Source organism: Pseudorca crassidens, chromosome 1 (assembly GCF_039906515.1).
Source record: "Pseudorca crassidens isolate mPseCra1 chromosome 1, mPseCra1.hap1, whole genome shotgun sequence".
In the NCBI taxonomy this organism is placed as follows: domain Eukaryota; kingdom Metazoa; phylum Chordata; class Mammalia; order Artiodactyla; family Delphinidae; genus Pseudorca; species Pseudorca crassidens.
Genome location: NC_090296.1, coordinates 150,963,627 through 152,048,172, shown reverse-complemented (window position 1 = coordinate 152,048,172; position 1,084,546 = coordinate 150,963,627). Strand labels below are relative to the sequence as shown.

General features: G+C 43.9%; 8 protein-coding genes, 1 long non-coding RNA gene, 2 other non-coding genes and 2 pseudogenes across 39 annotated transcripts in view; 6 read left to right on the top strand and 7 right to left on the bottom strand.

The window, feature by feature from the left end:
• The first annotated feature begins 75,289 nt into the window (after window positions 1-75,289).
• Window positions 75,290-328,699, top strand: TJP1 (tight junction protein 1). Of its 9 annotated transcripts, none has more exons than XM_067699262.1 (29): window positions 75,290-75,495; window positions 93,450-93,582; window positions 237,755-237,811; window positions 263,163-263,287; window positions 263,972-264,074; window positions 273,951-274,227; window positions 278,544-278,647; window positions 279,229-279,397; window positions 279,702-279,849; window positions 291,228-291,367; window positions 292,288-292,393; window positions 295,549-295,699; window positions 297,993-298,101; window positions 299,073-299,292; window positions 299,575-299,759; window positions 299,860-299,955; window positions 303,245-303,327; window positions 303,925-304,135; window positions 304,436-304,536; window positions 307,765-308,115; window positions 308,441-308,680; window positions 309,534-310,397; window positions 310,546-310,643; window positions 311,901-312,128; window positions 317,846-318,021; window positions 321,058-321,538; window positions 323,031-323,248; window positions 324,391-324,474; window positions 327,151-328,699. In XM_067699262.1, the coding sequence occupies exons 1-29, from the start codon at window positions 75,323-75,325 to the stop codon at window positions 327,243-327,245; spliced, it is 5,526 nt and encodes a 1,841-aa protein (XP_067555363.1). In that variant the 5' UTR covers window positions 75,290-75,322; the 3' UTR covers window positions 327,246-328,699. The 9 variants fall into 9 exon arrangements, 8 of the variants coding, with proteins under 8 accessions (XP_067555363.1, XP_067555352.1, XP_067555341.1 ...); XM_067699251.1 differs by having other exon boundaries at window positions 324,391-324,495; XM_067699240.1 differs by having other exon boundaries at window positions 324,391-324,534.
• On the bottom strand, window positions 261,942-262,471 carry LOC137203351 (large ribosomal subunit protein uL23 pseudogene; annotated as a pseudogene).
• TRNAK-CUU (transfer RNA lysine (anticodon CUU)) lies at window positions 302,852-302,924 on the bottom strand. The gene has a single exon. It is a non-coding gene; the product is annotated as a tRNA-Lys (tRNA).
• Window positions 328,700-351,403: 22,704 nt separating the features above from the next.
• LOC137203331 (heat shock cognate 71 kDa protein-like) lies at window positions 351,404-353,446 on the bottom strand. Its single transcript, XM_067699226.1, is given in 2 exon segments — window positions 351,404-351,977; window positions 351,980-353,446. Coding segments are annotated over 2 exon segments (1,938 nt in total). The 5' UTR covers window positions 353,367-353,446; the 3' UTR covers window positions 351,404-351,426.
• Window positions 353,447-449,335: 95,889 nt separating this feature from the next.
• On the top strand, window positions 449,336-813,174 carry ENTREP2 (endosomal transmembrane epsin interactor 2). 8 transcript variants are annotated; one of them, XM_067699156.1, is made up of 12 exons: window positions 449,339-449,657; window positions 638,210-638,266; window positions 711,904-712,014; window positions 748,059-748,193; window positions 781,628-781,735; window positions 790,580-790,740; window positions 791,283-791,418; window positions 797,923-797,998; window positions 807,562-807,783; window positions 808,375-808,449; window positions 809,518-811,703; window positions 812,803-813,174. In XM_067699156.1, exons 1-11 carry the CDS (start codon window positions 449,439-449,441, stop codon window positions 809,838-809,840), a joined length of 1,623 nt encoding a protein of 540 aa, XP_067555257.1. In that variant the 5' UTR covers window positions 449,339-449,438; the 3' UTR covers window positions 809,841-811,703; window positions 812,803-813,174. The 8 variants fall into 8 exon arrangements, with proteins under 8 accessions (XP_067555275.1, XP_067555318.1, XP_067555257.1 ...); XM_067699190.1 differs by lacking the exons at window positions 449,339-449,657; window positions 812,803-813,174 and adding an exon at window positions 456,279-456,433 and having other exon boundaries at window positions 809,518-810,249; XM_067699163.1 differs by lacking the exons at window positions 449,339-449,657; window positions 812,803-813,174 and adding an exon at window positions 463,153-463,189 and having other exon boundaries at window positions 809,518-810,249.
• LOC137207274 (U6 spliceosomal RNA) lies at window positions 580,551-580,657 on the top strand. Its single transcript, XR_010935015.1, has one exon. It is a non-coding gene; the product is annotated as a U6 spliceosomal RNA (small nuclear RNA).
• On the bottom strand, window positions 696,110-708,111 carry LOC137203289 (uncharacterized). Its single transcript, XR_010933026.1, has 3 exons — window positions 707,933-708,111; window positions 697,192-697,331; window positions 696,110-696,406 (listed from the first exon to the last, which is right to left on the bottom strand). It is a non-coding gene; the product is annotated as an uncharacterized lncRNA (long non-coding RNA).
• Window positions 708,216-709,784, top strand: NSMCE3 (NSE3 homolog, SMC5-SMC6 complex component). Its single transcript, XM_067699072.1, has one exon. It carries the CDS (start codon window positions 708,309-708,311, stop codon window positions 709,146-709,148), a length of 840 nt encoding a protein of 279 aa, XP_067555173.1. The 5' UTR covers window positions 708,216-708,308; the 3' UTR covers window positions 709,149-709,784.
• A 291-nt stretch (window positions 813,175-813,465) lies between the features above and the next one.
• APBA2 (amyloid beta precursor protein binding family A member 2) lies at window positions 813,466-1,007,182 on the bottom strand. 6 transcript variants are annotated; one of them, XM_067699119.1, is made up of 16 exons: window positions 1,006,620-1,006,813; window positions 970,910-971,025; window positions 930,210-930,336; window positions 918,074-918,127; window positions 875,493-876,483; window positions 859,125-859,205; window positions 858,025-858,061; window positions 839,560-839,705; window positions 838,792-838,827; window positions 836,708-836,794; window positions 830,797-830,982; window positions 826,935-827,114; window positions 825,851-826,063; window positions 824,233-824,352; window positions 817,374-817,514; window positions 813,466-814,603 (listed from the first exon to the last, which is right to left on the bottom strand). In XM_067699119.1, the coding sequence occupies exons 5-16, from the start codon at window positions 876,441-876,443 to the stop codon at window positions 814,532-814,534; spliced, it is 2,250 nt and encodes a 749-aa protein (XP_067555220.1). In that variant the 5' UTR covers window positions 876,444-876,483; window positions 918,074-918,127; window positions 930,210-930,336; window positions 970,910-971,025; window positions 1,006,620-1,006,813; the 3' UTR covers window positions 813,466-814,531. The 6 variants fall into 6 exon arrangements, with proteins under 6 accessions (XP_067555220.1, XP_067555209.1, XP_067555198.1 ...); XM_067699108.1 differs by lacking the exons at window positions 930,210-930,336; window positions 1,006,620-1,006,813 and adding an exon at window positions 1,007,027-1,007,182; XM_067699097.1 differs by lacking the exon at window positions 930,210-930,336.
• On the bottom strand, window positions 992,096-992,409 carry LOC137203313 (NADH dehydrogenase [ubiquinone] 1 alpha subcomplex subunit 1 pseudogene; annotated as a pseudogene).
• Window positions 1,007,183-1,011,153: 3,971 nt separating the features above from the next.
• Window positions 1,011,154-1,046,853, bottom strand: MCEE (methylmalonyl-CoA epimerase). Of its 2 annotated transcripts, none has more exons than XM_067699052.1 (3): window positions 1,046,743-1,046,853; window positions 1,038,043-1,038,380; window positions 1,011,154-1,011,985 (listed from the first exon to the last, which is right to left on the bottom strand). In XM_067699052.1, exons 1-3 carry the CDS (start codon window positions 1,046,780-1,046,782, stop codon window positions 1,011,737-1,011,739), a joined length of 627 nt encoding a protein of 208 aa, XP_067555153.1. In that variant the 5' UTR covers window positions 1,046,783-1,046,853; the 3' UTR covers window positions 1,011,154-1,011,736. The 2 variants fall into 2 exon arrangements, with proteins under 2 accessions (XP_067555153.1, XP_067555161.1); XM_067699060.1 differs by lacking the exon at window positions 1,011,154-1,011,985 and adding an exon at window positions 1,020,995-1,021,429.
• A 414-nt stretch (window positions 1,046,854-1,047,267) lies between these two features.
• On the top strand, window positions 1,047,268-1,063,450 carry MPHOSPH10 (M-phase phosphoprotein 10). Its single transcript, XM_067699038.1, has 11 exons — window positions 1,047,268-1,047,426; window positions 1,049,289-1,049,967; window positions 1,050,523-1,050,677; window positions 1,051,204-1,051,375; window positions 1,053,466-1,053,607; window positions 1,054,467-1,054,534; window positions 1,055,969-1,056,106; window positions 1,058,587-1,058,697; window positions 1,061,510-1,061,617; window positions 1,062,629-1,062,859; window positions 1,063,219-1,063,450. The coding sequence occupies exons 1-11, from the start codon at window positions 1,047,338-1,047,340 to the stop codon at window positions 1,063,366-1,063,368; spliced, it is 2,043 nt and encodes a 680-aa protein (XP_067555139.1). The 5' UTR covers window positions 1,047,268-1,047,337; the 3' UTR covers window positions 1,063,369-1,063,450.
• Window positions 1,063,451-1,074,180: 10,730 nt separating this feature from the next.
• The window catches only part of FAN1 (FANCD2 and FANCI associated nuclease 1), a 260,180-nt gene continuing 249,814 nt past the window's right edge, over window positions 1,074,181-1,084,546 (top strand). For 5 of the 8 annotated variants that reach the window (XR_010933013.1, XR_010933008.1, XR_010933012.1 and 2 more), the window contains exons 1-5: window positions 1,074,577-1,074,656; window positions 1,075,147-1,076,553; window positions 1,079,328-1,079,468; window positions 1,082,127-1,082,328; window positions 1,083,885-1,084,118. Coding sequence is in view for 5 of the 8 variants with exons in the window: in XM_067698960.1 (XP_067555061.1) it covers window positions 1,075,299-1,076,553; window positions 1,079,328-1,079,468; window positions 1,082,127-1,082,328; window positions 1,083,885-1,084,118 (1,832 nt within the window). In the remaining 3 variants the exon portion in view is untranslated. The other 3 variants (XM_067698951.1, XM_067698933.1, XM_067698944.1) reach the window with 3 other exon arrangements.

Sequence of the window (1,084,546 nt, the reverse complement as noted above, 5' to 3'; positions counted from 1 at the left end):
AGATCCCACAAACCACACAGCGCAGCCAAAAATAATAATAAGAAGAAGAATCGTGCAGTGATCCACTAAAATGTGTTCTAATGCTTTCCCCTCAAAAAAACCCTGAATATTGAACTTTTTATGGGACGTTCTGGAAGTATTCTAATATGAGTGGCCTTCGTCTACTTCTCCGGCTCACAGGTTACGTATGTTATGCGCTACAATGAAACTTGGACTGTGCTCAGCCTTCACGGCTATTTCTTGCCGATACAGACCCTGATGGGAAGGATTTGAATAAACCGAGAACCGAACGCAACTGTCAAAATGGTTTCTACTCCAGTCAAAATCCTTCACCCTCCAAAAGGCATGAAAAATGTAAACCATCCGTTTTCTTTAATTTGCTTATGGCTTGCTTATAAATAGCTACATTGTGATAATTAGCAAGCATTGTGGGAAAAGTACACAGGCCAACATTTAATGTATTTAATTAGCGTATGTAATCGATTTTTCCATTCATAGGGCTTATTAACTTAAATATGTACTTGGGGCCTCATTATCATAGTCTATTCACTTGGAAAGTATACATCCTGCTTTTGATCCTTTTTCTGGCTGCATGGAGAACCCATTTAGTCTTGGGGCAAAGCTCTCAGGGGTCCCTGAGGCTGACCTGGGTGGGCTTGGGTTCCCTGTGATGAACACTCCTCCTGCAGGTGAGCCCCCTCTGTGGAGAGCGCAGTGTCCTCCCAGCTGTGTCCAGCAGGCCCAAGGCTGGCCCCCAGGCATCCCAGCCCTTCCCAGAACAGGATCCAGAGCGGCAGGTGCCTGCAGCGTTTGTCAAAGAGGTGATTTTTGTTTCTTTCCCCATCTACTTCTTGTTTTCAGTAAGGAGAAAGGATACACACACACGCGCGTGCACACACACACACACACACCCCTACGGAGAAAGAGAGAGAGAAATTTATTTTAAGGAATTGGCTTGTGCATTTGTGGGAGCTGGCAAGTCCAAAACCCACAGGGCAAGCCCTAGCAGGGTGGGAATCCAGATCAGACTTGATGTTGAGGCTTGAGTCGGAATTCCACAGGGCAGCAGGCTGGAAACCCTGGCAGGTTTCTATGTTGCAATCTTAAGGAGAAGTAGTTCTATTTCAGGAAGGCTTTGTCTTTATTCTTTATTCATGTGATTGGGTGAGGCTCACCCACACTACGGAAGGGTAACCTGCTTTACTCAAAGTCCACTGGTTTAGATGTTAATCACACCTAAGAAATATCCTTACAGCCACGTCTAGACTGGTGTTTGACGAAACACCTGGGCACCGCGGCCTAGACAAGTTCACACATAAAAATAAGCGTCGCCAAGTATTGTGTAGCCCTGGGCAAGCTGTTTAACCTCTCCATCCCTGAGTTTCTCTTGTGGAAAGCGAGAATAATAAACAGTAGCTGGCTCATCAAGTACTGGGGGGAGAGAGGGTTAAATGCACAAAAATGCGTGAAGCAGCCTCTCCTGATCCATTCTTCCCTCTTTGTGCCCGGCATGTTGTTGGCGCTCAACTCATGCTAAGACTCGGCCGCCTGCTCACTGCGTCCTCCTCTTGGCTTCTCTTTCCGATTAAGACAACGGACCAGTCCGGGGCTGCCGGCATCTCCTCTGTGCATCTGGCCACGCACACCGGGCCTGCGGCCACTTCTGCACCCTCAGTCCCCCTGGGCCTGAGGCCCATGCACTGAGTTAATACGATCAGCAGAACATCCTGGTTTCGACTTTCTGTCTTGTGTGCAAACACAGCGTCTCGATTATGGTTTCTTGACCCCTCCTGCCTTTCCCTGAGGCCTAGATCCTTCTTTCTTGTCTCCCTTTCCTTTTTTGCCCCCGGACCCCCACCCAGGGATAATGTAAGGATGGAAAGAAGGTCCTTGGGTCATAACTTCTTGTCAGACCCCAAGAGAGCGGGAGCTCTGAGCTCCAAAGCAGCCACCCTGCGGTCGTGCTTTCTTTGAGCTTCTAAGGCTTTGGCTTTTCCTGATTCCTGGGGAGGCTCAACACCTTCTCTTTTTCCTCCATTCCCCAGGGCCATGTCTGTGTGGATACAGGTGCACGTGGGGTGAGACATGCCCTGGAGTGGTCTAGGTGCGTCTCCCCCTGCCCCCAGCCTCAGGCCCTTCTGAGCTGAAGACTAAGCTCATGACTAGCCATTTCCCGAGGAAAAGTTGCGGCCGACCCCACCCATATCTCTAGATTGGCCCTTCTCTCCAGAGCCGTGACCTATGCTCTCACCAGCCTCCCCTGACCTGTTCTTCCCTTCTGCGCATTGCTTGTCTTCTCTCTGACCTCACTGTCCTTTCCTAGCCTGAAATTCTAAACGGGGTACCCCCAACCCTGCTGGAGAGCATGTGGAGAACCTTCCCCACTGGGCCATCACTGGACATTCTGTCTGTGTTGGTTTATCATTTTATCATCACTCCCTCTGTGTTCACTGTTTATTGCTAACAATTTCTGCAGACTCCCAACTGTATCTTGCCATGATTTAAAGAGGTAAAATGGCCCTACATATTGGATAAACATGCTCTACATTCTAGAACAATAGTTATGTCTGTTAGGTTAACCTGCAAAGTGCATAACCTAAATCCTATTTGCGTTAGAAAACAACCTATAATATGTCGATTTTTCTGCATCTGTGAAACACTGGTCTAAAATAATAATTGATCATCTCCTACTCATGTTGAATAGAGTCTTGTGAAAAATACACCTCATTAGGTTATTTCATCACAATAGTGATGACAGTAGGTATTATTAAGCACCTGTATGGCCAGCTCCTAAATATGCCTCTTGAGAAGGGCAGTAATATGATCATTCCTCTCCCCAAATTTATATCCAGGTTCTGTGAATTAATGAATAAGTTAGAGGTGCACTATGTGATTTTATTAGGAGGTGGGGAAAGTGTCTTTCCTGTCTGAGTTTTGCCACACTAGCAGCAAAATCAACTTGGGTTCCACCAACTGTTAGAAGACATTTCATCCACGCGTACGTCTGCTGCACAGCGGTCGTGGCGAAGGGCCTGCTCTGTGCCCGGTGGGGTCACCGTTCTCCCCTCACCCTCCTGCTCACCTTCGGCAGAGGAGGCTGGAGCAGGACCTCTACCCCAGCGCAGAAGTCAGGCTGGAGTGGAGGCCCTGGAAGTGGGTCCTCCCACTCAGCCCTGGGACCTGATTTCAGAAAAAGTACCCCGCATGCTTCGTGATGTTTCTCTCTCCCTTCCGTGAAGGGCTAGAGAGAGGGGATTGACTTGGACACAGCAAGTGTGTGCTTTTCTCCTTTTTCTGTTCATTCACCTGCCAAAAAAAGAACACCCCTTGCTCACAGACACATATACTGAAGAAAAAGACAACGAAAGAGAGAGGATGTCTTAATTTTAAGCCTCATCAGGGATAACCTCAATGTTTAAGAGCAGAGACTAAATCAGAGATTCTTCCCCCCCCTACCCACACACAGCACTGTGAATTCACCAAGGCAACAGTATCCAGGACCTGCGGCTCCACCCGTGAGAAGGCAGCAGCAGTCCTGAGGACGCCCAGATGGCATCCCAGACACAGGCAGCAGGCAGGCTGCATCTGGATGAGGCCGCCGGAGGCGGGGAGGAGCCCAGCTGACACTGTGTTTTTGTTTACAATCATTAAATGCATTGAAAAGGGACAATGAGGGATGAACGGAAAGGAATGCTGGGCGTGTCCTATACCTAAATATTTCACTCATGAGGGACAAGCCTCACCTCTGGCGTCAGGTCATAATTCTCAGGTGGGTCTGGATGCTCCCCCGGAGTTCTGAGGACACTCTCGTCACACACCCACAAGCCCCCTCGGGGCACAGTCGTTTTCCATGCGTTATCTTAACTCCTCTCCCCACACCTCAAAGTGCGATTATCCCCAAGTGGCAGGTTTAGGAGCTGAGGCTCAGGGCTGAAGGCACTGGCTCCAGGCCCCTGGTTCTGTACCCTTTCCAGCGGCCCACGGCTTCCAAGGACCTGGCGCTCCTCCTTCACAGGGTGTGTGCGGGATGCAAGCCCCAAGACTCGGCCGGCCTGCTTCTTAGCACACCTACCGATGGAAGGAAACACCTACACCTACAGATGGAAGGTCTCCTGCCCACCAGGCCTCACTGTGGATTGGGAACGGCCAAACCACCCATGTGGGGTCCACACTTTTTCGTTGATCAAGCCCTTGGGAATCTCACTCTAAAATTTCCTCCACTGTCCAGCAACATACCTGGGCAGCCAGGATGGGACCCTCCCCGGGGATGGGACCCTCAGCTCTGTTTCCACACACTCTGGCCCCTATTTTCATGCTTCTCAGAATAGATGGGTTGTTTCCCCTCACACCTCTCCTGCCCCCCGGCCCCCCAGCACACACGCTCACAAAAAGGAATCTTTTACATCCACGTTTTCCTTCTCAGAGCCCAGCACAGCCTGGGACGGAGCTCACGGCTTGGGCTGCAGTGAGGTGAAAGCTTGCCCATCCTGGGCCCAGGTCTCCACACACCCGGCTTGGCTTCCTCACCGCCCCCCCCCACACACCCCGGTTCCTCTTGAACCTATTCTGCAGCCCGCTTCCCTCCCCCTGCCCCTCCCATAAAGATCCCCCCCCTCCATCCCTGGCCTTCTCCTTGCTGTTCCCGGATGTGCTCCCCGCCTCCCTCCATCCCTCGCCTTCGCCTCGGCTGTTCCCGGATGCGCTCCCCCCTCCCACCCCACTCTTCCTGCTCCCCCGCGGGATCCCGGTCCTGGTGGTTCTCTTGATGACCTTGTGGGCCTCTACCCATCACTCCCCAACTGGCATCTCCTCCCTGAAGCCCAGTCCCATCCGCTGCCTCCAGCCTAAGAGGCAACCCAAACGATGCTAGCCAAGCACCTGGGAACTGGCCCCTGCCAAGTGCCATGCCCACGACTGCTTAGGGCTCAGCAATGGCACTTCTGTCCAAAGTCTTTGGACAGTCGCCCTGGCTTCCCTTCCCCTCATCCCACGTCCCAGCCCCAGCTGTTCCCGTGATCTGACTGCTCCTCACCACGCGGCCAAGTCCAACCACCCGCACCTGGAGGCTGTGGGGCTTCCTAACCCGCCCTGCTTGGTCCTGGACCCACAACCCATGGTGCCACAGCGGAGAGAGACAGATTATAAATGCGTCAATCAGTCACTGCCTGGCTTAAAGGCCCCTAGGGGCCTCCATGACACCAAGATAAAGTCCTTGCTCCTCAAAATGGCCTTGGAGGCCCTGGCCCTGGCCCCTGGATACCTCCCTTCCTTCCCCCAGGGCTGCAGGCTCATCAGCCTTTGGCTGGTTCTCCTCCTGGCTCAGGACTCCACCCTCCTGTCTTCCCTGGAACAGCCGCCAACACCCCCTACGCAGCAGAGGGGTGGGGCGGCTTCTTTCTGACCCTCACGTACCTGTACCTCTCGGGAGGACTTTCTTAGCACTCCTTCTAGAACTGTGCCACTCCCACCTCTAGAAGTATCCATCCCTCATTCTGCCTTATTTTCTTCAAGCACTCCCTGATACATTGCATGTTTTGTTTCTTTGTTCGTTTGTTTTCTCCCAGTAGAATGCAAGCTCTGTGAGGATAGAGATTTTATTTTGTTCACGGCTGTATCCCTAGTTCTTAGAGCAGTGCCTGGAGCACAGTAGGTGCTCAATAAATATTTGTTATAATAAATAATAAAAAATATTGAACAGAGGTTTAATAAGATGCATCAAAATACCGATTTCCCCACTGATGATAGAGATCAAGGTTAGTGAAGTATGGCAGTGGACCAAATCCAACCCGCAGCCTGTTTTTGTAAATAAAACTTTATTGGAAAACAGGCACATCTGCTCATTTGCATAAAGTTTATGGCTGCTTTCATGCTGCCACTAAAGTTGAGTAGTTGTGAGAAAGACTGCACTTAGCCGCTCTTTTACAAAAGCATTCACTATTTAAACACTGTAACCTGTTCTCTTCTTTTTAAGGAAATTAAGATTGAATGTGAGAATTTCTCTCACATTCAATAAATCACATCACTGTATGGTATAAGTTATATCTCCATGATACACATGAAGGTTGTTTAAAGATTTGTTAAGTCAGTAAGCAAAATAGAATAGACAACATTGTGAATTTTAAAAATAATTTCAGGCCTAGTCATTAACATTTTTTCTTCAGACCCTTTATTGTTGAGAAGGACATCTAATAGATTAAATTAGGTTTACCCATGCCAAACAAATCAATGGCTCTTTTATAAAACAAGGCTTGAAGCAAGAGAAAAATGATAGATTCACATTGAATCTTGTCTATGTTTAAAATACAGTGAGCCCCATATGTCTGAAAATGTGCTTATAATTAGAAATATTGGTAAACTAAGTGTAAGTGCCTTGTTATATCTGAATTTGATCAGAAAGGGTCCAAATTACCCATAATACTCTCAGCTATGCCCTCAAGTTGTCATAGAAACAACTATCCCTTTAAACATTTTTTTCACCCTCCATAAATCTCATTAAATAAAGATAATTGTGACACCTACCATGTCAAAAGCATTTGATTTTCAGATTGCACTTGAAGAAATGCACAAATTACACTTGTTCAGAGTAAGAAAAAAACAAAGCAGTACTCAATATTCTATGGTATAACTCAAGACAGATAAGACAGATTGCAGTAATTATTGTGAGAAAAGTAACCACAGTACTTGTTCAATATCCTAAAACAAAATTTACTGAGAATCCATATTGGACATGTCTGAGACCCTGGAACATTTTAAAATTTCATATAAGCTACTGGAACCTGCTTACCTTATCTATATTAATGCACTTCATCACCCTAAACAAATTTTGAGTGATAAAAGATGCCTTTCTCCTTTCACCTTTTTGATAGTTTACAGTCATGGTGTGTGTCATCCACTATGGACCTGGATTTGCCAATTTCAGGCTGAGGTAAACCAGTCCTCCTTTAACACCAGGATGGAGCTATATCATCACCACTAGGTGGTGCTCTGCAATAGTTCGTAAATTCCACAGTGTTTAAACTTGGCATTGACAGTGATTCTTTTCTTCAAGGAATGAATCACTCTTAATGCGTTTTTGCCATTCTCATCAGCACTATCTACTGCTCTCCTAACTTTAATTTGCTAAATCACCCTATTTTGAAGCAATGATGGCCTTTGACTCATACTGAAATCTCTGATGTAAAGTTCTTTAGGTTAAATAACATGTGGGCTTCTGAGAAGTGCTATTAATTCTCTCTTTTCTTTCACAATTAACTTCAAGTGAAACAATATTGTAAAGGAATGTGAACGACACTTTTTGCAGCCAACTAAGCAATTAAAAGCAAAGACAAATGAGCATTAACAAAAACCGAAATTCACCGTTCTTCGTGGTATCTGTAGTTGACATCTAAAGCTTTTGTTTATTTTCATTGCTAAGTCTTGTATGGCAAGTATGTTTTTGGTAGAGAGGATGAATTTTGTCTTTATCAGTGTGGTACAAGCAACCAGGCTCTGGTTAATACACTGTTTAATGGAAGCCGTTCCTAGGAGCCTCTCTGATGGACATTAGTACTGGGCTCTGTCACCCAGGAGAACACAGTGGTTTCGCTCCAGAGAGCTTTTGAAGGCAACTTCACTCTGGGCTGCTACATTTTTCCATGTTTCATTGGGAAAAAAATTCTGCACCATTATGTGTGAAGGTCATTCTGGTGTTGATCTGTAATAGGTACATATAGTTCCTCTCATTTGTGGTCAACCGGTAAGAACGATGGTTCTCTAATGGCTGAGTCGGTTTACCTCAACTTCCAGTAACTCCATTAGAACAGATTTCTCCCCTGCAAACAACTCAGCATATAAATAGTCTGCGTGAGGACGGATAGCAAAATAATATAGACAGAATCTGTTAAATAGGAAATACATTGAATTGGCATATGGCAAAATTAAATAACTGAAAAGTTATGTTTAAATTTTACCTCTTTCTATATTTCCTTCATGAAAAAGCATGTCCCAGTATTGATTAATCATTTAGTTCAAAACCTTGAGAAAGAATTCTTGAGTAATTTATAGATATCTATATGTCTTTATCCATTTGGGTTGTTATAACAAAATACCCTCAGCTAGGTGGCGTATAAAGAACAAAAGTTTATTTTTCACAGTTCTGGAGAATGGGACACCCAAGATCAAGGTGTTGGCAGACTCAGTGTCTGGTGAGAGCTTCTTGATTCATAGATAGCTGTTTTCTCTCTGTCTCCTCATGTGGCAGAAGGGACGAGGAAGCTCTCTGGGGTCCCTTTTGTAAGGGCACCTAATCACCTCCCTAAGGCTCTACCTCCTAATACCCTCAGGTATTAGGAGGTAGAATTTCAACATAGAATTGGTGGGAGAGACATAAGCATTCAGACCATAGGAATATATATATATATATATATATATATGTGTGTATATATATATATATATATAATTAAAGAATACAGGCAAGTTTTTCTTTGTGTTTTTTTTGTTGTTTTTGGCTGTGTTAGGTCTTCACTGCTGTGCACGGGTTTTCTCTAGTTGCGGTGAGCAGGGGCTACTCTTCGTTGCAGTGCATGGGCTTCTCATTGCGGTGGCTTCTCTTGTTGCGGAGCACGGGCTCTAGGCACGTGGACTTCAGTAGTTGCGGCATGCGGGCTCAGTAGTTGTGGATTGCGGGCTCTACAGCGCAGGCTCAGTAGTTGTGGTGCACGGGCTTAGTTGCTCCACAACATGTGGTATCTTCCCAGACCAGAGATCGAACCCATGTCCCCTGCATTGGCAGGCAGATTCTCAACCATTTCACCACCAGGGAAGTCCCCAGGCAAGTTTTAATAAGGAAATACTTGATCATTTTCTAAAAAAACATTTTGAACAAATGTGTACTGAGTACCATAGTGCTAAGTGTTGGGAGGGATGCAAAGAAGTAAAAGATGGTCCCTACCCTCAAAAACACAGATCCATATATCCTTATTGAAGAAACCAAGCATGATGGTTTGAAACAGTACAAGGCCCCAGACACTTAGACAGCAGATTGGAAGTCAGCGATGTGGAGGGTGTTGGATAAAAGAAAACTCTTCCAGAGCCGGCACAGAGAAACTCCTGGAGGGGAAGTGACTTATGCGGTTCATAAATCACTGGTTCACACGGCTGGCTGTGTGTTGGAATCACGTGGTGAACTCACAACAGAGATTCTGCTTTAGTGGACCTGTATGCTCCCCAGGTGAATCTAATGAACCATTGCCCTAGTGTTGGTCCCAGGGCTGGCTGCTGCTCTAAGAATCCAGCTTGAATCAGAATGTAAATCAACTACATCACCCAGCACAATGTTTAGTTCTGCTGCCCTCCTTCTTATGAGGATAACATAACATGACAATCTTGATGAAAGAAGCAGCAGGTGGATTTACCCCTGGTAAAAGGTCTGCATCTTCCTGGGCCCTTGTTTTGAGTAGTGCTGCTAAATCATGAGTGGAATTTACATAGGTTTGGAGGGATAGAGGGAAGCAAGCATGCGTGGAAAGAGCAAAAACAAAGGTATAGAAGTGGGAAGAAACAAGATATCTCAGAGCAATTTTGTCTATAGATGTGATGAGAGTATCATTAGTATTCCTCCTAAGCATACATATCTGTGGCAAATTATAAACGACACTAAGGGGTTGTTAATGAATAACAATTTAAGATATTAATAATGGTCAGCATTTCTTTCCACATTTCCCCCTTTCAAGAAACTTAATGTTTGTAAGTAAAAATTCCATCTTTAATTGACTTTTTGTATCTGCAGCCTTGTCTGCCTGGGCCGTGTCATTTAGCTTAGGGTCTCGTACAGAATATGTGTTCAGTAGATAATTTTTCAGTGCCTTATTATGGAAAAGTTTACTCATATTCAAAGTAAACAGAATAATGTAATGAGCCTCTGTGCACCAATTACCCAGTTTCAAGAATTATCCACATTCTGCCATTTCTGCTTCTTTTGTAAACCCACCCACTCCCTGTCCTGACTTAATATTATTTTTTAGTTTTATTGGAGGTAAAATTTACATCTATCAAAATGACTTAGTGACAGAACCACAAAGCTGGCTGTACGATTTTGGCAAATGAATACACCTGTGGTGCCCCAACCCTGTGACAGAGAACATCTCCATCTGTCCAGAAAGTTCCTTCACATCTCTGGTGAGACGATCCCTCACCAACCAGAGGCAACTAGTAGGATTTTTTTTCACTTTACTGAACTTTGCCTATTCTAAAATGCCATCTAAAGGAAGTGCACAGCATTTAGTCTTTCGTATTCAGATTCTTTAGCTTCACATAATGTCTGTGGGGTTCACCCATTCAATAAATATTTTTTATTTTTTTATCCTTTTTTTTTTATTCTTTATTTTTATTTTTTTTAAGATTGTTTTGTTGGTGTGGACCATTTTTAAAGTCTTTATTGAACTTGTTACAATATTGCTTCTGTTTTATGTTTTGATTTCTTGGCCGTGAGGCATGTGGGATCTTAGCTCCGCAGCCAGGGATCAAACCCACACGCCCTGCATTGGAAGGCAAAGTCTTAACCACTGGACCACCAGGGAAGTCCCACTAAATATTTTGTAAAGTAAAGAATTCTGGACTAGAGAGTGGCGGGAGCAGAGGGCTCAGGATGAGGACAGATTGGGAGGGTGGCTGGCATCCATCCACCTGCGGCAATCCCTGGAAGCCAGGAAAAGGAACTTTTACTCTGTTTTCATGGCTCCAAGTCAACGGTCTGCTTCGTCATTGCTGAGAGGGCCTGGGGCCTGGTTCTGACACCACACCCCACTCCCCAGTGCTTGGTGAGTCACTGCGGTGCCACTGAGTGGCCGGGCCTGGTGCCAAACTCTCCGTGAAGCTGCTGCATTCACACCTCCCCCGAAGAGCTGGCCCGTCCGTAAGTCCCATCCCACCCCCCTGGACAGACAGGAGGAAGGAGCTCAGAACTTGGCACAGGCCTTTGAAAGACTGTGTGAGCCTTGTAAGGCAGCGGGGCTGCGAAGGCCAGTGATATGAAAAGCTTGAGCAGAGCAGTCAGGGAGCCATGCACCAGGGCTGGGCACTGGGAGCTAGTCGGGGGCCTGGCAGTGTACTGCCCGGGCGGGGAATCAGACCATCCTGCAGGGCTGCTAAGGAGGTTTGATCTGTGTGGGTGTCGTACGAGGACAAGAACACCGCAGACCAACCATCAAATGCAGCAGCGATAAAAGATCTGCTGACCAGGTCAGGCTGAGAACCCCAGCAACCCCAGGCTCTGGAGTTGGAATCCAGGTCAAGGACGAAGAAGAAGACAGTCTGGACTCAAGCTAAGTTTTGGAACATGGAAAGTCCAAGGCAGAATAGCAAGGAAGGCAAAAAGCTGGACAAGTGGTTGTCCAGCAGAGGAAAGAGTGCCTGGAGGCTGATACGGAGTGATCTTTTCCTTCCTAAGCATTATCTTCCTCCCCAGTATCTTCCCTCAGATTCCAGAGAAGCATAAATTTAGGGGCCTTGAGAAAACGGCGGGAGAACTTCTACATGCCTTATTGTAATTGATAGGATCAAAGATAGCCCCAAGTGTTGGAACCTAGGTGTATTAATTATCTGTTGCTGCAAAACAAATTACCCCCAAATCACCCCAAAGTGTGTGGCTTAAAAAACACAGTTATCATCTCATCGTTTCTGTGGGCCAGGAATCAGGGCACAGTTTAGCTGGGTTACACAGCTCAGGGGTTCTCACAGGCTGTAATCAAGGTGTCAGCTGGGGCTGTGGTCTCATCTGAAGTTTCCAAAGGAGAACAATGAAATCCCAGCTCACTCCTATGGTTGTTGGCAGGATTCAGCTCCTTGTGAGATGTTAGGATGAGGCTTTGCCTTCTTTACTGGCAGTTAGTCGGAGGTTGCCCAGAGTTTCTTGCCATGTGACCTTCTCCACTTTATCAGAGCAAATGTGTGAGGAGGGTCAGAAAGACAGAGTATATGAAAAAGAGGGAAGTCACAGTCTTTTATAACCTCCTCTCAAAAGTGACACCCCATCACCTCTGCTGTATTTTGTTCATCAAAATCAAGTCACTGGTCCAGCCCGTACACACAAAGTCATGAATACCAGGAGGTGGGTGTCACTGGCGGCCGTGTGGGAAGCTCCTAACTCCCTAGGGGACTGGAGGAGTGGAAACATCAGGAACCACAATACGGCAGCTGGGATGGAGGTCACATGGACCCAGATGATAGGCTGAGTTGTATTCCCAGGAGGTGTCCCAAAACCTCAGCCCACACCCATGTGAGTCGTGGGAGAGCTCATAGATTGGGAAGCACCCTGTTTTGACCACCTGTAGGACATGTATACTTCATTTCATTGCACAATGAACTGGTCTGTCATCTGGACAACCAGCTCTGTCCTTGAGAAGTCTAAGGGACCGCTCCTGGGCATGTCCATTCTTCAGCAATTTCCTCCTGATTCCCAGAGAACTGATATGAGACTGACCTTGGCCATGATGTGGAACCACAGAGGCAAAAGAAGCCACTTTTTTTTCCTTTTTTTCTTTTTTTTGGAGACAGAATAAGGCCTGGAAATTGTTTTGCCTTCATTGCGGTTGTTACTCTTCTAGAAACGGTCTCTTCCTATTTTAGACAAGGATGTAAAGTCTGCCTGTTCTAGCTCACAAAGCTCTTGTGGGAGCCAAATGAGATAATGCTCATAAATGCATTTTGAAACTTTTTTTTAAAGGACAGATGTCAGATATTCAAACCACATGTTGTTATGTTTGTCGCTGTTCTTTAAACAGTTGTTTATCAGAGAAGCTGAAAGCTTTCAGGATAAGCTCTGGCTCCTTCCACTCCTTCTGCTTCTCCATGCCCAGAGGAGCCTCCTCTTGGTGACTGAGGTTCACAGTGTCACCTCCCTCCCAGATCCCTGCCTGAGGTCACCCCTGCTCTCCTCGGGCCAGGGGCACACATGGCCCTCGTGGCAGCCTCTCTGTGCCCCTTAGCTTTGCCAGGTCTTCCCTCTGCCACACTCTGGTCACCAAGCTGGCTGCTGTGTAAAGTACAGAGCTCTCAGCCTACACTGGGGCCTCTGATCGCCACCCCGTTGTCCTCACTGACCATCCTCACCCCACCAGCCCCAGGCCCTCTGCCCAGGCCCTTGCCCCCTGTCCGAGGCCTTGCCTCTGTGCTCCGTGGCCCCTGCATGGAAACAGAGGGTCCAGTCTGTTCCCTGGTGCTGGGCACCCCCGAGGACCACTCTCTGTTGCCTTCCGTCCGCACTTTTGACATGGATCTCTTTCAGTCATCATGTTGCTCTGCAGAGTAGAAGATGGGGGTTACCGTATCTTCTGAAGCTCAGGCCTTCACAGGCAGTAAAGGGCAGAGCTAGTATCCAAACCCAGGCCCACCAGCTCCCTCCTCCCCGGGCGCCTGTGACGTCCCCCCATCAGGTCAGGAGACACTGTTCTTCAAGTCTTCAGATTCCCAACAGCAACTGGGGATTCTGCCCCAAGGTAAAAAACAGTGATGTGGGCAAACTCCTGACACACGTATATATTTCTGCCATAATTTATTAAATCCATATTTAATACATTTCATTGGATAAAAAGATTAACTTGTATTTTGTAAAAAAAAAAAGAAAAAAATTGATGAAAATGTTGTAGCCCTGGTAACAAGGTGTGTCTACATCAAATACAAAATTTCCCATTTCTGGTTCTTTCAAGTCGACTCTATGCCATTAAATATCTACATTAAATGAAGTACCACACTGCCTTAAGATTTATTCATTTGTAGGAAGAGACTGCAGGGTGTCACCCTTAAATCTATAAAAAGTACTAACTAAAAGTAACTGTTACCATGGCAACACACTGCCTTCATTAGGAGTCTCCAAAAGCAAAGCACTTTGGAAATGAGCATTTACAGGTGCTCCAGAGTCATTGAAACTCCATGGAATGGATTTTTAATCACTGTTAACACTTGCAGCTTCATTCTTAGGTTCAAAAGGAGATCTCAGAGCTTGCCCCATACATACACTCTTTTAAAATTAAAGGAGCGTATTTCATTAGTATTGCCAATTTTAGATAGATAGACAGATAGATAGATAGATAGATATGTATGTTTGAGGAACTCACAAAATGGATTTTAAAATGCATGTAGATGGGTAGGGTCCGTGAATGGCTAAGACACTTTGGCAAAATAAGAGCCAGAGGTTGCAGGGCACAACCCCCATATGAAGTCACACCACAGAGTCATAGCAAGAAGGCAGCGTGCTCCAGCAGAGGAAAAGCAAAGAGGTGGATGCAGCCCGGGACAGAGCCACGGACCAACAAGTCACACGCAGGCCTGGGACAGGCTCGGGAGAGCAGCAGCGCTCCAGACCAGTGGCGAGAAGACCCATGTGTTTGCAGCAGTGATGGGGAGACCTGTCTCAGTAAATGGATTCCTCCCTCCCACTGTGTAAAGGAGGCAAAGTCCTGTTGGATTCAATACCTTAATAGGTAAAGTATGGATGGACCTAGAGATTGCCGTACTGAGTGAAGTCAGACAAAGACAAATTATCATATGATATCGCTTATATGTGGAATCAAAAAAAAAAAAGGGTACAGGGCTTCCCTGGTGGCGCAGTGGTTGAGAATCTGCCTGCTAATGCAGGGGACACGGGTTCGAGCCCTGGACTGGGAGGATCCCACATGCCGCGGAGCAACTAGGCCCGTGAGCCACAACTACTGAGCCTGCGTGTCTGGAGCCTGTGCTCCACAACAAGAGAGGCCGCGATAGTGAGAGGCCCGCGCACCGCGATGAAGAGTGGCCCGCGCTTGCCACAACTAGAGAAAGCCCTCGCACAGAAACGAAGACCCAACACAGCAAAAATAAATTAATTAATTAATAAACTCCTACCCCCAACATCTTAAAAAAAGAAGGGTACAAATGAACTTATTTACAAAGCAGAAACAGAGTCACACATGTAGAAAACAAACTTATGATTAGCAGGGGGGAAGGGGAGGGAGGAATAAATTGGGAGTTTGGGATTGACATACACACACTACTGTGTATAAAATAGGTAACCAACGAGGACCTGCTGTACAGCACAGGGAACTCTACTCAGTACTCTGTAATGACTTATATAGGAAAAGAATCTAAAAAAGAATAGATATGTGTATATGTATAACTGATTCACTTTGCTGTACACCTGAAACTATCACAGCAGTGTAAATCAACTACACTCCAATACAAATTAAAAAAAAAATAGGAAAAGTAAAACCATATAACAGATGCGAAAAGGTCAAAGGAAATGTCTTGGCGACCTCAGGGAGGAGACTATTCAAACAAGACCCTCAATGCATCAACGACAGGGCAAAATAGGAGGGATAAGACCATCTAAAAACTCTACCTGTGGTTCAGTGAAGTCGTCTTAGTCAAAGTTAGCAGAAAACAATAATCTGGAAGAAGATTTGAAATGGATAAAATTGACAAGGGGTTCATAGATACAACCACTCTGTCTGAGAAGATTTGTCGCACTCACGGGAATGTTCCAGGTCTGTGCTGGCCACAAGCCACTGGCAGCTAATGAGCACTTGAAATGCAGCCAGTGTGACTGAGCAGCTGGATTTTAGTTAATTGTCATTCTAACAGGCGCATGGGACCAGTGGCTACCTCACTAGAGAGCACAGACCTGGAATATACAAGGAACTCCTACAAGTCAATAAGGAAAGTGAGAAAACTCAAAATATGAATAGGCAAAAAGAAAAACGTGACCTCAACTTTTTACCTTCATTCTCCTCCATCTCCATTTCTTTGCTTATTTTATTTTTATTTTATAATTGTATGTATGTATTCATACGATGCACCCCAAATCCCTTTCCGGCAGTGAGATTTCGCGTATGGAGCTGACCATGGTCCTCTCCTGGGACCAGCTGGGGCTGGCCTCCCCGGGCCTCTGAGCTTCTATGAGATGGGCCGGCATCAGCCGTGGAGAAGCTGCATATTCTCCTACGATGTGCTCAGACCCAGGCTTTGTGGCAACTCATCTGTTCCAGTTCATTTGAAAGAAGACACATTTATCAGCTGCAAAGATTCTAAGACAGTAAACAAAGAGGTCAGTGATGTTTCCAGCTCCAAACAGTCTAAGTTTGGGTGCACACGTCACATTCTTTTTGCTATTTACATAATGGAGAAGAAAGGTTAAAGTTGGGTAAAGCTTTTAGCCAAAGAGAAAATGGAAGAAACTGTGATTTATTACTTAAGGTAACAGGAACAATATTTCACGTTTTTCTTGTCACTGCACCCTCAGAAAAAGCTCATCACAGTGGAGCTGCCCAGAGGAAGGGCACTTTTCACACAAAGGGCAGGAGCTCCCTAGGAAGGCAGGAGAGAATGTGGTCCTCCTGTGATGGTGCCACACATGTCACTGAAGAGGAAACAGGCATCAAACAAGCATTGTTTGGCTCACAAAAGTTCTTTGACGAAGGAACCATTTGTTCCCTGAATTGGGCAACAAAAGCAGGTCGTTTACTCCTCCAGAAGTATGAAAGTGAAGGATGTGAAACTCTGCTTTTTGCAGGACAAAAATAGCCAACAAAAGAGCAACTTTGTGTGGCTCAGTCACGCAGCCCTCAATCAGAAAAGGCAGCCAAACCTCCTTGGGGGCCGACAGGAGAGGCTGCCCAGTCAAGGTTCCGGGGCCACAGGACAGACAAGTTTCAGGTCCCAAATGGTGTGAATGAAGAGGCAAGAACCAGAGCTGCAGCTGAGGATCTGCGGGAGAATTGGCAACTGAGAGAGAGCTGGGCTGCGCACAGAGCCCTCGGGCATCCGTACCACAATCAATTAATCAGTCAATCAATAGGATCTGGGAAAGTCCCAAGGATCTATCCCAACAATAGATGCCACTGATCTTCAAAACCCCAAGCCAAGCACTGAAGTTTTAATGTATTTTTGTTCACTTGATAAATCCTTAGAGTAGGTGAAGGCGGTCGTGGCAACAAGCCCCAGTATTTTCAACAGCTCCATGGAAGATGATGCCTCTCCCTGGGGCGTGTTCCTGGTGTGTTCTTGGCCGGATCAGGCAGGCAGCACCCCGTAGCTGGTGATCCAGGGTGCTCAGAGGCCAGCAGAAGCCTGCAGAAGGGAACGGCTTTGACATATCATCATGTGGGGGAAAGTGCAAGAGGATCCAGTTCTAAACTCTGGTTTGATTGGCTGTGAAATCTCCTGTTTTACATTTTATAATGAATAATAATAGTTCATGTTTCCTTTCATTAGAAATGCATCATAGAGAAATAACCCGTTCAGTCCTGAAACATCTTTAAGTGATTTAATAACTGCGTATGGTAAAACATAATGTAAGCATTCAATGAGGCTGCCTTTGATGTTAACCTTGTTATGTAGTCATTTGACTGAATTTCCCAAACAAGTCCTTTAGGCTGCTTGTGAATTTTATTATAATTGTGAGGATCAACCCTTTTGTTGCAGGAAGGGGAACCCAAGAGTGGGCGCTTGTCAAACACTTGGAAATGAATTGGAGGAGGAGACACACGTGCTGACAAAGCAGGAGACTTTATTGGGAAGGGGCGCCTGGGCGGAGAGCAACAGGTAAGGGAGGCCGGGAGTACGGCTCTCCACGTGGCTTGCAGTCTCAGGGTTTTATGGTGATGGGTTTAGTTTCCGGGTTGTCTCTGGCCAATCACTCTAACTCAGGGTCCTTCCTGGTGGCTCGCACATGGCTCAGCCAAGATGGATTCCAGTGAGGAGGATTCTGGACATATCTTCTTCTCCCTTCCTCCTTTCGGCCCCTCCCGAATTCTCCCAGTCTGTGTTCGGTGGCAGCACTGAGTTCTTTATCGGGACATCCTATTGTGAGAAAACTCAGGCAAACGGTTATCATCATGCCTGGCCAAGGCAAGTGGTTACGGTCAACGGTTCCCTAACCCTTTCTTTTAGAAATTATGATGTAATTCAAAGCTTTGAGTCAGACAGAGCTGGGGTGAAGCGCAGTCTCCAGCAAGGCTCTTCACCTCCGTGCACCTGTTTTCTCATCGGTAGTGTGGCCTACTTTGAAAATAAGTGAGTGAACCTCTGAAACGTCTGTTCTCTGCTCCCGGCTTTGCCCTCCCTATCTTACGCTACTACGGAAGATCGGGGTCTACGATGTGATGCCCACATGCAGGGGAGGAATTCAGCCCAGAGTTGGTATCACAGGCCCATTCTTGGGCCCAAATCATTTCTGATAGAATCATCTAGGAGAAGAGCAGGGAAGTGAGGCCAAGGGCAGATATGCAATCCCCCGGGCCTTCCCTCAACCTGCAGCCCTCACCAAGGCCCCAGCCGACCACACCAGGGCGCTCTGTTCTTGGATCCACACTGTCCCCAGAACCCAGCTGCGGTGGTGACTGGAGGGGTCTTCATTTTCATGGCCTGAGTGCCAAGGCCCCGGCGACTGTGGAGAGGTGAGAAAGGGAGAGTTCTGCCCTTGCTAAGGGCTCTTCTGAAAGTCAAGAGGAGAATTACACTTTAAAATTATTTCAGAGCAGCATGGGGTTTTTTGTTTGTTTTATTTTGTTTTCAGTTTTTTTCTTTCTTCCTTCCTTCCTCTCTTTCTTTCTTTCTTTCTTTCTTTCTTTCCTTCTTCCCTCCCTCCCTCCCTCCCTTCCTTCCTTCCTTCTTTCTTTCGCTGCACCAGGTCTTAGTTGCAGCATGCAAAATCTTCGTTGCTGCGTGTGGGAACTTCACTGCAGCATGCGGATCTTTTTTTTAGTTGTGACAGGATCTTTAGTTGCAGCATGCTGGCTCTTAGGTGCAGCTTGTGGGATCAAGTTCCCTGACCAGGGATCAAACCCGGGCCCCCTGCATTGGGAGCACAGAGTTTTACCTACTGGACCACCAGAGATGTCCCTGTTTTCAATTTTTCTATTGTGGTAAAAATATACATAACATAAAATTTACCATCTTATGTGGTACGTATATACAATGGAATACTACTCAGCCATAAAAAAGAATGAAATAATGCCACTTGCAGCAACATGGATGGACCTAGAGATTATCATACTAAGCGAAGTAGGTCAGACAGAGAAAGACAAATATCATATGATATCACTTATATGTGGAATCTAAAAAAAAATGATACAAATGAACATATTTACAAAACAGAAACAGACTCACAGACATAGAAAACAGGCTTATGTTTGCCAAGGGGGAGGGGGTGGGGAGGGGATGGATTGGGAGGTTGGGATTAGCAGGTGCAAACTATTATATGTAGAATGGGTAAACAACAAGGTCCTACTGTATAGCACAGGGAACTATATTCAATACCCTGTGATAAGCCATAATGGAAAAGAATATGAAAAAGAATGTATATATATATATATATATGTGTGTGTGTGTGTGTGTGTGTGTGTGTGTGTATAACTGAATCACTTTGCTGTACAGCAGAAATTAACACATTGTAAATCAACTATACTTCAATAAAATAAAAATAAATAATAAATAAAGAGTACTCTGACAAAAAGAAAAAAATTACCATGTTAACCATTTTTGTACTGGAGTGTATAATTGATTTACAACACTATATTAATTTCAGTGTACAACATACTGGTTCAATATTTTTATAGATTATACTCCATTTAAAGTTATCATAAAATATTGGCTATATTCTCTGTGCTATACAATATAGCCTTGTAGTTTATTTATACATAGTAGTTCGTAACTCTTAATCCCCTACCTCTACCTTGCCCCTCCCCTCTTTCTTCTCCCCACTGGTAACCACTAATTTGTTCTCTATATCTGTGAGTCTGTTTCTGCTTTGTTACATTCATTTATTTGTTTCATTTTTTAGATTCCGCATATAAATGATAGCATTCTCTTTCTCTGTCTGACTTATTTCACTAAGCATAATATACTCCAGGTTCATCCTAGTCTGCAAAGTTACAAATTTAATTCTTTTTTGTGACCAAGTAGTATCCCATTGTATATTGATATATATATATGTAAATATATATGTATATATGTGTGTGTGTGTATATATATATATATGACACATCTTCTTTATCCATTCATCTGTTGATAGACACGAAGGTTGATTGGTTCCAAATCTTGGCTATTATAAATAGTGCTGCTATGAACATTAGGATGCATGCATCTTTTTGAATTAGTGTTTTCATTTTCTTCTGATATATTCCCAGGGTGGAATTGCTGGATCATATGGTAGTTCTCCTTTTAGTTTTTTGAGGGATCTCCATACTGTCTTCCATACTGGCTGCAACAATTTACATTCCCACCAACAGTGTAGGGATTTCTCCACATCCTCACCAACATTTGTTATTTGTGGCCTTTTTGATGATAGCCATTCTGGCAGATGTGAGGTGATATCTCATTGTGGTTTTGATTTGCTTTTCTCTGATGATTAGTGATGTTGGGTATCTTTTCCTGTGCCTGTTAGCCATCTGTATGTCCTCTCTGGAAAAATGTCTCATCAGGTTTTCTGCCCATTTTTTAACTGGGTTCTTTAAATAAAGTTCTTTCAAAACTTTAATTTTGTTTTTTTTTTATATTGAGTTGTGTGAACTGTTTGTATATTTTGGATATTAACCCCTTATTGGTCATACCATTTGCAAATATTTTCTCTCATTCAGTAGGTTGTCTTTTCATTTTGTTTATGGTTTCCTTTGCTATGCAAAAGCTTTTATTTTACTCAGGTCCCATTGTTTATTTTTGCTTTTGTTTCCTTTGCCTTAGATGACAGATCCAAAACAAATATTGCTTTGATTTATGTCAAGGATTGCTCTGCCTATGCTTTATTTTAGGAGTTTTATGGTTTCTGATGTTACATTTAGATCTTTGATCCATTTTGAGTTTATTTTTGTATATGGTGTGAGAAAATGTTCTAATTTCATTCTTTTAAATATAGCTGTTTCGTTTTCCCAGCACCACTTATTGAAGAGAATGTTTTTCATTAATTGTATGTTCTTGCCTCCTTCATCATAGATTAATTGATCATAAGTGTGTAGGTTTATTTCTGGGCTCTCTATTCTGTTCCATTAATCTATGTGTCTGTTTTTGTGCCAGTACCATATTGTTTTGATTACCGTAGCTTTGTAGTATAGTCTGAAGTCAGGGACCATGATGTCTCCAAGCTTTGTTCTTTTTTCTCAAGATTGCTTTGGCAATTCAGGGTGTTTTGTGGTTCCTTAAATTTTAGGATTATTTGTTCTAGTTCTGTGGAAAATGTCATGGGTATTTTGATAGGGATTGGTTTAAATCTGTAGATTGTTTTGTGTACTATGGACATTTTTTTTTTTTTAAACATCTTTATTGGAGCATAATTGCTTTACAATGGTATGTTAGTTTCAGCTTCACAACAAAATGAATCAGTTATATATATACATATGTTCCCATATCTCTTCCCGCTTGCGTCACCCTCCCTCCCACCCTCCCTATCCCACCCCTCCAGGCGGTCACACAGCACCGAGCTGATCTCCCTGTGCTATGCGGCTGCTTCCCACTAGCTATCTACCTTACGTTTGGTAGTGTATACATGTCCATGCCTCTTTATTGCTTTGTCACCGTTTACCCTTCCCCCTCCCCATAGCCTCAAGTCCATTCTCTAGTAAGTCTGTGTCTTTATTCCTGTTTCACCCCTAGGTTTTTCATGACATTTTTTTTTCTTAAATTCCATATATATGTGTTAGCATACGGTATTTGTCTCTCTCTTTCTGACTTACTTCACTCTGTATGACAGACTCTAGGTCTATCCACCTCATTACAAATAGCTCAATTTCGTCTCTTTTTATGGCTGAGTAATACTCCATTGTATATATGTGCCACATCTTCTTTATCCATTCATCCGATGATGGACACTTAGGTTGTTTCCATCTCTGGGCTATTGTAAATAGAGCTGCAATGAACATTTTGGTACATGACTCTTTTTGAATTATGGTTTTCTCAGGGTATATGCCCAGTAGTGGGATTGCTGGGTCATATGGTAGTTCTATTTGTAGCTTTTTAAGGAACCTCCATACTGTTCTCCACAGTGGCTGTATCAATTTACATTCCCACCAACAGTGTAAGAGGGTTCCCTTTTCTCCACACCCTCTCCAGCATTTATTGTTTCTAGATTTTTTGATGATGGCCATTCTGACTGGTGTGAGATGATATCTCATTGTAGTTTTGATTTGCATTTCTCTAATGATTAGTGATGTTGAGCATTCTTTCATGTGTTTGTTGGCACTCTGTATATCTTCTTTGGAGAAATGTCTATTTAGGTCTTCTGCCCATTTTTGGATTGGGTTGTTTGTTCTTTTGTTATTAAGCTGCATGAGCTGCTTATAAATTTTGGAGATTAATCCTTTGTCAGTTGCTTCATTTGCAAATATTTTCTCCCATTCTGAGGGTTGTCTTTTGGTCTTCTTTATGGTTTCCTTTGCTGCGCAAAAGCTTTTAAGTTTCATTAGGTCCCATTTGTTTACTTTTGTTTTTATTTCCATTTCTCTAGGAGGTGGGTCAAAAAGGATCTTGCTGTGATTTATGTCATAGAGTGTTCTGCCTATGTTTGCCTCTAAGAGTTTGATAGTTTCTGGCCTTACATTTAGGTCTTTAATCCATTTTGAGCTTATTTTTGTGTATGGTGTTAGGGAGGGATCTAATCTCATACTTTTACATGTAGCTGTCCAGTTTTCCCAGCACCACTTATTGAATAGGCTGTCCTTTCTCCACTGTACATTTCTGCCTCCTTTGTCAAAGATAAGGTGACCATATGTGCGTGGGTTTATCTCTGGGCTTTCTATCCTGTTCCATTGATCTATATTTCTGTTTTTGTGCCAGTACCATACTGTCTTGATTACTGTAGCTTTGTAGTATAGTCTGAAGTCAGGAAGCCTGATTCCTCCAGCTCCATTTTTCGTTCTCAAAATTGCTTTGGCTATTCGGGGTCTTTTGTGTTTCCATACAAATTGTGAGATTTTTTGTTCTAGTTCTGTGAAAAATGCCAGTGGTAGTTTGATAGGGATTGCATTGAATCTGTAGATTACTTTGGGTAGTAGAGTCATTTTCACAATGTTGATTCTTCCAATCCAAGAACATGGTATATCTCTCCATCTATTTGTATCATTTTTAATTTCTTTCATCAGTGTCTTATAATTTTCTGCATACAGGTCTTTTGTCTCCTTAGGTAGGTTTATTCCTAGGTATTTTATTCTTTTTGTTGCAATGGTAAATGGGAGTGTTTTCTTGATTTCACTTTCAGATTTTTCATCCTTAGTGTATAGGAATGCCAGAGATTTCTGTGCATTAATTTTGTATCCTGCCACTTTACCAAATTCATTAATTAGCTCTAGTAGTTTTCTGGTAGCATCTTTAGGGTTCTGTATGTATAGTATCATGTCATCTGCAAACAGTGACAGCTTTACTTCTTCTTTTCCGATTTGGATTCCTTTTATTTCCTTTTCTTCTCTGATTGCTGTGGCTAAAACTTCCAAAACTATGTTGAATAAGAGTGGTGAGAGTGGGCAACCTTGTCTTGTTCCTGATCTTAGTGGAAATGCTTTCAGTTTTTCACCATTGAGGACGATGTTGGCTGTGGGTTTGTCATATATGGCCTTTATTATGTTGAAGAAAGTTCCCTCTATGCCTACTTTCTGCAGGGTTTTTATCATAAATGGGTGTTGAATTTTGTCAAAAGCTTTCTCTGCATCTATTGAGATGATCATATGGTTTTTCTCCTTCAATTTGTTAATATGGTGTATCACGTTGATTGATTTGCGTATATTGAAGAATCCTTGCATTCCTGGAATAAACCCCACTTGATCATGGTGTATGATCCGTTTAATGTGCTGTTGGATTCTGTTTGCTAGTATTTTGTTGAGGATCTTTGCATCTATGTTCATCAGTGATATTGGCCTGTAGTTTTCTTTCTTTGTGACATCCTTGTCTGGTTTTGGTATCAGGGTGATGGTGGCCTCGTAGAATGAGTTGGGGAGTGTTCCTCCCTCTGCTATATTTTGGAAGAGTCTGAGAAGGATAGGTGATAGCTCTTCTCTAAATGTTTGATAGAATTCGCCTGTGAAGCCATCTGGTCCTGGGCTTTTGCTTGTTGGAAGATTTTTAATCACAGTTTCAATTTCAGTGCTTGTGATTGGTCTGTTCATATTTTCTATTTCTTCCTGATTCAGTCTTGGCAGGTTGTGCCTTTCTAAGAATTTGTCCATTTCTTCCAGGTTGTCCATTTTATTGGCATAGAGTTGCTTGTAGTAATCTCTCATGATCTTTTGTATTTCTGCAGTGTCAGTCGTTACTTCTCCTTTTTCATTTCTAATTCTATTGATTTGAGTCTTCTCCCTTTTTTTCTTGATGAGTCTGGCTAATGGTTTATCAATTTTGTTTATCCTTTCAAAGAACCAGCTTTTAGTTTTATTGATCTTTGCTATCGTTTCCTTCATTTCTTTTTCATTTATTTCTGATCTGATTTTTATGATTTCTTTCCTCCTGCTAACTTTGGGGTTTTTTTGTTCTTCTTTCTCTAATTGCTTTAGGTGCAAGGTTAGGTTGTTTATTCGAGATGTTTCCTGTTTCTTAAGGTAAGATTGTATTGCTATAAACTTCCCTCTTAGAACTGCTTTTGCTGCATCCCATAGATTTTGAGTCGTCGTGTCTCCATTGTCATTTGTTTCTAGGTATTTTTTGATTTCCCCTTTGATTTCTTCAGTGATCACTTCGTTATTAAGTAGTGTATTGTTTAGCCTCCATGTGTTTGTATTTTTTACAGATCTTCTCCTGTGATTGATATCGAGTCTCATAGTGTTGTGGTCAGAAAAGATACTTGATACAATTTCAATTTTCTTAAATTTACCAAGGCTTGATTTGTGACCCAAGATATGATCTATCCTGGAGAATGTTCCATGGGCACTTGAGAAAAATGTGTATTCTGTTGTTTTTGGATGGAATGTCCTATAAATATCAATTAACTCCATCTCATTTAATGTATCATTTAAAGCTTGTGTTTCCTTATTTATTTTCATTTTGGATGATCTGTCCATTGGTGAAAGTGGGGTGTTAAAGTCCCCTACTATGAATGTGTTACTGTCGATTTCCCCTTTTATGGTTGTCAGTATTTGCCTTATGTATTGAGGTGCACCTATGTTGGGTGCATAAATATTTACAATTTTTATATCTTCCTCTTGGATCGATCCCTTGATCATTATGTAGTGTCCTTCTTTGTCTCTTCTAATAGTCTTTGTTTTAAAGTCTATTTTGTCTGATATGAGAATTGCTACTCCAGCTTTCTTTTGGTTTCCATTTGCATGAAATACCTTTTTCCATCCCCTTACTTTCAGTCTGTATGTGTCTCTAGGTCTGAAGTGGGTCTCTTGTAGACAGCAAATATATGGGTCTTGTTTTTGTATCCATTCAGCCAATCTGTGTCTTTTGGTGGGAGCATTTAGTCCATTTACATTTAAGGTAATTATCGATATGTGTGTTCCCATTCCCATTTTCTTAATTGTTTTGGGTTTGTTATTGTAGGTCTTTTCCTTCTTTTGTGTTTCTTGCCTAGAGAAGTTCCTTTAGCAGTTGTTGTAGAGCTGGTTTGGTGGTGCTGAACTCTCTCAGCTTTTGCTTGTCTCTAAAGGTTTTAATTTCTCCATCAAATCTGAATGAGATCCTTGCTGGGTAGAGTAATCTTGGTTGCAGGTTTTTCTCCTTCAACACTTTCAATATGTCCTGCCACTCCCTTCTGGCTTGCAGAGTTTCTGCTGAAAGATCAGCTGTTAACCTTATGGGGATTCCCTTGTGTGTTATTTGTTGTTTTTCCCTTGCTGCTTTTAATATGTTTTCTTTGTATTTAATTTTTGACAGTTTGATTAATATGTGTCTTGGCGTATTTCTCCTTGGATTTATCCTGTATGGGACTCTCTGTGCTTCCTGGACTTGATTAACTATTTCCTTTCCCATATTAGGGAAGTTTTCAACTATAATCTCTTCAAATATTTTCTCAGTCCCTTTCTTTTTCTCTTCTTCTTCTGGAACCCCTATAATTCGAATGTTGGTACGTTTAATGTTGTCCCAGAGGTCTCTGAGACTGTCCTCAGTTCTTTTCATTCTTTTTTCTTTATTCTGCTCTGCAGTAGTTATTTCCACTATTTTATCTTCCAGGTCACTTATCCGTTCTTCTGCCTCAGTTATTCTGCTATTGATCCCATCTAGAGTACTTTTAATTTCATTTATTGTGTTGTTCATCGTTGCTTGTTTCATCTTTAGTTCTTCTAGGTCCTTGTTAACTGATTCTTGCATTTTGTCCATTCTATTGTCCATTCTATCTCCAAGATTTCGGATCAACCTTACTATCATTATTCTGAATTCTTTTTCAGGTAGACTGCCTATTTCCTCTTCATTTGTTAGGTCTGATGAGTTTTTATCTTGCTCCTTCATCTGCGGTGTGTTTTTCTGTCTTTTCATTTTGCTTATCTTACTGTGTTTGGGGTCTCCTTTTTTGCAGGCTGAAGGTTCGTAGTTCCTGTTGTTTTTTGTGTCTGTCCCCAGTGGCTAAGGTTGGTTCAGTGGGTTGTGTAGGCTTCCTGGTGGAGGGTACTAGTGCCTGTGTTCTGGTGGATGAGGCTAGATCTTGTCTTTCTGGTGGGCAGGTCCACGTCTGGTGGTGTGTTTTGGGGTGTCTGTAGACTTATTATGATTTTGGGCCGCCTCTCTGCTAATGGGTGGGGTTGTGTTCCTGTCTTGCTAGTTGTTTGGCATAGGATGTCCAGCACTGTAGCTTGCTGGTCGTTGAGTGAAGCTGGGTGCTGGCGTTGAGATGGAGATCTCTCGGAAATTTTTGCTGTTTGATATTATGTGCAGCTGGGAGGTCTCTTGTGGATCAGTGTCCTGAAGTTGGCTCTCCCACCTCAGAGGCACAGCACTGACTCCTGGCTGCAGCACCAAGAGCCTTTCATCCACAGGGCTCCTTAATTTGGGATGATTGGTTGTCTATTCAGGTATTCCACAGATGCAGGGTATATCAAGTTGATTGTGGAGCTTTAATCCGCTGCTTCTGAGGCTGCTGGGAGAGATTTCCCTTTCTCTTCTTTGTTCTCACAGCTCCCAGGGGTCAGTTTTGGATTTAGCCCCGCCTGTGCGTGTAGGTCGCCGGAGGGCGTCTGTTCTTTGCTCAGACAGGACGGGGTTAAAGGAGCCGCTGATACGGAGGCTCTGGCTCACTCAGGCCCGGGGGTAGGGAGGGGCACGGAGTGTGGGGCGGGCCTGCGGCGGCAGAGGCCGGCGAGACGTTGCAGCCTGAGGCGCGCCTGTGCGTTCTCCCGGGGGAGTTGTCCCTGGATCCCGGGACCCTGGCAGTGGCGGGCTGCACAGGCTCCCCGGAAGGGCGTGTGGCTAGTGACCTGTGTTCGCACACAGGCCTCCCGGTGGCGGCAGCAGCGGCCCTAGCGTCTCATGTCTGTCTCTGGGCTCCGCACTTTTAGCCGCGGCTCGCGCCCGTCCCTGGAGCTCTCTCAAGCAGCGTTCTTAATCCCCTCTCCTCGTGCACCAGGAAACAAAGAGGGACGTAAAAGTCTCTTGCCTCTTCGGCAGTTCCAGACTTCTCCCCGGACTCTCTCCCGGCCAGCCGCGGTGCACCAACGCCCCGCAGGCTGTGTTCACGCCGCCAACCTCAGTCCTCTCCCGGCGCTCCGACAAAAGCCGGAGCCTCAGCTCCCAGTCCCGCCCGCCCCGGCGGGCGAGCAGACAAGCCTCTCGGCTGGCGAGTTCCGGTCGGCCCGATCCTCTGCGCTGGAATCTGTCCGCTTTGCCCTCCGCACCCCTGTTGCTGTGCTCTCCTCCGCGGCTCCCAAGCTCCCCCACTCCGCCTCCCGAAGCCTCCACCCGCGAAGGGGCTTCCTAGTGTGTGGACACTTTTCCTCCTTCACAGCTCTCTCCCGCTGGTGCAGGACCCGTCCCTATCCTTTTGTCTCTGTTTAGTTTTTTCTTTTGCCCTACCCAGGTACGTGGGGGGTTTCTTGCCTTTTGGGAGGTCTGAGGTCTTCTGCCAGCGTTCAGTAGATGCTCTGTAGGAGTTGTTCCACGCGTAGATGTATTTCTGGTGTATCTGTGGGGAGGAACGTGATCTCCGCGTCTTACTCTTCCCTGGACATTTTAACAATATTAATTCTTCCAGTCCATGAACACAGAATATCTTTCCATTTCTTTGTATCATCTTCAGTTTCCTTCATCAATGTCTTCTAGTTTTCAGAGTATAGGTCTTTTACCTCCTTGTCTAAATTTATTCTTAGGTATTTTATTCTCTGATGCAATTTTAAAAGGGATTGTTTTCTTGCTTTCTCTTTCTGATATTTCATTATTAGTTATAGAAAAGCAACAGATTTCTGTATATTAATCTTGTATCCTGCAACTTTACTGAATTCATAGATTGGTTCTAATAGTTTTTTTGGTGGAGACTTTCTATATATAGTATCATGTCATCTGCAAATAGTGACAGTTTATACCAACTTTGATAAGAGTTTTTTTCATGAATGGATGTTCAATTTTGTCAATGCTTTTTTTGTGTGTGTGGTACGCGGGCCTCTCACTGTTGTGGCCTCTCCCATTGTGGAGCACAGGCTCCGGACGCGCAGGCTCAGCCACCATGGCTCACGGGCCCAGCTGCTCCGCAGCATGTGGGATCTTCCCAGACCGGGGCACGAACCCGTGTCCCCTGCATTGGCAGGCAGACTCTCAACCACTATGCCACCAGGGAAGCCCTGTCAATGCTTTTTGTGCATCAATTGAGATAATCATGTGATTTTTATCCTTCCTTGTTAATGTTGTGTATCACACTGATTGATTTGCAGATATCGAACCATCCTTGCCTCCCTGATATAAATCCTACTTGATCATGGTGTGTGATCCTTTTTATATTTCTATCTTAACCATTTCTAAAGTGTACAGTTCAGTGGTGTTAAATGCATTCATAATGTTGTGCAACCATCAACATCATCCATGTCCAGAACTCTTTTCATCTTGCAAAACTGAAACTCTGCACCCATTAAAGAATAACTGCCCATAACTTTCTTTCCTAGCTCCTGACAGCCACCATTCTACTTTCTGTCTCTGTGAATTTGACTGCTCTAGGGACATTACATGAGTGAAGTAATACAGTATGTGTGTTTCTGTGACTGGCTTATTTTACTCAGCATAATGTTCTCCAGGTGCATCCATGTTGTTACTTGTGTCAGAATTTCCTTCCTTTTTTTTTTTTTTGAAAGAATATATCTCTATTGTTGGCACACTATATATATATATTTTTAATTTTTATTTATTTATTTATGGCTGTGTTGGGTCTTCGTTTCTGTGCAAGGGCTTTCTCTAGTTGTGGCAAGTGGGGGCCACTCTTCATCGCAGTGCGCAGGCCTCTCACTATTGCGGCCTCTCTCGTTGCGGAGCACAGGTTCTAGACGCACAGGCTCAGTAATTGTGGCTCACGGGCCCAGTTGCTCTGCGGCATGTGGGATCTTCCCAGACCAGGGCTTGAACCCGTGTCCCCTGCATTGGCAGGTAGATTCTCAACCACTGTGCCACCAGGGAAGCCCCAGAATTTCCTTCGTTTTTAAGGCTGAATAATATTCCATTGTATGGAGAGAGCACAATGTGCACAGCAGTGTTTTTCATGTGCTTACTCTTTCTTTGCCTGTGGGAAGAAAATTTCTTCTAAAAAGTCTTAAATTTTTTTGCTTAGTCTGTTTACAGTAATATTTTCAGGTAAATGATTTTCTTCAGCATGCAGTACAAAATAATGTCAAAGAAGTTGTTGATGCTTAGATTCAATAATCCACTCACAATGTAGTAACTTTCCCTTCTGGTCTGTTATCTGCTTGAAGATAAAAATAGATAGAGATTTCAACCTCAGAGCAAAGAGTTGCTTACTGTATTTATTTAGTGTGTTATAATTAAAACTGTTGAGAGAAAAAAAAAACTGTTGAGAATTCTGCAGCTGCATTTTGCAGAGGCTGATAAAACCTTTTTTCAGTTTGGTTCAAGTAAATTCACACTTTTTTTTTTTGTTGCGGTATGTGGGCCTCTCACTGTTGTGGCCTCTCCCGCTGCGGAGCACAGGCTCCCGACGCACAGGCCCAGCGGCTATGGCTCACGGGCCTAGCTGCTCCGCGGCATGTGGGATCTTCCTGGACTGGGGCACGAACCCGTGTCCCCTGCATCGGCAGGCGGACTTTCAACCACTGCACCACCAGGGAAGTCCTCACACTTCTTGAATTCCGTTTTGTGCTTGAGGATCTAAAAACGAATCTAAGATTAAAAACAAAAGGCAACAACACCACTGTGGCGTGCCTGGGCTCGTGCAGAAACAAAAGGGTGTGTGCAACACATAGCATGTGTCCAAATGACACACTCACAGACTCAGTTGTAGCTCTGGGACTAAATTTGAATCCAACGATGTTATTGCTCACATGTATCTTTTTCCTAACTTTTGATTAACATCAGCTCCCTGACGCCATCATCAACTCTACTCTCATCTTTTGGATTAAATTCTCTTTAAATTAATTGAAGCCTTAATTAAAAAAGAAAGAAAGAAAACTTTCCAGAGGAAGGAGGTGACTAAAGGTTATTCATTGCATTTGCCACCAGAGTTTTGGAGATGGCAGGAGCCTTAGAGATTGGGGGAATCTTTGCCATTTAGGGGTCCCTAGCATAGCACCCTAATGTTCATCTTGGGGAATCTTCCATCAGATGAGGGGCACCAGGTCGTTTTCTCCTGCCCTAGTGGAGCCTGGAGGCTACATGTTGGCTCCTGGGCCACTGAATCTTGAGGACTGAGCAGGGTTAAATGTTAGAGGTCATACTGTCATGGTGGCAGCAGCCTTAGTGACAGCAGCTGTATCCCAGTGGGGCTTTTCCTGCCCTTTCCTACTTGCTGACCATCTAGAGATTCCTGGTCCCGCCAGTCTGGAGGGCAGCCTGGGCCCTCATTACATGTTTGTGGGTACAAGTGCCTTGATCTGAGCAGCCTGGGGTTTGGAGGAATGTCAGGGAAAGTAACCTTGATGTAGAAGCAAACTTTGGTCAGATTCCAGTTCTGCCTCTTACAAGATGAGTGGCCTTGGACAAGCACTTTCCCCCACTGTGTTTTCCTTCCCTCACTTGTGCAGTGGGGCATAGGCCTTGCCTTGCACAGTTACTCTCAAACAAGACCTGAATGTGAGACTACTTTTTAAACCATAACATACTATACATCAGAGAGATGATTTTACTGTTGTAAACCAAAAGCTTGCAAGCCACACCAGAGTTGGACTTGAAATGGCTTCACATTTACATGTATAACTCCAATGTCACTGCTTTCTGGCCCTAACCTAGTTGACTAGACCCTCTGTCCTACACCTGGAAGGACTTCAGTAGAACAGCCTTCAGGATTGGCTTAATCCAAGCACTCCAGTTCCTCCAAGGCCATGCCTGTAGTGTCACGTCATCTTCATTTCTCTACACAGGGATGAGCAAGGGAAGTGAGGAAGATTCCCTTCCATAGCTCTCTCAAAAGGAAATGACATGTACACACTAGTATATTTAAAAGAGATAAGGACCACTGTATAGCACAGGGAACTCTGCTCAATATTCTATAATAACCTAAATGGGAAAAGAACCTGAAAAAAAACATATATGTGTATATATACATAGCTGAATCACTTTGCTGTATACCTGAAACTAGCACAACATTGTTAATCAACTATGCTCCAATATAAAATAAAAAATTAAATAAAAGAATAAATAAAACAAATGGATTTTAACATTTTAAAAAAATCATAGCATTAAAAAAAAAAAAGAAATGAACCTACTGGAAAACATAGGTAGAATAACACTGTTCGGCATAAATCACAGCAATATCTTTTTAAATCCCTCTCCTAGAGTAATTGAAATAAAAGCAAAAATAAACATATGGGACCTAATTAAGGTTAAAAGCTTTTGAACAGCAAAGGAAACCATAAACAAAATGAAAAGACTACCTACTGAATGGGAGAAAATATTTGCAAATAATGCTACCAACAAGGGATTAATTTCCAAAATATACAAACAGGTCACACAACTCAATAACAAAAAACAAAACAAAACAAAAACCCAAACAACCCAATCAAAAAATGGGCAGCTATACATATATATATATATCCCCATATCTCCTCCCTCTTGCGTCTCCCTCCCACCTTCCCTATCCCACTCCTCTAGGTGGTCACGTAGCACCGAGCTGATCTCCCTGTGCTATGTGGCTGCTTCCCACTAGCTATCTATTTTACATTTGGTAGTGTGTATATGTCCATGCCACTCTCTCACTTCATCCCAGCTTACCCTTCCCCCTCCCCACGTCCTCAAGTCCATTCTCTATGTCTGCATCCTTATTCCTGTCCTTCCCCAAGATTCTTCAGAACCATTTTTTTTGGGGGGAAAGATATGAGGATATATGTATATGTATAGCTGATTCACTTTGTTATAAAGCAGAAACTAACACACGATTGTAAAGCAGTTATACTCCAATAAAGATGTTAAAAAAAATAAAATGGGCAGAAGACCTAAATAGACATTTCTCCAAGGAAGACATACAGATGGCCAGCAGCAGACAAATATCATATGATATCACTGATATGTGGAATCTGAAATATGACACAGGGACTTCCCTGGTGGTCCAGTGGTTGAGAATCTGCCTTCCAATGCAGGGGACACGGGTTCGATCCCTGGTCCGGGAACTAAGATCTCACATGCCATGGGGCAACTAAGCCTGCATGCCACAACTACAGAGCCCACGCTCTGGAGCCCGCGTGCCACAACTAGAGAGAAGCTCACGCGCTGCAAGGAAGAGCCCGCACACTGCAAGGAAAGATCCTGCATGCCGCAACTAAGACCTGATGCAGCCAAAAATAAGTAAGTAAATAAATAAATTTTAAAAATTTTTTAATTGAGAAAATGTCTGAAAGTTAATTCTGTAAAAAAATAAATAAATTCAAATAAAAAATTAAAAAATATGACACAAATGAACTTATTTACAAAACAGAAACAGACTCACAGACATAGAGAACAGGCTTGTGGTTGCTGGGGTGGGAGAGGGATAAATTGGGAGTTGGGGTTTAGCAGATACACACTACTGTATGTAAAATAAACAACAAAACCTACTGTATAGCACAGGGAACTATATTCAATATCCTGTGATAAACCATAATGGGAAAGAAAAGAACTCTCATAGACGATAAGAGGAATATTTGAGATCACCTGATAATCTGGCTTTCTCACAATTATGAGAGCTTAGTTGATGTGGTTGGAGCCCAAGCTGGTGAGGAACACAGTGGGTCTTTGGTAGAGTCGTTGCTGCTCCCATCACAATGGCAAAGTGCAAATGGGAAGCGTTTAATACCATTTGGGGTTGGGATCGAAATCATTTGTGCCACTGAGTGGGGAAAAGTCTAACTATAAGAGCTGTCACAAGACTGTCCAGGGTATTCTCTAAAGCACTGCATCTCAAAATTTAAAGTGCGTATGGATTCAGTGGCAATCTTGTCTAAAATACAGTTTTTAATCCAGTAGCTTTTGCATTTCTAACAAGCTCTAATGAGCTGCTCCTGTGGGGACACACTTCACGCAGAAAGGCTCTAAACAACTAAGGGCCGACAGCGGGAGACTCGCAGGATTCTGGCTGGATCTGGTCGTTCTACCAACTCACTGGAAGTTTAAAAATGTAGCTTTTGATCTAAAGAATTGATTACAAACATGAAATTCTAACTAAACAAAGTGCTCTGAAATCATTCATTCATACTCTTTAGGACAGAGATAACGGATCTCGGTTGGAGGAGAGACCACCTCCAAGGGGGCATTCGGTAATGTGTAGGGGTCACCATGGTTGCCATGATAACATGGAAATTCTACTTGGTGCCTGAAGGCCCAGGACGCTAACCGTCTGATAATGTGTGCGATAGTTCTGAACAAAGAATTGTCCCACCCCAAATGCCAAGAGAGCCCCTCGAAGATACCTGACAAACCCCAGTGGAGACAGATGCTGTGCCCATGCCTGAGACCTCAGCCAATCAGTTCTTTGAACGTCTTTTTTAATTTATGGTTTGGAACAGTTGGCCTTTCCCATGTGTATTAGCTTATCTTTTTAGAATTTTGGCTGCTTTTGGAATTTTCCAGTGAGAAGAGAGGCCCGCATGTGGTACCATAATTTGATAAAGTCGTGGCTCAACAGAGGATGAGCTCAACAGGAAAGACTTCAGGAAGTCCTACAGAGTCTGGATCATTGATATTCTGGAAGAAAAATCAGAAAAGGGAATGTCCAGGGTCCCCCTTGAGATGGCATTTTCCAGTGCTACTGTTGGGGTCACCTTGCTCCAAAAATGGCGCTATGACCAGTGTGCCCGACTCCAAACACAAACAACTCCACGGCTTAGGGTCTATCAAACTCCCAGCACATTCTTGAGAATTCCCTGGTGGTCCAGTGGTTGGGACTCTGCACTTCCACTGCAGGGGGCCCGGGTTTGATCCCTGGTTGGGAAACTAAGATCCCACAAGTTGCATGGTGCGGCCAGAAAAACAAAAACAAAAACAAAAAAAACCCCCAGCACATTCTTCTTCCACAAAAGGAAGAATCCCACAGTCCTCAATTTGCTGGCCATCGCAAGCTTTCCTAACGTCAAACAGATTCTGACCTCTGATCCCAACAGATAATGTCAAACTTTAAAATGAGCATATTAGAAATTCTTCTGGTATCTGAGCTGAGATAAAAATAGATGTAGATAAGAGAAATAAAATGGGGAAAAAGGGAGTGACAGGGCAGGGTTAGAGAAGGATGATGCAGTGAGACATTTTTGAAGGTAAGGAAAACCCAAATCAACACAGTGTGGTAGAAAAGAGGCCTTCACAGCCGTTGTTTCAGAGACTAGTAAAAAAAAAAAAGGTGAAATACTGGATACAGAGATAAGTATATTCAATACAATAAAGGGAAAATAATGTGTAGCTTTTCAAACTTCCTTTTTAAGTTCAAGAGTTGGGAAACTTCAGAAAGTGTTTGGGAGGGTCAGTGTGATTCAGTGTTCATCCTGGCGTGGTCTGAGGGAAGATAGGAAGATGGGAAACATCTTCAGCCCCCCAGGGGAGCAATTTCACTGTGCTGAGACCCCCAAGACCCCCTCACCGCATTGCGATGCCCTGAAGGAGACAGTCTGTCACCCACTGCTATGCTCTGACAACTCTAAGATGGGTAAACACTTAATCTGACAAAAATTAGTTACAGAAATAAAATCATGTGTGTGTAACACTCATAATCATGTGTTTGAAGATGCTGATTCTCGAGCGGCTGACCAGCTCCCAGACACAGGGTTCCTGGAATGCTGGAAGCGGGCAGTGGTTCAGGGCCTTGAGCACAGCAGGGCTTTCTTCCTCTGGAGGAGAACTGGCTGATGCTGACTTGGCTTCAAGGACCAGGAGCTTCCTGTGTTGGTAAATCCTCTCTTAAAATGGTGTATGGGGAACTCTGCTCAATATTCTGTAATAACCTAAATGGGAAAAGAACTTGAAAAAGAATAGATACATGTATATATATATATATAAGTGAATCACTTTGCTGTACACCTGAAGTTACAACATTGTAAATCAACTACAGTCCAGTATAAAATGAAAAAATTTTCAAAAAAGAACAAGGAGGAGTTAAGGACTTGGTTGTGGTGATGTTTTCACAGATGCATACCTATCTCCAAACTCATCAGTTTGCATATATTAAATATAGAGCTTTTTGTAAATCAGTCATACATCAGTAAAGTGGTTTTAAAAAGAAGAAAAAACATGGTGTGTGGACGTTCTTCTGAAAAGGTGCCGCAAGCCCCGGTATAAAAGACTGAGCAAGGATGTCCAGGACTCCTCCTGCCGGAAGGCAGCTGTGAGCCCCTCACACTCACTCCCTTAAGCTCCGTTCCTGAGTTACAGCAAGTGTGAGTGCATGTGCACTCACATGTGCTTCCTTCAACCTATAACCTACCTGCAGCGACACTTGCCACAACTGGAATGTGCGGAGAAAATGTTTCTCATTGTGTTTACACAAATTTCCTGCCTTCCTCAAGTACCTGTTTGCAGGGAAGCAGAGCAAACAAACCAACAGAACCCAACTAAGTGGCCCATGAGGTTTAAGGTTTAGAGGCAAATGATTCTTTAATCGGTTGCTTGATCACTGGCCAGCCTCCCCTGTTTCCATCTGTTCGAGTGTCCTCTTGCGGGATGGTCCTCCTCCGGGTCCTGGTGATACTCCTGGCTGTGTGGGCACCGGGCTCCCTGCTGGCTTCCTAGCTGAGGGCTGCGGCTGCTCATTCCTGGGGGGGACCTGCAGGTTCCCACCTGGGTGGCATGGCCCCCGATGGACCCAGCTTCTCTTCCATCTCACTGGCTGAGCCCCTCCAAGAGCTTGCATCGTCTTCCCTGCAGCTCCTTCGGGGCCCCTGCAGCCTGGCCTCGCCCCACCACCAGGACTCAGGGTGGCCCGGTGGCTCTCAGCTCAGGGCCTTGCTGGTGGGGATTGGAAAACTCTCTCGCTGAGCTCTGGGCTCTGTGCTCTTCAGGAGGCTGGGCCCGCTCATGTCAGCTCAGGGGACCCCACCCAGCAGCCTCTTGCGGAGCCCGTGCGTTCTACACCCCTTCCTGCTGGAGCTTCGTGAGGACCACTCGGCACCGACATCAGACTGACCTGTAGCTGGACCCTTCTTGCTCTCTCCTACCCCCATCTCTCAGAGGGGAGGAGCTGGGCTTCCCTTTACATCTCTTCTGCGAGAGTTTCCTTGTACCAGGTTGAAGAAAGCCCTGAGGCCCAGCAGAGATAGATAAAAGGACCCTCTTCTCTTTTCACTTTAGGAGATGGTTTAAGCTCCAAGTCAGGTCTAGGCCTGTTTGAATGGCCATTCAGTGAATCGACCAAATGCACAAAGCCTGGATTTCAAGCCTAGCATCATGCGAAAGAGGGCGCATACACGCTCTCTACCCCGGGCAGTAAGCCTCTTGACTCTACATCAAGATGAGATGACAGAGGTTGAAATGAAATATGGCTTAAGGACAAAATGCACTGGTTTTGTAATTGTAAAATACTGCTTTCATTACAACCGTTTGATAGGGTCTTTCAGGGGAAAACAAGACCAAGCAACAAAGAAATATGTAATTCAGTAGCTTTAATGGGTAAAGAGAACCATTATTAACACAAGGCTTTCTGCATCATAAATTAGACATGAATCATATTTTGCATATGACCTGTGTGTTTGACCATGCCTGTACAGCTAGAATACTAGTTGTTACTGGCCCATGCATTTGCATTTTCCAGTTATTCCCGTGTCCTCTTCTCAACCTCCCACAACGAATTTACGTTAACCTTCAAAAAAAGAAAATGAGTACTTGAATGTCATGCCAAGTGACTTGCATTCTAGGATGTATTGTAACTTCCAGAGCACTGAGTCAGCAATCTAACAGTTTAGCCTGCAACCTCCTGACAGCTGTTTCTTTCTTTCAGTGTAATTTCAGAGAAAAGTATCCAGAAGAGATTTACTGCCCTAGATCTATCAGGAAACATATTTAAGATATTCTGTAGTTTCATAACACAAAAATCTAACACTAAATAATTATATCATAAAAGGGTTACAACTTCAGTAATAGTTTAGCTGAACTCAGGCAAAAAGGTGTTAAAAGCACACAACAGATACCTTGTTTCGTACCAGATTCAAAGAGTTGATGCGTGGGAACAGCAGAAGGTGAGAAATATTTCAAATACTATTTTAAGGCAATCGGGGAATAAAAGAATTAGAAAGAACCTTTCAGTATTGTCTGATTCAGACCCCTGCTTCAGCACCTATAAAGGAGCTTCCTTACTGATTTCTGGCAGGCGAGTAGAGCTGCTCAAAACTCAGAAAGCCTTGGAATCACAGTCAGTGACTGCAAGAAGAGCCAGGTCAAAAGGTCTGATTCCATCAGGCTCAGCCTGAAGTCCAGGACTTGGGCAACAGGCCAAATTGGGACTGAAAGGCAAAACCAATCCCCAGAGAGGAAGAGTGGTCCAGATCAGCTTCCAGAAGCCGGTGGCTCCAGCAGGCAGGAGAGCGTGGACGGCAGTTTGCATTCACGTGGTAACTCTGACGGGTCTCCTGACACCAACTCTAATCCCCTCAGTAGTAATTGCTTCAGATGTAAAGCAATTACTAAGAAGATCACTAAAACCAAAAATAGTCCAAAAGTCGACAAAAGAATGAAAATGATACACAAGGAAATATCTACTTACTACAAAAAAGGCAGTAGAGGAGGAATAGAGGAACAAAACATAGAGTTGTATAGAAAACAAATGTCCAGATGGCAGAGATAGTTCCAACTAGATAAATAAAAACATTAAATGTGAATGGATTAAACACTCCAATCAAAAGTCAGAGATTGTCAGGCTGGATTTAAAAAAAAAAACAAACAACTATGATCCACTTTAGATTCAAAGAGGTTGAAAGTAAAAGGTTGGGAAAGATATATTGTGCAAACAGCAACTGTAAGAGGGCCAGAGTGGCATATTAATACAAGACAAAATATACTGGAAGAAAAAAAAGTTATTAAATGGGGAGGGACTTAACATTTTAAAAAAACTAATGTCCATAGTTTACATTAGCATTCACTCTCTTTAAATATTTCATTCCACTATCTTCTTGCTTACATGGTTTCAGAGATGAAGTTAGATGTAATTCTCATCTTTGCTCCTCTATAGTTAAAAGTGTTTTTCCTCCTTGTCTCTGGTAATTTTCTTTCTTCTGAAGTATACTTTGTCTTATATAAATAAAGCCACTCTAGGAAAAGATGACTCCAATGGTGTTCAAACTGTTCTAAAGCACAGAGGAGGAAGGGAGCCTTCCTAATTTATTTCCTAAGTTACGGTATTATGGCTTCTAAAAGCTGAGGCAGGTGGCTCTCACACAGATATGCACACTCACAAAGCATCCCTATTTTAAAGTCTTACTTATGAACTTAGTTACAAGTCTCCAACATATACTTAAAGAAAATGTATCTCAAGAAACACACAGTATTACTAAGCAAGGCTTAATTTAAGAATGAAAAAATCCTTTGATTTAGGAACTCCATTCATTAATAAGAATGAAAGCCTTACGATTACCTTAATTCTACGAAGCCATTTGAAAAATTTGCATTATTTGAAAAGACTTTCAAATACTGTAGCAGAAAGACTAATTTATTTTTAAATACATAGTACCAAGGTATGTTTAATGATGGAATAGTCTCTCTGTTTTCAAAAATATTTTGATTGGAAGGCAAAGCCCTGAGGGAGTGGCTTGCCCTGGAATGCCCAACAAGAAAATAGTAACACTATTTGGCACAAAAACTAAGCAGAAGTTCAGGGAAGGGTGAAAAAAGATGGGAGGGAAGCAGAATATAGTATATATGTTTGAGCAAACTGGGTAGAAGCCTGAGACTCCTGGAGGAATATGCCAGTTAGAAATTCCCAACTGTGTGAGTTGACCAAAGAACTTTACTATTCAACTGATGTGGCAGCAGGGAAGCTCCACCTCCCACCCCAACCCTATAGAGAGATCTGCATGTGAGGGGCTTTCTACCAAAGAAAAAGGGTAGGTTGAGTTTCTCATCTGGCTGAGGGAACAGAGAGCAGAATACGGTGAGGATTGAGGGAAACAAAGGAGCTCAATGATTCAGCCAGAGCAGAGAATCAGACTAAACTGTGGGGCCCACAGAAATCTTGGAAAGGGGTTTGGGCTTCCCTCCAGGTGTGCAATGGGGATTTGGGTCAAATTTTTTGTAAATCTCAAAATACAGAGTGACCTCAACTGAAATATGCATTATGTTAAGAATATACATTATCTATCTGTGATTCTTACTGTGTCAAAATACGCATTCATATGCAAATTTAGTGTACTAATCTCAGATGGATTAAAGATGAGAGTTCTACAATGAGAATCTATAAGAAGGAAACAGGGGTAAATATTTTAAATAATACTTTATAGGTAAGAAGTTTCCAAGGATGACATCAGACTCAAGAAGCCAAGTAGGAAAAGATTGATAAATCCAAGGACATAAAAATTAAGCTCCTTTGCACAGAAAAAGAAAAGTACAATAAAAGCTACAAAAGATAAATTTGGGCAAAATATTGTCCCAAGTGGCCAATGACGATCAATGGTTACATGTTCCTAATAAACAAAGAAGTGTTTTAAATCTGAAAAGAAAAGAATAAACATCCCAATAGAAAAAGAGGCAAGCATCTCACAGAAAAACAAAGTGCAAATATAAACACATGAAAAGATGCATAATTTCATTCTAAGGCAGGAGATGAAAAATAGAAATAATAATGGTGGATGACAGGTTTTTAAAAATGCATTATACCCGCTGTTGGTGAGGATGAGGGGAAACAGTCACTCCTATGGATAATTCATTGGACAATATGTCAGAATAATCTTCCTGGAGGACAATTTTCCTTCTCACAAGAGTACACAGAGGTGTAGGTTAGTTTGAGTGTGCCAAAGCAGGAGAGCAGTGAGTTAGGCACTCAGGCTCTGGAATCAGCCTGCCAGGGATCAGATGTCACCTCAGCAACTTTCTAGCTGTGTGACTGTGACAAGTTACCTTACCCACCTGAGCCTCATCTGTGAGGCGGAGATGATGTAGTCAGCTCATGGAACTGTTGTGAAGGTTAGGTATATTTATACAGACTAGAAGAATGCTTAGCACGTAGGTAGCAATCATTGCAACATTAGTATAAAGAAAACCTCCAACTGCTTCTCAGCAGCGAGCTGTTGAAGGAAAACACGGTACAGAAGCTCAGTGGGCACCATGTTCCATTCACGGGATGGAGCCAACCTCTTTGACTAGGAGACTAGTGTCTCCACTCCGTTAAATCCTGGATACCACAACTTTCCACATCGCTTCATTTATTGTGGCAGCATTCTAGTAAGAATTCTTATCTGGGAGTAAGACAAATGGCAATTACAAAGACAGGTATTTTCTTACACCGTGGCCATTGAGAGTTGGCTCTTTTCTTGTGCTTTCTGCCTTGGAGCTGGGTTTCTCAACAGTGGCACCATTGACATTTTGGGGGCCATCATTTTTTGTTGGGGGGCTGTGCTGTTCATTTTAGCATGTTTAGCAATATCCTTGTCTTCTCCCCACTCTATACCTGTAGCACCCCCAAGATCTGACAACCAAAAAGGCCCCCAGATATTGTCAAAGGTCCCTTTGTGAGGGCTGTGAAACCACCCTTGGTTGAGGATCAGTGCTTCAGAGGCTGGCAGTGGAAGAAGGGGCCTGTCACCTCTCTGCCTAGTCACGAAAACAATCCTCCCATCAGAAGAACTTAGGGAAATTAACGTTCGGTGAGTGTGTGTGTGTGTGTGTGTGTGTGTGTGGTGTGTGTGTGTGTGTGATATTATTTGACACAAACAATACATGCCCAGTTATCCATTGGGCCCTTGGGTGAATAAGTAAGCATAGTGTCCATTTAATCTGGAGCAAAGTCCTTGAAAGGGTCTAGATTTGGAGTCCCCAAGTCCCACTTGCTTCTGAAAGTCCATTTTTATTTTTAACAGGTTTTTTTTGGGGGGACCATGCCACACAGCATGTGGGATCTTCCCCGACCAGGGATCGAACCCATGCCCCCTGCATTGGGAGCACAGAGTCTTAACCACTGGACCACCAGGGAAGTCTGAAAGTCCATTTTTATTTTTATTTCATTAATTTTTCTTTGAATCAGCAATATATTCACGTGGTTCAAAATTTTAAAGGTATAAATGAGTGTAGAGTGAAAATTTTACTTCTTGTAAACTTGTCTCCAGACACCTGGTTATTTCCCATGAGGCAGCCACATGAACGGTTTCTTATTTACACTTCCAAATATATTTTATGCATACATGAATATATTTCTCTCTCTCTTTCCCCCATCTCTTTTTTGTTTTCTTTTGCCTATTCATGTTTTTGTTTTGTTTTGTTTTGTTTTTACATCTTTATTGGAGTATAATTGCTTTACAATGGTGTGTTAGTTTCTGCTTTATAACAAAATGAATCAGTTATACATATACATATGTTCCCATATCTCCTCCCTCTTGCGTCTCCCCCCCTCCCACCCTCCCTATCCCACCCATCTAGGTGGTCACAAAGCACCGAGCTGATCTCCCTGTGCTATGCGGCTGCTTCCCACTAGCTATATACCTTACGTCTGGTAGTGTATATATGTCCATGTCACTCTCTCACTTTGTCACATCTTACCCTTCCCCCTCCCCATATCCTCAAGTCCATTCTCTAGTAGGTCTGTGTCTTTATTCCCATCTTACCCCTATGTTCTTCATGACATTTTTTTTTCTTAGATTCCATATATACGTGTTAGCATACGGTATTTGTCTTTCTCTTTCTGACTTACTTCACTGTGTATGACAGACTCTATGTCCATCCACCTCACTACAAATAACTCAATTTTGTTTCTTTTTATGGCTGAGTAATATTCCATTGTATATATGTGCCACATCTTTATCCATTCATCCGATGATGGACACTTAGGTTGCTTCCATCTCCTGACTATTGTAAATAGAGCTGTAGTGAACATTGTGGTACATGACTCTTTTTGAATTATGGTTTTCTCAGGGTATATGCCCAGTAGTGGGATTGCTGGGTTGTATGGTAGTTCTATTTGTAGTTTTTTAAGGAACCTCCATACTGTTCTCCATAGTGGCTGTACTAATTCACCTTCCCACCAGCAGTGCAAGAGTGTTCCCTTTTCTCCACACTCTCTCCAGCATTTATTGTTTCTAGATTTTTTGATGATGGCCATTCTGACCAGTGTGAGATGATATCTCATTGTAGTTTTGATTTGCATTTCTCTAATGATTAATGATGTTGAGCATTCTTTCATGTGTTTGTTGGCAGTCTGTATATCTTCTTTGGAGAAATGTCTATTTAGGTCTTCTGCCCATTTTTGGATTGGGTTGTTTGTTTTTTTGTTATTGAGCTGCATGAGCTGCTTGTAAATTTTGGAGATTAATCCTTTGTCAGTAGCTTCATTTGCAAATATTTTCTCCCATTCTGAGGGTTGTCTTTTGGTCTTGTTTATGGTTTCCTTTGCTGTGCAAAAGCTTTGAAGTTTCATTAGGTCCCATTTGTTTATTTTTGTTTTTATTTCCATTTCTCTAGGAGCCCCCACATCTTTTTTTAACAAAAACTGGCAACATGCTGGACATGCTGTTCTACACCTTCCTCCTTCTGCACCTTCTGTGCATACATAGCACCCATTCACTGCTTCCTCCTTCCTAACAGAGCTCTGATTTTGTGCAGTTCTCTTCCCCCAACCCCTACCATGGGACCCCCCCCACCCCCACCCCATGTACCTTAGTGGAAGTAGATTCCACCTCCAGACCTGGGAGGTGGTTGGTCAGAGGGTGACCCATACTCATTGCCCTAAGTCAGTTCAGAAATGGGCATGAGACCCAATTCAGGTCAACGAGAAAGTGAGAAGTTTGCTAGGCCCTCCAGGAAAGATCTTCATTTTCTTTTTTTTTCTTTTCTCTGTCAGTCTGACTTACTTCACTTAGTATGGTAATCTCTAGGTCCATCCATGTTGCTATAAATGGCATTATTTCATTCTTTTTTATGGCTGAGTAGTATTCCATTTTATATATGTACCACATCTTCTTTACCCATTCCTCTGTTGATAGACATTTAGGTTGCTTCCATGTCTTGGCTACTGTAAATAGTGCTCCTATGAACACTGGGGTGCATCTGTTTTTTTGAACCATGCTTTTCTCTGGGTATATGTCCAGGAGTGGGATTGCTGGGTCATGTGGTAGTTCTATTTTTAGTTTCTTAAGGAACCTCCATACTGTTCTCCATAGTGGCTGTATCAATTTACGTTCCCACCAACAGTGCAGGAGGGTTCCATTTTCTCCACACCCTCTCCAACATTTATTGTTTGTAGACTTTTTGAGGATGGCCATTCTGACCAGTGTGATGTGATACCTCATTGTAGTTTTGATTTGCATTTTTGTAATAATTAGCAATGTTGAGCATTTTTTCATGTGCCTGTTGGCCACCTGTATGTATGACACTTTAATATAGTCCATGGCCAGACCTGGAGTCGTGGTGAGCCAGCTTATATTTTAGGATGAATTCTGGATAAAGTCATTTTCTCAGGAGCTACACTGCCTGGTGTTGTCCACCTTTCCCATTTGTTGTTGTTGTTATTTTATTTCTAGCCAGGAATTTTTGCAAGTGTAGAGAAGACACTACTATAACATACACCCACGCCTGTTTTCTGTTATCTGCAGCAATAAAAATCCAAAAGGCCCCAAGACCACAAGCATCCAAAGGAGACAAATGAATGGGGGATTGTCCTCTGGGCGGCCAGCAGGGCTCTAGCATAAAAGGCCACTTGTACCAGCCGCGTTCACAATCAGCTGACTCCGCTGTACACTCTGAGCAACAGTAGCTCTTGAACCTGCCTGCTCCTGTCTGCAACAGGCTCAGCAGGGAACTCAGACCAATTAAATGTCCAGAGACACCCTGGGTACCAGTCTGCCTGGGACCAAGTGCACTTCACTTCTTTGCTGATTATACCGACTGACCTCAGACTTGTCCAGAAGTTTGTAAATATTTAGCAGGTTGCTAACAAAGACAATGATGGGCAATCCCAGCAAATTCAACCCAGGTTTATTCTTTTTTCCTTCAAATCTCAGATTTTAGCTTCCTAGAAATCTACTTTGCCTATTTAGATGAATTATTGGGCTTTTTTTGGAAAGACCATTTTTTTATTATGGTAAAATCCATATAGCAAAATTTACTATTTTAGTCATTTTAAAGTATACGATTTAGAGACATTTAGTCCATTCACATTGTTGTACAACCATCGCCACTAACTAGTTTCAGAATCAATTTTGAAAAAGATTTCTGCAATTCCAACAATCTTCTACTCTCTATTATATATTTAGGAAAATTAATTTTTTCTCACTTTTTTGTGTTCAACTAGAACACATTTGAGTTACCTAATTTTGAAGATCTTCTCATGCCATTGATGCACTAAATATGAAAGGTGAATGTAGGGAAATATCTGAAAATATCTTCAAACAAAATGTATGTAAATGACTATTTTTCATTTCATTGATAGTCCACATTATTTCTTTATTATTACATATACACATTATTTTTCCTATATATAGCCTTTTCACTAAGCCTGAAAAAAACTAAGCAAGTATGATACAGACAGAAGAGGAAAGTCATTAATTATATATGTGTTATTCTTCATAAATTCAAAGCAACTGTCTTGCTTATTTTAATGTTTTAAAAGACATCATACAACAATGAATATTTTTTAAAGTCCTTAACTGTGTGGTGAGATAAATACTTTGCTCCTTTCATATATCCTCAAATGTATTTCTATTTACAAAACAAACACACATACACACATACATTTTTAAAGCTTTCTGACTTTATTAGGAGGCTAGTACTTGGAGGCAAAAGACCAAAATATTAGCACCAAAAAATTGTTGTCAAGAAAATGTAGGGTTGTTGTCTTAATACTATAGGACGTGATTAAGGCTTTTTGTGACCCCTGGTTGGGGGTTGATAAGGCTGTGATTAAGTTCTCTGTCTTTTTATTGGTCATAGCTTTTCATTATTCTTATCTTTTTACAGCCACCTTCCCTGACTAGTGAAAGCTTCACCCTAATTTTGGGTCTGAGGCATCTTACATAAGCACCACCCATGGGGAGAAATGATTCTTCAACCAGTCATACAGGCTCCTATTTTTCATTTGGCACAAAAAGCATCAAGCAGAGTTTGTCTTATCTGGGTAATTTTTTTTTTCATCAGTTGTAACAGAACAGTAAACTTTACCTTCAGCTTTTCTCAGAATTTGTGTATTAATGGTCCCCACTTGTATCACCCACGGAATACTAATTATAGAAATGGTTCAGTTAGATAATTATTTTGGTTAAGAGTGAATAACTTATGAAAAAGTTGGGGGCTTCCCTGGTGGCGCAGTGGTTGGGAGTCCGCCTGCCGATGCAGGGGACGCGGGTTCGTGCCCCGGTCCGGGAGGATCCTACGTGCTGCGGAGCGGCTGGGCCCGTGAGCCATGGCCGCTGGGCCTGCGCGTCCGGAGCCTGTGCTCTGCAACGGGAGAGGCCGTGGCGCTGAGAGGCCCGCGTACCGCAAGAAAAAAAAATAAAAAGTGGGGACAAGATAAATTTCAAGCACTGTATTTCCACAAGATCAAACCGAAGTTTAAGCCAGGCCAGTGTGTCAGACACTTAACAATAAACAGCCCATTTGTTTGCATTGTCAGATATTTTAAAGCTTTCAATAATCTGTTACTTTCCTCTGTTCTTAAATACACTAACTGGGCAAAATTCATTCTATGAGTTATATATTATACAGGCAAACACATGTTTGGGAAATCATGACTTGAGACAGACAAGTAAAGAAGTTGGAAAAAAAAAAAAAAAAAAAAGAAGTTGGGAGATGTCGAGCCTTGAATTGAGAATACCTAAATCTGAATGAAAGCCATATTTGGTAGGAGTTTGGAATTAACATATACACAGTACTATATATAAAATAGATAATCAACAAGGACCTACTGTATAGCACAGGAAACTCTACTCAATACTCTGTAATAACCTAGATGGGAAAATAATCTGGAAAAGAATAAATACATGTATATATAAGTGAATCACTTTGCTGTATACCGGAAACTAACAACATTGTAAATCAACTATACCGCCCCAATGTAAAATAAAAATTAAATTTAAAAAAAGAACAATTACAAAAAAAAAAAAAAAAGAAAAAAAGAAAAGAAAGCCATATTTGGAAGGGAGTTGGCTCCAGACGGCAGATCTCTGAGCCTGGGAGGACTCACAGAAAGGCAGTGTTGGCCTCGCACATGAAAGACTGCTCTAGATTTTAGAGTTGCTCAACAATGGGACAGGTCGCCCTCTGAGGTGGCTTGTCTCTCAAAATGTCCAAGAAAATACAGATAGGGATGTTGTAAAAGCAGTCTTTTATTTTTAAAGGCATTTTTTAAAAATATGTATTTATTTATTAATATTTGGCTGTGCCAGGTCTTAGTTGCAGGCAGACAGCATCTTCGTTGCGGCATTCAGGATCTTTAGTTGTAGCACGTGGGATCTAGTTCCTCACCAGGGATTGAACCCGGGCCCCTGCTTTGGGAGCATGGAGTCTTAGCCACTGGACCACCAGGGAAGTCCCGTAAAAGCAGTCTTGCGTCGATTAGTTTTGTCTTAACCTCCTTCTGCCTACCTTGGCTTAATTAGCCAGTTTGCTAAGGAGGTAGTTTGAACATCAGGTTTATTGCTGGATACAGAATAGAAATGGCCTCAGAGAGCATTTGGGTTCGTGATCTTTTTCCTTCTATCTGTGGGATAGGTTGTTTCTAAAGATGGTCACAGCAATCTGTCCCATCCTGTATGCCCTTCTGCAATGGGACTTTACCAACAAAGAAATGAAATTTCTTCCTTTGAATCTGAACTGGACCAGTGGGATGCAGTGCAAGTTACACTGTATGACTTCTCAGCCTAGGCCTTTAGAGGCCTTGCAGATTCTGTTTCTGCCTCTTGGAAGCCAAGTGCCAGGTACAGAAATCTAGACGACCCTCTTGGAGAGGCCACATAGACAGAAAGAGGGCCTGGATAATAAGAGGCCCCACAGAGGAGAACCAAGGAACCCAAGCTGACAGCCAGCACCAGCAGGCAGAAGCTGGGATCTTCCGGCCTCATCTGCCCCAGCTGTCCCCACCAGAGCCGAGGAGAACTGCTCCCACCAACCCTTGCCCAAGTTCCTAGCCCACAGAATTGTGAGCAATAAAAGTGACATTGATTTAAGCTACTAAATGCTGGGCTGGTTTATTACGCAGAAACAGATAACTGAAACAGAAATTGGTATCTGGGAGGAAAGTGCTGCCATTATAAAAACTGAAGATATCTGTAATAGGGGCAGGGCAGGTGCACAGCCTTTACTGCGAGACTGTTACCGCCAGACCCTAAGTGCGAGACCTGCAGCCTGGCTGTTAGAGGTCCTGCTCCGCCAGTGGTCAGCGTGGCCATGTCCCTTGTGGCAGAGAGTGAGGTGAGAGGCAGACCATGGCCTTCTCCCCAGGGCCCTCCAGGCCCTCCGACCTCGGGCTGGTGGGTGAGCTGGGGGCCCGGGGACAGGCTGGGGGCTTGTGTCCTTCAGAGCTCCAGAGCCCTTGCCATGGCCACCCAATGGCTGGGCCCAGCCAGGCCTTGAAGCAGCGGCGAACCTCTCTCCCATCCCTTCCTCCGAGACCTAATGGAGGTGACGGTCTCCATGAGTCGCAGTCCATGGAGGCCTCGGCAACTGGAACATATGGACACGGCCATTAAGGTAACAGCTCAGGGACTAGTGGTTAAGATTTCGCTTTCCAGTGCAGGGGGTGTGGGTTCGATCCCTGGTCAGGGAGCTAAGATCCCATATGCCTCGCGGCCAATAAACATAAAACAGGAGGAATATTGTAACAGATTCAATAAAGACAAAAAAAAAAAAAAAGATAACAGCTCAACCAGCTTTCGTTTCTCCATTCAAGTTTCAAAACTTGGTACAGCTTGGATCGGTTGTCCACCCCAGGAGGTGGCCAGAGGTCAAGGTTAAGTTGCAAGGACACTGTACATCGTTACTTCAGGTCCACCTGTGTGGCTGGGGCTTTTCTCTAAGAAGGGCGATTGCTGTGAGCTGGGAATTAACGTGATGGGTATTTGCTACCATACTTATTCCTATGGATCCTATACAACTGATTCTCTCCAGTTTAAATGAGAAGCCTGAGGGCTGGCTGTGTCCTGGGCGCTGGGCAGGGTCTGGGGACCTGGCCCTGAGGGCGCTGTCAGCTGAGATCTGCCTCTTCAGCCAGGCCTGGGCACTGGTGTGAGGATCCAGATTGGGTGTCGGAAGAGCGCTCCGGGGCAGGGTACCCGGCCCCTGCAGGGACCCCCTCCTCTTAGCCAGGCCTGGACCTTGGAGGGCGAAAGTTGAGCCTTGGGACCTTGCCCTTGCTTGTCAGAACAGATAATAACATTTGTGTTGGTGGAAGTTTACAGGAAGATGGTGACCTGACCATGACCTGACCTCAGGAACGACGGATCTGACACCAAGAAGTTTGCAACAACTAACCACATCCCTCTCTCACCTATTGTATAAAAGGGCTTTGCTGAAAGCTTTCGGGGAGTTCAGGGTTTTTAAAGCATGAGCCACCTGTCTCCTTGCGTGGCCCTGCAATAATCCTTTCTCTGCTCCAAACTCCCACATTTTGGTGGTGTTTGGCCTCACTGTGCGTTGGGCACACAGACTTTTGTTCAGTAACATCATTAGTTTTGACACTGGGAACAGAGGCCGAAGGAGCAGCAAGAAAACTGTCAGGGAAGCCTGGAATAGTAGTGAGAAAATTGCTATTGGAGGCTCAAGAAAAGGGTGACCTGTGTTACACCTGGTGGAATTTTTGGCCACACCGTATCATGGAAGATAGAAAACTGCAGCTAATGAACTTGCTGATCTGGATAAGGAGATTTCCAGGCAAAATACTGAAAGTGCGGGCAACCTAAGGAGTGGGAAAAAGTATTTTCAAATTATCTATCTGATAAGGGATTAATATCCAAAATATATAAGGAACTCATACAATTCAGTAGCAAAAAAACCAAACAATCTGGTTAAAAAGTGGGCAGAGGATCTGAATAAACATTTTTTACAAAGAAGACATACAGATGGGCCAAAAAGTACATGAAAAGGTACTCAACATCACTTATCATCAGGGGATTGCAAATGAAAATCACAATGAGATATCACCACACACCTCTTAGACTGGCTATCATCAAAAAGACAAGAAATAAGAAGCGTTGGTGAGAATGTGAAGAAAAGGGAACACTTGTGCACTGTTGGTAGGAATGCAAATTGGTGCAGCCACTATGGAAAACAGTTATGAAGGTGCTGGAAAAAATTAAAACTAGAACTACCATATGATCCAGTAATTCCATTTCTTGATATTTGTCTGAAGAAAACAAAAACATTAACTTGAAAAGATATCTGCACCCCTATGTTCATTGCATCATTATTTGCAATAGCCAAGATATGAAAACAACCTAAGTGTCCATCAATGTGTGAATGGACTTCAAAATGTGGTCTATACACAGGGAGATCAGCTCGGTGCTTTGTGACCACCTAGAGGGGTGGGATAGGGAGGGTGGGAGGGAGATTCAAGAGGGAGGAGATATGGGGATACATGTATACATATAGCTGACTCACTTTGTTATACAGCAGAAACTAACACAACATTGTAAAGCAATTATACTCCAATAAAGATGTTTAAAAAAAAATGTGGTCTGTATACACAATGGAATATTATTCAGCCACCAAAAAAGAAGGAAATCTTGCCTTTTGCACCAACATGGATGGACCTAGAGGGTGTTATGCTGAGTGAAATAAGTCAGACAGAGAAAGACAAATGCTGTTTCATCTCACTTTTATGTGGAATCTAAAAAAAAAAGCTCACGGATACAGAGAACAGATTGACGGTTGACAGAGGGTGGGAGGTGGGGGTGGGAGAAATGGGTGAAGTGGATAAAAAGGTACAGCTTTCATGAGGGTGTAATGTACAGCATGGTGACTATAGTTAATAATAGTGTACTGTATAGTTGAAAGTTGCTAAGATCTTAAAAATTCTTACCATGAGGAAAAAAGATTATATAACTATGTATGGCAATGGGTGTTAACTAGACTTATTGTGGTGATTATTTTACAATATATATAAATATCTATATACAAATATCAAATTATGTTGTACATCTGAAGCTAATGTTATATGTCAATTATACCTCAATAAAAAAAATAAATAAGTGCACATATTATAAAAAAGAAAGTGCAACTGGCTTCTTTTAGCTGCATTTATAAAATGCAAGAAGAAAGAGATTAAAGAAGGAAGTATTAGGTTTTAGGCAGGATAAAGAAGAAATATAGGGCTTCCCTGGTGGTGCAGTGGTTGAGAGTCCGCCTGCTGTTGCAAGGGACACGGGTTCGTGCCCCGGTCCGGGAAGATCCCACATGCCGCGGAGCGGCTGGGCCCGTGAGCCACGGCCGCTGAGCCTGCGTGTCCGGAGCCTGTGCTCCGCAACGGAGAGGCCACAACAGTGAGAGGCCCGCGTACCGCAAAAAAAAAAAAAAAAAAAAAAAGCAGAGAAACATGAGTGATAAATCAAGGGGAAAAAATAGATAATAAAACAGACCCACAAATACCCTAGCTATTTGAGTTGGTAAAAAAAAAAGGATGTTAAATAACTGGTACGAGCATATTAAAGAATGTAGAGGAAAATATGGATTAAGTGAATGAAAACATGTCTTTTTCTCCCAGTTTTATTGAGATATAATTGGTATATAACATTGTATAAGTTTAAGGTGTACAACACAATGATTTGATATATGTATATATTACAAAATGATTACTACAATAAGTTTAGTTAACATCCATCACCTCACGTAGTTACAATTTTTTTCTCATGATGAGAACTTTTAAGGTCTACTCTCTTAGCAACTTTCAAATATATTAACTATAGTCACCATACTGCACATTATATCCCAAGAACTAATTTATCTCATAACTGGAAGTGTTACCTTTTGACCACCTTCACTCATTCTCCCCCCACCAGCTCCCACTTCTGGTAACCACCAAATTGTTCTCTGTTTCTTTCTTTCTTCCTTTCTTTTTTTAATAGTTATTTATTTATTTTATTTTTGCCTGCGTCGGGTTTTAGTTGTGGCACTCGGGATCTTCGTTGTGGCATGCAGGATCTTTCGTTGTGGCCTGAGGGCTCTCTAGTTGTGGCTCTCATGCTCAGTAGCTGTGGCGCACAGGCCTAGTTGCCCCATGGCATGTGGGATCTTAGTTTCCCTACCAGGGATCGGACCTGCATCCCCTGCATTGGAAGGCAAATTCTTAACCACTGGACCACCAGGGAAGTCCCATGCTCTCTGTTTCTATGAGTTTAGTTTTTTTCGATTCCACATATAAGTGAGATTATACAGTATTTGTCTTTGTCTGACTTATTTCACTTAGCATAATGCCCTCCAGGTCCAACCGTATTGTCACAAATGGCAGAATTTCCTTCTTTCTCATGGCTGAAATAATAATTTCCTTGTGTGTGTGTATAAATATAAATATACACATCTTTATCCGTTCATCCATCAGTGGACACTTAGGTTGTTTCCTAAGTCTTGGCTATTATAAATAATGATGCAATGAACATGGGAGTGCAGATTTCTCTTCAAGATCATGATTTCATTTCCTTCAGGAATATACCCAGAAGTGGAACTACTGGATCATATTATAGTTCTATTTCTAATTTCTTCAGGAACGTCCACACTGTTTTCTGTAGTGGCTGCACCAATTTACATTCCCACCAACAATGTACAAGTGTTCCCTTTTCTCCACCTCCTCACCAACACTTGTTTCTTGTCTTCTTGATAATTACCATTCTTTTGGTGTGAGGTGATAATTCATTGTGGTTTGAATTTGCATTCCCCTGATGATTAGTGATGTTGAGCACCTTTTCATATACCTGCTGTCCATTTGAATATCTTCTTTGGAAAAAAAAAATGTCTATTCCAGTCCTCTGCCCATTTTTTAATTGGATGATTTGTTTTTTGCTATTGAGTTGCATATATTTTAGATATTAACCCCTTATCAGATAGATGATTTGAACAGATTTTCTCCCATTCCATAGGTTGTCTTTTCATTTTGTTGATTGTTTCTCTTGCTGTGAAGAGCTTTTTAGTTTGATGTAGTTCTACTTGTTTATTTTTGCTTTTGTTACTTGTTCTTTAGGTGACATATCAAAAAATCATTGGAGTTTTATGGTTTCAGGTCTTACATTAAGTCTTTAATTGATTTTGAGTTAATTTTGGTGAAAGGTGTAATATAAGGGTCCAGTCATTCTCTTACATGTGCATATCCAATTTCCCCAGCACCATTTATTGAAGAGACTGTCTTTTCTCTACTGAGTATCTTGGCTCCCTTATCAAATATTAGTTGACTATAAATGTGAAGGTTTTTTCTGGGCTCTCAGTTCTGTTCCATTTGTCTAATGTGTCTGTTTCTATGCCAGTACTGTATTGTTTTAATTACTATAGCTTTGTAATATAGTTTGAAATCAGGAAGTTTTATGCCTCCAGCTTCGTTTTTATTTCTAAGGATTTCTTTGGCTATTTGGGGTCTTGTGGTTCCAAATGAATTTTAGGATTACTTTTTCTTTTCTGTTTTTAAAATGCCATTGGAATCTTGACAGGAATTGCATGAATCTATAGAATTGCTGTGGCTTTTTGTACACTAATTTTGTACCCCACAACTTTACTGAATTTGTTGATTAGTTCTAACAGGTTTTTTGGTAGAGTTTCTAGGATTTTCTATATAAAAAATCATGTCACCTACAAACAGACAATTTAAATTCTTCCTTTCCAACTCAGATGCCTTTTACTTCTTTTTCTTGCCTAATTACTCTGGCTAGGAGTCACAGTACTATTTCAAATGGAAGTGGTGGGAGTAGGCACCTTTTTCTTGTTCCTGATCAACCTTTCAACACTGAATATGATGTTAGCTGTAGGCTTGTCATGTATGGCCTTTATCATGTTGAGGTAGGTTCCTTCTATACCTGATTTATCGAGAGTTTTGTCATGAAAGGATGTTGAATTTTATAGAATGCTTTTTATTCATCTATTGAGATGACCTTATGATTTTTATCTTTAATTCTATTAAGTGATGTATCACATTTATTGATTTGCATATATTGAGCCATCTTTGCATTCCAGGGATAATTCCCACTTGATCATGGTGTATGATCCTTTTAATGTGCTGCTGAATTCAATTTGCTAGTACTTTGTTGAAAATTTTTGCATCTATATTCATTAAGGATATTGGCCTATTTTTTTTTCCTGTAGTGTCTTTACCTAGATTTGGTATCAGGGTACTAGACCTCGTAAAATAAATTTGGGAGCATTCCCTCCCCTTCAATGTTTTGGATGAGTTTGAAAAGAACTGGAGTTAATTCTGCTTTAAATATTTGGTTAAATTCACCAGTGAAACCATCTGACCCTGGACTTTCCTTTGTTGGGACTTTTTAAATAACTGATTCAATCTCCTTACTCATTTTTGGTCTGTTCAGGTTTTCCATTTTCTCATGATTCAGTCTTGGTAGGTTGTATATTTCTGCAAATTATTCCATTTATTTTATGTTATCCAATTTGTTGGTATATAATTGTTCAAGTAGTCTCTTCTGATCTTTTGTATTTTTGTGGTATCAGGTTATAATGTTTCCTCTTTCATTTCTGATTTTATTTACCTGGGTTATTCTCTTTTTTCTTAGTCTAGTTAAAGGTTTACCAATTTTTTTTTTTTTTTCAAAAAACACCCCAGCTCTTGGTTTCCTTGATTTTTTTCTATTATTTTTCTGGTCTCTATTTCTGCTCTGATTTTTGTTATTTCCTTCCTTATGTTAACTTTAGGCTTAGTTTTTCTTATTTTTCTAGTTCTTTGAGGTATAAAGTTAGGTATTTCATTTGAGATCATCCTCTTTCCTTAATATAAATTTTATTGATGTAAATTTCCCTCTTAGAACTACTTTTGCTGGATCCCATGTTTCAGTATGTTGTGTTTCCATTTTCATTTGTCTCAAGGTATTTTTTGATTTCTTCTTTGACCCACTGGTTGTTCGGGAGTGTATTGTTTAAATTCCACATACTTGCGAATTTTCCAATTTTCCTTTTGTTATTGATTTCTAGTTTCACATCATCATGGTTGGAAAAGATATTTGGTATGATTTCAATCTTCTTAAATTTGCTAAGACTTGTTTTGTGACCTCTCCTGTGATCTATCCTGGATAATATTCCTTATGTACTTGAGAAGAATGTATATTCTGCTGTTGTTGGATGGAATATTCTGTAGTTGTCTGTTGATTCATTTGATCAAAGTATAGTTCAAGTCCAATGTCTCCTTATTGATTTTCTGTCTAAATGCTTTATCCATTGTTCAGAGTGGAGTATTGAAGTCACCTATTATTATTGTATTGTTGTCTATTTCTCCCTTCAGATCTGCTAATATTTGTTTAATATATTTAGGTACTCCAATGCTGGGTACGTCATGCATATTTACAATTATTATATCCTCTTGATGCATTGAATCCTTTATAATTATATAATGACTTTCTTTGTCTCTTGTTACAGGTTTTTAGTTAAAAATCTATTTTGTCTGATATAAGTATAGCTACCCCTTATCTCTTTTAGTTTCCACTTGCATGGAATACCTTTTTTCATCCTTTCACTTGGAACCTATGTGTGGAGCCCCACTGACCCTACTGCTAGGAATGAGGATCTTTCTTCAAGTACCCTAATGGTTGACCCACAGCTTACTCCTACTTCTGTTATTGGTGAACTCTGTGTTTGGGGCTTTTACTATCCTAATTGGGCTTTTGTGCCCAGAAAGGAATCCTTCTAATTAACATGCTTTAATTCATATTGTATTATTATAGCTACAAAGGTAAAAATCTTGTTTTCCTTAAACATTTACAGCTTTTATTTCATTTACAAATTTTATAATTTTAATCAAAAATAAGAACAATCATTTTCACTTGTGCTTTTTCAGTTAATTCCTACATGTAACATATTTAGATATTTAACTTTAATCAAATTCCCTTGGCTATTTCAAAGTCCAGTTTTAACACAATTGACTCTCTCAAACATTTCAAATACACTAAGAGAGGATTACAAATGTAAGAAACAAAATCTTCCTAAGCATTTAAGCCACTCTTGTCAATCTACTATATCAGCCTTATAAATTTTGTAGATAAAATCCTTTTAAGCCTTTCAAACATCATTAAGAAAATTAACAGAATATGTACAGGATATCATAATGGTTATATTTAAACACACTTACATAAGAGTACACTGAGTTTTAGAGATTATAAATTATTCATCCAACTAATGAATGATGAAACAAGCATGTCATACCAACTGATGTTCCAAGGTCAAAAGCTCAGGACAGTGGCCTGAGCTCCAAGTGAAACATACTGGAAACCCAAGGGGCATAGGACCCCCAGCAGCTCTGGATTGAACACCTTCTTATAGGCAGATTTTCTCTACCATAGCATCAGCAGCTTCTAAATTCATGACTTTCAAAGATTTGACCAAATGTATCAATTAGTCAGCTGAAATTAACCTATTTCAATTTTTGACAATCCAGTGATTTTTTCCTCTCAAAAAATGACCTGCGGGTTTTCCCTGGTGGCGCAGTGGTTGGGAGTCCGCCTGCCGATGCAGGAGACGCGGGTTCGTACCCCGGTCCGGGAGGATCCCACATGCCGCGGAGCGGCTGGGCCCGTGAGCCATGGCCGCTGAGCCTGCGCGTCCGGAGCCTGTGCTCCGCAATGGGAGAGGCCACAACGGTGAGAGGCCCGTGTATCGCAGAAGAGAAAAAAAAAATGACCTGCCCTTAAATTAATGAGTGCTCTCCAGGTCTTGGTTTTAAATTTCATTTTCTGTAACTCTTGTGTCAACTTCTGCACTAAAGCTTAGAATATTCTAATGGAATTTTGAGCCACTCACTCAGCTGTAACCTATTAAAACTTTTTATCTTTCAATCAGAATAGTTGACAATCTAGGACACCTTATTTCTATATTATGCCATATAAGGAACTTGTATTTCTTTTCTTTATTCATTAAGATAGTCTAATTTGTATGTGTCAAAATCTCATGTTAACAATGAAGAAGCCTGAGTCTTCTGAGAATTTCTAATTTAATTTTGTGTGGCTAAAAGAGAATTACAAAATGTCCAAGCTCAGTTTCTGCTATTAATTTTCCAGTAGGCTTTCTAGGATTATTAGTCTGTGGAAGTTGAATTCAGATTACTCATCTCAGTTTTCTGCTGTCCATTACAGACTTTCAATATATCTTTATCTCTGAATGTCTACATTTAAAAATTCTCATTTAAATCTGTAAGAACAAGCACAATGCTTGGCAAATAGTACATACTGAACAATTAGTGATTGAATGAAATGGATGATAAATAGATCAATTATTATCTTTAGTCGCTTGTACCACAGCATCCAGATTATTTTTAGGAGGAAGTTAACATGTATGAAATGGTAGGCAAAGAATGAGCATACAAGAAACGTTTCTTTAACTGCCTCTCTGGTTGTCTTTTTGAAACTTAATACTTCATATCAGCCATGGCATCAATAAAACTCACACCCTGACCTTCCAACTACTGATGTTTAATTTAACACAGTTTTATCAGAATCCTACAGTGGATATTTTATTGCAGGGAGCAAGTGTTATAACCAAGGGGTTTTTTAATTACCAAGTGATTTGTGACACTAACCCATTCCCGAACCTGCCCCTTCCCAGCTCCTGATTACTCAGACGAAACCAGCTGTGGTTTTGGGTCAAACGTGGAAAACACCAGATGGTATCATACCTACTTAGAGATACAGGAAAAACAAATGAGGTTCATTTGTTGAGGGGAGAATATCAAATAGATTGTATGACATTAAAACCCTGGATGTGAAAGCTGGAGTCTGTGTAAATATCAATAACTTACCTACAGACTTTGAAGAGAAACATAAAAATCTTGAAGAAACAATTAACACTTGTGGGGAAAAAATGATAACACTGCAGCAGATTTCAGGCTGCTTACCCAATATGTTATCTCCCTTTCTTCCTTAGTAACATAACTCAGATTTTGTTCAGAGGGTCAGTGTGCCAAGCTAAAAAACTTTACTTCCCAGCCTCCCTTGCAGTTAAGGGAGTATTCACTGAAATTTAAGTAGAAGTCTTGGGTTAATGTTTCCTGAAACTCTCTTTAAAGGGGGCCTGACTTGGATGAGAGAAGAGCCTGTTTGCCCCCTGTATTTCCCTTTCTATTTTTCCTAATATGCAGATGCGCTGGCTGAAGCTCTGGGCAGCCATTTTGTGACTTTGAAGATGGAAACAACATACCAAAGAATGCAAAGCAGAAATTAAAAAGTGCCTGCATCTCTCATGACTTTGTGGAACCACCTTACCAACTCCAGACTGGCAGACCAATGGCATTTTTTACATGAGAGGAAAAAAATGTTCCTTTGTTCAAGCCACTACGACAGGTTCTCGGTACTAGCACCAACACCATTCCTAACTGATACATCCTAAAACTCTGCACGTTTATTATCTAATAATCTGAAGATCCATTCACTCATAAGACAAACATTTACCAACCACCTACTATGTGTAAGAAACTGGGAAAGTTTCTCTGTAGGGAGCTCAGGAATGGATCAGACAAGGATCCTGTCTGCCACAAAGTCACTGTCTACTGAAAGAGCTAAGACATGTCCCCCTTCAGTAGTGATATAGGATAGAAAGGGAAAAGGATCAGAGGACAGCTGGGAATAAGACATCAGTTTAGGAGAGCTTCCTGAAGAAGGTGAGGTGTGCAGGTTTTAAACCAAGCAAGCTTGGGAAAAAAAATGCCACACAGACTATAGAAGAGAAGAAGAAAATGGTACATTTCCTTGAGAGAGAGAGGAATATGATCGATAACTCCTTCTTTCTGTTTTCTACATAATTCAGCTGAATATAAGAGCCACTGGAGGTCAAAACTGAAGGATGCCATTAGGAGGTTTGCCAACTCTTGAGTATTCCCATGGAAAAAATTCCTCATCTCATGTCAGTGGAAGGAAACTATTAAAGCAATATGACAGCTGTTACTTCCACTAAGTGGTAGCTGAACAATTTAGCCCTGGGACTGACAAGAGCCAGAATAGATTGCCTGGCCGCTCGTCAAATCCACCAAGGTGAGAAGTGAGCAGACCACTCCCCAGAATCCCTGGGTTCTTCTCCTACACTCAGTTGCTGTTTTTATAATACAGAGACATTTTTTTTCCCTGTTATTGTGTATGAAAATAGTCCACAGCCTCTCCCAAACTTACTGTAGATTTTATAAGTTTGGCCAGTCTGATAGGATTGTAGGGGGTCTCATTGTGGTTTTAAGGTACATTTCTATGAATACAAATTAGGCTAAACACCTTTGATGTGTTTATTACACATTTGGAATTCCTTTTTGAAAAGCTGCCTGTTCAGGTCCTTTGTGCATTTTTCTATTGTTATCTGCCTTTTTCTCATTGGTAGGCATTTAAAAATTTATATATTCTTGATATGAGTCCTTTGTCCATTATATTCATTCATTACAAGTATCTTTTTCTAGTCTTGGGTCTTTTGATGATGTGGAAGATACCTTCTGATGATGAGATATGAAGTTCTTGATTTTAATGTTGTCTTATTTATTAATCTTTTTCTTTATGGTTAAATGCTTTTTATGTACTATTTAAGAAATCCTTCCAGGTCTTAAAGATATCCTCCTATATTATCTATTGAAAGGATTATAGTTTTGCTTTTCACATATATTTGCTTTTAACTGATTTTTGTGTGTAATGCAAGGTACAGGACCATATTCAGGGTTTTTCTCTTATGAAATCCCAGTTGTTCTGGGACCAGTTAATGAAAAGCCATCCTTTTGTCACTTATTTGCAATGGCAGCTCTGTCGTCTAACAAGTGGCCACATGTGTGTAGGTTTATTTCTGTGTGCTTCCTCTGGCCCATTGATCTAATTGTCTGTCCCTGAGCCAATACACAGCTTCTTAATTGTTATAGTGTTGTTTTAAGTCTTGACATCTTACAGGGCAAATATTCCCACCTTGTTTGTTTCAGCTTTCTAGGCCCTTTCCTGTTCCATATAAACTTTAGAATGTTTGTCAGTTTTAACACCCACTTAAACTATTGTTTTGTTTTTTACAAAGAGAATCTTTATTTATTTATTTATTTATTTATTTATTTTTGGCTGCATTGGGTCTTTGTTGCTGCGCACAGGCTTTCTCTAGTTGCGGCGAGCAGGGGCTACTCTTTGTTGAGGTGCACAGGCTTCTCATTGTGGTGGGTTCTCGTTGCAGAGCATGAGCTCTAGGCGCACGGGCTTCAGTAGTTGTAGCACGTGGGCTCAGTAGTTGTGGCACACGGGCTTAGTTGCTCCGAGGCATGTGGGATCTTCCCGAACCAGAGCTTGAACCCATGTCCCCTGCATTGGCAGGTGGATTCTTAACCACTGAGCCACCAGGGAAGTCCCCTAAACTACTGTTTTTATTGCAATTACATTGAATCCATATATTAATTTGGGGAAAACTGATATATTTATAATATTCAAGCTTCCAATCCATAAGTTTGTTATATTTCTCTATATCTTCTTTGATATCTCTCAGTACAATTTTATAATTTTCTCTATAACATCTTTTGTTAGATTTCCTTCCTAGGTACTTTGTATATTTTGGTACTGTTGTAAATAGTATCTTTTATTTCATTTTGCAATTTTTTGATGCTGGTGTATAGAAATGCAGTTGACTTTTTTTGTATCCAGTAAACTTGTTCATCTCTCTTATTAATTCTAATAAAATATTATTTAGTTTTATTTTGAATTATTATATAAACATTATTTTCTAATAATAACAGTTTTGTTCTTTCCTTTCCAGTTCTTGCATAACTTTTTTTCTTTTTACTTTCTTACTTTATTGGCTAGGACCACCACTACAATGTCAAATAGACTTGATGATAGTAGAAATTCTTGTCTTGTCCTGATCTCAAAATATCACCATTAAGAATATTTTCTGTACCCCAATGTTCATTGAAGCACTATTTACAATAGCCAGGTCATGGAAGCAACCTAAATGCCCATCAACAGATGAATGGATAAAGAATATGTGGTACATATATACAATGGAATATCACTCAGCCATAAAAAGGAACAAAATTGGGTCATTTTTAGAGATGTGGATGGACCTAGAGAATGTCATACAGACTGAAGTAAGTCAGAAAGAGAAAAACAAATATTGTATATTAACGCATATATGTGGAATCTAGAAAAATGGTACAGATGAACTGGTTTGCAAGGCAGAAATAAGAGACAGATGTAGAGAACAAATGTATGGACACCAAGGGGTGAAAGCAGGGGCAGGGTGCAGCGGTGGGATGAATTGGGAGATTGGGATTGACATATATATACTAATATGTATAAAATAGATAACTAACAAGAACCTGCTGTATAAAAAAATTAAATTAAATTAAACCAACGAAAAAAAGAATATTTGCTATATGATTTTTGAAGATAACTTTCACCAAGGACATTCCCTTTCATTCTCACTTTGGGAATAATTTTTTAAAATCGTGAATGTATGTTGAATTTTATCAAATGCTTTTTCTACATTTAGTGAGAAGATGTTATGATTTTCTTCTTTAATATGGTAACATGGTGGATTATATTAATTCATTTGCTAAATGTAAAACAACCTTGAATTCCTGGGATATAACCAACTTGGTCATGAGGTAGTATCCTTTCATATACTGCTAGATTCAGTTTGCAGACATTTGGTTAGGATTTTTGCATCTGTGTTCATGCATGAGATTGCCTGTAATTTTCTTCTCATGCACTGTCTTTGCCAGATTTTAGTACCAAGGTTATACTAGTCTCAGGAGTTGGTGTTTCCTCTTTTTCTATTTTCTGAAAGAGTTTAAGATTAAAATGATTTCTTTCATGAATGTTTGGTAGAATCTGCTGGTGAATTTGAGCCTGGAACTATTTCAGCAGGAACATTTTGGACTATGGATTTTGTTTCTCTAATTATTGTAAGTAGGAAGGATGAACATATGGCTTACCCTCCAAAATGGAACACTTTTGAGAATTAAAAGCGTCATTAAAATAATTAATGGATATTAATCTATAATGGGCATAAACTGGGACTGTCCTGGGCAAAATGGAATTTATGGATACTACAGTTGTAAGATTTCCTATTTCTTACTATAGATTTCCTATTTCTTCCTGAATAAATTTTTTAAGTTATATATTTTTAAAAACCTGTCCACTTTGTCTAAATTTTTCAAGTGTATTGGTATGAAGATTTCATGTCAATCTTCTTTTTCTTTTATTTAACGTGTTCCTCCCCCCCCCAACTTTATTGAGGATCATGTTAATCTTGTATTGTCTTTTTAATAATTTGTAACATCTGTAAGTATGTCTCCTTTTTGTTTCTGGATATTAGTTATTTGTGCCTTAGTTTCTTGATCACTACTGACAGAGATATTGTAACTTGTTAAAATCAACAAGCAACTTTTGGCTTTGTTGAACATCTCCATTATGTAATTGTTTTCTATTTTTAAAGTTTCTCCTTTTATCTTATTTTCTTCTTGCTGGTATAGCTCTAACTTCTTCGAATGAATGTTTAGTTAATTAAGTTTCAGACTGTTTGAATATACACACTTTGAGGTTGTGAATTTCCCTTTCTGTACGGAATTCATAAATTTTGATATGCAATATTTTGTTATTGTTCTGTTTGAAATATTTTTATAATTTTGTTTTGATGCATGATTGTTTTAGGTCTGTAACATCTGGGGTATTTTTTCATTTTCGAATTTTTGCTGATTTCTAGTTTGTCTTATGGTCCAAGCACATGCTCTATGGTTTTAAACCATTGAAATATATTAAGACTTGCTTTATGGTTCATTTATATTTAGTAAATGTTCTGTATGCTTGAAAAAATATGTATTCTGCAGTAGTTAGGTGGTAATCTCAGTATGTCAATTTTATTATCTTTCTCAAATCTTTTCATGTCTTTACTCATTTTTTGTTTGTTTTTTCTGTTAATAACTGAGAGATGTAGTACCAAAAACAACACTCCTTCCTTGTTTATAGATTTGTCTATTTCTCCTTGAAGTTCTATCAGTGGTTGCCTTACATATCTTGAGGGTATATATTGGGAATATACAAATTAAAAATTGTCACATGTTCAGCAAATGGAACCTTTCATCAACATGAATCAACCTTCTTTACTCCTGTAATTTTATTTTCCTTAAAGATATTTTTTTCCTTATTATAGCTACACTAGTTTTCTTTGGTTTAGAATGTGTTGGTAAGTCTTATTTAATCATTTCCCTTTCAAGTTTTCTGTATCCTTAATCATTGTATTTTTAAGACATTTTATTTCTCATAAAAGCATAGGGGGAGAATTTGTCTTTACCAAGTCTGAAAATCTTTGTCTTTTAACTGGAGCATTTAGTTCATTTACATAAAATTTAATTATTAATGCCATGACATTGCACCATTTTAGAGGCACAATTCACACTCTGTATATATTTGGGTTTAAATCTGCAACCATATTTTGTGCTTCCTACTTGTCATACCTGTTGCATATTTTTTCTCCTTTTTTACTTTAGTTTGTATTTACTGACTATTTTAGTTATTCCAATGTTGTCTCCTCTAAGTAGTTTAAAAGTTATGCATTATGTTCAATTCTTTTAGTAGTTGTCCTAGAAATTATAATATGCTTACTTAATAAAGTCTAAATAAATCCCTTAACTTCCTCCTGCATTAATAAAAGAAACTTAGAACACTTCCCAACTTACGAATCATTTTTCCACGTATTTTAACTATTCTTGTTTAACCCTTTAAGACATTATTATTATTGTTTTATTAATTAGTACTTGCTTAGATTCATCTACATTTTCACCACTTTCTTTACTCTTCATCCCTTGTTTCTCACACTTTCCGTCTAGGAAAACTTTTGTTCTGACAAACATGTATCATTTCAATTTTCTCTATTGAGAGTCTGCTGGGGACGACCTCCATTTTTGTTTGACTGAAAATGTCTTTGTTTCACCATATTCTTAAAAGGCATTTTCAGTGGCTGTAGAGCTCGACTTTGACTGTTGTTTTCTTTCAGTTCATTGATTCTCCTCCCACTGGCTCCCGGCTCCCATTACCGCTGTTGAGAGACCAGCTTCAGTTTAATTGTTGTTTCTTTAAATGTAAGCATTCTTTATTTTCTGGCCTATTTTCAGATTTTCTTTTTCTTTAGAGTTCTGCAATTTCACTATGATGTATTTTGGTGGGGATTTCTGTTTATTGATCCTGCCTGGGATTCACTGGGCTTCCGGAAATGTGAACTGGGCCTTCCATCGGTTCTAGAGTATACTCATGAACACCTCTCCGCATGCTGCTTCCTGCCCCCTTTCTCCCCTTCCCCACCTTCAGTGCTGCTCTACTTACGTTGGACATCTCACTGCAACTTTCAAGTCTCTTAATCACTGTTTCATATTCTCCATCATTCTGTCTCTGTGCCTACTTCTGGTAAGCACTGTGTCTACTTCTAGTTTACTAACTGTCTAGCTACATCTGATCTTCTGTTAAACTCATCCATTTGTTTTTTATTTCAATTTTTTTTTTTAAAATAGGAATAGAAAAAAGTTTTACTTGAGCCAAACTGAGAACTGTAGGCGGGAAGACAGCTTCTCAGGTAACTCTGAGGAACTGTTCTGGAGAAGCATAGTTTTCAGCACAAAACAAAGAGCATCAAACAAGTCAGGAACACATTCCTTCAAGGTTTCAAAAAAAAACAGACCAGCACGTACACAGTGAGCCAGTATGGCCTTGGCACCTGGGAAGGGAGTCTTTTTTTTTAATTAATTTTTATTGGCGTATAGTTGCTTTACAATGTTGTGTTGGTTTCTGCTGTACAGCAAAGTGAATCAGCTGTATGTATACATATATCCCCTGTTTTTTGGATTTCCTTCCCATTTAGGTCAGCACAGAGCACTGAGTAGAGTTCCCTGTGCTATACAGTAGGGTCTTATTGGTTATCTATATATATATATATATATATATTTTTTTTTTTTTTTTGCTGTACGCGGGCCTCTCACTGTTGTGGCCTCTCCCGTTGCGGAGCACAGGCTCCGGACGCGCAGGCTCAGCGGCCATGGCTCACGGGCCCAGCCGCTCCACGGCATGTGGGATCCTCCGGACCGGGGCACGCGCGTTTCCCCTGCATGGGCAGGCGGACTCTCAACCACTGCACCACCAGGGAAGCCCTTATTGGTTATCTATTTTATACATAGTAGTGTATATATGTCAATCCCAATCTCCCAGTTCATCCCACCCCCACTTCCCCCACTGGTATCCGTAAGTTTGTTCTCTATGTCTGTGTCTCTATTTCTGCTTTGCAAGTAAGTTCATCTGTATTGTTTTCCTAGATTCCACATATAAGTGATATTATATGATATTCCTCTTTCGCTTTCTGTCTTACTTCACTCTTACTTCATCTTCTTTGGAGAAATGTCTATTTAGATTTCCTGCCCATTTTTCGATTGGGTTATTTGCTTTTTTGTTATTGAGTTGTATGAGCTGTTTGTATATTTTGGAAATTAAGCTTTGTCTGTTGCATAATTTGCAAATATTTTCTCCCAGTCCATAAGTTGTCCTTTCATTTTGTTTATGGTTTCCTTTGCTGTGGAAAACAGTGTTGCAGTTTCTCATAAAGTTAAAAATAGGATTACCATATGATCCAGTGATTCCACTTCTGGGTATAGACCCAAAAGACTGGAAAGCAGGGTCTCAAAGAGATATTTGTTTACCTATATTCATAGTAGCATTATACACAATAGTTAAAACATGGAAGGAATCCATGTCCATCAATGGATGAATGGATAAGCAAACTATGATATATACATAATATAATTATGTATATAATAATAATAATTATTATTCAGCCTTAAAAAATGAAGGAGATACTAACATATGCTATGAGGTGGATGTATCTTAAGGACATCATGCTAAGTGAAATAAGCCAGTCACAAAAAGACAAATACTGTATGATTCCACTTATATGAAGCACTTAGAGTAGTCAAATCATGGAGACAGAAAGTAGAATGGTGGTTGCCAGTTCTGGAGGCCAGAGTTATTGTTTAATGGGTATAGAGTTTCAATTTTACAAGATGAGAGGAGTTCTGGAGATGGATGGTGGTGACGGCTGCACATAATGAGTGTATTTAACGTCACTGAACTGTACATTTAAAAATGGTTAAGATGGTAAATTTTATGTTATGTGTACTTTACCAGCATTTAAAAATTGGGGGAAAAATGCAGAAAATGATTCATGAAGGATATTCTACAAAACAATGGACCTGTACTATTCAAAATTGTCAGTGTTATAAAAAACAAAGAACGGCCACAGAATTGCTCCAGATTAAAGGAGATAAAGGAAGTAAAAATAAAGTTACTATGAAAGACAGTATTGGGATAATTGTCAAAATTTTCATATGAACTATATATTAGATAATAGTATCATATCAATATTAAGATTTCTTAATTTGATAACAAATTTGACAATAAAAGTAATAAAAATGACAAGATGTATTTGAAATACAACCAAATAAAACTTGTAAAAACAAGAAATTAAAAATTGAAACAGGACAGGGATTCCCCCCTCCGCGGGGGCCCCTGCCAAAACCAAAACCAAACTCATGCTCATGCAGCTCAATATCAAAAAAAACAAAACAAAAAAACTACCCAATCAAAAATTGGGCAGAAGTCTTAAATAGACATTTCACCAAAGAAGACATACAGATGGCCAACAGACACAAGAAAAGATGTTCCACATCACTAACTATTAGAGAAATGCAAATCAAAACTACAATGAGGTACCACTTCACACCAATCAGAATGGCTGTCATCAAAAAGTCTACAAATAATAAAAGCTGGAGAGGGTGTGGAGAAAAGGGAACCCTTGTACACTGTTGGTGGGAATGTAAATTGGTGCAGCCACTATGGAGAACAGTATGGAGGTTCCTTATAAAACTGAAAATTGAGTTACCATATGATCCTGCAATCCCACTCCTGGGCATGTATCTGGAGAAATTCTAATTCGAAAAGATACATGCACCCCAATGTTCATTGCAGCACTATTCACAATAGTCAAGACATGGAAGCAACCTAAATGTCCATCAACAGATGAATGGATGACAAAGATGTGGTATATATGTACAGTGGAATACTACTCAGCCATAAAAGAATGAAATAATGCCGTTTACAGCAACACGGATGGACCTAGAGACTGTCATACTAAGTGAAGTAAGTCAGACGAAGGAAGACAAATGTATGATATCACTTATATGTGGAATCTAAAATATGACACAAATGAACTTATCTACAAAACAGAAACAAACTCACAGACAGAGAACAGACTTGTGGTTGCCAGTGGGGTAGCGTGGGGGAAGGATGGATTGAGAGTTTGGGATTAGCAGATGCAAACTATTATATATAGAATGGATCAACCAAAAGGTCCTACTGTAGAGCACAGGGAGCTGTATTCAATATCCTGAGATAAACCATAATGGAAAAGAATATGAAAAAGAATATATTGGGTTGGCCAAAAAGTGCCTTTGGTTTTTAACTAAAAATAAAAGACACATTTTTCATTTTCACCAAGAACTTTATTGACAATGTATTCACCCTTTTGTTCCACTACCTTCTGCCATTTTTCAGGCAACTTCATAATTTCATTTTCCCAAAATTTTTTTATCTTTTTGAGCAAAGAACTGTTGCAGGTGCCTTTTATAGTCTTCCAGGGAATTGAAATTTTTTCCATTAAGAGAATTTTGTAAAAGCCGAGATAAATAGAAATCTCAAGGTAATAATAAATAGAAATAAACAGAAATCTGGTGAATACAGCAGATGAATCAGAACCTCCCAGCCAAGCTATAACAGTTTTTGCCTGGTCATTAAAGAAACATGCAGTCTTGCATTATCCTGATGGAAGATTACACATTTTCTGTTGACTAATTCTGGACACTTTTCATCGAGTGCTGCTTTCAGTTGGTCTAATTGGGAGCAGTACTTGTTGGAATTAATCGTTTGGTTTTCCGGAAGGAGTTCATAATAGAGGACTCCCTTCCAATCGCACCATGTACAAAACATCACCTTCTTTGGATGAAGACCAGCCTTTGGTGTGGTTGGTGGTGGTTCATTTCTCTTGCTCCATGATCTTTTCCATTCCACATTATTGTACCGTATCCACTTTTCATTGCCTGTCACAATTTGTTTTAAAACCGGAACGTTTTTGTTACGTTTAAGTAAAGAATCGCATGCGGAAATATGGTCAAGAAGGTTTTCTCGCTTAACTTATGTGGAACCCAAACATCAAAGTGATTCACATAACCAAGCTGGTGCAAATGTTTTCAACGCTTGATTTGGATATTTTGAGTATGTCGTCTATCTCCCGTGTGGTATGCCATTGATTGTTCCCAATTGATGTCTCGATTTGGTTGCTATCAACTTCAACTGGTCTATCCAACTGTGGAGCATCGTCCAGCGAGAAATCTCTGGCACAAAACTTTGCAAACCACTTTTGACACATTTGATCAGTCACACACCTTCTCCATACACTGCACAAATCTTTTTTTGTGTATTGGTTGCATTTTTATCTTTCTTGAAATAATAAAGCATAATATGCCCACAATGTTGCTTTTTTTCTTCCATCTTCAATATTAAAATGACTACACAAAAATTCATCAAATTTGATAAGTCTTTTTTTAAATACATGCTGATATGACAGCTGTCACATACAATCTAACAAAATTGTTTCGAATGAAGTTAAAGACAACTAAGTGCTACTAGAGCCATCTTACGGAAAAAAAAGAACGAAACTTTTGGCCAAACCAATATATATATGTATAACTGAATCACTTTGCTGTACAGCAGAAATCAACACAACATTGTAAATCAACTATACTTCAATAAATTAAAAAAATTTTTTTTAAATGTGCTTCTTACTGGAGGTGGACCCTCCACCTCCCCTCAGGACCCTCAGGACCCTGTCTGAGAGGAAGGTGGGCAACAGGTATAGGTGCTATAATCCCCAGCGACTTGCTTGCTTGAAGATTTCCCGTGGGTCTTGCACAGTGTCATTGTAGCAGCCCCCTCATTTTCCTTTGAAGCATTGGCTATCCTCTGAGAACTAATAGCGCATTTTTATTTCTTTGACTTCGTAAAACGATGTCAGCTTTCCAGCTGTAATGTTTACCTACACTGCATGCAAAACTATACGGGTAGTTTGTCTCATTTGTTAGGAAAATGATACATTTTATGAAAAGTCATGGAATCTTTCATTTTGCATTCATGCCCTCACTCAAGTTCAACAAATATTTATTGAGTGCCTACTGTATACCAGACCCTGTTCTCGGGACTAGAGATAGAACAGCGAACAACACTGACACCAACCCTTTCCCCTGGACCTGGGCTTTGCATGGTGGGAAGTTTTTTAATTCAGTCTTTTTACTTGTTATAGTTCTATTCACATTTTCTGTTTGTTCTTGAGTCAGTTTCAGCAGTTTGGTCTTTCTAGGAATTTCCCCATTTCATCTAGGTTATTTAATTTGTTGGCATACAACTACTCATAGTAGTCCCTTAAAATCTTTTTATTCCTGTAAGATTGGTGGTGATGTCCTCTCTTTCATCCCAAATTTTAGTAATTTGAGTTTTCTCCCTTTTCTCCTTGGTGTCCAGCTAAAGGTTTGTCAATTTTATTATCTCTTCTAAGAACCAACTTTTGGTTTTGTTAATTTTTCTCTATTATTTTTCTATTCTCTATTTTGTTTATTTCCACTCTAATATTTATTATTTCCTTCCTTCCGCTTGCTTTGGGTTTAGTGTGTTCTTCTTTTCTAATTTGTTAAGGTGGAAGGTTAGGCTATAAATTTTAACTCTTTCATCTTTTAAAATATTGGGATCACAATTATAAATTTCCTTCATAGCACTGCTTTAGCTGCATCCAAGTCCTATGTTATGCTTTTTGTCTCAGTCATAATTTTTTCTAATTTTTCTTATGATTTCTTCTTTGTTCCATTGGTTATTTAGGTTTAGGGGTATTTTGTTTAATTTTCACATATTTTTGAATTCCCCAAATTTCCTTCTGTAATTCGTTTTTGATTTAATTCCATTGTGGTTGGAGAACATACTTTGTATGGTTTCAATACTTTTAAATGTATCGAGGGCTTGTTTTGTGGTCTGATATATGATTTATCCTGAAGAATGTTCCATGTGCACTTGAAAAGAATGTGTATTCTACTGTGTTGGATGCAAATGATCCACAGATGTGTTGGGTCTAGTTGGGTTTTGTTCAAGACTTTGGTATTGTTCAAGACTTCTTTTTCCTTGTTGATCATCTGCCTTGTTCTATCCATTATGAAAAGTGGGGATATTGAAATCTCCGATTATTATTGTTGAATTGTCTACTTTTCCCCTTCAGTTCTGTCAGATTTTGCTATTTGGGGTTCTGTTATGTGCAATGCGTTTCTTAAATGTTATGTTTTCTTGATGGATTGACGCTTTTGTCAGTATAAAATGTTTTTCTTTGTTTCTAGGAACAATTTATCTCTGAAAGTCTATTTTGTCTGATATTAGTATAGCCACTTCTTCTTTGTTTTTACATGGTACATGTCTTTCCATCCTTTTACTTTCAACCCATTTGTGACTTTAAAGTATGTCTCTTGTAGATAGCATATAGTTGGATCATGTTTTTATGTCTATTCTGTCAATCTCTGTCTTTTGATTGGAATATCTAGTATATTTACATTTAATGAAATTACTGATAAGGATTTATGGCTGCCATTTTGCTATTTGTTTTCTACATATCTTATGTCTTTTTGTTCCTCTGTTTATTACTGCCTTCGTTTTTGCTGTATATTTTCTAGTGTAGTATTTTAATTTCCTTGTTGTTTCTTTTACTATATTTTAAAAAGTTGCTTTTTTAATGGTTGTCTTGGGGATTACAATTAACTTCTTAACTTAAAATAATCTAGGTAAAATTAATACTAATTTAATTTCTATAGGACACCAAAACTAGGCCCCAATAGTGCCCCATTCTCTCCCTTCTTCTTTGTGCTGTTATTATCATTCAAATTACATATAAATACATAAATATGTATATGTACATGCACACATTATAAGCCCATCAATACAGTTTATAATTGTTGCTTTATGTATTTGTCTTTTAAATCAGATAAAAGAGTTTCAAATAAAAATATTTTTAATTAAGAGATTTTAAAAATTAAAAATTTTTAAATATTTTATACTCTCTTTTATATTCAATTTGATAGTTATTTTTTATAAATGTTCTATATTTCTTCATGTGGCTTCAAGTTACTGTTTAGTATCCTTCATCTCAGCCTGAAGGAGTCTTTTGGTATTTCTTAAAGTGCATGTATGCTAGGCATGATTTCTCAGTTTTAGTTTATCTGGGAATGCCTTAATTTCTCCTTCATTTTTGAAGTATACTGTTGCTGGATGTAGAATTCTCAGATGATAGTCTTTTTCTTTCAGCCCTTTAAATGTCTTCATTCTGCCTTCTGACCTCCATTTCTGATGAGAAGTCAGATGTTAATCTTATTGAGGATCCCTTATATGTGATAAGTTGCTTTTCTCTTGCTGCTTTAAGATTCTCTTATTGTTTTTGGCTTTCAACAGTTTGACTATTAGCCTAGGTGTGGACTGCTGTATTTTTTTTTTTGTTCTTTTAAAGATTTTATTTTTATTTATTTAGTTTTGGCTGCACCAGGTCTTGGTTGCGGCACACAGGATCTTTTAGTTGCAGCATGCGGACTTTTTAATTGCCACATGCGTGCTTCTTAGTTGCGGCATGCATGCGGGATCTAGTTCCCTGACCAGAGTTCGGACCTGGGCCCCCTGCATTGGGAGTGTGGAGTCTTACCCATTGTACCACCAGGGAAGTCCCTGGACTGCTTTGAGTATATTCTACTTGGCGTTCTTTGTACTCCTTGAATGTCCTTGAATGCAGATTAATATATTTCACAACATTTGGGAAGTTTTTAGTTATTATTTCTTCAAATATTCTTTGGGTCCTTTCTCTCTCTCCTTTCCTTTGGGACTTTATGCATATATTGGTATGTTTAATGTTTTTTCATAGGTCTCTGAATCTGTTTGTTTTTCTTCATTCTTTTCCCTTTCTATTCATCAGACTGGATAAATGCAGTTGATTTATACTAGAGTTCACTGACTCTTATTCTGCCAGTTCAAATATGTTGTTGAATTTTAAATTTCTGTTATTGTATTTTTCAAAACTCCAGGTTTCTATTTTTTTTTAATTTCTGTTTATTGATATTATCTATTTGGTGAGATATTCTTATCATACTTTCCTTAATTCTTAGCACATGGTTTCCTTTAGTGAACATATTTATAATAGCTGATTTAAAGTCTTTGTCCAGTAAGTCCAATGCCTGGGCTTCCTCAAGAACAGTTTCTATTAACAAGTTTTTCCCCTATATATGGACTGTATTTTTCTGTTGCTTTGCATGTCCTGTAATTTTTTTTTGTTGGAGTGTGGACATTTTGAATAACAAAATGTGACCATTCTAGAAATAATATCCCTCCTCCTACCCCAAGGTTCATTGTTGTTGCTTGTCTAGTGACTTTTCCAGACTAATTCTGTAAAGTCTGTATTCGTTGTCATGTGTGGCCACTGACGTCCCTGATCCGGTAGTTTAGTGGTCAGCTAATTATTGGACAGAGGTTTACTTAAATGCTTTGAACCAGTAAATCTCCTAGCCTTTGCTGAGAGGCTGTGTGTGTGTTGGGGCATGCCTTCGATATTCTGGTAGGTAAGTTATGACTCTTCTTTAGCCTTCACTTTCTGCTTGCACTGAACCTCGAAGTCAACCAGAAGTGAGAGATTAGGGCCTTCTCAGGTGTTTTCTGAGTGTGTGCACAGTCCTGCACCGTGCATGGCATTCTGGATTCCCAGGAATATGTCAGAGCTTTCAAGGCACACTATGGACTCTCATTTCCCATTTTTGCATTTTTTTGGTTAACCTCTTGTTAGCCCCAACTGGTTTCACCACCTCAGGCAGCTGTGATGTTAAACAACTGCTGCTGATTGTTTTTGACAAATGCCCTAAGGATAGGGCTGGTTGCACAGAGTGAATTCTGAGGCAGGTCAAATAAAGACAAGCCTTGTGAGAGGAGTTGCCAACAGGTCAAATAATGACAGTTCTCTGGAGATAAGGCTTTTGGGGACCTCTAAACCCATTCTTCCCTTCCAGTGGCTGCTAGTCTACTGGATTTCAAAGCTATTGTAGTTATGAGGCTATTAGTTTCCAAGGCTACCACAGGGCTGGGTAGAAGGGGTTGGGAAGTGGGCAAGTTAAAATCCCATAAGGCTCACTGTTCTTATCAAGATTCAGTCATTTTTCGTGAAAAACAATCTTGGGATTGTTGCAAGCCTTTGGTTGATTTCTGGGGTTCTGAAAAGGTTGATTTGACAATTTAAGCCAGCACTCTCTTTTTATGGAGAAGCAGATTTTTCTGCCGTTCTGGATGGTGCTTCTGCCAGATTTGTTTTTATCCCTTGTTATCCTGAATAGATCCCCTCAACCTCCAGTTATCTAAATCCTTGAGTACAGTGCAGTATTTTCATCAAATACCTTACAACAGTATAGCAAGGTGATGCAAAAGGATGAGCACATCTAAGAAATGGTGAATAGATAAGTACAGACTCTGATGTCTTTTAAAAGTACTGCTCCCAGTACCTTTTAAAAGGTCCTGTCCCAGTTATGAATATACATTTGCAGTGTGAAAGATCTGCCAACTCCTTATTTTATGTGAGAGCTAAAACCTCTGAATAAACAAAAGTGAAATAGATTTAGACCTGCTTTTCTACTGAAGTGACTGTGAAATCATGTTGAGAGCCTAAACCAGCAGGAGACTGTTTTTTTTTCTAATTCTCCTGTGTGCTAATTAATTTGAAAATGAAGTGTTTAAGTAGATGTACAGGAGGGATGCATTATAGTGGGAGTGGGTTGACATTTGATCATTCTGCCTGGTGGGTGCATAGGCACTTGTTATCTGTGCTCTTCACATACACATACAGTATACACCTGCTTCCAGGCCGCCCTTGCTTTGCAGGTTCAGATATGCCTGATGTCAGCTACCACGGTTTAATTAAATAATACCAGCTGCTCAACAATATGGGTGAAATTTCAGTTCTCATGGCATACTGTGAGTAAATACATCCAGTACCAATACATATAGTACAAACTTGACGCCAGCTCTTTAGTCCAGAAATCACCACATAACATGTGCATCACGATCAGTGACAGCAGTTCTTTCAAAGTTGTCAGTATTTGGTCTCTGAGCATTTTTTAGCTTAGCCACTGACAGCAAAGTGTGCCGTTGTGTTGCCTCCTTTTCTCCCAGTGATATACTCACAGAGCCTTGTTAAAAAACAAAAACAGAAAAAGGGTAACTGAAAGAGGAAATTGGGCAACAAAGATGGAAGTGCAGCAAAGAAACAAAAAACGATAAAGATGGAAGTGGCATGAAATATGAATGGAATGTAATTGGAGTTATAAAAAAATAGGCAACTGTGGGAATGCAGATGTTGCCACCTTTCCAGAGCCTTTAGATGCGCCGCTGGGGGAATCGCACGGAATGTAAACTTGAATGAAGAAAGCGGCTGTGACAAAAGGATGGGGACGTCTCAGAGGACATCGCATTGAAGGAACTCGGACTCACTCCGCGATGGGGAACGCCCAGAGGATAAAACGTTGAAAGTGACCCAAACAGGACGCTTTGCCAAGACACAGAAAAGGTGCTCTCTGGGCATATAACGACTCTCAGGAAAAGACAAGCACTGTTCAAGCCACTCTTGTTAAGTTTTTCCTACACAGAAATAAAACACTTCAAGTCTCCATGTTTGTAATGCTTTACAGCATAACAAATGATTGGTTTGCTTTTTTTTTTTTTCGTTTCCCTACACATTTATAACCATGAATGAACAGCTAGGCATGTTTGGACATTTTTAAAGGTCGTGGAACAATGTTGATTTTCCCCTTGATGAAGATGGTTTTGCACGGTTCAGGGTCCTGTCCACCGCCTGCCTGCCGGCCAGTGAGGCCCGCACGTGTACACACGCAGTATCCACACGTACAGCACACAGATACGCGTGTATTTTATATACAGCACGCGTCCACACACTTCAGGGTAGAGCGTAAGTGACGGTGACAGCTATTTGGGTGTAATTATAAATACAAAATAGTAATTTTTCCCTTTCTGGAAGGTTGTGGTTGGGATTCTGTGGGAGTGAGGTGGTGGAAAGCGAGCTCCCGCCAAGCGCTGAGGGGAGCGAGGCCGGGGGGGCGGGGCGGAGGGCGGGATGGGCGGGGCGGGGGGGGCAATGCGGGCGGTACCGGCCTCGCCCGCCGTTCCGGACCAGAGCCCCGCCAGCCGGTGCGCAGCGCGGGGACGACGGGGCGCGGGCCACGCACGGCGGCGGCGGCGGGAGCGGCGGGCACGCACGCACGCGGGCGCGGGACCCGGCACGCACGGCCGGACGCACGGCGGCGGCGGCGGCGGCGGCGGCGGCTGCGGCGGCGGCTGCAGGGGCGCGGGGTGGTAGGTGCGGGCGGCGGCGGATGGCCCAGGGCTGACCTATGCGGCGCCTGGAGGGGCTGTGCCGGCGGCGGCGGCGGCGGCGGCGGGGTCCGGGCCGCGAGCGGAGCGGGGACAAGATGAAGTACCAGAAGTACCTGACGGTGCTGCAGATGGCCATCGGCGTCACGCCGTCCAACCGCGGCAGCCTTCTGCCGCTCAGAAGGAGGCTGTGGTGAGGGCGGGGCCCGGGGGCGGGGGTCGGCGGGGGGCAACGGGCCGGGGGCCGGGCAGTGGGCACTATCAACCCCCTCGGTCACCAGAGAGCGCGCGGCCGGGCGGGGCGGGGACCGCGGCCGAGGGAGGCGCCGCGCCGGCAGGTTCTGGCTCCGAACGTCCCGCCGGGCTCGCCGTGCGTTTCCTGCGGCGCCTCGGATCCATCGGCCGCCGATCCGGGTCGGAACGTCCGCAGCCGGCGGGGTCATCCTCGCGGGGTCGGTGACTGGGATTTACCTGTAGGCCGTCTGGTGCTCCCACCTGGAAACCGCTCTCGGGGTAACGGGAAGAACGCCCCTAAAGAAAGGTGTCTAGGGTCACCTGGAACCGGTGTGGACACCCGATCATCTATCGGATTGTATCGCGTTTTATTAGCATGTAAACATGTCACAGGGAATCCCAGTGGCGACCCAGGCGTTCCATCCACTTGGGACTTAGGTGTGCGGTTCTGTCACAAGAGGAATGGTCCAGTAAAGGGGTGGTGACTGTAGAAAAAAGGTGCCGGTGATTGTGGTATTCAGTGGTTATTTCAATTAAAAAATGCGTGGTTAATATAGTTTATAGAGGTTGATTCAATTCAACTGAACATAGTTCAGTTTAATTTTAAGGTTATAGGGAGAGGAAGTGAGGCTGTATCTAAGCATTGGGAAGAGTAATGTCTGTATGTAAGGCAAAATGGAATAACGATCTAAGGAACATAAGGATTGAGCAGCCAGGAAAAAGCTTAAAAGAAAACTGTCAATAGTGGAGAATTTTGGAGGTAAGACCAAAAATTATGAGCAGCAAAGTCCAAATTTCAGCTGTGCCACTTATTGTGTGACCATAGACAAGTTGCTAGAGAATCTGTTTCTTCATCTGTAAAATGGGAACAATGTTCTCTACCGCATGGGGCCATGTGTACACCAACTTTGATGGTCAATACAAAGTGCTGGCCACTCTCCCCCGCTGCATAGTAGGTGCTGAGTAAATATTATTGTCTTCCTCCACCCCCCCCACCCCCCACTCCCGCCCAGTTGTTAAAAAAAGATAAATTTATTCTGCAAAATATTTTAATTTGATGAACATCAAGTGACAACACCTGGAAGACTAGGCTGGTAAAAGTTGACAGTGATTGAATTAAAAAATGTCCATGGAAGGAAGTTTTAGCAAATACGTCAAGAATATGTCATTATTCTGAAGCAAGAAGCGGTAACATTTGAAGTTGACTTTTCAGATGGATGGTTTACAGAAAAAAAACAAAAACAAAAGGAGAGGTCAGCACCAACAGTCTTACCCCCCACCCAGATTTTCTCCTGAGTGCTTATCAGTATCGAACACACTGCCTATTTTACTTAATTTTCATATATATCGCTTCTCCCCCCGCCCTAGAATGTTAAGTAGCATGGGGCCGGGGCTTTAGTCTGTTTAGTTGATTACTAAATTCCCTTCAAGCAGTGTCTGGTACAAAATAGGTTCGCAAAAGATAACTGCTGAATAAATGAATTCTTAATGCATAATTGGAAAAGAAAGTTAAGGAATTTTTTTTTTTGGCTGCGCTGAATGGCTTGCAGGATCTTAGTTTCCTGACCAGGGATTGAACCTGCATGCTTGGCAGTGAAAGCGCAGAGTCCTAACCACTGGACCGCCAAGGAATTCCCAAGGAAATTTTCTTCATGTTACACTTAAAAACCAAGATGTGGAAATAAGGTTTGAGGAGCTGTTAGGCATGAATATTAGCAGCAATTGGTCACAAGGTCAAGAAGCTTGGTTTATTCTTTCTTATCATTGGAGTGCTGCTTCTGAAACTAGTTTCCCGAGTATATAGTTTGTGAAGAGAGAACACAAGGAAATAAAATCCCGGTAACATTTGTACTCTAGAGATTCACGTTTGAGGCAGGCAGTGACCTGGGACCAGCATTAAGAACCGTCTTATGAAGAGACAGCCTGGAAAGAGGGGGATTTCATTGAGCTTTCCCACAATCTTAAATGAGCATTTCAGGACTCAGTGGTAAGCGGATTTGCAAATGTTCATCTACTTTCTCCAGTGGCAAAGTGAAGAGCACACTCTACAAAACTCGGCACTGGGTGGTACTTTGGGACATAGATGTATAGTCTTTTTTTGTTGTTGTTGGAGAATATTGTGCTGCCTGGTAAATCTATCTCTTACGTCTCTGGAGTTTATTTTCTAGATAACATTTCATTTTGCCAGTGCCCTAGCAACTGCATGTGGAGAATTTGAGATGGATGGGGCCATTATTTGTCTAGAAGATGAGAGGATGGGGTCTGCCTCCAGAGTGGTTGGTGGGAACCCACAGGCGACATCAATAGTGCATTCAGACCTTGGGGTGCACCAGCTTATGTCCATTTACAAGATGTGAGGACATACCACAGTCATTGTTCATGGCTTATATAAAGGTTTATGTGAAGACGTTTAGGAAGATGTGTAGGCTCCCTGTGTTTCTCTCTCTTTTAACTATTACAGTCTGTATGGGAAGACTGCATACCTGCAAAGCTTATGCCTGTCTAAGTGAAGGTTACGGTTGAATGGACCAGTGCTTTGGCCCCACACTCGTATGTAGTTTGGCCACTTGTGCTCATCCGCTTTCCTCTTTGCAATATCTTTCTGTCTTTCTAACTGGCTCTACAAATCCTTTAAGGAGTAGAGCACTTGCAGGCCATTTTACATGGAAACTGAAGCGGACACACAGCCAGACCTGCATCAGTGGAGCCTGCAGGAGCCCTCTTCTCCTTGACTCCTTCTCTAAGAAGTTTAGTAAGTAGGAGTGTTTGCAGTGTTTGGTTCTGAATCATTACTGTTCATGAACCTGGAACTCAGGCCTGTTACCCGAGGGAGATGTGAGTTTGTGCGGCTGCTGCCTGCTCTGAGGGCCTCAGATAATGGTTCAGATGGACAGAACCAGTACCACTGCTGGACAGAAGCAGTAGAGCACGGTATTTCCTAGATCTGCTGTAACAGATCACTGAAAGCAACAGGAATTTCTTCTCCACCAGTTCTGGAGGCCAGAGTCTGAAATAAAAGCATCGGCAGGGCCACGCTCCCCCAAGAGCTCTGGGGAGAATCCTTCCTGCCTCCTCTAGTGTCTGTGGCCCCAGTGTTCCTTGGGTTCCTCTTCAGTCTCTCTCAGCATCCTGATGTGGTCTTGTCTGTGTGTCTCTTATAAGACCACTTATAAGACCACTTGTCATCGGAGTTAGGGTCCAGCTGGGTAATCCAGGGTGAGCTCATCTCGAGATCCTCACCATAGTAACCTCTGTGAAGACACTTTCTCTAAACAGGGTCACATCCACTGGGTTGTTAGGAGGTGGGGGGAGGAGGGGCACAGTTCAGTCCATTGCGGGAACCATGGCCGGCTCCTTGCTGTTCAGCGGGTGTGAGGCCCAAATAGCTGTTACTCCTATCTATTTTAGGTGAAATGCAAAAATTATTTTCATAATAAGTTTATTGTTGTCAGAGCCTTGATTTTTTTTTAACATCTTATTGGGGTATAATTGCTTTACAATGGTGTGTTAATTTCTGCTTTATAACAAAATGAATCAGTTATACATATACATACATCCCAGTATCTCCTCCCTCTTGTGTCTCCCTCCCACCCTCCCTATCCCACCCCTCTAGGTGGTCATAAAGCACCGAGCTAATCTCCCTGTGCTATGCGGCTGCTTCCCACTAGCTATCTGTTTTACATTTAGTAGTGTATATATGTCCATGCCACACTCTCACTTCGTCCCAGCTTACCCTTCCCCCTTCCCGTGTCCTCAAGTCCATTCTCTACATCTGTGTCTCTATTCCTGTCCCACCCCTAGGTTCTTCAGAACCATTTTTTTTTTAACATTCCATATACATGTGTTAGCATACGGTATTTGTTTTTCTCTTTCTGACTTACTTCACTCTGTATGACAGACTCTAGGTCCATCCACCTCAATACAAATAACTCAATTTCGTTTCTTTTTATGGCCGAGTAATATTCCATTGTATATATGTGCCACATCTTCTTTTTCCATTCATCTCTCGATGGACACTTAGGTTGCTTCCATGTCCTGACTATTGTAAATAGAGCCGCAGTGAACATTGTGGTACATGACTCTTTGAATTATGGTTTTCTCAGGGTATATGCCCAGTAGTGGGATTGCTGGGTTGTATGGTAGTTCTATTTTTAGTTTTTTAAGGAACCTCCATACTGTTCTCCATAGTATCAATTTTCATTCCCACCAACAGTGCAAGAGGGTTGCCTTTTCTCCACACCCTCTCCAGCATTTACTGTTTGTAGATTTTTTGATGATGGCCATTCTGACTGCTGTGAGGTGGTACCTCATTGTAGTTTTGGTTTGCATTTCTCTAATGATTAGTGATGTTGAGCATCCTTTCATGTGTTTGTTGGCAGTCTGTGTATCTTCTTTGGAGAAATGTCTATTTAGGTCTTCTGCCCATTTTTGGATTGGGTTGTTTGTATTTTTGATATTGAGCTGCATGAGCTGCTTGTAAATTTTGGAGATTAATCCTTTGTCAGTTGCTTCATTTGCAAATATTTTCTCGCATTCTGAGGGTTGTCTTTTCATCTTGTTTATGTTTTCCTTTGCTGTGCAAAAGCATTTAAGTTTCATTAAGTCCCATTTGTTTATTTTTATTTCCATTTCTCTAGGAAATGGGTCAAAAAGGATCTTGCTGTGATTTATGTTATAGAGTGTTCTGCCTCTAAGAGTTTTGTAGTGTCTGTCCTTACATTTAGCTCTTTAATCCATTTTGAGTTTATTTTTGTGTATGGTGTTAGGGAGTGTTCTAATTTCATTCTTTTACATGTAGCTGTCCAGTTTTCCCAGCACCACTTATTGAAGAGACTGTCTCTCTTATTGAAGAGGCTGTCTTCAATAAGAGACTTATTGAAGGACTGTCTATCCTTGCCTCCTTTGTCATAGATAAGTTGACCATAGGTGCATGGGTTTATCTCTGGGCTTTCTATCCTGTTCCATTGATCTATATTTCTGTTTTTTGCCAGTACCATATTGTCTTGATTACTGTAGCTTTTGTAGTATAGTCTGAAGTCAGGGAGTCTGATTCCTCCAGCTACGTTTTTTTCCCTCAAGACTGCTTTGGCTATTTGGAGTCTTTTGTGTCTCCATACAGATTTTAAGATTTTTTTGTTCCAGTTTTGTGGAAAATGTCATTGGTAGTTTCACAGGGATTGCTTTGAATCTGTAGATTGCTTTGGGTAGTATAGTCATTTTCACAATGTTAATTATTCCAATCCAAGAACATGGTATATCTCTCCATCTGTTTATATCACCTTTAATTTCTCTCATCAGCATCTTATAGTTTTCTGCATACAGGTCTTCTGTCTCCTTATGTAGGTTTATAGCTAGGTATTTTATTCTTTTTGTTGCAGTGGTAAATGGGAGTGTTTCCTTAACTTCTCTTTCAGATTTTTCATTGTTAGTGTATAGGAATGCAAGAGATTTCTGTGCATTAATTTTGTATCCTGTTAGTTTACCGAATTCATTGATTAGCTCTAGTAGTTTTCTGGTAGCATATTTAGGATTCTCTATGTATAGTATCATGTCATCTGCAAACAGTAACAGCATTACTTCTTCTTTTCCGATTTGGATTCCTTTTATTTCCTTTTCTTGTCTGATTGCTGTGGCTAAAACTTCCAAAACTATGTTGAATAACAGTGGTGAGAGTGGACACCCTTGTCTTGTTCCTGATCTTAGAGGAAATGGTTTCAGTTTTTCACCTTTGAGAACGATGTTGTCTGTGGGTTTGTCATATATGGCCTTTATTATGTTGAGGTAAGTTCCCTCTATGCCTACTTTCTGGAGGGTTTTTATCATAAATGGATGTTGAATTTTGTCAAAAGATTTTTCTGCATCTACTGAGATGATCATATGGTTTTTCTTCTTCAGTTTGTTAATATGGTGTATCACATTGATTGATTTGGGTATATTGAAGAATCCTTGCATTCCTGGAATAAACCCCACTTGATCATGGTGTGTGATCCTTTTAATGTGCTGCTGGATTCTGTTTGCTAGTATTTTTTTTTTTTTTTTTTTGGCGGTACGCAGGCCTCTCACTGTTGTGGCCTCTCCCGTTGCGGAGCACAGGCTCCGGACGTGCAGGCTCAGCAGCCATCGCTCACGGGCCCAGCCGCTCTGCGGCATGTGGGATCTTCCCGGACCGGGGCACGAACCTGTGTCCCCTGCATCGGCAGGCGGACTCTCAACCACTGCGCCACCAGGAAAGCCCTGTTTGCTAGTATTTTGTTGAGGATTTTTGCATCTATGTTCATCAGTGATATTGGCCTGTAGTTTTCGTTTTTTGTGACATCTTTGTCTGGTTTTGGTATCAGGGTGATGGTGGCCTTGTAGAATGAGTTTGGGAGTGTTCCTCCCTCTGCTGTATTTTGGAAGAGTTTGAGAAGGGTAGGTGTTAGCTCTTCTCTAAATGTTTGATAGAATTCGCCTGTGAAGCCATCTGGTCCTGGGCTTTTGTTTGTTGGAAGATTTTAAATCACAGTATCAATTTCAGTGCTTGTGATTGGTCTGTTTATATTTTCTGTTTCTTCCTGGTTCAGTCTTGGAAGGTTGTGCTTTTCTATGAGTTTGTCCATTTCTTCCAGGTTGTCCATTTTATTGGCATAGAGTTGCTTGTAGTAATCTCCCATGATCCTTTATATTTCTGCAGTGTCAGTTGTTACTTCTCCTTTTTCATTTCTAATTCTATTGATTTGAGTCTTTTCCCCGTTTTTGTTGATGAGTCTGGCTAATGGTTTATCAATTTTGTTTATCTTCTCAAAGAACCAGCTTTTAGTTTTATTGATCTTTGCTATTGTTCCCTTCATTTCTTTTTCATTTACTTCTGATCTGATCTTTATGATTTCTTTCCTTCTGCTAACTTTGGAGGTTTTTGTTGTTCTTTCTCTAATTGCTTTAGGTGTAAGGTTAGGTTGTTTATTTGAGATGTTTCTTGTTTCTTTAGGTAGGATTGTATTGCTATAAACGTCCCTCTTAGAATTGCTTTCGCTGTATCCCATAGGTTTTGCTTCGTCGTGTTTTCATTATCACTTGTTTCTAGGTATTTTTTGACTTCCTCTTTGATTTCTTCAGTGATCTCTTGGTTATTTAGTAGTTTATTGTTTAGCCTCCATGTGTTTGCATTTTTTACAGATTTTTTCCTGTAATTGATATCTAGTCTCATAGCATTGTGATCAGAGAAGATGCTTAATACAATTTCAGTTTTCTTAAATTTCCAAGCTTTATTTGTGACCCAAGTTGTGATCTATTCTGGAGAACTTTCCATGTGCACTTGAGAAGAAAGTGTATTCTTCCGCTTTCGGGTGGAATGTCCTATAAATATCAATTAAGTCTATCTGGTCTGTTGTGTCATTTAAAGCTTGTGTTTCCTTATTTATTTTCTGTCTGGATGATCTGTCTATTGGTGTAAGTGGGGTGTTAAAGTCCCCCGCTATTATCGTGTTACTGTCGATTTCCCCTTTTATGGCTGTTAGCACTTGCCTTATGGATTGAGGTGCTCCTATTTTGGGTGCATAAATATTTATAATTGTTGTGTTTTCTTCTTGGCTTGATCCCTTGATCATTATGTAGTGTCCTTCCTTATTTCTTGCCACAGTCTTTATTATAAAGTCTATTTTATCTGACATGAGTATTGCTACTCCAGCATTCTTGTGATTTCCATTTGCATGGAATATCTTTTTCCATCCCCTCACTTTCAGTCTGTATGTGTCCCTAGGTCTGAAGTGGGTCCCTTGTAGACAGCACATATATGAGCCTTGTTTTTGTATCTATTCAGCCAGTCTCTGTCTTTTGGTTGGAGCATTTAATCCATTTAATTTAAAGTTAGTTATCGATATGTATGTTCCTTAATTTTCTTAAGTGTTTTGGGTTTGTTATTGTAGGTCTTTTCCTTTTCTTGTGTTTCCTGCTTACAGAAATTCCTTTAGCATTTGTTATAAAGCTTGTTTGGTGGTGCTGAATTCTCTTAGCTTTTGCTTGTCTGTAAAGGTTTTAATTTCCCCATCGAATCTGAATGAGATCCTTGGTGGGTAGAGTAATCATGGTGGTAGGTTTTTCCCTTTCATCACTTTAAATATGTCCTTTCATTATTGATTGTTCCACATGTAGAACATATTTCATTTATTGTGTTCTTCATCATTGTTTGTTTGCTCTTTAGTTCTTCTACGTCCTTCTTAAAGGTTTCTTGTATTTTCTCCATTCTGTTTCCAAGATTTTGGATCACTTTACTATCATTACTCTGAATTCTTTTTCAGGTAGACTGCCTGTTTCCTCTTCATTTGTTTGTTCTGGTGGGTTTTTATCTTGCTCCTTCATCTACCGTGTGTTTCTCTGTCTTCTCATTTTGCTTAACTTAGTGTGTTTGGGGTCTCCTTTAGCAGGCTGCGGGTTCGTAGTTCCCGTTGTTTTTGGTGTCTGCCCCCAGCGGCTAAGGTTGGTTCAGTGGGTTGTGTAGGCTTCTTGGTGGAGGGGACTGGTGCCTGTGTTCTGGTGGATCAGGCTGGATCTTGTCTTTCTGGTGGACAGGACTGCGTCCACTGGTTTGTTTTGGGGTGTCTGTGACCTTATTATGGTTTTAGGCAACCTCTCTGCTAATGGGTGGGGTTGTGTTCCTGTCTTGCTAGCTGTTTGGCATAGGGTGTCCAGCACTGTAGCTTGCTGGTCGTTCAGTGGAGCTGGGTCTTAGCGTTGAGATCAAGATCTCTGGGAGAGCTTTCGCCATTTGATATTACGTGGAGCCGGGAGGTCTCTGGTAGACCGGTGTCCTGAACTCGGCTCTCCCACCTCAGAGACACAGGCCTGACACCCGGCCAGGGCACCAAGACCCTGTCAGCCACATGGCTCAGAAGAAAAGGGAGTAAAAAAGAAAGAAAGAAAGAAAAAAATAAAGTTATTAACAAATAAAAAAATTATTAAAAATGAAAAAGTAATAAAAATAAAAGAAAGAAAGAAGAGAGCAACCAAACCAGAAAACAAATCCATCAATCATAACAATTGTTAAAAACTATACTAAAAAATCCCCCAACCAACCAACCAAACAAAAAAACCAGACAGACAGACCCCTAGGACAAATGTTAAAAGCAAAGCTCTACAGACAAAATCACACAAAGTCCACTGCCTCAATTTTGGGATGAATCGTTGTCTATTCAGGTATTCCAGAGGTGCAGGGTACATCAAGTTGATTGTGGAGATTTAATCTGCTGCTCCTGAGGCTACTGGGAGAAATTTCCCTTTCTTTTTGTTCGCCCAGCTCCTGGGGTTCAGCTTTGGATTTGACCCCGCCTCTGCGTGTAGGTCGCCTGAGGGCGTCTGTTCTTCGTGGAGGCAGAGGCTGGCATGACGTTGCAACAGCCTGAGGCACGCCGTGTGTTCTCCCCAGGAAGTTGTCCCTGGATCACGGTGCGCTGGCGGCGGCGGGCTGCACAGTCTCACGGCAGGGGAGGTGTGGATAGTGACCTGTGCTTGCACACAGGCTTCTTGGTGGCGGCAGCAGCAACCTCAGCGTCTCATGCCCGTCTCTGGGGTCCGCGCTGATAGCAGTAGCTCGCGCCTGTCTCTGGAGCTCATTTAGGCGGTGCTCTGAATCCCCTCTCCTCGCGCACCCTGAAACAATGGTCTCTTGCCTCTTCGGCAGGTCCAGACTTTTTCCCGGACTCCCTCCTGGCTAGCTGTGGCGCAGTAGCCCCCTTCAGGCTGTGTTCACGCAGGCAACCCCAGTCCTCTCCCTGGGATCTGAACTCCGAAGCCAGAGCCTCAGCTCCCAGCCCCCGCCCTCCCTGGTGGGTGAGCAGACAAGCCTCTTGGGCTGGTGAGTGCTGGTCGGCACCGATCCTCTGTGCGGGAATCTCTCCGCTTTGCCCTCTGCACCCCTGTTGCTGCGCTCTCCTCCGTGGCTCCAAAGCTTGCCCCCAACCCCGTCTCCACCGGTGAAGGGGCTTCTTAGTGTGGGGAAACCTTTCCTCCTTCAGAGCTCCCTCCCAGTGGTGCAGGTCCCGTCCCTATTCTTTTGTCTCTGTTTTTTCTTTTTCCCTACCCAGGTACGTGGGGAGTTTCTTGCCTTTTGGGAAGTCTGAGCTCTTCTGCCAGCGTTCAGTAGGTGTTTTGGAGGAGTTGGTCCACACGTAGATGTATTTCTGATGTGTTTGTGGGAAGGAAGGTGATCTCCACATCTTACTCCTCCGCCATCTTGAATGTCTCCCCAGAGCCTTGATTTTTGCATTGAGTGCTTTCAGGAGCATTTACACGGATCTTAAGGGGAAAAGAGTGTCATATCATTTTCTTCATGCTTCTAAGTCTGTTTCTCCCAGTTGAGTCAGTAAGTATTGAAGGCCATGCAGTATCCATTCGTCCACTGAAGTTGTCATCTAATAGTCAGATTCCAGAAATAAGATAAGAAGAGCTGCTGTTCATTGAGCTTGTTCCCTGCTGGGCCCTATATCCCTCTGTGAGGTGGGGGCTGTATCTCCCCAACTTTACAGATGAGGTCATTGGCTTGCCCAGAGTCGCACCTCAGGTTTTTTGCCAGTTCTTGGGGTTAAAAACATATTTGAGCGAGGACGTGCCAGTCCAGAAAGAGAGACAGACTGAAGACAGGAACAAAAGGACGGGAATGTCCCTTATAGGATGTTGTTTCTCCCAGGGTGACCTGTGGCCCATTCACGGCTCACAGAGTTCCCTGATTGGATGGGACCAATATCCAAGTCCTTCCTTGGTTTCTTTAATGAGCAAACTGTAGGCAGTTACACACATTATTATTTATAAGTACAACTAAGGGCCATTAATATGAACCTTTTCAGTGAGCTATTAAGGTTTCCGCAGTCTGGTACTCGTAAACAAAAATTAGCATTTTGCTAGCACTACTGAAGAATCCTTCAGAAGTACTCAGTATCCTTATAAAGTCAGCTGCCCTGCTATACTTAGCAGTATCTCAAGGCTCCTGTTCTCACACTCTTGTTTGGAATTCCCCTCATTTGGGGGAAGGATGCTTTGCTCTCTCTCATAAGTGTTATCTTGACTTGGTTGTAGCTGTCAGTTGCTTATATTTTATAATTAATATATTGTAGAAGGATTATTAGATATTTTGTTGATAGTTCTTGTATAACTGCTTTGTTTTTACGATCTTCATTATTTTTGCCCAATTCTTTGTTATTGTTGAGTTCTTTTCCACTAGAAATTAGAAATGGGTGTGGTAGATGAGCTTGGGAGCTGTTTGTCCCAAGTGAACTGTGGTCAAAACTGGTCGTGAGCCAAATCTGCTGAGTTATAACAAAATGAGAGGATGGACTCCGGGTTTCTGCCTTTTAAGCCTGTCAGCCAAGGCTGCAAATAAAAACACGACGCTGTTAGAGAAGTTATGAAGCGAGTGGAGAGAGGCAGACATTTTCTCCCCAGTTACCCCCTAGGGATGATTAAATGGAATTATGAATTAGGAAAAGAAAAACTTCATTGTAGGCCAAGTATTGATTTCTCCAGAGTTCAAGGGAAAGCATCCAAGCTGCTTACAGCTCACTTCCTAACTTTATTTCCCTGTCATCAAAGGCTGTTCTCCTAAATATTTGGGGAATGATCTCCACAGTCTGAGGTATTCAGTGGGGGAATACCTCAGGTTGGGGGAGAGCGGTGCCTCGGGGTGACAGAGGCTCCTTTTACTCCACATCACGAGTACGCAAAGGCAGTACTCCCCACGTGAGTTGTAGATGCACCTCTGTATTCTTGTGCATGTCTAGCAGAGAACTATTTGAACACACGTATTTCCACCCCAGGACAAATACTAATTCTCGAGAAATATTAAAACAAAAGAGAAGTGACATTTAAAATTCCCTTATACCTCGACTCCTTCTGCATAATAATCTGGTCCATTATTATCTGGACCTGTTTATTCCTTTTCGTTATCTCCCATCAAAGAAAGGGGGACCATGACTGAGCCATATGCTTTTTAACAGTTGACCTCTTAGCTTCACAGAGATCTGGTCTGAGCTTTAAAGTTACTAAAATTACTCTCTAGGAGCTGGTTCAGTTCTTGGACAAGACACCATCCTCCCTCTGAGTCTGTGGGTAGGGCGGGTACCGACCTGATATTCACCTGGTATATGCCAGCTCATCCCTCCTGGTTATTAAAGGTTTTTATTATGATCCTGGTAGGGAGGGGGAGAGTCCATTCTTCTAGTTATATTTAGGATCTTTCTTTTCTCTTTTACTTTGTTACTGGATTTAATATTACATTGTGTTAAGTCTGATAAATTTCTTGGCTTTTAGTCATTTATAAAATTTGGTGGATATAAATACTTATTGCAGACTTTAGGTTTTAGGCTTTTAGGTTTGGAAAAAATGAAAATAGTGATGCCTGTCTAAGTCAGATGAGAAGAAAATCTTTTGAAAATTTTCTTTGTGGAGAAAAGTTTATATTACATTTGTGTTAATTTCTTATAAATGATCAAACCATATAAGCAGTGCTATCAACATGAAATGAGAGAGAGGAAATAAAGAAAATTTAAGCCTTGTATATTGTTTTACCATTCTGTTTTTCTTTCCCATGTGCCCTCTTCTTTTTTTTCTTAAATTGGAGTATAGTTGATTTACAATGTTGTGTTAGTTTTTGCTGTACAGCAAAGTGAGCCAGTTATACATACATATATATCCACTCTTTTAGATTCTATTCCCATATAGGTCATTATAGAGTATTGTGCTAACCTGTGCTATACAGTAGGTTCTTATTAGTTATCTCTTTTATACATAGTAGTGTGTATATGCCAATCCCAATCTCCCAATTTATTCCTCCCCCTGCTTTTTTTTGGAAGAATCAACATTGTGAAAATGACTATATTACCCAAAGCAATCTACAGATTCAATGCAATCCCTATCAAATTACCAGTGGCATTTTTTACAGGACTAGAACAAAAAATCTTAAACTTTGTATGGAGACACAAAAGACCCTGAATAGCCAAAGCAGTCTTGAGGGAAAAAAACGTAGCTGGAGGAATCAGACTCCCTGACTTCAGACTATACTACAAAGCTACAGTAATCAAGACAATATGGTACTGGCAAAAAACAGAAATATAGATCAATGGAACAGGATAGAAAGCCCAGAGATAAACCCACGCACCTATGGTCAACTAATCTATGACAAAGGAGGTAAGGATATACAATGGAGAAAAGACAGCCTCTTCAATAAGTGGTGCTGGGAAAACTGGACAGCTACATGTAAAAGTGTGAAATTAGAACACTCTCTAACACCATACACAAAAATAAACTCAAAATGGATTAGAGACCTAAATGTAAGACTGGACACTATAAAACTCTTAGAGGAAAACATAGGAAGAACACTCTTTGACATAGATCACAGCAAGATCTTTTTTGTTCCACCTCCTAGAGAAATGGAAATAAAAACTAAAATAAACAAATGGGACCTAATGAAACTTAAAAGCTTTTGCAAAGCAAGGGAAACAACAAACAAGACGAAAAGACAGCCCACAGAGTGGGAGAAAATATTTGCCAACGAATCAGCCAACAAAGGATTAATCTCCAAAATATATAAACAGCTAATGAAGCTCAATATTGAACAAACAACTGAATCCAAAAATGGGCAGAAGACCTAAATAGACATTTCTCCAAAGAAGACTTACAGATGGCCAAGAAGCACATGAAAAGCTGCTCAACATCACTAATTATTAGAGAAATGAAAATCAAAACTACAAACTACAAAACTACAAAACTACAATTCACACCAGTTAGAATGGGCATCATCAGAAAATCTACAAACAACAAATGCCAGTGAGGGTGTGGAGAAAAGGGAACCCTCTTGCACTGTTGGTGGGAATGTAAATTGATACAGCCACTATGGAGAACAGTATGGAGGTTCCTTAAGAAACTAAAAATAGAACTACCACATGACCCAGCAATCCCACTACTGGGCATATACCCAGGGAAAACCATAATTCAAAAAGAATTGAACATTGTACCCCAATGTTCATTGCAGCACTGTTTACAATAGCCAGGTCATGGAAGCAACCTAAATGCCTATCAACAGACAAATGGATAAAGAAGATATGGTATATATATATACAGTGGAATATTACTCAGCCATAAAAAGCGAAATTGGGTCATTTGTAGAGACGTGGATGGATCTAGAGACTGTCATACAGAGTGAAGTAAGTCAGAAAGATTAAAACAAATATCGTATATTAACACATATAAGTGGAACCTAGAAAAATGGTACCGATCAACCAGTTTGCAGGGCAGAAATAGAGACACAGATGTAGAGAACAAACGTATGGACACCGAGGGGGGAAAGTGGTGGGGGCAGGGGTGGGTGGTGGTGGTGGGATGAATTGGGAGATAGGGATTGACATATATACACTAATATGTATTAAGTAGATAAGTACTAAGAACCTGCTGTATAAAAAAAAATAAAATAAAATTCAAAAATTCAAAAAAAAAAAATGTCCAAGAGGGGGTTGGACTTTTGGCAGGGATGTGGTGGTGCTGGCAAAGAAGGAAAATGAAGATGTATTAATGTCATTTCTTGTGTAAGAGGAGGTAAGAAAACCAATGAACCAGAGATGCTGATAGAAAAATATGAGTTTAAACACGTATATATGTGTATGTATGTATATTTACATATACATGTATGTGTATATACATATAAATACATAAATATATGCATATAGTTAGTTAGCTAGAGTTAGAGTTGCCCTTATAAAATGTACAACTTTCAAACTAATTGGAAGGGTGGAAGAGTCTGTGGGCTGGCGGGGCAAAGAAAATCATACTGAAAAGGCAGAAAAAAACCCCAAAGTATTTAAATTTAAAAACACACACACAAACCATAAAACAAAGATGATAGGAATAAATCTAAACATATGAGTAAAGAGTACTTTGAATGGATTAAGGTTCTCTCAAAAAATACTGATTTCCAGATTGGGTAAAAAAGAAAAGGAATACAGCTACATGCTGTTTACCAGGAGTTAAAGGTACAGCTAAAAAGAGAGAGACAGACAGACACTGGGAAAGGTGGAAAATACAAGCACAGAAAAAGATAAGCCAGGAAAAGTTTAATGTAAAAATATAGATGGAAAACATTATCAGACAAAATAGCATTTAGGGTAAAATCTTGAATTGGCACAGAGACTTTTCATATGCTAAAGGGTTAAATCCCTAAGAAGATCTGAGTTACAAACATTAAGGCATCTAATAAAATAGATTTGAGACATATAAAGGAAAAACTAATGATATACAAAGATCAACTGACAAATCCATATTCACGCTGGGGAGCTCGACACTAGTCTCTTTTTTTTTTTTTTTTTTTTTCCGGTACGCGGGCCTCTCTCACTGTTGTGGTCTCTCCCTTTGCGGAGCACAGGCTCCGGACGCGCAGGCCCAGCGGCCATGGCTCACGGGCCCAGCCGCTCCGCGGCATGTGGGATCCTTCTGGACCCGGGCACGAACCCGCGTCCCCTGTATTGGCAGGCGGACTCTTAACCACTGCACCACCAGGGAAGCCCCCGATACTAGTCTCTTTTATAGAAATCAACTCAGCAAGACAAATACAATGAAGGACACGGAGAAGTTGAGTTTTAACTAATAAGATAAAATGGTAAAATTGTCCTTGTATTTAAGGACCGCCAGATGGGCATTGTTATACTGTTGATGGAAGTGTAAGTTGGTAAGGTCTTTTTGAAAGGCAATACTTAGCAACTTCTAGTAACTTTTCCTAAGTAAATACTGCATTTGTACCCAAAGATGTTGTCAAAGAAAAGGTGTTCATTGCTTTGTGGTTTGATAGCAAACGTTTGAAAACTAAACTAAATGCCCATCACAGGGGAATGATTGAATAAATTGCCGTACACCTATGCTATGGAATAGTGGTTAGCCGTTAAAAAAAACAATGAAATAGATCTGTATGGGTTATTATGGGGAAAGCGTCAAGATAGGTAATTAAGTGAAAAATATAAGATGCAGGACAATATAAACAATTTGGTGCCTTGCCTTAAAAGTTTCAAAAGGAGATTAACACATACATAGATAAACATGAGCATTTGTCTGCAAGGTTATACAAAGAACTGTTGTCAATGATTGTCCTTAGGAAGAGGGATGGGGATTTGGGATGAGGGGGAGGGGGGAGGCTTTTACTTGTTGTTTCTGTATCTTTCTGTACTCTTCAAATATTCTGACTATATGGATGGAGTACTTTTAAGCTGTAGATGTACCTAAACTAGTCTATTTTATGGTATTTACTTCTACCTTATTTTTGTTGTCAAATTAATTTTGCTAGTAGTCCATCCTTTGTGTCCTTTTCAAGCAACAAGAGACATTTTATTTTATTTTTAAATGTATTTATTTTATTCATTTATTTTTGGTTGTGTTGGGTCTTCGTTGCTGTGTGCAGGCCTTCTCTCATTGCAGTGAGCGGGGGCCACTCTTCGTTGCGGTGTGCGTGCTTCTCACTGCAGTGGCCTCTCTTGTTGCATAGCACCGGCTCTAGATGTGTGGGCTTCAGTAGTTGTGGCATGCGGGCTCAGTAGTTATGGCTCGTGGGCTCAGTAGTTGTAGCTTGCGGGCTCTAGAGCACAGGCTCAGTAGTTGTGGTGCATGGGCTTTGTTGTTCTGCGGCATGTGGGATCTTCCAGGAGCAGAGATAGAACTAGTGTCCCCTGCATTGGCAGGTGGATTCTTAACCACTGCACCACCAGGGAAGTCCCTCAGACAACATTTTAAATACCAAAGATTAAATAGGTCATGAAGGTTAATAAATATATGAACATGGAATGTATTACAAATAGGAGATCTGATCATAAAATAAGGATTATGTTTTTCACAAACCACACAACCACACTTACAAATCAGCCTCATTACTTTATAATCTTTTTATCTCTAAAACCATAATCCACTGAGCAGTGTCCTCCCAGGTTCCCAAGGCACCTTGTTCCAAGGCTGCCACCAGCAGTGGCACAGAAATGGGAGGACACATGGCAGTCTGGAGTGTGTGTGTGTATGTGTGAACACGTTGCCCAGGGTGCGTTCTGTAGATGGCTTAGTTTGTGTGCTGTTTCTTATCTGAATTTTCTTGGTTCCATAGTATACTGAATTAAGTGTCGACTGTCATGCTTAAATTTTTTTTTAACATCTTTATTGGAGTATAATTGCTTTACAATGTTGTGTTAGTTTCTGCTGTATAACAAAGTGAATCGGCTATATGTATACATACATCCCCATATTCCCTCCCTCTTGCATCTCCCTCCCACCCTCTCTATCCCACCCATCTCTATCCCACCCCTCTAGGTGGTCACAAAACACTGAGCTGATCTCCCTGTGCTACGCAGCTGCTTCCCACTAGCTATCTGTTTTATATTTGGTAGTGTATATATGTCAGTGCTACTCTCTCACTTCGTCCCAGCTTACCCTTCCCTGCTTCCCCGTGTCCTCAAGTCCATGCTACGTCTCATGCTTAAATTTTTAAAGGCTGTTTTCATGCTTAACAGAATCCTCCTGAACAGTTTCTGTGGTTGGGGACAGTGATGGCTGCTGTGCACTGGTGTGCCAGGCACCAGGCTGAGCACTAGATAAATAACCACCCAGAGGGAAGCAGTGCCTCTCAGTTACCTAGGAAACTTCAGTCTGGTCTTGGTTGCTTTTCTGATGGTTACAGAGTTGACTTTTAGTGAATCTTAATGTTGGAATATTTGAACTGTCACGAAAGATTTCTAAACTAGCAAGCTGCTAAGAAATATTTAGAGAGGTATCTGGTAGAATGTAGCTCCACTGTGATTCTTAGCTTTTTGGTTGAAAAAGGAGTATGACATCTCCAAAGCTATTCTCAAGTAAATGCTTCCCTCATACTTGAGAAAAGTATTCACCTATAAACCTGTCTTCTTAAGAATTTTCCTCTTCTTGCAGGGTAACACCATCCTCTGAAAATCCTAATGGTGCTACTTCTAGTGTCAGCCAAGGAAAACCTTCTCTAAGACGAATTAAAGGGAGACTACACAGAAGCAAAAGCCTTGATAGCATCGATTTCTGTGAACTCACTGTAAGTGGATTGTTTAACGCTTTTCTTCCTTTTCAAAGAATATGAAAAATTTGATTTTTAAATATTTTCATAAAAATGCAACAGACTTATTTTGTGGTAAGCATTTTTCGGTAAAAACTGGTTTATCCAACAGGTTACCGACCAGCATAACTTTCTTAACCGATATCTATAGATACATTTATGATAAGCGGTTCATAATGATGATTCTGGTTCAAAGACCAAAATAAACAAATGTTTCCTGAACTCTACAACAAAAATTGAATTAAGGGGCTTCCCTGGTGGCACAGTGGTTGAGAGTCTGCCTGCCGATGCAGGGGACACGGGTTCGTGCCCCGGTCCGGGAAGATCCCACATGCCGCGGAGCGGCTGGGCCCGTGAGCCATGGCCGCTGAGCCTGCGCATCCGGAGCCTGTGCTCCTCAACGGGAGGGGCCACAACAGTGAGAGGCCCGCGTACTGTAAAAAAAAATAATAATAAAAAATAAAATTGAATTAAGTTTAGTGGATAATGTAAATTTCTCGGAAAATTACAAATCCACATATCAATGTAAGTACAGACCTAAGTATTTGATGAACCCCAAACACCCAACTTCCTTGTAGTTCCAGAAAATAGAGGTGCTCTCTTATTATTAGGACAGATCCAGTTCAGTTAATGATGGGGTTTTCTTCTCATTCTAAGTGATTAACATTAGTGACCTTTTTTTCCCCAGGCCTAGTGACAGGTTTTCACTTGGGTATATGGTAAATTCATGCATGTTTTTAGAGGAACACTGGCCCTTTCAGGCCCCACTGTCCTTTCCTATTAATTGTGTTGTCCTGGAAGAGCTACTGCAATGCCATAAAGGAAACACTAGAATTTCCCTAGCTATAAGAAGGTCTTATTCACATTTATGTGTTGTAGCATTCATTGGCAAATTAATGGATGTTCGGGATGCTTAGACTAGATGTGTTCATTTCTCCCTTGAGCGCTGAAGAATTCAGAATTATAAAAGTACCATTGACCATTATTGTTTCAAAAGGTGGTAACAGTGTGAAAGTAAAGCCTATCTTTTTTGAGGATATGACCAATGCATCTTTTTTTTTTTTTTTTTTTTTGCGGTATGCGGGCCTCTCACTGCTGTGGCCTCTCCCGTTGTGGAGCACAGGCTCCGAACGCGCAGGCTCAGCGGCCATGGCTCACGGGCCCAGCCGCTCCGCGGCATGTGGGATCTTCCCGGACCGGGGCACGAACCCGTGTCCCCTGCATCGGCAGGCGGACTCTAAACCACTGCGCCACCAGGGAAGCCCTACTGCATCTTTTGCCTATAATTGATGAAAACAAAAGTTCAGTAATTGTGAATACTCTATATTTTTAGTTTTCAAAAATTTTAGTAATTATTTTTATTAAAATAATTTTACCCAATTATTTTACTTAAAACTATGCTTGACCATATAAGACAAGAAGGTGAAACGTGACCTATCAGAAGACATTTAAGCAATAACTGAAAAAAGGGGTTAAAAGACAGTAAATTCATGCTAAGTAGACAAAGTGACAGAATAAAGTATAAGTCTGGCTTGAAATAAAGCAAATTGCTTTTCAAAAGTGAAACACTGAATTAATTGAGAAACAAATTTGAATTATTTGTTAGAACATAAAAATGGGAGTTGAAATTTTATCACGTTATTTTATATGATGTTAAATATTATCATTACTGAAGCATAATCAGATAACTAATTAATTTGCCTGTCATAAAATATGTTTACTTGCTTAAATAGAATTATTGTGGAGGGGGAAGATATTAAAATTTTTCTAGAATATGACAGAAGAAGAGCTTAACTTCACGTAAGGTTGCCTTCAGTTTCTCAGAAATAGATTATATCAGCTGTGAGGAAAAGTTGGTGAATAGAGTTATCTTTTTATTGTGATGAACATATCTAAAAATTATTGATAGTAAATTTCCTGTCTCATTCCATGAAAGAGTTGATTTGGCTGAAGTTAGTGTACAGTACAAGCAAGGAAAAAAATAACACTAGCCAGGTGCAGAATTAATTTATTTCTTTTTGATGATCTTTCCTGTTTGACTTTATGTCAAAAGTGAAATGTTTAAGCATCTCTGGAGGGAAGAGGTTTTGACATTGAGGTTCAAAGAGAGGTAAAGCTGAGGTAGGGAAAGTGGATTCCTGGGAAGAGCTGTGGGTTCTGGTGTGGGGTGTGCTTGGCTGCATGAGCTGTGCTGTGTGTGACTTTGGTGTTCTACTTTCTGCAGAGTGCATTGAAAGGCCATGTACTGATAGTTCATCTACTTGTCAGTAATGGGAATGTATTAACAAAATGTAATTACTGCAATCAATTTGGGTTTTTTGCAATTTGAGTTCATTTTCTGTCTCAGGTTCTTATAGTCATGGTTGGTGGGGCAGCAATTTAGTGTTTTGTTCTTTGAACATTTTTAGATTGTCAGAAATTTTTACAATGAACATGTTCCGTTTTTAGCAAAGCAATAAACTGATTTTCTGAAAAATAAAATAGTAGAAAGAAGACTCTCCCAGCTTGGCTATTCCCACTTTCTACCATAAGCTATGGTCAGATAATACTATAATATTCAGAATGTATAGGGACATGGAGTATCTTTGGTATGGGGCTGAAAAAGGACTTTTTCCCTCTACCTTTTTTTAAAAATTTATTTATTTGTTTTTATTTTTGGCTGTATTGGGTCTTCGTTACCGCGCACGGGCTTTCTCTAGTTGCGGCGAGCCGGGGCTACTCTTCATTACGGTACGCGGGCTTCTCATTGTGGTGGCTTCTCTGGTTGCGGAACACAGGCTCTAGGTGCGTGGGCTTCAGTAGTTGTGGAACGTTGTCTCAGTAGTTGTGGCTCACTGACTCCACAGTGCAGGCTCAGCAGTTGTGGTGCACGGGCTTAGTTGTTTTGCAGCATGTGGGATCTTCCTGGTCCAGGGCTCGAACCCGTGTCCCCTGCATTGGCAGGTGGGTTCCTAACCACTGAGCCACCGGGAATCCCTTTCCCTCCACTTCTAAAATTTTATCTTCTTTTTTTTAAAAAAGGGAGTACTCCGCTTTTTAAAAGTGTGGTTTAGAAAAGGGTTTCATGGGAGGTAAAAAGTGTTCAGATTTGTTTCTCTAATGCAGTTGACTATGCCATATAATCGTGGAGAACCAAATTTTAAAATCTTTGCCACAAAGTTTAAAGGGAAAAAGATCTTTGGGAAAGGGTCTGTAATGACTTCTAATTGTATAGGAATACATAACCCTTATTCTCTTCAGGAAATAGCTTAGCCATTGTATGTATCTCTTCATAAATGTTCTTCTAGTGCAAAAAGACTGAAAATTTTGTCATATTATACACTTTTTTAAATTGTAAAAATTCTTATTAAATGTATGGCTTCCTTTAACCACCAAAGTAAACAGAAAACCTTAAAATAGAAAGACTGAAACTTAGTTCATGGTCTCCTGTCATGTACATATATATCAAATTTGCATGACCAACAGAGTAACATTTATATTTTTACATTTTGCTTTTAACTTTGCCTGAGAAAAAATGCAATTTTCATTGCTTTTGGAAGAACTTAGCAAGTGGAGCAGGAGGTCCACTTGCCGTGGTTTCAAGGTCCCAGTTTCTGGCCGATAAGCCTCAGGTTCCAGCTGAGACTGTTGGCTTTGGTCCCAGCATCAGATCGATGCCATTTCACCCCTGGGGAGAGTTGATTGTTTCAGCTTTCTCTGTGGGGATTAAATGGGATGGGCTTTCTAGTTCATTCTGTAAACACTGCAGCGTAATTGATTGACAACCTAGTTTACTGAGGGGGCCTGGAATCCATCCACTCTCCCTAGGTCCTTGAGACAGTGTCCCAGGGATACTTGGTACAGTTTTCTTAGGCGAGGCCTGGAATGGACAAGTCTGTTATGATGATGTGTTTTGCCTAGAAAACCTGAGCCTTTCTTCAACACTTTAATGAGTAAAATGCTATATAAACCATGTGACAAGTTCTGTTTCTTCCTTCGGGTGAAGGAGGGATGTATTGATAATCAGTATGAAGAAGAAAAGCAACCGTTTGTCTTTAGATTTAGCTAATGATGTTTCCGTTCTTAGCTCTTCCATATCACTGTGGTGTCATTGCCATCAGGTTTAGAGTCATCAGGTTGCATTTTCACTTCTCTCCCTTCCTCTCTCTCAGATTCTAAATGTGTTATCAAAGAATTTTAAGTGGTTATTTAAAAATTCAGCAGATCGCTTGAAATTTTACAGCTTCTCTTGATTATACCTCCTACCTAAAATAGGAGGATGGAGCCAGTTGAGTGGGATTCCTTCAGTTTGGGAATGCTGTCCTTAACGTGAACTTAAGTAATTTATTTCTTGCTTTGTGGGTGTAAACCTAGATTGTCAGTTTTCTCTTTCTGCCAACAGAAATACTACAAAGAAGTTCTATATACAATAAATAGGAACAATGAACTAATTAATAATTTATGTCTCTGTTCCTTTAGCCTTGAGTAAAAAGGATTCAGTCATCACTGAGAACCATTAGGCAAAATGATACATTTTTCAAACCCCTTCCAGGAGTTTTTGTCATGGGAGGGAAAATATGTGAAGATATTATTTGGAGTGTTACCTTTTGGGGCTAATATGCCACATTTCACTGCTGCCTGAATAATAGTTCTGTGGTTTTTTAATGATCAGCAGTTTTTCACATTTGAAAAGAAACTTTTTTCTCCTCGTAAAGAGGCATCTGTGTAGGCTACTGGAGGATCTATGCAACCCTGTCGGGATATTAGTGATGGAAATTTTCTCATTCTTTCTCTACCCAAGACCTCCTACTATGAGATGTGTGGGATGCTGAGACCCCAGAGGCCTGTTTTAAAACTAAATATCCCTTTGACTTTGACCATATGTCAAGTGTGCTTTCTTGGTGCCTGACTGATGAGTAAGGAGCTGGCACTGAAGGTGCTGAGTCAGTAGAGGGAGAAGACGTGAAGGACACTGAACACCAGCTTACCCTGCTTCCTGGTTTGGTGGGAAGGGCCAGCCACTCCCTGCTCATTGCTCTTCTCTGATCACCACCACCCGCCTCACCGGAGGAGAGCTTAGAAGAAACAGCAGTGAGCATCGTGGGTGCCCTCTGCTCTTCTCACCCTGAGCTCTAGTGACTTGGCATCTTTCAATTCACTTTAGGTATCTCCGTGTCATTGTGGGTGCTGACCCCAGGCCACCTACACATCTCCTCACTGCACCTTCGCCTCTTAGTGTGTGTTCTGTTCTCCATTGATGATGTGTTTCAGCTCCTCAAAGGCAGGGAGCATGTCTTTTGTATTTCCCAGTGCTAAGCATGTCAGGTCTATGCTCATTAAGTATTTGCTGATTTATTGTTGGTTGACTTACTGCTCCAATAACTTTGGTAGCTGAGTAGAAGAAAGCTGAGCGACCATTAAATGTTAAAGTGGTGGGGCTGAGAAGCAAGAGGACATGTAAAATCATGTCACTCACTTGACACACAGGAAAAGGAAGCAACTTCATGTATTGACTTCTCTTATGGTGAACATGCCTGAGCATGAAGAAGTAAGGGGGACATTTTTTTGAATAGCCAGAGTAGATGTGGTGGTACTGATGGAGGTAGTGGAGGTAACTGGTGGAGGTGGAGGTGGTGGTGGGGTGATGGAGGTAGAGATCATCGTGGAGGGGATTTAGGTAATGTTGGTGGTGGGGGTGGAGGAGGTAGAGGTAGTGGTATTGGTGGTGTTGGAGGTGGAGGTGAAGGTGGTGGTGGTGATGGTGATGATGACGGTGGAGTAGTATTGGTGAGAGTGGAGGTGGTGGTAGAGGCAGTGGTGGTGGTGCTGGTGGTGTTAATGGAGGTGGTTGTGGTAGAGGTGGTGATGGTGGTGATGGCAGTGGTGGTGGTGAAGGTGATGGCGATGACGGTGGTGATGGAGGTGGTGATGGAGATGGTAGCTGGGGTGGTGATGGTGGTGGTGATGGAGAGGGTGGTGGTGATGGTGGTGGTGATAGAGGTGGTGATGGTAATGGTGATGGAGGTGATGCTGGTTTAGGTGATGATGGTGGAGGTGGTGGTGGTGATGCAGGTAGAGGTGGAGGAGATGATTGTGGCAGCTTCTGTTCTCACAGTGGCCAGGTCCTTCACATTTTGAGGTAGTGAGAATGTTCCTGATTGCATGTTACAAAACCCTGACTCAGAGTGACCTGAATATTAAGGATGTTTATCAGGTCACATTCCTAGAGGTCTAGAAGTCTACTAGGGTGATCTTCATGCCTGATTTAATCCCATGGGTCCAGTTCCATTTTCCTGGGAATCTTAGGTCTACTCTCCTCTCTGCATAGACCTCATCAGTAGACTTGTCACGTGGTGAGTGTGGCAGTTCTGGGCCTCACATCCACATGGATAAAGTCAGGAAGGAAGGGGAGTCTCTCTCTTACAAGCATGGAAAGCCTTCCCTGAAGCCCCCTTTGCTCCTTCCCATTTCTCTCGCTGGGCCTTTTCCTGGACCAGGATCTGGCCTGGTGGATCACGTGTATTGATTTGCTTAGCTGGGTTCTTTGACCAAAAAAGTGCCCCAACCCCCCCAAATCCATAAATAACAGCTATATGAATGTAAGAGTTGGCTGATTGAATTATAGTCATTTAAAATCAACTGCCAGGAATTTTTTCTCAGTGGGAGTCTCAGGGTAGACAGTCGTTGGTACAGCAGCTCTGTGATGAGACCTAGTTTTCTCTTTTCCAGGCTGCCCTCAGTTTGCAGGCCTGGGTCCTCATGCTGGTCTTCTGTGGTCTCTACGTGTCTGCTGTGGGTCTGCCCTCATATTTTGGGTCTCCAGCGAGGAGAAGGCGGCAGAGTAAAGGCACAGACTTTGTCCTAGGGAAGCTTTGTCCGGTTATTTCAGAGGAGATTGTGCCCGCTTAGGGACATCTTCCTACATCTCTTTGGCAAGAACTGTGTCATGTTGTCATCTCCAGTTCTAAGGGAGGTTGAAAAATGGAAATTTTGGTAGCACAGGGCTGCAGGGGATAAAAATGGGGTTCTGCTGGTGAGGAAGAAGAAGGAAATGGACATTTCATCAGTAACTAGAAAAGTCCACTTACATACCCTAGCAGGTCTGGAACTCGCCACTGTACAGACCAGAAAGTTAATGCCCCAGTAAAAGCCAAATCATAAATGGGTTAAATTACAATTGATATGGCATTTTATGGAAGATGTATGTTGCCCCAGCGTCAGTGGGGTGCCCCAGTAAAAGATGTATGCTTCTGAGGCCTCTACATATTCAAAATTCATACAATTGTAAGACCCATTTTCCCAGAGGACTCACAAAATATGGTGGCTTATTTCTGTTTTCCAGATAAAGTGGTCTGGTTAGAGTTCATAGGCTATAGGTCACTCAGCCTGCTGGTTTGAAGTTATGCAATTCTGACTGGTCACTCTTAATTTGGGGCATTTGCATAATTTCAGATTTGTGTATGAAATGGGACCATTAATATTTTATGTTGCATGATTGAGATTTGCACAACTAAAATTTGCTTAACATATCAAATTATGTTTGGTTTAAGGCAGGAAAGTTTATAATACATCTTAGAAAGATATATATAACCTGATGGTTAAAATACAAAAAGATTTTGTGCCTGAAGTGGTACTTTCAGCTAATTCTATGAAAACTTATCTATCCAGAACAAATTGTTCCTCAGGTTTTCCTTCATTCCATCAAGTCTTTGTTTTTTCAGTACAGCCTTACAAGGATCTCTTATATCATCATTTATGTCTATACATTGCCTCACCAGTTTCAAAGACGGATCATGTGTCATTAAACTACATAGCTTCCTAATGCCTAACGTGTTAAGGACTTAGAGGAGCTCAGGATAAATATTTGTTGAATGAACGAAGAGATTTTATTAGGTGAATCAATGCCCTCCCTGGCAGGTAGACCGGGAGGAGGCACTGTGAATGGCAATGGAAACCACAATTTGCAAAACATACTTACGGTTCTGTGTGGACAGCTTCCTTGTTGGCTGCAGCAAGTTCACGACCTCACTCTGTTTGACTACAGGCATGTCTGGGGGTCTTTGGCTGGTGGGCTTTGTCAGATATAAGGAAAGGAGAAGATAAAAAGTACTAGAATGAACAATAGGGGGAATTTTAAAATGTCATTTTGAAATATTTTTAAACTTAAAGAAAAATTGTAAGAACAGTACAGAGAACTGCCATAACCCCACTCTCCCAAATTTCCCAACTGCTAACATTTCATAGCGTTTGCTCCACTGCCCACTCTCTCTGTGTAGAGATGTGTATGTGCGTGTGTGAATACACCCTTTGTTATTAGTCTTTTGCTGAACTCTTGAGAGCAAGCTGTAGATATGGTGTCCCACAGCCCCTAAACTTTTTTGGGTTTAGTTCCCCCAAACAAGGGCAGTTTCTACTTAATCATGATAATAACCCGTGTAACCAAGGCAGGAAGTCAACGTTGGCACAGCAGTTCTGTCCAGTCCACACATCCCATCCGAACTGCACTGCTGTCCCAGCAGTGTCTTGTTTCCCTTCTGGTGCAGGATCCCGTCCAGGAACATGCATTGCTTCTAGGTGTCATATCTCCTCCTTGGCAGTTTTAAAGAATCCTCAACCTGGGGCTGTTCTGTGTTTCCCCATGACCAGACTCAGGTTATGTGCTCCGAGCAGTAGCTAAGGGGCTGTCCTCACTAGTCCCAGCTCACTGAGGTCTGGCCTCATCACTGGACACCGGAGTGGCCCAGTCCCAACCCTCTGTGGGGAGAGGCATGGCTGGAGGGTACAGGGATCCGCCAGAATTACCACCCTCATCAGTTTTCCAGAGTGAGCAGAGTCAGGTAGGGAGAACAAAAAAATCGGGCTATTTATGTCACTTTAAGGCATCCAGAGACCAGTTGGAATGCAGTTTGCCCATTGACAACCAATTAGTAGGAGCTGCTTTGCCCATAGTGGTTACTTCTTCATTAAACTGTGAATGTCCAGATATCTTTAAGGGACTTTTACAGACAGCCTTACAAGGACATTTGTTTTTTTAAATGGTTGATAAACACAACGGCTACAAGTACTCTTCTTGTGAACACTGTCAGCCTCCGTCTTTTGTATTGTTTCAGAAGCTCAGAATTTTGTCTCCATCTTGGACCTATGCTCACATCGCTTATCTCTTTAAAGTTTCTTTTCACTAACAACTGCTAGTTGGGAACTTTGTTGGCTCTGATTTTAGGCAGGATTTTATTCATCAGAACTGAGTAGAAAACACAGGACTTTTAGAATTTAGGTCTTAAGGAAAAGAATATTGAAAATAGGATTACCAAGAAGAGAACGAGAAGCCTTTAGTTTTCTGCCTTAATTTGTATCTCATAGTCTCTTGGGAAAGCTGCCCTGGATTTTGCCTGACCATCTCTTTCTCTAGGGCTTCGATTCCTTTTGTTGTCTGGGCTGGAGACCAGCGGCTGCTTTCCCCTCCAGCTCCCAGTCACTGCCCGCCCCACGGCCTCACTTCTCTTCATGCGGGACACCAGCCCACAGCAGAACACGCCTGAGCCTCATGTTCGGTTCACCTGGGACCCTTCTTCCCCACATCTTTCTCTCTCATGCACACACACCACCACCACCACCACCGTCTCACCTGCCTCTAAAATGGTCTCAGTTTAATAGAGAAGGCAGAAATGTAAACACACCACACCATGGACAGTAGTAGAGGCAGTGCAGGGTACCCCTGGGGAATACGGGTGCTCATCGCCCCCCTGGTGCAGAAGAGAGTCACGAAGAAGGTGACTCTTTCACTGGACCTGAAGGATGCATCTGACTTTGTGGGGGAGGGAGCGGGGAGGATGTCCCCAGGTTGAGGGAGCAGGGCAGGGAGTGGGGATGAGCTGAGAGCTGCCAGGGCCGTGGGAGGGACCACAGGTTGTTCTGACCCCAAGGGGCAGGGTCAGTCTTGAGCCCCCACCCCGCCTCCTGTCTGGAGCTCCGCATTTATCTGTTCCGCTGCAGGAGGGCAGGGGGATGTGCACCATTTCACTTACAAAGAAGGATTCCGCCATGATGATGCTTCTGTGAACTAAGAGGGCTAATGCTAGAACCAGAGGACATGGCCAGTTCAGGGGTGGGCAGCAGGAGGGGAGCGAGCAGGGGAGTTCATTCGTGGGTGATGGAGCAGCTGAGGAGGGCAGTTTCCAGAAGGGAGTGAGTGACCAGCAGATACGTGCAGCCTCAGATAGTGGCGGAGGGCAAAGGCGACTTGGACCTTCCAGCGGTCAGAGAAGGTCACTTAAGGAGTGAGAATTAGAGTTTATCTTTTCTTTTACTTTTTATCTTGAGAGGAGGAATAATGTAATTTTTCATACAGTCACAGAACAAAGAGAGCCATCACTGCTTCAAAATCTACAGAGCTGATGTCATGGGCTCTGACAGTTCCATCACCTCTCTGACAGCCCCTCCCCCAGGGCTGTGAAGGGGGCACATGGCAGTGGAACTCACCCTCCAGGTGCTGTGCTTACAGTGGTGAGCGGGGTGGGGGGTTTTTGGAGGTGGCTGGTGACATTAGCCAAGGGCAGTGGGGTGACAGGCAGGCAGGCCAAAGGAGGTTGAAATTCCAGAAATAAAAAGAATATTTTCCTGTGTGCTGAATGAGTAAGTCTATGGACATAATTGTTTTTTATCTAAAATGGATCTGCTTCAGGTTTTCAGAGGTGATCTTATATTATTTCATTACTTTTAACTCAAGAAACTGAATCGTTTGATTTCCATATTTGTTACTGAACAGAATAAATAATCTCTGGGGAACATAACAAATAATGTACTTACCTGTGTCAGTATGCACACACACTATAATTTCAAGGATATGTAGAAATTAGTTATATTTGTCTTTGGAGCAGATATTCTGTTCTTGCTAGTCTAAGTAAAAGCATTGTATTTGGTTATTCCGTGACTTCTGAGCATTAGGATGACAAATGGAAGATTCAGAATGTGTAGTTTTCTATCTCTATGCTGTCTTCTATCTTAGAGAAGCCCAACATTTTGTGGTAATCAGATAGTGGTGAGGGCTGGCTGTGGGCCTCGTGCACACGGGGTGCAGGCATGCTCAGCGGGGTGCCAGCTCTTGGCCTGAGCTGGGGCGGCCCTGAGAGAAGACACCAGGCGGAGGGAAGCCTTTGGTGTCCTCAGTGCTTTACTGTGTTCTTTCCTGTGGCAAGTGGGGGAGGGCAATACTATAGTCATTTCGCTTCAGTGGTGACATCGTAGCTTGTAGGAGGGCTTGTTCTTCAGAGCCTGATCTGGGTGCGGGCACAAGACCCAGTCCTCCCCAGATCTCGGTGTGGCCTGTTTGTTCTGGGAGTCCCACTCTGACTCCCAGAACAAACAGGCTCAGAACTTGAAAGTCCAGGTTGGCTGAATCCCCTCGAGGTCCCCTCTGTGAGGCACCTGCAGGTCCGGCGGCTGTTTTCCTTCTGGTCAGGTACCTGCGCGCATTCACACGGTCCAGGAAACCGGGCCTGAGCCTGGGAAGGGAGAGTGTCTTCGTAGGAGGACAGCCCGGGTGGCCTTCTCCCTTCATCCCTGGGCAGGGCAGCTGGTGGCCACTTGGGGGCAGGGCTCCCCAGCAAGTGACCTGCCGCCCAGGCGGGGACAGCCGCTGGGGCCTGGCTGCCTAACAGCTTCATTCTTCGTATTTCTCGACAGTCACATCTCTGCTTAAATTTGTGACTGATGGACTTTAATGTGGAATGAAAGTGGAAGGCCTTTCCAATTTGAAGTTGTTTTGGTTGTTTGAATTTCTGGAAGCTGTTGATATTTAGAAGGTGCTGCTTAGGGCGGAGTAGAATTTGGAGCCACCTGAGCTTGTCTGAAGGTGATTTAAATGCCAGGGCCTTTTGATGATTGGAGGATAACTGGTAGCAGAATGACAGCAGTGACTGTTTTCCTCTTTGCAATGAAAAATGAAAGTGCTTCCACCCTTCTTTAAGGACTCTGTGCTGCCAGAAAGAAGTCAAGCTTTTTTGTTGATTTTTTTAAAAAAGTAACTTAGTTGAAATTCTTTAAAACTAGCTATATACCTGTACTCCAAACATGACTTTAGCTTTTGATTGTTTTAAAAATCGTGTTTTGATAGTCACTTCCATATTTTAATGTAACATGAACCATCTTTGTATGCATTTATTAACTTTGTTTCTCTATTGTGTATTCAATTTTGAAAGATTTATTATAATTAGAATGAAAATCATGAACTAGCTTTTTAAATATTTTACATTTTTCCTTTTGATCTAACTATATACTTTGAGTTACTGCATTTTATTTCAGTAACTCATAATCACTGGCATTTTCCTACTATTTGGCATGAAAATTCATTTTCAACATTTTGGATATTATATAATTCAGTATATTGTTACTACTGTTCATATTTTTAAAATCTGTTTAACCTTTGGCTTCCACATAAATGTTATTCTTTTTACATGTCAAGTAAAATAAGCACACTGTGTGTTCTGTGTGCACAGCAGAATGTTTAATGGACTGTGTAATTTTAAATGGTTCAAATGTTTATTTTTTCCGCCTTGAAATTGTTAGTGAGGTACATTGAGACTGGCAAGACTTGCTAATGCTTTGAGGCAGGGCCATATTTTATTTCATCTAAATTTTGTTTTCGTGTAACACTTGGATTTAGCATCTGATAATTAGATTTCTTTCTAGTGAAGAGAAATGCTTTTCCTTGTACTTTCTCATATTTAAGTGCATTTTGACGAGGGCAAAAGAAGAGCTTTACTGAAGCTGCTGAGTTATCAAGACCATCCTTTAGGAAAGTGTCAGAGTCATGCCATTGCCTTTCCTGACTTACTCTCAGGAAGATGGTCTGTTCAGTGTGACTTTGCATGTCATTTTGTGTCTTGGACAGGGTTAGTGTTGTCTCTTTTAGGTTGTATACTTGTTATTTCCTTTGTATGTCCTGTGCAGATGGTATCTGATAACTGCTTTTTTAAAAAATTAATTAATTATTTAATGTTTTTGGCTGTGTTGGGTCTTTGTTGCTGCATGCAGGCTTTCTCTAGTTGCAGTGAGTGAGGGCTGCTCTTCGTTGCGGTGCACGGGCTTCTCACGCGGTGGCTTCTCTTGTTGCAGAGCACGGGTTCTAGGTGCACGGGCTTCAATAGTTGTGGCACACAGGCTCAGTAGTTGTGGCTTGAGAGCTCTAGAGTGTAGACTCAGTAGTTGTGGCGCACTGGCTTAGTTGCTCCGTGGCATGTGGGATCTTCTGGGACCAGGGCTTGAACCCATGTCCCCTGCATTGGCAGGCAGATTCTTAACCACTGCACTACTAGGGAAGTCCCTGATAACTGCTTTTTGAAGCTATTAAATTCTGCTTTGTGGTGTGATCATGAAGAAGTACGGTAGTGCCACTGGGTTTTAGCATGCTGGCTTTTTCTTCGTTTTCATTTCAGAATATACAATACATAAAATTTTTCTGATTTCTCAGATTTATTTTGGATCAGTTTTTTAAAAACATAATATCAGTTCCTTTGTTTGGATGGTATAAGATGAGACAGTCAAGAAATAATCCAGTAGAAACCAATACACTTGTAAGTCTAAGAATCCCTAAATCTTTGTTCAAGATTTGATTTTCCAGTATATGACCACCTGATATTAAACTTTTCTTTTTTGTTTTTGACTGACTGAACAGTTTCACATATACTGTACTCTTAAAATGATGATCTTCTCTGACATAAATCCTAGAGCATTCACGTTATGTATATGATTATGAAATATAACAGAGTCTGTAATAGTGTTGTTTGCTGACCGCTAAAAGAGTAATGTAGATTTCAGAATTTGTTTATAACACTTACCACAACTTAAAATAAGTAGTGAGTGAAATGACTACCTGTTGTGGCATGGGTGTTTGCCCATGATTTGATGAGAGATGGGTTGGAGATCAGTAGAAAATGAGAGGAAATTGCAAGCAAGGGAGCCAGGGGTGAGGAGACCAGCAGCCATGTAGCTGGACTCCAGCAGCGCAGCCAGGGTCCTGAATGCAGAGTCTAACTGTCAACCCAGGGTAGAGCAGTTTAAAGGCCAGGGTTTTTTTCAGCTCAGTATAGTGATGTGAAATTGAGAGTGAAGGGGCCCCTAATAATTCCTGGGCTTAAGAGGAAATCAGGACCCTCAGCAGAAAAAAGCTGATCCTTTGCCTGGACATTGGTTGGAAATGAGTGCAGTAAGTGGGAGTCCAGGGTCATACTGCAGTCCCAGCAGGTACCTGGAGTCCAAGCTGAAACCAAGCCGGGAGTTGAGTGATCAGAGTTGCAGGTGTGAGAAAGAAACGCTCAATTTGGAGAGCCAGTGGGTGGCCCTCGAGATCCCACAGGAAGGCTGGACGCTTGGTCAGCAGCTTAGGAACTTGCTGGAGCCAAAGCAACAGGGATGAGCATCAGTGTCTACAGTAAAGACCAGGGGAGCCAGGTACTGACAACACAGATAAAATAATACAGTGAAGAGTGAGCAGACCACTGTATTTAGTGAGAGCTAAACATACTCTATAGAAGTTTGTCATTTTCAATAGATGCTATTATTTTTAAATGGTAGAGTATTGAGCATCTTTATATGCCTGGTGGAACCTTCAGAGATACCAGAGGGAGCAGGGACAGAGATGGAGGGCTGCTGCTGTGGGGACGGGGTGTGGGGGACAGTGGTGGATGGAATTCACAGCACAGGGTAAGGACCCCACCCCCCCAGAGAGGAGGAACTGAATGAATAGTTGTGTATAGAGGTAAGGTGGGGCTGGGAGGTAGTTTCATTTTCTAAGAGGGCATTGAGATTGCCAGTCGAGGGAGAAGGAGTAGGTAAGATTTCTAGAGAGGTGATGATGTCACCTCTGCGGAGGGACAAAGAGAGAGGAAATGACTGGGAACATGAGTAGGGACTGCCGGGCATGGTTGAGGGACCCCAGAGGTCGGAGACCATGACCGCATGGGGCGAGCCTGTGTGATTCTCTCCAGAAGGGCTCCAAAGCCTGGGGGGCGCAGTGGAAAGAGGGCTGGCCGGTTCAGAAGGGAGTGTGCAGTGAAGGACCAGGGGGAATTGAGATTAAAGGTGAGAGGATGACGGAGATGATGGCCCCTGGGACCAGGACGTGAAATCAGAAGGGATTGGGCGGCTGGGGCCTTGGTGCAGAATTCAAGAGCTTTGGCTTGAGTTTTGCGCGTAGAAGTTTAAGAAGTTGTCAGGGGAGTAGTGGCGACTGAGACCAGGTGTGGCTTTGGGAGTGGACAGTTGGAATGGAGTGGGGGTCAGGGTCCTCCCAGAGCTGGTCAAGTCATTTGGAGTGAGGGGCGGTGAAATGGCAATTCCCCACTGTCCTTCCCTGGTCGTGTTGACACTGCTCTGGACGACTCTTGTCAAGCCACCAGCACCTTACTGGAGACACAAGAATTTTAAGAAAATGCCTGACAGTAATTGCTGAAAGCGATAGGGGCTTAGAGAGTCGAGTACTTGCTCCTCTGATTGGAGCAGAGGAGGTGACTAAAATGTTTAGAAGGTAAATATAAAGAGTTTAAAATTGAACAAAATTTGAGAAATTTGAGGATAAGGAACCTCTGAACGAAGAGAGAAGAAATGGTTTGTGGAGTGGTATCAACTAACTGGAGAGTTAAATGCTGAGTGTTAGGAGATGCACAGGTGTTGCGAGGGGCATGTGTAGGTAAACAGAAGAAGCATGCGTGGAAGGTGGGAGGATGTGGGTACTTTGTGACTTCATTTCGAAGATCATTCTGCAGACACTTCTGAGAGTTTCCTTCTAGTGGCATGGATTTGATATTACCTCAGAGACCTCCACCCTTAGCTGACTAATTTATCTTATCCTATAGGAAGATGACAGCTATTCCAGAAATTAGAATTATTGAACATTTTGTAAATCCACAGTCAAATGAAAATCTTTGCAAACTTTATTTACTTCCTCAGATCACATCAACTCTTCACACCCTCCTTGTAATAAAGCTAATTAGCTTTTGCCTCTAATAAATGTTTGTATTTGAAGTTGAAAACCACTTTAGAAGTTCAAGATACTTCAGTCATAAGCTTAGAAGATATACACTTAGAAGATAAATGTTCTTTTTAAAATTTTATTATGCATAAATTTTAGATCTTTTTTTTTGAGGAGTAATTAAAGAGGTCAGCGTTCTTGTTTCTCCAGTTCATTGGGTTTATGGCACGGGGGTGTCTTCATTAGTGTTTTAACTTGGTGTCATTCAAGGTGGGGCGAGGTGAGGAGGGATGTAGAGGATGTGGAGGGAGCTGGGAAGGTCACAGCCCCAGCCGTGCGTCCCTGTTACCTACAGAGAACCGTGAGTCATCACATTCCTGCTACAATCACAGATATTTAGGAAAACATGGGTTGGGTTATTCCACCTTGAATTGTTTTGCTTTTAATTTTGTATCTTAAACTAGCAATTATGCAGTTGACCAGGTAGCACAGAAACATTCATTACGTGTAGCATTCTCCAGTCGTGTGGATAGATACTGTCAAAAAATAATATTAAATAAATCAGGACTTTCCTTCTTTTAAGGAAATAAGAGCTTGTCAGTCATTTGTGTCAGTGGTTAGCTAGTTTTAAAAACCCCCCTTAGCATCAGTATTTATGAAGTTTCTCTCAAATCTTGGTTCTCCTGCCATGAGTGACTTGAAGCAAAGACATGAGGGTTTGTTTTTCTTCTTTTGTATTTCTAGTATTCTGTCCGATACAGCAGCTTGGTGGGGATGTGTCTTGATTCAAATAGACTTTTGTCCCATGCCAGATTTTAGTGGTAAAATGACCAAGTTTACCTGGCTTGAGGCTCTCCTCCCGTCTGTCATCAGCTTGGGAACAGCTCTGCGGTGACACCAATCCTTTTCTCCCGCTGCCCTCGGGCCTCTGGGTCCTCCTTTTCTTTCTCTTCCTGCATCCGCAGTCTCTCAGTGGATTGGGTTAAACTTCTGCTGATTTGTCACCTTCGCTTCCTGCCTGATTTGCTGACTGTGAAGTCCACACACACATCTTTATCTCCTGTTTTCTTCACATCCTTGTAATCTGATATTTTCACCATGGCCCTCTTGGATGCCTTTTCTTCACTCATTCTCCTGAACTTCTTTGCAGGATCTGGCATTTGAGCAGTATCCTCTTCTTGAAATTCTTCCACAATATCCTGCTTCTCGTCCTAACCTCTTCGATTTTGCCTTCTGTTTGTCCAGGAGTTCTTTAACCCACCATCTTAATGTGGTCCTTATCCCGGCGTTAAGCCTTCACTCCTGTTACAGTTCCTTCCTCCAAGAGTGGTTTTAACTCCTGTTGCTCTAAGAAGACCTCCTGAGTCAGCTTGCATCTCCTGCTGATTGATGGGTGTCATCACTTGAAATGACCTGCCCTCACTTCAGACCCAACTTGTCATGCATGTTAGGTTAATGTATACATTACAGTGTAATGTATGGATACATGTCTGTATATATTAATACAAACAAAGTCTAGAAAAAAATTCCAAAATATTAACAAGGATGTGTGTGTGCATGAAGGATTATTAATGATTTTTATGTTTTTCTATATTTGTTTCTTTTCCATTTAATTTTAACATTTTAATTATTTAATATTTCAAATGTATATTTTAATACCTTTATAAAATTTCTACAATTATGAGTTATTTTATAATCATAAAAATAGTTAAAATACATTAGTTTTAATATATTTTTAATGGTTCTAATACTATTCAAATCAGTTTTAGAATTCTATGTTGGAAATGACAGTAAGAGAAAAAGAATACTCTCAGAGAAGCTAAATATTCATTTTTCAAAATGGAAGCAAAAAAATGGAGACGTTTCACACTTGTAAAAATAGCTAAGTTATTTGGAGAGAAGGTTGATTATTGATTTGTAGGAATTCCTTGTATGTTGTAGTTATTAGTCCTCTAATGGTAATATGCATTGCAAATATCTTCTTGTCTGTGGTTTACCTTTCTATTTCGTGTTCATAGTTTTAATGTAGGAATGTTTATTGGTCTTTTCCTTTATGATTTTTATTCTTTTAATGTCTTGTTTAAAAACCCCTTTCTTTCTCCAAGCCATAAAGATGTTCTTCCTTATATCTTTAAAAATGTTTTAATGTTTGCTTTTCACATTTGAGTCTTTAATCCTGAAATTTACTTTTTGGGTGTGGTGAAAGGTAGAGATTGCCTTATTATTTTCAGTATGGATACTATACATGGAATGTTTCATCGTTTCATACTGATCTGTAATACCTTGTCTGTCAAACAGAAAGTTCCCACGTATGTGTGGATCTGTTTCTCCCTTTCCTTTTCCATTGGTCTGTTTACCTAGTCGGGTGTTAAAACCACACTGTGTTAATTACTATAACTTACCAACTAATCTTGAAAATTGGTAGGTGCCTTCCCACCTCACCCTAGTTATTTAAAGTTGCTTTGGCTATGCTTGGCCCTTCGACCTTCCTTACACATTTTATAATCAATCTGTCAAATTCCACACAAAACACCCATGGGAGTTTGATTGGAATTACATTGAATATATAGAATTAGAATGGGGGAGAATTAATCTCTTATAGTTTGGACTCATTATACTTGGATAGAGCACATCTATCTATTCTAAAATGGTTTTCAATAAAGTTGTATCTTGTATGACTTGTTAGATTTGTTACAGAGTTTTTGGTCATTGTAAATGGCTTAAATTTTATTTTCACTTTCTAACTTTGCTGATGTATAGATGTGTAATCGACTTGTATATTTTCGCGTTATAATCAGCAGTCTGTCATTTTAATTCTAATAGTGTCTGGATTTCTGGGTGATTCTCTGTATACTCTGCTGCTTCCTGTGTGTTGTGACGGGTTTGTCTGGTCCCAGCCCTCATGCCACCATGCCGTCTTCCGTCTGTGCCGGGCATTCCAGTGCACAGCTGGATGGGGGCCATGATAATGACCCCTTAGCTTCTAATGCTTTGTCCTTAAGGGTGGCATTTCCTGTATATTTTTGTAGATCACCTTCATCAGATTAGAGAACTCCTCATCTCAGTTTTCTAAGAATTTGTGTCATGAATGAGTGTTAAATTTTAAAGAGTACTTTTTCTATACCTATTAAGATAATGCAGTGTTTCTCCCCGGATCTTAATTGACATGTTCATATCAATGTGGTGAATTACAAAATTCTACTATTGTAATTTCTAGTATGAAACTGTTTTTGTGTTACTTGGATAAATTATACTTGAAAATGTTGTTGTTGTTATTTAAGACTTTGCAAAATTGGGTTTCCTAACATTTTTAGAAAGATTTTTACATCTGTTAGAAACTGAGATGTTGGTGCTGTTCTTATGTGTTTTGTTTCTGGGTTTTCCTATCTTCATTATATGAGTTGGGAATGATTCCTTCTCTTCTTCTTTGGAGTAGTTTGTGTAGAGATTTTTCTGCATCTTGGATGTTTGATATAACTTGCCTGAAGTATCATCGAGAGCTGATTTTTGTTTGTTTGTTTCTAGTATGTTTTGAGGAGTAGATATTGAACTGCTGATTCAATTTCTTGAGTTAATTTCGATGTTATATTTTTCTTAAAAACTATCCATTCTCCCTCAAAATTTCACTTGTATTTGCAAAAAGTTGTTTACTGTATTCTGTCTTTTTTTTTTAGTGTCAGCTGTATGTGTAGTTGTGACCCTTTTTTTCATTCCTGATATTGCTTCTTTATACCTTCTATATTTTTCTTTAGTCAAAGAGCCAGCTTTTGATTGTGTTGCTTCTTGGTATGGTTTGTTTTTAGTTTCATCATTCTGCTCATACCCTCTTACCCTCTGCTCATTCTTCCTCTCATGTTTGAGTTGCACATTTAGCTCGGTGGTTTTCAGTCTTCTTTTCTAATATACACTTAAAACACCAGATTTCTAAGTAGTGATTTAGCTGAGTCCTATATATTTCAATATTTAGTTCTTATTGTCATTAAAGTTTTAAGTTATTTTCTAATATCGTTTATGGTTTCTTCTCTGACCTATGATTATTTGGAGCTGTGTCCATAAATTTCCAAGAAGAAGGGCACAAATTGGTTACCTTTTTGCCCCAGATTTCTGATTTCATTGTTGTAAGATAATGTGGTCTGTGTGATAATTATTCTATGATAATTGTTGAAATGTGCATTATTGCCTAATAAAGTCAGTTTTTAAAAAATGCCTGTGGGTTGAAAATAATGAGTTCTCTAATCTCTTTACATTAGGCTTATTAGTTGCTATTCAGATTTTCTCTACTTGATCAATTAATTTACTGAAATAAGCGTGTTAACTCCTGCTACTGTGGTATTTGGGGTTATCCATTTTTTCCTTCCAGTGATCAAGTTTTGCTGTTAGAAGTTTACTTGTGTAAGTTCCTTGGTGTATATGTGTGTGTGTATCTGCTGGTTGTATAACCTAGATGTAGAATTACTATATATTAGCTTGTGCATGTGTTCAGTTTTATGAGATGACACTACACAGTTTTCTAAAGTGGTTTAAACAGTTTTTAATCTCACGAGTGCTACATGAGAGTTCCCGTTACACTATTTTTAGCAGCACTTGGTGTTGTCAGGTTTTTAATTTTAGCCATCGTAGTTGGGGTGTGATAGTAGCACATTGTGGTTTTAGTGTGCGTGTCTGTAATAACTAATGAGATTGAGCCTCTTTTCATATGTTTCTTGGTTCTCCTTTGCAGTTTCCAACTCTCTGTCTGAACAGTCTTGTCTTTTATCTTGTTGAACACAATATCAAAGTTATTTTACACTTTGTGTCTCACTCTCTAATATTCAGAGTGATTGTGTGAGTATTCTATTGCTTGTGAGGTTTTTTCCATAGAGTGTTGTCTTTTTGTATGTCCGGTTATTTTTTATTGAGTGAGTGCCAAAAAGATTTTAAAAATTAAAAATAAATTGAGGTCTAGTCTTCTTCCACAATGCATTTGTGTGTGTTTCTGCCAGGCGCTTGGAATCTGTTGCAACTCCTGGGTCCAATTCCAAGGACTTAGGTGGTTCAGAACTGAACCTGTGAAGTGCCTGTGAAGACCTGGTTGTTTCTTTATTTGGAGGGAGCACTCCTTCAGAATCCCAACCCAAATTAAGGAGGATTTCCCAGGCACTCTGACTTGGTGGACCATGGACTCCAGTTTCTGTCCCTTGATTCCTGGATGGAGTCACAGAGCTGCTCAGCCACACCCCGGAATCAGAGGACACCCTCAGGGGAGAGTGGCCCCTGTGTGCTTGGCTCACCTTCCCAGACCTCCATTCTCACAGGATTTGGCTTGGCCATTCTTTGCTATCTGGTTGGTTCTGTGATTCCTTCAAGAAAATTTTTTTTATGTTTTTCCAGTTATGTTCAGAGGGAGGCTTAATCTGAATTACCCAGACCACCATTCCCAGAATCTCAATTCCTCCCACAGATGTATTTTTTCCTCTTTTTATTCTTAACTTCTCTGTCTCTGTATGTGTCTCTGTGGATTTTGTGGGGTTTATTTTTCTTTTTACAGAATCTAAATTTTTATCCACTTTAACAGACCGATTTCATTTATTTATACTTACCGTGATTTATGATGTATTTAGAGATAGTTCTATCGTGTTTCCCTACGCTTTGTTTTTACCCTGCTTCTTCTGGGATTTTCATTTCTTTGGGCCTTTCATTGTCCATCACACATGTGAATTCATTCCTTATACTGTAAATAACTCATTCCTTATACAGTAAATAATTCTTTACTATTTGATGGGTCCCTATGGTCATTTGTGAGATTTTAATTATTTGTAGGAATAAAGGCAAAGATTATGCAAAAAGCTCTTTTTAAAAAACTCAGCTTTTGCTTATAAACTCTCAACTTGCTCTCTATACTTTAAAAGTATACAAAAGTGTTTATTTCTTTCACTTGCTTTTTATCCTTGTTTTTCTGGTGTTCAATAAGATCATGTATTCTGAGCCTAGAGTTTGTTCCCTCGTGGGGAGTGTTGGGGTCACGGCATAGTGAGCCAAGCCTGCTGCCCTGGCTTAGGGCTCCCTCCCAGGCTTGTGGCCCCCAAGGGGCTGAAGATGGCAAGGGGTTAGATGGAGCACCCAGGAAAACAGAGCAGAGGAGGGGAAGACGAAGATGCCGGCTGAGAACACACTTTTATTATCTTCCACTCTATGCTGGTCAGGATCTGCCTGTAAATAATAAAAACCACTGAACTTTACCCTTTCGATGGGTGAATTTTATGATATGTGAGATATACCTCAATCAAGCTGTAAAAGAGGAAGATCTGCCGGTCAGAGAGATAAAGGAGAATGCATCAGAAACTGCTGACTCACCTGCTCGTGAATTCCAGAAGCCCTGACTCAGTGTGACAGTTATTTCCAAGTACAATACGTACAAGCAGGAAGAGGTGTGTGTGTGTGTGTGTGTGTGTGTGTGTGTGTGTGTGTGTGTGTGTGTGTTTATAGGAATGACTCCCTGGGCTGTTGGTGAATGCCATGGTTTACAGGTTGTAATTATTACGTCCACAGCAGCAAGTGGGTATCTCTGTTTTTAAATGTTGTATTTTTTAATAGAAAAGGAGGTAGCATAGAAGAGGGACGAGCAGTACTGTTTGATGAGAGCCTTCAGTGAGGCGCACGTTGTGTCCCCGTGTTGCGTCTCTGGAGGTGCTGAGTGACTGGCTTTAATGGCCAGGACAGGAGAGGACACAGCCTGGTTTCAGGGACCGGACGGCCTCCCTCTCTCCATCCCCACGTGCCAGCGGCAGGTCTGCTCTGTTCTCAAAGATCCAGTGCTCTCGGAGAAGGGTGCTTAGCTGGGGAGGCTGAGAAGATTCCCCTTCACAGTTCATGGCACTTCTCGCTGTTTCTGCTGTGCTGCTTCTCTTCCCAGGACAGGAGGAAGCTGAAGGGAGACGCGCGCAGCCCGGGATGTCCAGGGCCTGAGGGTCTGACCACAACCCTGGGCGAGAGTGCACAATCCGCTCAGCCCACAGGACGTGTGGCTGAACCCACGGTCCACGCTTTAGACCAGTGGATAGAAAGCTTCGCTGGCCTGGACTCTAGTTGTTGGTGTAGCAGAATTGGCTCTTGGATTATTTTCTGTGGTTGGAGCAGGTTAAACGAGAGGATGCTGCAGGGAGCTGCTGGCACAGGTGGATTCTAGCCAGCAATGCTCCCAGGGGGTGAGCTTTGCTGTTTCCAACCAGCCGTCCAGTGCTGGGAGACTCCCGGCCCTGCCTTCCAGTGAACGCTGAGAACACAACATTCAAGTGTAGCAAGTGTCAGGGCAGAGGCGGAGACCCTGGTAGCATTCCTCAGATAATTGCAGGCCCAGCCAACGGGTCAGGCCTCTGCAGTTCAGGGGAGCAGCCGGGTTGAATCTCATGGTCTCAGTTGCACATTTCCGGGGAAGGGTCCCTGACTGCCCATCCCGCCCCCAGATCAGCCCCTGTCCCTGTGGCAAGGCAGTGTGGTCACACTACACAAGCACGGTGGTGCTAGGGCTGGGGGGCTGGTGTCCAGAGACAGCATGGACGTCCCCCACATCCGTGTCGCAGGCACGTGTAATGTACGTAACAGGGAGCACACTGTCTGTACTCTTTGTGTTCCACTTTTTTTGATATTCGATATTCTTTGAAGACATTTTAATGACTTTTTGCTCTTCCTTATATGGGCGTATTACAGTTTATTGATTCCTCGATTGTTAAACATTTAGATTGCTTGCATTTTTTTCCCAAATTAAAAAATTACTTCTTTGAATATAAGTCTCTAAATTTATATTTCCTTAAGATAGATTTCTAAAAGAGAATATTTGAATCAATGGATGAGAAGTGTTATTTTAGCTCTTGATATGTCTTGTCAGATGGCTTTCTAGAAAGGTGGAGTGACAGATGAGCATAGAGCTGGCTTGTCTCATACAGATGGTGAAACTCACAGATATACTAGAATAAACAAATAAGGCATATTCAGCTGTAAGGATAAGAGTACTGAGGTGGGGGCTTCCCTGGTGGCGCAGTGGTTGACAGTCTGCCTGCCGATGCAGGGGGCACGGGTTCGTGCCCCGGTCCGGGAAGATCCCACATGCTGCGGAGCAGCTGGGCCTGTGGGCCATGGCCGCTGAGCCTGCGCGTCCGGAGCCTGTGCTCCGCAACAGGAGAGCCCACAACAGTGAGAGGCCTGCGTACCACAAACAAAAAACAAACAAAAAAAGAGTACTGAGGTGGTAACGGGGTATTGCAAAGATATTCAGCATATGGGAGAACTTGTTTTTTTTTAATACATTTATTGCGATATAATACATGTCACACAAGTCACCCATTTAAAATGTATGATTCAGCAGCTGGTAGTATATTTGTAAAGTTGTGCATCCATCATCACAATCAACTTTAGAATATTTTCATTCCCCCCCCAGTCCCCACTCCCTTTAGCCATCACTCCCCTATTCCTCCATTCCAAACCCTCCGCCCCAGCCCTGGACATTTCATACACTATGTGGCCCTTTGTGTCTGGCTTTTTTCACTTAGCGTGATGTTTTCAATGGTTTTCCATGTTGTAGTACGTGTTAGTACTTTATTCCTTTCTATTGCTGATAGGAGATCTTTGATCAGCACAGGAGAAGGACCTGTAAGTCTGTGTGGTCAGAGGGAGTGTGTAGGGGCCCCATTTGGGAGGAATGGTCATGAATTTATGGCACTAAGTTTCTTTGTTAACGTGACTTTCTCCGACATCTGTATGTTTTTATGGCTGTAGCAGTAGTCCTTTTCATGGATGTACCATAGTTTATTTACCCTATCCATTGTTTGTGGATATTTGAGTATTTCCTAGTTTTCACTCTTTTGAACACTGCTTCATATATATCTTTGAATATTTATGTGATTGTCTTCTATGGGTAAATTTCTAGAAGTAGATTTGGTGGTTGAAAGGATATGGCCAATTTACATTTTGGCCATTTATGCTTTTTTATTTCAAATATATAAGGTTGGAAGTTTATAAGTAAAAGTTTAGAATTTTTATATAGTCAAGTATTTCAGTATTTCCTTCCACTGCTTTATGTTTAATTGAAATTGTAGTGATATCTTTTTATTACTGTTAATTATCATTTTTCTAATGTTAACCTGTTTATTATTCCATTATCCTTTTCTTTGACTGTTCTATTACCATTTCCTTTCCACTACTTTTCCTGTGGCTTTTAATAAGCATTTAATGTCTTTTAAAATGCCACCTTCAGTGTTACTCTTCAAAATATTTATTCTTCTCAAGATACAAGAAACCTACAACCCTCAATTAGACATTTTCCCACACGGCTAACCCTTGTATTTTCACACCAATTAATTCTTTTTACTTTAATTTTAGAAGACTCTAAACTGGTAACTGAAGATTTTCTTAGAAACTTAAAAGCATGGCCCTTTACAAATACACTGTGTATGTATAGCCTCAGGGTTAATCTCTTAGTTTACAAACCAAAATTACTAAATATCAACTTAATAGACTGTAACTTTTGCTGACTTCTGCATTAATTTCCCATATTTCTGAATGGCTTCTTTTTTTAGTTTCTCTACTACTCTCTTCATTTTTCTGAATTTCCCTCTTTCCCCTCTTTGGAATGAGGGAAAAGTTGCATTCTTTTTATGCTCCCTAGAAGATCTTCCTTTCTTAATGAGGTTTGTTATTTTTTTTTTTTTAATTTATTTTTTGGCTGTGTTGGGCCTTCATTGCTATGTGCAGGCTTTCTCTAGTTATGGCGAGCGGGGGCTGCTCTTGGTTGTGGTGCGTGGGCTTCTCATTGCAGTGGCTTCTGTTGTTGTGGAGCACGGGCTCTAGGTGTGCGGGCTTCAGTAGTTGTGGCTCGTGGTCTCTAGAGCACAGGCTCAGTAGTTGTGGCGCATGGGCTTAGTTGCTCTGCGGCCTGTGGGATCTTCCCAGAACAGGGCTTGAACCTGTGTCCCCTGCATTGGCAGGCAGATTTTCAACCACTGCACCACCAGGAAAGTCCGAAAATCTTCCTTTTTATTTCACGCATTACTTTATCATGAGTAGTCATGGTGAAAATAGCCTATCTCCATCTCTGAATGATAATTCTGGAATTTTCCAGTTGTGAAGCCAATAGGTAATAGCTGAATAAAGAGATGACTAAGAATATTACATAGAGGTTTAGTATAAAGAAGCTAGTAGAACACAAATACAAAACTTTCTAAGTACCAAAAGAAATACTAGAAAAGGAAAAACAGAGCAAAGAAAACAGACCTCACAATATATATTGAGTATTATTACGGAAATCTGTCATAATGATAAATGTATATAGACCTAAGTTGCTATTAAAAGTTAAAGAGTCTCCGATTGGTAAAGTAAAATCTAACTCTTTGCTGTGTACAGAGACACACTTAAAGCGATTGAGAAGTGTTAGAAATAAAGGATTGGGAAAGATGTTCCAGGAAAATATATGTAAAAAGAAAGTCTTGATATCAGACAAAGTAGAATTTAGGCCAAAAAAGATCACATGAGACAGAGATACTGTATAATGCAAAAAGCTATGATTTCCAATGAAAAAAATGACAGTTTTTAATATCTATTCTTTTAATAACACAGAAACAATGTTCCTAAAGCAGGAGCTCTTGCTGCAAGGAGGAATAGCACATGCTGATAAGTAGGGGCGTTTAACGTGCTCTCTGATTACACAGATCAAGTGCAAAAGTGTGTGAGGGTGTAGATGCCTAAGTAGGTGATCAGCTAGGAGACCTGTAGACACATGCTGAACTACGTACCCCAGGGATGGGGACTGTACCTTGATTTCACGTGCACGTGGATCATTGATACCAGTTGACCTTATATTAGTTGATTTTAAAATCTTCATATAATTTTGAAAAAAAGAAATAAATCAACATATTCTGAATAAAATTAGAAATTAATAGAAAAAGAAGACTAGTTTCACAGTGTGAATGTACTTGACACTACTGAATTATACCTTAAAAATGGTATAGTAAATTTCATGTTATGTGTATTTTACCACAATTTTTTTTAAAGCCTGTCTTCAAAGAAGATACTAACATGATTGTCAAGAGGGAAATGCAAAAAGTGGTCGCAAGACTCTCCAAATTCCTCTGCTTTAAAGTTCAAGAACAGGTGAGGAGTAGCATATTACTTGAGTGCCAATTTATTCCAAATAGAAAATGGAAGTAATTATCACTCCCAGTGAAGCTATAGAACTTAGACCTAGAATAAACCTTGGAGTCGATGCCCTACTTAAACAGAGGATGATATTGAAGCCCAGAGAGGTTAGTTGTAGACTAACAAGTCTTACAGCTGGTTAGTGATGGAGCCATGGTTTGACTTTGTTTTGTGTCAGGAGTATACATCAGAAGCATCACATCTTTGGAGTAAAACTAATAGGACCAGAAGAAGAGGGATAACCACACACAAAGAAAAAGATAAAGCAAGTAAAAATAAAAGCAAAACTTCCTTTACGTGGAAATTTTTAGATTGGAGTAAGAATGTCCATTTGCTCCAAGGTGCAGTCTTAAATAACAGTCATTTATTTATTGAAAAAAGAAGACTCTTCAATCTGGAATATTTAAAACTTTATTAAATAATTCTTGGATCAAAAGGGAAACATGAACAGAATTCTGAGAAAATAGCAATATTAAAAGCATGCTGTATCAGAGTCAATGTGGATGAAACAATGTTTAGGAAGATTCATAGCATAAATAGCCACATAAACAAAAATCAAAACAAAAAATGAACAAAATGAACTAAGCAAAACTCTGGTGTAATAAACAACAAAGTAAAAAAAAAAAAAAAACCAGAAAGAAGGCATTAGTAAATATAAAAATTGAAATTAACTGATTAGTAAACAGAAAAACAGAAGAATGACTAAATCAAGAATCTGGTTCTCAAGGTGAAGCTCAAGAAAAGATAAAAACTGGGACTTCCCTTGTGGTCCAGTGGTTAAGAATCCGCCTTCCAATGCAGGTGATGCAGGTTCGATTCCTGGTCGGGGAACTCAGATTCCCACATGCCGTGGGGCAACTAAGCCCGAGTGCCACAGCTGCTGAGCCAGTTTGCTCTAGAGCCTGAGTGCCACAACTAGAGAGCCCACGCACTGCAACTACTGAGCCCACATGCTGCAACTAAGACCTGACACAGCCAAATAAATAAATAAATACTTAAAAAAAAATGATAAAAACTACTAGCGCCCCTAATCTAAAAAAAGTGGGGGTAGAAAACAATGTGTATCCAAATAAGATATGACAAGGGAGAAATAACCATCAAAACAGAAGAAATTTAAAACAGGAGATTACTTTGCACAGTTCCATTCAAATATATTTGAAAACCTAGATGAAATGGACAATGTTTCATGAAGATATAATTTACTAGAACTTATCCCAGTAGAAACAGAGAATCTAAAGAGCCCAGCAATACATGAAGTAGGAAAAACTGTAGAAGAACTTAAGTACCATGCCCAGATGGTCTCACAGGGGAATTCTTTCAAAGCTTCAAAGCCCAGATAATCTCAATACTACTTAAACTGTTCCAGAGCACAGAAAAAGAAGGAAAATTTCCAAATTCTTTTTTTTTTTTAATAACGATAGCATTTTATTGTGCCCTGAAAAGCGCTTTATGCAGACTCATGTAACAACCCACTGAGGTCTATACTACTAGCCCCATTTTACAAAGAAGGAAACAGGTGCTCAGAGAGGATAAATTACCTGCCCAAGGACACACAGCTAGCTGATAATTGGCCAGGTCAGGGCTAGAGTTGTTCAGCCTCCCAGAGCCATTACCCTCTATGTTTCTCATCAACAAGAAAATCACTTTCCCCCAGGGTTTTTCCCACCCCTAGCTGAAACAAAGCCTCTCTCAGCCACAGCCTCTCACTCAAGGGGAGGGGCTCCCGAGTAGCAGGGGGCACCCACATCCAGGCCTGTCTCTCCCCAGCCCCCAGGATTTTGTCCACGCAGCCTCCTGGGGACTACGAGCAGCTGCTGACCACCGGCTTCGAGGAGCCGTCGCACATGCTGGCCACCGACCTGCTGGTGCAGATCCTCACAGGCCAGGCAGGCCCGGCCCGGCCCCCGAGCGCCGCTGGGCCCATGGCATGGGCCGCGCAGGAGTCTTGAACCTGGAGAGAGGGTGGGAGCTGGAGCTTGACAGTTCCAAACTCCAGGAGAGGAAGTAGTGGAGGGGCTCACTCGTTCTCCTAGTGCAGCTCCACCTCCCCTTCCAAGGGGCCAGGTGAGCTAGCCCGTCTGCACTGGGTCCGCCTGGCCGCGGGGCCCTGTGGGTGGACACACCGGTTTTATGTTAAATAAAAGAAAGAAAGAGGTCACAGGCTCAGCGTCCTCTCAGATCGCCGCTCCCCTCTCCTTTCCAAATTCTTTTAATGAAGTGAATATAACATTAATACTAAAGTCTGATGGAGACTTTAAAAATGTTAAGTAAAATGCTAACAAATATAATCTGATGGTACATAAAAAAGATAGCTCATGATCAAGTACAGTTTATTCCAGGAATTCAAATGTGATTTATTAATCCATTCATGTAGTTTATCAGATTAGATTAGTAGATTTAAGGAAAAAAAATTAATTACGTGATCATCTTCATAGATGCCAAAAAAGCATTTAACAACATTCAACACTCATCCCTTTAAAAATACTCAGTTTTAAAATAGGACTCAGTGCGTAGTAGCCTGGCATGATTAAACGTTCTCACGTGCATGCATACACACACACCCCAAAGTCAGCACCTTACTTAGTGGGGAAAAACTAGAGGCCTTCCTTTTAAAGTCAGGAATGTGAGAAGCCTACAACTTGGAAAGAAAGAGTTAAAAATCTTCTGTTTTGGCAGATCTTAAATAAAACCCCTGTGATGTGAAATCTCAATTGGAAATATCAGTGTGAACTGATTTTTTTTTTTTTTTTTTTTGTGGTATGCGGGCCTCTCACTGTTGTGGCCTCTCCCGTTGCGGAGCACAGGCTCCAGACGCGCAGGCTCAGCGGCCATGGCTCACGGGCCCAGCCGCTCCGCGGCATGTGGGATCTTCCCGGACCGGGGCACGAACCCGTGTCCCCTGCATCGGCAGGCGGACTTTCAACCACTGCGCCACCAGGGAAGCCCGGAACTGATTTTTTTAAATTAAAATTATTTCTCCTACCTCTCTTTACACAACAGTCCTAGAAGCGGTGATAACTGTAGCAGTGAACACATCCATCACCCAGACTGTAGCATCTAGCCAGGGCTCCTTGGAGGAGTGGCCAGTTCTGGTTTGGGCAGGAAATATTCAGGATGAGCCTGGAACATTTTATTGTGCCAGAAAGCCAAGAAGTTACTAAAGACTAATGGGGTCATGTCAAGAGACATAGGACCCAACATGAAGGAGCTCTCATCAGACAAAGATGGGGCTGTTTGGGAGTCACACACATAAAAATGCAATTAATTAAAACAAAGAATATGTAAAATCCTGTGAGTTTATAAGAATACTTTAAAAAAGAGAGAAAGTCAAACAACTCATTGGGCCCTATTGGATTATTTCAGAATTAGGGTCGTAGTCTTACTCTGAAAGTTAGTAAGTAAAAGGAAAGAATTGTGCCCTTGTCCTGCCTTTTGTGTTATGAACTGTAATACAGGTAAATAACTGTAACTCACAAGGGAAAGTTGTTCTTTGTAGAAGAATTCCAGCTCTGAGCTGTGGAAAGGATGGTAGACTTAGAAAATCGTCACTGTACGACCCTTGGTGAGGTAACAGATGGAGGTAGTGAAAGCACTGGGTGAAAGGTTGAGGGGGCTTCACGGTGCAGAGTCCAGGCCATCACCAGCTCAGTCCACTGCTGGATCCTAGGATAGGTGCCTGCAACACTGCAGGCCTTCCGATCAGATGCAGGAGGAAGCACAGTGCGCTGCCCGAGAATCATACATGCCAAACACTGTACCCTGAGTTTAATCGTGCTGCTGGAGCTAAATTCTATTTGCAGAAGACATGGAGAGAAAGGAATAAATTAAACAAATGACACGGTGAGGAAACAAGCAGAGAAGTCCAGGTCAGCTGGAACAAATGCAATGAATTAATGGCATTAAATGAACAAAGATGGTGGGGGGTGGGGGTGACTCCTGGGTTACAGAGGCCCTAAGAGACCTAAGAGACCTGCAGCTACAGGGAACAAATACGGGGACCCTGCTTGGATCCTGCTTAAAACCTGTTTGGGTAAAAAGACATTTTTCAGACAATCAGGATATTTTTATTGTGGACTAAGTATTATATGCTAGCAAGAAGTTATGTTTAATTTTGTTATATGTGATAGTGACATTGTGGTATGTTTTTCAAATTCCACATTTTTAGAGGCATATCGAAAAGCTGAGAGTTCCTTTAAAGTATTTCAGCAAAGAATGAAAAGAAAAAGAAAAATGAGATAGTGAAGCAAATATGTCAAAATCTTTTTTTTTTTAAATTTATTTTTGGCTGCATTGGGTCTTCGTTGCTGTGCGTGGGCTTTCCCTAGTTGTGGCGAGCGGGAACTACTCTTCATTGTGGTGTGCGGGCTTCTCACTGCGGTGGCTTTTCTTGTTGCAGAGCACGGGCTCTAGGCGCACGGGCTTCAGCAGTTGTGCCAAGTGGGCTCAGTAGTTGTGGCTTGCGGGCTCTAGAGCACAGGCTCAGTAGTTGTGGCACACGGGCTTAGTTGCTCTGTGGCATGTGGGATCTTCCCAGACCAGGGCTTGAACCCATGTCCCCTGCATTGGCAGGTGGATTCTTAACCGCTGCAGCACCAGGGAAGTCCCTGTCAAAATCTTGATGTTGCTGAGTTTGAGGGATGCATTTAATCATACATTTCTTTCTACTTTTGAGTATATTTTAAATATTTCATAATAAAAAGTGTTGAAGCAGTTGAGAGGCATGCTCTATCAAAATGAGAGTAAAGTAAGCTCTCCTGGAAGATATGGACCATGGAAAAGAGGAGGTCCACCACAGGAGAGGCAAGTGTGCCCCGGGGCCTGCCGGGGGCCAAGGGTGAGGGTGGGAGCTGGGTCCCCCCCCCCCCCGGCCCTGTCCCTGCTTGAACAGCTTGCTGGACGTCTGGCTGCTCAGCTCCAGAGAAGCTCCCCAGAGGCAGAGCTGTTTAGGTTTTTTCCTGCCTCTGCATCCCTAGTACCTAACAGTGCCTGGCCCTGCTTGTTTTCAGGGAAGTTGCTGAGGGAGCTGATAAGAGTGTGCGTGGCTGGTTAATGATCCACGGGGTCTCTGCTGGGCATGGAAGAAAGAGAAATCGTGGAGAAAGGCGGGGTTGGGGCCCTCAGCCTCTTCCTGAGGCGGAAGCGCGGGTGAGGACAGTGAGCTGGAATGAGAGGAATTTGGTCTGAAGAAGCAGCATCGTCTTTACAGGCAGCGCTGCTCTGCGTGAGGATAAGGTCTGTGAGCTGAGGGAGCCCCCCAGGTATTGAGGGTCACAAAGCTGGACGCCAGGTTGTTGAGTTAATCATTCACATGGATGTTGAAATTATTCAGGGCGAGCCACCCCCAAGATTTTATCATGAAAAATCTCAAAAATACACTGAAGATGAAAGCATGTTACAGTGAATACTCATACGTCCGATACCTGGTTTCTACCATGATCATTTTACTTGTTTTGTTACATATCCATCCCTCCATCCATCCATCCATCCATTCACCCATCCATCCATCCATTTTACTTTTTTGACTTATTTCAGATAAATTGCAGACACCATTGTGCTTCTCTCAGGCAGGAGTTTTGAGGATTAAATGTGAAAGTACTGTTTAACTGTGAGATGCTGTAGAAATACAGGATGTTTTAAACCTGGCTAAGAAGTTGCCTGACTTCAGGTTGCAAATGACGACTCAGTTCTTGAGTCAGCTCCGGGAGCTGTGCCAGACCCAGGTGGAGACAGGCCACCCCGCTTTCCTTGCTCAGCAGGGCCAGCTGCTGACTCCACGTGTGGGCCTGGGCGGCCCCTCCCATCCTGCACCCTCGGATGCTCTCAGGATCCAGGCAGCCCGCAGGCAGGGAGAGAAGGGGAGCGGGGAGTTTGGAAGGCCAGGGTGCTGGGCTCCAGGAGGGACTTGGGTGATGCTGGTGATCCAAACGTTGACACATCTTTCTTCTTCCAGGTTGTCCTTATTCCATCCTGTAGCATTTTTTTTTCTTTCCTGAATCGTAGTTATTTCTTATCTGAGATGGAGTTAAGTCTAGCCTAGTTCTGGTACCTGTCTCTTACCATGGGTAGCGAGAAAACGACAAGTCAAGGAGAAGTTCCCGGAGGAGCAGAGTTACAGCTTATTAAACGCTGAACTGGGAGCTCTTTTGTTCTCGTGAGCCACTTACAGCTTCAGCTTCATTTTTACCTGGGTGGAGAAAATGAAGAGTAATGGGAAGACGGTGTGGACTGGTCTCTGATGCAGGTTTATGTTGTCGTCTGGGCTCTGTAGCCGTGTTCTGTGAGCTGGGGCGAGTTCCTTGCCTGGCAGGGCCTCAGTCTCTGGTCTGTAGAGGAAGATGGTGGTACCTGCTCTGCCCTCCCTGGCTTGTGGAAACACACATAAAGGGCTACAGAAGTAGAGGGTGGCAGGTTGCCTAGACCCGTTTGGGCCTGGACTTACCACTTTAGACTTAACTGCTCGTGTCCTTCTGTCCGGGGTTCCATCTCCCTTGCAAGGTCCCCACAGCATGGGGAGGGAACAGAGGATCAGCTTGGCAGGGCCCAGATGTGTGGTGACTAGGGTCACTTAGCGTGGTCCCTGGGCTCCAGGCAGAGCTTCCCAGAGAATCGGGAAGAGCTGAGATGGCTGGGAACAAGTGGGAAACCTTGTCCTTGATGGGAGCAGGTGGTCCTGGCATCCCCCTAACTGACTTGCTCATCGACCCCCAGAGCTCTGTCCACTGGGTCACACTCTGTCCCCCATCCTGCTCGTTTACCTCAGCTCTTTACCTAACGGGGTATGTTGTTTGTTAGTTGCCCCTTGCCCCTTGGAATGAAAGTTCCGGGAGAAGGAGAGCTCTTTCTGTCCCCCGACAGACAGCCCTGGCAGAGGAGACCCTCAGGAACGTGACTGAGGGACGTGGGAGGCCTCCACACCCTGCTCTGACCGCTGTGCTCTGGGGTTGCCAGCTCCTCTGCCTCTCTGATGTGAACCAGGCCCTTCGTGCCTCTTTCCTGGTTGGTAGTTTGCTTAGTTATGGAATTCTAGCTTGAAAAGTGTTTTCCTCTGAACCTGAAAATCATTGTTCTACTCTGGTCTGGCTTGAGTGGTGGTGTTGAGACCTCTGATTCTGTTCCATTTCCTAAGCCTTGATGTGACATGCTATTTTCCGTGAAAGCTTTTAGCATCTTCTCTTTATTCTTGCTGCATTTCATTGTGATGTGCCTCAAACGGTGTGTTTTCATCTTGGCCGGCCTCTTAGAAAGCCCTTTGGCATTTTCTAATTTTGAGAAAGGTCTTCTTTTTTTTCTTGATAAACACCTTTCTTCTCTATTAATTTGACGTTGGAAAATATTGATTCCTCTCTTTTGTCTGCAACGTTTGATCTTTTTATACAACCATGCTAAAAATTATTTATTTGTACTATTTTAAATGTTCAAGACTCTTTTCTCATTTCTTTTGGTTTCTGGCTTTAATGTTGGAAAGTTTTACTGAAACTTGTCTAATCCTTAGTTATAAGTGTATATGAAGGAGTGAGTCACTAACAAGCAGATTGAAGCCGTTGAGCAGCCCGGGCGGGGGCGGGGGGACCTGGGGATCCAAGTCCTCACATCTTGGCCTTCATGGACTCCCTGGTCTTCAGCCTGTCCCCCTGCCCTGCGGTTGGTCCGGGTGCCCGGACCCCGGAGCCTTTCCTGGGTCTCAAGGCAAACTGGAGGCCCAGGGCTGATGACTCTGCTTTTTCTTGTTCTTCCACAATGTGTGGCTGTCTCCCACTCATTTGGATCTGTTTTCCTTGTGGCTTTATCTCTTCTTGCGGCGGGGTGGGGGGTTTGGGGGGGCGGGGGGGCGGGGAGCAGTGATTCAGGAGAGAGAAGAGATAACATACATGGACTATCTACCTTTTAAATTAGAAGTCGGCATAGCTATTTTTTAATAGCTGTAATGATATAATTATGGATATACCACTTTAATCTCTTTAATCTACTCACATACAAATGAAAATTCAAAGTGCTTATTTCAGCCAGCTCTTCAGTTGATATTATTGTCCACCTCAGCACAGCCATCCCCTGGGAGCCTGCTAAACCCAGGCTCTGCTGAGTGACAGGCCCCGCAAGGCAGCGTCTGTTCATCACAGCTGAGTGACAGCTCTGTGTCCTGATAAGCATGGAACGTTCCTTAAAGGAGACAGAAAACAGCAGTAACAACAATGATACCTTTATAGAGCTGAGTCCTAAATGTCTTTTTGTTAATTATCTAAAGAGTGTTGAAAAATACTTCCAAGGTTATCAGAAGAAATTAACATTAATTTGGCTAAATTTATTTGCTGTACAGAAGAAATTAACACAACATTGTAAATCAACTACACTTCAATAAAAAATTTTTAAAAATCTGGCTAAATTTAAGCCATAAATATATCCATGAAAGATTGGTGTAAAAAAAAAAAAAAAAAAGATTGGTGTGTGTTGCCATGAAAAATTGGTGGTGGTGGGGGGATCTGTGTGATGTGTATGTCTTTGTGTGCTGTGTGTGTGTGTGTAGTAGCTGTTGGAAAGGTGGACTAAGGGCTTAAAAGGAACATGTGCATGACATCATCACTCACTGTTTGTTGTTGGTTTCAAAATGCTTTATACCAGCGGTCCCCAACCTTTTTGGCACCAGGGACCAGTTTGATAGAAGACAATTTTTCCACAGATGGGGGGGATGATGATTCAGGCAGTAATGCAAGTGATGGGGAGCGGCAGATGAAGCTTTGCTTGCTGGCCGGCCCGCTGCTTACCTCCTGCTGTGTGGCCCGGTTCCTAACAGGCCACGGACTGGTACCGGTCCGTGGCCTGGGGGTTGGAGACCCCTGCTTTATACCAGTTGCTTAATAGATGCTGTAGACTGATACACTAAAATTAAGTAGTGAGGTCGTTTCAAAACTAACTTATGATGGCCGTATATTAACATTTTTTAGGTACATCTGCCCTTTTAATTGTGATCCTTAAAAAGGAATCTCATCTTTGAATTGACAACAGCCATTGTAAAGCAGACCCCTCAGGTCTGCAGGAGCTTACGTGTAAAAAACTTGGGCAGCACTTTGAAGACCGGAGAAAAATGAGTTTGTGTAACAGCATTTGTGTATGGTTTAAAATTCACAGGACTCTGTAGTTTCCATTTGGGCTGCCTATCACTTGAAGTAAATGTTTTTTTAATAACACCACTCTTTTCTTTTTTAATTAAGGATGACGTTCGTTGGCCTCCAGTGGATTAAATTTAAGAGATCCCATTAACCAGTCAGGAAATCCAGTTCTAGCTTCTCAAGTCGCTCTGTTACATTGAATCCTGTGTGTTAAGACAGTCCAGAGCATTCCATAGTGCTCTTGAGATCTTACAAATATGCTAGAAGTGTACTGAATAATTAAATTGGTGTTTAAACACATTATGAAGAGCTACTGAATAGCTGCTATTCCCTAGTAATCTTTTTATAACATGGATTTTTTTTTTTTTCGGTATAGTTGTTTTACAATGTTGTGTTAGTTTCTACTGCACAGCGAAGTGGAGTTCCCTGTGCTATACATCAGGTTCTTATCAGTTATCTATTTTATACATATTAGTGTATATATTGTCAGTCCCAACCTCCCAATTCATCCCACCACCGCACCCCCGCTTTTCTCCCCTGGTGTTCATGTTTGTTCTCTACATCTGTGTCTCTGTTTCTGCCTTGCAAACTCGTTCATCTGTACCATTTTTCTAGATTCCACATATATGCATTAATATACGATATTTGAATAACATGGATTTTAAAGCATCAGTTTTTAAAGGAAGACAGCTTCTCCAACTAAATGTTTCAAAAAACATGAGCAAGGCAATTGTTCAATAAAATGACAGGTTGCTTATCAGATTTCATTTCAGTAGTTGCAACTTGAATGTTTTTGTTACTGTATAGTATCTCAGATTGAAATATATCAAAACAAAGTAAGTAATCAAAATTTTTGCATTGACAAATTAATTTTAAAAGGTTTTTTAAAGATAATCTTCAATATTTAAAATTCTGTAACTGGAATACAAATAATAATAAGCAGTAAGAAACTGCTTTGATAGACTTCTTCATATATTTATTCAGTTTATCAATCCTGTTCTAAGTTTTATGAAATCTTATTAGGTAAGGTTAAGGAAGGTTTGGCAGTGGTTAAGGTTTAAGTTTTAATATAAAATCCTTTTTTTTTTTCTTCTTTTTTTCTTTTTTTTTGCGATACGCGGACCTCTCACTGCTGTGGCCTCTCCCGCTGCGGAGCACAGGCTCCGGACGCGCAGGCCCAGTGGCCATGGCCCACAGGCCCAGCCGCTCCGCGGCACGTGGGATCCTCCCGGACCGGGGCACGAACCCGTGTCCCCCGCATCGGCAGGCGGACTCTCAACCACTGCACCACCAGGGAAGCCCTAAAATCCTTTTTATCAAGTAAAGCTAAACGCAGAGCACAGTAAATGAGATTGCATGGTTTGCAAATCATCTTTGGTACAGTCTGGTAACAGGGCCAAGGATTTTCCAGTTGAAAGGGAGAGCAGCTGGTCATGTGGGGTGGGGTGAATCCCTGCAGAAGAGGAATTGGAGGGACCTCCCTGGTGGTCCAGTGGCTGACTCCATGCTCGCAATGCAGGGGGCCCGAGTTTGATCCTGGTCAGGGAACTAGATCCTGCATGCTGCAACTAAGACCAGATGCAGCCTAATTAATTAATTAATTAATAAAAGGAAGAGGAATTGGAGAATTGCTAGGTTTTTGGTTAATTCCTATGGTAGTTGGCCAGCAAATTGCAAAAAATGTTGAGCAGAAAATCATAAAAAAATGTTCCATATGCTCCTTAAACATTTTATATTAATTAAGTACCTATAAATGCACATTTATTTACCAGTTTTTGGATGTAGCTCCCAGGCCTTTTGTTTGAATATAGATTTGCTTAGTTCTGCCTCTTTGTTTTTCCGTGAAGCACAGCCATAGTGCAGGTGGGTTTTCTTTAAAGTGGAAAGACCTTGATAGGCTTCATGACTTTTAATAATTTCCCTTCCTCCTTTTTACAGTTAATCTCTTCCACGCTAAATTTGGCAGCATTTTTTCTTTTTTTTAGTAATTTGCCTTCATCAGGTGCTTCCAAAGCATTCATTGAACAATTCTTTTTGCACCCGTTCATCAGTTACAGTAATAAGTACAAATGGAACAGTGAAGTCGGCTAAGGTTGTATTCATAGAGCTCGGCTGCTAAGAGTGGAAGTGTGTGTGCCTGCGTGTGTCTGTGTGTGTGTGTGCAGGCATGCTTGGTGTGCATGTGTGTTGCAGGCGGCGGGGGAGGGCGCTGTGGGCCACGGTCCTGGGCGGGTGTGATTCCTCACCGAGGAGGTGAGGGCGGTGGTGGATCTGCTGAGCTGCTGCGTGGAGTCTGGGTAGGAGGGCCCTGCTGTCTAGTGTGGATGTGAGCGTTTGGGAGCCGCACTCGCTCCCCGAGGTCTCCTTTCTTGGCCCCTCTCAGCTCCACGTGGCAGCTGGCTCCTTCCAGGAGCAGCCTTCCCTGGCCTCCCAACCAGGCAGGCTCTTCCTCCGGGGCCTGCCCTGCGTGGCTGAGCCTGAATCCACAAGCAGAGAGCCCCTGGCACCGTTGTGCGTTCTGACACTGTCAGGGTGTCTGCCCGTCAGTGCCTGTCTGTTTAACACAGACTCGCTGGCCTTCGCCTTTTAGCTTTCTCCAGGCTTCCCGAGGCTGCGCTTTCTGGACCCTCGGTCCTGGGAGGTGGGTCAGACAGAGCAAACAGAGCCGTTTGGGCAGTTCTCTATAAAGCAGCCTCTTCCAGGTTACGGGCACAGGAGCCTCTGAGGGCAGGGGAGGCTCTTAAATGTAGGGATGGCCAGAACGCTAAATCAGGGCCTCGGAGGGGCCTGCAGCCTTGGGTACCTGAAAGGCCTCCCTCTTCTGGCTGGGGATGGTCTGATTTGCCCAGAACGGGAGCAGACTGGGTGGCACATGGGCCAGATGGTGGGCTCTGTCACTCGCATTTGCCCTGTTCTGAGGAAGCTTGGCTCAGAGCAGAAGATCACAAACTTTTCTGGGGGCACAGACCATGAGGAAACTATGGACTCTTTGCAGGAAAAAAATACACATAGACCTGCAGCCTTTTCACGCAGTTTCAGGCCCTTCCAGGACTCCAGGGTAAGGGAAGGCACCCCTTCCCAAAGCCGTTCTCCGTCCCTTTCTCATCCCTCTGCGGCCCACCCCGCTTTGCCCTGCTCCCTCTCCCTCCTCCTCTTCTGCTGGAACCTTGTGTCCGGACACGGCTGCCTGACCCTTGCTTACTCCTTTAGCACTCAGGGCTAAAGTGTTTTTTTGGCTCTAGATCTACATTTTCCCTGGCATGTGCCAAAAAACTGCCTGATAAACAAGCTGTTCGGTGGTAAAGAGGAGGCGTCAGCAGAGGTGACAGTGAAGCCCAGCGGTTCTCAGAGGGCCAGCCCTGAACCAGCAGCAGCAGCACCGGGAGCTGGTTAGCAATGCAGGATCTCGGATGTGCCCACACCTGCTGTATCGGAAACCCACCCCTCCAGGTGACATTGACTCCGGCTGAAGTTTGAGAACCGCTCATAGAGTGAACGCGGGCTCCACTCCCCCAGTTTTAATGAGTGTTTCCCAGGCCATGTGAAGCTCTCTGTAAACTTGGCTTCAAACTCCTTTGCAGCCAGACTGTGTGGCCCCTGAGGGCCTCCTTGAGAGAAAGCGGGGGCCTGGGTCAGCGGGTGCAGTGGCAGGAGGTGCGCTTCAGTGCTGGCCCTGAGCGCGGCGTTGTGACAGTGGGAGACCCGCTGGCGAGGTCTCCATGGTGGGCGGTGGGGTGGGGGGGAGTGAGGGTGAGTGAAACAGTGTGCTTACTCCTGCCTCTTCTGCCGCGTCTTCTCTTACAGCCCTTGACTTACAGGTTTTCAAACAGCAGAGCCAGTTCAGAGGTAGTGGAATCAGAAAAAGTCACAGAAGAATCGTTTCTTTAAGAACAGTCGGGAAGGAAATCTGTGGGACCAGTTTCCTTGACTGTCCCGGAGATCAAAGTTTGTGGTGCTCTAACCCCACCACCTCCTGCCAGACCCACAGGCGGGTTTTCTCTGTTGTCTTTCTAGATGTACTGGTTTTTTCTGCTAGTCCTCACCCCGCTCTTTCTCTCCCTACCACCTATTTCTTAGACCAGTGGCTTTCAGACTCCTGCGAGCAAGAAACATGTGGGGGTGACTGTACCATTTGGACTCCCCACCCCACTGCAGGGATTCTGACTTATGAGTCTAGGTGGGGGCCCAGGAATCTGCATTTTAAACAAGCACACCTGGACCTTTTGGCTCCATGGTCCTTGGACCACTTTGCTGGCTCCTGTAATGGAACACATATTAGGCCAGTATGGGGTTATTTTACAGTTGGAATTCTTCCATGTCTTACTTATGTAACAAAAGCAGATAGCTTTGAAATTGGTTTCTAAATCCATAGAAATTTTTGTTTTACTTAGAAATTGAAAAGCTAGAGGTGAGAAATTACATTGTTCTGGACCCAACTTTGAGCACCTGCTGTGTGTCAGTGACTATTTTAACTTTGGAGGTTGGGATACAGAGAAGGGGACACTGAAAAGGGCCTTAAGGGTATGCTTAACAAAGGTTTACTAAAGACGTGAATTTGTTTCATCATACATGGTATGTGTATAAAAACAAGGGTGAACCTATACTCATTCAAGGGGTAATCCACACTGGAGAGTCAAATCCCTAATTTGTGAAAACCTCAAGTAATACAAAAAGTTTTTACATTTGAAAAAAAAGTAACTCTCTGGACTGCTGTCTTTAGCTTACTTTACTTATGTATGCTAAATTCGTTGCCATCTCCCTGAGGTTTCCTGATGCCATGAGAATACGGAAAGAGAAACCACTCTGGAAAAGACTTTGAAGATTGTTTTCTCATCTGCTTTTTATTTTTATATGCAAACAGAGTCTTCTGCAGTTCATCTTATCTCTGTCTTTAGCCAGAAATACTTTGGCCCATAAAAATGGGCCAAAACCTCCAGCTAAGTGAAAATATTAAGTATTTGATTCTTTGAAGTGAAATTGTTATTATTTTTGTTCTTAGTGTAAGGACACCCCCTCTGTTCCTCTCCTCCTCACACTTTCCGAATCACTGAGCTAGAATCTTTAGGATCTTTACTGTCATCATTAAATTCTCCTCTCACTCTCACCCACTAGCTGATTGCAGGTCCAGAAATGCAGTCTTTACAAAGACTCTCAGGAATTTACTCTGTTCTCTCCACACATACTGCTCCTTCCCCATCACTGTGCGCATGAGTGTTAACTCTAGTTCTTCACCTTTTTTGAGATTGTGACCCCTTAAGTATCTGATGAAAGCATAGACCCTCTTCCTGAGAAAGCGCGTATACTCACGCGTGTACACACATACAAACACACTCACACACACACAATTTTTCAGTCATCTCGAGAGATTCGCAGACCCTGGTTGAGAAAACCTCGTCAGGGCCATTTTCCTGTCTCTGATAGCTCCTGCAACACATAAATCCTCCATATTTTCACCAAGGCTATCTTTCCAAAGTAGATGTAATAATGTCCCTCCCCTGCTTAAAAACTTGACTGTCTTTGTAGAATAAATTCTAGTCTCTTCCTCATGGTCTGTAGGGAACTCCATCACCTAATTCTGTCCCATTTTTTTGGCTTCCCCGCTTTCACGAACTTTCTCCTGCCTGACATACTGTGAGTTTGCATAGCTTTTTGCCAACTCATTGAAGTTCCTGTACCTAGAATGCTTATCTACTTACCCTCCCCTTCTCCGTCTGTTTAAAGCATCTACTTTTTCAAAGCTCTGATGACATGATTGTCACTCACAAGATCGTCTTTTTTTTTTAATGAGTTCTTTTTAAAAATTAATTAATTAATTAATTTGGCTGTGTTGGGTCTTCGTTGCTGTGTGTGCGCTTTCTCTAGTTGCAGCGAGCGGGGGCTACTCTTCATTGCGGTGCGTGGGCTTCTCATTGCGGTGGCTTCTCTTATTGCAGAGCACGGGCTCTAGGTGCGCAGGCTTCAGTAGTTCTGGCATACAGCGTCAGTAGTTGTGGCTCACAGGCTCAGTAGTTGTGGCTCATGGGCTCTAGAGCTCAGGCTCAGTAGTTGTGGCGCACAGGCCTAGTTGCTACGCGGCATGTGGGATCTTCCCGGACCAGGGCTTGAACCCATGTCCCCTGCATTGGCAGGCAGATTCTTAACTACTGCAGGAGACACCTCCGCAGGGGAAGGAATTAGAGAGAGAGTGTCCCCTCATCTTCACTCTGTCTGCCTCCGTGCTCCTTGAGATCCTCATGGCCTGGCTTACTTGCCCCATGTGCTCTGAGAGCAGCAGAGCCACCTGGGGCTGCAGGTGGCAGCCAGCGACCAGTCCTGGGCACCCCTGCTCTCAGGTGTCCCTCCCACCGATCCGGGCTCAGGGCATGTCTTGCTCTCCTTTCATGCAACCTGTTACACATCACTGAGGATGTGGTGTCTGTGTCTCCTGCTTATGTTTGCAGGAGAGGAGCTGATGAGTCTCATGTCTTCAGAGCCGTTGGGATGGGGGTTGATGTTGGTCATTATACATATCAGGACTTCTGAAAACAGACTCATAAGTCCATTTGTGTCACTAGCATTACTAGCAAGGTTGTTAGAGCTGTATACTACGATGTATGTCTTTTCGACTTTAATAAAATATTATAGAACATCTACATGCAGGTAGTAAGCATGAGCTCCATTGCTTGATTTAATTAAAATGCTTTCTTTCATACGAACAGTGGTTAAAATATAAAAGTAAACAAAATATCAGAAAATATTTTTAAAGTGGAAAGGTTAAGGGAGTGGTAAAAGTGTTCAAAAACAGGGCTGCATGTAGGGTTTCCAAGCGATAGGCCGGGCGCTTTGGCACACATTCAGGTAACTGTAGCAATGAACCTGGGTGGAGTGAACATAGTAAGGTCAGTCTTTCCACTGCAGTATTTAGCAATGTAAGCAGGCTTTGATGTTAAAGAGAAAGTGAGTGGACAGAAAATAAGTCCCATTATCTATATCGTGTCAGGTTTCTATGACATTATAACATTTCTTACTATGAAAGGCTCTGTCCCCACTGCCTGCTATTGTTTTGCGAGGAAAGTGGGTATTAGATATCAATTTAGATTTGGGGAGGTGAGTAAAAGTTCAGATTGTGTTTCCAGATAAGGCGTTTTCTCCATTGGTTTCTAGTAGTACAAACAAACAAATATCACGTTGCTCTTAGAGCATTTTCCGATTTCAGTGCAGATATCTCAGCCCTTTGTGGAGCATGAATCTGGATCCTTCTAGAAACTCTGCTTTGACAGACATAAACGATGAAGACTTAAAGAACTCTTAAAGAGCTTACTTAATTTCCCACCTCTGCCTGCTACACCGTAACCCATGGATGGGTTCCCTGTGAAGCCCAGGCCTCCCCGGGCCCTGACAGCCGTGGCTAGCCCTGGAAGGGTTCAGCCACTGCACCCCTTGGGGACCTGGGTTCTAATCTGCAGACTCGAGCTTGGCGCCAGTGCACAGAGACATTATGCTTGGTGGGAAGGGGCGCCCAGCTCCCCTCAGAATGTTATGTGTGCGTGGTGTGCAAGTGGGAGTTGCCCGGGCCCAGTGTCCTGGGAGCAGCAGCAGCCCGTGTACGGCGGAGGCCAGTCTTACACCCAGAGCTGCTGAGATTCTTGGCACCAGGAAGGATGATTTTGGTTTTGACTCCTAACCAGTTTGTCCCTAAATTGGTTTGAAGAGCATCAGAATCTCTTCCCTCTGAAATATCACCTTTTTTTTTTTATAAGTTTTTATTTATTTATTTTTGGCTGTGTTGGGTCTTTGTTGCTGCATGTGGGCTTTCTCTAGTTGCAGCAAATGGGGGCTGCTCTTCATTGCGGTGCGAGGGCTTCTCATTGTGGTGGCTTCTCTTGTTGCGGAGCATGGGCTCTACAGCGGAGGCTCAGTAGTTGTGGTGCACGGGCTTAGTTGCTCCGTGGCATGTGGAATCTTCCTGGACCAGGGCTCGATCCCGTGTCCCCTGCATTGGCAAGTGGATTCTTAACCACTGCGCCACCAGGGAAGCTCTGAAATATCTCTTTTAAATTACCTAGTCTTTTCTTTTAAAAAGTTAACAACTATATAAAGCAGTCACTTGTTTTTATTTGTGAATGAATAAATGAGTTTCCCACTACCAGATAGCCAAAACCAGGTCTAAAGGGGAGGAGGATGGCAGGGGAAGGGAGACTTCGGAGGAGAAGGAGAGTGGCCTGGAGAGGCCCAGCTCAGCGGGCTTGGCTCAGATGGATGCTGAGGTTCCCCGAAGGCAGAGGAAGGAAGGCCTGGAGAACACAGGATACCAAGGACAAGCTGCTTTTTTTTGTTTTGTTTTGTTTGTTTTTGTGGTTTTTTTTTTGTTGTTGTTTTATTGCAGTACACGGGCCTGTCACTGTTGTGGCCTCTCCCGTTGCAGAGCACAGGCTCCGGACGCACAGGCTCAGCGGCCATGGCTCACGGGCCCAGCCGCTCCGCGGCATGTGGGATCCTCCTGGATCGGGGAACGAACCCGTGTCCCCTGCATCGGCAGGCGGACTCTCAACCACTCCAACACCAGGGAAGCCCCAAGCTGCTTTTTTTACTTTACCTTTGGCCAACTGCAGCCACAAGGGGACTACTGGACATTTGTTTTGAAGAATGTGGAATTAAATGAAAAGTCTCAAGAAGCCTCCTTTTCTGCATCCTCGTTCAGAAACGAGGCCTGCATTCCCTGCCCCACCCACCCCAGGCATGCTCCCTGCCGTGAGTGCTCACTGGCCAGCAGCAGTGTTGCCACAGCTGTGGTCCTCCACCCTTGGGTGGGCCTTCATACACATGCCACAGAACCCTCCAATGATTAGGCTGATGAGGTTTACGCTTTTTTCCTTTAAAAAATTAATTTAGCAAAGTAACTATTCTGTACCAGGCCTAACTGGGTCTCCTGCCATTCCATTCAGGAATTAACCACCCAGAATTAGCACAGACCCCACAAGTTACAGGGCCTGGTAGCCAAAAAGATTTCCAATACTTCAGATGCCACCTGCACTTCTGACCAAGTGGCTATAAGTGAGGGGGTTCCCATGATCCCTTCAGGCTAGATAACTTACCAGAACAGTGCTTAAAACTCAGGAAAGCACTGTAGTTATGATTGCAGTCTTATTAAAAAGAGGACCAGCCCAATGAAGAGATGCATAGGCTGACGTCTGGGAAGGAATGCAGAGCTTCTGTGCCGTTCCTCATGGAGTCAGCGAGCATCACACTCCCGGCACATCTGTGTGTTCACCAACCAGGAAGCTCTGCTGAGTTTTAGGGTCCAGATATTTTACTGGGGTTTCATCACAGAAGCGCGATTGACTGAATCATGGGCCACGTGATTGAAATCAGCCTTCAGCCCTCTCCTCCTTCCGTGGAGGTCAGGCAGCAGAAAGTCCCGCCAGCCCTCTCATCACAGAGTTGGTCTTCCTGGTGCCCAGCCCTCAGCCGGAAGCCATCCCCATCCAGGGAGTTACCACGTGAGCGTAACAGAGACACTCCTGTCATTCAGGAGATGCTAAGGGTTGTGCACGCTCCATGCCAGAAACCCGGGACGAAGACCAGACAGGTTCTTTATTACACTATGGTAATATAGTCGTATGGTTTAATACGTTACAGAGTACTACAGGATTAAATATCTTCAACTTTCAGAAACATTCAAAGATTAAATACCTTTAACTTTTCTGTGGAACTTACCTCCACGTTTTAGGTAACGTGCTTGTTGCCATGTCTCTTGTGTGACTACGTTAGACATTCTCTGCTGCCGTTCTCTTGTGGAAGATGAGGGGGAAGCCCCCTCCCTGTGCTCCCCTCCCTCTTCTAACTTCCCTCTCAGAATTCTGACACTATATAGTGTGACTATATAAATATTACTCACTGCTGACCAAGTAGGGTATTATGACCATTTTCTCCTTTCTTGTGCAAATTTTTGTTTTCCTTGGACTTAAAAATTCCCTCATCTTTTTATTTACTTAATTTTCTATGCAGCTATTATTATGTCTTTTTAAACTGGTAAGCAAATTACAGAGTCCTCCTTAATGTTATTTTTCATGTGGTCACAAACTGCACATCTGTGGGTTTTCCCTGGGGACCCTGCTTGGAGCCCGTCCTCTGGCTCCAGTCACATGTATTATCCCTAGGCCTTTGCACGGCTGTTTTCCTTGGGCGTCATTTCACTGTCATTCCAGGGGTTTCCCTCACCTCTCCTGTTCCTGGCTCCAGTGAGGCTACCACCATTGGCGTTCTGGGGACAGAATGGGGACATCTCAGTTTATGATGCTTTCAGCTACAGGTAGGAGCCAACTGCAAGTGACTAAACAGAAAGGACATTTACTATATCAGATAAGTCAGGAGCTGGTGCAGGGTCAGCTTAGTGATATCTTCAAACATAGATTCTTTCAAACGTTCAACTCTTTGGGCTTCTGTGTGAGGATTTGGGCTCATGGACCAGCTCCGAGGTGCCTGCCATGTTTCAAGTGTCATATGTAGACAATATCCAGAAGCGAAAAATGAACCATTTTCTCTGCTGAGCCTCTTTTTAAAGGCCAGAAAATCCTTTTCTCAAAACCTCTTCGCCAACTTTAGTTCACATCTCAGGCCATAGCACAGGGAATGGAATCGCCATAACTGGTTTCTAGGAAGAATTTGCCTTCCTGGGGCCGATGCCCCCGCTTCCTGCAAAACGGATGACCACTTAATAGAGGAATAAAGTCAGGGTTTGTTAGCAAAAACAGAGGAGGATGGTTGTTGAGTAGGCCGTCAGCTGCTGTCGTGTCAAAGGATTTGGTAAACTGAATGTTCGAGAATGTCCCTGTCACCCACCCACTGGATGGTTGCTGGGGGTACCATTCCAGGGCAGAGGTCACTTCCCCCTCATTCTGCAACCTTCCAGTTTCCAGTCTTGTCCCTAAATGGAGTTTTCATCTTCAACCCTTTGGGTGTTCCTGTTCCTCCCTCTTTTGTGGAAAATTTTAGGAAATTCTCTTTATCCCCAGTATTCTGATGTGCTGTGAAGTAGGTCTTTTTTTTATTCATTGTGATGGGCACTTGAAACTTCCAAGTAGAAACTTGAAACCAGAAAATATCTTCCAGACTTTGGGAAGTTGTTTAGTGGTGTTTTCTTCCTCTCTTGTTGGGACTGTTGGACTATCTTTTAATTTCTCTCTCTTTTTATCTCTATTTCCCACCTCCCTTATCCTTTTATTTTTTCTGCTTTCTGAGATAATTTCACAACTTTATCTTCCAAATTTCCATTGATTCCTTTTCCCCTTCTCCCATATTTTTAGTTTTCAAGAGCACTTTTGTTCTCAGTTCTATTTTTAAAGAGCAGTAAGTGACAGAGGAATGGAAGATAGAGCGGGTGAATATTCCAGGAAACTTCGTTGTGCAAGCAAGGGAATCAGAGGTTGTTCATACTCCATGGATTTCAGCATCCCTGAAGAGGTAGGCAGGCTGCTTAGTAGAAGAAAAGGAGTTTAAAGGACGTTTGTTTTTTCTCAGATTAATGTTCTTAGGTTTCTTAGACCCCTGCATTGGTTATTACTTGTAAATGACATGAACTCTACATTCCTGACTACGAAAGTAATACATGTTTATTGTAGAAATTTTGGAGAATACAAGAAATCACAAAGAAAAACATAAAAATCGTGTGAATCCCACCACTCAGAGATAACCATTATTAATATTTGAGTGTTCTCTGTGTTATCTCTAATAGTACATGAATATATATATTCCTTCTAAAAACAAAATTAGAATCTGACTGTAGGTCGTTTCTATATTCTGTTTCCAGTTAACAATGCATCACATATTTTGAATATTCTTAGCTTTAAATATTTTTTCAAGATCATTTTTTCTTTCAAATTAAAAAAAAATTAATAGACTTTATTTTTTAGAGCAGCTTTACGTTCACAGCAAAATTGAGCAGAAAGTGCAGAGTTTTCCCATATGCTCCCTGTCCCCACGTGTGTTCACGCCCCCACTATCAACAGCCACATCAGGGTACTATCAACTGACATTGATAACTCATTATCACCCCAGATCCATAGTTTACATTAGTATTTACTTCGGGGTTTTTAAAAAAATTATTTATTTATTTATTTTGGCTGCATTGGGTCTTCGTTGCTGTGTGCAGATTTTCTCTAGTTGCAGCGAGTGGGGGCTACTCTTCGCGGCGGTGCGCGGGCTTCTCATTGTGGTGGCTTCTCTTGTTGCGGAGCCTGGACTCTAGGCACGCGGGCTTCAGTAGCTGTGGCGCGTGGGCTCTAGAGTGCAGGCTCAGTAGTTGTGGTGCACATGCTTAGTTGCATCCCCATGGCATGTGGGATCTTCCGGGGCCAGGGCTCGAACCCGTGTGCCCTGCATTGGCAGGCGGATTCTTAACCACTGCACCATGAGGGAAGTCCCAGGATTCACTCTTTGTGTTGTTCATTCTGTAGGTTTGGACAAGGTGTAATGACATGTACCCACCATTACAGTATCATACAGAATAGTTCCCCACTCTAAAAATGTCCTGTGCTCCACTCCACCTTTTAATCTCTCTCCCCAACCCCCTTACCCCTGGTAACCACTGATCTTTTTACTATCTCTGTAGTTTTGCCTTTTCTAGAATGTCATATAGTTGGAATCATATACTATGTAGCCTTTTTTGGACTGGCTTCTTTCATTTAGTAATATGCATTTAAGCTTCTTTCATGTCTTTCTGTGGCTTGATAGTGCATTTCTTTTTCTTTTTCTTTTTTTTTTTTGCTGAATAATATTCCATTGTCTGGATGTACCAAAGCTTATCCGTTCACCTGCTGAAGGACGTCTTGGTTGCTTCCAAGTTTTGGCAATTATGAATAAAGCTGCTGTAAACATCCATGTGCAGGTTTTTGTGTGGACCTAAGTTTTCGGCTCACTTGGGTAAATTCTAAGGAGTGTGATTGCTGGATTGTATGGTAAGAATATGTTTAGTTTTGTAAGAAACTACCAAACTGTCTTCCAATCAAGGTCCGTTTCAATAGCAACGTGATACTTCATTGTAAGTTTACACCATAGTTTACTTGACTAATTCCAAATTTTTGAACGTTTATATTCTTTCCAATTGTAACCCTTGGATGAACATTCTTCTTTTTAAATCTTTGCACACATTGCTAATTATTTGCTGAATATAAATCTCTCAAATTGGATTCCTGGTCCAAGAGATCTGATCATTTAGAACTGTGTAAGCACTGTGACACGGTCTTTCCCAAAGGTTGTACCCCTGACTTAGGCTCTGCCAATGGGGAACGAGACTTGACTGCCTCCCACACTCGCGGTAACATCATATATTACTGTACTGGTTTCCCAGGGCTGCAGTAGCACAATTTTGGGGGCTTTAAACAACAGAAATTTATTCTCTCACAGTTCTGGAGACTAGAAGTCAGAATAAGGTGTCAGCAGGCCTGTGCTCCTTCTGAAGGCTCTGGGGAAGGATTCTCCCTTGCTGCTTCTTACTTCTGATGCTCTGACAGTCCTGGGTAGTCATTGACTTACAGCTGCATCACTCTAGTCTAGCCTCCATTGTCGCATGGCCTCTCCCATGCTTTTGTATCTCTGTGTGTCCTCTCCTCTTCCTAGAAGGACCCCAGCCATTGAGTTTAGGGCCCACCTAATCTGCTATGATCTCATCTTAAGTCATTACATACGCAAAGACCCTGTTCCAAGTAAGGTCACTCTCTGAGGTTCCTGGTGGACATGAATTTGGGGAATACTATCCGTACCACTACGATTATCTTTAAATTTCTTTTCTAATCAGAGCAGGGGGGAAAGCATCCTTTTTTTTTTTTTCCTAATTTGTATTTATATAGTGCAATTCGTATTACTAGTGATGTTGAAATCTTTTGGTATGGTTATTTGCATGTATTTCTTGTTTTGTAAATTGTTTGTAGCCCTTACCTAGTTTTCAATTCAATGGTTTACCTTAACTCATCGAACAATCTGGAATTTATTTTTATTTATGAAACGAGGTAGAGATGTACCTTTGTCTTCCTCTTACATCTTGCATCTTCCCCTCTAATTATATCCTGCATCTGATCACTTCTCACCCCTCCTCTACTGCCTGCGAGGTCCACGCCATCCTTTTGTTTCTCCACCCAGTTTGATCTCAACCAGCAGCCAGAACAGTCCTTTTCAAATGTAAATCAGACCCTGTGGCTCTTCTGCTCAAAGCCCTTCAATGGATCTGCTCACATTTGGAACAAAAGCCTGAGGCCCGCTTGTGGTCCTGGGGTCTGAACCTCCTCCCCCTCCTCTCCTGCCCCTCTGCCCCAGCCCTCCCTCCTGTTTGCAGATACAGGCCTTCAGGCAACTCTGCTGAAATCTGCTCTGCGTATTTTGGGCCTCAGACCCAGCTCGGAGAGGTCAAAGAATTGATAACAAATGGAGCTGCTCCCTAGCAGGCCTGTTCCCCAGCTCATTTTGTTTGAGCATGGTATTTTGTCTTCAGGTTGCCTACTGCAAATACATGTCTTCATTTGGAGTTTTAAAAGTTAAATTCCCATAAAGGAATTTCCCATTGCTATGATCTGCTTAGACTGCTGCTTTTCACAAAAGTTCTACTCCGATTCCTGAGAAAGAAAGGACAAATATCTCCAAGACTGCAAAGGGAAATTTTCTGATTTTTTAGTATTTTGAAACTTGGTAAGATTAAACATGTCAGAGTGAACACTTAATAATTTCTCAATGAGTAAGGCTTTAATCTTTATCTACTGTTTCACCAAATGCTAAGGAGATCCTTCTAGGTAAATATTACACAATATTATAAGTACATTTGATCCTGGAAGGAAACTAAATATTAAATTTGTGGTATGCGTGTTGTGCCTTTGTATTCATCTCGAGCTTCATATAGAGCTTGGGGAAGATGACACATAGATGAGTTGGAAAGTTTTGCTTCATTCAGGCTCACCCTCCTCTGAGTGTATGAAGACGGGAGATGGGTGTGAGAGCGGTGGAGGGGACCGGGCAGGTGCGTTTGTGAGAAGCCTGGCCTTGTTCACTGAGGCTTGGCTTGCCTGTAAATCACTCAGGTCAAGACCTGGCCTGTGAGATAGAAAACGTACTTTTCTTAAATAGGGTTGGCAGTTGTGTTGTTTTTTTCCTTGGAAGTGAATGGCATGTAACTGTTGTTAACTTGCTGAACTGTTGGTTTCCACATTCTCTAGCTCTTATCAGTTTCTTTTGGATCAAACTAATTCCTTTAGGGCAGGGCAAATGGTACTTTAGAGCAATTTATTGAGTAGAGAAGTTCTGTCTTAACAGAACTGCTTCATGGTCAAAAAGGAGCATTAATGAAGAAGATTCCCATATTCCTGGTCATTTTTAAAAAGTGTTTATATATGGGACTAGGAATCTACCCCCGTAAACCTACATGAGTATTGTGACTGGATAGAAAGTTTCTTTTTCTTTACTTTATTTTTAAATTTATTTTTTATTAAAAACTTTTTTTTAAATTGAGGTAACATTGATTTTTAACATTCTGGAAAGTTTTTTTTTTAAATATATATATATATTTTTTTAAATTAATTAATTAATTTATTTATTTTTGGCAGTGTTGGGTCTTCATTTCTGTGCGAGGGCTTTCTCCAGTTGGGACGAGCAGGGGCCGCTCTTCATCGCAGTGCGCGGGCCTCTCACTGTCGCGGCCTCTCGTTGCGGAGCACAGGCTCCAGACACGCAGGCTCAGTAGTTTTGGCTCACGGGCCCAGTTGCTCCGCGGCATGTGGAATCCTCCTAGACCAGGGCTCGAACCCATGTCCCCCGCATCGGCAGGCAGACTCTCAACCACTGCGCCACCAGGGAAGCCCTGGAAAGGTTCTTTTTAAAATTAAGCCTGACCCTTGATTGTTTTTAACTGTTTTGTTTGTTTGTTTGTTTTTAGCTGTTTTTAACTGTAATTAACTGAGTTTGTTTTACCCTCACTTTACTAATGATTTCTTCTACTGTTTGTACTGTTAGAACAAAATACAAACTAATGACACTGAAGTATTAACTTAATTTCTCAAGCAGTTGAACCTGTAACTTTCAAATAACCAGCAAGGGAAAAAATATAATGTTGCATTTCTTTCAGTGAAAAGGTTTTTAAAATTGCATCTCTTTATGGTCTGTTTTTGTTTGTTTCCCATTTTACGATTTTCTCACAAAATAAAATTTCAAAGCTCTCCATGGTTTAATTAAAGAACCAAATGTGACATTTTAAAATTTTCATTTACTATCTGGATTTTTTTTCCTATTTATCTTCCAACCCTTGGAAATAGAGTTGTTTTGGGGGTGGGTGGCATGAACTAGAGGGTTAATACAGAAATTCATGGTTTATTTTTCCATATTATTTAAAATGTTTGTAGTCCTTTTGTGTGACTAAGAAAAATCAGATTAAGTACAGAATTATAGGCTGGTACTTAATATGTGAACAGTATAAAAAGATCTGACTATTTACAATAGCCAAGAAGACATGGCAGCAACCTAAATGTCCATCAACAGATGAATGGATAAAGAAGATGTGGTAGATATATACAATGGAATATTACTCAGCCATAAAAAAGAATGAAGTAATGCCATTTGCAGCAACATGGATGGGCCTAGAGATTATCCTACTAAGTGAAGTAAGTCAGGCAGAGAAAGACAATATCATTAGATATCACTTATATGTGGCATCTAAAAAAATGATACAAATGAACTTAGTTATAAAACAGAAACAGACTCACAGACATAGCAAGGAAATTTATGGTTACCAAAGGGGAGGAAAAGGAGAAGGAGAGGGATAAATTAGGACTATGGGATTAACAGATACAAACTATATTATATATAAAATAGATAAACAACAAGGCCCTACTGTATAGCACAGGAAACTATATTCAATATCCTGTAACAAACCATAATGGAAAAGAATATGAATGTATATATGTATAACTGGAAAAAAAAATCTGAATTATGATTGACCATGAAGCAAACATATCACCAATTGAGAAATGTTATTAAAAGTGACACTAGGACTTCCCTGGTGGCACAGTGGTTGAGTCCACCTGCTGATGCAGGGGACATGGGTTCGTGCCCCAGTCCGGGAAGATCCCACACGCCGCGGAGTGGCTGGGCCCGCGAGCCATGGTTGCTGAGCCTGCGCGTCCGGAGCCTGTGCTCCGCAACGGGAGAGGCCACAACAGTGAGAGGCCCGCGTACCGCAAAAAAAAAAAAAAAAAAAAAAAAGTGACACTAGTTCATGGCTGAGGATCAGAGTGCGCAAGGGGCTTCTGTGGTTGTTGGAAGCTATGGGAAGAGGAAGCCCAAGTGGTGTGGATCAGGGACCTCCTCCTCAGACAGCTGTAGTTCTGCAGTTTTGCTCTGGAGGTCTGAAATGCAGAGTTATGCTGCCGGCTAGCATTGGCTGAACCCAGCTATGATTATGAAAGCAGGAGTGGTCAAACCAAACAGCAGCTATGTGCCGGTCAGGGATCGTTCAGAGGGACCTGTGTCTGTGTTGTGATCTCCAGGACGGGTGACCGGCACTGTTGCGCTGTGACACATAAAGGGGAGATGGCCTGTCCTCAGTGGTAGACGCTCAGCGTCCTGTCCCTCTCTACAGCCTTTCCCCAGGTGTGCCAGTTCTCATCGCTTCTCCTCTGTGAAGGCCGCTCACTGCTCTGCTGACACCTCTTCTCGGAAGCCCTCCTAGACATCCTCGCCTTCCCAGCCTGACTTTGGTATCTTATGCGCATTCCTGTGACAGATGTTGACCCTTGTGCTACTGAGGAAGGTTTCTTTCTTTCACTAGATTGTGAACTTCTGGAGGGTGGATTCCACATCTTCTCCGTTTGTATCTCTGGACCAGCAGACTCAGCACCAGGCACAGAGCAGACATTCAGTAGGTTTCGTTGATTTGAACCCAAATCTAACTTGAGGGCCCACTGTGCCCGGCATCAGGCTGTGTGCTGACCTGTGCTCATTACTCATCTAATCCTCAGAGTCAGAAATTACATCACAGGTGCAGGCTGTGCAGCTTGGAAGCAGAGCCTGAATCCTGACTCTGCTAAGCATTACACCTACTAAAGAGTGGGGATGGTAAGATGATAATGCACTTGAAAACTCGCAGGGTTCAGGTCATGTCAACGTCTAATAGCACAAAGAGCAATTTTATTTAAGCAGAAAAGATTTATTTGGGAATAGCAGAGGAATTGCCATTCGGAACAAGCAAACTGGTGGCCCCTAGGCTAATCCAGTGAACCGAGGAGAACGTTCTTTGTGGAGGAAAGGAGGAGGCTGGCAGAAGATGTTTGGAATAAAAGTCACTGGAGGAAAACAAAAGCGCAGAATGGTGGCGGCTTCCCCGTGGCTGCAGGCAAGGACCCTGCAGCTTGTGGTGTTGTCCGGAGACCCTCGTCCTTCTTGCTGGGCCCTGCGGGCTGGGCCGGCACCCTCCTTCCCAGCTTCCTGCCTCCAGTTCTGAGTCAGGTTTCCTTCACACATGTTCACAGTCAAGATAGTACATCCTTGACTTTATCGTCGCAAAGCGATTTGGCCAAAATCTGACGGATTTTGCACAATAACCTCTAAGGTCCGACTGTAGCACCTGCCTGAGTCAGTATCTCTTTTGTCTTCTGGACGGGGCAGTTGTGTATATAGTTATCAGTTTCTCCAAATTACCTGTGGTTACTCACAGCCTGGAATATAGACATTTAAAATAGATTATATTAGTAGAAAGGGAGTTTGTTTAATACAGTCCCTTTATTCCTCCTCTGTGCATTAAACATAGCTAATCACAGTATGAATATGGATCAAAGTGAACATGTTTCTAATATATTTTGTGATGAGTATACTGTGCAGACTCACTTTGTTGTTCTAGATCATGGGTCAGCAAACCTTTGTAATGACCAGACAGTAAATATTTTAGGCTTTGTGGACCAAATATGGTGTCTGTTGTATATTCTTTTTTTGTTTGTTTGTTAACCCTTTAAAATAATAAAAACCATTCTTAGCTCTGTTTGGCTCTCAGGTTGTAGTTTGCTGACCCCTGTTCTAGATTAAATGAGCACTTTAATTAAGCTATCATCTCTTAAAGATTACGGGAAAAAAAGCCAGAAAAATGGATCATAGAAAAATAACAAATAATGAAAATTATTCAGAGTTTTAAAAATCGGGATTATTTAACATAGAGTCGGTTAGAGATTTGATTACTGTTTTTTATGTAGCAGCTTTATTGAGATATTCACATAAAATACAATTCATCCATTTAAAGTATACATTTCAGTGGTTTTTAATATATTAACAGTTATGCAGCTGTCACCACAATCTAATTTTAAAACTTTTTCATCACCACAAAGAAATCCTGGGCTTAGTCACTGCCCGTTCCCTCCCTCATCCCCTCCACCAGCCCTAGAGAACCACTAATCTATTTTCTGTCTCTACTGTAGATTTGCCAGTTCTGGGCATTTCATATTAATGGAATAATATATTCTTCTTTCACTTAGTGTGATGTTTTCAAGGTTCGTTCATATTATAGCATGTATCAGTACTTCATTCCTTTTTGTTGCCTAATAATATTTTATCATATGGATGTGCCACATTTTATTTATTCATGTATCAATTGATCGACATTTGGGCTGTTTCTATTTTTGTGGCTATTTTGAGTAATGTTGTTGTGAACATTTGTGTACGGATGTATGTTTTGTGGCTGTGTAGGCATATGTTTTCATTTCTCTTGGATATAAACCTAGGAGGAGAATTGCTAAGTCATCTGACAGTTCTGTGCCTTGCTGAATGGCCGCTGCACTGTTTCCATTTTTACCAGCCATGTCTGAGGGCTCAGGTCCTCCACGCCCTCACCAGCGCTCCTTACTGTTCATCTTTTGATTATAGCCAGTCTGGTGGCTGAGAATTAGAATTCCCTTGTGGTTTTGACTTGTATCTCCCCATTAATCTTGTTGAGCATCTTTTTGTGAGATTTTGGGCCATTTGTATGTCTTCTTTGGATAAATGTTTATTCACATCTTTTGCCAATTTTTCAGTTGGGTTATTTTTTTATTATGGAGTTATAGGCATTTTTTATATACTTTGGATAGAAGTCGCTTATCAGATATGTTATTTGCAAATATTTCTCTCCCACTGCGTCGGTTGTCTTTTCACTTGATTGATGCTGTCCTTTGAAACACAAAACTTTAAAAATCCTTTTGAGGTCTAATTTATTTGCTTTTTCTTTTGTTGATTGTTCTTTTGGTGTCATATCTGAGAAACCATTGCTAAATCTGAGGTCACAAAGATTCACTCCTCTGTTTTCTACCAAGAGTTTTCTAGTTTTAGCTCTTACATTTAAAGTTGGTGACTCACTTTGAGTTAATTTGTAGATGGTGTGAGGTAGGAGTCCAGATTCATACTTTTGCATGTTATTATCCAGTTGTTCTGCATCAATTGTTGAAATTGTTGAATTGTCCTGGCACCTTTGTTGAAAATCCATTGACAATAAATACATTTTTGTTTGTACAGTTTGTTTTTGGACTCTAGCTTCTATTCCATTCATCTGTGTGTCCCTCTTTAGGCCAGAGCCACTCTGTGCAGTAAGTTTTGAAATTGGGAAATGTCAATCCTCCCACTTTTTTTTTCTTTTTCAAGATTGTTTTAGCTATTCTGGGTCCACTGTATGTTCATATGGGTTTTAGGATGAGCTTGTCAATTTCTTTTTTTTAAAAAGGCAGTTGGGACTTTTTTTTTTTTGGCCATGCCACACAGCATGCGGGAACTTAGTTCCCTGACCAAGGATGGAACCCGTACACTCAGCAGTGGAAGTGCAGAGTCTTAACCACTGGACCGCCAGGGAAGTCCGACAGCTGGGAGTTGGATGGAGCTGCGCTAAGTCTGTAGAGCGATTGGTACGATGCTGCCAACTCCACAGTATTAAGGCCTCCAGTTCTTGAACATTGGATGTCTTTCCTTTTAGTTCAGTCTTTTTAAATTTCTTTCAAGGATGTTTTGTAATTTTTAGTATACAAATCTTGTGCTTGTTTTGTTAAATTTATTCCGAAGTATCGTATTCCTTTTGGGGTTTTTTTGTTTTTGTTTTTGTTCTTTTTGCGGTACGCGGGCCTCTCACTGTTGTGGCCTCTCACTGTTGTGGCCTCTCCTGTTGCGGAGCACAGGCTCCAGAAACGCAGGCTCAGCGGCCATGGCTCACGGGCCCAGCCGCTCCGCGGCATGTGGGATCTTCCCGGACCGGGGCACGAACCCGTGTCCCCTGCATCAGCAGGCGGACTCTCAACCACTGTGCCATCAGGGAAACCCCTCCTTTTGATGCTATTGTAAATGGAATTATTTTCTTACTGACTACTATTTTAAAAAAATTTTTTTTTCATTTATTTATTTATTTTTGGCTGTGTCGGGTCTTAGCTGCGGCACGTGGGATCTTTTGTGTGGCTCACAGGCTCTCGAGTTGTGGGGCGCGGGCTCCAGAGCATGTGGGCTCTATAGTCGCAGCATGCGGGATCTCTAGTTGTGGCATGCAGGCTTAGTTGCCCCATGGCATGTCGGATCTTAGTTCCCTGACCAGGGATCAAACCCGTGTCCCTTGCACTGGAAGGCAGATTCCTAACCATTGGACCACCAGGGAAGTCCCTTGACTACTGTTTTTAAGAATATAAAACATTAACAGATTTTTGTCCATGTTAGAGAGATACAGAATATTTTTTCCCAGTTTATAGAGGACCAAATACAAGGAAATGGTGTTAAAAACTAAAACAGGAGATGTTTAATTGGAAACAAGGAAGTCTTGTGTGAGAATTAAGAGCAAAGGAGACTTTGGAGTTCTGAGGCTCCACAGTTCGGACAGGAGTCAGCACTGGAGCCTAGAAGAGTCGGCTGTGTCCCAGTCTCTTTCCTATCCACTTGAATCAGGCGCTTGTCTCCACTGCTCCCCTGAAACCGCTCTCCTGGGAAGTCACCAGTGGCTTATTGGCAGACCTTCGTGCTGCCAAGGTCACAGTCGTGTTGGTCAGCCAGCCTCCACCTCCTGGACTGTCCTCGGCACAAATGAAACCCTCTCTGCCTGGGAGCATGTCCCCAGGACCCACACGCTTCTGGTTCTCCTTTTGCCCCACATCTCAGTGTTGGCCCCGGGCCTGGTTCCTGGGCTTCCCCTTCGCTCTGGACTCGTTCCCCTGCTGGCCTTAGCCGGCCTCATGGCTTACCTAGTACATCCAAATGCTAATAGGGACCTCTTTCCTGGACTCCAGAATCACACAGGCCCTCGCTTCAAACTGAGTCCAAAAACCAAGATCTGACTCCTCCCCTACCTGCTATCTCAGTTAGTGGTGACCTCGTCCTTGCTCTTGCTCAGGCCAGAGAAGCTGGGCTCATCCTTGCCCCCTTTCTGTCGTGCTCGGCTGTGTTCAGTCCATCAGCAGGGCTCTCCTGGCCACACCTCAGAGTTGATGCCCCTGTGACTGCCTCTCCCCACCTGCATTTGCCACCCGCGCCTGAGCTGGCACTACCTTTCACCTGGGTTGGTGCAGTGGCTCATTGGCGACTTCCTGTTCTCACGCTGCCCTCCTGCAGTCAGTTTTCCTAGCACACTCTTCAGAGGACCTCAGGATCTCGTGAAAAGGGAAGCTGTGGGTGTCACTCCTCCGCACAGAGCTCCGCCAGGGCTCCCGTCTCACGCTGGGTAAAGCCCGTGGCTGTCCCTTCTTGTCTGCCCACCTTTCCTTGCCCTGGTGTCTGCTGTGGCTGCCCCGGCCGTCCGGACATGCACCGCTGTGCCAGGCCCTTGCAGCCGCTCGGCCTGTCTGCATAGCTGCATGACCGGGATGCTCAGTGGTTCAATCTTGCTTTAGTGTCACCTGTGCCGGAACCCCCGTTACAGTCGCACTTCCCGTCCCCTCTCACTTTCCCCCGCCTTATTTTTTTTCCTCAAAGCCCCCAGCACCGTTTAGTATACTGTATGTTTTACATATTTTTTTATTGGAATATAGTTTACAGTGTTGTGTTAGCTTCTGCTGTACAGCAAAGTGATTCAGTTATACATAGACATATATCCACTCTTTTTTAGTTTCTTTTCCCGTATAGGTCATTAAAGAATGTTGACTAGAGTTCCCTGTGCTTACATATTTATTTTGTCAGTTGTGTTTTCCCTACTGGGATATAAACTGCAGGAGAGCTGGGCTTTGTGCCTGTTCCCTGCTGTATCCTCAGTACCTGTGACAGCATCTGGCACAGAACAAATATTTAAGGCATATTTGGTGAAGAAATGAATTCGCTGGTCCAGTTCCCTGCTATTAGATGATTATTTGGTGGGTTTCTTTGAGGATGGGATCCTCTTGGCTGTATGATTTTCTTCAAGGACTGTACCTTGATCAGGAGGAAAAGAGAAACCCCACCTTTTCAACGAATTTATTATGATAATTGAACTGCTTATGTGCCTTCCAGTGGCTTTAAACCTCCCCGGCAGACCTGTGCTGCTGCAGACATGGCAGTGGCCATCGTACCCGGAGGCTTAGCCGGTTTCCGGAACCACATGTCTGGCCGGACAGGCCTGGGCTCCCCATCGGACAAGGCCTCCTATACCCTGCGAGAATTCATGGTGGGAATAATTCTTCCAGTTTAAGAATTATTATATTAGCATTATGTAACAAATGTGCTGTATTTCTTTTATTGGATAGATTTTATTTGAAACATTCTGAAATATATTCATTAAATAGAACTATTGATTGAAACGAAAGAACTTTTGCTTTCAGAACATATCTGAAGAGATTCTGTATAGCTGTGTCCTGTGTTCAGATTCCTTTATGTACAGACTTTTATGCACTTGGAATCTCTTCTAACCACCACTTGTCAGTTGTGTGGACACAGCACATCCTTCAATATGTGTCCCTCAGGTGACGTCATTGTTGTCCACCTGGCCCCAGACACATCGTTAATGAGACCATCCGTGGAAAACTTGCTTCTCAAGACATGGTCACATAGGAATCCTCCCCCCGACCTCCCTTTTTTTTTTTTTTTTTTTTACAAAAATCTACTTATTGCATAAATGTGGCTTCATAGAATCTGATTAAAACAGAGAGGAAAATGGGCAGGGACGGTGCAGAGGATGACTTTATGACTGTTTTCACAGAGAACAAGTATAATAAACCAGTTATTTCAGAAGCTTTTGTTTTTATAGTTGGCTTTATGAAATGGGAAGAATAGAAAATCAAATTTGTGTTCAGAGAATCCTCTTTTTTCCAGTTGTTCACATTTTAAATTTTAACTGTAATGAAAAGATTATAGCCCAAAAGGATCTGAGTCAAGAGTTTCTGATTCCAAACTCTGGTCACAGGATCTCAGATTTAGAGTTCCAGACCACAGAGGTCTGGTCTAAGACCCTCGGGGTTTTCTCAGGGTGGCGCCTGGCACTCTGTCCAGTTCACCTCATACCTGTTGTCATTGGGTCCTCACCATCAACCTGCAAGGCTTACTCTCACCCTTAATAGGAGGACGGAAGCCAGGGAGGGTTTCAAGTTGAGGAGTGAACGCCAGGCTTCGGACTCTAGATGTGCATCCGGCCACAGAAAGCATCCTTTCCCAGGATGCTGGCCCAGCACGATGTTGGTCCTGCACCGAGGCAGGCAGTGTAGAGGGGAGGGGGTGAACTTGGGCTGGGAGCCGCGCCCTTGCAGCCCCCAGGCAGGGCTCACGTGCATGGAGGCCTGGATTGCAGGCTTGAGAGGGAGGGCTGCAGTGGAACAGGCAGACGTTTCCCCTGGCAGTGTCTCTCCTCGTTCATGGCCTTTGCACTCTTCTGTGGTATCAGTTTTCTAGGGATTCTGCTTTTTTGACAGTAGATGAGGGAATAGTAGAGGAGGATTCTCTTTCCTCCTTTAGCAGTTGTGTAGAGATTTACTATCACATCAAGTTCTCTGTGAAGGGCTGTGGGGGGGGTCTCTAATAATTTTTTAATGCATTTTGTATTGAACATACTGTATATACTATTCCTTTCACAGCAGAACATTGGTTTGTCTGTTCTAGTATTTTGTTAGAGATCAATGTCATATTTACCAGTTTGCAATTTCCGTATTTTTACTCTTTGCTCTTTTCTGAAAACTGGGAAAATATTCCTCTGGTTTCCATTTCTTGACAGCTGTCCATTTTTTCCATTAGGAAACCACACCAACAGTGGCTCTGTTGGTGTAACATATGTAATTGCTTTTCATTGCAGTGGGAGTGATTCACCTGGGCTTTGAGCTTGTTTAGAATGCCCATCCCCATTTCCAGCTTTTCTAGTCTTTTTAAAATTTTTATTGAAGTATAGTTCATTTATAGTGTTTCACATGTACAGTAAAGTAATTCATTTTTACATATATATATCTATTCTTTTTCAGATTATTTTTCATTATAGATTATTACAAGGTATTGAATATAGTTCCCTGTGCTATACAGTAGGTCCTTGTTGTTTATCTGTTTTATACATAGTAGTGTGTATCTGTTAATCCCAAACTCCTAATTTATCTCCCCCACCCCGCTATCCCCTTTGGTAACCAAAATTTGGTTTTCTAAGTCTGTAAGTCTGTTTCTGTTTTGTAACTAAGTTCATTTGTATCACTTTTTTAGATTCCATGAAAGAGTGATATATATTTGTCTTTCTCTGTCTGACTTACTTCTCTTAGTATGATAATCTCTAGGCCCATCCATATTGCTTCAAATGGCAATATTTCATTCTTTTTTATAGCTGAGTAATATTCCATTGTATATATGTACCACATCTTCTTTATCCATTCATCTGTTGATGGACATTTAGGTTGTTTCCATATCTTGGGTATTGTGAATAGTGCTGCGGTGAATGCTGGGGTACATGTATCTTTTCAAATTAGAGTTTAGTCTTTTCTGAATATATGCCCAGGAGTGGGAATACAGCATCATATGGTAGTTCTTCACTTATTTTTTTAAGGAACTCCATACTGTTCTCCATAATGGTTGTACCAATTTCCATTCCCACCAACAGTGTACAAGAGTTCCCTTTTCTCCACACCCTCTCCAGCATTATTTTCCATTATAGGTTATTACAAGTCTACAGGTTGTAGACTTTTTGATGATGGCCTTTCTGACCAGTGTGAGGTGGTACCTCACTGTAGTTTTGATTTGCATTTCTCTCATGATTAGCCAAGTTGAGCATCTTTTCATGTGCCTGTTGGCCATCTGTATGTCTTCTTTGGAGAAATATCTATTGAGGTCTTCTGTCCATTTTTTGATTGGATTGTTGGGGGGTTTTTTTGATATTGAGCTGTATAAGATGTTGGTATATTTTGGAAATTAAGCCCTTGTTGGTTGCCTCATTTGCAAATATTTTCTCCCAGTTCGTAGGTTGTCTTTTCATTTTGTTTATAGTTTCTTTTGTAAGTTTAATTAGATCCCACTTGTTTATTTTTACTTTTCTTGCCATTACTCTAGGAGACGGATCAAAAAAAAAATATTGTTGTGATTTATGTCAAAGAGTGTTCTGCCTGTGTTTTCCTCTAGGAGTTTTATAGTATCCGGTCTTACATTTAGGACTTTAATCCATTTTGAGTTTATTTTTGTATACGGTGTTAGAGAATGTTCTAATTTCATTCTTTTACATGTAGCTATCCAGTTTTCCCAGCACCACTTATTGAAGGGACTGTCTTTTCTCCATTGTATATTCTTGCCTCCTTTGTCTTAGATTAATTGACTGTAGGTGCATGGGTTTATTTCTGGGCTTTCTGTCCTGTTCCATTGATCTATATGTCTGTTTTCGTGCCAGTACCAAACTATTTTGATGACTGTAGCTTTGTAGTATATTCTGAAGTCAGGGAGCCTGGTTTCTGCAGCTCCGTTCTTCTTTCTTAAGACCGTTTTGGCTATTTGGGGGTTTTTGTGTTTCCATGCAAATTAAAAAAAATTTTGTCCTAGTTCTGTGAGAAATGCCATTAGTAATGTGATAGGGATTGCATTGAATCTGTAGATTGCCTTGGGTAGCATAAAGATCTAACTGATGGCGTTGCAAAATAGTGGAGTGGCTGTATTTCTATTCCCTTATGATGGCCTGTATCCCCTTAACTCTCGTTTTGTTTCAACTGGCTTATCATAGTGATTTTATTTTAAATGATATAAGAAAAATCTCATTTCCTTGGCAGCGGGATCCTATCTTACCCAGTTTTGTTGGGCTTTTACACTGGAGTGGTGGACTCAGGGTGGGTGGGGGAGCAGGGCCACTGTCTGGCCACCGTGTAGCTTTTGTTCTCTTGAGTGGGGCATGCAGGTGAGGGTCAGAACTGTATCTGAAGAGAGGTGTGGGAGAGGCCAAAAGAGTTAATGAAACTGGTAGGAAAGAGAATTTTTGAGCAGAAGAAAGGAGGTAGCTAATGGAAGAAATTAAAATTAAAAATTTTTTGGTATGTGGAAAAAGTATTAATTTTGCTGACCTTTTCCCCGTGAAATCTTTAGTAAAATGACTATGACTTGATAATGCCTTTTGGCATTGGGTCTCCCTGGAGGGTGAGATGAATGACTTAGTGTGACCTCAGAGTGGGAGAAGGCTGTGGAGGGGCTGGGGCCTGGCTAGCCTTCACAGGAAGTCTCCCGTGGCTGCAGGAGAGGCTGGGGAGGAGTAAGTGATAGGTCACAATGTCCAGAGGGACTGCTGTCCTTACAAAGGACATTTGTAGTTACTTGTTTTTAAAAATGGTGTTCAGTTTGTGGAGGTTTTACTTTTAAAAAGCTAATTTTCCTTTTCCTTTTCAGTTTACAAATCTTATTTTCTATTAATGAATCTAATTATTTTGCATAAAATTAGACTAATTGTTGATTAATTTTAGTTAATTGGATTTTCCTCCAACATTTTAAACTACATTTATGGGTTTAGTATATTCTATTTTTAAGCCTTTAAAATGTGTGAGAGGCAAATTTACAATCGCAATAGAAAAAAAAAGTCTCAAAATATAGTAAACTATTAGTACAGTAATCAAGTTATCTCAAACATAACAGTATTATTTATAAACAATACATTTCTGGTACATCTTTCAGCTTACAGATGACAAGACCATTCTGACAGGTCTTCTAAAATATTAAACACTTTAAATGACAGTCACTCAAAGATTATCTTGCACTTAACACTGAAACCATATACATGGATCTGTTCTACGAGTCTGATTTACTTTGAGGCCTCTCGTCTCATTTCCTTCCCGGGATTGGTTACCCAGCCAGGCGAGTGGATTTGCCACCTCTTGGTCCCGCGGAGCAGGAGTCCTTGGGTTCCATGGAGCACATTTTCTGGGCATTTGTCAGCTCGAGCGTTTGGTGAGATCCAGTCTGTCTGCTGCCTCCCTGGGTTCCTCATTCTCCTATTTTCTTGCCAGGCTTTCAGCCCCATGTTTAGTCCTTTTAATAGCATCCCACTGCATTCGGCATTCTTCTTGTGCTTCTGTTGGGGTGTCACTGTAGTGACAGGAGTGAAAATGAGTGGAGATGCCCTTGTAGTTCTGGGCACACTGGGCCAGAGCCGTTCCTTACGGAATGTAGTTTTAGGATGTACGCTAGTGGAGGCAGAAACAAAAAAGAACTTTTATGAGAATGTTTGTGTGTTATTCACCCATTTCAGGAGACTAATGAATTGTATTTAAGGTTTAAATGATTTGTTGTTTTAAATATAAGTACTATTTAATAATACATTTAATTCATAATGGGGTATTTTTTTAATGACTTTATTTTGGTGAAAAATTTGGGACTTAAGGATGCTCTGGGATTAATTATATAATATTACCCTTCAAAATGAATGGTAATACAGATCTTCCTCGACTTAAGGTGGGGGTTACATCCTGATAAACTCATCTTAAGTTGAAAATATTCTAAGTTGAAAATGCATTTAATACACACTAACCTACCAGACATCGTAGCTCAGCCCAGCCTGCCTTGAACGTGTTCAGAACACTCACATTAGCCTGTAGTTGGGCAAAATCATCCAACTCAGAGCCCATTTATTTTATACTAAAGTGTTGAATAGCTTATGTTTTGAATAGTTTGTTGAATACTGTACTGAAAGTGAAAAACAGAATGGTTCTGTGAGTCCAGGATGGTTGTAAGTATATCAGCTGTTTACCCCCATGATCGCATGGCTGACTGGGGGCTGCTGCCCAGTTTCGCAGGAGAGGATCGCACTGCACACCCCTGGCCTGGGAAAAGACCAAAATTCAAATTCCAAGTACAGTTCAGCTGAATGCGTGTTGCTTTTGCCCCGTCGTAAAGGTGAAAAATCGTTAAGTTGAACCCTGGTAAGTCAGGGTACTACATTAATGTACTTTTGGCCTTATGCTTTGTTTTTTTAACAAATTAAAGGCATTAAACAGGTGATGGGTGTGTGTATTATATATAATGTTTATATAAAATATATGTAAATGTATATATAGTACATTATATATGTACACATATATAATGAGTATATATAGTGTTTGAATAAATATTTTAATGAAATAGTTTAGTATTTTATACATAAATCTAGGTTTAAAAAAATAAAGTTATGTTCCTCATTGAATATGCAATTAGTACCTAGGCTTTTTCTTTAACATTATAAAACTTAAATATTATTGCACATTGTTCCTAAGCATCGTTTTTAAAGGCTGCACAGTTAATTGTTCTTTAATGCTTTTTTAGATTGTCTCTAGTTCTTTTCCATGTGATGAGCATCTTTGTGCACAGAGAGTATTTATTATATGTGATTGTTTCCTTAGGCTTGATTCCCAGAAGTGGAATTACTGGATCATGGATACGAATATATTTAAGATTCCAATTACATGTGTTGCCAAATTACCTTCCCAAAAGTTTATACTAGTTTACCATGGTACTAGCAAATCTAATACAAATGTTATAACTCTATTTATTGCAGAGCTATTAGTCTTGATAATCATTTCTAACTGCAAATATTTTTTGCAGTTTGGTGTTTCTTTTCCAGAAGTTTTAGCTATCCAATATATTTTTCTACCTTAAAGCTTTTTCTTATTAAACTCTTTAATTCATGTGGAATTTATTTCAGTATATGGAATTGGATGAGGGGCCTTTTTTTCTTTTTGAATTGCTACCAAGTTGGCTCAATCTTTCCCCCATTTTATTTGATTGATTTGTGATATCTTTTTTTTTTTTTTTTGCGGTACGCGGGCCTCTCACTGTTACGGCCTCTCCCGTTGCGGAGCACAGGCTCCGGATGAGCAGGCTCAGCGGCCATGGCTCATGCGCCCAGCCGCTCCGCAGCATGTGGGATCCTCCCGGACCGGGGCACGAGCCCGCATCCCCTGCATCGGCAGGCGGACTCTCAACCACTGCGCCACCAGGGAAGCCATGTGATATCTTTTTAATATGAGTAGGTTTTATTTCTTCGTTGCCTCTAGTTGTTCTGCTTATCTGTGTTTCTGCCAGTGCCACACTGTTTAAATAATTTAGTATCTGATAGGGCTAACCCCCTTCAGGATTCTTCTGCAAATTTTCTTTGTGATTCTTTCCTGTTTGTTTTTTCAGAGGAACTTTGGAATACTTACTTTGAATTTACAAATTATTTTGAGAAGACTGGCCACTTAAAAATGTTTAGTCTTCTTAATCAAGCACATGGCATGGACTGTGCATTTAACTCAAATCTTATTTTTTGTATTTCCCACCAAAATTTCCAATTTTCTTTAAATAGGTCCTTTCATTTCTCATTATGTTTATTATTATTTATTTTAGATTGTGTTTCAATCTCATTTCATCATATTTTCAGACCGATACTTGGTATTTTAATTTTGTATATCTTGTATTCACTCACTTTTAAATTAAATCTAATAGTTTCCCATTTGATTCCTAGAAACACATGCAAAAATTATCTTCTTTCTTAATATTTAAGTTTTTGTTTCTTTCTCATGTCTTACTATTGACCTGATTTCCTGAAAAAATTTTAAAAAATAGGAACTTTTTAAAAAGCCAAATAGTAAAATTTTATTATTTTTATTGTATAGTTGATTTACAATATTATTAGTTTCAGGTGTATAGCATAGTGATTCAATATTTTTATAGCTTATATTTCATTTAAAATTATTTAAAAACGTTGGCTACATTCCCTGTGCTATATAATAGATCCTTATAGCTTATTTATTTTATACATAGTAGTTTGTACCTCTTAATCTCCTACCCCTATCTTGCGCCTCCTCCCTTCCCTCTCCGTACTGGTAGCCACTTGTTTGTTCTCTGTATCTGTAAGTTTGTTTCTGTTTTTATTTTTATTTGTTTGTTTTTTTAGATTCCACATATAAGTGATATGATAGTGTGTGTCTTTCTCTGTCTCGCTTATTTCACTTAGTATGGTAATCTCTAGGTCCATCCATGTTGTTGCAAGCGGCGAAATTTTATTATTTTTATGGTTGAGTAATATTATATATATAGTCCACATCTTCCTTATCCATTCATCTGTTGATGGACACTTAGGTTGCTTTCATGTCTTGGCACTTGTAAATAATGCTGCTATGAACATTGGGGTGCATGTATCTTTTTGAATTATAGTTTTGTCCTGATATATGCCCAAGAGTGGGATTGCAGGATCATATGGTAGCTCTATTTTTAGTTTTTTGAGGAACCTCCACACTGTTCTTCACAGTAGCTGCACCTATTTACAGTCCCACCAACAGTGTACAAGAGTTCCCTTTTCTCTGCATCCTTGCCAACATTTGTGTCTTGTGGAGACACTCCATAAGAACTTTATTAAACAGTATGTTTTGACATAAACTGGTTTTCCTACACTGCTGATGTTTAAATTTATTTACAGCACACTATATTTTAAAATCAGCCTCTCGTCCAGCTTGGTTCTCTTGGCTCAGGGAACAGTTTTGTAGCCTGGATTACAGTTGATGAGGGGTTTTCAGATCTGAACTTGTGCTTGTTGTCCTGAGAAGCTCTGATGCTTCTGCTCTTTTCCCTGCTCTTCATGAGCCCCCTTCTGCGCCCTCTTTGAATCTCTGAGCTGTGGTTTACATTTCTCAGCCTGAACTCATTTCTAAGTACTACAGATGGGGCCACCTGGACCAGCCACTAGTCCAAGGCTAAATAAATAAAATAAAATACGTAAAACATATTTTTCATAATCTGAATTTATTCTACTTAAAGAATTGCTCTCTATTAAAATAGTGACTTTCCTATTTGTATAAAATAGGAAATATTTCCCCAAATATTCTTAGATGGCAAAATAAAAGGTTGACAATTCTAGGTCAGCTTTCTGTTTTCCTCCCCTCACTTTTTTTTTTTAAATTTTATTTATTTTTGGCTGCTTTGGGTCTTTGTTGCTGTGTGCGGGCTTTCTCTAATTGTGGCGAGCAGGGACTCCTCTTCGTTGCGGTGCACGGGCTTCTCATTGCGGTGGCTTCTCTTGTTGGGGAGCACGGTCTCTAGGTGCACGGGCTCAGTAGTTGTGACTCGCGGGCTCTAGAGTGCAGGCTCAGTAGTTGTGGCGCACGGGCTTAGTTGCTCCGTGGCATGTGGGATGTTCCCGGACCAGGGCTTAAACCTGTGTCTCCTGCATTGGCAGCTGGATTCTTTTTTTTTTTTAAGTGAGTGAGGTTTTTCTTTTTTTTTTCAATTTATTTATTTATTCATTTTTGGCTGTGCTAGGTCTTCGTTTCTGTGCGAGGGCCTTCTCCAGTTGCGGCGAGTCAGGGCCAGTCCTCATCGCGGCGCGCGGGCCTCTCACTGTCGCACCCTCTCTTGTTGTGGAGCACAGGCTCCAGACGCACGCGCAGGCTCAGCTGTTGTGGCTCACAGGCCCAGTTGCTCCGCATGTGGGATCCTCCCAGACCAGGGCTCGAACCCGTGTCCCCTGCATTGGCAGGCAGACTCTCAAGCACTGCACCACCAGGGAAGCCCCGGCACGTGGATTCTTAACCACTGCCCACCAGGGAAGTCCCCTGCTCACTTCTTTTTTTAATTTACTGGCCCAAAGCAGGAAAGAAATCTGATTGTTTATCAGTTTTTGTTGTTATTGTTCTAAAGCTGAAAAACACAAGGGCAGTCCTCTGCTGCCTGTGCTCAGTAAATGCCTGGGGGCGTTTACTGATCAAGGAGAAGGAAGATGAAACAAAGCCTCAAGGCCTGAAGCCCGTCCCCACGGCCTTCAGAAGTGCTGCTTGGGTTTCCCTTTCCCCTCAGGAATGCTGTCTAAGGGAGCCCCTTACAGCCAGATCTTAAAGAGAACTGGGAGGTTGGGGGAGCACAGCTTGAGAGGTAGGACATCTAAACCCAAGCCTGCAGGCCGCTCCTGCAGGGAGAGGGGCCCCAGGGAAGGGGCCAGTCCCCTCTGAGCCTGGGTTCACATCATAAAAGAATGTAAGACACTGGTGAATATGGGGGTTCCCTACAGAACTGGGGGTGTGGGGAGGGCAGGGTCCAGATCTTCCTCAGAGTCTGAGAAGAGGACAGTCTGAGGAGTCAGGGAGAGCAGTCCCGCGGGGCAGCCTGGCAGCCTGGGGGAGACGCCACCCCCGTGTACAGGGACGGTCTTGTTCCCCACCCCATCCTATTCCGTTCAGTTGGAGCACTTCTGTATAAAGGCTGCAGCCGCCCACGATGTCCACACTGGGCAGCGCATGAGACGGTAAGCTGAGTTCTCCCTGCCCCTCCTGTCCTTGCTTGCCTATCCTTCCTGCCCGTCTGGCCTTTACCCAGCCCCAGCAGTGAGAGCACGGAGTCCTAACCACTGGACTGCCAGGGAATTCCCTGAAGTCTTTCTTGATCACCTGAACCAGGAGGAGGGCTAGTTACTTAGAAGCCTTGGATCCCTTTAGTTAGCCTACTCCTGTTGTGTTTGTTGCAGGCTACCTTGAATCCTACCTCTTTGTGTAAATGTCTTATCTTTGCTCAACTATAAGCTCCCTGAGGGCACTTCTATAGCCCCTACTGCTGTGACAGTGATGCCTGTGTAGTGTGGGCATTCAGTAAAGTTTGTGGAATAGAAGAATGAATGAGAAAAACCCACGATGTCACTGTGAGACAGTTGGTTCTACCTTCTTGGACAACCCGGATTAGAGTTTCTGTGTTTGAAAAGGGACTAGGAAAACAGGTACTGTAGAGAAGAATGAAATAAGGTGCTTATTAAAATTGTAGGTGTCTGGGCTCTACCTTCCAAGATTTGTCAGGCCTAGCTGCAGGGCTGAGCCGTGTGAGTACGGCAGCCCCACTCCCCTCCGTGGTCCATGCAGCATCTGTGGAGAACCACTGAACAGGGTGATCTCTGTGGTTTCTCCAGCTCTGTTTTAAAAGAACACTTAGACATGATGGACATCTCTTTGTAAAGTTACTTTCTTTCAGAAGATGTTTAGTTTCCTTTCCCTATTGTGAGTTCAGTGCAGCCACAAGTACAGATAAGGAGCAGGTGCCTCATCATTTAGTAGAAAAAGGTGTGTCTTCAGATTCTCTACAAGGACGGCATGGTCGGTAGGATGGCCTTGTTTTAGCAGGGATACCCTGTGTAGCTTTCGGCCTAAAGACTTTTTCTGAAGAATTTTTACCTTTCAGGAGTTTCCATATTTATCATTTGTTCACTTTATTAATACATTATAGTAGTGGCCCATGGTTGTGATAATTTCACCACCAAGCACATGAGGCTGTGAAGCTCCGTGTATAGCTTGTCTATTCCTTCATTTCATTGAGTTGTAAATATTTTATGAGTAGAATATATCCACAGATTATAAAAGATTTATTAAAAGTTAGCATTCATTAAAATGTTGTTCTTTTATCACTAGAATTTTTTTCTCTGAAAAAAAAAGAAAAATCCCTATCCTTATAATTAAAGCCAGAAATGAAACCCTTTCTCAAAATACCTCTTTTTCTCCTTTATCATTTGGTCATTTTATTAAATGGCATTGATAGAATAAATGATGTCAGGATTAAAAGGGAAATAAAAACATCATTTCACCACTAAAAAGTTGTGGGCAGGGGTTGGGGGGTGGGGCAGTAAGGAGATGGTTGCTACATTGAGTGTGTGAGATGATTGTATCATTTTACGCCTCAGTCACATACACAAGTCATCTTGAATTGAGGAGTAAATATAGGTTATTTAGCAAGTATAAACAATTCAGAGTGAGAGAGAACACAGAACATTCTGCATTCTCTGGGCATTGTGCACAGAAGCCCCGAGCCTTGCCCTAAAGGCCTCCCTCGCAGGCTTTCCAAGGCTGCAGGAAGTGGACCCAGTGTTAACTCTAAGCCCCAAGGCAAGCCTACAACTTGAAAGAAATGTTTTCTTTTATTAGATTCCAAGTTAAATTTCTTTGACTGTAGTCACAGGAAGCGAATAGATTGCCAGTGGGCTGCAAACTGTATACAGCCAAACAGGGGTCTCTGCATTTTAGCACAGAAAGAAGATTTACTAGACTTTCTTTTCCAGCAGAAGTAATAGTCCTGGAACTCAAATTGAGGCATATTTTTTTTTCATTAATTATATTAGTTCTTTCAAACAACCATTTTAAAATAATTTTAAGTGCTTTAGCCATGTTTGTAGTCCTCCCATGTAGAAGTCCTGGGAGTGGCAGAATCGGAAGGGGCAGTAGGAAGGCCACAGACAAAAGTGAGACGGCATTCCACAGTGATGAAGTCACCACCAAGACCAAGTGAGCAAGCAGCCCATTAGTCAGATCTTGGGTCTGTTTCGCTTTTTCTAGTGACTCTCAAAATCACCCTCCACCACATTGATCTAAAGGTGGTGGTGGTGTTGCTTTTGTTGTTTTAACGATTATTGATCACACTGGATTGGACCCACGACTGTGAATTTGGGGAAGGCTGTTAGGGAGGGACTTTGTTACTCATGCAGGGACGGTTGCTCTTCATTTGTAATCCGGCCACCTAAGTCTCTTAGGGATTTTGTACTTAAACCTAGTTACAGATTTAACTGTGGTCCCTGTTCCCTCTTCTCTGCGTGATATCATGTGCCTCCTGGTCATTTTGTGGCCCATTTTCTGCAGTCTGTTGAATGAGTTGTTTGTCTAACGATTTAGAATGAAAGTCACAAAGTCATTTTAGAAAGGTCTCTCAGATCTCCAAGTGTTATCAGGAAGTCTTTTATCGTTGATACTGGTGCTGGGGGCATGAGAGTCATTTTCATATTTAAGGTCTGCTCCGTGGTATAGCTTTGAGCTCGCTGACCCCTCTTTTCCCCTTCCCCAAACTGAGACACAGACAAGTAAAACATATGGTAAGAATTCTGCCTGATGCTTGGTGATGGGGAAACTGTGCTAATGAGGGGCTCGCTAGGTCTCCCTGGTCAGTGCACTGGGGCAGTTTAAGGCCGGATTGGGATGAGGCAAGGACATCAGACTTTATTGTCCGGAAACACTTTTTAAAATTTCAGTGACTTGAGTATCTGGGAATTACTACTAAATATCCACAAAGCTTCCTGAGTAGGGGTGAAAAGTATCCCAATTGTGGGTCAAATTTGAATCTACTGTCACAACAGGAGATGAACATTAATTGGATAAAGTCTTTGTAGATGCAATCCTGTGTCTCTCAGTTAATGTTACCCCAGATTAGGGGAGAAGGAAACCAGGCAGAAAGAGTCAGTTACTTGCCCTCTGCTAAACAGTGATACTGGAAGGATTTGCACTCGGGTAATGAAGCTATAAGCTTTACCTCCTTACCCGCTTCACTGGACTACCTGCCTGCAAAGGATGCAACAGACCACAAGGGCATTAATGTTTTATTATTACTATTATTATTATTGCTTTGTTTTTAGAGACAAAACAAATAACAAAGAAACAAAAATCCCTCCAAGTACCTAACACAGAGATAAATGGTTGAATCAATTGTCGCAATAAATTGCACCAAGAAAGAAATTAGTGAGGATATGGTGAAGACGAAAGCAATAAATGAAGTAAAAGCTTGTGTAACTTTGAAATTAACTCTATATTAATGAGAAGCAATTGTTTTCTTAAAATAATACTCAACATATTTCAAAGTAGCTAGCAAGATGAAGATATATATATATATATATATATATATATATTTTAATTTATTTATTTATTTTTGGCTGTGTTGGCTCTCCGTTTCTGTGCGAGGGCTTTCTCCAGTTGCGGAGAGCGGGGGCCGCTCTTCATCGCAGTGCGCGGGACTCTCACTGTCACGGCCTCTCCCATTGCGGAGCACAGGCTCCAGACGCGCAGGCTCAGTCGTTGTGGCTCACGGGCTTAGTTGCTCCGTGGCATGTGGGATCTTCCCAGACCAGGGCTCGAACCCGTGTCCCCTGCATTGGCAGGCGGATTCTCAACCACTGCGCCACCAGGGAAGCCCTGAAGATATTTTTTAATACATGAGTTAACACTGTCACTTGGTCCAAACCACGTGTGGAAGAGTGCGCGTCTGACATCAGGGTCCTGTTACTAACATACCAGAGGTCAGAGGACTGGAGTTGATGCTGATGACAAGATGGCGTTTCCTAGAAACTGAGACTTAGCTTTAAACCACTAAAACTGACCCGATGAAATCATAAATGTAGCATTAGAAATACACACCTAAGGAAATATTCAAGGGAGGAAAAAAGGCAGTGGGGAATCTGGCCTGATGCGTGGGCCCTGGGGAGGCAGTGAGTCGTGGAGACGCCTGGGGGGCGGGGCGGGCGGAGAGCAGGAGGGGACAGCAAACCGACCTCGAGGTTTAGCCTCCCTCCCGCCTTTCTGAGAGTTGCTGCCCCACTAACGCTGTCTTTGCTGTTCTCTTTATCCTGCTTTAACCCCTTGTGTAGGAATGTGGGGGGGGGTGCTGGGGGAGGGGACATTAATTAACTTGCAGGTCACCTTTTCTCCTGAGCACGTGTCCCAGGCCAGCCCTGCCTCCCACACCAGCTTCCCTGCTGGTCCAGGCAGAATGGGAATGTTGTACAAGCAAATGTGGAAACGGGCACATACAAAAGGGAAATTGTTTTTCATTTCAGCTGCTTACATGCGTGATTAGAAACTATACAAAGCTGTGGGGCTCTAGAATTGTGGGGACACCTTTCAAAGGATGCTTCTAGAGACTTCCTTTTATTGCTCATTTGTATTCTAAGGACAGATGGTGGCTGTAGACTGAACTATGGCCTGTTTCCTAAAATGAGAGTATGTCAGAATGATCCGACATAAAATGAAGTACTTTTTGGAGCATATATCGACTCCTTGAAGGAATTCATGGTTCTGGGGAAGTCCAGAGGCTGCCCATGGAGACCAAGTCAGTGTACATTGCACTTGATTAACCAGCTCTTAAAAAACTATACTTTACTTTTAGAGAAAACAGGCAAATTTTAATTTAAAAAGTCAAAGTATTTGTTTTTAAAAGAAATAATCTTCCATTTTTATGTCCTAGAGTCAAATGTTAAGTCAGATCTTCTAAAATCTTTTACATCTATTATTGCTTTACAAGAAATTATAAAAACAGTGAGCCTCAATTAATGTAACGTCCTGAATTAGTTAAGGTTAGGTGTAGAGGGTGCCACACTAAAGCAGGAAAGGAAACTGATGTGCTGTACAGAAAATTGACAGAAGTGAGGAAAAACCAAATTAACCTTAACTTTGAATGAACTGAAACTCTTCCATTTTGTGGGCATGCTCGCTCCTTAGGCCTCACTGTGTTCTCATGAATGTGTGGGGTGAGTGCTTCAGGGGTGGTAGTGACCCCTCAGGAGCAGGTGTGGGAGGACTTCCGACTTCTGAGCAGAGTGTGCTGGTCCCTCAGGTTTGTATCCACAGGGCTGCTGGGGGTCATGGTGCCCCCAAATTCTCTGGAGGCCGTGGGTATGTCTAGTTGTGTGTGTGCTGGTGGACAGTGTCGTGTATTAATTAGCCAGAAGTCCACAGCCATCTCCCGGCACGAAGACCAGTGCTGCCCAGGAGGCTTTCCGGCACTCTCCGTGTGGCCGTGCTGGTGAACATGACTGTGGGTCACTTGAAATCTGGCTTTAGTGTGTAGGAGGAACATAATTTCTAGTTTTATGTACTTTGAATGACTTTAAATAGCCACATGTGGCTGGAGGTCACCACGTTAGACAGCAAAGGTGTCAAGTTTTGGCTGAAGTAACAACTACATTTGGTCACTGAAGATGTGGCCTGTAGGGAAGAAGGTGACACTTTCCTCCTGCGGGGAGACCCAAACCCACAACCTGTGCTTGGGGGTTATTCATAGACTTGAACACTGCATCTCCAGGAGAAGTTAGTCCTCAGATAACTTGCACAAATGATTTGTTTTAGGAATTTATATAGAATTATAGGTGGAAAAGAGGACTCGAAGTTGACGATAATAAAGTCAGCTGTAGTTTTCAACTGCAACAAGGTACTTGAGTAGAATAAAATCAAACCAATGAAAACGAGGTGGAAATCACTCTTTAAAAAGCCTCTCGGGGGCTTCCCTGGTGGCGCAGTGGTTGAGAGTCCACCTGCCGATGCGGGGGACACGGGTTCATGCCCCGGTCTGGGAGGATCCCACATGCCACGGAGCGGCTGGGCCCGTGAGCCACGGCCGCTGAGCCTGCGCGTCCGGAGCCTGTGCTCCGCAGCGGGAGAGGCCACAACAGTGAGAGGCCCGCATACCGCAAAAAAAAAAGCCTCTCGGGTATTGATTGAGAAGTTCATACTAGAGGCTTGCCTCACGCTTGGTCTGCAGATGGTCATGGTGCCCCTGTGGCTGCACACTTACTGGGACAGAGTGGAAGGTTGCCTTCAAGTCTGCAGTGGCTGCCAGCCTTAGACTTGGGGAGGGGCCTCCATTTAAAGTAGGAGTTCCTTATGTAATGGATTTCATCCTTCAGCCAAGTCAGGTGTTTGCTGCTACAGCCCCAGTAACATGTAGATAGCAGTAAATGCTACTTTCTACTGAGGAAGAGAGTGAAAATCTAACACCCTTTAAAAGTCGTTTTTGTTTTTCTTGTTTTGTGTGTGTGTGTTTTTTGCGGTACGCAGGCCTCTCACTGCTGTGACCTATCCCGTTGCGGAGCACAGGCTCTGGACGCGCAGGCTCAGCGCCCATGGCTCACGGGCCCAGCTGCTCTGCGGCATGTGGGATCTTCCCAGACCAGGGCACGAACCCGTGTCCCCTGCATCGGCAGGCGGACTCTCAACCCCTGCGCCACCAGGGAAGCCCTAAAAGTCGTTTTAATGGGTGTTATTTGCTTCTTGTAATCATGAACTCGATCTTTATCCAAATGGTCCTATTTTATACATATGCATGTCAAAATCAATTAGGTGTTACTATTTACATGATATCTGTGTGTGTGTATATATGCATAGGCATCATTAGAAGCAGCACGTATATTAGTAGTTGTAATATTGATACAGCAACGCATTAAGTTGTATTTAAAAGCTACTCCTTGTTAAATAAGGAGCTGAATTAGACTTTTCATCTCAAAAGCTTATGACCGTGTTTGCAAACAAATAAGAATTTTTAATTCTAAATTTGTTTAAAAGGATGATTTTGCTAGTTTTTACTTGTTTTAGGAAATTTCATTAACGTGGATTTTGAGGGACTAGCCACCCCTGGCTCATTGTAAAGCTGTTTTATCAGCTCAGAAAGAGCATAGACAACGATTTGCTGAGGTTTCTCCTCTTTCATAATAGGGTGCATTCCTGCTTTACCCGGGGCATTGTCTCTGGCTGCATCACTGCAGGCTGGTTTCAGGGCTGCCAACGCCAGTCCCGATTGTGCCCCGTGACTGAGATGTGTGGGTGAGGTTGCCCTCCCTACCCTGCACCCCGCCACCCACTGCTCTGCAACCAACTTCTAACAAGCTGAGCGCCTGATTGGTTCTGACAGTGCACAGTGGGGACTTCGCAGGGCTCTGCAGCCCCGTCGGTGACACGTGCCCCACCGTCCCCCTGAGGGCCGTTCTCACCCTGTCACCTTCCTTCTCAGAGAGAGAGGAACCAGGACACGGGCCCCGCCGCGTGGCCTCAGAACAGGCCCTTCTTGTTTTACTCATGTGGCCGCACCCTGTCATTGTTGCTGCTGTGATGGTGGTGACGGCTGTAAACCGGGACCCGAGGAGAGCGTGGCATGTCATCTCTGTGCACTAAAGTGTGTGACCAGGAAACCCCCCAAGGGTGGGTGGTGCATTTGCGGGGAGAGGAGGAGGTAGAAGAGGGGGAGGTGGGCGACAGAAAACTGCTTTCTTTTCTGTTCCTTGTTTTGTTTTAATGTGGACTTTGAGCCTCTGGGGTGGGAGCTTGTCTAATGCTGTGCTCTGTGCAGTATCGAATGCACTTTTGTCCTCAGCAAAATGTGGACTAATGAACAGCAGTTGCATTTACACCGTAAGATTTCTAGTTTTATCTGGAGCAGCATACCTGTGTGGTCCGTCCCCTAGGAAATCACCAGGCCACAAAGCCCAGGGCCTCACTGGGCAGGTGGAGCTGCCTTCACACCCCCGCTGAGCCGTGCTTGACAGCTACTCAATGAGAACATGAAAACATGACACTGAAAAATAGTATCAAGCGTAGCCAAAAATTGCCTCGATCATACGTGAATAGACCTCTATCTTTTCTTTACGTTTCTGATTTGATTCAGAAAGGGACCAGTTCATCCCGAGGAGCAGTTTGCTCTTACACGGGAGGGGTGGCAGCCCCTGGGCCCTGGGAGCGGGTCCGCCTGGTCACTTCTCTTCCCCCAGGTGTTTCCCGCATCTGGATTAGGTTTTAACGGCAAGGGATGTCACCTTTGAATTTGGGAACAACTAATATCCAGAATTAATTTTTTAAACCTGAAAGATCCGGAAAATGTCTCAGAAGTGTTTAGTATATTTGGCAAAACACGGTGAGTTGGTCTGTTTAAAAAGAAATTCTTTTGCCAAACAGACATCAAAAGAAACGCTCAGAACTGCTTGAAGTTCCTGAGCTCAGAGCTTTGCCCGTCACCACCTGAGGCCCCTGGTGTGTGTGCCTTTCACATGAACACCTGCTCTTGCACAGCTTTCTTCCAAATCCCACTCGTCCCGTGAGGCCCGTTTCAGTGCCGCTCTGAGACGCAGAAATGACTTGGCCGAAGTGACTGGTGGACACATCTGGTTGTTAAGGATGAGGTACCCCTGGAACTTGACCTCCTATCGCAAAGTACCAGCTTTCTCCAGGATCTGAAACATGTTTTGGTTATACTATCCTTGAATTGTGTTTTGTTTGCTTTTTTATTTTCTGTTCTAGTCTGTGCTTTCATCTTTGTTTTATATTTTAAACTTGAACGTGAGTTCAAGGCACTTCATAATCATCTTTGAAGTACAATAAGATTTAAGTCTAAAAAAAGAGATATAAATCTGGAGAAAGTACAGAATAAAGATTTTGCCACACAATTTGATGGTACGAGCACATTTATGCTCACAGTATAAATACCTCTGCAACCCTAGACCATTCTAGAGTTTGTAAGAGAAATAACCGGCAGGGCTGAATTTGTTTCCGATTGAAAGTCAAGTATTGTCCTGAGTCCTTCAGCTGCCAGCCTCCTGCCTGTGCCCCTGTGGTCACCATCCTTCTCTCCCTACCCCACAGTACGTCCTGTCAGCTCCTGGCCGTCTTTCCCCTGCTGGCGCTGCTGTGTGTTCACACCTGCGCCCCTTCAAAAGACCCCAAAATAGAGAAGCATTTCTAAGACCTTCCATTCAAAGAAGCAGCACAAGAGCGCAGTCATCGTTTATTAACCTTTTTGGTTTACATTTCTCATGTCTTACAGCATGAAATCTACTTCAGTACTTTCCACACTGTGGTTAGCTAATGTTTTATTATCTGTTGTTGAATAGGAAACCACCCCAGAACTCGGTGGCTTGTCTCTTGTTCTCTGTCTCGGTTCTCACCAGGGTCTGTCCTGGGCTGGCGCTCTGATGGGGTGGGGACTGGGCTCCTGTGATGTGGGCTGGGCGTCCAGGGCGGCCTCTTGGGTGCCTGCTGGGGGCTGAGGGCCTCCCTCTCCGGGCTGTGCCCCCTCATGAGCAGCGCGCTTCGCCCCACAGCAGGCCTCCCCAGAGATGGAAGCTGTGAGATGTCTTAGGAATCCAGTCTCAGAAGGCACACAGCTCCGCCTCGCTGCCTTCAGGGGCAGGGGGCCACACGGAGGTGAATACAGGGGGTTCTCCCTGTGGGCATGGTGGGGGTTGGGGCTGGGTGTCATCCTTGGAGATTGGCTACAATAGCCAGAAAACCAACAATAGACATTTCCACATTTTACAATGCTTCCTACGACATTAAAGTCTTCTCATTTTATTGTCACTCTCACAAGATTTGAAGTATCTCTCTTTGACTACATTTCCTGCTTTGCGTACTTTTTTAGAACTGTCTGGGAAGTAATCCCAAAGTTGGTTAAAGTGAGCCTTGAGTTGCAGCCAGAGATGTCAGTTACCAGCTCTGAGTGAGTGGTCAGTGTCTTCTTTGGAGGAGCCTCTTTGCTTTGCTTTGTCAAGTGAAAACACTGCGAGGTATTCAGAGGTACCTCGTGGACATGCCCCCTCCCTGCTGCTGAGCCTGCCTTCGAGGTGGCCGGAGAAGGCCTGGCTGGGGGAGGACCGGCCCTGCTGCCCCCGAGGTCCCTTATGACCTGGGGCAGGTGGTCACACACTCACGGCCCTGGTTTCCTCTCTTTGTCTGAATACATCAGTCAGTAAACTTGTTCATTGTGTTAATTTCCTCATCCTTCCTTATCCTTCTCTTTTTGCCCTCAATTTAAAGTTGTTCTTGCCGGTCCGCAAGCGGGTGTAGACAGCTTCTGGTGGGTGGCAGGCTCTTGGGAGCACAGGCTGTTGCTGAGGCTGGAGGGTTCGCCTTCCTCATGTCCCTGCGAGGGACAGTCCCGGATGGGAGTTGATAAGGGCACACGTTATGTAAAATCTGGAGGGCAAGCCTTTCTCTTTTAGGTCAACATTCCGCCGCCAGCTAGGAGGGCTAATCAACAGCAGCATTTTCTGTTCTCATTCCAGAGAGTTTCCCGGGGGCACGATAAATCTAGCTGCCTGTTTACAGGAGCTTGGTTATTTAACAAGCTCGTCTCCAAAGCTTGAGGGTCTTTGGTTTCATCCCATCTAACCCAATCTGCTTGCTCCATTTGTAAGATCATTACTGTCTACTCATGTTGCTCTGTTATTGTAAGGTAATTTTGCATACTCAATATAAAAGTCGTTTTTACACACAAGACTCAGGTTAAATTCATTAGAGAACTATTCTAAAATTTTCTCTCTCTTTTTAACCTTTCACCTGTGTTTCAGTCCTGTCTCTAATCTGCCCACTGGTATTTCTCATTAGCTAACTTACCTCATTGACACGTTCACTCATTCATTTGTTCATTCATTCAACAAATGTTATTTTGCACACCTACTATGGGCTATATAATATTAGGTATACTAATATTGGAGCCTGGTGAGATGTATGCCCAGGGCATCCCGGGACCATCGGGGAGGGTACCGAGCCGTGTCTGAGGGACGTGGGGCTGAACCTGAGCGCAGTTCCTCACCTGGAGACAGCACTGCTGCTTCTGCAACCTTGACCTTAGAACGGACCTTGGATCAGGGGAGTATATTTGTCGGGTAAATTCTTTGTGGTCCAGGGATTGCTGAGATACATGTTTTCTAAATTTGGATAAACATTGCCACATTCCCCAGAAACATTACATTTAATATATACTCCCCTCAGGGGTGTCTCAGTGCGTTATTCCAGGCTCTCCCCACCATTTTGCAGTGTGATGGGTAAAATAAACAGTATCTCATTATTTATTTGATCTTACCTCTTTAAATATGTGTGAAGTTGAGCATCTTCTTAACGATTTTTGTTTTGTTTTTGAGATGTGTGTTTCTCTTCCTGTGAATTTTCTGATGTCTTCCCCATTATTCCGTTGGTTTATTTATTTTTTGTTTGTATGATCACTTTCTTTTTTTTTTAATTTTATTTATTTTGTTAATTTTTTTTGGCTGCGTCGGGTCTTAGTTGCGGCATGTGGGATTTTTGTTGAGGCACGTGGGATCTTTCGTTGAGGTGCGAGAACTCAGTAGTTGTGGCCTGCAGGCTTAGTTGCCGCATGGCATGTGGGATCTTAGTTCCCCGACCAGGGATGGAACCTGCGTCCCCTGCATTGGAAGGCGGGTCCTTTACCACTGGACCACCAGGGAAGTCCCCATATGAGCACTTTCTAGATTAAGGAAGTTACCCTTTGTATCTGTGTTGCAAATGTTTTCCCTATTTGTTTGATTCTGAGGTTATGTCCTGCATGGAAAGAGACCATCCTTCCCATCTTGAGATGATACACATATTCACTGTTCTCCCTGGCTTTCTCTTATGGCTTCATGTTTACATCAGAAACTTTGATTCATCTGAAATTAATTTTGATATAAAGCATGAGAGGAATCTGGCTTTACTTTTTCCGGATAGCTACCTGGTTACATTTAAACACATTGATTAAGTGATCTCTTTTCTTGAAATGCTATGTTATAGTAATATAATATACCTTTGTAGTAAATTAAATTCTCATATATTTTAATCTTTTTTGTGATCCAGTCATCTGTCTTGTTTATTTCTTCTAAACTGTATTGATATTGAAGCTTCATAATATGTTTTATTATCAGCTAGGGCTAGCTTCTACTCATTCCTTTTTTTTTTTTTCTTCAAATTTTCTTTCCATGGTGAAAACTTTTCTTTTTGCAAAGTTTGTTAGCAGTAGCAAAATCTTTCGCTTAGGTCCTCAGAACCAGTCTATAAAGGAAGTTTGAAAAAAACTTAAATTTGGGCTATTTTCCTTAGGGGGTTCATTTTCTCAACAAATATTGGGAAGCTAGTGTCTGCCAATGCCAGACACAGTTTCATTCCCTTGATTTGTTTTTCCTGCCTTCTCTCCCTCGGCGTTTATTGCGTGTTGCTCTGTGTGGACACTGAACTTGGCCGGGGACGGAGAGGAGGACCAGCCTCGGATTCTCGGAGAGCACCTCGAGCTTGGGCTCGTCCTTGGGCCTGGGCCACACACAGGGCCCGGTCTCAGAGCTCATTTAGAGTCCGGATCACCAGAAAAGGCAAAAAAGGGAACGAAGCCTCCTCAGCAACTGTTCCTGCATCTTATCCTAAGCCTTTGTACAACCACAGGCAGGACTAGCAACCTTGTAACTGACCAGTGATTTTTAATGCCTGGAAAATTACAGAGAAGGAATTAGGAGCTGTTGCTCTAATCCTCAGCTAATTCTACTTAGAAATGTTTTCAAAATATAATTTTTACTCACTGAGACAGTTTACAAGGGAATACACACACCCTCTCTTTCTCCTGGAAAGAGTGGAGAGCTGCATTCGGAGCCCCCATGTCGTGGAAGGGAAGGAAATGCTTTTCTCCTTCCCTGAGCAAGTGGGCTGAGTCAGGTGTGAGGCAGCAAGGTGGGTCCCCTTTCTACAGGGATGCCTGCTTGGACTCTCCAACAAACAGGGTTACAGTTTTGCCGTCACCTCTTGTGATGGCCATCACGTAGGTCATTCATCTTTTTTAGTTGATTTCTTGTTTATCCATTGCCCGTGGCTTTTACAGTTAGAGACCAAGTTCTAATATTGGCCACGAACAGACGGTGTATCTGATCCGGGCGTTGGTCAGCTTGGATGGGGTGGAGTTTCTTGTGTCCAGGGCAGCTCTGGTGCTGGCCAGAAATTGCTCTTTTCACTTCTTACAGTCTATATAGTACATGATTGATCTTATTTGTTCTGAATAAATGTCTTGAGTCCAGTTCGCTTGGTCTTGCAGGAAGACCTAGGGAGCACAGAAGCAACGAGAAGCACAGGCAGCTCTGGGCCCCTACACGGACAGGACAGGACCTGAGTGACCATGCGTCTGGGCTCAGTTTGAGCATTCCTCCCCTCCCCCTCCCTTTCCCCCTCGAGAGGCTGGGGGCTCCTGATGCCAGCTCCCTGCGGTCTCTGTGCCCCTGGCCCTCAGCCCCCCAGGCCAGCTGGGGTGAGGGTGGCTGCTGAAGGAGGCCCACGGGAGGCCTCACCTCCTTTCTCAGCCTCCTGACAGCTCACTCCCAACCAGAAGACGTCTTTATTTTTATTAAACATGCCTTTCCCCTTCAGTTAATTTGTTGTTGTGAAGAGCACGTTATATTTTTCAATGGATCCAAAGCATTAGAATGCTTTCCAAGCATTCCAGACTACTATTTTCTGATGTGACATTTGACTTCTATAAAAGCAGCCTTTTTTTTTTTTTGTCCTGCAGAAAACATACACTAAGGACAGCTTTTGTAATAATATAGTAAATAAGATCCCACACAAATTCCACATGGCCTGCTCTGTGGGGAGTTCACATAATAAGATGAAGAATGCTGCCTGTTTGTTTTCTGACCAGGGTGGAGATTCCATCCCACCGGACATTTGTCAAAGCTGTGTTCCGATACAGAGTGATGTATTTAAAAGTACTGATTGAAAATGGACACTTTTCCTTCATAAACAAACAGAACCATTATCGCAGCTAGCCTTTATGTCTCAGTAAGGGTGAAGGCAAGCTCTAAATATAGTTAATGATTTAAGCTAATGCTACATTTGTGAGGGAAAATGTGTTGAAATTTAGGTGGATGTTACCAGAAGGAACAGGAATGTGGGGGGCAGGACTAGGTGACATGGGGATAAAGTCATGCCTGACAGAAACGTAGATTTCAAAGAGAAGATTTAACAGAGAATTAATACGCTGCTAGTTTTGAAAAGGAGAAGGTGTCAGATCACCAAAAGAAAAAGAAAAAATGCTTAAAGCTGTGTTTACATTGAAATTTATGTCAGCTCTCTGTGTTTCCTTTCTTCCAAGGGCCTGTGATGGAAGTATGCTTTTGCAGTTGTTATCTGCAAATTTTTTTCTGTCTCATTACTGGTCAAGGGCAGAAGGCTTCTCTCATTAGAGACATTGTGTCCCCTAGTTCCTAGGCAGAACCTGGAGATGAGAATTCATCCTGGACGAGACTGGATCCCTGTTTCTCTTCAACATTCCACTTCTGCCTTTTAAGCTTTCTGTTTGTCTCTCTAATTCACTCCCTCACTTCTTTTCTACATTCTCCAACAGCTATTAAGGCTCTGGAGGGCCAGATCCATTCCCCGCTTGGCATTGGTGATGATGTCTGGCTCAGACCTCACGAGAGATGTTGCCAGGTGTGTGAACATCTTCACCAGCCCTCTTTGCTGACAAGGCCCTGTGTATCTGGATCAGTCTTCCTCTGGGTGTGTGCCAGTGGCTTCCAGATGTTTCACCACTTTATGCACCTTCATTCATTCATGTATTTGCCAAATATCTATTAAGATAATTTTTACAAATAAAAAAATGCACTTCTGAAGATGATCATATTATGAAAATCCCCCAAGTTCTTATGGATATCACAGATTTCTTTCCACATAAAAATCACTCTGAAGTTGAAGGAAGTTGCAGCCCCATTCTTTGTGGAAAACTGTATTTTGAGTTTGCACCAGACCTGGCAGAGTAAAATTTTCAACAAGACGGAGTGGAATGAACTACAGAGCTTACGTTAACATTTGTAAGAATCGTCTGCTTCATTCCACGTGCACTGAGGATGCTCTTTGTTAACATCTTACCGTTTGCTGCTGTCAGTAACTGCTAAAAGAGGAATTCTTATCCTGTCAGAGGGATTGGTGTTGACTTGTGCAGCTAAAACCAAGAACAGCCATCTAATCTTGCCCTTGAATAGTTTCCTGGTCTTGTTACATATTGCTTATCCTGTTAAAATTCACTTGTAGATTCCCATTCCAACTATGAAGATCTTGGCTCACATGAGCTTTCATGGTTTCCTGAATCTTCAAATTACAGAGTTGGAAGAGCCCTCTTATGTCGCTCCTGGAGAAGGAGATAAAAAGGTTATTTTAAGCCTTCTAAATTTAGCGTAATGTTTGCTTTCTAGCATATAACTTTTGTTTTGATTTTAGAAAAGAGATTTACAAACAAAATACAGGTGTTTGTAAAGCAAAAAGTTAAAAGGATTAATAAATAGTCTACAAATGTTTACCACTCAGTACCCAGTAAGACAGAGACAGAGGGGCCAGGTGTAAAGGGTCTGTTGGAGAGAAAGTGCCCACAGAGGCAACTGATGAGAAAGGTGGGGATGGTGATAAGGCAGCAGGACTCAGAGACACAGTCCCACAGAAAAGAGCTGGAGACCCTCAGGGTCAGATGCCAGGTTCCTTCCTCCACAGCCTTTATTCCCCTCATTCGGATGAGAGCCCTGTGGACTTGAACCTGGCCCAGAGGCCTGCAGGCGAATGGAGCCAAAAAGAGCTTGCAGATAACTGTCCTGACAGTAGGAGTCTTGTACAGTTCTCAACAGTAACCACCGCCTGTGCTCTGGGACCTCATTAAGCTCCCAGGTTACTGAACTGAATGAGGTGCACGGTCCCTCCCCTTAAGGAACTTACGCTCTAAAAGAAGGACATGCATGAGCAGACTTCAGAAGAGAACAGACCGTTCTGTCGAAACTAGGATACACCCTTTCATCTTGAGAGAGAGAACTCTTTTGAGAGATATCAGTTGAAGACAGACGAAAGTAAAGTAAATACCCTATCACTGGCCAGCACCAGCATTTCCGGACAGCCTTGGAAATTTGAAATCTGTAGTCCCCAGGGAACTGGAAGGTGGGAAATTTCCACAGCTTTCCGTCATAAAACTTCAGCAGGAAAAAAATCCCACAGTTGACAAGCCATTTTGAAAGACTTCATGTATTCTTATTCTTGACACGGGAGGCCAGGAGCCAGCAGTGCAAACGATTTAGAGTGGTGAGTTCAGCAGAGGCTTTGTCATCCTCCCGGGAGCAGGGTGGGTGGGTGCGTGAGGCGCACCCAAGTCCAGAGGTCAGCCTCACCCTGCGGTCCTTCACCCGCACAGGGCGGCAGCCGCTTTCTCGCTATCCTGGGACTCTGCCGTAGCTTCTTGCTCTCGCGTCATCGCCACCTTAGTCTAGGCCCAGGTTGTGAACTGAAAGGCCTACAGGGCTGGGCTGGCTGCATCCCTGGTTGCTCCTGCTGGGCAGGCCTGAGGAGGGAGTGCTGGGTTCCAGCACCCCAGGGAGATCTTGCACTCCCTCCTCCCCAGCAGGCATTTGAGTTCAAGATGTTTTAAAGATGCTGTTCTAGCCAAACAAGGCTTATCTGCCGGCCGTATCAGAAAACTGGTTGTGGGCTGAGGACTGTGCTTCGGGCCCTCGTCAGGAGCTGTTACAGGATCTCCTGAAGCCTTCCTCCCGGCCCTGCTGCCTGGGACCCGCCATCCCTGTCGCCAGCCGCTGATTCCTGAAGCATATGTCTAGTGGAGTGCTCCCTGCTGCCCGGGCTTCAGCCGGAGCACAGAGCCTCGTCTGCTATCACTCCCTGTCCTGTTGGCCCTGGTTTAAGACCCCACTGCTCCGGTGACTGTGTGTGCTTCCCGCAGCACTTCAGCCTAAAGGTTTCATAAGTGAGCTTTCTTCTGCTGGAGTGACCCTCACCAGTGAATCTTAGCTGAAATCACCAGACAGTTACTTAATCAGCCCCTTCCCTGCGATCTCATGCCACTTTGTATATTTCTGTGCTTATTCCTGAATTATGATGTTCATATTCCGACACTGTGATGTTTGCCTTCCTCACCAGACTTTGAAATTCTAAAATGTGGGAACCAACTTCTCTTTTTTTCTGTAACTTCCTTTATTCCAAGTACAGAGCAGTTTTACCTCAATCTCTCTGAGCCTAAAATTTCTTATCTATGAAATGAAGATACTGGAAGTGTTGGGCTAGAATTTGGTGGTTCTTAACTGCAGGTGCACATCATAGTCACCTGGAGTCCAACCCGTGGTGCTAGACAACACGATGGACATCCCATGCAGAGTCATGAAGTTGGGGCCCTGTTTCACTCTAAACACTGAAATTGACTCAAAGTGGATTATAGACCTGAATATAAGAACTAAACTATAAAACTCATAAGAAGAGAACCCAGGAGTAAACCTTCATGACATTGGAATAAGCAATGGTTCTTTGGTCACTTGTGACCAAAGGAAAAATAGATACCTTAGACCTCATCGATATTATAAACTTCTGTGCTTCAAAGGACACCATTAGTAAAGTGAAAAGACAACTCAAAAAATGGGATAAAATACTTGCAAATCATACATCTCATAAGGGTCTAGTATCCAGAATATATAAAGGACTCTTACAAGTCACCTATTAAAAGGCAACTCAATTTTTTAAATGGCAAAGGACTTGAATAGACAGTTCTCCAAAGAAAATATTCAAATGGCCAATAAGCATGTGAAAAGATGCTCAGCATCATTGGTTGTCAGGGAAACACAAATCAAAATCACATTGAGATACCACTTCATACCCACTAGATTGGCTATAATTAAGATGAACAGTAACAAGTGTTAACCAGAAAGTGGAGAAATTGGAGCCCTCATGGATGCTGGTGTGAATGGAAAATGGTGCCACTGCGGAGGAAAAAAGTTTGCATTTCCTAAAAATGTTAAACATATAATTAGCATATATGCAATTCCATTCCTAGGGGTATATACATAAAAGAACTGAAAACATTTGTCCACACAAAAACTCATATATAAACATTCGTAGCAGCATTATTTCATAATAACCGCAATGTCCATCAGCTGATAAATGGATAAACAAGTTGTGGTATATCCATATGATAGAATCTTGTTCAGCCATAAAAATAAAAGAAGTACTGACACATGCTACAACATCGGTGAACCTTGAAAACATTGTGCCAAGTGAAAGAAGGCAGTCACAAAGGGCCACATATTATATCATTCCATTTATATGAAATGTGCAGAGTAAGCAAGTTCATAGAGACAGAAAATAGGTTAATAGTTGCCAGGGACTAGGAGGTTGGGGAGGGGAGCACATTGGGGAGTGACTGCTACTTGGAATGAGGTTCTTAATGGGGTCCTGAAAATGTTCTGGATTTAGATACTGGTGATAGTTGTACAGCTTTGTGAATTTGTACACTTTCAAAACGTGACTGAATTTGTACACTTTAAGAAGGTGACTTTTTGGTATTTGAATTATATCTCAAGAAAGCTGTTATTTTTTTTTTTTAATCCCTTTGAGAGCTTTCCTAAAGTATACACATACCATCTTCTGTCCTGTTGTCTTGGTTCAGATTCAGTAGGACTGGAACACGTCTAGGGCTCCATCTGCAATACTCATGATGATGTTATAAACCAGGAGTTCTGACTAGCAATGCACAGACTTGGGTTACCTTAGAGCAAGCATGAAGTGTTTTCTAGGTATGTAAGTATAACTGTGCAAATCTGAGGGTGCCCTGGATGACTTGAGGAGGGAGTGGAAAGCAGAGCTGTCCTGTGATTCTATTCTGCTGTCTGGAACCAGGCAGCAGGAGGGAGGGAGGGAGGCAGAATGGTACACAGGACTCCCAGGAAGAGTGAGGGCAAGGAGCCCGCCCTCCTGAGGCCAGAGCGTGGGATGTAGTCCCCAGGGCAAGGATGTGGTGTGGACAGCAGGTCTAAGATCGTCATCCCCTTGACAGTGATGTGGAGGCAGCGCTCTGTGGGGAGCAGAGCAGGGGAGACAGGGCCTGCCTGCGGGACATGTGTGCCTGTGGCTTCACTTGGTTGGTGGACAGTGTATCTTTGAAGATGTCCTGCAATCAATTTTTCTCCGTAAGATATTTTCTTGGCAAGTTATAAAATCATTATAGCACAGGGAACTATACTCAATATTTTGTGAAAACCTATAAGGGAAAAGAATCTTTAAAAGAATAAATATATATATGTATATTATATATGTGTGTGTATGTATATATACATACACACACACATAACTGAATCACTTTGGATTTTTAAAAAATTAATTTATGTATTTATTTATTTTTGGCTGCTTTGGGTCTTCGTTGCTGCGTGCGGGCTTTCTCTAGTTGCAGCGAGCAGGGGCTGCTCTTGGTTGCAGTGCACGGGCTTCTCGTTGCGGTGGCTTCTCTTGTTGCGGAGCACGGGCTCTAGGCGCACAGGCTTCAGTAGTTGCAGTACATGGGCTCAGTAGTTGTGGCACGTGGGCTCTAGAGTGCAGGCTCAGTAGTTGTGGTGCACAGGCTCAGTTGCTCCACGGCACGTGAGATCTTCCCAGACCAGGGCTCACATCTGTGTCCCCTGCATTGGCAGGTGGATTCTTAACCACTGTGCCACCAGGGAAGTCCCACATAACTAAATCACTTTGCTATACGGTGGAAACTAACAAAACGTAAATCAACTATACTTCATTTAAAAAGTCATAAAATCATTGAGCATAAATGTAAAAATAAAAACCAACCAAAAAATTCATTTAATTTCCAACATAGGGAGAAATGTATGGCACAAAACAGTTTGCTCTCTAAATTAGATGGTCCTATAAACAAGATAGACCCATGAACAAGACCATCCAATAGCAATTTGACATCCTTTCAGATGTGACGTTAGAGCTGATCTTACTGGTTGGGCTTTAAGAAAATGACACCGTTTCTCATTCTTATCTTAAAAATCAAACAGTCCACCTCACAGCCACTCAGGCTGTACCTCACTTGTTTTTCCTTCCAGATTTTAGGGATACTGTGATGTTTTAGGGATCCTAAAACTTAAGCATGAAAATTGAAAAATCTTGTTGGCTCTGAAACTGTTTTAATTTTTATTGGCCACCATGGTTTGTCATTGCAGAAACAATGCCAGAGCGTCTCGGCCTTGAGTGTATTTCCTGTCCTTTAAAGCTGTTTTTCACACTCTCAGAATCTTTCAAACAGCTCTTATGGAAACTAAGTGGACTTATTATAATCTGTGTATATTTGTTTCCACCTGAAATGTTAAAATTTGAATGTTAATACAGAAACACTGGGCAAAAAAACAAAGGCGTAAACACTATTCACTTGAAGATTTTATAAAAATAAAGCCATCGTTGTTAACAGAACACTTTCTAGTAAATAATCTTGGAAACAGAGCAACATTTGTTAAGAGCCACTGACTGGAAATACAGGCTCGTTTGAGAGTACCTAGTGTCTCCCAGCTCCTGAAGGCAGGATGCATGTTGGCTGGGGAACGGCTGGAGCAGGAACTTGAACGCCATCAGCATTCAGTTCCCCATAGTTGGTGTCTTCCCTCCCACACGAATCTTTTCTTCTTCTTGTTTGTCTGCAGAAAGGCCTCCTCTGCTTTTCTTGTCCTTGTGGCAGAAAAACATGACCAAGGCCCAAGGTGGATCCATGTGATATAAGAGGCAGACCAGCAGGTGTTGACTATACTGGCCTTTTAAAAAATGTAAATAGAAACCACCTTTTTTTATAATCCAACAGTATCCATTCAGGAAGTCTCTTTTGTTGTAAAAGTTGGTGAATTTTATAAACTTAAGTCTATCCATCCTTTATAATTTCTTTAATCCATGCTGTGCTTAGAGTGACCCATCCCAATTAAAGATTATTGAAATATTCTTCTTATATTATTATATATTTTTTAAAATTATTATTATTTTTTGTGTGGTACGCGGGCCTCTCACTGTTTTGGCCTCTCCTGTTGCGGAGCACAGGCTCCGGACTTGCAGGCTCAGCGGCCATGGCTCACGGGCCTAGCCGCTCCGTGGCATGTGGGATCTTCCCAGACCGGGGCACGAACCCGTGTACCCTGCATCAGCAGGTGGACTCTCAACCACTGCGCCACCAGGGAAGACCTATTTTTTATTTTTAAGTCTTTATTCTAACTGAAATTTATTTCATGACGTGGTACAAGGTAAAAATAAAACTTTATAATGCCAGAACATTTTCATCATCCCCAAAAGAACCTCATACTAATTAGCAGTCACCCCCCAGTTCCCCTCCTACAAGTCTCTGGCAACCACCAATCTACTTTCTGTCTCTGTGGATTTGCCTATTCTGAACATTTCATATAAATAGAATATTGCAATATATGGCCTTTTGTGTCTGGCTTCTTTCACTTAACATGATGTTTTCACGGTTTACTCATATTGTAGCAATAGTTCATTCCTTTTTATGGCTGAACAATATTCTGTTGCATGAATAGACCACATTTTGTTCATTCATCAGTTGATGGACATTTGGGCTGTTTCTACTCTTTGGCTGTTGTGACATAATGCTGCTATGAATGTTTGTTTACAAATTTTTATAGGGATATATGTTTTCAATTCTCTTGGGTGTGGAATTGCTGGTAACTCTGTATTTAACATTTTGAGGAACTGCCAGACTGTTCTCTAAAGCAGCTGAACCATTTTACATCTTCACTAGTGATATATGGAAGTTCAATTCCTCTGCATCCTCTTGTACTTGTTTTTGTCCGTCTTTTTGATTATAGCCATCCTAGTGGTTGTGAAGGGTTGTCTCATTATGGTTTTCATTTGCATTTCCCTAATGACTACTAATGTTGAACATCTTCTTATGGGCTTATTGGCCATTTGTATATCTTCTTGGGAGAAACGTCTATTCACATCCTTTGTCCATTTTAAAATTGGGTTGTCTTTTTATTTGGATTGTAGGATTTCTTCATGCTCTTTTTTTATATGTTTATTAATATTTTTCTTCCATTTTCTCTTTTTTTCTCATGTACTTTTTACTCTGAGTGAACTTATTACATATTGAGGATATTAATCCTTTTTCTGACTTATTGCAAATATTTGCTCCAGCTTGTCTTTTTTTTTTTTTTTTTCAGTCTAAAAAGTTTGGCTTTGTAAGAGTTATCCATCTTTTTCCTCTTGGCTTATCCCACTGCATTTAAAAGTCCTTCCCTTTTCATCTCTTAACGCCCCCACCCCCACCCCATTGCCTCCAGATCTGGTCCATTTTCTCTTCGTTCTGGCTTGTTGTTTAATTTTTAACATTTAAGTCTTCAGTTCATTTGTAGTTTATTGTCATATACAGTATGATACAAGGATATGAATCCTTCCCTACCCCCACTCCACCCAGCTGCTAGCCCAGTGTCCTTATAAAGCTTATTGATTTGATATTTTCTTTCCTGTTGCTGGTTTTACCATAGATTAATTCTCTTACATAACAAGATTTATTTCTCTGTTATCTGTTCTGCTTCATTTAGCTTCATCCTTATGTTTTGTTAGTTATACCTTTATATTATGTCTAATATCTAGCAGATCTTGTTATCATCATATCTGTTAGTTTACCTTATAGATCTTTCCTTTATCACTAGATTTTTGCACCCTTTGCACTTTGGAGTCATTTAAATTCCTTTGAAAAATATATTTGGGACTTTTTTTGCATTGTGTCAAACAAACTTGAGACTAACTTGCATCTTACAGTGTTTAGTCCTCCACTCAGCAGCTGGGTGTGTTCCACTTCTTGACTTGAAGAAATAAACAAGTATAAATAATAATTAATAAAATAATAATGAACTTTTTTGTTTCTTTGTTTTCATATAGGTCCATGCAAAGTTGGTTGAAGTTATTCCTTGATACTCTGTTTCATATTTTCACACTTTTGTGAGCTAGAGTCCTAAGGTATTCCTGAGACCTGTTTTATCCTGAATTTGAAAGATAGTGATTTTCATGTTTTGCTTTGATTGGCAGGTGTGTGGATTGTATTCCCTGGTAAAGGGAGTGTATTAGTTTCCTGTGGCTGCTGTAACAAATCACCACACAGTTTTGGAGGCTAGAAGTCCAAAATCTGGCAGGGCTGTACTCCCTCCAGGAGACCAGGAGAGAATCTGACCCTTGTCTCTTCCAGTTTGGGTGGCTGCCCAGCATCCCTGGGTGTTCCTGGGCTAGCGACCCCTGCTCTCCAGTCTCTGCCTTGTCTTCACATCCCTTCTCCCCTGTTTCTGTCAGATCTCCCTCTGCCTCCCTCTTGTAAGGACACTTATTGGATTTATGGCCCAATAATAATCTAGATGGTCTCCTGTCTCAGAATCCTTAATTTACATCTGTAAAGACCCTTTTTCTAAATAAGGTCACATTTTACAGATTCTGGGGACTAGGGTATGGACCTATCTGGTTGGGGCCACCATCTACCCTACTACAGGAGCCATTCTGCAGTTGCCAGTACATAGACTGTCTCTGTTGTTTATAGTTTTTTGGTACTTCTCTATCTTTTTTGTATTTCTATATTTTCTATATGGTATATAAAATATTACTTTTTTTTTTTTTTTTTTTTGCGGTACGCGGGCCCCTCACTGCTGTAGCCTCTCCCGTTGCGGAGCACAGGCTCCGGACGTGCAGGCTCAGCAGCCATGGCTCACGGGCCCAGCCGCTCCGCAGCATGTGGGATCCTCCTGGACCGGGTCACGAACCCGTGTCCCCTGCATTGGCAGGCGGACTCTCAACCACTGTGCCACCAGGGAAGCCCAGGAAATATTTTTATTTCAAAAAGTTAGTGTACTGAAGGCATCCTAAAACCTTAAACAGGATCCTGGACATGGAAGCCTACCAAACAGACAAATAAATATGCAAATCTGCCCCATGCTCTGGGGCTGGCACTGGATGCCGGACACTGGAGGGAGAGTGTCCTAGTCCAGAAGAGTCTCTGAGGTCATATAAAAAAAGAATACCGTATAGCAGTAGGTCAGTATTAAATACAGGTCACTGAACTTTCATAACTTGTCTCATAGGCTGAAAAAGTTGTGTACATCTGACTTGTGGAGATAGTCCCACCCACCGCCCCAGCTATCCCAGCCCATCAGTGCACAGACATGTGTGAGTGATGGGAACCCATGCCCACAAGGAGCAGGGAGGGCAGGGAAGAGAGGAGACGTTTCTCAAGGGTTATCCCCAATCCTGAACCCCCAGTAGGAGCCTGCTGTTGCCCAGGCTGCTGCGTCCCCTCCCCATCTTTGGTCTTTTAAACCAAAGACAGCGTCTGGGGGGTGGGGACCTGGGTAGTTCTAGAGAGTAAACATCACTGGCCCCCCCACCCCCCTAAATCATCATCTGAGCAGCCGCCAGAGAGTAGGATGGTCGGTCACACAGTGACCTACTTAGAATGGCTAATTAAATAGGGGACTACAGTCAAGATACCGAATATTTCCAGCACCACCAGAATCTCTCATGTTGCCTTTTTATAATCACACGCAACTTTCTCCCTTCCCCTGGCACGTCCCTAACCCCTGACAACAACTAATTATTCTCTGTTTCTAAAATTTTATCATTTCAAAATGTTATATAAATGGAATCAAGCATTCAGTACAGACTGAACCTTTTGGGATTGGCTTATTTCACTGACATGATTTCCTGGCGATTCATCCAAGTTGTTGCATATGTAAATTGTTTTTTCCTTTTTATTACGAAATAATATTCCGTGGTATAGCTAGACCACAACTTGTTTAACTCACCCGCTGAAGAACATCTGGACTGATTCTAGTTTGGGGCTATTATAAGTAAAGCTGCTATGAACATTCATGTACAAGTTTTTGTGTGAGAATAAATTTTCATTTTGCTGAGATAAATGCCCAAGAGTGCAATTTCTCGGTATACTAGTTGCATGTTTACTTTTATAAGAAACTGCCAAACTGTTTTTTAGAGTGGCTTGACCATACCGCGTTCCCACCAGCGATGTATGAGTGACTTTCGAGTGGCTTGACCATACCGCGTTCCCACCAGCGATGTATGAGTGACTTTCGAGTGGCTTGACCATACCGCGTTCCCACCAGCGGTGTATGAGTGACTTTCGAGTGGCTTGACCATACCGCGTTCCCACCAGCGGTGTATGAGTGACTTTCGAGTGGCTTGACCATACCGCGTTCCCACCAGCGGTGTATGAGTGACTTTCGAGGGGCTTGACCATACCGCGTTCCCACCAGCGGTGTATGAGTGACCCAGCTTTTCCACGTCCTCTCTGGCATTCGGTGTTGTCTCCAAATAGGTTTGTAACTGATAGATGGGCAGTGATACCTCACTGCATAATTTCCCTGAGGGATAAGGACATTGAACATCTTTTCATGCTAATAACCATCTGAATATCCCCTTCAATGAAATGTCTTTTCCTTATATATTTTAGTCTTTCTGTCAGATACGTGGTTTGCAAATATTTTCTTCCAGTCTGTGGCTTGTCTTTTCATCCCCTTAACGGGGTCTTTGGCAGAGGAAAAGTTTTTAAGTTTGACGGTGTGCAATTCTTCAGTATTTCCTTTTGTGGATTGTCCTTTTGGTGTTGTGTCTAGGAAATCTTTGCCTACTCCTAGATCCTGAAGATTTTCTCTTTTTTTTCCCTAAAGATTTTACAGTTTTACATTTAAGTATCTGATTGATTTTGAATTAGTTTTTGTGTAAGATGTGAGATTCAGGTCTGGGTTCATTTTTTGCTCATGAATGTCTGATTGCTGCAGCACTGTTTGTTCAAAAGGCTATCCTTCCATTGAATTGCCTTTTGCACCTTTGTTAAAAATGAGTCAGACATATTTGTGTGGATTGCACTGATCTTTGTCCATATCACACAGTCTTGATTACTATAGATGTATAATAAGTCTTGAAATCTCACAGACTTGATTCCTCCCATTTTATTTATTTATTGTTTCAAAATGAATTTAGCTATTCTCATTTCTTTGCCTTTCCATATATACTATTTTTTTAACCACTCTTTAAAAAAATTTTATTTTATATTGGAGCATAGTTGATTAACAATGTTGTGTTACTTTCAGGTGTACAGCAAAGTGATTCACTTATACATATACCTGTATCTATTCTTTTTCAAATTCTTTTCCCATTTAGGAATGTAACCACTTATGGGTTTGTTGAGGACTGGCTTACAGTGGAACAACTCTTTCTAAAATGCACAGTGAAACAATGGAAGATGTCTAATTTCTTGCACACTAGGATTCTCACATCACAAACGGTTTTAAGAAATAGGCAAATGATTATACACAAACCCTAACATGCTGTACAAGGAAAAAGCACTTTGGAGTCAGAGACATCTGAATTCATATCCATATATACTTTGGAATAATCTTGCCTATATCTATAAATATCTTGCAGGGATTTTGATGGGTGTTAATTCTTACTTAAATGTTTGGTAGAAATCCCTAGTGAATCCTTCTGGCCCTGGAAATTTATCTTTTGGAAGCTTTAAAGTTAGATATTCAGTTTTTTAAAAGAGTGATAAGACTATTCAGATTGACTATTTCCTCTTGGTTGAGTTTTGGTAGTTTGTGGTTTTTGAGGTATTGGTCCATTTCCTCTGAGTTTTCAAATTTCTGAGTATAAAGTTGTTCATAGCATTCCCTTGTAATCTTATCGCTGACTGTGGGATCTGTAGTGATGTCCCATATTTCATTCCTGATAATGTTTTTTTTGTGTTTTCTCTCTTTTTGTTTTTGTCAGTCTCACTAGAGGTTTGTCAATTTTATATTGATCCCCCTCCCCCAAGAACCAGCCTTTTGTTTTTTGCTTTTCTCTTTTTAATTTTACTAGTTTTTGCTCTTTATTACTTCCTTTTGTTCACTTTGGGCTGATTTTGCTCTCTTCTTCCCACCCCCCACCCCACCCCTAGTTTCTTGAGGTAGGAAGTTAGGTTATTAATTTGAGACCTTTCTGCATTTTTTTTTTTTTTTTTTTTTTGTGGCACAGGCTCTGGATGCGCAGGCTCAGCGGCCATGGCTTATGGGCCCAGCCGCTCTGCGGCATGTGGGATCTTCCCGGACCGGGGCACGAACCTGTGTCCCCTGCATAGGCAGGCAGACTCTCAACCACTGCGCCACCAGGGAAGCCCTGCATTTTTCATTTAAGTATTTAGTGCTATAACTTTTCCTCTTGGTTACTGCTATTGCTGCACCCCATATATTTGATACAATGTGTTTTCATTTTCATTTAGTTCTATGTATTTTTAAAATTTCTTTGTGACTTCCTCTTTGACAGATTGATTATTTATAAGTGTTGTTTTATTTCCACATGATTAGATATTTTCTTGTCTATTATCATTTTCTAGTCTGATTTCATTATGGCAGATAGCACATTTGCATGATTGCAATTATTTTAAATTTTGGGGGGCATGGATTATGGCCCAACATATGGTCCGTCAGTGAATGTTCCTAGAATGCTTGAAAATAATTTGTATTCTGCTGAGTTTGGGTTAGTGTTCTACATATGTCAGTAAGATCCTGTGAGATTGTGTGGATCTTCTCTGTTCTTACTGATTTTCTGTCTAGTAGTTCTCAGTTGCTGAGGGGAGCCTGCAGTTCCTAACTACAAATGTGGACTTATCCATTTCTCTTTTCAGCTTTATCAGTTTCTGCTTCAGGCGTTTTGAGGCTCTGTTGTTTGGTGTACAGATTGTTTGTTGGAATGTTTGGAATAGATTCCAGGGTCTGTTTAAAGTTTTAGGGGAGAGGGCAAGGAAGGAGACACTTCCTGACCTATGTTGTCTCTTTGTCCTTATGTGTTTATAACTTACTGTCATTTTAGTGAGATTTAGTAAAGAGATAAATTCATATGTAAATCTTGTGTTTAATTGTAAGACCTTATTAAAACATTACAAACTGGTTTAACTTACCTTTTTATGAGGATTTGGGGTATCCCTTTGCTCAGTTCTCTGCTCTTAGCCTGGTGACGGCATTTGACATGGTTCACAGTTGATCAGCCCCTCCTCCTTCAAACATCATCTTCACTTGGCTTCTAAGACACTGTCCTCTGTCTTGTTGGTTTCTCATTCTTAGTAACCTGGGCTGCTTCTCCCTGACCTCTGGCCCTGGCATGCTTGGTCTTGGGTCCTGGGTCTCTTTTCTGCATGTACACCCACTCCTCTATGAGCTCACCCACCTGTGGCTTCAGGGACCATCTCACATTGATGATCACTGCATCCAGCTGGACATCAAGTCCAGTCACGTTTCCTGCTGCCTACCCAACATTTCTCCTTGGATGTCCACACAAGTCTCATGTTCAACACGTCCAAAACTAGCTCCTGATGTCAGCCTCCAAAACCTGCTTTTTTCCACACAGTTTATGATCTTATTTTATGGTAGTTGCACACTTTCAGTAGCTCAGATCAAAAATCTTAGACTCCTCTCTTCCGGTGTACCCTGCATCTCCTCTCTCAGCACACCCTATGGGCTCTACCATCAGACCCCACATGGGATTCACGGACAGCACCGCCACTGATGTGGGTCCAGGCCCCTGTGGGTGCCCCTGGCTGGTTTCCCTGCCTCCCTGTTGCTCTCTCCCTTCGTTCTCTGCACAGCAGCAGAGCATTTCTGTCAAACAGTGGCTCCGTTGTCACCCCATCAGATTCCTGAGCAGGCCTGCATCCAACACAGGGAAAGCCTGCTGGCCAGCATGCCCCACCCTTCACTTCCCTGTCAGCTCCGTCTCCTCTCCTCTGCTCCAGCCACTGGCCTCCTGCTGCTTCTGACACACTGAGTCCCCTCCCGTCCTTCCGCAGAGACCTTGCAGTGCCACCCCTTCCACCTGGAGGGTCTTCCACAGCGTGTGCAGGGCTCACTCCCCGTGCTCAGGTGTCGCCTTCTTCATGAGACCTTCCTGAATCCACAGATCCAGCTGTCCCCTGCCTTCCTCATGGATTCCCCAGTCTTCTTCACTTGCATTTACTATGTCTAACATTTTGCGTATTTTTCTTATTTATCTGTTTCTGTTTCTCCACTGCAGTAGAAGCTATGTGGGGGAGGGACTTCTTGTCTGCTGTCCATGGCTGAGTCCTCAGCATGTAGAGCGTAACAGATGGTTGATCACTGAACTGGGTCTAGAAAATAACTCGTGTCATCCTTAGAATGGTTGCTTGACTCTTCTGACTTTACACTGATACAAAAATGAAAAATAAGAACATCAGTAAATAGCAAGTAGCATGTCAAAATTAAGAACAAAGCAAAGAATAATTCTTAAAGAAATGAGCAGATGTTTATTGAGTGCCGGTGGACTCTCTCATACATGAGCTCATTTAATCCTTCCTCATGGCATCAGCTTATAAAAAGCAGTGACTATTACCACCTTTATTGAGAAGAACAGTGTGGCTTAGAGAAGTTGGGCAATTTGTCCACACATACACAGCATGTGTCTGGCAAAGCCAGGACCGTTATGCAACTTTGCTCGCTGGAAACCACACATTAATTTAGCATTTCAGAAGTGAAATTTTCTTCTCACACATGGCAGAGAAATGTGTGACTTAAGAAAACTGATTATTCTTTTTGCTGTGGGCAGCAGGTGTTAAGGGAACAGCAGAGTGGTTCTTCCTAACTTCCTTGTCAGAGATTTGCACTTGTGATCATGCATTCAATCTCCCTTCTATACTTATGTTGGGAAGCTACAACTTGCTAAAATTTTCATCCCTCTCTCAAAATAAAATAACCTAAAGTTGGGCTTCCCAGTTAAAAGTTTACCAGAAGATCAGAAAACCTTGCTTTATACCCTCCACCTCTAGAAATGTCCTTATTTATGGGAACTCTTAATGGGTCTCTGGGCTTTGGAAGCCCCAGGTGAACCCAACTTTATTATGTACAGTGCATTCTGGACATTATAAGACAGAGACCACAAACTCAAATTTGATTCTCAGTCATAGCTAAGTTGAGGTCAAGAAGAATATAGATTGTATTTTTGATGATAAATAATTATTTTCCCAAGAGCTTACAGTCATTTAAAATTAGTAAAGAAAATTTGGCCTTTTTAAAAAATCTGAAGAATTTACTAATCCTGCTACTTCTGGCTGGAAAGTTGAAAGACAAGTCAGGACTTTACAGCTTATACATGACAAAACATCACTAAGTCAGACTAATTGAGCACAGAGAAAGTTGGAATTAGTCAAGAAAGTAAAATTATAGCATATAAAGAAATGCAGCCTTTTCCTATTTTGCTGATACTGTAACTCCAATTTAATGGTAACTAAATGTTGCAAAGTATAGGTCCTGAAGGGTGGACCTCCTTTTGATGAGCAGTTAAGGATCAATTTTAATCAGCAGGTTGTTTGTACACAGATATAAATTATTTTCAGTGAGTTAAATAGTTTTGCTGAAATACTTTCCCTCTGCCCTTCTGCTTGGTAAGCTTTTTGTCATGGACTCGCCAGACTCAACTTCAGCCCAGACTGGGGCTCAGCCCCTGACCATCACGGTGGAAACCCAGCCTTCCAGGCTGGTGGGGTCGGTGCCAGGCTTGCTTCCCCTTCTTGTCAATCATAGGCAGTCACATCTACCCTTGGTGGGTTCTTCTTGCTGCTCACGGGAAATGCCAGTGTCCTGTTTTTGGAAGAGCAGCCCTCAAACCGGTGGTACCCTTTGAAGGGTACTTCAGGGACTTTGAAATGCAGGAACTCTTATTCTTGGGTCCATGGTTTTCTGTTTCACATGTTTACCCTCCCCCTCAAGCCATCTCCTAGGGACGCCTTCCCCGAAGCCTCCACCCAAGCAAACCTCCCTTCTCTTCTCTGCTTCCCTTGCCCCGACCTGCTCTTAGCCCTCGCTCTCTGGTTCTTATCTCTTATAGCGTCTCCTTCTCTAGACTGTAGATTCTTTCTTGTATCCCAAACATGTAGAGTAGTGAATGGCACCTAATAAGGAAACATTAGTGGATGATGGAGAAGGCTGCTTTGTATTCACGATGCGGCTACTGCGTGCGACTTTTCTCTGTGCATTGAGTAGAAATGTCTGGAGGAGTCTGCACACTGCGCCTTCCAAGTTTATAGTTTGCCCCTCTGATCTCTGCCTCTTCCTTTCTGGGACCAGTTTTAACTTCTGGACTAAGAATGAAGTGGGGATGTGGCTGAGAAGGAGGAAGAGAAGGAGACATGCCCATTTATCTGCTCTCTGAAACCTCTCCCCCGGTCCTCTACGATGAGCACAGGAAAGGTCTGACTGGAGCCAGTGAGCGGGGCCGTCCTGGTCTAGGGCCCTCTAGAAGGCTCTTCTACAGTATCGGTGGGGGGACTAACTGACTTCCTTAGCGAGGAGTGTCCTAATTCTAGCACTGAAGATCCTGTGTCCCACGAAACGACTCCCTGGGACACGAAACACCCCGGCTTCTGGTGATGGGTACTGAAGGTTGGGGAAAACTACAAAGCCCATAAGGTGGCGCCCCAAATATGGGCTGGAAACAATGCCATTTTAGTGTCTCTTGGGTCCTGCGTGGATTATTTGCCTTCTGCAGTTGTTGTCACTCTTTTTACCCTGACCTCTGATGGCATCCATGATTTGCAGGTCACAGTAAAGCATCACCCATTGTTTCCTCAGCGAGCAAGGAGACTTAAGTGTGTAATTAAGGCCATTGCAACCACGAGCGTTAAAGAATCCGGCTTTGACTCAGACTGTTGTCTGACTGTTGTGCTTTGTGTCAAGATAGGGATGGTAACATTGTGAACATTCTGATCATGTTTTCTAAGGAGTCAGATAATTAAGATGAATACGATTACAATAGCGGTGACAGTTTGGCCCAGACCTCACTGAAAAAGAAGGCTGAATGACTGTGATGTTTTAACGACAGATGGAGGGATGCATCAGGATCAGGAGGACTGGATCAGGGAGCGGGATGATCAAACAGAGGTAATGTGCAATACACAGAGCAGAATTGGAATAGGGCATCAGGAGGGGCAGGGTGAGAACACAGGGACACCGGATCTCATGAACTTGGGCTGAGATAGGCAAGTATATACATATATATATTTCTGAATCAATCAAAAGTTTTTTCATCTCCCCCAAAGACACCAATACTCAAATGAAAATAACTGGCATGGAATAATCTTGGGCATACCATAGGAATGCATCACGGCTTTATTCCCCTGTTACTCTGTGGAACTGAGTAAAGTTATATTTCCTGATTCAGAGGTTGCAATAAAGTGCCATGTGGGCCAAAAAAAAGAGAGGAAATCTTGATTCCAGATGTGTTGGGCCCTTATGGCGTAGAGCTGATTCTGTCAGGGCTCATCCACCATCCTGCGTCTACAGTATGTCAAGTGATGCATCAGATCAGGGCAGCAAAAATGTTTTGCCCAGCTATTAGGTGTTTTGATTGGAAAATTGAAGTTTCAGATCATCTTCATTTCTATGAAGGTTTTAATGAGATCTCAGTAAACAGACTGTACAAGATTGTTGATATCTTGTCGTACTTTGCTTATCCATCGGCCTATTCAGCAGGCAGTGCAAATGTAAATTTTGGAAATCCCAGTTAGTCTATAAACTTATTACCAAAGAAACTGAAATGATCTTACCTAGTAAATGCCTGCACGCCTCATACACAGCACTCTGAGGAAGCTGAAGAGCGACCAAACACTTGTATTATGAGAGTATCGCAGGTAAATCTTTTTAAGAGTGTTGTGTATGAGGTAAAAAAGATTTACCTGCGATACTTTCATAATACAAGTGTTTGGTCGCTCTTCAGCTTCCTCAAAATGTTTAGAAGCACCTAATGAGATGTTTGAATTTATAGAAATGGAAGGAGATAGCCTCCTTAGCACATGTGCCTACAAAATGGCTATCGTAGTTCTCAGCCATCAAATGATGTTAAAATATTGCCCTGTCATAAAATCATATTTTCAAAGTGCAGGACAGAAAGAATGTCCTTCTCTAATTTGGAAATACATTGAAGATGAGAATGGAGAAAAGAGGTACAGTAAAACAGACATTTGTATGCTCTTTCTTTAGAACTGCTTAATGGTCTTTGATGATGTATAAGAAGCCTAGAAAAGGATGGAGCGACTGTACCTGAGTTGTTTGCTGTTATGTTTAGTTGAGGTAAAAACTCGTATGGTGAGAAAATGACTCGTTTTTTGAAATGATTGCTTAAAATTTTTTTATAAGTCATCAGAAAAGGGCAACTTTCTCAACTAAACTAAAACTTTGATCTCACAAGTTCAAATTACATCTTTGCTTTAAAACTATTTTCTCTGAGAGAGAGGTGTAACTTGTCCATTCAGATGGTTTAAAAATGATAGACAAGCTTAAATGTAAAACGTAAAACTATAGAATTTCTAGAAAACAACATAAAAGAAAATCTTCAGGACTTAGAACAGGGCTGAGGACACCAAAAGTGTGATCCATAAGGCTGAAAAGACAAGCTATTTACTGGGAAAAAATATTTGCAAACCATGCATCCAACAAACTGCTTGTATTTAGACTGTATGAGGAACTCTCAAAACAACAGTAAAAAAACAATTTGATGAGAAAATGGGTGAATTTCCTGGAGGTCCAGTGGTTAGGACTCCCTGCTTTCACTTCCGAGGGCCCGGTTCAACTCCTGGTCAGGAACTAAGATCCCACAAGCTGCATGGTGCGACCAAAAAAGGAAAAGGCACGTGAGGGACTTCCCTGGTGGCCCAGTGGTTAAGAATCTTCCTTCCAATGCAAGGGATGCAGGTTCGATTCCTGGTCAGGGAACTAAGATCCCACATGCTGCTGGGCAACTAAGCCTGCGCGCTCTAGAGCCTGTGCGCCCCAACTACTGAGCTTGTGCGCTCTGGAGCCCGTGTGCCGCAATGAAAGATCCTGTATGCCACAATGAAAGATCCCACATGCCGCAAGGAAGATCCTGCAGCTAAGACCGAATGCAGCCAAATAAGTAAATAAAAATAAAAATTTAAATTTAAAAAAGCACATGAAAAGCCGTTCAGCATCATTAGCCATTAGGGAAACGCAAATTAAAACCACATGAGATATCATCACACACCTATCAGAATGGCTAAAATGAAACATAGTGATAACATCAAGGATGAAGAGACACTGGAGCCCTCATTCATTGCTGGGAGGAATGTAACATGGTACAACTTCTCTGGAAAATAGTTGGGCAGTTCCTTTCAAAACTAAAAGTGGATTCACCATAGAGACTCAGCATTTGAATTCTTGGGCATTTATCCCAGAGAAATGAAGAGTTATTTTCATGCAGGGATTGGTACACAGATACTCATAGCAGTTTTATCCATGACAGCCAAGAATTGGAAATTCCTCAGATGTCCTTCAGTGGGTGATGGTTGAACAGACTGTGATCCATCCATACAGTGGGACACTGCTCAGCACTAAGGAGGGAGGAGCCCTTGGTACATGCAACAGCTTGTAGAAACCTCAGGGAAATCGTGCCGAGTGAAAAAAGCCAATTCCAAAAGGTTACATACTATGTTATTCCGTTTATCTAATATTCATGAAGTAATGTAATTATAGAGATGGAGAACAGATTAGTAGTTGCCAGGTTAGGGGATGGGGGGACCGGACGGGTGTGGCTATAAAGGGCTGACAGGAGGGAGCCCTGTGGGGAAGACAGAGTGTGTGAGTGGGGGCTGCTGTGTGTGGTTATACAAGTGGTGTAGGCGTGCAGGCACGCGTGCACGAGCGTACGTACAGCTCGTGAAATCTAAATACAGTCTTTGGATTGTCCCAGTGTGCATTTTTGGTATCAGAGTGATACTGAGTTGTATTCATTGCTGACCTCAGGGAAGGCTGGGTGAAGGGAACACGGGGCTTCCCTGTACATTTCTTTGCAGCTTCTTTTGAATCTATAATTATTTCAAAATGAAGAGTTTTATAAAACAGTGGATCTTTTAGACGTAGCTTATTTGATGAAGTTATAGGTGCAGACGACCTGATTAACAAACCAGCCTGTAGATACAAAGTGGATGGATGGTTTTGGAAGGGTTGAAATGAATTCCCACAAGTCTAAAAACCTGCTCTTGCTAGTAAATAAAATTGTAACTACTCCGCGCTGAAATGTTTTTGTTGAGAGGATGTTTAGCTTGATATCATCGCACTGGACTGACACCAGGCATCATTGTCCTGTGGGCCTGACAAAGGCAGAGCGGCAAGTCAGAGTGAATTTTTCATGTGACTGTGTTCATTGTTGCCACCACAGGAAGAGAAGAGGGGTATCTCAGCAGCTGCAGGCAGTTCAGACAGGTATTATGGGGAAAGGAAACAGAAAGAGTAAAAATACCCTACTGTATCATGGAGCAGAAAGGAACAGGATATTTCTGTGTGTGGTGGTGGTGGTTAAATATAAGTAATATCTGTTTAGCCTTGTATTTATATTTTCCTTTTAAGAAGTCTTACATTCGTATATCTTAAAAGTACACAGTATAAAGCCTACAAAATTTAAATATCTAATAAATAATTTAAAAAGAGTTACAGTGCTGTATCAGAGGACAGAAACATTAAAAAATATTGTTATATTTTCTCACACATTATTTAATTAGTCCTATTAATTACTACTGATTAACACTATTAACTAGTTCTAGTGTTGTTTTATTTAAATAATAACATTTATGTAATAGAAAGGGAAATAATGCAGAATAATACAATTTCCATCAGCACCTAATTTTTTATGTTAAAGCAGTAACATGTGTATAGTTACTTATTATATATTATATTATTATGTCTTTTGTCTGTATTGCTGTGTCCTGGGTTGACTCTCTAAAAGTTGGTCGTCCCAAGAATAACTTCTCTTAACAATAGTGGAAGAAGCATAAGTAAGTCCAGCCAGGACTGTAGTTCCCTTGAGGGGGGATAGTAGAGTGTACCAAACTACTCAAGAATCCTCCTGATACCGCAGCATGAGGGGCTGACCCAGGGGTGTGTGTTTTTCCCTCAGTAAGAGAGCATTGTGATTTTAGTACCACATTTTAAACGTCTTCTTTTTTAAAAAAATATTATTTGTTGGTACAGCAATCAACACAACATTGTAAATCAACCGTACTTCAATTGTAAATGTATTCTTTTTTTAAAATATTTATTTGTATATTTATTTATTTATTTATTGGCTGAGTTGGGTCTTGGGTGCGGCATGCAGATCTTTCTTTGCGATGCATGGGCTTCTCTCTAGTTGTGGCTCGTGGGCTGTAGAGCATGCAGGCTCAGTAGTTGCAGTGCATGGACTTTCTAGTTGTGGCGTGTGGGCTTATTTACCCCTCGGCATCTTAGTTCCCTGACCAGGGATCGAACCTGCGTCCCCTGCGTTGGAAGGTGGATTCTTAACCAGTGGACCACCAGGGAAGTCCCATTAAATGTATTCTTGAGTAATCTGAATATGGCATCATACCTAACAAAAGCAGAAGTGAGAGTAAAGGAGTATGAAAAAGAAAAATTGGGAAAAACATTAGAAGACATTGTTTCTGGCATATACTAAGAGATGTATAAATGTTTGTAAAAAATAAAGAGATGTATAAATATTTGTTGAATAGATGTGAGTTAATGAATGAATGAGTGAATGAGTGAAAAGCATGCAAAGTGTTGCTAAATTTTCCAATCCGGTTTATTGTGTAGACCAGAGGTCCCCAACCTTTTTGGCACCAGGGACCAGTTTCGTGGAAGGTAATTTTTCCATGGAAGGGGTGTGGGGGGATGGTTCAGGGGTAATGCGACTGATGGGGAGCGGCAGATGAAGCTTCCCTTGCTTGCCTGCCGCTCACCTCCTGCTGTGCAGCCGGGTTCCTAACAGGCCAAGGACCCATACCTGTCTGCAGCTCAGGGGTTGGGGACCCCTGGTGTAGACTATCTCTGAAAAGGAATTAGGAGAATACAGATTAGAAATCTTTTTAAAATCACAGTTCTCAGTTGACTTAAATTGATTATGTGTATAGGAATATGGTCTTTTGTGCTATTTTAGGTGCCAGTTCCGTTGCTGCCTTCAGGATATCAGAGAAGTGAATTTGGCTTTGTCAGAATGTTTCCAAACAATCCAGTCAGGAAGCCACACCCTTTCAAAACATACACACTCTCCCACACAGATTTAAGTTAAGCTGGATTTTTACATGTTTTTTAATTTGCCCAGCTTTTATAAAACTTTTCATTTTCATAAAGGTACTCTCATGGAAATATTAATCACATTTAAAATTAAACTTGTTTAAAGTTAGCTTTTCATAGAAACAAATTATATGGTTTTATAATATGTATCTTTCCAAAACTTGTAAGACCTACGAATAACCACATCCCACAGTGGACTCATAGCTTCAGGGATGAAAAAGATCTTCAGCTTTTGACTCTTCAGATCACTGAAAGTTATGGCTGGAAAGGGTCTGAGAATTAACCCAGCCCATCCCCACCCACACATCAATCCCTCCGGGTTACCCCACCCCTAACGGCCCTCCCCCACTATTGTGTAGATGCGGAAACTTCAGTCCCAGAAGACCTTTCCCAGATATTTCCATCGTGTTCTTTCTGATGCCTTCACCATGTGTGTCCACACTTTGTTAACTAAAGAGAACATTTATTTTGGTTTTCAGTAGAAAGATAATGAATCTAACGGCTTTTCCTAGCTCTGTGTGTGGTCCTTTCAAAAAGAGAAGGTAGAACTGCCAGGAGCAGGAGCTCAGAAGCGCTCCCTCAAGTGAGGGATCAGCCTGCTGCCCTTAGTTTCTGTTGTACCTTCAGCTCAGCCTCAAGTTTTCATTTGTCCCCTTTAAGTTTAGTTCCACAAATAATGAAGCTGCCACCAATTTATTTACTTATTTATTTTTTAGTTTTTAAAGTCCATTCTTCCCCAATACCATCTTTTTGTATCATTAAACCTTGTTGAATAATGTTAATTCCAAGCCCATAGTCCAAAAAGGCTTTTGCAACATTTACTAAATAATAGTTTGCTAATTCAGAATAGTATAAAATATGGTCATTTACTTATAAGATTCTTGTGCTTTAAAAAATGTACTTACGAAAAATTATACTGCACCTTGAAAAATATAAATGAAGAGACTGGATAAATTAGCATGTAAATGTGGGTGGCATTTGTGTGAAAAGTAATTCTAATGTACTGAAAGTAGCCATATTCATCAAAAGTTAAAGTATCAAATTAACTTTCAAATATTTCCAAATAAATAGCTAGCATTATGGAGAAATATTTAACTATGTTGAATTTTTCTTTTACAAGTACAGTATTTTGCTAATGATACTAAGATGAGCTACAGAATCCTTACAAAGATTATTTTAAAGCTATGTGATTCAGCTAAATTGATCAGTCAATTTAAAATCCTTTAATATTTTGTTTTAGTGAAAAAATACCTTAGCTAAAACATCACTATGCACCTCAGTGACTTTGGTTTAGTTTGTCTGTGGCACCCTAAACACTCTCTAATTAATCCTTATGTCTGAATCCAGCATCTGCTGGCGAACATCTGTCGTAAAGAGGAAACATGATTTGTTTAGGGTCCTTAGGGTCATGTTTGTCCTTAGGGTCCACAGGGTGAAATATGCCCTGTTGGAAAGTGTCCCAGATGTGTTCCTGGGTGCTGGGTAGCCCCAGCGCGGCCCTTAGGGGAGAGCGGGTCAGCCAGACTCTGACAGGAGAGTGTATGCTCTCTCTATGTACTGTCTACTTGGGTTGCAGAATTGTGTCAGAGGAGACAGGCGGGGCCGTCTGCCAGCAATCCCAAAGGCTATTGTGTAGTGTCTGATCATAGGTGACCAGGGGGCAGAGCCAGACCTTTTTAGTCCTTAGAAGAAAAAAGAAAGTTCTACGTTTATCGGTCACACCTGCCTTTATCAGTGGAGAGACTACTTGGTTTTATAGCCCTTATTATACATACAAAAGGAGGCAGTCTACCTAAGCCTTCTTGCCTTTAGAGCAGTTTCTATATATATCATTTTCTAGCGATGTGGAATTCCCATTCAGATACACTTACAGAGCACATGCCACGTACCCCACAGTACTAAGAAGCTAATCTTTTTCATGTGTTTGTGTAGTACTCCTATAGGTTTAGCCTTACATATCAGTTTGTCCTTGCAGTGTAACAAACCACCCCAATACTAAGCATCTTTAAAAATAATCATGGTTCTAGGGCTTCCCTGCTGGCACAGTGGTTGAGAGTCCGCCTGCCGATGCAGGGGACACAGGTTCGTGCCCCGGTCCGGGAGGATCCCACATGCCACGGAGCGGCTGGGCCCGTGAGCTGTGGCCGCTGAGCCTGCGCGTCCGGAGCCTGTGCTCCGCAACGGGAGAGGCCACAACAGTGAGAGGTCCACGTACCGCAAAAAAAAAAAAAAAAAAAAAAAAAAAAATCATCATGGTTCTATGGGCTGGCAGTTTGGGCTCGGGTCAACTAAGTGGTTCTTTTGCTAGACTTGCCTGGGCTCACTTAGGTTGGTGCCGTCAGTTTGTGGCTTGGCTGGGACTGGATGGTCTAGAATTCCCTTGCTCATGTCTCTGGAGGTTGGCAGACTTTCAGCCAGAGCATCTTGTTTCCTTTCCATGTGACCTCTCCAGCAGGCTAACCTGGGCTTCTTCCCCTGGAGGTTGCAGGGTCCTCAGCAGCAAGAGACAGCAAGCCCTGATGCCCAAGTGCTTTTCAGGCTTCTGCTTGTGTCATGTTTGCCCTTTAAAACAAGTTATGCTGCTACCCAGATTCAGGAGGTTGAAAAGAAAGACTCTACCTCTTGTTGAGAAGAGCTGCTCTGTCACATTGCAATGGGGCATCCAAACAGGGATGGCAAGAATTTCTGACAATTATTTGTCATCTCCCTACCTTTGCTGATGGGAATATTTCTGTTTTTATTGATTTCTATGATAACAAATTTCAAATGTACACCAACATTCAAACATACCCTAAAGTAAAAAGAATGATACATTAAACCTCTTATATGCCCATCACCTGGATTCAACAATTTTCAATATTTTGCTGCTTTTTTTTTTGCCTGTAGTTTTAAATTTTTCTCTTTGCTGAAGTATTTTAAAGCAAGTCCCAAACATGGTGCTGTTTCAGCTCTGCATGTTTCAATATGCATCTCCTCAAAAAGGATACCTTACTTATGTGGCCACATGCCATGATCATATCTTGGTATCATCTAGCACTTAGTCCATAATTAAATTTCCCCAATTGTCTCAAAAATGTCTTTTTACAATAGGTAGATTTGAAAAGGATTCCATCCACATAAGGTCCATAGCAGTCCCAACTTGCTTTTCTTTTCTTTTTTCCTATTAATTTGTTTTGAAAACTGGCTGAGTTTTCCTATATACTATAGGAATAGTATAGTATAGTTCTATATAGTGTATAGAACCTCCCACATTCTGCGTTTGTCTGTCTGCTTCCTCGTGGAGTCATTTAAGGTGCATCTCCAGCTCTTGTATTTCTGTTTGTGGAAGTCTCCCTATAGGTGAATTTCATTCAGGTGCCACTCTCGGGGCAGGTGTCCTTTGTAGAGAGGGTTGTGTGCTTCCAGTCGCATCACACAGAGGCATCAGTGTTGGCTTGTCTTGCTTTCAATAATGCTATAACAGTGATGGGTGGGTTGATCCTTTGATGATCAGTACCCGAATCTGTTATTTCAGTGTTACAAGACGATGATTTCCTAATTCCGTCATTCCTTCCAGATTTATTAGGTGGAGTTTCTTTCATAAGGAACTTTCCCTCATCAGTTAGAGTCATTTGGTTATCTGCAATAATATTCAGACAGAATATATATTCTTTCCTTTTAATTGACAGCTTAGAGAATAAGGAGTTGGTACCTGAGTTATAGCTAGAGCTACTCAATACGTAGTTGTTTGGGGGCCTCTCTTGCTTATTTACTCTCTTTTTTGATATTACAGCTAGACCTCAGAGATATGGCAGGTTCTAATCCAGACCACTGCAATAAAGCAAGTATCACACTAGAGCAAGTCAAATGAATTTTTTTGATTTCCCAATGCATATAAAAATTATGTTTGCACTATACTGTAGTCTGTTAATGTGCAATAATAACATTATGTCTGAAAAAAGAATGTGCATACCTTAATTAAAAAATGCTTGATTGATAAAAAATGCTAACCATCTGACAATGGAGGGTTGCCACAGACCTTCAATGCAGGGTTGCCACAGACCTTCAATTTATAAAAAAATGTAATACCTGCAAAGTATAATAACACGAGGTATGCTTGTATTATGAATTCATGGGTTTTCAATATTCAGTGTGTTTCAATCGCATTTTTTTTTTTTTTTGAGGCTCAAATTGTTTCATCTTTGGCCAGTGGAAGCTACTTGGTCGCTTCTCTCACCTTTTGATCCATTATTCTTTTTCTTTGTATGGTGAGGGCACGAAAGTAGTGTTTATTTTCTCACCCCAGTATTTACAGATGCCTTTTTTCTTCTTGATTTCATTTTTTAAAAAATATGCAAAACATTTTTGTTTCCAAAGTCAAAACCATAATATCGAGTCTGTCTAGAAAAGTCTCAGATTATTGATGTCTCTCCCTCCTCTAAAGGCAATTCCTTTTATTTGTTTATTTTGCAAATATATGTATATATTTTACTCCCTTTTAAAATTATGTTAAATATAAAAATATATTTACCTCTTTTTCAGTGGAGTTACACTAACTTTTCTACATTTTATGTTTATTATTTGTTTTAAAAGACTACTATTATAAAGGTTTTACACATGCATAAACTGTAAACAAAATCCAAACATTGTACTTTGGGAGACCAGACTGTTTAGCTTCTGTTAAGGAATATATCTGGTTGTTTTTTTTTAATCCAATGAGTTTGGTACTCCCTGCCATCTGGGAAAGACAGATGCCAAACTAAAGTGGGGTAGAAAGATTTCTTCTGATCTCCATTTATTGTTTGAGGCTGAGAAAATATCTCACAGAAGTTCTTTTACAATGATGAGTCTGAGAAAATAAGTTCCTTGAGTATAATAAGAACCATGAAACTCCAGGTGTGCCCTGAGTGTTGTCCTTTGTGATTTTTTTTTTTTTTTTTTTTTTGCGGTACGCAGGCCTCTCACTGTTGTGGCCTCTCCCGTTGCGGAGCACAGGCTCCGGACGCACAGGCCCAGCCGCTCCGTGGCATGTGGGATCTTCCCGGACCGGGGCACGAACCCGTGTCCCCTGCATTGGCAAGCAGACTCTCAACCACTGCGCCACCAGGGAAGCCCCTCTGTGACTTTGTAATTTACCCTCTGCCTGATTCATAGTCATGTTCACAGACTTGAACTTAAGAAATTCTAGAGGCTCAAAATGGACATGGCCAAAATAGTTTTCATAAGATTTGGAAAGGAGGAGGCTTGGCAAAATTGGAAGAATATCAGAGAAATTAAAGAGAGAAAACGGGCAGAACTTGATGTACTTCTGTTAATAATGTTGTAACATTGTTAATTGTTTTGGTTTTTAACAAGTCTACCATAGTTATATAAAATGTTGACATTAGGGGAACCTGGGTGAAAAGTATAAAGGAAGTCTTTGTACTATCTTTTCAACTCTTCTGTAAAGCTAAAATTATTCCAAAAGAAATTTTATTTCGTATACACATACACACTCACACACACAGGCAGCAGACTAAAAAGTCTTAGAATGCATTAAATACAAAGGGATCCTTAGAGAACTTCAACAAAGCAGTAAGATAAATAACCTAACAGAAAAAAGGGGGTAAATGAATAAATGTCAAGTAATATACTGTTTTTGTCTGCCAGACAGGCAAAAATGTATAAGATTAATATCAAGCGTTCATATGGGTGGGGGAAACAGGATAGGTTGATCTAATATTCTTGGTTGGCAAGTCAACAGTATCAGTTTAGCATTTTTATTTTAAATAAGCATATACTTCAATCAAAAAAAGCCATTTGGGGCTTTCCTGGTGGCGCAGTGGTTGAGAGTCCGCTTGCCGATGCAGGGGACACGGGTTCGGCCCCGGTCCGGGAAGATCCCAGATGCCGCGGAGCGGCTGGGCCCGTGAGCCATGGCCGCTGAGCCTGCGCGTCCGGAGCCTGTGCTCCGCAATGGGAGAGGCCACAACAGTGAGAGGCCCGCGTACCGAAAAAAAAAAAAGGCCATTTGGATATCACTCTCTAGTTAGATTTAAATACCAGTATTCCTGGGTAGTGGAAATGGGGGATGTAGGCCAGTTGGACTTTTAAAAAATACCTATTGCTTGAGTCTTTTACAGGAGGAATGTACCCCTGTATTAGTTGTGAAATTAAGGGGGAAAAGAAAGAATGCCAAGAGCCCAGGGCAGGCATTGACAACAGAGAGACCCAGAGGTGAGAGAACTCTCGGGAAGCTCATCATGAACCGGTAGAACACTGTCTAGAGGGGCTGGACTCGAAGCTGCCTGTGCCACTTGTGGGATCCAGTGCAGAATGAAAATGTGGAACCCTTTGCTCAAAAAGCAGAAAAAAGTGTCATTAACAGTACATATAATTTTTCCATTTATTTTTATATCAGGCTAGTTTTTTTTTTTTTTTTTTTTTTTTGCGGTACGCGGGCCTCTCACTGCTGTGGCCTCTACCGTTGCGGAGCACAGACTCCGGACGCGCAGGCTCAGCGGCCATGGCTCACGGGCCCAGGCGCTCCACGGCATGTGTGATCCTCCTGGACTGGGGCACGAACCCACGTCCCCTGCATCCGCAGGCGGACTCAACCACTGCGCCACCAGGAAAGCCCTCAGGCTAGTTTTAAATGCAAAGATCAGAACATTTAACTCGTATGAGGAATTAGTTGAATTATACAATTGATATTTCATGGCTTTTCCCTGGAGTTGTCCCTCAAGCCAGCCAGAAGAGACAAGCACAAGCAAACTCAGAAAGGTTGGGAGGAGAGAGGACCCCACTCCCAAGCAGAGACCCACAGGCAGGGGGAGCACCCCTGGGCCTGGGATAATCACAACCAGAAGACCCTCCAAGGCCCTGGGGGTCCCACTTGCCTGCTGGGCCTAGCAGAACCCCCTTCTCACAAGCTGCCTGACCAAGATGCCCTAGCTGGGCACAGGGTCTGGGGGGATTGAGCTCCTGGCCTGCTGCTGCAGCCCACAGCAGACGGCAACCACCAGGGATCCTTAAACCTCCAGGCCGCGAAGGCTTGGTACCCGAGTGGGAGCTGAGAGAGAGGCTCCCCCTACCAAGGTGGGAAACAGCACTGCCTGTCTGGACTCTTGCCCCACCCAGGATGCTGTGGTACCCAGCCCTCGCCCATCCCTGTCAGGGAGGGAGGAACAGGCCAGTCTTCAGGAGTCCTGGGAGCAGGCAGCCTGGAGCCCCGCCCCAGAGGCCACAGGAGCCAGGACCAGTGTGAGCTGAGACCACAGGACCCCAGCGTGCGCTCTGTCCACCTTCACTTACAAAATACAAATCCAAAGCGAAAATCATTCAGATTCAGAGCATTAAACCCCAAGTGCAGGGGCTTCTGAGCGCCGGGTTGTACAGCTGCACTGCTGGCACACCTTTGAAGGTAGCCTGGGTGGAGTCAGGGGCTTTTGTTTTTGTTTTTTCCCTCCGTTTTTAAGATGGGAGAAACTAGGAGAAGCTTGAATTCTGAGAGGTAGAATCCTTTAGCTGAGAGAGGACAAAGATGATGGCCAGAGAACTTGGCTGATAGGGCCAGGCCCCCAGATGGGATTCCCTGCCCAGGGGGGAGGGAAAGAGAAGAAAAGCCAATGTTAGGATAGGTGTGTCATATTTGGCAGGAAGGGAAGGGAGTTTCCATTCCTCAATTTCTGTTTTCTCTATGGATTATCTGCTTGGGCTGGGGAGGAGGTCTTTGAGGGGTCATTAGGAGAGTGTAGAAGTGGGAAACAGGAGCTGTGAAGGAGGGGCAGACTGCTCCCTCCAGTCCAGCTGGAGTCATGGATTCCACGGAATTATGAACTTTCTAGTCAGCCTGGTTGTGTGACATTCACGACCCTAAAAAGAGAAAGCTCTACCTTGCCATGGTCAGAGGAAGGATGGCGCCACTCTTCCTTAGGAGGAACTCTTCTTAGGAAGGACTGTTCTTTATTTTGAACTGAATAAAAAATGACTTGTTTTTAGTGTTTCTACGTTCTTTAAAAAAACGAAATGATGTTGGTGATAAGTAGCATTCTTTTGGTATTTTTTTTTATTCTGGCAAAAATCTATATAAAATGTACCATTTTAAACATCTTTAAGTGTGTACAGTTCATAATGTTTGTTTTTAAATGTTCTTTACTTTGCAAAATAAAATAAGATTAAAAGTTGGTCATTCTGTATTGTACCCCTAAAGTGGGTTTTTTTGTTTCTTTTGTTTTTGTGAAATTTTACTGGTCTTTGAAATCTAGAAACTTTATGAGCCTTAAAAAACTTTTTCCTATTTAACAGTGTTATATGACTCTTATCGGCAGAGGAAAACTTGGAAGCAGTTTATAGAATGTTTAAAAATACGGCATAAGAGTGAGATTAGGATTACTTATTTTATTTTGTTTTTACAGTGCTCTGATAAAGTTCTCCTAATTCCAGTATTTTGTATATATGTCTCTTTTGTGACATTATCAAGACTGTCTCACTTTCTGCCACAGTGCCATACTTCCCCTTTATAGTTCATGTGTAAATTCACAGCTCATACTAAAAATAGCTATGTTTTTCTAAGGATTTTTTTGGTAACAGAAAGATAAATATACATATGTAAAATGTGGGTGTGGTTATAGTTGTTCATTTGGTCAAAGCTGTTTTAATAAATGGTTCTAAGATTTATAAAGATTTCGCATACATGCTGTTTTTTCATTCTGAGCCACAGACACCAAAAGTCCCACAGGAAGTTGTCTTTGAATGTGTTGTGGTTTTTTAGTTTCCTGTTCAGTTTGCATTAGATGATCAGAAATAGTCTGTGCTATCGAAAGAGATTCTTGGTTAAACTTTATTGTAATTCTAAATGAGAATCTCAAATTTGCTTGTATTTCTTCCCATATAATTGATCTAGAGGAGCTATAATCACATCCATATGCAGGCATTAAAGTTGTGGTATAATGTGAACCTTTTTTTGATGTTGAAAGGATAAACTCTTCATTGTTAAAGGGGCAACTATCTGAGATTATGCTTTATGCTTTCCACTTCTTATCAAACCATCTCCCCGGAAATAAACTGTAGGAATGGATATGTGCTTTTAATTCTTGACAACTAACTTTTACCTTTATTTTTACAAATGACAAAAACTTTCTCTTGATTCTTTAGAGAAAAGGAGATACATTAAAAAAATTGTACAGCTTAATTAATTTTTTAACATCTTTATAGGAGTATAATTGCTTTACAATGGTGTGTTAGTTTCTGCTTTATAACAGAGTGAGTCAGCTATACATACACATGTATCCCCATTATCTCCTTCCTCTTGCATCTCCCTGCCATCCTCCCTATCCCACCCCTCTAGGTGGTCACAAAGCACCGAGCTGATCTCTCTGTACTTTGTGGCTGCTTCCCACTAGCTAGATATTCCACATTTGGTAGTGTATATATGTCCATGCCACTCTCTCACTTCGTCCCAGCTTACCCTTCCCCCTTCCCGTGTTCCCAAGGCCATTCTCTACATCTGCGTCTTTATTCCTGTCCTATCCCTAGGTTCTTCAGAACCGTTTTTTTTTTTTTAAGATTCCATATATATGTGTTAGCATCTGGTATTTGTTTTTCTCTTTCTGACTTACTTCACTCTGTATGACAGACTCTAGGTCCATCCACCTCACTACAAATAACTCAATTTTGTTTCTTTTTATGGCTGAGTAATATTCCATTGTATATATGTGCCACATCTTATTTCTCCATTCATCTGTCGATGGACACTTAGGTTGCTTCCATGTCCTGGCTATTGTAAATAGAGCTGCAATGAACATTGCGGTACATGACTCTTTGAATTATGGTTTTCTCAGGGTATATGCCCAGTAGTGGGATTGCTGGGTCGTATGGTAGTTTTATTTTTAGTTTTTTAAAGAACCTCCGTACTGTTCTCCATAGTGGCTGTATTAATTTACATTCCCACCAACAGTGCAAGAGGGTTCCTTTTTCTCCACACCCTCTCCAGCATTTATTGTTTGCAGATTTTTTGATGATGGCCATTCTGACTGGTGTGAGGTGATACCTCATTGTAGTTTGGATTTGCATTTCTCTGATGATTAGTGATGTTGAGCATCCTTTCATGTGTTTGTTGGCAATCTGTATATCTTCTTTGGAGAAATGTCTATTTAGGTCTTCTGCCCATTTTTGGATTGGGTTGTTTGGTTTTTTGTTATTGAGCTGCATGAGCTGCTTGTAAATTTTGGAGATTGATCCTTTGTCAGTTGCTTCATTTGCAGATATTTTCTCCCATTCGTACAGCTTAATTTAGATATTATAACTACCACTGAAAAAAATTTAAAGTATACTATTATTCTTTGAAATATTTTTATCAATGTAATTTTTAAAGCATAGTATTCTCAAGGTTAAATTTCTTGCTTGATTTCATTATTTTTAAAACCATGCCAAAAGGAAAATAAACTAAAATTGCCATCAGATGTATTAGATCTTTGACAGATCATTATGTAATCTAGCATGTAACTTACATACGGTAGGCTTGATGAAGAGTGACAAATGAGGAAAGAGGAAAGGTCTCAGTGCATTTGTAGATAACATTTCTAGGTTTAGGTCTGTTAAAGGTACGATGTCTAGTTCTAGGCAGGTCATGCTGATTGCACATCTTATTAAATGGGAAGACTAATAAAGATAATGTGGAAGGTCTTCCACAGCCACCTTTTCAAATAAAAAAATATCACCACAATTTAAAAAAAATAGCATTTGTTCATAAGGAAATTTTAATTACAGTTCCTAAAAGAATAAATAATACTTTGTCCAAAAACAAAAGTTACATCCAACATGACTTTAAAACAAAAGAGACTGTAACCATTTCTGTGCATGGGGAAAAAAAAGGAAAGAATAAGGGTTTGATTTGCAGAATGTTTTTTTCTAGTTCCATAGCTTCAGGTTGCAAAATGTATGGTATTTTACTTTGAAATTTTAATTGATATTTATGTATGATATACAGATATTTCTTGGTTACGGTAAATTAGGTCTTTTCATACAGTTTGAATTCTAGAGAAAATCATCGTTTAAAACCTGATGTTTCTGCTTTTTTCTGTTTCTCGTGTACCTTTTATGGCACTATACTAGGTACTTTTAAGGAGCTTACCATTTAATGTTACTAAGAATTCCTGACATTTGTGAAGAGCTTTACATTTTACAGAGTGTAGAATAATGAAGGCGGGAAAGGTTTCTTAAATACTCCTTGGTGTCTAGCGAGGGCGTTTGCACTGCGGGCTGATCAGCCGGACAGCAGCCTTTTCTGCTGGGCGCCTCCCCTTCTCTCGCCACTAAGAATTTCAACATTTTTTATGCCAAAAATATGCTTTTGGGATCCCTGTCTGTACTGGCTGGAGAAGGGGGTGTTGGGTCTATATCGAGGCCTCGTGTGCGTGAGCCCCCTGGTGCCCGTGACCAGTGTCCGCGGGGCAGTCGATCCGTCCACAACGACAGCCAGGACGCACTTCACAGCGAGGCCTAGGCAGGCGAGCGGCGGGGGCCGCGGCCAGGTGTGTCTCTGTTCAAGTCGCAAAGGCTGGATACACGGAGGCTCGCTCCTGAGGGCCGCTTTCCGCCGGACCCGTGATGCGAACAAACAGGAAACTCCGTCTCCAAGCTACTTCGGAAACTGGGCTTTTCCTTCCGCAACAGGGGTCGCGTCCGGACAGGAAGCTGACCAGCCGCTCGCCCCTCGCCCTCGTGGCCCCGCCCCCGCCTCGGCCCCGCCTCCCGCGCTTGGCCCTGCCCTTGCCCTGGCCCCGCCCCCCGGCCGGGCATGCTCAGTGGGCCGGGTCGGGTTGGCAGGTTTGCGTGGCCGTCCGTGGTTGCCGGCGCCGGCTCAGCCCGCCGACGCCACGTCCCGTCGTTGCGGCTCGTTCCTGGGAAGTTACATGCGGAAGCGGCTCGCAGGGAGACGGTGGGCGGGCCGCGGAGGGCTCGGTGCTGCCGCGCGTTGAGCGGGCAGGCCCGTGCCGGTGGCGGGGCTGCGGCCGCCGCGCTCGGAGGGAGGTGCCGGCCGGGCGCGCCCCGCGGGGAGCCCCGGGCGGGGCTGGCGCGGCGCGGACTTTTGTCCTAGTTGAGTCCCCTCCCCGTGGGCCGGGCCTCTCCGGCGCCCCCGCCCCGCTCGCTCCCGGGAGATGTTTATCTGGGCAGCTGCGTGAGGAGCCGGTGGCTGGCGGCGAGGAGTCTCGGGTCCGAGGAGCGTCTTGTGGCACCGGAGAGACAAGATGTCCGCCAGGGCCGCGGCCGCCAAGGTGAGCGCTTCGGGGGCCCGTCCCGCCGGGGGCCCGTCTCCCTCCTCCCGCGGGCTGGCTGCCGGGCCGGGGCCCGAGGAGCGGGCGGCTGGCCGGGGGTGGGGACGGCTGGGGCCCAGGCAGGTGCATCGCGGCGGCGTCGCTGGCAGTCCCCGGCTCATGCCTGCTCGGGGAGGGAGCAGGGCGGGCGGGAACGCGCAACAGGTCCCGCCGGGAAGCCGGGCGCGGGGAGCGGAGGTCGGGCCGGAGCCACCCCGGTGGGCGGCGGCTGCTGTCTTTGCGGGAGTGGTTGGTCCCTGGCGAAACCGTGTGGTTTCGATCTGATGTCACTGTCGCTGGTATGCGCGCGCCCGCGACAAGACATTGGGACGGCAAACACTCAGCCCGTGTGGAGTAGGCTGGATTTTTGTTGTTTTAACTCTTTTATTTACTTACAGAAACATTGAAAAAACTAATCTCTTAACAGTTTTTAATAGTTTAGTTTGAATTAAACTTTCAGAAGTACCACAAAATAACCTTAAGAATGGACAATTAGATGAACTCTAAACAATAAAAATTGGCAAAGACGTGTGGTTTCCTCAAAAAAGTAACACTTTTTCCTATCAATTTTTCCATGTGCTTTGAAGTATTATGCCATTTTCTCAGTGCTTTGAAACCAATTCGTATATGACATCAAAAAGCTGAAGTTCTTTTTTTTAAAATACATTTATTTTTTTTTAAAATTTTTGACTGCATTGGGTCTTTGTTGCGGTGCGCGGGCTTCTCATTGCGGTGGATTCTCTGGTTAGGGAGCACAGGCTCTAGGCACGTGGGCTCAGTAGTTGTGGCTTGCAGGCTCTAGAGCGCAGGCTCAGTAGTTGTGACCCACGGGCTTAGTTGCTCCGCGGCATGTGGGATCTTCCCGGACCAGGGCTCAAACCCGTGTCCCCTGCATTGGTAGGCAGATTCTTAACCACTGAACCACCAAGGAAGTTCCCTGAAGTTCTTAAAAATCAGTTAATATTCTCCTCTCCTTTTGTACATTTTAACCTTTTTCACCATAAAATAGTACCTGCTCTTTTAAACGATTGCGGGAATACAGAAATGTGAAGAGTAAAAATCTTCTCCCTTAAAAATCAATTCATTACTTCAAACAGTATCAAAGTGCTTACGCAGGTACTGGTTTGATTTTTTTTGTTTGTTTTTCTGTTTGAAATGTTTATTCATAGTATCTCGGACCAGGTATAATAAGGCCCTGGAGTTTCTGATCTCAAGACCTTGTTTTCTGGCTGGCAGAAGTTAGCGAATACATTTAGTAGTGAATAAATTCTTCTAAGGAATTTAGTGTTCTCTCTTTAAGAAAACTTGCATGTGTACAAGAAAACTTTCATGTGTACCTTTTGACCGTACACTGATTAAGCACAATCTAAAGATTTAGAATAAAAGGCAGAATTTTGCATGATTTTAAAATAAGCTTTCATTATTTACTTTTCTTGGGAGGAAAGGCTTTGTTGCCGTATTACAGAGAATGTCACTGTGTTCCTGCACTGTGATCTCTGGCACTTAATATACAAGACCACACACTCTAAAAAGGTTATTTCATGTATGGAGAGAAGTAAGTTTTCAATAGATTGCCATGGTAAAATGATGATTTAGAAGGAGTCATACATTTTCTCCTGAATCATGGTGTTGAGATTTTATGGCATATTGAAAAATATCCCTAGTTAAACACTACATTTTAGGGACGTTTGCATTCTTAAATATTTATGAGTAGAATGTCAGTTGAAAGCTTACTTTTCTGAAATGCTGTGTTATGGGGCCACCATTAAATCTTATGTAGAGCAAGGCAGGCTGTAAAAGATAGATGAAATGAAATAGTATTCAACCAACCAAGTCACGTTTAATTTTGTCAGGTGATTAAAATGCTTAATAAGAACCAGGCTGTGTACTCAATACTGTATGTATATTTTTGTTTCCTCCACTTCCCAGTTAAAAAGTGAAGACATTAATTTTGCAGCTTGCTTTTATTGCTTTTAGCATAATAGTTTGTAGAACTCTTCTCGAAACCAGTACCTTTGATTCTATATTCTTTGTAATGGTTGAATATTCTTCCATCCCATGAATATGCTGCAGGTCATTATTGCCTTACTGATAGACATTTAATTTGTTTCCAGGATTTTATTGTAATAAGTAGCCTTATATTTTTATATCTGCATTTATATAGTATTACTGTATGTCATATTCTTAAAAGTGGAATTTCTGGGTCAAAGGGTATGTGCATTTAAAATTCTGATATACGCCACTAAATCTTTCTCCAAAACGGTTGTACCTAGGAATAAATATAACAATTGTTGGTAACTTACCTAATTTTAAAGGACATAAAACCTCAGTAAATGAGATGAGAAGATATACTCTCTGACTGGGGGAGAGTGACTCTTGTAGAATATACCAAATTTCCTAGAGTTGGTGTATAAATGTTAACACAATTCCAAATAGAATTCCAGTGCAGTATTGTAGAAAACTTGACATACTGATGAGAAAGTTTATCTGATAAAATAAATGGATGATAGCCATGAAATTTTTGGAAAAAGAATACTTTATTAGAAAACCTAATGTGTTATAAGTTCAAAGTAATTTGAGGCAGTCTTTTAGCTCAGGAATAGACATTGGAATCACAGAGTCCAGAAACATCTGTGTGTTTATGAGGTTTTAGTGATTATGATCGTCAGCATTTAATGTGTGTCAGCTATTTTTCTAAGTGCTTAACATGAATTAACTGATGTAGTTCTCAGTATCGATATGAAGTGAGTACTACTGTTATTCCCCAGTTTATGGATGAGGAGATTGAAACACAGAGAGATAAAGTAACTTGCCTAAATTCACCTAGCCAGCAAGAGGGAGAATTGAGACTGCATGATAAAAATAACATGGAAGATTACTGGAGAAAGGATGGATTATTCAATAAATAGTGCTGGGACTGTTGGTTATCCTCTTTAAAAAAAAAAAGAAATTTTTAGGGCCCCCCCCAAAAAAAGTCCAAATGAAATGTTTGAAAAAGTGCAAAGAAGATAAATCATAAAATACTAGAAGAAAGTATAGGATGCTTTTAAAAAATAAATACTTAAATTGGAAAGGGCTTCTCAGTGCATGATATTAACTTAAGTAATAAAGGAAAAGTTCAGATATACATCTGAATTTGCAAACAGAATTAACTAGTGTACCTGATATGAAATGATTCAAAAGTTGAAAACAGGAATTTGAGGGCGGTTCTCTGTCTCACCAAGGAATTGTTTAGTTATGTAAGAAAATGATATGAATAATTGGGAACATTTCCATTTGTTGAATCACAGAAAGTGGCTGAAGCAAGTACAGTGGCTTCTGGATATTTAAGCTGTTTCACTTCAGAGGAAGCAATAAAATGTAACATTGTACTGTATGCTTATTTGATTTTGCTGCTTAAAAGTTTCCATTTTGTCTCAGGAACAGAATTTTTTTCGCCTGGTTGATTATTTTTAAAATTATAATGTAGTTTAGTATGGAAATTATTTACAGCACTTCTTAGGAATTGATTTATAGTTATCAAATAAGGCACAATGAACTTTCCTTAACAGCTTAACATTTGAAAGTTAAAAACTGTAGAATAAAGCTAAATGAACAAAACTAATTACAAAATTAGTCCTTATAGATAGGAATTGTGTCCTCAGTGGCTGTTATGACGTAGTTTTAATTTTGGTACTTAGTGATTGGTATTCGCTTCATACTGCTTTAAAGGTAAATTAAAAACTCACTGTGCTTTATGAGAATTCACTAATTGTGTGTGCCAACGTTTATTGGGCTTCACTGTAGTAATATTTTTCTTTACCTGCCAAATTTGTACAATGTTTTTCACTAGAAATATTTTTATAGTATTTAAGGTAAAGACTTAATTTTTTATGTTAGTGTGTTTGACATGGTAGATGCTTGTGGTTAAACCTGTCATTTATGTGCTTGGTTGATAATCCTGACTGCATTTATAACTCTTAAGTTCATTTTAGGACAGCTCCATTAGACAGGTATTTTTCAAATCTACAGTGCTTACCCACTAGTGAGTGATAGTGGAGGTCAGCCATCCACACCAACAAATAATGAGGTTAAAACCAATCTGTGGCTTTGAGAGCTGTAATGTAGTATATATAGTACTGTTTCCTGTTTGGTTTGAAGGAGAAAGATTACAGTAGTTTCACTGCTTTTTTTTTTTTTTCCAATCCTGGTAACAATGTACTGGCTTTGACTTTTACTTGCTCTTTAATCTTTTCTCTATCTAGAGACCAAATGTAAACTCAGTACAGTTCTAAGAATAAAACTGAGTATAAACAAGACATTACCAAGCTGCTAAGGAAAGTGTCATTAAAAATAATAATTTTGGTGACAAAATTGGAAGTGTAATTCTGTTTATTGACATAGTTCTGACATGATAAAAATTCAATCTAATGAAAGACCACGAGTCCGGCTGTAAATCCACGTGTGGTGCCACTGGTCCCTGGCCGCCCAGCCACAGCTCACTGCAGGCTCCGTGCCAATCACGCACTCAGGATCGAGCACTGATGGAGCGTGGTAGGTCTGGAGACCAGCCATGGGACAAGCAGAGTTATTTTTTATTTGTAGAGTTTTTGATCAAATGTTAAATAAGATTAAAAGATAGTTTATGACTAGTATGATATTTCTGAAATATTTGACTAGAACTTGCTTTGTATCTCTGAATTTTGAAAGACAATCTTGAAAAACCTCCTTAGCTTAACTTTTAATCTTGTAGAAAGAGACACGTTAGAACAGTTTACCAAGTTTTGAATTTAATCTAAAATTGGTCTGTTTCAGTATAGTATTTCTAATATAAGCCAGCAATAAAAATAGGCCTTTTGCTACTGCTGACCTAGAGTGCTTCCTAATTTATTTATTGCAGAGAAGAGTGGCTTCAGGTTGCTTCTTTATGGGTTAGCCAGGTGCTTGATTTCCGTGCCTTCCTAAACAGATACATTCTTAACAATGAGAAGTGTGCGATGAGTTCATGGGTAGGGAATTTCATGTTATATCCTAAAAATGTGTGAAAATAATGGACTCTGAATGATAGACTATCCCACAGAGTACTGTTTTAATATGAGGAAACCAATGTTTCCAAAATTCATACCACAAAATACCCTGTTACATATGTAGTGTTGATACTGAATCACAGAAAGCCCTTAACTTTGGGATAGATGAAAAGGTATGTTTTAATTTGTGTTGTAGGTGCATTTCAGTATATATTAGAACAGTCTTAACTCTTTCATGCTGGTAGAATGCTGGGAAGTGAGTTGATTGGTGAGTGACCTCATTCTAGTTTATCATGCCCAGAAGAGAGGTGAAAACTGGAATGAATATTACTTTGCAGGGATGCTAATTAGGAACATAAGATTAGCATATTCCTGGCTTGATTAAAAAATTTTTTTTTGATTTGCTGAAGTATTTTTTTTGTTTTTTTTAAAATAGTGTACATTCCCAAAGAGTGAAAGTTCATTTTTTTCTTGGTTATTTTAGGAATTTTCACTCTTTCGAATTGTTGCTAGTAATCTTTTGGGTTTGTACACAGTTTTTGATAACTGAATTAAACTTAATTTATGATCTCTTAAGTCAGTACATAATGCTAAAATTCAGGAGGTTATCAGTAATGAGATTCTTTTTGTTAGTTCAGCAAGTATTTATTGAGCACACTTTGATTTGGATCCGTGTCCTCTAAAGGCTTATAGGTTTTAGCTGCCCTGTATTGTAATAATCTGTTGTGAAATGTGTAATTCATTTTTAAGATCCAAAGGATTTGAGTTTTTATTCTTAAATATGAGCACACTTCAGGTCATCTTATAAAAGCATAGCACTCTGCTGTGCTTTTTTGGTTGGGGAAGGTGGTAGAATCCCATCTAGAGCCTGGGCTTACTGTAACACATGAGTTTCTGCATTTTCCCTTGTTAATTAAAAAAAAAAAGTTTCAGTTGAATCTGGATACATTCACGCATTTGGTAAACGTCTAAATAGAGAAGAAGGTTAAGAATTATAAAGTAATTAGAATTTATTTACATACTTATAACTCCTTGAATATACTGACATGGAAAATGGACAGTAAGCTGGCTGTTACTATTATACTTAGGGTCTAGCCAGTTGTTAAATATGTAACAATTTGGATTTTTGAAGCTGTATTCTATATTTAACAGATACTCACTGCTGGCCTAGTATGAACCAAGGCACTGTTCTAGGTGCTAGAAATAGAGCAGTGAACATATCACTATGCTGTACTTGTGGACCATTTTAATGGTGTGGGCAGAAAGCAACAAATAAAATACTGTAAATAAAATGATGATGAGCACCTAGAATCCCTAACAGGCCATTTCTGGATCATAACTTGCTTTCCCCAAAGATTATAAGTATCTTGTCTTCTATATTACTTATTTTCTAGTTTTTCTGTGTAATTTTACCACTTACGCATTCCGTAAACACTGGTTTTGCCTGTGAACTTTACACAAACAGGATCTTCTGGTGTGGACTCTTGTATATGGCTTCTCTTGCTCAGTGTTGTGTCTGTGAGACGATGGACATCGTGGGTGACTAGTTCATTAGCTGTCATTATATTCGTGGGTGAAATTCGTAGTCTTCCATTTTAGGAGGGCTTACTGTCAGATTGGCTTCTGGAAAAAGTAGTTTGAATTAGACTTTTGTGGGTTTTGGGGGGAAAATGTTGTATACTTGTCTGAGGGGCAAGAATTAGATAAGTGTATTGGCTAGGCGTTGGGACACTAACAGCTATGTGAAAAATAGGGAGCTGCTTTTGGTGTTCATATGATGTTTACCTTGAAAAGTCAGTTTTAATTTTGAGGGCTTTTTATGACTGAGATCTTAAAATCCATTATCTTAAAGTGTATTTTCATAGGTATCTATTTACCTGACGCTGATCAGACCAGTGAAAGCCCTGATAGGGAGAAATTTGTGGTTCGGCAAAAACAAGTAAACACAAGTGTACTTTTCAAAGTATAATTGTAAGAAATCTTTCCCAGTGGTGTCATGTAAAGGAACTTTGGAAGATTTATTTACTGTTTTTCTTTTAAAATAAATTTATTTATTTATTTTTGGCTGTGTTGGGTCTTTGTTGCTGCGCGAGTTGTAGCGAGCGGGGGCTACTCTTCATTATGGTGCGGGCTTCTCATTGCGGTGGCTTCTCTTGTTGCGGAGCACGGGCTCTAGGTGCATGGGCTTCAGTAGTTGTGGCTCGTGGGCTCTAGAGCGCAGGCTTAGTAGTTGTGCATGGGCTTAGTTGCTCTGAGACATGTGGGATCTTCCCAGACCAGGGCTCGAACCCATGTTCCCTGCATTGGCAGGCAGATTCTTAACCACTGCACCACCAGCAAGTCCCTATTGTTTTTCTTTTTTAAACAGTGATACATGTTGGACTATTTAATTAAACGTATACCAACCCATATTTTGATGCTGTATTTCCTGTAAAGTCAGAAGACTCTGGCCATGGCAAGCAGATTTACATCCTAGTTGTAAATATGAGAAATGTGTATTAATAATAAACAATAGCCTCCTAATACTGAGTGCTGATTCTGTGACGATACTAAGCTAGCTGTTTCATGTGCATTGTCTCATCTGGTCTTAACAATTGTGGTAGGTACTTTTGTGACCTCTGTTTCATAGGTGAGGAATCTGAGGTTAAATTTACTGCTCTGGCTAATGACACACTTGCTTCTAGGCTTTATAATTCACACATGCGCATGCTTTTACGTTCATGTGCTGTAAGGAGTGTCAAGGAGACGAGTATGGAATGGTGTTAGGTGTTAGGCGAGTCGTGACTCCTGAGAGCAGGAAGAGAGGGTGCTGTGGGGTCAGAGAGCACGAGCTCCTCTGAAGGAGGCCAAGATTGCCCCGCCCCAGCTGATTGTTGCTGGTGGTGAAGACAGCAGGCTGGATCTTCCCGTTTTTTTCCAGAACTGGTTGTAAATCCAGATTTTATGTAAATTACCTTGATTTACTTGTTGGGAGCTGACTTCATTTTTTATACCTTTTTATTGTGAAACGTAACACCTATGTAAAAGAGCAGAAAGCACATGTACATTAATGAATTATCACAAAGTGAACACCCATGTAAACACCACCCAGGTCAAGGAGTAGAATATTGGCAGCTCTTCAGCTTCCTTCATTGCCCTCTACCTGATAACCTTATCCTGCCAGTGAGCCACTGTCCCGACAGTAAGGCCCATGCGTTAGGATCTTCCTGCCAGCACCATTCTTTCCCCAAGACAGCCACTATTCTGACTTTATGTTTTTAAAATTCGTGTGTTGTTGCATCATGAATTCATTCATCTTCATTGCTGTTTAGTATTTTATTGTGTGAATGTACTACAGTTTATTTATTCTACCATTGATGGGCATTTGGGTTGTTTACTACTTTGGGCTATTAATAATGCTTCCACTATTAAGATGAACACTTGTTCATCTCGGTGAACATGTGCACGTTTTTCTCTAAGATGTATTTGGGGACGGAATTGCTGCTGGATTGTTTAGTGTGTCTTCACTTTCAGTAGACGATGTCTTCTGCAAAGAGATGATACCAAGTTACACTTGTCATCATCAGTGAATGAGGGTTTCTGTTGCTCTGCATTTTGACCAATACTTGGTATTAGCAGATACTTTTAGCCCTTTCTGGTTGGTCTTTAGTGAATCTCATTGGAGATTTTAATTTGCATTTTTTGACTAGATGAAGTTGAGCAACTTTGCATGTTTATGCCCTGTTTGAGTCTATTGTCTATTTTTCTTTGGGATTATCTTATTGATTTGCTTTGTATTTTTTTTTTTTTGGATAAAAGCTAGTTGATTATATATATTGTAGGTATATTTTCCAATGTGGTAGTTCTCTTAATGTTCTTTTGATGAATACAAGCTCTTCATTTGAATGTGGTCTGAGTGTAGTGACACAAGAGAAAGGCCAGCAAGGGAATAGAGAGTTTCCATAGAGGGACCTGCCTGTTGGTAGGCCAGACCCTGCACAGAGAGAGGTCAAGCAATATAAGAACTGAAAAGTTTTATCATTGAATAACCCTAAGTCTTTGTTACTTTATTACGTGAGTTTAGGCTCTGGAATCTGCATCTTGAGTCTACCAGTTAATACTGTGTTGTCATCTGTACAGCTCAGATGATCACAGTACACTCAGGGACCCGTCTCAGGGTGGTTGTACACTCAGCACAGTGCCCAGAACAGGGTGAGCTGTTATGTTGGCTGTATCTTTTAATAAAAACATTTTAAGTGAAGCCCACCTTAATATCAGGGAAGAGGTGTATAGGAATTATGGTATTTCTGTGAATGTGCACTCTTGAAACATTTACTTACTTTACATATTTAGGTATGTATGTATGTATTTGATACTGGACAAAGGGTTAGTTGAGTCCCAGACCAGCAAGATGTGTTGTGGTGTCAGAGAAAGTCCTTGAGCTCCCGAGATACTTTTGAAAATTTTATTACGGTAGTATTAAGTAAGAGAGGCACTATTTTGTCTGACGAATTAGGGAATAGAGACTAAAGACTACTCCTACTCCAGTGTACCTGGTTCAGTTGGGCTACATATCTGGTAGGGTGAATGACCTGACCGATTAGCAGATTCTGTTCAGTTCTTAACTCCTGAGCACTTCATATCTTTCCACTCGTTCCATGGGTACTTTCTACCATTTACATCCCCCCTCCCTCCAAAACAGATATATACACACATACACACATTCTGTTCTTCTCTTTGTACTCCTGTAATAGCCTCCTAAGTAGTATCATACCCCTTCTTGTCCCTTACAGTCTGTCTTTTTGAAACGATCGTCTCAAAATTCAAGTTTGATTAGTACCCCCTCTTTCCCTGTGCCCCAGTACACATGCTCATTCTAAAACTCCTAGGCTTCTTAATTGACTTCAGAAGTAAAAGACCAAAATCCATAATATGATCAGTAAACTGCTACAGGATTATTTGACCCCTACCTACTGCTCTAGCCTCACCTTGCATCTTTTCCCCCCTCTTGGTCTCTGTTCTCAACCTGTGCTGTCCTCATTTTAGTTCCTAGCGGGTACTGAACTTCCTGCCAGGTTTGTCTTTGAGTTCCTCTCACGGCACTCATTCTTTTCTTTGTAGTATTTATTTAAGCCTGTGGTAATATATTCAGTTGTGACATTTTTTGATCATCCATTTCTGTCATTAGACTGTAAGCTCCATGAGAACAAAGGTCATCTTGGTGTGTCCTGTCATCGCAGAGCTTAACAGAGTGTCTAGCTTATAATAAACTCAAGTATTGTTTGAATTAATGTGGAAAGTGCTTTCCTACGCCAGGGCTCTTGCACATGCTGTTTTCTCTACCTGGAAAGCTTCCCCACTTCTGTCCCTCATTCACCCAGCATCTGTGCCAATTTTTTTTTTTTTTGACAAGTGCTTATCAACTTATTAAAAGTTGATTTCAGCATTTGCAGTGGTGACTTCAGCCCTGACTCCTGGCTCAGTGTTGATGGAGGTAATCTGCTTAACCATCTCAGGACTGTGCAAGTCAGTGAGTCGCTGTGGAGCCTCTTCTGAAAACCATCCCAAGTCTTAGAACCTTCACCACCAGGAATTTTCCTTGTAGCTATTCTCAGAGTCTTGGTATATACATCTGAACTGGTCCTTTCACTTTGAGATGCTTTTCCTTTGTGCCTCTGGTCAAGTCAGTGTTGAGGCTGGTGAAGATGATTGTAATTCCCTGAACTGCCAAGTCTGGTCCCACAGGTCCTTCCCACAGGTCCTTCCCGCATTTTGCTGCAGCTGCAACCGGGCTTCCTGCCCGCCTTGTTCCCCAGCCAGAGCAGGCAGAGCTCTGAGGACCTGTCTTCCTCAGATAGCCATGTCCCAATACTAAACCTCGAGAACCTTGTCCTGAGCCCAGAAGACAGTTCAGAACTCTGCTTTAAGCTCCCTGTGCTTTACCTGTATTTCACTGTACAACAACTTGTACTTATTTGTCTGCTGCTTATTTGATTAAAATCTGACGTCCCTCCTGGACCAGAGGCACTGTTTTCACTCTGTTGCTCACTTACTGGTAATAGACCAGGTTACATTCAGCCAAGAAACTCCCAGAAGGTCCTAGTGCATCTCCAGGACCTGCTGCACTTATCTTTCCTGGAAGGGGAGGCAGCTGCTGAGGAACCAGCCCATGGAAACTTTGCATAATGGCCTGGCATCTTGGTCGTAGGATTCTTAGTTTGGGTCTTTTCTAGATTCAATAATTAACTTGTAGTCCCCTCAGTTGCCTTCCTTTTTTTTAAGTGGAAAAAGTTCGAGCCCATAGAGAAGTATACGAGGCGTGTAATGAATCCCCATGCTAGCCTCACAGCTCCAGTTGTCAGTTTACGGCCAGTCTTGTTCCATCTATACTTCTACCCATTGTATTCTTTCTCCCCCGTTATTCTGAAGCAAACACCAGACATGTCTTTTCATCTAATATTTGAGTATATATCTCTAAAAGATAAGAACTCTTTTAAAAAAAATAACTATATTACTATTATCACACTTTAAAAACAAATTGTAAATTAAAAAATCCACCATTTAGTCAATGGAGTTTCTAATTATCTTAAGTATCAACTTCTGTTTTCAATATATTTAAGAAAAAACAGGATCCAAATAAAGTCCTCCCATTGTGATTGTTTGGTGTGTCTCCTAAGTCTTTTTTTTTTTTTAAGATTTTTTTTTTGCGCTACGCGGGCCTCTCACTGTTGTGGCCTCTCCCGTTGTGGAGCACAGGCTCTGGACGCGCAGGCTCAGCGGCCATGGCTCACGGGCCCAGCCGCTCCGCGGCACGTGGGATCCTCCCGGACCGGGGCACGAACCCGTGTCCCCTGCATCAGCAGGCGGACTCTCAACCACTGCACCACCAGGGAAGCCCATCCTAAGTCTTTTAGACTGTAGGATTCTCCCATCTGGCTCTGGCCCTGGCCCTGGCCTCCCCACCCACGGTGCAGTTTTATTGGTGAAGAACAGAATTGTTTGTCCTATGCAATTTCTTGGTCTGGATTTTCCCTGTCATAGTTACAATGTTTCTTGCTCTCTGTACTTCCTGAAAATTGGTGATTAGAGCCAGTGCAGTTCTGTCTAATAGAAATATCATATGAGCCACATACATGATTTAAATTTTGTTAACCACATCAAAAAGTTTAACAGGTGAAAATAATTTTAATATTTTATTTGTGCATATATCCAATATATTATCATTTTAACTCTGACAGCCCTTCCGGGTTTCTCAGTCTTCTCCTGTCTTTTATGACTTGGACACTTTCAGTGAACGCCGGTCAGTTATTTTTTAGAATGTTTCCATTTGGGTTTGTCTGATGTTGTCTCATGATTGGATTGAGGTTATGCATCAGATTAGGAAAGGGTATGTGATATTTATGTTTTATTACTGGTGTGATAACCTTGAACATTTGGTGAGGTACTTACTGTTTTTCCCTTTGTAATTGATAAATATCTTGGGCAAGATACTTTGAGATTGTTTCTCTTCAAACTTTTGCCCACTGGTTATGCTCTTTGATCTTGCCTGCAGCAGTTATTACGATGTTTTTTCCCTAAAATAGTGATCTTGTATTTCTCTCATTTCTTCCACATTCCTTTGTAAGGAAGAGCTGCCTCTTCTTCCTCATGTATCTAGTTATCTGTATGTGTATGTTTTAAACCATGGGTTTATATGGACGCCATGATTCCTATCCAGCACTCTTCATTCTAGCCTTCACTCTTTCTTGTAACTTCTTTCTCTGACAGTGAGAAATCAGCTCATTGTCTACAGTATATTCAGTTATTTGTTTAATCCTCATGTACCTGTCCAGTAGTTAGCAGATTGTTAACCCATCCTATCCTTCTGAGAAACAGATTGACTTAACTCGAGTACAGTGTTTGTGTACAGTTCTTTGTGTCTTTAACATTACAGTATCCAGTCAGAATAGTGTTTTCCACAGTTACTTAGCTGAGTGTTTTTCTACCCATCCTCTTCGCTTGTGGTATTCATTTGTAATAGATAGGTTTATCTGCTACTGTTTGTATTCCATTTTGGTTCCCACCACCTCATCCTGGTTAATTTTAATTATTTATTTGTTATTTTGGGGTATGTGATACGTTACTGTAGTTCAGTGTTGCAAAGAAATATCATTCCTTCCTCAGTCCTACCACCCTCTCCCTTCCACCCCTTTCCTACTTAATTTGTAAGCAATTTCTTTAGTTTCTGGTTTATCATTTCTATATTTCTTTTGCACAAATGAGCAGATACATGTATATAATCTTATATTCCCTTCTTTCCTTCATGAAGGATGGAATACTATTGATATGTGTGCACTTTGCTTTATTCTTTTAAAGGTCTGTCTTTGAAATTGCTCCATGTCGGTTCATAGAGATCTTCCATTTTTCATGACTGCATAGTACTCTGCTCTGTGATGTGCTGTAATTTATTCATCCGTTCTCCCAAGTTTGGTCATAGGTTGTTCCCAGTATTGTAGTTACAACATTGCTACCATGAATACCTGGTACATATGTATAGTCGCATTTTTGGAGGTTTATCTTCAGGACAGATTTCCTAAGAGTGGGATCTCTGGGTCAGAAGGTTAGGTACACATTCAGTTTTGTTAGGTATTGCCAGATTTACTTTTTTTTTGCGGTACACGGGCCTCTCACTGTTGTGGCCTCTCCCGTTGCGGAGCACAGGCTCTGGACGTGCAGGCTCAGCAGCCATGGCTCATGGGCCCAGCCACTCCGCGGCATGTGGGATCTTCCTGGACTGGGGCACGAACCTGTGTCCCCTGCATCGGCAGGCGGACTCTCAACCACTGCACCATCAGGGAAGCCCCAGTATTGCCAGATATACCTCCAGAAAGGCAGGATGAATTTGCATTTCCCCTGGAAATATTTGTGAGTGAATATAGCCTCAGAGTCTTGCCCTCAGACTGCTTTGGCAGGTGAGAAATGGCATCTTGGTGTTATATGAATTTGCATTTCTCTAATTATGACTGAGTTTGAACATTTTTTCAAATCTTAATATCCTTTTTGTGATGTATTTTTTTCCCCATTTTTCTGCTGAATTTTTCCTGCAGTTTTTGATTTCTTTATGTTTTAGAGATACTGGCTCTCATGGTGTATCTTGCACTTTTCTTAAGACTTTGTTTATGGTGTTTTGTATTTGTGTTTCTTTTTTTGGTCAAGCAGACATTTAAAATTTTTTACATACTTTGTTTTATTTCCATTAGATTTTGAGTTATGCTTAGAAAGTCTTTCCCTACACCAGCATTAAAGAGGAATTCACCCAGGTTTTCTCTAGTACTCGTATGGTTTTGTTTTTTACATTTAGATTCCTAAATTCATTCGAGTTTATTCTTGTGTGTGGTGAGATATAGATCTAATATATGTTTTTTCCAAATGACAGCCCAGATGTTCTAGCCGCATTTATTAAAAAGTGCATCTTTACCTTAGTAATTTGAGATGTTACCTTTCTCATACACTGATTTTTCCAGTGATTTGAAGGTCTGTTTATGAATTTTCCCATTTTATTCCACTGGTCTATTTGCTCGTGCCCCAGTATCACATTTTTAATTGTAGATGCCTTATAGTATGTCTTAATTAAGAGGCCATACTTGATAGGGCTAGTTCCCCCCTAGTAGTTTTTCTTTTGCAGTGTTTTTTTCAGTTTTACCTGTTATTAAACTTAAAGGGAAACATATTCTTATGTCTGGCTTTTTTTGTTCAACACTGATCAGTGTTCATCCATATTGATTTGTGTAGTTAGAGTTTATTCATTTCATGGCTCTGTAATTTTCCATTGAGTGAATGTTGCATTGTTTTCACTTTTATGATTGGTGGACATCTAGATTGTTTTTGGTTTTTGGCTGTTAAGAATAGTGCTTTTGGGCTTCCCTGGTGGCGCAGTGGTTGAGAGTCCGTCTGCCGATGCAGGGAACACGGGTTCATGCCCCAGTCCGGGAAGATCCCACATGCTGCGGAGCGGCTGGGCCCGTGAGCCATGGCTGCTGAGCCTGTGCGTCCAGAGCCTGTGCTCCGCAACAGGAGAGGCCACAACAGTGAGAGGCCCGCGTACCACAAAAAAAAAAAAAAAAAAAGAATAGTGCTTTTGTGAACATTCTTGTAAATATATGTTACATTTCTGTTGATTGATCATACAGTATGCTTATTTTACCCAGCTTTCCAAAGCAGTGATACCAATTTACACTCCTACTAGTGGTGAGGTTTTTTTTCTTTTTATAAATTTATTTATTTATTTATGGCCCTGTCGGATCTTCGTTGCTACCTGTGGGCTTTCTCTAGTTGCAGCGAGCGGGGGCTACTCTTTGTTTCGGTGCATGGGCTTCTCATTGAGGTGGCTTCTCTTTGTTGCGGAGCACGGGCTATGGGTGTGCAGGCTTCAGTAGTTGTGGCACTTGGGCTCAGTAGTTGTGGCGCACGGGCTTAGTTGCTCCGTGGCATCTTCCCGAACCAGGGCTCCAACCCGTGTCCCCTACATTGGCAGGTGGATTCTTAACCACTGCGCCACCAGGGAAGTCCACTAGTGGTGCATTTTGATTAGAGTGTTCATTATTATTTTCTTTTAGCTTATTGTATGGTTGTGTAGTAGCCTTTACTTGTGTTTTTAATTTGTATTGCCCTGTTGAATAAGGAAGTTGTGCACTTTCCCACGTGTTTACTGTCCTCTTGCTTGAAGCGCTTCCTCAAGCCCTCAGCCCATCTTTTCTGTTAGGTGCTTTGTCTTTATTGATTTTCTGGCTGTGAATACTAGATTCGTTAGATAGATATTAGCAGGTTAACTTTAAAAGCCCAGATTTACATGAAAATAAGTGATACTGCTTCTTTGTTTGTATGGAAGAAGTTCTAAGTTTTAATAACCAAACAGCTTGCATTCAGACTGGTATATTTACTTCTTACCGAACCTTGATCTATCGCAACTTCCATCGTAATAGTGAAGTTTTCAGCCTCAAGGTGCCTGGTCTGGGAACCAGGGAGCTGCCTGGTGGAGTGTGCCCAAGTGGGGCTTAGCAGTTGAAACACAGCTTGTTACTTTACCTTAGACATTTTGTGATTTGTTTAAAATAGTTTTAGGGTTGAGGTGAAGTAAGGAGGCTGGTTTTAAAGAAATGTGGCCTGTCGAGTGTACAAATTTGCTGTTTTCCATTGAGTGCTTTGTTAGAGAAGTATCATGGTTTTTCATATATTTTATTATTTAGAAATTGAAAAGACTTCCTAAAACTTTTTAGTTTTTTTTCTTTTTTTTTGAAAATCAGATAGTGATTTAGTAAGGAGGAGGAATAACCAAAGAAACTCCAAAACCAGACGTGTTAACTACCCATTCAGGTTCCTTTAATAGGTTAATTATATTCTTCATTTTAGCAGCTAAAGAAAGAATGTTCTTGATTTTGATAAGAATTTGATGAATTTGCTCATATATGATAGTTCAGAATATGACTTAGATGTTCTACTGCCCAAGGCAAATGTGGTCAAGATGGAATTCTTTTGTACCTAGCAATTTTCAGCTCCTTATTAATCTTGTCATTACCATTCCTTTTTTGTTTTGCTCTGTGAATATTTATTTATTTTTATTTTAACTGTAATGATTTACAAGATCGTGTTCCAAGTGTACAGCTTCAGATTCTTTTCCATTATAGGTTATTATAAGCTATTGAATATATAGTTCCCTGTACTATACAATAAATCCTTGTTGTTTATCTATTTTATATATAGTGGTACATATCTGTTAATCCCTGGATATATACCCAGGAATGGGATTGCAGGATCATATGGTAGCTCTATTTTTAGTTTTTTAAAGAACCTCCATACTGTTTTCCATAGTGGCTGCACCAATTTTCATTCCCACCAACAACGTACAGGAGTTCCTTTTCTCCACTCCCTCTCCAGCATTTATTATTTGTAGAATTTCTGATGATAGCCATTCGACAGGTTCGTGAGGTGATACCTCATTGTAGTTTCGATTTGCATTTCTCTAATAATTAGTGATGTTGAGCATCCTTTCGTGTGCCTCTTGGCTATCTGTATGTCCTCCTTGGAGAGAGATCTATTTAGGTCTTCTGCCCATTTTTTGATTGGGTTGTTTTTTTGATACTGAGGTTTATGAGCTGTCTGTGTATTTTAGAAATTAAACCCTTATCGGTTACATCATTTGCAAATACTTTCTCTTAGTCTGTAAGTTGTCTTTTTGTTTTGTGTTTGGAAAAACTTTTAAATTTTGAGTTAATGTTAGAGAAAAGTTGCAAAAATATTAGAGTTCTCTTATATCTTTCATTCCACTCCCCTTACGTTTTACATAACTGCAACTGTAGAACAGTTATCAAGGATAAGAAATGAACAATGATCCAATAATAAGTAAATTACCCACCACATTTGAATTTTGCTAGTTCTTCCTTTTTCTCTTCCAGGATTCCACTTTGCATTTAGTTGTTACTTCTTTTTGGTGTCTGACTCTGTAACAGATCCTCAGTTTTCCCATTGCCTTTAATAACTTTTTGAAGAGGATTGGTTATTTTTTAGAATGCCCTTCAACTTGGTTTGTCTGATGTTTTTTCATCATTGGAATGAGGTCGTGCATTTTTGGCAAGAATACTACAAAAACCATGTTGTTCATCATCTCAAGGGGTTCATGATATTGATCTGTCTTATTATTGGTAATGTTTACCTTGGTTAAGATGGTATTTCTCCACTGTAAAGTTACTGTGTTTCTGTAATTTATAAATATTTTGGAGGAGATAATTTGGGGCTGTGCTTAACTGTTAGTCCTCAAACATTCACCCACTAGTTTTATCATCTGTGGGTGGATCTTTATCTGGAACAGTTTCTGGAGTTTGGCTGATGGTAATTCTGTTTTCCCATTTCCTTTCACATTTAATTGAAATTCCACTCTAATGAAGAGCTGTCCCTTTCCCATTTATTTGTTTGATTACATCAGTATGGACTCAAGGGTTATTATTCTGTGGGTTAAAGTCTAATATTATTTTGTTGCTCACATTATTCCAGCTTTGGCCTTTAGAAGCTCTTTCAAGCTGGTGTTCTCTTGACAAACCCCCATAATTTTTTGAGCAGTACCTTCATTTCTAGTGCCACATGATATTCCAGGTTCATGCTGCATTTTCCTGACCCAGCCCTGCAACCAACCCCTTCTCTGAGAAATTCTGGTTTGTTTTATTAAAGACTCGTATTTAGAAATTAAGATCTCCAAGCTAGCTGTGCTCATTGCAGTCTTTCTTTCTTCTAGGCTCTCAGCAGACAGAGCTAGGAATCCTGTAGGCATATGCATATCTACAAGACTCTTGTTTCTGTATCTATCTGCATGTATATTGAAAACCATGGGTTTATACTGACCTCAGATTCCGATCTCACATCATAGAGTTCAGTTTAGCCTCCCTCCTTTTCTTATTTATAGTTTTTTTCTCCAGCAATAGAAACCCAGCTCTCATTATCTATTATTTCTTCACTTCTAGTATACGCATAAAACAGTTTAAATTTTTTACCCATTTCTCCCCTCACCCCTGGAGAAAGACTTTTGTATATATGGAGGATAATATATCATGGAACAATACTGCTACACAAAAAGATACACTCAGAAATATCACTTCCTCATCTATGCTACCCCATTTCCTTTCCCCTTTCTACCTGGAAAAAATTTGAAAGGTCTTTTATCCACTTTCAGCCATTAGAAAATGTCAACCTAAAAAGTTTTATTTTTGATAACTGGAAAGCACTAAGTTTTCGAGGGTATCTGTAACTGTCCCTGATGAGAATTTCTCAAGGTTTAATGGTAACTTATTTAAGCTGATATTCTTTTGTAACAGGGAAGAGCTAAATCGGACTCCACGTAGGATCTGTTTCTTGGACTTTAACCTTTGCTTTTTGTTGCCTTTGTTATTATAATCACACATAATGGCCTGCCTCAGGGAACTCTGCCCACCTGTCAGTTGGCTGCAAGAAAAAAGAAACTAACACATCCCCTCAATGGGGCTGGTCATTCCAGGAGATGTTTTGCAAGACTGATGGCCCTTTTACTTTACTTCCTCACTGCTTCTCCTTCTCTGATTCTATAAAAGAAACTGGCATCCAGACCCCGATAAGATGGTTTTTCAGAGACACTAGTCTGCCATCTTCTCGGTCTGCCGGCTTTCCGAATATTCCTTTGCCTCAATACCTCGTCTCCGATTCATTGGCCTGTCATGTGGGGAGCGGAGCGAGCTTGGACTTGGTAACACTTTCACTTTGATCTTAGGACATTGGCAAATATAGCAATTTATCTGTGAAGTTACTTAAGCAAATCTCTAGCTTTGATCAACCAAAAAAATTCTAGGCCCACCTGTGTCCTTCTTCCAGCTCTTAATATTTTCTAATCCTATCCATCTCATCATCTGTCTCCTGAATTGTCAGCCAAGTAGTGAACACACAGTAAAGTATTTGAAAATTTAACTGGTGATGAGAATAGTGGGATGTCAGATGCTCGATTTACTTACTTTCTGTTGAGGCTGTCATCCCACAATTGCTGCAGTGTTACTTTGATCATTATTTTTAGTTCTTATGCTTAGTGAGTTCTTATCCTGTTTGTGAGATTTGTTGAATTCCCTGAGTGTCTCCAAGACCACTCTTCATTTGACTTCAGATTTATCTTTTTTATTCTGTCTTGGACAGGACATCTCCATTTTGAGAGTTTACTTGACAGCCCTTCAGATCAATCCAAATGTATATTTTCCCCACCTTTTAGCACATACACTAGTCTCTTTCTTTGTACTTTATTTGCATAGCAGTGATCACATTTGAAATTAAATGCTTAACTGAAAGGTCAAAGAGGGGCAGGGGTCATTTGTTTTATTCACTAAAACTTAGGTTGTACTTCTTAAGTTCCTGGCTCAACCTTATCTCAGTAGGTAATCTTGCTTTCTATTTTGGATGGAAAGCAAAAAAACAAAAAACAAAACACTTTGGAGGGCAGGAGAATTCAGAAACAATTCAGCATAACAACTTTGCATAGAGAAGAAAAACTCAGAGCCACCAGTGTTACCTCTGTGTTTGCTACTTGATATTCCTAGTGGAGGACCACAAGGCATCAGGAAGGAGCTCAGTGTGCTTTATTTAAGAGATAGTACTGAATAAACTATTTAAAGTATATATTTGATATGTAAGGGTCCAACAATTTAAAAAACATGAAAATTTTATTCTTTTATGGTATCTTCCATTTTTATATTTTGTTTTGGTGTATTCTCTGGACAATAAATGACATTTTTATATTAGTTCCTCACTGGCTGTGCCTTTTCAGGTTCCTTAGGTTCTTCCTTTTTTCCCCTCAGAATATTTGTGGTGCACAGGGTCATCTTAGTCCTTTGGTAATTGGATCTTTTCTCTTGGATTCAATACTACTTTGTTGATTACTCCTAGATCCTTATCTGTGCCAGATCTCCTATATCCACCTGCCTACTGCCTATATCTCTGCTTCAGTATTTCCACAGGCACCTTAAATTAAAGGTGACTAAAACTGAATTTGTAATCTCTTTTTCTGCTGGCTTTTTCACGCAGATGGTCAATTCAGAACCTGTAACAGCCATCTTTAGCTCCTCCCCCTCTTTATTTCCACTTTCTAACTGGTCTCCCTGCCTCAACTCCCTCTTCCACATCACAGCCATCAGAATGAGTCCTGACTATGGAATATGACAGCCTAAAGTTCCTTAGTGTCTTCCCATTGAGTTTACAGTCCTTAGCGTTAGATTTGTTACAAGGCCTGTTGGGATGTACTTCTGCAGCTTCTCTTTTTATTTTACCCTTTCCCTATTCCACAAATGGTACTGTTCAGCCACATCAAAGCCAGCTTTATGTGCAGCATCAACAGCCTTGCTGATACCCTGTTTCTTCTCTGGAAACATCTTTCCCCATTTTCTTTCCTGGTCATCCTTCAAGCTTGAACTCAGATGTTTCTTTCTCGGGGACTCAGTCTCCCATCTTCTCAGCAAGCAGCGTCTTCTCCATCCCCCGTGGCACCTTGTATACACATTTATCTAGTGTTATAAGCCTCTCCTTGAGTCCTTAAGGAGGAAGAAGGACCTATTTTTGACCTCTACAGCACTTACCATAAATGTCTGGATTGAATAAATGAATGGATTGTTTTTAAAATTACAGCCATAAGGATGGTAAATTTTAACTGGCTGTATACTCAGTGAATATTGAGGAGTTAAGATTTTCCTTCATTTGGAGAACACTGGCTTTATTCCGTCTTGGATTTGGTCTTCTCCCAGTTACAGGTTCATCCCTTCTTGTCCGTTCTTGTGTTCTCCTGTCTTTTCCCCACTTGATGTGTAATCAGCCCTAAAGGACAGTGAAACTGCCTAGAATTAGGATCTTAAGTTTTGGCAGGAAGCCCTTCAGAGTTGGTGATCTGAGTAGTGTCTTTGCCAGCTGGAGCTTAGAACAAAGAAACCAAACAAACTCTTGGCACTCTCTGAAATGCAGCTTTTTGCTTTTTCAGAAATTGTGATTCTGGTCAGTTGACACTGACTTAGAAGTGTATGTGGAACTCAGAGTCCAGTGGCCACGATTACAGTTCCTCTGGATGCCTACAGTGCTTCACTAATTATTGAATTTGCAGCCTGTTTGGAATTGAAATTACAGTCTAATAGAATTTTGGAGCTGGACAGGACTTTTTACTTGAGATAATGTCATACCATTCCCTAAATGAGGAACACTAAGTTTACTTACCTAGTTAATGGCAGATTTGGGCTGTGATCTTGGTATTTCTGGCTTAGTTCATTTTCTGTTTAACAGCATCTTTCATAGTTATAGGGAATGATAGTGCTGTAATCATTCTTAGAGGAGTGACACTTTTTTACTTGCGGTCTCCCCACAAGCCTAAATGTTTTGGGAATGAGACTATTCATTTACCAGAAAATCCTTCTGCCAGTTACGCATTCTGCTTTTTTTTACCAGTAAGAAAAATGACAAGTAAGCAATTTTACAATAAGGATGATGTTTCAAAAATTATTTGAGTAAGTAGTAGATGAACATAATAGAACATTACAAAAGGGCTCACAGTGAAAATGTAAGATTCCCTACCTTCCTGCCCCAATTTCTCTTTCTCCACCCCAGAGGCCACTTGTTTTTTTAGGTATTCTATCAAAGGAAATCCCCTTTCTCCTTTTTCTAAAGTATCAAAATTTTAGCATTAAAATCTAAAGTATCAAATTTCGAAAGTATCACATTTAGTAGTACTAAAAGTTTTTTATATCCATTTTAGCCTTCAGTTTCTGAGTGATTTAATAAGAATCTCCTCTCACCACCTCCCAACATTTTATGTTCACTTTCAAACATAGCAAAGTTGAAAGAATTACAGTGGGTACTTGAATCCCGTCAAGTAAGATTCTACTATTATATTTTACTGTATTTGTATTCTCAGTTCCTTCAGAACTCCTCATAAAGTCTGCCTAGTTATATAAACAGCCATGGATAGAATTTTGCTGCTTTTGCCACTGAAGGAAACCAAAGGCCTGAGAGTGGAGAGAGATGGAATGGTCCATGGTTTAAACTAGTAACACTTTTTTCTCTGTGTGTGTGTTTTAAGTGATTAGGATCATCAAGGCATAACAACTTATTTATATTATGGATTCAATTGCTTTAGAGCACAGGTTAAGAGCCTAACTGACCACCCTTTTTGATGTTTCGTTCTCTCGGCTTCTTTCTTGCACATTGGTCTCCCTTCTGATAAATCAAGCTAATAAGGCTGTGTTTGGCTTTAATAGAGAAGGGAGCTATTGTATTACCCATTTGGGGGAAGCCATTGAGTTGGTTGAGTTGTGTACTTTTCTGAAGAAACATTAATTTTGATTGGAATGCTGAGAACAATTGTTTTAGTATTTTTATTTTTCCCCTTATATAAACAAAATAATCTAAATTTCTCTTATTGTACTCCTAGAAGCTTGTACATTAAGACCTTATTCTATAAATCCCTTACTAACAGGATACTTTTTTATAATTAACAATAAAACATAAAAGAATCTTAAATATTACTTGATTTTTCCTAAAAGCAAAGTTAAAAATAGATATTTGAAGTTTCAAGTGGGATTTGATGAATGTGGCTTAAAATATTTTGGCAGTTTATTCTGACTGGGAATGGAGAAAGGAAAGCAAAAAAAAAAAAAACCTAATGAAAAAATATTACCCACAATCCCTTCACTTTGAGGATGATTTGTGTTAACATTTTGTATATCCTTTTAGCCTTTCTTTTCATATTCACGTTTAAACAAAGGATAACAATATACAAGCCATTTCATAATCTGCTTTTCCTCCCTTCGCATTAAATGAATTTTCTCATTTTGATTCATATTCTTTTACTAAATGGTAAATTGTGTGGCCATTAAAACCATATGGAGGATGATAAATTTTCGTTCCAAAGAATATGTTATGGAGGTCCTCTCTGGTTATCAGATCACTTTCAGTTTGCACTGATAGGAAAGGAATTAAAAGGGTAGTGAAGCAGTGCTGCTGGTTTAAGAAGTAGATCAAGGCAAGACAAGCTTAAAGCCATGCAAGCAGTTCTCATTTTTAATAAGTCAGCTAAGATTGGACAAACTGGCAATTGCAGATATTTTTATCCTGTATATTTTAGTAGGACTCTTGATGTTTAGCAGAATTACTCATATCATCACTGTGTCACATTGATGGAGGTATATTTTAAAATACATAAATGCTGGTCAATTTTTTAAAAAAACAAAACAGCTTTGTTTCCAGCAGAGGTCTCATTAAAAGGAGGTTTTGCTGCACTTGACTGAAAGATTGAAACAAAACGCTGGTTGACAGTTCTTATCTATGGGAGTGAACAGAGGGATCCTTTCTCTCCCTCTCTTATTCATCTGGCAGGAAAGTTAATCTAGTTGCTTTGTATTTAGGGAAGCAGGCTTTCTTTATAGGGATTCCTTTTCTAAAGTGGCATTAATGTTCGATTAAAGTTGCTGTGGGAAAGGAGAAATGGGTCCAGGGCCCCTTGGTGGACATGTTCTCATGATGGTAGTGACAGCAGTGCAGTAGAAAACAAACCTTATTTGTGGAATAGACATTGATAAGGCTGGGTGACAAGTGATGTCCTGGAAGCATCGTGCTCAGCATTCTCAGTTCTACCTTACCTTGTGATACCTCTGAAAAAGACTTTAAACAAATTGTAGATATATATGTTCAGGAACCCCAATTACAGAAAATGGTAACATTAAAAGAGATTGAATTACTTTAAGCCTGCAAGAGCAATTAACCCAATTTATAAGAAATTTACTTTGAATTCTTTAGTGTCTGTTAGATAGTGATTTATTTCTCTCTTCATTAAAAAGTTCTTGACAGGAGAAGAACCTGAACTACACTGACATTTGAGCACCTCTATTGGAGCTTGCATCACTTTTATTTTAAGGCAGTTCTTTGGGGCAGGGAGTTTGGAATTGTTTATTTGTTTTTCCTTTTTATTTCTTTTGTGTGTGGCATGGGCATGTGTGCATGATATGTATGTTAGAAAAGCCTTTTTTTTTTCTTCAGGGTTATAAACAAAGCTTGAAGATAATTCTGTAGTAAAATTGAAACTAGGTAGAGCAGTAATGTTTTAACTGATACTGAAGCAGCCATTGACCAAACCTATCAAATGGTCTTATCTGTTTTCCTGTGATACGTGTATTTATAATTACTGAGTTCAGAGGTATTTGACGTTTCCTTCCTTTGCACAACATTAAGGAATACTTTTAAATGTTTTATGTGTTGTTCGTTAGATATTTTAAAATACTATTCCAACTTCTGTTCATTTCTATCTGATGTTACGTATAAAGTTGCAGAATTAGCTTGAACACTGATTTCAGCTGGCATGAAATGAATATAGAGTGGCATCTGTCCAAATTAAGTTAAAAACAAAGGAAGTTCCTGTGTGTAATTTCCTGTCTCTTACAACAAAAACAAAAGCAAGCAAAAAACCTTCAATAATTATTAAGCTCTTTTTAGAGTATCTAATATTGAAAGTATGAATTTTGTTTTTTTACTGTGCTAAATTGTTTGCTGGCTGTTCTCATTCACTTTATTAGACATTTTCTTAAAAGATAATTACTGTTTTTCTTTTTCTTTATCAGAACACAGCAATGGAGGAAACAGCTATATGGGAACAACACACGGTGACACTTCACAGGGTGAGTTCTGTTGAAGTAAATAATCTGTGTGTAGGTCAGGATACTGGCAGCTTTTGAAAACAATAGAGGAAAGCCAGATGTCAGGAAGCCAGAAGAAAGGGGAAGAACTTTTCTATATTCCTTTGTTTAAAATTAGAGTTGCAATAAATTCTTTATTAAGGTCAAAAGTGAACATGATTACTTTTTCATATATCCTTTTGGTTGTTATTTGTATATTGCTGTTTTTAATCATGACTTAAGAAATTAAGTGGTTTATTTTTAAAAATTTGATCAAATAAAAGTCATCGTATTTTCGTGTAAATTGTAAACTGTTTCAGCTTTTCTGAGTAATATGTATGTATTTGTAGGCTTGGGGTTTAAAATTGAACAGGGTCATGCGAGTAATAAAATCTTAAAAGATACTCCTTGATTTGAAACATGCAGAGCCAAGCTCTTGCTTAAGCAATTGCAGATGGGCAGAGAGCAAATCGCAGTGAGCTGGGTAAGAGTGAGAGCTTTTTTGGACTTCCCTGGCGATCCAGTGGTTAAGACTCCGCGCTTCCAATGCAGGGGGGAGTGGGTTTGATCCCTGGTTGGGAAACTAAGATCCCGCATGCCACATGGCACTAGAAATAGATGGAAAATTCTGGAATAAGAATTAAATAAATAATAGCTTTAAAAAAAAAAAAAGAGCTTTGTCTGAAATGAGACTGCCCTGAATTTGAATCCTACTGCTGCCTGCTTCCTTTTAGAAATGAGCAAGTGACCAAACGGCCTTTAAAGCATTGGTTTTCAGTGTTAAAAATGGGGCTTATGCCACCTCATGCTTGACATAAAGTAGTGCCTCCCATAAATCTCTCCTATCCTCCCTTTGAAGAGAGCTGAATCTACTGATTACCCTTCTCCTTAGAGAATGTACAGAAAGAGATTAGAGAATATTTAAATATTTTACACTTACTATTTCTACCAGCTATATCCATTACTAGGAAAATGGAAAGGGGGAAAATCATGTTCCTGAACCACCCTGCACCTGACTGTCTCGTGAATCTTTGAATCTACACATAATAGACAGTGGGTAAATTAATTATTAAAAAACAGTGATTTCAGATAAGACTTTTTTGTGTCTCCGTAAATGGTGAAAGAAATCATTAATAATACTAACCTTAACTTTTAATTTATAAAGCTAAGGTATGGCTTGAATTTATTTGAAATGTGCTGATAGCATATTTAAATCAGATTAAACATATGCCATCGTACCTTATAAATGTTTAATTGGCTGGTTTTTATAGAATAATTTGGTGTTTTACCACATTACATTTATTTTCTTAATACCTTTATTATTTTTATTGGTATAATTTACACACAGTAAGATTCATCCTTAGTGTACAGTTCTGAGTTTGACAAACGCATTTAGTCATGTAAGTTATATAACCACCACTACAGACAATATAGAACAATTCCATCGCCCTGAAATTTTCCCTTCTGCCATTTGTAGTCAACCCCGTCCGCTTACCCTGAGCACTGAGTAACCACTGATGTGTTTTCTGTTCCTATATGCCTGCTTTTTCTCTCATGTAGGTGAACTCATACAATACATAGCCTTTTGAGACTGGTTTCTTACACTTAGCCTAATGCACTTGAGATTTCTCCGTGATGTACTTATATCAGTAGTTCTTATGGCTGAATAGTATTCCGTTGTATGAATGTAGAATAATTTGCTTATTCATTCTCCAGTCTTGGTACCCTGGGGTGGTTTCCAGTTTTTGGTGATTGTGAATAAATCTCTAGTGTACAGGTTTTTGAATGAACATAGCTTTTCATTTCTCTTGGGTAAATTCCTAGGAATGGAATTGTTCTTAGTTTGTAGTTCTCTAAAGACTAATGATTTTGAATATCTGTTTATGCGCTTATTTGTCATCCATTATTTTCTTTGGTAAAATGTGTCCAAATCTTTTACCCATTTTTAATTAGGTTTTTTGTTTTCTTATATTGACCTTAAAAATGGGTTTACTTGGGATCAACAAAGAATTGCAATTCAGAGTCTGCAGCTACTGCAAGACACAGTGCAAGACCCCAGCAAAAATAGAACTCTTTTATAGAGGGGAAAAGGAAGTTGGGAGGGCTGTAGTAAACAGAGTCCATTGGAGGAATTGAGAGTCCAGAGTGTAGTGGTTTTTCATTGGCTGAATTGTGACAGTCTGTCATTGGCTGAGTTCTTGGCAGGCAAGAAGAGGAAGTCTTTCTTCTTGCTAGGCTCTGCTAACAGCACAGTGCATGAGTGCTCCCTCTTCTGGCCTCCCAACTCTATTTTTTTTTTTCTTCACTTTTCTTTTTTTTTGCAGTTCGCGGGCCTCACTTTTCTTTTTTTTGCGGTTGCGGAGCACAGGCTCCGGACGCGCAGGCTCAGGGGCCGTGGCTCACGGGCCCAGCCGCTCCACGGCATGTGGGATCCTCCCGGACTGGGACACGAACCTGCGTCCCCCACATCGGCAGGCGGACTCAACCACTGCGCCACCAGGGAAGCCCCCAACTCTATTTTAATTGAGGTTTCTGTTTATTAATTTTTATACTTACTGTTTTTTTAAACTGTGGTAAAATACACATAACAAAATTTGCCATCTGTCCAGTTCCTTTGTCCATTTTTAAATTGGGTTTTATCTGTTGAATTGTAGGAGTTTTTATATATTTTGGTCATTAACCCCTTATCAGATAATATGACTCATAAATGTTTTTTTTCCCATTCCATGGATTACCTTTGTACTCTGTTAATTGTGTCCCTTGTTGCACAAAAGTTGTTACTGAGTTTTGAGAGTCTTGAATATCTTCTGGATACAAGTTCTTTAATAGGTATTGTTTTGCAAATATTTTTCCCAGTCTGTGGCTTGCCTTTTTCCTTCTCTTAACAGTGTCTTTTGCAGAGTATAAGTTTCAAATTTTGATAAAGTCGTTTTTGCTTTTATTGATTTTGCTTTTGGTTTTGTATCTGAGAAGTCTGCCAAACCTAAGGTCCCAAATATCTTTCCTGTTGTTTTCTTCTGGAAGGTTTTGTTTTGTTTTTGTTTTGTTTTAATTAAAATTTGTATGTATTAAGATTTCTTTTTAGGGGATTTTTTTTTAATACGGATGTCCAATTTTTTGAACAACCATTTATGAAAAGGTTATCCTTTCTTCATTTAATTGCTTTCTCCCTTTGTCAAAAATCAGTGACCATATGTGTGTCGGCCTTTCCCTAGTCTCTTCTATTGATCGGTGTGTCTGTCCTTTGCCAGTTACTTCTGCCTTGATTATTGTAGCTTTATATTAAGTTGGAAATCAGGTAGTGTGAATCCTCCAAACTTACTATTATTATTTTTAATTATTTTGACTAGTTCCTTTGTCTCTGTATATAAACTTTAGAATAAGTTTGTCAAATTAAAAAAAATCTGCCGGGATTTTTCATTGGGATTGCATTGAATCTACAGATTAATTTGGGGAGAATTGACACTTTAACGGTATTGAGTATTCCAAACTGAATGTGATGTATCTCTTCATTACGGTTTTGTAGTTTTCGGCATACAGATTCTACACATGTTTTGTTAGATTTCTACTCAAGTATATTTTTTATGTTTCCTCATGCTATTGTAAACGGTATTTTTTTAAATTTCAGTTTTTGATTGTCTATTAATATGTAGAAATACAATTGATTTTTGTTTTTTTTTAAATAGTGAACTTTAAGTTTTCTAGGAACTCCTTTGGTAGATTCTTTGGCCTTTTTCTATGCAGTCATTTCATCTGTGAAGAGAGGCAGTTTTATTTCTTCGTTTTTGATCTATATGCTGTTCATTTCTTTTTTTTTGCCTTATTGTACTTGCTAGGACTTCAAGGATGTTGTTGAATAGGGACAGTAAGCAGGCATCCTTGCCTTATTCCAAATTTTAAATGAAAGCATTCTTTCACTATTATGTATGATGTTAGCAGTAAGGTTTTTGTAGATGCCCTTTATGAGGTTAAGGAAGTTCCCTTGTATTTCTGTTTTGCTATTTACTAGGTTGAGGAAGTTCCCTTTTATACTTAACTTTGCTAAGAGGCTTTTTTTTTTTTAATCATGAATAGATGTTGGATTTTGCCAGTGCTTTTTTGGTAAGTATTGATTGAGGTTATCATACGAGTTTTCTTTTTAGTCTGTTGGTATGGTCAGTTTCTTGCTTTTTGGATGTTGAAGAGCCTTTCATTCCCAAGATAAATTCTACCTAGTTGTGATGTATTATTCATTTTATATATTGCCGGATTGATTTGCTAATGTATTATGAAGATATTTGTTTCTGTGTTCATGAGGAATATTGGTTAGTACTTTTTCCTTGTGTTTTTATTGGTTTTGGAGTAAGGAAAGCTACCAGTCTCAAAACAAGCAGCTGGGAAGTATTCTTCCCTATTGTGTTCTGTGGTAGAGTTTGTGTACAACTGAAGGTATTTCTCCCTTTGGTATGTTTGGTAGAATTGTTTGGTAGAATTCACCAGTGTAGCCATCTGGTTCTGGAGTTTTCTTTGTGAGAAAGCTTTTAACTATAAATTTATTTTCTTTAATTTTATATAGGACTATTCAGGTTATGTATTTTTTCTTTGTTAGCTTTTGGAGATTTATTTGGTAACTTTGGTAGTTTGTATCTTTCAAAGTATTAGTTCCTTTTATCTAAGTTGTCAAATTTATAGACATAAAATTGTTCATGTCATTCTCTTATCTTAATATTTTAGGATCTGTAATGGTGGCCCATTTTCATTTATAATATTGGTAATTTGTGTCTTCTCTTATTTCTTGGTCAACCTGGCTAGAGGTTTAACAATTTTTTTCTTTTTTGCGGTACGTGGGCCTCTCACTGTTGTGGCCTCTCCTGTTGCGGAGCACAGGCTACGGACGCGCATGCTCAGCGGCCATGGCTCACGGGCCTAGTCGCTCCGCGGCATGTGGGATCTTCCCGGACTGGGGCACGAACCCGTGTCCTCTGCATCGGCAGGCGGACTCTCAACCACTGTGCCACCAGGGAAGCCCGAGGTTTAACAATTTTATTGACCTTTTCAAAATACCAGCTTTTCTTTTCATTGATATTTTTTATTTTCTGCTTTGTATTTCACTGATTTCTGCTCTTATTTTAATGTTTCTTCTGCTTACATTGGGTTTAAGTTGCTCTTCTTTTTATGATTTCTTAAGGTAGAAGCTAGATCATTTGGGACCATAGGTGTAATTTGACCGTATCACATTACATTTGTTTTTTCGTAATACCTTCTTAGTTTTTAAATAAGGAAAATAAAATAAGACACTTAAATTAGCTAAAGTACGTTTCTCCTTTCTACAGTTTTGCCTGGTTTTGTCAGTTGTGGGGAAATGTTAGGTTATTTACTACAGAACTTAGGCAAAGTAGGAAAAGATTCTGAATGTTGAGAAAACAGAATCTGATTTTTTGAATGTGTTAAAAGTGTCACACCAACTCATCATGGTAGCTGTAATACTCAGGCAAGTCTGGAACTCCTGTCTAGAAAGAAGGTCAGTGTAAACTCCACTCTGTAGCTGGGCTCTTCTTGTGCTTCGGTTTTCTTTTGCCCTGAGGGAGGGGGGTACTAGCCCAGAAAAATGTCATCAAAAGATACATGGAGATAAGATGAGTATATAGTTCATAATTCTTTGGTTTTCAAACATGTTAACTATTGTGCTGGAAACACAGAGCTGTGTTGCCTCTGGGCCTCATCAGAGAGGGACTATGACAGAATGGAAGTCCTCAACAACCATCCCTCCAGGAATCGTTTTTGAAGGTTTTTAAAAATAGACCTGTCATTGTAAGCCCAGAAACTTATGCCAAAGCATAATTCAGTTGACTTCATTTTCCGAGGCTGCAGAACTATACTTTCAGGTATCTTTCCTTTGGTATTCTGAGTTGTTACAGAATAAAATTTAGACTGTCTAGAGCACTGTCAGCAAACTTTTGCTGTAAAGAACCAGATGATAAATAAATACTTCAGGCCTTGCGGGCCATAAATCTCTGTCACAACTTCTCAACTCTGTAGCTGTATTGCAGAAGCAGCTGTAGAGAGTAGGTTAACAAATGGGTGTGGCTATATTCCAGTAAAACTTTACTTACAACAATGGGCAGCTAGCTGGATTTAGCCTGCAGGCCATAGTTTGCTGACGGCTGATCTAGAGTAGTAGCTCTCAAGGTTTATTGTAAAGAGGAATCAACTGGATCATGCCCAACTACCAGAGATTCTGATTCATTTGGTCTGGGATGGGACCCGTAATATGTATGTTTAAAAATGCATGTTTGAAATGGAGGGCCATGTCCTCTGGCATCACATTTTTAAGAAACGCTGACAAAGGAATGAGAGAAAGTTATTCTCCTTGAGGTGAGCCAAATGAGCTTTTGGAATAGTAGTAAGTGACCGAGATAATTTGAGACTATATGCTTTTGGCAATAACCTGGAGTTACAGATATTGTGTCTTGCCAGATAAGGGCTTAGTGTACTTAGTTATGCCCAGTAAAACTTATTTTCACAGGAGGCCAATCTATTCAACAAAGTCTTAGGAGATCAAATAGCAGCATTGTCTAGTAGCAATATAATGCAAACCACAATGTAATTAAAATTTTCCTAGTCTTCACCTTGAAAAACGTAAAATATGGGTGAATTTTATGATAGATCTCATTTAACTCAGTATATCCAAAATGTTGTCATTTTCAACATGTAATATTTAAAAATTGGTATACCATACTTTGCTTTTTTTCCCCATACTGAGTCTTAAAAAACTGATGTACATCTTGTAATTTCAGCACCTTTCAGGTAAGACTAGCCACATTTTAAGTGCTCAGTAGTTGTGTGTATAGTGGCTGTAGTATTGGCAAGTGCAGGTCTGCAGCTTGAGATGGTAGTTGCATCCAGAGGGTCTTGTGTTCCACCCCTCCCACCCATTACATACCCACAACTTTCTTCAGTTTCAGATGTTCTCCCTTAGAAAATGCACATATTTTTATAATTCTTTGAGAAATGAATACTCAAGAATGAGTTGGTCATCTCTATTTTTCTATTTTTTGAAAAAAATTACATGAAAGATTAAGTGAATATTTCTGTATTAAAGAATTAAAGGATTGAGAGAAGTTAGAGGCTTGGCCAAGATGGCAGAGTAGGAAGACCCTGAGCTCACCTCTTTTCACGGGTACACCAAAATTAACAACTGTTTACGGAGCAATTATTGATGAGCAAGACTGGAGGCATAAAGATCTACAGCTAAAGATAGTAAGAAGGAACCACAGTGAGATGGGTAGGACGGGTGGAGTCATGGTCAAGACCCATACCCCCAGGTAGGTGACCCACAGATGGGAGGATAATTACAATTGCAGAGGTTCTCCCCAAGGAGTGAGGGGTCTGAGCCCCACATCAGGCTCCCCAGCCCAGGGGTCCTGCACCGGGAAGACGTGTCCCCAGAATGTTTGGCTTTGAAGGCCAGCAGGGCTCACTTTCTGAAGACCCAGAGGACTATGAGAAATAGACACTCCACTCTTAAAGGGTGCACATAAAATTTCACATCCTCTGGGACCCAAGGCAGAAGCAGTAATTTGAAAGGAACCTGTATCAGACCCATCATCTGATCTTGGAGAGCCTCCTAGAGAGGCAGGAGACAACTGGAGTGCACCCGAGGAACGTAGACATTGGCAGCAGACATTAGGGGAGCTCATTCTACCACATGGACACTGGTGCTGGCAAGAGTCATTGTGGAACCCTCCCTCTAGCTCATCAGCACCAGGACCCACAGGGCCCTGCAGTCAGACACCCTAGGACCTGGCTTCACCCACTTGTGAGTTGGCACTAGCCCTGGGGCCAGCTTCACACACCAGTGGGCATGCACCAGTCCCAGCACCCCCTGGGCCTCAGCCCCATTCACCAGTGGTTCCACACCAGCTCTGGGACTCCTGGGCTCTGCAGCCAGAGACCCCAGGACCTGCCTTTGCCCACCAGTTGGCCAATACTAGCCCTAGAACCTGGCTTCACTCACTGGTGGGTGGGCATGAGCCCCGGGATCCCCTGGGCCCCATCCCCACCCACCGTGTGACACCAGCCCCAGGACTCCTTGGACCCCTCAGAATGGCTATCATCAAAAAGTCTACAAATAACAAGTGTTGGTGAGGATGTGGAGAAATTTGGGAACCCTAGTACACTGGTGAGAATGTAAATTAGGGCAGGCACTATGGAAAAGAGTATGGAGGTTCCTCAAAAAACTAAAAATAGAACTGCCATATGATCAGGCAGTTCCACTTCTGGGTATATATTCGAAGAAAACAAAAACACTAATTTGTAAAGATACATGCACCCCAGTGTTCATAGCAGCATTATTTACAATAACCAAGATATGAAAGCAACCTAAGTGTTGATCAACAGATGAATGGATAAAGAAGATGTGGTAAATGTCATGAAGAACCTAGGGGTAAGGCAGGAATAAAGACGCAGACCTCCTAGAGAACGGACTTGAGGTTATGGGGAGGGGGAGGGGTGAGCTGTGACGGGGCGAGAGAGAGTCATGGACATATACACACTAACAAACGTAGTAAGGTAGATAGCTAGTGGGAAGCAGCCGCATGGCACAGGGATATTGGCTCGGTGCTTTGTGACAGCCTGGAGGGGTGGGATAGGGAGGGTGGGAGGGAGGGAGACGCAAGAGGGAAGAGATATGGGAACATATGTATATGTATAACTGATTCACTTTGTTATAAAGCAGAGACTAACACACCATTGTAAAGCAATTATACCCCAATAAAGATGTTAAAAAAAAAAAAGATGTGGTACATATATATATAATGGAATATTACTCAGCCATATAGAATAATAAAATAAGGTCATTTGCAGCAACATGGGTGGACCTAGAGGGTATTATGCTTATTAGACAGAAAAAGACAATGTATGTTATCATGGATATGCAGAATCTAAAAAAATAAACTAGTGAATATAACAAAAAAGAAACAGACTCACAGATATAGAGAACAAACTAGTAGTTACCAGTGGGGAGAGGGAAGGGGGGAGGTTCAGGATAGGGGTAGGGGTTTAAGAGATACAAACTACTATTTATAAAATAAATAAGCTACAGGGATATATTATATAGGACAGGGGAATATAACCAATACTTTATAGTAACTATAAAAGGAGTATAATGTATAAAAACTTGTATCACTATGTTGTATACCTGAAACTAATATTGTATTATAAATCAACTATACTAAACAATATGTTGTACACTTAAAACTAAAAAAAAAAAAATCAAATGGTGAAAGTATGTTGAAAGCAAGGAATCTAGTTAAGAGATCATCTAAGGGCAAGCAGCTAAGTGTTTCAAATAGGGAGGGGATTCAATAGGAAGTAAACTTGGAACAAGGGTGCCAAGACAATGCAGTGAGGGAAAGAGTAGTCTTAACCGATGGTACTGGGACAACTGGTCAACAGCGTGGAAAGTAATGAATTTTGACTCCTACTTCACACCAAGAACAAAAATTAACCTAAGATGGATCATAGACCTAAATGTAAGTGCTAAAACTGTAAAACACAGGAATAAATCTTTATGACCTTGGGTTGGGCAATGGTTTCTTAGATACAATCTTGAAAATAAAAGCAACAGAAGAGAAAACAGGTAAAATTGGACCACATCAAAATTTAAAACTTTTGTGTTTCAAAGGAAACCAAGAAACTCTCAACAAGAAAGTGAAAGGATAACCCACAGAATGAGAAAGTATTTGCAAGTTACATATCTGATAAGGGACTTGTATCCAGAATATAGAAATTTAGTAGTAAAAAAGCAAATAATTCAGTTTTTTAAATGGACTGAAGATTTGAAAAACATTTCTCCAAAGATGATACAGAACTGTTTAATAAACGTATGAAAAGATGCTCAACAGTACTGACCATCAGGGAAATATATGTCAAAAACGACAGTGAGATACCCTGTCACACCCTCTAGAATGGCTGTAATCACAAAAGCAGGCAATAATAGGTGTTGATGAGGATGTGGATGTTGGCTGGTGGAGCCAACTGTGGTAAACTAAGTAAGGTATTTCTCAAAAGGTAAACATATGTAGAATTACCACATGGCCCAGCAGTTCCACTCGTAGGCATATACCCAAGAGAAGTGGAGACAAATACCGACATAATAACTTATTAAACATGGTTGTTCATAGCAACATGACTCATGATAGCCTGAAAGTGTAAAGAACCCACATGCCCATTAACTGATGAATGATGAATAAGCAAAATGTGGTATATCCATATAATGGAATATTGTTCAACAGTGAAAAGAAATGAAGTACTGATACATGCCGTAACATGGATGAACCTTGAAAACGTTACCCTAACTCGAAGAAGGCAGTCACAAAGGACCATTATTGTATAATTCCATTTGTATGAAATGGTCAGAACAGGTGAATAGACAGAAAGATTAGTGGTTTTTAGGATGCGGGAATTCAGGGATGATGGCTAAAGGGTAGGGAATTTCATTTCAGGGTGATGAAAATTTTATGCAGTTGATTGTGATGATGGTTGCACAACTCTGAACACACAAAAAACATAGAATTGTACATTTTGAAGAGTGAATTTACGATAGGTAATTTACATGTCAATAAAGCTATTCTAAGAAAAGGGGCCAGGGAAGGGGAATCCTACATATCTGTTTTGTAGCTCCAGGCAAGTGTATGGTGGGTAGAAGGTAAGCGTGTAAGCTAAGCTAGGCTTGTTTTATCTGGTTGAAGGCCATTGTGTACATTTATAGAGTGTATTATGAATGTTTCAAATCCTTTATTTTATTTAATTCTCTGTGAAATAGGGGTTAATAACCACATGGAATAAACTGAGTCTCAGAAAGGTCTAGTGAAATGTCCCAAAGAGGTACATCTTGAACGCAGGTCTCTGGACTCATCATATAATGCTCTTTTCACTTACATGTAAAATTTAATTTTAAATATTAGAAATACTTATGGAATATAATATCTGAAATTCAGAACTCGTAATTCTACCACATAAACTACATATATATGTAATAAAATTAATAAAAAGTAGTGACCTTGTTAAGGAAGGAGCCAGAATTTTGGCTTTTTGTCTGTTTTTTTTTCTGTTTGTTTTTTTTAAGTTTAGAACATTGGTGGTGAGGTCAGTTTTTTGGCGAAAATGACAGTTTGGAGAAGGGCAATTGGAGGTGTCCTTTAAGAAGCTGGGAATAGGAAAGTGGAATAAGAATTAGAAATGAAAGCTATAATTTTGGAAACAGAGCCACAAGAGCGAGTAACCAACGGGCTGATGAAGGACGCAGAGGTAAAAAAGAACCAGTCTAACAGTCGTAGACATTTAAACAACATTTTGAGAACTACCAAGGTACAGTGGAAAAACTGTAGGGGTCTTGTGACTTCTGAACTAGTTTGGGCTTACCACTAACTGATTTTGAACAGGCCTTTCAGATCTCTTGGGACCTCATAGAATTAAAATGTTACCAGAGGTGATAAAATCCTAATCTCTCTGACCAAGTCCACAGAGAAGTCCTACATAAGGTCTAGTTGGCAGGTAGTGGAGTGGCACATAGGATTCCAGGCCTTCTGAGTTCATTTGTAGAAAGGAAGTTGAACAAATGATTGCCGAGGAACCATTTGAAAAAATTGGATCCATTCATTTAAAAAATTTGTGATCGCCGTGTTCACTGTGAAAACACATGACTAGAACAGTTTCCATAGAATGTTGAGGGTAGATTGGGAGAAGAAGGGGAGAGGAGTCAAACTACAAAAACTATAGGAGTAAAACTGTATAAGGTGAGAAAAGTTAGAATTAAGTTAGTTGGTTGTAGAAATTTGGCATGAAAAACAGGAGAAAAAAAGGCAGCGGGGAGAATCTTTAACTAGAGAATTGGGCATATTTGAAGGAAACAGAAAAATCTTTGGAGGAGAGGTTATTCATATTATGCAGTTATATTTCTGCAAATGAATCAACAGTCAACCTTCAGGAATTTTTTTCCCTTTGTAAAAAATCTTTTAAGGAATCAAGAAATACTATAACAGATAAGTGGGCAAACCTTTTCTGTAAAAGGTCAGATAGTAAATAGTTTCAGCTTTGTTAACCATATGTTCCCTGTTGCAAGTACTCAGTGCAAAAGCAGTTACAATGAAATGTAAAGGAATGGGCATGGCTAGTGTCCAGTGAAACTGGGCAAATAACTGAACAGATTCCAGGCCTCTTGTTTATCATAAACTCAGTTTCACTACCAGGCACAGGTAGAAATACATATTATTGTTGCTTATGGCTGCCTGTGATGTCGAAAGGACAAAATATGATGAAAGTAAAATTCTTTGATGCATTTAATTCCATCCAAAAGCTATAATCGTGTGTGTGTGCACATACAGGTCAATGAGATCATATTATACTGCTTTAAACTACTTTTCCCATCACCATAATAAAAACCATTATCTTGGACATTTTCTCATGTAAACATATAAAAATCAACTACATTTTGACACACCTACAATTTTCTTATGGTAAAGATATATGAGAAAAATGGATTATTTTCCATTTCTTTTGAAAATCCCTCTGAAAAGCACCATGTTAGTCTTTTGTAAATCCAGTACAGAGCATACGATTGCCTCAATAATAATAATTCTACTACTGTCAATTTTGATTACTGGAAACAGTGTTAAAATTTTTTAACTATTCCTCTATTCTATCCTGTTCCTCTCCCCATTTAAAGAAATGGTTTTACTCTGTGTAGACCATATAGCTATTATATAATTTAACCTTTCTCCCTTTAATCCACATTTAATCCTGTAAGTAGGTGTATATTTAATGCTGTAAGTAGGTGTATATTTAATGCTTATCACCAGTCCTTTCCATGTGCCTCTTGTCATTTTGATTGTCAGAAAGTTATTTTCTATTAGGAAAGGATCATGAAAAACAGTGTTCCCTGTGTTTTTCTTATATGTTTATTAGCTTTTCTGTGCCCTTTTATACTTGAAGATTAGCTTTACTGGATATAAAATCCATGGCTCCTTGTTTCCCTTAAGTATCTTAACGATGTTATTTTTGGCATAATGTGTTGCTACCCAAGTGTGATGATAATCTAATTTATATTTCTTTTAAAATTATAGCTCTTTTTGCCTAGATGCCAAAGAATCTTCTGCCTTAAAATCTACTCATTTTATTTGAATATATTTTGGCATTTCCTCTGAATTGATATTCTCAGGTATCTACAGTGATTTGTGTCCTTTGAGTATACAGTTTCAATTATATATATAAATATATGGAAGGATATATAAAATACATATATCAGGAAAGTTCTTTATTTAATTTTAGTTTTACTATTTTTTTTCTCCTACTTCAATTTAGTCTTCAGGTATTCCTACTATCCGTATGTTGTATCTCTTGCCTGTCTTCATTATTTGTAATTTTCTCTCAAATCCTTTTTAAAAAATCTCCTGAAACATTTCTTTTTTGTTTTATAAAAGATTTATCTTTTTTACTTTCTGTTTCTTTCATGGTATTATGTTTATTTGTGTTCCTGTCTAAAATGGCTTTTTAAAATTTCTAATTAACTCTTGAATTCTGTCAGCCTCATTTCTGAATTCTTAAAATTCTTTTTTTTCATTTTTTGAGTTTTTGAGTTTTATTTTTTATACATCAGGTTATTAGTTATCTGTTTATACATATTAGTGTATACATGTCAATCCCAATCTCCCAATTCATCCCACCACCACCACCACCACTTTCCCCCCTTGCTGTCCATATGTTTGTTCTCTACATCTGTGTCTCTATTTCTGCCCTGCAAACCAGTTTATCTGTACCATTTTATTAGATTCCACATATATGCGTTAATATACGATATTTGTTTTTCTCTTTCTGACTTACTTCACTCTGTATGACAGTCTCTAGATCCATCCACATCTCTACAAATGACCCAATTTCATTCCTTTTTATGGCTGAGTAATATTCCATTGTCTATATGTACCACATCTTCTTTATCCATTCGTCTGTTAATGGGCATTTAGGTTGTTTCCATGACCTGGCTATTGTAAATAGTGCTGCAGTGAACATTGGGGTGCATGTGTCTTTTTGAATTTTGGTTTTCTCTGGGTATATGCCCAGTAGTGGGATGGCTGGGTCATACGGTAATTCTATTTTAGCTTTTTAAGGAATGTCCATACTGTTCTCCATAGTGGTTGTATCAATTTACATTCCCACCAACAGTCCAAGAGGGTTCCCTGTTCTCCACACCCTCTCCAGCATTTGTTGTTTGTAGATTTTCTTATGATGCCCGTTCTAACTGGTGTGAGGTGATACCTCATTGTAGTTTAGACTTGCATTTCTTAATAATTAGTGATGTTGAGCAGCTTTTCACATGCTTCTTGGCCATCTGTATGTCTTCTTTGGAGAAATGTCTATTTAGGTCTTCTCCCCATTTCTTGATTGGGTTGTTTGTTTTTTTAATATTGAGCTTCATTAGCTGTTTATATATTTTGGAGATTAATCCTTTGTCCGTTGATTCGTTGGCAAATATTTTCTCCCATTCTGAGGGTTGTCTTTTCATCTTGTTTGTAGTTTCCTTTGCTTTGCAAAAGCTTTGAAGTTTCATTAGGTCCCATTTGTTTATTTTTGTTTTTATTTCTGTTACTCTAGGAGGTGGATCAAAAAAGATCTTGCTGTGATTTATGTCAAAGAGAGTTCTTCCTATGTTTTCCTCTAAGAGTTTTATAGTGTCCAGTCTTACATTTAGGTCTCTAATCCATTTTTAGTTTATTTTTGTATATGGTGTTAGGGAGTGTCCTAATTTCATTCTTTTACATGTAGCTGTCCAGTTTTCCCAGCACCACTTATTGAAGAGGCTGTCTTTTCTCCATTGTATATCCTTGCCTCCTTTGTCATAGATTAGTTGACCATAGGTGCATGGGTTTATCTCTGGGCTTTCTATCCTATTCCACTGATCTATATTTCTGTTTTTTTGCCAGTACCATATTGTATTTTTTTTTAATTTTTAAATTTTATTTAATTTATTTATTTATGGCTGTGTTGGGTCTTCATTGCTGCGTGAGGGCTTTCTCTAGTTGTGGCGAGTGGGGGCCACTCTTCGTTGCAGTGCACGGGCTTCTCGTTGCGGTGGCTTCTCTTGTTGTGGAGCATGGGCTCGAGGTGTGCGGGCTCAGTAGCTGTGGCTCGCGGGCTCTAGAGTGCAGGCTCTGTAGTTGTGGCGCGCATCGGCTTAGTTGCTCCTTAGCATGTGGGATCTTCCTGGACCAGGGCTCGAACCCGTGTCCCCTGCAATGGCAGGTGGATTCTTAACCACTGTGCCACCAGGGAAGCCCCCATATTATCTTGATTACTGTAGCTTTGTAGTATAGTCTGAAGTCAGGGAGTCTGATTCCTCCAGCTCTGATTTTTTTCCTCAAGACTGCTTTGGCTCTTCGGGGTCTTTTGTGTCTACATACAAATTTTAAGATTTTTTGTTCTAGTTCTGTAAAAAATGCCACTGGTAATTTGATAGGGATTGCATTGAATCTGTGGATTGCTTTGGGTAGTATAGTCATTTTCACAATATTGATTCTTCCAGTCCAAGAACATGGTGTATCTCTCTATCTGTTTGTGTCATCTTTGATTTCTTTCATCAGTGTGTTACAGTTTTCTGAGTACAGGTATTTTACCTCCTTAGGTAGGTTTATTCCTAGGTATTTTATTCTTTTTGTTGCAATGGTGAATGGGATTGTTTCCTTAATTTCTCTTTCTAATCTTTTGTTGTTAGTGTATAGAAATGCAAGAGATTTCTGTACATTAATTTTGTATCCTGCAACTTTACCAAATTCATTGATTAGCTCTAGTAGTTTTCTGGTGGCATCTTTAGGATTCTCTATGTATAGTATCATGTCATCTGCAAACAGTGACAGTTTTACTTCTTCTTTTCCAATTTGTATTGCTTTTCTTTCTTTTTCTTCTCTGATTGCCATGGGTAAGACTTCCAAAACTGTTGAATAATAGTGGCGAGAGTGGACATCCTTGTCTTGTTCCTGATCTAGAGGAAATGATTTCAGTTTTTCACCATTGAGAATGATGTTTGCTGTGAGTTTGTCGTATATGGCCTTTATTATGTTGAGGTAGGTTCCCTCTATACCCACTTTTTGGAGTGTTTTTTATCATAAATGGGTGTTGAATTTTGTCAGAAGCTTTCTCTGCATCTATTGAGATGATCATATGGTTTTTATTCTTCAGTTTGTTCATATGGTGTATCACATTGATTGATTTGCATATATTGAAGAATCCTTGCATCCCTGGGATAAATCCACCTTGATCATGGTATATGATCCTGTTTGCTAGTATTTTGTTGAGAAGTTTTGCGTCTATATTCATCAGTGATATTTGTCTATAATTTTCTTTCTTTGTGGTATCTTTGTCTGGTTTTGGTATAAGGGTGATGGTGGCCTCATAGAATGAGTTTGGGAGTGTTCCTTCCTCTGCAATTTTTTGGAAGAGTTTGAGAAGAATGGGTGTTAGCTCTTCTCTAAATGTTTGATAGAATTCATTTGTGAAGACGTCTGGTCCTGGACTTTTGTTTGTTGGAAGATTTTTAATCACGGTTTCAATTTCATTACTTGTGATTGGTCTGTTCATATTTTCTATTTTGTCCTGGTTCAGTCTTGGAAGGTTATACCTTTCTAAGAATTTGTCTATTTCTTCCAGGTTGTCCATTTTATTGGCATAGAGTTGCTTGTAGTACTCTCTTGGGATGCTTTGTATTTCTGCAGAATCTGTTGTAACTTTTCCTTTTTCATTTCTAATTTTATTGATTTGAGTCCTCTCCCTCTTTTTCTTGATGAGTCTGGCTAAAGGTTTATCAATTTTGTTTATCTTCTCAAAGAACCAGCTTTTAGTTTTATTGATCTTTGCTCTTGTTTTCTTTGTTTCTATTTCATTTATTTCTGATCTGATCTTTATGATTTCTTTCCTTCTGGTAACTTTTGGTTTTGTTTGTTTTTCTTTCTCTAGTTCCTTTAAGTGTAGGGTTAGGTTGTTTATTTGAGATGTTTCTTGTTTCTTGAGGTAGGCTTGTATAGCTATAAACTTCCCTCTTAGAACTGCTTTTGCTGCATCCCATAGGTTGTGGATTGTCGTGTTTTCATTGTCATTTGTCTCGAGGTATTTTTTGATTTTCTCTTTTGATTTCTTCAGTGATCTCTTTGTTATTTAATAACGTATTGTTTAGCCTCCACGTGTTTGTGTTTTTTATGTTTTTTTCCCCTTGTAATTCTTTTCTAATCTCATAGTGTTGTGGTCAGAAAAGATGCTTGATATGATTTCAATATTCTTAAATTTACTGAGGCTTGATTTGTGACCCAAGATGTGATCTATCCTGGAGAATGTTCCGTGCGCACTTGAGAAGAAAGTGTAATCTGCTGTTTTTGGATGGAATATCCTATAAATATCAATTAAATCTATTTGGTCTACTGTGTCATTTAAAGCTTCTGTTTCCTTATTTATTTTCATTTTGGATGATCTGTCCATTGGTGTGAGGTCTTAAAGTCCCCCACTATTATTGTGTTACTGTCGATTTCCTCTTTTATAGCTGTTAGCAGTTGCCTTATGTATTGAGGTGCTCCTATGTTGGGTGCATATATATTTTTAATTGTTATATCTTCTTCTTGGATTGATCCCTTGATCATTATGTAGTGTCTCTTCTTGTTTCTTGTAACATTCTTTATTTTAAAGTCTGTTTTATCTGATATGAGTATTGCTACTCCAGCTTTCTTTTTTTTCACTTCAGTTATTGTATTGTTCATCTCTGTTCTTTAATTCTTCCAGGTGTTTGTTCTTTAATTCTTCTAGGTCTTTGTCAGACATTTCTTGCATCTTCTCGATCTTTGCCACCAGTCTTTTTCTGAGGTTCTGGATCATCTTCACTGTCATTATTCTGAATTCTTTTTCTGGAAGGTTGCCTATCTCCACTTCATTTAGTTGTTTTTATGGTGTTTTATCTTGTTCCTTCATCTGGTACAAAGTCCTCTGCCTTTTCATTTTGTCTATCTTTCTGTGATTGTCTAAAATTCTTATTTATATTCTTTCATGTCCTGTGTATTTTTGTAATGCCTTTTCACTTGTTTTATAATAGTAACAGTTTTGATCCTTTATTTTTCTTTTTTTGAGTACTCTTTTTGGCATGCTTTCATTTTCCGTAGGGATATTCTGCTACTCATTGTGTTCTATAGTAATTTTCTAAGGGATTTGATCATAATCCCTTTTTTGCTCAATTTTATGGGAAATTACCTTTCTTGAGTTTCTAGAAATTGGCTTAGTTTTCTTGTATGTGTGCATGCACTAAAGAAACATAACTGCTGCTTTCTGACATTTCCTAGGCTCATGCCTTTTGTACCCTTTCATCTTTTGCTGTTCTGTCCCTCTCTAGTCTGAATCCACTGGCAGGTCTGTGTTGAGAATTCCTAGGGGTTACACTGCTCTAGCCCATTCACGCCCTACTGCAGGCTCCTTGCTCTCACTGACAACTGGAGAGGCAAAATCCCTCCCAGTTTCAGCTGTTGTTCTAAAATTGCCTTGCCGTTCTTTCCAGTAAATACCTGTTAGTTATTTGGGAGGTTCTTCAGGTCTAAGGTGTGTCAGATGCCTTGTGGCTTTCTTTCCAAGTAGGTTTTGGGAACACACAAGTCTCATAGGTGTTGCTCATCCCTATCTGCTTCCTCAGGAGGGTACATTGGTTGCCTGTGGGTTTTTTTTTTTTTGCTGTATATACGGTTTTTGGTTTGCTGTATAGTTGCCCTGCTTGTTTTTATTTGGAAATTCAAGAAATTCCAAATCCACGCTACTACTCTGGCTGCTAATGAGGTTTTAGTGCTCAAATTAGTGTGAGTTTTAAAAGACAACTCTATAAAGGGAAACTGAGTTAAAATTAAATTGAATAATTAGCTAGATACTTGTTTTAGTGCCCTAACATTGATGAGCCACTTTGTGTTAGGCCCTTGCAGGGTTGTACTCAGGTGGGATATGTAGAAGAATATGTAAACCCCTCCCAAACGAACCTCTGATACCCAGGCTATTTACAGTGCTGTGTGTTAAGTAGCAGAAGTGTGTCTATGTGGCCGGAGAGCCTACAGGATGGGCCACTTGTGCCTATGAAAAGCTAGGTTGGTTTTATGAAGGAGGTGTCGTTGAACCTGGATGTTGAAGGGTGTGATGCTAAAGGAGTCCTAGGCAGAGAAGAAATGTGAAAGCTTGGAACTTGATGATGCATGGCATGGTTAAGCAGGGGTCAGTAGTTAAGTGTGTTTAGGGTAAAGACTGGGGTGCTGGGAAGCAAGTTGGTGTTGCATTTCAGGATATTGCATGTTAAGGAACTTGGACCTCTGGGCAATGGAATGACAGAATTGGGTTTGTTTTAGAATAATAATCCTTTGAACACGATGGAGGGTAAATTGTAGTGCAGTGGAGGTAAGAAATCTGTTGAAAAGGCCAAAAATAGGACCGTGTGGAGATCTAAGCCTAAAAAGGTTTTGGAGAGAAACCTTCCCTAAGAGGGAAGGGAAAGTGTGAGATAGTCGAACCTTTTATAGTTTTTGATGATCACCCTGGTCTTAAATTCACAAAGCTTTTAAGGCTAGGGTTCTCAGCCCTGGCTGCCCATTAGAATCACTTAGGAGATTTTTTTTTTTTTAAACGCCTGCCATCTGCCCTCCTCCAGTTTTATTTAATGGTTGTGGGGTGGGGGGTTTGGAAATCATCAAGCAGTTTTGAGACTGATCCCAAATGATTTTCATCTGTAGACAGGGTTGGGAATTACAGACTTCCTGGGTAGTCATTAAATGAACTGCAGCCAGTGCTGATCCAGCAGGATGACATGCCCCACAGAGTGCTGGCACTGCATGGAAGCAGTATGTTCTGCCTGGGTTTGATGCCTGGCTCATGCAGCCAAGACTGTACTTACTTGTTCACAAGCAAATCTTAGGAAGTATCTACTCACCTCCGCCTTCCTTATTGAAAGGTCCTTATGTTTTTGGCATTTAATTTTTTTTTTTTTTTTTGCGGTACGCGGGCCTCTCACTGTTGTGGCCTCTCCCGCCGTGGAGCCCAGGCTCCGGACGCGCAGGCTCAGCGGCCATGGCTCACGGGCCCAGCCGCTATGGCTCACGGGCCCAGCCGCTCCACGGCACGTGGGATCCTCCCGGACCGGGGCACGAACCCGTGTCCGCTGCATCGGCAGGCAGACTCCCAACCACTGCGCCACCAGGGAAGCCCTCTTTAATATTTTTGTATTATGTTTTTAATTTTTAAATAAAAGAATTATCAAGCAAGATATAAATGCACAGTTTAAAAGTATACAGAATAAAAGATTAGTGCTAGCCTCCTCCAAGGATGGAAAAAGAGCCAGAGAATAACACACCCCTCCCCAAACTGCCTTGGAGGTAACCCTTGGGTGTTTTAGGTTTTTTCCAGTATTTGCAGTTACAATCTGCAGTGAATAACTATGTACCTATGTATTTTCTTATTTTTGGAGCTGTATATGTAATCTTCAGTGTACATTGCTAGAAACTGGTTCACTCTGTTGAAAGATAAAGTGCTTTTGAGGACTTCCCTGGTGGCCCATTGGTTAAGTAGCCACCTTCCAACGCACGGGACATGGGTTGGGTTTGATCCCTAGTCGGGGAACTAAGATCCCACAGGCTGTGCCGCAACTGCTTGAGCCCCTGTGCCACAACTAGAGAGCCCGTGTGCCACAACAACAGAGCCCACGCTCTGGAGCCCGCGTGCCACAACTAAGACGCAGCCAAAAATACAAATAAGTAAATGCATACATACATACATACATAAATGCTTTTGTAATTTTGTTAGGATTGCCAAATTCCTCTCCTAAAGAATTGTAGCAGTTTGCATGCCCATTAGCAGTGGTGCCTATTTTTCTACAGCCGCCTCAACAAAATGTGTTGTTGTGTGGTTTTAATTTGCGTTTCTTATGAGTTTTAACATTTCATATCTTTTGTAAATTGCTTCGTTGGGTTTTTTGTTTGTTTTGGGTTTTTTTTTGTTTTGTTCTTTTTTCAGTGGTTTTTAATATCAATGTATGGGCTGAGGACCCCAAAAGACCTCTGAAGTCTTTTTATGCTTAGGACGAACTATTTTCATAACAGCACAGAAATGTTATTTGTCTTTTTCACTGTGTTGATAGTTGTAGTGAAGGTACAAAAGCAGTGGTATGAGGTAAAACTGGCCTCATAGCCCCAAACCATCCTAATAGTTCCTGGACTTACTCAGAGTTTATAAGAACAATCCCAGTTTTGCTGCAGAATAACTCAAAGCAGTAAAAATTACTAATTTTACCACATGTCAGCTTTTGAATAGACATTTAACAAATAATCTGTATATTGAAATGGGAAATATGCATAAGGTATTTCTGCTTTATACTGAAGTACTTGCATGATTGTTTGAATTGGAAGCTCAACCAGCTGTGTATTTGTGTGTGTAACACCACTTTCACTTGAAGGAATGGTTATCCAGACTGGAATATTTGACAAACATTTTTCTCAAGTGATGAGTACCTGTTGCTTCAAGGAAAACAACTCTGATAATAGTTGTTGCCAATGAAGAAAATTGAATTTTAAAACAGAAATTAAAATTTGGAAAACATTTATCTGCCACCATGAGATGAGCTCAGTACTTTTCACTACTTAAAGACTTTGATTGCATTGGTGGTGATATTAATTAAAGTATGATTTTTAAAAAATATTGTATAGTGAAATGTGTCATCATTTGAAAGATTTACCTAAATATTTTCCAAATGACCAAGAAATGTATTATAAAATCACATTGGATAAAATAATCCATTCAAAGTGCAAAATAGGCCAGTGGATGGGTATTCATGTAACAGAGTAAGTACAAAAAGTCCACTGATACGGTTTTAGGTTGCACATTGTAGCCACCCATTAAGAAACTATCACTTACCGATATAAAATCAAACAGGAGTATCCATAATCATCTAAAAGGTTTACTAAAATCACTCTTCTCCTTTTCAACTATGTGTGTGGGTAAGGTTCTTCATGTACTTTAACATAAAATGAAATATTAAAACAGATTGAAAGTATTTTCTTGAATTTTTCTTTCCCTTGGTCGTGAATGTTGGATTTTGTCAAAGGCCTTTCCAGGGTCTATGGATATAATCTCTGAATTTTTTTCTCTACGTTTATTAATAGGGTCTCCGATATAGTGGCCTTCCTAATACAACAGTCTTGGAAATAAATCACCTTGTCATGGAATATTTGTATGGTGTTGGCCTTTATAAATGATGTTAGGCTTTAGTATTTGGAGGGGGGCTCTGTCTTTTTAAAATTAATTAATTTGTTTTTTTAAATTTTTGGCTGTGATGGGTCTTTGTTGCTGCTTGTGGGCTTTCTCTAGTTGCAGTAAGCAGGGGCTACTCTTGTTGCGGTGCTTGGGCTTCTCATTGTGGTGGCTTCTCTTGTTGCGGAGCATGGGCTCTAGGCGTGCGGTCTTCAGTAGTTATGGTGTGTGGGCTCTAGAGCACAGGCTCAGTAGTTGTGGTGCACGGGCTTAGTTGCTCCGTGGCATGTGAGATCTTCCCAGACCAGGGCTCGAACCCGTGTCCCCTGCATTGGCAGGTGGGTTCTTAACCACTGTGCCACCAGGGAAGCCCTGTCTTTATCATGGATAGTCATGATCAGATTTAGATATCAATATTATAATTGCTTCTTGAAAAGAGTTAGAAGCTTTCCTTCATTTTAGGATGCTCTGGAACAATTTATGGAGCATTGAGGCTATCTGGATATTGATGTTTTGGTAGAATTCCCTGTGAAATCATCTGTGCCTGGTGTTTTTTGTGGGATAATTCCCTCATAACTATCTCTGTTTCCTCTTCAGCGATGGGGTTGCTTAAGTCTTTATTTCTAATAGAGTCAATTTCAATAATCTGTATTTCCCTATAAAATTATCTGTTTTATCTAAGTTTTCAAATTTATTTGAACTTGTTCTGTAGTCTCAAGTTTTCTAATTGTGTGCTAATAGTTTTCTTTCTAATCATTTCTTTATTTTTGAAATTTTAGGCCTACTTCTAGCTATTTTGAGATTTGCATATTCTCTGGTTTTGAGCTATATTAAGGCTATGGTTTTGTGTAGTGATCTGTTTTGTATTATTTTGGAGACACAGCTTCAGGCAGTTGCCATTATCTTCTGCCACCCAGATGTTTTCCTGTTTATTTTTTTTTTCACATTAACCTTTTCTGGGGGGTATTAGCTTTATTGCAGTATAATTCACATACCATACAATTCACCATTTAAATGTACAATTTAGTGATTTTTAGTATATTCACAGATCTGTAAGACCATCACCAGAGTCACTTTTTAAGCATTCCATCACCCTAAAAAAAATAATGTTAGTCATAAACCATCCCTCCCCAATGTCTCCATCCCTTTCCACACCCTGGCCGTCGACAATCACCAGTCTATTTTCTGTTTCATACAGATTGGTCTTTTCTGAACGTTTCATCTAAGAGGAATGGTATGATATGTGTGGTCTTTTATGGTTGGCTTCTTTTAGATAGCATCATGTTTTCTGTGTTCCCCATTTTGTAGCATGTATCAGTACTTCACTCCTTTCTATTGCAGATAATTCATTTAATGGATATACCATATTTTATTTATCCATTCATCAGTGGATAGACATTTGGGTTGTTTGCAGTTTTGGGCTATTAATAAATGCTGCTGTGTGTGGGTATAAATCTCTGCACACGTTTTCATTTCTTTTTGGTATATACCTAGGCGTGGAATTGCTGGTGTTTATTCTTTTTTAATAAGAGTTTTTCTCTTTTCTTCTTCTTTGGCTATTTCAGTAGACTTTGGGGTAGAAGGGGAGGTCATGATGTATCCCCTGTCCCTGGTGAGCGTGGTCTTTGTGGATGGGACAGTAGTGGAAGGAAGTTGTTACCTTTGTCCTCAGGTGGTTTGGATTGTAGAGCATAGTGTAGTACAACGTTATATGAAAACATAGCCTCTGATTTTTTGATTCTGGAGCCCTAGGAGAATATTGGCTGTTTCTTTCAGACTACTCTGAATACTTCATTTCCTTTCTAGGGAATGGTGTGGATTTCTTTGAGATTAGGTAATTTTTATTTTTATTTATTTTTATTTAATTATTTTTTTAGAGTGAAAACTTCTATATTTAGAATTAGCCAGCTGGACTCAGTTTAGGTGATCCCAATTTTGTTGGCAACATCCAAAGCATCATAGTCAGGAGCCAGTCGAACATATGCCTTCTTCTCTCCATCAGGCCTGATCAGGGTGTTGACCTTAGCCACGTCAGTGTCATAGAGCTTCTTCACGGCCTGTTTAATTTGATGCTTGTTGGCCTTGACATCCACAGTGAACACCAGTGTGGTGTTGTCTTCTATTTTCTTCATGGCTGACTCGGTGGTGAGGGGGAACTTGATGATGGCATAGTGGTCAAGCTTGTTTCTCCTAGGGGCGTTCTTCCGAGGATATGTGGGCTGCCTCCTGAGCCGCAGTGTTTTGGGCCGTCGGAAGGTGGGTGACGTCCAGATCTTCTTTTTTGTGGCTGTGTACACCTTTCAGCACTGCTTTCTTGGCCTTCAAAGCCTTTGCTTTGGCTTCGGCTTTGGGAGGGGCAGGGGCTTCCTTCTTCACCTTTGGCGCCATCTTCGTGAAAAAAGCGAGATTAGGTAATTTTTAAATAACTTGGTAGTATTTTGATTGTTTCTGTGCTGGGCTGTCCTTAGTCACCATGGTAAAGATTCTCAGCTCATTTAGAAGTATATAATTAATTACGATTTTGTTTAATTAACAATATAAGTAATTAAAAAATGCTTGATATGATTAATGTATACTTTCTATTGTATGCAGTGTGTATAAGACATTATAGTGTATTACTTCAGTAGAGATTTTTAGGGTAAGTGAAGGAAGTTGATTTTCACAGCTGTTGATATTCTATTATATAAAATGGCACCCGGTTTATATGCTCATTAAATCTGTCATTCTGCAAATCAGTTGCCAGTGTTTGTGATGATCACGGCTGGGGGGCTGGGGGGCACTGCCAATTCCCTCAGGAACCCTTCTGATAAGCAAAAATGAATTCAGGATTTCAGTGTTCAGAATTTTTAAATGTGTTTTAGTTCTTAAAGAACATTCATGTAATTGACAGTTTTCGATATTCTGTTATGCCCAGCATTAAATTTATTAAAGCCTGCATTCCCATACCAGGATAGGTCATTCTGATGTGTTTCCATACAAGTGAGTGAGTATTTTGTAATAGGATTGTAATTTTTATATTTGAACTTTTTTAGATTGTAGAGTATGACATCATAACATTTTACTATAATTGTTACTTTAGGCTCCTGGATTTGGATTTGGAATTGCAATATCTGGTGGAAGAGATAATCCTCATTTCCAGAGTGGGGAAACCTCGATTGTGATTTCAGATGTGCTTAAAGGAGGACCCGCAGAAGGGCAGCTGCAGTAAGCATGTTTCCTACCCTCAGCCATTGGCATGCCATGCTAGTGATTTTTCTAAATTAATATACGTTTATGCTTATCTCTGTCATATATGGAAAGCTAGTATCACTAAACTTAAATAGAAGGTCACTGTAAAAAATAAAGATAGTGAAAAGAAAACTTGTTACTAAGTTTGGGGTAGAATCTAGCCTTCAGGAGCCTCTCACTCTGAGTCTTAGTGTTTTTGTTCAACAAGAAGATTAGCAAGAAAAAAGAGAGGCAAAAGGTACACTAGCAAAAAAATGAGAGTATGAGTAGAGGACTGAAAGAAAATTGGAAGGAGAAAGACTTTATCTTTAAAGAAGGAATAACTTTTTCCAGCATTATGACTTAGTATCATTGAATGCCTGTAACTGTACCACCAGAAGTCATTATGTGTATTGTGGTACCTGTTCAGTCCTTTTGGGAAACATTGTGTTAATAGTTAAAAAATTAATGACCTGTGGTTAGTTACAAGTGCTAAACATCTTTTGTGGGGGATTTGAAAATTAAATAGCTGGACATTATTTTATCATTGATCTGAAGACAGGTTAATTAGCCCATAATTAGAATATCTTTTTTAAAGATCCTATCTTAAAAATATCTTTATAAACTTATTTGTATGGTTTCGTCTAACTTGTTATTATTTTGGTCACTTTTTTTCCTTAGGGAAAATGACCGAGTCGCGATGGTTAATGGCGTTTCAATGGATAATGTTGAACATGCTTTTGCTGTTCAGCAACTAAGGAAAAGTGGAAAAAATGCAAAAATTGTAAGTGTTTTTTACCTTTAATTTTATAAAGATACCAACTTTACTGTTGGTATGTTTTTGGTGTTTGAATTCATTCTTCCCATTTAAGAAAATAAAATCTGGAACAGTAGTTCTAAAGTTAGTTGTTTACAAGTAGGAATGTTTCTTTCTTCTAATACCGGTGGTATGTTTTGTCACTGGTGTGTATTTTCTCAAAGCTCAGATACTAGGATTTTTTTTTGATTGAAAAAGAAAGGAAGGAGCTCCTGGTTGAATGGTTACCTCTTTATGGCTTAATGCTTCCTCTTTAAAAAAATACTTACATTAGACTGAATCTTGGCGTATAATCAGTTTAAAGTATTTTCTGTTATAGGTTTTGTTCAGTGGACAAATTTTATGTTGTCCCTTGAACATGTATATTGTTGCTACTTTGTTACTGTGATATAGTTTGAGGAAAGAGAGAGTGGTAAGGGTTTATTTTTTTGGTTGTTCTGTGTGTTTTGTTTTTTTTCTGTTTTTTGTTTTATAGAGTTGTTCAGGGTTCATATGTTTTTTAGTGTATTGCTAGACTCTTCTGTTTCATTTAAAACTAGGCACATGTAGCAGAGAATGGATTTAACGTTAAAATCCTACGTAAAATTGTATCTACATAGGGACTTCCCTGGCGGTCCAGCGATTAGTACTCTGTGCTTCCACTGCAGGAATCACAGGTTTGATCCCTGGTTGGGGAACTAGGATCCCACATGCCATGAGGCCAAAAAAAAAAAAAAATATATGTATATCTATCAATGCATAGAGGAGCACGTTAACCACTTTGCTGCCCCTGTTTCTGCCTTATCTAGACTCTGAAAGGCCTAATTAAGGTACTGCTTGAGGCGTTAGCTCAGGTGTATAGAGTAGGAGGAAGAGGCTGGCGGCTACATGGTTTGTCCTGCCTTGTCCACTGAGAACCTTTCTACTTTGCAGCAGACAGTCAGAGCCACAGTGGACCCAACAGAAAGGAGAGGGCTGGAGTGAGGAGGCCTGCATGGTGTTTTGACCTCTGGGAGCTATGGTGAGAGCCAGAAGGGGTATTTCCTGAGACTGTATACCCACAGTTGGAGGCCCTCTCACCTTGTGTAGGCTGCTGTGCCGTATGGCTCATCTCCGCACCAGTGTCCTTGCTGGTTAAGTGAGTTTTCTCATGTGGCAGTAGACCCAGAGTTTAGTTACTGCATTCCAGATGACAGGCATCTTCTACTGTGCATGTGTTTTCACAGCTTTTTGTTGTAACTGTATTTTTACATTTGGAACTCTAGTGTTGTTTTAAATTGCAGTTCGTGTACAGACTGGCTAGTTGATGGTACAATTTTTAAACAGTTTTTATAACATGAGATTGTAGCATTTACAGAAGCAAATTGCTAATTTTTATATTTGTTGGTTTTTATAAATTGAATAAGTGTTCTTCAGATGAGTCACTGCATATTCCAAGGTGAGCACCATAGGTAAATTGGATTTTTCTCCCTGTGTCTGAGGTTGTGAGCTTCACCCATAGCTCCAGCTTCATTCTTTGGAATATTGAACTGTTGTGTTTTTCCATGCAAAATGTTTAGTACACATGCCCCACATCAATAATACAACCAAGAAAGTTGTACTCCTACACTTCAGACTTTTCTAACCATAGAAATGATTTTGTAAGAAACAGTCCAAAACCTGTTATGTATTTGAAATAGCACATGTAAGAAGGATGAGTTTTCCTCTCACTGTGCTTCGCTACATCATTTGGAAAGGTGGAACTCAGGAAGGTTGGGCAAGTAGTTTGCTCTTCAGGGAGAAGCTGTAGGAGGGTTGGGTGGAAGCATGTTCAGTCAGCAGAGGGTAGCTGTTCATTCCTGCGTCTGAAGAGAGTGGGTTACGTCATCAACATACGCTAAGGTTTCATCATTGAGAATAAAACCGTAGTGTTTTAAAATGTGGCCTTTCATTGTAGGATGTCTTCCTTAACTCATCTCCTGCCATAACCAGAACCTCAGGTCACTATATATGTTTTTTTTCCCCCCAGTTCTGAGTAGCTAGCTCCTTCCCTCCCCGGCCCTGGGCTCTTATATTTTGATGGTTCTTAGTTTATATCTTCCCATAAACTAAGATCCCTTGGGCATTAGGCTCAATAAATTTCTTTTCCGTTGAATTAAAATGTTAGAACTCCTTTGATAATATAACTACCATAAATGTGCTTAATTTTGTTTAACAGTAGGTGAAGAGAAGATAGTAAAAGATTGTTTATAACATAGTGAACATGTGTAGTTTTTACTAAAATTCTGAACATACTAAAAAAGCATTATGAAGCGAATGGACGAAAACACCTTCCTAGAGATAAACTCTGAACACTTTAGTATTTACCCACATGGCTGCATAGCATTTCAGTGTGTGTGCACACTTCCTCAATGCATTCACTGATGGGCATTTCAATGTCCAGTTTCCACAAGTATTTTTTTAAAAATTAAGATTATTTTAAAATAATCTTATTAAAATTATTTTTAATAAGATTATTTTTTAAATAATCTTTATTATTTTAAAAATAATAAAGATCATCGTATTTCTATCTACTTGTTCAGTTACTTTTTAAGAATAACTTCTTAGGAGTAGCTTTTTAGAGTCAGATGGCATGAACGACTTTTGATACATGGATTGCCAATTTGCCCATTAGAAAACCAATAAGCTACTGAGAGAGTACAATTTTATCAACGCTTACATCTCTGCCAAACTGATGGACTAAACATAGTATTTCAAATTACAAGTGGGTTTGATCTTCACCTGGTATGTATACTTCCCGTTATGTTTCTTTGCCTGTTCCTATTCTTATGTTGATGACTGTCACACTAGTGTTGTGTGTATTAAGATGATTAGCCTTTTGTGGTATACACTGCATATATTGTTTTTCCATTTTCTTTGTGAGTGTGTGTACGTTGTTTACAGTGTTTTTTTGGTTTGCTTTTATATCATTTTATTTCATCATCATGGGAATGTTTTCATTTTTATCCTGTCATATCTGTCAGACTTTCACTTGATTGGCTCTGCCTTTGGTGTCATGCTTACAAAAGTCTTTACCTTACCAGAGTTATAAAAACATATATCTTATATTTTATTCTAGTACTTACATAATTTCATTGTTTTGTTTTATATTTGAATGTTTAATTCAGCTGACCTGTTTTGAAGTAGGCATTTTTTCCCAAAATTTTTGTTTCACAATTTTCAGTGTTAAAATCAAGTATGATTACCAAGCCTGAGTGGGTTTATAGTACTTAACTCATAATATAAATGGGGAATCATAGCAGGATTGGATATTTTTCAATGAGTTAAACACTTACTACGTGCAAATACTTCATTACAGATACAGTTAAAATGACCTGGCCAGGACCTTCTCCTCAGGGAACTTGAATTTCAGTAGGCTCGATGGGTACACACAGTCACAGCCATCATGCAAATCATCTGAGATGGAGGGTGCGTCAGGTGCAGATTTCAGACAGGTGGTGCTCACTCTCTTAGGGGAGTGATGGGGAAAGCTTTGAGGACTCAACTGGTTATTTTGTTTATACCTTACTAGGGAGCGATTGAAGATCGAAGTGCTAACACAAAGAATTGCTTCTAATACAACATGTTGGAGATGGAAATAGAGGTGAGAGTAAGACTCAGGGAGGCAGTGAGGGGTGCTTTACAGTAAATGTTGCCCGAGAAGGGCCTCAGCCATGAGGCACCAAGAGTAGCAAGGCAGGCAGCCTTTTCTTCATTCATAACAGGGCCTTGGCTGCCTGTCCTTTCCACATGCTGGCCTCTTGCTGCTTGTTGACCTTTAGCTTCGATGTGTCCTCAGGGAGGCCTTCTCTGATCACTCTTGGTGGTAAGAAGCTGCGGTATTAAGTGTGGAGCAGCCCTTTGAAGAAAGTGAGTCACAAAAGGAAGAGAAAAGATGATAGCTTGGAAATGAGTAGCGAGATGGGAATCGAAGATGAGTTTGCAGATTAGTAGGCAGAGGAGAGACTGGAGGTAAATAGGGAGAGATTATAGTTGTTGGTACCTGGCTTGCGGGGGGGTGGTAATTGATGAGGAAAGGTCTTGGAGGTGGGGAGGGATGAGAATAAGCCCCTCTGAAAGGGTGTTGTTCATGCAGGAAGAGGATCGAATTGTCTGAGACCAGGAAGGAAGACCAAATAAATGAGACACTGAAAGCATGTGGGAGTGGGGAGGTGAAGTGGCACTGATCTCTATAAATCAGGCCTAGTGACTGGCATCTCAGAGAACGGTTTCGGGATACCTGTGTTAGCACATTCCATGGAATTTGAGGCAACAAGAGGTAGATGAAAGGATTGCTGAATAAATGAAAGAATTCTTTCAAGTAAAATGAATTTATAGAGGAGAACCTAACCAGCCGGTGTGGGGATGCAGCCATCTGAAGGGGAAGATAATACAGGACAGGGTTTGACCTGGCACAGGACCAACGGGTCAAGAAAAAGTAACTTCCCCCCAGCTTTACTGAGATACAGTTGACATACGGCACTGTGTAAGTTTAAGGTGTGCAGCATGATGATTTGGCTTCATGAAATTATGACATCCATCATCTCATATAGATACAAAGTTAAAGAAATAGAAAAAAACATTTTTTCCTTGTGATGAGAACACTTAGGATTTACTCTCTTAGCAACTTTAATTATATTTACCATGTTGTACATTATGTCCTTAGTACTTATTTATCTTATGAAGGGAAGTCTGCACTTTAAAAAAATAATAATAATAATTTTATTTTTGACTGCATTGGGTCTTTGTTGCTGTGCGTGGTCTTTCTCTGGTTGCGGGGGCTACTCTTCATTGTGGTGCGCAGGCTTCTCATTGCGGTGGCATCACTCGTTGCGGAGCACAGGCTCTAGGCACGCCGGCTTCAGTAGTTGTGGCTCGCGGGCTCTAGAGCGCAGGCTCAGTAGTTGTGGCACACGGGCTTAGTTGCTGCGGCATGTGGGATCTTCCCGGACTAGGGATCGAACCTGTGTCCCCTGCCTTGGCAGGCGGATTCTCAACCACTGTGCCACCAGGGAAGCCCCAATTTGCACTTTTGATTGCCCTCATCCAATCCCCCCAGCCCCCGTCACCTCTGTAGCTACAAATCTGACCTCTTTTTCTATAAATTTGTTTGTTTTTGAAGTATAATTGACCTACAACACTGTTAGTTCCTGTTACACAACATGGTGATTCTATATTTCTCTACATTTCAAAATGGTCACCAGGATAAATCTAGTTACGATATGTCACCATACAAAGATACTAGGTAGTTACTGTGTTTCCTACACCGTACATTTCATACCCATGACTCATTTATTTTGCAACTGGAAGTTTGTTTGATCTGTCTCACCTGTTCCTTTCCCTCTGGCAGCCGCCTGTTCTCTATATCTGTAACTCCATTTCTGTTTTGTTATGTTCGTTCATTTGTTGTTTAGATTCCACATATAAGTGAAATCATACAGTAGTTGTCTTTCTCTGTCTGACTTATTTCACTTAGTGTAATACCCTCCAGGTCCATCTGTGTTGTTGCAGATGGCAAGATGTTACTCTTTCTCATGGCTGAGTAGTATTCGTGTGTGTGTGTGTGTGTGTGTGTGTGTGTGTGTGTATCAAATCTTCTTTATCCGTTCATCTGTTGATGGGCACTTGCTTTGCTTCCATATCTTGGATATCATAAATAATGCTGCAATGAACAGAGACATGCAAATGTCTTTTCCTTTTCCTTTCTTCCCTCCCCTCCTTTTTTTTTTTTTTTTTTTGGCCTCGTGGCATGCAGGATCTTAGTTCCCCGACCAGGGATTGCACCCATGCCCCTTGCAGTGGAAGTGCAGAGTCCTAACCACTGGACCACCAGGGGATTCCCATAAATGTCTTTTCTAATTAGTGTTTTTATTTTCTCTGGGTGAATAGGAGTGGAATTTGCTGGATCATATGGTAGTTCTATTTTTAATTTTTTGAGGAGTTTCCATACTGTTTTGCGTAGTGGCTGGACTAATTTACATTCCCACCAACAGAGCATGAGTGTTCCCTTTTCTCCACATCCTTGTCAGTGCTTGTTATTTGTTTTCTTTTTTATAATTGCCATTCTGACAGGTGGGAGGTGATATCTCATTGTGGTTTTGATTTGCATTTCACTGATGATTAGTGATATTGAGCATCTTGTCATGTGCCCGTTGGCCATCTGTATGTCTTCTTTGGAAAAATGTCTATTCAGATCCTCTGCCCAGTTTTTAATTGAGTTGTTTGTTTATTTTTTGACGTTGAGTTGTGTAAGTTCTTTGTATATTTTGGATATTAATCCCTTGTGGGTCATATTGTTTGCAAATATCTTCTCCCATTGCGTCTGCGGCCTTTTTGTTTTGTTGATAGTTAACTTCACTGTGTAAAAGCTTTTTTAGTTGAATGTAGTCCTGTTTGTGCTTTTGTTTCCCTTGCCTGAGGAGGCATATCCAAAAAATATTTTTAAGACTGATGTCAAATAGTGTACTGCCTATGTTTTCTTCTAGGAGTTTTATGGTTTCAGGACTTATATTTAAATCTTGTATCCATTTTGAATTTATTTTTGTGCATGATATGAGAGAGTAGTCCAGTATGATTCTTCTGTATGTAATTGTCCTGTTTTCCCAGCACAATTTATTGAAGAGGCTGTTTTTTCCCCATTGTACATTCTTGCCTCCTTTGTCATAGATTAATTGCCCATGTAAGTGTGGATTCATCTTCTGGGCCTTCTGTTCCATTCCATTGATTTATGTGTCTGGTTTTGTGCTAGTACCATGCTGTTTTGATGACTGTAACCATATAGTATAGTTTGAAATCTGGGTGCATGATGCCTCCAGCTTTGTTCTTCATTCTCAAGATTGTTTTTGTTTGTTTGTTTTTTGCTATTTGGGGTCTTTTGTGTTTCCATATAAATTTTAGAATTACTTGTTCTAGTTCTGTGAAAAATGCCATTGGCATTTTGATAGGGATTGCATTGGATATTTAGACGGCTTTGGATAGTATGGTCATTTTAGCAATATTAAGTTTTCCAGTCCATGAACTTGGTATATCTTTACATCTGTTCTCGTTGTCTTCAGTTTCTTGCATTGGTGTCGTTATATTTCCGAGTATAGGTGTTTTACCTCCTTAGTTAGATTTATTCCCAGGGATTTTAATTAATTAATTAATTAATTTATTTTTTGCGATATGTGGGCCTCTCACTGTTGTGGCCTCTCCTGTTGCGGAGCACAGGCTCCGGACGCGCAGGCTCAGCAGCCATGGCTCATGGGCCCATCCGCTCCGCGGCATGTGGGATCTTCCCGGACCGGAGCGCGAACCTGTGTGCCCTGCATCAGCAGGCGGGCTCTCAATCACTGCGCCCCAGGGAAGCCCCCAGGGATTTTATTTTTTGATGCGATTTGTAAATGGGATTGTTTTCTTAATTTCTCTTTCTGATAGTTCGTTGTTAGTGTATAGAAATACAACAGATTTCTTTGTATTAATTTTGTATCCTGCAACTTTGCCGAATTTATTGATGAGCTCTTAGCAGTTTATTCATGATGCCTTTAGGATTTTCTATAGAGTATCATGTCATCCTCAAACAGTAACAGTTGTACTTCTTCCTTTCCAATTTGGATTCCTTTTCTTTTTCTTGTCTGATTGCTGGGGCTAGGACTTCCAACACTAAGTTCAATAAAAGAGCGACAGTGGGCATCCTTGTCTTGTTCCTGATCTTAGAGAAAATGCTCTCAGCTTTATACCATTGAGCCTGCCATGTTAGCTGTGGGCTTATATATGACCTTTTTTATGTTGAGGTATGTTCCCTCTATATGCACTTTGTTGAGTTTTTTTAATCATACGTAGATGTTGAATTTTATTAAAAGCTTTTTCAACATTTATTGAGACAATCATAAAATTTTTCTTCCTCAGTTTGTTAATGTGGTATATATCACATCGATTTGTGGATATTGAACCATCCTTACATCCATGGGGTAAATCCCACTTGATCATGGTGTATGATCCTTTAAATGTATTGTTGAATTCAGTTTGCTAATATTTTGTTGAGTAATTTTGCATCTATGTTTATCATTGATATTGGCCTGTAATTTTCTTTTCTCTTCTCTTTGTCTGGTTTTGCTCTCAGGGTGATGCTGGCCTCATAGAATGAGTTCAGAAGCACTCCTTCCTCTGCAGTGTTTTGGAAGAGTTTCAGAAGGATACATGTTAACTCTTCTGTAAATGTTTGGTAGAATTCACTTGTGAAGCCATATGGTCTTGGACTTCTGTTTGTTGGGAGTTTTTAAATTATTGATTCAGTTTCATTACTGATAATTGGTCTGTTCATATTTTCTATTTCTTCCTGATTCAGTCTTGGGAGGTTGTACATTTCTAGGAATTTGTCCATTTCTTCTAGGTTGTCCATTTTATTTGCGTATAATTGTTCACATTAATCTCTTGTGATCTTTTGTATTTCGGTGCTGTCAGTTGTAACTTCTGCTTTTTCATTTCTGATATTATTGATTTGGGCCCACTCTCTCTAGTGCTGGCTCACTGGTGGGTAGAGCTGGGTGGCTGGTTGTGCGGCCAGGGGTCCTAGTGTAGGCTTGCTGGTGAGCAGGCTGGTTTCAGACATCACTGGCTGCAGGGTTCGGGGTGTTCCAAAGCTTTGTAAGCCTACTGGTGAGTGGGGCTGGATCCCAGAGTGGCTGGCTGATGGGTCCAAGGTGTTTCAGAGCTAGTATCGGCCTACTGGTGGACAGGGTCAGGGTCCTATGTGTCCCAGGGCTAGTGCCCAGCGTAGGCAGGCTGGTCATGGAGTCTCTGGCTGCAGGGCCCTGGGGGTCCAGGGGCTGGTGCCAGCCTACTGGGGTGGGCTGGGTCCTGACTCAGCAGGTACAGGGCTGTGGTATCCCGGGGCTAGAGAAAATCATTTAAATATCGAAGCATGACAACTCATCAAACTTGGGAGGAAGACAGTTGAAACCAGGAGGGAATTGATGGACTAGGAGAATAGGAGGGCATGGAGGAGTCAGACATAAGATGGACATGGAGAAGTTTCAGTAGATCAGGGTGTCAGAAGTAGAAGACAAGGAGTGTTACTCAAGAAGATCTTGCAGATCTCTCATGAGATCAAATGTATACTGGTGTGAGAAGACAGAGTGCAGTCCAGGGATTAAGAGGCCACTCAGTCAGAAGGCAACGCAAATAGATCTTGATCTTACAGAAAGTAAAGGAAATAAGTGGACAGGGAAAATTGAACCAGTATCAGAGTCAATTGAGTAAAGAAAGCCAGAAGAAGGAATTTATGCATAGACCATAAATTACAAATTTTGGAGAGAGAGAAACAAAGTTTGTATTGGTGGAGTATCATGGAGTTATTAGCTCCAACACAACACTAAGTTCAGTGTTAGTGTGGAAGTACAATAAATTTCTCTCTTAGAGTTCCAGTAGGACAGTTGTGGGCCTTGATACTCATGGATTCTGAAATTTTTAAGGAATCAAGTTGGGCCTGCAAGTTTGCTCTGGTTTGGTAACAACTACAGTATATTTGATTGTATTAGAGTACAGTGCTCCCTCCTTTATTCAAACCACCAGTAATTATTAGTTTTCCTGTAAGCTTGTAATTATTACACATAGAAGATCTTCTGAATTAATTAAGAACTTTATTAGGCCCTCTATTCCAAATTTGCTTCTTAACCAGATCTGTTTACCAGGAGAGCAGAAAAGATAACCAATATAGAAAAGTATTCCTTATTAATTTGTTATATTTGTGTATTATATCTCTTATTTATAATGAGTATGAGACCAGAAAAATGTGATCTTCCTCTCTTAAGAACTGAAAGTACATATATGAAAATCAGCTCATATTCTAATCCTTCTTATTTGTAGACCATTCGAAGGAAAAAGAAAGTTCAGATACCAGTAAGTCGTCCTGATCCTGAACCAGTATCTGAGAATGAAGAAGATAGTTATGATGAGGAAGTACACGACCCGAGAAGTGGCCGTGGGGGCATGGTTAACAGGAGGAGTGAGAAGAGCTGGGCCAGGGATAGAAGTGCAAGTCGAGAGAGGAGTCTGTCTCCGCGATCTGATAGGCGATCTGTGGCTTCCAGTCAACCTGCCAGACCCACCAAAGTCACACTGGTGAAATCCCGGAAAAACGAAGGTATTTTCTACCAACTCGTTTATCATTTTCACATGAAAATTTTAAGACTAATTTTAATGAGAAGTAAGTTTGCCATCACTTTATATCTTTGCTTTGTTGTCTTCTGTTATCTTCGTTTTTGTGTCCTGTTGCTTTAAATCAAATCCTGTGATGTCAGGCTTCAGGGGTCATCTGTTTCCTCTTCTTGAATCATTTTGTTGTAGCAGATAGTACTTCACATAAATTGTCGAGTAGTTGGATTTTGGATTACTTCTTGTGAGTAGAATAGGCTAATACAAGAAATGTCACGCCATCACCAAGTTGCAATTCAGTGTTTTACTTAGCTGTCAGGATCAGTAGTACCTACATCTGGGTAGAAATCATTGGATTCGGAGGGAGGGCAGGCTGCCTTTTCTAAATGGAGAGTCGGGGGGAGAGGACCCACCACAGGATATTGCTCTAAAAGCAAAGGACTTGTTTGTCAAAAAATTTTGAAACTGAAGCCTAGCTGCCTCCCCTCAGGTAATCACATTTGGTACAAATGAGTCTGATTGTGGCTTCTTGCTGCCGTGGGCGTGTCTCTCCCATGCAGGAAAGCGTTGATGACTGATCATTTTGATAAAAAGGTGTAAGAGTATTTGAAGGCTGGCTCTGATCCGCTTTACTGAAACCTGACATGTCTCCTGGTTATTGCTCCCCTCTGCCCTCATCCATACCAACTTCTCAGTCAGACTGTCTGTGTTCAGAGCTGTTTCTCCTTGTTCATCACTCACTCTTCAGCCCTCTCTCTCTGGTATCTGCTCCTAGAACTGGTCATACTAAATCCGGTAGAAATTTCTAGTCTTTATCTTACTTGCCTTTTCAGTACCATTTCACATAGTTAACCACTCCCTGTTTTTTTTGAATTTTATTTATTTTTTTATACAGCAGGTTCTTATTAGTTATCTGTTTTATACATATTAGTGTATATATGTCAATCCCAGTCTCCCCGTTCATCCCATCCCACCCCCACCCCCACCACCCCCAGTTTCCCCCCTTGGTGTCCATACGTTTGTTCTCTACATCTGTGTCTCTATTTCTGCCCTGCAAACCGGTTCATCTATACTATTTTTCTAGGTTTCACATATATATGTTAATATACCATATTTGTTTTTCTCTTTCTGACTTACTTCACTCTGTATGACAGTCTCTAGATCCATCCATGTCTCTACAAATGACTCAGTTTCATTTCTTTTTATGGCTAAGTAATATTCCATTGTATATATGTACCACATCTTTATCCATTCATCTGTTGATGGGCATTTAGGTTGTTTCCATGACCTGGCTATTGTAAATAGTGCTGCAGTGAACATTGGGGTGCATGTGTCTTTTTGAATTATGGTTTTCTCTGGGTATATGCCCAGTAGTGGGATTGCTGGGTCATACTGTAATTCTATTTTAGTTTTTTAAGGAACGTCCCTACTGTTCTCCATAGTGGCTGTATCAATTTACATTCCCACCAACAGTTCAAGAGGGTTCCCTTTTCTCCACACCCTCTCCAGCATTTGTTGTTTGTAGATTTTCTGATGATGCCCGTTCTAACTGGTGTGAGGTGATACCTCATTGTAGTTTTGATTTGCATTTCTCTAATAATTAACCACTCCCTGTTTTTTGAAATAATGTTTTCTCTTGGCTCCTGTAATGCTGTGGGTTTCAGGGGTTCCTCCCTCTTTCTTTTCTGTATCCTTGGCAATCTCTTTGTCCTCATTCTACCTTTCAGTGTTCTGTGGATTTCTGTTCTAGAATCTCTTTTCTACTTCATATAACATCTTTAGGAAATCTCATGTCTCTCAGTGTCGTGGGCTGCTCATGATGGCACAGCTCCTTCCCTAGGTCCAGTGTGTGTACCCTGGTGCCCCAGCTGACTCATAGGCATGTACACTTAGGTGTTCGTCTGCATCCCTCAGATACAGCACATCTCCCTCGTGGAATGTTTCTTATGAAATATCCCATTGCATATATTCCTGTCTACCCGGTCTCTCAAGCCAGCCGGGGGCAGCATGGTATAGTTTTCCGTGACATCTTTTTTCCCCTGCTTTCCTATGCCCGGTTAACACCTTCTAACTTCCTAAACACCACACTTGACTGTCCTACTCCTCCTTTCTCCACCACCACCACCCTCATCCAAGCTACCAGCATCTTTTTTTTTCTTCCATCTTTATTGAGGTGTAATTGACATTGTATATTAATATGTAAAGTTGTTATGTATTTAAGGTGTGTACAGTGTGATGGTTTGAGGTATGTATACACTAGGAAACGATCACCACAATCAAGTTAATCAACACATCGTTACTTTTTCCTTTTTTGTGTTGTGGGGCACGGCGGGTGAGGAGCATGACACCACTGTCTATTAAGTGACTCACCCAGCCTCATGATGCAGTCTCTGGATCTCCCTGGTCCATTCTGTGGACTGCTCCACATGGTTACAGGGTCCTCTGGGCTGCTTCTCTGTCTGACTCTTGCCCTACACTTATGACTTCATCAAACCTGTCTTGTCTTTCCTTCATACCTTCTGGTGCACTTGTTTTTAACCATTCTGTCTTGACCAGTGTGCACACGCACGCACACACCCACACCCACGCGCATGCGCACACACACACACACACACACACACACACACCCCACCACCCCCACCCAATCTCATTTCTCAGGTTTATATTCTTTTTTTTTTTTAAAACCCACATTTGTTTATTTATTTATTTTTGCTGTGTTGGGTCTTCGTTTCTGTGCGAGGGCTTTCTCTAGTTGTGGCAAGCAGGGGCCACTCTTCATCGCGGTGCGCGGGCCTCTCATTATCACAGCCTCTCTTGTTGCGGAGCATAGGCTCCAGACGCGCAGGCTCAGTAGTTGTGGCTCACGTGCCTAGTTGCTCCGCGGCATGTGGGATCTTCCCAGACCAGGTCTCGAACCTGTGTCCCCTGCATTGGCAGGTGGATTCTCAACCACTGCGCCACCAGGGAAGTCCATTTCTCAGGTTTAGTGTTAGTATTTCTTAGGTAGAGTTTCAGCTTTAGCATTTGCTTCTCAGGGAGGCCTTCTCTGACCCCCACTAGGCACAGAATCATGTATTGCTCCATCCGAACTCTTCATCACACAGGTAATTGTGGTAACGTCTTTTTCCCTACTGACTAGGGAAGCTGCCAGAGTGCAGGGACTGTCTCAATTGCTGGTTTTTATCTCTAGTGCCTACCACCTAGTTAATATTTACTAAGGAAATACTTAGAATAAACGAATACATTAATATACAAGGAATATTTTAGAGTCATCTCTGTAGTTTGGTCATCTATAATTTTTAAGTCTTAAATAAGGACAGTCTTTTAATCAATACTTTCTTTCTGTGAGATATAGTCACCATTTCTAAAGCACACATAGTTGACTGCCTAGATCCCCTAGAAGGTCATTTTCTTTTTTTTAACCCTGATTCTATTCCTACTTGTGAACACTCTTTGTATATTTGCCTTAAGTTGAACTGTAACTGATGTAACTTTTAAAAGCTTGAGTAGCAGGTCTGCTAACTTATCCCATCTTAAAAACAGTTTTGTTTCCCTTCTGGTTTTTGTTTTGTTTTTCTTTCCCAGTAAGACTCAGTCCTACTCTTTATCCTAACGCAACCGGGGCAGTCCTGTTCTATTGACATTATACTGTTAGTTGTAGTCATTGTACAGCTTTGCGGGCCCCCTGGACAGTTTTCTGGACTCTCCTGGTAACTTCTTTAACTCTGACCACTCCTTCACCCACAGGTGCAATTAATGTTGCCACGCTCCTGGGCACTTTGGGCACTTTGTCGGTTGTTGGAAGGACTGGCATCTTTAACTCCTCCCCACATCTGCTTGGCTTGTTTGAAGCCCTCGTTTGAGTGGTGCACACTGATGCTCTGTGTATGTCTCTCAGAGAGGTGTTAAAGTCATCAACAAAATCGTAAAGGATTCCAGAGTTTTCCTTTTCAGAATTTTATTCTTTAAACCTTCTGAGAAGCTAGTGCATCAGCATGACACCATCAGAGAGAAATGGTTATCTCTTCGGATTTTTCTCTCTTTCAGTACAGTGAGAGCACGATGTGTCAATCTTTTGTTTGAACCAGGCACTTTCCCTTTGCTTTCACACTGACAGTGAAAACTTTCTGATGATTAGAGGAAATGTCTTCTTTGCAGGGAGGCCAAGAATAATTTCTTATTACTGATTGTACTTAAAAACTCTATGCGGTGATTATTAGTTTCATACTTTTAAACTCTATTTAAGAGTCTTGGGATTTTACTCTTGGGATTTTACACTAAAGACATTTAAATATATTATTTCAGAATATGGTCTTCGATTGGCCAGCCATATATTTGTAAAGGAAATTTCACAAGATAGTTTGGCAGCAAGAGATGGCAATATTCAAGAAGGCGATGTTGTATTGAAGGTATAGTCATATTCTTACATTTTGATGAACTGCAGTAGAAAACAAGTTCTAGTGTGACCACATAGCTCCTGTTCATGCTTGAAGCGATTTTGCCAAAAAGAATTAAAAATCAGTATTTGGGGACTAGATAGTTTGCCACTGGCTATTATTACATGTCAACACTGACGCTTTTCTTTGGGCATAGAGTCATCCTAGAGAATTAATAGCGCCAAATGTGTATTTTTCACTAATAGGAGTTACTTTTATAGATAGATTTGTTTGTTGTTCCACATTAAGTGGTTTTGATAACTCCTCCGGATATTATTGATGTGTTTTGTTAGTTTGCCCATGAGTAATAGAAAGTGATGGGGAGGAGGTAGAAGATGCTAATTTGGGCTTTTCTGGCAGAGCAGCAGTGTAGTACAGATTTTATTATTTCAGTAAGGAGGAGTACTTTGATAGTTTAGGAAGAGTGTAAAGGGAATATTTTGGTTCTCAGAGCAAGCCCAGGAGTAGTCTAGATATTCCTGTTCATGTCAGACTAAGTTAACGTTTGTATTTTTGTCATTTACCTTCAACCTATAGTTTCTTTTCTGTTGCAGATAAATGGTACCGTGACGGAAAATATGTCATTGACAGATGCAAAGACATTGATAGAGAGGTCTAAAGGCAAGTTAAAGATGGTAGTTCAGAGAGATGAGCGGGCTACCCTGCTGAATGTCCCTGATCTTTCTGACAGTATCCACTCTGCTAATGCCTCTGAGAGAGATGGTGAGTGTGGCTCTGTTTGCAGAGACCCTTTAAGTGACCTGTTTCTTAAAGTGGGAAGATTTGACATTTTAGAATGAAATGATAATTTTCTATAAGCCAGACACCTTCAAAATACAAGAATTCAAAAAAAATTTTTTCTGTTGACAGCTCACCAATATCGAATAGTAGCTGATTAAGTTAATGCTTAAATCAACCATTTTATATGAAGTTATATTTAGTAACTTATTTCCATTATTATTGGAGTACCTTATATTTTACTGTAGTCATTTCATGGGAAAATAAACAGCACTCTTTTGTTTAACAGACATTTCAGAAATTCAGTCACTGGCATCAGATCATTCTGGTCGATCACACGACCGGCCTCCCCGTCACAGCCGATCACGATCTCCTGACCAGCGGTCAGAGCCTTCTGACCATTCTAGACAGTCTCCACAGCAGCCCAGCAATGGCAGGTAATCATGCTCTGTTGTTTAAAATAAAACAGGTGTGTGTGCTTGGTACATGTTTCTGGTTTTGCTTAGAAATAAAATTAGAAGATAGGTTGTCTTTGGATTACTTAAATTAGGTTCGTGTTTCTTTATCAATTTAGGTATTTCTTATCTAGAATAACAGAGGTCAAACTGTTTCATAAAAGGCCAAAGAGTAAGTATTTTAGGCATGTGAGCCAAGTCTTGTCACTACTCAGCTCTGTCTTTGTGGCACAAAACTAACTGTAGACAGTATGTAAATAAATGGGCATGGCTGTTTTCCAATAAAACTTTATTTTTAAAAAGTTGGCTCTCAGCTGCAATTTGCTGACCCACTGCATTAGAAGATGCTAGCAAGCTTTAGGACAAGTTAACTGTATACAGTAGAAGTCCTTTAGTGGAGAGATTAACCTGGACTTTATTTTCTGCTTTAAAGTACACTGTCTGGTATTTATGCCAAAGGGTCTGCTATGCTAGTAGTATATGACTTACCTGAGTTTATAGTCTCTGGGGTCACATATACATTTGAGAATATGAGGAAAATTATGACTCTTCTTTCCAGAAAAATGCACATGTACACATACGTGTAGCACTTTACATAAGAATTCTGGACATTCCCCAGGGCTCTGTAGGCCACCTAGGGGTGGACCTAGGGTTTAACAGCAATCCATATGGAGATCTTCTGTAGACACTTGAAATTTCAGGTCCAGAGCTGACCAGTTTAAGATTCAAGGTGGTGATTTGGGACTTACTGCATGAGGGTGTTAGCTGAAGCCATAGAAGTCACTAAAAGTGCCAAGAAAAACAATATAGATAGAACGCCCAGAGGTGGACCACAGGGAGTGTTCCCTGAGGAGGCAAGGGAGAAGTCCCTCCCTGGGAGAGAGCTGTCCTCAAGATTGTCAGAAATCATACAGATAACAGTTGTTATGCACCCCTGAGTTTAGATATTTGTGAGGCTGATTCTCTCTGAATTTCAGATTTTAGACATATAAATTGTATTAACCCTGATCTTTGTAATTAATGTTATAATTTTTTTAAGGAATATTATAGTATGTCACATGCAAAATGGACTTATAGTCGATTATTAGTTTTAACTGCTGCAGGTTAACATATTAATTCTAAAAATCTCCCTGACACAGTACAGACCTTATCTGGAAAAGGACAGCTGCTGCAACATGTACACAGTGACAGAGCTAACATCCCTGATGAGTCACAGGGAGTGGCTGTAATTGTAACACAGTTCTCTCACCTAGAAGCTAGGCTGGCATCAAGCAATTTGGACATGATTTTCCTTTAAAAAGAAAGAAAGAAATGCTCATCAAAACTTTGGCCATTTGTATTTATTGTAATCAAATTCTAAACCTTAGAAAGTTCTTTCTGATACTTACTTTTTTCCATTTAGAGTTCCTAAACACTTGACATCTGTAACTTTAAAAGTTGAAGAGGATTTAAAAATTTTTTTAACTATCTTCATATTATATTGGGTTGTTTTACTCTCTTGGGAACCTCAAGTATTCTTTATGGGTAACACCAGTTATATGAGATCTTTTAAAAATACAGAATCCTGGGCCTGCTTCTCAGTTCATCTGAGGTGGAGGCAGGGAATACTTTTTTAAAGTTCCTGATAGCATTCTCTTCTATACATTACCAGATTTGGGAACTTCTGGTTAGAACATGTAGCATATACTAAGGAAAAGATAGTACTTTGAGTACAGAAGACAAAAAGTCTTCAGATTCTTTTCCAAATGTTTGTACTGAGAATATAATTCCTGAAAATTAAGTGGCCTGTCAAAAGACAGGATGTAAAGTAGTACCAGTTGCTTAAAGGTTTCATTTTCATTTCCCCCCTAAAGTTAATATTAAAATCCAGATAACTGTGGGAGTTTTAAAATAGAGGGTGCCTTGCCTTTTGAGAAACAACTTAGATATAGTAAGAGAGTAAAATCCTAGTATTAAAAAACACATGGGACATTTTCTTTTTGTTATTTAATTTTGTACAGATGTCTTTGTTTTACAAATATTCTTTAAATGCTCTTGTTTAAAAAGTGAAACAAAAAAGACTGGTGAGAAAAGTTTCAGTTTAGTGTGTAAAACACTAGCCCCACCTTTTTCTCTTCCTAGATTTCTGAGTATTTTCGTATGTTTGTAAGACTGCAGTTATCTGTTGAGAATAGTAACTTTCATTTTGTCAGAGGCAATAGAATATAGTGATTTCTTTGGGCTTTGAAGCAAGTTTTCCTGGGTTTAAGTCCCACCCTGCCATTGGTTACTTGCGCAACCTTGAAACCTCTCTGCACTTTAGTTTTCTCATTTGCTGTAAAAAAAAGGCATCATACATTACAAAGTTGTGAAAGTTAAATTAGTTATTAGAACACCTGGCGCAAATATTGGCTGCTCACATTAGTATGGTGATTAGTAGTAGTAGTAATAGTATCATCAGTTAGAGTTTCCAAAAGTGCTTTCACATCTGCTCATATTAAACCATTTCTAAGAAGATTTGCTCGTTTTGTAGGCAAGTCAGCTTAAGCTGAGTGGTTGTGATAAAGTCCAGGGTTATGTAGTTGACAAGAGATTAGAGCCAGGATTAAAGCTCTTGGCCTTTTGACTTAAGTGTTTGACCTTATGGGTGTAGAGAAAGAAAAAAGTGGAAGGTTACTTAAGGGAGCAGAAATCTATAAAGCATTCCATTGTGTTCCATTGTTGTCATGACCTACTTATGTTCCTCTGTGTGATGTTCTTTTCTTGGAGAACAAATGTTATATGGTCTGAGTTCTGAGAAAAACACATGAGCGTGTTTCTTCATAATAATTGGATGAGCAGTGTACCCTTACTGTTGTCTTGAACATGGGCTGGCAAACTACAGCCTGTGGGCCAAATCCAGACTGCTGCCTGGTTTTGCAAATAAAGTTTTACTGGAACTCATCCTAATTAAGTTGTGGCAGAGACTGCATGGCCCACAGAGCCATTTACAGAAAAAGTCTGCCAGTCCTTCCCTGGTCTAGGATGTTAAAATAGTTTTGTTTTTAAATTGAAAAATAATATATGTATAGAGAATTATTACAGTGATTTTGTTATAGCTTGATGCTGTTGCTAAGTTTGTTTTGTATATTTTATTCGGTGTTTTTTCACTGCCCACTCTGGGCCGAGACTCCCTCTCTAGGAGGGAGCTGGGCATACTGAGAGTCCTTGGCTGGTGGCACTGCCTCATGGCGATTGTCAGGGGCTGTCAATGAGAAGACTCTTTCACTGATTTCACTGCAGTCCCTGCATGACTAGAGAGTATTGGATTTGCAGAGTGTGTTCTAAGCCTCTGTTTGGTTATATTGTACTCTCCCTAGTATTTACAGTTAATTTAACAGATCCATTTTATGCGTTTTCTCCCTAGAGGAGCAACATATGTTTACGTTTTTGGTTCTGTTCTATAAACTATTTTAATAAAAGTGACTCTCATGCTACTGATTAATCATAAGCCGTCACATTGTTGAAAAAATTCTATTACAGTAAAAGCTCAGACCAGTTAGGATAAGGTTCAACTGTAGAAAATTTGCATTGTAAAGGTTTGTATTTCTTATACTCAGTCATTCCATAAACTGACAAGGTGCATCTGAGAATAAGCTGTTTAAGGTTTTTAGGGAGTTGTATATTTTAACAAACAGGAAAAAGTCTGATTTATATTTAGCATATCTATTTCATAAAAATGATTGCTTCTGAAGTACTTGAAAGCAGTCTAGAGATTAAAACTGTAGAAGTTTAAAATACTTGTTTCATTGTTTGTTTCTCTTGAGAGAAATGTCTCCACTGAATTCTGAAGTTAGTGGTGTCAGTATTGATACTGCTTATGGTGTAACAAATATATGATGATTAAATTTGTTCTTATGAATGCGAATTTCTAGCCTAAATCCGAGCATTGAGCCAAGTTAAATAATCAAGTTAAATAATGGGATCAAAAATCCTTTAACTATACAGTCCACCTATATCATCAGGGTTGAATGCAGGTTCATGCCTTTGTTCTCTCAGAGTGCCAGGTGAGTCCTCATAAACATGCATGTAGGGCATATGGTGTTTCTGCTTAAATACCTTAGAGAAGCCTTGGCTTTTAAATTAAAGATCTAGTTTTTTTATTTACACACCTTATATGTCACCTTCCATAGTTGTTTTCTTTGAGTTTAGAGAGCTGTAAATATTCTTTTGCCCTAGTATATATCGTTTCTGTTAGATATTGTGTAGTTCTGTTTGGAACATACATAGAACTTTGCCAATAGGCTAAAAATTATTGTGGAAACATCCATATACATAAGCTGAACATTTATTTTTACTGTTTCAAAATGTAGAGAAGTATAACCTTCTTCTGACTGGTGAATTTCAGGGTTTTTTCCCCTGATCCTTGGTTTTAGTCCTTTGTCTTAGATAGAAAAGATTTTATTACCTCCAATTTGAAAGATGCTTGATTCAAAACAAGATTTATATGTGATACTGTTGGTAATTAATTTGGTGCAGGTACTATTACATTTTCTTTTTCAGACATGCTGTGGAGTCCTGCATCCTTTTTTCCCTCCTGCTTTCACCTCAGAGATAGTCAGGTAGAGAGATTCAGTTTATTAAATCTTAGTGAATTTAATCAACAATTGATGCCTCCTTTTCTATGCCTCCTGTGCCGTGCACAGTTGATGGTGAGTGATCAGCAGTCAGCACGGTGAGTGTTCTTCAGTGAAGGTTGAAAGATTTTTTCCTTCACCAGTAATTTTGACATTACCCCGCTCATTTTTCCTTTATGAAGTTTTGTTTTGTTTTTTTCGGTACGTGGGCCTCTCACTGTTGTGGCCTCTCCCGTTGTGGAGTACAGGCTCCGGACGCGCAGGCTCAGCGGCCATGGCTCACGGGCCCAGCCGCTCCGCGGCATGTGGGATCCTCCCGGACTGGGGCACGAACCCGTGTCCCCTGCATCGGCAGGTGGACTCTCAACCACTGCACCACCAGGGAAACCCCTATGAAGTATTTTTTGATAATGCACATGTTGTCAGTGTATGATTATAAATTATGCCCTCAACAATCTAGGCAAGATCCCTTGTACCATAGAGCTTATATCCAAGTGAATAAAACTGATAAATGCGTTTGAAATATGAAACAGTAATTTGCATTAGTGGTAAAGAAAATCAGGGTGATGTGATAGTGCAGGAAGAGGGGGCAGTATTAGAGACACGCTTGGGCAGAAAGAAGGCTTCTCTACGGTCAACTTATCTTGGTATGAGTGAGTGAGAAGGAGCCAGCCAAAGGAAGATCATTCCAGAATAAGACAGAGATGGAGATACATTCAGCTTGTTGGAAGAACAGCAAGGTGACTGGTGTGGCTGGACCACAAGGGCAACATAGCCAGGGATTTGGAGTTCTTAAACGTTTTTTTTTTTTCCTGTTTTGGAAAATTGGTTAGGGAGAATGTGAAACTTCAAAGTTTATCACTTGAATTGTTACTAAATCTTTTTAAAATAAGATTCTTTGTCTAACCTTTGAAAGTGAGTATATTAAAGACCCATCCTGAACTTCTGTTATTCAGATAAGAGCCAACTGTTACTTTCAATCCTTGGGAATTTTCGGTTACAGGATTAAAACTCCAAACTGAGGTTTTGTTTTCATATGCTTTGTAAGGGGAAGGGCTGAGGGAGGACCATAGCTGATACATTTCTCTAGTTAATATAGACCAAGGTCTAGTAGTGTTGTGCTCAGTGATTGGTGATGGATTTTAACCCCTAAGAGGAGTTCATGGACCTAATGACAGCAAGGCAAGCTTAAATATTATACTTTATAGTCACTATTTTTAAAGTAAAAGTGTACATTTTATTTACTCCATCAGCTGAGAACTATTTTCTTGTACAATATAAAACATAAAATATTATAAAAACAGACTTCCACTCACGTGTAAAAGTAGTAAGTATATGAAAAATCTTATTTCTAGTTTAAATAACGTAGGACAATTCTTTATTGCCTTTGAGAGAATGTTAATAAAAAATGAAGAGTATGGTAACACTGGTCTCTTGTTATAAAATCAGCCAAACATACTGCACAGTCAAGGCTTGGTTTACTCTAAATATTAATCTAAGTATGTAATAATCATACCACCAGTGAAGCCCTGATGATGCTGTTGTCCCTTAAGTGAAAGAAGGGTCCTTCTTAGTCTTTCCCCAGTTGTTCCTTACTAAAAATTGATCATTTTTTCAATTACACTTGTTGAACAACAGATCTGTTTTCTAATTCAGATGGACTAGGTTAGTCATTATCATCATAAAGGAACATGCAAGATGAGAATCTCTGTACAAGCTGATAGGCTTCATATAAATATGTAGCTAGGTTATTGCCAGAAAGCCATTTGTCAACGTGAGCAACACAGACACTCATATTTTTTCAAAAACGTACACCACACATATATATATATTTGAAAATAGATTACAATGTATAAAGAACAAATTTAAATTGTGAGAACTTTGCTTGCAAATGTAGCCAAGTAGATATAAGGTAATTATTCCCCCTGCTTTCTCAGCATACTCCCTGGGCAGCTCTTCACTTCTCTGCCCAAGTACCAGCCCAGAATCTCCACATCTCTCTGCCTTTTTCATCCCTATAATCGTCTGTGTGCCATGCTGTAATTTTTGAATTGCTGTCGAGGAGGAACCGCAGTATGTAAATATCTGTTTCCATATGAAATTTAGAAGATTAGCAATGGCTGCAATATTCTGAGAAGTCAGACTTGAGTGTGCCTTAGTTTTTCTTTCTCATATGTATTAGGAGCCCTCCATGCCGAACTGTCCCTGCCAGTGGAGAAGAACTTTGGAGTCTGGCTAAGTTACTTTCTAAGTTTCTATCTTTATTGATAATTGGGGCTGAGATAGTCCAGTGGCCTTGAAAGGGTACCTAGTTGCTGTGTTCATCCTAAGCTGTGTAGATCTTGCCTACCTTTATGCAATAAATGAGTTTCTGAAAAGAAATTATAAATTGGCTTATGTAGGATGAGTCATTTATTATATAAGAGGAAATTAGCTTTATAAAAGGATTTTTTATTACAGTGAACATTCAGCCTCAGTTTATTTCCTGTATTAAGATTAGTTTTAAATAAGATGTAACCAGTCAGATGGGGAGGTGTTTGAGAACTAGAAATCAGAAATAAAACTCCTTGAAGAATTGGCAGTCTGACATATTTCATCAGCGTCTAAAAGACAGAAAGCACAGTTTCTTGTGAACAGAGCGAATTTAATACAAAGAGATTAAATATAACGAGAGTGGAGTGACAAGGGATTCGCCAGTAATAAACAAAGAGAACTGAAAAATATAAGAATCAGATGTAAGGAGCAGGTCCTTCCCCTGGTGCTGAGATGGATTTGCCAAAGGAAGAAGCTTCCCCACCTGTCCTCACAACACCTGAGGCCCACTGCATGGCAGAGAATTCACTGTGGTGTCACTGGATGAACTTGCAGGAAATCTGCCCTCCAAGGGGCTTGGGAAAGCCAATCTTGAGGAGGTGTCTTGTCAGAGACCGCGCACTGTAAAACCAACCTAGGAAGTGTCTGGGGAAAGCTGCTGGCCACTGAGTGCTTCTGGCCCCTGTGTCCTGCAGGGGCTGCCGAGGGGACGGAGGAGAGCCCCTTCCTCCTGCAGTGTCTCTCCAGGTCCCTCTCCTGACCTCGCTGCCTGCCCTCTGCCTGCACTAAGTGGTCCCAAACAGCTGTGACTTTACACCTGAAGTTTTGCACTTAATCTGTTACCCTTTGCTGATCTGGTTGAATGTGTGTTAATCTGCTACTGTACTTACAGAGTTGACTGGATACAATTTAAGGCTCTGTTTACAATGAGCCCATTTATGTGACTGTAAAAACTCTCTTTCTGAGACTTTGTCTTAACAGCTGTTCCGCAGAGCTTTTAACCAGCCCAAAGTCTCTAGATTAATGGATCATTACCGTTAGATTAATATGTACAAGTGAAAAATCTGAAAAACAAAACCTATTTGCTTACCCTCCAGGGGAAAAACAAAAACACCCTTCAGAGGGTCTCAAGGTCCCCTAGAATGCCTGGAGTTTCTTTCTAGGCTACTAGGAGCCAGAGTGTGGTAGATAAACATGAGTCCAACTCAGGACAAAGATGGTTTTTGTATAAAGCTGGCTTGACTCATAATAGCAAAAGTTGTTTTTTACTAAAGCTTAAATATTACATGGGAGCCATTAGGGTAGAACTATGTAAGGAAGGTTTGGGGAAAATATATTTTCCTTTTTTATGGCTTCACTTTCAATAACTGCCCCTGATTGTAGGCTGATTCTGTGTGTCTAAATTCTATTCTTTGTCTTATAATAGACTTAATGGTCATACATGCTCATAGTAGAACATTTTAAATGTTTGGAAAAGTTGATTATTTTGTTCTATACTGTTACTCTAGATCTTCATTGCCCAACACCATTGCCACTAGCCACATGTGGCTGTGGAGCCTTTGAAATGTGGCCAGTTTAAATAGAGACGTAAGTGTGAACGTACACACTGGAGTTTGATGACTGAGTACACAAAAAAGAATGTGTAAAATACCTCATTAATCATTTATATTGATTACTTAAATAATATTGTGGGTATACTGAGTTAAATAAAATGTATTAATTGATTTCACCTCATTTATTTAATATGGATTCTAGAAAATTTTAAATTACATAAATGACTTGCTTCACAATTCCATTAACAGCACGGCTCCAAATCTGCATGTATTGAATAATGCTTCCATCTTTTGGTAGATAATGGAAATACACTAAAAATGAACAATGATTTTTCCAAATATTAATTGTATGAAAAATTTAATAGAATGATGTGCGTTCCACCCATCTGCAATGTTAAGTCATAATAATTAAAGAAAGGTGGTATAGAGTATGAAAATTAGCCAACTCTACTAGCGGGAGTTCCGTGTGATGTACGGAGCAAGAGCCCTATTGCACGACAGTCCTGGTTATCACTGGGGAGGACGTTCAGATTAAAATATTATCATTGATTCTTAGTTATCATTAATGTCACTTGGTCACATTCTAAGTTTAGAATTTTTAAGTTACAAGAAACAAGAAAATCAATTGGAAACGTTTGTTTTTTGATCTTTTTTAAGCAAATAGTCTTTAAAGTCTGTTGCAGAGCAACAAAATCTGTAGAACTACTAAAATTATGTAGTTCTTTAATCTCATTCTCTTCAATGAGATTTGCATCTCATTGCATCTATAAAGATGCAATGAGAATGCATCATTTGCATTTTTCAGTGCAAAGAATGCAAGGAGAATTTATTATTTTGTATTTCCCTTTATATTCTGAGGTGCCTAGAGCAGTTTGGGGATAGAGTTTAACTGTATTTATTTATACTTAGACTAATTGTATGTAAGATTTTATTACATAAGCAGTGGCTAAAAATTTTAACCTTTTATGATTTAGAAAGTTCATTCTGGTTTGAGCTAGAAGATATCTTGGGTTTACTTTCTGAAAGACTGTTCTACTTACATGCAGCTCATTTAATACATATAATTTAAAACTGGAATACACCCCCACTGAGTAGTTAGATGAACATGAAAATAGAAACTCTGAAAAGTGCTTATGTTTTATTTTTTCAAGAGGATAACGGGAAGAAATTTTTGCCTGGTACGAGACTGCTAATAATATGCAGTAATAGAATCAAATTCATTGTTTAAAATTAGACTTAATTCCATTTTTAAATAATGAACATTATTTTAAAATATTTAAAAACATTTCAGTCTTTCCTTCATAAGTACTATGTAAATATTTTCTTAGGAAAACTGAAATAGTGGAGATAAATCTCAGATTTCCCTGGGCTGCTGTTTTGTCTGCTCCCCACTCCGAGAACCTCTGTCGCCTCTGTCCGTCTGGGTCTTTCTGCATGTGGCGTCGACATGTGTTTGTGTAGCTGTGGAGAGTTTTCTTTAATACCTTAGTGATGTCACACCACGTATATTCTGCAGTTTGTTCTTCACATTTTATTTTGGGGCTATTTTCATGTCTCCAGATATAACTCTATTTCATTGTAACTTTAATATTTTAATTTTTAATCTTCAATTATGAAAGCATTGTATGCTCGTTAGAACGTTCTAGGTGAAATAGGCCAAATCTGCCAACTCCACCTCATCCCAGATCTCCTTCTTGAATTAAGCTTTCCTCCGTACTCGTGCAAACATTTTAGCATCATAGAGTTTCTGTGTGTTTTAAAAATAATTTGAAAAGATCAGGCTCTGCACATATTCCTCAGATAGTAGTTTGTTTCACTTAACACAGGTGAGCATCCTTCCAGCTTATTCCTTTGATGAGAAATTTTCCATATTATGGGAAGTCTGTTTCTAGGTTTTTTTCATTTTTTTTTTTTTTTAGATGTTGGGGGTAGGAGTTTATTAATTTATTTATTTTTGCTGTGTTGGGTCTTCGTTTCTGTGCGAGGGCTTTCTCTAGTTGTGGCGAGCGGGGGCCACTCTTCAACGCGGTGCGCGGGCCTCTCACTATCGCGGCCTCTCTTGTTGTGGAGCACAGGCTCCAGACGCGCAGGCTCAGTAGTTGTGGCTCATGGGCCTAGTTGCTCCGCGGCATGTGGGATCCTCCCAGACCAGGGCTCGAACCCATGTCCCCTGCATTAGCAGGCAGATTCTCAACCACTGTGCCACCAGGGAAGCCCAAGGTCTTTTTCATTTTTGTCCATGAGTTCACATATTGGCTCTTTTTATTCTAAAATAATTAAAAAGTGTGTTTGCGTATGTTCTAAATATCAAATTCTTATTATATGTATTGTTAGATCAATATATAGTCTTAAAATTGAACTCCTGTTACATTTGTTTGGTCAAATTGCTAATGTTCAGTTGTTTGAACTTAAAATTCATTTGGTTCAACCTAAGACATATTTTTTCAAATTATTTTCACACCTTTTAAAACTTTTTATGTATTCACTTCATTTTGTGCACTGAATCTTACTTTAAGAGTCCTCTATTTTTGATAAGATTTTTAAAATATATTTTATGTTTAAGACTTTATCTGAAATTTATACTTATGTCATTGATATGCATAGAGATCTAATTTTTCTAAATTTGTGGACAGTTGTTCTAAACACTGTTTATTAAACAGTGTGTTCTCTTCAGCAGTTTTGGGCTGCTGCTTCCGTAATAAACTTTGGTACTGTGGATATATTTCTCCATTTTCTGTTTTGTTACATGGATCTATTTATCTGTTTCTGTGGCAGTAGCACTCTAGTTTTAATTACTAAGTTTTTACAATATTTTGTTATCTTTTAGAGCAAGTCCCTTGTCACCCTTTTTTGACATTGTCTTGGCATGCTCATAAGTTTTTATTTTACTGATGTATAGTCTCCGGAGCAGAGAGGAAGAGAGAATTTCTAAACCCGGGGCTGTCTCAACTCCTGTAAAGCATGCAGATGATCACACACCTAAAACAGTGGAAGAAGTTACAGTTGAAAGAAATGAGAAACAAACACCCAATCTTCCAGGTAAGCCTAGCCTAGAGTGCAGGAAACATTTGCATTCAGACTAAATTGTTTCACAATTTACAGAATTATATTTACAGAAAATATAAAGATGCAATTATTATTACTACTACTATTGCTGCTACCTACTACCCATGTGTGAATTTTTCTGTACTTCCAGCATCTTCTTTGTAAGTGGGAGGTTGCCGTATATCAGTAAACGTTCGTGAATGTTTTTCAGATTTTCCAGATAGAAGTTATTTGTGGTTCACAGCTGTTCACACTGAGTGAGGTTGTTTTCCAGTACTGCTCATTAAGGGAAACATTAGATTGGCTTTAGACACTGTTTAAAGTTCTCTTGTCTATTGAAAGTGTTTTCAGAAACACTTTATGAAGTATTCCTTGCTGACCTGTATATAAGACCACACATAAGAATCTGCCAGGTTCTGAGATCCAGTTGCTTGACAGGCCTGGAGGTCCTGGTTCTACTGTCTCTGAGGTCCTTCTCTCAAAACCTGTTTCTGCTCTGATTATTTAGTGGCAGGAATGTGGAAATTTAAAAATAAACTGTATCAGAGTGAAGAAAGAAGGCTACTTTGACAGTCTTAACAGAGAAATGTAGGGATTCTCTCTTCTTATATTCTTCTTCCTCTGTTATTCTTCCCTAAAAAGTATATTTTTCAGACTGTAACAGCTGGAGCTATAGAAAGCATAGGTGACCATGTAACGTGCATACATGCTATAAAGATCCCAGAATTTATAACTGTAAAATGTACCCTGATATATGCATATGTAGTATATATGTTCCTGATCAGGTTCTCTGAACTTACATTTTTGCTGTATTTTGCAGACTTTTTATTGTTTGGTTATTTCAGTGGTTGCTTGCTTTGTTATTCCATTTTGTAAAGTGATTCCTGCATAATTTAAATTTTCTTTTCTTTTAGAACCAAAGCCTGTGTATGCTCAGGTTGGACAGCCAGACGTGGATTTACCTGTCAGTCCATCTGATGGGATCCTGCCTAATGCAACTCATGAAGATGGGATTCTTCGGTAATGTGGTTTTAAACTTGTGTTGTCTCCTCTGCCCGTTACTAAGGATTATTTAAATTGAGAATTCAATTGCGAACCATATTATATATGCTTTTAAAGACAGTGTATACTATTAAATGCTATGGTTAGTGTTTGTTTTGGTTTTTAAAATTATTTATATGATAGAATAGTTAGAGATTAGAGAACAACAAAGAAACATTTAAGATGTTTACTTCTTTCTCACCACTGTTTTTTTCTCTACCTAGTTTTTAGATTAGGAATTACAAAACTAGAAAATTGCTTTCTATTTAAACATCAGAATTTTCACAGGCATTCTAAAGCCCTAGCATTTTAAAAACAAATCAGTGTTCCTCCATCTCAGCGCTGTTGACATTTGGGGCCAGATAATTGTTTATTGTGGTGGACTGTCCTTTACATGGTGGATGCTTAGTAGCGTCCCTGGCCACTGGCTGCTAGTAGCACACACATACACACCCAGTTGTGACAACTAAAAATATCTCTAGGCTCTGACAGATGTTCCCTGCAGGCAAAATCACCTCCGGTTGAGAAACCTGTTCTAGATTAGTTAGCAACTCAAAAGTAAGTTTTTGATATTCACAACTTTTATTACTTTATATTTTATACATTGAGATTGAGATGTAGATTTTATATCCAGATTTCAAACTATCATGATCATCAGATTAGTTTTTGTTGCCTCTCTGGTAAAAGAGACATGACATGAATAATGGAAAATTACCAGATTTCCTAAAGTAGATTAGATGTAGACCTCTGCTCTCATCTGTTTTCTCTGCTAAAGAAAATTGGGTTATTACCATAAGACCTAGCTTGGTAGAGAGAAATGGCTCCTGAAATAGGTGAAAGTATCACAAGTTTAAAATTATACATTTTGGGGACTTCCCTGGTGGAGCAGTGGTTAAGAATCCACCTGCCGGGCTTCCCTGGTGGCGCAGTGGTTGAGAGTCCGCCTGCCGATGCAGGGGACACGGGTTCGTGCCCCGGTCCGGGAAGATCCCACATGCCGCAGAGCGGCTGGGCCCATGAGCCATGGCCGCTGAGCCTGCACGTCCGGAGCCTGTTGCTCCGCAACGGGAGAGGCCACAACAGTGAGAGGCCCACGTTCCGCAGAAACAAAACAAAACAAAACAAAAAAACAAAAAGAATCCACCTGCCAATGCAGGGGACACGGGTTTGAGCCCTGGTCCGGGAAGATCCCACATGCCATGGAGGAACTAAGCCCGTGCGCCACAACTACTGAGCCCGCGTGCCTAGAGCCCATGCTCCGCAACAAGAGAAGCCACCGCAATGAGAGGCCTGCCCACCACAACTAGAGAAAAAGCCCGTGGGCAGTAGCATACACCCAGTGCAGCCAAAAAAAAAAAAAAAAAAAAAAGAGAATGGCCTGAGAGCTTTCCTAACTCTGTAAGTTTTACGAAAACTTTAATAACTAGATTCCAGAGACCTGTTTCCCTGAGGGAGCACTGAAGGACAGATACCAAAGAGAACTGAGAATGTGGGCAGGATTTGTAGCTTAGCCAGGAAAGGTTAGTTATTCATTCAGATTCAGTGACTGGATTCGAGGCAGAAGGATTTTTGCTATTGCATGTGGTTGACATAACACAGGGCAGAGTATAAAATATTAGGCATGTAGGGCACATGACCCTAAGATGGGGCGTAGACCTGTCCTTGAACAGTGGTTTTATCAATAAAAAGCCAGGTTTTACTAAAGGATGCAGACTACAATCAGCTATTTTACTTTTTGAGGTGCACTAGATGGGTCAGTGTTAGGAGAGGACTTGAGGGACCTGGCGCCTTAAGGACTTTAAGGAAATGTTTAAAAGAGCTGTCTGTACAGTTGGTTTGGGAGAGGAGTCTGTCAGAAGGCTCTTGATGCAGTTGGAAAAGTAGGATCCATCACAGCTGAGGGACTCACACCCTCCATGGTAAAGCCAGTAAATGGATTTGGGGCACTGAGGGTACCACCAGCCCTGGCAGTAAGTGACCTCATCTGACCTACAGACTCTCAGGTTTCCATCTAGCTAATGTTAGTTCTACATGAAGAAACAAGGTCAAATGTGACTACCTTGTACGTTCTGAAAGCTAAGGTGGTCTTTAGTTGGTTTTAAAGAATGAGGCATCTCTCTTCCCTCAACTCATTCATTCGTTTGATTTGTGTTTTTTTCGTTACTACTAGTTTCTAATTATTTGCTCATTGTTACTTAGTAAATTAAGAGGAAAAGGACTTTTTCCCACACATCGTGTCAGAATAGGTAGAATTGTGTGTCTTCTTGGCTTGGAATGTGGGATGGTTATAGAAACCTAGAAGGGAAATTTGTAATTATGTATGTAATTTGTAATTAATTACCCAAAAGGGTAATGCTTAGTTACGATGTGTTTCTATCTAGCCATTCTTCTAAGGCATTCTTTGGTGTTTTAGGAGTGTCACAGAGCTTTGACACTACACTGATAGTAGAGGAATGTGCCTGCATTAATTCCTTTCCATTCTCTCTAGCAAGAAGGGGGCAGAGCTTAAATATGGGGCTAATCCCAAAAGGCTGAATGATGATAAGCTTTTTGTTTAAAATTCAAAGGGGCTGCAGAGTAAGTGATCTGTGTGAACTACTGAAGGAGTCCCCTAACTGCAAAGTTTCAAAACCGCTGTCTGTTGGGTATAGAGATTACAGTGCTTAGAGCCTGTTTTTGACTCTCTGGCATTAGGGAAATTTGTCAGTTTATGCTCAGTTTCTACCTTCGTACAATAGTGCTTCTTAGTTATTCAGTAGAGATGATATGGTATGAATTGGGGTGGGAGAAATGGAAGATTTTTTAGCCATTGTTAATGTACCACATAAATCCAAGACTCAGAGTTGGGAAAGCATTGTTATGAAGTAATTTTATAATTATTATGTAAAACAGTACTTACATATTGAATTTGGATATTTCGAAACTTATTTTGTTAATCAAAAATTAAAAGAAAGTGCTATTAAATCTGGTTTGGTATTCTAATGATAAATTTTATTCAGTAAATTAGAGGTGTAGGGCAAATTTTAGAGATGATGGTCCTTTGTTTTATTCTAAATATGGTTTTTATTGTAGTAGTTTGCTATAACTCTTCAAGCTTCTCTTAACTGTTTCAAATGAAATATTTGTCTTAACAGGCCCAGCATGAAATTAGTAAAATTCAGGAAAGGAGATAGTGTGGGTTTGCGGCTGGCTGGTGGAAATGATGTTGGAATATTTGTAGCTGGCGTTCTTGAAGATAGCCCTGCTGCCAAAGAAGGCTTGGAAGAGGGTGATCAGATTCTCAGGGTATGTCAGTGGTCAACTTATGTGGTTTCAAAGTACTTAGATCTTTAGAAAAAGGCATCAGACACAGGAGACTCACTATCGCAGTTAGCTTGTAATCTGTTGTAGCGTCTAGAACCAATTTAGCATGCAGATTGAGAATCCATCAGGTCTCTCATTCCTGCCTTTGCTCTTATTCACTGCTGTGTTGTTACTACACAGTGTGGTGCTTTGGTCTCGTGTTAATCACTCATGTTCATAGAACCTAAAAAAAGTAAGTCTTAGAGCCCCATAATATCCACCAGTTATTTTAAGTTCAATTAAACATTCAGGCTGGCTAGACTCTGCCGTGGGCCACAACTTGCCACTAGGGCAGCGGCGGGTGTTCCTCTCCAGTGGGAGTAGTCTTTGCAGCAGCCCACAGAGCCCTGTAGGACCTTCTTCACCACAGGTGATGGCTCAGGTGTGCAGACATGGGGTTTCCATCAGGCACATGTGTAAGCTGCCTGGGCTCTGAAGCTTCATACCCCACAAGAGGGGAGAGTCCAGGAAAGCCTAGTTTAGATGCAGGGTGCCAATCGGGTCTTTTTTTTTGTTTTTTGTTTGTGTATGTTTTTGTTTCTTTTCCATAAGCAATGCCGCCTAGTAACGTAGTACCATCTTTATTTCTCTCCTCTTTTTAAAATATCCAAACTTTCTGCCAGATGCACTATGTGCTGTTTTAATCGGAAGATCAGATCTCTCAAGTGGGAGTTCCTACATCTGCTCTACTCCTCTTGCCAGAGGAGATTGCCTCAGATTGTCGTTGCCACCTCTGTTCTGGTCTCTTCCTGCATTCAGGCTGCCTCCTGCCCATGTCCTGCATTCGTTCTCCTCCTGCCCCAGAATATGACTCCTTTGTTCATGTTTTCCTCTTTCCCTATCCTTTGGTTCTTCATCAGCCTTCCATTGTCTGTCTTTTCTCCTTTGGCTGTTGAACTTGTTGAAGGTTTGGTTGAGTCCCTTCCCTGCTTGCTTTTCAGTCCTTGTGTCATAAAGTTGTGTAGTCTGCCTTCCACCTTAACCATGACTGAATGTGAATTTTCATGAGGCATTGCCAACCTAATGTCATCTTCAGCCCTCATTTTCCTGTATTTCTTGCTAGTGTTTTGACCTTCTTAACAAGTCCTTTTTGAAGTGCTTTCTTCCTTGGATTCCATAACACTGCTTTTCTGGTGCTCCTCTAATCATTTCAGTTTTTTTCCTACCTTCTTTAATCATTCTTCCTAAAACTTGGGATGTGTCAGCGGCCCCCTGCTTCTATCTTGCTTTCGTATCTCTATCTTGGGTTTGGTCGCTTTTGGCAGCAGCCCGCGGTCAGAAGCTGCCCTCTGAGCCCTCTGCAAGCCCCTTCAGACTGTGCTGGCTGCCTATGGCCACTCCCGTCCTCCTCCTCCCCCTTCAGACTTACATGTCAGAAAGTCAGGGCATTGTCTCCTGACTCACTGGTTTCCACCTGACTTTGTGTTATGATTCCTCCAGATGATGTCTACATTTTCTCAAATACAACATGGATAATTAAACAGACCTGTTATTCTCTTACCTACCCCATATCCTGTTTGAAGTAATCATACATCATTCAAAAAATATTTCTTAATAGTTTTTTTGTTGTTTCATATCATAAAGGTAGTACATGTAGAAAAAAAAATTTTTTTAATGCGGAAAATTTCCAGAAGATGAGTAGAAGAAAATCTACCTGTAATCCTGCACATAGTCACTGGGGACATTTTGATAAGTTACATTTTGGTCCTTAGGAGCGTCTAATATTAAACATTGATTTGGCAGACACTGAGCTTACACCATACAGATGCTCTTACAGAGATGGCACAATGCATGCACTCTTTCTTTTTAATCTTGTTTCCTTTTGATTTCTTTTTCAGAGCCTAGTAAAAAGTAGAGCTCTATTATACATTCATAGAACTTATAATTTAAAATTTTAAATCCCGAGATTTTGCAATAATAATAAACAGTTGGAATTAGAAGTTGTCTTTTTTGGTCTGAATTGGTTGGATTTTGCAGTGCATGATCTCTAATGTCGGGATGCATTGTGACTACTCTTTAAGTGACTTTACACCTTCACTCACTTTATTTACTTGGTTCCTGCTTGTTTTAAATTAGGGTATATTCTTTTCTCCAAAGTAAAATGAAAATTTTCACTTTTGAAGATGTGATATTTTCAAATTAGATAAACTCTGGATATATTTGTTTCCTGCATAGATAAATGTTTTTATAATCTTAAAATATGACCAGCAGTAATTTGTGAAATGTATTTTAACAGGTAAACAATGTAGACTTCACAAATATCATAAGAGAAGAAGCTGTCCTCTTTCTACTTGACCTCCCAAAAGGAGAAGAAGTGACCATATTGGCTCAGAAGAAGAAGGATGGTGAGATACTGTCAGAATATTGAGAAAATAAACCTGGAGAAGTTTGAGGACTTAAATAGGAATTTTAATTGTAATATTTTTAATAAATCAAAGTTAAGTGATAAATGAATTTGTTAATCTCACAGATTTTGTTTATTTTGTCATTTAGGGGCACACAGTCTTACACTGTGCTTGTTAACACAGCACAGTAATAGGACCAGCCAACCTTTCTGGCGTTCTATTGAAGTAGAGTGCCATCTGCACGGAAAAATCCTATAGTATTCCACACAAAAGTGCATATGGGTAGCTTCTGAATTTTGTATTCATGTTTTCTAAGCAATATACTCTGATGTTTGTTAGCATTAATGCAAGGGAATGCCTGATTTTCTCTGTGATTAAGCAGATACATTTTCATTTAGAACAGGGTTTCTCAAGCTTGTCACTGTTGATGTTTTGAACCAAATAATTCTTTGTTGTAAAGGCTATCCCGTGTGTTTCAGGCTGTTTAAAAGCATCCTTCCCTCTGCTCACTAAGTGTCCGTAGCACACACACCTCCTTTCAACACACAATTGCAACTATCAAAAATGTCTCCATGTATGCCAGCTCTTCCCTGGGGGGAACAGAATTGCCCTCATTTGAGAACCACTCATTTAGAAAATGGGACATAGATGAGGTTTGCAGGGGCTGCAGCGAAATTAAGTTAGATGATTTAAATAGAAAGCATGTGTGGCTTTGGACAAGTTGCTTGATCTGTATCTGCAGTAGTTTCCTCATTTGTGAAATGGAAGTGCTAAGAGTTCCCATTTCGTGAGTTAATGATGATGTCCACAAGACAGAATACTTAGTAATTAGTAAGGAGCCACCGTTTGTTGGAAACTGTTGTTTTTGTTATTGTTGATATTATCAATAGAATCTTCACGTAATGTATTCTCTTCAGATTAATATCTTTTCCCACTAGTTACTGATAATTTTTTGTTTTGATTCCTTTTAGTTTATCGTCGCATCGTAGAATCAGATGTAGGAGATTCTTTCTATATTAGAACTCATTTTGAATATGAAAAGGAATCTCCCTATGGACTTAGTTTTAACAAAGGAGAGGTGTTCCGTGTTGTGGATACTTTGTACAACGGAAAACTGGGCTCTTGGCTTGCTATTCGAATTGGCAAAAATCATAAGGAGGTAGAACGAGGCATCATCCCTAATAAGAACAGGTATGAATGTTTGGATACTTCTTACAGAACAAATTAAGGAAATGATGACAATATTTCAGTCCCACTGGGAAATTTTGGTAACGTAAAGAATTAATTTTCACTGTATTTACCATATCTAAAACTGACTTAGTTGTATAAACTCCTTTATTTTAGTTTAACCATTAAGATTTAAACTGCATGTGAAGTTCTATCCAGTGTTTTTGACATTTTGTTTCACTATAAGTCTTTCTCCATTTTGTTTTTAAAATACCCTTATTTTTATTTTTGTCTTTTCTTGTCCAGAGCTGAGCAGTTAGCCAGTGTACAGTACACACTTCCAAAGACGGCAGGAGGAGACCGCGCCGACTTCTGGAGATTCCGAGGTCTGCGTAGCTCCAAGAGAAATCTGCGCAAGAGCAGAGAAGATTTGTCAGCCCAGCCGGTTCAGACAAAGTTCCCAGCATATGAGAGAGTTGTTCTTCGAGAAGGTAGTCTGTTTTCTACAGATGAACCTAATACCTTTTAATGTCAGTTTGCCTAAGAAAGAAGAAGTATAAACTGTGCTATTTTTCATTTGAATCTCCCCAGCTGGATTTCTGAGGCCTGTAACCATCTTTGGACCAATAGCTGATGTTGCCAGAGAAAAGCTGGCCAGAGAAGAACCAGATATTTATCAGATTGCAAGTAAGTAGTCTCCATACGGACTTCAGATGAGATTGAGCGTGTTTCTTTACTAATTACTTCTCTAAAGGGTGGGTCTGATCCATTCACTTAATAGAAATAACACTTTTTGTAAGTGAACATTTGCAATTGACCCCATGAGGGAAACCTGAGTGACTGTGTCTGTGCTCTGCCAGTTCCCTTTCATAAGAAAAAGAATCACCATTTATGAGAATCTCTTAGCACACAGTCTTGTTTAATCCTGACAGTATCCCATGGGGCGGGTGTCAGAATGTCCAGCTGAAGCTGGGCGAGTTGAGCTGTAGGGTGGTTGTGACGGAGACCACCGCCCCGCCTCTTTAGTTGGGGTGTCATGATGACACCCAGCTAATGAGTCACACACTTGGCTCTGAACCCAGCTCTTTCTGGCTCCAGCCCAGTGCTTTCAGTCATTAAGCAAACAAATACTCAGATATGTCAGAAGAGTAATAAAAGCATGATTGATGCTATTGCTTATTGTAGACAGATATAGTAGGTTAGTATTAAATATAAATATCGAGGAAGTAGTGCTTTAAATGCTTACAGATTTTGCTTGCAGATTCTTTCATTGTTTCATTATTTTAGCTATTATGGTAGTTTAAATACACAGACTTAGTTATCACTTAGGCTTGCTTTAAGTTATTTGTATCGTCCGTTTCAAATTTATATTTTACTAATACAAAGGGTGCAGAAATCTGTCCATATTTTGTTTGCTTTGTCCATATTATGCTTTGCTTTTGTTCTGCAAAGGATTTAAATACTCAAGAATATAGCTTTTTCCATATATATGCTGAATTTCTTAGACAGAATTACCAAAGATAGGAAGGAATGACCCAAGACACGAGCACTCCTGGCTGCTGCTGTGTAACTTTGGCTGCTTCCAGAGGGTTGTGCAGCTGTTGTTCCTGCTGGCACTATAAACTCCCAAGTGCTGATTTAATATTATATATATTGCTTTTCATTTGGTTGCTGGTGAAGTTGAATGAGGATATTTTCTGAAACTCAGAAGATTTGCAGACAAATGATAGTAAAATTTGGGCAATTTAGAAAATGTTCATTTCTGATTCATCACTCAGTTTGTTAGTCTTTTCAGAAGAGATCTTTTTTTGGTCATTGCTTATAGATAACATTTTGCCTGAAGAAGTTGATATGTATAGATACCACCTGTAACCAAACTTAGGGCTTTTAAATTTAGGAAAAGCAAGTGTGAAGACTTAGAAAGCTCTGTCTTAAGGACTAATTGGTTGATTAATTGGGTTTACTCTACAACCAGACTCTTACGAAAGGGATTCAGATCGCTTAGTTATGTATCCTATTTGAATCTAACGAGAGTATTTTGAGTTTAGAGACTAGTAGCATTTTCTCCACCCAGAACCTCCCAGTTGATCTCCCTCCGTCGTTCTCCCATGTCCACCAGATTGGAGATTGGCCCTGCTGTCTCGCGATGGCCTTGTTCTCCCAGATCATCCCCTTGTCCCTCAGCCTGACCTCTGAACTTCCATGTCTCTGTCTTTGTCTGATCTGAACAACCAGAGCTCTAACTTCTGAGCTTTCCTGTGACCAGAGCCTCAGACATCGCTGTGCCTTTTCGGTGAAAGCCTTCATGTCAGTGGACCTCTGAGACGCGTGGTTAGAAATCAGCCCAAGCTGCCTTGGCGTGTTCTGCGCCAGGAGGGAGGCACAGGTTGCCAGTGTGAAAGCACAGGCTGTGTCATAGTCACAAGTTACAGCCTTCTCTGCTCCCAAGTCCCCTTCTGCTGATGTGAAAAGAGGTCCCTAACCCAGGACTCCCCAGCCAGTCTGCTGTAGTTGTTGCTGCTGAGTGTGGGCCTGCCCGGGTATTGAGCAGCCGTCTGCGGCCGGGCGGGCCCTGCTGTGGGGAGGCCTCCTCAGGGTATCTGTGTGCCATACAGACAGAACCATTGCCACTCACATGCCTCAATGTGAAAAAGGTTTGCAGACAGTGCCATGCCAGGCCACACTGGAGCAAAAGAAAAAGGGAAATCCCTATATACATGTTTTTATATATATATTATATATATTTTTTTAATGGCTGTTTTTTCCAGAACATGAAAATAGTTGGAAAATTTTTGAAGACATGAGTATTAAAACTGACATTATTTTAAATTTAAATATTTTATTTAGACCAAACACATAACTTATAATTTTACCTTTCTGGTTTTAATGGAAGCAAATTTATCAATATTATTTTGTAAATCTACATTTTTTTTAAGCTTATTTTCAATTGAGAGAATTGCCATATTTGGCTGTTTCTCTTGACCAAGTGACAGTCCTAAATAATTTTTGCTCACGTTCCACTTACTGATTCTTTTCTTTTAAATAATTAATTAATTAATTAATTAGTCAGGCTGCATCAGGTTTTAGTTGCATCACGCGAGCTTTTCGTTGTGGCATGCCGGCTTCTCTCTAGTTGGGGCATGCAGGCTCTAGAGCACGCAGGCTTAGTTGCCCCGTGGCACGTGGGATCTTAGTTCCCCAACCAGGGATTGAACCCACGTCCCCTACATTGCAGGGCAGATTCTTAACCACTGGACCATCAGGGAAGTCCCTCCACTTACTGATTCTATTTAAAATGTTCATTTTGAAGTATTTATTTTGCTTTTGTGAACATATTGCATCCAAATATTATTGGACTTCTGAGGTTTGGGGGCACTCCCTTGAATTTTGCACCGGGGTGAGTGGCCCACTTGCTTTTAAAAAAAAAACAAAAAACTATTTATTTACTTACTTACCTACCTACCTACTTATTCATTTAGCTGTGCTGGGTCTTAGTTGTGGCATGCAGAATCTTCATTGTGACATGTAGGATCTTTAGTTGGGGCATGTGGGCTCTTAGTTGCGTCATGCATGTGGGATCTAGTTCCCTGACCAGGGATTGAACCTGGGCCCCCTGCATCAAGAGCACAGAGTCTTAGCCACTGGACCACCAGGGAAGTTCTCCCCCTTGCCGTCTGATCCCAGCAGTGTTGGAAGCATTGATGTAACCGGGGGTTCTCAGCCAGGGTGGGTCTGTCCCAGAGACGACATTTGGCCGCAGTTCTGTTTGTCACCGTGGGAGCAAAAGGGAGGTGGGGGGCTGCTACTGACATCCAGTGGGTGGAGGCCAGAAATGCTGCTCAATAGGCCGTGGTGCACGGGAAGCCCCCACAACTACACGTCATGGAGCCCAGCGTGTCATTATGCCCAGCAGTTGAGAAACTGACCTAACCAGTGGAAATTTGGTGTTTTGTTTTTGTCCTGACTGCACGACTAGAAAGTGAACCTCGAGATGCTGGAACTGACCAACGGAGCTCTGGTATTATTCGCCTTCATACAATAAAGCAAATAATAGATCAAGTAAGTTATTAGAAATTGACCCGTTTCATTGTAAGCTGTGAATTTTGTGTTTCTCAGTGGGATGGGTTTGGTTAAACTGAAAGTAGAAGGTAGTTTTTCTAAAGTTATTACTGGTATACCGTAAGTAAATTACTGAGACATTAAAATAATCACTTTCAGTGGAACGGTAGTACGTGCCTGAAAAGATGAGCTTTCATTACCACAAAAGAGTATACAGTGTTCACATATGTCGATAGACTTGATACCGCATCAGGACAATTCAGGTTGCACTTTGATATTTATATGTTAGGAATGTGTTGCTACTCACAAGGCCATATCAGGAACATTAAATTGTTACACTTATTTTCACTCTCTGCTTGCAAGTATTTGGGCTATCTTAAAAGTGAGCTAGTTAAAACTTCTTTTTAAATTGGACTAGAAATTATATTGCATTAACTTCTGAGTACACCTTTTTCTAATGTGTGCTCCTGAGACATTTTGGAGCACAGTTAAACGTCCATTCCCATTGGAATGTAGTCTCAGCTGTGACTTTCTGAAGGTGATGCTTCTTAGTTACCGTGTCTTGCGTCCTTGTTTATTTTTTTCTTGTGTCTTCAGGATAAACATGCTTTATTGGATGTAACACCAAATGCAGTTGATCGTCTGAATTATGCCCAGTGGTATCCAATTGTAGTGTTCCTTAACCCTGATTCTAAGCAAGGTGTGAAAACAATGAGGATGAGGTTATGTCCAGAATCTAGGAAAAGCGCCAGGAAATTATATGAGCGGTCTCATAAACTTCGTAAAAATAATCACCATCTTTTTACAAGTGAGTATATTAAAGGCCTTCTTTCAGCTTACAGTGTCTATGCAACAATATGTGGGCAAAAATGTTGTGTTGTTCAAATATTAAAACTCATATAACCTTTGCCTGTTATGCTTGTTGTTGTGTTAATGGCTGCTGTTGATTGAAAGAAATGGTTCAGTGCCAAAATAGACATTTCCAGAGGTGTGTCCTCAATACTATCTGTCAGATAACTCAGTAGTGGTGACTGAACTCTAAGCAATGGTTGAGTGAATTCTGACTTTTGCTGTGTTGTAATCATAGAACAATGTTATCTATTTGCAGCTACAATTAATTTAAATTCAATGAATGACGGTTGGTATGGTGCATTGAAAGAAGCAATTCAGCAACAACAGAACCAGTTGGTGTGGGTTTCTGAGGGAAAGGTAAGAAATTTCCTGTTTTTAACCCATTTGATAAATTATATAACTAATCAGAGAAGCCTTTGAGTCACCATTGTTTTCTAATTGGATCAACTTATTAAAGTAATTTGGGGCATTAGCTTTTAGGTTTTTATAATTTGTAAGGGTTATGAAAGTTGTTTTTGATAGTAGAAGATTCTGAAGTTTCTCTCCCCACTGAATTACCATTCAGTGGTATTCTCAGAGAATTCTCAGAGGGTAACTTAAAAGAGCAGGGTTGAGTTCTGACTCTGCCCCTGTCTGACTGAGGAATGACTTTGAACCTGGCTTCTGTTTCTTCCTCTGGAAACAAGGGGAATGGGTGGGCTAGATGAGTGGTCCCCAAAGTGCTGTGCTCAGCATGTGAGATCCAGGACTCGCCCTGAAGAAGAGGCACTTTGAAGGCAAGGAATGGTTGGGGACCACCGTGCTGCAAACCAAGCGCCCTGGAGCAGCACAGTACCCACCAGCGTGGTGATGCCTCTGAGAGGTCTGAAGTAAAGGACTTACTTTGCTACTTTAAGCATTTCCCTAAATCTTTACCTAAGGAATTTTTTTTTCACTCAGCACCTGTTAACATTCTTAAAACGTACTGAAAATGTTAGACAAAGCAATACATCCTTTTGGCTTTGAATTTTGATTTTATAAAGATTAAAATAACTACTTTCTGTTGTTAAGTCTTTCTGGTCTTTTAGCAGTTCTTGATGGGAAAGTCCTGTTTATTTTGTTGGGAGAGATAATAATTTTCTCAAAGTATACAGTTAAAAGAATCTTTTGTTTTAAATGTCTTTTACCTTCAGATGAACACAATATTAATATATTTTAGTTGCTAGGGAAGATTGAGAATATCTGTTCTCTTATTTTGTTTTTTGTATTTCCTTGTCGGCTTGGTTTTTGTTGTGTTTTGCCCCTGCATGGCCCCTCCTTTCCTCTGCCTGGCTATGGCCCCAGGTGCTGTGGCCGTGCATGCTGCATGCTTAGAACCCCCGTGCCCCTCACCCAGAAAACACAACCTCTGCCAAGAAGAGATGTTGAAATGCTGACATCTAGAGGTAGTGTCTGCTGCTCCCACCTGTGGTCCTGTGTCAGAACCATGCCTTTTCTCCTCAGTACCACTCTGGGCGGTGGACCGTACACATGAGAACCTGAGACCACTTTGAGTAACTGACATATCAGCCGGGACGCTTTATAGACAGAGGCAGGTAGAATAAACTCACTACACCACTTTATACGACACACTGTTACTAATTCTTAACTCTTGTGGCATTTGATTAAAAGGATTACCGTCCTCTCCATACTAATCTTCTATGACAACACAGTTCTGCCAGCAGCCTTGGTCAGGTAGAATGTTAATAGCTTTCACTGGTGATTTTTCTTTTCTTTTTTTTTGCGGTATCACTGGTGATTTTTGAAATGATATTAGTTTATAAATGCACAAGGTATACATGTCTACCTATCTGAGAGGTTTTTTAAATCCACAAATCTTAATTTTCTGTGATTTCTTTGATACTATTGTGTGCTTCCTTTCTTTGCTTGGATTTTAAAATGAAGGTCTAGCTCTCCCAGCTTTTTGTGTGAGGAAAATAGGTCATCTCAATTAATTTTATTAACTTTATTAATAGGTCTAATAGGTCATTTACTATTAGAATAGATTGATGCATTTCGTAAATCAGAAAAAGTGTTACAATTTAAATCAAGTTTGATTTATGCCCCCCTTCCATTCAAGTATATTTTCTCCAAATAGATTCTTAAACTAAAACCACTTCATTTCACATCGACTCTCCTGAGCTAACTACTTTGATCTGATTGCTAGGAAGAGTTCCTTTTTGCAATTTCTGTGACAGGCTTGTATGTTCCCTATTAAACCAAGAAAAATCATCCGGAGGCTTTCTTAACATGTAAGCATATGTCATTTCTGGTTCAGAGCACTCCTGGTTCTTGCTCACTTCTGCATTTCATACCACTGCAAAAGCTGCATTTCATACCACTGCAAAAGCTGAGCAGGTTAGTGAGTTGAGTTGTTCTTCCCCAGGGCCTTAAATACTTCCCTGGCTGGCTCCTGGGTTATAGTCTTCCAGACCCCGCGAGTCAGAGATCAAAGTAGATAGCAAGAAGGTTTCAAGCCATTGAGATTTCAGTGGGAGAGACTCTGCCGGAACATAGAGCATAGCCCTAGTGCGCTCACTCTCCAAACCAGGCAGGTGATCTGTTGAAAGCCAGAGTCACGGAAGGCTGGTCTTTCCCATTAAGGCAGGGCTCAGGGTCAGGCTGTTGCAGAGCCAGGATTGGGACTGTGGGGGAAGCACCATTCAGGCGGCTCGAGCCTTGTTTATCCTTCAGTCCATGCCGTCAGAATTCTGGGTTCTGGATCCTCCAGCTCTCGTGCCTCTCTGGGCGCAGGGTCCAGGCATGGTCTTCCAGGACTGTTGTGTGTAATACGGGCACTAGCTTCAAATTAGTATCCATGACAGCCTGTTGACTGCAGCACTGTACTTCCCTTTCCCTCAAATACTTCCGTTCTTTCTGGTCTGCTCAGAAGATAATCAGTGCAGACTGAAGGCTAACTCAGCTCTTAATTGTCTGTAAAAGAGAGTCATAACTGCACTTCCCTCTCTGCATCCATCTGTGAAGAATAATTTTTAAAAGTTCTTAGTTTAATTAGGCAGCCAGCACTTAGATGATGCTTTTCCGTTGTGTTTTATAAAGCTCTAGGGCCAAATACCAAGTTTTTTAAGAAGCTGTTTTCTTTAATATATAGATTTTATATATACATAAACTCTTGTTCAGCTTGAACTGTGGCGTTTATTTTCCTGGTTATTCTCACGTGCGCTGTTCTGTCAGTCACTGTGTCTTTGTTTCTGTGAGCTTGGTCTGGCAGCACTCTCCCTCTTCACCCTCCTCTGGGCTGACAAGCTAGTGACTGACTAGGTTTCAAAATCAGAGTGGGGCCAGGGCTCCTTCGCTGTCTTCTGGGGCTTTGTCACGGCCGGCCAGCCGACGTTCCACTCATCCAAGCCCTTCAGATCTCAAAGGATGCTCTGTGTGTCTGCATGTGTGCTTGTACTATCTTCTTGACCTTTCCTCACCAGAAGTTTCAAGAAACAGATGTGATTTCTGCAAAGAAAAGTATCCTTTTCAGTCTCCCTTGTAAAATAAAGGCCATCTCTTAAAGAACTACTGAATAAATTTTTAATTTACTTCTATTTGACCCAGGCGGATGGTGCTACAAGTGATGACCTTGATTTGCATGATGATCGTCTGTCCTACCTGTCAGCCCCAGGTAGTGAATACTCAATGTATAGCACGGACAGTAGACATACTTCTGACTATGAAGATACAGATACAGAAGGCGGGGCCTACACTGATCAAGAACTAGATGAGACTCTTAATGATGAGGTGGGGACTCCCCCGGAGTCTGCCATTACACGGTCCTCTGAGCCTGTCAGAGAGGACTCCTCTGGAATGCATCATGACCACCAGACATATCCTACTTACTCACCACAAGCGCAGCCACAGCCAGTTCATAGAATAGACTCCCCTGGACTTAAGACAGCCTCTCAACAGGTAAGCAGCAAGCATTCAACGTTTTGCAGTTAGAGGTGCATTGTTAAAGTCTAGGATATGGTGATTGAATTAAAAATATATTGTCCTTTCTCCAGATTAAGAATTAATCTTTAATTTCAACTTGAGAATACCAAGGACTTAATTCTAAACTTTGTGTGTTTATCTTAGACAGCAGTATATTGAAATTTAAAAAATTCAGGACATGAGGTCATAGTTTTGTTATTCAGCACACTTAAAATGTATGTCTATCAACCACTATAAATGGAAGTGGGAAGTTAGCAGTAAACAGAAACACTATATTTAAAATATTTTAAACACTTCACAGAAAGCAGAAGCCTCATCTCCAGGCCCTTACCTTTCGCCTGAAACAAACCCAGCATCATCAACCTCTGCTGTTAATCCTAATGTAAACTTAACTAATGTCAGACTGGAGGAGCCCACCCCAGCTCCTTTCACCTCTGACTCACCACAAGCTGATTCTTTAAGAGCACCACGCACTGAGGCAGCTCACATAATGCTAAGAGGTCAAGAGCCATCATTGTCGTCGCATGTAGATCCAGCAAAGGTACCTGTGCTGCAGTGTTGCACTAATCTGTTGCTCTCCATCAGTCTAGCACATGATTGTGTTTGCTTTGCCCTTTACGTGTTCCTTTTGCTTTTTACTGTGGGCTTATGCACCATACTGTTTTCAAATCAGTACAAATCATTTCGGTTCTATAATTTGCATGGCTTCCAGTGATATACTGATTATTTTAAAATAGGCCTTTTAATTGGGATTGGTACTTAATATTTTTATTATTTTTTAATGTTTGGCTTTCAGAATCTTCCAGAATTTCTTTCTTTCTTTTTTCTTTTTATTTTTTTAAACATCTTTATTGGAGTATAATTGCTTTACAATGTTGTATTAGTTTCTGCTGTATAACAAAGTGAATCAGCTATATGTATATATATATATATATATATATCTCCCCATATCCCCTCCCTCTTGCGTCTCCCTCCCACCCTCCCTATCCCACCCCTCTAGGTTGTCAGAATTTCTTAATCTATAGTTCAGACCCATTTTAAACTTCTTTATGTTTTATAAATTATGGTGTCCATAAATTTTCTTTTTGATTTTATTTTCAGTGTCCAAATCAAGTGGAATCAACAGTTCAGTGCATTAATTTTCTACTAAACTTAATAATTAAAAAGTTAAAGTATCTTTAACTCACTTTTCATTTAGTATGCTGAAAAGTAAAAGCCCCTACTTGCATTGTAAAGTTTGAGCTTCACTTAAACTGGCTTTCTCCACTAATCTGTTTCTGTCCTGGTAATAAATGGTAGAACATGCCATTTTTACATATTAAATCATAGTTTGTCTTAAAATAGACTAGAATTTGAAACAAGCCTGTGTCCTTACGCGTGGATTTTTTATACAGGTATATAGGAAGGATCCCTATCCTGAGGAAGTGATGAGACAGAACCATGTTTTGAAGCAGCCAGCTGTTGCTCACCCAGGGCAGAGGCTAGACAAGGAGCCCAGTCTGAGCTATGAGCCGCAGCCCCCATACGCAGAGAGACAGGCCAGCAGGGACCTGGAGCAGCCTGCCTACAGATATGACTCCTCAAACTACACGGACCAGTTTCCTCGAAACTACGACCATCGTCTGCGCTATGACGACCGCATCCCTGCGTATGAGGAGCAGTGGTCCTATTATGATGACAAACAGCCGTACCAGCCCCGGCCTTCTTTTGATAATCAGCACCCGCGAGACCTGGACTCCAGACAGCATCCCGAGGAGTCCTCAGAACGAGGGTATTTCCCACGTTTCGAGGAGCCAACCCCTCTGTCCTATGAAAGCCGACCGCGCTACGACCCGCCACTCAGGACCTCCACCCTGCGGCACGAAGAGCAGCCCGCTCCTGGGTTTGACGTGCATGGGAGGTACAGGCCAGACGCGCAGCCCTACTCCTCCACAGGCCCCAAGGCGTCCGAGCCTAAGCAGTATTTTGACCAGTACTCACGGAGTTATGAGCAGGTCCCGCCCCAAGGCTTCACCTCCAAAGCAGGCCCGGGCCACTACGAGCCTCTCCACGGTGCTGCCCTTGTCCCGCCTCAGCACAAGCCGGAAGTGCCGCCCGCAAGTACCAAACCACTGCCTCCACCCCCAGCTCTGGTCGAGGAAGAGGAAGACCCAGCGATGAAGCCACAGTCAGTGCTCACCAGAGTGAAAATGTTTGAAAACAAAAGGTCTGCATCAGTGGAGAGCAAGAAGGATGAAAACCATAACTCTGGTTTCAAGGTAAATACGTGATTGTGTCTCCTGCCTCACGTTCAGAGCACATTCAGTGACTGTTGTGCGTAACGCTTCATAATGTTCCCTCCCCCTTAAACGAAGCCTGTTTTCTCATGATCTCTCCCTGAGGCTCGTGTGTCTTATTTTTCTGCAGCCTCCAGAGGTCACGTCTAAACCTGCAGGTGCTCCCGTCCTAGGTCCTAAAGCCCCTGCTCAGAATCAGCTCATTGAACACGACAGAACACTGCACAGGTGGGTGCTTTGCAGGCTTGTGGCCTACAACTGACTGAGAGTGTGGCCCTCTTACTAGAGAGGAGGCAGGGAAGGCAGAGGTCTCCCTTGTCCTTAGGTGAACTCCTCCAGCTTTTGCAGTTAAAACAGTGGTCCTAGAAGGAAAAGTAAACAGCTTTATGTATTATACCTTCTGTAACACATCTTTATTATTCTTTCAGTTAACAAATCTTTCGAACACATATTTCTCTAGCAAATGGCTAAAGTACAGTTTTTAAAGCCCTAATTACTTTTGGACTGTGTTTTTTAGTTTAATAGTGCTTTTGGACATGCAAACTGTTAGTTTTTAGAGGTGAGGAAACAGACTCAGATAGCTATGAGATAACTAAACTTAATCCTTTAGAAAGCGCCAGGAGGGATGAAGCTGACGCTGACAGGAGTTGCTGGGAGAGGAACCCGCCAGCTGTGCTCTTAGCTGTGGCCTGATTTGGCTGCTGCTAAGTTGATGGGCTGCATTTGAATACAGTTCTTTGGCCTAATATGTTTCATTCGCTTATATTTGTGCTTGTAATAAAGAGGAACTACTGTCTAACATGTACATTTTCCTCTGATTTTAATGTCTGTTGCTCTTCATGAAAATGTAAACTACTGTGATGTCTCCTTTAGCTGGGATCACTAGCAAATAAGCTCTTCTACACAGAGTAAACATGTACTAACTGAAAGCTTAGCCCCTTCTTGGTGTGAAACGTATTTAAGTTTATCCATTTTTGATGCGGAGTTTCTGAAATTTGCTAACTAGGGCCTATGTAACAGTGCCTTAATTTGCTGATAATGTACTTTCTTTGCCACGTGCTTCCTGTGTCCTCTGGAACTTTGGACATGTCGAGCTCTTTCCTTATATGAGGATCATTTATTGATCCTGCTGTAAAGTTCTTCAGCTCTCGGTTTTTATTGTTGCTGACGATGATGGTGCATGTACTTGAGGAAGCCCTCCACTGTCTGGCTTACTTTTCTTTTTCTGATGAGCTGCTTCTAACGAGGTCACTATCAAGCTCAATAGATAGGTTGTGTTTAGGACTCACGGGCCAGGAGAGTGTTGCCATCGAGTATAATGTATGAGGACACGGGACTGGGAATGTCCACCTTGACTGCTGCACTGCTCAGCCAGATCCTGAGTAACCACAGCAGTCAGTGGAAGGTCAAGGTGAAACTTACGTATTCCATTTTATTTGTCAAATTAACTTCTCAAAAGTTATTTCATTTATCATTCATTATCAGGATCCCCGAACCACAAAAACCTCAAATGAAGCCGCCTGAAGACATTGTTCGGTCAAATCATTATGATCCTGAGGAAGATGAAGAATACTATCGAAAACAGCTCTCCTACTTTGATCGAAGAAGTTTTGAGAGCAAGCCTTCTGCACATGTCCCTGCCAGCCACCTCTCAGAGCCCGCCAAGCCGGTTCATTCTCAGAGTCAGCCACAGTTTTCTAGTTACTCTTCCAAGTGAGTTATTTTGTTTAAGACTTACCTTTTAAAAATAAGATGAAACATAAAGTGCAGTTAATCACACAAAGTTCAGTGTGTGTGTGTGTGTGCGCGCGCGCGCGCGTGTGTGTGTGCGTGTGTGTGTGTGTATTGTTTTGTTTTTTGGCCTTGCTGCTTGGCATGCGAGATTTTAGTTCCCTGACCAGGGATCAAACCCTTGCCCCTGCAGTGGAAGTGCAGAGTCCTAACCACTGGACTGCCAGGGAAGTCCTAAGTTCAGTATATTTTGAAGGAAAATAGTTAGCTATGTAATACATGACTTCTGTAGGCTCTTAGCATTTCAGCAGTGTGTGTTCTATCTAGCTCTGGGATGTGTGTTTTTTGTTCTTAAACTCTAGCGTCAGCTATGTAAATTTTTTGCATTAAAAATATGTTAAAATCAAAGGATTTTGAAATCAAAGCGTTTTGAGGTAAGAGAGGATAAACGGTTAAGACCCTGATTTTTAAGAGTCTCTCCCTTCTGTGCAGCACACGTTCTCATCCTTCTCTTCTGTTTGTTTTTTAAAAATAAAAGTAGGGTTAGGGCTTCCGTGGTGGCGCAGTGGTTGAGAGTCCACCTGCCGATGCAGGGGACACGGGTTCGTGCCCTGGTCCGGGAGGATCCCACATGCCACGGAGCGGCTGGGCCCTTGAGCCATGGCCGCTGAGCCTGCGTGTCCGGAGCCTGTGCTCCACAATGGGAGAGGCCACAACAGTGAGAGGCCTGTGTACCGGAAAAAAAAAAAAAAAAGTAGGGTTGTGTTGGGGAGTGACATTGAGGGACGATACTAAAGAGTTTTTAAAATTTTTTTTCCAAGTCAAGAGAAAACTTGTCGTTTATTATTGTTTGAGCTTGAGGAGACTTTAGAGATTTCTGGTCTAGCTGTAAACATGAGGAACCCAAGCTCCAGCGAGGGGCCATGACAGGGGCAGAGCTAGGAGTGAGCCCCAGGTTCCTGCTGTCTTTTTCCTGTCTGTGCTGCTCCCTTCTGTTTGCTTGTCTACTGGGTTTTTTGGTTTTCTTTCTTGTGTGTTTTTTGGGGTACAAACTACAAACCCACATGTGCCCGTGTGAGTTTGTATCCCGTTCTGGTTCTGCCACTGGTTGAGCCCTGACTAATGGTGAATTTGGTTCTGAGAGTGGAGTATAAACACACACAGGCACAGGTGGGTTCATACTTGAGCAGAACAGGCCCACAGAATGGAAGTAGATGTGGATTTATTACAAGGGATTCGTTTACACAGTTGTGGGGCCAGGCTGAGCAAGTCCTAAGTCTGCAGGGCAGGAAGGGAAATGCCTAGTGGTCTCGGAGCTCAGGGAAGCTGTTAACTCCTCTTGAGAAGGGCCCATCTAGATAATCTCCCTAGGGATACCCGTATTAGTGTTTGAGTGAATAACTGGGACTGTAGTTCTGCGTAGCCAAGATGAGACATTAAAAAGCAACCACAGGGCTTCCCTGGTGGCGCAGTGGTAGAGAGTCCGCCTGCCAATGCAGGGGACACGGGTTCGTGCCCCGGTCCGGGAAGATCCCACATGCCGCAGAGCGGCTGGGCCCGTGAGCCATGGCTGCTGAGCCTGCGCGTCCGGAGCCTGTGTGCTCCGCAACGGGAGAGGCCACAACAGTGAGACGCCCGCGTGCTGCAAAAAAAAAAAAGCAACCACAAATCACTTTTGTGCCTAAGTTTAAAATCATGAAGATTTTTACTGAATTAGATGCTTCGGACTGTCTGAACATATCATTTGTCACTTGCTGATCAGTGAAAATTCTTTTAGAATATACTTTAAAACCTCTAATATTAAAAGCCTACTTAAAAAAAATTATTTATTTATGGCTGTATTGGGTCATCGTTGCTGCGCGCGAGCTCTCTCTAGTTGCGGCGAGCGGGGGCTACTCTTTATTGCAGTGCGTCGGCTTCTCATTGCGGTGGCTTCTCTTGTTGCGGAGCACAGGCTCTAGGTGCGCGGGCTCAGTAGTTGTGGATTGCAGGGTCTAGAGCACAGACTCAGTAGTTGTGGTGCACGGGCTTAGTTGCTCCGTGGCATGTGGGCTCTTCCCGGACCAGGGCTCGGACCCGTGTCCCCTGCATTTGCAGGCGGATTCTTAACCACTGCACCACCAGGGAAGTCCCTAAAAACCTACTTTCAATTACCACTTGCCTTCTAAGACATCATTTAAAGTGAAGATTTAAAACCTTTTCCACTGTTATCCATTTAAATCTTTGTCTACGGAAGAAAGCAGTTTATGAGAAACACAGCTGCGAACTGTGAGTGGTGCAGTTCGGGCTCTGTTTGAAGCAGACAGTCTTGCACGAGTGTTGTGAGCCTCCCCTAACACAAGCCTAGAGAGGTGCCCAGTGCATCTGGAGAGAGTCCAGACCAGGATGAGCTAGGCGTGGAGCCTGAGAAGCTCACCTTCCATGAGATGGAAGGGCGTCACCACTTTTACTGAAGCTGTTTAAACATATTCATTCCTCTCAGAAGGGAGTCCAGTTTAAAGAGAGATTTTATTTATCCTTTTACATACTTGGTAAATAGAATACAGCCTTAACAGGATACATTTAGGTCTAAAAAGTAAATTAAAAGTTTTGCTAGGGAATCAGATGACAAGGTATTTTTTGGTTTTGTGTGAATCTTGTTCTCTGGAGAGAAGACTCAGTAATATATCTATGACGTATAGCTTTCAGACATGGTCTAGAACACTGCCGAGCACTTGGCGGTGGAGGGGCTCAGTCATTCCATGTGGAGTGACCAAGGCTCAGCACAAGCCCCGGTGCACTCCTCCTCACGTCCACAGCCCTGGGAGGAACCAGTGTTTGCTGGGCAGAGGTCCCATGAGAAAGAGATCATGTCTGTCTCTGTAGATTCACTGCGGACTCGGTTTGATATTACTGTTTACTGTTGGTAGTGTTATGGGGTGAGAAAGTCTAACTTGAGATGAATAGTAGGATGCCTTTCCTTCCTTTGTATATGAAAGTAATGCTGCATTTTCCCATATAATAAGGTTTTTTAAAAAAAATAATTTTTGGCTGCGTTGGGTCTTCCTTGCTGCATGCGGGCTTTCTCTATTTGCGGCGAGTGGGGGCTACTCTTTGTTACGGTGCGTGGGCTTCTCATTGCCGTCTTGTTGCAGAGCATGGGCTCCAGGTGCGTGGGCTTCAGTGGTTCTGGCTCGCGGGCTCTAGAGCACAGGCTCAGTCATTGTGGCTCACAGGCTTAGTTGCTCCACGGCATGTGGGATCTTCCCGGGCCAGGGCTCGAACCCATGTCCCCTGCATTGGCAGGCGGATTCTTAACCACTGAACCACCAGGGAAGCCCTCCCATATAGGTTTTTAATGGTTAGAGAGTTGGAAAGGAGACTCAAGTATCCTAGAAGATGACTCAGCAGGAAGTTGTTTCTATGCCTTCCCTTTCTAATGCTGTTTTACTCTTTTGCCCAATTAATACAACTTTAATAATTGGAAAATAGTTTAAAATATGGGGCCCTCTTTGTCTTACATTTCAAAACTATTTACTGTTTGTCACCAATAGATTGCCTACAGGCCTTATTCTCTAAAGTAAAACATAGAAATAACAAAGTTACCGTCTTCCAGATAATGCGTGCTTTTGTTCCACTTAAAAGCACACCTTAAAAATGGAGGGAATTAGAGCAGGGAGAAGTCTTTGATAGCACAGGATAAGTGCCCCAGAAGCAGGTAGCTGTCACCCAGTCTCACAGTCTGTTGAGCCACATTGATGCTGGAGAGGTGAGGAGACAGCAGCCCTGACATCACCTCCAAAGCAAGTTAGGAGTTGCCAGGATTCCAGGCCAGGGCTAGAAGAGCAGGCTCCATCTGGGTCTGTGCACGTGCTGCAGCTCAGAGATTGAGTTGTCTCCTTCAGGGCATCTAATGTGATTTCTGTCACTGGAATATCTACCTCTGAAGACGCAGCCTACCGTGAGACTTCCAGGTCTCAAGATAAATGTTGGTGGTTTTCAGCTTACAAGAATTAAGCATAAGATTGGCGTTAGGTGGTTTTGTGTGCATGTAGCATTATTAGATGAGAGAGGTGGAGACCAAGGGAGTCAGCGTGGCAGCTCTGCCCACCTCGGGGCTCAGCGTCAGGCTCGGAAGGAGCACGTGTTGATCGTGTATCCGTACCGTGCTAGCTGTGGTGCTGCATCACTTCTGTGTTTTCACTCTGGACTTCTGTGCCTAGCCCCCTTTCTTTCAACAGAGCACTCACCCCCACTTCAGAACCCGCTGCTTTATTTCATTTCTTTGTTCAGCACCAGGAGTGGGCAGCGGGCCAAGGAGTGAAGCTTAGCCACACTGCTGCCCACCAGAGCCCCATGTGTGTGGAGGGTGGGCGGGCGGGGCCTAGCTGCGTTCCACGTCTCCACCGGCTGCTGGTGTCCCGAGCTAAATGAGAGCCAGTGGTGGTTTCCTTTATAGACTGAAGTATGCTGAAATGGTGGATGTGTGTTTTTTGGTTGATGCTTTAAAATGACATTTGAGTTCTGTTTGCTGCAAACTTAGATTGATCGTTTTCTTTAATTTTTCTGTTGCGCTTGCTTTGCCATCACCTAGATTTCTTGGCTCTTATACTAGCTCTGACTACTTGGAAAGGAGCTTCATGTGGTAAGACGGGGCACTGGTGTGAGGCTGTGACGTGAGGGTCCCTCGCTGTGGCACTGGCATTACGTGCACTTGCAGGTGTTAACGTCGTCTTCAGTGCTTAGTCCAGACACCCAAAATGAGATAATGGCGTGGCTTTAAAGCTGATCATGAGTAGACTCCGCGACAGTAGTCTTCTGTGAAAGTACATTCCAAGCGTCTGTGTGACTGCGTGTGCACGTAAAGCCAGTGTACAGCTTTGGCTCTGCAGAGCTCAGAGGGCAGTGTTGCAATTATGGGTCCTGTTTTAAAGATTTCTTTTGTGTGAATTTTACGTGTTCTATATTAACAATTGGGAATCTGAAAAAATAAGCATACATTCACAATTTGATTTAAATGAGCCTTAAAAATCAAGCAGTATTTGCTGCTCTAGCAATTGCTAAACAAAAAATGGATCTGGTAAATCCAGGATAAATTTTGAAGTAAAAAAAAGGTGCAGTGTTACTGGAACACAGCAGTACCCTTTGATTTACAAGCTGTTTTTGGCTGCTTTGGGGCAGAGTTTGAATAGCTGTGACAGAGGCCGTATGGCCAAGAAGCTGATAGCATTTCTTGTCAGCCCTTGACTAAGGGCTTGCCAGCCCCTGGCCCGTGACGTCACCTTCTGTGGTGCCTAGCCTGCACCAGAAGATGGTGCTTCATGCCTTCTTAGGCACTACACCAGAAGGGAATCTAATGAGGATTTGGGCCAATAAATATTTTTCAGAATATTTGGACGACTTCATTAAACCTACCAGCCATTACTATTTTTTGTAGACCACAGTGTTGAATAGTACAAGTATACCCCGAATTCCATCTGCCTTTTGGTTGCCGTCTTTTGGATGCTTTACTAATATTCTTAAAATACCTGTGCTGCCTTTACACCTCTTGTGCTGGTGACTGGTTGGACTTGTTTGTGTTTTTTGGTAGAGTACCCACACTCATAAGGGTAAACTGAAATTCTCAAAAAAAACCCCTCAGGGATACTTAGAAGAAGGGGAACTTGCTTTGTGAATGTGGATCCGTCTGTAGGTGTTGGCATTTCCTCATTTTTCCACAGGGGGAAGTCTGCTGAGGCTGAAGCTGTGGACAGGCCGTTTGGGGAGAAGCGCTATGACCCACTGCAGGCCACACCACCCCCTCCGCCGCCACCCGCCCAGTACAGCCAGGCCACCCAGCCTGGCCCCAGCACCACCCTCAGCCTCCACTCACACACCAAGGGGACACTCGGCGAAGGTAGGCGGCTCAGGAGTTGGCAGGACCACTGTAATAGACTCACACTTACAAGATGAAAAGTACGTGCTAGAAACCTCTGGGCTGAGAACAGCGAAAAATAAGGGGCTTTGTTAAAAGTACCTCTTCTTTTTTATGATAATGACAGTTATATCGGACAAGCCTTTTAGCTAAATAGATTTTAACCTGCCTCCTTAACATAGCTTAATTTCTGAAAGTAGTTTTTGTTTACCAGTATGCCCAAAACTAAATGTTTGAATGGTGGTTCGTAAAAATTATGGTGATGTCCGTCTTCGCATGTGGATATAGGGCGGCCGTAGAGTTTCACATAATACGTGTCCCTGAGCACCTCGTCTTTGCATTTGTGTTCTGTGGCGGAGGCTCATCAAGATAGATCCCATCAGCTCCAGAGCGCTCACCTCAGGGTGGCGTCCCTGCGTGTGCACCCACGTCTTCTCCTTCACATCTCTGAGCAGTAACTGCCTCTCTTCCCGGGCCACTGGCCCAGCTCCTCTCCCCGCTCTCCTGCTTCCTTCATCTTCCTCTCCCCTTCCCCATAATCCTTCCCTTTGCCTTCCAGTAAGTGCCACTGCCTCATGCCACCTTCCCAGCTCCACAGCCATTAGACGTCCTGGAAGGGACTGTTGCCTCCACCCTCCCAACCAACATCTCTCTTCTCATTTGGTGCTTTCAAAGGATACACCACAGTTCACCCATCTCCTGGTGATGTTTTGCTCCTAGAGACAGTGCTCCTCTGTATTTATGTAGGAGTCCAATCCCAGGGGTATAATTTGATATTACTTTATGTTAGGATTTTCTTTACACACTATCATGTCTGCCGATAAAGTTTAAATTTTTACTCTCCAAACCTTATGCCATTTTTGCACTGGCTGAGACATCATAGTAAAATGTTGAGTTGAAATGATGGTGGCAGACATCTTTTGCTAGTTCCCCATTGTGGGGAGAAACGATTGAATGTTTCACCGTTACAATGTTAGCTGTAGGGGTTTTTGTAGGTGCCTTTTATTATGTTTAGAATGTTCCCTTCTAGTCCTAGTTTGCTGAAAGCATTTTGTCAACTGTTTTTTTCTTGTATGTACATTGTCCCTCAGTATTCGCAGGGGACTGATCCCAGGACCCCCCCCACCACCACCACTTCACCCCCATCCCACCACGCACACTGAAATCTGCGGATACACACGTCCCCCGTGTAACTGGTGTAGTACAGTCGACCCTCTGTGTCCATGGGCTCTGCATCCGCAGATACAGAGGGCCAAACGCACGAAGACGATCCTAAGATTTGTCTCCTTCATTTTGTTTCTGTAATAAGTTATCTTACTATGTTCACAAGGAGCTTTGGTTTATAATTTCCTTATAATGTCCTTGTCTGGTTTTGGTATCAAAGTTGTGCTAGAGTCATGAAAGAGAGCTGGGACGTGTTCCCTCTTTCTCTCATTTCTGGAAGAGTTTGTATAGCACTGATATGATTTTTTCCTTAATTATTTCATAGAATTCAGTTGGTGCTATTTTGCACTGCCACCAGCGGTACAGAGGGTCCCTGACTTATGACGGTTTGACTTTACATGGTGCAGAAGCGATGCACATTCACTAGAAACTACTTCGAATTTCGATCTTTTCTCAGGTTAGCAATAAGCAATACAATCTCTCGTGAAGCTGGGCAGCGGCTGTGAGAAGAGCCCCCAGTCAGACGCTGCATCACGGGGGTGAATAACTGACACACTTTGAACTGTCCTGGACCCAGAGAGCCAGTCTTGTTTTTTACTTACAGGACAGTATTCAATAGCTCACATGAGATATTTAACACTTTATTATAATATTTTGTGTTAGATGATCTTGCCCAACTGTAGGCTAGTGAGAGTATTCTGAGCACGTTCAGGGAGACTGGGCTGAGCTACGATTCTGGTAGGTCCCGTGTATTAAGCACATTTTTTACTTTGAACTTCCCCTGGGAAGTCGAGGAAGATCTGTACATGGAAATTTCTGTTATTCCACATCTTTGCCAATGCTTGGCATTACCAGACTTGTAAGTAAGTTTTGCCAATTTAATGGATGTGAAATGATGTTTTTTGTTTTTGTTTTGCATTTTCCTAATTAATAGTGATGTTGAGTATCTTATTGTATGATTACTGGTTAGTCTAGTCTTCACTTGCGTTTTTGCTTGTTCAGGTCTTTGCCTATTTTCCTATTGGTTGATTCTTTCTTATGGATGTATAGGTATTCTTCATAGGTTTTGGATCCTAATTTTTTTTAAAATCAGTTATATGTGTTGTACATAGCTTCTGCCAATCTGTGACTTTTCTTTTTTAACTTTAATTATGGTGAGTTTTGTAGTACTGATTTTTTTTTTTTTTTAACATGGCCAGTTTTGTCATTCTGTTTCTAATTTATTGTGGACACTGGAGCGGGGTCACTCCGATGCCAGTCTCTGGAGGCCAGGACTCCCAGCCACGTGACCCTGACTCCAGGCAGCAGGTACATGAACACTGTCCCAGGTGTCCCTGCTACCTCCTGGCCCCTCAGCATCACACACAGCCACCAGGGGTCAAGAGTGTCCTCAGACTGCTGACCCAGACCCAGTCAGTCATTGACTCTGACACCAGGACAGGTTAAGATGAGAGGGACATCAGATGACTGTTAGAACTTGTGTCAGGAAGGGCGTTTTGGTTTTTGTTTTCTGTATGGATGAAAAGTTGTTTCAAGGTTTATTCCTAAAAACTTAGTTTAACATGGTCACCACGGTCTCCCACAGAATCACTTGTTGATAACTTTCATGAATGAATTACTCATCTGGATAGATTTTATTCTTGACCCATTATAACATCTTTTCCATCTCACAAACCATTACAGTCAGTTAGAGATGGGTTTGTAATGCTTTTTTTGTTCAAGCCACCGAATGTACTTTATTGTTTTTCTTATTGAAGTATAGTTGACTTATAATATTAGTTTTGATGTACAACATAGTATTCAGTAGCTGTTTTCAGGAAGTTTTTGAAATACTTATATGTGTGTGTTTTACAGGTAATTCCATGTCATTGGATTTTCAGAGCTCTTTAGTGTCCAAACCAGACCCACCTCCATCTCAGAATAAGCCAGCAGCTTACAGACCAGCCAACCGAGAAGACGCTGCCCAGTCTGCTTTCTATCCCCAGAAAAGTTTCCCAGATAAAGCCCCAGCTAACGGGGCCGAACAGACTCAGAAAACGATCACTCCAGCATACAATCGATTCACACCAAAACCATATACAAGTTCTGCGCGGCCATTTGAACGCAAGTTTGAAAGTCCTAAATTCAGTCACAATCTCCTGACGAGCGAAACTGCACATAAACCTGACTTGTCTTCCAAAGCCCCCACTTCTCCGAAAACTCTGGTGAAAGCACACAGTTCCACGCAGCCTCCGGAGTTTGACAGTGGAGTTGAGACGTTCTCTGTCCACACAGATAATAAGCCTAAATATCAAGTAAACAGTATCAGCACAGGGCCTAAAGCTGTGCCCGTGAGGTAAGACTTTTTCTTGGCCTGGTGATGTCTCTCACATGAGTTGGGTGTGGTTTTGGGAACCTGACTGATGATTTCAACTCAAACTTTAAGCTGAATGGTGCTGTCCAAAATGTTGGAATGACTAAAGGTTCTGCAAGAGGCACTAAAGCTGGTGCTCATTATCTCCATTGTGTAAGAACCCAGGCTGAGAGGCACTGTATTTCACTCAGGGTCACACAGCCATGCTCAGGGAGCCTAGACCCAGCCACTGGTCTGACTTCTGACCTCAGAGCCAGACTCCTAACCGGCCCTGGCTTCCCATGACCTCTGACCTCCAGCTGGGGCAGCACGTTTGGAGAATATCTCAAAAATAATAGAGTATCTGTATTCCTCATCCACTGTTTATTCAGCAGTGAGTTTGAAAAGAAGATGTAATAACCTCAAAATGGTTGTTTAAAAAAGAGCTTTCTTAATAGTTTTGATCAGATGGCTGAGCAAATGAGATGAACCCAGCCTGCCTGGAGCCACACTCCCTACACCCCTCCCCTCATCTGCACAGTGACCGACAAGACCCGTGCTCGCCATGCAGAAACCTCCCTAAGCCACTGACGCAGAAAGTACTCGCGGGCCACCGGCAGGCTGCCTCCCGAGCGGAAGGACAGGCCAGCCAGGGGATGTGGAGGAGCGGCCCCCTCACAGGGGCCCCGCGGTACCATTGCCCCCGGGGAGCCCATGCCCACTGCTCTGGCCACGGAGGAGTGAAGCCGCAGCTCCCTGCACTCACTTTCATTTTGTTGGCCCATCTTTCTGCTCACCTTTAGTCCTGGCTCAAAATTTTGCTTCAAGAAGTCCTGAGGGGAAAATAAAAGGAAGTCCTGAGAGCCTGCACTTTTGAAGGAGATTTGGTACCACATCCCCTCTGCCTCAGGCGTCTTTGTGTGAACCGCGTGAATGGACCATCTCCTCTCCATGAGCGATTGCCCACACCGGAGTCTTTATTACCTCATGGAATTGGGCGTCTGTGCTTAGGGAGTGGGGAGGGAAGGCCATAGTATGCACACCAGAAATCCTCAGGAGAGAGCGAGCCTAATTAGTGTATTTTATCAGGTCTAAGATGCCATCAGTTGTGAGATGCACCACTGTCTTACGTATCACTAAGAAGGAAAAAACATGCTACCAATTAAACCATGATGTGCCATCAGTTTTAAAACACCAGTTTCATGGCTGTAAAATATTGGGTGAGCACTGTATCAGGCCTTACATGTTCTGATCGCAAAAAATCAGTAATGAAGGAAACGTGACTATTACCTTTAAAAATGACATTGACTTCTCGAGGAAGAATATGCTTAGTTATCCCTGTGAGTAAAGTCTGTCAGTCACTGAAAACTTATTAAAGTAAGTAACTGCTTGATTATATGGAGAGAGAAAGAGAATGAAACCACCGACTAGACTAGCAGTGAAAGTGCCTGTATGTGACTAGGAATGTACTCATTGGCCATTTCTGAACTCTCAGTCCCTCAGCTGTAGAAGAGGATGAAGATGAGGATGGTCACACTGTGGTGGCCACCGCCCGCGGCGTATTTAACAGCAACGGCGGGGTGCTGAGCTCCATAGAGACCGGCGTTAGTATCATTATCCCACAAGGAGCCATTCCTGAGGGAGTCGAGCAGGAAATCTATTTCAAGGTCTGCCGAGACAACAGCATCCTCCCGCCTTTGGATAAGGAGAAAGGTGAGTGTGTGATTTCCTGCTTAGTTTCAATAACTCGAGTTGCCCTGTGTGCTTTTCAAAGCTTATTGTGCTCAGTAGACAGGATACCCTAGACCTCTGTTCTCCCCCCACCCTGGCTGCCCTCAAGTTCCTTCTACAAGGGAGGGCCTCTCTAATGAGCACTGTGGAGAGGGGAGCCTGTGCTACCTTTACTGTGACGGTGACAATAGGGGATGGGTCATTGGGCACTACTGTACCTGCCAGCCAGTCGCCAGTCTTAGCCGACCTCACCAGATTTTTGTCTTTGAGTCGTTCCTTCCTGCCTTGCAGCTCTAGAGATGAATTAGGTAACACCCACTCCAAAGGCCTTGCTCTGTGCTGCCACCTGCTGGTGGAATGCAAGGCTCTCGGGTCAGATCTTCCTCACTGCGCAGACCTAGCACAAGTAAACACGCTGCAGAGGAGGAAGCATCCCCATCGGCTGTCGCGGTGTGTGTTTCTGAGCTGCTTCAGGAATCTAGGAATGCTCTTATTTTTCACAGTCTTCCAGATCTGTCAGGATGAAATGATAATGAACCATGTTGCAACGTCCTTTAGAATATTTTAGCAGTGCTTTGCTTCCTTAAATACATTATTTTAGCTCATTTTCGTACATTTTGCCAGAATACTAACATGTTGGCCCTCCTGCGTGAATCTCTTAAACCACGTCTGTAGCAAATACAACATTAAAAACACAAGATATAAGTAACATTTGTAAAATGTTTGAGTATGTCTTATACCATAAGAATGCTGTGATTGAATGAAGTAGCCACCAGCAACGTTGTGCTGTTTAGCACTTGAATTGTGGCTGTTTTAATTGAAACGGGCTAGAAGTGTAAAATACACACCAGCTTCAAAGATTCAGTATATTGCTCACATGTTGAAATAATGTTTTGGATATATTGGGTTATATAAAATATTAAAATTGACTTCAACTGTTCCTTTTTAATGTGGCTACTGGAAAATATTAAGTTACATCTGTGGCTCCTGTTACATTTTTCTTGGTCAGTGCTACTACAGAGAACTAACCGTCTTTGGCTTTAAAGCATATGGTTAGAAGGAGGGTGAGGAGGGCGTGGGTCTAGAAGGAAGCCAGCCGTCTAACCTCTCTCCCCCCGCCCCAGGTGAGACCCTGCTGAGCCCCTTAGTGATGTGCGGGCCCCATGGCCTCAAGTTCCTGAAGCCCGTGGAGCTGCGCTTACCACACTGTGCGTCCATGACTCCTGACGGTTGGTCTTTTGCTCTAAAATCATCCGACTCCTCGTCGGGTATGCTGTCTTCACTCTGTCCTTTGGGGGCTTTGGGTACTGTCGTTGATTGACCCGTGGGCTGACGGAGCTACCCGTGCTGTCTGTGCACAGATCCTCCCTCTGTTCCTGTGGCCTTGTAGGCATCACCAGTGTTTTGGAGTTTATTTGTGGTACATATATTGTAAATGAAAACTGAAGGGTAGAGAAGCTTCTGCCTTGTAAACATTGATGATTTGGCCAAAGGTTGACTGTTTCTTGGTGTTCAACAAAATTATTCTGTCAAAATTTTTAAGATGAGGTGGAAGAATTGATATTGTCCTACATATATATGCATTTTCATCTTTATACTAAAATGATTTGATTCCTTTATGTAATAATTTCTATTTTTGGTTACTATTTCTCAGTCTACAAAGTATATATATATATACTTTGTAGGGGTGTGTGTGTGTGTGTATACACACACACACTAGAGAAACTTGAAAGATAAAAGACCTTACACTGTGATCATACTTGGCCATGGTTTTTCCATGTAAAACTCAAAATAACTTCTCTAATACACTTTTAAAATGGCTTATTGCTGTCAAGATCATAATTTCAAAGCTTCCATTGCATTTTCACATTTCTCACTTCCTTGGGTGACTAAGTCAGTTAGACTAAAGTCAGAACTTTCTATATTTATGGCACAGAACACTTTAATTGAACCTGATGTAGAAAAAAAGAATTTAAAGTTCTTCTGAATTTTTGATAAATCAGATGAGCATTATACAGTTTTAGTTTGGTACAGTATGAAATAGAGTTTTATGGTGTAAAGAACATATTTTAATATTACCCAACATAAAATATTACATATATTCATTCATAACTACCCCATTTTCTGGGAAAAGTTCTTCAGGAACTCCACTGAGAAACATTTTATTAGCCTAGTTTGAACTAATGAATTAAAATTAATAAAACTGCATTTAAAACATATATTCCAAAAGTCAGGTTTTAGTGTGGGCTGTGATCGTCCTCTAACCCAAAATAGGTTGAGGGTCCTTAAAGTAACTATGTTGTTACTTGTTTTATAAGCGATTTTTTTTCCAGATACGAAAAAAATCAGTATGCTTCGTATAATTTGTTTTGTGCCACAGAACATGTTATTTTGTTAGATTGAAACAACTTACTTTTTCCTGTGTTAAATTTGAGTATGTACACCTAGAAGAGAAATGTAATTTTATGTAATTCTGTGTGGCTTCGGAATGCTTTTGCTACTATAAATTTCTGTTTTAAAAAGTCAAGGTAGATTTTGATAGCTACTGACTTAATTCCAAGAAGCATTTATTAGTATATTGGAAAGAATTTTGAACCTAAAGATAAAGTTTTTCCCAAGAGTTGTCGTAACTATCTCATTGCCTAAACAATTTATCTGCAGTATGGCACAAGCCCACATGTACCTGTGAAGTTAAACCCCTCTGTTTTAAACTGCTGAGCCCACCATGACTCAGATGTTGCTTAGGTAACGGACAGCTTACAGTTTGCAGTGCTTCTCAGCCTTGGCCCTGTGGGGTGTTTAGCAGCCTCCCTGGCCTCCACCCGCTAGATGCCAGTTGTGACAAGCAAAATTGCCTCCAGACATTGTCCCCTGAGGGGCAGAACTGCTCCTGGTGGAGAACTGTTGCTTTACAGGCAGCAGCTTTGACTGTCACTTACCATGGACACAAGAGGTGTATGGCTGTCCCAGCCTTCTTTACGTTGAGTCCACTGCCAGGGCTCCTTAGCTGTAGCTGCAAATCTCAAATCACCTGGTTAAAAGCTGGTTAAAAACTCCAAAGCCCAGGCCCTGCTTCAGTCTTACTCAGTTCAATGACTTTGGAAGCATCATGAATGGTTTTGTTGTACAGCAGGATCAGGGCTAAGAATCTCTGGCCCAGTCTCAGTGATTTTTTTTTTTTTTTTTTGTAAAGGGGAGGAGGCTCCTTAACCGAATTCTGCAGTGTTGAGGGTTTCATTTGGTCTGTCAAGTGTGAGAAATGTGTTCTCATACTCAGCTCAAATGGGGTAATCATATAATTATTGTCTAAACTTTTGAAAGTGAAAGAAGGGTACTCTTTTTTTCTTTTTTTTTTTGTGGTACGTGGGCCTCTCACTGTTGTGGCCTCTCCCGTTGCGGAGCACAAGCTCCGGACGCGCAGGCTCAGCGGCCATGGCTCATGGGCCCAGACGCTCCGCGGCATGTGGGATCTTCCCGGACCAGGGCACGAACCCGCGTCCCCTGCATTGGCAGGCGGACTCTCAACCACTGCGCCACCAGGGAAGCCCAAGAAGGGTACTCTTAATAATAATACTCAGGGGCAAACTGGAACTGTCCCAGGCACATGATCACCCTAACTTTTATTCATTTTTTAAAAGGCTCAAACTTGAAAACATAAAAAATAAACGAGAAATCTGCAACAGCTTTTGGATCATTAGATTCCAGTGGGTCTCCAATGAAGTACATATATAGCACTAAGAGTTTTGGTACAAGTGCGGTATGCTGAAGAAATAGAGGAAAGTTGTATCTAAATATATATGTTTGTGTTTGTCCCATGATTGCAAAGCATTACAGATAGCAGTTTAACCAACCAGAAATGACATGAACTTTTTTTTCTCTCGTAGGCGATCCTAAAACCTGGCAAAACAAGTGTCTTCCTGGAGATCCAAATTATCTTGTTGGAGCAAACTGTGTTTCTGTCTTGATTGACCACTTTTAATTCTTAAAATATAGGAACTTGATTAAATAATGTGAAACTGGGTTAAACTTACTAAATCTAAATGGAACCACTCCATCAAGTATTATATACTTTTCCTATAATTGACACTGCAGTGTGTTAGTATCACACGCTTTGTTTGAACTGGAGAGGCTGAGTGAACATCCCCTGAACCGTGCCTGGGAAACATGCTGCCTGCTGCATGTTGGGGGTCGGTGTTGGCTACAGGCTCCACGATGTGATGCTTTGTAATGAGTTTTGTACTTTTCTATGGTCACTGCTTAACTTCACATATTGATTTCCGTTAAAATAACAGCCAGTAAATGGGGTGCATTTGAGTTTTGTTCTTTCCAAAGTACACTGTTTCAGACTTTATTATGGCCCTGGCCTGGCATACACATTTTTATTATGCATGAGGTAATCACACGTTTTTAAAAAGCACCTCAAATGTATAACCAGTGTAGTGGATTTAACAGAAATGTACAGCAAGAGGAATTTATAGCTTTTTTTTTTTTTTTTTTTTGGTGGGGCGGGGCAAGTGAAGACAATTACTTACTGTATATGAAAACTCATTTTTCTTAGGGAAGGACACCAAAGCATGTGAGACTGGTTCTGTGGCCTCTTTGGATCTATAAGTTAACCATATCACCATAGACATACTAACCAGCAGGAATGCCTTACCCTTGTGTTTTTAATTCTTAGATCGTTCTGTGTGTTACTAAGGTTTTATGGCTTTTGTGCACATCTAGATACTGTATCATGAAAAGATTGAGTGAATTGTGGATTTGGTGGTTTCAGAAATGTGTAATCACCCAGAAGAAAATAATGGTGTGATTTGGGGTGGGGTTTTTTTTGTTTTGTTTGTTTGGCAAGGGGCAGTGGTTGTTTTCTCTCTCTCTCTCTCTTTTTTTTTTTTTTTAGGCTATGCATTTAAAAACTTTTGATGTTTTAAGGATGCTTGTACATAAGGCGTGCATACCACTTTGTTCTTGGTTTGTAAATTAACTTTTATAAACTTTACCTTTTTTATACATAAACAAAACCAAGTTTCTTAAGGCTACCTTTGTATTCTCTCCTGTACCTCTTGAGCCTTGAACTTTGACCTCTGCAGCAATAAAGCAGCATTTCTATGACACACACAAGGTCAGTTTTTTAAGAAAAAGAATGCACAGAGTTGTTACATTTTTAAATGCTGCATTCAAAAGATACAGTTACTCAGAATTCTCTAGTTTGAATAAATTCTTGCAAAGTATCCCTATTGTAATTTGTGATATGATGCTGTGCCCTAAAGTGTATTTTTTTACTAATAGACAATTTATTGTGGCACATCAGCACAATTTCTGTTTAGATAATACACCGCTACATTCTGTTAATCAGTAGGTGTGACTGAATTTCTTTTGCAGTTATTAAAAAATCTCAAATTTCTAAATCTGCAGAATAAAACTTTTTAAAATAAAGTGCTGGTTTGGTCTGTTTGCCCGCTATTTCTAGTATTGTTTAACTTCATAATCCTAGTTTAAAATCCTGCACACTGATCCTCATCACCCAGTTGCCTGCTGCCGCGTTGGTCCTGGTGGGGGTGGGGGATTTGGAGTGAGCCCCTGTTGCCAGTGCATCCTGGCAGAAGACAGAGCAGGAGAAGGGGGGGAAGGCGGAGTCTTCCCACTGTGCCTGTAAGTGTATGTGGATGTATGTGTTTATTCATGTTCCTTAGGGCCAACTTGTATATGGTTTTGTCTCCTCCCTTATAGTTTTAGAAAAACATAACATGGGCCGATTATGGGGATTTAATCTGCAGTTTGTGCAGATGCCACCAGAAAATTACCAGAGCTAATCAATGAATTTAGTAAAGTCGCAAGATACAAAATTAACAAACAAATCTCTTGTGTTCCTGTACACTAACAATGAAAGATCAGAAAGAGAAATTAAGGAAACAATCCCATTTACCACTGCAACAGAAAGAATAAAATACCTAGGAATAAACATACCAAAGGAGGCAAAAGACTTGTATGCAGCAAAGTATAAGATACAGATGAAATAAATCAAAGATGACACAAACAGATGGAGAGATATACCATGTTCTTGGACTGGAAGAACCAATGTTGTGAAAATGACTATACTACCCAAAGCAATCCACAGATTCAGTGTACTCCCTATCAAACTACCAGTGGCATTTTTCACAGAACTAGAACAAAGAATTTTACAATTTGTATGGAAACACCTTGAGTAGCCAAAGCAATCTTGGTGGGGCGGGTGGGGGTGGGGGAATGGAGCTGGAGGTATCAGGGTCCCTGACTTCACACTATACTACTACTACAAAGCTACAGTAATCAAGACACTATGGTACTCGTACAAAAACAAATACAGATCAATGGAACAGGATAGAAAGCCCAGAGATAAACCCATACACCTGTGGTCACCAAATCTATAACAGAAGGCAAGGATATACAATGAAGCAAAGACAGCCTCTACAATAAGTGTTGCTAGAAAAACTGAACAGCTACGTGTAAAGAATGAAAATAGAACACTCCCTAACACCATACACAAAAATAAACTCCAAATGGATTAAAGACCTAAATGTAAGGCCAGACACCATAAAACTCTTAGAGGAAAACATAGGCAGGGCTTCCCTGGTGGCACAGTGGTTGAGAGTCCGCCTGCCGATGCAGGGGACACGGGTTCGTGCCCCGGTCCAGGAAGATCCCACATGCCACGGAGCGGCTGGGCCCGTGAGCCATGGCCACTGAGCCTGTGTGTCCGGAGCCTGTGCTCTGCAACACGAGAGGCCACAACAGTGAGGCCCGCATACAGGAAAATAAAAAAACATAGGCAAAACACTCTGACATAAATCGCACCAAAATCTTTTTTGACCCACCTCCTAAAGTAATGAGAAAAACAAAAATAAACAAATGAGACCTAATTAAACTGAAAAGCTTTTAGCACAGCAAAGGAAACCGTAAACAAGATGAAAAGAGAGTCTTAGGAATGGGAGAAAATATTTGCAAATGAATCAACGGACAAAGGATTAATCTCCAAAATACACAAACAGCTCATGCAGCTCAATATCAAAAAAACAACCCAATAAAAAAATGGGCAGAAAACCTAAATTGACATTTCTCCAAAGAAGACATATAGGCCAACAAACACATGAAAATATGCTCAACATCCCTTAATTATTAGAAAAATGCAAATCAGTACTCTAATGAGGTATCACCTTACGCTGTTCAAAATGGCCATCATCAAAAAGTCTACAAACAAATGGTGTAGAGGGTGTGGAGTAAAGGAAACCCTCCTACACTGTTGGTGTGAATGTAAACTGGTACAGCCACTATGGAGAATAGTATGGAAGTTCCTTAAAAAACTAAAAATACAGCTACCATATGATCTAGTAATCACACTTGGGCATACATAAGGAGAAAACCATTAATTCCAAAAGATGCATGCACCCTAATGTCCATTGAGCACTATTTAAAATAGCAAACACATGGAAGAAACCTAAGTAGCCATCGACAGATGAATGGATAAAGAAGTGCACATACACAAAGGAATACTATTCAGCCATAACAGAATGAAATAATGCCATTTGCGGCAACATGAATGGACCTAGAGATAAGTATACTAATTGAAGTGAGTTAGAAAATGACATATCATATGATACCACATATTTGGAATCTAAAAAATGATACAAATGAACTTATTTACAAAAAAGAAATAGTCACAGACCTCAAAAACAAACTCGGGCATTTGTGTTAGCCATTTGTGGAAATCCACTTACTCTTTTATTAATTTCTAGTTTTTTATCTTCAATAAATATGCCTGAATTAAAAACAAAAAACAAACTTACGGTTTCCAAAGGGGAAAGGGGAGGGGAGGGATGAATTAGGAGGCTGGATTAACATATACTCACTACTGTATATAAAATAATCAACAAGGATCTACTGTATAGTGCAGGGAACTCTACTCAATATTGTGTAGTAACCTATATGGGAAAAGAATCTGAAAATGAATAGATACTTGTATATTTATAACTGAATCACATAACTGGGCACCTGCCAGGCACTGGTGGGGGACAACGAACACCTCAGGGGACGGGATGAACCCCTGAGCGACCGGGTAGGACGTGGGAGGGGGGCGGACAGGGGAGGAGAAGTGGAGGCAGGATGGGACCAGTGCCCTGGAGGGGCGGCTGGGGGGACAGGAGGGGTTCCCATGCCCAGAGGGGCCCACCCATGGTGAGGGGAGCAACGGGTACGGGGAGATACCCTAGGGACATGGGAGGATCGGAAGGGAATGCGGCTGGCGTTTCCCCTGCCCACTTGGGCCCTGGGACCCTGCTGCGGTCCCGGGCCTGATCCTCTGTACTCAGAGGGCCCCTCCAGGTGCGCTGAGCCTAAGCCCTGTCCACGTACCCCCACCCAGGGCCTTACTTCTGCACTCCACACTCCAACGACCCCTCCAGCCATGCTGCCATTGCCAGTGGCACAAGTCCTTAGCGTAGGTCCCTGCCCCCGCCTAAGCCCCACCCCCACAGTTAAGGCCTTTTCCAGTTTTTGTTTTTGTTTTTTGCTCTTGTGCTTCTGTGTTAACTTGTTGTTACTGTTTCACTTATATTTTTTCTAATATATTTTTTATTTCCCTAATTTAAATTTAATTTTTTATTTTTTGTTATTGTACTCTTTTTTTTTCCTTCTTTTTTCTTTTGCTGCGCCATACAGCTTACAGGATCTTGGTTCCCATACAGTGGGTTGGGCTTGAGCTCCTGTGGTGGGAGCACCAAGTCCAAACCACGGGACTAACAGAGAACCTCAGACCCCAGGGAATATTAATCAGAGTGAGGTCTCCTGAAGGTCCTCATCTCAGAAACAAGACACAGCTTTTGTCCAGCTGCCTGCAAACTCCAGCGCTGGACACCTCAGGCTAAACAACGAGCAAAACAGGAATACAGCCCCACCCATCAAAAAAAATGAAACGACAAGAAAATATGTTACAGACGAAGGAGCAAGGTAAAAACCTACAAGACCAAATAAATGAAGAGGAAATAGGCAACCTACCTGAAAAAGAATTCAGAGTAATGATAGTAAAGATGATCCAAAATCTGGGAAACAGAATGGAGGCACGGATTCAGAAAATACATGAAATGTTTAACAAAGACCTAGAAGAACTAAAGAACAAACACAGTGATGAACAACATAATAAATGAAAAATACACTAGAAGGAATCAATAGCAGAATAACTGAGGCAGAAGAACGAACAAGTGAGCTGGAAGATAGAATGGTGGAAATAACTGCCAAAGAGCAGAATAAAGAAAAAAGGATGAAAAGACTTGAGGACAGTCTCAGAGACTCTGGGACAACAGTAAACGCACCAACATTCGCATTATAGGGGTCCCAGAAGAAGAAGAGAAAGACAAGGGTCTGAGAACATATGAAGAGATTATGGTCAAAAACTTCCCTAACATGGGAAAGGAAATAGTCACCCAAGTCCAGGAAGCACAGAGAGTCCCATACAGGATAAACCCTAGGAGAAACACACCAAGACACATATTAATCAAACAAAAATTAAATTCAAAGAAAAATTATTAAAAGCAGCAAGGGAAAAGCAACAAATAACATACAAGTGAATCCCCATAAGGTTATCAGCTGATTTTTCAGCAGAAATTCTGCAGGCCAGAAGGGAGTGGAAGGATATATTTAAAGGGAGGAAAGAGGGAAAACCTACAACCAAGATTACTCTACCCAGCAAGGAGCTCATTCATATTTGATGGAGAAATCAAAAGCTTTACAGACAAGCAAACGCTAAGAGAATTCAGCACCACCAAAACCAGCTTTACAACAAATGCTAAAGCAAATTCTCTAGGTGGGAAACACAAGAGAAAAAGACCCACAAAAACAAACCTAAATCAATTAAGAAAATGGTAATAGGAACGTAAATATAAATAATCACCTTGAATGTAAATGGATTAAATGCCCCAACCAAAAGACACGGACTGGCTGAATGGATACAAAAACAAGACCTGTACATATGCTGTCTACAAGAGACCCATTACAGACCTAGGGACACATACAGACTGAAAGTGAGGGGAAGGAAAAAGATATTCCATGCAAATGGAAATCACAAGAAAGCTGGAGTAGCAATACTCATATCAGACCTTAAAATAAAGACTGTTACAAGAGATAAGGAAGGACACTACATAATGATCAAGGGATCAATCCAAGAAGAAAAGGTAACAATTGTAAATATTCATGCACCCAATATAGGAGCACCTCAATCCATAAGGCAAATGCTAACAGCCATAAAAGGGGAAATTGACAGTAACACAATAATAGTGGGGGACTTTAACACCCCACTTTCACCAATGGACAGATCACCCAGACAGAAGATAAACACAAGCTTTAAATGGCAAACTAGACCAGATACTTTTAATTGATATTTATAGGACATTCTACCTGAAAGTGACAGAATACACTTTCTTCTCAAGGACACACAGAACATTGTCCACGATAGATCACATCTTGGCTCAAACACCAAGCCTTGGAAAATTTAAGAAAATTGAAATCGTACCAAGCATCTTTTCCAACCAACATGCTATGAGACTAGAAATCAATTACAGGGGAAAAAAATTGTAAAAAAACACAAACACATGGAAGCTAAACAGTGCGCTGCTAGATAACCAAGAGATCACTGAAGTAATCAAAGAGGAAATTTAAAAGTACCTAGAAACAAATGACAACTAAACCATGACGATCGAAAACCTATGGGACGCAGCAAAAGCAGTTCTAAGAGGGAAGTTTATAGCAATTCAAGCTCACCTCAAGAAACAAGAAGAATCTCAAATTAACAACTAACTTTACACCTAAAGCAACTAGAGAAAGAAGAACAAAGAAAACTCAGTTAGTAGAAGGAAAGAAATCATAAAGATCAGAACAATGAAATAGAAACGAAGAAAATAATAGCAAAGATCAATAAAACTAAAAGTTGGTTCCTTGAGAAGATAAACAAATTGATAAACCTTTAGCCAGAATCATCACAAAAAAAAGATACAGGGGACTTCCCTGGTAGCTAGGTCGTTAAGAATCTGCCTGCCAATGCAGGGGACATGGGTTCAAGCCCTGGTCTGGGAAGATCCCACATGCTGTGGATCAACTAAGCCTGTGCATCAGAACTACTGAGCCAGCACTCTAGAACCCACGAGGCAGAACTACTCAGCCTGTGTGCTGCAACTACTGAAGGCCGCACGCCTACAGCCCGTTCTCCGCAACAAGAGAAGCCCCCGCAATGAGAAACCTGTGGACTATAATGAAGAGTAGCCCCCACATGTCGCAAGTAGAGAAAGCCACGCACAGCAATGAAGACCCAATGCAGACATAAATAAATAAATAAATAAATTTATATATAAGAAAAGGGGGACTTCCTTGGTAGCACAGTGGTTAGGAATATGCCTACCAGTACAGGGGACACGGGTTCAAGCCCTGGTCTGGGAAGATCCCACATGCCGCAGAGCAACTAAGTCTGTGCATCACAACTACTGAGCCTGTGCTCTAGAGCCCGTGAGCCACAACTACTGAGTGCATATGCCACAACTACTGAAGCCCATGCATTTAGAGCTCGTGCTCCGCAGTAAGAGGAGCCACCGCAATGAGAAGCCTATGCACTGCAACGAAGAGTAGCCCCCGCTCTCTGCAACTAGAGAAAGCCTGCCTGCAGCAATGAAGCCAAATGCAGCCAAAAATAAATAAATAAAATTTTAAAAAGGAAGAGGACTCAAACCAATAAAATTAGAAATTAAAAAGGAGAAATTACAAATGACACCACAGAAATACAAAGGATCATAAGAGACCACTACAAGCAACTGTATGCCAATAAAACGGACAACCTGAAAGAAATGGACAAATCCTTAGAAAGGTATAGCTTTCCAAGGCTGAACCAGGACGAATTAGAAAATATAAACAGACCAAACACAAGTAATGAAATTGAAATGGTAATTAAAAACCTTCCAACAAACAGAAGTCCAGGGGCAGATGGCTTTACAGGTGAATTCTATCAAACATTTAGAGAAGAGCTAACACCCATCCTTCTCAAACTCTTCCAGAAAATTGCAGAGGGAGGAACACTCGCAAACTCATTCTATGAGGCCACCATCACCCTCATACCAAAACCAGACAAAGATGTCACAAAGAAGAAAATTACACACCAATAACACTGATGAACATAGATACAGTAATCCTCAACAAAATACTACCAAACAGAATCCAACAACACATTGAAAGGCTCATACACCAAGATCAAGTGGAATTTATCCCAGCAATGCAAGAATTCTTCAATATACACAAAATCAATGTGATACACCATATTAACAAATTAAAGAATAAAAATCATATGATTATCTCAATAGAGGCAGAAAAAGCTTTTGACAAAATTCAACACCCATTTATGATAAAAATTCTTCTGGAGTGGGCATAGAGGGAAACTACCTCAACGTAATAAAGGCCATATATGACAAACCCACAGCAAACATCATCGTCAGTGGTGAAATACTAAAAGCACTTCCTCTAAGATGAGGAACAAAACAAGGATGCCCACTCTGGCGACTATTATTCAACAAAATTTTGGAAGTCCTACTAGTGGCCAATCAGAGTAGAAAGAGAAATAAAAGAAGTACATATTGGAAAAGAAGAAGTAAAACTCTGACTGTTTGCAGATGACATGATACTATACGTAGAAAATCCTAAAGATGCCACCAGGAAACCACTAAAACTAATCAATGAATTTGGTAAGGTTGCAGGATACAAAATTAATGCACATAAATCTCTGGCATTCCTATAAGCTAACAATGAAGGATTAGAAACAGAAATTAAGGAAACACTCCCATTTACCACTGCAACAAAAAGAATAAAATACCTAGGAATAAAACTACCTAAGGAGGCAAAAGATCTGTACTCAGAAAACTATAAAACACTGATGAAAGAAATCAAAGATGACACAAACAGATGGAGAGATATACCATGTTCTTGAATTGGAAAACTCAATATTGTGAAAATGACTTTACTATCCAAAGCAATCTACAGGTTCAATGCATTGTCTATCAAATTACCCATGGCATTTTTCACAGAATTAGAACAAATAATTTTACAATTTGTATGGAAACACAAAAGACTCCAAATAGCCAAAGCAATCTTGAGAAAGAAAAGCGGAGCTGGAGGAATCAGGCTCCCTGACTTCAGACTACACTACAAAGCTTCAGTAATCAAGACAGTATGGTAGTGGCACAAAAACAGAAATACAGATCCGTGGTACAGGATAGAAAGCCGAGAGATAAACCCACGTACCTATGGTCATCTAATCTATGACAAAGGAGGCAAGAATTTACAATGGAGCAAAGATAGCCTGTTCAATAAGTGGTGCTGGGAAAAATGGACAGCTACACGTAGAAGAATGAAATTAGAACACTCCCTAACACCACACACAAAAATAAATGCAAAATGGATTAAAGACCTAAATGTAAGACCAGACACTATAAAACCCTTAAAGGAAAACATAGGAAAAACACTCTTTGACATAAATCACAGAAAGATCTTTTTTGACCCACCACCTAGAGTAATGAAATTTAAAAAAATAAGTGAATGGGACCTAAGTAAAGAGTGCAGAGCAAAGGAAACCATAAACAAGATGAAAAGACAACCCTCAGAATGGGAGAAAATATTTGCAAATGAAGCAACGGACAAAGGATTAGTCTCCAAAACAAATAAACAGCTCATGCAGTTCAATACCAAAAAAACAACCCAAAGAATGGGCAGAAGATGCAAATAGACACTTCTCCAAAGAAGACATACAGATGGCCAAGAAGCACATGAAAAGATGCTCAACATCACTGATCATTAGAGAAATGCAAATCAAAACTACAATGAGGTATCACCTCACACCGGTCAGAATGGCCATCATCAAAAAATGTACAAACAATAAATGCTGGAGAGGGTGTGGAGAAAAGGGAACCCTCTTGCACTGTTGGTGGGAATGTAAATTGATACAACCACTGTGGAGAACAGTACGGAGGTTCCTTAAAAAACTAAAAATAGAACTAATATATGACCCAGAAATCCCACTACTGGGCACAAACCCTGAGAAAACCATGATTCAGAAAGTCACATGTACCCCAATGTTCACTGCAGCACTATTTACAGTTGCCAGGACATGGAAACAACCTAAATGTCCAACCACAGAGGAACGGATAAAGAAGATGTGGTACATATATATAATGGAATATTACTCAGCCATAAAAAGGAACAAAATTGGGTCATTTGTAGAGATGTGGATGGACCTAGAGTCTGTCATACAGACTGAACTAAGAAAGAGAAAACAAATATCATATATTGACACATTATGTGGAATCTAGAAAAATGGTACAGATGAACCTATTTGCAGAGCAGGATTAGATGCAGATGCAGAGAATGGACGTGTGGACGCAGTGTGGGAAGGGGAGGGTGGGATGAATTGGGAGATTAGGTTTGACATAAATACACTGCCATGTGTAAAATAGATAGCTAGTGGGAACCTGCTGTAGAGCACAGAGAGCTCAAGTCGGTGCTCTGTGATGACCTAGATGGGTGAGATGGGGGGGAGAGAGGTCCAAGAGGGAGCAGGTATATGTATACATATAGCTATTCACCTCACTGTACAGCAGAAACTAACACAACATTGTAAAGCAATTATAATCCAATTTTAAAAAACCCATGGATTCCAAAGGGGAATGGTTGGGGGGGGGCAGTGATAAATTAGGAGGTTGGGATTAACATATACACACTACTATATATAAAATAATCAACAAGGATCTATTGTATAGTACAGGGAACTCTACTCAATATTCTGTAATAACCTATATGGGAAAAGAGTCTGAAAATGAATATATCTTTGTATATTTATAACTGAATCACTTCTGTACACCTGAAAAAATACCACATTGTAAACCAACTATACTCCAATATAAAATAAATTTTTTTTAAAAAGAATAATATTAAAACATATTAGGACCAATTAGAAATTGGTGTGGAATGTCACACCTCTAGTCTGTCCCCACAACCTCAGCCCATTTCTTAGGAATATGCCCTCTTCATGTGTGACTATGGCACTCCAGAAAAATTCCTTTTCATCCAGACATAGACCCTGATACTCTCTCTCTCAGAGCAAAGTTTTCAAAATACTCACTTGAGCACCTAAATTCATAATTAAATATTAAGAAATATAAATAGAGAAATGGACTGTATCACAATAATAGTAGGAGATTTAAACACTTCACTTACTTCAAGGGGCAGATCATCCTGGCAAAAATATCAGTAAGAAAACTGTGGAATAGAAGGACACATTAGACCAGGTAGACTTATTAGACACATAGAATATTCCATTTAAACCAGCAGAACACGTACTCTTCAAGTGCACATGGAATATTCTATTATAGATTGCATGCTAGGCCACAAAAGAATGCTCAGTAAATTTTAGAAATATGAAATCATATCAAGCATCTTTTCTCACCAAAAATCCATGAGAGTAAAAATCAACTATTTTGAAGTTGAATTTTGAAGAAGAATACTTCAAAAAACACAAACATGTAGAGACTAAATAATATGCTACTAAACGACTAATGATCACTGAAAAAGTCAAAGATGAAACTTAAAAATATTTAGAAACAAAGGAAAACGAAATCACAATGATCCAAAATCTATGGGATACAGCAAAATGAGTTATAAGAGGGAAGTTTATACCATTACCAGTCTACCTCAAGAAATAATAAAAATGTCAAACAACCTAACCTTACACCAAAGTAACGAGGATAACAAAAACAAGCACAAAGTTAGTAGAAGGAAATAAATCATAAAGATCAGATCAGAAGTAAATGAAATAGAGACTAAGAGAATAATAGAAAATATCAATGAAATAAAGATCTGCTTCTTTAAAAGATAAACAAAATTGATAAACCTCTAGCTACACATAAAGGAAAAGAGGGAGACCTTCAAGATGGTGGAGGAGTAAGACGTGGAGATCACCTTCCTCCCCACAAATACATCAGAAATACATCTACATGTGGAACAACTCCTACTGAACGCTGGCAGAAGACCTCAGATTCCCAAAAGGCAAGAAACTCCCCACGTACCTGGGTAGAGCAAAAGAAAAAAGAAAAACCAGAGACAAAAGAATAGGGACGGGACCTGGACCTCTGGGAGTGAGCTGTGAAGGAGGAAACGTTTCCATACACTAGGAAGCCACTTCACTGTCGGAGACAGGGGGTGGGCGGGGGGAAGTTTCTGAGCCACAGAGGAGAATGCAGCAACAGGGGGGCGGAGGGCAAAGGGGAGAGATTCCCGCACAGAGGATCGGTGCCCACCAGCACTCACCAGCCCGAGAGGCTTGTCTGCTCACCTGCGGGGGCGGGAGGGGGCTGGGAGCTGAGGCGCCGGCTTCGGAGGTCAGATCCCAGGGAGCGGACTGGGGTTGGCTGTGTGAACACAGCCTGAAGGGGGCTAGTGCGCCACAGCTAACCGGGAGGGAGTCTGGGAAAAAGTCTCGACCAGCCTAAGAGGCAAGAGACCATTGTTTCAGGGTGCGCGAGGAGAGGGGATTCAGAGCACCGCCTAAATGAGCTCCAGAGACAGGCGCGAGCTACGGCTATCAGCGCGGACCCCAGAGACGGGCATGAGACGCTGAGGTTGCTGCTGCCGCCACCAAGAAGCCTGTGTGCAAGCACAGGTCACTATCCACACCTCCCCTGCCGTGAGACTGTGCAGCCCGCCACTGCCAGGGCACCGTGATCCAGGGACAACTTCCCTGGGAGAACACACGGCGCGCCTCACGTTGTTGCAACACCACGCTGGCCTCTGCTGCCACAGGCTTGCCCTGCATTCCATACCCCTCCTTCCCCCCGGCCTGAGTGAGACAGAGCCCCCTAATCAGCTGCTCCTTTAACCCCGTCCTGTCTGGGCCAAGAACAGACACCCTCAGGTAACCTATAAGCAGAGGCAGGGCCAATTCAAAGCTGATCCCCAGGAGCTGTGCAAACAAAGAAGAGAAAGGGAAATCTCTCCCAGCAGCCTCAGGAGCAGCGGATTAAATCCCCACAATCAACTTGATGTACCCTGCATCTGTGGAATACCTGAAGAGACAACGAATCATCCCAAAATTGAGGCAGTGGACTTTGGGAGCAATGGTAGACTTGGGGTTTGCTGTATGCGACTGACTGGTTTCTAGTTTTATGTTTATCTTAGTTTAGTATTTAGAGTTTACTATCATTGGTAGGTTTCTTTATTGATTTGGTTGCTCTCTTCCTTTTTTTAAAAAAAAAATATATATATATTTCCTTTTTCTCTTTTTGTGAGTGTGTATGTTTATGCTTCCTTGTGTGATTTTGTCTGTATAACTTTGCTTTTACCATTTGTCCTAGGGTTCTGTCTGTTTTCTTTTCTATTTTTTTAAATATAGTTTTTAGCACTTGTTATCATTGGTGGATTTGTTTTTTGGTTTGGTTGCTCTTTTCTTTTTTATTATTACATTTTAATTTTTAATAATTAAAAAAATTTATTTTAATAACTTTATTACTTTTTATTTTCTTTCTTTCTTTTTTTCTCCCTTTTCTTCTGAGCTGTGTGGCTGACAGGGTCTTGGTGCCCCGGCTGGGTGTCAGGCCTGTGTCTCTGAGGTGGGAGAGCCAAGTCCAGGACATTGGTCCACCAGAGACCTCCAGGCTCCATGTAATATCAAATGGTGAAAGCTCTCCCAGAGATCTCCCATCTCAACGCTAAGACCCAGCTACACTCAACGACCAGCAAGCTACACTGCTAGACACCCTATGCCAAACTAGCAAGACAGGAACACAAACCCACCCATTAGCAGAGAGGCTGCCTAAAATCATAATAAGGTCACAAACACCCCAAAACACACCACTGGATGCGGTCCTGTCTGCCAGAAGGACAAGATCCGGCCTCATCCACCAGAACACAAGCACCAGTCCCCTCCACCAGGAAGCCCACACAACCCACTGAACCAACCTTAGCCACTGGGGGCAGACACCAAAAACAACAGGAACTATGAACCTGCAGCCTGGAAAAAAGGAGACCCCAAACACAGTAAGTTAAGCAAAATGAGAAGACTGACAAACACACGGTAGATGAAGGAGCAAGGTAAAAACCCACCAGACCAAACAAATGAAGAGGAAATAGGCAGTCTACCTGAAAAATAATTCAGAGTAATGATAGTAAAGATGATCCAAAATCTTGGAAATAGAATGGAGAAAACACAAGAAATGTTTAACAAGGACTTGGAAGAACTAAAGAGCACAAACAATGATGAACAACTCAATAAATGAAATTAAAAATTCTCTAGAAAGAATCAATAGCAGAATAACTGCAGCAGAAGAATGGGTAAGTGACCTGGAAGATAATAAGTGGAAATAACTACTGCAGAGCAGAATAAAGAAAGAAGAATGAAAAGAATTGAGGACAGTCTCAGAGGCATCTGGGACAACATTAAACGCACCAAAATTCGAATTATAGGGGTTCTAGAAAAAGAGAAAAACGGGTTGAGAAAATATTTGAAGAGATTATAGTTAAAAACTTCCCTAATATGGGAAAGGAAATAGTCAATCCAGTCCAGGAAGCGCAGACAGTCCCATACAGGATAAATCTAAGGAGAAACATGCCAAGACATATTTATCAAACTATCAAAAATTAAATACAGGGCTGCCCTGGTGGAGCAGTGGTTCAGAGTCTGCCTACTGATGCAGGGGACACGGATTCGTGCCCCGGTCCAGGAAGATCCCACATGCCGTGGAGCGGCTGGGCCCGTGAGGCATGGCCGCTGAGCCTGCACGTCCGGAGCCTGTGTTCTGCAATGGGAGAGGCCACAACAGTGAGGCCTGTGTACCGCTAAATAAATAAATAAACAAATAAATAAATAAATAAATAGAAAAAAATTTAAAAGCAGCAAGGGAAAAACAACAAATAACATACAAGGGAATCCCCATAAGGTTAACAGTTGATCTTTCAGCAGAAACTCTGCAAGCCAGAAGGGAGTGGCAAGACAGATTTAATGTGATGAAAAGGAGAAACCTACAATCAAGATTACTCTACCCAGCAAGGATCTCATTCAGATTTCATGGAGAAATTAAAACCTTTACAGACAATCAAAAGCTAAGAGAATTCAGCACCACCAAACCAGCTTTACAACAAATGCTAAAGGAACTTCTCTAGGCAGGAAACACAAAAGAAGGAAAAGACGTACAATAACAAACCCAAAACAATCAATAAAATGGTAATAGGAACATACATATCAATAATTACCTTAAAAGTAAATGGATTAAATGCTCCAACCAAAAGACATAGACTGGTTGAATGGATAGAAAAAGAAGACCCATATATATGCTGTCTACAAGAGTCCCACTTCAGACGTAGTGACACATACAGACTGAAAGTAAGGGGATGGGAAAAGATATTCCATGCAAATGGAAATCAAAACAAAGTTGGAGTAGCAATTCTTATATCAGACAAAATAGACGTTAATATAAAGACTATTACAAGAGACAAAGAAGGACACTACATAATGATCAAGGGATCAATCCAAGAAGAAGATATAACAATTGTAAATATTTATGCACCCAACACAGGAGCAACTCAATACATAAGGCAAATGCTAACAGCCATAAAAGGGGAAATCGACAGTAACACAATCATAGTAGGGGACATTAACACCCCACTTTCACTAATGGACAAATTATCCAAAATGAAAATAAACAAGGAAACACGAGCTTTAAATGATACATTCTACAACATGGACTTAATCAATATTTATAGGACATTCCATCCAAAAACAACAGAATACACTTTCTTCTCAAGTGCTCATGGAACATTCCAAGGATAGATCATATCTTGGATCACAAATCAAGCCTTGGTAAATCTAAGAAAATTGAAATCATATCAAGTAACTTTTCTGACCACAATGCTATCAGACTAGATATCAATTACAGGAAAAAATCTGTAAAAAATACAAATACTTGGAGGCTAAACAGTACACTACTTAATAACCAACAGATCACTGAAGAAATCAAAGAGGAAATCAAAAAATACCTAGAAACAAATGACAATGCAGACATGACGACCCAAAACCTATGGGATGCAGCAAAAGCAGTGCTAAGAGGGAAGTTCATAGCAATACATTCCTACCTCAAGAAACAAGAAATATCTCAAATGAACAACTTAACCTTACACCTAAAGCAATTAGAGAAAGAAGAACAAAAAACCCCCAAAGCAAAAGGAAAGAAATTCTAAAGATCAGATCAGAAATAAATGAAATGAAGAAGACAACAGCAGAGATCAATAAAACTGAAAGCTGGTTCTTTAAGAAGATAAACAAAATTGATAAAACCATTAGCGAGAATCATCAAGAAAAAAAGGGAGAACACTCAAATCAATAGAATTATAAATGAAAAAGGAGAAGTAACAACTGACACTGCAGAAATACAAAGGAGCATGAGAGATTACTACAAGTAACTGTATCCCAATAAAATAGACAACCTGGAAGAAATGGACAAATTCATAGAAAAGCACAACCTTCCAAGACCGAACCAGGAAGAAATACAGAATATAAACAGACCAATCACAAGCAGTGAAATTGAGACTGTGATTAAAAATCCCCCAACAAACAAAAGCCCAGGACCAGATGGCTTCACAGGTGAATTCTATCACACATTTAGAGAAGAGCTAATACCTATCCTTCTCAAACTCTTCCAAAAATATAGAAGAGGGAGGAACACTCCCAAACTCATTCTATTAGGCCACTATCACCCTGATACCAAAATGAGACAAAGATGTCACAAAGAAAGAATACTACAGGCCAATATCACTGATGAACATAGATGCAAAAATCCTCAACAAGGATTTTTTCTGATTCTAGCAAACAGAATCCAACAGCACATTAAAAGGATCATACACCATGATCAAGTGGGGTTTATCCCAGGAATGCAAGGATTCTTCAATATACGCAAATCAATCAATGTGATAAACCATACTAACAAATAGAAGGAGAAAAATCATATGATCATCTCAATAGATGCAGAGAAAGCTTTCGACTAAATTCAACACCCATTTATAATAAAAACCCTCCAGAAAGTAGGCATAGAGGGAACTTAACTCAACATAATAAAGGACATATATGACAAACGCACAGCCAACATCGTTTCAATGGTGAAAAACTGAAACCATCTCCTCTAAGATGAGGAACAAGACAAGGTTGTCCACTCTCACCACTATTATTCAACATAGTTTTGGAAGTTTTGGCCCCAGCAATCAGAAAAGAAAAAGAAATAAAAGGAATCCAAATCAGAAAAGAAGTAAATCTGTCACTGTTTGCAGATGACATGATACTATACATAGAGAATCCTAAAGATGCTACCAGAAAACTACTAGAGCTAATCAATGAATTTTATCAAGTAGCAGAATACAAAATTAATGCACAGAAATCTCTTGCATTCCTATACGCTAATGATGAAAATGTGAAAGAGAAATTAAGGAAACACCCCCATTTACCACTGCAACAAAAAGAATAAAATACCTAGGAATAAACCTACCTAAGGAGGCAAAAGACCTGCATGCAGAAAACTATAAGACACTGATGAAAGAAATTAAAGATGATACAAACAGATGGACAGATATACCATGTTTTTGAATTGTAAGAATCAACATTATGAAAATGACTATACTACCCAAAGGAACCTACAGATGCAATGCAATCCCTATCAAACTACCAATGGCATTTTTCACAGAAATAAAACAAAAAATTTCACAATTTGTATGGAAACACAAAAGACTCCGAATAGCAAAAGCAATCTTGATAAAGAAAAACGGAGCTGGAGGAATCAGGCTCCCGGACTTCAGACCATACTACAAAGCTACAGTAACCAAGACAGTATGGTATTGGCACAAAAATAGAAATATAGATCAACAGAACAGGATAGAAAGCCCAGAGATAAACCCATGCACATATGGTCACCTTATTTTTGATAAAGGAGGCAAGAATATACAATGGAGAGAAGACAGCCTCTTCAGTAAGTGGTGCTGGGAAAACTGGACAGCTACACGTAAAAGAATGAAATTAGAACACTCCCTAACACCATACACAAAAATAAACTCCAAATGGATTAAAGGTCTAAATGTAAGGCCAGACACTATAAAACTGTAGAGGAAAACATAGGCAGAACACTCTATGAAAAATCACAGCAAGATCCTTTTTGACCCATCTCCTAGAGAAATGGAAATAAAAACAAAAATAAACAAATGGGACTTAATGAAACTTAAAATATTTTGCACAGTAAAGGAAACCATAAACAAGACAAAAAGACAACCCTCAGAATGGGAGAAAATATTTGCAAATGAATCAACGGACAAAGGATTAATCTCCAAAATTTACAATCAGCTCATGCAGCTCAATATCAAAAAATGAAACAACCCAATGCAAAGACAGGAAGAAGATCTAAATAGACATTTCTCCAAAGAAGATACACAGATTGCCAATAAACACATGAAAGGATGCTCAACATCACTAATCATTAGATAAATGCAAATCAAAACTACAATGAGGTATCACCTCACAGCAGTCAGAATGGCCATCATCAAAAAAATCTACGAACAATAAATGCTGGAGAGGGTGTGGAGAAAAGGGAACCTTCTTGCACTGTTGGTGGGAATGTAAATTGATACAGCCACTATGGAGAACTGTATGGAGGTTCCTTAAGAAACTAAAAATAGAACTACCATATGACCCAGAAATCCCACTACTGGGCATATACCCTGAGAAAACCATAATTCAAAAAGAGTCATGTACCACAATGTTCATTGCAGCTCTATTTACAATAGCCAGGACATGAAAGCAACCTAAGTGTCCATCGACAGATGAATGGATAAATAAGATGGGGCACCTATATACAATGGAATATTACCCAGCCATAAAAAGAAACGAAATTGAGTTATTTGTAGTGAGGTGGATGGACCTAGAGACTGTCATACAGAGTGAAGTAAGTCAGAATGAGAAAAATAAATACCGTATGCTAACATATATATATATATGGAATCAAAAAAAAAGTGGTTCTGAAGAACCTAGGGGCAGGAGAGGAATAAAGATGTAGACGTACAGAATGGACTTGAGGATATGGGGAGGGGGAAGGGTAAGCTGGGACGAAGTGAGAGAGTAGCATGGGCATATATACACTACCAAATGCAAAATAGATAGGTAGTGGGAAGCAGCCCCATAGCACGAGATCAGCTTGGTGCTTTGTGACCACCTAGAGGGGTGGGATAGGGAGGGTGGGAGGGAGACGCAAGAGGGAGGAGATATGGGGATATATGTATATGTATAGCTGATTCACTTTGTTATAAAGCAGAAACTAACACACCATTGTAAAGCAATTATAGTCGAATAAAGATGTTAAAAAATAAAATAAAATAAAATGTAAAAAGCACAGGAAGGCAAAAGAAAAAAAAAGAGGCAATGGGAAAAAAAAAAGAAAGGAATAGAGAGGACCCAGTTAAAAGAAAATTAGAAAAGGAAAAGTTCCAAATAATGCCACAAAAATAGGAAGGAGTATAAGAGAGTACTACGAACCTTTATACATCTATAAAATGGACAACCAAGGAGAAACGCACAAATTCCTAAAAACATACAACCTCTTAAGACTGAATCAGGAAGAAACAGAAAATATGAACAGACCAATAACTAGTAATGAAATTGAACGAGTAATAATTTTTTTTAAAAAGGCCCAAAGCAAAAATCTAGAAGCAAACAGTTTCATAGGTGGATTCCACCAAACATTTAGAAGAGTTAAACCTATCCTCTCAAACTAATCCTAAAAGTTGCAGAGGAAGGAATTCTTCTGAAATCATTCCATGAGGCTACCATTACCTTGATATCAAAACAAGACAAAGATATCACAAAAATTAATTACAGGCCAATATCACTAATGAACAGAGATGTAAATTCACTCCAACCAAATTTAAGAATACAATGAAAGGATCATATACCATAATCAAGTGTGCTTTATCTCAGGGAAAATCAATTTATATGATACACCATATTAATGACTTGAGTAAAAATAATGTGCTCATCTCAGTAGATGCAGAAAAAGCTTTTGAAAAAACTCAACATCAATTTATGATAAAAGTTCTCAATGAAGTGGGTACAGAGGCAACATACATTATCTTAATAATGGCCATATATGATAAGCCCACAGGTAACATCATACTCAACAGTGAAAAGCTGAAAGCATTTTCCTCCAAGATCAGGAAAAGAGAAGGATGCCTACACTTGCCAGTTTTATCAACATAGTATTGGTAATCCTAGCCACACCAAGTAGGCAAGAAATAAAAATAAAAGAAACCCAAATTGGAACAAAAGACCTAAAAATGTCACTGTGTGGAAGATGGCATGATACTATACAAAAAAAAAAAAAAATCTTTAAGATTCCACCAAAATACTTCTAGAACTCATAAATGGATTTGCTTAAGATGCAGGATACAAAATTACTAAACAGAAGTCTGTTGCAATTCTACATACTAAAAACAAACTTTCAGAAATTGAAACAAAGAAAACAATCTCATTTATATTAGCATCAAAAATAATAAAATACCTGGGAATAAGACTAACTAAGGAGGTAAAACACTTGTACTCAGAAAAAAATAACAGACTAGGGAATCAAATCAAGATGGTGGAGTAGAAGAAAAGTAGCACTCACGTCCTCCCACAAATACATCCAAAATACTTCGACAAATGGAGCAATTCTCACAGAACACCTACTGAACACTAGCGGAAGACCTCAAATACCTGAAAGGACAACAAACATCTCCACGAAATAGGGTAGGATGAAAGAAAAAACAAAAAGAGGTACTGGGACAGGACCTGTGCCCCTGGTAGGGAGTTGAAAGAGAGGAAATGTTTTTGCACCCTGGAAAACCCTCTCAGCTGTGGGGAGATCACCTGGGACAGAAAGGGAGCAGAAGAGGCTCAGAGGAGAATGCAACTGGTTTGTGGCAGGCACAACAGAGACAGACCTACACAGACAGTCCCTGCCACTGCCCTGCACATCCCCGTCTGAGACACGCATCCACTGGCAGGGGAGGGGGCTGGGTGCTGGATCTCGGGGTCTAGAGGACAGACCCAGGGAGAGGACTGAGGTTGGCTGTGGAAACAGTGTGAAGGGGCTGGAGTGTGGTACAGCCCCAAAGGGGGCTGTTCCCAGAAAAAGCCCGGACCTTCCATGGAAGTAAAGTGCCCTTGTTAGGAGGTGCATGAAGGGAGGGGTGGGGCTGCCATTACAGCCTTTCTCCACGCACTGGCTCCCACCTCTTCAGCCTCTGGGAGAGCATGCCCCAGCCACTACCGGGGGCTCAGGCCTCCACGGGGTCTCGCGCCCAGCTGCCACTTCAGCAGGCTCTGGGAGTAGGTGCCAGTGGGTTGCCACTCCCAGAGGCAGGGCTGAAACCACAGCTGAGCCCCAGGGGCCACGTGACTTAGGAAGCAGGGCTGAAATCTCTCCCTGCAGCTGCACCAGCTGCAGATTTAAACCTCCGCTGTTGGATTTGTAAATTCAGCGCCTGCAGGACATCCGAGTGGACAACGGGTGCTCCTGTGGCTGGGACGGGTCTGTCCTAAGCAGCTGTGGGCTTTGTGGGTGCACGAACGTGGATGCATGAACGTGGGTGCCTGCACATGGGTGCTGGGCTGGGCCAGGGTCTGAGCTGCCCCCATAGATCCCACAGTGGGTCTGGATGTGTGACCAATGTGGTCCCGGTACCTGACTTCAGTGGATCTGTGCTGGTGGCCATGTGAAAACAATGCCTGAGGGACACCAGGGCCAATTGCTAGCGTTTCCAAGGTTGAGACAGGACCGAGGGCAGTGCCAACAACAGTGTACTTTGTGAACCTGCACAACAGATGACAGGTGACACAACAGAGCATGCTCACCAGTGAACAGCTCTGGCAGAGGAATAGGCAGTGGCTCGTCTCCCAGCAGCAGCACTCCAATCCCATCTACCTCACACTGCAGCCCAGAAACGTAGCTCAGAAACAGATCTGGTGGCCTTTACTCCAACAACTAGGGAGCAGACCCTGCCCCTGACAGGGCAGTGACAACCACAGAGCAAAGAGGAGGCCCCACTCAATACACAGTGCAGGCTCTGGTCACCACAACAGCAGTCACATCTCCTATCAATGGCCACCATACACTAGGGAAAGACACGGCAGGTATCCACACTGAAAACAGCCCTCGTGCCAAAAAATATTAAATCCACACAAGCTATGCAGGGATGTTCCCACATAAAAACACCCCTCCAAGACCACAGTAGACAACTGTTTCTCCTAAACTCACAGAGCAAGAGAAATATAAGTAAAATGAAGAAGCAGAGAAACCACTCCCAGTTAAAAGATCAAGAGAATTCTCCTGAAAGAACACAGAATGAAAACAACCTCTTCAATCTAATAGACACTGAGTTCAAAAAAGAGATGATGAAAATACTGACGGAATTAAGAAAGGCTAGGGACAGAAATGCATATCACTGTCAAAAGGAACTAGAAACTATAAGGAGCCACCAGGAAAAATTAGAAAATTCATTCGCTGAAACAAAAGCTGAGCTAAAGGCAGTGAATAACAGAATGAATAATGCAGAAGAACGAATAAGTGATCTGCAAGATAGAATAATGGAAATCACCCAATCAGGACATCAGACAGAAAGCCTAATGAAAAAAATTGAAAGCAATAAAAGAGACCTATGGGATAATATAAAGTGTGCCAATCTATGCATAATAGGGATCCCAGAAGGAGAAGATAGAGAAAAAGGGATTGAAAATGCATTTGAAGAAATTATGGCTGAAAATTTCCCTAACCTAAAGAAGGGAACAGATATCTAGGTACAGGAAGCACCCTAACAAGATGAACGCAAACAGACCTACACCAAGACATATTATAATAAAAATGGCAAAATTAAAGAGAGGATTCTCGAGGCAGCAAGACAAAGAGTTAATTGCAGGGGAACCCCCATAAGGCTATCAGCCTGATTTCTCTACAGAAACACTGCAGGCAGGGAGGGAGTGGCAAGATATATTCACAATCAAAGTCCTGAAAGGGAAAAATCTGCAACCTAGGATACTCTACCCAGCAAGATTATCATTTCGAATAGGAGATAAAGAACTTCTCAGACAAGCAAAAACTAAAAGAATACAGCAATACTAAACCTATCCTAAAGGAAATATTGAAAGGCCTTCTCTAAACAGAAAAGTAGTAAGAATCTATAGGAAAGAGAAAATTACAATTGGAAAATAAATCACTTAGATAAGCCAGTACACACATTTAAAAAAACAAAAGAAAAATTTTCTGTGAAAGTGATGATAACCACAAGGAACAGTAAAAGGATAAACACGAAGATGTAAAAGAGGACATCTAAATCACAAAATGTGGGGAAGGAGAGGAAGGAAATGTAGATTTTTTTCCCTAGAAAATGTTTGAAGCTATATGACTCCAGTCTAAGCCAAGTAAATAAAAGAAGGGGTTAACACACGTGAAAAACAGGGTAACCAGAAATCAAAAATATACAGTAGAGTCACAAAACCCAAAAAGAAGAAAATATAAGTATAATACAAAAGAAAACCATCAAAACACAAAAGGAAAAACAAAAGGACAAATAAAATATAAAATCAACAGGAAAACAGGGTTTAAAATGGCAATAAATACATGTCTGTCAATAATTACCTTATGTGTCAATGGACTAAATGCTCCAATCAAAAGACACAGAGTGGCAGATTGGATTAAAATACAAGAGCCTAAAACATGCCGACTACAAGAGGCCCACTTTAGGGCAAAGGGCACACATAGATTGAAAGTGAGGACACGGAAGAAGATATTTCATGCAGACGGAAATGACAAGAAAGTCAGGATCACAATATTTATATCAGACAAAATAGACTTTGAAACAAAGACTACAAAGAGAGATAAAAAAGGACACTATAAAATGATAAAAGGATCAATACAAGAAGAGAATATTACACTTGTCAACATATATGCACCCAATATAGGAGCACCCAAATATATAAAACAAATACTAACAGACACAGAGGGAGAAATCTTTCAATGTTGTGTGGAACAATGCTAAACCTATGCTAGGCTGGCTTAATCCACCTCTTCAATGGTGGGCCCAGAGGGGGCACCACCAGACGGAGGGGCTCCACCACCAGGGAAGCCCCTAGGCATTCCTCCTGGCATGCCTCCTGCGCTCTGGTATAGCTTGGTAATGATGGCACTGCAGACTTTTTCCAGCTCCTTCTGCTGATGTTCAAAGTCTTCCTTCTCTGCAGTCTGGTTCTTACCAAGCCAGTTGATTATTTCATTACACTTATCAAGAGTCTTCTGTTTGTCCTCATCATTAATCTTGCCTTGAAGTTTCTCATCCTCAACAGTAGCTTTCATGTTGAAAGCACAGGATTCAAGAGAATTCTTCAAAGACACCTTATCCCGCTGCTTCTCATCTTCAGCTTTGTACTCCTCTGCTTCCTGAACCATATGTTCAATGTCTTCCTTGCTCAAACGGCCCTTGTCATTAGTGATGGTAATCTTGTTCTCTTTTCCTGTGCTCTTTTCCACAGCAGAGACATTGAGGATGCCATTGGCATCAATATCAAAAGTGACTTCTATCTGAGGAACTCCACGGGAGGCAGGAGGTATCCTGTGAGTTCAAACTTGCCAAGCAGGTTGTTATCCTTGGTCATGGCACGCTCACCTTCATAAACCTGAAAGAGTACACCGGTCTGGTTGTCCGAGTAGGTTGTGAAGGTCTGCGTCTGCTTGGTGGGAATGGTGGTGCTGTGCTTGATGAGGACAGTCACGACTCCACCAGCAGTTTCATTTCCAAGGGAAAGACGAGTGACATCCAACAGCAGGAAGTCTTGAACATTTTCAGATTTGTCTCCAGATAGAATGGCTGCCTGGACAGCTGCACCATAAGCAACAGCCTCATCAGGGTTGATGCTCTTATTCAGTTCTTTCCCGTTGAAGAAGTCCTGTAGAAGTTTCTGAATCTTGGGGATGCGGGTTGAACCACCCACCAGGACAATATCATGGATCTGAGACTTGTCTAGCTTGGCATCCCAAAGGGCTTTCTCCACAGGGTCCAGTGTGCCACGGAACAGGTCAGCATTCAGTTCTTCAAATCAGGCATGGGTAATTGAGGTATAGAAGTCAATTCCTTCATAGAGGGAATCAATCTCACTACTGGCCTGGGTGCTGGAAGAGAGAGTGCGCTTAGCACGCTCACAAGCAGTACGAAGGTCACAGACAGCCCTCTTGTTCTCACTGATGTCCTTCTTGTGTTTGAGCTTGAATTCTGCAATAAAATGGTTGACCATCCGGTTGTCAAAGTCTTCTCCACCTAAGTGGGTATCTCCAGTTGTAGATTTGACCTCAAAGATTCCATCCTCAATAGTGAGGATTGACACATCAAAAGTGCCACCACCTAAATCAAAGATCAGCACATTTCTTTCTGCTCCAACCTTTTTGTCTAAGCCATAGGCAATAGCAGCAGCAGTTGGCTCGTTGATGATTCGAAGTACATTGAGCCCAGCAATAGTTCCAGCATCTTTGGTAGCCTGACGCTAAGAATCATTAAAGTAAGTGGGTACTGTGACAACAGCATTGGTAACAGTCTTCCCAAGGTAAGCTTCTGCTATTTCCTTCACCTTTGTCAAAACCATGGATGACACCTCCTCTGGATAAAACCTTTTTGTCTCTCCCTTGTATTCTACTTGAACCTTAGGCCTGCCTGCATCATTCACCATCATGAAAGGCCAATGCTTCATATCAGACTGGAAAACAGCATCATCAAATCTTCGTCCAATGAGGCGGTTGGCATCAACAACTGTGTTGGTGTGATTCATTGCAACTTGGTTCTTTGCAGCATCACCAGTCAATCGTTCGATATCAGTAAAGGTGACATAGCTTGGGGTAGTTTGGTTCCCCTGATCATTGGCAATTATTTCCACCTTTCCATGCTGGAAGACACCCACACAAGAATAGGTGGTGCCAAGATCAATGCCAACTGCAGGTCTCTTAGACATGGTTGCTGGAGTGCAGGCCCAGGTCCACTGGAGGAGAAAACAGCAACCTACAGAGCTGCTGCCGCGTTCAACGAGATAGTAGTAGGAGACTTTAAATACCCCACTCTCATCAACAGACAGATCTTCCAGCCAGAAAATTAATAGGGCAACAGAGATCCTAAATGATGTAATAGAACAGTTAGACTTAATTGATATTTTCAGGACTTTACATCCAAAAAAGGCAGAATACGCATTCTTCTCAGGTGTACATGGAACTTGCTCAAGGATTGACCACATACTAGGGCACAAAACAAGCCTCAAGAAATTTAAGACTATAGAAGTTATCTCAAGCATCTTTTCTGATCACAACAGTATGAAATGAGAGATCAACCACAGAAGAAGAAACGAGAAAAAAAATTACATGGAAACTAAACAACATGCTACTAAAAAACCAATGGGTCAACAATGAAATAAAAGAAGAAATTTAAAAATACCTTGAGACAAATGACAATGAAAACACAACTATACAAAATCTGTGGGATGTAACAAAAGCCGTTCTTAGACGAAAGTTCATAGCAACACGTCTTCTTTAAGAAACAAGAAAAATCTCAAACAACCTAATCCATCACCTAAAAGAATTAGAAAGAAGAACAAATAAAACCTAAAGTCAGCAGAAGGAAGGAGATAATAAAGATCAGTGAGGAAATAAAATGTAGATTTAGAAAACAATAAAAAAATAAAACCCCAAAAATACACATGAAGAGCTGGTTCTTTGAAATGGTAAACAAAATTGAAATACCTCTGGGCAGGCTCACCAAGAAAGAAAGAGAGAAGATCCAAATAAACAAAATAAGAAATGAAAGAGGACAAATCACAACTGATACCACAGAAATACAAAAAAACAAAAACCCCATAAAAATGCTATTAACAATTATATGCCAACAAGTTCGACAACCTAGAAGAAATGGACAACTTTCTAGAAACATACAGTCCAACAAAACTGAATCAAAAAGAAATAGATAGCTTGAACAGACCAATCCACTAGAAGTGAAATCGAATCTGTTATTAAAAAAACCTCCCTATATAAACAAATTCAGGGCCAGATGGTTTCACAAGTGAATTCTACCAAACATACAAGGAATAACTTGTAGTGATCCTACTCCAACTCTTCCAGAAGACTGAAGAGGAAGGAAACACTCTCAAAGACATTCTATGAAGGCACCATCACCCTGATACCAAAACAAAAGACACTACCGAGGAAGAAAATTACAGGCCAATATCTTTGATGAATATAGAGGCAAAAATTCTCAACAAAAAATTAGCAAACCGAATCCAACAACACATAAAAAAGATCATACACCATGACCAAGCTGGATTCATACCAGAGTCACAAGGATATTTCAACATATGCAAATCAATCAATGTGATACATGACATCAACAAAAGAAAAGACAAAAACACATGATCATCTCAATAGATGCAGAAAAATATTCAATAAAATTCAACATCCATTCATGACAAAAATCCTTACAAGAGTCGGTATACAGGGAACATATTGAAACATAATAAAAGCTATTTATGATAAACCCACTACCACTATAATAATACTGAAAAACTGAAAGCCTTCCCACTAAAATCTGGAAAAAGACAAGGATGTCTACTCTCACCAGTTCCCTTCAACATAGTACTGGAAGTCCTAGCTGCAGCAATCAGACAAGAAAATGAAATAAAAGCTATTCAAATTGGTAGGAAAGAGGTAAAATTGTCACATACACAGATGACATGATACTACTTATAGAAAACCCTAAAGGCTCTACACAAAAAACAACTAGAACTGATTGACGAATTCAGCAAGGTAGCAGGATACAAGATTAACACACAGAAATTAGTTGCATTTCTTTACACTAACAATGAAGTATCACAAAGGGAATACAAACAAACAATTCCCTTTAAAATCGCATCAAAAAAAAAAAACTACTTAGGAATAAACCTCACTAAGAAGGTGAAAGACTTATATGCTGAGAACTACAAAACATTAACAAAGGAAACCGAGGATGATTTAAATAAATGGAAAGATATCCCATACTCTTGGAATGGAAGAAGTAATACTGCTAAAATGGCCATACTACCCAAAGCAATCTACAGATTTAATGCGATTCCTATCAAATTACCCATGGCATTTTTCATAGAACTAGAACAAATAATCCTAAAATTTATATGGATCCATAAAAGACCCAGAATTGCCAAAGTAATGCTGAGGAAAAAGAACAAAGCAGGAGGCATAACCCTCCCAGACTTCAGACAATACTACAAACCTACAGACATATGGATCAATGGAACAGAATACAGTCCAGAAATAAACCTGCATACCTAGGGACAATTAATCTTCACCAAAGGAGTCAAGAATATACAATGGGGAAAAAGTCTCTTCAGCAATTAGTGTTGGAAAAGTTGGACAGCTGCACGTATATCAATGAAGCTAAAACACACCCTCACACCATACACAAAAATAAATTCAAAATAGCTTAAAGATTTAACTATAAGACACCATAAACCTCCTAAAAGAGAACATAGGCAAAACATTCTCTGACATATATCATAACAATGTTTTCTTAGGTCAGTCTCCCAATGTAAAAGAAATAAAAGTAAAAATAAACAAATGGGACCTAATCAAACTTGCAAGCTTTTGCACAGCAAGGGAAATCATAAACAAAATGAAAAGACAACCTACATACTGGGAAAATATTTGGAAATGATGCAACCAGCAAGGACTTAATTTCCAAAATATATAAACAGCTCATATAACTCAATAATAAAAAACAAACAACCCAATGAAAAATGGGCAGAAGACCTAAAGACATTTCTCCAAAGGAGATGTACACATGGCCAATAAGCACGTGAAAATATGCTCATCATTGTTAATTAGAGAAATGCAAATCAAAAGTACAATGAGGTACCACCACACACCAGTCAGAATGGTCATCATTAAAAAGTCTACAAGTAATAAATGTTGGAAAGGGTGTGGAGAAAAGGGAACCCTTCTACACTGCTGGTGGGAATGCAAACTGGTGCAGCCACTATGGAGAACAGTATGGAGGTTCCTCAAAAAACTAAAAACAGAGGTGCCATGTTACCCAGCAATCCCACTCCTGGGCAAATACCCAGACAAATCTGTAATTCGAAAAGATACCTGCACTCCTATGTTCACAGCAGCACCATTTACAATAGCCAAGACATAGAAGCAACCTAAATGTCCATCGACAGAGGAATGGATAAAGATGTGTATATATACAGTGGAATATTACTCAGCCATTAAAAAGTATAAAATAATGCCATTTGCAGCAACGTGGATGGACCTAGAGATTATCATACTAAATGAAGTAAGTCAGACAAATACCATATGATATCACGTATATGTGGAATCTCAAATACGACACAAATGAAAATATCCACGAAACAGAAACAGACTCACAGACATAGAGAAAAGACCTGTGGTTGCCAAGGGGGTGTCAGGGTTGGGGAGGGAAAGATTGGGAGTTTGGAGTTAGCAGATGCAAACTAGTAGATATAGGATAGATGAACAAGTTCCTACTGTATAGCATGGGGAAATATATTAAATATCCTGTGATAAACCATAATGGAAAAGAATATATATATATATTATATATATATAACTGAGTCACATTGCTGTACAGCAGAAATTAACACAACTTGTAAATCAACAATATTTCAATAAAATTAAAAAAAGAAAACTACAACAGACTTATAAAAATTGAAGACACAAACAGATGTAAGGATATACTGTGTTCACGGATTGGAAGAATTAATGTTAAAATTTCCACACTACCCAAAGCAATCTATAGATTCAACACAATCCTTATAAAAATATCTATGACATGCTTCACAGAACTAGATCAAATAATTCTCAAATTTATATGAACACACAAAAGACCCCAAATAGCCAAAATAATTTTGAAAAGAAAAGCAAAGCTGGAGGCATAATGTTTCCTGATATCAGATTACACTACCAAGCTACAGTCATCAAAACACTATGGTACTGGCACAAAAATGGACAAATAGATCAATGTAACAGAATCAAGATTCCAGAAATGAACCAATAAATTATCTACATCAAAGGAGGCAAGAATATATGATGGGAAAAAGACAGCCTCTTCAATAAATGGTGCTGGGAAAACTAGAAAGCTACCTACAAAAGAATCAAACTGGACTAGTCTCCCTTAACATGCACAAAAATAAATTCAAAATGAATTAAGACTTAGATGTAAGAACTGAAACCATAAATTTTCTAGAAGAAACCATAGGCGGTACACTCTTTGCCATCAGTCTTAGTAATATTTGTTTGGGGCTTCCCTGGTGGCACAGTGGTTGAGAGTCTGCCTGCTGATGCAGGGGACACGGGTTCGTGCCCCGGTCCGGGAAGATCCCACATGCCGCGGAGCGGCTGGGCCCGTGAGCCATGGTCGCTGAGCCTGCACATCTGGAGCCTGTGCTCCGCAATGGGAGAGGCCACAACAGTGAGAGGCCCGCGTACCGCAAAAAAAAAAAAAAAAAAAAAAAGTATTTGTTTGGATATATCTCCTATGGCAAGAGAAGCAACAACAAAAATAAACAAATGGAACTACATTAAACCAAAAAGCTCTGCATAGGGAAGGATGTTATCAACAAAACGAAAATGCCATCTACTGAAAGGGAGAATACATTTGTAAACTGTATATCTGATAAAGGGTTAATACCCCAAATATACCAGGAACTCATAAAACTCAAGAGTAAAAGAACAAAGCACCCAGTTAAAAAATGAGCAGAGGATCTGAAGAGACAATTTTCCAAAGACATACAGGGGATCAACAGGCACATGAAAAGATGCTCAACATCACTAATCATCAGTGAAATGCAAATCAAAACAACAATCAGACATCATGTCACAGTTTCCAGAATACTGTATTATCAAAAAGACAACAAATAACAAATATAGACAACAATGTGGAGATAAGGTAACCATCGTGCCCTGTTTGTGAAAAGTAAATTGGTGTATCCACTATGGATAAAAGTATGGCTATTTCTCAAAAAAATTAAAAACAGGTCTACCATATGTTCCAGCAATTCCACTTCTGTGTATTTATCTGAAGAAAAAGAAAACACTAATTAGAAAATATATAAGCACCCCTATATTCACTGCAGCATTATTTATTATAGCCAGGATATAGAAGCAACCCAAGTATCCATCAATTAATGGATAAAGAAGAAGTGATGTCTGTGCATCTATGTACACACACACACACACACACACACACACACACACACACACACACACACTGGAATATTACTCAGCCAAAGAAAAGAATGACATCTTGCCATTTGAGAGAACATGAATAGACATAGAAGATACCATGCTAAGTCAGACAGAGAAAGACAAGTACTGTATGATTTCAATTATTTGAATAATCTAAAAAACAAAACAAATGAACATGTAACAAAACAGAAACAGTTTTGAAAATACAGAGAAAAACAGGTGGTTGCCAGAGGAGAGGGGAGTGCGAGGAGGAAAAAATAGGTGAGGGGGATTAAGAGGTACTAACTTCCAGATGCAAAATAAACTTGTCTCAGGTATGAGATGGTATAATTTGGGAAATATAGTCAATAACTAAGTAATATGTTTGTACGGTGACATATCATAAACACACTTTACTGTGTTGATAATTTTTAAATGTACAGAAATATCAATTACTATGTTGGACAACTGGAACTACCAGTATTGTAGGTCAATTATAGTTCAAGAACAAACAAATAAAGTCACAGAAAAAAAGATTTTAGGTTACCAGAGGCAGCGTGTGGGTGGAGGGGGAACTGGATGAAAGTAGTCAAAAGGTACAAACTTCCAGTTGTAAGATAATAGGTACTAGGGATTTAATGTACAACATGATAAACATAATTAACACTGCTTTATGTTATATGAAAGTTGTTAAGAGAGTATATCCTAAGAGTTATCACATTTTTTTGCTATTTCTTTAATTTTTTACCTATGTGAGATGATGAATTTTCACTAAACTGATTGTGATAATCATTTTAGGTGATAATCATTTCATGATGTATGTATGTCAAATCATTATGCTGTACACCTGAAACATGCAGTGCTGTATGTCAATTATATCTCAATAAAACTTAAAGCAAAAGATGAATAACAGCTTAATAAACCTAACTTAGAAAAAAAAAGTTATACCAAGATTAAGTGAATCCTACACCAGGACTCCAATGTTTTGGTTGTTAGGAAATATATTAACTACTCAGCTTATAAATTTATGATAGGCATGTGATCAACTTGATAGATACAAAGAAAGTAGCATGGTAGAATTCTACAGGTAATAATTTAAAAAGTAAAGAAGATATTAATACATATGTACTGAAAGAAATATCACATACCCCCAACACTAGGTAACCTATAGAGAAATAACAGATTAATTTCCTCTGTCTGAAAAATCAACAGGAGATATGAATACCTAACTTACTTAACACTTTGATGAATTAGTCAAAAAATTACCTTTGGACAAGAAGGATTAAAATCATCTCGATTTGCAGAGCATATGGATATATATTTAGTAAGCCCAAAGAATCAATGGATTATTGTTTCAGAAAATAAGACAATAAAATATCGTAAAGACTATAACATAAGCATATAGTACACAGTTCATGTAGACACATTCCAAGCAGTTACAAGGCATATTAAAAGGTAGGCTGCAATTTTTTTTTATTTTATTTTATTTATTTTTATTTTTTTTTTTTAGGCTGCAATTTTAAAAGTATAAAATAAAATAAAAATAAATCTAACAACACATGAAAAGCCTATATGAATAAAATTATCATGAACTCCTTATAAAGATAATATAGAGTTGAAGAAAAGGAAAATCAAACTATTTCCTTCAATATAATAATAAATCTTATATATAGAGAAAAAATATACCAATACACATATATGTGTGTATATGTATATATATGTATGTATATTTGTGTATATATATGTCTGTATATATAAAAATGTTTTTCTGGGGATAGATAATTTATTTTTTACATAAAATAATGAGAATAGATATAATGTATGTAAAATAATGAGTTTTTACTGAAATTAAAGATTAGTTATTATTAATTTAAATATATTTTACAAGATATTTAAGTTTCATGGGAACTACAAAGAAAAATCTATTGTAATTGCACAACAGATAAAGAATTAATTCATAGCACATCAAAAAAATACAAAGGAACAACAACAATAACAAAGAGAAAGCAATGAAAGGGTAATTGTAAGCCCTTATCAACAATTAAGTTAAACATTAAGGGACTAAGTTCTCTAAAAATAATGACAGAAAGTGGTTGAATTAATTTAAAAATAGAACCTACAATATGCTGTATACAAGAGACTCTCTTTAACTTTAAGGACATATAAAGGATGTGAGAGGATGTAAAAAGGTAATTCATACAAATGGCAACCAAAAGAGAGCAGGAGTAACTATACGTATATGATATAATACATATTTTCAATCAAAATCAGTCACAGGAGACAAAGAACGTTACTATACAGTGATCAAGGGGTCAAATTATCAAGAGACCATTATAAGTATAAATATATAAGCACCCAGTACTGGAGCATGTAAATATTTAAAGCAAACATTAACAAATACTACATGTAGAAAAAGCAATAAAATAATAGTAGGGTACTGCAATACCCCACATATAAACGTGGATACAGCATCCAGACAGAAAATTAATGAGAAAACACTGACCTGCTTAACACTTTAGAAAAGTAAACCTAACAGATATATACAGAACATTCCATTCAAGGACACCATAAAACACATTCTTCTCAAGGACAAATAAAACATTCTCCAGGATACATCACTCCTGGGACACAAAGCTAACCTTAACACATTTAACATTAAAATCATACCTCAGAGCTTTCCAATCAAAATGATATGGAAGTAGAACTCAATAGGAGAAAAGCCTGAAAAATTCACAAATACATGGAAATTAAACAACACACTCCAAATAACCAATGGGTCAAATTAGAAATCAAAAGAAATTAGTATCTTGAGAAAAATAAAAATACAAAATACCACAATTTACAGAGTACACCAAAAGTAGTTCTTATGTGTCTACATTAAAAAAAATGAAAGTTTTCAAAAGAAAAGCCACGTAACTTTATACATTAAGGAAGTATAAAAAAAGAATTCCACACAAAATTAGGAGAAGAAAGGAAAGAGCAAAGATTAGAGAATAAATAATGGAGTAAGACTAGAAAAAAAAGAAAAACATCAAGCCAAGAGTTGGTGTTTTAAAAAATAAAGCCTTGGGCTTCCCTGGTGGCACAGTGGTTAAGAATCCACCTGCCAGTGCAGGGGACACAAGTTCGAGCCCTGGTCCGGGAAGATCCTACATGCCGTGGAGCAACTAAGCCCGTGCACCACAACTACTGAGCCTGTGCTCTAAAGCCCATGCTCCACAACAAGAGAAGCCCCCACTCACTGAAACTAGGGAAAGCCTGTGTGCAGCAACAAAGACCCAACGCAGCCCCCCAAAAAATAAGTAAATAAAAAAAAATGAAAAAGAAAAAAAAATGAAGCCAATTTACAAACTTTTAGCTAGATTAACAAAGGGAAAAAAAGAGAAGTCAAAAAACTCTGATAAATGAAAGAGGAGACATCAAAGAAATACAAAGGAACATAAGAGTATATTATTAACAATTACATACCAACAAATTAGATAAGTTATAATAAATAATTAAATTCCCAGAACCATGAAGACTACCAAGACTCAATCTTGAAGAGAAAGTCTGAACAGACCAATAATAAATGAGGAGCTTGAAATAATAAACACAAACTTCCTGACAAAGAAATGCCCCAAACCAGATGGTTTCACTGGTGAATTCTACCAAACATTAAAAAATAATTATCACCAATCATTCTCAAACTCTTCCCAAGAAATTGAGGAAGAGGGAACACTCCCAAGCTCTTTTTATGAGGACAGCATTACTCTGACATCAAAGCCAGATAAGGAACACCACAAGAAAATAAATCTATAGGCTGATAGGCCTGATGAATATAAACGCAAAAATTCTCAGCAAAAAGTCAAACCAAATTCAACAGCAATTTAAAAAGTTCATACACCAGGGGCTTCCCCAGTGGCGCAGTGGTTGGGAGTCCGCCTGCCAATGCAGGGGACACGGGTTCATGACCCGGTCTGGGAAGATCCCACATGCCGCAGAGCAGCTAGGCCCATGGGCCATGGCCGCTGAGCCTGCACGTCTGGAGCCTGTGCTCCGCAATGGGAGACGCCACAACAGTGAGAGGCCCGTGTACCGCAAAAAAAAAAAAAAAAAAGCAGCAAGGGAAAAATGACAAATAACATAAAAGGGAATACCATAAGGTTAACAGCTGATTTCTCAGCAGAAACTCTACAAGCCAGAAGGGAGTGGCACAAAATACTTAAAGTGATGAAAGGGAAGAATCTACAACCAAGATTACTCTACCTGGCAAGGATCTTATTCAGATTCAATGGAGAAATCAAAAGCTTTACACACAAGCAAAAGCTAAGAGAATTCAGCACCACCAAACCAGCTCTACAACAAATGCTAAAGCAACTTCTCTAAATGGGAAACACAAGAGAAGAAAAGGACCTACAAAAACAAACCCAAAACAATAAATGGTCATAGGAACATACATATCAATAATTACCCTAAACGTGAATGGATTAAATGCTCCAACCAAAAGACACAGGTTTGCGTAATGGATACAGAAACAAAACACATACATATGCTGTCTGTAAGAGACCCACTTCAGACCTAGGGACACCTTGAGAATGAAAGTGAGGGGATGGAAAAAGATATTCCATGCAAATGGAATTCAGAAGAATGTTGGAATAGCAATACTCATATGAGATAAAATAGACTTTAAAATAAAGAATGTTACAAGAGACAAGGAAGGACACTACATAATGATCAGGGGATCAATCCAAGAAGAAGATATAACAATTATAAATATATATGCACCCAACATAGGAGCACCTCAATACATAAGGCAACTGCTAACAGCTATAAAAGAGGAAATCGACAGTAACACAGTAAGAGTGGGCGATTTTAACACCTCACTTACACCAATGGACAGATCATCTAAAATGAAAATAAATAAGGAAACAGAAGCTTTAAATGACATAACAGACCAGAGAGATTTAATTGATATTTATAGGACATTCCATCCAAAAACAGCAGATTACACTTTCTTCTCAAGTGCGCACAGAACATTCTCCAGGATAGATCACATCTTGGGTCACAAATCAAGCCTCAGTAAATTTAAGAAAATTGAAATCATATCAAGCATCCTTTCTGACCACACACTATGAGATTAGAAATGAATTACAGAGAAAAAAACGTAAAAAACACAAACACATGGAGGCTAAACAATACGTTACTAAATAACCAAGAGATCACTGAAGAAATCAAAGAGGAAATAAAAAAATACCTAGAGACAAATGACAATGAAAACACGATGATCCAAAACCTATGGGATGCAGCAAAAGCAGTTCTAAGAGGGAAGTTTATAGCAATACAATCCTACTTCAAGAAACAAGAAACATCTCAAATAAACAACCTAACCTTACACCTAAAGGAATTAGAGAAAGAAGAACAAACAAAATCCAAAGGTAGTGGAAAGAAATCATAAAGATCAGAGCAAAAATAAATGAAATAGAAACAAAGAAAACAAGAGCAAAGCTCAATAAAACTAGAAGCTGGTTCTTCGAGAAGATAAACAAAATTGATAAACCATTAGCCAGAGTCATCAAGAAAACAAGGGAGAGGACTCAAATCAGTAAGATTAGAAATGAAAAAGGAGAAGCTACAAGAGACACCACAGAAAAACAAAGCATCCTAAGACTACTACTACAAGCAACTCTATGCCAATAACATGGACAACCTGGAAGAAATGGACAAATTCTTAGAAAGGTATAACTATCCAAGACTGAACCAGGAGGAAATAGAAAACATGAAAAGACTAATTATAAGTAATGAAATTGAAACTGCGATTAAAAATCTTCCAAGAAACAAAAGTCCAGGACCAGATGGCTTCACAGGTGAATTCTATCAAACATTTAGAGAAGAGCTAACACCCATCCTTCTCAAACTCTTCCAAAAAATTGTGGAGGAAGGAACACTCCCAAACACATTCTATGAGGCCACCATCACCCTGGTACCAAAACCAGACAAAGGTACTATAAAAAAAGAAAATTACAGACCAATATCACTGATGAACATAGATGCAAAAATCCTCAACAAAATACTAGCAAACAGAATCCAACAACACATTAAAAGGATCATATACCATGATCAAGTGGGATTTATCCCAGGGATGCAAGGATTCTTCAATATATGCAAATCAATCAATGTGATACACCATATTAACAAACTGAAGATTAAAAACCATATGATCATCTCAATAGATGCAGAGAAAGCTTTTGACAAAATTCAACATCGATTTATAATAAAAACTCTCCAGGAAGTGGGCATAGAGGGAACCTACTTCAACATAATAAAGGCCATATACGACAAACCCACAGCAAACATCATTCTCAAAGGTGAAAAACTGAAAGCATTTCCTCTAAGATCAGGAACAAGACAAGGATGTCCACTCTCACCACTATTATTCAACATAGTTTTGGAAGTCCTAGCCACGGCAATCAGAGAAGAAAAAGAAATAAAAGGAATACAAATTGGAAAAGAAGAAGTAAAACTGTCACCGTTTGCAGATGACATGATACTATAGATAGAGGATCCTAAAGATGCCACCAGAAAACTACTAGAGCTAATCAATGAATTTGGTAAAGTTGCAGGATACAAAATTAATGCACAGAAATCTCTTGCATTCCTATACACTTATGATGAAAAATCTGAAAGAGAAATTAAGGAAACACCCCCATTTACCACTGCAACAAAAAGAATAAAATACCTAGGAATACACCTACCTAGGGAGACAAAAGACCTGCATGCAGAAAACTATAAGACACTGATGAAAGAAATTAAAGATGATACCAACAGATGGAGAGATATACTACGTTCTTGGATTGGAAGAATCAATATTGTGAAAATGACTATACTACCCAAAGGAATCTACAGATTCAATGCAATTCCTATCAAATTATCAATGGCATTTTTTACAGAACTAGAACAAAAAAACTTAAAATTTGTATGGAGACACAAAAGACCCCGAATAGCCAAAGCAGTCTTGAGGGGAAAAAAAGGAGCTGGAGGAATCAGACTCCCTGACTTCAGACTATACTATAAAGCTACAGTAATCAAGACAATATGGTACTGGCACAAAAACAGAAACATAGATCAATGGAACAAGATTGAAAGCCCAGAGATATACCCACGCACCTTTGGTCAACTAATCTATGACAAAGGAGGCAAGGATATACAACGGAGAAAAGGCAGTCTCTTCAATTAGTGGTGCTGGGAAAACTGGACAGCTACATGTAAGAGAATGAAATCAGAACAGTCCCTAACATCATACACAAAAATAAACTCAAAATGGATTCGAGACCTAAATGTAAGACCAGACACTATAAAACTCTCAGAGGAAAACACAGGAAGAACACTCTTTGACATAAATCACAGGAAGATCATTTTTGATCCACCTCCTAGAGTAATGGAAATAAAAACAAAAATATACAAATGGGACCTAATGAAACTTCAAAGCTTCTGCACAGCAAAGGAACCATAAACAAGACAAAAAGACAACCCTCAGAATGGGAGAAAATATTTGCAAACGAATCAACGGACAAAGGATTTTTTTTTTTTGCGGTAAGCAGGCCTCTCACTGTTGTGGCCCCTCCCATTGTGGACCACAGGCTCTGGACATGCAGGCTCAGCAGCTCACGGGCCCAGCTGCTCCGCGGCATGTGGGATCTTCCCGGACAGGGGCACGAACTCGTGTCCCCTGCATCGGCAGGCGGACTCTCAACTACTGCACCACCAGGGAAGCTCCGGATAAAGGATTAATCTCCAAAATATATAAACAGCTCATGCAGCTCAATATTAAAAAAAACAAACAACCCAATCGAAAAATGGGAAGAAGACCTAAATAGACATTTCTCCAAAGAAGACATACAGATGGGCAAGAAGCACATGAAAAGCTGCTCAACATCACTAATTATTAGAGAAATGCAAATCAAAACTACAATGAGGTCTCTCCTGACACCAGTTAGAATGGGCATCATCATAAAATCTACAAACAACAATTGCTGGAGAGGGTGTGGAGAAAAGGGAACCCTCTTGCACTGTTGGTGGGAATGTAAATTGATACAACCACTATGGAGAACAGTATGGAGGTTCCTTAAAAAACTAAAAATAGAATTACCATATGATCCAGCAATCTCACTCCTGGGCATATACCCAGAAAAAACCATAATTCAAAAAGACACACGCACCCAATGTTCATTGCAGCACTATTTACAATAGCCAGGTCATGGAAGCAACCTAAATGTCCACCGAAAGATGAATGGATAAAGAAGATGTGGTACATATATACAATGGAATATTACTCAGCCATAAAAAGGAACGAAATTGGGTCATTTGTTGAGATGTGGATGGATCTAGAGACTGTCATACAGAGTGAAGTAAGTCAGAAAGAGAAAAACATCGTATATTAACGCATATATGTGGAATCTAGAAAAATGGTACAGATGAACTGGTTTGCAGGGTGGAAACAGAGACACAGATGTAGAGAACAAACGTATGGACACCAAGGGGGAAAAGCGGCGGGGGGTGGGGGTGGTGGTGTGATGAATTGGGCGATTGGGATTGAGAAGTATACACTGATGTGTATAAAATTGATGACTAATAAGAAACTGCTGTATAAAAAAAAAATTCAAAAATTAAAAAAAAAAAAGAGAGAGGTCCAAGCCCCACATTGGGCTCCTCAGCACGGGGTCCTGCACCAAGAAAACCAGCCCCCAGAGCATTTGGCTTTGAAGGCTAGTGGGGCTTAATTTCAGGAGTTCCAGAGGGTTAGGGGAAATAGAGGCTTCACTCTTAATGGGCACACACAAAAATCGCACATGCTGTGGGACCCAGGGAAGAAGCAGTAATATGATAGGAGCCTGGGTCAGACCTACTTGTTGATTATGCAGAGCTTCCTGGAGAGGCAGGCGATAACTGGAGCTCACCCTGGGGACACAGACACTGGCAACAGCCATTTTGAGGAGCTCGTTCTACCACGTGGACACTGGTGCTGGCTAATGCTAACCTGGAACTCTCCCTCTAGCTTATAGCCCGAATACCCAGCCCTGCCCAGACCAAAGAGCCTATAAGAGCTGGTGCTGGTACGCCTCAGGACAAGCAACTAATACGGCACAGACACAGCCCCACCCACTGGCAGAAAGACTGCCTTAGGACTGTGAGCTCACAATCACCTCTGGACATGGTTCTGCCCATCAGAGGGCCCAAGACATGGTCCTGCCCATCAGAGGGCCCAAGACATGTTCCCATGCTCCAGTGCACAGGCACTAAACCTGAGACTCTGAGGGCCCTCCAGCCGGAGAATCTGAGACCCAGCTCCAACCACGAGTGGGCAGGCACCATCCCCAGAATTCCATGGGTCCGAGCTACACCCTCTACAGAGCTTGCTCTAGCCTCAGGACCAGCTTCCCTATCGAGGGTGGACACCAGCCACAAGAAAACCACAGTCCTGCAGTCTGTGGATCTGGTCCACCCACCAGGCGGGCAGACCATGCCCCGGGACTGGCTGGGTCCTAGGCCACCCACCAGCAAGCTTGCTGTAGCCTCAAGCCCAGCTTCACCCACCAGTGGGCAGACCCCAGCCATAAGAAAACCGCAGCCCCACACCTCCAGACATAGCTCACCCACTAGCAGGCCAGATCCTTCCTTGGGACCACCTGGGCCCTGGTGCCAAGCACCAGCATTTCAACAGAAGGTTCAAGATACCCCAGGCCCTTCAGCCAACTGTGTCAGAAAGCAGCCCCACCCACCAATGATCCAACACAAGTTCTGGGACCCCTGGGACCTGTAACCAGACTCCAGGATGTGGTCTCACCCACAGAAGTCGAGCAACAGCCCTGGGATTTCCTGGACACTGACTCCACCCACCAGTAATGCAGCACTAGCCCTGGGTACCCCCATGGTTCTGCAGTAAGCCGCCTCCTGATACAGTCCTAACAGAGTAGCTAGCCACAAGCCGCTACACAAGGCAGGACCCAGCAACCAACCAGACCAGGGGCCAACCAAGCCTACCAGACCACCCACATAATGAGCCCACTGCAACAGAAAGACCCATGGAGGCCTCACAGGGGAAACCTCTAGAGCATAAAGCTCCGGTGTTGAGAGGAAAGTGCACTGCTGGGACATATAGGAGGTCTCCTGCAAAAAGCCAGTTCTCCAACACTGGGAAAAAAACATAGCCAACCTGTGAGATACATAAAAATATAAACAGCAAATTAGGGAAAACTAGGTGACAGAGGAACATGTTCCAAAAACAGGAATAAGATAAAACCCCAAAAGAAGAAGTTAGTGAAGTGGAGACAGGCAATCTACCCAAGAAAGAATTCAGAGTAGTGATCATAAAGATGATCAAAAACTCGGGAGAAGAATGGATGCAAAAAGAAGCCAGAAATTTTCAACAAAAATTTAGAGACTATAAAGAACAATCAATCAAAGATGAAGAATAAAATAACTGAAATGAAAAACACACTAGAAGAAAGCAACAGTAGACTAAATGATATAGAGGAATGAAGCAGTGAGCTGGAAGGCAGAGTAGTGGAAACCACTGATGCTGAAGAGAAAAAAGAAGGAAAAGAAATGAGGACAGCTTAACAGACCTCTGGGACAACAACAAGTGCACTAATATTTGCATCATAGGGGATCCAGAAGAAGGAGAGAGAGAAAAAGGGGCTGTGAATATAACTGAAGACATAATAGGTGATAAGTTCCCTAACCTGGGATAGGAAAGAGACACCCAAGTTTGGGAAGCACAGAATGTCCCATACAGGATTACCCACAGAGGAAAGCATGAAGACACATTGTAATAAAAATGGCAAAAATTAAAGTGAGAATGTTAAAGGTAGCAAGAGAAAAGCAGCACAAGGGAACTCCCATTTGGCTAACAGCTGACTTTTCAGCATAAACTCTGCAGGCCAGCAGGGAGTGGCAGGATATATTCAAAGTGATGAAAGTGATAAAAAAAAAAAACTTACAACCAAGAATACTCTAAACAGCAAGGTTCTTTTTCAGATTTGATGGAGAGATCACAAGCTTCACAAACAAGCAGAAGCTAAAAGAGTTCAGAACCACCAAACCACCTTTATAAGAAATGTTAAAGGAAATTCTCTAAGCAAAAAACATGAAAATTATAAGAGCAAAAAAAACTGATTGGTAAAGGTGAACATATAGTAAAGGTAGGAAATCATCCATGCACAAATTTAGTAGGAAGGTTAAAAGAGAAATGTAGTAAAATCATCTATAGATAATAAGCAGTTAAGGGTCACACAAAACAGTTATGTATAAAATATGGTATCAAGGCAGTAATCATGAGGGGTGGGTAGTATAAATGCAGGTTGTGAAAATGCACTGAAATGAAGAGATCAGCAACATAAAATAACTATATATATATATGGGTATATGTATATATATATGGGTATGTATAAGACTGATGGTAACCACAAACTAAAAATCTGTAATAGAGACACACATGGACACAAAAGTAAAAGGTAACATAACATAAGACTAAAGATATCCATCAAATCACAAGTGAAGAGAACAAAAAGAAGAAAGGAACAAGAAAGACCTAAAAAACAACCCCAAAACAATTAACAAAATGGCAATAAGAACATATATATCAATAATTATATTAAATGTAAATGGACTAAATGCTCCAAGCAAAAGACATAGAGTGGCTGAATGGATACAAAAACAATATCTGTATAAAATGTTGCCTACAAGAGACACGTTTCAGATCTAAAGACACAAACTGAAAGTAGAGAGATGGAAAAATGTAGTCCACACAAATGGATATCAAAAGAGGACCAGGGTAGCAATACTTATATTAGACAAATTAGACTTTAAAATAAGGACTGTTAAAAAGAGTCACATAATGATCAAGGGGTCAATCCAAAAAGATATAACAATTGTAAATATATATCCACCCAAAATAGGAGCAACTAAATACATAAAGCAAGTATTAACTGACATAGAGGGAGAAATTGACAGTAACACAATAATAGTAGGGAAATTTAAAACCCCATTTATATCAATGGACAGGTCATTCAGCCAAAAGCAATAAGGAAACACTGGCCTTAAATGACATATTATACCAGATGGATTTTATGTGTGTGTGTGTGTGTGTATATATATATATATATATATATATATATATAAAACATTCCATCCAAAAGTAACCAAATACACTTCCTTCTGAAGTGCACATGGAACTTTCTCCAGGAGAGATCACATGCTAGGCCTCAAAACAATCCACAGTAAACTTAAGAAAACTGAAATCATATAAAGTATCATTTATAAACACAATGCTATGAGACTACAAATCAACTATAAGAAAAAAAACTGCAAAAACACAAACATGGAGGCTAAGCAATATGCTACTAAACAAACAATGGATCACTGAAGATATCAAAGAGGAAATTAAAAAATACCTAGAGACAAATGAAAATGAAAACACAACAATCCAAAATCTATGGACACAGCCAAAGCAGTTCTAAAAGTTTACAGTGATACAAGCTTACCATAGGAAACAATAAAAATCTCAATGAACAATGCAACCATACACACAAAGGACTTAGAAAAAGAAGAACACAGCTCAAAGTTAGTAAAAAAAAAAAAAAAAAATCAGCGGCGATCACCTTCCTCCCCACAGATATTCCAGAAATACATCTACACGTGGAACAACTCCTACAGAACACCTACTGAACGCTGGCAGAAGACCTCAGACCTCCCAAAAGGCAAGAAAGCCCCCACATACCTGGGTAGGGCAAAAGAAAACAGAATAAACAGAGACAAAAGGTTAGGGACGGGACCTGCACCAGTGGGAGGGAGCTGTGAAGGAGGAAAGGTTTCCACACACTAGGAAGCCCCTTCGTGGGCGGAGACGGCAGGTGGCAGAGCGGGGCGCTTCAGAGCCGCGGAGAAGAGCACAGCAACAGGGGTGTGGTGGGCAAAGCAGGGAGAGATTCCCGCACAGAGGATCAGTGCCGACCAGCATTCACCAGCCCGAGAGGCTTGTCTGCTCACTTGCTGGGGCAGGTGGGGCTGGGAGTTGAGGCTCGGGCTTTGGTCGGAGCGCCAGGAGAGGACTGGGGCTGGCGGCGTGAACACAGCCTGAAGGGAGCTAGTGAGCCACAGCTGGCCGGGAGGGAGTCCGGGGAAAAGTCTGGACCTGCCGAAGAGGCAAGAGACTTTTTCTTCCCTCTTTGTTTCCTGGTGCGTGAGGAGAAGGGATTAAGAGTGCTGCTTAAAGACGCTCCAGAGACAGGCGCAAGCCGCGGCTAAAAGCGCGGACACCAGAGATGGGCATGAGACGCTAAGGCTGCTGCTGCCACCACCAACAAGCCTGTGTGCGAGCACAGGTCACTATCCACACCCCCCTTCCGGGGAGCCTGGGCAGCCCGCCACTGCCACGGTCCTGGGATCCAGTGACAACTCCCCCGGGAGAACGCACAGCGCACATCAGGCTGGTACAACGTCACGCCGGATTCTGCCGCCGCAGGTTCACCCCGCACTCCGTGCCCCTCCCTTCCCCCGGCCTAAGTGAGCAAGAGCCCCCGAATCAGCGGCTCCTTAACACCGTCCTGTGTGACCGAAAACAGACGCCCTCCGGCGACGTACACGCAGAGGCGGGGCCAAACCCAAAGCGGAGCCCCTGGGAGCTATGAGAACAAAGAAAAGAAAGGGAAATCTCTCCCTGCAGCGTCAGAAGCAGCGGATTAAAGCTCCACAATCAACCTGATGTACTCTGCATCTGTGGAATACATGAATAGAGAGCGAATCATCCCAAATTGAGGAAGTGGACTTTGAGAGCAAGATTTATGATTTTTTCCCCTTTTCCTCTTTTTGTGAATGTGTATGTGTATGCTTCTGTGTGAGATATTGTCTGTATAGCTTTGCTTCCACCATTTGCCCTAGGGTTCTATCCGTCCGTTTTTTGTTTTTAATTTTTTTCTTAATAATTATTTTTTATTTTAATAACTTTATTTTATTTTACTTTATATTCTTTCTTTCTTTCTTTCCTTCCTTCCCTCCTTTAGACAATGAATCATCCCAAATTGAGGAGGTGGACTTTGAGAGCAAGATTTATGATTTTTTCCCCTTTTCCTCTTTTTGTGAGTATGTATGCATATGCTTCTGTGTCAGATTTTGTCTGTATAGCTTTGCTTCCACCATTTGTCCTAGGGTTCTATCCGACCTTTTTTTAAAATTTTTTTTCTTAATTTTTTTAATTTTAATAACTCTATTATATTTTATCTTACTTTATTTTATTTTACTTTATCTTCTTTCTTTTTTTGCTTCCTTCCCTCCTTCCTCCCTTCCTTCCTCCCTCCCTCCTTTCTTTCTTTCTTCCTCCCTTTCTTTCTTTCTTCTTCTACTAATTCTTTCTTTCCAGTTTTTCTCCCTTTTATTCTGAGCCGTGTGGATGAAAGGCTTTTGGTGCTGCAGCCAGGAGTCACTACTGTGCCTCTGAGGTCGGAGAGCCAACTTCAGGACACTAGTCCGCAAGAGACCTCCCAGCTCCACACAATATCAAATGGCAAAAATCTCCCAGAGATCTCCATCTCAACACCAGCACTCAGCTTCACTCAATGACCAGCAAGCTACAGTGCTGGACATCCTATGCCAAACAACTAGCAAGACAGGAACACAACCCCACCCATTAGCAGAGAGGCTGCCTAAAATCATAATAAGCCCACAGACACCCCAAAACACACCACCAGACGTGGACCTGCCCACCAGAAAGACAAGATCCAGCCTCATCCACCAGAACACAGGCACTAGTCCCCTCCACCAGGAAACCTACACAACCCACTGAACCAACTTTAGTCACTGGGGACAGACACCAAAAACAACTGAAACTACAAACCTGCAGCCTGCAAAAAGGAGACCCCAAACACAGTAAGATAAGAAAATGAGAAGACAGAAAAACACACAGCAGATGAGGGAGCAAGGCAAAAACCCACCAGACCTAACAAATGAAGAGGAAATAGGCAGTCTACCTGAAAAAGAATTCAGAGTAATGATAGTAAAGATGATCCAAAATCTTGGAAATAGAATAGACAAAATGCAAGAATCATTTAACAAGGACCTAGAAGAACTAAAGATGAAACAAACAATGATGAACAACACAATAAATGAAATTAAAAATACTCCAGATGGGATCAAGAGCAGAATAACTGAGGCAGAAGAATGGATAAGTGACCTGGAAGTTAAAATAGTGGAAATAACTACTGCAGAGCAGAATAAAGAAAAAAGAATGAAAAGAATGGAAGACAGTCTCAGAGATCTCTGGGACAACATTAAACACACCAACATTTGAATTACAGAGGTTCCAGAAGAAGAAGAAAAAAAGGGACTGAGAAAATATTTGAAGAGATTATAGTTGAAAACTTCCTTAATATGGGAAAGGAAATAGTTAATCAAGTCCAGGAACCACAGAGAGCCCCATACAGGATAAATCCAAGGAGAAATACGCCAAGACACATATTAATCAAACTGTCAAAAATTAAATACAAAGAAAACATATTAAAAGCAGCAAGGGAAAAACAACAAATAACACACAAGGGGAACCCCATAAGGTTAACAGCTGATCTTTCAGCAGAAGCTCTGCAAGCCAGGAGGGAGTGGCAGGACATATTTAAAGTGATGAAGGAGAAAAACCTACAACCAAGATTACTCTACCCAGCAAGGATCTCATTTAGATTTGATGGAGAAATTAAAACCTTTACAGACAAGCAAAACCTGAGAGAGTTCAGCATCACCAAACAGACTTTACAATAACTGCTAAAGGAACTTCTCTAGGAAAGAAACACAAGAGAAGGAAAAGACCTACATTAAGGAACCCAAAACAATTAAGAAAATGGGAATAGGAACATACCTATCGATAATTACCTTAAATGTAAATGGACTAACTGGTCCCACCAAAAGACACAGCTTAGCTGAAAGGATACAAAAACAAGACCCATATATTTGCTGTCTACAAGAGACCCACTTCAGACCTAGAGACACATATAGACTGAAAATAAGGGGATGGAAAAAGACATTTCATGCAAATGGAAACCAAAAGAAAGCTGGAGTAGCAATTCTCATATCAGACAAAATAGACTTTAAAATAAAGAATATAAGAAGAGACAAAGAAGGACACTACATAATGATTAAGGGATCAATCCAAGAAGAAGATATAGCAATTGTAAATATTTATGCACCCAACACAGGAGCACCTCAATACATAAGGCAAATACTAACAGCCATAAAAGGGGAAATGGACAGTAACACATTCATAGTAGGGGACTTTAACACCCCACTTTCACCAATGGACAGATCATCCAAAATGAAAATAAATAAGGAAACACAAGCTTTAAATGATACATTAAAGAAGATGGACTTAATTGATATTTATAGGACATTCCATCCAAAAACAACAGAATTCACATTTTTCTCAACTGCTCATGGAACATTCTCCAGGATAGATCATATCTTGGGTCACAAATCAAGCCTTAGTAAATTTAAGAAAATTGAAATTGTATCAAGTATCTTTTCCGACCACAACGCTATGAGATTAGATATCAATTACAGGAAAAGATCTGTAAAAAAATACAAACACATGGAGGCTAAACAATACACTACTTAGTGATCACTGAATAAATCAAAGACGAAATAAAAAATACCTAGAAATAAATGACAATGGAGACATGACGACCCAAAATCTATGGGATGCAGCAAAAGCAGTTCTAAGAGGCAAGTTTATAGCAAAACAATCCTACCTTAAGAAACAGGAAACATCTCGAATAAACAACCTAACCTTGCACCTAAAGCAATTAGAGAAAGAAGAACAAAAAAACCCCAAAGTTAGCAGAAGGAAAGAAATCATAAAGATCAGATCAGAAATAAATGAAAAAGAAATGAAGGAAAGGATAGCAAAGATCAATAAAACTAAAAGCTGGTTCTTTGAGAAGATAAACAAAATTGATAAACCATTAGCCAGACTCATCAATTAAAAAAAGGGAGAAGACTCAAATCAATAGAATTAGAAATGAAAAAGGAGAAGTAACAACTGACACTGCCGAAATACAAAAGATCATGAGAGATTACTGCAAGCAACTCTATGCCAATAAAATGGACAACCTGAAAGAAATGGAAAAATTCTTAGAAATGCACAACCTGCCAAATCTGAATCAGGAAGAAATAGAAAATATGAACAGACCAATCACAAGCACTGAAATTGAAACTGTGATTAAAACTCTTCCAACAAACAAAAGCCCAGGACCAGATGTCTCCACAGGCGAATTCTATCAAACATTTAGAGAAGAGCTAACACCTATCCTTCTCAAACGATCCCAAAATAAGGCAGAGGGAGGAACACTCCCAAACTCATTCTACGAGGCCACCATCACCTTGATACCAAAATCAGACAAGGATGTCACAAAGAAAGAAAACTACAGGCCATATCACTGATGAACACAGATGCAAAAATCCTCAACAAAATACTAGCAAACAGAATCCAACAGCACATTAAAAGGATCATACACCATGATCAAGTGGGGTTTATTCCAGGAATGCAAGGATTCTTCAATATACGCAAATCAATCAACGTGATACACCATATTAACAAATTGAAGGAGAAAAACCATATGATCATGTCAATAGATGCAGAGAAAGCTTTTGACAAAATTCAACACCCATTTATGATAAAAACCCTGCAGAAAGTAGGCATAGAGGGAACTTTCCTCAACATAATAAAGGCCATATATGACAAACCCACAGCCAACATCATCCTCAATGGTGAAAAACTGAAAGCATTTCCACTAAGATCAGGAACAAACATGGTTGCTCACTCTCACGACTCTTATTCAACATAGTTTTGGAAGTTTTAGCCACAGCAATCAGAGAAGAAAAGGAAATAAAAGGAATCCACATCGGAAAAGAAGAAGTAAAGCTGTCACTGTTTGCAGATGACATGATACTATACACAGAGAATCCTAAAGATGCTACCAGAAAACTACTAGAGCTAATCAATGAATTTGGTAAAGTAGCAGGATACAAAATTAATGCACAGAAATCTCTGGCATTCCCATACACTAATGATGAAAAATCTTAAAGTGAAGTCAAGAAAATACTCCCATTTACCATTGCAACAAAAAGAATAAAATATCTAGGAATAAACCTACCTAAGGAGACAAAAGACCTGTATGCAGAAAATTACAAGACACTGATGAAAGAAATTAAAGATGATACAAATAGATGGAGAGATATACCATGCTCTTGGATTCGAAGAATCAACACTGTGAAAATGACTATACTCCCCAAGGAATCTACAGATTCAATGCAATCCCTATCAATCTACCAATGGCATTTTTCACAGAACTAGAACAAAAAAATTCACAATTTGTATGGAAACACAGAAGACCCCAAATAGCCAAAGCAATCTTGAGAATGAAAAAAGGAGCTAGAGGAATCAGGTTCCCTCACTTTAGACTATACTACAAAGCTACAGTAATCAAGACAGTATGGTACTGGCACAAAAACAGGATGATAGATCAATGGAACAGGATAGAAAGCCCAGAGATCAACCCACGCACATATGGTCACCTTATCTTTGATAAAGGAGGCAGGAATGAATGTACAGTGGAGAAAGGACAGCCTCTTCAATAAGTGGTGCTGGGAAAACTGGACAGGTACGTGTAAAAGTATGAGATTAGAACACTCCCTAACACCATACACAAAAATAAGCTCAAAATGGATGAAAGACCTAAATGTAAGGCCAGAAACTATCAAACTCTTAGAGGCAAACATAGGCAGAACACTCTATGACATAAATCACAGCAAGATCCTTTTTGACCCACCTCCTAGAGAAATGGAAATAAAAACAAAAATAAACAAATGGGACCTAATGAAACTTCAAAACTTTTGCACAGCAAAGGAAACCATAAACAAGACCAAAAGACAACCCTCAGAATGGGAGAAAATATTTGCAAATGAAGCAACTGACAAAGGATTAATCTCCAAAATTTATAAGCAGCTCATGCAGGTCAATAACAAAAAAACAAACAACCCAATCCAAAAATGGGCAGAAGACCTAAATAGACATTTCTCCAAAGAAGATATACAGATTGCCAACAAACATATGAAAGAATGCTCAACATCGTTAATCATTAGAGAAATACAAATGAAAACTACAATGAGATATCATCTCACACCGGTCAGAATGGTCATCATCAAAAAATCTAGAAACAATAAATGCTGGAGAGGGTGTGGAGAAAAGGGAACCCTCTTGCACTGTTGGTGGGAATGTAAATTGATACAGCCACTGTGGAGAACAGTATGGAGGTTCCTTAAGAAACTACAAATAGAACTACCATATGACCCAGCAATCCCACTACTGGGCATATACCCTGAGAAAACCATAATTCAAAAAGAGGTACCAAAATGTTCATGGCAGCTCTATTTACAATAGCCCGGAGATGGAAACAACCTAAGTGTCCCTCATCGGATGAATGGATAAAGAAGATGTGGCACATATATACAATGGAATATTACTCAGCCATAAAAAGAAACGAAACTGAGCTATATGTAATGAGGTGGATAGACCTAGAGTCTGGCATACAGAGTGAAGTAAGTCAGAAAGAGAAAGACAAATACCGTATGCTAACACATATATATGGAATTTAAGAAAAAAAATGTCATCAAGAACCTAGGCATAAGACAGGAATAAAGACACAGACTTACTAGAGAATGGACTTGAGGATATGGGGAGGGGAAAGGGTAAGCTGTGACAAAGCAAGAGAGAGGCATGGACATATATACACTACCAAACGTAGGGTAGATAGCTAGTGGGAAGCAGCCGCATAGCACAGGGAGATCAGCCTGGTGCTTTGTGACCACCTGGAGGGGTGGGATAGGGAGGGTGGGAGGGAGGGAGACGCAAGAGGGAAGAGATATGGGAACATATGTATATGTATAAATGATTCACTTTGTTATAAAGCAGAAACTAACATACCATTGTAAAGCAATTATACTCCAATAAAGATGTAAAAAAAATCATAATGATGAACCAGAAATCAATAGACTAAAAATCAATAGAAAATATCAATGAAACTAAGATCTTGTTCTTTGAAAAGATAAACAAAATTGATAAACCTTTAGCTAGATTCATTAAGAAAAAAGAGGGCCCACATCAATAAAATCAGATATGAAAAAGGAGAAGTAACAACTGACATCACAGAAATACCAGTGAGCATAAAGTGGCTACTATGACCAATTATATGCCAATAAAATCGACAACCTAGAAGAAATGGACAAATTTCTAGAAATGCACACTCTCCCAAGACTGAACAAAGAAGAAACAGAAAATATAATCAGATGAATTACCAGTAATGACATTGAATCAGTTACAAAAAAACACCAAACTTCCAGGTTATGCCTGCCTTCTTCCAGCCGGTCCTCTCCATGGCCTTGAAGCCTGCTCCTCCATCTTCTCCCTTGGTACCCACAACACACTTCCACCTTCAGTGCCAATGCTAGGATCTACAATGGATAGGCTGGAGACAAGATGGTGGAGTAGAAGTACTTGAGCTCACCTCTGCTAATGAAAACACCAAAATCACAACTAACTGCTAAATAATCATTGATAAAAAAAAGACTATAACTTACCAAAAAAGATATTCTACATCCAAAGACAGAGAAACCACAATGAGATGGTAGGAGGGGTGCATTCATGAGATAATCAAATGCCATAGTGGCCAGACGGGCAATCCACAAAATGGAAAATAATAATAGTCGCAGAGGTTCTCCCACAGGACTGAGAGTTCTCAGCCCCACACTAGGCTCCCCAGCCTGGGGGTCTGGCCTCGGGAGGAGAAGCCCCCAAAGCATTTGGCTTTGAGGGCCAGCAGGTCATGACTGCAGGAACTCCACAGGCCTGAGGCAAACAAAGACTCCACTCTTGGAGGGCACACACACAAGGTCTCATGCACACTGGGACTCAGGGCAAAAGCAGTGACTTCATAGGATCCTGGGCCAGAACTACTTGCTGGTCTTGGAGGGTGGCCTGGGGAGGTGGGGGCTAGCTGTGGCTCACTGTGGTGACAAGGACACTAGTGGTGGAGGTACCAGGGAGTACTCTGGTGTGAGCTCTCCTGGAGGTCACAGTTTTGACACCAAGACCGGGACCCACCCAACAGCCTGCAAGCTCCAGTGCTGGGAGGCCTCAGGCCAAAAAACCAACAAGGCAGGGGCATAGCCCCACTCATCAGCAAACAGGCTGCTTAAAGTCATCCTGAGCCTACAGCCGCCTCTAAACACACAACTTGACGTGGTCCTGCCCACCACAGAGACAATACCCAGCTCCACCCACCGGTGGGCAGGTACCAGTCCTTCCTACCAGGAAGCCTGCACAAGCCCCTGGACCAACCACACCCACCAGGGGGCAGACAAAAGAAGCAAGAGGAAGTACAATCTGGCAGCCTGTGGAACGGAGACCACAAACACAGTAAGTTAGACAAAATGAGACAGAAGAGGAATATGTTTCAGATGAAGGAACAAGATAAAAACCCCAAAAGAACTAAGTGAAGTGGAGATAGGTAATCTGTCCAAAAGAATTCAGAGTAATGATAGTAAAGATGATCAAAGATCTCGTAAAAAGAATGGAGGCACAGACCAAGAAGGTAAAAGAAATGTTTAAAAAAGAGCAAGAAGATATTAAGAACAAACAAAGTTGAACCATACATTAACTGAAACGAAAAACACACTGGAAGGAATCAATAGTAGAAAAAATGAGGCAAAAGAATGGATGACTGAGCTGGAAGACAGAATGTTGGAAATCACTGCAGCAGAACAGAATAAAGAAAAAAGAATGAAAAGAAGTGAGGACAGTTTAAGAGACTTTTGGGACAACATTAAATGCACCAATGCATTTTAGGGTCCCAGAAGGAGAAGAGAGAGAACGGGCCTGAGAAAATATTGGAAGAGATAATAGCTGAAAACTTCCCTAACATGGGAAAGGAAACAGTCATACAAGTCCAGGAAGTGCAGAGAGTCCCATACAGGATAAACCCAAGGAGGAAAATGCCAAGACATGTATTAATCAAGCTGAAAATAACTGAAGATGAAGAGAAAATATTAAAAGCAACAAGGGAAAAAGCAACAAATAACATACAAAGGAATTCCCATAATTTTATCAGCTGATTATTCAGCAGAAACTACAGGCCAGAAGGGAGTGGCACGATATATTTCAAATGATTAAAGGGAAAAACCTACAACCAAGAATACTCTACCCATCAAGGCTCTTATTCAGATTTGATGGAGAAATCAAAAGCTTTACAGACAAGTAAAAGCTAAGAGAATTTAGCACCACCAAACCAGCTTTACAACAAATGCTAAAGGAACTCCTCTAGGTGGAAAAGGCCACAACTAGAAACTAGAAAATTACAAAATGGGATAGCTCTCTGGTAAAGGCAAACATACAGTAATAGTAGGAAATCATTCACATAAATATGATATCAAAACCAACAAATGTGACAAGAGGAGAGTACAAACGCAGGATACTGGCAATATGTTTGAAATTAAAAGACCAGAAGCTTAAAACAATCTTGTTCATAGATAGACTGCTATATCAAAACCTCATGGTAACTGCAAACTGAAAATCGACAATAGATACACAAAAAAGAAAAAGGAATCCAAACGCAACACTAAAGTTAGTCATCAGTTCACAAAAGAAGAGAATAAAAGAGAAAGGGAAGAAAAAAAATCAAGAAAAACAAATCCAAAACAATTAACAAAATGACAATAAGAACATACATAGTGATAATTACCTTAAATGTAAATGGATTAAATGCTCCAACCGAAAAACATAGACTGGCTGAATGGATACAAAAACAAGACCCATATATATGCTGTCTAGAAGAGACCCACTTTAGATCTAGGGCTACATACAGACTGAAAGGGAGGGGATGGAAAAAGGTATTCCAGGCAAATGGAAATCAAAAAAAGATGGCATAGCAATACTCATTTAAGACAAAATAGAAATTAAAGACTGTTACCAGACACAAAGAAGGACACTACATAATGATCAAGGGATCAATCCAAGAAGAAGATATAACAATTGTAAATATATATGCATCTAACATAGGAGCATCTCAATATATAAGACAAATACTAACGGACATAAAAGGAGAAATCGACAGTAACATGATAATACTGGGAGATTTTAACACCCCACTTACCCCAATGGACAGATCATCCAGACAGAAAATAAACAAGGAACACAATTAAGACCAGATAGACTTAATTGATATTTATAGGACATTCCACCTGAAAGCAGCAGAATACACTTACTTTTCAAGTACATGAGGAACATTCTCCAGGAAAGATCACATGTTGGGCCACAAAGCGAGCCTTGATAAATTTAAGAAAACTGAAATCTTATCAAGCATCTTTTCCAACCACAACATTATGAAATTAGAAATCAATTACAAAGAAAAAAACTGCAAAAAACACAAACACATGGAAGCTAAACAATATACTACCAACAAACCAATGGATCACTGAAGAAATCAGAGGGGAAATCAAACAATACCTAGAGACACATGAAAACGAAAACAAAACGATCCAAAGCCTATGGGATGTAGCAAAAGCAGTTCTAAGACGGAAGTTTATAGCAATACAATGTTGCCTCAGGAAACAAGAAAAATCTCAAATAAACAACCTAACCTTACACCTAAAGCAACTAGAGAAACAGGAACAAACAAAACCCAAAGCTAGTAGAGAGAAAGAAATGATAAAGATCAGAGCAGAAAGCAGTGAAATAGAGATGAAGAAAACAATAGAAAAGAACAATAAAATTAAAAGCTGATTCTTTGAAAAGAAGACTAATCACAAGTACTGAAATTGAAAGTGTGATTTAAAAAAACTCCTAATAACAAAAGTCCAGGATCAGATGGCTTCGTGGGCAAATTCTATCAAACATTTAGAGAAGAGATAACACCTATCCTGAAACTATTTGAAAAAATTGCAGAGGAAGGAAGCCTTCCAAAGTCATTCTACAAGGCCATCATCACCCTGATACTAAAACCAAACAAAGATACCCCAATAAAGAAAATTACAGGCCAATATCACTGACAAACGTAGACGCAAATATCCTCAACAAAATACTAGCAAACCAAATCCAACATTGCATGAAAAGTATCATATACCATGATCAAGTGGGATTTACCCCAGGGATGCAAGGATTTGTCAATATATGAAATCAATCAGTGTGATACACCACACTAACAAAATTGAATAAAAATCATATGATAATCTCAAAAGATGCAGATATAGCTTTTTGTTGATAAAATTCAACATCCATTTATGACAAAAACTCTCTAGAGGGTACTTCCCTGGTGGTGCAGTGGTTAAGAATCTGCCTGCCAACGCAGGAGACATGGGTTAGAGCTCTGGTCCGGGAAGATCCCACATGCCATGGAGCAACTAAGCCCATGCACCACAACTACTGAGCCCACGTGCCACAACTATTGAAGCCCACATGCCTAGAGGCCGTGCTCCGCAACAAGAGAAGCCACCGCAATGAGAAGCCTGCACACCACAGTGAAGAGTAGCCCCTGCTCGCTGCAACTAGAGAAAGCCTGCACGCAGCAACGAAGGCCCAACACAGCCAAAAATAAATAAAATATAAAAAACTCTAGAAAGTGGGGATAGAGGGAACATACCTCAACGTTATAAAGGTCTTATATGACAAACCCACAGCTAATATCATACTCAGTGGTGAAAAGCTGAAGGCATTTCTTCTAAGATCAGGAACAAGACAAGGATGTCCACTCTTGCCACTTTTATTCAACATAGTTTTGGAAGTCCTAGCCACGGCAATCAGAGAAGAAAAAGAAATAAAAGGAATCCCAACTGGAAAAGAAGTAAAACTTTCAGTGTTTGAAGATGACATGAACTATACATAGAAAACCCTAAAGATGCTACCAGAAAACTACTAGAGTTCATTAATGAATTCGGTAAAGTTGGAGAATACAGAATTAATACACAGATATCTGTTGCATTTCTATACACTAACAACAGAAGGTTGGAAAGAGAAATTAAGGAAAAAATCCCTTTTACCATTGCATCAAAAAAAAAAATACCTAGGAATAAACTTACCTAAGGAGGCAAAAGACCTGTATTCTGAAAACTATAAGATGCTGAGGAAAGAAATGGAAGATTACACAAACATATGGAAAGATACCATGTTCTTGGATTGGAAGAAACAATACTGTCAAAATGACTATACTACCCAAGGCAATCTACAGACTCATTGCAAGCCCTATCAAATTACCAATGGCAATTTTTGCAGATCTAGAACAAAAAATCTTAAATTTGTATGGAAACACAAAAGATCCAGAATAGATAAAGGAATCCTGAGAAAGAAAAATGGAGCTGGCGGAATCAGGCTCCCTGACTTCAGACTATACAATAAAGCTACATTAATCAAAACAATATGGTACGGGCACAAAGACAGACTTATAGATCAATGGAACAGGATAGAAGGCCCAGAAATCAACCCACATACCTATGGTCAATTAATCTATGACAAAGAAGGCAAGAATATACAATGGAGAAAAGACAGTCTCTTCAATAAGTGGGGTTGGGAAAACTGGACAGCTACATGTAAAAGAATGAAATTAGAACAGTTCCTAACACCATACACAAAAATAAACTCAAAATGGATTAAAGACCTAAATGTAAGACCAAATACAATAAAACTCCTAGAAGAAAACATAGGGAGAATATTCTTTGACATAAATCGCAGCAATATCTTTTTCAATTCACCTCCTAAAGAAAATAAAAACAAAAATAAACAAATTTGACCTAATTAAACTTAAAAGCTTCTGCACAGCAAAGGAAAACATAAGCAACACAAAAAGACAACACACAGAACGGGAGAAAATATTTGCAAATGATGCGACTGACAAGGGATTAATCTCCAAAATATACAATCAGCTCATCCACCTCAATATCAAAAAACAAAAACCCAATCAATAAATGGGCAGGAGATATAAATAGACATTTCTCCAAAGAAGACATACAGATGGCCAAAAAGGTCATGAAAAGATGCTCAACATTGCTAATTAGAGAAATGCAAATCAAAAGTACAATGAGATAGCACCTCACACTGGTCAGAATGACCATCATCAAAAACTCTACAAACAATAAATGCTAGAGAGTGTGTGGAGAAAAAGGAACCCTCCTACACTGCTGGTGGGAATGTTAGTTGGTGCAGCCACTATGGAGAACAGTATGGAGGTTCCTTAAAAAACTAAAAATAGAGCTACCATATGATCCAGAAATCCCATTCCTGGGCATATATCCAGAGAAAACTGTAATTTGAAAAGATACCTGCACCCCAATGCCCACTGAAGCACTGTTACAACAGTCAAGACATGAAAGCAACCTAAGTGTCCATCAACAGATGAAGAATAAAGAAGATGTGGAATATATATATATAATGGAATATTACTCAGCCATAAAAAAGAATGAAATCATACCATTTGCAGCAACACAGATGGACCTAGAAATTGTCATACTAAGTGAAGTATGTCAGACAGAGAAAGACAAATACCATATGATGTCACTTATATGTGGAATCTAATGATATGAATGAACTTATTTACAAAACAGAAACAGATTCACAGACTTCAAAAACAAACTTATGGTTACCAAAGGAGAAAGGTCGGGGAGAGGGATAAATTAGGAGGTTGGGATTAACATTTACACACTACTATATATAAAATAGATAATCAACAAAGACCTACTGTATAGCACAGGGAACTCTATGCAATATTCTGTAATAATCTATATAGGAAAAAAAATCTAAAAAAGAATAGATATATGTATATATTAATCTGAAGCACTTTGATGTACACCTGAAACTAACACAACATTGTAAATCAACTATACTCCAATGTAAAATAAAAATTAAAAAATAAAAAACTTCCAACAAACAGAAGTCCAGGAGCAGAGGGCTTCACAAGTGAATTCTACCAAACATTTAGAGAAGAGTTAACACCTATTTCTCTCGAACTATTCCAAAAAATTGCAGAGGAAATTGCAGGGTCAGGAATTATAGCGTTGGAGGAAATGGGTGCAGGATCATGAGGAAACCAAGGACATGTGAATACTGATGCCTGGAACATTTGAGGGCACTGGACATACAGGACATGAGAAATGGGCTGAAGTCATTGGAATGAGGGCAGGATAAAGGGCAAGGGAGAAGGAAGATATGAAGGATAAAAGGTTTGGGAGCAATAGAAGGGGGAGTTGGGTTGGGCTGAGAGCTCTGGAATCCAGGGGATAGAGGTTTCATGGGAATGGAGGTCTAAAGTGCACAGGACGGACATGGGAGAGCAACAAAGATGCCTAGAAGGGGAAGAATTAGTTCTGGAGATAAAGGTCACAGAGGAATAGAGAAAGATGGAGTAGAGGGGTGGAGGTGGGGTGATGGTAGTTGCAGTGGGTAGACTGAAGGTCACTCATTTTTTCTCCTATTCATTAATTCCATGATTTGTATTCAAATCATAACTTAACTGTGAATAGTTTCTAATTTGAGACCTTGAGGTAATAATCTTATTTATATAAAATACTCGTGATAATCCCTTCAACTGAATACACAGTAAAGGATTAGAGAAAAAAAATATTAAACAATGATACAATATTTCTTCTCTCCTTTAGGGACACCGGGTGCAAAGTGTCACCACAGAGGGCTCACAGATTGAAATGGATTCTGTCTAGTACCTGAATGGTCCTGGAAGTGGATTTTACCCTGGAAGTTGCAGATAAGAACCTATGCCTCATGAAACCCTGATTTCTGACCTTGGAAGACCCTAAACAGAAAGCCCAGCAAAAACAACTGGATTTCTAACTTATGAACTGAAGAATGTTTTTTAAACTGCTAAATGTGTGGTCATATGTGATGGCAGTGATAGGAAAGTACTATGCATAGGAATGAATTTAATTATAAAATAATAAACATTATAAAATATTGTAAAATATAAACAAAAGTCAAGTAACAGTGCCCATTAATTAACCATTCCCAAAGGCAATAAAAGTTTTCTCTCCAGATATAACATCATCAGTTCCAAGTATATCCTCCTTGCTATGCATTTCCACGTGTAACTGAAATTATATTTGAATTTGTATAATATGCATCCACACATAGACAAACACTTAATATTATGTACATGGTTGAATATTTACATACATATTGTCAAATCAAACTTTCTATCAGATTACGTTCCTTAACCAATGACATATGAAGGTGATATCGTCGCACCAGTAGAAATGGGTTTCCTGCATTCCTAAACACACGACCTCATATTCCATGGTAATTATGAATAAAATGAATTTACTGAGACACTCCCTGGTTATGCATTTGCATAGTTGCATGTGTTTTTCTCTTGTGATCACAGAACGTGGATCTTTGATTTGTACACATGTGGCTTATCTTGGGTGGTTCTGGGACATGAAATTTTTGCACCAACGTGACTCTGCATTTCTACACTATGTGGAGCATTGCTAAATTACTGTGCGAATGAGTGAAAAGTATAATGTCCCATTATAACACTGCGTTTCCAGTGTTAAAGTAATTAAACAAGGAGGCCATTAGGTTGAGGTGACTTTCATGCTTTGGTAGCCTATAATAAGCAAACAAAACTTAATCCAGAGTCAAGGCACTTTAATCTGAGAAAATAAATTAAGAACAACCAATCACACACAGCCAACTAGGCTTTCCAAACACAAGGTGACTGGTAAAGATACAGTCAAATATTATCCTTGCTTTGATGTGGTGTCTTCTCTGGAAAAACCTCTCCCCTAGCTTTTGCAGATAAAGTGCTCCTAACCACCTTTGATTTGAGGCTACTGGAACTGAGTAGAAGGATGCTCAAATTAACTCTTGAAACTGTGAATGTGCATCATTTTATCTTTAACACCACATAGAGCCACACTTCCTTTTGCGCTTTTTCCTCACGTAGTCCCTGAACACCTCACCCAGGTGCAGCGTGGCCTGAGGACTCAGTGTGATGTCTTTGCCCACTTCTCCCTGCCCCCACTCTCTCACGCCAGCAACACACCAGCACCGCTATGCCCTCACCTGACCAGACTCCACCCTTGATAATAACACCACAACGCCCGCACTGAGTCTCCCACCTCATGCTGAGCAGCGCACAGAGGACTTGTAGCACACACCAGCCCCGCCCAGGGCCAGAACCTCCACTCACAGTCTCCTCCCTTCCCCAGGGCGGGGCTCCAGCTCACCAGTCTTGAATCCCATTTCAACGAGCCCCACACCCTAGAGTTCACAGTTCAGGCAAGCTGGAAGCTGGTACCACAATCTGTAGCACAGACCAGTTCTCCCTCTGACCCATGTTGTTACCCCTAGGGTTTTTGACAACCTTTCGCTTTTTTGCTTTTTCTTTAGCCCAAACCTTCACACAGGAGATGGAGATGTACCTCTGTGACAGCAAGAGACATAAACCTGGGCTTCTCAAAATAATTTCCATTGAAGCAGAGCTTCTCAACCCACATTTTAAAGCCTATCTTCCTCCTTCACCTTTGGACATCATACCTGTGCTATCTGCTTCATTCATTCCCACATACCTGGGTGTATGACTGTTGTCTCCTTTTCCTCACATCCCGGGGTTCTTTTCTCTGTTCAAAAAAGTGGCCAGGTTCCCCTTCGAGACAGCAAGACCTTTTTTATTAAAAAAAGGAACATGACTCATCCTGGGAATTTTACAATTTTCAATCCAATACTGTGTTCAACAGAGAAGAGAGGACATTGTAAGTCATAGAAAGTTACTTCACCAAATACTACTTCCTGACAGCCCCTTTAAGACACTTAGGAAGTATTTCTAAACTGCAGATGCTCAAATCTACCTCCAAATACTACTCTATTCAAAATAAGGCATATAGGGCTTCCCTGGTGGCGCAGTGGTTGAGCGTCCCCCTGCCGATGCAGGGGACACGGGTTCGTGCCCCGGTCCGGGAAGATCCCACATGCCGGGGAGCGGCTGGGCCCATGAGCCATGGCCGCTGAGCCTGCGCGGCCGGAGCCTGTGCTCCACAACTGGAGAGGCCGCAACAGTGAGAGGCCCGCGTACCGCAAAAAGAAAAAAAAAAAAAAGGGAATTTACAGAACATTTACTAACAAAAGGCTGAACAAAGGTGAGAACCATTCCAAAGCAATCTACAAGTAAAGGGAAATGAACTAGACAGGGGGAGTTTTCAGATTAAATGCAATGGTTTATGCACATCTCTCAGTAAATCCCTCCAAGACCCTATTAATGATAATTGGAAAATTGTTAGCTTCTCAGTCAAGGAATACGGCAGACAGGCCCTGAGCCAAGTGAACAAAATTAGCATCAACTATAATGGGACAAATTGATAGCAGCTGCCCCATGCACGCAGGACTCATCATTGCTATGATAGTTTTGCAAATAAGCAAACAAACAAAAAAAATTAATCTAATTATGAGAACAGGGTGAAGCACATTTAAAGCCACACATAATTCTGATATCCTGTATTCTTGTGTATTTTAAATAAGTAAGTCTTTCCTTGAGGCAATTGACAGCTCTGGGTTTTTTTGTTTTTGTTTTTTTTCAGAACTTTGAGTTACCCTGGACCATATATCAATCTGCATTATTGGTGCATTTTCATAATCCTAGTCTACATATACGGATGCTGGATCCAGACAGGGCCTAAATATTACACATTCTCCTTCCTCACTGATATCTCAGGACCCAACCCCATATTCAGTGGGAATCTTGTGTATCAACACATCCCCCAAGCTGATTTGACAAAAAGAGAACACTTTCAACATTTACAAGTCAGCAATTCACGGTAGGCATTCTTTATGCTGTAAAGCGAGTTTGGATGGAGAAAACAGAAAGAAGTCTCTGGGATATAAGAGAGGAATATCCGGAAGACTTACCCATGGCTGTCATTAGGAAAGACAGAAAAATATCAAAGACAAATTTGTTAGGACTACCAGAGCTACAGAAGTAAATGTTTGCAAGTTCTAAATACTTGGTATTTCAGCAAAAAAAAGGTGACACAGCCGCTGACCTGGGTCACAATACTTACTTGAGAACCTGCCGTTGCTTCCTCTTCCCCCTCCATTTTGAGGTTTCTTTCTCAGGCGATACTGTGGAGAGAAATCACACCTGTACCTCTTTGAAGGCATCAGCCCAGCCCCTTCACATGCTACGCCCCCAGTCAGAGGTGGAAGGATCTTGAAATGCAGAGAAGGTCATGTGACAGATTCAGAAAAAAATGAGCTCCTCCAGGGAAAGCAAAACGTGTCTTCTCCTGCCCTGTTTTCACAGGCCCGCCTGTCCCACAGTCAACAACTAATTCTACTATAGCAAGGGCGCACGTGGGTTGCAAGGACCTGATGTGCCCACACAGATTCTATTACCTTTCCTTGAACCAAAGGCTGGACTCAACTCTCACACCACAAATACACCTGACAGCCACCTTGATTAACCCTGGTTTCACCCTGTAATTGCCTGGAGCACCTAATCAAAACAAAGTTATTTGTAATCTATATAAATTATGTTCACCTGAAACTATGTTGCACACCTGAATCAAACACAATATTTTATTTTATTTATTTATTTATTTTTTGCGGTACGCGGGCCTCTCACTGTCGTGGCCTCTCCCGTTGCGGAGCACAGGCTCCGGACGCACAGGCTCAGTGGCCATGGCTCACGGGCCCAGCTGCTCCGCAGCATGTGGGATCTTCCCTGACCGGGGCACGAACCTGTGTCCCCTGCATCGGCAGGCGGACTCTCAACTAACTCTACTTCATTTAAAAAACCACCCCCACCCAGAATCTGTGAGGGAGGTCACAGGTGATAGTACTTATTAAAACTCACCATGTCATCTTTATTGTAAGCCTAGAGTGATAAGCACGTATGTAAATCTTGCCTCTCAAACTTTCCTATGATACAAAGCTTTCCAGCACCCATTGAAGAAATTGTGATTCTGCAGGTTTGGAGTGCGGCCCATGGATTGCATCTTTATCAGGTTTCTTCCTTGCGCTGATGCTACTCTCCGAGACCCATTTTTAGTGTCCTTACACTAGAGAAAGCAGGCACACCACACCTCAGCCCCTTGTACCAACCAGCTTATCTCAACACGACTACTGTTGGTTCCACTAACGACCACCATCACCATCTTGAAGGACCACAAGTTTTGCTGGCACTTTAAAGTTTACACACGGCCGATAAAGGCTGTAACCTCTGAGTAAGTCTCTATCTGGAAAACGACAACATGTATATAGTCATTAGTGCAACGATTATTGAGCATCTACTATGTGTTTACAAGTAGATTATGGTGCACTGTTTTGGGGACCTCACAGGTATTATTGGAGTTAACCCTCATAATACCCTGGGATTTGGGCACTAGGAGTCTCATAGTAACCATGACGATGCAGATACTGGGATTCACATTTCTGTCTCTTCTTCTGTTTCCCTATCATTGGTTTTTTAAAGTATTTGCATACAACAGAAGATCTCTATAGATGGCTGGAGGAATACAGAAAGGAGGGGTATCTTAGAAGTTCAGAGTTTTCATTGTGTCCTGTTTACTTTTTTTTCTGATAGGGTAGATAAAGTTTTACGTATAGTTTTACGTTTATAAGTAAAAGCCAATCAGTTTTCCTAACTGGATGTATTTTTTTATACCCCCATCAGCAATACAGGGTAATTTTAATTTATTTATTTTATTTTTGGCTATGTTGGGTCTTCGTTTCTGTGCTAGGGCTTTCTCTAGTTGCAGCGAGCAGGGGCCACTCTTCATCGCGGTGCGCGGGCCTCTCACTGTCGCGGCCTCTCGTGTTGCACAGTACAAGCTCCAGACGCGCAGGCTCAGTAGCCGTGGCTCACGGGCCTAGTTGCTCCGCGGCATGTGGGATCTTCCCAGACCAGGGCTCGAAGGCGCATACCCTACATTGACAGGCAGATTCTCAACCACTGCGCCACCAGGGAAGCCCTGTTTTTGTTTTTTTTAAATTAATTAATTAATTTTAGGCATCTAGAAATTTGAGGTGGCATCTCACTATTGTTTCCCTGGTGACTAGCATAATTACATAAAGAAAATGTGATATATGGTCAGCTTTAAAAAAAGAACATCCTTCCATTTGGGACAACATGAATGAACCTGAAGGACATGATGCTAAGTGGAATAAGGCAACACAGAAAGGAAAATACTGCATTACCTCAATTATATGTGGAAACTACTAAAGTGCAACTCATAAAACAGCAGAAATTTGATTGTCAGGAACTTGCTGTGGGGAGACAGGGGATGTTGGTCACATGGTATAAAAATTTGCTTAGGCAGGGTGAATGAATTGTAGAGATCTAAGTACGGCCTGGTGAAACAGTTATGGGGTATATTATACTTTTGCTAAGAGAGTGTATTTGAAGTGTTCTCGGAAAAAAATGCAAATAAGTGAGATGACAGGTTAATTAGCTTGAATGTGGAAATCATTTCACAACATACATGTTTATTTACATTTTTGAACTTGCAGGAATGGAAAGCAGGGTACTGGATGGGATGGCTCTTGAAATGCAGGATTTAATGAGAAATTAAGACTCCAAAACATACAGGTCTTTGCTCTCACATATCCGCTTTTGGGTTTCAGCAAAATGCGAGCATCTGCCACTGAAGTGTGGGAGGAACAGCCAACCAAACCCTGATCTCCTGTAACCTGTGCAGCGAGGGGAGGACCCAGGGTGAGGATAGACCTGGATGCAGCCTCCCGAGGGGGCAGATCTGGGCGGGGCTGAGGAAGAAGCTGGCTCCCTGCACTGCTCTCGCCGGCTCTCCGGGGCATTCCCTCACCGTCCTTCCCTAAGCCTGACCAACAGAAACTTAACCTCCAGAGTCACACTATTTGAACCCATTTAGTCACTTCCCTGCCTATTTTATATAGTGAAATAAAAGCAATTTAACATAAAGACAATTTTCTGGGACAATTATATTAGAAACTATTTTATCCTTAAGTTCAAAGACATACAAATCATTGTCATCATCATCAATATCACCATAACCTCTCCTGACAGTTGATGGTCCTTCAAGGGGTGACATCAGAACTCACAACAGAGAAAGGTAATTGGCCCAAATGAAGCCAAAGTCCCCTACACACCACTCCTTTTTGCACTGGCCACACAATCCTGAATTCAAACATTTAACCATCTGTAATATCCTTTGTGTCAGGCTCTGTGAAAGAGTGCAAGTAACATCAGCCATTCACAAATATCTTCTCATGTGTTCCCTGTGCTACAGAACATGTATTTCCTTAGAGTGGTCACTTGATAGAATTCTGAACAATGATACGGGGCGAGAAGGGCAGGGGGGGATGTTGTTCCCCAAATCAAAAAGGAGTGGCTTCAAATCAAAACCCCTATGTCCTATCAGATTCACACAGCTTCCTTCTTGTTGCATGGAACATGGTTTGATGCTTGACAGTGTGTCAACCATACATATTGGGGTTATGAGAGAACAAAAACACGCACAACACTGCATGTAAACCATGTCAGAGAGAAGAAGTGAAAAAAAAGGTCCCTTTTGTTTTCGCAGCCATTGAACATCTACCTATTACCTGTGTACACAGCACCAAATATACATCTTCTTTTCTATACATATGCATTAGTCTGTTCTTGGTATAACTGAAAACAAACTACCAGTTACAGAAAAACACAGATTCTTATATTTCATTTATACCAATGTTAGACATGAGCATAACCTGATACCAACTCCATTGTATCAATTACCACAACTGAAAATATTGTCCTTCCGCTCCAATCAAGATGCGTTAAAAGAAAAAATGGGCTGTGAAAACCTTGAGAACTTCTAGCTTAAAAACTAAATAAACTGTTTGAAAAAGAAATGCTCACTGCCTCTTATGGTGAACTTCTCACCCAACTAAGTGACGCTTGGTACAGAACCCAGAACTCATCATAAGACCATCACTCTGTTGAGAGGAAGTGAGAAGGGTCCCTGACATCTGCAGGTCAGCTTCCCTGGAAGGCCACTCATTTAAAGGAGATATAATTTATGTTGCAGGTATATACCTGGCACCTAGGTTTCTGTAAAACCACAGCACATGCCGTGCTGACCTGCCTATCACAGTGTCCAGAATCCTTCCTCATCTCCACATCTAGTCTGCCACAGGACATTTTAAAGCTATGTTAACAAAGTTTTTCATTCCACACCCCTCTCCATCCAACTGCCACTGATCTGAGCCTGGGAAAATGTAATAATCTCTACTAACAGCATCCAGTCCTCAGTACTTCCCAGGAAATATTTTAAATAAAGAGGACAGTATCTGATTTCCTGTATTCTCAGGAATTCAGCACATTTGGCAAGTCTCCATCTCTGTCATTTGCACACCACCGCCAGTTGCCTAGGACCTTGGAGAATTAAAGAGAGCCCCCTTGTGCTTGCCTCCCTACATTTTGAAAGAACTCCCCATATGTATTTTCAGCAAGTCTTATGTGTCTATTTTTTATTTTCTAATTTTTATTTTATATTGGAGTATAATTGATTAACAATGTGTTAGTTTTGGGTATACAGCAAAGTGATTCAGTTATAACATATACATGTATCTATTCTTTTTCAGATTGTTTTCCCGTTTAGGTTGTTACAGAGTACTGAGCAGAGCTCAGTCTTCACACGTCTCCTAGAGCTAACTTTCTGAGTCCGGGAAGCTTCCAGGTCCAGGTCCAGGACCAGGTCTTCCTGGTCCACTGAAGCTGCTCCACTCTTACCACAATTAAGTGATCGCAACGTTGCACTTGAATCTTATAAGTGACCTCAAATTCATCACTTAAGTTTCTCATTGCTTTAGAAAAAATTGAAAGTACACATCAGAAACTACCAGGCCCTGCTTGGATGACTGGGGGTGAGGAAAGCAGTGAGAACTCTGTGTCCATAATGAAGGCAAGGAAGGACAATGACTGGGACTCATGGTTAGCAAGGATGACAACGAGGTTAAATTTTTTAAAAACCTGGAAATAATCAGGAAACGAAACAAGTAGATTTTTCTCCTAAACTCTGAGGGTCAGTTGTGCAACAAGAGAACAGGTCTCCTCTCTCCACATGCAGGATTCATGCAGTTCTTTCTTTTGCACATTTTCTGTCTCACTCAAATTAGAATATTTTTCTAATTTTACAATATCTATTAAACACCCATCACCATCATGTGTGTTTGTTCACCTCACGCACATGCCTAAACAATCCCATGACTCATGAAGTCTCCAGGTTTTCACCTGATCTAACTGTCACACTAAAATGAATAACTTTGATAATGTTACTTATAAGAAGTGGAAGAAACAATAACTGAAGAAAAGTCATTTTAGTGTTCCTCTCCAGTTAAGAAGTAATAATGTATTAATGAAACAAAATCAACTTCATATGCTCATTGGGGAGTTATTCTCATCTTTAAATTAATTTCTGAACACCATTAAATTTAATGAAAACCATCCTTAAAATGTCTCAGCATATCATGAAAGCAATTGTTTACGAATTTTTGAAAATAAAATCATAAACTAGATTTTTCATGATAAACAGGCAAGTAAACAAGATGGTTTGAGAGCATCTCAATCATGACTTGTGACATATGGAAATAAATGAATTCAATGTAAAGCAGACAAAATAGATTTATATTACATATCTGTGTCGAGTTTGTAATTCATCCACAATTTTGAAATTACCAGTTATGATCCATTATTTCTAAATTCTTTCTAATACTATGTGTACACACACACTCTTCCTTCTTAGTTTTCTTACTCCTAAATATATCTGCATATATTTACATATTGCATTCCCTGTATATCAAAATCATGAAAAAGTTTGTGTTCCATCTGCTGAGCAAAGAAACGTGTGCAAAGAAAAATATAGTGTCAAAATTTAAAATATTGGCTCAAAGTATGGATTTTCATTATACTTGTGACTTTGCTAAATTAACATTTAAAAAAATAAAGCTCTCAGTAATGCGCGGTGAATCCAGGTTTAGTAAAAGACCAGAAGGGAAATTGAAGCAAATGAGTTTATTACTCACAGGTCCTGTAATAATTAATAGCAAACCTTGAAGGCTCACTCATGGAGGCCAAGGCAAGATGCAGGCAGACAGCGTCACAGTAGTTGGGCTCATGCCTTTATCATGACAATGGGTGAAATTCTTACGGTTTCCAGGGTTAAGTGTGTATTGTTGTATTAAAACCAATTGAGCAGGATTTTCATAAGCTCTGAGGGTCTTACTGAAAGGATACTTGAGAGGAGGGACCAGGGTTTCTGGAAGACTGCTGATCACAAGGGCTACTGGGGAAGACACAGCAAGAACTTGCATTTGCGTGTGAGTTTGTATCCTGCTTTCTAGTGCACGTGCTCATACGAATGGCTGGTGTCAGTTCAAGGCACCTGGAGGCTGCCTGGCTACACAAAATTGCTGAGGAAGCAGTATTAGGCAGTAGCTTCGGCAGCTCTCAACAATCCTCCTGTATTATCCTTATTATAACCACCACAATGTGCCAGTAGTTACAAAAAGGAGGAAAAATACAATATAGAAATTATGAAAAATACAATCTCAAATTATTTGAGCTTTAAGGCCAATAGGAAAGGGATTACTACAGATGTCACCCCAGTCTGTTCTCAGATAGTTTTTTGTGGTTATTTGTTACCCAAAATAATGCTTAAATAATGTGGGAGAAGTTGATTTTCATTCATTACACATCAAGTTTAACATACTAAAAACCATTCCGTTTTGTTAATTAACATACAAGTTCACATAGAGCCTAAATAAACCTTTAACAATCCACCTATGTTTCTCTATCAAAATACAGATTACAGACATTCAGAAGCATTTTTCTTCTGGTAGAATGATCTGAGAATTATGATTTGGATGGTTTACAAAAGGGAGGCTAATTATTTAGTAAACATGGATGTACACGAATTTTATAATCTCTAATACAAGGTTTACCTATGCTTTTCTGGATATGGATGAAGATGTGTTTATTTCAAACATGCCAACTAGGGCTTCCCTGGTGGCACAGGCGTTAAGAGTCCGCCTGCCGATGCAGGGGACACGGGTTCGTGCCCCGGTCCGGGAAGATCCCACACGCCGCGGAGCGGCTGGGCCCGTGAGCCATGGCCGCGGAGCCTGCGCGTCTGGAGCCTGTGCTCCGCAACGGGAGAGGCCACAACAGTGAGAGGCCCGCGTACCGCAAAAAAAAAAACCCAAACCAAAAAAAAAAAACATGCCAACTAATATTCATGACTTCTATCTATTGATTCAGTGAATGTTTATCAGGATTTTAATGAACTGCCATCTTTTTATCCCAAAAAGCAATTGGCAAAACTATTTAAAACTTAGAGTGTTCTGTCTTTAATACAAAGAATGATTCCCCGAACACTTAACTAACGGGGATCTACAGGAATGATTTAAATCAATGACAAACATCATGTCCATTTAGATTTTCATTGTACATTTTACATTACAGGGTCTTTAAACACCCATGGTAGTAAAAATAAACGATTGCCACCTAATATAGAAGGACTTCTCTTACCTCGGAGGCATCAACAATCAAAAACGTGAGTGTAGAGGGTGGAGTCAAGATGGTGGTGTGGGAAGACACCGAGTTAGAGTCTCCCACAACTGGGGCGCCTGCCGGCTGCTGGTGGGGGACCCTGACGCCCAAGGAGATGGGAGGAACCCCCAAGTGAACCGGTAGGATGTAGGGGGACAGAGAGGCGAGAAGAAGTGGAGGCCAGACAGGACCAACGCCCCTGAGGCTGGGAAGATTAGGAGAGGTAGGCAGGAGGGGCCCTCTGGGAGGAGCAGGAGAGGAGAAAAGGGAGATCCCCTGGCCCACTTGGCCTGGGGAGCCTGCTGAGCTCCCAGGCCGGTCCCCTGCTCTCCAAAGACCCTCCAGGCCGTGTGGGTCCTGGGGGCATAGGAGGGAGGCCAGGGAGATCCGGAGAGGCAGGTGGGAGGGGCCCTCCGGGACAGGAGGAGCAGGAGAGGAGAGGAGGGCATTTGCCCGACCCGCTCGAGCCCAGGAAGCCTGCTGGGCTCCCGGTTGAGATCCCTCAGCCGTGAGACCAGAGGTGGGGGGCACGCCTGCGCCCCTTCTGTTCCTTGAGCCTAAGCCTCACCCTCACAGCCCCCAAAGCCTTTTCCAGCCCTGTGGGTCCTAAGCATAGGCCTTGCCCACTGCCCAAACCTCGCCCTTGCTTAGGCCCCACCCTCCACAGCCCATTTTTCCCCCTTTTTTTTTTGCGGTAGGTGGGCCTCTCACTGCTGTGGCCTCTCCTGTTGCGGAGCACAGGCTCCGGACGCGCAGGCTCAGCGGCCATGGCTCACGGGCCCAGCCGCTCCGCGGCATGTGGGATCTTCCCGGACCAGGGCACGAACCCGTGTCCCCTACATCGGCAGGCGGACTCTCAACCACTGCGCCACCAGGGAAGCCCCCCATTGTTTTTTTCTTTTCCCTCCTCTTTCTTGCTATTGTGGAACTGTTGTACCTTGCGGATGTTGATTCATCTATATTTTAATTTTTATATTTTTTCTAACATATCTGTTAGTTTCCTAGTCTAATTTTATTTTTTATTTTGTTATTGTTCTCTCTCTCTTTTTTTTTTTTTGTCACTCCACGCAGCTTGTGGGATATTGGTTCACGAGCTGGGGGTTGGGCCAAAGCTCCTGTTGTGGGAGCTCTGTGTCAGAACCACTGGACTAACAGAGAACCTCAGACGCCAGGGAATATTCATCAGAGTGAGGTCTCACAGAGGTCCTCATCCCAGTACCAAGGCCCAGCTCTACCCAACAGCCTACAAACTCCAGTGTTGGAAGCCTCAGGCCAAAAAACCAGTAAGACAGGAACACAATGCCACTCATAAAAAAAAAAAAAATCAGATAGCAAAGAAATATGTTCCAGGTGAAGGAGCAAGGTAAAAACCTACAAGACCAAATAAATTAAGAGGAAACAGGCAATCTACCTGAAAAAGAATTCAGAGTAATGATAGTAAAGATGATCCAGAATCTCAGAAATACAATGGAGGCACAGATTGAGAAAACACAAGAATTTTTTAACAAAGATCTAGAACTAAAGAACAAACAAATGGAGATGAACAACACAATAACTGAAATGAAAAATACACTAGAAGGAATCAATAACAGAATAACTGAGCCAGAAGAATGAAAAAGTGAGCTGGGAGACAAAATGGTGGAAATAACTGCTGAGGAGCAGAATAAAGAAAAAAGAATGAAAAGAATTGAAGACAATCTCAGAGACCTCTGGGACAAGACTAAACGCACCAACATTCAAATTATAGGGGTCTCAGAGGAAGAAGAGAAAAAGAAAGGGTCTGAGAAAATATTTGAAGAGATTATACTCGAAAATTTCCCTAACATGGGAAAGGAAATAGTCACCCAAGTCTAGGAAACACAGAGAGTCCCATATAGGATAGACCCGAGGAAAAATACAACAGGACATATATTAATAAAACGAACAAAAATTAAATTCAAAGAAAAAATATTAAAAGCAGCAAGGGAAAAACAAAATATAACATATAAAGGAACCCCCATAAGGTTATCAGCTGATTTTTCAGCAGTAACTCTGCAGGCCAGAAGGGAGTGGCAGGATATATTAAAAGTGATGAAAGAGGAAAACCTACAAACAAGATTACTCTACCCAGCAAGGATCTCATTCAGATTTGACGGAGAAATCAAAAGCTTTTCAGACAAGCAAAAGCTAAGAAAATTCAGCACCACCAAACCAGCTTTACAACAAATGCTAAAGAAACTTATCCAGGTGGGAAACACAAGAGAAGAAAAAGACCTACAAAAACAAACCCAAAACAATTAAGAAAATGGTAATAGGAACATACATATCGATAATAACCTTGAATGTAAATGGATTAAATGCATCAACCAAAAGACACAGACTGGCTGAATGGATACAAAAACAAGACCCATATATATGCTTTCTACAAGAGACCCACTTCAGACCTAGGGGCACATACAGACTGAAGGTGAGGGGATGGAAAAAGATATTCCATGCGAATGGAAATCAAAAGAAAGCTGGAGTAGCAATATTCGTATCCAGTAAAATAGACTTTAAAATAAAGATTATTACAAAAGACAAAGGACACTACATAATGATCAAAGGGTCAATCCAAAAAGAAGATTTAACAATTATAAATGTTTATGCACCCAACATAGGAGCACCTCAATACATAAGGCAAATGCTAACCATGAAAGGAAAAATGGACAGTAACACAACAATAGTAGGGGAGTTTAACATGCCACTTACATCAATGGACAGATCATCCAAACAGAAAATAAAGAAGGAAACACAAGCTTTAAGTGACACAACAGACCAGATAGATTTAATTGATATTTATAGAATATTCCACCCAAAAGTGGTAGAATACACTTTCTTCTCAAGTGCACACAGAACATTCTCCAGGATAGACCACATCTTTGGTCACAAATCAAGCCATGGAATATTTAAGAAAACTGAAATCGTAACAAGCATCATTTCTGAACACAATGCTATGAGATTGGAAATCAATTACAGGAAAAAAACTGTAAAGAAACACAAATACATGGAGGCTAAACAGTGCACTACTAAATAACACAGAGATCACTGAAGAAATCAAAGAAGAAATAAAAAAAATACATAGAAACAAATGACAATGAAAACATAACGACCCCAAACCTATGGGACACAGCAAAAGCAGTTGTAAGAGGGAAGTTTATGGCAATTCAATCTCACCTCAAGAAACATCTCAAATAAACAATCTAACCCTACACTTAAAACAACTAGAGAAAGAAGAACAAAGAAAACCCAAAGAAGTCAGTAAAAGAAAAGAAATCATAAAGAACAGAGCAGAAATAAATGAAATAGAAATGAAGAAACCAACAGTAAAGATCAATAAAACTAAAAGATGGTTCTTTGAGAAGATAAACAAAATGGATAAACCCTTAGCCAGACTCATCAAGAAAAAAAGGGAGAGGACACAAATCAATAAAATTAGAAATGAAAAAGGAGAAATCACAACTGACACCACAGATATACAAAGGATTATGAGACTACTACAAAAAACTATATCCAGTAAAACGGACAACCACAAGGAAGTGGACAAATTCTTCGAAAGTACAATTTTCCAAGACTGAAACAGGAAGAATTAGGAAATATAAACAGACCTATCACAAGCAATGAAATTGAAACTGTAATTAAAAATCTTCCAGACTTTCCTGGTGGTGCAGTGGTTAAGAATCTGCCTGCCAATGCAGGGGACATGGGTTCAAGCCCTGGTCTGGGAAGATCCCACATGCCACAGAACAACTAAGCCTGTGCACTGAGCCCACACTCTAGAGCCCGTGAGCCACAAATACCGAGCCTGTGCACCACAACTACTGAAGCCTGCACGCCTAGAGCCCGTGCTTCACAATAAGAGAAGCCACTGCAATGAGAAGCCCGTGCACTGCAATGAAGAGTAGCCCACACTCACTGCAAATAGAGAAAGCCTGCACAGAGCAACAAAGACCCAATGCAGCCAAAAATAAAATAAATTTATAAAAAAGACAAAAATCTTCCCACGAACAACAGTCCAGGACCAGAGGGTTTCACAGGAGAATTCCATCAAACATTTAGAGAAGAGCTAACACCTATCCTTCTCAAACTCTTCCAAAAATTGCATAGGGAGAAACACTCCCAAATTCATTCTACGAAGCCACCATCACCCTGATACCAAAACCAGAAAAAGATATCACAAAAAAAGAAAATTATAGACCAATATCACTGATGAACATAGATGCAAAATTCCTGAACAGAATACGAGCAAATAGAATCCAACAACACACTAAAGGATCATAAACCATGATCAAGTGGGATTCATCCCAGGTATGCAAGGATTCTTCAATATATGCAAATCAATCAATGTGATACACCACATTAACAAATTAAGGAATAAAAACCATATGATCCTCTCAATAGATGCAGAAAAAGCTTTTGACAAAATTCAACACCCATTTATGATAAAACCTCTCCAGAAAATGGGCATAGAGGGAAACAACCTCAACATAATAAAGGGCATATACGACAAAAACACAACAGGTATCATACTCAATGGTGAAAAACTGAAAGCATTTCCACTTAGGTCAGGAATAAGACAAGGATGTCCACTCTCACCATTCTTATTCAACATAGTTTTGGAAGTCCTAGCCACAGCAATCAGAGAAGAAAAAAACAAATAAAGGGAATACAAATTTGAAAAGAAGAAGTAAAACTGTCACTGTTGGCAGATGACATTACTATACGTAGAAAATCCTAAAGATGCCACCTGAAAACTACTGGAACTAATCAATGAATTTGGTAAGGTTTCAGGATACAAAATTAATGCACAGAAATCTCTGGCATTCCTATACATCAATAACAAAAAATCAGAAAGAGAAATTAAGGAAACAATCCCATTTACCATCACAATAAAAAGAATAAAATACCTAGGAATAAACCTGCCTAAGGAGGTGAGAGACCTGTACTCAGAAACCTATAAAACACTGATGAAAGAAATCAAAGATGACATAAACAGTTGGAGAAATATACCATGTTCTTGGATTGGAAGAATCAATATTGTGAAAATGACTATACTACCCAAAGCAATCTACAGATTCAATGCAATCCCTACCAAACTACCAATGGCATTTTTCATAGAATTAGAACAAAAAAATTTTACAATTCGTATGGAAACATAAAAGACCCCGAATAGGCAAAGCAATCTTGAGAAAGGCAAAAGGAGTTGGAGGAATTAGGCTCCCTGACTACAAACTATACCACAAAGCTACAGTAATCAAGATAATATGGTACTGGTACAAAAACAGAAATATAGATCAATGGTACAGGATAGAATGCCCAGAGATAAACCCACACACATATGGCCACCTAATTTACGACAAGGGAGGCAAGAACATACAATGGAGAAAGGACAGCTTCTTCAATAAGTGGTCCTGGGAAAACGGGACAGCTACATGTAAAAGAATGAAATTAGAACACCACCTAACACCATACACAAAGATGAACTCCAGGGCTTCCCTGGTGGCGCAGTGGTTGGGGGTCCGCCTGCCGGTGCAGGGGACGCGGGTTCGTGCCCCGGTCCGGGGGGATCCCACGTGCCGCGGAGCAGCTGGGCCCGTGGGCCATGGCCGCTGGGCCTGCGCGTCCGGAGCCTGTGCTCCGCGATGGGAGGGGCCACAGCGGTGGGAGGCCCGCGTACCGCAAAAAAAAAAAAAAAAAAAAAATGAACTCCAAATGGATTAAAGACCTAAATGTAAGACCAGACACTATAAAACTCTTAGAGGAAAACATAGGAAACACACTGACATAAACCACAGCAAGATCTTTTTTTTGACTCACCTCCTAGAGTAACAGAAATAAAACCAAAAATAAACAAATGGGACTTAATTAAACTTAAAAGCTTTTGCACAGCAAAGGAAACCATAAACAAGACAAAAAGACAACACTCCGAATGGGAGAAAATATTTGCAAATGAAACAACAGACAAAGGATTAATCTCCTAAATATACAAACAGCTCATGGAGCTCAATATCAAAAAAACAAACAATCCAATTAAAAAATGGGCAGAAGGGCTTCCCTGGTGGCGCAGTGGTTGAGAGTCCGCCTGCTCATGCAGGGAACACGGGTTCGTGCCCCGGTCCGGGAGGATCCCACGTGCCGCGGAGCGGCTTGTTATATTGGCTACACTTGGGAGGTTTCTCTCCAGTATGAGATCTCTGATGCTGAGTAAGACACGAACGCTGATTAAAGAAAGGTCTGCCACATTTTTTACATTTGCATGGTTTTCCCCCAGTGTGAAATCTGTGATGCTGAGTAAACTGTGCATATGCCTTTTAAAGGCTTTGCTACCTTCTGTACATTTGTAAGGCTTTTCTGCTGCATCTGATGCTGCTTAAGATTTGCGCCCTGGGTAAATGCTTTGCCACAATCTTTGCAGTCCTGTGGTTTCTCCCCAATATAAGTTCTCTGATGTTCAGAAAGTTTTGAATGCCTTTTAAAAGCCTTGCCACATTCTGTGCATTTGTAAGATTTCTCTCCAATATAAGATCTCTGATGCTGCTTAAGATTTGAGCCCTGGGTAAAGGCTTCGCCATGTTCTTCACATTTGTATGGTTTCTCCCCAGGATGAATTATCTGATGTTGACTAAGGTTTGAACACAATTTACAGTCTTTACCACATTCTTTCCATTTGTAAGATTCCCCTTCAGTATGGATTTTCTTATGTCTTCTTAGATTTAATGACTGCTTAAAGCCCTTCCCACATTTATTGCACTTGTAATGCTCCTCTCTATTCTCTGATGTTGAGTAAGTTTTGAAGACTGGTTAAAAACTTTACCGTATTCACTACATCTGTAAGCCTTGTCTCCAATATGAACACTCTTATACACAGTAAGATTTCAGCTTTGATAAAAGACATTTCTACATTTATTACTTTTAAGATGGTTCTCTGAAAGTTAAATTCTGACGTCTCATAAGATTTGAGTCTTGGTCAAAGTTTTTCCAAGTTTCAATGCATGGATAACTTCTCGCACCATTATAAACACTCCTGTGATTGTTGAAAATAGAACTCTTGCTTAAGGCCTTACTCATTTTACTACCCAAGAAGAGTTGTTTCATATTACCTACACTATGATACCTGTTGAACAATGCTGGCTGAATAACGACTCTCCCATTATTATCAGCATTACAGGTTTTAGAACATGGAGAAAATATTTCTTGGTTAAGGAATTAAGAACACTTGCAAAAGGATCTCTCAAATTGGTCACATTGGGATGTTTTTCTTCATTTTAAAATCTCTTGTCTTTATCTATTTTATATGTAGGAGTGTGTACCTTTTAATCAAGCGCTGTAAAATATTGGACACTGAATGTAAGTGAAAATGCACTAAATTTGAGGAGATGAGAACAAAACAATAAATTGATTTTTGTCTTGAAAAAAAATTTGCATGGGGCCCAGGGAATAAATGGAAGTAACGTAAAATAAATAAATAAATAAATAAAATAAAATAAAATCCCTTGTCTTCAGACAAGTTTAAATGAATGTTTAATCCAAGCCTATATTCATAATTGCCTGAATGAGTATTTGCAGTATAGACTAGATGACTTTACAGGTTTTCCAAATTTCCATGCAGAGAATGTGTATGGTAAAAAAAATGATGTGGGTCTTTGCTTACAAAAACATAATTTTCTGCCAAAGATATTGACGTAAAGTATAGTTTCTCCCACTTTCATTTATACCCTTGGTTTCCTTTGGCAGTAATGCTTTTATTATGGGAAACTGTCCCAATATGATTATGTCCATAATAACATAATTTCAGCCCTTCACATGACCCCTTACTTTCCCAGTCTTTCATTAAGTTTAAATTTCCAAGGCAATAGCTTTCATATTTTCTGACCAGCATGGTTTGGAATAAATCCTCTATGCCTGGCTTTTTTGGCATCAAACCCTGGATATCATGAGAAGATACAGCTGAAAGATACCAAATAATAAATTATCCCACTTAGTAATCTCGGTGAAGATACATACAATTTTATGTATAACTGATAAGCCCTTAGCTAGATTAAGGATAAAACAGAAAAGACTCAACTAAAATCAGAAGTGAAAGCAGAGATAAAAAAATGATACTATAGAAATAAAAGAAATTAAAGGAGGCTACTATGAATAATTAATTGGACTTCTAGAAAGATACAGCCTACTTAGAATTTAGCAGGAAGGAATTTAAAAAATCACAACAAACCTACAACTATTAAGTAGACAAAATACCAATTTTAAAGAATTCCCAACAAAGAAAATCTATGAACCAGATGAATTAACTGGATAATTCCAGCAACATTTCGAGAAAAATTAGCACCAATTCTCAACAAATATTTCCAAAGTGTGAAGAGGAGAGAAATTATCACACTTTCTATGAGGCCAACATTACCCAATATCAAAGACAAAGATACTACAAATTTAAAAAGAAAAGAAAAAAACTACAAGCCAATAACTGTGCTGAATACTGACACAAAAGTCCTCAATAAAATACTAGAAAAATGAATGCAGAAGCACGTTTAAGGATTGTACACCAATAAAATTCAGAATTATTTGTAGAATTCAAAAGTATTTCAACAAATGGAAATTTAAAAAATATATTAAGAGCACATACAAAGAATTAAGGTCACACTACATATCAAATGATGCAGATAAATAGACAATTCAGGACTTTTTCATGTTAAAAACACTAAAAATAGGAATTAATGAAAACTATCAGAATGTAATAAAAATCATACAAAAAGGCCACAGTTATCAGTATACTCAATAGTAGAAGACAAAGCTTTTTCTCTATATTTCAGAAAATGGTAAGAATTCATACTCTCATCACTTGGATTCAACACCGTACTGGATTGCCTAATCAAAATGATCATGCAAAGAAAAAAAGGAAAGAGTAAAATACTTCTGTTTACAGATGACAAAATCTTACATAGAAAAACTTAAAGCATCTATGTTAAAAAGCAAATAAACATAGACATCATAAACAAATTTAGCAAAATTCAAAATTAAACAAAAATTAGTTGTGTTTCTATACAGTAACAAAAAATAATCCAAGAAAGATATTAAGAGTATATTTTCATTTACACTAGCTTAAAACAGAATAATATATTAGGAGCTAATGTAACGAAGGAAATGGAGACTTGTATGGTGAAAATTATAAATATTTCTGGAAATAACTCGAGAAGATGTAAATAAACAGACACGCATTCCATGCTCTTGGATAGGAATACTTATATCATTAACTGTCAATACTATTCAAGGGATCTATAGAATCAGAACATTCTCTTTCAAAATTCCAATGACAGGGCTTTCCTGGTGGTGCAGTAGTTGAGAGTCTGCCTGCCAATGCAGGGGACACGGGTTCATGGTCCGGGAGGATCCTACATGCCACGGAGTGGCTGGGCCCGTGAGCCATGGCCGCTGAGCCTGCGCGTCGGGAGCCTGTGCTCCACAACGGGACAGGCCACAACAGTCAGAGGCCCGTGTACTGAAAAAAAAATTCCAATGACAATTTAGGCAAAAATAGAAAAGTTCCTTCTAAAATGTATGTGGAATATCATAAAATACTGAATAACCTGGTAAAGAAAGTAGAACGTTGGAGGCATGACATGTCCTGATTTTAAAACATACTACAAAGCAACAGTTGTCAAAAAAAAGGGCAGTACAAACCCTCAGACAGAAACAAAATAATGGATCAACATAGAGAGCACAGATAGAAGCTCTCATGTTTATGGTCAAATCATCATCAACCAGGGTGCCTATCACAAGCAAATGGAAATGGATGGTCTCATACAGAAATGGAGCTGGAAAAATTGGATGTTTACATGTGACAGACTGATGTTGGACCCTTAACTAATACCACATACAAATGTTAACTCAAAAAGGATTGAAGATTGAAATATGAACATATAACTATAAATCTCCTAGAAGAAAACATAGGGGAAAAGTTTTATGCCATTTGATTTGGCAGTGATTTTTTGGATATGAAATTAAAGCTCAAGCCACAAAAGCAGTGGAATTGAAAAGGATTACATCACATGAAAAACTCGTACACATTAGAGGAAACAATCAATGGGGTGAAAAGGCAACCTGTGGAAGAATAGAAAATTCTGCAAAGCAAATATCTGATAAGGAAGCAAAGTGAAGAATACATAAATAACTCCTAGAACACAACAACTTCAAAAAACAAGTACCATAATGTATGGGCTGAGAATTAAACAGACATTAATTCAAATAAGATATGCAAATAAAAACAGAAACGTGAAAGATGCTCAAAATAAGTTATTATTAGAGAAATAAAAAACCCACAATGAGGTATCACCTCATAGTGATTAAGATGACCACTACACATATATTTTATATATTATATTCTATCTTTATTCTATCTATATTATATTATGTATCTATATTATATCTATGATATATTTATATGGCAAATGTTGGCAAGGATATGGAGAAATTAGGATCCTTATTTACTGTTCAAGGAAACATAAAAAAGTACATAACAAGCATTAAAAAAATATGGAGTTTTCTCAAAATATTAAACGTAAAATTATGATATGATCCAGTTCTCCCACTTCTGGGTATGTACATAAAGAACTTCAAAGGAGGATCTGTTAGAGACATTTTCACACTCAGCTACACTGGAGCATTACTCACAAAATCAGTAACAGAGGAAACAGCCCCATATTCATGCATAAAAGAATGGTTAAAGAAAATGTAGCATATACAGTGTATTATTATTCAAGTTTGAAAAAGAAACAGATCTTGTCACATGATACAACATGAATAAATCTTGAAGACATTATGTTGTGATACGTAATAGTCACAAAGGGACAGAAAGTATAGTATTTCCCTTATGTGAGCAACTTAATGTAGTTAACCTCATTTTAAAAAGTGGAATGTTAGTTGACAGAGGCTTGGAGTAGAGGCAAATGGGGAAGTGTTTGTTTAACGAGTATTCAGTCAATTTTTCAAGGTGAAACTATCCAGAGATGGATGGCACAATCACGTGAATATAATTAATGCACTGAACTGTACAGTTAAAAATGGTTAAGATGATACATATTGTGATATGCTTCTCATAATTAAAAATTAAATACCCAAAATAGAAGTGTAAAAAACTTAAAAAAATACTTTTAATTCAAAATTTTCTCATAAAAATAATAAATTCATTAAAAAATAGATGAGAGATTAAGATTATTTCCATAACTACTCACCAAGTCAGAATAAAACAAACACTGGTCATTAACCAAGAAGACAAATAATATTGATAAATCAGGTACACAGTAGGGGTAATAATAAAAAATCACATATTTTATTGGCAATAGACATATGGAAAAGTCAAATTTGAATTCAACACCACATTGTCTTAAGTGTACTGAGTTGAAAATTATCATTTACAGTCATGAAATATAGGTTAAAAAAAGTGAAATTAACTAATTTGGGGGAAACACATCATAAAAAAGAAAGCATGGAAATAAAAATAAACAAAAGGGACCTAATCTAACTTATAAGCTTTTGCACAGCAAAGGAAACCATAAACAAAACGAAAAGACAACCTAAGGAGTGGGAGAACATATTTGCAAATGATGAGACCGACAAGGGCTTAACTTCCAAAATATACAAACAGCTTATACAACTCAACAACAAAAAAGCAACCCAATCAGAAAATGGGCAGAAGACCTAAATAAACATTTTTCCAAAGGAGAAATACAGATGGCCAAAAGGCACATGAAAAGATGCTCCACATCACTAATTATTAGAGAAATGCAAATCAAAACTACAGTGAGGTACCACCTCACACTAACGAATCAGAATGGCCATCATTAAAAATTCTACAAATAACAAATGCTGGAGAGGGTGTGGAAAAGAAGGAACCCTCCTATACTGTTGGTGAGAATGTAAGTTGGTACAGTCACTATGGAGAACAGTATGGAGGTTCCTTAAAAAAACTAAAAATAGAGCTACCATATAACCCTGTAATCCCACTCCTGGGCATATATCCAGACAAAACTATAATTCAAAAGACACTGATACGTGTACCCCTATGGTCATAACAGCACTATTTACAATAGCCAAGACATGCAAACAACTTAAATGTCCATTGACAGATGAATGGATAAAGAGACCTGGTACATATATAGAATGGAATATTACTCAGTCATAAAGATAATGAAATAATGCCCTTTGCAGTAACATGGATGCAACTAGAGATTACATACTAAGTGCAGTAGATCAGAAAGAGAAAGACAAATACCATGATAACACTTATATGTGGAATCTAAAATATGACCCAAATAAACTTATCTATGAAACAGAAACAGACTCACAGACATAGAGAACATACTTGTGGTTGCCAAGGGGGAGGGGCTTGGAGGAGGGGTGGATTAGAAGTTTGGGATTAGCAGATGCAAACTGTTATACATGGAATGGATAAACAACAAGGTCCTACTGTACAGGACAGAGAGCTATATTCAATACTCTATGATAAACCATATGGAAAAGAATATTAAAAATAAAAAGCATGTGTATATACATATAGCTGAATCACTTTGCTGTACACCAGAAACTAACACACATTATAAATCAACTATACTCCAATAAAAAAGGACGCATACTGTGTGGAATTGCTAAATAAGAATAAGAGGGCTTCCCTGGTGGTGCAGTGGTTGAGAGTCCGCCTGCCGATGCAGGGGACATGGGTTCGTGCCCCGGTCCGGGAAGATCCCACATGCCGTGGAGCGGCTGGGCCTGTGACCCATTGCCGCTGAGCCTGCGCGTCCGGAGCCTGTGCTCTGCAACGGGAGAGGCCACGACAGTGAGAGGCCCGCGCACCGCAGAAAAAAACCCCAAAAAACCCCCCCCAAAAAAAGAATAAGAGAAGGTGGGGGAGCTTCGGAGCCGCGGAGGAGAGCGCAGTAACAGGGGTGCGGAGGGCAAAGCGGAAAGATCCCCGCACAGAGGATCGGTGCCGACCGGCACTTACCTGCCAGAGAGGCTTGTCTGCTCAACCGCAGGGGCGGCCGGGGCTGGGAGCTGAGGCTCGGGCTTCTGTTGGATCGCAGGGAGAGGACTGGCAGCGTGAACACAGCCTGAAGGGGTTAGTGCACCACGGCTAGCCGGGAAGGAGTCCGGGGAAAAGTCTGGACCTGCCGAAGAGGCAAGAGACTTTTTCTTGCGTCTTTGTTTCCTGGTGCGTGAGGAGAAGGGATTAAGAGCGCTGCTTAAAGGAGCTCCAGAGACAGGCGCGAGCCACGGCTAACAGCGCAGACCCCAGAGACAGACATGAGACGCTAAGACTGCTGCTGCCGCCACCAAGCCTCTGTGCGAGCACAGGTCACTATCCACACCCCGCTTCCGGGGAGCCTGGGCAGCCCGCCACTGCCAGGGTCCCGGGATCCAGGGACAACTTCCCCAGGAGAAGGCACGGTGCGCCTCAGGCTGCTGCAACGTCCTGCTGGCCTCTGCCGCCGCAGGCTCACCCCACACTCCATACCCATCCCTCCCCGTGGCCTGAGTAAGCCAGAGCCCTTGAATCAGCTACTCCATTAACCCCGTCCTGTCTGAGTGAAGAACAGACGCCCTCGGGCGACCTACACGCAGAGGCGGGGCCAAATCCAAAGCTGAGCCCCGTGCGCTAGCGAACAAAGAAGAGAAAGGGAAATTTCTCCCAGCAGCCTCAGGAGCAGCGGATTAAAGCTCCACAATCAACTTGAAGTACCCTGCATTGATGGAATACCTGAATAGACAACGAATCATCCCCAATTGAGGAGGTGGACTGTGAGAGCAAGATTTATTATTTTTTTCCCCTTTTCCTCTTTTTGTGAGTGTGTATGTGTATGCTTCTGTGTGAGATTTTGTCTGTATAGCTTTGCTTTCATCATGTCCTAGGGTTCTGTTCGTGCTTTTTTTTTTTTACTTTTAAAAAACTTTTTCCTTAATAATTGTTTTTTATTTTAATAACTTTATTTTATTTTATCTTACTTTATTTTATCCTCTTTCTTTCTTTCTACTTTTTCTCCCTTTTACTCTGAGCCGTGTGGATGAAAGGCTCTTGGTGCTGTAGCCAGGAGTCAGTGCTGTGCCTCTGAGGTGGGAGAGCCAACTTCAGCACACTGGTCCACAAGAGACCTCCCAGCTCCACATAATATCAAAGGGCGAAAACCTCCCAGAGATCTCCATCTCAACACCAACACCGAGCTTCACTGAATGACCAGCAAGCTACAGTGCTGGACACCCTATGCCAAACAACTAGCAAGACTGGAGCACAACCCCACGCATTAGCAGAGAGGCTGCCTAAAATCATAATAAGGCCACAGACACCCCAAAACACACCACCAGACATGGACCTGCCCACCAGAAAGACAAGATCCAGCCTCATCCACCAGAACACAGGCACTAGTCCCCTCCACCAGGAAGCCTACACAACCCACTGAACCAACTTTAGCCACTGGGGACAGACACCAAAAACAACTGGAACTATGAACCTGCAGCCTGCAAAAAGGAGACCCAAAACACAGTAAGATAAGCAAAATGAGAAGACAGAAAAATACACAGCAGATGAAGGAGCAAGATAAAAACCCACCAGACCTCACAAATGAAGAGGAAATAGGTAGTCTACGTGAAAAAGAATTCAGAATAATGATAGTAAAGATGATCCAAAATCTTGGAAATAGAATAGAGAAAATACAAGAAATGTTTAACAAGTACCTAGAAGAACTAAAGACCAAACAACCAGTGATGAACAACACAATAAATGAAATTAAAAACTCTCCAGAAGGGATCAACAGCAGAATAACTGAGGCAGAAAAACGGATAAGTGACCTGGAAGTTAAAATAGTGGAAATAACTACTGCAGAGCAGAATAAAGAAAGAAGAATGAAAAGAACGGAGGACAGTCTCAGAGACCTCTGGGACAACATTAAATGCACCAACATTCGACTTATAGGGGTCCCAGAAGAAGAAGAGAAAAAGAAAGGGACTGAGAAAATATTTGAAGAGATTATAGTTGAAAACTTCCCCAATATGGGAAAGGAAATAGTTAATCAAGTCCAGGAAGCACAAAGAGTCCCATACAGGAAAAATCCAAGGAGAAACACGCCAAGACACATATTAATCAAACTGTCAAAAATTAAATACAAAGAAAACATACTAAGAGCATCAAGGGAAAGACAACAAATAACACACAACAAAATCCCCATAAAGTTAACAGCTGATCTTTCAGCAGAAGCTCTGCAAGCCAGAAGAGACTGGCAGGACATATTTAAAGTGATGAAGGAGAAAAACCTACAACCAAGATTACCCTACCCAGCAAGGATCTCATTGAGATTTGATGGAGAAATTAAAACCTTTACAGACAAGCAAAAGCTGAGAGAGTTCAGCACCACCAAACCAGCATTACAACAAATGCTAAAGGAACTTCTCTAGGCAAGAAACACAAGAGAAAGAAAAGACCTATAATAACAAAACCAAAACAATTAAGAAAATGGGAATAGGAACATACATACTGAAAATTACCTTAAATGTAAATGGATTAAATGCTCCCACCAAAAGACACAGATTGGCTGAATGGATACAAAAACAAGACCCATATATGTGTTGTCTACAAGAGTCCGACTTCAGACCTAGAGACACATACAGACTGAAAGTGAGGGGATGGGAAAAGATATTCCATGCAAATGGAAACCAAAAGAAAGCTGGAGTAGCAATTCTCATATCAGACAAAATAGACTTTAAAATAAAGACTATTACAAGAGACAAAGAAGGACACTACATAATGATCAAGGGATTAATCCAAGAAGAAGATATAACAATTGTAAATATTTATGCACCCAACACAGAAGCACCTCAATACATAAGGCAAATACTAACAGCCATAAAAGGGGAAATCGACAGTAACACAATCATAGTAGGGGACTTTAACACCCCACTTTCACCAATGGACAGATCATCCAAAATGAAAATAAATAAGGAAACACAAGCTTTAAATGATATATTAAACAAGATGGACTTAATTGATATTTATAGGACATTCCATCCAAAAACAACAGAATACACATTTTTCTCAACTGCTCATGGAACATTCTGCAGGATAGATCATAGCTTGGGTCACAAATCAAGCCTTGGTAAATCTAAGAAAATTGAAATCATATCAAGTAACTTTTCTGACCACAATGCTATCAGACTAGATATCAATTACAGGAAAAGATCTGTAAAAAAATACGAACACATGGAGGCTAAACAATACACTAGTTAATAACGAAGTGATCACTGAAGAAATCAAAGAAGAAATCAAAAAATACCTAGAAATAAATGAAAATGGAGACACGACGACCCAATACCTATGGGATGCAGCAAAAGTAGTTCTAGGAGGGAAGTTAACAGCAATACAATCCAACCTTAAGGAACAGAAAACATCTCGAATAAACAACCTAAAGTTGCACCTAAAGCAATTAGAGAAAGAAGAACAAAAAATCCCCAAAGTTAGCAGAAGGAAAGAAATCATAAAGATCAGATCAGAAATAAATGAAAAAGAAATGAAAGAAACGATAAAGATCAATAAAACTAAAATCTGGTTCTTTGAGAAGATAAACAAACTTGATAAACCATTAGCGAGACTCATCAAGAAAAAAAGGGAGAAGACTCAAATCAATAGAATTAGAAATAAAAAAGGAGAAGTAACAACTGACACTGCAGAAATACAAAAAGATCATGAGAGATTACTGCAAGCAACTCTATGCCAATAAAATGGACAACCTGGAAGAAATGGAAAAATTCTTAGAAATGCACAACCTGCCAAGACTGAATCAGGAAGAAATAGAAAATATGAACAGACCAATCACAGGCACTGAAATTGAAACTGTGATTAAAAATCTTCCAACAAACAAAACCCCAGGACCAGATGCCTTCACAGGCCAATTCTATCAAACATTTAGAGAAGAGCTAACACCTATCCTTCTCAAACTCTTCCAAAATATAGCAGAGGGAGGAACACTCCCAAACTCATTCTACGAGGCCACCATCACCCTGATACCAAAACCAGACAAGGATGTCACATAGAAAGAAAATTACAGGCCAGTATCACTGATGAACATAGATGCAAAAATCCTCAACAAAATACTGGCAAACAGAATCCAAAAGCACATTAAAAGGATCATACACCATGATCAAGTGGGGTTTATTCCAGGAATTCAAGGATTCTTCAATATACGCAAATCAATCAACGTGATACACCATATTAACAAATTGAAGGAGAAAAACCATATGATCATGTCAATAGATGCAGGGAAAGCTTTCGACAAAATTCAACATCCATTTATGATAAAAACCCTGCAGAAAGTAGGCATAGAGGGAACTTTCCTTAACATAATAAAGGCCATATATGACAAACCCACAGCCAACATTGTCCTCAATGGTGAAAACCTGAAACCATTTCCACTAAGATCAGGAACAAGACATGGTTGCCCACTCTCACCACTCTTATTCAACAGTTTTGGAAGTCCTAGCCACAGCAATCAGAGAAGAAAAGGAAATAAAAGGAATCCAAATCGGAAAAGAAGAAGTAAAGCTGTCACTGTTTGCAGATGACATGATACTATATGTAGAGAATCCTAAAGATGCTACCAGAAAACTACTAGAGCTAATCAATGAATTTGGTAAAGTAGCAGGATACAATATTAATGCACAGAAATCTCCAGCATTCCTATACACTAATGATGAAAAATCTGAAAGTGAAATTAAGAAAACACTCCCATTTACCATCGCAACAAAAAGAATAAAATATCTAGGAATAAACCTACCTAAGGAGACAAAAGACCTGTATGCAGAAAATTATAAGACACTGATGAAAGAAATTAAAGATGACACAAACAGATGGAGAGATATACCATGTTCTTGGATTGGAAGAATCAACATTGTGAAAATGACTCTACTACCCAAAGCAATCTACAGATTCAATGCAATCCCTGTCAAACTACCAATGGCATTTTTCACAGAACTAGAAAAAAAAATTTTACAATTTGTATGGAAACACAGAAGACCCCAGATAGCCGAAGCAATCTTGAGAAAGAAAAACGGAGCTGGAGGAATCAGGCTCCCTGACTTCAGACTATACTACAAAGCTACAGTAATCAAGACAGTATGGTACTGGCACAAAAACAGAAATATAGATCAATGGAATAGATTAGAAAACCCAGAGATAATCCCATGCACATATAGTCACATTATCTTTGATAAAGGAGGCAGGGATGTACAGTGGAGAAAGGAGAGCCTCTTCAATAAGTGGTGCTGGGAAAACTGGACAGGTACATGTAATAGTATGAGATTAGAACACTCCCTAACACCATATATAAAAATAAGCTCAAAATGATTAAGGAACTAAATGTAAGGGCAGAAACTATCAAACTCTTAGAGGAAAACACAGGCAGAACACTCTATGACATAAATCACAGCAAGATCCTTTTTGACCCACCTCCTAGAGAAATGGAAATAAAAATAAAAATAAACAAATGGGACCTAATGAAACTTAAAACCTTTTGCACAGCAAAGGAAACCATAAACAAGACCAGAAGACAACCCTCAGAATGGGAGAAAATATTTGCAAATGAATCAACGGACAAAGGATTAATCTCCAAAATTTACAAGCAGCTCATGCAGCTCAGCAACAAAAAAACCAAGAACCCAATCCAGAAATGGGCAGAAGACCTAAACAGACATTTCTCCAAATAAGATATACAGATTGCCAACAAATACATGAAAGAATGCTCAACATCATTAATCATTAGAGAAATGTAAATCAAAACTACAATGAGATATCATCTCACACTGGTCAGAATGGCCATCATTTAAAAATCTAGAAACAATAAATGCTGGAGAGGGTGTGGAGAAAAGGGAACACTCTTGCACTGCTGATGGGAATGTGAATTGGTACAGCCACTATGGAGAACAGTATGGAGGTTCCTTAAAAAACTACAAATAGAACTACCATACGACCCAGCAATCCCACTACTGGGCATATACCCTGAGAAAACCATAATTCAAAAAGAGTCATGTACCAAAATGTTCATTGCAGCTCTATTTACAATAGCCAGGAGATGGAAGCAACCTAAGTGTCCATCATCGGATGAATGGATAAAGAAGATGTGGCACATATATACAATGGAATATTACTCAGCCATAAAAAGAAACGAAATTGAGTTATTTGTAGTGAGGTGGATGGACCTAGAGTCTGTCATACACAGTGAAGTAAGTCAGAAAGAAAAAAGACAAATACCGTATGCTAACACACATATATGGAATCTAAGAAAAAAAAATGTCATGAAGAACCTAGGCATAAGACGGGAATAAAGACACAGACCTACTAGAGAATAGACTTGAGGATATGGGGAGGAGGAAGGGTAAGCTGTGACAAAGTGAGAGAGTGGCATGGACATATATACACTACCAAACGTAAAATAGATAGCTAGTGGGAAGCAGCCGCATAGCACAGGGAGATCAGCTCGGTGCTTTGTGACCACTAGAGGGGTGGGATAGGGAGGGTGGGAGGGAGGGAGACGCAAAGAGGGAAGAGATATGGGAACATATGTATATGTATAACTGATTCACTTTGTTATAAAGCAGAAACTAAGACACCATTGTAAAGCAATTATACTCCAATAAAGATTTAAAAAAAAAAAAAGAATAAGAGAAAATTTATTGCCCTGAATTCTGAATTCAACATATATGTACTATTAAAAAAGAATCCTTCTAAATAACATTAATTTTCATCTGTGACACTGTACCCATAAAAAACAACCATTTTCCATAACTGGCATGTGTTTCAAGACACAAGAATTTCACAGAAAACGCACTAAAATCATTCGTATTAAACTCTAATGAAGATTGTGAATGAATAAGAATTTAAATGACAGTAGAGAAATTTAATGTTATTAACAAATTGCTTATACACATGCACAAATTAACAAGGCTGTAACCCATTCCTTAGAACAAAAATAGAACCACCTTTATAAATAAAGGAAAAACATGAAAGTTTTAAAATATGCAATCACTGATATATAAAATAAACATTTACAATTAAATTATACCATGATTCAGATAAACTCTGAGGAGAGTAGATGAAAAACTAATGATTACTTTTTGCTTACAGTAATCTTAAATTTATGAACCAAATTTTTTCATAAATATGGAGTTCATCTACTTCTCTAACTCACTCTTTACCAAACCAGTGTTCATCTAAGCATGTTACATTAGATACTTTGTATCTAAAATCTTAGATGATTTTGATATGAAATTAATCAGAAAGTGAAAACGTATGGGACACAGTCCAAGGAAGCTTCATTTTAAATAAGACAAATTATAAAATTATAGATATTAAGAAATTAAATAAGAATTGAGACTTCGAGATATTGTGGGCAGTGTTCTAAGCTCCCCTACGTATTAATTTATTTAATAATTCTATGACATAATAGATAATTTAACATTAAAGATTTGGCACAAATACACTTAAAATGTCTAATATTAGTTCATACAAGAAACAAGGAAATTTTTAAGTAAAACTGAGGATTACGTTTTATCATTTTAGGGAGGTGCTTTCCACTCTGATGTAATTACTTAGTCTGAAGTTTGTTAGGGTGATGTTTGAAGTTTCCATGGGATTAGATATTATAAAGCAGAAAACATAATATCTGTCCCCAGTATTCCTGGAATTTTGGCACCAAATCTCAATATCTCCACAATTCCCCTCATGCACTTCAGACCTGAAGCAGAAACAGAACTTTAAAAAATAAGCTTAACATAGAGATACTCAGAAATGTAAACAGTTTTTCCAAAGCCCTTAAAAGCAATGGAAGGACAGCGGGATAAATGCAGGTCATCATAGGAAGAGGAGGATTTGGGCTCTTGGTGTGGATGTGAGGGATAATCACTGGAGCTGAAGGAGAATACATGAAAGATGTGAGCACAAGAATGCAGCAGATGTCCGTCAGTGACAGCAACAGAAGTAAGCCTGGGTTTCTCAAAATTCATTTCCATTGAAGCAGATCTTCCCAAACCATATTATAAGGTTTGACTTCCTCGGTGATCTTTGGACCTCTCACCTGTGTCATCTGCTTCATCCATTCACACGTACCTGGGTGTATGGCTCTTGTTTCCTTTCCCTTCATATCCCAGGGAACCTTCATTTGTTTGTGTTTTTTATGTATTATGTGTGTAAAAAGTATCATAAACCTATTACAGTACAGTACTATATAGCTGATCGTGTTAGTTGGATACCTAGGCGAACTTTGTTGGACTTACAAACAAATTGGACTTATGCATTTGTAGGAGACTTACATAAATGCAAGAATTCCCAGTGCAAGAATCTCACAGAAAGTGCCTGAAGCAGTAAACAACAGGTGTAGTGTGATAAATGGATATCAGGTGACTAAAGCACAAAGAAGGAAACATTATCACTGCTTGGGTATTTTTGGCAAAAATAGGGAATCATAGGGACTTCCCTGGTGATCCAGTGGTAGAGAATCCACCTTCCAATGCAGGGGACACGGGTTCAATCCCTAGTTGGGGAACTAAGATACCACATGCCATGGGGCAACTAAGCCCACATGCTACAACTACTGAGCTCACGCGCCTCAAGTAGAGAGCCCGTGTGGCACGAACTACAAAGCCCAAGTGCTCTTGAGCCCATGCACCACAATTAGAGAGAGAAAACCTGCACGTCACAACTAGAGAGAGGCCCACGTGCCGAAATAAAAGATCTTGTATGCTGCAACTAAGACCCTACGCAGCCAAAAAAATAAACAAAATAAATAAACAAAATAAATAAATATTAAAAGAAACCCAAGGAATCATAATCTGAATCTATCCTGAAAAAATGTCAGTTTTACTACATTGAGGTATCATCTCACACCAGTCAGAATGGCCAGTCATTAAAAGGTCTACAAATGACAAATGCTGTTGATGGGAATGTAAACTGGTGCAGCCACTATGGAGAACAGTATGGAGTTTCCTCAAAAGACAAAAAATATAGTTTCCATACGACCCAGCAACCCCACTCCTGGGCATGTATCCAGAAAAGATGAAAACTCTAACTGAAATAGATACATGCACTCCCATGTTCATAGCAGCACTATTTACAATAGCCAGGACATGGAAGCAACCTAAATGTCCATCTACAGATGAATGGATAAAGAAGATGTGGTACATACATACAATGGAATACTATTCATCCATAAAAAATGAAATAATTTGCAGGAACATGGATGGACCTAGAGATAATCACACAAAGTGAAGTAAGTCAGACAGAGGAAGACAGATCCCATATCATATCGCTTACATGTAGAATCTAAAAAATGCTACAAATGAACTTACTACAAAACAGAAACAGAATTAGAAAACAAACAAATGCGGAAGGAGGGATATATTAGGAGTTTGAGATTAGTGGATACAAACTACTATATATAAAATAGATAAATAACAAGGTCCTACTGTATAGCACAGGGAACTATATTCAATATCCTATAATAAACCATAATGGAAAAGAATATGAAAAAAATATGTATATTACTGAATCACTTTGCTATACACCAGAAACTAACACAACATTGTAAATCAACTATACATCAATAAAGTTTTTTTTAAAGGCCAGTTTTATGAAAATTTTAATCCTTATATTCCTTCCATGTTCTGTATTCCAAATAGTGCATTTAAATAGTAAGACAGGGCCTCCCTGGTGGCGCAGTGGTTGAGAGTCTGCCTGCCGATGCCGGGGACGTGGGTTCGTGACCCGGTCTGGGAAGATCCCACATGCCACAGAGCGGCTGGGCCCGTGAGCCATGGCCGCTGAGCCTGTGCTCCGCAACGGGAGAGGCCACAACAGTGAGAGGCCCGCGTACCACAAAAAAAAAAAAAAAAAAAAAAAAAAAAAAATAGTAAAGCATTCTTATCAATATAGGGAAAAGACTCTGCTACTTTCTTAATTTTTTCCAGAAGTCTGAGAACTTCAAGATCACTAAGGTCATCCTAACTATACATGCATTTTCTTAATCCTATCCAAAAAGCTGACCCTGCATCCGGATGTGAGAGAATAACTACATTTTCTCATTCTACCCTAGGAGCCCCAAACCCAACCACATCCCTATGGGAATCTTGGATGTCAATGAATTTCTGTGTTAATCGCTCACAAAGGGAATATTTTCAATACTTGGATATCACTAAATCATGGTGAGAATTCTTCAGACTCTATAGGAAACAAGGAGGTCGACTACCAAAATAAGGCTCTGGGAAACGACAGAGAATTATTCTAAAAGGCTGATCCTGAGGGTCATAAGAATAAAAGAAAAAATAAGTGCTTGAAAACAACCTCATGAGGCAGAAAGATCAAAAGGAGATAATTAAAATTTTGCAGGTTCTCAATCCAAGACATATCAGGAGGAAAAGCAAACAGAGCCTCTGACCCAGGACAGGACAGTTACCTGAGAAGCCGCCATTTCCTCCTCTTCTTCCTCCTGCTCTGGGTTGTTTTCTCACCAGTATTATGTGGAGGAATCACAACAGCATCTTGAGAATATACTGAATACCTTCAAAGGTGTCAGCACAGCTTCCTCACCTGCTCCCACTGCACCCACAGGGAGAAGGACCTTGAAATGCTGAAAAGGCCAACCTCTCCCACGCTTGGTCTCAGGAGAGATTCAGGAATAATCAGGTCTTACATGGAGACCACACTGAGGTTTCCCTTTGTTGTCTACACACATTCTTTCCTCATAGATGTCCAAAAACTCCACTACAATGAAGTATGTGGGATGCACTGACACTCTTCCAAACTCAGAGCAGACACTGTTGCTTCTCCTTGGACTAAAGCTTGGGCTTAACTCTCACAAATATACCAAGAGCTCACGTATTTAACCCTGGCCTCACCTTAGAATCACCTGGAGCACTTAATTAGTACAACACTGATTCTCTCACAGGAGGAATAAACAGACTCTGTGGGCAGGGAACAGGTGATGTTATTTCTTAATACGGCTCATCTGATCCTGATGGGAAACTGGAAGGTAACTACTTACCTAAACATGTTTTTCTGAAGCTTTAAAGTGAATACAAATCCCTTTGTGATCAGCTCCCCATTCTAAGAAGTTATGAATCTGCAGGTGTGTGGTGGGACTCATAAATATCATCTTTAACAATTTCCTTCTTAGAGGCAGAAGACAAGATAGTGGAGTAGAAGACCCTGAGCTCCCTTCCTCCCATGTGTGGAGTCTATAACAGAAATCACAGGGTGGAACTTATACCATCAGTTCTCCTGGGTCTCCAGCTGGCTGGAGATAGAGACTTCTCAGCCTTCAGAATCATGTGATCTTGTGAGCCAATTTCTTTCCTTCCTATCTGCCTATCCATCTATCTATCTTTATCTACACACACCACACACACACACACACACACACACACACACACACAAACATATCTATCTATATCTCTCCAATTCGTTCTGTTTCTCTGGAGAACCCTGACTAATATAAATATAAACTCAAGAGGTATTTTATTTATTTACTTTGTTTTTCTAACCCTGTCTGCCAAAACAGCCCAGAAATAATGACCCATTCTATGGCATTGAAATACTACTTCTTAGCAAAAGAAACAAGGGCTTCAAAATAATTGATTTGAGGGCTGGAGCAGAAAACATACAAGATGAGGCTGGAACATCTTGTGACACCAGACGGCAGAGAAGCTGTCGAGGACCAGGAGAGTCAGATCATAGGGACCTAGGCGCCAACTTGAAGAGGCAAAGATTGACCCAAGATTGAGCCATTTAAGCTTTAAAAAGGATAATCATTGAAACGGATTGAAATCCATCAAATATGTTAAATCCATGAATTAATAGTAATATTAAGACAAAAAGAATTGATCACCTTCAGATGTTAGGGCACCAAGTCTTTTATCTTGAAAACTGGGAAATCAAAGGAAAGAATCCAACATTTTCCTGTCTTTCCTATATGAGCTATACCACTGGATAACCAGGTAGCAGCTTACAGAAAGTGAGTCTATAAAAAAGCCAGGGGACTTCCCTGGCGTTCCAGTGGTTAAGCCTCCACGCTCCCAATGCAGGGGACCTGGGGTTGATCCCTGGTTGGGGAACTAGATCCCGCTACTGCAACTAAGACTTCACTCACAGCAACTAAGATCCCGCATGCCACAACTAAGATCCTGCATGCCGCAACTAAAGATCCCACGTGCTGCAACTAAGACCCAGTGCAGCCAAATAAATAAATAATGTTAAAAAACCCCAAAACATTCTCTGCACATTTCTGGGAGTGGTTGGGGTTCGCCTGCCTTTGAATTTCCCTATAAACACCACGGCGCGTGTCCCCTGTGTAGTGAGCCCAGAGTGCACAGGGCATGGCCACTGCCCGCCTTTCTTACCCACTAGTAGGGACTGTCTCCTTCTCTGCTCCAGGACCCCCTCTACCCCACTCACCACACTCCTTTCTCTCCTCTAATTGGCTTCTTTAGAATGGACTGGATGTAATAGGGGACCAAAGCTTTTTTTTTTTCCCATGGGAAAATAGCTCTCTGTTACGACACCAAAAGCAATAAAAACACTCAGCTTAAATTCCACATTGAATTTCAAAATATTTGAAATGTTCTGAGTAGGTTACTCCTTTTCAATGCTTTTTGTTATTGCTAGATATAATAATTCCCTGGGTGAGAGGCACCATGACCTCAGGGATTTATGACACAATTACTCTGAAAGTAAATTGAGAATTACTTGATATAATATGTTATGAATAAGAAGGTATCTTATTGAAATTAAACTGTGTAATAGCTGATTTCTTTAAAATATATTGTGGTGCATGTCTTGTGGAAATTTTTTTTTTTCTGGTTCACAAAGAATGTGCATTTTTAAGTTTTAAAAGATTATCAAATTGACAGAACCAAAAATTGTACCAATTTATATTCTCACCAACAGTGTCAGAATGTGGCCCATTCACCCAATTTTCTGAAACTCTAATACTGGATGCTATCAGCCCTAAAAAATTATTTTGCCTTCTGACAGGCAAGAAGCCTATCCTGTTGCCATGACTGCATTACTTCGTTACTAACACAACTGCTTACCTCTCCATTCAGAATTAGCCAGTATTTCTTCTTTCTGTGAAATGCCCACTCACATCCTTTATCTAGTTTTCTATTAAGTTTTCTCTGTGAGTTCTTTGCGTATTCAGGATAGTGATCTTTTCCCCCTATTGTAACTACAAGTATCTTCTCTCCTGTTGATCATCTTAATTTTTGGTGAGAAATCTTGCCATATAGAAATATTTAATTTTTAGGTTGTCAATTGGGTCCTGCGGAAAAAAAAAATCAGAGTTGCACGTTAATCAGAGTTTAAGAAGGGCTTTTGTGGTCTTTTTGCTTTGTGTTTGACAGAGTTGTTTTTGTTTTTGCTTTTTTAAGCCAGCCCTGGGCAGACAATAGCTACCACCCAGGCTCTCAGCTGGAGCCTCCCTCGTTCAGAAGTTGCCTTTGGAGTTTCTTCTCTCTGTTCTATCACCTATTCCAGTGGATCTCACACTTGACCGAGAGTCAGAATCCCCCAGAGAGCTGTGAAAACCCCAACTGCTGGGCGAACCTCCTGATTCCAGCAGATCATTCAGCTCATGCACTGGCAGCAAAGTGTGCAGTTGTGGTGCCTCCTTGCTTCTCAGTGATCAGCCCACTCATCATCGGCACTTTATGAAAATGGATAATCAGAAGAAAGAATTGGCCAACGAAGATGAAAGCGCAACAAAGAAACACAAAGCGATAAAGATGGAAGTGAAATTTGAGCTGGACATGAACGGCATTCTAGAACAAATCAGGGACTCACAGAAGACAGAGCTGACCATGGGAATGTGGACACTGCCAACAGTTCCAATTTGGACAAACCCAGAGAAAGGTGGCAAGAGCATGGAAAGGTATGAGCAGAACAACATAGCAGCCCATGCAATACCATTGCCTTAGGAACAATGTTAACAAGGTGGGTTGCTTGGCTGTGGAATTTGTTCAAGCATCTTGCCTGACGTCAGAGTGTGTTGCCTAAAAAGTGGTGTTCACGCCGAGCGTGCTCAGAGCAGAGATGTGGAACGATGGAGCACACAATGATTCTGCTCAACCAACTGAACTGTGCCTTCTCTCATTGGAGAGACCACTCTCAGCTTTACTCTGAGCAAGATGTAGGTCCAGGGGCCTCTTAGGTTTTAGGAAGTCTGCCCTAACTTCTCTCCAAGAATAACAACAACAACAACAACAACTTATAATTGTATAGGTGCTCTGGAGGGCTTACGCTCTGTCTAAAGGGCAAGGCTGCTACTCAGCTCTGGGAAATGTAGGCCCAGGAGTTGTGAGGTCCATTCACGATTTTAAAAGAAGCCAGCAATCTCAGCTATACATGAAATTTCCCAATGTGAAAAGGTTGACTCCAGCTTTCAGACAATGTATCACGGAGCAGGGCAAACAAAGCACATCTCTGTGCTCCCTCAGGCTGCGAGACTGTCAGACGATGGTGCTGTTTTCTGTATGTAGTATTCACTGAATCCTGACAAAGCAGAGGTTATAACGCAGTTACTTTCTGATTTTCACACTCAGAAACAGGCTTATAGAGCGTGAGTGACTTGCCCAAGGAAGCACTGGTATTAGGTGCTGGGCCCAGTTATCCAGTGCCTAATTTCATGATCTTTCCTCCTCTACTTCTGCTTCCTGAAGTTTGCTCTATCAGCTGTAAGAACCAAATGAAAATCTCAACCACCAGGGCTCCAAAGGAGCCTGGATGGACCAGAAAAGCTCTGAGGATCTGGGAAGCACGACCTCATGGTCTGTTTTTCAGGGCATTGTCATTGTGACAATCAATTCTAATCCATTTCTGTCCTTATGTGTCTAAATGAGTGGATGGTCAATGTAGCCTTCAAGTAATGCCACATTACTATTGTTTCTCTTACCTAAGTTTCCTGCATGTCCAGCAGCAGTGCCTTTGAGGGTGTCCTCCCTGACGAGTCTTGGGAAGCATGTTGCTGATTATGTTCAGGGTTGCATAATTTAATGAGTAGGTGGTTCAAAATCCACTTATGAAAAATGATGGACTTGCTATCAGCGGGTTCTGAAAGGATGAACATTCGTGTATGGAGATGGGACGGGGAGTAACTTTGCAGAGTTAAGATTTTAGTCACTTCAGCAATGGATGAATAGATCATTGAAGCCTCAAATTTTTACCATATATTCAGTAATTCTGGTTTGAAAATTTTAAAACACATATAATCTTGGTGATAAAAATATCTCTGTAATGCAGTTACAGAATACCAACTTTACTGTTGCATCCATGATGAAAAACAGTATGGACGTTTCTCAAAAAACTAAAAATAGAGCTACCATATGATCCTGCATTCCCACTCCTGGGCATACATACAGACAAAACTGTAATTCAAAAAGATACACGCACCCCTATGTTCATAGCAGTGCTATTCACAATAGCCAAGACATGGAAACAACCTAAATGTCCATGGACTGATGAATGGATAAAGAAATGTGGTATATATATATACAATGGACTGTTACTCAGCCATTAAAAAGAATGAAATAATGCCATTTGCAGCAACATGGATGTAACTAGAGATTATCCTACTAAGTGAAGTCAGAAAAAGACAAATACCATCTGATATCACTTATATGTGGAATCTAAAATATGACACAAATGAACCTATCTATGAAACAGACTCAGACATAGAGAACATACTGGTGGTTGCCAAGGGGGAGGGGGAGTGAGGGAGGGATGGATTGGGAGTTTGTGATTAGCAGATGCAAACTCTTATATATATAGGATGGATAAACAACAAGGTCCTACTGTATAGCACAGGGAACTATATTCAATATCCTGTGATAAGCCATAATTTATATATATATATATATAAATAAAACTGGATCACTCTGCTGTATAGCAGAAATTAACGCAATATTGTAAATCAACTATCCTTCAATAAAAAAATATAGAATACCAACTTCAAACCATGTAATAAACTGTTGAACAGTCCAAGCAAAAGTAGCTGCAAAACGTTCCCTTCAGTAACTGGCTGAATCAATATTTGAATCAATATGGTTATTAGTTGTAAGTCACTTAAATAATGGGGGGGTATCTGCCCACAGGGATGATTTTAGAATAATTAACCTGTAGCACATCATTTGTTATCAGGGAATTGAAAATCAAAACAATAATGAGATATCACTACATACAATACCTACTAGAACAGCTAAAATCCAAAGAACTGACAACACCAATTCCTAGAGAGGACGTGGAGCAACAAGAACTCTCATTCCATGCTGGGTTGGAATGCAACACCCAAATACAGCCACTTTGGAAGACAGTTTGACAAGTTATTACAAAATGAAACATAGTCTTACCATTGGATCCAGCAATCACACTCCCAGGTATCACCCAACTAATCTGAAAACTTATGTCCACACAAAAACCTGCATGCAAATGTTTAGAGCACCTTTATTCATAATAGCCAATAACTGGAAGAAACCTAGATGTCCTTCAGTGGGAGAGTGGATGAACAGACTGTAGTACAACCAGACAATGGAGTATCTTCAGCAATTAGAAGGAGTCAAGCCACAAAAAGATATGGATGAATCTTAAATGCATAGTGTTAAGTGAAAGAAGCTACATTCTGTATGATTCCAATTATATGACATTCTGTAGAAGCAAAACTATACAGTTAGTGGTTGCCAGAAATTTAGGAGTCTGAGGGACGATTGGACAGGTGAGGCACAGGGGATTTTTTTGGAGTGGTGAAACTACTCTGTATAATACTATAATGAGGAAGACAAACATTGGTAAAACCCAAGAACTTTACAGCACAGAGAGTAAACCTTAATTACGCAAATTAAAAAAAAAATTAGGAGGTTAGGGGTCCTAGGATGAAATGCATAATGTGTCAAAAGAATCTAAATATAAAACAAATGTATGAAACAAGTTCACAGAAGAGGGTAGGGAATGAAGTGCTGACCTAAGTAACTTTGGAAATGAATGGAGTCTCTAAGACTAAAGGCACAAAGAACCATGCACAAGTGCTGTACTCTAGCTAACAGAGTTGTTCCCCGTGTGGGTATGAGTGAACAATTCTGAAACCACTGTACAGGTTTCCCGGAATTAAATGATTAATGAAGTACATGGTAGAAGTTAGGTTTCTCACTGTAGGAGTGAGAGGTTACAGATAAGCAAGGGCAGTAACTAGAGGGATCCACGTGGTAATGGATTAGAACTGGAGACCTCATGTTTATCTTAATACAGTTAGAGATGGTTACATATAGAAATACTTATAGATATGTGTATGTACACAGGTTAGTATACACACACGCATTTCCTTGCTCTGTGAGCTGAGGGCCTATAAGCAGTGACTCCCCAGCAGCAATGAGCATGCCTACTGTCCGGACCTTGGTTTCTAATACCATTCTTCAATAGAAGGGACCAGGGCTCCCCAGAGAATGGCTAAATCCAGGACTCAGGCTTGAAATATATGAGATGAGCTAGGAGCATCTTGTGGTCCAGAAAGTAAGGAAGTGCTCAAAAAACCCAAACACCCACCGTGATGAAGGCCTGTCCTAGGGACACAGGAGCCAACTGAAGAGCTCCCAGTGGCTCAAGTTGGAACAATCTGAGCAAGAAAATTAAGTAGTATACAGACCACAAAATGAATATTCACGAGTCCACATTTATATAAATGATTGAATAAATAAGTAAATAGCAGAGAAGATACAAATCTCCCGAGCAGAATTCCAAGTAATTTATGTAGATACCCAGCCCTTAAGGAGACGGACATAACTTCTCATTCCTAATTGTGGGCTGTGTGTGGTGGCTTCCTTCCAAAGAGCACAGCATGGGAGAGGGAAACAGTCACTTCACAGGAAAGAAATCTGACAAACACTCCCTCAGCCAGGTCATCAAGGTCAACATCAACAGTGATGGGTCTTATTGATAGTATGTCCCCTTGGTAAGATGTGCTGAGAATGATGCTTTACCTCTGTGGTCTTTCTCCCCAAAAACATATTGCCCCAGTCTAAGCATTAAAGAAATATAAAAAAAAAAATCACTTGAGGGAAACTCATGTAATCACCTCAATCAAGAGACTGTCCCATCACCACAAGGCTTCCTTGTGGTACCTCTTTGTAGGCACACCCACCATCATCCCCTCCCTAACCTGGTGACCATTGTTCTGCTCTCCATCTCTATATACTTTTTTATGATTTACTTTTTAAGAAGAAGATTGACATGCTCAGAGTGACCTGACCAAATATGACATGTTTGCTGCTGTGCAGAGTGGAGGGGCCTGGACAGATGGGAGAGAATCCACAGGAGAAACAGTGGTCCAAGGGTGGTCACGGTTGAGTGATCAAGCTGGAAACTTCAGGGAGGGGATGGGTTTCATGGTCATTATCTTGGAGGAGAGCTGCTTCTGGTGAAGGCAAAATGTGGGTGTGCTTCCAGGAGGGGGGTGGCTGAGATGCAGTGGAGCAGAACACGGAGGTGAGGCTTTGCAGGAGGTGAGAGGTCAAGACTGCTGGGTGGGCTGTCATGAGGATGTTGAAGTTACTCGAGAGATGGCAGGACTTGGATGAAGAAGGCAGGAAACCCTGGAGCGTACCCATCATGCAGAGCAGAGCCTAGCGGGTGGATTTGGGGCTGACACAAACTTGTGAACCAGCACAGGGTGTGCAGGGAGACACAAATGGGGAGCATGTCACAGCCTAGCAGCAGCTGCCTCCCCGTTATAAGCATCTGCAAATGGACACAAGGAACAAAGTGAAGCAAAGTTTTGGAGCACCTCTGGTAAGTGACAGGTGTGGATTAGAGAGAGGGCAGGGACCCTTCTCCCACAACCTAGACTTTTAGCACTTCATTACCCTGATTTTCCTAGTTTTGCAACAGGTGAGAGCTGTATCAGAAAGATCAGATGTGGCTGGAGCAGGCCGTCACCATGCTGGGTGCAAACAGATCCAAGAGGCAGAGGGAACAAGGGTGGCATATTGGTCTCCTAGGGTCACTGTAACAAAATACTGCAAACCGGGTGGCTGGAAACAACAGACGTTTATGCTCTCACAGTTCTGGAGGCAAGAGTCCAAGGTCAAAGTGTTGGCAGGACTCTGCTCCCTATGCAACCTGTAGGGGAAGATCCTTCTTTGCCTCTTCCAGCTGCTGGTGTTTGCCAGCAGTCCTGGGCACCACTTGGCTTGTAGGTGCATCTGTGTTTCTTCTTTTGGTCTTATAAGGACACCAGTCACATTGGATCAGGGTCTACCCTAATGACCTCATCTTAACTTGACTATTTGAAAATAAGGTCACATTCACAGGTACCAGGGTTTAGGACATCAACATACCCTCTTCGGAGACACAATTCAATGCATAGCAGGTGAGATGGGCAACACTGTCCTACAGGTAATGTGGTCCAATCACTAACCAAGTAACTCACTCCTCTCTTATGGGGAGGAGCAAAGAAGTAGACAAACCTGAACTGTGCATGCCATACAGCCCTTTTAGGGGCATGAAGACAGGAAAGAAGTTCTCCTTACAAGAGTCTTCTAAAATTAAGTGAAACTTTTAAAAGAAGACTGAAAAATGAGTTAGGCATTGATTTCAAGAAAATTAATTATTTTCGAAGGAATCGACTTGCAATGGGCATCTTTTAGCAAAGACAGATTTTTCTCAACTCTTTTAGTATGTTACACCGTTTTGGAAAGATTTAAGAAAAAAAGCGATTTTTTTTTTTTTTTTTTTTGCGGTACGCGGGCCTCTCACTGTTGTGGCCTCTCCCATTGCGGAGCACAGGCTCCGGACGCACAGGCTCAGCGGCCATGGCTCATGGGCCCAGCCACTTCGTGGCATGTGGGATCTTCCCAGACCGGGGCACGAACCTGTGTCCCCTGCATCGGCAGGTGGACTTTCAACCACTGCGCCACCAGGGAAGCCCAAAAGCGATGTTTTTTAAGAAGAAAGAAATGAGAAGTTGTATTTAATAATGACTGACGGGAGACTGGCAAAAGATAAATGACAGTAACGTTTGAAGGTTTAATTAATGTATAAGATTAATGGAGACAGTATTCATAGCTAATTGACACAGCAGTTTGTTAAAATTCTGAGGAGAATCAAATTATAGGTCCTCTGGGGTGTTATTTGCATATTAACAATAATTTATGTTAGAGCGTTTGTAAAGCACAGTCATCCTATCAGCATGTTTATGAATATTTGGATCCCTTAAAAGCCTTTTGTGTTACATCTTTAAATAACCCATTATATCAATCATGAAAAATTTCCCTTCCTTCCTTCTTTCCTCCCCCCAAATTAATTTTTCCTGGAAGTTGTGAGGCTGTGGAAGGCTTAGCATCTTGGATCCATTCTGGAGACATTTACATGTACAGTTACTGTGCTTTGAGCTGTCTTCCTTACAGAACACAGGGGGACCCTCTGACCTCCAAGGACCCTTGGTTTCTCCCTTCTCCATGAATTATAATTAAACTGAGTATTTTTTTCTGACATGGAAGCTTTCTCCTTTGTACAGGCTCATCTGGAAGGAGCATTAAGGATTTTAGGTCACTTGGATACTGTGCTGTACAGTAAATGATTCCACTGCCCTGAAACACTAATTTACCAAAGAGTAGCCTACTTTTACTAAACTACAACCATAATTTACTAAATTTTACCGAGGATGTAATTTCCTAAATGGTACCCTAGTGGCCGGGACATGCTATTACAGTTTCCCGTCCTACCAGTATTTCAAGGACACCGCCTGTTGGAAAAGTGACCTGGCTTCACAATTCGATTGATGTGTTTCATCCAAAACTCACCTGTCTGCATGGCCACACATCAGCTGCAGGCTGAATGGAAGGACACCTTGAAAGTGGTCCGAGGAGCAAAGCAGGAGAGCTGTGGCACACAGAGTTGGTCACACTGGTGGCCAGGGCTGAGGCCAGTATGCACAGCACCTTGGTGCCGAGCAGAAAATGAGAAAGGGACAAGCGCCAGGCCAGGGTGCCTGGCCTGGTGAGTGGGGGTGAATTAGACCCACTCAGTTCACCAAGCCCCCTTGACGGGGCATCCTTGGGCAGGGTGTCCTTGTGCAGGGAACAGCCACCCCTGGTGGCCCAGCTGCCCATTCAATTTCTTGTCCATGAGGGCAAGACAGAGCCTTGAGGCACCACGGAGAGGGACCTGGTGGGAAGGATGCTGGCCTGGAATCTGGAAGAACTACATTCTGGCCACAGTTGTGCCTGTCACTCATTGGAAGATGCCGGAGAAGTCTCTAAGCTTTCCTAGGTCTTTATACTCATGTGTAAAATGAGAATTAGAATGGCTATGTTTCTGTTCTGTTTTGTGTTCTTTTCAAAACCTGTAGAATGAACCCGTACACAGGGCACCAAGAAATAGATTGGATGACGCAGAACAGCTCCGGAAGAAGTGGTTGGGGTCAGAGGCTGGCTTCCTCTTCCTGGCCCTGAGGCAGCTGTGGCCGCTGGCCGTGAACCCCAGGCTCCTCAGGAGGGACCCGCCTGACAATCTGGGCCGGATGGCTCTGAGTCTTCACATCCCAAGGCTCTTCCTCTCGATCCTCGGTTTCCCAGTGGTCTTGCTGCGAGGGCGTCAAGCTCTTTGGGCCATTTTTTTGTGTTTGATGGGCAGAGTTATAATGCGACCCATTGTAGAGTCATAGGTACTGACAGAGAAAGAAATTCATTGAAAGTGTGGAAGAGTGAGGCAGACATTCCACGGCTGAGGTTACAAGTTGCTTTTATGTTCGTCTCTTCACTGAAGCCTCAAACCCCATGAGTCACCCCCACCTTCCAGATGAGGTGATGGAGGCAGGAATGGCACGTGGCCTGGCCCTGGTCATAGGGCAGGGAGGGGTGGCCGGCTGGGCCATGTGTTTGGATTCCAAACTTATTGCTTTTTCCCACTCTGCTTCACAGCTGCCTGTTTTGACAAATCTGCTGCAGATTAAGTCTGGGAGGAATAAAGGGTTGACATCCAGATCACAGATATAGAGAAGAGACTTGTGGTCACCAAGGGGGAGGGGATATGGGGGAGGGATGGAGTGGGAGTTTGGGATTAGCGGATGCAAAATACTATATATAGGATGGATAAACAGCAAGGTCCTACTGTATGGCACAGGGAACTACATTCAATATCCTGTGATAAACCATAATGGAAAAGAATATGAAAAGAATATATATACATGTGTGTATAACTGAGTCACTTTGCTGCACAGCAGAAATTAACACAACATTGTAAATCAACTCACTTCAATAAAATTTAAAAAAAGAGTCGACATCCAAATAGCTGTAAATCCACGGCACAGCACACAGTGTACGTTAGCATCTACAAGACTGCAGAGGTGGGCAGGGCGGCGGGGGGCGGGGCTGAAGGAGGTGTTCCCAGCCGTGGCTCCCTTTCGTCCTATGAAGGGTTTGCTTGTCAAGAAGCATCTGGCAGATGACACGCAGCCCCTTTTCCAGGATGAATGAAGATGCACAGAGGCACATCGCAGGAGAGCAGCACATACATCTTTGTTCAAGGATGTCAGACACAAAATGGAGTTGTTTAAAAATTCACTCTCTCTCTCCGATACAGGCACAAAAGTCATGGTACAGGAAGGTCATGACGAACTTGACAAGCCAAGAATGTGAGGTTTTCCATCTCATGTAAATAAACATGCTTTGGGTGGGGGAGGGAAGGGAAGGGAAAACAGATACAGAAATCCACACACATCAAGTGTAGAGCTGGGTAAGTTATTATAAGGTGAGTGGCCTTGTAACCATGCCCCCGGGTGAAGAAATTAACCACAAACGACACCAGAGTTCCCCCCACCTGCCCCATCCTGATGATAACCCCTTCCTCCTCCTCCAAAGTAACCACTTTCTGACTTGTAGTCATCACTTCCTTTCACTTCTTTGTAGTTTTAACATTCAAGCATCTCTCCCTAGACACTACAGGCTAGTCTTGCCCATTAAAAATTTTGTAATGTCTTTCAAGTCTCAATCTCCAGGTTTCCCACCATCCTTCTCTTTTCCCTACAATTTATCTGTGGAGGAACCTGGACTATCTGACAGTCTGGCTTTTGCTGACTGCATTCTCATGGTACAATTCAATATGTTACTCTGCCTTCTGGGTGTCCTGTCAATTGGCAGCTGGATCCAAAGACTGGATTGGAGTCAGGCTCAATCCCTTTCACAAGATACAAATGATGTGTCCTTCCATCAGGAGGACCATCATGTCTGGTTTTCACTCTTTTTTTTTTGCGGTACACGGGCCTCTCACTGTTGTGGCCTCTCCCGTTACAGGCTCCGGACGCGCAGGCTCAGCAGCCATGGCTCACGGGCCCAGCCGCTCTGCGGCATGTGGTATCTTCCCGGACCGGGGCATGAACCCGTGTCCCCTGCATCGGCAGGCGGACTCTCAACCACTGCGCCACCAGGGAAGCCCTCACTCTTTTTTTGATGTCAGCAGCTGTTGGTGCTCAATTCCTGTATCTATTAATTCATTGTGGGATGCAAAGTGGCGATATCTTAATTCAATATTTTTTTCAATGATCACTTGTCAGTAATAATTGATATTATTATACAATGATACTTCCCCTCACCTACTATCTGATTACCCAAGGGTACATTTTATATAAGAAAGACAGGATAAATGCCTGATAATTTTCTTGTTATTTGCCAGTTTTTAAGATTATGAGTTATTTCCCTATCATCCTGAGAGCAACCAATGAGTTTTTAAAAAATATCATCATGAACCTATGGATTTAAACATATTTGATAAGTTCCAATGCATTGCAATGAGCATCCTAATTGACACTCAAAATTTCCCATTGTTAGCAAGTAAAAACTTCTGAAGTCAGCTCTGATTCCTTTTGCCATTACTCTAATAATCTCTCATGGCTTTTTGCTATCTGGTATGATCCCAAACCTGGGATCAGCCAATTCTTTTATTGAGAACTGGTATTTTAAGACCATAATCAGTGCACTAGGGATATTCATTGCAACTGGGTTGGTCACTGTTTCTAGGCTTTTTCAGGGGACAGAATGAAGAGAAACACACACACACACACACAGAGTAAGCTACACAGATAGACAAAATAGTTCATAAATTCATACTGTTATTTCCAATTCAAATTCTGGACTGCAGGAATTTTATCTAACATCTATATTGCATCTCTAACTGCTTTTCTCTACACTGAGAATCCTAGTTCTCAAGGACACAAAAAATGATAGAATTAGAATGTCCCATAATTCCTCATTTGCTTAATCTGGTATTATGTGCAAAGAGTCTCATAATAATAATGCAAATCCTACTGCAGCCAATTAATTACTGGACACAGTTAAAGCTTTTGCATTTGCTCTTCCCATTCAACCCCAGTTTTAAAAAATAGTCGTATTATAGCTACATTGTCAGAGCATGTCTTAGTCTATTCAGGCTGCTATGACAGAAGACTACAGACTGGGTGGCTTATAAACACAGACACTTATTCCTCACAGTTCCAGAGGCTTGGAATTCCAAGATCAAGGTGCCAGAAGACTCAGTGTCTGGTGAGGGCTTGCTACCTAGTTCATAGATGACCATCTTCCTCCTGTGTCCTCACGTGGCAGAAGAGGCAAGGGAGCTCTCTGGGGTCTCTGTTATTAGGGCACTAATCCCATTCATGAGGACTCCACCCTCATGACTTAATCACCTCCCAAAGGCTCACCTCCAAATATCATCATATTGGGGATTAGGTTTCAGCATATGAATTTTGGAGGTTCACAACATTCAGTTTATAGTGGAGCACATAACCAGTACATACTACACTTTTTCTTTTAACACTCATTTGGTCTTTTGAAATAGAACAGCTTTATTAAAATATAATTCACATAGCACAAAATTCACCCTTTTAAAATGTGCAATTCAGTAGTTTTTAGTGTGTTCACAGCAGAATGCAACCATTACCACGACCTAATTTTAGTATATTTCATCACCTGAAAAAGAAACCTGTCCCCATTAGGAGAAACTCCTATTCCTCCTTCCCCAGGCCCCTGGAAACCACTAATCTATTTTCTGTCTCCATGGATTTGCCTCTTCTGGACATTTCATATCAATGGAATGATACAATTATGTGGTCCTCTGTGATTGGCTTCTTTCATATAATGTTTTCAAAGTTCATCTATCTTATAGCATTTTTCACTACTTCATTCCTCTTTATGGCTGAAAACATTTCATTGTTTGGATGCACCATATTTTGCCTGTTCATCAGTTGGAGATACACAGGCTGTTATCATTTTTGGGTGACTATGAATAATACTGCTATCAACGCTCATGTACAAGTTTTTGTGTGAAAATATGTTCTCAATTCTCTTGGGTATTTACCTATGAGTGGAATCTCTGAGTCCTGTGGTAACTTAAGCTGGGCACGTTGAGAAACTGCCAAATGGTTTTCCAAAGTGGATGCACCATTTATATTCCCACCAGCACATCCAAAGTGTCCATTTTCTCCACATCCCGCCAATACCTGCTCTCGTCATCGTTGTAATAACAGCTCTTTTAGTGGCTGTGAAGTGGTATCTCATTGTGGTTTTGATTTGCATTTCCCTAACAACTGGTGATGTGGAACATCTTTTCACGTGCTTATTGGCCATTTCTATATGTTCTTTGCAGAATTGTCAATTCAGATTCTTTGCCCATTTTTTTTTTTTTTTTTGCTGTAGGCGGGCCTGTCACTGTGGTGGCCTCTCCCGTTGCAGAGCACAGGCTCCAGAGGCGCAGGCTCAGCAGCCATGGCTTACGGGCCCAGCCGCTCCGCGGCATGTGGGATCTTCCTGGACCAGGGCACGAACCCGTGTCCCCTGCATTGGCAGGCGGACTCTCAACCACTGTGCCACCAGGGAAGCCCCCTTTGCCCATTTTTAATAGGGTTATTTGTTTTGTTGAATTGCAAGAGTTTAAAAGAATATGTATTCTGGAATACTAGACTCTTATAAGATATGTGATTTGTAAATATTTTCTACCTTTCCATAGACTGTCTTTTCATTTTCTTGATAATGTCTTTTGAAGACAATTTTTAATTTTGATAAAATCCAGTTTATCTGTTCTTTCTTTGGTGCTCGTGCTTGTCATTGCTAAGAAACCATTGCCTAAATCAAGGTCACGTAGATTTATAGCTATGTTTTCTTCAAAGAGTTTCATAGTTTTAATATTTAGCCCTTTGATGCATTTTTGAGTTAATTTTTATATATGTTATGAGGTAGGGTCCTCATTTAGTCTTAGTTCTAAAAGGAAATTTATATTTATTGCTCTTCAGCCTGTACTTATGTTAAAGTTTCTCTAGTTATTTTGTTTGTTCGAGGTTCATGAACGAATAAGATTCTTCATCAAGGGCTCATGGGACAATATTCCATGAGTTCTTGCACACTGATCATAGTTTATATGTGAGCTTTATACTTGAAGTTCAGTTTCTGGATATAAAATCTTTGGGTGACATTTTCTTTACTTTTGACTATCTTAGAAATGCTTCTTCATTGATTTTCTGGCATAATGCATTATTGTTAAATATATTATTTCCTTTAAGAGCCACTTGCTCTTTTTGCCTCAATACCCAAAGGATATCTCCTTTTTCTTTAGAGCTCAGTAATTTTACTACAATATGTCTTGGTAATGACCATACTGGTTCGATAGTCTCTTGCACAGAGTGTACTCTTTCCATATGCAATTTCAAGTCTTTTTTTTAGTATTATTTTCTTGAATTATAGTTTTTAATATTTGTGTTGTTCCCTTGCTTTAGTTTCCTTTTTCAGGAGCTCCTTTCAGCCATATGTTCGATCTTCTTTAATACTGTTCAGTATATGCTTTCTCACAAATCTTTTCTTACCTATTTTATTTATGGTTTAATTATTATTATTTTCTTGGCCACACCACGTGGCATGTGGGATCTTAGCTCCCCGACCAGGGATCAAACCCGTGCCCCCTGCATTGGAAGCCCAGAGTCTTAACCACTGGACTTCCAGGGAAGTCCCAATGATTTAAATTCCATCTTCCTTTTTACCTTTTATTTCTCTCAGGTTATTAGCAATTGTATTTACTCACTCTTGTAACTTTTTCTAGCATAGCCTTTATTTCTGAAATCTTTTTATTCTTTTTCTGTTTTACATTTAATCCCGTGATCCATTTTTAGTTAACTTTTGTATAAAGTGTGAAGTTAAGCTGGAGTTCACTTTTTTTTGTTTGTTTGTTTGTTTGCGGTACGCGGGCCTCTCACTGCCGTGGCCTCTCCCGTCTCGGAGCACAGGCTCCAGACGCGCAGGCCCAGCGGCAATGGCTCACGGGCCCAGCCACTCCGCAGCATGTGGGATCTTCCCGGACCAGGGCACGAACCTGCGACCCCTGCATCGGCAGGCAGACTCTCAACCACTGCGCCACCAGGGAAGCCCATGGAGTTCACTTTTTTTGCTTATAGATAATTGCTCCAACACCATGTGTTGAAAAGCCTATCCCTCCTTCTTCATTGAATTGCTTGTACATCTATCTTAACAATCAATTGGACATATCGTTTTGGGTCTATTCTGAGTTCTCTATTCAGTTCCACTGTTCAATGTGTTTATCCCTCTGCCCTAACCACAATATCTTGACTATTATATCTCTATAGTAAGTTTCAGTATTGAGTACAGTGATCCTTCCCACTTTACTCTTTTTTTTCAAGATTATTTTAGCTATTCTAGGGCCTGTGCTTTTTCACACAAACCTAAAATTAAGTCTAAAAAAAGCCTTGCTGGGATTTTGACATGAATTTCATTAAACCTATAGGGAAATTCAGAAAGAACTGACATCTTTACTATGTTGCATCTTCCAATCCACGAACACAGTGTGTCTCTCCATTTGTTTAGTTCTTTTTTTTTTCTTTTTGCCATGTGGCATGTGAGATCTTAGTTCCCTGACCAGGGATTAAACCTACACCCCCTACATGGGAAGCACACAGTCTTAACCACTGGACCACCAGGGAAGTCCCTGTTTAGGTATTTTTTGACTTCATCATTGTGATGGTCAATTTTCTGGTCACCTTGGCTGGGCCATAGTGCCCAGATATGTGATAAAAAATCATTTTGTATGTTTCTTTGAAGGTATTTTTTGAAAGATATTAACGTTTAAATCAGTGGACTTTGAGCAAAACAGATTCTCCTCCATAAGGCAGCTGGCCCTCATCCAATCAGTTGAAGGCCTTACTAGAACAAAGAATGTCCCCCCCCACCCCACTGCCCCGAACAAGAAGGAATTCTGCAAGAGTAGAAAAGGGACTTCTACCACCTTTCCAGGTTAGGGGGATCATTATAATCAAGTCTGGAACTTCCTAGGAAGAGGTTTTGGTCTGGATCCCACATTTAAATCACTCAATGATTTCTGAAGTTTCATTACTTTGTCCATTTATCCTAAAGTTATCGGAATATTGTATAGTTGGAAGAGTAGAACTAATAAAGGCCTTACAATAATGCCTTTTGAATTCTAGATAGAAATTAATCCATAAGAGATATGAGGGCTTCCCTGGTGGCGCAGTGGTTGAGAGTCCACCTACTGATGCAGGGGACACGGGTTAGTGCCCCGGTCTGGGAAGATCCCACATGTCGCGGAGCGGCTGGGCCCGTGAGCCATGGCCGCTGAGCCTGCACATCCGGAGCCTGTGCTCCGCAACGGGAGAGGTCACAACAGTGAGAGGCCTGCGTACCGCAAAAAAAAATTAAAAAAATAAATATGAGGTCTGGCACTGAGTCTTATTGATCTTTACATGTTTAGGACAATGCTTTGCACATATACCACTAATAATATTTTAGAATAGATGGATGACATCAGGAAAAATATACATTATTTTAAGAAAGCTGTATCAATATCAAACAAAAGATACTTACTATAGCTTTATTCTAATAAGGCACTATTCTGAGAACTGTGGGAAATCCAAAGAAATACTGTGAATTCTCTCCTTAAAGTTACTATACAGTATTTGAGGAAACAGCTTAGTTTGTTTTTCCCTACAGTGTCCTGGAAGGTGGTTTCCAGATACCAAGTCACCTCTGCTGGACATCTGTACTCTGCTCTGTCTACCAATGGTGTTAAGGCTTACCCTTCCTCCTATTTTGGTTTGGTTCGGCATTTGGGTCCTAACCTAACTTCACCTTCTGGTTTCATATCCTATGCATCTAACTTACGTTTTGGTCTTTTCTGACCTAACTTGTTCTGCTGATTTGGGCCAGGATCAGCTGAACCCAACAGGACTGCTTTCATACAGGACGGTGTCACGATCACAGAAGAATAATGGGCACTTAGTGTATGCTGTATGGTAGTGCTGTTCTAAGTACTCTAGATGAATTAAATCATGGAATCCTCACAAGAAGCTTATATGGCAGGTACTGTTATTACATTACGTAGGAAGTGATGGAGCTGGGGTTTGGACCAAGGCCGTATGACACCAGCATTTAAGGCACCAATGCCCTAACTACTCTGCTGGCCTGCCTGCCTTTTAGATGTGAGAAAGCATTTAGAGATACAGTTTGCATAGTTGATGAAGTAGGTCATTCTCAGCAGGAATGGCCCACTGATATCCAGAAGCTAAAAAAGCAGAGGGCAGTGCCTTGCTGGAGCGGAGGGCTGGGGAACATGTCTGGGAGAGCAGAGAGAGAAGTGGGGGCTGCTGGATGGTCTGAGCTGTCACTGAGCATACAGCTTACTTGCATGAGAAAGGCCAACTATCCCCTGAGAATTATATCTGCACTGTGAAAAGTGGGGCCAATGACGTAATTGACACTGAAGATCAGTGAGCCCTGATGTTTATTTTTCCAGGGACTTCCCATTTATCCGTGAGCAAAGTGCTTTACTTTTGTTTCATACTTAAACAATAAAAAAGCTATTCAAGGAGTTCTCGTTGAAGGTGACTCTCATCCTTCAAAACCAAATGACAAATTTTACTCCATTATTTTCTGTTCAGTTGATGGTTGAGAATTACCAAATCTCATGTGGCTTGACTTGTAATTTTGATACATTTTCCCTGAAGGCAAAACATTTCTTTCATGCATAATTTTGTTTGAGTCAGTGTGTGTGAATATGAATAACTGCTTATTCTAACGAAATCATTACAATATATGTTTCTAATAACCTGACTTAATGGTGCTGGTTGAGTTAATTTAAGGGGAACCTACTTCTTAGCCTCATTGCCCTTCCTGAGTAATCCAACATCATTTATTTCTCAGGGGCTTCTCACAAAATTCTAGTCAGTAGCTCAGAAGTCTTAAAGACTTAACTTTGGATTTACTTATTTTATCTTTACATTTTTTTTCATTTTTTAATTGAAGTATAGATGATTTACAATGTTGTGTTAATCTCTGCTGTAGAGCAAAGTCAGTTATACATACATACATTTTTATATTCTTTTCCATTATGGTTTATCACAGGATATTGACTATATAGTTCCCTGTGGTATACAGTAGGACCTTGTTTTTTATCCTTTCTATATATAAAAAATTTAACTTTAACATAGAGTTTAGGATAGAGAATTCAATTGAAATAAATAGTAGTTAAATACTACAATCTGCTAAGGACTATGCCAGGTACATTAAGGGATTGAAAGCATGAATGAAACTGTGTTCCTGTTTATAAGGAACTCATTACTGATGGAAAAACATCACCCAGCATTCACAAAGTGCTTTTATGTTTGCAAAATACTTTTATCTATTTGCGATCTAATTTAAATCTCATCACAGAAACTATGAGGTTTTATGAGTGTTTCAAGGCCTGTCAAAATTAGATTTCTTCCTTCTCTGTACTAAATTGTACTTTAATTATTTAAGTGTGGAACATTTTAGGTATTAACATGTTAATATTAAGTCTTCCTATCCATGAACACAGTGTCTTTCCAACCATTTATGTTTTCTTTAATTTCTTTCAGGCATGTTTTGTAATTTTCAGTGTATAAATCTTTCACCTCCCTGGTTAAATTTATTCCCAGGTGATAATGAGATAGACATTTTATAACCCAATGAACAGAGACAAGTCGAAGTTTTCATACATGAGTTATTCTCTTATCAAAGCCCAGAGATGCCTGTAATGGTTTCACCCCTCCAGTTACAGTTATCTGAACAAACGTGCTCCAGAGCTGTTGGTGATGAACAGAGGGTACTGGGGAACAAGTTCAAGTCACTGTTTTTCAATTCTACACCAAAAGTGGAATTACTGGGTCATGTGATAAATTTATATTCCCACTAGCAATGAACAAGGGTTCCAAATTCTCCATGTCCTTGCCAACTCTTGTGATTTGCAGGGTTTTTTCATTTTTAATTTTTTATTATAGTCATCCTAGTGGTGTGAAGTGGTATTTCATTGTGTTTTTTCATATTGTGGTATAATATACCTAACACATTCGCATTGCTGTACAACCATCACCGCCATCCATCTGCAGAACTTTTTCACCTTCCCTAATTGAAACCCTGCACCCATTAAATACTAACTCCTCATCTGTCCTCCCCCCACCCCCGGCAACCACCATTCTACTTTCTGTCTCTATAAATTTGACTACACCAGGCACCTCATATAATTGGAGTCATAGAATATTTGTCTCTTTGTTGACTGGCTTATTTTACTCAGCATGATGTCCTCAAGGTTCAGGAGATAGTAGTACAGATATCTCTCTGAGTCCCTGCTTTCAATTCTTTGTGGTATATACTTACAAGTGGGTTGGCTGGGTATAGTAATTTTATGTTTAATTTTCTTGAGGCACTTCCATACTGTTTTCCACAGTGGCTGCACCATTTGACATTCCCATCAGCAGCACACAAGGGTTTCAATTTCTCCATATTCTCAATGACACTTGGCTATTTTCTGTTTGTTCTGTTTTGGTTAATAGCCATCCTAATGGATGCCAAGTGGTATTACACTGTGGTTTTGATTTGCATTTCTCTAATTAGTGGTGTTGAACATCTTTTCATGTGATTATTGGCCACTTACATATTTTCTTTGGAGAAATGTCTATTTCGGATATTTGTCAATTTAAAAATTGGGTTGTTTGTCTTTTTGTTTTTGAGTTGTGGGAGTTATTTATACATTCTGGATATTAAATCCTTATCAGCTATATAATTTGCAAATATTCCCTCCCATTCTATAGTTTGTCTATTGCTTTCTTTTTTTTTTTTTTTTCTGGCTGTGTTGTGTCTTCATTGCTGTGCATGGGCTTCCTCTAGTTGCAGTGAGCGGGGGCTACTCTTTGTTGCAGTGTGCAGGCTTCTCATTGCAGTGGCTTCTCTTGTTGTGGAGCATGGGCTCTAGGCATGTGGGCTTCAGTAGTTGTGGCACGTGGGCTCAGTAGTTGTGGCTTGTGGGCTCTAGAGTGCAGGCTCAGTACTTGTGGAGCACGGGCTTAGTTCCTCCACGACATGTGGGATCTTCCCAGACCAGGGATCGAACCTGGGTCCCCTGCATTGATAGGCAGGTTCTTAACCACTGCACCACCAAGGAAGTCCCTTTGCTTTCTTGATAGTATTCTTTGATGAACAAAAATTTTTAATTTTGATGAAGTACAATTTATCTAGGTTTTCTTTAGTTGCTCATGGTTTTGGTGTCATAGCTGAGAATCCACAGTCATATCCAAGATCATGAATATTTATACCTATTTTTTCTTCTAAGAGCTTTATGGTTTCCACTCTTATATTTAGGTCTTTGATCCATTTTGAGTTAATTTTCGTACATGGTGTGAGGCTGGGGTCCAACTTCCTTCTTTTGCCTGTGAAAATCCAGTTGTCTCAGCTCCATCTGTTGAAGAGACTATTCTTTCTCCATTGAATGGCAGCCTTGTCAAAACTCGACTGGTGTTCAATGGATGGATTTATTTCTGGACCCTCAATTCTATTCTAATGGTCTGTCTATCCTTATGCCTCTACCACACTGCTTTGATTACTGTAGCTTTATAGTAAGTTTTGAAATCCAGAAGTGTGAGTCTTCCAACTCTATTCTTCTTTTTCAAGACTGTTTGGCTATTTGGGGCCCACTGCAATTCCAGAAGAATTTGAGGATTGGCTTTTCCATTTCTGCAAAAAAAAAAAAAATCTAAGTTTTGACAGGGATTACATTGAATCTGTAGAGTGTTTTGGGTATTGATGTCTTGATATTAAGTCCTCCTATCCATGAACATGGTGTCTTTCCATTTATTTAGGTCTTCTTTAATTTCTTTCAGCAATGTTCTATAATTTTTGGTATACAAATCTTTCACCTCCTTGGGTAAATTTATTCCCAGGTATGTTATTCTTTTACATGTATTGTAAATGGAATTGCTTTATTAATGTTCTCCTCAGGTTGTTTTTTGCTGGTATATAAACAAATGACTAACTTCTGTGCGTTGATCTTGTATCCTGCAACTTGGCTGAATTTATCACCTCTAGTAGCTTTCTTGTGGATTCTTTGAGGATTTTCTATAAATATAGGATAATATCATCTGTGAACAGAGACAATTTTAGTTCTTCCTTTCCAGTTTGTATGCCTCTTCTTTCTTTTTCTTGTCTGATTGCTCTAGTCAGAATTTCTAGTATAATGTTGAATAGCAGTGGTGAATATGAACACCCTTATCTCATTCCTGATTTTGTGGAAAAGCTGTCAGTCTTTCACCCTGAGTATGATGCTAGGTGTGGGTTTTTCATAAATGTCCTTTATCATAGTGAAGAAGTTAAAGGAAAGTGACTCTTTAAAATGTTATTTTTAGAAATAATTTGAGGCCTAGGATGATGTTATTTTGGTGTTATTTTTCTCCAGAGACGATTTTCAGTTGCTTTTGTCAGCTCCTAGAGGCTTCAGCAATGCAGAATTACTTTAATTCAAATTTCGAGTTTGGGATTTCTGGGCACCTGCAACCAGAGAGAAGGCTGGCTTACTCCCTTAATCCCCAGGCACAGCCATCTGGGGGCCCATCACAAAGCAGGGGACTGGCTTCCTGGGTTCCCACCCTTGGAGGGACCTGGACTCAAAACTCATCTTTCTAACCCTGTGTGGTTGCCAGAGCCAGAATGCAAGTGCTCAGGGCAGAAGCTGTCCAAGTGCTGCATAACTCTCTGGATTCCTCCTAGATCTTGGCCTGGTATTCTCTCATTATCCCCATAATTCTTTGATGCTTTAAAAAAACATATTTAAAAAATATTTCATTTGGCTTCTTAGTTGTCTTCAGCAGGAGAATTCGCTAGCCTGCTGTTCCTGGAAGAGGAGTTCTCTGCTGATTATTACTTTTCCAGAGGTAGGGATTGTGAGATCCAAGTACAAATTTCTTCTGTCTTATAGGAGACACAAAGGGACAAGTTCATTTCTCATCCATTAATGGAGAGGTATATGTTGAAAATAGCAGGAATCTGGAACAAGGGGCCTGTAAGGGAGGCATCAGAATTACTTATCTCCCCTTTGTGCAAGAAGGCGTGAGGCTTGCCTTTCACAAAAAGCTCAGCCACCTTCTTTGCTTAAGAACAATGGTCTCACAATACTACAAAGCTACAGTAATCAAAACAGCATGGTATTGGCACAAAAACAGAAATATGGATCAATGGAACAGAAAGGAGAGCCCAGAAATAAACCCACACACCTATGGACAATTTATCTTCGACAAAGGAGGCAAGAATATGCAATGGGGAAAAGACAGTCTCTTCAGCAAGTGGTGCTGGGAAAATTGGACAGCTGCATGTAAATCAATGAAGTTAGAATGCTCCCCTACACTGTACACAAAAATAAACTCAAAATGGTTTAAAGATTTAAACATAAGACAAGATACCAGAAAACTCCTAGAAGAGAACATAGGCAAAACAGTCTCTGACATAAATGTTTTCTTAGGTCAGTCTCCCAAGGCAATAGAAATAAAAGCAAAAATAAACAAATGGGACCCAGTCAAATTTATAAGCTTTTGCAGAGCAAAGGAAACCATAAACAAAATAATGAGACAACCTACGGACTGGGAGAAAATATTTGCAAATGATACGACCGATAAGGGCTTAATTTCCAAAATATACAAACAGCTCATACAATTCAATAGTAAAAAACCAAACAACCCAATCGACAAATGGGCAGAAGACCTAAACAGATATTTCTCCAAAGAGGACATACAGATGGCCAACAGGCACATGAAAAGCTGCTCCCCATTAATCATCACTAATTATTGGCGAAATACAAATCAAAACTACAATGAGGCACCACCTCACACTGGACAGAATGGCCATAATTAAAAAGTCTACAAATAGGGCTTCCTGGGTGGCGCAGTGGTTGAGAGTCTGCCTGCCGATGCGGGGGACACGGGTTCATGCCCCGGTCCGGGAAGATCCCACATGCCGCGGAGTGGCTGGGCCCGTGACCCATTGCTGCTGAGCCTGCGCGTCCAGAGCCTGTTGCTCTGCAGCGGGAGAGGCCACAACAGTGAGAGGCCTGCGTACCGCCAAAAAAAAAAAAGTCTACAAATAATAAATGCTGGAGAGGGTGTGGAGAAAAGGGAGCCCTCCTACACTGTTGGTGGGTGCCACTATGGAAAACAGTATGGAGGTTCCTCAAAAAACTAAAAAGAGAGCTACCATATGATCCTGTAATCCCACTCCTGGGCAAATACCCAGACAAAACTACAATTCGAAAAGATACGTGCAGCCCGATGTTCATAGCAGCACTGTTTACAATAGCCAAGACATGGAAACAACCTAAATGTCCATTGACAGATGAATGGATAAAGAAGATGTGGTATATATATATATATATATATACACACACACATACATATACATATATATATATATATATATATAATAGAATATTACTCAGCCATTAAAAAGGATAAAATAATGCCATTTGCAGCAACATGGATGGACCTAGAGATTATCATACTAAGAGAAGTAAGTCAGGAAGAGAAAGACAAATACCATGTAATATCACTTACAGGTGGAATCTAAAATACCACACAAATCAACATATCTATGAAACAGAAACAGACTCACAGACATAGAGAACAGACTTGTGGTTGCCAAGGGGAAGGGGGGTGGGGGAGGGATGAATTGGGAGTTTGGGATTAGCAGATGCAAACTATTACATACAGAATGGATAAATAACAAGGTCCCACTATATAGCACAGGGAACTATATTCAATATCCTGTGATAAACAATAATGGAAAAGAATATGAAAAAGAATATATACATATATATGTATAACTGAGTCACTTTGCTGTACAGCAAAAATTAACACAACATTGTAAATCAACTATATTTCAATAAAATTTTTTAAAAAAGAACAATGGTCTATTAGTCTTATCTGATTTAGGGAGAAGAAAAAGTTGCTATAAGGTGGTTCCAGGGGTCTCCAGGAATCTCCCATAACACTAGGACATGTATTACTACAACCTTTCACAAGAGAAAAGCACTGAGGAGCAAAGAGGGCCAAGGAGTTGCCAGCTCCTACCCTCCCTATTTTTCTCCTCCCCTTTCCCCTCCTCCCTCCTTCCTTTCTTTATGATTCACTTCTAGGAAATTGATTCACCTTAATTATTTATTGCATTTAATACGACAGAACTTTAAGATTTTCTAAAATACAGAATTGATTTTTAAAAGAGCAAAGTAATTTAAATTTCTAGATCAGTCTCTCCATCAGCCCCCAAATCAAATTTCACCAAGGAGGTACATCCCTATCCTAACCCACCTACACCAAAATCCCCTGCTGCGCTGCCTGGAGCTTTTTCCATGTCATTTATAAATAGAAGGAATTGATTCACATATATTTTGGAAGCACATCTAATACGTAAATGGGAGTTCACTGGAGGTTTCCAACACTTGGTCACTCTTCCCATGGTGTGTCAACTGGCGGCCCCCTATATTTTTAGTCCATGTTTAATTCACCACTGACACCTGCCATACAGCCTCAAATCCATCCAATTCTCCACGTTAATCCAAAACACTGTCACCTCTTGCCTCCATGACAGCAACAGCATCTCATCTCTCTACATTCCCTTGGGGATCCCTTAATCCATTTTCTATACTGTGGTCAGAAAGCTCTTTCCAAAGCTCCTTATCATCTGTTTTTTGGCACCGTGTAGAATTCTCCGTAACACTGAACCATTTGCAATTGGCCTTGGAGCAATTATCCATATGCTGCTGGTCTCCCCACTACACTGAAAGGTCTCTGAGTACAGGAAGCTGGTCTGCTTCTGCTCATCCTTACACCCTCAGTGTCTGGTACACGGTGAGTGTTTAACATATTTTTTAAAATACTACATAATGTCAATAAACTCTATGTAACTTACTTATTTGTTATGCTTGTTATCTGTTTCTCACCTTGCCCCTGGAAGGCAAGGGGTTGGCTGTTCTGTTCACCCATGTTCTCTGACAGCCTAAAAGGGGGCCCAGTGCTTAGAGGGCCCTTTGTGATCTTTTGTTGGAGGAATGAATAAATGAATGAATGAGTGAGTTGACTACAGTGAGAACCTAACTTCCTGGCAGTCCAGGATCTTGTTTGGTATAATTCCAAGCCCTTAAAAAGTGCTGGCCTGCACATTTCTAGATAGAGAATGTCTCCAGGAAATTTGAATTTGTACTCCAGTGCTCAGAACCATGCCAGTCAGAGGCTCAGTCCTGTTACAGGTAAGAACTGCAGGAGGAGTAGCTTTGGCCACAGGCCAGCGTTCTGAGGTCAGCCACTTCACCTGTGGAATTCCCACACCTGTTCATCCTTGGGCCATCCCTTTGAATTGGAAAATAAATCCCATCCCTGCTCAGGTGTTGATTGATAAAGGCTTGAGCTACTGCCCCTTCAAGAGGAATTTGCATTTTAATAGAGGCTCATCAGCCCCAAAGGAATCAGTATCTCTTCTAAAGATGTAATTTTCCATCACAGCAACTGAAATATTTTGGGGCGAGACGCTGCAGTGTCGCCGATCCAGATCAACAGGCGGACTCCCTCAGTCCCGCCTTGAGGCTGTGTAAGACTGACCCACCATTTCCCACTATTATTACTGTGAACGTTGCCTCTTTGTGTCTAACCTCCTTAGGTCGCCTGACACTCGTGGGCCTCTCATGTCAACACAAGCCTTTTCAACACTGGCAGTCTTAAAGTGGTCACATCAACAGGGCCACAAGGTGAATTGTGACAAAACTTCCAAGCTTTCTTGGTACCCTAAGGAAGCCAACAGTCAGATGTTTAAAACCTAATACGGGCAAAAGGGAGTAGAGACGATTTCGTAGGTCCTTCATGATACAGTTCATTTAAATTCGTTTTGTGCAATTTGTTTTCAGCCCCAACTTTTTACTTGTATCAAAAGCCCTGCAAATGGAAGGTGGGCAAGAGACATCCGTTCGTGAGCTGAGAATATTCTAAATGCCGAGCCCTCCAGGGCCGAGTTCTCAGTGGTGCCTTGAGAAATTCTGGAACTGCAGAAATTCTGGATCTTGGAATTCCGCATTCGAGAGCGGCTCCTGCTCGCCACACCTGGGACGGAGCGCTCGGAATTCACATCCTCCCGACCCCCGCCCCGCCACGCACGCCCCTCCGGCGCCCCGGGCCTGCCCCAGGCTAGGCGGCGGCTCGCCCCCTGTGGCGCGGCCGGGCCGCGGGCCCGGCTCCCAGGCCCCTTACCCGCCGCTGGCCCGGGGCTCCGCCTGCCGCCCTCGCCCTTGAAGCGCCCGCGATCCCCACTCCCCTCCGCGGCGAGGGGCGCGAGCGCCGAGGCCCAGCCACTGGGACCACACCTGCGCCAGCCCGTTCCCGCCCCGCTCGGGCCCAGCTGGAGCTCCGGGCCCGGCCCCGGCCCCGGCCCCGCGCGCGGCGGCGGGGCTCGCGCCCGGGGACAGAGGCGGCGGCGGCGGCTCGCTCCCGCGCCTGAGCTGGGGAGCGCGCCGGGCGGGCGGGAGAGGGCGCAGCGCGGCGCGGCCGGCGGGCGGCCCTGCTGAGCGGCGGCGGCGGCATGGGCGCGGGCACCGGCGGGGGCTGCGGGTGCCCGGCTCCCCGCCCGGCCCGGCCCGCTCCCAGCGCGCTGCCGTCGCAGCCCCCGCGGCTCGCGGGGAGGCCAACCCCGCAGCTGAAGCAACTTGCCTCGGACCCTCGGTGAGGAGGGGCGGCGCGCGGGGCCGGACGGGAGCAGGAGAGGCGTGCGGGCGCTATGCCTCCGGCCGGCGGTCTCCGCGCGCCGCGCCCCGCCGCGCTGCCCCGCAGCCTGTCCCGCCTGCGCGAGTGCCCGGGCCGCTCTCGCATCGTGCTGGCGCTCGGGGCCACGCAGATGGCGCTCGGATGCCTCATCGTGGCCGTCAGCTTCGCTGCGCTGGCGCTCACCACCTCGGCCCGCGTCCGCCACTCCTGCCCCTTCTGGGCCGGCTTCTCGGTGAGTGTCGGCGTCGGGCGCGCACGGGGCTACGGGGGGGGCGAGCCCACCAACCCGCGGGCGCCAGGTTCGGGGCTCAAGCGCCCGGGCGAGCTGCCGCAGCCCGGGGTGCGGTTCAAAACTCGGGCAGGATAACTCCGGGGACCCGACTCACCGCTCGCCGCCCTGGGAGCGTGGCTTTCCCTTTCCCATCGCGCTGGTCCCGAAGTAACTTTTCTTCGAGGAAGCAGAAGCCAGGCGCCCGCGACCACCCGAGGGGCCTTCGGGTGAGGGTGGGCGGCGGGCGCGCTCCGAGGCGGGCGGCTGCGCCCTGGGGCCCCCGGCTTCCCGGGGGCCGGAGACCCGCCGGGCGGGCTGGGCGGCCCTGAGCGACGCGGGAGCAGGGGTGCGAGCCTGGTGCCGGGCCGCGGCTCCGTGCGCGGGGCCTCCGCGGCGGCTCTGGCCGGGCACTGGGGAGCAGGGCGCGTCGCGTCGGGTCGCGGGTCAGTAGAGGCGGCGGGAACCGGCCGGACCCGCTTTGGCCGCCCACCCGCTTGGCGTCCAGGACTTGGCGCGTCCCGCGTTTGGCGGGAACGGGCCGGCGAGCTCAGCGGGCGGCGGGCCTGGGCGAGCGAATGCTGGCGGCGTCGGGGGGCGTGTTCAGTGAGCTTCGTCGCCGCGAGGGTGACCGATTTTCAGGATTTTGACCCCCAAATTAGAGAATCCAGTGGCTGACAAACCTCCATAGGAGCAAAACCACCAGGAAATCCCATTAAAGGAAATGATTGTCTCCAAGAGTTAATTTTGGGGGGTATTTTTTGATTGAAGTTGTATTTTCCTGTATTAGTAAAGAACGGACATATGGAAACGGTAATAATCGATGCAGAGCAGATAGTCTTTATAAAGAGAGGCACTTGTTCTGCGAACTCTTGACATCTGTAACTACATTTGGTTTCTGGTGCCGGAGTACATCTTATAGGTTTAAACTGTAAACCCAGTGTGTTTAAGTTCCATCTCCAGAAATCCAAACCAAGCCTTTGTAACGAATGTTTGCTATTTGTTGTTGAGTTTTGAAATTTAAAAATTCTGTCCAGCTTCGCTTTTTGTTGTTGTTGTTCTTTTGTAATGGCCTTTGTTCTCTAAGTCCGATGCCCGGCTGGTAAAATGAGATCTGAGCAGAACTGACTCTGTGACACCCTGATCGATACAGGTATGGTGGTTCATCCTAATGGGGGTATTAATTTTCAAAGCTTATTTCAGACCAGGGGTGAGTCTTTGAGAGCTGATTAGGACATCAGCTATAGCTAATTAGGCCATAGCTCGCAGTGTTCTAATCAAAGACAGGGGTTTGGAAGCAAGACTCAGAAATCATGATTAAAACGGGCCCCTGTATAGTCTTCCTACCTCTGTAGCTCAGTTTTTAGCATGATTTAGTATGCATTGTTTCCATGTGGTCTGTCTAGTGGGCGCGAGTTTGTGTCTGCTGGAGCGGCCTACAGGTGGCAGACTGGTAAATGAGCTTCTCTTCCTGGCTTCTCCCTGGGCCTCTGCTTCTCCACCTAGTCCTAGCTATGTGGCTTTGGCACTTTCAAAGGGCATGGAAAAAGAGCTGCCTTTTAATAATAAACTTAAAAGGGAAAACACTCGTCAAAAACGGTAGAAAAGCTGTTTATGTGAAAAATGTACATTCACTGCATTTTAGTCTAAAGAGTTAAATAAATATGTAATCCATGGATTCAGTTTGGGTGATTCATGGTTATTCCTTTCCACAGCTATAACCTATTAGTCCTAACTTCCTGCGATTCAGAATAATTCCACACGTGTCTGCTGTGTGCAGACGTGCCTCTAGGCTCTGGGGACAACAGTGAACAACATTCTCTGCTTACATTTTAGAGGTTGTAGATTCTGCTCTCCGTCCACGTCCTGCTCCCCGCCTCTTTACACCCACTGTTTCATGTGCTAGTTTTCTTTCTTGAAACTGAATCTACCACATGCACCTTTACACTTCTTTCCAAACAGTATATACCATTTTTTACATATGACCTCTGCCCTTTGCAGACATGGTGGTTGGTTCCAGTGATGTTGGGACAGGTCTGCATGTTGGCGTGGCTTTCGGCGCTAACACTGGCCCCTTGCCATGGATGTGCCTGCCTGCCTGGACCTGGAAACCACTTTGCAAGGATAGTTTTCTTTTACGAATGGTGACTAAGATGGCCGGCTTTACACCAAAATCTGTTCTGCGTGGTTTAGGGCTGCCCTGTGTTTCCTCTGCATTTCCTGAAATAAGAGGTGTGGGCTCTTTAGCACTCTCTAGGTTGCTAGGCCTTCTCTGTGGTGTGTCCATGGTGAAGAACCATTGTAAAAATAATTTTCCTTTATTGAAGAAAAAACAATAGCCAAGAAAATGGCTTGCATTTATTGAGCACGTACCGTGTGCCAGGCGTTAAGCTGAGTGTTTTTCATGCTGTGATAGCACATTTCGTCTGTGGCCCCTGGCGCCCCTGCTCTTGCACAGTTCCCTGCACTTGAACTTGGACTGGACCTCTGACTGGCCTTAGCCAGTGGGATGCAGCAGAACTAAGGCTGTCTCCAGGGCTAGGCCTAAGCCCTGAGATGTCCTGGCAGCTTCTGCAGAGTCCACTGAGGTGAAGAGGGATTAAGGAACTTGCTGTATTAGTTAGGGTTCTCCAGAAAAAGAGAACCAATAAATACATGTGAGCAAGCTGGAGACCCAGGCACGCTGCTGGTATAATTCAGTCCAAGTCCAAAGGCCCAGGAACTGGAGGGCCCGTGGTGTAATTCCCAGCCTGGCCCCAAAGCCTGAGGACCCGGGGTGCTGATGGCCGAGGGCAGGAGCAGATGGATGTCCCAGCTCAGAGAGAGTGAATCTGCCCTTGTTCCGCCTTTTTGTCCTACTCAGGCCCTCACTGGCTTGGATGAGGCCCATCTGCGTGGATAAAGGTGACCTTCTTTACTCAGTCTGCTGATTTCAGTGCTGATCTCTTCTAGAGACACCCTCTCAGACACACCCCCAAATGATGTTTTCCTGTCTATCTGGGCACCCCTTCGTCTAGTCAAGTGGATACATAAAATTAACCTTCATGCCTGCCCAAGGTCACACCTGGCCAATGTCAGGTTTGCACTTTTTTTTTTTAACATCTTTTTTCCAGTATAATTGCTTTACAATGTTGTGTTAGTTTGTGCTGTACAACAAAGTGAATCAGCTGTCTGTATACATATATCCCCATATCCCCTCCCTCTTGCGCCTCCCTCCCACCCTCCCTGTCCCACCCCTCTGGGGGTTAAAAAGCACCGAGCTGATCTCCCTGAGGTGGATGGACCTAGAGTCTGTCATACAGAGTGAAGTAAGTTGGAAAGAGAAAAACAAATACTGTATGCTAACACATATATATGGAATCTAAAAAAAAATGGTTCTGATGAACCTAGGAGCAGGACAGCAATAAAGACGCAGGTTTGCACTTAGTTGCTCTGACTTGTGAGGCCACAGTCCTAGCCATTAGACTTAATTGCCCCCCAGGCAGAGGCTGATGGGGGTGGTGGGGTGGTGGAATAGAGCAGGTGTAAAGGGTCAAAGGTAGAGCCTCCACAGGGAGGACACACCTGTTTCTTAGGAAAAGCACAAAATATGTGTAGAAAGGTGATGATTCAAGAGCACTTTGGGGAGGCATGAAATTAGGGAAATTGAGGAAGTCTGAGGATCGGGGACAAGGCTGGGGGGTCCTTGGCAAGGTTGGAAACGGGAAGGGGCGGCAGGTCTGGACAGGGAGCAGCTGCTGTTTCAGTGACTTGAGAACCACCTGCAAATGGTGGTCCTGTTCTGGGCCCCTGCCATCCAGTTGGAAATTAGGGGTGGGCTGACTTCCCCAGGGGATAAATGCTTGGCCCGTTTTGAGAGATGATGATCTATATGAACAGTTTAGAAGACTACCAGCGCTGTGTGTGTTTTTTTAAATGATCATCGAATTCAGTTTTTTTTAAAAAAGTGAACCTTATATCATAGAATAGACTAAACAGGTTAGTATATGTAATAAAACATATTAAAAATGGAATTAAAGGGGAGGGGAAGGAAATCTGCAGTGCTGCCTCTGGCACTAGTGGAGGTCTTGAGTAGGTATCCTTTGATAGACCAGCCTCATTCTTTTTCTTTGAGGTTCTCTTCATGCCCAGGACATCAGCGACAAATAAGTACCCTGTGAATTATCCACATTGCCAGTTACCCGTGTTGATAAAGACATAGCCAGACATAGCCCTTAGGAGCTGACTGTTTATGCACGTGTGTGTATGTATTTTTTTTCCTTTAAAAGCAACACTATACTCCAAAAGCAACAGATGCTTGTTGCAATAACTGAAAACACAGAAGGGTATAAAGAAAATGGCGACAGTGCCTTCTTCCTTCCCAATTCTGTACCCACAGGTAACCTGCATTGATGGTGTTGTTTCATGTGACCTTTCCATACTTTCCTTTACAATCACAAAAATATTAGGATTTATGTATATGTGTGGAATATGTTTGTTTTCTTTTAAATAATCTTTACAAGAGGTCATACTACACACCTTACTCCATGGCTTCTTTTTTTTCTTTTATTTCGTGTATAATAAATATTCCCAGCCATAATTTATTATTCTTATTATTCCCATTATTTTTAATGACTGCATAAGGGTCCATAGTATGAATTTTTATAATTTATTCAGTTCTTTTCCTGCTGAGAATACTCTGTGTCAGTTCTGTGTCTCTATAAACAATGCTGCTTATCTAGCCTTAGAGACCAGTGCTTGTTTTCTGAGCATAAATTCCCCAAAGTGGAATGGCTTGTCGGAGGGTATTCAAATTTGGAATTTCATTAGATATTGCCAGATTAATTCCACAAAAGGTTGCAGTCATCCCTGCCCAGAGAAGCATGACACCAGGGTGCCCTTTTGCCACCCTCTTACCAGCCCAGGCTGTTAGCATTCCTTAAGATTTTATTCCTCTGATGAAGAAAAACATATTTCATTGTTTTCACTTGATCTGACTTTCCATGGTTATTTCTCTCATATGTTGCAAATGTTTTCTTGCAGTTTTTCATTTCTCATGTGCCTTAATTTTTGGTGTCTTTTACCGTATATAAAATTTTAAAACTTTTTATGTAGTCAAATCTGTTAGTTTTCTCTTCTGCAGTGTGAGGGCTGTTTTCTTAGTTAAGATGGTTGTCATTACAGAGGTCACACAAACATTCCTTTACATTTCCTTCTAATGTTTTTATTTTATTTTTTGCATTCAAATTTTACATCATCCAGAATTTGTTTTGCATATGGTATGAAAAAAGGGCCTAACTTTATTTGCTTGCAAAGTTCCTATGTACCTATGCTTATGTTTTGGATTCTATTCAGTTTTACTCTCTTTTATTTTTTTTCATTGAGATGTAATTGACACAGAATATTATACTAGTTTCAAGTGCACAACATAATGATCCGATACTTGTATGTATTGCAAAATGATCACAATAAGTCTACTTATTGCAATAAGTCTACTTACATATTCATCACCATATATATCGTAGTTGACAAAATTCTTTTTTCTTGGGATGAGAACTTTTAGGATTTAGTCTCTTAGCAGCTTCGAAACATGCAGTACAGGATTGTTGTTAACTATAGTCGCCATACTGTACGTCACATCCCGTGACAACTTTACTCTCTTCATTGTTTTAGGGTCAATACCGCATACTTCTGATTAAGGCAACATCCTGGTGAGTTTTGCTGTTTGGTCAGGCAGGTCCCTCCATACTGTTTTCTTTTTCAAAAGTGCCTTGGCTCTTCTTCTGTATTAACTTTAAAATATCTGTGTTTATTACTCATAAATTAGTAGTTTCCAGTAATACCCTCTTAGGATTTTTTTAAAATTTATTTTATTTTTTGGCTGCATTGGGTCTCCGTTGTTGTGCACGGGCTTTCTCTAGTTGTGGCAAGCGGGGTGCACGGGCTTCTTATTACAGTGGCTTCTCTTGTTGCGGAGCACAGCCTCTAGGAGCGTGGGCTCAGTAGTTTTGGCGCGCGGGCTCTACAGCGCAGGCTCAGTAGTTGTGGTGCGTGGGCTCAGTAGTTGTGGCTTGCGGGCTCTAGAGAACAGGCTTAGTAGTTGTGGCACACGGGCTTAGTTGCTCCGCGGCATGTGGGATCTTCCCGGACCAGGGCTTGAACCCGTGTCCCCTGCATTAGCAGGCGGCTTCTTAACCACTGCGCCACCAGGGAAGCCCAACCCTCTTAGGATTTGGATTGCAATTGCATTACATTGATGGATCAATTTTGGAAGTACTGACAGTTTCATCATATGAAAACTTCCAATTCAGGAACATGGTTTGCATCTTCATTTCTTTGTCCTTTGTCTTTATACCTTTCAGAAAAATCTTTTATGGGGATGCGTTCATGGGGACAGATTTTTCAGTCTCCCCTAAACTGCTTTTGAAAAGTAAACCAGTTTCTAAGATCATCCTAGAAAAAGCTGAGCAAGGACAGGTTGATGAAAGATGGGAGACGCCCACAGGTCAGGACATAGACGGTGTAGCCAGTCTACCAGCAGCAGCCGGAGCTGCAGATGAACAGCAGGGGAGGCGGGGCGTGGGTGGTGGGCAGTGAACGGGAGCTGTTGACAGGCTGTGGGAACCAAAATCACCACGAGTTACTCAAGCGGCAAAGTGGGTGGGCGCCGGAGAGGTGCTCTGGGGCTTCTGGTTGTGGGTGAGAACAGTAGCCGTGCAGGGACATGGAGCACAAGCCTGGGAGCATCCGACAAATGCACAGTGAGTCTTTTCTCCTAGAAGGTCAGAGCCCTACCCTGAGCTGAATGACTGGAAACATAAACCAAACTGAGCAGGACGGGTACACAGACGGCAAGGCAGGGGAGGTTCAGACGGTGCAGGTCGGGGGAAAGAGATCTCAGAAACTGCTCCAGCAGCAAAAGAGAAGACCCCGAGCAGAGAGTGTGGTCTTGGAAATTAAGGACTTCGGGGGTCTAGAGCTGGAGCAAAGGGCCAGGGTGGGAGTGAGCTTTATGAGGGTTCTGGATTTAACTCTGAGAAACAAATAAGTGGATACATAGAGATCTCACACTTGAGTTTTTTACAGATACATAGAGCCCGGCTGGGAAAGCTGTCCTAGCCCATCCTCCCTTCTTTAGGAGCTTTCTCTTCTCACATCGGGAAAATCCACCTCATTCATACATGGGGAACAAAAAATGGAACATTAGGTAACTTTATGCAAAATTGATTCAAAGGAAAATGATGAAAATGAACATAATGGTGCTACAGAAAATGAGAGCACACCAGAAAAATCATAAACTAATATTTCAAGATAAGCTAAAAGAAAAAACAATTTGAAAGAGTAACATCCAGCAGAAATTTAGAAACGACAAAGGATATGGCTAGGTAACAGAAAATTATGAAATGAGAACAGATTGATGTCAGGAAAGAATTAGGAAAAAATGAATTTTAGGAAGGAAGGCTAAATTGTGTCCAGAAGGAACACAAGAACAAATGGTTTCCATAGACAGCACAGGAGTAAAAATACAGGATGAAAAGGAGAAAAATGAAAACAATAGCCAATAAAGAAAGGGATAGAGTGAATTAGAAAGTATAGGAGACAGGCAAAAGAGATCTGATATATGTATATATACAATTAGAGTGTCTAAGACAGAAGAATAAAGCAATGGAATAAAATAAATATTTAGAACTATAATGCAAGAAAAGTCTCCTAAAAATAAAAGAAGACCTGAAAGTGTCTACCATGTAACTGTGGGGGGGGGCGGGAAATCAGTGCAGAATAATCAACATTGAGATATATCCCTGTAAAATAATGAATGTTAAAGATAAGGAAAAAATCCTTTGGGCATCCAGATAAAAAGTCCTAGTCATTTGTATTGTGCATTGGAATTCTCATAGCCAAATAAATTCTTTGCTAGAAAAGGTGAAGCAATATTTTATTATTATTTTTTTAAGATGTTGGGGTTAGGAGTTTATTAATTAATTAATTTATTTTTGCTGTGTTGGGTCTTCGTTTCTGTGCTAGGGCTTTCTCTAGTTGTGGCAAGCGGGGGCCACTCTTCATCGCGGTGCGCGGGCCTCTCACTATCGCGGCCTCTCTTGTTGTGGAGCACAGGCTCCAGACGCACAGGCTCAGTAGTTGTGGCTCATGGGCCTAGTTGCTCCGCGGCATGTGGGATCCTCCCAGACCAGGGCTTGAACCCGTGTCCCCTGCATTAGCAGGCAGATTCTCAACCACTGCGCCACCAGGGAAGCCCAAAGCAATATTTTAAAAAGTAAATTTTGGGGGGAAAAAGTTGAAATTTCCAACTTGTAGAAAAGTTTTAGAACAGAACTGAGAACTCCTGTGCTGTATCCCTTCAGTTAAGTTCCCTGATTGTAACCATTTTACTGTATTTGCCCCATGGCTTGCACTTGTGTACCCTGTCTCTCTTCCTCAGTGGGGGAAAAAAAATCCATTATCATTAGTTTTTTTCTTGACCTTTTTGGGAGCAGGCTGCAGACGTGATGCTCCATCACCCCTAGTAATTTCAGAGTATATCACCGCCACTCGAGGATACTGTTCTGTATTACCAGCACAAACTCCTCCAGACTAGGAAATCAACATTGAAAGAACACTGTCACCCGATTCATAGACTCCATTGCAATTTCACCAACTGTCCAAATAGTGTTCCTTTCCCCTTTCTGGCCCAGGATCCTATCCAGGAATATGCATGTGTCTCATTTCTCTTCGCGCTCTTCAGTCTTCCTTTGTGTTTTGTGTTTTCCATGGTCTTAAAGAGTATAAGCCTTATTATTCTATAGGATGACCCTGAACCTGGGTCCATCCGGTTTATCCTCATGGCCACTCTTGGGTTATGCGTTCTTGGAAATGAATGAAAAGCAGAATGGAGATGCAAGATGTTCTTTCAATTCCTTCTGTCTTCCGTATTCTCTGATGAGCAGTCCATGGTAATTTAAATTGTTGTTCCCATGTGAGTTGACTGACTTTTTCTCCTTTCATCTCCATTCTGCTATTAAACTCACCCAGTGAAATTTTTACTTTGGTTATTCTGTTTTTCAGTTTTAAAACTTTCCATGGGTTTCCTTTCATATCAACTCGTTTTTTTTTCATTTTAGTTTTTGTAGCTTTTCATTCATTCCCAAAACGTTTGCTCTTACTTACTGGAACATTTTTATCTTCACTGCTTTAAAGTCTTTGATCATTCCAAGATCTATCAATGATTGTGTTTTCCCCTGGGAGTTGACAGTCCTAATTCTTTGTAGGCTGAGTAACTTTGGATTATATCCTGGACATTTTGAATATTATGTTGTGAGTCTCTGTACGTTGTTTTAAATGCAATTAAGAATGTTGCTATTTTTTATGACACAAATGAACTTATCTATGAAATAGACTCACAGACATAGAGGACAGACTTGTGGTTGCCAAGGGAGAGGGGGCGGGGGAGGGATGGAGTGGGAGTTTGGGATTAGCAGATGCAAGCTATTATATATAGAATAGATAAACAACAAGGTCATACTGTATAGCACAGGGAACTGTATTCAATATCCTGTGATAAACCATAATGGAAAAGAATCTGAAAAAGAATATGTATTTATATATGTATAACTGAATCACTTTGCTGTACAGTAGAAATTAACACAACATTGCAAATCAACTATATTTCAATAAAATTTTTTAAAAAAGAATGTTGCTATCTTTGTGTTAACAGGCTATCCATTCTCTCCGATTTACACCATGTGGAGCCCAGCCTTCTGTGGATTGTCATTCTGATGTCAGTCCAGTTTTCAAAGTCTTTGTAGTATTTTTCAGCCTGTCCTGCACATACAACGCCCAGTGGCCAGTCTGGTTCTGGGATGGTGATCTATCCTGTAGTTCTGTATAGCACAGGGAACTCTACTCAATATTCTGTAATGGCCTATGTGGGAAAAGAATCTAGAAAAGAGTGGATATATGTCTATGTATAACTGATTCACTTTGCGGTACACCTGAAACTAACACAACACTGTAAATCAACTCTACTCCAATAAAAATTAAAAAAACAAGAAAGGATTCTGTTTAGGGTCGTGTCTTCACCTCAGGGATGAGCCCAGTAGTTCATAAACAAATTTCAGGGATCACCTCCCGCAGTTCCTCCCTCTGTGATCTTCCTGATGTTTTCTGTTTCCCTGGGGCTTCTCTTCTCCAGTCCTCCAAGAATGCTAGGGCTTGTTTTTTTTTTTTTTTCAAGTAAATATTAAGTTTATTTAAAAAGATTTTTTTTTAGGAGTAATGCGTGACTTTTTTTTTTATTGGGGTATAGTTGTTTTACAATGTTGTGTTAGCTCCTGCCGTGCAGCGAAGTGGAGTTCCCTGTGCTATACAGCAGCTTCTCATTAGTTATCTATATATGTCAATCCCAATCTCCCAATTCATCCCACCCCCTCCTTTCCCCCCTTGGTGTCCATACATTTGTTCTCTACATCTGTGTCTCTTTCTGCCTTGCAAATGGGTTCACCTGTATGATTTTTCTGGATGCCACATAGATGCGTTAATACACGATATTTGTTTTTCTCTTTCTGACTTACTTCACTCTGTTTGACAGTCTCTAGGTCCATCCGCATCTCTACAAATGACCCAATTTCGTTCCTTTTTATGGCTGAGTAATATTCCATTGTATATATGGACCACATCTTCTTTATCCATTCGTCTGTCGATGGGCATTTAGGTGCTTCCATATCCTGGCTGTTGTAAACAGTGCTGCAATGAACATTGGGGTGCATGTGTCTTTTTGATTAATGGTTTTCTCTGGGTATATGCTCAGGAGTGGGATTGCTGGGTCATATGGTAGTTCTATTTTTAGTTTTTTAAGGAACTTCCCTACTGTTCTCCACAGTGGCTGTGTCAGTTTACATTCCCACCAACAGTGCAAGAGGGTTCCCTTTTCTCCACACCCTCTCCAGCATTTATTGTTTGTAGATTTTTTGATGATTGCCATTCTGACTGGTGTGAGGTGATACCTCATTGTAGTTTTGGTTTGCATTTCTCTAATTATTAGTGATGTTGAGCATCTCTTCATGTGCCTCTTGGCCATCTGTATGTCTTCTTTGGAGAAATGTCTGTTTCGGTCTTCCATTTTTTGATTGGGTTGTTTGTTTTTTTGTTATTGAGCTGCATGAGCTGTTTTTATATTTTGGAGATTAACCCTTTGTCTGTTGCTTCATTTGCAAACATTTTCTCCCATTCTGAGGGTTGTATTTTTGTCTTGTTTATGGTTTTCTTTGCTGTGCAAAAGCTTTTAAGTTTCATTAGGTCCCTTTTGTAAGACCGGACACTATAAAACTTAGAGGAAAACATAGGAAGAACACTCTTTGACGTAAATCACAGCAAGATATTTTTTGACCCACATCCTAGAATAATGGAAATAAAAATAAAAATAAACAAAAGAATGCTAGGGCTTTACCTTGTCTTGCTTAGGGGCCGTGCAGTGGGGGGACAAAGCGAGAGAACCAGCAACAAGGCTTTGTCCCGCCCTCTTGGGACCAAGCCCCTCCTCTGGAGCAGGCAAAGGGGAAGGGTCTTCTGTGCGTTGCCAGCTCCTGTTTCTGCTGTGGTGTTGCTTGGGTGCTGGGGTGTGAGAGTGCTGCAGAGAGAAGAGAGAGAAACCCAGAAGCAAAAACACTGGGGATTTGCTCACTCTCTTTGGGCACTAGGGAGCCGATTTCCAAATCCTTGAGCCAGAGCTCGGGGGCTTCTCCCGGGCCCTGTCTGTCTGCCCGCATGCTCAATTGTGGGTTTTGGGCTGTGTTGCATTTTGGCTGGGGTATGCATGCTCAAGAGGGAGCAATGACAACCCTCTGCCACTGTGGTAGTAACTGGAGTTCCAGCGCTCTCCACCCATCTGCCTGCTGTTTTGCTCTGAGTTTCCCAGTGGTCTATTCTCTGCATCCCATCAGGTCCACGGCTGCAATCAGTGGGAGACACAGGGTGGTGTGTGCTTCCTCCACCTGGGATAAAACCTCAGTGCTTTTAATCTGCTTCCTTTGTGAGCCAAGCATCCTGTCTTCAGAGAATTGTCCTTTAAATATAAAGGCCAGAGACATAGAGTTTTGTTTCATTAAATTTAATTTTTTATTTTGTATTGGAGTAGAGTTGATTTACAATGTTGTGTGAGTTTCAGATGTACAACAAAGTGATTCAGTTATATATGTATCCATTCTTTTTCAGATTCTTTAAGTGAAGTCAGAGAAAGACAAATATCATGATATCACTTCTAGGAATCAAAAAAAATGATACAAATGAACTTATTTACAAAGCAGAAACAGAGAGAGGGTTATGAATTTGCAAGAACTCTGGGACTGTTCCCCCTAGTGAGCCCTTTCATAGTTGTTTACTAGAGAGTGAGCTTCAGAAAACTGTTCAATGATGGTGAAGCTTTTCATAAGGTCTAGTGATGAACAATGACTAGGTTTCACTGTAGAATTAAAACTCAAAGATAGCAATAAGGGAGGCAGAGTAATACATAGCATTAGACGTTTGGGTTATGTGGAACCGTACAGCTAGAAAAATAAATGGAAGGAGATGAGGGAGAAGTAGAATCAGCTCCTTAATTGGCACATTGGGGTGAGCTAGGATGGAAAAATGTCTCTGGAAACTGACAAAGCAAGAAGTGGAAGGTTAAGTTTATTGAAGACCATACAGATTAACAGCAGATTGAATACTGGTGACTAAAATGGATGCTTTAGGAAGAACAGGTGGCGGGGGTGGGGGTGGGGAGACGGGGGGCGGGGGAGATGAAGAAGCAATTACTAGCTAATTACATTATTGCTCATAGGAGGGAGGTAATAATATCCAAAAGTGGAGGGTGCTAAGGGAGTTATATAAGGTAGTAATATAAAAGGAGCAACTAGAACCAAATCCTTCCTACGTACCTACAGAAACACAGAGAGAGAAGCAAGTAGACTGCAGCCCACGGACAAAAAGACTGAGTTTGTGCGTCAGTGTTATAAATATAAGGCTAAAAATCTGCAAAGCTGATGCCACACATACAGACTGTACTAACATTATATAAATGGGCTTAATTCACCTAGTTTAAAAAGTTTTTCAGGTTGACTTAACAAAGCAACATCTGGAGATAGAGTTAAAATGAAGAGATTTAGAAAGGCCAAAAATAAAAGGACTGGAAAAGATATACCGGGCAAATTCAAATAAAAAGAAAGCAGGCCTCTCTCTCTCTCTCTCTCTTTTTAAATTGAAGTGTAGCTGACTTACAGTGTTGTGTTAATTTCTGCTGTACAGCAAAGTGATTCAGTTTTACACATATACACATTCTTTTTCATTTTGGTTTCTTACAGAATATTGAATATAGTTCCCTGTGCTATATATCCAGTAGGACCTTGTTGTTTATCCATCCTATGTATAGTAGTTGGCATCTGCTAACCCCAAACTCCCAATCCTTCCCTCCCCTATCCCCCTCCCCGTTGGCAACCACAGGTCTGTTCTCTATGTCTGAGGCCTCACTCTTGGTACCAGGCAAGGTAGGATTCATATATTCTTGCTTATTCGTGATACAATGTAATGTTGGATCTTTGTAGTTTGCTTCAGTGATTAACGTTTTTAATATGAATGTTAAATATTTGAGCAGGTGCAGTGTTCTAACCCTCTGTCCTATGGCTGCTGTACCTTTCTTGTCAAATGTGCTCCAAGCTTTTGTGGTGTTTGTTTGTGTTGTCTTTGAAGTTTCCCCTTCTCCAGGACTTACTGCTCCTATACAGAGAAACTGTTGACTTTTCTCTCTTACTTTGAAATTATTTATTCTACTTTTTAAAGTAAATGTCTTGTGCTTTCCATTTCTACATCCATATCATCTATAAATAATTGTTTCTTTATATTCAGTGTTTTCATATCTCAATATTTGTCATATGCTGCGTACTCCTGTCCTTATTGCATTAATCGGAATCTTCAGTTTTAATGGTACTGTGAAAGGAAGCATTCATGTCTTGCTCTTGAATTTACTGGGAAAAGCTTTAGTTTCATTGCTTTTATTTCTTATTAGGTAGGTAATTTTGATGACTTAAATTTTGCTGTAATTTCAAACTTGGAGAAAAGTTGCAAAAAAGTACAAAGAATGCCATATATCCTTAACCCAGATTCACCAATTATTAACATTTTGCCCCTTTCATTTTGTCATTTCCAGACCCCCAAACCCCCTGAACAATCAATTGGTCGACTGATTGATACCTCCATCTACATATATTTTCTGAATCACTGGAGAGTACAGTTGCATGCCCCTTTGCCCCTAAATACTCCAGTGTATATTTCCTAAATAGGCATTACATAAACGTGAAGCCACCGTAAAAGTGAGGAAATTAACATCGATACAACACTATCCACAGTCCATATTCAAATTTTGCCAGTTGTCCCCAGAATGTTCTTTATAAATATTTCCCTCACCTGCTCTCTAGTCCAGTATTCAAATTAGGAATTTAAAAGTCAAACTTACGTAGTTTCCTGTTTAGAATTCTTACAAGGAATGACTGCTGAAATTTTCAGGTGTCATCTATTTATGTAATCCCTTGGTTTTTCTCTTTCAGTAATTGACGTACTGAAGGATGTTGATTGATTTCCTAATGTTGAATTATCCTTGGCTTTCTGGAATCATCCTTATCACTTATTCTTTTAACATATTGTTAGAATCCATGTGCTGTAATATTAAGATGTTTGCTTCCATAGCCACATACAAAATTGGTCTGGAGTTTGTGCGTTCACACATGTACACAAGCATACACTATCTTTATTAAACCTTGTTATGTTGTGCTGGTTTTGTAACATAAATTGGTGAGCTCTCCGTATTTTTCTGCGGACTAGCATAGGAAAGATTTGTTCTAAGTTAGACAGCTCAGGGAATTTAGGCCATTCCCATTTATTAAGATGTGTGATAGATTTAGTCATTCCTTTTGACTTTATTATTATACTTTACTGTTTTCTGTTTTCTTTTTGCTGGATTGATAAAATTAATTTTTTAAAAAAATATGTATTTTTAAAATTGTGGTAAAATACACATAACATAAAATTTATGATTTTAACCATTTTAAGCATACAGGTCTGTGGCATTAAGAACATTGATACGATTGTGCAACCGTCACCACCAGCCTCTCCAGAACTTTTGTAAAACTGAACCTCAGTCCCCATTAAACAATGACTCCTCATTTCCCCACCTCCAGCCCCTGGCAGCCACCTTTCTACTTCCCGTCTGTGTGAATTCGGCTATTTCAGGCAACTCGTGTAATGGAATCATACAGTTGTATTTCCTTTGTGATTGGCTTATTTCACTTTGCATAATATGTTCAAGATTCATCCATGTGATAGCACACATCAGGATTTTCTTCCTTTTGAAGGCTGAATAATATTCTGTTGTATGGATAGACCATATTTTGTTTTTCCATTCTTCTGTTGATGGACACTTCGGTTGCTTCCACCTTTTGGCTTACTGTGGATAATGCTGCTATGAACACGGGTGTACACATATCTCTTTTCAAGCTGCTTTTTAAAAAATTTTTTTATTGGAGTATAGTTGATTTACAATGATGTGTTAGTTTCAGGTATACAGCAAAGTGCATCAGTTATACATATACATATATGCACTTTTTTTTTAGATTCTTTTCCCATATAGGCCATTACAGTGTATTGAGTAGAGTTCCTTGTGCTATACAGCAGGTTCTTATTACCTGTTTTATATATAGTAGTGCGTATATGTCAATCCCAATCTCCTAATTTATCCTTCCCCTCCTTATCCCCTGGTAACCATAAGTTTGTTTTCTACATCCGTGGCTTTGCTTCTGTTTTGTAAATAAGTTCATTTGTACCCTTTTTTTAGATTCCACATATAAGCAATATTGTATATTTGCCTTTATGTGTCTGACTCACTTCACTTAGTATGATAATCTCTAGGTCCATCCATGTTGCTGCAAATGGCATTATTTTATTCTTTTTTATGGCTGAGTGATATTCCATTGTATATATGTACCACATCTTCTTTATCCTTTCCTCTGGTGATGGACATATAGGTTGCTTCCGTGTCCTAGCTACTGTAAATAGTGCTGCAATGACCATTGGGGTGCATGTATCTTTTCGAATTATGGTTTTCTCCAGGTATATGTGCAGGAGTGGGATTGCTGGATCATATGGTAATTCTATTTTTAGTTTTTTAAGAAACCTCCATACTGTTCTCCGTAGTGGCTGTAGCAGTTTACATTCCCACCAACAGTGCAAGAGGGTTCCCTTTTCTCCACACCCTCTCCAGCATTTGTTATTTGTAGACTTTTTAATGATGGCCATTCTGAGCAGTGTGAGGTGGTACCCCATTGTGGTTTTGATTTTTATTTCTCTAATAATTAGTGATGTTGAGCATCTTTTCATGTGCTTTTTGGCCATCTGTATGTCTTCTTTGAAGAAATATTTAGATCTTCTGCCCATTTTGATTTTTATTCCATTCCCCAGACCCCTTCTCCTGTGCGTCTCCATTCTCCTAATAGTTATATTTTCATCTTTGACAATCGATTGAAATCTGAATTTTCTGTTAGCACACCCAATTGAATGATAGATATCATTGCTAGCCTTCTCCTTCAAGCCAAATGGTTTCTTTGTAATTTCTCATCCCTTAGTTTGGCCACCCCCTCGCCTCCTATCCTGCAAACCCCACAGGATGAAACCTTTGGAACTTTTCTGTGTCCCTGATTCATTCTGAAAGATGAGTTCAAAAGAAAACAGACTTTGAACATTATATAGTCTACATAATTTGAGTATGTGAGGGAGAACTTTTTTTTGCTTCAGATTTCAGTCTTTTATTGGATAAGTTTGAATTTGAATCTTGAAAAGTTCAAAAAGTAGTGTATCCTAGGGTCTTATTGCAGAGTCAGGAAAATATAATAAAGCTGGTGATGGGTTCTTAAGACGACTCTGTATTATTTCCATATTTGTTGATGAGTTCAAACCACATGCGAGCACTTTGCTCTTGCAGAGCTGGCATTGGGGTGACAGTGATGGAAGGAGAGATGGTGGGCCGCAGGGAAGATGCAGAGGCGGCTGTGACAGGGCTGCCTTCCAGCCTGCAGGACCACACCCTCTGCTGAGAAGTTTGCCTGATGAAGTGAGGACCCTCTGGTCCTGGGAGAACAACTTTTACCTTCCCCACAGGGGCCATACGTGTAATGGCCCCTGTTCTCTTTTCTGGAGGCACGCCTGCCTGTGTGCTGACCAAGTGCAGCCCTGAGACCTTCCTTTCCAGCGACGAGGTACAATTCCTAGGGAAGGTGAGATTTCCGGGCCCACTGTCTGAGACATGCCCAGGCTCAGGCCTGCCTGATTCTGTTTCTGCATTTAGGCAGTTTACCCATCTAACCTTGATAGCTTCAGTTGATCGTTATGGCCTGCTCTTACCTCCTTTGCATCCAAGTGACGATGAAAGTGTCCTATTTCACTTAAAGGGTGCGGTACAGTGAGGTGGAGACCACAGGAATTGGGGATACTGGCATTTTGTGGGGAGGGGGATGCCTTCAGTCAAGTACATGATAAATGGAAACAAACTACTTCTTTTGCATCAGCAGCTACCAGAGCCTATTACGTAATTATCTATCACAGAGACAAGCAACTTAATTGTTCGAAGATAAACCCTTAACATTTCAGCTCATCCTTTTACAGAAAAAGTATAGAGAATTTAGGACTTCACGAAAAAGCAAATTTTTCTTTGAAAAACATTGATGCGACGTAATGATGGGTATTGTTTCTCATCTATAATGAGAAATTGTAGCTAATGGCTTTGATAGTGATACAAATAGCGATTTTGAAATACATTTTTGGAACCCTCAGAATTTGAAAGGACTCTGAGAATGGTCCCTGTTTAACATGTTAATAAGCAGCATATACTATATATGTATATTAAGTATAATACGTATAATAAAGAGCATATACTCATCAGAATCTTGTGATTTAAAAAGAAAACATCTTTTTTTTTCAATTATACCCCCCAGAGCTCTTTACAACTGTTCACTAAGGGACGCTGCCTTTGTAGAAACTAATGTTTGACCCAGTCTCAGAAAAAGTCAAAGCATCTGCTTTTCACCTGCCAATTCATTAAATTCAGCGTTGGTGTCCCCGGGGCCTCTCTCCATGCTTGTCATTGCCTTTTGGTGCCGAGGCAGCTTGTGAGGCTCAGAGCTGACCCTTTTCAAGATGAGGAAGTAACACCCAAGAGGTGTGAGTGGATTAAGAGAGCTGGAGTCTGTCATAACTAGTGGTAAATAGCTTCTGAAGATTGACTTTCTCTTCGAAAAAAGAGAATGTGTAAATATAATACATATATATGTATGTGTGTGTATATATATATGATGCTTTATCTTTTGTCTGTATAAAGAATAACAAAAACCAAAAGAAAATGAAACAAAAAGCCAGAAAGCCCCTGAGCAAGGCACCTGCCCGTTGACTTCAAGAATTACACCTGTGGTCCAGATGGTGTGCCTCTCAGGTGAGACGCATAAAATCAGAGTTTAAGAGAAAGAGCCGTGATATCACATATTCTGGTGAAAGCACCCAATGTATCTCTCTCTGTTTTTTGATGGTGATTGTGATGATGATGATAAAAGTATTATTGACTTAATTTCATGGAAATTAAAACAGCATGGAATGGTGCAAATCGAAGTGCTAAATCGAACCCTTAGCTCCCGCCTTCCCCATTCCTTGGAGTTAAATATTTTCAACCTTTCTGTTGTTACTTTTTTTTAATAAGATTTTTTTTTTGGATGTGGACCATTTTTAGAGTCTTTATTGAATTTGTTACAATATTGCTTCTGTTTTATGTTTTGGTTTTTTGGCCGGGAGGCATGTGGGCTCTTAGCTCCCTGACCAGGGATTGAACCTGCACCCTCTGCATTGGAAGGCGAAGTCTTAACCACTGGACCGCCAGGGAAGTCCCCTGTTGTTACTTCTTTGGTGGCAGGTGCGCCATTGTCTTTATATCAGATGTCACTGACGAGAGGTCTGATCCTGTGTTGATTCATCTTCTTCCGTTGGTGACCTAGCCTGTTTTTCCTTTCTGGAAGCTTCTAGGGTCTACTCTTGATTCTTGGTGTCCTGATTATTTCACAGTATTTCGTGAAGGGACTTAGGCACTCAGTGTGTCCCTTTGATACTGGAAATATTTTTCTTTGATTATTTCCTTATTTCTATTTTCTCGGAACTTCTGTTTGTTGGCTGTTCGACCTCCTGGGTTGATCTTCTGGGCATCTTAACTTTTCTCTCCTATTTGCCATGCCACTACTTTTTACTTTATCCTCTGAGAGATTTCTTCAGTTTCAGCTTCAGCTTCTGGATCAGGTGTTGAAATTTTAAAAAATAATTGCAGCAGAGACAGGGTTGGCCAATGGAAAGGACTCCCTGGGGGTCTGCAGGCTGCACTTGAGTAAGCCTTTCCTTTTCTTTTAATTTTTTTATATTGGAACATAGTTGATTAACAATGTTGTATTAGTTCCAGGTGTACAGCAAAGTGATTTAGTTATACAAACACACATATCTCTTCTTTTTCAAATTCTTTTCCCATTTAGGTTGTTATATAATATTGAGCAGAGTCCCCTGTGCTATAGTAGGTCCTTGTTGGTTATCCATTTTAAGTGTAGTAATGTGTACATGTCAATCCCAAGGCTTTCCTGAAGGGCAAGGGAAGCAGATATCACAGAAGTTGGATTCCCCCCCCTCCGCCCCCACCCAGGGGCCTTCCTCTGCCACACAGGATGCACTTTGAATTGTGAAGCCCAAGGTGTTTGAGACCAACTGTCTCATCTGAGGCGGGGTCTTTTCTATCCTTCTGATTACAGAGCCAAAACGAGGCTACCAGGTTCAAAAACAAAAACCTAGAGAACAGGTGCAAACACTTTCTATAAACCATCTGACAAAGTGGTGTAGGTCTCCCCTGCTCTGTTTGGGACTCCAGCATGGGTCAACATCAGTTGCAAGTTTCTGCATTTCATTCTGATTTGGCTAACTGTCTGCACCCTTGTTCCAAGCCTCTCTGGACACCAGCACAGCTTGGTAACCACCCGGGGGAGATGAACCCTGTATTGATACAGTAACCATAATTAAGATTGTGATGCTGTCTTTCATCTTTTCTGCTAATTTTTCTTAATATTCCTCTTATTTTCTGTTTGCATTATTTTCCATTTCTGCCTGAGGGTACTAATTAAGTCAAGAAGGTTTCTTCTTATTCTCGAATTGTTTGCTCTAGCGTTTTTCTATTTTTTTCTTCTGAATCTGCCTCTTCTGTGGTTTTGATTATCCCTAATGGTCTGGCTGTTCTTGGTGTCCTTTGGGGTTTATCATTGAGGGACTAGTTGATTCATAGCAGTGCTTGGCATGTTTTCCTTGCTTTCCTGTCCTACCCATTGAACAGGGGCTTGACCTCGCTCTGTCTAGGTGTGGGCAAAGCAGGTCATCTGGCAGCTTCACCTTTGGATGTTGGGTGGGAACTCTCCTCCCATGTGCTTGAGAGAGCATCTGCTCTGGGGTGTGAATTCTCGCTTTGGAAGCAGACGAGGCAGAAAGCTCGTTTCTTTGGTGCGTACAGCATTCTTTTGGTTTCTGCCTGAGAGCAGACACCAGTGCTGTAAGTCTGGGTTGAGAGCAGGGGGTCTGGGGGTCTGAGGCCCATCTGTAGTTCTGCAGACAGACTGTAGTCACTTGCTCTTTGGGTCCCATGTCTTGCTTTTGCCCTTGGGACCTGTGGTCTGGGGTCTCATCTCCAAAACCTTCTCTCACATATACACTGATCCAGAATCTTCCCTCCGGTTCCTTCACCGTTAACTGAGCTTAAATTTTTTTCACATCTTTCAGTGATCTTGTTTTTCTTCTCTGGCACCCAGATTAGCTGCCTTGGCAGAGAACTTCAGGGGGAGCAGCTCACACGATCTGGGACTGGATGGCAGAACTGCCTCCCTTGCATCCTGGGCTAGCTCCCCAAGTTGCATTGCACCCCTCTTTCCACTGCCTGGTGTCAACTTTCTGGCCCTCACTCTAGTTATTGCAAGAACAGTATTTCTGAGAATTTAAAGGGACCCATTTTTAAACTTCCTGTAAATCATATTACCCTGCAGCTCTTTCACCCATTCATTCGAGGACATTCATGGCTTTAGGGTAAGAGAACAGAGAACTCATTCCTCAGCTTTGAGTCCCAACACTGACTTCCTTGAGCCTCTGGAGAGACAACAGTCATGAAAACCAGGCGTTTTTACGAGAAATGGAATCTTTCAGTGCTGGGAGCTCTTCTTTATCTACTGAGAGCAAAGCTTAAAGGCCTGAAGATTGTTTTAGTCTTAAGCACTGTGTTGGTAAACGGAGGATGGAAGCGTTTTTCCATCTAGCAGGACGCTGTCAGGAAGGGGAGGCAGAAAGCCCTCTGGGGGTAAGAGAAGAACCCTGAGAAGCTGGAGCGAAGAGGCTACGCCAATCTTTTCAAAGCCCCTTTCCCTGCCCTGGAGACGCAGCTGTAGCTGCGGAGACCCCAGCCTCTGCAACCCCTGCCCCCTACTGGCTCCCTCTGGCCTCTGGTTTGTTGTTTTATAGTGTACTTTGCTGTGGAAACATCACGTTTAGTTACTTTGGAGCCCATCACCTGGTCCCATTGTTCCCCCCACCACACCCCGTCCCTTTACCCGAGCGCCCTTTGATTTCTCGTTTCTGGAAACGGTATGCCGTGCATCTATTGTAGAGTAACCCCAGTGACTCAGTATTACCATGGTATGATGTTGTTTTGTGCAATTTTGAACAATTAAAAGACTCTTTTTGAAATTAAAGAGAAAGGGTCCCCGAGAAGGGACACGGTACACTGGCATCTCACCCCACTGCACATGGCGGACTCCAGGTGGGTGGATGAGACTGCCCCCCCTCTCGGAGGGCTGCTGGAGCCCTTTCACCCTTCATGCTTTCCAGTCTGATGCAGGAGCCACAAGGCATCGCTGGGGAAGGAAGTGTCTAGACCAGGGTAGGAAACCTTTCTGTCCAGGGCAGTAGGTATTTCACGCCTTGTGGGCGGGGTGATCTCCATGGCAAGGACTCCACTCTGCCACTGCAGTGTGAAAGCAGCCCTACCCACTTCGTAAGTGAATGGGTGTAGTTGTGTCCCAACAAAACTTTGTTCACAAAAACACAGCAGGCCAGGTTTGACCCACGGACCACTGTTTGCTGACCTCTCATCTAAATGATTGGGCCCGAGATTTCCCGTGGCCCGTGTGTGGGATAAAGACGTCTGGAGGTTTCTGTGTACATGTGAGGCATGTCAAAGGAAGCTCGGAGTGAGGGCCCCTCGGTGGAGGCAGAGAGACGCCCCTAGATGAGATGATAGGTCAGAGCATCTGCAGTGGGCGCTGTGCAGACCATGGCCCAGGCTCAGGATCCTCAGGACCACCCCACAAGATGCGGTGAGGTTGGGGCAGAGGCAGCAGGGCCAGTGGTACGCTCGCCGGGGTTGGTGACATTGCCTTGTCCCCTGAGGTCCACCTCTGCCACAGACTCGCCGAGGGCGGGGCTGACCCTGCAGGATGGGGATGCGCCCGGGTGGGCTACACCTTCCGGGGGGCTCCTCTCGCCCTGCACCAGTGGGCGCCTGGTTCACTCACAGAGTTCTTCGCACTTGAGACCGTTCTCCCTCTTCTGAGACACGCACTGCCCCCTTCCCATCTCCACTTGGACGAGCCTCAGCACCAAATTCAGGAGTCCCCACCCAAGTTCCTCATCCTCCCTCCATGCAGGTGTCTTTTCCTGGGTCTCGGGGGTGCTTTCACCACTCCCCACTCAACACCCACCTGGTTCCTCAAAGCAGCTAACCCACGTCTTGTCGGTCCCCAAGTCCTGTTGACTCTTCCTCTCAAGTATCTATGCCTGTCCCCCATGTGTGTCTCTTTTCCAGATCATTCCCATGGCCCCTACCTGGCTTCTCACTTCCACTCTTGTCCCCCCGTCTGCCCTTCACACCTTGTCCAGAGTCATCTTGAAAAATGCATATGTGAAAGGTCACATGAGTTCCGGGGTGGTGGACCCAGCAGTTTGGACTAACCCAGCCTTTAAGAACTAGATAAATTAGGGGTTTGGGTTTAGTGGATACACACTACTGTGTATAAATTAGGTAAACAACAGGAGCTTCTGTATAGCACAGGGAGCTATACTCAGTATCTTAAAATAACCTATAATGGAAGAGAATCTGAAAAATATTACTTATATATAATATATATAAACAGAATCACTGTGCTGTACACCAGAAACTAACACATCATAAATCAATTATACTTCAATTAAAAATTTTTTTTAAATAATTAAGAAAAAGTCTGTGGACTGACTGAAGAAAGACTTGGCTAATTCTTCACCTCTGAGCACCGCTTTTCTCATTTGTGGACAGTGGGGACTGGATCTGAGTCTGTTTCCAAGCCAGACTCTGCTATAGGTTGGTAAATACATAGAAAATGGTCATTTTACTCATTAAGCTTACTGGAGAATGTAAACAGCGTAACCTTCTAAGATAAATGAGAGCAGTGGGCACAGGTTTCTGGGCATCGGGGCAGGTCTGTGACCCCGGTGCTCTGGCAAGGGGGTAGCGTGGGAACCCGGCCGCCCAGGGGAGCTTGCGGAGGGCCCGGCTCCTGCCCCAGGGTCCTGGCAGTGGAGCAGGGTCACTGAGGTGGGCTCACGTTGCAGACCCTTCAACGAGGAGTGATGTATTCCCCCTCGGTCCCGAGTGAGCACTGCACACCGCCTGTCGAGTGGACTGTCGAGTGGGTGTGGGCGTCCAGAAGTCCTGCCAGCCCCTCCTCCCCTGTGTCACATGGAGACCTGGGTCGCTCCGGGGCAGCTGCTTTATCCCGGCTAGAGTCTGGAACGGGTCCCTTCATTGCATCGATGCAGGGAGGGCTTGGAGGTGGGGAGAGGGGCCGGGGATGGGAGCGGGTCTCACTCTTGCTCTACCCTTTGCCACCCCTTCTGCGAAGCCAGTGGCGAGGAATGGGGTGGATCCGTTTGCATCTGGCTCTGAGCTTTCAGAGCAAGAAACCAAAACCCCATCCCAGCTCCCTGCGAGTCAAAGTCAGGGTCACCGAAGGTGGTGTTGATCTGAGTCTGTTGGCCTGAAAGAGCCCTCGGGAGCCCAGTGGGGGCACCATACGGGATGCAGGGAGCCTGGCTGGGGACCCTCCCTCAACGCAAGGGTGGGGCATGGGGGGGGAGGGGAGGGGCTGCCAGGTTTGGACATGAGGAGCCGCCTAGAACTCACATCACGCAAGCAGTAGAAAGACTCGTCTTGTACTTTTGTGTTCTTTGTAAGTGAGTGAAGCTAGCTCTTCATGGGTTATTTGCATGTGGACACATTTGAAAGGCCACACGGTGTATCATGCACAGCCAGGTGTCCAGGGACAGAGTGTCCATCCCTTTGGTCATGGGACAGAGGCTCTGGGCCTGAGATGGCTGCTCCAGTCCTCGCCCTACGACAACCCGGCCCCCCGAGTCACACTTGGAGTGGTGAACTTCCGAACGTTCTCGGTGCTACGGGTGTCTGTGTATGTAGAGACCGTGTAGGGCTGAAGCCAGGGGAGAGAACCCTTCAGGGGAGAAACCCTTGAATGGAGGAGGAGATCATGATGGAGACAGGAAAATCGGAGGAGGTCAGGGCGCCAGACACCTGCACGAACGAGTCAGCCGGGGGGTTGGGGGGTTACCCCGAGTGATCTTGCAGGCAAGGCTCAGTGTAAAGTTTTGTTTTCACCACTCGTGGAAAAACTGGTTCCTGACGTTTTCTGGTGATGAAAATACTGAATAAACCCATGAGTTGGGAAATACTTATTGTCTCTGTTCTTGGGGAATTTTGATTCTTTCTTTGGGGAGAAGCTATCGCACACGTGCAGAAGATTTGGGGGCTGCAGCGGAGGGTGTGGGCAGAGCGGTGGTGGATAAAGAATTGTTCGTGTATCACCAGAGGTGTGTCTGATTTGCTCAGGGAGACCCAGGTCCTGCTGAGCTCTGGAAAGAGGGGACGGAGGGGGCGGGGGGCGGGGGAAGAAGTGGCTGCCCTCGGAGGGTCATCGGGAGGGCCTGGCCCACAGCTCTTCTCTCCCAGGTCTGAACTGGTTGGCATGTGCCAACGGGGCTGGGTGGGGGATCTGAACGTGGGGGGCCGGATCACTGGGGTAGGGGTCCTCTGAACAGTGGGGAAGGGCTGCCTTTACGTAGAGCAGTGTTCACTGCCTGGGCTCTGCGGTAGGATTTTGCAGGCTTTCATATAATCAAGAGAATGGGAGTATTTTAGCACCATTTCGTCTTTTGTTGTTAGAGTGCTTTTCTCCTTAAATCTTTTCTACTTAAAAACTATCATTAGTTTTTGAGAATATAAAGACTCCCAGAAGAGGAAACACGCCTCTATGGCAACCTCAGTTCTTTCCCTGTGGAGAAGCTGTCACACAGTCCCAGCTGTCACATGTGTTGTATCCACAGCCCGGATAACTGCTGTGGGTGTTTACAGGACAAACGGGAAGCGTACAGCATCTTGTTAGAAAATTCAAGGGACTCAGAAAGGTACAGAATGAGAGGTTGAAGTCTCCTTCCCTTCCCCAGAGGTGTTCCAAGGAAGAGGACGTCTTTTGGTCCCTGGGTGAGTCAGAAGGGGAGATACCCTGTGCCCTGTTCTCAGCCTTCTACTGTCACTAAACGATGTGGCTCTGTGGTTTTCAGCGTACTTCTTGTTAAATCTTCGTGGTGCTCTATTGAATAACTAGAACATCATTTATTTAATAAACGCCTATTGATCTCACACTTAGGTGATTTCCATTCCTGTTAAAACTTACTTTGAAAGTATATGCTGACTTGGGTAAGCACCTTCATAGGGAATTTCCTAGCCAACAGATTTCTAGGTGGAGGGGTCCATGCATTTTAGATTGAGGCAGATTTTGCAAATTGCCCCAAGAACAGGCTGCATGGTTCATAAACCTAGCAAGTAAGTGGGAAAGCCCCAAACCCTTCGCTGGGGTCTGCTCTGTCATCACCTCCTCCTAGAGGCCTGCCCTGACCATCCTCTTTCCACTCTCTTATCCCGATTTTTATTTTCCTTCAGAGCACTTAATATTACCTGAAATTAATTTTTGTTAATTTCTGTTTGTTTGTCTGTCTCACTAAAATTGAAACCCCATAAAGACGAAGGTTCTGTACACTACTCTGCCTGTAAAGCCTGGCCTGTGAGAACCTGTACACAGTTGATGTGCATTTGTTCAGTGAATTAATGGATGGACTTCGATTCACTATGTGTTAAAATGTGATGGTGCTCCTTCCCCCTTGGTTCTTTCTTTTTTTTTTTTTCTTTCTCATTTTCTTTCTCTTTCTCTTTTCTCTTGTGCTTACCAGATGCAACCTATCATTTGCCAGTTACCCTAATTCTGTGTCACTTGCATTTGGGGATAAAACAGGTACATTGGGTCCTAATTCTATCACCCTGGCTGCCATATCGTTCATTTTTTAATTGCATTTTTCCTCCTTTTTTGTTACCTGAGTGTATATTTGTGGTGTTTCTCCTGGTGCATTAGTCTCCTTTTAGTTTTTACAGTGGTTACTGGTCTAAATCTGTGTATTTATTAGATATAACCTTCTCCTTCATGGTTTAGCAATTCTTAAATTATATCTGTTGTTTGCTTGCTATGAAAATGAAAAAATTATCACATTTTCTATTTCCTGAGTTTTGTTTCTTATATTCTTATTTTTAGTTTTTGTGTTGTTGTTGTTGTTACATTTTAACTTTAAATACCAAGTTGAAGACTCTTTCTGGGTTTACCAGTTTTAGGCCCTATCTTAGACAGACGAGGAAATGAAGGCCCTTAGACATCTTTGCCTTCCCCCCTCCATCCTGTCCAGTTGAGAAGACGATTCCTTTTGCAGTGTCATTTTTAAACATTTCCCTGCTGTAACCCTTGGAAAGAGTGTCTTGCTTTCCTCTCTGCGGGAGTCGCAGTATTTTTTTTCTATTTCTGGGATGACACAGAAGTGTTGGGGGAAATTCTCCTTATTCTCTGGAGGTTGCATCAGCTGTTTCCCTTCTGCTACTCTCTGAAGTTGGTGGCTGTTAGTGAGGTTGTTCAGGATTTTATTAACTTGCTTCTCGCTTGCTTCCTGCTTCCAAGGAGGGCAGCGCCGGAGCTGTGGGGACTTGCTCTGCAGCTCGGATGGTGGCTTGGGCCCAGCTTTGCTGTGTTGTTAAATTTGGGGGGAAAGATATTTGGTATTGGTTTTCACTGTGCCATCTTCTGAATGTTTTTTCTTTAAAGTAAGGAGGCATTTGACAATTCAGTACATATTGCTAAAAGTACATGTACTGTTTTGTTTTGTTTTTTAAGATTTTTTTTTATGTGGACCATTTTTAAAGTCTGTATTGATTTTTTTTTTTTTTTTTTTTTTTTTGCCGTATGCGGGCCTCTCACTGCTATGGACTCTCCCGTTGCGGAGCACAGGCTCCGGACGCACAGCCTCAGTGGCCATGGCTCACGGACCCAGCTGCTCCGCGGCATGTGGGATCTTCCCAGACCGGGGCACGAACCCGTGTCCCCTTCATCGGCAGGCGGACTCTCAACCACTGCGCCACCAGGGAAGCCCTCTGTATTGAATTTGTTACAGTATTGCTTCTGGTTTATTTTTTGTTTTTATGACCATGAGACATGTGGGATCTTAGCTCCCCGACCAGGTATTGGACCCACACCCCCTGCACTGGAAGGTGAAATCTTAACCACGGGACCACCAGGGGAGTCCCCCTCTGTCTGTTTTTGATATATATAAGTTTATTGAAAATGTGAACAAAAAAACTCTTTTTGCACCGAAGGAAAATGTTTTTGCAATTATGAATGGGACATTTTGTTTATAAAAGGATGAATAAAGGTTGTTCGATAAAGCAAAGAAGTACAGGTTCCCCAAATATGCCTACAGGAACATTTTGGCACAAGCCCATTCTCTCTTTCCATCATTGTCTTTTTTATAGAAAAGAAGCATTTATATTTTTTAAAGTTTGTGACTTGGGTATGTAGCTGAGAACTGGGGATGCATAGTGAAGTTCCGAGCAGAGGCTCCCTTTACTTTGAATATAGCTCTGAGGCATATCTGCTGAGCATTTGGATAATTGAGTACATAGGTGGAATAGCAGTCAGGGTTCTTAGTTGCAAAAAACAGAGTCCGTTTTTGTAGCCAATTTCGCAAAACTCCATGTAGCCAGGACCAGTGCCAGGAGCACTGCGCTGGGCTGTGACAAGTGAAGACAGCTCTGTGACCACCACTCAGCACAGACACCGTGCTTGCTGGGGATCGAGTGCCAGCAGCTCCACCAGCCACTGCTGCCTCCCCGCTGTGCCCACCGATGGCAAAGCTGAGTCACAAGCCTGAGGCCTTGCTTCTACCTTGGGGACATTGTCCAGATGTAGGAGGGGTGATCAAGCAATGCTGGGAGTCCCCAAACTGGAGACAAACGCCTCCTATAGTAACGCCTCCTATAGTAGTGTTGTCTGTCGGGAGGAGGACCGAGTTGGAGGCACAAGGGAGGAGGCGTGCCAGGACGGCCAGGGCATCAGGCGGAGTTGAGGACACGTGATTGCTTCTGTGACTTCTCGTGTTTATTAGCTCCGTGCCTGTGGGCAGATCACTTATACTCTTTGACCTGATTTTCCTCATCTGTGAAAAAGGGCTCAGGAAGTGTGGTGTTTCAGATCCCTTCCAGAATGTGTAAGACACTTAGTAAATGTTTGCCGCCTGAATGAATGAATGAGTCTGTTGTCAGTCGGGCCTTGGAGAAAGATAAATGAGCACGAAGAACATCACTATTAGGTGGGTTAACTTTTGGTGATGAATTTTGTTTTAAATTAGAGTGTGCTGGGACTTCTCTGGAGGTCCAGTGGTTAAGACCCTGTGCTCCCAGTGCAGGGGGGCCAGGTTTGATCCCTGGTCGGGGAACTAGATCCTGCACAGCAGCATCTTGCTTCTACCTTGGGGACATTGTCCAGATGTAGGAGGGGTGATCAAGCAATGCTGGGAGTCCCCAAACTGCGCAGCACAGCCTAAAATAAATAAATAAATAAAAATAATATTACCAATAAAAAAATAAATAGAGTGTGCTTACATTCTAGTGGGTTTTTATTATTACTATTATTATCTTTATTGAAGTATAGTTGATTTACAATGTTGTGTTAGTTTCAGGTGTACAGAAGTAATTCAGTTATACATGTGCATAAATCCGTTCTTTTGCAAATTCTTTTCCATTATAGGTTATTATAAGATACTGACTATAGTTCCCTGTGCTATACAGTAGGTCCTTGTTGGTTATCTATTTATGTATAGTAGTGTGTATCTGCTAATCCCAAACTCCTAGTATTTTCCTCCCCCTCTTTCCCCTTTGGTAACGTAAGTTTGTTTTTCTATGTGTGTCTATTTCTGTTTTGTAAATAAGTTCATTTGTATCATGTTTTAGATTCCACATACAGGTGATATCATATATTTGTCTTTCTCTGACTTAGTTCACTTACATTCTGGTGGTTTTAGAGTCCTGCAAATGCTTTAGATTTTAGCTTTTTTTAAAAAAGCTAATTTATGGCAAGCACAAGGAAGCAAAAGTCATCAAGAAAGCTTCAGTCCGAATGTATTATTAATGATCATTTTAGCATTTAGAGCATTAGTATTTTTATCTGCTTTGGTAACTGTCAGACTTCCAAACATCACGATAAGATAGCATCCAGATAAAATAATGGGAAAGATCCTTTCTTAAGTGAGTTAAATTATTGATGAGTTGCTTTTGCAGTAGATGAATGAGTATTCATGGAGTGAGTACCCAGGGGAAGTTTTCAGCCTCTCTCATCTTTGAGTAGGACTTGTTCATTGACTATCAACTCTATTTTAATTATGTGCTGGCTTTCCCTTCATTTTTTTTCTTGGTCAGGATTAGGAGGAAGTGAGGGAAAATTATTTCTAATTTGTTTTGTCTTCCTCAGGTGAGTATTATAAAAGTTGTCCTATCTCTAAAGGACCTTGTGCTTTTTATATGAATCCTACTATATACGTGTAGCAAAGCAGGGGCCTCGTATGGCCTCACAGCAAACACAGGTGTGTCTTATCATGTCTGGGGGTCCCAGAGGGGTCAGCAGAGGGCTAGTGTCTGTGAAGCTGAGAAGCTACCACAAGGACAATGGGCCCTGTCAGAGATGCTGCAGGTGCCTCACGGAATCCGTTTCTCCTTCGTTCATCTCCGTTTCCCTTTTCCATTCTTAGGGTTGACCCCACTTCTGTCTCCATGAGTGGGTCCTAGTAAGTTTAAACTCATCATTGTACCCACTGTCTTGTCATAGCAATTGCTTCAGGAACCCAACTTCAGTCAATGTGAGAGAGTGAATTCCAGGACCTAAATGGAATTTCTAGAAGAAATGCTCTGGCTTGCTATGGAACGGTGGTTTGAGACTGGGAACCACCACAGATACTTAGTCACCATAAAAGAAAGCTTGAGGATTTCTTTGTGGGGCCCAGGATGAGGCTGCAAAGCAGAAGGTAGAGAAGAATTGGGGCTCTGGTGACACTGAGCTCCTGGTTCAAGCTTGTCCTGAAGACAGCATTAATCTCTGACCTTTTCAGTTATGGGAGCCAATAGGTGTGAATGTGTGATCAAATATTTCAAGCATGCAGATGAGCATAGAGGGTAATATAATAAATCCCCATTTATGTACCTCCTACAATGAAAAATATAACTCTTTTCTTACTTGCATCAAGGTACAGCTTTTTCCCCAAAGAACTAAAGTATAAAAGTGTTGGAGGTAACTTTTTGTGCTTCTGTAGTACCATTATCCTTTCTTCCTTAATGATTTTGCTGGAATATGTCTTAGTGTGGCTGGTCTGCTGCATGTATGTGTGTGTGTGTGTGTGTGTCTGTGTTTAGCTACATGATGTGCTCTTTTGATATGTAGTTTAATTTAATTTAGTTTTTAAAAATTGTGGTTAAATATACATAATATAAAATGTATCATCCTAACCATTTCTAAGTGTACATTTCAGTCTTGTTAAGTATATTCACATGGCTGTGCAACCAATCTCCAGGACTTTTTCATTTTACAAACCTGAAGTTCTGTACAACTTCCTGTTCCTTCCTCCCCTCAGCCTCTGGCAACCACCATTCTACTTTGTGTCTCTATGAATTTAACTCTCCTGGGGACCTCATATAAAGGGAATCATACAGTATTTGTATTTTTGTTACTGGCTTATTTCACTTAGCATCATGTTCTCAAGGTTCATCCACGTTGCAGCAGGTGTCAGAATTTCCTTCCTCTTTAAGGCTGAATAATATTCCATTGTATGCATAGATCACATTTTGTTTATCTGTTCATCAATCAGTGGACACTTGGGTTGTTTCCACCTTTTGGCTGTTGAGAATAATACTGCTGTGAACATGGATGTACAGGTATCTCTTTGAGTCCCTCCTTTCAGTTCTTTTGGGTGTATACCCACAAGTGGAATTGCTGGGTAATATGGTAATTCTGTTTTCAATTTTTTGAGGAACAGCCATGCAACTTCCACAGTGGCTGCACCATGTCACATTCCCATGTGCAGTGCACAGGATTCCAGGTCTCCCCATCCTTGCCAACACTTGTTATTTACGTATTTATTTATTTATTTATTGTAGTCATTCTAATGGGTTTGAGGTGATACCTCATTGTGGCTTCAATTTGCATTTCCCTGTTGGTTAATGATGTTGACTCTCTTTTCATGTTGTTGGCCATTTGTATATCTTCATTGGAGAAATGTCTAATCAAGTACTTTACCCATTTAAAAAATTGAGTTGATACCTAGTTTTAAATCTTTTTTTTTTTAACTTCAGGAATTATAGTTTTTAGTGAACCCAGGAATTATAATTTTTAGTGTTTCTTGTTGCTGAGAACTCCAGTTATATATATGTTGGACCCTCTTTACCTGTCTTCCAAATGACTTTCTCTTGAATGCTCTTTATCTCTTGCTCCATTGCTTTTTATTATTAAAAATTTCCTCTTTTCTATCTTCTAGTTTTATTATTATGTGTGTTTCTAGATAGGTTAATCATAGTTTCATAGCTCCATCACACCTTCTTCTGCAGTTTTCATGAAGTGACAGCACCCTTGGCCATGTATTTGGTGAGATCTACCTCCTCTTCACCAGTCTGCCACTTGTATCTGGTCCTTCACCTTCCTTTGCCTCTGTTATGTTTACTGCAAATTTGGTTCCTACTCCCAGTTCTTTTGTCTTTGTGAAATTTAAATGTCTAGTAGTGATGTAGAGTTATTACGTGTACTTCCAGTGTTTTCCTAAATTGATTACGTGTTTTCTTCTCAGGTAAGCGTGGTCAATGACACCAATCTTAAACATGTTAAACAATGCTTAGGATCTGCTTAGGAGTAACAGTTTTCAGTTAAACAGTTGTTTATTAGTAGTACTAGAGGTTGACTTTACAGTGTCCATATTTGACTGATTTTAAAAAAAAGTCTGTATTCTCGCTTCATCAGAAGAGTTTGCATCACATTAATAATAAAAAAGTGAGAGACAGTGTGGCCTTCAGCAACAAACTGTTCTTCATTATGGCAAAAGTGACTGGGCTCACCACATAGTAAATGACCATAGCGTAAAACCAATGACATACCTTCTCTTATAAAGACCACCCTCTGTTAAGCAGCATCTTTTTGGAGAAAAGAAACACTGTAATAAATGTTGCTTCCATAAAATAGCTAACCAATGGTAGCTGCATTTATCCCCTCACTTCATTCTGTTTTCTTCTTCACTGTCACAAAGTTTGATTCTTAAACTCTCCTAGCATTCATAGTATAATTTTTTCTGTTATCTCTTTTGGCCCACGATGGTTGTGTTGGCAGCCTTTATCAGGATACTTTTTATATTCCATACTCTTGTTCTTGACCTCTTGCACAGTTTTAGGATTGACAGCATAATTTCAAGGCATACTGAAAATTATGAGATGCCTGCATTCCCTCTTTGGTTAATCTCTGAATTCGCCTTTTTCCATAATTGCATTATGTGTCTGTGGAAATTAAACAGCTGCTCCGGAAAGGCAGCTGGAACTTTGGACAGAGAAGTGTCCCAGTGCATCCGTCAATTTCATCAACTGGTCCCAACTTTGAACATTTTATGATCTACCCACAAGATTGGGCAGCTGTTGCTTATTTTAGTTGTACATCTTAGATGTGTGAAAGGCAACCTTCTGTCCACAGGATAATATTTAGCTTTAGTTATATATCATAGGGACTGTTTTTGAAGAAATTCGAAGGGCCAGTTAGGTATTCAAATTTAAGCTCACATTCAACCACCTGGTACCACCAGTGCAGACACGTGTCACTAGGAACCAGTACCTTTCATGCCTGGTTACGTTTATGCATGCACAGCCAGCCACAGCTCTTTCTCAGTCTACACATCTGCTTAGCAGGTAGCAGATTTATTTGACGTTGATTGCGTGAGGCACCTTAGCATCAGAACTGTTAAGTGTAAGGAAATGTCACTGTTACACTTAAGGAAATCCAGGACTGAATTCAGAGCTGCACCCCTTCTTCTCTGAAGTGGACGTTAACACCTTACTCTAACCAGGATCTCTGCTTCTTGCCTGTGGAGTTATGAGTAATTGTGAGCAGTCTTCTCCTGCTGACCAGTGGCCAGTCCTGCCTAGCATTAGTTATGCAAAAACTATGATTTTTTTTTTTAATTTGAAAAAATTAAAAAAATTTAAAATTGTGGTAAAATACACATAACATAAAATTTACCATCTTAACCTTTAAGTGCACAGTCCAGTAGTGTTAATCACATTCACATTGTTGTACAGCCAACCTCCAGAACACTTTTCATCTTGCAAAACTGAAACTCCATATCTGCTAAACAACAACTCCTTACCCTCCCCTCCCCCCAGCCCCTGGCAACCACCATTCTACATTCTGTCTCTATGAATTTGAATTTGAACTAGCCATGGATTATTTTGTTCTGTGTGCCATTTAATACTGAATGTGCAAATATCCTTACTCTAGTATCTATTTATCTGGCTTGGAGAATGTTCTGAGTCATTCTTCTGCAGTATTACTGTATTTTATAAAATTAATGAGTTCCTTAAAGGGCCCTGGATCAATTTTTCACATTTAAGTGTGTAGAATAAAATTATGCAGAGTAGAAATGTTTTAATAAAGTAAATTTATACAAAATAAATATATAATAAAATAAAAATATTTAAAATTTATATTTAAGAGAATGTGTTTTGTAAACACCTCTAGTTAAAGTTAACACTTATTGGGACTTCCCTGGTGGCGCAGTGGTTAAGAATCCACCTGCCAGTGCAGGGGATACGGGTTTGAGCCCTGGTCTGGGAAGGTCCCACATGCTGCAGAGCAGCTAAACCCGTGCACCACAACTATGGAGCCTGCGCTCTAGAGCCCGTGAGCCAAAACTACTGAGCCCTTATGCCACAACTACTGAAGACCGCACACCTAGAGCCCGTGCTCCACAACAAAGACAAGGCACGATAATGAGAAGCCCATGCACTGCAATGAAGAGTAGTCCCCGCTTCCACAGCTAGAGAAAGCCCACACGCAGCAACAAAGACCCAACACAGCCAAAAAGATAAAAAATAAAATAAATAATTTAAAAAAATAAAAAATGTTTTAAAAAATAAACACTTATTTACAGAAAATATGAATAATAATTTAATTTTAAAAAAGAACAAAGAAAGAGAATAGAAAATTTGAGACTATTTTGGTAGTAGAATCAAGCCAACCTTGTTGGTCACCTTCATTATGAAATTTAAAGAGAGATTGCAGGTTTGAGCAAAGTTCTTTGGGGGAAATTTTTGGTGTCTTTTCTAAGCCTGAAATGTGTCATTGGCTTCTAAATTTTAAATTGGTAGCTAAATTTTAAATTCTGCAAAAAAAAGTCAAAGACAGCATTTTTTTCCCCACTAGGTAACTTTGAAGGGAAAAATGGAAACTATCTCACCAAGTTCCTAAGACCAAATTATGTCGCATGTTAGAACTGAGGTCATGACCTGTGTCAGCTGCGGTGTGAGCCCCTGGTGGTGTGTCCCAGGAGGTGTGAGAGCCCCCGGAGGTGTGTCCCAGGAGGTGTGAGCCCCGGAGGTGTGTCCCGGGAGCAGGGGTCAACGTCTGGTTTACAGGCACGGTGGGAGCCCCCTGGTGTACGTGCTGCTTTAGTTGACACAGTCGTGATTTGTTCAGCTTGTGCCGGATTCCTATTGTAAACCACATATGACTGACTCAGTGTAGAGGGTATCTTTAAAAGTAAGAAGTTACTCTGGGTGTGTATACACCCAAAAGAAGTGAAAACAGGGACTCGAAGAGATATTTGCCCATCCATGTTCAAAGTAGGATGATTCACAGTAGCCAAAAAGTGGAAGCAGCCCAAGTGTCCGTCGATGGATGAATGGCTAACAAACTGTGGTCTATACATGCAATGGCATAGTATTCAGCCTTAAAAAAAAGGAAGGAAATGCAGAAGTCTGCTACAACGTAGATGACCTTTGAGGACATTATGTAAAGTGAAATAAGCCAGAGACAAAAAGACAAATACTGTATGACTTCATTTATATGGTGGAGGGCCCTAGGCTAGTCAAATCCATAGAGACAGAGAGTAGGACAATGGGTGGCAGGGTCTGGGAGGAGGGGGCGTGGGGTGCTAGTGTCTGATGGGTTCAGAGTTTCAGTTTTGTAGGATGAAGAGAGTTCTGTGACTGGATAGTGGTGATGGCTACAAACGATATGAATGTACTTAATGCCACAGACCTGAATACTTAAGAGTTGTTAAGCAGATGCAAACTTTATATACAGGATAGATAAACAAGGTCCTACTGTATAGCACAGGGAACTGTATTCAATATCTTGTGGTAAGCCATAATGGAAAAGAATATGAAAAAGAATACATATACGTATAACTGAGTCACTTTGCTGTACAGCAGAAATTAACACGTCATTGTAAATCAACTCTACTTCAATAAAATAAATTTTTTAAAAAGAATTGTTAAGATGGTAGATTTTACGTTATGTACTATATTTTACCACAATTTAAAAACCTTAATAAAATCAATTTAAAAAGTGACTGTTAGGGCTTCCCTGGTGGCGCAGTGGTTGAGAGTCCGCCTGCCGATGCAGGGGACGCGGGTTTGTGCCCCGGTCCGGGAAGATCCCACATGCTGCGGAGCGGCTGGGCCCGTGAGCCACGGCCGCTGAGCCTGCGCGTCCAGAGCCTGTGCTCCTCAACGGGAGAGGCCACAACAGTGAGAGGCCCGCGTACCGCAAAAAAAAAAAAAAAAAAAAGTAGTATACTTCTTTATCCTTTCCTTCTGTACTGTGGCTAAAGCAACCCTTTTGTCACGGTGAAATAAAACCCCTGAAATATTTTTCAGAACAAGAAGGCATGTAAATAAAAGAGTTAAGTACAGAACAGTCATCATAATATCCTGGCAGCTCAGTCTTCTATTTACGGGTTTTGGGATGCGTGAGCCACATTTATATAACTTTTTTTTTTTTTTTTTTTTTTTTGGCCGAGCCCCGCAGCATGTGGGATCTTAGTTCCCACACCAGGGATCGAACCCGTGCTCCCTGCAATGGAAGCGCAGAGTCCTAACCATTGGGCTGCCCGGGAATTTGAGCCACATTTATAAAGTCTAACCCAATGTTGCCACAGAACCCTTTTTAGTTATGGGCCTATCCATCCTCTCAAAGGCCCCAGCGAGGAGTCGATTCTCAGTATTTAGGATTGTGAGAGGAAGATTGGAGTCAGAGCTGGGTTGGCTCAAACATCCCCACATGTTCCTTATTGGAAAAGACCACACCAGCCCAGGGCCACCTGTGCTGTGTGGTCTTGGGCTGATTCTAAGAAGTTGCCCTTTTTGTGGGTCACATGTGGTCCAGTGTGGGCAGCGGTGTGCAGTTCAGCCTGATGCGTCTTCTCTAGTGCCTGAGTCCTGGGGCCTCCTGGGGTCCTGGCAAAGCACAATTTAAAACAGACCCAAATGTGGACCTGCTTTCTTTGCTTGGGCCACGCCTGCTCCTGGCTTATTCCTGAGGCAGGGGTGGTCTTTCCCTTCTCCTGCCCCTCACGGAGAGCATTGAGCCTTGGTCAGCCAGAGTGGGAAGTTCCCTTTCTCTCAGGGAGAAATGCCAGACTCTTCTTATTTACTGGGGTATAAATTCCACAGTGTGGATGGCTGTATATGTCTGGAGACAGAATCCTTGCCACCATCAGTGCCTTTGGGATGGACCATATGGATCTGGAATATGAGAGGCTCAGTGATGACTGTCATGGACCTTTCCCCACATTTTTCTGGGCTGCGTAATCCACCCTGGGATTCTTACACGACATGGGGAAATTGAGTTTCCCACCAGATTGACAGGCGTAGGCTGAGAAGTATTTCATTTGGAAAACATTAAAGAGGTATCTCTTGTCCCTGACTCTGGTCCAGCAACCATTTCGTGGTCACTTCTCGTGGCTACTGCTTCTCTCTTCCCACTGGTTACAAGTACATCTGCAGGCCAGAGCCCTTCTTCAGGGTCACAGCATCTGTTATATTTAAAGTGTATACTTACTTACTATAACCAAAATGCATACTTTTTATGGTAGGAGAAAAACATAGGTTGGTTGGAATTCTTCTGGTGTTGAAGTTTGATATGCTGTGGATTCAGGGGCAGATGGACATGGTGCCCCGGAAGAGGATGGAGGCCTCACTAGACCCGCCTGGTGCTTCCTGCCTGGGCAGCCGTGGGCGAGTTGCCCAGCCTCAGTTTCTGCCCCTGCAGAGTGGTGATGAGGAGCCTGCCCTGTGGGAAACCCCAAGTTGGAGAATTCAGTGAAATAGTCTGTCTACAGGGCACAGAACAGGTGCTCAGTGCATGCTCCCCTCCTTTTGCTCCAGCAGAGACCAGAGTAGCATGGAGGGGTCTGCTGTCTTTGGATGGTGAATATGCCACCCAGTTTCAGGGGGATAGTTGAGAATCTTGGCTGTAATCTCTGTCCTTCTGTTTAATGTCTTTTCTTCATTTTCTTTGAAATACCAATGGAATTTATTTATTTGATAAGTATGTTAATCTGAGAATTGCTTTTAATTCTTGGGAAGATCTTGGATTTTGTAGGTTTTGAAATCTAGTAGGGATAAATTCCAGTCTCTACTTTTTTGTTAAAATGATGTAAGTCTGTATTAGAGAAATGCAAATCAAAACTACAACGAGGTATCACCTCACACTAGTCAGAATGGCCATCATCAAAAAATCCACTAACAGGGGCTACACTGGTGGCGCAGTGGTTGAGAGTCCGCCTGCTGATGCAGGGGACACGGGTTCGTGCCCCGGTCTGGGAAGATCCCACATGCCGCGGCGCGGCTGGGCCCATGAGCCATGGCCGCTGAGCCTGTGTGTCTGGAGACTGTGCTCCGCAACGGGAGAGGCCACAACAGTGAGAGGCCCGCGTACCGCAGGAAAAAAAAAATCCACTAACAATAAATGCTGGAGAGGGTGTGGAGAAAAGGGAACCCTCTTTCACTGTTGGTGGGAATGTAAATTGATACAGCCACTAGGGAGAACAGTATGGAGGTTCCTTAAAAAACTAAAAATAGAACTACCATACGACCCAGCAATCTCACTTCTGGGCATATACCTGGAGAAAACCATAATTCAAAAAGATACATGCACCCCAATGTTCATTGCAGCACTATTTACAGTAGCCAGGACATGGAAACAGCTTAAATGTCCATTAACAGAGGAATGGATAAAGAAGATGTGGTACATATATACAATGGAATATTACTCAGCCATAAAAAGGAATGAAATTGTGCAATTTGCAGAGACATGGATGGACCTAGAGATGATCATACTAAGTAAGTCAGAAAGAGAAAGACAAATACCATATGGTATCACTTATATGTGGAATCTAAGATATGACACAAATGAACTTACCTATGAAGCAGAAACAGACATAGAGAATAGATTGGTGGTTGCCGAGGGGGATGGGGGTGGGAGAGGGATGGATTGGGAGTTTGGAATTAGCAGATGCAAACTGGTATATATAGGATGGATAAACAACAAGGTCCTACTGTATAGTACAGGGAACCATATTCAGCATCTTGTCATAAATCATGATGGAAAAGAATATGAAAAAGAATATATATATGTATAGCTGAGTCACATTGCTGTACGGCAGTAATTAACACAACGTTGTAAATCAACTGTACTTCAGTAAAAAAATAAAGTTCAATTCATCAAGTTCAAAACAAGTAAAGTGTGTGGGAGGATGGGTGTAGGTTCTGTGCAAATACTGTGCCATTTTATATGAGAGACTTGGTATCCATGGGAGTCCTGGAACCAACCCCCTGCGGATACCAAGGGACGACTGTACAGCATGTACAGAAAGTTGTAAAAGTTGAAACTCAGGCTAAGCACTGGTTTAGCTCACTTAATTTGCTCAGCCCACTTGTTAACGTGAGACGTTAGCTTTGGGTTGGAAGAGGCTGCTGTTTGGCACATGAGTGACCAGGGCCGTCTGTGACTGCAGCTTCTCGCAGAACTTGCTGGAACAGCTGGTGTTGGAGCTGCTACAGCAAGTGTTTGGGAGGCTCTGGTTTTGTGTGTCTGCCAGTGGGAAGGTATGGTCGTGTTTTATGCCTGTGATTCTGAAGAGATGCCTAAATCATCAAGCAGGTTTTTTTTTTTTTTATCGTGCGTCTCAGTGGTGAATACCCCATGTTAGAAACACCCTCTCCTTCTTGTGTTAACTGCATTTCATCCTTGCAGAACATATTTAAAATGTACTCGCCAGTTTTAGTAAACCAAGTTCACTTCTTGAGCTTTTTGTTTACCAGTGATGTTTTCTGAATAAAATGTTTAAGTCACAGGGTAGCGACAGAAGTTCAAAACTGCTGTCCATAATATAGGATAAACATTAAAAACGGAAGGTTTCAGGCAGGCTTTTGATCCCTCTACCATCCTTCCCCTGGGTTTGGCTCTTCCCAAGTCAGCTTTGCTTTTTTCTTTCAAGTTTCTTGAGCTCTGAGCCAGGAGTCTGCCTGACCTCCCAGGCCCTCCTCAAGGTGGAAGATGGCTGGTAATCCACACCTGCCCATTTTCCAAGTATTAAACACTTTTAATGTGAAAATCTGAATTATTTTACATTTCATGGTCAATTTCAGAGTCTGGAGTGTCTGTGAGGAGTTCTGGTGAAAAAGATACTAGGCATTTAAAATGTTTCCTGCATGGGTGGATAAAACTGCCTGTTCCTGGGAAAGGGAACCCTCCTACACTGTTGGTGGGAATGTAAATTGGTGCAACTACTATGGAGAACAGTATGGAGGTTCCTTAAAAAACTAAAACTAGAATTGCCATATGATCCAGCCATCTCACTCCTGGGCATATATCCAGAGAAAACCATACTTCGAAAAGATACATGCACCCCAGTTTTCACTGGAGCACTATTTACAATAGCCAGGACATGGAAGCAACCTAAATGAACATTGACAGATGAATGGGTAAAGAAGATGTGGTACATACATACAATGGAATATTACTCAGCCATTAAAAAGAATGAAATAATGCCATTTGCAGCAACATGGATGGACCTGGAGATTATCATACTAAGTGAAGTGAGATATCATTTATATGCAGAATCAAAAAAAAAAATGGTACAAATGAACTTATTTACAAAACAGAAACAGACTCACAGACTTAGAAAACAAACTTATGGTTACCAAAGGGGAAAGGTGAGGTGGAGGGACAAATGGGGAGATTGTGATCGACATATATACACTACTATATATAAAATACATAACTAATAAGGACCTACTGTATAGCACAGGGAACTCTACTTAATACTCTGTAATAGCCTAAATGGGAAAAGAATTTGCAAAAGAATGATTATAGGTATATGTATAACTGAATCACTTTGCTGTACACCTGAGACTAATACAACACTGTTCATCAACTATATACTCCTATATAAAATAAAAATTAAAAAACCTGCCTGCTCCCCTCCGTACTGTGTCCCCATCTCCTCAAGGAGAGTCAGGCATAAGCAAAGAATCTGCAAAGGCAGGAGTGATAAAGAGCCATTGCAGGTAGTAAGAAAACTTAGAGGACGATAAGATGCAGCCAGTTGGGGGCAGAGAATGTGCACAGGGACAAGTGTGCTCAGGACACAGAGAGGAGGAATAAAGGAATGCAGTTCTCTCTTCTCTTTTCTTTCTCTGTTGCTGATCCCAGACCTATGTGGAGAGCCATTTGGAGATGGATCTGCATTTGAGCTCTGAAATGCTAACAGGATCCAGGGTGGGACCCAGAGGAAAGGCTGCAGGTGGTCCAAACCCCATCCAACTCCACTGCCCATTGTTACAATATTTTTGTTATCTCCCCAAATGGGAGTCGTAGAAAGCCTAATATAGTCTCACTTATGATTTCCAAAAAGCATGATAAAGCCCTAAATGTAGTATAAAAATAAATGAAAGTCCATTTCAATAAAATAATACAGATTTGCTGCTTAGGACAGCCCCCACTAAGACACATAATGAATGACCACGTCCTTGCACCTATGCCTACGGTCACCATGGATGTGACAGCTGCCCCTGCAGCCAGGATGAGGTGCTGTCGCCAATGATAGGATTTGCCAAAAGGGTGCCCAGCTCTTGGTAACACTCCAGTTCTCTCGACTGACCTGGTAGGGGTTGCGTTCCTGGGCAACTCCAGTGTGTAGAACAGTGGAAAACACCTTGGGTTTAATTGTGGAAGCGAGTTTTGGGTTGAGATTGTTATATAAACTGATGTTTTCACCCACATTAATATTTAAAGGTTAGTACCTCTTGTATTGAAGGATGGTCACCATTCTGGCCTGGACACTGTTCCCCAAATGCCAGGAACAGCATGGTCATATGAAGACCCCTCTGGGTCCCCACAGTCCCCCACCCCTACCCCCCCAGAAACCACTGCTGTGGGGCTGGGCTCAGGGAGTAGTGTGTTGTTCAGTCCTGTTCCCTGGATGAGAACGCAGCTCCAGACTGAATCTGAAGCCTTGTTCTGGAATAAAAATGCATGATCTGAAGCATATTATCCCCACAGAGGTGTCTTCAGCATATCTGAGTGTGGGAGATGACAGCGGGAAAGGCAACCCCTGCTGACACTCTCATAACTGAGAGATTCCTGATACACCCCGGGGCTTCTGATGGGGCCTGGGGTCTGGGAGGCTGTGTGGCAAGGCCCTCATGCAAAGGCTGGAAGGGAAGGCCTGGCTTAGGTTCAGTCCCGCCTTTCCTTAGTCGGGGACGTAGGGGAAACTGCGTCAACCTCTGAGCTCTGTTCCCCTCAGAAGCAGAAGGGTCATAAAGCTGCCATGCTCTTGAGTTCTTGTGAGATCTAAACAGAGCTAATGTCCAAAACATGGAAACAACCTAAGTGTCCATCAGCAGAGGAATGGATAAAGAAGATGTGGTACATATATACAATGGAATATTACTCAGCCATAAAAAAGAATGAAATAATGCATTTGTAGCAACATTGATAGACCTAGAGATGATCATACTAACTGAATTAAGTCAGAAAGAGAAAGACAAATACCATATGATATCACTTATGTGTGGAATCTAAAATATGACACAAATGAATTTGTCTGTGAAACAGAAACAGACTCATGGACATAGAGAACAGATTTGTGGTTGCCAAGGGAGAGGGGATGCGGGAGGGATAGATTGGGAGTTTGGGATTAGCAGATGCAAAGTATTATATATGGATAAACAACAAGGTCCTACTGTATAGCACAGGGAACTATATTCAGTATGCTGTGATAAACCATAATGGAAGAGAATATAAAAAGAATATATATACATGGATAACTGAATCACTTTGCTATACAGCAGAGATTAACACAGCATTGTAGATCAACTATACTTCAATTAAAAAAATGAATGTATCTAATGTATGTAAATGCTGTATAAACTCTAAGGTAGAATTTTTATTAGCCCATTTGAACTTGGTCACATCAGTGAACCTCAAGCAACTCTACTCCCATAAAAATTAATTAAGAAAAATAAATGACATCAAAAAAAGTGAACCACTTTTTAGGATGTTCCCTGTACGACAGGGTTTCAGTGTGTCTTAATCATGCCTTTTTATTTTCTATATTTTGATGCTTTGACATCTTGCGACCTTGGAGAGACCGCCCCTCCCAGGACTAGCTAGTTCCTAGAGATAGCAAATAACTCCTCTGCGAGCGGGGCTTTTAAAGCCAGACCAGCCAGTCCAGAGTGCGTGTTCCCAACCCCCTCCTCTACGGGGCTCTGACATTCCGGACCCCTGTCTGCCTGTCCAGCTGCTGTATCCACCCCAGGCCCGGGTACTAGACAACTCGGGACAGCCTCTACCCCCTGGAGCACTCTGCAATTATCGAAATCAGCCAAGGCTAATCCCCTCACCCTGCCTCGCCCTTTCCGTCCTGCAGAGTCCACAATAAAGGCCTTGCTTCCCATCCCTCTGCCTCCTGACCGACACTGGTGCCTCCCTGTGTGGCCCTGCGTGGTCTGTTGTGCCTCCTGTTTCTAGAAAACTGAGTTCAAATCTCTTTCCTTGTGAGAGTCATTTTGCGTCTGCATGTCTAACCGTGCCTGATAGAAACAAATCCCGGGAACCCTTGGAACACGATGCCTGTCCTGCCTGTCCACAGGTTTTCGTGGGGATTGAATGGGAGAATGTGCATGATAGTACTTGCAAGCCTGAAGACTGAGATGCCGATGATGTGTGGCCTTCCTGAAGTGGGACAGGATCCGAGCCGGGAGGCAGGTGGAAAAGGGATCTTGGTTTCAGCCTGGGGTCTTTAGGGCTGAGGCAGCTGACTCCTGATCCTGATGGATCTTTCTTGGCAGGTCCCTAGATAAAGATCTGGGATTCTTTGTCTCCATGCCGGGGGGCTCAGGCTCTGGAAATAGATGCAGTTACCCAAGAAGAGCATGTGTGATGGGAACTCATGGCCGAGGACAGGACTCCAGGAACCAGCGGTGTCCTAAGGAGAACTAGGAGAGAAATGAGAGCAGGAGATGGGGGAGTGGTCCCAGGACTGGGAGAAGAGGAGAGAGGTGTTGCAGGAGGCAGGGGAGGTGTGACGGCAGTGCCCATGCTGCAGACAGGCCAGAGCATCTGAGGACCACAATGCATCCATCCACTGGGTTTGGCAAGGAAAGGACTGAGGGCCCGAGCAGCTGGGGCAGAAGCTGGATGGCACGAGAGAGGCTAGGATGCGGAGAGGGGTGGGATTGGGGAGACAGGAAGGAGGGAGTGGAGGGTGGCTGGAGGGGGAGGCAGGGCAGGGCTTAATGGTGGTGTGCGTTTGTACAGATAGTAGAGAGGAGGGTCATAGGAAACCAGCGGAGGCCCAGGATCCAGGATGCATGTTGGGAGCCTGGTCTCCACCGGAGGGGAGCTCTGCTCTATCTACCGTGCCCCCCGCCCCGGGGAGCGTCCCAGTTGTGGGTGAGTTTATGGCGGAAATGAAGTGAAGACCCATCACCTGGAGCTCCAGGGGGCCTGTTACCTCATGCTTCACAGATGCTCATTTTAGGAGGTAAAACCCCATCCGTGATTGTTTCGAGAAATACATGAGTTAATGTTTTTGGAGGACGTAATGTCTGGCACATAGGAAGGACTTTAACAAATGTAGTTTTCCCAAAGTAAATGATGGTTTAAGTAAGCATTTATGGATTTGGCTTGGGCTCTAACCTCAGCTGTTTGTAGCACGGTTTCTCTGGAAAAATGTTTTCAGTTCCAAATAACCGACGCCTAAGTGGAGTTACGGAATGCAGCTTGGGGTCTTGACAGTGGTACACTGGTGCCTTTCCTTTAATTTGAAACATATTAAAGAGGAAGAAAAATATTACTGATAATCCTAAAATTTCTTTTGAATTTCATAAAGAAGGAGCATTTCCTCTGTCTTTGCCTCCCACACTATTAAAACCTGTGTAAGGGCAGTCATCCTATGTTTATACTGGGATGGCACACACACGCACACACACGCACACACGCGCGCGCGCACACACACACACACGTGCACACACCCTTTATGTGGGTTTCTGCCACTCGAAGCTCTTGTAAGCTCATGTGCTCACAGCCCCATAATTGTTTTCCAGGTGGGAAAGTCCTAAGGGAGACTAATAGCTTATTTTTTCATGCTGTGATTCCTATCCCAGGATGAGTCACAGCGGCCGTATGATTTGCAAGTTCCAGGTAGAATCACAAGGGATGAAGGAGAGTTTATGAGAAGAATAAAGTTTTAGGCAGATAAAACAATACACGTCACTTGAGTAATATACAGCTGACCCTTGAACACTATGGGTTTGAACTGTGTGTCTACTTATATGTGGATTCTTTTCAGTAATACAGCCCTACACGATCCATGGTTGTCTGAACCCGAGGATGCGGACCAGCAGATACGGAGGACTGACTATAAAGTTATACAAGGACTTCCATGAAGGGTCAGTGCCCCTAACTGCCACGTTGTTCAAGGGTCAACTGTAATAGGGGTTTACCCAGTTTTCTTTTAAATTGGAGTATAGTTGATTTACAATGTTGCGTTACTTTCTGCTGTACAGCAAGGTGAATCAGTTATACATAGACGTATATCCACTCTTTTTTAGATTCTTTTCCTGTATAGGTCATTACAGAGTACTGAGTAGAGTTCCCTGTGCTACACAATAGGTCCTTATTAGTTATCTATTTTATATAGTAGTGTGTACCCAGTTATTTTTAATGGTTGCATATTACTCTGTTTTATAAAACATCATCTATGTAACCGTTCTCTTACTGATGGAGTTTAGGCATTTCATTTTTTGGGGCTATCTGAAACACAAGAATATAATTTTCAAATGCAGAGACCTATAATTAAATGAATTAAACAAGAGCTTTGGCATATAGCGTTTCATGGTGGAACTAATTCTCCCACTATCTAGAATTACAGTTCTTTGTTAATGAGACCTTTGTGCTTGATTTGCCATCAGGAGATGTTTGCTGAGGAAGTATCACTTGGCTCATTTTAGGGTCTCTGATTTTACGTCTTTAGTTTTGGGTTCCTTTACCATTTGGAACTGGCTCATTGTCTCTGCAGTGGCACGAGGCCATCGTACCAGATGCCTGTGACTGTGGCAGAAATGTGTGACTCTCGCTTGGTGATGGAGGCTAGATTTCTGCTGGGAGTGGGCATCTGGGAGGATGAGCATCCCTTCATTAGTTTAGAAGGATATGCAGCTGCTCTGCCAGCTCATCTTTTTTTTTTTTTATTTCTTCTTCTCAGTCAACCCTTAACATTGAGACGATAGCTTCTTATTTTGAAGGATTTAGAGATGCTTTACACATCTTGACGGGATTTTTTATGGAATGGAATCTCAAAGGCTGTCAAGTGATACCACTAACCACCCAAGATCAAGAATACTCCTTCACTAGGATGTTTGCTCCCTGAGGACAGGTGTCCTGGAGTCTGTCTTCTTCAACTAGAAGAGCACCTGGGATGTAGGATGAGCTCAGTAAACCTGGACTCAGTGAATGGATGGCGTGGTCTCTGCAGGACGTGTCGGGTCTTGGTTATGTTGTGCACGATCTTTCTCGTTGGGCCTCGTAGTCTTAGCAGTGAACTTGATAGGGTGGAGGTCTGTGTGAGTCTAGGGGAGCCCCCAGGAATCCACAGTCCAGGGTGTTGAGCTTGAGTCTGTGGGTCAGGGAACGAGCTTGAGCACGTGGACCCTTGACGTTGTGCACAGAAGCTTGTGTCTTGTGTGTGTGTTCATTTTTCTGAGGAGAGCATCACAGCTTTCGTCAGCTTTTCCACGGCCCACAAAGAACTCAGGTGGTAAAACTGGTGGGTCTGCAGAGCCCTCTTGTCGGCACTCCTCTGATTCTGCACCCTGGTGAGGAAGCGAGGGAGGTGTTCCCCATCTATGGACACGGAGGGCCAGCTGTACTGTGCTCTTTTATATAAGGGACTTGAGCATCCGCAGGCTTTGGTGGCCGAACAGCATCCTGGAACAAACCCCCCGCAGATACTGAGGGATGACCATAGTAAGTTCTGTCTTTCATTTCACAGAGGACTAAATTTCAGTAAGAGCGGATGAGAAGAAGGTTGCAAGTTTTGCCAAATACCTGGGTGAAAGAGGGCAGAGAACTGGTTGACTGCTTTATTTTTCTAAGAATGTTTTAGACGTATTTGTTTTTCTACTCGTTTCGTTGAGGAGAGGGTCACGTGAAGCAGTACTTCTCAAGCTCGTTTTCCCTCTTTTTAATGCAACCCTCATTTTATTGCAACATTTACTCAGATCTCAGACTGATTAGAAAACATCCTGAAACAAACTGAGCAGGGGCATAAAGGTGGCACCGGGAGCAGGAGAGGTGGGCCACAAAGGGGAGAGTGCAGAGAAATGAGGGACTTTGCCTGGAACCTGAAACACTGTAATATCGAGAAGCCCAGGGGAGCAGGCTGAGTCAGCAAAAGCGGCCAACAGAGTGGCCAGAGCAGGAGACACCAGGAGAATGGGGTGTAAAAGAGGCTGAGAGCAGAAAATGGGAATGTGCGTTCAGCTGGGTTGATGACATTTGAGAAGTTGGGCAAAGAGAACAGAAATGCATCCCTTGGGTCCCACAGCATGGAGATGGTTGGTGACTATTGCAGGACAGGTTTTGAGGAAGATGAGATGATACAGCCAGATGGGAATGATGGACGAGAGGATGGGAGCGCGGGAGCAGACGTGGTCCTCTGGCAACGTTAGAAAAATGGGGTGGCACAAGGTGGGTGTGGGGTGACATGCTGGGACATTGGGGGGGGGGCTTGCTACCTGGCTGCTCTCAAGTGTCTGCTCAGGAGGCAGTTAGAGGTAGCCGTCTGGGGGAGAGGGCTTGTCTTGAAGCCAGGAATTTGTCAGTGGGGTTGGGCAGGGTGATTTGGACAGACCGAGGCTACCTAAGAGAAACACCATCTTCTAGAAGCTTGAGGGGAGTGCTTGATTTTAGGAAGAGGGACATTTTCACTATCATAGTGCAGAGTTGTGACCCTAGTTTTTCTCTTTTTGTTTTCTTTTATCAGGTGACTGAAATGTTTGCAAGGGCTTTTCAGTTCAATCTATATAGGAAGGCTTTTTTCCCCAAGCTTAGCATTATGTCATATACATGGAATTTTAATTTTACTTTTTTCACCCACACTTCAACAGTTAATTCTTGTACTTCAATATATACACTGCACCTTTTGCCTGCTATAGCGTATTACATCTACCCATTGGAAACGTTTGGATTTAATACATACTTAATGGATTAGCTCATTTTTGAAATAAGTCTCAAACCTGTTCTTTTTTGAGTTGCGAACATTGCTTCCAATTAAATACTAAAGAATGTGCATGGTGGAATTCCCTGGTGATCCAGTTGCTAAGACTCTGCACTTACATTCCATGGGGCGTGGGTTCCATCCCTGGTCAGGGAACTAAGATCCCATATGCCACAGTGTCGCCAAAAAAAACAAACAAAAAAAAGAATGTGCATGTTAGGGACTTATTCCTGTTTCTTTATTTTCTGTTTGTGGTTACGTTTTCATTTTTATTTCCTGGCTGGGTGTACAGTTCAATGAACTTCAACGCATGTATAGATTCCTATAACCACCATCAAAATCAGATAGAGAACAGTTCCATTACCTGAAAAAGCACCCTTATCTCATGTGGCTCCTTTATATTCACACCCTCTTCCCCACTCCAACCCCTGCTAACCACAGATGTGTTCTCCATCACGACAGTTTTGTCTTTTTGAGAATGTCACTTAAATGGAGTCACGCAGTATGTAACCTTTTGAGACTGGCCTCTTATACTCAGTATAATAATGCCTCTGAGATTCATCCATGTTGTTGCATGTGGCAGTAGCTTATCCATTTCAATTGCCTAGTAGTATTCTGTTGGATGGATACAGCACAGTTTATCTTTACCTATTAAAGGACATCTTCGTTGTGACCTCTTGTGTCTGGTTTCTTACACTTAGCAAAATGTTTTCAAGGTTCACCCAAGTTGTAGCATGTAACAAATTGCATTGTAGTGATATACCACATTTGTTTATCCATCCATCAGGTGATGGGCATTTGGGCTGCTTCCATTGTTTGGCCACCATGACTAATGCTGCTATGAATATTTATGTACAAGTTTTTGAGTGAACATATGTTTTCAGTTCTCTTGGATGTTTACCTAGGAGTGGAATTGCTGGGTCATAGGTAATTCCGTGTTGAACATTTTGAGGAACTGCCAAACTGTTTTCCAAAGTGGCTGCGTGATTTTACATGTCCACTAGCACTGTTTTGGGCTGCAGTTTCTCCACATCTTCATCAACACTTGTATTTTGCAGTTTCTTGATTTTAGCTCTCCCAGTGGTTGTGAAATAGTATCTCATTGTGGTTTTGATTTGCTTTTCCCTAATGACTAAAGATTTTGAGAATCTTTTTGTGCGCTTATTGATCATTTGAATATCTTCTTTGGAGACATATCTGTTCAGGTACTTTGCTTATTTTTCAATTGGGTTGTCTTTTTTTTTTAACATCTTTATTGGAGTATAATTGCTTTACAATGGTGTCTTAGTTTCTGCTTTATAACAAAGTGAATCAGTTATACATATACATATGTTCCCATATCTCTTCCCTCTTGCGTCTCCCTCCCTCCCACCCTCCCTATCCCACCCCTCTAGGTGGTCACAAAGCAACGAGCATATCTCCCTGTGCTATGCGGCTGCTTTCCACTAGCTAGCTATTTTATATTTGGTAGTGTATATATGTCCATGCCACACTCTCACTTTGTCACAGCTTACCCTTCCCCCTCTTCATATCCTCAGGTCCATTCTCTAGAAGGTATGTGTCTTTGGTTTTTTTTTTGCGGTACGTGGGCCTCTCACTGTTGTGGCCTCTCCCGTTGTGGAGCACAGGCTCCGGACACGCAGGCTCAGCGGCCATGGCTCACGGGCCCAGCCGCTCCGCGGCATGTGGGATCTTCCCGGACCGGGGCACGAACCCATGTCCGCTGCATCGGCAGGCAGACTCTCAACCACTGCACCACCAGGGAAGCCAAGGTATGTGTCTTTATTCCTGTCTTGCCCCTAGGTTCTTCATGACCTTTTTTTCCCCCTTAGATTCCATATATATGTGTTAGCATACGGTATTTGTTTTTCTCTTTCTGACTTATTTCACTCTTTATGACAGAATCTAGGTCCATCCACCTCACTACAGATAACTCAATTTCGTTTCTTTTTATGGCTGAGTAATATTCCATTGTATATATGTACCACATCTTCTTTATCCATTCATCTGTTGATGGACACTTAGGTTTGTTCCATGTCCTGGCTATTGTAAATAGAGCTGAAATGAACATTTTGGTACATGACTCTTTGAATTATGTTTTTCTCAGGGTATATACCCAATAGTGGGATTCCTGGGTCATATGGTAGTTCTATTTTTAGTTTTTTAAGGAACCTCCATACTGTTCTCCATAGTGGCTGTATCAGTTTACATTCCCACCAACAGTGCAAGAGGGTTCCCTTTTCTCCACACCCTCTCCAGCACTTATTGTTTGTAGACTTTGTGATGATGGCCATTCTGGCCGGTGTGAGATGATATCTCATTGTAGTTTTGATTTGCATTTCTTTAATGGATGTTGAGCATTCTTTCACGTGTTTGTTGGCAATCTGTATATCTTCTTTGGACAAATGTCTATTTAGGTCTTCTGCCCATTTTTAGATTGGGTTGTTTGTTTTTTTGACATTGAGCTGCATGAGCTGCTTATAAATTTTGGAGATTAATCCTCTGTCAGCTTCTTCATTTGCGAATATTTTCTCCTATTCTGAGGGTTGTCTTTTCGTCTTGATTATGGTTTCCCTTGCTGTGCAAAAGCTTTGAAGTTTCATTAGGTCCCATTTGTTTATTTTTGTTTTTATTTCCATTTCTCTAGGAGGTGAGTCAAAAAGGATCTTGCTGTGATTTATGTCATAGAGTGTTCTGCCTATGTTTTCCTCTAAGAGTTTGATAGTGTCTGGCCTTACATTTAGGTCTTTAATCCATTTTGAGTTTATTTTTGTGTATGGTGTTAGGGAGTGTTCTAATCTCATACTTTTACATGTACCTGTCCAGTTTTCCCAGCACCACTTATTGAAGAGGCTGTCTTTTCTCCACTATATATTCTTGCCTCCTTTATCAAAAATATGGTGACCATATGTGCGTGGGTTTATCTCTGGGCTTTCTATCCTATTCCATTGATCTATATTTCTGTTTTTGTGCCAGTACCATACTGTCTTGATTACTGTAGCTTTGTAGTATAGTCTAAAGTCAGGGAGCCCTATTCCTCCAGCTCCGTTTTTCTTTCTTAAGATTGCTTTGGCTATTTGGGGTCTTTTGTGTTTCCATACAAATTGTGAAATTTTTTGTTCTAGTTTTGTGAAAAATGCCATTGGTAGTTTGATAGGGATTGCATTGAATCTGTAGATTCCTTTGGGTAGTAGAGTCATTTTCATAATGTTGATTCTTCCAAACCAAGAACATGGTATATCTCTCCATCTGTTTGTACTATCTTTAATTTCTTTCATCAGTGTTTTATAATTTTCTGTATACAGGTCTTTTGTCTCCTTAGGTAGGTTTATTCCTGGGTATTTTATTCTTTTTGTTGCGATGGTAAATGGGAGTGTTTCCTTAGTTTCTCTTTCAGATTTTGCATCATTAGTGTATAGGAATGCCAGAGATTTCTGTGCATTAATTTTGTATCCTGCTACTTTACCAAATTCATTGATTAGCTCTAGTAGTTTTCTGGTAGCATCTTTGGATTCTATATGTATAGTATCATGTCATCTGCAAACAGTGACAGTTTTACTTCTTCTTTTCTGATTTGGATTCATTTTTTTTTCTTTTCTTCTCTGATTGCTATGGCTAAAACTTCCAAAACTGTGTTGAATAAGAGTGGTGAGAGTGGGCAACCTTGTCTTGCTCCTGATCTTAGTGGAAATGGTTTCAGGTTTTCACCATTGAGGACGATATTGGCTGTGGGTTTGTCATATATGGCCTTTATTATATTGAGGGAAGTTCCCTCTATGCCTACTTTCTGGAGGGTGCTGAATTTTGTTGAAAGCTTTCTCTGTATCTATTGAGAGGATCATATGGTTTTTCTCCTTCAATTTGTTAATATGGTGTATCACGTTTATTGATTTGTGTATATTGAAGAATCCTTGCATTCCTGGGATAAACCCCACTTCATCATAGTGTATGATCTTTTTTAATGTGCTGTTGGATTCTGTTTGCTAGTATTTTGTTGAGGGTTTTTGCATCTATGTTCATCAGGGATATTGGCGTGTAGTTTTCTTTCTTTGTGACATCTTTGTCTGGTTTTGGTATCAGGGTAATGGTGGCCTCGTAGAATGAGTTTGGGAGTTATCCTCCCTGTGCTATATTTTGGAAGAGTTTGAGAAGGGTAGGTGTTAGCTCTTCTGTAGATGTTTGATAGAATTCTCCTGTGAAGCTGTCTGGTCCTGGGCTTTTGTTTGTTGGAGGATTTTTAATCACAATTTAAATTTCAGTACTTGTGATTGGTCTGTTCATATTTTCTATTTCTTCCTGGTTCAGTCTCGGAAGGTTGTGCATTTCTAAGAATTTGTCCATTTCTTCCAGGTTGTCCATTTTATTGGCATATAGTTGCTTGTAGTAATCTCTCATGATCCTTTGTATTTCTGCACTGTCAGTTGTTACTTCTCCGTTTTCATTTCTAATTCTATTGATTTGAGTCTTGTCCCTTTTTTTCTTGATGAGTCTGGCTAATGGTTTATCAATTTTGATTATCTTCTCAAAGAAGCAGCTTTTAGTTTTATTAATCTTTGCTATCGTTTCCTTCATCTCTTTTTCATTTATTTCTGATCTGATCTTTATGATTTCTTTCCTTCTGCTAACTTTGGGGATTTTTTGTTCTTCTTTCTCTAATTGCTTTAGGTGTAAGATTAGGTTGTTTATTCGAGATGTTTCTTAAGATAGGATTGTATTGCTATAAACTTCTCTCTTAGAACTGCTTTTGCTGCATCCCATAGTTTTTTGGTTGTCTTGTTTTCACTGTCATTTGTTTCTATGTATTTTTTTGATTTCCTCTTTGATTTCTTCAGTGATTTCTTGGTTATTAAGTAGTGTATTGTTTAGCCACCATGTGTTCATATTTTTTACAGATCTTTTCCTGTAATTGATATCTAGTCTCATAGCATTGTGGTTGGAAAAGATACTTGATACAATTTCAATTTTGTTAAATTTACCAAGGCTTGATTTGTGACCCAAGCTATGATCTATGCTGGAGAATGTTCCATGAGCACTTGAGAAGAATGTGTGTTCTGTTGTTTTTGGATCGAATGTCCTATAAATATCAACTAAGTCCATCTTGTTTAATGTATCATTTAAAGCTTGTGTTTCCTTATTTATTTTCATTTTGGATGATCTGTCCATTGGTGAAAGTGGGGTGTTAAAGTCCCCTACTATGATTGTGTTACTGTCGATTTCCCCTTTTATGGCTGTTAGTATTTGCCTTATGTATTGAGGTGCTTCTATGTTGGGTGCATAAATATTTACAATTGTTATATCTTCTTCTTGGATCAATCCCTTGTTCATTGTGTAGTGTCCTTCTTTGTCTCTTGTAACAGTCTTTATTTTAAAGTCTATTTTGTCTGATATGAGAATTGCTACTCCAGCTTTCTTTTGGTTTCCATTTACATGGAATATCTTTTTCCATCCCCTCACTTTCTGTCTGTATGTGTCCCTGGGTCTGAAGTGGGTCCCTTGTAGACATCATATATATGGGTCTTGTTTTTTTATCCATTCATCCAGTCTATGTCTTTTGGTTGGGGCATTTAATCCATTTACATTTAAGGTAATTATCAATATATATATATACCTATTACCATTTTCTTAATTGTTTTGGGTTCGTTATTGTAGGTCTTTTCCCTCTCTTGTGTTTCCTGCCTATAGAAGTTCCTTTAGCACTTGTTGTATAGCTCGTTTGGTGGTGCTGAATTCTCTTAGCTTTTGCTTGTCTGTAAAGGTTTTAATTTCTCCATCAAATCTCAATGAGATCCTTGCTGGGTAGAGTAATCTTGGTTGTAGGTTTTTCTCCTTCATCACTTTATGTATGTCCTGCCACTCCCTTCTGGCTTGCAGCGTTTCTGCTGAAAGATCAGCTGTTAACCTTATGGGGATTCCCTTGTGTGTTACTTGTTGTTTTTCCCTTGCTGCATTTAATATTTTTTCTTTGTATTTAATTTTTGATAGTTTGATTAATATATGTCTTGGCATGTTTCTCCTTGGATTTATCCTGTATGGGACTCTTTGTGCTTCCTGGACTTGATTATTTCCTTTCCCATATTAGGGAAGTTTTCAACTGTAATCTCCTCAAATATTTTCTCAGTCCCTTTCTTTTTCTCTTCTTCTGGGACCCCTATAATTCAAATGTTGGTGCGTTGAATGTTGTCCCAGAGGTCTCTGAGACTGTCCTCAATTCTTTTCATTCTTTTTTCTTTATTCTGCTCTGCAGTAGTTATTTTCACTATTTTATCTTCCAGGTCACTTATCCATTCTTCTGCCTCAGTTATTCTGCTCTTGATCCCATCTGGAGAGTTTTAAATTTCATTTATTGTGTTGTTCATCACTGGTTGTTTGGTCTTTAGTTCTTCTAGGTCCTTGTTAAACGTTTCTTGTATTTTCTCTATTCTATTTCCAAGATTTTGGATCATCTTTACTATCATTATTCTGAATTCTTTTTCAGGTAGACTGCCTATTTCCTCTTCATTTGTTAGGTCTGGTGGGTTTTTGCCTTGCTCCTTCATCTGCTGTGTGTTTTTTTGTCTTCCCATTTTGCTTAACTTACTGTGTTTGGAGTATCCTTTTCACAGGCTGCAGGTTCATAGTTCCAGTTGTTTTTGGTGTCTGTCCCCAGTGGCTAAGGTTGGTTCAGTGGGTTGTGTAGGCTTCCTGGTGGAGGGGACTAGTGCCTGTGTTCTGGTGGATGAGGCTGGATCTTGTCTTTCTGGTGGGCAGGTTCACATCTGGTGGTGTGTTTGGGTGTGTCTGTGGCCTTATTATGATTTTAGGCAGCCTCTCTGCTAATGGGTGGGGTTGTGTTCCTGTCATGCTATTTGTTTGGCATAGGGTGTCCAGCACTGTTGCTTGCTGGTCGTTGAGTGAAGCTGGGTCTTGGTGTTGAGAAGGAGATCTCTGGGAGATTTTCGCCATTTGATATTACATGGAGCTGGGAGGTCTCTTGTGGACCAGTGTCTTGAACTTGGCTCTCTCACCTCAGAGGCACAGCCCTGACGCCTGGCTGGAGTACCAAGAGCCTTTCATCCACATGGCTCAGAATAAAAGGTAGAAAAAATAGAAGGAAGATAAAATAAAATGAAGTAAAATAAAATAAAGTTATTAAAATAAAAATAATTATTAAGAAAATATTTTTTTAAAGTAATAAAACAACAAAAAAATGGACAGGCAGAACCCTAGGACAAATGGTAAAAGCAAAGCTCTACAGACAAAATCACACACAGAAGCATACACATACACACTCACAAAAAGAGAAAAAGTGATAAGAATATACCTTTGCTCCCAAAGTTCACCTCCTCAATTTGGGATGATTCCTTGTGTATTCAGGTATTCCACAGATGCAAGGTACATGGGGTTGACTGTGGAGATTTAATCCTCTGCTCCTGAGGTTGCTGGGAGAAATTTCCCTTTCTCTTCTTTGTTCGCACAGCTCCTGGGGTTCAGCTTTGTATTTGGACCCGCCTCTGTGTGTAGGTTGCCTGAGGGCGTCTGTTTTTCACTCAGACAGGACAGGGTTAAAAGAGCAGCTGATTCAGGGGCTCTGGCTCACTCAGGCCGGGGGGAGGGAGGGGTACGGATGCAGGGTGATCCTGCGGCGGCAGAGGCTGGAGTGATGTTGCACCAGCCTGAGGCGCACCGTGTGTTCTCCCGGGGAAGAACACACCTTGTATTCTTGTCTTGTATTATTGAGTTATAAGAGTTCTTTATATATTCTGGATACTAAACCCTTATCAGATATATGCTTTGCAAATGTTTTCTCTAATTCTGTGCATTGTCTTTATACTTTCTTACAGTGTCCATTGAACAAGAAAAGTTTTAATTTTGATGAGGTTAAATATCTTTTTTTTCTTTGGTTGCTTGTATTTGGTGTCCATCTAAGAAACCATTAATCCAACATCATGAAGGTTTTTATCCATGTTTTCTTCTAAGACTTTTATAGTTTCAGCTCTTATATGTAGGTCTTTGATCCATTTTGACTTAGGTTTTATATATAGTGTGAAATAGGGGTTCAGTTTTATTCTTTTGCATGGAGCTATTCCACTGTTTGTGGAAAAGGCTGTTTTTTTCCATATTGAATTTTCTTGGCACTATTGTTGAAAATCAATTGACAATAAATGTATAGGTTTAGTTTTGGACTCTCAGGTCTTTTCCATTGATTTATCTATCCTTATACCAGTATGACACTGTGTTGATTACTGTAGCTTTGTAGTGAGTTTTAAAATCAGGAAATGTGAATCCTGCTATTCTTACCCCTAGCATTTCCATATTAATTGTAGGATCCATATTATCCAATTCTGCAAAAAGTCTAGCTGGGATTGTATTGAATTTTTAGATCAATTTGGGGAGTATCACCATCTAAACCAGGGGTCCCCAACCCCCGGGCCACAGACCAGTACCGGTCCGTGGCCTGTTAGGAAGTGGACTGCACAGCAGGAGGTGAGTGGTGGTTGAGTGAGCGAAGCTTCATCTGCCGCCCCCCATCACTTGTGTTACCACGTGAACCATCCCTCCGCCCCGGCCCGGTCCGTGGAAAAATTGTTTTCCGTGAAACCAGTCCCTGGTGCCAAAAAAGTTGGAGACCACTGTTCTCTAGTCCAGGAATAAAGGCTGTCTTTCCTTTTATTTAAATACTCTTTAATTTGCTTCAATGATATTTTGTAGTTTTTAGTGTACACATCTTGTACTTCTTTTGCTAAAGATTTATTCCTTTTTTATTTTTTACGGTGTTGTAAACAGAATTATTTTCTGAAATTTATTTTTGGATTGTTCGTTGCACATGTACAGAGATACAATTGATTTTTGTTTATTGATTTCTGTATCTCACAACCTTGCTGTACTCATTTATTAGCTCTAGTAATATTTTTGTGGATTCCTAAAGATCTTTATATCTAGAAGATCATGTCATCTGAAAATATAGTTTTAATTCTTCTTTTCCAATTGGGTTGCCTTTTATTTCACTTTCTTGCCTAATTACCCTGGCTGGCACCACCAGTATAATGTTGAATAGAAAAGAGTAAGTGGTAAGAACAGATATCCTTGTCTTGGTCTTGATCTTAATGGGGAAGCTTTCAGTCTAAAGTAGCCTGTAGGTTCTTTGTAGATGCCCTTTATCAGGTTGATGAAATTCCTTTCTATTTCTTAGTAGTTGAGGTTTTGTTTTGTTTTTCCTTTTAAATCATGAAAAGTTGTTTTTTTACAAAGGCTTTTACTGTGTATATTGAGATAACCATACCATTTCCTTCCCCTGTTTTTAATTAATATTTTGTGTTATATTGACTGATTTTTGTATGTTAAATCAACTTTTCATTCCTGAGATATATTCTAGTTGGTCATGGTGCATAATCCTGCTGTATGTTGCTGGATTTGATATGCTGATACATTGTTGAGAGTGTTTTCAGTCTTATTTATAGGGAATATTGTTATGTAGTTTTTTTGTGATGTGTTTGTGGATTTTGGTATCAGACTAATATTAGTCTCACAGAATGAGTTGAAAACTATTCCCTCTTTAATTTTTGGAAGAGTTTGTCAAGGATTGATGTTAATTCTTCTTTAATGTTTTGTAGAAGTCTCCAGTGAAGCCATCTGATTCTGGGCCTTTTTTAAACGAAGGTTTTTGATTGTTAACTCAATCTCTTTTCTTATTATAAGTGTATTCAAAATTTCTATTCTTTCTAATCAGTTTCTGTAGTTTGTAACTTTGTAGGAATTTATCCATTTCATCAGTGTTGTCTAACTTTTTGTCATACAGTTGTTTGTAGTATTCCCTTGTAATTCTTTTATTTCTGTAAGATCAGTAGTAATATGCTCACTTTTAATTTTTGACATTAGTAATTTGAGTCCTCTTTCTCTTTCTCTTTCTCCCTCCCTCGTCCTCTCTATTTGGTCAGTGTATCTAAAGGTTTTTCAATTTTAAAATGTGATCTTTTAAAAGAACCAAATTCCGGTTTCATTGATTTTCTCTACTTAAAAAAATTTTCTGTTTATTTCCAGTCTAAGTCTTACTGTTTCTTTCCTTTGTTTGCTTTAGTTGGATCTTTTCCTAGTTTCTTAAAGTAGAAGGTTAGGTTGACTTGAGATTTTTCTCCTTTTTTAATATAAGCACTTATAGCTCTAAATTTACCACTAAGCACTGTTTTTGCTACATTCCATAAATTTTGGTATGCTATGGTTTTGTTTTCATCCATATGAAAGCATTTTCCAATTTCCACATATATATATAACATACATACATATAATTGACATACAATATTATATTAGTGATTCAGTATTTGTATGTTGTGAAATAATCCACTCTATAAGTCTAGTTACTATGCATACATGCATACAAAGTTAATACAATGTTATTATATATTCCCCATGCTGCACGTTATATCCCCATGACTTATTTATTTTATTACTGGAAGTTTGTACTTCCTGATCCTCTTCACCCATTCCAACCCCTCTCCTCCAACGTCCTCACCTCCGGCAACCATTATGTGTTCTCTGTATCTATGAGTCTGGGTTTTGTTTTGTTTTTCAGATTACACACATAAGTGGAATCATGTGGTATTTGTCTTTCTCTGTCTGACATATTTCATTTAGCATAATACAGTCTAGGTCCATACATGTTTTTTTTTTTTTGTGGTACGCAGGCCTCTCACTGTTGTGGCCTCTCCCGTTGTGGAGCACAGGCCCCGGACGCACAGGCTCAGCGGCCATGGCTCACGGGCCGAGCCGCTCCGCGGCACGTGGGATCTTACTGGACCGGGACACAAACCTACGGCCCCTGCATCAGCAGGCGGACTCTCAACCTCTGCGCCACCAGGGAAGCCCGAGCTAATTTTTTGTATACGGTGTAAGATAGTGGTCCAGTTTCAATCTTTTGTATGTAGCTGTCAAATATTCTCAGCACCATTTATTGAAGAGACTGTCCTTTCCCCATTGTGTATTCTTGCCTCTTTTGTCATAAATTAATTGACCATGTATGTGTGGGTTTATTTCTGGGCTCTCTATTCTGTTCCATTGATCTATGTATCTCTTTTTATTACAGTACTGTACTGTTTTGATTACTTAGCTTTGTAGTATAGCTTGAAAGGGAGCATGGTACCTCCAGTTTTGTTCTTTCTCAAGATTGTTTTGCCTCTTCTTTTGTAGTTTCATACAAATTTTAGGATTATTTGTTCTAGTTCTGTGAAAAATGCCATTGGAATTTTGATAGGGATTGCATTGAATCTGTAGATTGCTTTGGGGAATGTGGACATTTTAACAATATTAAAATGAGCATGGAATATCTTTCCATTTATTTGTGCCTTCCTCAGTTTCTTTCATCAGTGTCTTATAGTTCTTAGTGTATAGGTCTTTCACCTCCTTGGTTAAATTTATTCCTAGGTAATTTTATTCTTTTGGATACAGTTGTAAATGGGATTTTCTTAATTTCTCTTTCTGATAGTTTGCTGTTAGTGTGTTTAAATGCAACAGATTTCTGTATATAATTTTATACCCTGAAATGTTACTAACAGATTTCTGTATATAATTTTATACCCTGCAATGTTACTAGATTCAGGTATTTTAACAGTTTGTGTGTGTGTGTGTGGTCTTTAAGGTTTTTTTTTTTTTTTTGGTGGAGCACAGGCTCTGGACACGCAGGCTCAGCGGCCATGGCTCATGGGCCCAGCCGCTCCGCGGCATGTGGGATCCTCCCGGACCGGGGCATGAACCTGTGTCCTCTGCATCGGCAGGCGGACTCTCAACCACTGCGCCACCAGGGAAGCCCTTTAAGGTTTTTTATATATATTATCATGTCATCTGCAAATAGTAACAGCTTTACTTCCTCCTTTTCAATTTGTTTACCATTTATTTACTTTTCTTGCCTAATTGCTGAGTCTAGGACTTCTGATACTATGTTGAATAAAAGTGGGGAGAGTGGGCATCCTTGTCTTGGTCCTCATCTTAAGGGAAGACTTTCAGCTTTTCACCATTGGGTATGATACCAGCTGTGAGTTTGTCATATAGGCCTTCATTATGTTAAGGTACATTTCCTCTATATCCACTTTGTTTAGAGTTTTTATAATAAATGGATGCTGAATATTGTCAGATTCTTTTTCTGTACCTATTGAGATAATCATATGATTTTTATTCTTCATTTTGTTAATGTTGTGTCACATTGATTGATTTGAGGGTGTTGAACCATTCTTACCTCCCTGGAGTAAATCCCACTTGATTATGGTGTATGATTCTTTTAATGTATTGTTGAATTTGGTTTGCTAGTTATTTTGTTGATGATTTTTACATCTGTGTTCATCAGAGATATTGGCCTGTAATTTTCTTTTTTGTGTGTGTTGTCCTTTTCTGGTTTTGTTGCCATGGTAATGCTAGCCCTGTAAAATGAATTTGGAAGTGTTTCTTCTTCCTATTGTTTTTTTAGTTCTACTTTATTTTTGCTCCGATCTTTATTATTTACTTTCTGCTACTAATTTCAGGCTTCATTTGTTCTTCTTTTTCTAGTTCTTTAAAATGTAAAGTTGTTTATTTGATACTTTTCTTGTTTTCTGAGGTAGGCCTGTATGGGTATGAACTTCCCTCTTAGAACCATTTTTGCTGCATCCCATAGATTTTTGTATGTCATGTTTCTGTTTTCATTTGTCTCTAGGTAGTTTTTGATTTCTCCTTTGACCTAGTAGTTGTTCAGTAACGTGTTGTTTAATCTCCATGTATTTGTAGTTTTTCCAGTTTTCTTCTTGTAATTGATTTCTAGTTTCATACCATTGTGGCCAGTAGAGATACTTAATATGATTTCCATCTTCTTGAATTTATTGAGTCTTGTTTTGTGGTCTAACATGTGATCTATCCTGAAGAATGTTCCATGTGAACTTGAGGAGAATTTTTATTCTGCTACTTCTGCATTTAATGTTCTGTAGGTATCTATTAAGTCTATCTGGTCTAATGTGTTGTTTATGGCCTATGCTTTCTTAATGACTTTCTATCTAGATGATCTATTCATTGATATAAATGGAGTGTTAAAGTCCCCTCCTATTATTGTTTGTTGTCAATTTTTCCTTTTAGGTCTGTTACTATTCGCTTCATATATTTAGGTGCCCTGATGTTGGGCACATATATTTATAAATGTCATATTTCTTGCTGGGTTGACCCCTTTGTCATTGTATAGTTTCCCTCTTTGTCTTTTATTAGTCTTTTTTTTTAAAGTTTTATTTGTCTGATATGAATAAAGCCATGCCAGCTTTCTTTTTGTTGCCATTTGCATGAAATATCCTTTGTTATCTCTTCATTTTCAGTCTGTGTGTGTCCTTACTTCTGGGTGAGTCTCTTGTAGGCAGTCTCTTGTTTTCTGGCTGTTTTTGTAGTTCCTCTCTGTTCCATTCTTCTCTTTTGCTCTTGCTGTGTGGATTGATGACTTTTAGTTTTATGTTTAGTCTTTTATAATTTTCTTTTGTGTATTTACTATAAGTTTTTGCTTTGTTGTTAACGTGGGGTTCACATATGTATCATCCTATGTATATAATAGTCTAAGTTGATAGGAACTTAAATTTGAACGCATTCCAAAATTCTATATTTTTACTCCTCCCCTTCATATTTTATGTTTTTGATGTGTCAGCCTTTAAAACAAAAAGGTAAGCAGTTTGGCCTGCAAAATCGAGTTTATTTGGGAATAGCAGAGGAATTGCAATTCAGGATATGCAAACTATGGCAAACCATAGGTAAGTCTGGAGAACAAAGGAGAGGAAAGGGGGCAGTTGGGAGGGGCTGTTCTGAAGGAAAGTTCATTGGAGGAGAGCAGAGTTTGGGGTTGTGGCAATTTCTTATTGGCTGGGTTGTTGCTGGACAAGGAGAAAATCTTCCTTCTTCCTGCTGGGGTGTGTAAAGTAAGCTTCTTCCTACTGGGGCATGTAAAGTACACTGTGATGAGTGATATGTGTGGGAGATCCCCCACTTCAGGACTTCCTGACTCCATTTTGAATGAGGGTTTCTGTTTTTCATTTTCACAGACGTCACATTTTATATCTGTCTATTTTTTGTACCCCGTAACGAATTATTTTAGTTTTAGTTTTACTACTTTTGTCCTTTAACAACCTTCATAATAGCTAAGATTAATCTCATGCCTTTACTATATATTTACCTTTTGTAATGAGGTTTCATTTATTGTTATTAATTAGTGCCATTTCTTTTTAGCTTAAGGAAATCTTGTCAATGCTTTTTGTATTGGTATTGAACCAATGTTTTTTGTATTGGTATTGTTTTTTGTTTGGTATTGAACTCCTTAAACTCTTGCTTGTCTGGAAAGCTCTTTATCTGTTCTTCAATCCTGAATTATAACCTTGCCAAGAAGAGTATTCTTCATTGGAAGCTTTTTCCCTTTCAGATCTGAATATATCACGCTATTCTTTTCTGGCCTGCAGAGTTTCTGCTGAGAAATCTGCTGATAGTCTTATGGAGGTGCCCTTGTATGTAACAGTTTGTTTTTCTCTTGCTGCTTTTAAGATTCTCTCTAACTTTGACATTTGACATTTTTTATAATGTGTCCTGGTGTGGCTCTCTTTGGGTTCATCGTGGAACTCTCTGGGCTACCTGGACCTGGATGTCTGTTTCCTTCCTAGGTTAGGGAAGGGTTGAGCTGTTATTTCTTAAAATAAATCTTGTGGCCCTTTCTCTCTCTCTTCTCCTTCTGGGACTCCCTATAATGCAAATGTTATTCTGCTTGATGCCCTACAGGTCCCTTAAATTTTCTTTTTTTTCTTTTTAATTCTTTTTGCTGCTCTTTCTGGGTGAGTTCCATTGCTTTGTCTTCCAGCTTGCTGAGCTGTCCTTTATCCAGGCTGCTCTTATATTTCTCAGTTCAGCTATTGTATTCTTCAGCTCCGTGACTTCTGTTTGGTACTTTCTTATATTTTCAATCTCTCTTTTTTTTTTTTTTTTTGCGGTACACGGGCCTCTCACTGTTGTGGCCTCTCCCATTGCGGGGCAACAGGCTCCGGACGTGCAGACTCAGCGGCCATGGCTCACGGGCACAGCCGCTCCGTGGCATGTGGGATCTTCCTGGACTGGGGCACGAACCCGTGTCCCCTGCATCGGCAGGCGGACTCCCAACCACTGCGCCACCAGGGAAGCCCTCAATCTCTTTTGAAGTTCTCGCTGTTTCATCCATTCTTCTCCTGAGTTTGTTGAGCATCTTTATGGCCATTAGTTTCCATTCTTTATCAGGTAGATTACTTATCTCCATATCATTAGGTCTCTTCCTGAGGTTTTATCTTGTTTTTTCATTTGGAACATGTTTCTCTGTCTCCTCATGTGTTTGTGTCTTTGTATTAAAGGAAACAGCTCCCTCTCTCAGCCTTGAAGGAGTGGCCTTGCTTAGATGATGAACCTTCTTGTTCCACCTTGTCCTAGCTTTTGGTTGTCTCTAGTACCTTGGTGATTGTCTAAATTGCCTGGTTTGTTCTTGATATTCCCTGTGTTGAGGGTGTGCCAAGATTTGTCAGTGTTCCAAGGGGAGGAATCTTATTTGTCACCTAGTTTCAGGCTGACTGGGAGTCACACCCTCAGGCAGCAGCTTTTAAAGTATGAAAATACATACACGGCCCCTGTGGGGCCGTGGTCATAATCCCTTCTGGCCTCCAGTCTAGGAGTTCTGGAAGTGTCCCCTCGGTGACAGTTGCGAAAATCCGGTCTCCAGATGAGTGCAATAATTCCTTTCTGGGTGGTTTTGTTGATCTGTAGTGAGGCCAGAGGTATGTGCAAGAGTGATGTCTCCCTACTTATGTGCCCTGGGAGTGCCTCCTTAGCCTCCAGATGTGTGGGAAATCTGAAGCCTCAGGGGAAAGCTCCAGGCTGACTAAACAGGCCTTTCATAAGAAGACTGGGGTTGTGTTTCAGTCCGCTGCCTTTGCAGTGCCTTGTGGGGGGTGGGGGGGGTGGGGGGGGTGGCCTGTTGAGAACTGTCTTTCTGATTGTTACAGCCCCCTGGAGCCCAGTAACGCCAGTCCCCTTGGCCACCAGAGCCAGGTGGTCAAGGGGTGCCCCCTGTGTGGATTGCATGGGCCCACTGGCTTTAGCAAGGCAGCCTAAGAGTGCAGAGGGCAGGACATGTTCCCCGGCTTCAACAAGGCAATGAGAAAACATCTTGACTACACGTGCCCCCGGGTTTCAGCAGTGCATTGGGACAGTGCCTTGCCATTGTGCACATGTTGGCTTTAGGTTGGGAACAGAGAATGCCATGGCCACTTTTGCTCACCTTCCCCAACCGGGGAGTGGGGGAATTCTGCACCTGCCCACACTCTCGGGCTTTAGCAAGGCAGTGGGATAGTGCTACCAACACTCACCCCTGCCTGTCTTAGTGAGGTAGAGAGGTGGTGCTGCCTTCAATCTCGCCCGCCTGTGCTGGCAGGGTAGGTGGAAAGTGGAATAACAGTGTCCATCAGCACCTCTGTCTCCAAGAAGAATTTCAGCCGACCCCTGCCCTTCCAGTGTATGCTTTTAGATTAGCAGAATTAGTGTTCTTCACGTATAGTCTAAGTGCCTTTCAAACTGCTTTTTTTTGCTAGGTCTTGGGGTGAGTGAGATTGCATGCACGCCCTTTAAAGGGGGAATCTCAGTTTTCTATAGCACTTGGGTCCCTTGTTGGTTTACTGAGCAGACATCTGGGGTGCTTGTCTCTCTCATGCAGATCCCAGGGGTTCGGGTGCCTGATGTGGGGCACAAACCCCTCGATTTTCCGGGAGAAGTGCTGGAGTGGTGAGACCCCTCCCTATTGTACATTGCTGCACCAGGGGTGGGATTTTTGCAAGACCATGTCTCTGCCTTTCCTACTTGTCTCAGTTTGGCCCTTTTATCTGTTGTGGAGAAGCAGTTCATCTAGTTTTCAGATCTTTTTCAGAAAGAAGTGATCCATGTGTAGCTGTAGATTTGGTGTGTCTGTGGGAGGAGGTAAGTTCAGGATCTTCCTAAGCCATCATCTTGGGCCCCCCCTCCCCCAATTTCTCTTGAGATTTTTTTCTTTGACCTATTGATTATTTAGTAGTGGGTTGTTTTATTTTTACATATTTGTGAATTTTCTAGTTTTCCTTCCATTATTGATTTCTAATTTCATTTTATTGTGGTCAGAGAGCATACTCTATATGATTTCAGTCCTTTCAAATTTACACAGATTTGTTTTAGGGCATAACATGTGGTCTATACTGGAGAATGTCCCATATGCCCTTCAGAAGAATATATTCTGCTTTTGTTGAGTGGGGTGTTCTATAGGTGTCTGTTAGGTTGAGTTGGTTCACAGAGTTGTTCAAGTTTGCTATCTTCTTGTGGATATTTTGTCTAGATATTCTATCCATTTTCAAGGTGGAAACGCAGGAACTGTTATTGTCAAATTATCTATTTCTATGTTAAATTCTTCCACCTTTTGCTTTATATATCTTGGGGCTCTGTTTTTAGGTGCACATATATTTACAATTGTTATATCTTCTAGTTAGAGTGATAGTTTTATCATTATTAAATTTTGGGGGGTCTCCAGTAATATCTTTTCTCTCAAAGTCTATTTTGTCTGATATTAGTGTTGCCACTTCAGATCCCTTTTGGTTACTGTTTGCATGGTATATCTTTTTCCATCCTTTTACTTTCAATCAATATGTGTATTTGAATCTAAAGTGTTTCCCTTAGAGATAGCTTATAGTTGGATTGCGTTATTTAAAAAAAATCTGTTCTATCAATGTCTGCCTTTTAAAATTTGAGTGTTTAATCCATTTACATTTAATGTAATTACTAGTAAGGTAGTATTTATATCTGTTATTTTGCTGTTTGTTTTCTATATGTCTTATGTCTTCTTTTTTTCTTGGTTCATCCATTACTGCCGCCTTTTGCATTAAATGCATATTTTCCGGTGTGTCATTTTATTCCCTTGTCTTTTACTACATTTTCGAGTTATTTTATAGTGGTTGCACTGGAGATTGAAATGAACAATTTATAGGAATCTAGTTCAAGTAAATTTAATTACCATAGCTTACAGAATTTTTGCTTTTATGTGTCCCTATTCCTTACCCATCATTTTTTCTGTTCCTGTTATGTAATTACATCTTTATCTGTTGTGAACTACATCAACAGAGATATTTAATTGTTGCTTTATATAGATGTCTTTTATATCAGATTGTTGAAAAGAGTTACAAACAAAAATTTATACCATTTTTAATGTTTACCTATGTAGTTACCTTACGGGTGCTTTTTTTTCTTCATGTGGATTTTAGTTACCTATCTAGTGTTCTTTCATTTCTGCCTAATGGATTCCTTTGAGTATATCTTGTAGGGCAAGTGTGCTAGTGACAGACTACCTCAGTTTTAGTTTACCTGGAAACTTCTTAATTTCGCCTTATTGAATGATAATTTTTTTGTATATAAAATTCGTGGCTGAGAGTTTTTCTTTCAGCACTTTGAATATTTCATCTCATTGCCTTCTGATAAGAAATTAACTGCTAGTCTTATTGAGGCTCTCTTGTCCATGATCAGTTGCTTCTCACTTGCTGCTTTTCATATTCTCATTGTCTTTGTCCTTCAACAACTTTTTTATGCTTTGTCTAGGTGTGCTTGTCTTTGAGTTCATATTATTTGGAATTTGTTGAACTTCTTGGATGTTATACCTCCTATTTAATGTTTTTCATAAAAACTTTGAGCCATTATTTCTTCAGATATCCATTCTGCCCTTTTTTGTCTCTCCTTTCCTTCTGAGACTCCCATTATATGTGTCTTGGTATGTTTGATGATGTCTTATAGATTACTGAGGCTGAGGCTGTGTTCCTTTTCCTTCATTCTTTTTTCTTCTCTTCCTCAGACTGCATGATTTTAATTGACCTATCTGTAAGTTCACTCATTTTTTTTCTGCCTTTTCAAATCTGCAGTTGATTTCCTCTAGGAAGTTTTTAAATTATTGTACTTTTTTCAACTACAGAATTTCCATTTCATTCTTTCTATTATTTTTATGTCTTCATTGATATCCTCTATTTGGTGAGACAACATTCTTTGAACATGTTTAAAATAGCTTATTTAAAGTCTTTATTTAGTATGTCCAACATCTAGGCTTCCTCAGGAAGTTTCTATTGATTACTGTATTTCTCCGCTGTATGTGGATTATGTTTTCTTGTTTACTTGTATGCCTCATAATCTTTTGTTGAAAATTTGACATTCTAAATAATATAATGTGGCAACTCTGGATATTTGGTCATTCCCCCTTCCTAGTTTATTTGTTATTGTTGCTTGTTCAGTGATTTAAAATGATTCTGTAAAGTTAGTATTCTTTGTCAGGTGTCACTACTGAATTCTCTGCTCAGTTAGCTTAGGTGTCAACCAATGATCAGACAGAAATTTCCTAAATACCTGGAATGAGTTAGAATCGTAGAGGTCTTTACAGAAGGGCTGTGTGTAGATATTGAGCCATACTTTCTACACGCAACCAGTTAGCTTACAGCTCCATTCACTTCCTGCTTGCACAGAACCTCAAGGTCAGTCAGAGACAAGTGCTTAGGGCTTTCTCAGGCCTTTCCTGAGCACGTGCACAGTCCCTGGCTCGTGCATAACCCTTTTCATGCTGTGGCTTTCTAGATTTTCAGGAGTATGTTGGAGCTTTTCCAAGGCCTAATGGACATTTCGTTCCATGGCTTTTTCCTTTAAGCTTTTTGGTCAGCCTATTTTGTGCCCCTTTGTTATCCATTGCTTCTAGTAGCTGTGATTATTAAGTTTTCTTCCATTGTTTCCCACAAATATTCCCAGGGAAAAGACTTTTCGTGCTGAGTGGGCTCTGAATCAGGTCAAATAAAGACAGCCTTCTGAGTGGGTTCTTCCAGAGAACGGGCAGACAGGTCACGTTGTGACAGTTCTCTGGGAATGGGGCTTTGAGGCAGCTTCTGCTGTGCTTTGCCTGACTGCTGGTATGCACCATGATTGTGGGCTGTTAGTTTCAAGGCTACAGTGGAGCTTGGGAGGTAGGATGGGAATAGGGCAAGCTAAAATGCCGCAAATGCTCATTGTTTTTACTGAGATATAGCTGTTTTTCTTTAATAAATACTCACTAGATTGCTGCAAACCTCTTATTTATTTCTAAAGTTCTTGAAAAGTTGATTCTGACTTTTTTTGGCCATGAAAAAGCAAGTTTTTCATTGCTTTTATGGTGGAGAGACTTTTCATTGGTCCTTACTCTGCTGTTTTTGCTGTCATACCTCTTTTTATTAAATTTTCTGAGTTCTTTATATATTTTGGGTACAAATCCTTTGCAATATATATGCTTTGCAATTGTTTTCTTCTACTGTATGGCTTGTCTTTTCATTCTCTTAACAGTGTCTTGGACACTAAGACTTTTAAAAAACAAAACATTAAAATATTTACGAAGTCCAGTTTTTCAATTTTTTTCTTTTATGATTCATGCTTTGGTATTGTATCTAAGAAATCTTTGCCAGATCCAAGGTCACAAAGATTTTCTTTTGTTCTTTTGATGCAAATTTTATAGTACATTGAAGTCTGTGAGTCATTTGAAATTAACTCTTTTTTTTGTAGTATGAGATAAACACTGAAGTTTATTTCATTTTTTTCCATAAGGAGATCCAATTTTCAAGCACCATTTGTTGAAAAGACTGGCTTTCTCAACAGAATTGCTTTCGTATGTTTGTCAACATTTTTTGTCCCTGTATTTGTGGGTCTAGTTTTGCAATGCTCCATTGGTCTATTTGTCTATCTTGATGCTAACACCACACTGCCTTGATTATTGTGTTAAAAAATTCCCGAAAACCCGTGTGTGTGTGTGTGTGTGTGTGTGCATGTGTGTGAGTGTGCGTGTGTGTGTGTGTGTGGAAATGAGGTCTCTGGAGCCAAGAACAAACGTTTTATTACTCATAGTGCATCTTGTGTCAGTTCCCCTGGGGGGCGTCATGGTGAGTCCCAGCTGTTCCCCATAAGTATGGGGGAGCTGCACCCTAGGAGAGAAGCTGTGGATTCATGTAGGGTGGCTGGCATCTCTGTTCTTTCTCTCCCAGGTTTATTACACTGGAATATAAGCAAATGGCTACAGGGGAGATGAGTCTCTAAATCTCTCTAAATCTCTCTCTGGCTTTCAAGACATTCACATCACCCTCTCACTGTGTTATTCCCATGCTGATTGCTCAGAAAGCCCAGACTGTAGAAATACATGGAGAATTCTCTCTCAACATACGGTAACTTTTATATCAAACCTTGAAATCAGGATGTATTAATTTTCCAACTTTGATCTTATTTTTCAGAGCTGTCTTAGCTGTTCTATATCCTTTGGATTTTCATGTGAATTTCAGATGCAGTGTTTCAGTTTTATAATGAAGCCTGCTGGGATTTTGGAATTGCATTAAATCTATAGATCAGTATTTTCTCAATCTTGGCACTGGCACTGTTGACATTTGGGGCTGGGATAATGCTTTGTTATGAGAGCTGTCCTCTGCATTGCAGGTTGTTTAGCAGCATCCCTGGCCTTTGCTCACTAGATAGCAGAACTATCCCCTGCTCACAAGTTACAACAACTAATAATGTCTCCAGACGTTGCAGATATCTCCTGGAGGGACAAAGTCACCCCGTGTTGAAAAATCACTTCTACTGATCAATTTGGGGAGAATTGATGTTGTAACAATATGGAGTTTTATGTCTTATGAACACATTATACCCCTTCATTTATTTAGGTCTTTAATTGAGGTCTTAAATTTCTTTCAAAGGTGTTTTTTAGTTTTTAGTGTACAGGTCTTATACATCTTATGTCAGACTTACCCCTGTTTATTTCACAATTTTTGAATAATGTTGTTTTTAAATTTAAGTTTCTGAGTACTTGTTATTAATATATAGAAATTCAGCTGCATCTTGTGTATTGATCTTGTATTCTGCAACCCTGCTGAACTCACTTATTAGTTCTTGTAGATTTCTACAATAGGCTTTTCAAATTTAAAATATTTCAATGCTGTTTTTTAGGTTTAAGTTGTATGTGGATGACTCTTATTTTTTTATGAAAAATCTCTTTTTTCATAGGAAACATGGGAGGTTTGTGTAGAATTGATGGGTAAATTTAATACAGGGTCAACTTGCCAGGCTTGGAATTGCATTGTTTTTTTGTTGGCCATTATAAATAGTAATGTAAATAATTCTGGAAGGATGAAAGTGGGAAGTGAGTTCATAGGTCATACATCACAGAGTTGAATGGCTGTTTGATGGTCATTTTGCTCTCTAATTATCCAAATAAAAGATTATTTACTTTTGTCAGCTTTAGCTAATACTTGTAAAGTATACATCTGTTTGTCATCTTTTTTGAGATTATTTCTATTCTATATTATTTTATTTATAATATTTAATATTTCAGATAAAACCAGAATTATCTTCAGTTTATATATTTTGGACTTTGCCGTTGTTTTTTCCGCCTTTGTTAGGGTATAATTGACAAATAAAGTTGTATATATTTAAAGTGTACGATGTGAAGACTTGATATATGTATACATTGTGAAATGGCTACCACAATTAAATAGCACATCCATCAACTCACAGGGTTGCCTTTTTAAATTTTGTGGTGAGAATGCTGAAGATATACTTCTTTAGTGAATTTAAAGTGTACAGTACAATATTATTAACTATAGTCACCATGCCCAGAACTTATTCATCTTATAACTGAAAGTTTGCACACTTTGACCAACATCTTCCCATTTCCCCTACCCTCTAGGGGAAATGGGAAGATGTTTTTACATCTTGGAAATCACCATTCTCTGTTTCTATCAGTTGAAATTTTAAAAAATATCTTTTTTTAAGATTCCACATATGAGTGAGATCATATACAGTATTTTTCTTTCTCTATCTGGTTTATTGCACTTAGCATAATGTCTTCTAGGTTTATCCATGTTGTCGCAATGGCAGGGTTTCCTTTTATGGCTGAATAATATTCCATGTGTGGTGTGTGGGTACACACACACATTTTCTTTATCAGTTCCTCTGTTGCTGAACATATAGGTTGTTTCCATGTTGTGGCTATTGTGAGTAATGCTGCAGTGAACATGGGAGTACAAATACCTCTTCGACATTGATTTTGTTTCCTTCAGATAAATAACCAGAAGTGGGATTCCTGGATCATATGGTAGTTGTATGTTAAATGTTTTGAGGAGCCTCCACAATCATTCCCATGATGGTTGTTCCAATTTACATTCCCACCAGCAGTGCACAAGGGTGCCCTTTTCTCCACATCCTCACCAACACTTGTTATCTCTTGTCTTTTTCATGAAGCCATTTTAACAAGCATAAGGTGATATCTCATTGTGGTTTTGGTTTGAATTTCCCTGATGATGAGTGATGTTGAGCACCTTTTCATGTACTTGTTGGCCATTTGTATCTCTTTTTTGGGAAGATGTCTATTCAGTCCTTTGCTCATTTTTAAATTGGATTATTTGTTGTTGTTTTGCTATTGAGTTGTGTGAGTTCCTTGTATATTTTAGATATTAATCCCTTATCCGGTATATGGTTTGCAAATGTTTTCTCCTATTTCACAGTTTGCTTTTTAATTTTGTTGATTGTTTCTTTTGCTGTATAGGAGCTTTTTAGTTTGATGTAGTCTCACTTCTTTGTTATTGCTTTTGTTGTCAGTGCTTTTAGTGTCATTTCCAAAAAATTATTGCCAGGACCAATCTCAAAGAGCTTTTTCCTTATGTTTTCTTCTAAAATTTTCTTAGTTTCAGGTCTTACATTTAAGTCTTTAGTTTATATGTAGTAAGTTTTTGTGAGTGGTGTAAGATAGGGGAACAGTTTTATTCTTTTGCATGTGGATATCAAGTTTACCTAGCACCACTTTTTGAAGAGACTGTCCCTTCCCTGTTGTGTGTTCTTGGCATCCTTGTCTAAGATTAGTTGGCCATATATGTGTGGGTTTATTTATGGGCTCTCTATTCTGTTCCATTTGTCTGTGTGTCTGTTTTAATGCCAATGCCATACTGTTTTGATTACTGTAGCTTTGTAATAGAGTTTGAAATTAGGAAGTGTGATGCCCCAGTTTTGTCTTTTTTCTCAGGTTTACATTAGTTATTCAGGGTCTTTTATGATTCCACAAAAATTTTAGGATTGTTATTTCCATTTTTATGATAAATCCCATTGGGAATTTGACAGGGCATTTGGTTGGGAATTTGCATTAAATTTGTACGTCACTTTGGGTAGTTTGGACATTTTAACAGTATTGATTCTTTCAATCCATGAACGTGAAATATCTTTTAGTTTATGTGTTCCTTCTTCAGTTTCTTTCATCAGTGTCTTATCATTTTCATTGTACAGGTCTTTTGCCTCCTTTGTTAAATTTACTCATATATATATATATATATATAAATATATATATATTCTCTTTTAAATGGGATTGTTTTCTTAATTTTTTCTTTAGATAATTCATTGTGAAGTGTACAGAAACAAAACTGATTTCTGTATATTGATTTTGTATCCTGCAGCTTTACTGAATTTATTAGTTCTAACAGTTTTTTTTGGTGGAGTTTTTAGAATTTTTAATTTGTAAGATCATATCATCTGCAAACAGACAGTTTTACTTCTTCCTTTCTGATTTGGATGCCTTTTATTTCTTTTTCTTGTCTGATTGCTGTGGCTAGGACTTCCAGTACTGTGTTGAATAGAAGTGGTGAGAGTGGGTATCCTTGTCCTGTTCCTGCATTTGAAGAAGCAGTCACCTCCTCTGGTCTTTACTGACTGACTTTGGGGGAGAAATAGCTTCACCAGTCAGTCCAGCTAGGGATTCTGAGGCTTTCTTGGACCTTTTCTGTGGGTATGCCTCCTCCATACTTTTTGTTCCTTCTTGGCGGGGAGTTGTTTTTTTGTTTGTTTGTTTGTTTTTTTTTTTTGCGGTACGCGGGCTTCTCACTGCTGTGGCCTCTCCCGCTGCGGAGCATAGGCTCCGGACGCACAGGCTCAGCGGCCATGGCTCACGGGCCCAGCCGTTCTGCAGCATGTGGGATCCTCCCGGACCGGGGGAAGAATCCACGTCCCCTGCATCGGCAGGAGGACTCTCAACCACTGCGCCACCAGGGAAGCCCCTTGGCGGGGAGTTTTTAAGATTGTCTGCCATCTCTCAGTCCCGCAAAGCCAGGGCAGGTACTAAGAGCAGATGACCTCAGTATTCTGGGCAGGGCAAGAAAGGAGTGGGCCTCTAGGGCTGTGTCCTGCAGAGCTGGGGAAGCCAGGAGCCCTCTCAAACTCTAATTTTCCCTCCTGAAGACATTGCAGGCTGAGGGGCCTTCATTGGCACTGAGCACTGCCACCTTGGGGGAGGGTGACACGGGCAAAGTGAAACTGTTCCTATTACTCTCTTCAGTGCCTCTGCTCTTGGATTTTTTGCTTCAATGCTGTGTTGGAACTTTTGGACTCCTGAACTCCCACAAAGGTACTCTTGTCCGTGGGTGGTGGGTCAAAATCGATGTTCTGTGTGGAATGATTATAGACAACCATTCCACCATCTTGCTGCCATCACATCACCACTGTTTTTTTTTAAGCTATTCATTTTTATTCATGTGATGGAGTTATGTTTATTGACAATCCTCAAGTTATATTTGAGCTCCTGTTTAGCTTAAAGGGACCTTCTTATCTCGAGTGTGAGTGTGTGTGTGTGTGTGTGTGTGTGTGTGTGTGTGAGAGAGAGAGAGAGAGAGAGGGAGGGAGGAAGGGAGGGAATAGTGTCTATTATTTTATTTATTTATTTTTTGTGATTCAGTATTTTTATTTCTTTTTTTTTTTACATCTTTATTGGAGTATAATTGCTTTACAATGGTGTGTTAGTTTCTGCTTTATAACAAAGTGAATCAGTTATACATATACATATGTTCCCATATCTCTTCCCTCTTGCGTTTCCCTCCCTCCCACCCTCCCTATTCCACTGCTTTAGGTGGTCACAGAGCACCGAGCTGATATCCCTGTGCTATGTGGCTGCTTCCCACTAGCTATCTATTTTACGTTTGGTAGTGTATATATGTCCATGTCACTCTCTCGCTTTGTCACAGATTACCCTTCCCCCTCCCCATATCCTCAAGTCCATTCTCTAGTAGGTCTGTGTCTTTATTCCTGTCTTACCCCTAGGTTCTTCATGACATTTTTTTTCTTAAATTCCATATATATGTTTTAGCATATGGTATTTGTCTTTCTCTTTCTGACTTACTTCACTCTGTATGACAGACTCTAGGTCCATCCACCACATTACAAATAGCTCAATTTCATTTCTTTTTATGGCTGAGTAATATTCCATTGTGTATATGTGCCACATCTTCTTTATCCATTCATCCGATGATGGACACTTAGGTTGTTTCCATCTCTGAGCTATTGTAAATAGAGCTGCAATGAACATTTTGGTACATGACTGTTTTTGAATTATGGTTTTCTCAGGGTATATGCCCAGTAGTGGGATTGCTGGGTCGTATGGTAGTTCTATTTGTAGTTTTTTAAGGAACCTCCATACTGTTCTGCATAGTGGCTGTACCAATTCACATTCCCACCAGCAGTGCAAGAGTGTTCTCTTTTCTCCACACCCTCTCCAGCACTTATTGTTTCTAGATTTTTTGATGATGGCCATTCTGACTGGTGTGAGATGATATCTCATTGTAGTTTTGATTTGCATTTCTCTAATGATTAATGATGTTGAGCATTCTTTCATGTGTTTGTTGGCAGTCTGTATATCTTCTTTGGAGAAATGTCTATTTAGGTCTTTTGCCCATTTTTGGATTGGGTTGTTTGTTTTTCTGTTACTGAGCTGCATGAGCTGCTTATAAATTTTGGAGATTAATCCTTTGTCAGTTGCTTCATTTGCAAATATTTTCTCCCATTCTGAGGGTTGTCTTTTGATCTTGTTTATGGTTTCCTTTGCTGTGCAAAAGCTTTGAAGTTTCATTAGGTCCCATTTGTTTATTTTTATTTCCATTTCTCTAGGAGGTGGGTCAAAAAGGATCTTGCTGTGATTTATGTCATAGAGTGTTCTGCCTATGTTTGCCTCTAAGAGTTTGATAGTTTCTGGCCTTACGTTTAGGTCTTTAATCCATTTTGAGCTTATTTTTGTGTATGGTGTTAGGGAGTGATCTAATCTCATACTTTTACATGTACCTGTCCAGTTTTCCCAGCACCACTTATTGAAGAGGCTGTCCTTTCTCCACTGTACATCCCTGCCTCCTTTATCAAAGATAAGGTGACCATATGTGCGTGAGTTTATCTCTGGGCTTTCTATCCTGTTCCATTGATCTATATTTCTGTTTTTGTGCCAGTACCATACTGTCTTGATTACTGTAGCTTTATAGTATAGTCTAAAGTGAGGAAGCCTGATTCCTCCAGCTCCATTTTTCGTTCTCACGATTGCTTTGGTTATTCAGGGTCTTTTGTGTTTCCATACAAATTGTGAAATTTTTTGTTCTAGTTTTGTGAAAAATGCCAGTGGTAGTTTGATAGGGATTGCATTGAATCTGTAGATTCCTTTGGGTAGTAGAGTCATTTTCAATGTTGTAGAGTCATCAACAATGTTGATTCTTCCAATTCAAGAACATGGTATATCTCTCCATCTATTTGTGTCATCTTTAATTTCTTTCATCAGTGTCTTATAATTTTCTGCATACAGGTCTTTTGTCTCCTTATGTAGGTTTATTCCTAGATATTTTATTCTTTTTGTTGCAATGGTAAGTGTCTATTATTTTAGATACCAAGAAATGTGATGGTCCAAGTAAATGTACCGACATGTTTTCTTGACATGGTAAGACAAACGGGTCCCTTTATACAGCCTAGAGAGCATTTCCGGCAGTATCTATAAGACATGCTTGTGGAGAGAGATTTTCTTCCATAAAATAATTGTCTGCTTTCGTACCACGGTTGTATTTTTTTGGAAAATAGCAGCTCATCGTGAAACACTTTTTTCTACACATTTTGTTCTCATATTCTGTGACATCTCCTGTTTTGTCTCACTACAGGAGTCTTTTGTCAAGTGGCGTTCTTTTTGTTTTTGCAGTCTGATAGAATTTCCAAAGCTTTTCCCTCTACCAGTGGTTTGGTTTTGCAGGGTGTAAGTTCTGATCTGTATTTCCTTCTTTGTGGACTCTTCTCCTGAACTTATATTTTTAGTCTCCGTGGCATGCCTGCTCTTTTATCCGGTGCCTTCTGAGCACAGTCTGCCGTCTCCTTCGAAGGAGCCCTGGGCTCACAGGGTGCTGTGTGCCTGCAGTGCATGCAGGATGCCAGTCTTTGAAAGACCTTTCTGATCCTGTGATTATTTTTGGAGGAATGTTCTTCCTCTTAATGTCCATATGCTCCTCCTTTTCCTTCTGTTTCTACAGGAGGCACGTTGACTGGTGTTTTTTACTTGGTCTTTTCAAAGTATCATTAAGTGGAAATTGTATTGGGAATAACTTTGTTGTGAAAAATGATAAATACCCATTATCAAACATTCAAGCCATACAGAAAGGTATAAGAAAATAAAGGGAAAAAACCCACACATGCAAAATGCCGCCTTCAAGAACAAGCCTACCCACGATGCCTGGGGAGCAGCGTTTCAGGCATCCCTCTGTTCATGGATGTAAGCAGAGGGGATGAGTATAGAGAGTTCTGTATTGTATGTTTTACTTTAAGGATGAATATTAAAATGTAAATTTTGTTTTGCTTTACTTTAACAGGAAATAGAATATGAATATGCTTTACAGTCCAGTAGAAAAGGTTATGAGAAATCTTTAGTGGTTGGGGTTATTTTTTTTATCTCTTTATATTAAAAAATTTTAACACTATATCAGTTAAATATTTTTTTTAAAAATTATTTTATTGAAGTATAGTTGACCTACAGTGTTGTGTTAATTTCTGCTTCAAAGTGATGCAATTATATTGGGCTGGCCAAAAAGTTCGTTCGGGTTTTTCCGTAAGATGTTACGAAAAACCCGAACGAACTTTTTGGTCAACCCAATACATATATATATTTTTTCATATTCTTTTCCATTATGGTTTATTACAGGATATTGAATATAGTTCCCTGCGCTACGCAGTAGGACCTTGTTGTTTATCCAGTCATTCTTTTTCTAACTAGAAGTTAAAAACTAGAAGTTCAGATTTGCACACTGTCTCTTGAATACCACTGCAGAGGGAATCAGCAGACGCACACTGTATTTCAGGGAACAGTGTAGCACAGGGGTTAACACTTGCACCCAGACAGCTTGGGTGCAAGTCCCTCGGGCACTTGCCCAAGTGCACTGCCTGCTTGACCTTGGGCAGATCGTGAAGCCTCACTGTGACCCATTTCCCTCCTTGGTGAGATGGAAGTAGTAACAGTATCTTTGTCACAGAGTTATTTTGAAGGTGGAGTTAGTATTATAATTTATAGGCTGTGTCTGATATATATTAACACTGTTATTTCCCCTTTCTCAGCTTGTTTTTTGCTAGTTAGATCTTAGCGTTTATAGGGGCAGGGCTAGTAACGTTTGTATTCTCCTCTGCACCCCTACTGGCTGCAGCATTTCACCATCATCCCATATTTGAGGGCATTTGGTGCTCCCCAGCAGCCCTGCACCACAGCCTCTATCCTCCGAAGTTGCTTCCTTTACCAAGGGCATCCCTAGCTCCCTTATTTTGGTTGACGTGTGCATGGCCAGATTTTGTTATCCAGTAGTTTTTTTTTCTCTAAGAAGGGCTCATAATTGCTTTAGTCCTTAAATTCTTGAAGAGAATTGGCTCTCCACTTGAAGGAACACTAGGAATTAGTTTCTTTCCCTCTAGATAATATAGTCCAGCCAACTGCCCCGCCCCCACCCTCCCCCACCAAAGAAACACCATCCCCTGTGCTGCCCACCATGGGATCTACTCCTCCGTCCTCTTTTTTGTGATGATGGAAAATTTAATGCACCAGAAGAGTGTAGAGAAAATATATATAATATGCACGTGGGTCCTAACATCCAGTTGTAACAAATAATATTTTGCTGTAATTGCTTCAAATCTTTTAAAATGAAGTAAGTTCACATGCAACTGAAGCTCCCTTTGTACATGGCCCCCAGCCCCCGCTTTCTCCTTCCTTAGCAGGTGCTGCCATCTTGAACTTGGTATCAGTTCTGTGTGTGTGTCTATAATCAACATGTATCATTGTTTGGTGTATTTTTAAAATTCATATAAATGGTATTTTATTGTCAGTGGTGTTCCCTCTACTTCGTTTTAGTCAACGCTGCTTTCTAGACTTACCCATGGTGATACGTGTAGATCTCATCGTTTACTTTGAATGCCGTGTACTTAATATTCCATTGCATGAATGGGAACCTTACAGTTTTCCGTTTAGTATTTATTACAAGGCGGGGGCGGGGGGGGTTTTCAGCCACCATCCTTGTATCTGACCACGTGTGCTCCTGTGGGGTGTCTCCCTGGGGCACTGGGTCTCAGACTTGCCTGTATATTGGAATCCCCGGAGAGTTAAAAAAATGCTGATGTGTCTCGCTCCCACCCCCAGGTATTCTATGTCATTGGTCTGGCACACAGCCTGGGCATCAGCGTTTAAAAATCTCCCCAGGAAATTTTAATGTGCAGCAGTGTTAGAGAATCTCTGCTGTGGGCACCGCCATCCAATGGAGGAAGCACGCATCACCTGTGATGGTTACAGTCTAAGTTAATTTAGACTAACTATATTAAGACTGCAGGGGCTTCCCTGGTGGTGCAGTGGTTGAGACTCCGCCTGCCGATGCAGGGGACACAGGTTCATACCCTGGTCCAGGAAGATCCCACATGCCATGGAGCGGCTGGGCCCGTGAGCCATGGCCGCTGAGCCTGTGCATCCGGAGCCTGTGCTCCGCGACGGGAGAGGCTACAACAGTGAGAGGCCGGCGTACCAAAAAAAAAAAGACTGCAGTTCCTCAGTTGTACTAACTGCCTTTCAAGTGCCTAAGAGCCCTCAGTGGCTGGTGCCTCCACAGGTGTAGGACAGTCCCACCAGTGGTGGCGGGAGCACTTGCTGTAGGGTGTACACCTGGGTGGGCACTTGCTGCAGGGGATGCCCCTCCTTGGCTGTGCTGGCTTCGGATGTGCTGCTTTTCCAGGCAGCTGTCTGTGTTTTCTCGGGCCGCTGCAGCAATTGCCACATTTAGTGGCTTAAAACAACTCAGGTTTATGGTCTCACTGTTCTGTTAGCAATCCCGTGGCATGTCTCACTGGGTTACGGTCAAGGCCTGGGCAGGCTGTGCTCCTTCCTGGAGACCCCTGGGGGGAATCCATTTCCTTACTCCAGCAGTTCCGATTGCTGGCAGAATTCCGTTTCTGGTGTTTGTAGGACTGAGATCCTTTTCTCCCTGCTGGCTGTCAGCCGAAGTCATTCCCAGCCTCTGGAGGCCACCACATTCATTGGCTAGTGGCCTCCAACTCTGTCTGCACAGCCAGCAGCAGTGGCTTCTCACATCTCTCCTGCCTCAACCTTGAGTCCAACGGGAAAAGTTCTCTGCTCCTAAGGGCTCTCGTGGCTTGTGGGGTTAGATGGATCCTCTCACCCAGATAGTCCAAGGTGGTCGGCCCATCTCAAGATCCCTCACCTTTATCGTCTTTTCAGGGTCTCTTTTGCATAGTCACAGGGCATTAGGGTGTAGGCATCTTCTGATGAAGCAGGAGGGAGGGAGGCAGAAGGGGGTCATTTTTGTACGGTCCATGCTGATTTACACATCCATGCCTGCATCTGAGCGTTACTTTTTATCCACATGCTCATGAGTACTTAGTATTATTACTGTTTCACTTTTTTGCCAGTGCGAGTGGACAGAGCTATCCCCTGAATACTAGTGAGAGTGGTGAGTTCTCTATTTTAAATGTGATTAAGTTCACCAGTAAAAGCTTTGTGTTGATAGTTTTATATCAGATTTTCCCGGCATTGCTGTCGCCCTGGCTTTGTGGATCTCTGCAGGCAGGATGAGTTTCAAGTGGGTTTATTAATCAGAGATTAGATTCTTTTTCTCTGCTGTTCTCTTGGTTCTGTCCTCCTCTGAGGCTCAGCTTTGGCCTCGTAGCGGCCAAATGGCTGCAACAGTTCCAGGCCTCACATCTTCACACTGCCCTGTCTGAGCAAGCGTTTTAGACTTTCTGTTAATTGGGCCAACTTAGGCCGTGGCCTACTGCCTGACTGTCACAGTGGTCAAGGACTGCCCTGAATCCACCTTTGCTCAGGCCCTAGAGTATGTCCATCCCACGTCTAATGCTCTGGCCGGGGGAAGAGTTTATGGTGATTGGCTTGCACCTGTGAGGGAGCTCCCGGAGCTGGGTGGGTCTGTCCTCAGTACGGCTGTTTCGTTTTTTGGGGTGGTGGGGGAAGGAATGGATGCTGAGAGGGGACCACAACGTCCGTGGTTGTCTGAATGCCTCTCTTTTTCTTAGGGTGACTTTTGTTTCCTGTTGTTATGGTTGAATTGTGTCCTGCCAATTCATATGTTGAAGTCCTAACCCCCAGCACCTCAGAATATGCCATTATTTGGAGGTAGAGTCTTTGCAGAAGTAATCAAGGTAGAATGAGATCCTTGGGGTGGCCCTAATCCAGTCTGACTGGTGTCCTTATAAACGGGAAATTTGGATACAGACCCACACGGGGAAGATGATGGGAAGGCAGAGGGAGGATATAGCCACCTGTAAGTCATGGAGAGAAGCCTGGAGCAGACGCTCCCTGCCAGCCCTCAGAAGGAACCAACCCTGGAGACGCCTTGATCTCGGTCTTCAGCCTCCAGGACTGTGAGACTGTCAACTTCAGTGGTTTAAGGCGCTACAGAACCCATGTGTTGCTGTGGTTGTTTACTATTTGGGGGTATTGTTTATTATTTCTGGTTACTGTTTTTTGTTTGCTCCTCTTCTGCAAAGGCAGGGATTCTGTCTGTTTTGTTTTCTGCTGTATCTGCAGTGCCTGGAACAGGGGCTGGCACATAGTAGGTGTCCAGTAAATCGATGGTGAAGAAAGCAAGGCTGTGAAGAAAGGACGTGAACTGGGGTTTAGAGCTGAAATGAAAACCCATGAGATTCAGTCTGATGTGTTTAATGAAAAACATGGTATTACAACATAGATTTAGTAATTAAGAACAATCACATTTCTCCAATTAATATATCCACAAAGTCAAACAAGGTATTTTGTTGTTTTTCTTCTCAGATTGCAAGTCCAACATATATGGATAGCTTGAATGGCAATCACTAGAAATACTATGAGGCCAAGAGTTCTGGACCTGATAGCCTGTCACCCTGAGTTTTTAACCATTTCTCGCCCCTCAGATCACTCACTTCCCTGTCCCCAAACCTCTGTCAGGGACGGGGCCATCCCGGGGCGGCTCCAGGGGCAGCTGCAGGGCCCCCTCCTTGTCCCCTCCCACCCCCTGCATAGGGAGAGGTGGAGGGGAGTGGGGGAGGGAAGTCAGACTCTGTTGATGAGCTCCTTCTCCAAGCAGGTCGCCTTCAAGGTAAATTTTAATGTTAGAGTCAAATTAAAACAACACATATATATATGTATGTGTATATATTTATATATGAAATGAGAGCTCTTGGGAAGGAGGTCTTCTGGAATTTGAAATCCTCATCAGGTTAACGCAGCCCAGGCTTTACCCAGCCACCATCACAGACCAGGCAACTGACTCACTGGGGGCTTGTTCCTGAGACTGAGACTCATAGTGGACGTCACTACCTCATCAGTGGCAGCATCAGTGTCAGGATGAGGATGCGAGTGTGATTTTCACACTCCTTCCTGTGCTGCGTAAGGAGCGGGCCCAGCCTTTCTGTCTCCAAGACCTCCTTCGTAGTTGACTTTGTAAGTCGTCGGTTGGCAGAGCGAGGAGGGTGGGTGGCCCTGCGGTGTCGCCTGTGCCCTCACCTGTGCATGCTGGCCTGAAGGGCGAGTCCCGCGTGTGGCCTTTCTTGGCTCCGTGCCCTTCTTGGGCCGTGACCGGAGCATCCTCAGCTCAGAGTCAGTCTTGACCTGCTGTGTTCCAATTCCTCCACTGGGTCGCTGTTGTCTGCCATGTCTCAGGGTCACGGTTCGGTGACTGTCTCCTTTATCACTGTTGCATGTAATACTGTAAACGATTTTAAGCATCACTGTTGAAACTCAGTATAAACGTACCCCACAGCCAGGTTTACTGTGAGCTTGTGGAGTCTCCTGTCTCCCACCAGGAGGTGTGGGCTGAAGCTCAGGACTCAGGTGCCACCCATCCTGGCCCCTGCACTGTCCGCCTTGTGTCCTGCCCCTTAGTCAGGATTTGTAGGATGGCTGAGTAGGTTGCATCGTGATTACTCAGAACTTTAAGAAATCCTTTAATTGTGAATTCCTAGAATTCCTTGAATGGGTGTCACAACTTTTCTTTCCAAAATTCTAAAGTAAGCCTTTAACCTGGCTTTTCATGCGGACCTTGCGATTCTACTGAAGGTTGTTCTTTCATGGGAAATGAGGACAGTGGGGCCTTGCTGAGATGGTGGCATCCTGTCCCTTTACCTGGACAGGGAAAGTACAAGGGGATGTCTTGCAGGGGGTGGGGACTGACATTGCCTGTGAAGATCTTTAGCCGTCTGCTGTGTCCATAACTAATTTTCTCAATCTCCATTCCTTACTCTCTTAATGCACTCTGGCCCGAACAGCCCTGGGCTTTGAAGACATCCGTCTGTAGAAAGTAGGTGATTTTGCGCTCACGGACGTCTGTGGGAGCTGCTCTGAAAATGTGGGTGAGGGTGCAGAGCTACTGATGAGAGAGTGACTGGAAATAGTTTAACAGTGGGGACTGTCACCTCCACTGAAGGTGGCATGGAGCCACAGAGGCCGTGCAAGGAGAGAAGGGGGAAGGGCCTGGGGAGGGGGCAGGAGGGGGGGCGGGTCAGTGACAGGGACATCGGTGGGCAGCCCGGGCTGGGTGTCTACCCGCCCCGCCCCCTGGGAAGGCTTCCTGCCCCAGCTGCGGGCAGCTCCACTCTTTCCAGGCCGCGCACCTGGGACCTGACCCTGACCCCACATCCCCCTGTTAATGGGAACGTAAAGTCCACCTGAAGGTGACTGTCTGCCTCTTTCTTCTGCTGCCCCTGCAGGTCTGAGCCATGGTCATCTTCGTCTGATGACTGCAGTACCTCTCCACCCCGCCTGCAACCTCTTTTAACGTGGACATCAGTCTGTCCCCCTTTCCCTCTGCGTGGTCAGCCCGCTCTGACCTCGAGTCTCCTCTTCCCTCTCTCTGTCTCTCTCTATCTCTGTCTCCATCTCTCTCCCCCATCCCCCACCCCTACCCGTGTAGCCTCTCAGCCCTCTTATTGGTCCTCCCACTGCACCAGGATGCTCCCAGCTGAGAGCCTTGGTCATGACCTGTCCACTCCCCCTGCCCCCAGACAGTGCATGGCCCCCTCTCTCTCATCACCTTCAAGTCTTTCCTCAGATGCCACCTTCTCAATGAGAAGCACCTTGACTGCCCTGTTTAAAACTAGGCCTTCCCTGAAAACAGGATCTCGAAGAGACACCCACACACCCACGTTCATGGCAACACTGTTTACAGTGCTCAGTGGAAGCCACCTAAGTGTCCATGGACGGATAGAACGAATGGATGAAGAAACTGTGATCTGTCCGTAGAGTGGAATAGGACGCAGCCTTCAAAAGGAAGGACATTCTGACATATTCTGCAACACAGATTGGGGACATTTTGCTACATGAAATAAGCCAGGCACAGAAGGACAAACGCTGTATGATGCCACTTACGCGAAGCGCCCAGAGCAGTCAGATTCATAGAGACAGAAGGTGGAGTGTCGGTTGCCAGGGCGGGGGTGGGGAAGTGGGTCCAGGGTTTCAGTTTCACAAGATGAGAAAGTTCTAGAGATTCATAGCACAACAGTGTCAATGTGCTTAACTACTGAACTATACACTTAAAACTGGTTAAGATGGTAAATTTTACATTATGTGTTCTTTTAGCACAATAGAAAAAATGAAAACGGAAACCTAGGCCTCCCCCATCACCCCTGGTCCCCTTATTTGGTCTCTGCTTTTCCCCTGGAGCACTCATCACCTCCTCAGGTGCTTACTTAGGATGTCTCTCGTATAGACTGTCAGCCCCACAAGGGGAGATTGTTGTTTGTTTTGTCCACCCATGGTCTGGACCGGTGCTGGCCACCAATCAGGCCCTTCATTAATATCTATTGATTACATGAATGTGCCCCAAATCTCTGTGCCTCCAGACCTCAGAGACCAGGACGTGGACTTGGAGATGCTCCTGCTGATGGGTGTTGTCCGTTAAGCTGAGGGTTTGCATTCGGGTTGGGATGCTCTTGTGGGATGTGGACAGACAGGCAGCGTCCAGAGGGAGTACCTCTAAGCTGGAGCAAATACTCACCATTTCTGAGCAAATACTGTAAAAGTCTTGCTGCAGTGAGAACCTCCTGTTCACCCCCCCAGGCCTTGAGCTGTGTCACCCATCTCCCCAGTAGTATTGCAACATATGTGCATCACACCCGGTGTATGTCCCCCTCCTCCGTGGACAAGGTAGAGGAGGCCTGGCTTTTGTAGAGGGAAAGATCCTGCGTCTGTTTGCTTCTTCTTGATGGGAATGCAGGTCCGCGGTTTTGCAAACTAGGTTCTGTGGAGTTTTAGGGTTTTCCTACTCCTTTTCAAAGAGAGCACTTGAACTTTTAGTGTTGTTACATTTTGATGTTCAACATCGTGGTTCATTAGGCTGAGGGGTCTGTGGCATATGGCTTTAGGGTTCTTGGGGCTGGGTATTCTAACTGGATTTGTCACTTGGTCCCTTTGCTGCTTGGGCGTTTAAAGCATGTGACCCCATTTCTTTCTTTTGCCATTTTCAAAGGTCAGGGAGAGTGAATCTAAAAGCAATGAGTGGAAAACAGCTTTTCTTTAAGGTTCAGTACTTAAGGTTAAGATATCACACAAAAGGAAGTGTTTAAAGAGGGATTTAAAAAGAAAATCTCAGTGCGGATGAAAAGAGGGTGACTTTTTTATTTTACTTTTTTTGCGGTACGTGGGCCTCTCACTGTCATGGCCTCTCCCGTGGCCATCTATCAAACTGGAGCCGCCAACGCTTCCAGTTTGATAGATGAAAACTGTTAACGTATCATTATTTTACTTAGCATTTCCTGAATTGCTCTTGCCTGTTTTTCCCGCTCTTGGTTGACAAATATGTTAAGATTCAAGTATTTCTTCCGCTCAGGTCAGTGTTCTCAACCGAGCTTCAGACAGAAAAGGTCAGAGAGTGAGCCAAAGAATATGTGTATTTGCACAATGCAGAATTAGATGCCTAAGCTTTGAAGTATTTGCATCAGTTCTTCACAATGTTTTTAAAGAACGAAAACATCATAGATACAGTTATAGTCTCTCTTGTATCTTCCCCCAGCCTATCTTGTTCCTTTCATAACCAAAGAAAACCTTCCTTTTTACTTCATTTCTGTATCTGCAGAATAAACATACAAAGCTTGCACGTGTGTTTTTTAAAAAAATCACACAAGTGGTATTAACTGTGTGTCATTCTGAAACGTGCTTGGAGCATCTTGTGTGGTTTCTCACATCCTTCCGGTGGTGCAGGTTCATTTACTGCCTGTTTGTGATTCCCTTGGAGAATAGATCCCAGTTGTCTGTGCTGTGCTGTGATGACCATGCAGCATGTTTCTGATGACCCGCCTTTACCCCGCGGCGGCAGGGACTGGAATGTCCCCTCGTGTCCCTGTGCTCAGGTGCAAACGTGTCGGCACAGCCCACACCCAGAAGAATTCTCGGGTCAGGGAATGGGCACCTTAGTGCCACTAAAATTCCCAAATTGCTTTTCCAGTTGTTTAGGTCAGTTTGAACTCCTATTTGGGGCCAAGAAGAGTTATTATTTTCTCACTTCCTCTCCAGGTTTCGTGGGACCCAACTTTTACAGTTCTTTTAACAGAAAGAATACAAAATTGCAAATACAAGTTTAGACATGAAAGTGGATATTTATTTAGAATGAGAAAATAAGTCACCACAAATGCTTTAAAATGTACCAGATAGATCATACGATCTAGAAAAAGCACATTTTAAAAAGTTAAAGACTTGCCTGACACACCTCTGTAATACTCTTTTTCTACGTTATGTTGCCACATACTCCTTGACTGCCTATTCCTGACAACGATTTTGTCATTTCATTTTCCCTAGATTCTCAAAAGATACTTAGGTTTTTTTCCTTTGGCATTGCTGATTAAAATGATTTTATTATTTTTATTTTTTTATTATAGACATATTATTCACATAACCTAAAATTCACCATTTTAAAGTGTACAATTCAGTGGTTTTCAGTATATTTCAGTGTTGTGCAACCATCACACTAATTCCAGAACATTTCCATAACCCCCCAAAGAAATCCCGAACCTATTAGCAGTCGCCTCCAATTTCCCCCTCCCCTCAGCCACTAACAACCAATAACCTGCTTTCTGTCCCGATGGGTTTGCCTATTCTGGACATTTCATTTAACTGGCATCATACAATATGTGCCTTCTGTGTTTGGCTTCTGTTACTTAGCATCATGTTTTCAAGGTTTATCCACAAGGTTTATCCACGTTACAGCGTGAAGCAGTACTTCCATCCTTTTAATGACAAATGGTATTCTGTTATGTGGCTCTATCACATTTTGTTTAACCATTTACCAGTTGATGGACATTTGGGTGGTTTCCACTTTTTTGCTATTATGAATAATGCTGCTATGAACATTAGTGTACTAGATTTTGTGTGAACATAAAACATACCTTTTCAGTTCTCTAATCTATCTATCTGACAAACCAAGGAGAGAATTGCTGAGTTTAATTCTATGTTTAACATTTTTAGAAACTGCCAGACTGCTTTTTAAAGCAGCTGCCCCATTTTATATTCCCACCAGGAAGGGATGAGGGTTCCAGTTTCTCCATGGCCTCTCCAACACTTGTTTTCCTTTTTCGTTTGTTTGTTTGTGTGAATTGGTATCTTGTGGCTTTGATTTGTATTTCTCCAATGATTAATGATGTTGAGCCTCTTTTCATGTGCTTATTGGCCACTTGAATATCTTCTTTGGAGAAATTTCTATTCAGATTCTTTTTTTTTTTTTTTGCGGTACGCGGGCCTCTCACTGTTGTGGCCTCTCCCGTTGCGGAGCACAGGCTCCGGACGCGCAGGCCTAGCGGCCATGGCTCACGGACCCAGCCGCTCCGTGGCATGTGGGATCCTCCTGGACCGGGGCATGAACCCATGTCCCCTGCGTCGGCAGGTGGACTCTCAACCACTGCGCCACCAGGGAAGCCCCTTCTATTCAGATTCTTCGGCCATTTTCTAATTGGGTTATTTCTCTTCTTATTGTTGACCTGTACGAGTCCTTTATATATTCTGGATACTAGACCCTTATCAGACCCAATATGATTTGTAAATATTGTAAATATCTTCTCTAATTCTGTGGGTTGTCTTTTTATTTTCTAAATAGTATCCTTTGGTGGGTGGGGGGAGGGATACATTAGGAGACTGGGATTAACATACATACACTACTATGGATAAAATAGGTAAACAACAAGGACCTACTGTATAGCTCAGGAAACAATATTATGTAATAACCTATAAGGGAAAAGAATGTGTGTGTATATATATATATATATATATATAAAGTATATAAATAAAACTGAATCGCTGTGCTGTATACCTGAAACTTACATGATATTGTAAACGAACTATACTTCATTAACAAAAATAGTATCCTTTGATGCACAAAAGTTTTAACTTTTGATGAGGTCCAGTTTATCTGATTTTTCTTAGGTCATATGTGCGTTTGGTGTCCTATCCAAGAAACTGTTGCTTATTCCATAGTCATGCAGATTTATACTTATGTTTTCTTCTAGGAGTTTTGTAGTTGTAGCTCTTTTTTTAAAAAATTTATTTATTTATTTATTTATTGGCTCCGTTGGGTCTTAGTTGTGGTAGTTGTAGCTCTTAAATATAGGCCTTTGAAACATTTAGAGTTAATTTTTGTTTATGGCATAAGACAGGGTCCATCTTCATTCCTTTCTTGTGGATATCTAGTTGTCCTAGCACAGTTTTTGGAAAATATTGTTCTTTCCCCATTGAATGGTCCTGGCACCCTTGCTGAAAATCAGTATCACCCACAAATTGTATAAGTTTATTTCTGGACTCTCAGTTCTATTCCATTGATCCGTTTAGTTACCTTTATGCCAGTACTGCACTGTCTTGATTACTGTAGCATTATAGTAAGTTTTGAAATCAGAAAGTGTGAGTCCTCCAACTTTGTAGTTCCTTTTTGAGATAGTTTGGCTAGTCTGGGTCCCTAGAATTTCCATATGAATTGTAGGATTAGTTTGTCAATTTTTGCAAAGTATTTAATTAGGATTTTGGTATGGATTGCATTGAATTTGTGTACATGGCTGTCTTTACGTTTATTTGTCATCTTTAATTTCTTTCAACAATGTCATGGTTTTCAGTGTACAAGTCTTACACATCTTCGGTTAAATTTATTCTTTTGCTACTATTGTAAATGCAATTGTTTTCTTAATTTCATTTTCATATTGTTCATTGTTAGTGTATAGAAGAACAACTGATTTTTGTTTTTTGAAGTTTTTCCTCTAACCTTGCTGAACTTGTTTATTATAAGCAGTAATACGTTTGGTTTGTGTGTGTGTGTGAGTGGATTCTTTAGGATTTTCTATATATATGATCATATCATTTGACTCCAGTGGTAATTTTACTTCTTTTCTACACTGGATGTATTTTATATAATTTTTTTATTTAGAACTTCCTTGCCCTGGCTAGAACCTCCAATACAATGTTTAGTATAAGTGGTGACAGTGGACCTCCTTGTCTATTCCTGATCTTAGGGGAAGCTTTCAGTCTTTCCCTATTAAGTATGATGTTAGCTGTTTTTTTTTTTTTTTTTAAACATCTGTATTGGGGTATAATTGCTTTACAGTGGTGTGCTAGTTTCTGCTTTATAACAAAGTGAATCAGTTATACATATACATATGTTCCCATATCTCTTCCCTCTTGCGTCTCCCTCCCTCCCACCCTCCCTATCCCACCCCTCCAGGCGGTCACAAAGCACCGAGCTGATATCCCTGTGCTATGCAGCTGCTTCCCACTAGCTATCGACCTTACGTTTGTTAGTGTATATATGAGCTGTTGGTTTTTCATAGATGCCCTATATCAGCTTGAGGAAGTTCCTTTCTATTTTTAGTTTATTGAGTGTTTTTATCTTGAAAGAATGTTGAAATCTGTCAAATGCTTTTTGTACATCTGTTCATCATGTAGGTTTTGTGTTTTATTCTATTAATATGGTGTATTATATTGATTGATTTTCATGTTAAGGCAACCTTATGTTTCTGTAGTTAATCCCACTTGGTTATGGTGAATAATCCTTTTCATATGCTCTTGGATTAGATTTGCTAATATTTTGTTGAGGAGTTTTACCTCTATATTCACAAGGTATATTGACCTGTCTAATGCCTTTATTTGCCTTAGGTTGGAGTGTGTTGTTTAATTTGCACATATTTGGAAGTTTTCTAAATTTCCCTCTTTTTTAAAAAAATTATTATGGTCAGAGAACACATCTCGCATGATTTGAATCTTTAAAAAGGTGTAGAGACTTGGGGACTTCCATGGGTAGTCCAGTGGTTAAGACTTCGCCTTCTGATGTAGGGGGTGTGAGTTTGACCCCTGGTCAGAGAGCTAAGATCCCACATGGCTTACGGCCAAAAAAACAAAAAATAAAACAGAAGCAATATTGTAAAAAATTCAGTAAAGACTTTGAAAAAATGGTCAACATCAAAAATATAATATACAATTAAAAAATGTGTAGAGACTTGTTTTATGACCCAACATATGTTCTATCCTGATGAATGTCCTGTATGAACTTGAAGGTGTATTCTGCTGTTGTATCTATGAAGTCGAGTTGGTTTATAGTCTTGTTTAGATATTCTCTTTCCTTGCTTGATATTCTGTCTAGTTTTTCTATCCATTATTGAAATTGAGATATTGAAGTCTCCATCTATTATTGTTGAATTGTCTTTTTCTTCCTTGGATTCTGTCAGTTTTTGCTTCGTGTATTTTAAGGTCTCTGTTGTTACATATATTTATAATTCTTATATCTTCTTGATGGGTTGACCTTCATATTATTGTACAGTGTTCTTCTTTGTCTATCATAGCTTTTTTGTCTTAAAGTCTATTTGGTCTGATGTTAGTATATACGCTCTAGGTCTCCTTTGGTTCCTGTTTATATGGAATATCTTTTTCTGCCCTTTTACTTTCAACCTAAATCTAAATCTAAAGTAGGTCTCTTGCAGGGCTCCATGTAGGTGTAGTTTGATCATGTTTTCTAGTTTGTTATGCCAAATCCTTGCTTTTTGGGGGAGCAGTTAATCCATTTACATAATATGTAATTACTGATAAGAAAAAATTCACTTCTGCCATTGACTGTTTGTTTTCTATGTTTTAAGTCTTTTTTGCTCCCCAGTTACTGTCTTCTCTTGTGGGTAAATAACTATTTAATAGTGTACCATTTTCATTCCCTTATCATTTCTTTTACTATATATTTTGAGTTGTTTACTTAGTGGTTGCCCTGGAGATTACAGTTAGCATTTTAAGTTATAACAAAACAGTTATTATTAATACCAGCTTAATTGTGTACAGAAACCTTGCTCCATTCTTCTCTCTCTTTCTGCTGTTGTCACAAATTGTATCTTTATACATTGTGTGCTCATCAACATAGACCTGTAATCATTGCTTCATGTAGACGTGGTTTACATGAGATAGAAAAAAAGAAGTGACAAACAAAAATGCATTTATATTGTGTTTTGTATTTACCTGTGTAATTACCCCTAGTGATGGCCACTACTTCTTCACATAGACTCAAGTTACTACTTAGTGTCCTGTCACTTCTGCCTGAAGGACTCCCTTTGGCATTTCTTGTAGGGCAGCTATGAACTTCGAGTTTTTGTTGATCTGGGGATGTCTCAATGTCTCCCTCATTTTTGAACTACAGTTTTGGTGGATAGAATTTTTCATTGACAGCTTTTTGTCAGCAATTTGAATGTCATCCCATTGCCTTGCTGGTCTCCATGGTTTCTGATGAGATATGGGCCTTTCATCTTACTGAGGGTTGATTCCACGTGATGAGTTGCTCCTCTTTTGCTGTGTTCATGATTCTCTCTTTGGCTTTTGCCACTTTGATTATGACGTATCTAGGTGAGTGTTTGAGTTTATCCTACCTGAGCTTCTTGGATATGTAGATCAATGCTTTTCATTAGATATGAAATGTTTTAGGCCATTGTTTCTTCAAATATTCTCTGTGCCCCTTCTCTCTCCTGTGCTTCTGAGATCCCCAAAATGTGTGTGTGGAGCACTGTGGTGGCACCCACAGGTCTCTGAGGCTCTGTTCATTTTTCTTCTTCTTTTTTTTTTTTTTCCCCCGAGCCTGGACAATCTTAATTGATCTATCTTCAGGTTCACTGATTCTTTCCTCTTCCTGCTAAAATTTGTTGTTGAGCCCCTATAGAGAAATGTTAATTTTAGTTAGTATGCTTTTCAGTTCCAAAGTTTCTATTATTTTTTCTACTTTAATTTCTGTCTCTTTATTGTATTCTCTATTTGGTGAAACATTATTCTGCTGCTCTCCTGTAGTTCTTTAGTCATGGTTTCCTTTAGTTCTTTAACACTTAAAAGCTTATTTAAAGTCTTTGTCCAGGGACTTCCTTCGTGGTCCTTTGGTTAAGACTTTGCCTTCCAATGCATGGGGTGCAGGTTTGATCTCTGGTCGGGGAGCTAAGATCCCACATACCTTGAGGCCAAAAAAACCAAAAAACATGAAAAAGAAGCAGTATTGTAACAAATACTATGACTTTACTATGTAAAGTCAATAAAGACTTTAAAAATGGTCCACATCAAGAAAGAAAAAAATCTTAAAAAAAAAAAAAAAGATATCTTTGTCCAGTAAGTCCAAGTGTCTATGCTTCCTCAGAGACAGTGTCTTTCGATTGCTGTTTCTTCCTGTGTTGGGCCATATTTTCCTGTTTCTTTGTATGCCTTATTTTGTTCATTGAAAAGTGGACATATTGCCTATTATTATGTCATAACTCTGGAAACCATGTTCTCCCCTCACTCCAGGCTTTGTTGTTTCTGTTCCTTGGAGTTGTTCTTTGTTGGTAACTTTTCTGAGCTAATTTTGTGAAGTCTGTATTCTTTGTTGTTTGTGGCCGCTGCAGTCTCTGTTCTGAGAGCTTGGTGGTCTGCTAATGATTAGACGTTTCCTTAAATGTCTGCAACACAAAAATGTCCCTGTCTTTGCCAGGAGGCTGCGTGTGCATGTCGGGGCCTGTTCATAATCAGACAGGTGGCTTGTGTAGAGCTCAAGGTCAGCCAGAGGTGAGAGCTTAGTGCCTTCTCGGGCCTTTCTGGAGCATGGGCGCAGCTCTGCACGTGCATGGACTTTTAGGTTCCCAAGAATACTTCAGAACTTTTCAAAGCTCTTCTGGGCCTCTCATTCCCCAGTCTTTCATCCTCAGCTTTCTGATTAGGGTATTGTTTGCCCAGACTGTTATGTATTACCCCAGGCAATAGTGAATGAAACATTTGCCTGGAAATGTTTTCAACAAATATCCCTGAGTAGTAACTTTAGCACTGGGAGAATTCGTAGTCAGATAAAATAAAAATAAGCCTTTTGATCTGGTCTTCCAGGGAGCCACCAGACGGGTTAAAAGAAATAATGACATTTCTTTGTGAAAGAGGCCCATTCTGCTCCCTCTGATACTATGACTGTGGGCTGTTATTTTCAAGGGTACTGCTGGGGAATGGGGGATGGGGCTGTAGTAAAAAAACCACACAGAACTCACTGTTCTTACTGAGATTTAGCCATTTTTCTTTGAATAAACACTTCCTGTGTTGCTGTAAACCTTTGATAATTTTCAGAATTCCTAAAAAAGTTGATTATGACAGTTTTTCCATTGCTTTTATTGAGAGGTAGAATTTTGCATCTCCTTAGTTTGATATTTTTGCTGACATCATTCCTTACAGTGTTTTTTCCCCCCTAATAATCTAGAAAAGTTTATTTCAGCATATTTAGATTACTGTAGTTTAGAAACGTCCATGAAGTTTCTTTCATGTAGGAATGGTAAAATTTTAGATCATTTCAAGTTTACTTGTCCAGAGATTAATTTTAAGATGCTTCCTTGTCCATCTGCGGTAAGTGCTTTGTAGCATGTTTTATAGTGGCTGGACCTCTGGACCCAGGCTGCATTTCACTGCGTGGGGTGAACTGGCACAGGGCAGCAGAAGTGTCACTGTTCACCAGTCCTCCTGGGGAAGGGTAGTGACAATCTAATTATACCAACATGACTTCGAATCACATCAGTGTATCCCAAACCAGTTTAACTTCCTCTTTATTAGATTCCAAAACATCCATGAACAATTACTTTTACAAAGTTTGCAAAAGCGTATGACTGTGTGAATACCATGGGAAGCCAGGGCCTTGTAAAGGGCCCACATGAGTGAGGGGGTCATGAAGCTTACACTTCATTAGCTTTGTAGTAAATCTGCCTCAGGGTATGTATCACTGTTTTAGCTTGTATTTCCTGAGTTTAATGAGTTTGTGTTTATTTTTATGTTATTTGCTATGGGGATTTCTTCTTCATTAAATTACCTATTCCTGTCCCTTGTTAATTTTCCTGTTAGTGTGTTTGCTTTTTCCTACCAATTTACAGGATCTCTATAGATTGTGGATACTTTTCAAATAATATGTTAGAAATACCTTATCCTAGACTCTAGACTGTCACTTGCCATAAGAAGTTTAAATTTTGATGTAAATATGTAAAAATTTTCTTAAGTGATTTTTGTCTTATTTAAGAAGTATTTCCATATGCTAATATTATAGAGAAATTTTCTTATAATTTCTTCTAAAAGTTAAAAAAGTTTTTACATACTCATCTATAATCTACATGTTTACTTTTATGTGTAGTATGAAGTAGAATTGTTTTAGTTATTGTTTTTTAACCGATGGCCAGTTACCCCAGGATTTTGGGACTGTGTATGTCGATCTGTTTATGGAATTTCTATTTTGGCTTTGGTCTCTTTGTGAGTTCTGACACTGGTAGCCTTATAATAAGTTGAGGATTTTCTTAGGGCAATTTTCTTGTATTTCTTTAATTAAAAAATTTTATTCTTAAATATTTTACCCATGAATTTTTTTTTCTGGCCACGCCACGTGGCATGTGGGATCTTAGTTCCTGATCAGGGATCAAACCCGTGCCCCCTGCAATGAAAGTGCGGCGTCTTAACCACTGGACCGCCAGGGAAGTCCACCCATGAACTTTTTTAATCAGTGTGTCGGGTTCTGTGAGAAACTGTTAGGATCTTTGATTGGATTTGTGTTTTATTTATAGATGTATTAGAGGAGAATTGACATAATTTTATTTTATTTTTGTCTCTTAAAATTTTTTTATTGAAATATAGTTGATTTATAATGCTGTGTTAGTTTCCATTGTACAGCAGAGTGATTCAGTTATATAGAGATATAGATATATAGATATATAGATATATCTATATATGTATTCCTTTTTAGATTCTTTTCCATCATAGGTTATTACAAGATATTGAGTACAGTTCCCTATGCTACACACCTGAATGGTACCTCTCCATCCATGACTGCAGTTCTATGGAAGAGAACTTATGTTTGTTTATTTTATATATGGTAGTATGTTGTTTATTTTATATATGGTAGTATGTATATTTTAATCCCAAACTACTAATTTATCCCTCCCCCCAACCTAATTTTAGTATTAAGCATTTTCATCCATAGATACTTATTCAAGAATACATTTTAATGTATTCTGGTACAATTGAATGAAAGGTTTGAGAATTAAGTACATTACATGTGATAAATGTGAGTCTGGTGTAGCTTGCTTGAGATTCTTTTCCCTGCCTGAGAATTTTAGCAGCCCCTGCCCACCCAGAAACCCACAAACAAACAAAATTCAAACCAACAGTAGAAATAAAAGTATTATACCAGATGAATAGGGTGCTTTAACAGCTTTGGCCTTGCTCTTTGATTGTAAAAAATTTAAGTTTGAAATACTGAGCTTTGATGAAATAGTACAAGAAGAGTACTAGATGATTTAACTAATTTTTTTTCCAGTTGGAGGAGACTGGTGCCTGTGTTCTGGTGGATGAGGCTTGATCTTGTCTTTCTGGTGGGCAGGACTGTGTCCAGTGGTGTGTTTTGGGGTGTCTGTGATCTTATTATGATTTTAGGCAGCCTCTCTGCCAATGGATGGGGTTGTGATTCTGTCTTGCTAGTTGTTTGGCATGGAGTGTCCAGCACTGGAGCTTGCTGGTTGTTGAGTGGAGCTGGGTCTTAGCGTTGAGACGGAGATCTCTGGGGGAGCTTTCGCCATTTGATATTAAGTGGAGCCAGGAGGTCTCTGGTGGACCAATATCCTGAACTCGGCTCTCCCACCTCAGAGGCTCAGGCCTGACACCCAGCTGGAGCACCATGATCCTGTCAGCCACATGGCTCTCTGAACCTGTTCCCTGCCTGTAGAACAGTGTCAGGGTTAGCACTCGGTTTTTCTGGGAGAATAAGTGCATGTAAAATGCCTGGATCTGACCTACTGAAATCAAGCAGGACCCAGTGGGACTCCTGGACACAAAAGTCTTTTTGAAAAATGTGTCTCTTATTTTTACTTAAAAACCAAAGGAACTTTTTGGCCAACCCTATATAAATATATATATAAACACACGCGCGCGCGCGCACACACACACACACACACACACCCACCCCTGATGTGCACCCAAGGTATTTTGTATTTATATCAACAAACTTCCTCTGAAGCTTACATAGAAAGACAAATACCCAGAAAAGCCAACATAACAATGAAGGAGTAAAACCAAGTTAGAAGACTGACACTACCTGACTTCAAGGCTCACTATAAAGCTATGATAATCAAGACGGTGTACTATTGGCAAAATAATAGACACACAGATCATTGGAACAGAATGGATAGCCTAGAAACAGACTCATACAAACGTAATCAACTGACAACAAGCAAAGCTGACTCAGTGGAGAACAGATAGTGCTTTCAACAAATGGTGCCGTAACAACTGGACAGCCACGTGCAAACTCTTCACAAAAATTAAAAATGGATCATGAACCTAAATATAAAACATAAAGATAACATTTATAGTGGATAACATAGAGGAGAAAATCTAAATGACCTTTGGTTTGGAAATGACTCTTTAAATAGAACACCAAAGGCATGATATGTGAGAGAAATGATAAGCTGGACTTCATTAAAATTGAAAACTTCTGCTCTGCGAAAGGCACTGTCAAGTGGATGAGAAGACAAGCCACAGACAGAAAATATTTGCAGAAGTTATATCTGGTAAAGGACTGTTATCCAGAGTAGACAAAGAACTCTTAAAACTCGACAATTAGAAAACGAACAACCTGATTGAAAAATGGGCAGAGTACCTGAACAGACACCTTGCCAAAGAAGATACACAGATGGAAAGTAAGCGTTAGTAAAAATTTCGTATTTCATTAAGGAATTACAAATGAAAACAACAATGAGATACCACTACACATCTGTTACGGCCAAAATCCAAAATACTGCTAACACCAAATGCTGACGAGGATGCGGAAGCAACAGGACTCTTGTTCATTGGTGATGGAGATGCAAAGTGGTGCAGCACTGTGGAAGGCAGTTTGGCAGTCTCTTACAAAACCTTGCATACACTTACCACATGATCCTGCAGTCGTGCTCCTTGGTATTTACCCAAATGAACTGAAAACTTATTTCCAAGCAAAAACCTGCACGCAAATGCTGATAGCAACTGTACTCATAATTACCCAAACCTGGAAGCAACCAAGATGGCCTTGGTTGCTTCCATCCTGACAATGGAATATTATTTAGCAGTAAAGAGAAATAAGTTGTTAAGCCATGAAAAGACTTGGAACCTTAAATGCAATCTTTGATGCAAATTACTAAATGAAGGCAATCTGAAAAGGTACATACTGTATGATTCTAAACATATGACATTCCAGAGAAAGCGAAACTGTGGAAACAGTAAGATCGGTGGCTGCCCAGGGATTTGAAGGGAGGGAGGGAGGGCGGGATGAATAGGTGGCGTGTGGGGGTTTTTTAGAGCAGTGAAACTCTTCTGTATGATACTATAATGGTGGATACTAAAATGTCAGTATTTATTTGTTGAATTCCATAGAATGTACCAAGAGGGAACCCTAATGTAAACTGTGGACCTGGAGTGATGCTGATGATGTGTCAGTGCAGGGTCATCCAGTGTACCCATGTGCCCCTCGGGTGGGAGATGCTGATGACGGGGGAGACTGGGTGTGTAGGGGGAGGGGTATGTGGGAACTCTCTGTATTTTTGCTTGATTTTTGCTGTGAATTCCAAACTACTCTAAGTCTGTTAGTTAAATAGAATTTAAAAATGCAATGTTCAGCTGTATGTGGGGGCAGAAGGTGCGGGACCTGCTCATTCATCAAGTCAGAGGAGAACGGTAGCCGTCCTAACAAGGACAGGGCTGTCAAGGACTAAGTTCTGTGATTTTAAGGGGAGATTCAGGTGCTGCCCTTTTATCTGTGGCCTTCTCCTCGCCTTCAACCCCAGAGTGTCCAGGATCTGTTAGGCATATAATTTAATATTTCCATAATTTTATAATTTTTAATAATTAAAAAATTGTTATTTTTAATCTTTATGCCTTAGCATTGTTTCAGAATTTTCATCAGATTATAAGTGGGTGTGGTGATTTCAGGACTAATTCACTCTAGGCTCAGCTGTGGAGGGAACATGTGGTTTCCTTATTTTTGTGTGTAACTAGTCCATCTTATGCATGAATCTTGCATCTGCTTGAAAGTTGGGGCATGTTAAGCATACAGTTGAATATTTTTAATCTTTATGCTTTACGAGTGTTTTTAGATTAATTAATTCTGTTTAATTCAGACAGAGCCCTTAGGTGCTTAGGGCCCTGGAAGCGTGGTCCATAGACTGGGGGTGTCTGCATCTCACAGGAGCATTCCAGAAACACAGGATTTGGGGCCCCACGCAGCTAGAGTAAAAGGATGGAAACACAACACACACCAAGAAGTCAGCAGGTGTGCAGCCCTAAGGGGATTCTTCCCTCTCAGAGTGGGCAGGTCCTCAGCCAGGGCAGGGAGGCCATGAGGCTTGATGGGCAGAGGAAGGGGGCTTGGTGGAAGGAGGGGGAACTTGGTAAATGGGTGTGGGTCCTGGTCTCCCATCTCCTAGCAGAGGGGAGAGGGCCATGGAGCAGAGCACCCAACTGGCCTGGACTCAGCAGAGCAAACGAAGAGGGGAGGGGGAGGAGGCACTGAGTGTTGCATTTACCAGGCCACTTGGGCTTCCCGAGGGGTGTGAGCGGTACTCAGAAGATCTCACAGCTTTTTGCTTTTTCAGTCATGGCCATTCTTGTATATACCTTTTTCGATACTCGTCTGGTTATTTCCTTGGGATGAACCCCTAAAAGTGATGTTGTAGCAGGTGCAGATTGAGCTATGTTGTGTTTGTGAAACACCCACTGGATTTCAAAGACGTGGTGTCCATCAAACAGTGTATAATAGTTTGTTAATAATTTTCTATCTTGTTTACATGTTGAAATAATATTTTGGATGGCTTGAGTTGGGGAGACATATGATTAATTTCTTTTTAATGTGGTTTCTAAGAAATTTTAAATTACACCTGATGCTTGCCTTTCTCTTGGGCAGTGCTCCCTGGAGGGAAGCAGAATGTGCCCCACAGAACAGTAATTGTCCAGCGTGGTAGAAGCAAGTGTTTAAAGCAGGTCCCACCTTTCCGCTGTTCAGGTCCACATACCCTGTTCTTCCCAGGGAGACTTTAGGAATGCCCATGCCTGCATGACTTGAACCCTAATCCTGTCCTCCCCAAGAGGGCACAGGCTTGTGTCTCCCCCAGCTCAGGGTCTGGACATGGTTTGCAGGCACCTGGGTCTGATCTGCAAGGAGACCTTCTGGACCACTGCCACCTCCCACATCAGAGATGGGCAGGATGTCCCTGCAGGGCAGCGACTGTCACAGCCCCATCCTGTGGCCCTGGGGTTGGTTGGCAGGTATAGGGTCATCTGAGATCATTGTTGACCAGGCTTGGTGTTTCTCTAGTACTAAAATTCCCAGAAACATTTCATAGGTTTCGGTGTATACCCATCCTCTGAGCTCTGAGAGCTAATAACCAAAGCCAGAATCCTGGTTTCTTTGTCTCCTAGCAACAGATTCTGTCCCCAGGCCTTGTTTTTTTGAACTTTTTATTGAAGTCTAACATATTACACAAATTGTTAGGTGCACAGCTCAATGTGTTTTTTTACAAAATGAACATCTCTGCGTAACAAGCACCCAGATCCACTCTGCTCCAGAATGGAGGTCCTGAGAGCATCTTTGTGGCCAAGCTTGTGTTGCGGGCTGGGCTTGGGCTGCCGCGTGGAGGGGGAATGAAGCACCAGCTCTCAGGACAGTAGCCAGGATGCTCCCAGGCTCCCGGGAGCTGGGGAGAGGTGAACAGGAAGGACGGGGTGTGTTACAAACCACACGTCGAGGGAAGTTCAAAAGTCAGGTACTCAGGATGACGGAAGGAAGATAGCTAGATCAGATGTAGTGGATCTTCTTACAGTAAACAGCTGAAACTCCCCCATTAACAAAGATTTACTCAGAGAATACAACTGTGTCATAAGCTTTTAAAAAACAGCATGGGTAAAAGGGACCAGGAAAGGTTAAAAATAATGGACAAAGATGTACAGGACAGGTCCAGATGAAAAGAAACAATGTTAAATCAAGGCAGAAGGCATCAAAAAGAATGAGTAAGGTCATTTTATGGTAACGAAAGGAAAGTGCTACAATGAAGATAAAATTGCCCTGATCATTTACTAAAAATACAACCTCAAAATACATAAAATAAAAACTGAGAAAAATACAGTGAGAAATTGACAAAAATCGCAGTTGTCGTCTCAAAGTTGCTCATTTCTGTTTTTGAGAGTAAGGCAAAATGAATAAAGATATGACATAATTTAATGATATAAAAGGACACTTTAATAGTTTTATAACCAATATTCTGTTCCACCAGAAAATACTATTTATTTCAAGTATTGATGAATCATTTAAAACATTGATTATATTCTAGGTCTTAAGGAAAACATCAGCTTATTCTAAAATGTGGAAATGATGGATCTATGACCACCATTCTGTAAAGCTAGAATTTAATAAAGGGATAGGTTAAAAAATCGTCATTTTTAAAAACGGCAAAGAAACAAATAAAAATGAATAAATAAAAACATCTACTAGGCCAAATAACCCTCGGATAAGGGGAGAAATCAAAACTCTTAAAATATAGCTTGATATCTTATATATAAAGTGCAGAAAACAGTAATACTGTTTTAGGAAGCCTTCATTTGTAGCCTAAGTATAAAAATGCACAGAAATAAGAAGAACCAAATATTGAGTGAAAAATTTCAAAAAGGACATAACGGTAATACTCTCTATCAAATATGCATGATCATAGGAAAATGTATAGTTTTGGTACTTTTATTGTTAAGCAGGAAAAAATTTTTTTAATGAGCTGGACATGCCACTCAAGTAAACTAGGAAAAAAAGCAATAATCCACATCCAAATAAAAATCGGAGGGAATAAAGATAAAATTGGAGATGAAAAATTAGGAAACATAAAAAGAGTAGAACTGATGAAGAAACCTGAGCGCTCATTCTTGGAAAAGACCAATAAGATAATGAATCATGTGATAAGAATAATCTTCTTCCCCCAAAGCAGAAAAACAAAGAAAATTATATTGAACAAGAGGGGTAGGTAATGCAGAGGTAAGCATTTAAAATAAGAAATGTTTGTGCACCTCTAATATATTTGAACATCATATTGAAACATGTTTTTCTATGAAAAGATGCCATCACATTTTCTTAAGAAGTAAAATCCAAAACGGACTAGTATCCAAGGAAGAAATAGAAAAGCTGTATTCGAGGAAATTTTTATAAAGGAAAAGGCATGAGGGGAGATGTTTCCAGCTAGCTATTAAAATGTATTACTGGCCCTTCACTAAAACTAGAGACAGAAAGCTCAGAAAAAAATTTGCCCCTGGTAGGAAATGTATTAAAAGTATTTGATAAGTGTTGAGTTTAACAAAGCAATAAGAAAAAAAGAGAATATTCCAGTAGAAAAATCAGTAAAAAGATAATGAATGTGCAGTTTCAAAAAAGAACAAATATAAAAGGCCGATAAACATAAGAAACATGGTTTGAGTCCTGTTAAAAAACCTCACTAGTAATTAAGTCAGAGAAATTGATGACAAGATGACTTTTTTGTTGTTCAGGTAGCCTGGACTTTGGAATTAGATACTTAAGTTCACGTCATCCCTGGCAATCTTCAGCATGTGGTTTGGGGCATGTTGCTTTAATTTTCCAAGCTTCAGTTTTCTCACCCGTAAAATAAGCATAATAATTCCTGACTCTTTGGACTGTTGTGAGGGTTGAGAAAATTTATGCAGAATTTTGTTTAATGCTATGCCTGGATCATTATGAATAAGTATCAGCTGCTAGTGTTATGTTAGTATTGATATATTTTGTCTATTGAATCAAAAAAGAGTTAAAGGATGGTAAAACCCATTGCTGGTGAAGGTGTGAAGAAACGAGCTCTCACATACCGCCCTTTGCCTGGATGTGCTCTCGGAGAGTAGGGCCAATGTCTGACCTATTTATTGTTGTCGTGACATTTCCTTCTGATGTTTTAGCCCAGAATGCCTTCTGAAAATAAGAAGGAGTCCGCTAACCACCCCCCTCCCCATGAATCCTAACAAACGTGAACATAGACTTTTTTCCTTTTGGTGGGAGGTCAACTTTACAGTGGTTTCTGAAACTAAGCCTATAATAAAATACACAATACGCTTTTTCAAACTCTCATACCTATTATGTAAATAACCAGTTTCATTATTCTGAGGACAAAAAGAATTTCCAATTGTAGTTATAAAAATTACAGAGCTAAAGTTGCATCTTGAACAGTGTAATCTGCTTTCTAAAATTTCTATGTATGTATCATGTCTCTAGATTTCAGACTGTTGCCCCTTGACACTGTGTAAGTTTGCATTTGTTTTCATTTGCCCATCTGTCACATTTTCCCCAAATATGATTATCTTGTCTGTGAGTATTCCTTAATAGACTATTATCTCATGGATAGATATCAATGTGATCAGGATACAGATGCCACCCTTGGCAGGGGCATCACTGAGAAATGAAATCAGATGCCTGTTGCCATGGACCAGTCGTCTTTCCCCACTGGGTCCGGTTTCCCTGGAGACAGAAGACATGCCTGCCCAGGTTGAATGGTTGACTAGGGGGAGTGGACACCAGGACCAGCAGCCACAGTAACATCTTGTCTCTCAGGACTCCTGTGATGGTCTCGTGTCCACTCTGGGGAACAGAGGGGTCCCCTCTCTCTGTCCTGGTGGTGTCTCTCTTGCCACCAGGTCTTGTTTTGCTGGCTGCCTTGGTTCAGAGTTGACTGCTGTCCGCAGAGCTGGGGGTGGATAGTCCCTCTGCATCCCAGTCCATGTCTGGGGTTGCAGGAGGTTGTTACGGGAGCTGAGGGGAGCATCTTCCAGCAGCGCTGTCATCACAGAGCCCAGCCTGTGTGGAAGGAAGAGCCTGGTGTGTGGCTCTCCTGCTCGGCTTGGTGGTGATCACAGTAAAACGCAGAGCTTACAAGGTCCTGCGCCTGCTGTAACCTGCGCTGGCCCAGGAGCCTTGTCTGTCCCCAGCAAGTCCTCAGGAACGGAGTTACTGTCAACATCGTGCAGGCGACACAGGTCCCCAGACCATGCCTGTTGCCCCCACCCCACTCTGCCTCTCTGTTGTTTCTTTAAAATAATTAATTATATTTATTGTGGTGTAATTGACAGGTAACATTATATTAGTTTCAGGTGAACAACATGATGACTCGATATTTGTATTTATTGCGAAATACAGTGACCAACCCAAGTCTAGTTAACATCCATCACCGCCCATCGTCACAAATTTTTTTCTTGTGAAGAGAACTTTTATGATCTACTCTCTTAGCTATTTTCATGTACACAATACAGCATTATTAACTGTAGTCACCATGCTGTCCATCACCTCCCCAGGACTTACTTATTTTATAACTGGAAGTTGAACATTTTTACCCTCTTCACTCATCTCACCAAACTTCCTCAACCCTCACCTCTGGCAACCACCAATCTGTTCTCTGTATCTATAAACTTGTTTTGTTGTTTGTTTTGTTTTTTTATTTTAAATTCCACGTATAAGTGATATCATACAGTATTTATGTTTCTCTGACTTACTTAATTTAGTATAATACCCTCAAGGTCTATCGGTGCTGTCACAAATGGCAAGCTTTCTTTCTTTTTTAAGGCTGAGTAATATTGAATAATATTCTGTTGTATGTGTGTGTGTGTTTTATATATATATGTGTATATATTTGTGTGTGTGTGTGTGTGTGTGTGTGTTTCTTTATCCATTCATCCAGTAATGCAGTGGTCCCCAACATTTTTGGCACCAGGGACTGGTTTCGTGGAAGAGAATTTTTCCACGGACCGGCATGGGGAACGGTTTTGGGATGATTCAACTGCATTACATTTATTGTGCACTTTATTTCTATTATTATTACATTGTAATATATAATGAAATAATTATACAACTCACCATAATGCAGAATCAATGGGAGCCCTGAGCTTGTTTTCACTTGCCACTCACTAATAGGGTTTTGATATGAGTCTGCAAGCAATTGATTTATTATGGTCTCTGTGCAGTCAAACCTCTCTGCTAATGATAATCTGTATTTGCAGCCGCTTCCCTGTGCCAGCATCACTGCCTCAGCTCCACCTCAGATCATCAGGCATTAGATTCTCATAAGGAGTGCGCAACCTAAATCCCTCGCATGCACGGTTCACAGAAGTGTTCGAGCTCCTATGAGAATCTAATGCCACCGCTGATCTGACAGGAGGCAGAGCTCAGGCGGTAATGCGAGCGATGGGAAGCAGCTATAAATACAGATGAAGCTTCGCTAGGTTGCCTGCCGCTCACCTCCTACTGTGCGGTACCGTCCGTGGCCTGGGGGTTAGGGACCTCTGCATTAATGGACATGTAGGTTGTTTCGGCTGTTGTAAATAATGCTGCAGTGAACATGGGGCTGCATATATCTTTTCAAGTTAGTGTTTTTGTTTTCTTTGGGTATATACACTAAAGTGGAATTGCTGGATCATATGATAGTTCTATTTTTAATTTTTTGAGGAACCTCCCTACTGTTTTCCATAGTGGCTTCACCAATCCACGTTCCCACCAACAGTTCCCTTTTCTCCATATCGTCACCAATACTTGTTATCTCTTGTCTTTTTGACGGCAGCCATTCTGACAGGTGTGAGGTGATATCTCATTGTGCTTTTGATTTGCAATTCCCTGATGAAGAGCGATGTTGAGCATCTTTTCATGCGTCTGTTTGGCCACCTGCATTTCCTCCAGGAAAATGTCTATTCAGATCTTCTGCCCATTTTAAAAATTGGATTGTTTGGGGGGTTTTGGTATTGAGTTGTATGCATTCTTTATATATTTTGGATACTAGCCCCTTTCAGATACATGGTTTGCCAGTACTTTCTCCCATTTGGTAGGGTGCCTCTTCATCCTGTCTGTGGCTTCCTTGGCTCGTGCCTGTCTGTTCCATGCTGCGTGTGTTTTGGTGTGAACCCGTGCTCTTGGTGGAGGGCCAGACTCTGTTTGGATTGTACAACGTGGGGCACACAGGTTTCTGCAGGATAATAATGAGGACGTGCCTCCGCAACGGGAACATGGGGTTTCCTTCTCAGGGTGAAACGAGGAAGAATTGACATGGAATGAATGAGGCGAGGTGTCCACGGAGATGACCCTCTGAGAGACGGCCTTGAACCGTGTGGCGGAGGAGGTTTAAGGTTTCCCACGCCCACCCACGGCGGTCAGGATGTCTAGATTGTCAGGGAGAGATGACCAGAAAGATTGGACAGAACCACGGAGCTGAAATGTAATCATTTGTCTTTTAACTTGAGATGAACGTTTGTTTCTTCCAGGGGACTAACCTCTGTGGGCTGTTGTCTCTGGAGCCCTGGCCTAGGGGGGCTACCCCGACCAGCCAGACGTAGCCTTTCTGGACGATGGAGCACCAGCCATGCTGGGCTAGCAGTGGCAGCATCAGCTGCCCAGCCTGTCGTGGTGCTGAATCCTGTGCTTTCCGGGCAGCTTCCTGGTTGCCTTGTACCTTCCCAGGTATCTCTTCCTGGCGGGCAAGTCATAAAGATGCTGGGCAACCTGGCCGCCATGCAGCTCCTGGTAACCAGTCTGTCGGTGCTCTGGCTGCTGCATTGACCTCTCATGGAATTAAAGAAAGATCCCGCAGGACATGAGGACTGGATGGGAAGGGGCGGATGCTTCAGGACAAGGGGACATCCTTTCAGGAGGGGAATCTTGGTGGCCAGGTTGCAGGGAAGGAAGGAAGGAGCCCACTGCAAGGAGATAGAGCGGGGGTGGCCCCAGCCTGCCTGAGTTCACCAGGGTGGCCAACCTTGGCACTGACCGGCCTTTGAGGGTGGTGCCCCTGCAGTGGGTGAGTCTCTGGCGGGCTGGACCTGGGCCATCTGTCTCAGGGCGGGCGCAGTGCTTGCAGCTGGCATGATCCTAGGACTGCTGGTCACGAGACTCCCAACCATCTGGGGGCTGTGAGGACAGGGCTGGCCGTAGTGCTGGTGGCCATGCACAGCCAACCCTTTGCATCTGAGCCTTAGGGCACTGGGAGGGGAGTGGGAGCTCCCACCGTACATGGCCGAGGCTCTGCTGCTTGAGGATCCAGGTGATCGTGACCCAAGGCCCAACATCAAGGGAACAGAAGCAGCTTAGATGGTTTATCCTTGCCGGTTTCCCAGAATCATCTGTAGCCTCCCTGCTCACCTGCCAGCTCCAAGCTTGGTGGTTTGGACTTTCCCTGCAAGTTTGGGTGAGGCCCTGGGGTGGGTGCTGGGACGTGGGCCTTTGCTTCAATGTCTGTCATAGCCCACGGCATACCCGTGACTAGGGCGAACGAGACAGGAATGAGCGTTCATGGACTTCAGCATTGTTCTTTACGGCCCAAATGATACCCAGGCCCCTGGTGGATGTTTAAAGGTTGTCCATGTTTCATCCGAGACCCAGTCTTTTTTTTTTTTAAGATTTTTTTTCTTTTTTGATGTGGATCTTTTTTTTTTTTAAGTCTTTATTGAATTTCTACAATATTGCTACTGTTTTATGTCTTGGTTTTTTGGCTGAAAGCCATGTGGGATCTTAGCTCCCCAACTAGAGATCGAACCCCCTGCATTGGAAGGCGAAGTCTTAACCACTGGACCGCCAGGGAAATTCCCGAGAACCAGTCTTGGCGTGGGAGGGGAGCCCTGCGTTTGGTCCTGACTGTGCTGCCTAGAACCACTCAGACCTCAGTTTCCTCATCTGTTAGAGGAGGGGATGGCGAGGGCAGGAGCCCTTTCCAGGGTCTGGGGCCCCTTTGAGAATCTGATGAGGCTGTGGACCCGTCACAGACATGCTCACCATTCTTAGGGCTGCATGGAGCCTCCCAGAGCCTGTTGGGCCTCCTGGCCTTGAGCTTTCCTGATTGTCATGAGTGAGAGCTAGGTCACCAGGCTCAGCCAGGGGGACAGAGCTGGGGGCTGGGCTCTGGCCCTGAGGTCCATCTGCTGTGAGCCTCAGGTGGGAATTTCCGTTCCTGCTGTGAACTGAAGCCCGTGGTGCCTGTGACCCTGGCTTTCTTGCTGAGTACTGACAGAGCATAAATCAGGATAGACGTCTTTTCTGACAATTCAATATTTCTTTATTTTAACTCATATTTTCATGTTCACCCTGAACCCTGAAGGATGTCCTTTAGTTCAGAGGTCACAGGAAACCAAGGCCCGCGGGTGGCTGCCCGCCCCCAGATATGTTTTATTTAGCTCATGCAGTGTTTCCAAATGTTTGTTTGCTAACATTTAAAACTTGGGAGAGTTCACAGTAAAATATGGATCACAAACCCTTTGGCAAAACTGGAAGATCTGGGGCTTCCCTGGTGGCGCCGTGGTTGAGAGTCTGCCTGCCGATGCAGGGGACATGGGTTCGTGCCCTGGTCCGGGAGGATCCCACATGCCGCAGAGCGGCTGGGCCCGTGAGCCATGGCCGCTGAGCCTGCGCGTCTGGAGCCTGTGCTCCACAGCGGGAGAGGCCACAACAGTGAGAGGCCCGTGTACCACAGAAAAAAAAAAAAATTGGAAGATCTGGCTGCACGGGGTCTGGATTCTCACAGAACAGCTAAGGGAAAGGCAGCTGGGCTCCTTCTACTGGGGATGCTCACTGGCTGCCACGGGCCCCCTCGGTGACCTTATCTTTGAAGGGCACTTCCTTGCCCCCCTGAGCGAGGGCTTTGGAACCTTGAGGCGGAGAGGGGACGCCTTCCTGAGTGCAGTGGCCCTCCCTGTCTGCGCCCGGTACTCTGCACGCACAGGACCTGGCTCATTTGTGGCTCATTTGTCCTTCTCGGGCAGGTGGCGGGGGCAGGAGGGGAGTGTGCCCAGCAGTGCAGACTTGCAGCAGCTCTGGAAGTTCACTGAAAGGAATGCTTCCCTGTTTGATGATGTTCACTTATTCTGTTTCACGTTTTATGGATTTCCCAGGGAAAGAGATGCTGCTGTTCAGCTGCAGAAGAGGGCATGTTCCAGCTGCCCAGGGAGGCTCCCCTGACTCAGTCACACCGCAGGTGGGGGGGAGGGGTTATGGGGAGGGGCCGCACACACCTGTGGGGATGCTTGTTGCCCAGGTGGAAGTGGGGAGCAAAGCCTGTCCTGTCCAACGGGGACACCAGCTGCAGTGCTGGGCATAGAAGGCGGGGGTGGGTGCTGGTGGGCTGTCCTGCTCCCTCCTCCTCCTGCCCCCAGCCCTCACCCCTGCCCTCCTTCCCCCCCACCCAAATCAGGGACCAAGGGTACCCACCCACCAGTTGCTACCTGTCCTCCTTCAGCAGATATTTATAATGCATTTTCATTCCCTCTCTAGTCATCAAATGTAGGTGCTTGTAAGCTTAACCCTGAAATCTTTAAAAGCTAGAGAAAAGAGGAGTCTGATATGTATGTGCGCATGCATATGTGTGTGTATTTGTGTACATGTGTGCACGTGTATGTATATGTGTATTTTATATGTCTGTACATGTGTCTGTATATGTTGGATATGTGTGTAAGTGCATTTTTGGTACATGTGTGTAAGTGTATATTTGTGTATTTGTGTGTATATATATTTGTGTGTAAGTGTATATCGGTGTGTGTATGTGTAAGCGTGCATCTACACGCTTACACATACACATGTGCATGTGTGTATTTGTGTATGTCTGTGTATGTGTGTAAGTGTGCCTGCGTGTGTACATGGCTGTATGCACACATAGACACACTCTGAAGGCAGAGCTGCCTAGTCTAAAGCATTTTTAAGGTGGGTTTGGCATCTTCCTCCTCTTCTATCCTCTGCTGAATTGTTACCACTGACATTAGACAATGAGATTAGGGCCAGGGCTTCAGCAGTTAAGCGGTCCCCAGAGAGGGAGACTAGGCCAGCCGTGCTGTCAGGAGAACCTTGTTCTCTGAAGTGTTAATAGCGGGGTTCCAAGCTCCTGGGAGGGGATGCGCGGGATTAAGTGACTGCGGCTCACCCTACCCTCGCTCCTGGGTTGGGATCTCCTCCCGGCTGCACGCGCCTCTGTCTTTTCATCTTCCCGGCTCCGCCCTTCGGGGCTCCCACGGGGGCGCCTGTCCCCCCTGTGCGCCGTGTGCACTTCCGTCCCTGCCTGGAAGTGCCTCCCGGGGCGCTCAGCTCGAGGGATGGAGAGGGTCCCCGAACTCACATCTGGCCCCCGGGCGCCCTGCCCTCCCTGGAATGCTGAGCCTCGGGTGGCTGGGGCAGACGCTCGCTTTTTCAGAAGAAGGCTCTGGAGGACAAAGTGCGGGCACACTGCCCAGTGGGTCCACGTGGCTGGTTTGGGGAGCCGCGCAGCCCTGGGATCACCTATGTCTGCCCGCGTGCCCCGTGTGGAACCAAAGACCCGTAGCCAGTCTTTCAGGACCCTGTAAGGCCATACCTAGCAGTGGTTGCTGATGTAGAACAAAACATGATGTTTGTCAAATGACTGGATGAACCAGAGCAATTTGTAATGGTGACTTGGTATCAAGAAGTGAGCATTAATTAGCAATTAAGCAATGAGCTAATCTAGGAAGAGGGTCAAAGGAAGGAATTGTTCAGCATCTCTGAGGGGTTGTCTCATCTCAGACACCTGGAAGGCACTCTCTTTGGCTGGCTGGCCACTCTCAGGACTGTTGAGGTGCCTCCCTCACCTGCCAATGCCCATCAGTTGATTGTGGCTTCCGGCAGTTTCTGGAAGGATTGAGAAGGATTTTTGAGGTGCATCTGGGCTGTGACATGATTGACTGGCAGTGTCAGCCATGATGAGGGGAGGGGCCTGGCGGCCCCAGTGACAGGGATGTACCACCCCTGGGTTGGCCTGCAGGGATGGGGCTGTGTGTGAGAGAGGGAGGTGGTGAGTTGAGGGGAAGTTTGCCCTGGGGTGAGGCCTGAGAACATGCCCGCCCTGCTCACAGGCAGCGTGTATCCTGGGAACAGGACACATGGGCCCAGGGAGGCTGCACTTACGGCGAATTGGGTACCAGAAACGCAGCAAACGTGGGGGACGCGGGCTCCCCCTCCTCAGTCAGCTTGGCCCTATTCTGCCAGTATTACGAGCATGTTGTGATTTTCTACGGTGTGTTTGTGAAGCGTTATTTAATTCAGCATCAGTTCTTTGCTCTTAGGCTCCTGGCGATTTAAAGAAATCCATTCTACACTTTCTAAAGCTGTGTTGAACATACGTAATACCACCCCCCTGCTGCTTGCTTGTAGAAAATCAGTGGTTTTAGCTCTTCCTTCTGAGTACCCATGGGTGTTGATTTTGGAAAAGGAGAGCAAAGTACTCCCATGGTGGTAAAGAGAATTCAAGCGTGGACAGAAATACAGAGGTGGCAATGTTTCCACGAGCATTCCTCACTGCAGCTGGGGTCTAAGGAGGGGCCCTGCTGGGTTCCTCCTGGGAGGTTTGAATTGAAGCCAGCCTTTGGGGCTGGAAGAAGACTTTTTTTTTACTTTTAATTTTGGTAAAATACACATAAGAAAAATTGACCATCTTCACCATTTTTAAGTTTACAGTTCAGTGGCATTAAGTACATTCACATTGCTCTGCAGCCGTCAACCACCATCCGTCCGCCTAACTTTTCATCTTGCAAAACTGCAACTCTGTCCCCATGAATCACTAACTCCCTACCCGCCTCTCCCTCAGCCCCTGGCACCCAGCATCGACTTTCTGTCTTTAGGAATTTGACTCCTCTAGGGACCTCGTATAAGTAGAATCATACAGTATTTGCTCTTCTGTGACTGGCTTGTTTCACTTAGCATGATGTCCTCAAGGTTTGTCCATGTTGTGGCAGGTGTCAGAATTTCTGGGAAGGAGACTGTCAGGATGGGAGGGTGGCCACCCTGGACACCCCCCCCCCCCTTACCCAGCTCCAGTGTCAGCCCCATCCTGGCTTGAGCCTGGGGGAAAAAATGTCTCCCAGCCTTCGGCCAAGCAGGGTTGCTGAAATGGCCTTTGTGCAGGTCCTATGAGAGGTATGACCTTAAACTAGAAGAAATTTTTAAAAAATTGATATTTGCACTTTTTTTGGTATAGCCTCACAGTTGCTGGAGTCCTGAACTAGGGTTATATAAGAAAATCTTTACATATTCAACAGTTTCAAAACAGAGTTAATCGTCATCTGACTGTAAGCAAATGATCTATTTGGTTAATGATTAGGACTGTATTTTAAAATAATGTTCAAAGTTTAATAAAAATGCATTCCAAATAATAGAGAAAAAAACTTCAGATACAGTTGAAGCTTTGCTAATTAATATAATCAACTCTGCAGATATCCAGTCGGATTGTTTATCTGTCTTCCCTTCTATTAATCACTCACTTTTGAGCGTGATTGGTGGTCCAGCACTGCACATCAGACCCCACCTCAAGGATCAGCTTGTGAAACGAATGTTTGCCAGGTTGGAGTTTCTCAATTATAATATGTTCACTATACATTTAGAAATATTCATGGCTTCACAGTTTTGTAAACTCACCAATCCATCAGTAGTTGGAAGGGGTTTTGCTCCTGGTGCTGGAAACACTATTCTAGGTCCTTTGGGGGATAAAAGCAAGGCAGTGATGATCTTTGCATTTGGAGCAGCACACGCCATCTGTCCTCAGGAGAAGGAGTGATGGGGGTCTAGAGCAGTGTGGGGTCTCGAGGCAGTGGTTCAACATCCGGATGCCGGTGAATGGCTGTAAGCAGGAGCAATCGGAAGAGGCTTCAAGGAGGAGGCGTGCTTGAGCCGAGTGTGGTAGATGGATGGGGTTTGTCCAGTGGAGAGTGGAGAAGGGCAGTGGGGTGTGGGTGTCCTGAATGTGGGGTGTAAGGGAGGAAGAAACAGTGCATTTAAAAGCAAGTGAGTCACTGCAGAATGGGCCTCTGGGAGGGAGCAGAGCCGGACGGTTCTGTGCCTGGCAGTTCAACTTTAAATCTTAAGGGTAATGATCCTGGTCCTATAAGGAACGACATGATGAAAGCAGGATGATGTGATTGTTTCACGCCGCGAACCCTGCGTTTAATCCCTCTGACCCAGCCTCAGGGAGGGCCTGTAACTGGGACAGGAAGACTCGGTGGTCCTTTCTAGCATTTTAGCCAAGCCGCCTCCCTGCAAGCAGGATCATACTTTGTTCTGATCTCTGAGGGCGACAGTGATGTTTTGCCACAACCTGTCCCTGTGCAGCGAGAGATGCATCGGCCACGAATCTGCCAGTTACCGTTGTGGCAACTGCTTGGATTTAAACGTTGGGTGGGAAACTCCCTGGGCACATCTCCAAAGAATGGCTTTTACAGCTGTCTGTGGCTCATGTCAGAAACCTATGAGGCATCTTCCACCCCACAGTGTATTTATTTATTTACTTTTTATTTGATAATGGAGTACAATACAGTTGATTTACAATGTTGAGTTAGTTTCAGGTGTACGGCAAAGTGATTCAGTTATGCATATACACATATCTGTTCTTTTTAAAATTCTTTTCCCATTTAGGTTGTTACATAATATTGAGCAGAGGTCTTTGTTGGTTATCCATTTTATTTTATTTTATTTTATTTTTTTTTAACATTTTTATTGGAGTATAGTTGCTTTACAATGTTGTGTTAGTTTCTGCTGTGTAACCAAGTGAGTCAGCTATATGTATACATATATCCCCATATCCCCTCCCTGTTGCGTATCCCTCCCACCCTCCCTATCCCACCCCTCTAGGTGGTCACAAAGCACCGAGCTGATCTCCCTTTGCTATGCAGCTGCTTCCCACTAGCTATCTATTTTACATTTGGTAGTGTATATATGTCCATGCCACTCTCTCATTTCGTCCCAGCTTACCCTTCCCCCTCACCATGTCCTCAAGTCCGTTCTCTACATCTGTGTCTTTATTCCTGTCCTGCCCCTAGGTTCATCAGAACTTTTTATTTTTTGGATTCCATATATATGTGTTAACATACGGTATTTGTTTTTCACTTTCTGACTTACTTCACTCTGTATGACAGACTCTAGGTCCATCCACCTCACTACAGATAACTCAATTTCGTTTCTTTTTATGGCTGAGTAATAGTCCATTGTATATATGTGCCACATCTTCTTTATCCTTTCATCCGTCGACAGACACTTAGGTTGCTTCCGTGTCCTCGCTATTGTAAGTAGTGCTGCAGTGAACATTGTGGTACATGACTCTTTTTGAATTATGGTTTTCTCAGGGTATATGTCCAGTAGTGGGATTGCTAGCTCATGTGGTAGTTCTATTTTTAGTTTTTTAAGGAACCTCCATACAGTTCTCCATAGTGGCTGTATCAATTTACATTCCCACCAACAGTGCAAGAGGGTTCCCTTTTCTCCACACCTTCTCCAGCACTTATTGTTTGTAGATTTTTTGATGATGGCCATTCTGACCTGTGTGAGGTGATACCTCATCGTAGTTTTGATTTGCATTTCTCTAATGATTAGTGATGTTGAGCATCCTTTCATGTGTTAGTTGGCAATATGTATATCTTCTTTGGAGAAATATTTATTTAGGTCTTCTGCCCATTTTTGCATTGGGTTGTTTGTTTTTTGACATTGAGCTGCATGAGCTGCTTGTAAATTTTGGAGATTAATCCTTTGTCAGTTGCTTCGTTTGCAAATATATTCTCCCATTCTGAGGGTTGTCCTTTAGTATTGTTTATGGTTTCCCTTGCTGTGCAAAAGCTTTTAAGTTTCATTAGGTCCCATTTGTTTATTTTTGTTTTTATTTCCATTTCTCTAGGAGGTGGGTCAAAAAGGATCTTGCTGTGATTTATGTCATAGAGTGTTCTGCCTATGTTTTCCTCTAAGAGTTTGATAGTGTCTGGCCTTACATTTAGGTCTTTACTCCATTTTGAGTTTAGTTTTGTGTATGGTGTTAGGGAGTATTCTAATTTCATTCTTTTACATGCAGCTGTCCAGTTTTCCCAGCACCATTTGTTGAAGAGGCTGTCTTTTCTCCATTGTATATTCCTGCCTCCTTTATCAAAGATAAGGTGACCATATGTGTGTGGGTTTATCTCTGGGCTTTCTATCCTGTTCCATTGATCTATATTTCTGTTTTTGTGCCAGTACCATACTGTCTTGACGACTGTAGCTTTGTAGTATAGTCTGAAGTCCAGGAGCCTAATTCCTCCAGCTTTGTTTTTCTTTCTCAAGATTGCTTTGACTATTCTGAGTCTTTTGTATTTCCATACAAATTGTGAAATTTTTTGTTCTAGTTCTGTTAAAAATGCCATTGGTAGTTTGATAGGGATTGCATTGAATCTGTAGATTGCTTTGGGTAGTAGAGTCATTTTTACAATGTTGTTTCTACCAATCCAAGAACATGGTATATCTCTCCATCTGTGTTTGTATCGTCTTTAATTTCTTTCATCAGTGTGTTATAGTTTTCTGCATACAGGTCTTTTGTCTCCTTAGGTAGGTTTATCCCTAGGTATTTTATTCTTTTTGTTGCAGTGGTAAATGGAAGTGTTTCCTTAATCTCTTTCAGATTTTTCAACGTTAGTGTATAGGAATGCCAGAGATTTCTGTGCATTAATTTTGTATCCTGCTACTTTGCTAAATTCATTGATTAGCTCTAGTGGTTTTCTGGTAGCATCTTTAGGATTCTCTATGTATAGTATCATGTCATCTGCAAACAGTGACAGTTTTACTTCTTCTTTTCTGCTTTGGATTCCTTTTATTTCTTTTTCTTCTCTGATTGCCATGGCTACAACTTCCAAAACTATGTTGAATAATAGTGGTGAGAGCAGGCAAACTTGTCTTGTTCCTGATCTTAGAGGAAATGGTTTCAGTTTTTCACCATTGAGATCAATGTTGGCTGTGGGTTTGTCATATATGGCCTTAATTATGTTGAGGTAGTTTCCCTCTATGCCTACTTTCTGGAGAGTTTTTATAAATGGGTGTTGAATTTTGTTGAAAGCTTTCTCTGCGTCTATTGAGATTATCATATGGTTTTTCTCCTTCAGTTTGTTAATATGGTGTATCACATCCACCATCACCCTGATACCAAAACCAGAGAAAGATGTCACAAAAAAGGAAAACTACAGGCCAATATCACTGATGAACATAGATGCAAAAATCCTCAACAAAACACTAGCAACAGAATCCAACAGCACATTCAAGGGTCATACATCATGATCAAGTGGGGTTTATCCCAGGAATGGGAGGAGTCTTCAATATATGCAAATCAATCAGTGTCCTATGAGGCATCTTGATTCCTCCTTTTCCTTCACTCAGCCCCTCGGCTCTGCCTGCCAGACACACCCTGCTGCCCCCGCCCCTCTCCATCCTTTGCACCTTCCTTGCTATTCCTTTCACTGTATTTCCTGCCCTTCTGCACACTTCTATGCCCAGCAGCAGAGACATAAACCAGCCTCCTCACTACCCTGCATAAACTCTCAGTGTGCCCTGTGGTCCTGGGAGACTTTTCCCCACTCAGCTCATGTTGATTTTCCTGACCCTCAAGCCAGATTCTTCCCACTTGTCGGAAGAATCTCCCTCTCCCCCCTCAGTAGCTCCAGAACCTATACAGCCGACCCGTGCATCCCTCCAGTGGTGTCACCAATCCCCCACCTCCTTCTCAGAGCTCCCCTTCCCCAGCACCCAGCCTAAAGGAGCCCTCAGCTGCTGCCCTGCCCCCTGCATTGCATTCTTCACTCTGTGAGCTGTCTTGTCTGTTTCCTCCTGCATCTTTAGTACCTGTTTCTCCTAGTTTCTTGGTGACCACCCGCATCTGTCTCGTTTACAGCCGACTCTCCAGCACGTAGAACAGCACCTGACACTCGGTAAATATTTGTTGGATAAATGGATGGACCTAACGTTTCATCAACATTGGGCACATCCAGGCCCAGCCTAATCTAGTGTCAATGATCTCAGATCCCACGTCACAAACAAACAAACAAACAAAGGAAACACCTACTTCCATGAGAACTTTCTGACTCTGAAAATTTTTAGGTGTACCACTGATGTCTCTAAAAGGGGAAGGCTGTTTGGTGTTAATACTAATTAGGTGTTAGTATTAGGCAATTCGTTTTTGTTTTAAACGGATAAAATTTTCCTTTTAAATTTAAAGCATTTAAAAATCATTTAGATATGACTATCATCCTGAAGCACTCATGATTATACCAAATATCTTCATTTCTTTTTAGTTTGTTGATGATATTTATAATGGATCATAAAATTGAGATATCAAAGAATTACAGAGTGAGGATGCAACGAACGTGTACTCAGCATTGCCTGACTGTGGTAAAAACCGAATAAATGTCAGTGTTTCCTTTTATTGCCGCCGTTATTCTTACGTTGTGGGATATTAGGTTTTTATAGCTCCGTTAAATCACCCGTCTGCAGCACGCAGGGTACCATCCGGGATATTTCTGATTTGGGAGTACCGCGTCTCCTGGAGCCAGTGATGGGGAGCCCCGTGGTCAGGCAGCGCTAACTGACCCAAATCTGACTTTGCAGTGACTCTCCTTTCCTGCTTCTTCCTGCACAGCTGGGAACATTCCTTACTCCCCTTTCCACGTCAGATCCTTCAAGTGGAGAAACCACTTCTGCACCCCGTTCCCTGCAAGGCTTTTTGTTCTCCTTGCACATTGAGAGGCTTGTCACCCGCTTTCCGTCTGGCGCTTTCTGGATGTCTTATCCTCCTGGACATGGCAGGGCGGGGTGACAGCCGGTGACTGTTTCCACTGTGGTATGGGCAGCTGCCTAGCCCGCTGCCTTCGGGGGAGCTGGTGGCCACCCAGAACCCCACGCTTTCTTCCTTTGTCGGTGGTCTGCTGCTCGTGGCATTTTACGCATTTTGGTATCAAAATGCGGAGCATTTGCAACACTGCTGAGTTCCTCTGTTCGCTTTAAAAGTTAGCATTCTAGGGCTTCCCTGGTGGCGCAGTGGTTGAGAGTCCGCCTGCCGGTGCAGGGGACGCGGGTTCGTGCTCCGGTCCGGGAAGATCCCACATGCCACGGAGCGGCTGGGCCCGTGAGCCATGGCCGCTGGGCCTGTGCGTCCGGAGCCTGTGCTGCACAACGGGAGAGGCCACAACAGTGAGAGGCCCGCATACAGCAAAAAAAAAAAAAAAGTTAGCATTCTAGACTGTTGAGATGATCTCATCTTGGTTTGGGGTGCGGCCCTTCAGAGCGCAGGCTGATGTCGTATCCCCCATGTTCTTGAACCTGTTCCTGTCCACTATCCAGGCCAGGCCAGGGCTTTACTTGGGGCCCGGGACCCCCGCCTACATCTCTCCAAGGCCATGCAGTGGGGGGCTGCTCCGTCCATGTGTTAACATCTTGCTGAAATAAAGACCCTTATCTCCTTAGCATTCCTCTGATCCCCCGATCTCTTGACCTTATTAAAAGGCAAAGCAAGATGGGTCTGGCCTGGCGCTTCTTCCTGAGTACACAGGAGCCTTCTGCTTGGATAATCCCCTCTCGTCCGCCCGTGATTGACACCGGGCTTATTGGCGTGCAGCTTCCTCAGTTTGCTTTTCTTTTCATTTCCGCTGCTCCCCATTATGTTTTTAAATTAATATTAAAAAATCTGTCTAGTGCACAACAGAGTTCAAGTCAAATAGTGTTGACAGGCTGATAATGAAAACAGCTGCCCCTCCCACCCTGGGCATGCACACCCCAGCCCCAGCGAACCGTTTCAGGTCTTTTCCTCGTTTGCTTTTATTCCAGTTTTATGGAAAAAAATGACATTTGTTATTATTTTTTACTGTGGTAAAGTATCTTTAACATGAAATTCACCATCTTAACCATTTTTAAGTGCACAGCTCAGTGGCGTTAAGTACATTCACATTGTTGGATGGGCCTAGATATGATTATACTAAGTGAAGTAAGTCAGAGAGAGTAAGACAAATACCATATGATATCACTTATATGTGGAATCTAAAACACTACACAAAGGAACTTATCTACGAAACAGAAACAGACTCACAGACATAGAGGACAGACTTCTGGTTGCCAAGGGGGAGGGAGGTAGGGGAGGGAAGGACTGGGAGTTTGGAATTAGCAGATGCAAAGTATTACATATAGGATGGATGAACAACAAGGTCCTACTGTGTAGCACAGGGAACTATATTCAATATCCTGTGATAAACCATAATGGAGAAGAGTATGAAAAAGTGTGTGTATATATATATATATATATATATATATATACACACATACATAATATATAAAACAATCACTTTGCTGTACAGCAGAAGTTAACACAACTTTGTAAATCAGCTATACCTCAAGAAAAATTTTTTTAAAAACTACATTCACTGATCTATATTTCTGTTTTTATGCCAATCCCATACTGTCTTGATTACTGTAGCTTTGTAGTACAGTCTGAAGTCAGGGGCCCTGACTCCTCCAGCTCCGTTTTTCTTTCTCAAGACTGCTTTGGCTATTCGGGGTCTTTTGTGTTTCCATACAAATCGTAAAATTTTTGTTCTAGTTCTGTGAAAAATGCCATTGGTAATTTGATAGGGATTGCACTGAATCTGTAGATTGCTTTGGGTAGTATAGTCATTTTCACAATATTGATTCTTCCAATCCAAGAAATTGGTATACCTCTCCATCTGCATAAAATAGACAACTGATGGGAACCTACTATGTAGCACAGGGAACTCTATGTAATGCACTGTGGTGACCTAAATGGGAGGGAATACCTGTATGTATATGGCTGATTCTTTTTGTTGTGCAGTGGAGGCTAACACAACATTGTAAAGCAACCATACGCCAATAAAAATAATAACAATTAAAAAACACCACATTCACATTGCTGTGCAGCCATTATCTTTCCAGGCCTTTCTCATCTTGCAGAACTGATACCCTGCACCCATTAAACACTCACATCCCATTCTCCCCTCCCTCCAGTCCCTGGGAACCACCATTGGACTTTCCATCTCTATGAATTTGATTGCTCCGGGGACCTCAAAGAAATGGGATCAAACAGTATTAGTTCTTTTGTGACTGGTGTGTTTCACTCAACATGGTGTCCCGCAGGTTCATCCACGCTGTAGCACGTCAGCATTTCCTTCCTCTTTAAGGCTGAAAAATATGCCGTTGTGTGCATAGACCATACTTGGCTTATCCATTCATCTGTTGATGGACACTTGGGTTGTTTCTGGCCTTCAGCTTTTGTGAATAAAATGCTGCTATAAACGTGGGTGTTCAAATGTCTTTTCAAGTCCCTGCTTTCAATTCCTTGGGGTGTATACCCAGAAGTGGGATTGCTAGATCATGTACAGTTATCATTTCTTCATTTTTATAACTGACTTTGTCTTGTTCTCTGACTCATTGTTCACTGGGTAGCAGGAAAAAAAATCTAAAATTTGTCAGTCGATGGTGTCTCAGTGTTTTGATCATGTATATATTTGTGGTTATCGATCTATTTTAAAGTTTGGTTCAGATACGATTTACAGGCTACACCACTGATTCATTGTAAGTGTCCATCTCAATGATTTTTCGTAAATAATGCAGGTGGGTGACCAGCACCACAACCCTGTTTTGGAACACTCCCATCCCCCAAGCAGCCTCCTCCAGCCTGCTGAAGGTCAGTCCCTGCGCCCAGCCTTCCTCTCAGCCCTGGGCGCTCAAGGACACATCCCTATTTCTACACATGCCCTCAGCCCGGTGGGCACCCTGAAGCCTGCCTTCCAGATTCCTGGTGACTCAGACCCCACAGCCTCCTGAACTCTGCAAGGGGTCAGCCCGTGCCTCCAGCTACCCCTCCCACCCCGCCACAGCTGCCAGCTCACCCTCTCGTGTCTGTGTTTAGGCTTTAAACATGTGTTGGATCCTCTTACCCAGGGTCACACTTCCCCATCTTCTGTCCCTGGGGCTCTGTGCCTGTGAGGTTTTGGGGCAGAATAGAGGTGGAGAAGGTCAAGTTATCACTTTTAACCAGAATTTTCTACGCTTCATTATTTTAAAAAACTATCAAAGAAGATTAGAAACTATACATCTATTAGAATCCTGTATCTGTTTTATTGTGAAGGGTTCTAATGGGTTGGAATTTCTTTTTTACCATGATAGCCTGCAGCCACCATTTGCCCAATGCCTGCCTGCATTTGGGACACAAGGGGTCACACCCCAAAGAAAAGGGTTGCTTTGCTAAAAAGGTAGTGATGGAACTCTTAGTGGTCCCAAGAACTCGCTGAGTACACTAGTCACTTGGCCATCACTTGCCCTCTATCCAGTTGTATTATTAAGAATACCAAATGAAAAACAACATGGGCGCCTTAAAATATTACAGAATTACCATATGAGCCGGCGATTCCAATTCTGAGTATACACCCAAAAGAATTGAAAGCAGAGACTCGAAGAGATATTTATTTGCACACCGATGTTCATAGCAGCATTATTCACAATAACAAACCGTGGAAGCAACCCAAGTGTCCATCAGCAGATGAATGGGTAAACAAAATGCGGTCTTTACAAACAATGGAATGTTATTCAGCCTTTAAAAAGGAAGGGAATTCTGGCACATGTTCCAGCTTGGATGAACCTTGAGGACGTTGTGCTAACTGAAATAAACCAATCACAAATGGGTAAATACTGTACAATTCCATTTACACGAAGTACCTAGAGGAGTCGAATTCAGACACAGAAAGCCACACTGGTGGCTGCCAGGGGCTGCGGGGGGGTGGTGGAGGGGCAGGGGATGGGAAGTTGTTCTTTAAAGGAGACAGAGTTTCAGTTTTACAAGATGAAAAGCGTTCTGGAGATTGTAATGTGAATGGACTTAACGCCCCTGAACCGTAACCTAAAAATGATTAAGATGGTACATTTTGTGTTCTATGTACTTTACTACAATTTAAAAAAACCCCAGCAAATGAATAATTAGTTCATTTGGGGTAAAATATTGGTATACTTTTGGATCATCAAAAATTTTGGGCGGGGGGGACTTCCCTGGCGGTGCAGTGGTTAGGAATCCTCCTGCCAACACAGAGGACATGGGTTTGAGCCCTGGTCTGGGAAGATCCCACATGCTGAGGAGCAAGTAAGCCCGTGCACCACAACTACTGAGCCTGCGCTCTAGAGCCCGCAAGCCACAGCTACTGAGACCATGTGCCACAACTACTGAAGCCCGCATGGCCTAGAAACCGTGCTCCGCAACAAGAGAAGCCACTGCAATGAGAAGCCCGCGCACTGCAACAAAGAGTAGCCCCCGCTCACCGCAACTAGAGAAAGCCCGCACGCAGCAACGAAGACCCAACGCAGCCAAAAATAAATAAATTAATTTTAAAAAAATTGGTGGTGGGGAACCAACTCATGTTTTCTGAGTTTTTTGATACTGGTATAAGCCTTGACTTGGAGCACAGTCTCAACTACTATATTTGGCTAACAAACTTATGTGACAGTTGAATTAAATAAAAGTTGGCATTTATACAATGGGAAATAAAGGATAGTCAGCGGGGTTTTCTGTGACAATACAAGGCAGTAAATTTACAAAATAGGACAGCATCAGGCATGTCCAACATTCATGAAAATAGGTAAAAACACATTTCTTGCAATCAGCCTAGTGTTGTCAGTATAGTTATTGTCTTGAGAAAATCCCATTTGTAGAAAATAAATGCTGTAGAGCGAGGCACATAAAGTTGTAACTTGACAAGTTTTTCCATTAAATGAAAGCTAGAAGGAGATCAGAAAATAATTGAAAAGCTGAGTAGCTTTATTTCTTGTCAGTTTAGGGCTCCTAAGAAGACTTAACTTCTAGGTGTTATTCACCACCAAGTGCTTATTAATTGAGAAAGTGAGGCTGGTGGCTTGGACGTTCGCTCCTCACCTGGTGGTCAGCCAGCGTCTGTAGTTTTCCAGTGAGTGTGTAGAGGTTTTAGCTTAGAAGAAGCCTGACAGTCTTTTGGTAATTGCTAAATATCTCAAATATGTCAATGACTTGACTCTAGTTAGACATGCTAATTTAAGAATTGCAACTGACACGTGGATGGTTTCCTATTTTTTGGAATTGAAGGGTTAGTCTGAAGCCATTGTCTTTAGGTATTTATACTTAAGATTGGAAAGTAGATCACTTTACAGCTTTTGATGAAGGCTGGTCACATATTAACGCGGCTCTGATGGCATTTGTGCCAATCCAGGGACTGAATTGAGAATTGTGTTAACAGAAGACACCGCACAGAGGTTGGACTCCCCAGCACAGAGCGAGGGCAGGGGGCCCGTCACCTTCCTGGGCCGAGAGCCTTGCTGCACAGGTGCGGGGGTGAGTCACTCGGGAAAGCTAAGTCTCCGTGGGACCCTGGCTTCACCACCTCCTGGCCTCGCCACTCCACCCACCTCCCTTAACCGGTCTGAACGCCATTCTTTTCGGGGTGATAAGTCCTTGGTCATCATGATAATCCTCACATACCCTAATGTATGACTTCTAGTTTGATTAACATATGGTACCTATGAAAACTTAAGAAATGACTGTTGCTTATAGTAACAGTGAAGAGTACCTAATGAGGCCGGCGGTCCTGCCCAGCTCCCTTCACCCCCTGGCACAGCGCGCCTGGCCTCCGGGAGGATGATGGGGGCTCACTGTTCTCGCCTAGGGAATGTTGCAGCAACAATTTTATGGAGCTGCCACCCCAGCGTAGCATGTCCCTCCCTCCCCATCATTCTAGTTTGTTTCGAGCTTACATGCTGAGCAAACTCCTGGGTTGGCCAGAAGAACAGCTGTGGGTGGAGGCTGGCTGTGCACCCCACAGCGAGTGGTGGAGACGGCGGTTTCTTGGGACCCCTGTCGATCGAATGTACCAGAGACAGAGGCCATGGGTGCCCTGGCCCTGCACCTGGGAAAGTGTAAGTGCAGACATCTTTGAAAATCCACAACTCTGGGTATAGTAAGCGCGGGTCTGGACGAGGCTCTTTGAGGAAGAGCAAACTGAGAAGAAGTACTGTGGCGTCTAAGAAAAAAACATACTGCTGCATGAAAGAAAAGGGGTGTCTTCCTTAGGAATCAAGACAAAGTGAACAAGAGTATGAGGCAGAGAAAACATTGTATTACATAGTTGTCACCCTCAGTAGGGAGTTTGCCCTTTTTACATGAAAGTGTATTCCTAGCTCTGATCGTTTAAACATTATGGCACTGGGAGAAGTTGGGCAGACCTGGGGTCCAGAGGAGGGGTGACCATGACCTTGGCTCACTCCTGGGGACGCCTCCAAGGCTGGGCAGAGGCTTGGGTGGGCTCGGATTGCTGTCCTGCTCTGTGGTGCCCGCGGCTCCGACTCCGGGCTCAGGGCCTACACTTTGGGGCTGAGACCAGACACCCGCTTCCTTCAGGTGTGGGGAAGCCACCACCCCACCCACAGGTTACGGGCGAGAGGTTCCCGTCTGGCCGCCAACTTGCTGCGTGGAGTTCAGGGTTTGTGTGGTCCATGTTGGTGGGAAACAAGGTCAGACTGCAGATCTGGGTTCTGAGGAGCCCCTGGGGCATCTCTCAGGTGTACCTATGTGGGCGACGCCCAACAGCCTCTTGCTGATTGGTGGGGAGGGGACGAGGGTCCGTGGGGACACGAAGAGAGGAGGGGAGCTTGGCCAGAACAACCTCTGCTCCTAACCCCTGAGTACAGTCACAGGGATACATAAGAGCAGGCGCAGTGAAGCACACGGCAGCAGAATTGGGCCCTGGTGTCAGCACCCACAGGACGGGCATTCATTAGGGCTCAGGGCGCGCTCTGACCCCTTTGGCGCCTCTGCCCCGAGTGCCTGAGTCAGTTCTGGTGCAGATTTCCCGCAAAGCCTCGGGACCGGGGCCACTGTCTTGAATGGTACAGCTGCTTCCCAGGGTGGGAGGTCTGCCAGGGATGAAAGACCGGGGAAGGGTTTGTGCCCTTACTGACCTCAGGGCCGTGAGCAGGTCCTGTAGATCAGGGCTCCACTCATTTTCACGTTTTAATTTCTAAACTTTTAGGATCAGAGCTGATATTCACCACAATGTAAAGAAGCCAAGAAGTCAGTTTCTTAGCCTACCCACGGCTGCCCTCCGCTAAGAATCAGTGACTGGACATGGACAGCCAGGCGTGCTGGCCTCTTGCATCTCTGCTTCTGGGAGTTGCACTATGACACCTTCTGCCCTTTGAGATCCCTCTCTTGCCACTTCCTAAGAGTTCTGGAGAAGGCAGGTCTTGGAGTGGTTTGGGGATGCTGTGTCCATGACAGACTGTTTCAATAGCAGAGGGGTCAGTGCTCCACCTATAGTCTCTTCCCATGTTACCTAACAAAACATTGTTTGCTTACTTGTTTTGAAGACGTAACGTTGAATGATCCCCCAATCAAATTGATGCTTATCTCTTCATCAAACTCACTTCTTAGTGTATCTGTTCAGACTTTCTGCTCTAACCATAGAAATCTGCTCACTGTACATGAGTTATTCCTTCCTGCTTGCTGCCTTTGCACACACCCTCTCTTTGCTAAATCCTATGCCTCAAAATCTGAAAACCCTCCTCCAGGAAGTCTTCCATGATTGACCTCAGGGACTCCTAAGCTCCCCTTAGCCATTATGTTGCTTGCATTGTGTTAGTTTGTGTTTGTGTGTATTTGAAATACGATCTGCAGAGGTTTTGTTTGGGACTGTCCCCCCATAAGGTTGTGAGCATGGAGAGCAGGCCTTGTGCCATCTCTGCCTGCACCCTGCCCATCCCCCTACAGTGCCTGGTGCTGCCCGTGGAGAGAGCTTGTGAGGTTTGACCACTGACTGATGGAGAGACTTGGAATGGGTTTAGTGTTGATTTCAGAGGACGGTGCCTTGGGGTCCTCCCTCAGGTAACGGCAACTGTCTGCACCTCTTCCACCTGCTGGTCCTAGATTCATATCCCTGTTCTTCTCTGACACCTTCCCTGCAGTTGGATTAATGAGAGTTTGTCCTGGCGTGCCCCAGCAGAAGAGCCTATAATAATATCCTGGCCCAAATTAAAACAGAGCTCATATGGTATTGGTTCAAGGTTTGCTAGTATACAAATAGAAGTGATGAATGGAAATGATATCCTACAATCCTCTAGATTCTAATATATGAAACCTAGCATCATATACCACAGTAAGTTTCCAGTGGATAAAGTAAAAAGTAAAAGCATAAATGCACTGCTAAGAAATATGAGTGGCCGCATAATTGATCCCAAGAGAATAACAGTAGTGGTAATGAGAATGGCAGCTCTGTCAGTCAGCGAGTGCTGCATGACACACCACCCTGGAACTTCCCAGTAGCAACTCATTCAGCCCGTGAGTTGGGTTGGGAATGTGTGCTGGGTGTAGCCGGGTGGCTCTCTGGTTGGGCCCACTCAGGGGTCTGCAGGGATGGCCTCCTGCACGTCTAGTGGGGCTGGTTGTCAGCTGGGGGCACATCGGGGGTCACTTGGCCATGTGGTCTCAGCCCTGCAGGGGGGGCTCCTTCGCAGGGTGGTGGTAGGTTCTGAGAGTAGCAAGAGGGCAAGCCCTGGTATGCAGGTGCCTTTCAGGTCTCTGCCTCACCTGTGCCTCTGCTTTCTTGGTCCAAGCAAGTTAACAGTCAAGCCCAGCTCCAGGCGGGGAGAAGGACTCCATCTTTTCACGGGAGGAGTGGCCGTGCGCTAGACTCTTTTGCAATCTGCCACAGGCACTCTTCTGAGTACTTTCCGTGTATCATGTGTTAGTTATCTCCTGCTGCATAAAAAACCACCCCTAGACTTAGCAGCTGAGAACAACCAACGCTCGTACATCACAGTTTCTGTGGGTCAGAATCCGGGCACGGCTTGTCCGGGTCCTCGGGTCAGGGTCTCCCAGCGTGCAGTGAAGGTGTCAGCCGGGGCTGCGTCATCTCGAGGTGCTGCCCGGGGAGGGCAGGGGGACCTGGGTTCCGAGCTCACTCGGCGGCTGTGGGCAGGCCCCTGGGCACTCCTCACGCTGGACCTGAAGGGGTTCCGTGTGAACACCAGGAGGCGGGTCGTTCAGGGCCAGCTACCAGATTGTCTGCCACGTACTGACCTCATGTAGTGAATGCACTCTCATTATCTTCCTTTTGCAATCAAGGAAGTTGAGGCAAAGAGAGGGACACACAGTGGGGGAGCTGGGGTTGGATTCCCAGCTGAAGGACCATGACACTCTACTTGCGTGGAAGACTTAATAAGGGAAAGGTTGAAACAGCTGACCACAAGTGCATTAGCATCCTGTGTGTATCACCAGAATCGGCAAGTCAGGACATAACACTGTCTACCTGCCAATCCATCCTTATTATACTAAAAGCAGTCATAAATCAATAGGAACCCATTACCATCAGATGGAAAAAGTCTGCAACAAACTCTAGTCGGCATGTCCCTGAAGAAATATGAAAGGTAAATAAACAGAAAGTGATGAACCCCATAAGTAATCAGAAAAATGCAAATTAAAACACTTCTTCTTCCCTTCCTCCCTCCCTTCCTTCCTTCCTTCTTTTCTTTTCCACCAAACTGGTGAAAGGTCTTTCAAATATTTATCCTCGGTGTGGGCCAGCATATAGGAGGGTAAATACTCTCATACCCACTGGAGGCAATGTCAATGGGGGCAATCTTGTGGAAAACAAATGTTTATACCCTTTGACTCAGTCATCCTCTTTTGAAGGGTTTATACTAAAATCAGGGATATCAATAAAATGTATGTGTGAAGATACTCACTGTGGCTTTATTTATCTTAGTTGGAAATTGGAAGCCACCTGAATCTCTAGCAATAGCAGAATGGTTACAGTAGTCATTTCTAAATTATATGGCCATTAAAAGCATATTTTCAAAGAATATTCAGTGGCCTGGGGGAATCCTCATGTTATGTTAAACAAACACAACAAGATTCCTGCTACAGTAGAATTCCAATTTTGCACAATGTATGTGTGCAGGAAAAAAAAACGCCTGAATGCAACCAGGTCAAAACGTGAGCAGTGGTTATCTCCAGGGGGTGATGGATATTATTTCCTTTATTCTTTTCTGTGCTTTCGCCACGTCCTTCCTGGAGGATGTATTACTGTCAAAACTGGACACAAAGGCGGCCTGGAGCATTGGCCAAGGCCTGTCCCTTCTGTGTGGCCCTGGGACAGAGCCACTAGTCCCCTCCCTGGGTGTCTGCTTCCCAGAGGTGGAGTCCATGGACCCTTGCAAAGATTCCACTCAGCAGGACTGAGTGTTCCCTGTGTTTTGAAGTCAGGGCCAGACACCCATGGTTAACCTCTCAGTTAGGTCAATGTGTGTTTTTAGTCCCTCCAAAGACAGAGGAGGTTTGTGAATAGACTTGAACTGCAGTGACCCCTCCATGCCCACTCCCACTCTGAGGACACAGTTATGAGAGTGTCGGCTGGACATGAAAGCACTGTGACCTCTGCCTTTGGGGACGTTGCTAAGTTTTCTGTCCCTGCACTGTCCTGTCTGGTGACAGCTGGTGACCGTGGCTGTCTTCTCAGGGGTCCCTTGGTATAGCATTGACCTGGCATTTAAAACCCGGGATAGGGCTTCCCTGGTGGCGCAGTGGTTGAGAGTCCACCTGCCGATGCAGGGAACGCGGGTTCATGGCCCGGTCCGGGAAGATCCCACATGCCGCGGAGCGGCTGGGCCCGTGAGCCATGGCCGCTGAGCCTGCGCGTCTGGAGCCTGTGCTCCGCAACGGGAGAGGCCACAACAGTGAGAGGCCCGCGTACCGCAAAAAATAAAAACAAAAACAAACAAACAAACAAAAACCCCGGGATATTTCTGATCCCATCCTTCTGTTGTGTGTGGGCAGTACCTCTGCTGACTGTCACAAGGGTGGGAGGAAGGGGGGTGGGGCCTGGTTCCTTTCCTGTCGGCTCATTGTTTGGGTCTTTGTCGTCCAGTTAATTTCCTTTTGGCCCCTCTCGGCTGTTCCCCCCATTTCTGCTCACTTTTCCTGCTGCTCCTCCAGCCTGACCCGGCCCCTGGCTTTAGGTCCTTCGTACCCTTCCTGCCGCCCCCCCGCCCTTCCTGCCGCTCCCACTTCCAGCCGCCTCCACTTCTCATGGGGCATGACTGCCCCGTCATCTTACCCCCTGCTTGTTTTGGGGGTTTGTCTTTGACTGTTATGTGAGGCACCCCTTAAATACATTCCTTTAGATGAACGAAATGGTTCTATAGTTGACAGGTGATAGCTCCTGGTAGTGAAGTGTTTAAGGAAAGAAGAGGAGGTGGGGAGCTTGGGGAGTGGCGCCCACATCTGGAGGATGGACAGACGCTGTCCGAGCAGCAGCAGGATTTCCTCCCTTCTTAGGATCTGCTTTCTGAAGCCGAGGCAGGTAGGACTTTCGTTTGGTGCAGCGTGAGGGACCCTGATGTCAGAGTCCACTTAGAAAAATGAAATGTTAGAGCACAAAGGTCATCTGTGTTCCAGGTTCAGCGTCTTCTTAGCCAAAGTTGGTTGTGTCACAGGGTGGCAGGAGGGCCCCTCCCTGGGGTTTCCAAGGCCCCTGGCAGCTGAGGGTCTTGGGTTACCTTTTCTGGTTACTTGTTGCTCAAAATCCCTGCCGCCTGGGGTTTCCCGCCACCCGCATGCCCATATTGCCTGCGTGGAAGTGGGCGTTGAGGCAGTGTGGGTCCATCAGCTCCTGACTCAGGGCTGCTGAAAAGCAAACAGCCAGCGACAGCCTTAAGCCACTACATGTGTGTGAGTTGGTGTAAATGAAATGTGTATTAAACCCTTCCAGTCTGGGTTCAGGGAGTTATTTGAGAGTTGTCTCTGTCGGAAAGTCTACAAGATGAAGCTAGAAATTACGCATTTCAAAGGAGCCAAGGTAACAATATAAAAAACAGGCATTTCACATTCTAGAACTTATCTGTTTTTTTCAAGAAACGCTTTTTAGGGCTTCCCTGGTGGCGTGGTGGTTGAGAGTCCGCCTGCCGATGCAGGGGACACGGGTTCGTGCCCCGGTCCGGGAAGATCCCACATGCCGCGGAGCGGCTGGGCCCCTGAGCCATGGCCGCTGAGCCTGCGCGTCTGGAGCCTGTGCTCCGCAACGGGACAGGCCACAACAGGGGGATGCCCGTGTACTGCAAAAAAAAAAAAAAAAAGATGAAGAACCCTCCTCCTTATGTGTAATAATCTACAAAGTGTTTGGCTACTTAAACCATAAAGTGATACAGAATCTTTGAGGATGGTAAAAATAGTAAATAAAGGTCTTGAGTCTGAAGTCAGCACATCATTTTGGTAATGGGTTCAAAGTGTAGCTATGGGCATGAGATCTGTTTTCTTCTCTAATAGTAAAGTTTTCGTCATTTTTCATCTTCTGTGCTTTTAGTGGTCCTTGAGGATGAGTGACATACTGGTAACTTACGCCGCTGAGTGTCTGTTCTATAGAATAAATAAGGGGTCATTACCCACGTTCAGCATGTCATGAACGTAGAGAGCTGTCGGTGTTTGTGTGCATCTCACCGGTCAGTCTCCTTCCCCCGCTTCTCCCATGTCCAGCCAGAGCTGCAGTCTTCCATGTCCCCAGAGGTGGGCCACCCTCTCGGGCCTCCCCAGGGCCTCTGCTCACATGTGTCCCTTCATGGAGGCCGTTGCAACCTGCTGCCTGCCCCTCTGATCCTCGTTCAGATGTCACAAGGGACTCCAGACCTGTGCGAAGGCTGCCCTGCTTCCCCGGACCTCAGTGTTTTCCTTTCTCATCTTCAGTCAGACCCCTCTGGTTGGGGTAGATCAGTTTCCTAGATGAAAGGAAAAGCCCAGTTCGGCAACTACGCTTCAATGTCCGGTTCTCGTTCTCATCTGGCCCATCCTGCAGTGACCGTAATAACATCCTCTCATCTCTTTTGAGCCATTTCCTAAATGAACAGTGTTTGTTTTTAAATGAAGGAGTGTTTCCGCAAAATTTCCAGCAGGTGTGTCGTTCTATCCAGGGAGCCTCAGAATCAGAGACCAGGTGCACGCGTTTGGGGGCGGCTCGGAGGGTCTGCTGCCTTGAGCTCCTGGAGGCCGGGCTCTCCTTTACTGACCAGCAGGGAGGGTGCAGTCTGCAGCTGGCCTCAGGGGCCTTGGGGGTGGGGGAGGACAAGGGGATGGTGTTCTTGGAGTTAAGTGTCCCTAGGTCATCATCTCTGGAAAACCCACGTTGTATTTGTGTATCTTCTATTTTCAAAGATGTTTTCAGATTACTTTTTCCAAAGCTAATTTCAAATAGTGTGAGTTACCTAGAGAAGCAGATGGAGAAAGCAAGATTAACTCTGATCCTCCTGGTTGAGCCGTCTCATTTTCAGCTTTACTGAGGCAACGTAAAATTTATCATGGGAAAGAGTTTTCAGAAGCTTGCATGTGAACTGTTTCATCACTGATTCGAAAAGATAGAGCTCTGCATTCTTTTGGTTCTTGAGATGAACACTTTCATTTGTTGATGGTTTCTCTGCCTACCCGTGAGCATCACGCATACGATTACGTTGGTTGTATCAATGCTCAATGCCAGGGCACTGGCGGAAAGAGTCATTAATGCCATTTAGGGTACAGTACAGAGTGGACTTTGTGACCCAGGCCGACTTTCCACAGCAGGCAGTCAGAGCTGCCCTGCTTGGTGCCCAGGTACCGATTCTGAGGTTCCTGAAGGAGGTGAATTCCGTATCAGGAGCATCCCTACGTCAGGGCTGAAGGGCTGACGGGTGCCAGCCACAGGGACTCCTGAATGTCCACTGTGTATCTTCACTTCACGTCTGCAAGCCCCCGCTGTTCACGAGGGATGTCTTTTCCTCCCTTTGTGCTGTTTTAAGGAGGGCTTGTGTCCAGACAGAAGAACGATCCACCTGCAGGCCAGTGTTTTTACAAGCACACCTGGTAGCTTAAAATTAGAAAGAAAAGGGTCTTGTGATCACTTCAGCAGCACCTGTACCAAAATTGGAACGATACTGAGATTATTAGCATGGCTTCTGTGCTAGGATGAGATGAAAATTCGTGAAGTGTTCTGTAATTTTGTATACCTGAAATGTATAATATTGTAGGTCAACTATAACTCAATAAAAGAAAGAAAGGAAAGGACCTTGTTACTATATTTATTAAATGGAAAAATTAAATAATTGGAAGTTACATTAGCCTTATTTTTAAGAAACTAAAAAGTTATTCAAGAACCTGGATAAGTTTTTTTTTTTTTTTTTAATTTATATTTTGGCCGCATTGGGTCTTCGTTGCTGCATGTGGGCTTTCTCTAGTTGTGGCGAGCGGGGGCTACTCTTTGTTGTGGTGCGCGGGCTTCTCATCGTGGTGGCTTGTCTTGTTGCTGAGCACGGGCTTTAGGTGCGCGGGCTGCAGTAGTTGTGGCTCGCGTGCTCTAGGGCACATGCTCAGTAGTTGTGGCGCCCGGGCTTAGTTGCTCCGCAGCATGTGGGATCTTCTGGGACCAGGGCTCGAACCCGTGTCCCCTGCATTGGCAGGTGGGTTCTTAACCACTGAGCCACCAGGAAAGCCCCCTGGATACTTTTTGGATGGAATGGGAAGTGGGTGGTAGTGAGGGGACCTCAGCCTGGTAGATCATGAAGCCGTGTGCTGCTCAGAACTCCCCTCACCGTGCGTCTGGCGAGGGGGAGGCACATCTGCTGGGTAGCACAGGTGCTTAGATGTGTTTTAGCCTCATCCAGCCACAGAACGGCTTCTTTTCTCTGTGGAAATCTTCGATGGCTTACTTGATTCAATGTGCTTCAAAAGTTGGATTACTTTTCTAATTTGTTGGATCATGGTCCCAACAATGAGATATCACCTCACACCTAACAGAACGGCTATTGTCAAAAAGGCAAGAAATAACCAGTGTTGACAAGGATGTGGAGAAAAGGGAACCCTCGTGCACTGTTGGTGGGAATGTAACTTGGTGCAGCCACGATGGAGAACAGTATGGAGCTTCCTTGAAAAACTAAAAATAGAGTTGCCATATGATTCAGCAGTCCCACTCCGGGACATGTATCCAAAGAAAACCCATAATTCGAAAGGACATATTCACCCCAATGTTCATTGCAGCACTATTTACAGCAGCCAGGACATGGAAGCAACCTAAATGTCCAACGACAGAGGAATGAATAAAGAAGATGTGGTATGTACCTACAATGGAATACTACTCAGCCATAAAAAAGAATGAAGTTTTGCCATTTGTAACAACATGGATGGATATGGAGGGTATTGTGCTAAGTGAAATAAGTCAGACAAATTCTGTATGTTTCCACTGATATGTGGAACCTAAAAAATAATTTTAAATTGTTTGACTTGTGTTTCCAGTTACAGAAGGAGTTTATGCTTATTGTAAGAATTTGTGGTTGGCAGAATAATAACCACCACCACCACCACCCCCGACAGGCGTGCACATCTTAATCCTGGGGACCTTTCAGGTTATGCGACAAAGGGGGTGTGGATGGAGTTAAAGTTGCTAATCAGCTGACCTTGAGAAGACAGATTGCCCGGCCTTATCTGGCTGAGCCCAGCGTCCTTCTAAGTGGAAGAGGGAGACAGAAGAGGAGAGCTGGAAGGAGATGTGGCTACGGTGAGGGGTCAGAGAGAGACCACACAGCTGGCTTTGCGGATGGAGGAAGGGGCTGTGAGCCAAGGAGTGTGGGAAGAAGCTGGAAAAGGCCAGGAAATGGATTCATCCCAGAGCCTCCAAAAAGGACGCAGCCCTACTGGCACCTTGATTTCGGCCTAGTGAGACCCGTGTCTGGCTTCTAACCTACAGAACTGTAAGATGACAAATTTGTGTAGCTTTGAGCTGCTGACTTTGCAGTAATTTGTCACAGCAGCCATAGAGAAGGAGGACGGAAGTGAAACAATATGAACTGTAAAGAAAAGGCTGATCCTACCCTCTCCCCATCTCATGGAGCCACTGGGGACCCAGGCTCTTCCTCTCTCTGCCTGCCACTTTCAGCATTGGGCTCTGCCCCACGCTTCTGGTCTCAGGGTTACAGCAGCGTGACCTCCTATCCCCATCATATGTCTGTCTGCTGGGCAGCGAGACCTGGAAACAGAAAGCACCTGTTTCAGGGAAGAAAAAGTCTTCAAAGTGCCGCATAGCAGACTTCCACATGCATCTCTTTAGCCAGAACGGGGTCACACAGCCACCCCAGGCGAAGGTGGTCTGGTGGTCTGGGAAAGCAGTGCTTGTTGGACGCATTGGCTCCCAAGCAGATGGGTCCTCTGTGAGGATGGAGGCGGGGGGGGGTCAGCATCGGTCCACAGCTTTGTCTTCCATGGTCTTAGAGGTCCAGCACATCCGTACTTCAACCTTGTTGGTGCTACGGTCCCTCCCTTCTCTAGAGTCAAGGTCTCGGCCTAGGAGTGGTCAGTACAGGACCACGTGTCCTCTTTTCAGAGATGTGTTGCCTCTCTAGTCGTCTTCACTCGGGTTGGCGTTAGGTCATGCATTCCACACCTGGTCATCCTGCTGTCATTGAGTGAGGAACACCCATCAGAGCCGTGGCCTTGCCCCGAGGCTGTTTTGGTTTTTTTTTAATTAATTAATTTATTTATGGCTGTGTTGGGTCCTCGCTTCTGTGCGAGGACCTTCTCTAGTTGCGGCAAGTGGGGGCCACTCTTCATCGCGGTGCGCGGGCCTCTCACTATCGCTGCCTCTCCTGTTCTCTGCGGAGCACAGGCTCCCGACGCGCAGGCTCAGTAATTGTGGCTCATGGGCCCAGTTGCTCCGCGGCATGTGGGATCCTCCCAGACCAGGGCCCGAACCCGTGTCCCCTGCATTGGCAGGCAGACCCTCAACCACTGCGCCACCAGGGAAGCCCCCCGAGGCTGCTTTGAGGGTCTAACAGATGTCGACTTGGTCCTGCTCCTTGGTTCTTCCTAACTCACTCATTCCCAGGGCAGAGCTTCTTCCCTGCGTTTCTGGTGTTTGGGAATGCGGTGGGCATGCTCGAGACCCCAGCACAGGGAGAAGGTCTTGGTCCGGGGGAGAGCTGGTCAGAACCTCGGCTCCCCTGTGTGCACTGGTGGCCTCGGCCGTGTCTGCAGGATGCCCACGACAGTGGCTGCCGGGGACCCCTTCGCTCTGACCTGTGTAGCACAGGGGGGCTGGTGAGCAGCCACCCCTGAGGGATGACCGTGGGAACAGCGACAGCTGTAAAGGCCACCAGAACCTCTGCCCCCTTTAGGCCCAGAAGTGCGGTGGGGCCTCCCAGTTACCAGAACCTATGTCTACACTCTGTTCCTAAGTGGATGAGAACGCGAGGTGTGTCTCCTCCCAGATGCTGCCCTGGTTTGAAAGGGCTGCTGGGGAGAGGGGGTTGGTCACCACCCGTGGTTTCTGTCTGGCCTGGACCCAGGCTGCTGCCCTGACTGTGCCGTCCTGTGAGTGCACACCTGTGTGGCCACCGGGGCCTGTTTTGCTGAAAATCAGGACAAACTGCTGAGAAGAACCAGTTCTCTCGAGAAGAACCCGCTGCTGACCGTGGCCCAGAGTTCCCTGTCTTTGATATTACAAATGAAATACGATTTTTTCAAGAAGAAACATTCTAATCAGGGCTGGGTTCCAGGGGTTGTTTTTCACAGCTGGTAGAGCACAGCCTTCCAGGTTAGTGGGGGACTTGTTGGGGCAGCTACTGGCCTTTACCCAATGCCCCAGGGGGGCCCCGCGTACCTGGTTTGGACAGTCATCTCCCCACGCCAACGTTCACAGGGTTTGTCTGATTTATATAAGGTTTACCTGGAGACATGGATGCATCCTATTCTGAACGCATCCTGCCCCTTTCTTCTTTTTTTTTTTTTGCGGTACGCGGGCCTCTCACTGCTGTGGCCTCTCCCATTGTGGAGCACAGGCTCCGGACGCGCAGGCTCAGCGGCCATGGCTCACGGGCCCAGCCGCTCCGCGGCATGTGGGATCTTCCCGGACCGGGGCACGAACCCGCGTTCCCTGCATCGGTAGGCGGACTCTCAACCACTGTGCCACCTGGGAAGCCCCCTGCCCCTTTCTTGACAGTGGATCCGCACGGGGAGATGGGGTGATCACCAGGTGCAAACTCTTCCATCAGGACCCAGACGGGGAGTTTTTTCTTGCCGTGAGCGCTTCCATCATCCCAGGTTGTCATGGTTGAGATGAAAAGATAAAATCTGTATCTTGACGACCTCGTGTGTCAGTAGCTGTTTGTAAGTCTAATGTATTTCCATGGACAGCAACCTCTACGGTGTGACATTCACCGTCTACTGAGCTCTGTGTGCCCCGTCCCCTGCGCCGTGGGTGTCCTGATCCCTCTCACCTCACTCAGCTCTTCCCTGCTTTCCCTGTAGCTCCTGACATACCATATAACTTATTTATCATGTCCATTGCTTTGTCGCTTCCTGCCCAGATGTGCGCTCCCTGAGGGCAGGGATCTTTATCTTTTTCCTTGGTGTGCCCCTGGCCCCTTCAACACTGCTGCTTGGTTCTCAATAAATGCGAGTGAATGAATGGAATTTGAGGCAAAAATGATCTGACCCAGGGACTTCTGGCTGGGTCCTGTCTTCCCATAGATGTGCTGGAGGCTTCACTGTGGAGAAAATGCAGAGCATCTTGTGCCTGAGGGAGCCGAGGGCTCTTTCCAGAGGGGTAAGGGTGGCCGGTCCCCGAGGATGAGGCTCCATCATTTCTGAGCGGGAGCCCCGGGAACCAGCGCCTGGCTCACCCTCTCTTGTCCTCGTTTAGTGATGAACCACATGGCGGGAGTGGCCACTCCCCCAGCCTCGTCCTGGAGGGAGGACAGCGTGAACCTGAGCCACTGCAATCCCCGGACACTGATCGGGAGGTGGGAAATGGGTTGTTATTCCTATAAACCACTGAGATTTTGAGTCAAATGAACAACTGTGAGACAAGAGAGGTTTTTAGAACGAGGAACACAGATGTTGGAGAGGGAATGGTGTTGGCGTTGTCTGTGTCGAGTTTGAGAGTCCGGGGGGGATCCATGTGTAAGTGGGATGAGCACATGGTGAGAGTGTCTGGAGCTCAGCAGAGGCCCAGGCTGGAGACGGCGCCTCGGAGCCATTGCCACAGAAAGAGCAGGGGGCCAAGAGGGTGCCTGAGCTCCCCTGCTCTCCTGGGAGGATAGCGAGGGACAGAACCCCAAGGGACCATCATGTGACACTGCCAGGAAAGAAAGCAAGGAAGAATCACTGGGGATGGTGGGAGAGTCAGGAAGCAACATAGGATGGTTTGGGGGATTCGATGAGATGGTCTCTTGTGAACACTGACCGGCACGGTGCCTGGCAGTGGGAGCAGGTGGCCCACAAACAGCTGTGCGAGCATGGGATACACACGTGTGTATTCATAAATGCGTGCCTTATTTATAAAGTGTGTTCACACCCACACACCCACACACAACTGTCTCTCAGGGATCGTGGGGAAGAGCCAAGGCAGTAGTGGGTTTGCAGCTGTGGAACTGGCTAAACAGCGTCAAATTCTACTGATTTCTGAGAATGGTCCGTTGGCTTGGGCAGTTGGATCATGAGTCACTTAGTGTGGGCCACCAGCATGCACCCACAGCACTCTTTTCATCGTCCCAAACAGACGCTCTGCACCTGTGAAACACTAACTCTCCATTCTCCCCTCCCCCCAGCCCCCGGCAACTACCGTTTTACTTTCTGTCTCTTGGAATTTGACTGTTCTAGGGGCCTCATATAAGTGGACTCATTTAATGTTTGTCCTTTTGTGTCTCGCTTATTTCACTGGGGATAATGTCCTTAAGATTCATCCACGCTGTAGCAGGTGTCAGTGTTCCCTTCCTTTTTAAGGCTGAATAATATTCTGTTGTATGGATAGACCACATTTTGTTTATCCATTTGTCCATCGATGGACACTTGGGATGCATCCACAGTTTAGCTATGATGGATAATGCTGCAAGGGACATGGGTGGACGAATACCTTTTCAAGACCCTGCTTCCACTGCCCTTGGGTATATACCTAGGAGTGGAGTTGCTGGGTCATATGGTAATCCTGTGTTTAATTATTTGAGGAACCAGGGGAAGGTTAGTTTTTTGGATGGGGAGACGGTCTGTGTGCTGATGGGTGGAAGGGCGCAGCAGAGAGGCTGAGGGACGTGGGAAGGGATGGAGCCGACCCTGGAGGAGAGGGGTGTGGGGTTCAGGAAGACGGGGGGTAGGGAGCAGTGATGGGGGCTCTGAGGATGGTGGAGGGGAGCAGGCAGGGAGAGCCCTTGTGTCCAGGGCCGCCCTGCCCCATAGTGACAGGCGTGGGTGACTTGGTGTGGCTGGGGAACAGGGATGTGAAAAATGGCAGCTGAGTTATTTTTTGGAAACTGGATATTTATGGTGACACCACTTGTCCCAGTTTTGTACTCTTCTCCAGTCAGACTTGGAAACTTGGGGGTGATCTTTTTCAACATGTTAATGTTCGAAAGTGGTGGTATGATTATATAGATGAAACGTTAACTTGAGGTTACTTCAGAAAATTTTATGATTAATGCATAATATTCTGTTGTAGGCAGGGTAGAAGTGTTCTCAGTACATATAGTACTCTGTGCAAAGTGACATGCATGTTAGCTGCACCAGGTGTTAAAACAAGAAAAGGAAATTACGTCACAGCTATAACAATTATTTAATGCGGTGGGGGAAGATGTGTTCAGAAATCAGTTTTTAAGAACTAGAGTGTTTTTTTTTGGTTTTTTTTTGCGGTACGCGGGCCTCTCACTGTTGTGGCCTCTCCCGTTGTGGAGCACAGGCTCCGGACGCGCAGGCTCAGCGGCCATGGCTCACGGGCCCAGCCGCTCCGCGGCATGTGGGATCTTCCCGGACCAGGACACGAACCCGTGTCCCCTGCATCGGCAGGCGGACTCTCAACCACTGCGCCACCAGGGAAGCCCAGAACTAGGATGTTTTATGATTTCATTGTAGGAAGTTCAAAAACAGGCAAAGCTCATCAATGGTGGTAGAAATCCCAGCAACAGTAGTTGCCTATGAGGGTAAAACTGGGAAGGGCACAGGAGAACTTCCCGGGGTGGCGGAAACGCTCCTGTCTTGATCGGGATGTTAGTTACAGGGTGTATGTATTTGTCAAACCTTATACATAATTGTATTCTTGTGGTCTGTGAATTTCACTGTGTGTAAATTTTACCACAATAAAAAAATTGTGGCATAAAATAATCCCATAGTGTTATGATACCTTCTCAGGGAATTAGACACACCAACAGAAATGAGAACAATGGCTTTTAAGGAGTGTTATAGCCACAAATCCAAACTGTCTGCAAGGTAAAAATTCCTTGGAAATCTATTGAGTTCAAGGTCAGTATTATGTGGCATGAAACAGGACCTTAGAAATTAATTTCTGTGGGGAGGTAGGAAGAGAATGTTTTATGTGTGTGTGCAGACATAGATACACACACATGAACGTATATGTGTCTCAACCTGCTGGTATAGTTACCACACATGAAATCATAAAAATCACAGTCATACAGCATTTATACAGTGTTATGGGCTGAGTTGTATCCCTGTAAAAGTTCATATGTTGAAAGCATAACACCCCATACATTCAGAACAGGACTGAATTTCCAGATAGGGTCTTTAAGGAGATAATTAAGGAAGAACGAGATCATCAGAGTCAGCCTTAATGTAATCTGACTGGTGTCCTTAAGAGAAGAAGAGATTAGGACACACATACAGAGGGAGACCATCGGAGGACATGGAGAGGACAGCCGTCTGCCAGGCAAAGGGAGAGGCCTCAGGAGACACCAGCCCGCTGACCCCGTGATGTCAGACCTCCAGCCCCCAGCCTGTGCTGCTCTGCTATCCACATGGCTGTCAGCATCTTTGTCTCCTTTGACCCCGTTCGTAACATCCCATGGGGAAGGCAGGGCAGATGGTAAGTGAGGCCTCAGGTAGAATTAGGTGGCAGAGCTCACTTTGGTCATTTTGCACCAACTCCCGTTGACCCTCTCACGGGGCAGGGTAGCTACTTCCGGTTGACGTCTCACTCAGTCAGGACGTTTTGTAATATCCGGAAATTTGAAAGGATATGTGCACTGAGGTTCTTGCGGCTCAAGACCGACCTAGGTGCCAGATCAACATTCATGAATTTTATTTCTGTTTTTAATTCTTATCAACAGTTGGCCTTTATCTCGTGCTCCTTGGGTTTTGCGGTGTTAGAGCAGCAGTGTGTGAAGCCTGGGGAAATCGCATCCTCCTCTGGGCACTGACGGGTCCAAGGACTCTGCCACCAAGGGCATAGCCACACCACACACAGCCCTTAGAGTCTTCCACGTGTAAGGGATTAGATATATTTCCTATGATTGAAAAGCACTACGGTGGCATCCTAAATACTGAAGAGCATAAAATGGAAAGTCAGAGTTTCTCGCCTTATTCTTGCAGCCCCAGTCCTATTTCTGGTTCTCAGGGTCAGGTTTTAGTTCCTTTGCTTGTTGCCTGCATGAATGTAAATCATATGCTTACATTGCTCTTTTTGATATATTATTTTGAAAAATAAAGTGGACTTCAAGCATACAAAATGGGTCCAACCCTAATCCTTTTATTCATACACACTCTCTCACCATTGCATGCATGGCCAACCTTATTAAATTCGTTATTATTTTTAGAAACATAAGAAGTACTTATAAAACCCACCACTGCAGTCAAAATGGGTCCTTCACAGTAGGACCCATTTAACCCCCTGCTTCTCCCCACTCAGGTTAATGCACTGCCTGAATCTTATCTAATTCCCTCACTTTCCTTTTTATATAATCTTATTGTATCTATATATGCTGAAAAGTATGTTTTTACTTTGGTTGTTTTTACCTTTTTAAAAAGAGTACCACTCTGTATTTCATCTTTTTGGACTAACCTTTTTCCACTTAATAGTATTTTGTTAAAGTTCCTTCGTGTTGTGTGAGTGCTGTAATTACACATTTTGACTGTGCTATGACAACATCACCTGCTCCCCATGGATGGACATTTGAGCCGTTTGCAGGTTGTTGCTGTTGTGAACATTCTCATTCTCATTTCTGGTGCACATGTTCAAGAGTTTTCTTCTGGGTTATAAACCCAAGAGTCAGACCCTGGGCATAAGGTGTGTGGATGGTCAATGCTAGCAGGTAACGTTCAACTCTTTTTCAGAGCAATCCCTCTGTTTACATTCTCCCTCCCTCCCCACTCAATCCTCCTGTGTCTTGATCTTACAGATCCTTGCTCTCTCCAGCCCTGAGCATTGTCAGAGTTCAAAGATTGTTCCCAGTGAGATGAGTGTAAAATGATCCTTGACCTGTGTTTCTCTGGTCACTCTGACTTCCACTACCTGTTCACGTGTCTAGTGGCCACAGGGATGTATGGACCTCGACTGTCTCTATGGGTCCCCTGCTCTGACCTCATGTTTTCTCTTGTTTATAATTTATATTTCTTCTCGTAATGATTTTATGACTTTAAATCGTGAATTTAAACTTCTCTAACGTGGTGCACTGTCTTAGGACAGGATCTCTTGGGTGAGAGAGGAAGTCCGGCCTCCCTCACCTGTCCCTTTACCTCCCAACTGCTGTCACCCGGGCCTTTGCTTTGAATGGTATTTCAGCTCTCATGCTTGTCTATACATAGATTCTAAAATTTGAAAACCAACTGACCTCATTTTTGGCAAATGATTGTGTGCTTGTTATTCACCATAGAACCAAACTCCAAGGTGGACCGTACCTTTGCTGCCCTAAGGAGAATTGTTCATATATCAGGGCAGAGTTCCCAAACACTTCACCCAGCTGCCCCCAAGGTTACCATCTCACGAAACCATGATAAATTGGTGAAAAGTAAACATTAACATTGCTATCAGCTAATCTACAGACTTTATTTGGATTTCACTAGTTTTCCCACTGACGACCTTTTTTGTTCCAGGATCCAATCCTGGGTACATGCATCATTTAATCATCATGTCTCTTTTGACCCCTCTAATCTGGGATATTTCCTCAGCCTTTCCTTGTTTCTCATGACCTTGACACTTTTGAAGAATACTGGTCAGACATTTTGTAGAACGTCCCTCAATGTGGGTTTGTCTGATGTTTCCTCATTATCAGGATGGGGTTATGGGTGGAGGGAAAAATACCACAGAGGTGAGGTACTCTTCTCATTGCCTCATATGATGCTATCGACGTCTGACTTATTGCTGGTGATGTTATCAGTCTGTGTCCGTCTCTCTTGATCCCCTGGTCAAGGTGGTGCAGTTTTCTCCGCTGCAGAGTCACCATCCTTCCCCTCCCCGAACTCTCGTCATTAGGAGCCAGTAACCAAATCCAGGCTACACTGGATGGGGGAGGGTTAAGCTCCACCTCCTAGAGGTCCTTCCAGGAGGACCTGGTGAAGAAATTTGTGGACATACGTTAAAACCACAGTAATGAATAAATATTCTGGGGGAGATACTTTGAGGCAATGTAAATATCGTGTTTCTCCGTAAAGTTTCGACCACTGACGAGCATCCTTGAGCGGATCTTGGCCTCAGCAATCATCACTGTGGAGTTCTGGTGGTGACTTCCTAGTTCCCGTCTTTCTTTTACAATTTTTATTTGGAATTCTTCTTTAAGGAAGATTTGTCACTTCTGAATAAACATATTTACTTATTAAACTTATGTATTCATTGTGTAAATGTATTTATTCAGTCATTTGAGATATCAATATGGACTCGGATATTTATCTTATTTCTTACGTTATAATTCAATACTGTGGTTGTTTACTTTGTTGCTCAAATTGTTCTTTCTTTAGCCACTTGGCTCCTGTGTCTCTTTAACACAGTGTTTTCCCATCAACTCCCCCCCCCCCCCGCCCGCCCTTACTTTTAGCACTTCCTTATTTTCTACCACTACAAGATGCTTCAGGCGCATCTTACATTTTCCCTGCCCCAGCCCTGTTATCAGCCGTTTATCCTTTTTTTGGAGAGGGGCATTAGAAACCACAGTCTGGATGCTAGTTACTAATGAGGTATCATTGCTTCTAGGCCATCTTAGGGGACAGAACTAGGAAATAAATGTATAGTCAGTTCTCAGTATTTGGGATAGTTTTGTTTTATAAAGCTGCCCTGAACACTGGATTGGTAAACTCTGAACCATTGCTTCTGGGGGAAATTCAGGGTTAGGTTCCTGAGACCATGGCCACAACATTTTTGTCAACCGATCAATACATAACCATGTGTTATGTGTGTTTCTGTTTAAAGGCATCTTATTTAACATGTATTGTTGATTCATTTTTTAATCAACTCCCACATCAAAGCAGTACTTTATTTTGTAAATTTTGACCCATTATTACTCCCATGTTAATGGTCTCTTTAGCTCTCAAGTGTACAAGGTGAAAATAAAATTTAGTTCAATAGGGTTTCACCTGGAGAATTAACATTGAACTCACAACCCACAGCACTGTGACCCAGGCCTAAAGGACACACGCATTTTCTCTGTAAGGCACGTCACAGCCGACTTTTTTTTTTTTTTTCGGTACGCGGGCCTCTCCCTGCTGTGGCCTCTCCCATTGCGGAGCACAGGCTCAGCGGCCATGGCTCACGGGCCTAGTCGCTCCGCGGCATGTGGGATCTTCCCGGACCGGGGCACGAACCCGTGTCCCCTGCATCGGCAGGCAGACTCTCAACCACTGCGCCACCAGGGAAGCCCCCATCACAGCCTTCTTGCACTTAGGACACTAGATGGCCCTTCCGAACTATGCTTGGGGGCCGTTTTGAACAATGAAATCACCAACAAAAAATGCAAAAACCATGGCACTAAGTAGATGGTGAAAAGGACACTTGTTTACAGCGTGAGCTGAAACACAAAGGCAGAGCCTTGTTTGACCTCAGCTGGGAACCTCGGCTGGGACCTTGTGCATCGGGCAATTCAAATTATCTGATGCTCTGTGCACATGTGGGGCTGCAAGTGGCTATGAAAGCACCTTGAGTCTTGATTTGGGGGTTACAAATAAATTTTAGGGGGTGAGTGAATTTGCAGATATGGAATCCGCAAACGATGAGGGATGACTGTACGTATATTAACCCAGATGTAACATTTCTGTATTTCTGTGTTTATCTATGTCTATCAGTCTGTGTCTGTCTCTCTTAAGCCAAACTGAGTTTGTTCATACTGATATTTCCAACTGTAGTCCAGCCTCACAGCGTTCAATCTAGGTTTCAGTCCCCCCTTACTTATTTGTATCTTATTTCTCTGGCTCATTAAATCCCTTTCCTCGAATAAAGTCCCCCATTTTTTATTTTGGTGACAGCAATTCATTGAAGAGGTCAGTTGACCTGTAGACACACATTCTGGGTGTCTGGTTGCCTCCTCATGGTGCTGTTTGGCCTGTTCCTCTGTCTCATGAAATGCATTTGAATCTTCCAAGTCTGTTCTCCCCTGTAGGCGGGTTGCCTCTGTGATCTTTATAAGGGGGGCCGTCATAGGGGTGGGACTGTGAGGCTCTCCCCTTCATTACGTCTGTAATCTCACTGCTGCCCATGGGGCTGTGGGCTATTTCCCTTTATTTACTTATTTATTTATTTTTTGGCTGCATTGGGTCTTTGTTGCTGCATGTGGACTTTCTCTAGTTGCAGCAAGGGGGGCTACTCTTCATTGTGGTGCACAGGCTTCTATTGTGGTGGCTTCTCTTGTTGCGGAGCATGGGCTCTACGTGCACAGGCTTCAGTAGCTGCAACACGCGGGCTCAGCAGTTGCAGCCCGTGGGCCCTAGAGTGTGTGGGCTCAGTAGTTGCGGCACGTGGGCTCAGTAGTTGTGGCACATGGGCTTAGTTGCTCTGCAGCATGTGGGATCTTCCCAGACCAGGGATCAAATCCATGTCCCCTGCATTGGCAGGTGGATTCTTAACCACTGCACCACCAGGGAATTCCTGTCATCTCCGTTTTCAAAGATGAAAACACCAAGTTCAGCTTGTTATGTGTACATCTACACAGATGCTCAAGGCCAGATCAGGGTTTGGATCCAGGTCTGCTGTGTTCAAGGCTGTACTGATCCCAGTGTCCAGCTCTGCTCTTAGAGCTTCTGAGTTTGACTCTCCAGGACGGGGCCTTGGCAGCTGTATTTTCGACTTGCTAGCTAGGGGACTCTGGCTTTTAAATTTTGTATTGAATTCTTGTTGACTTTCACTCCTTGTTCCTACTTAAGTAACTGACATGTTCCCACATGCTGAGGCTGGGGCTAAGATGACGCCCAGGAGTTGTGGCCACGGGAGTGTTTTTAGGGTAGATGTTCAGGGCTGGAGGGGGGGTGAGTTCTCGGTCACTCAGGAGGACACCACTTTTCTCACTCAAGAGCCACGGTCTTGCGGGGAACTGTCTTATTTGAAAATATTCTGGGAATTCACCTCTTTGCTGTCAACACCAATGTGATTTGCAGTTATTTTGGAAATCCAAGCACATTTTATCTAACCTACAGGCACTAATGAAGAGCTGATGAGCCACTGGTTCAAATAAATGATTACAGTCGGCAAGAGAAGTGCAAACAGGACCGTGATGAGTGATAATCAGGAACAAGAGGAAGGGGTGATCTTATTAATTATCCAAATTCTAAATCTAGCTCCAGAATTTTGAATAATAAAAGAAATTAGAGCTGGAATGTTATGTAAAGTGCTCAGTTACTCAAAACAGGCCACCTGATACAGAAGACTGTGTCTGTAGGACATCCTTCAACATTTATTTATTTTTGTGTTTAGAACTGGTTACTCATCTCCTCTTAGAATCCAAATAATCAGTTTATTTTAGTAATTTTAACATTTACTTATTTAATTTTTATATTTTACAGTGAGTTGCAAAAACACTGCAATTATGGTTTCTTTCTTAAATCTGGGCCTTTGGTTCACATGCTCAGGAAAGAAAGTTTGACAGTCCCCCACAGATGTCAGGCTTTGAGAACTCATCGTGGACTGGAAAGAGCCCCCAGTTTCTTTCAATGAGCTGATTTCCCACTGACCTCTTGCATGGATTGGAGATGCTGAGAACTTGCAGGACAAGCCAGGGATATCTTCCTGGGCTTCAGTTTAGGACAGTTAATGAAGCAGAATATGAAAGACAACTCAAGATTAAAACAAGGTTTTAGTGATTTTTTTAATATGCCTGGCCCCCAGATCCTGTCAGTTTACTCCCTTCCAGCCTTCTGAGTCCTTGGAAAGCTTTACAGTCAGCAGGGAAAACAAGGTAAATTTGACTGAAATTTTGTCTCAAGATTTGGTAGGTATTGAAGTAGTATGTTTTAAAATATAACATTATGGGAAATCCATCTCATAATGTTACAAATATGTTTGAAAAATATTTTCTACCAATTATTACTTAAACTAGTGGATAAGCCATGCACTGGTTCAGTTTAACAATTCAGCATTGAAATCATTGTTTCCTTGTATTTTGACTCTAACTTCTGGATTCATTTAATTTAACAGCCTCCTAATATTGTCAAGTAAAACCAATCTGTTTTCAAAATTTTCTCTATACTGGGCAACCAAAATTAAACTTAGAAGTCAATTATCTTCCTGGGCTGATGTGACTTTGGCTGTCCTGTATAATCCCATTTTCCAATCTCAGTGTTCTCTTGATTGAATCTATAATAAATATTTAAAATTTGAACTTATAAAATCTCTGCTAACAAAACACCTGTTTTAAATATTGGATTCCGCATAGGAGTTTCTCTGGAGAATAAAATTCTCTCAGAGTTTAAAAGCTGCTGACCCCAAGTCCTTGTCCCCTGGAGGCTATCTGCCTGCACTTCCTCGCGATGACCGCGGTGGTTCTCTGCCTGTGCAGATGCACATAGACAAGACCCGTGGGATACTGCTGACATAGAAAAGATGATTTGAGTATGTGACACGTGAATCAAACAGGGACGTGTTTCTTCTCCACGTGAAGGTCAGGTGTTTTACAGTGTGAATCCTGTGCATGAACAGGAAATGACAGATGGCGAGACCTGCAGCATCTGAACTCCTGTCCCATGGAATGGTGGGAAATTCACATGCTCTCACTCTGAGTGAGATGACCAGCTGGACCGGTTCCATGGACCTGAGTGTTCTTAGCCCAGGGCCTGGATCTAGCTTTGTCACCATTGTCCTGTCTACTACATTGGTTGCCTCATCGATAACAACGTGTTTTATAACACATATATAGTTTTTAAAAACCACATTATCTTGAAAGAAGCTGAGTGAGCGCCTTATTTTTATGTCTGCCCTTCCTCTCCTCCTGTAAGGTGGCTTGATCAGAACCAAAGGACAATTTCTAAAACTATCCTATAAAGATGCTCTGAAGGCTTGGGTAATTTTTATCATCTGAAAAAAAAGAAAGAAAGAACACGATGATATTGCCAACATAAAAGTTAAACAAGCAGTACTAGAAACTTGCCCCAAGCACCATCCAGGATGCGCTACCTTGGGACAACGTGCTTTTTGCTTTTTCCTGGGAGTGCCAAGTTGATGTACCCAAATCTGGGTCTGGCTGCGTCTGTGGGTTTTTGAGGAGCTGGGGTGTCCTCCCTTGAAATTTGCATTATTCCTCTCTCTTCGAGGACTTGGAATTGGCAAGTTCACTCCCACCCTGGAACTTTCGGATGAGCAGACGGGCTACAGATCTCTGAGTTCACGGTTTTGCTGGCTTGAAGATACAACACTAGTGGATTGTGGCTCCTGGCTTAATTAGATTCCATAGACTATTTTTAAAAGATTGTGTTCAGTGATCTTTTTTTTTCCGTGAAGAAGTATCTTTGATTTTTAAAATAGTTTTAATTCTTAAATTACTATACAGTAAAATTGACTGTATAGTTCAATGAATTTTAACACATGGGGCTTACAGTTCCCTGAATTTTGACACATGCATGTCTTACATGTGCTGGAATACAGAATCGTTCCATCACCCCAGAAAACACCCTCATGCTTATGCTGTATAGACGAACCTCCCCCAACCGCTAGGTGCTGGCAACCACTGATCTCTTTATCCCTGTAGTTTTGTCTTTCACAGACAGTCATGTAAATGGACTCATACAGCATGTAAGCTTCTGAGATTGGATTCATTTGCTCAGCATAGAGCCTTGGAGGTCTATCCAGATTGTTACTGTATAAATAGTTCCTTTCTTTGCTTACTGAGTAGTATCCCATTGTGTGAATGTACCTGTTCGTCCACTCATCCATGGAAAGACATTTGGGTTGTTTCCAGTCTTTTTTTTTTTTGACAATCAGGAATAGAGTTGCTATAAACATTAGTGTACAAGTTTTTCTGTGAACACGTGTCCATTTCTCTAGGGTACGTATTCAGGAGTGGGCTTGCTGGTCAGGATATGTTAAACAAATGAGTAAAATAATTCCCGCAAATGTCAAAGACCATCTCCCCTCAAAAGGAAAATGGGGGGAAGTCGCTGAAAGGAGAAAACACAGGTTTGTCAAGCAGGGAGGAGCAAATAGGGAGAAAGTAGGGAAGAGTAAAATAAAACCAGCCGTTCAGTCCCCTAGACGCCGCAGGCCACATCTAAAGTGTGGCGGCAGGAAACAAAAGTGTCCCCGAGTTGAGAGCAGTTTCTCAACCTTAGTCACATCTGAGATTCCCTGGACGCCATGAACTCCCGCTTTGAGAAACCCAGTCTTGGAGTCTCGTGACAGCTGGCCCATGTCTGCCGTGCTGTCGTGTTGATCTTATACCAGAATCCCACTGTGAAAAGGTCATCTGCAACACAAGCCTTTTTTGTGGTGTGAGACACGGTTCGTCCCACTTGAGGCCTTGCAATGCTATGGAAGTAATTCGGTCACTGATGCTTCAGGTCGAGCCCACTGAAGCAGGACTCTTGTCTTCTTAGCTGTTTGCTCGCAGCGTGTGGATGTGTCTCTGTGCATCTGGGTGCCTGTAACTGACAGCCTGGGGTCCTCTCAGGGACGTTGAACCTGACTTACGATCCGTGGCACAGCTTTGGGTTCACATGGGGCACTGAACAGGTGGGGGCATGTGGATAAAAGGCCAGAACGTGGTTCTCATCACACAAATGCCCAGTGATTGTACAGCGTCTCATGTGAGCCCTGTTAGGGAAGAACCAGGGAACAGTTGACCACAGAGACCTCTGTGTCGGGGAAACGGGTCTTTCTAAAAGCTTTCATGATAATACCAGGCCCGTCCCAGATCACCAGTCTCTTTTGAAGCAGAAACAATGAAGTACATGGACATTTGCCCATGGGTTTCTGGGTTCTGCAGTCACGGAAGCCCATGGACGTCAAAGACGGCAGGGGATTCTTGAATCCCTAAAACCAAGACACGAGAAGTGCTGTGCTCGCGGAGCCATGGCAGCCACGTGTTCATCAGTTGGTTCAGCAGGTCCTCTAGGCATCTCTTTCCAGGGGCCGTTGCTCGCATTCTCTAGTACAGGCAGAGAGTAAACCGACCAGCGAAGCTATCTACAGTATAATGCCTGGTAGTGATAAGTCTTACGATGACAGATACAGCCGGGTGTGGGGCTTCAGTGACAGGACTGGTGGCTCTGAGTCGTTAGGTAAATGGATCACCTTTTTTGGTTCTTTATGAAAAGTGAAGAGGGTTCTGTTTAGGGAAGGAGGATGTACAGGCCTCAGGGCCAGAAGGGAGCGGTACGTCCTTCAGTGTAGGGGTCCCCAGATTTTCCAGTGGAAGACTTCCTTGGGTGTCACGGGGATCTCCCCCTGGGGGACAAGCAGTGGAAGAGAAGGAAAAGAAGGAAAACCGAGGGAGGCTTCTCCTCCTGGGATTGGGCTTGGGGGTCTGCCTTCCAACACGTGATGGGGGAACCCCCTCTCGACTTATCAGGAGCCACATTGTCAGAAAAGGAGCCTTCTGGGAATTATTTCCTCTTGATTGGAAGAATGCGTTTTTAACTATGTGACAGGGAAGAAGATTTATACCATTAAATAAATTGGCCTCTGTGGATATGTGAATGAATGTGAGCAGCCTGAAGAGAGAAGCATGGGTCCATGATCACTGGCATTTAGGACTTCCAAGGGCAAAGGAGATCTTTGATCATTAGTTCAAAGAAGAAATGAACATCAAAGGGGAAAGGGGCAGCTGTGATCCTTCCGAGGCAGGAATTAATTTCATGATCAGATTCTGGTCACTCACTGCCATGCAAATGCACCCAAAGGCCCAGTTCTGAGGGGGAGAGAGACACGCACCAGGATGATGTTGGGGAGGACACAGCCACCAGTGCTGGGGCCGGGGGGTTCCAACAGTTGGAGGGCTGGAGGTGCCACCACCCAGGGGGCCTGGCCTGGGGAGCTGGGGGCGTGACTGAGCCTGGTTTATAGCGGGGGTGGGGGGTGGGAGGCAGGAGGTCAGTGCTGGACCAGCAGTGGAGTGGCCTGAGTCCAGGCCCGCAGGGATGCCTGGGGGCTCCTCCCAGCAGTGTGGATGAGGGCCTGCGGGTGCTGCGGCTGGCAGCTGGGAGTGCAGGAGACGGGGAGGGCGAGGCCGGGATGGGGCAGGCCCCCTGTGCTCTTTCCAGCCCATTTGCAAGGGGCCTTGCTGTGGTGATTCCTGCGGCCTTGGTCAGCAGCTGTCCCCGAGGCCTGCTGTTTGTGCCAGGGACTAGGGGTCCTGGCTCTAGTGGAGTTTACGTTTGAGGGGGAGAGGGTCAGGCAGAGACCCCCTCACCCAGGTGTAAGGAAGTACAGATGAGGACGATGACACTAGAGCAGTTTTTAGGGAGAACCTCCTAGGGGAAATGAGGTTTAAGGAGAGACCAGGGTGGTGAAGAGGCGTGGGGGGAGAGGAGACCCGGGGGCAGAGCATCCCAGGCAGGACAGGTGAGCAACTGAAATTCAAAATGAAAACCCGTGCGAGAGCCGTGGCACAGCTGTTGTGCTCGGGGGACAGACGGAGGAATGGGGTGGCTGGTCAAGTGCAGGGGGAGGGCCAGGGCTCAGGGCTGGAGGTGGGTTTTATTCTCATTGCAAAAAATTCCCATGTCGGTTATAAACAGCAATGAATGTACAGGAATTATTTCGAGTTGACAGAGTCTTTAATTTAGAGTTAGAGTTGATGCATTGAGAAAACATGTCACTGATTTCGTATTTAACACCATCCACTCTGCTCCTGACTTGAAGCTAGGTGCATTTGGCAATGATATGGTATATTATGGCCAGAGAGCCATTTCCAAGCAACAAAGGATGAAGTCTCCTGCAATTTGTCATTGTTTTTCTAACTATCAGAATAGCCTGTTCACACTGAAAGAAAATGCAAATGCGTCGGTACTCCCATTATTTCAGACCTCCTAATCAGACTGGTCTGTGTTCATTTCATTAATGTGACGAATAGAAAATGAGACCTGGAGTGAGAGGGAAATGGATTCTCAGACCTGGAGTGAGAGGGAAATGGATTGATCTCTGCTTCCACCTCCCACTCCTTGCCCTTATAAAAATTGCAATATAATTTTTTTTCCTGTGAAAATAAGCTTATATGATTTATTTTGCTTTTTAATTTATTTACTGATTTTCCCCAGGCTGTGCTCCATATACACTGCTCCTGGAGATGCCAGGGATTATAAAATTATGATCAAACTGATGAGTTTACTGTTGCTTAGGCCTAAAAATAGTTTTAACAGAAATGGTTATGTATAGATTATATGAATTTGGGGGAAGGGTTCCACAGAGTAACTTTTACTTTGCGGGTTACATTTTTGTTAAAGGTGTGCCTGTACAATCTTTCTGGGGCGAGTTATGGAAATATGCTGTTAGGAGAATGATTCCAGGCTGCATCCAGCCGTTGTAAAAGATTCAGGATGACCCGTAGTTGCCCCCACAAGTAGACCTGATTTGTAAACATTTAGATTCATTAAAAAGATGAGCTATTTGGAATTCTTTACTTATGAAAGACTGCTTCATCACAATAAAGCCATGCCGGCAGGGGTCAGAGTGGCTGAGCAGGAGGGAGAGTTGTGTGCTGGTCCGGAACACGGATGCTGGAGCTGATGGCCTGGGTTCACATGCTGGCTCCCCTGCTACGAGCCATGTGGCCATAGTGTAAGTCTCCTGGCCACTCAGACCTCTGTGTTTTTCTCCTGAGATCAGAACAGTCCCTCCCACCTCGGATCCCTGTGGAGATTAAACAAGCACAGTTCAGGCACATCGTAAGCACCCATAACTCTCAGCTGTAATTTGCGCTTCTGGAACGGGGCATATTCGGGGACAGAAGAAGCCAACTCTGCCTGGTTCAAGCAAAAAGGGAGTTACTGGAAGGACTTGGGGAGGGTGGGAGCTCCTAGGAGCAGTGCCAATAAGACCAGGAACAGGGCAGCCCTGGCGTCCCCTAGCACAGAGTCATCAGACACTGCCCGTTTCATTTCCCAAGACTCAGAGTGGGTCCTTGGCGATTTTGCAGGAGGTGGTGACCTCCAGGATCATTAAAGCCTGGTCAGATCAGGCCCGGTTGTGCAGAGTGATCCTTCCTTCCTCCCTCACTCCCTCATCCACCCGCCCATCCACCCATACATCTACTCACACACACGTCCGTCCATCCATCACCCTTCCATCCATCTACTCACCCATCCACCCTTTCATCCATCTGTCCATCTATCCATCTACCCATCCACCCTTCCATCCATCTACCCATCTACCCATCCATCCATCTACCCATCTACCCATCCATCCATCCACCCTTCCATCCATCTACCCACCCATCTACCCTTCCATCCATCCACTCATCCATCCATCCACCCTTCCATCCATCTACCTACCCATCCACCCTTCCATCCATCTACCCACCCATCCACCCTTCCATCCATCCATCCATCCACCCACCCACCCACCCACCCATCCATCTATCCATCCATTCACCCACCCACCCACCCATCCACCCTTTCATCCATCCACACTTCCATCCAACCACCCATCCACCCTTCCATCCATCTAACCACCCATCCACCCTTCCATCCATCCACTCATTCATCCATTCATCCACCCTTCCATCCATCTACCCACACTCTGCCATCCACCCACCCACCCACCCATCCACCCTTCCATCCATCCATCCACCCATCCATCCACCCTTTCATCCATCCATCCATCCACCCTTCCATCCATCTACCCACCCATCCACCTCTCCATCCATCCATCCACCCTTCCATCCATCTACTCACCCATCCACCCTTCCATCCATCCACTTATCCATCCATCCATCCACCCTTCCATCCATCTATCCATCCATCCACCCTTCCATCCATCTACTCACCCATCTGCCCTTCCATCCATGCATCCATGCATCCATGCTTCCACAGTGATCTGAGTGCCTGCTCTGTGAGTCAGGCCCTGTGCTGGGAGCTGGAGATGCTGTGTTGGACAAGACAGACCAGGTCTTTGCCTGGTGGGCTTACATTCTGGAGAAGGGAGACAGGTGATAAATAAGCAAACCATTTCATATGGTGACAGGTGTTGAGAAGGAGATAAAATTGCAGTGCAGCAGATAAGGGCCAGGGCTCTGCTTTGGACCGGGGCTCAGTGAAGGCCTCTCCCTGAGCAGGTGACATGAATGGAGATGTGCATGGTGGACGGAGCCTTCTGTCAATGGGGAGATGGAGTCAGGATCTCTGACTCACCCTCTGCTTCTCCCTCTGTTCTGTGTTGTCGAGGTCATCTGGAGGTCTAGTTGGTTGGCGTCACCATCACTTGATCTAGGGACCTGAGGGACCATGTTGCTGGCCCTGACCTTCGTCTGCCCCGTCCTTGGCCTGGGGAGCCACATCCATCTCTGTGAATCTCTGTGGCTTCCTTGCCAACTCCTGAGCCAGCTTGGGGCCCGTTGGAGTGGTCAACACTTTCCCACCTCTTCCTTTCCCAGCCTTTTCCCTCAGAATCCATTTCTCCTCAGAGACAGTGTGTCCATGGTGGTTGGGGTCCATGAGCCAGAGGAAGTATGGGCTAAGTAGGACTTGAGAGTCTGTGCAGGTGGGTCTTCTGGCCTTACGTCAGGCATGAGCGCCTCATGCAGCCCGGCTGATTTGCGTGACCCCCTCATTCTGGCTCTTTTCATTGGGTCTCCTTCCCTCACCCCTCAGCCGCAGTCATGGAGGTGCCCTCACCTGGGCTGGGCTTGGGTATCGCTGAGGCCTGTTGGCGTTCTGTAGCTGATTCCTTGCTTGCTTCTCAGGAAATACAGTTTCAGATCATTGCTGTCTGTCGGCTTCAACCACAAACTCCTTCCCTCCCACCAGTTCTTGTCAGAATCGGGACAGAGGGGAGGAAGGGCTGAAACCAAAGAAGGTGACATTTTTAATGGGTTAAATGTGATATAGAATCTACATACAAATATAAAATCCCAGATTTCACATAGGAACCCACATCCAAAAAGTAAACCTTAACAGAGCAAGCACAGGGGAGAGGAGACGATTGTTTTGGCAGTTAACGTGAAAATAGATCCGGGCGTGCCCGTTGAGAGCAAATTTGGTGTGAGCTGGTGTGACCAGCCACCTGACAGATCTTAGATTCTTTTCATAATCCTGGTGCATCTCTGTGCAGTGGAAGTTGTAGCATGTGGTTCTGATGACCCATGACTCTCTTTAAAACTTTTTATTTGGCGAGCGTTCAGGATGACTGACAGCTCCATTTTTGTGTTTCATGGTTTCTAAATGTGATGCTGTTTCTTGACATTTTCATTACACTAACTTTTATATCAGCTGACGAATGGCAGCCCAGGAAACTCCCACGTTATAAAATCTGTCAATTCTGTGTGCTGTTTATAATAAATAGTGACACATTTGGAATACGGGCATGGACTGAGAACCTGGCTATTGAAAATTGTTTCCTAATAACCTGTTCAACAGTTCAGAAATTTCACTTTTTTCCTTTTGGTAAAAAAGCTTAAGAGAAATGAAAAAGTGAAAATGGAAGCATATTTTCTGAGCGTACGAGAGGCCAGCTGTCTAAAGTTCAGTGTGAAAGCCCTGAGAAGGAATGCGCAGGGCTCACCACGGGGGCTCGTCTTGATTTCGTTGTGGAAAGGACTTCTAGTGACCCTACAAACATCACACACAGCCCAGGTTTTTGGTTTGATGATTATTTTACTCCACTGACTCTTTTTTTTTAATTTTTAAAATTGAAGTATATTTTCTGCTGTACAGCAAAGGGACTCAGTTATACACATATATACACACATATATAATATTTTTTTCCATTATAGTTTATTCCAGGATCTTGAAATATAGTCCCCTGTGCTATACAGTAGGACCTTGTTGTTTATCCATCCTATATGTAATAGTTTGCATCTTCCACTGACTCTTAAACATGTCTTTTTTCTCATTTGATATCTCACTTAAAAGTTAATTCTTATAATAAGCAGGTTAGGTGCATATTGCAGTATTTTACCTTAATAAATAGCCAGGGAGTATTCTGCTTATATTACGATCCGTTTGTTCATCATGGTGTCAGTTTTGCACTTCTAAGGTGAAGAGGGCTCAGAGAGTGTCCTGAAAGAACAGGTTCCAATGACGGTGTGGTGCTTCTCGATCTGTGTTCTGTTGGTTCTTGTGAAGCGTTCAGATCCCTGGGTGTGTGGGCAGAACGACGCCCCTACCCCCCATGGTGTCCTGTCCTGATCCCTAGAACCTGTGAGAATGTTACCTGACACGACAGAAGAAGCTCTGCAGACGCGAGTAAGTTATGGATTTTGAAACGGGGAGGTTTATCCTGGAGTATCGGCGGGGCGGGCAGTGTCATCACAAGGGTCCTTAGAGGGGAAAGAGGGAGGGGGGTGAGGATGGGAGCAGAGGTGGGAGCGGGTGGCCCCTGAAGCTGGATGAGCCGAGTGCGGATTCTCCCCTGCAGCCTCTGGAAGGCAGGCGGCCCCACTGCCCCGTTTTGGACTTCACGCCTCCAGAATGGTGCGGTGATTCGCTTGTGTGTTTTCAGCCTCTAGGTTTGTGGTGATTGGTTACAGCAGCCGGAGAAACAGATCGATTGGGCCCCATCTCAGGAACCCCCAATTAGACAGTCTGAAGGTCAGGGCTCAGGTGGTCTGCCTTTCCGTCCCCAGCCCCCGACCCTGGGAGTCTCATGACTGGGGGGTAGGGAAAGTGCTTTGCTCACATTTATTTCAAAGTAGCTGCGGGATAATGATTTAGGCCTAAAAAGAATGGAAACATGGGAAGAACCACGGTTAATATCACACAGAGTGCTTATAGAGACATAGAGATACTTGGAATAGTACAGCAGAAAAGCCGAGTTTGCTTTCAGTGTAACCAAATGAATCACACAGGGTCAAAGAACAAGAAACAAAGCCCCGCTGCAGTGTGAGGGTCCATCCTGCCGTCCCTCCTGGGCGCTGCACGTCCACAGGTTTCTTCGGCCTCCCAGGCTGCTCACTCCCAGGGCAGCAGCCGCCAGAGCCCTGGGGCTGGTCCTGACGCCATGATTCTCCTGTGCTTCTGTGTGACAGGCGTGGCCTCTCCTCCTGGAATCACCCCGACTGCTTGGTGCTCAGACGCAGGGCGTTTTGAAGCAAGTATTAGTATTTAGGGCATATCATGTACTAATGTCAGGAAGCCTCTGGGCTCAGTGGCACACAGTGAAATAGAGATGTGGAAGGATACTTCATACCAGCTCTGACTCATGACCTCAGCGAGATCTAAAAGGAAGTCACATTGCAGAAGAAGGGCGTGAAATGCAGTGTCTGCAGACAGGACATGAAAATGTTCCCATGAGCAGACCTGGATGAGTGAGTTAGACCAGAGGAGGATCCCTTTGGGATAAAGATGGGGGAGTTGGGAGAGAAAAGCTAAGGGACATGGAGAGTAGATGCCAGACACTGGGTGGGCAGATAGTAGGTATTTCAGTTTTGATTTTTTCTGAATCAGTGATTAAAAAAACAAAAGATAAGCATGAGATAAGAAAAAACCATCCACTTTCACAGGAAAGAGAATCACACTGATACTAGATTCTAACCCTCAAAACCCAGTACAGCAGTAATTAACACAGCATTGTAAATCAACTATAGTTCAATAAATAAATAATAATTTAAAAAACCAAAAACCCAATGCTAGGAGGTGATGCAGCAACATTTATATGTTTTAGAAGGAATAAGACTATTAAGCTAGGTTGCTGTAGGCTTTCTATACGTAAAATTTCTAAGCTTATTTACATAAATGGGCAAATAATAGTTATCTTTGGAAATACAATAGATTCATAGTCTCTGCTTTCCATTTCTGAAAGAAGAAATTACTTGACATGCATAAGCCAAATGAAAAAAGAAGTTATCAATAAAAGATGTCAAAAGATGAGAAACATTGGTATGAATAATGCAGCAGTATGCAATTAAACAAATAAAATTAAGTTTGAGTAGTTGTGGTTGTTTAATAAAATCTGGGAGGTCAGGTGGAGTAGAAAATCTTGCCATCTTGCATAGAGCCTATAAGTGTATGTGCCATTGATATACATGTTCTAGGTATGTATTTTCAAGTAGGTATTTAAAAATTTGAATAGAAAAGAAATGTGTAATTTTCAAATGATTAGAACAAGGAAATAAACAAATAGAAAAGTTGGCCAAAATAGCAAAAGACAGGAAAGTTAGAAAAACAGAAGATAAAAAAATAATAAACAAGCATAAAAATAAGATAGCGGGGGGAAACATCAGATTGTCAGCTATCCCAATAAATGCAAGTTGCTTAAATTCCCCTAGTAAAAGACAGTGCTTTGGATTGGGACAAAAAGCAAAATTCAGATAGATGCTGTTGACCAAAAACATGCTTAAAATAACAGACCAAAGCATCTGCGAAGAGCTATTATCTCACAAGGGCCAGGAAAAAGGAAGTAGGGCTATCATTATAAGATCAAACCGAATGCAGTACAAAAATAATTCTAAACAGAATAAAGAGGATTTAAAACTATTAAAAAAGGTGTAGTCATCATCAGAGATATTTGGAAATATGTTATCTGGTGGGTTTTGATGGTAGAAATAGAATGTGCAGTAGAATGAGAAGAGTGAGACAGCCCATCATTGGAGGATTGGTGTCCATAGATGTCCACAATATATTTCTAAATGAAAAACTGTGTACTCTGAGCGAAGTCTTTATAAAAAAAAAAAATCAAATGAACTTTGTGAATCGAAACAAGTCGAGGTATAAATATGCTTTACATGTTGCCGTTGGTTTATCTCTGTGTGCGGTAGTATGGGTAAATTCTATTTTTTCCTCTGTATGCTTTTTCATATTATCTAAATTTAGCAACATGAGTGTATATTATTTACATAGTCAGAGAAAGGGTATTCAATTTTGAAAAGAAAAAACACTTCACCTTATCTCTCTCTGAATTCCCACTATAATTTCCTATGCCAGCGTTCCCTATATAATGTGTGCAGTGCAAGACTGGTTATGCACGATGTTAAATGTGTATTTTGAATTAAAAAAGATTCCAAGGTCACGTTTGGAGAAGGCCCAGTTATTCAGGGTTGAACTGTTTCCTGCGCTATGTATTATTGTGTATATTATGTATTTGTTGTGCTGATGTACCCTGTGACTCTTTGTGAGAGGGATATATATACTATGTCATGTTTTCAGACCTCATTGATTTATATGTGTGCCTTGAGAAACTATTGATAGTCTTCTGTGGAAAACAGTCTGAAACCCTCTCATCTACCACAGAATTTTTCATTTGATTATGTATCTCAGATTCCTTCCAGCTCCCCCTGCCCGCAAGATCTGGTATAATTGGCTGGCACCTGTATCAGTTCTTTTGGCCAAGATGTCCCAAGCCCTCCTCAAACTTTCTTCTAATTTCTGCAGGTTACGGGCTCCATTGTCCCAAATCCCTACCCTCAGGGGCTGTCTCGGCACTGCCCTGTCTTATCCAAATCTGACACTCAAAACCTTTGTGAGTCCTTGTCACCTTCCCTTCACCCCAGTCTAGCCCTACAAAAGCATCTTTTCTGAAGCATCCAAAAACAAATGTACTAATGACTTTGTACGGGAGACGGTGGTGGGTGGGGGATTTTCCTTGCACAGCCAAGAGCCTGCAGCTCTCAACATGATTGCCCTCTAGAGTTCTTCGGCCTTATGGCCACCAGAGATCTTTCTTATTCTTCCCTCATTTAATATACAAACTTGCCAGCTTTATCCACCCTAAACTCCTGGATTATACTCTGCTTTCCCCTCATTTCAGATCCAAGAATTTAACACTTCTTTTCTCTCTATAATTCAGGGACTTTAGCTCGGCCCCAGCATCCCCTCTCAGGGTGGTTAAAACCCCTTGAGAGGCAGGAGAGAAGGTCCGTGGGGTCCTTACCCTGGGTGAGCAGTCACTTGCTCAGAGCCCTTCAGCTGGCGGGTCCCCGTTTTGAGTTATTTTCTGGGGCTCCACCATCAGCAACTGGGATGATGTTGGCTGCTGTCCAGTACTTAGAGTTCATTGATCATGAAATAATCATTGAAGAAATTAACTGATCTTAATCTCTTTGGTGTTTTGTGGGTAGAAACATCAGATTGTATTTCCCCATGGTACCATGAAAAATGGGGAGATTTTGGAGTTTTGGCATAACAGGATAGTTTAAACGCTTTCAAATTTAAAAAAAAAGTAAAAGGATCAGCTGTCTTCTCACAGGCATTAGAGATGCTGGTATTACTTGTGGTTTGAAATTAATAATTCAAGTTTTATATTACTAAAAAGAAAAATATTCATGTCTCTTTTTAAAATTAATTTTTATGTTGCCTAATAAAATAAGGACATAGTTTTAAAAGTCAAATAACAATAGGAAAGCCCAGCAGTTCCTTGCCCTAACCTGCCCTGAGGCAATCACTTCTGATTTTTTAGGTTTTATTCTGGACATCACATCTCCACATATCTACATGGGATGCAGATCCTGCGCTCTCCGATTCATCAGTTTAGGCATCATTATGGCAGTGAAGATTTTTAGCTTTTTACCTCACTGTGCTCTCTGCTTCCCGTTCCTCACCCTCCAGAGTGGGTATATTACAAATTTAGTTTAGTCAGTGTTTGGGTTTACATTACCATGCATATGCAAATATTATTCACAGCAAAGCTGTGTAGTGTATTATGATTGTTGCCTAGCTAACTTTTTGTTTTCCTGAAGTTGACACTTGCCTTGCTTTTTCATTTTCTTAATCGTTCTCTTGCCGTAGCCTCTCAGTACAGTTTTGCACAAAGTCAGTTCCAGCAGATAATCTCTCTGTTCCGTTTTTCTTCTCAGATTCCTCACTCTTTTCTCTTGGGTTGATGACTCACTAAGCCTGCTGCACAGTGGTCATCCTGGACACTCCCTTTGCTGTGATATTTGGAATCCTATTTGCCCATTTTTCTGGATCTCAAGTCTTCCTCATTCTGGCTCTGAATCCTCATTGTCCTGGAGCACATCCTGTGTTTCATCTAATAAGATGCTGCAGTGGCAGAGGGCGTGGCCTCAACATGCCTTCTCTTGGCTCACTCTGCTACCATGTGAATTGGAGGTGCTCAGTCCCCACACCACAGATCTTTTGTTTTAGCCTTTTCAGGGAAGAAACCTCTAGAATTCTGGTGGAGTAAAGGGAGGGGAATCTAGGGATTTAAATTTTTTCAAGTGGTTTGCCCAATTTTCCTTTCTTATTTCAGCAACCCCCCTTCTCAATTGTTATATAAATGGCCAAAGATGGCCTCTGTGCATTGGGCCCTAGGTTATTTATTTCTTCACCGTGGGTTGAGACCTGTTCAGTCGAAAGCTTGCTGGTTCCAAACTAAAATTTTTACACATCCAGTTATTTATTTTTTAAAATAAATTTATTTATTTATTTTTGGCTATGTTGGGTCTTCGTCACTGCACACAGGCTTTCTCTAGTTGTGGCAAGTGGGGGCTACTCTTCATTGTGGTGCGAGGGCTTCTCATTGCAGTGGCTTCTCTTGTTGCGGAGCACGGGCTCTAGGCTCACGGGCTTCAGTAATTATGGCTCGCGGGCTCTAGAGCGCAGGCTCAGTAGCTGTGGCGCACGGGCTTAGTTGCTCCGCAGCATGTGGTATCTTCCCGGACCAGGGCTCGAACCTGTGTCCCCTGCATTGGCAGGTAGATTCTTAACCACTGCGCCACCAGGGAAGTCCCCACGTTCAGTTATTTTATACAATGGCCTGAATAAGCAGAATTTGTTTTCTTTTCCTTTTTTTTTTTTTTTTTTTAGCATTTAGAACCTTCCTGCTTTGCATACTCTGCAAAACCTCCCCCAGCTTCTGCTGCCCATTGATAAGATCAGGCCTTATGGTTATAAGACCCCAAGCCGCAGCTGCCCTTCGGACCTCTCTGACCCAGAGACTCCCCACCGTGCTGCTGAGTGACCCCGTCTGAAGGTGCAAGCCCCTCTCCAACACTCCTCTACCTCCAGCCTCACTCTCCTCCCTTCTGGATGGTGTCCCCTGGCCTTAAGCCCCTGAATGGGGTCATGCCGAGGGACTTCGCCTCTCATGCAGCCAGGGGCCACCTGATAAAGTAAAGCTTGTTGTATGTTACTGCTTCTTTTAGTCTATCTATTTCCTCGACCAGCCCCCAGACCCCTGGAACTGTCTGCATCAGTTCAGCCCCAGTTCCAGAGGTCCTCGGTGAGGCCTGTGCCTGAACCTTCTGGGGGTTCTGAGATGTACACAGGTTGTTCTGTTTTCTCCGCCGCTGCTGCTCTGGGATCCCTTGTTCTCAGTTCTGCTAAATCAGTACCACCTCTCTGTCTCTTTCAGAGCTTCCAAAGTTTGGTTGCAGTCAGTATTCATTCATCCCTTTCCTCAGTCTTTATTCCTTCCTGCGTATCTAGGCTTCCCTCTGGATTATTTTCCTTTTGCTTTTCCTAGTGCAGGTTTGCTGGTGACAAATTCTGCTTTGATTGTCTGAAGAAGTCTTAACTTCATCTTCAATTTTTGAATGATGTTTTCTTGGTTATAGAATTCCAGGTTGGCAGTTATTTTCTTTCAGGACTTTAAAGGTGGTTTCATCATTTCTGTTAGAAATTGACTTTCAGTCTTTTTGTTACTTCTTTGAAAGTAGCGTGTATGTGGTCTAAATCCACCCTTTACTGCTTTTCAGATTTTCTCTTTATGTAACCTCTCTCTCTCTCTCTCTCTCTCTTTCTCTCTCTCTGTAATAAGCCAGCTTGGCTTTGAAAAGCTTCTTGAATAATTTGTGATTTGATATTTTAATTGTTTTGGAAAATTCTCGGCCATTCTCTCTTCCACCCTATTCTCTTTTTCTCTTTCTGGGACTTGAATCACACACGTTAGGCCTTGCATTATGTCCTACTTCTATCTGATACTCTTTTTAATTAATTTTCTCTTTCTGTTTTAGTTTGGGTATTTGTTTTAATTGACCTGTCTTCTAGTTAACTAGTCCTGTCTCCTGTTGTGTCTAATTTGCTGTCAAACCCTTCTTTTGAGTTACTGATTTTGGATATTGGTTTTTTAGTTCTATATTTTCCTCTTTGATTAAAAAAAATTTTTTTTTAATTATTTTTTGGCCATGCCACATGGCATGTGGGATCTTAGTTCCCTGACCAGGGATCGAACCCATGCCCCCTTCAGTGGAAGCATGGAGCCCTAACCACTAGACCACCAGGGAAGTCCCCGATATTTTTAAAGACTGTAATTATCTGGTGAATTCTTCTTCTCATTTATTTTGTTCATATTTTTCCCTGTTTTCCTGGACATAGTAATTGTTTCGAAGTCGGTCGGCTGATTTCATTACCTGGTGGCCATTGCCTTCACCCAGCCAGGATCTGCTGTGTCAGAGCTGGTCTGCAGCCCAGGTGAGCTGCGTCTTGTTCTTCTGAGCTCTGGCCTTTTAGGGTTTCCAGAGGAGAGTCTTTTGTATTCTTTACAGCCCTTCTCTCTGGGGTTTCCAAATTACAATCTTTGTCTTCACTGTGCTTTCAGTGGCTTTTTGTTAAGAGTTATATATTTTGCTCTCAGAATTTGAAAAATGTCCCGAGGGGAAAGCCAGCTCTGTGTTTGGACCCCAAGTCTCCACCTGAAGCCATGCCAGGGTTCTCGGGCTCCTGCTTGTGCCTGGAATTGCGCAAAGTCTCTAGGATAAAGGAAGCTACAGAGGCTGGCTCCCCTCCAGGAGGGAGGGTCTCTCCTTCCTTTAGCTTCTCTGAATTTCATTGCTCTCAGCTGCTTCCAAGGAGTTGGTTCCCATATTTTGTCTCACTTTTCTGGTTGTTCTTGATAGGAACACTGATGTGCTACTAACCACTCCATTCTACCTGGAAGACCTGTGCAACCATGACCTGCGCTTAGAGGCATGAATCAAACATAATTGCATCCCCCTAACTGCCCTAGCCTGTTTGTCTAGGACCTTCATGTAGGGGAGATATGACCTACCAACACGAACTCTGAGTTACGGTGCCTGGAATACTGTGTCGGGGAGGATCCTGAGGTCGCGTGTACCCTCAGCCAGGAGCGGTGCTGCGACACATAAGCATGGTCTCACTTAGACATGGGAGGGGGTTGCCACCTGTTTGCCTTTCCTGTGTTAGTTGAGCAATTCCACTTCACAGACCTTTAGAGAAAGCCCTTAAAGAAAAGGAAAGTACTTTAAGTTAAATGCTGCTTTTTATACATGGAGAGAGCTGGTGAGTAGGAAGTGTGTGATAAAAGCTTAGGTTTCTCGAGTGCTGTTATTAATGTTTTGATAAAATACTGGGCTCTCTGTGCATTTTTGGTTTGTGTAGTGCATAACTTAAGCATTGCAGTAAGCCCCATGGTAGCATGCCGTTAAAATGTGTTCGCTGTAAATCCTGAAAAATGATCCCAATCATTATCCCAAAATGTTCTAAATTGCTTCTATTCTGACAGTTGTTAGTATGCCACATGTTATTCTGTTTTGATTTTTTGCTGAGCAAAATATAATTGCTTTTATGGAATATAGCTCTGTTGATGCTGTAATCAAATGTTAAAAATAGAACTGCAGAGTTTTGCAGAAAATGCGGTTGCAGAAGCAGTGAGTGCAGGGGTCTTTTTACTCCTGTTCATGACTCTTCTTTTTAGAATTAGAGCTGTTAGAATCAAATCTTGATTTGAGACGATTTATATGGAAAATAGCCATGAGTTATATCTGCTAGAGAATATATACTACTCATATATTTTACCTACATGAAAGTTTCTTTTCTTTACTCAGATGATTGCAGGTAGGCCTGGAAACTTAAAGCAGTCTTACTTCAGTGTGGAATCACTTCTTTGGTACAGCTTTGTGTCTCCTCACCGTTGACTCTTTCATGAAATTGGTTAGGCTTCTCAGGGCTGACTTTACAGTTTGCTAGATCTGTTTCCTGGAACAGGTTATTTCACATCTTGGAGACTTGGTTTCTCTGTCTGCAAGAAGGGGAACAATGTGCACCTCACACTTGATGCTTGGTGAGATAATCATTGTGAAAATCTGTTGTCCTTATGGTGCTACGCTGTGAAGCCAGCCAAGTGCTCTCTCTCCCGCTTCCACATGTCCTGGGGCCTTCATTGTTTTAGGAAGTGTAGGCAGAGTTTTAAAAGCTGTGACAGAGTTTGGCAGGAAGAGGGTAAGAGATAGTATGTAAGCAAAGTACTGTGTGAGGGGCTGTGATTGGTGAACCCTGGTCACAGTGTATTAATATTTTGGAAGTTGTTGATTCTTGTGTAGGGCTTTGGATCAAAAATCCAGAGAAACAGTTTCTTGAAACTATCACTTGAAAAATAATCTGCTCCATCAGGTAAATGCCTTTCATAAGCTCATAATTCGCTAGGCGTTATGGACGTAAACCTACATTGAGATAATAGATCCAAGAAGGGGCTATGCTACCAGATGAGTAAACAAAAAGCAGGACCAAGTCAGTGTGCTCATAACGAGTTCATTTATCTTTCATCTTGTTAATAAATAAGTAAAGAGAAAAGATCCAACAGTGTGGTCTGTGAATATATTGCGGAACAGGGAAAAGAGCAGAATCTAGAAGAATCAAAACAGAGTCGTAGTATTCAGATGAGAATTTCAGGAATTCAGTCCTCACTAACCTGGAAGAAAACATGACTTCCAGAAACTGGAAAGGATAGTTCATTTGTTGTTTAATTTTAGACCTTGTTAAATATGGATGGTAAAATTTCAGGGTGAAATCATTAAAAGAAAAAAAATAGACTCTAAATTCTAAATTGGTAGAAATAAATAAATGAAATAAGAAAAATTTCAACCCAAAATAAAAGGCAAGAGGGGAGATGAAAAATATACAAAAAGTGAGGCAAATAATATTTTTTAAAGACAGAAACAAATCCAAATATTTCAATAATCTCAATACATGTAAACGGAGTAAACTTACTTGTTAAAAGACATACATTGTCAGATCAGATTGAAGATCAGAACTCAGTTACATGCGCCTTCAAGAGACATACCTTCAACACACAGAAGTGGAAAGGTTGAAAGTAAAAGGATATAAAAAAAATAAGCTATCTTGATATTAACCCAGCAGAGCTATTTTAATATCAGACAAAATAGACTTTAAGTTAAAAAGCATTGTTAGGGAGAGGGCCATTACATATATACCAGGCAGATACAATTCTATGCTTATATACTTTAATAAAATAACTGCAGAGTATATAAAGAAAAAGATATCAAACTGGAGAGAGAAATTGACCAATCTTGCCATGAAAGGAAGGAAATTTCAACACATAACAATTATTGATAGATCCAAAGAGATCACATTTTCTGACCATAATAAAGTTAGAAATCAATAATTAAAAGATAAGTGGTGCCAACGTATTTGGAAATTTAAAAAACATTTTAATAACTCATTAGTCAAAGAAGAAATTATAATGAAAATTAATAGCCTTAAGTACTTAGAAAGAATAGAGGCTGGAAACGGATGAACTGAGTGCTCAAGTTAACTTAGAGAATAAATAAATTCAAAAAAAGCAAAGTTCAGAACAGAAATTAATGAAATAGAAAACAAAGCTACAACAAAGAGAATCTACAAGGCCAAAAGGTGGTTCTGTGAAAAGTCTTAACAGAATAGACAAATATGGTATGAATGGGCAAGGACAAAAATAAGACACAAATAACCACTACTGTGAATGAAAAGGAGGATGTAATTACAGATACAGAAGAGATCAAAAAGTCGACAAAAGCATGTCCATTTGACAGCTCAGATACAATGGACGAATTCCTAGGTACTCCCTTTAAAGTCAGAACATTTATAAACTATAATATTAGAAAAAGAGTTTAGCAAGGCAGTTAGCTAGAAGATTAATATACCAAAATCCAATTCTGTCTTTATACTTCAGCAACAGACAAATGTAATTTTTAGAAGGATATCATTTACAATAGCACAAAAACAAGGAACCTTAGAAATACACCTAACAAAAGATGTCTGAAACTTGTATGCAGAAAGTTATAAAACTTTATTGATGGACGTTAAAGAAGACCTAAATAAATGGAGAAATATACCATATTTATAGAGCTAGGCAGACTCAGTATGTGAAGATGATTTTTTTTCCCCAAATTAGATTCAATTTATAATGCAATTTAGTCCATTACAATTCCCAACAGGATCTTTTTTTGTGTGGAGGGGTGGGGGGGAGCTGGGATTTAACAACCTAATTATAAAATTATATGAAAGAACTATTGGCCAATAGAAGTCAGGAGATTCCTGAAGAAGTTTGGGGGATTTATGATAGCAGGTATCAAGCAAGACTCATTCTAAAGTTAGAGAAATTAAGCTTAGGTACAGGAGTAGACCCATCAGTAGGTAAAACCTAACCTTGAAACAGATGTGAGACTGTGCTGTCTGGTGGAGATTTCTCTGGCCAATCAGGCACAGAGGGGAGGCAGTCCACCATTAATGGTGCTGGAACGACTGGTTATCTATATGGGATAATCAGTTTCAGGTAGTTTAAAGGGCTAGACGTTAAAACTTTTAGAGTAATATGAAAACTGCAAGACAATGCTTTTCCATCACAGAATTAGGAGACTTTTTTTTCCAAACAAGACACAAAAATACCAAAACCGAAAAAATGTTTGAAAAATATAACTACCTTTAAATTAAAGGTTTTTTTAAAATTGAAAGACATAAAGAAAGTAAAAAGACAAGTGGCAGAAGATATTTGCAGTACACATAACTGATTGTGACTTTGTGTAATGAACTCCCACAAATCAGTAGAAAAAAGCCACAAAACTCAATAGAAAAATGGACAAAATGCTTCAGCAGGCGTTTCACAGAAGTGGACTTGCGTGTGTTCAGTAAGCATGTGAAAAGATTCTCCAGGCAGTGTGATGCCTTGGTGGCCTCCGGGTCGTCAAACCTCCTTGGGAGAAAAATGGTTTCAACAATTTGAACTAGAGTGTCAGCAGCTGGGGTTGGTGACCGTGGGACTAACGTGGAGACTGAAACTCGTTATCACTGAACCTGTGAAAAAAGTTATTATCAAAAGACATGGAATATAACATAAAAATATAATTACAGTTTGGATCTAAAATCCCAAATTATGTTAACAAAGAATGAGAAGTGTGATAGAGTGATGGACAGATAGCATAATTGTGTTAAAACCTTATCTACTTTGAGAAAACCATGTAATTGTGTTAAAACCTTATCTACTTTGAGAAAACCATAATTCAAAAAGAGACATGTACCACAGTGTTCATTGCAACACTACTTACAATAGCCAAGACACAGAAGCAACCTAAATGTCCATTGACAGATGAATGGATAAAGAAGATGTGGCATATATATACCATGGGCTATTACTCAGCCATAAAAAGAAACGAAATTGAGTTATTTGTAGTGAGGTGGATGGACCTAGAGTCTGTCATGCCGAGTGAAGTAAGTCAGAAAGAGAAAAACAAATACCGTATGCTAACACATATATATGGAATCAAAAAAAAAAAAAGAAAAATGGTACTGATGAACCTAGTTGCAGGGCAGGAATAAAGACGCAGACATAGAGAATGGACTTGAGGACACGGCCTGGGAGGGAGAAGCTCGGCTGAAGTGTGAGAATAGCATCGACATATATACACTACCAAACGTAAAATAGACAGCTAGTGGGAAGCAGCAGCATAGCACAGGGAGATCAGCTTGGTGCTTTGTGACCACCTGGAGGGGTGGGATAGGGAGGGTGGGAGGGAGACGCAAGAGGGAGGGGATATGGGGATATACATATACATATGGCTGATTCACTTTGTTATACAGCAGAAACTAACATGGTATTGTGAAGCAATTATACTCCAATAAAGACCTATTAAAAAGAAAAAGTAAACACATGCTCATCCTGTGACCAAGTGATGTCAGTCCCACGTACGTGCCTGTTGTGGGCTGAATTGTGTTCCCCCAAGTTCATATATTAAAGACCTCACTCCCAGTACCTCAGGATGTGACTGTATTTGGAGACAGGGTTTTTGAAGAGGGATTTAAGGTTAAATGAGGTCATTAGGGTGGACTCTAATCCAACATAACTGGTGTTTTTATAAGAAGAGGAGATTAGGACACAGAGCCTATGAAGACACAGAGAGAAGTTGGCGTGTCTCTACAAGCTCAGGAGAGAGGCCTTAGAAGGGACCAACCCTGCCGACACCTTGATCTGGGACTTCCAGCCTCCAGAACTGCGAGAAGATAAATTTCTGTTGCTTAAGTCTGTGTACTTTGTTACAGTAGCCCTAGAAGACTAATACAATGGCCAAGGAAAAGGAGAATCCATTTTCACTGAAAGACTTACATAGTAATGTTCACAGTGGTTTTATTTCTTATCTTTAAATTTTTTGTTGAAGTATATTTGATTTACGGTGTTGTGTTGATTTCTGCTGTGCGTCAGAGTGATTCAGTTATATATATTATACATTCTTTTTTATATTTTTTTCCATTATGGTTTATCATAGGATATTGAATATAGTTCCCTGTGCTACACAGTAAGACCTTGTTGCTTATCCATTCCGTATATAATAGCTTACATCTGCTACATCTGCTTATAACCTCCCACTCCATCCCTCCCCCCAACCCCCTTCCCCTTGGCAACCACAAGTCTGTTCTCTATGACCATGAGTCTGAGGCTTTATTTCTGATAACCCCAAACTGGAAAAAACCCAAATGTCCATTCATAGGAGAATGAATGGAGAAGAAAAATAAATTGTGATATGTTCATATAATGGAATACTATGTAGCAATAAAAAAAGAACAAACTACTGATTCATGCAATGATATGGATGAATCTCATGGGCAGTGTTGAGTGAAAGAAGCCTAATACATAGTTTGGTTCCACTTATATTAATTAACTTTCAGGCAAAATTAATCCACAGTGATAGAGGTCAGACTGGTGTTACCTCTGGGAAGGCATTAACCAGAGAAGAGCATAAGGGAGCCGGTTGGAAGCTGGAAACATTTTATATCCCAATCTGGATTTTGGCTACACATTGTATATTATGTGAAAATTCACCAAATGTAATGTTTCAGAGTTTCTGTTTGAGATGATGAAATATTTTGGAAAAAGTAGTAATGACGGTTGTACAACATCACAATTCTAATTAATGCTACTGACTTCTACAATTAAAAATGATGAAGATGGCAAAAAACAGAAAACTTATCTACTCTGTAGAGGCTTTAACAAATACTGTTTACTCTTTTTATTTATTTATTTTTAACATCTTTATTGGAGTATAATTGCTTTACAATGGTGTGTTAGTTTCTGCTTTATAACAAAGTGAATCAGTTATACATATACATATGTTCCCATATCTCTTCCCTCTTGCGTCTCCCTCGCTCCCACCCTCCCTATCCCACCCCACCAGGCGGTCACAAAGCACCGAGCCGATATCCCTGTGCCATGCGGCTGCTTCCCACTAGCTATCTACCTTACGTTTGGTAGTTGTATATATGTCCATGCCTCTCTCTCGCCCTGTCACAGCTCATCCTTCCCCCTCCCCATATCCTCAAGTGCGTTCTCCAGTAGGTCTGTGTCTTTATTCCCGTCTTACCTCTAGGTTCTTTATGACATTTTTTTCCCTTAAATTCCATATATATGTGTTAGCATACGGTATTTGTCTTTTTCTTTCTGACTTACTTCATTCTGTATGACAGACTCTAGGTCTATCCACCTCATTACAAATAGCTCAAGTTCGTTTCTTTTTATGGCTGAGTAATATTCCATTGTATATATGTGCTATATCTTCTTTATCCATTCATCCGATGATGAGCACTTAAGTTGTTTCCATCTCCGGGCTATTGTAAATAGAGCTGCAATGAACATTTTGGTACATGACTGTTTTTGAATTATGGTTTTCTCAGGGTATATGCCCAGTAGTGGGATTGCTGGGTCATATGGTAGTTCTATTTGTAGTTTTTTAAGGAACCTCCATACTGTTCTGCATAGTGGCTGTACCAATTCACATTCCCACCAACAGTGCAAGAGTGTTCCCTTTTCTCCCCACCCTCTCCAGCATTTATTGTTTCTAGATTTTTTGATGATGGCCATTCTGACTGGTGTGAGATGATTATCTCATTGTAGTTTTGATTTGCATTTCTCTAATGATTAATGATGTTGAGCATTCTTTCATGTGTTTGTTGGCAGTCTGTATATCTTCTTTGGAGAAATGTCTATTTAGGTCTTCTGCCCATTTTTGGATTGGGTTGTTTGTATTTTTGTTATTGAGCTGCATGAGCTGCTTATAAATTTTGGAGATTAATCCTTTGTCAGTTGCTTCATTTGCAAATATTTTCTCCCATTCTGAGGGTTGTCTTTTGGTCTTGTTTATGGTTTCCTTTGCTGTGCAAAAGCTTTGAAGTTTCATTAGGTCCCATTTGTTTATTTTTGTTTTTATTTCCATTTCTCTAGGAGGTGGGTCAGAAAGGATCTTGCTGTGATTTATGTCATAGAGTGTTCTGCCTATGTTTTCCTCTAAGAGTTTGATAGTTTCTGGCCTTACATTTAGGTCTTTAATCCATTTTGAGCTTATTTTTGTGTATGGTGTTAGGGAGTGGTCTAATCTCATACTTTTACATGTACCTGTCCAGTTTTCCCAGCACCACTTATTGAAGAGGCTGTCCTTTCTCCACTGTACATCCCTGCCTCCTTTGTCAAAGATAAGGTGTCCATATGTGCGTGGGTTTATCTCTGGGCTTTCTGTACTGTTCCATTGATCTGTCGTTCTGTTTTTGTGCCAGTACCATACTGTCTTGATTACTGTAGCTTTGTAGTATAGTCTGAAGTCAGGGAGCCTGATTCCTCCAGCTCCGTTTTTCATTCTCAAGATTGCTTTGGCTATTTGAGGTCTTTTGTGTTTCCATACAAATTGTGAATTTTTTTGTTCTAGCTCTGTGAAAAATGCCATTGGTAGTTTGATAGGGATTGCATTGAATCTGTAGATTGCTTTGGGTAGTAGAGTCATTTTCACAATGTTGATTCTTCCAATCCACGAACATGGTATATCTCTCCATCTATTTGTATCATCTTTAATTTCTTTCATCAGTGTCTTATAATTTTCTGCATACAGGTCTTTTGTCTCCTTAGGTAGGTTTATTCCTAGATATTTTATTCTTTTTGTTGCAATGGTAAATGGGAGTATTTTCTTGACTTCACTTTAAGATTTTTCATCATTAGTATATAGGAATGCCAGAGATTTCTGTGCATTAATTTTGTATCCTGCTACTTTACCAAATTCATTGATTAGCTCTAGTAGTTTTCTGGTAGCATCTTTAGGATTCTCTATGTATAGTATCATGTCAGTACTGTTTACTCTTGACTGAAAACCAGAGCCATGTGGGTTAAAGAACAAACTGAAAATTTAAAGCTACCCAGCAGAAATGAAAACCATATATGTATACCTTCCTAATTACTAGCTATTAGAACCAAGTTTGAAGAAATCAACTGTAAGAAGTTATTCTGGAGGCAATCTGGGAAATTTGAAGAAGGATTGAGCTTTACTGATAATACCAAGATATTTTATTAATTATTAGTAATTTGTAGATGTATTGATGGCTTTGTGGTAATATAGAAAAATATCCTTAATTTTTAGATATGCCTATTAGAAGATTTAGGGGTGGAATATCACGATGTATGTAATTTATTTTAAAAAGCAAAGAAAAAGAGATGAAGCAAATACGGCAAAGTCGTTCATCTAAGTGATGGGTTAAGGAGGTGGATTGGATTTTCTTACTGTTTCTGCTTCTGTAACTATTGGAAAATTTTCAAAATTAAAGAAGTTAAGAAAATCATCAGAAGGGCTGAAAGATAAAGTTGAGGAAATCTCTCATAAACCTGGACAAAAAAGACCAGGAACTTGGAAACGGGGATGAAAAGGCATGCGAGGGTGAGCCAGAGAAGAGACATAGGAATAGTGAAGACCAAAGGAGATGAAGGGGAGAGAATCCTTATAAAATAATAATACCAGAAATATTTCCAGAAGGGAAAGGTATGAGGTTGCAGATTCAGACTAAGGACCCAGTACTTCACCTGGTAAATGAAAACAAAGACCCTCCCGCCTCTGGGTAGTTTCCTATGTTCCCTCCTGCCCTCCATGTCCGTCCTTCCTGTTGGGATCCATCACCCCAGGATTTTCCATCTCCTGGGTTCCCCCTCTCCTGGTCTTGTCTTTCATCTTCTGTGTCCCTTTCTAACACAACCACATGGTTTCACTCATCCTTTGTCTCCCCTTCCCCTGCTCCCTAGGGTGCCAGCTCTGTGAGGGAGGCACTGGGGGTCCCCTTCTTTCACAGCCGACCTCCCTGGGCCTAGAACAGTGCCTGGTAAATATTTGCTGATGAATGAAGCAGACTCCTCAGCAGCCACACGAAGTCAAAACGTATTAAATCACCGCCTAAAAAGTGCTGAGGGAAGGTCATCTACAACTTAGACTTTCTGTCTCTACGTATCAGACACGCAGGGTCTCAGAAGTTTTACCTGCTCTGGATCCTTTCTCTGAGAATTATTGGAAGATATGGTCTGTCCAGAAAAATGGGGAGAAAAATGAGAGAGAGGAAAACACGGGATCAAGGAAACAGTGGCTGCAGCCCAGGAGAGAGGCAGAGGGGAGTCCCAGATGAAGGCAAGTCCCCGGGAGCTGGGTGCACCAGATCAGTAGGATGGCCAGATACAGGGGAGCAGGGCTGGAGGGCCCCACAAGGGACACACCCAAGGAAACCCGAGTGGACGGAGCACTCGATATGCTCAGACACAGCAAGAAGACACTCAGGTCTGCAGAGGGCTTGGGATGATTTTTTTTTTTTTTTTTTTTTTTTAGTTGGCTATGGCTTAGTATTTTATTTTATTTTATTATTTTTTTAACATCTTTATTGGGGTATAATTGCTTTACAATGGTGTGTTAGTTTCTGCTTTATAACAAAGTGAATCATTTATACATATACATATGTTCCCATATCTCTTCCCTCTTGCGTCTCCCTCCCTCCCACCCTCCCTAGGCTTGGGATGATTTATGATGGATGTATAGAAGATGAAATGAAAAATGAGGTGGTTAGCCCCAATTAAATATTGTAATATGATTTTTTTTTTTTTTTTTTTTTTTTTTTGCGGTACGCGGGCCTCTCACTGTTGTGGCCTCTCCCGTTGCGGAGCACAGGCTCCGGACGCGCAGGCTCAGTGGCCATGGCTCACGGGCCCAGCCTCTCCGCGGCGTGTGGGATCTTCCCGGACCGGGGCACGAACCCGTGTCGCCTGAATCGGCAGGCGGACTCTCAACCACTGCGCCACCAGGGAAGCCCCTGTAATATGATTTTTTAAAGGCACTGTAATTACAGTACTCCTAGTGGCTCAGTTATGGATAATATTTACAAAGCCATTATAACGTAAACACCAAATACTGTGTTGGGCTGTTAGTGCATTGGAATCGGGAAAGAGCAAGATGTGTGTGGATTTGGCTGTGTCTGGTGTGTGCGTGGATTGCCGGGGAGGTGAAAATCCTCAACTTTCACAGTCACATGTCAGTCACAGCATCAAGCTGAGAAATTTGAAAGTAAATACTAGAAGAAACAACCCAAACAACTGTAAGTGGTGGCCTCTCTAGGAAGCAAGTTGGCTTTTCAAATCATGTAAAAGAATCACTTAGAATATATATAAACATACAGATATATTTTAACTGTACACAATTTATAGTGCATGACAGTTTGCAAAAGAATAGGTCAATAAGAGATATTGGCCATTTCTGCATAATTTCAAAAAAAAGAATCACTTAGATCAGAAAAAATTAAGTATTCATATATGTACATGCCTGTTCAAAAAACTTTACTCGTAATGTTTGTGATTGCAAATATTTATAAGGCAATAAATGACTCTTTAAGTCCATGGTGGTGTTTTCATACAATGGAATACCATTCAGCCATTAAAGTGTTGTAAATAAATACTTACCAGGTGTCATGTCATGATCATGATACATTATATATTATAATGAGGGGAGATTATTGACAACACTCTGACTCTATTTTTATCAAAATCTATTTCAATAGAATCCAATAGAATTCAATCTAACAGAAGTTGTAGAAGTAACGAGAGATCCGTGGTTTCATGTTCCTCCTTTGGTTTGTCTGACTTTCCTAATTTTTTATACATTGAACTTGCATTGCTTTTGTTGTACAATAAAATAAAGGGGAGAAGTCAGAACACTGCTCCCCAGGGCCATGCTCCCTCAGCTGGCTGCAGGACCGGAGGGGCCCAGGTGAGAAGGGTACCTTGAGGTGGGCGGGGCTGACGGTCTAGAGACAGAGCCTTCAGGACACACCGCTTGTATGCACACTGGGAGACCAGGCCCCCGGTCAGCGTGACCATTTATGGAAGACGTGCCCTTTGTCCCCAGCACCTGCTGCAGCAGGAAGGCCAGCCCATCGATGGGAGTGTGGGTGCTGATGTCCCAGTGCCGGGGTCCCCAGGGGGCTCCGCATTCTGGGTGATTAGCTGTGCAGGGGAGGGGGAGACAGAGGGACTCACCGTGGTGGAGGGGCCTGGAGGAGGCAAGACAGGTGGGCAGGGACCCTCTGAGCCTGAAGCTTGGGGACTTACCCTGAGGGCAGAAGAAAGCCACTGACAGGAAGAGTTGGGGAGAGTGGCTTGGTTGGATTTGCATTTAAGATGATTCTTCCCCGTGGAACAAAGGTTAGAGGTGCCGCCAGGAGTGGGGCAGGGAGACCCGCTGGAGGGCTGTCGCCGTGGGTCCAGTTGGAACCACAGGTGGGCTCGTTGTCCAGGGAAGGCCAGATACCAGGCAGGCGTCTTCTGCAGAGAGAACAGGCTTTATTGCAGGCGGCCCTGCAGGGAGACAGGAGGCGATGAGCAGCTCTGTGTCCCTCTGAGCTTCCTAGGGTGACACTGATTGTTGACGTTGACCTGGGGAGGGGGCGGGGAGGAACTCGGAAACCATGGGTGGAAGGTGAGGGGAAGTTTGGAGAGCGCCCTGCACATGCACGACTGTCCTTCATGCCTCTTCATGGGTCGCAGTGGTGAATTCCAGGGGTTCTCTGTGTTACATGGCGGGGGCTGGGCTGTGGTTCAGCCTCTGACTCTAATGTTCGCTGCCGATCACTCTGGTCCCTCAGTGCGCCTGCGCGATGCTCAGTCGGGTTGTTCCCGTATCTAAGGTTGCTGCCAAACAAGCTTGGAGGTCTGGGTGAATCGTTTTGTTTCTCCCTCATGGGCCTCAAGTGTGCGAGGTAAAGGGTATGGTTTCAAGGTGAGAAGAGACAACCAGATAGCAGGTGTGGGTGGAGCTGGGAGCGGGGTCCAGTGTGGGTTGGACAGTAGGATGCACGTACCTTGGATGGGATTTGAGAGTGAGGTGGGGGATGGAGGGAAGTGGGTAAGTCTGGGTTTCTGACCTGCACACCTGTGTGCACGGCGGACCTCTGGCGGGGCAGGGATGTCTCCATTGGCTGCGGGGGTGCAATCGGGCCATGGGCCACACTGAGTCAGACCCGCTCCAGCACTTTCCAGGAGGCCCTCAAGGAAGAGAGGCCAGGAGAAGGGGTTTAGATGCAAAGGGCAGGAGAAAGCGAGCTCTCCCAGGAAAGATGGTGTGTGCAGGGGGGAGGAGGGGAGGGGAGGGGGGTGAGGGAGCCCCTATTAAGGGGTGGCTGCGGGGGTCTGATGGGGGCAGCCAAGGCAGGAGGGTGTTCTGGAAAGGCGGGAGTGGGACCATGAGAATTGAAGGAGATTCCCTGGACTTGGCGACCCCAAGGCCACTGCTGACCAGACGTGAGAGTTCTGGAGGCGGACTCAGGGCCAGTCGCAGGAAGGGGCAGTAGCAGTGGGGATGGAAATGGCTCTTATGGGGTGCCAGCCCTACTGCCCGCTCTTGGGGAGGTCACTGCATCTGTTCGGCGCCTTCCCTACATGGCATCAGCATAGGACAGCTGTCCAGTCCCCCAGCCTCTGTGTGGGGTCCTAGAAGCGTCTAACCTGTGGGTGGACACGGGCCGTGAATGAGGGCCAGGGGCCTCACTGGGATCCCAGGGACGGGATCAGCTGGACGGTCATCAGCGGGGGTGGTCCTCACACACCCATGGGAGCGGCATAAGGAGCACTCCTGGTGGCCTCTTGCAGGAATCAAGTCCCCATGCCCCTTCCTCCCCTGTCCTCCTCCCGGGACCTCACCAAGTTCCAGGACAGGAGACTCTTTTGGCACCCAGGTCTCTGGTGTGGCCTGGGCAGCGAGGAAGGCCAGGGCTGGTGTGAGGGCAGAGGGCCGGAGAGGGGGGCACCTGGGGGGGACATCCGGCCCAGGTGGGGCGAATGGGCCGGCAGCCTGCGGGTCTGGGCGACAGAGGGCCCTCCGAGGGGCAACCGTGAATGTCCAGGAATTCGGGGGGGCCTTCAGGGCCCAGCCCCCTGGCTCCAGGGGCAGGAATTCCAAGAAGGAAGCGTGCTTTGGGGTGGGACTGACTCAGAAGACTCAGGATTCAGGAGCACAGCCTCAGGCACTGAGAGCAGAACAGCCCTGGGAAACCCAGGCAAAGGCACCTTGAAGGCACAGTCCTAGATTTTGGAGTTTGCATAAACAGCGTGAGGTTTCTAACATTAGTGCAGTGGTCTTTATTCATAATCATCTGGAAATGAAGGAGCAATTTGTCTACCAGACAGGCTCACTTCCTGTTGTCGTTCCAGTGGATTTAAAAGTTGATGTGGATCTGTGAATTCGCTTGCATAATTATACTCTGATAGCTTTTCATTACACGTAATGCGATTTTAATGGAATTAATGTTCTGTATCAACAAATACATTGTTTTTATTGTTGTGCAAAGAGGAGACTCCTAAAAGAAGAGAATCAACATGATTTGTAAATGGTTTATGTAATAGTCTTTTCCAGACTGGGCCATGTAACTGCCCACTTCGTGTTGTGCTTTCTTTCCCACTTGGACTGAGAGAAAGAAGGGGGTCAGGAGGGTCCCGCATACATTTGGGTGCTGGTTGGGATCCATCTTTGAAAGTCACGTGTATGTCTTAAATTTTTTATCATTGTTCATCACAGAGGGGCAACCCACATGGAACTGCCCATGGCCACCTGGCTGGCGCATCTCTGGGGAGACCAGGCCTTCCTGCTCCCCACACACACTTGTGGGTCAGTGTCGGACCCCCAGCCAAGAGCTGGGGTTCTGGTTTCTTGCCCCCTTTATTCAGCTTTGCAGCCGTAAGTCTGCAGAGTCCGTTGATGTCTGTTGTGAAGCAAAGGGCCCAACAGTGCAAGCGCTGGACTCCCACCTGGGGAAGGGGGCATGGCAGGGGGTTATCTCCCAGTTTCTCAGGTATGCCCCCGCCCCCTGAGAAGGCAGAACCAGCCATGTTAGCCTGAGTCTCAATAAAGTGCTTTCTGTCTTCTGTATAAAGCGTGGGAAGTAGAAGGTTTCACGGAGGGTGTTAAAATCCCACTCTCGGGAGGTAATCAGAGGCGTCTTCGGGTTCCGTGCTAGTTTCTTTGTGTTTTTGCGTGTCGGCATTTGTATTTATCTACTTAAAGAAGGGAAATTATCCCCCCTCCCAACCATGTTGGAGCCTGCTTTTCCTTTTCTTCTTTTCCTTTTATGTAGTGTGAACTTTTCCAAATGGCCCTAAATATTTTTCCATAACGAGACTCAACGGCAGCAATTGGGAAGGATCTGAAAGATAAGCAGTTCCCTCTTGCCGAAAACCCAGGTCGTTCCCCATTTTCAAAATGATAAATAACACTTTGATTAATATCTGGAATTCTTAGAAGAGGAATTACAGGCTCAAACTGTATGCTTAGTTTAAAATATTCATCGCATAATACACACAGGGATTAAAGATTAGTATTACTGAAGGTTACACACATAAAAGCGAGCATCCTTTTGCCCCCTCCCCAATCTGGTTTCCCATCATTAAGTTTCTTGTATTTCCTTCCAGAGAAACATTTCTGTATGCACCAGCACCCGTTCCTTTCTGTTTACACAAATGGGATTCATTTTCTGCACACCAGGTTGTGTCTTGTCAGTTATTTATCTTTGAGACCGTTCCACAACAGCACAAACAGATCTACCTCAAATGTCATAATGCGTATATTCACGTTATATGTAAATATCAAAGTTTATTTAACTAGCCCTTTATTATTACCCACTGGTTACAGCTTTTTGCAGTAAACAGTGTGGTGTACCTCTGGTAGCACATCGTAGGCTAAACTCCCATCACCGAGTATGAGTATGTGCAGTTTCTAATTTGGGAGGTTTATGAACTTGCCCCCAAGGCAGGCTGCCTCAATTTATACCAACACCCATAATGTTCGAGAGGAACCTTCCCCCCGCCCCTTGCCACCACTGGGTTTTTATCAAACTCCACCAAAACACATTTACAGTCTGATTGATAAAAATATTCCTCTTTTGGCTTGCTTTTAAAAAATCAGAGTAGGTTTAAGCATCCCTTTATATGCTTACTGTCCATTAAAAATGTGAACTTCCTATTCCGAATCCTTAGTCACTTTTTTCTATTGAGTGGTTCCTTTTTCTTATGAATGTATATGAATTCTTTGTGAACTGAGACAATCACCCCTTTGTTTATTGAGTGTATTATAAATATTATTCCCACGTGCAGTTGGTCTCTGATTTTATGTTCTTTTTAAACATAAATATATGTTCATTGGCTCTTGCCATGACTACATAAAGAAGCACCCAAAGGTCAATAGTTGCCAGTAGCCTACCTTTATTTTCTCCTCTGGGTTTGCAGGCCACTGGGGCCCGCACTTTGGGCTGGAGGCTCCTGGTTGGGTTTAGGTCTGTGCCATGTGTCCATTCTGGGGCCCAGGCTGATGGGGCTGTGTCTTTCTGTGGGCCGGGAGGCAGGAGCGCAGAGGGCGAGGGGCAACACGTGATACCCCCGGGGTGCCTTGGGTTGGCGGCCACGCCCACCTCCCATGGCCAAGGCCAACATTGGGTGGGGATGGCACTGTGCCCACTCTGTCCAGAGGCTACCACGTCACATGTCAGAGCCTCGTACTTCTTATACAGGGAGGCCCTAGGACTGAGAACCAAGATTCTGTTCATCACATGCAGGTGCTTTTTAAAAATAAATATTTAATTCATTCATCTTTTCTATTAGGACCCTTGATTCTGTGTCGTGGCTCAAAAGGCCGACTTCTTTTCTAAAGATTCTTTCAAGATTCTGCCATGTTCTTCTAGGGTGTTCATGTTTTGATTTACTTCTTGGTTCCTCTGGAATTTTTTTTGGTATAAAAAGTGAGGTAAAGATTAAGCTTTATTTCTTTCCAAGTGTCTAATCAGTTGTCCCAACACTTTTGATTGGATAGGTTTTCTTTTCCCCTTTTTAGTATGTGAATGAGAATTGCATGGGATTTAGGTATTGCTTCGTCCTTCTATTTAAAGAAATGAATCTTTTTCCATCTAATAGTGAAGTATTTTATGATTTCAGTAGATGTTTGAGATTTTCTTGATAGTGCTTTCCTTCATTTCACATTAGTCTGTTTATTCTAAGACAGTCTGCCTTTTTGCTTGCTGTTACAAATGGAATAATCTTTCCTTAATTTTATCCTCTTTTCTAACCGGGCTTTTCTTACATGCCTATGTGAAAGCTATTTTTTCTGTAGTTCATGAGTTTATATCCTGACATTAGAATGGGGTGAGTCACTTAACCTCTCGGTACTTTACTTTTCTCATCTGTGCAGTAGGGCACAAAGATCACACATGCCTTTCAGGGTTGTCAGGATCCAAAGAGGTAAAGTATAAAACCTTGGTTAAGTGTCTGGTATACCGTCAGTGCTCAATAAATGTGAGTATTGATCGTAATATACTTTCTTCGTATGTTACTTTTCTAACCAGATGGTTTACTGAATCCTCTTATGGTTTCTTTTTCTTTTCTTTTCTATCAATTCCCTTGGGTTTTCTAGTTTGATAAGTATATCGTTTTCAGGTAGTAGTAATTTTGCCCCCCTTTCCAGTACTTATATTCGTTTTCTGTTGCTACAGAGCAAATTACCACAAGCATAGACGCTTAAAACAGCACAGATTTATTATGTCACAGTTTCCGTGGGTCAGGAGTCTGGAGCATTTGGGCTGGGTCCCCACTCGAGGTCTGAAGGCTAAAATCAAGGTGAGGCTCCATGCAGCCTCGTCTGGTGACCTGACCAGGGAAAGATCCGCTTCCACACTCCCTAGGGTGTGGGCAGAACTCGTTCTCGTGGTTTTCTTGCAAGCTGTGGGATGGAGAAGCCCACCCACAACACGACAGGGCAGCGCACCCTGCAAGGCCAGTGCAGAATCTCCCACGTGCTTCAAATCTTTGACTCAGGAAGGGCCGAGACCCAGAGGGCTTGCTTGATGAGGTCAGGCCCACCCAGGAGAAACTCCCTTGGATTGACTTAAGGGAGTTAACTCAAACTGATTTGGAACCCAAGTATGGCTGCAAAATCCTTTCACCCTTGTCACATAGTGTAACCTCAGCCCAAGGAGATCGAAATCCATCAGGTTCACAGCCCCTCCCATCCTCAAGGGGAGGGGATTCTGTAGAAGGCGTACACCAGAGGTGGAGGTCGTTGGGACCCTCTCACTGGTCTGCACACCACACTAGTATTTTCAGAAGAATTTTAAATATAAGTGGTGATTGTGGGCATCTTTATCTTATTAAATGAAGAACTTTTTTTTTTTTGTAAAAAATGGAGATTGAATTTTATCAAATGCCTTTTCTACATCTACTGAATTACCATATTTTTCACTTTTATCATATTAATGATTAATTTTATTACTACATTTCCTCTTAGTGAACCATCTTTTCATTCCTGACATGAACCCCTTGTCTTGTTCTTTATCCTTCTAAATGTACTGCTAAATTCTATTTTCTACCATTTTATTTAAAAATTGATGTTCCTCTGTTTATAAGTAAAATTGGTCTATTTTCTACTCTTTTGATATTTTACAGGTTTGTAATTGTTATGCTGACATTTGTAAAAAAAATTTGGAAAGTTTCCTTGTTTTCTCCCTCTGTGCTCAGAGAAAAATTAAATAATATCGGAAATCTCTGTGCTTTGAAGTTTGTGAAGAATTTGCCTGTAGCTGTTGGCCACTTTCCCAATTTCTTAGTGTTAATAGGTACATTTAGCTTTTTGATTTGAGAGGGAATCAACTGTAGTAAATTATATTTTGCATACCACATTAGTAATTTATATTACTAGTATAAATTAATATAAAATTAAAGTAATAGGGCTTCCCTGGTGGCGCAGTAGTTGCGAGTCCGCCTGCTGATGCAGGGGACACGGGTTCGTGCCCCGGTCCGGGAAGATCCCACATGCCGTGGAGCGGCTGGGCCCGTGAGCCATGGCCGCTGAGCCTGCGCGTCTGGAGCCTGTGCTCCGCAACGGGAGAGGCCACAACAGTGAGAGGCCTGCGTACTGCAAAAAAAAAAAAAAAAAAAATTAAAGTAATATAAACCAATATAAAAATATACTAATATTTGTAACTTATATTATACATTAGAAAATCACCTGTGACATCCTGGATGCTGTAGATTGAACGTTTGTGTCCCCCTAAAATTCACACGTCAAATCCTAGTCCCCAGTGTGATGGTATTTGGAGTAGAGCCTTTGCGAGGGGATTAGGTCATGAGGGTGGAGTCCACATGAATGGGATTAGTGCCCTTATAGGAGAGACTCCAGGAGCTCCCTCACCCTTTCCACAAGTGAGGACACAGTGGAAGGACCACTGTCTATGGATCAGGAAGTGGGCCTCACCAGACACCGATCTGCCTATGCCTTGGTTTTGGACAAAGGACATGCTTCTTGAGGCACTGCAGGTCTCTGAGGCCCCCCACCTCATCTGCAAATACACACACACACACACACACACACACACACACACACACACACACACACACACACACACACACACACACACACACACACACACACACACACACACACACACACACACGGTGGCAGGTGGCTGGAGTCCAGGGAGCAGGGAGTGGTCAGAGCAGTGCATGGCTGCAGGGAGGTTGCCCTGAGCCTGGTTGCCCCCTGCACAGCGAGGTTGGCCAGGAGGGCTCATCCTGAGGTCTCCATGCTGTGCCATGAGGTCCCTGGAGACCATAGTGTTAACGAATCCTGGGTGCTCCCTGGTTACTGGCAGAACTCTATTGGGAAAAATTCCTCCATTTGGGGTCCATAGAAACTCACTGATGAAGATCAAGTGCTGTATTCACAACAAAAGACTTCCAAGAATGCAGGCATCAAAGAAAGCCAGCTGCAGTGAGTGGGGGTCAACAGAAACCATGAAGGACAGACTTAGACACCTTCCTTTCACTACCCCCTTGGACTCTAGAACCTCTGAACGTGAAACAGTTAAAGTAATTATGGGCAGAATCCTAAAGATGAGCATGCAACAAGAAACTATCTGAAGCAAATAGCTGTATTTGGGGAAAGGTAAAAATAGAACTTCTAAATACCTAAAATATAACAATTGAATTTTTCTAAACAAATGCAAATGTTCAACAGCTGATTAATAGGGAAAATTAGTCATCTGGAAAATACACCTGGAGAAAATATTCAGAATGAAATACTGAGTGGCACGGGTGTGGCCGATGTGAAAGAAGAACTAAGGGATTTGGAGGATGAAGTAGGAAGGATCAGCAAGTGGCTATTGGGGTCCCCGACAGAGAGGATGTAGGAGAGAAAATATTTGAAGAAGTACTGGCTAAAAATTTCCAGAACTAATGAAAAATATAAATTTACAGATTCAGAAGCACAGTCCATCTCAAAGAGGATAAAGAAAAAGAAATGCACACATAGACATATCATGCAGAAACTTCAGAACACCAAGAGCAAGGAGACAATCTTAAAAGTCTTTAAAGAGTGAGCAACGCCCCTCAAGGAACAGCAGTTTAACGACAGCCAACTTCTTGATGGCAACAGTGGAAACCAGAAAGTAGAATAATATCTTCAAGCTCTTGAGAGAAGAAACTGTCCACTTAGGATTGTGTATCCAGCAAAACTACTCTTCAAGCATGAGGTGAAGTAAGAAATTTACAGATAAACAAAAAAGGGGAATTTGCCATTAAAAGATCTGCACTGAATCAAGGATTTCTAAATCAAGGGTTCCTAACTTCTGGTAGAGCAGTCTGGTGAGGTCTTTGGGGTCCCTCTCAGAATGAGGTTTTTAAGTGCATGAAATAAAATATACAGGATTACAAAGGAAACTAATTATTTTAAAACATTTTAAAATCAACTTATTTTTAAAAGTATAATAATATATGTGTGACATTACTCATCAGATAACAAAATCCAGTGTCAGGTCTAGAAACTACCCTAATTTCAGAGTAAACAGCTCTGGAGAAGCCTACATATTACAGGGCAGAGTCAGGGCACATGAGTTTGGTACCCAGCGTACGTGAGCTAATTTGCATCAAGGAAACACACATTGCAGTAGAACAGGTGGCGTGTATCTCAGCTCTGAGTTATTTATAACATTTATATGATTTTACTTTTTTTTCTTTCATGGGGCAACTTTGTCATCGATTTATAGCTTTGCTACTATATGAAAAGCAAATGAAAGCTGCAGAGTTCTTTTTCTATTGTGGAGAAGGTCCTTTGAGGAGAGTGGCTTTCCTTGTGGATGTTCTGAGTTTGATGCACTGATATGCAGAGAAAGCGAACGGTTGGGAGCAGGAAATGTGCTGAGGGAAGGCGGCACAGGCATGGGTGGGATGGGAAGGCTGCAGAGGTGTCTCTTTCCCAGACGGGAGCCGAAATGGACTCAGGAGGCTGAGGGCCTTCACACCTGATGGAACCTGGCCATGTGGCCCCGGGGAGACCCAGACAAAGAAAACCAGGCTGAAAGAGAAGAAAATGGAGGTGGGATAAAGTAGGAGGATCACCTACTCCATGAGGCCCACGTAGCGCAGGCCTGCAATCCGGAAGGTTTGGAAGGTGGGGACCCACAGACGTCTTTCATTCTGAGCAGCTCAGAGTACTATCTGTGCCCTTATTGCAACAGCAGTTCTTTCTCCAGACACGTGCATGCTGGCTTTTTAGTGGTAAACTGGTACCACTGTAGCTGTGGGGCAGCCGGCCATATATTTTGTGAAATAATTTAATTGGTTTTCAAGTCTGCATTCTGGAAGCAGTTGCTTCACTACCCGAAATGTTGCATTACTGTTTGCCTTTGAACCAGATTGGAAGATCTGAAGAAAGTTCCTGATTTTAGTCAGTGAAATAACTTTTCAGTCTCAGAGACAAGATTTAAAGGACTGATTTATTCCGGGCCTCGGAGTACAGGGGCAGCACCAATCAAAGGCAAGGACTTCTGCTGTAAAGCTGCTGTTACTTCCCCGCAGTCTCTTATCCCCTCTCATTGCTCCCAACAGCAGGAAGCTCTTTCTCGTTTCTAATTTTATCTCTTGCATCTCTGTAGGCTGGGTGGGGAAGTGGAGAAAAGAGCCACTTGGCGTCCTCACAGCAACTCACAGGTGCTGGGAAAGTTAACCCTCCTCTCTGGGCAGCATCATGCCTTTCCTGTTCTTTTTGGCTTTTCTTTCACAACTACTGAATTGTCTGTTCCTCTTCTCTGACCCACTTCAGTGTCTTTGTAAACTGCAGACTTTGAATAACAATCCTGGCAAATTAAACAGGACAGAGGGTACTTGAGATATAATTTCACTGGCCAGCTAGATGCAGGAGCCGTTTCTCACAGGAGTGGTACAAAGTAAGCCTGCAGAATTACCGATATGGCAGAACATGCAACATCGTCCTGCCTTGTTGCTAGGATGGAGCAAACAGCAGTTCAACCTAAGTCCCTGTCTTTTCAGAGCAGGGATATGGTCCCCTCCCTTGGTTGCCATGGGGATGGGAGCAGGCACCCTCAGGGAGGAGGAGCCCAGCATCTGGTCTTTGAAAGTCTCCTCCACTCTAACGTAGTCACCCTTGTTAGAGCTGGTGCTGGTGTTTCTGTACCAGAGGCAGAGAAGTCAGCTCTACCTGAGAGCAGACGTGGAGGGAGAGGGGATATTTCGGAACAAAAATCCAGCATCCCACTCTGGAAATGTTAGTGTATTAGTAAGCTTAGGCTGCAGTAACAAAATATCGTAGAAATAATGCCATTTGCAGAAACATGGGTGGACCTGGAGATTGTCCTACTGAGTGAAATAAGTCTGACAGAGAAAGACAGATATCGTATGATATCACTTATATGTGGAATCTAAAAAAAACGATACAAATGAACTTATTTACAAAACAGAAAGAGACTTATAGATATTGAAAACAAACTTATGGTTGCCAAAGGGGAAAGGTGGGAGAGGTATAAATTAGGAGTTTGTAATTAATATACACATACTACTATATATAAAATAGATAATCAACAAGGACCTACTGCAAAGCACAGGGAGCGCTATCAATATTCTATAATAACGTATATGGGAAAAAAATCTGAAAAAGAATGGACGTGTATATGTATAACTGAATCACTTTGCTGTATACCTGGAACTAACACAACATTGTAAATCAACTATACTCCAATATAAAATAAATATTAAATTTAAAAAATTAACATAGACTGGGCTGATTAAACAGAAATGTGTTTCCTTGAAGTTCTGGAGGCTGAAAGTCTGCAATCAGGATGCTGCCATGGTCAGGTTTTGGGGAGGACCCTCTTCTTGGCTTGTAGACAGCTCACTTCTCTGTGTCCTCATGTGGCCTTTCCATGGTGTGTACATGTGGATAGAGAGATCTCTCTCTCCTTCTCTTCCTATAAGGTCACCATCCCATCATGGGGGCCCCACCTTCACAACCTAATCTAACCCTAATCACCTCCTGAAGGTCCTGCCTCCAAATACCACCACATTGAGGGTTGGGGCTTCACCATATGGGTTTGGGGGGGACACAGACGTTCAGTCCCTGACAATTTGTTTTCTATTTCTGCAGAGCAGATTTCTGCAAACTTTGCAGCTTAACACAACACCCATTTACCATCTCACAGATTTCTTGGGTCATGAGTCTGGACATGGCTTAGTAGGGTCAACTGGCCAGGGTCCCACAGGCTGCAGTCAAGGTGTTGCCAGGGCAACATCATTTCAAGATGCCGTCCCTGGGGAGAGTCACGGAATAGCACATCCTACTCACACTCAAGGGGAAGGCATTATACAAGGTCGGGATCTCCATGCCTCATTGCGTTTGATGGTTTTATTCTTTGCCTTCGTATAGGGGACTTGGACCCATTCCCAATTATAGTTATTATTGATATTTAGAAATGTAAATTATCTTCAAGAAGCAAATAGTCCATGTTTGTTGGAAGTAAAATTATTTGAGGGGATTTGTGGAATTATAACTTCATGATGAAGATGGGAAATGTCAAGAATTTTTACTGTGGCCTAAGAAAAGTGCTGTTAACTTCCTTTGTGTTTAGAAACCCCTGCTCTTCGGAGGTCCAGTAAAATCCCTGTTGTAAGGGGCCTGGTCATTGTAGAGACTTGATAGTTTTTTTTTTTTTAATTTATTTATTCATTTATTTATTTTTGGCTGTGTTGGGTCTTCGTTTCTGTGCGAGGGCTTTCTCTAGTTGTGGCGAGCGGGGGCCACTCTTCATCGCGGTGCGCGGGCCTCTCACTGTCGCGGCCTCCCTTGTTGCGGAGCACAGGCTCCAGATGCGCAGGCTCAGTAGTTGTGGCTCACGGGCCTAGTTGCTCCGTGGCACGTGGGATCTTCCCAGACCAGGGCTCGAACCCGTGTCCCCTGCATTGGCAGGCAGACTCTCAACCACTGCGCCACCAGGGAAGCCCGAGACTTGATAGCTTTAGCAGCTTCAGCTTAGAAGATGAAGGAGTTCTGTCTGTGCGTATCAGAGAGGACTTGAGAGGTCTGGGGTGGTTTGGGAGTTCAGTGGGGCCCCATGTTCCCTCGAATTCCTAGGCCCTTCTTGGGTGAGGAGGCGTTGGGCCACGTCTGGAAGGATGGGTGAAATTTCATCTGGTAGAAATGAGAAGGAGAAGGCAGAGCGTAAGTGGACATCTTCTGGGAGATAGTCTGAGAATTCTCATCCTCTCTCCAGCCTCAGTCTGGGCGTGGCAGTGTTGGTGTGAAGGGCAGACAGAGGACACTGTGGAAGCCCCATCCTAGGCGGATGGTGGGGTCAGAGCTCAGCCCCCAGAGCTTGGCCATCATCTGAAGGAAGAGAAAGGGGTGGGGCTGAGGCAGGGGGCCAGGAGGTGGGCGGTGACAGGAGGGGAGTGCTGAGTATGGAGGGAAGACAGCCTGCAGGGGTTCCGTTCCAGGGCTCGTGTTTGAGAAATGCAGTGGCTTTGGTGCCCGAAGTGGCCAGGACATGAGTGGAGGGTCACTTAGGGCGGTGCTGGTGGGAAAGCAGGGACCGGATTTGTGTGGGTCTGGTTGCCCGTCCAGGGAGGTGACATTCACCTGACAGGCGTCCAGCGCAGTTCCAGTGGAGGGGCAGAGGTGAGTGAGTGGCAGAGCACCCCGTCCAGGCAGGTAAATCATGAGAGCGAGGGCAAGCAGAGGGGGAGGAGAGGTGTCGAGAGGAAGAGCCAACCCAGCTTCACGACTGCGGCTCCTGAACGCGCCAGGAGCTCAGATGTTGATGGCGGAGTTGGCAGAAGTTTTGGATTCTCCACAAGAAGGTTTGGAGGTGGAGAGAAGAGGTCAGGGTGTGCGCTCTCCAGCATGAGGTGATGGTGAGAGTCCCGACAGCCTATCCTTAGGAGAAATGGCAGCTCAGTCCAACGGAAAATGACTAGGGGGAAGTCTTGTGTCCATTGAGGAGGAAGAATTCGACACCAGAGAGGGTGTTCTGGTGGGTGGAGTGTTGGGTGCGGAAGGGGAGATGGCGGCTTTAGAGGCACGTGGAGAAGAATGACGGAGACTTGGCCTCGGAGACCGTGGGGCAGGGGGGTGGGGAACAGCAGCCCAGGGTTTCTGTGACGGCTGCAGCTGGAGCTGGGCAGCATCACGGAGAGGGGAGACTCGGGAGGTGGGAAAACGGTTGTCTAACATTTGCAGCACTGGCTGCGTTCGGAAGAGGTACGTGCCCTGAAGAGAGAAGGTAGATGTGACAGGCTGGGGAGCAGAGCATGCAGAAGCTCTTCCATTCATTCTTTTCTGTTAAGTGTGTGTGTGTGTGTGTGCGTGTGTGAATAAGGTTTAAAGCCTTTCATATAAAGACAACTGGTCCGGGTGTTGTTGGACATCTGAGACCAGCACGGCACTGGGTGGGTGGAGGCTGCAGGGTCTAAGACTCGGTCCTGCTCAGTGCAGAGGTGCTGGAGGGTGAACTGGGCTCTGTCACCATCGGGACCTTGTGGGTCTGTTCAGTTGCGCGTTCTGCTCTGGGTCTGGGGTCGGTCCTTTTGGAATCCCGGGGAAGTGCAGCCCGGCCCCTCCAGCCTGGTCCCGGACTGCCTGGCCCAGGCCCACTGTGGAAAGTCAAGGTGGTAACGGCCCTTGTCTGTTGCATCCAGCTACCCCTCTGAAGGCAGATTGCGGTGGGCAGTGGGCGTGGGGTGCAGCTGTGTCTCTGTGGTCCAGTGGCCCTGCCTGGACACAAGGAGACTGGGAATATGGGGATCAGCAAACATGGGTCTGACGTGGGCTTGGGGGGCAGCCCGGAAGAAGCGTGTGCCAGGAGCCGAGGGTGGTTCTCCTGGGAGTTGGCAGACAAAGGGCGACAGGGGAGCCAGGGCGGAGGGGGCACTGCTGGGGAGGTTCTGGGGGGACACGCTCGGCAGGGCGGGGGCCAGGGGTCGGGCAGGGCTGGCCTGGGCCGGGGCGGGCAGCTTAGAGCCAGTGTGGACAGCGAGGGAGCCTCCTGGGTGGGGTGAGAGTGAAGGGGAGACCCCTGTAGGGGCTGGGGGGGGGGGTCCCAGGTGTGGGAGAACAGAGGGAGCCTTCAGGCCGCTGGGCAGGTTGCGCGTGACCTGTGAGTGGGGACAGCACCGCCTTCCCCAAAGTAGTGTGTTCAGTGCTGTCTGTGATGTTAAATCACACAGCAAGTGTCTCTCAGGACCTGGGGGGATAAGGCTGAGGGCCCGGGGGTGGGTGGGAGGCTCGTTCAGAAAGCGCATCTGCTCTCGGCATCCCTGCGAGCTGGTCACTCTGGCCCCGCGTGGTGGCTGCGGGTGTGACTGTCGGGAGGGACAGACCCACCACCATGACCCACTCCTGCCTGCGTGCTGTGCTCTAGAAAAGTCCTGGGAGGCTCCTCACCCCCTGCTCCCTCTGTTCCAGGTGCTGCTGTCGGGACTTATCGGCGTCGTCTCCTGGAAGAGGCCCCTGTCCCTCGTGGTAAGTGGCATCCGGGTCCCCGTGCGGCCATGGAGCAGGGCTCTGCCCGCGGAGCTGTGAGTGCTTTCAAGGCGCGTTCGTCTTGACCCTGGGCGTCCTGCTGCCCCCTCCACGGGCGCTCACGGGCCATCCTCTTTCTGTTTTTTGGTGTTGTGCCCTCTTGGAGGACATGCCACCAACAAAGACATTTTAATAAGTGCAGATGCAAGCGTTTTCTCTGGACTGATAAACACGATCGTGCACATGCATATGCTTACGGGTGATCACACAATAGGACGTAGCTCATCCGAGTTCGAGAAATGTTAGCTTTCTGTGTGTTTTGGAGACTGTGAAACTCTATGAGGTATTGGTATTTCTTTGCGTAGATGTTTCTTTGGAAGAAGGAAGAAAAGGGTGCCCCTGGAGCCCTGTCTTATGGGGTCAGGCCTCATGCTGGGGAGGAAGACGCCACACGGGGGGTGGAAAGAGGATGATGGTTTTTCCATCTGAAAGTACCCGGGGTGAATTTATGTCTATTGATTTGTATGTGTGTTCTTCTCAGCATGTGCATTAATATATTTATGTGTCCACGTCAGGACTATACAGAGAGGTTTTCTGGGTTTTGATGGATAATGAAAAAGACGGCATGGATTTTTTTCCTCTTAGGTAGTAATCAATTATTTAAAATCTCTTCTTTAAGTGATTAGACTTGGAGATAATGACATACTAAATATTAATGGAAATAGAAAAAGACCCACAAATCTTGTCTGTTGTAAACACCTCCTCCTTCGTGAGGGGAATCATGACATCCTGAAAAGGCACTGGGAGGGAGGGGTAGTTTAATTCAGGGGGCCTCCTCTTATACAAAATACTGAGAAATTTCCTTAAAATTTTTTTATATTGACATTTTCAAATATTCACCAGAGTAGAGAGACTAGTATAGTGAACCCCGTGTACCCCTATCCGTCCTCAGTGGTATCAACATTGACTGGTCCTGTTTCATCTAAGCCCCTTGCTGGATTATTTTAAAGTAAATCACGGCTTGTGTATTGAGACACTGACTCTTCTGTGCAGGGGCAAATGGCGGCAGACACTGGGCCGTGGGTCCCCTTCAGGGAAACGGGGACAACCTGCCCATCCCTCCTGACCTACCCCCACCTTGCAGGGCAGAGAGAGTAGGCCCTCAGCCTGGCGTCTGGACAGAGGAAAGCCGCCCTCCTTCGGGTGGGTGCGTGGGATGGGAGAAAGGGCACCCGTCCCCCGGCCACCGCACGCCTGCCCCAGCCCTACCCTGGGACGGAGCTTCTCGGGACTGGGCATCTTACCGTGAAGGATGCACGTGCTCATGCCTGCTGAGGGGTCAGGACTCCTTGTGCAGGTGGCGCAGGTGTGTCCTTGGGGTGGGGGGGTGCCCGCAGCAGTAGGGTGGGTCTCGGGGCCTCGCCCAAGGAGGGTGGCCCCAGCGGGAGCCCCTGCAGCCGAGCTTTCCAGGGGCTCACCCCCCAGCTCCGCGCAGCCCAGCAGCTCTCCAGGTAGACGAGGAGGAAGGGCTCCCCCAGCTCACTGGCTGCTTTGCTGAGTCAGGGAGGTAAGGGGTCGGTTAGGGTGACACCAGCTGCTGTCAGACCCCAGACTTCGTGTCTTAACGCTGTGAACATCTGCTTCCTGCTCCCATCCAGGCGGGCCTTCCAGGCAGCGGCTGCTCCCCCCACACCAGATTCAAAGACCCCGCTTGCTTCCACCAGTGGCCCTGCACTCCCCAGGCCCGTGGGGTCCCCTGCATTTCAGTGAAGGGGGGAGAGGAAGGAGAAACACGTGCTCCTTGACTTCCTTGGCCTGAAAGGGACACTCATGCTTGCACGTCACACCAGTGGGGAGGGCTCGTCACGGGGCCCGAAGCGTGTCTGGTTGGGAAGGAAGCTGAAAAAGGTGGTCCCTCCCTGGACGGGTCCCTCCCAGAGACGGCCCACATTGTGGAGTGGGGACAGAGTCTTGGCGGAGAGCTGGTTGTCTCTGCTGTAAGGACACTCTTCTGTCTGTTGACCAGGATGATACAACTTTTGATTTGTTAGCAGAAAACTCACTCTCTGAACTGTGAGCGTTGATGTGGCCTTAGTTTTCCTCCCTTCCCAGCCTCACCCTGACACCTGGACCCTCTGGACTGCCGGCATGTGGTGTGGGCCCCGACTGACAGGTCCTCCCCGACCCCTCTGGCCTCTGCCCTGCCCTTCCACTCATTAGGGCTCGCTTCTCGCTGCTTCCTGGAAGCCCTCCTTCCCCCCAGCCTCCTCCGAGCGTCTGCGTCCAAGCCCCTCATCCTGTTCCACAACATGTAGGGCCCACCTACAAACTACTGTTAACAGGAACCACGTGCTGGGCGTTTCCTTCGTGCTAAGCCCTGCACGGGATCCGCTGAGCTTATCCACACAGTATCCTTGTGAGTAAGCTACTGTTTTTATCCCCATTTTCCAGAAGAAAAGGAAGACTTAGAAAGGTAAATATCTTGCCTAGGGTCTCACAGCTAGAATAGCTTGAAGTCTTGATTTAAATAATTCCTTATTTTTGAGAATTATTTTTTATTGAGGTGACATTGGTTTATAACATCATATAAATTTCATGTGTACAGCCTTATATGTCTACATCTGTGTACGCTGCAGTGTGCTCATCACCAAATATCCAGTTTCTATCCGTCACTCCTCCACTGAGCCCCTTTCCCCTCTGGCAACCACTATTCTGTTCTCTGTTATCTACGTGTTTGTTTTTGGTTGCTTTGGTATGTTCGTTTATTTTGTGTTTTGTTTGTTTTTAAGATTCTACATACCAGTGAAATGATACAGTATTTGTCTTTCCCTGTCTGACTTACTTCACTTAGCATAAAACTCTCAAGGTCCATCCATGTTGTCACAATTGGCAAGATTTTACCTTTTTTATGGCTGAGTAATAGTCTATTGTATGTATGTACCACATCTTCTTTATCCATTCCTCTGTTGATGGACACTTAGGTTGTTTCCATGTCTTGGCTATTGTAAATAGTGCTGCAGTGAACATCGGGGTGCATGTGTCTTTTCAAATTAGTGTTTTCTTTTTCTTCAGATATATGCCCAGCAGTGGGATTGCTGGGTCGTATGGTAGTTCTATTATTAATTTTTTGAGGAACCTCCATACTGTTCTCCATAGTGGCTGCACCAATTTACATTCCCACCAACAGTGTAGGAGGGCTCCCTTTTCTCCACATCCTCTCCAGCATTTATTATTTCTTGCCTTTTTGACAATAGCCAGTCCAATGGGCATGAGGTAATAATCTCATTGCAGTTTTGATGTGTGTTTCTCTGATAAATAGTTATTTTATATCAAGCTCCAGTTTTATCCTTTACTCTAATGGTACATTTCCATCTTCCTGAGGCATAAAACTGAAGAGGCCACTGTGAGTTCTGGTTCATTTCCAGGGGGACACGACACGCCCCACCCCTGCGAATGACCACCAGAGCAAGTTGCCCTCTCTGAAGGGAGGTGTCTGCCCCTCGAGGTGTTGGAAGAGCCTCGCAGGCTGGCTGGGGGAGGCCAGGAGTGACGCTGATGTGGGGCTGCGGGGGCTGCCCTCTGTCGCTTGACCATATCTCTCCTCCGACGGGCTGGTGAGTGTGGGCCCGTCACAGCCCTGCTGGGCCTCCTTTCTCTTCCTCACTCTGAGCCCGTCAGACAGAGTGAGGTGAGGGAGGGGGTGTAAGCTTCAGGCCAGTGCGACTTGATGTATTGTGGGTGGTGGAGGGACTTGCGTTGGGAAAGAGGACAAGGTGGGGGCAGCAGGCTGGCTGACGGGGGCAGGAAGGAGGCCGCCCGCCCTTTCCAGCTGGGGCCTGTGATGTGAGGGGAGGAGGAGGGAGATGCTGTGACATTCTCACCATCGTATTTTCTAAGAGCCTTTCCAAATTCTGAAACAAGGCAGGCGCTACGCCAGTAGAGAATACGTATGTTCACATTTTTTTCATTCATTTTTTTCTATGTGCTGAGTGTCTCCTATGATTGAGATAATTGTCTTCCTTACATCAAACTATAAAAGGTTCTACATTACGCTAGATGCCAATTAAGATTCAGATTGTATAGCTCTGATTAGCTCATGTTTTTGAAAGATTCAGTGGCATGTCCTTTGATTGCTTATACATGTATCAGTATTGGAAACAGTCTCACAGATGATCACAGGTCGTACAGGAGCCCCTCCCACCATCCACGGTCCCACTTTACACGGTTTCAGTTACCCACCCTCAGCTGCAGTCTGAAGATATTAAATGGAAAATTCCAGAAATAAACAGTTCCTAAGGGCTTCCCTGGTGGCGCACTGGTTAAGAATCCGCCTGCCAACGCAGGGGGCACGGGTTTGATCCCTGGTCCAGGAAGGTCCCACATGCTGTGGATCAACTCAGCCTGTGCGCCACAACTACTGAGCCTGCACTCTAGAGCCCGCGAGCCACAACTGCTGAAGCCTGCGTGCCTAGAGCCCGTGCTCTGCAATAAGAGAAACCACCGCAGTGAGAAGCCCGCTCACCCCAGTGAAGAGTAGCCCCCACTTGCCGTAGCTAAAGAAAGCCAGCGCACAGCAACGAAAACCCAACGCAGCCAAAAATAAATAAGTAAAATAAATTTTTTTTTAATTAAAAAAAAACACAATTCATAAGTTTTCAATTTCTTTCTGTTCTGAGTATTGTGGTGAAACCCGTGCCATCCCACTCCAACCGCCCTGGAATGTGAATCGTCCCTTTGTCCAGTGGGTCCCACCTGTTAGTCACTCAGTAGCCATCTGGGTTATCGGAGCGACTGTCGCAGTATCTCGGTGCTGTATTCAAGTGACCCTTATTTTACTTAATAAAGGCCCCAGAGCTCAAGAGTAGTTATGCTGGCAATCTGGATACACCAGAGAGAAGCTGTAAAAGTGCTAGACTTAATAAGGAAAGAAAACGCGTACGCTGAGTGTGCCAAGATCTACAGTGAGAACAAACCTTCTATCTGTGAAATTGTGAAGAAGGAAAAAGAAATGTATGCTAGTTTTGCTGTCACTCCTCAACTGCAAAAGGTATGGCCATAGTACACTATAAGCACTTAGTTAAGATGGAAAAGGCATTACATTTGTACAATAAGATATTTGAGAGAGAGAGACCACATTCACATAAATTTTATTACAGTCTATTTTTATAATTATTCTGTTTTATTATTATTATTGTTAATCTCTTACTGGGCCTAACTTACGAATTAAGCTTTATCACGGGTACGTATTGATATATACAGGGTTCCGTACTCTCTGCCATTTCAGGCATCCACTGGGGGCCTTGGAATGTATTCCCTGCAGATAAGGGGGGACTACTGTACACTTAAAAAAAAACTTGAATGGGTAGTTCTGACCTGGCCACTAGATTATTTGTGATAACTAATACTATTGAGAAACTAATAACCACGGGCTTGAAAACATTTTTAGAATTTATTTTTATATGTAACAAATTACAGTTTATTTAGTATAGTTTTTTAAGAGCAAAGTAGTCGTATTTTGAAAAGTACTAATCTGTAGGAATCAGAGTGCCCTATAGAGTGATGTGTTTAGTACTGTTTGTGTTTTATGTTATAGTGGTTGAGGAGTCTGACTTTTTGGTTTATTCAGATAGTGGTTTACTTTTATTGCTAAATTTTATCAACCCCGATGGGAATGTGTATCGGTTAGGGTTCAGTCTGAGAGGCAGAACCTCTATGAGCCAACACCAAGCATCTCTGTGAGTCAGACTCTTCGAACCGCTGCTCTGGCCCCACTGCCCATCACCCTAGCCACACCCACCTGGTCTTTGGTGATGAAGTACCGCCACTCGGCCCCTGCCGCCCTGGGATCCCAGAATCCTCATGCACTTGGGGATCCTAGTTTGCTGACAGCACAGGCATGTCTACTGCAGTTTCTGATCTACAGGGGAGAGTCCCTCAGGGCTCCTCAAGTGTGCTGGGGCTCCCCTCACAGATGTATTCTCTACGCCGTGGTGGAAGCTGTGTTCTCGGGATCCTCCGGGACGGGTGAGCAGGTCTTACGTGAAGAGTGCACTCTGTCATTCCAGTCTCCCCCAGCCTTTAAGTTCCTCCCTCGAGGATATACCTAGAAGGTCTGGCATGTCAACTTCACTTAGTGCAGCCCACCTTGGGGTTCGTATTTGAGCCAAACAAACAGCAAGAATCCTTCCTAATTCCTCCAGCTAAGACGTTGAATGCCAGAATCTCTGCTTGGTGGGCCCATGTCACTAACCTTGGCCCGATTCAGCAGTGTATTCCTTCTACCTTGATGCCCCACCATCCATGGTAAGTCCTAAGATTGCCCGTGTCCAGCTGTGAGAAGGGTCCCCAGGCTGCAGCACAGGTAGGGGGAGTCTGGGCAGAGCCTGGCACACTAGCTGAGTTAAGGAGAACAAGCTGAGGGGCCGGGACTTCAGGGTGGGTAGAGCTTTCAGTACAAGTGCCTGAGAGCTTACAAAAGTCCTGGAGACCCACAGATGATCCCTTCCCAGTATTCGGCTGTTACTGATCAGCTCTTGCAGCTGAGGCCAGGAAAGAACCAATGAGAGGCTTAGAAGGAGCCGCACCAGGCACCGCCCAGGCTGGAAAACCTCATGATTCATTGGGACAGCAGGTAGAATACTCAGCAGAATCTTGCTTCCGTTATGGGGAATAATAAGTTCCGGGCTCAATGCTGCTCCAGTCCTGTCTGACACATCTTGAGAGCTAGATCCAAAAGAATCAAACCATTTCCAAGTAATGTATACATGTCCCAGAGCAAAGTTCAAGAATGTTCATAGGAATACAAAATTATCCGCCCAAGACAGCACGCATAATCGGATTACTAGGCATGCAGAGAAACAGGAAGATGCAACCTGACATATGAGAAAAATTAACCAATTGAAACCGATACAAAACTGACCTGGATGTTAGAAATAGCTGACAAAGGTATTAAAACAGTTGTTATAACTGTATTGCAGATGTTTAAAAGTAGAGACAGTATAAAGACCAGTTGAACTTCCAGTGAACTACAGTGGGAGAAAAAATTCATTGGACAAGATGAACAGCAGATTAGATCAGAGATAAGAAAGGGTTAGTGAACTCGAAGGCATTGCACTAGAAATTATTCCAAAATGTAGGACACAGAGAAAAAAGAATTTTGTGGAAAATGGAAAAATCATTAGTGAGCTGTGTGGGGAAATTTCAAGAAGCCTCATATCTGTGGAATGGGTACCTAAAATAGTGGGGATGGACAGGAAGAAACTATTTGAGGAAATAATACTGAAATGTTTTTTCAAAATTGGATAAAACTACGAGCCCACAGATCTGAGAACCTCCATGTGCACAAAGAACAGGAAGTATGAAGAAAAGCACACCAAGATATTATGGAATTTATAACATATATATGGAAAAAATGTGTAAATGCAGGAAGATAGAAGTATACAGTGTAAGGCTCTTAAGCTCTGTGGTGAGCTGTGATAAGGTGAATATATATACTATAAGCCCAACACAACCACCAACATTAAAAAAAATTTTTTTAAAGACTTGGCTAATGAGCTAACAAAGGAAATAAAATGGAGTCGTAAAAAGTACCCAGTTCATCCAGAAGAAGACAGAAAATAAAGGAAAAATTAGACGATGAATAGATGAGACATAAAGGAAACAAATAACAAGATTTCATTGCCCGTTTGAATTTTTCTGTGACGTGCTTGTTTACATCTTCTGTCTATTTTTCTGTAAGACTGTTAGTAATTTGTGGGATTTCTTAATATAGTAATTATTTTCCATTTCAGGTGACTAATATTTTATCCCAGTCTGTTGTTTGTCTTTGTCTTTGAATTTTTGATGAAATGCCTTTTTAAAAAAAATACAGAATTGTTAGCTTTTTTTTTTTTTTTTTGCTGTACACGGGCCTCTCACTGTTGTGGCCTCTCCCGTTGCGGAGCACAGGCTCCGGATGCGCAGGCTCAGCGGCCATGGCTCATGGGCCCAGCCGCTCCGTGGCATGTGCCCCCAGACGGGGGCACGAACCCGTGTCCCTGCATCGGCAGGCAGACTCCCAACCACTGCACCACCAGGGAAGCCCCAACACCATTTTTTGAACGTTCAATATTTCTCCTCGCATTTGAAGTGTCCCCTCCCCACTGCTATGGACATGGGTGTGTTTATTAATCCCTATTTCATGAATCTGTTAGTCCATTTCTAAGCCAATACTACAATGTTTTAATTAGTCTAGCTTTATAATAAATTGCTCTTTGATTTTTTTCATAATTTTCTTGGCTACTTCTGTGCCTCTTCTCTTCAGTAAATTTTAAAATCAGTTTGTAAAGTTCTCAGCTGATAATGATTTGAGTTTGATTGTGATTGCATTCTAGGAAAATTACATCTATAATGTTGAGAGATGGGAATATGTTTTCTGTTATAATTTCTGGAAAGACAATTGTGTGTTGATTTTATATCTGGTTACAACACACGGTAGTGAAGTGTTGTAATAGAGCTAATTGTTTGTCTATTGGATATTTCAAGAAAAGTTTTCCAGGGGAATTTCTTTCATTAATTATTGATTATATCTCTCCTGTGTATTTCTCAGCCTTCTCGAGTTTATGCTACTCAGAGTAGGTAAAAGGATGTACTACCTGCTGCAGGCAGATAAACTGATGCCATAGAATTCTTAACATTTTCTAACATGTTCTTTTTCTGTACGTGCTGGGCTATTTCTTGTTTTATTTTCTGGATGACTAGTTTGGGCCTCAGCCACATCCATGCTACTGCTTGACCCGCCTGCTGAATTTTTCATTTTGACGACACCTGTGTTGCTTTCAAAGCATCCTCTGTTGTTCTCTAATTGCTGCTTTTTCTCAGCACTGTGTTCGCAGTTTAGGAAGCATGCGCTCTAGGGGTGCCGTCGCCTCCTAATATTAATTCGAATTTTGTTCATCAGGTTTCCTGCCTCCCCGTGTTCTCAGCTCCCCCCACTGGCCAGTTGGTCTCGACTCCTTTAGGTCCTTATTCATGATATTAGTGTTCCTCAGACGTGTGGCATCTTTGGTTTCCTGTTCGTACTTACAGAAGAAGGACCATGTGGACGAGCGGAGGTAGTTGGTGGCTGGTTGCTGGGTGTCTCCTGTCTTCTTGTTTGGGGTGGGCAGCAGTTCCTACTCCCCCGCCCGGCTGGGCCTGCCCCCCAAGGCCAAGGCCGTCTTTGGGATCTGTGAAAGGGGAGCTCCAGGTGGACGGGCAGGATCTGGTGCAGGCTGCTGGGGAGGTGAGCAGCTGGGGAGGGCGCACCTGACTTTATTCCCCCAGGTGAAGCTGCCTTCCCTCCCTCTGTCTCCGTCTGCAGTGTCCATGGTGAAGGTCAGCAGTGTCTCAGGCCGTGCGTGTCCCGGACAGATGGTGATGCTGATGATGGTCACAGCCACGATTGCTGACACCCATCCATCACCCTCTGTGGTCCAGACGCTCTCCTAAGTGCCGCTCTATGATGTGAGGGCTGCCAGGGTTAGTCACGCTCAGGGTTGTGCAGCTGGTTGGTGGCAGCGGTCAGCTGTCCCCCAGGTGATGTGTTTCTGAGCTTCTGGCGCTTCTCCATCCTGCTGAACCCCCCGAGGCACGTGGAAAACCATTGCTCCAGGGCCATTGCATCATCTCCGTTTGGCTTCCGTACTGACATGCGCGGATGTAGAACACACCATGTGCCTGGCCTTTTCCAAGTGTTCTTGCCCCGACGGTCTCCTGATGCCGGGGGCACCTCTGTTGTCATCCCGCCTTACACCAGGAGGAGGGATGGGACCTGGGACAGTGTGGGGCATCCACAGTGGGTGACACCAGCTCAAGCCGCCTGGCCCGTGGGCTCTGCCCTCCTCGCTGGGCTGCCGCCTTCCTCGAGTCCTTTAAATTCAACAACAACAAACCTCCTTCTTTACTGACTGAGGCGTCATCCAGCTTCCTTATTAACGCCTCAGATGGAGACTCACTGCACTTGCGATCAGACCAAATAAAACACTCTCACGTCCAGTTAATTATTTCATGGTTTCCTTTCCATTAGAAGCTGCCAAATGGAGGACTTTTTTGTTCTTTCATATTTTGTTTTCTCCAGATGGGGGCTTCCCTAGTTTTGCATTCATTCCAGCAGGTGTTTGGGAGCTTCTTCAGCTGCAGGGAGGCTTCTAGCCCTGGTGAGTCCGGTGTGTGGCGCCAGGAGCCTTACTGAGCTCCCGATTCTGCTGTGCACTGGCCAGAACATCTCCTTGTCCATTGGAACCTAATTCACTGGAGCCAGACCAGAAGTGATAGTAATAGGGGTCTGATAATTAGTTCCTATATATTTATACTCAGGTGTAAATCACTGATTCTTACCATAGTGTCTATTTTGTTGGATGCCTTCAGGCAACTAATGAAAAAGAAAAATTGCCTTTTTTGATTGCCTTTCCATTCTGCTTGGATTCTGTTTTTTTGTTATTTTCAACTGCAATATTTAATGACACATGCAAAGGCAAGGAATTGGAAGGGAATGATGAACGAACTTCCACCTGGATGAGGGTTTTTCTCTCTCTTCATTGCTATGGCGATCATTGTCCAATGTAAGGAAGCTTAAAATCTTACGCTGCATATATCAGCTTCTTTTTTTACGTATTTTTGAATTTTTGTACTAGCAAAAATGTTTCCTGATGTGCACATCAGAAATTCAGTCCTGGTCTCCCTTCAGGTTTGTATGTTTGGCCATATTTTGTGGAAAAAAATGTATGAATCACTTTAACCTTTAATATGAGATGTAGGAAACCTGTAGGGCTTTCTTTCAAGCCCGTTGAATTGAGCACAAATATAACTTTAATACGCTATTTAAAATTTTAGGTGAGTTAAAGGTTAATATGTTTAATGTAAATGTATTGGCAGTCATTATTTATTCAGAAAATTCGTTATAAATCCACTATGGGGGTTTCTCACAGTCAAGATCATGACCTCTTGAATACATTCAAAAGAATGTATTTTGCTTGATCACATTAAAGATGAAGGCTTCATTTGTTAGTGCTGAGGACGAGAAGGAATTAGGGTATACCCGTATTTATAAGGCAATATTTTATGCTGCTAATGCAGCAGCTGAAGTATCTAAAGCCCCCTATCTTAATTATGAAAATAGACTAATACAGTTGTCTTTAAATTTACTAATAGTATTAAATTTAATCAGGGGAACATGTCTAACCAGAAAATTGAGACTGAAATGGACTAATTAAATTATAGCATAATGAAACCACTCAAGGCCAAGTGAAATTAGAAGTGGTCATTGAAAAAAATACTCATTTTTATTACAACATGACATTTGTTGATATTTACTTAAATCACTTTTCAGTATAAATTCCTTAATTTTGATCCATCTCATTCTTTTTTTCTTTTCCATTATGGTTTATTACAGGATATTGAATATAGTTCTCTGTGCTATACAGTAGGACCTTGTTGTTTATCCATCCTGTACATAGTAGTTTGCATCTGCTAATCCCAAACTCCCAATCCTTCTCTCCCCACCCCCCTTCCCCTTGGCAAGCACAAGTCTGTTCTGTATGTCTGTGAGTCTGTTTCTGTTTTGTAGATAGATTCATTTGTGTCATATTTTAGATTCCACATACAATTGATATCATATGGTATTTGTCTTTCTCTTTCTGACTTACTTTGCTTAGTATGATAATCTCTAGGTCCATCCATGTAGCTGCAAATGGCGTTCTTTTTTATGGCTTAGTAGTATTCCATTGTGTGTATGTATATACCACATCTTCTTTATTCATTCATCTGTGGATGGACACTTAGGTTGCTTCCATGTCTGGGCTATTGTGAATAGTGCTGCTATGAACATTTGGGTATGTGTATCTTTTCAAATTATAGTTTTGTCCAGATATATGCCCAGGAGTGGGATTGCTGGATCATATGGTAGCTCTATTTTTTGTTTTTTTAAGGAACCGCCATAATTTTTTCCATTTTTTTCAGCTGGCTGCACCAACTTACATTCCCACCAATAGTATAGGAGGATTCCCTTCTCTCCACACCCTCTCCAGCATTTTTTATTTGTAGACTTTTTAATGATGGCCATTCTGACCAGTGTGTAGTTTGATTTGCATTTCTCTAGTAATCAGCGATTATGAGCATCTTTTCATGTGCCTCTTGGCCATCTGTATGTCTTCTTTGGAGAAATGCATCAGACACATTCTTAAATGAAAATGTAATAAAACTTGCTTTTTGCAAGAGATCATGAGGTTGGACAGGAAGATTAAAAACAAGGTAGACAGAGATACCTGGTAAGGTAGTTGTGTGCTTGAAAGCATAATGAATTAAATGCATTGAATTGCACCTGTAAACAATTTAAATAGGCTTTTCCCTGGTTGTTACCTCTGAATGACTGTTGAGAATCTTCTCAGAAAGAGTGAATTGTTCTGTAGTCCAGCCTGGGGAATGTTACTCTCTCCCAAGAGGGCAGAGACCAGAGAGCGGCGAGGTCTGTTGGAAGGGCGCTGAGGACACGGGCCGTCTTGGGGAGCTCAGGACCTCGTGGAGGGTGGGCCACCATCGGCAGGTGTCCCCGTGCCTGCCTTGGATGGAGTCCTAGACACTTTCTATGTGTATCTTTACCTACGGCTTGGATGGTGTACTTGTACCCATGTCCATTGGTTAATGTGCCGTGAGGGGAGCTGTAGAAAGCTGGACCCTCAGTCCATGGTCAATGTCTTGATTATGATAAACCCCTTAGTAGCTCCAGTTGTGGGCACCTTTATAGATGTTTCCAGAAGAGCAGAGTTTGCTTCACTGCTGAGGCTTGGTTACGTGTCTCCTGGTGCCCTTAAGTAGATGACCTTTATATGTGTAACCTTGGGCTGATTCTGACTTGTAGCCAGTTCCTTATTGTGTCTGCCTGGACACATAAAGGACATGGTCAGCACACAGTAGGTTTCAGAACCATCAAGCGATGAGGCTTAGAGCCTGTGGTTGCACTAAAATACATCATGCAAGACATGGAGACTGTGTGAGGAGTTGGACACAAAGAAGCACAAGGTAATGGTCTTGCCTTCTATATACAGAATAGATAACTAATAAGGACCTACTGAATAGCACAGGGAACTCTATTCCATACTGTGTAATGACCTCTATGGGAATAGAATCTAAAAAAGAGTGGATACATGTGTATGTATAACTGACTCACTTTGCTGTACACCTGAAACTAACACAACATTGTAAATCAACTATTTTCCAGTAAATAAACGTTAATCAAAAACAAGTTTAGTGTAGATGAGGACTTGATAGGAATTGGAAAAATAGAAAAAGCAATAAAATATTGATGTAATAGGGAATAGTTGCAAGTTAGAACTTAGTAAGTTAAGGAATGATTGTATATGAAGTTTGTTTAGAAAGATGAAAGGAAGATGGTGCTCCCAGCCCTTTCTGTGCATCCAGGCATGGCAGCCGTGCAGAATGGGTGCTCACTGTTACCAGCGACGAACAGAGCATCCCTTCCACAGCAATGTGTGCTTGGCCGCAGTCGCAGGGGTAGTCCTCTCAGAAGCTGGGGTAGAGAAATCCAGGTCTGTTTGCTTTCAAAGGGTCGGCTCTTTTCCTCATGTCCTGCTACTTCCACAAGGGCTGAGGTGGGGAAAGACTGATTCATCTTACAGTAAGGATGCAACTCAGCGTAGGTGTCGAACAGGTGGAGTTTGGGCAGGTGGATCAGAGAGTGGGGTCCTTGCCGGCCAGCGGAATAACGTAAACAAAATCCAAGAAGCAAGAAAAGTACAAGGTCCAAGGGTCCAGGAGTCAATGCCACCATAGAAGCTTTGGGGAGAAAGGGACGGCACTTCTCTCTCGCGTTCACATTGTCCCTGGCCTGTGCGGAAACACTTCCGGCATCAGGAGATGGTGACTTCCCCGAGCAGCCCTGCGGGTCCTTGGGGCAGCTTCTTAGAGTGCTTCCTGCTGGTACTTAAGTAAAGGACTCCTGGACGCTCACTTTGCCCCAGTGCTGGCCTCATCGTCTGATGCTTATGGTCTGGAAAAGAGAGTCTGGTGTTGGGGCCAGAGGACCTTCTGTCTCCTGGTCCAAGTGGTTTAAGCAGGGTGGTCTACGGGACAGGGTGACTCCCCAACTGAGAGGGGCAGGTGCAGTGGCTGGCGATGTCCTTCCTGTGCTTAATTGCTGTGTTGGTGATTTAACTCACTGTATTAGTGATGAGACTTCTGTTTATAGAGGTGTGTCAAAAGCATCTGTAACTCACAGGAAATGGAGGATGTCCTGTCCAGTCCCTTCTTGACAAGAACTGTCTGATGTCCACCTTAGATATTCCTGCGCCTCTAAAGTGTCTCCTTCCCCTAATGGACTTCCTTTTCCCTGGGGTCTTCACGGTCTCCTAATAGAAAAAAGTCGTTAAGGGAAAAAAAAAAAGTCTAATACGCTGAGGTAGCTCTAATATAAGAAAAGTAATAAATGAAGTGTCACTAGATTCCAAATGCATATTCTTTCAGAAAGAAGGCAATTACTGTTATAAAGATATAGCATTAGAAAAATTATTATGGCTGAGACGTATGTGGTGTGTCTGTGTGCAGCACAGTTAATTTTAAAAGTATTACCAAGCATATAAATCATAAGAATAAAATGCTGAACCATACTAATTGAAAGTGAATTTAATATGCAATTCTGAGGAACTGTCTCTACCTACCCAGCTTTAAAAAATTGTTACTTATAGGCTATTAGCTATCAGATTTTCTTTCAAATGTCCAACCTCTTTTAATGAAGAATATTACTCATGGGCTTTATCTCTGATCCCTGAATAATTTTATCCTGTAGAGTAAGTGATGGTAATACTGGAACATCCATGTTTTACCCTGATTTTTATGTACATTGAATCAAATCACTATAGGTTTCAATTTGTATCAAAATACAAAGATTCTGATTGGGAATGAAAAGAAAACTCAGAGGTTTCTAATTTGTTTTGCTCTTCACTTTGTGTGGTTCAACAATTGGTGGAAAAATGGATTGAAGTTGATTTCAAATAGCACTATATAGGCAGTTAGCTAATGACTCTCAGAAGTTTTTTGTTTTTGTTTTTACATCTTTATTGGAGTATAATTGCTTTACAATGGTGTGTTAGTTTCTGCTTTATAACAAAGTAAATCAGTTATACGTATACATATGTTCCCATATCTCTTCCCGCTTGCGTCTCCCTCCCTCCCACCCTCCCTATCCCACCCCTCCAGGCGGTCACAAAGCACCGAGCTGATCTCCCTGTGCTATGCGGCTGCTTCCCACTAGCTATCTACCTTACGTTTGGTAGTGTATATATGTCCATGCCTCTCTCTCGCTCTGTCACAGCTCACCCTTCCCCCTCCCCATATCCTCAAGTCCATGCTCTAGTAGGTCTGTGTCTTTATTCCTGTCTTTCCCCTAGGTTCTTCATGATATTTTTTTTTCTTAAATTCCATATATATGTGTTAGCATACGATATTTGTCTTTTTCTTTCTGACTTACTTCATTCTGTATGACAGACTCTAGGTCTATCCACCGCATTACAAATAGCTCAATTTCGTTTCTTTTTATGGCTGAGTAATATTCCATTGTATATATGTGCCACATCTTCTTTATCCATTCATCCGACGATGGACACTTAGGTTTTTAAAAATCAGTTGCATTGATTATTTGCAGATTGACTTTAGGAGGAAGGAAGAAATTATCTGCCTTTCTTATATGTGTGGTGTCCTCTCCAAATACAGGTCGAGGCAGTGCCCCCTGCCCCCGCCCTGCGATAGAAAACTGGAAAATGCAGGGACAGGACTGAGAAACACCGCAGGGCTCTGCCCCCACCCCACCCAGCCACTGTCAGATTCATCTCATCTTTTTCTACAAACGGCTTTTTGCTTCATGATCCACATGAATATCTTCCACTACAGCTCTGTTTCTCTCAGCCTCCTATTTCCATCACTTTTTGCTCCATTTGGATTTTATATTCTTAAATATACTAGTGTTCATTATTCGTGGATCGCAGCATTTACTAATATAAAGTGGTCTTGTCCCAATTTAATGTTTTATTGTTGTGAATTCTGCTTCATCTAAAATTAAAGCACCAACCTTCTTTTCCTTTTGTTCAAATTTGCCTGAATCTTTGCCTATCATTTTTACTTTAATTTCTCTATTTTTGTAGGTATGACTCTCATGCAAATCAGTCTGCTTAAACTAGGGTAATTACTTACTATGAAATCTTTTATTTATTTGTGAAGTATTTGTTATTCTTTTTATCTTTCTGTTTTTACATTTTTATTGGCACTTCCGATTTTTATGCTGTGTTTTTTCTAAAAACGCTGCTTTCAGTGTGCTTTACTTTACTTTACTTTTTTATTTGATACAGTTGCATTTAAAATATAGCTCTTTGTTCAATTTTAAATGATGAAATATTTATTAAAATAAAATGTTATTAAACATGAATATATGACAGATACAGTGGAATGTGTGTAAAGTTGTGAAGCATAACTTTGAAACCAACATAAGAAATGTGAGTCACCCAGGCTGGGGCCTCCCTCTGGACTCTTCCCCATCTCATCTCCTGCTTCTCTTCAGAGCAGGGATTTCACGTTCATCATTCTTTTGCCACAGATGAGCGTGTCCCTAAATAACGCATTATTTTTATTTGTTTTTGAACTTTACGTAGATGGAATCACAACCTGTATTCCTCTATGACTCGCTTTTTTTCATTCATGCAGTTGTGGGTTCATCCATGTTTGTGCATCTAGATGAATTATCTTTATAATTAATGGTACAGTATTCCATCATGTGAATATATGATATATCACAGTGTATTTGCCTGTTCTCCTTTAGTGGACAAGTGGGCATTTATATAACTTTCCTGCTATTATGAACAGAGCTTCTGTGAATGTTTTAATACCAGTCTCCTTGTGTACATGGGTGAGGGTTCCACTGGTGTAAGAGCCTAGAATCAGTGGTCACCAGGATGAATATTTTCATTTTTATGGAATAACGTCAAATGGTTTTCCCAAAGCATTTGTATAATGTCGATGTCCAGCAGTGTTCCACGTTTGTTCTAGAACTTCATAGGGCTGATGTTAAGTTTGCTGATCTGGTGGGTGTAACGGAGTCTTCATGGTCTCAGTTTGCATTTATCTTATTCCTGATGAAACAGGCCAACTTTTAGTCTTTACTGGCCATTGCGGTTCCTGTTCCATAGTATGTGAGTTTATCTGTTTTACCATTTTTATTGTTTAATCTTTTTCTTAATATTCATAGAAGTTCTTTATATTACATCTTTTGGAGGTTGTTTCTTTTTTAAAAATGTGAAAATATCCCCTTCCAGGTTTTGACTTACCATCTCACTTTTTTTACGGTCACCTTTCCTTATCAATCCCTTTCATTATGGTTAATTTTTGTGCATGGGTGTGGGTATCTTTCATTAAGAAGTCCTTCCTGGGGTGACGTCATCAGTAGGGCAGAATAGGGGTTTTCTACCATCTTCCCCCTAAAGAACGCCAATTTTTGACAGTCGCCCACAGAAGAGAGCACCTTTGTGTTCTGGGACTCCAGCAGAGAAGTCCCAGGACACTGTTGGAGCAAACGCTATCTGAGATGGGATGCACTGAAGACCGTAAGAGGACCAGGTTCCCTTTACCTGCTCCACCCCTCCCCCAAGGCAGCACGGCTCAGGGCCCAGAGAACCGTCTCAGCCCACGATGTCTCCCCCAAGGGAAAGTGGAGCGTGTGGGTGAGCCACCAGCTTCCCCAGCCATGGGGGATGCTGCCAAAGAGGCCCCCTTCATTCTGGCCCAGTCAGGATACTGAGGGGTCCTGGGAGGGGGCGGGGGCTGGGAGAACAGAGCCAGGGCTCTCAGAGGGCATCAGGGGCACGCCATCAGTAGGCCTGCCCACGAGCCTCTGCAGATGCCTGGCCTGCAGACCCCGCACCTGGCCCAGGGCACCCGTAGCACTCCACACACCACCACTGGGGAACTAGAGAATATTTCAGTGTAGGTAAGGTATACCTACCAAAGAAGTGGATTATCACATTTTCTCCTTGCAGAAGATGAATGTTAGCATTTTTGATTCTGTGCATCTAAGACCCTCTTCACGTTTCCATTTTATATTTAGAGCTCGGGCTGTGTAACCTTCCCTTATTTATTTCCCTGGTGGTTTCACTCCCCTGTTGATCGTCTAAGGACTGACTTCAGCCTGTCCTCCGAATTTTTGTCCATCTTTTTAGGTTGGGTACACGGGGATATATATTCCTCAGACCATGTGTCAGCCAAAGTAGCCATCTGTTCCTTCCCACACAAGAGCGGTTGGACTTGATGCAGAATTCCCGAGTAACCATTTTTTCTGGCATTAGTAATTTGAGGAAAGTTCTGAAGCCAGTGTGAGTTTCATTCTGTAATGAGAACAGGATTATTTCTTTATTTGTTTTCAGGTCTTCTCTGGAAACGTATTATTGGTCATTTTTTTCTTTTTCTTTTCATGTCTATCCCTTTTTAATTTTTTTGGCTTTCTCAAGTTTAGCTTCATCCGTTGTTTTTAAACTTTATTTTTTAAGCAAGTGGAACTCTTAAAAAACTCAAATTATTATCCAGAACCACAGTTTATAAAACAGATAAGGGACTCTCTCCTGGGGATGCCTGGAGCTCTACATCCTCTGCATCCTTGAGGGTCCAGCAGGAAACAGATCACATACAGGCAGGCCTAGGAGATAGTGTGGGTTTGGTTCCAGACCACTGTAATAAATCAAAAATTGCAGTAAAGCAAATCACACAATTTTTTTTTTGTTTCCCAGTGCATATAAAAGTTATGTTTACATTATACCATAGTCTAAGCGTGCAATAGCATTATGTCTAAAGAAAACAATGTACATACCTTAATTAAAAAATACTTTATTGTTAAAAAGGCTCACAATCATCTGACCCTTCAGTGAGTCGTCATCTTTTTGCAATAGTAGAATCAAAGATCACCGATCGCAGACCACCAGAACAAGTATAATAAGAGTGAAAAGGTTTGAAATATTGTGAGAATTACCAAAATGTGACACAGAGACATGAAGTGAGCAAATACTGTTAGAAAAATGGTGCCAGTGGACTTGCTCGACACAGGGTTGCCTCAGACCTTCGATTTGTACAAAACGCAGTATCTGCGAAGTACAATAAAAGGGCATCTGCCCGTAATCAGAGTAGGTAAAGTTTAAAAAGGAGACTGTTTACAAAGGGGAGGGCATGGCTGAAAGAAGCCAGCAGGGGAAGCAGAGACCTTAGGGCCAGCACCACCCCTAGGCCTGTAGGGTAGAGGGAGGGCAGGCACTGGGGCCTGGAGAGAGCAGGGAGTTCCTAGGAAAGGACCCCCTGAGGAGAGGCGTGGCCTTGGGTAGAAGGCGGGCACTGCCAGGTCCCGTGGTCCAGCAGAGGGAATAAGAATCTCACCTGTCTCCCCTCCCCACCCCCCTCCCCTCAGTGCCTCTCTGTCTGAACCCCCTGGAGAACAGGGGAGCCCAGTCCCCAGGCAGCAGTAAAGGGTGCACAGTGGGTCTGGAGCACAAGCAGAAAAATCTAGCAAAATTGGAAAGAAACTTAAATGCTACTCTACAGCAAATGTTTTAAATATTTTTAACGATTTTGATTTTTCTTTTCCGTATCCAGCCTGCTCTTTACTATTTTCAGTGCAGATTTTCACTTGGTATGTCTCTTTTTCTGTGCAGCCTCTTATCTTGGTGTGTTTCCTTCTGGTCATCAGCTATTCTCATCCCTTCCTTTCCTATCATTGCAGTCTGCTCCTGTTTCATAGAAGCAATGTCCCTTTATCACTGGGAAATACATATAGAAAATTCCCAAGGATTTCTTCTGATTTCATCATAATATTTATTTTAAAGTTAACCCTTTTTCCCCTGATGTCCTCAACACACCCCCATTCCCTTACAATAGAAAGGTCTTATTTAAAGTTATGTGTGTATATAATACACGTATGTGTGTCTTTTTATCACGTTCCTGAAAGGAAGGTGAGCTTTGCTTACTGGGAAGCATAATAATGTGGTTAAGAGCACAGGCTCCGTTTCTTATTCACTGTATGACCTTCAGCAAATCTCTGAACCTCTACACCCCAGTCTCCCCACCATAACATCAGGATCCTAAGAGCTCCTGCCTTGGATGAGTGACTCCATCCCAATGAGGCTCAGTTCACTCACCTGTGTGATACGGAAAATGAAAGAACCTGCCTCAAAGACCAGTGACTGCACTGTGGCCATGGTATTTAGATTACAGGGGGTCGTTGTAACAACTAAACGAGGTACTGGCTCTGGGGAGCATATAATGGTCAGTGCTGTGGGCATTCACTTGTTTACATCTATACACCCTCACGTGCAGAAACGTACATACATACACACAACACACACATTCCCATACATACTGATATATACACATGCATGCACAGTGCATAAGCACACACATACACACACGTGTGCTTACACACAGACACGTACAGACAAACAGTCTCTGCAGACAGGACCCTTCCGGGGCACCTCTCAGCACCTGGCAGGTACCGGGAGCTCATGGCCGGTGTGCCTGTGCTCTTTGTGACCTGTTCTCTTTTGGGTGCAGTGTTTCGTCTCATCTTTTTTTCTGAAGTACCCACACCAGCAAATGCATCAATCCGCAGGAGACTTTCTTTTTTTTTCTTTTTGCCGTTTTTGTAAATGAGGGAACTAAATGATATATTTTTAATACTTAAAAAATGCTATGGGATTAACAAATACACACTACTATATACAAAATGGATAACCAACAAGGACCTACTGTATAGCACAGGGAACTATACTCAATATTCTGTAACAACCTATAAGGGAAAAGAATCTGAAAAAGAATAGATGTGTAAAACTGCGGGGTGGGGGGCCTTCAAGATGGCCGAGGAGTAAGACGTGGAGATCACCTTTCCCACAGATACATCAAAAATACATCTACATGTGGAGCAGCTCCTACAGAACACCTACTGAACGCCGGCAGAAGACCTCAGACTTCCCAAAAGGCAAGAAACTCCCCACGTACCTGGGTAGAGCAAAAGAAAAATCAGAGACAAAAGAATAGGGACCGGACCTGCACCGCTGGGAGGGAGCTGTGAAGAAGGAAAAGTTTCCACACACTAGGAAGCCCCTTCACTGGCAGAGATGGGGGATGGCGGGGGGCGTCAGAGCCACAGAGGAGAGAGCAGCAACCTGTGTGCAGAGGGCAAAGCGGAGAGATTCCTGCACAGAGGATCGCTGCTGACCAGCACTCACCAGCCCGAGAGGCTTGTCTGCTCACCTGCGGGGGCGGGAGAGGGCTGGGAGCTGAGGCTCCGGCTTCGGAGGTCAGATTCCAGGGAGAGGGTTGGCTGCTTGAACACAGCCTGAAGGGGGCTAGTGCGCCACAGCTAGCTGGGAGGAGGTCCGGGAAGAATTCTGGAACTGCCTAAGAGGCAAGAGACCATTGTTTCGGGGTGCGCACGGAGAGGGGATTCAGAGCACCGCCTAAACAAGCTACAGAGACGGGCGCAAGCCGCAGCTATCAGCTCAGACCCCAGAGACGGGCATGAAATGCTAACGCTGTGCCGCAGCCACCTGTGTGCGAGCACAGGTCACTATCCGCACACCCCCAGGAGCCTGTGCAGCCCGCCACTGCCAGGGTCCCATGATCCAGGGACAAGTTCCCTGGGAGAACACATAGCGCACCTCAGGCTGTTGTAAGGTCATGCAGGCTCGCCCTGCATTCCAGTTATAACTACTGTACCCCTTCCTCCACCCAGCCTGAATGAGCAAGAGCCCCCAATCAGCAGCTGCTTTAACCCCGTCCTGTCTGGGCGGGAACAGTTGCCTGAGGGTGACCTACATGCAGAGGTGGGACCAAAACCAAAGCTGAACCCCAGGAGCTGTGCGAACAAAGAAGAGAAAGGGAAATTTCTCCATGCAGCCTCAGGAGCAGTGGATTAAATCCCCACAAATAACTTGATGCACCCTTCCTCTGTGGGATACCTGAATAGACAACGAATCATCCCAAAATTGAGGCAGTGGACTTTGGGAGCAACTGTAGACTTGGGATTTGCTGTCTGCAACTGATTTGTTTTTGATTTTTATGTTTATCTTACTATAGTTTTTAGCACTTCTTATCATTGGTGGATTTGTTTATTGGTTTGGTTGCTCTCTTCTTTTTTTATTATTATTTTTTTAATTTTAATAGCTTTTTCTTTCTTTCTTTCTTTTCTCCTTTTTCTTCTGAGCCGTGTGGCTGACAGGGTCTTGGTGCTCTGGCCTGGTGTCAGGCCTGAGCCTCTGAGGTGGGAGAGCCAACTTCAGGACATTGGACCACCAGAGACTGCCCAGCCCCACAGAATATCAGTTGGCGAGAGCTCTCCCAGAGATCTCTGTCTCAGTCTCTGTCTCAACCCAGCTCCACCCCACAGCCAGCAGGCTCCAGTGCTGGACGCCCCATGCCAAACAACTAGCAAGACAGGAACACAACCCACCCATTAGCAGAGAGGCTGCCTAAAATCATAATAAGGTCACAGACACCCCAAAAGACACCACTGGATGTGGCCCTGCCCACCAGAAAGACAAGATCCACCCCCACCCACCAGAACACAGGCACTAGTCCCCTCCACCAGGAAGCCTACACAGCCCACTGAACCAACCTCACCCATTGGGGGCAGACACCAAAAACAACAGGAACTACGAACCTGTAGCCTGCAAAAAGGAGACCCCAAACACAGTAAGTTAAGCAGAATGAGAAGACAGAGAAATAAACAGCAGATGAAGGAGCAAGGTAAAAACCCAACAGACCAAACAAATGAAGAGGAAATAGGCAGTCTACCTGAACAGAAATTCAGAATAATGATAGTAAAGATGATCCAAAATCTTGGAAATAGAATGGAGAAAACACAAGAAACCTTTAACAAGGACCTAGAAGAACTGAAGAGCAAACAAACAATGAAGAACAACACAATAAATGAAATTAAAAATTCTCTAGATGGGATCAATAGAATAACTGAGGCAGAAGAACAGGTAAATGACCTGGAAGATAAAATAGTGGAAATAACTACCTCAGAGCAGAATAAAGAAAAAAGAAAGAAAAGACTTGAGAACAGTCTCAGAGACCTCTGGGACAACATTAAATGCACCAACATTTGAATTATAGGGGTCCCAAAAGAAGAAGAGAAAAAGAAAGGTACTGAGAAAATATTTGAAGAGACTATAGTTGAAAAATTCCCTAACATGGGAAAGGAAATAGTCAATCAAGTCCAGGAAGCACAGAGAGTGCCATTCAGGATAAATCCAAGGAGAAACATGCCAAGACACATATTAATCAAACTATCAAAAGTTAAATGCAAAGTAAACATATTAAAAGCAGCAAGGGAAAAGCAACAAATAACATACAAGGGAATCCCCATAAGGTTAAAAGCTGATCTTTCAGAAGAAACTCTGCAAACCAGAAGGAAGTGGCAGGACATATTTATAGTGATGAAAGGGAAAAAACTACAACCAAGATGACTGTACCCAGCAAGGATCTTATTCAGATTTGACGGAGAAATTAAAACCTTTACAGACAAGCAAAAGTTAAGAGAATTCAGCACCACCAAACCAGCTTTACAACAAATGCTAAAGGAACTTCTCTAGGCAGGAAACACAAGAGAAGGAAAAGACCTACAATAACAAACCCAAAACAATTAAGAAAATGGTAATAAGAACATACATATCGATAATTACCTCAAATGTAAATGGATTAAAAGCTCCAACCAAAAGACATAGACTGGCTGAATGGATACAAAAACAAGACCCATATATATACTGTCTACAAGAGACCCACTTCAGACCTAGAGACACGTACAGAATGAAAGTGAGGGGATGAAAGAAGATGTTCCATGCCAATGGAAATCAAAAGAAAGCTGGAGTAGCAATTCTCATATCAGACAAAATAGACTTTAAAATAAAGACTATTACAAGAGACAAAGAAGGACACTACATAATGATGAAGGACCCAATCCAAGAAGAAGATATAACAATTGTAAATACTTATGTACCCATCATAGGAGCACATCAATACATAAGGCAAATGCTTACAGCCTTTATATAAAAGGGGAAATCGACAGTAACACAATCATAGTGGGGGACTTCAACACCCCACTTTCACCAATGGACAGATATCCAAAATGAAAATAAATAAGGAAACACAAGCTTTAAATGGCATATTAAACAAGATAGACTTAATTGATATTTATAGGACATTCCATCTGAAAACAACAAGCCCAGGCAGATGGCTTCACAGGCGAATTCTATCAAACATTTAGAGAAGAGCTAACACCTATCCTTCTCAAACTCTTCCAAAATATAGAAGAGGGAGGAACACTCCCAAACTCATTCTATGAGGCCACCATCAACCTGATACCAAACCCAGACAAAGATGTCACAAAAAAAGAAAGCTACAGGCCAATATCACTGATGAACATACATACAAAAGTCCTCAACAAAATACTAGCAAACAGAATCCAACAGCACATTAAAAGGATCATACACCATGATCAAGTGGGGTTTATTCCAGGAATGCAAGGATTCTTCAATATACGCAAATCAATCAATGTGATACGCCATATTAACAAATTGAATAATAAAAACCATATGATTATCTCAATAGATGCAGAAAAAGCTTTTGACAAAATTCAACACCCATTTATGATAAAAAGTCTCCAGAAAGTGGGCATAGAGCGAACCTACCTCAACATAATAAAGGCCATATATGACAAACCCACAGCCAACATTGTTCTCAATGGTTAAAAACTGAAACCATATCCTCTAAAATGAGGAACAATACAAGGTTGCCCACTCTAACTGCTGTTATTCAACATAGTTTTGGAAGTTTTAGCCACAGCAATCAGAGAAGGAAAAGAAATAAAAGGAATCCAAATCGGAAAGAAGTAAAACTGTCACTGTTTGCAGATGACATGATACTATATACATAGAGAATCCTAAAGATGATACCAGAAAACTACTAGAGCTAATCAATGAATTTGGTAAAGTAGCAGGATACAAAATTAATGCACAGAAACCTCCTGCATTCCTATACACTAATGATGAAAAATCTGTAAGAGAAATTAAGGCAACACTCCTATTTACCACTGCAACAAAAATAATAAAATACCTAGGAATAAACCTACCTAAGGAGGTGAAAGACCTGTACTCAGAAAACTATAAGACACTGATGATAGAAATCATAGAGGACACAAACAGATGGAGAGATATACCATTTTCTTGAATTGGAAGAATCAATATTGTGAAAATAACTATACTACCCAAAGTAATCTACATTCTATGCAATCCCTATCAAATTACCAGTGACATTTTTTACAGAACTAGAACAAAAAAAATTTAAAGTTTGTATGGAGATACAAAAGACCCTGAATAGCCAAAGTAGTCTTGAGGGAAAAAAATGGAGCTGGAGGAATCAGACTCCCTGACTTCAGACTATACTACAAAGCTACAGTAATCAAGACAATATGGTACTGGCACAAAAACAGAAATATAGATCAATGGAGAAGGATAGAAAGTCCAGAGATAAACCCACGCACCTATGGTCAACTAATCTATGACAAGGGAGGCAAGGATATACAACGGAGAAAAGACAGTCTCTTCAGTAAGTGGTGCTGGGAAAACTGGACAGGTACATGTAAAAGAATGAAATTAGAACACTCCCTAACACCGTACACAAAAAAAAACACTCAAAATGGATTAAAGACCTAAATGTAAGACTGGACACTGTAAAACTGTTAGAGGAAAACATAGGAAGGACACTCTTTGATATAAATCACAGCAAGATCTTTTTTGACCCACCTCCTAGAGTAATGGAAATAAAAATAAATAAATAAACAAATGGGACCTAATGAAACTTAAAAGCTTTTGCACAGCAAAGGAAACTACAAACAAGACAAAAAGACAGCCCTCAGAATGGGAGAAAATATTTGCAAACGAATCAATGAACAAAGGATTAATCTCCAAAATATTTGCAAACGAATCAATGAACAAAGGATTAATCTCCAAAATATATAAACAGCTCATGCAGCTCAATGTTAAAAAAAAAAAAAAACCCAATCCAAAAATGGGCAGAAGACCTAAATAGACATTTCTTCAAAGAAGACATACAGATGGCCAAGAGGCACATGAAAAGCTGTTCGACATCACTAATTATTAGAGAAATGCAAATCAAAACTACAATGACGTATCACTTCACACCAGTTAGAATGGGCATCATCAGAAAATCTACAAACAACAAATGCTGGAGAGGGTGTGGAGAAAAGGGAGCCCTCTTGCACTGTTGGTGGCAATGTACATTGATACAGCCACTATGGAGAACATTATGGAGGTTCCTTAATAAACTAAAAATAGAATTACCATATGACCCAGCAATCCTACTCCTGGGCATGTACCATATTTTAAAACCATAATTCAAAAAGACACATGCACCCCAATGTTCATTGCAGCACTGTTTACAATAGCCAGTTCATGGAAGCAACCTAAATGCCCATTGACAGATGAATGGATAAAGAAGATGTGGCACATATATACAATGGAATATTACTCAGCCATAGAAAGAAATGAAGTTGAGTTATTTGTAGTGAGGTAGATGGACCCTAGAGACTGTCATACAGAGTGAAGTAAGTCAGAAAGAGAAAAATGCCATATGCTAACACATACATATGGAATCTAAAAAAAAAAAAAAAAAATGGTTCTGAACAACCTAGGGGCAGGACAGGAATAAAGACCGAGACGTATAGAATGAACTTGAGGACATGGGGAGGGGGAAGGGTAAACTGGGATGAAGTGAGAGAACGGCATGGACATATATACACTACCAAACGTAAAATAGGTAGCTAGTGGGAAGCAGCTGCATAAGACAGGGAGATCAGCTCGGTGCTTTGTGTCCACCTAGAGGGGTGGGATAGGGAGGGTGGGAGAGAGAGGCAAGAGGAAGGAGATATGGGGATATATGTATATGTATAGCTGATTCACTTTGTTATACAGCAGAAGCTAACACACCATTTTAAAGCAGTTATACTCCAATAAAGATGGTAAAAAAAAAAATAGAGGGGGAAACTACTCAAGTTATTTTATTAATCTGGTTGAACGTAATAGCTAAACTAGAGAAGGAAAGTAGAGGAAAAAAATTATAAGCCAATTTCACTGATGAGCACAGATGGCCAAAAAAATTATAGCAAATTGTAGGAATTTATATTAAAATGCATTATCACTTAAATATAGTTTACGTCAGAAAGAATGATTGGATTAACTTTTAAAATCTATCAGTTTCCAACATTAAAAAATTAAAGATGGCAAGCCATATGATTTTTCTCAATAAATGCTACAAAAGCATTTATTCAAATTCATAATATAAAAACTCGGATAGAAAGGAACTCCTTTTACCTGTTAAAGCATTATCTACCAGAAACCTATAGCATGTGGTAAATTAAATTTTTTAAATGTTTGAAATTAAATAGGGAACAATACAGGAATGACTGCTGTCATCACTCCTATTCATTTTGTCCTGGTGACTCTAGCCAATGAAATTAGACAAGAAAAGCATAAATTACAAGCAGAGGGGTCTTTCCTGGTGGCTCAGTGGTTGAGGGTCCGCCTGCCGATGCAGGGGACACGAGTTCATGCCCCGGTCCGGGAGGATCCCACGTGCCACGGAGCGGCTGGGCCCGTTGGCCATGGCTGCTGGGCCTGCGTGTCCGGAGCCTGTGCTCCCCAACGGGAGAGGCCGCAACAGTGAGAGGCCCGCGTACCAGAAAAAAAACACAAAAGAAACAAATTAGAAGCAGAGGAATTAGAAAGGAAAAAACATAATTATCTCTATTTATTTACTGTTTGGTTATCTACATAGAAAATCCATGAAAACTTCCAGACTATTAGAACCAACAAGAAGATATCATCAAATTACAAAACAAAAGGCATTCAGGTATAATAGCGTAAACCATTTGAAAATTGTAATTCAAAAATTTAATTCAAAGCTATGACTAAATTTAATAAAACCTTTATTGAGTGACATACAAATCCTGTTGAAATGAAAAGAGCATATTCTAGCCAGGGACAGTTGATGTCATAAAGATGGAAGTCCTTCTAAATTAACCTATGATATAAGAGCAGTTCTTATCAAAATCTCGGAGAGATTTTTTGTGAAACTTAATTAGCTGCTCCCAAAATTCATACAGGACAGTAAAAGATCCATGAATAGCCAATCTATTTTTGAAGTAGATCTAGCAAGTAGGACTCACTCTACCAGATATTGAGATTTATTATAAAGCCACTGTAATTAAAACGGTATGGTTTTAGTATAGGGAAAATCAAATAGATCAGTGGAACAGAATAAAGAGCCCAGACACACACCCATGAATATTGGATCTGATGTATCTCAGAAATGATGTTATTTACATTGGCTGGACAAGGATGGACGACCATTCAATAAAAGCCATGTGTCCTGCTGGATATCCATGCAAAAACATGATACGGAACAATGGGAGACCCTGCCTCGCACAAAACTTGAGAGTAAATTCCATATGAATTAAAGACCTAAATTTAAAAAGTAAAACAAGACCAAAAGCATAAAGAAAAGCTATACCATGAAGGAAAATATTAAAACTGACAAAGTTCTGTGCTTTAGAAAAATACCGTAAAGGTAAAAAGTGAGCCACAGATGGGGTGAAGATGTGTGTCAAGAAAAGATGAGTGGGCAGAATATTTCAAATAACGACAGGTTAATAAGTCAAAGGCAGATAACTCAGGAAGAAAAAGGGTGGAGAATCTGGTCCAGAAGCACTAACAGTGAGGTCACTTTTCCTCTTCTCCTTCTCTGCCTCTGCTGCCTCTGCTCCTCGGGGGCTGAAATTTTAATAATTTGATATTAATTTTTCTGGTGGGTATTACCATGTCACCACGTAATATATGACTGTGTTATCATTTCTTGATTTATCCTCTTTGCTCATTGATGCTTTATTTGATAGATAACTACCTTTTAATGCTGCTGTATGCTATCTTTACTTTCACTGTTGGTTACATCCATAACATAAAATAATATACTTAAATATTAATTTCTTAATCCATCAGCTATGGACAATATATCTTCACACCTGATTTTGTAAAATGAATAAATTAGTTTAGTCTCAATTTGAAAAGTTGTGTGAATTAATAAATAATTTATAGCTTGGTTGGTAGTGTTTGTATTTCCACATGTGGGCAAGCCATAAACAGAGATGTCTCTCGTCAGAGATAAGATGGTCTTCAGTGTCTGCAGAAAATGGAAAACAGTTCATATTAATTTATTCTGCATTGGTGTGCTATGTCCTCCCCTCTTGCCTTGCTGTGAACTAATTGTTATCACTGTAAGTTTTTCATACTCTAGGAAGTTAAAACAGTGCCTTCTTCCTGTATCTGGCAGCTTGGGATGTTTCCAATTTGTTATTATTTGTATCATTAGTTTACATTCCTGTTTGCCAGTTTGCTATGCAAATAAGCCCCATGCGCATAATATAAAAAGTCAAAAACTCATGTATTCATGATGGATGCCAATTTGTATGCCATAGAGCTTGTAACTTTCCTGATTGAACTGTTCTGTGTATTTCAGTAGGTATGTTAATCTGGATCTCACAGTATGACTCGTGTTTTGTATTTGCAGTTGTGTGGGTATAAAACCAAATCTCCTTATTCTACTTTAATATGGGAATGTATGGTAGGATTTTGTTTTTTGTGAACCATGAGGGAAAGAGCACACGCTTCTGGCGTTTCCTGGTGGGAGCAGGTTTTGCAGGGCAGAGGGAGTTGTGCTGACCAGTTCGAGCCTGATGAACTTCTGGGAAGGCCCCGGGAAAGCAGCCGCTGCTGGAGGAGAGCAGCCCCAGCCAGTCCACCTGGCTCAGGAGGGCTGCTGTCTAAGGTTCTGAATGATCTCGTTAGCTAACGTTGAAGTAGTTGATCAGAATTGTTAGTTAACAATTATATGGAAAGAAAAAAACCTGACAATTACACTTTTATTTACCCCATTTAACTTACAGGAGGCATTTTTCCCATCTTGTCTTTAGATTTATATATAATTGTATTATTTTCCCTCCCTAATTCAATATGATTAAGAAGTGGGTTTTTGTATCGGGTGAGACGTTAGTCAGGGTAAGCATGCAGGGGTTTGCCTGTGAAATGGACCACGTTTATTTGTTTGGCACACCGGTATTTTCACTGGAGGCGCCTCTGGGCAAGACCTGGGTGTTAAAATGCAAGGATGAACAAAAGGGGTCAGATCACACTGGGATGGGCAGCTGGGGAGGCCAGACAGAAGACAAGTATATCAACCAACAAATAATTCCAGGCGTGAAGCGTGCTCAGAGGCAGCCACAGAATGCCAAGGGGCAGAGGCACAGAAGCCTGGAAATGATAACAGCTTGATGCGTTTTAAAGAATTAGAAGGAGACGCATCCAGGAACTTGGGTGTTTTCCAGCTGCTCTCTGGCCTGAGCTATTACAGGAAATAGTTAGAACTTAGTGTCATCCTCCATCCCCAGCCCATCCTTCCTCCCCAGCCCCCAGATCTTGGCTGTGTTCCCTGACTCTGGGATCCTTTTGTTAATACCACCTCTTTCTGATTTTCTGGGTTTCAGAGCTGGTTTTCTATTACTCTAACCCCCAATGCAAATTCTTCTATTTCTATTCCTGTCCCGTAACCTACCTTAATCTACTGATTGGCAACTGCCTCTCGGCAGATACATGTTGCTATCCCAGCCCTTGGAGGGTCCATGTTACTTATTGCTTGGGTTCAAAGATCAGCTAAGTCAAATCTCAGCATCAAGCAGCTTATAGTCTATTAGGAAGGATCAGAGAGACAAACAAGTATAATTCTAATCAGAAGTCATAAATTACAAACAAAATGGGTTTCTGTGTAGGACAGTATAAAAATAGCCCTGGTTTGAAACTTCATGAGGAACTCTGTAGACCTCCTCAACTAATTGTTCTCATAGAGTGCCATGAAAATCTCTTTATCCACTTGAAAAATCCTAAAAACAGTTGCAAAATAGATATGTTTCCCATGATGTCTCTTTAAGTTTGCAATTTTATTACAAGAACCAGGATGGCTTGTGTCTGAGGGACTGTCACTTTTTTGCAGCATGAATTTTTAGGTCCTCTTCTTACCAAATGCAAGTTCATGTACCTGATGCACTGTGAGGCCGAACGAGCCAAAACATCAGAGTTTAGAGCAGAGAAAGGTTTATTGCAGGGCTATGCAAGGAGAACGGGTGGCTCCTGCTCTAAAAAGCCTCAAACTCCCCAAAGGGTTTCAGCAAAGCACTTTTAAAGGCAAGGTGAGGGAGGGGCGGGGTTGGTTGCTGCAGGCTTCTTGGCGTGGAATCCTTTGTTCTTGCAGCTGCCCACATAGGTCAGGTTACCACATTCCTCCAACAAGACAAATGTTATTCTCTATTCTGCAACTTTTTGTCTCCATATGAATGGAAAACTGTTTAACACTTAAAGGTCAGAGCCTTGAGAATGGGCTCTCCTATTTCAGGCTATAGGCAACATTCTTAACTGGAAGCAAAAGCAATACAATACAGAGGTTAAAGTAAAAGAAACCATCCAATGTGGAGTCAGATTTGCTCCTTCCTGTTACAAAATCTCTCCCTGCATCTCACCTCTGCACCTGTCTCACCACCCCGGCTCTTTGATTGTCTTCCTTATATCTGTCTTCACCCAGTGCCTCACTCTCTAGGACGGAAGGTTCTCCCTCCCTCAGGAAGCTGGTGTGTGGGCCCTTAGGGAGTTTATCTGTTTTCTCTCATTCTGACTACCTTTTCATATGTAATCCTCAAGGAAATTTTTTCAAAACAGAATTTTCCTCTTTTCAGGTAGATGGGCCTCTGGTAGCTGAGGGAAGTGGGAGCTTGGGGTGCCTGAGACCTCCCAGCTGCGTGATTGGGTTGAGAAGCAGGGCCTAAAATCGGATTTATGGGAAGGAAACCGTAACTCAGGAGGCTGCTTTTTCCACACAAAAGCTGTGTTTGTTTCCTAGGGCTGCTATCACAAATGACCACAGACGTGATAAAACAGCAGAAATGTCTTTTCTCACGGTTCTAGAGGCCAGAAGTCCAAGATCGGGGTTGGGTCTTTCTGGAGGCTCTGGGGACGGACGCTTCCTTGTCCTAGTTCTGTGCAGGGATGGGCAGTCTTTGGCATCCCTTGGCTTGGAGACACATTCCTTCAGTCTGCCTCTGTCTCCATGTGGCCTTGCCCTCTGCGTCATCTCTGTGTCTGTGTGTGCAGTCCGCTGATCCTTTCTCTTATAGGGAAGCCAGTCTGTGGGTTTAGGTGCCACCTGAATCCAGGAGCCTCTCATCTCAAGGTCCTTAACTTGGTTATATCTACAAAGATCCTATTTCCAATTGAGGTGGCATTTATAGGTCTGGGAGCTTAAGACGTGGACATACCTTTTGGGGGGACGCAATCCAACCACCAGTACAGAAGCTTTTCCCGTGTTCAGTATCCACCAGCCTTCTTCCCTTCCCCATGCTTCCCTGCCCCTCACTTTTCTTTTTTTTTTTTTAGTTAAAATTACATTTTAAAAAATTTATAGAAATATAGTCGATTTACAATGTTGTATTAATTTCTTCTGTATAGCAAAGTGAATCAGTTATACATATATATACTCTTCTTCAGTTTCTTTTTCATTATGGTTTATCTCAGGATATTGAATACAGTTCCCTGTTCTCTACAGTAGGACCTTGTTGTTTATCCATTCTTTATATAATAGTTTGCATCTGCTAACCCCAAACTCCCAATCCTTCCCTCCCCCGCCCCCCACTTGGCAACCACAAGTCTGTTCTCTATGTCTGTGAGTCTCTTTCTGTTTCGTAGATGTGTTGATTTGTATTGTATTTTAGATTCCACATGTAAGTGATATCATACGGTGTTTGTCTTTCTCTTTCTGACTTACTTCTCTTAGTATGATAATCTCTAGGTCCATCCATGTTGCTGCAAATGGCATTATTTCATTCTTTTTTTTTTTACTTAGGTACCTACCTACCTCGTGCCAGACTCGAGCTATGCTATTTTACTCATGTGACACCCTGTGGCTGAAAGCACTTCTTATGTGAATTTGAAACTGAATCCCCCTAAAACAAGTTCCTCTGCCTACTATAGGATTAACCTCTCTTAGGCAAAATGCTATTCCCTTTCTTCTCCTGAACCTGCTCCTGTCAAGACTGAGGAGTATCAAAGACAAGGGGCTTTGAAGCCGAGTACAAGCCTTGAGACCCTGTCCTTGAAGTAAAAGTCTTTGCTTTAGTCTCCCAGGCCTCCCCTGAGTCTCAAAGGGCTGCTCCAGAGGGACTGATTAGGACATGTGAGGATGGAGAAACAAAGAGTAGCTTTTGGGCCGGGAAACTGGGAACCATTTAGTCTATAAACCAGCCACACAGCAGAGTCCCCGAACTCCCAGTTCCCTGAAAGATACACACAAAAGCCTGACACGCATTCCTAAGCTGCTGTTACAGGAAGCAGACCCCCACCCGATGAAAACTGCTGACCCCAAGCACAGGGACCCTCGACTGGTTGAAACCAGAAGACGGGTGCTGCTCGTAGCTTCACCTTGATGCCAGTCAATCCGAGAACTGTGCACTTGTGCACGAGCTGATCACACACCCTGCAGGCCCCTCCCTCACACACTGCCTTTCCCATCTTCCTGTCGGGCTGGGTTTTTATCAAGGTTCTGCAAAGTCACAGGTCTGTTACAGAAGCCACGGAACACCATTTCCACTGAGCTGCTTTAGACCACAAGGATCTTTCAAAGCTGATGTCACATTTGTTACCCCCATATTGGAAACTCTCCAAAGATTCCCCATTCCCCTAGAATAAAGCCAGAGATCGCCAAGTCTGTGTACTTTCCTCCTTCACCCCTGAGCCCCTCAGCATTCCCAGAGTCTGGAAGATTCTTCCCCAGGTAGCTGCAGCGCTGCCCCCTCATCTTCAGTTCTTTGCACAAATGTCAATATTTCAGTGAGGCCAGTCCTGCTTAAAATTGCTGCACTGCTTCCCAGACCCCTCCCCTGTTTCACTTTCCCCCGGACCACCTTTTAATACCCTACATGGTTTATTTAGCCTCTTGCCCTCTCACCCCATGAAGGTCACTTACTGGTTTTATTTATTGCTGCATCCTTGAAGACATGCTAAAATATTTTGGACCAAATAAATGTATTTAGGAATTTAAAGCTGATCCTTTTGGGAACTCAAGTGCAAGATTGTACATTTATCCCCTATAAATTTCCTCTCTCTCAGCTAAACCCCCCAACCTCTTGGACCCTGATTCAGTAATGTAACAATATTTCCCATTTGTCTTCTTACTGAATGCAAGTTCACGTGCCTGACGCACAGTGAGGCCAAACAATACGGAAATGTCAGAATTTGGAGCAGAGAAAGATTTATTGCAGGGCCGAGTAAGAGGATTTGTGGCTTGTGTCCCAAAAAGCCCGAACTCTCACAGGGTTTCAGCAAAGCACTTTTAAAGGCTCGGTGAGGGAGGGGCGAGGTTGTGTTGAGAACGTCTTAGTGTCGGAATCCTTTGTTCTTGCAGCTGTCCACATAGGTCATGTCATGATGTTCCTGTAAACCTCCAACAAGACAAATGTTCTTCTCTGTTCTGCAACTTTTTATCCCTATGTGAATGGACTCTTAAAGGTCAGAGCCCTGAGAATAGGCTCTCCTGTATATTTCAGGCTACAGGCAACATTCTTTCACAAAGGTTCAGAGCCTGCATGACTAAGCGCAAGCAGTAGAACAAATCCAGTATGGAATCAGGTTTGTTCTTCCTTGTTACAGTCTCGGACTGTGTCCCCTGTCAGTTGTTCAGCCTGACTCCATGCCTCCCGCCAGACATCAGTGATGGTGACCAGGAAGCTTGGTCTCCAGGGAGAATTCTCTTGTCAAGGCTCTAGTGCAAGAGAGAAATTTGCTAGCGGGCCTTTGCCACCAGGTGTACTGCGTCTACACTGCCTCGGTCCTGTGGGTGAGAGGACTGTGCGTCACTCAGCCCACGCTTATCTTCACCAGCCAGCGGTGACCCCTACCGAGCCCCTCTAGGTGCTGCCCAATCACAGGGACGCCTAGTTCCGGTTCAGTCTTATCTTTTTCAATGACGACACCATTTGTCCACTTCCTAGCGCTCTCCTTTGTCCATGATTTGTTAGGTAAGAATTACTTTATTGTAGCAGGACGTCTTATTTTTGATTCACTTTAAGAAGTCCTATTTCTGTGTGTGTGTGTGTGTGTGTGTGTGTGTGTGTGTGTGTGTGTGTGTAAAATGAAATAACACCCTCATATAGAAAAAAAGGAGAAAAGTGACCTAACCTGAAAAATTAAGAAATCATGTATAAGATGAGAAATTATTCCTTGTTTTAAAAGTCCAAGAACAAGGAAGATCAGTTTCAGATTATATTTAACTGGGGGCATTTCAAGGGCATTTGAGATGGTGGTGTGTGAGAGGCCATTCTGAAGTGAATTCATACTTTTCTGTGAATTTATTTTAATAAATAACTAGGTACAGATCAAATTAGAAGTAAATCAGAAGCTCTAGTTTTAATGCTTGGCCTGTGGCTTAAAATTCCAGTTTATGCCCAGATAAGCTGGGAAAGACAAGATTTGACCAGAATTTTCACTGAAGGTGCGACTTGTCCCTTTTGGAGTTTGGCTTTAGCTTTTGTGTATGGCTGAGAACCTCTGAAATGAATGACTTCTAACTTGGAGCATTTTCTGAAGTTCACATCATCTCTTAACGAAAAACTAAGTAATATCACCATCAGTCTTCTTGGTTTCACAGAGGATGAGAGGGAAGTGAAATAATGAATTTAGAAGTCACAGAAAGGTCTGTGTGAAGCTAAATGAAGATGCCTTTCATGGAACCTTTCTGTAGGATTAAGTTATGGAGAAAATGGGAACCAAAGGCCCCACCCACTGATTCTGTCCCTACATCTGTCGTCTCTCCAAGGAGCCCTGGGAAGAAACAACAGGTCCCTGGCTTAGGGAGCAGAGCGCAGACTGGATTTCAGTCCAGGCCCTTGGGGGGCTGGGGGCGGGGCAGGGCAGTGGCAGAGACGTTTCCCAGACTCTCCCGCTTGGAGTGTTTCATTAGGAGCTGGTGACCATTCTCTGTGTCTTGCTGGCCTCTTTCCTCAGCTTCTGTCGCAGGCTTCTGCCTGGTTCTGTTCTTTGCAGTCGGCTTCTCCCCTGCCTTTGCTGGCTCCTGTTCTCCTCCTTGATTTCTGGTGCCCAGGTCCTCTGAAGCCCTCATCTTGGCATTCCTTGTGTGGGACGGCGTCTGCCTTAGGAACACAAACTCTGGGGCTTGCCGGCTCACATGTGAACCTTGCCTCTGCTGTTTGCTGGCAAACCTTCGAAATGTAGTTGCTTCCTCTGTGCCTCAGCTTTTCTCTTTGGAAAACAAGAACAATAATAATAATTCACAGGGTTGTGGTGAGAATTAAAATTGTTAATGGTAAGGTGCTTAGATCAACATAAAGGTCTGCTACTGTTATTATTGCTATTCTGCCTCACTAGGGGATGTTTCTTGGGCAGTGGCCTCAACTGAAGGATGTGGCCTCACTGGCAGGAGGTGGACACAACCAGCTTGTACGCCTGGGGTATGAGTGAGTAGGGGGCCTCAATTCCTTAGTATCTGCTTCATTCCATAGTGTAATGGGGAAGAACAAACCTGACTCCATATTAGATCTGTTCCTTTTCCTGTGCTTAGTCATGCTGATTTTGCACCTTTTATAAAAGAATGTTGCCTGTACCCTGAAATATACATAATAGTGCATTCTCAAGGCTCTGACCTTTAAGAGTCTATTCATACAGGGATTAAAAGTTGCAGAACAAAGAATAACATTTGTCTCGTTGGAGGTTTACAGGAACACTGTGACCTAACCTATGTGGACAGCTGCAAGGACAAAGGATTCCGACACCAGTTAGTTTGTAACCAATTCGTTTGTAACACCCAACCATGCCCCCCCTCACCTGGTCTTTAAAAATGCTTTGCTGAAACTCTTCAGGGAATTTGGTTTTTTGCGGGGAGCATGAGTTACCCATCTCCTTGCTTGGTCCTGTAATAAACCTGTCTCTGCTCCAAACGCCGATGTTTCGGTTTGTTTGGCCTCAGCACATCGGGCGCGTGTACTTGCGTTCAGTAACAAGAGAACTCTCCACGCTGGAGTTATTTTCAGGTTACCTCAAAAGCAGAGTCCAAGACAAGGAAGCAGGTGTGCGGGGCTGGGAGGGTGAGCAGGACAGGAGGCGGAAACCTGAGGGGGTGTCACAAGGGTGTCACTCTGGGTGAGGGGGCTTCATGGGCCTCGGTGGTCCAGAGATGACCCCACTGAGTGTTCCTGGGGCCTGGGCTCTCCTGCGCTTGAGGAGGCCAGTGTGCCTCCGCGGTAGGTGGGACCCTGGTGCAGAAAAGGAGGCACGTGCCTGCCTTCCCCCCGCAACGTGGGTCCTCTAGGCCCCGGCCACCATTCCATCCCATCCTGGGTGCCACTCTTCTCCAACCTCGGGTTCCTCTGAGTCTTAGGATATTGTGTATTTTAAAATACGGTATATAGTGTCACGTTTGAAAGAATTTTGTCTCAGTGCTTTAAAAAATTGTCTTCTTCAGGAATTCATCTTTTGAATAAACCTGGTTAATTCCTTTTTTGTATCTTACATTTATATAAAACAAATAACCTTTATTCCTCAACTTATGTAGCATTGAATTTAGTTTATATCTAAAAGTGGGCTTTGCCCTCAATTTTATTTTCTGTTTTGAGCAGGTAACATCTTTACATGGTTTAGAATTTCTGAGCAGAACAAGGTCTAAACTGAGAATTCCCACTTGCACCTTGTCCTAGCTGGCCCTTCCCTGCCCCTCCTACATGCAGTTACTTTATTCATTTCTTGTGGAACCCTCCTAGTATTCCCGTGTGAGTCGGGTCCAGAGAAATAGAACCAATCGTGTGTGTATATACATATACGAATGTATGTGTATGTGCGTAAGTATGTATGAGTGCATCTATATCTGTCTATCTGTAGGCGTACATAGGTATACTCAGATTTATTTTGAGAAATTGGCTTATGCGATTGTGGGGCCTGGCAAGTCCAAAATCCGTAGAAAGAGTTGATGATGAGTTTTGAGACCGAATTCCGCAGAGCAGCAGGCTAGACACTCCGTCATGGTTTCTATGTTACAGTCTCGGGAACATGGCTTCTACTTTGGGGAACCTGGGTCTTTCTGCTTATGGACTTCAACTGATTGGGTGAGGGCCCACCCACATTTGGAGGGTCATCTGCTCTACTCAGAGTCCACTGATTTTACTGTTAATCACATCTAAATAATACCTTCACAGCAACATCTAGACTGGTGTTTGGCCAAACAACTGGGTGCTATCGCCTAGCCAAGTTGATACATAAAATGAACCACCACAGCTTCTTTATGAAAATAAAAGCAAATAGGTCATAGATACCCATTTTCTCTTCTTTCTTACACAAAAAGGAGCATGCTTATTTGCCCCTTTGCCTTCCGCACTTAACAATACATTTAGAGATCTTTCTAAATCTGGGCCAAATTCCTTTTCACCAATTCAAATGGTGTTCTGTGCAGCTATAAAAAAATCTTGTTTTTTAATGTGACAACATAAAAGTAAAAATCTTCTGTGCAGCTAAGTAAATCATTTTAAAAAGCAAGCCCACTGAAAAGCAAAACATCAAACTTGGAAAATATTTCTAACTCAGACCGCAAATGTTTCTACTTCATAGACATTGATAAGGAAAGAACCAGACGTATCCAAAAGAAAAACGGATGTGGACAGAATTCACAGAGAAAGAGAATCAAATGGCCTTAACTGCATGAAAACATTGTGAACCTCACCGGTGATAACAGAAATGTGATTAAAACAACACTGAGATACCACGTTTCACCTATCGGACTGGGCAGAAATCCACAAGTTGGACAACATAACTTTTGATGAGGCTGTGGGGAAACAGGCCATTTCAGACTTTGCTGATAGGAGTGTGAAATGGCACAGTTCCCAGGAGGATGGTTTGGCAGTACTAAACCAACTATAGGTTAATCTACCCTTTGCCTCAGGAATCCCAGTTCTGGGGCTGATCCTGCAGGCGGGCTGAAATGATGCCTCATGGCAACATTATATGTGATGCAAAAGACCAAAAACAACCCAGAGTCCATCCATAGAGGATTGGGTTGGAAAATGTGGCACGAGCACGATGGAAAACCTGCTGTGTGAAGTGCTTGCATAGAACTGAAAGCTTACATCGTTAGGGCCTTAAAGATGATGTAAGTAAGGTGCAGGGAACACATAACAATCCCTTTCCCTCACCCCCCCACACATGCACATCCAGTCTCACCAGGTCTTTCTTTACAAGGTATCAGCATCCTCTCTTCTCTGCCTCTCTTGTTCCAGCCGCCATCCTAATCTCCACAGCAGGCATAATCAGGAACCTCCTGTCCTGCAGGAGGGCCCTGGCCGAGGGGTGAAGGCCGGAGTCCGCTGCATGATCTAGAGGAAGGGGAGACCTCTTCTACTTGCTAAATCTTCCTGTGAGCTTGGGCGCCTGACCAGCGTGCTTCTTTAAGGATGAAACTGGGCTCCTATCATTATGTCTTCTGAAACCTTTCACTGGTTTCTCATGATATTGTGGAAGAAAGTCCCACTTCTCTCCTTGGCCTGCAGTGCTTTGCCTAAGCTAATGACTTCGTCCAGTGATGCCCTGTGCAACAGCCCCTTGGGCCTCCTGACAATTTCTGGAACTTTCCAAGATCTCCCTTTATGCTTGGAATGTTCTTCCTGGCTCCTTTCATGCAGGCTGCAGGCCCAGGTGCCATCTGCTCCTCCATATAAGGCCGCCACGACTCCCCATCAAGTCCCCTGTTTGTCTCCTCCATAGCGCCTGTCACAGGGGGCAGTGTCTTTGCTTCCTCGCCTCTCTGCCCACTGCCTTGGACTCCTAAGAGGGCAGGCACGGTGTCTGGGTGGCACCCGGCACGTGTCAGCCTCTGTGGTACATTGCGGAAGTGACAGTAGCTCGTTCTCCAGCTCTGGCCAGGCCACTTTTGCAAAGCCTTTGCCAAGCCCCCCCAGACTTGTTCTGCTCTCCCTGGCAGGTGCACCCCCAGCGCCCACATTCTAGCCACACGGTGCCAGACAGCCTTGTCCTGCTCGGCTCAGCTGGACAAGAGGCCCACACCTGCAGTGCATGTATTTGAACTCCTATTCATCCCACAGAACCCACTGAGACCTCTTCCCTGACCCTCCAGGCTGACTTCATGAGGCATTTCTTCATGCTACCACAAAACCTAGTATGTGTATTGGTTTTCATATAGGGTGATTTTACCCTCATTTTGGGTAGGGTTGCAGAATTATGGTTATTGTACTATCTTCCTCTGGTCACTGTGATTGTATCTGATTGACAGACTTCTTAATAATTTTCTCTTGAGTAACCTTGAAGCCACCCTTAAGAGAGACTGTTAAACACCAGTGCTTAAAGAAAATCTTAAATATCTTATCCTAATATAAATTCTCATTCAGACTATACCCAGCTAGAAAACTACTACACAATAAAATGCAATAAAAAATAATCTTTTACGGCAAAAATATTCATCTTGTGGCTACATCTAAAGGCAAAGGGATGGCCACAGCCAATGACATCAAGGAAGGACTGAGCTGGTCCCTGTGCCAGCACCTTCGCTGCCACGTTCCATTTTTGGGGGATCCGGGACCTCATTGTACACGGCCTGTTTATTACAGGCTAATGTTTCCCTGTGTGAATGTGTGACTTTATCATGATGACAGTACATGCTTGACAATGACAGTTCTTTATATCTGAAAATCTTCCTAATTAGACATCTTTCTCTGCAAGTCAAAAGATGTTACTTAACTTGAAGTTATGCATAAATTGGAGTGCTGCTGGGCGCCGCTGCCGTTCTCATTATAACATTATTTGGTAAATTAAATCTGAATTTAGTTCAGATCTAATGATTGAAATATTATCAGGACATATGGCAGAGGAAGGGCTGTGCGTGTTACAGGGCATGATTCCCTTTATGCCTTCACCTCCGAGATCGCCCCCAGGTCACAGCCACAGGCCCATCCTGGGGCATCCCCTGTCCTCGGAGGGGCTCTCCCAACACATTCGGTCTGTCCCGTGAAGTCCTATTTACTTGTTCCACTCCACCCCGCAAGACATCAGAACCTGTTCTTATGTTTCCTCTTGGTTTTCGCTTTACTTTTCTCCTTTGCCCTGTGCCAATAACCTCTCGGAAGGCCAGGTCTCCCGGATGTTGATACGCACCAGCCCCTTCCTGTCTACATGGGAGCTGGGTTGAGGGGTGGGCACTCTGGGCGGCCGCCGGGAGCCTCATCTAGTGCCAGGCACCTGAGCATCATTGTAATAAATCAGAGATGCAGCCCCAGTTACTGAGGCTTACACATGATGGAGCCGGTGAATTAGGAATAGGCCCATTCCCACAGAGGTTGGCAGCACCTTCAAAGGCCTTGAAAACACTGACATAAAGACCTCTGTGGGCCAGGTGCTCCTTTGGTCCCAGATGTGGAAGACAGGGCGGCCCAGGCTGCGGTGCCCAGCTGGTCACCTGAAAATTTGTGTGTTCGGAATCAATCAATCATTCTACCAACTCAGTTTTAAACACTGACTCCGCCTCTCACAGTTGTTTTGTTTGGAAGATGGTATTTAGAAAAGAAAACCCTTATACTGCAATTAAAGAAGCCAGCATAACATTTTTATGGAAAGAAAAGGCATGTACTCTTGTTGCTTAGCGCATGTGGTGAGCAGGTATTTAAAGGGCGTGACTTCCGATGAACTTATCTACGAAACAGAAACAGACTCACAGACGTAAAGAACAGACTTGTAGTTGCCAAGGGGGAGGGGGGTGGGAGAGGGAAGGATCGGGAGTTTGCGATTAGCAGATGCAAACTAGTATATATAGAATGGATGAACAACAAGGTCCTGCTGTATAGCATAGGGAACTATATTCAATATCCTGTGATAAACCATAATGGAGAAGAATATGAAAAAGAGTGTTATGTATATGTTTTATACATATATATTATATATATCACATATATATAATATATATATAACTGAATCACTTTGCTGTAGAGCAGAAATGAACACAAATCAACTACAGTTCAATAAAATAAATTTTAAAAACATAAAATAAAGGGCGTGAGCTGAGTGGTTGGGGGCGTGGGCTGAGCCTCGGGGATAACCGATGAGATGGGGACCAGTTTCTTGCAGAAGCTGCTCACCGCCCCCACCTCTGGGCCCCATGTTTGTGCTCGTCGCCCCGAGCTGGGGGCCAGTGCCCTCCACCTGCTCAGTCTCTGCCAGCCAGGTTTCCTGGTCTGTCTCCCGTTCTAAGCCCCGTCCCATATCAGACCACCCTTCCCCGCACTCCTTATCTCCAGAGGGGCTGTGGCATCGCTCTCCGATCTCTCTAAACAGCCCTGGGCCAGTGGCTTTGGTGCCACCTTGCCCGCACCCAGCAGTGCTGGCCCCGTCCCTGCGGGGTCCAGGCAGCGCTGGGCACAGTAAGAGCAGTAGACAGGGCGGTATCGGCATGCCCGATCCTCTGGCACTCCCTTTGCACAAGCACCGGGAGATGCTTCCCACGTGTGTGCCTGACCGCTCAGGGAGTCCATGCAGGAGAATGCCTTCCAAGAGGCTGAATGATTTGCTCAAAAGTCAACACAGCGTCCCGCGTGTGAACAGTCTGCAGGCTGCCTGGTCAGAATCCCCACTCTCTCACTGATCACCAGGAGTCTCAGGGAGCTCACCGCTCTGTCTGTGCCTCAGTTTATCATCTGTGGGGGGATGTGGGTGCTGCTGGGGATGGGGCTGGTCTGGCACTGGGTTGGCACCATCCAGACATTTTTCTCACAGGCTTTGGCATCTGCAGACCTAACTCTGAATAACGTCCTGCCGGGAACCAGCTGTGGGATATCTTTGTGGAAACAGGAATGACAGAGGCTCGACACGAGGCCCAAGCAGACGGTGCAGCCGTGCTCGGGAGCAAGGGCCCCTCCGAGGGCACCCAGGCTCAGGTTGCTCTTAGGGCTTAATCGTTTGCTTTTTAATTTTAAAGCATGTTAATGGTGGTTTCCTTGTTCATTTGAAAACTATTTAGTGCAGGTTATCTACAAAGCACAGACCACACATCCAAATATCATTGCTTGTGAAGTCACAGTTTGCACAAGTGTGACAGTGGGAAAGGGTTTCCAGTCCAGCGAGGAAGATTTGTAGGAGAGGAAGATGTTTGGCCTCTGAAGCCTGGCAGGCGGGCAGCTGGGGCGGGCAGTTTCTCCAAGAGACACGATGGGGACACCTCTCAGGTCAGCTGGTGCTGTGAGGGGACCTCTGGCCGGGGTGGGTGACCTGGGGCCCTGCTGAGCCACAAGAACTCATGTTTCTGTGATCTTCGGCCACATTCTCATTGGCATGTCTGATGCCTTCTTGAAATCAGAGCTGACTTCGTTTTTGTTGAAATTTCTGAGCACTGCATTGGAGGTGGGCTGCACTTTGCTACTTCTCCCCTGTCTTAGTCTCTGTTTCAGTTGGGTGGCTGTTAGAGAGTATGAACATGAGATGCATATTTTCCTGGGCCACCTCACCATCTAAGATGTGCTCTGACAGAGACAGTGCAGTCCTGTGTTGTGGGGAGATAGATTCGTCGCACTTGTTTGTTAAAAAGCATTTTTAATGGAATCTCAGTTACACTTGAGCCTCCGGATAAACCCACCTAAATCCATGAGCGTCTGGAAAGAAAACCTACTTCACAGAAAGGGTGTTCCGGGTATCTGCTGCTGCCCTGTAAGCCACCTTGAAATGGAGTGGCATTAAGCAGCCACCCATTTATGCTATTCATGATTTTGGAAGTGAAGGATTTAGGCGGGGCACAGCGGAGATGTCTCATCAGAGCTGGAGCCATGCCAGGCGGCTGGGTGCCCTGGGATGTCTGGACGGGGCCCTATGTTTGGGGACTGGGTTCTGGCTATCAGCTGGTTCCCTGGTTCCTTTTCATGTCCTGTCTGTTGGGTCTGGAATATCCAAAAGTTTCCTGCGCTGACACGTGTGCAGTGGCCAGGCTGGGGTTGGGGGCACAGCTAGGGGCTGACCCTTTTCTCTCTTCCCACGGCCTTTCCGTGTGGCTGCCTCCTCAGAGCATGGCGAGCTCATGGCAATGGCTCTTTTTACAGAGGCTGGCTTCCCCCGAGCGGGCATCCTGGGAGACTCAGGAAGAAGCTGCCAGCTGTGTCCCGGAGTGTCACTGTGTCACAGTCTCTTTTTTTTTTAACTTAATTTTTATTTTATATTGGGGTATAGTTGATTTACAATATCATGTTTATTTCAGTGATTCAGTTATACATATGCATGTATCCATTCTTTTTCAGATTCTTCTCCCACATAGGTTATTACAGAATATTGAGTAAAGTTCCCTGTGCTATACAGTAGGTCCTTGTGGATTATCTATTTTCTACATAGTAGTTTGTACATGTTAATCCCAACCTCCTAATTTATCCCTCTGCCCCCACCTTTCCCCTTTGGTAACCATAGGTTTGTTTTCTATGTCTGTGAGTCTGTTTCTGTTTTGTAAATAAGTTCATTTGTATCAACTTTTTAAATTCCACATATAAGTGATACCATATGATATTTGTCTTTGTCTGACTTCACTTCGTATGATCATCTGTAGGTCCAACCATGTTGCTGCAAATGGTATTATTTAATTCTTTTTTATGGCTGAGTAATATTCCACTGTATATATACACATCTTCCTTATCCATATGTTGGTGGACATTTAGGTTGCTTTCATGTCTTGGCTGTTGTAAATAGTGCTGCTGTGAACACTGGGGTGCATGTGTCTTTTCAAATTATGGTTTTCTCTGCCTATAGGCCCAGGAGTGGAATTGTAGGATCATATCGCACCTCTACTTTTAGTTTTTTAGGGAACCTCCATACTGTTCTCCGTAGTGGCTGTAGCAATTTACATTCCCACCAACAGTGTAGGAGGGTTCCCTTTTCTCCACACCCTCTCCAGCATTTATTGTTTGTAGACTTTTTCATGTTGGCCATTCTGACTGGTGTGAGGTGATACCTTATTGTAGTTATGATTTGCATTTCTCTAATAATTAGCAATGTTGAATATCTTTTCATGTGATTTTTGGCCATCTGTATGTCTTCTTTGGAGAAACGTCTATTTAGATCTTCTGCCCATTTTTTGATTGGGTTGTTTGTTTTTTGATATTGAGCTGCATGAGCTGTTTGTATATTTTGGAGATTAATCTGTTGTCGGTTGCTTTGTTTGCAAATATTTTCTCCCATTCTGTGGGTTGTCTTTTTGTTTTGTTTACGGTTTCCTTTGCTGTGCAAAAGGTTTTAAGTTTAATTAGGTCCCATTTTGATCAAGCAAATCACAAAGGCCAGCCCCTATGCAGGAGGATGGGAATGAGTCTCCACTTCTCAGTGGGAGAAGAAGCCATCTCTAATTTAGTACAGAATGTCAACATGAAAGTATCTTAATAAACTCAATCGAAATTCAACTTAAAGCTCTATTTTAATATTTAATATTTTGTTCAAATGCTGAACATAATAGCACAGACTGTATAACCAGCCCTTAGCATCCTCTAAGTACAAAATCATGCCTTTCAGAATTGATTCCTATGAGAAGGGAAGCGGCTATAAAAGTCTTACCATCTTGAGAGAAGCATTGTCTGCAGTGGACTGTGTTCAGCTCTGGGCTTACCAGCAACAGTCATGTAGCTCTAGTAGGCGGCCTGGGGGCCCTGTGAGTACTGCACAGGTGCCTTGAAGTGTGACAGTGACGGGGCCCCCAGGGCCTTCTCACTCGTTTTCTGGGTTATCGCGCCCCAGGGAAGTTGTTGGAACATCTGTGGAAACCTAAAGGTAACATTACAGGCTGTGTTAGCTTGCTGGGCGGGGCTCCCATAACAAAGCCACAAACTGGGGGGCTTAAGTAGCAGAAATTTAGAACCTCAGGGTTCTGGAAGCTAGAAGTCCAATATCAAGGTATCAGGAGGCTTGATTCCTTCTGAGGGTCCTGAGGGAGAATCTGGTCCGGGCCCCTCCCCAGCTTCTGGGGGTTTGCTGGCATCGTTGGCATTCTTGGCCTTTAGACGCATCCCCCCATCCCTGCCTCCATCTTCTCATGGCAGTCTCTCTGTGTGCAGGTCTGTCTGTGTCCAAATGTCCCCTTTTCGTAAGGACACCAATCGTAAGGGCTTAGGCCCCACCCTCCTCCAGTGTGACCTCAGCTTAATTAACAACGTCTGCAAAGACCCTATTTCCAAACAAGGTCAGAGGAACTGGGGGTTAGGACGTCCACCTGAGAATTTTAGGGTGACATAATTCAACCCATAGCATAAGATAACCTCTGAAAACCAATATTTTTCTTGTTTTTTTCTTGGGGAACAAGAGAAAATGGGCAAAGCTGTGGGGAAAATGTTATTACTAAAAAGTCATACTGCTAGAGGGAAATGGATACTGGTGCCTGTAGGCTCCCCACTGCCTCCCCACCCCAGAGGCCAGGGGCCCTGGCCATCCACAGGGGAGTCAGCAGAGGGAGTGAGGTGTCCCCGAAGGAGGCAGGCCACCCCCACGTGCCTTGTTTCAGGTCAGGGGCTGGACGCCTCTGCACTGTCAGCCAGGCTGCCTCCCAGGCCCAGGGCTCAATTTGCAGGAACCTCTTCTAAGGGTCCTCACGGGCCCCAGCATGGACCCCCTACTCTCAGCTCAGAGGTTAGACTTCTTTTTCCTGCTTCTGGTGGCTTTCCTGAAATCCATTCTAGTTCTGTTCTGAAGACAGACTGTGACCACTGTCCTGGCCTTTTCTGGTTTCTGGGGCCTCCAGTGACCGGCATTATATCTTGTCACCCCCCAACCCCTGCCCCTGGTCTCATCAGGCTCTTACTGCTTCTTAGGGTCAGTTTCCTGAGAGGCACCTTTTTAGACCTTCTCCCATCTTCTAGCAGTGAACCCTACCTCGCACCCTGTGCACTAAGTAGAATGCATTTCGAAAAGACTCAAAATCCAAGTATTACGTTTTTAGAAAATGTGGCAGCTTGATTTCCTAAAGATGGCAGAAAGAGCAGCATTGTTGTGTGTGGTCTGGCCACAAGCAGCCCTGCCTCTCACCGCGGCTGTCTGCTTATCACAGCATCACAGGCCAAAAGGGCTTGAGAAGCCACACAACTCCTCATCCTCCCTTCAGGAAAAACCATCTCAAAACTCTTCAGCCAAATGAGCATTTACTCTTTTTTTTTTTTTTTTCCTATTTAAAAATAGTCAGTGTTGACATCCATTAGAAGCTACCTGTAACTAGCCAGTATAAATCACCTAGTGTCAGTGATCTAGAGGTAAACCACAGATTTTGCATTTCAAATTCATTATTTACATGCAAGATTATGGCTATAGAATTACATTGGAGTCATAATTTCATCATTTTGTTCCATCTTCCCTTTTGAAATTTCTTGTTTTCAGTTATTTCTTTGAAGACGGGATGAGAAATCCAATGATTTTCTCTGACCTCTTATATTAGCTGGTATTGGTGTAAATTTTATTAAGGTATTTTTTATTTTTTTAATTTTTGGCTGCGTTGGGTCTTCATTGCTGCACACGGGCTTTCTCTAGTTGCTATGAATGGGGGGCTACTCATTGCTATGGCTTCTCTTGTTGCAAAGCACGGGCTGTAGGCGTGTGAGCTTCAGTAGTTGTGGCACGTGGGCTCAATAGTTGTGGCTCGCGGGCCCTAGAGTGCAGGCTTAGTAGTTGTGGTGCATGGGCTTAGTTGCTCCGCAGCATGTGGGAATCTTCCCGGACCAGGGATCAGACCCATGTCCCCTGTATTGGCAGGCGGATTCTCATCCACTGTGCCACCAGGGAAGCTCTACATTTTGTTTTAATTGTCAGCATTTTTGCCCGAATCAGCAGTGCACTTTATCTCATTGTATGTCTAAGTTATTAACATTTATTATTTATGCTTTAGTGTTCAGATATGAACGATATCTATTTATTTTTCTAGTTGGTTTTTCCAACATGCCATTTAGCTTTGTATATTCACCTAATTACAGTAGAAGAAGACAGCTATTACGGTGTTGGAGAATTTCATAGAGAACATTTGATTATGGTTTGGGGGTGATGCCGACATCCCAGTTACACAGGTAAGTGAATGCCACAGGTGTGGTGCCTGGGAAAACCGGACTCTTGGTCTATCAGACCCCTTCCATTCTCCCAAGAAGCCCGGACTATCAGCTCTGGGGGTCTCTAAGCTTTGGTGCTCTTTTCTCTGGCTGAGTGGAGTTAGTGTGGGTGAATGGAGTCCTCAAGGCAAGTGGCCGTCCCATCACTGGTGAGTGTGGGCATTGATGCCAGGTGTGCCCAGTTGTTGGGACATGTTGAGACCTCCCAAGGGAGCCTCTGGTGCAGGGAGGTGAGACCCTCTCTTGTAAACCGCACTGGAAAGCCGGCCCCCAGAAGTGTGCAGGGAGTGGAGCCGGAGCTCCACTCTGTAGCACCTGCACCAGTGACTCACCGGTGCTTCCAGAAGAACCCAGACAGCTTTTCCGACTCCAATTCCCAGCCCCATCTGTATTGCACTGTGGCCGTCACGACAAGGCCGTGAGGGGTGATGCCATCGCACCTGGCCGTCCTCTCGGGTCCCTCGTGGGTGTCCGAGTGCTTTCCCACCACCTGGGGTGCTGGCGGCCAGTGATCAGCCTGCTGCCTGCGGCCCGTGGGAAGCCCTCCCGGCCCTTCTGAGAATCGTGCTCTAAGATTCTTCCTCCCCACGTCAGCAAGCAAGTGTTAAGCCCCCATCCCCACAGCCTGAAACTCATACCACCTGTAAGTTAATTGCACTCAGGGACTGAATCCAGGGCAGGCGGCTCACCTTTGCACCCCGTGTGTCGTGAGGGCACAGCCCCTGGGCCAGCCCTGGGGTCCTGGAGTGACCGGCATCTGTTTGTTCATAAAAGCAACTGGCAACAAGGCAGGGTGTGACTGTCTGAGATATTCATGCTTCATGACTGCTGTTTGGATTATTAAGATAAACTTGATCTTTCAGAACAGTTTTAGATTTGCCGAAAAGTTGCAAAGACAGTATAAAGAATTCCTGTAGTTCCCCTCTTGGTAACATCTTACATTAGCACTGTACATTTTTTATTATTTATGAGCCAATATTGACACATAATTCATTAAAGTCCATAGCTTATTCAGATTTGCCGGGTTTTTCCCTAATGTCCTTCCTCTTCCAGTCGGGGCCCCACATTATGTTAGTCATGGCGTCTCCTTAGGCAACCTTGACTGTGACCTCAGTCTTGCCCGGTTTCTAATGACCTTAACAGTTTTGAGGCATTCTGGTCAGGTAGGGTGATCTCTCCTGGGAGGAGTCTGATGTCTTTCTCATGATTAGACTGGGGTTATGGGTTTTGGAGAGAAAGAAACAGAGGGAAAATGCCATTCTCATCCCATCCTATCAAGGACACACACTGTCAGCCTGACTTATGACTGTTGATATTGACCTTGACCCCCGGCTGGGGGAGCCATCGGCAGGTTTCTGCACCATGAAATTCCCCGTTTCCTTCTCCATTTTTGTCCTGTCCTCTTTGGAAGGACATTACTGCACACAGCCCTCACTTAGGGAGGGAGGAGCTCTAGTCATGAATTATCTACATGAATTATTTGGAATTCTTCTGCATGGGGGATTTGTCTCTTCTCTTCCAGCTATTTACCTGTTCAGTTGTTCATTTATATGGGTATGAACTCATGGACATTTATTGTACACTTTGGGTTATGGGCCAGTACTATTTTATCATGTTGCTAGAATTGTTCCAGTTGGCTCCTGTGTCCCTTTGTCACACCCACGCCCATGTGGGGTTATTTGTGTGTGTGTGACTTTCTTATTTCTGTCACTACAAAATACCCCAGGCTCATCTTACGTGTTTCTTGCCCCAGTCCTAGAATCAGCAGTTTCTCTAAGGAGCCGTGGCTCTGGTGATTGGAGAATAGTATTAGAAACCAAAATCCAGGTATGAGACGTGTCAGTTGCTTCTCAGAGACTTTGCCTCTCGGTCCTCTCAGCTGACAGAATGTTACCGAATACAAGTTTGTGTGCCTGTTGCACAGTGAGGCCAAACAAACTAAGCAGTCGGAGTTTGGAACAGAGAAGGGTTTATTGCAGGGACCTGCAAGGAGACAGGTGGCTCTTGCCCAAAACACCCCAGACTCCTCAAAGGGTTTCAGCAAAGCTTTTTTAAAGGCCAGGTGAGGGAGGGGCGTGGTTGGTTGCTGCAAACTTCTGGGTGTCGGGATCCATTTTTACTTGCAGCTGTCCACGTAGGTCAGGTCACGATGTTCCTGTAAACCTCCAACAAGACAAATGCTATTCTCTGTTCTGCACCTTTTTATCTCTATATGAATGGACTCTTAAAGGTCAGAGCCCTGAGAATAGGCTCTCCTGTATATTTCAGGCTATAGGCAACATTCTTAAGGAAGCAAAAGCTATAGAATACAAAGGTTAAAGTAAAAGAAACAGATCTAATATGGGGTCAGATTTGTTCTTCCCTGTTGCAAGAGCATGGAAATATACATATGCATACCCTTACATGTATATATACAGACCTATAAACATTTCTGATTGTGAAAGGAAAACTCTTTGCTCTCAATACTTCACTTCTGGTCACCAGATGTGTGGGGTTTACCCCACACCAACCAATTCTCCAGCTGTCCTGACACCACTGGGTGTCCTATGATTAAGTCTGATTCTGACACTAACTGCCTGGGGTTAGCATCAGATCCCACAGGTTAAGGACTCAGTCCCACAAGACTGCCCCTCACTTCCGATGCCAATGGCAAGGGTGGGTCCGTGGGTTACCTGCAACTTCTGCCCAACTGGCTACAAATTGGGGGTTCCCACGACCCCTCTTCGGGTTTAATAATTTGCCAGAAAGGCTCACAGAACTCAGGAAAACCTTTTAATTACTGGATTACCAGTGTATCATAAAAGGATACAACTCAGGAACAGCCGGATGGGAGAGATGCAGAGGGCAAGGTGTGGGGGAAAGGCACAGGACTTCTGTGCTGTCTTCCGCACCTCCCTGCCGGCACCTCCACGGGTGCACCAACCCGGAGCTCTCCACAACCTTTGGTGAGGGGTTTTTGGAGGCCTCATTACGAAGGCATGATTGACCAAATCACTGGTCATTGGTGATTTGACCTCCAGCCCCTCTCCCTTCCCTGGAGGTCACGGGATGGGGCTGAAAATCCCAAACCTCCTCTGGCAACCAGCCCCCATCCTTAGGGACTTTCCAGAAGTCATCGCTTTAACATCAACTCAGGTGTGATGGAAGGGGGCTTGTTATGAAATAACAAAAGTCACTCCTTTCACCTTTATGCTCTGGATTTGTTTCAGGAAGTGGGGACAGAAATCAAATATAACAGAAGATGATCCTGTCATTCTTATCACTTAGGAAATTACAGGTGTTTTAGGAGCTCTGTGCCAGGAACTGGGATGAAGACCAGATATCTATTATCTTGCAATATGTACCCCTTGGTATCTATATTAAGCTAAACATGAGTCCACAGTGATTCCCCAACTCTAATCCATGACCACGGGGGTCATCTTAGTTTCCGCACCCCTCGCCTCCACCCCAGCAGTGAGAAGCCAGGCTCTCACCGCCCACCATCTGTTTACTGATTTGTCGGTGCCAGGACACATGTGCAGTGGTATCAGGACTGTGGACCATACCCCCTGGGAAGCAACTCTGTGAACTAGAACTCAGATGACATGCCGTTTCCTTAGCCTCTAGTTTTACAGACTTCACTCGTCTCCAGGGTTACTCAGGGCAGCTCCCCTCCCTCCCATCCCTTTCAGTGAGGTTGCTTCTTATTTTTATAAAACAGATTGTTTTGCCACATTCTGCGTTGCATCCTGGAATCCTCTTACTTCCTAAAAACTTTAAAAATTTTGCATACATTAAGGTCCGTGCTTTGTGCTGTACCGTTTAGTGGAGTGTGACAAACGTGTAGTGTCCTGTATCCACAATTACAGTATCCAGAGAATAGTTTCACCTTCCCTAAAAATCCCTCGTGCTCATTAACCTATTCAACACACCCCCACCCCCGCTCCCTGCAAACTCATGGTAATTACTCATCCTTCCACTGTTGCTAAAGTTCTCTGTCTTTTCCAGAATGTCATGTAATTGGAATCAGTGTCTTAGTCTGTTCAGGCTGCTCTCACAAAATACCACAGACTGGGTGGCTTATAAACAACAGAAATTTATTTCTCACACTCTGGAGGCTGAAAGTCAGAGATCCAGGATCCAGTATGGTTGAGTGAAGGCTCTGCTTCAGGACACAGACTTCTTGTGTCCTACCATGGCCAAAGGGTGAGGAGTCTCTCTGGAGCCTCTTTTATGAGGCTGACCCCACTCATGAGGACTCCATCTCATAAGTTAAGGACCTCCCAAAGGCCCCACCCACTAGTATCCTCACCTTTGGGGGTTAGGATGTCAACATATGAATTTGGGCAAGACAAACATTCAGACCATAGTACACAGTATGTATTTTTTCATGCTTCTTTCACTTAACAATATGCATTTAGGATTCATTCGTATGTTTTGTGGCTTGATTGTTCGTTTTCCTGCCAAATAATGTTCCATTGTGTAGATGTGTCACAGTTTCTGTTTATCCATTCACCTATTGATAGATATCTTGGTTGCTTTCAGTTTTTAGCAATTATGAATAAAGCTGGCTTAAACATTCATGTGCAGACATTTTCAAATCAGTTGGGTGTGGTTGCTGGATCATATTGTAAGACTTTGTCTAGTTTTGTAAGAAACATCGAAACTGTCTTCCCAAGTGGCTGTACCATTTGGCATCCCCACCAGCAACACATGAGAGTTCCTGTTGGTCTGCAGCAATTTGCACTGTCAGTTTTTGGATCTTAACCATTGTTATAGGTGTGCCGTGGTATCTTATTATTGTTTCAATTTGCAATTCCGTAATGACCAGTAATGTCTAGCATTATTTCATATGCTTACTTGCCTTCCATGTATCTTCTTTGATGATAGGTTTGTTCAGATTTTTGCTCATTTTTGAAATCGGGTTTTTTGTTTTCCTATTGTCGAGTTTTAAATTTCTTCATACATTTCAGATACAAGTCCTTTATGAGACGTGTTTGACACATATTTTCTTATAGTCTGTGGCTTGTCTTTTTCCTTCTCTTAACAATATCGTCTTCAAGTCTCTGTTTTCCTATTTTCAATTTCATTGATTTATGCCCCAATTTTTATTGTTTCCTTTCTTCTGTTCGCTTTAGGCTTAAATTGCTCTTGTTTCTCCAGTTTCCTACGGTGCAAGCTTAGATTATTGATACTTAGATCTTTCATCTTTTCTATTATATGCATTTAATGCTATAAATTCCCCATAAACACTGTTTTAGCTGCACATGACAAATTTTGACAAGCTGTATTTTCATTTTCATTTAGTTCAAAATATATTTTAATTTTAATTGAGACTTCTTTAAACCATATAATATTTAGAATTGTGTTCTTAAATATACAAATATTTGAGCATTTTCCAGCTGTTTTTCTGTTACTGATTTCTCATTTAATTCCACTATGATCCAAGATCATACTTTCATGATTTCTACACCTTTAAATGTGTCCATGTGTGTTCTTTAGCCCAGAATGTGGTCTGTCTCGGTGGATGTTCCATGTGAGCTTGAGAAGAACCTGGGTTCTACTGTTTTGGATGAAGTCGTCTGTAGATCAGTTAGGTCAAATAGACTGTTCGTGCTGTCCGGTTGAACTCTATCCTTACTGACTTTCTGCTGGCTTGGTTTGTCAGTTACTGAAAGAGGATGTTGAAGTCTTCAGCTATCATAGTTGGTTTGTGTATTTTTCCTCTCAATTCTATCAGGTTTTGCCTCCTTTATTCTGACCCTCTGTTGTTAGATGCAAACACACTAAAGACTGTGCTGTCTTCTTGGAGAATGACCTTTCTATCATTAGGTAATGCTCCTCTTTTTCCCTGATAATCTTTCTTGTTCTGAAGTCTGTTTTGTCTGAAGCTAATTCTTGATCTTCCAGCTTTCTTTTGATTACCATAGCATGATATAACTTTCTCCGTCCCGTTTCTTTTAATCTACCTGAGTCTCTGTATTTAAAGTGGGTTTCTTGTAGACCACATATAGTTGACTCTGCTTTTGTATCCACTCTGACAGTCTCTGTCTTTTAATTGGGGTGTTTGGGTCATTCTCATTTAAATGTGGTTATTGATATAGTTGAATTGACACAGTTAGATACATATCTAACTAACATGATCCAATATCTACCATGTTTGTAACATTTTTCTATTATTTTCATTTATTCTTTTTTTTTTCCCGTATCTTTTCCTGCCTTCTCTGGTTTTAATTGAGCATGATTCAATTTTATCTCCTCTTTTAGCATAAGAATTATACTTCTCTTACAGGTTTTTTCAGTGGTTGCTCTAGAGTTTCCAATATACATTTTATTTTTTAATTTTTTTGTTATTTTTTAAAATTGGCATATAGTTGATTAGAGTTTCCAACATGCATTTTAAACTGATCCGTATTCACCTTCCGATAACATTATACTGATTCACACCTACTACAGGGGCCTTATAACAGTGTTGCCAATTTCTTTTCTCCCTTGTGACACTGCTATCAATCATTGCATTTATACATAAGCTATAATCACCCAACACATTGTTACTGTTATTTAAAGAGAGAGTTATCCTTTTGATGAATTAAACATATGAAAAGTAAAAGAATTTATTTTGCTTTCCCTTATTTCTCCTTCAGTGCTCTTCCTTTCTTCATGTAAATCTGAGTTTCTGACCTATTTCATTTTCCTTCTCCCCAAAGAATTTCTTTTAACATTTTTTTCAGGTCGGGTCTGCTGGAGATAAATTCCCTCCATTTTTATTTCTTGGAGAAACAAACACCAAAAAAGCCTTTACTTCACGTTTTTTTAAAATAAATTTATTTATTTATTTTTGGCTGTGTTGGGTCTTCGTTGCTGCACGCGGGCTTTCTCTAGTTGCGGCGAGCAGGGGCCACTCTTCCTGCACTGTGCAGGCTTCTCATTGCGGTGGCTTCTCTTGTTGTGGAGAACGGGCTCTAGGCGTGCAGGCTTCAGTAGTTGTAGTATGCGAGCTCAGTAGCTGTGGCTCGTGGGCTCTAGAGCGCAGGCTCAGTAGTTGTGGTGCATGGGCTTAGTTGCTCGGCGGCATGTGGGATCTTCCCGGACCAGGGCTTGAACCCGTGTCTCCTGCATTGGCAGGTGGATTCTTAACCACTGCGCCACCAGGGAAGTCTTCTCCTTCACTTTTGAAGGATAATTTTGCCAGATACAGAATTCTAGCTTGGTGGGATTTTTCTTTAACCCCTTTAAATGGTCACTCCATCTCTTCCTACTTGCTTTCCTGACAAAAAGTCCACTGTAATTCTTACCTTTGTTGCTCTACAAGGCAGGTGTAATTTTTTTGTCTGGCTTCTTGCAAGATTTGTTCCTGGTTTTTGGTTTTCTGCAGGTTGAATATGATATATCTAAGTGCAGATTTGGGGGGACTTTTCCTGCTCTGTGTTCTCTCAGCTTTCTTGATTTGTGGTTTGAGGTCTGTCATTAAATTTGAAAGTTCTCAGTCATTATCACTTTAGATATTTCTTCTGTTCCATTCTCTCTTTCTTCTCCTTTTGGTGTGATGTATATATTATACCTTTCTAATTGTCCCACAGGTCTTGGATCTTCTGTTTTCTGTTTTTCTTTCTTCTTCTTCTTTTTTTTTTTTTTTGCATTTCAGTTTGGGACGTTGCTATTGATCTGTCTTCAAGCTCACTAATTCCTTCCTTGCTGTGTCCAGACTATTAATGAGCCCATCAAAAACATGCTTCATTTCTGTTAGTGTTTTTGATTTTTAGTATTTCCTTGGATTCCTTCTGAGTTTCCATCCTCTTCTTACATTACCCATCTGTTCTTGCTTGTTGTTCACTTTTCCCATCACAGCCCTTAGCATATGAATCATAGTTATTTTAAATATCCCATCTAATAATTCCAAAATCACTTCCATTTCTGAATCTGGTTCTGTTGTTTGCTCTGTCTCTTTAGACTTTTTTCTTGCTGTGTAATTTTCTGTTGAAAAACTAACATAGTGTATTGGGTAATAAGAGCTGAGGTCAGTAGGCCGTAAATGTGAGATTTTATGTTTACAGGGCTGGGATTTGGTTTCTGTTTGATGTTTGTTCTTGCTGGAGGTGCCAGAGGCTTCAGAGTCATCTGTTTCCCTTGGGCTTGGACTTCCCTAAGGACCGCTCCTTGTGTCTTGCAAGCTCTTTCAGCTAAAATCCACCGTAAGGGTACTGGAGCCATGTTAATATCGTGGGGAGGTTTATGGGGCTGGGGGAAAGCATTCTGTGATTTCAGGCTCCTATGGGCCGTGGCCCTGTGCATGTGTCTTAGCCTTTTAATCCCCCCCTTAGGTATAACAGGAAGGCCAGAGGGGCATGGGGTCAGGAAGTGCCCTTCCCATGCTCCCCTGTCAAATGCATGGCTGGAATTAGTTTGGATAGCTGGGAATTCAGAAAGTTTTTCAACAGTTGGTGATCTTGTAATTCACTCAACCTAAACATCCTTGTCTTACTGCAGAGGAGACTAGAGCTGTCTGAGCTTCTTGTTTAAAAAAACTAGTTAGTGCTTTGAAGGAGGGTTTGGCCCAGATTTTCTACTAGTCTCTCTCCACTAGTCTCTAAGGAGAAACCTGAGGGTTGAAACAACTTGGGAGACCTGTGCAGTATAATAAATATATGCATTTGTTCTTTGTTCACTGTGCCTGGCACTGAGTAAAACCTTTCCAGTCTCCTGAGTGATGAGTGACTTCTGTCTGCTAATGAGATGACTCTTGGCTGGGGTCCTCTAAACAGCTTCAGGATGGGGGCTGTCCCAGAAAGACCAAGCTATTATTAGAGGATTGGAACTTTCAGCCCCAGACCCCAGCCTCCTGGGACAGCAGAGGGGCTGGAGATTGAGTTCAGTCACCAATGGCCAGTGATTTAATCAATCATGCCTCCATTAAAAAAAACCTAAATAATGGGGTTGGTCAAAACGTGGCAGTGTTGGGAGGGTGGCGCACCCACAGAGGGCATGGAAGCTCTGTGCCGCCCACCAAGGCCCTCCGCACCTTGTCATGTGTTTCTTCCATTTCGCTGTTCTGAGCTGTATCCTTTATAATAAAGCAGGAGGCATTGTTTTCCTGGTTTTGTGAGCCATTCTAGCAAATTACTGAACCTCAGCAGGGGTTATGGGAACCCCTGATTTGGAGCCAGAAGTACAGGTGGCCCCAGGTCTCAGGACTAACTTCCGAGGTGGGGGCAGTGGTGTGGGGCTGAGCCCTGAACCCTGGAGCTCGCACGAACTCTGGTTAGTTAGTGTCAGAATTGACTGGAATTGTGGGACACCCAGTTGGCGTCTGAGAGTTGGAGAACTGGTTGCGGGTGTGGAAAACCCCCACACAACCTCCTTTTTCCATTCATGTGAAAGGAAAAGCAAGGAGGCTGCTGTTACTGTTTTCAGATATGTTCAGTGACCATGGGAGCAATGAGAAGCTCTCTTGTTACTGAATAAGGTCCAGCTGCTCACCACTCAAAAGTCAGTACTCAAGAGAGGCAGGTGTTGGTAGAACGGAAAGTTGTCTTTAATCAGAATGCTGGCAATCTGGGGAGATGGTGGACTCAGTGTCCCCCAAAACCACCTCCGAAGATTCTGCTCGGCCATGCAAGTTTTAAAGGGAAAAAAGGAAGTAATCTCAGTTAATCGTAGACATGGGGGGGGGGGCGTCAGACCCATCACCCTCCCCACCGTGTGCAGGCTTGTCAATCCTCGTGATGCTATCCTGTTCACACAGTTTGTTCTGTTCACGTGATTACTGAAGGGGAAGCTAGGGAAGAGATCTGGTCATCGGTTAATTACTTATTCTTCATTTCTACGTCTTTGATCTACGGGAAGAACCGACAGGTTACCAAGATTTGAAAGGTGTGCTTGGGCCGGAGATGAGTAGAGCCTGGGGGTGCCTGGTTTAAGGCTGGTGACAAGACAAAGGGGCCTCCTGCAGAGAGCTCTTTCTTGCCCAATGCTGCTTACACTCTAGCACCTTCCTGCAGGATTCTCCCTCAGTTTGAGGATGCAGCTCGAATGTAGAAGTGAGGAATAATTATTTTTCATAGCTTTAACAAAAAATAGAATAGGTATTTTAGGGGGCATATGGTTAAATTTTAGGTTTTAATTTTACCTGTGATTCTTAGCAAATTGGCTTCTCTTGGTATCAGTTTTGCAGAGGAAAGGGCTGTGTGACAGTAGATGTGTGGAGCGAGCATCCAGACACTGGTTTCCCCCTAATCTTTGCTGGTTTGCATCTCTCACACTGAGCCAACTGACAGGAAGGCATCATTACTCCAAGTGTGTGGAGAACTTGCCATCAATGTATGAACAGCTGTCTGGAAACTATGAAAATTTACACCTGAAATCAGGAGTTATGTGCTAACTGTGAGAGCCAGGTTTGGGTGGGCGATTGATAAACCCAGCGAGAGCCTGTTTTCAAAAGAAGGCAGCTGGGAGGTGAGTTCACATGGTTTTAAAATTACTTGCCCTCCCACGGTGAAAAAGCCACACCCACAGCAGCATCACAGGAGGACGCCTGGCCTGGTCCCCTTTATTCACCAGACATCAACCTCGGGTCTTTTCTGTGGATCAGGCTGGACTCCTCCTTCTCGCCATCCCATACCTGTCACAGGTGTGGCAGTTCTGGACTTTGCTGCTGTGACACCTGCTGCCTCCTTGAGTGGTTGCCCTCTAAAACAGGAAAGGAAATTTTGCATGAATCTGTAGCATCTCCCATTGCTTTATGGTCGAACCCCATGTTTTCTGCATTAAAAGAGAAACATTATTGGAATGATATAATATTGAATTTTCCTCTGGTATGTGTAATACACTTGAGTATTTTAACAAGCCAGCAGTTATGATAATTTTAATGGGAGATTCGTGTTCCGTTTTGCATAAGTGATGAGTTTAAATTTGATTGAGTCTTTGAATGTAAACCCCAAGAGTGTACAGATCTAGTTCCTTAATGCTTTGAGGTCTGTCCCTGTCTATTTTTATTAAAATATTTCTTCATTTTAAATTATTCTGTTTACCCGGGTATTTTAAAAGGAAGAATCTTTTGTCTGTGGCTTGATAATTAACCTAATCTGATTACTGTGGTTTTTTATGAAACAATAGGGCAGAATATGTCAGCAAAGTTTTAGGCACATCAGACTTAGTATAGCATCTGTGGTCCCACAAATTTAATATTATTTATGGTAATAGCTGTATGTAGTTCTATGGATGTTACTCAGAATTAGTGCATTGCATCTGGTATTTGAGTTTGGCAATAATTGAGAGATACATTTGGGCATCAATTTAGTCCTATTATAGCATTGCTATTTTGTGTAATTATGAAACTGAAATGCTCAATTCTTTGTTTCCCCTTGAAAGCATCATTTGCAATCTTACTTTGGTTTTGTGTTAAGTAAAATGTTCTTAGTAATTTGGCAGAATTATACTTACGTATTTATTTGTTTTTTGTTCATATAAATATAAAAAATAACTAGCCTTAGTTCAGTTCTTCTCCATGATGGGCCTTGGTTATGTTGTTAATTTGCCTTCTGACTTCAATTTAAGAGCCCTCTTTTAAAAATGAAGGAACTGTGGTTCCCAAAACATAGGACATTCTAAAAACTTGGCTACATGACTAACTAGCAGAGCTGAGATCTGAACCTTCATTTTTCATGTTTTTTAAAAATGTTTAATTGTGGATAATTATGCACAGACACAGGCATAATTAATAATATGCACAAACATATGCATGGGTAAAGAATATAATATGCATTGAACCTTTGTGCACCCATCACTCAGCTACAACAACTCCTGGCCATTCTTTCCCCACTATCCCCTACCATTTCTCCCTTGGATTATTCAAGCAATCCTGAGCATCATATTATTTCATTCAAAACACTGAAGTATGTATGTATCTCTGAAAGAAAATTAAATAGCCGCAATGCCAATAACACACCCAATAAATACCAGTGATTTGTTTTATCATCAACTATGCAATGTTCCGATTTCTCTAACTGTATCTGTCTGTGTCCCTCTGTCTTTTTGTATTTGGTTGTTATGTCACTTAAATCTCTCTCTCTTATCTTTTCTTGCTGGACCAGATGGGCTGTAGCACCCACATATCCCTTGATTATCTCTCAGGATGTACACTCCTAGAGAGATACAGTGAAATTACTTATTTTACGGTCTTTATAAAACCATTCTCTGTAGTTAAGCTGCCAACCCAGTATACTGGTCTGTTTCATTTTGTTCTGATTTTAGAGATGTTTTGATTGAATTTCATTTTATGATTTACTGTTACAGAGTCAAATCTGTACAACAAAGGATTTTTGGAGGATTCTAGTTGTCATCCCTGTCCCGTTTATTCTGTTTCTATGTCTCCATGCCCCTGCCCCCCGCCACTGCCACCCTCACCCCCACCCCAGAGCAACCACTCGTAGGTTTTGGCTTTATGCTTTCGCTTTTTTGTTGTTTTTTTAAATATTTATTTATTTATGTTATTTATTTGGTTGCACCGGGTCTTAGTTGCAGCAAGTGGGCTTCTTAGTTGCAGCAAGTGGGCTCCTTAGTTGCGGCTTCGCGGGCTCCTTTAGTTGTGGCTCGCCAGCTCCTTAATTGTGGCATGTGAACTCTTAGTTGCAGCATGCATGTGGGATCTAGTTTCCTGACGAGGGATTGAACTGGGCCCCCTGCATTGGGAGCTCAGAGTCTTAACCATTGCACCACCAGGGAAGTCCCTATGCTTTCATTTAAAAATGATAAGCGAGCATGTGCACTCTCCGCACACTGCCTGTATATGTGCGTGCTACACGCACTGTCCTACTGTCCTGGTCCTTGGTTTGTAACTTAAGGTATATCCTGGGGGTTGGTCTCTGTACAGAGATATTTCCTATCCTTCTTACAGCTGCATTGTCCTCTTTATACGGAGGGCTGTTACGCTTTTGTCTGTGATGCAAGTTACACCCTACTCCCTAATGTATCATTTGTCTTTTTTATTTACTTCTGGTGGGGTTTTGACATGTAAAGATTTTTATTTTATGTAGTTAAATGTATCAGTCTTTATTGCTTTGGAGTGTGAGTAATAGTGCAGTTTCTCAATTTGTAGGTCATAGAGGGAAGAACTCTTTGTTCTCTTCTAATATTAAATGGGATCTCTCCCTCTCTCAAGTTTCTGACCTATTTGGAATTAATCCTGATATAATTTGTGCAAAACAGATGTATATTTTTCTTTTTCTATGTGGCTACCTGGTTATATCAATACCACTTATTAAAAAGTCCGTTTTTTCCCCCAGTGATTTTTTTTAAACAATTCTTTTTATTTAAAAAAAATTTTTATTTATTTATTTTTGGCTGTGCTGGGTCTGCGTTGCTGCTCATGGGCTTTCTCTAGTTGGGGCGAACAGGGTCTACTCTTCTTGCGGTGTGCGGGCTTCTCATTGTGGTGGCTTCTCTTGTTGGGGAGCCTGGGCTCTAGGCACGCGGGCTTCAGTAGTTGTGGCACATAGGCTTAGTAGTTGTGGCGCACAGGCTTAGTTGCTCCGCGGCATGTGGGATCTTCCCAGACCCAGGCTCAAACCTGTGTCCCCTGCACTGGCAGGCGGATTCTTAACCACTGAGCCACCAGGGAAGTCCTCCCCCAGTGATTTTAAATGGCAACTTTATCATATACTAGATTTCCACAGACAAAGGGTCTATTTCTGGATATTTAGATTCTCTTCCATTGGTCTGTGAATCCATACACCATCACTATGCTGTTTGGATAATAGAGGTTTTATAATACACTATAGTATCTGGTATGGTTAGCCTTCCTTGTTGTTCTGCTTTGCTAAGGTTTCATTAGCAATTCTGGCTTGGTTGTTCTGCTAAATGAACTGTATAATCAATTTGCCTGGCTTTAGGAAACAATGATGTGATTTTTAAATTGATATGATATTGAATTTGTAGATTAACTTTGAGAGAATCGACATCTATGTGATGTTGAATCTTCTTGTGCAGGAACATGGCATATCTTTCCACTTATTCAGACTTCCTTTTTCTTCCTGAGTGTTTCACAGTTTTGTTTATACAGGCTTTAGACATTTCTTTTCAAGTCTCCAGTGATAGTACTTATTTACCTATTTTGCTATTGTAAATGTGGTCTTCAGCTATGTGTTCCAACTGCTGTCTTTGGTGTGAATGAACATTATTGATTTTGTGTATTTATTTTACAAGCTGTTTTTTAAAACTAAGTTTTCTTCCTGTTTGTGTGTGTGTGTGTGTGTGTGTGTGTGTGCTTGTTTGGCACAAGGACTCGTGACTTTCCACATGTATAAGCACATGAGCTACAAATAAGGATAATTTAACCTCTTCTTTCTCAGTCTTTATGCCTTCAGTTTATTTCTCTTGTCTAAATAATGGGTGAATCCCTCGAACTCGGTGCTGAAGAGTCATGGACATGGAGGGTGCCCTTGTCTTGCTGCAGACTAGAGCAGAAAAGCCTCACGTTCTCCTGTGTTCATTAAGATGCTGGTTTTCGAGCTGAGGGTTATGTTGTAAATGTACATATATCTTCTATCATGTTGGGATAGACTCATCCTTTCCCTCAATTCCTATTTTATTGAGTGTTTTTCATATGAACAGATGCTGAATCGCATAGCTTTTCTGCATCCCTGAGATGCTCGTGTTATTTTTCTCCTCAGCTCTACGCATGTGATGGACTGTATTTCCTAATGTTAAATCGCGCTTGCATTTCCAGAATGAATTGCGTTTGGATTAGCCTCTGTCTTCCCGAATCTGCCAGCTTCCCTGATCTTACCTGCAGCTGGGCGAGCTCTTCGTCTGGCTCACAGCTTTACAGTGTTCAACAGATATGTTTATCGAAGGAACATTGAGTGGATTGTCTTCCTTTTACATTAATGGTGACATTAAAAAATATTAAACCCATGCACATTTCTAATAAACTAAGCACAACAGAAAATGACAACAGCAAAAGCAATTAACAGAGTTGTATTGATACCACCCAGAAATGGTCAGTCTTTCCTATTCAGTGTCTATAAATTGAGAAATCCCTGGATGCATATGCTGGTAAAAGACAGAAGCTACTAGGGAATGACACTGTCTAGGTTTTAAACAGTTGTTTTTATTTGAAATTAACAGAAGAAGCACTGATGTGAGACCAAAGTTACTTCTAAACTTGAGGTTGGTTCTCCTTCCCAAGAAGACACGCTAGTTCCTAGAGTGAAGGGAGAACACTGCCAGTGCCCCCCAGACCCTGTTCGTTGTTTTATCACCTCTCTCTTTCTTCCTCCACACAGTTAAGGTGGCGATCTCACACTTTACCCCCGGTGTTACTGAGATTGTCACTCACATCTGCTCGGTTCCTCACTTTCCAAGTTGTTTATTAGCTGTGTGATGACGATGCGGGTCTAATTCTCACCCTGTAATTGGCTTCCTCAGTTCTGACTCTTGTCTCCCCGTGTATCAGCTCCAGTCCTCCCGGTGTTGGATTGATGTTCTGATTAGGATCTGGGGTTCCGTGTGGTGCTCTGGGAGCTTACGTTTCTTGGTGTCTGTTTTCTGGTCAGTTGTCAGGCTGTTTCGCAGTTTTTCTGGTCCTGTGTGTTTACCTGTGCTGTCGCGGGAGCGTATCTGTTGGAGGTGCACCTGGCAGCGCTCTGTCGCAATGCTCTGGCCTGTGCTCCTGGGCTCCTGCATGCTGACAAATTTGTGGCTCTCCACCAGCCTGGTTTCTACCCCCAGGAGAGGGTGGGGAGACCAAAACACCGAGGCCGCCGCTGCGAAGGCCCCGGGGTCTTATTTTCCTCCCAGAAACTCAAGCACTGTCCCCTTGGGCAAGCCGGGCAGGTCCCACCCCACAAGCACTGGCCCGGCCCTCCGTCCTGGCCCTTCTTCCTTTGTGGAGCTCATACATGCACGATATGAGCCTCTATTCCAAAGGGATTTCCCTAGAGTGACTTGCAGGTGAGAATTCTCAGGACGCTGCCAGCTTACCTTCTGTCTCACGGCTACCTTGGAAGATGAGGGCAGGGCAGGAGTCAGGAGCCTTTGGGACCTCCTGTTTTGCCACTTATTTCTGTCCCCAAGGCCCCTCTCAGTTCAGAGAGAACGCTGTGCCTCTGTTTTCCTTTTTTGGTTGATCTCTTGAGCCGTCTGCCCTGTAGGTTTCACGAGGAGCTGGGGCTTGTGGGCCTGCATTCCACGGAGAAGACCTGGGAGGGAACCCGAGCGGGGTGGGGGGGGTCCTTGCACCTCGGTCACCCGCAGAGGCCAGGTGGACATCCACAGAGGACCACCTGTACCAGGCTATACAGAGGGCTCAATGGGTACCATTTTAAACTCTTCACGTTATCCTGTGTGATAGGCATTCCTATCAAACAGCTTTTATTGGTGAGTCAACTGAGGCACAGAGGTTTGGACCCAGAGAGTCCTGGTCTGGAGCCTGTGCTCTTTGTGTGATGCTACCTATGTGAGGAAGGGCGGGAGGGGACCTCGGGCCATGGCGGCAATTACCGTGATGGTGTTGACAGTCCCACAACATGTGAGCAGGCTTTGGGAGACAAGAGCTGAAGACATTCTTTAAAGAAATTACTCTGGGAACCAGGCTCGAATCCATGACTACTCTCCGAGTGCATTTTCTGCTCTTGTAACACTGTCAATCATTCTAGAAATCGCTTCCTACTCTGTGCCAGGAACTGCCCCAGGCGCTTTATGTTTGTGTCTTTCACCTTCCCACTGACCCCAGGAAAGCTCTGATCCCCATGTTATTGAAGAGGACACGGGGTCAGAGAGAAAGGAGGTGATCCCACTGGGTCAGCCAGTGGGCGAGGGGTGACAGCTGGGCCCCAGACCATGCTTTTTGAGTGACACTGACCTGCCTGAGGTAATGTCACTGAGCTTTTGAGGCTGAGACTTGAAGAGTTCTCTGCTTTGTCTGTGACCAGCCTTTACCAGGAGTGAGTTTAGAAAAAGTGTCAAAACAAGTCACCCCGTGTTTAAACAAGCATCAGAGGGTCCAAATTTTTGTTCGGGGTGGTGGTGGTAATTGTTGAGGTTACAGTGTATATAAAAGAAGTGATCTGTAGACAGGGATCTTGGGGAAAGAAACTTACATAATTTTCAACTGTTTGTCTCCCAGAAAAGTCACAGAAATATGTAAAAACATTATCACTCATTAGTTGACATTTAACCAAAGGTATTATTCTAAAATAGGATAAATAAAAACTCCTTAGTAGATGTCTTGGTCAGCTGGGGCGACCATGGCAAAACACCACAGACGGGGTGGCTTAACAACAGATGTGGATTGTCTCAAAGTTCTGGTCAGGTTCTGGCGAGAGCCCGCTTCCTGACTTGCTGCTTTCTGGCCGAGTCACCACATGGCCTGTCCTTGGGTGCCCGTGGAGAGGCCATACTCTCTTGCTCTTACCCTCTGTGTAAAGGCCACAAATCCTACCAGGTTAGGACCTCACCCTATGACTCATCTACCCTTAATTTACCTCCTGAAAGCCCTATCTTCAGATGCAGTCACATTGGGGGTTAGAACTTCAACGTAAGAATTTTGGGAGGACACAGTTCAGTCTATAGCAATAGGGAAGTTGTTTTCTCCCTGAATATGATTTCTTCCTTTTATGTTTTTTTGCTATATTTATATTTCACCCAAAGCTGGATTATAAACACCAGTGGGAAGAATCTGTGTCTAAATGTCTCATCTACAAACCACCCAGCTTATTAATATTAATTTTTCACTGTCAAGTGGTATTTATGATAACGGTAATGGGAGTGATCAGTATGTTCAGATTATTTAAATATTCAAGTATTTTATTTGACTTGTTTTTATAAGTATTTTCTTTTTTAAAAAAATTTTATGTATTTATTTAAGTATTTATTTATTTATTTAGGCTGCACCAGGTCTTAGTTGTAGCATGCATGTGAGATTTAATTCCCCGACCAGGGATCGAACCTGGGCCCCCCTGCATTGAGAGCGTGGAGTCTTACCCACTGGACCACCAGGGAAGTCCCTTGACTTTTATTTTATTCAACTTTGAGTATTTTTATATGTTAGCTGAAAATCATATATTATTAATTTTTACAAGGTGGCTGTTCAAATTTTCATTCTGTCTGAGCAAGTAATCATCCTATATTTTTTGTATAGAAGAAAGGATAGGGTACCCTGTATGGCTTTAGGAGAGAGATACATTTGAAATTTAATGTTCTCATTTAGTTACAGAAAGCTAGAGAGAACTACTGCTTTAAACAGCTGGGTTCTTGGCAAATGAACTTAAAAATAAAAAAGAATATTTGCCAATTTCTTTTCTGTCGGTCTCAGGTCCTTTGATAGAACTTCCTCTTGGGAAAAAAATATCAGACAAGTATTAAAAATTGGCTTAGTGTGATCAGAAAGAAAAGTCTATCTTTTTAGAAATGTGCTGAATTCTAAAAGTTAATTAAGAAGACATTGTCACATGGTCTTCTACACTGGTTATATTTAGCTTTTCCCTTGAAATAAGATACCTCTTTCTTCTCGGTAAATGTGACTATCTTGGTGTCTTAAGTCTTCCAGCCATACAGGATCACCATTTCCTTTAATATTCAAGTGAGCAAGCTCATGCCCTAAGCCCCTGTATTTGGAAAGCGCCACGTGCTCTGTCCCCAGCTTCCATCACCAAGGATTGCTGTAGTCCTGGAGATTTTCCGGGTCACCCCGACTCCAGTTTACTCCCTCCACTGAATGCTTACGCTCCCTGAGCACTGGGCCTCCCACGATTGGCCTGTACCCACCCCACTTGCCCCAGGCTGGGTACCACTTCCCGTCCCAAAGGATCACTGGCCCTGGTTGTGACAGCAGCCCACAGCGTACCCGCCACACTGCTTGGCAGTCCTGACACTTGTTCCTGGGCCCCGTGATCATCACATTGCAATGGTCAAGTCTTTGACCCCACTGCTAATCCTTGGAAACAAATGATCTGTTCTCCATTCTTGTAGTTTTTCCTCTTCCAGAAGGTCATCTACATGGACTCATGCAAAACGTACTCTCTTGAGACTGGTTTCATGAGTTTAGCATGATGCATTTGACTCAGCCATGCTGCTGTACCTATAAGTAATTGTGTTCCTTTTTATTGCTGGGTGCTATTCATTTGTATGGATGTAACACAGCTGCTTTATCTCTTAACCCATTAAAATACTGCTTTATTTCCACTTTTGGTGATTATGAATAAAGCTCCTATAGACACTTGTGTGTATGTTTTTGTATGGATGTAAATTTTTATGTTTTTCAGTGAAATACCTTGGAGTAGGGTTGCTGGGTCAGATGTAAATGTAACTTTAACTTTGTAAGATGTTGCCAAACTGTTTATCTGAGTGACGTTTACATCCCACTAGCAGTTGTTCTGTATCCTCCCCAGCACTTGCTTAGTTTAGCTCAGTTTTGTTTGTTTTGCTGTCCTAATATGTTGGATGTGTAAATTTGTATGGAGAAGAAGACCCCAAATAGCCAAAGCGATCTTGAGAAAAAAAAGGAGCTGGAGGAATCAGGCTCCCTGACTTCAGACTATACTACAAAGCTACAGTAGTCAAGACAGTATGGAACTGGCACAAAAACAGAAACATAGATCAATGGAATAGGATGGAAAGCCCGGAGATAAACCCATGCACCTATGGTCAACTAATCTATGACAAAGGAGACAAGAATATACAATGGAGAAAAGAGAGTCTCATCATAAGTGGTGCTGGGAAAACTGGACAGCTACCTGTGAAAGAACGAAATTAGAACACTCCCTAACACCATACACAAAAATAAACTAAAAATGGACTAAAAGACCTACATGTAAGACCGGACACTATAAAACTCTTAGAGGAAAACATAGGAAAAACACTCCTTGATGTAAATCACAGCAAGATCTTTTTTGATCCACCTTCTAGAGTAATGGAAATAAAAACAAACAAATGGTACCTAATGAACCTTAAAAGTTGTGCACAGCAAAAGAAACCATAAATAAGACGAAAAGGCAACCCTCAGAATGGGAGAAAATAATTGCAAACGAATCAATGGACAAAGGATTAATCTCCAAAATATGCAAACAGCTCATGCAGCTCAGTATTAAAAAAACAAATAACCCAATCAAAAAATGGACAGAAGACCTAAATAGACATTTCTCCAAAGAAGACATACAGATGGCCAAGAGGCACATGAAAAGATGCATAACATCACTAATCATCAGAGAAATGCAAATCAGAACTACAATGAGGGGGCTTCCCTGGTGGCGCAGTGGTTAAGAATCCGCCTGCCAATGCAGGGTACACGGGTTTGAGCCCTTGTTCGGGAAGATCCCACATGCCGTGGAGCAACTAAGCCCGTGCACCACAACTAATGAGCACACGTGCCACAACTACTGGAGCCCACGTGCCTAGAGCCCGTGCTGTGCAACGAGAAGCCACTGCAGTGAGAAGCCTGCACACCACAATGAAGAGTGGCCTCCTCTCACCGCAACTAGAGAAAGCCCGCTCACCACATCGAAGACCCAATGTAGCCAAAAATAAGTAAATAAAATATATTTTTTTAAAAAAGAGAGGTAAATTCAGTTTCTTCTTTGCAAGTAAGTTAATACAAAAGGAACACATTTGCTGAGCTCTGTGGAAGTAATGGCAGCAGACTGCAAATGGTATGAGTTAATGGAATGACTCACACTGGCTATTAGAGTTGCACAATTTAAAAATGTATCTATTTATATAAAGTGCACGTCACAGATTATGAGGGATGATACCCTTGGGTTCTCTTTTCTTTCTCATTTCTTTCTCATTGAGTCCTAAGGCTGATATATTAAGACATTTAAGAGATTCACATGATTGCAATTCTTGATCAGGGATGCCCAAAATTAAACGGTAATCTCTTGAGAGAGCACGTTTCTCTGTTGGTAGCGTTCTCTTAGCCGTTTCTGCAAAAATTGTGGTGTGGGCCCAGGCAATTTCCATGAGCATGTGCTTTCCAAAAGATAAACTCACCGGACCTAACTAAAATGTGCTTTCTGGGATGGCTTTGACGCAGCTGTCCGGCTGGAGTTTATTATGCACAGAGTATCAATGCTAAAATGGTGAAAAGATGGGGAAAGCCCTGCTTGCGAGGCAAGGCTGCCTTTACCATTCTTTCTAAACAGACTCAGGGGCTTTAGAGAAAGTTACTGGTAGGAAATGGTTGGGGGGGGGGGGCGGCTGGCGACGGCAAACTAGTCTTCAGGGTCTTTTATCCTTTTTATGCCCAGTTTTGTGGGGAAAGAAATGCTTTTACTTCCCTTCCACGCTCTTAGCCTTATTTTTCTCCCACGTTCTTCCTGGGAGTCTCCTCCACCTACAAACTGTCCCGATTTCAGAGCTCTCGATACTTTCTACGGATCTGGCCTGAGCTGTGCGGTCCTGAGCTGAGCCGCACACTCGCTCAGGACCTTTGCTTCCTGTTCTCTATCTTCAGGGTTTCGTAAGGACGACACTTAATTCTAATAAAACACACGGCTGGGACCCGCAGGGTTGCGCGGAGACGCCGCCACCGCGCAACCACCAGCCGAACCAGACCGACCCCCAGACACGGCGCGGCCTCGATGACGTAGCGCGCAGCCCCCTGACGCAGCGCGCAGCCTCTGTGACGCAACCGCGCCCTCTCCGGCCCCGCCCAGGGCCGCCAGGAGGAGCTACGCGCAGACCCTCATCCCCTCAGCCGCTAGTTGCGGGGTGTTCGCGTAGCGCGGGACCCGCCGCCGCGACATGTCGCAAAAGCCGAAGAGCCGGGGCCGCGCCGGCACCCAGGCCGAGCAGGGCAGCGGCGGCGAGGAGGCCCCGAGCACGTCCCGCGGGCCGGGCGGCGCCGCGTCGCAGGGCGGCCGGCGGGCCGAGGCTCCCCCCGCGCCGGGGCCGCGGTCGCAGAAGCAGCTGGAGCTGAAGGTGGCGGAGCTGGTGCAGTTCCTGCTGATCAAGGACCAGAGGAAGATCCCGATCCGTCGTACCGACATCCTGCGGCACGTGGTCGGGGACTACAAGGACGTGCTCCAGGAGCTGCTGCGGCGGGCGGCCGAGCGCCTGAAGTACGTGTTTGGGTACCGGCTGGTGGAGCTGGAGCCCCGGAGTAACACCTACATCCTGGTCAACACACTGGAGCCGGTGGAGGAGGACGCGGAGATGCGCGGCGACCAGGGCACTCCCACCACCGGGCTGCTTATGATCGTGCTGGGGCTTATCTTCATGAAGGGCAACAGCATCAAGGAGACCGAGGTCTGGGACTTCCTGCGGCGCCTCGGGGTGCACCCCACCAAGAAGCACCTCATCTTCGGGGACCCGAAGAAGCTCATCACCGAGGACTTCGTGCGGCAGCGGTACTTGGAGTACCGGCGCATCCCGCACACGGACCCCGTGGACTACGAGCTCCAGTGGGGCCCGCGCACCAACCTGGAGACCAGCAAGATGAAGGTGCTCAAGTTCGTGGCCAAAGTCCACAATCAGGATCCCAAGGACTGGCCGGCGCAGTACTGTGAGGCTTTGGCGGAGGAGGAGGCCAGGGCCAGACCCCAGACCGAGGGCACGGCCCCAACCCCAGCCCCTTCCTCTTGAAACCTGAGACAGACTCGGAGAGACCCTGGGGAAGGGCTGGGGGTGGGAGGGAGCATCTTGCTGTAACCCTTAAATGTGTGTAATAGTTTTAGGATGTGTTTGCAATCTTTTCTTCTTGTGATATTATAAGTCACTTTGGTTCCGAATTTTCATTTATAAAAATATTAGGGGATGATTTGTTTTGGTTTGTCTTACTGTCTGTATTTTTTTTATTGGTATAAAAATCTTGCTAGCTTTATAAAGCGAATTGGAAAGTTTTGTACCATGTTATGGAAATAGACATTTAAAAGAAAGAACACGTCACTAAGTTGCTTTCATACCAGGGAAATAAAACGAAGTGGCTCTTGTCTGGGCTCTGGACTACTCAACTCTGTAAGGAAAAATAAAAGTCTATAAATTGAAAACTAAAATGTAACTGCCTATATCTCTATTTATCTTAGCATAGCCATTTTAAAAACATATTTCCCATGTGTGTAAGTGTTATGAGTCATTCTAAGCAATGTATGCATTGTATTTTTTCCAGATAAGTTTTTGTGTGGCTGACCATTTAGTTCCTTTTTTTTCTGGGTTTTTTTTTTTGTGTTTTGTTTTCTTTGGTTTTTTTACTATAGTTATAATAAACACTGTATTTTTGAAGCAAGTAAGCATTGTGCACTTATTTTAACCGTAAGTCATGAGAAGATTTCATTACTGAAAAACAGCATCTTAACAAAAAAAGAAAATTTTTACCACGTATCATTCAGGTAAATAGTGTTTTGTGGAAGTTGCTCTATTTTTATGTGTGTGTGCATATTGGATCATGATGTAAAATATATTTCTTTCTGTGGGTCACAGAAAAGTGTTAATGATTAACCATACCTACTTGAGAATCAGACTACGTGGGATCAGAGCCTCCCTCTGCATAACTGGCTGTAGGAATTTAAGCAGGTTAGGTTGTATACAGACCTTTCCTCACCTGTAAAATGGGTTGATGATGCATGTTGTCGTGTGTGGTAGTGTGATAATCAGATAGGGAAGTATACCTAGAGATCTTGGCACAGTCCGGGGCTGTGGGGGATTTTACTTGTTACTTTGTTCCTTAAAATTTGTTTATTCTTGGTCTGGAGCAGTTAAAAAAAATTTTTAAAGGTTTTCTTTCATTATCTTGTTCTAAATCATTCCTCGAATTGGAATTACTGGTTCAAAAATATGACTATTCTAGTCTGACTCTGTTGTATGGTTTTATGGAAAAACATAACTCATGGTTTATGGTGAGTAGAGCCCATGTAAACAGTAAGAGCAGAAAGTAAGATCTACCCCAGGTTGGAGAGGTCTCTGTAGTGTAGTGAATAGCATATGGGGTTTCGAGGTTGTCTGATAGACTGAATTCAGATTACGGCTCATGCTGTGGCAACATGGTGATTTGGCATAGGTTTTAAGCTCCCTTAATCTCAATTTCTTTATGTGTAAAATGGGAACAACAATAATTATATCACAGTTAGTTGTCTGGATTAAATGAGCCTGAAGAAAAGCTGGTATAGTGGCCTTTCATTGTATTTCTCCATAGCCTCTGGCAAAATGCTGTTTATATACAGAAGTTCAACTGTTAATTATTCAGCAGGTGAATAAGTATGATTGTTTGGGGGGAAGGTACTGCAAATTAATCATGAAATGAGGTAAATACTTAAAAAAAGAAAAATGTGGATTGATCAACCCTGGACTAGAGTCATCTAGAAGAATCTGGTGGGTATGTGGTGGTGTGGAGCAATGGGTTAGATGACTGGGTTTTACTTTATTCTGTTGAACTGGAATTTGCATTTATTTTATCAGTGAATATAGTTGGTCCTTAAAGGCATTTCTTGGTTTGCATTTATTTCAGTGTATGAATTACCTCCTGGCTAAGCATTCTGCTTACTCAATGACCGCTTTCCCCTCTGGGGTGTTCTAATGCTGGGATTTTCATCTGTATGGGGCAGAAAATATCATTATGCACTATGCAGTGTCAGTTATATCTGAGGCACATGTTTTCCCCACACTTTTCTTGTAGAGATGTTAATAATTTACCGTCAGTAGATTTCCATTTTGTTTCAAATTTTAAAGTGGAAAACATTACAGACCAGATCAAGCCCTTGTATCTTTTCACCCTTCCCAGAGGTGTCAAGAGTTTGTGGCTATTGTGCCATTGTCTAGTTAATACAATATAATGTTTAATATATGAATAATATATACAGTTGACCCTTGAACAACACAGGTTTGAACTGCATGGTCCACTTACATGAAGATTTTTTTCAATAAATATGGAGTACATTTACAGGCTGGGAGATGGGTATGCGGGGCGTTATACTGTTTTCTCTGGTTTTGCATATGTATGAAATTTTCCATAACAAAAATTAAAAGAAATAAACTTACAGACATTCTAATAAATAAACATCTTTCACTTGATTTCTTTTTAGTAATTTATTACTTGTTATTTCTGAGACTATGTAACACTTTTGAGACTGTAGAATGCATAGTATTTTCAAGTTTAGCTTCTAAAATATTTTATAGTATATTTCAAATAAAATCATGGTTGCTGGCTATGGCTTTTCAGAGACTTTACCTTTTTTATTTGATTTAAGGTAATATGAATTTGAAATTTTAATAATACTTTCCTTGAAAACATAGAAATGTTATTCATATAATTACTGGATCATCTGAAAGCTTTTTGAAAGCCAAATAATTTTTCCTTCGAGTCTCTCCAAGTGAATAATCAATTTCTTGTTTGGTTTGTTTCCAGATTACCTTTTTCATGCTGCTCTCTGCAGTATGTGTAATGCTGAATTTGGCTGGTTCAATTCTCTCCTGTCAGAACGCTCAGCTAGTCAACTCCCTAGAAGGCTGTCAGTTGGTGAGTAATGAAATGCAGACCTTTTGATAAAGGGCCTAGGCTTTGATTTTGAATGAAAGTGATTTCAAAAATAATTTTATTGTATCCTTGGATTTATTCTGATGTTTTAGTGTTAAGGAATTAACGTTGATTCACTTTTTTAAATTCTCCTAAATTAAAACTGGTTCTACGCATAAGTCAGTTACTAATAGTATATTAGTGTAATGCTATTTTAAAATAAATGTCTTTAGTAACGATTTTATTTTAATATTTGTTGCATTGGTTTTTGTCTCCACTGAATTTTTAAAAATCAATTTTGTAAGTCGATTTTAAGTGCCGAGATACATATAAGCTTGATAATGAGTGCATCCAAACAATTTAGTTCTTATTTTTCAGTTAAAAAAGAGAACTGTCTTTTCAATCTAGGAAAACCGTAGATGGTGTGCTATGGACATGGTAGGGGGTCATTTTGGTTTGTTGAATGTAACCATCATTCCTTATCATAACTTGGCTCCTGCTTCGGTAACATATGCATGTGGCTGGTGCAGAAATCAGAGCGTGTCCCATGACGTTCAGTACAGGTGCAGTGTGACCCCTGATGTGACCCTGGCTGCTGGGTATGGGGGTGCTGGTGTTTGTTTCTTTAACTTAGAGAAGGCACAAGGCTACCTTTAGAGCCATGCCCCTCATAGCTGCCCATGTACTTGCCAACCTGTGGCCATGATTTCTGAGAGGTCAGGGGCTATGCTGAACTACCTGAAGCTTTTCTGTAGCAGGGCAGTGCCTACGTTTCTTGTAGCCATGCCATTGGGTTCAAAGGGGAGCTGCTGCCCTTTACATTCCTCATCTACCAAGGCCAGCAAGTCTAGTGTAAGGTGAGTGCTGAAACACCTACTGAGTCCCCAAAACTGAGAGCTTAGTCTTGTTATTTTCTGTTCAGTGTGGGCGAGCTCACACTGATCATATTTCATCCCAATATGATATACACAGAGTATCCTCGCTGTAGTGCAGTATTTCCCCAGGACTACCAAGAACTGACACAACCTGGAGCCCCATCACCAACAGAAAGGGCGACTTGCTAACTTCTGTTCGTAACTTGGTAGCCTCTCTTTTCCTAAGTACTAAATGTGGTGAATATGGTAAAATCTGGCAACCTACACAGGATTAGCCATTTTTTTCTCTGATTCCAATTTTCCAAGACAGAGTGACTGGGGTGACAAGAAGTGAAAGTGGCTGGAGGTCCAGATCCAAAAGAAAGGCAAATGCCCAGTCTTGAAAGGTTGACTTCTCCTGGTATTAATCTCAGACCCTGTTTCCCTATACTGTATGCTGCATGAAAGGATGGGAAAGATGTAATTATATATAATTATATGCAATTTTTTATTTACATATTACATATACTTTATATATTTATATATGCACCGTTTATATTTCTTTTTCTTCTGTGATTTGACTGGGACCTTTACCCATTTTTAGATTTAACAGTTATTTATTTGCAAGAGCTCTTTGTATATTATGGTTTTGAGTCTTGCAGCTTATATGGTCAGATATATTTCTGGATTGTTATTTGCCCTTTATTTTTCACATAGAAAAATTTTTAATTTTTGTGTATTCAAAGCTGTTAAAGTTTTCCTTCGTGGTCTTACCTTGGAACCAATAAAAAGACCTTTTCCTTCCTAAGATCATGTTACCCCAATAATTTCCCCTGGTGTGCTTTTTTTTTTTTATAATTAACTCTTTAATATCCTTGAATTTATTTGATGAATTTAACCTTTTCCTCTAAAATGGGTAGCTAGCTTTCCTAAAACTATTACCTGAGTAACCTAATATTTCCCCGATGATATGAAATGCCACCTGAACATTGAGTCCTTTGGTAGCAAGTTACAAAAACTGACAAAGCCAAAGGCCATTTATTAGAGAGATGGTGGGACCTATTGAATATCCAAGGGGTTAGAGATTAAGCCTGGAAACTGGCTGGTTCCAAAAGAGCATCTGTGGCTGCAAAAACCTGACCCAGAGTGGGGGTCTGCAGTGGGAACCCTGAATTCCTCAGGATGCAGTTCTGCAGGAGTGAACAGTTCCTGTGGTTCTTAACCTCTTTGTCCGTTGGTCCTAGAGTCAGAGTCCAGGGCGGGAGCATTTTGATTGGCCAGAGTAAGAAAAAATCTGCTTAGCTGTCCCACCAGTGGAATCCAAGAGATAATCCTCCAAACTAAGGTAGTGTTAGGAAGGGTTGAGGGAAGGAAGGCAGGAATGTATGCTGGATAGTCAAAAAGAGAGCCGGGGGCTTCCCTGGTGGCGCAGTGGTTGAGAGTCCGCCTGCCGATGCAGGGGACACGGGTTCGTGCCCGGGTCTGGGAAGATACCACATGCCGCGGAGCGAATGGGCCCGTGAGCCATGGCCGCTGAGCCTGCGCATCCGGAGCCTGTGCTCCGCAACGGGAGAGGCCACAGCAGTGAGAGACCCGCGTACCGCAAAAAAAATAAAATAAAATAAGAGAGCCGGTATCTACTCTGACCGCATTATCATAGGTATGCACACACACATACAGATGTGACTATTTGCCTATCTCTGGACTTTTCATTCTGTCCCATTCCCATGTCTGTTTATTCATATTCCAGAACAATACTCCCTTTTTTTAAGAAACTGAAGTGTAGTTGATTTACAGTATTATATTAGTTTCAGCTATACAACATAATGATTCAATGTTTTTACAGATTATACTCCATTTGCAGTTATTATAAAACGTTGGCTATATCCCCTGTGCTATACACAGAACAGCACCACTTGTATTACCTTAACTCTATATTTTTATAACTGGTAGGGCAAGCCCTACCCCACCCCCATCCCAGACTTGAATCTACTTCTTAAAAAAGTTCTTGCCTGTTTTTAGAAGTTTAGTCTTCCAGATGAGTTTTGAAATTTTTTTTTCAAGACTCAAAGGAATCAATTTGAAATTTCAATGGGAATCATATTAAAATTGTAGATTAATTTGGTGGAGAATGGACACATTGACAACATCATGTTTTCCCTTTCAGGCACACTGTGCATGCTTTGGTTTTATCCAAATTATTTTTATAAATCCTTCAGTGCAGTTTTTGTTTTTCTTTAGTGTATCTAGTACATTTCCATATCTGTGTGTCTTTTTCCTCTGCATAATTAAAAGTTAACTAAGTTTTATTATACATAATAATTTATTATATATAAATTATTATAATTATGAGGTCTCTTTTCAATTCCACACTCCTAGCATCCCCTTCAGAAAGCTTTTGGTAGCCAGATATTTTCTGTGCATATTAGTGTTGTGTTACCATTCTTACACACATGTCTCTTCTGCCTACCGTTATTCACATCCCTTTTGTCAGCCAACCCTGTGGCTTGGTGACATTTGTACATCAGCCCTTGGAGCCCTTTCCAGCTGTTAAATAGAGAGCCCTGGGTAGATGGACGGATGGACGGTTGGATGGATGGATGATAATTTGTTTAACCACCACTTAATGAAGGATCAGTTAGGGATGTTTCAAGTCTTTTGCTAAAATAAACATGGCAGAGAAGATGACCCTTTGTGCACATTCATAACTCAACAAATACTGAGTGGCTTTTGCTCCTGTTGTGGGATTCCAGAGTAGGTGGTACAGTTATTGACCAGGGTTCTTGGCCTCCTTAATCAAAATTGATCAGAGGCCAGACGAGGAATTCAGGCAAGCTTTATTGGGGCCCCTGCTGCAGCAGGGGAAGGGAAAACAAATAATAAGTTCCATTGCTAACTCGCTCCCTGAGAGGCTGGTGAACTGTCTCCTTACATGGGCTTTTGCGCCTGTCCCTTCAGAAGTGACAATTGGGCTTGTTGGTCTCTTTGTATCTTGTTGTCCAGAATTTGCCCCAGCTGCACATGCACGCAGTTATTTTTAGTCCCATATAGTTTCTTTATATTTTGTTGCTCAAAGAGACGTTTGTCCAGGTGCAAGCACTGTAGCAAAGGATCCCAAGTCCCAGCTGGTGTCAGTACCTCCAGGGAAGGGCCTCCCCCCATCCCCTTATCGGAGAGGCTCCCAGCTGCTGTTGTTCTCTTGGCATCCCGTCAGTTTTCCTCCGAGTACTGGCATTTCCCATCATTCCCTACTTGGCAGAACCCCACAAGGAACAAGGCCACATCCAGGGCTGGGTGCTATCCTGGCCTGTGAGTGAATCAGCGAGTGTATCCCAGCCGTTCTTTTCCTAAGAGCCCTAGAGGAAGGTAAAACATTATCTGGGGGTTTTAAGTAAACATGCCGTTTTAGGTTAATGACAATTAAAACCATTATGGGTTTTCAAATGTCTTTTTAAATGCCTCATCATGTTTTGTTTAACTTACGACTGCTGGTACAATGAAATATTGCACAGCATCAAAAATTTGTTTAAAAATCTGTTTTCAGTTATGACCTAATTCTTTCAATTCATCCTGCAGAAGTTTGGGATTTACTTTCACATTCTTACAGTGTTTTTAAAATGAAAGCCTAACAGAATGCTTTTCAGATGCAGATCAATATAATATAATGCATCGTGTGTTGATAAGTACATTGTTTTAACGGAAAAGGCGCTTTTTTGTTGTTGTTTCCTTTTTTTTTAATATGAAATAATAGATTCTCATTGGAAAAGATGCAGGTGATACATGAATTGGAATAAAACTGGACGTCTCCCCTCTCACTGTCTGCCTGCCACTCCCCATCACACCTGTGATCCCTTTAGGATGAGATGTGTTCAGACCCTCGTATATGCGTATATGTTTACGTACATGTGGGTGTGCATGTTGTACATTCACAAACATATAGTTTTATTTTTAAACACGCTTATACCGTATACTTTTTTCTGTGGCGTTTTCCCTGCTCAGTGATATTATCTTGAGACATTACCATGGAAGTATATTCAGGGAGCCCCTCATTCTTCTGGCGGCTGTGTGTATTTCCCCATAGTCACTGTATTTACCTGCACCGAGAGGCGCTCTGGCCATCTCCATTGTTTTGTTGTCACAGGCACGGCCACAGTGAACATGCATTCTTGTCCTTGTTTTTAATTTTAATATAGTTGGGTAATAATTTTATTATAAAGGAAACAAATATATCCTCCTTCACCGTAGTATTGTTACCGAAAGTTGGATCTGGCTGCTCACCACTCAAAAGCCAATACTTGAGAGGCAAGGTTGGTGGAAAGGAAAGTTTGCTTTATTTTGGAGGCTGGCAACTGGGGGAGAAGGGGACTCATGTCCAAAGGCCAATTCCCCCCTGCTGATCAGGGGACAAGAGCTTTTATAGGCTGAGGGAGGGGGCCACATGCAGAAACAGCACAGTCAGCTCTGACAGTCATCTTGAAATTGGTCATCAGTGGTCTGACCAGCGTCATCTTGATTGTTTTCAGTACAGTTCATCTTCAGTTCCAGGGTCGGATTATTCCCATTTCCTTGAGGACAGTTCTCAGAATTGTGGCAGCTTATGTCATGGCTACAGTCTGGTCCTCATGTAGTTAACTTCTTCCACCTGGTGTGGGTTTCAGTACCTACAAGACAGCTCACAGGATATGGCTCAGAATATTATCTATATCCCTTAAGGAGGAACTAAAGGTCCTTGACTTTGCTTAATGACTAGACTATTATTATTTGGTCTTGTTTGACTGTTTTCCTTTGCTCCTGCATTTTCTCACTTCTCTGATTAAATTTATTCTTTGACCAAAGTTCTTCTGCAGACAAAAGGCAGGCGGAGGGTATTTGGGCAGAGGGGGAGGTGGTCCTGGACAGGCCCCATAGGGTCCTGCTGTGTTTCAGTATGGAGTGAATTAAAATATTTGTCCTACTTCGTATTGCCAAGAATTAGAAATTTAGGTGGAAAATTTCATAAAAGTTATATATTTAGTTCATTTTGATATATGTTCAAACATGAGATGGAAATGTGCTCTTTAATATTTTTATGCCAAACTAATGCTAACTGCTGCGTGATGATGATGGTGGTGAGGATTGCAAACTTCTTTGAGCACTTGCTGTGTACAAGGCACTGTTCTGAGCACATCACATGCGTTCATTCATTTACTCCTGACAGCCATGACTGAGAGACAGGTACTATTTTATCCCCACTAACAGGTAAGGAAACTGAGGCCTTGAGAGTTAAGGAACTTTTCCAAAGTCATGCCCCTGGCAGGTGCTGGCATCAGATTCTAACCTTGCTCTTAACCATTAGGATATCATTAAATTTCTGTTTTTCGTAGCACTTTAGAATTAATGGTTAAAAGAGGAAAGGATGAGAAGCACTGGACGATGGAGGTAAAGAATATGTCTTGTTTCTTCTTGGTCAAAATCAGTCTTTGACTACATGGGGAACACTTTCCTGTGTAGAGAAGAATCTCAAGGAACCTAAACCATAGCTTATGTGTCACAACAAAGGGATGTGAAAACAGCGTCCAGTTTTGTAGGAAATGTGAGCTCTTCCTCTCCAGCCACATCAAGCATGTAACTGGGAGAGGTATCTTTCCCTGTAAGCAAACAATCATGTGATTTATGTTGTGCTTGCCCACGATCACACCCGTGTTTTCCTGACCTTAAATCCTTTGTAAATAGATGCGTCACATCGCAGGGACAGTGTGATTTATTCTTGTTTTCTGGAAAGCTGGGCTATCTTGCTGTGAGTGTGACCTGACCACTAATTGGACATCCTTCTAGTCTCTGCCTAGGCTTCCTGGGGGTATGTAGCTCCCCAAAACGAGGGTGGCCTCAGGAGATCTGACACCTGGGCGGGTGTTTTGATGGAAAGCACATCACCACCTCCTTCTTCCTTATCTGTTTACATTTCTGATTGAAGAGCTTGATCTCAGCTCCCTGTGTGCCTCTCAAGCCTGATGTGGGATTTCTGGCAGGGGGAGCCAGAGTGCAACCCTTTTTCATATAGGAATTAGCAAAGGGCTTTTCGAAGAACTCAGGAGGGCCATAGCCATGACACTGTACATAGCACAAAAAAATTGAAGACATATTCTTCCACTATCTAAAAGCAAAGAAGTTGCTCATTTTGAGTCATGTTCCAAGATAGAGCTTTGTTTTTTTACTTTCACTTTACTGGTTAACGTATACAAAAATTCCAATCAAGCATTTATTTGTGGGCTGATTTGTTTGAATAATAAAAATAGATAATGATTTTTGAAGAAATAAGTCAAAATTTTGCTACAGATAAAGATGTACATTTTAAAATGATTTTTTTTAAAGTTCTTCCCATCAGGAGGATATAATGGTTTTAAACATATAAGTGCCAAAATAACACAGCACCAAAATACATGAAGCAAAAATTGACATCAGTGAAGGGAGAAGTATGCAATTCAACAGTAATAACTGGAGACTTCGATACCACACCTTCAGTAATGGATAGAACAAATAGACAGAAGATCAAATCAACCAGAAAGTAGAAGACTTGAGCAACACTACAGACCTAACAGACATCCATAGGACCCTCCACCCAACAACAACGGACTGTATTCTTCTCAAGCACATATGAAACATTCTCCAGGACAGAACATATGCTTGGCTGTAAAACAGACCTAAATAAAATTATAAAAGACAGAAGTAATGCAAAATATATTCTCTGACTATAATGGAATGAAATTAAAAACGAATAGCAAAAAAAGTTGGAAAACTCACAAAGATGTAGAAATTAAGTAACACTCCTTAATAATCAGGTCAAGGAAGAAATTAATAGGGAATCAGAAAATACCTGTATATGAATGAAAATTAAGGCATAATATACCAAAACTTATGGGATGCACTCTAACACAGTGCTTAGAGGGACATTTATAACTAAATACCTATGCTAAAAAAGAAGAGAGGTATCAAAACACTACATAACCTTCCAACTTAAAGCACTGGAAAAAGAAGGGCAAACTAAACCTAAAGCAAGTTGAAGTAAGGAAATAATAAAGATTGAGCAGAAATTAATGAAATAGGGAATAGAAAAACAATAGTGAAAATCAATTAAACCAAATGCTTGTTATTTGAAAAGATCAACAAAACTGACAAAACTTTAGATAGCTTGACTGAGAAAAAATAGGAAAGATTTAAATTAATAACATCAGAAATTAAAGGGGGGCCACCAACCTTATAGATATAAAAAATTATAAGAAAATACTCTAAGCAGTTAAACCAACAAATTAGAAGAAATAGACAAATTCTAGAAAAACACAAACTACTGAAATTGACTCAAGAAGAAATAGACAATCTGAATAGATCTATAACAAGTGAAGAGAAAAAACTGCCCACCAAGAGTAGCACAGGCCCAGATGGTTTCACAGATGAATTCTACCAAAAATTTACAGAATAATTAATACCAATTATTCACAATCTTTTCCAAAAATATAGAAGAGGAAGGAACACTTCCCAGTTTATTTTGTGAGGCCAGTACTACTCTGTACTAAAACCAGACTAAGACACCACAAGGAAAGAAAACTACAGACCACTACCTCTTATGAATATGGATGTATAAATTCTCAATCAAATACTAGCAAGCTGAGTCAGGCAACATATAAAAAGAGTTATACATCATAACCAAGTGGGATTTATGCCAGGGATGCAAGGTTGACTTAACATCCAAAAATCAATTAATGTAATATGTTCTATCAATAGAATATAAGCAAAAAAATCACATGATCATCCCAATAGATGCAGAAAAAGGAATTTCAAAATCCAATACTCTTTCATGACGAAAACACTCAACAAACTAGGAATATAGGATAACTCCCTTAACCTGACAAAAGATATCTGAACAAACCCCAGCTAACATTATATTTAATGGTGAAAGACTGGATGCTTTCTGTCTAAGACTGGGAACAAGAGAAGATGGTCCATTCCTGCCAATTCTATTCACATGGTACTGGAGGTTCTGGCCAGGCAAGAAAAAGAAATCAAAGACATCCAGATTGGAAAGGAAGAGGTAAAACTACCCCAATTCACAGATGAGATGATCTTTTATATAGAAAATCCTAAGGAATCTGCTAAAACATCATTAGAACTAATAAAGCTAGCAAGCTTGCAGGGCCAAGATCAAAACACAAAAAATCTATTATATTTCTAAGCCCAAACAATGAATAATCTGAAAATGAAAATAAGAAAATTTCAGTTTCAATAGCATCGGAAAGAATAAAATATTTAGTAATAAATTTAACAAAAGAAACACAAAACTTATACTCTGAAAACAATGAAAGTATTGTTGAAAAAATATCTAAATAATTGGGGAAGTATCCCATGTTCATGGATTGGAAGGCTTAACATTGTTAACTGCCTTAGTCCTTTAGGGCTGCTAAAACAGAATACCATAGACTGGGTTGCTTATAAATAGTAGAAATTTATTTCTCACAGTTCAGGAGGCTGGGCATTCCAAGATGAAGATACTGGCAGATTTGGTGTCTTGTGAGAGCTTGCTTTCTTGTTCATAGATGGCCATCTTCTTGCTTTGTCCTCACGTGGTGGAAAGGATAAGGGAGTTCTCTGGGGTCTCTTTTATAAAGACACTAATCCCATTCATGAGGGCTCCACCCTCATGACCTAATCACCTCCCAAGGGCCCAACCTTCTAATACCATGACATTGGGGGTTAGATTTCAGCATATGAATTTTGAGGGGACACAAACATTCAGTCTATTATCACAATACTCCCCAAACTGATCTGCTGATTCAAAGGTATCCCCATCAGAATCTAAGTTGATGTCTTTGTAGAAATTGACAAGCTAATTCTGAAATTCATATGGGATTGCAAGGGACCCAGAATAGCCAAAACAATCATGAAAAAGAAGAAATAGGAGGACTCACACTTTTTGACTTCAAAACTCACTGCAAAGCGATGGGAATCAAGACAGTGTGGTACTGGCCTAAGGATAGACATACAGATGAATGGAATAGAATTGAGAGTCTAGAAATAAACCCAAACATTTATGGTCTGACTTTTAATAAGGGTGCCAAGAGCATTCAGTGGGGAAAATAGTCTTTTCAACATATGGTGCTGGGAAGACTGGATAGATATATGCAAGAGAGTGAAATTGGACCCTTACCACACACCATATACAAAAATTTACTAAATTAGATCAAAGACCTAAAATGTAAGAGCTAAAACTTTAAAACTCTTAGAAGTAAACATAAGGGTAAATCTTCATAACATTGGATTACAGAGAACCCTTAGATGTGACCTTATAAGCATCAGGAAAAAAAATAGATGAGTTAGACTTCACTAAAATTAAATATTTTGTGTTTCAAAGAACACTATCAAGAAAGTGAAAAGAAAGTCCACAAAATGGGGTAAAATATTTGCAAATCATGTACCTGATAAGGGACATGTTTTTAGAATATATAAAGAACTTTTATTGTTCAATAATTTAAAAAAAAAAATTTTTAAGTGGGCAAAGGAGGGGCTTCCCTGGTGGCGCAGTGGTTGAGAGTCCGCCTGACAGTGCAGGGGACATGGGTTCGAGCCCCGGTTTGGGAGGATCCCACATGCCGCGAAGCAACTGGGCCCACGAGCCACAATTACTGAGCCTGCGCCTCTGGAGCCTGTGCTCCTCAACGAGAGGCCGCAACAGTGAGAGGCCCGCGCACCGCGATGAAGAGTGGCCCCCACTCGCCACAACTGGAGAAAACCATCGCACAGAAACGAAGACCCAAACACAGCAAAAAATAAATAAAATAAATTTATTTTTTAAAAAAATGGGCAAAGGATCTAACGGACCTTTCTCCAAGGAAGTATACAAATGGCCAACAAGCCCATGAAAAGATGCTTGACATCATTAGTCATCTGGGAAAAGCAAATCAAAACCACAAAACTGCTTCACACCCACTAGGATGGCTAAGATCAAAGAGATAACAGCAAATGTTGGAAGGATGTGGAGAAATTAGAACCCTCGTGCATTGCTTGGCGGGAATGTAAAATGGTGCAGCTGCTTTGAAAGAGTCTGGCAGTTCCTCAGAGATTACACATAGAGTTACTGTATGACCTAGCAGTTCCATTCCTAGGTAAATACCTAAGAGAAATGAAAACATATATCCACACAAAAATGTGGATAAATACGTAAATGTTTATTGCACATTGTTCATAATACTCAAAAGGTGGAAACAACCCAGATGTCCATCAGCAGATGAATGGATGAGCAAAATGTGGTCTATCCATACTACAGAATATTTTCAGACATAAAAAAAGAATGAAATACTGATACATGCTATAACACGTGTGAACCTTGAAAATATTATGCTACGTGAAAGTACCCAGACTTAAAAGGTTACATCTTATATGATTTTCTTCATATGAAAGTTCAGAACCAGAAACTCTATAGAGACAGAAAGTATATTAATGATTGTCTTGGGCTGGAGGAAGGGAGAGGGGAATGATAGTTAAAGGGTGTGGGGTTTCTCTTTGAGGTGATGAATATGTCAAATTGACCCTGATGATGGTTGCACATATCTGTGAATATACTAAACACCATTTAATTGTACACTTTCAATGGGTAAATTGTATGATATGTGACGTATCTCAATAAAGCTGTTTTTAAAAAAGAAATAGCAAGTCACTGAAGTTCTAGATGAATAACATGTAGTTGTGTAAGTATGTAGAGTATACTTAGAATGATGTGTAGGATGTAGATTTTTGTATTTTTGTTACTGTTAATTACTTGATACACATCCTTTGTATTATTAACATTTATAATTAGTTTATATATGTACATATATGTATGCAGTTTTGTTCTGAAGAGTCAGTTGTTAAACTTTTACCAGCACACCTCTGTACTGGAGTTTTCTCATTTGATGTATTTTCCTCTTGTCCATCCGTTAACATACCATTTTTTCTTTACCTGTACACCCTCATCTTTTGTGACTTCCCCCATCCTGCATACTCCATCCCACCCCAGCCAGGCTATTTCATTGTCCCCTTTGCTCATGTTCCTTTGTGTGTGTGTGTGTGTGTGTGTGTGTGTGTGTGTGTGTGTGTGTGTGAGAGAGAGAGAGAGAGAGAGAGAGAGGGAGGGAGGGAGGGAGGGAGGAAGGAAGGAAGGAAGGAAGGGAGGGAGGAAGAAAGGGAAGAAGGAAGGGAAAAGGGAGGAAAGAAGAAGGGAGGGAGAAAGGAGGGAGGGATGGAGGAAGGAAGGAGAGAGGGAGAAAGGAGGAAAAAATAGTTGCTGAATGAGTGATGAAAGAAAGGCAGATCTTTTCTCCCATATGTAAATACCAAAAGTGTACTGCACCCTGACTCACATGTTATCCTTGGAGTCAGGACAAAAGTATTAGCAAGAGTCTCATAATCCACCAGCCCCAGGATGCTGGTCATACACTTGTTTTGTATTTGATGCTACTCGACAGTGGGCATCATCACAGGGCTTATGCCTTTCTGTGTGTGTGCACCTGCCTCTGTGTTGTTACTTCTCATGTAATTTAAGGCACTTGGAAAAATCATCTCGACCTTTATTTAAACTGTTTAGAGTGATTCTCCCAGCTCTCGATTACTCATGGTAAACTTCAGGAAACAGTGATGGAGTTGATTCAAAACAATAGGTCAGTCCCAAATTTACTTACTTTGGATAGTAAATCATTTTTACAGTTTATAATTGAGTCGGGCATCCAGTGTTTTTGTAGGAATTTGTCATTCAAAAAGGGTTATGCAGTTATCCACATTTTCATTCCATCCCCAACTCCAGTCACCTCTCAAGTTGTTACAAAGGAAAGAAAATTAAATGTTTTGGTTTAAAGTATGGCTAAACCTGGTTGTTAAGAGGAAATTCACAAATGCCTTCCAATTTAGACCAAAAGAATACATGAGAGGCTAGAGAAAGGAGCAAATTATATATCAACTTCCACTTGTTTCTTTTTCTACATTAACGCTTTTCATGGTGGATAATAAATGAGTAAATCGAAGATTACAGTGGAATGAACACATAGAATTCCTGGTGGTCCAGTGGTTAAGAATCCGCCTGCCAATGCAGGGGACACAGGTTTGAGCCCTCGTCCAAGAAGATCCCACATGCCACAGAGCAACGAAGCCAGTGCGCCACAACTACTGAGCCTGCACTCTAGAGCCCCCAAGCCACAACTACTAAGCCCACAAGCCACAACTACTGAGCCCACGTGCCACAACCAGTGAAGCCTGCGCACCTAGAGCCTGTGCTCCACAACAAGGGAAGCCACCGCATTCAGAAGCCCATGCACCACAACGAAGAGTAGCCCCTGCTCTCTACAACTAGAGAAAGCCCGCACGCAGCAACAAAGACCCAACAGCCAAAAAAAAAAAAAGAATGCCATTTACAATTTGTCCATGGTTAATCCTTTTATTTTAGAAATGGGCAGAGTGAAAGTCTGTCTGTATCAACCAGATAATTTATATAAACCAGAATCCCACAGATCCCTTGCTTTTACATCCTACATATTGCATCTGAAAAAATCTCTTCTCAAAACCCTCTTAAAATGGATACAAAGACTTGTTTTGTATTTAATGCTACTCCACAATGATCACCTATAGAAATGTCACTCACAAATTCTTTGTTTCTAGAATAGAAACAGAAGAGAGTTAGCATTAATATAGAGTTTTAAAATGTTTTTAATCAGAAAATTTTTATGGAGAAATTTGTGGATCACATTAAGTTGTTAGAAATAATACAGGGAGGGGCTTACCTGGAGGCGCAGTGGTTGGGAGTCCGCCTGCCAATGCAGGGGACATGGGTTTGAGCCCGGGTCCGGGGAGATCCCACATGCCGTGGAACAGCTAGGCCCGTGCGCCACAACTGCTGAGCCTGCGCTCTAGGGCCCACGAGACACAGCTACTGAGGCCCACACGCCTAGAGCCCGTGCTCTGCAGTGGGAGAGGCCACCGCAGTGAGAAGCCCTCGCACAGCAACGAAGACCCAATGCAGCCATAAATAAATAAATAATAAAGAAACCTTTAAAAAAAGAAAAAAAGAAATAATAGAGATCTGCTGTATGCTTTGTTGAATTTCCCCCAATGGTAACATATCACAACCACAATATTAACACTGATACAATCAGCCCATCTTATTTATTTATTTTTATTCTCTGAATGCTTGCTTTTGTTTTTTTAATAAATTTTTATTGGAGTATAGTTGATTTACAATGTTGTGTTCATTTCTGCTGTGCAGCAAAGTGAATCAGCTATGCATATACATATATCCACTCTTTTTTAGATTCTAGTCCCTTATAGGTCATTACAGAGTGTTGAGTAGAGTTCCCTGTGCTATACAGTAGGTTCTTATTAGTTACCTATTTTATACATAGTAGTGTGTATATGTCAATTCCAATCTCCCAATTTATCCCTCCCTCCTTTCCCCCTTGGTAACCATAAATTAACCCATCTCATTTCTGTTTCCCCATTTTTACTTATATTCATTTGTCTGTATGGGTGTGAGAGTGGATGTATTGAGTTTTATGCAGTTTTGTCACCTGTGTAGGTTTGCATATCCACCAGCACAGTCAGGACACTGGAGTATTTCAACACCACAAGGATCCCTGATGCTGACCTTTTTATAACCACACCCACTTCCCTTTTGCCGCATTCTTAACTCCTGGTGACCCCTAATCTGCCCACTATTTCTTTAAAAAAGTGTCACTTCCAAAATGTTATATAAATGGAATCATCCAGTATGTTACCATTTGGAATTGGCTGTTTTCATTCAGCCTAACTCCATGGAGGTTCATCCAAGGCGCTGTGTACATCAGTGGTCTGTTCCTTTTCATTGCTGGGTAGTATTCCATGGTCCACACAGATTACAGCATGTCTAACCATTTACCTTTTAAAGGACACCTGGGCAAACTCTGGTTTTGTCTATTATGGATAAGGCTGCTATGAACATTCATGTACATGTTTTTATGTGAACATAAGTTTTCATTTCTCTGGGATGAATATCTAAGAATGCAATTGCCATATTATAACTATATGTTTAGTTTTATGAGAGACTTTCCAGGGTGGCAACAGCCACACTCCCATATATTTTACATTTTTATCAACAGTGTATGAGTGATCCACGGGGAGGGGAAGGGGGAGCTGGGACGAAGTGAGAGAGTGGCATGGACATACATACACTACCAAGTGTAAAACAGATAGCTAGTGGGAAGCAGCCGCATAGCACAGGGAGATCAGCTCGGTGCTTTGTGACCACCTAGAGGGGTGGGATAGGGAGGTGGGAGGGAGGTGCAAGAGGGAGGAGACACGGGGATATATGTATACATATAGCTGATTCACTTTGTTATACAACAGGAACTAACACAATGTAAAGCAATTTTTTGTAGTGAGGTGGATGGACCTAGAGTCTATCATACAGAGTGAAGTAAGAAAGAGAAAAACAAATACTATATGCTAACACATATATATGAAATCTAAAAAAAAAAAAGGTTCTGAAGAACCTAGGCGCAGGACAGGAACAAAGATGCAGACGTAGAGAATGGACTTGAGGACACGGGGAGGGGGAAGGGTAAGCTGGGACAAAGAGAGTGGCATGGACATATATACACAACCAAATGTAAAATAGATAGCTAGTGGGAAGCAGCCGCATAGCACAGGGAGATCAGCTCGGTGCTTTGTGACCACCTAGCGGAGTGGGATAGGCAGGGTGGGAGGGAGACACAAGAGGTAGGAGATATGGGGATATATGTATATGTATAGCTGATTTACTTTGTTATACAGCAGAAAGTAACACATCATTGTAAACCAATTATTTGTAGTGAGGTGGATGTACCTAGAGTCTGTCATACAGAGTGAAGTCAGAAAGAGAAAAACAAATAGTGTATGCTAACACATATTTATGGAATCTAAAAAAAAAAAAAGGTTATGATGAACCTAGGGGCAGGAGAGGAATAAAGACGCAGACATAGAGAATGGACTTGAGGACACAGGGAGGGGGAAGGGTAAGCTGGGACGAAGTGAGAGAGTGGCATGGGCATATATACACTACCAAACGTAAAATAGATAGCTAGTGGGAAGCAGGGCATAGCACAGGGAGATCAGCTCAGTGCTTTGTGACCACCTAGCAGGGTGGGATATGGAGGGTGGGAGGGAGACACAAGAGGGAGGAGAAATGCAGATATGTGTATATGTATAGCTGATTCACTTTGTTATAAAGCAGAAACTAACACACCATTGTAAAGCAATTATACTCCAATAAAGATGTAAAAAACAAATTATACTCCAATAAAGATGTTAAAAAAAGAATAAAAATGCAAAGAATAAAAGGTATATGATAAAAACTAAAAAAAAAAGAAAACAATGTATGAGTGATCCAGTTTCTCTACATCTTCATCAGCATTTGGTGTTGTCAATATATTTTTTTTTAGTCATTCTCAGAGATATGTAGTCATATGTCATGGTTTCATTTTGCATTTCCCTGATGGCTAATGATGTTGAACATCTTTTCATGTGCTTCATTGCCATCTGCATACACATTTTGGAGAAATAAATGTTCATGTGTTTTACCTGTCTTCTAATTGACTTCTTTGCTGTGTGTTGAGATTTCTTCATATACTCTAGATACTAGTCCTTTTTCAGATATGTGACTTGCAAGTATTTTCTCCCTGTGATTTGTCTTGTCAACCTCTTCAAAGAATATAAGTTTTTAACTTCAGTGAGGTTCAATTTATCATTTTTTTCCTTTCATAAATGATGATTTTGGTGTCAAGACTAAGAACTATTTGCCTAGCACTAGATCTTGAACATTTTTCTCCCATATTTTTTTCCTAAAAGTTTTATAGTTTTACATCTTATGTTTAAGTCCCATTTGGGTCAATTTTTATATTAAGTATGGGGTTTAAGTCGTGGTTCCTTATTTTGCCAATGATTGTCTGCTCTGGACATTCCTTCCTCCATTGAATTGTTTTTGCACATATGTGAAAAATTCAGTTGGGGATATTTGTGTGGGTTTATTTCTGTGTTTTCTGTTCTGTTCCATTGATCTGTGTGTTAGTGGGCACACTGCCTGCCAATACCTCTGTCTTGGTTACTGTATCTATATAGTAAGCTTTAATGTTGGGTAGAGTGATTCATCCCACTTTTTTATTTTTTTTAGTCAAATTTGTTTTAGCTGTTCTACAGGTTGTACCTTTCCATGTAAATTTTAAAATATGTTGTCTCCAGCTCCAAAAAAATCTTGCTGAGGTTTTACTAGGAATTACATTAATTCTCCATAGCAATTTGGAGAGAATTAACATCTTTCTATCCTGAGTCTTCCGATCCATGAACATGGTATATCTCTATTTATTTAGATCTTCTTTGATTTTTTTCATCAGCATTTCATAATTTTCTGCATACAGATCCTGTGCATGTTTTGTTAAATGTATACTTAAATATTTTGTTGTCTTTGGAGTGACTGTAAATGACATTTGTTTTTAATTTCAGTTTCTGCATGTTTATTGTTACTATATGGAAATGTGATTGATTTCTGTATGTTGATTTTGTATCCTGTGACCTTGCTGAATTCACTTATTTGTTCTAGTTTTTGGATAAATTCCTTGGAATTTGCTTCCAATTTATGTGCATTTTATTTCACTTTCTTGCCTTATTTTACTAGCTAGAACATTTAGTACTATGATGAATGAATGTGGTGAGAGTGGACATGTTTGCTTGTTCCCAGTCTTAAAGGGAAAGCATTTAGCCTTCCACAGTGAATGTGACATTAGCCATAGGATTTTTGTATATATTTTCCTTCTCTTTTGTGTGTGTGTATATATATATATATATTTTTCAAAATGAGATCATTCCCTTCTATTCCTAACTTTCTGAGAAGTTTTAAAATTAATAGGTTTTGGATTCTGTCAAATGTTTTTTCCTTGTCAATTGATATGATCACAAGATTTTTCTTCTTTACCTTGTTGATATGGTAGATTACATTGATTGATTTTCTAATGCTAACCAGTTTTACATACCTAGAATAGATATTTCTTGGGCATGGTTTACAATCATTTTTGCACATTCTTGGATTCAGTTTCGTAATATTTTGTTGGGGATATTTTGCATCTAAGTTCGTGAGAGATATCAGTCTGTTGTTTTATGAATTGTCTTTGGTTTTTGCGTCAAGGTAATAATAGCTTAATAAAATAAATTGGAAAATTTTTCTTCTTTTTGGAAGAAATTGTGTAGAATTGGTGCTAATTCGTCTTTAAGCATTTGTTGTTTTTGTTTGTTGGTTTGGTTTGGTTTGGGTTTTTTTTTGCGGTACGCAGGCCTCTCACTGCTGTGGCCTCTCCCGTTGCGGAGCACAGGCTCCCGACGCGCAGGCTCAGCGGCCATGGCTCACGGGCCCAGCCGCTCTGCAGCACATGGGATCTTCCCGGACCAGGGCACGAACCCGTGTCCCCTGCATCGGCAGGCGGACTCTCAACCACTGTGCCACCAGGGAAGCCCTTCTTTAAGCATTTGATAGAATTTTCCAGTGAGACCATCTAGGCTTGGAGATTTCTTTTGGGGGAGATTTAAAATTATAAACTTAACTCCCTTAATAGTTATAAGGCTATTCAAATTATCTGTTTCCTGTGGGTGAGTTGTGGTAGTTGTGATTTTCAAGAAGCTGATTCATTTCATTTAAATTTCAAGTTTATATGTGTAGAGTTCATATTATTCCCTTACCACAATTTTAATGTCTGCAGAGTCCATAGAGATATCTCCTGTTTCTTTCTGATATTGGTAATATGTGTCCTTTATCTTTTTTCTTGCTAGAGGTTTGTCAATTTTTTCTTGTCAAAGAACTAGTTCCTTTTCCATCAATTTTCTCAATTATATTTCTGTTTTCAACTTCATTTATTTCTGCTCATTATGATTTCCTTCCTTCTGCTTGCTTTGGGTTGATTTTGCTCTTCTTTTTCTAGTTTCTTGAGGTAGAAATTAGGTTATTGATTTGAGATCTTTCCTAGTTTCTTATGTAGTATAGAGTGCTATAAATTTTCCTCCTACTATTGCTTTAGCTATGTCCCACATATTTTGATGTTTTATTTTCATTCAGTTCTATGTGTTTTTAAAGTTTTTTGAATCTTCCTCTGTGATCCATAGATTATTTAGAAGTGAGTTGTTTAATTTCCATGTTTAGAGATTTTTCTTATAATAGCAAAGAAAAGCTACAGTATGGCCAGAACTTCCATGTTAAGGATGAGCAAGATGAAAAGACAATATATGGCAACCACACAAGTATCCTACCAAAAGAAAAGGGAGAGGAAGGAGGGAATAAAAAACCGTAGCCCGTAAACAGGATGAATCACTATAGTAGTGGGTTTGGAAGACAGAGAAGCAGAGAAGCGTTCTTTCCTTTTTTATGTTCTGTAATGGTATAAAGACTGTGAGAACAGAACCATCTGTTCCGTGACCCTTTGAAAAGTTTCATCAGTCAAATTATGTGAGACTGGTGATGTTTGAAGGATATTTAGTTATTTGGCAGGTTTTGCATTTTTTCATATTTATGATTTCTTTGAATCATTTTTAAAGTCATGAGTATCAATACTTCATAGTATTCTTTCATAAATATTTTGTAATATTTTTATAACTTACGTTCCTCTGTAAGCAAGGTTTTATCTATTATATCAATGGTAATTTATATATCTTGAATTTTTTTCTTGATTATACTTATGAGTTAATAATTAAACAGCATATTAATTAGCTTGCAAAGGTAGGAGTCTTTTCTATTGTGGTAAAATACACATAACATGAAATTTTCCATTTTAACTATTTTTAATTGTATAATTCAGTGGCATCAAATATATTCACATTGTTGGTGTTGTACAGCCATCACCACCATCCATTTCCAGAACTTTTCATCTTCCCAAACAGAAACTCTGTCCCATTAAACAATAACGTCCCATTCTCCCCTCCCCCAGCCCCTGGAAACCACCATCTACTTTCTGTCTCTATGATTTTTGACTACTCTAGGGATCTCACAGGAGTGAAATCATACAATATTTGTCTTTTTGTGTCTGGCTGATTTCACTTAACTTCATATTTTAAAGGTTTCTTTTTTCCTTTAATTGGTAAGTTTAGCCTATTTATATTTATGCTTGTGAGAGATGTTTGGTCTCAGTCCTATTGACTTGTATTTTATATGGTGTGTTTAAATTTTTACAGGGTGCCTTAGAACTGCAGAAATGCATTCTTCATTTTTTATACTCCCCTTGACTTGGCCTGTCTCTACCGATTTAGGAAAAATAACCTTGACCCTTATCACTACACAGTGATTTAGTCTCTTATCAGCTGCAGACAGTCTCTCCAAGGTTAACATTATCTCGTTCCAGAAGGCATTCAGCCCTTCAGCACTTCTCCCCTCTCCGTCTTCTCCTTTTCTGTCCCTGGTGGCATCTGGGTCTGGGGGGCCAGACTGAGCATCACAGCAGTGAGGGTGGGCGGGGTGGCGCTTGCTCTGTGCTGTCCTCTGAGCCCTCTCTGGCCTGCACTGGCATCAGCTGCTGACATCTGAGGTCCTCTCCAGGGCCTCACCTCCAGATCTAGCTGCTTGGGGTTCTCCTATCTCTTCTAGGGACTTCTTGGGGTACAAATGAATTCTAGGGCCCCTCATGCCCCACATGTCCCTTTTGAGTGTAGATATGGGGGAAGCATCTCAGACCCCTCACCCTAAATGTGCCCTTTGTCACTTTCACTGCCTTGTAGCGGCCCCACCTGAACTCCAGGCAACTTGAAGACCAGGCTCCAGACACAGGGCACGCATCCCCAGATGCTCACAAACACGTCTCGGATTCCTGCAGCCAAGTAACCCTTATCTCAGCCTGATGTCAGAGGGGTGAGGTGCTGGGCTTCTGAGAAGAGACCCAGGCTGAATTCTGACCCTCCAAGTCTGCTTCCTGCCCACTCAAGGCACCACTGTCTCTTTCTTTCTGGAAACTCTGTTCTTAGGTCACATTCCTTGTCATCTTCCCTCCCGCAAGTCCTCCAAACGCCCCAGGACTCATCCTCCTCCCAGGATCCAGAACAAGGCCATGGCAGGAACTCAGAGAACATTTGCTGAATGCTGGTCTGAGCAGGGTCTTTATTGCAAATTGAACATTCTGTGTGTGACAGCCCAATTCGGTTAGCCGAAGTCATCTAATTAATAGTTTCACAATTCAGTTATTGTTTTTTAAAAGTCATCTACTATTTTTATGAGCCAGTTATTCTATTTCTTATTGCTGAGTTCATCAGGACCTCAGGTGGAGATCCTCAATGGTGTATTTTGGAGGAGGACCTTGATTTTATGACTGTCTCATTCTTTCCAGAGCCTGGTAGAATTTTTTTCTTGATACTTACAGCTGCATTTATTACCGGCCCTCTAATCTCCAAATGGAAAGCATCCAGTAACCAAGCCAACACTAATTAGGAAGCCACAGCCCTCAGAGGAGCCCCACCGTAACCAGGGCAACCCTGATTTAGCTTCACTGTGATGAATAATAAATTAGGAGAGGACACAGCCTTTGGCTGGGGCTGTTGGGAACGCCTGGCTTTAAAGATGAAAGGAAACTTAGCTGAAAGTACACAGGCCCACTCGGGGTCTCCTCGCCACCCTCTCCTTCAGGCTTCCATTGTTGCTGAAAGGTGTAGGTTTTATTCTACTAATCGTGGGTCAAGAATAGTCGGCCTCTCTGGGCTTCACAAGGAAGTTAGCGTCTGACTGTTCTTTGTCGTTTGTTGTGATGACACAGAACTGTTCCCTTTGTAGTAACACAATTCTTTTTCAATTCACCTGCATGTGAATTTGCCATTATCATCAGTAAACAGATTTCATGGCTAACGCAGCAGCCTGACTCCAAACCACAAAGTTCCCTAGCAAAGAAGACATGCTCAGCAAAATAAAAATTGATATGTTTACAGTAAGCCAATGGTGGTTGCATACAAATACTTATCTGTCCTGTGTACTTGCATTCATTGGGTGATACATTTTCACACAGAGGCAGAGCCACACGTCTGGAATGTTCGGGTGCCAGGGATGTGGCAATGACAAGTCAGACAAGTGCTGGCTCTGCATTCCGTGTGTGGCTCATGTTCTAGGCAGAGAGGTGAGTGACAGACGAGCCAACAGGAGAGTCAGGTAACAGGAAGGGCTACAAGGAAAGGAGCAAGGAGATGTGCCGAGGTGGCCCAGTCTTCTCTGAGCAGGTGACAGGTGGGCTGGGGCCTGAGTGATGCAGGGAAGCTCCCTGGGGAGGGGGTGCTTCAGGTCCGAGGGTAACCGGAGTTTGAGAGATGGAAGCCCAGGGGCATGCGGGGCGCAGAGCTGGCAGCCTCAGCCCAGGCTGAGTGTCCCTCTGGTCTCCGGGGACTTGGAAGGACTCAGACCCTGGGATTTCTCTCCGCTGGACCTGACACCTGCCTCGGGAAGTCCTCTGGTGGTTTCATCCATGTGACTTCATGGCTGGGCCACTTCGGGACCTCTTCGCATCTCTCCAGTCTCCAGCTACCCGCTGTATAATGTTGCCTCGTCCGTGTACATAAATTTGGGTGAAAGCCGTGGGCAGGGTCGATTCGCTGCCCTGCCTCCCATGACTGTTCACAGAAATGTAGCAAGAACTGGGAGGTTAACGTCATCTCTCCCGACATCGTGAACCCCCATACATCACCTGGCACTCCTCGAGAGACCCCCCAGGTATCCACACACGTAGGGTTTTTCTCTTGCCTTCTGAGTGGGGCTGCGTGTGTCCGGGGGGACAGAGCAGGGTGGGAGCTGGGAGTGCGTCGGTGTCAGACGTGATGAATCCTCTTCTCCACCCTCCCCAGAGCACCCGCCTTTCTCTTGCGGAGATGCCGAAGTGGGGGAGGCCTGGGGAGGGAGCTGGGGGTCCAAGGCCAGCCTCTCAGGTGACCCTCTGTCCCCTAGCCCTCACCCTGGCCCCAGAGGCACCTGCTGAGCCGGGCTGACTGGGCCAGTGAGTTAGCGGGCCTCTAGTATCCGCCGGAAGTGTGGTCTCCAGAAGAAAAAGTGGTGATTGAAACTGGCCGTTCTTGAGGGTGTTAGTGGCTCACCTGACGGGAGCACCAGTCACACTGGTGTCTGCGTCCCCCAGAGCCCCTAGATGCCCATTGTCAGAGCAGCAGGCTCACCAGGAAGAAAGGCGTGGGCGCCGAGATGCCGAGCTAGGAGTCCGGCTGTAGAAGATGGAGGGCGGGGCAAGGTGGGGTGGGTAGGGCACCTCCCCTCTCGGAAAGGAGAAAACTAGTAAACTGGTTTACCAGTTTACTAGTTTTTACTAGAAACTAGTAAAAACATTCTTTCTTGGTGGATGGTTTTGTTATGGTTTAGGATGAACAAATACTAGTGGACAGGCATTTGTGTCTGGAAACAGAGTGATTTGGTGGGGGGTTGCTGAGCCTGAGGGAGCCGGCAGCCCTGCAGTCGCCCCCCAAAGCTGGGGGCCTGGAGGGGAAGCAGCCCCCCACAATTCCTCCTTCCCCAGTTCTCCCGGTGGGCTCTTTGGAGTGTTCGGCGTGGAAGACATGATGGATGTTATTTTAAAAAGAAGGGGGGGGGGAGGGCTTCCCTGGTGGCGCAGTGGTTGAGAGTCCGCCTGCCGATGCAGGGGACATGGGTTCGTGCCCCGGTCCCGGAAGATCCCCCATGCCGCGGAGCGGCTGGGCCCGTGGGCTATGGCCGCTGAGCCTGTGCGTCCGGAGCCTGTGCTCCACGGCGGGAGAGCCCACAACAGTGAGAGGCCCGCGTACCGCAAAAAAAAAAAAAAAAGAAGAAGAAGGAGGGGGAGAAAGGAGGGAGGAGGAGGGGAGGGATGCGGGCAACTTAGTCCCCTCCCGTGAGGGTGGCGACAGGCAGGGGAAGATTACAGGCTGAGAAACCACGCAGGAGAGGGGCCATTTCATTTTCTAAGACACTATTTCCCAAGTTAACTTGACCCCAGAACCTCATTTAGGTCCTTGGCGATGTTTCTGTTATTCCAAACACTGCTGCTGCAACACATCCCTGCTTGGGTCTCTCTGGAAGAAAAATGCTAAATGCGTCTCATTTTCCTGTTAACCAGCCCTTTCTCCATTTCCGCCAGCCAAGTCGGGCTCTGCTTTGATTACAGTGCTAACTAATGACGTTTCAGAGTCTGGCCTAAAAAAACATGACTCTATGTCATTAACAAAAGGCAGGGAGGAGGTGAAGGCCCCACTCCCGCTGGTCCAGAAGAGGCATCTGCATCCAACCAGTTCCACGCCTCTCCTGTGACTGGGACATCTCAAGAATAGCAGTCTCGTTTCCCTGATCAACAGGGAGGCTGATGTGAACAGTCATAATTTACCAACTTCTGCCGTCCTTGAGAGTGTCATTTGAACAAAAAGGTCTTGTAAAAACTCCCAAGTCTGTAGAAATTGTTGCTGTGTCCTATGAAGATAACCGCTGGCTCCCTGGCAGGAATGTTACAATGGCAACCTTCAGATTCTACACTCTTTAGACTGATTCTCTCTGTCTCTCTATCTCTGTCTCTCTCTGTGTCTCTGTGTCTCTGTCTCTGTCTCTCTGTCTGTCTCTGTTTGTCTTTGTCTCTCTCTGTCTCTCTCGCAGTGGCACTCACATGATGAAACATTAAAAGTCTATGCCTCTGTTACATTTATTATTCTACAAATAATTTGAGCATCTGTTGCAGAGGCAACAGCTAAATTAGCAAACAGACTCTGACAAAATGAAGACCAAAATAAAGGTAAAATATCTGATGATATAAATAAAAAGCAGGTACTGTTTTTTTCCCTAAAAGCTCAGGGAAGATTTAAAAGCTTAATTTTATGATTTCTATAATAAAAGTTGTATCTCTGGAATTAGATACCTTTTTTCCTTAAACGTTTTATACACACACACAATTTAAAAAAAAACACACAAAACCCTAGATTCTCAACAGATTTGGGGTTTTAAGGGAATTTTGTTAATGGATGTTCGCATTGACCCTGTGATACACGTTCCAAAGTGCAATGAAAGAGAATGGAGCAGCTCTTTGCTTTCATCAGCAGCGTGCCCATATCCTAACGCACTTTAGTGATGTAGAGAGTGGAATTCAGAAACACTGGTCAGTCATCACCATCAGGCTTCCTTGACAGAATGAAATAGCATAATGAAAGCAACGTAGGGACAAAAACAACGTCAGTTTAGAGGTGGAAATTTAAGTTGTAATGAGTTTGGAAAGACTCCGAAGAACAAGCCAAATGGGAACTTTTGGGGCCCTGGCCTCCCTGAAGCCACAGAGAGGAAAGCTGGTCAAACCTGGCCTTGGGACCCTCCTCCCCTAGTGTCAGGCTGGGCAGTGCTGGAGCATCACACACCCGGGCCCCTGTGCCAGCACCCAGCCCACAACACCCAGCAAGTGCCAGGAGTCAGGCTGACCGCCAGGCTACCTGGTATCCAGTCTCTATGTAACCAAAGCTCTATTTCCCCTTTTCTCAGAGTAAAGGGTTCCAAGGCGAAGTGAGACACAGCTTCAAAGTTAGTGGACCAAGGGCTGGGGCCTGGCTGCTGAGAGGTTTGGGGACAGCCTCCCTGCCCAGTGATTAGCACTTATCAGCCTGGCCTTCCGCTCCCAAGATGCCCAGGACTCGCCCCGAGTCAGGGGGTTGGGGGGGTTCAGAGGGGTGCCGGGCAGCACACCAGAAGGGTCCAGGGTGCTGGGGCCGAGGAGTGGCCTTCCCATCACACGGAGGCTTGCAGCCGGGCTGCCTGTCCTGCTCCCGTCCTGGCTGGAGTTTCCGGTCACAGCACACGCCCAGAGGTCTGCATCCGGCCGGGTGCATCTGCACCCAGCACACCCCTGCCTTACCCTTACTGTCCTGCAGATGGTGTGTGTATGTTTGCCATTTTACTACAGAACAAACTATAGTGATAAAAGCGAAATGCAGAAGTCATCTGAGGGAAAGACTGGAGAAATATGTTGATTTTTACTCTTCCCATTGTGACGGAGAAATTTGAATAACTGCATATTTTACAGAAGAACATTTTCTATTACATCCTGTGATCTTGAGCGTTAGGAGTAATGCTTGATACGTATTCCATACCCCCGAGATTCACTCTAGGATATGCATTAATACATTTGAAGTACAGGTGTTTATTGAAAATATACTCAAGGATGAGATGAATTAGGGTAACAGGTGGTTGGAGAAGGATTTATCATGCTTTAAGTTGCAAGCCTGTTTTGGAATATACCCAGGATTTGTTTTAACCAGGTACGGCCGGATGACAGACACAGAAACAGCTGCCTTGAAAGAAGAGTGTTATTCACAGTTTCTAAGAAGAGGGGGCAGCCCAGGCCAGGCAGGGCCACACGGGGAAGCACCAGGGCCAGTCAGGAGGCAGACGGAGCAAAGGGAAGGTATGGGCATGAGCCTTTATTGTGGTTTTCATGGAAGGAATGGGGGAGGCAGGGTAGGTGCTCAGAGCAAGCTTAGGATCGGCTGGTTTGAATAGAGCCAGCAGACTCGGGCCTGAGGGTTGTCCCTAGTTGTTAGTTCCCTGGCCCTGGGGTGTTTAGGGTGGGGGACTACTGGCTTGGAGTGTGAGAGATAAAGGAGGTGGCTGGGGTGTGGGTGCTGGATTTGCAGTTCACATGAAAGGCAGGCTCCTAGGCCAGCTGTTCCCTATCCAGGAACTAGCCAGCCCTGGAAAGGCACTCCCTCCAGGATGAACAAGGCTCCAAGATGTCAAAGCATTACAAAATACAGAAAATAGAAAACATAATGATTACAAAACCTCCTTGAAGCCTTTAAGAGCCAATGGGATTAACCAAAGTGACACTTTTGCATCCATCTTCCTTCCTATCATTCTTCATCTATCGGTTTATTTCCGAGCTGGCTGGGAGCAGCCACCCCATGCAGGCCCTGCATAGCCCCGGGGGATGCAGAGGGAAAAGGCAGCCCTTGTCCTGGGACTGTGCCCTGTCACTTTGATGGGGTGGCAGTTGAGTAAAGTGCCCTGCAGAAGGATCAGTGCTCTGGGAGAAATGTGCATGGGGAGCAGGAGACTTGAGTTTCAGGGGGATTCAGTCCCTCTGGAGTGGCAGAGAAGGCTGCCCAGAATCGGGGGTGACGACCATAAAGTTATACACGGATTTGGGGCTGCACAGAGGTCATCACCCCAAACCCCTGCATTGTTCAAGGGTCACCTGTATTTTTTCTAGATATTCAGATTTACTGGCACAGTTAGTCCCAGCATTTTCTTCTCATTTTTAATCCCCCCTGCTCTTGTATTTATGTCACCTTTCTCATTCCTAATGCTGTTAGGGATATTAACTCTTTGCCCATCTCCTGAAAATATATCCAGGAGCTCCAGACCCACAGCCTAGAAGCTTGGGGGCCTCAGTGGGAAACGTGTGTGTTCTGTTTGGCCCCAGGCCTCATTGGCCAGTTGTCCCCCATGCTTTGTCTGGGTCTGTCTTTTGTTTTGAGACTTCACAGATTCTGAGACTCTTGATTTGCTTTTCAAAGGACTCCACACATCCATGTTTCTGCAACCATTCTTTTATATATTCCTGTATTTTTATTGTTTTAATTTAGATGATCAGTCAAATATATTTTATCTTTAAAGACATACAGATGGCCAACAGGCACATGAAAAGATTCTCAATGTAACTAATTGTTAGAGAAATGCTAATCAAAACTACAATGAGGTATCATCTAACACCGGGCAGAATAACTATCATCAAAAAGTCTACAAATAATAAATGCTGGAGAGCGTGTGGAGAAAAGGGAACCCTCCCACACGGTTGGTGGGAATGTAAATTGGTGCAGCCACTATGGAGAACAGTATGGAGGGTCCTCAAAAAACTAAAAATAGAGTTGCCATATGATCCAGCAATCCGACTCCTGGGCATATACCCAGACTAACTATAATTCGAAGAGATATATGTACCCCAGTATTCATAGCAGCACTGTTTACAATAGCCAAGACATGGAAACAACCTAAATGTCCATCGACAGATGAATGGATAAAGAAGATATATATATATATATATCCAGTGGTACATGTATACAATGGAATATTAGCCATAAAAAAGAATGAAATAATGCCATTTGCAGCAATATGGATGGACCTAGAGATTATCTTACTAAGTGAAATAAGTCAGAAGGAGAAAGACAATATCATATGATACCACTTATATGTGGAATCTAAAATAGAGCACAAATGAGCATATCAACAAAACAGACTCATAGATAACAGACTGGTGGTTGCCAGTTGGGACGGGGCCAGGGGAGGAATGGATTGGGAGTTTGGGGTTAGCAGATGCAAGCTATTATATATAGGATGGATAAACAACAAGGTCCTACTGTATAGCACTGGAAACTATAGTCAATATCCTGTGATAAACCATAATGGAAAAGAATATGAAAAAGAATATATATGTGTAACTGAGCCACTTTGCTGTACAACAGAAATTAACGTAACGTAAATCAACTCTACATCAATAAAAACAAAAAAAATTTCTCTTTTTATGTTTTTGAGACAACTGTAGATGAACAGCCTATTATGCCAGCACCCTTTATTAGCAAACTATCTTTTTCCTACTGCATTGAAATGCTTCTCATATACTGGATTCCTGTAGATTATCAGTCTAATTTCTGAAACTATTCTATCCTATCGAACTCTTAGTCTATTTTTAAGCTGTTACCTTAGTGTTTTGATAATAGCATCTGGATAATTAATTTAATGTCTGTTAAGGCATCCACTCCTCCTATCATTCTTTTCCAGTTTGGGGGGGATAATTCTTGCACACTTATTATTCCAAATAGTCTTTAAAATACTTTTGCCCAGTTCTATCCACTCCACTGGGACTCTGCTTGGGTACCCGCGCACCTGTGCGTCCCTGGGAAGGACCAGCATTTTCAGGATGTCACAGATTTCTACTTGGGAGCCGATTGTGCCCTCCACGGATTCAGGCCATATGTATCAGTCCGGGTTCTAAGTTGTGAAGAAACCAACTTGAGCTATTTTCCTCCTGAAGGAATTATTATAGGACCCTCAATAGCTCAGAGTCTCCAGAATGGCCAGAAATCATGTTTGGGGACTACAACGCCAGGAAAGGAGTGATGTCCAAAATCACACCAAGGAACTGCTTGCTGTGAGGGGGACCCTGTCATCACCCCTGGGTTTGTGGCTGACCCCGCTGACTGTGGGCTCTGGACGCTGCCCCCAGAACCCCAGATACTGCCCTTCGGGAAGGAGCACATGTCTGCTACTTGCAGGGCCAGAGTGGAGCTGGTTCAGTGCAAGCCTCTTTGCATCCCAAGCTCCCACCTAGAGTCTCCTGCAGGCTTGTCATGTCCCATGTGGGGGAGCCTGGGGCGTCTGCCTGCTCTCTCGCTGCAAGGCCGCCTGGGGAAGCCTTTCTGGTAAAAGTGGAAGACTCGTAACGAAGAGATTCCTCAAACTGGGAGGAAGGCTCAGTGGTAGCGGGCAGCCAGATAAAATGACCCACATCTCCTGTACCTGAGTTTTTGCCATTTAATAGCATTTTATACATAGCTTCACGTAGGTCATTAAATTGTCGTGTTTAATTTCTAAGTATCTTATATTTGTTATAATAGAATATTTTTTCTTTTTTTAATTGGTTGTTACTAGTATCATATTTTTTTAATTGTTTTTTAAAATTTTTAATTGGTTGTTACTAGCATTTTTTTAAATTGGTTGTTACTAGTATCATATTTATTATAACCAATGTAACAAATACTCTTTAATTCCCGTCATTTTTAGTATAGTCTCTTAGATTCTTTTAGATATTCAACCACATTTGAGAAGAAAGATAATTCCATCTTCTCCAATATTTACACAGCTTACAGTATTTTCTTATTTTATTAAATTAGCTAGAGTTTCTAAAACAATTGTGTAGAATTGTGGTCATGGGTGTGGATAACTGTCTCATTCCTGATCTTAGGGGCATTGCCTGCAGTATTTCTCCAGTTCAAATGATGTTTGCTTTTGACATTTGCTTGATAAAAGCCTTGTCAAACTTAAGTTGTTTTCTCATATTCTTAATTGACTTACAGTTTTTATTATGAACGCCTGCTAAATTTTATGCAGTGGTCTTATGATATTTATTTATAGGATCGCATGATTTTTCTCTTTTGATTTGTTGATGGAACAAATTTTCTTAATAGATTTACCACTGTTCTAGAATTCTGTTTCTAAAATGAGCCTTGGGTATTTTTCAGGGGAACCTAGGCTTTGGAAACAAGTAAATACGAAATGTTTAACAGAACAAAGTTTTACTTCTCCCTTTGCTATGTGGCCAGCCAGGCCTGGGGCTGCAGCAATCGGAATGCACACATTGACCAGTGAGGCTGCTAAGCTTCCAGGTTCTGGACGTGTTTTCAGGAGATGCTCTCTGAGTACAGAGCCAACCCTAAGGAAAGGGTAGCCAGAGACTGAGAAAGACAGCACTGAGACCATTTCAGTACCTGGCTGCCACCATACCTGAGTTCCAAACCTTGGACTCTGGTTTTGGTTTTATGAATCTACAAATTCCCTTTCTTGTTTAAGGCGTTTTGACTTGGGTTGTATAGTTCTCATTCAAGATTCCTTTTTAATACAGCCATGGAATAGAATTCCTTTAATATAGCATTGGATTCAATTGGCCAGTTTTTTGCTTAGAATATTTGTGGGTTTTTTTTTTTTTTTAATTGAAAGGAGAAATTGGCCTTTTGGTTGTTAGTGGGGGTGGGGAGCTTTTGTTTTTTCTTTTCAGAATTGCTGGTAAGGCTTTGCTAGCTTTATAAGGTAACTGTGGTGTTTTCTTCCTTGTCTCTTGGTCTGAAATTGTTTTAAAACGTAGGAATTATCTTTTCATTAAAGGTCAGAGTGAACTCAGCCTGAAATGCCATATTGGACTTTCCAATCTCTTATGGTTATTGATCTTTATGTTTACTGCATCTTATGGACTCAGTATCATAGTTTTATTTTGCTAGGAAATTATCCATGTCCTCTAGATTTTCAAATTTATGGCTGTAGAGCTGCCCATATTCTTCTAATCTCTACTATATTTATAGTTAAATCTCCTTTCTCATTCCTAGTGTTGTTTACTTTGGCTTTCTTTTTCAAAAATCAATCCTACCAAGGATTTGCATTATTATTATTATTTTTTTTGGTCTGTTCAAGAATCATCATTAGGCTTTATTCGTCCTAATACCTTTATGTCTATTCCATTAGTTTCACTTTTTATGTTTGTTAAATTTCTTTTTTTCTGTTTTCTATTATTTTGTTTTCATTCTTTTCCGAATTTAAGTTTTACATTTCATTTACTTTCAAGCAAGCCCATCGGTTTTTAACTTTTTCTATTGAGAAACACAAAACACATATAGGAAAGTGCACAAAACAAAAATATGTAGCTTAGCAATTCATCAAGAGTCAAATAACCATGTGACCTCCATTGAAGTCTAGAAATAAAGTGTCCCCAGCATCCCAAAGCCCTCCTTATGTACTCCCAGTTCACTGCCTCTCCACCCCCCCAAAGATAATCACTATGCTAATCTTTATGATAGTCACATCTTTAATTTTCTAAACAATTGTACCAGCTATGCATGCACCTCTGAACACTATAGTTTAATTTTGTGGGGTTTTTTTTTGTTTTTTTGCGGTAGGCGGGCCTCTCACTGTTGTGGCCTCTCCCGTTCCGGAGCACAGGCTCCGGACGCGCAGGCTCAGCGGCCATGGCTCACGGGCCCAGCCGCTCCGCGGCATGTGGGATCTTCCCGGACCGGGGCACGAACCCATGTCCCCTGCATCGGCAGGCGGACTCTCAACCACTGCGCCACCAGGGAAGCCCTTGTCTGGTTTTTTGAACTTCGTTTCAGTAGAAGTATTTCTTTTGTATCTGGCTCCCTGTGCTCAACATGCTGTGCGGTATACTCGTGGGGCATGTTGCTGTATTTATGTTCATTGCTTTATAATATTGCATGGTATGAATATAAAACAGTTTATTCATCCATTCTGCATTTGATGGACATTGAGCTCTTTCCTGTGTGAAGCTGTTTTAAGTAATGTTGCTATGAACTTTCCAGTACATGTTTTTTTGTAACCATTGCATGCATATCTGTTGGATATAGTCCTAGGATGGAGATATCTGTTGGGCATTATGTTAGATTGAGGTGCAATCTTTAACTTAAGTAGATAATGCCAAGCTGTTTTCCAACATTTCTGTCTCAATTCACACCCCACAGAAGTGTATGCATTCCTGTTGCTTCACATCCTTATCCTCACTTGGTATTGTCTATTGTCATTGTTCTTCAGTTTTAGCGATTCTGATGGGGATGTAATGACATCTCACTTTATTTTGATTTCTGTTTCTCAGAGTACTATTGTGGTGGGGCTCAATATCGCATGTTTCATAGGGGTTGTTTGTCTTTTTCTGAATATTTAAGACAGAGCTTTTTGTTTGTTTTGGATATAAGTCATCTGTCACTTACATGTGATGCAAAATCTCCTATTTTTACTCTCTTATGGGTATTGTTTGATGAAAAAAATTTTAATTACAAATAGTCAAACACAGGAATCATTTGTTTATTCTTAACACATTTTGAGCCATGTTTAAGAAGTGTTTCCCTATCCCAGGGTCATGAGGATATTCTCCTATCTTACCTTCTCACAGTTTTCTTGTTTGGACCTTCATGTATTCATTTATAATCCATGATAAAAATGCTTTAAAGAACATATATGTTTAATTAGGTCCTATTTGTTTATTTTTGTTATTTCCATTACTCTAAGAGATGGATCCAAAAAAATATTGCTACGATTTATGTCAAAGAGTGTTCTGCCTATGTTTTCCTCTAGGAGGTTTATAGTATCTGATTTTACATTTAGGTCTTTAATCCACTTTGAGTGTTTTTTTGTGTATGGTGTTAGAGAATGTTCTAATTTCATTCTTTTACATGTAGCTGTCCAATTTTCCCAGCACCACTTATTGAAGAGACTGTCTTTTCTCCATTGTGTATTCTTGCCTCCTTTGTCATAGATTAGTTGACCATAGGTGAGTGGGTTTATTTCTGGGCTTTCTATCCTATTTCATTGATCTGTATTTCTGCTTTTGTGCCAGTACCATACTGTTTTGATGACTGTAGCTTTGTAGTATAGTCTGAAGTCAGGGAGCCTGATTCTTCCACCACCGTTTTTCATTCTCAAGATTGTTCTTGCTATTTGAGGTCATTTGTGTTTCCATACAAATTAAAAAATTTTTTTGTTCTAGTTCTGTGAAAACTGCTATTGGTAATTTGATAGGGATTGCATTGAATCTGTAGATTGTCTTGGGTAGTATAGTCATTTTCACAATGTTGATTCTTCCAATCCAAGAACAGGGTATATCTCTCCATCTATTTGTATGGTTTTCTGCCTCCATCTCTCTATTGTTCAGGCAAAGGTAGTTTGGGTAAACATGTGGGTACTGGAAACCACATCATTGCCTGTATAGAGCACGCTGACATTATACAGGAGGGAGTGAAAGTCGTGCACACAACCTGGCCTCTGAAATGTTCTCATCCATCTCACAGCTGTCCCCAGGCTCTGCAGGCCACTGGGAGCCCATGGTTCCCTGTCACTCCAATACCGTCTCTGTCCCCATAGCCAGCCCCTTCCCATACTGTCTTACTCCTGCTTCAGACAAGAGAAAAATCAACCCCTAGAAATTTTATGTAGTTAGGCCTCCAATTCCAGAATAAATATTTTCTAGCAAAGAGGACCAGAAATAAAGTTCCATACAGGGATTTCAGCAATTTTGTTTCCTGTTCACTCTTGTTGTAAATCTCAGTGCCTTAAACAGTGGGCTGAGGGCGGGTGTGTAAGACACCTCGGGAGAAGGCCAAGAAGAGGCCCCTGCCCCGGGCTGCCTCAGGGGGAAATCAGTAGCCTCAGCTCCCCAGAGCTGGGCCTTGTCAAAGATGGACAGAGCTCTACCTCAAAGTGGTGAGGACAGGTTTTCATTAGAAGTAGAATGTGGAAGTTGGGAGGAGAGTCGAGTGTGTGCTTGAACTCGACTTCATTTTGCACAGAGGTGACCAGGCGTGTTAAAGGAAGGATGAGGGAGTGGGGGTGGGGGGGAGTGGGGCCTCAGTAGAGTCAGGGAAGTGGAAAATCACAACGGGTTAGCAGGGTCCATGCGAAGATGCCCGCTGTCTGTGCCAGCTGCTGGCAGTCACCGGAGACAGGCTCCCCTCCCACACAGGCTGGGACATGGGCCCTCTCCCGAGGCTGGAAAAAGCAGCCGGTTCTCCTGGCAGCCTTGGGCTTTCTCAGGCAGGCACTTTTGCGGGGGTCAAGTCCTGTAGGGATGTTGCCTTGAGCTGTTAGAGCTTGTTTGTGTTTTCAGGCCTTATAGGCCACGGTTGAGGCCTTGTGGGGAAGAGGGCTCGCGGGAGCCTGGGCAGAGTTTGACCAGGAGAGAGCCTGTCCACCAGCCTCCCTCCGGCCTCCGTTCTGGGTGGTGCCGCCCCAGCTCCCCTCCCATGCACCTCAGGTCCAGGATGCTCTGAGGCAGAGTGGTCTTCTCCCTGAGCACATGCCCAGCTCTGATGGCCAGGATCCACCCGGCACCCAAGGCTGGGGACCTCAGAACCCCCAATGGGCAGGGGCACCTGGGGTGAACTTTGACCTTTTTTTTTTAACCTTTGTTTTACCTTTTAACAGTTTTACCTTTTCCCTCGTTACCTTTTAAAATTTGGCCTCGAGAATCATAACCCTTCTTTTCCAGTTTTTTGAGACCAGAAATAAACATTGCCAATGACATGACCGTGGAGATTTCAGTGGCCAGAGAGCCACAGCCGTTCACCTCGGTCTGGCCCATGCCTCTCTACCAACGGCGGCCCTGACGCTGGTGGGCAGCGGGCCCTGTGGACCTCCAGGGTTGGGTGCGGGGTCAGGTGTGGGCTGCACTATTTCCCGGAGTGTTGTACGGCTCCTTTAGCCGGGCTTCAGCCCTGGAGCCTGGAGACATCTCTAAAAGCATGAGCATCTCTATAGGCAGCTTTCGCAGCCCCTCCTGCCGTAGGTGGGTGGCTGTGGCAGGGGACAGTGGTTTGTGAGGACACCGCCCTCCTCCCCCTGCCTCCCGTCCTGCCCCCGAGGCCTGCGCGCAGATTTGGAGAATCGCTAACGAGCAGTCCTGGACACACGAGGTCCCCCCCACCCACTCACACGTGTAGTGATTTATAAATTATTTGAAAAGACTGAATGAGAAGAGCAAAGATGAGGCATAAAATAGGTAAAGGATAAACTATCTAGAGGTTTAAAATAGATGAAAATTTGGCCATGGACGATGCCCTTGACCTATGGCTGTCCCTCTTTTAGTTCACTTTTCCAGAAGCCCAAGGCTGTGAACAGTTGGGTGCGTGTGTGACAACCCGACCAGGACTGGAGATGGGTGGGGACAACTGTGTGCGTGTGCAGTGTAGTGATTTCTCTCTCATTCCTGCAGCCAGGTCAGGGCAGGTCCACTTCAAGCTGCAGGTCCGGCTCAGGTGTGCTCTGTGGCTCTCCTCCTGGGGTCCAGGCTTTTAAAAACACTTGAACTGCATTTTTTCGTTCCATAGTCTTTCATTTTCCCAGGTGTTTTTATTCATTCAGCTCTTACTGAAGGCCCACACCTCCTGGGCATTGTGAACATTGTAATGGTTAAGATGTGGCAGCTGCCCTTGGGGGCACACAGACACGAGCCACTGCTGCTGAAAAAGTGAGTCTTCAGCAGGGGAGAAGCAAGCAGCTCCCGAGAGGGAAACCAGACAGGGCCTCAGGGATGGCGCTTGAGTTGGGTCTTGATGGATGAGTAGGAGTTTGCTAGGCCATGAAGGGAGACGGGAGCTGCTGACCGTGGGAACAGAGTGTATGTTATCACAGACATGTGATAACGTCTCCATGCTCAACTTCATGTAATTTTCTGTAACTTTATAGCTTAGGTTTCTTCAAATTTATTTTTTTATTAATTGCTTTTAAAATAGAAATTTTAAATAATTCCTAATAGTGTTTCTGATGTCTTTTGTCTATTAAAAAAATCGTCTTGACTTTATCATTTAGAGAAAACGAGATGAGATGCTTGTCACATGGTGTTCTTAAGCGTGTGTGTAGCTCAAGCACGTGCCCGGTTTTAACCGTGAGCTCTGTGTACTCCTGTCTAGATTAAGTTCGACAGCGTCGAGGTGTGTGTCTGCTGTGAGATGCAGCATCAGTCGTCGGGCTGCAGCAACCTTGGAGAGACACTGAAGCTGAACCCGCTGAGGGAGGACTGCAACACCGTGCGGCTGACCTTAAAGGTGACCCAGGCTCCACTGCTTCCACCTCCCATCCCATCCTTGCGACGTCGCGACATCTCATAGGAAGGTTTTATTAACTGCGTTCCTTTCAGTTCTTAGTTCATCCAGCTGGGTCACATGCAGCAGGGAGTATCTTTCCAGAGAGCGTTTTAAACCATTAGAGATTTCCTCTTTAAAGGTTTCACTTTCTGGGTTTTCCATTTCCACCATTTCACTCTCTGACTCCCACATCTGTGAAGCAGGGCTGAATGTGTTAAAAGAGGTTGTTGCAGATGTGGATGTGACGCGTGCCACTGCTTTTCCAACATTTTTTTTTAAGTTATTTATTTTTGGCTGCTCTGGGTCTTTGTTGCTGCGTGCAGGCTTTCTCTAGTTGCTGCGAGTGGGAGCTACTCTTTGTGGCGGTGCTTGAGCTTCTCACTGTCGTGGCTTCTCTTGTTGCGGAGCTCGGGCTCTAGGCACACGGGCTTCAGTAGTTGTGGCTCGCGGGCTCAGTAGCTGTGGTGTGTGGGCTCTAGAGCTCAGGCTCAGTAGTTGTGCCACATGGGCTTAGTTGCTCCGTGGCATCTGAGATCTTCCCGGATCAGGGCTCGAACCTGTGTCCCCTGCACTGGCAGGTGGATGCTCGACCACTGTGCCACCAGGGAAGTCCCTCCAACATTTTTTTAACTGAAGTATAGTTGATTTACAATGTTGTGTTAATTACTGCTGTACAGCAAAGTGACTCAGTTATACATACATTCTCTTACTATATTCTTTTCCATTATGGTTTATCCCAGGAAATTGGATATAGTTCTCTGTGCTATACAGTAGGACCTTGTTGTTTATCCATCCTATATATAAGGATTGGGAGTTTAGGGTTCACCTCTGATAACCCCAAACTCCCAATCCTTCCCGCTTCCACCCTCCTCCCCCTAGGCAACCACCAGTCTGTTCTCTATGCCTGTGAGTCTGTTTCTGTTTTGTAGATAGGTTCATCTGTGTCATATTTTAGGTTCCACATATAAGTGATATCATATGATATTTGTCTTTCTGACTTATTTCACTTAGTATGATAATCTCTAGGTCCCTCCATGTTGCTGCAAATGGCATTATTTTGTTCTTTTTTATGGCTGAGCCAACATTTTTGCTATTCCATCGTCAGGGAACAGATGGGTACTTATTTCGCCTTTTTAAAGATATTTGGAGCAAGAAATTTTATAGTCTCCCATGGCAATCTATTCTTATGTACAGCATCTGATTTCTCTTTAATGACATGGAAAATTGTTTATATCACTTCTTTCTTTTTCTTCCTACAAGATTTTCCTACTCCTGAAAATTAACATTGGCCGCTTAAAAACGTGTATGAACAACGAACCCAATTCTTCTCTTTTCCCTGAAACTAAACTGCTAAACATTTTTTGAAAGATGCAGCTACGGTCCAAGCAGCTCTTGGTGGGTGGTAAAATGGTATTTACGGTATACAGGGAGCCCTGTAGTACATACGTGTGCAAGGGTTGCAGTGTGCGGGGATCTGGAGGCTCCAGAGAGGCACGCTGGCACCTGGGAGAATGGAGAGCAGTGTCGCCGTCTGGAACGGGGGCCTGTGGTTCGTCCTCCATGGGTGTCATTTCAAATACTGGCAATGGTGAACCAGCAGGTCTGGGGAACTCCCTGTGAACTCCAGTGCCCTGGGAAGCTGGCTGGCAAACAAGCAGTGGCTACAGAGATAGAGGTTGTGCCTGAGGCCCCCAGCACCTCCCTGTTTCACAGGGAGGATGGTCCCTGCTCATTGGTCCCAGCAGCCCACCAGAGCGACAGATCCAGGGGGTTGGAGGAAGCCAGAAGGCAGCAATCAAGGGCCCATCCTCTTGGTCACAGGGTGTTCCTTGCCGTCTCCCGTTGAGTATGGCCACGGCTTCTACCTTAATAGCTCCTGGGGGTGCTCAGCGTCATCCCACCAGCGTCGGCCGTGCTCACTCTGATCTCATTCTGCCTACTCCTAAGTCTTCTGCTCAGCCCGGGCACTGTTTCTTTCCATATTTAAAAAACGTCATAAGACAATAGGTCATTATAATGACAGTGCAATCCCCCCAACCCCGAAGACGCTGGCACGCCCCCAGGGCATCTTACAATGCTGCAGACTGCCTGGGTGTGCAGATGTGGTGAAGTGATCAGGTCACACCCCTCTCCCCGGTGGATGGATTGGAGACCTCTGGCCTGCTCCCCCAAGGCCTGGAGTTCCTAACGCTGCACTCAGGGGCCCCCTCCAGCCCCTGAGGAGGTGACCTTGGCTTGAACAGTGAGGATGGTGTGGGGCCAACAACGCTCCCTCTAAGAACGCAGCCGGGCCTGGGGGAGCTTGCTGTCCACCCTCGTCCACTGTTCTGGTGCCCTGACGAGAAGGCCATGAGGGATAGGGCGGCTTGAATGGAATGGAGTGAAGGACACTGAAGATGTTCCAGCCAAGCTGGGAGCCTCGTTGAATGGCTCATCCCCATGGACGTTTGCGTTGCCTGGGACAATGGTAAGAGTTGAAGGAAAAGAAAGACTGCACCAAACTTCTCAATGAATTTGTTTCCAAAATGTAAGTAGAGGTAGTGCTGGTGGCGTGAGGCCCAGAGGAGGTAGGATTTATGACTGAGGTGGAAAGAGCAGCAGTTTGCAAACGAAGCGACCAACAAGGGATTAATTTCCAAAATATACACACAGCTCATGCAGCTCAATATCAAAAAACAAACAACCCCATCAAAACCTGGGCAGAAGATCTAAATACACATTTCTCCAAAGAAGACATACAGGTGGCCAAAAAGCACATGAAAAGATGCTCAACATCACTAATCATTAGAGAAATGCAAATCAAAACTACAATGAGGTATCACCTCATATCAGTCAGAATGGCCATCATCAAAAAGTCTATACATAATAAGTGCTGGAGAGTGTGTGGAGAAAAGGGAACCTACACTGCTGGGGGGAATGTAAATTGGTGCAGCCACTATGGAGAACAGTATGGAGGTTCCTTAAATAACTAAAAATAGAACTACCATATGACCCAGCAATCCCACTCCTAGGGCATATATCTGGAGAAAACCATAATTTGAAAAGATACATGCACCCCTATGTTCATAGCAGCACTATTTACAATAGCCAAGACATGGAAACAACCTAAATGTCCATTGATACATGAATGAATAAAGAAGATGTGGTACATACATACAACGGAATATTACTCAGCCATAAAAAGGAATGAAATAATGCCATTTGCAGCAACATGGATAGACCTAGAGATTATCATACTGAGTGGAGTAAGTCAGACAGAGAAAGACAAGTATAATATGATATCACTTATATGTGGAATCTTTAAAAATATGATACAACTGAACTTCTTTACAAAACAGAAACAGACTCACAGACATAGAAAACAAACCTATGGTTAGCAAAGGGGAAATGTGGGATGGGGGGTATAAATTAGGACTTTGGGATTAACATATAAACATTATATATATAAAATAATCATAAAATAGATGAAATAGATAATCAACAAGGACCTACTGTATAGCACAGGGAACCCTATGCAGTATTCTGTAATAACCTATATGGGAAAAGAACCTGAAAACAAATGGATATATGTATATGTATAACTGAAGCACTTTGCTGTACACCTGAAATGAACACAGCATTATAAATCAAGTATACTCCAGCATAAAATAAAAAATTAAATTTAAAAAAAGAGCAGCAGTGACCAGCCTGCCCCTGCCCCCAAGCCGAGGGCCTGGAAAGGGAACAATGGCTCTGGGGGGAGCTGAGATTCATCCAAGATCAGGAAGACAAGGGACTCTTAGAAGTAAGAGCTTGTTTACTGCTGTCCTCTAACTTTGTTTTTGTTTTCCAAAATTGTCTTGGTTATCCTAGTTCCTTTGTATTTCCATATAAATTGTGGAATCAACATTTCAACTTCTACAGAAATCCTGCTGGAATTTTGATTGAGGTTGCACTGAATGTATACATCAACTTGGAATAAGCTCTCCACTTATTTAGGTCTTCTTTGATTTCATCAGTGTTCCTTTTTTTCCATCAGTGTTGTGTAGTTTTTAGTATATAGAGCATAACGTATTTTATAATGTGTATGCTTAGAGTATTTAATGTGTACAGATGCTCTTTTAATGGTACTTAATTTTTTAAAAATTGTCTTTTGTTCATTTATATATAGAAATTTGATTTTTGTGACTGAGCTTGTATCCTGTGATTTGCTAAACTTACCTACTAGTTCTAGTAGCTCTTTTATAGATTCTTTTGGATTTTCTATGGAGGCAATCATGTGCTATTGATTACCAGAAAGATGCCATCTTACGTCTTCTTTTCCCATCTGGTTGCCTCTGATTCTTCTTCCTTGCCTATTGCACTGACTAGAATCTCCAGCAGTGTCAGATAGAAGTAGTGAGAGCGTACATGCTTGCCTTGTTCCTGATTCTAGGGATTACATGTGTTGTTAGCTCTGAGTTTTTTATAGACGTACACTATCTGGTTGTGGAAGTTGCCTACTATTCCTAGTTTTCTGAGAGTTTTTATCATGGTGGATGTTGGTTTTGTCAAAGTACCTTCTGCGTCTACTTAGATGTTCATATACTTTGTCTTCTTTATTCTGCTAATGCGGCGAATCACGTTTTTTTTTTTAATTGAAGTATAGTTGATTTACAATGTTATGTTAGTTTCAGGTGTACAGCAAAGTGATTTACTTATACATACATATATATCTATATCTATTCTTTTTCAGATTATTTTCCATTATAGGTTATTACAAGATATTAAGTATAGCCCCCTGTGCTATATAGTAGGACCTTGTTGGTTATCTATTTTATATAGAGTAGTGTGTATATGTTAATCCCAAACTCCTAATTTATCCCTCCCCCTCTTCCCTTTTGGTAATCATAAGTTTGCTTTCTATGTCTGTGAGTTTATCTCTCTTTTGCATATGAGTTTATCTGTATCGTTTTTTTTAGATTCCACATATAAGCAATATCATGTATTTGTCTTTCTTTGAATGGTGAACCAGCCTTGCATTCCCCAAAATCAACCCCACATGGTAAGTCTTTCCTCAGCTCTGTCGAGCCTTCTGGTGACCCTGTGGTTTCTGTGACTGCTTTTCATTTCTAGCATTTCCCTTTGATTCTTACATGTAGCTTCCATCTCTCTGCGAAGTTCCCTGTATGCTCTGGTCCACCTTTTCCACTAGAACTTGTTTGACAGCATCGGCCCCGGGTAAGCCCGTCCTCCTATCTCTCCGTAGAGGTGTCTGTCTTTCCTTGGCATTTGGATTAGCTGGTTGCCCTGCAACCTTAGCTGTCAGATGGGATCAACTTAAGATGTGAATTTGCAGAGTGTCCGGTGTCTTATTTTTTTTGTAATGGTGGGGTGAATGCTCTTTTTAGCTGTCTGCATCCTAAGCAGAACTGGGAGGTATTATCCATAATGACCTCCCTGGTATAGAATTTTTGAGGAGCACATTTACCCCCTAGGGGTTTATAGATGGTGTGCCATTCTCTTTTGACATCGAGTATTGCTGTAGAGAAAGATCTTATATCAGCATAATGCTCTCTCCTTTTTTGGTATGTGGTAGTCATCAGTGTTGTTTAAAAATATTTTTAACTCTCCAAGTTCCCCTAGACCTAGTCCTAGTGCCCTTTTGGGTGCCTGGAGCCACGTGAGTGGAACATACATGGATCCCTTTTCCAAGGCTGAGTGTGTACCTGTGGTGTGAGATTCTCCGGGGCTCTCCTTCCCTCTGGCACAGTAACTGGCAAATCATAAGTGTTGGCTGCACCATCAGCCTGGGTTCCTACCGTGGGCAGAGACCCCATAACTCACCCACAGGTACCCACAATGGACACATGACATGAATGAGAAATAAACCTCTGTTGTCTTAACCCACTGAGACCTGGGGGATGTTTGTTACCACAGCGTAACCTAGCCCAGCCTGTCCGATACAAGGCAACATGGTTTTGGTCCTATGTCAATGGTGTTTTTAAATGATCAAGTCCATTAATTTCACTATGATATGTCTTGACACTGATCAGTCCTTCTCAAATTTCCATGGTCCACAGTGCACCTTTCAGCCTGTGAGTTTGCATCTTGCTTTATTTCAGAAAAACTTTCTTGAACTATGCATTTGAATTTTTTTTTCTGTTCTCTTAGTTTGAGGGTAACTGTGCCTTCCTTGGACCACTCTGACCTTTCATCACTATCATTTTTTTCTCTAGTTTTTACAACTCTTTCTTTTCCACCTCACTTTGCTCCATTTTCCTAAAGCCTCTCCTCCTCGCCTTGTTCTCTGCAGTGACTGTTATCTTTGTGCTCTGCTTCTGACGTGATCTCGGGTTTGGGCAGCTCACCTCTCAGTCTGTTTCTTTGTCGTTTATTTCTTGAGCCTTTGTGTCTCTACTTTTAGATCTTAGACTGAGCCGCCACCTTCCCAGTTTGGTCCCAGCCTTCCCCCAAGGATGTCTGTAGCTAGTTAATTACACGGGTGGGGGGGAGTTTCCATGTATTTTATCCCTTTCTTAGATCTTTTCTGAGGTCCATGGATACTTCAAAGCACTAGAGGCAAGTCCTAACCCCTATCAAGCATCGTGCTCTATTTAAATAGGCTTTAGCGTAATTAAGGTTTTGTACTTCCTTTTCATAAATATAGGTACTTCTTCCTCTGAGATTCATGTAGATCCAGGTACCACATTCTCTAGTTTTCTTGTAATTAGTCGTGCACTCTTTTTTTTTTAATTGATGTATACTTGGTTTACAATGTTATGTTAATTTCTGCTGTACAGCGAAGTGATTCAGTTGTACATATATATATCTTCTTTTTCATATTCTTTTCCATTATGGTTTATTACAGGATATTGAATATAGTTCCCTGTGCTATACAGTAGAGCGTGTTGTTTATCTATTTTATACACAGTAGTGTGCACTGTGCAGTCATTTTTAATATGCTCATTATGCTTAAAGTCATGCAAGCCAGCTTGTGCTCGGTGACTCACCCGCTGTGAAGGGACCTGGGGTGGCTTCTCCATGTTGAAACTCTCGGAACGCATGGGGGTGGCAGGAGGCACGTGGGGAAGGGCAGGCCTGCTCCTCCGCGGAGCACATTTCCTTGGGAGCCAGAGGAAAGGCACGAACGGGCATGTCACTTTGATTAGTTTCCCTTGCCTGCTGTTTTGATCAGCAATTAGAGTGGGTTTGTTGGTCCTTTAATGTCTGACTTGAGGCTCTAGGTATCTGATTAGTGACGTTCCCTGCCTAAATTTCCATATTAGATGATGGATTATTCATACTTTGTATCTAATGAACTCAGTTTGTGCCCAGGAAATCCCGTATAATTGGTTTGGGAATCAACACTCTGTTGATTTGAGGTGTGTTTGAATTAACTGATGGTGACTTAGTGAGATTGGTCTGATTTCTTCCTGACCTTCACACCACCCTCCCCCCCACCGCTCCCGATATCTGGAAGGTTGTGCAGGCATAATCCACCGTCAGGGAAAACAAGCAGAAACTGGTCTTCTTCCTGGCTGATAAGGAGTCTAACAGGAACCCAGAAGATGGTGGGGATGCTGCGTCACTTGTCCCTCAGATTATTTTCGGTCGTTTGGGGGCTCTGAGCCCTCTTCCCTGGATCTCTTTTCAGCTTTCCCCAGCCGCATCGAATCCTGGATCCTGGGGGCAGACCAGCACCTCTCAAACATAATGCCTCCTGCCATGCCCAGGTTTGCTGCTCCACCCTGACAGGGTGAGAGCAGGGGAAAGGGCAAAGGGCATAGAGGGGACCCAGAACTCCATCGTGCAGTGCAGGGATCCTCAGAATTGTAGAACTGGGCGGATGGGGCATCCTGATGCCTAGCATGTGGCTGAGCAGGCAGCAGCACAGAGGGAGTCAGATGGCTCCTCCTGGGTCCCTGAGCGAGTCTGCTGACGGGCAGGTCTCCTTGGAGAGTCTCAGTTCTCCAAGACTCAAGTGCCTGCTCCCTGATGATGGAACCTGGCTGGGGGGCATCCCATTATGAAGTCCATAAAGAGGGTGGCCTCAAAATTAGGATTTCAGCATCCGCTTTCCCAAAGCACTGGACAGTGGCGGGAATTGCGACCAAAGGAGGTCCCCTTTCCTGATAAGATAATGTCTAGGCTTTTGGAAGATTGACAAAATAAATGATAAAAAGATGTTTTGGTAGTTTAATGGTTGTCTTTGCCAAGTCAAACCCAGCACAAGATTGTGACATATTTTCTGATCAGTATAAATAGAATTTTTAAAAGATTACACAAATTGGAATTGTTAGTTGATGGAATATGCTTCGTCATGTGTTGATATTATATCCATCCCAACTTTCATTCTTTGCTATATCCCAGAATATCATTATGGTTTTATTATAATGATGTAATTCTAATTCAAAACAGAGTTAAAGATCTTTTTTCGTTTGGTTGTTTGCTTCAAGTACCTGGTTTAATTTATTGAGCCGTAGTAAAGCAAATTACCTAAAGAAACTTTATCAATGGACAAGGAGATAAAAGCTTCCCAAGAAATCAATCAGTTATTGAGTTTATATGCTTCCTTATCTTCTCTTGAAGACCCTTTTCTTTGTCTCTAAGGGAGTTAAAGGGGAAAAAATCCCAGCAAGACAATTTCCTAAATACCTAGGGACCTGAAAAAAATCATTTAATCTTGAGTAAGTTTTTAACCATGCTGAAGAAATAAAAATGGTTCTGAGAATAAGTGAACACTAATATTTTGTGACAAAACTCACAGCATTGACTGGCAGTGTGAAACAATAAACACACACACACACACACACACACACAGACACACACACAGACACACACACACACACACACACACACACACACACACACACACACACACACACCCCTGCTAGAAGGAACCTTCCCATTTTCTGAAGTGGGCAGCCACACAGAGCAAGACAGACGGTCATATCTCTATACAGCTTTCTTCTCACCCCTGGATCCCCAAGGGGGCGGCTCACGGGTCCCTCTGGCCAAGTGGAATCCAGACAGAGATGAGAAGGATGTGAAATTCCCGATCTCCCACTTAGCAGTCACGGGGTCCCTGTAAGGGAATGTGCAGAGAGATCGAGCACAGTTTATCTCTGGCAAGGCTTCCCCCCACCTCGCCCCCGTGATAGGGTGGGGATGCCGACCACATTCCTGAATGGCATCTCTGCCCTTGGTTCCCAAAGCCACCGGAAGCCTGCCTGCCCACCCTCTGATTTTGGTGGCATCGCTCTCCCCTGTGTGGTTGTGATACTGAGTCTTGTGGGATGTCTGCAGCCCCAAGTCTGTATGGCATATTTAGAATAATCCTACAGAACAGAGGTTCCACCCAAGAGGCCTGCGACTTATCTGTACCTGCTCAGTTAAAACCAGGTCCGGGAGACTCAGATGTTGACATAGAAGTATTCCTAGGGATGTATTTGTAGCAGTCCCTGTGCGGGCAGCCTCGTTGGGCTGGTTGCCTCTCGCAGTCCCTCAGCACTGCCCGCCCCCCAGGATGGGTGGGTGGGCTGCCGTCTGTACACGAAGGGCCAGGTGTGGAGCAGGCAGGCCCAGGACGGGCCACTCACTGCCCTGCTCGGGATAAGGGCACTTCCTGTGGGGCCAGCACCTCGCCTTTGTCCCTCCGCCGGGCGGTTTTATCCCCGTCTCCTCCTCTTTGCAGGGAAGAGCCACAGCATTCCGGGCGCTCGTCCCTGCAGAGCTCTGGCATCTCCCTCTCTTAACCCCAAGTCTCCAGATCCCATGTCCTCCACACGAGCACCACCACACACTCCAAGATCGTTTCCCTGAGCCCTGCCACCTCCAGGATGGCCTGCGGGACGACCCAGCTCATGGCCCCAGCCTGGGCTCCTGCAGCCTTCTTGTCCGGCCTCCTCTCCCCTAGGCCTCCTCCCCAGCCTCAGCCGGACTCCACCATGCGAGTCCATCCTTCTCCCTGCCCAGGGACCAGATCCATGCCTTCAAGGACACATGGACTAGTGTCCAAAAGCCCCACCACTCTGTTCCTAGCCCCTCTCTGCTGGCGCCCACTCCCTGGATGAACCACTGTCCACATTCCCTCCTCATCTGCACCCAGCAAGACCAGTGGGCCGCGTCGTGAGGCCTGTGGCTGAGCACCTTACACCGTGAGCACCTGCCTCACCTGGCACCTGCCTCACCTGGCGCTCCACTCTGTGCACCTGTGCTGCCTTCCCCTGCCCATCTCTCTCCTCAACTCTCCAAAATGACGATTTCAGATCTTCTCCCCTGTATTAGTCAGGGTTCTCCAGAGAAAGAGAACCAATAAGACGTGTGTGTATGTGTGTGTGTGTGTGTGTGTGTGTGTGTGTGTGTGTGTGCGCGCGCGCGTGCGCGCGCACACATGCGTCTGTGCGTACATATGAGAGAGAGAGATATTTAAAGAATTGACTGACATGATTACAAGGCTGACAAGTCCAGAATATGCAGGGTGGGCAACAGGATGAACATCAGGGAAGAACTGAGTTCAAGTCCAAAGGCCATCTCTGTCTGCAGCAGGATCCCTCCTCCTCGGGGGAGGTCAGGCCTTCACCTGGTTGGATGACCCCTACCCCCATTTGGAAGACACTCTGTTTTACTCAGGGTCACTGCTATGAATGTGAAGCTCACTCAAAAACACTGTCACAGAAACATCCAGAATGATGTTTGACCACATCCCTGGGCACCACAGGGCAGCCAAATTGACACACAAAATTAGTCATCCCAGCACCCCTGCAGTGGGACCACGGAGGGGTCCCAACCTCTCTCTCCCTCCCGCCACCCTCCCTGGCCGCTGTCCCATCACCTCACGCTGACATTAACGCTGCACATCCCATGAGGTCGCACTTGCTTTCAGGGCAAAGACCTACATCTCGGAGCATGTCTCACAGAGTCTGTCTGGCCTCAGTTTGTGACACTCTTGCCTGTCCCCTTCCCACAGCCGCCCTGGCCTCCTCAGCCTCCAGGACACACTTCCGTGTCTGGAAGGCTCTTCCTCTCCACTGCGATGGGCTCATTTTTCCTCATCCTCCGGCCGTCAGCGTTCCTCCAGCCCTCAGGCTAGACCAGCACCCTCATCCTAAGTTCTCACAGCTCCTTGTACTTTATCTTCACATGACAGTGACCATGGATTGTAAGCATGCCCTATCCAGACCGTAAGCCCCACGGAGGCAGGAACCAAATCTCTTTGGCTCACAGTGGCTCACAGAGAGGGGTCGGGCCCCGGGCAACACTCTGGAACCGTCTCTGAAATCAGTGAGGGTTTTTTTTTTTTTTTAAGTTTTTGATAGTTTTCTATTCTTTTTATTAAAAGTAATTAATATTTAGTTTTGGCTGCGTTGGGTCTTCGTTGCTGAGTGCGGGCTTTTCTCTAGTTGCGGTGAGCAGGGGCTACTCTTTCATTGTGGTGCACAGGCTTCTCGTTGCAGTGGCTTCTCTTGCTGTGGAGCACAGGCTCTAGGCATGCGGGTTTCAGTAGTTGTGGCGTGTGGGCTCAGTAGTTGTGGCACATGGGCTCAGTAGTTGTAGCTCACGGACTCTAGAGCGCAGGCTCAGTAATTGTGGCGCGTGGGCTTAGTTGCTCCGAGGCATGTGGGATCTTCCTGGATCAGGGCTCGAACCCATGTCCCCTGCATTGGCAGGCAGATTCTTAACCACTGCTGCCACCAGGGAAGTCCCTCAATGAGGGTTTTTAATTCATTCATTCAGTCACTGTTTTGAGCACCTCTTCTGTGCCTGGGTTGGACATTGGGTGTCCAGAGATAAAAGATGTAGAGTCTGCCCTCCAGGTCTGGCGGAGGAAAGTCACAAGTGAAACAGACAATTACAGGGTAGTGCACTATTTCCACTGTGACAGGAAATTAAAGTGTTAAATTATAAAAGCATTTTTCAATCCTCTGCTCCATCCTAAGGGAGAGTCATTATTTTGCTGAGTGGAGTGATGAATAAAATGTTATGTATGCAGAGGTGATGGGGTGGGTTAGCTATAAGAAAAGAATTGGTGACATCTAAGAAACCGAGGAAGTGGGAAGATAGGAAAACACATTTGGATTCTCTTGCTGAACGATACCAAACACACACACAGCTCTGGGTACAGTGGTGACATGACACAGTGCTTGGCCATATACATACCTCTGATTCTAACTGAAATGTCTGAAGACCTCTAAAAAAGCTGTCTTAGTTGGGGTTTTCCAGGGAAAAAGAACCAACAGAAAATATCTCTATACATCTCCTATTCCAGATTCCAATGGGAAAACACAATCTATTCTAGATTCCAGTGGAAAAGCACGAAGGGTATGATTGGTGATCTCAGACGGTAGCATCACCCATTTTCATAAAATCATTGTGCTCCAAAGATAAAAATTGGTTTGTGGAATATTTAGCAAGAAATTCACCATTCATTTTGCTATTAGGAAAATGAGTCTTGGAGGCTGAGTATCTTGCCTAAGACAGCATAACCAGTTGGATGACATATTTCTATAAATTCCCATTGAATTAGTCAGTTTTCTTCTCAGCATGTCACCTAGTAAAAAGCCATCGTAATAATGTATTCAGCAAAAAGTCATTGTTTTTCGACTTTTCAGTGTATCTTTCTCTAAAGAACTTGCATGAAATAGATTCCTCTTTTTAAAAAAACCTTACTCCATCACTTTCCTTCCGTATATTTCCCAACACAGTTTGCCAACTTTGGAAGCTTAAAACTGCCCTCCTTCGTCCTATCATTTCTCTACGACTTCATTGTCCTTTGCTGAAGATGCTACAGAAGCTGGGATTCTGAGCCACCATCTTTAGTTACTTCTGGTTTAGGCTTGTCGCATGCAATGTGCATGGCATGCGTTAATAAACTATCTCTTGCAAAAAAGAAAATGTGTATATATACAGAGAGAGAGAGAGATTTATTATGGGAATTGGCTCATGTGGTTATGGCGGCCCAGAAGCCCCAGGATCTGCTGTCCGTGAGCTGGAGAACCAGGAAAGCGGGTTATATAACTCAGTCCAAGTCCCAAGGCCTGAGAATGGGGAGGACATAGGATGTAAGTCCTGTTCTGAGTCTGAAAGCTCAGGAACCAGCAGTGACAATGTCCAAGGACAGGAGGAGAAGGACTTTCCAGCTCAAGCAGAGAGAGCAAATTTTCCCTTCCTCTGCGTGTTTGCTCTACGAGGACCCTCAGCAGATTGGGTGATGCCCACCCACACTGGGTGTCTCCTTTACTCCGTCTACTGATTGAACTGCTGATCCCTTCCAGGACACCCTCACAGATGCACCCAGAAGTGATGTTTTACCAGCTATGTGGGCCTCCCTTAATCCAGTCAAGTCACAGTAGGGGAAAGCCTGTATCACACTGGACGTCAAGGAAGAGTACCAACCAGTCCTTTCTGGAACCCTCTGTAACTTCTACCATATATGTTGCATGTAAGACCAGAGTAAAGAAAGAGGGGCCCAGCTTCCGAGTGAGCTGCATGAGGCCTTCTAGGAAGTCACTGGCAGCCATCCTCTACCTTGAGAGTGTGCCCTGGGGACTGGGGGATCAAGGTGGCGGGTGGCGCAGCTGTGGGATCGATTATGGTGCCAAGGGGATTCCAGTTGGGAAAGGAGTGCTACAGACCCCCGTCATCGCATAGGTAGGAACCCTCACATTATTTGAAATGGACAGCGGACATTTTTAAGGTCTAAGGCAACACGCTGTGCAAACACAGCTTCCTCCCAGACTGCTGCCCTGGACCCTCCCCAAGTGGACACGCTAAAGCCATCACCAGGGGACGTGCTGTGATGTAGCCAGTGAAAGGCAGCTTCCTGGGGGGCCTGCAGGGCCTGGTGCTGGGCCACACGGGCGGACCCCCCTCACACGAGGACCCGCAGTCTTCAGCACATTCAGATAAGGACCCACAAGGAGGTGGTCCACGGCCCTCCCCCCTCGGCTGCAGGATCTCCACGAGGCTAGCACAGTCTCGATGTCAGGGTCTGAGAGGAGGGTTATGATGAGGGCCAGCAACACATTGTTTGGTCTGGGATGGTCCCAGCACGAGTAATAATAGAACTGATTTTCACTCTAGTCCCCAAACAAAGCCAGGGCCTTCAGGAGGAGTCCCATTGCCTTTTTGGTAGGGGGAGGCAGATAGCAGGCTGTTGATTTCCATATACAGACTGGAGAGACAGCACAGAGCCCACTCCTGGAGATTAGAGGTTATTTCTAAAGCATGTAGTTATTTTCCGGGCTCTAAATGAGCACAGGGATGCTGGGAGGAGGAGGGTATTAGGAGGAAAATACGTGGGATGGAAAATTTTTCAGTAATAATTGAATGATGAGGCCATTTGAAAGAATGCATAAAACCGGCAGAAGAGAAAGTGAGAGCACAGAACTACTTGTAACAAAGGAGCCAGAGGCAACTGGGGGCCGTGGATAGATTCACTCGCTTGATTGTGGTGATGGCTACCCAGGTGTATACGTGTGTCAAAACTCATCAAATTCTGTGCTTAAAATATGTGCATTTTGTCATATGTCAATTATACCTCAAGCTGTTAACCGTCTTTGTGACAGATGAGTGACAGTTAAAAAAAGGGATAAAAGCAAAGACCAGAAAGATGGAGATGGGCCAGTGCAGGAATTCAAAGATCCGTTTAGGGATTTGACTTGATTCAAAAATCAATAAGCACTGGTTATGGAAACTTGAGGAAGGCATAAGATAATCATAGCAGAGCTGAGCAAAATCGTTTGGAGTGGCTTAATATCCCCAGGCCTTCACGGAGATGCCCAAGATGAGAGGGACCACAGGACAGAGCCTTCGGCTGAGGGAGCAGAATTATTGCGAGATAAACGACTTAGCAGAGGACTGATACCTAAGTGTTCTTTTACATTTGGCCCCAGTTTGGCTTTTCTGGGAGCCATCCTTTGTGACCCGCTTTGCACAGCCTTTTTATTTATTTATTTACATTTTTATTTTTTAATCAAAGTATAGTTTATTGACAATGTTGTGTAAGTTTCAGGTGTACAACACAGTGATTCAGTATGTAAACATATATCTGTATTCCTTTTCAGATTCTTTTCCCTTATAGGTTATTACAAGAAACTGAGTATAGCTCCCTGTGCTATGCAGTAGGTCCTTGTTGTTTATCTATTTTATATACAGTAGTGTATATATGCTAATCCTATACTAATCTATCCCTCCCCCCACCTTTCCCCTTTGGTGACCATAAATTTGTTTTCTGTATCTGTGTGTCTGTTTCTGTTTTGTAAATAAGTTCATTTGTATCATATTTTTAGATTCCACATGTAAGTGATATCATATGATATTTGTCTTCCTCTGTCTGGCTTACTTCACTTAGAAGGATCATCTCTAGGTCCCCAAGTGCAGGGCCTTTTAGATCCATCACGCTGTTTTCCCCACCATGACCCCAGCCCCAGCGAGGTCTGCGAGGCAGACTTTATCATTGACACTTTAGAGGCGAGAACATGACTCCAGGACATGCAGTGTCAGAGCTACAGTCTCGTAACTGGTGGTGGACCCAGATTTCCGTCTTGAATGCCAGATCTGGTGCTTTCTCCACCACCAATGGGATCCGCGTAGGAGGACACGGGACGGTGCGGCCACAGGCTCAGGGTCGTTTCTGTGCAAACAGCGATGCCTTTGGCAGGCCTGGCCCCGTTCACCTCCTGGCGTATCCACCCTGCAAGAGGAACCAGGTGAACAGACTGGAAAGTCTGAGAGTAATGTAGCAAGTGCCACCCGTATTTGTCCAGTTTCATCATGTTTACAATGTTTGCTTCTATCTTTTTAAAAAACAAGAACCATATTACTGCAATTTTATATATTTTTACAGACCCCACTGAGACCCCGGCCATGGCTCCCTCTCTATGTCTGAAATTAGAGGGTGTCCAGGCACAGCCACGATCCTGAGGTTGATTTTGCCTTTCCCCTGCATGCTTGCATAATTCACTAAAATTTTACATAAAATTTAACATAATCGGTACCATAAGCAGTTTTCTGTTTTCACCCACCATCATGCTCTTTGATGTTGATCCGCATGGATATGTATGTAGCTTGAATGTATGTAGCTTTTCCACAACTTGCTTATCTGTCTCATGTTAACGGATATAAGTTGTTTCCAATTTTTTTACTGTTGCAACAGTACTAGAAAGAACCGTCACGCCCTCCTCAGCATGGGCTCTTGTGCTCCATCTTCTCAGCAGGCATACTTGCCAGGATGAAAGGAAAGTGCATCTGCCCTTTTGCAAAACATTTCCCATTTCTCGACGAAGGGGTAATGCAGACTCACATTCTCACTGCCAGTGGAAGAGGTGCCCTTGCTCTGGCCACATCCTTGCCAAGACTTCTTGACATAGATTCTTCTCGACTTGTCACATATTGTCAATATCTTGGCTATTTACGTTTCTCATCAGTGAATTGCCTATTTTGTCTGTTTTCCTGTTGGATTCTTTGTTCTTGATTCTGAACAATGACCTTTGTCATAAAAATCTCATGCACTCTGTGACTTGTCGTTCAGTTTTGTTTGGGATGTCATTTGTCAGAGAGAAGTTTTCAGTTTTGATGCAAATTCATTTCCTGTCTGATGTGCCCTTTCTGTGTTGTGTTTAAGAAATATTTTCCAGGACTTCCCTGGTGGTCTAGTGGTTAAGACTCCACACTCCCAATGCAGGGGTCCTGGGTTCCATTCCTGGTTGGGGAACTAGATCCCGCATGCCACAACTAAAGATCCTGCATGACTCAGCGAAGATCCCGTGTGCCGCAATGATGAAGCAGCGTAGCCAAGTAAATAAATATATTTTTTTTAATGTGGTCCCCTGGGGATTCCCAAGAACCTTTAAAAAAAGAGAAATATTTTCCCATCCTGAGGTTATACAAATATCCTGGATTTTTTTCCCATAAGTTTTAAAACTTTGCTTTTCACAGGTAGTTCATTAATCTACCTGAGGCTTAATTGTGCATGTGGTATGAGATACGGATCTAATTTTATTTTGTTTTTCACAGATAGATAAACCTCAGTTATGACAGCACAGGTCTGTGTTCATTTAGTTTTATGGCCATATGTCCAGTTTCTATGTCTGAAGGCATCTATTTCTGGGGTCTCTTTTCTTTTGCTTTGGTATATGGCTTGACTCATGGTCAATAGCACGTTATATTAAATACTATTTCTTTGTTAGTCTTGTTTTTGGTAGGATACGCCTCCACTTTGTTCTTCAAAATTGTCTTGGCTATTCTTGGCCCTTTGTGGACCCTCTCCCCCTCCCCCACCCCTTCCCCATCTCCCTTCCCCTCACCACACACACACACACACAGAGCCATTCATTGTAACTGCATTGCATTTTTAGGTTAGTTTGCTGAGAATGATAATTTTTGGTGTATCTTTCTATTTATTTAGCATTCTGTGGCATTTTTCAAGAAAACTGTTATAATTTTTCGTATACAGACTTGATCATCTTTTTTTTTTTTTTTTTTTATGGTACGCGGACCTCTCACTGTTGTGGCCTCTCCCGTTGCGGAGCACAGGCTCCGGACGCGCAGGCTCAGCGGCCATGGCTCACGGGCCCAGCCGCTCCGCGACATGTGGGATCTTCCCGGACCGGGGCACGAACCCGTGTCCCCTGCATCGGCAGGTGAACTCTCAACCACAGCGCCACCAGGGAAACCCTCTGCCTGGGTTTTAATCAAACCACTTTCACTCACATTTAACCTCTGTCAGGGAGGGGGTGTTAAAACAAGCAGCGGTGGACAGAACCTTCAGGAAGCAGAAAAACAGCAGGATAGGAAAAGGAGGGCGGACATCAGAATTCTTTTCTCCCATTAATTGAACGGTGGGAACAACGATATAAAATTTGTTTAGACCACAAAAGGGCATTCTGGTCATCTAATCATTCCTGGGGCTATTTTCCTTAAGCATTCATGGATGAGGCCCAAAAGTCCTCTGTTGAATTCATTCTCTGGTGTTTTTGAGCAGATGGAGGTCCTCAGGTGACTGGCCATACATCATGAACATAGGTGATGTTTATCGAACCTCGCTGTGTGCTGAGCATTGCTCTGAGCCCTTCACATCTGTGAACTAATTTCACCTTCCCAACCCTGTGAGAGGTAGATACCATCATTCCCATTTTACAGATGAGGACACTGAGGCACCGTGAAATGAGACCGCTTCCCAAGGTCACGCAGGTCATGATGGTGGAGCGGGCTTCATGGCCCGGCTCCCACTGCCATCTGCAGTGGACACGTAGGCATGCTTCCCAGGACCACGGCTTAGCCACAGGGCAGTGGACACACATGCTCGGAACAAGCTTACGCCCAGCGAGAAAACGGTTACCTTCTGAATCACCAAAATTAAACTATGTTCACTGTCTTTTAAAAAAATTCTTAGAAAATCGATGAACCACAAATTCATGTATTACATATGTGAGGAGGAATTAGTTCCTTGAACAGAACTTTTAGGAGGCATACATTCCCTTTATCAGCAGGCCAGGTGAAGGGCTGCAGCGTGGTGTGTGTTCTGCCTGTGAACCAGTCTGTGAAAGGAAGGTCTTGCTTTACAAGGTGGTGATGAAGTTTTGTGGCTCCTGTGTTAGGTGTTTCTAGTTTTGACAGACTCCCGGGAAAGGGGAATTTGTCCCTTTCTTGCCAGCTGAGTAAAACACCAGTGAAGTTACCTTCAGTTCCATTCTGTCACGCAAGGAGTAAACTGTCCTTTGATACATGGAAAAAGATGGTACGAAATCAACACTGACCTGCAAGTGATGTGACCCAGGGGCATCACCTAGTGATGAGGGCGCGTCCTGAAGCTCAGGGCCAGTGCCTGTAAGCCAGTCAGACCGGCAGGTGTCTTTCATTTAGGAAATAGCAATCTGAACAAGCCCTTCATTTGCACATTTTTCTTCCAGGGTTGATATTGTCTTATCTTTCAAAATAATGCTTGAAATAAGGTCTACGACATTTTCTTGAATCTTAAATATTCCCACATTCATCAAAATGAAAGAGCAGGATTTTCTTTTCTTTTTTTTTTGACTATCAAGAGAGTAATTTTTTTAATATATTATTAAAGTTACTTTGTTTTTACTTTTTTTATAAATGTATTTATTTTATTATTTTATTTTGGCTGCATTGGGTCTTTGTTGCTGCACGCAGGCTTTTCTCTGGTTGAGGCGAGCGGGGGCTGCTCTTCGTTGCGGTGCGAGGGCTTCTCATTGTGGTGGCTTCTCTTGCTGCGCAGCACAGGCTCTAGGCTCGTGGGCTTGAGTAGTTGTGGCACGCGGGCTCAGTAGTTGTGGATCGCGGGCTGTAGAGCGCAGACTCAGTAGTTGTGGCGCAGAGGCTTAGTTGCTCCGAGGCATGTGGGATCTTCCTGGATCAGGGCTCGAACCCGTGTCCCCTGCGTTGGCAGGTGGATTCTTAACCACTGCGTCACCAGGGAAGCCCCCAAGAGAGTAATTTTAACTGTAGAGTTTTCACTTATAAGTAGCTATCATCAATTGTGTACTTGCTAAGAAAAGAGATTCTAAGACCTATTTTAAAGCAATTAAAAATGTAGTTAACATTTGAAAGTAATTAATATAAATACAGGTAGTTATTACAACTGTTAAATACCTGAAAATGCTTCATAATGTTTATAGATAAATAACTTACTCATTTTGGTCGTGTTTGTCCCCAGAAATGAACATTATGGGTGCATTTCTGAATTGACTGAAATAAAGGCAAACGTGATAACCAGTCACAGAAGACAGCAAAATGAATGGTACCCAACCTTCTCTGAGGCTGGTAACTTCCTCCTCTGCATTCCAGAACCCCCCATAGTGAGCTAATTGAACTTTACATTCAGCTTTGCACACGCCTGGCAGAAGCTCTCCCAGGCGGGTTCTCTTTGCCAACCCCTAGGAGTTGACCTACTTCAGTTTCAAATCTGGGCCAGTCCACACCTCACAGATGTAACAGTCAGGCCACGGAACAATGAGAAGACTCTCAAAGCCACACACCCAGCAGGAAGAGAGCGGGGCTGGAGGCTTCCAGTCCATGGATCTTTTGCGTGGTGTGAACAGGAAGTGATGGAAAGAAGATCAGGGAGATTTGGGGGCAGGGGGCTTCAGTGCCATCTTCTATCATGGTCGTGTAGAGGCTGAGGGACTGAACAGGGTTGGTGCCTGCTGACGAACTCGGTCTACAGCAGTCCCGGCATCCAGCATTCTCCTGGACCCTCCTGCTCTGCCACCTTCCCGGCCACTTGCCCAAGCCTGGGAGCTGGAAGTTAGAGAGGCAGGCCAGTGTCCCCAGGGCCAGAGCTGGACGAGGTGGAGCTGGTGCTTAGAGAGAACGGGAGAGCACTGCCCTGGTGTCGAGGCAGGAAGGGGGCGGGAGGGAGCGGAAGGCCAGGGAAGGAGCGGAGATCTGATCAGCTGCGTGGACATCCCAGTAAGCTGGGAGGAAGAAGGGACCCTGCAGCTCTTGGAGCGTGCACTGCCAACGGGCAGGAGTGGCCACTGGGGACTGGGGAGGCCACCGCCCAGTCCAGGGCAGACAGGTGCGGCCGGGGCAGAGGACAGATTCCAGGTGAGCTTGGCAGCTGCACTGACAGACGCCACGGAGGGCTTGGACGTGGGGTGTGCAGAACCTGTGGAACCAAGGGTGACGCTAGGATTTTGGCTTCACCAACGGCATGGATGGTATCGCCGTGGAGCAAGAATAGGTGTCTGTGTTCCTGTGATCCTCTCTGGTCCTCCCCCGCCCTCCCCGCCCCATCCTCCCGTCGCCCCAGGCTCTGCTCGCCAAGCCTCGGGAATGGGGCTCCTACTCCAGAGACGGATGTATCTCTGCATCCATCCCTGCTGGCCTGTGCCGGGTGAGACCCCAGTGCCCCTCCTCAGGGGGTCTGGACCCCTGGACAGTTCCTGCAGTCTGGGTCCTCCTTTCCCACAGCGTCCTCGCTGGCTGACCTCCCTCTGTTCAGATGCACCCCCTCCAGATGCCCTGATGACCGTGTAGCTGTCCTTCCTGGCCTTAAAGGACAGTGGTGCCAAGTGGATGCTGGATTAATACGGCGCTTACCCAGACAGAGGACTCTAACAGTGACTGTCTTGCATAATCAAAGCTAAATTGATAGCCTTGTGACTGTGTGGATTTATCCTGTCAACCAACTGATTCCTTCAAGGCTGAGATTTTCCTTTAAGCAGGCTCAAATCTAACTGGCCCTCAATTCCTAGGCAAAAGAGGTACATTAGGGGTTGTTTCTGCTCTTTATGTCCTGGGGAATTTATTTTGCAGTAGGACATGAAGCCCAGTAATTGAAGTCAACTGAGGTTCACGGAAATGTGCCCCACAGGCACCCTCGAGGACCTTGTCCACCGTGGTCAGTACTGGTTTCTAGACCTTAGCATTCAGGCTTATAGATGACAGGAGTGTTTTAACACAAAAAAAGATTCTAAATGGCTTTCCAATAAGCATACAACATAGTGTCGAAAGTTGCAAAGTTGTTGGTTTTTTCTTTTAATTTTTTTAAAATGAGTTTTTATTGGCATATAGTTGATTTACAGTGTTGTGTTAGTCTCTGCTGTACAGCGAAGTGATTCAGTTGTACATATACGTGTATCCACTTTGTTTTTAGTTTCTTCATTACAGAGTAGTGAGTACTGCCTGTGCTCTGCAGTAGGTTCTAAATCATTCCACAGGGAAACAGAACACCTCTTGGAGCTTTGTTATTTGAAGTAGGAGCACTTAAGTCACTTTAGCAGTACCTGATCACCCGCTCTGCCCCCGGGGGCGCTGGGTCCCCCGCCTCGCAGAGCTCCTTCCGGTGACTGAGTCCTTAGGCGTCACTGCCTCCGAGGTGCCGGCAGAATCTCCTTCCTTAAATGATGCAGCTCGGGCTGCCCCTCTGACTTTCTGGTTGCGTCCAGGTCCGGACGCAGAATTTGGTCTCATTCAGAGCTTCCCTCCACATGCAGTTTGGATGCCCCATTCCTGTGAGGGGGGCCTGGTCCCTTTTTCCTCTTCTGCCCCTCACCTGTGGGCCGACGTCTGGGACATGTCCATCCTGTCCCTCTCAGGTCCTGTCCCTCTGGGCATTGGCAGGTGAAGGGATGAGGGAAGCAGCCTCTTCTGTCGGGCATGGGTCTGCCCCGCGATGGTCTCCGTGTAGGTGGTGTGCTGGTCTCCGTGTAGACGTGTGGTTGGTTTCCGGTGCGGTCAACTCCGCCCTGTCCTTCCCCTTATTCAGAGGGTCCCCCCTGCCCCTCTCGTCTTGACAGCAGTCAGCACCCTTCACGGATGGCCCCCTCTCTGGGGCTCTCCAGGAACCGTGTGGCTGTTGAGCCCTGCCCTCCTGGGCATCCCGGTCCCCTGTGTGACCACGTGGAGGCGGTGCTTCCTGCCCGGCGCCTCCTGCAGGGCCTGCCCAGGACGCACCAGAGTGGGCAGCTCCTGACCCCAGGGGCTGCACCCCTGCCCTGGGTGGAGGAATGAACCTGCCCCTGGCCACTGGCCTAGCATGTTGATGTTGCCAATGGAACCTTTTCAGAACTAGGTATGATGTCAGGAACAGGCCAAACTTCCACCCCCATCACGTGGATTTGACAGACGCTCATTTCATAACCCTTGGCTGTGTCTGAGGCCGTGTCCACGGTTGGCAGCTTCCCGCTGCCTTGGTTTTCTCATCCCAACTTCAGCACCAGCTCCAGGAGCCAGTAACAAACCACTGGTCTCTGGTTTTTCTCTGTTTTTTTGTTTTGTTTTGTTTTTTTAATTTTTATTTTATATTGGAGTATAGTTGATTAACAATGTTATGTAAATTTCAGGTGTACAGCAAAGTGATTCAGTTATACGTATACACGTATTTATTCTTTTTCAAGTTCTTTTCCCATTTAGGTTATTACAAAGTATTGAGCAGAGTTCCCTGTGCTATACAACAGGTCCTTGTTGGTTATCTGTTTTATATACAGCAGTGTGTATATGTCAGTCCCATACTCCCAATCTGTCCCTCCCCTGGCATTTTATTTTTTTTCAAAGCATTTGTTGTAGAGTTGCTATATTGGTGGATAAAACAACCGAAACTGATCATAGCCGAGAAAAGGTCTCTTGCCTGGAAGATTGGTTTAAAATTTTGTCATCTGGGTTCCCCAACCCCCGCCGTCACCTATTTTTATGTTACTTGGCATTTATTTGAGAAAACTTGTAGCATTAAGACTGATCCTGAATGTCGAGACTTATGACAGATTCCCACAGTTATTCTGAGAATTTTATACAGTAAACCTTAGGGCTTTTCCTCAACACTCCATGGACTGAAAAAGAAGCTTACTGAATATTTTCCATTATAAAAGCAATAACTGACCATTGCGAAAGTTTTAAAAACTAAATCGATAGATAATTGATGGATCATAGATAAGTAGATAGATATATAGATAAACAGGTATATAGATAGATAATCCTGCAATGAATACATTCTCTTCTAGACTTTTTTTCTACAAAAAATGCATTTATATATGTAAAAAAGTTAACCTAAACCAGGAGCTTTATTAATACTGTATTAGAAACTTTGCTTTATTCAGTTAATCATAGAGATAGTTGATAGACAGCTATGCTAGGTACTGATAATTGGTTCTTTCTCTTTGCCCCATCCCCCCTCCTTTTCCTGTCCTCCTTTGTCTGGCCTCGCTTTGGCCCCTCAAGCTGGTCTCTGCATTCTGCATCACCAGACTCTCTTCTCTCTTCCTCTGGTTGGGTTCGCCCAGTGAGAGGCACCAGCAGGAGATGGGAGGATGGAAAGAGAGGTCAGGCCATCTGTTTCCAGCCTCCTCCTCTCGCAGGCTGTGAGTTTTTACCTGCTCTGGTGGAGGGACCCCTCTCTGGGCTCTATTTCTGCTGGGTCCTAGGAACCTGGCTCCCTCCTTTGTACCTGGGGTGCTAGCCGCTCCCTGCTGCTGCTGGTTTGGGGTGTTCATTGTGGGTTTGCTTTTCCCTGCACAGAGATGACTCATTACCTTTTCTTCAGCCACTGAGTGTGCCTGCTGTGTACTGCGGGGACCAGCTGATAGAGGTGGTGGTGCGTGCGTTGATGTGTGTACAGATGGGGCTCTTTCTTTTTAGCAGATGCACTGTCTGGACTTATTGTGAACATTTCTTTCTAGGCAATATTTAAGATACACAGAATGGTCTGAAAAGTGACACAGTGAACCCCCGCGTGTCAATCATGTGAGTTAGACAAGAAAGCATCATCAGCTCAGTGGAAGTGCCTCTCCCCTCCCCCTCCCCCGCTGCATCTCATGTCCCCCGCACCTTTGCTGTTCATCATATATTTGTGTCCCTAAACAGTGAGGTTAGTTTTTGCCTGGTCTCAGATTCACGCAGATGGTGTTTATTCTTTTTGTACGGATTCACCTCTAACTCCCTCCTTTCAGGGGACATTTGGTGACAGTCGTCCGTTTGGTGGCAGGTCTCTGGTTTGTTTCCCCTGCTACACAGTCTTCCATTGTGTGGATGGACCAGCATTTATTTTCCCTTTCCCCTGTGGATGGAGATCTGGATGCCTTCAAAGACATTTGTATCACCAGCAGCGTTGCTCTGCATATCCTTGTATATGTCTCCCTGGGCACCTGTGTGAGCATTTCTCCAGGAGACATTCCTAGGAGTGGAATTGCTGGGTCCCGGGCCTTAGGCATCTTCTACTCTATTGTGAATCGCCAAGTTGTTCTGCAAAGAGGTTGTGCTAACGTGCTCGCCACCGGCTCTCCATCAGGATTTGCATTTCCCAGGTCCTCACCAAGCTTTCTCCTTCTGCCATTGTGAGGGGAGGAACATGGTACCTCATTAAGTGAGTTACACGCATCCCCTGACCACAGGGAGGAGAAACACACTCTCATGTTAAGAGCCATCGTGTTACTTCATCCTTGGGTTACCTGTTCATATCTTTTGCTATTTGCATATTGGCTTGTCTTTTTATTTTTTATTTTTAGAGATTTCTTATATATTCCAAATACTAATTCTTTCTTGACTGTGCATATTGTAAATATTTCCTCAGTCTGTAGACCTTTTTTTCTTTTTTTATGGTGTCTTTTTTCATATAGAAGTTTTAACATTTCAAAATAGCTGATTTTATCAATCTTTTCCTTTATGGTTTGTGCCTTTTAGATCTTGTTTAACAAATACACTTGATTCTCTTTATTTGAAGTAGTTATTTCTGTGAAGCTGCAGCAACACTGGATTAGTGAATACAGGATCATTGCTCCCAGGGGAAATACAAGGTGAGGAGCCTGCGAGCCTCTGGTCACAACATTTTTATCAGCTAGTCAGTACAGACCTTGCTTTATGTGTGCTTATTGTTGACTTGAGGCCAACAGCACTGTAACTCATGCTTCTGCAAAGCTTATCTGACACATGTAAATAGACCTGGAAAAGGACACTTGTTTATAGTATGAGTTACATGAGAAGGCAGAGGTTGCCTGGTTCAACTTCAGCTGTGAATATGCCCATCAGGCAGCTCAGATTTTTTGCTTCTCCACACATGACCTCGAATGACCCCAGAAGTGCCACGGGTTTTGATTTGGGGGGTTAGAAATAAATTTTAGCAAGTAGGTGAATTCGCAAATATGGAATTCACGAACAACGTATGAGACCTTCTGCCAGCGTTCAGTAGGTTTTCTGTGAGGATTGTTCCACGTGTAGATGTACTTTTGACATATCTGTGGGAGGAGGTGAGCACCACATCCTTCTGTTCCGCCATCTTGATCTCTCCTCCAGTTTACTTCTGTTTAATGTCTTCTCAGTTTAACGGCCGTGACCTGCTGTACAGCGTTGGATAGAAGTGATAATGGCCACCATCTCCATCTCCTTCCTGGTATTTTCTGTAGAGTTTTTTAAGTTAAGGGAGTTCTCCTATTTCTAGTTTATTAGGAGCTTTTAAACTAGTGTTGACATATCAACTGCTGTTTTGACATCTAATCTTAATAGATTATCATATGGTTTTTCTCATTTAATGTGATGAATTCCATTAGATTATTTTATGTTAGAACATTCTTGTAACACAGGAATAAACCAAACTCGCTCATAATGTGTTTCTAATACGCTATCTAATTTAACTTTGCCAGTATTTTGCTCAGGATTTTTGCATTTACGTTCACAAGGAAGAATTTTCCTCTCTTCTTTTTTTCACATATAGATTTGTCTTTTCATTTTTTAAAAATAGTCAGTTATCCCAACACAAGTTATGTAATGTGCCACTTTCTTCATTATTTTAAGGATCTATATCTGGACTCTCTTCTGTTCCTTATCAATGTCATACTATTCTGTTATTGTAGATTTATAATACATTTTGATGTGTGCGGGACCCTTCTCTTTCAAAAATCTCTTGACAAAACTTATTTTTAAAATTCACATAAATATAGGGTAATTCTTTGTTTGATCTTATTTTAAAGCTAGAGGCTAATTAGGATCACAGTGAGTTTTTAGAAATCTAGAATTTATAGGAAATATGTATATTAATATGTGTATATATATAAAAAACTGTTATAACTATATTTTATGGAATACCCGTGGTAACCAGAAAGAAAATACTATAAAATTAAACAAAAGAAAAAGAGAAAGGAATCAAGACCTATCAATACAGAAACAAGAAAAAAGAAAGGATGCAACACAAAGGAAGACAGGAAGAGAGAAAATAGTACTACAAGACAAACAGAAAACAGTTAAAATGGCAATAGTAAATCCTACCGTATCAGTAATTAATGTAAAAAGACAAAATCCTCAATAAAAAGATACAGAGTGGCTGAATGGGTATTAAACCAAAAACCAAGATCCAATTGTGTACTGTCTACAAAAACACTCAGATTCAAGGACACACATAGGCTGCAAGTGAAGGGATGGAAAATCTATTTCATGCAGATGGAAACCAAAAGAGAGCAGGAGTGGCCATATTTATATCAGACAAAGTAGACTTTAAGTCAGAAACTGTCTCTACAGACAAAGATGGTAATGACATAATGATAAAAGGGTCAATTCAACAGGAAGATAAAGCAATTGTAAATATATATGCACTCAACATCAGAGCACCTAAGTGTATAAAACAAATATTGACAGGTTTGAAAGGATAAATTAGTAATACAGTAATAGTAAGAGACTCCAATAATCCACTTTCAATAATGAATAGAACATCCAGACAGAAAATCAATACGGAAATAGTGGACTAGAACAAAATGAGCCCAGCAGACTTAGACATACAGAACTTTTCACCCAACAGCAGAAGAATACACATTCTTCTCAAGTGCACACAGAGCATTCTCCAGAATAGATCACATGTTAGGTCACAAAACAAGTGTTAACAAATTTAAGGTGATTGAAATCTACTAAGTGTCTTTTCTTTTTTTTTTTCTTTTTTTTTTTTCGGTACGTGGGCCTCTCACTGTTGTGGCCTCTCCCGTTGCGGAGCACAGGCTCCGGACGCGCAGGCTCAGCAGCCATGGCTCACAGGCCCAGCCGCTCCGCGGCATGTGGGATCTTCCCGGACCAGGGCACGAACCCGTGTCCCCTGCATTGGCAGGCGGACTCTCAACTGCTGCGCCGCCAGGGAAGCCCCTAAGTGTCTTTTCTGACCACAATGAAATGAAACTAGAAATCAATGACAGCAAAAAACTGGAAAAATTCACAAATATATGGAAACTGAATAACATACTCTTGAACAACCCACTGGATCAAAAAATAAATCTAAAGGGAATTTTAAAAAGATTAAAATATATGTGTGTGTGTACATCCCCTCCACCCCTGCACACACACCAAAGAAACATATTTTTTGCCTGAATACTCATCCTTGAATACTGGAAAAGTGGCAAATAGTTTCCTTGATCTTCAAACTTGATAGAACTGTAAGAAAATAGTCTATGAGTTATAGTTGTTTATACATATTATAATTAGGCAATCTACGTTCTTCAGCTAAAGGCTAAAAGCTATTACTTCAGAGGGCAGAGGACAGGTTTTGAATTCCCAAATAAGGTGCAGTTGTGCACCATTGTGGAGTGTGTAAATTTCCTCATGGATCTTTGCTGAAAGTTAAAAGTGCCTTTGAACAAATAGCACACATTGTGTGAGGAGCAAACCTGGCCTCTTGTAGTAGCATTTGTGTTGTTGATGGTACATGAGAGGCCAGAGCAAGGCTAAAAATTCTTAAACGTATAGGGATTCCAGGTAGAATGTTTGTGTCTTGAAATTACAACTTTCACAGATTCCCCCATGAATCACTTACCTTCTCCATGTGACAGCCTAATTTTAGCTCCTTTTGTAGGATCAGTATTCCAGCCAGCCCCACAAAGAACTGCTTTCTAGAGACAAATTAAATGCCAAATGGCATGTGATCTGTTCCAGGATGGGCTCATCCCTTGAGAAATTTTATGAAAAATGGAAGTCACAGATTTTACACACACACACACACACACACGCGCGCACACTGATCATATGACCAAGAGTTTTTGCAGAATCTTGAAGTAAGACTCTGAAAAAAAACATTATTTCAAGGTGATGGTAAATTTTTCTGGCGTGTGGTTGGAAATTTGGAAATTAAACCTGTTATTTCCTTCTAGTCTAAACTGAAAATTTAGAAAAGAATAATGAAATATCCCATACGTTTTTCAAACATATATTTACCAGACCCCTATTTTGATGAGATCGTCTACTATAAAGAATAGCAGAAGACTGGTCTCTGCTCTTGTTGAAGAGGGAAACATGCTGTCAGGAATTGTGCAGGGTCTGAGATTATACTTGCTTTCAAGCTAACAAACTAGCCTGTTAGAATTTGCTGCACCTGTTAGAATTTGCTGCACCTGTTAGAATTTGCTGCTACTTCTCTGGCAGAAGACATGAGGCTCCCGGTTCAGAGACAAAGGACTTTCTCACTCATGGCAAAAGCAGTGGCCAGAGCTTCATGCTGTGTCAGTTCTTCATGCCCCTCAAGTCTCAGGGAAAGATACAAAGGCCCCTCATGGATGCCCGCACATGTGGTGGGCATTACAGAAAGGGGACACTGAGCCTGGAGAATCCGCTGCCTTTGTAGTGAGCCTCCACTTTGTCCAGTGGACATGTTAACTCCTTCCTCCAGGATGCCTGTTGCAAACTCAACCCCAGGAAGTGGTCTGGGTGAAGAGTGATCAGGGCATACCCAAGTTCTTGACTTGGCCTTTCCCACCTTGGACAGAGAAGATAATGACAGGCGTGGTTTCTTTCGTCAGGCTCTGCACCACGTCCACTGACCTTTCCTAACATCCTGTGTTTCCATACTGAACTCCAGTTGTTGCCATGAAAGACTCCCTAAGATAGTGATTACTGTGTCAAGTAATTGGGAAGCTTCCAGAGGATAATTCTGATAAAGCCCAACCCCATCCCTTGTAATTATAACACATGTACAGTTATTGTTAGCCATGAGTTTCATCGCTTATTTTTTACGCTATGAGCCTTTCCTCATCTTCCTTCATTATACCTTGCCTGATAACAGTCTCCTCTGGAATCTCCTTTTTATTCAAAGAAACAAAAAAACATGTTAAAAAAAAACTGGTGAATTAGCTAATGGTAATGAATATAAGACCCTTTGTCCTCTGGACAATAATATTTTCAACAAACAGGGGAATCAAAATCCTAACTTTTGTATGTTTCTTAATGCGTAATTTCTCCCGGCTGTCACCTTTCTCTGTTGTGTTGTTAATATTCGGAATTTACTCGTCTTGGAGAGAATTTTTAAAGAATTTATCATTCGTAGGTTTCCCTAAGTATCTCCTTTTGTTTTTGTTTTATACTTGATTCGTTATAGACATGATTTCCTTAATTGTATTCGAGGAAGTATGCAGAGTGACCAGCAGCAAAACTCAGGATACACTACGCAAGACCCACCTTGTCCTCACGCTTGCCATTTTGAATGACCTTGTAAAGAGATTTTATAGAGCTTGGATTTCAGTGCTTGCCCATCCAAGGGCAGAGGTAGAGGCACTATTTAAGCCAGAAAGAGAATTCTGAAGAAACACATAGACACAATTCCAGGTGTGTCGTCATCTAGCAAAAAGCCATGCACTTAAACAGCTAGAAGAAGAAGAAAAGAAGTCTTTTTGGTGTGTGATTCCAGTGAATATGCTCCGTGAGACGTAAAGCAGTGTTTGCCTCATGACGCTTATTCAAACAAAAGGTTATGATTTGTGTTTATTTTTTGTTAGTAGTTTTACTTGGTTGCAAATGAGACTATATTCAAAATTAATGTTACTTTCAGAAGGGCATTCACTTCAACGGTCAGCACCAACTATGTCCCAGGTTCTGCAAAAGGTCTCTCTATCATTTGTGAAAACAGGTTGCGTTATCTCTTTCCCAACATAAACATCTTCAGAAGTATCCCATTGCCTACAAACTAAAATCCAAACACCGTAGCCTCTTCCCAACCCCATCTGTGCCTGCCGTTTCCCACAGTTGAGCTCCCATCCTACTCCGTCTTTAGCAACTTCGTAGAGGACACTTGAGGTGGCCCTAAGAATGTTACAGAGGATACTTAGATGAGCCTAAGAGCCACCAAGAGCTTCTGGTCAAGACAGAGTTACAGGGACTGGATTTAAACGCCCACCTGAAACAAGAACAGCAACAAAAACCTGACAAAATACGAAGACATTGAACATCAGACAGTGAAGGACAGTGATCCTTGAAATATGGTCAGCCGATGAGGGGAGAGTCTCCAGGGGACAGTGCAGGATGGGGAACTCAGGGGGATCCCTGAAGACTCCCTGAGTTGAGCTGACAGAGCTGAGGGTCTGAGGGAGACCGAGGACAGGATACTGGAGGGGAGAGAACCCTGGGATCTTCAGAGGGGCCCCCTGGAGTATTCAGTTGAATGCTGATTAGCCGACGCACATGAAGAAACTATTTGAGTCTGAGAAAAGGATTAGAGGTTACAGTGTCCAGTACTCAGATTTGGGAGTAGCAACTCTTCCCACGTTTGTTCAGGGTTCTCAGAACACTCTGACCTCAGGAGTGGAGAATAATTAGCCCTAAGCTGAGACTTGCTTCAGTTCCACCTAACAAATCTCCAAAACATGACTCTGTTCTCTGTATTCACATTTGCATGGTAGGTTAACTTTGTCCTCTGTAATATTATCATAATCACACCCTTTCTGGCTATCTTACAGGCAGTCTTGAGAACAAATGAGCAGGTTCTGAGGAAGGGGGTTGGGCAAAGCCTTCTGTAGTCACAGCAGCCTACAGAAGATTGGGGAACTTTCTTAAAGGATGCCGTTGATTAGAACACATGGGTTCAAGTATCCATGAGCAAGACCTGTGCATGCTCCCAGACTAGACCATCATTTGAAACATTCACAGTGCATGTACAATTCATGTTAACGAGGAAATACAATGAGTACGTCCCACCTCGTCTTGAGGATTTGTCAACCCCTTGATTAGAAAATTGAAACTAACCTCATTAATACCATGGTCCTTCTGGTGAAAGATCCATTTTTCCTAATAATTTTTGGAGTATTTACAGTATTTTCTGCATTTATCGTATGAGTAGCGTATGAGTGTGTATATTGAAGGACATATAATTATTCTAAATGTTTGGTCATTTTTGTGAATCGTGGTTATTTTTTTTTCTGTTTCTGGCATGGATTTGACAGTAAGTTATCTAAAGAAGAATGAATCGTATTTGGATAGTTAAAATGCTATGAGTGAACCCTCTGAGAGCATAAGACAAAGATATCTCATCTCGGCGTCTTATTCGTCTTATTCTTATTCATGATACTTGAAATTCTAGCTAGTGCTAATAGGCAAGAAAAGGAAATGAAAGGCATACAAATTGGGAAGGAAGAAATTAAACATGGAAGAAAATCCCGAGGTTACAGGATACTAGATAAATACAAATATTGATACAAACCACATTTCTGTATTCTAGCAATGAATATGTAGAGATCAAAATGAAAACCATAAAAATAAACCTTAATCTAAACCTCACACCTTATTCAAAAATTAACTCAAAATGAATCACAGATTTAAACGTATAACGTAAAACTATAAAAGCTTTTAGAAAAAAAAAAAGAGAAAATCACCACGATCTAGGGCTAGATAAAGATAAGTTGCAGACTGGGGAGAAAATATTTGCAAACCACATGTCTGACAACGGACTAGAATCTAGAATGCACAAAGAGCTCTCAACACTCAGTTAAAAAAGAAAAAAAGGCAAACAGTCCAGCTAGAAAATGGGAAAAGTTATGAGCAGAGACTTTACCAACGAGGATGAGCAGATAGCACATGAGCACTTGAAAAGATCATTAGCTGTGAGGGAAATGAAAATTAAAACCACAATGCTATATCATTACACACCTATCAGAATCGCTAAAATAAAATAGTGATATCAAATTCTGGCACAGGGGCAGAGAAACTGGATCGTTCATACATTGCTGGTAGGAATGTAAAACGTTTCAGCCGCTCTGGAAAACAATTAGGAAGTTTTTTATGAAACTAAACATTCAGTTACCGTATGACCCAGCAATTGTACTTTTGGACATTTATCCCAGCGAAATAAAAACTCATGTTCACCCACAGACCTGTGCACAAATGCTCCTGGGCTTTATTTGTAATAGCCCCAGACTGAAAACAACCCAGTTATTTATCAGCTGGAGAATGAACAAACACGGAACTCAGCAATAAAAAGGGATGAACGATTGATACATGCAGCAACTTGGATGAATCTTGAGGGAATTATGCTGAGTGAAAATAGCCAGTTCTGAAGAGTTACATGCTTTATGATTCCAGTTGTATACCAGTCTTGAAATGACAAAATTATAAAAATGGAGACCAGACTAGTGGTTGACAGGGGTCTGGAAAGGGAGATTGAGTGGGGAACAGGGAGAGAGAGGTGAGTGTGTCTATAAAAGGGCAACACGGGCAGGGAGGGTGGATTCTTGTGGTGATGGAAACGTTCTCTGTCTTGACTGTATCATTGTCAATCATGGTTATGATATCATGCTATAGTTTTATAAGATGCTACCATGGGGGAAACTGAGGGAAGGGTATCCAGGATCTCTCTATGATTTCTTACAACTGCAAGTGAATCTACAGTAATCTCAAGAAAAGAAGTTTAAAAAACTTGGAATTCTTATCAAAATTTTCAGTTACACTTTATAATTGACAAAGATTGCCCACCTACTCAAATGTTGGCAATTTGAAGATTTTCTTAGACAGTGACTACCTAATAATTATCAAAATTGTAAACGACATCACTTAGTATCTAAGAGTAATTTGATCAACCATGTAGAAACCAAGAATAAACAAATGTGTCTATAAAAGGCCAGTTTTGATGATGAAAAAAGAAACCCACAATTGAACATCCTCATCCTGGACCTTGACGGTAATGCCCAGGAGCCTGCCATCTGCGTTGCCAAGATGACGCTGACGTCCTCCCGCATCTTTTCCCACAGGAACTGCTCTTCAGCGTGTGTGCCCTCAACGTCCTGTCCACCATCGTGTGTGCGCTGGCCACAGCCATGTGCTGCATGCAGATGGTCTCCGCTGACGTCCTGCAGATGGTGAGTGGCCCCCCTTCCTCCCCAGCACACTCAAAATGGCAGGCTCCAGCCCCTCCTCCCCAGCCAGTTTGAGACCAATGTATCATGGGCACCGCTGGCTTCCATCCAGAAGCCCCAAGGACAATAAGCCCCGACAGCGCGTGGGACTTGGAGATCCTTGGAGGTCACTCCATTCTGCCCTCTGGAAGACAAAACTCACACATTTGTTGCCACTGATGTACTTATTTGAGGTGTTGTTGGAGCTCCTTGTTGACAGGGTCCAGCTACCATCACGTGCCTCTAGATAGCCCCTGGTTTGTGTCCCTGAGTAATTTTAGCAACAGTCCTGTAGCCTGAGATGTCCTCTAGGCCCGGCACCTCCAGAGCAAGCCTCTATTCAGAATTCACTTTTAATAAAGGAAGATTCGGGGCTTCCCTGGTGGCACAGTGGTTAAGAGTCCGCCTGCCGATGCAGGGGACACGGGTTCGTGCCCCGGTCCGGGAAGATCCCACATGCCGCGGAGCAGCTGGGCCCGTGAGCCATGGCTGCTGAGCCTGTGCATCCGGAGCCTGTGCTCCGCAATGGGAGAGGCCACAACAGTGAGAGGCCCGCGTACCGCAAAAAATAAAAAAAAAATAAAGGAAGATTGTTTAGAAGATGAGTTCTTCTCAAACTGAAAAACTGCTCCTCTGTGCTTTGCAGATTTGCTAATTAACCCTGAGCTCAAAATCCAGCGACAGGTCACTGGCCAGCCATCATTAGAACCTCTGGCCAGGGTCTTAGAGAAGAGGAAGCGCTGGTCCCCATGGGAGTGATGAGGCCAAGAGCAGAGGTCACACACTTATTAATACGTGCTCAATAAATAATGACGGCTCTTCGTTATTTGTGTGAGTGGAACACAGCCCACTGCTCACTACGTTACCACTAAAGTCAGCAAATAAAGGGAAAGTGATGGGAAGACATTGCTGTTCATGCTAAGGGTAGGAACCCTGCCCTCCCTCTTCCCCGTGGCCCCTCCAAGACCTGCCCTGCCTCCCCTCCCCAATGTTTTAAGCATCTCATGGAAAAAAAAGGCACGTTTTTCTTATAGGAGCCTGTTTGATTTGTTGTTTCTCACCCACCCCGTGGCAGTGCATCCGTGCGTCAAGGTGCAGGGCCAGAGAGCATCATTATGCAGGCGTTAAAAATTCATTGGCTCTGATCGTGTGCAGCCTCGTTCTCCCTGTGTACATCCACACAGCTGTCACAGCCGGGCCGACCTTTTCGAGAGGCGGCAGTCTTCTGAAAGATACCTCATTAAGCGGTTCTTCAGCAGCGATGAACCTCAGGCCTTGCTCGCTGAGGCCTCATGCTGGCGATTCTCTCCAGCGTGTCGTGTAATGGAAGGTTAAGTACTGTGGGGCTCCGGTCGCCTCAGCCGATTTTACTCTCGATCTGGAAATATCACACCAATTTGGCCAAACTAACAGAACCACGGGGCTGGAAATGCTGAAGGTTTGTTATTCCCTAGGTTTTCAGAATTAAAATGCAAATTACCAACTAAGTAAGAAGAAAGCATGTCGTAGCTAAGATGGTGTATGTGGTGAAACGTAACGTGCAGGTCATTGTCAGTCCTCCGTGTAGAAAGTGAGCGGCCTGGCATCCTGGGCCTGAGGTCAGCTACATCTGGGTCGGGATCCCACGGCTTTTACCTACGAACCTCCCTGAACCTCGTTTTTCTCACTCAGGAGGGGCCCTGTTTAAATATCTGGTGAGAACTCAGATGTGAACTATTTTGATTCTTAAATACGTGGAGGGAATACGTCCCGGTTTGTGATCGGGACATCGCAGCTGTGACCGTAAAGGCAGTGGTCCTCGATGTACTTTGTCAACCAGATGTGAAGTATAGCTGCAATTACAGCAGCTGCCGTTAGAACCCCTGGCTGTTTCATGGCTAAGTATTATACTTGGTGAGTAAGTTTACTTCAGACCCTTGGCTTGGAAATAGAAATCGATGAGTTTGCTGCTGGTGTGTTTTCTTCTCCTTTTGTGACCACGGACTGTGCAACAGACCAAGCTTTACTCTCCTCAGAAGGCCGGTTACCCCACTGACCTGCAGAGCCACCGGGGAGCCCATGACTGTGGCGCCCGTGGGAGCAGCACCTGACCTTGGGCACATCACCACCCATTTGTCCCAGTTTCCTCTGCTCTAAGTAAGACTGTTTACATCCTACTGTCCTCATAGGGCCACTGAGAGGATGACTTAGATAATGTGTCAGTGGGCTTTGAAAAAGCATGGTGGCCACATGGAGGTTGGCTGTTACCACATGGGTCAGGGGCTGGGCCAGCCTGCCCACACGTGCTGTGTCCTTGGAGAAGTGGGACAGCCCAAGGGGGTCATGGTTACGCCCTGACGGATGGGGCTGGGAGCTACGTTATCCCTGAGGATGACTCAGAAGCTCTTTTTATTTTTTTACAAGTCTCCCCCAGCTTTATTGAGATATAGTTGACTTTAGTTTTCTTACTTCATATTGTTAAACTCTTTAATTAAAGAAGTAACATAGGGGGCTTCCCTGGTGGTGCAGTGGTTGAGAGTCCGCCTGCCGAAGCAGGGGACGCGGGTTCGTGCCCCGGTCTGGGAGGATCCCACATGCCGCGGAGCGGCTGGGCCCGTGAGCCATGGCCGCTGAGCCTGCGCATCCGGAGCCTGTGCTCCACAACGGGAGAGGCCGCAACAGTGAGAGGCCCGCGTGCTGCAAGAAAAAAAAAAAAAAAAGTAACATAGGATCATTGAAACAAATAAAATATAGAGGTATATAAAGAAAAAGTTGATCATCTCCCCTCCCCCACTGCATTCTCCTGAGAACAATTTGCAGTGAATCTTCCCTTTGTTTCTTGATTTCTTAGGACTTATAGAAACATATGAACATAGTCTATCTTCCTTTTTTCCTCCCTCCCTCCTTTTCTCTATCTTTCTCTCCTTCCTTCCCTTTCTTCCTTCATTTATTCCTTCTCTTTTTGGCAAAATGGGATCACACCACGTATGTTACTCTACAACTTAATCTTATAACCTGAAACAATCATGGCCATCCCGCTAAGTCAACAGAAAGAGAGATGTTTGAATATCTGCAGTGGTCCATGAGATGGAAGTCACGGCAGTTATTTGGCCATTTCTCTATCTGAGTTGCTACTTGTTTTTGATTTGGGCTCTGTTTCTGCCTCTGCAAATGGTTCTCCTTGTACATACAGTTATAACTCTCTTTTTTTTTTTTTTTTTTTTTTTTTGCGGTACGCGGGTCTCTCACTGTTGTGACCTTTCCTGTTGCGGAGCCCAGGCTCTGGACGCGCAGGCTCAGCGGCCATGGCTCACGGGCCCAGCCTCTCCACGGCATGGGGGATCTTCCCGGACCGGGGCACGAACCCACGTCCCCTGCATTGGCAGACGGACTCTCAACCACTGCGCCACCAGGGAAGCCCCAGTATAACTCTCTTGACCAACCTGTGCCGACGTGACTGGCCAGCCAGCTGCGGTTCTCCATCCCACCTGGGAGATGCGCTTCCTGCTGCCCACAGCACACCCCCACTCGCTGCAGCCTCTGCGGTTCACCCATGGGCCATTTATGCTCCCAGCAGTTGGGTCATCAGCTTTCCAAGGGACAGTTGTATCTATCCCCAGACCAGTTTAGGCCAGTGGTATGTGGACTCTAAGTACATATTCTAGTACTACGTGAGCCAATGAAATATGAGTGCAAAAAGAGAGTTATGTCTCTTACAACAAAATTGAGTGCTCTGGAAAGAGTCAGTGAAAGAGGGTCACTAAATATATTGCCGTCAGTTTAGAAGTGGGTCAGACAACTCTAAGGGGCTGGGATAAAACCTGAAAAAAATCGAAGGGGTGTCTGCACACACATTGCTTCCCAAGTACCTTGAAGTTCAGGCTCTGCTGTAAAAACACAGAACTGGAAAGTCAGAGAATGTCCTACGGGTGTAGTTTATGCAGGAAGAACCACGGGGCACCCATCAGCAGACTGCGACTCATAGCAAAGGCCTTAGCCCACGTGGAAGGAACCCATAATTTTATTCTTATTTTTGTGGACCAGCATTTGGGGATGATTAAGAGTTTGGGGAGAATGCATATAATGAATGCATATCTACGTGAGATGCAAATTGTTACGTCTACTGTCAGACTTTATGAAGCTGAATTCCTCTAATGTGTTTGGAAGTAGTGGCAAAAGACCATCTGACGATAAAATTCAGTGTATTGATACAGTTTAGTGGAGAAAGCATTTACCTCCAAAGTGCCTATAATCTCGTATCTTTAGTTTTATTTCCTAAGTGTAATCTCAGTTTTCCATGAAACTATTCTCCTCCCCACTTACTTCCTTGCCAACCACCTAGCCTCGGGGATGTGGTCTGCTATTACCTGCATCTCCATTTCGCACACACTGGTTAACTTCATCTTTTATTACAGTCATCTATGTTTTCCACTCATCCTACACCTTGTAGAGCAGAGCTGCTGCAGAAGCTGCAGGCAGGGTACCGTGGCCGTCACAGACACGCTACTGTGGGCTTGCCCACGGAGCTCGGAATGGGTGCTGGCCGGACAGGGAGGGATGTAGTGCCCCCTGGGAACCCGCAGATCACTCAAGTTCACCTGTATCTTCCCCTCTCCAGTTCTCCCCACTGAGGCCGGCCCTCCTCTGACCCACAGTGACCTTCCTTGAGGTCTGGGTTCAGCAGGAAGGTCTCCGAGTCGTAGGTGCTACTTAACCCTCTCAGATCAGGACCAGTAATGGGTGTCTGCTTGACCTAAAAAGCCAGCCACAGCAGACAGTCATAAAAATGATACATACCATGAACGTCTTATTTTGGCTTTAAACATGCAAATGAGCATTTGTCCCCCAGTCTTGGTTTGGGACCATGATCTTCTCTTTGATTATGGGTCTCTTTGGTGTATCAGGTTGTGTTTACTGCATCAAGTTCATGGAACTCGCAGCCTCCATGATTTCCAAATTTAGTTCCTTTGGATTGGATATTTTACGATTCTCCTCCACCCTGTTGTGACTGCCTGGCCGGGACCTACCTTAGCAGCAATTCCTGCTTAGCTATCGAGTCTTTCCAAAGCCTTCAACTCGGTTTTCACGGAACAAGCAAGTTTTCCCATCTGCATTCTTAATTTCATTGCAAATTACAGTAGTAACTAAAACTGGTCTGAACCTGTTTGAGGAGGCAGCCCTGCTCCTCCAAGGGTAGCAGGACCAGAGAGCAGCCGGGTGACCGGGACGGGCATCACTCCAGGGTCCAGAGCACAGGGGGAGAGCTCCAGCTCACCAGCAAGAGGTCCATTCAGAAAACTTTTACTGTGGCAATAATCCTGCTCTTTCTCCCAAGGATAGCACGTGCCTAAGATGGGTCCTACCTCCCGGAACAAACCCCTGAGGATGGGCTTCTCCCCGGCAGGGTCTAAAATGCAAACTCCTCTTTTATGGATGACGAGGGTTGGGCGATGATGCCCATGCCAGGTGTGTGAACACCTCAACCAGGTACCAACCTCACTTCGCTCACCAGGCACAGGTGTACCTTTGTCACCACACGGACCAACCAGGGCTCTTACAGGTGGCCCAGGGCAAGCACAACCCCCTGGGAAAGAAGGGATGCTTCAGGGCGCGTTTCCTCCCCAGCGCGCCCAGATGCAGGCTTGGCTCTGCGCCTGGCCATCGCCCTGCAGATGAGGGGCTGAGGAGGGTGCGGGTGGGCAGCAAGCATTTCTGTGGGTCCTGAAGGATGACCAGGAGGTTGCTGGGTGAGAGGAGGCGGGATCTGGGGGGAGAGAACAGCCTGAGTTTGGTACTTGGGGTTGGTTCCAATGGCAGATGGAGGAATTTGGGGCATCAGCGGGTTAGTGGGTAAAGAAGCTGGAAACTAGGTGGGGATTCAGGGAGCAGAGGTCTCGTAAAAGAGTTTTTAAAAGGAGTGACCTCATCACATTGGATTAAACGTAGCTTTTTAAAAAAATTATTATTTAATTAATTTATTTATTTGCTTGGTTGTGCTGGGTCTTAGTTGCGGCTCGTGGGCTCCTTAGTTGTGGAATGCGAACTCTTAGTTGCGGCATGCGAACTCTTAGTTGCGGCATGCATGTGGGATCTAGTTCCCTGAGCAAGGATCAAACCCGGGCCCCCTGCACTGGGAACATGGAATCTTAACCACTGCACCACCAGGGAAGCCCCTAAACAAAGCTTTTTAAAGCAGAACAGGAGGAAGAAGACCAAGGCAGAGAGATGATTTAGATGCTTCTGCAAGGAGGAGATAACCTGGGGGCTACCGGGAGGTGGCAGTGAGGAGGCGGGTGTTCACCTGTGGAGTGGATGCTTATAGAGCACCTGCTGGGCCCTCGGCACCAGACCCCATGATGGACCCCATGGCCGGGGCCCAGGAGAGAAAAGGAGCTCGACATAGCTCATGCGGGGAGCTGGTTAGCCGGGGGTGAAAGGCAGAGGAGCAAGGGGGGCCTGGAGGTTACACAGAGACAACAGCAGAAGCTCTGCCACCCTTAGAGCTGGAGGACATAGGGGCAGGAGCAGTGACAGGAACCCCCCTCCCTGCCGCCTCTTCACCGGGTTCCCCCTCGCGTCCCCGTTGGCAGAACCTAACAGGACGCCAGCTGCAAGGGAGCCTGGGACCGTGGGGTGCAGACCTTCAACACCCCTGTCTCAGAGCAGAGTCCAGAGCTGGTGCCCCTGGGCTCCCATACAGACGCTGCCTCGTCAGACAGATATTGAGGGGTGTCAAGGGAGATGTCGGTGTGACTCGCGGGCCTCCGGCTGTGGAAGCCAAGGAGCCGGGATAAATGCTGCTGAGTCTGACACGCTTCCACGAAGATAGGCCAATGCCCCCCCGGAAAGGCCATTGGAGTTTAGGGCAGAAACGGAGACGGTCGTTTAGACTTTAAAAAGCCTCCCTTGTGCGACTGCATTGACTCATTTAAACCTGCTAATAGGATTGCCTGGACCTCCTCACCTCTCGCGTTCCTGGTGGGATTGGATCTTCCACAGAAAAGCGCTTTGGCTGTTGCATTTCACACTTGCGTATGTTATTGATTTTTCTAATTTCTGATAAGGCTAATTCAAAATCTTCCCCCGTGAGACCTCCAGGACCTTTGGCTTCATGCTGGCTGCTCAGCTTCCTGCAGTAGCCGCAGGGCGAGCAGCTTTCCAAAGTCAAGGCTGGCAGACACGTCCACCCCACCCTTGGCCATGGATGTACCCCTATCTCAGACGGCTAAACATACAAACCGTGGGTCACACCAGCTGGAGGGGCAAGGACCGTGCTCTGTGTGTGGAGGAGGCAGGTGTCACACGTTTAGACGTGTGCAGTCTGATGTGTCACACGTTTAAACATGCCCCCCACCACTTCTTTCTGCATTAGTCTAGAGCTTGCTGATTTCATAGCTCTGGACTGTATTCAGAATCGCGACCTCACCCGTACTTGTCCAGAAATGTTCCACCACCGCACCCGCTGCTGCCACGAGGCACTTCCTACCACACGGCTTCAGTAGAGCTGCTGCCCAGCTCCAGCACCCTCGCTGGCTCCCCAGTGCCCCCAGAATTAGGAAGTAACTTCTAGAGCCTTACCGAAATTTGCTCTCCGTAAACACATCTTCCACTGGCTCACCTGTTCTTCTTGAGCTCGGAGCCCCTTCTGTGAGCCTACTCATTGAAATCCTCTTCCTCTTTCAGGCCCATTCAAATATCATCTTTTACATTAACCCTTTGTGGATCTCTGCAGGTTCCTGCAGAGCTTGGAGAGTTCACTGTTTCCTCGTGGAACTGTCCTTGCTTGGCCATGGACAGTTGACTCTGGGTCCTGCTCTCACTCACCCCTTGCCGCCCCCCCATGCAGTGGGAGGTCCCAGAGCATAGTGTCCAGTAGCCTGGGGTCTGTCCACAGCTGGAGGCACTCTTGGGGAGGTGTCCCCTGGACCTGGAGCCTGCCTCGGCTACCTCCACGCCACAGGTCATCTCTGGAGAGCAGTGGCCCATGGAAGGAGCAGCAGGTATTGGGTGGTGCCTCCCAAGAACAAAAATGGAAAATGAGGCAGAGACAGCTTCATTTTAAGTGATGTGACCTCACATTGCTCAAGCAGCCTCTCAGTTTTGAGGCTGCCCCCCAGAATGTTCTAGAGCTCATGAAGGATTCTTTTCCCTCAGAGCAGAGTTTTTCCAAAGTGTGTGAATTCCCTAGAACTGCCAAATAGTGATGGATACTGTGTGTCCAAAGGGGCCCATCACAGAATATTTGAGGAATGTTCCATGAATGGGCTAAACAATTTAACAGATTTTTTCGGTGCAGGCCTTCTCAGGGCCTTGAACACACTCATAATGCACATGACAGGGCCCCGAGGAGGGAGTACCAAAGTGGCTTTGCCCAAGTTTATTTCACTGTAGGGGTTGGGGAGGGCGTGGGAGGGCCATCCTGAGAGTCTGGTGTTTTCTCAGGAACTCACTCCAGGAAGTGCTGTCTTCAGCCCTGGGCGGCAGGCACCCCTCTGACCACAAGCTCTTCATCAGAGGAGACAGGTTTAGTGGCAGGAACAGAACCTAACTTCCCGGACTGTGCTTTGCCTCAGAAGACAGGCATCTGCGTAGCAGCGTGGGAACCGAACGTGCTGAGGCTCCGGAGCAGGGGGGGGCGGTGATCCTCCCGGAACTGCCGTTTTAAATGTGTGTTTAGCCGTCACGGTTTGACTGACGTTTAAGTACCTGAGTTCCAAGTGCATCATTAAAGCTTCTGCACAGTTCCCTTCGTTAGACATAACGAAGACGTATGTCATAACGTTAGAGCCACAGCAGCCGTCCTGATCTCGGAACCTCTCTGTTTTGCAGTTCCTTCCACAAAGGGCGCCTTCCGTCAGCCCAGCCTGCATGACCCCGCATGGCACTGTCCTCCACCAGACCCTGGATTTTGATGAGTTTGTGCCTCCACTGCCCCCTCCGCCCTATTATCCCCCGGAGTACACCTGCACGCCCACCACTGAGGCCCACAGGTGGGTCTTCCCTGGGGACACCTCCCTGAGCTATGCTGGGGCCCAAGGATGGGAGGCCGTCATTGGGGGAGGGGAGGTGCTCCTTGTCAGGGAAGGTGAGCAGAGGGGGAGGCGAACGAAGGCCTGTTGGATCAGACAGCAGAGCCCGGGGAGGTGGGAGGGCTCAGAGCCCCGTGCGTTTCCGCTGGCCTCACTGCAGGGCATCAGAGAAGAAACCCAGCCAGGCAGGAGCAGCCCTGTTCCACTCTTCACAAAACACAATACTGCTGTCGGTTTATGGTCATTTAATAGAACATGTCACATTTAGTTAAAGATTGAATCAGCTGTACGATGGTTTTAATTGTCATGGAAAAGGCCATAGAGTTTATTGAAAGTGTCAGTTTCCAGCAAAAAACAAAAGTGAGGACTGCCTAACGAATGAGGCTTTTATTTCACGAACACGAGAATTCCAGGCGGGGAATCGGTCTGATCGCTTTGAGGGAAACGGGACGGGTCCGGGCTCCTTACCCAAGGAGTGATGTTCCGCGGTTCTGCCTTTCCAGGGGCCTCCACCTGGACTTTGCTTCCTCCCCATTCGGCACTTTGTACCGCGTCACCATCAACAGCCCCGGCCTGCTCTACCCCGCCGAGCTCCCGCCGCCCTACGAGGCCGTGGTGGGCCCGACCCCCACCAGCCAGGTGAGGCCCGACCCCGACAGGCCAGTTCCCCGTTCCCGGTCCTGCTGCCTGCGCTGGCGTCTCCCTCAGCCTTTCAGCAAAGCTGTGGGACGCTGGTCGTCTTAGCCCGGTCATGGGGGAGCAGAGGCAGCAGGTGCAGCGAGCAGATCCTGCAGAGATGGCAGCCAGGCGGGGATTCCAACCCTACGTCTGTGCTGACTTTCCTTGCCTCCCCTCAGATGTGCTGGGGACACAGTGCAGAAAGAGTGGGCCCAGGCTCTGACCCGTGGGCAGAGGCCCCCCGGGGTGGGGTTGGGCCATGGTCTGAGTATGTATGCAGGGGTCTCTGGTCTGTTTCAGCTACAGGCCACTGTCAAAGTCATCCGGACACCTGAGAGAGCTCGTCTGGATTCCTGGTCTTGTCAGAGGCCTGGCAGCTACAGCCAGGGAGGTGCCTGATCCCAGCGGGCAGGCATTCGGGACGTGCGGCCTCAGTTTCCTCATCTGTGAAATGGGGTCATAATAGTACCAAGCACATCGGATGGAACAGGATGTTTGTAATGGACAGGACTGGGCACGTGGCAGGGTCTGACTCAGCAAAAGCCATGTGCCCTTTCTTGGTATTATTATCCTCGCCCTCATCATTGTCATTGCTGAATATCGAGGGGCACCAGCCAGGGCAGAGAGATTTGAGCACCGGGAAAGGCCATATGGTGCCCAAGTGCAGACGGAGTGGTAGAGCCATGCGGGTGTCCCCCAGGGCACCATAGGGGTTGGGGCGTGGTGGGCAGCCGTCAAGGGAGCAGGGGCACCAGGACGGGGCTGCAGCCACTCCTGGGCCCTGCGCATCTGTCAGAGGAGACACACACAGACCCGGAGCACCAGGGGCACGCTGTGATGTCTCAGCGGCCACGGAGCTGCCCTGACACGTGTCCCCACCGGGAGCCCCTCGCCTGGAGGCGGTGCAGGCCCCAACCTCGCACTGTCGCCCTGTGAGAAGGTGCCCGTGGTGAGCTGGCCGGGCGGCAGGGCCCATCCGTTCCCGCCACCCCCTGAGTATCAGCCCTGGGGTCCCCTGTGCTGGGCTCAGCGTTCAGGGGATGCGACCAGAGACAGTGCCGTCCACAAGGCGATCGAGTCCTGCAGGCCAGTGGCTGTGTGACGGGAAGGGACGAGGCTCGACAGACTCTCCTCGGGGTCCTGGGGAGGGACTGCTCAGCAGCCCCTAGCCCCGGCCAGCCCCCCAGCCCACCCTGGCCCAGGCAGAGGCTCCTGACACCCCGGGGCCTCCCTCCAGGCCTGCTCCCACCGAGAGGTCCTGAGGCTCTCCAGGCCCCCACGGCAGAGGGACTCGGCTGGGACTCCTGGCTGTTTTCCTGTCCACGGGAGAAACAGAGGCATGGAGCTGTGAGGAAGGAGGCAGTGGTGTGACCATGACTGTCATCTCTAGACTTATAATAACTGAAATTCTCTGGAATTTTTCCCTTTAAAGCGGAGCAAAGCATTCTGCCTTCCTGGAGTGGGTTTATTTTTCTCTTCATGATAAAAACAGTTCAAATCAATATTGTCAACGGAAACCGCTTGTTGTGGTAACAGTCAGAGCCCTGAGTGGGGCCCCGGGTGCTGCAGGGCCCTGGGCAGGGATGCTGGTCCCTGCGTGTGTCCAGGGACCCTGGGAGATGAAGCCTCGGCTTGTGGGCGGCAGGACGCAGGTCAGGGAGGAGAGGCAGGGATGCTGCTGGGGACGGAGCAGCTCCTGCAGAGGCTCTGAGGGAGGGGTGAGCATGAGGTGGGGGGCCGACCCACCCGCTGGGCCTCACTGGGTGCCAGGGTCATCAGAACATCCAAGCAAGTGTCCACGGCTGCTAGGATCTGAGGTCGGGGCCTTAGAGAGATCATGGTTCGCTGCAAAGATGGTCATGGAAGCCCTGGAGACCCGGACAGGTTGAGGCCCTAGGAGAGGGCATGGGGTGGGGTCCCGGAAAGCCTGGACTCAGAAACCAGTGGTCAGGGAGGAAGGCATGGGCCAAATGCTGCCCGGAGGCTGTGAAGGACTGAGCCCTGTCCACCTGGCTCACCTTTTGAGAGGCTGCCAGTGACTTTGGCAGGAGCAGCTGCTGGGGATGGGTGGGGCGGGGCGGGGGGGGGGGGGGCATGGTAGGATCAGATGGCCTCAGGGAGCGGAGGGGATGGGATGTGAGGAGGGGAAGCAAGGGTGTGGACCACTGTTTCTAGCCTCCAGTGGGCCTCCCGACTCCCTGGAGGGCTTGTCAATCAAATGCAGATGGCCGGGCACACCTCCAGGGCTCCGGAGTTCAGGGTCAGGGGGCTGCTGAGAATCTGCGTGGCTACCAAAGTCCCCACTGCGGCTGCTCCAAGGACACCTTTGGGGCCTGGAGTAAATCGATGAAGAGGCTGGATAGGAGGTAGTTAGAGGGGGTGGGTGGGAATAGAGTGGGAGGGGTTACCATGGGGATATGCCAGGGCTGGAGGGCGGAGCCGGCTCCCCAGGGCCAGGGGAGAGAGGTCCCTGGAAGGCAGGAGGGGACTGAACCAGGTGCAGACGGGCAGCTCGCCCTGTAACCAGCAGGGACACCGAGCAGGGCGGCCAGGGGCCTGGAAACCCCAGGAAGCCCACAAGGCTGTGTGACTCTCCTCGGCCACCTTGGGGGCGGGAGGAGCCCTGCCGCCTCCCCCTCTGCCCGGCGGCCCTGCCTTTTGCCCTCACAGAGCTGCAGGCTCCAGCCTGCCTCTCCTTCGTCCCTGTGAGCTGTTACTCTATGTCCAGAAGAGAGGAACCGTGCGTGATTCACGGGTCTGTGTGCGCCACCCTGTGGCGAGTGGCGGAGCTGGAGCCGGCGAGAACCCCCATGATGCTCCCGGCCTCGCCGGGCCTCCAAGGACCCGGCGTGCTGGGAAGCAGCCTCTGGTTTGGGTGTGACATCTGATGCACCCCCGACACGTGCACCTAGTGTTTATCACTATTTTACTTTTTTTTCTGAAGAATAGACTATATCAGAGGATGATAATACTGGTTCTAAGACCCACGTGACCTCATTTTCCAAAAGAATGGGGAATTCTCTAAATGGAGATTTCTTTCAAAAGATTTTGGGGAGGAACTTTTGAAGGGCAAAGGCCTGTCTCACATTAGCTTGCGTTGGCTCAGAAACCGCCAGCTTACAAGCCCCTGCATGAATGTTATCCCCGGGAGGACGTGGCCCCCGCCCTTTCCTGGGCTGCCCACCTGGCTGGTAGCACTTGTGATAAATGGGCCGCCACAGGCACCCCCCCCCCGCCCCCCGCCGCCACCAGCACCGAGGAGGCAGCTGCACCTCGTCAGCTGATTCTCTCTGACCCCGTGGGCTGACAGCACTTTTCAATTCCACAGACACCCCCCAGGGAGTCTAGGAGTCCAGGATCCCATCCCGCCCACGGAGGGAAGGCTGCACCTGCCAGCTCCCCCCTCCCCCAGTCCCCCGACGGGACAGCCACGAGCAGCCATCTTACAGCAGGACCCCCCCACCCCCCCCACCCCCCCCCCCACCCCCCGCCTTGGCCAGGAGGAGGTAATTACCCCCTTGTTAGGACAAACGCATATGAATGGCCTATTTGCACTTGTTTGGACGCCCACCCCCTTGGAAGGCAAGCAGAGGCTGTGCAGGTCTGTGTGCGGCAGAGACCGCTCATCTGGACAGATTTTTCATTTGGGAAGAAAAGCCCCCCCTTGAGCCAGCACGTTCGTTTTGACCCGCGTGTTTCAGCCACATTCAGGTTCCGTTCTGACTTGGGTTGCGATGCGTTCTCTTTCCCGTGGCCTGAGATTGTGGCTTTGGGGGCCAGATTGGAGGGAGGGAGTTTCTTTCTACCGCAGGGAAGTGGCTGAGAATTTGCCTAGTTGATGCCCCTGTGTGAATGACAGCGTGTGTTCTGGGGGCCCCGTGAGACTGTGCGCCAGTCCACGGGCTATAGGATCGGGAGACCAATGGGATTCGCTTCCTTGTGGTCACAGGACAGGGACCAGAGAATGGGCTTCTCTGGGGCTTCAGAGCAAGGACCAGCTGGGCCACCTTGCGTGGGACCAGGCGTGTGAACAAGGGAGGCTCGTGGGGGCTTGAAGGGCAGGAAGGGGGTTCACAGAAATCATTTGGGTGCAGATTCCATGACCTGGGATGCCACACTATAGAGCTGCCTTTGAACAGTTGGGCGTTTGGGGTCGACGTGGCCCAACAGTGCTTTAGGAATTTCGGTGGCAATATGGCAGGTGGGACGAGAAGTGGTGAGAAAGGCAATGGACGTGACAGAGGTGTGTCCAACCCCAAGTCCTCGAAGTTATTATTTATATTTTCGAATGAAATGACCTTTACATTTGAAAGTCTGTAAGTGAAGTAGCTTCGAAGATTGCCTTGGGACACGAGCCGAAAACCTTAGTGCACCTTTTCCGTGATGGCTGATAACAGCTTTTTGTAAACCTGGGACATAGCCAGCTGACCTCACCCAGGAGTGGGAAACTCATTACAGAAACAGCGTAGAATTTCCATATAGGACGTCTTCACCCCCCAAGTTCCTAGGAGAAAGGGAGATGAGGGGAACTTGGCTTATTTGCCTAAATGCCGATTGAGTTTTCAATTACGATAAGTGGTCAAAATAGTGCCTCTGGGAATAAATAAATGCAGGCGTTGGAGCATCCACGTTCCGTTATACATGAGGCTTCTCCTCTCACAGCCCTGCGGGAGCTGTGTTATGAACCTTTATTGCTAAACTCGGATTTCAACTTCAATTCTATGCCGCAAATATACCTCTTCCACTGCCTTTGTGTTTCATGGACAATGCCCTGTGAAGTGAGCGGCCTTGCTGCGGCAAGGTGGCCTTGGACATCAGGGGAGGCCACATTCTAATTCAGTGCTTGACACCCTGCTCGCCGGAGGTGATCAATTTCCTGCTCCCAGGAGCTGTCTCCTCTTGAAACCAAATTTGACCGGGCGCCAGAGGGAAGCCAGCGATGCTTCTGCAAAGTATGACACGCATCCAATTTCCTCCCGACCTTGTCTCACTGTGTGTTTTATTTCTCTTGTTTTATGTATATTTCTTTATTACCAGAAGCTTTTTTTTCAGGACTGAAGTTGCCACCCACCCCTACAAAAAAGAAAAAAAGAGTCCAGTTGAGGGTTAGATACAGGAAGAGAGGTATGAAAGGAAACGAACCTCCGGGGCATGGTCCCTTTTTTTTGATTTGGCAGGAGATTCTTGACAGAGATTTTCCACACAGGGTATTGGTGTGAGGCGGTGTGAATTCTCCCATCCTTTCCCCTCCCTGGCAGAGAGGGAGCGTTGAGTGCAGGACGGTATTACATACACGTGGGATCCAAGGGACCATCTGAGCAGCTCTCTGCTGCTCAGCAGCAGCCCGGCACCTGCTGCAACGCCAGCCCGCTTGACAGAGGAGAGGTGGGCGCCATCAGCTACCCCATTGAAGGGGCAGGAGTCCAGGGAGGCAGAAATATAATTACTGAGCTGGAACCAGACCAGGCCGCAGGGGCCCGCCTCACCTTCCCTGGCCTCCCCCAGCTCATGATTGGCAAGCAGTTCTGAAATACCACAAGGGGCCAGAAATCGTGTTTTGAGATGGCAGAGGGGCACGTGCATACAGGGTTCATGGCCTTCAGGCGCACGGCCTGGGAGGGGCCGCTGTGCCCTAAAGCAGCAATGGGACAGACGCGCTCGCGTGGGGCAGATCCAAGCCCGGCAAGCGGGGAGCAGACGTGCCCCATCCCTGACCAGCAGAGGAGGCTGGTCTCTCCCCTCACATTCCCGAGGCCTTTCTTCTCGTTCAAGAAGAAAGCTGCAAAAGTGTGATGATGGTCCAACCCCATTCGAGCTTCACGGCCAGCCTCCACCAGGAAGGGATGGCATGTGACTGGGCTCGGGGCCCCGCATTCTACCCGGCGTAGGCCCCCTGTGCGGCTGGGACCCCGGCAGAGCTTAGGCAGGGAGGGCGGCCTTGGGAACAGCCTCTTGATCCCACGTGCGGAAGGCAGAAGGGAGGGCAGGGCACGTGCAGCTCTGGGGCGTCCAGAGCTCGTTCAGTGCCCACTTGTGTCCAAACTGCCGGCCCAAAGCATTGGGGTGTCATGAGTGTTGGTGTCGTGGGCTTACTCTTCAGGGAAGAGAGGAGGGGGTGGGAAGTGAGGGCAGGGGCTGTCCCACCTCCTCTGGTGACAGGGGGGACCCTGTGTGGCCTCCGCCAGCCCCAAATGGTGCCCGTAAGCGGAAGGTGAGTGGGCTCAGGGTGGGCCCTCGGGGGCACACGATTCTCATTGCAGAAGGTCCGAGGAAGGGGCTTTGGCCTTGGCAATGGCATCTTCACCCTCCCACCCCCCACCCCACACATTTAGGGGAGAAGATTGCAACCTGAGCACCTGTCTCTAGAAGACAAGCTCTAGGGTCAGCCTGCCGTTCTGGAGGCTGCTGTGATGTGCCCCACAGACAGCAGAGTACCCACGCGCGGCCTCCTCTTTCTTCCCGTAGATTCCAAGTGGGGACCCGCAAGTGACCGAGCCCGGCTCCGGGGACCCAGACGCCACCGCGGGCTTCAGCACGCAAGGTAATCGTACCCTTTTCAGTCTTTGAAACACTAAGTTGGTAGTTTTCCAGGCTGTGTCTCCTCCCTTTTCCTTCTCTTCCTCTGTAAGGGGGGGAATTTGCTGCAGCCTCTCCTGCTAAGTACATGGAAGGTTCCACTTGTCCTCCTTCCCTGCCCCCAGTGGTCAGAGCTGGGAGGCCTCCTGCTTTCCCTGGGGGCCTTTGTCCGCCTCCCCCAGCGCCCTTTCTCTCTCACTCGAGGAGTATGGATTTGAAGAAGAGTGCGGCGCAGTCTGCGATGGACCCTTTCCAGAGCAAGATCGTACCAGGCTGGGCTGGGCCGGGGGGATCCAGAGCTGGGGGCTCCCTGCCCACTGGCTGCGGAGGGGGAGGCTGGAGGGCAGGGGCCTGAGGTTGTGTCCTGGAGGGCGTGGCAGGAAAAGTGTGAGAAGTCAGATCCCAAATACGGGGTGGGAGCCACAGGACAAACCTCGGGGTGGGGAAGGTGGTCCGAGGTGACAGGCAAGCAGACAAGCTTGGCAGCAGGGGGAACAGATGGGTGGGGTGGGGGGGCGCCCCTGGGGAGCTTTCGTCTTGAGGTCCCCAGCAGGCTCGTGTGGGTGCATTTATTTGGAGACCAAAGTCAGCCACCTTGGGAGATGACTAAGCGTCCCAGAAAGGACCGTGACCGTGGTGGCCCTCTGTGCTGCTGCCGTCCCCACTTCAAGTAACGTCTAAGAAATAAGGAGGGGCCATCCTTCACGAGGCCACCTCTGAGCGGCAGGGGCCCCGGGTCGCTACAGTTGAATGTGGAAGTGACCTTGCCCTTCCCTTGGTGAGTCCAGGCAGCCGTCAGGAGCTTGTCTAAGAGGTGGCATCCAGTGACCACCTTTCCAGAGGCTACTCCAGGGCGCAGCGCCTTCTAAAGCTTGGGGTGGGGGGAGGGCCTGCAGCCGGGGCCCCCATTCCAGCCAGGTGATTCCCACAAACCACCAGTTCTCCAGGAAAGCATGGTTAGAAAGGCCAGGCAGCATGGCGGCTCCAGGGCCCGTTTCTATCTGTGGCCTCGGGGCAGGTGGAGATGGACAGGGTGTCTGAGATGCCCCTCTGGAGGCGTTCAGCAGGGCTGGGCCCTCCTCACTGCCTCACGACCCTGGGCAGCTAGCTGGGCTCCCCCGAGAGATTCTGAGGGGCCAGCCCTGAGGGTAGGCAGGAACACACAAGAAGCTCTGGCAGGGGGCTTGCAGGCCAAGCAGGTAGTAACGGAATTTCTGTGTGGGGTGAGGTTGAGGTCAAGGTCATTCTTTTTGCCCGTATAGGTCCAATTGTTCCAGGCTGTTTCTTGCTTTTGTACCTTTGTCAAAAATCAGTCAAGCATAGTTGCATGGGTCTGCTTCTGGGTCCCTGTTCTGTTCTGTCCCATTGATCTGTGTGTCAGCCCCTCTGCCAATCCCACCCTGTCTTCATGGCTGTCGCTCTGTAATAAGCCTCAGTATCAGGAAAGGAATGCCTCCCGCTTCATTCTTCTTTGTCAAGGTTGCAGCTACTGTAGGGCCTGTGCCTTTCCATATCCGTTTTTGAATCAGCTCACCTGTATCTACAAAATACCTTGCTGGAAGCTTTTTTTTTTTAAGATACATCATTTTTTTCAATTTTTTAATACGTCTTTATTGGAGTATAATTGCTTCACAATGCTGTGTTAGTTTCTGCTGTACAACAAAGTGAGCCAGCCGTATGCATACATATGTCCCCATATCCCCTCCCTTTTGAGCCTCCCTCCCACCCTCCCTGTCCCACCCCTCTAGGTGGTCGCAAAGCACCGAGCTGATCTCCCTGTGCTATGCGGCTGCTTCCCACTAGCTAACTATTTCACATTTGGTGATGTATATATGTTGATGCTTCTCTCACTTTGTCCCAGCTTACCCCTCCCCGCTCTGTGACCTCAAGTCCATCCTCTATGTCTGCGTCTTTATTCCTGCCCTGCCTCTAGGTTCATCAGTACCATTTTTTTCAGATTCCATATATATGGTTAGCATACGGTATTTGTTTTTCTCTTTCTGACTTACTTCACTCTGTATCACAGACTCCAGGTCCATCCACCTCACTACAAATAACTCAATTTTGTTTCTTTTTATGGCTGAGTAATATTCCACTGTATATATGTGCCACATCTTCCTTATCCATTCATCTGTCGATGGACACTTAGGTTGCTTCCATGTCCTGGCTATTGTAAATAGAGCTGCAATGAACATTGTGGTACATGACTGTATGAATTATGGTTTTCTCAGGGTATATGCCCAGTAGTGGGATTGCTGGATCATGTGTCGTTCTATTTTTAGTTTTTTAAGGAATCTCCATACTGTTCTCCATAGTGGCTGTATCAATTTACATTCCCACCAATAGTGCAGGAGGGTTTCCTTTTCACCACACCCTCTCCAGCATTTGTTGTTTGTAGATTTTTTTTTTTTTTTTTTTTGGCAGTATGTGGGCCTCTCACCGCCGTGGCCTCCCCCGCCACGGAGCACAGGCTCCGGACGCGCAGGCCCAGCGGCCATGGCCCACGGGCCCAGCCGCTCCGCGGCATGTGGGATCCTCCCGGATCGGGGCACGAACCCGTCCCCTGCATTGGCAGGCGGACTCCCAACCACTGCGCCACGAGGGAAGCCCCTGTTTGTAGATTTTTTGATAATGGCCATTCTGACCAGTGTGAGGCGATACCTCATTGTAGTTTTGATTTGCATTTCTCTAGTAATTAGTAACGTTGAGCATCTTTTCATGTGCCTCTTGGCCACCTGTATGTCTTCTTTGGAGAAATGTCTATTTAGGTCTTCTGCCCATTTTTTAATTGGGTTGTTTGTTTTTTTGATATTGAGCTCCATGAGCTGTTTGTATATTTTGGAGATTAATCCTTTGTCTGTTGTTTCATTTGCAAATACTTTCTCCCATGCTGAGGGTTGTCTTTTCGTCTTGTTTATGGTTTCCTTCGCTGTGCAAAAGCTTTTAAGTTTAATTACGTCCTATTTGTTTATTTTTGTTTTTGTTTTCATTACTCTAGGAGATGGGTCAAAAAGGATCTTGCTGTGATTTATGTCAAAGAGTGTTCTGCCTATGTTTTCCCCTAGGTTTATAGTATCTGATTTTACATTTAGGTCTTTAATCCATTTTGAGTTTATTTTTGTGTATGGTGTTAGGGAGTGTTCTAATTTCATTCTTTTACATGTAGCTGTTCAGTTTTCCCAGCACCACTTATTGAAGAGGCTGTCTTTTCTCCATTATATGTTCTTGCCCCCTTTGTTGTAAATTAGGTGACCATATGTGCGTGGGTTTATCTCTGGGCTTTCTCTCCTGTACCATTGATCTATATTTCTATTTTTGTGCCAGTACTGTACTGTCTTTTTTTTTTTTTTTTTTTTTTTTGCAGTATGCGGGCCTCTCACTGTTGTGGCCTCTCCTGCTGCTGAGCACAGGCTCCGGACGCGCAGGCCCAGTGGCCATGGCTCATGGGTCCAGCCGCTCTGCGGCATGCGGGATCTTCCCAGACCGGGGCACGAACCCGTGTCCCCTGCATCGGCAGGTGGACTCTCAACCACTGTGCCACCAGGGAGGCCCTATACTGTCTTGATTACTGTAGTTTGTAGTATAGTTTGAAGTTGGGGAGGCTGATTCCTCCAGCTCCATTTTTCTTTATCAAGATTGCTTTGGCTATTCGGGGTCTTTTGTGTTTCCATACAAATTGTAAAGTTTTTTGTTCCCGTTCTGTGAAGAATGCCATTGGTAGTTTGGTAGGGATTGCATTGAATCTGTAGATTGCTTTGGGTAGTATAGTCATTTTCACAATATTGTATTTTCCAATCCAAGAACAGGGTATATTTCTCCATCTGTTTATGTCATCTTTGATTTCTTTCATCAGTGTTTTATAGTTTTCTAAGTACAAGTCTTTCACCTCCTTAGGCAGGTTTATTCCTAGGTATTTTATTCTTTTTATTGCGATGGTAAATGGGATTGTTTCCTTAATTTCTCTTTCTGATTTTTTGTTATTGATGTATAGGAATGCCAGAGATTTCTGTGCATTAATTTTGTATCCTGCAACCTTACCAAATTCATTGATTAGTTCTAATAGTTTTGCAGTGGCATCTTTAGGATTTTCTATGTATAGTATCATGTCATCTGCAAACAGTGACAGTTTTACTTCTTCTTTTCCAATTTGTATCCCTTTTATTTCTTTTTCTTCTCTAATTGCCATGGCTAGGACTTCCAAAACTATGTTGAATAAGAGTGGTGAGAGTGGACGTCCTTGTCTTGTTCCTGATCTTAGTGGAAATGCTTTTAGTTTTTCATCATTGAGGATGATGTTTGCTGTGGATTTGTCATATATGGCCTTTATTATGTTGAGGTAGGTTCCCTCTATGCCCATTTTCTGGAGATAAATGGGTGTTGAATTTTGTCAAAAGCTTTTTCTGCATCTATTGAGAGGATCATATGGTTTTTATTACTTAATTTCTTAATACAGTGTATCATATTGATTGATTTGCCTATATTGAAGAATCCCTGCATTCCTGGCATAAATCCCACTTGATCGTGGTGTATAATCCTTTTAATATGTTGTTGGATTCTGTTTGCTAGTATTTTGTTCAGGAATTTTGCATCTATGTTCATCAGTGATATTGGTCTATAATTTTCTTTTTTTGTGATATCTTTTTCTCGTTTGGTATCAGGGTGATGGTGGCTTTGTAGAACAAATTTGGGAGTGTTCCTCCCTCTGCAATTTTTTGGAAGAGTTTAAAAAGGATGGGTGTTAGCTCTTCTCTAAATGTTTGCTAGAATTCACCTGTGAAGCCATCTGGTCCTGGGCTTTTGTTTGTTGGAAGATTTTTAATTACAGTTTCAACTTCATTACTTGTGAGAGGTGTGTTTATATTTTCTAATTCTTCCTGGTTCAGTCTTGGAAAATTGTATCTTTCCAAGAATTTGTCCATTTCTTCCAGGTTGTCCATTTTATTGGCATATAGTTGTTTGTAGTAGTCTCTTATAATCCTTTGTATTTCTGCAGTGTCAGTTGTGATTTCTCCTTTTTCATTTGTAATTTTATTGATTTGCATCCTCTCCCTTTTTTCCTTGATGATTCTGGCTAATGGTTTATCAATTTTGTTTATCTTCTCAAAGAACCAGCTTTTAGTTTTATTGATCTTTGCTATTGTTTTATTTGTTTCTATTTCATTTATTTCTGCTCTGATCTTTATGATTTCTTTCTTTCTACTGACTTTGGGTTTTCTTTGTTCTTTCTTTAGTTGCTTTAGGTGTAGGGTTAGATTGTTTATTTAAGATTTTTCTTGTTTCTTGAGGTGAGATTGAATTGCTATAAACTTCCTTCTTAGAATTGCTTTTGCTGCGTCCCATAGGTTTTGGGTCATTGTGTTTTTGTTGTCATTTGTTTCTATGTATTTTTTTAATTTCTTCAGGGATCTCTTGATTACTTAGTAGCACACTGTTTAGCCTCCATGTATTTGTGTTTCATTTTTTTAATTTATTTTTTTATCATTGTTTTGGCCATACGGCAGGTGGAATCTTAGTTCCCTGACCAGGGATCGAACCCATGGCCCCCGCGTTGGAAACATGGAGTCTTAACCACTGGACTGCCACGGAAGTCTCCCTTGCTGGGATCTTGACAGGCATTAAACCTGTACAGCTATTTGGATAGAATCACCATCTTTCTCTTTTTATTGAAGTAGAGTTGAGTTACAATGCCATGTTGATTGCTGCTGTACAGCAAAGTGACTCAGTTATACATATATATCCTTTTCCATTATGGTTTATCACAGGATATTGACTATAGTTCCCTGTGCTATACAGTAGGTCCTTGTTGTTTATCCATCCTATATGTACTGGTTTGCATCTGCTAATCCCAAACTCCCAGTCCATCCCTCTCCCTTGCCCCTCCCCCTTGGCAACCACAAGTCTGTCCTCTACGTCTGTGAGTCTGTTTCTGTTTCATAGATAAGTTCATTTGTGCCATATTTTAGAGAATCGCCATCTTTCTAAAGCTGAGTCTTCCGAGGCGTGAACACAGTCTGTCTCCATGGTTTTCGAGCTTTGGTTTCACGGTATTGTTTTCAGCATACAGATCCTGGGCAGCTTTCCTTAGTGTGTGTGTTTCGTGTTTCATTTTTCTCTGGAGCAGCTGTTGATGGCACTGGGTTTACACCTTTGGTTTCTGCGTGTTCATCGTCAGTACATGGGACTGACTCTGAATCAATAGGAGGGGATTCACTCATGTGTTCCCCTTGAATCCTGCAGCCTTGATGAGTGCGCTTATTAGCTCTAGAATTTTTTTTTTGTTTTTTTGGAGATTCTGTTATTGTTTTTTAAACAATATTGTTTTGCTATTTGTTAAAATAACAAAATAGTGATGAGGACATGGGGGCCCTAACTGGTGGCTTGTAAGTCAGCCCACTGCTTTGGCAAAGCGTTTGGGATGCAGAGCCATGAAAATATTTATGCCATTAGATGTGTTCATACTTCTAGAATCACCCCCGGGGAGTAATGCAGAAAAAGGAAAAGTAAGCATGCAGATAAGTTGTTGCCTTTTCCATAACAGTAAAAACTGAGGGGGACAATGAAGTCCATTAATAAGAGTTCAGGAAAATGTGTTACACAAGCTGAATATATCACTACACATTAATAGGAAAAATGTTTTCGATCCGTTAGGTGAAACCCTGGAGGTCCACCACGATTATGACTTCTATAAAAATGTAGGCACATGACACAACCCTGGAGGGGAAGGTGTGCAGAAATGAGAGTGACCAGCCTTGGGCTTACAGCTTTTCCTGTAATGCTGTCCTAATTTTATAAGTTTTCTATTAATTACTTATATTCAGAGCTAGGTCACATTTGTCACTCATGACTCTTTGCATTTCCTTGAGGAACTCAACCACTGGATTTTCACTGACATTAAGAAACTTGGGGGACTTCCCTGGTGGAACAGTGGTTAAGAATCCACCTGCCAATGCAGGGTACATGGGTTCAAGCCCTAGTCCGGGAAGATCCCACACGCCGCGGAGCAACTAAGCCTGTGCACCACAACTACTGAGCCTGCGCTCTAGAGCCCACGAGCCACAACAACTGAGCCCACGCACCACAACTACTGAAGCCCATGCACCTAGAGCCGGTGCTCTGCAACAAGAGAAGCCACCAATGAGAAGCCCGTGCACCGCAGTGAAGAGTAGCCCCCACTCTCCGTAACTAGAGAAAGCCCACACACAGCAATGAAGACCCAATGCAGCCACACAAAAAAATTAAATTAAAAAAAAAAAGCAACTTGGGATCAAGGGTGTGTACATATGTCCAGTCTCATCAAATTATGTACAGTAAATAGGCACAGGTGTTTTGCATATCAGTTATACCTCAGTAAAGCTGTGGAAGAGAGAGAGAGGGAATTGGGATCAAAAAGAATGTGAAGGAATGAATATTATTCAAAAGACTTTTAATATACTTGCTGGGTGATTTTTGAAAAGATTTTGAGAGTGTTAGTAATGACAATGTCTAGGTTTGAAGTTTTCTAAGGAGACAGGAAAGTATATTTTCTTTTCTACATTTATACATTTGGTCTTGAGCACTTGACCAATTACTTCCTTGGGATAAATTCCAGTGAGGGAAATTGCTGAGTCCAGGGGAATGTGTATTTTAGACTTGGATGTATTGACTACACTGTGTCCTGGAAGGGTTTTATGACGAGTTTATGTTCCCACCAAGAGTGTTTGTGACACCCCAAGACATTGTCACTCCTGGGGAACTTTACCGTCCTTGTAGGTGAACTTAACACACATAGGATTGAGTTTCTGCACCTTTTTACATATCTATCATCAACTTGTAGGTCTGTTTTGGGTCCATTTATTTCTGTTGCATTTATTTATTTCTGGTTGTTTTTGGTTTTTGTTTTGTTTTTTTTGGTTTATAAGAAAAATATTTGTTAAATAGAGAAGTGAGAAAATGTGTAAGAGTGACTCTATTTATGGCAGGTTTGCTTCCCCAGTTCAGGCTTTGCTTCTTGAAGCCTGTTAATGAGGCCTTTGCCGTACACAAGTTTACCATGTTTTTGTTGCTGTTGTCAAATTTATCAAGCTTTTCCTTTATGGTTTCTATCATGTTTACAAAGTCTTTCACCCCCTCAAGGCAGTAGATTTATTCTCCCATATTTTCTTCTACTCTTATGGTATCTTAAAGGAGAAAAGGATTAATCGTCCTGAAGAATTTTTTTTTTTTTTTTTTTTTTTTGTATGTGAGATGTGAGGTCTGTCTCATCTTTGTTGTTCCAGGTGGACTCATGGGACTGATGGTCTCAAAGCATCTCTCAGGAGGGCAGCGGCAGACAGTAGGGGATAGGGGGGGCGCCGAACACGTGTGCTCCGGAATGGGTCCGCTTTCCGCCAGCTCCCACTCGGTGGCCTGCCACCTTCTTCCCCGCCCTCGCTCAGCAGAGTTTCCTCGGCTGTGGGCTGGGGGTGACTGGGTGGGCCCTGGGCACAGGACATGTGCACAGATGTGGGGCTCGCAGGGCCCCTGGGAGCAGAGAAGTTCCCCCAGGACCCACAGGAAGGGGAGGAAGGAACAGATCTCAAAGCCTCCCCCACTGTAAGAGTTCAGGCTGCTGTGGTTCTTAGCATATGTTCCCCACGCGGGCCACTCGCCTTGAACGTCTACTTCAGTGGGGGGAGGGGGGCAGTGAGGAGCCTTAGGGAGGGGCGCCCGGGGGTGGTCTGGTGATGGGAGAGAAGAGGGTAGAGGGCAGCACTCCTCAAGCCCTGATGTGTATACAGGTCCACTGGGGACCCTGTTTAGACAGATTCTGGTCCAGCCTCCACCCCAGGGGCCACCTGCGGAGAAGCAAGGGGTAAAGCCCAGCGTAAGCGGCATGACATGACCGGTCCAGAGCAGCGGTTCTCACACTCGGGGCATCAGAATCCCCTGGGGCTTGTTCACACCCTGATGGCCGGGCCCACCCTCCGAGCCGGGCAGGGCTGGACTGAGGATGTGCCTTTTGGCACAGTTGCAGCGGGGGGGGGGGGGGGGGGGGTTTGTTCTTAGAGGGCTGGGCTACCCCACCTGCCTGACGAGGGGCTGCACTCTGGGCCCAAGCTGCACCCCCTGCGTGGGGTGGGCACCGGTGCCTGGCTAGGGTGCCCTGGGGTCCGTCAGAGCCCCGACCTCTCTCTGCATGGGCCCTGCCCATTGAGCACGTGACCCCCACCTTCCTGTACTTCAAACCCCCCAGGGGATGCCCTGGATGGGAGACGCGGCTGGTTTCTGACTTGGAGTCTCTCGTGGAGACCCGTACCCCTCCTGGAATGATTCCTGGGGGATCGTCTGGTCCCCCCATACTTTCTACACAGAGCACTATCAGCCTGGGCAGGATTTCCACGCCCGCAAGATGACAGGGTTTGTCCAGGGTTGGAGTTTGGAGGCTGGGCTGCCCCCACCCCCTGGGAGGACCCTGGGTGGCAGACGGGCGCGTGGGCAGCACTGTCCCGTGTGGGGGCGGCTTGGTAGTTGCCCAGCACCAGCGCTAACGCCGTGTCCTTTGCCTTGCAGCGCCGGCCGACAGCTCCAGCCTGCTGGCCCCCGAGGACACTGCCACGCCGGGCCTGAGCCGCCCACCCTCTGACGGCCCCACGGGCACCCTGCTGCCCGCCGCACACCCGCGCCGCACATCCCCTGAGGGCCCCCCCCAGGGCACGCGGGCGCGGCCAGGTCCCAGGCGCGTGGCCCGCTCTGCCAGCGACCCCACCTCGTGGGGCCCCTCCAGGGCGTCAGGTACAGCTGGCCCAGCCCCGTGTCCCCAGGGCGTGCCTGGCTCTGCCCGGACACTGCAGGCCTCGGTGCCCCCTGGGAGTGGAGTCCAGCCCTGGGCCCTGCCTCAGGGCCACACGGGGAATGTGGTCTCGATGTCCAGAGCCTGTAAGGGGGGCGGACAGTCTGGGGCCCCTGCTGTGCTCCCACCAGGCTTGCTGCGGTGGCTTGATCACAAGTCGTCCCCCTGCATCCTACTCACCGCCCTGTCGCCTCAGCCTCCTCTCGGCTGCGTGACAGTTACTGTTGTGCACATGCCTCCTGGGGGCCCGGACCCCCAGATGCAGAGGGGGATTGGGATGAGGGACACTAGGTTTGTCAGTGGCACTGGCCTGCTACCTGTGCTCGGGGCCACGCTGAGGAAGTGACGGGCCCTGGGGACGCCACCTGCCCCGGGTGGGAGCCATCTGGGAGCCGGCTGGCTTAAATTCAGGAGTTTTCCTCTGCTGCTCTTGCATCTGAAATCCATTTCTTATCCTCAGGAGGGTTACTCCGGTGTTACCGGGAATTCCTTTTCCCCGGCTGTGTGTTAACTGAATTCTCTTTCTGGTTCAGGTGATGCCTCGTCACACACCCCATCCTGCAGCCAGGACCTTGAAGCAGGACTGTCCCGGGCTGCACGGGGAACCGGTGAGACGCTCTTTTTCTGAAACCCTTTGATAACCACAGTGTGGGGGGCAGGGGTGACCAGAGGTCCTCGGCTGCCTTGTGTCTAAACACAGCCCCTCCCAGGGTCACCCAGGCACGCGATGCCCCAGATCTCTGGGCTTTGGAAGGTGGGCCTGCCCTGCCTCCCCTGCTCTTTTGGCAGATGTATTAGAGGCTACAGCTAATTTAACACCACACGGCTGCTTGTGTCACTGTACTTATGAGATGCTCTTTGGAGGGGAGACGGGCCCCCGTGTGAATCTTACACAGTTTCACATGCTTAACTGCCAGGCTTGCTCGCTGCCACCAGAAAGACCCCAGACCACCCAGGACGTGTTTCCTTGTGTGACTTGAAACGTAGATTGAGCAACCGGGTCTTAATCTGGTGCTTGGCGAGCTGGTCACAGCTGACCGCCCGGAGCTTCTCTCTCTGGAGGGTCATCTGGAGTGGCTGGGGCCCGCTGGTAGCTGGTTCTGTCTCCCTGCCCTCGGCCTGGGGAGCATTGAGCACAAGGCCCTGGGCTTCGGGCGACTCTGCTGCCTCGTGAGAGGTGGCTGCTGTCTGTGCCCTTGACGTGGGGAGGGCGCTCTCATTGCCCCTCTGCCACCCCCAGCTCTGCTCTTAAGGCAGACGTGTCTCCAAACGCCACCCAGCCCACAAGGGCGAAGGCCACTGAGCTGGGGAAGGCTGAGAAGGGGCAGCCCCCCTGCGAGCTCGGGAATTCCAGCAGAGAGGCACACAGAATGGAGACCCCTGCCCCGCCCTGCACTTCTCTCGCTGGCCGGCTTCGAATCTTGCCCTCCCATCTCCAGCCTTCGGCTCCAGGAGGCTGCGGCCCCTCTAGGTTACTGCAGGCTGAACTCAGGGCTGCGAGGGGCCAGGCCATGCCAGGGGACATGCGAAGCGACGGCCAGCTGGGGAACACAGAAATCCCAGCGGAAAGCTTGTCCCAAGCATCCCTGTGTTTGCTTTTCGGAGAAGTGAGTGGACGGCTGCCTTCTGTTTTGTGTCGGGTGTTTTCAGATGGTGCATTTTCCCTTGGTTTTCAGCTTCCTTGTCTCACTCTGTCATGGTTGCCTGTGCCTGTCGGCCCCAGCTTTCACCCCCCAGGGAACCAGATGCCTGGAAAACGGACCAGCGGTTAAAGCCAGAGGCCTTACAGACAGTCTCCAAAGAGCGGCCGCACTCCTTAGTGGACAGCAAGGCCTACGCGGACGCCAGGGTTTTGGTGGCTAAGTTCTTGGAACACTCGAGCTGCTCCCTTCCCGTGGAGGTGAGGCACGTGGTGGGCTCCGCTCGCTCGGCCATCCCCTCCGAGGAGTGCCACGTGGAGGAGGCCGTCCTCAGCGCCCGTGTCCTGGACCAGCTGTGAAGGCGCCTCCATCTGGATGTGGACATGGACAGACCTGGTGCCAGAGTCCCTGCCGGGGACGCCGGGCCTGTGGGGAGAGGCTGCTTCCCCGGGTGGATCAAGCGGCGGAGGCCCTTCCCTCCTCCAGGGGGACCCCATCGGCTGTTTTCTGGGGGCTGACGCTTCCTACCTGTCCCAGTGATACAGTGGATGACTCTCTCGTGTCCATCGTGAATTCTTCCCTGTTGTCAGGCAGGTAGCACCTTGAACTAGCCACATGACAGCGATCCAGTGGCAGGGGACACGCATGTAGCTAAAGAAACTGAAGTATCTTCACAATCGGGGCCATGGAAGAGCAGGATTCTCCTGCACCCCAGTCCCCACCCCCACCCCGATTTAGTTTAGTGTTTAAAGGGGTAGAGGAGTCCATCAGGCAATGAGCCCATTTCCCCTTGCAGTTTGAATCAATGATCAACCCTTTCTTAGAGGCTGATTTTTAAGAAAGTAAGTCATTCTAGCCCAGATGGCAGCGGGGGTCCAGCCTTATGCCCGCAGGGCGACAGGGCCACCCTGTGAACAAACATACAATGAGGGACTCCCCAGGGGGGCCCGGCCACCCTGTGGCAAGGGGCTTTGAGGGACCTGCACCCCCAACCCCCACACCTTGTCTCCCGGGCAACCCCTCCCTGCCTCTCCCTGCCCCAGGGCATTTTCCCAGCTTCCTCTCTGGCTGTCTCTCCACTGTCTCTTTAGCCAGCTCAGCACAGAGCACTTTGAGTAGTTATTTGCCCCGTAACAATAAGCCCCCATGGCGAGCCCCCGGGGTTCTCCCACATCTGCCCTCGCCAGACTGGCCTCAGGGGTCTCTGATGACTCAGAGCAGCCCCTTCCCCAGCCGGGCGGCAGCCGCCACGTCTGCTTTGGAAGATGCCACCTGTCGACCACTCCTTTCCGTGAACCACCCCCACCTCGAGCTGGGTGCGCAGAAGCCTCGCCACAGCAGCTTGGGTGCCCTGGACTTTCTAGGACCCCTGGGCCGCCCTGTTCTGGCAACCTCAGCAGCAGCTGCTTCCCAACCAGGGTCGTGGAGCAGCGCTGTCCTCAAGGACTTTCTGCAGCCACGGGGATACCTGTGCCATCCTGCAGTGTGGCTGCCAGACACCCCGAGGAGCCCCTCGTCAGCTGCCAACGCTTTGCTTCCTAATGTTATCATCGGTCACTGCCGTCCGGAGGTGAGAGCTGGACCAATATATAAATCAGGCCTTGTGATGATAGCCGGAACTTCTCTGCTCGAGACATCACAGAGGAGAATTTATGAGCACTTTATCCAGACTATAAAACGGGAAATCTCTACTCTAATTTTTCTCAACTGAGGGCTTTTGAAGTCCCCAAAAGTAAATCTCTCTGCAGGTAAAGTAAATTGATGGTTTTTCCAAGGGGCCTCCCCTCAGCCTCCCAGCAAAGCATGGATGGCCCCAGCGCCCTGGCCTCGGCATCAAGGCATCTCTGGGGTGGCAACCAGAGCTTAGCAGGCTGCAGGGGTCTCACGTGGGTGGGGGGCTCACGGCAGGGCCCTGGGCCAAGCCTGCAGGTCTCAGACAGGCTGCCTCTCGAGTGAGGCCAGCCCTTGCGTCCAGCCCCACCTCACGGGCATCAGAATTGTTACCCTGCCGCAGGCTGGGTGACCTCCAGGGGGCCTGGCCTGCTGCTCTGTGTCTTTTGCTTCCCCTCCCTGCAGGGCGCCATGTCTCCTGCCTCCGAGCACCTGCCACAGCCTGTGCCTCCCCCTGGGTGCAGGTAGGTGCTCTGGCCTGAAGCCCACCGGCCGGCCGTTCTCAAGTGCTCGGCCCTCACACGTGTCCTCACAGCATCTCTATCTTGCGGGTGAGTACACTGTACCCAGTTCTACAGCGCTGGGCTGACACCTTCTGAGGGCCCACGTCGGCTCCTGCAGGGCCCAGGCACCTGGCTCCCAGGAAAGGTCCCGGGAAGAGAGAGGTGCCCGGCAACGGGCCGGGGTCTGACTCCCCAGCCCGGGTACCTTCAACCCCGCTCTGCTCGGCGGCACCTGGGAACCAGCAGCCCCGGCATCGAGCGCCCTGAGCCCCAGGCTGTGTCGGCTCATAGCCAAGGGGAAAGGCAGTGTCCCCCCGTCACTGGTGCGTCCTCGTCCGCTCGGCCCTGGTCTCCTTGCTCTCGTTAACACGTCAGCAGGCAGGTCCCCACGGGCTGCGCTGGAAGCCAAGGCCCAGGATGCCCCCTGCACAGGGCCCGGGGCCTGTGCTCTCCTGGACCTCCCCCACCAAAAAGAGGGCCAGCACAGGGCCAGTGCCTGTCTGGCACTGCCATTAGACCCCCACCCAGGGACCACAAGGATGCTGGGCTGGAGGAACTCCAGACCCCTACTCTATGGCAAACAGGGGGGTGCTTATCCTTCACAAGGACTTAAGGGCTTCTTCAGCTGGTGACAATGACACAAATTAAATGCGTGTAACAAACCACATAAAAGAAAGCTTATTTCGAATGGATGTTTTCTCCCCCACAGCTGTATTGATCCACAGATGCTGCTATTAAGGCAGAATTTATAGGAAATTGTTTTCAAGCCTGTTTGTACAACTGGCAGGCTGTATTTATTTAATGTACCTCAAGGTGTTTTCATAATGATCAGTGTTTTAATAAAAACTATTTCTGGCCTCTGTGCCTCTGAGGTCTGATCGGGACAGATGCCGAGAGCCGTGTGTACTGCTGGTGACCAGGTGCCAAGCGAGGGCTCAGTCCGGACGACCGACCACGGAGCACGACCCACCCCTGGCACCTGACTGTGTTCCCTAACATCCTTCTGGAGACAGACCCTGGGGGTGTGAGGGGAGCGGGCAGGTGCCCGGCCCACAGCTGTCCCTCTGTGGGACGTGTCCCCCAGCTTCTGGGAGGAATGCAGGCCCCTGGCTTAAAGCTCTCTTTTTTTTTTTTTTTTAATGTGTAGCACATGAAGGGACGCCTGCCCCCCGTCATCTGCTAGCCGTGGGTTTCCTCTCCGGAGCCCCTTCACCTGCCTCATTCTGGGCGCTGCAGGGCCATACCCCTGGGCCCCCCTGAGCCGAGGCCCCTTCCCTCCAGCTCTCACCCCAGGGTGTGGGCCATCGCTGCCTAGTAGCTCACAGCATGGAACTAAGATCCCGGCCAGAGAAGGGGCCCGGCTTGCCCAGTGTCCCTTGATAACATGCTGGAACACCACGCAGGGCTTCTGACCAGAGCTCATGCTCACCCCAGATCCCCATGCCAGGGGACACCAGGACCAGGACGGTGACCACAGAACGCAGTCAGTGATGGGAGCACTGCCAAGTCCTGCTATCAGGTGAGACGGGCTGCAGGGCGGCCCCAGGGAAGGAGCCAGGCTATAGGTGGGCCGCTTTCTGCTCTGTACACGCACACACCTCTCCCAGAGATGATTCCCATCTGAACCAGAAGCCCGAGCCTCCCACTCTCCCTCATCCAATTAGTCAGGAGCTTGTCTCCTGCGGGGATGGTGCCTGGAGCCCTCAGACCTGGCAGGGAGGGCCCCCACCCGGAGCCGGGCTGTGAGGGGAGGAGTTAGAGGAAAGCTGGGCGGCCACTTCTCCGTCAACAAACCAGCCACACGGACAGCTTTCCATCATGACCTCAGGTTTATTAGTGGTATTAGCGAGTCTTCCCAAGGTCAGCTGCATGCAACACACAGGTCACCCTCATCCAGTGGTCCTAGAGCTTAGTTACTGCATGGTAAGGCTTCTTAAGTCACAGTGTATCTTCAAGGCCTGGGCCAAAGAGAGAGACTTCCGGACAAAATGACATCGTGAACACTGAGCTCTGCGGGGCGGATCTAGACTATGCTGCACTTGACCTACACGCACTGGAACACTGCTCACGGTGACGGCACCCGGACGCGCAGGCCCCCGGGGATAGCAGGCTCCAGGTGTCCGGGGAGGGTCTGGTTTCCGAGGGGGGAGCTCACATGTGGATGCGTGTGTGTAGACAGAGATTGTAATGAGGCCACTGGCCTTTGTGGAAGGCTGCCCGGGGGCGTCCAGGGGCCAGCAGACAGGCGGGCACGGGCAGCAGACGTGGTCACGGGTCGTCGGAAAATCCTAACGTCTGAAGAGCAGTTTGTTGTCAAAAGTCAAAATGGTGACGTCTCAATAGTCATGGAGTTTTGAGGTTGTGGATCTCACCATTTACGTAACTCAGGGATGTCTCCTTTCTCGGGAAATACAACCACGTGTCCCCCAACTTCAGTGACCAGTCCCATCCTGAGAGCTGGCTGCCCACACTCAGCCATCGGGGCAGTGGGGCGCCCTCCCCGCAGGAACCCGAGCCCCAGCTGAGGGCGGGGCACACCGCTGCTGCCCCCTGGAGCGCGCTGTCCTCGAGGGGCTCCCCGCACAGCCGCATCCGGGGGCCCCACGTTCGCCCTCCACGGCTCCACACCACACAGACGTACAGACAAACCCTTGTCCGTCGCAATGAGAAAATTCAGAATGTGGCAAAATACGTGACTGTTCTACAAAGACTGGTTCCTGTGACTCTCCTTGGATAAAGACCCCTTTTGGTCCAAAAAAAAAAAAGTGGGTGGTGAGGGCATGCCCTTCGGAGGAGCCAGTGTCATCAGGTGGGCTGTGGGTTCAGGGGTCGGGTCCTGGGTCCGGCTCCCACTCCTTGGGGTGCAGGCGGGCAGCCTAGATGTACAACGGGGTCTCCTGGCCTGTGAGGAGCCTGAACATGGCGGCAGGCATGGTCTTCATGTGGATCTGCCAATGAGAGAGAGGGGCTGACCCAGCCCTCCCTGCCTCCGCCTCGCGCCCCCGTCCCCCGCATGCGAGGCCAGCGATGCCCAAGTCCCCTGAGCGTGTCCTGTGTAAAGTACCAGCGTCCAGAGGGGAGGAAGAATGACCTGTGGGCTGTCAGCTACAAATTGGCACTTGTCTTGGGCACTTGCCATCTACCTCTACAAGGATTGAAGCAGGTGCCACTGCAGCTGCTGACCTTCAACACCCCCTGAAAGGAGTTCAGGGTGGAGATCAGGAATGACGCCCTCTGTGCTCTGGGGAAAACTGGGAGGACAGGTCTTCAGATAGATAGTGAGATATTTTCAGGAGCCCATTTTATGAGCCCAATTCTTGCATCTCCTCATATCTAGAAAAACACCGAGATCCTTCCTGGTGACGTCTGCTGCTCATGACTAGCTGTAACCCTCAGGAGACTTGCAGAACCTCCTGCAAAAAATACGTGCTCCATTGCATGTCCTCCCTTCACCAAAATCACATGCATACTGACCTTCCCCCCTGCCTCTTGGGAGCAGTTTACCAGAGCTATATGAAATGCTGTCTCCTGGGCTACAGTCCTCATTTTGCCCCAAATAAAACAACTCACAACTCTCACGTTGTGCATTTGTTCAAGTCGACACCGTGGTCACCACCCCGATGGCGGCTTAGAAAGCGTGCGTACCCTGACTGCGCGGACTGTGACCTGGGCGCCCCGTCCAGGTCTTCAGAGGGTTTTACACGCGGTCAAGGGCCGTTTTCCCTTCAGCTCAGGCTGACACCAGGTGCATAAAAAGTTGGACTTTTGACTGTGCACCGAGCTGAAGGCAGGCTGGGGCGCCCAGGCCTCCTTGGAAACTGCAAGGGGCAAGCTTTGCCTCGGCGTGAGACCCAGAGGCTCACACACAAAGTGCGTGTGCGGCGGGCGGAGGCCTGGAGCCCCCCAGCCCCTGGGGGTCAGTTAGCAAATGAGCCTTTGGGGCCTGACCTCAGTCCCTGGCACCACAGAGGCTGGGTACGCCAGCAAGGCACAGAGACGGCTGCCCGGAGAGGCCAACCGTGGGGGGCACATACCCTAAATCCCGCCTGGGCCCCGGGCTCTGCTTCTGCTTCCTTTAAGCACTCTGCTCCGCAGGCTAGCCCGGGACCCAGCCGTGCTCAGGCCCCTGTGGGTGACCGTGGCTCTAGGGGGTGGGCTGGCAGACCTCCAGCGCCCAGGGAGAGGCGGCCGCAGGTGCAGCCACCCCCAGGGGCGTGCAGCCAACCCCCCAGGACTGCCCTTCCTCGGGCAAGCCGTTCTCGGGCCTTATCTGACCAACCCAGATGGCCAGTCTGGCCGAAGCGTTTTCTTGTCACCCAGGCTCCCCCCCTGGCCCCCAACACCAGGATCTGTCTGATCCACTTAGATGTTTGCTCCTTCATCAGCCTGCAGTGCCTTTTCCCATCAGCAGATTCATTCTAATTCCTCAATCTGAAACCCACCCCCAAGGCCCAGCAAAACACCAGATCTAGTGATCGGTGACTCCTTTTCCGAATGTGCTCAGGGATGATGGAAAACACAGGCAGACAAGCTCATCTCTCAGGACCAGCCAGGACCGGCTTCCAACACCCTGGGCCTGAGGCCCAGCCTGACTGATACCCATTCACCTCAGGTCCAGACAGTCGGACGCATTTCTCCCGCTCCCAGCCCAGCTCCCCCGCCCGACTGATGGCCCCAGCGGGGCGGCTGTCTCGAGGCGTCTACTTAGGACAATTGGATTTTCCTTTCTTTGAAGCCATTTGTAAGAGAAGGCTAATGGCGCCTACCTGGCCCCCTCCTTCCTGAGAGCTGCTGTCTGCCACCACCCATGCAGGGAAACAGGCCTCCTCCCCCAGCCTTGGGACTTTCACAAAATACTGAGTGGGTTAACGTGGCCCCAGGAAAGGTGTCCTGACCGGACGTGATCTGAAGGCCCCTCAGGGAACAGCACATGCTCCCCCCACCGGCCTCCAAAGAGGAAGCCGTGCCCTCTTCCCACACAGCCCCTGGGTCCCCACCGCCCTCAGAATCAAACCTAAACTCCCCGCCCAGCACCTGCCTCCACAGCCGTCCCGTGTCACCCGCCACTCAGCGCTGTCTGCCCCTTCTGCGCTGCTGTCACCCAGGCTTCACCCAGGGAGATACTCACCCATTCACCCTGACTCCCTGCTTCCCACACACCTACACACACACACCCCTGCACCGGGGAGGCCTCCTTCCCAGCACTGGGCTGGTACCCCCACTCCCAGCATCTTACGTCCCCCGCTGAGGTACCCTGCTCCCTCCTGAGCTCCCCGCTCTGTACCCCGTCCACCCTCACGCTGGCATGGCATCGCACTGATGCCAGAAAGAAGCAGAAAAGGAGGCAGGTACAGCCAGCGGAGTGGGAGAGGGGAGCACAGCAGGGCCGGCCTGCGAATGCCCACCCCCATCCCATCAGCCACAGTTCCTCGGGGTGAGGAGGGGGTGCCAGAGCCCGCCTGCAGAAGGCTCCCCCGTGGGAGGCACAGCCGTGCTCAGCTGATGCAGCCCCGGAGGAGGCTCAGGAAGGTCCGGGTGGGAGCGTGCCAGCCAGCAGATGTGCCCAGGTCCCCGCAGGGACAGGCTCTGCCCAGAAGGGAGGCTTTGCTCTGGGGTGCTTCCCCAGCACCTTATACACGCCCTCGGGGATTAGATGTCGGCCATGGAAACATCTGGGCTCCGAGAGCCCGGTTCTGGCTTCGGGCAGTGACCTCTCACCTCTCCCACCGAGTTGGACAGCGCCTGGACGATCTTCTCATGGGCCGTGGCCACCACGCTCTGCCCGTTGATCTCGATGATGCGGTGGCCCACGCGGACGCCGCCCCGCTCCGCGATGCCCCCGCGCATGAGGCTGCAGATCTAAGCGACACGGGGGCGGAGGGTGGTCGGGTCAGCACAGGGTCCCCGCCACGCTCGCCAGTCGCCTCCAGCCCCCAACGACGGGGAGGAGAATTCATCACACGCAGGATGAAGCCCCCGGGCAGACGCTCCTACATGCCGTCTGCCGACTCACCAACTGGGAGGTTACGGTTTGGAATGCCTGTCCCCCCACCGCCCCCCGCCACCGCCCTCGCTGGTTGGAATCTGCCCCCCCACCCCGCCCCAGCCCCCCGGAGCCTCTGTTCCTGGGTCAGGGGTGTGGAGGCCGGGAGGTGTGCAGACAAAGCCGATCTGGCAGGTTCGCCAGCAGCCACTCTGCTCCTCTTTCCAGTGAAGACGGTCACTGCTCCCCCATCACGGGGAGGTGGTGATTTCACCAGCCGACAAATGGAAAGAGAAGATGCAGCCCCCATGGGTGTGAGATCCACTAAACACTGGGTGTCAGAAGGTGGGTCCATGCAGACAGCAGGGAGGGCGAGCAGCCCCAGGGCCCATGGAGAGCGGGGGGGGGGGGGGCAGCTGCGCCCGGGGGGGGTCCCTGGGGCCCTGTGGGAGCCACGGGAGGGGGGTGGGATGAAAGCACTGCAGCAAGAGAGGCTGGGGCGGGAGGGAACAGGCAGGGCGCCAGGCCTCTCATCCACCCCCAGCCGAGGGCAGACGGCAACGTCCCTGGGGCCGAGGCTGCCCGAGAACAGCCACACCCGCACTGGAGGTCTCCCCTGTCCACCTCCGCCAGGCACCTCTACCCTGGGCCCCTTGCAGCAGTATCCCAGCCGTCCTGCCTGAAGGCTGCCCTGTACCAGACGTGTTTGAGAATGAGGAAGGCCGAGCCCAGAGTCTGGTGGGAGGAGAGGCCCAGGCTGGTGGGACCCTGTCCCCCGAGTGCCCGGGGGACACCCCCCATCACCTGACAGCCTCGTTGTACCCACGGAGGCCTTGGTCTGTACGGTTTCCTCAACCCAAAAATGCCACCAGAAGCTTTTTAGGGCTTTTGAGGGGTCCTCGTATGATTCTGGCCAGCCTCCTACAAGGTCAAGGTTGGCCTGCCCGCAGGAGGCGCAGGTGCAGGCAGGACGGCCAGCCTCCCGCAGGCTTGGTGTTCTTCCCTTCCCACCGCGAGGCTCAACGCTGCGAGGCCTCCTCCATGCCCTGTGACGAATGCCACCTGGGGCCCGTACCTGGGTCAGAGCCCCTTCCCATCCCGGCCCTGGCCGGGCTGCTCCACTGGCTAGGGGCTGACTCTCCACCCCCAGACAGGACCCCTCCAGCCCAGCTGCCTGTGCTCTCCCTCGGCACTGGCCTGGCATCTTCTGAAGGCTGAGATAGGCTGAAAGGCCACTGACCCCAGGCTGGCCCTGGCACCCCTGCAGGACTCCCACCTGTCATCTGTTTTGTGGTCTTTCCAGATCCACTTTGTGCGTAGGTGTGTGTAAATCCCAGTGCGGTGCCTGAAGCCCTCGAGGTCCCTCCCAGTCCTCAGGACCCCTCTCTTCTAGAAGGAGACACAGATGCAGGCTGATGCCACAGCCCAAGGCCACTCCTACAGCAGCACCTGGGCCAGACCGGACTCAGGGTGGAGAAAGAGAAGCGGGCTGAGCCCACCACCCATTTTCCAGTAAGGGGAGCAGCCATCCTGTGCTGTGAAGGCTCTGCCTACCTGTCAGTATCAAGGATTAACTTTTATCCCCTCCCCCCCCCACCCAGATGATTTAAGGGCATTTTGTGCCCTTCGAAGATCCAGGCTTCAGGAAGACCTGGCAGGTGTCAGGCAGGGCCCAGGTGCTCCTGATGGAAGCTGGGACACCCCGTAGCAGGCGCTGTTTCCCTAAGTCCCTAGTGGTAGAGTCTTCCCTCATGGTGGAGATTTGGGGACAGAAGGTAAAGAGGGGAAGGGGACAGGGAGAGGGAGAAAATAGCTTTGCACCTTAAGAGGGGGTTGCCAGGAAGATGGACTCAGACCCTGGCAGGGGACCTCGGCTGGAACCTGGGGGGCCAGGCTGGCAGAGGGGGCAAGAGGGGAGCAGAAAGTGCTGAGGAGAGGGCCATGTGGGCACACGCCTGTACACATGCACACACAAACACACATGCACGTACACATGCGTGCGGGCGGCAGGTCTTCCGAAACGCGTGCCCCCAGAACCCAGGGCCTTGGGCTGCTCTAATTTCTCAGGGTGCAACTCTCAGGAGGAACGCTGGTGTCTCCCAGCTGCGGACGTCCTGATCTCTTCCATGGTGTTGTGGGAACAGAGAGGAGGGGTCCATTTAGAAGGAGCGTTAACTGGCTCAGTTGGGGCCTGTCTGCAAACGAATGCCTTGTACTTTGGGCATAATGAAGCTGAAAATGGGAAAAGCACTTGTGCAGGACTAACTCAGGGGTCAGCAGACTTTTCCAGGGACGCAGGGAACTTATCTGCGGGGCCCATGTGATCCGTGGGCTCTGCGGGCCCTGCAGTCCCAGTGGGAGGAAAGGCGGCTGGCTGGCCACGACAGGGCCTTGTAGGCACCTCTGTGACTTGGTTATTGACACCCGGGACCCTAGATGCAAACAGGACAGCCCCTGCACAGCTCACAGATGGCTCAGGTCCACGCGTGCGCTCGCCCACTGACGCCGACCACACACTCCAGCATCTGATACGGGCAGAGGGCAAGCTCCCCACGACAGCCGTGCAGGCCAACGCCTGCCCCGCCACTGCCCAGAAGGGAGCCTGGGGCAGGTCCCTTCAGCTACCTGTTCCTGTGTCCTCATCTGTGTATGGGGACAGGGGATGCCCTCCCTAACCAGACCAACGCACAGACACGGGCTCTAGAGGGAAGCCCCAGGTTTGCAGGAAGAGCTGGCCAGATGGTGGCCTTTCCCGGTTCCTAGAACTGACAGACAGATGGACTGATACCCCAGACAGATGCCCCAGCAGGCCTACAAGTCTTGCAGCAATGGAACTAGACAGACTGGAGAACCAGAAGTCCTGCACGCCCATGTTCACGGCAGCTCGGTTCACAGTAACCAAGAGATAGAAGCAACCCAAGTGTCCATCAGTGGAGGAACGGACAACCAAAATGGGGTGTTTCCACACAATGGAACACGATTCAGCCTTAAAAAGGAAGGAAATCCTGCTACACATGCTACGACGTGGATGAACCTTGAGGACATTTTGCTGAGTGAAACAGGCCAGTCACAGATGGACAAAAACCGTATGATTCTACTCATATAAGGTACCTAAGTATGTCATATTCAACTTCACAGGGACGGGAAGTAGCACGCTGGTCACCAGGAGCTGGGGGAGCGGGAGGTGGGGAGTCAGTGTTCGCGGGAACAGACTTTCAGTTTTGCTGATGGAAACAGTTCTCGAGATTGGTTCTACAACAATGTCAACGTTCTTAACGCTGGAAAATGGTTGAGATGGTAAATTTCACGTTAATTGTATTTTACCACAATTGAAAAAAAAAACAAAAAAACCAGGAAAAGCAGAAGTTCTAGGAGAGAGTCGGGGCCAAAAGAAAAGGGGGAGAGAGGGGCAGATTTCACAAGGTAATCCAGCTTCTCAGCCACAGGGCCTCTTGCTTTAAAGAAAACACAAGCTACACTGAGATCCTCGGGGCCAGTGCTCAGGCTGGCAGTCCCCAAACACACGCACCTGAGTGCGCACGCACACACACACGCACGCACACGCACCGGTGTGTGCACACTGACAGCCATGCAGAGGGCCCCTCCCCCTCACCTCTCACCTGACAACACCCAGACGTACCTGATGCCCCAGCGCTGGGACATACTTCACCTAACTGCTCACCCCAGACATTGAAACAGGCACCTGCCACAGGCAACGTTCCTGGAGGCATCAGGCAGAAAACGGCACCGGGTTTGCATTGGGGCCAACAAACACCACCTCCGGCCTGGCATTCCCCCACCTGCTCTCCAGCCACCGCCTCCTGGGTGCTCTCAGGGCAGGGAAGCCCCCGGGAGCCACCATGGCCCCTGCCTCCTGGCCCCTAGCACGCGCACCCCCATTCACAGAGGCAGGATGCCAGCTGGTGGGTGGGTGGCGCTGGGGGCCACGCAGCTCCTCGTCCACAGCTGGCCCCAAGCACACACACCGTGGGATTCGGACCCTGGACCAGCAGCAGAGGCACCAAGCAGTGGGCGGCACCAGGACCCCTGTGTGCACACCTGTGACCCGGGAAGGGCAGCCTGGCAACGCTGCCTTCAGAATCAGCGGGTAATACTTCCCCAGTTCCAGACCCCAGATCTGCTGTGACCCTGAACCCGACACCCCCAAACCTTGTGGGAAGCCCCCCTGGCCTCAGCCTCCCAGCGACTCATACCAACCTGGGAACATCCCCACACACCCCCGCCGCAGAGACCCCTCCTGTAACTCCCCAGGGATGCACCCCCGCCAGCCTCCCCTCCCCCATCTCTGAGAGGGAAGGCTCAGGGCCAGGCCACACTCAGGCCACCCCACACCTGTCCTCTCCACTGCCTCCCCTTCCTCTCCCGCTCGCTTCAATTCAGCCCCCACAAAACTCTAGGCAGAGCCCCCTTTCTTGTGTCTCCTCGTCCCCCTTCCCCACCTCGGTCCCTACGGCCTCCCCAGCTGTGTGACCCAGGGCAAGTTACTAAACCTCTCTGTGCCCCAGCTTCCTGACCAGTCCCCATGCTCCTTATTAGGCTGTAGTGAGGATTAAAATGAACTGGCTGGAGGGAGTATTTGCAGGGGAAGGATTTTGCTTTTTGGTGGTTGGGGGGGGCGCATCGGGCCCCAAGAACAGGCAAAGCCCTTGGCCACCCCCCAGGAGCCTGGCCTTGAGGGGAAAGCCGGCCCTGATGCATCACGCCATCCCCCTGCAAGGCTTGCAGCAGGACAGGGGCTGCATCTTACAAAGACCATGAACCAGGCCCACCTAGATGGTGAGCTCCCCGGGGCCATGCAGGAGGGACAGCCTGGGCCCCACAAGGCTGCCCAGCAGGGCAGGGGCAGCCCTCAGGGTCACACAAGCAGGGCCGTCTCAGGGGCTGCCGGTCACTGACAGTCCTCCCTACCACCCACCTGCCCCCACCCCAGGGAGAGAGGTCCTGCGGACGGCACCCAGGCAGGCCCTGCATGGTGGCTCAGGGTGTCAGGGGCAGGTCTAAGGCCCGCCCAGCTGCTCCCAGGCCCATCCACACGGTGCGCATAGAAGCTGCAGGCAGGGACCCTGGGCAACCTCCTGCATGGCCCCGGACACATGTGTGTGCAGAGCAGCCGGGCAGGGTGGCACTAGCTGGACCACCAACTGGCCAACTCCCGGGGCAGATGCCATGTTCCGGAAAGAAATTCTCAGGGGGTGCAGACAGCCTGGCTGGGCCCCCGTGCTTGGGTATGGTGCCAAGGGGCCTTCCTTCTCTGCAGAGTTTGGGCCCAGTGGGCCCTCCTTGGAGGTCTCGGTACTTCATGGATTTTCTCAATCTGCCCAGAAAGCTTCAGTGACTTGCCCAGTGTCACACAGCTGGGAAGGTACGGCCAATGTCAGCTTCAGATGCACCCACACCCTTTCCTTCTACGTCTTGGGCACCAGCTGAACCACCTTCCCGGCCAGCCCTGTGTTTGTGGGGCATGTGACTGAGCCCTGTCTGGCCAGATGGATGTAGACAGAAATGGCCAGAGCCACATCTGCGCCCGTCAGACAAAGAGCGCCCTGGGGGGTGGTGAGCCTGGGCCCCTGAGCGACCCTGTGGCGCGAAGCCCCTCCCACGCTGGACTGTGACCCAAACAACAGATCAGCTCTCAGTCCGCTGAGATCCGCGGAACACCTGTTACAGCAGCAAGTGCGCCCTAACCCAGAGGGGACGGAGATGTCCTGTGACTCTCCCCGGCCCCGTGTAAACTCTCCACACTCCTGCGCCAGGTAGTGACGGGGGAAATTCTGTAGTCCTACAAATTCTCATTTGTAGTCCTGTTTCTAGAACGTTCTCCCGATGTGTCCCCTCTGACCGTGGAGGGACACACACGTCCTCCCCCTCAACCTGACACCACCCCCATCCACCGCACAATCTCTTCCTTGGCTTTTTAGCACTCTGGGCTAGCGTAAGCAATCTGGAAATGACCGGCCTTCCCTCTTCTGTCCTCCATCTGTGGCCACATCCCTCCCTGCCCACTGGGACCTTTGCAGGAGAAACGACCCAGGAAACAGAGCTCAAGAGGGTCAGAGAGGAGGTGGGAACTCTGGAGGGAAGAACTCCAGCCTGAGGAACAGGCACAGACTTTTGGCCAGACCAGCACTCATTCAAGCCCAGCATCACCTCCTCCTGGAGGCCCTCCTGCCTCCTCAGTGGCTGGGGCCCCGCCTGACACAGCTCAGGAACCTCACACACGGCTCGGAATGGGTGAGTGAATGAGCGAATGAATGAATGAACAAATGAATGAGTGGGTGGGTGTCTTGCACACAGTGACTCTGACACTGCCATCGGCTGCGGGTCCCAACTGCAGGGGTGGGAGGACTCCTCCCTCCACTCTAGAGCTGGGGTCTGCAGAGAACAGCCACCACTGGGACGAGGGTGCCGAGGGCAGGGCTGGAGGGACCCATGCCGTGACCACACGCTGGCCCACCCGCCCTGCCTGGACCTGCCCCCTCAGACAGGAGCGGTTCTGGAGGGACGGAGAGCTGCCCCCCAGCTCCCTGCACCAGGCCGTCCATGTGCACGGTGGAGGCTGCCAAGCGGACTCACGATGCCGTTCTGCACGCTGAAGCCCAGCTGGTACTTGAGGTCCGGCCGCTTGATGAGGACGGTGGTAACCGGCGGGCAGCTGACGATGTTCAGCTTCACCTGTGTCTGGTTCTTCAGACCCTGCGGAGCAGGAACGGGAGGCCCAGTGGGTATCAGATGCCACTGGGAGGACAACCTCAGGGGCCTGGGAGGGTGAGCCAGTGGCAGGGCAGAGCCCCGGGAGCTGGGGGACCGAGTCAGGCAGGCCCCTCTCAGCCCTGGTGTCCCTCTGTGCGTGGATGCAGGCATCACCCTGACCGGATGCAGGGGTACTGCATCCCAGGTGGCAGTGCGTGCCGTGGCCCCTGTGCTCTGGTGTGCCCTTTGACCTGGGAGAAAAAAAGCTGCCCTGGGGGCAAGGCCAGGCTCCGAGCGCCCCTGTGCACAACCAAGAGGCGGGTTGTGCACTAGGTCACCCTTGGTGGTGCCCAGGAGGGGCCCTGGCCATGCTGAGTGCAGGAGGACTTCCTGTTTGGGAAGGTGGGGGCGCCTTCCTCAAAACAAAGCATCCTCCAGTGATGGACTCTCATGCTGGGGGTGGGGCGAGGACAGGGTGCAGCCGGCAGAGCAGAAACCTGTCAGCAGGAGGCTCTGGTGTCTGTGCCGAGACAGGCCAAGGGAGGCCCCAGGCCCCAGAGGACAGTGGATGCTGCGGCCATGGTCCTGGGGTTGGGTGGGGGGAGGGGAAGGGGCCCGGCCTGAACGTGGCTGCAGCAGCAGGGAGCTCCTCCTCTGTGCACGTGTGCATATGCGCGTGTGCGCGCGCGCGCACACACACACACACACACACACACACACACACACACACACACCCCCACACACACACACACACACACACAGCCCAGGTTAGACACTGCCCCAGGAGCTGCAGCCCTCAGAGCGAGGGTCCCGGCTGGCCAAGCCTCTGGCACCTCTGATGAAGGCCTCTTCTGTGCCTGTCTGTCTGTCTAGCTACACAGTACCCACTGGGACTGGGTCCCCAGGTCCAGGAGCCCCCTCACAGGGCCTTCATCTCTGAGTGACAAGGGAGAACAGAGGCCCATCCTCCAGCCCCGAGACCACAGCAGGGCTGGAGGGAATGAGCCGCGGGACAGATGGCCCCCCGTAGGCTGAGCCACTGTCTGGACCCTTGAACAGAGCAAAGGCACCGCCATGCCGAGGTCCCCTTGGATGGCTGCCTGACGCTTCAGCCCGGGGGGCTCTCACAGACAAGCAGGGGCCACCTGTTTGTGTCCCCTCAGCGTGACTCTCTCTAGGGAGGGTCTGCATCTCCCGAACCTGCAGGCTCACGGGTCAGACGGTGAGAGCAGCCTCCCAGCTCAGATCCAGGCAGGGGAACCAACCTCCCTGTTTACCCAGCAGGTGAAAAGTCCCAGGCAAACTAAGACAAGCTGGTCACCCGACATCTACAGGTCCTTGGCCCTCACCTGGGGCAGCCCAGGTCCCTCTCTGATGTCAGGGCCGTGGTACAGTCTTGGGTTCAAAGTCACTGGGTGGGTCTCTCTGGGCTCAGCATTCTGGCGGGTGAGGGGGGATTACAAAGCAGCGAGGATATAGCGAGGTGGGGCCCCGCACCCACCTTGATGATGCCCTGACAGGTGGCGAGCGGCAGCCCCACCAGGCTGGTGCCGTTGATGGACATGATCTGGTCACCGATGCTCAGCTTCCCCGAGCGGGCAGCTGGACCTCCATTCATCATGTTGGCCAGGATCACGGTGGGCAGGATGGAGCCCCAGCCCGACTCCACCACCACCACACCCAGGATCTCACCCTTGTGCTTCTCCAGCTGCAGCTGCAAGGAAATGGGTAGGGTAAGAGAGGCCCACCTGAGATGGGGGATGGGGGCTGGGGGCTGGGGGCTGGGGGCTGGTCCTCTGCCCAGCATCCCGGAAGGACCAGCCGACCCGGGCCAGGTGCCTGTCCTGCCCTCAGAACCGAGGCCACCTCCTCGCGGCCAGCCTGCTGTCTCCCTGGCCTCGTCCAGCTCTGGCTCCCAAGGCCTCCTGGGACCCACCCAACCATCCTGGGGACCAGGAGCACAGACCCCCTCCTCTAGCCCCAAGCTCGGCCCCAGTGTCCCGGCTCCCGCACCCACCCCTCCCCCCAAACACCCGGAGGCTAGAGGGACGTGTTCTCAGAGTCCAGATGCACACCCAGCCCGGCCGGCGCTCTTGTCTGGAAAAGTCCTTCTATTTCCTCTCTGCCTCACGGGTCACTCACAGAAAGCTGCCTGTCATTCATCCATTCAGCAACAAGCCAGGATCATTCACTCATTCCCAAGCAGTTAGGGTACAGGCCACCCCCAGGGATTTGCTCCTCTTCTCTGAAGAACTTTCTAGAGACCCCTGAGCAAACCCACCGGAACCTGCCAAGGCTTCACTACGGGCGGCTTCCCAGCACCCTGGGCAGAGCCCCAAGTTCCCCGTTTTCAAGCTGCCTCCCACACGCTTTCCAGAAACACCTCGAGGGGCTGAGCCCACATCTAATAGCAGCATTAAAAGGCACATTTTCAAGGTCATTTTAAGACTGACCGTCAGCAGCTTCTTCCCTACAACAGCACCGCATTTCCCACACAAGTGCTCACTGCGAAGGCAGGGGCCACACACCAGGAAGGCTCGACCCCGCCCCGCCTGCCAGCTGTGCCCCCCGCCCCGGGCACCCACCTCTTTGCAGTTCTCCGAGTTGGAGAAGTGGATGAGGTCGTCGTTGTACATCTCCTGGGTGTTGATGATGTCGCTGTACTCCTTCTGGCTCAGGTCCTCGGGGTTGATGCCGTTGGCCCGCAGGAACTCCTGGTAGGCCACGCTGAAGGCCTGGCCAATGGACTGGGCAATGAGCTGAGCCTGTGGGGAGGGGCGCCCAATGGAGACGGGCAGGCGCACGGGCCCCGAGGGGTGACCACGGCACAGCCTGCACGGGGGCCCCTGCCTGGGCTCTGAGGAGCCACAGAGAGACCGTGGCCCGGGTCTCTGTCGGGGGAGCCCTTCTGCTGCTGGTGCCCTGCCTGCCCCCACCCGAGCTCCCTTACATCCCAGACATCCTAAGACAAAGCACAGTTTCCAATAACGTCTGGGGAAATTATGAATTATTTGCTAATGATCATAGTTTCATTGTTTTCACTGGCGACTGTACTATATTTTCTTTTCACCCATCGTTTTTTCTTTAACAAGTGTGTTTTATTTATTTAAATATTTGTTAATTGTTATTAAATTAATTTAATGAAATTTAAATTAATTTATTTAAAATTAAATTAATATTTATTAAATAAATATATTTACTTGGCCCATGCAGGATCTTAGTTCCATGCCCTGTGCAGTGGAAGCGTGGACTCCTAACCACTGGACCGCCAGGGCAGTCCCCCACCCATCCTATTCCAAACACTGACTGGGGGGTGCATCCTCTGGGGAACGTCACAGAGACTGTCAGTCACCCACCCAGTATTTACTTCTCTGGAGCAACAGGACCCAGTCCAGCTGCGGGGGGGTGGTGCGGGCAGGATGTGTGTCCAGCTGCTCTCGTGGGGCGTGTGGACGTGTCAGGCTGAGGCCAACGAGAAGCATGCGGCCCTGGGGACACCAGCACAGGGCAAATAGTGGAGCAAATCACTTCTTTCTACTTCAACAGGACCACTTCTATGGACTGGACTGTATCTGATACTGCAGAAGCCTGGACTCTGAACAGTCACTGTCAAAGCTTACATGCCACCTGCCGGTGTGCAGATAAAGGACCATGGGAAGTGAGGGCTAAGGACCCAGTTCCTGGGCCACGTCAAGCACCCTGGCAGCCAGGCAGCCGGGGGAGAGCAGTGGGACCCCTCAGCAAACCTCGGGTCAACAGGGCCTGAAAACACGTGGAATTGAGGGGTTCGGCCTGAATCCCATTCTTGCTCTACACGTTGCATGATTCTCGGGCTGCAAATGAATAAGCCTTTGAAGAAAGCGGGCTGGGCTGCATAACAGAGGGAGAGCTCGGAGTCCTTAGATTCTAGACCAGACGGCCCTCCCAAATTGGGCCCCGAACGGTCTGCAGGAGCGAAGCCCGGGTCCACTAGGCAGGACCAAGCCCTGCCCGCCCCCAGGAGCAGTGTCCTGGCAGTCTGGCGGCTCTGCTCAGAGGGAGAACCAGCCACAGGCACGGAGCCCCGGGACCACCAGGTGGCGCCACTGGCCCAGACGTGTATGGAGACGGTGGAGGGAGCCCCGCGGTGGCAGGTCCTGGAGGGCGCCTGGCCCGAGGCTCAGGCCAAGCTGAGGATCCAATGGGGCCTCCAGGAGGAGGCTGGTCCCAGGATGGAGGGTGGAGGGCCGAGGGCCACCCGGAGGCCTGGATGTGCCCTGCCCCCCCGGGGTCTCAGGCTTGCTGACACCAGCTGCCCCCAGGCCTCTGGGTCCATCTTCCTCTGACTGGGGTCCCCTGGCTGGGAAGGGGGTGTGAGAGCATCACTTCGTTCCCCCTGCCCACTGCCCACTGCCCTGAGCCTCCCCTCTGAGCTCTGCCTGGTAGGCGCCCATCACCTGGGGGAGCACCTGGGAGGGCAAGGTGGTCCATGCCTGGGCTCCATGGGGCACAGTCCAGGAACCTCGGCGTCTTCCCACCAGCGGCTGGCTGCAGTCTCCCATCCCCCATCTGCCCTGTGTCCTGGCATCCCTGCCACCTGAGCTGGGGCCAGTCATGGAGAATCGCCCCTGCCCCCAGGTCACAGCCAAGGCTGTGAGCCCAGAAAGGTAGGGAGCGTCACGGGGGCCTCCCCGAGGGGCTGGCATTGGAGGCTGGGACTCAGAGGGGGCCTCCTGCAGGTGGGCGAATAGCGAGGGAGGCTGCCCTGCCCCCCCAGCCCTTTCATTTCTTCGGCTCACCTGCACTGCCCTCCACTTTACAGAAGGGAAACGGAAAGTCTGAGAGGGCCACCAGGGTCCTTAGGGCCACCTTCCATTTTCTCCAGGTGTCCCCCTCTGTTCTCACTGGACCCTTGGATCCTCCACTCACCCCAGCAGCAGTCGGACCCGCATGGGGCCACCATCAGGGCCCGACTCTCAGGATGGCTGCTGCATCCCCTCACGCCCCTCCCAGCCCATCCTTCCCATGTGCCTTCAAGGACCACCTGGAGCCCCGCCCCCACCTGTGCTCTCAGCCTTCTCTCCCACGGAATAGAGAAACCCAGGCCGCAGCAGCACCCGGGGCACGGTGGGCACCTCGGAGCCCCTTCCTGCTCCCCGAGCCAGCAGACTGTTCACCCCCTGCCACTTGGCCTGTTTCTTGCCTCCCCTGCCCATCACCACAGCCCTTCTCCAGGGCCCATCACATGCCCCCAGGCCGGGTCTCAGAGATTCCTCGAGCCATAAGCCAAACAAAAATTCCCATGCAGGTGTCCACAGACATCTGCATAATGGTGAAAGGAACACGTGTGTGCACTGGTGAGTCTGTAGGTAAACTTCCTCTCCTATAAATGTGTCATTGCTTCAGAGCACTTGTAGGTGACTTCAATTTCTCAGCAAAAAGGTCACTGCCTCCACCCACCCTGCATTCAAACATGAAAACACTGGGACCCTTCCCCACTGCTCCGGGTCCCTGACACGCCCTCAAGGCCCTTGGTAACCGAGAATGCCCTTTCCAAGCATCCGTGGAGGAGAGAGAATTTTTTAAAATCCTGCTCTGGCAACAGCCCCAAGAACAGCTCAGCTGCTGCCTCCTGGGTGATCCTGAATCAGACCTGCCCTGGGGGGGCAGCCCAGAGACCCCGCTCACCTCCTGCCCTGCAGCTCCCTTCCCCGGTCCCTTTCTCCCTCTTCCAGGCTCAGAAAGATGCTCTCATCCCATCCAAGGAAGGAGTCAAAGGGCTTATGGTCTCTTAGCGAGTCTGCGGTATTTTAAACGTCAGAATTACAGTTGACCCGTGAACAAAATGGGGATTAGGGGCTGTGACCCTCTGTACAGTCTATAAAAAATCTGTGTCTAACTTACAGTCAGCCCTCCGTACCCGCAATTCCTCCGTGTCCGCGGTTCACGATCGCGGAGTCAACCAAGGCGGACGGTGTAGCGCTGTAGCATCTACTACTGACAAAGGTCCATGGGTAAGTGGGCCCTCGAAGTTCAAACCCATGTTGTCCAAGGGTGCACTGGATTTTCCAACTTCTTATGGCCTGAAATGGCCATGAGCAGAAGCAGAGGCGCTTCCCCATTTGCAACCCTGGAGTGTGGGGTGTGCATCTCAACAGAAAAGTTAGTCAAGGGCTACTTTATTTGGGGAGAACAAGGTTTTGTTAAAGGACCTTGTCAAAGAGCTCCTCGGCATATTTAAGTACGGTTCCATTTGCAAACAGCTCCTGAAAAACTTATTTCATGAAGCGAAACAGAGCTGTGTTCATGGTCTCTGCAAACTCAGAGTGTTAGAAAAATCACCACTTCCACTGGAAGCGTCCATGATGGGGCACAGAATCCCCATCCTATATGTGCTTTCCTGGGACCACAGAGCCCATGGGGCCTGGGCCGTCGGGAGGGGAACATCACGCCCGAGCATTTACTTACATCCTCAGACTCAAACACGTGGCAGATCATCTTATACTGCTTCTTCCCCTCCTGGGCCCCGGGGGTGGTCTCGATGCAGTCCTGGGAGGCTGAGCGCGGCATGCGGCGCCTGGCCATCAGCACCACGATGTTCCCAATGTCCGCGATGTAGGAGATGGTGCGAAGGGCGTGGTCCATCATGGTCTCCTGGCGGGAGAGGCATGAGAGGGCCTGCGTTACAGGGAACAAGCCCTAAAAAACACCCAAGTTTGGGGGCTCTCAGTCTCGACACTCCTGACGTTTGGGGCTGGACCATTCCATACTGTGAGGGTGTCCTGGGCACAGTAGGACGTTTAGCAGCATCCCTAGCCTCCACCCACTAGACGCCAGTGGCATCTCCTCCGTCCCAAGTTGTGACGACCACAAAGATCTCCAGCTGTGGCCAGATCTGCCCTGAGCGACAGAGTCTCCAGGATAGAGAGCCACTGCCCCAGCGAACAGAGCATTTTAGGGCGGTGATTCCCAGTCAAGGTGATGTGCCTTCACCTTAGCCCTGCAGCTTCCAAAATGATGCTCGTGGGGGCATGATGCTGGGTGGGGTTCCCGGTCCTGTGGAGGAGGGGCAGCAGCTGAGGCCCGTCCCTACCCGATCGGAGGCCATCTGTGGCTCTGGAGAAGGCGCCTCTCCCTGCAAGGAGGGCGCCTGGCTCAGACTTCCTGCCAAGCAGAGGAGGAAGGCTCCAGAGCCAGTGTTTCCCAGGGCTGAGCTCGTCCCAGGAGCTCAAGCAGCATGGGCCTGGGCAGGGGCTCCCGAGGCAGCCCGCCTGACTCTGATGGATGGGTCTCCGCAGTCTTTCAATCCCCCCGGGGCCTGGCGGGCCCATCCCTCTCGATGGCTTTTGTCATCTGGCAGAAATCTCTACCAAGCATCATTCCCGGGGCCCCTACCTAACAAGGCTGCACACAGAGGCTCTGAGAAACTAATCAGCTGGTCCTTTAGGCCTTTGTCCTCTTTCCAGAAAAGAAAATGGGGCATTTCTGCAACCTCTGCAGCCCGTCTTCGTCACAGAAGCCACTTCTGCACACTTCCTGGAGCTGCTGTGTTTTCTGGCCAGCTCGGGGTGGGGGGCTGCGGTTTATAACCACAAGAACCCCCTTCCGGGAGGGGCCGCTGGAAAGGGGACAGTGGAGGTGGCTCTTCAGCATCTCTTGATCTCCAGCCACTTTCAGAAACACCTGACTCAACCCCCAGGTGTCAGAAATGAGCTTCTCCCCATCTCCGAGCACCTGTCAGTAGCAGAGCCCGCTTCCTCCCAGACAAGGCCGCCCGCCACGTGGCCTCGTCCCCTTCCTGCCCCAACCGGCCACTCGAGTTCCCACAGTCTCTGCATCTGTTCCTGCCTCCCAGCTTCTCTGCTAACATTTCTTATTTTACAGTCAAACCAGTTTCCTACCACCACACTTCCAGTTCATCCTCAGCGACCTCAGAGCAAACTCTCAAACGATCCACAGTGCCCACGACTGGCCAGGCTTCCCCAGACACCTCGGCCAGGCAGCCAGGCCACGGCTCATGGAAACTTTCTGACCCACCTTCCCAGCTCCTGTTCTCCTCGCTCTCGGTGACCCCAAAGCCTGCAGGGGCCAGTGCTCAGTTAGTTCATCTTTAGGAAGCACCGTCCACCCCCCACCCCCAGCTAACCCTGCATGACCTTCCCTCTCCCCAAGGCCAGTTCCGAGGTTCCAGGGTGTGTAGACAGGGAACCCGGCCTGTCTTATTCAGGGCGGCCAGCATTTTCTCCTGAGCACACAGGGAACCAGGTGTGTCCCATCTTCCCAGTGAGATGGGGGCTCCTCGGGAGCTGGGCACCTCTGCTTCTCCCACCAGCCCTGACCTCCCAGTCAAGAACGCTACGAGAAATGACCCAGACACCCGCTGTACTCCAGCAAGAAAAGTCATTGACGTTTCCATCATGGAAGAGAACAGAGAGCAATCCCACCAGATCTAGTTCTCAACCGTGTGTGCAAACACCCCGAGTTCTCTCTCTCCCCCAGGGCCTCTTCATGTGAGGGGGACAGGGCCCCATCAATGGTAGGGCTTTGCTTACCAACCCACAGGAGACCTGCTCCCCGCAAAGCAGATGCAGGATGAGGCCACCAGCCCTCACTCCCCACCAGGCTCCGCAGAGGAGGTGGGTGGGCACGGACGGGGGAGCAGACTCTCCCTGCTGGTGGGGAGCAGACCCAGGAGGGAGCTGCTTCCCCTGAAGAACGAGGACTCCCCACGTGGGGAGACCCGGCTGTGAGGATGCACAGGAACGCCGGGAGGAGGAGATGAACAATGAGAGAGCAAGATGCTGGGCACCGACCACGCCGCAAACTGCCACAGTGAGGAGAGCCCGATGGGACAGAGCGACGGGGGCTTTCCGCTGGAAAATGGGAAATGAAAACACTCTTTAAATACCTCCGACGAGCAGAGGTGAAGCTCAACCAGAGAAGGGGGAGGACTCTTAAAGTTGAACTTCAAAGACCACTGGAGGGGCAATAAGAAGGACCATGACCAGCTTGCCTCCTGCCCGGGACCTCCAGCGAGATGCTGCCCGTCGAGGACCCTGTCCTGGTGGTCCTGGATGCCATCCTCACTTTGCCCTTCCCCTGGCCTGGCACAGTTCGGCCAACCCAGTGGCCCTGAACCTGAGCCCTAGGGAGCCTCGGGCTTCCCCAGGACACCTGACCCGCTGGAGATCAGGGGCACATCCTCCTCCACACCAGATCCCAGTCATCAGTAGCACGTCCCTGGGGCAGCCCACATAGGCTGAAAACCCCGAGGTCTCCTGCTTTGTGGTTCTGAAACATTCCTGTCCACAGAGACCCGGGGAGCCACGGGCACCTCCAGCAGCCACCAGAGGCTCCCCAGGGCAGGAGCTGTGACTATGTGGGCTCAGCCAGCCCTCCGCAGAGGATGTGGGCAGGGAACAGCATGTGGGAGAAGGAGAAGATGCCAGGAGGTCTACGGTGGCAGTCAGGACTCTTGGAGAGAACCCAAGAAGCGACGTGGCGAAAGCAAAGCTTCAGGAAGAACACAACAGGGCCAAGAGCCAGCACAGACAGATGGTCAAAACCACAGCACAGCCCTGCTCTGTAGCCGGGAGGTGAGCACCGGCCAACAGATGCTGGTCTGGGCAGCGGCTGTGCGTGACTTGGCCACGATGCTGCGGCTGGCGGGATGGAAAGCCCACGTGTGTTAAGGACCGACCTTGAACGAGCAAAGCAAAGGAAATTGTGGCTTCTGGCTCTGCCCACTCTTGGGAACGGACGCCCTGTCCCCGGGCCCTGTTCAGACACCAAAGACCCAGAGGAGGGAAGGGAGGAGTGAGGGGAAGGGGCTGGCATATGTGAGCCCTGCTCTGAGTCGCCTCATCTGTCCTTCAAGGGGCCCGGCGCCGGACTCTCCTCTGAGAATCAACAGGGCTCCGAGATGTCCGGAAACTTGTCCAAGTCCTCAAGTTCACAGGGATGGGCCCGGTTTCCAGTCTCCGCTGATGCAGGAGCATCAGAGAAGGGCTGACAGAACAGGCCTGACACTGTCCGCAGAAAGCCTGCCCGCAGGTGGCCTTCGGCCCGTCTGGGAACCTGGATTTCAGGAGGGTTCCCGACATGCCACCTGACATGATAAGACCGGCTCACCTTGCCTGAGGCATTTGGGCAAGCAGCGTGCTCCAGCCTGAGCCCCGCTTGCTTTCAGGAGCCTGGGACTTTGACGCATGGCAGACAGCACAGGTGCCTATGTGACCAGCCCCCAGTAAAGACCTTGGGCGCTGACGCTCTCGAGCTTACCAATGGCCCACGTCTCACACGTGCCGTCGCAGCTCGCGGCTGGGAAGTTCAGCTCATCCTGCGTGACCCCATCAGGCGAGGACCCTGGGTTTCCCTGGGCTCAGCCCCAGGCATCTTCTCCTTCGCTGGTTTTGCTCTGTATCCTGGTGCCGTAGTAAATCACAGCCTTGAGTACAACTATATGCTGAATCCCTTGAGGCCTCTTATCAACTTATGGAACCTGGGGTGGCCTCGGGGACCCTGACAGGTGGGTGGATGAGGGCTGGGGGCGCGGGAGGGAGGATCTAATCCAGACAGTTTGCCCACGAAAGATCAGGAAACAAAGCCCGAGGCTGTGAAGTGTCCTACGCCTGACCTGGTTGGGCGGCTCCCTCAGTTCTCGCCAAGTTCAAGGCCCCACGGGGGACAGGGCAGCTGGACACAAAGATCAGAGGGCCAAGACGGTGGCCGGACAGCAGGGCACGGGGGCTGGGAGGGAGCCACAGCAGGAGCCACGTCATGGTGCCACTCCAAGACACGCCCTGCAGCCTCCTCTGTCCCCACATGTCAGGTCTTCCCGCCCACGGGGTCCTGAGGGGTGACAGCCAGCTCATCCACTACCTGAGAGCCAAGCTGTGCTCCTCCCAGCAGCCCAGCGATGGGCATGGTCCACCCCAGGAGAGACCAAGCGAGAAAACACACTGAGGGAGTCAGGAGCCACGACCTACACTGTGGGACCAGGGTGCGTACGGAGTAGGGGGCAGGTGAGCAGGACCCTATGGAGCTGGTCTCAAATAGGAGGCACGTGTATGAACTCCTGGCTTTTAAAAACAGATACTGTCCAGCTCGGTTCATCTTTAGGGCCCAGGATCCACGGCCCCCCAGCAATGATGGGCAGAGCCAGCAACCCAGGTCTCTGCTTCTGTGCCTCCCTCCCCATGGACAGGAACCACGGCTCCTTGAAGAATGGCCGGTTCCAGGTGTCGGGCAGGGAGTGCAAGGAGGGCGGAGAACATCTCATTGTCTCAGGAACGTGTTCCGAGACCACGGGCAGACTGCCAGGACGGCACAGGGCCCAGTGGGAAGGCCCTGGCCAGATCTGGGTGATTTGAGCACCCAAGAGAATAACGATGGTAAGGGATTATAACACAAGTTTAAAAAAAAAAAATCTGGGAGTCCACAGTAAAAAGGGAGAGAAAAAAAGGGGGGAAAAGAAAAAAAGAAGCTCTTCTGCACAGAAGCACTTTAGACAGTAAAACTTGGAAGCAGAACAGAAGAGAAAATCACCAGTTTGCATTTCTGACGTTGTACCTGAGTCTGACAAGGTCACTGCTGGATGTGACACCATCGGGCAGAAGGTCCTGGGGAACTGGCTGCCCACATACTCAGCGTCGCGATATGGACCACTTGCCAACAGCAAGAAGTAAGGGGCCGGCACCCCAGCGTCTGGCCGGCCTCACCCATCCCCAGAACGAGTGGGGCCCTTCCCCATCTCTGTCCTCGGCCACCTCCCTCCCTCCTGTACTGCAAAGCTCATCCACCCGTGCCCCTGCCCACACCCAGCTCCCAGCCCCCTCCACCTGGCTCCTGTGTCTGCTCGCCTGTCTCCCCACAATGGCAGGCTTGTGCACGGATCCAGGCACAGGAAGACGAGAAGAACTGAGGTCAGACACGAGCTGGGCATGTGGTTTACAGGCAGGAAATCGTAGGACCCTCCCCTCTGGAGCTCCGCCGCTGGGGCTGGGGCAGGGCAGGGGGCGGGTGCGGAGGGCCACCGGGATCTCCACCCTCCAGCTCCGTCTCCCAGCCCCGCACGCATAGGCCTCGAGAGGGCCGTTCCAGAATCCTGATGGTGAGCACACGCCCTCCCCCCGCTACCCGGCTCCCCTTCATGGTGTCTCTATTTCATCCCTGCTGCTGTGCATACCTGATCGCCAGCTTCACCCCACTAGGCCCGAGGCTGCTGCCCGCCCCCAGCTTGCTCTACGTTTCACAGCAGGGGCCGGGGGGGACTGTCCCGGGGACGCCATGTCACCCCCGCAGACGGGGTCTGCAGCTCGACCTGGCTCTCCTGGGAGCTCCTGCGCACGATTTTAAAGCACCGTCTTCCAAAGCTCACCTGTGTGTCTGCGTTTAACACCTTGATCCTCTGGGTGGAGATGAAGAGGTCCACTTCGGTGAGCGTCTGAGCATCCCCCTCAGAATTCTAAGAAAGGATGGTGGAGACTGTTACAAACCTTTAAAAAAACTAACTCAAACAAAGGCCTGACAATCTCACGAAGGACCCTGAGCGCCCCTAGAGGGAGAAGCTCCTAGCAGAGGCAGCCATGGGAGTCTAAACACAGGCCTCCCCAGCACATCCCAGCTGAGTGAGCTCGCTCAGCGCAGTTGGCACAGGAGTGGGAGGGGGGACCGCTTCCAGGAGGCTGAGCCCGGAGGGGGCTGGACGCTGGGGGGATCGTGTCGCAGCATCCAGACTGCAGCCGCCTGCCCACCCTTCTGGAACGCGGCGGCTACACAGGGTCTGTGGATTAGAGCTACATTTCTTGGATTTGGGATTCCAAGTATCCCCAGGTAAAGGGGAAGGAATTCTTCCAAGAAGGTGGATTAGCATATCTGCATTTTCTTCTAGTTTAAAGCCACAGTCATGTCAACCCCCAGCAGCATCGGTCCAGCTTCCAAAAACCCTAGGGAAGCAAGACCTCAACCAGACGGGGCGCTGCCCTCACAGGACACCGGAGAAGCCATCCCACAGATGCCCGTTTTGTCATCTCCCGGGTACACCCATCATACGGCTGGAGCAATGTGCAAAAGAATGTTCTGGAAGCTGAATGCACTGCTCGGGGCCTGCCCTAAACTGGGACAGCCTGTCCCAGGGGATCCTAAATACTACTGTGCAGTGGCAGTGACATGCGAGTTCTTGGGTTTCTCCACCAAGATAAATACTCCTTTCTGGTCACTTTGTAGTCACTTGTGGATGGGGGTCCATAGCCCTACAGTCACCAGCAAATCCCTGGGGTGGGGACTCTATGCCGGGGACGCTGGTCCCTCATGGAGACCCTCTTATCATTGTTTGCCTGGCCAGCTGCGGGCAGATCAGTGAAGGGGCCCTTGGCAATGACCCTGAGCATCTTCCTGGCCGAGAGAAAGAACAATTCTTCATGGAGGTAACCGCTGGCCCTGGCTGGCACCACGGTCTGGTCTGCCTACACCGACCCCTCTGAGCTCTCCGGACTATAGACCCAAGGAGCAGGCTGTGGTCCGCACTGTCCTGCTCCAGCTGTCAGGGGGGCACGGGGTGACTGTGGGTGGGGGCCGTCGCCTTGGGGAAAGCACACCCCACTGCAGGTCTGCAAAGCCAGGCTCGTTCCATTGTGCCTGGAGACACCCAGCACAAGGTGGCTTGGGCAGAGGGAGATGCGTGAGTCCCTTCCTTGCCCGCAGCTGAAGGCATCCCAGGAGAGGCCGCTGGGCAAAGAGCAAGCATCGCAGGGAGGGAGGCCTCACTGCAGCGGTAGGGGAGACCCCGGGCAGGGTCCTCTGGCCGCACTGCTGGAACCTGGTGTTCCAGGCGGGCACAGAGGACTAGCTCTCCTTCTGCCCAAGCAAAATCCAGTGCCAGGACAGCCCCTCGGACACAGAGCACTGGATACTTCCAGTTAAAACGTGCCCAGCATTTACTAAACGACCAGGTTGATGAGCAAACAACTGAAGGTCGACCCGAGATTTTTAAAAGTCTGCCCATGCTCCAGAAACTTCTCAATAGAGAAAGCATCCCTTGGGCAGACTGCATTTCTCATCATCCCGATTCAGTAAATTAAACTTAATGAGTCTAAATGTCAGAGCGATTTAATTAATTCTGTACAGGGGCCCTAGGCACTGAACGCATCACATGGTCGCATCAAATGCCACATTTAAAAACGTCTACACAAAACGGCCACATCACGGCAGTAACCATGCTCTAGCTCATGGAGACTCTAAAAAAGAAAAATGAAAAAAAGGGCAACGATTAAATGCTTCCGTAAGTGGGCGGCTTAAAGAAAAAAAGTGTCTGTGATTTCATTCAACAGTCTAGCATTGACCTACCAAAGGAAGAGAAAAACCCATCTGCCACATCGTCTCTGTTCCTGGGGCTTCCCCCAGCCCCCTCCCCCTGCACAGGACATGCCACAGAAACACAAGCAAACCCCACATCCTACACACCGCTTTCTTCTTGATTTTAGCAGCCTTTTGCATCCTCTGAGCAGCGTGAAAGAGAAAAGAAAAACAGGTGGACGCGAAGCGAAGGAAGGACAGGTTGCTTTGCCCTCTCCCGACTACCGCGCGGGGCTCATGCCTGGAGCCCCTCCCCCTCCGTCGAGGAGGTCAGAGTACAGTGAGGATGGGGGAGGGAGGGCTGACATCCTTCCTCACCCCGCAGGGAGACCCCCGACTGCCCAGAGGGGCACCTCCTCAGACCACCGCCCCTCCCTCCTGACCCCATCAGCTTTGCTGACTTGGTCCTATCCTTCCCCTGCCCGGCTGCACCCACCCTTCAACCCCAGGTGATCCGAATGACGGGCACCGAGAGCTGCAAGTGCGTCAGAGCTTTTCTTGAGGTCATAGATTTAAATAAAACGTATGATTTTTTTTGCTTCCCTTTCTGCAAGTACTTTGGCAGTAAAGATACAGAGGCAGTCAAAATGGGATGAGAGGCTCTATACAAACACGTGACTAGAATGCTTCGGAACATTACATTTTAAAAATCACGTGTCCTGGGGGCCCCGTGGCAGTTCCTCATTATGGAGCCTCTCTGTCCCCAGCCTGCGTCCTCTCATCCGAGGCAAACTCTCCCTCGGCCCCGACAGGCACCTCAGACATTCCCACTCTCGTGCACAGGGCTGTGGGGTCAGCGCTGGACAGCGGGCCGTGTCACCCACCCCGCTCCAGCGCTCCCTGCAGGGAACCCGGGCGCTCCTGGGCCGCCCCTACCTTGACCCGGCTGACGGCCTCCTGTGCCTGCATCATTCTGATGTTTTTGGATGGGTTCCGCTCCGAGAGCAGCTGGGTGGAGCCCAGGTAGTTGGCAGCAAAGATGATCCCGTCGATGAGGTCTTCTGGCTCACAGGGCCCTGGAACTGAAGGGGGCACAGTTCTCAGCCCTGAACGACAAAGGCAAGGCAGCGGGGCCAGGGGCCACAGGAGGAGGCTGAACGTCTGCAGGCAGTAGGGGGGGCGGGGCTCCTGCCCCCGTTACCGACAGCACACCGTACAAGTAACTGCACAGATCAACACCCGGCCAGGAAACCCTGCACCCATGGTGTCAGGAGGATAATTCCGGAGCCAGGCAGCTGTCACTGAAGGCACCTGGGCCTCCGAGGGGACAACCGTATGCTGCAACCCCAGAGGCGCCCTTTCCCCAACATTTCCATGCCTGCCCCAGAGCCCTCGCGACTCCGGACGGTGATGGGAACTGCCCACCGCGCTCCAGTTCTGTGCCCTGGGGCTCCCGCGAGCCTGCACACCCCTCACAAGGCCTGTCCGGCTCCTCCCATGCCATGCACCCCAGGTCCAGGCTGGATGACGTGGTCCCTGTTCCATCAGCTGTCTTGAGACCTGAGGTGCCAACAGCATGATCTGGAACATTCCACCTCTGAGCTGTTTAATACGAGAACCACTGGCCTCACGTGGCTTTTGAGAACTTGAACATGTCGGCTAGTGCAACAGAGGAACTGAATTTAAAATTTGTATGCAATCCTAATTAGCTGACATGTCAACAGCCACACGTGGCTAGTGGCTCCTGTCTCCTGGACAGGCCCCTCTAGGTAGGAGCCAGTAAACCTTTTCTGTAAAAGGCCAGACGACAAAGACCTTAGGCTTTGCTATCTCTTTGCAACTAGTCACCTCAGCATCTGGAGCACCAAAGCAGGCACAGGCAGCGTGTGTGTGAGCAAGCCTGCTGCACCGCCGCCAAGCTTCACACACGCAACTGGTGGCCAAAGGATGTGGCCCTGAGTCCACAGTCTGTCAACCTGGAGGCCATTGCTCAGCCCTGCTCGCAGGCCCACGACCACGTTTTTCACTTCCCTGCCTCTTCCCTCTCACTGCCCACCTCCAGCCAGAGCCCTTCTTTGGGGACCATGGCCCTGGCTCTCAGGCTCCCCTCCTTCCTGAGCTAGGCCACCCGAAGCCATGCCAGTGTCCACAGGGCTGGCTATGCTGCATCCCCAAGCCCTCAGGGCCAGCAGTCCCCTCCTGACCCTTCCCTCCACCAGTGTTCTGCAGTCTCAGCTTCAACCACTGTTTCTGACACCACCCACTCACCCAGAGTGGACGGCACCATTCACCAGTTCAAAACCACCTGCCCCGAGCCCTCAGCTTCCTCACTCACATCCTGTCTGCCTGCCCTGGAGATTTAGCAAAACTCTACCCAGGCTTCCTCTGGCTGGAAAAAGTCCCCAGCAAGCCAAAGTGGTTCCATTACAAATTCATGGCCCTGGACGCCCTCAGAACTCCTTGGCAACCTTAACGGGCTCCTCTAGGAAGCGCTCCCTCCCCATCTGTGCACGGCTATTTCATACCTTTCTCCATCCTCCTGCACTTCCTGCTGCCCCTCCTGTGTGTCCTGGACGGAGCATCACCTCTGCTCCCAGACACACCCACGTCCTGTGCGGTGGGCATCTGACCAGCCCTCCTTCCACCTTCCTGTGCAGCAGCGGGGTCCCCACCTGGGGCCTGAGGATCACCTGCCACCCCATCCCTCCCCTCCAGGACCCTTCCTCTCCCCCACCTCCAGCCCACGGAGCTGGTTTGTTCGAGTGAAAGCATAACGTACAGGTTTCCTGCAGGCACCCCAGATACATATCTTCTCCTGAGGTTTCAAGAGAAGGAACGTTTCAGAGAGTAAGTGTAGACACCTGCCCCAGATCCAGTGTCGGCCTGGGGTCGTGTCAGTGAAGCCACACCTTCGTTCTCAGGTGACAACCTGCTCAGGGGGGTCCCCGCTGAGCTCACAGCCCCCTCAGCGTGGTCTCCCCACCACATCCGTCTCTGTGGGAAGGTTCTTTGCAAGCAGCTGACCTGGCTGCATCTGGAGGAGGTCAAAGCGCTCCGCAGCCTTGGGGCAGTGGGCTTTGGGCTCCAGGGCGGGAGGAGGAGGGGTGGGGAGTGTGGGGAGAGGGGCTGGAGGGCCTGGTGGGGACCTAGCTCCTGGCAGGTTTATAATCTCACCCTTTCAGTGTTTAAAAAGGCAACCCAAGAAAGTCACAATGTCCCCCGATGAATGTTCAAATCGAGGGTTTCCCATCCTATTTTTCTGTAGCTGGGCTCGCAGATACAACGTGCCCTTTCTGGGGCAGAGCAGGAAGGAATGATTTCTGTGGGGCAGGTACTTCAAATTATCAAGGTCACAAAGCACCGTCATCACCACAAGCCCAACCCGGACTGGAGAGAGTCACGCTTCAAGGCAGCATTGAGGCCAAGAGGGTGTGATCCTGGCTGCGGGCAGCTGCAAGGCAGTCCTGCTCTGTGACCGCTTCTAGACCCCCCTGCTGGGGGAGCAACAGGGGAGCCTGCAGCTGTGCTCAGCCTCTCGGACAACCCAAGACAGGAAGAGCCACCCGGGACGGGGCGCCGATACAGAACCAGTGACTCCCCAGGCCTCTGGCCTCGGCACCAGCTCGCCCCAGGGCCCAGGGCGCAGGGAGGCAGGGCCAGGGCTTAGCAGTGGGCCAGGCACAGAGAAGGGCTCCCCAAGTACTTTAGTAATGAAAGTAGCACGGGGACTGTGCCAGGGGGGTGGGGCACGGGAACCGCCCCCCAACTCTGCAGCACAGGGAAGGCACCCCCGCCCCCTGCCGCCCATCCGCGCTGAGGGCCAGGCCATGTCCTGGGTGCTGGGACAGCAAGGGGGGCCAGGCAGGGAGGTGCCCTGTGTCTGGACACCTAGAGTCGCGTGAACAAAGCAAACTCAGAAGCAAGGTCTTTTCAGAGGCTGAGAACCAGTGTGCAGGAAGCCAAACCCAGGCTGAAGAGACACTGACACTGTCTGGACCTGATGATGGAAAAGGCTCATCTTAGGAGCAACAGATAAGCGAGACCCAAATGATGGGATGGGGGACAGTGACAAGGGATGTGTTTTCTGGGTGTTATGATCAAGTGACATCCTCGTAGCTCCCAGATGTCTGCAGGGGAGCAGGGTCAGCTCTAAGGGGACACATGGAGCCGGGCTGGGGGTCCAGAGACCCGGCTGGGTCTGGGCTCCTCCACCAGCCCTGCTGGACCATGGACCAGACTTTGTGCCCTGGGGACAGCCGTCTAATTGTTTTTCTCTCAATTTCCTCGCCAGCAAAATGGGTGGAGGGAGAGGATTCCTGATTTCTATCTCGACAGGGTTTTTGCAAAGATAAAAGTCTGAGTTTCCTAAATGCTAAAAGCATATAAAATGCAAAGCCTTAATTGATGAATTCTAGCTTTCATTTGCACCCAGCTCAAAAGGCTCAGAGGGCAAAGGGATGGGGGGGTGGGTCACGCAGATGTAAGCGACAGAGCCGGGACCAGACCCAAAGCAGCCACATGCTGGGTGACAGCCTCCACCATCACCCAACACCCAGAACCTCCCGTACCTGATGGGGTGGTGGGAGGTGGCAGGTCATTTAAAAACAGCTGAAGCTGAAGTCATTTGAGGAGGGAAGGAGGGAGAGGGGAAGACCCCAGGCAGCCCCGCCGAGCCCAGAATCACCTGCAGAGCCCCAGGAGCCTGCAGAGTCCCTCCCCTGCCTCGGAGATGCCCCTTCAGGGAAGCCGGAGGGGGGGACCTGGAATCTGAACTTGATGCGCGCATACTGGGTCCCACTCCGGGCAGCCTGTTTGGAACCACCTGACCTCCAGCAGACAAGAGCTCCCCTCCCACGTTCATCTTAGGAGCAACCCCTCTGCCAGGCACAGGCCAGCACCCGCTTCGCACTCAGGGGCTGACAGGCGGCTGTCCAGGGACTCTGCTCCCGACAAGGGAGACAAAGCTGGCTGACCCTCGAGGGGCTCCACGGCCAGGGTCAAATCAGGCTGTCCCTTCCATCTCAGGCACCTTGGTCGTTGCTCAGCAGATGAGCAACCTTCTCCCAGGTGGGCAGGGCTAGGGGTGCCAAAGGAGGGGAGGGGATAATGGGAGAGGGGAGGCACCGGGAGGGAACCCCTCCCTGTCAGTCCATCAGCAGCTGTGGTCCACACGTGGACACATCGGGGACTGTCACCAGCCAGGGAGAGGCAGAAGCCAAGCCCAACAGAGGGAACAGGGCGTCTAGCACAAGGCAGCAGCCTCCACCCTGCCCCTCAGGGCTCCTGAGCAGGGTAGTTGCGTCTCTACCGTCTCAGGCCATCTGCTCCCCTGGTGAATATGGTCCCAGGGTCCATCTCTTGCAGAGGACCCGACCCTCCCAAGTCACCCGCCCTCCCTGCAGTGACCATTACTGACCAGTAGATGGCGTCACTCTGTTCTGGGGGAAAGTCCAGGTGGTCCCAGGAGCCCTGGGGTCACCGCCCGCTGCACACCCCTAGCCAGCACCCAGGGCCTGGTCCTCAGCAAGTGTCCCCATGCCCTGTGTGTGGGGTGGGGGGGGTCACATGACACTCCGTGCCCCCCCCATCCCTAGGGGTGAGGGTAGACCTTCTGAGGCCTCTGTCTTCTAATGCTCCCCTTGCCAGTTCCCCAGGGGGACCTTGGTCAGCTCCCTGGACCATTCTGTCTCACTCCACGCCCCAGAGTAGCCTTACTAAAGGCTGGCCCCATGTCCCCACCAGATCTGGGGCTCACCTGGGGGCACAGGCTCCTGTTGTGAAGGGCGCCCCATCCCGGGCAGTGGGGTCCACCACTCGCACCCGTGGACACCTGCTCCTAGGGAAGAGGCCAGGGAGGGACTGCGGGCTTTGTTACAACTCCCGCAGAGGCCGCCCTCCATGGGGCAGGGGGGTCTTCTCACTCCTGCTTTGATCTTTCTTCAAAGAGGAAACAATACACATGACAGTGCCTCCAGCACCTTCCTGCCACTCAGACTCCCACCCAGCCCCACTCGCATCAGGACGCAGAGAGTAGTGGCCAGCACGGGGGGCGGGGAGCGGAGGGGGTACTTCAGCTCCACAGACACAGCTCTCAACTCCAATCACCAAATGCAGAACTGAGGATCAAACGGCTTCATTCTAAGACTAAAGCAGCTGGCCCTGCATGTTTGGGTATAAACTGTCCTTATTTTGCTCAACTCTTGAAAGAACCCTAAGCTGAGACAGAACAACAAAAGAAGAGAGAGAGGTTTGAAAGAGATTCGGTCTCCCCAGAGGCTGATTTCCCCATTAACTATCTTTGCATGACAATACCTGTACGTGCATGTATCAGAATGTCCCTGCACAGCCTGGATAAGAAAAAGTAAGGCGCTCAGTGTGTTCCCCGATGGAGGAAGCCTTCGTCTGAAACACCCGTTGGCGAACCGGACGCCCCACTGGCTTCTCTGAACAGGGAAGGGGTGGGAGGTCCCCAGGGCCATGCCTTGGAGCCCCTGGCCCTGCCACCTTTGGGGGGATTATCCTGAAGGTGGGGGGTGGACAAGGCTTCCAGCCAGTGGAATTCAGCTGTGCCTGCTGCTCCCTGGGGTCTTGGAGGGGGTGGCAAGGTGGAGCCAGGGCACAGCCGTGGATGGAACTGTGGGTGTGAGTCCAGAAAGCCTCCGAGTGCAGCCCCACCCCAACACACCAGACTCCTGGGCAACCTCCATTCCATCCGGCCTGCAACAAGCTCATGAAGCAGACCTCAGTGTCCTAATTTTACAAAGAAGCACGGTCTATGTGGAGTCAAATAATTTTGCCCAAGATCAGTCACTGACTCAGGCACAAAGCATTTCTAAGTTCTTTCCACGAGGCCCTGTGTGACCAAAGACACGGAGCCCACAGTCACAAAGTAGATGCATCAGGATGGCCCATGGTGAGTGGCACAGACAGAACACAGTGGCCAGGGAGGAGCAGCAGGGAAGCCCGCCCTTGGGAGGGATCTGGGGCGGCTGCGCTCTGGAGGGTGAAAGGGAATCAACAAGCCACAGAGGGAGAGGAGGAGAGAGCTTCTCAGGCTGAGGCAAGAACAGGTGCAAAGACCCTGGTGTGGCAGGGAGATGTGCAAACTGCTGGATGCAGGGGGTGGGCCAGCAGTCAGGATAAACTGAGGTTGCAGAGCAAGTGCCAGCCAGATGTGAGGATCCTGGGGCCACATCCAGGACTGTCGCTCCAGGGTATCAGTCAGGGAAGGAGCCCAAGCTCTCTGCCTTTAGAAAGTAACTCAGGCTGCAGACAGGCGAACAACATAGGGGAGGGAGGGAAAAAAGCTGGGAGGCTACTGAAGGAGTCCTAGCAAGCAAGTGATGGTGAAGATGATGGTGGTCATGGTGATGATAGTGGTAATGATGGTGATGGTGATGGTGATGGTGATGGTGATGATGGTGATGATGGTGATGATGATGGTGGTGGTGATGGTCATGCTGATGATGGTGATAATGATGGTGGTGATAATGATGGTGATGATGATGATGACGGTGATGATGGTGATGATGCTGATGGTGATAATGGTGATGGTGATGGTGCTGGTGATGATGATGGTCCTGGTGATGGTGATGATGGTGCTGGTGATGGTGATGATGATGGTGATGATGGTGCTGGTGATGATTATGGTGATGATGGTGATGATGATGATGGTGGTGGTGATAATGATTGTGATGATCATGGTGATGATGGTGATGATAATGGTGATGATGATGGTGCTGGTGATGATTATGGTGATGACGGTGATGATGACAATGGTGGTGGTGATAATGATTGTGATGATCATGGTGATGATGGTGGTGATGATGATGATGGTGATGACGGTAATGATGACGATGGTGGTGGTGATAATGATTGTGATGATCATGGTGATGATGGTGATGATGGTGGTGATGGTGGTGATGATGGTGATGATGGTGATGGTGATGGTGATGATGGTGGTGATGATGATCATGATGGTGATGGTGATGACGATGATGGTGACGGTCATGATGATGATGATGATGTGGAACAGGGTGATGAACAGACAGCGACAGACTGATTCACCCTGCAGGTTCAATCAGTAGGACCTGGAGGGGGCTTGGAGGAGGAAGGATGGAGAGCTAGAGAGCTCACTGCAGGGCTGGATGGATACAGCTGCTACTCACTGAGAAGAGGACCCTGGGAGAGTTCTGAACTTAGGGGGTGGGGAGGATTCTGAGCAAGTTTAGTGGCAGGAGCCTGGAGTCCCCCAAAAGAAGCTCAGGGGGCAGCTGGACTCAGGAGTCCCAGGGAACTGCATGTCGGTGCCAAGTAAAGCTGCAGGCATCGGAGAATCACCAAGGGGAGGAGGGAGCCGGGTGGGGGCAGGGCTCTGCTGAGCTCCGACGCTCTCTGTCCAGGTGGTGGAAGATGACAGGCAAAACAGACAAAGAAGGGCACACAGACAGAGAAGGTGGAGGGCGGCCAGGAAAAGAAGGGCCTTAGATAGGGAGGCATGCCCAGCTGTGCAGCACTGGTGGGAGGAGAAAGGTACCCTAGTGCTTATGGGGCAGTGACCTTGCATATGGGTAGAGGGGTGTGAGGGAGGAACAGAGAAGGAGGCAGCCAGTCCCAAGTCCCAGTTAAGAAGCAGGGGAAGTGAGCATGGGGGTGTGGGCAGACGCAGGGAAGGATACTGTGTTCAGAAGCCAGTGGCCAGGAGCGTGGAAGATACAGGGGAGGAAAGATGTCAGATGGGCTGGGGATCCAAAAGGCAGAGGGGGACCTGACTCCACTGGGAGGAGGGGCATAGCCCTGACTGGACAGGGCGGGAAGGACAGACAGGGAGCAGGCGGGGCACGGAGACCATGTCCAGGAAGCACCCAGATCATAGAAGAGCCGGCCTGGGAAGGGCCTGGAACAGGGAGAGGAGGCAAGAGGGAGGAACATGAGACTGGGCAGACGCGGGGGTGGTGTCTGGCCCCGAGTGGGCTCTGCCTGCCCCCAATACCTTGCCCACCACATCAGCCTGTCCCAGAGCCAGACGCCCCAACACAGCCAGGGCGGTGCCTCTGAGAAGCCGTGCAAGGGTAAAGGTGATCCTGTAAGGCTGATGTAAAAGAGAAGACGCTGTCTGAAAGCCAGACCATGGGACACTCCCGGGGAGAGGCCACGCCTGGGTCTGCAGGCAGGGGGCAGCATCACTGAGGAAAGGCCTGAGGGATGCACAGGGCGGAGCATTAGACACTGGCTGGAGATAAAGTCACTGACCACTGGGAGGAAGCGACTCAAAAACAGGGAGTCAAGGAAAAAAAGGTCAAAGCCAAACCTGATACAGTGCATAAATCTGCCCACGAGAACTCCTTCCCAGAAAAAGCAGGATGAATACAAAAACTGGCAAAAATAGGAAAAGGCGTATGCATGAGGTTGTTTCCTGCAGCCCTATTTGTAACAGCAAAAAAACTGGAAACCACCCCAATGTTCCTGCAGAGGGAACATCCAACTGCACGGGGGTCGGGCGGGTCTCTGGAGCAGCAGAGTCCTCCACACACTGCCCTGCCCTGCGCAGCGTGGAACTCATCACATCCAGGATTCAGGATTAAGTTAAAAAAGCAGGATGGAGAGACGGGGGTTACCCAACTCATTATCCAAGAAAGGGGAAGATATGCTTATAAGAAAAGTATGTGAAATGTCAAAAATGCTTATCTGCAGTGGGAGGAAAGGACTGAGGGGAGAGGGGTAATAGGGAAAGGAACTGAATATCTGTGCATGTACGCTGTTATGTATGTTTGATTTTTTTTTTTTTTTTTTTTTTTTTGCGGTACGCGGGCCTCTCACTGTTGTGGCCTCTCCCCCGTTGCGGAGCACAGGCTCCGGACGCACAGGCTCAGCGGCCATGGCTCACGGGCCCAGCCGCTCCGCGACATGTGGGATCTTCCCAGACTGGGGCACAAACCCGTATCCCCTGCATCAGCAGGCGGACTCTCAACCACTGCGCCACCAGGGAAGCCCTGTGCGTTTGATTTTTGAACCATGTAAGTACTTTATATAATTATAAAACGAGATTAAATTTTAAAGAGTAAATTCCTAAGATTTAAAAGAAAAATGAATCTAAATATGTATCCAGTTATGACCTAATCACAAAGAGAAGAACCATTCCCAATGATTGTCGAATGCAGTGATTTGCTGGTCCATCCCTTGTGAGCTATACTCTAAAGACAAAAGTCAGTGCAAACAAATCTTTACTGTATCTATACTGTAATCCAGTGTCCTCGGTGACACTGGTATTGCTATTCTGTGACTGCTGTATGATTAGTGGAATAAAACAAATGCAGAATTACGTTGGTGACCTTGAGACTGGGGATTTGGGACCTAGGAAAAGGAAGATACAAATGTAAAAATCCCTATAGTGCTAGCAAAGCATCAGTATGAATCATGATGTATTTTATCTTAAAAATATACAGAATATTAGTTACTTATATATACATATGGGTAATTAATTATCCCCAAAGTTAGCAGCTAAAATGATACAAATTTATTATCTCAGTTTCTGTGGGTGGGGAATCTGGGTGCCTCTGGTCAGGGTCTCTCTCAAGGCTGGAGTCACCATGACAATCAGGGCTGTAGCCATCTTAATAGGAGAGGATCCACTTCCAAGTTCACTTATAGGGCTGCTGGCCAGAGACCCCACGTGGGCATCTATCTGACAGAGCCACTCACAACGTGGCAGAGTAGGCAAGCAAGAAAGAGCAGAAAAGAAGTCACAGGCTTTCGGTAACCTAATCTTGGGAAGGACATCCCTTCTGTCATATTCTGTCCACTAGAAGTGAGTCAATAAGTCCAACCTGCTCTCAAGGGGAGAGGTTACCCAAGGCCACAAATACCAGCAGGTGGGGCTCACTGGGAGCCATCCCACCACAGATACATTTCTTACCCTTCTGACCAAATCAGGAGCAATGAGCACCCACAGTGAGCAGATTATAGTCTCTTAGTACGAGTTCCCAGGGCTCCTGTTAGAAACAACTTGTCCTAGTCCTCAATCGAGAGGTGTTTAAGATGAGCCTGGAATATCTAGTCATACCAGAAAGCCAGGAAGCTATCAAAGACGACAGGGGTCATGTTGACAGGACTCGGGAAGCAACCTCGGGAGGCTCCCACTGGCCAAAGACAGGACAACCTCAACGCCAATAAGGATCACATCCACGACGCAGTGTGACACGCCAACCGTGCTTCGACCCTAGAGTGCCTGATGGTGCTGATCTGTAGAGGCTGTTAGGGAAACTTACTAATTTAAAATTGTTTAAATAAAGAGAAGGAATCAAGTAGTTAACTAGCTTTTCCTATATGAACTGTACTCTGGGTAACTGAATATCTGACGAGGGCAAGTTTCTCTGCAGGGGAAAACTCCAGATAATCAAGAAGAAATGAGAAAGGATGGAACTAGAACACCATCATTTTGCAACCTCTGATCAATTACTGGATCCAGACAATGATCATTAATGGTTGCTAATATCACAAAGAGAGAAACAAAGAACCAGCCTGTGCCGCCTGATGGAAAAACACAATACCTATGAAGGTTGGGGTTTTTTGCCCGAAACAACCAGACTAAATCTGATCAAGCCTCTTTATCTAAACACCCAACATTTTACAGCAATAACCCCAGGAGGATGCAATCAGCAAAATCCAGGCTGCAGGGCACTCCATGAAACAAATGATACAGATTCTTCCACAAGAGCAGCAACAAAAATATTGTCAATGAGAAAAAAGAGAGATGGATAGAGAACCTATAAAATAAGACGCATAAGAGAATGGGACACGTAGCTGATGTCGATGCATGGCCCTTGTCTGGACCTCATACAGATAAGCACACTGTAATCTGGGGGAAGGCAAACACTGCCTGGGGATTAAATGATACAAAGAAATGATTATTTGATTTTAGTTGTGGTAATAGTATTGCAGTATCTTTAAACACAAACTTCCTATCTTTTAGAGATACATATTCGAAACATTTAAAGAGGATAGTGAGATCTGAGGTTTGCTTTAGAATAATCTAGGAGAGGGTGGGGATGTAGAGGAAGCAAGACTGGCCGTGAGCAGGTCGAGACTGAAGCTGAGGACACAGGAAGCTCATCATAGTATTCTCTCTTCTTTTGTATACGTTTGAAACTTTTTATGATAAAAAATTAAAAGGATGCATCTCCCCAAAAGGCATCATTTTAAAAGAAATCACTATTTAGAGCACTGTTCCTTGCATTCTACCCCATCAATTAGACAAGAGGAAAAAGTAACAGAAAACAAGAGTGGAAGCAGCAAAAATCATTCTTATTTGCCGACGGCATGACTGTGTACCAAGAAAAACCCAAGAAAACAACTAAAAATCTACTCAAAAAAGAAAAGAATTCATTAAGGCAGTTGTTCCAAATTTAATATATTAAAAAATCAATAGCTTTCTTTGTAGCTACAAATAGTAATAGGTTAGAAAAAATAACGAAACAAGAGATACGATTTACAAAAGCAATAAGAGGGATAAAACACCAAGGAATAAACTAACAACATGTGTGTTGGATTTTTACGAAAAAAATTGTATTGATGAAGATAAACAAGCTTGAATAAATGGAAAGATAAGTCCTTTTCTGGCTAAGATTCTATATTGTAAAGCTGACACTTCCCCTATATAGATAAATTTAATGCATGGCATGCCAAATTAAAAAAACAATAGGAATTTTTATTGCATACCTAGATAAACTGATTCTAAAGTTCCTATGGAAAAATAAATACGCGAGAGGATCCAGGGAATTTGTGATCAGGAATGATGGTGACAAGGGGAAGAACTAGCTGTACCAGGGAATAAAATGCAGTATAAGTCCAGGAAAGCAAGCAGCCTGGTTCGGGAACCTGAGTGGGCAAATCAGTGTAACAGATCCAGAAACAGCCCTCATGTACATGGCAAATTTAATGTATGATGAAGGCTGCATTTCAAACCAGTGGAAAAAAAGATTCATTGAATAGCTTTGGCACAACTGGTTAGCTGTCTCATTTGAAATGTGACTTTTCCTGGATCCATATACCAAAGTAAATTCCAAATAAATCAAATATTTAATTAATTCAAAATAAAATCATAAAAGCTCTAGAAGAAAACTTTATGTGCAAAATATCTTAGGACTGTGAAGGTCATACTAATCTCAAAAACTCAGTAACCTCAAAGGAAAAAGATAAATACACTTGACTACATAAAATGTTCAGCAAAATTTAAAATGTACAAAAAGAAATTCAAAAGACAACTGTAACCTGGGGGAAACTTTTGCAATATAAATCAAAGGGCTAATTTCCTTTATATGTAAAGAACAGCACAAATAAATAAGAAACACCAAAAATCTGACAGAGGGATGGGCAAGGGAAATAAACATGCAATGCACAGGGAAAGAAACACAAACAGCTTATAAGCATAGGAAAATGGTATCTGGGATTCACTTCTGATGGAAAATATGCACATGAAACTACCAAGATACCTATTTCCACCCATCAGCCTGGGGCTAAGAGCAAACAGGGGGATGGCACACAGTACAGGTGACCCACATGCTCACACATGATGGAGAGCCATGTGACCTCTCTGCCTCTTGGGAAAGCAATCTGGTCATCTTTATCCAAGCAGGCGTGATGCTAACCTGTAACCCCGCTCTATCCAGGAAGTGCTTTTCCAAAACAACTCACACCATGGGACTTCCCTGGTGGAGCAGTGGTTAAGAATCTGCCTGCCAATGCAGGGGACACGGGTTCGAGCCCTGGTCCGGGAAGATCCCACATGCCGTGGAGCAACTTTGCCCATGTGCCACAACTACTGAGCCTGCGCTCTAGAGCCTGCGAGCCACAACTACTGAGCCCATGCGCCACAACTACTGAAGCCCGCGCACCTAGAGCCTGTGCTCCACAACAAGAGAAGCCATCGCAATGAGAAGCCTGTGCACCGCAACGAAGACTAGCCCGACACAACTAGAGAAAGTCTGCGCACAGCAACAAAGACCCAATGCAACCAAAAAAAAAAAGGAAGAAAGAAAAGAAAAGAAAAGAACTCAACTCACACCTGATCACAAGCACCCACGAGGCTGCTCAGCGCTACACAGAGTGGAAACCATGTAACCATCAGTCCAGAGGGGGCTGATTAATAATACCCCATCGTAGGGCATCCTAGGGCCACATCACTGACTCCTGTGTTAGCACTTGAATAATTAGGTGAATTTATAGTTGTTGTCTCTACCAAGAAATCTATCAAGAAGTGGAATCTACCAAGAAGTGAGAGAACTAAGTGCAGACCCATGTGGCCCGTATCTATTTTAAGAAAAAGGTCTACAATCAACTATACTTCAATAAAATATTAAAAAATAAATAAAAAGCTCTATGTATAGTCTTATATATGTCCAGGAAATTTCTGGCAGGATTCACAGGAAATTTAACAACGGCTTCTACTGCAGGGAGGGATTAGGGGTCTGGGATGTGCAGATAGAAAAGGGGAAGGTACCACAGGGATTTCCAGGGTAGAAATCATTTTTCAATCTTATGGCTCTTGGATTGATCCAAGCACTATTCACAGAAAGTTTAACAAACCTCTATTGGTGAATAAATGTTCCCATTTAAAAACAGGTCCAAGCCCTATTCATGCTGAGCAAATAGAATACTGGAGACAAGATCTCACATGGTTTTGTTTGTTTCTAACAAGGAGGAGTCTTTTTGGTTTTCCTAAGCCCTCTATGGAGCGCTCCGCTCTCTTCTGACTCTCACCCTCCGGCCAATAGCACCCCAGACCCAGGGGGCCCACGTGTCCACCCAGGCCTGCTCTGGGCTCGGGAGCCCTGCCCCTGTCACGGGCTGACAAGGAGGAGGTGAGAGCTGCCTTCAACTCAGGAGTCTTACGTGGACAGGTTCACCCCAACTGCTTACTTTAAGAGCAAACCAAGGCTCAGATCTGAAGTGCCCAGTGTATGAATATAGCCAAGTGGCTTCATCACCACTGTGAGGACCCCTCAGAGAGGGAAGGTGTGAGGTGAGCACATCCCAAGGTCTGGAAGTCGGGGAGTGAGGCCCCCGTGATCTCCCAGCACCCACGGTGGGACACTGACAGGTTCAGACAACAGGGTGTAAGGACCCCTTTAAGGGGCCCTGGACTGGAGGACCAGCGGCATCTGAGCACAAGCCCAGGGTCTTGGTGGGGTATGGGTGGTCCAGGACACCTCACAGGAGCCTTGGCTGCTGGACCAGGGGGAGAGCAGTGTGAGGAACAGAACGCCATCTATCAGCCTTTGTTGGGTGCTGAAGCTGCTGCTGTGGGGCTCCATTGCCCGAGACCAGCACCAGACTTTGGGTTTTAATAAGCACATGTCTGGTTTGATAGAAAAGCTAGACTTTCACATATACTCGTTCAGAAGCAGGTGACCCTTTGGCCCACGTGGACGCACGCTGCCACCTCCACGGCCCGCGGAAGGGAACATCCTGGCGTTCCTGCTACTCCTTGCCGCCTGGGATGCCTCCCCACGGGACGGTGGGAGAGCTCTGTGCAGGGGTCCACCCTCCACAGGTACCCTGCAGTGTCAACCTTCCAAACCAAGAGGGTCCGAGAGGGCCAGCGTCTTCCCACAGACGGTGGTCACCGGGGGGGCTCTTCCCTCAATGACTTGGTGACTCCGAGCCTGAGGGGGGCCAGCAGCTCTGATATCTGGAAGGTTATCCTCAGTGGGCTCCCCAGAACTGGAGCTGTGCATCTTCACCAGGTGAAGGCAGCCCCACTCCTGCTGCACCCGGCGGGCTGCTCGGACAGTACAGCAGGGCGCGGCGAGCTCAGACCCCAGCCCGGTTCCCATCCCGGCTGTGCAGGGACCACCTGGCCATGCGCCCTCTCTGAGCCTCGGTTTACTCATCTGTGGCAGCACCGTCCCTGGGGGTTGTTAGGAGGCCACCGAGTCAGCATGGTTAAGGCATCAGTGCCATGCCGGGCCCGAGTAGCGCTGACAAGGACTATCTGGCCCGTTACTGATGGTGTTGAATGAAGGCGTATTAGGGAGTCAGGAAACCAGCTCGGCAAGGAAGGCGGGCTGTCAAGTACCCAGACGTGCGTCCAAGGCCAGGCTCCGCCCTTTGGCAGCCATGGGGGCTCGGAGGAGCCTCACTGCTTCCTAACCTGTGAGTTAGGCTGACGTGAATGAGATGCACAGGGCCCAGCACAGGGACTGGCACACACCCAGCGCCTGAGACATGTGAAGACGGCATCACTGTAACTGTTAACTTTCATCTTTCATTATTATTAACAACACAGGATGTGAAGTAAGGCATGAGTTGGGACTGAAGGCTCTCCCTCATCAAGGCTCCAGGAAGGTTTCCCGCAGTGCAGAGCTGGCAGAAGGCCCACTCCTCCTCAAGGTCACAGTGGGTCTTCTCAGCCCTTGAGACCTCGGGCCGCAGGACTGAACGTGCCCGAAGACTCCACTGCACTTGGAATGCTCGCCTGCCAGACGGGGTGTGGCCGACACCGAGGGCATATCCCCTCCAGCCCCCTCTCCAGACCTGCTCCCCTCCTTCCTGGAAGCCCAGTGGTCCAGGCAAGCCTGAGGTTCAGGGTGCAGTCACTGGCACATCTCTGGCCGATGGGAGACAAAGAGGTCATCAGGGACTTTAAGGTTCAACTAAACACTCATGAGAGTCATGAGGGCTCCTAAGTTCAACCAGACGTGGGGCTGCTTCCTCAGAGGGAATAAGGCAGGAAGCACAGTCTGTCAGCCGGATTCTTCCGAGAGTCCACACAGCGTCCACACAGCCGCCCAGGCGCTCGCCTCGAGCACGAGGGTAAGAAACGCCCATCAGGGAGGGTGTGTGGAGCCGTCCCAGTGTCCCAGGAGACAACACCTCTTACACTCACTCCCTGGGTACGGCTTCCAGGGGCCCCTCGAGGGACACATCCGGTTACAAGGTACCCTCCACGGGAAGTCCAAAGCTTTGTACCCCGCAAAGATGCATCTTCCATCGAGACGCAGTCACCATCTTTCCCATCTCTACCATGGCTGGTGTGGACTTTTGCCCTTTTCTCTCTGCTTCCTGCCCGGAACAGGAAGTGGTGTCCGGAAGGATACGGACACTGGCTGGGGCTGAGGTGACCCACCCGAGGAGAAGGCCGATCCCCGTGTCACACACCCATGGAGCCAGGAGCCACTCGCCTCTGGACCTCAGTACACAACAAGCTTCCCTGTTTGGACAAGCTCCCAGTAGGTGCACGGAAATGCATTCTTAACTGATCAACGTGTCTAATTTGGGGGTGGTTTCCCCACATTCATTCCATCCTAGGGTGTTTCATCATTATCTCTTCCTGTTCCTGAGTCAGACTTTTGGTCCTTCAAGTCTCTGTTGAATATGAATCCTCTGCTATGAAGGGGTGTGTGTTTGCTTTAAGATCGCTACCTTTTCGTAACAGTTGAAGGGCTTCTCTTCTATAGGACACTCTCAAGTAAGGCGGTCCACACTGGCTTGAGCTGGTCACAAGCAGCCTTAGCCAGTCTGGGTTGGTTGGAGGCAGCTGTTTTGATTTGGTCTAGAACAGTCAGCTGGTACAGAGCGGGGAGTCTTCTGGAAGTCTGACTCGGGGCACCCAGGCACACGCTCTGCTTCCCGGTCCCTCCCCCTCCCCTCCCTGCAGGTGTGAGGCCGATTCAAGCCAGGGGAGCTTCATGTGCAAATCATCCCCCCAGACAGTTTGAGGGAGTCCTGCCCAAATGGCGCCATGAAATACGTTGAAAAGTGAGCTTCGGGACTTCCCTGGAGGTCCAGTGGTTAGGGCTCGGCACTTTCACTGTGGGGGGCCCGGGTTCAATCCCTGGTCGGGGAACTAAGATCCCGCAAGCCGCGTGGAGTAGGCAAACAAAACAAAAGACAAGTGAGCTTCTTGGATCCACAAGAGCCTCCATCGCCAGACCAGTGGACTGGCACAGCCCCATCCTGGCATCCTGGTCACCAAGGAGACTGGAGCTGGGATGTCCCACATCCTCCCTATGAAGGAGATGCTGGGTCCTGCCAGTCCCTGGGTCCTGGAACAACCAGACTAGCAGGCTGGACTGGGATCATCATAATCTACTGTGACCTGATGAAAACCAGTGTGATCCAGTCTGAGCCAGCTAAAATGTACCCCAAACCACATGTAAACTGCCGAGCGAAATCCATCTGAGCCTACTGGAATCGGTCAAAGTGGGGTCAAGGCTATTGGAATTGTGTAATGTTGGTTCCGACAGTTCAAAACTGGTTTTTATCCAGCTGGAACAACACCGAGACAGTATAACGTGGAACCAGTTGCAACCGGGTTGAGCCAGTGAATTCACTTTTAACCAGTTTGAGTTGGGCTAGCCTGATTTAAACCAGTCAGTCCCTTGAAAGGGAATTTGAGGGCTTCAGTTTCCCGGGTTTTTTTTAGTTCTTTACTGAAAAAGAAAACCAGGGTAGCGAAAGTCTAAAGTCATTTACTTCTGAAGATTAATGTACCTTGCTCGCATAAATATTCATAAAAATCAATTACCAGCTTATTGAAAGAATTAATAAACTTCACATTGTTTATCGTGACCCACTAGCAAGAGCAGGAATCAGCCTCCTGGCAAAGCAAAGATTCTTTTAAGAGGCTCTTTACCGTGTGGTTGGAGGGCATCCTAAAGGAGTTGCCGGGGGTTCCCTGATGCCCTTCAGACCACAGCCAAGCAGGAGTGCTCCCCACACCAAAAGTGACACAGAACAGATCAGCTGGGTTGTTGTTTTTTTTTTTGCGGTACGCGGGCCTCTCACTGTTGTGACCTCTCCCGTTGCGGAGCACAGGCTCCAGACGCGCAGGCTCAGCGGCCATGGCTCACGGGCCCAGCCGCTCCGCGGCATGTGGGATCTTCCCGGACCGGGGCACGAACCCGTGTCCCCTGCATCGGCAGGCAGACTTTCAACCACTGCGCCGCCTGGCAAGCCCTGGGTTGTTTTTTTTTTTAATTGAATGTTAAAATACAATATTAACCTCCTCAAAAGAGACAGGAGAGTGGAAGGAAATGAAGAGTCTTTAAAAAAAAAAACTAGCAGTCTAAATTTGGATGCAATTATATCCACCCTAATCAAAAGTGTTAGATCATAATTAGCAGCTTATACAGAGACATTTCAATCTATTAATTCAATCATCGTGTCATGTGTGAGGCCATTACTGAAAGTGTAATTAAATGGGATGGTCTCCTGTTCCCTAATCAATTGGATCTTCTCCCCTCCCATTGAAGACGTGGTGCCTTATTGTAGAACTGCCTTCCCCTTGAAGGTGTGTTTTCTACACAAGCTTTGTGGGAGAAAACCAAAAGTCAAAGTCCCATTTGCTTTGACATAAAAATATGTCAGCTGCCCCCTAAGAGAGAAAATTCAGTCACTTACCAGCCACAAAACTTGGAAATGATGCCACCTTCTTCGTCTGTTAGGAAATATGAAAACACACACACACAATAGGTTTAAGTAGTTAGCCCATAAGATCTAGGTTAAGTTGATTAATTACCATAATTAATGGTGGTGATTAATTATGGTAATTAATTACCATAATTAATTAATCATGACTGGTCTTCCCAAGAAGTCAGCTCCTTACAGCAAACCAGTGTCTTTCCGGCGCCATGATGTTTGGGTGGGGTACATGTAACCAATTCTCATGGAAAACCTGGGGTACAAAAGGCCATCAGCTAAAACCAGATTAGCATGTCACTGCTAGAAGGAATATACCCAGTGGTTCCCTAACTGGTGGGCATGAGAATTTCCAGGTACATCTTTAAAAGCAAGGAAGGAGACCAGACGCCACTGCATGGGTGGCCACAGTTATTTCATCCAAGTTAGAAAATCTCATCCAAACCATGTTATCCAGAAAAGGGAAATAACTTGCTTAAGGCCTCATTCTAATAACCTCCCCATCACGGCAGTGAAAGTTTACATGGGATTGTTTTTTAAAACCACATTGTTGGTTTAGAACTGTGGTTCTCAACCCAAGTGATTTTTGTCCCCAAGGGGACATACGGCAATTTCTGTAGACATTTTTGGTTGTCACAACTGGGGGAGGAGGGCTGCTACTAGCATCTAGTGGGTAGAGGCCAGGGATGTGTCTAAACACCCTGCAGTGCAAAGAATGGCCCTTCACAACAAAGAAGGATCTGGCCCCGAATGTCAATGGTGCCACCCTTGAGTAATCCTGTTTTAGAACATGACTGTCAGATAATGGGACAGAATGAGTTTCTGTCAAATCGGGGAGCACCAATGACCCCCACGCACCAAAGGCAACACATGGGCACACCGTGGTGTGGGTCTGAGTCAACAGGAAAGGGCCTTCCCTTCCTCGTCCTGCAGGGCCACCGGGCTTTGCTTGATGGGACCCCCCCCTCCCCCAGGCACTGGGTGGGACAAGAACATGGTGGAGAGGGTGAGCCCATGAACACAGGGTGGGCAGCTCCCACATCAGGGCCCTGGGCCAGAACTCTCTTCCTTGGAAAAATTACCTCTAGAATGTTGTTATTGTCAACAGGGCCATTGAGATCAGAGCGCTGCTGCTTCCTCGGCTGCTCCAAACCATTGCAAACCTGGAAACCGGGAAGTTAAAGACAAAGATGGTGTTTTCACACGTGAGAAAAAATAAAAATACAAAAATAAATAAAAATTTAAATTTAAAAAAAGAAAAATAAACCAAGACACAAAACTGGAGATACAATATGATACAATTTTGTAAACTGCATGTGTATATAGGTATGTGTGTGTGCACACAGATATAATTAACTTTTCTGCCAATAATATGTATACTTTTCTACTTCTAAAAAATTACTTGAATCATATTTTCTAATTTCTTGTTTATTATTATTTTTAATTGTGGTAAAATACATATAACAGAAAGTTTGCCATCTTAACCATTTGTAAGTGTACAGTTCAGTGGCATTAAGTACTCTCACACTATTATGCAACGTTCACCATCCATCTCCAGAGCACTTTTCATCTTACAAAACTGAAACTCTGTCCCCATCAAACACTAACTCCCTATTCCCAGCCCACCGCCAGCCCCCGGCAACCACCAGTTCCCGCTATCAATTTACTCTAAGGAGCGCGTACGAGTGGGGTCATACAAGATTTGTCTTTTCGTGACTGGTTTACTTCACTGAGTATAATGTCCTCAAGGTTCATCCCTGTTGTAGCAGGTGTCAGAATGGCTGAATAATATTCCACCATTTATACAGACCACTGTATAATGGTGGAATAATATTCCACCATTTATACAGACCACTCTTTTGTTTATCCATTCATCAGTCCATGCACACCTGGGTTGCGTCCACCTTTTGGCTGTTGTGAATAATGCTGCTACAAACACCGGTGTACACATATCTCTCAGAGTGCCTGCTTTCAATTCTTGGGGGATATATATATATATATATATATCCAGGAGTAGGACTGCAGGATCCTATGGTCATTTTATTTTTTATCTTTTGAGGAACCACCATACTGTTTTCCACAGCAGCTAAGCCATTTTACATTCCCAACAACAGTGTCCAAGGGTTAAAATTATATTTCTAACAAACTTAAATTCTTAGTTCAATGCAAATTCAAAAATCTAAATTCTTTAGTTAATGCAAATTAGTCAGTCTACTACTAGAGGAAAAATGCCCCAAGGACATGTCATAAGTCTTCTCTTAAGGAAGACATCAACCCAAAATTCTTCTTACTTCAATGAACAAAATTTAAAGTTTAGGTATATTTTCTCTACTTAATGCCCTGCACTATCCAGAAGATCTCTCCAGATCCAAGCACTGAAATCACTGTCCAAACCCCAAAGGAGGCTCTGGTGAGTCAACATCTTAAGTCAAGTTCCAGAACTTTCTGGAAATAAATCATCAAGCAGTAACAATATGATGATGTCAATGACATTAATAAGTTTTATTTACAAATAAATAAATTTATATTATGAACATACGTATACATTATATTTACATTATGTTTATTTATAAATAAGTAACATTATTGATCACATCCTTTCCCATATGAGATGGATGTGCCCATTCCTGCTTTACAGGTAAGAGGACTGAGGCTCCAGGTGTGGACAGGAATGGCCAGGTACCCATAGGCTCAGGCAGCACAGCCATGTGTCGTGTCTTCCCTGCCCTAGACTGTCACTGTCACGGCCTGTGACTTCATTAGATCTCCGTGCAGGGGTTAGAGAAAAATGAAAAGACCCAGGCCCACCGTCCTAGCCCTGAAGGGAACAGGGGGGTTGTGCACCAGGCAGACCAGGGATTCTAGCTGAGCATCCTCTCCATGACTGCAGGTACCACTGGGCTTCAGAGGCCGTGGGCGTGGAGGGGAGGCTCAGACAGGAGGTGGACAAAGCTGGCTGGGTATTAAGGACCGGGCAGATTTGTGCCACATCCCAAGAGCAATCTGGGCTCGCTCAACCCACAGGAAGAATGAGGCCTTCCCGGAGCAGAGGGGGTGCAGGGCACAAATGGGGCCAGGAGGGTCAGACGTCTGCTTTGTCCCCTCTTCCTTGCTGGAAGCCCAAAGGACTGCCCCTACCCCAAAGCCCCGTGAGCCCCCAGACGGCGCCGGTGGGCCCTGACCTGGCCCCGCTGTTCTGGTCTGTCCTGAGGAAGGGCTCTGGGGCCCCCTGCTCCACCCATCACAGCCCTCCTTTCAGGTCTGGCCCCATCCTTCTCCTTTCAGGTCTAATCTATCCCCCACGGATCCATGCTACCCGAGCTGAGCAGACAGCGCCCCTTCCTGCAGGGCTGAGCCTGAAGGGGTCACTCCTGCCAGGGTCCCACTGGAGCCAGGCTTCTTCTCGAACTCCTAATGGGCTCCTGCCACAGCCCTACTGGCTCTGCACCTCCCGCTGTGGACAAGACACACGAGGAAAAACCTCCTGTAATGTCCAAAGGGGTCTCTCACCTCAAAGGGTGCTCCCGTCTGCCTTAAGTAAGGCTCTAATGTGGGACATGCCCCAGACAACCCTCTGCTGTCCTGTACACCTCCCAATTTCAAGATCCACTTAGAGCACATCAGTATTTTACCTTCTTGTTTGCGAAATTTCTAACCTGGTGACCGTCCCTAGGCTGAGTTCACAAACTTCATTTCGTGAAGGCCTGCACTGCCTTACAAGGAGCCGAACAGGCACCAGGAATCTCCAAAAGCCCCAAAGAAACCAACCAATCAACTGAAAAATGAAAACAGGGTCAACCACACCTAGTACACACTGAGTATTTGTGTCCCCCACCCTCCACCGCCAAAATTCATATGTTGAAACCTAACCCCCAGGGCAATGGTATTATGAGGTGGGCTGTTAGGAGGTGATTAGGATTAGATGAGCTCATGAGGGTGGGGTCCTCATGAATGGGATTAGTGCCCTTATAAAGGGGATCTCAGAGAGCTCCCTCGTCCCCCCTGCCACGTGAGGATGTAAAAAAGATGGCTGTTTAGGGAGCTGGGTTCTCACCAGACACCAAATCTGCCAGTGCCTTGATCTTGGACTTCCAGCCTCCAGAACTAAGAAGTAAATGTCTGTTGTTTCTAAGTCCCCCAGTTTATGGTATTCTGTTTTAGCAGCCCAAAAGTACTAAGATAACACTCCTTCTACAAATGTTACAGATTGGACTAGGACCTAATTTTTCTGGCAGAAAGAGGACCATCATATGGGGCAACAGACTGTCATCAAGGTGCTGAATACATAGTGGGAAACGGCAACACCAGGACTGACGCTGGCCTTGTGTTGGGTGTCTCTGGCAAATGGAAGAGGTATCCCTTCTGGGGGACACAGTTCGGGCTTGGCCAGGGGAACCCAGGCTGGAAGTCAGTGCCCTACACCATCTCCCAGACAACTCAGTGTGGGGCCACAGCACGTGGTGACCACAGGCAACACAAGGTCTCAGGTCCACGTACAAGGGCAGCTTCTCCTCAAAGCTTCCACAGGCTCGACCCTTCCCTCCAGGCCAACATTTTCTCTAACTCCCTCCGACCACTCATCACCATGACAACTGCATCTCATAATAAACAGCCGGGGTTGTTTCCAGAGAGGCAGGAGGACGGCTTGCACTGCTTCTCCTTGGGAGAGCCCATCTGGTGCTCAAATTTTCATCTCAGGGGCCAGGATGGGGGGCTTGGCAGCAGGGGACACAGGATCTGAAATGAACATGGTTAGAGGCCCATATGGATCTCAGAGGGAGATGCTGTTTAAATCCTTCTGTGCCCTCCCCATGGTACAGCAGCCAGGCACACCTCAAAATAAGATGCCAACAGGGATGGGAGGGCCACATCCCTCATCCAGTACCTGTAGTGGGGCGTTCTCAGTGCCACCCACTGGAACCCCCATCAGCCATTGCTGGGGGGGAGGGGGGAGTGAAAGATGTGACCTGAAATATGCTAATGCAGTGGGGACCCCCCCAAACCCCACTCCATGGAGCCCGGAGACCAGAGCACGATGTGATGGCACAGGCTGGTCACAAAATGCCAGGACCAGGGACGCCTGTTCAGGGCAGAGATGACTTGCTTGTAAGAAAAATACACTAATTTGAATAAACTGTCCGAATAAATATCTTGGCTCTAGTTAGGGAAACTAAAGCTAGGATTTTTTCACGTGTCAATTCTGATTGTGTCTGCTGGATTAAACTGAAAATCTGGCAATATACCTCACATGGCTTCAGATGGAATAACAGCAAACAAGCGCACGCCCGCTCACACCATCTGGAACAAAAGCTGCGTGTTTCCGAGCGCCGTCCTGAATGACAAGCACGTGAGTGACATGGAGGGGAGCTCAGTGAGGGACAGACAGCAAAGCCAGGGAAGCCGCTGGACTGTCTTATCTGCCCCCAGACACAACTCCGAGTCAGAGAAACCCCAAGTGCTGCAGGAGTCTTCTCCAGGAGTTATTTCTTGCTCTGTTCTCCAAGGCATCGGTCAGCCTGACGCATCGGACATTCCAGCTCAGGAGGGGCAGCTGAGGCAGCGACACTGAGGATGCTCCCGTGGGGCCAAGCTGAGAGCATAACCCACGGGGCCACTGACGGTCTGATCAGCGCCCTCCAGGTCTCCTCTCAAAGGCCCTCCAATCCATCCCCTGACAAATAGGTGGCTCCGGAAAATGACGATTTTGTTCTTTTGCTCCCATTCCTCTTACGATTCAGGCCACTCTGTGATATTTATCTGCAGGAGGAGGAGAGCTTGGATAAAGTCTTTATTCTTATCATAGCTATCCCTCTGGGGATGATCGCATCTTTTTTTTTTTTTTTTTTTTTTTTTTTGCGGTACGCGGGCCTCTCACTGCTGTGGCCTCTCCCGTTGCGGAGCACAGGCTCCGGACGTGCAGGCTCAGCGCCCATGGCTCACGGGCCCAGCCGCTCCGCGGCATGTGGGATCTTCCCGGACCGGGGCACGAACCCGTGTCCCCTGCGTCGGCAGGCGGACTCTCAACCACTGCGCCACCAGGCAAGCCCCATATTCTTCTTTTAATGATACTAACATGGTATGAGCTCAACCATTTTACATACCCCAGTGGTCTGCATGAGCTCTGTGAAAGCCCAGCAGGATTCATAATCTGGCGTCCACCCCTCCTCTGCCCCTTCATGGGCTCAGACTGGCTCGACTTAGTTTTAGATGATTCAAATTGGCTCAGGCCAGTTAATGAGACAAGAGCCTTTTCTTTCTTCTTTTTTTTTATTGTGGCAAATATACATACGATAAAATGTATCGTTTTAGCCAATTTTAAGTGGACAATTAAGTGGCATTAAGTTCATTCACACTGATGTACAATCAACACCACCATCCGGCCACAGAACTTTTCATCATCGCCAATGGAAGCTCCGTCCCCTTTAAACACTAACCCCCGTTCCCCCCGCCCCTATCCTGGCAACCATCAGCCCGCTTCCGCCTCTATGGATTTAATTAATGTAGGTACCTCACTTGGGTGGAATCATACAGGATTTGTCCTTTCGTGACTGGCTAATTTCACTCAGCATAGTGGCCTCAAGGTATATCCCCGTTGTAGCAGGTGTCAGAATTTCCTTTTTGTTTAGGGCTGAACAATAGTGCTTTGTATGTAAAAGTCTTTTTTTGGAACTGGATCCTTATAACTGTGGCGCAGAAGAGAAATCAATCTTCCCACAAATACTGTAAAAATTACCAGGCCATGATCTCTGAGTATGGGCCAAATGGCCCATATTTTAGGTGACTTGGAAACCTTTGGCTTAATTCATCCGATTTCATTTTTCTTGGCATTTAAAAGAGGGCTGGAGATGAAATATTAATAAGATATTAGGCAAGAAAAACCTCGGGCAGCAATTCCACTTCATGACATCTCCCGTGATTTGCAAATCCAATGTAGCAAGAAGCACCCTGACCCGCCACTACTCTTGTGTCTGGAGCAGGTTTTGAGGACTGGTGAATGGCCAGACCATCCCTCCTTTCTTGAAATTAACATTCATGTTCTAAAAGTGACCAGCATGCTATCTTTTATATACTTGGGTCCCCGTGAATGAATAAACGAATGAATGAATGTAGAAGGGAATAGATGACAGCAAGGGAGAGCATCTATTTTCAATGACTAGAGAAGAAAGCAGCAGAAGTAGCCAGAGACCTGGCTTGGGTGTGGGGTGCTCTGGGTGTGAGCCCTTCTGAGAAGGACACTTGGGTGGGTGAGTCTGTGTCAGTGCATACCCCTCCACAGCCAGAGACCCAGGAGCTCTGGAAGTGAAGGTCAGGAACAGAGGTCTCCCAGCCGGCACCAAGGGCTGATCTGAGGGGAAGCGTGAGATCCAAAGTCGAAGTGGGAAGGGTGAGGGGAGGGATAGGGCTGCACCAGAGGTCAGAGTGGGCCAATGGGTCCCAGAGGCAGAATCAGAGGCCGTTTGCAAGTGTCAGGGCCAATGAAGAGGAGGACTGACCAAGGAGGGCAAACAGGCAACGCCCCGAACAACAACCTCCCTCCTACCTGACATGGTGCCCCGAGCACTGTCCTGAGAAGTAACCCCTCGGCCAAAGTCTAGCGCAGGCTCGCTGACCTGCTGGCCTGACTGCACCCAGAGCGCGGCAGGGTGGCCAACCGTGGGGCAGACCCGGCAGTGCCTCAGCACCAAGGACAGCACACCGCCAGCTCTTAAGAGGACCATCTGCTGGCTGTTGAAACCAACCTGAGCAGCCGGGCAACGAGGTTCCGCAAGCCCAGATCCAAGCATCCTTCAGCTCCAGGAGTCTGGGCCTTGGCTTGGTCTCCGGTGGAGAGACCAGCTTCTCTTCCGCGAAGGCTGACTGTGGTCTTGGCAGGGTCTGGAGTCCACGCTAGGCCCTGGGGTGCCATCCTGTGCCTCACCCCTTTCTCAGCCTTTCTGAGCTATGCTCAGTTTTCCTGAGCTGTCCATGGTATTATCTGATGTAGGGTTGGGAGTTATTCTCGGTTAGCCTCCTATTAAAGACACAGTGCCGTGTCTTTTTTAGTAACTGATTAGCATTGACCGCTATCTGAGCGCTTTGGGGTGCAAACCCCGTGACTGCCATCGCCATGCTGTTTCATCTCCGAATCTCGTGCTCAGCAATGTGGTCTTTCTCCCCGAACAGAAGTTGTTACTATATATTCTCCCATGGAGCCCTGCACTTCCTGGGGAATGTCATGTGACTGACTGATATTGTGGGATGTATCTTGAGCCCCTGGCACATGTGGGGGACGGTGGCGGTGCTGCAGGGGCCCGAGGACGGGAGATGCAGGTCGGGCAGCGCCCTGCCTCAGTCCCCCACCCACCTCTCTCCTTCCCCGAAACCTGCCCTGGACACACACCACTGGCCAAGCAGTGCAATTCGAGTCAAAGCAACGCAATCCCAGCTCCACACGTGGTGGGCACCCTCTCCCTGCTGGCATCTCCTCAGATCCCTCCCTGCCTGCCCTTACAGACGCTCCCCACCCATCCCCTGTGCTCCCACATGGGAGCCTCTGCCCTGGCCATCCACCAGAGATGCTCAGGGTCCTCCCACTTCCCCCTCCCCCTGATGGCCCTGCTCTGTCCCTCTCTCATCAGCATCCTCAATCCAGTCCTTCACCTTCCACCTGTCCTCCTCCAGGGCTCTGGCCCCCGTCACAATCCCCAACCCCACTGCATGCTAAGGACGCCCGTGACCTCCACGTTCAGCCCGCCTGGTCAGCTGACTTCCCAAAGCCCCCCCTCAAAGTCCCGAGACCTCTCTACTTATCACCCACGCGGGAGCCCGTCCCCAGGAAGCCTGCAAGGGACTCATGGGCTGGGCAGCGGGGTCTCTGCTGATCACCCAGCCCCACCCGGATGGATGGTGAGTCTCTGCCTGTCTGTCTCCCTCTAGAACGAGCTTCTCGATGCAGGCTTAAGTCACTTTCATCTCTGCACCCCCAGGGCCCGGCACATCGTAAGTGCAGTTCGCACGGACTGCGTGGGAGGGCTCGCAGACGCCAGCCAGCCCAGGAGGTGGGGAGTGGGAATTACGTTCAGAAACCCCGGGTAAAGGAGGGATGGCGTTTGGAATTAGAGAGAAACCGGTGGTCTGGAGCCCAGCTCATCTGCCTGGAAAGCGGGGATCTCAGTTAACTTTCAATTCAGAATCGAGTGTGAGAAAATCAGGGCACCCTTGGAGATGTGTGGCTGCCACACGGCCCCCCAGATCAGGGAATCCAGAGCAGAAAGGGGCTAAGGATGCCACCAGGAGGATGTGAGGACCGCCCCCCCAAGAAATCCCTGCGGGGAGAGGGGGCACCTGAAGAGGGCCTGCAGAGAGGGGAGAGTCTGAGGGCACCCGGGGAGTTGCTCCCATCCCACCTGTCACCCCCACCCATCAGGCCCCACCCGTCTCCACGGTGTCCCTGGCCAGTCCCATGCCTCCTCTCATCCTGCCTCACCCTTCTGGCTTCGTCCCTCCCTTGATGTCACCCCAGAAAATGGGGACATCATCTTGCTCCCTGCCCGGCCCAGCACGGTCCAGTCTGCGTGCAGAGCCTCACCTGACTGCCTCCCCCACCTCCTGAGATTCCCACGGATGTAAGACCCGCACCCTCATCCTGACGGCAAGCGCTCCACGCCCCTCACCATCCATTGCCAGATACTGACCCAATCAGCTCTGCTCCCACAGCCCCAGGTGGCATGTCCAGAACATTCCCGAACCAGGAGCTGGTGCAGCGGAGGGAGGTCCAGGCTTCCTGGCTCTGCCATCTGCGCTCTTAACCACTAGCCCCAACTCTCTCGAGGGTGGAGGAGGGGGGCAGGGAAGGAACTTTCTAGATTACTGTTAGGGGAGGGGCTTCACGTGATTTTCCCAAACAATAAAGACAGTGTTTTAGAAGCCCCACTTTAACTAGATTTTAAAAGCCCTGACGCAAGCCCAGATTCCTGCCAGATGAACTGTTCCATGAAAGTAACAGCCACCTCTAGTCACAGGTCAAGAGGCTTCATAAAAATCACATCAGGGCGTTGCGCTGACTCGGCAAATGGGCTCCAAGAAGTCAAGTTTGGGAGCTCGGGCAGACCAAGCGAGGGGCTGAGGATGCCGAGGCCTGGATTTCGTTTTCCAGGGCGGTCCCGGGAATTAGTGACAGCAGGCGCACTGGGCGGGGAGGAGGCTGGGGAGGAGCACAGGAGCCCAGGGACCCTTCCATGCACCCTCCCCGTGAGCAAAGGGACGTCCAGGACTGATGCCCGGGCAGGCAGGCAGAGGTGTGGGGACGGCTGCAGAACTGGAGCAGGGCTGCAGGAAGGAAGAGGCCAGCTGCGCTCCACGGAGGCCTCGGGGGTGTTGAGGACCTTCCACTGTCCCGCCATGCTCCTGGACACCCCTCCCCCCCTCCACCCCCCGCAAGCCCTGTCCTCAGCACCTGCCCGAGGGCTCTTTCTCCAGCTTGGTCCGGCCTGGGGGCCAGGTCTGGGCAGACTGTTCCCACCTGGGCACTGTTGCAAGCACCAGGGTCCCTGGCACACCTGCTTCCACCTGGGCACCAGCGACCCCAGGATGCTCTTCTCTCGGCCCCTCAGGGCCAGGGGGTCCTCTACAAAAAGCAGGTGCTCATACTTGCTTCATACGTCGCTGAACAAGGCACATGTGAGCCCAGTGGGAGCATCACCCCCTACACAGGGCAGACCAAGGTTGCCCCTGCCCCTAATATTCCCCCTCCCTATTTGGTGTCAGCATTCCTGCCACCATCTCCAAAGGTCCTGCATAAAGCAAGTCTTGACTGAACGCCAATCACAGCAAAGGCGCCCGCACAGGGAGCAAGGCTGAACACTCGTGTGTGTGATGTGGCCTCGGGGCCCTGGATCACACCTCCCTCTAACTGCTGTATTAATTTGACTACGATGTATTGGTCTTTCTTTTTTTCTATTGTCAGAGGGCTCTTTCTAGAAAGCACTGGCTGGGCTGATAATAAACAGAAATCATGAAAACCCCAAAGAATCAAAACACGCCTTTGGTTTGCCCTCCAGACGTGCGGAGCTGTTCCACGTGGTGGTCACATAAATCTGAAGCCTCCATCTCTACGATCACTGAAGCCCTGATGTGTACCCAGCCCACAGGGGCACGGAGGGCCAGGGAAGGCCGCAACCCTAGGAATCTACAAGGCGCAGAGGACGGAGAGTCTCTGAAAGAAGTTCGGGCACAGAGCAGGTGTTTCTGGAGGACCTGATCTCACAACAGCTGTCACAAGCGAGTCCTTGCCAAACACAGACGCACAGCAGGGACCACAAGAGCCTGTCACCCCAGGCACCCCAAAGACCCACAGAACCACGATCTCTGGTGCTGGACAAACATGCTCTTACCGTGCCCCCAGGAGCATGGGGGGCACCCCTCTTCACAGGAGGTGCACTGAGGACTCGCCCGGTCCTCCTAAGCTGTGACACCAGCCCGGGTGGGGTCCTCCCTCCACACTTCCGGCCTCGCTGCCAAAGGGCAGAGGACCACCCTGGCAGGTGCAGAAACGGCCATTCTATCTGGATATTCAATATGCATCTGGCTGGACCCAACTCATGCATCCTTTAATTGCTGTATGTAAAAAAAAAAAAAAAAAAAAAAAAAATATTTCATGTCACCAAAGCTCAACAAAATTAAGAAAAATGCCCCATGAATAATCTCTACTTGATTGATTTGATCTATGGCCTGAGCCCTCATGAAGTCAGGACGTTGCGACAGTTTTACAGGCCGAAGGTCTGGTGTCTGCCTGTCACCTTGCTGGTGCCAGGACACACTCGCCGCGAACGGTAGAGCCCGTCAGGTCTCGTGATAACGGATAACGAGTAAACAGATGACAGGGCAGAGGAAACTCACCCACACTCACCCCCTCGCTGAGCTTGGCATCACCTCTTCTAGAGCTGCCCAGCGTCACAGGTACGAGACTTGCCCTAACAAACTGTTCAGGCCTCATGCTGTGTAACCATGGATGCGGTACTGACCCCACACAGGTCTCAAAGGCCTCGTCTGTAAAATGGGAATAACCCTAGTCCCTACCTCTTCCAGTTGCTCTAAGATTCACTGAGATCATATACATAAAGCCCTAGCACGGTGCTGGCCGTCACTACCCACGCCGGCGTCACCTCCACCATCACCCAGGGATTCTCCACAAATGGCAAAACAAGAAACATTAAATCCTCCGAAGCCACAGGTCCCACAGGTGACAGAGGTGACAGCTTTCCCACCACTGTGGGTTGACGGTGACCATCCTGGGACTGAGCCATACGGGGACAGGTCTTGGGATGTCACATGGTCTGGCCCTCTGCCCCTAGGACGTGCATCTTCGGTTGGTGTATTCCTGTGGGGAGAGAAAAGGGCTCGAGGCTCCAGAGTGTTCGGGAGAGGCGGGCGGAGCAGGGCTGCGGTGTCCTCGTCGCTGGGAGTCTGGGATGAAGGCAGCACCCATGTGAGCACGGAGGGGATCTCTAGGAAGGGGAAGGCTTTGCAGCAGAGTTTCTCAAAGTCATCTGCCAACCCGATACGGTCAGCTCTCCTTGTTCGTGGCTGTGATGTTCAATAAAGTTGCCGTGAACCCTGAAGGAGGGGATCCTGGACCACCGTTCCCAGAGGAAATACAGGGTGAGCTTCCCCTGAGCCTCTGGTCCCCACATTTCATCAACCGATCCATACATGACCTTGTTCTATGTATGTTTCTATTTAAAGACACCTTATTTACCATGTATTACTCACAAATAATTAATTATATCCAGTATATATAATAAAACACTAGCTGAGAAGAGTTTCACATTTTCCTGACCCGGGATAACAAGACTGTCAATTTCATTGGCTAGGGTCAGAGTTAGGGTTTCAGCCTTACAACAAGATGTTTTTGAATGGGTGGTCATCTCACAAATCCACAAAGTTAGCCACTTTTCCATCACTCCCTCACACACTGTAGATGTTACTCCAGCACTCCGTGGAGCAGCCCCAGGTACAGATCGGCAAACTCTTCTTCCTTTTTCTGAATGTACCATGCTGTTATTTGTGAACACTGAACTCACGGCCAACAGCTCTGTCATTCACACCTGAATGAAACACCCAACACACGTGTTTTTCTCCAAAAGGCACGTCTCAGCCTTCTTGCGCTTAGGAACACTAGACAGCACTTCAGCACTGCACTTGGGGGTCATTCTATCACCAGTAACAAGCACACAAATGCAGAAGACACAGCACTAAAAGGACCACAAAAAGGACACTTTTTCATAGTATGAGCTGAAAGAGGGCAGGGCATCTCCTTGTTCAAACTTATCTGGGAACGGGCGTGTTGAATGACTCAATTTTTTTGCCTGTCTGTGCATGTCCGAAAAGGACTGCATAAGTGCCATGGGTATAGATTTTTAAGGTTACAGATAAACTCTAGTGAGTAGGCAAATTCACAAATACCGAATCCATGAAAAATAAGGATGAGGCACACCTTGTTTACAGAACACCTCTAAGCGGATGCTTCGGGGAAATCCTGAGAGGCAATTTGTCTCTTTGATTTGAAAACTTTTTTTTTTTTTTTTTTTTTCGGTACGCGGACCTCTCACTGTTGTGGCCTCTCCCATTGCGGAGCACAGGCTCCGGACGCGGAAGCTCAGCGGCCATGGCTCACGGGCCCAGCCGCTCCGCGGCATGTGGGATCTTCCCGGACCGGGGCACGAACCCGTGTCCCCTGCATCGGCAGGCGGACTCTCAACCACTGCGCCACCAGGGAAGCCCTGTTTTGTTTTTTCATTAATTTATTTTTTATTGAAGTATAGTTGATTTACCATGTTGTGTTATTTCAGGTGTACAGCAAAGTCACCTGAGTTATAGATATATTCCTTTTCAGATTCTTTCCCCATGTAGGCTACTACAAAATGAAAACTCGATGCTGGAATTCTACAATGTCACAGGGCAAAATATTTTTTGCCTCTATTTTCCAAAATGTCCTCAATAAACTTTCATTGATTTGAAAAAACTTTTTTCCTATAAAAATACTCACACGTGGGTCTCCTCTTTTCCCCACGATCACACTCTAGCTTCCCACAACGCCAAGTACACCTCCTTCAGGTTCTCCAGACCTGCGTGCCCCTGTGCAGACCTCTCAGTCTCCTCAGAGCTGCATGCGGGCAGCTCTAACTGCAAACTGGAGCCTTTTCAAAAGAAAAGAGGCTAGGGCTTCCCTGGTGGCGCTGTGGTTGAGAGTCCGCCTGCCGGTGCAGAGGACACGGGTTCGCGCCCCGGTCCGGGAAGATCCCACATGCCGCAGAGCGGCTGGGCCCGTGAACCATGGTCGCTGAGCCTGCGCGTCCGGAGCCTGTGCTCTGCAACGGGAGAGGCCACAACAGTGAGAGGCCCGCGTACCGCAAAAAAAAAAAAAAAAAGAAAAGAAAAGAGGCTAAAGAAAAACATCTGCAGCAAAAAGTAACATCTGTGGTGCACGCATAAAGTGCTGCTAGGAAATGGAAAAGCATCGAGACCCCAAAAGATAAAAGGCACCAACCATTCATAGAAGAAAAATAAAGTATCAGACAAGAGGACCATGGGGTCAGCATTCATGCATAGCCTGGGAATTTATCCTCAAGTAATAAATCCAAAGGAGGAAAACCTGCCTCCCTCATACAAAGAGGTCTGTATAGTCTCGCATATAAAAGAAAATGCAACCTGCACACTCCAGGGCAGGATATGTACGGACAAATCAATTAGATGGCCCATTGCCTGAACTTCAAAGGTTGGCAAAAAGGATCATGAAAATGATACGACAACACAGAGCGACATTTACAACATGTCAGATTTTAAAAGCAGGATGGCAGAATCACACGTGGGACCACGATGGCAGCTAGAGACATTGTTTATGCTCAGTGCCAGAGTCTGAGAAGGTGGGAACCACAGTCCCCTTTCTAATTCTATTGTAATATTGTTGTCCGTACAGCGACTGAGTGAAGTGCTATTCAGCACTCTTAGAAGCATCCACGACATAACTTTTCGAGCTTTGAAATGAGGGGAAGAAAGGAGGGATGCTATCTATGTACTTCTCCTCCAACAGGAGTCCTCCAAGAATTGCTTCTCAAACTGCATGTGGCATCTTGCTAAAATGCAGCCTTAACTAATAAGGACCTACTGTATAGCACAAGGAACTCTACTCAATACTCTGTAATGACCGATATGGGAAAATAACGTAAAAATCAGTGGATATATGTATATGTATAACTGAGTCACTTTGCTGTACATCAGAAACTAACACAACATTGTAAACCAACTATACTCCAATAAAAACTAATTAAAAAAACAAAACAAAATGCAGGCTTGGCACTGGCAGTCCTTGCCGCCGGTGGTGCTGGGCCGTGGACCATGCTTTACAAACCAACAGTCTAAGCACCTAGATGGCTGATGCTGTCCATTTCTCCCTCAGGTGATTTCTACCACAGCCTTCACTGTGTGCACAGTACTGGGGGTGCTGGCGTGGGACCCAGGAGCACCCTGTGCACCTGTTGGGGGCCAGGACTTTGCTGGCCACACGGCCTGGATATTCCCGGGGTAGAAGGGGGTTCCTTTTAGAAAGGCAGGCTGTGGTCTGAAGCAAAGAATTGCCAAACTTCCCAGGGAACTTACCTTCTTTACACACAGACACACACACACACACAGACACACACACACACACACACACACACACACACACACACATCTTGCTTTCAAGACGGTTCCTGTCACCAGCGGCTCAACTTGATCAAATTTCAAAGTGTTCTTCATCTGGATGGGCCATTCGGGTCTACAAGACATGATGACCCAGCCAGGGCAGAGCCCTCAAGAGGAGGCCAGTTTCTTCGGGGGCCCTTGTCCGCCCCGAGCTGGGAATCGCCAGCCTCTCCCCTTGATGGAATTAACTTGTGAATGAATGAGTGAATAAAGCCAGAAAAGCTAGGCAATAATAAACCAGCATAAATGAGCCTTTCCGGGGTCTTGGAAGAGAGCATTTGTTTCAAGGAAACACTCTATTTGGGGAGAAAAGGTACCTGCCCTTCCAACCAATGCCACGTCTGAAGAACAGACCTCCTCTGGGCCCCCACCTCCACCCTCATCCACCTCCAGCCCTCCAACCCAAAGGGCTGCATTTTCACTCAAACTGGCATGTGGTTTAAGTAAAGGCCAACATCAGGTCTCGTGCACTCCCCACCATATGCCCTAGAGATCATTTCTCTTGACTAGAACTTTGTCCAGGCATCACTTGTCCTGGCGAGGCTCAGCACGTCATCTGCCTCGCGTGGTCCACATTGACCTGCGGCACCATCGCCGCTGCGGGGTGGTGAGTCCAGCCCTGCCAGGACTGCAGAAGGACAGCAGTACTGTTCCCTAAAGTCCAGACCTTGACCCCAGAGCCGCCGCTATTGTTGGGAGGCCCCTCCACATCTGCTAGCGCACAGCAGTTTCTTTACACCCCAGAGCCCCCAGCACACACAGAACGGCCTCAAATGACAGGAACATCCCGAAAGTGAAGTCAATTTATGCTTAACGATCTTTAAAAAAAAAAAAGCATCAAAGGGAAGTTCCAGAAACCTACAGTGAGTCGATAGGACTTGTTGCCCAAACACGAGCTCTCACTATCTATACTTGTCAAATGCATGAACTCTTCTGGGAAAAAAATAATATTAATGAAGCCTTTAAAAAATATGAAAGCAGTTCGTTCTCATTTGTCCACAGATTTAGCTAAACACAAGTTCCTTTACATGCGTCTAATATTCACATCTTCTTTTTATATACACGTAAGTTTTTTTTGAAAGGCAGCTTGTCAAGAGTGTTCATTAGAATACACACTCACTTTGCTATAATTAAAAGAAAATAGTTACGCTTAAACCCACTGGCCTCATTAGCATACATCTCTTCTCCAAGACTTCGTCAAACCTTCAAATAATCATTTGCAAAACGGTTTTTTACAGCTAATCGGCCATCATGCCAAGGCCCCCAGGCTTTCAGAGAAGTGTCACCCAATAAAACCATCCCCAGTGAAATGCACTCAGGTCGCTGCCCCTCGACGCTAGGCTACCCCCAACCACCGGCCGCAGCTGCCGGCGCTCGCCAGTAGCCCCGCATCCTTGCCGAAGTCCGGCCAGCCTGAAGAAACCCCCTGGTGAGGGGCAACCGTCACAGGGACCACCCCCACGTGAGCAGATCCAGGGCAGGCACACTAAGACCCAACCTCTTCTGGGTGGGCTGGGTGTCTCCTGGGAGCCCTGGTTGCCAGTCTGCCTTCCACCAGATTTTCTTGACATTTAACTAAGGCCCCTGATGGGTGAACAGGAGCGGCTGGGCCATCCACACATAACTGAGGGGATGGAGAGCTAGGCACACATTCTGATCTACAGGTTACAGCAGCACCTTTGCTCTCCGGGCCCCTCCATCCCCTCCCCTGGGGACAGCCAGGGTCCTACCTGCTCTTGGGGCCACTTGGGCCTCTCCTCGGGAGTCCTGGTCTTGGTCTTGAAGCTTCTCTGGGGGTCTGCGGGGTGCTTGGCCTCAGGAGGCAGGTTCAGGGACTTGGGCCGGCCCTCATGTCTGCTGGGGCCGCGGCGGGCCTCGGCAGGCGGGCAGGCCTCCGAGGGGCCCCCGGGCCCCGGCTCGGGCGCCCGCAGCGGCGCATGCTCAGGGCTGGCCTCGCCGGCACCGGCAATGCTGCTCGTGCTCAAGCTCATCTTGATCTCGGCCACGATCTGGTCGATGTCCTCTTCCTGGTCCTCCAGGTCCCCGTCCCCGCGCCTCGGGCGGTAGGGGGATGCGCTGCCCTCGTTCCCGTTGGCCTCAGTGGGGTAGTAGTCCTGGTAGGCCTCTTCGCCGGGACAGTAGTGGACGCCCTCTTCCTGGTCCTGGGCCTCCAGCATAGAGGCCTCAACCTCTGGGGTGGGGAGGCGGCCGTCCCGGTAGCCGGGGCTGTCCTGGTCCCCGTGGCCGTGCGGTTGCGGGCCCGCCGGATCCGTCCACTCCTCCACCGCCTCCTGGCACTCGTCCGTCTCCAGGTGGTGCGCGTCGTGGGCCAGGTAGCCGTCCCCGTTGCAGTCCATGCCCTGCAGGTAGCTGTCGTCCTCGGGGCAGTAGCGGATATAGTAGGTGATGCCCTCCTCTTCCTCGGGGAGGCCCTCGTCATAGTCCTCCTCCTCGGAGGTGTTGTTCACGTAGTCGGAGCTGGAGTCCCCGTCGGGGCTGTGGTCGTGGCCGCCCTGCTCGGCGGGCACAGGGCTCTCGGGCCGCAGGGCCGCCAGCTCCAGGCCCTTGGGCACGTACTCCTCCAGGGGCAGCTCAGCATCCTCGCTCTCGGGCTCCGGGCCCGGCCTCGCCCTGTGGTCCAGCATGCTGCTCGCCGTGTTCGGACGCTTCCGGTGGGCCATGGCGGGCAGTCACGCGGCCATTGTCACCAACGGGCAGCCACTGTGGGGAGGAAGAGGGGACAGGACAGTCAGAGCCCGAGAAGCACGCCCCGCCAGCATGGTTTACACCAGAGCGATGTAACGCGAGTCTGTTCAAACGACGTGACGCCCCCACCCCAGCTGACTGGTGTGTCAGGACCGGCGCACACACCTGCCAAAGAGAGAGGAGGACACCGGGGCTGGAGGAGGAGGCCCCAACGACCCCCAGGACGCCTGCTGCTTTCCCCCCAACTCCCCGCTCATTCGAGACTTCCCTCTCTTTTTTTTCTTTTTATTTGAAGTATAGTGGATTTACAACATTGTGTTACTTTTAGGTGTACAGCACAGTGAGTCAGTTTTGGTTTTTTTTTTTTGGCTGTACGCGGGCCTCTCACTGCTGTGGCCTCTCCCGTTGCAGAGCACAGGCTCCGGACCGCAGGCTCAGCGGCCATGGCTCACGGGCCCAGCCGCTCCGCAGCATGTGGGATCCTCCTGGACCGGGGCACAAACCCGTGTCCCCTGCATCGGCAGGCGGACTCTCAACCACTGCGCCACCAGGGAAGCCCGATTCAGTTTTATATATATATTCTTTTTCAAAGTCTTTTCCACAACAGGTTATTACAAGATATTGAATATAGTCTCCTGAACTATAGATTAGATCCTTGTTGTCTACCTATTTTATATAAAGTAGTATGTATCTTTTTTTTTTTCTTTGCGGTACGCGGGCCTCTCACCGTCGTGGCCTCTCCTGTTGCGGAGCCAGCGGCCACGGCCCACGGGCCCAGCCGCCCCGCGGCATGTGGGATCTTCCCGGACCGGGGCATGAACCCATGTCCCCTGCATCGGCAGGCGGACTCTCAACCACCGCACCACCAGGGAAGCCCTAGTATGTATCTTTTAATCCCAAACTCCTAATTTATCCCTCCCCCACCCTTTCCCCTTTGATAATCATTAGTTTCTTTTCTATGTCTATATGTTTTCGTTTTGTAAATAAGTTCATTTATACCATTTTTTTTAGATACCACATATAAGTGATATCATATGATATTTGTCTTTCTCTGACTTACTTCACTTGGTATGATTATCTCTAGGTCCATCCATGTTGCTGAAAATGGCATTATTTCATTCTTTCTTACGGCTGAGTAATGTTCCATTGTATATATGTACCACATCGTCTTTATCCATTCGTCTGTCGATGGGCATTTGGGTTGCTTCCGTGACCTGGCTATTGTAAATAGTGCTGCAATGAACACTGGGGTGCATGTGTCTTTTTGAATTATGGTTTTCTCAGGGTATATGCCCAGTAGTGGGATTGCTGAGTCATATGGTAATTCTATTTTTAGTTTTTTAAGGAACCTCCATACTGTTCTCCATAGTGGCTGCACCAATTTACATTCCCACCAAGAGTGAAACACGGTTCCCTTTTCTCCATACCCTTTCCAGCATTTACTGTTTGTAGACTTTTTAATGATGGCCATTCTGACTGGTGCCAGGTGGTACCTCACTGTGGTTTTGGTTTGCATTTCTCTAATAATTAGCGATGTTGAGCATCTTTTCATGTGCTGTCGGCCGTCTCACTCATGACTTTGTGAAGATGCTCACTGATTGAGGAGCCCAAGGGACCAAGACAAACGGTCATAAGATCAGGTTATTTGCTCTCAAAAAGAAAAAGAGAAGCTTTCATTCCAAAGACATGATGAAGCCAATGAGGAGGTGCCCTACCCCTTTCAAGTTGAAATCCGCTGCCCCTCGAAGCCCATCTCAAGTCCGCCCCCCTCCTCGAGCTCATCCCCCACTCCCCGGCACACACAAGCCTCTGCTTCCTCCTTACTCCAAACGACAGCACTGACCAGATTTGCCAGGAGCCATCCAGGCCGAGTGCCACAGAGAGACACGGGACGTGAGCCTGAGCCTCACGGCTCGATGGAGTGGGGGCCCAGGAAGGGGAACTCCAGAGGGAGGACCACCAGGAGAAGGGGGACACCCAGGACGCGATGCAAAGGACGTGGCTGCTGCTTACGGGATGTGGGTCACGGCACCACCAGGCACCGCAAAGCCCAAACTGGGAGGGTCCTGTACCCCACCACCCAGGACCCTGCATTTTATCCCACAAACCATGCAGCGTCATTGGGCAATTTTCAGCAGGCACGTGACACAAGATTTCTCTTTCAGCCCCTTCGGGAGATGCTGGGGGACAGGCGGCTAGAGGAATGGAGACCAATGGAAACACCCTTCCCATCCTCTAGGGAAGTGAGAGGCTCACAAGTGGCCGTGTCTCCACAGCATCGCTAGACACTAAAAGATCCACATCACTTCCCCAGAGCAGCCCACACTCCTGAAAGTGGTCCCACACCAGGAAAACCGTCACTGAGATGGACCCTGCAGGGTCTGAGCGTCCTCCCAAGTCACCCCATCCCCAAACCCTGAAACTGACGGGCCCATTCCAGAGATCTGTTCCTGGTAGAGAGCAAGGTGTCCAGTGTTCCCTAAAATACAGCCTATCAGAGAGGATGCATCAGGAGTGCCAAGCATTGTTGTACAGCAGATTTCCCACAAAGTACAGCCAACCGCAACAGATGTGCCACCTACTGTCGGAATGATACAAGGCACTTGGCAAACACTCTTTTGGACACAATCTCCAGGAAAAGCCTTCCTCAAAATGGTCCCTTAAGTGTGTATGGAATGTGATGGCTAAGGTGTGACCAGATCCCTATGCCTTGGAAACCAGGATGGTGGAGGGCCAATGGGGCCAGTGGTTACTTGCACAGGAGCACACGGGTCCCTTTTCTTTGCAGAGGGCAGGGCACCATCTCTGTAGCATCTCTGTAGCTCCCCAGGGTCTGACACCAGGCCATGCACAATGCAGGTATTCACATCCTTGTCAAAGGATAAACCAAGGTACACAGTATCTCTTACTACCTTAACTTTGAATTCTATGTCATCTGGGGGGGACGACATCTTACGCACACCTAGATGTGTATGCCCACACCTATATACAACACCCTACTGGCCAATGTAAGACTCAAGGACTAAAGTATATGGTAACATAGAGCAGATCCTGATCCTATTAATGTTACCCGAGTAACCTATAATTTTTAAATTTATTTTATTGAAGTATAGTTGAGTTACAATGTTGTGTTAATCTTTGTTATACAGCAAAGTGATTCAGTTTTATACATATATATGTATATATGTGTGCGTGTGTGTATAAATATATATATATATATATATACACACACTCACACACATTCTTTATCATTTTCTTTTCCATTATGGTTCATCACAGGATATCAACTATAGTTCCCTGTGCTATATTCAACAGCAGGACCTTGTTTATCCATTCTATATATAATGGTTTGCATCTGTTAATCCCAAACTCCCAATCCATCCCTCCCCCACCCCCTCCCCCCCTTGGCAACCACAAGTCTGTTCTCTATGTCCATGAGTCTGTTTTTGTTTCATAGGTAAGTTCATTTGTGTCATATTTTAGATTCCACATATGTGATATCATATGGTATTTGTCTTTCTCTTTCTGACTTACTTCACTTAGTATGATAATATCTATGTCCATGTTGCCGCAAATGGCATTATTTCATTGTTTTTTAATGGCTGAGTAATATTCCATTGTATATATGTACCACACCTTCTTTATCTATTCCTCTGTCAATGGACATTTAGGTTGTTTTCATGTCTTGGCTATTGTGCACAGTGCTGCTATGAACATAGGGGTGCATGTATCTTTTCGAATTAGAGTTTTGTCCAAAGTAATCTATAATTTAAGGCTGTCCCAGCCAAAATCTCAGTGGAATACTGGGGAGACCTTGACCTAGTAATTCTTATGTTCATTTAGAAGAACAAACTTGTGAAAATAGCTGGGAAAGATCTAAAACATGAGACTGTGAGAAGAACTTGCCTTATCAAGCATTTAACTATACTCTAAAGTCATGGTAATTAAAATGGCATGGTAGTGTTGCTGGACAGACAGAAATGGTATAGATGAGAAAGTCCAGAAACAGACATATGTTCATGTAGGAATGTAGTCTCTACCATGTAGGGTGACCAGCCATCCCGGTTTTCTGGGACTGAACACAGTTTCCGAGGACACAGCACTTTCAGTGCTAAAACCAGGATGGCTGGTCACCCTAAGGCATGTGGAAAAGAATAGTCTATTTGGTGAGGGGTATTGGGATACTTGGGCTGCACACTGGAACCACCTGGGGAATTTTACGGGTACTCACGCCTGACATTCCAAGTTCATTGGTAGAGCCGTAATCCAGCATCCAGGTTTTTAATGTGTACAAAATTTGAAAACCACTGGGGCGATCGTTTGGGAGGAAACTAAGCTGCTCCCTACCTTCCGCATGTATGCTTTTCAGACGGGCTAAATATATCAAGATAATAAAGGGTTCCAGATAGTGGCCAGATTTGCCTGCTTCAAGACGAGATGTTTGGCCACCCTCAAGGGAAATCTGCACTCCTTGCAGCTGGGGATGGGGTGCAGCTCACAGGCCCAGGCAATGTCAGAGAGAACACATTTCCTCTGGCTCCAGGTGGCATGCACGTTGTCCCTTGAAGCAAGCAGATTTGGCCGAGGACAACCCACCTCTGTCCACTCTTAAAAAATAGAGGATCCTTCCTTTTCTCGCCTCAACAAAAAAATCCAGGTGGCCAAGCCACTGCTGCCAGCTCGCTGCAAAATCATCTCCCACTCTATTTTCTACTGCCCAACAATGATGAAATTTTATACACACAACATTGAGTCTTTTCACTCAAGAAATATCTCCCCATTTATTCAAGTCTTAAATGTCAACAGCACTGTGGGTTTCTTCATAGCTGTAGACATGTCAGAGGAAGCTGATTCTAAGACATATTAGTTTTTGTAGCCATGGGGAATGGATATTCTCTCCTATCATATATATCTGACTATTGTTGGTACATAGGAAAAAAATCCCTACTGCTTTTGTATTATAAGCCCATTTTTAAATTCCAATAGTTTTAGTTGATAATTTTATTCTTTTCCAGCATTTTGTCTGGCTGTACTGCCCTTCCACAGTTACATGACAGTGGGGCTGAGGCACCCCTGACTTATTCCCAATTGTAATGAAAATGCCTTTACTTTTTAACCAGGGCTGGTCCAGGGTAAGGCAGGCATGGCACTCACCTCGGGTGCAAAATTTAACAGGGCGCCAAAAAAACTCAGGAATCAAAACAGATTAGACTTTAATGGAATACTTAAAAAAAAAATCAAAATTTAATGGAAAAAAAATCCACAATGAACAAAATATCAAAATGTTAAATAAAGATCGGTATGACTGACTTTTTTCTTTTTGCCTCAGCCTCCAATAGGGCTTAGCAGGTCCCTATGAATGATCTAGTTTTTGAAAAGTTTTCCCCATTAAATACAAGGCTGTTGTTGGCTTTTCCAGAGTTTGATGGTGCAAACAGTTCTGTCTTCCGTGGATACAAATGGAAGGACCCGGTGGCCTCCCGGGAGGGCAGCCGCGTCTTTGAAGGGTCTGCAGAATTACATCAAACCTACAGGGGCACTTTTGGTGTAAGAGAAAGAGCCTCCTATTAAAGATGAAGACAGAAAGTCCTTGTTTAAATTCAGACCTCCACTTACTCTCAGGCCTTTGGCAAGATATTTAATGGATGAATGGCCTTCCCCTCCTGGGAAACTGGAAATGATGGCCCTGCCTGCAGGGCTTGAAGTGGGTTAAATAAGAGAGTAACCCACACTGGCCTCACTTCCATGAACACTTTTTTTTCCTACTACATACAGGGAGTTGAGGAACATTTTAAATGACATTTGAAGGGAGAGAATGCAGTAGAAACTCTCTATGAAGTATTATTTAATGGCTACATGATATTTCCTGGCCCAATGGACATTATCTAACTCTTCCCCTATTGAGCACACAAACTGTGCTTTATTTCTGTATAATAAATAATGTCTTGATGTTTCCCTAAGGATATGCTCTACACCATTTTCCTCACTCCAGGCCTTTTACCCAGGACCCTTTAAAACTTTTTTTTCAATCCAAGGTCCAGGTCCTCAGAAAAGGCCCAGGAGGGGTGTGGCCAGAAGAGCATTCACCACCCCGACAGTGGGGGGGAGGGGGGTGTCGGCAAACATATTGAGGAACTCTGCTTCTTTATGTATACTTCTTTTTAAATTTTATTGAAGTATATTTGATTTATAATGTGTTAATTTCTGGTGTACAGCAAAGTGACTCATTATACACATATATACATTCTTTTTTATATTCTTTTCCATTATGGTTTATCACAGGATATTGAATATAGTTCCCTGTGCTATACAGTAGGACCTTGTTGTTTATCCATCCTATATATAATGGTTTACCTCTGTTAATCCCAAACTCCCAATCCATCTCTCCCCCACGCCCCCTCTCTCTTGGCAACCACAAGTCTGTTCTCTATGTCTGTGAGTCTGTTTCTGTTTTGTGGATAAGTTCATTTGTGTCATATTTTAGATTCCACATATAAGTGATGTCATATGATATTTGCCTTTCTCTGTCTGATTTATTTACTTCACTTAGGTCCACTTATTTACTTCATCTCTAGGTCCAACCATGTTGCTGCAAATGGCACTATTTCATTCCTTTTTATGGCTGAGTAATATTCCACTGTATATATCTACCACATCTTCTTTATCCATTCCTCTGTTGATGGACACTTAGGTTGCTTCCATGTCTTGGCTGTTGTAAACAGTGCTGCTATGAACATTGGGGTGCATGTATCTTTTCGAATTAGAGTTTTCTCTGGATATATATGCAGTATTGGGATTGCAGGATCATACGGCAACTCTACCTTTAATTTTTTGAGGACTCTCCATACTGTTTTCCATAGTGGCTGTACCAATTTACATTCCCAGGAGGTCCTCTGCTTCTGATTAATCATATTAAAGACAAATCCTTCAGAAAAGACCACCTGGAAAGCAATTCAAATGTTCAGGAGAAGCATGACTATCTGCTATGCATCCAAGGAAATGAGGCCCTGTGTCCATACTCAATTCTAGAACGGCTCATGAATCAATACAAATGCAGCCCCTGCCTCGGTGCTCACCACTCTCCTCCTGGAACATCCTCATGAGATGTGGGAAATAAAGGCTCATTGTCAACAATAAAGGGTTCCACTGTCCTTATTCTAAGCCACATTTTTCTTCTGTAAGAGGAAACAGCATTAGCCAGCTCTTAGAAGAGCTGAAAGACAGCAGACCAAGGTGAAACATAGTGATGCAGGGGCCACAACACAGGCTGCATTAAAACGCTATCTTACAAATGAGCTATGGACTCGGCCGAACTGTCGCTGCCCCCAATCTTGTTCCCAGTTGGGTCTCCCATGTTGTAAAGATAATATTCTTTTTTTCCTTCCAAATATAACACAGTTGCTTTGACTACACACAATATGGGTTTAAACAGTCCTGGAGTACACCTGTACAATCAGCTCAAACATCCCAGACAGGAGACCTTGAATAAGCATCTTGCTGCAAGGTCACAGACAACCACGAGCTCTGAAATTAACTAATCTTCAGAATTCTACAAGAGTTAATAAATTAGTCTTCAGAAACCAGGCTGACATCCAACACTGTCACACAAGACCATACCACCTAGCTTGGGGTCACAGAGGGGTGTGCTTCTTTTTTGCAAAATGTCAGTAAGAACGGCAAAAATGTTGAGCACACGCCAAATCTCCAGGAGCCGATCCCAGTTAAGCCAATGTTATTAGCACATCTGTAAGACAATTATGCAGTGATTAAAATATTTACAAAGAGTGTATTGTATAAAATGTGCTGTTATAATTTATTCACAACCAAATAAACACAGAACAAACTGTGAAGAAATACATTAAAATCCCAGCAAAGCGTTGCCTTTGAGTGATGGGACACTGTTATTCACTTCCCTCCTTTCTTCATTTCTGAGTGTGGTATTTCTACAGACAAATAATAAATAAAAAGACAAGTGCCGTGGAGTGTGAGCCCTCTGCAGCCACACCTGTCAGTGGGCTTTTCTTCAGAGGAAGGATGGGGGTCTTAGCATCCCTTGAAAGAGTCCCAGGGCACGGGTGGGCATGATTTGTTCCATCTGGGCTTTCGATATGCCAGGATATCTGTCCCACCATGTCCTACTCTCAGAATGAACAAAATGGAATGATCCGTCCCTTAAATACAATTTTTAAATGCTGTCAGCCCTTTACCAATAGCAAGGCTCCAGGAGCTGGTATTTTCAACATCCCACAATGTAATCTACACCTGTCACCCATGTTCATGCTGTAACGTATAGCAATTTGGCACCCAAGGAACTTCTGGGATGGCAGACATTTGCTGTTCTCATTAGTTACTCCTAATAGTAATAAGTTAATTCTCTCCCATGAGAACAGCTGGAGATAGTGGTGACTTAACCAAAGTCAGCCCCTGTTCCCAGTCGCCTTTAGGAAAAAAGCAAGGGTCCAGACAAGAAGGCAATTAAACAAAACATTACCATCACTGACCTTTTTCTCAACATGCTTGAGAAGGGGCCCAACTTTTGCACATGCCAAGGCCTTGTGCTAAGAGGGACATTGCCAAGTGCCCTTTACCAGCTCCATCCTGGTACAAGGAAACAGACAGCCTCCAGGGAAGGCAGACAAGACTCCAGGGAAAAGTGGATTTATTTCTGCTGGCTGTCCTGCTAATTTCATATTTTTCTAGTCACTTGCAAGTGCAAACATCACTGTGAAGATTTCAAATAAATCTCATTTTATTTATGGGCTGATTTGTGTCTCCCACAAATTCATATGTTGAATCCCTTAACCCCCAGGACCTCAGAATGTGATCTTGTGAGGAAATAGGGTCATTGAAGACCTAGCAAAGATAAGATCATTAGGGTGGGCTCTAACGCAATATGACTGATGTTCTTATAAAAAGGGGAAATTTGAAGACAGACACAGGGAGAAAGAACGCATGTGACGAGGAAGGCAGAAATCTACAGGGTAGGGAAAGATGGGCAATGCCAGAAGCTGGGGAAGAGACACAGGACAGACCCTCCCTCACAACCCCCAGAAGGAACCAACCCTGCTGACACCTTATCTCAGACTTCTGGCCTCCAGAGCTGTGAAACGATGCATTCCTGTAGCTTATGCCACCCAGTTTGTGTTACTTTGTTACAGCAGCCCTAGCAAACTGATACAATCCCTAAGGATTCAAAGTACACCACTCAAAGGAGTTCCCTTGTTTTTCATCTTCTGGAGAATTCTCCAGCATGTAATCAGGGTGTGTTTGCACCCTGGCTCTAACCATTGTTTAAGCTATTCAAGTTTCCTTGGCTTTCCATATAAATTCTAGAATCATCTCGTTGATATCCTTTTTTCTTTTTTTTTTTTTAATCCTGCTGGGAATTTGATTGGGAGTGCATCAAATCTATACATCAATTTGGGGAGAATTAACATCTTAACGATACTGAACCTTCCAAAGCAGAAACATGATCTATCTTTCCATTTCCTTATGTGTTCTTTGATTTCTCTCATCAGTATTTGTAGTTTTCAGCATACAAATCTTATACATGTTTTGTTAAATATAAACATATGCCTTTTCTTTTTGGTGCATTGTAAATGTTCATGTTTTCTTACAATTGCTTTATTGATATAATACAGAAATATAACTGATTGTTGTATAGTGACCTTACTAAATTCATTTATTAATTCTAGGAGCTTTTTGTAGATGCCAAGGGATTTTGCAGATGATGATGCAGTCTGCAATTAAGAGTTGGTTTTATGTATTTCTTTGCAATCTACGCGCCATTTATTTCTTTTCTTTGCCTTAGCACACTGGCTAGGACGTCCTGGATGGTGTTGAACAGGAGTGATGAGAGCCACAAGACCTTACCTTGTCCTTGATCTTGGGTGGAAAACGATCTTTTACCACTACTATGATCTTAGCTGTAAATTTTTTGTAGACGCCCTCTTTCAGGTTGAAGATGTTTCCATTCCTGTGTGCTAAGAGGTTTGTTTTTTTTTTAAATCATGAATGGATTGCACTTTGTCAAATGCTTCTTCCACCCTTGTTAAGAGGCTTGCATGGTTTTCCTTCTTTACCCTGTTAACATGGTGGAACGTGTTGACTGAAGCTTGAATTTTGAAGCAGCCTTGCATTCCTGGGAAATCCTCACCTGGCCATAATGTACTGTCCTTAGGCAATGCTGGATTAACTTTGCTAATACATTGTTAAGAATTTGTTTACATCTATGTTCATAAGGGATATGGCCTGTAATTAACTTGCAATATCTTTATCTCCTCATATGAGAGCAACGCTGGCCTCATTAAGTGAATATGGAAGTATTCTTGCCTCTTCTATTTTCTGAAAAAGACTGTGCAGAATTGGTATTATTCTCTTAAATGTTTCGGAGAACTCAGCAGTGAAACCATCTGGGCCTGTGATTTTCTTTTTTGGAAGGTTTTTTAACCACAAATTTCACATCTGTAATAGAAATAGAAAAATTCAGGTTCTCCAATTCTTCTTGAATGAGTTTTGGGAATTATTTCAAGAAATTGGTCCATTTCTTAAGATGGAAGCCCAGATTGATGAGACCTTTCTTCTTTCCTAATATGAGCATTTAATGCTATATACTCTTCTGTAAGCACTGCTTTGGCTGCATCCCACAAATTAATATATTTTCATTTTCATTCAGTTAAAAATATTTAATTTCCCTTGCGACTTCTTCTTTGACCCATGGATTGTTCAGATATATGTTGTTTAATTTCTAAATAGTTGGGGATGTTCCCCAATATCTTCCTATCAGCAATTTCTAGTTTAATTACATTATGGTCAAAGAACATACTTTGCAGGATTTTGATTATTTTTAATTTGTTAAGGTTTGGTTTTTGGCCTAGAATATGGTCTATCTTGGTGAAGGCTCCATGTGCACTTGAAAAAGAATGTGTATTTTGCTGTTGTGAGGTAGAGTGTTCCATAAGTGCCCACTAGGACATATTCATTGACAGTGTTACTCAGATTTTCTGTATCCTTGTTGCTTTTTTATCTATTTGTTCTATCAGCTATAGAGATGGTAATGTTGAAGTCTCTAATTATGGATTTAACCATTTTTCTCCATTTAGTTCTATCAGTTTTTGCTTTATGTACTGAGGAGTTCTATTGCTAGCAGCATACAGGTTTAGGGTTTTTATGTCTTCTTGATGAACAAAACCTTTTATCATGTGTAGTGGTCCTCTTTATCCCTGGCAAATTTCCTTGTTCTAAGGTAGAATTTCTCCAGTGTTAAAATAACCACTCCAGCTTTCTTTAGTATTTGAATGGTATATCTTTTTTCCATCCTTTTATTTGTAATATCTCTGTGTCATCATACTTAAAGTGGATTCCTTGTAGAAAGCATATACTGATAGGTCTTGTTTCTTAATCTAATCTATTAATGTGTATTTTTAAATGGTGTGTTTAGGCCATTTATATTTAATGTATTTATTGATATGGTTGGATTTGGTCCACTCTTATTATTTTTCTGTTTGTTTCCTTTGTTTCTTGTTTTTCTGTTTCCCACTTCCTGCCTACTTTTGGATTGTTTAAATTTTTTTTAGTATTTCATTTATCTATTATCTTTTTGGCTATAATTCTTTGTATCTTTTTTAATGCTTGCTCTATTGATTAATATATATATATTATATTGTGCATATATGTATATATATACACATATATATAATACATATATATCTTTTCATGTTCTACTTTGAGTTAACATTTTGCCACTTCAAATAAAATGGAGGAGTCTTACAACCATATAGGTCCCTTTATCCACAGGATTTATGATATAGTTGTCATATGTATTATATCTATATACATTAACACACACATACCCTCAGTGTCACAATGTTTGCTTAAAACCCTCATAAGTATTTTAAAGAATTTTAGAGGTGAAAAATAGTCTATTATAATTACTCAGATACTTTTTCATTTCTGTTGCTCTGCCTCCATTCCTGAACTCCCCAGTCCCTTTGGTATCATTCCCCTTCATCCTAAAGAACTTTCTTTAGCAACTCATGTAAACAGGTTTGCTGACAACAAATCCTTTTAGTTTTCCTTCATCTGAGAATGTCTTTATTTCACCTTCATTCCTGAAGGATTTATTCACTGAATTCAGAATTTGTGGTTGATAGTTTTGTTTTGTTTTTAGAATGTTAAAGATGTTCCATTGTCTCTGGCCTCCATGGTTTCCGATGAGAAATCCACAGCTACTCAACTCATTGTTCTCCTATATTCAGTGTGTCATTTTTAGTTTAGCTGCTTTCAAGACTCTTCCTTTATCTTTGGTTTTCAGCAGTTTGATTATGATATATCTAGGTGTGATTTTCTTTTGGTCTATCCTGTTGGCAGTTTTGAGGTTCTTAAATCTGTAAATTTATGTCTTTCACCAAAATGGGATGTTTTCAGGCATGATACTGTCAAATATTTTTGTGTAACAAGCTCTTTCTTCTTTCATTAAAGGATTCTAATGGTATAAATGTTGGAGTATTTTATAATGTTCTATAAGTCCCCAAAGCTTTGCTCATTTCTTAGAGTCACTATCTCTCTTTGTTATCCAGGATAATTTCTATTGATCTGCTTAAATTTCACTGATTCTCTCCTGTGTCATAGTCATTTTGCTTTTGACCCCATCTAGGGAAATTTTTATTTCAGATATTATATTTTCAGGTCTAAATTTTCTATAGTATTCTTTTTTTAGTTTATATTTCTCTTCTGAGAATTTCTGTCTCTCAGCTCATTTCAGAAGTGTCCATTCAGCATGAGGGCTGGGACTAGTTCTCCTACTTCCCTACCAGGCTCTCTTTGTCGTGTTACATCCTCATGGAGGGGCCACTTGGTGTCACCACATGCTTTGCCATAGGAACAAATGTGTCAGGCCTTGGCCCCTCCACAGCCGGGATCCCATTAGTTCTCAAGTATCCCTCTGAGGCTGAGGCCACTTGGGGCCAGAAAAGGGAGTTTCCCAGGAGGGCTGGGGAGGGACGTGCCCAGGGAGCAGCTCTTTGAGAAGCCACGGTTCACCAACTCCAGAACACAGAGCGGGTGCTTCACTCAGACAGTGGAGGGCGAGGGTGGGGGGGCAGAGGTTGTTGCCAAAGCAAGAGCCAGCTGTCACCAGGCCAGCAGCACCGTCAGAGCGCAGAGCCCCAGCAGCTCACCCAGAGGTGACAGCTGGAGTGTGGACCTGGCTCAGGATACAGGAGGCAGGGTCCATGGGGGCGGGGAGGGGAATGGCCCCTCTAACAAGAACAGTCAAGTGTCCGCCTCACTCTGGCACTGATTTGTCCCCGGTCCCAGGAAACTCTGGCCGGAAATAGCCAGGCCGGAGAGCTGTCTCTCCCTGCCCGCCTCGTGGAACACAGGGACACCTGTAGACCCTCCTCTCCTGCGAGCCCCCAACCCCGTCCCAACAAACGCCCTGGAAGCACCACCCAGGCGATGGCCAACCTGAATGTCACACAATCATTCATTCACGCCATCCTTCCCGCAATTCTCCCAGGCTGTCTGCCGGCCCCCCGGAACATTCTGTAACTTTCTGCAGAGGTGGGGGCCAGCACATCCACCAGCAATGACTGCTGGAAGGGTGTAAAGGAAACGCAAAATGCTGAAACAAAACTCCCGAGGTGGAGAAAAACGGCAGGACGGCAGGATACTCCATCACATGATGATCTTCTGAATAAAAGATCTCCCTCGGGATTTCTTTAAATAGCCAGCTTCTCCTGGCTCATTTTAAATAATTTAACTCTACTTATGTGTAACTTTCTTACACGTTTCCTCTGTGGGAAGCAGGGAACTCTGGGGTATTGAGTGGGGTGGGCAGTGGGGGGGAGTTTGCAAAAGAGAAGAAGATGCAGGAGTCACCTGCCGGGCCGCCTCTCCTCTGGAGGGCACCTGGGGTATCTGCACCCCCAAACTCCCCACACACAGGCTCCCTAGCCCTGAGTGGGGCGGGCCCTCGTCCTTTGCTGGAGAAGAGCCAGCTCCACCCATACCCCAGTTTTGGGGGTCTACTGACGGGCAGCTCCCCAGGCTTCTCCAGAGCTGCCCCCCACCACCTTTGGGCTCAGCTGTGTCATCCCGGCTCTTGGCTGATGTCTGCACAATGATTCTGATCCTCCCCACAGGAGACCTGGGCTGCCCTGTCTCCTAAGTAACACCTTGTGACCCTAGAAAAGTCTGGGGAGGGGAGAGGCTGTGGGTAGTTACAAATTAGGTCCCTGCTTGTGGCTTTTCAAGATAAAAATTCAAAAAGATACCTAGGCTGTCTGCTGGCAGTTGTGAGGGGGAGGCTAAGCAGAATGTGTGGCTGGCAGGTGACAGGGCTGCCAGGTGATGGAGAAGTCGGGGGGCGGGGCTCCCCTGTGCAGAGTGAGTCAGGGATGAGGGGCGGAGCCGGCTCTGGCGAGGACCCCGGACACTTCTCCAGCCGCCTGGTCCATCACCTGCCGCAGAGGGTGCAGCCAGCGCCAGTTTTGGGGTGGGGGGAGGTGGGGGGAGGTGTTGTCGCCAGCAGCCTCTGGGCTCAGCCTCCAACTGGGGACAAAGACCCGAGAGCTGTCCTGGGTCAGGGGGCTCTAGGGTCCCACTCAGGGCCCTGTCTGTCCGTGTTCAGTCCCAAGGCCCTGGCTCTTTTGTCCCCTCGTGCCATCTCTGGCCAGCTTTGCATCCGACAGCTCCTTCACCCAGTGGTCCCCACACTTTAGAGACCGGGAGTCACCCAAGGGCTTGTTAAAGCTCAGAACACTGGGCCCCGCCCTCGGAGCTTCTGAGTCAGGAGATCTGGGTGGAGCTGAGGGTGTGCTTTTCTAACAGGTGCCCAGGTGGGGCTGATGCCACTCATCTAACACCACATTGGATGGGACGCCAGGCCACCTGCCCACCCTCCAGTGGTCATATCTTTGGAATCAAGGATAAAAATGCCAGGACTTCTCGGGAAAACAGATTCGCAGGTTTCAGATCTGAGAAGCTAAATGCAGTCATCACAGCTGTGCCGAGGCCCCCCTGGTCCCTGCCCCCAGTCACATGTCCTTCCTGAACATGAAAGAGAAAAGAGGATTTCAAGGCCATATCTGGGCAGGACAGCTTGGATAAAGATGGAAATACTCCCCTCCCACTGTGATCAGGGGAGTCGGACCTCCTCACGGCCCCATCTCGTCCTGGCAGCTGCGGAGTTCCCGCTGCCCATGCTGTGGCCAGGCATCTCTCTGTGGGTGTTGCCCACCCTCTCCGCGAGGCCCACCTCGGGGTGGAGCAGGCTACCACCCCAGGGCCCCTGACCTCGGGGCTCGGGATCTGAAGCCAGAGCGCGGAGGACAGAACAGGACCAGTCGGTGCCACTAATGCGATGGCAGATTTGGTCTGGACAGTGAGGGCTGACTTTGGGGATGAAGAGATGAAGAGACAGATGGCTCGTCCCTGAATCTGAGGTTGTCCCACGTCAGAAGTCAGTGAGACAGCCAGGTGGACGGTGACCAGATCAGATGAGGAAACTTTGCCTTAGTCAGCCTTCTTCAGAAAATGAGAACCAGGAGGAGGTAGACGGAGAGATTTATTTCAAGGGATTGGTTCACAGGATCCTGGTAAGCCTGAAATTTGCAGGGCAGCCTGGGACTTATGGCAGGAGCTGATGTGGCAGCCTTGGATCTGAAGGCAGAATTGCTTCCTCTCTGGCGACTTCAGTCTTTTCTCAAAACACCTTCAAGCCATTGGATGAGGCCCACCCACATCATGGAGGGTCATCTGCCTCACATGTGATTTAAATGTTAATCGTGTGTAAAACACAACTTCACAGCAACATCTAGACTGGTGTTCGACCGAGCGACTGGACACGATAGCCAAGTTGACACATAAATGTACCCATCACAGCTGCACAGATATTACTCCGGTCCTTCAACACACACCAACCACGGGTACTGGGGAGGCAGAGGCAAACAAGACAAAGTTCCTGCTCTCACGGAGATGATACCTATTCCCCTGCTGCCAAGAGTTGGGCATTCTTACTCTCAATGGCCCTTCTCAAAGAAGTCCCCTTTACCACATACCTTTGGCCTCTACCCACAGTCTCCTCCTGCTAACACCACTTCCTTTCCTCGGTATTAAGATAGCGTTCTGGGGCTTCCCTGGTGGCGCAGTGGTTGAGAGTCCGCCTGCCGATGCAGGGGACACGGGTTCATGCCCCGTTCTGGGAAGATCCCACATGCCGCGGAGTGGCTGGGTCTGTGAGCCATGGCCGCTGAGCCTGCACGTCCGGAGCCTGTGCTCCACGACGGGAGGGGCCCCAGCAGTGAGAAGCCCGCGTACCGGCCAAAAAAAAAAAATACCATTCTACGTACAGTCTACAGCCTTCCCTGGTGATCCCCTGGCCATCCTGGGATTCAGAATTTAGGTATAATGTAGTCTGCATGGCAGAATTCTGTGCAGCTATGCTGTCCCAAGCTCAGCTGTCCTTCATATCTGCTAACTAAGGAGTAGGGTCTCATTCAGATATTTCTTACAAGTGACAGACCTTCCTCACACCAGCCTTGGGATCTTCCTCAGACATTCATGTACTCACCCTATCTTCTGTACTCAGAAATTCTTGCCACCCATATGCTAAGACTAGTTCACCAGAGCATCTAAAGGAGCACATACTGTGTAATTTAGGGGATGGGTCTCGCAATTATAAAAATAAAACCATTTATTGGCTTTTGGGTATAAACCTCAAGGCCTTTTCCATCTATCTCAAGCCCTCTGGAGTTCCCCACCTTCCCAGAGCAACTAAAGCCACTTTTTCTGAAAATGACTCAGAAATAGACAGAAACCCAAGGTAATGATGAAACCACTATTTCTCAAAATACGGTTCAAACAGATTCCTGGATCAGAACCTGCTGAGAGGTGGGCCTGGAAATCTATCTTTGTATGAAGCACCTCGGATCATTATGTGCCCAAGAGTTTAAAAATGACTTCCCTAAGGATCCCTTTTAGATATGGTGAGCCCCCTCGACAGTAATCATAAAACTGTGCTGGATAAGAAAAGAAGGGTGACTCTGGTGGGTCAGAAACTTTACAAATCACTGAACAGGAAGGCAGATAGACTCAGACGGAAGAATGAAACCACAGCCCCAGGTGGAAGGACAGCTGGGGAAAGTGGGTGAGACTCCAAGGTTGTTCCAAAATGACAGATTCCAGGATGGAAGGGCCCCAAGCAAGCAAGGGTGACTGGAGGAGTCTGAGAGTAGGATCAGCTGGCAGGTGCACACCACCCATCCTCCATCTCTAGGGCCAGGCAGTCACACAGCACTGGGGGTCTTGTCAGCAAGGAAAAGAGAAGGTAGGGAGGATGCCTGTTAGAGACTAGCCAACAGTTCTGCTGCACGCATCACAGTGAACGTTCAGAACAAGGATAGAGAAAATCCTCCATGCTTCAGAAGGCAGGGGTGGGGGTTACACACAAAGCAACGAGAACCAGATTATTGGATTGACGTCACACTTCTCATGGGCAACACTGGACGCAGGAAGACAATGGGAGAGTATCTCCAAAGTTCCAAGGAAAAGACATTGGTCAGAATTTATACCCAGCCAAACTGTCCTTCACGTGAGAAGTCAAGATGTCAACACTTTCAGACATTCAAGTAGAATATAAGTAAATGATGAATGTACTGTTACAAGGAGGAATCACAAATACAAAAGGAACAGTGATGAGGAGGAGGAAAAAAGTAAAATTTATTACTAATGACTGGAAAATATTTCAACAATCTGGAATTCTAGGACTAAAATTAGAAATGATACCATCAATGTGGGCGGAGAGGTTGAGGCAGCAAGCAGAGGGAAGTAAGATCATGCCAATATTTTTGTTTTCTAAGGAAGGAGGGCACATTCATCAAGTCCAGGTGGCAACAGAAAAATACAAGTTTATCTCTGAGTTATCTCTATAAAAGGAATAGGATGCATAATTTCTAAATCACTAGAGGAAAACAAAAGGAACACAGAAAACGCAATCCACACAACAAAACAGAAGCAATAAGAAAATACTAACCAACAAATATCTCAAAAATAGCCCAAACATATCAGCATCACTGGATTAAATATACCTAATCAAATAGATTTTCAGATTAGACTACAAAAACAAAATTCAGTCCTGTGCTTGTTTTGGGTTGAATTGTATACCCCCCAAATTCATATCTTTAAATCCTAACCCCCAGTATCTCAGAATATGACTCTCTTTGGAGACAGGGCCTTTAAAGAGGTAATTCAATCAAAATGAGGCTGTTAATGTGGGCCCTAATTCAATCTGACAGCTGTACTCATAAGAAGATAAATCTGGACAGACAGAGAGACCCCAGACGTGCAAATACACAGAGGGATGACCATGTAATGAGGGAGCGAGAGGGTGGGCGTCTGCAAGTCGAGAGAGACCTCAGAAGAAACCAACCCTGCTGACACTCTGATCTTGGATGTCCAGCCTCCAGACCTGTGCAGAATAAATTTCATTTGTCTAAGCCACATAGGCTGTGGTATTTTGTATGGCAGCCTGAGCCTACTGATATACCATGCTCTTCATACTCTTTTTAGTCCATCTGTTTGAAAAACATAGATTTTCAGATTCTGTTAGAAATTTCAACCATGATGTCTTAGTCTATTTGTGCTGATGTAACAAAAATACAACAGCCTGGGGACTTCCCTGGTGGCACAGTGGTTAAGAATTCACCTACCAATGCAGGAGACATGGGTTCAATCCCTAGGCTGGGAAGATCCCACATGCCACGAAGCAACTAAGCCTGTACGCCGCAACTACTGAGCCTGTGTTCTAGAGCCCGTGAGCCACAACTACTGAAGCCCGCACACCTATAACCCATGCTCCACAACAAGAGAAGCCACAACAATGAGAAACTCACGCACCACAACGAAGGGTAGCCCCCCTTCGCAGCAAAAAGAGAAAACCCGTGTGCAGCAACGAAGATCCAGTGCAGCCATAAATTAATTAATTTAAAAAAATACAGGGGCTTCCCTGGTGGCACAGTGGTTGAGAGTTGCCTGCCGATGCAGGGGACACGGGTTCGTGCCCCGGTCCAGGAAGATCCCACGTGCCGCAGACTGGCTGGGCCCGTGAGCCATGGCCGCTGAGCCTGCACGTCCGGAGCCTGTGCTCCGCAACGGGAGAGACCACAACAGTGAGAGGCCCGCGTACCGCAAAAAAAAAAAAAAAAAAAATCTTGTGATAAACCATAATGGAAAAAAATATGAAAAAGAACATATATATATATATATATATATATATATATATATATATATGTACGTATAAGTGATGGGACCTCCCTGATGGTTCAGTGGGTGAGACTCTGCACTCCCAATGCAGGGGGCCCGGGTTCAATCCCTGGTCAGGGAACTAGATTCCCCATGCATGACGCAAGGAAGATCCCGAGTGCTGCAACTGAGTGCTGCACAGTCAAATTAATTAATTAATTTAAAAAGAACTCCCATTAGCATAATATCCCAAGTTCCTGATGAGCCCTTTTAAAAAATATATTTATTTACGTGGCTGTGTCGGGTCTTTGTTGCAGCACGCGAACTCTTTAGTAGCGGCATGCAGAATCTAGTTCCCTGACCCGGGATTGAACCCAGGCCCCCTGCACTGGGAGCTCGGAGTCTTATCCACTGACCACCAGGGAGGTACCATGAGTCCTTTTCTTACAAAATGTATTCCTGGCATGATAAGCTCTCCCACTGATAATGCTGCCCAGGGTCTGGGTCCTAAGATATTTCCATCTGCCCCTCCTCCCCTTATGATCCACCAGCAAACCAAACTGGTGAGTCCAGATCCCAGGGTGGCAGCCAGGCACAAGACAGGAGGGGCGCCACCCACTAGCAGTTGGGGTCGTCACCCCAGGAGATCTGGGGACAGTCTGTCTTTTAAAATGGGAAAATCTCATCTACTAAAGAGGCTGTAAAAGACACAAGTGAGGGACCTCACTCATCTTCCAGGGTCTCGCTCACTGTAATTGGCTTATGGCATCCAGTTAAGGAATAAGACAACGTGACAGCTGATTCTTCGACAGCACAACTCTCATCTCTCTCTAATCGCGCTTGGAAACAGACATCCTTGGCCTTCTTTTCCCTTAACAGTAACAGTCACATAAACATCAGTGAGACAGACAGGGCTGTTCTTCAGTCATGAATCCTTGAACACCAAACGTGGCTTAGTTTCATTTTTTTAATTGAAGTATAGTTGATTTACAATGTTGTGTGAATGTCTGCTGTACAGCAAAGTGACTCACTTATTCATATATTTATACATTCTTTTTCAGATTCTTTTCCATTATGGTTTATCCCAGGATACTGAATATAGTTCCCTGTGCTATACAGTAGGACCTTGTTGTTTATCCATTCTGTATTTTAATGCAATCTCCTTGGAAGCCAAAACGGTCGGCCAAGAGGTTGAAAACAAGCAGAAAGTGGTGGTTACCAGGCAACAGGACTAAGCAGAACTTTCCCCCCAATCTTAGGAAACTGGGAAAACAAGAAATTATAGTTTAGAGCTACTAAAGCAGTGAGAACTTGAGGTGCCAAATTTCTGGAGAGAAGGGAAACAGAGTCTGAATTTGGATATATTAAAGAAGGGTGGGGCTTCCCTGGTGGCGCAGTGGTTGGGAGTCCGCCGGCCGATGCTGGGGACGCAGGTTTGTGCCCCGGTCCGGGAGGATCCCACGTGCCGCGGAGTGGCTGGGCCCGTGAGCCATGGCCGCTGGCCCTGTGTGTCCAGAGCCTGTGCTCCGCGACGGGAGAGGCCGCCACGGTGAGAGGCCCACGTACAGAAAAAAAAAAAAAAAAGGGTGAAAGTTGAAACAATCTGAACAATAAATAAAATAGTACTGCATAACCCGAAGTATAAAATAAATATCCCTGAGTTCGTATGATGTAAACAATAAACTAGGGAGAAGAGGAAAATCTCCCATGCAGAATTCCTCCATATATTAATACTTTGTGCAGACACTGCCTCATGGAGATGGGGCATAACTCCCAGGTGATCAAGGTTAATATCAACAGTGGTCAGTTGCACCCTGATTTAATATGAGGAGAATGGCAGTCTTCCCCATGCAGTCTCCTGACCAAAAGCCCATAAGCCCTGTCTAACCAGGAGAAAAATATCAGACAAACCTAAATTGAACAACAGTCTATAAAACACCTGATCGGTACTCCTCAACTGTCAACGTCATCAAAAACAAGGTAAGTCTAAGAAGCTACCACACTCTAAAAGCACCTAAAGACATGTGAAGATTAAGTTTAATGTGGTATCTTAAATGGAATCCTGGGACAGAAAAAGGACATTAAGTAAAAACTAAGAAAATTTGAATGAAATTTGGACTGTGGTTAATAATAATGTATTGATACTGTTTCATTACTTGCTACAAATGTACCGTGTGAATGTAAGATGTTAGCAACAGGGCAAAGTCAGTGCAGGATATATGGGCACTCTCCCTACTATCTTTTCAACTTCTCTGTAAATCTAAAACTATTCTAAAGTAAAAAATTTACTTAAAAAAAGAAAGTTGGTGTAGTTATATTACTATTTAGACAAAGTAGGCTTTAGGAAAAGAGGCATTATTAAAGGAAAAAAGAAAAAACTCATGATAAAAAAGGGCAACCTGCTAGGAATAAATTGTAAATTTAAATTCTAAGTGTATATGTACTTAGTTATATACTCTCAAACTTTATAAGGGGAGAAAAAAAACGAATCGCAAAAAGACAAATCTGAAATCACACTGGGATACTTTTTTAACACACTTCTCTCAGTAAATGATTTATAACAAGCAGACAAAACTCAGAATGGAATTAGAAGGTCTGAACACCATAGTTACCAAAAATTTCCTCATTAACAGAGAAAAATTACCGCACTGAGGAACTACACACAAGCGCACATAGAAAACTTTGTCAAAATTAATCATATGGTAGACAAGTCCAAAACAAATCTAAACAAATTTCAAAATGTTAAAATCACGAAGAATATGTTTCTGACTACAGTGTAATTACGCTAGAAATAAATAACAAAAATATAATTAGAAAATATGCAGACATTTGGAAATGAACCACTTCAAAATAACCCACATATACAACATAATAGATAGAACACAAAAGAACATAAATACAAAAATTAAAAACATTCTGTACTGGGCTTCCCTGGTGGCGCAGCGGTTGAGAGTCTGCCTGCCGATGCTGGGGGCGCGGGTTCATACCCCGGTCTGGGAGGATCCCGCGTGCCACAGAGCGGCTGGGCCCGTGGGCCATGCCCGCTGGGCCTGTGCGTCCGGAGCCTGTGCTCCGCAACGGGAGAGGCGGCAGCAGTGGGAGGCCCACGTACCGCAAAAGAAACCAAACAAAACAAAAACATTTTGTACTGGTTAATAATGGAAATACAACATGTCAAAAAATAGTGTTACACATTCATATTCATAGCTGGACTATTCACAATATCCAAAAGGGAAACAACCCAAACGTCCATCGATGGATAAATGGATAAAGAAAATGTGTCATATCCTTACAACGGAATATTATTCAGCCTTAAAAAGGAAGGAAATTCTAACCCAAGCTACAATATGGATGAACTTTGAGGACATCATGCTAAGTGAGATAAGTTAATCACTAAAGAACAAATACTGTACAATTCCACTCATATGGGGCATCTAAAATAGTCAAATTCATAGAAACAGAAAGAATGGTGGTTGCCGGTGGCTGGGATAAGGGGGAAAAGGGGAGCTATTTTTTAATGGGTATAGAGTTTCAGGTCTGCAAGATGAAAAAGTCCTAGAGATAAGTTTCCCAACATGTGAAGACAGTTTATACTGTTGAACTGTACACTTAAAAATGGTTAAGATGGTAAATTTTAATGTTATGTGTTTTTTACCACAATTTTTTTTAAAAGTAGATTACTGTTAAAGCAGGCTTACAAGGAAATTTACAACCTTACATTCCTTTACTAGCAAACAAGAAATGCTGGAAAAATAAATAATCTAGATATCCATTTACTCTCAAGTACTTTGAAAACAACAGCAAATTAAACCCAAATAAAGATAAAGGAAGGAAATAAGAAATATAAGGGCAGGGAAAAAAAACAACAGAAAACAAATGTACAGTAGAGAAAAATCAACAAACCCAATTGTTGATTATTGAGTGGGGGGATTAAATATGTAAGTCACTAGCAAGACTGATAAAAGGTGATGGGACTTTCCTGGTGGTCCAGTGGTTAAGAATTCAGCTTCTGGGGTTTCCCTGGTGGCGCAGTGGTTAAGAATCCGCCTGCCAATGCAGGGGACATGGGTTCGAGCCCTGGTCCGGAAAGATCCCACACGCTGCACAGCAACTAAGCCTGTGCACCTCTACTGAGCCTGCACTCTAGAGCTCACGTGCCACAACTACTGAGCCCGCCTGCCACAACTACCGAAGCCCGTGCGTCTAGAGCCCATGCTCTGCAACAAGAGAAGTCACTGCAATGAGAAGCCCGTGCACCGCAACAAAGAGTACACCTTGCTCGCCACAACCAGAGAAAGCCCACGCACAGCAACAAAGACCCAAAGCAGCCAAAAATAAAAATAAAAAATAAGTTAAAAAAAAAAAAAGAATACGTCTTCCAATGCAGGGGACGTGGGTTTGACCCCTGGTCAGGGAACTAAGATCGCACATGTCGCGGGGCAACTAAGCCTGCATGCCGCAACTACTGAGCCCATGTACCACAACTAGAGAGAGAAGCCCGCGTGCTGCAACAAAGAGCCCAAGTACTGCAATGAAGATGCCGCGTGCCGCAACTAAGACCTGACAGAGCCAAAAATCAAATAAATAAATAAATAAATACTGATAAAAGGTGAGGGAGAGGGAAAGTACACAGATTACAGTATCAGAAATGAAAAGGTGGATATCACTTGTAAAATATAATAATGGATATTATGAACAACTTAACACTAATAATTGTGACAATTTTTACAAAATGAACAAATTACTGAAACACAATTTAGCAAAACTGACACTAGAAGAAAGAAAATGTCCAAGTTGTCATGTATCTACTAAAGAAATTGCATCTGTAATTTAAAATTCTCTTTCCTCTTCTCAAATAACTTCAGACCCCAGTGGCTTCCCAATTGAATTCTTCCAAATACAGAAGCAAAACCAAAAACGAAAACAAACAGCAACAACAAAACACCAGTATTACCCAAAATCTTCCAGGGAACATAAAAAGAGGACACTTTAAATGGCCACCAAATACCTTGATATCAAAACCTGACCTTGAAATATGGTCAGGTTTTATATGAAAATAAAATTAAAGGCAAATCACTTTTAAACACAGTTACAAAGAAGCTATAAAAAATTATCAAATCAAACAAGTTATATATAAAAATTAAGTCATATGACAATTCAGTTGAATTTAGTCCAGAATGCAAGGATGGTTTAACATTTAAAAAATCCATCATATAACTGAACATATTACTGAAATAAAAGGAAAATATTCTATGATTATTTAATGAGATGCAGAAAAAGTATTTGATAAATTCAACACCCACTCATGATAAAAACTTGCAGCAAACTAAAAATAAAAGGGAATGTTCTGACTCATATAGAGTATTCACCAAAAAGCTGACAGAAATTAGCATAACTTAAAGTAAGATACTGAAAGATCTGCCCCTAAGTGGGGAATCACTGAAGTGGGGTTTGCAATCAGTGCAAAGAAGGAAAAATACACTCTCATTATTCAGTCAACATGATTATGCATCTGAAAAATGTAAAAGAACCTGCAAATTAATTATTAGAATAACTGAATTTAACAAAGTTGCTGGATCCAAGGAAAGTATATAAGAAACAATCATGTTTATACACACCCATGAAAAGCAATTACAACAGAAAAAAAAATTTAAATGCCACTTATAATAGCAACAACAGGAAATACCAAAACAATACTCAAATACCCTGGAAGAAATCTAACAAAAGATGTATATTCAAAACTACAAAATGTATCAAGAGAAATTAAAATAGACCAAAAGAGAGGGAAATTACATGTTCATGTATGGGAAGACCTACTATTATAAAGATTTCACCTCCCTCTGAATAGATCTATGATTCAAAGGACTCACATCAAAATCTCAACAGGGTTCTATGTGCAAATGTCTACACGGAAATTGACAGAAAGATTCCAAATTTTATACGGAAATGCAAAGAACCAAACAAAGCAGGAGAATCTTGAATAACAAAACTGAAGAACTTAAAATCAGCAAAAGTAACACTTAGTATAAAAGCACAGTAATTAAAGTATTGTGGTATTGGTACCAGGACAGACAAACAGTGGAATTGAATAGAAACTCACATACATACAGTAATTTCGTTTACAAAAAAGTGACACTGAAGTGTGCTGTGATCGTGCCATGGAAGGTGGAATCTATCTCCCCACCTAAAATTGGTTCAGATGTAGAGACTCTTGACACCACACACATATCAACATATGAACTAAAAACAGAGTTACCATATGATCCTACAATCCCATTCCAGGACATACATCCAGAGAATACTCAAATTTGACAAGATACATGCACCCCAATGTTCACAGCAGCATTATTTACAATAGCCAAGACATGGAAGTAACCTAAATGTCCATTGACAGATGAATGGATAAAGAAGATGTGAGACATATATATTCTATTCTATTCTATATTATATATATTATAGAATATTACTCAGCCATGAAAAAGAATGAAATAATGCCATTTGCAGCAACATGGATAGACACAGAGACTGTCATATTAAGTGAAGCAAGTCAGACAGAGAAAGACAAATAAGATATGATATCACTTATACGTGGAATCTCAAAAAAAATGATACAAATGATACAAAACAGACCCACAGACATAGAAAACAAACTTATTGTTACCAAAGAGGAAACAGGGGCAGGGGATCAATTAGGAATTTGGGATTAACATATACACACTGCTATATATAAAACAGATAACCAACAAGGACCTACTATATAGCACAGGGAACTACACTCAATATTTTGTAATAACCTATAAGGGAAAAGAATCTGAAAAAGAATATATATATAAAACTGAATCACTGTGCTGTACACCTGAAACTAACATGACACTGTAAATCAACTATACTTCAATTTTTACAAAAAAGAAGGTATGAAGAGATTAATTACTTACATACTGGTCTTTCTGGGGAGAACGTGGCAGGAACAAAAGCCTGTCCAAAAATGGCGTGAGTGGCTTGACAGAAAGTGGGATGGAGTGCCCTGCTGGTTAGGGAGCGAGGCCATGAAGAGTCTGCACACAGGGGCTGAGGCTTCTGTGGTTTGACCCTCCCACCAGCAGCACACAAGGCTGTGGGCAAGCTTTGTTATCAGCTTGCCCAGATGTAGGGCAGAAGGAAAGGGAGGAGATGGGGTTTGAGAGCTGTCAGTAGGCAAACACCAGAAATGGAATCAGACCTTTATTAGAGAGAGCAGTGGGGTAATTAATGGTGCCAGATTAACCAGGTACCCATTAGGAGGAAAATGAATCGGGACATCTACCTCACACCATACATAAAAAATGGACTCCAGGTGGATTGTAGACCTAAAAGGGAAAGTTCAAACAATAAAACTTCTAGAAGCTAACATAGGAGAATGTCTTCATGCTTTGGGGGTACAAATAGATTCCATAAACAGAGCACAAAAAGCAATTATCTTAAAGGCAAAGATTCATAAGCTACTCCTCTTTATCGAAAGATACCTCTGAAGGTGAGAAACAGTGTGAGAAAACATTTGCATTTCATACATACATCCAACAAAGGTCTCAAGTATCGAACACATAAAGAATCCTACACAGCAGAAAGATGAAGAAAACCCAACAGGAGAACGAGCAAAAGACAGGAGCTTCGCAAAAGAAGACATCCAAAAGAACAATAAAAATATTCAAAAAAGGGTACTGAAATTAGTCTTCAGTCAAATGCAAATGAAAACCAAAGAAAACCACTCTACATCCACCAGAATTAAAATTAAGATGACTGACAACCCAGTGATTAGCAAGGATGTGGAACAAATGAAACTCTTAGCCTTGCTGGTGTGAGTGTATTTGTTCCAACCACTTGGGAAATCTGATTGGTAGTACTCACTAAAATATAAACATAATCCACGTCCTATGATCCACCAATTCCATCCCTGGTAGATACACAACAGAAATGCAACCAGATGTACACCAAACGTGTAAGAATGTTCTCAGCAACAACGATGACCAAAACGTGGGAAAGATCCAAATGTCAGCAAAAGCAGAATGGATACATTTTTATATATTTAGACAATGTAAAACTATCTGACAGTGACAATCAAGAATCTACTGCACACGCAACAACTATGAATGACTGTCGTTGAGTGAAAGAAGCTACCACAAAGGAGTACGTGTGGTAGAAATTCATTTATGAAAACTAAAAAAATTAGCAAAAATATTTGGTGATAGGATTCAGTTCCCTTTGGGTATTGGAGGTTGTGGCTGGGAGGGGACACTGGGGTGGGGGCGGTTCTTGAGTTCTGGTGATGCTTTACCTCTTTGTCTGGGTGGTAGTTACACAGATGTGTTCAGTTTGAGAAAATTCATGGCAATAAACACTTAGAATGTTTGTACTTTTCTGTCTGTTTTATTTCAACTAAAGAGCTTATTTTAAAAAAAATGTTCTATATATAAAACAGATACACCACAAGGACCTACTGTATAGCACAGGGAACTACAGTCGATATCTTGGAATAACCTATAATGAAAAGGAATATGAAAAAGAATATATATATATATTTATATATGGCTGAATCACTTTGCTGTACACCTGAAACTAACACAACACTGTAAATCAACTATATTTCAATAAATAAATTTAAAAAATAAAAAAACAAAAACATGTTCTGAAGGGCAGAAAACTAGCCTCCAGTATGACAGACACTAGGGAACAATCTCTTCACAGAAACTGTACCATATTGTAATACAGCTTTTTTTGTCCTGAAGTTGCAAATGGAATAAAATCTACTAGTGCCTACTTTTTAAAATATGTTATGGCCTATAACATGCACACTACGCAATTCAAAACAAACGCTTTAAAAAGGTGAATCTCCAAAGCCTCCCCCTCCCCACTTTCAGTCATTTCTGTTAATAAGTCCAGTTGGTCGTTACAGGGTGTGCACCGTCATAGTGAAGGAGGGGACACAATCGGGATGAGACTAGAGAAGGCACCATATTATGGGCAGGGGCAGGTCTTTCAAGGTTTTTCTTTCCACCTGGGGCTCTGCCTGCTGCCCTAACTTCTGTGGGTCAGGCTTCCCAGTGCCTGCTCTAGAGCCCCTGGTGCACTGCGGGGTGAAGGGCACTTGGGGAGGGTCCCCAGGCTGGGTCACTTTAGGTAGCCCAGCATCTGGGAGGAGGATCAGCCAGCTTTCCCAACACACGCACGCACATGCATACACAGAGACATACACACAGAGACACACACAACACACATACGCACATACATACACACACGTGCATACACACGTACACACAGAGACATACACACACGCATACACACAAATACACACAGAGACAAATACACACATACACACAAATACACACACATACACACACACATACACATACACACAGAGACATACACACGTACACAAAACACACCCCATCCTGGTAAAACCACCCTAGAGAGCAGCCTCCCACCTGGGCGAGACTGGAAGAAGGACAGAGACAGTGACAATGACATTTGGGGGAGATAAACAGGAGAGCCTGGAAACCAAGTCCCAGAATGGTGGGAAGGCGGAAATTCAGAGCGTGGAGAATAACCCTATAGGGAGAACCTATATGCGCTCAGTGTCTCCTTGGTTGTCCCCATAGTAAGAGTCAGTGTTTACCAGATAGGTGCTGTGTTTCTTTCTTTTGTTTTTTAATTGTGGTCAAATAAACACTACATAAAACTTACCATCTAGACCACTGTTACGCATATACTTCATTAAGTACATTCACACTGCTATGCTACCATCACCCCCATCCATCCCCCATCTTGCAAAACTGAACCCTGTACTCCTTAAGTACTCCCCATTGCCCCCCACCCCAAGTCCTTTATTGGATGAGAGAACAAAGAAGCTTCACATCACAAAGCAATCTTCCATCAAAGCAGGGCTGGGCCTCAGGGGCTCTCTGGGTATCCTCCTGCCTTGGAGGAGTAATAATGACCTTGGGCAACCACAGCTGCAGGAGGTGGGATGCCTCCGGGTCCACCGGGGAGGCATGATGCATGCTCCCCTCACTACACTATGCCCGGCAGAGCCCAGCTCAGCTCTGCGTGTCTAAGACCTCATGTCCACGAGCCTATCTTCCTCTCTGGAAAGCAGGAATCAGGACATCTATCTTCAGAGTTGAAGGAGCTCTGATTCAGCCTGCTTCTACGGCTGTCTGGCACAGGGCAGAAGAGGGATGCTACTGCTCCTTCTGGATCAGCTGGGGAGGGGTAGGGGAGGGAGGAATGAGCTGGCAGAGAGAAGGGAAATCACAGGCAAAGGGGGCCTGCCTCCCAGGCTGCCCTGTGCCCACACAGAACCTCACGGAGGAACAGAGACCAGCGGGGCTTCCAGAGCCCGACAGAGTCCTTGCAATGAACTTGGGCACAGCCAGGATGCTGCAAACTCCAGCCCGGCTTGCATACCCACTCCAACCCCCCAGAGGCTTGAGGGAAGGGGAGGAAGTTAGGATTTATCTCTAAGCTAATCGGTCCCCAAAGCTGTTTGATTTTTCTGATGTGAAATCTCACGGCATCAGAGGAGAGAGTAAATTTTCTTTGGCAACTGCCAGGTCTCAGCCTGGAACAGCTCCCGAGCTCTCCCACCACACTCTGGGCCGCAGGACCCAAAGCAGGGCTGGCAAGACAGAGTAGCGACAAAAAAACCAGACACACATCCCAAGGAGCACCGCTTTTCCTCAGCCAGGACTTGGGGAAGCCACACAGATACGCCAGCACCGTCATGGCTGAAAACAATGTTGGGGGTCGTCCTTGGGGACGACTCTCAGAATCGACCTAAGATGAACCATATCCACCGTCCCAAAGCACAGTGGCCACGACTGGAGATATTCGTTCAAAAGATTAACGCGGGTGCCAGATGTATTTCCATCACGGGGATTCCTTTCTGCTATCACAAGCTTAACGCCGCCTCCCAGAGAGAAGAGAGTCACAGCTGGAAATGCCTGGATTCTTCTCCCTCCAGAAAATCAGAAGCTCTCTCCACCAGCACCCAAGCCCCTCTACCTCCTCGCTGCAACCTCACACCTACCTCTTCTCGCCACATCCCTGACCCACACCCAACATCCATTTTCCATCCTCACCGAAAAATACCTTGTTCCCTCTGTTCACACCCTTTCTCCTCTCCACGCCCCCCAGCCCTGCTTGGACAGTTTTCACGCAAAAGAAAAAGACTACATACACTTTGTCTTTTAAAATCCTCCTCTTGGGACTTTCCTGGTGGCGCAGTGGTTAAGAATCCGCCTGCCAGTTCAGGGGACATGGGTTCGAGTCCTGGTCTGGGAAGATTCCACATGCCGCGGAGCAACTAAGCCCGTGCATCACAACTACTGAGCCTGTGCTCTAGAGCCCGTGAGCCACAACTACTGAGCCCAAGAGCCACAACTACTGAAGCCCGTGCGCCTAGAGCCCGTGCTCCGCAACAAGACAAGCCACTGCTGTGAGAAGCCCGCGCACCACAAGGAAGAGTAGCCCCCGCTCGCCGCAACTAGAGAAAGCCCGCGCCCAGCAACGAAGACCCAACGTGGCCAAAAATAAATAAATAAATTTGTAAAATCCTTCTCTGTCTCCCACCTGCCACCACCCGGCCATGGCCACTGAGAGTCCCGAGTCTGCCCGCCCTGGTTTCTGCCCGCTTTCAGGCCCCTGCAGCTCCTCACCGAGTCCACCCCCAACCACGGCCTGACTCCCTGCTTCCACCCACCCCTCAAAAGCGCCTCCACCCCTCCTGAAGCGGGGATCCAACAATTCTTCCCCACCTCAAAGAAGTTCTTCTCTCTCCTGAGTTCCCACCTCCTGCCCCCCGCCAACCACTCCCTCTCCAGGAGGGACCCTCCCCACACTCTTCCCCCAGGGTCTCTCCTTGGGTCCCTCCTCCACCCCACAGCCTTCAATGCATCATCTCTCCCCAGGGCCACACGAGGTGTCACCAGGGCTCAGGGCTTCACCCCTGCACCCCACTTCCACATTCATCTCTGGCATCAGCCCCCTGGTGAAGCCCTGCCTGACGTTCTGCATGTCCGCCTAAACAGGACAGTCTGGGGCTTCCCTGGTGGCGCAGTAGTTGAGAGTCCGCCTGCCAATGCAGGGGACATGGGTTCGTGCCCCGGTCCGGGAAGATCCCACATGCCGCGGAGTGGCTGGGCCCGTGAGCCATGGCCGCTGAGCCTGCACATCCGGAGCCTGTGCTCCGCAACGGGAGAGGCCACAGCCGTGAGGGGCCCGCGTACCACAAAAAACAAAACAAAACAAAAAACAACAACAACAAAAAAAAACAGGACAGTCTGGCCCCTGCTACCTCATCCTCTGGCTCCTGCATCAGGCCCCCCACCCCGGTCCTGCCCCGCCTCCGTCCTTCTCTCTCCCAGGAAAGCACACTCACCTTTCGAGATGTGCGGTCAAGTGTCACCTCCTTCTGCACAACCAACTACACTGACGGGCCACCTTCCCCCAGGGTCCACTCGTCACCTCCCTTAACACTCAGGGTGCACGGCCGCCGAAGCACTGGACACATCCCCTGGAGGCTGATCACCAAAGCGGAGGTCAGGTGCTCCCTTTCACACCTCCTAGGAGGACCTTGCCAGGAGCTGAGTCTCAGATCTGAGCCCTGAGGCCAGGACACGGTCGACGATTTGGCCTTTCTTTTGAATGAGGGTCTCTGCCACAGACGGGCACAGGCAGGAGTGGCGGGGGCACTTCCAAGGACTAACCTTCACCTTGACAGCCCCCCTGAAGGGCTGGCATGCCATCCCCATTTTTCCCTACAGATGTGTAAACTGACTGAAGGAGATCACGTGACTGGTCCAAGATGAGTCTGCAGTAATCACAGACTGTATGAAAACACAACTCTTTGCAGGACAATCTGTCACAATGGGGGAGACCCCAGCTGTGTTGCTCGGGGGGGAGACTTCAGGAATGTCTCCATAAACATAAACGCTGTTTATCAAGCAGTCCAAGACCAAGCTAGGGTATAAGAACTGTTCTGACTTCAAGTAGCATTTCCTGGTGGATCTAGAAGCACGTATGGTAAAAATAAGTTTGGAAAATGATGTGTTAAGTGAATTAAATGAGTTGCTTTCTTGCAGGACTTGTCAAGGCCTTTAATACGGCACTCTGGGACCCAAGTGGGGGCAGTACACACAGTGTGTCCCAGCCCGACCTGAATGTGGGCTGCTATTTTCGGAAGCATCTCCTGGGACTCCACAGAGCACAGTTGGAGAAGACCAATGTACACACTCATGTAATTAATTAGAACTGGATATAATTAACTGGATCTGAATATCATTAATAAAAAATTACATACAGAAATGGCTAACTTCCTTTCATTTAATCACACAAATTATGTTGGGCTCAACAGAGTGGCAGCTCGGAGTGCTATTTTCTTGACACATTTTTCATTTTTTAAAAAAGGTGTTGATGAAATTTTTCTCTCCTAACATGCAACTTAAAAAAAAAAAAAAAAATGGTGTCAGAGCAGACGTTTCCAAGTACTTGAGAACATACACACAAAGGCTGGAAAGCAGATCGCAATGGCTGCTCTCTGCTTCCTCCAAGGAAGGAAATGACAGCAGTGGGGAGCTTTTATGTGCTACTCCCTCCCCATCTGTGATGTGGTTCGTTCTCACGACCACGCCCCCAAACCATGAGTCCCCACTTGACAGATGAGGAAAATGAGCTTCTGAAAGTGTGAGAAGTCAGAGCTACACAGCGATCACAGGTTCCCTGAGCACCGACGATCCATGGTGGACACGGTGAAGGGTCAGAACAAGTGGGTGAACAAGCCCACAAAGAGATCAGCGTTCAGGCAGGAGAGCACAGGGCAGGCTTAAATGTGGCTTAAATGCCCAACTAAAGCTTCTGAAAAGGGAGCCTGTGAGCCCTGTCCATCGAGATGGAGAGAAGCACATAGAAAAGAGAGCCAGAAAGAGCGCCAAAAAGACCACCTGCACGGACGCTGCTGTTGAAGGAACCCAGCCACACCACTGTGCAAAGCCTGGCTCACTCAGCTGAGACATGGAAACAACCCATGTCCACCGACAGATGATGGGATAGAGACAATGCAGTCTACACAGACAATGGAACAGGACCCAGCCTTTAAAACGAAGGAGACCTTACCATTTGCAGCAACATGGAGGGATCTGGAAGACATTATGCTAAGTGAAATACATCAGTCAGAGAAGGATGGAGCCTGCATTATTCCTCTTATGTGGGGCATCTGAAACAGTCAATGGGACAGAGGTAGACAATAAAATGGGGGGGAGTGCAGGGGGGTATAAAGTGTCAAGTTTGCGAGATGAATCAGTTCTAGAGAGATGCCACACAGCACAGCGCCTAGTTAACAGTAAGGGATGCTATGTTTCTAAAAAAAAATTTTAAGAAGGTAGATCTCATGTGAAGTGTTTTTACTACAAAACAAACAAAAAAACAAAGGGATACAAGGAAACCTTCGGACACAATGGGTATGTTTATTGCCTAGATTGTGGTGAAGGTCACACAAGTGGATACATCTGTCCAAACTCAGCAAGATGTATACATGAATGACGTGCAGGTTTTTGGTAGACCAGTTATACCTCGATAAAGCTGGGGGAGAAAAAAGAAGTCCTGAGCATTTCAATGAAGAGAGGAATGCAGAACTGCCTGTAAAATGGTCAGCCCAGGAAGTCAGCAATTACAGTGAGTTAGAGGATTATTAGCCAATGCAAAGGAGCAAGACAGCCCTGCCAGAGGGACACGGGAGCAGTGAGGCTGTGTGGAGCACACACGTGATGTAAGCAGTTCTTTGCAGGAAACCACCTTTAGCAGGAAGCCCCTTTCCTTGTCACTTTAGCAGAGCTACACTGTCACTAACCTTAAACCAGGCACCCCCAGGCTCTACTCATCTCCGGCCCAAGCACACCTTTCAAATCTTTTGATCACACAATACCTTGCCTAACTTGTCAGTTCTTTCTGTAGATCAAAGACGTAGAAATGAAGAATAAGGAATTAACAGATGACCAGATCTCTTCCCTAGCTTCCCCTTCAGTAATCACGTGAACAAGTTGGCATCTAAAGAAAGATCACGAGGACTGACAAGCCTGCACATGGCGGGGAGGGCGACAAGTCTGACCCTCCCATCTCCATGATTAACCGAGATTACTTCCCCTTTTTCCTCTTTAAAAACTTTCGTGGCCAAGCAGAATCTTCGGAGGTGGTTTCTGGGGGACACTGAGTCCACCATCTCCCCAGATTGCCGGCATTCTGATTAAAGACAACTTTTTTTTTCTACCAACATTTGTGAGTCTGATTTTGTAAGCGGAGAGCAGTAGGACCCCATTCAATTACACTGAGGTGTTCAACAGAACCTCTTCTTTTATCAACTTTTCAAACACAAGAGAAGCAGGGGTAAAGAGCAAGCTCACCAACAGCCATGAACACACTGTTCAGGCTTGAAAACCTTAACACCTTCTTCTTATTATTATTGGCCCACTTTTTTCAATTATGTTGTTTTTTCCTTATTGATCTGAAAGAGTCCTTTTTTTTTTTTTTTTTTTTTGCGTTACGTGGGCCTCTCACTGTTGTGGCCTCTCCTGTTGCAGAGCACAGGCTCTGGACGCGCAGGCTCAACGGCCATGGCTCACGGGCCCAACCGCTCCGCAACACGTGGGATCTTCCCAGACCGGGACATGAACCCGTGTCCCCTGCATCGGCAGGGGGACTCTCAACCACTGCGCCACCAGGGAAGCCCTGAAAGAGTTCTTTATACAGACAGAATACCAATCTCTTACAGAGAATGCATCACAGATATTTATTCCAGCTAGTAGTTTGCTTTAAACTTTAGTGCCCCTTCTCTTAAGGAAGTTGCCAATATTAATGGTCTTTTATGATGTGTCTGCGCGCAAGTGTATGTCTTACCTTTTCCTACCTCAAGGGCATACAGAAAATCTCTTCTATGTATTTTAACATCATGCCCTTCATTTACCTCTTGAGTCCTATTGGCATTGACCTGTGTGTATGCTGTGAGGTAGGGATCTCATTTGCTCTTTTCCCATATGGACAACCGCTGTCCTGCATCCTTTCCCACCTGGTCAATAACACACCTCTGCCATCACCTGGGTTCCCAGACAGGTAAGCATCTTTTACAAGGCTCACTACCCTGTCCATCCATCCGATTCTGTCTCTCCTACTAAGATATCACAAATCTGAACCGTCACTTTCCATCAGGAACCTCACTCCCCCACTCTTACAGAAGCTCCACTTCGTGTTTTATTTTACTGTCTGGTGACTGGGAATATCTCTGTCTTTCTTAGGATCTTATGTTTTAGGACCATTCTCGGCCAGATTTTACACAGCATTGGCATGTGTTTGTACCTGGGCAAGGGCATGCTGACATCCTAAGAGCCAGCCATTTTCACAAATGCAACATCTTCTAACTTCATGTATTTTCTGAGACTTGCCCATGATTTAAACACAGCTTATTAATCTTTCCAACCTTCCTTCAGGATGATCCCTGAATTTCTATAATTATGACTCACGCGTTTTACAGATCAAGGGCCTGGTGGATAGATATCATAGCAATAGTGAGGCCTAGAATTTAATTCTCCCAGGGGGAAAAAACTAGAACACAGCCCCCAAATTTTACTATGAGTGGAAGCATATTCACAAAGTTATCCTGTGGAAGGACAGCAGGCACACTCTGAGGATTAGTATTCTGAAGTTACAGAACGGTTCCCTTGTGGTAGAAAAATAAATATACCCAGGTCTCTTCTCTCCGAAGATCTCTCCTCCCAGAGATTCATTCTGGCAAAACTGTCAGTTAAAAATATCCATCTCATTGCCACTTTTCTCTCACAGAAGAAATATGCTTTTCTGCAGAGAAGGCTGATGAGTATATTCACTTAAATGACGGTCCCGCCACACTGCAGATGGGTGAGTGCAACTGGCAAGAGAGCTTGGCCTCTCATCATTTGCAGCTGATTTTGATACTCTAATGATATTTTGGGATGCATAAATATTCCACTAGGTCTTTTTTGGGCTCAGAAGAAGGAAATACCTTATACCCTAGAGGCACAAACAGAACTGCCCCATGGTATCCATCAGAATGCAATGACAATTCCAATTTCGTTAAGAAAATCCTCAAGAAGCCAATTTCATGGTGGAAAGTCCCTAGAAAGCAGATGGAGTGTGGTGGCTGCTAGACCCTGGGCTCCCAGAAGGCCAGAATTTCACTGCCATTTGTGAGACTACTTCTCCATCAGTAACATCTCTGTCAGGGAACCGTTGACCAAAGCCGCCCACCTTGGCCAGGAACGACGATAACCGCTTGCCTGAGTTGTCTCACAACAGGAGGTGCCGATAAAGAACACGGTGCTGCCACGGAAAACTAAAGGGAGAATTCGGGAGTGGCTGAAAGGAAGCAGGAGACGCCAGCCCATAATATGTCCTGACAACCTCCCAGAAACCCTCGCGCTGGAATCCATCTTGGCTGAGAGATGCACGCACCACCAGGAAGGACCCTGAGTCAGAGTGATTGGCCAGAGACAAGCCGGAAACTAACCCCATCACCATAAACCTGAGACTGCAAGCCACGTGGAGAGCGGTCCTCCTGGGTTCCCTTACCCTCTGCTCTCTGCCCGGGCGCCCCTTCCCGATAAAGTCTCTTGCTCTGTCAGCACGTGTGTCTCCTCACACAGTTCATCTGCGAGTGTTAGACAAGAGCCCACTCTTGGGCCCCGGAAGGGGTCACCCTTCCTGCAACACCTTCACAAGCTATCCCTACTGTCAATTATAATAAAAATCTCCTCCCCTTCCAGAATCCCCCAAAATCCTTTAGCATTTTCGCAGCGGAGGGCGGTTGACGCATCTACTCTATTTAAGGCTGAAGTATGTTTACAACTCTAAGTGGAAAATCAAACCGGAAGGAAAAGGCTTTGCTGAGAGCACAAAAGTAAATTCACACGCTTTGAAGACTGACAGCTGAGGAAATGTTCAGAAAAATACTCATTGATTCCTATGCCCAAACCCATTAAAAATCATACAACTCCTCTGAGGTTTCACCCTCCGCTCCCTTGGAGGGGGGCTGATTGTTCTATGCCCCTTAAATGCCTTGTGGCTGTGCCCCACTCGCACACTCTCAAAGCTGAGCTGGGGGAGGGGGCAGGGCACAACCATTAAAAGAATGACAGAGCCGTGGAGGACATGACATAAACCAGTTAGAACCGACTAGGCCCAAGATGGCAGAAGGTTCGACTTCTGGTGGACCTTGGGCCTCGTTATATGCTCATTGTAATACACTAGCTAACTGACACATCCACAGGGGCCATGAAAGTTCTGAGGCCGGCCATAAAAGGCCGAAAAGTGGGTGGTGGTCTGATTCCTGGAAATCACTGCCCCTTCTTTTCCCACTCACTAGCTATGAAATTACCCAGCCCATAAAAACTAATCACCCCAGGGCTTCCCTGGTGGTGCAGTGGTTGAGAGTCCGCCTGCCGACGCAGGGGACACGGGTTCGTGCCCCGGTCCGGGAAGATTCCATGTGCTGCGGAGCGGCTGGGCCCGTGAGCCATGGCCGCTGAGCCTGCGCGTCCGGAGCCTGTGCTCTGCAACGGGAGAGGCCACAACAGTGAGAGGCCCGCGTACTTAAAAAAAAAAAAAAAAAAAAATCACCCCATATTTCAGGGCCTCTCACCTTCTGAGATGAACCACACTCTGTCTATGGGGTGTGTATCTCTCTAAATAAACCCGCTTTCCCACTTAGTCCCCAGGGCAGAGCCCTCTTGCCTGTCTGCTTGTAGCCTTCACAAGCGTCCTACATTAATAAGTATACTTCTTACCTATCACTTTGCCTCTTGCTGAAGTCTTTCTGCATCGAGACATAAAGAACCTGAGCCTCCTTAAGTCCTGAGACCAGGTGTGCAGTTTCAGCTGGGAAATTGTGGGTTCAAGGCCCACCCGAGGTGTGACTGGGTTCAAGTCCCAATCTGAGGTGTGAGGTTTCAAAGCCACCATGGACTCCATCTAGGACATTTGGGACAAGAACGCTCCCCAATTTGACGTGAGGGAATTCCTGCCCAAGCACAACACAGTGATTAGCACCGTAGATGCAGGGTAGATGCAGGGTAGATGCTGGATCAGCGGGTGGAATAAATGAAGCTGCCTTGCTTTACAAAACAATGATCTCTCAGCAGCTCCAAGTAGCGAGGCCTGTGTTCTTCTGCTACCCCAGGGGCAAAACCATGGCTTTGAACCATTGTCTAGACACTCCAGGATCCCATCTCCACTGGTGGTCGTCATCATCCTCAGAATTCACGCAGAGCTTCCCCGTTGGGGAATGCAGTTTCCCTCTCCTTTGGTTGTCCCAAAGCCACCCTACACACGGCACTCTGGACGGCTGCCCAGCGCTGCTCCATGCAACTAGCAAATGCTCCTTCCCACTGTGGATGAAAACTGTTGCCTGCAGTATGAGCAAACAAAGGATGCTGCGGCCATCAAGCCATCGGCCATTACCATAGCCCCAGCTGTGAGCCCTGAGGGAACTCAGGGTGAGAAAACACAGGATACTGGCCCCAGAGAGCTGAGGTGCACATCAAAGGAATGATTTCAGTGAGCCCAGACTCTTGCATCTTCCCATACACAGAAAAGCGCTAATTTTCTTAACTTCAGATATCTGGTTTTCTTTGGTTAAGAGTAATCTTTTGATGTTCCGACTACATGATTTTCTTGCAAAAACTTCTATATGTCCTGGCTCCCCCTCCCTTGCCTCTTCAGGGCCGTCACTTAGAGCTACCTGAGATGCTGTGCCTGGGCTTGAAGTCCTCAGAAAGTCCACCAAATGAAACATAATTCTTAACCTTTAGGTTGTGCTTTTTTTTTTTTTTTTCAGTCGACACCATGAATGCATAAGAACCCATGGAATCCACCAGAACCTGGGACCTGCTCTGGTCATCATGCTCACCATGCCTGGCTCGGCCTCCTAACCCCTAATGATGTTCTCTTCTTCAGACATACTCCAACCCATACACCAGCTTCCCTACTACCCAGCCACCGGCGTGTCTTTGGCCCCAGAAGAAGAGGCCAGCACCTTCAGCCCAGAACCCATATCCTACAAACCTCCCCTGTACCAGGTGCTTGCCTGGCACCTGGCCTACAGACCTGTGCAAATCTGCTCGTACAGGCCCTCCAGGGCAAGAGGAAGCCAAGAGCCCACCGTGGGTCAGTGGGATGAGGGCCACAGGACAGCTTCACCCACAAGGTGGCAGCGACTCGGGGCCGCCCCTCACCCCTGGTAAGCTTAAGAGGGCTCTTTGTGGGCTTCTCTGGTGGCGCAGCGGTTAAGAAGCCACCTGCCAACGCAGGAGACATGGGTTCAAGCCCGGGTCTGGGAAGATCCCACGTGCCACGGAGCAACTAAGCCCATGTGCCACAACTACTGAGCCTGTGCTCTAGAGCTCACGAGCCACAACTACTGAGCCTGTGTGCCACAACTACTAAGCCCATGCGCCTAGAGCCCATGCTCCGCAACAAGAAAAGCCACCGCAATGAGAAGCCTGCGCACCACAGCAAAGAGTAGCCCCCGCTCGCCGCAACTAGAGAAAAGCCCGTGCGCAGCAATGAAGACCCAATGCAGCCAAAAATTAATTAATTAATTATTTTTTAAAAAAGAGTGCTCTTTGTAATCAGAGTTAAAGTCTTCTACTCGGCATCCTGGCATTTCAAAATGGTGGACTTCTCGTAGACCAGTAATAGAGGAAGGTTTCAAACGGTATGCACTGTTGGTGATGTGTATCTACTTTCAATCTGAACAGGAATCTGGTGGGAGTTACACAAATAAATGATGGAATCCATTGAAAGCAGCACTTTTGCCCCTTTCCTGTTTACCCATTTCTGTCCCCCTCAAACCTTAAAAACCTAATTATAGGAATGAGATCACGAAGCAATTGAAACTAACTCCTGACTTAGGTTCCCCTGAATGTGTACCATGCCTTGCCTAACCTGTCGATTTTTTCCTAGATAGAAAGAGGTAAGAATGAAGAATGAAGTAGTTAAAGAATGACTAGCTGGGACCTCCCTTGCAGGCCAGTGGTTAAGACTTCCCCTTCCAATGCAGGGGGTGCAGGTTTCGTCCCTGGTCAGGCAGCTAAAATCCCACATGCCTCACAGCCAAAAAAACAAAACATAAAACAGAAGCTATATTGTAACAAATTCAATGAAGACTTTAAAAATGGTCCACATCCAAAAGATCTTTTTAAAAAAAAAGAAGAACTAGCCCTCTATCCCCGCAGCAGCCCTGCAGGCAGATCACGTGGGCAAGGCAACATCTGAAGAGTCGCCAGACCACACACAATGGAGAATGATGCAGAACGCAACCGCTTGCCTCGATGATTCACTAAGATTCTTTCCCCCATTTTTCCCTTTAAAAATTGTCCTGGCTGATTAGAATCTTCGGAGTTGGTCTCTGGACATGAGTCCACGATCTCCTCAGATCGCACCTTTCCTTTCTACTGACACTTGCCTCCCGAATGACTGGCTTTTGAGTGGTGAGCACCCGAACCGGAGTTTGGTAACACCATGAGGACTGTGGTTTACAGAAGCATAGTATAATGAGGAGGGGATGTCGTGTGTGCACTGGGGAGCCTGGGGGAGGCATCACTTCCGGGCAACTGAGAAAGAAAATACGTATTTATGGCAAGACCAGAAAAATCTACACAAAACATTTTCTCTGCCCTGTGGCCTCCTCTCTCCCCTCACTGTGCACTGTGTGTCTGCACTGTGCATCGACCAAACCTCCCCCATCACAGAAATACCTGCTCAAGCATGAAAGGCAACACTCCCCGAGCATCAATGGGACAAGGCCTTAAAAGATAACACTCTTCTTGATCTCGTAAGGGGTCACAATGACGCTTAGATCTGGATCATGTAAACTGTCAATAAGAAGTCATTTGATGTGTAGCCCTCCGTCTCAAGAAACTTATATAACTATGCCTTGACTTCCAACGGACAGAACAGTTCTCAGAGCTTTCTGAGATGCGCTTCCTGGGTTATAATCCTCAAATTGGGCTTGAATAAAATTTTCCATTTCTTTCTTAGAATGACTGATTAATTTTTTCGTGGACACAACATAAGTGCCCAGCAGTGGGCCCAGGGCTCAACGGCCCTTGACTGTGAATCAGACCCCAGCTTCAGATGCTCTGTGCTCAGATTAGTACTGATTATACAGACCCAGCTCCCCAGGAGGTAAAGAACTAGGACAGCTGCCCAGCCCCACCCGCAGGGCAGCGTCCCTCCAGTAAAACAGCCCCGTTTCACACATGTCAGAAGCAAAACCTCACGCCATGCAAGGTTACCTCTTATTTCTTACCGAAAACTAGCGGTTTGGTAAGGTCCCGAAAACCCTCCTGATGATGAAATCTTTCTGGAATAAAACAGAAGAAGAGAGAGGAATTTACTTTGGTTTCAGGAATGATAAGGGTGCTCCTATAGAGCATAGAAATTTAAATGAGTGAGAGGCTTTGAATACCTGGGAAAGTGACCCGATTGTAATTCTAATGAGGTGATCAGAAATCACGCCTTAAAATGTTTCTTTAGCCATTCATCACACGATTATTGCCTTCACATTGTGTTGGACAAATAAAGCGATGGCTTATGTATCACTCTGGCTGCAGAGACTCTCAGCATTTCAATGAAGCGCCTCAAAGCCCTCATGAATATGTATTTTCCCACAACAAAGCTTGACCCCGCTAGTTGGCAGAACCGGTATTCTGGGACACTTTCAGAAGAGGTGGGTGTGCGTGTGGGGACTGCAGGGGGATGAAAAGAGATTAAAGGAGACAGAGAGGAGGCAGACCACCTCTCGTTTCCTCTGCCCAGGTTCCCAGCCCACCCTTCCTCCTGGGGGGTGCAGTTTTATAAAGAGAACAGAAAAGAGGACATTGGGTTTCACAGTCCCCTTGAACAGAGGATGCTTTGCAAACTCGGGCTGGAGAGGAAAGCCAGAGTCAAGGGCATCAGGATGGCAAGAGCCATGGGTTGGATCAGGAATTCATGGCGAGGCAGGAGAAGCCCCAGCCCGTCCCTCTGCAGGGACAGGGAGCCCAGGGTAGTGCAAGAGGACGGGGTTTCTGGGTCTGAAATATCACATCCAAATTCCTTTCCTCCCTCCAATATGGCTGAAGACAGGATAAGTGATAAAGGAATTTCTTGGTTCCTTTCAAAACCATGGCAATGGCCGCGTCCCCCCCCCCCCAACCCCACCGTCATCCCATCTGCTGGGAACGGAAGAACTGGGAGCATTTCATGAACAGCTGTGCTGGTCGGGTCGGGAAGTCCACCTTCAATCTGGCCCTGGGGTCTGAAGTCATAGGGGATGGCGTCATTCTTCGGGGAAGACAACAGGGTCTTGCTAGCGGCACTGGCAGCCAACGGCTTCAACTTCATCACAAAGGTCCACTCTGGACTCAGTGTTGTCACTTTTCTAAGGGAGCCCGACAGCCGCTCTCATTTCCCTGGACAGACATTCCTAGCAGTGGGGTTTAATGAGGAAATTTGGGAGCCACCCAAAACTGGCCCGGTGCAGATGCCTCAGGTCCACAGATAAGGGGAAAATGATGCTCTAACCCTGAGAAGGCTGCAGACGCTTCCATTCTGATCAAGCCACAGCACCGTAACCTGCTTGGCTCTACTCAGGGGGAGCTGGATGTTTGCATCGCTGTTCAATTTCTTTCCACGGGTACGTGCTTCTGCTGCCTCTCAAATCCCTTCATGGCGTCCGCCTCGGCTCCATCATGTGTAAAATGTGGACAGTGGGAACCACCTTAAAGGAGGATGGGAAGATGAAACCCCACCTCTAGAACACTGCCTGGGGTCACCAGAATCTACAGCCTGTCCCTTCTTCCGCCAAACCCCACCACCACAGCGCCTCCAGGAGGCTGGCGCTCATACTAAATGTCACATCCAGTGGCAAGAACCCTTCCCTGGGCAGCGGGGCGTTGGGAGGGCGGGCTCGATTCCTCACTCTGTCCCAGATTCGCTCTGTGACCTCAAGCAGGTCGCTCAGAAAGGTCACTGTCCTGCCTGGGCACCCCCCACCCCAGCTCTGACCAGTAGTGACCAAGAAGGACAGCAGGGAGGGGCCTGGAAGCCTCCAGCACAGGCTGGAGTCCTCCGCACTTGTCCCTCCCTCCCTCCTGGCCCTCCAGCCACCACCACCCCCAACACCGCGGGCCGTGGAGGGGCCCATCCACCCAGAAGTCCAGCACCTCCCACCCCTCCAGGCCCAGAAGCACCTGGGGGACCCCGGAGCTGGTCTGCAGGCTTCCCTGCCACCCCACTGTCTTCGAGCCGCTCAAAAGGACAATGTCGTCCACCTGGAGCCTGAACATCCCGCCTGCTCCCCGCGGGTTCCCAACCAAGGTGTGCAACCATCAAAGCACTCTGGAAGGACAACCAGCGGCACCCGGCGCCTTACGTAAGGCTCTTCCACCAGCAGAAAACAGGCCCACATCTTAGCTCAATTTAGAATCGGTTTTTAAGTGTCTATTAATAGGCTACACGCGAGCACCCGTTGTGGATGGCGGGGAGTCAGGGCTCCGGGCTCCCGTCCACCGCTATTCATTAGCATTCTTTTCATGTCTGTCTTCTCTCATTTTCCCAGCAGCATTTTAGCTCAACAGCAAGGTCACCTACCACTTGGACCCAGTGCCACTTTTCATTTTCTCTAAAGAAAAATATGAATTTTCTTTTCCCTCAGCGGTGCCCTCTCCCCCGCTCTGGGGACCCCTGGCTTGCACTGTCTACAGCAGGGCTGTGTTTTTTGATGACCTGCAACTCCAGATAGATGGTTCATCTCAAAGACAAGTCCAACGAAGTCGTGAGTGGGGAGATCCAGGAAGTCCTTGGGGGTCCGCTGTCGCCTCCCTGGTTGGCTCTGAGTCCACCCGCCACCTGGCCAGGCACAGCCGGGAGGCCCACGCCGTCAAGAGGCCAGGATGAACCTGGAGATTCAAATACGGTTTGGAACATTCAGGCTCTTCTCAGCCATGTGTGGCCCAGTCACTCCTCTTTGTACCAAACACACGTCCCGGGTCTCTTCCTACCCCCTCTGGGGGCAGCCATGGCCAGGTCACCTCCTCTGTCCCTCTCGGCCACTTGTGACTAGACAGAAGTCCAAGAGCCTGATCTTCTGGTAACTCACAGCCACTCCTTGAATAATCCCTCATCAACCTCCAGGCTGGAAATTAAGCACACAGGTCTCTCCCCACAAGATTAGAACAAGCCACTGTCTAAGTTGTTGGTCCATTCACAGGTAGGTTGGTTGGTTTTTAGGCTACCCTGCAGCCCAACTTCCCTGGTGAGACAAGAAACAGGAAGTCCCAGGAGCCCAGGAGACTCCGTCTGCCCCACATGCTGACAACTGGATTCTCCAGGGTCCAGGGCCCCCAGCCCTCAGAACGAGTGCAGAACGAAAGGCAGGCCCTGGCCCTGGGCGCTGACCCCACAGCTGAATCCAGGCACAGAGAACACTTCCACGAAGAGCCTTTCAGCTGCCCGACTTCAAACACCACCAGGTTCGGTTCTCCTGCGAATACTGTTGCTGAGGCAGCTGGTGTTCGTCTCCGGGAGAAATTCATTTTCTCACAGGATGCCACCTCCACTGCCACTGGAGGGTCCCCGTTATTCCACATGCACATTTCTGGCAATAAATTGGATCTATGATCAAATAGAGCCTTTGAAGTGCTACGTTTCCAGACACTCGGGAGATAAACAGAAATTCCAAATATTCCTTGGAGTGTATGGTTTACAGCTTTGCTGATGAAGGTACTCAGCGCCTTTGATGTTATGGCAGGGGAATCAGTGGGAAGTCCCAGATTCAGAAATATCCTTGAGGCTCCACGGTGGCCCAGGGGGTTTGGGAAAGGGGACCAGGAAAATGGCAATGGCCCCAGACAAGCCAGATCACAGGGCCCCTCACCCAGAGCAGGAGATGTTGCCCAGGGAGCCCAGGAAGGGGCAGTGCTGGTGGGAGAGGGCTCAGAACCAATCTTCATAAGCATTTTCTCACAAAGTTAAGGCAACATCCACAGCTTCACGGACTCCCAGACCTGGGAGCTGTCCTGAGGGGCACCTGGGTTCAAGGAGCAGGGGACAGAGGTCACTTGTCCACAGCAGAGGCGGAAAGTCTGCCTGCAGATGGTGCGCTGACCTCTCGGTCTCACAGAGCGGCCGGGGGCACACACAGCACAACCACCATCCCACTGTCCAAAATCAGATTTCTTCCTCCAGCTGACCCGAGAGCTACGGCTGAATTTCCTTGAGTTAAATGGGCAATGCTGGCCTTTGTAAGGGGCTGGCCCCTGGGCACACAGGTGTGGGGATACCTGGGAAGCTGTGGTGTAGAACAGGTATGATCTGATGAGCAGCAATATCCCAGGTTCCATGAAGCACTTCCTGATGGAAGATGGGGCCCCACTGAGCAGAAGCCCTCAGCGGGGGCTGGGAGGGGTGTGTGCAGAGCACCACGGCCATGGTCAGGGTGCATCAAAGGCAGACATCATCAGCACATCACAGCCAGCTCAGATGTGGCTCCTGCTGGTCCTAGCCTGGTGGCTGCAGCCAGCACTGAGAACCAGGCATCTGTGGGACTATCGCAAGGGAAAGCTTGGAAGGAGGGTTCATGCTTGCACGGTCTTCTCAGCCCAGCCCGGGTGGACACGGGACTCGCCTGCACAGGCTGCCTCGCAGCGGGGACAGTCAGTTGGCAAAGGAGCATCTGGCAGGTAAGCCGCTACTCGAGGTGGCTTGTGGGACCTGGCTGTGCAGCTCAGCCAAGCTGCCCCAGGGGATGCAGTGAGGTGGCCCAGTGTCCCCTCAGGTGTGGCTGGGACCACAGGATGGAATTGCGGAGGTGGCGCGGATGCTCCCCCAGGTTGGGATATATGTGGTTTATTGTGGGGCCGGGGTGGGGGCAGGGGGTCTGCTGCTTCCTGAGGGGACACACAGGGACAATGTCAGATGGGTATAGCAGGGTCATAACAGGGCGCGGAAAGAACTGGGGCCCCAAGAACCGGCCACAGACCAGTGACCATGGGGAAACAGGGGCTGAACTCAGGGAGGGGCTCCAGGTCCTCAGAGCCCGATGGATGTGGACGACGCAGCCCAGATCATGGTAAGAAAGGGGCTCGGTGTTGGGAGACAGTGATGGTAAAGTTGAGATGCTCCACTGATGGGCACCAATGGGCTGTTTATAAGTAAAAATCTTAAATTCTAAATAACGGAGTCCCCCAGCAAGGAAAGCCCTCAAATGCTAATAACTCCACTTATAAATACCTGCCTGTATTATTTCGCTCCTTCTGGGCAAGAAGTTGTGTCTTTAGAATCAAAAGTTCAAACCTTCAGATTCTCATTTGTGCAAATGTTTGGGGCACAGACTGGCTTTCAAATCCAACTTCAAAGGTCTCAAAAAGCAATTGTTTTGTTTGAGAAGGTGGCTTCTAAACACGCTCTTAAAATACTGAATTAAGGGGCTTCCCTGGTGGCGCAGTGGTTGAGAGTCCGCCTGCCAATGCAGGGGACACGGGTTCGGGCCCTGATCCAGGAAGATCCCACATGCCGCGGAGCGGCTGGGCCCGTGAGCCATGGCCGCTGAGCCTGCGCGTCTCCGCAACGGGAGAGGCCACAACAGTGAGAGGCCCGCGTACCGAAAAAAAAAAAAAAAAAAAAAAAATACTGAATTAAGGATAACATACAAATCGTTACCATTAAAATGGTCAAAACCCTCCATTCTTGGAAGTTTAGCTTTCCAAGTCTGGAGGCGACGGGCCACTGGGGATGCTAACCTTCTGCCCCCAGTTTCCTCACTTCCTGCTCCAGATTCCAATAGGGAGACTTTCTCTGTGATTAGTTTACTGAGTAGGGACTCCTCTTTCAAGGGGGTCTTTGCTCCCCTTATGGGGCCTGTGAGGCCACCCTGAAGGCAGAGCTGGCAACAGAGATGTGGGGTAGCTCCATCTGTTTCAAAGCCCAGAAATTTGCTATAACCCAAACCAGCTATAATGTGCAATATCTCTAATTTACTTTTTCCATGTTTGTTTTTATTTTTATTTATTTTGGGGGGCTGCATCGGGTCTTAGTTGAGGGATCTTTCATTGTGGTGCCTGGGCTTCTCTCTATGTGAGGCACCAGGGATCAGTAGTTGTGGTGCACGGGCTTAGTTGCCCCGTGGCATGTGGGATCCTAGTTCCCCAACCAGGGATTGAACCAGCGTCCCCTGCATTGGAAGGTGTGTTCTTAACCACTGGACCACCAGGGAAGTCCCTCCATGTTTGCTTTTATGTAAAATCCTCTGGGGTTCTACTAAATAAACCTGGGAGCTCCTTACACAGTGTTGAGCTAATTAACATTGGGGCTGAATCAATGAAAGGTGTCCTGACTCAACTGGGCCTTAATCCTCCATAAACTTGACCTTGAGCAGCAGATGGTGACCTGAGGACAGAAGCACGGTTCCCCCTGATCTTTGTGGCAGGGGTGTTTACAGTGCAATCCTGACACGTTTCTCCAGTGGTTCTTGATATTAAACCAGTCTTGTGTTCTGGCCTCCTTCCCTGGCTTTGTGGAAGGAAAGGACAGTGCGACACTAAGGTATAAAAAACCAGAACTCAGTGCCAAGGCTGAAAGCGATCCACCAGGTCTGCAAAGACGCCAGGAGGGAAGCGGGGGTCGAGATGAACCCTCCCAGCCTGGGTCTGTCTGGCTCTCCTCATTATTATTCCTTCCTAAGCAAGTGAGGCTTCTATTTTTGCTGCAAGGCGCCGGATGCCTTCCAATCCCCCTGCCATCTCCTGGAGAGAGGCTGGGATTTCGTTTTCTATTCAGGCAGCTCAGGGATGCTGAAGGGAGGGTCATCCAGGAGACTGGGAGCCAGAGAGAAGCACTGCCTGCCAATCGTATCAAAAGAGGACGCAGCGCTCTGGACAGCTCTGGGCAAAATGACAGGGCAGGCACGCAGTCTGGGGGGCCACTCAGGGCCTGGTGCAGTAAAGGTTATTCAGTCCATCCTGTGCTCGCCATGACAGGCACTCATGCTTCACAGGTGAGAACTTTTAATCCTCCCGGCACCACTGCAAGGTAGTGAGGGTGGTCATCATCCCCATTTTACAGATGGGGAAACAGGCTCATATAAGGTATTGAGGCCACACAGGAAGTGGTAGGGCTGGGATTTAATCCTGCCACTTGCCCCCAAGTCCATGCTCTTAGCTCCCACATTATGCTGGTAGGAAGAAATGGGGAAAGATATTTATAATATGTAAACCAAATGAAGGATCATTAAGAAATCAATAAGAAAATCAAAAATTGAGCAAAAGGCATGAACTAGTAATTCACAGAATAATAAATACATAAAATAAATATATATATATATGAAAAGATGTTCAACCTCACTGGCAGACAGAGAAATGCAAACTAAGACCCCTTATAGATACGCTTCCCCCACCAAACATTACAAACATCTGACAAGGGCTTCCCTGGTGGCTCAGTGGTTAAGAATCCACCTGCCAATGCAGGGGACATGAGTTCGAGCCATCGTCCAGGAAGATCCCACATGCCGCGGAGCAACTAAGCCCGTGCGCCATAACTACTGAGCCTGCGCTCTAGAGCCCCTGCTCCGCAACAAGAGAAGCCACCGCAATAAGAAACCCGCGCATGGCAACGAAGAGTAGCCCCCCGCCCTCCACAACTAGAGAAAGGCCACGCACAGCAACGAAGATCCAATGCAACCAAAAATAAATAAATTTTTTTAAAAAAGAAAAGCATTAAAAATATATATATCTTAAAAAAAAAAACATCTGACAATACCAAGTGTCGTCACTGCATAGGACAAGGGGGACTCACACACACAGCTGGCAGGAGCGCTCATCAGGAGACCCACTTGGAAAAACAAATTTAGCTGCTTTGAGAAAATTTGAAGACTCGTGTACTCTCTCCTGCAACAATTCCCATCCTTGCTAAATATTCTAGACAAATCTGGCTCATGGTCACACAGAGACGCACTGCATATTCCTAACAGCCTTGTCTTAACAGCAAGAAACTGGGGAGCCCCTAAACAGACAGATTACATCACATTCCTACAATGAACCCCACAGCAGCGAAAAGGTCTGAATGACAGCTACACATTTGCCTATGGATGAATCTCACAAACATAAGGTGAAGCAAAAAAGGCAAGCTACAGAAAAAACACACAATTAGATATCATTTACATCATGCTTCAAGACATGCAAAAATCACAGGCGCAGCAGGTACGCTGACAAACGCAGTGAGTGTGAACATCGAACTCTCACAGCAGGTACCTCTGTGTGGGAGACAAGGGGGTGCCGGCAGGGAGGGGCTCTAGCTGTGTTAGTCATTGTGATGGTTTCAAACATGTCCACAGACTCTTAGACATTCCCCTCAAAAGGTGGAGCCTACCTCTCCTTTCCCTAAGTGTGGGCTGGACTTAGTAACTTGCCTCTAGTGAACAGACCACGAAAGGCATATGCTATTCTTAGATCACTCACTCTGAGGAAAGCTGGCCACCATGCCGTGAGGACACCCAAGCAGTACCATGGAGAGGTCCACACGGCTGAGAACTGAGGCCTCCTGCCAACAGCCATGTGGATCCTCCAAGCCCCCGATGACTGCAGCCCCAGCCCCACATCTTGACCCTGAGCCCAGGGAGCTGACCCTGGGGTCTGAGCTGCTCCCAGATCCCTGACCCACAGACTCTATGTAGAAGATAATAAATGTTTATTGTTTTACACCACTTACACTTTGGCATAAATGGTTTCACAGAAATAGATAACCAATACAGTAATACTCTCCACCTTAAGCAGGTGGCGGGTACACAGGTGTTCATCACATGATTCTTTTTACCTTTTTGTATGCTGAACATCTTATGACAAAAATTTAATGCAAAAGACTTGAATTAACTCACACTGATTAATAATCGCAAATGGTGGATCGTAAAAGGCAGGAACCCGCGATAGGCACGCACTTCATCCTTTTGGGTGACTGAGGAATGACCTCCCTCCTGGGGACATAAAGAACTTAGAAAAGCCCCAACGAAGGGGTGGAGAGTCATGGGAAGTTGTGACTGGGTAGGGCAGGAGGGGGCCGAAGGATGTGCTCTATTAACATATTAAAATAGGGAGACTTTGGGACTTCCCTGGCCGTCCAGTGGTTAAGACTCTGCACTTCCACTACAGAGGGCACGGGTTTGATCCCTGGTTGGGGAACTAAGATCCTGCATGCCACTCTGTGTGGCCAAAAGAAAAAAAAAAAAATAGGGAGACTTTTTCAGGCTAAGAGAGTATGTGCCTGAGCCCAAGAGGCAGGTAGCAGATCCCCGGGTGGGTCTTGTGGGGGTGAGGAGGGCTGGCAGCACTCAGGGTGGCCCACCCCCTTACCTGTTCTCCCTAGCCTCGTGGCAGGGCTGCCCAGAAGCCAGGATCTGGTCATCAACACGTCCCTCCCTCTCCTGCAGGTCCCAGAGAGCAGAAGGACGCTTCACTCCTGAGAAGCAGTTGGGCTGGTCAGAGTCAACTGGTCCAGTTAAAGCAGCCACACCAGTCACACCCAGCAGACCCATTCTGCCAGTCCTGAAGGACCAGCACAGAACGACGCAAGACCACCTACTTTAAATCCTCATACTTAAGGGCTTAAGTCCAAAATCTCACACGGGCTCTTTTCCTCAATTTACTCATTCCAAGAACTACGTCCAAATCCATTTTAAGTGAAACAACCACTTTCCTTGCCATAAAGCGACAGCTGAAGCAACAGTAATGCCTCAGATATTCCGAGCTTGCTTTCCTTTTGTAAAAAAGCACTCAGACGAGGTGACAGAGGAGGTTAAGGCACTCCTTTAGTGTCTTTTTGACCCCGACTTGTCGGGAAAATGACCACTGAGAATTTGGATCATTTGTGTTTGTTCTCATTATTCACGCTTTCCGGCTGGCACCCCGAGGACAAGAGGAGGAAAAAGACGTGATGAGAAATGCAAATGGTGGAGGGGACCGTGTCTGTTATCAGGGCCCTCTGACAGCACCAAAGGTGGCGCAGGTGAGGAAGAAGTCCCGCCCCCAGTGATCCTCCGCCCTCACCTTGAAGGGCAGGGCCCAGACAGCCATGCTCAGCTGCTGGGGACCAGGATGCCTGACTGTCTGTCTCCTCATCTCCCAGCCAGTCAGGACCCGGCTCAGACAAGAGCCCAAAGGGCATGATGTCCCCAAACTTGCCTGCAGTGGCCACCTCGAGCTCAGCCCGAGACAGGTCCTGGAGAGCCGGGGCAGCAGGCAGCATGGAGCTGGACGGCACCCCCAGCAGCTCGCCCAGACCCAGAGACGGCGGAAGGCACTGAGACCAAGACTGGACTTCAGCTCCCACCTCTCTGCCCATGAGCTGTGACCACAACCATTCCTCCAACACCCTGAACCTCGGGCTCTGCTTCAGAAACAGAGGAGACCCCCGGGATTATGGGGGTCCCCCGGTCCCTCCACAGCTTTCAGAACAATGGTGGACCCTCCTTTGGAGGAAATCAAGGCAGACGCGCCAAGTCGGGGGGCTGAGGGTGGATGCTAGCTCAGGACTCAGCAGCTCTGTTTCCTCAGATGTGAAATGGGGATAATACCATTCTCCTGTAAACTGATGTCATGGGATTGAGACAGGCTGGGACCTGGGACCCTCTGCTGCAGTGCTTGCACCTGGACACACCTCTCCGCAAGCAACAAAATACAAAGAAACTATATGGGACTGAAAATAACTACGTGCATGCGCAGTTGGGGCAAATTCTGGACAAAAAGATACAAGGAGACCAAAAATCCCAACTGCCACTCTTGAAGGGCTGGAGCAAAACTAGGGTGTTGGGAGCAAAAGCCAGGTACTGCGCATGCCCCCTGCACACAACACCATCTAAGGAGTGGACAGAACACCTAAGCTGCCCCTCTGGCCTGACCCCTGGACACACCCCTACCCTCACCCCATATAAGGAACAAGCAAGGGAGCCTGTTGTTTGTTCCCGCTCCCCGCTGCTGCAGCAGGGGCCCCAATAAAGCCTTGCCTGAATTTCTTGTCTGGTCTCTTATCAATTTCTATTGATTAAGGAAGCCAAGAACCCTGGTCGGTAACAGGATGGCCCTGTGGCTTCAATGAGGTGTCCACAGGTACTAAGGGAGACACACATGGCTCTTGTTATAAAGCCACCAGAGCCTGCTGCCCTGCAGCTGCCTCTCCCCAGCACTCATCGCCCCAAGAAGTGCTTGTTCGTCAGCCTCTGGGAGCCCCTCAGAGGGGGACTCCACACCCAGGGCCTCATCGACAGCACCTGGCTGTCGAACAGGAAGGGTCCTTACTCCCGGATTCCAGAATCCCCTGGCTTGTCCCCTATGTACCCACAGCAGCCAGCCCTAGTCCGCCGGGAGCTTCCTCACCTCATCATGAGGGTCTGGATGCCCTTCGAGGATGCTGCATGTTCAAGAGGAAGATTGTAAGTCCAAAGGGAGGCAGGTTCCTGGGGCAAGTCAGGGGCCACCCAGCACCACTTATACCCCATTAAGTGGACCCCATTAAACTACTCTGAAACCCCTTCCTACACATTCCCCAGGCCCACTCTCTCCCGAATCATGAGTGTTCCAGGAGAAGACAGGATTCTACCTTGAGGGTCATGCAGGGGCACCTCTACCTGGTGGATAAAGGGGCTGAGCTGTGCAGAGCTGTCCCCGGGCCTCTCCGGCCCATCCTGGGAGCGATGTGGTGTGTGGTGGTTCCTGATGAGGAAAATCGTAAATATTCTAGGGCAGGACAATCAAACTAAGACAGAAAGAAAATAAAAAAACAAACGACATGTCCCCTTTGTGGCAGGCCTTTCCCAATGTGCAACGTGCATCTATCCGTACATGAAACAGTAAGCAGACCTCCTCAAAGCAGGAGGATGAAATCAACCTTTGAGAAAAGTTGGCCTCTTCCTTTAGATGCCAGCATTGTAATATTGTAACTGTACGATTAATATACTTCTTTTTCATCTCATACAAGGGTACAAGGGGTCACATTGACCAAAGGCTTGTCTGTACATGCATAATTGAAAAATAAAACAACTTTGTTGAATTATGTGCACAGTGCTAACCTGTCAGTATGATACATAATTTCTTTGTCTCAAAAATGTATATAAAACTGTGTCTCTAACTCCTGATCACTGGAGTTCTCAGAGCTTCTGTTTCCCGGTTTATAATCCTCAATTTGGCTTGAATAAAATTCTCTTTTCTTTCGTCTTAGCGTGATTCTTATCGGATTTTTCACTGACACCCCCTCACATGCTGCGGGGGGATGGGTCAGGGAGGTGACACCCCTCCTGGAGGCCACCTGTTTACTACACAAGTTGGGGGCTTCCACATCCCCCACCAGCCTCCAGGAGAAAAGTGAAAGCCAGGTTTGGGTTTTTTTAAGTATGCTAACAGAGATGCTAGAAGATAACGTACCGGCAAAAGCTGACAAGAAACTAAATTGCCACGTCAGGCCTCCAAACTGTATGTTAAGAACAGGATCCTAGCAGCGTCATCCAGGCCAGTGACTCACCACACACACCACCAATACACAGCCTCTCATCTGGAAAAGGAGGACAAGGAAATGAATTTCACTCTCAAAGTAGGGCTGGGCTCAGGCAAGGGTCACCCTGCATATCTCTCCCCACACATGCCTGTGAAACACACAGGGAGAGGGTAGCGGGGCTGGAATTGTAAGCCGAAGTGTTTACACCTGCCAAACCTCAGGCTTCTTGGGGTAATCCCAGCCCCCCAAAAGAGGGGGACGTTGTTGTTGCTGCAGGGTCTGCTCTCCAGTGAATCCCACAGCCGGCCTGCGATGACTTCCTGTTTCCCCAAGGTACTCCCCTCCCTGATACACCTGTGACTTTGTACGTGCCAGGACCTTAACCCAAGTACCAGGCTGCCTTTGATGTTAAAGATGTATCTCATGAGAGCTTTCACTTTTCCACAGAGGTTATTCCAACCTGGCATCATCACCAAAGCTGGCCGATTACTGAGGTCTCTAATTACACTTCCGGATGCCAGAGCAGGCTGGATGCCAGCCCCGCAGGCAGGCGTGCGATGCTCCCGCTAGGTCCAGGGAGGCAGCTGCTCTCAGGACATCATCAGTGTGTCCTTCAGGTGGTCATGGTTGTCAAAGGCCTCTTTCCAGTCTTGCTTTATCATGACAATCTGCTGTTTTGTTTAACTTTGTTTGGGTCCATCCTTATCAATTTCTTTTCCAATGACTAGACTTTAAATAAGACACAAGTACTTTGAGGACCAAATACAAACCCTCTACTGCCAAAGCAGAAATATACACAGTCAGAATATTCTTACTAAACCAGCCTTAGGATGAAGCGGATATAATAGAAGACAGGACTGAGAGAAGGAAATTGAACCCAGGAAAAAGAGGTCAAGCTACTAGATCAAGCCTTGCCTGAAACCATCCATCTGGACTTTTCAATTATACAAGAAGAGTTTATGTCAACAGGGCACGGGTTTTCTGTTACCTCAGGTGTCTTAATAAATGAGGAAACTGAGGCCCAAGGAGATACCATGACTTTGTCAGCCCGGAGAGCAACAGAATGAAAGCTCTATTATGTTGCACTAAATCCTGCCTTGTGTCAAAATCCTAGGCTGTGCTCACTGTGGTTTTTACACAAAATCCTGAATTCTTTACAAGTATGGAGGCAGGCCCACCATTCAAGCCTTACAACGATCATAATCTAGCAGGAATTAGATTTAACTCAATCAGATTTTTTTTTTTTTTTTTTTTACTTCTCCAAAAGCAACAGGGCAAGCCTAAGTGGTCCGTGGAGATGCTACCCAATGTGAGGGCTAAAGGGCACAATTTACATCAAACATGTCTGCACCACCTCCCTCTCTCTGAAGGATAGCTCTGACCCCGGCTCACGTTTCGGTGTTTACGGAAAACCTCAAGGCGGCTTTCAGACAGAAATGTACTCTTTTTTTTTTTTTTAATTTGATGTTTTTAAAATAGTAGTTGCTTTACAATGAAATGTTCTCTTCATTAGCCTCATACATAGGCACTGCTATGACTAGCAGGCTACAGTTGCGTTGGCTTGCCCTCTCCTTCCATCCCCTGCCCGCCCCCTCTTCCCCCCTCCCTCCCTCCCTCCCTTCCTTTCCTTTCTTTCTATGACAGATACGAAGACCCAAGGAAGGCTCAGCAAATCAGTTCTGAACTCCGCTGTCCACCTGTCTTACACCCGAAGATCTGAGGACCCAGAGGTAGGTGACCAGCTCAAAGTCACAGTCGGGGCCAAACCTGCAGGGTCAGAGGCCCCGGGTTCACTTCACCATGTGCTGAGCCCCCCCTCCCCCCGCCCTCCCCCGAGAGACTGTACCTCGCAGGGCACTACCTACTCGCACAGCCCTGGTGATACCAGCAATTCCAGACTCCCCCCCGGGACCTGGGGGACGTCAGGGAAGTGGGGCGTCCAGCTGCCCCCGGCCCCCCACAGGCCTCAGCAGGGCAGCACCCACACCAAGAGGAGTCCACACTTGGGACACACGTAGTGCTGGGCAGGGGGAGGCTGGCTCCGGACGGGTTTTCTGCTTCACAACTGCCCAAGAGGAGAAGCCCACCAGCAGCAATGCTGAACACTCCGGAAACCAACAAGAGTCACCCGGGCCTTGGGGAGCTGTGTCCCCCGTCGCAGAGCATCCTGCCTACACTCTGTCTCAGACCTGCCCCCACCCCGTCTGCCCCCCGTGCCCCGCTGGCCCGTCCACGTGTCCAAACTGGCAGGTGGGGCCCGGCCCACCTCCGGCCGCATCCCTGCCCACCCCGCCACCCAAGCCCACCCCTCCCCCGCCTGCACGCCAGGTCCTCCTGGGTCACGCAGCACAGTGCCCCTCCTCCCAGGGCCCTGCAGCGCTGTGTGTGATTCCTCCAAACCCTGCCGTGAGTGGCACAAGGACAGGGTGCCCCCCCACACCGTGTCCTAGCTTCTCCCAGGTGAGGCCTCGGAAAGATGTTCACCCTGTTTCTAATGGGAAAAGGCCCCTCGCTTTCTGTCTTACTTGGGGAGCAGAGGCGGTCTCCCGAGTGAAGAGCAAATATCTTACCACCCCCGGGACCCCCGAGACCCCCAGGAGCGAGGGTGAGGTCTGCCCTGCCCCCTCCTGTCTGCAGGGTACCTTGCGCCAGCCGGGACCCCAGATGCCGAGGCTGCATCACACCGCAGCCCGGCAGAGCCCTTGGGTGGCCCAGCGCCCTCAGAGGCCCAGCTGGGGGCGGGATGGGCGGGCCACCCCAGCAGAGCTCATGCCCGCCCACTCGTATCTGACGGACAAATGGACAGACCAACGACACAGGACCTGCTCCAAGAACTGACCCAGGGTAGCGAGGGGGGTCGTGCCTGAGACTGCCAAGTGGCAGCCTATGAAGGACACACGCCTGACGACACCCGGGGTCGGGGGGTCCCAGGGGACTTGAGAGAGAGAAACGGGGTTCCAGCTCAAGGTCAGAGTCCTCACAGCTTCCCCCCCACCCCCAGAGAAGCCAGGCTGCCCTGAGAAGGAATGGCTGGTGGTCCTTCAAAGCTGACTCCTGTAAGCCCCTCAGGGGCGGGAAGCACAGCACTTTGGTGGACGAACTGAATGATGCTGGGAGGACCACGCCCTGGCCAGGTGGGCTGACTGCATCCCTCCTGGCCCGTGTCCACTTGCATCAAGCGGTCCAGTTTGGAGGCACTCGTGGTGCTTTTTTCACAGTTGCAATGGCTTGTTAATGATAGGTTACTCGTGGCCCTTTATGGCTTGACTGTTTTCACAGGCCTGCACGTTTTGTGACTCACTTCTATTTTCCTTACCTTGTATGGAGTCTAGGTTGGCTTGAATTTATACTTATTTCAGTTAGACTCTCTGGTTTGCCTGGACCAGCAACAGCAGGAGATTGGGGCAGGGGGTGCAGTACATAGGGTGGGATTTGTGTGGCTTTGCTCAGGGTCCTAGCTCAGCCCTGCCCTCTTCCCATTCTGCTCTGAAGTCTAACTTCTTCGCTAAGTAATAGAGATGTTCCTCCTCCACCCCTCCCCCCTTCTCTGGTCTTTCTCATTCTTACCCCATGATGCTCTGTCCTTTCACTGAGATCCTTCCTCCAGCTAACCCCTCCTCCCTTTCACACCAGGCCTCCAGGGAACATTCTGCTCTCCCAGAAGCAGAACCTCTGATCCCACACGCTTTCCAAGTCCCTCTTTTTAACTCCCTCAATAGCCAATACTTGAGTTACTATATCTCAGACCTGTTCTCAGCATTTCCCCACTGAGGGCGGGGCGCCACCCCCCTGCCCCCCATATCGTATGAAGTTTTCTGAAAGCAGCCTTCCTGATGACTTAGAACCATAAGACATCAGGATGGTTTTGCAGGCTCTAAACGTGACAAGATGTAGTTCTGGACTTTATGACACAGAAAAAGCAAAGCGTGTTCCCAAGATGTAGTGGCCGTCGCCATAAGGGAGATCGGAAAATACATGTATCTGTGTATCGCTTTCAAAACCATCGGCACATGCGTTTGTAGTTGTTTTACGCCAGGCTGTGTAGTGTGTGTTGTATTATTTGGGTTTTACAGAATAATGGGGAGGGTTTAATATTATTCTGCCACGTAAAGGGAAACACAGGAAGAAACGGGAAGTGAAGCTGCCTGCTCTGAAAAAACAATTCAGCTTGAACAAGCGGTGAAGAGCGCTGCTGTGTTTCTGAGACTCAGGATTGACAAAGCCAGGCAAGCCGCTAGGAGCTTCCTCTGATCTCACCCCGCTTGAGAGATGCTGGCATTTCCTGGGCAGTCACCACACCCCAGATGGGCCAGGGGAGGAAGCGCTGTGCTCTCCCCAACTCTGGCTGAGACATCCAAGTGGGAACATTCCAGGAACTACGGGATGATTCAGACCTGAGCTCCTCATCCTGCCCTCACTTGGAATTTTGTAAGCTTTTGGTCCTTTCAATCTTCAGCCATGTTTAGTCTTTTCCTTCTGGTCGCATGGGAAATCTACCCATCAGGCAGACTGGGAGAGTGAGTGAGCATGCAGGTGGGAAGGAAGCCCCCACAGCACTGCCTGTGACAGGGTGTCCACACGGCCACCCACTCCTTTAGCCAGTGGAGTCAGCTAGAACCAGGGTGGATGGGTCCCCAGATCCAATACGGCCTCTTCTTTGCTGTGGTGTCGAGAGCAGCCACTTGGATCAGAGCAGCGCTTCATACTGTCACATGCTGCTTCCCTTTCTCCCTTTTTTGCCCAAACCACACTCCTCTGTGATAGAAGTAGGGGAATGATACTGCCTCCCCCAGGACGCACTCCCGCCGGGAACTCATAGACAGCATCTCTTCCCTTCCAAATCCACCTTCTGGTGCTTGTTTGGATCTGAACTAGCAACTTGGCAGAACCACAGAAAAGAACAGATGTGCTCCGAGGGGTCAGGTGATCGGCAGCATGGTACCAAAAAAAACAGGCGGTAAGCAAGCCTCAAGGCAGAGCGTGGGGAGGGAAGCATGGTCAGCAGCAGGGTTTTGAAACCTCCCTGAATGCCCACCTAAAACAAACATAGCAACTATAGATTAAAACCCCAAACCCACAGACAACATTTACAACAAAACTAGGTGACAATGTTTCCCCACAAACCTGAAAACACAAGCAGGTAGGAATCGAGTACTAACAGTCTCAAGACCTGTGTGGTCTTGACATCTGCAAAAGAAACGGGAAGTAGCGGGGTGACCAGGAAACCTGACAACAGGAGAGCCCGGAAGAGCCACGACTGACGTTTGCGGGAAAGCCAGGTGGGGAGAACAGGATGGACTTTCTCTGCAGCAATAGTGGGATAAAATGTCTACAGTGGGGACCAAGGTGCTGTGACCTCTCTGAATTGGAACAAGGGCTCCCTTCCATGGTGAGGAAAACCACTGGGAGTGGCATCAAAATCTAGCAGGACAGAGATTACAGAGATGAAGGAAAGGGGAAGGCCAAGTACAAGCGGGGAAGGGAAACAGGGCTCAGGAAATCTCAGGTCATATTTTTTTGTAGCACTACACATAAATAACAGAAGAGAAAGCTCTGTGCATATAGAAGAGCTGTCCTGAACCATGTCTCCTTCCAAAAGTTCAGGAAAACTAATTTCACACCAAAAAGATCAACAGAAAAACACTAACATCAAATACCATTATAAGAGACTATTGTAAGAAAAAAAGAGAGAGAGAGAGAGAGCAAGGAGCAAAATAACATTCCTCCAGACAATGAAAGCATGTCAAAAATGTATGCTCACAGAGAAGATAAAAATGTAATCTTTGTTCCAAATTGAACTAAAAGAAATTAAGAAAAGGCATGAAATAACACCATGACACAAAATTAGACATACTCAGAAATTAGACGATAGAACTCAGGAAAGAATTAGAGATGTTTTCATCAGAAATGAAGACAATTATTTCAGAGATTAAGATTAAACTAGAAGGAACCCAAGAGCAAATAAACAGAACAGATAATACCATAAAAAAAATAGATGATCGGGGCTTCCCAGGTGGCGCAGTGGTTGAGAGTCCGCCTGCCGATGCAGGGGACACGGGTTCGTGCCCCGGTCCGGGAAGATCCCACATGCCGCGGAGCGGCCGGGCCCGTGAGCCATGGCCGCTGAGCCTGCGCGTCCGGAGCCTGTGCTCCGCAACGGGAGAGGCCACAACAGTGAGAGGCCCGCGTACCGAAAAAAAAAAAAAAAAGATGATGAAGAAGAGGAAAGTGTTGAAAGCCAAAAATAAATAAAGAGGTAAAAGAGAAGTCTAGAGAAAGTGACAGTTACTGAAGGTAAGCAAAGAAGATCCAGGACATTGATGAGTTCATAAAGAAGAAAACCAAAGCAAGGGGAAAGAACAAATAACAAAAACTTTAACTTAAGAAACTTTAAGTTTCTTAAAAACTTTAACTTAAGTTAAAGTTAAAACTTTAACTTGAGAAACTTTAAGTTACCTATTGAAAGAGCCCACCATGTACCTGAGAATACTGACCCAGAATGACCAGCATTAAGACATATCTTAGAGGCAGGATCAAGATGGCAGAGTAGGAAGATCTGAGCTTGCCCCCCCGACTATGAACACATCAAAACCACATCTACAGGGACCTCCCTGGTGGTCCAGTGGTTAAGACTCTATGCTCCCAATGCAGAGGGCTCAGGTTTGATCCCTGGTCAGGGAACTAGATCCCGCATGCATGCCGCAACTAAAAGAGCCCACATGCCGCAACTAAAGACCCTGCATGCCACAACGAAGGTCCCGCACGCCACAACTAAGACCCGATGCAGCCAAATAAATAAATAAATATTTTTAAAAAATACAGCTATATATAGAGCAACTCTCTCTGAAGATTTACAGAACAGATCTTCTACAACCAAGGATATAAAGAAAGAGACACACAGAATCTGCATGGAGGGAGAAGAAGTGATCTCTTCAGGACCTATATCCCTGGTGGGCAACCAAGAAGAGGAGGGGATATCACAGGCTGGGAACCCTTCCTGGGGAGTGAGGGGTCACACCCCACATTCGGCATCCCAGCCCTGGGGTCTGGCATCAGGAAGACGAGCCTCTCTGACTGGTTTAAAAACCCATAGGTCCTTCCAGAGAGCCACAGGAAACCGAGACTCTGCTCAAGGGCGCATGGAGAGACCTGCTTGCTCCCAGTCCCAGGGCATAGGCAGCAGACTGAAAACTGCCTGAGGCTCTGGCCAGCCTGTAAGGATCACCCCCAGCCTGCAGCAGGTTCTGGTTCCAGCCCCTCCTGCTCTGGTCCCACTCCAAGGGACCAAGGCAATTGCACCAGAAAAAATCCAGGGCTCGCTCTGGACTGCAACTCCAGCCTCTCATAGCCTGACCACATCCCCCAACAAGGCCGCTACCACCATCACTGTAGAAAAGCAGCAGCTCAGGAAGGGCTTAGGCTCCAACCCCTCTGACCCCGTCCCCACTCACTACCAAGGCAGCAAACACCACCACGCCACATGAGGAGACACAGCTGGTGCCAGCCTTTGGCTCCAACTGCTCTGGCTCCAACCCCATCCCCCACCAAGGGGGTGACCTCCATTGCACGGGGTGAAAAGCCTTGGCTCACACCAGGCTCAGGATCTGGCCCCTCCGCCTCTACCCACTCCTACCCACTCTGGGGTGATGGCCGCCAGTGCACCCCAGTAACAGACATGACTTGTGCCAGCTCTTCCGCCAAGCCACTGGACACATGCAGACTACACAGGGATGGTCCACCATAATAACACGCCTTCAAGACTGAGATAGACAACTGTTTCACCTGATTTAATAGAGACAAACTGATAAAGACAAACAAAATGAGAAGATAGAGGAATATGTTCCAGGTGAAAGAATAAGATAAAACCTCAGAGAAAAATCCTAATGAAACAAAGATAAGTAATTTACCTAATAAAGAATTCAAAGCAGTGGTCATAAAACTGCTCACTGAGCTCAGGAGAAGAACAGAGGAACACAGTGAGAAGTTCAATTAAGAACTAGAAAATATAAAAAAAGAACCAATCAGATACCATAGCTGAAGAATACAATAACTGAGATGAAAAATATATTAGAAGGAATTAACAGCAGAGCAGGTATCAGAGAAGAATGTCTAAGTGACCTGGAAGACAGATTAATGGAAATCACCCAATCAGAACGGCAAAAACAAAAAAAATTGCTTTAATGAGGATAGTTTAAGGGACCACTGGGACAGTATCAAGTGTACAAACATACACTTGTATAATGTTATAAGGGTCCTAGAAAGAGAAGAGAGAAGGGGGCAGAAAATGTATTTGATGAAATTATGAATGAAAATGTCCCTATCTTGAAGAAGGAAACACATATCCAAGAAGCACAGAGAGGCTCAAAATAGATGAACCCAAAGAGACCTACATCAAGACATACCATAATTAAAATGGCAAAAGTTAAAGAAAAAGAGAGAAAAACAAAGGGTCACATACAAGGAAACTCCCCTAAGGTTATCAGCTGATTTTTCAACAGAAACTTTGCCAGCCAGAAGCGAGTGCTGTGACATGTTTAAAGTACTTAGAGGAAAAAACCTACAACCAAGGATAGTCTACCCAGCAAAGTTATTATTCAGAACTGAAAGAGAGAGAGAGTTGCCTCAATAAGCAAAAACTAAAACTAAAAACTAAACATCACCACTAAACTGGCCTAATTACAATAAACGGTTAAGGGATACATAGACAGATGTAAAACAGGACACCAAAATATAAAACATAGGGGGTTAAGTAGTAAAAAATGGACAGCTTTTAGTATGTGTTTGCACTTAAATGACTATCAGGTTAAACAAGTAGATATAAGTACAAGTAGATATAGATGTAGCTCATGATCACCACAAATCAAAACCTTCCAGCTGAGACACAAAGAACAAAGAGAAAGGAACCCGAACACAAAACTAAAGAAAATCATCAAACCAAAAGGAAAGAGACTAAAAAAAGAAGAACAGAGAAAAACTACAAAAACAACCAGAAAACAAGTAACAAAATGGCACTAAGTACATACCTATCAATAATCACTTTAAATGTCAATGACTAAATGCTTCAATCAAAAGACATAGGGAGGCTGAATGAATAAAAAGACCCATCTATATGCTGCCTACAAGAGACTCACTTCAGAGCAAAAGACACACACAGAATGAAAGTGAAGGGATGGAAACAGATATTCCATACAAATGGAAATGAAAAGAAACCTGGGGTAGCAATACTCGTATCAGATGAAACAGACTTTAAAACAAAGTCTATAATGAGAGACAAAGAAGAGCACTATGTAATGATATAGGGGTTAGTCAGAGAAGAGGATGTAACATTCCTAAATACATATGCACATAATATAGGAGCACATAAATATATAAACCAAATATTAATAGACATAAAGGGAGAAATTGAGAGTAATACAATAATAGTAGGAGACTTTAATACCCCACTTACATCCATGGATAAAACATCTAGACAGAAAATCAATAAGGAAACAGTGGGTTTAAATGAGCATTAGATCAGATGAACTGAATAGATATATACAGTATATTCCATCCCCAAATAGAAGAATACACATTCTTTTCAAGAGCACACAGACCTTTCTCCAGGATAGATCACATGCTAGGCCACAAAACAACTTTCAATAACTATAAGAAAATTAAAAGTATATCAAGCATCTTTTCCGATCACATTTTGAAACTAGAAATCAATTACAGGAAGAAAACTAGAAAAACACTAACACATGGAGACAAAACAACATCCTAATAAAAAACTAATGAGTCAACAAAGAAGTCAAAGAGAAAATTTAAAAATACCTTGAGATAAATGAAAACAGAAACACAACTTTCCAAAATCTACTGGACAGAGCAAAAGTAGTTCTAAGAGGGGCGTTTATAGCAATACATACCTTCCTTAAGAAACAACAAAAATCTCAAATAAACACCCTAACTTTCCACCTAAAGGAGTTAGAAGAAAACTAAGCAAAGCCCAAAGTCAGCAAAAAGAAACAAATAATAAAGATCAGAGCAGAAATAGAAAAAAACAGAAAAGATCAATGAAACTAAGAGCCAGTTTTTTGAAAAGATAAATAAAATTGATAAACACTTAGCCATATCATCAAGAAAAAAAGAGAGGGGGCCCAAATAAATAAAATTAGAAATGAAAGAATAGAATGGTAACCATGAAGCTCGTAGAAGAAAACATAGGCAGAATACTCTTTGACTAAATCGTAGCAATATTTTGGGGGGGATCTCTCTCTTAAGGCAAAGGAAACAAAAGCAAAAATAAACAAATGGGACCTAATTAAAAGGTTTTGCACAGAAAACCATTGACAATACAAAAAGACAACCTAATGAATGGGAAAAAATATCTGCAAATGATATGACCAATAAGGTTTAATATCCAAAATATATAAACAGCTTATACAACTCAACAGTGAAAAAACCCGATCAAAAAATGGGCAGAAGACCTAAGTAGACATTTTTCCAAAGAAGACATACAGATGACCAACAGGCACATGAAAAGACGCTCAACATTACTAATCATCAAAGAAATGCAAATCAAAACCACAATGAGATATCACCTCACACCCATCAGAATGGCTATCATCAAAAAGACCACAGGGCTTCCCTGGTGGCGCAGTGGTTGAGAGTCCGCCTGCCGATGCAGGGGACACGGGTTTGTGCCCCAATCTGGGAAGATCCCACATGCCGCGGAGAGGGCGGGCCCGTGAGCCATGGCCACTGAACCTGCATATCCGGAGCCTGGGCTCTGCAACAGGAGAGGCCACAACAGTGAGAGGCCCGCGTACTGCAAAAAAAAAAAAAAAACCCACAAATAACAAATGTTGGCCAGGATATGGAGAAAAGGCAACCCTCGTGCACTGTTGGTGGGAATGTAAATTCGTGAAGTCACTATGGAAAACAGTATGTAGTTTCCTCAAAAATAAAAAATAGAACTACCATACCATCCAGCAATTCCACTCCTCGGTATTTATCCAAAGAAAATAAAAACACTAATTCATAAAGACATATGTACCTCAATGTTCATAGAAGCATTATTTACAATAGTCAAGTCATCAAATATATATATATATATATATATATACACACACACACACATACACAAATAGTCATAAAAAAGAATGAAATTTTGCCATTTGCAAAAATGTAGACGGGCCAGGAGAGTATATACTTAGTGAAATAAGTCAGGCAGAGAAAGATAAATATTGCATGTTTTCGATTATACGTGGAATCTAAAAATAAAACTGATGAACAAATACAACAAAACAGAAACAGACTCACAGATACAGAGAACAAACTAGAGGTTACCAGAGGGGAGTGGGTTGGGTTGGGGAGAGGGGCGAAAATAGGTGAAGGAATTTAAGATGTACAAACTACTAGGTATAAAATAAATAAGTTATAAGGATGTAATGTACAGAACAAGGAATATGGTCAATATTTTATAATAACTTCATATGGAGTGTAATCTATAAAAATATAGAATTACTATGTTCTACACCTGAAATTAACATAAGTCAATGTAATGTAGTGTCAAGTTAATGTAAGTCAACTACACTTCAAGTTAAAAAAGACACATCTGTAAAATAACTACAAACATCAAGAAAAAAGAGGAGGGGGGAGTATCCCTTGAATTTCCAAGAGCAAAAGAGCACATCATTCATAAGAAAATGAGACTGTCATCAGACGTTCTGACAACAATGATTACCTCCAGAAGAAAGTGTACTAGCATATTTAAGACATTCAAGGATTTACTATCCGGGAAAACTGACTTTCACGTATGAAGGGCATGAGCAACCTGACACCAAAATGCAAGGACTTAAGGATCCTGGTCTCACGAGGTCCTCCTGAGGAATCTATCCGAGGACTGAAATGACCAACAAGGCACTAACATAAGCATTGGTGGCTGTTAGTCTGCCAGGGCAGCCGTAACAGAGGACCACAAAGGGTGCCTCAAACTCGCAGAAAGAGGAACAAACAGACATGGTGCGTCTCCTCTAATCTCGGCAGAGGAGCTGCAACCTGAATCTGACGGTCCAGTGGTACAACTGCCAACGTGCGGGAGACAGAGGACCAAAGGACCCGCTGAAGTGCACCATGAGTGTAACCATCTAAAGACTGAGACATGCCACAGGTCAGACATCCCAGCATCTTCAACAGATACTTTGCAAGGACACCAGCCATGCGGCTCTGAGCATATGTCTGGAAGGCTCTCATCAATCTTCCACCTCCTCACGTGTCAGATGGTAACGGAAGACCCAGACGACATCTCATCTCATCACCAAGGCCCTCAACGATGCGCCTCGCAGAGGGGAGACCCCTCATCTGGGGAGGAGTTGGGGCCTGTGAACATTCAAACTCTCATGCTGAGAATCTTAAAGGCATCCCCCTGTCAGGCCTGGGCTGAGTAATGTTAATTTCAATTCCTATAGCACCTGACTGACATAAGCATCTCTGCAAAAGGGCATCCCTCTTTCCCAGCTCTAAAAGGATCCATAAATTGAAAATGTCACTACAGCCACATCAGGCCAGACAAACAAACAAAAACAGAATTAGAAAACTGTTCCTTAAAATCTGAACCTGATAACCAACTAAGAAACTCACACTGTTCCTTATTCACTGAAGACTTCAGGTCTGGCCTTTGCTCTACCCCTACAAGCTGTCAATGTCCTCAATACATCCACCATCCACCCATCCAGACTTTTCAATCCCGGATGAGACAAAGAGCTCCTGCGCAGCTTTCAAAAAATACTGATGTCTGGATGTAAAGACTTTGTATTGTCCAGGAAGTGGTTCAAGTACCGATTTAAAGATGACTCTATAATCACTAGAGTCTATGGGTCAAGGCTGCATATCATAACCTCTAGGACAACCACTGAAAGAATGAAAAAGGAAGGCATACCTCACGAGCTTGTGAGAGAGGGATGAAAAAATAAAACTACTTCATTAGCAAAAGGCAAGGAAGCTATCAAAGATGAGTAGGGGGACTTCCCTGGCAGTCCAGTGGTTAAGACTCCACGCTTCCACTGCAAGGGGCACAGGTTCGATCCCTGGTTGGGGAAATAAGATCCCGCATGCCGCACAGCACGGCCAAAAAAAAAAAAAAAGCTGAGTAGGGGTGTGTCCAAAGGTCTCAAGGACCAAGTTGAAGACACTCCCACTGGCCAAAGGTAGGACAATTTGAACTTCAATAAGGATAATGATTGCAAGGGTTTGAAACCTATCAAACATGTCCAAGCCCATGAGTTCACAATGATAGTTTAAATTTTAAAAAGCGTACTGGAGGATCATGGGAAACACATTCATCTTTGAAAGTGGTAAATGAAGTAAAAGAATGACGTGTTTGCCCTGCCTTTTCTCTATGAAATGTCCCCCTGGTAAACCATATATATAGCAGATGAAGGAGGCATCTATAGAAGCACTCCAGCTGGGAAGTGAAAAAAGAAATGACAGAATTAGAAACGAATTATCATTTCATTAAAAAAAAATTTTTTTAATTTACATCTGGGATCTGCCCAAGACCAATTATATCCAAATCCTCAGGGATGGGTCCCAGGCATCTGTGCTTTAGAAACGCTCTCCAGGAGGTGGGAATGTGCAACCAGGTTTGAGAATTGCTGCGTATCCCTTCTGTGACCTGATGCGCTCACCTGTGACAATCTTCTTCCCTCCATCTCAGCCACCGGCCAGCCCCCTCCCCCAGGATGGTGTCCCTCCAGCTGAAATTCCCTCCGGTGGTCTCTCCTTACCCGAAGGCACTCTGTCCTTCACATCCAGCTCAGAGCCTACTTCCTCTGAGAAGACTCCCATGATTTTCCACAGGGCTGAAATGAGTGTTTTTTACAGCTTCATCGAGGTATAATTTACATACCACACAACTTGCCTATTATAAGCGGTGACGATTTTCAGGGAATGTATTCAGATGCTCAGCCCTGGCCACAACGCAGTCTTAGAACATCTCCACCATCCCCAGCCAACACTCCCTCCTGGCCCATCCCTGCTTACATCCCCAACCCTAGGCAACCACGAAGCTGCTTTCTCTCCCTATAATTAGGCGTTTTCTGGAAGCATCATATAAATGGAACCGTACAATATGTGTTCTTCTGTATCTGGCATCTTTCACTCAGCCTACTGTTTCTGAGCCAAATGGGTATTTTTAAACGTACATGGGGATTTGGTATTTAAAGGAATGCTGGATGAATCCATCCATAAGCAAATGAATCACTTCTCATCGTGACTGCTCATCCCCTCACTTCTTTATCTTGTAAGAATGGTGCTTGCATCTTGGTCCTCGCCGGCCGGGCTTGCTCCGAAGTGGCCTGACTCCCATCCACATAACGGGTTTGGCTTGACTGAGGCCATACTGCTCACTCTATCTTCCTCCACTTACACCACAAACCCATCTCCTGCCTGAAGCCTTGGTCCCAGGAGCACACAATAGGGCTCCAAGGGCTCGGAGAATTCATCCACCTGCCTGGCGCTGCTGGGAGACCAAGTGCGTTATGTGTTCCGGCGATGACTTCTAAGGTTTACAGATGTCGTGTATTTATAGTCAATTACAGCTTTTCCTTGTGAACTTTTCCAATTTCCACAGACGGTAGGTTTCACAAGGGCAGGCGCCGTCTCTAATTCTCAGCTGTCTGCCCCACACTCCTGGCACATCAGAGGCAGTCGTGAAGACTGTTTAAATACTGAAGGTGGAGAAGAGTGCATGGGACCGTATCAGTCTGCTAGGGCTGCCACACCAAAGGACCACTGCCTGGAAATTTCATTTTTTCATAATTCTGGAGGCTAGAAGTCCAAGATCTAGGTGTGGGCAGGGCTGCTCTCTCTTGAGGTTTCTGTGCTTATCTTTTAGGTGACTGTCTTCTCCCTGTGTCTTCATATGATCTTCCCTCTGTGCATGTCTGTGTCCTAAACTCTTCTTATAAGGATACCAGTCATATTGGATCAGGACCCACCCTAATGACTTCATTATAACCTAACTACCTCTCTAAAGACTCTATCTCCAAATACAGTCACATTCTGAGGTACCAGGGGTTAGGACTTCAACCTATGTATTTTGGAGGGACACAATCCCATGACAAAGACCAATGATACAATTCTCTTCTTTTGTAAGTATCTGAGAAGTTCTAAAACAGAAAGTTAAACTTAAAAAGATCTGTTAGAGGAATAGTTACTGAATGACCAAAATCGTACTAAAAACATGACTACAGCCAAGTAGGGAAGGTGTGGAATATGTTCTGTTATTAAAAAGGCATTTCTGTTTTCAAAAACAGTGGAGAATAACTACTAACGAGAATGACCCTCCTGCTTTGGAAGTGTAATGAGGTCCACGGAGTTTGGCATTGTCTCCTAAAATCTAAATTGGCTAAATCTGGATTTGCAAAACACTGGAAAATACAGAAGTCATTCTGGGAGTTCTCACCAGCTCCCAGCCCCACACAGGGAGGGCTGTGGGCAGTCAGGCCAGAGCTCCGTGTTGCTGGCAAATGAAACCATTAACGTCTGATAATTGACGTCTGGGACTCACCTACAGGAAAATGCAGCCCACTACCTGTTGGGAAACTGTTCTGCTGCATCTGAGGGGTTCCGTACTTCGAGGTATCAAGGAGCATAGGGAGTTACCTCTAAATGAAACATTTTTATCTTAACCTATCTTTGCACTGAAAACAGTTTTCAGGTTCCTCCTACGTCAGTCAGAACAGGCTAGGTTGTGCTGCGGTAACAAATAACTCCTAAATCACAGTGCCCTATTCTAATAAGAGTTTCTATCTTGCTGACTCAATGTTTACTCTCCAGGGCAGGTCAGCCACTTCTATCTCAACATGTGCTTCTCAGATGGATGTGACTGGGGAGAGAGCAAGGACCTGCTCTTAAAGCATCTGCTACTTCTGCTCATGTTTCATTGGCCAAAGCAGTCATGTGGTCACCTCTACCCCACAGGAAGTGGAGGAGCACAGTCCTCCCATGTGCCCAGGAGGAGGAGCCTCACTAATGACCAACAGTCCTGCAGAGACACCCACAGTGATGCACTGGCTTCAATACTCCCCTAGCCTGCCCTGCTCCTCTGACTGCAACCCAAAGTAGCGGGAACACAGTCCCAGGGCAAAGGGCGTGGGCTTGGTGCAGACAGGCATGTAGCCAGACCCAACAGTGCTCCCTCTGGACTTGCGGGGGGCATCCTGGACCCCCCACGTTCCCACAGAGGCCACCAAAGCCATGAGTCGGGGGCTTGATCTGCAGTACCAGGGACAACGTCACCCCCACCCCAAACCTCCCCACCACAGAACTCCCGCTCAGAGGGCACAGTGCTCCCACAGGTGAGAAGACATGCCACATACCCGACCATCAGGGAAATGCACATCAAAGCCACAGGGGGATATCACCTCACTCCCACTAGGACGGTTACTATCCAAAAAACTGAAAACAAGTGTTGGCGAGGATGTGGAGAAACTGGAACCCTGTGCCCTGGTGGTGGGAATGGAAAATGGTGCAAGCAATGGAAAACAGTATGAAGGTTCCTCAAAAAACTGAAACTAGAACTACCCTATGATCCAGCAATTCCACTTCTGAGTATATACCCAAAATAAATGAAAGCAGGAACTAGAAGAGGTATGTATACACTCATGTTTTTAGCAACATTATTCACAATAGCCAAAAGGTGGAAGCATCTCACATGTCCATTGATAGATGAACAGATAAACAAAATGTGGTATATGCATAAAATGGAATGCTATTCAGCCTCAAAAAGGAAGGACATTCTGACACCTGTTACAACGTGGATGAACCTTGAGGACATTATGCCAAGTGAAGTAAGCCAGGGACAGAAGGACAACTGTGTGATTCCATTTATATGAGGCACCTAAGAGAGTCAAAATCAGAGAACGCAGAATAGTGGTGGGGGTGGGGCTGGGGGATGGGGAGTTAGTTTTCAGTGGGGACAGAGTTTCAGTTTTGCAAGAGGAAAAGAATTCTGGAGAGAGATGGTGGTGATGATAGCCCAGCAATGTGAATGTACTTAATGCTGCTGAACTATACCCTTAAAAATGGTTAAAATGGTAAATTTTATGTTTTGTGTCTTTTACCAGGCTATGGTCTGAATGTTTGTGTCCCCCCCAAATTCTCTATGTTGATAACCTAATCCCCAATGGTGACAGTATTAGGAGGTGGGACATTTGGAAGGTGATAGGTCATGAGGGCTCTGACCCTCATAAAGATTTGCGTCCTTATAAAAAGAGACCCCAGAGAGCTAGCTCACCCCTTCCACTGTAAGATGACATCATCTATAAACCAGGAAGCTCTCACTAAACACCGAATCTGCTGGTGCCAGGATTCTGGATTTCCCAGCCTCCAGAAGCATGAGAAATAAATGTCTGTCGTTTCTAAGCACCTGGTCTATGGTATTTTGTTACAGTAGCTCAAATGGACTAAACATGCCACAATTTATAAAACTCTGTAAAAACAAGTATTTTTTTTAAGTTTACAATGGCTCCCATGACCCACTGGATAAAGTCCAAATAGCTTACAATGTGATTTAAGGCCTTCCAAAATCTGGCTGTCACCTGCCTCCATTCAGGTGCAAGGTGTCCCCAACTATATCCAGCATCCTCCTGCCTCTACATCTTTCTTCACGCAGCTCCTCCTGCTGATGACGCCCTCCCTACCAGTTCCCCCTCCCCCTTCATGCATCTAAATCCTGCCTGCCTCGGGGTGCCCGCGGCACCTCCACTTTCTAAAACCATGATTAATGCTGTGTGCCTCACCCCTCCCTCCCACCAGACAGCAAATCCCCAGAGAGCGCTGCCATAACTGTATTATACTAGAACCTAGCATGGTGCCCTAAACAGGCAACCAAACGCTATGAACCCTTGGTCGCTGAGGATGACCAACTTAATGGTAAGAACTATAAACCAAAAACCAATCATCCTCAGATCAGAGCTGCTCCAACCCTGATGCGCACAGAATCCCTATCAACGTGCAAGTAGCCGACAGACAGAACCAGAACCCGCAAGGCTCTGTCCTAAGCACGCCCAGTGGAATGGGATGGTGACCCCTGCCCCCCACCATAGCCCTGCCCTCGGGGTGCCACGTGGGAGCTGGTCCAGAGTCACACAAGGGCAGGCATGCCTCCCCAGGCACCTAGGTAGTGCTTTGGTGAACACCTTTTCTAATTTAAATCGCTCATATGCCCCTGCAGATGGAACCAGCTTTTAAATTTAACTTCATTGTTATCTACAGTTAAATCAATGACTATAAGACTGGGTTCTTAGACCCTCTTAATTACCCAGAAGAAATTCCACAAAAGATGCACTTCCTTGAATAGAGCAGGTGGGCAGCTACAATAAAACTTCTCTAATAGAGCTGATGCTCCTCCCTGGGGTAATTTAAATCAGCCGTAATGGGACAGTCATTAAAATTAATTACAAGATCCAAAAAATGAGCCAGAACAGGAATCAGAGGACCAGGTGCTAGTCCTGGCTCTTCGGTGAGTTAACTGATGTGACTTTGGCTAAACCTGTAACTCTCTGCGGCTCAGGCTTCTCACCTCTAAGATGATGAATGTGTTGGAAAGAGCTGTGGCTTACACACTGCGGGGACCCACGGGCAGACCATGAGGTCCACTGGTTGAGCAGCAACCAGAATTTTAAAAATGAAGTACAGGGCTTCCCTGGTGGCACAGTGGTTGAGAGTCCGCCTGCCGATGCAGGGGACACGGGTTCGTGCCCCGGTCCGGGAAGATCCCACATGCCGCGGAGCGGCTGGGCCCGTGAGCCATGGCCGCTGAGCCTGCGCGTCCGGAGCCTGTGCTCCGCAACGGGAGAGGCCACAACAGTGAGAGGCCCGCGTACCACACACACACAAAAAAAAATGAAGTACAATACTGTACAGGATGCGCCACCTCAAATGAGTGTAAAAATCGTTTCCTGAAACTTCTGTTTGAGACCTATAATTTATATATATCTTGGGTGGTGACGTAAAATGTCTGGAGAAAACCAAGCCCAGCAGTCAGTGTCTACATGCACGCAACCCTGATGGCCAGAGTCGGGGGCCCTCCCCATGTAGAAACCCACAGAGGCCAAGCAACCTAGACTTAGAAAGGTCCTGAGGACGTGGGGAGCAGGGGGGGCAGGAAGTTGCCTGACTTTGCTCCTGGTGGGGCTGGGACCAGAACCAGTACTCAGGGGGCCGTCTGCAGAGGCCTCGTGGACAGGGGAACGTGTGGACCAACACGGGAAGAAGGTGATGCTGCTGGCCACGTGGGTTTCTGCAGTAGAGTTTTCGGAAGTGAAGTCAGAGAAGAAACAGTCAAGGAGGGGCCTCTGGCTTTTACTCAGTGAGAGGGGGATGGGGGCAGGCTGGAGGGTTCTGGAATGAAAAGTGACATGATCTAAGTTTTAAAGCAGTCATTGTAAATCAACTATACTCTATTAAATTTTTTAAAAATAAAATAAAAGGATGGACCTAGAGATTATCATAGTAAGTGAAGTAAGTCAGACAGAGAAAGACAAATATCATATGATATCACTTATATGTGGAATCTAATTTTTAAAAAATGATGTAAGTGGACTTATTTACAAAATAGAAACAGACTTACAGACATAGTAAACAAACTTGTGGTTACCAAAGGAGAAAGGGGAGGGAGGGATAAATCAGGAGCTTGGGATTAACACACACACACTACTATACATAAAATAGATAACTAATAAGGACCTACTGTATAGCACAGGGAACTCTACTCAATATTCTGTAGATGTTGTACCTTTATGAGAAAAGAATCTGAAAAAAATGAATACATGTATATGTATAACTGAATCACTTTGCTGTACACCTGAAATTAATACAACATTGTACATCAACCATACTCCATAAAACTAAAAAAAAAAAAAAAAAAGCAGTAACCTGGCTGCCATATAGAGATACACCTGGGTGGAAAGGTGTGGGTCAGGGTAGACATGGGAAGGCTGGAGGCGAGGGCAACAGCCCAGTGGAGAGATGATGGGGCAGTGCAGGTGGTGACCAGGGATGGGATTCTAGGACTGATGAGATGTAGGATCTGAGAGGAAGACAAGAAACAAAGTTGACTCCAAGACTATGATCCAGGCATCAGGAAGGATGCAGCTGCCATGTATTACAACGAGAGACGGGAGTTAGGAGGGATGGTGGGGGATAGCTTGGCACCTGTCGAGTTGGGGTCTCTTAGACCTCAAGAGGAGATGTTTCATGGGCAGTTGGATACACAAGTCTAGCATTCAGGAGAGAAGTCAGAGTGAAAACATAAGTTTGGGATGTTTCAGCATATGATGGGTTTAGTGCCATGAGACTGGGTGAGGTCAACAGGGTGTGAGTGTGGATGAAGAAGAGGAGAGGTCCACAGGTTGAGGCGGGGGCCCTCCGACCCTCAGAGGTCAGTAGGGGGACTGACCAAAGTGGGAAGAAAATCCCAGGCATATGGAGCCCTGGGAGCCAAGGGAAGAAGCAGTTCGGGGGGAGGGAGAGGACAAATTACAAGTCAAGGGAGAGGAGGACTTGCAGGTCCTTGGCGACCTCGATGGGCAGTTTCAGCAGAGTCGGTAGACGCATCAGTAGGAAGGGGGAACGTCTGACTGGAGCGGGTTTCAGAGAGAAAGGGCGGGGAGGAACTGGAAAAAGCCAGTAGAGACAACTCCTCCCAGAAGTTCTACAGCAAAACAAAGCAGAAAAATAGGACAGAAGCAGGAGGAGGAAGTGGGACCAAGAGACTTTTCTTTTTTCTCAGATGGGAGATAAAAGCCGTCATGTGCGTGCAGCCAGGGATCCAGTAGAGAGGAGGAAACGGCGCTGGAGGGCAGGGGGAAGCTCCAGGGGTAGCACCTGGTGCTAAAATAAGGAGGGGGTGGCTTGGAGCCGGATACATTTTTTCCAGTCTCAGGAGGAGCTCAAAGGATACAGGCACAGATGCTGGCAGGGAGTGATGTGACGAGGGGGTGGGAGTCTGAACCAACCATATGAATCCTCATTTCTTCAGAAATTCTGGAGCCTACAAAACCCGAATGGAGGCTGGGATTCCAGGCTGACGGAGATGTCAGGTCGTCCAGGCCAGAGGAAGCAACAGGGTCATGACGTGACCAAGGAGACCAGTTTTACCTCCCCTTCCCCAATGAACCTCAACATCTACATCAAAAAAAAAGACCACAGGGCTTCCCTGGTGGCGCAGTGGTTGAGAGTCTGCCTGCCGATGCGGGGGACATGGGTTCGTGCCCCGGTCCGGGAAGATCCCACATGTCACGGAGCGGCTGGGCCCGTGAGCCATGGCCGCTGAGCCTGCGCGTCCGGAGCCTGTGCTCCGCAATGGGAGAGGCCACGGCAGTAAGAGGCCCGTGTACCGCAAAAATAATAATAATAATATGGAAGCTGGGTGAGGGGTACGTGGGGGCTCTCTGTACAACCTGTGAAACTTTTCCATAAATCTAAAACCATCCTAAACTTCAAAGTTTTTTTTTAAATTTAGGTATAGTTGATATACAATATTATATAAGTTTCAGGTGTACAACATAGTGATTCAATATTTTTATAGATTATACTTTGCTTAAAGTTACTACAAAATAATGCCTATATTTCCCTTAACTGTACAATATATCCTTGTAGGTTGTTTTACACGTAGTAATTTGTACCTTTCAACCCCCTACCCCTATCTTGCCCCTCCTCCCTTCCCTTTCCCCACTGGTAACCGCTAGTTTCTCTGTATCTGTGAGTCTGTTTCTTTTTTGTTATATTCATTAGTTTGTTTTATTTTTCAGATTCCACATATAAGTATTTGTCTTTCTCTGTCTGACTTATGTCACTAAGCATAATGCCCTCCAGGCCCATCCATGTTGCTGCAAATGGCAAAATTTCATTCTTTTTTATGGCTGAGTAATACTCTACTACACACACACACACACACACACACACACCCCATATCTTCTTTATCCATTCATCTACTGATGGGTGCTTAGGCTGTGTTCATCTTGACTACTGTCAATAATGCTTCTATGAACACTGGGGTGCATATGTCTTTATGAATTATTGTTTTCATTTTCTCTGGATAAATACCCAGGAGTGGAATTGCTGGGTCATATTGTAATTCTCCTTTTAGTTTTTTGAGGAACCTCCATACTGTTTCCCTCAGTGGCTGAACCAATTTACATTTCTACCAGCGAAAAGCAACAGAAAGGCACGGCTCCGAGGAAGGCAGGCACCTCTCCTCACGATCCACACGGTCTGGCTGGTGCACACCTTTCCACGCACCGTGAGAAACCCCTCAAGACGTCCACTGATTCCCCTGAAGCTCTCTGGGCTGTGACCTGCTGTCTCTACTGAATTCTGATCTTTTAGACACTGTCCTCCTTGCAAACATGCCTTCCTCTCTTCTCTCTGCACACATGCACACACACACACACGCACACACACGCCAGGCCCACGCCCCTCTGTAGGTGTGGCAGCTTTCCTGAAGGTTTCAGAGCACTGCACGGGGCATGAGGGACTCAAGCTGTCCCCCGTGATGTGTCTCATTCCCACACTGCTCAGTCCTCCGCCCGAGCGGAATGAATATCATCAACCTGCAGCAGCCCCCTGGGACCCCCAGCCCACGAGGTACAGCTCGTGTCCGCGTTTATAACGTATGCCTCTAATAAGAGAACAGAGGCAGCTGCTGGAAAACAGAAACAAGCTCCTGACGGCTGAGGGCCTGGAGGGACAGAACTGGGGACCCAGTGCTCTCAGGCAGACCATTCCCCCCACCCCCGCATCTGCCCAGTTCTGAAGTTATCCAGCGCAGAAAGCCCTCTTAAGAGTTACGCCAACCATCTCCAAACAGAGAGCAGACTTCTCCAAGAACTGTAATGCTTTTCTCAAAAATAATCAGATCTCCCCACTAGTCAAAGAGAACAAGGATACTGGGGGACGGAGGAGGGGAAATGGCCACTAAGGCAAAGAAAGAAACGTAAGTACCAGAAGAGCTCGCAACACAGAGCACCGGGGTCGGGGCAAACGTGAGCGGCCCCTCTGATGAGTGGGGTCACTAGGCAAAGTCCTGCCTCAGGCTTCTGTTCTACACAAACCAACCCTGGGCTATTCTGAAAATCGAATGGATCCACATACACAAATGCCCCCTGAACCCAGGATAACTCTACATGTGGAAATAACCATGCTATCGTCTCTCTCCCCAGGGTACAGGGACCCAGATTCCCACGTCCCCATCTGGAGAACTGTGCTCCCCACCACCTCATTTGGCTGTGCGACTCATTATACTAATTATTGTTTAAATTCGCGGGTGTTCCTTAAAAAGCCGCTTTATTTATAAATAAGTTGCCCGAAAGCCAATCTTGGAGTAGAAGCATTAGTCAGCGTCGAAAGCTTCCACTTCAAACATCAGCAATTTAGGGCTTCCCTGGTGGCGCAGTGGTTGAGAGTCTGCCTGCCAATGCAGGGGACACGGGTTCGAGCCCTGATCTGGGAAGATCCCACGTGCCACGGAGCAACTGGGCCCGTGAGCCACAAATACTGAGCTCTGTGCATCTGGAGCCTGTGCTCCGCAGCAAGAGAGGCCGCGACAGTGAGAGGCCCGCGCACCACGATGAAGAGTAGCCCCCGCTTGCCACAACTAGAGAAAGCCCTCGCACAGAAACGAAGACCCAACACAGCCAAAAATAAATAAATGAATAAATAAATTAAAAAAAAAAAACCATCAGCAATTTAGAGGAAAAACCCATAAACGGACTAGAGTATAATCCCAATACTGAATAATAAATCCATCATTAGCTCCTAGCGATAGTTACAACTGAGCTTTCCTAACCTCTGGAGGTGCATTTTTTGAGGCTAAACCAGCGCTGATTTTAAGACAGATTTTATGATGATTCGGAGCCATCCGGAGCCATCCCAGACCTTGGGAGGTCTGGTCCCAAGGTGGCTGTGCAGCCAAGCCGTTCCATCCTTGGTGATGAGGCCAGGCTACCAGGCCCCTTGCTGCCCACCATGGAAGTAGAACCGGTCAGAAGAAGCAGAGAAGCCTGCGGAGGCCGGGCTAGGGGCAACCAGCTCACCTTCTCACCCCTGGAGGCTGAGTGGCAGCTCCAGGGACCTGGGGCTGGTGTTAGGAAAGATGGGAGGATGACCACCCCCTGATGGCTCTGGGGAGAAGGCACCACCCCTCAAGAACAGCTGGATCCTCTCTGCTCCCTGCACATACACACCTGGCCACGCCCACAAGGACGGATGGGCAGTCACATCCCCAGAGGGGCGAGCACACCTCAGTGCCTCTTCATCACTCCCCGGGGAGCTGCCACACATCTCAGCAGATGTTTCCCACTAATGGCCCCACATGGATCATTCCAGAAGAGCAGCAGGCAGAACGTTCACCTCCCAAAAGGTGCCAGTGCACTGAGGCAGGCAAAAGAAGATTTGGTGCCCAAGACGTTCTCCCATTATTCACGAAAGGCAGGGGAATGCTACACAGACGATAGCAAAAAGAGCACGGTGAAGGGAGAGAACAACTGGCTGAACTTGACACCCTTTTAAAGCTCAGTCAGTCAGTAGGTCTCTGTTGTACTTTCTCCTATGGCTGCTGCAAAAACTTACCGTAAATTCAGTGACTTAAAACAACATAAATTTACCATCTTACATGTGTCTCACTGAGTCAAAGATGAGGTGTTGACTAGGCTGGTTCCTTCTGGAGGGTCTAGGGGAGAATCTGTTTCCTTGTCTTTTCCAGCTTCTAGAAGCCACCCCATTGCGTGGCTTGTGGTCCCTTCCTCCATCTGCAAAGTGCATCCCTCCAGCCTCTGCTTCCAAAGGCACATCATCGTAGCACCTCCTCTGGCTCTTCCTGCCTCCCTCTTACAAGGACCCCATGATTACATCAGGCCTGGATGACACCGGGATAATCCATGGTATCTCCCCATCTCAATCCCCTTAACTCAGTCATATCTGCAAAGTCCCTTTTGCCGTGTAAAGAAACAGACTGACAGGCTCCAAGGACCACGGTGTGGACATCTTCGGGGAACCATTCAACTCTATTTACATTAGAATCCTATCTGTAACAAAACCAAGATCTTAATTAAGTGGATTAAAAAAAAAGCAAAACTCATGAGGCAGAAACACACGCACGGAGAGTGAAGCTATATCTCCCCAAGCACGTAACAGTAATAAGTTTGTTATCCATCTACTACAACAAGTCACACCAAGTGTGGACACAAAGAGCCAAGCAGACTTGTTAGGTGAAGACTTCTTATACACTGTAGACCCAGAGTCCTTCTCTTCATTGTGACTCTTATGTTAAATTTAACATGCTCTGTAAATAAAGTACCAACCTTCTGAGCTAACGCTCTTTCTCCGTCAGTCTTCCTGGGGAGAGCGAAACAACAAAAAAACAATGAGTGTAGGTCATTACTTTAAGATTTCTGGCCAACACACTGAAAACGTCACTTCTCCCTCTTTTTGCAGTGTGAAAGTTTCACATCAAGCCCCCATATCCTTTATGCCAACAAAACAATCCTGACAACATCACCCAGCATGGATACTTCGGGAAAGCTCCAAGGATCCATGCGACTACAAACTTTAACAACCGTCAGCGGCCAGGATTACCCCAAGACACTCTGAGGTATTACTTACATTGCTTCCTGCTTTAAACTTTTGATTACTGAGATAAATATTCATGCTCTACTAGTCTCCTTACTGCAGGCCCTCTCTACTCCAAACAAAACTTCACTTTTCCTCAAGTTCCAATAATCACAGGATGGCACGGTTACCAGGTACCCTGTGGATCCATACGTTTTTCCTGCACGGCTTTGGTGCTCCCCAAGATGGCCCTAAGACAGGGCTCCATTCTCCAGGGCAAAGTCTGAGTGAAGGAGGAAGCCCACCATTTGCCTGGAGAGGCGGGGAGGGTCCTCCACCCCAGCCCAGGGGCCTTACACCCCAACCTTCCTGCCAGCCTCCCTTCTGGCCGCTCTTCCAGGCTCCACAAAACTCCAAAACCTACTGGAGGCAAGCAACATGGCAGGGCTACAATGCCTAGACCTTTGTCCACGCACCATCCCCCCCGCAGGAGGGGGCTCCCGGCAACCCCCTCTCATGTTCCTCTCTAGCATCTCTTTTTCACAACTTAAGTGTGAAGCAGAGGCTCCTTCCTGCCCCTTCCCTGCACAGATCTACACACTTTAAAGCCCTTCCATTCACTCCTCAAACAGGAAGCTCGACGTGACGTTACAAAACGCACAGGTCCTGCCCGCCAAGAGCTTACACCCTAGGGGACATCACATCCAAGGAACAGATGTGTGACCTGTCCTATGAGGGGTGGTACACGGGGCACCCCTAGCCCCAGGAAGCCCTCCTGGGGAGGAGTTAACGTTGCTGACGCTAGTCTGTGAGCCCAATGCACAGTGAGGCCAAATAAATCAAAACGTTAGAGTTGGAGCCGAGAAAGGTTTACTGCAGGGCCAAGCAAGGAGAAAGGGTGGCTCGTGCTCAAAAACCCCGAACCCCCTGAGGGTTTTCCAGGAGAAGTTTTTATAGGCAAAATTTGGGGTGAGGGCCGCAGGGTGTGTGACTTTCTTCTGATTGGCTGGTAGCAAGGTAACAGGGCAGTGCTCCAGGCGTCTTGTGCTCAGCCTGAAGTTACCATCTGCCATCTGGGTGGGGGCCTTGGGTCCTGCAGAAGAACTCAAAGATACATTGTTATGTATATTCCTCGAGGAGGACCCAGGACCCTGCTCCAAGGCTGCACTATTGTTTCTTGACTGCTCCTCCCTTATCTCTGCCTCTCCTCCCTTCCCTGATTCGAAACTGGTTGAAGCTGCCCTTGGGAACTCAGGGAAGGTCAAGGAGGTTGAATGAAGCCTATTCCTTACAAACAAGAAGTGGAGAACATGGAAAGGCTTCGCACCAGGAAGGGCGCCACGGGGTCCTGTTTCTGTAAGTAGACACCACGTGCAGAGGAGAAGGAAGAGTTAGGACATCGGGACCTGGAGGCGTCCCAGGGAGAAGGCACAGTAAGTATGGCCGATGGTTTGGAGGTAAACTCAAGGACCAGAAAACAAAGTTCTGGGGGACTGAAGCCTAGAGCGTGGAGGGTGACAGGGGTGGGTGAGACAAGGAGCCAGGCTTGTGCTCCCCAAGACAAGAGGTTTTCCCTGGATCCCGAGAGCAGCGGCAGCCGGTACCAACACCCGGTCAGACACACTCCTCGGACAGACCAGTCAGCGGCGCAGTGGAGAGGGACTGGAGGCAGCAGGATTCGAGGGTTAGTCGGGAGGCTGTCCCGGGGTCCAGGGGAGCTCCTGCAGAGGGAGCCGGCTGCAGGCTGTGATGTCGCATCGTGAGGGCCACTACAGCCCCCAAGCAGGCAAGTGAGGCCCGCAGAAGGGGGCCGACGGATCCATAAGGAGTCCTGCCAAGCGGGGCCTTCGGGTCTGGAGTGGAAAGCGAGAGACGGATGGAGCGAGGCGTGCAGCCACGCCCAGGGAGGGGGTGAAGGAGGCAGGGCAGCAGATGAGCGCCCCCGGAAAAGCCCCTGACTCACGATGGCGGGGGCCTCACACGTGTGACCGGCGACCAGCTTCCCTCCACCCAGGATGCAGTGGCCTGTTTGCAGCCCTGAACACTCACCTCCCAGCTGTGGCCCCGACAGTCCCCCTCTGAGCCCCAGTTTCCTAATCCATCAGACGAGATCAACAGTGCCACCCAAAAAGGGCTCATCTGGAGGGTTTGCAGGACCAGCGCTCCCTGGAAGACACTGGGACCACCCAGGAGATGGAGGGGCGCCTGAACCGGAACCAAGACCAGGGGCAGGAGATAAGGCTTTCGTGTTACAGCCTCCAAGAGCTCACCTGGCGATGCTGCCAGCAGTCAGGGAGGCCCGTCTCCTTTGAACTGAAACATCCCAAAACTCGAGGAGCTGCATGAGGGAGCAGGGAAGTTTTACGTTCTTGATTCCATTAGCTTTGCCCTGTAATTCTGGGTGGGTCGCAGTATTTACATTTGAGAGCTAAGAACATCACAGAGATGCTCCAGCACCAGCCCCATGTGATGGGCCCGTGTTGTCCCTGTGCTCTGGACCAGTCCATCAGCATTCCTGCGCTACAGGTGAGCCAACCGAGGCCCAGCGCGGCCACCTGACGTGCCCCGGGGCCACCTAGCCAGCCGTGTTGGCCAGGATCCCAACACGGCCACCCATACCGCCCACCACTCACGGGCGTTTCCTGAAAAACCTGACTGCAAGCAAAAGGCTATCCACCCAAATCAATGTTGGGGGACTCACTCCACGAGGCTGAGACTCCACAGCAGGTCCCACGGGCTGAGCGCAGCTGAGGCCCTGACGCAGACCCCACCCTCCCTGGGAGACATGGACCCTGCACAGGTGCCTCCAGGCAGCTCTGCCTTCCTTGGGCTGCACCTGAAGCCTCCTCTCCTCCCCCCCGCCTCCTGTCTGACACCCCTTCCCCAGCTTCCTCGCAGGCTGCTCCCCCAACAAAATCCACACATATCTAATCCTCAGTCTGCTTCTCAGAGGACCTGACCTAACACAGCTCCTTACAGGAAAGAAAATGGAATAAGAATCACAGAAAAAATGAAAACACAACTCCATACACCCTTTGGAAATCTCAGAACCAAAGACACAAGTATATTTATGGGTAAGTTTACAATAAAAGGTCTAAGGTAGAAAATATGAGAAATGACGCAGTCAGCCGTGTGTTGCAGGAAGGGGAGAAGGTTAGAGTGACTGGATACGTCACACTCCCAGGACCAGGCTGGACGTTCACCCTCGTGATCCGGTTTCCTAAATGTCTTCTTTTAATGTTTTTACTGTCAAAATAACCCACATACAGGGCTTCCCTGGTGGCGCAGACATTAGGAATCCACCTGTCAATGCAGGGGACACAAGTTTGAGCCCTGGTCCGGGAAGATCCCACAGGCTGTGGAGCGTCTAAGCCCGTGAGCCACAACTACTAAAGCCCGTGCACCTAGAGCCCGTGTTCCGCAACAAGAGAAGCCACCGCAGTGAGAAGCCTGTGCACAGCAACAGAGAGTAGTCCCCGCTCGCCACAACCAGAGAAAAGCCCACACAGCAACGAAGACCCAACAAGCCAAAAATAAATTAATTTTTTTAAAAAACAAAACACACATACATAACTGAATCGCTGTGCTGTACACCTGAAACTTACACAACATTGTAGATTAACTGTATTTCAATTAAAAAAACAACCCACATACAAAACAACAGCAACAGCATAAGGCAAATATTTAGCCTAATAAATTACTATTAAATACCCTGGAACCTCAACCAGATAAGGAGACAGACCGTGCCGGCCGCCCCAGAGGCATCCCCCGCGCCGCTCTGAGACAAAGCCCCTGCCATGTGCCCCATGACCACCCCCAATTCTGGGGGTATCACCATCTCACCTTTCCTTAACCATTTCCCACCGAGTGCCCAGCCCTACACATCTCCTTCAATCCACTGAAGACACCGAATCATTTGTCGGAGAGCACTTCCCTTGGCTGGGATTTTGATGACTGTCCCCACAGCCTAGCAGAATACTGTCCCCTGTCCTCTGTGTACCAGCAAATTGGTGGTGAGATCTGGAGGCTGAATGTGTTTCAGATTAGAATTTGGAGGCAAACAACTTCCAGGGCAACGTGGCGTCCTTCCTCCTCCAGAGGCCGTGAGGTCCGGATGCCTCCCTCTCTGCAATGTCAGCTGGCATCAGCACAACCCAGGGTGTCCATTCATGCATCCACGTGCTGGACCCCTTCTATACACAGAAACCCCATCACCTGCCACTAGGCTGCCCACTGGTGCCACGTGCATAGGGAAACAAGATGAGGTGACCAATTAGGCTTTTTTGTTTCATTTTGTCTTCCTTGGTATCATTCAGAACTCATGGATTTACTGGAGAAAACTCTAATTAGAAAAGATCCATGCACCCCAATGTTCCTAGCAACACTATTTACAATAGCCAAGACACGGAAACCACCTAAATGTCCCTCCACAGATGAATGGATAAAGAAGATGTGGTACATATATACAGTGGAATATTACTCAGCCATAAAAAAGAATGAAATAATGCCATTTGCAGCAACATGGATGGACCTAGAGATTATCATACTAAGTGAAGTAAGTCAGAAAGAGAAAGACAAATACCATATGATATCACTTATATGTGGAATCTAAAAAAATGATACAAATGAACTTATTTACAAAACAGAAACAGACTCAGACATAGAAAACAAATTTATGGCTACCAAAGGGGAAAAGCAGGGTAGAGGGATAAATTAGGACTTTGGGATTAGCAGATACACACTACTATTTATAAAATAGATAAACAACAAGGACCTATTGTATAACACAGGAAACTATATTCAATATATTGTAATAAACCATAATGGAAAAGAATCTGAAAAAGAATATATATATTCTTATGTGTGTGTGTATGTGTGTGTGTGTGTGTATATATATATATATATAACTGAATCACCTTGCTGTACACCTGAAACTAACACAACATTGTAAATCAACTATACTTCAATTTAAAAAAAAAAAAGAAAGAACTCATGGATTTAAGCATATTAGATGCATTTCAATACATTGCAGTTTTTCCTCTTACTGATGTTCAAATTGTCCCATCTTTGGCCTCTTCAAGTCCCAGGCCCTTTTAATACCATTCTAGTGGGTCTGATGGTTCCTCTCCTCTCTGCTCTGACAAAATGTTCCAGGTACAACTTGTACAGTTCCTATTCTCGACACAGAATCTGCTGTTTGTCCAAGGAGTCCTAGTTTCTTTTAGTAGAAAACTGTATTTCAAGACCACCATCAGGGGCCTGGCTATCTTCTTGCTGTTGGTGAGGCCACCATTTCCAGGCCTCTCTGGGGAACACAGTGGGTTCAAGAGTTCACATTGACCTTGTCATTCAAGTTCATTCAAGTTCAGGATTACAAGGGTTTCCTTTTCCTCACTATTTTTCCTCTGTATCTCCTTTCTCCTCCCCACTGAAAACTGGTCCTCAGAGTCCTCAAACTGGAAGATCACATGATTATGCATTTGCTTCATCTCACATGACACACAAAACCTGCTCAGAATAGCAGTGCTAACAGTACCACTAAAACGATTCCAGAAAACCACCCAAAATGTTTACCTACATTCTGTCGAAGTCTCTCCTCACTTTTTAGGGCTGTAAATACAGAGATGGAGCACGGAGCCATTTACACCACACTTAGTCCCCTCAGTTCATCTTAATTCCACACATAACTACGTGTTTTACGTTTCCCCCACTCTTTTTTTTAAATATTTATTTATTTACTTTGGCTGCTCCAAGTCTTAGTTGGGGCACGTGGACTCTTAGTTGCGGCATGCACGTGGGATCTAGTTCCCAGACCAGGGATCCCCCTGCATTGGGAGCACGGAGTCTTACCCACTGGACCACCAAGGAAGTCCCTCCCCCACTCTTTATGTCACTCTCTCCCATCCTTCACTTGTTTGAAGATCATTTTCGAGGACAGTGGTTTCCAAACTGCACCCCGCAGCACCCCAGGACCCTGGCTGCGCCTGCAGGGCATCACAAGAGAGCCCAGATTTCCTAGGGAGGTGCAGCAGAGCTCAGCCTCTGCCCACACTCATGCACCACTGCCTTGAGCTGACTCATGGCTTCAGCATTAGATCACACTGCATCCGCTCCAAGACATCTCGTGAAGCCAGTGGATGCCGCCATACAAAGCAAGTACCTACCACCTTATACCCATTCACCCATTAGCATGGCTGCCACAAAGAAACAAAGCAAAAAAAATAATAATAATGACCCTCAGAAAATAACACGTGTTGTTGAGGATATGGAGAAATTGGAACATTTCTGCACTGTCGGTGGGAATGTAAAATGGTGCGGCCACTATGGAGAACAGTATGGAGGTTCCTCAAAAAAATAAACACAGAACTACCATCTGATCCAGAAATTCCACTTGTGAGTATACACCTAAAAGAACTGAAAGCGGGGACTCAACGAGACATCTGCATTCCCACGTTTATAGCAGCACAATTCACAATAGCCAGAAGGTGGAAACAACCCAAGTGTCCATCAACAGATGAATAAATAAAGAAGATGTGGTCTATACATACAAGGGACTATTATTCAGTCTTAAAAAGGAAGGACAGGGCTTCCCTGGTGGCGCAGTGGTTGACAGTCCGTCTGCCAACGCAGGGGACACGGGTTCGTGCCCCGGTCCGGGAAGATCCCACATGCCGCGGAGCGGCTGGGCCCGTGAGCCATGGCCGCTGAGCCTGCGCGTCTGGAGCCTGTGCTCCGCAACGGGAGAGGCCACAACAGTGAGAGGCCCACGTACCGCCAAAAAAATAATAATAAGAAGAAGAAGGACATTCTGACAGAAGTGCCCCTGGAGAGGACAATGCAGAAGTAACATCTGCTGGCCCCTGAGAGTGCCACCCAGCCCCTTGAGGGGTAAGACCACCCTTTACCCAGATGCTCTGACCCTCGTGGCCCAACCCTGGCCACCAGAGGCAAGAGATGGTGTTAGGGAACCACTGACCAAAACCACCCGCCTTGGCCAGGATGAGCGCTTGCCTGAGCTGTCTCACAGCACGACGTCCCAATAAGGAACATGGTGCTGCCACCGAAAACTAACCAGGGGAATTCAGGAGGGGCTGAAAGGAGCGAAGAGATGCCAGCCCATAATATGCCCTGACAACCTCCCAGAGTCCTTTGCACTGGAATCCATCTTGGCTGAGAGATGCACCCACCACCGGGAAGGACCCTGAGTTACCAAATATGGGCCAGGCAAGATGACTGGCCAGAGACAACCCAGAAACTAACCGCGTCACCATAAAACCTGAGATTTCAAGCCACGTGGAGAGCAGTCCTCCTGGGTTCCCTTACCCTACTGCTCTCCGCCCGGGCGCCCCTTCCCAATAAGTCTCTTGCTTTGTCAGCACATGTGTCTCTTCAGACAATTCATTAATTTATTTATTTATGGCTGCGTTAGGTCTTCGTTCCTGTGCCCGGGCTTTCTCTAGCTGTGGCCAGTGGCGTCTGCTTTTTGTTGCGGTGAGCGGGCTTCTCACTGCAGCGGCTCCTCTTGCTGTGGAGCACGGGCTCTAGGCACGTGGGCTTCAGAAGCTGTGGTGCACGGGCTCAGTTGCTCCACGGCATGTGGGATCTTCCCGGACCAGGGCTTGAACCTGTGTCCCCTGCATTGGCAGGCGGATTCTTAACCACTGTGCCACCAGGGAAGTCCCAACAATTCACTTCTGAGTGTTTGACAAGACCCACTCTCGGGCCCTGGAATGGGTCCCCCTTCCTACAGCAACGGGAAAAGAGCACACACACAGCCCTCCCTCCACTGCCCACTCCCAAGATGGGTGAGGTTCCAGCCAGACAGGAGAAGCTCCAGAGGGTCCACGATGGCTCACCTGTATTCCTGAAATGAGACTCTTCCTGGGATTGAAAGTCACCAGAGAACATGTTATTGACTTAGAACAACAGAAAGTTCCAGGGCCTCCCTGAAGGGTCATTTGGGCCAGGAAAGAAGTAGCCCCTGGAGCAGGTTCGGAGGGACAGTGGGGGCAAAGTTAAAGCTATGCCTCACTCGTTTCTTGGCAGTCCAGGTGACTGGATGTAGTGGGGACAGCGGCCTCCAGCTCTGAAGTCTCTGGGGGACACCAGTGTCAGCTCCACAGGGGGTCTGAGCCAGGACATGCCCTCCTCCAATAGGCTGGACCTGGTGTCCTCCGGCTGCAAGACTCCGCACACAAGTGCCGTGCACACGTGCACTCTGTTCTCTGTCACCCCAAACTCAGTTCAGAACCACAGAAAATGCTGCCATGTCCGTCCTCTGGGTAGGATGCACGGCTCTGACACCGGCCCCTAGGTTGGCGTTAGCACTACTAGCCCAGCACTAGCCCAGACCGAATTCACCAGCTTCTGAGGGTGAAAACAGCCCTGACACTTGGCCTGCATCTGGAAACACCCCCAGCAGCAGGAGGGGTCACAAGGACATACCCCTGACAGCACACTGCTGGTAGAGCAGGGGGCTGGGCCCTCTGAGAGGTGGGGGGACAGGATCTTTGCGCCTCCATGGCAAATCGGCCACTTTCTCCCTTCTCCTGACTTCTTGTTCTATAGATGTAAGTGGGCCAATACTACCCTGTAAGTAAACCACCGCTATAAAATGCTTCCATTTGAGCAAAGAAGCAACATCATCTTTAGCGAGTGGGCAGCAGAGCCAGGCTGCCTCATTCAAGAACTCTGGTCTTTAGGAATACATATTTTTCCCCTTCCCCTGATGCAATTGGGAAAATAATATTTTTTACACTTGCAATTAAGAGCAGAACAGATGGCAACAGTTTAAAAATCTGTTCATGAGACTCGATGCTGGCGGAGGGATCGCTGACAAGACATGGAGGACGGGGGCGATTCTGTTTTTCTTGACGCGCGGAAGGCCCGCTATTGTGATCCCCAAAACAAAGTACTGCAGGCATAGGGAAAGGGGTGGGATGGAAGGTTCATCCACAGTAAGAGGGCAAAACAGCTAGTAATTTAGAAGTGACAGCAGGAGAGCCCACCTGCCTCTGTGTGGCTGGGCCCACCCAGCTGCCTGGTGTGGCCACAGCCCCAGCACCACCACCAGCACCATCATCATCTTGCATTTCGCGTGGCAGCTGTGGGCCACTTCCTCCATTCACTGAGGACTTCCGGAGGCTCCCGGATACAGGCTCCCTCATCTGGGCTTCAAATTCCCCAAAACCACAACGCACAAGAGAAATCCTACAAACTAGCCGTCACCGTGACCAAGTGGCTTGGCCTCTTTATTTACCACTTTTAGTTTATTCATTCAGAACCTGCTGAAAGGGAACAGGACCCTGTGGGGCTCCTGGGCACAAAAGCCTTTCTGTGTCCCCCATTTCTTGATTACAGAAAATAGGCTTCATTCAGCCCCCATGACCTTCCCTGAGTTCCAATGGGCAGGTTCAAACAGTTGCTAATCAGGGAAGGGAGGGGATCCAGGGACAAGGGAGGAACCGTCAAGAAACAATAGTGCAGCCTTGGGGCAGGGTCCTGGGTCCTCAGGGGATACACATAATAACACGCCTTTGAGTTCTGCAGAAACTAAGGCCCCCACCCAGGTGGAGGATGGAATGATGATGTTGGCTGTCATGACTTCAATCAACTAAAGCTTGTACTCTGTTGATTGAAGTTCTATGCTGAATTCTGCTCTTCTCAAGCCCCCTCATGAATATGCATGTACCCTTAAGCTTAAAACTTCCCCAATTTTGCTGCTGGGGAGACGCTGCTTTGGGAAAGATCCCTGGTGTTCTCCTTACTTGCTGCAACTAATAAATCCTTCTTTCTCCGGATCTCCGCTTAGTTGTGTCTCTGGGCTCAACACCCACCAAGAGGCGAACCCAGTTTTCAGGTAACACATGCCCTCCCCCACACCTTCCCACCACACCAACAGGGATCCTGTCTGATAACAGTGGATTCCAGCTGAAGGAGCTCCAAGACCAGACCCTCTCTGAGGAGCAGGACTGAGGGAAGCCCAGTGTCCAGAGGGGAGGCCAAACCAAGGCCACTGGAGGAGTCTGAAGCCTCTGGAACCTACAGCTTCAGCAGACACGACACACAGCCCAGCTCCTAATGGGATTTACACAGATTCCCACAAGAAGGCATGTTACCTCGGTTCCTATTTCACAATACAACATATCTGACTTTCAACAACAAATTAGAAAGCATATCAAAGGCAAAAAAATAAACAATTTTTTTAACACCCATATTCTAAAGAGATAATAAAGCAAGCATCCTAACTGGACTCAGATATGACACAGACTTTGGAATTCTCAGACTGGGAATTTAAAGGAACTATGATTCATATGCTAAGGGCTCTAATGGGAAAAGTAGACAGCATACAAGAACAGAAGGGTAATATGAACAGAGCGATGGAAAGTCTAAGAAAGAATCCAAAAGAGATGCTAGAAATTTTTTAAAAACTGGTAATAGAAAGGAAGAATGCCTTTGATGGGCTCATCAGTAGACTCAACACGGCTGAGGGGAAAATCAGGGAGCTGGAAGATAGGCCAATAGAAACTTCCCAAACTGAAATGCAAAATAAAAAAGAAGGCCAGTGTGGGGGTGAAAGCAGAGATAGAACAGAGCATCCAAGGACCACGGGACAATATTGAAAGATACAGCATACGTATAACTGAAGACCCAAAGGAAACAAAAGAGATAATGAGGAAGAAAACATATTTGAGCTAATAATGGCCAACATTTATTCTAAAATTAACAACAGACACCATCAAACCACAGATCCAGGAATCTCAAGGAACACCAAGCAGAATAAATACTTTAAAAAACAACAACATGGGATTAGCAGATGCAAACTATTATATATAGGATGGATAAACAACAAGGTCCTACTGTATAGCACGAGGAACTATACTCAATATCCTGTGATAAACCATAATGGAAAATAATATAAAAAAGAATGTATACATATGTTTAGCTGAATCACCTTGCTGTACAGTAGAAATTAACACAACGCTGTAAATCCTATACTGCAATAACAAAAAACAACAACAAAAACTACACCTGGGCATATCATACTCAAACTGTAGCAAACTGAAGACAAAGAGAAAAATCAAGAAATAAGCTAGAGGCAGGTGGGGAAACATTTTATCTATAAAGGAACAAAGATAAGAATTACATCAGACTTCTTGTGAGAAACTACACAATCAAGAAGGGAATAGGTGAAAATCTTCAAAGCTTTAAAAGAAAAAGAAAAAAAAACTCCACTAACCTGTACTTCTATATCCAGCAAAACTAGCTATCAAAAGTGAAGGAGAAATAAATACTTTCTCAGACAGACAAATACTGAAGGAATCTGTCACCAGCAGACATACCCTGAAAGAAATATTAAAAGATTCTTCTTCAAATGGAAGGAAAACTATATACTTTGGAAACCTGAATCTATATGAAGAAAGAGTGTGTGAGGAGGAATAAATGAAGGTAAAATAAAATCTTATACTTTTCTTACTCTTATTTGATCTAAAAGATGACTGTTTATTTAAAACTCTAATAGTAACAATGTATTGTGATGATTCTAGCTTATGGGTAAGGGAAATGAATGACAGCAGTGTCCCAACGGACGGGAAGGAGGAACTGGGAATAGTCTGTTTTAAGGGACTTGCACTAAATCTGAAGAAGTATTGTGTTATTTGAAGATGGATTTTAGATTACTTAAAAATGTATATTGTAAACTCTGAGTCAAACAATAAAAAATTTTCAAAGAATTAAAAATGATTAGCTAAGAGAAATATAATTGATTCCTATAAAATGGTCAATGAAAACCAGAGAAGTGAGAAAAGGAAGTGGCAAGAACAGAAGACAGTGAATGAAAAGTTTGCTAGCCACTTATATGTGGAATCTAAAAAATGGTACAAATGAACTTATTTACAAAACAGAAATAGAGTCACAGTTGCAGAAAACAAACTTATGGTTACCAAGGGGGAAGTGGGGGGAGGGATAAATTGGGAGATTGGAATTGACACACTACTATATACAACTAATAAGAAGCTACTGTATAGCACAGGGAACTCTACTCAATACTCTGTAATGACCTACATGGGAATAGAATCTAAAAAAGAGTGGATATATGTATATGTATAACTGATTCACTTTGCTGTAGAGCAGAAACTAACACAACATTGTAAATCAACTATACTCCGATAAAAATTAATTGAAAAAAAGAAAAGTTTGACATCAATCTAAATACATCAATAATCATTTAAAATGTAAATGGTCTAAATGCACCAATTAAAAGACAGAGTTTGTCAGAGTGGATAAAAACACAAGACCCAACCACATGCTGTCTACAAGAAACCCATTTAAAATATAAAGACACTTTTAGGTTGAAAGTAAAGGTATGGAGAAGGATATACCGTGCTAATTCCAAAAGGAAACTGTAGTACCAACAGATGAACCTATTTGCAGGGCAGGAATAGAGACGCAGACGTAGAGAATGGACATGTGGACACAGTCGGGGAAGGGGAGGGTGGGATGAACTGGGAGATTAGGTTTGACATAAATACACTACCATGTATAAAATAGGTAGCTAGTGGGAACCTGAAGCACAGGGAGCTCAGCTCGGTGCTCTGTGATGACCTAGATGGGTGGGATGAGGGGGAAGGAGGTCCAAGAGGGAGGGGATATATGTATGCATATAGCTGATTCACTTCATTGTACAGCAGAAACTAACCTAACACTGTAAAGCAATTATACTCCAATAAAAAATAAACAAACAATAATCTCATTTCAAAATTAAAAAAAAAAAAGGGGCTTCCCTGGTGGCGCAGTGGTTGAGAGTCCGCCTGCCAATGCAGAAGACGCGGGTTCGTGCCCCGGTCCGGGAAGATCCCACATGCCGCGGAGTGGCTGGGCCCGAGAGCCATGGCCACTGAGCCTGCACGTCCGGAGCCTGTGCTCCGCAATGGGAAAGGCCACAGCAGTCAGAGGCCCGCCTACCGCAAAAAAAAAAAAAAAAAAAAGAAAAAAAGAAAACTGGGGTACCAATACTCATTTCAGACAAAGCACACTTTAGAATAAGGAAAACTGTCAGGGATAAAGAGGGGGCATTACCGCATGATACGTAATTCAATTCTCCAACAGGAGATCGCAATCATAAATGGCTATGTACCTAACAGAGCATCAAAATATATGAGGCAAAACTGATAGAACTGCAAAGAGAGAAGGACAAATCCACTATTATAATTGACAACGTTAACATCCCCTGTCAGTAACTGATAGAACAAGCCGGCAGAAAATCAGCAAGGATGGTTCACCTGGACAGCACTATCCATCACCTGGGTCTCACTGACATGCATGCAATATTCCATCCAACAGTGGCAAAATACACATTCTTCTCAAGCTTGCATGGAACAGTTACCAAGTGCCTTAGTCCGTATGGGTTGCTATAACGAAATATTAATACTACAGTGCGATACAAACAACAAAAATTTATTTCTCACAGTTCAGGAGGCTGGAAGTCCGAGATCAGGGGCCAGCCTGGTCAGATGAGGGCCCCTTTCTGGATCTCAGACTTCCTGTTGTGTCCTCCCATGGCAGAAGGGGTGAGGAGCTCTGCAGGGTCCCTTTCATAATGGCACTAATCCCATTCATGAGCATGCCACCCTCATGACCTAGTCACCCTCCAAAGGCCCCACCTCCTAATACCATCACCTTGGGAGTTACGATTTCAACATATGAATTTGGGGCGGGGTTTGGGGGGGACACAAACATTCAGACCATAGCACCAAGACAGAACACATTTTGGGCCATAGAGCACACATGAACAAGTTTTTTAAAAGTTGAAATCACTCAAAGTACATTCTCAGAGCAGAATGGAATTAAACTAAAAATCAATAAAGGAAAATGGGTGAAATCCCCAAATATCTGGAAATTAAACAACATAATTCTAAACAACACATGGGTCAACGAGGAACTATCAAAAGAAAAGTTTTTTTAACTAAATGAAAACAAAAATACCACTTGTCAGAATTTCCACAATGTATTTAACAAAAGCAGTGCTTAGAAATATATAGCATTAAATGTATACATTAGAAAAGAAGAAAGATATCCAATCGATAACCTAAGCGTGTACCTTGGGAAATAAAATGAAGAGAAACTGAAGCCTAAAACAAGCAGAAGAAATATAATAAAAATGAGAGCATAAATCAATTAAATTGAAAACGAAGAGGAAATACAGAAAATCAATGAACCCAAAATCTGTTTTGCTGACCAGGCTAGCCAAGAAAAAGAAGACACAAACTACCAACACAAACTACCAAAGAGAGAGAGGAGTCATCAACACTGATCCCACAGAAAAAGATAATAATAGCCCATTAAAAGGATAATAATAAAGGAGTACTACAAAGAATTCCATGCCCCCAAATTTGATAATTTGGATAAAACAGACCAACTCCTTAAAAGACATGTACTACCAAAACTCACTCACACAAGGAGAAATAGACAAACAGAATAACTATATGTATCTTAAAAACTGAATCAATAATTAATAACTTTCCCAAAAGAAATCACCAGGCCCAGATGGTTTCTCTGCTGAATTGTACCAAACATTTAAGGAAGAAATGATACCGATTCTCTATAATCTATTTCAGAAATTAGAAGAGGAAGGAACACTTCCTAACACATTCTATGAGGCCAGCATTCCCCTAATATCACAATCTGGCCTAACAGCACCCTAGCGGGAAGCGGGCAACGGCGCCACTCAGATTGGAGCATCCCCAGCGGCAGAAGGGGACAAGGTGAGTCTGAAAGGAGAGAAGAAGGGTGACAGGAAACCACGTCTGCTCTGCGTGGCTTGTCCTCTGGGGACGCCCCAAACTCGTCTTTCTCCTCATCAATTTGTCAAAACAGAAAACGGTGAAACACGTGAGTGTAGCTGCATTGGAGCTTCTGCTGAAGAAAGATGAGGGGGGCGGGCCCAGTTGTCCCCCAGCCCCCGGGCAGCCTGTGAGTGCAGATGCTCAGATGACCAGGCACGCAGGGCAGACAGCGTGGTGACCCCGCAGGTCCTACTCACCGGGAAGCTGCAGGCGCCTGGGGACCCTGGGCCATCCGCAGATCGGTCCTGGCCCGGCCGTCAGCTCCCCCGACGAGATGCAGACGAGATGCAGCGACGCTCGGATGCTCCAGAGACTGAAATGAAAGAGGACACAGGCTGGCGTCAGCGGGCTGAGCACACAGGCTGCTCCTGGACAAGCAGAAGGAAGTTCTCCGATGCAGTGCCGGACCACAGGCTCCATAAAGCTCCCTGTGCCTGACGTCAAAGCAGCTCAGGACTCTGTGATCAGAGCTCCCGGGGTCCACAGAGCCACCCAACAGTTTGAAAATCAAAGAGTGGCAAGGTGATCATGAGTCTCCCCAAGTTTTCAGGGGAGCCCTCCCTCTACTCCCAAAAGCCAGCGGGCACTCAGGAAGCAGCCACTGGCCCCGGTCTCCTGGGGATGCATTTCTCTAACCCTTTTGGAGGAAGATGCAGGAAACCCCGTGGCCTTAAGATTACAGGTTCCTTTTGCTCTGACGGGAAAGGAAGCATATTCTTCAAGGTTTTGTCCCCAACTTGTTTTCCCAAAAACACCAAAATGCCACACAAGATAGAGCTTGGTGATGTCTGGGTTATCTTAAAATTGTGTGCATTGCACACGGCGCAGTGGGGGTAGGAATTTTACAAGACGCACTAAACAAAGTCTCGTCAAAGAAAGGGTGAGTGTGTGCATGTGCGGGTGTGCAGCACAAGCCACCCCGTGTGCAAGGGCCACCGTCTGCTCCCTGACACGTGGGGGAGCCACCCTGGCAGGGGCGGCACCTGCATCTCTGCGTACAGCTGGGCCACAGAGAGATCTTGGCTCAGACCTAGCTCTGCCCTTACAGCCTGTGAAGGCTCCAGAACCTCCTGGGGCTCCGTTTCCTCATCTCGGAGGATGCCAGGGGCGCTGAGATGTGGGGATCAGGCCCCACTCCAGCACCGGCAGCCTGGTCTCCCTGCCTGTCCAGTGAGGGCACAGACCCGCATTAACTTACAAGAGTCCTTGAGCTCTGACGTGGAGGGCTCCTGCCATGCTTCCTGTCCACAGAGCAGGCTACCCAGCTGGGGGCCTCCTAAATCCAATCACGGACCCCCTCCACCCTCCACGCAGATGACACCCGGCCCAAATCACACCGTGCCTGCCCCCACCTACGGCCAGGGACTCTAATGCGGTCTGGAAGCATGGCGCTGCACCACGCGGTGATCAGCTCTGGACCATGAGCTCCCGGGTCTGTGTTCTGCCCATCCCTGCAGCCTCACCCCCGTCACACCCCCAAGACCCAATGCTGTCGGGGTCTCACACCTTCCAGGCCAGCGTTTCAGCCATTCCCTTTTCACGCCTCTAGAATCTTAGTGACAAACTACTATTCATCCTTCAAAACCCAACTGGGAGAGGCGTCCCTGAACTCCAGCTGTAACCACAATCTTCTCAGCCTGTCTTGTCTCTGCAGTTTTCACAATCATTCCCAGCCACATCTCCTTGCTCCCTCTAGGCTCCCGGCCTGCCAAAGGCACAGCTTTCCAGAGACTTCACATGCCACTGCAGCCAGCAAGCCGAGGACATGGGCCTCAATTCCAGCCTTAAGGAAAGGGGAGGATAAATGCAAAAAGCAGCAAAGATGGGGAAGCGACTCCGAGAGACGAGGATGGAGCATCGGGTTGGGGTCAAAGGCACCAGCTACAGCGGACGGGAAGCAATGGAGCACGCCACTGAGAGCGCTGAGATCACACTGAGTGCCTGCCAGCCCCTGAAGCTGCACGCTCCCCATGCTGCAAAACCGCCTTGAACCCACCCACCCCGGCACCTGCCACGGGCTGCAAGCTGCCACGCGCAACGTGTCCCTGAGGCTAAAAATGCAGCCAGCTTCTCAGCCACGCTCCTGCTCCACAGGCCAGCCACAGTGGGTAGGGGTGGCTGCCTGGGAATCAGGGCGTCTTCGGTCAATGGCCCACCCACCCTCCGTTCAACAGCCACCAGTGGGGCCACCCCAGTGCATGCCAGGTTCAGGCCCTCGGCTCCATCTGCTGTGACGTCCGGCAGGACTCAGGTGACACAGTGCCTCCCTCCCTGTGCCCAGCCACTCACATGGTGTGCCCTGAGAAAGGGTTTGCAGCAGCTCATAAATCCCCACGGTTGTGTATCAATATTGGCTCATCAGTGGTAACTAATGTACCATACTAACACAAGATGTTAATAACAGGGGAAATTAGGGGGTATGGGGGTTACAGGCCACATGGGGACTTTCTGCTCAACTTTTCTGTAAACCTAAAACTGCTGAAATAATTATGCTTCCAAATTTTAAAAAATATGGTGGTTCGACAGATGAATGGATAAAGAAGATGTGGCACATATATACAATGGAATATTACTCAGCCATAAAAGGAAACGAAATTGAGTTATTTATAGTGAGGTGGATGGACCTAGAGTCTGTCATACAGAGTGAAATAAGTCAGAAAGAGAAAAACAAATACCGTATGCTAACATGTACATATGGAATCTATAAAAAAAAATGGTTCTAATGAACCTAGGGGTAGGACAGGAATAAAGACACAGACACACAGAATGGACTTGAGGACACAGGGAGGGGGAAGGGTAAGCTGGGACGAAGTGAGAGAGTGGCATGGACATATATACACTACCAAATGTAAAACAGATGGCTAGTGGGAAGCAGCCGCATAGCACAGGGAGATCAGCTCAGTGCTTTGGGACCACCTAGAGAGGTGGGATAAGGAGGGTGGGAGGGAGACGCAAGAGGGAGGGGATATGAGGCTATACGTATGCATATAGCTGATTCACTTTGTTATACAGCAGAAACTAACATAACACTGTAAAGCAATTATACTCCAATAAAGATGTTTTAAAAAAAAAAAGAATCGTAACAACATTCCTCTACTAGAAGGGCTTAAAAAAACAAAACAAAACAAAAAACAAACCAAAAAAACATTGACAAAACCAAATCCTGATGAGGAAATGCGACAGCTATAACTCATACCTTGCTGATGAGGGTGCAAAATGATGCAGCCACTTTGGGAAACATGTTGGCAGCTTCCTACAAAGTTGTACAAACACTTATCATAAGACCCAGCCATCCCATTTCTCATATTTACCTAAGTGAGACGAAAACTTACGGTCACATAAAACCTGTACATGTGTGTTTACAGCAGCTTTATTCATAATAGTAAAAAACTTGGTGCTGAATTTGACCAATGCTTTATCTGCATTTATTGTGAAGATCGTTTTTTTTCACCTTTATTCTACTAACGTGGTAAATTGCGTTGATTGATTTTCAAATGTTGAATAAACCTTGCCTTTCTGGGATAAACCACACCCCCCCCCAAAAATATGGTGGTTGATATGCAGAAGGCTGAATGTAAGAATGATATAATTGAGGAGCTGATGGGTAAACTGATAGATGGAACTAAGGGATTCTCCCAGAATGCAGTGCAAACGGACCTTGGGCAGCACCCCTGGAGGACAGGTTTTTCCTGACTTTAATGAGAGTCACTGGGCTCCGAGAGCATCCATCCCCAACCCCACCACACACACAGTGTTCCTCTCTCCAAACTGTGGGGCATTAGTAGATTCTCAGGCTTTTGGTTGTTCATCTCATCTTTCCCCAGGACTGCTTTGCGGGGTGAGGGGGACAGCACAGAAAACCTTAGGAACTATGTCAACCTTTGCCTAGATCCTCTGCCTCTCCCTGGCTGTGGCATTTCACAGTTCATGGTCTGAGGGAGAACCACTCTCTCTTTATTTAGCTATTGGTGGTGAATAACTTCTTTGGTTTTCTCCTTTTAAAAAAAATTTATTTCTTTAGAAGGAGTCCCAGTGACGCCTTTCAGAAAAGCAATTCCGCCTTCTCTATCAAAAATTTAAACACGCATATCCTTTTACCCAGCAACTGCATTTCCAGGAGTCACATGTATATGAAATGATGTGAGTATAGGGATTTTCACTGCAGCAATCTTTTTAAAAACTGGAAGCAACCTAAGTGCCCATCAATAGGACAATGGTTAAATAAATTAGGGCAGAGCCCACAGGCTGGAATACTCTGAGACTTTTTTTAAAGAGGTAGGCCAATATGTACTGACAGAGAGAAATCTTACAAGCCTGGTATTGAGTGAAAACGGCAAGTTAGCTGAAGTATGTGCATGTGTGCATGTCTGCGAGTGTGTGTCTGTGTGTGTGTAGATCCCAGTTACAGACACGGCAAGCCAGCTAGACCATGTATACACATGTGCAAGTCCATGTATGAACGCAAAGGCAAACAGAACAGACCGGAAGGGCTCCCACCAATGCCTGCCAGCACTTCCTCTGTGGACGGCATGCAGATGGGAGAGGAGGCCAAGGGGGCATCACTTTGACTCTATTAAATACGTGCGTACTGGTTGGGTCTTTTACCAAAATGCGTTTCTTATTCAGCAGTATTAAGATGAAACCCATAGTCTGTGCCTTTGAGGGTTTCACATTCTAGCTGGGAGGTGTCAGCACTGAGGAAACCCACAGTGGGGAACGGCGGTCAGGAGGGAGGGGGCGTGTGTGGAGAGTGCAGGGGCCCGAGGCTCCTCGGGAAGGAAGGTCACCCCTGGCAGAGGGGATCAGAACACGCACAGCATAGGGCGGCTGGGGAAACGGAAACACGCAGGCAGGCGGGGACCAGACACAAGGAGGTGATGGGGGCCAGGACCTGGGCCCAGGGCTGCACTGGACCAGGGGAGGGGAGGCGGTGCTGTGTTGATCTGGGGGAAACTGAGAATTTAGTTTCACTCACTGAGGGGTTCACATGTGTGTATGTGTGTGTGGTGTGTGCATGATGCATGTGTATGGTATGGGTATATGTGTGTGTGTGGTGCATGGTGTGGTATGTGATACATGTAAGTGTGATGTATGTATATGATGTATGTGTACGATGTGTGTATGAGGTGTGTATGTGTGTATGGGGTGTGTGTATGGTGTGTGTGTGTGTGTGTATGTATGGGGTGTCTGTGTGGGGGGGTGTATGGTGTGTGTGTATGGCGAGTGTGTGTATGGGGTGTCTGTGTGTGGGGGTGTATGGTATGTGTGTGCGCGCGCATGGGGTGTGTGTGTGTATGGGGTGTGTGTGTGTGGTGTGTGTGTGTATGGGGTGTATGGTGTGTGTGTGTGTGTGTGTGTGTGTGTGTGTGTGTGTGTGTGGCGAGTGTGTGCGTGCGCACACACACGCCCGGGGAGGACGGGGCCGGCTGCTGAGGACGAACGCAGGAGCAGCAGGCAGAAGCCACACTCAGGCCCAGGAGCGCCTGGACGAAGAGGGTGAGACGCACATCCTCCCCTGGAGCAGCACCCACAGAGGGTGGTCAGGGTCAGGGCGGGACGCGTTCCCTGACCCCTCTCTGGGGGCAGTGGGGTCACTCCAGCAGGGGTTTGTGCTGAGGGGTGCAGGGAGCACAGGTGGCATAGGCCCCGTGAGTGCCCACCCAGGAAGAGAAGCAGCTGGTGACAACAGCCCCCTCCTGAAATCTGGGGGACATCAAATCCCAGGGGCCGGCCAGGGGCATCCTCAGAAGAACGATGGGCCTCCAAAAGGAGACCCTACCGCGAAATGGCCCAAGCCCCAACCCCGCTTAAATATTCCACTGCAATGTCAACCCCTTCGGATGAATGGATAAAGAAGATGTGGCACATATATACAATGGAATATTACTCAGCCATAAAAAGAAATGAAATTGAGTTATTTGTAGTGAGGTGGATGGACCTAGAGTCTGTCATACAGAGTGAAGTAAGTCAGAAAGAGAAAAACAAACACCATATGCTAACACATATATATGGAATCTAAGAAAAAAAAAAAGGTCATGAAGAACCTAGGGGTAAGACTGGAATAAAGACACAGACCTACTAGAACATGGACTTGAGGACACGGGGAGGGGGAAGGGTAAGCTGGGACAAAGTGAGAGAGTGGCATGGACATATATACACTACCAAACGTAAAACAGATAGCTAGTAGGAAGCAGCCGCATAGCACACGGAGATCAGCTCGGTGCTATGTGACCACCTAGAGGGGTGGGATAGGGAGGGTGGGAGGGAGGGAGACGCAAGAAGGAAGGGATATGGGAACATATGTATATGTATAACTGATTCACTTTGTTATAAAGCAGAAACTAACACACCATTGTAAAGCAATTATACTCCAATAAAGACGTTAAAAAAAAAACCAAAAAACCCTTCACAGACAAAAAATCAAGCAGACAGCATTTTCATATCTTCTTTTTTGTGGAATCTAAAATATGGCACAAACGAACTTATTTATGAAACAGAAACAGACCCACAGACATAGAAAACAAACTTACGGGAATTCCCTGGTGGCACAGTGGTTAAGAATCCGCCTGCCAATGCAGGGGACACGGGTTCGAGCCCTGGTCCAGGAAGCTCCCACATGCCGCGGAGCAACTAAGCCCGTGCGCCGCAACTACTGAAGCCCGTGCGCTCTGGAGCCCACAGAGCCCATGGGCCTAGAGTCCGTGCTCCGCAACAAGAGAAGCCACCACAATGAGAAGCCCATGCACCACAACGAAGAGTAGCCCCCACTCCCAGCAACTAGAGAAAGACCCAATGCAGCCAAAAATTAATTAATTTTTAAAAAAAGAAGTAGCAATATCTGTATGCTATTTTTTTAAAAAAGAAAACAACCTTATCGTTACCAACGGGGAAAGTGGGGGAGGTATACATTAGGAGTTTGCGATTAAAAGATACAAACTATTATATATAAAATAGATAAACAACAAGGTCCTACTGTATAGCACAGGGAACTATATTCAATATCCTGTAATAAACCATAATGGAAAAGGATCTGAAAAAGAATATGTACATGTATGTATAAGTGAATCACTTTGCTGTACACCAAAAACTAACACAACATTGTAAATCAACTACACTTCAATAAAAAATTAAATTAAAAAACCAAATTAATTAATGAATGAAAATAAAGCCTGCTTCCTTTCAGAAGTCGCTTGAGGCAATTTAGATTCTCCTATAAACCATGCTTGGGAGTGAGCAACTTTCCCAGGATCTGAAACCACGAAACAGCGGGTGTGAGCGCCCCCCTGCCACCTCCCACGCTCTTTCCACCCTAACCTGCCAGACAGTGCTGCCAAAAGTGCTGGATGAAAACCACTTTCCAGCCCCTTCTCAGGAAGCCCTCTTGCATCACGAAAGGACATCTGCAGAATGGCATTAAAGCCTCAGCACACGCTGCAAGAAGCTAAGGGATTTTATGTACAACCAGGAGAAATTTTTTTAAATATTGATAACGGCTAAAATTCTGCAAACCGAAGCCCCACGAGGTGGGGGCTGATGTCTCCTCGGCTGCAGTAAGTCCATCACCTGACCCAGCACCCTGCACACACGGGGCCCATCACCCTGCCACCCTGCCCGCCCCTCGGTGTCCCCCACAAATGGCAGGGATGTTGTCTTGGGAGGTGTGGACCCATGGGCTTTAAGCTCGGCCACTGGGCAGGTAGGCCGAGCCCGCCACGTCTGTCTGGAAGTTCTTGCCTTCTGTCCTTGCCTGTAACACAGCAAACCACGGTGCGAGGCATCTGATTTACACGGGACAAAACTCAGCGGTCCCTGCCCTGGACAGTGCGGATGTGCTCAATACCAGAACATGATCTCCCCAGGGCATGGCAGCCCATGGCCAGGCCACCACGCAGCACGGTGCACAGTAGGTGTTCCACAAGCACTTGCTGAATGATGAGTGAATGAATACACTGATGGATGTTATGTCTCTGAAATCTTACAAAACGCTTAATGTACATTTTATTATTTTTTTTAATATTTATTTATTTACTTATTTATTTATTTTGGCTGCACCGGGTCTTAGTTGAGTCACATGGGATCTTCGTTGCGACATGCGGGATCTTTCAATTGCAGCATGAGGGCTTCTTAGTGACGGCATGCAGACTTCTTAGTTGCAGCATGCACGCGGGATCTAGTTCCCAGACCAGGGATCGAACCCGGGCCCCTTGCATTGGGAGCGCAGAGTCTTACCCACTGGACCACCAGGGATGTCCCTAATGCACATTTTAGAAGTAAATGCACACACAAGATACTCAAGGTACCTTCAAGCAAAAGGCCCAGGAAGCAAAGGATAAAAATCAGGTGACACTGGGGCCAGGGTCTCATCCTCTCACAACGCTGCAGCCTGGTGGGACTGTCCCATAACCGTATGAGGGCGCCCCGGTGAAACGAGGCCATCCCCACAGTCCCCAGGGAAATCTGCAGAATAAAGAGAATCAGCCTCCAGAGGGTGCCAGGCTGGATGGAGCACCTCACCCACCAGCCACCCAGCCTCCTCACCCACGCCCGCCCAAGTTAGGAGCCAGCAGCTGGAACTCGGGCTTTTTATGCATCTTCACTTCCACGATGCTGTGATGCTGGGCCAGGTAGGGCAGGAGGTGGGTTCTGAATGAAGCAGGGAGCCTGACCCGCTCCCTCCCAGTTTCCAAATCCCCCTGCCCCTGAGCACAGCTTTTCCATTTCACATTTCAAAGCGCAAAGGACAGATCTTTGAATAATCCGTGCTTCCTAATCCATCGGATATTCTCAGAAATAGCAAGTCTCTTCTCTGGACCTTCCTTGAAATAGCCTGGCCCTTACATATGACAAAATGATGCAAAGTGGCATCTCTGTGACCCAAATACGAACACTGGAAATATTTCCGGGTCTTCCAAATAGCAATAAAAAATATTTAAGACAATTTAATGCCAAGGCCATTTCATAGAATTCGAGACAGCTCAGGCAAATACACTATTAGAGGGAACAGATAACCAATGAAAAATTCAAACAGATACTACTATATAAGTAGAATTGAGGGGGAAAAATCACTTCATAGCTGTAGAGGATTTCCAAAGATGATGCTCTTGAAATCTCTTTGAAAACAATATGTTCCAACTTCCCACTAATCCAAATTACTCTAGCGATGTCTGCCTTCAGCGGCTAGCAGCAAAGATGCAGCCTCATTATCTCACTTGGCATGGTGGTATCAAGGAAACTTCTATTTCCGTCTTCCCATCACTAAAGCTAACGTGAGTCTCCCATCTGCACTGGTGACAGCTCCCTTTCTGATGAGAAGCAGAAACGTGTCCAGATGGGCTCAGGGCAGCGAGAAGACTGCCCACAAAGCCACCATGGTGTGGGGTGGGCGAGGGGATCATCACAGGGGCTACCTTTTGGGTTTTTTTTTTTTTAACGGGAAACAGTTCTGAATGGCTTAAGCAGGATGTATTTTGATTTGTAAAGCTCTATTAAATTGAAGAAAGAGAAAGAATCCATCCCCAGCTCCATACAGAACAAGTGAATACCATTAGCCCCTAAACTGTCAATGAATTAAACTCCTTCCCTGACCATGCAGAGCAGCCCTGGGTGTGGGCATCTTGTCTCTGCCAAGCAAGCCCGCAGGCCAACCCCTGCCACACGGCCCTACGGGAGCTACAGATGCCAGCAATGCACTATCTTATTTGTTCAGGGGAAGCAAAACGGTCCAGTGCTGGTGGCTGTGTTCTTTCTTCCCAACAGGCCTAATTGCTGCTGTCCTCCTCTGGGATCTGGTCTCCCTGGACAGAGCAGGAAGGCAGCCAGCAGAACTCAAACCGTCCAGCTGCCTGGATCAGGCCTCAGTGCACTAACTCCTGGAAACTCAAAGATGCGCAACCCAAGCACAGAGAACTTCCTGTTTCTGAAGGTATTAATATGAAGTCAAAATTAAAATCACATATTCTTATGGTTCTTTCTTTAAAAAACACAATCAGTGCTTCTTACTGAAAAACCAGAAAACGTAGGTTATCCATTTCGTGACCCTCCCTTTTGGAAAAGAATCACGTAGATGAAAATTGGTACATTCCCTAAAAATCAACACTTATGATCCTTGAAACTCTAATATTTGAATTTTTTAATAATTTCCTATCAAGCCCATTCAATAGAATGCAAACTATCTCGAGCGGACACACTGTTAGATAAATGTGATATGAAACTAAAATTTCAAATAGACGCAGCTATATAAAAATGGAAAGAGAAAACCTGCTTCATTGCTATATAGAATTTCCGAAGATGATGTTCTGGAAACCAGCCATGGTTTTGACATCTATGAAAACAAATCACTGTGGTGCACTGGGACAAGGGCTATAAGAAAATAACCGTGGGAGAACAGAATATAGAAGAAACATTTCTCCTATTTATGTATATTGGGTTGGCCGAAAAGTTCGTTCGGTTTTTCCGTACGCTCCCGAACGAACTTTTTGGCCAATCCAATATACATATATTCTCCTATATATATAACTGAATCACTGTGCTGTATACCTGAAACTAACACAGCACTGTAAAACAACTATACTTCAACTAAAAAAATAAAATTATATTTTTTTAAAAGCCAGAACCAAAAAAAAAAAAAAACTGTTAACTGTCTTTCTCAACCTACGCAGGTGGTGTGCTGTAGAGGACTGAAGCACTGTCCAGGTGCCCTGGATTGAAACCTCCTTCACCAGCCGTCTCCATGGATAAGAAATGGCCCAACCGTCATGCCTCTGACAGAAGACATCGAAGACTGCTGTTAGGATGCAAGTCACATCTGCCGGGGCAGCTCTTTCATTTATTGCCCACCCTTAAGGTTTCAGCAGGAATTACTGGGCCAGACACTGTTAACCCACCAGTCCCTGAGCTCTTCCCATTTCCTGCCTGGTGCTACTGGACACCTTACACTGTGACTGCCATCATACCTGAGGACAGACACCTCTGACCCCAGCTACCACGTAACTACACAGGTCAGTCATTGGCTACCGCAAAGACCTGAAGAAACGAGACGATTCTTTCACTCAGGCTGAATAATCCCATACTGGAGGGGCTTCTAATGAAAAGCCATATTCCCTGACCCCAACTTCCCCACGCCACTGCCAATCCTCTTCCTTAGTTCAGATTTTAATTCTTCTGGTGGCTATTTCCATCTCTCTAAATAATATTTTTACACCTCTATTTCTGGATATATTATCAACTTCAGATAAAATGTACTGACATCCTTATACGAGAGGCAACACGTAGCAGGACCTCCTGGGCTCTTGTGCCGCTGACTGTGATCACAGTAGCCATGGCAGATGCTCCCATCCTGACGAAGGGCTCTGCGAGAAACACATCCGCCAGAGAATCTCCCACCAATTCTGGGAACAGAGGCACATCCTTTGGGTGGGCTGTGACCATGCAGCCCTCAGGATGAATACAAGCTCTTTTCTCTTTTTGAACTTGTTAAAGCCCTAGATAGGAGGTGTCATTCACTTGGCCTGTCCCTGCTGCTCTTTGGGGGTAGGGACTGGCTCCCACACCCATCTGCACCCTCCAGTCTCAGCAGCAGGCCCAGGCGCCCGTGGAGACTACATGTGCACCTGCTGAGAGCAGAAGCAAGCGAGCACCAGTGTGGTCAGCCCCCACCTGCCAACGCACAGAGGCTGTGAACCGCAGAGACCAAGGTCTCACCGCTTTGTTCTTTCTACTACACGACGTATTCTTGATGTCCAACGGATGAACGGATAAACAAAATGTGGCATGTACATACAACGGAATGTGACTCGGCCTTAAAAAAGAAGGAACCCCTAAATACGTAAGGAACTCATACAACTCTGAAAAACACAATTTTTTTCATGGGCAAAGGACCTAAACAGATTTTTCCAAAGACATACAAATAGCCACAGGCACATGAAAAGGTGCTCAACATCACCGATCATCAGGGAAATGCCAATCAAAACCACAGTGAAGTATCACCTCACACCTGTTAGGATGGCCATCACCAAACAAACAACAAATAACAAGCGATGATGAGCACGTGGAGAAAAGGGAGCCCTCGTGCTGTTGGTGGGAATGTAAATTGGTGCAGCCACTATGGAAAACAGTATGGAGGTTCCTCAAAAAATTTTAAATACAACTACCATATGATCCAGCAATTCTGCTTCTGGGTATATATCCAAAAAAAACATGATATCACTATCTCAAAGAGGTATCTGCACTCAAATGTTCATTACAGCATTATTTACAATAGCCGAGATATGGAAGCAGGGGACTTCCCTAGTGATGCAGTGGTTAAGAATCCGCCTGCCAATGCATGGGACACGGGTTCGAGCCCTGGTCCAGGAAGATCCCACATACCGCGGAGCTACTAAGCCGGTGCGCCACAACTACTGAGCCTGTGCTCTAGAGCCCGCGAGCCACAACTACTAAAGCCCGTGCACCTAGAGCCCGTGCTCCGCAACAAGAGAAGCCACCGCAATGAGAAGCCCGAGCACAGCAACAAAGAGTAGCCCCCGCTCGCCGCAAAAGATATGGAAGCAATATGGGTCCATAGACAGATGAATGGATAAAGAATATATCACATATATATATACATATATGTATACACGCACACGTACACACAGTGGATTACTATATAGTATTAAAAAAAGGAGGGAATTCCCTGGCGGTCCAGTGATTAGGAATCTGCGCTTCCACTGCAGGGGACATGGGTTCGATCCCTGGTTGGGGAACTAAGATCCTGCAGGCCTCAAGGCGTGGCCAAACAAGATAGACAGATAGATAGATAGATAGATAGATAGATAGATAGATAGATAGATAGACAGATAGATAGATAGATAAAAGAAGAAGGAAATCCTATCATTTGTGATGCTGTGGATGAACCTGGAAGGCATTATGCTAAGTGAAATAAGACAGAGACAGACAAATACGCACTACGTACGTGATCTCACTTAGACGTGGAATTGTGGTTTCCAGGGGCTGGGGGAGGGGGAAATGGGGAGTTTGTGTTTATGCGGACAGAGTTTCAGTTTGGGAAGATGAAAAAGTTTTGGAGGTGGATGGTGGTAACGGTTGCACCACAAAGTGACTGTACTTAATACCACTGAACTGTACAAATAAAAATGATTTAAGTGGTACATTTCATGCTATGTATATTTTACCACAATTTTAAAAACTTAAAAAAATTAAGATATCCTTGATGCCAGAAGACAGAGTGGGGGGCGCAACAGCCGTCTCATCAGCTGATGTTCCCAGATGTTTCCTCTCCCCGTGGAGGGGCCCCGGGCCTGGGGCAACCGAGAGAGAAGCCTCTGTCTAAAAAATAACTTTGGTAGGGCTTCCCTGGTGGGGCAGTGGTTGAGAGTCCGCCCGCCGATTCAGGGGACACGGGTTCGTGCCCCAGTCCGGGAAGATCCCACATGCCGCGGAGCGGCTGGGCCCGTGAGCCATGGCCGCTGAGCCTGCGCGTCCGGAGCCTGTGCTCCGCAACGGGAGAGGCCACAACAGTGAGAGGCCCGCGTACCGGAAAAAAAAAATTTTTTTTTAATTTTAAAAAATTTTTTTAAATTAAAAATTTTTTAAAAAATAAAAAATAACTTTGGTGGAATGACTGTCAAGGGACAAGGAGCAAGACTCACTCCGGGAGGATGAGGTGAGAGACAGAGAAGATACTCCACTGCTTCTCCGAATGGTGAGGAGCCCAGAGGCCCTTCTTATCAAAATCGGGGGGAGGTGCCCTTTCTACGGCACAAGCAGCTCACAGGAGGCGCCAGGCCGGGGGCTCCGGAAAATCCAGGGGCTCCAGCCTCGTTCAGGAGCACCACCCCACACTCACGGGGCACCTGAGAGAGGCAGAGGTATCATTTGCAAACGCACAAGAGGATATTTTTACCAATGGTAGAGTGGATTTTTTTTTAACAAGCATTAAGATTTTTTAACAGACTTTGGAAATGCAAGGGTTCCCAGCTGTATGTGTCAAGGCGAGATCCCCTTTCTGGTACTTCCGAGGCTGCATCAGGGTTGATTCAAACAGAAAACACACCTTCTCTGACATCTACTCCTCTGGGGAAAGGCAGACTTTATGGCTGAAAGGGTGACCGAGCTCTCCCAAGTTGAGACACTACAACAAACAGCTCAGATACTCTCTGACTCTGGAACGTTTCACGAGCCAGCTGTCGGGAGAGGCGGTGAGTGGTCGTGTCGACGGTGGGACCCTGATCCCAGCGCTCCAATGTCAGTGAAAGCAAACAGTTTTGTTGCAGAGAATGGCCAGGCCCTGCCAGGCTCTCTGGGACCTGCACCTCCATCCCACCTGGCACCCGCCTGCCTCTGCATCCTGGCCAGCATCTCTGGCCATCACAGAAGCCCGTGAAATCCTGCTATGCCTTGCTCCTGCTGAAGGCCAAATCAAAACCACTCGGCCCAGCATACGAAATGTTTCTGGACAAAATGCAGCAAAATAAAAGCCACATAGGCCCCTCCTTCGCCCTCCCTCCCTGGGCCACGGCTGGCCCGTCCGATGATGCGCACAGGTGGCCTCAGATCTGAGCCAGGATCCGCCCAGGCCACCATGGGGCCAGGACTGTGAAGCAGCTTCAGCGACACATTTTCCATTAAACGAAAGAAAAATGGGCGATGGTGAGCAGTCATACGAACGAAGTGAAATGCTGTCGCAGTCCACTCACTCGAAATAAAACCCATCCCATTAGGACGACTGTAATTGCAGCCCATTCTGCTCCGGATGAGGCCGACTGTCGGAAGATAAGGGTTTAAAATTGAAAATCAAAGAGCGGTTCCTCAGTGATTCCCAGGAAACGAGGGGCACACAGAAAGTATTAAACCCACCCACAGAAAGACTTGTCCCCAACCCACACCAAGAATCCTAAAAGTCACCTTAACAGATTTCAAACTTTCGAGTAAAACGCAATGACATAAATAAGTCCTTAATCATACTGCACTGCTTGAGTTACCGGATTTTAATGACACTACCTCTCCAGGTCAGGGGGACCTGACAAAGCTAACCCCACCGCCATGAAAAGTCGCCTGCCCCTTTTTATCACTTAGAATACAAATTCCAGGGACTTCCCTGGCGGTGCAGTGGTTAGGACTCTGCGCTTTCAATGCAGGGGGCCCGGGTTCAATCCCCGGCCGGGGGAACTAAGATCCTGCAAGCCGTGTAGCATGGCCAAAAAAAGAAAAAAACAACCACCACCATTCCAGAACCCATCCCAAACTGGAAGGAAGGACCCCAATGAAATGGAACTCCTGTCCCGCTGATCAGGGAAATACACTCTTCTCAAATAACCGAGCCCCACCCGCCCCCTGGCATCAGACCTCACTCATCCTGGTCTCCCATCCGGGGCCCTTGGACTTGGTCTCCATCTCCCGCATGCTGGGAGCCACTTCCTGTCCACGGTGGACGTCCTGTTCCTACTCTTGGCCATCCCTCTAACCAGAGGTTCTGGTGCCACAGGGAAAGAGTGGGTTTTCTTGCCAGTTGCTCCCCCACGAAATTCTGACACGGCTGGCCTGGTTCCACTTCCATCAGCTCTGAAGATGACACGGAAAGCCCTGCCGCTTCCTCCCGCTGGGCACCCTCGTGTGAGTGGAGAAAGTGAGCCTGAACGAGGCCAGAAATGGGGTGTCAGGGAACCTCAGAGGGGAAGGGGTTCCTGGAAGATGGGGCGGCAATAATCAAAACACCCCATCTGCAGCCCACAGCCCGGGGCAGGCTCCCCCAGCCCACAGGCTGCAGATCCCACCCACGAGGCCAGGGTCCTTCAACCCCACGCTCTGCGGCCAGAAGTTGGCTCTCTCCTCTACAGACACGAGATCACTATTAGAAGGCAATATTTAAACACAGAGATGGCATATCTCCATGTTAATTATGAGCTCTTTCACCGTTTGGTAATGAAATAATATGTGGAAACTCTGCATGTCAGAACACGGCATCTACATAAAGAGGGCTCAAAACCACTCCTAAATTTCAGAATCTTCGGGTAGAAGAGACGGTCTCGCTTGTTGACAAACAGTGCTGCTGACCTGGAGGAAGGGAACCGCAGCAGAGAAGGGTGGGCCTCCCCAGCTGCCCCCTCCCCACCATTCAGAGTGGGGAGTCCTGCCCCCCACCCCCCAGGCCTCCAGCTTCTGGTTTTTAAGACTCTCAGGATTTGGGAATGAGACTGAGTAGACAAGCACTTTAAAATTCATTACCAGGAGGTTCCCACAGACTTTGCTTCCATGCATAGGAAATAGTCCATTTCTCCAAGTACTTGCCTACAAGTCCAATTTGGGGGAATTGATGTAGATTGTTCCATTTTGGGTTTTTCAACCGGAGGAAATTTAAAAATTCTTCCTTCCAGCTCAACAGAGCGAATCCACGAATCTACTGCTTCTGTGAAAGGAGGACAAAGACCCTCCTGGGGCCGCCGGATCTGGCAGCAGCTTCTCCCTGGATTCTCAGGGCAGCCAACGGCGTAGGGGGAACAGGACACCAGGCCAAGGGCCCCATGGTGGCCACCAGCCTGACTCATGCACCGGGTGGTCCCAGGTGGTTCAGGAAGAGGGCCTGGCGTCAATCCATTTGCCAAATCGCCAGGGAAATAAGGTATTTTTTAAATAAATAATGGCTTGTGAGCCCAGGGTTCGGGTTCCCGCCCATGGGGTCAGCGCCCCAGCACCCCCAGCATAGGGGTGGGGTGCTCTCAGGGAAGGGATGTCTCCCTAGAAGAAGGTTATCACACCTCAGGATCAGCCTGTGTGTCACAGGAAAGCCTCTGAAGCTCCCCGCAGGCTCCCCCATGGGTTCTTGGTTTCCCCTCAAAACCCCAAAAGCAAACCCCAGACCAGGGGCCCTAGAGAGCCTGTGTGCTAGGAGGCCCCCCAGGGTGGTCAGCTGGAATGCTATTTGCTGGACCCCTGCTCAGTGGTGCAGCATCAAAGGAGGGAGAGGGAGGGGGAGGGGAGGGGGAGGAGCAGGGGGAGGGGAGGGGGAGAGGGAGGGAAGGGGGGAGGGGAGGGGAGGAACGGGGGAGGGGAGGGGATGGAGGAGCAGGGAGGGAGGGGGAGAGGGAGGGGAGGAGGAGAGAGAGAATGTTCCTGCGGAGGACAAGAGAGGGAGAGAGAAGGGAGGGCTGGGGAGAGAGGGGAGGGAGGAGGCAGAGGACAGGAAAGGGGAAGGGAGAGAAGCAAGGCAGGCTCTCCCCCTCACACAGGGTCTGTGGGCGATGGAGCCTTTCTGGAGGTCAATCTGCAGCCTTCACATTAGGTCCAGCCATTCTACTTCTGGAAATATACCATAAGGAAAGAATCATGGGGATCTGCTGAAAAAGAAAAAGGCTTCCCTGGTGGCACAGTGCTCAAGAATCCGCCTGCCAAGGCAGGGGACACTGGTTCGAGCCCTGGTCCAGGAAGATTCCACATGCCGCGGAGCAACTAAGCCCGTGCGCCACAACTACTGAGCCTGCGCTCTAGAGCCCGCCGGCCACAACTACTGAGCCCACATGCCACAACTGCTGAAGCCTGCGTGCCTAGAGCCTGTGCTCCGCAACAAGAGAAGCCACGGCAATGAGAAGCCCGTGCACCGAAACAAAGAATAGCCCCCGCTCACCGCAGCTAGAGAAAGCCGGCACGCAGCAACTAAGACTCAACACAGCCAAAAATAAATAAATAAATTTTAGAAAAAAGAAAAACAGAGCTACAGGGTGTTTATGACAGCATCGTTCAGGGCAGAAAAACATTCTAAACAAGCCCAATGTCCAAGCAAGGGGCATGGGTCAGTGCACGACGGACAAACTCCCATCGCTGCGGGTCGAAGAAAGAGGCCCCCGGCGCAGCAGAGGGGGAGGCGTGTGGGCAGCTGTGCACGTGCCAAGCACACAGAAGAACCCGCGTGAACAATGCCTCCCCCCACCCCCCACTGCAGGAAAAATCCAGGATGTCTAAGTTTCCTGTTTGCTGATCTCTATTTTCTAATACAATGAACTGGGAGGCTTGCGATAACTAAAGTTGTTAAAAGAAAAAGTGTTCTCTCTTGCCCAAAACTGCTTTAATACTAAACAACTGCATTAAGCCGTATGACGCTGCTGATATTTGACCACTTCTGACTTAACAAAAACAGCTGTTTCATAGGGTTCAACATGATCTTGTCCTAAAATCCAGATGAGCCGTGAGACCCACAGGAATCATTTCCTCTCAGGGACTTGTGAGGGGCCGTGACTGACTGACCCTCTCGGTGCAGGTCCCCCGTTCCCCCAGGAGACACCAGCCCCACCACGCCGAGCGCCTCCCACGTGCCCAATGCCACCGTAACCCTGTGCGAGGATCATCTCATCTGTAACTCACGTCATCTTGCAAAGCGTGCGGGGGGCTTCGGGAGGCAGGCCGGGTCCAGACAAGCCCTTCCCACCCTCCATCCTTACTGTTTGGGCTCATTTACAAGACGGGGTCCTGACTGGGCTTCTCCTCCCCTGCGGGGCTCACTCCTTCCTCTGAATCCTGCACCTCCTCCAAAAATACTGGAAGTGACCATTACAAAAGTTAAAGAAGATGTAATTACCCCAAACCAGGGTTCCAGCTGCCGGCTGGACCCGTTTTCCCGTGTCCCCACCAGGCCACCCTTCCTGTGGAAACACAGCTGTCCCGACCACCTACTCAGCGCTGACCATGAAGCCTCAGTCAGCCCAGAAACACAGACGCTCAGCTCCCTTTTGCCTCCTGGCTGAACTGCCAACCGCACACACATCAGCTTTGGTCCATGATGTCGGCTGTGAGCAATGTCACCCCCTAAAAAAATGGTCACTGGTCACTCACAGAAGTGACCCAGGGCTGATCAGGGGAGGGCAGCCGTCTCAGGACCTCAACACATAAGAAGGGAGCAGAAATCATGAGAGAAATGCAAAGCAAAACTACAATGAGGTATCACCTCACACAGGTCAGAATGGCCATCCCCCCAAATTTACAAACAATAAATGCTGGACAGGGTGTGGAGAAAAGGGAGCCCTCCTGCACTGTTGGTGGGAATGTAAATTGATACAGCCACTATGGAGAACAGTATGGAGGTTCCTCAAAAAACTAAAAATAGAATTACCATATGATCCAGTGATCCCATTCCTGGGCATATACCCAGAGAAAACTCTGATTCGAAAAGATACATGCACCCCAATATTCACAGCAGCACTACTTACAATAGTCAAGACATGGAGACAACTTAAATGTCTGTCGACAGATGAATGGATAATGAAGACGTGGTACATATATACAAAGGAATACCATAAAAAAGAAAGGAATAATACCATTTGCAGCAACATGAATGCAACTAGAGATGATCATACTAAGCAAAATAAGTCAGAAAGACAATGACCATATGATGTCACTTATACGTGGAATCTATAACATGACACAGATGAACTTATCTATGAAACAGAAACAGACTCATGGACATAGAGAACAGACTTGTGGTTGACAAGGGGGAGGGAGCTGGGGGATGGGTGGAGTGGGAGTTTGGGATTAGCAGAGGCAAACTATTATATATGGATAAACAACAGGGTCCTACTGAACAGCACAGAGAACTATATTCAGTACCCAGTGATAAACCATAATGGAAAAGAATATAAAGAAAAGAATGTGTGTGTGTATATATATATATATATATATATGTGAATCACTGTGTTGTACAGCAGAAATTTTTTTTTAACATCTTTATTGGAGTATAATTGCTTTACAATGGTGTGTTAGTTTCTGCTTCATAACAAAGTGAATCAGTTATACATATACATATGTTCCCATATCTCTTCCCTCTTGCGTCTCCCTCCCTCCCACCCTCCCTATCCCACCCCTCTAGGTGGTCACAAAGCACTGAGCTGTACAGCAGAAATTAACACAACATTGTAACTCAACTATACTTCAATTTTTATTTAAAAAAAATTTTTTTTTCAAAAAAGAAGGAAGCAGAGGCCCAGGGCGCGCTTTCTGGAGTTGTCAGACAGAGGAAACCTGGGCAGGGTGCCCGCAAGCTTACCGGGGGGCTTATCTCACCTGGGGATGGCCCCCAGCACCCACGCAGACTGCATCTGAGAAGCTGGTTCTTTCCAAGCACCCAGAAATCTGGGGCATTAAAAAAATCTATTCTAAATACTGGACTGAACTTTCCCTCAGGTTCCATGTGGAGAGGAAAGAAGGAAGACCAACAGGGACGACAAAGCCAAGGGTCTGGAGCTGGACGGGGGCAGGGGGATGGACAGCAAGGCTCTGAGCCCAGGTCCCACTGCCAGGAACCCCGGGGTGACGGGACTCAAACTGCCCTCCAATTTCTTTCAAAAGACATTTTTTTTCTAAATAGTTGTAGACCTACAAACAAATTGTGCAGATCGTACAGAGTTCCCATAGAATACCCTCACATCTGATTTACCCAGTCATTAAATCTTACATCCAAGTCGCACATCTGTTACAGCTAATGAACCAATATCAGTGCGTTACTGCTAACCAAGGTTACGTTCTATTGACGTTTCCCTGGTTTTAACCCAGTGTCCTTTATCTGCTCCAGGATCCCACCCATTCTATTTAAACATCCTGTCTCCTTCGGCTTCTCTTGGCTGTGACAGATTCTCAGAGTTTGGTGAAACTACGGTTTCATCTGTTCTAAGGAGTGCTGCTCAGGTATTTGATAGAACGCCCCTCTGCTGGCATTGAACTGCTGTTTTCCTTGTGATTAGATAGAAGTTTTGGGGTTTGGGCAGAAAGGCCACAGAGCTGAAGAGCCATCCCCATCACATCCCATGCAGGGGCACACCATCAAGGCGACGCATCACTGCTGGTGGACCTGGATCCCGTGGCCGAGGAGGGGTTATCCGGTTTCTCCACTGTCAAGTTCCTCTGTTTCCCCTTTTCCAGGCTGTGCTCTTTGGAAGGACGTTACCAGGTACAGCCCACGCTTGAAGAGGGGGGAGTTCCGTCCCCCCTCATTTCTGTTAGTCAACACCAGCAGGGACCACCTCCTGCAGACCCGAATCTCCCTTTGTGGCCACACCCCACAGAAGCCCCATTTGGCCCTTTCTTCTTCTTTTTTTTTTTTTTTATTTTACTTTTTTATTTTTATTACACACTACAAAATACACTGCATAACCTTCTAGCAGGGGCAGACAAGCATAACTGAGTTATTTTTCATCAATCAAGAAAATGCTTCCTTGGGCTTCCCTGGTGGCGCGGTGGTTGGGAGTCCGCCTGCCGGTGCAGGGGATGCGGGTTCGTGCCCCGGTCCGGGAGGGTCCCACGTGCCGCGGAGCGGCTGGGCCCGTGACCCATGGCCGCTGGGCCTGCGCGTCCGGAGCCTGTGCTCCTCGATGGGAGAGGCCACGACAGTTGAGAGGCCCGCGTACCGCAAAAAAAAAAAAAGAAAATGCTTCCTTAATCAATGTTCTCCAAACCCTTTGACACATAGTAACGATTAACTCCAGAGAGGCGCCTATCTCTTTCCATCAAATTCCACTGATATGAATAATGGGCAACCCTTTTTTCCTTGCCCCCGTGAGTGAACCTGTGGATGCGTGCAGTGGCCATTCCCGGAATGAGTAAGCACGCGGCCATGATGGCGATCCTGGGGAGAATCTCGAACCACATCGCGACACCGTTACCAAGGCCAAACACTTCCTTCCAAGCTCCTTAAAGGTGACCCAGCTTCAATCCCTTTCCGGTAACTGGCCCTTTCTTCTTATCTCACACAAATCAAAAGCTCCCTGAGGGTCCAACCTCCTCCGCCCCGTTTCCAGTGTGCAAGAACCCAGCGTGGTGCTTTTCCCTCTGCACACGCTGAAATGTCTCCTTCTGAGCTGTCCCGATGTCCCCGGGGTGGCCAGGCTGCCAGGAGCAGCCCTCAGGCCAGCAAGAGGCGGGCAGGCCCCTGGCGGAAGTCCAGCTCCCTAGCTAACCATCCAGGGCAAAGCTGCTCCTGGCCCAGGCCCACACCCTCCTCCACCCACTGGCCACGTAAGAGGGGAGCCGGGGAGATGCACTGCAGACAGTGCGGTCAGGGAGGCTGCAGGAGGTGCAGCTGGAGGGCACTCACTAGGCTCAGCGAATTTGCGTTTCTAGACTTCTGAACCACACCACCCACAGATATGACCCCCTCCTAAAATCCCAACCACGGACAATGTACTGGGACCCCACACGCTCAAGCAGAGGTGCTCTCCATATCACAAACAGCAGCCACAGGACCCTGGGGAGAGGCTGAGCAGAGCTGCAGGGCCCGCTGCTCCAGGCTGGCTCCCCACGGGCCCTGGAGGGTGGGTGCAGCTCCACCCAGGCCCCAGCCTCCGCCTGTCCGGGCACAGCCCTCAGACCCCCGTTCTGATCCTCGAGCCACACGGCTGAAGCCTCCGTGCTATCCCAGCACGAGGACTGGGCCAGGAGTCCAGCAGAGTGGAGCCAGGAGCATGCCTAGGACCACTGAGGCCAGGTGTCACCTCCCGGCCTCCCTCGCATCTCTGTGGACCACCTCAGAGGAGACCACTATGCTGTGGGTCTTGTCTATTTCAGACGGCGCAGGACACAGACCACGTGTGCGCAAGCTCGGATGCAATGACCACACGTGGGACCCAGCCCAAAGCTGGACGGCTGATGGACAGTCTCCCAGCACAACTGGAGGGGTGGGAGGGGCCGGGAAGGCTGCCAGGGGGCGCTGTGGACACAGACAGCAGGGACCTCTAGGATCTCAGTGTGATGGGCAGGGTGGCCTGGAGAGCGCCAGACAGGGGGCCCCTCGGAATCCCCACCCAGTTTCTGGGCCAACCCAAAGGAGCTGTTCATACACACCATCTCGCTCCGTTATCTCTTCTTACAGCTCTCTGGCTTCCCACTCACCTGAAACCACAGAGCCTGTGACCCTCAAGGGCTCGGGCTGTTTGTGTCTGGTTTTCCATAAGTGCACAGCTCTGCCCTTGCGCAGGAAGAAAAACTCTCATGGAGAGAACTTATCCATATCAATTACCTGTGTATAGATCTCAGCATCCTACTTGGGTTTATGGACTCTGATTTCATTTAGAAAATACAATGTGCATCTGAATATTAATAAGCACTTGGTGGAATGGCCACATTTAATCATCTCACATTAAATTAAATGTAATCTTGATTTTGATATTATTGTTCCAGCAGGAAAATAAGCCATGAGTCAGTCAATTGAAAGTTCTCCCTGAAGATTCCATGATGCTGTACTGCTCTTTTTTTTTTCTTTTTCAGTTTTTATTGAAGTTTAATATAGACACTGAAAAGTTCCTTATCATAAAGTGGAACCCACCCAGGCAAACCTCACACAGATCAAGAATGGGACATTAGGACTTCCCTGGTGGTGCAGTGATTAAGAATCCGCCTGCCAATGCAGGGGACATGGGTTCGAGCCCTGGTCCAGGAAGCTCCCACATGTTGCGAAGCACCTAGGCCCATGCGCCACAACTACTGAGCCTGCATTCTAGAGCCCGAGAGCCACACTACTGAACCCACGTGCCACAACTACTGAAGCCCGCGCGCCTAGAGCCCGTGCTCCGCAACGAGAAGCCACTGCAATGAGAAGCCCACGCACCACAACGAAGAGTAGCCCTTGCTCGCCGCAACTAGAGAAAGCCCGTGTGCAGCAACAAAGACCCAACGCAGCCAAAAATAAAATAAAATTAAATTAATTAATTAAAAAAAAAATGGGACATTGTCTTTGCAGCAACATGGATGGACCTAGAGATTATCATACTGAGTGAAGTAAATCAAAGAAAGACAAATATCATGATATCACTTATATGTGGAATCTAAAATACAACACAAATGAACATATCTACAAAACAGAAACAGACTCACAGACATAGAGAACAGACTTGTGGTTGCCAAGGGGGAGGGAGGTGGGAGAGGGAAGGATTGAGAGTTTGGGATTAGCAGATGCAAACTATTACATATAGAATGGATAAACAACAAGGTCCTACTGTATTGCACAGGGAACTATATTCAATATCCCTGTGACAAACCATAATGGAAAATAATATGAAAAAGAATATGTATGTATAACTGAGTCACTTTGCTGAACAGCAGAAATTAAAACAGCATTGTTTTAATTTACATCAATAAAATCTTTAAAAAGAACAAAAGAAATAAATGGGACATTGTCAGTTCCTCCAGAAGCCCGGTGCCCTCCTGGTGCCCCCTCTAATCACCATCTCCCAAGGGCACCCTGACTTCCCACCCCACATGGGAGAGTTGCCTGTTGCCCTTCCCATCAGTGGAGCCATGCGGTAGGGACTAGGGACTCTAGGGTTTGGGTTTTGGGTTCAACAGCACGTGGCAGGACTCATCCAGGCCACTGCACACACTTGCAGTGCCTGCTGGATGGTTTCCATGTGCGATAAGCCCCAGTGTACAGAGCAGTCTACGGCTGGTGGACCTTGGGTCATCTGTAGTTTGACAACCACGCTTCTTCGGATGCTCTGGTGCATGCGTCTGGAGGGCTCTGTTAGTTTCCTGGGGCCCCTGGAGCAAATCACCACAAACACGTGCCTTTGACCAACTCAAGTTCAGGAGACCGGGAACCTGAAAGCAGTTTCAGTGGCTGAAATCTAGGTGTTCGCAGGGCCCCCCTCCCTCTGGAGGCTCCAGGGGAGAATCACCTCTTCCAGTTGCCGATGCTGCCGGCATTCCCTGCTTTGTAGCCACATCACTCCGATCTCTGCCTCCGTGGTCACTGTCTTCTCCTCTGTGTCTACATTCCCTCTGCCTCTCTCTTAGAAGGACCTTTGTGGGGACTTCCCTGGCGGTCCACTGGTTAGGACTGGGCCCCGGGTTCGATCCCTGGTTGGGGCGCACCGAAAAAAAAAAAAAAAGGACCCTTGTGATGGCATGCAAGGCCCACCCAGATAAGCCAGGATCATCTCCTCATCTCAGTGTCCCAACTCACGTCTGCAAAGGCTTCACCATGTAAGGTCACATTCACAGGTTCCAGGGATGGGGACCTGCCATCTTTAGGGGCCACCATGCAGCCCACGACAGTGGCCGTATGCACACTGCACCCAGTTTCACTCAGAGCGGGACTGCTGGTCACAGAGTACGTGCATTTTTAACTTTAGGCGACACTGCAAAACCGCTTCCTAAAGCAGCTGTATAAACTTACACCCCGATCAACCATCAGAGTTCTAGCCGCTCCACAACCTCTTCAATGCCTAGTTTCTGCTCTTTTCAATTTTAGCCCTTCTGGTGGTGTGTAACGGTATCAAATTGGGGTGGGTACTTTTATGTGTCAACTTGACTGGCCACAGGGCGCCCAGATTAAACATTATTTCTGGGTGTGTCTGTGTGTCTCTGGATGAGATGAGCGTTTGCATCAGTGGACTCGGTAAAGCAGACACTCTCCCCAATGTGGGTGGGCGTCCAACCCACTAAGGGCGTGAACAGAACAACAGATGGAGGAAGGAGGGATTTGCCCCTTTTTCTGCCTCACTGTTGAGCTGGGACCTCTCACCTCATCTTCTGCCCTTGGGCTGGGATTCACACCATGGGCCCCCTGGGTCCTCAGGCCTTCAAGTCTCAAACTGAACTACACACCAGCTTTCTTGGCCTCCAGCTGCTGACCACAGATCTGGGGACTTCTCAGCCTCCATAATCATGTGAGTCCTCATAATAAATCTCCACATATAGGGAATTCCCTGGCGGTCCAGTGGTTAGGACTCGGTGCTTTCACTGCCATGGCCCGGGTTTAATCCCCAGTCGGGGAACAAAGATCCTGCAAGCCACGTATAGTGCAGCCAAAAAAACCAAAAAAATATAACACACACACACACACACACACACACACACACACACACTCACACACTATGGTCTGTTTCTATGGAGAACCCTAAAACATTTACAATTTATTTTTCATTTCCCTCCCTGATGACTAATGGAGTTGAGGACCTTTCCATATGGCTACTGAGCCTTCTTTTTGGTGAAATGTCTTTGGTCCCTTTTCCTACTCAGTTGTTTGCCTTTTTCTTGGACAGTGCTTTATTTTAAGATGAGTAATTTGTTAGAACATCTTCCATGAAGCACACAGTGTGGAGGGGAACATGTGTTTTTGGTGTCAGGGCCTGAGATGTGAGGTCCAGATGGATGTGAGTGATGCGTTGCCGTGAATTCTGGATGATGAACACCCACCACGGCCTCCAGGACTCTGTCAGTGCAGACGGTTTCCATAAGGAAAACGCACGACTTTTTTGTAGCTGGGAACTCAGGTGAGCGAGACACAATTCAGCCCGAAATTAATGTGTTATGCTTCCATTTTCTTCCTTGAAACCAGAGCTAATTTCACTTCAAGGAAGTGACCATTACATTGGGACATTAAACTCTCTTTGTATTTCTACAAATACATGTGGATTTTACAGAATCTCCTGAGTCAGTCGGCAGCAGCTGCTAATCAAGGCTGCACGGGACGGCCCACCTACGGCTGTGGGTACCACGCGTGAGCACAGAGGCAGCCACGCCACCAGCGTGACCACTGGCTTTCTGCCATGAAATATCGGATATTAAATACACCAAGTCTGGCTTCTCTACTTCACTGTAAAGGAAGAAAGCCGGGTTGGGCTACCAGTCAACACGAACTGCAGCGTAATATTCGGGGTTTGATGAAAACCGTCAGGGGAGCGAGCCCCAGGCCTGCCCCCCTGCAGCACGCAATCCCCACCCGTCCCCACCTGGAGCAGCCACTTGGCCCTTGGAGGCAGAGAGGTCAACACACAGGGAGAGTCCCCCACCCCAACAAATGCATCTTTCTCCCAACAAATCATGACTTCTAACTGCCCCACAATTAGCAGGCAGTTTCCAGCTCCAGCGCACGGCAGTAAGCTGTGAAAGACGCATTCACCAGCATCCTAGCCAGCTCCCCGCAGAGGCCGAGCCTCGGGCCACGGAGAGGGAATGGTGCCCACCCCCACCCGTGCCAACGCAAAGAGTAGGCTGTCCATAGGTCCGGAAAGGGGAGCAACTGTAAGACATGTTTTCTGACCCATCATCACTCGGAGGATGAACAGCCCACCAGAGCCTGAAAGGGGAAGACTGGGCAGGATCTCGCATTCCCAGGCTTTCGGGGCTCCTGAGAGGAGCTCTCCAAGAACCCCCCAGAGCTCAGCAGCCTGCAGAGGCCACTGGAGCCCAGCCTCCTGACCTGCAGCCCGGCTTCCCCACGCCCCCTGCCCTCTGCACGGCTGGTGCAGAAGTCGGTCCCCCTCCCTACAGAGGCCAGGAAGCCACCAGGAGCCCTGGCAACGGGATGAGGGCGGCCACCTGGTGGGCAGAGCGGCCTGGCCACCGCGACCTGGGTCCCTCTAGCCTTTCACGCTCGCTGACAACTGGACAGAGGCCTCCCTGTCTCCCAGGCGTCCTGCATCCTTCCGAGTAAGTCAGTGGGGCCACAGAGGTTGACACCATGTAAGCAAATTAATAATGTGATTTATGGTCTGTCATGGACTTTGTCGTTCTTACAGAGGAATAGTGGCAATTTAATCTAGAAAGCCTGTAAATCTCTAAAGGGTAAAATTAAACATCCGAGCTAGCAAGGCCGGGACGTGGCGGCAGCAGCCTCCTCCCACAGAAGGTGTCGGGCTCCATCCTTCCTCCCTCCCCACGCCTCCTGGCAGCACCCCTCCTAGAGCCCCCCTCGAGCCTCAAGGCACCCCTCCATGTACCTCCCCCGCCCAATCCCCACGCCCTCCCCCCGTTCTCATCACAGCCTCCTTCTCATCCTTCACCACCCCTCCGGCGGCCCAACTGGTCCTGAAGCTGGGTGATGCAAACACCTCCTAGATTCAGCGGGACAATGGCGGGTAGAGTGCGTGTCACCCCACCTGCTCTGCCCCCAACCACAGCAAGACTCCCCCAGGCCTCCAAGGCAGCTCAAGCCCCTGACGGTCAGGACCCGCCATCTCCTGCTGACCTGCCCAAACCACATTATCCTGCTGCCAGACACTCAGCTCCACCCCCATACCGGGTCCCCCACTCCAGGCTGGCCCTTCTGGCCTGAGCTCTGGACGGGCAAACCCACTCACTCTTCCAGGATGGGGTTCCTGACCCGCACCCCCCATGCCGGGCGCTCAAACCTTCCAGCCTGGGCTGCTCCGGGAGCACTTTAGAGCCAGAGGCAGCCTTGGGCTCCGATGCCCGCCCGCATTCCACAGCAGCCCCCCTCTCGGCTCTTCTCTCCTTACTCCAGTCAGCTCTTGACAGGGACTGGGAGTGATGGAACAGAGCAGGCGCTCAGGAAATACCTGTTGGATGGACGGACAGATGGATGGATGGACAGATGGAGCTCCCAGCAAAGGGGCTCGGGGGCTAGCATTGCAGCGACCCAAGAGATCAGAGGGCCGGGAGGTGAATGCCGGGGGTGGGGAAGGGGTTGCCATTTAAGTGCCTGGCACCCCTTTATTTCCATTATTAGACAAGTCATCTTATACGACACATGAAAGTAGCAACACACGCAGAGTGAAGGCAAGGGTTCCCAAAGCGAGGAGTGGGGAGCACGATGCCACATGCAGGGGCCCCCACAGCAGCTCCCCCATGAAGCCGATGCAAGCGAGAGGCGCCTCTGCCCCTGGGCGCGGTCACAGCCACTGAAGCCACACAGTCCTCACTGCTGATTAAGCACAAACCAGCCTGTGATCACGAAGAAAACCGTTATTTAATGAAATGCAATTAACTGAAAAGCTGAAACCTCTTAAAGCCCGAAGGAGAGACACAATCAAGAGTTCTTGGTCTGGAGGGGCTTTTGCTGTCAGAGTTTCCAACCCAAGAAACAGCACAGAGATATCCCCCCAAGAGCAGGAAGCAGACGGCACATCCACCCTACCACACACTGGCTCGCTCCTGTCCGCCACCCGAAGGGCAGGGAAAGGTCACAGGCAGAATCTTCGCGGCACACATACACTGATAAAGGCACGTCCAGGAGGGGCCGTAGGTCAGGCCTGCCTCAGGGATTCAGGATCTAGCGGTCAAGGCCAGGCAGGCAGGGCTGGGATCCGGGGCCAAGACCCACTGTCCAGCAGTCAACCACCAGCTCTCACTGCGACCAGCGGGGACCAGCCAGAGACCCAAGGTAGCACCTGGTGTCTGAGGCCTGGCAGGCGAGTTGGGGACACGGACACACACACACACACACCAAGCCTGGTGACTGGCACCACCCAGGCACTCTACTGTAACAAACGCTCACACACACACATCTGGTCGCACTCCATCCTCACCACAGCTGGTGGCTGGCAAGGAAGGAACCGCAGGCCTCCGGGTGCCCCTCTTAGAAGGAGTCATTTGAACTCCCAACAGCCACGCTGGCTGGCTGGCCAGCTGCTGGAGGCTTTCTGGAACTTCCGATTCCCCACCCCTGACAGCTGTCACCAGCTCTGGATAACATGGACATATGTCAGAGCACATGGCCTGCTCATAACACCAAAAGACTGAGGAACGTAAACCGTGTTTTATTTGAGCAACGTGCACGCTTGCTGCCAGAGGGGTCTGAGAAATCCATCATCCTTAATGTAGGCACTCACTCAGCAAACGGGTCTCCTAGTTTCGAAACAATGGATTTTTCCAAGTCAACTGATAGACAAACTGGGAAAAACTATACACTCCATTTTTAAATGAAAATTAGCGGGGCCCACAACAGTTCAGAGAAACACATATTTATTTTTTGTGGGTTTTTTTTTTTTTTTTTGCAGTACGTGGGCCTCTCACTGTTGTGGCCTCTCCCGTTGCGGAGCACAGGCTCCGGACATGCAGGCTCAGCGGCCGTGGCTCACGGGCCCAGCTGCTCTGCGGCACGTGGGATCTTCCCAGACCGGGGCACGAACCCACGTGCCCTGCATCGGCAGGCGGACTCTCAACCACTGCGCCACCAGGGAAGCCCAGAGAAAAACATATTTAGAGCTGCCTTGCTTGAGAATCCATTCTGCGAATGTAAAACCAATCCAATGAGAAATAAATATATATATATATATTTTTTTTAAAATACAATTATACATATATATGTGTATATCTCCCAACTGAAAATTCTAAATGCCAATAGTATGCTCCTACTCACTGACTGTTGACTAATTAAAATTTGTCCAGAACAAGTGCCTGAACATTTCAGAGTTGATTCCAGGGGCAGGAAGTGCAAAGAATCCATGGTACCTCCGAGTGAAAAAAGGAAAACACCTTACCAATCCACCAACAATGTTAGCTATTGCCCTGGGTGGCAAGCTCCCAAGCCCTCTTGCTGTCCCCATGAAGGGCTCTGGGTCACCTGTGACATGTCCATTATTCTCCAACCGCCAACCAGAGCTCAGGGCAACGGGTCACCACCATCAGATTTTCTAGGCACAGGTTGAAAATGAACCCCTGTACCCATGATATAAGTCGTCACAAGTCCTAGTCACGCCTACCCAGTTTAAAAACAAATCTGAGGGGGCTTCCCTGGTGGCGCAGTGGTTGACAGTCCGCCTGCCGATGCAGGGAACACGGGTTCGAGCCCTGGTCCGGGAAGATCCCACGTGCCGCAGGGCAACTAAGCCCGTGTGCCACAACTACTGAGCCTGTGCTCTAGAGCCCATGAGCCACAACTACTGAAGCCCACTCACCTAGAGCCTGTGCTCCGCAACAAGAGAAGCCACCGCAATGACAAGCCCGCGCACCAAAACAAAGAGTAGCCCCCGCTCGCTGCAACTCGAGAAAAGCCCACGCGCAGCAACGAAAACCCAACGCAGCCAAAAATTAATTAATTAATTTAAAAAAAAAACAAATCTGATGCAAACTGGGCCCCAGTGGGACATGGGGGGGTTAGGGAGGATGGAGGAGATGGGGGAGTCGGGCGGGGGATGGTCATGGGGCTTTGTGCTCTCCATCCAATACCAGCGCTGCCCTGAAACAGCAGCCCCCTCGGGCAAGTCACAGCTGCCTGGTTCTCAGCCTCCTCACTGCCAGGTGAAGACCTGTCTCTCGGGCTTGGCGGGAAACTATTTAAAACAGCTCATGCAGAGGGAGAGAAGGCAACAGAAGTGCCCAACGACATGTGTTTAATTCCAGTTGGTTTCTCCATCCAAAACCACCTTCGAATGCCAGCATGCTTCCGTTTTCAGAAAAACCACAAGATGCAAACATCTCTGTGGTCAGGAGACGCCGGCATCTCAACCCCGTATCTTTTCTTTCTTAATTTTGATCCTTTAGACGCAAAAGCACAGGTGCAGCCCCTTACACCAGAATGGCACTTTACACTCCAGGAAGCACTACATTCTCTCACTAGGTTGTGCATGAAGCTAGCAGAGCTGACCCTTCAAACTCTCAGTAGAATAGGAGAAGCCACAGCAGGCCTAGGGCCACCAGCACCCCACAAAGCTCTGGTCATCACGTACCAGTATCTCAAATCAGTTCAATGCTGGATCTCGTCTGGACCTCAAAACTGTCTCGGCGAGAGCTGTCATGCACATGTGACAGATGCTGAGAAAGGTTCCCAAAGCCAGTGACTTGCCCAAGGCCTCCGGGATTAGTGGCAGAGCCTTTCTCTTTATAAAACCAGAGCGCCTTCCCCAGCAGGGCCAGAACACAGGCAGGGAGAATCAGGTGGGGGAAGACTGGCAAACAGGGTCAGGCAGAGCGGCCGGAAGCCTGGAGACGTCGGGACTGACATAAGGGAAAAGACCAGTTTAGAAACCTCCAGATGGAGGAGAAAGGGAACCTGGCCAAGTGGGGCATCAGACTTCCCTGGTGGCACAGTGGTTAAGAATCCGCCTGCCAATGTAGAGGACATGGGTTTAAGCCCTGGTCCGGGAAGATCCCACATGCTGCAAAGCAACTAAGCCCGTGCACCACAACTACTGAGCCTGCGCTCTAAAGCCCGCGAGCCACAACTACTGAGCCCAAGAGCCACAACTACTGAAGCCCGCGCGCCTAGGGCCTGTGCTCCGCAACAAAGAGAAGCCACCGCAATGAGAAGCCCACGCACTGCAACGAACAGTAGCCCCCACTTGACACAACTAGAGAAAGCCCGCATGCAGCAATAAAGACCCAACGCGGCCAAACAAATAAATAAAAAGAAAATAAAATATTAAAAAAAAAAAAGAGGGGGCATCATTCCCAGCACATCCATAACCCAGCTGACTGCAGGGACAGCCCGAGTGCAGAACATCCAGACAACCGAAAAATCCTAAAGGGAGTTTCTGTGAAGGATCAGAATGCGCACTCCCGGGGCTGGATGGCCTTCCTGGCCACGCTGTCTTCTGGCCTTTGCAACATCTGACCTGCCCCCCACCATTCCACGGCTCTCTCCTGCCTGTCCACTGTGGGCAAGGCTCTGTTCTAGGCTCTGGCAGTGAATCCAGCTTGGTTCCGGCGCTGGGTCTTGGGAAGGGAGTAGCAGGGTGCCAGGCTTGTGCTGGAAGGAAGCATGATGCTTCTGGGATTTCATTCATTTGCTCATTCATTCATCCAACAAGTACCACTGAGGATGTACGAGGTGCCAGGCACTATTTTTCCTCCGGGGATACAGAGGTCAACAAAGTCTCTGTGTTGGAGCAGTAAGAGACAGAATAAACAAAGTATATAAATAACAAACTGTATTTGGTACTAAGAAGAAACACAAAGCAAGGTTAACATGAAAGGGGGAAGTGATGCTAATTTATGTAGGGTGGTCTGGGAGCTGAAGTACAGACAGAGAAGGAAGTGAGACAGCAAGCCAGGTGGACATCTGGAGGAGGCATGTGCCAGGGAGGGGAAGGGCAGGTGCAAAGGCCCTGAGGTAGGCAGGAGCTTGGCAAACTTGGTGACCAAGGGATAAGAGGGAAAGAGCCCATATTCATCTGGGATGATCAAGGATGGACACAGGGCCCCAGGCTAAGGTGGCAGGTGGGGATGGAGTGGGGACAACGCAAAGCAAGCCTGGGCAGTGAGTCTGCCTGACCAGAGCCTGGACAGTATGGTTGGGAGTGAGGAAGGGAACTTGAAAAACAATCAGGCTGAGGAATGTGGGTATGGAGTGGGCACTGGGGAGCCACTGCGGGCTTGAGTGACAAACACCAGACCAGCCCACCCTGGGACGCCCTGCAGCTGGCACAGAAATCACAAGTCACACAGCAACAGCACCCGCCAAAACGGACGGGGTTCCCAAGCAGACTCAGGAATCTCGAGCCCCACAGAGATAGCCCAGCTGCATGACACTGAGGTCACTGCCCTCCCTGGGCTCCCTTGTCATCCAGGAGGACAGGGAGAGCAGAGGACTGGCTGCTGGAGAGGCAGCGAAGACGGCGCCCACAACGGCTGACTCAGCCTGTGCTCTGCTGGACCCGACCCGGGGGTGGGCGGGGTCTCGGGAGAGGAAGGGGCCAGAGAATTCCCTCTGTGGGCACACGCCCGACCACCGACCATCAACCGGGCACCAGAGCCCCCACTTGGCAGGCAGTCATCTCAAACATGACCTATGCTGGGGATGGAGCCGCATGGCGGTCAGTGCCCACGCCACTCCCCACCCCAGCAAGGTCAGGGCTACGTGAGCCCAGGCTCTCGCCCACTCTCTCAAGGCCAGGCTGCAAGGCAGGCATGCTGCTCTCTGCCACTTGTTCCGCAAGGCCTTGAGGCGAGCTCAGGGCCTCTGTGCCCACCTGCTCCTAGCCCTCCTGACTCCCCTGACAATAAAGGATTCTCCACGACTTCAGACCCTAGTGTTACCCGAGGCGCTGACCTGTTGAGGCTCTGGGTCAGGTGTGGGGGGGGGGTCAAGGATGGGAAGGTGGGGCGCCCTGGAGGCGCTGAGGCCTGGAGGGGGCTTGTGCCTCCAGGCTCTGCCCCCACCCTCCCCCAACAGGCCGCAGGGGACACCCAATCAACAAAGCCTGGCTACCACCACACGTGCTTCTCCTCTGAATTCCTCAGCTGTGTCTAGGAAACATCAAGGTGTTTTAGCACTCCCTCTCAGTTTCAGGGGTGCGACTGGTGTCTTTGACAATTATCTTTTATTTTTATCCAGCATTTCTTAGCTCAGTTGGCAAATTGGATTATTTATGCGCCTCCATTTCACAATCCATCCCCACCAATTATTCCTGTGAAACGAATTTTTTTTTTTAAAAAAAAAAGGGTTAGAAGTAATCAAGAGAGAGTCATGCAGACAAGTTAACAAGCCACAGCTTGAGCCCGGGGTGCTCGAGAAAGCAAGCAAGGTGCAAAAGAGTAAGAAACTGACCAGCCTGCCAGAGCCCACCCCGGCTCCCATGCACACACACACACACACACACACACACACACACACACACACCCCCCATCTGGTTCAGCCCACACTTCTCCCAGGCAAAGAAGCCCAGTACCCTGGAGACAGAAAGGCAGGCACTGGGGGAGGGACACCACCCTGCTCCCCAACCCATGAGCAGAGGTCTGGAGAGACAGGGCACCCCACAACTAGTGCCACCATGCAGACCTGGCCCAGCCTGGAGACCACTCCAAGGGTCTCTCTGCCAGTCCTGTGGTGCCCACCAGGGAGGCTGCCGCTCAGCAAGTTGACCCCCAGCCAGCTCCAACTCGCCCTGGACACCACCCAGAGTCCCAGGAGGCTACAAGCCGCGGTCATTCTCCGCTCAGGAGGCCCCCCTCCTGAGTGCAAGTGGAGGCAGTATGGACAGCCCCCCAGGAGTGAGGGCACAGGGCAGGGGGTCCTGGCAGCTGTGGACTGGGAAATCCCCGTGTCCCCTGCAGGATGGACACCACCCACAAGAAGGCGAGAGACGCCCCACCTCACCTCACCAGAAAGACCACTAACCCAGAGGCCTAAGGAAGGAGCTGCCCACCAGGTGCTGGGTACCCACAGAGCACATCAAATGTGAACCCCAGGAAAAGCTGTCCTGTTCCCACCCTCGAAGCTTTCAGGTCATTATTTCTAAACCCACTGTTTATCTCAAAGGCGGTAGGGGGTGGAATTCTCAGAAAGGGGACAGAGCCTGAAGAGGTCAGGGACAGCTCAGCCCACAGGATGAAGGGAACAAAGGAGATGCCCGGTTTGGGGTACTTGACCGTCCCCACGGCCATTTGTGAGTTCGCTTAACCAGATCTGAGGCTGGCCCCTGCCTGGCCGTATCCGAATAGCTTTGAAAAAAATCAAGTCTTCCTTCTGCAAGTAAATACTAAGTTGAGACCAACAGGCTAATCTCAGCCTCCTCGCTCCGCGAGGCCCCGGCTGGGTGGGCCCCTCGAGACCCTCCCTCGGCACCGGCACCGGCTCCAGGGCAAGTACGTCCCCGGCTTTGGCACACCGAGGCCCGCCCGGCGCACAGCCCAGCTCGGGGGCGGGGGGGGCTCGCCGTTCGCCTTGAACATCAGAAGCCCAACCTCCCAGCAGCAGCCTGGCCGGGGTGGTGGAGGGGTGGGAAGGGAAGGGGCTAGGACGGTGGGGCAGGTCCGCGCCTCGCCCCCAGCCCCGCGCCGGCCGCCCAGGGGAACCTGGCCGTGGAATTTTTAATTGAGGAGTTTCTCCAGCTGGGCCTCGTTATAAAGGGAAAACGGGGAGGGCTGGAAGACCGGAGCTCGGCTTCCCAGGAGGCAGGGAACCCAGAAACGACCCTAAACTGGGGAGTTGCCGCCTGGCACGGGGACTCTGTGCCAGCGCCCAGCGGGGCCGCGGAACGCTCCAACGGCCCGGCCAGCCCGGCGGGACCCAAGCGGGCAGCCACCGCCGGCCCGCGCCCCGGCTCCGCGCCGGGTCGCCCCTCGCCGCGGCACCCCCAGCCCGGGATGCGCGAGCCGCCGGCTCGGCCCCGCCGCGCCCGCCCGCCGGTCCAGGGGACGCCAGTCTGCTCCCCCCGACCCCCCGGCGCCCCCCGCGCCCCAGCCCCCCGCTCCCGCCCGGGCGCCCTCAGACTGCGGCCGTGGGCGGGTCGGGCGGCCCGGACTCCCGCTTACCTGGTGCGGGCACGGGGCCGCGCGGGTGCACTGCCGCCCCGGCCGGCCGCCGCCGCTCCGTCAGCGAGGCCGAGCGCCGGGCCGCCGCCGCAGCTCTTTGTGAGCCGCGCACCAAGATGCTGCGGAGCCCGGGAAGCTGGATAGCAGCGGGCGCGCCCCGGACGCGGCGTACGGCACGCAGGGCCGCCCCTGCCCGGCGCACGCGGCGCGGCCCGCGGGTGCACCCCGCACCGGCCTGCGGCTGGCAGCCCGCGCCCCGCCCCGCCCCGCCCCGCCCCGGCCTCGCCCGCGCCCCCAGCCCGGCGAGAGCGCGCGGCGGGAAGACAGGGAGGAGGACAAAGATGCGTGCGTGCCCAGCCCTTTCCCCTGAGCCCGCGCCGGGACAGTCAGAGGGCAGGAGGGCGCACCTGGGGTCCGGATGCTGCGGGGCCGGCTTCGGGGCTGGGGGCCCGAGCCCAGCTCTGGAAGCCGCGGCCCCCCAACCGCCCCGGGCCCTGGGGAGCACACAAATTCTCGGGCGCGCCCGGGACCTGCGGGATAGGGAGCCGTTGGGGTCTGATCCTCCGGCGGGTGGAACAGGTGACAGCGAGGCTTTCTTGCGCCCGCACCTGCCCTGGGCGCCGCGCTGCCCCCTGGCGAGCTCCCGAGCGCGTTCGGCGGAGGGGCCCCGGCGACCGCGCCCGAGCGCTCGGCCCCGCGCGGAGGCGTGGCGAGAGGGAGCCCTAGGCCAGAAGCCCTGGGGGGATCTCGGCCACGGAGAGCCCCTTCCGGACTGGAGGACCCCTGCTGCCTACCTGCCGCAGATCCCCCAGTCGCTGGTTGCATGCCAGATCCCTGGGAACCATCCCATCACCCCATTTCCAATGTCCTGTGCTGCCTTGGCCTCGACCACTGGCCTCCGCTCCCCCAGGGCCTCGCCCCAGCCCTTTCCCTCCTTGCAGTCCTGAACGGAGAGGACCCAAACCCTGTCCACTTCCAGCTCCCCACACACATCCCAAGGAGAGGAGGTGATCCACCCTACAGTGGGAATAATCCCCCTGGAACCCCCTGAAGGATATGTTGGAGACGCTGGTGTCACCTTTGACCCCTCTGGCCATTCATTCGGTCCCACACAGTCGTGTAACCTGCGGGCTCCACCTGGAGTAGTGCGCAGGGTGCCTTGTCGGTCCGAGCCAGGCTCTGGTGACTCCCTCGCTCAAATTCTGATTATTTGCCTTCTGTTGTCTCTTCTTTTGGCTGGATTGGGGTGCCACTGCGGTGGGGGCAGTTCTGAAGAGGGAAGAGGAGACCTGCGTGGGCCTCATCCTGCTGCCCTGAGCAGAAGGCCTGGGACAGGCTGAGTCCCCAGCCGGACCAGCGCAGACTTGGTGTGGACTTGCTGTGAATGGGCCCTGTGGGCCTGTCTCCCTCCCTGCTCCCCAGCTCCCTCTGGCAGCCCCAGCAGCTCACAGTGACCCAGAGGGCCTGGGCCTCCAGTTGGGTGGGAGGGGGGCAGAGGTGTGTCCAGGTAGGGCAGCTTTGCAGCTCAAGTGCCAAAAGAAGGCCACAAAGGCAGAGCCCAGAAGCAGGCCAAGGGCAGGTTCCTGACCCATCCCTCTGGCCCCTGAGGTAAGCTGTCTTTGCTGTTTGTGGTCCCCTCTTCCCATGGGCAAGCTCTGGGCCAACCAACAGGGTGAGACCCCAGCGCTGCACACAGGAGCCCCAGTGGCTGATGTTCACAGTCCACGGGGTCAAAGGCACAGGCCCGCCCCAGCCTCACTCAGGACTCCTGAGTCTGCCGGGCTCCAGCCAACCATCTCTTTTCAGAGGATTTTTAGAGAATTTTTGAGTAGGGAAGGCTCTTCTCCGTATTCCACGAAACTGAAAAGCTGTAACATAAAAGATTGTTAAATTTGACTTCATAAAAATCCCTGCCTGGCAATCACCACCATAAGCAAAGTCAACAACAAACCGGAAGCAAAATATTTGCAACTCATTTCACCAACAGTCAACTTCCCTAATATGTCGATAGCATCTAGAAATAGAAAAAAGGACAACTCAAAAGAAAAAATAGACAAAGGTAAGGAGCAGAGAGTTCACAGGAAAGGAAATACAGATGACTTTTATACATCTGAAAAGATGTCCTCCTTATTCAGAATAATAAATGCAAAGTAACACTATACCTAGAATGCCATGGTTTTTGCCTGTTAGAGACCCAGAAGTGCAATAACACAATATGTTCCAGAGGGCAAGGAGAAACACGAACTTCAGCACTTCTGGGAAGTGTAAATCAGCACAACTTCTATGGAGGAATATTAGATCACTTCTATCAAAATTACAAATGTACAAGCCCTTTGACCTAAGAACTCTATTTCTAGGAGGTTTTTTTTTTTTTTGGCTGTATTGGGTGTTCATTGCTGTGCATGGGTTTCCTCTAGTTGCGGCAACCGGGGGCTACTCCTCATTGTGGTGTGCGGGCCTCTCATTGCAGTGGCTTCTCTTGTTGCAGAGCATAGGCTCTAGGAGCGAGGGCTTCAGTAGTTGTGGCACGCGGGCTCAGTAGTTGTGGCTCACGGGCTGTAGAGCACAGGCTCAGTAGTTGTGGTGCACAGGCTTAGTTGCTCCATAGCATGAGGGATCTTCCAGGACCAGGGCTCGAACCCGTGTCCCCTGCATTGACAGGCAGATTCTTAACCACTGTGCCACCAGGGAAGCCCATCTAGGAGTTTTTAAACATGTATACCACACATGTGCAAGCTAGCCATATTATTTTTCAGAGTTATTCACTGCATTATTGTGTCACAAATAACTGCAAACAGCCTCGGTATTCTTGACTGGGGGACTGTTAAAAACGTGAGGGCACATTCAAACCCTGAAATACAAGGAGAGAACAAGGAACCATATGATGAATTAACATGGAAGTTTCAAGATAGTTTGTTAAGTGAAAGCACAAAGAGCAGAAGATGTGATCAATGTACCAACGTGTGTAAAAACAGAAAAGGGAAAAAAGAGCGAGCATACACCTGCTTGTGTGCCATCATACAGCCTCTCTGGAAGGATCACAAGAAACTCATAAATATTGGTCGCCTGTGGGAAGGAAACTGGTGGCTAGGGCAGGAGTCACAGGAAGACTTTTCACTGATTACCTCTTCTATTTTTGAAGTATATAATATTATTATCTATCCCAAAGCAAAATTTTTAAATTATCATTCAAAACCCTGGTTCTTAACCCTTTGGAGAATAACAGACATCTGAAATCCCTGGTCCCTTTCCCCAAGGGAAGGAAATAGACCCCATCTGATGCCACTAAAGTGGTATCTTCCATAGCATCTTAATCCAAACAAACTTTTTGTCCAACCCAATAGATACCTCCCTGGCTGTAGGGTTGAACCACTGGTCTTGCTCCCTGTCGCCACCTAGTGGCAGTATTCTTGAATTGCAGGCTTGGTGCCCGTCCCCTTCAGCCAAGAGAAGCTCCCCAGCTAGGCAAGAATTACCACAAGGCAGGAAAGTGGAGCCAAAAACCTGTCAATTCCTCAGCACTTGGCATAACTTAGTTTTTACAAATAATGCACACCTTCCCTATATAGGGCAGAAGACTAATGCTCTGCCTCATAGGCTGGGGAGGACATTCCCAAAAGGCAGAAGGTTAATTTTTCTTTCATTCCCCCCCTGAGTATGTTAGTGGATTTGATTGACACACACATGCCCTCTCTCTGTGGGGTCAGCAGAACCGCTCTCCATAAGTCACCCCTCGGCACAAGCCTCATTGGGTCTCACCTCTCGTCAACACCAAGCACTTGTGCTCATCTTCCTTACCCCTTCATCCTATGCAGTCGAAGTGCCTTGAACCAGGAGCCAGGGGTCCTGTATTCCAGCCCCAGCTAAGACACCAGCCAGGACAGGGCTCCAAGTAGGTCACCTGGGGCTTCCTTCGTATGGTTTCCTCCTCTGTTCAGGTGAGCGAGTTGACCTCGAAAATCCCCAAGGTCCAGGATGGAACCACCCCCATGGAGGTCTTTGATTCTTTTACCCTCAGGACTTAAGTCACTGGGGAAATTCACTAGAGTGAATTTGAGTGAACTCTAACCTGTTAGACTTATATCCCATTCTAACAGGTTTTTCCTTTACTTTAGCAGACACAGAGGGAGGTAGTATGGAAATGCCTTTGCCAACCACGGAAGCAAAGGACCTTCCCCCAAAGTAAATACTGTTGATTTTTTTGACCAACTTCAGGACGTAGATTCTGCCCCCAAATTCAGGCTTTATAGCAATAGGTGGATGATTATAACTATGAATCCTCTGGCTCCTGACCCTCCAGATTCAGACCTTCAGTGACCACACAGAATGGGCTGCAGGACACAGATATCTGTGGAGCAACGTGGAGCAAGGGCCTCACCCTCGGGTGGGCCTCTGAAGAGGGGTCCACCACGCAGGTGCTGGCATGTCTAGAAAAAGCAGAGGTTTGTTGTTCTTGTGAGAGAAGTTACCCACTGCATTTTGATAAAGGTGGGGACAAAAATTTCACCGCAGGGCAGACCTCCTTTATTCTAGAGACTCTGTTGTGTAGATGATAGAGGGGAAGTAGTACAGGCCGTAAGGTGGGGATGTAGCTCGTATGTGAGGGATGGATGGTAAGTAGATGACATGGTGGAGACAGCTGGGTTGACGTCATAGGACAGTACCTTGAGCGAGTCTGATGACAAGGAGTGGGACGTGGCATCACCACCAATGTGAGTGGGGGACAGAGTGTGGGCAGATTGTGACAGGTGTGAGGCTACTCCTCGACACTCCTTATTATGTAACTTGGGTCAAGTGGGGAGGGTGTTGGAGGTGGGTCGTTCTTCACATGGAGGTCAGACTTCTTGGGAGGGACGGGCCAAGACTCCAAATGCTGTTCTCCAAGACACAACATGAAGGCAGACTCGTGGGGACCCGGATGAACAAGATCAAAGCCTGGAGGGGCAGGAGCACAGAGGGGCTGGGGACATAACAATTCCCCAGGGGAAGGGGGCATCTAGGCAGGACTGCAGGACCCAACCTGAGAATTCCAGAGGGGTCTGCTTTGGGCACGGCCAGAGAGGGTGTGTTTGGGAACCGGTGGGCAGGCAGGGGGCAGAGCCCACTGTGGAACTCCATCACAGCGGAGCCAGGAGGGCTGTCTGGACCTGTCTTGAAAGCTCACCGTGGGTGTCAAGGAGAGCATTTGGAAGGGATCTGAACCCCCTCGGCAAGGGATGGCTTGGGACAGCTTCCTGATGAGAGGCAGGTACAGCATCAGTGATTAACAAGATAAGCCCCCGATTTGTGTAATATGAATGTTCTCCAGGTGGCTGTGGTCCCATCCGGTTCTCAGAGTCTCTTATTCCAAGTGGAGGAGGGAATAACTATGAAAAAGAAAAAAAGTGTGATTTTTAAAGGTACGTATGTACCTGGCTTCTTGAAGAGAAAAAGACCAGCACTTTAAAATACCAACTAAACTGGACGGATGATTTCGTGCCGATACATGCTGTTTTCATTCTGTGACCCCAGACTTCCCTCAGCCCTCCAGCTGTGATTCCTAGCTGTGAGTATTGTCCCCAAGCCAGGAAAATCAGAGAAGAGGTCGGCCACATTCCTGGCTTTGATACTTCAAAGGCAAGGTCTGGGGCTAGGAGAGAAAGGGGAGCACAGTCCCTGCTGTCTGTCTGGGGCTGTGACTCTCAAACTGTGGTTCCCCACCAGTCTGACCTGGTTAGAAGTGGAAATTCTCAGACCTCACCCCAGACCTCCAGAATTGGAGTTTCTTGGGGGCAGAGCCCAGAAACCTATATTTTAACACCCTACAGGTGATTCTGCTGCACGTGGAAGTTTGAGAACCACCAGCTGAGGGGCTCCCCAGGCCTCAATGTGCAGCAGTGGAGGAAGGACAGGCCAGGGGCTTCCTGGGCGGAGGGGCCTGGGGCGGCAGCCTCGCAGAGCTCCCAGGGAGCAGGGCTGGGGAAGGCAGACGGCGCCCCCAGCTAGGGGCCCCGGCCCAGGACAAACTGAGCTGAGACCTGGAAGTTGACCAGAGATCCAGGAATCACAGGCACCTCAGCAGATGCCAGCAGGGAGGGCTGAGCAGGCAGGAGAGGAGACCCTCACGGTGCTGCCAGCCTGAGACAGAGGACCGCCCCGCCCAAATGAGGCCCCGATGCTGCTCCCACACTGCCATCCCCACGGCAGTCTGCAGCCACGTTTGGCTCCTGGCCTCTGAAGTCTCACTATTTAGTGGTTTCAACAGACAAAAAGCTACTGTCAAGAGAGCAGCTTGACCACGTGCTGAAATCTTTCCCTTCTATGTAACATCTGTGTAGAAAATATTGTTAAAGCAAAGTAATCCATTCATAGCTAAGACTGGAGTCAAAAAAGAGAAACTCCTTGGACTTGAAATGGTAAATCTTTTCTTTAAAAAGAAGAGGAAAGGAAAGAAAATGCACAGGAGAAGCAGGAGAGGCTGTAGCCATTTGGAGGCTGAGGCCCAGGTCTGATGTTGGCTGCACAGTGTTGCCTCCAGCTCGCTGTCTGCCTGCAGGGAGTAGTTTACAACTCAGAACACACTGGGGAGAATTCTCTCATGGAAGGTCAGTGCAGAACCAGAAATTAGCATATACCTGAGGAAATTTTATACCACGAATGTAAGATAATACAATTAATGGAAGAACCAAGGGAACAGTGATAATAGAGCATCTGAAAAGGATTTTAAAATACATATACCTCAGAGAAATAAAGAAGGAATTGTTACAAGAACAATTTCAATACTTGGAAATAAAAAAAAGTAATTACCGAAATTAACAATTCAATACATGGGCTGAATATACAAGGTGTTGAACAGAAATTGCAAAGAGTGATGTGTGTGCATGCATGCACGTTCATCTCTCACACACACACACACACACAAAGAGTGAAACTTCAGCACACCAAGGATAAAGAAAAAAGAGACAAGTGGGACTTCCATGGCGGTCCAGTGGTTAAAACTCCGTGCTTCCACTGCAGGGGGCATGGCTTTGATCCCTGGTTGGGGAACTAAGATCCCACATGCTGTGCTACCAAAAAAATAAGTAAAATAAAATAAAATAAAAAAGAAAGAAAGAAAGAAAAAGAAGAACAGGACAAGCTGCCAGAGAAAACAGATACATCACAAATTACTTATACATAAATAAAAATTAGACTACGTCGGATTTCTTGTTAGCAGCCTTTGGTACACAAAGATAATGAATAAGAGCTTTAATGTGCTGAAGGAAAATACCTGTGTAATTTAAGCACTGAATTCCATACCCGGGAAAATTATCTTTTGAGAGAGAGAATGGAACAAAGAAATTTTCAGACACACTTAGAGAATTTTCCACCTTTGCAGAAAGAATTACTAAAGGATAATATAAGGAGAAAAGTGAATCCAGGAGGAAGTAATAAAATGCCAGAAACATTAATGAAGATAAGTCAATAAAACACTTTAGTAGGGACTTCCTTGGTGGTGCAGTGGTTAAGAATCCACCTGCCAATGCAGGGAACACGGGTTTGAGCCCTAGTCCGCGAAGATCCCACATGCTGTAGAGCAACTAAGCCCACGAGCCACAACTACTGAAGCCCGCACACCTAGAGCCCGTGCTCCGCAACAAGAGAAGCCACCACAGTGAGAAGCCCGCACACTGCAACCAAGAGTAACCCCTGCTCACCGCAACCATAGAAAGCCCGCGCGCAGGAACGAAGACCCAACGCAGCCAAAAATAAATAAATTTATAAAGAAAAAAAACTTTGGTAAATTTAAATAAGCTTTGATTTGGTGGAGTTGGGAGAGTGTCTCTGAACAGCAAGCTGGGAGTAAAATCCTCTGGGAGAGGAACAACAGAACCTCTTCTGGCTACTTGAAGTAGAAAAGGAATCTATTAAATGACATAGGATAAATCGCAGAAACTGCAGGTGGGCCAGAGGCTCGTGCTTGAGGCTATATGGCAGAAGCAGTGCACAGACAACAACACTGCAGGACCCCACACAGGAGAATTCCTGTGATGCCTGTTGCCACCTCTGTTAGTCACGGGCATGTCAGCTCTCTGTATTTCAAGCTGGATGTCTACCACTACTGCGGCTGGAAGGGGTTTCATGGTGCTTACTTCTTGAGCTCCCTTCCTTGAATAAAATCTTATGGGGTCTGACTGATCACACGCATGTGCCCTGGATGCAAGGGAGGCTGAGAATGTGAGTTTCTGGTTTCTGCCTTGGGGAGACGTGAGCTCAAAAGATAAGAAGTTCCTCCAAACTTAGGAACTTAGGAAAGGTGTTAAGAAGATGCTGAGTAGCCCCTCCCAAAAGATGAAAATGTTCTGCTATGGGCGGGAAAATAAAGTTTAAAAAGAAAAACATTTATCATTTATTCAATGATAAAATACATTTATACAACGATTATATATCTGTTAGGAAGTTGATGACCCACTCAAACTGGGTAATTTGAAAAGAGTTTATCAACACTAATTATTTGAAAGGAAAATAAACCTTTTGCAATTATGATAAGAAAGATCAACATTAGGGACAAAAAGGGATGAGAGATTATGACTATATACACAAGATACTTTTAAAAATCATAATACGTAAGAGATGCATTGCCGGTATTAAGAGGATGGAGTTCAGATTTATTTGCCTCCTCCTATTATAAATCACCCTGCAAAAGTAAAACGTCAGGAAACAGAAATATGAAATCTATTTCAAGTAAAGGAGACTTCTCTGATCCTCAGCCACAGTATGGGAAGATACATAAACAAGTGTGTGTGTATGTGTGTGTGTCTGTGTGTGTGCACATGTCCTTTTCCAACTGAAAGTTATTTTCAAATTGGACACAAAGAAAAAAAAAACAAATTTAGTTATATTCTGCTTGTAAAAGACACATGCTCAAAATGCTTGAATACACTATATATAAAATAGGTAAACAACAAGGTCCTACTGTATAGCACAGGGAACTATATTCAATACCTTGTAATAACCTAAAATGAAAAAGAATATATATGTATAACTGAATCACTTTGCTGTACGTCTGAAACTAACACAATATTGTAAATCAACTATACTTCAATAATAAGGAAACAAAAAACCAAACTGCTTGGAAACAAAAAAATTGATAGTAAAAGGACTGACCAAGCAAAGACTAACTAAATGAAAACAAGTGTAACTATATTAATATCAAAATAGACTTTAATGAAAGAGTAATAGAGAGAGAGTTTATCATAAGTACTACAAATTAAGTTGGCTGGTAAAACATTATTTCTGAGTGTGTCTGTGAGGGTGTTTCTGGAAGAGCTTAATATTTGCATTGGTGAACTGAGGAAAGAAGATGACCCTCCCCAGTGTGCGTGGGCGTTATCAAATCCTTTGAGGGCCCAAATAGAACAAAAAGGTGGAGGGAGGAAAAATTCACTCTCTCTGCTTGAGCTGAGACATCCGTCTTCTCCTGCCCTCAGATATCCACACTCCTGGTTCTTGAACTTTTATACTCAGACTGGGACTTATAACACTAGCCTCCCAATTCTCAGGCCTTTGGACTTGGGCTGAATTATACCAGTCTTTCCTGGTTCTCCACCTTGCATACAGAATATCTTGGTACTTCTTGGCCTCCATAACCATGTATATACATATATATATATGTATATATATATGGGTTCTGGAGAACCCTAATTAATTCACTCATCCATGATTTAAAAAACATCTTAGCAAGCAAAGTATAAAGCATAAGTTCCTCAACTTGATAAAAAAAATTTACAAAAAAATTTACCACTAACATCATACTTAATGGTTAGAAACTCAAAGCTTTCCTGCTAAGATCAGGAAGGAGACAAGGATGTCCCCTCTCACCACTTCTTTTAAACATTGTATTGGAAATTCTAATTATGCAATTATACAAGAAAAGGAAATAAAAGGTATACGGATTGGGAGGGAAGAAATACAACTGTCTTTGTTCACAGATGATATAATCATCTATGTAGAAAATCCAAAAGAATTGACCAAAAAACCCTCCTGGAACTACTAAATGATTATAGCAAGGCTGCCGTACACAAGGTTAATATTCAAAAGTCAATTGCTTTACTATAGCAGCAATAAACAAGTAGAATTTGAAAATAAAAACACATTAACATTTACATTAGCACCTCCCAAAATGAAATACATAGGTATAAATCTAGCATAATATGTACAAGATGGGTATGAAGAAAACTACAAAACTCTAGTGAAAGAAATCAAAGATGACCTAAATAAACAGAGAGATAGATATTCCATATTCATGGATAGGAAAAAATATTGTCAAGATGTCAGTTCTTCCCAACTTAATCTATACATTCAGTACAATCCCAATCAAAATTCAAGAAAGTTATTTTGTGGAAATCAACAAAGGGATTTTAAAGTTTATATGCTGAGGCAAAAGACTCAGAATAGAGAACTCAATATTGAAGGAGAACAAAATCAGAGGACTGACACTACCTGACTTTAAGACTTACTATAAAACTATAGTACTCAAGACAGTGTGATATTGGTGAAAGAACAGACAAATCAATGAAACAGAATAGAAAGCCTAGAAATAGACCCACATAAAGACAGTCAACTGATTTTTGACAAAAGAGGAAAGGCAATACAATGGAGCAAAGATAATCTTTTCAACAAAGGATGCTGGAACAACTGGACATTTACGTGCAAAAAAATTAATCTAGACACAGATTCTGTACCCTTCACAAAAATTAACTCAAAATAGACTATAGACCTAAATGTAAAACTATAAAATTCCTAGAAGAGAACACCTAGGTGACACTGGTCATGGTGGTGATTTTTAAAATACAACACCAAAGGCATGATCCATGGGAAAAAAAAAACCAAACTGATAAGCTAAAGAAAGAATTGATAAGTTTGACTTTATGAAACTTAAAAACGTCTGCTCTGTGAAAGAGAATGTCAAGAAAATGAGAAGACAAGCCGCAGACTGAAATATTAGCAAAAGACAAAAAGGATAAACATAAAGGATTGTTGTTCAAAATATACAAAGAACATTTAAAACTCAACAACGACAAAAACTCAATTTAAAAATGGGAAAAAGGCATGACTGGTCCCTCACCAAAGAACATATATACATATACATATATATATATATATATACACACACACAGATGGGAAATTAGCATATGAAAAGATGCTCCACATCCTATGTCCTCAGGGCAATGCAAATTAAAACAGCAAGACATCACTACACACCTATTAAAATGGCCAACATCCAGAACACGGACAACACCAAATACTGGCAAGGATGTAGAGTAATAGGAACTCTCTTTCGTTGCTGTTGGGAATGCAAAATGGTGCAGCCACTTTGGAAGACAGTTTGGTAATTTCTTACAAAATGAAACAAATCCTTGATATTTACCCAAATGAGCTGAAAAATATGTCCACACAAAAAACTGCACACTGTGTTTACAGTAGTTTTACTTATAATTGCCAAAAAGTGGAAGCAACCAAGGTGTCCTTCAGTAGGTGAATGGATAAACTGTGGTACATCCAAATGATGGAATATTACTCAGCACTAAAAAGAAATGAGCTCTCAAGTGAAATGAAGCCAATCTAAGAAGGCTAAATACTACATAATTCCAATTATATGACATTTTGGAAAAGGCAGAACTATGGAGACAGTAGAAAGATCAGTGGTTGCTGGGAAAGGTGAATATAGAGAGAACAGAGGATTTGTGGGGTAACAAAGCTATTCTGTATAATATGTAATGATGGATACATGTCATTTTACATTTGCCAAAACCCAGAGAATGTATAACACCAAGAGTGAACCCTAAGGTAAACTATGAATGTTGGATGATAATGATGTCAGTCTAAGTTCATCAACCGTAACAAATGTACCATGCTTGTGTGGGTGTTGATAGTGGGGGAGGCTATATATGCATTTGTGGGGCAGGGGTTATATGGGAACTCTGTGCTTTCTGCTCAATATTGCTGTGAACTTAAAGCTGCTCTAAAAAATAATAAAGACTATTTAAAAGGAAAAAACATAAATGTTCTACACAGAAGAGTCAATTGGATATGTCAACAATTTCTAATATATAAACTCTAAATTATAATTTTGATGAAAACTTAGGCAATCATGTATTTTAAAATATTATCATACTGAAAAAAATTGAATTTTTCAGAAAAATGCAGTAATGAGGTCTTGCAGATAGATATGGCTAAGGCATTTATTAAAATATCTGAATAAGTATTGTAATAAGAGTAATTAGTTTGCTTGTTTTGTTTTTAATGTTTGTAAAAGTCATATAAAGGTTTTAAAATTATGTAGATGTAGTGGATAAATATTTTTAGTTTTCAGAAATAACTTTTCAGTGAAAATAGTTTTTTCTTAACTAAAAAAAAACCCCCACCATTATAATAGATTCAACTTGTTACTCAATAATAATTTCTTTGAAAATGTCATTGAAAAGGTTTTTTTTGTTTCTCTGCTCTGCCAACCAGAATCACCCTGACCTAAGTGTTTTTTCCATAGTTCTGGTTCCTGTTTGCTTGTTCACATCTGGACAGACTGATCTCTCATGACTCTCACTGAGAAGTGGAAAAGAACATTCCCAGAAGCCTCTAGAAACCTTTATTCACGCTCTTTGTGCAGATACAGATCACACACTGTGAACCCGTCACTGGAAGGGTGATGGAATGTAAGTCTAACTTGGGAACTTTACCTGAGGCCTTATCTGTGTGTGGAGAGGGACTAAGCACTGGTATCTAACAAAGTCAGGACTCTATTAGGGAGAAAATGGTGAATAGAGGCTAGGAGGCTATCGATAGAATCTACTACACGTCATATTTTGCAAACATTGCTACCAAATTTTATTCTGCTTATGAGATAATTTTATTGTCAATTTATGAATTAAATTCACAAAGTGAACTTTATAAAACAGATTACATATTGTCATTCAGCTCAATGTTTGTTATTTCCCTGAAACTCCCTCTTTGACCCATGGGTTATTTAGAAGCATGTTGCTTAATTTACAAGTTTTTGGAGATTTTCCTGTTATCGGTTATCGATTTCTAGTTTGATTCAGTTATGATCGCAAAGCATATTTTACATGGTCTTTTTATTTTTTATTTCATTTTTTTGGCCGCGCCACATGGCTTGTGGGATCATAGTTCCCTGACCAGAGATTGAACCCGGGTCCCTTGCAGTGGAAGCACAGAGTCTTAACCACTGGATCACCAGGGAATTCCCTGGTCTTACTTGTTTTAAATGTTAATGCTACTTACATTTAATGTAATTACTGATATGTTAGGATGTAAGTCTGTCATTTTATTGTTTTTTCCTGTTTCCCCTTATCCGTCTTCAAGTGGGTTATTTGGACATTCTTCAATATTCCATTCTGAATTATCTATATTTATGAGTATATCTCTTTAATATTTTCAATGGTAACTCTAGGGATTGCAATATACATATGACGTTTATTACAGTCTACTAGTATTAGCATTTATCTCTTCAGGTGGAATGTTGAAACTTAACCACCATTTAAGTCCCTTTATCCCCGTCCCCCCATGATACAGTTATCTTAAATATTACCTCTACAAGCACTGAGAATGTCAGATAATGCTATAATTTTTTATTGTAACTTCTAAACGACAAGTATAACTAGATGTTATACCTGTCTTCCATAACCACAAGCTCAACGTGCGCACACTACTCATCACTCAACATCTAATCATCCATGAATTTAAGACCAACCACTTTCCCATACATTGTGCATTCCATACATACATCTGTGATCCCTGAAATTCATCTGATACTTGTTTCTCTTTGGGAGTCCGACCAAAAACCTGATATGCCTCTAACTAAGCACAATCTCTGAGATCTATATTCCTTTCCCTTTCCTTTTCTTTTCAACTCATTCATGTTGTTTTATAAGTACATTTAGTTCATGAAGTAGTTTTCCCAACTGGACCATAAATTTCATGGCAGTGGGTTTCTATTCATTTTGTATATTCTTCTAGGACCTGCTGTGGTATCCTAGTACTTGACAGATAACTACAAATTCCCTGCCCTTTCCATGTTTACTGATTTTAAAAAAAATTCATCTATCTATTGCATCCACTAGATCAGGCACCAAATCTTCCACAGAACTTCTTGTTCATACATCTAGCACTAGCACCCAAAATACTGGCCCATAAGGAACTTGAGCTGCTCCAGAAGAGCAAAAATTCTGAGGTAAAAACTCCTTAACCTTAAACAGTTTGCTCTAAAAAACTCTCTGTAACATCCTTAGAAATCACTTTGTCTCAGATATGTAGCCATGCACAGCTGTCAGGTGTCCTCTGTGCATCCATTCTTACACACACACACACACACACACACACAGTACTCAATTACTCCGTTTTAGAACAGGAATAATTTATTTCTATGAATATGATTTTAATAATATTCCATAAGTACTTAGTAATCAAAGTTTTCTCCAAATCAGGAAAAAAACCAAAGTAATTAGCAAATATTTTATGTGTGTGTATATATATATATACACACACATATAATTTTTAAAAATCTCTTTCTGTGATTAGATTTAACTTTTAAGTGATGGAAGCAGTGAAGAACTCAATGCCAAAGCACATTTTGATAAGGCTTTTTCAGGGCAATTAATTTAATTTCTTGAGAATAGAAGTCACACTTGCTCCAGTTCCACAAGGACTCCACCACAGTCTTTAGGATGGAGAAAAATCACTGGTTTTCCGTGTGCTCCTATTTTGGCCTCTTCACTTAGAATACGAATCTTCTTGTCTTTCAAATCCATCACAGCTGCATTTATATTATCCACCTTGAGAAAAGGAAATAAATAAGAACACATTTGAGATCATAAAAATACCAAATTATAATACCGTAAGGCTTAGAAGAAACTGCGAGCTCTCTGCCTTTGGGCAGAACCATTCTTAAACCAGCACAGAAATAAGCTTAATACTTCTAGAGAAGGAGAAGTTGCTAAATTTTCCTAGGTAAGCAAGCACAATGCTTAAGAACTTTCACCATTAGTAAACATTTCTTACAACCTAAATAATGTATGCTACACTTCATAGCATGTTCGTCTAGCAGTATTGTTGACGATACTGCATAAATTGTTTTTCCTTAGAGCCTTGGGTTCTTCATTTATAAGAGGGACATGAGGCCTGCCATATAAATGGCCAAGAGATTAAAATAACAGATAAGAAGCTTTGAGCACAGTTTATAGAAGGTACTCAGCAAATATGAGTGCTTCCCTGATCTCCAAACCTCTCACCTGACAAACTGTCTGGTTATTACTTTTGAGATTAGAACTTCATATACATGAAAATCACTATTAAACTGTCACCAAAATGTTTTTCTCCATTCTAAAAAAATGCAAACATTTATAATTTTGCAAGTCTTTTCTAAAACATTTCTATTTTCTTCATCCTTATTAGCAGTCTAGGAAAGGAGCAAATCTGTTTCTAACTACCTGATGGAAGAGTAATTCTCCTCTGTCTTGGAAAATCATCCTCCTAGACTTGGAGCCCAGTAAGTGGATAGAAAGGGATAGTAAGAATCCCTGTATTCCTAGCCAGTCATACATCACCCTGGAGTTTAATGATCTAATAGCATTACAAACAATAATAAAAAAAAATCCAGAGAGAATAACACCCATGTACCCAAATATAGATTTAACAAATGTTCATATTTATACAATCTTACTTTCAAAGAGCCCAGGATTACATACTGGATTCTAAAACTGGTCAAACCACTGATAAGGATACTAAATGTTACTATAAATAAACTATAATTTCTTCAGAGTACATTCTACTTGTACATTCCTGACAATGTTTCTTTTTAAACCTGATAGCTATTTCAAAGTCATGCCCAGACTATGATGGTCATTTCATGCTATTTTGAAATAGCTGGTCTAGTCTCATCTTTCTCAGAACAGTAGGATTCCTGATAGCTTCCCTTTTTGTATCTGCATATAATGAATTTCATTCTACTGAATTTGACTTCTTTTTCCATCTTCCCAAAGTTAGTCTAAATTCAGTCTTTCCATTTAAAGATAATTTAAAAATTATACAGTACATGAAAATTTAAACATACAGGTAGAGCTAAGAACCCCTTGACTACCACTAATAATACTTCCTGCTCCAGAGGTAACTACTGCCCTCAGTTTGATGTATGCTCTTCCAAATCTTAAAATATATTTATAATCCTTACATATGTATGAAGTAGTAAAGAATCTGGTTTTGTCTACGAGGGATCTGGCCTTGACTTCTGGGAGATAATTTTTGTAACCTTGATAGGAGTGTCTTTGCCCTTGACTTGTGGGAGATAACCTATATAACCTGATAGGAGAGTCTCTGTTTAGGGTAGAAGCTGACCAATCTGGATCTTAAAGTAGAGCTGGCCATCATAGTCTTAGGGTAGGGGCTGGCCATGCCAGAAACCATGTGATTTAAGGTAGGAGCTATGGGTCACACGGTATCAGCTGATCTGAAGACTGAGTTGAACCATGTGGGCAATCAATCTATCGACCATACCTAAGTAGTAAAGCCCCAAGAAAAATTCAACATTTCAGTTTGTGTGAGCTTCCCTGGTTGGCAATAGTCAAGGCATACTGTCACACATCAATGCCAGAACGGTCACGTGTCCTGAGGAGAATGGGAGCTTTGCACTTAGAGCCCTCCCAGACGCTGCCCTCTGTGTTTCTTCCTTTGGCTGTTTTGGTCTGTATCATTTCTCTGTAATCAACCATAAGAATGAGCGTAATAGCTTTTGGGGAGCTCTGTGAGCATTTCTAGGGCGTTATTGAGCATGAGGGTGGTTTTGGAAAACCCTAAATTTGCAGATGATACCGAGTAAGGGTGGTCTTCTGGAGGACCATGTGTCCTCTAAACTTCATAGCTGGCTCTGAACTTTGCAGTCTGGCTAACTAATATGTATATCAATTAAAGTTTATATATACACACACACACACACACACACATACATTGTGTGTGTGTGCATGTGTGTACAGGGGTACATGATGCTTTCTGTATGCATTATTTGTATTTGCTTTTTTATGTAATATATCTTAGCAATTTTTTCATGGTAGTACATATAGGTCAACAACTTTTAACCTACTACATAGTGTCCTAACTAATTACTTTATAGAAATACGAAAGGTGACCTAATCATTCCCCTACTAATAAACATTTAGGTTATAAGAAGGGAAATCTGGACTCTTCTTAATGGTTAGACGATAACTTGTCCTTCTCTAGTGTTGCCTATTGAACAAAAGAGTTTGGTGACAGTTCATGGACAAGATTCCACTGGCATTTGAAGGCATATGCACATAGCAGGGACTGGTGAAGATAGATAAAAATATGTTAAAGCAATATTAAAAGATATGGAAGACAGATTCAGATATTCTAGCAAAACTGAGCTAAAGAAAGAGAGACCAGATGGAGTGACAACAGCAATATTTGAATAGATAACTGATAATTTTCCATAACTGAAGAAAGACTTGAGTCCTCAAATTAAAAGTGCACCTGAGAATAAAGCAGGATAAATAAAGACAAACCAATACCTATACATATAATAGAGAAACTGAATAACATCAGTGATACAGAGAATATCTGAAGAGCTCTCAGGGAAAAACAACAACTCCCTACAATTGAACTGAACAAATTCTTACTAGTAGGAACAGAGACCAGAAGATACGGGAGTGATATCAAAGTACTGAGGTAAAATTATGTCAGTCTAGAATTTTAAACTAGCTAAGTTATCATTCAAGACCCCTGCTTACACACACACACACACACACACACACACACACACACACACAACTAAATGACAACAAAAAGGCTCAAAGGAGATATACCAACCAGCAGCAATTGTGTGCCCATTATTGGGATTTTAATTCAAACACACTATAAAAAGTTATACAAGAACAAATTTGAATACCTACTAGGTATTTCATGATATTAGAGGATTACCATTAATTTTGTTTTAGGTGCCATTATGGATTTGTATAAATACATAAAAAATGCAATAAACACATACACACAACTAAAATATTTATGGATGAAATTACATAACGTCTAGAAATGTCTTCACATTACCATAAGAAAAGGGAAGTGTGATAATGTGATGGAGGGAGTATATATGGAATAAGATTATCCATGAATTGATAACTGTTGAAATTGGGTTTTGGTACATAAGAGTTCATTATATGACTGTCATTTTTTGTGTTTGAAGTTTTCTGTAAGTTAAAAGAATTAAGGCTAACTACTAAACAAATCGAACTAGAATTTGTAATCTCTAAAATAGCAGAGGAAGAAAGAATTAAAAAAAAAAGTTTCTCAATTCAATAGAAGGCAAAAAGGAAAAAAGAAATAAAAACCAAAAAAAGTTAAAAAGTTCAAGTACATTAGTAGTTATTATAAATGGAGACAGGTTAAATTTATGAATTATAAAATGAGATTATACGAATATAAAAATTTTTAAATATATTTGTTGATTGAGAGAGATATACTTAAACAACAAAAAAAATTTAGCTACATGCTCCTTTTTAGAATATAAATGTCTTCTAGGAATAGACCTAAAGAAAACCACACACACAAGAAAAGAGTAAAGGGATGGATAAAAGATATACCAGGTAAATATTAACCACAAGAAAGTGATATAGCAACACTAATATCAGATAAAACAGAACTTAAAAGGAAACATACTAACAGAAGTAAAAACATATACAACCTAAAAACAATCGACCAAGATGATAAAACAATCTTGAATCTTCATGTACCTAACAGTATTGCCTTGAAAAATAAAAAACAAACTAAACATGCATACCTCTCAGTAGCTGACACATCAAGCAGATAAAAGGTTATTAAGGATAAAGACAAGTTGTAATAGTTCTTTGAATATTCTGGATATGTCCTTTATCAGATATATGATTTGCAAATATTCTCCCCCATTCTACGAGTTGTCGTTACACAAAGGTTTTTAATTTTGATGAAGCTGAACTTATCAACCTTCTTGTTTATCACGAGCTTTTGGTGTCATATCTAAGAAACCATTGCCTAATCCAAGGTCATGAAAATGTACACCTATGGTTTTTTCTGAGTTTTATAGTTTTAGCTCTTACGTTTAGGTCTTTGATCCATTTTTGGTTAATTTTTATATGGTATTATATAACTTTGGGGGATTTTTTTTGAAATGCTGTCTTAACCCAGTTTTGAGGCCCTGGTAGAGGCTGGTCAGTTCTCATTCTGGAGCAACTGATTAAGCCCGCATGCCAATCACCTCCGTTATCAGGCTCTCATATCCTGGGGCCAGTATGTGCCCACCTTAGTTGCTGCAGAGACAGGTACCAGACAACTGGGTACAGTCCCTATGCCCCAGAGCCCACAGAATTACTCATATTAGCTAATCTACAGGGAACCCATGAAACCTAGCTAACCCCCCTCCACTTGTCCCACTCAGCTACCTTCTACAGCTCCAGTTGCTGTTACCCTGTCCCCAGTACAACCCCACATGCCCTACCTGGCAGCCTTCTCTCTTTTGGAGCTGTAACAAAGAGTTCTGCCTTTCACCTATCCAAGTGTCACTGTGTTGTGTCCAGCTATAAAAAGAATCTTCATATTGTGTGAGGTAAGGGTTCCAATACATTCTTTTGCATGTGGATATCCAGTTGTCCCAAAGCCATTTGTTGAAAAACTATTCTTCCCCCACTGGAGGGTGTTGGTACCCTCACTGCAAATCAAGTATGAGGGTTTATGTCTGACTCTTAATTCTAGAGTAATCCGTTGATCTCTGTTTCTATCCTTATGCTGGTACCACACCATTTTGATTACCTTTGATGGTAGTAAGTTTTAAAATCAATAAGTGTGAATCCTCCAACTTTGTTTTTCTCTTTCAAGATTGCTTTGACTATTTGGGATCCCTTGCATTTCCATGTGAATTCTACAAGTAGTTTGTCCGTTTCTGCAAAGATGCCAGCTGAGAATCTGATAGCAACTGCACTGAAACCGTAGATTAATTTAGGGAATACTGACATCTTAACAATGCTCAGTCATCTGATCCACGAACACAGAATACCTTTCCATTTATTCAGGCCTTCTTTAATTTCTTTCAACAACGTTTCATAGTCTTCAGAGTACAATTTTGACAGTTCTCTTGTTAAATTTATTCCTTAGTATTTTGTTCTTTTTTTTGTTTGTTTGTTCTTTTTGATGCTATTGTAAATGAAATTGCTTTAATTTCATTTTCAGATGTGTCTTGTTTTATTAATCCAGATACATAATATTTGCATTTTAACTACTGTTTAATCCAATGAAACTTAATGTAATACTCATATAGTTAAATTGAAGTCTATCATCTTACTTTTTTTGTCTCATTAATACTTTGTTCCTCCTCTCCTGACCTCTTGTTTAAACATGTATTTTCGTAGTGTTTGATTTTATCTCCTTAATTACATTTTAGTTATCTCTTAATTTTCTTATTGATTGCTCTAGAGTTTACAATGTATATTTTGATCTTATCTGAGTCTACCATTGCATGTATAATATATGAAACTTACAATAGTATACTTCCATTTGCCCAACTCCCATCCTTTATACTACTGTCATAAATTTTACTTCTATGTTATAAACCCTACAATGCATTTAAAAATTTTCAATTGTCAGTTGTCTCATACATAATTTAAGGTAATAAAAAAGTTATTATTTTAACCTACATATTTACCATTTCTGGTGCCCCTCATTTCTTCTAAAGATCTGAGTTTTTACCTAGTATCATTTCCCTTCATCCTGAAGAACTTCTTTGGTATTTCTTGTAGCACAGGTCTGCTGGGCATAATCTTCTCATTTTTGTTTAATTAAAAATGTTTTCAGTTCACTTTCATTTTTAAAGGATATTTTCATCAAGGTTAGAATTCTAGGGTGACAGGGGGTTATGTTATTTTTTAAAAGAGTATTTTTTTTTTTTTGGCCATGCCGCGTGGCTTGCAGGATCTTAGTTCCCCGACCAGGGATCGAACCCATGCCCTTGGCAGTGAAAGCACAGAATCCTTACCACTGGACCGCCAAGGAAGTCCCAAAGACTACTTTTTTCGAGCAGTTTTAAGTTCACAGCAGAATTGAGAAGTAGAGAGTTCCCACACAGTCCCTGCCCCAAGAGCATGCACAGCCTCCATCATTATCAGCATCCCCCACCAGATGGTACATTTGCTACAACTGATGAACCTACACTGACACAGCGTTATCACCCAAAGTGCACAGTCTACCTTAGGGATCACTATTGGTGTTGTACATTCTACGGGTTTGGACAAATGTATAATGACATGTATCCATTATTTTGGTATCATACAGAGTAATTTCACGGCCCTAAAAATCCTCTCTGCTCTGCCTAGTCATCATTTCTCCCCACCCTCACAACCCCTGATCTTTTCACTGTCTCCATAGTTTTGCCTTTTCCAGAATGCCATATAGTTGGAATCATACAATATACAGTCTTTACAGATTGGCTTTTTTCACTCAGTAATACATGCATTTAAGATCCCTCCATGTCCTTTCATGGCTTGATAGCTCATTTCTCTTTAGTGCTAAAAATATTCCACTGTCTGGATGTACCAGCTTATTTATCCACTCACCTACTGAAGGATCAGAGCAGCCCAAAGTCTAGGACTAATTTTCCTCACAACTAATGCAAAGCTCTTCTGAATACTCTACCCAATGTCTCATGAATTACAAGGTCTCTCCACTATGGTTGGTAAGAACATGGCTTTTTCAACCTCTGTGTAAGGATTGTCCCCTCTAATCCTTTCAAGGAGTTCTATTCCCAGCTTCAGGCAGCATCCTCACACGCATGCACTGTTCACTATTCAGATGAAGAGCTGAGAGGCATTGCTGACCTCTGGAGAATACTCTCCATGCAGCTCTCTCTTTCCAGTCCTTTATACGGCAAACTCAGACCACCACGGCCTCCCCATCCTTTCTGCTCCCACCTCCTCAACGCAGGGAGGCTGCTAAACTTCACTTGGATCCTCCCTTCCTGCACTGCAGCCTGGAAACACTCTCTCCAGCCAGTAAGCTGGGAAATTGTAGGGTTACCTTGGTTGTTTTCTTTCTCTGAGAAATGTGTTGTGCTGCCGAATGTCCAATGCCAAAAATTGTTATTTCATATATTTTGTCTAAATTTTTTTCTTTGAGGCTAAAGGATAAATCTGGTCTCTGTTATACCATCTTGGCTGGATTTATTGACCGAATTCTAAATTGGCAGTTTCTTTTCAGTACCTAAAAAATGTCACTACATATCGTGTCATTTCATAACTTCTGTTGTCTTGTTTTTCTCTGACTGCTTTTAAGATTTTCTTTTTATCCTTGGTTTTCAACATGACTGTGGGGCACTCAGGTGGTGTCATTTGTATTTGCCCTGCTCCGGGTTGTGGAGCTTGAATCTGTGGGTTGATGTCTTACCTCTGATTGGTAATGTCCTTGTCGACTATTCCTTCAATGATTGCTTCTGTTCTATTTTCTCTCTTCTCTCTTTCTGGGACTCCACATATACTCTGCTAAAACTTTTGACCATGTTCTACATCTCTCTTATGCTCTATTCTGTTTTTTTGTTCCTTCTGTATTTTTTCCTCTTGATTTTAGACTCTGGCCTCTGGAACCTGAGGACAAATTCCTATTGTTTTAAGCCACCAAGTTTGTGGTAACTTATTACGGCAGCCCTAGGAAATTAATACAATCACTATATATCCATACGGAAATTGAACAGTTAAGTAAAGGGATGGCACATGGTAGGAGCCAAGTTTCTCCCTATTGGAATGAGGGGTTATAGACAAGCAAGGGAGAAGGCTAGAGTGGTCCATGTGGTAATGGATTAAGGTCAGAGACATCAGTATGAACTCATGAGTTCATGAGCATGTCAAACAGACATCTTATGAGTTATGGTTGAATACAGGCATGCTTACAGATATATGTATATATACAGCATACACACACATAGGTCATTTCTCTGTTAGCTGAGAAGGCCTAGAAGCAATGACACCCCAGTAGCAACAAGCACATCTTGAGCCCAGATCTTGGTTTCTAATACCATTCTCTAGTGAAAGAAGCCAGGGCTTCTTGGGGAGATGGCCAGTTCAAGATTAGCAGAGGGAACACAGATGATGTGTCTGGAGCATCTTGCAGTGCCAGAAAATAAGGAAGCATGGGAGGAAAAATAAAAAAGATAGGGTATGTCAAAGGGACACAGGAGTCAACCAAAATGCCCTACTGGCAAAGCTGGAACAATTTGAGCAACAAAATAAAGTAGTATTGGATTATAGTCTAAAGTATAAGATAAATGTGTATAGCTCATTACTAATATAAAATAAATGACTGAATAACTAAGTGATTGAAGAATAAATGACTGAATAAATAAATGGGGGAAAACAGAGAAATCTTCCATACAGAAAAATTCCAAATAATTTACGGAATGATCAAGGAGCATAACTCTCCATTCCTTCAGTGTTGGCTTCACACTGTGACTTCCTCCTAAAGATTATAATACGGAGAAAAAGAAAAAAAATCGTATCTTTACAGTGGAGAAACATGATGACACTTCTTCAGCCGGGAGCTCGAGGCCGACATCAGCAGTGATAAGTCATGTGGACAGTATGTACCCCTGACATGATGTAATGCGAATGGCGCTTTACCTTTGTGGTCTTCCTCCCCAAAATCAATAACCCTAGTCTAATCATGAGAAAAACATCAGACAAATCTCAACTGAGGGACACTCTATAAAAAAAACCAACCAGTAATCCTCAAACATACCTAGGCCATCCAGAACAAGTAATGTCTGAGAAAACGTCACAGGCACGAGGAGCCTAAAAAGACATGATAACTAAACGTAATGTGGTACTTGGATGGGATCCTGGAACAGAAAAAGGACACTGGAGGACACTGGGTAAAAACTAAGAAAATCTGAATGAAGTATACATTTTAGTTACTAATAATGTATCGATTTGACTCATTAATTGTGACAAATGTACTGCACTAGTAAGATGTTAATAATATATTTTTAAAAAAGAACCTAAAGAGATTAACAACATTTGTAATAAGTGGACCTTGTTTGGGTCCTGATTAGAACACATCAACTATAAGGACATTCGTGAATCAATCTAGTAAATGTGATTTATAACTGTGTATATGATGGTGACAAAAGATATATTTTTGTCAATTTTGATCAATATGATAACGTCATTGTGGTTATTTATTTTTTAGAGACACAAACTACATAAAGGTAAAATGACCTGTGAATTACTTTTAAACAGTTTAACAAAGGAAGAAACAAAGTGTGACAAGATCTTGAAAACTGTTGAATCTGGGTGATGGGAATATGGGAGTTCACTACATTTTTTTCTACTTCTTGTATGTTTGAAATTTTTCATAATAGAATCATGACTGTTTTCACAGTGCCCTTTTGATAACTTCTATTCTACATATGATCATGGATATTTTCATTATAGAACATTCTACTCAATTATAAATATCCACATTTCTGATATTGCATCTTATACACATATATTTTTTTGGCTGCATTGGGTCTTCATTGCTGCGCGTGGGCTTTCTCTAGTTATGGCGAACGGGGGCTACCCTTCGTTGCAGTGCACGGGCTTCTCATTGTGGTGGCTTCTTTTGTTGTGGAGCATGAGCTCGAGGCACGCACGGGCTTCAGTAGTTGCAGCACACGGGCTCAGTAGTCGTGGCTCGTGGGCTCTAGAGAGCAGGCTCAGTAGTTGTGGTGCATGGGCTTAATTGCTCTGTGGCATGTGGGATCTTCCCGGACCAGGGATCGAACCCGTGTCCCCTGCATTGTCAGGCAATTCTTAACCACTGCGCCACCAGGGAAGTCCCCTGATATTGCATCTTAATTTTTAGTATACTGCTTCTTCAGTATCCCTTAGTCCAAGAAATACTTCTAAGATTTAATAACTTAGATTTTGGGGGAAAATGCCTAATTGACATTGTACTAGCATTTATTTCTACTTCTGTTACTATTTCTATCATTGACTTTGATTTTAAAGATCTTGTATCATGTCCATCCTTCTGTTTAGAGTACTGCCATAAAATTAACAATTTTCTAAGAGTGCTCCTAATGTGCTGTTTGGCAATAATAAAAAGAATGAAATAAAAATGTTTTAATTTTTCTGAATTGAAAGTAGATGCATTATCTACTCTAAGGGTATAAAGAATGCTTAGAAAAAATGCGAAGTAATTTGATTTGGGAAATTAAGTCTGTCCCCCTAAGTAATAAAAATAACATAGTCAATAATAACGCATCTAAAAAAATCTGCTTTTATAGTCCTTTGTACAATTACAATTGTGTATCATATAGCTCTGTAAGACCTTAAATGTCATTGGTGAATATCCGGGCTATTCATTTCAACTTCTTATCAGTTTGGGGGGGTATGGTAGGGTGGGGACAGGCAGCAGGGGGTATTGTATCTGTGTCTGGGGGTATTGTATCTGTGTCTGTGTCTGGGAATTCCCCTGTAATTTGGAAATTAAGAGTGACAGTACTCCACATAAAAAAATGTTTGGATTGTCACAATCAGAATTCAGAACCTTCAGGTAAATCTTATACTCTCTTTGGTCCTCAGCTGCCTCATCTGAAACTGGCAATGCAATCTTGTTTGTTGAAAGACAAGAAGTTGGACTAAATAACATCTTTTTAAAAACCTTAAGGTATGTAATTCACAGTGACCAAAATTTATGAATAAGTAATAATGTGCTACTTTTAATGGTGCATATTTTGATTAATCTTAAAAATATAGGCTTTTTATTTTATATAAAATTATAATAGTGCTTATTGATACCAATAATGAATGAATTTAATCTTCAAATTGATATAAATCCATGGAAGTTAAAATTAAAAGTCTGAATAAAACATTTCTGTTTCAACTGTCTTTTCCCAAAAAACAAAAAACTAAGTGAATTATGCAAACCTAACACTGTTCTCACTTTGTATCGTGTTCAGAAGGTTCCTGTGTAGTCCTGGGGATTATTGCAGAAGGGCACACATTAGCTTCCATACTTGCTATGTGGTCTGGTGGTGGCTATATAGTTTCCCAAATGCTGCTCTGAAATTTTCACCAGTTGATAATAAAACATTAAAAAAACTAAATATCTTAATTGACAGAACTCTTTTATTCCAAGAGGATTTCTCCTTTTTCTTCTCCTCTGTTTTTTCTTGGTAATAAAATGCCCTTTCTTTTCCAAAATGATGTTAGCAAGAGACAGAATTTTTAAAATTTTTCCTTATTAAATAACAGAGAAAGTTAAAAAACCTGATCAAACTGCCCACTTCTTTTGTTCTCTGGAAATGTTATCATTCTACAAAAGCCCCACGTCTGGGAACCCGTGATACACAGATCACTTGTAGAGCTTAGCAATTCCCTAGGGTTTACTGTAAAGCCGAAATGAGAATGGAGTTTTTCAAAAAGTAGAATTTTCTCTCTTCTTCATTGGAGAACAGACATTTCCCAGCATGCAGGAAATAAGCTACCTGGCTAGTCTCTCACCTTAAAGTTTTTTTCTTTCATAATCTAACATCCTTTGTGTATTTGTACCACCATCGCCGACACTGGGGAGCTATACCCGCTCACCTGATACACCTCCCCCCTAACCAGTCCTTACCCTGTTGCTGCCCCTCCCGCAGCAACGCTCGCTTCACCCCACGTGTCCTCCCCCTACCCCATCTGGTTGCTTCCTCACCCCACCTAAGCTCCCATTCGCTGGGCCTGGCCCCCTGCATCAGGGCCTCCCACCCCACTCCCCGTACTCAAGTCCTCGCCACCTTGCTTGGGTCCCCCCCTCCTGCACAGAGTGGCCCCAACGTGTGTACACCTTCCTCACCCTGCTCAGGCCCTGACTGCCCATAGCGGCCACCCCATCCGCAAGCCCGCTTGGCTTCACCTCCCCATGAGTCATCGTCTCCCCTGGCATTGACACACTCCACACACAGCTCAGGCCCCGCCTCCCCACGCCAGGTGCCCCCTGCACGTGCATGCACACGCGCACACGTTCTGCTCAGGCTCTCACACTCTATGCTCCCAACATGCTTGGGACCCCACTCCCTGCAACGGGCTGGCCCCCAGCACTGCTGCCCTTCTCACTCTGACGCCCCAAACCTGGCAGCATCCTCTGCTCAGACTCGGACACCCTGAGCTGGAAGCTCCCTACACGTGGGTACCCTACTCGGCCTCCAGCTTTCCCACAGCAGGCAGCTCTGCTCGCGGGGGCCCCTCAACTCACGTGGCCCCGCACCCCGCTCTGGGCTCCCCCGCTCTCCCCAGCAGCGTGCACTAGTGTTTGGCTCTGCTCTACCTAAAGTCTCCAGGATGGCACGAAGGGAGGGGAAGAAGGGGAAGGGGCCACGACTGTTTTTAATAGTATTTATTTTCCCTTTTGTTTTGGCAACTAGAAGGAAATATTTGACAGAACGAGTGGGTACACTAATCTTACCTTGAGTTTTCTCTTGATTCATTTTCCTCTTTGTTCTAACTCGCACTGTTACTTAGGTTTATCCTTTGGTATCTCATAGGCTGTGTTTTGGCCAGTCACCTCTAATCCTCTGTGGGAAGTGCAGGGCACACATAAAAACATGAAGCAGCGGGCAATCCTGAGAGGACCGGGACTTTTTTGGGTAGCTACACATCCCGGCACCTAATGCAGTGAAAGTCACGGTGACTCTGAAAATGCTTAACGACCAGGAACATAACAAAGGCAGCAACCAAACAGAACAGAAGGCACCTTATCCAGGGTCCTGGAGGACCCCCGCTGTGCTGAGTAGTAAGCCTTCAGTTGCTGAATTGTGTGTGTGTGGCGGGGGGAGATGTCTGAGGGGTCTCAGAGAAGGGTCCTTCTGGAAGGAGGATGTTACTCAGAAGGTTTAGAGCAGCAGCTATTTACCGACCAGCATGGAAGCACTTAAATATTTTTACAACAGTACTAATTTGTTGAATAAGTAAATATTTTCAGTGGCCTTTAAGGTTTTCACTGAGACATACCTTGCTGTCTAAGTTATTTAGCGAAAGCAGGGGTAGTTCTATTCGATACCAGAAACTTCTCCTCAGGGAGAGGCCTGCGAAAGGTCAGAAGCACACATGCACGTCAGCACAGCTGTGCCAGACAACTGAGGCTGCTCGGTGCGCACGTCAGCAAGAAAAAGACGGAACAAGATGACCTCCAAACTTCCTCTAGGGAAAGCCAAACACACGTGTATTTATCACCTTCCACCTTTCAAGTACCCCTCTCTTGAGTCTCCTTCTATTCACAAAGGGTAGACAGGTTGCCTCCTCTTGCAGAGGGAATGGTCCTGGTTCCCACTTCTGGCTATTTGAAAATAAAATCGTTCTAGACCTTCTAGAAGTTTCACACACATTCCTTCTGTTTAGAACACATCACTACATGGATGGCTGTAGCACTTGTAAGACGCGGCCATAGACTCTCAGCTTCTCCTCTCCCCCTGCATCTGGTCAGCCTCGAGGACTTGTTTATGACCAACAGACAGCAGAAGTGCTGCTGTGGGACTTCCGAGGCCAGGACGGAAATGCCACACAGTCCCATCCGGCCTTCTTGGACATTCACTCTGGCCGGTAAGGAGTCAGCAAGTCCACTGCTTGGTAAGAAGTCCGACTGTCCTGAGAAGCGCCCTCAGCTTGTGGAGCTGCAGGGATCACACACATGTGCTCTGCTGGGAGGTCCAGCTGCACACCCGGCGCCCAGCCAGCAGCAGCCACCAGCACGTGAGTGGGACACCCGGCCCGGCGGAGCCTCACTTCCATGTTTGACCACAGCCGCAGGACAGACCCCAAGCAAGAACTGCCCAGCAGAACCCTCCCCCAAACTCCCAACCCACAAAATCCCCAGCAAGATACAATAGTTGTCATCACACCCTGAAGTGTAGGGATAATGTATTATGTGGCCACAGAACCTGGAATGACCAAAGAAATATTTTCTGACGAGTTCTATCACCTTTGTACTGCCAGTGGAAGACAATTTCAGACCTCAGTTGTATCAGCAGGAGAGACTAGGTTACACTATGGTAAAATAATTAACTCTGAAATCTCTGCAGGTTCATTCAACAAAAATGTTTTTCCTGTTCAAGGATCGGTGAGGAATTCTGCTCTCTCTGGTGAGTTAGGGAACCAAGCCCCTGCGTGCGGTAACAACTTCATTTCACAGGTTTCCACAGCAGGTGACAATGATTCTCAAATGACTCCACCTTAAAGCGTATCTTCATTCAGAAAAAAGTGTCATGCTATCCCTGCAATACCACTTTTAAAAATTACCAACTAGCATAAACTGGTGGCCTCCAGTACCCACTTTCCATTTCCTCCTTTTAACTATACCAGGCCCCAGGTTTTAGCAAGGCATGTAAGTGCCTGAATACAGACGACACTTGAGGTCGAGTGTGCCATGTGACCAAACCAACGACAGGAACAGGAGTGATATGTTTGGTTTCGAGATCACCCCCTGAAGATACCTGCCCTGTATTCTCTCTCTGCCTTTGGTGAGGCCTGGAGCTACCCTGTAAGTCGTATGTTACTGACAGCAGCCATCAGCCTGGGACAGCTCATCTTAGACTGAGAATAGAAAAATAAAATCTACCCAGTCAAGACATGTTATTTTTTACAGAGAGCAGAGACTAATGATGGGGTGTGTGACACACTAATGCAGCAGCTAACTAACCACTCTTCACAACTCCTCCTATCACCTACCTTCATTTTATACTGACAAACATTTTCATTTCCCCCCTTTAATCTGGACTTTTGAATTCACTTTTACATTACTCAACTTCCACTATTTTTTACTTAACTGAACTTCTAACTCACAGTGGCTTCCTTTGAAGGCCTGGGTTCTCTGATGTAGAACACAGACAGTACAGTGTGGGAGAGAGATGAGTGCATGCAAGGGCTGAGGATCCTGCTTCTCATCCTGGGGAGACTTAGACAAGCCCTCAAGTCCACTGAAACAAAGACTTGCAGCCAAAATTAACCTCCTAAAAAAGGGATAAAGGTTAAATATTAGGCCTTGTTTAGCTCCTTTGTCTACTACCTTATGGCTTCCCCACCTGAAATTTTAATCTCAGCTAATCCAATGAAGGCAATCTGGCGCCATGGCTAACAGTGCAGATCCTGGAATCAGAACAAACCTGGGTTTGAACCCCACCTTTGCCATGTCCTACATATGTGACTGCAGGCAAGTTAACTATTCTAACTACTCACCTGTCAAATGGGGTTAATATAGCCCTCAAGGGTAGCTACGAGGATTAAATAAGGCACGTCTAGTATTTCGTATCCTGCCAGAGGACACAATGCTGGTAGTTATGATAACGCGATGCCTTTCTATGTGCTTTCCTTCTGCCTAGAATACCTTCCTCCCCTTGTCCACCTGGGGATTCCTTCACATTCATTGTAACTCATGCCCTGCGATACCTTACCACCTCCTTGGCCTGCCAGGAGCAATCAATCTTTCCTTCATTGCACAACTAAGAAGACACGTTAATTCTGCTTATCCCAGTGCACTGTAAGCAGCTGCCCCTCCTGACCGTGGGCACGGCCACGCCTTTCTTACTCACTGCTGAATCCAAGCCCTCAGTGGAGTACACGCGGTAGGCTCTCAAATATATTTGCAATGTAAACTGAATAAATCCTTGGGTTCATGCTGGAACCAAACCCCCCCCCTCTCCTGGATTGGGAATGAGGCCTAACTATGAATTATGTCATTCCTTCTATCAAGAGACTTGTCCTACCAAAATAATTTAAATTGAAGCATAATTGGTAATGCTGATATTCCAAAGGCAGTTATCTGAACATGAACATCTACAGATAAAGTCTCTCTAATGAGAATGTTCTTGTCTAACACTTCATGGTTTTTTTCAGGAACTGTTAGCAGATGCAACTGAAAAGATCTGAGAAATCACAGTCAGTAATTGAAAATGTATTGCCTTTGTAATAAGGAACAAGTTATTAGAATTTTAAAGATAGAAAATAATTATAATAATAGGCATGTATATGGAAATTCTTACTTTATAAAGTCTTGTCACTTGTTTCTTCTAATTGCCTTGTGACAGCGAAAGCAGCGTGTTCCTATTGCATGGAAGGTCGTATGTGGTCAATAAATACTACAGCAAAGACGCAAATCTGTTTTGGCCAACTTCAGTGGCCTTTGTATAGTTGAACCCAGACTTCAATAAAACATACTTTCATTATTATTTGTAGTTTTCTAGACGGAAAGAGAATATATCTATAGATCCATCCTTGAAGAGAACCAATTTTACCATTTCCCTGAAAGAACTTCATGGAAGTTTCTGATGACAGCGGCAATATGTAGCCTTCAAAAGTAAAAGACATTTTAAAAGAGATATTTACAATGCCAAGGATTAAACTAATTAAAATACCTCAATGCAGATGTGATGCATTCCTCCAGCCTTGTTTTTCTGCAGAAAACCTGCAATTGGACTGTCATTTCCCAGCGGATGAAGCAGCTCCATCTTGGTATTTCCCAGGTTGACAAAAACAACGGATACTCCATGCTCAGGAAGAGGGACCGTCTCACCCACCTGGGCCCCGAGAACATTCTTATAAAATGCCTTGGCCTTTTCCAAGTCTGGCACTGCTACTGCGACATGACTGAGTCGACCGAGGTTCCATACAGGACCAGCCGCTTGATGTGGCGACAGGGACATGGAAAAAGCTCTTACTGTTGGAACTGGAGTTTGAAGTCTGGGAAAAAGCCCTGAAAAATGGAGCAGGCATTGAGATCCTTCTTCTGAGAACTGATGCCCTTCTAAAATTAATTTTTGAAAAAACAAAATATAATCATATATGTAAAAATTATTTACAAACCTTTTCTTTTTAATTAGTGAAATTAAATCAGAGTACAAAAATGAAAAAACTTATGTCAGAATTACTCACTCTGCTCTGAAATAACTGTCTGGAATTAAAAAGCTAATTCTGAGCTTTCTAAATTCAGGACAAAGGATGACATTTTTCATAATAACTTATATTTACCAATAACACTTAAAGGATAGCTGCATATCATTAAGGATTATTTGCTATTCTCTGCATTTTATAAAGGGTAAGTTTGAATGTGATAGTGAAACGACATACATTTAATGATGATAGCAAGCAATTTTCTTCTCTACGTACAACCAATTTTTTGTCTTACGTTCTGCAGTAAGTTCATTGAAGTTAGAACCATAAATACCTTTTTTTTGTTTTTATTTTTTTTTTGCGGTACGCGGGCCCTCTCACTGTTGTGGCCCCTCCCGTTGGGGAGCACAGGCTCCGGACGCGCAGGCTCAGCGGCCATGGCTCACGGGCCCAGCCGCTCCGCGGCATGTGGGATCTTCCCGGACCGGGGCACGAACCCATGTCCCCTGCATAAGCAGGCGGACTCTCAACCACTGTGCCACCAGGGAAGCCCTATAAATACCTTTTAACGTGTACTTTATTTGGATGATTACCAACTAAGGAAAATATCTCATTACTGGGGGAAAAACAAGCAAAGATCAAGAGGGTACTTAAACTTATGAGAGTTTCCTCTGAGCGATTTTTTTAAATTGTTCTTATAATTTTGAAGGATTAGAAGCAGAACTGCTTCTAATGTGAAGAAACCTTTCATTTGGAAACTGAAGCAGCCTGCAATGTGTTCTCCCCATGTACTACTATTTCTTCAGTCCCCAAAATACTGGACTTTAAGAGCCAGGTTCTCCCCAGAATGAAAACTATATACGTGTACGAGGTCTAAATATAATCCTGCAAAACTACATCACTTAATAAAAAAGTATGAAACAGCAAATTGAAGAATACATATTTTAAACAAAGGGTTATTAGCTCTTAATGAAATAACACTTTAAATAGTACCTAGTATTACAGAGCTTCAGCTAACATAAAATTAATTCCCCTTTACTAAAATTTTTGATAACAGGGAAATTAAAGTGGCACTATTTGATCTGATTTAAGACCATATACCTTGTCAGGAAGGCAGTCTCCTCAGCCGCAGGAGGATGGGCCTCGGGCCTGGAATGCTTCCTCACCAAGAGATGAAGAGCCCACAGCCTGAGTGGCTCTTATCACCTTGTGGGGACTCTCCCTCTTTCAGAATCAATAAATGCTCCTTTGTCTCTGCTTAGAGCATGACTGTCACAAGGCCAACTCCATTGTCACACCTGTCCTCCACAGGGAGGAGACAGGGTTCCTTGGACTGTGGCAAAGGGGAGCGTGTACAGGCAAATTGTCCTGCTCTGGCCACTGGGAGAGGCCCGCTGGCTGGCGGGGGCTGACACCCAACACTAAGGTCATCCAGCTCTGTCTCTTCTCTACGCACTGTCCCACCTGGTCTTGTGTTCTCCTTGGTGACTCCAGTTCTTTGGACTCATTGTGTCATCATGAAATTCAAGTGTACTCCAAACCAGTACACACATACATAAATGTACCACTGAAATCAAATTTTATAAAAAGAATACCTAATCCTTACTAGATGTGATGTGCTCTAATATTTTCTGTTCTATTGTATTTTATTTTAGCTTTTTAAAAAATACTGGTACTACCCACTAAATATCTACCTTGCTGGTTTGTTGTGAAAATTAGATATTTGATGTAAAAAATATACTACAGTGCAAGACATTTGTAACAGGTGTACAGTAAATTCAGCCATTCTTATTGTTAATGACACACAGGGACTGTTTGCTGGTTGAGTGGCATGCAGGGTTCTGTGGAGACCAAGAAACCATTTGAAGGGCATGGTGGCAGTGAATTTTAAAAATGCTAACAACCAACGAAACCATCAGTCAGACTGCTCTTCCCTTCCTTCCTTGCATCTCTGTGTGCAATTTGCAATGAAAGTTCAATACAGAACATATCTGTAGTAAAAAAAAAAACTGGAGATACAGTCAACGAGCTGTAGAGTAATACATACGCTAGTGTTGTTTGCTCTGTGAAACTTTAAGAGTATATCAAACAGTGAGTCTGGGTATTTCTGAATTCTCCTTACCAGTGATAACTTTACAAGAGATGGGGCAGCGGGAGGTTCTCTGGCCGGCATTCTATTGCCAGCAATGGAACATATGGCAATTGTCAAGGAGTAAATTACAATACGTCCAAGTGAAGGTGAAGCTTTATATCCTATGCCAGTTTGCTTTCGGAACATTCCAAAAACTCTGGCACTGAAAAGGAAGCTCAAGCAACTCATGCTATTAGAAGCCTCACTACAGTCTTTCTCCATAACTTCCTTATCATTTGGAAATGAGAGGAGGGAACAGTTTACAAGAATGACTGATACTTTTTCCTTTTAACAGAACACAAAATCTTCTTTGTATGTTAGGAAAATAGAAAGATAATAACATCTTTATATAATGTAAAAATCAAGGTTTTATGGCCATATTTTAGTTGATCTTACTTCTAGAAGTGTAAACTAGTTTGTGAAAGGAAACATCACTTTATTGGTTTTATTTGGCCCCTAAAGCATATATTCTAGGAATAGGACAAAATAAATATGGTGATACTGGTGAGAATTCAATAATTCCACTTCTTTAAAATGAAGGGTAGGGGACTTCGCTGGTGGCCCAGTGGTTAAGAATCCTCCTGCCAATGCAGGGGACACAGGTTTGAGCCCTGGTCCGGGAAGACCCCACATGCCGTGGAGCAACTAAGCCGCAACTACTGAGCCTGTGCTCTAGAGCCCGCGAGCCACAACTGCTAAAGCCCGCAGGCTTAGAGCCCGTGCTCCATAACAAGAGAAGCCACTGCGATGAGAAGCCCGCGCACCGCAACTAGAGAAAGCCCGCACACACCAACGAAGACCCAACACAGCCAAAAATAAATAAATAAAATAAATTATAAAATGAAGGGTAAAGGATATAAAAATGGCCAAAAAGCACATAAGATATTCAACATCATTTGCCATTAGTGAAAAGCAAATCAAAACAACAATTAGATATTATTTTACACCCACAAAAAAAAAGTGTTAGTGAGGAGTCTATGAGTGAAATGTGAAATCCTACAGACCAAGCAAATTGGGGTAAGAAACAGAATAAAGGGGTTACAGTGATATAGATCCTTACAGATACTTTAAAAATTGTGTTGCTGAAGAATTTGTTGTGAACTGAACTTTAAAAATATTAGTTTCTCCTTTGACTTTTGCCAACTTTTAAAAGATATTTTTATTTCAGATTGCACCCCAACTATAGGAATCCACAGCTTTTCAGTTTTAGGTTTCTCTCAGAAAGTACAATAGAACTACATTACTTTGAACTCCATAATGTGCAATTCGTGACTATTCCAAAAAGGATTACTTCCCATGAATAAACTACAATGTATACATAGGTGTGAATAAAGGTATGAGATACTTAAAAATAGGAGTGTTAAAAAAAAACAAACAACAGGATTGTAAAGATGAACAACTGAGTTTCACTCACGTCAGGAATCTGATGTACAAGAAATGGATATGTTACCAAATCTGGACGTAGATTAACTCTAATTTCAACTTTCTTTCAATATTGTTTCTTGCTAAATACTTTTAGTGCCTTGACTTAAAAATAACATTGCATTCCTTTCCATTCAGATTGTTTTTATTTCAGACCAGGCTTTCTCGACATCGACTCCAAGTAAGAAAAGGTTTAGCTGCAAGGGTCTATACTCAAACACATTAACGGTACTTACTGTTTAAAGAAATTATATGTTAAATTTGTACATAAAGTGTCATAGAATGTGAATAATCATTTGTAATGAGGTTTTCTTAACATAAATATTGAGATATTATATTGATATAATTTATATACTATAAAGTTTACCCAATTGAAGTGTCCAATTCTGTTTTTTGTATATTTGCAAAGTTGTACAGACTTCACATAATCTAATTTTAGAACATGTAATAAGTGGTTTTTTTTAATGAATTTATTTATTTATTTATCGCTGCATGGGGTCTTCCTTGCTACACGTGGGCTTCTCGAGTTGCAGCGGGTGGGGGGTGCACGGGCTTCTCATGACGGTGGCTTCTCTTGTCGCGGAGCATGGGCTCTAGGTGCACGGGCTTCAGTAGCTGTGGCTCACGGACTCTAGAGCGCAGGCTCAGTAGTTGTGGCGCACGGGCTTACCTGCTCCGCGGCATGTGGGATCTTCCCGGACCAGGGCTCAAACCCATGTCCCCTACGTCGGCAGGCGGATTCTTAACCACTGCGCCACCAGGGAGGCCCCTGTAATAAGTTTTTAAGTTTGAATTTTTGCACATCTGGTTTGAGGAGACAGACATACTTCGAAAGTCGTTCATCACAAGTGCGTTCAAGTTAGTTTGGTAAGAAACCCATTCATTTTCAGCATTCAACCAGAGGCACCATACACGTATTTTCATCCTGTTTAAAACTATGATTAGGAATAATTTTTTACTCATTGCAGTTACTAAATAGACAACAGTTCTGTTACCCCACTTCCATATGACTCCATCATAGATCTATCCTCACAGTCATGTAACTTGGCCACTCTTGTCTTTAACAGGTTCAGTTTACATTTTCAAAACTAACTTTTTTCACAAAGCCAATCCTTTGCAAGCCAAACTGGAACGAATTGTGTGTGTTTAACCTGATTTCTTTTTCTGAGCTTCTCCTGTTTTTCTGCTAGTTTCATGTTCCTTAAAAGTGGGGTCATAACATAAAATTACCATTTGACCCAGCAACCCACCTCTGGATATATACCCAAAAGAACTGAAAGCAGGAATTTGAAGAGATATTTATATACCCATTTCCTAAGTGCATATTCACAAAAGCCAAAAGGTGGAATAACCCGTATCCATCAACAGATGAAAAGATAACTAAAATATGGTCTACGCATACAATGGAATATTAGTCAACCTTAAAAAGGAATGAAGTTCTGACATATAACGCAACATGGGTGAACCTTGAAAACATTAAGCTAAGGGAAACAAGCCAGTCACAAAAGGATACACATTGTATATAAATTGTATACACATTCCACCTATAACAGGCACCTAGGGTAGTCACACTCTGAGAGAGAAAGTAGAATAGTGGTTACCAGGGGCTAGGGTTTGGGATAATGGGAGAGTTATTGTTGAATGGGTACAGAGAGGTTCAACCTGGAATGATGAAAAAGTTCTGGAGATGATGATGCTTGCACAATATGAAGGTACTTAATGCCACTGACCTGCATACCTAAATATGGTTAAAACTGTAAATTTTAAGTTAGATATATTCAACCACAATGAAATAAAAAGTGGAGTCATCTAAGGTTCAAGCCTCTAAAATAGGATAGATCAAAGCCAGCCTTTGGAATACACTATTTTCATTTTGCTTTTCCTTTATGCAAAGATGTGCATAAAAGTTACAAAAGAAACATGCATCTTTATTAGTATTCAGTTCTTGCAATAAATATATGACTTGGAAGTTATATTCCCTTCCCCTTAATTTCCCCCCAACAACTACTGAATAAAAGTATTTCTAAAAATACACATGTAAAAATGCCTCTTCTCTAATATTCAAATTATTATTTATATGTTCACCTTCAGGTTTTGTGTGTAAGTATAAGAGGTAGCATGCTTTATGGTTAAGAATGTGGGCTCTTGTGCTAGACTGCTGTGGTTCAGATCTTGACGCTACCATTGGTGTGTACCTTGGGCTAGTTACTTACCCTCTCTGTGCCTCTGTTTCTCATATAGGAAGATAATACCTACCTCATAATATTGTCATGAGACTAAAACGAATATTACATACAAAAGGTTTAGAAAAGTGCCCGGCACAAAGTACATTATAAGTTCCAAGGATTATCATTACTGTCACTTTTAAAAAGGTTACATCAATAACTTGCTTATAAATGTAAGCATCTCTGACTTCTAAGGCATTTTATGTTTTTAAAGGAAAAAGTTGATTGTGCACCTACCCTATACACAGTACTGCTCTTACGTTCAAACTCTTATTTAATAACTAAAGAATTGTTTGTATTTGGAGAATGTTTTGGCACACATAGTGCTCCTGTAGTCACTGTTTCATTTCATCAATCCATAACTTACTACTTTTTATGACAAGGAGATTACTCTTCTTTCACTCTTGAAAATCTACTCTTGTGGGCTCTGATTTTAGAACACTGTTGACAGAATTTCAATATTTAGTGACTACTGACATCCTCATGGAATAATGCTGCTGGAAGCTATTATAAGCATAGTATTCTTTTCACTTTTTGATACAGGAATACTGATTTACAATTTTTCCAAGTTGAAATCAGTTGCTTTAGTAACCCTCTAATTCGCCCACACTGCTCATGACTGCTGTTTCATCTTGGAAACTCTTTTTAATATCTTATAGAACCTATTACCCCCAATGCAGATATGGCCCAGTCTCTAGGCATTCTCCATACTGCTGGGATCTTTCATCGGTGTAGGACAGATCCCATGGCATAACACCTCGCTGATCTGACCTCTCCCAATAAAGACGCACAGGTTAATTTTGTCATTACTTTTACGCAACAATGCTACCACACAATCTTGCCTATACAAACTGTGATCACAAATTCTGAAGCAGGAGTGTATCATGGGGTGACCCAGCTCTGCCTATTAGTCTCAATGGCCATAAATTAGAGAGAATAGTAAAAGTTCAGTGAGTACTTCAGATTTTCCCCACTTAGAGAAAAAAAAATAGACCTGATTAATTTCCTTGCAGGTCACACTGAGTGGCAAAGCTGGGCCTTAAGCCTAGGTCTGTCTGACAACAAAGTTGATGTTGTGCAACCATGATATTTAATTTTCTCATCCCTCTGACATTCTTTACCATTCTTTGGTTCTCAGTTTTTAATATCTTCAGTGTATGTTCTATGAGCAATGTCTATTTTCTAAGAGCTTTCTAAGAGATGAGATGACTGTTTTATGAGTTCTTTTGAAAAGGGCTATTGCAACGGTATGTGAGCTCAAATGCTGCCTTGTATTTTACCAAGGAGAGGAAAGAGGGGCCAGGAGGGCATGTTATTATCAAACCTTGAGTATCACCTATTAATTAGAGATTAATTTTTAATAAGTTGTGCTCAGCCTATTGTTATATTTTTTCCTGTATACATATCACCTCTTTAAACGGATCCACAGCTGAGACAGCTACAACTATTACGGCACATTTTGCGTGGTTCTCATCACTTAGCCCTGGTGACTTGCAATGATAGATGCATAAGACATTTTGTGCCTGGTAAGAAAGACTACAGAGATTGATAAAGAACATGTTCAGTTTGAGACGGGACTTCGAAAGACGACTTGAACTGTCAGTTTGAATAGGTGGAACATACAGCACTTTCTAGGAGAGAAACCTAACATTATTGAAAGTTCATCCCCTTAAACACTTTCTTAAGGTGCTCAGCTGAAGGATTTGTCACGGACGTTCAGGAGTAACTCAGAGACGTCACCACTCGGCACTTCTTTCCTAACAGGGAATTTCAGATTAAGGGAAATAGTTGCCCCTCTGATGAAGGATGAAGAAAAGAAAAAGAGAAAGAGGAGAAAGTAGATGGACTGGGGTGACAGAAAACTTGAGGCTACTTTTTTTAATGGTGGTGTAGAAAACTCAAGGAACCTTCCAATCAGTCTACTGCTTTCTTCCCTGATTTTATACAAAATAAGAAATATCTTAGGCCATGTGGGAAAAAACGCTCCTTCCGTATTCTTTACACAACTGACCTTCCAGAGTTCTCAGCAGGATGCTGGCCGAGCCCAGAGTTCAGCCTGCGTTTTCACAAGGCTTGTCCTTCCTCTGGTTTCTCCCCCGTCTCTCACGGGGTGCGGTAAACACAACCTCACTGTCCCTCTGCCATTTACTGCATTTACTTCTGGTCCAGCCTTGCTGCCCCTTAGCCGGGTGCCCTCGCCTCCGCGGCCACTCAGAGAAGTGGTGACTGTGACACGCAAACACACAAGGAAAACCCCACGCTAACCCAGTCGTGCCTGGAAGGCTGGCTCTCTCTGTCTAAAGGTGCTGACAGCGGCCAAGGAACGCATCTCGAGGGCAGAGCGCAGCAGACCCAGGAGCGCTGGCCACGGAGCGGCCTCCTCTGGCCCTGGCGTCCCGTCCCGCACACCCCACCCTCGGACAGCCCCGAGCCCGGAGAGTATTCACCTACGGCGCTCGCAATTACCGCCTTCAGCACACGCGCCATCTTGGAAAGCGTTAGCTAATTCCCGACGTACACATGCGTCGGAAGGGCGAAGGCGCGGTGGGGGGCGGGACAAGAGTCCGAAGGGGCGGGGCAGACAACACTAGGGAGGCGGGGCGAGATCCTGGGGGCGGGGCAGACGAGGCTAGGGGACGTGACAAGTGGTGCTGCGTTCCCGTGGGTGTTGGGAGCGGGTCCTCTCTTTTACTACACAACGTATTGAAGTCACCGAGTGCATCTAAAGCAGAAACTTAAAAGGAGGACGCGACACCTCCTGTGGGCCCCTCAGAAATATAAAACAAAAAGTTTGGAGAAAGTTCATCGAGCTGACCAATGACGATTTTCGGTTTCCTGCCCCGCCCCCTTCGGCCGCCCCCCGCACCCCTTGGTGAAAGTTCTCGGGCTGCCATTGGCTGTGGCTGGGGGTGGATCCGGAACCTGTTTGCCGCGGAACCTTCGGCTAGCGGCTGTAGTTGGGCGGGGCGCGTCTTTGTGGCGTGGTTTCCGGGCGGCTCTCCTCCTGTGCATGCGGCGCTGTGTTCGGAGCGGCAGTCAGCCATGGCCCCGCGGGTGTGGCGTCGGCGGACCCTGGAGCGGTGCCTGAGGGAGGTCGGTAAAGCCACCGACCGCCCGGAATGCTTCCTCACGTAAGTGCTCGGAGCCCGGGCTCTGGTGCAGCTCAGGACTCGCATGGGCGCGGGCTGCGGACCCCCGGCAAGTTCCAGAGTAGGAGGAAGGCAAAGGGAAGGGGAGCTCCCTTTTCCTCAGATTTCAGGTAGTTTACGCTCCCCTAGCCTATCATACTTTTTTAGATGGTTAAGAGCTGTGTAGTGTGGATCTCCCAGTCGTGTGCTGTTGAAATCAAACTAACTGGGTTATTACTGTTTCGAGGCCTCAGTTGCCGCACCGCCCCCCGCCCCCGCCATACGCACCGGGTGGATTGCTTTTCTCCATGTGCTCCCAGAGCACCCAGTGCTTACTTACTCATCAGACTTAATTGAAAGTATTAACTTGTCGCTTATCTATCTACCCCACGACTTGAGCTTCTCGAGAGTTAAGGCTGTCTTTCGTCTCCCCAGCACGAGCTTGTGGTATTTTGTTCAAAGACTGTGAAAAGATCTAGGAAATTATGGCTCTCAGATTTATATTTGAAACCCGACCTTGAGGCTCACAGAAACTACAGCCATACACTCTAAGCATCGCAGATTTAGTATATCCAAAATGAACTGTTGGTTCTGTTTGCTCCCTGTCCTCTGCCCTCCCTGAGATCCTTTCCCCATGCTCGCCACCTGCCTTCCTTGTCACAGTGAGCAGCACCTCTGTCTTTCCAGTCCTTCAGACACGAAACTAAGCTACTTCCTTGATGTCTCCCTTTTTCTCAATTCTACATCCAGTTATTAGCAAATCCTGTCAGTTCTCGGAACTATACTATCCTGAATTTGATTATTTCTCACCGTATTCACAGCTGTAATCCCAGCGCAGTTCTGCATCCTTTGCCCGGATGCCTGCATCAGCCTCCTGATCACACTAATTTCATTCCTTCTCCTCGACAGGCTTCTTTCCAAAGCATAAATTTAAATCATTTTTCTGCTCCTCAAACTCACCTAGTGCGTTTCTCTTAGGAAATTTGTTCTTGCTGTTTCTTCTGCCTGGAGTACATGTTTTCACAGCTTTGTAAGACTGTCTCCTTATAAATAGGTATCATCTCAGATGTCACATCCTCAGAGAGGTATTCTCTGACCCTTCTTACCAAAGCAAGTGTTGACTATGGGCTGACTGAATGGAGTGGCCTGTAATCTAGCAGAGTTGAGAATTTAAGGTTAAGATTCACTCTCTATCTTTAGGCAAAAAGATCTGGCACGGTTTTCCTGTCTGAAATCCAGATAGCAGATTCACAGATACTTGGTTGACACCTTTTATATACTAATGTGGTTCTTTGGCAAGATAATACACTGTGGTTCTTTTGGCAAGATAATACACTGTCAATTTTAAGTACTATACATACTTAAAATTGACATTTCATGTGCAGCAACGTGGATGGACCTAGAGAATATTATGCTTGGTGAAGTCAGTCAGACAGACAGAGGAAGACAAATACTGTGTGTTATCACTTACATGTGGGATCTAAAAAGTAATACAAATGAATTTATATAGCAGAACAGAAACAGACTCACAGATATAGAAAACAAAATGGTAGTTACCAGTTGTGCGGGGGAGCAAGTTAGGGGTGTGGGATTCAGAAATACCAACCACTATGCATAAAATAGATAAACAACAAGAATATATTGTATAGCAATGGAATTGTCTTGGCCATTATCTTGAAATAACTTTTAATGGAGTGTAATAAGTAATCACTGAAACTAATATAATATTGTAAATCAGCCATACTTCAGTTTTTTTAAAATTTGATTTTGCCCAAGAGTTGGGCTTTTTAAAAAAATTCTGAGTGCTGTGAAATTGTTACCTATAATTATAAATCTAATTTAACTCCTCCCTGTCCCCTTAATAGCATTCAAGATGAACTGGCATCAAAGTTTACTTCTTTAACAAAAGTACTTTATGACTTTAATAAAATACTGGAGAATGACAGGAAACGTGGAAGTCCTTTACAAAGACTGATGATAAATAATTTTGATGATGAGCAGATTTGGCAACAACTGGAATTGCAGAATGAACCAATTTTACAGTACTTCCAGAATGCAGTTAGTGAAGCCATTAAAGATGAAGACATCAGTCTTCTCTCAGAGAATGAGGTGCAGGAGTGTGAAGAGGATGCCTCAGAGATGGAGGCCGGTGGTGAGGAGGACCTAGAACAAGATTTGGAAGAGGAGGAAGAGAAAGTGTCAGACCTGAGTGGTGATGATCCTGAAGAGGATGAGAGAGCTATAAACTCAAGCAAACTGGATCTGAGGAAAAGCCCAGATTTCAGTGATGAGGACTCTGATCTTGACTTTGATATCAGCAAATTGGAACAGCAGAGCAAGGTGCAAAACAAAGTGCCTAGGAAACCAACAGAAAAGTCCGTAGTAGATGATAAATTCTTCAAACTGTCTGAAATGGAGAGCTTTTTAGAAAACATAGAAAAGGAAGAGGAACAAAAAGGTGATGAAGATGAGGAGGATATTGATTTTTTTGAAGATGTCGATTCCGATGAAGACGGAGGACTGTTTGGAAGTCAGGATCTTAAGGTAAAGTTTTGGGAGAGGACAGAGCATTCTTTCTGCCTCCTCAAATTAGATGGGGTTCTGTTTCTCCAGAAGAGGTTTAAAATACTTCAAAACTCACCAGGGCTTAAGTGAAATATTTAGATCAGTTGAAAAAGAAAGACTGGAAAAATTAAACCAGAGCCATTGTCTCCTTATCACAGAACACTTGTTTTGTAGCTTCAGAACCACAGTCACACATGTTAGAGAGATTCAGAATTTTCCCTCAAACATGGATTTTCATCAAACACTAGAAATAAGAGTGAAAGGAAGGCATTTGTATACTTTATTTAGGCAGGGATATTTTGGAAATAATTGTAGTTAGAAGATTTAGAGAAAAGAATATCGTGCTCTATCTAATCAGTCATAAATCAATCTATAGTGCCATTCAGTTTGTTGTGGTCTAATAGTTCTTTCTTACGGTTTATGGTAGTGTTTTTAGTTGCCAATTTCCCCTGTACAGTATGCATACACATTTATGCATGATTTAATGTATTTTTCTATTCTTGATTTAAGGTCTTAAAAGTATTTATGTTTTAGTCAGGTAAAAGTTCCAGAAACCTGAAATACAAAGATTTCTTTGATCCAGTTGAAAGTGATGGAGACATAGCAAGTGTCCATGATGACGGTGATGAACTGGCTTCAAGTGAAGAGGAAGAAATTGCTGAAGAAGGAGAAGAAAGCTTTTCTGAGATGTGAGTATTTTGAATCCTTTACACTGTAAGCTGGAGGTACCCCATCCTATTTGTGTACTCCTGGTTGTCAGCTGTGATTGTCCTAAGAATTGGGATTCTCTAAGATCAGAGAGTAGATTCTCTAAGATCAGAGAACCTCAGGATAGCCAGAGGAAAGTCTCCAAATTTGAAGGGACGTCAGAGATGATCTAGTGCGGTTAAGCGTCACTGGCAGTAGCATGCAAACCCTTCTTACCAGGAGCTCTGATTTGTTTTTTTGTGTCAGTAAAAATACCCTGTTGTTACTTTGGTGAGATAAGTTTGTATTATAGATTGATGAAAAATTTGTTTTCTATATATTGGACACTTCGTTCTGTTTCACCTAAATAATTCCTTCTGTTCCTTAGTAACTGAATGACTATAGAAGTTCTGAATATTTAATTGCATTAAGTCTACAAAAGAAGAACTTAAATTACTAAGTTTGTTTCTTTTTGTTTTTCTAACAGAAAGTGGTGTGTTTCCTTTCATAAGTGTTTTGGTCTTACAGGGATGAAGATAATGACCTTGAAGAAAGTGGAGACAGTAAACAACACAAAGAAACCTTGAAAAGAGTGACCTTTGCTTTGCCAGATGATGAGGAAACTGAAGATACAAATGTCTTAAATGTACAGAAAGACTCTGATGAAGTCAAATCCTCTTTTGAAATAAGACAGGAAAAGGTAATAATTAGGAATTTTAAGGGATTTTTTCATATGCTTGACATGACTGTGGAAATCACAGACTACTAACTAATCTACCCTGTTTTGTTTTTTGTGTTTTTTTGGTGGAACACTTAACTGTCCTTAAAAAAAAAAAACAACTTGCAGCCGCTTTCTGTAGCACCCTGTATAGAGATGTGGGAAGGGGAAGCAACTAATTTGCAAAAATCAATGCTGCCTTTCCCAAGCTATGGCTTTCAATCTGGGGCCCGTCTGTAAAACTTGTTTCTTTTCTTTCTCCGTGCTGTCTTTATACCTGGGGCATGTTTTTCCTAACTAGCTGTCCTGTGAGCCTCTCCTGGTAACTGGTTCACCTGCTTTTAAGGATACTGCCTATCTCAGATGGCTTCTGCGAGTTGCCAGGTAGCCAGAATTTTAACTAATACCATCTCAAACACATCTTCCAGAGTCGATAAAAATTATTTCCTTGTGACAATTTGAGACAAACAAAGTGTTATTTGAAAATAATAGGTACAGCCTGACTCCAAATATTTGGCTTTTATCGTTTAACTATCTTAAAATTAGATCACACAGTTCGAAGTGAGACTAGGCAAATAACCAAAGATACCAAGGATATCAAAAGAATCATTTTAAAAAGAGAATCTGGGGGGACTTCCGTGGTGGTCCAGCAGTTAAGACTCCACAGTTCCACTGCAGGGGTTGCGGGTTTGATCCCTGGTTGGGGAACTAAGATCCCACATGCTGCATGGTGCAGCCAAGAAAAAAAGAGAATCTGAGTTAAACACATGATGGTCAGATTGTTCCCAGAAGAAAAAGTCTTAAGAAAAAAAAAATGGAAAGAAAATATGAACTTTGTTCTTGAGTTAGTGTCCTTCCCTCCCCACACCCCTGCAAAAAAAAAAAAAAAAGAGAAGCAGGTTTAGTTTTACTGGGGAATTATATCAAACCTTCAAGAAGTAGATAATTTAGTGCTGTTTGATCAGTTCCTACATATAAAGAGTAAAGCTTCCAAACTTTTCTTGTGAAGCTATTGTAACATGAATACCCAAACCTGATAAAGGTAACATTAAAACACACACAGTCTCACTTATGAATATTGATGCAAAAATCCAAAATAGCTCAATGAAAGAATAATGCTGCCACAACCAAGTGGGCCTCATCCTCTTGATTCAGGATTAGGGAATCTATTAATTTAATACTTGTTAGGAGAACAGGTTAAGGAGAAAAACCATATGGTCACCTCCGTATATGTCAAAAATGACATTTAATAAAATTCAATATCCATTCCTAATTTTTTTTTTTAACTTCCAGTGAAATACAAACACATCTAGCCAAAAGATGCCATCATGCTTAATGGTAGAATTCTAGAAACATCCCTTTAAAATCAAGAATAAGACTATTCCCACTACCACTATTACTATTTCCACTGTTACTTAAGATTCTTGTAGAAGTGTTATTTAGCCAGGACAGCTACAAAAGAAAATGATAAGAGGTGAGAAAAACTGAAGTGAAAGCATTAATATTTGCAGAGAATACTAGAAAAACCAAGCAGATGAATTGAAAAGCTATTAGGAACAATAATTCAGTAAGGTAGCTGAAAAGGCTGGCATTTTATACACTGTGAGGTCATTATAGATGCCACCTTTTCAGAAGTAAGACATAATTTGGATTGTGGGTGTGGAGTCAGGAGGGTCAGGCTCCATCAAATATTGATGTTCTAATAAAAAATTACTTAGTCTTGGAATGCTCTAATAATTAAAATTGATAGTGGCTTGTGAATAAATAGGTCGTTTGACTAGAACAGAGCCCAGAAATATACCCAAATGCTGCTGGGAGAAGTAAGTAAATTATAAACATGGCATTCCAAATCAGTGGGGGAAAGAGGTCATCCACCTCTCCTCATCCCACCGCAGGGGACGGGAATAGGAGGTCACTACTGGCATCATTAAAAGATGGCAAGGACAAAACAGAATTGTGTTCAGGAACAGTACCTTTCTTGCTCTCCCACTATTAAAAATATTAGTTGCTTTTACTCAACTGTAAGTCTAGTTTTCTTCCCTAAACACGTAGTAACTCTTTTTGTCTCTTAGATGAATGAAAAAATTGCATCTTTGGAAAAACAGTTGTTGGAAAAGAAACCTTGGCAACTTCAAGGGGAAGTGACAGCACAGAAGCGGCCTGAGAACAGCCTCCTAGAAGAGACCCTGCACTTTGACCACGCCATCCGTATGGGTGCGTGTGGCCACCGGGCTCCTGCAGCTGTTCGTGTCTGTGCCTTTTCTATGGTTCTCATAGATTTGGAGTAATATTTCTTTTCCCCAAACTTTTTATTTTAAAAACTTGTAAACATATAGAAAAGTTGAAAAAATAGTACAGTGGACATATGTATGCCATTCAGCTGGATTCAACAGTTGTTAAGTTTTGGCTATATTTGGCTTTCTCCCCCCATTTATGTGTGTGACTGTGTGTGTGCACTTTTTTCCCCGAGTCATTTGAAAGTAAGTAGCCAATATCATGACACTTTAGTCCTGAGTACTTTTATTTTTTTCTAAGAACTAAGACATTCCCCTGTACAGCCACAATACCATTAATCCACCCAAGAATTACTACTATACTAGCGGTGCCTAATGTATAGTCCATAATCAGTCCTGCTAGTGATCTGCTTACAGTGCCTGCTGTCATTGTCCAGTGATTAAATTGTGATTCCAGCCAGAACCCTGATTATCTCATTGAATTCTTTCTTGTACCCGTTAAGTCAAAATGAATTTCTATTTTATTTAGTGCTAGAGAATGGAAAAGAGGGGGCAAGTCCCCAGGTGCATGGGTTAAAAGTGTTAGCATTTGCTACCATATGTATTTTGTAGTTTTGTGGTTCTCAAATTGCAGGGAGCATCAGAAAGGCTAGTTAAAACACACAGAGGTATCCCTTTTTCTTCCTCACTTTCTGATTTAGGAGGTGTGGGGTGGGCCCAAGAATTCGCATTTCTAACACGTTCCCAGATGGGGGTGATGCTGCGGTTCAAGGACCACCCTTTTCGAACCACTGCTTAGTTTCTATATACCTAATGAGCACATGTCCTGTTTCCTTTAGCACCTGTGATCACAGAGGAAACCACTGTTCAACTAGAAGATATCATTAAGCAGAGGATAAAAGATCAGGTCAGTAACAATGAAATTTAACTTAATTCAAAATTCACTGAAATGTTTAGAAATATGTAAGAATATTTTGGGAGTAGGAATAACACTTTATTTTCATAGAATATTTGTTCTATCAGTTCTTCATTTAAAAGCCCTAAGTCTACACCAGAAGTGTCCTTGCCCTTTGTTGTGTGAGGCACTGCCGTCACACAACAAAGACGGGTGTCGTGCCTGAGGAGAATGGGGTGACCAAAGAGTTTTTGTTTAAAACTTGATCTTATTTTGTAAACTTAGAGTAAAACTTGGGTACATGACACGTGCACCAAGAGATGGCTTTTTTTTTTTTTTTTTTACTATTTATTTATTTATTTGGCTGCATTGGGTCCTAGTTGTGGCATGCAGGATCTAGTTCCCTAAACAGGGATCGAACCCGGGCCCCCTGCACTGGGGGCAAGGGGTCTTAACCACTGGACCACAACGGAAGTCCCGAGATGGCTTTATAACATGTGTTTGTTTGTTTAAAATAGGAAGGGTTTGAAAGATGGGTACTATATGCAGAAAATCTTTAAAGTTGAAATGAAGCAAACTCTTGTCTTAACTGTTGAGCAAACCACGATAAGGAATTGTGGAGTTCAAGTTGGTAACCAGGAGAGAGACGTGTTTAAAACAAAAAAGGGTACTTGAGTGATGCCCTTTCTGCATAATACTTCCTGTGACTTGAGTAGTCATTTCAAATGGTGAAAATGATTTCCTTTTTGCTGCAGTTTGCTTTTGCTTACTCTGGAAAGATAATATTCCAGCAGAGGATTCTTTTTTTAAAAAAAAATTAATTTGTTTATTTTTGGCTGCATTGGGTCTTTGTTGCAGCACACGGGCTTCTCACTGTGGTGGCTTCTCTTGTTGTGGAGCACAGGCTCTAGGCGTGTGGGCTTCAGTACTTGTGGCGCACGGGCTTAGTTGCTCTGTGGCATGTGGGTTCTTCCCAGACCAGGGATCGAACCCATGTCCCCTGTATTGGCAGGCGGATTCTTTTTTTTAAAATTTATTTTATTTTATTATTTATTTATTTATTTTTGGCTGTGTTGGGTCTTCGTTGCTGCACGCAGGTTTTCTCTAGTTGCGGCCAGCTGGGGCTGCTCTTCATTGCGGTGGCTTCTCTTGTTGTGGAGCACAGGCTCTAAGCCCGCGGGCTTCAGTAGTTTGGGCGCATGGGCTCAGTAGTTGTGGCTTGCGGGCTCTAGAGTGTGGGCTCAGTAGTTGTGGCACACGGGCTTAGTTGATCCGCAGCATGTGGGATCTTCCCTGACCAGGGGTCGAACCTGTGTCCTGGCAGGCGGATTCTTAACCACTGCACCACCAGGGAAGTCCCTCCAGAGGAAGATTCTTAAGGGAGCCTAGAAAGAAGTTACCGATTTTATCTGTCAGTTTGTGTTCTGTGTGTCTTTCATATTTTAGGCTTGGGATGATGTCGTACGTAAAGAAAAACCTAAAGAGGATGCATATGAGTATAAAAAGCGTTTAACACTGGACCATGAGAAGAGTAAGTTGAGCCTTGCTGAAATTTATGAACAGGAGTACATCAAACTCAACCAGGTAAGGACACTGCTAAGGCGAAGGCGTTGTCATTCAGGGAGGAGAGGTGGAGAGCCACCTCTGCAGGTTCTACCTGCTCGTCGAAATGTGTGAAATACCTAAGTCTTGAACTTTGGGGTCACCTTGTTTAGTGTGAGACAGAGCATGCTAGGAATAGAGGGGCTGCAGTGTTCCCACTGAGTGTCAGGGGCAGAGGGGATTTGTTTTGCAGTTACTCATTGGTCACCTGATACTTTCACAGCTAATTATTAACTTTTCAGCAATTATGCTACAATTTAGAAACCATTTCTCATTTGTACTTTAGAAGTTGTTAAATTTTATAAGATTATTTGTGAATTCCTTCATGTATTTAGGTCTGGTGAGTTTTTGGTTGTTGTTTCTTTTTACTTAGAGTGTTAAAAAAATACTTTTAGTTAAATAGGACAAAGTCATATTTCCAAAAATGTTGTATTCCCAATATGACAAATTGAATTATTCCTTCACATTTGATTTGCTGGGAATGTGGTCAGTATGTGCCTGGGGATGAAGTGGCATTTTTATCCTGCAAGAGCATTTAAGATTCCATCCAGATTGTGTTAATTAATGCCACTTAGGCAGCAACAGCAGATAGGGCCCTAATGCCACTGTGAAGCTGAAGAACTGGAAGGATTTGAATTAAAATTTTTCCCGGCTGCCTTGCCGCCCAAGGTGGTAGTTGAAGGGAGATGTGTACAACCTCAGTCAATGCTTAGTGAAAATCCAGCTACTATGAGGAGATTCAGTAAATACAGAAAGTATTTGGTAACCATGAGAGGTAAAAATGAAATTATGTAGCTCGTTTCAGGTCTTTAAATGTTAATTTTATTTCTGTCTTGGACATCAGCAGCCAGTTCACAAGTTTTTGAGTGTGGACTCAATTTAGGCTAATCCTAGCCTCATTCATTCCATTAAGAGTTAGTCTGGCAAGGAAGGATGATCTGAATTTCCTGAAGTTTAGCAGCTACCCTGGAGGTAATAAGCAGAGTGCTGATAAACAGCATGTGAATGAACCTTAACCCTTAGATCTGTGTGTGTCAGGAAGATGCTGGATGTCAGATGCATTGTTTCACAGGTACAACCTGGGATGAGGGCAAAGGACGTGGTTAGGATTTTAAAACAGGTGTTAAGTTTAAGGAGTAAAAAGCAGTAGTATGTGCTTGGGCATGGCTGGAAGGGGGCACTGACAGACACTGGACACACAGACCTGGGTGTGCTGTGGCATTAGGGCAACCGGGGTAAAGAGCCAGTTGCTTCCCAGTGATGAGTGGTAGTGGTGATAGTGGTTTTTCATGGGTTCATCAATAAGTAACCAAACAAAAACTTTTGGCTTCTTAGAATAGCATTTGGGGCATGGGGAAAGAGAAGTGTGAAATTTACCTTTTCTTAGTGGAATGAAAACTGCTGTCAATTTTTTCCAATGTGATTTAATCAGAAAAATCTTTAACAAATTACATATACGTTTGTCCCTGCAATCCAAATGAATATTTGGATAATTTTACAAAATCTTCATTAACTCCTTAGTTTTGTTTTTTGCTTTGTTTCTTGTTTTTAATTGAGTTGAGATTCACATAACAAATTAACCATTTTAAAGAGAGCAGTTCAGGGGCATTCATGGTGTCGTGCAACCACTACCTGTATCTAATTCAAAAACATTTTCATCACCCCTCCCCTGACAGCCACCAATCTGCATTCATTCCCTGTGGATTTACTTACTCTAGATATTTCATGTAAATGGAGTCATACAACCTGTGACCTTTTGTGTCTGATGCCTTTTATTTAGCTTAATGTTTCAGGATTGTGACGTGTCTGTAATTTGTCCCCTTTTTTATAGCTGAATAGTATTCTGTTGTGTGTGTACCACGATTTACTGATCCAGTCACCGGTTGATGAGCATTTGGGCTGTTTCTGCCTTTCGTGAATAATGCAGCTATGCACATGTGTGTCCATGTACTTGTTTGAGTACCTGCTTTAATTCCCCTGGGCATGTACCTAAAAGTGGAATTGCTGCTCCTATGGTGATTCTCTGTGTAACTTTTGGAGGCACTGCCAGACTCGTTTCCACTGTGCCTGCACCATCTTACGTTCCCACCACACTGCCTAAGGGTTCCGGTCCTTCCACAACCTGGCCAATACTTTTTATTTTCTGTTTTGTTTCTTTTTAAATAGCCATCCTAGTGGGAGTAGTTTAGTTACTGACAGAAGTAAACATCAAGGGAACTAAACTGTACGTTCTAAATGTTAGTGATACAGTTGCGACAGCTTCTCAAGTGCACGTCATGTTTCTTCTTGGGTGGGTGCTAGTGCCGCCCTGGTATTGGTGACTTCGATCTTGCCTTGGAATGTTTCTTTGGAGCTGAAGCCTGGCGACGAGAAACTGGTGATACCCTTATCGGCCTTGAGTGTTTTGTCCTATGATGCCTGTGACGCTGCTTAGTCTGATAACATTGAACTTATTTCCTAAGCAAAAATCAGCAGAGGAAGAAAATCCAGAGCACGTAGAAATTCAGAAGATGATGGATTCCCTCTTCTTAAAATTGGATGCCCTCTCCAACTTCCATTTCATCCCTAAGCCGGTAAGTGTGTTTACATCTCAGTGAACAGACAGAGCAGATGTGATTGTAATTCCTCTTTGAGCTTTTGTGAGACTCGTGCTTTATTTGGTTTCAGGATACAAACCTGCGGGAATTCCCCATAAATTACAGGCAGGGCCTCCCATGAGGAAGGCTCGTGTCTGGTCCCATGACAGTTCTGGCTCTACCCTGCTGGTCCCTGCCAGACCCTTGACCTTAGCCACAGGGTCTCCTCAGTTCCCACCCTTCTTCCTTGTCTGGTCTCTGGTTGCTTGTGTGATGGTCTTGGGAGCGTGTGTGGTGTCTGTACCTGGCGGTTATTGAGCACCTGCCACCTGTCAGATTAGGTCCGTCATGTCCACTAACTCTTAACCCACAGAACCTGAGGCAGATACTACTCCTTCCACTTTGCAGATGAGGACAGCAAGGCTTCGGGGCGGGAGGTGAGCCCTAACTCCTGGGCCCTTGCTCTCCGCACTGCGTGCTGTTCCCCCTCTGCCTCTGCGACTCCCGCCCGGACAGCTCAGTGCCCATCTGCTCCGCAGCTCCCTCCTGCTCACCAACTTCTGTGAGCCTGCAGAACATGCTGCACCAGCCTCCTGGTACTTGCTCGCCTGGTGCCCCCGGGGGTCACTTGTGTTGTCTGGAAGTGGGATGTCGAGCATCAAGGGCTAGTCCAGAGTCAGACCTGAGTCTGTCTGCCCCTCAGTGGCTTCGTGATGTAGGCAAATTGCCTAACGTTCTGTCTGTACAGAGGAGGTGGTGACCTCTGAGGTCCTTTCCGATCCTTTGATGGTCAGGTAACTTTTCCTATGTGAGTATTTGGTCATCACCTGCTTCTTTGTTTTTGTTTAATCTTGGTGTCCTTTACATGATGGTACGTTTTTGGTGGTGGGGCCCATCTTGAGAGTCTCAGAGTGCTTGGTCTGACCGTGTATAGTGAGCAGGTGAAGAGAGGAGAGGGATGTCTCCACCTTCTTGGCCAGCAGGTCCTGCTGTGGAAAGGTCTTACTCATGTGGAGAATGCGATCCCTTCCCTGCTTACAAGGCCCCGCGGGACATGACTCCTTCCCATCCCTCTGGTCCCCGTGGTTTGCTCCCCGGCCACCCTGGTCTCCTTCCTTCCCTCCGGGCTCTTCCATCTGTAGGGTCTCAGGTTTGACACCTCCTCTTCCCGCGTCTGTCTCTGCCCTTCTCCCTCATAGCCCCATGGCACAGGTGCACTCATTGGTGGATGGTTCATTGCTCACTACTCATCTTCAAGCCCCACAGTTGTGTGGGGTTTTTTTTTTTTTTTTTTTCTGGGACGCGGGCCTCTCACTGCTGTGGCCTCTCCCATTGTGGAGCACAGGCTCCGGATGCGCAGGCTCAGCAGCCATGGCTCACGGGCCCAGCCGCTCTGCGGCACGTGGGATCCTCCCGGAACGGGGCACGAACGCATGTCCCCTGCATCGGCAGGTGGACTCTCAACCACTGCACCACCAGGAAAGCCCACAGTTGTGGGTGTTTTTTTGCGGCTATGTTTTCACACCAGCCTGGAGCCGGCTATGGGGAAGTCCTCAGACATCCCTTGGAATCTTGGGCCACAGTATAAAAGCCTTTCTTATTTTTTTCCTTGTCAGAAATGTCATTTCTGGTCTAGCTTCCTCTTGATATTGCTTTTTTCATATTCAGGTTGGTATTTCACAAGTCATCTCCATGACTGTTAACCAGTCATCAGTTTCTGTTATTTTTTGGGTTGTCTCCATTTTCTGTATATTTCTCTTTAAATTGTAGAATGGAATACAGTGCTCCCAATAAATAAATGAACAGCGGTCCAGGGGAAGAGATGATTTCTTTCACACTCTGACATTCTTCTCTTATTTAGAGTCCAGGACCCTGTTGTCTTCAGGGCTTGTTTTTGTTCCTTATGAAGGATCCTGGGGTGCATATCTGCCTAGTTAACTGGAACGTGGGCAGGACTGTGATAGGAAATGAGCTGGTGAGGTGGACAGCACTGTGCTTTGGGACAGAGCCCTGTCTCCTGGGGCTCAGTCTCGTGTTCGCTCAGGACACCTACTCTTTCCCACTTCATCCTTTACTCCACTGCGGACCCCGTTGTCCCTGCGTCAAGATGGGCAGGACTAGTGTACAGAGCAGTAGTGTAAGTCTTCCATGACCATTGCCCTTTTACTACCGTGAGTGGGGTGCAACCATTGTAACTTCTGAATCCCTTGGGCAGTTCTTTCAAGAATAAAAAAAAAAACTAAAGGACAAACAAATGGCCCTTCAGTTAGTGTTGCATTCTTTCCTCCTGTTTTTATAATTTGTAGGTTGTGTTTATTTCAGTACTGTCTTCATTTTCCAAAACAACTTAGTATCATTTCATATTTCTCTTTATAACATCTGTTTTTAGTTGCTGGAACATGTTGTTCCAATAAGCACCTTTCCTTGCAGCGTTTTCCGTGTATTTCTTCCGTGTATTTTTTTCCGTGTATAATGAGCGTTTTCCGTGTATTTCTTCCGTGTATTTTTTTCCGTGTATAGTGAGCTTTTTTCCTATACCCAAAGGCAAGATAACACTTACAGACACCAATAGATTCTGTTAAACGGTGGATAGGATTGTTTGAGAATATACACCTACATGGCAGGTGGAAATGATTTACTAACAGATGAAAGAACGTGTGTTTGAATATGGCAGACAGGTCCTGAAAAAGTATAGAAATAATCTCCATGAAGTATTGTATGTATTATGTATTTCAGTAGGTTCACAATTTAAATATTTTATGTGAGGACCACTTCTGACTTCCTGTTAAGTGTGTTGTCTCTTTTCTAGCCTGTCCCAGAGATTAAAGTTGTGTCGAATCTGCCAGCCGTCACCATGGAGGAGGTCGCCCCAGTGAGTGTCAGCGATGCAGCCCTCCTGGCCCCAGAGGAAGTCAAGGTGAGAAGCCAGTGTTGAAGCTTCAAATCTCTGTCTATAAGTTGGTCGTTTCTAGTCAGATCTCCATTTAAGCTCGTTTTCCTTGAGCTTGTAGTCTTTATTCTAACGTAGCTCAGCAGTTTCCAAGTGTAATCACATTAATAATATAGAATCTTCAAATACAAGTCTTCTGTAATCAGGTATTATTGTGAGATACAGATTGAGAAATATTGTAAAAGCTAATTGTAAATATCTAACATCAGTATATTGTTGTAATTCAGTTTGAATATTAGAAGTTTGAGGTTGTTAGCTTAGGTGTTAGGTTTAAAACAAACTGCATATATTTAGCAATCCTTTGATATTAATCAGCATTTCCCCCTTTGTGTTGTATCCATGTAATGCTTATCAGTAATAGCATTTGGATCTTGGGAGGAGTTGGACATACCACATGCAGGCTGTCCTTGCCTTGTGAGCGTGGGAGCTCTTGCCTTGCACAGTAATGGTGGCTTCTGCCGAGGCCTCGGCCTCCTGGCACCTGGCAGCACGGCCCTCCTTTTTTGTGCTCATTTGCTTTGCTCCACCCACACTCACCCCTTCAGAGCCTCTGCCACCTCTGCTAGGCTGGGCTGGCAGCAGAAGAGAAAAGGGAGGAAATGGACCCTCACCAGCTAGGTTTCCTGCCGTCAGCCCCCCATGGCTGCCAGCAGCTCAGAGCTGGGCTGCTGCGGGCAGGTGACTGCAGCCCCGGCTGGGGTCTCCATGCTTCTCCAGGAGGGACAGCCTGACACCCCTGCTCTCCAGGCTGCCTTTGTGAAGGAGTGTTGGGACTGAACTGTCGCCGTCAGAGAACGCATCCTGGGTCTTAGAGAGCTGAGTGACCAGAGCCCTTCAGAGTGTAGGCAGGGATGCTCTGCTTCTCGCTTGGCCATCGGTGTACAGCCCATCAGCCACATTCCATAGAGTTGCTTCTCTTCTAATTTCCTGAGTTGTTAGTTTAGATGAATGAGTGTGTTTGTGGTTGTTTTTCAATAGGAGAAAAATAAAGCTGGAGATACAAAAACAGCTGCTGAGAAAACAGCTACAGACAAGAAACGAGAAAGGAGGAAAAAGAAATATCAAAAGCATTTGAAAATAAAGGAGAAAGAAAAGCGGAGAAGACTTCTTGAAAAGAGCAACCCAGACCGAGCAGGGAAATACACCAAAGCAGTAGCTTCCGAGAAGTTAAAGCAGCTAACCAAGACAGGCAGAGCTTCACTGTTAAAGGTGAGGATGGGGCAGGAAAGCTGCTGGAGGGGGAAGGGGAGCGGATGGCAAGCTTTAGGTGATCCGGGTGGCGGAGTAGCCGAGCCAGCCACCGCTGCCCACCTGCGGAGGGAAGGGGACGGGAGAGGCCGTGGGGACTGGCCGGCTTTCTAATGCAGGGTCCTCACGGTCACCTGACATTGTGAGACCATTGTTGCAGCGTAAAATGTATATAATATCTCTGCACTAACTGATGTAAGTTTTCATGTTCTTGTCTAGTTCTTTTTCATATTTATACTTTGATGCCCTGTTCTAATCATTTGGTTTTTTTCATCTTTAAGCACATCTTACAACGTGAACTTGTATTTTTTTAATTGCAGGATGAAGGTAAAGACAAAGCCTTAAAATCATCACAAGCATTCTTTTCTAAATTACAAGATCAAGTAAAAATGCAAATAAATGATGCAAAGAGAACAGAGAAGAAAAAGAAGAAAAAACAGTATATTTCTGTTCATAAATTAAAGCTGTAATAGATTTTGCATATAATGTAAATAGTAACATGTAAGCTTATATTCTGTCATTCTTTTTTGTAATAAAATTTTTGAGAACTTTTCTTTGCATGGATGGAGATGTTTGAGAAGAGCAAACCTTCATCTGGGTATGTGGCGGGACCTCTCTTCCCAGACCCTCCCCACTGTGTGCCCACCCCAGGCCCAGCTGGTGAGGGGGTGGGCCTGCATGCTGGAAACCCCATCACAGCCAGCTGTCCACAGCAGAGGTCCTCACGTGTCTTCAAGAGGCCTTGATTTTCTTCTCCCACTGCCCTGTCATCCTTTCACAGAACAGTGGGATTTCCATGCGTGTGCCTTACATTCTTCCCCTTAGGAAGTGATCTCATGTCATGTGAGCAGAGGCTCGCGGAGGCCGGGGAGTCTTGTCCCCGTCAGATGCAGGAGGATGGGGGTGATTCGGCCGTGAGAGGAGGTGAGCTTGCTGGGAGGACAGACTGGCGGTCCTTGGAGCCTTCCACGACCACCGGGTGCTCCCTGTCTCAACCTCCCACCCAGGGAAGACCACCTTTTGTCTGACAGGTCTTACATTATGCTTTTTTAAAAAATTTATTTTATTATTTTATTTTATTTATTTATTGTTTCTGGCGGCGTTGGGTCTTTGTTGCTGTGCACAGGCTTTTTCTCTGGTTGTGGCGAGCGGGGGCTACTCTTTGTTGCGGTGCACAGGCTTCTCATTGTGGCTTCTCTTGTTGTGGAGCACGGGCTCTAGGCGCGCAGGCTTCAGTAGTTGTGGCACGTGGGCTCAGTAGTTGTGGCTCATGGGCTCAGTAGTTGTGGCTCATGGGCTCTAGAGTGCAGGCTCAGTAGTTGTGGCGCAAGGGCTTAGTTGCTCCACGGCATGTGGGATCTTCCCGGACCAGGGATCGAACCCGTGTCCCCTGCACTGGCAGGCGGGTTCTCAACCACTGCACCACCAGGGAAGCCCTCACATTATGCTCTTGGTAGAAATGTCTTAAGCCTTATGTGGGTAGAGGATGAGAACAAAGCTGAAGCTGAAGCAATAGCGAAGGGACAGTCACAGTCGTCAGGAGCCTGGAGGTTTGTGATCTGCGGTCCTGCTGACAAAGAAGCTGGCCCCTCAGGGTGCCCCAGTCAGTACTGAACTGTCATTTGTTTCAGGTCTTATTCAGGACACAGTTCTCTCCCCTACTGTGCCTTTGTCTTCTAAACAAAACAGTTGGAGTAACCACCTGGTCTCCCTCTAGCCTTAGTGAAAGTGTCAGGATTTTTAGTGGTGATTGGAGTGACCCTAGGAGTTGCTATTTTCTTCCTAAAAACAGTTTGGGGACTTCCCTGGTGGTCCAGTGGCTAAGACTCCGCGCTCCCTACAGGGGACCCGGGTTTGATCCCAGTCAGGGAACTAGATCCCACATGCTGCAGCCGAAGATCCCGCGTGCCACAACTAAGACCTGATGCAGCCATATAAATAAATAAATATTTAAACAAAACAAAACAAAAAACAGTTTTCCAGTTCCCACTCATGGCTAGCTTAGTTCTCTTTCCCTTGATTATTATTTTTTTAACTTCTTGGAATATAGTTCATTTACAGTGTTGTGTTGGTTTCAGATGTACAGCAAAGTGATTCAGTTACGTATATGTGTGTATATATATATATATATATATATTCTTTTTTTACACTCTCTTCCATTATAGGTTATTACAAAATACTGAGTATAGTTCCCTGTGCTATAGAGTAGGTCCTTGTTAGTTATCTGTTTTATATATAGTAGTGTGTATATTTTAATCCCAAACTCGTAATGATTATTTGTTTATGATAATCTGTCAGGATCAGATGTTGATCCTGGAGCGATGATTCATTTTTATCTGTCCAAGTTTGATACTTGCAGAGTAAAGTCACTTATCTCCACATTTTCCCCCCACATCTGGGTGAGATATATCAATCCATTTGCTGCTTTAATATCACATTTGATATAAAGATTATATTCATTCTAAATATTTGATTTGTGCCAGACACTATTGTAGGTACCAGGGTTATAACTGAACGAAACAGATAACAGTTCCTAACTTTATGAAGTGTGTATTCTGGTAGAATATTTACATACATTTCATTTTCTATATAAATTAGAAGCACAATAGAACATCTGTGAAATCACCTTTTACCTAAAAACAAAACAATGCACTGTCTGCTTCACTCATCTGTGTAAAGAGGTAAAGAATTACCGCAGTTCTGAATTTCACATTTATCATTCCTTTGCATTTGTTGTATTTTACCATATAGTCACATATCCATAGTCAATGCATTGTTTAATTTTCCTAATATGTGAATTTTATGAAAATAGAATATTATATCGATAGGTTGCTTTTTCTTTGTTGACATCCCTCAAATTTATCCATAATCCTATTCATTCATTTTCACTGCTGCATAGTATTGTATGAACATACTACAGTTTTATTTAACCATTCTCTTGAAGACATTTGTTTCCAGTTTTACACTATTATGAATAATCCCATTTGAACATCACAGTGCTAGTGTAGGCTCTAGCCTCTAAGGTACTTTAGAATTGCTGGCTAGGAAGTCCAAAAGATAACGTGGCATTGTTTCTCAAAGTCATACAAATTTGCACTTAATCATATCTTTGTCAGCACTTGGGGGGAATTAAAAGTTTTTTTTGCTATTCTGGTAGGTATAATACGATGAATCTGTGTGGTTTTAATTTATGTTTCTCTACTAATGGGATTGAGCATTTTGTTATGTGTTTATTTTCTGTATCGTTTTTAATTAGCTTTTTTTAATTAATTTTTTTGGCTGCGTTGGGTCTTCGTTGCTGTGTGCGGGCTTTCTCTAGCTGCGGCAAGCAGGGGCTACTCTTCGTTGCGGTGTGTGGGCTTCTCATTGCCGTAGCTTCTCTTGTTGTGAAGCACGGGCTCTAGGAGTGCGGGCTTCAGTAGTTATGGCTTGCAGGCTCAGTAGTTGTGGCTTGCGGGCTCTAGAGCACAGGCTCAGTAGTTGTGGCGCACAGGCTTAGCTGCTCTGCAGCATGTGGGATCTTCCTGGACCTGGGCTCAAACCCATGTCCCCTGCATTGTCAAGCAGATTCTTAACCACTGTGCCACCAGGGAAGTCCCTTAATTAGCTTTTAATTTTGATATTTTAAAGTTCCAGGAAAATTCCAATAAATTTAGCCCCATTGGCTTTATTATTCTTTCTTTTTCTGAACAGTTTGAGAGTAAGTTGAAGACATCATGGACCTTTACCTCTAAATACATCATTATGTATTTCCTAAGAATAAGAATAATCATTTATATATAACCACAGTATAATCACCAAAATCAGGAAATTTAACATTGACACAGTGCAGTTATCCAATCCACCGTCCATATTCAAATTTGTCAGTTGTCCCAATAACATCCTTTATAGTGCTGCTCCCCAGTGCAGGGTCATTCCAAGGTCACTCGTATTTAGCTGTTACATCTCTAGCTTCTAGTAATCTGGAACAGTTTCTGAGCATTTGTCTTTCTTAACTGTAACATTTTTCAAGTATACAGGCCAGTTATTTTATAGAATGTCCCTCAAAATTGGATTTGTCTGTTTTCTGATGATTAGATTCAGGTTAGCATTTTTGGCAAGAAAACCATAGCAGTGATGTGTCTGTAGTATCTCATCAACAGAAGTTTGATATCCATTTGTCCCAGTGAAGCTGGTGAGGAAAATGATTAGTTTGTTAAAGTGATGTCAGGCTTTCCCACTATAAAGTTATCTTTTCTTTTTAATAATTAGTAATTTATAGTGGAGATACTGTAAATACCCTGCTCCTCACCAAACTTTCACTCACAAATTTGAGTGTCCACTGATGATTTTCTAACTCCCATCATTTCTTTTGTATCTATTGACATTCTACTGCAAGGAAGAGCTTTCCCTTCTCATTTATTTATATCAGTATAGACTCAAGTTTCTATATTATTTAATGTTTATAATCCTTTCTTATCACTTTTGATGTTCCAATTGTCCCTGACTTTACAGTGGAAGGCCCTTCAAGGTGATTCCTGGGTCATGATAGGTCCCCATCATTCTTTGAGCACTTCCTTCCTTTGTGGTGCTACAAAACATCCCAGGCTTTATCCTGTACTTTTCCTGGATTTGGCCATTTTTCCAAGGAACCCTGGCTCCTCTTAGTGGAGAATGGTATTTTGAAACAAAAGGTCTAGGTGCTAGGTATGCTCACTGCTACTGTTGCTACTAGGTCCAATTAAAAGACAAAGCCGGGGGCTTCCCTGGTGGCGCGGTGGTTGAGAGTCCGCCTGCCGATGCAGGGGACACGGGTTCGTGCCCCAGTCCAGGAGGATCCCACGTGCCGCGGAGCGGCTGGGCCCGTGAGCCATGGCCGCTGAGCCTGCGCGTCCGGAGCCTGTGCTCGGCAATGGGAGAGGCCACAACAGTGAGAGGCCCGTGTAATGCCAAAAAAAAAAAAAAAAAAAAAAAAAGACAGAGCCGGGAAACTGTGTGTGTGTGTGTGTGTGTGTGATGTATTTCATGCATGGGTTCATATCAATACCTCCAATTCTAATCCAGTACCGCAGCACATTATATTCTAGTTTCGTTCTTTCCGTACTTGTAACACCTTTTCCAACAGTAAGAAATCTTACTCCCATTGTCTTCAGTATATTTATTCATTTGCTTCTAGATGATATAAGAAGCAGTTTCAGAATTATTAAACTTATACCACTGGGAAAAGGAAAAAATATGTGCTCTACAGGTACACATAGAGCTCTGTATTTCAATGAGTCCAGAGCTTTGATAGTTCTGTTCAGTTATTCTATATCCTTACTTTTGGGGGGGAAGGGGGGTCTAATTCTACCAATTAGAGAAAGATATTAAAATCTCTATGATTGTGCATTTGTCTATTCCTTTGATGTGTCAGTTTTTGCTTCCTGTATTTTGAAACCCTGTTATTAGAAACAACGATTTATGATTTTTATGTCTTCCTCATGACTGACCCTTTTAACTTTATAAAATGATCTCTTTCTCTGGTAATACTCCCTTTTTTTTCCCCCTGAGGACATGGCTTCTTCAGCAGCTTTTTCAAATGGTGGCAGTTTTCTGTTTTGTTTTTCCCCCAATCTTCATTTGGCCTGGAGGTGGATGGATTAGATGCCCTTGCTGCTCATTGCCCCTTCCAGACCACACTCTCTCTCTCTGCCTCCCTACACCCCTCCACTCCTGTCTTTGGTATTCTCTTTTCTTTTCTTTTATTCTATTCTATTTTATTTTTTTATTGAAGTATAGTTGATTTCCAATGCTGTGCCAATCTCTGCTGTACAGCAAAGTGACCCAGTTATACACATATAGACATTCTTTTTTTATATGCTTTTCTATTATGGTTTATCACAGGATATTGACTATAGTTCCCTGTGCTATAGAGTAGGACCTTGTTATTTATCCATCCTATATATAGTAGTTTGTATCTGCTAATCGCACATCCCCAGTCCTTCCCTCCCCCACCCGTCTCCCACTAGGCAACCACAAGTCTGTTCTCTGTATCTGTGGGTCTGTTTCTGTTTCTTAGATAAGTTCATTTGTGTCACATTTTAGATTCTACATATAAGTGATATCATACAGTATTTGTCTTTCTGACTTAACTTCACTTAGTATGATAATCTCTAGACCCATCCATGTTGCTGCAAATGGCATTATTTCATTCTTTTTTATGGCTGAGTAGTATTCCATTGTATATACGTACCACATCTTCTTTATCCATTCATCCATCAATGGATTCTTAGGTTGTTTCCATATCTTGCCTGTTGTGAACGTTGGGGTGCATGTATCTTTTCAAATTATGGTTTTCTCTGGATATACACCTAGGAGTGGGATTGCTGGATCATATGGTAATTCTAGTTTTTCATTTTTTATAAATTTATTTATTTATTTATTTTTGGCTGCGTTGGGTCCTCGTTGCTGCGCACGGGCTTTCTTTAGTTGCGTCGAGCGGGGGCTACTCTTCATTGTGGTGCATGGGCTTCTCATTGCAGTGGCTTCTCTTGTTGCAGAGCATGGGCTCTAGGCGTGTGGGCTTCAGTAGCTGTGGCATGTGAGCTCAGTAGTTGTGGCGCACAGGCTTAGTTGCTCTGTGGCATGTGAGATCTTCCTGGACCAGGGCTTGAACCCATGTCCCCTGCATTGGCAGGCAGATTCTTAACCACTGTGCCACTAGGGAAGTTCCAATATTTAGTTTGTTCTTTGTTTCGGGGGGTTTGTTTTTTGATTTTTTTTGGCTGCCCCATGCAGCTTATGGGATTTTTGACCATGCTGTGGGGCATGCAGGATCTTAGTTCCCAGACCAGGGATCAAACCCGGGCCCCCTGCAGTGGAAATGTGGAGTCCTAACCACTGGACCACCAAGGAATTCCCGTAACTCTAGTTTTTTAAGGAACCTCCACACTGTTTTCCATAATGGTTACACCAACTTACATTCCCACCAACAGTGTAGGAGGGTTCCCTTCTCTCCACACCCTCTCCAACAATTTGTTAAATAACAATACTCTTAACCCCACTTCCCCCTTTAGTTCTGCCCTACCTGTCTGTTCTCCTTCACTGCTAAACCGCTTGAAAGAGTCATCTATACTTTCTGCTGTTGGAGAGGAAAAACTTTTCCTCTACCCTCTTAGGTTGAGTCCCTAGGGGCCTGTGAATTAAACTGACAAAAGACAGATTAACAGAAGAAATTATTCATATACATATTGTAGTTTATAAAAGAAGCAGCTAGGTAAGTGGTTAAAGTTAGAGATTTATACACCTAATTTAGCAGGGAAAAGAAAGGGGGTAGAAATGGCTGTTAGGGAAAAGCAAATGGGTTTCTAGAAGAGCAAATGTGTTTCTAGAAGAGCAAATGGGAGATAAGAAAGTCTGTGATGGGCTTCCCTGGTGGCGCAGTGGTTGAGAGTCCGCCTGCCGATGCAGGGGACACGGGTTCGTGCCCCGGTCCGGGAAGATCCCACATAACGCGGAGCAGCTGGGCCCGTGAGCCATGGCCGCTGAGCCTGCGCGTCCGGAGCCTGTGCTCCGCAACGGGAGTGGCCACAACAGTGAGAGGCCTGCGTACCGCAAAAACCAAAAAACAAACAAACAAAAATAATCTTCACACAAACTCCAGGGTACTGAATGGGTCCCCACATTGTCTCCAATTCCTGTCTCCCCACTCTTTCTAGAATCCTCTGCAATCACCATTCCACAGCTTTGGCTTCTGTCAGGTAACAGTGCCATCCACATTGCTGGATCTATGGCTGCTTGCAGACCTCACCTCACTTTCCTTCTAGCTGCATCCGACACCCCCTGATCCTCAGCACATACCACACACCTGTTTTCTGGTTGCAGCTCAGACTCCTTTGCTGCCTCATCCTCACCTTCCCTCCTGTTCTTATCAGAGTATCCAGCCTTCTGACCTTTCAGTTCTCTATCCACAGTCATTCCTTTGTGCCGTATATTAATACCATACAGACCCTGATGACTCCCCAGTTTATATTTCCTGGCCTGATTTAGTTAATAAATTTAAGTATCTTTTAGCCACAAGAATGTCTAACTGGCATTTCAAACTTATACGTGGCTGTGGTCTGAATGTTTGTGTTCTCCCCTTCCCCAGGTTTATATGTTGAAATCCTACTGCCCATCGGGATTGTGTGAGGAGGTGGAGCCTTTGGGAGCTGCTTAGGCCATGAGTCTGGGGCCCTCATGAATGGGATTAGTGTCCTTAGACCCCCCCCCCCGCCCCAGAGCTCCCTAGCTCCTTCCACTACACCATGTCAGGACATGGTGAGAAGTCTGGGATCCAGAAGAGGGCCTTTACCCAACCATGCTGATAGCCTGTCTCAGACTTCTAGCCTCCAGAACTGTGGCACATAAAATTCCATTGTTTATAAGCCACTCAATCTGTGGTATTTTGTCGTAGCAGCCTGAATGGACAAAGACACACATCTAAAACTGAACTCTAAATCTTTTCCCTTCATCCTCCCAGGTGATAGGCCAAAGACCTAAGAGTAGTCCTTGAATTTTCTCATACCTTACATTCTCTACCATGAGCAAATTCTGTTGCTTATACCTTCTAAATGTATCCAGAATCTGACTACTTCATTTTTTAAAATTTTTTATTGAAGTATAGTTGATATACAATGTTGTGTTAGTTTCAGGTGAACAGCAAAGTGATTCAGTTATACATATATATATATTTTTTTCAGATTCTTTTCCCTTATAGATTATTACAAAATATTGAATATCGTTACCTGTGCTATACAGTAGGTCCTTGTTGGTTATCTATTTTGTATATATATCTATCTTGTAGTGTGTATCTGCTAATCCCAAACTCCTAATTTATCCCTCTCCCTCTTTCCCCTTTGGTAACCATAAGTTTGTTTTCTGTGTCTGTGAGTCTGTTCTGTTTTGTATATAAGTTCATTTATATAATTTTTTTTTTAGATTCCACATACAAGTGATATCCTGCGATATTTGTCTTTCTCTGTCTGGCTTACTTCACTTAGTATGATCATCTCTAGGTCCACCCATGTTGCTGCAAATGTCATCAATTCATTCTTCTTCATGGCTGGGTAATATTCCTGACTACTTTTTATCAGCTAACCCCAGGCACCACCGTCCTTGGATTACTCCATTCGCCTTTTGTTTTCCCTGCCTCCCCTACCCCAACCATATGTTGCTGAACACACTCAAAGCAGATGCTAAAATCCATATAATGATGTACAAGGCCTTATATCAGGTGTCAGCAAACTACAGCCAGAGACCAAATCTGGTCAGCTGACTCTATTTGTAAATAAAGTTTTATTGGCACACAGCCACACTCTTTTGTTATGTACTGTTTATGGCTGCTTTCACACTGCACACTGCAGACTTTGACCAGAGACCCTATGGCTGGCAGAGCCTAAAATATTGACTACCTGGCCTTTTACAGAAAAAAGTTCACTACCATTGCCCTACAAGACCTGTCCTCTGCTATCTCTCTTCCTTCACTTCTGCTCCAGTCTTCCTGGCCTTCTGGGTGTCCTTAGACTTGCTAGGCGAGCTTCTACCTTGGGGCACCCTCTCTGTTACACTCCCTGAGGTTGTTTCTTCTGACTACAACTCTCCTCTCTGGAACATCCACTGCCTTCCCTCCTTCAAGTCTGCTCAGATAGTACTTTCTCAGTGAGGCCTTTCCTTACCGCTCTTTCAAACTGTAATGCCCCTCCCGGCCCCCACCACGATGTTTCTGCTTGATTTCTCTTCAAAGCACCGTCGATGAAAACATTAATCAGTCGATCTAAAAAAGAAATAGAAAATTTTATCTGAGCCAAATTGAGGATTATAACCCGGGAATAGCCTCTCAGAAAGCTCCGAGAACTGTTCTGCCTGTTAGAGGTTAAGGCACAGTTATGTAAGTTTTTGAGACACAGGGCTGTACCTTAAATGACGTATTACTGACAGTGTACACAGTCTAGATCTATACCAAGTGAGTAGTGGTCATGGGTCATTGTGGCCCCTTACAAGATTAAGAAGGAAGGTTTTCTCCTAAGGAGTTGTGACCCTTGATGAGATTAAAAAGGAATGTTATCTCCTAAGGAGGTCTGATTAATGCAGATGCAGGAGACACAATACTAATGCAGAGGCCCAAATGGGCAAAGGAAACATTTATGTTTAAATTTTTCTCATCTTGCCATAAAATAGGAATTTTATTTAATCAATACTCGCCTTTTAAACTCTCTACATAATTTACGTATATTTTGTTTTTTCTCTATCTTCCTCCATCAGAATGAATTCTCCATGAAGGCAGGATTTCCCCCCCAGTCCTCATTCTGTTCACGGCCATATTTTCAGAGCCAAGGACATTACCTGGCACGAGGGAGGCACTCAATACATATTTGTCGATGAATTCCCTGTTCACGTCCATTTTCTCTTTGGTTTGCTCATTTATTCATGCATTCATTTGACACATATTTATGGAGTAATCACACAGTGCCGGCCGCTGCTGCAGGCGGTGGTAAAGGACCACAGACAGGCGCTCCGCGCTCAGGAAGCTTCCATCCGGGTCACCGTCAGGGGGTGCTGGAACCAGCTGACATCAGCACTCAAGCGCTGACTGATAAACTTTCAGTAATTTTGCCGTTGTTAAACATAGCCCTCATTTTATTTATTTATTTTTGCGGTACGCGGGCCCCTCACTGCTGTAGCCTCTCCCGTTGTGGAGCACAGGCTCCGGACGCGCAGGCTCAGCGGCCATGGCTCACGGGCCCAGCCGCTCCGCGGCATGTGGGATCTTCCCGGACCGGGGCACTAACCCGCGTCCCCTGCATCGGCAGGCGGACTCTCAACCACTGCGCCACCAGGGAAGCCCCATGGCCCTTATTTTAAATTATGTAACCTGGCTATATTAAACTATATTAACACAAAGAAAACTACATTTTAATGTAAGAAATATCCAAACTCACCACTCCCTAATTACCTGACTACATTTTATCATTCTTTTATTATTTTTTAATTGAAGTATAGTTGATTTACAATGTTTCAGGTGTACAGCAAAGTGATTTTATATATATATATATAAGTATGTATAAAAGTATATATACTTTTTCAGATTCTTTCCCGTTATAGGTTATTTCAAGATAATATTGAATATAGTTCCCTCTGCTACACAGTAGGTCCTTGTTCTTGATCTATTTCTTTGCTCTTGAGGTTATGGGCATCTATTGCAAAGGAAACATTTATGTTTAAATTTATTGCTTCAGGCGGCGAACGGCATCTCCTCCGGGAACCCCAGCACGCGCTTTCCGGCTAAGTCGAGTCCACGCCTGTGTCTCCTCCCAGGAGGCCGGTTTCCTCGGACTCCAAATGCACCCCGACCAGCAACCTGCCCACGTTCCCGGCGGCCCGCCTCCCCCAGGTGCGGAGGGTAGGAGGGGCAGAGTCTCGGTTGACCTCCACCGGGTAAGCCTCCCTGGACCCGGGATGCCTTTAAAGTGGGAGGGAGGGGCGATCGATCGCTCGAGCCTCCTCTGACTGAGCCTGTGGCGGTCGAGCCGCGGGGATCGGCTGGGAATGCCTGGCGCGCGGAGCAGGTAGGACGCATGGGGCGGCCGGGCCGGGGTCGCGGGCGCTGGGCGGGAGGTGGGGAGAGCTGGCGGCTCGGGGCGGTGAGGCCGGGAGGGGGTGGGGGCGGGGACAGAAAGGGGGGAAAGGGGGGGAGGAAGGGAGGGAGGGGGCGGGAGGAGGTCAGCCGAGCCGGCGGCGGAGCCCCAGGTGCACATCCCAGGTGCTCATCCCAGGTGTGCGGTCGCGGCCCCGCGGGGAGGGCGGGCGTGGCTGAGTCCGAGCCTTAGGTTCGGCGGCCAGAGCTGCGGGGGGACGGCGGGGGCGGGGGGGCGTCCAAGCATGGACAGATGCCCGAGACTTTGGGCGATTCTTCGTGCAGGCCTGTGAGGGCGGGATAGGCATTCTCTCTCCTGGAAAAAGTTAATGATGCGGTGCTTTTAAAAAAGGACCTGGCATAGTCAGATGTTCCCTTTTTAAAACGGCTGATTTTCGATCTTAAAGAGAAGTCTTAGAACTTATCCCCATGTCATTTCTCGGCTAAGGGACACACTTGAGGTCGCGTGGACAGCTGAGAGTAGGCCTTGGTCTTATGTTCCAAGCGCAGGGTTTTTCTCATCCCATGGGATTCTGCCATTGCACGTTTTAGAGCTTACCCCCTCTGTTGTGGAATTCATAAAATGCTATTAATCCACATGCGTTTTATTTTGTAGGGAGAAGAAACTGACTAAATGAATAACATGAAGTCCAATAGAATCCTACTTTTTATCATTTCAATTCAGGGGAGTAAAAGTAAATCATTGCTATCTTTCCCTGCTGATTTCTTGTGTTTTACTACTTGAAACACCCAGTTTTTCTAATACTCATGATGTCTGTAGGGAAATCCTCAAAAAAAAGACCTCGAAGTTTATCAAGCAGCAAAACTAAAAAAAATGAATCTAACTCTATTATTGCGTTTTTTAACAATGTACCACCTGTTAAACTTGCCTGCCCCATTTGTAGTAAAATGGTGCCAAGATATGACCTAAACCGTCACCTTGATGAAATGTGTGCTAACAACGGTGACATCACTCCAGCTGACCCTGGGCATGCTGACTTAAGTTCAAATGTGTCCACAGTAGATTTGACCAATATTGCCTTAGAAGATGTAACGCCAGAGAAGTCGTCACCATCAAAGATCAATTTAACCCCTGGCCGAAGCGATTCAGCAAAAATGGGCATAAAACAGCAGACCAGCCCCTATTTTAAGAGTAATGGTGACGCAGTGTGCAGAAATCAAGATGGGCTGAGACATCATAATGTGAAAGTCATCCCTCTGGGAAGCCTGTCATCTAAATTGTCCAGAAGATACATAAAGGCTAAAAGATCAATAGATAAGAATGAGGGATTCGCCAATCAGAGTCCACAGAGTTTCTCGTCCACAGGGGTTAGGAGCCTGGTGGATCAGTGTTCAGAGATGGAAGGCCAGGATCAGCTTTTGGAGAATAGTTCTCAAAAGGAAAACATGTTTGCCTGTAATTCTCTGGAGGAACCAAGCACTCCCGAACATATTGTGGGAGGCTCTACAATAATGGAAGGTGAAGGCCTAACGGCTGCACAGGAATGTGGGAGGTCAACTCTCACCCCCACCTTCTCAGATAATGCTCCCGTGTTACTTTCACCAGATTTAACTCTTGGACATAAATTAAAGTCTGCTTCAGAGGACCATCTTGCAAAGCAGGAGAGTATCAAAGGAACAGATGATAAAGGTGTTGAAAACTGTGAAGGAGGTGGTTGTGAAGAGGTAAAAATGACTTTTGTTTCACAAGCTCCAACCCAGTCATCACATTGGGAGGCAAAATCTCATAATTCTACACACGATGCTTCTATATGGAGTGACAGCCAAGCACTTCCTCCAGAAGGTGACAGTGGCTTAAAGAATGAAAGCACTGACCGAACTCCTTTGGAGCAGGGGTCAAGCTGTGATGTTTCCCGTGTAACAAGTCCAGCACCGCCAGACCATCCTTACTACCTTCGGAGTTTCCTCGTGGTGCTGAAAGCCGTGTTTGAGAATGAAGAAGACAGGATGCTCTTTGATGAGCACGAGAAGGGCATTATAACTAAATTTCATCAATTATCAGGTATCTTGAACGTGTTTGCTTTCGAGGCTTTGTTTCCCCTTTGCTGCCCTGATTTGGTCTGAGATGTGATAGGCAGAAATCTCATGACCACAAGCAGTCAGTGTGGTTTTGGGAGTCCCCTGGGAGTACTCATGGGACCCCCAGCCAATGAGAGTTCATCTAGAGAAAGATATGCCTGTAAAAGAGACAAGATTTTTGGGCCTGGTGATGTCTGCTTCTGCAGTATCATCCTTACAAGCTGTACTTTGGTTGTATTGGAAGCAGCTCTTTGTCCTGTTTTTGTATATTTGATGGTTGTAAAACAACCTTTCCCAGATTAGAAAAAAAAAACACAGTGTGATTTAGGAAAGTGTACTTTGCATTTCGGGCACGTAATCAAGCTGACTGTTAGGTGGTTTTGTTGTTTTTGCAGGCCACTTCCTCCAAAGTGAAAATAAAATACAGGGAAAAAAACAAACCAAGGTATACTCAGGCATATTCTTTTCCTCCAACAATATTTTAGTTGCCTGGACTCTACCTTTTAAAGTCAGGGTGTGCAGGAAGTGGAAACTTTCAAGCTAAATTGGTACATTAAAAACTTTTTTGGTCCTTTTTTTCTTTTTAAATTTTGTAAATTAGTACGTTTAAAAATATGCCTCAGTTCCGTGGCAGCCGGCGGTGGCTGTGAGCCAATAGCGCAGGTTTGGAGCAAGAGCGCCCCCCCCCCCCCCCCCCCCCGGCCCTTGATGGCTGCTCATCCAAAGGGCCTTGATGGCTCTGTGCAACTGAGTACCTCCCGAGTAGGAAAACCTTACTTGGGGGCCACGCTGACCTCTAGTAATAGTAGCAGGCCTGAGTCCCAGTAGAGTAAAAAAAAGAAATCCTGAGTGTTACCAATAATGGTTAAGAGAAAGGCTTCGGTTTTACATTCACACAAGGAAACTATGGCTCTGCTTGTGTTACTTTTTAACACGTGGGTGATACTTCTCTGCACAGTTCTTTTTTTTTAACATAATAAAAAAATTTTTTTTTTCTTTTTTATAAATTTATTTTTGGTTGCATTGGGTCTTCGTTGCTTCGCGTGGGCTTTCTCTAGTTGCAGCGAGCGGGGATTACTGTTCATTGCGGTGCGCGGGCTTCTCATTGCAGTGGCTTCTCTTGTTGAAGAGCACAGGCTCCAGGCGCGTGGGCTTCAGCAGTTGTGGCTTGCGGGCTCAGCAGTTGTGGCGCACGGGCTTAGTTGCTCCGCGGCATGTGGGATCCTCCTGGACCAGGGCTCGAACCCATGTCCCCTGCATTAGCAGGTGGATTCTTAACCACTGTGCCACCAGGGAAGCCCTTTGAACAGTTTATGAAGTATCCACACAGCTTCCATCTCTACTTGCACTGGCCTCCCCCGTTGTGGGTGTGAATGACCCCCACTGACTGTCGTATCCGGGGTGGTCACAGATCTTTGGTTGGGTGCTGCTTGCATTCATGTGAGCAATTGTTTGAATAGCTGGTGGCCCCTGGCTTCAGTATGATTGAGAAGTAGGAGCAGTTTCTTAGTGTAAGTTCTGCAGATTCTTGTGGCTTGCTCTCCACAGAGAATCATCTACAGTGTCTCTGTTGTAAAAATAACTACTGCAAGTCGATTTTGCCTCTTTAAAGAAAAAAGGGAAATAAATGTTGAAGATGTAACAAATACAGTCATACCATTTTATTTTATTTTATTTTATTTATTTATTTTTTTGTGGTACGTGAGCCTCTCACTGTTGTGGTCTCTCCCGTTGGGGAGCACAGGCTCCGGACGCGCAGGCTTAGCGGCCATGGCTCACGGGCCCAGCCACTCCGCGGCATGTGGGATCTTCCCGGACCGGGGCACGAACCCATGTCCCCTGCATCAGCAGGCGGATTCTCAACCACTGCGCCACCAGGGAAGCCCCATTTTATTTTATTTTTAAAAATTTTCAGCTGCGCCATGCAGCATACAGGATCTTAGTTCCCCGACCAGGGATCGAATCCACATCCCCTGCAATGGAAGTGTGGAGTCTTAACCACTGGACCGCCAGGGAAGTCCCCATACCATTTTAGAGTTAGAAATTTAAAGATAATTTGGGTAATAGGAAAACTTGAGACCAGATTAATTAAATAGCTTGGTGGAGATCACTGCCTTAGAGATGGCCACCCCACCAAAGCTAGACTTATTTTTGGAAAATTCTTTTCAGATGATTTTCAGCCAAAAATAGAATAATGCATATTAAACCAAAAGGAGAGAACAAAATAACGGGAACCCTGGGGGGTTTCTTTTGAGGGAGTAGAAATGTTGGCTAGAAAGTGGGGAACCCGGGTCTTAGGTTTTTAAATGGCCAATAATCATTACCAACTTTGGAACTTTTTTTATGGTTTATACACTAATTATTGAATACCTCATCGTGTTTAATCTTTTCACCAACTTTGGGAAGATGGTGTTACTGCCCACCCCCTCTTCCTTTTTATAATAGAAGAGAAAAGGGAGTCTCAGTTCCAAAGACTTGCACAACTGGGGGGGCAGGGCTGGCTTTGCATCCTCATGCTTCTCCTGTCCTGCAGTGACAGGCATACAGGCCAAGGAGACATCGCCACGGGACTCTGTGTTTGAAATAAGTTACGTCTTCCTAAGGAAGAAAATGATTTTCTTGGAAGATCCGTTGAGTCAGCCTCTGTGTATTTCTAACAGCCTGTTTTACTCACCTCAGTTTACAAAAGTAAATTATAGTATATGTTTTCGAGAAGAAATAGAAGGTTTTTCACTATTTTTCTTAACTTTGTTGCAGCTAGCGGTCAGAAGTTATATGTCAGACTTTTTCAACGTAAATTCGGCTGGATTAAGATGAACAAACTGGAATATGAAGAGATTTCCGCTGACTTAACCCCGGTGGTTAGAGAGTTGACGCATGCAGGCTTCCTGCAGACGGGTACGGTTTGTCCAGGGGAACCAAATTGAAAATCCGACGTAGGGAATCCAGTTTCTGCAAAATGAGGCTGATGTTAGTTTGGTGTCGTCTCCTGATTGGTGCCTGGTAAATAGTAATTGTGTATGTCTTTTTAAATTGAGTTTTGAATCTTCTTAGGACAACAAATTATTCATGTGTTGTTAAATCCATCCTCAGCCTGAGTTAAGACTCCTAGGATAACAAAAGATGGCCTGCTGCTGTGTTCTGATGGTCCCAGGCTTAGTCCCGTAAAGTCACCTAGGGATAGATGGGTGTCTGGGTCCACAGGGGAAACTCATCCCTCCTGGCTCTCCTTCCAGCAAGAGCTTGACTCATCTTACCCAGTTTTCTCATCTTTATGATGGAACAAAGCTGGTTTGTTTGAAGCTAGTATTGCCTCTAAAACCTTAATTTGCCCCCCATGTATACACAGGCAGCTCTTATAATTTGTAGGTTGATTGTCTCAGGAATTGTTTCACTGATTTAAGCCCATGTGAATATGAGGTAACCTTGGTGGTCTCATCAGTAGCTTTCACTAGGTCCCTACATGTGTTGAGTACAATATTGTACTGGAAACGTGGGTATAAGGAGGATGAAAGATGTGAGTCCTGGGTTCAAGTTGTTCACCGTTTAGACTGAAATAGGGGAATCAAGCCAAAGCCAGACGGTTTCTGTGCGGCAGAGTTTGTAGTGCAGAGCAGTAAGTAAGTGCAGTTAGGGTGACGTGGTGGGCCTGGGGGAGTGGGGAGCCTTGGGGGAGAGGCCTGGAGGCTCCGTGGATGTGAGGGCTTGTAAGGGATCAGGCAGCGGGACCCCGGGTTCCCTCACATCAGGCCATCAGGGGCACTGGAGAGCTTGTGTCCTCACCTGACCTGGAAGATTAGGTGCAGGTTCCAGAAATCTACAGCTGTAACAGGCAAGCCAGGTGAGCCTTGACTTACCTTTATTTATTTTTTAATAAATTTATTTATTTATTTATTTATGGCTGCGTTGGGTCTTCGTTGCTGCATGCGGGCTTTCTCTAGTTGTGGCGAGCGGGAGCTACTCTTCGTTGGCTCGCGGGCTCTGGAGCGCAGACTCAGTAGTTGTGGCTCGTGGGCTTAGTTGCTCTACGGCATGTGGGATCTTCCCGGACCAGGGCTCGAACCCGTGTTCCCTGCATTGGCAGGTGGATTCTTAACCACTGTGCCACCAGGGAAGCCCTGAGCCTTGACTTACCTTTAAATGACAGTTAAGCAACAAAAGCAGAACCCCAGTGGCCTAACGCTGCCCTCAGTCCTGCCCAGGTCCCACCGTGGTCTGCACAGCCCAGTGGGGTGTAGCCCTGGCCGTCCCCTCACTCTGCTCCCTGGGTGCTCTGGCTGAGTGCACCCCTCTTTCAGAGCCTGTGCCTGCTCCCACTCGGCTCACCCCCTCATGTCATCCAGCTCTGCTCCGTGTCACCTCATCAGGGACTTGCGTGACCACCTAGTGTCAAATACGGCCACCTCCCGCCAGTCCATTTTGCCTTGCCCAGCTTTTCTTTTCTTTCTTCTTTTTTCCTAGTTCATTCTTCCTCCTTTTATTTATTTATTTAAAAAAATTTTATTGAAGTATAGTTGATTTACAGTGTTGTGTTAATTTCTGCTGTACAGCAAAGTGCTTGTTATACATATATGTATTCTTTTTATATTCTTCTCCTTATGGTTTATCACAGGATATGGAATATAGTTCCCCGTGCTATGCAGTAGGACCTTGTTTTTCATCCATCCTATATATAATAGTTTGCATCTGCTAATCCCAAACTCCCAATCCATCCCTCCCACCCCCCTCCCCCTTGGCAACCACAAGTCTGTTCCCTATGTCTGTGATTCTGTTTCTGTTTCATAGATATGTTCATTTGTGTCATATTTTAGATTCCACATATAAGTGATATATGGTAATCGTCTTTCTCTTTCTGACTTACTTCGCTTAATATGATCATCTCTAGGTCCGTCCATGTTGCTGCCAGCTTTGTGTTTCTTTGTAGCAGTTGTCACCCCTGACATTTATTATGCTAGGAGGTAAGCTCCCTGTGGGCACAGATGCAGCTTGTTCACTGTATGCCATGGGCAGGTGCTACCTGGCAGGCAGTGTACACCCAGTGAGGACTTGCTGCCTGGAGGAAGATGGCCCTGCCCTAAGCTGTGGATGCAGTGAAGCCAGAGACCAGCCAGCTCTGATTCAGCTGCATCCCGGGGGTCAGGCTTGCTGTCTGGGTCCCCTAATAGTGTGATGTACACATGTGTGCCGAGCAAGTGACCCCATGAAAGTCTTCTCAGCCCCAGGCCTGTGTGGAGAGAGGACAGCTGATGAACAGTTGACTCTGACCTGCTCTGGAGAGGCCCAGCCGTAGGTTCTGTTGTGAGCGATGTACCAGTGGCTATCCATGTGGGTCTTTATTTTATTCAGATTTTCTTTGAGAAGTTCTGTTGTTTTATAGCCTTTGTGAAATATCTGTTTTCCGTAATTTTTAACAATCAGTTTGGCAAACTAAAATTTCTACAGTAGCATTTCATTTTATTTGCATGTGAATTTTCTTCTTAAAGTAAATAAATCTAGAAAACAGTAAGCTTATTTAAAACTACTTTAAATTTTTTTTTTTTTTTTTTAATATTTCAGAATCTGAGTTGCAAGAACTGTCTGAGGTGCTCGAGCTCCTTTCTGCTCCGGAACTGAAAGCCCTGGCAAAGACCTTCCACTTGGTGAATCCCAATGGGCAGAAGCAGCAGCTGGTGAATGCGTTTCTCAAATTGGCCAAACAGCCTTCAGTCTGCACTTGGCGCAAGAATCAGCCTGGCATTGGTGCAGTGATTTTGAAAAGGTTTTGTGGCTATTGTTATAGTAAAAACATTTGAAATGTTGATAGCACGTATTTAATTTATTTATTTTTATTTATTTTTAAGCTGCGTTGGGTCTTCGTTGCTGCGCATGGGCTTTCTCTAGTTGCTGAGAGCGGGGCCTGCTCTTTGTTGCGGTGTGCGGGCTCTAGGTGCACGGGCTTCAGTAGTTGTGGCATGAGGACTCAGTAGTTGTGGCTCGTGGGCTCTAGAGCGCAGGTTCAGTAGTTGTGGCGCACGGGCTTAGCTGCTCCATGGCATGTGGGATCTTCCCGGACCAGGGCTTGAACCCATGTCCCCTGCATTGGCGGGTGGATTCTTAACCACTGCGCCACCAGGAAAGTCCTGATAGCACACATTAACTCTTATGATGGGTGGTACGTATTTTCAGATTGTAATTGTTTTTTTCAATTGCAGTTAGGTTGAGAAGGCGGTGAACCATTATTATAAAGACTGGATTCTTTCTTGGTTTATTATTCCTAATTCTTAAGATACCACACTGATTTCTAGGACCAAGAAAAATCAGGAGGCAAGAGATTAGAGGCACTAGGCCCTTGGCAAATTCTAATATTTTATTATTCAAGAAAAATGCAGTTTTAACTACTATTCTTATAGGAGTTTGGAATGTCGGTCCGCTGGACCTCCTTGGGACTCTACATGGAGATGGAGGAGGAGGGTGTTTTCTGGCAGTCTCTGTCGGTGAATGGTCCTCAAGTAAATGGTGGTGTGATGGGAATCCCACCCCTGTGTCCTCTCGGCTGTGGTGGTGGCACTGATCTCTGCACGCCCCAGGGATGCCACTCTGCTTTTGACTTAATGGCTTTTGGGCTGGTAGGAAAGTGTGAGGTCCTCCACTAGACCAGTGGCTCTCAGCTGGGGGCGACTGTGCCCTCCAGGGGACACCCGGCATCGTCTGGAGTCGTTTTCATGGTCCTGACTAAGGTGGGTAGTGGGTGCTACAGGCGTTTAGTGAACGGAGGCCAGGGACGCAGCTGAGCATCCTCTAGTTCACAGCCTGGGCATCCCACCCCCAGGAAAGAGTTACCCGGCCCGGATGTCAGTAGCGAAACCCTGCCGTGTGTGGTGTTGCAGTTGTTGGAGCCGGAGGGCCCTGGGCTTAACATGCCGCCTTACCAAGAGCCTTTGGTAGCGACGTTCTACATAAATACCTATTATTTCATCTCAAGTGTCACTGGAGTCAAGATTTGAGAATTGCTAGTGTCAAATAGATAACACTTTCATGAGTTTTCCTGGTATTTCACATGTTCAGGACCAGCGTAAACCCTATCCTGCTCTTTTATTGAGGCAAACAGTGCGTGAAATCATTTGCAGATACAATTTCATCTAATCCTCACCGTGTTCCTAGGTGGGGCTCTGAGCCCCAGAGAGGTTAAGAAATGCTTTAAGTCACACAGTTGGAGGTGGGAGATTTGCTTCAGGCTTAGAATAATGCATGCTGTTTAGCTTGAAATAATTTGTGAAATCTGACATCCAAATGCTTAAAAGCCAGAGAGTTATTTCCATATCATGTATTTTTCAGAGCTAAAGACTGGGCGGGACAGTCTCTGAGAGTGTGTAGAGACCCCCGGGCTGTGTTCTCCCGGGTCCTGCTGCTGTTTTCACTGACCCACGAGGTGGAAGAGGAGGAGGCGGCCTGTGGTGGGCAGGGCCAGCTTTCTACGGTACTGCTGGTCAACCTTGGCCGCATGGAGTTTCCCAGGTATACCGTCAGTCGGAAAACCCAAATCTTCCAGGATAGAGAGGATCTCATCAGGTAAGGGCGTGTTTGCTCTCTATGAAATCTGTGTATTTTAAAATTTATGTAGAAGGCTTTGTTATTATTTTTTGCCATCCACAACAGAAACATGAGTTCATAGCCAAAATCGTTGTTTTAAAAAATTTATTTATTTTTAAACTTTTGTCTGTGTTGGGTCTTTGTTGCTGCGCGTGGGCTTTCTCTAGTTTTGGCAAGCGGGGGCTACTGTTCGTTGCGGTGTGCGGGCTTCTCTTGTTGCAGAGCACAGGCCCTAGGCACACGGGATTCAGTAATTGTGGCTCACGGGCTCTAGAGCGCAGGCTCAGCAGTTGTGGTGCACGGGCTTCGTTGCTCCGCGGCCTGTGGGAATCTTCCCGGGCCAGGGCTCGAACCTGTGTCCCCTGCATTGGCAGGCAGATTCTTAAGCACTGTGCCACCAGGGAAGT

Coding starts and splice junctions, on each gene's coding strand:
- TJP1 (XM_067699240.1), top strand. CDS start 75,323: ATGCGGCGCCTGGAGGGGCTGTGCCGGCGGCGGCGGCGGCGGCGGCGG. Junction 274,228..278,543: donor GAAATCCCGGAAAAACGAAG/GTATTTTCTACC, acceptor ATATTATTTCAG/AATATGGTCTTCGATTGGCC. Junction 308,116..308,440: donor TTAAGACAGCCTCTCAACAG/GTAAGCAGCAAG, acceptor AACACTTCACAG/AAAGCAGAAGCCTCATCTCC.
- ENTREP2 (XM_067699156.1), top strand. CDS start 449,439: ATGCCTCCGGCCGGCGGTCTCCGCGCGCCGCGCCCCGCCGCGCTGCCC. Junction 449,658..638,209: donor CCTTCTGGGCCGGCTTCTCG/GTGAGTGTCGGC, acceptor CCTCTGTTCCAG/GTGCTGCTGTCGGGACTTAT. Junction 781,736..790,579: donor CCGCTGACGTCCTGCAGATG/GTGAGTGGCCCC, acceptor TCTGTTTTGCAG/TTCCTTCCACAAAGGGCGCC.
- NSMCE3 (XM_067699072.1), top strand. CDS start 708,309: ATGTCGCAAAAGCCGAAGAGCCGGGGCCGCGCCGGCACCCAGGCCGAG.
- APBA2 (XM_067699108.1), bottom strand. CDS start 876,443: ATGGCCCACCGGAAGCGTCCGAACACGGCGAGCAGCATGCTGGACCAC. Junction 859,206..875,492: donor CCAAGTGGCCCCAAGAGCAG/GTAGGACCCTGG, acceptor CCCGGTTTCCAG/GTTTGCAATGGTTTGGAGCA. Junction 858,062..859,124: donor ACAATAACAACATTCTAGAG/GTAATTTTTCCA, acceptor ATTTCCTAACAG/ACGAAGAAGGTGGCATCATT.
- MCEE (XM_067699052.1), bottom strand. CDS start 1,046,782: ATGGCGCGTGTGCTGAAGGCGGTAATTGCGAGCGCCGTAG. Junction 1,038,381..1,046,742: donor GGTAATTGCGAGCGCCGTAG/GTGAATACTCTC, acceptor TCCATTTTTCAG/GGCTTTTTCCCAGACTTCAA. Junction 1,011,986..1,038,042: donor TGCATCACATCTGCATTGAG/GTATTTTAATTA, acceptor TCTTTTTCATAG/TTATTCCCTCCTCCACTTGG.
- MPHOSPH10 (XM_067699038.1), top strand. CDS start 1,047,338: ATGGCCCCGCGGGTGTGGCGTCGGCGGACCCTGGAGCGGTGCCTGAGG. Junction 1,054,535..1,055,968: donor AGCAGAGGATAAAAGATCAG/GTCAGTAACAAT, acceptor TTCATATTTTAG/GCTTGGGATGATGTCGTACG. Junction 1,061,618..1,062,628: donor TGGCCCCAGAGGAAGTCAAG/GTGAGAAGCCAG, acceptor GTTTTTCAATAG/GAGAAAAATAAAGCTGGAGA.